At 43.6% G+C, this 1,153,433-nt stretch overlaps 1 protein-coding gene across 1 annotated transcript; it reads right to left on the minus strand.

Annotated features, from left to right (window-relative positions):
- Positions 1 to 164,968: 164,968 nt before the first annotated feature.
- Positions 164,969 to 708,716, minus strand: CDYL2 (chromodomain Y like 2). Its single transcript, XM_086945095.1, has 7 exons — positions 708,540 to 708,716; positions 490,936 to 491,518; positions 387,716 to 387,933; positions 337,844 to 338,016; positions 303,472 to 303,682; positions 249,257 to 249,400; positions 164,969 to 166,128 (listed from the first exon to the last, which is right to left on the minus strand). The coding sequence occupies exons 1-7, from the start codon at positions 708,714 to 708,716 to the stop codon at positions 165,970 to 165,972; spliced, it is 1,665 nt and encodes a 554-aa protein (XP_086801221.1). The 3' UTR covers positions 164,969 to 165,969.
- Positions 708,717 to 1,153,433: the final 444,717 nt, after the last annotated feature.

Here is a 1,153,433-nt window from a genome sequence, read left to right on the forward strand (position 1 = left end):
AAAGCTTTGCACAACAATAAAAAGGAACAAAATCATTAATTCACAGATGCACATGATGATAAGATATAAAACAATTAACATAAAGCACAATTAGGTCTGCCCAGGTTGTGGGGGTGAGTCATTAGGCATCGAAACAGCGATCTGCCCCAAGGGGGGCAAAAAGCGAAGGCAAAAAGTTTAGCATACCCTTACCCCAGAGGCAGCTCCCCTACAAGCATATATTATAATACTCCCTGGTGTAGAGTGGCCTAAACAATGGCCAATCTATCACAGGGTGGGCCAAAAACAAAGAAAATATGATAGCCATTTAGGGGGAGCCACCCTTACTCAAGGCGCCACTCCTTCCACAGACATAAATATAAATCCCTGGTATACAATTGATTTATATCCCCCGGGCACATTAGCCTAAAAAACAATATGCTCCTAGGTGGATGGGAAACAAGGGCATCTTTCCTACTTATATAGCTTGATAATCACTAGCAATTAGTGTCATTCTACTCTCCCCAGGGGGCCATTCAGCCTAAAAACCAGCTGATCTGCCCCTGCCCCAAAGGGCACAGAAAACAAAGTGCAAATGCTCCCTTGAAGGGAGTGATCCTTACCCAAGGAGCTGCTCCTATACATACACAATAAACAAGAAATCCTGGTTACCATTAGGTTTCCAACCCCTGGTGCCCGGATCAGCCTAAAAAATGCCAATCTGACCCAGGGGGTCAGAAAACAAAGGATATGTTTAGGACTAAATGGGAGAATGGGTAGTAGAGAAAGGCTTTATTCAATTTCACAAATATATAAAATCATAAAAGAGACAATTCATTCATAAATTCATACAATCCAGTGAACTACATTTGAGAACAATTACTACGTCCATAACATTTTTAAAAACAGATTAAACTTTTTCTTTTCCTCAAGATACTTTTTAAAAAGCCTTTCATTATACCAACACAGTATACATCATTTAAGAATTGTAGGAAGAGTAAAGCCGGGTGACATTGACGCCATGAACCTTTTTTTAAAAATGGTCTAATCCATCTGGTTCTCTTTGCTGAATAAAATTTACAGAAAAATATTACATGCAGTGTAGATTGATCTGATAGATTATCGCAGGGCATTTACAGAGCATTCTGGACCAGTCGTTTACTTTAGGAAAGGTAGTTAGGCGAAAAAAGTAATAAAATCTGAATCTAGTCAGAATGTACCTATCATACCCCTCCTGACACCAGAGCAAGTAAGGTTGGATTGAGGCTGAGACCAGGGTGAGTTGATGTTGTAATACGTTGTTTTTGTTTAGTTCCACTCCTATTCTCAGTGTTTCAAGATGATTCCAGCAGAGTGACTTTAATTATTTTCTCGTTATGTTATGTAGGGAGTCTGGCTTATGATAAAACTCTGGTCTCTCCAAATCCTTTGTAAAATTGCATATATAACTCAGCCATGGGATCTTGGCAGCCTGATCCAGTCCCAAAGAATCTTTGATTATTTCTCTATTTAAAACTAATTCAGGTGAGGTCCAGACTCTGTGCCGTAGCAGTAAAGGTTGTATGCTTATCAGATCACTTATGAAGCGAATGCCCAATTCAGAGTGACAGTAAAAAACAGAAGTACTTTGAGGAATGGCTAAAATAAATCTGAAAAAAGCCTTTTCTACCTTTTGAATAGATTAAGTATCATAAGCTCCCCAGACGACTGCTCCGTAAATAGCTGTACTTATACACTTTGCCTGGTAAATTTGTAGCAGGATTTTTGGCAGCCTTTTCCCCATTTTTTTGGCAAATAACATTTATGTAAGTATCAAGTGCCGTCTGAAGACTAATTTGTGTTCTTGCCATTAAGACGGCATTGTCGGCATACAGGGGCGATACAATCTGATTGTGGTTAACTTGGGGTGAGTCTCTTACTCTAGCCACCAATTCCTTTTCCAAATCATTAGTGTAGAAAGTAAAAAGAAAGGGTGCAAGGACGCAGCCTTGACTGACTCCTCTCCTTACATAAAAAGGCTTGGAGCATTCACCTTTTAGACCGTATCTCACCTTGGCTGTGGCACCCACGTAGAGTTGTCTTAGGAATGATATAATTACCTCATCTACCTTTAAGACTAATAAAATCTGCCATAGCCGGCTATAAATTACGCAGACAAAAGCTGCGCTTAAATCGACGAACGCTGCATATAATTTACCTCCCTTGGCCTGAATATATTTTCCATGTAAGATGGAAAAATTTAGCACCTGCTCTACGGTGCCCCGCCCCTCCCTGAAGCCATATTGTACTTGACTTAATACGTTGGTATCTTCCGCCCATAGTTGGAGGCGATTTAAGATGACCCTGCCTGTGACTGGGAGAGTGACCTTTGTCCAAAGGCCCGTTCCCCAACCAACAAAAAAAACCCTGGTATTCTTGCGGTGTGAAAGCGGTCCCATCTGCAATCCTGCAGCAGGAATGCATTCAAGAGACGCATCGGGCGAGAAAGAAACTCTCTCCTGTCTCCCGGTATCTCTATGCCTGACCGATCCCACCGCTGAGCAGAGGACTTACCTAAATCACGTACTCTTGTTGACAGTACTGAAAGCCATATTGGTGTTGGCTCCCAGTACATATGCTGGTGTCATCATGTTGAATGGGGAAGGGTTGGGGGGGTGCAGCAGAACTACAAAAAAAATAAAACACGAGAAGCGTTGCTAAGGATGTGTCCCAAAAAATCTGAGCACCTAGCACCTCAGGGGTTAAAAGATCCTACTTTAAAAGGACAGATGGCTAAAACATGAATGGATAGCCTTGCTTGCTCTAGATGCTCCATGAAGGTGGTTATTAACCCTACAACCAAAGAATGATGAGACAGTATGTGATTACTTTGAAGGAAATTTTTGTAATGATGCAACAGCATGAGGTTACAGTGGAGTATAAACTAACCCTGGGCGTAGTGGGCGTAGTGGGGCTTCGCGGAGCTACGTGAAGTGGGCGAGAAACTACGCCCACCTCCGCACTCCGCGTAGCCCCACTACGCACCGCAGGCCTCCCTCCCGCCCTCCCTAAATACTTTAAATTACATCTGTAAAAGAATTAAAAGGCGCTTACCTTGCCCGCCGCTGCCCGCCGTTGCCCGCCGCGTCTCCGGGGCACCCTCTCTTCATCGCCTCCGTCTTGGGTAATAATGCGCATGCGCGGGCGGCCGCGCATGCGCATTTCTCGTGAGAAATGCGCATGCGCGGCCGCCCGCGCATGCGCATTATTACCCAAGACGGAAGCGACGAAGTAAGTGCCTTTTAATTCTTTTACAGATGTAATTTAAAGTATTTAGGGAGGGCGGGAGGGAGGCGGGTGGCGGCCAGCTACGCTCCGTCTGCGGAGCGTGCGTAGTGCCGAATTCTACGCCTGCTACTCAAAATGCGTAGAAGCCGGCACTGAACACAGAACTGTGCACAGAGACCTAGGAAATTAGTGAATTGTGGTGTACCAGAAACTCACTTCAGTACCAAGGAAACCCCAACCAGCTAGTATCAGTGTCGCATTAGCTCTTCGTCCTATAGCAAAGCAACCAATGATTAGAAAACTTAGAACAAGTGACTTAGGACCATCTCAGGAATGGTGGGAAGTGAGAACACTCTTGTTATACTCTCATACCAGTCCACAACAGGAGTAATAAAGAGACACGATAAGGTTAAAATATGTATTTTAACAACGTGATCTCATGCGCAGTATTTTAGTCAACATAAGCAGACATATGATTAAGAATAATATGGTCAGCATGGTTACAATTCCCTAAAATACAAGAGGAGGAATCATATTACAATGATAGTGCAAACAGGTAATATAGCACCTAGTTTAAACACCCTCACTATATAGGAATTATGTATTATAAACTAAAGAAGGTCTCTTGAGCTTGTTCTGGAGGACCCCATTACCTTTCCGCTCAGTAAGTGTAAATTACATCTGGATCAGCAAGGTTCTCTTCATCCCTGGAATCTTCCAATTGTGTGAAATTATGGCAAGTGTACTATGATAGAGGTGACAGAATCTTGCTTGGCTCCCAGCTGCCAAAATGTTGTGTCTAGAATGTGTTACACGGACGTGCCGATAAGCAGGCTCACATGTTATGATAACCTTGATGGCTCAGCACTCACAGTACAGACTGAGGGCACAATGTATGTCTAGAAATGTCGAAAAACAAACCTTTTCTCATGTATAGACGTTTGTGAAAGCTAACTTGCAAAAACTATGCAGTATCGTGTGCAAAAAGCAGCAAAAGGTAAAATGGCTTTTAAACTTCTAATAAGTCAGGCTAACATAACATGCACGCAAAAAGAGGCCCAAACCATACTACAAAGGCTCAAATGTTGCAGTAAAGACCAGCTTTTGCCAGAAATGCTTGCCTAGTACAAGTTGCTGAAAGAATACAGAATAGCATTTCACAAAAAGACTGGAATTTTAATCCTCAAGTAAAACATTCCACTATCTGCATTTGCAAACTAAGTTAATCATCTGCCATATTTCAAATTCGGTACATAAATCAAATGTGAAGTGCAAATAAAAATGTGTGCAATTCACTTAATTCCTTATCAGAGCTTCAGTTAGATTCTTTACTGGGCCAGATCATTTATTATTCAGAATCACACGGCATGAGAGCTATTACTTGTTGAAAGAAATGCAACTGCAATTTGTCCTTCAGGTTTTGGGTATGAAAGAAAATGCATGACGGTACTGAGAGAGAGAGACAGCGCATGTGTGTGTTGAGTTTGTATGATTTAAGACACTCGTACAAGAGCCATTCAAGATCATTCAGAAATCTTTTCAATGCAATTAGGACCTATTTGAAACCAGATCACATTCCTTAGTTTGAAATTTCCCAAAGAACATTTGTTTTAGTCTCTCTGACTCGGTTTAGCATGAGAGGTCCTGTCCGTGGCATATGCATCTGCTCTGGCAAGATTCTATATTGTATTGAGACCCAAAAAGGAAAAACGATGGTCTGCTAATACACCACATGCTGACCTCTGTCTAACAACCCCCTTGTCCCCCTTTTCTATGCAGAACAGCACTCATTACAAGGGGCTTCTTAATTGCCAGAGGATCTGTTTATTTTCAGTTACATTTTTATTCAAGATTCGGATCTCCAACGAGGTACAAAAGAAATAACAAATAATACAATAAAATATTTTGACAAAACGCTTCATATGGCGGTTCTGACATTCCATTTTGAAAGCATGAGTCGGAGCACCTGATGACGGTATTAAATCAGTATTGCTGGGCATATAAATACTACATGATTGAAAACATGTGGCGGCTGCCTCGGAACGGGGGTGGTGTGGCATGGGGGTGGATAAAACATTAAATAAATAAATGTACCTTTCACAGCCGACGTGTGCCTCTCCTCTGTCCTCTTCATCTGCTTAGGCAGCATGGGAAGCAGACTCTCCCAGCCAATCAGGACGCTGCATGAGCAGTGTCATGATTGGTCTGAGCAGCCTGTTTGGCCCCTCAGGCAGTGCCTGGGAGCCTGGGCATGTTCTCAATCGGGCTGTGCAACACAGCCAGGAGGAGAAAATGCTAAGTGCACAAGACTGTTTGTACGGCCCAAGAGGTAAAACAGTCATGTGCACTTAAGGAGTGCAAACCACTCCTCACTCTGCCCCTACCTGGCTCCAGTCCCACAGGGAAAAATTAAATTGGGGAAGCTGGGATTCATATCTAAAATTTACCTACCATTAACTAGAATCCCAGAGCAGGTCGGCTGGACCTTTTTAACTATTCATCAAACAGCAACTAAATAACAATCCCAATGTACTGAATTCAAAGAACCACCAACTACTGTATAACGTTTAAAGATTTATTACAAAGCCAAGAACAATTGGATGTACAGACATCTCAATAAAAGATTCAGAAGATAGACTGGCACTAATACAAACATAATCCTACGGAAAAGTCTCAGACGACTCAGAAATAAAACTAAGATAAATTCCAGAACCATCAGGCTAGCAAGGACAGCTACCACCTGAGTTTTAGAATGCATTTACAAAAAGGAAATTAAGGTTAGTCTGTCCCTACTCTAACACTAAAGTGACATCCCTACTTAACATATCCAAACCTGAACAAAAGGCGTCAGCAGTGGTGACTTCCATAGAAGTACACCCACTTTGTCAAGCTCGTCCTTAGATGCTCCTTACTACCTCTTATTATGTCTCCTGTTCTCCATCTACCTGCATCCCACTTGTCCCTAAAGCCCTTTCTCTCTAACTCCTGACCTACTCTCAGGCTGTCTAAGTCCAACTGTCACTCCTCCACCCTCGGGTGCTGCCCCTAATACAAAACCCCAAATTCGGTTGACACGCCTTCAGGTACGCCCCTCTGGCAGGTGGTGGTCTTCAGATTTTTCCAGCATGGCACCTTTCCACCAACATCCGTTGAAACGTCCTTGGGTCCCAGACACCTTCTCCGCTAAATGTTGCACTCCCGAATTCCTTGGCTGCTCCTCCGCTCTTGTGCCTACCATCCTAACTCCCTACACAATGGGCCTTTCTAGCTAACAAGCTACTTGACCTTGTACCTGCAAAAAGAACGCATGAGAACAGTTCCAAACATACTCGAAGTTACATTTCAACATTCGCTGAAGGCAGCCTTTCCCAAAAAGAAATCATTTTCTCCAACTAATGCTAAGTAAGGAAATTCAGCTAGGCCTCTACGACTTCACCATGTACTGTGCCTCTGCACATTTAAATGCACTAACACTATAACATGAGCATTACATTTCATCATTTTAAAGCATCATTCTAATACGAAAATACATTTTCCTAGCCAGTGTTAATTCAATCATTTAAAGGCACATTTCTAATTCAAAGAAGCACATTTCTAATAATGCAATACTTCACATGTGATTACAATTCTTATGTTAAGCAGCATTGTGATTTCTTTAAGGTACTACATGTATTAGCAATTAATGAACACCATACTACCTAGCACACTGATTCTTAACCTAATGTTACAGTCTAACTCCATCAATGAATCCTTTAGATATGCGGGTGCTGACTACTCATGCAGATGATGCACCCCTACAAATTTTAATCTTGTCATGGCGCCCTCTCAGTTCCCCTCTTTGATGACCCGTGTCATCACCCACACTACACCATCCCTGAGGGTAAGAACCGAGTTAAACAGAGCTTGTTGCCCCTTTCCCTCTCTTGATCAACTCCAAGTCAAGTCAAGTCAAGTCATAGAATTTATATAGCGCACTACATACCCGGAGGGTTTCAAGGCGCTTAGGAAGGGGAGGAGGATTACAGTGTATGATGCAAAGGTCTTAGGTGCCACCTTATATGGTGCGGAGTTATGGGCTTGGGACAATTTTGCGGCCCTACAGACATCTGAGAACAAGTTCCTCAGAGGGATTACAGGACTTCCACAGAGCACCCCCCTAATACCACTGTTCCTGGAGTTGGGTAGACGCCCAATTAGCGATAGAGCGCGATTGCGCCCTGTTCTCTACTGGAGACATCTTTGGACAACTCCAGAGATCAGACAATATGCAGATGGTTTTCTTTGGATAATTAAGGAAGACATCTTCCACAAGATAAAATGGCTTAAAAATCTAAGGGCCATGTTAATTAACCTGGGGTTTTCCAATCTTTGGAATAACTCAGTGGAAGAGGTCTTCCCAAGCAAAGAAGCCCTCAAATCACAATATTGGGATTGGGTGGGTGGTAATCTGCTGAAAGACGTTAGGTCTGACTCTATGGCTGGTCGCTTCCTGGAGACAAAAATTTGTCCTATCCTAGAAAATTATTGGGATACTATTACGGTACCAATGGATAGGAAGCTAGTCTTCCAGCTAAGATCCGGATCTATTCCCCTAAAAAAACTAACGGCAGGTTGGCAGAGGTCGACCAATAGGTTATGCCCAGTATGTGAAACTGCTGTGGAGAGTGTAGGCCACTTTCTATTTGTATGTAAAGCCTACTCATCACCCAGGAGAGTATAGCTTACACCTGTATGCAAAAACCTGGGGACACGTGACAGTGCAGTGGCTTTAAGAATTTTGTGTACAACAACTCAGGAATCGATAGTTATTGGGGTAGCTAAATACTTGGGATGGGCCTGGGCAATCAGGCGACGATTTCTGGGGGGGATCAGTTAATCAGGTTTTCCTTTTATTTTAACTGTTTAAAAATGTAAAACTATTTTGTCACATGTAATTTTTTTATGCTAATATTGTATGAGCTGCACAGAATGCCTATATGAATTTATACCTGTAAATGTTATGTTTTTATTCTGTAATGTTCAATTTTATGCTGTGCTTTTATGAGAAATAATCTCGAATAAAGCTTGTACAAACTAAAAAAAACCAAAGAGAGCCAGCAGCAACCTGGAGGCCAGACAAGAGCTTATTAAGTGCTAGTATGACCTGAAGGCTACTCTGCCTGAGTACAATCCAGGACAGTTGGTGTGGGTGTTAGAGTTTGTGAGACCCAGGGCCCTCCAAGACAAATGGACTGAGCTCTACCCCTTTCTGAAGTAAAAGGTTGAGGTCACCTACTTTGTAGACCTTGGCACCCCGAGGAGTCTGTGGCGCGGGAGAAGTAAGGGACCAGAGACCATGTCTGGAGAGATAAGGTTTTATTTTTGAAAAGGTTCTTTTACTCCGTGTGCATTGCTGTCCCTTAAAAACCGGGCTGGATCCGTCATATAAACTCTCTTTCCTACGTTTGGGCTTCTGGCTTTTGTTCTCCGTCTGGGTCAGCTTCCAGGTATTCTCGCCAAGGTGGTTGTGGGGAGAAAAGGAGACAGACTGTCAGGCTTGACGTCCACTATTATTAGATTTGCCCAAGGGACCGGGGAGTGCAGAGACCACCGCTGTCTTTGTGCCACACACTTAACCAGATTCAGTCTGGACGTGAGGGAAGTGCACAAGTGAGGAGCGAGCGCAGAGGAAAGGGATTTGGGTGAAGAAAGTATAAGGAGGTGAGGAGGTGGTATGGTCACACACTTGTTAATCAGTTTTCTTACCCCGCCTCCCTACCCATCCCGACACTCGTTGCCATACCTGATGAAGCCACACTCCTCCTGGAACGTGGCTTGACGGAGCGTGGTGTCGTTGGCCTCCAGGCTCAGCTGTGGTTTCCTCTGCCGGGGCTTCCTCGACTGCGCGGTCGTCGGTCAATCTCTACGTTTGCTCCTCGGGAAATGCCGGTCTCCCTCCTCTCACTACCGAGTCCTCAATGTGACGAAGGACAACGTCATCTCAGCTTCCTTATTTTTATCTAATCTAGCCAGAAGGACGTCAGAAGAGGACGGGTCCTCTTGATGTTCGAACGCCCAGTTAAAGGCGTCTTCCTCGACTTCTACATCTCGTGAGTTCCACAGCCAGTCCTCTTCACTGCTCCATTCGTCCTGCATGGAATGGACAGAGGAGGACAGTGGTGTTTTCACAAGCCACCATTCTTTATTAGTGGAACCATGTACTACTGTCGGGGCCTCCCGGTCACAGAGTCCCCATGGGGTATACTCCATGTTAACAGATTGAAACCCCACCAAGACAGGGCAGATATGATCATGTTAATGGTCACAGATGAAGGTGGGCAGTAGGAGAGTCAACCTCTGCCAGATCTCTTCTCCACCAATTCACAAGATGGGTCACTGGAAGGAGTAGTAATCTCTCCCAAGACAAGTTTTGGAGCAATTTGCTTGGCTGTTCTTCCGATCCTTTGGACTCACCCCTCGGTGTGTTCATGACATTGACACTGGTGACAGCCCACTTGTCAAAAACAAGTTGTTCAGGCTGTCTGACCAGGCCGTAACCTGCATTAAGGCTGAGGTAGTCAAGATGCTGGAGTTTTGGGATAATTGGGATTTCTGACTGTCCATAGGCCAGTCCAGTGGTACTGGTGCGAAAGCCTAATCCCCAGGGTGAAAGAAAGTATTGAGGTTTTATGTGGACTACAGAGGTTTGAATCAAGTCACTAAGACTGACATTCAGCCCATACCTAGAGCTGATGAGCTAATTGACAGGTTGGGGGCTCCAAAGTTCCTTGATTTGAACTTAGGATATTAGCAGATTGCCCGAAGTGCAGGAGAGGTCCGTATTTTCTACCCCAAACTGCCACTTTCAGTTCAAAGTGAAGCACTTTGCTTGAAGAATGCTCCTGTCACCTTCTAAATGGTTTGGGAACACAGTCCTATCTAATTAGGAAACTTTCAGTGCTGGACGATAAAGCTGTAGGCAGTTCCACCTCAGAGGAGCCCCTGGATTACCTTTGAAACTCTAAAGGAGACTATCTGTTCAGCACCAGACCTACTGTCCCTTGACTACAGTGAGTTTATTGTTCAGACAGATGCTTCGGAGCAAGGGATTGGGGCAGTACTGGCACAAGTAAATTAAGAGGGCCAAAATCAACAAGTTCACTTCATTAGCAGGCAACTACTCCCCAGAGAGCAAGCATGAAGTGCCATTGAGAGGGAAGCAATTGCTCTGTATTGTTCCTGAAAAAGCAGAGCTGACACACTGATTCAGCTTTAGGCTTGGACATGGACCCGAATCAGCCCTCCATACGGCCATGGATGAGCTTCGAATGAGAGTCAAAGTCAGCAGAACAGCTATTTTGTTCTTATTTGATCTTTCTGCTGCTTTTGGCATGATAAACCACAGCATCCTTCTAGAACGACTCACCTCAGTCAGAATAAGAGGTGTTGTACAGAATTGGATGCAATCCAATTTGTTGGAGCATTGCCAGGCCTTTGTAACCTGATTAGGAAACTTTCAGTGCTGGACGATAAAGCTGTAGTCATTTCCACCTCAGAGGAGCCCCTGATTGCCTGAGGGGAGTGAGTCAGGCCTTGCAGCAGGATGGGCTGACTATCAAGGCAAGCAAATGCTGGATAGGGCAAGGTTCAGTAGTGAACCTGGGCTACCTTGTATGTAGAGGCCATTGTTAAACTTCTTCAGCCCAAGATCCCGACCATCCTAAATTGGGGAGCTCTTAAGACCCAGGTACAGGTCAGAGCATTTCTTGGCTTGACTGGGTACTACAGAAGGGTTGTGAGAAACTAGGGGGCCATTGTAGCTCCCCGATAGAACCTATCTCAAAGAAACAGCCCAAAAAGTTAATTTGGGCCCCAGAGTGCAGCAGCCCTTTGACACTCTAAAGGAGACTATCTGTTCAGCACCAGACCTACTGTCCCTTAACTACACTGAGTTTGTTGTTCAGACAGATGCTTCGGAGCAAGGGATTGGGGCAGTACTGGCACAAGTTTATTAAGAGGGCCAAAATCAACAAGTTCACTTCATTAGCAGGCAACTACTCCCCAGAGAGCAAGCATGAGGTGCCATTGAGAGGGAAGCAATTGCTCTGCATTGTTTCTGAAAAAGCAGAGCTGACACACGAATTCAGCTTTAGGCTTGGACATGGACCCGAATCAGCCCTCTATACGGTCATGGATGAGCTTCGATTGAGAGTCAAAGTCAGCAGATCAGCTATTTTGTTCTTATTTGATCTTTCTGCCACTTTTGGCATGATAAACCACAGTATCCTTGTAGAACGACTCACCTCAGTCAGAATAAGAGGTGTTGTACAGAATTGGATGCAATCCTGTTTGTTGGAGCATTGCCAGGCCATTGCGACCCCTGCCACTACTGGTCTGCCTCCAAGGATGGTAAATATGGTGCTCGGCTCAAGGGTTCGAATCTTAGCCCCATTTTGTTCAACATCTATATGAGACTGCTGGTGATCCTTATTTAAACTAATAACATCTGTGTAGTTAATTATTCTGATGACACCTAACTAATATTGATGATGGATTGCGACCCACAGGCACAGACCATGATCTTTCACAATTGCATGAAATACATTATTACTTGATTAAACACCAATTCTTTGAAATTTAAAAGAGAAAAAACCAAGCTTTTATGCTGCTCAGCCAAGAAAGATCCTTTTAGTCTCCCAACCAAATGTTGGCCTCTACCCACACAGGAAGAGCCCTCCCCCTCAGACTCTGTAATCTAGGAGTGATCCTTCACAGCAAACTATCCCTGGAAGCACATATTACTAAAGTGGCTGGGACTTGTTTGTTGGGGTTTGCAAAAAATCCTCCCCCTTACTACCTCCATCTGCCAAACCTCTGGTCGTACGTAATGTTGTCCTGAGCAGGTTGGACTATTGCAACGCGATCCATTTGGAGCCCCTGACTTCTTATTGCAAAGACTAGTTCGAGTCTAAGTTGTAGCAGCCAAGCTGGCTTTGTATAGGTCTAAAAGATCATCCTCTTCGGAAGCACTGAAGGAACTCCAATTGCTTCGGATTAGGCAAAGGATAGTTTTTAAAGCCCTTTGCATTGTGTTTAAGGGCCTCCAAGGCCATGCTCCTATGCACTTCCAGAACAGTTTCCAGAAATATGCACTGGGAAGAGGTGTCCACTTGTTACCACCCAATCCTGTCTGCATTGCCAACTTTAAGAAGTCTAGACAGGGTGCACATGCCTTCCTTGTCAAAGTTGCCCAGCTTCAGAATCAGCTCCCTGCTTTTATTAGATGCACCGCTGATCACCTAAGCTTCAGAAGGTCTTTGGAAACCTGGCTCTTTCCCCACTGATTTTTTTACATTACTTTTCAGTGTTGCTATTTGATTTCTGGCTATTTGGATTCAGCGTAAGGATACCTTTTAGGTGACAGTTGTGCTCTACAAATGTCCTAAATAAATAAATAGTGCTACTTACCCCATAGTCTAACATGAGAAGCCTTCATTAACACTTAATAAAGTCTAACTTTTGATTGGAGCTAGCCAGACATATTATTAAAAATATCAAAATAATGGTTACAATACATACAAAAGCTTGCTACGGTCAGATGTATTATAACTATCACAATAAAGTAGTTTTAGAACTTAATATCCTGAAGTTATTAAAAAAAGTTAACTTCCATTACACATATTGCCAGTCAACCGCCACTAAACACTCACCATAAGTCAATCTTAACTACACAAACACTGCCAATCAACCCCCAGTATATGCACCACCAGCCAGCCACCACAAGCACACACACACAAATACACACCACCAACCAACCGCCACCCAGATATCCCCACGAAGCTCCATGCCACTTTATTTCTGAAACACTCCTAGAATCAACAGATTGCACATATAAAGCAGATACCGAAAAAAATGAGCATTCTACTGAAGACGGCACATTAATTTCAGTTTTTTTTAAAATTTGAAATAACCCACCTATTGGTAGACGATCAAAAACCAACTGTATTTGCATGCACACCAGTTAATATTAAACACATCAAACAATTGTCAACCTAGTGTCAAAACAGAAAATGTATAGCAATACAGAGCATAGTGTCAGTTGCATTTTACTCTCATGGTGGCTCCCAATAGTTGAGTTGTGTATGGTATAGTTTAAAACTTGTGAGCACACACAGCCCAGGATTTAAAGGGCATTTGGGGCAGTACATAGACTCTTCTTTCACACTTCTATTCCGACGCAGACTCTAAATATCCAAAAAGGAAAGTCTTTTTTGAGAGTTGGAGGCATGCATTCAGGAAAATTTCATCCTCAACTTCGATTCTGGAAACGCTTGCTCTGCTGCAAAAAGGCTGCCTATTATAGATTTCTGAAACTAGACAAAAGCCATCTTGGAATCTCAAAAACAATCTGAAAACAACAAAAGTGAAGAAAGGATGCCAAATGAAACAATATACAGCCAGCTTCCTGTACCAGATACATGACTTTCAAGCAGCATTGTAAAGCTTCTTAATTTGATCTACCCTCCCTTGTGTTTGTTTTAGTCTAAAATGCACAGTGCTTTGTAAGACTTCTGCTACTTCACCCCAAACAGTCGCACGTGAAGTGCTTTCATCGTGAGCAGTTGTGAGCATGTGCACATTTCTTCGGTCTGAAAATTTCACAGCAAGAAGTTGATTGCTATATAAGACACTGCTCTGTCCCCTTTGACGTTTCTTACACACAATCTCTTTAGGGTAACCTTTATGATTAGAGTGGATTGTAGCACATGCTACAGTGCCGACTTTGAACAATTTTATAAATAAATTCACTCCTGTGTAGGAATTGTCTTTTTTAGAACTTATTTTTTATTGGCAAGTTTAAAAAAATGTATGACACAATATACATTGAGAAATTATGTGATAAACATACGATAATCCAATATTTTATTCTCCTCATCGCCAGAATGGTTGTTCTTCCATGTCCTTGTCCCCGATTAGCACTTGCAGTGCTCTTAAGTCACATAATGGGCGTGAGTGAGGCAGGCCTGGTCAATGAGGCCCGATAATGCACATTGTGGGAATGAGATGCAATAACCTTTGAGTGTAGCTGGGTTGGCTGGGCGCAGTATCCTATCATGGTGCACCTTCCTGAAGTTCAGGGATGTGATAGTAATGCCAGTATGTGAAAGCAAACAAAGGAAAAATCCCCCCCAAAAATGTAACTAAATCATATTCTAACTTAAACTATAGTCCCAGGGAGTGTTGGTAAGTCTGTAAAAGGACTACAGAGGAGATCTACCTGGGGGCGATTTCAGTAGGGCAGGATGAGTGGTCCCGGCCGTGGTCACTACAGCATGAGCCATCAGCACCAAGTAGCTCAGAACTCCCAATCAGTCAGGGCAGTCCTGAACGAGACACTGTTAAACATCATGTATAGAAGCTATCAATGTATAAAGGGTGACCATTGTGAAAATGTGTTCTATCAAGTTTCCACACAGTTTTTACACTGACTCCAAAAGTGGGGTCAACCAGGGAGGTCAATTGAAGAATACCTAACAGTATGCACCCCAAAATTATTCACATATCCAGTGGCACTTCCACACAACATATGCAACTTAATACTATAACATGCTGTCCTGCTAGGTATGTAATGTCTAAAAACCAAATGGTCCTTGAACAGTAGCAGCGACTTGTTCACAGCTTTATCTTGGCCTGAAACATAGATCTATGAGCAACAATCAGCTAAATGGTCAAGGGTTAGCCACATCTGCAAGAGACGACCTAAATCAGGGTGATAAAGACAATGATGGTTTAATTAGTAATCCTATTAAAAAGTTAAACTAAGGACTGCCTCATTTCATGCAGATTTGTGGTAGCTCTAGGGTTGGTCTTATGTGTGGCACTGTTGTCCGTCAACAACTGTTCAGCACAAATTGGTCTGCTCAACAATAACATACACAAACACACCATCAATAAACATTTGGAAGAAATTGATTGGCAAAAGGTTCTCTGCAATAACTCGACATCCTGCAACCCCACTAAAGACAAGCAAAACAGTCCGCACCATGTTAGGAACAACCCAGGGTTCAGCTCTTCCAACAGGAAGCCTTTGTAGATCCTGCCTCCAATCTAACTTGCTCATGCTGCACTACAGACATATCAATGTCCTCCTCTAAATGAGGCAATTCACGACCGCTAAGAGTTGATTTATCAACAGATGATTCCTCTTGGACAAAAAATTGACTGCCACGGTCTTTCACTTGCTCCTCAGAGACAGACAGCCTCAGAGCCATGTTCAGAGGCAAATTCAAAAAGCAAACCAATGAGCTGCTGGGTGGTCAGCCTGTGGATGGCCATTATTCTTACTAATAAAACTATCATAAAAAAGACAATAGACAACAGTGTGTCAAATTAGAACTCAACAAACTGGGCCTATATCAAACAGTACATATAACTATTGAAATATAAAGCTCTGGAAAGAAATTATCAATACAAACCAGTCAATGAACATTTTACTAAAAAAGACACCTAGATATGTTTCACCTGCCATGGGCACTTAGATTGCAGTACAACCGTAACTACTCTGCACAAAAATTCCACTAGAAAGGAAAAACATAAAACACCATTACACACATGACAATGTGTAGTACATTATCCATGTTGCACATATCCAAATGTGAACATGAAAGACAGTAAAACATAAGCTATATTAGTTAACATTATTACATCAGTTAAAAAAAACATTCAAGCAGGGCAATGATACTCGTTTGATGAAAGCATTACAAAGAACGTTTAACACCTTCGCAGCTTCAAACGTTCAACGCCCAGTGCTGAACGTTCGGAGAACGAATGCTGGCCCGTCGGCCAACGGTCGTGCGCAGCACTGGCAAGGTAGTGCTCGCGCCGACCGTTGACCGACGGCAACACTTAAAGGGTTAATTACTAAACACATTCAACTACACAGACTGCAGTGTTACCAATGCAGAAACCGTAAACAGGATTAGCCAGTAAGGAAACCAAAAGCTTTGCACAACAATAAAAAGGAACAAAATCATTAATTCACAGATGCACATGATGATAAGATATAAAACAATTAACATAAAGCACAATTAGGTCTGCCCAGGTTGTGGGGGTGAGTCATTAGGCATCGAAACAGCGATCTGCCCCAAGGGGGGCAAAAAGCGAAGGCAAAAAGTTTAGCATACCCTTACCCCAGAGGCAGCTCCCCTACAAGCATATATTATAATACTCCCTGGTGTAGAGTGGCCTAAACAATGGCCAATCTATCACAGGGTGGGCCAAAAACAAAGAAAATATGATAGCCATTTAGGGGGAGCCACCCTTACTCAAGGCGCCACTCCTTCCACAGACATAAATATAAATCCCTGGTATACAATTGATTTATATCCCCCGGGCACATTAGCCTAAAAAACAATATGCTCCTAGGTGGATGGGAAACAAGGGCATCTTTCCTACTTATATAGCTTGATAATCACTAGCAATTAGTGTCATTCTACTCTCCCCAGGGGGCCATTCAGCCTAAAAACCAGCTGATCTGCCCCTGCCCCAAAGGGCACAGAAAACAAAGTGCAAATGCTCCCTTGAAGGGAGTGATCCTTACCCAAGGAGCTGCTCCTATACATACACAATAAACAAGAAATCCTGGTTACCATTAGGTTTCCAACCCCTGGTGCCCGGATCAGCCTAAAAAATGCCAATCTGACCCAGGGGGTCAGAAAACAAAGGATATGTTTAGGACTAAATGGGAGAATGGGTAGTAGAGAAAGGCTTTATTCAATTTCACAAATATATAAAATCATAAAAGAGACAATTCATTCATAAATTCATACAATCCAGTGAACTACATTTGAGAACAATTACTACGTCCATAACATTTTTAAAAACAGATTAAACTTTTTCTTTTCCTCAAGATACTTTTTAAAAAGCCTTTCATTATACCAACACAGTATACATCATTTAAGAATTGTAGGAAGAGTAAAGCCGGGTGACATTGACGCCATGAACCTTTTTTTAAAAATGGTCTAATCCATCTGGTTCTCTTTGCTGAATAAAATTTACAGAAAAATATTACATGCAGTGTAGATTGATCTGATAGATTATCGCAGGGCATTTACAGAGCATTCTGGACCAGTCGTTTACTTTAGGAAAGGTAGTTAGGCGAAAAAAGTAATAAAATCTGAATCTAGTCAGAATGTACCTATCATACCCCTCCTGACACCAGAGCAAGTAAGGTTGGATTGAGGCTGAGACCAGGGTGAGTTGATGTTGTAATACGTTGTTTTTGTTTAGTTCCACTCCTATTCTCAGTGTTTCAAGATGATTCCAGCAGAGTGACTTTAATTATTTTCTCGTTATGTTATGTAGGGAGTCTGGCTTATGATAAAACTCTGGTCTCTCCAAATCCTTTGTAAAATTGCATATATAACTCAGCCATGGGATCTTGGCAGCCTGATCCAGTCCCAAAGAATCTTTGATTATTTCTCTATTTAAAACTAATTCAGGTGAGGTCCAGACTCTGTGCCGTAGCAGTAAAGGTTGTATGCTTATCAGATCACTTATGAAGCGAATGCCCAATTCAGAGTGACAGTAAAAAACAGAAGTACTTTGAGGAATGGCTAAAATAAATCTGAAAAAAGCCTTTTCTACCTTTTGAATAGATTAAGTATCATAAGCTCCCCAGACGACTGCTCCGTAAATAGCTGTACTTATACACTTTGCCTGGTAAATTTGTAGCAGGATTTTTGGCAGCCTTTTCCCCATTTTTTTGGCAAATAACATTTATGTAAGTATCAAGTGCCGTCTGAAGACTAATTTGTGTTCTTGCCATTAAGACGGCATTGTCGGCATACAGGGGCGATACAATCTGATTGTGGTTAACTTGGGGTGAGTCTCTTACTCTAGCCACCAATTCCTTTTCCAAATCATTAGTGTAGAAAGTAAAAAGAAAGGGTGCAAGGACGCAGCCTTGACTGACTCCTCTCCTTACATAAAAAGGCTTGGAGCATTCACCTTTTAGACCGTATCTCACCTTGGCTGTGGCACCCACGTAGAGTTGTCTTAGGAATGATATAATTACCTCATCTACCTTTAAGACTAATAAAATCTGCCATAGCCGGCTATAAATTACGCAGACAAAAGCTGCGCTTAAATCGACGAACGCTGCATATAATTTACCTCCCTTGGCCTGAATATATTTTCCATGTAAGATGGAAAAATTTAGCACCTGCTCTACGGTGCCCCGCCCCTCCCTGAAGCCATATTGTACTTGACTTAATACGTTGGTATCTTCCGCCCATAGTTGGAGGCGATTTAAGATGACCCTGCCTGTGACTGGGAGAGTGACCTTTGTCCAAAGGCCCGTTCCCCAACCAACAAAAAAAACCCTGGTATTCTTGCGGTGTGAAAGCGGTCCCATCTGCAATCCTGCAGCAGGAATGCATTCAAGAGACGCATCGGGCGAGAAAGAAACTCTCTCCTGTCTCCCGGTATCTCTATGCCTGACCGATCCCACCGCTGAGCAGAGGACTTACCTAAATCACGTACTCTTGTTGACAGTACTGAAAGCCATATTGGTGTTGGCTCCCAGTACATATGCTGGTGTCATCATGTTGAATGGGGAAGGGTTGGGGGGGTGCAGCAGAACTACAAAAAAAATAAAACACGAGAAGCGTTGCTAAGGATGTGTCCCAAAAAATCTGAGCACCTAGCACCTCAGGGGTTAAAAGATCCTACTTTAAAAGGACAGATGGCTAAAACATGAATGGATAGCCTTGCTTGCTCTAGATGCTCCATGAAGGTGGTTATTAACCCTACAACCAAAGAATGATGAGACAGTATGTGATTACTTTGAAGGAAATTTTTGTAATGATGCAACAGCATGAGGTTACAGTGGAGTATAAACTAACCCTGGGCGTAGTGGGCGTAGTGGGGCTTCGCGGAGCTACGTGAAGTGGGCGAGAAACTACGCCCACCTCCGCACTCCGCGTAGCCCCACTACGCACCGCAGGCCTCCCTCCCGCCCTCCCTAAATACTTTAAATTACATCTGTAAAAGAATTAAAAGGCGCTTACCTTGCCCGCCGCTGCCCGCCGTTGCCCGCCGCGTCTCCGGGGCACCCTCTCTTCATCGCCTCCGTCTTGGGTAATAATGCGCATGCGCGGGCGGCCGCGCATGCGCATTTCTCGTGAGAAATGCGCATGCGCGGCCGCCCGCGCATGCGCATTATTACCCAAGACGGAAGCGACGAAGTAAGTGCCTTTTAATTCTTTTACAGATGTAATTTAAAGTATTTAGGGAGGGCGGGAGGGAGGCGGGTGGCGGCCAGCTACGCTCCGTCTGCGGAGCGTGCGTAGTGCCGAATTCTACGCCTGCTACTCAAAATGCGTAGAAGCCGGCACTGAACACAGAACTGTGCACAGAGACCTAGGAAATTAGTGAATTGTGGTGTACCAGAAACTCACTTCAGTACCAAGGAAACCCCAACCAGCTAGTATCAGTGTCGCATTAGCTCTTCGTCCTATAGCAAAGCAACCAATGATTAGAAAACTTAGAACAAGTGACTTAGGACCATCTCAGGAATGGTGGGAAGTGAGAACACTCTTGTTATACTCTCATACCAGTCCACAACAGGAGTAATAAAGAGACACGATAAGGTTAAAATATGTATTTTAACAACGTGATCTCATGCGCAGTATTTTAGTCAACATAAGCAGACATATGATTAAGAATAATATGGTCAGCATGGTTACAATTCCCTAAAATACAAGAGGAGGAATCATATTACAATGATAGTGCAAACAGGTAATATAGCACCTAGTTTAAACACCCTCACTATATAGGAATTATGTATTATAAACTAAAGAAGGTCTCTTGAGCTTGTTCTGGAGGACCCCATTACCTTTCCGCTCAGTAAGTGTAAATTACATCTGGATCAGCAAGGTTCTCTTCATCCCTGGAATCTTCCAATTGTGTGAAATTATGGCAAGTGTACTATGATAGAGGTGACAGAATCTTGCTTGGCTCCCAGCTGCCAAAATGTTGTGTCTAGAATGTGTTACACGGACGTGCCGATAAGCAGGCTCACATGTTATGATAACCTTGATGGCTCAGCACTCACAGTACAGACTGAGGGCACAATGTATGTCTAGAAATGTCGAAAAACAAACCTTTTCTCATGTATAGACGTTTGTGAAAGCTAACTTGCAAAAACTATGCAGTATCGTGTGCAAAAAGCAGCAAAAGGTAAAATGGCTTTTAAACTTCTAATAAGTCAGGCTAACATAACATGCACGCAAAAAGAGGCCCAAACCATACTACAAAGGCTCAAATGTTGCAGTAAAGACCAGCTTTTGCCAGAAATGCTTGCCTAGTACAAGTTGCTGAAAGAATACAGAATAGCATTTCACAAAAAGACTGGAATTTTAATCCTCAAGTAAAACATTCCACTATCTGCATTTGCAAACTAAGTTAATCATCTGCCATATTTCAAATTCGGTACATAAATCAAATGTGAAGTGCAAATAAAAATGTGTGCAATTCACTTAATTCCTTATCAGAGCTTCAGTTAGATTCTTTACTGGGCCAGATCATTTATTATTCAGAATCACACGGCATGAGAGCTATTACTTGTTGAAAGAAATGCAACTGCAATTTGTCCTTCAGGTTTTGGGTATGAAAGAAAATGCATGACGGTACTGAGAGAGAGAGACAGCGCATGTGTGTGTTGAGTTTGTATGATTTAAGACACTCGTACAAGAGCCATTCAAGATCATTCAGAAATCTTTTCAATGCAATTAGGACCTATTTGAAACCAGATCACATTCCTTAGTTTGAAATTTCCCAAAGAACATTTGTTTTAGTCTCTCTGACTCGGTTTAGCATGAGAGGTCCTGTCCGTGGCATATGCATCTGCTCTGGCAAGATTCTATATTGTATTGAGACCCAAAAAGGAAAAACGATGGTCTGCTAATACACCACATGCTGACCTCTGTCTAACAACCCCCTTGTCCCCCTTTTCTATGCAGAACAGCACTCATTACAAGGGGCTTCTTAATTGCCAGAGGATCTGTTTATTTTCAGTTACATTTTTATTCAAGATTCGGATCTCCAACGAGGTACAAAAGAAATAACAAATAATACAATAAAATATTTTGACAAAACGCTTCATATGGCGGTTCTGACATTCCATTTTGAAAGCATGAGTCGGAGCACCTGATGACGGTATTAAATCAGTATTGCTGGGCATATAAATACTACATGATTGAAAACATGTGGCGGCTGCCTCGGAACGGGGGTGGTGTGGCATGGGGGTGGATAAAACATTAAATAAATAAATGTACCTTTCACAGCCGACGTGTGCCTCTCCTCTGTCCTCTTCATCTGCTTAGGCAGCATGGGAAGCAGACTCTCCCAGCCAATCAGGACGCTGCATGAGCAGTGTCATGATTGGTCTGAGCAGCCTGTTTGGCCCCTCAGGCAGTGCCTGGGAGCCTGGGCATGTTCTCAATCGGGCTGTGCAACACAGCCAGGAGGAGAAAATGCTAAGTGCACAAGACTGTTTGTACGGCCCAAGAGGTAAAACAGTCATGTGCACTTAAGGAGTGCAAACCACTCCTCACTCTGCCCCTACCTGGCTCCAGTCCCACAGGGAAAAATTAAATTGGGGAAGCTGGGATTCATATCTAAAATTTACCTACCATTAACTAGAATCCCAGAGCAGGTCGGCTGGACCTTTTTAACTATTCATCAAACAGCAACTAAATAACAATCCCAATGTACTGAATTCAAAGAACCACCAACTACTGTATAACGTTTAAAGATTTATTACAAAGCCAAGAACAATTGGATGTACAGACATCTCAATAAAAGATTCAGAAGATAGACTGGCACTAATACAAACATAATCCTACGGAAAAGTCTCAGACGACTCAGAAATAAAACTAAGATAAATTCCAGAACCATCAGGCTAGCAAGGACAGCTACCACCTGAGTTTTAGAATGCATTTACAAAAAGGAAATTAAGGTTAGTCTGTCCCTACTCTAACACTAAAGTGACATCCCTACTTAACATATCCAAACCTGAACAAAAGGCGTCAGCAGTGGTGACTTCCATAGAAGTACACCCACTTTGTCAAGCTCGTCCTTAGATGCTCCTTACTACCTCTTATTATGTCTCCTGTTCTCCATCTACCTGCATCCCACTTGTCCCTAAAGCCCTTTCTCTCTAACTCCTGACCTACTCTCAGGCTGTCTAAGTCCAACTGTCACTCCTCCACCCTCGGGTGCTGCCCCTAATACAAAACCCCAAATTCGGTTGACACGCCTTCAGGTACGCCCCTCTGGCAGGTGGTGGTCTTCAGATTTTTCCAGCATGGCACCTTTCCACCAACATCCGTTGAAACGTCCTTGGGTCCCAGACACCTTCTCCGCTAAATGTTGCACTCCCGAATTCCTTGGCTGCTCCTCCGCTCTTGTGCCTACCATCCTAACTCCCTACACAATGGGCCTTTCTAGCTAACAAGCTACTTGACCTTGTACCTGCAAAAAGAACGCATGAGAACAGTTCCAAACATACTCGAAGTTACATTTCAACATTCGCTGAAGGCAGCCTTTCCCAAAAAGAAATCATTTTCTCCAACTAATGCTAAGTAAGGAAATTCAGCTAGGCCTCTACGACTTCACCATGTACTGTGCCTCTGCACATTTAAATGCACTAACACTATAACATGAGCATTACATTTCATCATTTTAAAGCATCATTCTAATACGAAAATACATTTTCCTAGCCAGTGTTAATTCAATCATTTAAAGGCACATTTCTAATTCAAAGAAGCACATTTCTAATAATGCAATACTTCACATGTGATTACAATTCTTATGTTAAGCAGCATTGTGATTTCTTTAAGGTACTACATGTATTAGCAATTAATGAACACCATACTACCTAGCACACTGATTCTTAACCTAATGTTACAGTCTAACTCCATCAATGAATCCTTTAGATATGCGGGTGCTGACTACTCATGCAGATGATGCACCCCTACAAATTTTAATCTTGTCATGGCGCCCTCTCAGTTCCCCTCTTTGATGACCCGTGTCATCACCCACACTACACCATCCCTGAGGGTAAGAACCGAGTTAAACAGAGCTTGTTGCCCCTTTCCCTCTCTTGATCAACTCCAAGTCAAGTCAAGTCAAGTCATAGAATTTATATAGCGCACTACATACCCGGAGGGTTTCAAGGCGCTTAGGAAGGGGAGGAGGATTACTTGTCAAATATCCACGTTTTAAGTTGCTTTCTGAATGCTAGGTGGTTCTGGGTAAGGCGAAGGTAAGCGGGGAGTGAGTTCCATGTTTTAGTAGCCAGGTATGAAAAGGATCTGCCTCCCATGGTGGTCTTGTTGATGCGGGGTACAGTGGCGAGGGCTTGGCTGGAAGAACGTAGTTGGCGGGAGGGGGTGTAGAAGGACAGTCGTGAGTTGAGGCATTCTGGACCGATGTCGTAGAGTGATTTGTGTGCGTGGGTAAGCAGTCTGAAAGTGATCCTCTTATTGACGGGTAGCCAGTGGAGGTCTTTAAGGTGACCAGAGATGTGTTTGTTGCGTGGGATGTCTAATATGAGTCTGGCTGAGGAGTTTTGGATTCGTTGGAGTTTCTTCTGGAGTTTTGTGGTAGTACCTGCGTAGAGGGTGTTTCCGTAGTCCAGTCGGCTCGTGACCAGAGCGTGGGTGACTGTTTTCCTTGTTTCGGAGGGGATCCAGCGAAATGTTTTTCTGAGCATGCGAAGAATGTTGAAGCAGGAAGAGGATACGGCGCTGACTTGTCTGTTCATTGAGAGTGAAGAATCCAGGATGACGCCTAGGTTCCGTGCGTGGTCTGTCGGGATGGGTGCTTTTCCGAGGGCTTCCGGCCACCAGGAGTCGTCCCATGCAGAGGGGGATGTACCTAAGATGAGGACTTCTGTTTTGTCTGAGTTCAGTTTCAGACGGCTTTGTTTCATCCATTCGGCAACTTCTTTCATTGCTTCGTGTAGGTTGGTTTTGGCGGTGCTGGGGTCATTGGTGAGGGAAAGGATCAGTTGAGTGTCATCCGCGTACGAGATGATGTTGAGGTTGTGTTGGCGTGCGATGGCCGCGAGGGGGCTCATGTATACGTTGAAGAGGGTGGGACTGAGTGAGGATCCTTGTGGTACGCCGCAGATGACTTCAGAGGCCTCGGACTTGAATGGTGGAAGGCGGACTCTCTGGGTTCTTCCGGTGAGGAACGAGGTGATCCATTCAAGTGCTTTTCCTTGGATTCCGATGTTATTGAGGCGTTGTAAAAGGGTGCTGTGGCAGACTGTGTCAAATGCTGCAGAGAGGTCGAGGAGGATGAGGGCGACTGTGTCTCCATTGTCCAGTAGAGTTCGAATGTCGTCTGTTGCTGCGATGAGGGCGGTCTCAGTGCTGTGTTTTGCTCGGAAGCCAGATTGTGAGGGGTCGAGGGATTTGTTGGCTTCGAGGAAGGCGGCGAGCTGGTTGTTGACAGCTTTCTCGATGACTTTGGCCGGGAATGGAAGAAGAGAGATGGGGCGGTAATTTTTGAGTTCGGTGGGGTCCGCTGTGGGTTTTTTCAGAAGGGCGGTGAGTTCAGCGTGTTTCCAGTCTTCCGGGAAGGTGGCGGAGTTGAAGGAGCAGTTGATGACGTCTCGGAGGTGCGGTGGTATGACGGAGTCTGCTTTGTTGAAGATGTGGTGAGGACATGGGTCTGTGGGGGATCCTGAGTGGATGGAATTCATCAGGCGGATGGTGTCCTCAGTGGAGATTGGGTTCCAGTCGTTAAGGGTGTTCACGGGGGGAAGATGATCAGCAAATGGTAGGGTGGGTTGGTTTCCGGGTTGGTTGTCAAAGCTGTTGTGGATGTCTGCAATCTTGTTGTGGAAAAATGAGGCTAGGGAGTCGCAGAGGGTTTGAGAGGGGGTGATGTCGTTGGAGTTGGCCGAGGGATTGGAAAATTCCTTGACGATGTTGAAAAGTTCCTTGCTGTTGTGAGCGTTGTTGTCAAGTCGATCCTTGAATGCTGTTTTCTTGGCTTTTCGGATTAGTTGGTGGTGAGTGCGGGTGGCGTTTTTGAAGGCGTCCTTGGTGCTGGTGGTTGGGTCTTTTTTCCAGGCCTTTTCAAGGGAGCGGCAGAGTTTCTTGGACTTCTTGAGATCATCGTTGAACCATGAGGCCTTCTTGCTGCCAGGTTTGTTTTGATGTTTTTTCAGTGGTGCTAAGGTGTCAGCGGTGTTGGATAACCATAGGGTGAGGTTGGCGGTGGCTTCGTTAGCGTTAGAAGAGGGGGCTGGGGTGTTTTGAAGGAGCGATGCGGAGATTTGGTCCGTGGTGATTTTGTTCCAGTTTCTTTGCAGAGTTGGTTGGATGTGGTTGGTGGGTTTTGGTTTGTTGTAGGTGAAGTGAACGCAGCATGTTTCTCAAACTCCGATATTGACTGTCCTGCAGCCTCTCCATTCGTCTCTCCTGCACTCTCATCGATTACCAAACCCCACAACCTAATCACACATGCCACAGCTATAATGAGGGGTTTTAGCACAAAACCAAGGAAACCCCTACCCAGATTTGCAAACCAACTTCCAACTTTCCCAAAACCCTTGCCAACCTTCTCCCACATTGTCTCTTCCGTTAGATCTTCAATCTCATAATGAATTGCGGTAATGTTGCTTATATATTTCTCCAGATCCTTGCTGTTATCTGGTATATAAGTACCCAAGGTGGGTATCATTGCTCCAAAAACATCACCAACAATTGCTCCTGCACTTTCACCTCGTTTCACTCTTGCATGTTGTCCTCCTTCTAGGAGAGCAAAGTCCTCTGTATGGTATATCTTTGGGAAAATAATCGCCAAATAACAAGTCCCATACCACTTCTCAGGCAATCTCACATAAGCCTTCCTCCCACAGACAAAATACACAGTTGGAATCACTTGCACCACACTTTGCAAGAAATCCTTTCCATAATACTCCAAAGTGAAGGTATGTTCACACGTAGTATGACCCACATTCACATTCTCATAATACGTTTGTGGTCTATGAATGCACAACTTCCCCTTTTGCACTTCATCCAGAGCTATTGGACCATAACTCCCCTTCGACTTGAGCAAATTTCTCCTCATCAGTCCAATCCACTTTACCCTGCCCTGAATCTCTCAGCTGCTTTTGTTTTCTGTACCTATCTTCTACCTGCTCTACGAACTTCTTCTCTGTCTCTGATAATAAGCAGGTCAAATTATGTCGGTGAACATATGATGTGTCTAACTCTTGTGTTGAAATGAAATATGTTCCAAGCCTGTCCTCTGACTTATAATAATCAAACTTATTCAGATGCTTATAAGCAGGAACTTCAGGAAGCACAGCATCATAATTCGAAAAGAAATACTCAAAATGATTTTGCCCATAAAATATGCTAAGCAGCAAACTACATGAAATTCCATATGTCAATGGAAGGTGATGGTATTTAATACCCTCGTCTACATAAGCTGGCAATTGCATACACAATCTTTTGCATCCATCGCATCAATATACTCATACAATAACTTTGCATACGCGTTAAGCTTAAAATTTCCTTTTGACAGATCTGCATGTAACCTACGACTCTCTTCTAGCAGCAAATCCTTTTCAGCTCCTATTTTGACCTCTTTCTGGCTAGGAGTGGTAGGTGTCGGTGTTCCCTCAACCTCCACTGCCTGCTCATGTGGTGCTAAACATGAAACTAGGACTACTACTATGATGAAGAGTATCACTCCTCCTATAAGTGTGCCTACAATGCACCTAGCTCTCCGGGTCGGGTTTACAGCCTCCATGGTCTCAGGACTATTTGCAGTTCGAAGTTCAGCAATTAACACAAAAGTCTCTTTTCTTCTTCAACTTCTTGAATCACTCAAACCACCTCAGAAGCCGAAAGCCCCTTAAAAGTTTCAGTTCCTTATTTACAGCAAACGACAATCAACCCTAGCCCTTCTCCGTCCTCTGTGGGAAGTCCCTAATTTTCTTCTTCTTCCACTCGGACCTAGGTAACTTTCAACAACTATTTATAAAAGAGTCTTTCAGTCGTCCATGATCAGATGTGTTCCGACTGCATCCAATACATATTCCAAAAGTTCCATACGGAGAATATTAGATTCATGAGATGGTATTTCAGGACCAAATGTAGGAAAAATCAGTCTGTTCAGAATTAAGTCGCGTATCTTTCTTACAAACGGGGGATTTGGAACGGTGATGGTCAGCACACCTTCGATCTCCAGCCCTGGCACCATTAACAGCACATCCAATTTAATGTTGGGACTGGTACTGATCACTACCACTGCCCTCACCCTCCCTGATCTCAGTACACCTGGCATCAGTCACAGGGTACGTCCACTCGGGGGTGGGGTATCTTCGGCAAGGTACTCTCACTCTCCTTGATCTCCTCGGACCTCTCCATTCTTGTTCTCCTTCGTCCGACTCAGACCTTTTGGATACAGGAGCGAGATCCCTTTCGAAAACCAGTCTCAAGTTCAGTCGCCTTAGTTTCTCTGGCCACTGCGTCTCCACACCACTCGCTCCTCTGCTTCCCTCTTGCTCACCCTGCTCACCACTTCCCTCCGCTTGCTCTGATTCCGAACCACTTTCACAGCAACTTCCCCTTTCGGAGATTGACTCAGTGTCTCTGTTTTTGTGACCCTCCTCAGCTTGACCTGATGAGCAACCAGCTTCGTCAGACACCCTCACAGCTTGGCTTGTCCCCTCTTGTGGCCCTGCCACTTCAGCTGGATTTTCATCTACGAGAGGAGCTGTTTCTTCCAAGGGTGCTGGAACTCGACGGGTGTGAGAAGCATGTACCCAATTCGGCAATCCTCCACACTTCACAGCAGTGTTTGTCACAAGGATGATCTGGTAGGGCCCCTTCCAACGAACATCCAAACAGCAGATTCCGCACGTGTTTCCGCACCAATACCCAGTCTCCCGGACTCAGGTTGTGGCAAATATCACTGGAAGCCGGGACCACAGCAGCCTGCACCTGATGAGACACAGAACAGATGACATCAGCAAGTCCCTTGCAATAGTCAAGGATCAGATCATCTGTGATACTCAGCAAGGCTGTCGAGGGTACCGACGGTAATCTCATAGCCCTTCCCATCAGCACTTCATGGGGTGAAGGACCTGTTCTCCTGTCTGGGGTTCTGCGCATGCTCATTAACACCAAGGGCAAGGCATCTGGCCATTTCAGGGACGTAGATGAGCACACCTTTGCCATTCGGGCCTTCAAAGTTCCATTTATCTGCTCCACTATGCCAGAAGCCTCTGGGCGATAGCTACAATGAAGTCTCTGATCAACGTTCAGTGCGGTGCAGAGCATTTTCATGATCTCACTATGAAAATGAGTCCCTCTGTCCGATTCCAAAGAGGTCGGAACCCCTAAATTAGGCACAATTTCCCTCAACAATAACTTAGCTACAGTGAGTGTATACCACCTACGTGTTGGGTATGCCTCGACCCACCTGGAAAACACACACACAACCACCAGAACGTATCTAAAGTGGTTACACCTCGGCATCTCAATTAAATCCAATTGCATCCTGTTGAAAGGCCCACCGGACCTCCCAATGTGACTCATAGTGACTGCAGTTCTTTTCCCAACATTTATCTGTTGACATGTAACACATCTCTGACACACCGCTTCTGCAGTTGCTCGGAATTTTGGATTGTACCATGTCTGCCTGAGCACTCGCACCATTGCATCTCTTCCCAGATGCACTGCACCATGAATCTGTCGTGCCATCGGATTCAACCATTCATTCGGCAACACAGCTCTCCCATCAGACGAAACCCAAAGATCCAAGTCTCCCTTGACACATCCAGAATTCACCCACACATTCCTCTCATGGTCTGACACCTGTTCCTGCATGTTCTTAAGCTCATCCCAGGTATCAGCCACTTCGAGCATCATGCTTAACTCGGTCCTTTCCTGTGTTCCTTCTACCACCTGTTCAATAAACGAGTAACCTTGTTCGGCACAGAATCGTGCAACAAATCATCAGAATAGCGGTTTCCCAGTGACACAAAATCTGTCCCTTTACAGTGAGCAGTACATTTGACCACAGCAATTTCTGTAGGACCTTGCAAGGCCTCCAAAAGCAATCTGACAAATTCCCCATTTCTGATGGGGGATCCAGATGATGTCATGTAACCTCTCTGGGACCACAGCTGCCCAAAATCGTGAACAACACCAAACCCATATTGTCTGTCGGTATAAATCGTGATCCGATTCTTGTCAGCTGCCAGACAGGCACACGTCAGAGCAATTATCTCAGCCATCTGAGCTGAGTATACTCCTTCCAGGCATGCAGCTTCAACTACTCCCGTGATGGTACACACAGCAAAGGCTGCTCTCAGTTGACCAGCACTGTCTCTTATGCATGAGCCATTGACAAAGAAAATTTCATCAGGGTCAGTTAATGGTTCATCAACAATATCGGGTCTTGGTTTGGTGCACAATTTAGTCACATGTAGACAACCGTGGTCCTCACAATCTTCATCTAGTGTATTCAGTAAAGTCATCAAAGTAGCAGGGTTCAAAACAGAGCACCTTCTAAGGGTCACATTCTCCGCAGCAAGTATAACCTGGTCTTAGTGTGTGAGCCGGCTGTTTGTCAGATGCTCTGTCTTGGTCCTGGTCATCAACAATTTCACTGAATGGGGAACATGTACTGTCAGTGGATGGCCCATCACAATGCTTTCACACCTTTCAATGCTGACACCTGTTGCGGCAACGGATTTAAGAAATCAGGGCAACGCTGCAGCTACTGGGTCTAAAGTAGCTGAGAAGTAAACAACTGGTCTACGGACACCTCCATGTTCCTGCACTAAGACTGCCAATGTGCATCCCTCTCGTTCACAACAGAACAGTGAAAATGACTGGGTGTAGTCAGGCATTCCCAGCGCCGGAGTGCGACACAAGTCCTCTCGCAGCTCAAGGAAAGCCTTCATGCAGTCGTTGTCCCATGGTACCGGATCACTCACATCCTTGTGCGTCAGTCTCTGCAAAGGCTTCGCTTTCAGGGAGAAGTTGACAATCCACTGGCGACAGTAGCCAACCATTCCCAAGAACATCCGAATCCCCCTCTGGGTCAAAGGCACCATCATGTTCATAAATGCCTCAATTCTGTCAGGCGACACCTTCCTCTTACCCTTCTCTATTCTATGACCCAGATACTGCACTTCAGACAGACAGTACTGTAACTTATTCAGGGATACCTTGTGTCAATTTTCTGCCAAATGGTTCAACAAGGCAATGGTATCAGTTCCGCAAGCATCCTCTGTTTCTGACGCGACAAGGAGGTCGTCTATGTACTCGACGAGAACGGAGTTCTGCGGCAGTACTAGACTCTCAAGATTCTTTTTCAATATCTGATTAAAGATCGATGGACTCTCTGTGTACCCTTGAGGGATACGACACCACGTTGAGACACGGTTCTCCAGCTTAAACGCAAAAAGAAATTGGCTTTCCTCAGGCAATGGAATTGAGAAGAAAGCCTGACAAAGGTCAATCGCAGTAAACCACTCAGCTTGACATGGAATCTGAAACAGTATCACTGATGGATTCGGTACCACTGGACAATTATGTTGTTCACTCTCCGCAGGTCTTGTACAATCCTGAACTTCCCGCTATGCTTCTTCAAACCCATAATCGGGGAGTTACATGGACTGCCCATGACTTCCTTCAGAATTCCCTGCTTAATCATGGATTCAATTACAGGCTTTATCCCTGCAATCGTCTCCGGTCTCAAGTTGTACTGGGGTGTTCTCGGGAACTCAGCATTCGGTTTTACCTGAATCTTAACTGGTTCAACTGCTTTAATTAATCCAATCTCTTCTCCTGTAAAGTCCCACACCTCCCGCGAGACTGAGTATCTCAAGTCAAGCGGAAGTTCTTCCACTATCAAAACGGGATACATCTCCATGCACACATGCGTATTTGCAACCTTAAAGGCAGCATCTTCATCATTCGTTTGCAATTCCACTCCCTTAGGGATGCAATAGATGGTACAGTTAAGCTTGCACAGGAGATCCATCCCTAGCAAACACACAGGTCTCGGATCGCACACCACAAATTGGTGTTTATCCCTGAAGTTTCCTATCTTCACGGGAACTGGCTCAAAGGATTTGCATTCTCCTGTTAGCAGCACCTACAACTTGGATTGTCTGTCCCGAGAGGGGTAGGTTAGGTACTACTGCTGATCTTACCGTAGACCGGGTAGCACCAGTGTCACTCAAAAAGGTGGTGGGGTAACCATCAACGCCAGCTACTACAAATGGTCCCCTTTGGTCTACCTCCAGGACTGTCCCAAGGGTACAGTCCTCCTCCCTTCTCAGGCACCGTCATGCCAACGGGTCAAAGCAGCAGTCATCCCCTTCTGTTAAAAGAGGCATCTGCTTGTAAACCTTAGTCCCTGATGAGACCTTCGGTGGCTGGGGAACCTGAACCCGAAGGGCTGAAGTCCCCCCTTTGACCGTCTCGGTCTTTGCTACCACTGCTGTCTTCATCTGAGGAACCTGCACCTCCTCTTCCTCTTCCTGCTGTACCATATTTTCAGGATTAAAGGGACACTCGCGTCTCCAGTGTCCAATCTGATGACACTGGTGGCACTGAGCAGTCTTCTTTAGTGTCGCTAAATCCACCCATGGCCTTGAATCATCATCATTTCATTTCTCTTCCTCTGACCACCCTGTTTCCTCCCCAAGGTTCCACCTCCCGACTGGGCCTGACCTCCCTTGTCAGCTGATTGCATCTGAACCAACATCAGCTTATCCTTAAGCTTTTTAGTCTTTGAGTCTATTTCATCACTGCAGTACCCAGCATACCTCAGGATCTCATCCAGTGGCTTGTTCTGCCAACAAATTAAATGCTGCTGGATCATTAGACAGATGTCAGGTCTCAGTCCCAAAATGAACTTTGACAAGAACTGCCCCATGTCCCTCTGGTCCATCACATCCAACCCACTGTACTGCTTAAAGATCTGCAATAAACGTTCATAGTACTCATGAACCGCCTCCTTGGGTTCCTGTCTCGTTCAGTCAATCTTCACCCAGTCTATATCCTGTGGTGCACCTTAGCTTTCAACTACCTAATCACCTGCTCGTACTTTTTCATTACTATAGGTGAAGGTCCATTTGCGGCAGCATCTCGCTCTGGCTCCACAGTGGGCCATTCGAGACTGACCTTACATGCTATCCACAAATCCCCTGGAACCACAATATTAAACAAGGTGTTCAAATCAATCCACAGTACTTTCGAGATTTTGACATACCTCTCTACCTGTTTGTACCACTCAACTGGACTCTCTCGCAACTTTGGGAATGAATTTGTAAAGGCAGCCAAATCTCCCCTATTCCAGGGTACATGCACATAACCCCCATGAGCCACCTCCTGCAACGGGTACCCTTCCATACTCCCTAATCCTCCCACCGCAGGGGGAGTCTCAATGGTGCTCCGCCTAACACTCTTTTTCTTTGACCACCTTTCTTCCCATTTGTCAAGCTTGTTCCATGCTCGTATCCCCATTATCAGCTCCATAATATGGGTCTTTAATCCGATCACTCTCTTTTCATCTAAGTCCTGGTCAGTATATTTCAACCTGTGATTCCCCAGCAATATTTTTGTCTTCGACAAGTCCACATCATACTTGTTTGCTAATTCAGTCAATTTCTCATGAGTCGACCTGGCTTTTCGAGTCACATCCGTTGCCACGAACAACAGTTCATCAGGCTCGTAAAGTTCAATTCTCTCTACTGGCATGTTTCCTTCCACTATCTCGTCCACCTCTGCTTTTAACCGCATCACATCAATCCTCCTTTCCTTTATTGCAACCCTCAATGTACCTTGACTAGATGTTCCACTCGATCCCCCACAATCACTGCCCTGCCCCCCTAGTCTAGTCTCTTCAGGTGTGTTGTGAGGAACCCTCCTATTTTCCAGACTCCCACGGTCCCAATCCTGTCCATTTTCTTCAGGCATATTGCGAGGCACCCCCCTTCTTTACAAACTCCCACGGTCCCAGTCCTCTCTTGACCTGTTACTCTGAACCTCTACAACATCCTCCTAGGATCTCAAATCTGGCCTTAATTCCCAAAGAGACTTTGGCCATGGTCCTCTCAGATCCATCGGTCCTCTTTACGAATCTGCCGATGCTGCCAACAGGGTACTCCACTTTATGGGCCTTGGTACTTGACTCCATCCGTCTACCACATTACTCCTTTCCTGACTGACACTCCCTTCCGTGTCTACCTGTGGCGGACCCCCACTCCGTGTCTGTTCTGGATTGTATACTGATACTATGGGACCAATGGTAACGGGTACTGTAAGAGCCACCGGCAACATCTGAAAATGGACAACCGCCACATTCTGTGCCTCTCTTGCAGAGAACCTTCCCACTACCTCCATCCTAGGAGGAAGTTGAGGTACCCTTTTCTCCCTCTGCTGGGGCTGACCTGTCCAATACCGGAATGAACCTGTCCCCTACTGGAGCTGGCCTGTCCACTACGGGAACAAACTTATCCACTACATGGGCTGACCTGTCCTCTACCACGGGATTATGGAAGTGGCCTCTCCGACAACAGCCTTTCTATCAGACTATCGTCTGTCTCACTGTCGTCGTCCTCAGTATTCCTTCTCTGCGTGTCCCCTGTATTGACCAACAGCGGTTACAATCTGTCCCCTTCAATAGTCTGCACTCTCCATCTCTTTTCCACTGCATCCCATCTCGCATCTTGGACCGCCCTAACTGATCTCTTCACTCTTTCCTGTCGCCTGTCCCTGTTCCTCTCGTGCGCCGCCCTAATCCACTCATTCAATGCTTCAAACTGTGTCGGTCTGGGCAAAGGTCACAAGAAAGTCATAATCGCTTTCAACTGATATAACACCTCCAATCTGAACGTCCCGTATCTGGGAAAGGTCAACTCCTCATTTCCATCAGTCATCTTACACCAGTTCTCAAGCCACAATATGGTAGGCCTCCTCCCCCCGAGGTTCTAACTTATTTTCTCCTTTGAACATATCTCGCAAACATTTAAAACATTTCGTAGTGAAAACGCAACGTTTCTCTGTTTACAGCGCTCTTTTACTTCCTGATGATAATCCACCAATCCCAGCGCGGCTTCACACCAACCGCCCTATCCCAGCGCGGCTCCATCTGATGTCACTCGCCTCCGTTTCGCAGCAGTCCCCCTCCTTCACAGCTCGTCTCTCGCTCTCACACACGTCCCAATCATACACTTGAAATGACTACTTCCGACCAAGCAATCACTTCACTGATTGTACGTCCACAGTCTGACTGTACGTCCACAGTTGCGTAATTGTCACCGGAATGGCAACTGTCTGTCCACGAAACGACCGGACAATCACCGCAAGTGATAGGTTACAAACACACAGTAACTCACGACTATCGTCAGTTACTCCCGCACTCACACATTCGTTCCCCCTATCTCGGTACTGCGGGCGATCGATGGTACCTCACAATCCCCTTAACAATGGTTGACAATTACTATGGGTGTTGGATACACCCGAACCACTTAAGCTACTCCTTGAGCCTAAGATTTTCCCGGGCTGCGCGCGCTCACAGCCTGATCTCTTTTCATACAGCAGACATTCAAAACTCCGCAAGACATTACAACACAAAGCATAACATAGCACCGCAATCTAACAACGCATAACCCTATTCATACTCACTTTCGCACGAACTGCTGCTTTCTGCCGCACCGTCACTCTCCGTCAGTTTCCATGGAACGCCATCTTCCTCCAACGATTTTCTGGACCATCATCACTAAATCTCTAAGGGCCTCAGGGAACACTTAACCTGATCTAGATATCCCTCGCTCCAGAAGGGAAACCATCCTCTGCTACCAACTGGGGAAGCTGGGATTCATATCTAAAATTTACCTACCAATAACTAGAAACCCTAGAGCAGGTCGGCTGGACCTTTTTACCTGTCATGGAGCGTAAAGAAGAAACCTATTCATCAAACAGCAACTAAATAACAATCCCAATGTACTGAATTCAAAGAACCACGTTGCTCACAATTGCTGCTTCTGGGGCTCCCACACTGCTGATACATCAAAAGATCTGGCCACACCAATCTGCCGAAATATCTGTGTGAAAACCTGGGGTTGGGGTAAAAGGGAGAATTGGACTGAGAATGTTTTAATACCTCAGTAATTCCTCATAAGGAGAGCCTTGTAATGGCTTGGATTTTCCCCACCTCTGGAATTACCAATAACAACCGGTATTGGTAACTTTAAAAGTAGGGAGAATCCAGGCCAGTTTCTGGACCACATGTAATCAGGGTCTAAGTCTTCAACAGCCAGTCTTCTGCCTTAACACACCACAACATATTATTCCAGGAAGTGACAGTATAACAAAGTGACCTCTTTGGTGATCATACAGCCCAGCAGACAGAGTCATATAAGATGGGTTTTATGATACACTATATATATTGTCTAAATAGGTAACATATATAGGAAATAATAGTACGGATTTTAGACATAAGTGTAATATATGATTACTTTTTTTGACTTGTTCTTCTTTTGTACAAATGAGAAAATGTCATTTGTTGAATTAGGTCAGATTTGTTAGTGTTCATAAATACAACAGCAACAGCCAATAGGTGTTTCTACCCTTACGAGGAAATGTTTTCCATAATATTTTCTATAGGAAGGTCTATCTCAGTCTCCCTTGTTCATTGATATAATTGCCATTCAAAGTCGTCCTGGGTGGACAATCAAATGCATAGTAAGATAATATTAGTTGTAATAATAACAGGTTGATGCTTGCTAAATGGTAGAATGATTTGTTGGTACAACCCAACTAAAAATGTGATATAAATTTCAGAATGTATGGAACTGTACACATATTTATAGTGTTTTAGCAGTGTTATTGATATAGATACACACAGTATCCATATGCTATGATTGACACAGATAAGTACTTATCATGAACTCGACCATCAAAACACTATGAATAAGGGAAATCTCAAAACTAAAATAGATAGCTGAAGTTCGATTACAGATACTGGGAATCCAAGCTAAATGGCATTTTGTATTCAATTTATTATGGACCACATTTACCAAAAATGAGATTTAATCTAATCAGGAGATAAAATTTTCTTTAATTGACATATTGGGTATGCACTCTACCGGGTCACTCTTGCTTGCAGACTGATTGCCAAGTGAGAAACTATGAGGATCATGTACTGTGCAGCAAGTATGATACCTGACCCTTCATCAGGACAGACAAGTTTATCCTGCAAGAAACATTACTGTTTCAAAAGTAGTGTGTTTTTCAAAGCTTAAAAGCTTTTCTTAGTAATAACTTAGTTATACAAAGTGTAACCAGAAAGAAATGAGAACATGTAGGTAAAATTGAAAATTAATGTTCAGAAGTAAAATACAATAATAAATAAGTCTAAATACATAAAGGAATATAGAAAATAATAATTTGATTGAAAGAACCCTAACCCGTAACGTAAGAGAAAGCAGGCACACTATGCCGGCTATGTGGTGCAACGCAAGAAGATATGCTCCATCTGTTATGCTCCTGCGAGAAAATGCTGGAAGAGCGGAAACTCCTCTTGAAACGTCATTTCATCAGACACGAAGGAGGGCAGGTCTTACCTGTTTTTCATCTCAGGACCCTCAGCTGAGCTGTAGCCTTGTAAAATTTCTAAAGGCAGTGGAAAAAAATGCCCGGACTTGAATCCTGAACCGGTTTAAAACCAAACAAAAAAGTTACAAATAATAAACTGATTTTTTAACCGTTTTTAACACAGTATTTAGATCACTGTCAAAAACTACTGTGCGATACATGAAAGGCTAAATATGTTTACAACCAGGATGAATAGTATAATATCGTTCAAGTCAGGTTGGTTTTATAACACATCTGTTTTATACTGCGTTTTATCTTTGTGTTTTTTATATTTTGTAACTACACTGCATTGGTTTTAATTAACTGTGCAAATAAACTTAAACTAACCCGTAACGTATTTATAAACTTAAAAGCTTTTGAACTATTTCTAAAAGTGGGGATGAGATGTCAAATGTAATAATAGATCATTTTAATTAATATTATTGACATCATAGACATGAAATTAACTAAGGAATGTGGATTTTTGCAGATCACTTAAATAAGCTAATGCAATCGAATGATACCAATATACCGAAACCAACAGGTCTAATAATATTTAAATTGACAGAGAACATTTCCTTCAAGAAGGCTTTAAGTTCCTCAAAAACATATCATATTTACTTGCATTTTTGTTATTAATGATATCCATTCAAATTCACTATAATTGGCAACCATAACAATTCTTTAATGGAAGGCATATGTGAAGAGGAAGCAAATACCCCATCTAATCTATGATTAGAGCAAACTGTAAACCACCATGATTTGAAAGAAATATTAGAGGTACATTTCCAGTAAAGAGGTATTTGTTGGCAATTGAGAGCTAATAAAAGGTCCACTGATCTACAGCTGGAAAACACAGTGGACCAGTTATCAGCTAAACTACCCATTGAAGCGAATGACAACTTGAAAAATGATATTCATTGGCCTTTAAACCTTATGCCAAAAACTAAGTGTATTAGGGCAGTGGCTCTTAACCTTTTGACTTTCACAGACCCCGACTTGATAATTACAAGGGTCTGGGGACCCACACTGAATCATGATTGGAATCATGGGACCCGCACTGAGTCATTACTGGAAACGAGGACCCTATCGTAACCAATTTCAATGATGAACCGTAAAACAATACATAGAAATACAGACACAAGCATTCATCAAACAAATACACAAACGATTAAATATTTAATTTAATTCACAAACAAATATGAAAAAAATAAACATTTTCATTTTAAAGGGGAATATTGGAGCTTTTCTAACTTTAACTGAAGCCACGTATTATCCATATTATATGCTGTTTTTTGAATTTGTATGGATTGCTCCCATGAATGAATATGAGGATACCAACTTCATTTTTACCCTCTAATTTTCAAATTCCTTCAAATTTACAGAACATTTAAAACTTTTCAAGTTTATGCTTGCTTCTTTATTTATATACACTTTATTCATCTGTAAATATAAATTATTTTTCTGAGCAGTCACGGACTTCAGGAAACTTCAGGAGTCTCAGAACAACAGGTTAAGAACCACTGTATTTGGATGTAGGAAGAAACTGTGCATTAGGTCATTATGAGTACAATCACAAACCTTGCATTTAATGGTGATGTGTCTAGAAGTCTTTGAAAGAACATATGGAGATATATGAAGCCTGTTAGAAACAAAGAATAGTGTCTGATTGGTGTTGGCAGCTGTTGAAGTTTTATGAATTTTTTGCCAAATCTTATTTAAGAGGGGATAGATCAAGAGTAATTTTCTCATAATCTTTCAGCTCTAGATTTAATCCTAAGGATATTAGAATAAGATAAACACCTGTAAATCATTGATGTTTTAGGGATAAAGGACAAAATTTGTAGAAGAACAATACAATTAGGGGAGTGAACACTTATCTTCCAACTTCGTAAAAGAATCCAAAACAAGATTCATAATAGAAATACATTTAGAGTCAAAAGAACAGACAGTTACATTTTAACTGAAAATAAAGGCAAGAACTAGGAGCTAAGTAATCAAAAAGGTTTTGCACTCACATTATGCCTCTTTCTCTCAAGGATCCCCCGAAAATTGATTGTTTATAATATGATGTTTTTGTTATATCATAATGATGAGAAAAGAGACTGTTCTTGTTGGGGTTTACCTGAAAGAAAATGAGGTGCAAGCAATTTAGAGATCCATTTTAACATTGGTAGTGATAAGGAAGAGATTATTGAGGAAAATAAAATAAACTCAGGAAAGCAAAAGTGGTGTATAGTTATCCTACCATTTTAGAATCAGAAATAAATAAAAGGAGTTACGTCCTCAACAATGAGAAAAAGGCCTGTGTAAGCCAAAACAGTCTATGGAAATTCAAGGAAGTTGACTCCCCTTTCTTGTTAGGTTCTTTTATGCAGAGAGAGTGAAAACCTCAATTGTTGTTTCTTTCATAAGAATCGGCTAAAAGAGTCGTTCTTCCTAAACTGTGAGGAAGGAATGTAAACAGAAATCATAGAAGTAGTATATAGATTGATGGGAGCTAATATCATCTTTATGGGCTATAGACGGCCCACAGCGATATGCAAACAGGAAAGGATTACATTTAGAAATTAAAGAATTAATTTAAGTTGTATATATTTAGGATTAATATTAATTAGGTGCTTGATAGAATTGGTAAACCAAATACCAAGGTATTCTATCTTCAGAGAATTCCAGGTACACCTGAAGCTTCAAACATTTTTTGTACAACATTTATTTAAGGAAAGATTTTCGTTTTATCAAGGTATTCTTTGCATCCAGAAACTAGCACACATTAAGCAATTTTCAGCAGATGGCTGGGAGAGACTGCTCTGTGTTAGAAACAAAAATAGGTATAATGTCTGTACATGGTGAAAGCTTCAATTGTGTGTCCCCAAAAATAGCTGCCACACCAAACATTTCTGGATTAAAGAGTCAGAGTACACAATAAATGGAATAACAGGCAATCTTTCTCACTCCTCTACTAAGGGAAAAATATTTGGATGATTTGCCATTTACTAGGACAAAGGCACAAAATGAGTGACATTATTCTAGATCCAGAGCTGTGCCACCGCAGGGAATTAAGCAAACTTCCAATCAAATCTGTCAAAAGGTTTTTCTGCATCTACAGTTACTGAAGCCAAAAGGTATTGGAGATCATGGGATTTACCTGAAATATTTCAATAATAGTCTAAAAAAACGAATACCATTCAGACCTTTATAATCCCTCAATTTTCGTATTTTTAAAAGGGATCTAACCTTAAAGCCACACTTTAGCTGTGATGAGAACTTTGATAAGGTCCATGGACTCAAGGAAAAAGGTGATTCAAAATTGTGGATGCTAGTGCTGGAGCGAGAATCAGGTTTAAATGGAAGTTTTTGGTAACCATCATCCGAGATAGTTGACGCTCTGTGAGGCCGAAAGATCTTGGCAGCTGTTTTGAGAGGAGATGGTCAAGCAGTAACCAAATTATCATCACAATTATCAATGTTATTTGTTAGTCAATAAAAAGAGGTATGAGTGAGTTTTAAGGGTTTTATTTAATTTGAAATCTTGTAATGGATCATCTTTATTAGGTCATCAATAAATGAATTTAAAAAGTATTTAGTAGAATCTTATTAACATCAACTCCATATACAAAGTATTATTAAATGCATTTAGCACATTCCATAGAGGAAAGAATCCCTATTCTAAGAATGTGGAGAAAGGATTCAGAGTTAGAGTAAGAATAAAGCTTCAACAAATTTAACTCAAAAGTCGAAAATCAAAGCAGAACACCCCTTAAATGGAGGTTAAAGAAACTCAGTGGAGCCGCAGAGCAATGTGGCACAGGGTCGGGTCAAATGGGAAATTGCAATAGGCAGCGAAGTCTGGCCAAAGGTTTGGTAATAATGAGGTACCCTACTCTAGGAACACACACTTATATAAAAAACACATTATATGAAAGTCTGCAACTGTTTCATGTCTCATCTTCTTTAATTCAAGCACTGTCTGATGTTTTCCAGGGAACAGGATCACAGCTCATCATATCTGTTAGGAATGGGATTTCTCGTTGGCCAGGGCATGCGCCTAAGCCAGGCAGAAATGACCTCTCTAGTCAGGGCAAGAGAGTTATACGCAAAAGATAACCCCAGCTCACACCCTTGGTAGCTTGGCATGAGCAGTCAGGCTTATCGCAGAGGCAATGTGTAAAGCATTTGTGCATCACGTGCACACACACAGCAGCAACATACTAGACACACCACAAAAGTAACTCCACAAAAGGTTATATCAAAAATAGTCTTTGCATTATCATAAACACATTAGAAACATAATCACACATTTACTGGCACTAGGCAATATTCACAGGGGATTATATACAGGACAAGGCCAATTGGGCCACGGTCAAAACCATCAGAAAGTAGGTAATAGACATAAAACACAACCAGTAACTACTGGTGCAATAATAACTTCAGCATTATCACATTAGGCATAAAACACATTAGGCTCAAACCTTCTTAACAAACACATTACGCAATAGGCCTCACCAGCATAAACACATTATGCAATCACCTCATAAGCATCCACATTCTAGGCAGAAACTCAGTAGGGCACCACAGTGACACTACTACAAGGTGCATACATCACCTTAGGGCCTTGCGACTTTTCACCATCACATAGAGGACCCCAGGTCAACTGGCCTTTCACTGGGGCTCAAATGCCCCATGTCCTGCAAAGTCAGGGCTTAATAGTAGGACCTTCCCACTGGCCCTCTTGCTGCCTATGCAGCCAAAGCAAAGTGCGCACTGCGCTGGGGTCGGGGTTGCTTCCCCCTCCTTCCTCATGCAAAAGGAAGGCAACTGGGTGCCTATGGGGCCCCACTCCAGGTCTCCTATGCATCAATAACACAAAAAAAATTTTTTGCCTTGGCACTTCAGTGTCCAGTCTCCTACGTCGGGACGCTAGCAATCCAAGTGCCCCTTTCACTGGGGCACTTCTGGTGCAGTTCTGGTCCTCACAAAGATTGAGAAAGCCCCAGTCACCGGCTCTCTGCTGCGCAGGTCCCAGGCACCGACAATGTGCCTCGACAGGCCTGCGCTTACGGGAACTTCTCCGCTGCTCTCTGCTGGCAAGTGAAGGGCTGCTGCAGTAGAACCCGGAGCGAAGTCTCCGGCGAGTCCACCCAGCGCAGTCTCTCCCGCTTGCTCTGCTTCAGGAGGCTCTCCTCCCACCTCTACCAAGTTGGCAGACACTCAGGGTCCCCCTTGAGGTCACGGGAGCCCCCATTGAACCAACGGATGCAGCTCTGCCGGACTTCTGCTGTGAGGTAGAAATGGAGCCTGCAAGGCTCTCACGCTCGTCAGGAGGCCCCGCCCGCAGTCAGGCGCGGGTGCCGAACTTCTGGTTTCCACATGCCCTTTCTCAGCAGAAATGTGGGGTGGGCCCCCGCTCGTGAAAAAATCCGCAAGGTGGGGTGCGCACCCGCAGATAAAACTCCTCTCTCCTGGAAAATAAAATACAGTGCTTCAGAAGGTGCTAAGCCCACTGTTCTTGAAAAAGTCCTTAGTGGTCAAGGGCACAAAGCTGGGCCCAGGCAAGCCAGCACACAGGGCCCTCCAGCAGGGAGGCAGCTCCTCGTGGCTGTTCCTCCTGGAGTCCAGCAGCAGCAATCGGCCCCCCAAGTCACAGGAACAACTCAAAATGTATGGGGTCACAGTCTCTATATTTATACTACTATTCTACTTTGTCTGCAGTTCAGGGCTTTGGGGCAACCAGATGCAACTAGTTCAGGGGGGAATTGGAGCACTTTGTTTACAAGGCTCCTCTTCTCCTTTGTCAGGTGGGGGCTCCTCATCAGACACACCACAGGGGGGTGGAACCAGCATTGTACAGGCTAGGCACAGACCTATTCAGGGACCAGGAACTACTCATTCCAGTACTCCAAATGCAGATGTCCCATTCAGCCTAGTGCTGACTCACCCTGCCCCTCCTGGAGCCACAGACACCTCATCAGCCCCTGTCACTCAAAAGCCAGACATGCAATTCACACCAGGCAGACATATAGCACACAGAAATGCCAACTTCTAAAAGTGGCAATTCTAAAATAGTTATAATAAATCTGCACACACCATTGCGTAGCATTTATTATTACTATTCCAAACATACCAAACTTGACCATGCAGCACCTCTCATATCAGGAACTACCCCTGAAACACTTATCAGGGAATCCCCAATGCATTCCTATGGAGGGCATCCCTACAGTAGTGAGAAACACAAATGACTGTTTGTCACTACCAGGACATGTCACACACTTAAGCTACATTACCTATCTTTTACCTACAACGCACCCTGCCCATAGGGATAGCTAGGGCCTACCTGAGGGGTGACTGAAATGTAGAAAAAGGAGGGTCACAGAAATGCTACACACTTTAGGTGCCACGTCACATCGGCAGTGACACTGCACGCACAGGCCCTGCAATGGCAGAGGCATGAGAAAGGTTTGCAAGGCTACTTTGATGGATGGAGCAATGAGTGCTGCAAGCCAAGCAGTAGCATTTAATTTACCAGCCCTGGGTATATGAGATACCACTTTACAAAGGACTGACAGGTAAATTAAATTGGCCAAACAGGTGAGGACCAATGTTACCATGTTTATCACAGAGAGCACACGCACTTTACACTGAACAGCAGTGCTAAAGTGCCCAGAGTCCTATAACCACCATCACCATGTCAGAAAAAAGGCTAAGAGAAAAGCAAAAAGTTTAGGGACAACCCTGCAAAAAGGGCCAAGTCCAACAATACCACTTGGAGGACAATAGTCCTTCAAGTCACTAAAATAGTTTTGTCATGTTGAACATGGTTCAGTTTCTCATTCACTATCACTTTCCCACGTATACTTGTACACTTCTAATATTTTGAATCTAAAACTTACCCAAAAGGCTATTTAAAAGTTCTAACATATCTTATAATGAAAGAAAACATTTTGCAGCAAACAGTCACTGAAAAGTAAATACAAGTTAGTAGAAAGGGGTCTAAATCGAGTTTAAATGATGATTCTACATGTTTGGTTGCACAGTATTTTCATTTAAAAAGACTGCATTTTATTGTTTGTGACAGAAACTTTGCTTAAGTAGAAACATTCAGAAGAACTATGTAAAACTTTATAAAGACATTGAAATCATTATGAAAAGTATTTCTATGTAGAGGTCAAGAATTAAACAATTTTGGTATATACACATTCGTATAGACATTTGAGGCCTAGTACGTTTAAATATGGTCACTGTGTAAATTTTTGTCAAATATTAAAAGCATTTTCTTCAATTTAAGCTTACATGTTAATACTACAAATTCGTATATACTATATTATTTTGTGTTTAAATTGAACACTATACCACTTCCCCCCTCTAATGGTTTACTAACTATTACAATTTCTTACACACAGATCGTTTAGAGATGACTCGTCTTAAGTTGAGTCCTTTTTCTTTCTTTTCAAACTCTCATATTGTTTAGCTTTTCTGTAAATTTGATTCATGTGCTCATGTAATTCTAATTCCCTTTTCCTTTACTCATTTACCTGCTTTTTCCTCTGTTAATGCAATATCTACAGCCTTTGAAAAGAGCAAATGATAGCAAAATGCCACATCATAACATTTGTACTGGCAGGCCTTTAGGGTTCCTCGTCCAACAGTAGAGATTCCCTTCTCAAAAATGTTCTAAAACACTGGGTGTTTCAAGTGTTTCTAATTCAAGTTTCAGGACAGAAATGTTCTTTGCAAATTGGAGGATTTTCTTACTTCCATCTGGTATGTATGCGCAGCAATGCTGAGGTATCAGCATCTTAGAATCTCCACCTTTTTCTGTGACTACATTTTCTAATGCTAATCAATTTTGTAAAGCCAATGACCTAATTGCCACTAATTCTGTGTTTACAACTAATAAAGGTCCAGAACTACTAGTTTTCAGCTTGTCTGAAGCCTTTGAAAGTTTTCAGATTTTTTTTTCATTTAAAACAGTGCCTACTGGTGGAATTTTTGCTCAAAAAGTGTCTCAAACTAATTGATTTCCATTATGTATATTGTGTGTATGTCTGTCAGCAGGTGACAATGGTAAAGCATCTATTCTATATACATGTTACATTTTTGGGAAGAATATAGCTAAATAGCAAATACCTCCCCAATTAGCAGGTATTTGAAATTAGGCATCTTGGCCCGTATTTATGAAACAATTTTGCATTTCTTAACGGACCGAATCGCTGTTTCGGGTCATTAAGAAATGCAAGATTGCCTTTCAATATGTACAAAAGGTATATGTGGCAACGCAAAATGTAAATCTTAACCAGTAGCCCCACATACCTCTGCCATCCTGCTGGCCAGCCTCTCCTTGGTACACGACCGCAGGTCGTACCACCTCTTTCTGGTCTCCAGGATGGTCCTATGCATTACTTCTAGGGAGTTCACCCTCTCAAGGATTCCATTCCCAATCCTGGTTATCTGTACCTCGGGTACTGAAAAGGAGTCCTTCCCAAACAGCTGGTCCATGTTGGCAGTACATTCCTCTGTAAGGACCTCAAGCTCCCTCTCCGAGAACTTCAACTTGCGCTTCCTACTGCTCTCAGAGTCCTTCCCCCATTCAGCAGCTATGGTGATGTTTTATAATTGTTTGTAGTACTGTCAGCAGTAATGCAGGGCAACTCCTTGAAACCAGAAGGCGTTTTAAGCCCCTGGCTGGTGGTCACACCCTGTAATTATCCTCCACATGGGCTCTGATATCATCATCCTGTTTCAAGAAGCTCTGCTTCCAAAATTGTGATTTCCTATTAGGAAATCACAGTTTTCCAATCCCCTAATAACGAATCTGTAGGAATATTCATTAGGAAATCGCAGGGCATGAACATTCCAGATTATTATTCCTAAATAGCGATTCCAAACATAGAATGTATGTTTATTTTCTTCTTAAACTCATCTCCTTTGTTCTTCCAAGCATTTTTCAAAATCTCCTCCTTTCTATTTTTCATATATGAATTGTTTGTGCATATTTCCTGCAACGTCATGATGAATACTTTCTCCAAGAGTCTTATTAAGCATGTTAAATGGTATACGTAAGCTATAACACTATCTATAGGCATAGAAGGTCTACAATAATACCAAGCTGTGTCCATGTCTTTTGCTTGTGGGTATAAATGCATACTTCTCTCTAATGGCACTCTTGAAAGAACTAGATCATAGTTTAAGTAAAAGTATTCAAAGTGTTCTCACCTGTATACTAATGTAAGCAAAATACTACATGATATTGTGTATGATAAACTAAGGAGATGGTAACTCACCTTTTTCTGTAGCTATTAAAGGTAAATGAGTGCATACGTAGTAATCCTTTATGTCTATTGATTGTGTGTATTCTGGAACTAATCTATAAAACACATTTGCAGAATAATCTTCTGTTTTGTAATTCACGAATGGTGCTTTTAACTTTGCCTCATCTGTTTGTGAGAAGCTGTCCCAGGAATAATTTTTTTACTAATGTCCAGATCTGATGTAAAATAATACCCTACTAATACTATTATGATCACTAATACTGTTATTAAAAATGTAATACCCATAATAATATTGCATCTATTTCTATTTAGGCAACACATGTTTGTCTGTAATCAGATCATTAAGCAAAACATAGCAGCAACAATTCAACAATTCAGTTCAGATTAATTTAGATTATTTCGAGCAGTTTCTTTTTTTGCGGTTCGTTTTCGAAACAGTCTTTCTTAAGCAGTCATATTTAGACCTACTCTGTCTTCTTCTAAATGATATTCCTAATTTTTTTCAGCAGCTTCAGACGTAGGGAAATGTTCTTAAAACATAAAAATATTTTGGTCAGTCTTTTTTTTATATATCTTACTCGTTAACAATGTCTCTCAATCATTTCATTTATTTTCAGAAATCTTTTTCAAACAGCATTTTTTTCCAATTGTCTTTTATTGTGATGCCTTGTGGGCTCAAACAGTTCTGAACTCAAGTCACCGAAATCTGATATGGGTGTGTTCATCACTTGATACATTTAGTAAATACATTCCGGTGGGATGCTTCCGAGTAGCCATGCGCTATACAAGAACCTTTCCAATTCCAATTCCAATTCCGGTGAAGATTACCTTCTATAAGGCACTTGTGCTCTTTTTGATCTTCTTAGTAGTTGTTGATCTTCTTCAGTATCTCTTACACTGCTTGAATCGGTCTCCTCAGCAATTGTTTACAGTATGCAGTCATCTAACACACTTGACCTTAGTTTTCTCAGACTATAGTTTCTTGGCCATTCAGCTCTGTGGGTGACTCTTCTTGTTCCAGCACTTGTTCCTTCACCCATATCTTCTTCTTGTTCTATTGCTGTCTCAACTGCTTCTTCAGGTTGAGCTCTTGTGTATTCTTCTTCTTTAAAGACATTGATGCCACTTTTTGTGATCACAGGAACCTATATTGGTGTGACCGCTTGTTCTTCACCCTAATCTTCTCTTTGATGTTTTCTCTTGTTGTTTCACTCGTCAAGCGGGAACAGCTTGTGAGGGTTTTGTCACTAGTGCGCTCTGTTCTGGCTCATAGAACACTACTTCTTCATATGGATTCTTGCTGTCCTGGTGTGTGAGATATGCACCCAATTTGCATCCTGCCATACTTAACAGCAGTGTTCGTTGTTAAGACGATCTGCTAGGGGCCTTTTTATCTCTGTTCCAGACAAGACTTCCGGGTGTATTTTTTTACCAACACCCAGTCATTGGGTCAGAGGTTGTGGAACTGCTCCTGATGTGGATTTAAAGTGGCACCTTCAACCTGGTGAAAAACAGAATATGCCACATTAGCCAATCCATTCCAGCAGTCAATTATCATGTCATCTGTAATGTTCGAAAGTGCAATTACAGGCACTGCAGGAAGTCCAATCACATGCTCCATGAGGATTTCATGCGACAATAACCCCGTCTCCCTGTCAGGAATATTTCATAGACTCATCAACACCAAATGCAAAGCATAAGGCCATTTTTTTTAAGTGGATGCGCAAACCTTTGTCTTTTCTGTTCCACTGCTATTCTACTATTACAGAAGCCTCTGGTCGATAGCTACAGTGTAATCTCTGCTCAGTCTGTAATGCTGTGCATACCGTTCTCAGGATCTCATTATTTAAATGAGTTCCCAGATCGGATTCCAGAGAAACCTGCAGCCCGTACCTAGGTATTAGCTCACGCAACAACAGTTGAGCTACAGTGAGACTATCATTGCTCCGTGTTGGGTAGGCTTCCACCCATTGAGAGAAAATACACACTATAACCAGGCTATATTTCAACCCATTACAAACAGGCATCTCAACAAAGTCCATTTTCATCCTGTTGAAGGGACCACCTGATCTCTCTACATGGCTCAGTGTCACTGGTGTCTTTTTTCCTATCTTCATATGCTGATGTGTTACACATCTTTGGCACAATTCCCCTGCAAACATTCTAAATGTGGCATTAATCCAATTCTGTCTAAACAGCCTCAACATTGCATCCCTCCCTATGTGTGCTGCACCATGGCAATATTGTGTAAAGGGTAATAGTAAACTGTCTGGCAATGTTGGTCTTCAATCTGCTGATATCCAGATGTCATATGTATTTTTATCACATCCTGCTCTGATCCAACCCGATTGTTCTACTTCTGAAACATTCTCCTGAAATTCTTTTAATTCTTTCTAGGTTTCAGCTACTGACAACAACATTAATAAAGCAGTATCTTTTTCTGACTCTTTTGTGTAAGCCTCATTATATTTGAAAGCCAAAAGTGCACAATATTGTACAACTTCGTAAGCATATCCGTTTCCCACTCTGACATATATATTGCCAATCCTGTGAGCTGCACATTTAACCACTGCCAATTCTGCTAGCAGCTGTAGTGCTTCTAGCAAATTTCTTATATGTACCCTGTTTCTAATCAGGTTTCCCCAGAGAGGTCATGAAACCTCTCTGGGACCATAGCTGTCCAAAATCATGAACCACACCAAAGCCACACTGATTATATGCAAATATAGCCACTTACAATTGGGCTGTTAGACTGCAGGCTCTTGTAAGGGCAATCAGTACTGCAGCTTGTGCGGAGGTAACATTTCAAAGCCATGAAGCTTCTACAATTTATTGAATTGTGCAGACTGCAGGGGTCGAGGGGGAATGGCTACGGAGTACCACGCCTCAGTATAGCCACAGTGACCCGTGATCCTGCCCCCCACCAATGGTGGCATTCATCGAGCTGGCGAGTGTGGCGTAATATCTCTGCAGAAAACGGATGCAGGGATTAATGTGGATTTAGGCGTCAGAGGGGTACGCTGAGATAGCGCGGAAGACCGCTTTCGAATTAGCGGCAGTGACAATCCTGAAGCGGCTGCAACGTTCGCCGGTTCTGGGGCTGGTAACAGGGAGGAGCGGCTGAGGACTTCGCGCAGCAGGAGTGGTGCTGGCAGCGCGGCGCGATTAGTTTGGCAACCACTCAATTACGACCTGATCTGGAAAAAAAGGCCTGTTTATTTATTCTCTCTGCGGCCGTCTGCAGGAGGACAGCGGGGAGAAATTGAAATATCCCGTAGGGAAGGAAAAACAGAACACGGATTCAGGCGAGAGGACCCGGATGGTAAAAGGAGGTGAGGATGGACTGAACTGAGTCTGGGTGGAAGCAAGGACTATTTGCAAGCTCAATTATAGTACAGAGCAATAAAGAGCAAAACTAAGTAAAATCAAGCAGATTCAAGATAATTGAAGAGAACAAGAACACGTGGGGGTAAAGAACAACAAATACATTTAATAGGTTGTATAATAAGGAGTGAGGGGAGAAAAATGGGTAAACCTCAGAAAGATGGAAGTATGGTCAGCAAGCCTAGCAAAGCTGATATTGCGGCCCGTCTTAAAGCAAAAACATGCCAAGCCTTGGTGAAGGATACCGCACTTCCGGCTGCCAAGGATAAGGACAGGGGGACTAATTCCACCTCCCCAGTTCTTGATACCCCCTTGGAGAGCTCGGAAGAAGAGCTCCCCCACCTCTATTTCTTTACAATGTGAGGTGCAGTTTGATTTATTGGAATCAGGGGCCGAGCAGGCAAAAGACACACCAGAATTATTAGAAGCCCCAGCGGTATCAACAAGTCTGGCTAAAGACAGCCTGAAGAAAGGTGCAAAAGAAATGAAAACTACACCAAAATTTTCAAACACAGAATCCTCCTCTTTAACTTCGGGCCCAACCTCCAAGCCATTGAATGCTTCATTTTCAGACACAGGATAGGTCTCAACAGTATTAATACCTCCTAGAGACTCAGGATCAATGCAACAAACTCCTGAAATGAACTTCCCGGGGATCCAGCAGCAACGGATGAATCAGACTCAAGTACAAGTTTTTGCTGCACCCCTCATATCTTCAACCTCCTTGAAAGAAGCAGAAAATGGAATATCTAATCTGGATCCCGCTCTAGTGCAAGATACAGCAGATAAACGCAGGGAGTTCACAATGGAGACTTCGGTGAATCCGGTGGCATTACAACCCCTTCTACAGCACACAGTCACAACTTCAGATAAGACCTCAAGGAGAGTACCACCAGAGTATCCATTGGTCTTATCGATTCCATCGGTACAGCTGGATTCGAAGGTGGGAAGTACAAGTGTCGATACCAATATTTTGTGTGAAAATTCCAGCCAAAGCTCAGAGACCAAGGGGATGTATCAGCTAGACATCCGAGATATGCTGAATTTAATCTTAGAAGAAATACTTGAAATGAAAAAACACAGCAAGTAGAGATCGCTGCCTTGCAATCGAGAATGGGGAAATTTGAAGAAACAATGTCTGGGTTGCTGATTAGATTACAGGGGGCTGAAGCTAGAATTTTAGTATTAGAGGATCAAATGAACGTGGTTATGGGGAGGCCAAGGAGGGGGCAAAAAAGAAGAATTTTCTTGAGAGCAAATTGGAGGAACTCGAGAATCATTCTCGGAGGTCAAACCTCAGGATTGTTGGGGTTCCCGAAGGTATCCCAACCTATTCAATGGGTGAACTTATTTATTAACAGATCGTATTGCCAGAGTTTGAGGGCCACCTCACTATTACAAGAGCCCATCGAGTTCCCGCACAATGTTTTCCCAATTCTACCATTCCTAGAACTATCTTGCTGAATTTTGCGGACTTCTGGATTAAGGAGAGGATCCTGTCGAAAGCCATTCAGCAGAGACAATTTTCTGTGACAGAGACAAGTAAATGTTGCATATTTTCTGACATGACTGCTGATGCTGTGCAGAGGAGAAAATAATTTGTTAAAATTCTCCATTTATTTAAAGCTCATGGTACCCAAGCTTCAATTGCCCAGCAGTCGAAACTGAGAGTATTGGTTAAAGGGAAATGTTTTATGTTTTCAGATCTAGAAGAAGCACATGCCCTCTTGAAGGAGATCTCAGCAGGGGCTAGTACTTGAATAATCATAAATGGATAATTTACTAATAGCAATATTTAAGGATCCCTCCTCTAGTATGCAAGCTGGGCTGTATGCCCTTTAGAATGGTTTTATGATACTGTTGCAGAGTCATTACTTGTATTTAAATAGATTTATTATATGTGGGTAACTGTCTGCGAGATTGATAATTAGTAGAACATGTGCTTCTTCTATCTCAAATATATGCAGTGCCTGCTAGTAAATCAAACAACTAATAGTGATAATCTTGCAGTGGGGGATACGGATCAGTGGGGACACTATGGTGTGTTTTCAAGACATCTAGGTTAGATGGGAGGGGCAAAATGTGGTCAGCGTGGTTGGTAAGGGGTTTTCCACATTTTGGCGGGGGGGGTTTTCTCTTTAGGGGTAGAAAGGGTAGGACTGGGTTAACAGCAGTAAAAAAAGCAAGAGCAAACGGTACAGATATTACACAATTAAAAGTTTGAGGCTATTTTGCAATTAGAAACCTTGATAGAAACTAAAAAATGCAAGATCTTATCAGTCATTGCTAATGGAATTTTAAATAAACAAAAATACGGTGCCCTTATAAAATGGTTAATATCTTTTAATCCCCAAGTGGTGTTCTTTCAGGAGACACATCTAAAATCAAATTCTCCTAAATTATTTTTACCCAGGTTTTTCTCTCATGTATGTTTTGCGTCGGCTGAGAGGAGTTGCTATTTGTTTCTCCAGAAAATTATCCTGGGAATTTCTTCAAGTTCAGAGAGATCCACAGGGGATGGCTTTGGGTAATGGCTAGGTTACAGGGGAAAATTATGATTTTTATAAATTGCTATGGTCCGGTCTCGGATGACACTTCCAGTCTCGTCAAAATAATGAGCTTTTGAAGGGAGCTCCGGGCAGCTTATCATAGGAGGGGATTTTGATTTCATACAGGATTTAAAGAAAGACACTTCAAATAAAAATGAGAAACAACTGAAACTGAACACCAAAATAAAATATGGAAGCCTTCAAGCTAGAATACCAATTAGTAGATCCCTGGCGAAATAGCAACCCAGACAAAATTAATTCGACCTGTTATTCACATTGTTTTCGAACTGCATCTCAAATTGATTTTTTTCTCATATCAAGATCTCTCCAGGTCTCCAAGATTGATAGTGTGTGTAATCCCTTCTCAGATCATGCAAAAAAGTCCAAATCCTGATCATGGAGCAGAGAGCGGTCCAGGTGGCAGCTGGACCGCACTATGCTCCATGATCAGGATTTGGTGAAGGGCTTCAGAGAATGGATCTCTGAATATTTCAAAATTAACGAAAATTCTGCGGAGCCTTTCTCTGTGGGTGGATTCAAGGCTGCAGCTCGCAGTCAGATCATCGCCTTTACGGCTGCCTAGGTAAACAGTAGGGGGCTTAAAATAGCCAAGCTACAAATTGCAGTCGATAAAGAATATGCGCTCCAGCTTCAGCAGTATCCCATCCAACTTGAGCAGGCGAGAACAGCTGTTAGGGACTTTTTTATATTGGAGGAAAATTTTTGTTAAAAAATGTACCAGCAAAAGGTTTATGAAGATAGCCAGCTAGTAGGGAAACGTTTGGCTAACAACAAGAAAAAAACAGGAGGCAGCAATAAAATCAATGGCGCGGGACCCCCAGACTGGCCAGGAAGAGGTCAATGGTGATAAGATTCCCCAGATTTTTTTTAAGAGCATTTCCAACGAATTTATTCTACAGAGTATTCAGTGGGGGAAGAACTGATCAAGGATAATTTTTTTAATGTAGAAATTCCTAAGCTTTCGGATAACAGGATCAGTCAATTAGGATCAGAAATATTAACTTCTAATAAAGTAACAGCTGGGGCAAAAGCATGTGGACAGGATGGCTTCCCGATCGAAGTTTATAAAAACCTTTTCAAATGAATTGCTGGCACCTTTGAAAAAAATCTTTAATTATATTTAACAGGGAGGTTTGGTTCCCGCAACTTTTTAAACAAGCGATAATTGTGTCATTTGTTAAAAAATATAAAAGTCCTGAGGATGTAAACTCCTATAGGCCCATTAGTCTTTTAAACTCAGACTATAAGATTTTAATTAAAGTATGGGCCAAACGCTTTTTATTTGCTGTCCCAGGAGGTAATTCATAGATATCAGTCATGTTTTATAGCAGGGAGATCTTAGGCAGCTAATACTGAGTTTTTAATACAAGCCCTGGATTATTTTAACACCTACTCAACCCTGGCATGTATTAACTGGTTAACTGGACAACCCTGTTTGTTGCCCTTAGTCAATTTGGTTTTCCATCTCAGGTCATCGATATGCTACGCAATATTTATCAGGGGGCCTCGGCCCAGGTATTAATTAACACAAAACTAGCAGGATCTATAAAAATAAACCGGGGGACTACCAGGGTTGTCCACTTTCGCCGCTGCTTTTTACTTTTTTTATAGAACCATTAGTAATTAAAATTAGAAATAATGCTGCTATCCAATCCCCGATTCCCTGAATGGCCAAGATGAAACTTTTCACAGACGACACTATTTTACATTTGATGCCCAATAAAGAAAATATGGAAATTGTATTGAGGGAATTCAGAGATTTTGAGCAATTTGGGGATACAAAATAAATCCTAATAAAACGGAATTCCTTGCCCTCAACACTGATCTAAATCTTCTTACATCTTGTCTGAGGGTTCAAGACACTATTCAAGATCCAATTGGATACCTTGGGATATTTGTAACCAGCCAGTACCATCAGTTATATAATCTGAATTATACATGGATGAAAAATAAAATCAAGAGACTCTTGGATCAGTGGCTTTTACTGCCTCTTTTACTAGTGGGCACAGTTTCACTAATTAAAACATCGATATTACTGCTGCTTATATTTCTGGTTAGTAATGTCCCCATAAAAATGAATGTGTCCTTTTTTAAAGAAATGGAAATGATGCTTAGAGGTTTTGTTTGGGGGAAGAAAGTATTGAGGGCCAAGCTGTCAGTAGTGCAATTATCTATTGCCCATGGGGCCTAGCGTTACCTCATTTAAATACGTATTATGAGGCTACTTTTTTAGATATAGTGGCAGGAATTATAGGATCTAAAAGCATTCGAGATAGCTTCGTCCATGATAAAATGTTACAAGAAATTGGTTCTCAAACTCAAGTGTTTTTAAAAACCTCCAAACTTCCCACAAAACTAGATATAAGACCTTAAAGGAATATTCTTTTAGACTTCAGTCCTTTTTTAAAAATGATGGGCTCCTCTGGTATGCAATATCTGAGATTGAGGGAGTGTACCAGCCTTGGCCTTCTATTTAGAATAAACCATCTAATAAATTGGGAAAATTGTGGGCTACGGGAGCGAAGACATTTTGTTATTCAAAACAGGGTGGTTTGCTGGCATGAGGTGATGGCAAGGGCTGACAACCCTAGGAGACCCATCTTTTTTTAATATTTGCGAGTTGTTCATTTACAAAAAAAATATTAATGGCCTTTTTGATTCTCCAAATGAACTGGTGGTAGTCCTTTATGGGGCCAAAATTGATGGCATAGGGAACTGGTATAGACTGATACACCGCCAGGGACAAACATCATTGATAGAAAATCATCTGGGTAAAATAGGTCACGAGACACAATGCGTTTTCTCATGTAAGGACTGGGAAACCCTATGCCACCTAGGAAGTAAATCCCTGCGCGCGGCCAATTTTAAAAGGATGGCATTTCTATCACGATGGCCTGCTTACTTGACTCCGGAGGCCTTGGGGAAAAGATATCTGGAGGTTGAAAATAAGTGTTTTAGATGCCAAGCCAATTGTCAGGGCGGGTGGCACCAAATTCTTTTTACCTGTCCACGGTTAGAGCCCTTTTGGGAGGCACTTTATGCGGATATAGAGCTGGCAATCGGGAAGAGAATTCAGCCCGAGGCTGAGGCGGCCTTATTTGGTATCTGTAAAGATAGAATGATGTTAACTAAGGTTGAGGAAATGTTTTTGTTTATTTTTTGCACAGTAGCCCGCTCTTTAATCCTTCAGAATTGGAAATCCAGTGATGTTCCCTCCCAATTGGAGTGGTTCAATAAAATGAAAAGGACTCGTAACTTTGAAAAAGCATATGCAAGTCGGGTGGAAGCCATTGAGATATTCGAAAAAACTGTTTTTTTTAGGAAACTTAGAAAAGCTAAAGGGGGGTTATTAACACTTGATATCTATATGGATATTGAAATTGTAGCAGATTTTGCGATTAAGAGGACAAGCACTTTTCTTCTGTGGTTGCACTTTAGAAGCATTAGCACGTTTTTTGGGCTGTTTCACTTTGTAATATTTGCATTTTTTTTGCTGTTGTACTTTATTGCAGGCTTTTGCATATTGTCTCTTTTTCTTAAAGTTATTGATGATGTCATTGGCTGCTACAGTTTTATCTCTTTTAATCTTGTCATGGAAAGAAGAAGCTATTTAATGTTTTAGAAGGCTTCAATAATTGTTTTCTTTTTTTTTTTTGTTTATTGGCATTTCACAGAGAAAAAACTAAATTACTGTCGGTTAACAAAGGCATAGCAATCAGCTTCAGCAGAGAAGCACTATTACATGTCAACATGTGCGCAATCAGTACCCCAACATCAATGTCTATGTTCCAGCAACCGCCATCCCTTCCCACGCAACGCACCTCTGCTACAATAACATCATCGGAACATGTAATCGGGAACCAGCATAGTGTGCCGTCCAGGTAGTATAAGTGTTGGAGGGAATATCGAAGCGGGACGTGACCATCATCTCCCTGAGAGTGATCTACAGCGCATGTGCCTTCCCCATGTCTGACCCAGTGTCTCCAGTGTTTCTGTCATCTGCCACAGATCTCCTCTCCATGTATAGTGACCAGTAATTCTTTGGTCTGTTACTGGGGGGCAAAAGCTCGCTGTACAGTCCCGTCTGCGTACAGCAGTACAACATATCTCGGGATCATTTAGACAGCTTCAGAGCTGGGCCTCTCATCCACGTGAGAGCGACGCAGCGCTTGGCCACTAATAAAGCTATGTCCACCAATCTGCATTTATCAGGTGCAATATCTTTTGAGTACCCCAGCAACGCAATCAGTGGAGACGGGGGGAGCGATAAATCAGTGACCCAGTTCACCTCAACAAACACCTCACGCCAGAACTCCGCGATCTGAGGGCAAAGCCAGGCAAGGTGTAGAAAGTCCGCTATCGGCGCCGAACACTTTTCACAATGAGGAGACTCGCGTAAACCGTATTTGCACAGACGCTCAGGAGAATAGTATACCCGATTGAGGAACTTAAAATGTAAAAGTCGATGCTGGCCATTAAGGGATATCCTCTTGATGTTGGTGCAACAATATCTCCATGTGTCTTCGGGGAGATCGGTTTCTAAATCTGTCTGCCACACCAATCTGGGTTTGGCATAATGCGTCGTTTTTTCTGCCAAGGTGTCATGGTAGAGTCGCGATATTAGACGTGTCGAAGATTTAGCAGTAACTATATGTCTGTACACCAACACTGTAGGGGGTTCAGACATGTCTTCGCCCAGTAGATCTCTGAGAGCTAGTCTCACCCTGTGGAACTGAAAGCGAGCCAGGGGGGGAGCACCTGGGCCGTCCCCTGTGTTAAGGGGACGCCCTTTGGCGAGCCATGCCATTGAGGAACAAATCCCCCATTGTACGTAAATCCAGTTTAGTAAGGGCCAGCAGAACCCCACGATCCCTGCATGGGCCCAGCCATGAACACCACTCCAACTTTGCCTCCGGGGCATATAACAGCGAGCAGGCTTGTGCATCCTTCAGATGGTGCCAGGCGTGTATAACAACATTCAGCGAATCCAAGAGGCCCGTTCATCGGTCTCGGGGTGGGCTAGTAATGCTGGTAACGGCGTAGGGTCGGCCACTATCTGTTCAATGCGTATGTGCGGAGCAGTGAACGGGCCGTGCATCCAGCCATAAGCATGAGCGCCCTGAGCGGCACCGTAATATAGCTCCAGATCAGGAGCCTGCAGGCCCCCGCTCTCGTAGGGATGGATGAAGATATCCCAAGCTACTCTAGGTTGCTTACCAGCCCACACCAGCTGCAGTACTAAGGAATGTAGTTGTTTAAAAAAGGCGCTAGACAATACCATCGGAATGTTACTGAAAAGGAATAAAAAACGGTGAAGTACAACCATTTTCAGCAAAGATATGCGCCCCATAAGCGAGAGGGGAAGACCTATCCATTTTTCTATATCATCTTCCAGTTTGGAAACAGCCACCCCATAATTTTCCAGAAGAACAACTTCTGCGTCCGTATGAAGTCGAATACCTAGGTAACGAACGGAGTCTGTGATCCATTGTATGGGGTAATCCGAGTCAACCCTGGTCGTGGCCGGGGTGAGTGGGAACATCACTGTTTTGCCCCAGTTGACATGTATACCAGAGAGGGAGCTAAACAGGAACACTTCTCTCAGTACTCTCGAGAGATTAGCCTTGGGATCGCGCACGTAAAGCAAGGTGTCGTCCGCATACGTGGACACTATTAAGTTATAACCGGGAAAATGGATACCGGGATGCCCATGGTATTCCCTCAATGCGCAGGCAAGGGGCTCTGCGACTAGGGCATACAGCAGGGGAGAGAGGGGGCAGCCCTGTCTGGTGCTGCGTCTTATAGGAAAGGGATCAGTAGTCAATGTCCCTAGTCGAACTCTAGCTGTGGGAAACGCATAAAGCGTATTTAGTAACTGAATGAAGAGTTCTCCAACTCCCATATGGCGCAAGACCACACGGAGAAACTGCCATTCGACTGAATCGAACGCTTTTTCCATATCCAGGAAGACCGCCACCGCAGGAACTTCCTGTCTGGTGTGTTGAAAGGCGGCAAAAACCGTGCGTAGATTGTAAGTCAAAGTGCGTTCAGGGACGAACCCCGCTTGTTCTGGGGCAACAAGTGTTGGAATTAAGGGACTGATACGATTGGCAATAACCTTTGCGAAGATCTTTGCATCAATGTTAAGTAACGACAGCGGGCGGTAAGAAGCACAGTCCTCGGGAGGTTTCCATGGCTTCAATAAGGTGACAATATTAGCTTTCCGCAGCGTGGGAGGCATTTCTCCACTCTCCGCCATCTGCTCGACAAGCATCAATAACTTAGGGAGTAATAACTCCGAAAACGCTTTATAAAAAGAGTCTGGAAACCCGTCACTGCCCGGGGCACTGCCCGCCTTCATGGAAGACAATGCCCAAACAATCTCCTCTCTTTCAAACGGTCTCACAAGGAACTCCCGGTGTGTGATCGATAGCCAGGGAAGTTGAATGTAGCTAAGGTAATCCATGATACGTTCCTCCGTCACTGGCCTTCTAGAAGCGTAGAGAGAGGCGTAATAGTCTCGAAATCGGTCTGCTACTTGTTCGTCAGTTAACTCAACGCCCGTCCGTGGCGAGCGCATAGCGGGAATAGATTTGAATTGTCGGAGTTGCTTAGCCATTCTGGCCAACACCGAGCCTGGGCGCTCACCCTCCCCATAAGATTGAGCGATGGCGTACTTCCCGAGATATTTAACCTCAGCGTCCGCTTCTTCGTGATATTCCCTGAGCGTCTGCGCCAATTTCTGCGTCAGATCTTCGTTCCGATTTCGTATGAGGCGCGTCTCAATACTTTTCAATCTATTCTCTAGGAGATTCAAGCGATCATGAATAGATCTGAGGACTCCAGCATGCTTAGAAGTATTAACCCCACACATATACGCCTTAAAGGACTCCCATACCGCAAAGAAGGAGTCCACGGTGCCCTCATTCCTAATAAAAAAGTCTGCTATAGTAGTAGCTAGTTCTTCACGAAAACCGTCATCCAGCAACGCGTAAAGGGGCAATCGCCAAGAAAAAGGGTGGGGGTCGGCGCGTCAGTGCACGCAGAGTGACCAACCCCGGGGAATGGTCAGAGTAAGTGCGCGGAAGAGTTGCGCATACCTGCACATTGGAGAGGAGATGCATGGACAGGAGCCAGTAGTCAATGCGAGTGTGTATGTCATATTGCGAGGAGTAGTGTGTGTAACCCCCTTGACTCAGGGGAGTAGTTCTCCACACATCCTGAAGCCCCAAACGGGTCATCTCCGCGTCTAGAACACGAGATGCCGCCGATGGGCGCCTTCAAGGACAGTCTGAGCGATCTAATGATGGCTGTAAAGTTAGATTGAAGTCACCTCCCCTCAGAACATGTCCTGACCCCATTTCCCTGATCTTATTAGCAAGTGTTATATAGAACGAGGGGCAGTCAAAGTTAGAGCCATATGCATTGATCACATGAAATGTCATCCCCTTACCGGTGCACCTAGGAATAACATATCGCCCCTCAGTGTCAGTGTCAATCGTCGATAATGTCAAATTGGAGCCCGGATTCACCCATTTTAGCACACCTCTTGCGCTTGAAGTAAAGCCGGCCGCGTGTACCCGGCCGTGTAGACCTCTGTAACGTAGCGTCGGGCTGTCCGGTCGCAGGTGAGTTTCTTGCAATAGCGCTATGTCTACCGCATGTCATGAGAGGTACTGGAGTATACGTCTAACCTTTCTATGGTCATTCAAACCCCTAACATTCCAGGTCAATAGTGTTATAGTGTCATCATCTCGTGATTGTTGTGTCAGGGGAGAAGAAGTAGAGTGTGTAGAGGAAGCGTCACCGCCTCGGGAATTTTGAGTCATTACAGAGGTACCGCGTCACATCGCAAGCTAGAATAACCTCAGTTGACAATAAACAACGCACACTGCCACCAAAACTTATGTCAACAGTAGTAACTGACGTAGCATTAGGTATTATGCATTCTGCCTTTCGCCAATGCAACAGCAAGTAAATCAACAACCAAATTCCCTCCCACAACAGTATTAAGCAGGAAAAAAACATCATACTGCATCCCAACTCCCACCCACACTTGCCCTTCCCCAACTAGGCCGCGCCCCTCTCCGCTCCCCCCTTACCTCCCACCCTCCCCATCCAGTGATCCACAAACAACCCCCCTCTACCCCCTCCCACATCCCCCGATTCCAGAACTATCTGAATTAAGTAAAACAGTAAATAACAAAAACAAGCTCCCAAATAGGGAGAATTGGGCAGAGAAATGTGGGTCACACACCGAGGCAGAGGTAGCATGCACATTGCAAATGTATAACAATATCCAACAGTACTGTCGCCATTGTGCCCTGCCTGACAAGACGGAAGTCCTCATCCTGGGATCTTCACCCTCCGCCTGGGACGACTCCTGGTGGCCCCCCGCCCTGGGCAGCGCACCCAAACCAACAGACCACGCATGCAACCTGGGCTTCATCCTGGACTCCTCCCTCTCCATGACCAGACAAGTCAACGCTGTCTCCTCGTCGTGCTTCAACATCCTGCGCATGCTACGTAAGATCTTCCGGTGGATCCCCACCGAGACCAGGAAGACGGTCACCCAGGCCCTCGTCACCAGCCGTCTGGACTACGGAAACTCCCTCTACGCCGGAACCACCGCCAAACTCCAGAAGAGACTCCAGCGGATTCAGAACGCCTCAGCACGACTCATCCTGGACATCCTCCGTCGCAGCCTCATCTCCGGACACCTGAGAGATCTGCACTGGCTCCCGGTCAACAAGAAAATCACCTTCCGTCTCCTCACCCACGCACACAAAGCCCTACATAACCAAGGCCCAGGATACCTCAACAGCCGCCTCAACTTCTACGCTCCCACACGCCAGCTTCGATCGACCAGCCACGCCCTCGCCGCCGTCCCCGGCATCCGAAGAGCCACCTCAGGAGGAAGGTCCTTCTCCTACCTGGCCGCCAAGACTTGGAACTCCCTCCCGACCCACCTCCGCCTGACCCAGGACCACCTTGCCTTCAGGAAGCAGCTCAAGACCTGGCTGTTCGAGCAGTAGCGGACCCCCCCTCCCCTAGTGCCTTGAGACCCTCCGGGTGAGTAGTGCGCTATATAAATGCTTTGATTGATTGATTGATTGATTGATTGACTGATTGCCCCCTGCCACTACATGGAAAAAGGGTAGCATAATATCAATTCCACTATCCATACTGGGCCGCTGACCTCGGTAGAGCCCGCAGCAGTCTCTGAACATCAAATAGTCCCAACGTGACATATCAGCCCACCTAGGGCCCCCCTCACACAAATAGTTTTTACACAAGTCAAGGTAGTGCGTATGACAGTATGGAGCTCAGAAAAAAAATAACAGAAACATAAATAGAGCATACGATACCATAGGGCAGCATTCTGTAAGAACTCAGGACTAATGAAAGTGGGGAACCACCAGGGCATACGAAGCACCGTCAGGAAGGCACCCCGCCGCAGCGTCTCAGTGCAGGGTACCGCCGCGCTCCATCAGGGCCAGGAACAACATGTGCGAGCAAAATCCAGGTGACAGTAGGGGCACCCCCGACTCACATCCACCCGTGGCAAATCCAAACAATCTTGCAGCTGAGTAGTCCCCAAAGATCAGGCGCCCCACCAGACAGGTGGCCACGGACTCATTTCAGCTACTCCAAGGGCCCTCCAGCCGCCTCCTCCACTTCATGATCTCGCCGTGGTTGTTGATCAGCCCTACGCCAGTCTTTCATGGCCTTCTGTAGTGACTTCGGATCCATGAAAATTATAGAGCGGCCTTTTCTGTTGACCCGCAACTTAGCGGGGTAAAGCAATGCATAGTCTATGCCAAGTTCGCGTAGTTGACGCTTCATGGGTACAAACTGACACCGTGCCTCCTGCACCCGGGCCGTAAAATCAGGGAATAGGGACAGCGTGCTACCTTCATACTGCAGTGGCTGCTTCTCTCTCGCCAGTCTCAAAGCGATGTCCCGGTCCCTATAATTGAGAAGTTTGGTCACTATGGGCCGCGGTGGGGCCCCAGGCTTGGGTCTCGGACCAAGAGTGCGATGGGCACGTTCTATCACGAACATGTTGGAGAAAGCAGTGTCACCCAACAGCTTTTTCAGTAGCGACTCGACAAAGAGCTCCATATTGCCCGTTTGGGTAGTCTCTGGAAGTCCTGTGATGCGTATATTGCATCTCTGTGACCGCGCCTCCAAATCCTCCGCCTTGTCCTGCAGTAGCTGAATCACTTTGCCCAACTGCTTATGGTCAGAGTTCAGTGTCGTCTGCGACTCTTCGACCTCCCCTATCCTGCGTTCCGCCATATCCAAACGTTCTGCATGCTTATCCAACCGCTCCGCCATCCGGTCCATGCGGTATGTGATAGCATCCATCTTAGCGCCTAGGGAGGTGAGGCCGCCCTGCAAGTTCTTCTCCATCGCCAAGAGGATGCTGCGAAGATCAGTGTCCGACGAGCCACCATCCCCCGAACCTTCCGCACCCTCGTTCGTGTCGCAAGATGGCGGATCTGGGGCCTTAGTCTTCCTGCTCTGCTCAAAGTTGAGCTTGGGCTGTGAGCGATAAGGGCGGCCCATGGCATCTTAGCAGGACGTCACCACAAAGTTAGAGCGCACCGGCACCCCAAATAGTCCCAAAACGCAAATCTAGCCCAAATAGCGGTCAAATCGGGCTGCCCCGACCGTGCACAGAAAAAGATGATGGCAGGCAGAAACGTGCAGGATCTAGAATGTGTCCCCGACACCCCAGGAGGCCGGCCTGCAAATCAGCCGATCAACAGACAAGGGCAGCAGGCTCCGGCGCTCCTCTATCGAGACGCAAAATTGTTTTCTTTTTTATTTTGCAAAATGTATATCATGTACCTAATGCGCTGCTCAATAATTTTCTATTTTTTTTAAATTGTGCAGACAGCATAGGCTGCTCTGATGGGACCCTAATTGTTTCCCAAACATGAGCCATTGACAAAAGTATAGCGCCGAGACACCCACGGGTATTTGCGCGCTTTAAAAGTCGCATAAATAAATAAAATAAGCCACCGCCAAACTTTGGAATTCTCTCCCCACTTACATTAAAATCAGCCCCACCCTCATGACCTTCAGGAGACAGCTAAAAACGTGGCTTTTTACTCAGTAAACTGCCCTTTCTGTTTAACTATTTTCTGTCTGACTACTTTTGATCTATAGCGCCGAGACACCCACGGGTATTTGCGCACTTTAAAAGTCGCATAAATAAATAAATAAATAAAGTTACACAATCTGGCTCAATTAAATGTTCATCTTTTATGTCGGCCCTTGGCTTGGTGCATAAGTCCATGACATCTCGACAATCATGATCAACATCATCATTGAAATTTACAGTCATTAGGGTTGAAGTATTGAGTATCTGTCCACTTTTTACTACTACATTTTTTTTAGGGAGCAACTTTTGTTCATTTCTTGTGAGGCTAGTGTTTGTCATGTATTGGGTTTTTGATCTGGTAAGGAAGGTTTCTACGGAGTGAGGGACCATAAAAGTTAAAAGAAGTGCTGTCACTGCTTTCATATCTCTCAAGACTGACCCCCACTGACTACTTTAAGGCAGCTAGGCAGTCCTGCGGGTACAGATACAGAGGTGGATGAAAAATGAGCCATAGTTCTTCAGGTATCTCCATGCATCTGAGTAAGTACTGAGAGAGTGCAGTCCTCAGTCTTACTGCAAAACAGTGTACAAGTCTTACTGTTATCAGGCATTCCTAGTGCAGGGGCATGATGGAGACTGTCTCAGCTCCAGAAACGTTTTACACACTCATTGTCCCATGGCAGGAGATCAGGCACCTCTTTGTGTGTCAGCCTCAGTAAAGGCTTAGCCAGTAGGGAAAAGTTTGTATTCCATGGTCTACTGTAGCCAACCATTCCCAGGAACATTCTGACATCTCTGTGTTTTTTGGGTGGGCTCATTTGTAAAATGGCCTTCACTCTCTCTGGTGACACTTTTCCTGCTCCTTTTTTCACTAATATGTTAAAAGAGTTGGACTACTTTTTGAAAATATTGCAGTTCATCTGGGGACACTTTATGTCCATTTTCTGACAGTTCATTTAAAAGGGCAATTGTATCGTGTCCTTGATGCCACAAGTAGGCCATCAATGTAATTCACAAGAACTGGCCTGTACGGTATCTGCAAGGACTCCAGTTTCTTTTTCAATATCTGCTTGAAAATGGATGGGCTCTCTGCATACCCCTGTGGAATTTGTCACCATGCCATAGTTCTCTCTCTGGGGTGGCGTGGTGGACAAAAAAAATGAATTAAATCCAGCTCTGTAGACTGGGGATAAAAGTTTGCATTGTTCAGCATTTCATCCATCATCTGTTCTTTGTTCTTTTTGCAATTGTTACACAGTGTGAAGTGTATGCCAAAACATGGGTCCCTTACTCACTGCGCCGCTGGATTCAAGCTAGCCTGGCTGATGAGAGGTGATACCCTGAAACCAGTCCCAGGATGATTGTTTCCAGTCCGGGGAGGACCTGGCTTGACAGTTTGGGCTGGGTTGTTTTCAGGAGGAGCAGGGTCAAGAATGTGTAGCATATGGCTGGGTCCAAACTGGGGTGCTGTGGTGGGCAAAAAAAGATGGATGAAACCCATATCTGTTGACTGGGGTGAATGTTTGCATTGTTCAGCAACCCATCCATAATCTGTTCTTTTAGCAAAACTTCTTCTCTGAACACATGCAATGTAACAGAAAAGAAAGCCTGACACAGATTCACTACTGTGAACCACTCTGCAGTTCATGGGATTGGAAAAGTATGGTGACTGGATTTGGTAAATTATTCATAAATGCTGCAAGATCTCCTATGCTCTAAGCCAAACCTTCTTCATCCATGGAACCTGTGAGTTATTGCTTGCTTCATCTACCCCTGATTGCTTCATTTTTTCCAGTCATTTTTGCCCATTTGATTTCCGATTTTTCAAAATACCTCCCTCTACAAATGCATTTTAGTAATGCATAAATGTGTAATCACATTTCTGAAGAACGCATTGTCTCAATAGACTCATCATTTAATTGCACCCTGAAGTGTTTCTGAAATTAAACACTTTTTGAAATATCAACATCGTATTTTCTGGCCACATCTTTCAATCTATCATGTGTGACTGCTGTATATCTGGTAATTTCTTGACACCTACTTTATCAGTTCTTTCTCTTGGTACTGGTTCAATTGATTGAGTTCTAAGCAACCTTGATTATTTCTTCTGACTCTATTTTTAATCTTGGGCCTTTCAGTGGTTTCTCTTCCGTCTGTTGCGTAATGACAATCTGACTTCTGTTTTTTATCCCCCGCCATCTCTTCAAACCATGGAGGAAAAATCCCATCCTTGAATAAATTGATCTCCCCTTGTTTCATTGGTGCTGTAATGTACATCCTTCTTTCTTCTCTTAATGAATTAACTGTTTGCTGTGGTGTCCAAGTAACAATTTGTGAATGTTATGATGTCTGGATGAACCCTGTCACAGGTGCTACTGCAACAGCTCCCTGAGCTACAGTATCTGGAATTACATTAGTAGGAGCAGTCAGTGTGCAAACGTTTAAATGGTTGAGCTGTTGCAACCCTAGTCATGTGTGCTGGTATAGTTCCGATTTGATTAGTAACACCTGAAGGCATCACTGTAGGAGCAGTCTCAATTTATGCAGGCACAATACTTGTTATAAGGGGATGTACAAAACGGCTGTGTCTTTTGTAGTTGTCTTTCAATTGGAAACATATTAGGGTCACCAGGGGATGTAGTGACTGTCGAAGCTCCCTCAGCATTAGATACAAGGGCCACATGTGGTGGTGATGCACAGTGACAATGCATTAAAACCTTCATCCCTTGAATAACTCTGCATCTTATTTCTTTGCAGCTTCCTCATCATCCTTATTCTATGTTGAATCCTTTTTAGATTTCTCAGGTTTGTAAGTAGTAATGGCTGTATGCAGCCTAGTGTCTCTCTCTAGCAGGTTCTGTTTTCTCTCAAACATTTAATTCTTCGTATTTTTTATAGTCTTAGGGGGTGGCTTCATTTCATATAGATTTCCCTCTCAATCTCTCAATAACCTTCACATCAAATTTCCCATATTTTGAAAAACTCAAAGGACCCTCATTTTCAGATATTTTGCACCATTAACAGAGCAATAATCATGTGTGTAAACCCACATTCATGGTCATATAATGTGCATGCATACCCTTAGGAGGTGCCTCTTCACATTTCCGTACTGGAATTGTCAGATCAGCATTCACAAAATTCTATATACTTTTTAAATAATTCCAGATTATTTAGCAAAATTGCAAACAACAAAATTAAAAAAAACAAATTTTTGATTCTTTTCTGTACATTCCAGATTTCTTTTCTCCTATCCTGATAAAGGTTTAATAATTGGAGATTCTCTAATCAATCTCAATGTAGCACTTACACAGCAATTAACCTATAAAAGTGCAGTACCCTGTATTTTCAATCATCAATAACAGCGCAACAGTACACTAACCACACCAATCGCAGGGTAGCACACTATGACGTATGATCTTACTCCTCATAGCAGATAATCCTCCTTTACAGTTTCTCTTGTACATAAAACTTTAAGCAAATGCAAAATAAACAAACCCTTGTATGTGCCAAAAAAGAAATTTATACAATTCAAAAATCATAATATTATGGTTTTAACACCCTCTGACTTTGTAACACACACAAAAAATTACCACATACATGAATGACATCTCAACCAGTGGGCAGTCACCCTAATCAATGCAGCTTCACCTTTGTGCAGATAACTTCCACTAACATCAATCAATATTTGATCAGTCGCAATAAATTGTTTAAGTACCTATCTCAATTGTGTAGTCAAGGGTACCTCATGACCTACACCACCAATCTCTACCAGACACCAAAAACCATACAGTGAATTCTACATTTCTGAATATTTATTTCATGTATCCCGGGATCTTAGGCAACATCAAGCCTACTAACGCGCATACACCAATGCCTCACCAATGTCTCATAAATAAACACAACAATTATCTATCCGGATGCATAGCCCTATTGATACTCACACCTCCAATCGAGCAATCTTCTTCGAAAATCGCTCCTTGTAAGTCTCCAGATTCTGGGCTTTGGGCAATAGGACATAAGCATTTATCAATCGCAGGGTCATTCTTTATACTTTATCTTTCCAATGTAAACCACATCCCTGCTACCAAGTTTTGTGGAGAAAAATCAGGTTTATATTGAAGTTTCTGATATACCGTCTTCTGGGCTAATTCCTGCTCTTTGAGGCTGAAGGATTTTGGCTATTGTTTTGAGAATAGAAGATCAATACATTAAGTAAATTATCATCACAGATATCCATTTTATTTGTGAGTCAATAAAGAGAGCAAGGAGTGAGTTTGAAGGGTTTTAGTAATTTGAAATCTTTTAGTAGATCATCTTTATTAGGTCATCATTAGGTCTTCTAAAAGTATTGTTAGATTCCAAATAATATCAAATCAGTACACAACATATTAATAAAGGCATTAGGCATGTTTCATAAAGAAAAGAATACCTATTTTAAGAATGGGAAAAGTGAGTCAGTCAGAACCCAAAAAGAATTCTATATCATCAGAGTGGGAGTAAGCATAAAGCTTTAGCAAATTCAGCCCACAAGTCAAAAATCAAAGCAGAACATCCCATAAAGGGAAGTTTAAGAAACTCAGTAGAGTCTCAGAGCAATGTTGCACAGAGTCCAGTCTAATGGGAAATTGCAATAGCCAGAGAGGTCTGGCCAAATATTTGGCAGTAATGAGGTAACCTACACTAGGATCACACACTTATATAAAGTCAGCAACTGTTTCATGTCTTGTCTTCTTCCATCCAAACATCATCCAAGGTTTTTCTGGGAACAGGATCACTCCACATCATATCACTTGAATAACAATAGTCCTTTGAGCCACTAAGACAGTTTTGTATTGCCTTATGTTGAACATTTTTCAGCTTCTCATTCACCATCACTTTCCCACATATACTTGTACACTTCTAACCTTTTGAATCTAAAACTTACACAATGGGCTTTGTAAAAAATGTAACATTTCTTAAAACAAATAAAACACTTTGCAGCACACATTCACTGAAAAGGAAACACAAGTTAGTTCAAATGGATCAAGATAGAGTTTAAATGCTGATTCTACATGTATGTTTTGCATAGTTTTTCATTTAAAAAGACTGCATTCTAATTGTGTGTAACAGTAAGCTTTGTTTAAGTATAAGTAGAAACATTCTGCAGAAATATGTGAAACGTTATAAAGACATTAACATTATGAAATGCATTTCTATGTAGAGGTCATAAATATCCACATTCTTGTATGATTTCAGATCCTGCTCAGGAAAAAACACTTCTTGTGATTAAGTATTTCTAAGCAAGTGAGACTTTTAGCACCATAACTTTAGACCTTTGAGGAATGGTACATGCACATAAGGTAGCTGTGTAGATTTTTGTCACATTTGAAACACATTTTCTTGCATATAAGCTTACACATTAATATTACACATTCATTTTAAACTATATTATTTTGTGGTTACATTAATTACTTTCTCAATTGCATGTCCAAAACTTTGGGCAACGGGGAAGAAACAATTGAAATTACATTTTTGCCTTCAATATTCTTTGGTAGATTATACATCTTGAGGTTATTTTGTCTATCCCTATTTTCCAAATCTTTGGATTGTCTCTCCGTCTCCTTCTCACTCTGCCCAAACTCAGATACTCTTATTGATTATCATCTAGAAATTGAAGTATTTTATTGGCCACTACAAAATATGAACTGAGTGTTCTGGTTTAGCCAAGAAGAGCCTTAATCAAATGGGAATTTCTTGCAGAGGGTATATGTTGTTTCAGTCTTTTATTCGAAAATCCAGAGATTTGAGATATCAATTCAGAAGGTACACTGTCTTGTTTACTGGAGGGAGTATCTTCCACAAAGATAAAGTTCGGGTCATCAACTGCCTGGTCAGGCACAAGACAAGATGACAAGAATGATATGGTTGACTGTTTTAATTTTCTTGTTTTTCCCAAGAAAATACATTTGAGAACAATTTCCCAACAACTAGAGGCTAAAATAATTTGACTCTGCAAGATATTCAAAAAAGACTATAAGTTAGCCAATCACAATTCTCACGCGCAACATACATTGAGGGTTTTGTGAAAGAACAGCATAGGCATTTCTACTTAAATAAAATAGTGAAAGAATGTAATGTTTCAAATCCATGAAGATAAAGATAACAGAATAAGCCAGATCATTCAATGTTTCATGTGACAAATGTTGTGTCAAAAACAGAGCATCTTTAAAAAGAATGAGAAAATATCACAGGAACAAAGAAGATAATAATTTCCAGGTTTTAAAAAAATCTTGTAAGTTCATATCTTATAAATACACACGGAGAGGAGCTTAGTAAAGAAGCAATAGTAATGCAACTTTTTTGCCTATGGGATTAATAATAATAATTTAGAAACAGTGTCTTGAAAATTAAAATTCTCTGTAAATTTTGGGCAAAGCATGTCTAAAGTCATCGGTAACTATAAAAAGAAGATTGATCAAAAAGAGAGCGAGGAAATAGGAGTGGCTCATTCCTTTCCCCTATCTAAATATAAACAATCAAAAAGAAGGGGTTCACAAAATTAATTCTGCATCTAAAAAACTTGTGTCCAAGACACCAATAGGTTTTACCCTTACCCACCAACCTAATTGGTGGCATGCTCATCTTAGTGTTCCACCAAGGATGCCGAGTGCATTCTAGTTATGCTTTGATGCCCAATTATAGCAGAGCTGGTGTTTTGCAGTGACAGTTTGTGGTGGTAGTGAGATAAAACTGCCTACAGGTTCCCCGTCCTGAGCAGGAGTGCTTTCATACTGGGGCCTGTGGTAGGATAAAAAAAAAAAGAAAATGCAGATATCTCTGAGATTTAATTGGTCTTATATCCTATAAATGGTCTACATGTTTTAGCTTAAACAGGTTTTTATTACATAGCTTTCTTCAGAACCAAAGATGGAGAGACCACACAGATTTGCTCAGTCTACAATACGTGGGCACACACACACACACTAAGGTGTGCTAAGTGTAGGAATCATTTTCTCCTTGTGAATAGGTAATTTAAGATTTTCACCTAACTCGATGTATCTGAAAGGTAAAAGTAGGAAAATTATCTGTTGATATAACACAAAAATCTTTGATGCAAAATAAAGTGCAATGTCATCTAAATCATCCGTCATAGCATGCAACGGTCACATTTATCCATACATCCGCTTATATCCCACATATTGGTCCATGTTTTTGCAGGGGGAAACCATATCTATTTATTTGGTGTACCTTAATTTCCAAAATGTGAGATAGCGAACACTCCCAAATATGAGTGAATTGTCACAATTCCAAACTATGTACCACTTTTAACACAGTGAGTAAAGTTTTAATTGTGCTTTAGTTAATGGCTGTCACAAATAAAAGATCCATATGGCAGAGAAAACAGGGGTTAAGTAAGTAAAAAATGCCCGAAATCGATTGGTGAGGCATAGGCAACCAAACATAGCTAAACAAAGTCTTACTTATGTCACTCTGGGATTAGGCGACATGGATCCCGGTAGGGGCAGTGACCGTAGTCACACTCTACAAGGAAGGTATCAGCCAGTCAAAGTAATGCAATAAATATTTAAATTAGTGGCATCGCTTTTCACTACCCTCGTAACCTGCTTACGTTGTCAAGGTCCACTGCCCATATGTGGTACCTATTCCGGTCTTCACACGGGATCCCGAAGATATCAGTGATCCAGAATCCTCTGCTTTTCAAGCAAATCTGAAGTGGGACAGGTGCATCAGTGCACACGCGTTAGAAGTCACACGCTCATGTTATGTGTTGGCGAGAGGGCATGAGCCGCCCAGTTGATTAATGGGACCTGCCTTTCTGTATTGCGGTACGATGTCACATGCTCATGTTCACTTTAGCGTTTTCCCAAAATGGCATGAACTGTCTGACTGATTAAAGAGGACTTGCCTTTATGCTAAGTATGGGTGAATTTTGCGAATTTGCGGTACGCGTATTCGGCAAAAGCGTAATCGCGGTCCGCAAAATAAGCGAACTTTTGCAAGATCGCAGATTTTTTTATTTTTGAGTGTTTGCGGGATTTTTTTCAGCGCGGCTACCGCGAAGTTACCCATGCGGTCGTACATGGGCGCTGCCATCTTGTTTTTAGTGTTCGCGTTGCGTATTTCTGTTTCCGACCGCTAGATGCATGCTCGCGTTGTGCATTTCCTACCTGCAGGGCGCGATTGCGTGTTCGCGTCCATTTTCGCGTGCTCACAGGGGAAAAATCGCGCAAACTTACCCATGTGGTTGCAATGGGCACGGCCATCTTGTTTTTCATTCATTGCTATGGTTCTGGGCATGCTTTTTCTATCCAGCTTTAATCTTTGTAATCCTTTGTTTGTTTGAACTTTTTTTTGATCTTTTATACTCATTATCTATCTCTCTATTTTTCCATATCTATATTTTGTGTTTTTTTCAACTTTTTGTTACTTTAATAACTCCTTTTTTTTTAGCTCTCCCTTTTTTCTTTTATTTACTTTTTCACCCTATTTTTCCTTTCTTTGACCCAGGACCATGGCAAAGGGAGCTGGCAAGTCGAAGGGAAAGAGTCCCGCACCCCGTAGCCGGCTCCCTTGAGGGTGGTTAAGGGGGCGTCAGTAAGTCCTAGGGAGATCTTTAGCGCTGTGAAGGTGGCCGCACTGGTCTTCTTTGTACAGCGCCACCTCCCCAAGACCGTCGCGGCAGGTGCAGGCCCGGTACCGGGTATGGCCTCCGGGAGCGTCGCCAGCTATGGGGTAAGGTGTGCCGGGCCATGTATCGGGAGTCTGGGGTCCAACGCACCTACAACCAGGTGACGAAACAGTGGTCCGATATCCTGGACCGGAAACTAGACCTGCTCGACCTGCCTGGCATCGAGATCCCTGTGCTTGGTGAGTACTAGTAGCTAAATAACTACTTTGCTTTCTTCTGCTCTGTTATATTGCAAATACAAGTGTTTTCCGAAGAGCAAGAATGCTGCTGATTACTTTGCAGGTAAATTATGTTTCAAAAGCTTCTGCGATTGCAGGTGCTCACCTGCTCAGTCAGTGGGGGCGCTACTATGCTTACTTGTTTTCAATGTTGTGCTCATTTGGCTTGAGTGATTATGTATGAGTGTACTTAACAGAACTGCGTAATGCTAGAGAAACTAGAGACTCAAGTCCAGTCCTTCCTTTGTACTCCCGCCACTAAGACAAGATACTGGTGGTGGATTGATAGGTTGAGTATATTATGACTTGTTATTTAGTAGGACATTTTTTAGTGGTCTCCAATCATGAGTCATGACGGACTGTGTCTGTCACTTCGCGTGCTGCTGAGTGCTGCCAGTCCTAGTAGAACCTTTTTGAAGTTGGTTTAGTGAGCTACATAACTTTCCAAGTAGACGGTCCACGAATCCAGCAATACTACTATCCTAGTAGACCACATGAGATAGGTCAATAGATTTAGTGCAATTGTTGTTTATTTGCCCGAAATAATTTGTTATTTTTTTTTGCAATGTTTGATTTCGTTGACAACAATCATCCATGTTTATGTCTTTCTTTCATGTACATCAGCTCCTCCCAGGGGCAAGAGGACAGAGGTGGCAGTGGCGGCGCCAGTGGAGCAGGAAGGCCAGGATCGGTCCACCGAGGGCACTTCTGCTGGCCCCAGTAAGTTTTCCTGTTAATATTAATAATTATACTTCCCTAACTTTTACAGCACCTATTTAATCCAAACATTCATCATAATTCAATTTTTTTCCTAAATCGTCTTTGATCTTCTTGTAGGCTGTTTCTAAATTCTTATCCTGCCTCTACTATAAATCTCTGTGATACTACTATTTTATTAGTCTACCTGTGCAGCTAGCTAAGCTTGCACAGTTGGCAAAAGGTGTTAAACAAAAATCCTATTCAGCAATAGGTCTAGGCACTGAGTGCAGTCCTCTGGGTTGTCCATAATGTCCATTGAAGTCTTCTTAATGTTTATGCTTTGACAATTCCCAACAATAAAATGTCATTGGCCACCAAAAGTAAGATACTAGTTTACTTTTTGATTGGATAGGAGGACATACTACTACTGTTGCAGGGACTATTCTGCACATACAGAACTATGGACAAGAAATAGAGCATTGGTGATAATAGGCGCAGTTAGACTTTCCACATACCTCAGTCATACCAGAAGTTGAACCCCAATCTCCTTACTGACTAGCTAGTGTGTCAGAGTCAATATTTAGCTCCCTAATGCAGCGATGATCCCCAATGATTATACAACCCAGAACATAGGACTACGGAGTCAGAGTCCCAACCTCTCAGAGACACGGACTCATGCTTGCAAATTGCAAACCCTTTTGCTCACTCATTAATGACCAAAACCAACAGAGTCTATGTAGGTGTTAAAGCTTTATTAAAAGTAAAACAACATTTATTAAAATCAACTTCATATAAGATAAACGGTGAACTCTTGAAAACTCAACAGTGGCTGATTTTACACATTAATTGTGGGAGAGCCCTCACCTGGTTGGAACTTAAAATCTTAAAATCTTGGTGGTGATGACGACTCCGAGTAACACATTGCTCTTGTTCATAGAAGGGAAGCTTCTGTCTGTTATGAGAAAAATGGTCCGTGTTAAAAAGCAAGCATTCATCAGTTGTGCCAAAAAGTGTAGCATGTTATGGCTAAGCATAAATAAATTACACCCTCCCCTTACGAAAGGGGAATTTTTAGTTTAGACTACAGAGTCACAAATAATTGTTTATGTAGTAACATATTTTTTCATTCCTAGACAAAATAGGGAGTGGTGTATATGGCATCTAAAAATATTACATGTATTTTCTAGGCATAACACCATCTGCACAGCCCACCACCAGTGCCGAGGCCAGCGCGGAAGTGGTCACTCCAGGGGCAGATGCAGTGCCAGCAGGAACTGCTGTAGGGGATGCCACGGTAGTGGCGAGCAGTGGTAAGCTATTATATTCCTTACTTTTTGAGAATGCAGAGAAGGCTCGCTGCAGGGGTGTATATATTGTACAGTACAAGTACACTTTACTGTTAAGAAGATTTACAAATTTAAAACTAACTTTTGTCAACCAGGTAGAAGACAGTCACCCTTGACTTCGCATTAGCAATAGCATTAGCGGCGGGAGTTGATGAGTAACCAATGGTCTCCTCTAAATTTGACTTTAACTCAGCTGTGAAAGTTTCATCGAGGAGCCAAGTCAGATCACAGATGAACTTGATGGATGGGATGAACCAAAAGGGAAAGAAGGGTGTAAGGAAGGACGAGCGAGTTAAATTAATGACTGGCAAAGAATGATACGTGTTTTTGAATGCAGGCACAGGTGTGGTTAGGAATCTGATGCATGGCCGGTTGAAGGCTGAAGCAAGGATGGGTGGAAGGAGAAAGAAAAGAGGACTGCCTGGGTGGGTGAAACAGAAACTGTATGTGTGCGCAACATATATCCTTTGGTTCAAATTCAAATGCAAGTCAAGCACGGATGCATGGCTGGCGGTTTGCAAAATAAAATAAAAAGGGTGTTTTCAGTGAGAAAAAGTAAGGTTTGTCCAGTTGAGACATTAAGAAGAATGATTGACATTTACTTTGAATGGATGGATGCCTGGGTGGTATTGTTCTCATAGATAGCATAGGTGTATGTAGAGTAGACAGAGTAGACGGTCACTGGATGAAGAGTGTTACTTTGAAGAGCAAGTAACACTGCACGTCTGTGCCAGAGTAGCAAAGCAGAGGAAAGTAGAAGTTGTAATTTTTCAGAATACTCCCTTTACTAACAGTAGTTTACAAGCACATCATATATTGTGTATCTATATTGTATAGTTCACATTATCAAGTCGGCGATTACGGGGACCACTCACTACCTCTGTTAATAATTTTTTTTCAACTCTGTCATTCATGTGTGGCCTATCGGTGTTCACTCAATCAATAAAAACAAAAGCACCTAAAGTCATCCCTTATATAAGCAAACATCCTGTGAAGGGATAGAGGATCATATTATTTATCTTCTTCATTTTCCTTTTATAGTAGTCAGGGGCAGGGCAGGGTGAAAGTTAAATTAATTGAGCAGTAGCCCTTGTAACAGAGCATGGCCAGTGCCACCTGCAATAGGAAAGTAAGAGCTTCACCACCTGCATGTACTGGACTGGTAACAGTAACGCAAGTCTGCATCATCATGGCTTGCGTCTGTTTTTCTTGGGTGCAAGCTGACTGCGCTGGCATTATGCGGGCTTTCACAAGTTTATGTACTAATTTCGCTAAACAAGAGAGAAGAAGAAGACTGGTGTACTGCCTGAGTCTAATGTAGTGAGTCCATATAGTGTTAGTAGAATTCCTGAAACTCCCACTAATGTTAGAGCAGAGGCCAACGAAGTGGGAGGTTAGATAGATACATGCCACAAATGTTATGTACTGTGCTTGCAAGTTGCTAGTACTACTGTGACACAACTTTCTGTTAAAGAGTATTGGTTTCAGTATGTTTTTCTTTCTTCATATAGATACTCCTTCTAAACTAACAAGGAAGGAATTGGCTATCCGGGCCCGGCAACCAAAGCTGAAGGCAATTGTCGCCGAATGAGCAAGTTACTTACCTCCGGTAACGATATATCTGGAAGAAATAGTAGTTAGTATTAGATTCCTTACCTTAGAAAACCCCCAGGCGTCAGACTGGATCCGGAAACTTTTGCGTAGCAGTACCCCTGCGCGTCGGTAGGCGTCGTCTGCGGCTCCACGTCCGTTGTCGGCGTCATGACCTTAACCCTAGATATCGGTTCGCAGAACGAGGAGGATGGGTGGGGCGGTAAGGAACCTAATACTAACTACTGTTTCTTCCAGATATATCGTTACTGAAGGTAAGTAACTTGTTCATCTGAAAGAAACAGGTTAGTATTGGATTCCTACCTTATAATAGATATCCCAGCAATATCAACCCCGGTGGTGGGTCTGCGAACCAATAATCAAACCAGAAAGTCCTGGAGGACAGAACGACCAAAGAAGCCATCCCTCCGGACCTGACTGTCCAGGCAGTAGTGTCTTGCAAACGTGTGCAGCGAGGCCCACGTAGCTGCCTGACAAAGGTCCTGCAAGGGGACTCCCCGACCCAGGGCAGTAGTAGCCACCGTGGCCCAAGTGGAATGGGCCCTCAGCCCAACAGGAGGTTCCTACTAAGTCAAGAAGTAGCATGCCTTGATACACAACACGACCCACCGAGAGATGGCCCGCTTGTGTATCGCCCGTCCGTTCTTAGCGCCCACGTAACCAACAAAGAGTTGGTCATCCACCCGGAACTGGCGAGTGCGATCCAGATAAAACGAGAGCGCACGTTTTGGGTCAAGATGGTGGAGCCGTTCTTCCTCCTTTGAGGGATGCGGAGGCAGAAAGAAGGTGGGCAAGTTGATGGACTGCCCGATGTGGAAGGCTGTGACAACCGTGGCCAGGAAAGAGGGTCATGTCCGCAACACAACCTTGTCCGGATGGACAGAAAGGAAAGGAGGGTTGGAAGAAAGAGCCTGGAGCTCACTCACTCTCCTGGCAGAGGTGATGGCCACCAGGAAGGCAGTCTTCAGAGTAAGAAGGCGGTGAGGACAGTTATGAAGTGGCTCAAAGGGAGCGCACATCAGATAGGTTCAAGTTCCATGGAGGCATCACGAATGGAACAGGGGGGAACATGTGTGTGATGCCCTTCAAAAACCTATTTACGATTGGGGACTTGAACAAAGATGGCTGATCAGGTAGCCTTAAAAAGGCAGAAAGGGCAGAAAGGTAGCCCTTGAGAGTGCCCAGAGCAGAGCCCTGCTGGGCAAGAGAAAGAAAGAAGAGAAGAACGTCAGAAAGAGGGGCAGAGAGAGGATCCACAGCCTTTGCTGTGCACAATGCCACAAATCTGTTCCACCTGCAGGCGTATACCGACTTAGTGGAGGGATGCCTGGCTGCCAGAAACACAGTACATACTTCAGGAGGCAAGTCAAATGGCCTCAACTGTCGCCGCTCAATCTCCAAGCATGTAGGTGGAGACTGGACATGATCGGGTGGCGGACTGTCCCCTGCTGCTGAGACAGAAGGTCCTCCTGAAGAGGCAGACGAACCGGGGGACCGACAGACATACTGAGTAGCTCGGGATACCAGTACCTTCGTGCCCAGTCCGGAGCCACAAGGATAACTTGGGCCCAGTCGCGCTTGATCTTCTTCAGCACTCTGGGCAGAAGTGGTATAGGCAGAAAGGCGTACAACAGACCGCAACTCCACTCACGACGAAAAGCGTCTCCGAGCGAGTGCTGCCTTGGAAATTCCAACGCGCAGAACTGATGACATTGCGCATTCTCTTCTGTGGCGAATAGATCTAACTAAGGCTCTCCCCACTGCAGAAAGAGGCCTTGCGCCACATCTGAGTTCAGACGCTATTCGTGATCCATCACGCACCGCCGGCTGAGGTCGTCCACCCTGGCGTTCAAAGAACCTGCCAGGTGTTGAACCACCAGAGTCACGCCCTGATGTTCCAGCCACTGCCAGAGGCGCAGAGCCTCCTGGCAGAGGGTCCACGACCCCACTCTGCCCTGCTTGTTGGAGTACCACATGGCAGTTGTGTTGTCCGTGAACACCTGCCCTACGCTCCCCCAGACAGAGGGGAGGAATGCCTTCAGTGCTAGACGAATCGCCCTCAGCTCCCGAAGGTTGATATGGAACCGGGGACTCCGCCAGAGACCAGAGGCCTCTGATCTCCTCCTCTCCCATGTGGCCTACCCAACCTAGGAGGGACGCGTCCGTCACAACTACGTGCTTCGGTTGGGGTAAGGAGAGGGACCTGCCGCTGATCCAATCGCGGTCCGTGAGCCACCACTGCAGCTGTCTCGCAGTGCCCTCAGAGATCAGGACATGGTCGGACAACTTACCCTGATGCTGGGCCCACTGAAACTTCAGGTCTCACTGCAGAGACCGCATCCGCCACCGGTCGTGATGCACCAGAAGGATGCAGTAGGCCATCAGCCCCAGAAGCCGCAGTGTCAACCTGACCGAGACCCAGGATAAAGGCTGAAAGATTGGAATCAGAGCCTGAATATCCCAAACCCGCTGTTCGAGAGGATAAACCCGAAACAGGTGTGACTTCGGCACATTGATGGAAAACCCCAGCTGGTGCAGGAGGTCTGCCATTGTCTGGAGGTGGCTGACGACTGCCTGACGCGAGCCCACCTTCAACAACCAGTCGTTGAGGTAGGGGGAAGACTGAATCCCCTAACCTGCGCAGATGAGCTGCGACCACCGCCATCAACTTCGTGAACAACCGTGGGGCTCTGGTAAGGCCGAAAAGGAGCACGGTAAACTGAAAGTGCTTGTGACCTACTGGGTACCGCAGGTAGCGCAGGTGGGCTGGCATAACGGGAATGTGGAAATAAGTGTCCTGCAAGTCCAATGCTACCATCCAGTCTCCTGGGTCCAGGCAAGCTAAGACCTGAGCCAGTGTCATCATCTTGAACTTCTCTTTCCGGAGGAAGGCGTTGACATAGGTCCAAGATAGGGCGTAGGCCCCCTTTGCCCTTCTTGGGTACCAGAAAGTAGTGGGAGTAACAACCACACTCTACTTCTGGACCAGAAACCTGCTCGACGGCCCCCTTGGCCAAGAGGGCCGTAACTTCCTCTTGCAGAAGTTGCAAGTGGTCCCCCGACACGTGGTGGAATTGTGGTGGAATGGCTGGAGGGGTCGCCTCGAAGTGGAGGGAGTAGCCCCTTCGGACGATTTGCAACACCCACCTGTCCGAAGTGACAGTGCACCAGTGGAAGTGGTGATGGCAAACCCTGCCACCACTGGCGTCACGTGGGCCTGAAAGCACGGATTAGGAGGCTTTAGAGGCGGATGCTGTGGGGGAAGGTGTGGAATGGCCTCGCCGTTGTCCACGGACGCCGCCACGGTGGTTTCTACTGCGGTTTCCACGGCCGCCACCGCGTTGGATGTTAGTCTGCAGTGCGTGGCTGGCAGCACGTATGGGAGTGCCCCTTCCTTGCCCACAAAAGCAGCAAAAGGCACCCTTTTACAGGCGCGGGCCGAGAGGCCCAAGGACTTGGCCGTAGCCCTGGAGTCCTTAAAGCGCTCAAGCGCATGGTCTGCCTTGTCGTTGAAAAGGCGACGGTCATCGAACGGCATGTCCATAAGAGTGTTCTGGACATCGGCCAAAAAGTTGGCGGAACTCAACCAGGGGTGGCGACGAATCGCCACTGTCGTTGCCATCGCTCTGCCCAGTGAGTCGGTGGTATCCAGCCCACAACGGATAGAAAACCGTGCTGCATCTCGACCCTCCACAAGGGCTTGGGTGAGTTTAGTCTGGACCTCCGCTGGACATTGTGGCAGCACATCCGCGACCGTGTCCCACATAGAGTGGGTGTAGCGGTCTAAGAGGCACGCACTGTTGACTGACCGCAGTCCCAAACTCAGGAAGGAGAATACTTTCTTACTGTATTGATCGTACCTCTTGGATTCCCGATCGGGCGGTGCCATCAGGAACGCGTTCTGGGAGGTGGAGGCCTGGATGACCAGGCTCTCGGGGGTGGGGTTTTTGGACATGAAGAAAGGGTCGCCCGGAGCCGCGCGGTGGCGTCTGGCCACATTCCTATCTACAGGCTGACCTGTAGCGGGCTTGGACCAAGTGCCCAAAAGAACGTCTGACAAGGCCTCATTAAACGGCAGCAGAGGCTCAGCCGAACTTGACTGCAGTTTAAGGACCTCAGTGAGGAGGTTAGTCCTCACGGCCACGACGGGGAGTTCCAGGCCCATGGCCTTGGCCGCCTGCGTCAGCACCACATAGTAGGCAGCCCCCTCCTCCGTAGCCACAGTGGGAGGGGAGACAAAACCAGTGTCTCGCGAGGTGTCCAGCCCACTGGCAGTCCCAAGCTCACCTGTCTAGTCCTGCTGAGACTGACACTCCTGTGTCAGAGGGTCCTCAGACCCCTTCCAATCCCCCTCGTCACCCATCTCCTGGTATGCAGGTTCAAAGGATGGGGCCGGTTCGTGGAAGTAAAAGTCTCCATACGACGTCGAGAGTGGCGCCCAGCGGCACCACTCCGGCGCCGGAACCGAATCAAGGGTAGTATCGGGGATGGCGTCGCCCGGAGGCGGCGCCGGGGGCGACACCCTAGGGGCCGGCGCCGGTGAGGTCGACAGGCGAGGACCCAGTGAGGGCCTGCGGTGCCAGGACCGAAGTTGCCGGCGGCACCAGGGCCGAAGCACCCAACGAAGCACCCGACCCGCTAGGCCCACCAGCCGGGGCCGCTGGGCCCGTAGGCGCCACTGAACCTGGCGGAGGAGGGAGAAACCACATGGCCATGAGATACTGCTCGATCTCCTCTGGCGTCACGTCATGCCCAGGGACTGGAAGGTATTGGGCAGGTTGCGACGCCCGCGACTTCGTCCAAGCCGCATGGGTGGTGTCACCTGAACCCCCGGCTGCATCAAGCGAGCGTTGGGGTGGGTCGGAAGAGCGATGATGCCTTTCCAACCTCTCATGCCTCTTACCTGAGGATCTTGATCCCGAAGACTGATGCCGACTCTCAGAGCTACGAGGGCTCCGACCCCGCGTCTGGTCCCTCGACCACCTGTGGGACCGGGACCTCGAACGACGTGGGCCGACTGCCGGAGCTCAAGTCGCTAGCGGGACCCCTCCTGCCTAGCCTTAGACGTCAGGGCCCAACAGTCGGAGCAGGTTCGGTCGTCGTGGTCGAGGCCTAGACACTGAAGACACCGGTGATGGGGGTCGGTAACTGACATCAATTGGCTGCACTTGGAGCAGGGTTTGAACCCGGGCATCCCTACCGGGCCCGTCGGAGTCAATCGACTCGAAAAACAGATCAAAAATATCAAAGTTTTAGTCAAAAAATGACTAAAAGGGTACTACTTCTCCGGATCTGCGCTTAGCTGGCGCGGAAAAAGAACTGACGTCAGTGGGCGAGGGCGGCGTCTAAGTAGTCCAGCGACGTCATCCAGGCGCAAACGACACCAACGATGGATGCGGAGCCGCAGACGACGCCTACCGATGCGCAGGGGTACTGCTACGCAAAGTTTCCGATATCGGCGGCTGGTGGCTCAGGAGGAGGAGGATGACTCGCAGTCAACACCCACAACAGCTGCATCCTCCTCCGCGACTGTATGACACTACAACGCATGCTTTTACAACGCATGACATTACAAAGCATTTTTTTACAATGCAAATACCATTACAACAAAAGTTTATACAACGCATACCATTACAACGCAAAGTAATTTAAAAGATAGAAAAGGGGGTGTGGCCAAGATGGCAGGCTGAGAGGACGCACTTGCCGTGAGCTCCCGAGCCCCTGGAAACCCTGCACCGCTCTACACCGCTGATCTCCCCCAGATTGAGCGGAAAACGCATCCAGTGCCCCCCGTTGTGGTGTGGAACAGTCTGTGTCCCTTGGTTACCCTGTCGCGGCAGCAGTACCGCTAGAGAACCAGCCGAGGCGGCAGCCGCCGAGAGACTTGCCGGGCGGCCCGGGAGCCGCCGATCTTGAGGCCTTGGTGTTCCGACGTGGAGAGCCTGCAACACAGGGCGGGCTGCCGGCTTGCACGCGACTCGACACCCTGGTGAGTGCCGGGACAGCCTTCATCAGCGGAGCGGAGCCGCGTTGAGGGTGGAAGCGGAGGCGGAGTCAGCGGGCAGTAACTACCCAAGCCCGGGGATCGGGAAGGCCTGCACCACGTGGCCCGTCCCGGAGCCCCTCCTTTGACTGCTATGGAGCGCGGCCGGACCCTCCTGTGCCTTTGATCACCTCAGCGACATTTGGCTCCGGCTACCACGCACTTTGCGAACTTAGCCCCCGGCTGTGCGATCTTGGATTGGCCCCGCGGGGAGGGACTGCCACGATCCCAGGAACTGGGCCTAGCCGGAATCATCGGATGTGTTTCTGGGGGTGATCGTTGAAGAGACTGCTCGGTGACGGCCTAGTTGCACTGATAGTACCGGACCCCCGTGCCGGGCAGCGCGACACATAGCCTGGGATCTGGACTACGCCAGTTCATCGCTGGCTCCCGGAGCCGGAACGAAAGGCCATTTTGAACGGGTGCGGAGCGGCTGCATCGGCCTCATGCGAGGGCTCCTCGCTGGGAGTGCCCCCACACCGGCAAGAGCGGTGTGAACTGCCATCTACTGCTGGACCACGGCCCCGGCCTGTGGCACCTACTCACCGCGGCCCGCGGGCTCCAGTGATTCCCGCCTCTTCGCGATGTCGAATGCCAGGGGGCAGCGGAAGGGCGACCGAACTTTGCCGGAGATGCTGGGACGCGGTGCCCCGAGACAAGACAGGACCCAGCCCGCCCCGAGCCCCCCGACCAGCTCACGGGGCGCTGAAGGTGGGGAGCCCCCGGTGACTCGATCGTTCCTGGAATCCCTGTTCAGCTCCTTGAGGGAGGACTTTCAGGCCTTGAAGCAGGAGGTGGCCGGGGAGGTCCGGGAAGTCCGTAGAGAGGTGGACTCCCTTGGAGAGCGAGTGAACACAGTGGAGGCGGCTGGCCACTCCAGGGACAAGGAAATCACCCATCTGCAACAGGAGGTCCTGAGGCTGTGGGACCAACAGATCGATCTACAAGCCCACGCCGAGGACCTTGAAAACCGGTCCAGGCGGAACAACATCAGGGTCCGAGGTGTTCCGTCCAACGAAGAAGGTGAAGACGCGGCCGCCTACTTGGGAGCCTTGTTCCGCGAGATCCTGGGAGAATCCGGAGACTTCCAGATTCGGATCGACAGAGCACACAGAGTTGGCCGGCCTCGCAGGGCTTCGGCGCCTCCCCCGGACATTTTGGCCTTCTTACCGGACTTCCCCTTGAAGGAGCGGATTCTCCGTGAGGCGCGGCGGCAGCAGCCTTTCCGCTTCAGAGACCACCCGGTAGCTCTCTATCAGGACCTGTCCACGATAACATTGCAGAAGCGGAAGGCCTTTAAGATTGCCACGGACTTCCTAAGGGAACATGACACGCAGTACTCGTGGGGGCATCCCTTCCGCCTGATTTTTCGGTGGAATGGAACATTGCATCAGCTCCGGTCCCTCCAGGACGTATGCGGGGTACTAGGGATCACTGCGTCGGACACGGACACCCCAGCGCCTCGCCGCAGACGGAGCACGAAAGATGGCTGGCAACTGGTCGGGGAGAGGCGATTCCCGCCGCCCGCGAGGCCTGACTCGCCCACAATTCGAGCAGAAATGACTAGCACCATCCAGGAGGCCTCCAGGACTACGGCGAATGGCGATGTGGCCCTGACGGCCTGAACTTACTCCGGGGGGAGTCTACAGTAGCCTATCTTAATCGCAGGTGCGGGGGTTCCGGGGGTGGGGGGTGGCGGGGGTGCTGGTGGTGGTGGCTGGACGTCCACTAGAACGACTTTCCACGGCCTTGTCCGCCAAGGACCGGACTGGGACAATGATGTTTTTTGAATGGTTTGGTGAGAGGGGGGTGGGAAGGGGAGTTGGATGGGGAAGTTCCGGGTCTGGGGGTTCGCTGGGGAAAGGGGGAGTAGGGGGAAGTGTGGGGTTGGGAGTGTGGGGTTCCGGGGGAGGGGGGTTCACACAGTTGGGGGGTTTTGGGGTTTGGGGACTGTACTGTGCTGTGGGGTGGTTTGCTTTCTCTGTACGCTGGTGCCGCTTGCTGTGGCCTTTGAGTTATGTCCGGTGGGCCTTGCCCGCCTTAATGTGCGTTTCTGGTATTCCCCTCACTGATGGCCCTTAAAATTGTTACCTTGAATGTGAAGGGGCTGAATAACCCTGTTAAACGACGGGCTGTGTTGTCCCATCTGGAGGACTCACAGGCCGACATTTGTCTTCTGCAGGAGACCCACCTGCTGGCTAAAGATTGTCACAGGCTGCGGACCCCAAGGTTCCCCACACAGCTTTTCTCTTCCTGTGCCTCCAAGACGGCAGGGGTAGCGCTTATGATATCTAGGCGGTTCAAGGGGGAGGTTTTACAAAAGGTAGCGGAACAGAAAGGGAGGCTCTTGGCGTATAGGATCAAGGCGGGAGGTTTAGTGTTTACTGTAGGCTCTATATATAGCCCCAATGACCATCAGGATCAGTTCCTACACAGGGCACTAGAAGATGTGGCGTCCACTCCTGACAGACACATTGTCCTTGAGGGGGACTTGAATGTGGTCTTCGAAGCATCTTTGGACAGGTAGGTGCAGAGGCGCCTACAATCGGGGGAGCTTTCGGGCTCGGTTCGTACCCGTTTGGAGGAGCTTGATATGCACGACATGTGGTGCCGTCTCCACCCTGCAACCCGTGCATACTCCTATTACTCCCACGCCCACAAGTCGTATGCAAGGCTGGATCATCTCTTAGTGACGGGCCCGATGTATGAACTGGCCTCGAGCGCCGATATAGGGGTCCTATCTCTCTCAGACCACGCACCAGTGGAAGGCACCTTCCAACTGCCTTCGGTGTCTCCCTCGAGAGGGGTCTGGCGCCTCAGGGACACTTTGCTGCATAAGCAATCGGTGGTGAAACAGATCCGTGAGTCCATAGCGGACTTTCAATGCATTAATGACAACGACGACACCACCCGCGCGACACAATGGGCTGCCCTGAAGGCTGTGCTCCGTGGTGAGTTTATCGCCATCTCCTCAGCGGAGAACAAAGATCGCCAGCTCAAGAAGGACGAACTTACCCGCCAGGTGCGGGAGCTAGAGCAGGTGCATCAACGGACGGGTGCCCCCCGTGTCTGGAGGCAACTAAAGGCCGCCAGGAAACTCCTGTCTGCGCTTGACATGGACAGAGCGGAGTACGCAGTGCTTCGCTTGAAGCATAAGTACTACACCGGAGGAGACAGGTGCGGCCGGCTTCTGGTGCACAAACTCAGGGTGCAGCACCAACAGCACAGGGTGAGGGAATTAGCGGCCCCCGCCGGGGGAACGGTCACGGAGGACGGACAGATCGCGGAAGTTTTCCGTGGTTATTACGCGGATCTCTACGCCGGCGTTCCCCCCCTCAGCGCAAGCTGAAGCGGACTATCTAGAGTCGGTGTCGCTCCCGTCACTGATGTCGGATCAGGCCCAATATCTGGAGCGGGAGATTCGGATTGAGGAGGTGGTCACGGCGATCTCCCGACTCAAAAACGGGAAGGCCCCGGGACCAGACGGTTTTATCCCTCTCTTCTATAAGACCTTTTGTCAGGATCTCGCACCGCTTTTAACGCGCCAATTTAACACGTTCTCGGAGCCGGGCGCTATCCCCCCGGAATTCCTTCAGGCTACGGTATCGGTGATTCCGAAACCGGGCAAGGACCGGACTGCCTGCGGGTCCTACTGGCCGATTTCACTTCTAAACACAGACCTGAAGATTTTCACCAGTATCCTAGCGGCATGTCTGGCGCTCCACCTCCCGGGCATGGTTGACCCGGATCAGGCCGGGTTTGTACCGGGCCGGCAGACTGTCGACAACACTAAGAGGGTGACCCATATCCTGGAGAAAGCCTCGCAGATACCCGGGGAACGTATGCTCCTCTCCATTGACGCCGAAAAGGCGTTTGATAGAGTGCATTGGCCGTACTTGGAGAAGGTCCTGGGCAAATTTGGCATCGGCGAGAAGTTCAGGCACCTGGTGTTCAATTGCTATCGATTCCCATCCGCGGTGGTGAGGGTGAACGGGTGCAGCTCTCAGCACTTCCCAATAGAGCGAGGCACCAGACAAGGGTGCCCACTGTCACCATTGCTTTTCGCTCTTTATATGGAGCCATTCGCACAAAGAGTTCGCCAGAACCCCGACGTCATAGGTGTCCGTATGGGGGAGTTCCATCATGCTCTAAGTCTCTACGCGGACGACGTCATACTGACGCTCGATGATCCACGGAGGTCATTGCCCGCGTGTATCGCAGAACTGGACCTCTTTGCGGCGGTGGCAGGATTCAAGGTAAACCTTGGAAAGTCCGCGGCCCTTGACATCTCGCTGTCTAGCACCACCAGGGCTGACTTACAGAGACTCTTCCCTCTGAGCTGGTCTGGGGACCGGATACTATATTTGGGGATTCTTCTAGCACCCTCTCTCCCTGCTATGGTCACGGCCAACTACACGGCTCTAAGTGCGAAGATCAAGGAGGAACTGGCCCGCTGGGATAGGGGCACGTTGTCGTTGCTGGGAAGAGTAGCCGTGGTGAAAATGATCCTCCTGCCACAAGTCCTGTACCTGTTTCGAGCTCTCCCGCTGTAACCCCCCAAGGGATGGCTAGAGCAGACCCAGTCTGCTATCACACGTTTTGTGTGGCAGGGCCGTAAGCCTAGGATCAAGAGAACCATTGCCACGCTGGCACCTGAGTCTGGTGGCCTTGGGATACCGGATCTGCATAAGTACTTTCAAGCTGCTCAATTGCGCTACTTGGTGGAGTGGAGCCGGTGGGAATCAGACAAACACTGGTTGTTTCAAGACCAGGCGGTGGTGGGCAGGACGCTGCAGGAGGTGCCCTTCCTGAGGAGGGCCCACCGCCCCCCCAACCTCTATGCGTCCTTTGTGACGCGGGTCCCGCTCTGTGTGTGGGACTCAGTGTCCGTCAAGCATGACCTTACCACTTTTCCCTCTCCTTTCACGCCAATAGTTGGTAACCCGGACTTTAGCCCAGGTATGGAGTCGGGAGCCTATGAACTCTGGCGAGCGGCCCGCTGCTCCGCTTTATTTCATTTGTATGGCCCGGAGGGTGTAGTTTCCTTCCAGGACTTGCGGCGGGACTACGGCCTTCCTGAGACGGAACGCATGCGATATATGCAGGCGCGCCATTGGGCGCTACAGCCGCAGGTGCGAGCTACGGCGGATCGGAAAATCACAGCATATGAGCGTTGGCTAGTGACTCGCTCATCGGATGCCAAGCTTATTTCCGACCTATACAAGATGTTGCAACCTCCCCCCTTTCACATCTACAACCCAGGGAGGGAGCGGTGGGAACAAGAACTTGGTCTAGCGTTGAGCCACACTGAATGGGACCACATTTCTTACCGGGCGCGTCACTCTGCCTATCACACCGGACTCACGGAGACTTTCACCAAAATTACGACTTATTGGTATCGCACCCCCGAGAAATTGCACAACATGGACCACTCGATACCCAAGACATGCCGGCGCAACTGCGGCCAGACTGGCACGCTCACTCATATACTATGGGACTGTCCCCTGTTAGCTCCTTACTGGGAAGAGGTACTTAATGAGATTGATAAGTGCTTTGGGATTGAATTACCCCGCTTCCCCGCCTATGTTCTACTGGGCTTGCCGAATGGTTTAATGTACCCACTAAGGTCTAAGAGAGGTAGACAGACAGTGATAGCCCTGGGGTCAGCAGTACAGAACATACTCATACACTGGCGCACTACCACACTTCCTACTGTTGTTGGCTGGCTACACAGACTGTGGCATGTCCTGGGCATGGAAAAGCTGTCCCTAGTGGTGGCAGGGGAGGTGGACACTTTTGAAGAGCTGTGGGCGCCATTCCATGCTTTGTTAAGATCAGAATTTAAGGAAATCACTTGCCCTAGGTATCTCAGATTGTTACGGCTGACGCCGCCGCCAGATCCGCCAGACTGAACTGACCATGTGGGCAGTTGGAGGGATACCTAGCTGCCACAGTGAGAGAGCGAGGGTTGACAGCACAGTACAGGGGGTGGGGGGGGGAATTGAGGGGGTGAGGGGGGCGGCTGGTTGGGAGGGGGAGGGGGGGTGTTGTCGCCCCCTTTTTTTTTCCTTTCTTTTCTTTTGTTCCCACCCACAGGTGCGCTAGCCGTGAGATTTTGGCATGGATGTGCCCACCGCACTGAAAGAACTGCCTTCACGCATTTACTGTATTGTGCACACTTACCTTGGGGAGCACCTGTGGTTATTTGTTTGTGATGTTGTCCCCTTTCTTTTCTTACTGCAATAAAATACTTTAAACCTAAAAGATAGAAAAGTACCATTACAACGAAAATCAATACAACGCATACCATTATAACGCAAAATTTTTTTTTATAATAATTTAGTAAAATACCTCCTGGGACGGGATGCAGGGAAAATAGGGGTTTTGGCTGGGGAAGTGTATTAAAATGTGGTAAGGAACTTAACATATATTTTTATAAAAACAAGCATCTTTACAAAATCAGTACTCCGATATTAAATTAAATACTCAAATATTACACAATGAACACACAAAATTAATATTAAAATATTTTGTAAAATACCTCCTGGGACGGGATGCAGAGAAAATAGGGGTTTTGGGTGGATAAGTGTATTAAAATGAGGTAAGAAACGAAACACATATTTTTTACAAAAACGAGCATGCGAACAAAATTAATACTCAAGTATTAAATGAAATACTTGAGTAATACACTTGTAACAAACAGTATTAAAAATTAAAAATAAATAATTTTTCAATATATAATAATTTTAAAGCAACATAAATAAATCACATTCAGGGAAATAATCCTGAAAACAGTTCCTAACACATAAACATAGCTGCCATTTTAAAAACGAAGGTAAAATCAAGTCCTACTACACTTTTCATGAGCCAAACACCAAGCCACTGAAAACAAAATGGAGGAGTAAACGCTATTGAATTGATAAAACACTCACTTTTAAATATTACATTTAAAATATAAGTTCACACATCAAACGAATCAGAAAAAAACACATATTAAAACAGTACTTTTCTCAAAATTTATGGCGACACCCACAAAAACGTATAAGTACTACTAAGACACCATTTTGAAGCCAGTAGTTAATTGACTACCAGAGAGAGCAGACGGATGTCCTGACACACCTACGTTTATCAAGCAACAACAACTCGACAAAAACAATTTATCAACTCTCAAAAAATCAAGTAAGTATAAGCCATAGCAAATAAATACATAGCATAATTGTGAATATTTTAGAACAATTTTTTCAAACAAAATTTAATTTTTCAGTTTTCAACATACTTGAAAATCGATTCAACAAATTTGAGAAAAAAAGATATTGATTTAGCGAAAATAGTTGTAAGTACATTTATTAAAATATAATATATTTTTATTGATTTTATAAAAGATTAACATGCAATCATGTTTAAAAAAATCTTTTAAATCCACAATATGTAACACATTTGTATTTTTCAAAAAATGATTTCATGTCTAAAACACGTAAAAATATTTAGTAAGCTAAACAGTTTAATTTATTTTTTTGAGAAGAAATCATTTGTTACTAAAGAGATTGAAGACAGAAGCCAAACAAATTATAACAACTTCTTTTTCAAAGGTAAACAAACTAAACTGTGAAGCAGTAAATCATTAACAAAAATAATGTTAGCACAAAACCAATTTTTGTATTTACTAAACAGATTTTAAAACAGCATAAAAACGATAGAATCAAAAAAGTTGAAGAAAAAAAATGTAATTAAATTTTTAATGACATTTTAAAGCCTCAGAATATGCATGTTCTAACGATAATTGTTTTTCCCAAAAAAAGGAGTTTTAAAAAAATAGAAATTAAACATTTGTTTAACTCCTACCTCCCACAACAGATAAATAGAAAGAAAAAGAAACTTTGAAATCAGAATTGAATCACCATCTGAAAACCATCCTCTCCGTGGAAAGCCGCAGAGCCAGGCAGGAAAGTAAAAAGATACAAGGATCTCTCCGTAAAGTGAATAAATTATACGCAGATTTGTCAGGGAGAGTTACGGAGGTGGAAGAAAGAACCGGTATGTTGGAGGATGAAATGAAGAAATGGCAGGAGTTCAGGCAGGAGGAAGAGAAGACTACATCAGATGTCCTATGGAAATTGGAAGATTTTGAAAATAGGCAGCGTAGAAATAATATCAGACTCTTGGGTATTGCGGAGGGAAAAGAGGCGCAAGATGTGAGATCATACGTTATTGAGTTACTCAAAGGTGCGCTTCCTGGCATAGAAGGCTGGGACTGGGAAACGGAGATACAGCGTGCGCACAGATTTCCATTTACACAGAGAAAGTGGGATACATCAAACAAACCTAGAGCAATACTCATATATGTTGGTAACTATCTGCTGAGAGAGGAGATAATGGCAAAGGCAAAACCACAGGCCAAGTGTAGATATAAAGATGTTGAGTTTTTTGCTAGGCCTGACTTCTGCCACACAACAGTAGAAAGGAGGTGGAGAATGCGGGAGTTGATTGTGCCTTTTCAGAAAATGGGATGTGAGGCGTACCTGATGTTTCCTAGCAGGCTAAAAGTGGTAAGGGATGGACAGTTTAAAATTTTTCATTCTGAAATTAAAGCTCAAGAATTTCTGATATGGTTGAAAGAGAACAACCCACAGTCACAAGCACAGGCTGATAAAGAGCGAGCGATAGCTCTGGTGGCGCAAGGAAGCAAGAAGCCGTAAAAGTACACAAAATGGATAAGATGCACAAATGATTTATAGCAAAGTAAGCAAAGATGTATGTATATAGATAGGGTATTTCATCTTGTTTGCATAGTTTGGTATTAAGACAGGGGGAGTGGGGGATGCGGTGTTCCCAGACAGTCACAGCTGCCACATATAGGTCCTATGGACCTATTCGCCAGTAGGGGGGGGTGGGACAGTCAGGGTGGGAATTCAGGGGGGGGAGGGTGGGGGGGGGTGAGGAACAAAAGTTTTGGAGGTATTGTAGAGGAACAAAGGAAGTAAGTCAGAAGATAATGACTAATAAAAGAAAACTGTATTATTTTTATATGGCTGTTAGTTTATCATGTATAAAGTTTGAGCTGTGTATTGATATAAGAAATGTCGACTCACTTAATAATCCAGAATGAATACTCGAATAATGACATGGAATGTTTGCGGGTTAAATGACAGACAAAAGAGACAGAAGGTGTCTATTTTAATTAAAAGCCTTAGATTAGATTTCCTAATATTGCAAGAAACACATATCCAGGTGTCTGAAATTCATCTGCTTGAACAATTGGGATTTTCGGTTTTAGCGTACTCAAGACAGGGGTCTAGGAATAGGGGAGTAGCAGTACTAGCAAGACAGAGAGGCATCATTACTAGGAAAAAATGGGAAGATGTTTGGGGGAGATGGGCTCTGGTAGAATGCATGGTAGGAGAACAATGGATAACTCTTGGTTCAATATATGGATCTACAGGGGACGATGCGGAAATTTTTGAACAGGTCGATATAGAGTTGGCAACTTGGGCCCCATATGTAGTACTAGGAGGGGATTTTAACATTAATGGTGCAGGAGGCCCAGGATTGGGGTTAGGACCCCCGGTTAAATATCAAGGAAGGAAAAGAAGAGTGTTTCAAGCAGTTTGCTCCCTAGCCAGGAACAACGGTTTATTGGATGTTTGGGATACTCTCAAACCAGGAGAGGATGGATACACGTATTATTCTGCACCGCATAAAGTAAGTGCAAGATTAGATTATTTCCTGGTTAGTAGTCAGGGCGTTGATGGTGCACATATTGAGAGATTGCCAAGATTATTGGCGGATCATAACCCCCTGATTATTAACTTAAAAGGATTATCAAAGCCGAGGGGGGGCTCGGTCTGGACTTTTGAAAGAGCGCTGCTAGAAGATGAGGCGTATATCCAGCATATGAAACTATGGATAGTGGAATACCTGACAATAAATAGGGATACAGCAACTGAAGGTATGGTCTGGGATAGTTTTAAGGCTGGGGTGAGGGGAGAGACTCTAAGCTTTGGAGTAAGGAGAAGGAAGCAGGAACAAGAGAGAAGTCAGGCCTTAAAAAGGGAGATATTATTAGCAGAGGAAGAAGTGAGCAAGGGTGTAGATTCACCCAATAGTAATGGGAGTGTGCCAAACCCTGCTATAATTAAGTTAGTGAAATTGAGAATGGAAGCAGAAGAATATATAACAGCCAAGGCAGCAAAACAATATGTGACCAATAGGGAAAAATGTTATGAGCTGAGTGATCGAGTAGGCAGAATGTTAGCAGTTAGAGCAAGGCAAAAGGTATCGCTTGGGGAGATCAAGGCAATAAAAGATAGCTCGGGAAAGGTGGTAACGAGTGCGCATCAAATTAGAGAAGTCTTTAGAAAATTCTATACGAACTTATACCAAGAAAGCGATGTAAAAGATCCTGGAGAGATAGCAGCTTACTTGAATGATTACGCAAGGGTGGAGTTGGATGATTCAGAGAGAAAAAGATTAGACAATCTACTAGATCAACAGGAGATAGGAAGTGCTCTGAAGAATCTTCCATCTGGCAAAGCAGCTGGTCCAGATAAGATCCCGCTAGAGTTCTATAAGGTGTTATGGGAAGAGTTAGGGAAGGATATGGTACGCACTATGCAACAGACGCAGAGGGGTATATCAATACCAAACTCTTGGTCCGGTGCAGAAATAGTTGTCATCTTAAAGAAAGGAAAGGCACCCACAGATCCGGGTTCGTATAGACCAATAACGCTAATGAATACCGATACAAAGATTTACTCAAAAGCACTAGCAATAAGATTTGCTAGTGTAATAACTCCATTAGTTACCATCAGCCAGCATGGATTTATACCTGGACGAGGAACCACGCAGCATACACGGAAATTAATTACCCTTTTTGATAAAATGGAAGTTATAGGGGAACCATTAGCGGTATTATTGTTAGATGCCGAGAAAGCATTTGACCGCGTATCCTGGGAGTATTTGTGGAGTGTTTTAGAAAGGGTGGGATTTGGAAATGGCTTTCTTACAGCAATAAAGACATTGTATAGAGATCCGGTGGCCACGATAAGAATAAACTCGGGAATAACTGAACAAGTGACAATTAATAGGGGTACTAGACAGGGATGTCCGTGCTCCCCCTTACTCTTTGCTATGTATCTGGACCCATTAATACGCAGAATGGAAGGGAATGGGAATATACCTCCAGTTGTTACGCCTAGGGGGGACTGTAAGATACGTGCATATGCCGATGACGTGGCTGTTGTAACACCAGTACCCACAGAGGCTATTAGATATTTGGAACTGGAGGCTAAAAACTTCGGAAAAGTGTCAGGATACTCTTTAAACACTGGGAAAACACAGATTATAAAAAACAGCAAGGCAATGTGTCAAGATTCGCAAGTGGTGCAGACAGGAACATACCTGGGTATAACGATCACTGCAGAGCTGGGAAAGTTAGTAGAATTGAATATAGATCCTATTATAAGGAAGGTGGGGAAAGACCTAGACAGACTCAATAATCTACACCTTACAATAGCTGGTAGAGTAAATATTATTAAGATGTTAATTTTACCGAAATTTCTATATATTTTCATGACAATCCCGTTATGGTTTGATAATCTTTGGTTTAAAAAGATTGAAGGAATGATCAATAGATTTATCTGGTCTAAAGGGAAAACTAGGAGAGCAGCAAGATTTATGGTACTCCCAAGAGAGAGAGGTGGGTGGGCTCTACCGGATTTGAAACTTTACAATTGGGCGGCAGCTCTACAGTATATGGTTGGATTGATAGGTGGAGCAGAAGTAGAAGGGGAGGATGATTTAGGATCATTAGCAATATATGGTTTATTGATGGGGGAAGAGGTAAAAAATATATTCTTGAAACACTTTGACACAGCTTACTTTAAAAGGACACGATTTAAGACCATTTTGGGAGCCCACAATATCTGGAAAGCCTTTATCAAGAAATATGGTTTGGGGAAAATTAATAGATACACGAGAATAAAAGATAATTCAGCATTCCCTGAGGATATTTTTTCCGATTCAGTGTATATAGAATGGTACAGGAAGGGTATTATAAAAGTGGGGGATTTAATGGGTACACAGGGGATGAAACAATTTGTAGAAATACAGGAGAAATATGATTTGGCAACAAGGCATTTTTTTAAGTATCTTCAAGTAAGAAGTTTTTTGGTGAATAAAAGGGGGCGGCCCGAGAGGATTTGAGAAAAATTCTATACTTGAGGTGATACATAATGGAGTAAATTGTACTATTAAAAGGTTTTATGCAGAGTTAATTGAAACAAAACCGGATGACACGGTTAAGTGGTGGGAAAGTTGGTCGACTAAGTTGGATATAGAATCGGAATGCTTTAATTTGTCATTAGAATTGGGACAAAATATTCTGTGTTCTGCAACATTACAGGCACAGCACTATAAAACTATATACCGGCTGTACTATACTACGGCAAAACTCGCACAATGGGGGGCGGTTACTGGGATTAATTGTCCTAGATGTGGAAGTTTGCAGGTCGATATAATTCATATATTCGCAACATGTCCATGTTTATCAACAATATTGAATGAAATACAAATTTTTTTACAAAGAGCATTGAAAATAGCCGTCAACTTAACTCCTACGATTGTGTTATTGGGAGTGAATTCAGGCAATGCACAGGGAGAGGGTTGTTATTTTATTTTCGTTGCAATGGCGGTCTTTAGATTATGTATTGCCTCAGCATGGCTTGATCAGTCACCACCAATATTTCAACAATGGTTAGCCAAGATCTTAAACATTTACAGTCTGGAAAAAGCAATATACTCTAGAAAAGGAAAGAAGGGGAGGAAATTAGGATTGAAAATATGGGAGCCGATAGCAAAATGGAGAGAAGAAGCATAATGTATATAATGTATATAATGTATAGGTTTGTAACGTTTATTGTGGTAGGAGGGAGGGCTCACAAGTGTTCAGCAAGAAATAATGTGTTGTATGTTTTTTGTTAATGTTTTCCTCATTTCTAGTGTTTATATCGCTTTTTGTGGCTTTTATTATTTGCCCCACACGATCGGATTGATCAATTGCTAAATCCAGTTAAAAAGAAAAGAAAACTTTTTTTTTCTTTTTTTTTTTTCTCTGATGTATATGTTCCTCTATGTGTATTGTAGCAAAAGGTTTTTTTGGGAAAATATGATTGAATGTATATAGTAATATGTTCCTCACCCCCGGTGTAGGGGGGTAAAATAATGTGTAAAAAGCTGTCAATAAAAAGAATTTAAAAAAAAATGAAAACCATCCTCTCCAAAAAAGCGAAACCATCCACAAAACAACCAAATTAAACTAAAGGTAAATTTAAAAGCAAAATGTACAAAGTTATTATTTAACCTCTTTTACATCCTGAAACAGTGACCTCTCCAAAAAAAGCACAACAAACTAACATTTTATTTTTTAAATTTCAAACAGCTTTACAAAACCGAAGAACATTAAAGCACAAAGAAAATCAACAAAGATCATCTAAGACCCAAGACATATGAAAATAAGGTAAGTGAAGAGTAATGCAAGTGCATTAAATATTTTTACAACTCCAGAGAGGCGAAAAAACATGGAAATAAGTGGACAATGCAGCAGAAAAAGTTTGTAATGTAACTCAACAGGAAACTTACTATTCTAACTTCAGTAAAGTGTTGCTGTTGAGTAAAACTAGATTTATTAAAAAATATTGTAACTCAAAAGTGGTTATGTTGAAATAAACTGGTGAAAGTCCATTTAAGTGACAAAACTCAGAAAAACCATATAGTAACGAAAACATTTTTAAAAACATGACATACACGTTTTCAATCAAAGAAATAAATATGACTTTAACTCCTATTTCCTAACACAGATACTTTCAAACAAAAACCATCTTCATAAAAAAAACCAAAGACATCAGACGGCCATCTTCAGCAAATTAACATTGCAAAAAGAATACCAACAAACAACATATTCTGAAAGAGCCATCCAAACAATTATAAAGGTAAACAAAAGAAACACTTTTTGATACTATTAAATATTATTACTATTAAAATAACTATTCTAACTCCTGGGAGGTGTTGAAGAAGGTTATGTGTTGGAAAATGTAGAGTTGAAAAATACTATAGTAACTCCAGGTAGATCTAGCAGTAGGGTAAGTGTTGGATAGTGTAGAGATTACAATTACTATTCTAACACCAGGGAGGTGTTGAGGTAGGGTAAGTTTTGGATAGTGTAAAGGTAAAAATTACTATTCTGACTCCAGGGGGGTGTAGAAGTGGGGTTAGCGTTGGATAGTGAAGAGGTTAAAATTACTATTCAAACTCCCGAGAGGTGTAGCAATAGGGTAAGTGTTGGATAGTGTAGGGGTAAAAATTACTATTCTAACTCCAGGGAGGTTTAATAGTAGGGTAAGGGTTGGATAGTGTAGAGGTTAAAATTACTATTCGGAGTCAAAGGGGGGTGTAGAAGTAGGGTGAGGGTTGGATAGTGAAGAGGTTAAAATTACTATTCTAACTCCAGGGAGGTGTAGCAGTAGGATAAGTGTTGGATAGTGTAGATGTTAAAATTACTATTCTAACTCCAGGGAGGTGTAAAAGTAGGGTAAGTCTTGGATAGTGTAGAGGTTAAAATCACTATTCTAACTCCACGGAGGTGTAGAAGTAGGGTAAATTTTGGAGAGTGTAGAGGTTAAAATGACTATTCGAACTCCAGGGAGGTGTTGAAGTAGGGTAAGTGTTGGATAGTGTAGGGGTAAAAATTACTATTCTAACTCCAGTGAGGTGTAGCAGTAGGGTAAGTGTTGGATAGTGTAGGGGTAAAAATTACTATTCTAACTCCAGGGAGGTGTAAAATTAGGGTAAGTGTTGGATAGTGTAGAGGTTAAAATTACTATTCTAACTTCAGGGAGCTGTAGAAGTAGGGTAAGTGTTGGATATTGTAGAGGTTACAATTACTATTCTAACACCAGGGAAACGTTGAAGTAGGGTAAGTGTTGGATAGTGTAGGGGTAAAAATTACTATTCTTACTCCAAGGAGGTATAGCAGTAGGGTTAGTGTTAGATAGTGTAGAGGTAAAAATTACTATTCAAACTCCAAGGAGGTGTAAAATAAGGGTAAGTTTTGGATAGTATAGGGGTAACAATTACTATTCTAATGCCAGGGAGGTGTAGCAGTAGGGTGAGTGTTGGATAGTGTAGAGGTTAAAATTACTATTCTAACTCCAATGAGATGTTGAAAAAGGGTAAGTTGTGGATAGTGTAGAGGTTAAAATTACTATTCTAACTCCAGGGAGGTGTAGCAGTAGGGTTAGTGTTTGATAGTGTAGAGGTTAAAATACAATTCAAACTCCAGGCAGGTGTAAAAGTAGGGTAAGTGTTGGATAATGTAGAGGTTAAAATTACTATTCTAACTCCAGGCAGGTGTAAAAATAGGGTAAGTGTTGGATAGTGTAGAGGTTAAAATTACTATTCTAACTGCAGAGAGGTGTAAAAGTAGGATAAGTGTTGGATAGTGTAGAGGTTAAAATTACTATTCTAACTCCAGTGAGGTGTTGAAAAAGGGTAAGTGTTGGATAGAGTAGAGGTTAAAATTACTATTCTAACTCCAGGGAGGTGTAGCAGTAGGGTTAGTGTTGGATAGTGTAGAGGTTAAAATTACTATTCTAACTCCAGGCAGGTGTAAAAGTAGAGTAAGTGTTGAATAATGTAGAGGTTAAAATTACTATTCTAACTCCAGGCAGGTGTAAAAGTAGGGTAAGTGTTGGATAGTGTAGAGGTTAAAATTACTATTCTAACTCCAGGGAGGTGTAGCAGTAGGGTCAGTGTTGGATAGTGTACAGGTAAAAATTACTATTCTAACTCCAGGGAGGTGTAGCAGAAGGGTAAGTGGTGGATAATGTAGAGGTTAAAATTACTATTCTAACTCTAGGGAGGTGTAAAGGTAGGGTAAGTCTTGGATAGTGTAGAGGTTAAAATTACTATTCTAACTTCAGGGAGGTGTAGCAGTAGGGTAAGTGTTGGATAGTGTGGTGGTAGAAATTACTATTCTAACTCCAGGGTGGTGTAGAAGTAGGGTAAGGGTTGGATTATGTAGGGGTAAAAATTACTATTCTAACTCCAGGGAGGTGTAGCAGTAGGGTTAGTGCTGGATAGTATAGAGGTAAAAATTACTATTCAAACTCCAAGGAGGTGTAAACGAAGGGTAGGTTTTGGATAGTGTAGGGGTAAAAATTACTGTTCTAACTCCAGGAGAGTGTTGAAGTAGAGTAAGGGTTGGATAGTGTAGGGGTAACAATTACTATTCTAACACCAGGGAGGTGTAGCAATAGGGTGAGGATTGGATAGTGTAGAGGTTAAAATGACTATTCTAACTCCAGGGAGGTATAAAATTAGGGCAAGTGTAGGATAGTGTAGAGGTTCAAATTTCTATTCTAGCTCCAGGGAGGAGTTGAAGTAGAGTAAGTGTTTGATAGTGTATTCTTTAAAAGCAATAACATATTTTTTCAAATTCGTTTTTTTTCATTTCAGATAATGTCAGCAGTTACAACAGCTAAGTACATCAGGTCAAACAAAATAAACAGACTGTTAAGACATGCTGGGTACATATATTGCAAGGAGAGAATTACTGAACCAAGAAGACATTGGAGGTGCGTGCAATATTACTCAAGCCATTGCAAAGGCGGAGCGGTTACTCTAGGGGACAGTTATTAAAACATCAGACCATAACCACTCTGCCTCTGCAATGGACATTGAAGTTAGAGAAACAATTAACAAAATGAAGGATATTGCAAGCACCTCCAATGGCACTTCTGGTTCAATTTTAAGGGAGGTTGTTCAGCATGTCCCTAGTCATGTAGCTAGAAGTATGCCAATGATACCTAATCTGAGAAGAATAATTAAAAAAATAAAACAGGCAAGTAACCCACAGTGAACTACTCCACAAACCTTTTCTGATATTCACATTCCTCCAGAACTCTCTGTATCTAGATCTAACTAACCTTTCCTCATGCATGATAACCAAAACCCTCTAAAACGTAAACTTATCTTCAGTACACCCCGTAACCTTGTCAAATTAGAGAATAGTGAAATATGGATGATGGATGGGACATTTGAAAGCACACCCCATCCATTCACTCAATTTTACACTATTCATGCAAATATTAACAACAATGTAGTCCCCTTAGTGTACAGTTTGCTACCAGACAAACGATCCACAACCTACACTGAACTTTTGACAGTGATTAAATCGAAAACATTAAAAAAAGTCCTAGGAAAATAATTATAGATTTTGAATTTGCAATGATAAATGTAATTACAAAAAGGTACACAGATACCCACATTCAGGGATGTTTTTTCCATTTTTCTTAGGCATTTTGGCGTAAATTACAAAAAAATCCCTAGTTGTGGATTATTCGTAGATAGCAAACTGCAATTTGAATGAAAAAAACTAACAGAACTTTGCTTTGTTCCTCCTAAAAGTGTAGACGAATACTACACTGCAATTGCAGAATCTGAATTTTATACAGAAAACAAGGAAAAATTGCGACCCTTACTAAATTATTTTGAGGACACATGGATTGGGCATCTAAGCAGGTCGGGTCGCAGGAGGAAACCACGTTTCCATGTGGAGTGGTGGAAATGCTACACGAGCTGCTTAGAAGGAGAAGCAAAGACAAACAATGTCATAGAGGGATGGCATAACTCCTTCACTCATACAATTGGTAAACCTCATCCTAACTTTTATCATTTTTTGAAATCATTTAGGAAGGAGCAAAGTTTCCAAGAAAAGAGAACTTCACAAGCATCAACTGGTAGTCTAAATCCATGCAACTCTAAAAAATCAAAAGAAATGTGTGAGAGACTATTGGGTACCTTACGACAATTTTCCTTGTGTGTGCCTTTAGACTACCTAGATAATGTTGCTCACATACTACATTATTAACTCTAACCACAACATTACGTTCCTGCTTTGCCCTAAATTCTTTAAACATTTCAATTCAATTGGCATTTTTAACAAAACATTTTTTCAATATTTAAAAGTCGGGTCACGTTACCTTAGTTGTTTTCTTTCTTTAACTTTTTTTCTTTGAAAATCCCAAAGAAATCAATATTTTCTTGTAATCCATCACCATATCCACTCCAGTGCAAGAAAAAGGAAATCTTTTATTCCTTCTTTTTAAATAAGCATTTCCCAAAATGTCAAAATAGCAAAAATCCATTCTCCAAAGACGTTAATCCAATCAAAATGTGTAACAACTGGTCAAAAAAAGATCGTATCACAGTTTTCAAAACGATAACCCAAACCAAATCCAATTATTCCATCTGATTCCAAAATCCACCTCCAAATCAAAAATCTATTCATCTTCTTTGTTCTTTTTCGATTCCATTTTTTAAAAAAACACAATCCAACGATTCTTCTTAGAAATCCTTGACTCAAAAGATCCCATAAAAAAATCAATTTTTGAGAAAATATACCCCAAAATAAATCCAATACTTCGTATTTGATCTTCTTCTTGATCCGGTTTTTCCAACACATTTTATGCATTTGATAATTCCATCTCTTTTCGAAATCCACCACCAAATTAAAAATTGATCCACCTTCTTACTTCTGTTTCGATTCCATTTTTTTAAAAACCACAAACCAACGATTCTTTTTTGAAATCCACAACTCAAAAGATCCCCATAAAAATCAATTTTTGAAAAAAAATACTCCAAATTAAATCCAAAACATCGCATTTGATCTTCTTCTTGATCCGGTTTTTCCAAAACATTTTTTAAGTTCAAATAAACATTTTATATGCATTTTTAAACATTTCTATGATAATAATTTACATTAATCAATAACATTTACAAAATTAGAAATAATAACAGGTGACCCGACAACAGCATACTCTATCTACATGATCGGCGACATGCAAAAAGAATGACAATATCATAAAAACTAAAATATACCATTCCTCCCTATTCTCTCCTTGCAATATATATACTGTAAAGCATCAAGCTGATTAAAAAGTTATTTAAAAAAGTTTCCGACCTGAGCGCAGATCTGCGTGCTGCTGCATTGTCCATCAAAGCTCCTCAAAATGGCCTTGATCAAGCACGTCTGTGTGGGTTTGTGTTACTATCCTTGTGGGGACTTGGGTGTGATAACACACTCACGCTGTGGGGCTTGATTGCACTGTGGGGACCTGAACCCAAGTCCCCACAAGGTAAAGTCCTGTAAATGATTGAAAATGACTTCAAAAACATCTGTGCCAATTTTTACAACTTTTTCAAAAATTACCTTGTGGGGACCTGTGTTTCACTCAGTGTGTTATTTTCTTTGCTCGCTCTGCCCCTGTAGACAGGAGGTGGTGCTGCAGCCCTAAACACACTTAGCATATTAAACACACTTCAGCAATTGGATCCTATCTAGAAACACAGAGCAGAGTGATTTTAAAGAACCATACCTATCAGAAAACAGAATACCTTAATACAATGACCTTTTTAATTGTATGCAACCTTTTTTCCAAAGTTATAAACCACACAAATAGAAGCATGTGGGTCATATTGCATTATATCTTAATTATAATTAATTATATTCAGATAGATTCATTAACATGTATTTGCTGCGCAAAACGTTTCTTAATCTAAGCTGCCATTTATTTCATTCTGTGACGTGAATGAAATGGGAAGCAGTCTAAAATGTGATGAAAAAAGCATATTTTCATTTGTAGTTGTAAAAGAATTACAAAGCTGAAAGCGTTTTTCTTTCCTTTTGTTTTATAACAGTATAGCTTGCAAAAGTGCAATTTGAGGAACACATAAAACGATCTTTCTAATCCCATTAAAGTTTCATAGGAATAACCAAGAATTAATTCCGATTGGACTCCTGCACTTGCAGTTAAAATCATCAAACTCTCCTGGTCCATTCCCAGGAATGAAGTGAAACCAGTTAGGGAAGTTAAAAACACTATGCGAGGCCAAGGTCAATTTGCATGTGAAAGCTCAGGAGCAGCTCGCTCTGCTCAAGGTGCCGTAATTGCTCCTTTCAAAATGAATAGCCTGCCATCCCCTCCTCCCACGGCCTCAGGTTAAAGGGCACCCATCACCTTTGACTGTATGGAGATGGCCAACTCCTTCACCTTAAGCCTGTCCTGCTTCTGAACAAATAACTGGAGAATCAACCCAGTGGGTATTTCTCTGTTTTCACATGTTAACATTAAGCTATTGGAAAGTTATCTACATGCATGTTCTCTTAGGGAAGTCAGTACAATAAAGGTAGCTGCATACTCATTTAGCTCATTATTTTTGTATTTATTTTTCAGTTTAATGGATCGTAAACTTAACCCGAAGGTACTAGAGTGCTTAACATGAGCACCATTTACATTACAGATGGACACATTTGTTTTAGAGGCACAGGGAGATTAAGTGATTTGCCCAGAATTTTTAACCATTGCAGAGACTCGAGCAGGATTCTACAGTTCCAAAGTCAGCAGTTTTGGCCATGACAACAATTCATCTCACCATTAGATTATTAATTTTATTGTATTAGCAGAATAAGATCAATAGGCAATAGGTTGAATAGTCAATGCAAACGATTAATATTTTTGCAACTTGTGCTACACGCCACATTTATTCCTTGGGGCACCCACACACTAGAAGGTGTACGTTTTTGTAAAATAAGGAAATAACTTTTAGGGGGAGATTTACAAACATTTTGCACTGGTTTAGCGCCACAAAAGTGATGCTAACCAGTGCAAAATGTTGTTTTGCTATTTACTTTCAAGCGCAAAACTTGTTTTGTGCGGGAAAGCACCCTCTATGTAGCGCAAAGCACTGGCTTGTGTTATTTTGCGCTGAGTGGGCGTTCCACGGGTGGTACATGGGCATTCCTTTGCAACCACTTATGCCTTTTGACGCAAAACCACATTTACAAAGATTTGTAAACATGGTTTTGCACCAAAAGTTAATGCCCCTTCAAAGGAGACGCTAACAGGATAAATGCTTTCATTTCTCCTTGCTTTTCTGACTTTGCATGCGTGCTGCACTGTGCAGCATGCATACAAAGTGCGAAAAGCTAAGCATTGTGCGTAGCATAGTATTTTGTACAGGTAGTGTACCATTCCTGTACAAAACCTATGCTAGACGCTTACACACACACACCCTAATGCTACAACACTAAGGTGTGTACATGGTGCACAGCAGCTGAAATAAGCACCGGTGCAAGGGAAAGGGGAGGAGAGTGCCATATAACGGATAATATGGCGCTCTCCGTCTCCCTCCCTGTCGCACAATGCAGCGCAGCCTTGCGGGAGGCTGTACTGCGTTGCATTTTTTTTGCAACTCTCCCCCTAGTGACATATTCCTTTCAGAAAGAAAATCTAAGAACCAGATTTCTGTCTCAGCAGGCATCTCTAATCTGCTTCTATGCTCTTGGGACAATGACCTGTAGAGGGTCTCAACTAAGTAGCAAGTTGGAAACTTGCAAAGTACCTGATAATGCTCTGCTTATCCTTGCGCCCGGAGCTGTAGTTGCTTGGGTTGCTTTCACTATTTATGTGCCTGTGTCCATCTATACTAGGCTTTCCTGCCCTTCACTTTCAGTAGTAAGCATAGACATAAATGTAATGACACTGGCAAAAATGATGAAAATCCTGTATGTTGTACTGCATACTTTTTTCACAGTACACCATTTCTCAAAGATTTTGCCATAGAAAATAGGACTGGTTTATGCAGACAAAGTCTTCCTGGGGACAGTCTAATATCTGAGGCTTCAGAAGAGGTGAAATAGTAGGGAAAAAATGTTTTGTCTGCATAAATGTCTTAGCAAAAACAAACAAGTAGATCACATCCCTAAGGTAGGTGGTGTAAAGCAACAAAAGGAGAGGACCAAATTCAGAACCTTGTTGGACACCAGCTGGTAGTTGGTGGGGGGGTTTGGAGGATTTGATGGATTGCCAGTCCACAGAGACAGACCAGCCAAATAGGTAGGAGAATCAGTTCAATGTCGAGCCTATGATTCTTAGGGGCCTTAGGATGTCAACTAAGGTAGGTGGTTAATGGTGTCAAGTGTAGCAGATGGTCCAGGACTATGATGGCAGTAGGCTGATTTTATAAAGTTAGCTATGTGAATGCGGGAAATTTCACTGGAGTGGAGGGCTCAGAATCCCATCTGGAAAACAAGGAGCAGGTTGTTAGAATTGAAGGTGGTTGAAGAGGAGACACTCTGTTTTAGGAAAAACGAGGGCAGTAGACACATTAAATGGGGAGGCAGGGATTGATGTTTCTTGTAAGGGCCTTTCCAGCACAGTTTTAAAGTATGAGGGGTAAGTACCAGATAGGAAAGAGTGAGGAATATGGATGTCAGACAGAATTGTACTGTAAAAGTTCGAGCAGGACATTTTATGTTTGTGGATTACATGGGTAAAAAGCTCACAAAGCTTTACTAAAATTGAGTATCGGAAAAGGTCCAGAGGTTTGTAGAGGCAACGTCACCAAGTGTGCAAAGAGGAGAAGTTAGTAGTGAGGTTAGGGTTTATCTAAAGGTAATTTTTGATGAGAAACTGGTTGCAAAGTCTGGTGCGGATAGTAAAGGTGCAGACATAGCTGTTATAGGAGGAGCAAGAAGATCACTGAGTGTGTGTTCCTGTCTGATTTTGGAAAGAGACAGATTTAGCATGGTTAAGCATTCTAAATAGCTTGTCTGGTGTTTCTTAGTATGTATGTATGTAGGTTTTGATTAGTCGTGTTCAACCGACATCCACAGAGGAGTGTTCCTTGTGCTGCCTTGCCTTACTGTTGTTTTCATGGCTTTTTAAATCCACAATGGATTTTGCATTTCGACTGTGCCAAAAAAGTGATGCAACCCCAAAACAATATCTTAGTAAATCTGGGCATGGATATTGTGTAAAAATGCATCTCTGAGATGATCGTGTGGTGATGATGCAGTCATTTATTAATGACTGCATAAAACAAATTATTTTCACCCCTAAATGAGGGACACTCGAAGGCAATGGATAAAGGGCTTCTTTGGTTAAATGATAGGCCAATCAATTTAAAGAATATAAGGTTTAGAAGACCTTCAAGCCTGGTTCTGCATTTCATATTTGGTTTGTGCACAAAAATCGCCGGTTCCAAAAGTAAGACGTGCTATTGCATACACAAATAGACTTTCACAGCTAAAAATGTACCCCTATTGCTGTTCCCAGTCAGGTTTTTCGTTAATCTTAAAAATGAAACCCTATAAATTTGGGTGTTTAAAATTCTAACCTAGACCTTTCTACACAGAATAGTGAGTCTACACCCTCTCAGTTTTCGTGAATTAATGAACTGAAACACAGTTAATAGACTAATTTGTCCAGAACCTTCGGTCACACATATTGCACATATGAACTAATTCATTAATTTCACTACCAGTTACAATTAAAAGCAAGAGCCCATAACCCATAAACCCAAAATGTAGCCTTACTGTGGTTTGACACACATATATATATATATTACCACCAAAGTTTAGCTGATCCCAAGCAACAAATCCGGCGAGCTCACGGCTGGGGTAGCCACCCCCTGTACACTCCACACACTGTTACCAATGTTAGAACTCCTCACATCCACGACAAGTCAAAAACAAAGGAGCTGCGGCCACAAGTATTATAGTGCAAGTTTATTCAGGCACGATGTCCTACGCGTTTCGAAGTTGCAGTCACTCCTTCATCACGGGCCCGTGGTCTTGGCTGGTATGGGGTATTGTGTTCTTCCAGCCATCTTCTCCTCCCCTCCTCCTCCTCCTCCTCTTCCTCCTCTTGTTGACCACCAATGTAATCCTGTGGTGGGTACCTGGGCATCGTTATCATCACACACTACCTCTGTAAGGTCTTGGGCATAAATATAACCAACCACACTCTCTTAGTGTGTGCTGATAGTCATGTTCAATTTCCTGTTATCTCTTTGAGTACAGTGGTAATACTATAATCAAACACCATCTCTGTGAGGACCTGGACATACCTATATTCACACATTATCTCTGTAGGGACCTGGGCAACAATGTAATTAATCATCTTTGCATAGATTTGAACATGAGAATCATCATGCACTTTCTTCTTGATGGACCTAGGCATGTCTATAATCACACATTATCTCTATCAGGCCCTGGGCATTTCTATAATCACACACATTATCTCTGTGAAGACATGGGCATGCTTATAATCACACCTGGACATCAATTTAGTCGATCACACACTACCTTTTGCAGTTATTGAACTGAGTATCATCACACACTATCTGCTGGGACCTGGCCATTCTTATAATCACATACAGTATAACACATCAGTATAATCAATCACACACTACCTTTCAGGGGTTTTGAACATGAGTATCATCAGACACTATCTCTGTGGAGACCTGGGTATTCCTATAATCACACACTAGCTCTTTGGAGACCTGGTATTGTGTATAAACACACACTATCTCTGTGGGGACCTGGCCATGTGTATAAACACACACTATCTCTGTGTTGGGCCTGGGCATGTGTATAATCACACACTATCTCTGTGGGGTCCTGGGAATGTGTATAATCACTCACTACCTCTGTGGGGACCTGAACATCAGTATAATCAATCACACACTACCTTTTGGAGGTATTGAACATACCTATAATAACGCATTCTCTCTGTGGGGACCTGGGCAACAATATAATGAATCATCTTTGCATAGAATTGAACATGACAATTATTATACACTTTCTTCTTGAGGAACCTAGCAATGTCTATAATCACACAATATCTCTATCAGGCCCTGGGATAGGTCTATAATCACACACATTATGTCTGTGAGGACATGGGCATGCTTATAATGACACCTGGACATCAATTTAGTCGATCACACACTACCTTTGGCGGGTATTGAACATCAGTATCATCACACACTATCTCTGTGGGGACCTGAACATCAGTATAATCAATCACACACTACATTTCAGGGGATTTGAACATGAGTATCATCACACACTATCTCTGTGGGGACCTGGGTGTTCCTATAATCACACACTAGCTCTGTGGGGACCTGGGTGTTCATATAATCACACACTAGCTCTGTGGGCATCTGGGCATGTCTATAATCACACACTATCCGTGTGGGCTCCTGGGAATGTGTATAATCTCACACTATCTCTGTGGGGACCTGGACATCAGTATAATCAATCACACACTACCTCTGTGGGATACTGAATAGAATTATCATCATACTCTATCTCTGTGGGGACCTAGGTAGTCCTTTAAGCACACACTATCTCTGTGGGTCCTGGGCATGTGTATAATCGCACAATAGCTCTGTGGGGACCTGGGCATGTCTATAATCACACACTATCTCTGTAGGTCCTGGGAATGTGTATAATCTCACTCTATCTCTGTGGGGACCTGGACATCAGTATAATCAATCACACACCACCTTTGGGAGGTATTGAACATAATTATCATCACACACTATCTCTGTGGGGACCTGGGCATGTGTATGATCACACACTATCTCTGAGGGGACTTGGGCATGTGTATAATCACACACTATCTCTGAGGGGACCTGGGCATGTGTATAATCACACAATATCTCTGAGGGGACCTGGGCATGTCTATAATCGCACACTATCTCTGTGGGGACCTGGGCATTAGTATAATCAATCATACACTATGTTTGGAAGGTATTAAACAAAATTATCATCACACACTATCTCTGTGGGGACCTGGGCATTCCTATAATCACACACCATCTCTGTGGGGACCTGGGCATGTGTATAATCACACACTATCTCTGAGGGGACCTGGGCATTCCTATAATCACACACCATCTCTGTGGGGACCTGGGCATTTGTATAATCACACACTATCTCTGAGGGGACCTGGGCATGTGTATAATCACACACTATCTCTGAGGGGACCTGGGCATTCCTATAATAATACACTATCTCTGTGGGGACCACGGCATGTCTATAATCATACACTGTCTCTGTGGGGGGTCGGGATATTAATGTAATCAATCATACACTACCTTTGCTGGAAATTGAACAGAAGTATCATCATACACTAACGCTTTATGGATCAGTGCTTCACTATAGTCCCACAATATCTCTGCAGCACTTGAGCGTGACTATAATCACACACTATTTGTGCAGGTACCTGGGCATATTATCCCTGCAGTGACTTAAACATGAATAGCATTGTACACAATCTCTCCAGGAACTTGAACATATCTATCATAACACTCTCTTTATGGTGACTTTACCATGACTATCACAACACTTTTTATGGGGACTTGATTATGATTGTAATCACAAAATATCTGTGTGGGTACTTATTCTTAATTATAATCCTACTCGTTCTCTCAGGGGGCTTGAATATGAATATTATTACATATTATCTCTATGGGGACTTGATAATGACTATAATTAAATCCTATATCTTTGGGGACCCTGGCATTACAGTAATGACACTCTATTTATGCCTGGAAGTCAAGCATGACAATCATCAGGGCTTGAACATGACTATTGTGGCACTCTCTATGTGGGGCCTGGGTTATGATTATAATCACACACTAGCTCTGTGGGGACTTGAATGTGCCTTTATTTGCACACTATCTTTGTAGGGACCTGGGAAATACTGTAATAACACACTATTTCTTCATGAACTGTAGCATGACTATCATTGCACACTATCACTAGGGGGACTTGAACAGGACTATAACCAATGGCGTTATCTGTGGGTTCCTGGGCATGACTAAAATCAGACAATATCCTTTAGGGGAGTTGAGCATGGCTATAATTACACATTATCTGTGTGGCAAGCTGGTCCTCATTCTAATGACACACTATATCATGTGAATTAGGCATAACTATCATCACACACCATCTCTGCAGGGGTTTAGAAATTGATATACTCACACACTATGCCTATGGAGGCTTGAGATTGACTATCATTTAATAATAAATCTATTGGGACCACTGCATCAATAAAATCATGCACTTTTGCTGCAGGGGCCTAAAAATAAATATCACCACACACTCTGTCAGCTCTAGAACATAATTACATAATTCTAATCATATGCCATCCCTTTGGTGACTATTATTGCACAGCCAGATAAGGTGAATGATGTCTAGTAGTGAAGTTGATGAAAAAGAACCAGGCAATATTAACTTGGCTTTTCCATCAGACCACATTGCAGGATCTTTGGCCTCTAAACTAATTGAACTATATTGTGTCCTTATCCCATAAAGTTTGTGAGATCTCAGCAATGGGCTAGATATCTGTGAACCCCTTTCCATGGACTTGATATGCTATAGTTGCCTGCTGAAAAATAGATTATTATCAAAATTCATTTTCTGGGTGCTGCTAGGACACAATGAGCTATTCATACATGACTAAATTATCATGTAATTTAGGTACATTGCAAAAAAAAACATTTAGCTATTTGTTTATGAATGTATTCAATCATAAATGAGAAATATTGAGTAAGTCCCCGCAAGGATGGTAACACGTGTTCAAGTCCCCACAAAGATGGTTCTGTGCGCGCCATTAAATAACAGAATATTTGCAGATTCGAAGCAGGAGCCTATATTATGAATTTTTTCTTAAGGTTTTTCTGTTATTGGTATATTTCTAAAACATTGGGAACGGTTAGTCCCCACAAGGCAGGTATCCACACATGGTCCCCACAAGGATGATAACACGTGTATGTGTGTCTACGTCATCCGGAGCAATAACGATAAAAAAGGACTATTTATTCAGGTTTTACATTATTATCCAGTAAAGTTGTTAAAACATTTTTTTATATGTAATATATACATCTGTTATTACTTGTCCAAATAAAATACATTAAAAACAAACGTGCATTCCGTAGTCATTAATATTAATTTATGTTGATTCTTCTTCAATAAATTATGTTATGTTTTTTATATTAATTTAAAAATGTACTTACCTCCATACTTGTTACATTTGCTTCCGATCTGTCCCGCATCAATCTTCAAATGAAAATGAAAAAGAGTACCGCGGCAAACATAAAGCCGGCTATGGAAATAAATAAAGGACAATTCTTCTCATTGAACTCAATGGAAAGAGTGTGAAAATAAATGCAATATTTTAAAATAAATATTAAACAATACTATTCTAATTAAAATATTTTTATATTTTTAAATAAATCAAATCAACTTTTAACAAAAGATTTTTATATTTTAATTTTTTGTATTTAATTTTGATTTTATATTAATTATTAATATTAATTTTATAAACAAAGAAAATTCATAAATTACAATAATCTATACTTAATAAAATTTTAAAAAATTGAGTATTATTTTTAAATACAAATTTTTGCAATAGTTGCAAACAAATTTAAATATATTATTGAGCATTAATTAATTTACAAATAAATAATTCTAATATATATTGTAAGAGTATTTTTTTTAAACTAGTATGATTTTTTTATTTATTTTTTTAAAAAAGAGTATAAATTTGTAAAAAGTATATTAAAATAAAATATAACTGTTCATTTTTTAAACTATTCAATAATAACTTTTTATAAAATAAACAAATTTATAAATATATTGTAAATATTAATTTATACTTTTTTTTACTAGATTTATAAAATTAACATTAAAGGAAAAATAAATTATTAAATAAAACATATTTTTTTATTTATTGATAATCACTATTAATAATGTTAAACAAATAATTATCAACATTAATAATTTTAAAAATAATAATTATTAAAAAATACTTACGTTGTAATAACATCTGTTGTAATAGCATCTGCGTTTTAATTGCATGCGATGTAATAACATGCTTTGTAAAGGCACTTGCGTTGTAATGGAATTGTTGTAAAGGTACTGTGTTGTAACAGTTACGTTGTAAGGATGTTTCCCCTCCTCTGCTGCCCCTGGGTCATACAGCCAGCGCAATACTCCAGCCGTACGGTGTCGTGGTCCAGCAGCCACCCTCTGCAGCCGAGCAGCGAAAACAACAGCTGCCCCCCTCAGTACCTGCATGGGTCGGATGCACTGATTCTGATTTGATTTGCAAATACTCATTGGTGTGTGTCAAGCAGAATAAGAATATATCCATGGATTCCTTGACCTGCCTTGAAATTGATTTTCTGTTGCTTTTGACCTTATCCTTCCCAGCAAGTGTGTGGAATTACTGTTGTCATTTAGTCACACCTCAATGAAAATCACGCAGCCCGGGGGAAGAGGGTTAGGGTTTGAAAATTGGATGGGAATGGGGTTTTTTGGGAAAGTTTGCTAAATGGATGCTTAGGTTACTGAAAAGTAGTACTTACTACAACTTACTAACTATGAATAAACAATTTGACAGTACAGGGCTGCAGTAATTAACCAGTTTCACTTGCCTATCTGCCGTCAGAGAGAATGAACACTTATTAGTACATTAAATTAGTTTTAACAAGAGCAAAGAAACTTATCAAATAGCTGTATGGATGAATTTGAAGCAGAGAGCAAATGCACAGAGTCACACTCATAGAAGTTCACAACAATAACATTATTTAAAAGATAAGGAGAAGTGAAGAGTATGCTGTAACTGTATGTTGTAGTTGTCCTGTTCAACTTGGGAAGTTGCATGCATCCAGCCAATCCTCTTTTTCGCGGTAATCCTCCATTCCATCTGACGCTCCGTCGATCAATCTTGGTGACCACACTGTCCACTGCCTGCCTGGCGGATACGGAATTGCGGATTGTTATAGTAAGCCTGAGTTAATGTTTTTCCCATTGCACAGGGTAAAAGCCGGTCTGTAATTGTCGATGGAAAAACAGGAATGGATATTAAAACACCCCGGAGGAAAAATATAAGGTACGGTGTGTAGTGCAAAAATATCACTTTCATTTTCAGAGGTGACAGTATTACATACAAGCATAATTTCTAAAGTGCGTACTCGGAGTCTCCTTTTCAAGGATAATAATTAGCACACAGCAGGCCAGGGCCATGCAGTCGGTCAAGGCAGGCACCACTAAGTGAACCAACCTCCATGTAGCATACCTCTTTCACACAGACAGACAAAGCAGATCTAATTTTATACAGCAAGCAACATAGCCACAATTTTACATGAACTGCTGTCTGGACTCTGGCATAACAACACTACACTGGCTCGACCACTCCATACCACGACTAGACAGACATGTAGTTCTGCTGTGGTTGTTGTTGACTTGTTTACCTGTTTGCCACTCACAAAATGGCCATAGTTTTTCCGTAAACCGATGATGATGATCCATCCATCCCAGTGAGTGACTGTAAAGTAAAATTTTAAATTACTTTAGGTCCTGACGAATGCTGAGCGACTTTGCGTTAGTAGCAGCAGAAACATGTTGACCATTTAATTAAAGGACACAGGTTTCCTAATACAGAACCGACTTTGTCCGCTTTGCACCGATTTTAACTTAATACGGGTTGGCCTTTATTAAAACTTTATACAGGTTTCAACCATGTATTTTTTAACCTTACACTCACAGTTGCACTCACATATTGTTTAGGGCACTGTTACACACACCACCATCCCGCTCCGCTGTAATTCAGGCATTGTAGCATGCTTGGGAGGCATTCGGCCGCCCCAGCGGGGACCCTATGATGAAGCATGTCACCAACTAGTGGTGAGTGAGGGTCCTTTTAAAAAGAGAAAGACTTGTCTTTCCCTTTCTTATAATTGCACTAGGGCTAAGGTTGCCTTTTCTAGGTATTTCCTAACTATGGTTCGCCTTTAGGGATAAAAACAAAAGACAAAATAATCTCCCCTTTTTTTCCCCTTGTTCTTCTTTATTCTGTCACTGGATCACTGCTTAGTTGTTTATTATATACTGACAGGGGTATAGGAGTGTCCACTCATACCCTCACTCTCTAGTTGATTTAACCCATCAAGACTCATCATCATCATCATGGTATTGTGGCTAACTCAATGTTGTTCATGCAGTCTAAGTCTACACACAGTGAGTACAAGGAAATTTTCCATATTAAAAAATGCAATGTAGTGGCCCCTGCAGTAGAAGTACAATTTGCATTAAACAAGGTAAAAAACAGAGTAGACCTGAGTTACATTTAGTGTGTAAAAGTTTAAATAATAACAGAACACGTAGGATTCATTTCATGCACAACAGCAATTGCTTTCATCAGAGCCAGACAGCCAGTGTTGCCACTGCATGCAATCTCATCATTCATTACCTGCTCCAGTTTTGTCAGCATCTTATTCTTAAGTGAAGGGCCACAGGGCAGCCTCTCGTGCAAATTTCAGAAGTAACAGTCAGCATAGCGACAGTTTCTTGATTCTGCGTAATCCAGCCATCTGCCGTGAGAGAAACAAATGGATAGGGGGAGTCTGGAGGAGGAGAATAGAGGAGCATGTCTGAGTTGTGAACTTGTGAACTTCAGGAATGCAGACAGCGTCACCTTCAATATGGAAATAAGACGAAGACAGTGCTTTTGATGGATTTGTTGTGATTAGAGTGTTGTTGTGCTTAAATTTTCAAAACAAAGAAAGACACACAGAAGTAAAAGTGAATAAGGATGAAAAAAAAAGTAAGTATTTCAAGCTTAGGTGTCAGGGAAGTAGAGCTCGTCCTCAAACTCTGTGACTTGAACCTGGAGTAGGTCAGCTACCAGAGAAGAACTTCCTTCACCTAAGTCGGTGTCCTCTTCTTCCTGTGTGGATTCACGTATTTTGTAATCTGGTGGTATGAAGTGCTGATTCATCTTGATCAGTGTTAACCTCTCCACATTTTTGGGCGAGAGGCGGGTCCTTTTTGAAGCTACAATGGCACCCACAGCACTGAAAACACGTTCAGAAGGCACGCTTGCGAGTGGGCAAGACAAATAATTTATAGCCAGCTTGGTGATCAGAGGCCATTGAGGCCTTTACCCATACCAATACACCAATGGGTTCTGATCAAAGAAGACCTCTGTTGGGTCATCTAGGTAGGCCTACACCATCCACTCAAGGTCCTCCATGGGTTCTCCACTTTGCGTACCATCTGTTGCCTTTGCATCAACACTGGAACGAGCAAACCCATGATGAGTTATCCAATCCGCTTCCGACAATATTATGGCTGGGCCTGGTGCAGGTGATGATGATACGGTGCTGCTGTCAGTAACGGCTGTGAGGGAAAGTGACAGCCTTCGGCCAAAGAAGTGGACCTTAACGCCGGATGGCCTGCTGCTTCAGTAGAACTTGGGGTGGTTCCTTCAATTTCCTGCCACTCCTTTTTGAATTGAATGGCTGACAGAGCTAGCCAATGTTTGTACTTGGAAACATCTGCTTCATAAAAAGGAATGAATGTATTGCTGGCCAGTGCCTTTCATTGTCAACCAGGCGGCTTAATAAGCTCTCCACCAACTGATATGCGTCTTGTTTTTCAGCATCAACTCGGAACGTTGAAGACACCGCCTTCAGTTGGTGCTCTAGCATGCGCAACAATGGGATAGCCTTGCTCAAAGTACAGTCCTCCCTGCTGACTTCACGCGTGAACACCTTAAAAGGACGAAGCATGTCTTTCAGGCTTTTAACTAGGACTAATTCATCCACCTCTAGCCTCATGCCTTTCATAGAAGCCCTCCGTGCGTTAAAGACATACTCAACCAAGTACTGCTCAAGCATGTAGAAGGTTGACTTCTAACGTGTTGCCACATCCTAGATGAATCCTCTGACTGGCACTCTACAGTCACATTGAATGATCCTCAGCTGCTTCCAGACCTTAAAAGAATGGCTGAAATGTGTGCAGATCTTCGCCAGGTGGTCAGTAACTTGCTGAAATCTTGAACAACAATGTTAACACTGTGCGCCAAACACGGCACTCTGAAATAGCCACAATCAGACATGGCCTTAACTATATTACTGCCATTATCCGTGGAAACATAACCAATCATGCGCTTTCTTGGACGCAGCCATTCAAAGACCTTACTGTTAAACTCCTCCAAAATGTTTACTGCAGTATGAGATTTCTCCATGGCAAACATGGCTACTGTTGCATGTTTCTGAGTAGCTTGAAAAATTGTGACACTGTCAACACCTGCAGATATCTTCTCTCTAACCCCCGCAAAAGAGACCCAGTGTGCAGTGATGCACATGTAATCAACGGCTTGGCAACTGGTCCACATGTCTGTTGTCAGGTGGATAGTGTGAACAGCACTCTTCTGCAAAGCTGCCCCAATCACGTCCAGCACATTGTGATGTAGTGATGGAACTGCAACTCTGGCAAAATAGGACCGGCTAGGAACCTTCCATTTAGGGCAGACTGTTACCACAAATTCTAGAAAACCCGCCCCTTCCACGAAAGAAAAAGGGAGAAGGTCCAGCGCTAACATTTTAGCCAGCATTGCATTATACAGACGTGCCGTTGGGTGGTTGGGTTCAAATGGCGCCTCTGACCAAAACATGCTTTTAACGTGGTCTGGACCGTTTTCATATGTAATGAGGACATAGACTTCTTCAACCCAGTTAGGCTCATTGATGTACTTTTTTGCATTGGTGTCTCTACCAGAGTACTGTGCCTCCTAGATGTTGCTGGGGTAGAGGAGGGTGTGGGCGCTACCACTGCAGTGCTGCTGCCAAGGGTACTGTGTGTACCAGAAAAAATGTCTCTCGGTTCTTCACCTTCCCCCTGCACTATCAGCTCCTCGTCATCAGATGCAATATCAATGGATGCGTTTGGATTTGTACTTTTGGCTTCCCGGATGCTTCTTAGGTGCACCTCCCACTGGATAATGTGGTGTTTTTGGAGATGACCTCTCTGGCCTCTGGTACCATAGTTGGTACCAAGCTTACCCCGCTAATTACTTGTTTACAAATCGAACGAATGCCTAGGTTTTCCGCCTTTTTTGCTAATACTAAAGAAGTCCCAAACTGGGGAGTTGAGATTTCTGGTGGTAGTAGAGGTGCTACTTTCAATGCCAGCTGAAGTGGAGGATGAGTGTGGCAGAATTTTACTCTGTTGTGCACTTACAGCACCACTACTTGAGGTAATGGAGGTCGAGCTGGATGGAGGTCCCTGCCGGCCCTTCTAACGAGAAAATATGGAAGCTGTAGGTCGTGTTGGTGTAGTAGTTACCTGTGTTGGTACCAGTGGTGCCACGCCACACACATCTGTATGTATCCATATCGCGTTTACATTTCGGATTGCACGCCGTGCTGAATTTTCATGCCGGCAAGGACCCCCATTGCGGACCTGCTCGTTATATTGCCAGAATTCTAAACGAGGGCATCTTCCCTGTCGATTTATTTGAGTAAATTCTTGGATTTTCCCATTGAATACAGTTGTATATTGAGTTTCGGGCTGAATCCTTTTCAGCCTCATTCCACCGTGGGGACAACTGTGAATGTTAACTCTTTAGGCAATTATTTTTTGTCCTGAGGATGAACCAATATTGTTTATGGTTCGAAACGTCGTCAACCTAAATGCACTAAATGCATAGTTGATACAAATTTTTCATGCATATGTGTATGTTTTGGATTATCTGTTTTATGATTTACAATATCCAGATGACCTGCTATTGCCTACTACTTCCCCTTTGTTTGTGCTCCCTCAGTGTGTTAGTCGGACATCGGCTGGTGTCCCGCTTCCATCACACTCTGTGGTTTATTGTTTTGTGATCATTTCTATCAAGTTAATAAATTGTCCGGCTGGAAACTTTCTTAAAAATATAGTTCCATTTGGTCTATATTCATTCTCCATTAATCTTCCCTTGTCTAAGGACCACTGTCTTTAAAAATAAGTGTCTACCTAAGGTCCTTAGCTTATTGCGCCCTGGGTTCCCTTGTCTTGTTTAAATAACGCCACACACATCCGGCAACATTTTTGGATAGGGTAAAATTGTCTATCTGCTGCATGCCCGCTGGGGCTGGAGTGTCAACTGTGTTAACTGGGTCGTCATTGTCAGACTGTTCATCAGCAGCAGAATACACCACTTCTACTTCTTCTTCGTCATCACCCATAACTGAAAGCCTTGCGGGAACCTTCCTTTTACCTAGCTTTGTCGGCTCATGGTGTGCCTCCCTCTCAGACTGCATTGGTGGGTGCCAATCAAGATCTAGATCATCAGAAGGAAGGGGGCTTGAAGAAGAACGTGTACTAGCCCTCTTTGACCTTTTCCTTGCTGGGAATCTGGAAGACAATGGATCATCAGGAATAGAGGCTTGCTCGACTGATACCTCCGCATGAATCTCGATTTCCTGATGTGCCCTTACTTCTGGAGGAACAAGCATTGTGGGCAGTTGTGCCTCTCCATGCGCTTCTCCATGCGCCTCTACTTGCGCCTCTCCATGCGCCTCTCCTTGTTGCACCTGTGGTTGTCATTGTGGCTGTGGTTTAACACTCGTCAGATGATTTACACCCTGCGTTGGTTGGATGCTACTTTGCGATGAGTCAATGCAAATATCACTGGTCGATGGTGAAAGAGCATTTAAAGTGGCTGCCTCTGGGGCACTCATGGGATTGGGCCTAACTTGGCGTGGTGGCACTGAGACCAATGAAGCGGAGGTGCTGCTCCCAGCTTGGTCCCCGGCGGACACTGCTGCTGCAGGCATCGTTTTTTTCCCCCCAAAAAGTGTCTGTTGGCACACCAGTCTCCTTGGTAAGTGGCGCCACTTGCTTCTTCTGCTCCTTCTTAATGGCAGTGGCACTGGCAACTTTCTTGGTAGAGGAGCTACGGCCACCTTTCTTTGGGCCCATCTTCTTCAGATGTCAGAACAGCAGGACGCAGTTGCACGAGTTGCAGTGTTGTCTGTTGCCACATGTGATGTCAAATGACGTTGTGCACACACCGCGGCAGGACTTCGTCCTGGCACTACAACAAGTGATGATGATGAGGATGATTCCTGGTTCTCAGTCTTTGTGCACCTAATAGCAAAGGAAGCCAGAGGAACATCAGTTAAATGAATGTTGGATATGTCGTGCTTCAATTAATATTTGCAACTAGGCATTTATTATTATTAACACACACACCCAAAAACGGAAAGACCCAAAATAAAAATTGCAATTCTAATCCAAAATGGATGTTTAAATTAATAGAAGAGAGACTACACAGAGAGAGTTGTTTTAATGCACCACTGAGTACCCCTGGGAATAATGGATGAAAGCAAGGATGATTGGGTGCAGGCCTATGGCACAAAGCACACTGCCTGGCTTCAAAATTCCCCCTAGACCCCCACCACATGGCCAGGCCCTGGACCAGGATTCAAAATGGCCCCCACCCACATGGCCAGTCCCTGGGCCAGGCCCCAACAACACCGAAACAATCGAAATACACACAAAAATCACCCCAATCCAATGCCACCCATGCCCTAAATGATGTTTAAATTCAAGAGACCCCACAGAAAGACATGGACAATGCACCACTGAGTACCCCTGGGCATAATGGATGAAAGCAAGGCAGACTGGGTGCAGGCCTATGGCGCATAGCACACTGCCTGGCTTCAAAATGGCCCCTAGACCCCCATCCACATGGCCAGGCCCTGGACCAGGCATCGAAATGGCCCCCACACAAATGGCCAGGCCCTGGACCAGGCACCAACAACACCCAAAAAATCGAGATACACACAAACATCACCCAAATCCAATGCCATCCATGCCCTAAATAATGTTTAAATTCAAGAGACCCTACAGAAAGACATGGCCCATGCACCACTGAGTACCCCTGGGCATAATGGATGAAAGCAAGGCAGACTGGGTGCAGGATTATGGCACAAAGCACACTGCCAGGCTTCAAAATGGCCCGAGACTCCCACCCACATGGCCAGGCCCTGGACCAGGCACCAAAATGGCCCCCACCCACATGGCCAGGCCCTGGACCAGGCCCCAACAACACCCAAAGAATCAAAATAGACACAAAAATCACCCCATTCCAATGGCATCCATGCCCGAAATGATGTTTAAATTCAAGAGACCCCACAGAAAGACATTGCCCATGCACCACTGAGTACCCCTCGGCACAATGGATGAAAACAAGGCAGACTGGGTGCAGGCCTATGGCAAAAGCACACCACCTGGCTTCAAAATGGCCCCTAGACCCCCACCCACATCGCTAGGCCCTGGACGAGGTATCAAAATGTCCCCCACTCACATGGCCAGGCCCTGGGCCAGGCCCCAACAACACCCAAAACATCGAAATACACACAAAAATCACCCCAATCCAATGCTATCCATGCCCTAAATGATGTTTAAATTCAAGATACCCCACAGAAAGACATTGCCCATGCACCACTGAGTACCCCTGGGAATAATGGATGAAAGCAAGGCAGACTGGGTGCAGGCCTATGGCACAAAGCACACTGCCTGGCTTAAAATGGCCCCTAGACCCCCACCCACATGGCCAGGCCAAGGACCTGGCCTCAAAATGGCCCCCACCCACATGGCCAGGCCCTGGACCAGGACCCAACAACACCCAAAAAATCGAAATACACACAAAAATCAACCCAATCCAATGCCATCCATGCCCTAAATTATGTTTAAATTCAAGATACCCCACAGAAAGACATTGCCCATGCACCACTGAGTACCCCTGGGCATAATGGATGAAAGCAAGGCAGACTGGGTGCAGGCCTATGGCACAAAGAACACTGCCTGGCTTCAAATTGCCCCCTAGACCCCCACCCACATGGCCAGGCCCTGGACCAGGCATCAAAATGGCCCCCACCCACATGACCAGGCCCCAACACCCAAAAAATCGAAATACACCCAAAAAACACCCCAATCCAATGTCATCCATGCCCTAAATTATGTTTAAATTTAAGAGACCCCACAGAAAGACTTGGACCATGCACCACTGACTACCCCTCGGCCTACTGGCTTGTTTGGCTTTAACACATACCCCAAAATTCCAAAATACTTACCACACAGATATAACATATGAGCTATTGAATTCCATGCCATCCATGCCGGAAATTATATTAAAGTTCAACAAAACTCATAGAAACAGTTGTATCATGCACCCATTACTAATCCTGGGCCTACTGGATACTGTGGCTACCCACAAAATATTTTTTTTAAAGTTGTGAAAAAGTTTATAAATTGTAGTTGCAGCAACTGCAATGCCCCAAACAAACAACACCAACTTACTTGTAAAATCTCAACTCCAAAAGTGATCCAAACAAAAAGTCCTCAAATACAAATATCCAGCAGCAGTCACAAAGAGTAATCCTTCCAGCTCCAGATCCAAATGAAAAGTGACCAGGACATGGGCAAAGCACTGGGAGGAGCCTGCTGTACAGGAACAGGAAGTTGGAGACTCTAGGGCACTTCTTTCCTCCCACCCCCCAAAAATGCACTCCTTGCACAAAAAAGTGCAGCCAAATGTCAATCTGAGGAGTTATTCTGATCCATATCATCAATTTCAGAAGGTTTATGCTGCCAGCGATAGATTTCTTGTGCAGAATCTACGTATTCACTATGTTTACTCTCGCGATTTGTGATCGCGGGCCCTTATGATGTATTCGCGTTCTGAAAGTCTCACATTGCAAGATGGCGGGACTCCATGACGTACTTGCTGTCGAAAAGTCTTGCGCAATCACGCAGCAAGTTTGAAAATGGCGCAGCGCACGCAAACCGGGAGGAAAACAACTCGGCAAACTCAGAATCACGGTAAGTTAATGTCACGCGCGAGAGATTGTATTTTTGAAGCGCGACCAACCCAAAAAAATCCGCGAATTCTTTGACAATTTTGCGTGATTCGCGCAGCTCGAAATTGCCAAAAATTTGCAAATTCTGTGAGCAGAATGGATTTTCAGCCCATTTTTACTTTATGCATTGCGGTGCCCTTGAAATTGGAAAAGAGGGAAACAAATATGTAAGAAGGCAGACTTAACCAGTTGTATGTGTGTGTTCATAACCTATGTTATAAGTGGGTACCTCTGCTGTCAGTCTGTCCACATAATTTACGGTGAAAACAATTATTAAAGTGTGATTATGTGGTAGAAGTTCGTTACCCGCATAAGTCATTTTGAGGGTAGGTATGTTTAAAAACTGTGTTTCTGGTTATCTCTCATAGTGATTAATTCAACATGATGACAACTCCTATGAATAAGCTTGTGCCCATTAGTCTGTTTCATAGGAAAGCTCTATATATGAAGGATGAAAAACAGGGCAAATCTTACCCATTATTGATTGCATTCCAAGGGATATTATCGTTTAATCCCTTTTTATGAGTGGATAAACGGTAGTTCCAATGTTCTTTTTCAAGTAGTCGGTTTTGGAAGTTTCCTAGGGCATGTTCTATTTGCTAGATGATGACCCATTTCAACTCCTTAGTTGTATGTCCAGTTTGTAAAAAATGATCAGTCATTTTGGTAGTATTACGATTACATCGTATGTTACTCTGATGTTTGCAAATCCTCACCTTAATTTTTCTGCTGGTCACTCCAATATATTGTAGACCGCAAGGGGACGTAATCAGATATATAACATTCATTGAATTGCAGTTGGTGTGTCATCTTTATCCAGTTCCAGTTGTAGGGTTATTGTAACGGCAGTCAGATGGCACACACTACAATTGCCACAGGAATAGTGTCCTCTTACATTTGGTAAGCCGCAGGCATTGAGTCAGTTTTCTGGGGCGTGTTGACACTGGACGGTCCTTCGGGCTTCTAGTCTTTCTGAAAGAAAATAGTGTTTTTTTCCCACCTGAGTTTTCCTGTTTGTAGGGTGCCCCAGTGCTTATTGATTAATTTTGTCATTTTGTTTGAGAAGGTGTGGTTGTATGTTGCAACACAAGTGAGCAGTGTCAATGCACTTGCCCGCAGATTTTCATCTAGTAGGGAATCCCTATTTTGATTCTGTGCTCTTTTTTGAGAAGCTTTGATAATTTTCTTTGGGTAATCTTGGTCTTTTAACTTCTGTTAGGGCCTCTGAATAACCATGATAGTCATCTACTTGGCTACAGGTTCTTCTCAATTGAAGAAATTGTCCATATTGTAAATTTACTTTAAGTTCCCTGAGGTGGAAACTATCAAATTTCAATAAAGTGTTTTTTGCTGTCAGCTTATAATAGGTTTTGGTTTTTAGTCTTCCTTCACTGGCCACAATAGTAATGTCCAAGAAAGTAATCGTTTTCCCCCAATAGAGTGTGTAAATGTCAGGTTCTAATTGTGATTATTCAGCCATGCTAAGAAAGGGTCAAGTGTGTCTTCTTTTCCTTCCCGGATCATCAAGATATCGTTAATATATCTATTCAACTGTATCCGTCCCTTGGTGTTTTGGATGAAGAATTTTGTGCGCCTGTTTTTTTTATTGCTTACCTTTAATAACGAGTCCTCTTGAAACACTTATTCGAATTATATTCTTAATTTGAATTGTGTGTATGCAAACTGAACATTTTAAGACCCTAATCCCAGTAACCAAATGTGTAACAGAGACTCTGACTAGATAGAATTAAGTGAAGAAATGAAGTGAAGGGATTAAGTGAAAGATGTGACCAACAGAATTTAAGAAGTTTTTCATGCCGCAGTAGAATACACAAGAAAACTTAACACACTCCGTGCCATAGTATAAAAAGTGTCACACTTCAAAAGAAATCATATAGATCCAAAATCCGAAAAATGTGCTCCATGTAGCATGAATATTATTAACAAATTCCACCCATATCACCAACTTTTTACCAACCTACCAAGATCGGGTAAGCCATCCTTCAGCGATATTCAATAAATTTCAAGTAAGTATGACGTGCACTTTTAAATTGTGCTTACGAGTTAGATCAAACCATGTGGACAAGTGAAAATACAAAAATAAACAAAATAGGTAAAAGGTTGTGCTGCGCCGTGACATGCAGTTGACCCAAACTATGCAAAATGGCAAAATATGCCATATAGTTTTCAGAAATGCATAACTAAACAAATAATAATGATGACAATTATGTACTGAATGTTCCAAATAAAAAATTTCAAACATATGTAAATGTTCGAGTGAATCTTAATTATATTGATAATATCATTTGTGTGAATGCAAACTGAAAATGTAAAACCTTAATCCCAGTAACCCAATGTGGTAACTGAGACTCCAACTAGACAGAATTAATTGAAGAAATCAAGTGAAAGGATTAAGCGAAAAATTTGACCAACAGAACTTAAAACGTGTTTGCATGCTGAAATAGAATACAACAGAAAACGTAAAACAATCCGTGCCATAAATCTGAAAGTGTCACACTTCAAAAGAATATCCTAGTACGGATTTTACATCAAGGCCCGGAAACTAATATTATGCATTATCCCTTTTATTGCTCCCCAGAGAGCGACAACAAGCAAGCATGAGAATTAGAACTCTTCCAACTTCTAGAACTCTGAACATGAATATACACATAGAACTGGCAGCCATCTTCCTCTTTTGTTGCTGCTCAGTTTCAGATAAGTCACTTCATAAACTGTTGGGAAAGCACAGTTGATTTAAGATGTTTTTAAATATGTTTTAGGATTGAATTTTATAATAATTAGATTTATAAATTTAAAGACAGTAGAGCTTTGAGAGTAAGCTATTAATTTTAAAATTTAAAACAAAAAGAAGTTTTAATATTTATAATATATATTCGTTTTTGAGTGGCAAGAGTTTATAACATTCAGAAATAGCGTGAAAAAATTATTGAGAATGATTATTTAGATTACAGGTGGATCGATATTCTGGTATTTGCAATGTTTGCCTTAACCCTCTTGGAAAATGGCGGCTGATCGTTATTGAGGGAATAGATTAGCGTATGGGCTTTATTTGACTCTCTGGAGGAGAGAGAAGCGTTCAGGCTAAAATTATATTTTGATGTTTCAAAAATGAAAATATAAATGGAGCGTGTATAATAATGGTTTCATTCATTTACCGTGTGGGGCAACAGTTGATCATCTTGCGCCAGGCTCAAGGCAGTGTTTCGCTTGCGCTCGAGTGGTGTGACGTGGTATGTCTTGCGCGTGTAAGTAGCGCGCATTGGGGGGAGGAGTTTGGACAGGAGAGGCTGCCGTAGGCACCCTACGCCTGGCGGACAATTAGTTCTTTGGGAAAAGTTTAGTTAGATTGTATTGAGTTCAGAGCGGACATATTTTGGGCTCATACGAAGTGTGTCAGAACGAGAGTCCGTTTCTGACAGACTTTGATCGGAGGGTTCAGGAGGAGGTCGAGATTTTATTTTGTGAGAGATTTGGTTAGGTGATTAAGGAAAAATATATATTTTAGGTATTAGTAGGTTTTTGGGAATTGTAATATTTTTTCAAATTAGATTTAGTTTTTAGGAGGATTTGTAAGGTGTTTCAGATTGAAATTGATTTATATTTGTTTGAAATAATGGATTTTGTAGAGGGAAGTTTTTAGGAGATGTAATCCTACATGGAAAAAATGTTTGGGGAGATGTCTGCATCTCTAGATAAGAAGATAGAAAATACTTTGGAGAAAAGTATGCTAAAGAGACAGAAGCCTGGCGAAGATGAACATTTTTGGACCACTGAGGAGATGGCTGTGGTTGCAGGAGGTTCTATTCAAGGGAATAGAAAAGGTCAGAAAAGAAGAATGGTTGAATCCGTTAAAAAAAGAAAAAGAACGTAAGGTTCTGAAAGGAATCGCTATAAAGGCAAAAGAGGGCGCAATAGAAGGCGCAGAAAACAAAGAATACTACAGTGGCTTGTGATTCTAGTTCAACAAGTGGAGATGTTGAACTTACTTTTAGTTCAAGTATTGATGATTCTGATGTGGAGGAGGTTCCACTTAAAAGGAGAAAGATATGAGAAAGAGAAATTAAAGTGGAGGACAACAATATTGTTGATCCTCAAGGGGAAGAAATGATTCAGCATCCTCTTTCTCCGCAATGGGCTCCGGTGGACCACGTTGCAAAATACGTAAGGTTTTGGATAAGAAGGGAGATCCAAAAGAGGTCAGGACTAGGATGAGGAGTGAATGTCCTAGACCTAGTCTGGACAGCAAAGTTGTGTACACTCCAGAACTTGACCAAAAAATTATGGCGTTCATTAATAATTCTGGGAAAGACCGTAGGAGGGGTCTTGAAAAGGGTTTAAAAGGATGTCAAGATAGACTCCTAGATGTTTTGGGGCCATTGACCAAAATATTTGACATGTGCGAAGAGGCATAGAAGTGCATAGAAGTCTGTTCTATTTAAAATAGATCAGAAGTTGGCGGATTTGGCGAACAAGGAGCCAGGAGAACACAGTGATGGTTTACTATTTGGAGACAATTTTGTAAAGAATATGTCTTGTTATGTTAGTACCTTTAGCTCTCTTGAGAAAGCTCAAAAGGATATAAGGAGAGTTTTTGGAGTGGCCGGGCGAATGCGGGGTCAGTTCCCTGGCCAGGGTCAAGGAATTTCAAGAGGAAATTTTGGAAGATGAGGTGGACTCTATGGAACAGGTTATGGATGCAATTTCTATGGATAAAGAGGCGGACAGGGAAGTTTATTCCCACAGAGACAAAGAAGCAAGGCCAGAGGAATGCGTTCTGAGAGGCAAACAAGAGGTGCCTCAGGTAAGATGTTTTCAAGTCCCTATTTCTATCCAAATAAAGTTGGGCGGCAGACTAGCCCTATTTGTTTCATGATGGAAAGAAATTACTCAGGATCCTTGGGTTTTGCAAACAGTTTCAGGTTACAGAATAGAATTTTTGCAGATGCCAGTTCAGGAAAAAGCTCCAAATATTTTGAAATTCTCAGTGGAGATAGAGAATATGGTGACGAAGGAAATAGAGGCATTAGAGAAAAAAGGGGATGGGCAATAGAAAAAGCAAGTGTAGTAACAGGAGGTTTCATAAGCAATATTTTTGTGGTAGAATAAAAGGAGAAAGGAATGCGTCCTGTAATAAATCTGAGAGAGTTGAACAATTGGGTTATGTGCAATCATTTCAAGATGAAGGGCATTCACATGTTGGGGGATCTGTTGAGGAAAGGAGATTGAATGACAAGATTGGATTTGAAGGATGCCTATTTGACTATTCCAATAAGCAAGGAGCAGAGAGGTTTTCTACAGTTCAGGTGCAAAGGAAGGTTATGGAGATTCAGGAGTCTCCCGTTTGGGCTGCCTTCAGCCCCTTGGTGCTTCACGAAGGTGATGCGTCGAGTGGCAGCTTGGTTGAGATCAACAGGAATAAGTTTAATTGTATATCTGGACGATATATTGATCATGGCGGAAGAGAAGAAGTTAGCAAGGGAGCAGACGGAGTTTGCAGTAAAGGTGATAGAGGATATAGGTTTTGTAGTGAACAAGGAGAAATCATGTGTGGTGCCTCAGCAGGAGATACAAAGTTTAGGCTTTCAGATACAGACGTTGTGTGTTGAGGTTGCCTATGATGAAAGTGAAAAACATCAGAAAGGAAGTGAAAAGGGCAACGATTACGAAATGCATTACGTTGAGACAATTATCTTAGTTGCTGTTATCAGCATCGATACAAGACATTTTTCCGGCTCCTCTTCATTACAGGGCTTTGCAGAGGTTGAAGGGTTATCATTTGAGAAGAGGGGCGAAGTATTCGCAAAATATAATGTCAAATCAAGATTCGAAGGAAGAATTGAATTGGTGGATAATGGATCTAGAAGGATGGAATGGCAGGGCGATATTTGGAAAGGTTCCAGAGATAGAGATAGAGCCGGATGCGAGTCTTTATGGTTGGGGCGCAAGGTGTGGTATGGTGTCAACAGGGGGAAACTGATCAAAGTCGGAGAAAGATGCATATAAATTGTCTGGATCTTCTGGCAGGATCCTTTGCTGTGAAGAGTTTCATGAGGGATCAGGTAAATTGTTGTGTGCTCTTGAAGATGGACAATTTGTCGTCAGTGAGATATGTTAGCAAGTTAGGAGGATCACAGTCAAAGGGGTTAGCAGATTTGGCGTAGGAGTTTTGGAGATTTTGCTTAGGGAAGGAGATTGTGGTTCAGGCTCAGTATATTCCGGGTCTGAGCAACGTAGTAGCGGATTGGTTTTCAAGCTATCTCAGAGATGTGAGCAATTGGAGGTTAAACAGGAAGGTTTTTATGAGGTTGGAGAAGAGATGGCGTCCTTCACAAGGGGATCTGTTTGCAGACAGACTGAATTGTCAGTTGAAGGAGTTTTACAGTTGGAGACCAGATCCAGAAGCAAGGGGAATAGATGCTTGTCTTCAGGATTGGAGTGTAGGAAGGAATTATGCTTTTCTCCCATTCTCATTGATACAGAGAGCATTGATGAAGATCAGGAGAGAGAAGGCGGAGATAGTTATGATAACGCCAATTTGGAGAGCTGCAGTGTGGTTTCCGGATATGATGGATTTGTTGATTGAGGATCCGGTGTTGTTACCGAATTTAAGGGAGATCATTTTGGATCCAGAGGGGGATGCTCACGATTTAGTAGTGACAGGTCAGTTAAGATTGGTGGCGTGGCTGATTTCAGGAGAATTTGGCAGGCGCATGGATTATCGAAGGAGGCTAATGATCTTATCGAAGAATCATGGTCTAAGGGAATGACAAAGATTTGTAAATGAGCATGGAGAAGATGGTCTAGTTGGTGTGTTGAGAGAAATTTGGATTCCGTATCAGCTCCTGTAGTAGAGGTGGTACGCTATTTATCTGAATTGTATAGGAATGGTTTAGCCTATAATCCTGTGAATATAAGCAGATATGCAATTTCTGCAGGACATGTTTTAGTGGATGGTGTGCCTGTAGGGCAACACGTGTTGGTTAAAAGGTTGGTAAAGAGTGTAAGGATGGTTTTACCTCCTAAGGCTAAGTATGGTGCGCTTTGGGATGTTTCTTTGGTCTTGAAATAAATAAATAGCTGGGGTAGAAATATATCTTCGGAGATTAAATATTTATCATGGAAGATAGCTATGCTTCTCTGTTTGGTTTCTTGTAGAAGAGTGTCAGATATTAGGGCCTTAGAGGTGGATTCTAGGTGTTATCAACCAGAGGGTGTGTACTTTGAGTTAATGAAAAGAACGAAGACCATGTCTAGGACGATTTTTTACCCACATTTGGAGGGAAATGAAAATGTGTGTGGTGAGATGTTTAAAGGAATATGAAAAAAGGACTTTTGGTTTGAGGCAAGGTGGTGGTTCACAACTCTTAATTTCTTTTAAGAAACCTTTTAAGGCTGTATCTTCAGCTACGTTGGCATGGTGGGTGAGAGAAGTGATGTTGAGAGCTGGAGTGCATATTAGTGCTTTTGGAGCTCATTCTGCAAGCGGGGCTATGGGAAGCAAGGCGTTTATGAGAGGTTTTAGTTTAGGTGGAATTATGAAGTCTGCAGATTGGAGTAATGAGTCAACATTTAACAGGTTTTATTTGGAAAATGTATTAGATAGAGTTTTGGATGAAGTTTCAACATGCATAATATTGGCCTTGATGTAAAATGCAGATTTTCCACATTTAGAAATGGGTAGAAAATCATGATTTTAATAAAGGCACGGAGGCTAATCCCTCCACTGTTCCCACCCATATTATTAGTGGTTTATTTTTTGTTATGCAGGATAAAGAAGAAGAATTCTCAAATACTGAATTAGGAAGATTCTGTATCGAGGGGAGCTTGAAGGATGGAACATTGTTTTAATAGAGACTTTGTTTTTTTATTCTGTTCGCAGCACCTAAAGAGGAAGATGGCTGCTAGTTCTATGTGTTTATGCATGTTCAGAGTTCTAGAAGTTGGAAGACTTCTAATTCTAATGCTTGTTTGTTGCGGCTGTCTGGGGAGCAATAAAAGGATAATGCATAATATTAGCCTCCGTGCCTTTATTAAAATCATGATTTTCTACCCATTTCTAAATGTGGAAAATCTGCATTTCAATAGCCTGTCAGTGTGGTCGATGCTGTAAACAGAGGAAGGACTTCCGTAGTAGTCCTGATAAAAGTATGTCCGCCATGTTTAAGAAGTATGATATAGCATAAAATAGGGGAATGTGTCATAGATATTGTGTGAGATGGTGAGTTAATTGACGTCCACCCAAAGAAAGTCTCAAGTGCACTATGATTATGTAGATGTGCGAACCACACAAGTGTTGCCTCATTCTAAGATGGTGGTAGTGTAACAGGGGCCCACACGGGGATGTGTCGAAATGGTTGTTGAAGTGGTGCGTTGGAGGTGGAAAAAGGGGTGGGGTGGGGTGGGGTGGGGTGGGGGAGCAACATGAGGGACGGGGACAAATTGTAGAACACAGCGCAACTCCAAGTCAAACAAGTGCTGTACGTACAAAACCGTAAGAAAATCGTTTGCTAAAAGTGGATGGATATAGTACTTTGCAAATGGGAAACTGATTTGTGAAGCAACAGGAGAAATACGCATTGGTAAATGCAGGAAAATGTGCTCCAGCAAATAGAAATGGAAGTGGCAAGCACAGGAACGAATGAAAAGCCAGAAAAGAGAGGGGGAGGGATGCAAGTCCCTTTTTAGTTTATATTAAAAACAATAGATTTTTCCAACACAGCGCAAGCACTGTGCTGGCGAAACATAAAAAATAAAGGTCAAACTGGCAGCTGATGCTGTGAGAGGGACCTAAGCAATGCAACAAGGGAGGAATTTCAAATAAATCAACCATTTGACCTTGCATTCATGCCCCGGGCAAACATCAATTAATCTTTTTCCTCTTCATGTAATTGCAAGGGATGGCTGAAAATTAGGCATTAGCCTCAACCTGGCACAGAGCCACTGAATCCAAGCCACCAAGAAGTTCATAATTAATATTTTGTAAAGTCCCACTTATGACCTATGGATGTGTTAGAGTTAAAACAAGCCAACAGTAGTTCGAGCTGTATCAAGGGGAAAGAAGATTTCAATTGTTATAGACTGCTTGGGTTTGGAATCTATTTGACAGGCCTCAGCACTCAGGATAGGTCAGAAATCCAGATTTCAAAGGAGAATAAAAAGTGGAAACAAACAAAATATATGGATTTTCTTACATTGTCAAGTAAAGAGGTTACAGCATCAGAGTCTGTTAATTATGATTTTTTACTTTCCAGTACTATGCGTTTGATATATTTCCAATTTTTTATGAAAACTGCATTCAGCGTCTTTCTCTCCCTCAGCAGCCCAGATTTTCCATCCAAGTACATACCATAAGTAACTCAGAAACAAATTATCACTGAGTTCACAAGCATTGTTATTTAATCACAATGTTGTCAAGTATGAATTCAAAAAATACGTTGACTATTTCAAAAAGTATTTACAGTGCCCCTGGAGGAGGAGGGGGGTGGTAAATTGAAGGAGAGTGAAGGTAAAGGATGGTGACATATAAAAACAGCTGAGCGGCCTCACTGTACTATGTGTTGTACGTCAAACATAGACATATACATCATAAATGAAAGTTCAGGTACACATCATGCTCCACATAGAAATGCAAATGATCAATTCATGGAGTGGAGCTGAGAATTACAAAGAGCTGTCGACGTTTCAACCCCTATATAATAACAGGTATTAATTATCTCCTTGTGGCGGGGTCTTCATCAGGACGGGAGAAGCGGGGCAATGACCTGTTAGAATAATTAATAATGGGTATTACCATATATTGAGTCAATCAATTTAGATCTAGCTAGGTAGGCACATAATAGTAAAAGACAAAACATACCAACTGGTCGTTTGTCAAGGGAGAGAGATGGATGTCCAACCATGGAACTTCAAAACCTAAGGAGGAAAGTACAGTCTATAATTACAGAGTCATCCTATATTCAAAGTTGTCACTGGGGGGAATAAAATAGTTTAAAGACTCACAGTATCGGTGGAGATGTATTGCCACTGCAATCTGCATAAAAAGGGTGGTAGGGAGCGAAAAAGCGTGTCACTAATCAGGTGTTATCGCTCAAAGTTATGATGTTTATCAAAGCAAATCGGGAGGGTGACTTACTTGAATGAAATTAAATGAAGTTCGGGCATCCGCCCGTAGGTCGGTCTGGTCAGCAAGGAATGAAGCCCTTCTGACGAAATACATCGGAAATCCGTATGACCTGAGTGTGACAGACCTGTTTTTGTAAAAATACATAACAGCGTGACTGAATTGCTACATAGGTATGCAGTATCCGGGCAAGGCTTACCGGAGAGAAAACAAGATGAATCCGTCTAGATACTGCAGCGCGCGGTCAGCAATGGAGACCCGCTGCTTCCTGTTGAATACGTAACCATGGAGATCGTGTCATGTGGTCACGGTCTCCAAGTTAGAAATGGAAAAAAGACTACCAGTGCCAAGGGATCTACATTGTGAAACCGAAGGAAAAGTTTGGCACACGTAAAAGTTTATGCACAGTAGGTTAAGGTTTAATCAGTCTACTGGATGGAAGGACTGAATTTATAATACAAGCTGACATGTTTTGAAATTGTTGAATATGTAACCATGGAGATCGTGTCACGTGGTCACGGTCTCCAGGTTAGGAAAGGAAAAAAGATAAACAGTGCCAAGTGATCTATATTGCGAAACCGAAGGGTATTCGGCACACGTGAAGGTTTGTGCACAAATGGGTAAGGGTTGAATCAGTCTACTAGATGGAGAGAGAAGGATTGAATAATAATACCCGCCGGCTTGTTTTAAAATTGCAAAACAGATGGCATTTTTTGGAATGTTATACACATTTATACAGTCTATTCGCAGTGGCCCGGATATAAAAAAAAAGGCCAGACATTTTTAGAAAATGACAGTACATTTGTTTCAATCAATAGTCCTCAATGTGCACAAGGCCATATTATGTCATAGAAGCATAAGCGTAACCAAGATTACATCAGAGCAGCTACCTGTCATTATAGAGAATCAGAATTCGCACACATAGAGCAAATATCACAATTGTAGGAGAACAATTGTAGCGCTATTGCATGTTGCTTAATATACACCCTTTTTTGCAGATTGCAGTGGCAATACATCTCCACCGATACTGTGAGTCTTTTAACTATTTTATTCCCCCCAGTGACAACTTTGAATATAGGATGGCTCTGCAATTATAGACTATAATTTCCTCCTTAGGTTTTGAAGTTCCATGGTTGGACATCCATCTCTCTCCCTTGAAAAAATGACCAGTTGGTATGTTTTGTCTTTTACTAATATGTGCCTACCTAGCTAGATCTAAATTGATTGACTCAATATATGGTAATACCCAATATTAATTATTCTAACAGGTCATTGCCCCGCTTCTCCCGTCCTGATGAAGACCCTGCCACAAGGAGATAATTAATACCTGGTATTATATAGGGGTCGAAACGTCAACGGCTCTTTGTAATTCTCAGCTCCACTCCATGAATTGATAATTTGCATTTCTATGTGGAGCATGATGTGTACCTGAACTTTGTTTTCATTTATGATGTATATGTCTATGTTTGATGTACAACACATAGTACAGTGAGGCCGCTCGGCTGTTTTTATATGTCACCATCCTTTACCTTCACTCTCCTTCACTTTACCACCCCCCTCCTCCTCCAGGGGCACTGTAAATACTTTTTGAAATATTCAACGTATTTTTTGAATTCATACTTGACAACATTGTGATTAAATAACAATGCTTGTGAACTCAGTGACAATTTGTTTTTGAGTTATTTATGGTATATATTTGTTTGTCTGATTACTGGGACCCCCTCTTCTCAGTACTTTGAATACCCAGGTCCCAGTGACTTTATTTGGGTGAACCATCCGTATATACAGATTTTCCATCAAGCAGGGTGCTCCACAGTACACATTAAACATCTGACAATAAAAAAATAATGATTTACTTCTGAAATTACAGCTCATTGTCACAGGAGTACATTCAAAATCACCCGTCCCAGAACTTGACAGATACAGCTAATGAACAAGGTGTAGTCAAACCCACAATTACCAAAGAAGACATTATAACATGGCTGTGGTTGGCGGTGAGGGGAAGCGCCTGCAAGAAAAAACATAGCCCTTTGCTTTAACATGTTTCCCGCAAATGAAGAAAATAAGTAAAATTATCATTACATGATCTCTTTGAAGGTAGAAGAAGCCTGCCCATCCTGGAAGAATACCACACTGATCTGTTGGTTGCATGGAAGGACAGAGAAGGCATGGATGGTTATGGGGTGCAAGAGTGTCTCAAACTGGTTAACTTGCCCTGAAGTGCTCTTACTCTGAAAATACTTCATCAGAGGAGTTATTAAAAGGTAACAAACCATGCCACATATCTTTTGGCCGATCTCAATCTTTTCACTGACCTAGCAAAGTCAATGAGCCAGAACTTGTTGACCTCTGTGGATAGCACTGTTGTAAAAGTCCAAATCTTTTCACTGACCTAGCAAAGCCAATGAGCCAGAACTTGTTGACCTCTGTGAATAGCACTGTTGTAAAAGTCCATTAGGCCGATTTCTTACAAAAAACATGGAAGACATTTGAAGCTGAGAAGTGAGAACATCAATTGGTCCTTCGAGGACTGCCATAAAGCACAATGAAGTCTTATGTTTTTTGAACACTCAGTGTCTTCTTTATTGGGTTTTTCATAAACTGTCCTAGCCAACCCACACCTTTTTTTCATCTGGGAATCGCCAATGACTTCCACAGACCTAGAAATCATATTTTATAATCAGTCCAAATGGTTATAGGTCATTCCATTTGTGTTCATCAACAGTGCAAACAATTTTACTAAGAGGCAATCCTAATTCAGGTAAAGTGCACATCACTGTAGCAAAACAAATATTTCTCAAAATCCTAGTATATGCTACAATAAGTAATGTAACCCTTTGAACAGGGTGTGACACAACAGCAAGTTTCCAAATGTTCGTTCAAGACCATATATAGGGTGAGTAGTAGAAAAAGAGGTGCATAATTTGTGCATTATTATAAGGTAGAACAGGAGCCTTAGGAGCCCAATAGTCAGGCAAGGTGTGGCACAGTGGCCAGGGCAGCTGACTCCGGAGCACAGGGCTCCCGATTCAATCACTGTCTCTGGCGGCAGCTCAGCCCAGCACCATGTGGCTCTGGGCAATAGCTCACTTAATCTCAATGACGGCCCCCAGCACCTTGAGACCCACAGGGTTGAGTTGTTTGAGCTTTACAAATACCAGATTTATAGATTTATTTTATAGGCATAGTATACAGCAATGCCAGGGATTTGCAAATATTTGTGGTAAACAAATACAACAACGCAGTTCTGAAGTACTGTGTATCTTGGCATGTTCCATGTGCGCCATTGGCATGTTTAAATCAAGGTGAATAAATATGAAGAGCAGACCAATGTGTAAGGCCGTAGGCTACTCAAGTATAAAGAGTCTGCCATCTTGATATGATACAGACAATGTTATGTGTGTAATAATTCAAAATAATTGATTATAATCATATTGGTATGTCATTCGGCAATATAGCCACACCAAGTCATGGCTAACAGCATGTGAATCAGAGGAAGTAGGGGGATGGTGTAGAGGATGAAGGAAGCAGTTGCAAGCGAATAGCATCTACCATCAATCTCATCTGCTGGACCAGGTCACTGTGTGCTACAGGTTAGATTTAACCATAGTAAATCTGCAGTCTGTACCTACCAATGAGAAGAGCAACTCAAGTTCCAGCATAATATATCTGTACGTTGGTTTATCCTAAATGGTGAAAATATTACGGTGCAAATTATATGGATTAATTTACCTAGAATTGAAATTGTATATTTATTTGATGTTGTCACATTTGTGCCACTTAATTTGAGCCAATGTTTTCCGGTGCTGACACCAGCACTTAATTGTCAGCACCGGCTTAGTGACAGTGCACCACATGGTGGCATTGTCTGCCTAATTTTGAGATAAGCACAACAACAGAGTTTAGTGAGCCAATATACATGAAAGAAGAACATTATCTGCCACTCACAAAATTATTACAGCTTTGGATTATCTAGAATAGGTTGAATTTTAACACGTGTAGGAAATGACATGGTTAGTAGTTCAATTGGTACTGCTATTGGCAGTGCTGGCAAGGGTGGTGCAGGTTGCAGAGGCCCCTTGAGAAGAGCCCTAGCACTTACTTTTATTTGTGTTTACAAATTAAGCACTGTGATAAAATGGTAGAGGTCATCAAAGTTGTAATTAAATGTAATGCAGACCATCATGTAACGTGCTGTACAACAACTTTACAGTCTATTAACCACATATGTACAATTATTATTATTATTATTATTTATTTTGTAGAGCGCGTAGTCACCCGGGGGTATCCCAGCGCTAAAGATCCTATCGCCTAAGTACAGTGGGACAAGGGAGGAAGAGAAGGAGAAGGAAAAGGACGGGGAGAGGGGCACGGAAGAACAGGGTAAAGGCCAAGGGTGATTCACTGAGGAAAGAGGTGGGTTTTGAGCTGTTTCCTGAAGCGGAGATAATGTGGTTCGAGTCGCAGGAAGAGTCACCAATCTTTTTTGTTGGAAGAAGATTTTCCCATTACTAAAGTAATACAGCAATGGCTGAAGTAAAATACACTAATGATTAATATACTATTATCTGTGACATTAGAATGTGTTAGAATTCATGGAATCCTCAATATCAGACTAGTTCAACAACAACAGTATCTTCATGTGAAGCATTGTCATCAGATCACGTATTAAAATCTATGATTACAATGAAATCAAAGGTCTGTTCTAGACCCTTGCACAGCCTCTTGCTTCAATCTTGGTGCAAGCACCTTAGCACCAGGGATACCTACATTGTGCAATCTGTCGATCCAATCTGCAATCTGCCCACGATTGTAAAAAGAGGATCAGATTCTTTCCATCTTAAAAAGGCCTTCTGCTGATCCCCAACATTTATCAAATATCAGACCCATCTATTGGTTACCTTTCCTAGCAAAAATCTTAGGGAGAGAAATCAACAGACAGCTAAAGTCACTTCTAGATATCAGTGATATACTTGATAAACCTCAGGCGAGTTTCAGGCCATTTCATTCCACTGCATTAGCAACAGTTCTTGATTCTTGTGCTTCCTTCTGGAGATAAGATATGGCTTCTGGCCAGGTCCCTATAAAAGAAACTCAGGGGCAGGATCCTGTTCTTACTTTGGCGGGGGATTATTGGCCCTGGCTGCTCAATCAAGTGCCTGGGCCTCATGGGATTTCTGAAAGTGATGATAACACAATCTTACTCAAAATCCTTTCACATTTTTCCCAACCCACCCTTCTGGCCAGAAGTATTGCAGACAATAAACAGCCTTGAAGCCTTGAATTCTCCTTAAGCCAGTGGTCTGATTTATTTATTCGAAAGAGGACTCGCTTGCTTTATGGTGTAGTTTGGGGGACATCAACTAACATGCCCATGTGGGGAGAGGTGGCTGGAGAGAGATCACATCTGGAGGTGTTATCATGGGATAACCCTAATACCTGGGCTGGGTTGGAAGGGCTTCCTGCTGAGTGGGAGCCCGGCACTGATGTATTCTGTGCTGGTGTATTCAATGGTGCAACTTCCCTTAAGCCCAGTGAGAGAGAAGCAGTTAAGTCAGACTGGGAAGCCTTACTGAACACACTTGCCGTAAACTGACCCCTCTCCTCAGGCAAGGATCGTGCTGCCCGCAAGTCTTGAGCGTAACTGAGGGGAGCAGAACTAAGGGTGCAACAATATTTACACATGCACCCCTCCCGTTCTCTTCATCCCTGATACCATCCAATCTGTAGTCCCTGGCAGTTAATTTGGCCTCAATTCACCCCAGGCAGTCGAACACCCTGGACATTTTACAACAAATGACATCTGTTATTTCTTTGCCCAGTTTCCTAAGCAAATCCTCAAAAGAGGGGTGCTACGTTTCATCAGGCCAGAGGAGCAGGCGTAGAGGTTTTAGGGATCTTAAGAGTCTTGAGGGATTTTTTGGGAGTAGGATCTTTTTTCCACTTAACCAATGGAGACAAGGGTTGAGCGGCTGGATGGACAAAGGGGGCGAGACAAGTTTAGAGCAGGAGATCTATCCTCGCAATCCAGCTCCATGGAGCTAACATGTGCGTCTGGGTCGGATTGCGACACAATAGTAGAGAAATGGTTCTCTGCAAGGAGGATTCCCTTATCAAGTACACCCACCGCCTTTTCTATATATCTATTGAATGTGCCGATTATCTTGGCTAGGGCCTCTCAAGTTCAGCCCTATCTTGCACTTTACCATTGTTGACCGCACAGTGGGCCAAACAACGTACCACTCAGTAAACAACAGATAACAACGATAAGGTCTTACTAATGGGATGGCTACAGTATGACGGAGTAGATGGAGTTAGGGGCGCAACCATATGGTGATCTTAATAAGAACTTCACAGTACCTCAGAATGCAGAACCAAGGAGAGTAGCCTAACCCAGCATATCACAGCCTCCTCCGGGTGTGGACAGGCCTGCCCTTGGTCAGGGCTTTGGCCGCACGCATCCCACACAGTGGGAGCCCGCAATACACCTTATTTTGCTTGATGGGAGTATGTAGGCACCTCTTCTTGGACTCACGTTGGCCCCTACAGGCGCAGGTCTCCCTGGTAATGCGAGTCCCTAAGCAGCAGGGCATCAAGTACAAAATTGCGCAGACGGGCTTTTAACTGGAATTGTTGCAATGCACTGTTTACAGTCTTAAAATCTTTACATTAGCTGAAGGTAAACAAGATATTTATGTTTAAAACAGTCTGTTTAGCCCAGGTGGCCTTCTACAATGAGGGACCTAAGGTTTCAGCTGAGAAACTTCTAGCTTATAAGCTTTGTTGACCGTTGAGCTCAGACAAAGCATACATTCTCTGCATGCCTCATATAAAATTTGCACATAAAGGAGGGAGAGCTTTTTCATTCTTGTCTCTAAAGTTTGGAATAGTCTCTCTATTTGTATAGTTGGCTGAATCTAACCCTCTTAGTTTTTGGAAAGGGCCTTAAAACATGACTCTTTGAACAATCTGTGGGCTCATCTCAGTAAAGACAGGGCAGAAGACTGTTGGATTTACCAAATAGAGTCAGGACCCTATTATAGGGTAATAGATGCTCTTTTAGGGGAGTTAGGGGTGCAGTAGCTAGTAGCCAATGGGCAGCTAGTCCAGTGCACAGACCAGGCATCCCACCCTGGAGTTGTGACTAGTCTTCTGGGAGCATACACCTCATTGACTAACTTATTTCCCACCTGTCCAGGTGCAACTGTGCCTGGGGCAAGGGGATGGTTGTTTCCCACACTGGGAGTTAGCCCTGATGCATATCAGATGCGGCGCAACCTTTGAAGCTCACTGCCTTGATGTGCCACTTCACTTCTCTGCTTGGGAGGAGGGAAGTGTGACCTCCTTTCCTGCCTAAGCCTTTGTTCCTGACTTCTGGGTGTGATCACACTGCCTAGCAGGAGGTCTGAATCCTGTATTGGTGGAAGCAAATGCTGGAAGTGTGGGCTGACCAGTCAGAGCACAACGTAGCTGGGGAAACCAGGTGAGCGACCTCAAAGGTAGCCACCTGTGTGTATGCCACATCACCCTCAACATGAGATTTGTGTGAAGGGTGAGAAGACATGTTGTTTGATACCAAATATGACATATTTTGGCAGTAACATAACCGAGCTGCCAATCTTCAGAATGCCTGGGTGGCAGCCTATGTTATCCTATGGACCACTAACACTTATACTAGTTTCCAACGTAAAATGCCACTATAGGGATATATCGACTTGCGCTTATATGCCCTCACCTTAAATATACTGCACCCTGCCTCCTGGGCTCAGGAGGATTCCTTATGGTGCCTGACATATATTAAATATAGTTTTTTGACTGTGCCACTGATGGTGTGGGCACAGTTGAGTTCGAGCAGTTTACATTTCTCCTGCAGTCTGCAATTGCAGCCCTGCTGTCAGTAGTTTACCTGGGTTACTCAGGGTGGCAAAAAAACATGCTGCAGCCCTGAATACCATTTTCCCACCCATGTCCTGGGCACCCCTGATGCCAAATACTAGGGAATAATAAGGGGGTAAAGTATTTGCCAATTTTGATTTAATAAATTGAACATAACAGTTCTGGGAGAGAGGACAGGCACTTGGGTCTAGGCAGCAGACTCCAGTGCAGTATCAGATTCATACCCATAAGTATTTGGAGCAATAAGAGGGGTGTGACCATACAAAAAGTACTTTCCTGCATTTGGATACCAGGAAACTGAAATTCTAAGGGTATACCTCTTGCTTAACAGTCAACAACATGGGTAGCATTAGGGTATTTCCTATCCCATTGTTGAATGGCCCTGAAATGTTCAGTCATTCTGTCTCTCAGTGCCCTTATATAGATTTTACTTCATGTGCATATAAGAAGATAAACAATATACTTCAAATTTCAGATAATATTTGTACATTCAGGCCTGCCTTTGTAGCAAACAGTATTTTTTCTAATCCATGACCAATCTTCACATGGGACAAGGTCAACACTTAGAGAACTTTTTGTAAATGTTGTTCACAGCTCTGTGGGTGTGTTTGGTGTAGAATACCTATGACTTAATATGTACCTAATGGTATTGCCTCACAATAGGTAAAACTTGGATGTTTAATGATGAACATACTGGTAGTTTAATCATTTGCCAGTATATGCCTATGTATATTAAAGATCCTAATAAATCCCCCTACGTCTGGGCCACTTGAAGTAAATAATCTCATGACTTGTGTCCTAGCATGCTTGGTTATTTTCTTCTTCTTACATTTTTTGTAACTCTTTTTACTTCGCTTTGTAGAATAAAGAACTTGTGGTGGCAGAACAAGTCACAATACAGAACATAGTATTGGAAATAGTATGCAGTACTGAAATAGCACTGCTTCAGGTTTTTGACGATGCTCTTCAAGTCCTAGACCCAGGCAGCTCCTGCCTCCTTATTCTCCTTTACTTATCATCAGTTTTTGGTACAGTAAATCACCATAGACTCCTAGGTACACTACAACATTGGATGGGCATGAACGGCGAGATCCTAACATGGTTTTAATCCTTCCTCATGGGCAGATCACAGAGGATACAAAATGACAACTGTCTATTTTTATCAACTGCTGTTGATGAAGGAGTACCACAGGGTTCTATCCTTGCGCCTCCCTGTTCAACCTTGATATCGAACCTCCGGGAGTCCTACTAAGGAAGGCTGTGATCCTATACAATCAGTAAGCAGATGACAACCATCTCTACCTAATGGTCTTTTTCACAAATTACACCTACCATCTTCCCAACACCTTAAGCTCCATTCAAGACTGGGTGACCTTTCACAACCTTAAACACAACCAATTAAAAACTGAAATCCTCCTCATCTCCTCTTTGAGTTCACCAAAGCTGGTACAATCCTGGATGGGCACATTGAAAAGCACACTTGCATTGTTGACAGTGGCAACTCTCTAGAGGTCAGTGTGGATATAAGGCTCAATCATCAAACCCAAATCAGCACCATTGCTGGGAATGTGCGATATCCACTACACCTTCTTTGGGAAATCCACCTCTACATTCCTGAACAAGGCCTGAAATCTCTTGCTCAATCACTAGTTCTCTCCAGAATTGATTATTGTAAACTTTTTTTGACACCACCTGAAATCAGTTTAACACTCTGCAGCATGCTTCATCTATGGGGAGAAATGAAATAACCATATCTGACCAATGCTTGTCAGCATTCACTGGCTCCCTATTGAAGCTAGGGCGGTTTACAATACTGCCTGTATCACCCAAAGGACATGTATTCACCCACCCCTCACTACCTACTGAACAAACTGAAGCTTTCAGGAGGCACAGACAATCACAAAATGCAGAAGTTTTGTTGTTGGAGCCCAGACCTTTACAAAGGAATGACCTATGGTACAATCCTTCTAGGTTAGTGAAACTAGAATATGAAACCCCGAAACTACACCACCACCTCATTTCTGATCTTCAAATAGGAGGTGAAAACCTTTTTCCTACAAATATATTTTAGGCTACCTTTTCCCTTAGCCAACCTCCCCTAAGATAATGTACCCAAGACTGAATCCAACTGTAGTTCTCCTGTTTCACCTCACTGCTCTTGCCTTCACCAACTACCTCCTCCTATAATCTGTACATTACACATGCCTTCTTAACAACCAAAACTAGCGAATATCCCTCTGTTTTCTTCCCGCCCCCTTGCGTCTTTTGCAATGACTGTAACGTGTACCTGTTTGTAACTCTAGTAATGAATCCTGTTTTATTGTGTAGCGCTCCAACACCTTTGGGTAATGATTGTGCTATAAAAGAAAAACAATAAAACAGTATTTGCAAAGGCGGGATGGTGGCAGTCCAGGTTGGTGATTCTGCATTCCCTCCCCCTCCAGGAAGGCAACTGGCACAGTAGTGTGCTTTAGTAAATTGTAGGCTAATGGTCTGAGCCTCCTGCCATGGGCCCCAAATCTTGTTGTGCTTTCACAGACAGCCACGGATCTTGTAGACCACCTCCTCTGCACGCATGCACCATTTCATGTTCTGGGAAATTTCTTCCTCTAATGGCAGGGTAACTGAAACCCCATCATCTCACAATGTCCCTCTTGGCCACCACTAGGGCCGAATGGTGACGGGTATTTTGGTATTGATTTTTTTACTCCAGCATTCCAACAATACCATCCAGCATCCAATTTTATTTCCATCTTCAAAAGAGCTCCCAGTTTATGTTGCATAGTGTCTCAAAATAGTGTGAGACATGGGCATGCCCAAACAGTATGAAGCAGTCTTCCTGGGAGATTGCATCCCCCCTAAGCACCTGACATTATTTGTTTCCCACATTTTTCCAGGTCTTGTTCTAGTATAGTATGTTCTGTGTTGTTCTAGTATAGTATGTTCTGTGTACGATTTTTAGATGCACTGGCCAAAACCCCTATCTAGTAGCTGCCTTCTCTGGGTATATTCACAGATGTCTACCCCTCTTGGTATCATCCATATGTCCCAAATCATGTTCCCATCATTGCCTGAATTTTATTAGGGACTGCTCGCAATTGTTGAGAATTGTACGGAAGACCTGCATTTTCGCATGACAATTTAGGGAGGAGAATCCACACCCTGTATTCAGAACACTCCTCAGCTTACTTACTCAGTTTTACCTTGGTAGCCAGCAAATGCATGTTTCATCTGTACATGACTAAAATATTGTTAGTCAACCAGGTCATATAGGGACTGCATATTTGAAAAATACTGCAGGCCTTCTTGGTCCCATATGTCCCCCAATTTAGAGATGCCAATACAATCCCACCCTTGAAAGCCTGCTAGTCTACCCACAATGCGGATGTTGCACAAGAGTATTTCTAGTGTGACTTTTCACCACCAACCCAAAGGTTTGCAGGGGAATCCTGGTTGCGCCCACCCCTGAGAAGAAACTGCCTTGTACCTCGAATGGTGTGTCACAAGTACAGAAAGTTGGGGAGAGTAATCATTTGTAGAGGGCAGCCCCCCCAGTATTCGACATCCAACCGGTATTTATAGAGAATTCTGAACAAGTTCTATTACATGAATTCTGCCCTGTTACCAGTGACGTACATTACTAGGTAATGTAACAACGTGTGTCCACTGTATCCGACATTCCCAGACCTCGGGTGGCTTTCAGTCTTTAAGAGGAAATCCCACTAATTGTTGGCAATTTATGCACATCCTTGAGTAGGTCCTGCATATTTGTAGCAAAATTCTAGGAATAGATCATGTGGGATCTGCTTATGGATCAATGTTGAGTTATTGTTTAGTATAATGGCCTTGTCACTACCTGATTGTTATGTTTCCTGTCTTTGGACTCTGGTCTGGAATCTAGATTTCATATCCTCAACATTTTCATAAAATTCCATATCATTACTGCATTTCCTTCTTGGTCTCACCATTTCCCTGTAGGTAATGGCCTTGATTTGTGATTTTGGATATCTGCTTGCCCTGTAAAACAACATTTTATTGATGTAAATTCTTCTCGCTCAGCCTCTTTGCACTGTGCCATATTAGTATTACCAGAAGCGAACAAAGAATTGTCCCAGGCTGAATCATACATGCTGTCCAAACCCAGTACTGTGATGAGACCGAACAAATTACAAATTTGGCACGGGTTTCTTAAAAAAGACAAAAGTGATAACTGATTCCATATTTCTTTAGGACAACTAATAAAGGAGAACTTTTGGCAACAATTTGGCCAGGTAATAATACTTTACAGAGAAAGATATTTTACTAAACTAGGTTAAAAATATTTGAGTGCTGTTAACAACCATGGATGTTGAGACATTTAGGTATTAGTATAAAGAGATATGACATCAATTGACCACCAATAATAGCTGGTAGTTGAAGACATACCTTTCAAACATATAATACTTGAACAACATGAATGTCTACAACATGCTAGCATACCCCTATCAAAGCCATGAAATAATGAAAAAATGTGTTCTATTAATTTCAGAGGAGAATTGTCCTGGTTAACTAGATATAATATTGAACGAAATGAGAAAGCCACTCAGTCACTCTCTGAAAGGAAACTTAAAGTCTTGAATTAGACTTAATCCACAAATTTGTCTTTCCTAAAACCCAATAACTATGTTAGGATTTAAAGTAAAAGGACCCAGAAAAAAGTAGCACACTGTAATAAACTCTTCATAAATCACATTAGGATGGATACTCTCTCACCTGCACAACTACTTAACTAACTTTAGACTTCAAACTCTGCTGGAAAATTTAAGGCATCTGAAGTGTAATTCTCATTTACCTACTACATGTTAATTAATACTTGTCGGTGTCAGCCAAATAACAAATACCAACAATTGTAAATAAAAACGGAATAATTGTAAGTGTGTTTTCTCAGTAAAAATGTGAAATAATTACTTATTTATGATTGACAGTGTGAATTAACACATTTTTTTCCTGTTCCAAACATATAAATACAAGGGTCTGCACTGATGGGCGCTTAATCAGATTAAAATTGACAGCTTGAACAATGGCTAGAAAACAAGGAAAAAAGAATAAAGTGTTCATTACAAAATATACCAACAACCCTATGGAATGATCCATAATGACCTTGCACACTGTGTCATACGTGTCCTGTGGAAGGATTTAAAATGCATTGGAATGACCCCAATAACTCCAAGGTCAACGCTGTCAAAGTTTTCCTTGCTGATCAATCACTCACCCAGGCCTGCAACTTGCCTACACATGCAAAAGGCGCTACTTTGGACTGGATTATCGCTAAGGCATTGGAGGTCAAGCTGAATTCAATAGAGCCATGTGACTGGTTAAACCAACACATCATCATCTTCACTATACCGGAACACCACCTGAAAAAACTTGGGCAACCGGTGAAACCAAAACGCTGGGTCAGAGAATCTAAGAGAGAGAGAGAGAGAGACTCTAAGAGCCTGGACCTCGAGAAACTGACAGCCCCTGCAAGAATGAGCTTCTCCCCCCTCCCGAATCTATCTAAGGTCAACAACCTCAAAGATCACTATAACTCAACTATCACTAACATTTTGGATGATCTGCCCCCTTTTAAGCTCAAAAGGTCCCAAATCAAAGACAAAAAACCTTGGTTCAGGGGACCCCTCAATGACAAAAGGAGAGCTCTCCAGCTGAAAGAAAAGAACTGGATACAGCACCCCACCATAAACTCCTCCGTCAGGCCAGAAATACGTACAACAAGAATATCCCTTTGTCCAGAGCTGGAAAATGCCAAGAGCAGACCACACAAACTTTTCGAAATAGTTAAACTTCAATCAAACAAACTAGAGAAATCATCAAAAGAAACCACTAAATCCAAAATAACCTGCAACGAGTTCTCCTTCTTCATAACCAAAAACAAAATACTTGGTAACAAACTCAATGGTTCCTCAAACTCCCCTCCTTCTCCGTCTGGGACCCTTCTCTCCTCTCGCCCCACAAAGCAACTTCCCAAAACAAGGCTCACTGGTCCAAAGTCAAACTTTATAATGACCATTCCATCTCGAAAATTCTATCCTCCTTAAAACCAAATACCCACTTTAACAACCCGCTCCCCGCCAACTGCTTGGCAGCGACTACCTCACTCATCGCTCCCATCGGGACTACCATTATCAATGCTTCCCTTCTCCAAGGGACCAAACCCGACTCACTGAAAACTGGGCAAGTCATCCCCATCATAAAAAAAAAACACTCTGAATCTGGAAATTCCAGATAACCCATCTCTAATATCCCTCTTCTGGGAAAAGTACTGGAGAAATGTGTGCAGCTACAACTAAGCCAAAACATCACCAATTTCAATCTACTCGGAATACCAAGCTGGGGTCCGGCCTGGGCACAGCACGGAAACTACTTTTCTTCACATCATTGATGTCTTAGCCCTTGACCAAGTCAAAACCTGTCTTCTAATCCTTCTGGATCTCTCCTCGGCATTCAACACAGTCAACCACGAGAAACTCCTTGAACGCCTCAAACACAGGATGGGCTTAGGAGGTACAGTCAACAAATGGTTTGGTTCCTTCCTCCACAACCGCACACAGAGATTCCTTGTCAACAACAACCTATTTGCTTCCTCCCCAATCTCCATCGGTGTACCGCAAGGCCCCACTCTGTCCCCTACCCTCTTCAATCTCTACATCGAACCTTTAGCTGAAATTCTGCACTCGGCCAGCATCTCTTCCACATGTATGCCGACGATACCCAGATCTACATTAAAACATCCTCTCTTGAGGAGATCACCCATCTAAATGATGCCCTGAAACCGACTGTCCATTGGCTTGCCAACAACCAGCTCAAACTGAATGCCCAAAAAACAGAGTTTCTTCTCATCTCCTCCCCTCCAAAAATCTGCTGACATCCTGGAATGGACTAACTCCATCACAGCATTCAACTGCACCCCTACCATTGTGGATTCTGCCAAATCTCTTGGGATTATTTTGGACCGCAACCTGCATATGATAGAACACATCGACGCAATTTGCCAAAACTGCCAGATTCCATCTGAGCTACTTGAGAAAACTTAAACCATTCCTTGGAACTGCCGACCTAAAAAACGCTATGCAGGCGTTAGTTATCTCCAGAATCGAATATGGCTGCTCCACACTATCTGGCCTGCCTAAGACTTCGACTGCCCCGCTAAAAGCTTGCCTCAATGCAGAAGCCAGACTCTTATCCGGTTAAAATAAATTTGACCATATCTCGCGACACCTGAAGGCCTTGACCGCCTTCCCCTTGAAGGCAGAATTCAACTCAAGCTGGCCTGCATCACTCAAAAAGCCTTGTACACAAACTCCCTGGCATATCTCGCCCAGAAAATCATTATATCTGGGAGATATAGAAACTCCCGATCCGCCAGAGATCGTGTGCTCCAGCCACCCCGCTTCCGCAAGGTAAAAACATGCAATCTAGCATTCTCTGGAGCTGCACCAAGTATCTGGAACTCACTTCCTTCTTCCATCAGAAGAATACCTTCCCTGGCGCTCTTCAAAAAAAGAAGCTAAAACCTTCTTAATGAGCAAATTCCTCCAATAGCGCTCCCTTGGTGCACATACTGCCTTTTTCTTGATTTTTTTTTCTCTGGCTTGAGCTGCTACTTGTAGCAACTCTCACTCCTTCCAATGCGCCCTGATCTTTGTACACATCTTTTACGTCCTATTGCAATCAAATTGTCCGCTGATTCTGGAACTGTATTGACACTTGTATATATACACAGCTTTGTCCGACGTTTGTCATTTCCCTAACCCCCATCCTTGTATTCTGCCCACACTATCCTGTACTTGGATCTGTACCATTTATTGTACATATCTCTTCCTTGTGCTCCATTGAACTCAAGTCATCGCTGATTTTGGAACTTTAACTCTTGTATCTCTCCACAGTTTGTCCCACTAGTGAATTTTCCCTATCCCCCATCCCAGTACTTTGCCCATGCCTTCATGTACATAACATATCTTTCCTTGTAAAGCGCTCTGATACCCTAACGGGTCATGTTCGCGCAATATAAATCTTCAAATAAATAAATATGTAAATATTTATTTATTTATTTATTACATTTATATGGCGCAACAGCTACCCTGAGGGTTTCCCGGCGCCTTGGATCTAAGTTAGGCTTTATAAGATGGAAGGTTACAAATAGGAGTGTGGAGTCTATTGATTAAATAGCCAAGTTTTAATGCCCTTTGGGAATTGAAGGTACCTTGATTCAAGAAGCAATTCGGGCGGCAGTGAGTTCCACAGAACCGGGGCCAAGTAGGCAAATGAGCGCCCGCCCAATCAGGCTCGTTTGAATCTAGGGACAGAAAATTTGGCCTGATGCATTTACCGAAGGTTTCTAGAGTGTAGATATTTATGCGCCAGCTTACATAGATAGGCAGGAGCTTCCCCTGTGCCAATCCTGAACATATAGCACAGGGCTTTGAATTTGACTCTGTTGGCTATCTTCAGCCAATGCAATTTCTTAAGATGTTCTGCAATACTTGTTCGCCCCGAAAGATGGAGAAGCAGCCTTGCAGCAGCATTTTGAACGACCTGAAGTCGATTGATGATAGCTTTATTGGCTCCTAGATATAGGATGTTCCCATAGTCAAGTCTGGAGCCAATGAGGGCCTGTAAAACTGTTCTCTGCGCCCCTTCTGGAAGTTGCTATAGGATTTTCCTCAGCCATCTTGCACTTTGTCTCCCTTTTGTCAAAATTGCACTGAATGCAGTAGCTTCTATTTAAAGGTCCTGAAGAAAGCTGGGGTCCTTTGGCCCTGAACGGCCGAAGCTAGTAGACCATTACATCTGGCATATTTGTTCAAATGCCGATATACTGTTCTTTTAGCAAGCTCAGCTGCAGTCATCAATAAATGTGTTTGGATTGCTGCTGAAACTTTTTTAACATCACTTTCACTTATTCTTTTGCACTGCATTATTGGATTGATTTGGTCAATTGCTTATTTCATTGGTCTCTCCTCACGCCTAGTTCACCAGCTTTTGGCTGGCTGCCAGAAGAGCTGAGGTGACATGGGCACTCTGGGAGTTCCAAATGATGACACTGTCCACGAAGGGCAGTTGATGGAAATCCTCACTGTTTTCTCCCCTCCTCAGGGTTTTCTTCTGTCACAGAGTTGTACGTGGGTCAGTAACTGCAATGATCACGATCTTTAGTCCTGACGAGTGACTTGTTTTTGCCTTATCCTCTGTAGTGTTTTATCTTTTATCAGACCACCAGATTGTTCTATGTGTTGAATATGTTAGGATTTGGGGATTGAATCTTGCTAGGTCTCTAAACTTTTCCCTGTGACCCTTGCTCCCCTTGGGAGATTTGTGTTGTAGCATATTGAGATCTTCCCAAGTGCATTTAAATTTTTTCTTGAAAATAATTCCAATTCCGCCCCCACCTTGGTTCAGCCGATCTTTCCTCACCAACGTGTAATTTGGGGGAAGGGCCGTAGCAAGATCTGGCCCTGAGCTGGCATTTAGCCAGGTTTCTGTCAGGAATATCACATCAGGCTTCTGATCATTTAACAAATTAAAAATATCCTCTTTATGTTTAGGGAGAGATCTACAGTTGGTGCTAATAAAATTATAGTTCCTGACAGTCGCTCTTTTTGTCTCCAGTTTTTCATGCATACAGGATCCTATTTCCCCTGTTATTCCTAATTGGAGGTGTGAAAAGGAGAAGTTGCATTTGGGGCAGGGGCAGAGGGAAGCAGTATCCTCCAATGACCAGAACTTACAGTTTGTGTTACAATTTGCCCTGATGTTGAGCAGACAGTCGCGGGAGTAGGTCTGAACTTTAGGGATTTGGGCAGGGTGGGTGGCCCCTGGTTCCTGCCGGTCGCGGACGGGCGCAGACGGGCTTGCCTTTGGTGTGCCGCCTGCGCGTCCGCTGCGCGTCGCGCACATGACCATCTAAAAAGAGTTCCAGCAGTGTTGGTCCCGCCCCCGACCTCTAACCCGTGACTCAGTCCTTGTCTTGCCTTCACTCCCTCCACATCAAGTGGAAAACCCCGTGGTGGACCAGGGAGCCGGCGGACAGGACAGCGGGTGCAACGAGGCAGGGAATGGCAGTAAGTGAGCTTTTAAAATTATAAAAAAGGCAATTAAAAGCAGTTAGGGAGCAACGCTACTTAAAATAGATTCCACAGTACTTTAAAAAGGTTCAGCGTGATAACCTGTGTGCAAATAGCAAAATGTAGCAATTTATACCCGCCACTCGCAGAGCAAGGTCCACAACAACAAATAACAATAAAATACAAAATAAGAGGGAGAATGTAAGCTTCAAACATTTCAACATGGATAACACATTTTCAGTTGCATCAGACATGTATTGCAAAAAACAATGATTCTCTACACTCATATGGTCATACAGCATTGGGAGACCAGTAGTATTCAAATATAGGCTCAGATCATCTGCCAAACATCTTGGAGTTCCTGATGAATATCACTGGTGTTGAGCTGGAAAAACATAATGTATACCTCCTAAATGCTTACTCTCATGACATAACTGTACACAGCTAGGTCTTAATCACACGTTTTAAAGTACAGCAGAGCAGCAAATCAAAATACCTTTGAATTACACAGACACCATAACAGAAAAGATGTTCAGTTGTTTCAATGAGACACCAGATACCATTATACATTTTTTTTACTTTTCCCCAAAAAATGCTAATCTCGATGGGCAATGCTCTTCCTAGTAACAGATTGGCTGCTTTTTTCCCCAGCGACCTGTGACTTGTAATAATCATATAACATTGTTGATTAAGCTCTAGATTTTAGATATGGTTACATTTTTATTAAATGCAGAGGTGTTGTTTCAAAGAAGAAATTATACTTGGGCCAACTAGACATTTGTATAATATTTATACACCTGTTGTGGAGTCTGTAGTCACATCTTTCAGGAGTGAACCAATGCTCAATGGAGTCCACCTCCATATAACACTGAATCCCTGGAATCACTGTATTTTCAAGCAAAGGGAGTCAGAGGGGCCAGGCAAGGGGAAAGGGTGTTATGGAAGGAAATGTTGGGGGGAGATCTGCATCAGCTTACAAAAAAACAGATTAATTGTTTTTGGACATAGGACAATGCAACAACAATGTTCATGTTAATATGATTTTGCCAAGTTATAATCAGTACCTGGGAAAATGAAATTCAACACAAATCCACCTCTGTTGCACTTCTGGATCACTTTTTCTTGTATCCTGAACTGACCAGCTGTTACTGGTTCTTCCCAATTTTTCATGGAAATTGAGTTCTTAAATGACAAATCATTATTTAGAAAACTGCGTACCTGAAGATATTTAAAAAAAATACTTCTATTTATATGAAATTTAGCCTCCAGTGTTGAAAATTGTTGCAGACCCCCCTCTTGACAAAGCAGATCCCCAATTTTCACAATCCCCTTAGATGCCCACTCTGCCATAGTTGTGTCAGCAAAAATCAATGCAGGTAGGGTTCTGTTCTTGTATAACCTAGTATACCTATTGAACCTTCCCAAGCCAACTTTTCTTGAAAAGGCAGACCAAATGTTATATGCGGCTCAGATAGTCTTAAACCTTGTCCTTTTAAAATAGGAATAATCGGTACAGCTAGGAAAACAATTCTCTGTGTCTGCACCAAGGATAGTTGCATAAACTTCAGTAGAGGTTGATGTTATTTTATCATCTACCCCCCCCCCCCCCCACCCCCCACCAGCCCCTGCATAAACTGCAATGCTTATGCCCAATAATAGAATCTGAAATCTGGAGCCCCCCACCCTCCTCTAGTCCTAGGTAAAGACATAAATCTATACGCTCTCCTGGTTTTCCCGTGTGCCCAAATAAATCTATTCAAAAGCGCCTCCAATTTATTAAACCAAATATTCTCAAACATCAGGGGGATTGCCCTACATAAACATAAAAACTTCTGGAGAATCAGCATTTTAATCACGTTCGTGCAGCCTACCAAAGAGATGTAGATTATTAATCCTCACCAAATCTATACTAACCTTTGACATGAGAGGTGCCATATTTCTCTTAACTATCCTATCTAGATCCAACAAAATCTCCACCCCCAAATACACTGCAGCACTAACTACCCGAGAGTCATTACATACAACATAGGAATTTTTAACAATTTGGGTCTTATTGCTATTTAGCCTATAGCCTGAAATTTCACCAAACCTATGGGCCTCTAATTCCATCTCCTTAATAGCTAGGGTGGGGTTGGGAGAAACTATTGCCACGTCGTCCGCATAGGCGAGTATTTTAAACTGTCTGCTGTTGACCCTTACTGCTGGAATATTCGGGTTCCCTTCTAGTTTGCACAGAAAAGGATCCATATACAAAGCAAATAGCAGGGGTGACGATGGACATCCCTACCTAGTCCCCCTCCTGATGTATACCGGTGTGGTCAAGCCTCTGTTAATCCTAATACGAGCTGTTGGTTCCTTATAAAGCGCTTGTATTGCTCCAATGTAGCCGTCTCCTAGGCCATACCATCTCAACACCTCCCACAGATAATCCCAGGAGACCCTATCAAACGCCTTCTCTGCATCTAGAAATAAGGCAGAGATAGGGTCTCCTGGGACCCCAGCGGCGTCAAACAGCGCAATAACTTGCCTAATATGCTGGGTGGTACCCTTACCCGGAATGAACCCGTGCTGCATGTTGCTAACCATTCCCTCTATTACTCTAGCCAGCCTTTTTGCTAAGATTTTGGAGTATACCTTGGAATCAGAATTCATTAATGTGATAGGCCTATAAGATCCAGGAGCTGTCGCAGGCTTCCCTTTTTTTAAAATAACTATAACTTCCACCCCTCCCCATGAATTTGGTATTGAGTGCCCTTTCTGCGCCTGCACAACCGTATTTAATAGGTCAATATTCAGTTCCTTCTGGAAAACTTCAAAGAATTCTACGGGTATCTGGTCTGGGCCGGCCGCTTTGGCAGAGGGAAGATCCGCTAACGCTAAAGTCACTTCCTCCAAGCTAAGTGGGGATTCTAAAATTGCTTTCTCCTCCTCTGGTAAATCTGGAGCTAAATTATGATTAAGATATTCCTTAATCTACGCGGCGCCTCCACCCTCAGCTGTACCATAAAGATCAGCATAACATTTTTTGAACACCCCCCAGACACCATCTGAATCAGATATCAACATCCCCCGATCTTCCACAGTACCCTTAATTTCTCCTGCCGATGCTTGCTGCCTGGTACTAATAGCCAAAATATGCCCAACCTTCTCGCTTAATTCAAAGGACTGTTCCTTCTTAGCTAAATATTTGGATTCAGTCTTATTAGCAATATCCTCTATTGCCTCCGCTTTTAACACAATAATTTTTAATACGTGCTGCTCAACGGGCATACCCCGTTGAATTAGTAGGTTGAGGTCTTCCTCTGCCTTAACTAAAGCCCTTACTAGGCCCTCCACTCTGCGTCTCTCAGAGTTCTGTTTATGCAATGAGTAACTAAGGGTCTCCCCTCTGACTCCAGCCTTAAACGCATCCCAAGCATTACCTGAAGCTGTGCTCCCCCTATTATTCCTCCAAAGATCCTTAATCCAAATGTTCATATAGTTAATATACCCGCTGTCTTTTAGGAGGGCTCTCCCAAATGTCCAAATACTTTGTTTAACAGCTGTACCCATTAGATTAATAGAAAGAATCAGGGGATTATGGTCCGAAACAATTCTAGGCAGTTTCTCTATTTTAGATCTAGATAATAGGGAATTTGAAACCAAAAAGTAGCCTAATCTCACAAGGATTCTGTGGGGGGCCGAAAAAAAGGTAGTACCATCCAACCGTGGATTGAGTTTGGCCCATACATCAGTCAATGCGTTATGCTCTGCCATAGCTGTTAATGCCCATAGAGTTCTCCTCTTCCTGCCAGTATATCCCCTCCCTGATTGAACCTCAACGTCTGAGGGGCTATTGATATTAAAATCGCCACAACATACATTTGGTTCAGGCCAGTTAGCTAATTCAGTATCTAAATACTCCACTATGTCAGGGTCATCTTCTGTGGGACCATAGATCGACACCAAAGTGAATTTCTCTCCCCTATATCAATATCAATAAAAGACTTTACTTCGGTTTTTGTACAAACCATAAAAGTACATATACAGTAATAAAACAATTTAAAACACATTAATTGTAAAGACGTGTCAGATAAAGTGCCAAGTTGCAGGAATGTGCTATTTTCCGTACAATGGAATCAAGAAAGTAAATAATTCATCATAGGGGACCATTACCGGTCCATACAAATTCCCAGCTTCACAGTCAATTTTAAAAATTCAGTAATTTGTAGAATGCTGTCACTATGCAAAAGTTGTAAATACATTAATTCCGGTCTGATCGGAGTAAAATTAAGTTTTTTAAAAAGGGTAACCAGATAGCGCTTGCGTGGGTATTCATAAAACCTACATAAAAATATAAAATGCAGCATAACCTACGGAGACTTTCCGTCGCAGCTGCAGGGTGCTGCAAATTTATTAAAAATATCAGTTTTTGGCCTAATCTCTCCCCTATATATTACCTCAGCTATTACCCACCTACCCCATGCATCTTCCACCTTTCTAATCACTGAACAATCCCTCCCTTTACAAAGTATAACTACCCCTCTTGTTTTGGAACCTTGTTTAGTGTTAGCCAATAAAGTAAACCCAAGGTGTTCAAGCAAGAAACGCTTTCCCCCCTCCACATGGGTCTCTTGTAAGCAAACAAAATCCAACTTCATTGTTTTTAATATTGCAGACACCCGGAGGCTTTTCTATGTATCATTTAATCCGCAAACATTAATTGTAGCAATCCTGCAAGACATTTCAAAAAACAGCAAATGGTTGTTCGACTGCTTTAGCCATGCCCTCATTAAAAAAAAAGAAAAGTCGTGCTGTGCTGTAAGTGCTTCCAGTGCTGTGTGTGCCCTGTCTTACCCCTTTCCCCCTAACCCCTACCCCTCCTTTCCCTGCTCTCCAACCCCCCCTCCCGCGTCTCCCCCTACGGGCAAATAGGTCACACATGACCTATGTGTGGTCGCCTTAGAAACGTAGCAGTCGCCTCCTCCTCCCCCCCTAGAATAATCACCAAAACATACCAAAGTGAACCTCCTTCTACGATGAGTCGATTATAAGATAGGATGGCTCTAGGTCTGCCCTCTTGGACTCCAGGCTGTCCTCTCCTGATTGTAAACGGGAATCGGTGCGCCCTTTGGATTTCTATCTCCCAGTGCCAAGAAGATAACTTCGGGAAAGCCCCCTTAAGTAGATTCACAACAACTAGTCTGGTGTCCTGCCCTTCCAGCCCCTCCACCACCCCCAAAAGTCTAATGTTGTTGTGGCGTTGCCAATTTTTGTAGTCCTCTAGCTTCCATTGAACATCTTCAGCCATCTTCTGTTGGTCTTGTTTAAACTTCTGGAGGCTGTTGAGATCATCCTCAAGCTTCCCTGTCCTTTGTTCAACATGGGTCACCCTCTACGAGATCTCGCCATACAATTTGTTCATCTTTCTTAAGGTATTCTGTATCTTTCTTGACCCCTGCCTTGCCCTCCGGCTCTCGGCCCTGGCCTCACTTTGCATAGATTTAAGGGTATTAAACAGCATATCCATTGACACAGGATGGGATGACATTTGGGGGGGGACCTGGTCCTCACTCGCACCGGGGGCAGGATCCTGCTCGTAGTAAGATTGTGAGGTGGCTTAATAGTCCCACTCCAGCTTCTTTGTAGGGTCTGCAGGGCTCCCTGTGGGATTAAGTTTCCTCCTGGATAAGCGCCTCCTTTTCTGCGTACTTCTAGGAGCTGTGGAGCTACTTCCTGTGTCAGTGTATTCTCCTGAACTCTCTTCATCCGAACCCACAGAGTCAGAATCTTAATTAACCGAATAGAACCGATCCGGTGAGGCAGCCCCGCCACTGAAACAGCCACCAGCCCCTGGCTCGCCGAGCCTGTCCTGATCCACTCCTGTGTGATGTGCTACTGCCCCCCCCTAGGTCTAGACTGTTCTGATTGACCCATGGCACCCCATCACCACTTAGCACCGTCTCCTCCGTCTCCGTCGCCGACTCTGCCCCCTCAGCCCTGTCAGAGCCTCGTGCTTTGCCTATTTTTAAAGCTCTAGTGGGGCCTTTAGCACGGCTGCCCCCAGTGCTATGTTCGCATAGTTTACTGCTGTCACCCCAGTTACTCACTGTCCGATCAGCTTCATGTACTGCTGGCTCCTCTGATCCACTCTCGACCCACTGCACCGGGACCTGGGTTGTCACCAAGACTCCTGCCTGCTCCGGCTGTTTGGTTACCATGGAAACTACAGAGATAGCGTCCACGAGGACGTTCTGAAGCTCAGCGCTCTCTCCACCGCTCGCGTTGCTGACAGCGTCTTCTGCCATCACCGAAGGTTTGGATGCAAAACTTTCTGTCATTGTGGACTGCCACATGTTATTTTACTTTATTTTTAGTTTCTGCTGCATCTGCCGAGGGGGAGCATTATTTCGAGGGGTGCCAGGGGTTGGTCCCGCTTCACTGCCGGCCCGCACATTTCCAGAGTTTTTCCCCAATGCTTTTCTGGCAGTACCAGCGATATTGCCCCTCACAGGAGAAGTTTTAGGCTCAGGTTTATTCTTATCCTTGCCTGCCGCTTCTTTAGCCTTCGTTTCGTTGGCCTTTGTAATGCGTGGTGGCATCTTGCCGGTGCCTTTCAGACACAGTGCGATGAGGTCCGTTATCTTTCTCCGAGCCCGGAGAAAGATTTTCTTCAGCAACACACGAGTACCCTGCTGCCAGAAAATGATGACCTGATCGTCGGATTTGCCGTCTGAATAGCCACAGGAATCCGCTTTCATCGCCGAGGAAATAATTCACTTTTCTTCCATTCTAGATTATGGATCAGAGAAGGAGTAAGGTGCGACTATTCAGCGGCCATCTTGCCCTAATCCACCTTGCACTTGAGATTTCATAGAGGGGTTCTTAGACTAAAGGAAATATTAATATTTAGAATTAGAGATAAAGGAATATTTTGGAGTATTATTTAGAGGAGTGATAATAATGATATTGAGTACTCAAGTTATTTAATATAGTGGGTGCTTTCAATGCTAAAATTTGATACCAAATATTACAGCGAGGAGGATTTAATGTTGAAGTGGTTTAGGGTATGAATTTCCATGGCCAGGATATACAAATTTATCAATAAATGCATACCCTAATAGTTCAATGATTATATTTGGTCAAATAACAATGAATGGCGATTCCTTGGAGATACACCTGTGCAGTTTATATTCTATGGGTTAAGACTGTGTAGGTTTATTGCTTACATTATCTTAAATGTTGAGATATGGTAGTTGAGATCATTCTTTGAGGGGACTCATAAAGCTGAAAGTGATCAGGATCCAGTGGTTTGTAAAGTTAAGGAAGAAACTATGGTCGTATTTACTCACATGGGAAGAGAAACTACTGTTCATAGTAGCAAATAATACGAAAGGTATAAAATGTTAAAACATAACAAGGACACATTTATCACTGCATTGGTGAAGAAATCACTCCCTACATTGCAAAAGAGTTGGATGAGCAACAGTAAACATGTAAGAGTGAATCAGTGCTGAGAGAGGATGGAGGGATAGAAGAGAGCCTTACAGATATTCTATCATAAGCATTATATAAAGGAACAATATCAAGATCAGGAGCTGCTGAACTGTGGTTTTATGCAGGCTCCAGAAACAAAGACTAAATTGCTTGATGTTATAAAATCTGAAGGGGTTGTTAATGAAGGACTAAAAAAAGCTTGCGATGCGACTATAAACAAGTAATAAAAAGTAAGGTGAGGGAGCACAGAGAGAAAACAATGGGAAGGATTATGGATTGTATGCAGGAATAATCTAGGAATTTTTGGAGATGTGTTGAAAAAGGATTAATTCAGCAGGTGGTTTGTGCTAATAGTGACTTGGACACATATTTTGTGCCCCAATAAGAGAAGTAAGGCAATTGGAAAAATAAAGAAGCGGATATAGATGTTGGCGTGCCAGGTGTAACATATAGTATGCCCTTCTTATATCCTTTTCCAGCACAAGAGACTGAGTGAAATAAGGAGGCAAAGGAATGGCAAAGAAGCTGGGCTTGATTATATCCATTCAGAGGTAGTAACATGCTTAGTGGAAGTTTAGGTATCCTTCCCACACTCACTGGAAATAGCAAGGACAGAAGGTGCACCCTTAGAGGAGAATGAGGTGTAGATTTGTCCTGGTGAATATATTTGCTTGGTACTAAATATGCAAGGATTCACTTTTTACAGTGTTAGAAGCCGTTTTTAGTCCTGACCATTAGTGATTGTATTCCCAAAGGTTAAGAAGAGGCGACAGCTAGGTTATAAACATATTACTTAAGAAGGTGTTTACTTCCACCTAAAAACCTGGACACAAGACAACATCTTCAGAGCACTGTGATGTTGTTAGCATGAGCATGGGCATTGGCTTTTCAAGACCATGCTGACAATGTTCCCAGACTTAAAAAGATGTGGCTCATGGCAGCAATTTAAAATAGATACCAACCATGAGATCAACTGACTATCATCATACAATTTATAAACACCTTCATAAATCGCATGGGTTAAAGCCCCCAAATAAAATAGATTGCCTTTCATCACCAATACTTATATGCCTGGATTCGTGACATGATCACTAGAACATATAAAATACAATGAAACAAATATAAATTGACCTCAGAAGACTTAGGAATGTATTCCTCATAACTGAAGGGAAAGTGCCAACAAATGTCTCTAAACTCACAAACTGTAGAAATACCTGGGCAGAAATGTCTGCCCCAGTACCGCCTTAACACTACCACAAGACCTAGTAAGCATTTAGTGGGCTAGTTTGGCACGTACATCCTACCCTATTATTTAACATGCTTATTACTATGTTAAATGTCTGCCACAATGGAGTTGGGGTGCAGTCATCAAATACCTAAAGGCATTTAGGAATCATTTAAGTAATCTAAAGGCTGGAGGATTAGTCTAGCTATTACTCATGTGAAAAGAGGCAAGGTGCGGAGGTTTTGTTTAAAAGCCACCATCGACAATACCTTCCAACCACTGTCTTCACAGCTAGTGTCTCAACAACCGAAGCTTACCATACAATCTAGGCTTCTTGGGACTCTTCTTAGTGAACACTATTTAGAGCTTAGTGTGTATCCTGAGATTTTGTGGGATTCAACATTTTTTTCTGAACTACTTTAATAATTCCCACAGCTGGTCACAGTCTTCTGGTGAACTAGAATTGGGAAATGCACTGCTGACCTTCTCAATATGTACTGGAAGATCATGATAATCGAAGTGCATGTCATCCTACTTCACCTCCTTAGTAAACCTGCAACCATTATTTACACAGTGGGTCACTTTGGAGGAAAGCACTAGGCCTGATGGGATGCAACAAATAGGGTGGTGGTGTGCTTCTTGGTCAAAAAGATATATAGCAGTAATTGGTACTTTCGAAAAGTTCTCTGCTTCACAACTACATTGCCATGTACCAATTCATTATTATGTTTTTTCTGGTGCTCTCAGCCACCGCTATAGTGCTTCTGGTGCTGTATGTCAGTCTTGCACTTGTGTTCTGATTGTTTCACTAAGCTAATTTAAGCCACAGTTCCCAGCAACAAATTGCATGTTGGATATTTTCTTTTGTCATTATACTATGAGGCTTAGCAACTTCCATCTTTGACTTCTGTCCACCTGTCTATCATAACTTTTTGGTTCAAACCAGATACTGTGCATTTTCTACACCCAATTCTCTGTTTGCATGCAGTTTCTATATATGAAGCAGAGTGTTGCTAAAACACGTCTATAACCTGTTCTTTATTGTAAATCATGACACACAACCCATTTATTTCCTTTAACCAGCCTAGGTGGCAGAATACACCTGTGTGTTATACATTTTGAAAGTTGGGCCTGGTGTCATTTTTGTGATGAATATTTATGTTCCTGAGTGCAAACTATATTGTGGTCCTCACATTTATTCAAGGTGCCTCACTCTGGGTCATACGTGAAATCAGTCAGTCAAATTCTCATATCCCAGGATTTTCAACACATAGCGAAAAGGCCAGTGACACTACGGTAAAAGGACTCTTAAACATGACCTAGTAAAGGTGATTAGAGAATAGTCCTCACCTGGGCAGTGCTGGTTTAGGTTTGTGTTTACTATGGAAAGTAATATTAGTATAGAGAGATGTAATGCAAAGTGATTTAAAAGTACTGCCTTCATGACACAATGCCCTGGTGTAGGAAATATAATACCTTTAGATCAGTCTTTAAATATGTGTGTAATTAGGGATTTTTATGAAATAGACACTTGGATGATAGAAGGCACAAATCCAAGGCTAGTGATTTATTTGTTACTCTAGATTCACCATAAATCATTACTCTAAGATAAAGATAATAGCATCAAGGCCAAAGTGATTGAAACAAAGAAAATGTATGAATCTATGCACTGCTGTTTAAATAGTGTAATCGTAGCTTAGGGGCAACTTAGCAATGCCCATTTAAGGGGACTGAGAGGCAATTTGAGAGGGCTTGTGCATTTTCACTTTTCACATATTTGATAATACACATACGATTTGGGGCAGAAGCGGATTGATATACCCTAAATAACAGAATGTCTGAACAGATGCTGAGGGTGAACACAGATATCCAGGCTCTAAAAGCATCAACTTGGTTACTAGAAGAAAGAGCTATAATGAATGGGTCTTGGAAAGGATTTATACCAAAGTTTCTATTCTGACAGTAGCTCATCCTGGCAATAGTGAAGGGAAATACACAGCTGCACTGAGGAGTACAAATCAATAGTGCAGCAGGTACAGTGGCAACAGGTACACCTGCACCCTTAATGATAACAGCTCTTTACTACTAGAGAAGGACACAAGGGCATTTTCATGGCTTGTTTTTGAGCCTATGGTACCCTTGCTACCCCAGACATACCAGCTGTCCATATATTTTTATTCATAATCGGACAAATATATAAATGTGCACCTAGTATGGCATGCATGGTTTACGGTGTAAGCACGGTACAGAGCTAATACAAATATAGAAGTAAGCAAACAATTATTGCCCATTTACCTTTTTTAATGTGAGTTTTCATAATTAGATTACTAGCTTGCTTCGGTAACTGACAGCATATCTTGTATCCTTTGAAACTAATTAAAAGCATTTGCATTGAAAAAGCAAAACATTGAATAAAAAAATCCACAATATTTAAAATAACTGCAATAAATCACATCCATGTGAATTTGAAATGTTTTATTCAAAGTAGTTTCTCACAATGTATAAATACTGCATATTCACACGCATTAAAAATACAAGTTCTAAGGCACCCAATAATGTGTCCAAATTCTACTTACAGGACCATTCACAAGTAAACTGTGTACATTTCGCCCTACACAATATTTTATATATCAGAAGATACACGATCCTCAGTACTCTATGAATATTTACAATACCATGATAAAAGGGTACCAGTAGCTTTGTAATTGTAAATTTGGTACTTAATACAAATATCAGAAACTTTTTCAAGTCTCTTTCATTACCACTCTAGCAAAATAGTACCCGGTCAAACCTACAAAGCACGATGTTGATACTACTTTCAAAGCCATTATCACTTAAAATCATTACATAGATGTTTTTGGTACTTTGCTTCAATTCACAACTGATAGAAATAAACTTTACCAGTAGAGGGGATTGTTTTATTTCAATCACATTTAATATCATAGTTGGCATTTGAATTATTTGGAATCACTTGAAAATCATTAGCCTTTCAGAATTTTAGGTCAAATTTGCACAGTAGTTTACTTAAACTATACTGCAGCAATGGAGGCAAAAGCAAATAATGAAATAGGTTTCCAATTTATTTTCAACTGCCACCCTTTCCATATGTACTACAGTGGTAGTTTAAAATCTCCTGCGAGGCAATCATCATTTTCTAAAGTTATTCCCTTTTCAAAAAGTACATGTGTGTGACTTGACAGACGGGCATCCTTTGTTGGTGATGTAATATGAGACATCTTTTTCTTATTTTGCCACCATTGACAGAACAGGATTTATTTGTGGACAGTCTGGTACACTATAACGCAAACATATTAACATAATATTTGTTGTGTTAGGCATACAAATGGTACGACTTTAGGACACAACATTTTTGTATTGTGAGTCTCAAATTTTAGGCAATGGAAATGATAAATTTGGATACAAATGTTTAAAGGCCAGAATTTGTTTACTTCTTTTAAAGCAATCTTCATTAGGAATGTATTTTGTTTGTAGCAGTTAGGATTTTATTTTACTTTTTTTTCTACATGTACACACTTTTTGTTTGTTATATTCAAAAACAGTATCCTATGTATAATAATATACATTGTAATGACTTATTCCGCAAGGTCATGATTTTCTTATAAGAAACTATTTAGCCTTGTTTCTGTATAGATATTTTCAAATACAAGGGTATATCAATTTCATCAAACATAATGCCATATTAACAAATTTTAGTGTAATAGTTCGGAATTGTTGAATTTTAGTTAATGAGTGGAAACAATTAAACAATTTCAGTTACTGATTAATGAATAGCACTGTTTGCAAATTAGTAAAGTACTGTACCCTTGTTAGAAGGGACTCAGGTTTTTGCACTCTATGCGACATTACAAGCTGAATAACTTTGCCCAACACTTGAGATTTTTTCCTAAGTGTACTTTTTGCCAGGTAATACTCGATCAAATTTACACAAAAGAGGTCAGAAATAAAGGTAACACACATTAATCAATTGCATAAACTCAGACTTCATTCTTTATCCATTATTTAGATCTCCAAAACTCAGAATATGGTGGTAATTTCATCCTGGGATAATGCCTACAAGGTGCAGTATTGAAGTTACCATGTAGTGCCATTAAATATCACCAACTCTTTTGGCCTAAGTGTTCAACTTCCATCAATATAGTTTTGCTCTGACGACATTGTTAAATCCACATTGCAAAACATGTAATACATTAATTATCTAAAACAAACTGTGAATTGCAATCCAAATGATATTATTAGCAAACACCCATTAAGTTTTTTTTTCGCTGTCCAAGGAGGAAGCACTTCAGCAATATTCAAGTGTTGAATAGGTTGTATGGACTCTGTCATACAATTGCATATGATTCAACACCATAATGATTTGAAAAACTGGAATGATGCTAGAGGTAATATCTACTCTCAAAACACAATGCACAAAAAATAACTTCTAAAATAGCTATATGCAACCTTCACAAATAAAATGTGTCTGTCTGTGTAGTCTGGTCAACGAGTATTGGCACGTAACAACATATAATACACTCTATAATTAAAAAATGAACATTTATGGAAGAGACCGCCTAAAATGCAGAATCCTCCTACCCACCATTTCAATATAAAACTTTATATTCAGAAAATATATACGGTATCAAAGTTTTCAACTTAACTCCTTTCACTGGCATGTACTGAAGTGGTAAACCTTGCCACACTTTGCATTATCTTCACCAAATAAAAGGTACATGCAGGGCAAAAAAAATATTTGTTCTCTGAATATGTACATATACAAGTCCAAACATTATGTAGTTTTTACAAATCAAATACAGCATATAGCAACAGGTAACAATTAGGAACAAACTGCATGTATATGTTGAAATACTGTGAACTATAATGTTGCCTAGATACAGGCATTCATATTTACTAAGAACATCAATACAAAATAATGTGGAAACTTGAATGAGATAACTCTTCAGAATGTGTTTTTAATTATACCAGTCAGAATTCAGGCTACTCAAGATCAAATTTCTCAAATCATCTTATTGATAAAGGTTCTTCCTATTGTTCTTTACAGTAGAACAAATATCAAGCAAATAACTTTTTTTAACTGATAACTGATCAATTCTACCAACTGTTGCCTCATTGTGTATACACAGACATGGAGAATTAAAAACAGATGATCATATCATCCTCCTTGATGTCAATGAAGACAGGACATCTCAACACAAAAGGGGAAGTAATGGAAATTGTAAAGTGCCTTCAACTTAAGTTTGTAGGGCCAGACTACTGAATGTTCCAATATGTGCATTATTAAAAGAGTCTTGTAATATATGTTGCCGGAAGGTTCACTGTGAAAACAGCAACACAGAGTTAGTACCTCCACCATCTGACTTAGAATGCACAGTTTTAACCACACTTCTGGATATATTATTCATTGTGCAACATATTTCTAAGGGAGTTACCTAGTACCCTGTTCAATACAGTTATGAGAGAGATGACATCAAACTTTGCATTGACTTCATACAAAACATCAACATATTGAGAAAAGGGAATATATATATATATATATATATATATATATATATATATATATATATATATATATATATATATGTTCAAGGCCGTTGCATTGGTCAAAACAAGTCATGGCAGGCAGCAGAGAGAAATAAAATAATTCTTTATTGCCACTAAGAGGAGTTCGCTCGTTCCTTTTCGACGCTTCTGGAGGTTCACAAATCTTTGGAATCAAATAAATATATATATCATGTGATCAAGCCACTCCGGTGGTGAAACGCGTTATGGCGGACTCATGAAGGAATAAACGCTACTTGCTTTTTACACTCACTTTGGGCTCGTGTCTGCTTCTTTGGTGCTGACTGGGACTTCGTCGTTGCACCCAATCTGTGTAAGCAGCCTCTCGGATATATATATATATATATATATATATATATATATATATATATACACACATACATATATACACACACACACATATATATATATATATATATTTATGAACTGGTGTTTTTGTATTCCAAGCTGTTTGTATATACGTCTTATGTGTAGATAAAATGAGGTGTTAATATAGAATCTATCAGTTATAAAATCACAATTCGTTTCTGAAAAACTTGAAAGAAGTCAATGCAAGACTCAAAATCTGTGATTCTTTGTACAGAAAATTAAAATGCAATGCGGCGACATAGTAGTGCAGACATATTTGTGTTCGAGAAAACAAAGGAAGTACATTTCCACTCGAAGTTATTCTTGTGGCAGAACTATAACATAATATTACAGAGATGCAGAACAAGAATTAAAGTAACAGTTATTCAAATTGCATGAGAGAGACTGAGTTATTTCTTGGCAATCCTAAGTAAGTTGTCATGATGAAGCTAAATTACTCTTCTGTTTTTATATGCCAATAAAAATGTAGTTACTACTAAAACATCAATAACAATACTGATAAAACATATTCTTTAGTGGTATTTCACATATACTGTAGGTTCTGCTAAGAAATTATTTGTCAGGGTCTGCGCCAAGTGTGCCAACCTCACTGTGTGATTATCATATTCCCCTCTTAGCATTTTAATCATCAACTATTTTTAGCTTTTGCTGCAGTTATGAGTGGCTCAAAGTTTTACAGTATGCATGTTATCACTAGTAAAATAGACAATGGTACTATGAAATATGATTACTTTAGTGGAAATCTTGTGCAAGCAAGCTGCTCATCACATTTCCCAGATATGAGCTGAAATTGTTGAACTCCCTGAGTTCATGTGCCGATTGTGCGGACAGAGGACAATGCCTGAGAATCTTCAACGATTTTCAAATTTTGGTTTAAAACAAATCTTTTAAAGAAGATTCACACAGCTAATTATGCAGATGAATTCAGAAGATGACTTGAAATCTTTAAGGCACACCACAATCCCTGTTTCAATTGAAAACAACTGCAGCACTGCCTGTGGAATGTTAGGTTAATTGTTTGTAAAGACTGTATCACGGTAATAATTCCTATGTCATGTTGGTGTTTTCGAGTATTTCATTTGGATCCAATTGTGTACCATATTTTCTGTTAGACAAATTAGGCCCTCAACTGTCCAACTGTAATAAAATAACTGAAAATGATGGAAAGAAATTCATCCACCTTAAAGGCAAAATATATGGATAAATGGTAATAGCCAGCAGGTCATTGCCTTATGCAATAAAACATGATGCAAAGAAAAATAAACTAAGCAATCCATGCTGTCATGCAAAGGATAATTTTGAAATATATTTACATCAATTAAAGAAAATATAAATTGCTTCCCATATATCAGATTAAACTTTGACATTTTAAATAGAACAGAATACTATATTTATCGATATGCGGAAGCTCGGAGTGTAAACTTTGATGGCAACTTAAAAATGTGGGCATATTTTTATCTGAAACTTTACAAGACTTCTTATTTTTTTGCAGAGTGGATTAACATCTCAAAATCTTAAAATCTCAAAACAAAGAAGACAGCATTCCTTATCTAAAATTAATAACATGAAAAGTAAACTCTCTGTGAGCAAGGGGTAGGTTCTATATAGTTCTGAAATAAAAGTCAACATTCTCAAAATGCAAATTAATTGACATCACAGTGCTATAGATAAGCCCTTACTCATTAAAGAAAGGAATCAGCCTAAACATGAATAACTCTCTTCTATGACTCATTCACATTTAATTTCAACATATGTTGCAGGAAATTGTGCATTTTTACATAATTTTGATATATGGGCCAAACACTGACCAAGAATGAGGAATCTATAAAAACATGGCTACCATAAAGTAAGAAAAAATATATTTTGTGCCATTAAGAATTTCAAGTTTCAGACTATTTTTTGATTATTCTATAGAATAAGCTAGTCCTAGCATATAAATGAATACACTACTTAATATGAATGAATGTGGAAAATGGTCTTACAGTACTCAGATGGCTCTTAAAAGCTTTACAATTGTTTCTCTTTGCTATTTGTGATTGTGGCTCATTTTCTTTTTAAAAATATGGAATAGTTATATCAGTAATGAGAAGTAAGAAAATAATAGCTATGTGAATTACATACCTCCAAATTCAAATAAATAAATTAGTTTAATTTACAGAAACAATTCTAGTGCTTTCATAAAACTGGCTTTACAAATTATACAAATAAATTATCAGGCAGTCTGAAACACATTTATAAAATCATAATAATAAAATAAACAGAAGATATTTAAAAGTGCAATTTCAAAGTCTGCTGATTATTACTTTCACAAACATTTTCTGTCCTAACATGAAACTTCACATTTCATATTTTTTGCAACAACTAGAAAACAGAGGAGGCACATCAATTAGTATATCATTGGCATACCTCATGTTAGTGCTCTTTAGCACCTGGAATGTAGTGCACACTTTTCATTTGATTGGGTTGTAGATGTGATTGCTGAGAAACTTTATCTCCATCCTTACACAGAAGGAGATCCAACCAGATGAAAGTGTTACTTTGTCTTCGGTGAACAGCTCAGTAGCAAGCAGTTGATAGTTGGGCGCTTTGCCACTACTCCAATTCAAAGACGCCTGGCTCACATTTTCAAGTATAATGGCAAGTTGACAGAAATGAACTTATGTTTACATCTTGAAACCAGTTTTTATTTTAAATAACATAACGGATGAACAGTTCATACTTCATAAATTTTTTCTTGTAAATAGCTGAACAATGAATCCAGTCCTTTAGATGAGCTCCACAGCTGTTTTAACATCTGGCACTCTTTCTCATTTACATCTTCAAGCACTGATTTCAAGAAACTCCGCACTAAGCATTTTGATTCTTCCAGTACCTAGTGGGGTAATAAAATGACATATGTATAAATAATACTCAGTTTTTTTGAAAAACATATTTCAATAACCTAGTCCAATATAGGAGTTCTACAAGGAGCACAGTCAAATATGAATATGTACACATTTTTACACACACACTGTTAAAATATACAAGTAAGGGCATTTCAAATATGTTATGATTATCTCATATATAATACCTGTAATAACGGAAATGTAATAACAAATTAATCTGAGTTCCCTAATATTCCGATGCCACTCACAGACATGAGTGGAACTTGTTAGGATTGAACTAAACTCTAATTTAAGACAACTGAGGCACCAAAATCTGTAATCCAAACTAAAGCTTTGATCCAAACTAAAAGTGCCAGTTAACCTTGGTGTAGATTAAGTGCATTTTGATGTTCCTACTCCCCACAGATTCTGAACCTAATTGGTGCCATGACACCATTGTAAGCCGATACTGACTAACAATGTAGAAGCCAGGGGGACATGGTCACCAGCCGAAGATAGTGCTCCACTGCTTGCCCTGTGCCATCTGTCCAGATCCGCTTACAGCACTGACACATGTTCCCCAAGGGTGGAGATGATGCTGCCTGCATCCAGTCTCCAAGTGCAAAAACAACAAGTGATGGACTGAATGTGGATCAATGTCACACACTCCCCCAGTCAAAAGATCTGGGCCCAAATCCATCGTTTTTTTGCACTCCACACCACCCTGGGTTAGACAATGGCGATATGCAAATCAGCTCTGACCCTGTTGCCCCATGGGAACAGTCCAGTCCGAACTACAAAAGCCATGTCCTTCCCAGAACGGAATCAAGCATCCGAGGACCGGACCGGTTTCGAGGTAACACCTCTCATCAGCCCGGCTAGCTTGACTCCAAGTGGTGTGGAGTGCCTGGGACCCACGTCTGGGCATCCCCAGCGCACTTAGGGCGGCAATTGCAAAAACAACAAGTGATGGACTGAATGTGGATCAATGTCACACACTCCCCCAGTCAAAAGATCTGGGCCCAAATCCATCGTTTTTTTGCACTCCACACCACCCTGGGTTAGACAATGGCGATATGCAAATCAGCTCTGACCCTGTTGCCCCATGGGAACAGTCCAGTCCGAACTACAAAAGCCATGTCCTTCCCAGAACGGAATCAAGCATCCGAGGACCGGACCGGTTTCGAGGTAACACCTCTCATCAGCCCGGCTAGCTTGACTCCAAGTGGTGTGGAGTGCCTGGGACCCACGTCTGGGCATCCCCAGCGCACTTAGGGCGGCAATTGCAAAAACAACAAGTGATGGACTGAATGTGGATCAATGTCACACACTCCCCCAGTCAAAAGATCTGGGCCCAAATCCATCGTTTTTTTGCACTCCACACCACCCTGGGTTAGACAATGGCGATATGCAAATCAGCTCTGACCCTGTTGCCCCATGGGAACAGTCCAGTCCGAACTACAAAAGCCATGTCCTTCCCAGAACGGAATCAAGCATCCGAGGACCGGACCGGTTTCGAGGTAACACCTCTCATCAGCCCGGCTAGCTTGACTCCAAGTGGTGTGGAGTGCCTGGGACCCACGTCTGGGCATCCCCAGCGCACTTAGGGCGGCAATTGCAAAAACAACAAGTGATGGACTGAATGTGGATCAATGTCACACACTCCCCCAGTCAAAAGATCTGGGCCCAAATCCATCGTTTTTTTGCACTCCACACCACCCTGGGTTAGACAATGGCGATATGCAAATCAGCTCTGACCCTGTTGCCCCATGGGAACAGTCCAGTCCGAACTACAAAAGCCATGTCCTTCCCAGAACGGAATCAAGCATCCGAGGACCGGACCGGTTTCGAGGTAACACCTCTCATCAGCCCGGCTAGCTTGACTCCAAGTGGTGTGGAGTGCCTGGGACCCACGTCTGGGCATCCCCAGCGCACTTAGGGCGGCAATTGCAAAAACAACAAGTGATGGACTGAATGTGGATCAATGTCACACACTCCCCCAGTCAAAAGATCTGGGCCCAAATCCATCGTTTTTTTGCACTCCACACCACCCTGGGTTAGACAATGGCGATATGCAAATCAGCTCTGACCCTGTTGCCCCATGGGAACAGTCCAGTCCGAACTACAAAAGCCATGTCCTTCCCAGAACGGAATCAAGCATCCGAGGACCGGACCGGTTTCGAGGTAACACCTCTCATCAGCCCGGCTAGCTTGACTCCAAGTGGTGTGGAGTGCCTGGGACCCACGTCTGGGCATCCCCAGCGCACTTAGGGCGGCAATTGCAAAAACAACAAGTGATGGACTGAATGTGGATCAATGTCACACACTCCCCCAGTCAAAAGATCTGGGCCCAAATCCATCGTTTTTTTGCACTCCACACCACCCTGGGTTAGACAATGGCGATATGCAAATCAGCTCTGACCCTGTTGCCCCATGGGAACAGTCCAGTCCGAACTACAAAAGCCATGTCCTTCCCAGAACGGAATCAAGCATCCGAGGACCGGACCGGTTTCGAGGTAACACCTCTCATCAGCCCGGCTAGCTTGACTCCAAGTGGTGTGGAGTGCCTGGGACCCACGTCTGGGCATCCCCAGCGCACTTAGGGCGGCAATTGCAAAAACAACAAGTGATGGACTGAATGTGGATCAATGTCACACACTCCCCCAGTCAAAAGATCTGGGCCCAAATCCATCGTTTTTTTGCACTCCACACCACCCTGGGTTAGACAATGGCGATATGCAAATCAGCTCTGACCCTGTTGCCCCATGGGAACAGTCCAGTCCGAACTACAAAAGCCATGTCCTTCCCAGAACGGAATCAAGCATCCGAGGACCGGACCGGTTTCGAGGTAACACCTCTCATCAGCCCGGCTAGCTTGACTCCAAGTGGTGTGGAGTGCCTGGGACCCACGTCTGGGCATCCCCAGCGCACTTAGGGCGGCAATTGCAAAAACAACAAGTGATGGACTGAATGTGGATCAATGTCACACACTCCCCCAGTCAAAAGATCTGGGCCCAAATCCATCGTTTTTTTGCACTCCACACCACCCTGGGTTAGACAATGGCGATATGCAAATCAGCTCTGACCCTGTTGCCCCATGGGAACAGTCCAGTCCGAACTACAAAAGCCATGTCCTTCCCAGAACGGAATCAAGCATCCGAGGACCGGACCGGTTTCGAGGTAACACCTCTCATCAGCCCGGCTAGCTTGACTCCAAGTCGGATGCTTGATTCCGTTCTGGGAAGGACATGGCTTTTGTAGTTCGGACTGGACTGTTCCCTTGGGGCACAGGGTCAGAGCTGATTTGCATATCGCCATTGTCTAACCCAGGGTGGTGTGGAGTGCAAAAAAACGATGGATTAGGACCCAGATCTTTTGACTGGGTTGAATGTGTGACATTGATCCTCATTCGGTCCATCACCTGTTGTTTTTGCAAACTCGCTATAAGTGTACTGGGGATGCCCAGACGTGGGTCCCAGGCACTCCACACCACTGGAGTCAAGCTAGCCGGGCTGATGAGAGGTGTTACCTCGAAACCGGTCCGGTCCTCGGATGCTTGATTCCGTTCTGGGAAGGACATGGCTTTTGTAGTTCGGACTGGACTGTTCCCTTGGGGCACAGGGTCAGAGCTGATTTGCATATCGCCATTGTCTAACCCAGGGTGGTGTGGAGTGCAAAAAAACGATGGATTAGGACCCAGATCTTTTGACTGGGTTGAATGTGTGACATTGATCCTCATTCGGTCCATCACCTGTTGTTTTTGCAAACTCGCTATAAGTGTACTGGGGATGCCCAGACGTGGGTCCCAGGCACTCCACACCACTGGAGTCAAGCTAGCCGGGCTGATGAGAGGTGTTACCTCGAAACCGGTCCGGTCCTCGGATGCTTGATTCCGTTCTGGGAAGGACATGGCTTTTGTAGTTCGGACTGGACTGTTCCCTTGGGGCACAGGGTCAGAGCTGATTTGCATATCGCCATTGTCTAACCCAGGGTGGTGTGGAGTGCAAAAAAACGATGGATTAGGACCCAGATCTTTTGACTGGGTTGAATGTGTGACATTGATCCTCATTCGGTCCATCACCTGTTGTTTTTGCAAACTCGCTATAAGTGTACTGGGGATGCCCAGACGTGGGTCCCAGGCACTCCACACCACTGGAGTCAAGCTAGCCGGGCTGATGAGAGGTGTTACCTCGAAACCGGTCCGGTCCTCGGATGCTTGATTCCGTTCTGGGAAGGACATGGCTTTTGTAGTTCGGACTGGACTGTTCCCTTGGGGCACAGGGTCAGAGCTGATTTGCATATCGCCATTGTCTAACCCAGGGTGGTGTGGAGTGCAAAAAAACGATGGATTAGGACCCAGATCTTTTGACTGGGTTGAATGTGTGACATTGATCCTCATTCGGTCCATCACCTGTTGTTTTTGCAAACTCGCTATAAGTGTACTGGGGATGCCCAGACGTGGGTCCCAGGCACTCCACACCACTGGAGTCAAGCTAGCCGGGCTGATGAGAGGTGTTACCTCGAAACCGGTCCGGTCCTCGGATGCTTGATTCCGTTCTGGGAAGGACATGGCTTTTGTAGTTCGGACTGGACTGTTCCCTTGGGGCACAGGGTCAGAGCTGATTTGCATATCGCCATTGTCTAACCCAGGGTGGTGTGGAGTGCAAAAAAACGATGGATTAGGACCCAGATCTTTTGACTGGGTTGAATGTGTGACATTGATCCTCATTCGGTCCATCACCTGTTGTTTTTGCAAACTCGCTATAAGTGTACTGGGGATGCCCAGACGTGGGTCCCAGGCACTCCACACCACTGGAGTCAAGCTAGCCGGGCTGATGAGAGGTGTTACCTCGAAACCGGTCCGGTCCTCGGATGCTTGATTCCGTTCTGGGAAGGACATGGCTTTTGTAGTTCGGACTGGACTGTTCCCTTGGGGCACAGGGTCAGAGCTGATTTGCATATCGCCATTGTCTAACCCAGGGTGGTGTGGAGTGCAAAAAAACGATGGATTAGGACCCAGATCTTTTGACTGGGTTGAATGTGTGACATTGATCCTCATTCGGTCCATCACCTGTTGTTTTTGCAAACTCGCTATAAGTGTACTGGGGATGCCCAGACGTGGGTCCCAGGCACTCCACACCACTGGAGTCAAGCTAGCCGGGCTGATGAGAGGTGTTACCTCGAAACCGGTCCGGTCCTCGGATGCTTGATTCCGTTCTGGGAAGGACATGGCTTTTGTAGTTCGGACTGGACTGTTCCCTTGGGGCACAGGGTCAGAGCTGATTTGCATATCGCCATTGTCTAACCCAGGGTGGTGTGGAGTGCAAAAAAACGATGGATTAGGACCCAGATCTTTTGACTGGGTTGAATGTGTGACATTGATCCTCATTCGGTCCATCACCTGTTGTTTTTGCAAACTCGCTATAAGTGTACTGGGGATGCCCAGACGTGGGTCCCAGGCACTCCACACCACTGGAGTCAAGCTAGCCGGGCTGATGAGAGGTGTTACCTCGAAACCGGTCCGGTCCTCGGATGCTTGATTCCGTTCTGGGAAGGACATGGCTTTTGTAGTTCGGACTGGACTGTTCCCTTGGGGCACAGGGTCAGAGCTGATTTGCATATCGCCATTGTCTAACCCAGGGTGGTGTGGAGTGCAAAAAAACGATGGATTAGGACCCAGATCTTTTGACTGGGTTGAATGTGTGACATTGATCCTCATTCGGTCCATCACCTGTTGTTTTTGCAAACTCGCTATAAGTGTACTGGGGATGCCCAGACGTGGGTCCCAGGCACTCCACACCACTGGAGTCAAGCTAGCCGGGCTGATGAGAGGTGTTACCTCGAAACCGGTCCGGTCCTCGGATGCTTGATTCCGTTCTGGGAAGGACATGGCTTTTGTAGTTCGGACTGGACTGTTCCCTTGGGGCACAGGGTCAGAGCTGATTTGCATATCGCCATTGTCTAACCCAGGGTGGTGTGGAGTGCAAAAAAACGATGGATTAGGACCCAGATCTTTTGACTGGGTTGAATGTGTGACATTGATCCTCATTCGGTCCATCACCTGTTGTTTTTGCAAACTCGCTATAAGTGTACTGGGGATGCCCAGACGTGGGTCCCAGGCACTCCACACCACTGGAGTCAAGCTAGCCGGGCTGATGAGAGGTGTTACCTCGAAACCGGTCCGGTCCTCGGATGCTTGATTCCGTTCTGGGAAGGACATGGCTTTTGTAGTTCGGACTGGACTGTTCCCTTGGGGCACAGGGTCAGAGCTGATTTGCATATCGCCATTGTCTAACCCAGGGTGGTGTGGAGTGCAAAAAAACGATGGATTAGGACCCAGATCTTTTGACTGGGTTGAATGTGTGACATTGATCCTCATTCGGTCCATCACCTGTTGTTTTTGCAAACTCGCTTCCAGTCTCCAAGTGGCAGATTCCCAGGTGCCCCATCCCTAGACTGAAGCAAGGCTACGGCCCAGTGGCCTGCCTGCCCAGTCCACCAAGTGAGGTCTGCCCAGCACCGAGGCAGCATGGGGAGAGCCCAGAGGTAACAATTGGGGTGTTGGCCCAAAGGCCTTTGGGTTTGATCTCACCTGAGAATGTCTGACCCCTCCCCCACCCCCTGAAAACTCTTGGCAGTGAGACTGTGCTGCCTGTCCTTGGCTGCCATGTGGAACATGTCGAGTTTTGGAGGGACCCTAGGACCTGTGGAAGAAGAAAACCGCCTTGGCATTTTGGACTTGTGAGGTTGGGTAGTGAGTGTCCCTGTCTGGATTTTGGAAGTGTGCTTAATTGTCTTGGGGTATCTGGACCTTGGGGTGGAGCACCTGCCATCAGTGGTCGTTGTCCCCTGGGGCCTGCCCCTGGTGAGTTCAACCTAGGCTGCCCTACCCTAAGTAGCTGGACTTAACTTTCTGATCTGCTGGGGTGGGCCTCTGCCCTACCGGAGACTTAAATATTTGCATGCCTACAGGCTGATGGTAGAACAGTGCCTTGGTAGCAACAGCTTGCAATTGGATACTAGTGGCTGGAGTCCTGGGGTCCCAGAGGGGGCACATACGGTGGCTCTAAACAGTATAATAAAGAGTGGTTTAAGGTGTGGCTCCCGGCTGAGGTGCTCTCAATCGGTTTTGTAGAGGAAATGTGCAAAGATTACTGGCAGGCTATACAACCATGGGCCCCCACTCTGCAACTGATGATTGCCCGGCTCTTAAACGATGTGGACCGGAAAGCTATCCACTGTGGGTTTGGATTGTGTATGCTTTTACCGGACTACATCCTCAAGGTGCAACACAACGATGTTCCCTGGTGGTTGTTAAGAAAAAGAAAAGAGCAATGCAAAAATAGTATGTGCTTCAGTTCCTGGTGCATTTTGAAGTAATCTATAAAGGCCAGACATTCTTCTATGTCACAGCTGAGTGTGCATGGTGCTGGGTCAAGGAGTGCCCTGACTTCATTCGCCATCTTCCTCACACCCCCAGAGTCATGTGGCCATGGGAAGGGGTTCATTACTGTATGTGGAGTCAGTTACCACGCTGATTAAGGCAGAACAGGAGTAGACATTGTTCAAATGATTCAATCTCCCATGCTTTGAAGCACCAATGTCTTTTGCCAATTGGAGCACCCTCTGAAGATGTGACTAGTGTTACTTAATGTGGTGGGGGCACGGTTTGTCTGCTAATATTCACTGCTTTTTTAGTTAAGTGCTGAGTTTTCCGTATTACTGCATCTATGAGTGTTTATTGCCTCCTCTTCAGTTGGTAATGTTTATTTAGTTTGCTGGGTCATTTTAATTGATTATCTTGTTCGGGCAACAGATGCTTCTGGGGCGAAGAGTTAGGTAGGGGTGAGAATTTCTGCATCCTATTGATCAAGGGTTTATATATTGTGGGTTGCTTTTTTATACTTGTTTTATGCTATAGTGCCAGGCTCTCTCTGACACTACACCTGCCCTAGATGATCACTGAATTCACTACTGAGACCTCCAAGGGTTACACCATACTGTCTTGGAATGTTAAGGGTTTGAATGACAAATTCAGAAGGAAAGTGGTTATGCTCTATGCCAAGCAGCTCTAACCAGCTGTTCTTTTGCATTAAGAAACACACCCACTGGGTAAAACTGTTCTTTCATAGGCAGACATGGTAACACCAGGATACACATGGATCCTGAAGGGTGGCCATTCTGCTGGGAAAAACTATCCCTGATGTAGACCAAAAGTGCCCATGGAGCCCCTAGGCCATTATTTCCTACTCTCAGGGCTCCTCAATAGCATTGTGCGGACACTACTTAGCATCTATTCTCCTCCACGACTATTGGAACTAACACTGAAGGCCAATTCATAGCTTTTGGATACTTCTTCCAAAGATTTCACCCTTATTGGCGGTGACTTTAATGTGTTAATGCATCCTCGACTGAGGCTAGCAAAAAGCTGTGCCTCTAGGACAGGGCAAAGTCGCTAGGACTCATCAATGTCTTGTGGCTACACCATCATGATACTAGATAATACACATACTACTCCCATCCACATGGCACATTCTCCTATATTGACTATTTTTATCTCTGCGGCTCATAGAAATCATCTCTCTTGAATACGCATGCTGCCTAGAGGATCTCTTGTATAAAAGGTGGTGGTCCCGGTACTATTACATCAAAACTGTGTCAAATTGTATTAAAGAAAATGAATCAAAGAGAAAAATTAATTGGTACTAGAGTGTTATTTAATCACACCAAGCACCTGATGCACATTATTAAAGGAAACAATTTACAAAAACCATTAAAACATAACGTTGGTGTGCTCAATTGAGTGGGGGGGGGGGGGGGAAGATGACTTAAGTGAGGCAAGTGACAAACAATATTCAAAAGTATCAAATTGTTGGGCATGCCATTCAATGCCACATATTCATAATATAGTTCATAACAGATACATTACACTCATTTACATAGCCATGTACAATAGAAGGTCACAGTGCAAAATGTGCTATTGGTGATACTGGCATCAATGGTTTGTCGACGTTTCGACCCCTGATACCATGTAGGTTGGTTCTAAACCTTACTGACGAGGTCTTCCTCAGGACAAAAGTGAAAGTGAGGGCAGAGGGGCACTGTATCTGATTGGGGGGAAAAGGCCTGGTAAGCACAATGTTTAGTCACGGACAATGGGGCTTTGAAGGCTCCGACAAGTGTAGGCGAGAGTGATAAACACTCAGAAAGAGGGGATGAACTCCATACAAATTCTTCAAAGCAGTATGAATGCTACTAGATAAGCTGTGGCCAAACTATCGGTTAAACAGTGAAAATAATCACAAATAACTTCAAGAGATTTAATTCAATTATTCCTCTTCGGTCGAGCGTCCCGTAGTGAAGGATCCCACCAGTACTTTCCCTTGAGTGGAGACGGTACTCACCTATGGAAACTAGTACCTAAGTGCGCAACCCAGCGATGACACTGCCTAACGGTAATACCACTGTGGTGATTAATACACTCCACTAATGCCTACGTTTGGTTGAGAATTTGGGGAAAAATGTGATAACGCCCGTGTTCTCCTAGATCAGTAGAATTCACTCCCTTTTGATTGAGAATATTATGATACAGATAATAAGAGTTACACTTCCATCACCCCCCTTGTTGATCTGATTGGTGGGAGACAGCTTTTGATCACTGCTCATGACAATAGCCTTTACCCAGCAGAGATATTGGGAACTTAATGTACTACAGTTATGACAAAAGAAGATGTAAGACTTCAAGGTGTGGGTGCCGCTGCAACATACTATGGCAGACCGTAGAGCACTATTCAAGGCAAATTCACTTCCTTAATTTCTTCATGTTCTCTAACAATACCCAAGTATTCTGCTCCCCATATTTTTTGCAAAGCTTCATGTGCCTTTCTGAAGGTGAGTAAGGCCCCTTGAGTGTAGTTTGCAAAATGTTGCATGGCACCATTTGCCACGTTGCTGGGCTAGGTAGATGTTAAAACTGTACTATTGGGCATTTCATATTGTGCCTATCAAGGACTGGATGTATGGAGATAGAAACAACCCCGCTAACAGACTGGAACTTGAGTTCATTTTCCCACATGGAACATTACACTTATTGCACACCGTCATGTGCAGTATTGAAATATATTTATTGGCATGGCAAGTTAACAGCAACAACACTATTGTGGCAAGGCACTGGGCCCTCCAAAACGGCAAAGTTGTCTGGGTTTGCTGGATGGGACCTAATAGGCATCTCCAATCTTCTAGATGTGTGGAAGGGTAGCGCTATTAAACATTCCAAGACCAGAGGGTGGACTTTCATCTCCATAACTCGCAATTGTACCACTATTTGCAGCTCAGACATCCCTTAGATGCTTAACATGACAAACTCACAGCTGTCCCTGACTGCAACCCCTTGGAAAGATCTCTAATACTTAATACACTTGGGAAATGGGGCCTCTTCAGACATTATAGGCCACTTGTGAATAATTCCCCAGAGCCCCTACCTTCACTTAGGGCACAGTGGGAGACTAAATGATCACGGCCAATATGGTACGTCATCTTCTGGCAATATCAATGTGTTTTCATCTTATTCAATGTATATATTTTCACAAACTCTATTTCCCTCCACTTAGACTTTGGTGGATGGGGAGGGCTGCCAGGCCAAACTGTCTTAGATTCACTTCCTCACCCAACACCTCACCCAACACCTTCTTTCATACCATCTGGGAATGCCCTGTGAGCCATCATTAGTGAGGGCTGTTAATTGGCATCTGAGTGATGTGGTGGGTAGGCAGTTGGAACTTGATCCCAACATAGTCTTAGTTAGTGCTACAACCAACCTTGATGGTCCTGGAACCACACAAACATTGGGGGCCTTGAGCTATCTGGTGGCCAAATTAGACATAGCTGGTCACTGGTGCGCCACCCACAGTTAATGAATGGACAAATAGAATGAATGACTACTCCACACTTGAACTAATCTGCAAGGACGACAAATACATACTTCAAAATAGGTCTCACTAGAGTTGTACCATGGTGATGTGGGGCAATGGGAGCTGCTGAATTATGCAGCATTATAGGGGGTGATGAAAGTGTGGCTCTATATTATATAGTTGCTTCCATAATGTATATTGAATGGCTTGCATGTCGAAGACTAATGCAAGACATATGTTGCGCAGGTATGTTCTGTTTAAATTAAAAAACAATTAAAGGAGTTTTTAAATAATCCTTTTTTAAAACAACGTAGCAGCTACACAAAAAAGTTTTATTTTCATCACAGGCCAAGATGGGTAATCCAACACAGAAAGCCTGTTCTGTACAATATTTTCTGATTTAAACCATCAACAGAAAATAGAAGGTGTGAGGAAGAATCGTTATTCAGACACTCCTCGTTGTAACACATAAAAATATAGCTCTCCGAAGGATCATTCAATTACTTAGCAGTAATCCTCATAGTTTCACATTCTGCACTACTGGGTAACTATAAATACTGCTCACTGGAGTCTTGATAAAAATCTTCGGGACTGGCTAACTTATGTGCTCCAAACTTTTTCACGGTTTCTGTACCCAGCGAAGTGACAGGTAGGCGCAAGGAATAGCCACCTTTGTAGTCCTACATGCTTACATTCAATCGCTTGCACGCAAGGAAGAAAAAGTAGGCATGGGGTATGGTCAGATACTGACTTCCTAAATTCGGTCATATTAAGAACACTGGTGTAAAAGATAACTGCTTGTATGTCTTTTAGCTATGGTGTCAGGAGATTTGTTTATCTTCAAAGGGGTGACAACGTTTTACAGAAAGTTTGGCATACTTATTGGAAATCACTGTATGCCTGGTGGTGCACTTTTCAAGACTGAAGCCACCAACCTTTGCCTAGACAGACCAACAATCCCATTTTGAGTACTGTGGCATTCCCAAAACTTCAAGGAATTTGGTTTTTCGGGTTGTTAAGCCCCCACAGGAACACTTTGAGAAATCAAATACAGCTTTACTTTACTTACGGTGAAGGCCTTTTTACTTATAATCTGCAACACGAAATGCACAAGTAATAGTTAGTCAGATAAAGGAAGAAGGCCATCTAACCAAGCCTGAATTTAGTGACCTGTTGCAACTTCCATCACCAACAACAAGCAATGCAATTTGCAGCTGTTAACACCTTCACATATTCAGATGTATTTGGTTTTTGTGCTATTTTTGTGTGCCTAGGCAGATATCTTTGCCAATCTGCATGCATGTGGCTAGTATGTAAACAGATTCAGATTGATTGGAAACTAATGATATTTAACCTTTAACACACCCATTTGGAGACAATATGAAAAAGTAACTTCAAATGTATAAGTTCTATGTATCTTTTGACCTTCCACAAAGGTAAATGCTGGAGCTTCAGTATACAGATATTAAAGAAAAATTGAAAAAGGTTTAAGCACATGATTGCCCTAGTAAGCACCATGAGCCTGAACACAAATTGCAGGTCGGACTCCCTTGGAGCAACAGCTCCCACTGTCACTCCCTTGTTTCAATTACTATGCTTGTTCCCACCCCTGATGTGGGAATACCTGAAATGCGAAAGACCACATCTCACATTGATTTCACAGACGATAAGGAGCTCAGAGCTTCCAGCCCAAAGCTACTATATTTTTTTTATTTGATTTTACTCCCGCCAGACCTTTGCTGGTCCTCTGCTGTCGGCCATGTCGGGTATCTGTTGTAAATACTATCTATAGTTAATATCTCTATTATCCTTTTTTCTCTATGTACTCCTTACATTCCACAATATGTATCACTCTGACTCTACACTTCATGTTCTGTTTGAGTCAGTTGGAGTTTGGTCAGCAGGCACTGGGTCACTCTCTGCTGTTATCCTGAATAAACCAGCTTCTCAAGCCAAGATGTGTCTGGAGCTTAATTACGACATTGCGGCGACATTTGACTGCTGGCCATAGAAAGTAGAGGACGTGCCAGGAGAAAAATTCACGCTGTGAAAGTAGCGTGCTACTCAGCAACAGTGGAAACACCCATCACAGAAGAACCCACCTGAACCTGCGTAACTTTCATAGTCTACTTGACAGAACGAGGAAAATAGACCAGAAACGTGGGGAAACCCAAAGATTTAAAGAGAAAATCGTACCTCAAAGTCGTTTTAACACTGAGTAGAGCGTGCAGCTCTAAAATGTATCTTAGCAACGCAGCAAGATTCAAAGAAGAGGGCAAAGACGTCATCCGAGTTAGTCCGAATCTAGAAACGAGTGTGCGGAAGTGACGCATCACGTGATACATGCGGCGTATACGTGCGTTGCAAGCCTCGTTTTCGCTAGCGGCTATTTTTGAAATCTTGTTGGCAATGATTCATTGACAATGAGGGCTACCATCGCCTTGGCAAAACACAACAATCATGTTTACGATTAGCGCTTATCACCACGAGTATTCACAAGCGGAGTGGAGTTGTCGCATCAGTATACTTCAAGGTACTTTCATGAAAAGAAAATTTGTGGATTATTTTGGTACATTGTAAAACTATTCCTGACTGCCTGCATATTACATTTCTTTGGCTGTTTGTTTCTAAATACGCATTAATATCGTATTGCTTGTTTCATATTATAAATATCAGCTAAGACAAATTATTTTTCTTTTCTTGCCACTCCAACAAGTTTAACATTTTGTCTAGAAAGGAAAATTGAAATGGCACAACAAGTGAATGCCACTCTTCCTCCACCATTTTTGAGTGAGCCAGGGAACCCACCTATATCGTGGGAAGACTGGTTCATTATTTCTGACAATTACTTGGAGGCGGTTGATGGACAAGAGTTTTCTTCTAAGAGGAAAAAGGCAATACTACTCAGCACCTTAGGTAAAGAAGGGCAACGAGTTTTTAGATTTTTACCGATGGCATTACAGGCTAATGGTCAAGCTATGCCGGACGAATACAAAGAGGCAATTTCAAGACTTGAAGTACGGTTTTCAAAGGAGGAAAACCTTGTTATGAGTTGTTACAAACTTTATATGCACAGACAGAAAACAAAGGAGTCAATTGATGACTTTGTTGCTCGTCTAAGAGAGTTAGCGGTCAAATGTATGTTTGGTGCAATGAGTGATGAACTAATTTGTGATCGGTTAATAGTACAGTGCAATAACAGGAAGATTCAAGAAAGACTGTGGGCAGCAAAGAATCCCACGTTAAAGGTAGCGATTGAATTGGCCAAAGTTATAGAGGAATGTGAAAGCTGTATGAAGGCCATAGACACACAAAAGAAAAACACCTCACAACAAGAAGTTTCAGAAGTCTCCGAAAAAAACTATAATGCTGATAGTGAAAAAAATTTAAATGATTCGGTTGCTGTGGTTAAAAACAAATTCAAAATGAATGTGAGGAAGAACATCTCAACAAATAAGTTTTGTTCAAGGTGTGGTAGCAATAGCCATACTTCAGAAGCTAGGTTTTGCTTTGCAGCCAACAAGGAATGCCTCAAATTTGGACGTATCAGACATTTTTCAAGAATGCTTAAGACAAAAGAACAGACAGAAAGTTGCAGTAGTTGAAGAATACACCGACGTTTGTAAAAATGAAAGAGACAGACTATTTGTGGTTGACGATGTTGACATAGTTAACGAGGAGGATAGCAGACAAAACAGGCCAAAGGCTATCTTTGTAATTGATGGACGCGAAGTGTCACTCATGGTTGATACAGGGTGAAGATACACCTTCAACATGTTTTGGGATGATAAAGTTTTGTTAAAAAGTGACATTTTGCCTAAGGGTTTCCAAGGAGAAACTATTGACATTGTGGACCCATTTTGATTCAGAAATTGTGTTAAAAATAGGTCTACTTCTGGTAAAATATATGTATCCGTTGATGCCCTCTTATTTTGGGTTGGTTACAGCAATATGAATTATATGTTATCATTAACCCAAGGGCACCTGATCAGATCATGGTTGTTGAGGATGATTCTATTGATACCATGTTGAGTGAGTTCAGTTCTGTGTTCAAAAACGAACTGGAGGAACTGAAGGGCTATTCCCACCTCATCAAACTAAAAAAAAAAAATTGTTTACCAGTTCAACATAAATTGAGAAGGACCCCACTCTCCATTAGAAATGCTTCAAAGTGGAGTCATTGAACCTGTGGAGGCGTCCTCATGGTTGTCTCCGTTCGTGATTTTGGACGGAAAGCTTTAGATTCTGTTTCGATTTAAGAGCTTTGAACAAGTGTGTTATTGCAGATACATTTCCATTACCTAACATTGGTGAATTGGTGTCCACTCCTAAGGGACCAACATTATTTTCGAAGTTGGATCTCAAGAGTGCGTACCACCAAATAAGGTTACATGATAGTTGTAAGCATCTCACTGCTTTCATCACTACTGAAGGTATTTTTCAGTTTACACGCCTTCCGTTTGGCTTAATTTCAGCAGCCAGTGTATTACAGCGTATCGTTACTGAGATTTTTAAAGGGCTACAGAAGATTGTGTATTTCCAAGATGACATCCTGGTTTTTGGTGATTCAGTAGCTGACCATAACGGTGTACTCAGAGAAGTTTTGCACAGAATTTGGAATACTGGCCTTACTTTACGTAAGGAGAAGTGTTCATTTCTGGTGCAGCATATCGAGAATCTTGGTCGTGAGATCTCAGCTTTTGGGGTCACACCAAAGAAAGATCCATTAGAGGCAATACGCTCTGCCCCATGTCCGATCGACAAGGATCAGCCTAAGTCATTCATGGTCTTAATAGAGTATTACTCTAAATGTATTAATTTCTCAGAGAAGACAATGCATTTAAGAGCCCTAGTAAAAAAAGGTTCCAAGTTTGTGTGGGGTTCAGATCAGGAATCATGCTTCATGCAGATAAAAAAAAGACATATGCGAGGCTAATGTGCTTTCACCTTTTGATACCAAACGCATTTCAGTATTGATGGTAGATGCGAGCGCAACAGGATTAGCTGCAGTACTTCTGCAAAAACACAGTAAGGGAGAACGTCCTATTGCTTTTGACTCGCGTCCCATATCCTCGCCTGAACAGAATTATTCTGTAATCGAGAAAGAGGCATTAGCGGCTGTCTGGGGTACACACTATTTTCGTACATACCTTTGGGGAACAAAGTTCATCCTTAAAACAGATCACAAACCTTTAATTCGCATCCTTTCTCCTGGTGGTGCGATTAAGGGTTCACCGAGATTAGTGAGGTTGGTAGCAAAACTACAGGATTATCATTTTGAGGTTTTACATGTGCAGGGTTGGGGAATTTTCAGGCTGACTGCCTATCTAGACTCTTAATTGCTGATGATAACCTCATGGATGATTTTTTAAATTTAAATGCTAAAGATGAGAGGGTCGCTTGGAGCCATGATGTCTTGTTGGTTAGCAAATAGTCTTTTTAGCAGGATGAATGGGTCGAAGCGATGCAAAATGATCACATATTACAGGTAGTCATATGTATGGTTAAACAAGGTTCAAGAAGGGAACGTTGCTTGCATGTTGCTGTTCGTCCTTTTCTCAAGGTCTTAGATGAATTATCTATTTACAGTGATAACATTCTCATGAGTAATGATAAGATTGTTCCACCATCAGAGCTTAAAATTAAGCCAATTAGCATAGCACATGACGGAAATCTTGGGCAAACCCTAACTCAACAGAGGTTAAACGCAAATTTTTGGTGGCCTGGGATAGATTCTCAGGTTTCATTGTGGATTGAGAATTGTAAAACTTGCAAAGAGGGGGAAAAGAGATTGAAAGTTGCTGTTGGCTCGTCAATGGGAAAATTAGATTCTCCAGATATTCCTTGGCATACCATTTGCTTAGATTTTATTGGGCCAATGGAAGAACTTGCTTTGCATCAACGCTTTGCCATTGTTTGTATTGATGTTTTCAGTAAATGGTTGTGTGTTGAATTTGTAAGAGACATTACCACTGAAAACACAATTACATTTTTAAAATCTCTTTATCAGGAGGAAGGCTATCCTAATGTTATCATTAGAGATATTGGCACGTAATTGGTGTCACAAAGAATGCGTTCATTTCTTTCTAATTGCTGTGTGTCACATCATCGTTCCTCCCTATATAGTCCCCAGGAAAATTGCCTCTGTGAGAGAGTCAATAGACTTGTAAAAGGAACAATTCAATTAGCTCACTCCAAGGGTGAATCAGTTTCTGATTTTGTCCAAGACATGGTTTGTGCATACCGTACTACTATTCATGGTTGCAGAGACAAGTCACCTTTTGAGATCATGCGGGGTAGAGTTCCAAGTACAAAGCTTAATCCTTCTTGGTTGAATGAATGAATTACCAATGATGTTCAATTCAATTCTCAAAACTTAGGAAGAGAAATAACTTCTAAAATGTCTAAAGGTGATTATGTAAAAGTAAAACTAGGAAGGATTACAAAAGGGCTATCTAAATTTAGGGGACCTTATTGTGTCAGAGAAGTTTTTCCGCATTATGTTTTCTTACCAATGGTGAGAAATGGAACATTAGAAGAGTTTCTTTGTATTAAAAGAAGGGGTCACCTTGTTCTGACAGTGTTTTGCAGAATCCATCTGATGTGTTTTGTAACAGTAGGAATAGTGGCTATATGTTATCTTCTACAGAAGATTCTATTTCATTTTCGGCTCCTGTTAACAGAAGTTCTGATGGTGGAGGTGATGCTACTGATTGAGGCTGTTCAAATGTTCCGGGTTTCCATCACTGATTCTTTTTTTTCTCAAAAGTCTTCTTTTGCTGCTAATGCCAGATTTGCAAGGTATCGTAAACCACCTGCTTATCTAAATGATTTTTGTTGCAATTAATTTGTTATGCATTTCATTCTTAGTTGTTTACTTAAATGTTATTTATTTTTCCTACATTTGTAAAGGAGGAAGATGTGTTGTAAATACTATCTATGGTTAATATCTCTATGATCCCTGTTTCTCTATCTACTATCTATGTATCACTCTGACTCTACACTCCATGTTCTATTTGAGTCAGTTGGAGTTTGGTCAGCAGGCATTGGGTCACTCTGCTGTTCTCCTGAATAAACCAGCTTCTCAAGCCAAGATGTGCATGGAGCTTCTTTACGACAGTATCCAACCCCTTTGGCTTACTGGAGTCCAGATTGGCCTTTCAGCACGGGGCTACATACTCAAAAGGCCTTTGAAAGAAGGAAACGGCAGCAGGATCCCAATTGACGTGTTACCAGTATTACCTATCTTTCTGTTCTCTGGCTAGGCGGGACTGAGGCTGTCTACTTGCACCAGTGTGCCCACCTTCCTGGGGAGCCAGTTAGGTATGGTGCGCAGCAGGGTCCCTGCAGGTGGGTGCCCCCATTGTGGTCATCAGAGGTTGAATTGGAGTCAGAGGACCTTCATTCTGTAAAGCTATACTTCGTAGACCTATATTGTGTGGCGTTTGCATCAAGCGCCACAGGTGTACCTGCCGGAAAGTTGCAGTTTCTGTTTCGGCAAATGAGGTGCTCAAGTTAATTACTGGAAAGCTAGGGTGGTGATGGCAGCATTAGGAGTTGGAGGAAACCTACAGAAGAGAGGTAATTGACGTTGCAAGTTTGGATTAATTTGGACTGGAAGTTCAAGCCCTCTCACTTTGGAGAGTTTAAACTGCGAAAGAGTTTAAAAATAAAATACAAAATTACAGTCAAGCTATTGAGTAGGGGGTCAAGAGGGGTCATTTGGAACAATTAATCAGGGTTTATGAAGCGCAACTACTCACTCGAATGGGTCTCAAGGTGCTGAGGGAGAGGCACAGCTCCTGGATGTTCACAGTGACTTGTCGAAGGTCTTTAGGTCTTTCAGGAACTTGGGGAGTGTTGAAGTCTGTCGGAGGTGGAATGGGAGGGTGTTCCTTTCCTTGCTGCAAGGATGGAGAAGGAACACTCTCCTATTCTGGTCTTCTTGTTGCATGGCAGCATAACAAGGGAGAGCCGGGCTGAATGGAGGGATCTTTAGGGTGCGTGGAACGAGAGGTGGTGGTTCATGTAGGCAGGCCCGGTATTATGGAGGGCTTTGTGGGTGTGGGTGAGAAGTTTGAAGGTGATTCTCTTCTCTACGGTAAGCCAGTGTAGTGTCCGCAGGTGTTGGGTGATGTGGCAGTGGCACAGTAGGTTGAGGACTAGTCTGGTGGAGACATTCTGGACATTCTGGAGCCTGCAAGTGAGGAACTTGTTGATCCCGTTGTAGAGTGCGTTGCCGTAGTCCAAACCACATGGTTACTGCTTCCATTACTTCCTGAAAGTGGTGTTCAGAGAAGTTGGGTTCGTTGGATAGGGAGAGGATGAGCTGGGTGTTGTCTGCATACAACGCAATATTGAGGCTGTGGGATCGGACAATGGGTGCTAGCGGGGCCATGTAGACATTTAACAGGGTGGGGCTGATGGAGGCTCCTTGGGGAACTCCGCAGGTGGTCATGGTGGGATCCAAGAGGAAGGGTGGGAGTCTGACCCGCTGCGTTCTGCCGAAGGGGAATGAGTGGATCCAGTCGAGGGCCTTATTCCAGATACTTGCATCGTGGAGTCCGCGACCTAGGATAGGGTGTGAGACCGTATCGAAGACTGAGGACAGGTCTAGGAGGATGAGGACCACAGTCTCTCCTCTGTCGAGGAGGGAGCGGAAGTTGTCTGTTGCGGAGAGGAGTGCAGTTTCGGTGCTATGGTTTTTCCTGAAGCCTGATTGGGAGGAGTCATATGTGTTTTCTTCTATGAAGGAGGCAAACTGGCTGTTGACTGCTTTTTCGATTACTTTCGCTGGGTACGGGAGTAAGGAGATCGGTCTGAAGTTCTTAAGGTCGGTGGGGTCTGCCAAGGGTTTTTTCAGGAGAGGGTTGATCGAGGCGTGTTTCTAGTTGTTGAGGATGGAGGCAGTCTCGAAGAAGCAGTTGATGATTTGTCGAAGTTCGGGGGCGATGATGTCTGTGGCTCTGTGGTAGATGCAGTGGGGGCAGGGGTCCGTGGGGGCACCCTGGAGTGAGTGGACATCATAGTCTTCAGGGTGTCTTCAATGGTGAGGGCAGTCCAGCTGTCAAGTGTCTGCTGCGTGGTGTGGGGAATGTGGTTGTGGGTTCCACAAGTAGATTGTAGTTGTCGAAGTTCTCATAGATGGTCTTGATTTTGTGATGGAAGTCTGTCGCAGAGGTCCAGGTAGGGTGGGATGTCTGTTGTCTCACTGTTGGGTTGGGCAAACTCTTAGCTGGTAACCTCCTTTTTACTGTGCCTTGCCCATAACTTTCTCTATAAGGATTTTGGCTTCTGCAGCTTTAGGGGCAGCAAACAAATTGTAGCATCAGTCCATTACTCCTCCTCCTTGGGATCTAAAAAGCATGCCCCAATTAATCCGACGGTGTTGTCGTACGGAAGCAAAAATAACCTAATCAAACAAAGGGAAAGGTCATCAGGATAAGATTTGGGCATAAAAACAAGAATGTTTCTCCGCTCTCCACCTCAACCTGGAACCTAGTCTCAAAGCATTTCAAACACAAGGCAGATTAACTGGCTAATGGACAAATAGATGAGTCTGGAAGGAAATGTGAGGGGCCTCGGACACTGTCTATATACAAGAATAATAGGACACTTCATTTAGGGGTCTTTTATTCACTAATGGAGGAGAGGGCCCTAGACTTTCATATTCTCCCTGTCTTTATCCATCAGCTTAATCCATCAGATTCCTATCCTTGCGCTCCTCTGGCGCCTCATCAGATTTATCTAATTTAGATTTGCCCCCGGAAGGGGCACTAGGGTCAGTGCCTGTCAGTTTATCTAATACACCCCAGGTTGAAGTAGTTGATCAGTACCAAGTTTCATTAGCCAATCCCTTGGTTTTCTACTTGTTATCTTCATTGTTACTGGATGTTGTTATGCTGATGTAAAGGACTTTATAAGGGATGTTGGAATCTTTACTTATGATCAATACCAACCAGCTCTCACAAACTACTTGAAAGATGTTAGGTCTGAACTACATAAAGTGAATATATGTTTATCAACACTAATTAGACTTCTCGTGGAAACTTCAATTACTGAGCAGTCCAGAAAACAGTAGAGTGAGGAGTTATGGATGCAGAGAATTCAACCTTTACCCAGTCCTCTGGGTAAAGGTTACGTACTTATAACTACTACCCCTCCTGGGGTTTTGCCTATCAACCAGGACTCTCCAACCGTCTCTGTCCATGGCTTTCCTTTCAATCCGACTTAAGAGTAACTCATCTCCTTAAAGTCAGCCTCAAGCCCTTAATGCCAGGTGTTTCTTGGCCTTCCTCTTTTCCTTTTTTCCCTTGAGGGTTCCAAGTCTGGGCTTGCCTGGTTGAGTTTGATGAGGGCTTGAGCAGGGTGTGACCTATCTATTCCCAGTGTCTTTTCATGATTCAATCATGAGCAGGGGAGGTGAAAAGTCGTCTGGCATAAGTCATTGTTGCTGATGGTGTTTGGCTAATGGATTTTCCTCAGTCTGGACTTTTTTGGTGGCAGTCACTGTTGTCCTCTGATTATACTTTTGTGTTAAAGAGCCTGATCTTGGTTTGCAGCATTAGGTCCTTGGAGCTCCAGGTCTTCTTTAGCTGAATAAAGGCAGCCCTTGCTTTGCAGATTCTTGCCTTGACTTTAGAGTCTGTTCAACCCTGTGTGTCAATGACACTGCCCAGGTAAGTGAGGGCCTCAACCTCTTACAGAGCATCACCTGCAAGAGTGACTGCAGTTGTGCTGGTCTTGTTAGCCTTATAGGCAGGCATTATCCTGTATAAAAACAAACAATGAAATACATGTTGGGATGCTTATGATTGTTTGTATTTGGAATAGGGGAACACCAGTAAATGATTCATTGAAGTATTTGTTTTCTCTTAATTTGCAGCTCTGATGATGTCCAGTGATGACGAAACGCGTTGCCTGATTTATCTGTTGTAACATTTTCTGGATTAAATAATTTGAAGGTTTTTTAAATAAACCACAACATTTGATATTCATCAAAGACTGCCTATGGAATTTTCTTGTATGAGACTACTACTTTAGCAATTAACGTCTGAAAATTGTGAATAAAGGCACTCCTTTCTGCATAGGTTGTTAATTTGGATGATCAGTGGCAGTGGGACCATTAAAAGTTGAGCGTGGAGGAACTTACAAAATGATTAGCCAGTATTATACATCAGTGCGCACACTTCCAAGCCCTCACCGCCTGTCAAGTTGGATGAATCATTTATAACGGGCAGGTGCGGCATGGTGTTGGTTGACACGGATTCAATTGAACATTTTTTCAAACAGAATCATGGATGACAATTGTGAGGAAACTAGTGGTAGAATTATTTCAACAAAGTAAAGCGAGTACAACTGAAGTCAAGAGAAATCTCCCAAGTAGCAGTCTAAAAAGCAAATTTCAGAAACTGGAAAAACTGAACTGTCCAAATGGTGGGACGGCATCACACTGAAAAATTATGTAGACCAAAAACGTGTACCAAGGGGTTTGAGATTTAGAATTTTCCCCACCTTTGATGACCTGGATGACGATCTTCTTAAAGAGTGGGAGGAGAACTTATACTCATCGTCTTTTGCATAATGCATATTCTTATAAAAAATGCAGAAAGAAAGATGGAAAAATTGAAACTTCAGATTGTTGAGTTAGAGAAAGAGATTAAGGATATGAATATGCCAGAATTAACTGAGAACAATTATACTGTTCTAAAAGTGATTATTAACAAGCACCAACTCCAGATTAAAGATAAGAAACTAGGGTACAGTAAAATCAGGAGGGATGAAAGTGACTATAATCTAGTAAGGGTATTCACCTTCGGAAAAAGTTGTGATGCAGTGCAAAAACCCAAATTAACTGAAGGGACAGAAGGGCAAGGGGAGCTTAGCTCTGTTAGCTACAGTAGCTTGGATCTTTCTTCCAACAGGGGCTACTAATATTGTGGGATCAGGTCCACAACCAGCTCTTCCTTTTCCGAGGAAATACAAAGGATGTGCAGGGTAAAGAAAAAGGTTTTATTAGAACAAGGAGCAGCAGGTGGAGGCGGAGAAAATACAAGAATAGGTACGCACAGCTTGAACAAGATCAGGAAATAGGTGAGATCAGTAGACCTGGAGTCACTGAATCTGAGGAGTGTAGTAATTTAGAAGTGATTAATTTGTCGGATGGAGTTCTAAACCTGCATGAATTGTCTTCTTAAAAAGAGGGCTTTCCTTTTGTCCAGATAGGATGTGTAACTTTACTAATTTAGAAATTGATCTATTCAAGTTCGCTAGATGACAAAAATTGAAAAGCTTTTTATCCACTGCTGATAAACCTGTGAATGTACAAAAAGATACAATTAAAGGATGAGAGTTAACAATCGCACATATGCGTGATGTACAGCTACTTTCATCATTGACAGAAGGGGAAGATTACGGGATAGAAGATGTGACAGCTATGTTGGATATCCCAACTGATTATGGATATTCTAGTGGTCTGAAACCAGTTTCTAAATTTGTGCCACAAAGGCAACAATTTGCAGCGATAGACTTGTTTGTGAAGAGAAAGATGATTGAATTGCACAAATCGGAAGATGTAGGGGTGGAGGTAACACCAACTACACTAAGAGGGGGAATATTGCAAAGGAGGAACGTAGAGCTCTAGCTGACTTGAAGACTGACAAAAGCATAGTGATAAGGGAAGCTGATAAGGGCAGGAACATAGTCATAATGAGAAGAACTGATTACAGCAAGGAAATCAGGGAACAGCTCAGTGATGGCACCTGGTATAAGAAATTGAGGTGCAATCCCACTAAGGAAGCAGGTAGACGTATCACTGAAAGACTATACACGAGGAAAGAGCAGTGGCTGTTGGAGTAGCAAGAATTAAAGTATCTTCAATCAATCAATCAATCAAAGCATTTATAAAGCACACTACTCACCCGGAGGGTCTCAAGGCACTAGGGGAGGGGGGGGTCCGCTACTGCTCGAACAGCCAGGTCTTGAGCTGCTTCCTTAAGGCGAGGTGGTCCTGGGTCAGGCGGAGGTGGGTCGGGAGGGAGTTCTAAGTCTTGGCGGCCAGGTAGGAGAAGGACCTTCCCCCTCTGGTGGCTCTTCGGAAGCGGGGGGCGGCGGCGAGGGCGTGGCCGGTCGATCGAAGCTGGCGTGTGGGAGCGTAGAAGTTGAGGCGGCTGTTGAGTTATCCTGGGCCTTGGTTGTGTAGGGCTTTGTGTGCGTGGGCAAGGGCGAGGAGACGGAAGGTGATTCTCTTGTTGACCGGGAGCCAGTGCAGGTCTCTCAGGTGTCCGGAGATGTGGCTGCGACGGGGGATGTCCAGGATGAGACGTGCTGAGGTGTTCTGGATCCGCTGGAGTCTCTTCTGGAGTTTGGCGGTGGTACCGGCGTAGAGGGAGTTGCCGTAGTCCAGACAGCTGGTGACGAGGGCCTGGGTGACCGTCTTCCTGGTCTCGGTGGGGATCCACCGGAAGATCTTACGTAGCATGCGCAGGATGTTGAAGCACGACGAGGAGACGGCGTCGATTTGTCTGGTCATGGAGAGGGAGGATTCCAGGATGAAGCCCAGGTTGTGTGCGTGGTCTGTTGGTTTGGGTGCGCTGCCCAGGGCGGGGGGCCACCAGGAGTCGTCCCAGGCGGAGGGTGAAGATCCCAGGATGAGGACTTCCGTCTTGTCAGAGTTCAGTTTCAGGCGGCTGTTCATCATCCACTTGGCTACGTCTGTCATCCCTTCGTGTAGGTTAGCTCTGGCGGTGGCGGGGTCGTTGGTGAGGGAGAGGATCAGCTGGGTGTCGTCGGCGTAGGAGATGATGTTGAGGTTGTGTTGGCGTGCGATGGCTGCGAGGGGGCTCATGTAGATGTTGAAGAGGGTTGGGCTGAGCGAGGAGCCTTGAGGAACGCCGCAGATGACTTCGGTGGCTTCTGATCTGAACGGGGGGAGGCAGACTCTCTGTGTCCTTCCGGCGAGGAAGGAGATGATCCACTCCGTGCCTTCTCCTGGATTCCGACGTTGCTGAGGCGCTGCACTAGGGTACGGTGGCAGACAGTGTCGAAAGCCGCGGAGAGGTCTAGGAGGATGAGGGCCGCTGTTTCTCCATTGACGAGCAGGGCTCGGATGTCATCGGTGGCTGCGATCAGGGCGGTCTCGGTGCTGTGGTTGGCCCGGAAGCCAGACTGCGTGAGGTCGAGGGATCCGTTCGTCTCGAGGAAGGCGGCCAGCTGCTTGTTGACGGTCTTCTCAATGACTTTTGCAGGAAACGGGAGCAGCGAGATGGGGCGGTAGTTCCACCATTCAAGTCAGAGGCTACTGAAGTCATCTGCGGAGTACCTCAAGGATCCTCACTCAGTCCCACCCTCTTCAACGTTTACATGAGCCCCCTTGCGGCCATCGCACGCCAACATAACCTCAACATCATCTCCTACGCCGACGACACTCAACTGATCCTATCACTCACTAGAGACCCTAACACTTCCAAAACCAACCTTCACGAAGGGATGAAAGAAGTAGCCGAATGGATGAAGCACAGCCGACTGAAACTGAACTCAGACAAAACAGAAGTCCTCATCCTAGGTACCTCCCCTTCCGCCTGGGACGACTCTTGGTGGCCAGAGGCCCTTGGAAAAGCACCCATCCCGACGGACCACGCACGGAACCTGGGCGTCATCCTGGATTCCTCACTCTCGATGAACAGACAAGTCAACGCCGTTTCTTCATCTTGCTTCAACATTCTTCGCATGCTCAAAAAAACTTTCAGTTGGATCCCCACCGAAACCAGAAAAACAGTCACCCACGCTCTGGTCACGAGCCGACTGGACTACGGAAACACCCTCTACGCCGGCACCACCGCAAAACTCCAGAAGAAACTACAACGTATCCAGAACGCCTCAGCCAGGCTCATATTAGACATCCCGCGTCAAGAGCACATCTCTGATCACCTGAAAAACCTCCACTGGCTCCCCGTCAATAAGAGGATCACCTTCCGGCTCCTAACCCACGCACACAAAGCACTCTACGAAATCGGTCCCGAATGCCTCAACTCACGACTATCCTTCTACACCCCTTCACGCCAACTACGATCCTCCAACCAAGCCCTTGCCACTGTACCTCGCATCAACAAAACCACCATGGGAGGTAGATCCTTCTCCTACCTAGCAGCGAAAACTTGGAACTCACTTTCCACTCACCTTCGTCTCACTCAGAACCACCTAGCATTCAGAAAGCAACTCAAAACATGGATTTTCGACAAATAACTCCCCACCCTTCTTCAAGCGCCTTGAGACCCTCTGGGTATGTAGCGCGCTATACAAATTTCTTGACTTGACTTGACTTGACTTGAGATCGGTGGGGTCGGCTGATGGCTTCTTAAGTAGGGCGCTGAGTTTGGCGTGCTTCCAGCTCTCCGGGAAGGTAGCGGTGTCGAAGGAGGTGTTGATGACTTCCCACAGGTGGGGTGCGATGACAGCGTCGGCCTTGTTGAAGCGTGGTGAGGGCAGGGGTCGGTCGGAGATCCGGAGTGGATGGAGTTCATCGTGCGGACGGTGTCTTCGGTGCTGATCGGGGTCCAGGCGCGGAGGGTGGTGGTGGGGGGCGGTGGTTCGGTCGTGGCGTGTGTCGGTTGAGTGCTGAAGCTGTTGTGTATGTCCACGATCTTGTTGTAGAAGTAGGAGGCAAGGGAGTTGCAGAGGTCTTGTGAAGGAGTGATGTTGTTGATTCCGGCGTTGGGGTTGGAGAGCTCTTTAACGATGTTGAAGAGTTCCTTGCTGTTGTGTGCGTTGTTGTCCAGTCGTTCCTTGAATGCAGTTTTCTTGGTGGTGTGAATCAGTTGGTGGTGTTTTTGGGTGGCGAGCTTGAGGGCAGTCATGTTGCCCGGTGTTGGGTCTCTGCGTCAGGCTTTCTCGAGGGCTTGGCAGTTCCTCTTGGAGCTCTTGAGTTCGTTGGTGAACCATGGGGCTTTCTTGCTGCCGGGTCAGCTAGGCGGGGTCCTCAGAGGGGCGAGGTCATCTGCGCAGTTGCTGATCCACTTTGTGAGGTTGGTGGCCGCCTGGCTGGGGTTCGATGCGCCGGTGGGAGGGTTCTTGCTCAGGGAAGTCGCGAGCTGGTCGGCTGTGATCTTGTTCCAGCTTCTGCGGGCAGCTTGTTGCTGGTGGTGGTGGATCGTGGTCCTTCTGAAGCTGAAGTGGACGCAGCTGTGGTCCGTCCAGTGGAGTCCGGTGGCGTGGCTGAAGGTGATGTCCTTGCTGGATGAGAACACGGGGTCGAGTGTGTGTCCAGCGTAGTGGGTGGGGGTGGTCACCAGCTGCCATGGGTTCCAGGTTTGCTCCCTCTTATGCCTACCTCTTCATGGGGTGGTTTGGGAGGGAGCATGCCTGGAGTAAGGGAGCAAGCAAACGGATGGACTTGATTTTGTTTTGAGTCTGTTTCATCGATGATATTTTATTAATTTGGAGAGGAACTAGCCATGAATTGGTGAAGTATTTCGAATTTGTAAATATGAATGATCATAATGTCAGGTTCACCATGTGTCACCATAGAAATCACATTGAATTTCTAGAAGTTCAGTTTTTTATAGTTGAGAACAGAATACATAGTAGGCTCTTTAGGAAGAAAACAGCCATTAATTCTATTCTGAGAGCCGGAAGTGCACATCCTCCTGCTGTAAGGTGTTCCCTTTGGAGAGATGATGTGGAATCGAAGGAATTGTAGCATAGAGGATGATTTGGAAACAGGACTGGCTGAATTGCAAGGAAGACTGTTAGCCAGAGGTTACACAAAAAGGAGTCCGGAGAAAACAAGGAACAGGGTATGTACACTCAAAAGAGAAGATACAATAATTCAGAAACAGAGGGAACAATCAAGAGTGAGATTAGCTTTTGTCTCCACTTGTAGTACTCTACATAATAAGGTGTAAAAGATTCTGAGCAAGTATTGTAATCTACTGAAAGGGGTTCCAGGATTGACAAATAGCATTATGGATAGACCGGTTGTTACTTATAGGAGAAGTCACACTATTGGGAATGTGATCACCAGAAACTACTTGGAACCCACACGGGACCCCGCGGGGTACTGCCTACCAGGAAACCAATAGGTTTTTATACTTGTGGCTCTTGTAGCGTCTGTGATTACTGCATAAGTCGCACAAAACATTTCAAGTATAATACCAGCAGACAGTACCACATTAATGAGTTTATGAATTGTAACAGCTGTAGGGTGATTTATGTGATCATATGTGAATGTTGCAAGATATATACAGGAAGCACTAAAAGAGTACTTAAAATCAGGATCCAGGAGCACTGTCATGCAATATTAAATGGTAATGTTAGGTCCCCGATCTATCAACATATTAAGGACATCCACTCTACTGAAACTAATGTGAAATTCCATGTTATACAAAGAAGCACTCCCAATGTTAGAGGTGGGGACTGAGAACTAAAACTCAGGCAAGAAGAGGCCAGGTGGATAAGCAGACTCAGTGGTACTGGGACTTAATAGTAATAATGAGTTTCATTACTTCCTGTAATGGGTGTCTGGTCAGGAATGACAACAGGGATAATGTGTTTCTCTACTAAGAGTAATGAGCCTCAGTGGGAGGAGCAGATACACTTTGGATAAACTTATAAAGGAGAATAGGGATATGATCTAGAGATATGGTGTAGTTCCACTTTGGAGTAGGCTTTAATGTGGATAGATTGAACAAGAAGACTTCTGACACTGATCTGGAGCAGCAAGACCCGTGACTGGTGTGGAAATGATTAGTCAGTATATGTTCTGACCCTTATTCTTGTTTGTAACATATAGATAATACGTTGAAAGGGGACAGTGTGGCAGAATCTTATGCTCAACTCATTAAATTGTTTCGAAATTACGAGGGCCATGATGATTGGATGTGGAATGCATTTAATAGAGAGAAAAGTGATGAGAAGTTTACTTTACACTACGGTTTAATGCGGTCGCATCAAATTATGGTTGAGGCAAATGCAGGAAATGACTGAATTGTGAGTGGCTATAGTAAGTGAAATACAGGTCCTTTGAACTTATCAGGGGCACGGGGTGTAGTGAACCTTTTGGTTCGGATTTACACTTTTGAGATTAAACACGAGGGACTAGTAACTCAGAGGGAGACTAGGAAATGAAGGAGGATAGTTTACAAACATAACAAACTGTCTTATTGCTGGGACAAGAATTGGAGGAGCGAGTTAGAACGCCCAAATCTCACCAATGAAAGTTATTCACACGAGGTGGTTAGATATATGCAATGGAAATGAAGGGGGTTAGTTTACTAGCACAACGATCCGGCTTGTGGCTGGGATATTAATTGCAGGAGTGAGATAGGATGCCCAAATCACAGTTATGAAAGTCTAATGAGGGCTACGCCCATAATCAGGCAGTCCATGCAATGGATTCTTCCACGCGGTAGTCAGGGGAGACATAATTAGCTTATGCTGGGACATGATGTCACATAGCAATAGGTTAGCAGCAAGCCAATGGGACTGCGGTATGATGTGGGACCAGTGAGGAAACACCTTTCTAGTATGTTAAGTAGATGAATGGAAATACCCCAATTTGATTGGCCCGTAAATCTCTTCAAATAGAAGGTGAAATTCTGTGGGTAGCTCATGGCGGGAATTATTGAACCGGCCGAGCGAGATGACGCACTGGATTTGAGCACGCTGCAACACAGGTTAGACGAGAAAACAGGAGGTGATATTGTTTAGAGGGCGACCGCTGCAACTGCTTAATGGGTGGGACGGTTTCTCTTTGCCTATTTCGGAAGGGTGCTAGTTGCTGGTACAGTGTATAGTGTACTTTGGTAGTAAGTGAGCACCCTGGTGGGGACTATTTGTAGTAGGAGAACTGGGTTAAGGGGGAGGTTTGAGTAAACCCCTGGCGTTTGTAGAATGATAGCAGCTATGATTGGGCAAGGCGCTCAGTTGAAATTGGCTTTGGATGGGAAAGTGTGAGCTAGTTGTAATTACACATATGTACATATATATTAAAAAAATGTTTGTAGAAAATACCCTTATTTAAAGGATTGATTGATGAAACCTTAATGGGTAACATGAAGCCGACAATCAGTACGAAACTTGGAGTTATGCTTTCAGTAGTAGATATATTAAAGGGTAATTGGTCACTGATGCTTGGGAGGTGTATTGGTGAATTTAACCTTGCTAGAGTATTAACATTTGAGTCGGAGAGATGTGTGCAAAATACTCATGGTTGGAGACAAGATAGGAGGGCTCTGATCTAATGTAAACCACAGACTTGGGCTCACTAAGGGGCCATCAATTATAATAATTTTGATGTGGTGTTGAAGTATGATATGTTCTCACGAGATAGTCATGTGCACTAAGTGCACGGTGCAGAATATCGATGTTCTCTAACAAGGGAGTTTCTTGCCCTTTTGACTAGGTAGGATTCAAAGATTGGATATAGGCAGGCATTTTCATGTATTAAAAAAGACAATGACATAATTGTTGGGATGCTGATGATTTCTTGTATTGGGAATAGTGGAACACCAGTAAATGGTTCATTAATGTATTTGTTTTCTTTTAATTTGCAGCCCTGATGATATCCAGTGTGGACGAAACATGTTGGCTGATTTATCTGTTGTAATATTTTCTGGATTAAATAATTTGAAGGATTTTGAAATAAAACCACAAAATATGATATTCATCAAAGACTGCCTATGGACTTTCCTTGATTGAGACTACTACTTTAGCAATTAACTTGTGAACATTGTGAATAAAGGTGCTCCTTTCTGCATAGGTTGCGAATTTGGATGATCAGTGGCCCAGTGGCGGTGGGGCCATTGAAAGATGAACAAAACAAAACGGTTAGCCCGTATTATACACCAGTCGCACACTTCCAAGCCCTCACCGCCTGTCGAGTTGGATAAATGATTTGGCTGCCACTTTGTTGGTCATCTTTTGTATCTGCAGGTGGGTATGGGAGAGTTGGGCCAGCTTGTCTGCAAAGTCCAGGTCACTGAGATGTGTCCAATGTGTCTACTGGATCCTATTCCTTTCCCTTGCTGTGAATGTCTTCATGATCCAGTCTATGGCCAGCAGGAAGAGAGAAGAGGTGAGCAAACAACCCTGGCATACTCTTGTCCTCACTTGGGAGGCATCTGTGAGTTGTCCTACATGGACTACCTTGTAGGTCATTACCTCATCAGAGTTCCAGATGATTCTTATGAGTTAGTAGGGGTGGAGGAGTTTCCAAAGGATCTCTCTGTCCACCGCCTTCTCATAGTTGATGAGGGTAAAAAGGTTGTATGTAAAACATCATGTCACACTGATGACATCTTTAGGTAACAAAGTGCTAATTAGAAAAAGCTAACAACTATGGACATCAGAGATTCATCTTACATAATGTATGGTCCTTAGACGGTTGGCAAAAAAACAGTACAAGGATTTCTAAAATGAAAAGACGCAGGTTAAGATGGCGTGTTGGGGGAACCTTGGACGTTTCAACCAATAGACACCAGGGTACCCAAAAGTAAGGTTAAAGCTACCTTTCCAGTTATGAAAGCTAATCCCAAAACCAGGGAAGAGGTAATCCACCCCACTGTTGTATCTTCTTGCTAGGCAGTATCTCCCAAATATTTGTCAATCCCTTTTATTTAATATCACTCAGAAAGAGAAGAAAGCAAAAACGTTATGCTCTTCAAGAAGTATTTACAACGGAATGTGCCTATATAGGTTTTAAGGGGGGGGGGTGGGTTAGTTGAGAGATGACCCAAGTACGCTTTACATCCGCCCTAATATCTAGTATTGTGTAGGGCAGAGGGCGATCTGTCAGGTCATGGTCTCTGGTTTGCAGATAAATTAGTTGTATCATAAGAATCATCTTAAGTAAGGGAGCAAATTATTACGTTATCAATGCATTACCATAATGGCCTGTCTCTCAGACAGAGGGAGGCTATTTTATTCTTCTCAGTTGGGGGGAGAAACTATTAAAAGCTGTATCTGTTGTGTGGGAATATAACCCAACACCACAACAACAGTGTAATAATTGCTATTTCAAATATTATTCCCTCCCGAGCACTTTAGTTCGGTCCAAGGGAAGAAATTCTCCAATCCCTATGACCCCTGATGAGCGATAGGGGCAGTCACAATTTGAGCAACTGAGAGGCTGAAGCATAGAACACAGAGTTTCTCCTGCAAACTTACATTTGTGAGCTGGAATATACATGGATTCAAAAGAATAAAAGAAAGTGGCCAATTTGATGAAATTATGTTTTACAAGATACCTGGTTGTGGGAGAACGATAATGTTGAGGACTTCATTATAATTAATAGCCTGTGGTATGACTGCAGTAGAGATACACTGTTTGGATGGACTAATGACACTTATTTCTACAAAACATGTCCAAATTACCAAAGTTGAAGTACATGTAAAAAATACAGGAAGGTAAACTGTAACTTAGTGAATATGTTCATTCACAAAGAGAGGTTTCACAATTGGATCACTTGACTTGGAAATCTCTTTAAAAAAGGTTTTATTGAAATATCTAGATTCAGTTATGATTATGACTGGATATTTCACAGCAAGACTTTTTCCTGAACGAACCTACTGTGTCCTACATGATTTATCAGACCAATTTAATGTTCTGGCAGCTGTATTTCCAGCAAGGGAATCTTCAAAAAGCAACGCCTTGATGGGTAACTAGCTGGAGAAGACTGGTATAATCTGGCAATTGGGCGCCTGGGATGGACTATCCTCGAAGCTCAGTCATTTCATGGTGGCCCCCATGGCTGCCCACCAGACTGCATATTAATATATTGTATGGAACTTTGGGGTATTTTAGTCCTTTAATGTCTTAAGGTGTATGGCAAGTGATCATTAGGTATTAGTAATCACTATTTATTTGGAGGAAGAACCTGCCTCTGATAAAGTCCTGCTCATAACCATGAGTTATCCTCAGCACTTAACTAACTACCTGGATCTCCAAGATTGCCATCCTTTGGTCAATTTTGCAAGCAGCAGAAAATATTGATATCGACCCTGCTAATAGAGAGGATTTATTAGGCTGGTATAAGGCCTTGATGGAAAACGTCCTCTCTTGTTTATGTGTGAATCTAAAATATTGTAGGGGTAAGTTAAAAGGGTTTACAAAGTCTGTAGACATTACATGGCTTGATTAAACATGCCAGAAATACATAATCCGGGTAAGGAAGGCTGTTAAAACGATTTAGGCATGGACCCACAGGCACAACAAAACCAGAGGTAGCATATTTAACAGCTCAATTCAGGCAGATTATAAATGAAAAGAAAATCAAGTTGTTAGCATCTAGAGACCAAAAGACATTTTTGTGACTGGTATCGCAATCAAATATCAGCTACCCAGGAGTCCTCCAATGTTCAATTGAAGAAGATGCATGGGTAACTCATTTGTAAAATGTATATGGCCAATCAGTTTTGCAGAAAGTTACTCCAGCCAAGTTCACAAATAGTTCGTCCCCAGTCTGCCTAAATTGTCTCGGCCAAAACAAGCAAATTCCAAGATGATAGACTAGTTTTTGCCTAAAGTTATTAGGTCCACCATTGGTGCACTGAAGCTTAACCGATTCGCCAGTCCTGATAATATACCAGCGGTTGTCATTAAATCGGTTAGTGATTGGGGCCAAAATCGTTTTGTGTTTGTTTCTATGGATATCTAGGACAGGGAAGAATCCTGATTCTTGGAAAGGGTCAACTATAAAGTCAATCTTGATGAAAGGTTTCCTTCCAATTATAGATTAATCAGTCTCCTTGATGTTTCGGAGACGGTCTTCTCGAAAACCCAATTGTCTCTATTTGAGGAATGGGTCAGAGTTAACAACCTCCTCTTGCTTGAACAGAGGATTTTTCACAGCGGACCACTGTTTCACCTTATGGATGATTGCTAAGAAATCTGTAGCCATTAATCAAAGGCTGTGCTGCTGTTTTATTGATTTCCACATAACCTTTGATACTGTAGAAAGAGGGTGACTGGTGAACTTCTGCCTGCATTCGAGGAACTCCACTTGTCCAATTGGGCTCAAGTGGAAATGGACAACACAGGGAGACTATCAAGCAAAATTACAATTAGGAAGGATCTACGGCAAGGATGTGTCCTTGCCCCGACCCTCTTTAGCTTGTATGTGGCAGACTTGCCTTTAGCATCGAAACTTCTTTTAACATACGATTCATATTTGTAATTATTGAATAATATTCAAACGATTAATATGCATTTGTAACATTGACATTGTGGTCGCTATGTGGATGGAAGGGTAAATTGTACTCCTTTTTTATTCCTTGTTGGCTATGGATCCATGTGTTCCACTGTAAGTGCAACGTACGTTCCCAACCCACCCCTCTCGGGAGAAAGAATCCAAGTTGCAGAAGATTCAAACCAACAGTCCTGTACTAAACCTGTCAATGTTCACATTGGAAAACAAACAAGATGATGGGCGAAATGTTGCACAATGGCAAAACATTCACCCCAGTCACAGTGACTGGGTGTGAGTGTTTGATTGGTTCAGATGCTCTGTCCATCACCACCCCCTTTTGTACCGTTTTGTTCGCCATAAGTTGGCAGGGTATACTCAGACATGAGTACCTTGCTCACTTTGCCACTGGATTCAAGCAAGCCTGCCTGAAGATGGCTGTAATGCCAGAAACCGGTCCTAGGAAGCTTGAATCCGGTCCAGGGAAGGCTTGGCTTGGCAGTTCGGCTGGACTGTTCCCATGAGGCACAGGGTCAGACTGATTTGCATATGGCCATGTCTGAACTGGGGTGGCAGAGTGGGCTAAAGAACGGTGATGGATTAAACCCAGATCTGTTGACTGGGTGTGAGTGTTTGATTAGTTCAGATGCTCCGTCCATCACCACCCCCTTTTGTACAGCTTTGTTCAAATTGGGTCAGTTGAGGATTTTCAAAAGTATATAATATGTGATTCTAGTCCAGTAAACTTGTTGAGGCGAGATTTGTTGTGCAAACTCAATTGTGCTATTTGTTGTATGCCGTAGGGAATTGAATTCCATACGAACCATGACTATGTGATATTTAAAATGGCAAAGAAATATATGAAGCAGAGGGTCAATTCTCATTGCTGACAAGTGATGAAGTGCCCTTGGAGTTAAGAGATTCTACTCTCTATTTTACGGGAAAAGATATTAGATCAATCAAATGGGTTGCTCCAATCCACATTACTTTGAAACCAAATTAATAATTCCCTCGAATCCCTCCATACAACTTGAGCGCAGAGACAATTGCAGGATTTATACCATTAATTGAGTTATTCATTGAACAAGGAATATTGAACGAGATCATGGGGAGTCCATGTAATTGACCTAATATTGGAATTCAGAAATTGAATGGAAAGTATTGCATTGTGCAGGATTTATCAGATTGTAATCCCAAATGTTCCTATTGTGCCAAGTCCAGCTGTGATACTATTCCAGATCCCATGCAAAGCTGAACGGTTAACTGTCATTGATACGTGTAAAGCTTTCATTTCCATTCCTTTGTACCTGGATAGCCAATTTTTATTTGCTTTCCTGTTTGCAAATCATGTCTTGACATGGTGCAGAGTCCACAAGGGTATACGGAAAGCCCTTCTAGCTTCAATTAGATTTTGAAGCAGTATCTAGAACCATTAGTGATGCCAAATCACTGTGTTGATTCATTATATTGACGGCTTGTTGGTAACATCAGGTACTCGAGAAGCTTGCATATACAACACCATCTCACTCTTTAATCATTTGGCAGGAAATGTGCATAAAGTGTTTCCAGCTGACTTACAATTTTGCAGGAAAGAAGACCTTTATTTAGGGCATCACCTTGAAAAGGGAGCCATAAAAGTGTCACAGGATCGGATTACTGCAATTTTGTAGATGAATCAACCAAGCACACAAAAGGAAGTTTGAATGTTCCTGTGAATGGTTGCCTATTGTCTACAATGGATTCCAAACTTGTCATTGATAGCCAAACCACTTCAAAGGCTTACACATCAAAATGTGTCAGAACCAGTTCCATGGAATGATGAATGCATGTGGTCTTTTAACGACCTGCAAGAGAGTCTTTGTTGAGCACCAGCATTGGGACAGAGAGTGTGAAAAATCTATTGCTTTCAACACATCTGCCTACCCAAATTGCGGTGGTCAAGTGTCCTGCCCATTGACAGGAAAATGATTACCTTTATGCAGATGAGACTTACGGTATTGTGCTCTAAATTCATACATCTTCAATGCAGATCTCTTGAAAAATAAAACTGATGTCCCAGAATGTAGGCTGATTTTGTCAAATGTAGAAACTTGGGAAAAAATAAAAGCCTTACAAGATGAGGTATGAAATACTGAAAGACAGGGCTGGATGGAAGCAGGGTGTACACTGAGACAAGAAGATGAGGTCTGGGTAGACACAGATGGAAGACCAGTTTTGCCAGATAGCTTGTTATCGCCTATGGTGAGGCATTATCATGGCCCTGCACACGATGGAAAAGATGCCATGATGCGTCTTTTTTTTATCAAACATGGCTTATTCCCAGACTTAGAGTGATTGCAGAAGTGTTGTGTCAAAGATGTATGGTGTTTCAGCAACAAAATGTGGGAAACAAAACATTGGTTACCGAAATCATGTAGGATGCAGTTAACCGGATGCACCTCAAATTTATCGAGATGCCTACTTGTAATATGTTATGGTAATTGTGTGTTTGTTTTCTAATTGGGTAGAGGTATACTCAAATACGCAAAATGACAGAATACCGGAAGCAAAACTACTTCTTCAAGAACTCACACCACGTTTTGGTTTTCCGACTTCTTTGGAATCATAAAGAGGGACTCATTTTAATAATGAGGTCTTGAAGATGCTGTACACAGCATTACAAATTGAGCAACAGCTACACTGTGTTTATCTACCAGAAGCATCAGGAGTGGTTGATCAGATTAACAGAACATTTCTAAAATGGCCTGATGCTTTGCCCTTGGTGTTGATGAGTTTGAGAAGTATCCCAGATAGAAGAACTGGACTGTCCTCACCCAAAATGTTTATTGGGAGGTCTATGAGACAGCCTGCAGTTCCTGCTAATCAGTTGGTGAACATTCCTAAGGATTTAGTACTTGATTACTGTAAGAGATTGGCTGATGTGTTATGTTGTGTCTCAGGAGGTTGGGGAAGCTGCATCTTCGCCTCAACAGGAGCAGTGCCAAGCATTCAAAGTGATATTGGTAACCCTAACTGCTGTCAAATGCGCTGTTCTCCATAATTGGGTGCACGCTGAGTCCAAAGTCCGCCTGAAGATGCAGTACCAGTTGAGGATGTGCTGGTGGTTACAGTGAGACACCAGACTCAGGTCACACAAACAGTAGAGGGGGCTCCAGATACTGGGTCTCGAAGCACTGATTTTAGCAAGGGTCCGAGAGTCCTGAGGGTCGCAGAGAGGAATAGTTGACTAGGCGAGTTACTGACCCAGTCGATGCAAACAGTGCAACTGAAACGCAAGCAGTAATTGGAGACCGTTGGCCCAAAAGAACAGACAGATTGTGGCAAATTCTGACAGAAGGCAGAGTACCCCCAACGGTTATCCAAGTCTCAAGTCAATTTGAACAGAGCAACACTGATGATGATGATAGACTGTCAATAAGGAGGTCAAAAAGAGCCATGATACCAAATCGAAAGTAAGCTGCACTCAAATGGACTTACTTGGCAGCAACCAATGACTGGGAGAAAGCATATCAGGTTTTTTGCTTCAAAGACACAAGCTCACATAAACCACATGAGGAACTGTTATTTCTGATTGAAGACGTCAGAGCAAAACAAACAAGAAAGTTCACAAAAATTAAAGGGGCAAAACTGCACTGATCTATGCCATAAATTGATTAAAACGGAGCCTGTGCAACTTGTGAACAGTGATAATGAAAGAAATGAATTACTGCTTAAAAGCTCAATAATGAATAATTGCTGTACTATGATATATTAGAACATTGGAATGTGGAGCACTCCCTTTAATACAAAGGAATGCTCCATGCTTCTACGGTCCGGTGAAAGCCAGCAGTGCAACATTCCAATGTTGCTTTTGTTCACAACAAAGACTTCTCGGAACCTGAGGGGATTTAAGCCCCATCGGGCTCTGAGAGGCCTTTGTTTTATTTGTTAGAACATTCTACCCTCTAGTGGCAGAATGTTCTAATAGCCTTATAGCCCTTCGTAGCTGAGCTATACCGGCCGTTATAGTCCTGCTCCCTTGTTAAAGGCCCTCGCCTTTAGCTCGGGCCTTTAACACAGGAGGGTTAATGGCCAGTATAGCCTGCTACGGCAGGCTATAAAACTAGATTAATATCTTCTACAAATTTTAACTAGAGTCATGAAGTCTAGTTCTGGCAAAGTGGAGAATTCAAACCCGTATCTGTAAAGTGCAAGCGCATATGTGCATGCTGATTTGCTGTGTTTACTACAGCCATTGTTGTGTTTCTCTTTATCTTAAATCTTCCTCATCATGTTTATGTTTAAAATATTAAACCTAGGTCTGTTACGAAGTCATTGAAAGGGGAAATAATGAGCTTGAACATGTTAACTGACAACACTCTACATGTAGATACATCTATCAGTGATTTCTCTTTTAATGTCTTTACCAAATTGCTTTATGAGTATGTGGATACAATGGATGCTCGAAACTGCTTTGTATGTATGCAATTACCCACTTCGGTTTCAGAGGTAGTGACTTACCATCACCTGCTTGTTCCCTATGGATGTTCTTGTAGTGTAATAACAAGTTTGTTTTATTGCAAAGGAAAATTTCAATACTATTACTTTAACTATGATAAAAAAATTCTGAAGTGCCTATTAGAAAAAAATATGAATATTGTGCCAGACACAAACTGCTGAAATGATGGGTGAATTTTTCCAACCTGCACAAAGTATAGACTCTGTTTATGCACATTAACACAATTTAACGTGCCTCTTACATAATGTAAAAAAATATTGTATTAATCCTGTGGAAGACAGATGAGGAGAAATAAAGAAAAAGGCTGAAGGCCATTCAAAAATTCCACCTCGAGCACGCCTAGAAACTGAACTTAAAAAGGGTGACACACCTGGGAAAGGATTTAAGTGGACTTAAAGCTGATGGTGCTTGGGAATCAATTGGGAAGGGTTTAACGTCTGTGGGAAAATGGTTCAAAAACCTGGGATGTAGTTTAGTGGGAAAAATATTAACACCAATACAAACCATTGTTATCTGCATACCAATACTAATCATTTTATTAAAGTTTACAAACGCATAAAAGCAAAGAAAGAAATGAGAGGAGTGAAAAGAAAGGACTCAGAAATGGAACTAAAGGAAAGACAATGTGGATATTATGATGAACTGAAAGCTCTGGAACAATCTAGACTTAAACTTTTGAGAATATCAGCACTATAATTGTGACATCAGATAAGATAAAAGATAAAGGTGTGATGGCTTGATTTGCCATCAAAGGGGGAATTGATAGAGCAGAGATTTCGTCTAATGATTTTAATGGCAAAAGAGATGATTATGACCACACTTACACAAATGATGACCAATGTGTTTTAAGTTCCTTGTTTTCGAAAATGACATACAATTATAATTGCGATACTGCGTAGAAAAATCAGGCAGATGGAAAGATAGCTTGAGACCTATTATGTGCTGAATTTCAATAGAACGTTTATTAAAGAAGTACTAATGGGTATAATTCTTATGATTATGAGTGTGCTATTGATAAGGCTAAAGAAAATAAATTAGTAGTAGATCGTTTTTATGGGTGAAAAGTACAAAATTATTTTTTTCATTTCATAATGTGTGCACCGAAAATAAGAAAAGAAAAGTAGGTGCTACACGAGTATGCTTAAAGGGGCCTTTCTGAAACTTCCTTTAACATACATTTCACGTATTTAATTATTGAAAAATTTCAAACGATAAGATTAATATGCATTTTCTTCTTTGTGTCAAGTTGACATTGCCCCCCAAAATTATGAGTACCCTATACTTACATAAATTGAGCAGAGTTAATATGTTAGCTTCGCTAGGAAAGTGTGATTTACAATTTGCCATAATCTTGTTGTTTATTGGCCACATTTCATGTAGGCCTCATTTTTTTACTCTCCTTTCCAAGTGACTGAATATTCTGAAGCGCATGGGAAAATTCATAGTACTAGCAAGTTGTATCAAAATGATAACTGCTTCCTTTGACATACTTTGAAGTGAAAACGAAATTGCCGCAATATGTGGCCCTGGTAAACTTTAACATTTCCTTTCTAAAAGTCACATTTTTCAACGTGTCCTATGCCTACAGGACTTAAGGAAGCTATATAATCCATTTACGTTATTTTTCCAGATTGTATTCTGCTACATTATTTGTATCTCACTTTGGGCTTTCCAATGGAAATGAGTGGTCTGATATTTTTGGTGACGCCAGAGGGTGTCACCCCAGAAACGTTTGGAGTTAATTGCTCAATTCTTGGTAAAGTAAAGGATAGGGCTGCTTGCAGCAACAGAGGACAAAAGCTACTTGTGATGCGACGCTGCAAATTACTGCCGACCGGTGTGCTAACGCAGATAAAAAATTTTGGCTGAAGGGTTCACATCATATTGCTGTGTCTTTGCTATTACAGAGACAGATTTAGACAGTTTGCTTTCTTGATGAACTGGAACTCGCTACTTGGAACTTTGCTGAACTCTGCTGATGGTCTTTACAAGGCTGACCTGGTTTAATATCTCCTATCGCCGCACACGCTGTAAGAGTCCAAATCTGCCTCAGAAGATTTCCCCAGATCACCTATCATATTCACCCTAAATCACAAGGGCTTGGTGTATTTAATTAAACCCTTTTAATAATTTATTATTCAGAGCTGTATGCTATCTTATTTTAATGCTTATTCTCTTTACCTCTAAATGACTAACTAAACATTGAATATTAACTGATTTTACTGAGTCTGTCACATCACTCATTGAGGCTAAATCATTTGCTTTCAAATAACTTACAGTTATCTGGGAGTCATTTTTTGACTTTAATAAAATTGAGTTTTAAGATAACAACAATCCTATTCCTGGTACTCCATGGGTATTTGTGCACCCCCGAATATCCAGTCCCTTTCAGCACATAACAAGATCCATCGGAGGAGTAAGAGAGTGCAATAGTTAGCGAGAGGTTAAAGATATACATAGATGTAACATTAGTTCAAGATAGTTGGACCCAGTAAAAGCTAAAGCAGTATCAATGCTGGTTAGCCCACAATGAGGTATGTCGATGTTCGTTAAAAAAAGAAGTTGACTATCTGCCATTTCTTGATCGATTGTTTGTTTTTGAAATTGACTTGTATTAAAATTTTAAAACGGCTGTTTATTCAACAGAAGACCCGGTCCAGGCAGGAAGGTAAAGCGCCTTTGTCAAATATCAACTTTTTGATGTAGCCATAGGACTTGTTTGCTTTTTACTCAGTTTTAAAAATAATGAGACGGAAACACACATTTTTAATTAATTGCATTTTAGGAAGACTGAGGGTGATTTTTACGGGTTGTGGTTTTATAGTTTTATTTTGCTGTATTACTTGAGCATGTTTTATAGACATTTGTCCTAAAACTTTAAACTCTCTCTCAATTTGCAGGTTGAGAAAATGGAGGAAGAATGGGTATCATTCTCTTGGATTTCTTTAAATGATTGTGTTCTCTGGTAGAGGGGTTTGAATACATACGCACATAATCACAAGTAGGGGTGCACTTTTAAAATAAATATATTCCCAGATAATCGCCAACAGACTTGGCTTGTGCCAGTATAAACTCACATTGACTATAACTCAGAGAACGTTTGGACCAGTGCAGCAGAAGGCCAAGAGGCCATAGTACAGCCCTTGGGGGTGGTCAAACTAATGTGACAGTCATGCAACAGCACAAAAAATCAAAATGGGTGTATGGAATCCTAAAAATATCATTCACTTTTAGTTGCTTTAAGTAATACATCTTTTCTCTTTAGTTGATCTGAGATTCACATTACAGTTTGTATGAACATGAAAGAAATGATGAATTGTTAAATTGGAGCACTAATGGTGGGTGCATGTTATTTTAACAGGAAATGGTAGTTGGTCATTTTTCATTGGAAGAAGGGTATCAATAGATTTAGTACTGCTATGTCCTGAGCTGCTGAATCTTTGAGCTTTTATCCGGATTCTTCCAGGGAATATGCTCCACCATCATCCCAGCCCTACACTCAATGAATGCTGGCTTCTTCTGAGTGCATCTGATAAACTCTTGTTTCTTAGAAGAAATGTTATGGGACCCATATTAGTTTTCTTGCTTGACAGGTGAAGTGATGGTGTGATACGTCTACTTCTGAGGTAAAGCAGTAGGAGCTAGCCCTCCTCAAGGAGTCCCACTGTGCCTTATTGAACAATTCTGCATTGAGAGGGCTGGATGTGGCATTCACTCCTCTTACCAAGATATAGGGTTTCAGTGTAAAAGCTCCACTTCAGCATTTTCAAATGCAGAAAAAGCCCAGATCTACAATTAGGCATGGGAATGAATTGGGTGGCCTAAACTCTCCAATTGGCCAATGCTGTTTATCAAAGCAAGATAAAAAGCAGCACTAATTACAGCTTAAATAATAATTCTGAGGTGGTTATCTTTTCAGTTTGCCTTATTCCATCTGCATGTTGTGCCCAATAGCAAGTCAGAAACAACTGCTGTTATACATGAGTCTTAAACTCGTGGTGTGATATACAATAAAAAAATACCAACCATAGCTGCCATTTTACATTAGCAAAAGTATTGGCATTTTAGACTATAAATATTTTAATCTTGGTGAGCAAGGACACAAACATGTCTTGCAGGTTAGGTAAAATCAACCACAGTTGGCCAGGTTTGCCCCTGACGCCTGCAAATATCATCACATACTAGTCCCCTACCAGGGTAAAACAGCACCAGCACAATGTAGTACATTGTAAAAATGATAGCATAAAGTCCTGCCTTAACATTCTCAGGAAAAAATATATAAGATTTGAACAAAAAGCAAGATCCGACACTATGGGAAGTGTTAAATATACTTAACAAAAAGAGAGTGGTGGACCAAGGAGCTTTGATCAGGTCCAGTGTCCATGCTCCTAATTTAATACTGCTTACAACAAAGGGGACACTGTTCCTAATACGAGGTGCAGAAAGTCACCTATGTATGCGGGTGCAAAAAGTCACCCATATTTGAAAACCAAGAAAGAAAGAGAGATAGGATTCCTAGGTAAAATGACCCACAGTGAACAGGGAAAACATTTAGTGTCCTCTGTTGCCCTCACACACCTCGAGAGGTGTCATGCTTCATCATCGGGCAGTTGCTCCTCGTAGGGCCGGCGCTGCAATTCCCTACGGGCCCCCCCGAAGGGACTCTTTGTCGGAGATCTTTTTAGGACTGCCGGATGGTGCATGTGGGTGTGCGGGGTAAGGGGTCATGTGAGGGTGAAAGGAAGTGCGTGCAAATATTGTGTAAAGTACATAATGGGTAACCATGCAGCGAATGTTTATAAATTGTACCCAAAGCAGTCTAAGTTGCTGAATAAATAAAATCTAGCCCCAAGGGCATACTACGCCAGGGTCTAGACATAGGTCAACATGTTTCGCGCCTGTGTCGCCTTAAGGGTCGTTGGCGCTTCGTCAGGACCAGAGTGTTTAAAAATATGTGGTGCACGTGGAAATAGATTAAAATACCCTCATAATCGACCAGGGCGGGCAGTAACCTGTATACCCGACATCTGGCTACAGCTGCATGTTGTAACCGCTCCTGGTCAGTACCTAGAAAAGAGAATGGACAATAGAATGCAAATTTACGCATCAGAAACATCTTGACGCCACATACTGTGCCACCAATGTGTGCACAAACAAATTTAGAAGACAACCAGAGTAGCAGACACAAGGGACACAGGCCCGCACAACATGACTACGGAAGCCCAGATCCAGCAAGGCATGGTTTAATGCATCTAATACTCCCTAGTAGGGAATAAACGCCCCTATCCTATACTATACAAAAAACCTTTTTTGCAGTGGCATAGGAAGGGGCCCACTCGTAACTGTTGCCCCTCAATAAACTAGGGTATCAACCACTGTGAAACACGATGCTAGCAGGGCCTCATGGAGAATAAATGCCCCGATGCTGTAGACTCCAAATGCGTGCTCACCTCGCTATGCTGAGGAAACGTTTCCGCTGGCAGCAGGCAACGAAAAACCCCGCATTAACAGGCTGTAAAAGTAACAAATAATCACAGGGAGTTAACAACACAGGCTCGGAATGCCATATCAAGGGTGCTTGGTCATAGCGGTACCTGACTCACTTCCAAAATCTACTCACAGATTAGCTCGTGTGCTGTCTCCTCCACACCTACCCCATCGTTGCGTCTGCCCGGAAATGACATCGCATTTCGCGGTAGCTATTTAAAGCAGATCTCAGGGGTCAGGTGTGCTAGGCGATTAACTTCACCGGAACATCTTACTGGGTAGAGAAGGATCAGTCCGAATGCTCGGCTGTTAAGGACGCGCCGCGCATGTGCAGAAAGGGAAAAACTACTCCCCTACACATGCGCAGCGCTGACACTCGTATTGCTTGTGTACTCTAAGGAAAATGCGATACTTGTGGTTGAAGCCCAATGATTACAAAAGTCCCCTCTCAAATATAACTCATACAAACAAACCATGCTTGTTGTCGTGATGGCTACTTAAATGCGTGTGTATCCTGTTTGCAGGCCCCATAGTCATGGTAGTTGTTACATTAAGTAATACTTGCCCTGCAGGATGAAACAAATAAATAGCCACCTCACTGTCTGAGGCATAGGATGTAAGGAGGAGTAGTGGGGTATATCAGGATTAGGTAAAGTGTCACAAAAGGTGCAATTAGCTTCATAACCTCTCCTCCCTACCTACTCCCTCATCCATGAGAGTAAGAGACTATAAGAATCAAGTTACAGAGTATTAGGTGGAAAGAAATTCCAAGACGCTATTAAAGCCTTTGCAAAAATGTGGGCTCCGTTAGAGGTTGCCAGTTGGCAAAACCATGTTGTCCCGTGTGCCTGTAGAAATAAAGGAAAAGAGGATAGACTGGTCCAACGGCGCCACCGCCGTGCTTAAATTACTTAACAAAAAGAGAGGGGTGGACCAAGGAGCTTTGATCAGGTCCAGTGTCCATGCTCCTAATTTAATACTGCTTACAACAAAGGGGACACTGTTCCTAATACGAGGTGCAGAAAGTCACCTATGTATGCGGGTGCAAAAAGTCACCCATATTTGAAAACCAAGAAAGAAAGAGAGATAGGATTCCTAGGTAAAATGACCCACAGTGAACAGGGAAAACATTTAGTGTCCTCTGTTGCCCTCACACACCTCGAGAGGTGTCATGCTTCATCATCGGGCAGTTGCTCCTCGTAGGGCCGGCGCTGCAATTCCCTACGGGCCCCCCCGAAGGGACTCTTTGTCGGAGATCTTTTTACCTAGGAATCCTATCTCTCTTTCTTTCTTGGTTTTCAAATATGGGTGACTTTTTGCACCCGCATACATAGGTGACTTTCTGCACCTCGTATTAGGAACAGTGTCCCCTTTGTTGTAAGTGTTAAATATACACATAATTGCATATTAGACAGTAATGGAGGATAAAAAGAAATAACAGAAGAACAACATTGTTGATGCAAACCAGTCACAATAGGTGACTCTAACTTGAGCCAAAGTCATGTGTTGTACATTCAAAACGGCATGAATGTCGTACGTATGCTGTGGTTACGCTATTCCAGTGAACGACCATTGAAACTGTAGAAAGTTCAAAAAACATCACATATGGAAGATTGCTCTCCTGCCAACAACGCATGATTCAGAATATTTCTTGAGAACCTATGCGTACCATAGACGCCAGACATTATTTAGTTTGGCGCTTAGACCATTGACTTACCCTTTGGCTCAAGGCTGCATCTTTCGTTTATACACAAGAGTTTTGATCTAGCAAAGACTATTGTCCTGATGATGGTCTGAAGGACGGAAGCCACAAGACCGAAACGTCGACCTTCTGTTCTATTCATGAGAAATTGTGTTAAAACTCTTACGATATATATTTTCCTTTTGAGATTTGTCGTTTTTGTATTACTATGGAATAGTTGCTGGTCATGAATTGTTAGAATAATTGAATTTTACTTTCCTTACATGATCTCTTGCTGACTTCATTTATGTGTATGTACTCCTTTTTAACAATTACGATACATAAACAATTTTGTACTTCTAAGAGTAGGTTCTCCCGTGTTTTTTACTATTTGTGCTAAACAGTTACATTGAGTGAAGTTGTCTTATGACACATTGAGGTTTGTTCCAGATGGACTAATCCGACAAATAATCTAATATTTAATTGTCACTAGCAAACAAATTCCTTTGTTGGCACCACCCATTACTTTTCGATTTTATTGCCCAAACCTCCAAGGGATTATTGGGTTTCCCAATCTATTGATCTTAAATATAAAGCCTGGCAAATAATTGTGGAGGCTCCTGCAGGTTTCATTGCTACAGTGTTGGCATCCTTTTCATGAGGCAACATCTGCTTCTTGAACTACACCTTTTTTCCTCCAATTACCTTTAATATCTTGAGGCTCACCTTAAGGGCACCAACACATAATTCTATTTTTTTCACTAGACCATATGATGAAAGGGACAAATGTAGAGATCAGTGTGGAATAGTAGGGGATGTTAATGAAGTTGGTATGAACTCTGGCATAACTGCACATTTTACGCTATGAAAATGGCAACAAAAAACTTTAATGAAGCAATGCCATGAAATATTACCCATAAAAGTTCAAGCTAAGCAAGTGATAATTGCTTGTCTACTTTAAAAAAAATGAAACTGTTGACTGGTCACAGGTTTCATACAACATTGCCTTCCAGTAATATTACAAACCATACACCTATTCTCTTTTCATCAGTGTAACCTAACAACTTACATGATCCTAAAAGCTGATGATTTCTATTACAAATGTGCAACTACATTGCTGCCTTGATGGATTTCAGCCATGTTTTAATACACATATTGCCTGTTCATTTTGTTGTTTTTCCACTGCCCCACTGTTTCATCTACTGCTCTGCTTTTATTGTATTAGTATTTAAAAACATTTAACACTTTGGTTTATAAGGTATCTGCCTCTACAGTTGCTTTGACTTTCATCATCTCATTTCATCGATTTTGGAAAAGGGGATGGTGATGGACAGAGTTTCTGAATGATGCAGAATACTCCTACCCAGTCAAGAGATCAGGGCTAGATCCATCACCGTTTTTTAGCTCACTGCACCATCCCAGCTCAGAACCTGGCTACATGCAAATTAGTCTGTTCCTGTCCCAGTGCATGATAGGAACAGGGCAAACCAAACTACCAAGCCAATTCTTATACTGGGAAGGAAACAAGTTTCCGGGGACCGGTTTCTGGCATTTCAGCCATCGTCGGCCCGGCTTGCTTGAATCCTGATGGTGCAATGAGCAAGGGACTCACGTCTGAGTATACCCTCCCACACTTAGTGTGGACAAAATCGATTTTGGAAAAGGGGGTGGTGATGGACAGAGTTTCTGAATGATGCAGAATACTCCTACCCAGTCAAGAGATCAGGGCTAGATCCATCACCGTTTTTAGCTCACTGCACCATCCCAGCTCAGAACCTGGCTACATGCAAATTAGTCTGTTCCTGTCCCAGTGCATGATGGGAACAGGGCAAACCAAACTACCAAGCCAATTCTTATACTGGGAAGGAAACAAGTTTCCGGGGACCGGTTTCTGGCATTTCAGTCGTCGTCGGCCCGGCTTGCTTGAATCCTGATGGTGCAATGAGCAAGGGACTCACGTCTGAGTATACCCTCCCACACTTAGTGTGGACAAAATCGATTTTGGAAAAGGGGGTGGTGATGGACAGAGTTTCTGAATGATGCAGAATACTCCTACCAAGTCAAGAGATCAGGGCTAGATCCATCACCGTTTTTTAGTTCACTGCACCATCCCAGCTCAGAACCTGGCTACATGCAAATTAGTCTGTTCCTGTCCCAGTGCATGATGGGAACAGGGCAAACCAAACTACCAAGCCAATTCTTATACTGGGAAGGAAACAAGTTTCCGGGGACCGGTTTCTGGCATTTCAGCCGTCGTCAGCCCGGCTTGCTTGAATCCTGATGGTGCAATGAGCAAGGGACTCACGTCTGAGTATACCCTCCCACACTTAGTGTGGACAAAATCGATTTTGGAAAAGGGGGTGGTGATGGACAGAGTTTCTGAATGATGCAGAATACTCCTACCCAGTCAAGAAATCAGGGCTAGATCCATCACCGTTTTTTAGCTCACTGCACGATCCCAGCTCAGAACCTGGCTACATGCAAATTAGTCTATTCCTGTCCCAGTGCATGATGGGAACAGGGCAAACCAAACTACCAAGCCAATTCTTATACTGGGAAGGAAACAAGTTTCCGGGGACCGGTTTCTGGCATTTCAGCCGTCGTCGGCCCGGCTTGCTTGAATCCTGATGGTGCAATGAGCAAGGGACTCACCTCTGAGTATACCCTCCCACACTTAGTGTGGACAAAATCGATTTTGGAAAAGGGGGTGGTGATGGACAGAGTTTTTGAATGATGCAGAATACTCCTACCCAGTCAAGAGATCAGGGCTAAATCCATTACCGTTTTTCATGTCATCAGTCTGTTTGGATCTCCTGCACTTATTCTGCATTTCCATTTCTACTCTTCTATATTGCAGGAGTTACTCTACTCCTCGGACTAGTCTTGTCTGAACCACACCTTCTCTTTCTCTAGCCTGATTCTGTATCTCTCCTTGCTATTCATTTCTCTCCATTTTCACCCTTGCTTTGACCTGTTCTGAGGCCCACTTTTCTGCCCCATACCAGTCTTTAGCTGTCACAATAGAGCTGGGCCTTAGGCTTTCTAATATGTTCACACCTTGTAACTACCTGGTCTCTGTTATTCTGCTGTGTTAAGTATGATCTCCAGCAGCAGCAATTGTTCACAATTTTCAGTCTAGCTTCAGGTCACAATGGAGCAGAAAGACAACCTTGTAAGTAGCAAGTAAGTACTTCATATAATTAACAATGCCGACATCTACCTCCTCAGGTTGCAAAACTTCTCCTCAGCACTTGATACTATCAAGCACTGGCCTACACAATAGCTTCATGAATGGCTATGATGACATCCCGCTACAGTGGTTCCCATCTTAACTTAAGACAAGATGCCAGCTGGTTCATATGGTCATCTCCATGTCCATGCCCATTTCCTGTAGTAGTCCTCAAGCTTCCAACATTTTGCCTTCTACCCCTATATCTGCATGAACCCCAAAGATACCTCCTAATGAAAAATACCTTGTTTCCATGTTTATCCTTGGTTTGTACATAGTGAGACACAGATGGTCTTCAGTTAACCATTCTTTTGACCACGGATTTCATTGTGGAAACATCAAGATTCATCTTTACATAGACAACTCACCCTGTACTTGAAGCTCACTGTGTATGACGTTGACTACTTGAAGAACTGCCTTTTCATGATTTAAGTATCTAATGGGGGTTTTGTCCTTACAGGAAGCCAGGTAGGACATACTAAAGTTTTAAAGAAACAAAAAGAACCTGGCTGCAGTTTTAAACATGCTCCTATTTATTTCAGCATACTAAGGGCCTATATATATATATAATCATTTGACCTGGCTTAATCATTTTGTCATGATTAACAAATTCAAAAAAACATTTGTTTTAAACATTTAAATTTTGTCTGAGACATTCAACATTTATTAAATGCCAGAAATGAAAATGTGAATATATATTGTACAAACTCTTATAAGTGAAAGAAAGAATGAAACATGAATTTAAAAACATTACACTGATGAGTGAAAAATTACACCAGCTTATCTTTGACACACTGAGTAAAATAATGAGCACTCTCATGCAGCCCTATGAATCGAAAAATTACACCAGCTTATCTTTGACACACTGAGTAAAATAATGAGCACTCTCATGCAGCCCTATGAATCACTTTTTCTAGAGAGCTACTTCTCGATGGGGCATGGAATCAATATTTGTGGGGGTCAATCATTATACAATAACCCTCTCCACATTATAACACCCTCATGAATGTGAGGAAATGCCATCGCTTTTCCAATCCAAGGGGAATTGAGGGATTTTCATCAGGGCAGAGGCACAGTGTAATCTGAAACTTGGAATAATCTTCCCATCGCTGTTGGAGGTTTTCTTCAATATAGCATTAAACGCAGTTTATTTTTTTGAAAGACTGTGAGCTTGTTTGAGTCGAAAAAGTTGAGTGAAAGAGCCCCCCTGTCCACTTCAGGACTGCTTGAGGCATGTGATGCCTTGGTTGTGCTTTCAAAATGTTTTGGGAACTTGTATTTCGCAACACTTTGTGAGCCTTGATTGATAGAGCCGATCGGTAGAGTCATTCAGTGTTTGAAATGAAGTTGATCGTCTATGGCGGGCTCCCACTCTCAGGTCAGTCATTCGTTTTTCATGGTGGAAACATCAAGATTCATCTTTACATAGACAATTCACACTGTACTTGAAGCTCGCTTTGTAAGACGTTGACTACTTGAAGGACTGCCTTGCCATGATTTAACCCCTTGCGTGCGGCGGGAATTCCCCGCCCATGCTGACTCCGCCTTGCGCGGGCGGAGTCATGACGGAACGGTTCCGTCATCAGCACAGCTCACCCGTAGCTGATGACGGAACCGCTCTGTCATCAGCATGCAAGGGGTTAAAGAACAATGTCAAAGACCTTAAAGAAACACACAACCCTCAGAATGTAGAATTTACATTCGTGACTAGTGACTGCAAACAATAGTAGGATTTTTTTCCCCCCACTAATGGTTCTTGATGTCCTCACCCACAAGCCACTGATTGTAGCAATTTATTGGCTTCCCCAAAGACAAGCACCTCAGCATCAGAACGCAGAATACACACAATAAATCATTTGACAACAACTTTCCCTATGCTTCAAATACTTCCCTTCTCCGTGAACCTCATTTCAGTAATACCGCCAATAGTGCACTCTGTCTAGCTGCTGATTCGATTAAAGGTCTCTCAAATTCAAAAAGGATCACCCCAGCACTCACAGAGCTTTTGTGGCTCATTCGGACAACTAGCTTCTGTTACCCTCAAGACAGTAAACTTAGCCACTATATTACATTGAAATAGCTGAAGCATATCTAGGTTAGAAACCAAAAATAAGAAGGAGAAAAATACGTGACAGGTCTTCTAATTCTGGAACGCCATTCCCACACAGATCTGGCATGCTACTTTCCTAATGGGAAACTGAAGATTCAGCTTTTTCAAAAACAACTTGCACATTGTGTAAAAATAATACTTAATTTTGTTATGTATTGTGGACTGACTCAATGGAAATGGCACTGTACAGGTTTTTATTAATGGGCCTTGGTGACTAGTTCCAATAAATACAGCCCCTCTTCTACATGTATGATATGAACATCTTTCAATTTTGCACATTTGGTGTACCATTTGAATATTTGCTTACTGATAACTACAGCTTGTCACCCTTGATAACTTTCATGGATTCATCTGTTTCAATCATTTCTCATTGTCAGACTGTAAATATCAGGTAAACTTTTAAATCATGAGTATGCATGTATAGACACATAATCTATGACTACCTTACTAAAGAGGTTTGTGAAGACTTCCTCTCCTACCCTGCATTTCCTTCCGGCTTGTTGATCCAGGCAAAAGTGTTTTGTGAAGGTGTGGCAAGACTCCCCTTCTCAATGCCTTGTAAATGTCCAGGACTGGAACTCCACAGAAAAGAGTTAGGGTTGCTGTCCATCCATCTCTTACAATGCCCCATAATTTTTCATGACAGTTGATTTCCAGCCTTTTTGTTTCAGAATTTGTTCTAGGCTGCAATCCAACTTGCTATACCTTGCTTGGGGCACCAACTGTCCTTGGTAGACGTTGCATGATTATGCAAATATTTGAGAACTGATCTGGCAATGTTTGTGTAAAACCTAACTATCCAAGGATATCCATATCATGTAGCATCCCCTTTCCTGGAAATTGCTTATAGATGGAAGACCATTTAAATGAGACTCGGTAGGGACCTTTGGACGTAATCTAGGTTTAATCTTTATAACCACTTTGTCTACGGATAATAGTAGAGAGGGGTTTATGATTGAAGCAGCTTGTAACTTGTGTTTACTTCTTTTCAAGGCATAATAACAAAAAGTATTTCCCGACTATAAGAAAAAAAGTTGATCCCTACCATGGAATTTATTCCAACTGATTGGCCTTTGTCTTTAGGTAGTACGGTATTGAGTTCTCAGGTAGGGGAGAGGCTTCATTGCTAATGGAGAAGTGAACAATTCCCTGCAGATGAGGTGAATGGAAGATTAACTATTATTGATGAATATTTAAAACGGAGTTTGCCAGAAACTGCAATTATGGTAGGATTTGGTGAAGCTTAGAAAATAGAGGTTGTAGATACTTACCCCAGTAAAACTCCTTTCTGCATCAGAATGTATTTTTGTGGACACAGGGCTGTTTTGAATGCATTTGTAATGAGATAAAGTAACATAGCAAATTCCTACGTTTCAGGAGCCAGACTATGTAAAGGGAAGATCATTATATGATTCACCGCCTTTCTACAACATGAGTAGAGTAAGCTTGTTTTCTGAAATTATTTTGTTGGCATGAGATTAAAGAGTATAATGCCTCTTTGTCCAGTGTTTTCCTCTTCCAAGCTTTCAGCTTCTCAGACATTCTGTTCTCTGCCACACAGGCATAAATTGAGAGAATCCTCTATGATTACTAGCTCGCCATGTGCACTGACAGTTTGGTTGAAAGCACTGGTGGCTACATAATTGTTGATATGAAAGTTGGATAAAAGAGTGGCAATGATAATAATTGTATGGTACTCAATAAGTAGTCTACAGTCTTCTGCTTCCTTTTAAGAAGTTAATTTTTGTTCAATACAACATGGATGACTTTGATGACAATTTATCAGCCTTTATTATTAGTTGTTTAACATCCGCAGGTTTGCTAAAGAGGGCTGTCTGGAAAATGACATGTCTAACATATTTGCATGCACTCTCGAAAAGAGGTGCTCTGAAGCTACCTTTGTCTCCTCAGCATCACGGTGGTGTCCAGTGTAGCATCCTCCCCAACCACAGAACATGTAAATGATTATGCTATATATGGAGCTTGGTTAAACAAGTCTTTATTTCTCAGTGTGTAATCATTAACTGAATATTCTACCTCATGATTCTGTAGACCACACCCAAACACTTGCGCCACTGTTCTGCGCTGTTGTGTGGAGTTTCAGATTCCGAATGGATTTTCCCCGATTCATGCCCTTATATAGGTACAGTCCTCGTTGCCCTGATATATAAGCACAGAAATCAAGCCCTTATTTAGGCATAACCCATGCTACCCAAATACAGGCATGGCTATTTCCATCCGTTTACCAAACAACAACTATTTCTTGGAAAACCAGCTTAAGCCGTTAGGGACTTCTCATTTCTTGAATATTGATTTCTCCAAGAACTCCGTTACTTTACAATGAACAACTGTTCCCTAGGAGTTCCTTCATGACGTTCATATGCCCGACTTTAAGTCAAATATGGCATTCCTGAACACCTTCAAGCTATAAATATACCTTCACTTACTATGGCAAAGCACAGTGGTTCAGAGCAGTTTGAAGACCTACTTGCCCGACGCAGCTCGCTACAGCAAGTGCTGAAGAATGCCGACTCTCCAGCTGACACACTGATCAGGGAGCTGCCCTCCTCTGCCGAGAATTCAGCTCCAGTGTTTTTGACTCCCCTTGCAGGGTGTTGGGAAATCGAGTTCCGAGACAGAGATACCAGACCTCCTTCATTCTAAAAAGGTATGGAGCTGATTAGAACCTAGAGAAACCTTTGGTATATTCTTGTCAGATCTAAACCTATGCAAAAGACCATACTTACTTCTTCCCATGTACTATACCTAGGTTAGGTATATTGGGGTAGGCGTATTTTAGAAGCACCAGTTGAGTATTTTAGTCTATGTTATTTATGTGTGTATTTTTATATGGCTTAGAAACCATACAATGCTCTTATATTATTATTACATATTACTGTTTACGCTGTACACATTATACTTTGCATTCTGCCTAAAGATTGTAGCAGTTTATCTCTCTTGAATGAGAAAGAAGACTGTTCAATAAACCTTTTTATTAAAAATGCCTGTCTCACTTGTTCTCTGCAACTCTGTAGAAACGAAGCATGCATGATTGACCAAGTAAAATAGTTATCTATTGTTTCCACGACTCTGAGAGATCTGTTCTTATTCTTGGGGAAACAAAGTTTGCATGTTTATGCGGTTGTCAGAAATTAATCCCTTCTTGTGTATTCAAGAAAGTTTGTAGTGACCTCTGAGCTAGCTGGCACTCACTATTAAGTTTAGTATATTCGATAGAGACCTATTGAATTAAGTCCTACGTCAAATCTATAGGATATATAATTCCAATGTGCAGAGCCTATTGGGAATATAGGAACTAAACTACAATGGAGTCCATCAGGACCCAATAGAGTCCCATCATCTCTAACTCGGAAGAGACTACATCCCCCCCTTTGTTAAATACAAGTACAAATAATACATATATACATCATAACTCTTCAATAAAATAATCTGGTGCTCAAATCAATCGTCCAGATCTTGTTATGTGAAGCTGCAGAGAAACAAAAGAAGTGTCCATGAGTGGCACTGTAATGCTGCTATGTATGCGCCCTAAGTGGCTGAGGGTATGCCTGGAAGTGGGTTCCTTGCTCTCTGCACCAATAGATTCAGGATACCTGGCTGATGAGGGATGATACCATGAAACCGGCCCCAGGATGCTTATTTCCAGTCAAGGGAAGACCTGGTTTGGCAGTTCGGGTTGGACTGTTCCCATGGGGAGCAGAGTCAAGGATGATATGCATATGGTTGGGTCCAAACTGGGGTGACGTGGCAAGCAAAATAACAATGGATTAAACCTAGATCTGTGACTGGGGGTGATGGTTTGAAAAGTTTCAACACACTGATAATCATTTTATTTTGCGATGTACTGACTGAGACACAGGTGCAGTCGTTGGGCTCTCCGAAATCTCAGTTGGAGAAGTCCCACTTATAACATCTGGAGTTGGCAAATGTCGTGGAATATGCTTGAAATGTGAAGAATGTCGCGTAATGGACTTTCCAGGATGGTGAACGGTCACCATGTGTCCTCTACTGGTCACAACCCTCAGTGGGTCAGCACATCGGTGTTTGTCTGCATAGGACTTCATTTTGTGTTTGTGATATGATTCTATTGGACGAAATTCAATGTTATGAATCAACCTTGTAGTTGTCCATTGTGGCACTTGGTCTTCAAGGCTCCCAAACATCAGGGTAGTGGGACTTTCACCTGTAGTTGAATGGGGAATAGACAGATATGCACTAAGAGCCGTATAAAGAGCTGATTTGATTTTAAGCTTTTCGAGTGCACCATGCTGAAGAGTCTTTTTCATAAAAGTTCAAAAAAACGTTCAAAAAAGCTGTTTGCTTGTGGCTAAAGAGGTGTCATTTTCTGATGCTTTATATTCAAATGAGTACCAAAATCTTTGAATTCTCTACTCTTCAAAGGTGGGCCATTGTCAGACATCAGAATTGAAGCCCATGTCAGAAAAATACTATCTAGCCTCTCAATGACCTTTTCCTGATTGATCGACTAGAGGCCTCCTGCCAAGGGAAAACAAGAATATTTATCTATGATTACCATTAAATGATGTCCATTGTCAAGGGGCCCGAAGAAGTCAGCAGCAATTTTCTTACATACGTTTTGGAAGATCAGACATGTTCATTTGTACCTGGGTTATTTTGGGGGGAACCACTGCACAAATGACAGGCCTTAAATTCCCTTTCAACTCTTTCATGAAGATGAGGAAACAAAACTCAGTCTCAGAGAGCTCACTTAGTGGCAACAATTCCACTATGTCCCTCATGTGCCACTTAAATGACTTGCTGTCTCAGACTCTCTGGTATGACAAGTCTCCAACCTTGCAAGACAATACCTTCTTGAGTTAATGAAAGTTCATATTTCACATTTTTGAACTTCTGATATTCACTGTTATTAGTATGAGGCAGAGTGTGCTATTTTCAGGATTAATGTGCAATAATGTCTAAGTATTAGCATATCCCTGTCTGTGCTTGTGGCAGCAATGATTTGTTCCACTGATATAGCAGAAGGGGTAATGGACATTACGTTGAAGCAAATGTAGGTATCAGCCGTTTTAGAAGTGGTGCAAGGAGATTGTACTGGCACTCGTGAAAACTATTCAGCATCGTGTTGATTTTTCCCTGGTCGCTGCACAACAGTGTAGTCATATTCTTGCAGTCACAACTCCTACCTCTCAATGCGAGGTGGCATCTTGGCTTTAAGATTGCCAAAGATGGTAAGCAATACTTGATGGTCTGTGACAAGAGGGAAATGCTTTCCATATAGAAACACAGGAAAATGTTCACAAGCCCACACCACAACTAGGCTTTCTTTTTCAGGTTGTGAATAGGCACATTCAGTTTGTGAAAAACGTCTGCTAGCATAAGTTACAATATGCCTTTTTAGCATTTGGATGGCCATTGTGTTGGGAAACAATTGTGCCCAACCCTACCGGGCTTGTGTCAACAACAATTTCTGTATGAAGCTCTGGACCAAAGTAGGCCATTTCAATGGCGTTCCCAATTGCACTTTTGATTTTCTTGAAGCCTTGTTCACATTTATGTGACCATTGAAATGAAGCATTTTGTTTTGTAAAGTATCTTAATGGGGCACTCTTTGTTGCAAAAGTATGATGTGCCTAGAACAGTAGCTGCCCATGCGAAAAAAAGGCATATCATGGCAACATCTTGTGGGGAATAGGTGGCTGATAAAGCCTGTACTTTATCCGGATCAGGAGTCATTCCCCCATCAGAGATAATATGGCCAAAGAATTTGAGTTCTCTTTTGTGGAACTCACACTTCTATTCATTCAAAGTGAGACCTACATCCGCAAATAAAAAGCACACTTGTGTAAGAACTTTATCATGTTGCTTTTGTGTGGCCCCAAATACCAGTATATCATCACCTTAATTGAAAGTATGTGTGACAGGCTGTATTATGGGGAGAATGACATCTTGAAACAATTCTGCAGCTGATGGCGTGCCAAAATGTAATCTCTTATATCTGAACAAACCAATATGAGTAAAAAAGACAGTAATGTACCTGCAATCTTCTTCTAATTTCTACTGATGGTATCCTTTGTTCAGAACAAGGTGAGAGATGACTTTGGCATTATTCAGCTGGGTGATCATATCGGCAAAGTGTGGGCCTGGATGACGTTCTCTTTCAATTGACTTGTTAGCTTGATGCATATCAACACAGATGTATACAGGCTTTCCACTGTCCTTTTCAGGCACTTCCACTATGGGCGAAACCCATGGTGTACGACCAGAATATCGCTCAGTGATATCATGCTTTCGTAATGTCTCAAGTTCTTTTTTAACAGCTTCCTGCAAATGAAATGCAATTTGACGATGTCGCTGTGCAACAGGATGAATGTCCTCATTAATATGGAGTTGCACTTTCAAATGTCTTAAGTTTGCAAAAATCCACAAAACAATGGAAACTGACTCACAATTTTGTGAGGAGCATTTATGTTGTAATTTACAGATATCAGTCCCATTTCAGCAGCAGTAATAAAACTGAGTAAAGAGGCACTTCAAGAAGTACCTTGAAGTATGTAAATTTGTGCTTGTACTATTGTCTTTGCGTGCTTCATGGTTGCTACAAATGAACCTTGAATTTCTAATTGGAGAGAGTTCATTGTACTTCTCCTCAGGCATGATGTCTATTGATGCACCACAGCGTATGATAAAAGGTATGGAACAGCCAGAGACCTTTTGTGTGATCTTAGGACAGTGTCTAAATTAATTTGGTGACTTCATGAGTCGATCTTTCTTCGACTCAAATTGTTTCTTGCATGCAGCCAATCCGATATGAACATGATTCTCTTAAGTTAACATGGCACATCCATCTGCTTCACTGTTGCTTGACAATGACGTTGAAGAACTTGTGGACGATGATTCAGATGACGATTGACTTTGTTTAGTTTCCATTTGCTGCAATCGATATGGCTGCTTAGTTTTGTGAGTGTGAGTGGAACATTGTTTCTGGAACGTTTGGGTGTCCATTTTGTTTTCACAACATGACACACTTATTTTCCTTTGCTTTGCAGACCGGTACAAAATGGTTCTCTTTTCCACATCCCTTGCATTCTTGTCTAATGGCGGGACATGTACCTTTATGTGAAAAGAAAAGCCGCATTTGAAAAATTGTTTCTTTTTCTTTGGAGACATCACTTTGTAGCCCTCAACCTTAGGTCTCGGCTTACTTTTCTTGTACAGTGCTGACTCACTCTGGGCTCCTCCAGCCTCCATGTCAGTAGCTTTTCAGTCTGTATGTTCCTTGGCTCTTGCATCCATGGGTTCATGGTCCAGACTGAGCATTTCTCTCAGCATTTATTGCGTGAATGAATTGGAAAGGCAACAATCTATGACTCTGAGACATATGGCTTTTTCATCATTGAATTCATGGAACTTACAATGTTTGATGAGCGTATCAAGTCTTTCTACAAACTCATTGATTGTTTCACCAGCTTTCTGCCTTTCTTAGTTGAAAATGTATCTATTGGAGTAGACATTCAACAATGGATTGAACTCTATATTGAACGCATCTTTAATTTGAAGGTACGAGACTTCATCAACGTGTGGTATTTTCTTTATTACTACCTTTACTCTGTCACCTGCAGAGTTCTTGAAATATTTTATGATCTTTTTATTATCTGCTTCTTCAAATGCATAGATGAAATCATCAAAGGTTTTGATCCAGGCAGTCCATCTGGTGCCAATATTCTTCTTTTTTGCAGTATCAAATGGAAGCAGTGTTTTCAGAAAAGGGGTGCTTTCAGAAAAGCAGCAAAGAAATAATCAATTGTTGAACTTACTGACGCTGAGAGTATGTGCCATTTGGAAAACGCTTGAGGAGCACCTACTTTTGCACCTTCTGGAAGTGCTGGCTCATTTCCCAGAAGTGCACTGGCTTCCTTCTTTTTTTACAGTAAGTACTTGTTTTGTCTCTTAAATGTGTTTGTCACCATTTTCAACCTTATTCATTATACCTGGTTTCCACTGCCTTCAGCACTCTTCTGTATCAGGCTATTTCTCTTCTTTTGCTCCCGTCACCTGGCTATTGCTGCTTATAGTGATCCTCTGTACTTAGCTGCTACTGCCTTTAGCGTTATTGTTCCGTATGGCTTATGGCTCTGTGTTGCATTTTGGTATAGTACCTCTTTCACAGCTTCACCTGCAGGTTCCTGGCCGATGATACTTAAACTTCTCTGTAAACCCTTCATCTTCTCTGAAAGCTTTGCCCTGGTTGGAGTGGTGATTTGACTCCACAAGGAGAAACAGGACCTAGTTTCTCAAGGGGTGTCTACAGTAGGAGACCACCTTTTGAGGAACTTTAACAGAGGTAACCGTTTTTTAGGGAATTGACAGGGCACACGTAGAGCAAGATACAGACCGCAGGGGAGAGGACAATACCAATATTCAGAAAATCAGTATCTACCATCGGAGGATCATCTTCAATACCTTCAAACAAGGAGGAAACAGTACTGGAGGGAATAAATACACCTACCCATATGGATCTTATTCCGATCTTTAACCTTTATAAATATCCCTTGTGTGAGAGTGCATTAAAATTACTATCTGGTGGTTTATACTTCGTTCTTAGTACTGGACTCTTGAACTGAATAGGGATAACCAATCCTTTTTCAGGAAAATCAGATGACTTTTTTTTTGATAGTCATGGCCCTCCACAGACTACGAACAAGGCAGGATTACGACCTGACTCCACATTCACCCCCACGTTAGATGAATTGGGACCTGACGTAGGTATCTTTTGAAGGGACTGTCATTACTAAAATACAAAACATAACTAAATTTGTCGCCAAGCCCATCTTTAATTTGAGTTATAAAGAATATATGGCCCTCAAGGACCTATTGATCAACAAAGACATCACCATCAAGCCGTGTGATAAGGGTGGTGGTATTGTGGCACTTAAAGGTTCTGATTACAAAGAACATATTGAGGCTATGTTTAGCGTCCCTGAACACTATCTCAAAGTTAATTCATATCCCATTAGGAGAATCAAGGAGGACATCTTCCTCTATACCCAAAGAGCATTGGACAGAGGCTCCATATGCCAACAGGAGTTTGAATATCAAAATCCATCTTGTTCTAGCATCCCAGTCCTATACGGGGTTCCCAAAATGCACAAAAGTGCTACTAAACTGCCTTTTAGACCAATCGTATCCACTATTGGTTCTACTACTGCACCTATGTCGAAGTATCTCGACAAATTTCTTAGACCAATGGTTGACATTCTTCCACCATACGTTAAAGACACTGGTCATCTTATCAATAAAATCGAGGGATTGGCATTCAGCCCTCATGTTGATGCCTTGGTCTCTATGGACAGAGGGGGGCCTTACAGTACCCTTGAGAAAAACAACAACCATGAAGACACTTTGTTTATTCTTGAATGTCTTAGCATGGTATTACAAGAGAATTACTTTGAATTCAATACGTCCATTTACAAACAAATCCAGGGCGTTAGCATGGGCGCTGCCTGCTCCCCCAACGTTGCTAATATATACATGGGCGAGTTTGAGGAACGTTTTATCTTTAATAAGATCGCTCCATTTACTGAAAATATCCAACACTGGCATTGTTTTATCGATGAAATGTTTTTTCATTTGGAGCGGCCCGGATAAACAACCTGCCGAATTCATTCTATGGCTTAATCTGTGCATCCCTCATCTTAAATTCAGCATACACATGAGCAAGGAGAAGATTTAATTTTTAGACATCTGGATTTTAGGTGTTGAAGGCAATATTGAGGTTTCACTTTACACGAAACCCACGGCGAGAAACAATCTTCTCCAGTACCAGAGTTTCCACCTGTGCAGTCAAAAAGATAGCATGCCATTTAGCCAATTTCTTCGAATGCGCAGGAACTGTACCAGCCTTAGAAACTTTGAGATCCATGCTGAACACCTTAGGATCAAATTGCTTGATTGCGGATACTCCCACAGACTGGTCAAGGAGGCCTACAAGAGGGCGAAGTACTACAACCGAGATGCCCTATTACAGGACAAGAATACCATCGAAGATCGCAAATTGGTGTGTGTCACTCGCCACTCGAACTTTAATAATCAGTTGGGCCAAATCATGTGCTCACAATGGCACATTCTTAACTCTGGAGAAGACTCCAACCCATTACCCAGACCAGTTTTTGCATTTTGTAGAAATCGAAATCTGTGCAATATCTTAGTAAAACCTAAGTTTGACACCTCTAAGCAATTTCTTCAGAAATCCATCACAGGTAGTCTGCCCGCCTGTGGCACACACAAATGTGGCAATTGTCACGCATGTAGCTCTGCTATAGTTTCATCCGAGCTACAATGGAACAAAATAATTTTTTTTCAATGAAATGAAAAACTGTAGATCTGCCAACGTCATTTATTTGATACTATGTCCATGTTCAAAAAGTGATGTAGGAATTTCTGGTGCCCGAGCCATGTTGTGATTTCTTCTGATCTTATCTGGTATATCAGTGCCCTCTTTGGCACATGGCTTTCCAGTTCTGCTTTTACACACGTAGTTATTTTGATTCTTGGTTCATTTATTATTTTTTTTGAGTTGATCTTTTCTTTAGTATAGTGATCATTCTTGATAGTGTTGGATTCCCTCGGCCTCCCAGTAATCAGCCTCGTCTATTCTGTTGGCGCTTACTTGGCTTTTGACACCATGGTTACAGTACCCTTTCATCTAATACTGTTTTTACAGCTTTACAATGGTCCCAGCAGCTCCATTCCAACATGGCCCATGTTACCCTCTTCTATTTTTACTTTCAACATGGCACCCATGATTCTCCACACTGTTCGAGGGTTCTATCCGGCACCATGCTTTCTGTTAGACATACATCTTCTTTCAGGTGCCTCTCATTTAGCGCTGCGTACCGTGGCTTTATAAATGGACGGTTCCTGTCCTCTGCCTCTGTGGAGTACTTTGGACGATGAGTTCCCCGGTTTAAGCGATTAGTGAGACTAAGCAAGGTATGAGATCCTGGACCTAAGATGTCCGCTTGGATTTTGGTTTGGGGGCTGGGCGTTTCACTTTATAGTTACCTCATGTCTCAGTTTTCCCTTTATGGTTAGACTCACCATGCCGTAACACTGAAGCGCACCATTTTGGTATCTGGGTCGCTCTTGGCGAGTTCATATTTTTAAAGATCAGTCAAGGATAATCTCTGTAGCATTGCCTATACTAATTGTCACATCTCTTCTTTATGTACCTTTGTGTAAATACATATTAATTTTCTTTATCAGTCCTCTTTCCATGTCGATTTATTGGGTCAGGCCATCTATAGAATGGTGTTGATGCTCTTTACCTACCAGGTCCCCAAGCTTGTTCCTTAAACTTTGGGCCCTCAACCAGGCTGGGAAATTTTCTACCTACGGGAAGAAGCCCCCTCGTGGTGTCCAAATTTTGTTTCCTGGCAACACACCTGTAGGGTTAAGTTTTACCTCGTGTTGGGTCACCCTTTACACCACGCACAGTCATCCAGACCCTTGACTTATGACCCCACGGTATATCCAGTTTAGGATCACTATCTGTATGTATTTAAGGTCTGTTATAGGCCTAGCCTCATTTTTGCATTATTAGTCATTCCGTTACAGTACGCTCTCATCAGCAGCCTCTTAGTCCCTAACCAGTTGCCCAGATTAAGGTTGTGGCGATTCTTCTCCACTTTTCTTTAGGTGTTTGTTATATATTCTTTTATAGTGATTGTGAAGCCTATGATCTCCAGTATTATTCATCTGAGTCATGTTTATGTGAAATTGAGCTCACTTGGATCGTCATATTTAAGAGTAGATTTTAATTGGACCTTTTCCATAGTTTTCCTATCTCTTAGCGAGAGTAGTTTTTCAGCTTTCTCTTATCACTGGTATCTACATTTATTCACATATTGCATATTTTCACACTGTGAACAATGATTTTATGGACTCTATGCCTACTTCACACTTAGTTCTATGGATACCCTTTACCTATTTTTTTATTTGTATATCGGTTTCCTTTCTGTGCCTTTATCAAGTATATATTTAGAGTTTCACTAATCATATGTTGATTTCATTGTTCTCACAGATTGGTTCCATTTACTGATAGGTTTCAAAGACCCCTCGCCACTTTCCTATTATATATGGTTTCTGATGCAATGACGGAATTTTAATTCTAAATCTCTACTGTATCAGTAGCGTCCTGACGTAGGATCAGGTGGACAGGTTTCACTCTGAAACGCGCATCAGCGCTGTTTTCATTCTCAAATAATTGTATCTCTGTGTATTGTAATTGACCATTGTGCATGTATATTGTTTATACAATAGCTTTGTCTTTTGTTAGTCATTGTGTTACTCTTATTGTTTTTTGTTTTGGTGGGTTGTTCATGGTATGATTGAATGCTGTATGATGTATGGTGTTATTTTCTACTTTATTTTTGTTCTTTTTTTAAATTGCGTATTATTCCATGTTGGGGTCTCGTGCGTATTTTCAGAATGACAGTCACTTTTACATAATATATTCATGATTATTTTAACAAAATGATAACTTTTGATACTATAAGAATAATAAAAAAAAATTCATAAATACAAACTGTGGGACAATGATACTGTTTTTACATCTAGAATCTATGCCCTATCAAGTAATACGTGGTTAGGGAAGAGGCTTTTGTGTTTGTTTTTGTTGACTCCACATAAGCCAACTGTAAATCTTCACTTTCAATGAGGTGCTTGTGGCACACACAAGCAGTTTGCTAGACCACGGCAAACTCTCTGGGAGAGCACTGTCAGTACCTCAGGTTACCAATCCCCTATCTCATCACCGTTGTAGCGTCCTCCCCAGCCACAGAGAATGTAAATGATTACACCACATACGGAGCTTGATATTACATGTCTTTATTTCTCAGCGTGTAGCCATTATCTGAACATTCTATATCATGAATTCTGTTAACCACACCCAAGCACTTACGTCACTGTTCTATGGAGTCCATCAGGAACCAAAAGGTTTTGTCATCTTTAACTCACCTCAATCAGGGCATAGTTAATTGCAATCAAAGAAATCTCTTCTTCTTTCAAAATAAATTTGCTTCTGATGTCTTATCATTCAAGATCATGCAAATGGAGGCAATATCACATCATATTTTCTGGTCCTTTCTGCCACAAAAGCTGTAGTATTGTGGGCGAGAGTGTTATTCTGCTCATATATTTGCCAAAGGCATTAATGTGCCTTCCCCTATACTGCCTTATTGTACAAAGAAACATACCAATACATGTAGGGAGGTTAAAATTGGTAGATGTATATTTTAGAAAGCAGTGGAACTTGTTATTGACTCTGTTGGTGCCACATAGAGTTGCCACAGGTGGCCCATCACAGCCACCATGTAATCCGTATGAATTTTGTCATCACCTTCAGCGTCATTATCTTCCTGATCATATTCTATGCTACTAGGGAACTATCTGCCCACAATACCTGAGGAATTGAGGGCATATATACTATTTTGCTCAGACTTTTGTTAAAGGCTTCCAGGTACCCTACCTTATGGTACCGTTTTGTTCATAGAAACAGACAGAAAACTGTTTCTCATTAAATCAGGTAAATCCCAGAAATAACTTGCTACTTCTTCTGTTGGGGACACAAACAGAGGTGCTACAGGTGGGCCATCACAGGCACCAATATGATATTTTGTCCTAAAATGCAAGTCAGAAAATGGGCAGGAATGTAGTTAGACCTTAAGTAAAAATCCCACCGAAATCAGAAGTTGCTGCACATGTACAAAGAAGACAATAACTTCTTATCATAGGCATAAAATGTGCCTTTTGCAAGCTTTCTGAGCTTGAAAAGCTATGATGTGGCAAAATTAAATAGAGAACGTACTTCAAGAAGTTGAGATATAAAAACATAATAACGATTGAAATAAAAAAACAATAATTTACTTAGCTAAAGTAAAAAAATAAAAATAACCTGTGTAAAAGTAGTAAAGTTCTTAAAGTAAATTAAAAAAAAATGTATGTAAATAAATAAAGGAAATAGATATAAGGCCTCATTACAATCAGCAGGTAACTTCTGATGGGCTGGTAACTCGAGTCACAGGGACAGAAGTTTTGTCTGTGAACAGTTGAGTGAAAAACTGGGGGAATAATGGAGCAATCAGTGCAGCAGGACTGATTCCTGCATGTTATTTCCCAAAATGTCACTATCGCCATTATTTTCCCAGCCACAGATTTACTGGAAACCATGGCATTGTTAATTCCGGGGCGCGGAAATAACAGAGAATAATCAGAGGCACCCCTATTGTATGCCCATAATATATGCCTAACCATGAACACAAGTTTATAGACGATCCTGATGCTAAATGGTTTGACTGTAATGATACGTATGTTTTTTTCTCTTTTTTTATGTTCCTTAGTTGATGTCCTTCTTTTCCTCTGTGTACTGGCTGAGACCTGAATATATAGTCAAGGACAGCAAATTTCTGCAGGATCTGGTGCATTTGTCATTTTACCAGTAAACTGTACCTGCTTGATTTCTGTAAAAAACATATAAAGAGTTAGCTGGAAATTACTTTATAAAGAATATGAAGAGCTAATTTAATCCAACTCTTAAGGTTGATCTGAAGTGCTCTGGGGTGGGGGTTTTGAGTTAGTTTATGGTGAGACTTTCGAGCAGGGCAAACGTGTAGTACCCTTTCATGGCACGTTTATTTAAAACACTTCCGGCTGGCAGACTTACATGAGGGCACAAATTACATAAATAAAAATGCCAATCAAGAACAGGAATACAAAAATACATATTTTTTCTGAGTTTAAAGTGCAGTTAAACACACAATTTAAGGGGAAAGGAGTTATGCTCTTGTGCACGCCCATATTTGAATGCAACTGCTGTGGTACGTCCAATATATTTATTAGAATATACTCATCTTTATGGATACAGAAAGAGTTCGTCCTGTGAATTCTGAGAAGTAATGATATTTTTCATAATTGTTCCTTTGTATGCTTCCCTGTGTCCCTGCACTACATTTTTAGTGTCAAGTATTTCTATATTAGTCTGCTGCCATACACAGGAATTCCTCTGGGTGATTTTTAAAATCAGGAGACCCCTTTTAAAATGGCTCTCTTTGCTTCTCTCTTGGCTATAGCCTTAGTCTGCAATGTGCTCTGTTCTTCGGTTTATCTCTTAAGAGGGGGTTTGTTGAAGGTTTATCATTTCATAAAACTTTATAGTTCACTCCTTCAATGACACTCTTGGGATGTTAAAGTTTATGTCTCAAGATGTTGTCTTTTATGCGTTTTTTGTGTTCATTTAAGGTAATCCATTGGCAAATTAGTGATCACAACATTACTTTTATTGTTGATGTGAGCTTATTGTTCGTTACTTCTTAGATCTGGCATTAACATCTTCGTAATAAGAATGGTTCTTACTCTTTCAAATCCAGGCCTCGCAGCTGCTCTGGCGGTTTTTAAAAATTTTCTTGCAGGAAATCTATCTTTCGGCCTTTTCTGAGGTCGGATTGAACAGTGAGTGCTGTCCCAGTTCTGATTTCCTTGTAGGCAAGGATGGAAGCGCATATTGAAAGTGCTCCTGTGCTAATAGAATATTCATATTTTTTCCGAGATCACCATATTTTATTGAGGGAGAACATTGTTTCAAGTGTGGACAGGGGAATCTTAAGATCTTGATTTCTAGGGCCCTTTTTTTGCCAAGTTCGCCTTCGACACCCTGCCATAACAAAGCTGCACCTTCTACATAGAAGCACATTGAAGGGAGATTTAGGGGGTCATTAGGATGGCGGACGGAAGTGCCTCCGCAGACCCTGAGTATGCGTAACAGGCCTATTTTCCGTGCGCCCGTCGCGGACACTCCGACCGACAAATCAGGATACGAAATACGTGCCAAAATCCGTCCGCGGCGGTAGAACAAGGTCCGCCGCACCACCACACCCAACTACGCGGCGGACGTAACCTTACCAGAGACTCCGCCGTACGGACTGACGACTAGGACCGACCTCCAAATCAAGATGGCGGAAAACACACATAAAAGCGCTGCGGATAAACAACCTGCCTGAACACGGCGGATGCTCCACAGCGACCATACCCACCACGAGCCGCACGCCGACATGGACCCTGCACTACAGGCTTACCCGATACTCTACGCGATCCAGTACGTCCTCGTCTTGGCCCACCATCGACGACGACGCAGGTAGGCACCTAAGCATTCGCTGTCTGGAGAGGAGTACCGGCAAGGGCGGTGACGTAGGGAGGGGGGAGTGACAAGTCCCAAAATGCACAAATGCCTGTGTACGGCTACGCCTCCAAGGGCCGTGACCCAGGTAGGGGAGAGTGACACGTAGCAGAAGCAGGGCACAAGTCGGGGTACCACGCGGGTGGACGGCGTCCCCCCACCAATTTAACAGGGAGCATGATAACCATAAACTGCAACTGAGTGGAAGCCAACTTTTGTGTCGTCACTTCCTGTCGTGATGTCAGCGTCCCCCCACTTCTTTTTGCAGGACTTGGGTCCTGAGCAGAACCCACCGCCCCCAAGAAAATACCAATCCACACCAGCATCACACACGCAAGAATGACTCTGACAAAGCACGACACATTAATCCCCATTTTATTTAAGCAGATTCGGAGCAAAGTCACAGTCTAGGATGGAGCATGGCCATAGTGGACACCAGAGCAGGTACATCAGATGCAGTACATCAGTATGAGGATAGCAACAGGGCAGTGTGGACACCAGAGCAGGTACATCAGATGCAGTACATCAGTATGAGGATAGCAACAGGGCAGTGTGGACACCAGAGCAGGTACATCAGATGCAGTACATCAGTATGAGGATAGCAACAGGGCAGTGTGGACACCAGAGCAGGTACATCAGATGCAGTACATCAGTATGAGGATAGCAACAGGGCAGCAACAGGGCAGTGTGGACACCAGAGCAGGTACATCAGATGCAGTACATCAGTATGAGGATAGCAACAGGGCAGTGTGGACACCAGAGCAGGTACATCAGATGCAGTACATCAGTATGAGGATAGCAACAGGGCAGTGTGGACACCAGAGCAGGTACATCAGATGCAGTACATCAGTATGAGGATAGCAACAGGGCAGTGTGGACACCAGAGCAGGTACATCAGATGCAGTACATCAGTATCAGAACAGCAACAGGGCAGCAACAGGGCAGTGTGGACACCAGAGCAGGTACATCAGATGCAGTACATCAGTATGAGGATAGCAACAGGGCAGTGTGGACACCAGAGCAGGTACATCAGATGCAGTACATCAGTATGAGGATAGCAACAGGGCAGTGTGGACACCAGAGCAGGTACATCAGATGCAGTACATCAGTATGAGGATAGCAACAGGGCAGCAACAGGGCAGTGTGGACACCAGAGCAGGTACATCAGATGCAGTACATCAGTATGAGGATAGCAACAGGGCAGTGTGGACACCAGAGCAGGTACATCAGATGCAGTACATCAGTATGAGGATAGCAACAGGGCAGTGTGGACACCAGAGCAGGTACATCAGATGCAGTACATCAGTATCAGAACAGCAACAGGGCAGCAACAGGGCAGTGTGGACACCAGAGCAGGTACATCAGATGCAGTACATCAGTATGAGGATAGCAACAGGGCAGTGTGGACACCAGAGCAGGTACATCAGATGCAGTACATCAGTATCAGAACAGCAACAGGGCAGCAACAGGGCAGTGTGGACACCAGAGCAGGTACATCAGATGCAGTACATCAGTATCAGAACAGCAACAGGGCAGCAACAGGGCAGTGTGGACACCAGAGCAGGTACATCAGATGCAGTACATCAGTATCAGAACAGCAACAGGGCAGCAACAGGGCAGTGTGGACACCAGAGCAAGTACAACAGATGCAGTACATCAGTATCAGAACAGCAACAGGGCAGTGTGGACACCAGAGCAGGTACATCAGATGCAGTACATCAGTATGAGGATAGCAACAGGGCAGTGTGGACACCAGAGCAGGTACATCAGATGCAGTACATCAGTATGAGGATAGCAACAGGGCAGTGTGGACACCAGAGCAGGTACATCCGAGGGCACAGTACAGCAACTTACAGCACACTATCAGGTGGATTGCGTTAAGTACCCGCATCGGACACACTGGCAGCACCAGAAACCGGAGTGTGACACACAGCCACAGATGTAGTGACTGACACGTGAGCCACAGACCCAGATACACTGCCAGCACCTGATACAGGAGTGTGACACACCGACACAGCCCGAGTCACTGACACATGGCCCATAGACCCAGATACACTGCCAGCACCTGATGCAGGAGTGTGACACACCGACACAGCCCGAGTTACTGACACATGGCCCATAGACCCAGATACACTGCCAGCACCTGATGCAGGAGTGTGACACACCGACACAGCCCGAGTTACTGACACATGGCCCATAGACCCAGATACACTGCCAGCACCTGATGCAGGAGTGTGACACACCGACACAGCCCGAGTTACTGACACATGGCCCATAGACCCAGATACACTGCCAGCACCTGATGCAGGAGTGTGACACACCGACACAGCCCGAGTTACTGACACATGGCCCATAGACCCAGATACACTGCCAGCACCTGATACAGGACATGTCTCGACTGATACCCTGCCACTAACAGACACATGCGAGTCAACTGCACCAGCGCCACTGTGACCACTGAAATGATGAGCCACAGGGCTGTATGGTCCAGGAGGCAGGGTGGCTCTGGGAGCGGGGGATAGTTGCAATTGGCCGATATCGGATTGTGCATGTGTCAATGCTGTGTGTCTACGCTTCTTTTGGACATGTGCCTGCACCCTGGACAGGACAGGACTCACAAGTCGACCGGACTGAGAAGCAATGTCACCCACCATGGGAGGTGCATGTGCTGGGGGGGGAATGGTCTCTGGGGACGTGCTGGAGCCTGCTTGTCGTTTGCTGTGTGGCTGCCTTGTGGGCTCTGCAACATGTGTCACGGGGGATGCCACGACAGGGTCCACCTGCATCCGTCCCTGACGGGCCATGATGGGAGTGGAGGTAAGGGGTGACTCCACTGCTGAGTCTTCTGTATTCCGTTTGCCAGAAAACAGCTGTCTCAGAGCAACTATGGGTGATGTATGCCTGTCCCTGACAGCGCCACTGTTCATGGGCGAGTCCTTGGGCCTTGGATGTTCCATTTCCGTCGGAGTACTGTAGTCTGTGGACTTGCCCTGTTCCCTGGATGGTGCCCTCTTCCAGGCAGCAGACTTGTCGTCTGTGGTGTACATATCAGCAGGACACCCCTTCTGCCCGTGTGTGTCCCTGCCCCTGGGACTGTCCGTGCTCCTCTTAGGTGCGTTTGTCTTGTGACTATTCTTGTCCCTGCCCTTGGGAGTGCCACCTTCCTTCGTAGTATCCCTGCCCTTGGGAGTGCCTACATCCTTCCTGCTGTCCCTGCCCTTGGGAGTGGCACCTTCCTTCGTAGTATCCCTGCCCTTGGGAGTGCCTACATCCTTCCTGCTGTCCCTGCCCTTGGGAGTGGCACCTTCCTTCGTAGTATCCCTGCCCTTGGGAGTGACTACATCCTTCCTGCTGTCCCTGGCCTTGGGAGTGGCACCTTCCTTCGTAGTATCCCTGCCCTTGGGAGTGCCCACATCCTTCCTGCTGTCCCCGCCCTTGGGAGTGGCACCTTCCTTCGTAGTCTCCCTGCCCTTGGGAGTGCTTACATCCTTCCTGCTGTCCCTGGCCTTGGGAGTGGCACCTTCCTTCGTAGGCTCCCTGCCCTTGGGAGTGCCTACATCCTTCCTGCTTTCCCTGCCCTTGGGAGTGCCTACATCCTTCCTGCTTTCCCTGCCCTTGGGAGTGCCTACATCCTTCCTGCTTTCCCTGCCCTTGGGAGTGGCACCTTCCTTCCTAGTGTCCCTGGCACTGGGAGTATGCGAGCCCTCAAGAGATGTATTCGTCTTCTCACTGTCCTCGTACAGGGTAGTGTCAATGGAAGCGGGAGTGAGTCTTGGCCTGGTAGTACCTTGTGTGTGGGATGGCTGTGCAGCATGTGTAGCCATTACACCCAACCCCTCTTTTGCCTCACGTGTGTGTACTCCACTACATCTGACGTTGTCCTTGTGAACACAGTTACCTGACCTAGGGGATGGGGTCTGAGGCCTCCGTGCCTTGACGTGCTGGCTGACGCTGCTTCTAGTGCAATAACCTCTATTAGAGTCCAGATCAGAAAATTCACTCCCCCCTGACACATCCTGAGTTGTAGATGGTGGAACAGAAGTACCACCCAGTCCATGCGACTGTGCAATGGCAGACGACACACTGTTAGACAATGACTGCAGTGTCCTGTGTACACCAGCCAGATCACCATGCATACCTTCCATGAATGCCACCACCTGCCCTAACTTCCTATCCTGGTCTTGGAATGCATTAATCATATTGGTCTGGCCCACACACAGCTGTCGCAGCAGATCTACAGCCTCTGCACAAAGTGAATTTTGGGTCACCGAGGCTGGGGCAGCGGTGCCGACACCGAACGCCACTCTGCTCCCCCTACTCCTGCGTGCACGAACAGTACATGGTGCAGTTGCCGGCAGGGTGGGCCCTGTGTGCTGTGTCCCGACCGAAGGTGTAGGTTGTCCACTCCCAGTCTGTGACAACAGTGCTGACTCACCAACACTGTCGGAAGTTGATGACGATGTTGTCTCCACATGCGAGTCCTCCGGGACGGTCCTGTCCCCCTCTCCGCCGCTGGCCCCTTCGGTGTCAGTCTGCGTGTGCGCGACGTCTGATCCGGATGCATTGCCTTCTGTAACCTCCGCCGTCTGTGGCTGAGTGCCCTCTGCCAAAGCTGAAAAGCACAGGAAATGGGTGTAAGTAATGGGCACACACACGTACAGTACTGCTGCGGAATCCCTAAAGCCACTGATGACACTGTCCATCGATCCCCCAACCTGCACACAGCCCACCCCAAGCAGTCATCCTCACAGGAATTCTGTGGCGTTGGCCGTAATACATGTACAGCATGCACACTGGGCATGAGGAACTACATCAGCACACAAGTGTTGCCAAGGGGTGACGGAGCACTACAGCATGTGCATGACAACTGAACAGCTTAGCAGGTGGCGTCTCAACATTCCGCATGTGCAAGTGAAAAGTTAACTGTGGCAATCTCACCAACATGCCATTGGAAATAGACTCACGATAGACGGAAGACCCTAATGTGTGTGGGCAACCATACATGCATTGCACTCACAAGCAACATACACTGACAGTAAGCTTACCGCCACGTTGCTGTTCATCCACAAGCAACCGCTCGGACAGGTCAGGATGCATCACAGCTATGATACGGTGCATGAGAGGGGTCATTGAGCGTCGGGCCAGACGTCCGTGGAATCAGCCCTAGTGTCACTTCCGCTACATTCTTGCTCAGTCTGGAAATGTCGTCCCAGCGTTTGTGGCAGTGTGTATGTCGTCTATTGGACACCCCCGCTGCTCGTACTTCACGTGCAATGCTCCTCCACACGTCCTTGCGAAGGTGCAGCTTTACCTACCATGATGGGAGACAAAAGGGTGGAAGTCAGGGGACATTTGGCCAGTCACACAGATAGGAGCAACACATTACTCTCAGCAGCCATGCACATATCGATTTTTTTGTTGTTCACACATCACACCGCCAAGTTTCCCAGAGACCAGGTGCCATATCACACCTCATGCACCACAACTCATCCCCCACGACACTTACCGCCTGTCCGGGTGCGCCGTACAGGCGTCCGTAGTTGCGTAGCACAGCGTCCACGAGGACATCCAGCTCCGCGGCGGTGAAGGGACGAGACCGGACCTCTTTGACTCCAGACATGGCAAGGTCACGGTGTATGGCACTAGAGCGGCAGTCGGTGGTCAGCTCCGCAGCAGCAGGTGGAGGTGATGGTCACAGGCAGCAGTCGGTGCTCAGCTCCGCAGCAGCAGCAGGTGGCGGTGATGGTCACAGGCAGCAGTCGGTTCTCAGCTCCGCATCAGCAGCAGGTGGCGGTGATGGTCACAGGCAGCAGTCGGTGCTCAGCTCCGCAGCAGCAGCAGGTGGCGGTGATGGTCACAGGGAGCAGTCGGTGCTCAGCTCCGCATCAGCAGCAGGTGGCGGTGATGGTCACAGGCAGCAGTCGGTGCTCAGCTCCGCATCAGCAGCAGGTGGCGGTGATGGTCACAGGCAGCAGTCGGTGCTCAGCTCCGCATCAGCAGCAGGTGGCGGTGATGGTCTCAGGCAGCAGTTGGTGCTCAGCTCCGCATCAGCAGCAGGTGGCGGTGATGGTCACAGGCAGCAGTCGGTGCTCAGCTCCGCATCAGCAGCAGGTGGCGGTGATGGTCACAGGCAGCAGTCGGTGCTCAGCTCCGCATCAGCAGCAGGTGGTGGTGATGGTCACAGGCAGCAGTCGGTGGTCATCGTAGAAAGTTTGCTTTTGCACATCACACATATATAGGGCCCTGTGGCCATGTCAGTGGCATACGGCGCCAGCCATTGGTCCGCCGTGAGAGCGTGTTTGGAATTGGGCCAATGATTGGCCCTGGTGTTGCGGTGAACACCATACGGGACTTGCAATTGGCCAACCGTGGCTCATGTCCACACCTCCCATTGGCTGCACTTGCACAGACCGTCACGCTCACACACCGGCAACTGCACGTGCTAGAGACCGGGACGGATGCATCATTTGCAACAAAGTTGTAACTGTGGCGCCACCATGGCGGGGCACGTATTCGGCGGGGGAGGTGGAGGCCAATACAGCCATTAGGTGATGTCCATGCACATGACAGGTCATGACCCCCTTACAGTGACATTGCATCAGCCAGCCTACACCGGCCGGCCCAGCTCTACCCACTAGCGCCGTGCCAGACCTAGGCCATGACCGCCGTTGCGGCCGTGCCAACTACCGCCGCTTCAGGCCCCCTCCACTACCGCCGTGCCCTGGCGGCCCTGGCACGGCGGTCATGGCCTAGGTCTGGCACGGCGGTAGTGGAGGGGCCTGAAGCGGCGGTAGTTGGCACAGCCGCAACGGCGGTCATGGCCTAGGTCTTGCACGGCGGTAGTGGAGGGGCCTGAAGCGGCGGTAGTTGGCACGGCCGCAACGGCGGTCATGGCCTAGGTCTGGCACGGCGGTAGTGGAGGGGCCTGAAGCAGCGGTAGTTGGCACGGCCGCAACGGCGGTCATGGCCTAGGTCTGGCACGGCGGTAGTGGAGGGGCCTGAAGCGGCGGTAGTTGGCACGGCCGCAACGGCGGTCATGGCCTAGGTCTTGCACGGCGGTAGTGGAGGGGCCTGAAGCGGCGGTAGTTGGCACGGCCGCAACGGCGGTCATGGCCTAGGTCTAGCACGGCGGTAGTGGAGGGGCCTGAAGCGGCGGTAGTTGGCACGGCCGCAACGGCGGTCATGGCCTAGGTCTGGCACGGCGGTAGTGGGTAGAGCTGGGCCGGCCGGTGTAGGCTGGCTGATGCAATGTCACTGTAAGGGGGTCATGACCTGTCATGTGCATGGACATCAGCTTATGGCTGTATTGGCCTCCACCTCCCCCGCCGAATACGTGCCCCGCCATGGTGGCGCCACTGTTACAACTTTGTTGCAAATGAAGCATCCGTCCCGGTGTCTAGCACGTGCAGACAATTGGAATGTTGAACGCGGGCCGCGTATGGCCAGACGTCAACAGCGGAAGCAGTGCACCGCCATGGCGGCGTCAATGAGTGCATGTCAGCTGACGATGCACGATGCACTATGTGTAATTGTCTGCAGCTGCATGATGAGGGTTGTGTGCGTGATTACGTGACTCCACACTTCAGGCTCTATCCCATGTTTTCCATGCCATGCCCATCGGTGTGCCACTAATGACCGTCACTTTTGGGTCATGTCACATGCCTTGTTGGCAGTGATGTTGAGGTGCAACAGAGTGCATTGGACATGTTGCAACACATCATGTAGCTGGTGGGTGCACATTGCTACGTCAATCCATGTTGTTGTGACAATCAGAGGTGTCACACATGAGCAAAGCGTACACTGCCTATTACATGTTGGATAGAGTGCGGTGACATGTGTGTGAGTTGCACAGACATGCGTTGTATGTGAATTGACTTCCATTCCATTTACTCCCACACAGGAGGGCTCAAAATGTCCATCGCCCATATACTGTGCTGGAGGACATGGTGGACGAGGAGGTGATCCAGAAATTCAGGCTTGATCGACGTAGATTGCTGGAGCTTGTGAACAAGTTGTCTCGTCACCTGCAGCCGCGGAGAACTTATCCAGGCTCAATTTCACCCACCCAAAAGGTGATGGCGGCACTCCATTTTTTTGCAACAGGCACATTCCAGTACACTATAGGACATGCCGGGGGAATGTCACAGGCCATGTTCAGCATGGTACTCAAGGATGTACTGACAGCCATGATGCTGTACAAGCATGAGTACATACATTTTCCACAGGCGGCAGAGTTGGCAGCGGTCAAGGCAGACTTTTATGCACTGGGTCGCATTCCACACGTTGTGGGTTCAATTGATGGCACGCATATTGCGATAATTCCGCCACGGGCACGTGAGCAGGTGTTTCGGAATCGGAAGCACTTCCACTCCCTTAATGTGCAGGTGGTGTGCCAGGCCGACAACATTATCTCACATGTGTGTGCAAGATTTCCTGGCTCTGCACATGACGCCCACATCATGCGGAGCAGCATAGTCCCACAACTGATGGCAAATCTGCGTCCGGCACAAGCCTGGCTTGTTGGTGAGTATGCTGTGGTGACTGGAGTGATATCTGGGTGGCTTGGTGTGGCCACATGTGCAGGTACTGATGTCTCTCTCTCTCTAATTCCCACATACACAGGCGACTCGGCTTACCCAAACAGGCCTTGGCTTCTGAGTCCAATTCGCAATCCCACCACAGCAGGAGAAATGCGATACAACGATGCCCATGGTAGGACACGTCGAGTGGTGGAACGAACTTTTGGCCTGCTTAAGTCTAGGTTTCGGTGCCTAGATAAGACTGGAGGGGCCCTGCCTTACGCACCTGGCAAAGTATGCATGATTGTGATGGCCTGCTGCATGCTCCACAACCTGGCTGTGCGAAATAACATAGAACTGATCTTGGACCCAGATGAACAGCAAGTTCCTCGCCCTCCCGACCCACCCATGTCGACTGATGAGGATAGTGGTGAGGAGGAAGGTGTGGACCAGAGGCGCCAGCTCATTGAACGCTACTTCCCTTGACTGTGAGTGTGCCCCTCTTGTGCTGCTTGTGTATGCCCTGTGTCGGTGTGCTGCTCTAGTGTCATTGTGTTGGGGATCATCTATGTGTTTTGTTATGTGATGCATGCATGTGTGTGTGTGTCTTCATTTATGAGTACATGCACTCCTCCATGATGTGTGTAGTGTCAGCCATTCGTGTAGTGATGTGTGTGGTTTGTTGTAAGTTGCACTGCAGTGAGTTGGGATGAGTGTGATGCTGTTTACTAACGTCTGTTTGCGGGTTCTATGTTTCCCTAGGTCACTCCGTTGCGGCATGATTCTGTACCTGTTGGATCCCTGAACCTGGTTACGTCTGTTTCTGATGCAATCATGTGAATAAACATGGAGGCAACACATCATTGAGTGAGTAAGTGGTATTTATTTACAGATTGTGCATTGGGGTAGGTGCATATTTACAAAGGAGTGAAGGGGTGGGGGAGTGACAGTCCAAGGTAATGGTAGATGAAATGGCCCTGCAGACACCACATAGGGTGGTGTGTGCCTACTGCAGCAGGCCTGTGGGAGGTGTGACCGGATACTTTCCAGGTTGGATCGGAGCCTCAGGTACTCCAATGAGTCACTGTCGGCTCCTCTTGGAGCGTGTGCCATGTGCTCCAACACTGCTCTCGGCCACTTCGTTCCTCGGACGGCCCCTCCGTCTTTGTGCCGGGACGGGGTCAGCTAGGGGCGCAGGCTGATCCGGTACCACATCCGCCGCCAGGGGCGCAGTCGGCGGTGGCGGTGTTGTGGCCGGTGCCGTTGTTTGAGGGGGGGGGGGGGGGGTGGTGTTGGCGGATGCCCTGGCGCTGAAAATGTCGACCAGTTGGCCAAGCCGCCTCTCGATGGCCCCCAACATGGCGGTGTTTTCCACAAAGTCCTGGTGGGCCCGGTCTGCATGTTCCTGGCTACGTGCATAGCCCGCCTCCACCCGGACTAGTGCTTCATGGCACTGTTGCACAGCATTCAGTGTTGTGTCCTCAGCCCTTCTTTCCGCCCTGCTCCTGCCTGCAGGATCTGCCCTTGCAGTGGTGGGTTGCCTGACTGTCTCCCTGCGTGGCTGGGATGGCGCAGGCCCAGCGTTGGCGGCGGGGTTGGGCAGGGTGGCAGGGGCAGAAGTGGTGGTAGTAGTGGTGGTGGTGGAGGTGGTGCTGGAGGCAGCTGTGCAGGTCCGAGTCGCCGGTGTTGTTGTGATGCCAGTGCCCGTTGTGGTTGTAGTTGCAGGTGTGACCTGCGTGCCAGAGGTCCCTGGCTGGGTGCTTGGTCCGGCACCATCCTCTGCCCCGGAGGTGGCTGCACAATCGTCCCATGAGTGCTCGGAGTTTGGGGATGCTGGAGGCCTGGTGTCAATGGCGGCAGTCAGATTGGGATCTCCTGCAAAAGAAGAATGTGATGATGAGTAATTTTGCCTAGACGTGTACATGTATTAGTGGTTGACATTCAGTCGGCATTGGCACACACCCCACCCACCACCACCACCCTCTCTATGGACATGGGGGCCTGTTGGGAGTTGTAGTTCTGACCCCTCACACACCCCACCCACCACCACCACCCTCTCTATGGACATGGGGGCCTGTTGGAAGTCGGAGTAGTGACCCCTCACACACCACACCCACCACCACCACCCTCTCTATGGACATGGGGGCTTGTTGGAAGTTGTAGTTCCGACCCCTCACACACCACACCCACCACCACCACCCTCTCTATGGACATGGGGGCCTGTTGGAAGTCGGAGTAGTGACCCCTCACACACCCCACCCACCACCACCACCCTCTCTATGGACATGGGGGCCTGTTGGAAGTTGTAGTTCCGACCCCTCACACACCACACACACCACCACCACCCTCTCTATGGACATGGGGGCCTGTTGGAAGTTGTAGTTCCGACCCCTCACACACCACACCCACCACCACCACCCTCTCTATGGACATGGGGGCCTGTTGGAAGTTGTAGTTCCGACCCCTCACACACCACACACACCACCACCACCCTCTCTATGGACATGGGGGCCTGTTGGAAGTTGTAGTTCCGACCCCTCACACACCACACCCACCACCACCACCCTCTCTATGGACCTGGGGGCCTGTTGGATGTCGGAGTAGTGACCCCTCACACACCCCACCCACCACCACCACCCTCTCTATGGACATGGGGGCCTGTTGGAAGTTGTAGTTCCGACCCCTCACACACCACACCCACCACCACCACCCTCTCTATGGACATGGGGGCCTGTTGGAAGTTGTAGTTCCGACCCCTCACACACCACACCCACCACCACCACCCTCTCTATGGACATGGGGGCCTGTTGGAAGTCGGAGTAGTGACCCCTCACACACCCCACCCACCACCACCACCCTCTCTATGGACATGGGGGCCTGTTGGAAGTTGTAGTTCCGACCCCTCACACACCACACCCACCACCACCACCCTCTCTATGGACCTGGGGGCCTGTTGGAAGTCGGAGTAGTGACCCCTCACACACCACACCCACCACCACCACCCTCTCTATGGACCTGGGGGCCTGTTGGAAGTTGTAGTTCCGACCCCTCACACACCACACCCACCACCACCACCCTCTCTATGGACATGGGGGCCTGTTGGAAGTCGGAGTAGTGACCCCTCACACACCCCACCCACCACCACCACCCTCTCTATGGACATGGGGGCCTGTTGGAAGTTGTAGTTCCGACCCCTCACACACCACACCCACCACCACCACCCTCTCTATGGACATGGGGGCCTGTGGGAGTGCTTTTGAGGTTGGTGAGTATGTGGACTGCATGCAAGGCTGGGGTATGTGGGATGTGTCTTCAGAGTTGTGTGGCCCACACCGTGTTGTTGTGTTTGTGGTGGTTGGTTGGTACTTACCAGCCTCTTCTCCATCAGGAAGTCCATCGAGGGTGTCAGGGTGCAGGATGGTCAGCACCTTCTCCTCCCACTCGGTGTATGGTAGGGGCTCCGGGGGGGTTCCACCGCCGGTGTGGTTGGCCCGGAGGACGTTCCTGGCTCTAATAGACTTCACCCGGGTCTTCAGGTCGTGCCACCGCCTCTGGATGTCAGCCTTGGTTCTCGGAACGCTCCCGGAGGCATTGACCCTGGTCACGATACGGTCCCACAGGCTGTTCTTCCGAGCTATGCTCGTCTGCTGCACGAGGGACCCGAAGATGTGGGGTTCCACACGAAGGATCTCTTCCACCATTACCTTGAGCTCGGTGTCGGATAATTTGGGATTCTTTTTGGGAGCCATGGTGCTCGGGGGGTGTGTTTGTGTGGGGTGCGGAGGTGCTGGTGTGTGCTGTTTGGGTATGGTGTGGATGGGTGTTTGTGTGCAGGGTGTGTTTGGGTGTGGGTAATGTGTCTGAATCAAATAGTTTGCTGTTAGTCAAGTCAAGTATTGTCTCCTGCTGTCAGCTATGCTGGGATGCAGAGGATTTCGGGAGTGGGTGGGAGTCAATTTATAGTCTGTGTGTTGGCCCTGTGTGAATGTTGATTGGCAGTCAGGTGATAGGTGGGTGTGTTGTCAGGTGTGGTCTATGCAGTTTTTGGGGGTGGGTAAATGTGTCTTGTGTTTGGTTTAGATGTGTCAGGTGGGTTGTCGGCCATTTTGCTGTGTTTGGTGATGGATTCTGTCGGTATGTATGCCATTGGATTGACTGTAGGGATGTTGGACTTCCGCAGTGGTGCCCCGTTTCTCATTGCATTGCTCCCGCCGCGGACGTGGATCGCGGTGGCTACCGAGGTACTTGCGGAGTTATCCTAATTGCGGACACGGAAAGTACGCAGGTATCGCGGGGGAGGATGTTGTTCTCCTGGTCATGTGCGTACGCGGCGGTCGGTGTTTTGTAGGTTCCGTCCGCATGGCGCGGAATCGGGTGTACTTCGACCGCCGCGGACGGGGATTGTTGTGCTCCGTCCGCCGCGGTCGGCGTTTCGGTCACATTTGATCCTAATCGCTAATGCGGTTTTTCCGCGGCAAGGTCCGGAGTATCTTGCCACCTTCCGCGGCGGACGGAGCACGTTTCCGTCCGCCATCCTAATCGGCCCCTTAATGTAGTTAGAAGAGATTCCCTTTTTCACACTGTATTTGACAGGCTTGACAGAGATTAGCCCCTTAGTTTGATGGCGTTGTAATGGATTCAATCGATGGGCCAAAAATTGGTAGGAAAAAAAGAGTTTTCACATTAATTTTCACGTTTACTGTATTTAGCTACCAAAGGTCGCCAGTAGACTGATGAATGTGCCAGAACTGGGCTTAATGATTATAGCGAGGCAAAATATATCATCTCTTTCTCACTGACCCGTATAACATATATCAGCCAGGCTAGGTCTTCCTATTTTTAAAAGTAGCAATTTTCCGGTTCCGCCTCCACAGTCCCTGAGTGGGTGTGCATTAATGAGGTATGTACCTTGTAGAGGGAGGAGTCAGTACATGCCCAGGTGTAGAAAAGGAACACTTTAGTCAGGCACCAGACTTAAATATGAACAATGAACACTATCAGGAGCAGCATCTACACGCCTAGGCCAGACTGTTGCCACTATTCTTAGGCCGGGGGCTCATTACTAGTGCATCCGTCCTGGGACTGTCGTATTCGCAGTGGTAGTAAGACCACCATCAACCCTGGGGTCCGCCCACTGTATTCGGAGTGTGGCCATCAGACCATCACCCCCACTGGGACCAGGATCCCGTGACAGTGGAGATAGGGGCAGATATATGCTGGCAGTGCTGATGCGGCACTGCTGAGCATATTCCGACTGCCGCTGAGCATATTCCGACTTGCATATCCATGGCCTATTTCATGGCAGGGATCCCGTCATGAAAAGGATGGCTAAGATGCAGGCCCCCCTGCCGATTCTAGGCCTGGTGGTGCATGCAGGGGGCAAATGCTGTGCCCCCCTGGAACTGCACCCTTGTTCCTGCACAGTGCATCATGCACAACATTGTGCATATCACACTGTGTAGGGATGTGCTGCAGGCACCCCAACTGCAGCAGTCTGCTGTTACGGCTCTCCAATGAGCCTCACACAGCCGTGGACATGAGACAGTTGCAGCACTGCCAGCCTGCCCTCCCTGGATTCAACTCGAAATCCAGCCGGTGGGTACACCATGGGCTTGGTGGTCCTCTTGGCAGTGCATCAGTGGCGGTGCTACAGGAGGACTGCGAAGCTCGTAATCAAGCCCTTAATGTCAGTACAACCTATGACACTCCTGCATTCCACAGGATCTCTTCAGTCTAGGCTAAGCAGAGCTGGGAATGTTTGCAAGTATAAACATTACTACACAGTATTCAGCCATGGTCTGATCTTTGAAGATATAAAAAAAGCAATTGGTTTGGGTGGTGTCATTCGCTATTTGTGCATCCAATATGTATCTTCTTCTACTTGGCAATTAATGAATCCATCAACATTTGTATCGCGCAGCATTGTCACCCCTGGGGGTATCTGGGAGCTGGCACAAAACTGAGAGTTTGAAGTGGAAGACTTTTCAGTGCAAAATGTCCAGGCAAAGAAACACTGAAGTCCTTATTATGAGTTTGGTGGTCCGTGGGCCGTCAAACCTGCAGTCTGAACGCCGTGAGCTTGGTGGTACAAGCGCCATATTTCTAGTTGGGTAGATTGCATTTGGAAGACTGCGGCTGAACCTCTGACCCCACTAGCACACCTCAGACAGCCGGGGTCGGGGAAAAGTGGTGGTCTGGAAAAAGACGCTGCCATAGCGTGGTACAGGGGAGTTCCACTGCAGTCCGTATTACGAGTTGACTTTTCTACGAGCCAACCCCAGCAGTGGGATTTGGGGTGCGTATTCACTCCCTTCCTGTGGTTTCGGTCAGAGTTTGACGTGTGTCTTTTTCTCCAGGTCCCCTCTTCACAGCAGCATCTTCACCCCAAGGATTATGACATTGTTTGTAGCAATGTAGAGGTGAGTCCTTTTTGTACCATATAACCAGTGCCTGGAATACCCACATACAGGCCTGACTCTGGCAATGGTTAGGCGTTATTTTTCCACATGTATCATGCATATGTGTGCCTTCAACGCATATGCAGTCGAAATGCTAACACAGACATTAATACATATGGAAAAATAATCGGTACAGCTGCAAAATCTCTGCATGGTACTGCAGTAATCATGCAATACAGTAGTCTGAGGACCGCTGGCAATGTGGTCTCCTGGTGGCTGCAGTGTTTGGAAGGTCAGACCGCCAAACTAGAAAACAAGTCTTAAATCTTAAAACCTCCAGGTGCTCTGCCAAAAAGAAAGTAGAATGGGTCATTTTCATAGCCACAGCGTTTCCCCCCTTCCTTATTGTCTCCCTTTGTTTTTTCCTTTTTTTCCCTTTGCCCCCAGCCCCGACGCTAGAAGACAACGTAGAGGTCCTGGGAAGCCTGTCGAGAAAGCAAATTGGATCCATAATATGTTTGAATATTCTGTACTTTAAATACATTTGTTTTCCAGATGTAATATCATTGAATACCTTAGAGAGAACTGTAGGCCCAGAGTACTGTACTGTTTGTCTTTTTTCTTGTATTTCCTATGGGCTCCTTCTTACACATGTTCTTTTATTTAAAGTCAGTGACTTCTCTTGTAAACATGCTGTGTCACTTGTGAGAACTTTAAGATGCTCAATTTGTCATTGTGTGATTGCTGTAAAATTGTATTTCACTGTTCCAAGGTTAAAATATAAACCAATAAAAACATTTTTTTTAAACTGATGGTTTAGTTATAAAACTTTGTTAATTATATGCTAAAGTTGGGATTTGCTAGCATGTGACCAAAAAGACGACTAAACTTACCACTGCACTGCAGGAGGCCATTTCCTTGACACGTAACATCACTTCTTGGCTGAATGTGGTTGGCCAAAATACTTGCGAGACAAGTCCTCTGCTACATGCCTCTTGCGCTGTCAGCTTTCGTCCACAAAATAACATTTCATTTGCCTAAAAATATTGTAAAGCATGTATTCAAAGAGATATTCATATGCCTAAAATCTTCTCAATGGTAACAAAGCAGGACACACATGTGAATAAGCATATTGCACTGGTGCTCACATCTAATGCTTGAATTAAAAGAAGGGAAAAGCAAGTTAAAAAGGCCTGAATAAAACAAAAAAAATATTAAACTAACAATTCATATGGAAGGTGATATATAACCTTATATATCCATGAAAAACAATAAAAAATGTACCTGATGAAAATCAACTCTTTTACTATCATTACAGATCTGATAATTTCTCGTGAGGTGAACATTTTGTATTGGTTCACACACTCTGCAAAATATGGTTTTAACACCAGTGCTGCTCGATAACATTATGAGGCTGGGCCTGGGAGGGGGGGCGTGACCGATCAAGATCTATGTCTAACACTGAATTAAAATCTCCTCCTAGGGCATTGTCCAGTTGGGGAGGACCGGGGAAGGTTGTGCAAGAATGAAACATTATCCTATGAGGGAAGTTCCCCCAGTATGGAGAGAAGAGGTTCCACAGGCAAGCGTTGTTCCGCGTATCCCTGCTCATTTCCAGCGTATATGGGTACATGTCCCCTGGAAACAATCTGAAGTTTTGGGGCTCAAACAGTCTTTCTCGGACCCTTGTAAAAATCCTGCTGGGTATTACAAAGAGCTGTCCCAGGCTGTTGATGCGTGTATTATGAATTTGGCCAATATTGATATGCTGATGGGGAATATGGTTCCACAAGCGTTGTGGGCTCGGACTCGTAGGGAGGACCACGACCAAGCTTTGGGTGGTAATTGGGCTGCTATAACTGCCGCAGATGCAGCACAGGTAGGTGGTGCTAAGCCAGATGATTTGATTGCACAATTGCCTGGTAGAATCATCACTTTAATGAAAACCATGATGCCTGCCTTACGTGTTAACTGGGATAAGTTAGCTGCGTGTAAGCAGAAGAAAGATGAGTGTCTCCGATTTCTTTACTCGTTTCGAGGAGACGTTTATTGACCACAGTGGTCAAGATATGAGTACTGAAGGTGGACAGCGATTATTCGTGGATAAATTTGTATTTAATTTACTTCCAGAATTATCACATAAATTGAAAGACTCCGAAAGTTCGTGGGCTGTTTCTTCCTCTGCACAGATATTAGCTACTGCTCAGTATTACGAGAATAGGGATAAGGAGGAAAAGGATAAGATCGAGAAGAAGACTAAGGAATTAAAAACAAAGGGTCTTTTACAACAGGCTTATCCCCCCGTTCTGCTCAGCGCCAATTTCAACAGCCTCCCCAGCTTCAGAGGTTGTTACAAAAACCAGAACCTTTTGTTCCGCGACCTATACTAGGTCCTAATCAATGTGCCTACTGTAAAGAGGAAGGTCATTTTAAGAATAGCTGTCTGGTTTTATTGCAGCGTAATGGTGGATTCCCAGGGCCGCGAGGCCATGGTGGTTTTCAATCAGCACCTAGAGGTAGAGGGCGAGGTGCGTTGTCTCAATGACAGCGCTCCTTTCCCCCTCAGAATTCTCTGAATTATTTTGATCAGCAGAATACTCAGTCTGCGCAATATTACGATGACGATTATTGTATTGAGAGTGAAGCTCAGGATTTTCACACTAGTCAGGACAGCCATGGACAAAGCAAGGGAGTCGAATCAGTTCCAGTGGATCAGAATGGGCCTTATGTTGAAGTTGTTGCATTGGGTGTTTCAGAGCCATTTCTTTTGGATACTGGTGCAATGCGAAGTTCTATCATTCACTCCAAACTCCCTGGGGCACCTTTGTCTGGCTTAACTAACGTTTCTGTAGGATTCTCTGGCGCCCCAGTTAGTAACCCGGTTTCTTGTCCTTTGCCTATATCGATTGGTCCTTATAATTTGGAGGCCCCGCTTATTTTGACGAATGGTTGCAGCGAGAATTTGTTGGGTTTGGACTTGTTGAAACGTCTTCATGCAACATTGTATTGTTCCCCCTCTGGTGTACATCTTACTTTAGGTGAGAAGTTGGTTTCTCCTATGTATTTATCTAAGGACCAACTCCCACCCGAATTGCATTCTCTTCCTGCTATGCTCTGGGCTACGGGTCCGAATGATGTTGGTCTGCTCCAGATTCCGCCTTACATGGTTACTATTAAGCCTAATGTTAAATTACCACGCATTCCTCAGTATAAAATTTCCAATGATGGTGAACGAGCTTTGTTGGCTATTATCTATGATCTGGTTCAGAAGGGTGAGGTTGAAGAAACAAGAGGAAATGTTTGCAACAGTCCTGTTCTACCTGTCCTTAAACGCACTGATCCTTCTCAGCCTCCTGTATATTGCTTTGTGATCGATCTTCGGGAGGTCAACAAAATTGTTGTCCCCAAGTTTCCTGTTGTCCCAGATATCACTGCCTTGCTCACTATGATACTTGCTTCAGCGGCATGGTTCTCGGTTATTGATCTCAAAAATGCTTTCTTCAGCATTCCTATTGCTGAGGAAAGTAGGGATATTTTTGGCTTCTCTCTCGGAGGCCGAAGTTTCCGATTCAAACGTGCACCTCAAGGCTATTTTGAGAGTCCCTCCATTTATAGTCAGGCTTTCAATGCTTTCACTTTGCCCCAGGTGCCACTCTTATTCAGTATGTGGACGATTTGTTAGATGCTGCTGATTCAGAGGATGTTTGTAAGAATGTGACTGTTTCATTGTTGCGTCATTTGTCTGACCTGCATCACAAGGTGTCACCCTCTAAGTTGCAATATTGCCGCCAAGAGGTTACCTACTTAGGTCATCTCTTGTTGAAGGAGGGAAGACGATTGACCCCAGAACGTATTCAAGCTATCGCACAAATGTTTGTACCATCCACACAAAGGGAGGTGCGTGCCTTTCTGGGCATTACCTATTATTGTAGACAGTGGATTCCAAAATTTTCTTTGTTGGCTAAACCTCTGCTGGCACTTACTCTGAAAGATACACCCCAACCTCTTCCTTGGACTGACGAATGACAGAAGAGTTTTTATGACTTACGTACTGCCTTGTGTTCTGCCCCTGTGTTAGGTACTCCAGATTACAGGAAGCCTTTCACACTTTACGTTCATGAAAGAGAAGGTTGAGCGTTGTCAGTTTTAACGTAACAATTTGGAGACAAACAACGGCCATGTGCCTATTTTTCGGTTACATTGGATCCAGTAGCCAAGGCATTGCCTAGTTGTCTCAGAGCTACAGCAGCAGCAGCGATTTCCATTCGTCAATCTGCTGGATTGGTACTAGATAACACTCTTGTTTTTATGGTACCACATGCAGTAGATACTCTTTTGAACAGAACAAAAACACAACATCTTACGAGTGCCCGCTTGTCTGGGTATGAGCTGACGCTCTTGGCTAGTCATATACACAACTAGCGGTATAATACTTTGAATCCACTAAAATTGTTACCCATTCCGGAAGAGAAAGACACTCCAGAACAGCATGATTGTTTTCTCCGAACAGAGGAGGAAACGAAAGGCAGAATAGATTTAAAAGATACACCACTCATGGACCCGGATGGGATCCTATGGGTGGATGGGTCTTGTTTCAATCTTCCTAATGACGAGACGACTGTGGCCTATGCTGTTATCACCTTGTATACGGTAGCGGAGACAGCACGCATTGCACAGAATTCCGCCCAAGCAGCTGAACTGATTGCCCTGACGAGAGCGTGTGTGTTGGCTAAGGGAAAGAGAGTGAATGTTTACATGGATAGCCAATACTACTTTGGCGTGGCTCATAGTTTCAGTCGTTTGTGGAAGGAAAGAGGATTCTTTACTTCCCATGGGACTAAGATACAGCATGGTCAGTTGGTAACTGACCTTCTAGAATCACTTACTTTGCCTACCCAAATAGCGATAGTGAAGTGTAGTGCTCATAAGAGGATCATTGATGATGTGGGTCACGGGAATGCTTTTGCAGATGAGGTAGCAAAAGAAACAGCGAGAGATGCTACAAGTCGCATGTGTGTTGCAGGCCCTGCAAGATTGGCCCGAGAGGGAGGAATGTGTGAGGACACAATAAAAAGTGTGAGAATGATTCAAGAAGAGGCTACTGAAAAGGAATTGAGTAAGTGGAGAGAAAGTACGGGAATGTTGGACGCGACAGGGTGTTGGGCGGAATTGTCAGAACATCAGCGTTGGCTGTTACCAGACGCCTATGTACTGCCTGTAGTTACTATGGCGCATGGTCCAGCCCATATCAGTGCAAAAGGAATATGCAAACTTCTGGCTCCAGTATGGCAGAATGAAGGAATTCCTAAATGTATGGAGAATGTGGTGAAACATTGTATTTATGCATAATCCAGGAAAGGGAACCCCAACTCCAGCAGGTCATTTTGCCCACCCTACGTACCCTTTTGAGGTATTACAAATTGATAACATTCATATGGAATGTTGTAATAACCTCAAGTATGTTCTGGTGGTGGTGTGTGCTTTTTCCAGATGGATAGAGGCCTACCCCCTAAAGGACAATACTGCTTTGTCTACTGCCAAAGTCCTTTTGAAGGATTTTGTCCCGAGGTTTGGTTTGCCGCGAATTGTCTGGAGTGACACTGGAAGTGAATTTGTAGGCCAAATTATGCAGAAGGTGCGTGCGGGTCTTGGTATTAGGCAGAAATTCCATGCGGCAAACCACCCTCAGTCAGTAGGTTTGGTAGAGTGCTATAATGGAACTCTCAAACTTAAACTGGCAAAGATTCATGCCAGCACGGGTCTTGCTTGGCCTGACGCATTACCTTTGGCACTTTTATCCACGAGAACTACTGTAGATTCTCGTTTAGGACTCAGCCCATACGAAGTTGTTTTTGGGCACCCAGCTAACGTGTGGGGAGTCCCTCGACCTAAAAAGTACTATGACATCCCGTATCCAATGTTGATAGACTATTTACATGACCTCACCACTAAATTGCGTGTTCTTCACCAACAGGTTCAAAACACTTTGCCGGAGGCCTCCATCCAACCCGGAGACTGGGTCTGCCTGAAGAATTTTCAGCGAAAAAAAGAATCTGGAACTCTGTTGGGGCCCGCCTCGGCAAGTTCTGCTAGCAACACGTACAGCAGTAAAGATCGTCGGGAAGAAAAATTGGGTCCATGGCGTGCATTGCAAGAGGGTACCTTTGCCTTTGCCTTTCGACCAGTGGGTCCGCAAGGGTATAAGTGACAGTAAAAGCGAAAGGGTCCCTCGGTTTGTACCTTTCAGTAGTGCATGCCTGGATTGAACGAACTCAGAAAAAGAAGACAACGACGTGTTGCAAGAAGCTGTACCATCACATTTGCGATTGAACACAGTAAATTCAGAGACTTTGTTTCGAGAGCAAACGGTACCTAATAAGACTCGGTACAACTTAAGACCCAGATTGATTAAAGACAATTGAACTTTTTTTTTCCTTTTTCTTTTTCTGATCACACTTTTGAGAGACATTTCATTTTCACTATCCATCCAGTTGCAGGGTGACGGTAGGAGTCTTAGGCTGTGACCTGAGTAGTGACAGTAGGTCTGCAGGACTTGCAGTGTCATAGGACGGCTAATAATCACAGCTAAATGATCTAGGAAGATTGCCGTGAGCAAAGCCTTAGAGAATTGATATGAAAGTGGAAAAGAGTGATAAGAATCAAGAAATGAAAAGTAAATATAAGAAATTGTTGGTTAGTCCATGTGGCATAACCTTATGTATTTTAATATGTTCATGTATTTTATTGGCTTGTGTGAGTTGGGTTGTTCACACTATGCAGCAAGCACCTGTTCCAACTTCTGTTTCCTTGTCTTTTTCTATTACTGCCTCCCCACATCAGTTCCATACACTCCCGGAACATGAGCAAGTTAGGAGAACAGAATACTTCAACAATCTATTTATCCAGTTGTTACATCAGCATCAACTGGTAGTCAATACTACTGACTGATGGGTTTGTGGGCTCATGCCCCATAACACAGAAAGAGGGATGCCATATTTAGTCCTTCCATTTTCCTACGAAGGCTCCGCTTGGACCTATTTGGCCATGTTTTCTAATGTATATCAGAACCAACTTTGATATCCTCCTGATAGTCCATATGGTGATGGAGCAGATTTTAGTCCCAGTTCTTTGATAAAGGGAATAGTGGCCATGGCTAGAATTGCTGAAATTAGTAAGATTCCCGATGATGAGAAACGAGCGTATGATGGTTGGAACGTGACTAGTTATGTTACTAGCCTTACAGATAAGGCTAGAAGAAGGATATCCCCACCAATGTGGACCATACCCCATCGAGGTAATTTCTGTCCGCAGATAAATGGCCAAAATATTAAAAACCAACAGGAAAAGAGTGTTTGTTCCCATAAGTACATCTATTCACCCCAGATTTCTTCACCGTTAGTGCCATCACAAGGCACATATTTTGTCTGTCATGACAGAGCCTGTATGTGGCTTCCTACCTACTTTTCAGGAACTTGTTATGTGGATTTTCTTCTCCCTCCAACATATACTGCTCCTTCAGGTCATCATAGAAAAAGTGACTTTATCAAAGGGTTACTTCCTTTCTGGGGCCCAATGGCCAACAGCAGAGACATCAGACAGTTAGTTTGCGTTGTTGAGGCTACCATAAATGTAACTTCTGGAGCCATGAGTAATCTGACAGCCGAAATTCAGGCGGATCGCCTTATGACTTTGCAGAACCGGATGGTTCTAGACATTGTCCTTGCAGATCGTGGAGGAGTCTGTAAATTGATAAGGTCTAGTTGCTGCATTTATATTCCTGATAATGCCCTTAAGGTATACCAAGCCAAACTAGTGCCAGTCAGGATCACGTACAAGAAGTGCTGCGCTTTACAGCAAGCTGGATGACTGATAATTCACTTAAAATAAATACAGACAAGACGGAAATCCTGGCTGTTCCATGTATCAACAGCCCTTGGTGTGATCTGTTTTGGCCGCAGGAATTAGGAGTTTCTCCTATCCCAGTTTCAGTGGTTAGAAGTCTGGGTATTAAAATCGACGCCGACCTCTCTATGAACAACCAAGTGTCAGCAGTGGTTGGTACCTGTACAGGGATACTGAGGAGTTTGCGGAAGCTTGTCCCTCTTCTCACTACTATTTCCCTTCAGGTCATTGTTTCTGCCACAATACTGTCTAGGTTGGATTATGGGAATGCCCTTTACATCGGCCTCCCCTGGAAATTATTAAGGAGACTACAGGTTGTGCAGAACGATGCGGCACGCCTTATTTTTAACCTCCCTAGACAGTCACAGGCTTCCCCACTGCTTTCCAAACTACACTGGCTACCTATCAGACAGCGAGCATCTTTTAAGGGCCTCGGCACTGTCCATAAGGCCATCTATGGACAGGCTCCAGCATGTATCAGGGTTCGCCTGATACGTTACACTCCTGCTCGGGCTCTCCGTTCCTCTGCTGCCTGCCAGCTGGTTGTCCCACGGTTCAACACGGCCCGCAAGGGTGGGATAGCTTTTTCCACGTTGATTCCACAGTTTTGGAACAATCTTCACGGAAACTTGCGTAAAGAAGCAAATCTCCTTCTTTTTAGGAAAAAACTCAAAACCATCTTGTTTTTGGAGGCATTGACCACAATTTAAGTCTGTCCTTTCCGGCTCTTATGCATTATCTGTTGTAATTTCCTCCTCTAGAAGCGCGAAGAGACCTGATGGTGAACCTGCGCTATAAAAGAAATAATTAACATAACATAACATAACATAACATCTCTAAATTGCATGTAATTTCCGAGTCTATACACCAGGACACAGGAGATTGGACTGTGATAGGATGGTTTTGGGGACTACTGTCCACTTGGGGATGGAAGATATTAACCTTCCTTGGAATGGTTTTGGCCATCATTTTCTCTTGTTGTCTTTGTTTACAGTGTGGCCCTGCCATCCCCGGTCTTTGTGCCACCACCATGTGTGTCCCAAGGCCTGTGCCACAGAAAACAGAGAACATTAAAATGATGTTGCAGCAACAGCTCGACGATCTCATGGCCATTGACATCGACTCAGATTAACTGGAGTCCTTTATGTTTTTCCTGAGTAATGGCAAAAGGAGGGGCTGAGGTTCTTCGGTTTCCGACTTCGTCCCATATTTAGCCGCCATTTTGTGTCTCATCGCCATTTTGTGTTGCCCTCACTCAGGCAGCACGGCAAACCGAGTGTTTTTGATTTTCTCAGCTGCTACGTGTCTCTTCTGTTAAAAAGTAACCCCCTGCCCTTGTTTACGAAACCGATGTTAGGGTCTGGCCGAGTTCACTAATCCATGTCTGGGTTGATTGATCCCAGTTTTGACTGACTATTTGGCTTCTCCTATTCTTTCCTTACATTATCTTATGCGACTGGCCTTCGCTATTCTCTCCTTGTTTTCTCTTGTTACACAACTATCCTTTGAGGCACACAAATACATCCTGCCACCTGCAAATTGGATTGTAGGCACTAGCACTGATTAATTTGTGGGGAGGGGTGACACACAGGGTTTGAAAGAGGGGCGTATTTGGGACACCTGATAGTTTGTTTTCCAACTTTTCTTATCGGCTTGCTTTGTATGTACTGGGAGTATACGTTGTAAATATGTGTGCTATAAAAGATTGTACGCCACAGAATAAAGTGGCAGTCTCCTGAGAACATACACTGTACTTCTGGGACAACTGTGCTTAGCTGCAGCTAATAAACCTGGTTTTCTACGCCCAACAGAGTGTCTTGTGTCTCTGTCCGACAAGGCATGTGAACTCGGGGATTTAAGGCGTGTCCTGTGCCGCCAGGCCCATAAGCTCCGGTTCTCCAACATCTGGTAACCGTGAGCTCCAGGGTTACTTGCTGTATGCAAGTATTGTTTCCATCAACACTTACAGTCAGGTAGGCGCCGTTGTGGCCTTCACTAAAGTTTCATTAATACGGTTTGATGCTTTGAGCAGAATGATAGCCATGCTTATACAGAAATCCGTGGCCTTAACCTCCGCTCGAGAGACTTTTGATCTTCAAGTTGCAAGGTCTTCGGCAGAGATACAGGCACTCATACGTACAAACTGTCACTTCCATTTCGCAGAAATGGTAAATTGTATCTTTAACATGTCTCATACGATAAGCATCGTCCACCTATTTAGGACCATAGGTTCTGGACTATTAAGCACCTTTCAGACGGTCCTCGGAGTTATACCAAACTTTTTACACTCTATATTTGGAAGCATATTTGGAGCGCTGCCGCTGATCCTGTTCCTAAGAGCAGGTATCCTGATTGTCATTTTTCTGCTAAGCACTGGACGTCACAGTCACCAAGGAGATGGAAACACTACTCCTGGAGTGAAAATACCATGATTGCATGGTACAAAATCAAGGCACACCTCGCCTAAGAAAACTAAGTGCATCTTGGTTCTTGTCATGTAGACCAGTCTGGATGGACTGTGTTAGACCCGGAATCCCTGGTTGGCTGAGGTAGGTACCTTAGGCCAAATAGGGACCTGTAGTTCCACGTCAGGGAGGGAAGGTCACCTTCTGAGATAGCCCCTCTCACCCCCTTGGTAGCTTGGCACGAGCAGCCAGGCTTATCTTCAAGACAAATATGTAAAGTATTTGCAACCACGCTCTTAGCAACTCAATGATGACATCACAAATGGACTCCACACGAGTATTATAAAAATAAGTATAAACTTTTTATAAAAAGATATACGATAAGACCACATAATATAAATCCAACATATGAATATGTGTACTATCTCTCCTGGCCGGTTGTTAGGCCAGCTCGCCTTGTAAGTTCTGGTGGTATTAATGGGCACTTCCAAACATTCTCCTGTAATCCTGATATCATGCTATACAGTTCGTAGTACTAGAATAAGGCACTTTTGTAATGTAAAAATAATGTCAGCCGTAACACAGCAATCAGACACTTTGCAAGGTAAAAATAATGCTATGCAAAATACAACCACCAGGTACGTTGTTATGCTGAAATAAGGCAATGTGTAATACACTAATCAAGTAATTTGTTTTGTAGGAATAATGCAATGCGTAATACGCTAATCAGGTAGTTCGTTATGCAGAAACAATTCCATGCGTCATATACTAATCAGGTACTTCGTCATGCAGAAATGATGCAATATGTAATACGACAGTAACGTACTCTGTTATGCAGAAATGGAATAATGCGTAAAACCCTCTGGCACCGATCACTGTGCCTCAGGCGTTCTCTCCTTCTGACTTGCAGTCAGCCTCTCAACAGTTGCCATCAACACGGGCACTACGGGCCCTGTACTGCCACTCCCTTGGCAATACGGGCTGCAAAACGAGCCGAAGCAGAGGCTCGCCTGCTGGAATGAGAGAGTGGCCGAGAGCATCTCGCCCTGAGCCCGCACCCCAACCCAGGAGTCGACACACATTACCTGGGGGAGCAAACTCACTATCCTCTCCTCGTCCAGCGGCTGGGCCTCCAATGCAATCCTTTTGAATTGGCAACTGCAGGCTCGGGCCGGCAGCTCAGCTCCTCTGGGGCTGCCCTTCCGGGCCGCTACAGTTATGAAGATCTCAAGCTGCCACAGGACACACGCACACAGGTCGCTGAGTCTTCCTTAAGTTTCGGGGTGCACAATCACCAGGCACTCCACCCACAGGTCTCCGGCTGCACGAAGATCAACTGCACAGTTCCGCTGAGACTCACTTAAACTACGGTGCACACCACAACAAGGCAAATCCTCACAAAAGTCCCACAGTGCACCAAGCACAGCCACACAGCGTCGATGACTGACTTGGTTTCTGGTGCTCATAATAGTAAGGCAAATCCTCACGAAAGTCTCACGGTGCACCAAGCACACGCACACAGCGTCGATAAGACTCACTTGGATTACGGTGCACACGATAACTGGACAATCCTCACAAAGGGGTTCAGGCTGCAAATACCACATGCACATTGAGTTGCTGATCCTTGCTTGGACTCCAGGTGCCACGATCACAGGGCACACCTTACGAGGGTCTCAGGCTGCAACAAGCACGCGCACACAGTGCCGCTGAGACTCTCCTGGAAACATCTGTGTTCCAGTGATTCTGCAACAGGGAGCCAGCTCACCTCGGGCCCTTGAGGATAAGTTACTTCAGGACACACCACAGCAAAGTCCTTTCATGCAGGGGGACATAGCACACAGAAAAGTCCCCTTAGCCTTTCCTTGGTTAAAACAGCAAAAAAACTGCATGACAGCCCCAGAACACACAGCAAGGGTCAGTCCTTTCCTTCAATCCCTTCAGTTGTTTCTTCATTGGCAAAAGTTACTCATGACCACGAAGTAGCTCCAGTCTTGTTCAATCTTGATCAAGCCATTCTCCAAAGTTCAGGGGCTTCAGCTCTCATAGTTATACCCCTCAATGGCTTTGAAGTCTTTTTGTTTCAGGAAGCACTGACCCCTGTTCAAACCAGTTCTGGGTGCCTCCCTGCCAGTGACACCTTCTTCCTTTGATTAGTGGGGATCTGGAATTTCAATCACTCAGCAGGAGATGGGACAATTATTTTATAGCAGCAACCCAGGCCTCTTCACCTCTAGGCGCTACTCCTCTCCTTACACCCCAGATGCAGGTCAGCCTGTTGCTGTCTCACCCCCTCCACTGGGTCAAGACATTCCCCAGATCCTATCGCTTTCAAATCCAGACAGTCAATCCACAGCCAGGCAGAGACACACAGAAATGTTTAGAGCACAAAAACCCAGTCACTTCTAAAAGAGTGGCTTTTAAACACACCATGCAAAAACCACCTTCATATAAAGATGTATTATTACATTGTGAGTTCAGGCATACTAAACTTCACCTCTCCATCTTAAGCCTTTGGGAAGATAGGCTGGAAAACGTATTACACAGCCTTCCATTTCTATCCTATGGGCAAGATGGTCTTTCAACAGTGAAAAACGAAATGGAGATTATTTCACTGTCAGGACATGATACACACCTTGGTAAATGTCCTACCTTTCACATTTTATTTATTTATTCATTGGATTTATAGCGCGCACAGCTACTCAATCAAGTGTCCCGGACCGAGCCTGAGCATCACGGGAACCAAAGCAGAGAAAGCAGAGGGCAAGCTACTTGAACAAGAAAGTTTTTAGATTTTTTTTTAAACTGAGATGGATTATTAAGGTTACGTAGATCCAGGGGGAGAGAATTCCCATAAGTTGCAGTGAGATAGGACAGAGAACTACCACCCTTACGTTTCAGACGAAACCTGGGACAGATGCTAGAAGCATATTTGAGGAGCACAGACACCTGCCAGGGGTGTAAAACTGAAAGCGTTTCCTGAGACAGGCAGGGCTTTACTCGTAAAGTGCAGCAGGAGCAATGGTTACAGCCTTAAAAATTATCCTAGCTTTAACTGGAAGCCAGTGTAAATTCTTCTCTAAACATATAGAATTAGCCAAAAACTCCAGTAAACAGCTATACAATATAGCTAAAACCTTATCAGGTAACACACCAGACTTAACACCTCCACCCTCGCAATCACTATGCGATGCTCTATCTGAGTTTTTCTTTGAGAAGGTAAATAACATCTACCAAACTTTCACTTCAGAACCAAGCACTACCAGTACCCCCCTTCCTCTGATCACTCTGAGCAATCCTCTGACGAGCTTTACCCCCCTAACCACTGATCAAACTAGGACCATACTGAATTCAGTTAAATCAGGATCAGCCTTGGACCCTTGCCCCACCTCTGTGTTAACCTCGGTCGCAGACACCATTATCCCTGTCATCACCCATGTCTGCAACTCAATACTGAGCTCCGGGTCTTACCCGGATGCCCTGAAAAACACACTGATTAAGCCCTTACTAAAAAAGGTCAATCTGGACAGACAAGAGCTGAAAAATTATCGGCCTATAGCAAGTCTCCCTTTTTTAGCCAAAATCACGGAGAAAGCTATGAACCAACAGCTATCGGATCACATAGAGAGAAATAACCTGCTTGATGACACCCAGTTTGGGTTCCGCAAATACCATGGGACGGAAACCGCTCTCATTAAGGCAGCAGATGATATTAGATCCATCCGGGACCAGGGAGGGACAGCCCTGCTAGTGCTCCTAGATCTTTCTGCAGCATTCGACACGGTTGACCACAAGATCTTGGTCAACCGTGTCGAAAAAATGGGCATCCAATCCACCGCAAAAGATCTATTGACGTCCTTCCTGGCTAACAGAACCCAGGCGGTCACTCTCGGCCCATTCCAATCTGCCAGTCGGTCGTTACCATGTGGGGTTCCTCAAGGCTCATCCCTAAGTCCGACACTTTTTAACATCTACGTGTCGGACCTTGCTAGTGTCATCAAAGCACATGGGATGAGCCTAACCTCATACGCTGACGACACGCAGCTGGTACTGGCCATTAAGGGTGATGGTCAGGAGGTGGCCGAACGGTTCCAAGCTGGTTTGACGGCGATAGGTGAATGGATGGCAGGTAACTGCCTCAAGCTAAACTCCGACAAAACGGAGGTGGTCATCTTTGGCAAGCTCTCACCATCTTGGCCCACAGCCTGGTGGCCATCAACTTTCGGCACCCCACCTTGTCCCGCCTCCAAGGCCAGAAATCTGGGAGTCATGTTTGATGACCAACTCAACTTTATGACCCATGCTAACAAGGTAGCTTCCACGGCCCATTACAAACTCAGGATGATTAGAAAAATCTTGCCTTTTCTACCTGCCACGGCCGCCAAGACCCTGGTTACATCACTGGTCCTTACCTCCCTTGACTATTGCAATGGCCTCCTTCTAAATGCACAGAAAAGAGTCACCAAAAAACTCCAGACTGTACAAAACGCGGCGGCACGCCTGCTATCCAAAAAACCCAAATTCACCCCCATCTCAGATACTCTGAGAACCTATCACTGGCTGTCTATCCAAAATAGAATAAAGTTTAAAGCCATGTGTATAGTTTACAAAGTAATGCAGGACCAGGGGCCTCGCTTCCTTAAAGATCAACTAAAACCCTACAATCCAGTCAGAACACTCCGCTCCTCTACACTCAATCAACTAATCACCCCACGCAGTAGAACAGCTACTTGGGGCGACCGTCGCTTTCCTGCTGCAGCTTCTAAGATCTGGAATTCCCTACCTTACTACATCAAATCCAGCTCATCACTCCTACAGCTCAGGAAACAACTAAAAACGTGGTTATTTGACCAGTAACTCACATCCTCAGCCCACCGTATCTACTTCTCAGGATAGACATTACTGCAGTCTAGCGCCGAGACACCCACGGGTATTTGGTTGCGCTCTAAAAATGCCAGTAAATAAATAAATAAATAAAATAAATTACGCATGTAATGCCTGACACTAAAGTGCTTAGGAAGATCCAGTAGAAGACGGGCGGCGGCATTCTGAACCACCTGTAGTTTGTCTAGAAGGTAACAAGGCAAACCGGTATAGAGTGCAGTCGCATAATCTATGTGAGAGGTGACCAGAGGGCGGATAACCGTCTCTTTTGCAGAGAGCGGCAATAGTGGTAGAAATCTATGGAGAAGTTTTAAAATACCAAAGCAAATGCCAGTAAGTTTGCCAATCTGGTTATCAAAACTAAGCCTTTCATCAATCCAAATGCCAAGATTTTTCATAGGATGGCTAGAAGGGGAAGGGCAGTCGGCCAGAAGTGATGCCAAAACAGAGGGGGAAACTCCCCAAAGAAAAAAATCTCAGTTTCTTCTGCGTTACATTTTAACTGAGCTGACACAAGCCAGCTGAATACCGCAGACAGGCAAGCCTTGACATGAGGTAAATAAGAGTTGCGTATCATCTGCATAGGCAACCACTTTGGCACCCAGATCCTTAGCCAGTTGAATAAGAGGGGTCATATAAAGATTGAATAACCGGGGACTAAGAATAGACACCTGAGGCACCCCTGTCAGCAAATCTTGAGATGTTGACACAAAAGGGGGAATCCAAACTTGTTGTGTTCTATTTTCCAGGAAGGATTTTAACCACTCCCAAGCAGTGCCGATGATGCCAAGCTTATGCAGACAGGCAAGCAGAAGTGAATGGGGGACAGTATCAAAAGGGGCCGAGAGGTCCAACTGGACCAAAATGGCCCTGCCTCCAGCATCCAAAGTCTCAGGGATAACCTCTACCACTTCCACAAGGGCCAACTCAGTACTGTAAGATGCCCTGAAACCTGATTGTGCAGGGTGGAGAAGGCCATGCTGTTTAATGAATGAAGAAAGCTGCTTATAAGCCATTCGCAATTGCAGGGAGTTGGTAAATGGGGCGTTAACTGGAAGGGAGATGGGGATCAAGAGTGGGGTTTTTTATGAGAGGAACAAGTAGCGCCTGTTTCCAGACAATTGGCACGCATGCAAGAGAAAGTGAGTTTTTAATCAACTGGTTGACAAAAGAATTAATAACAACTGCAGCAGTAGCCATAGGTTTTGCGGGGCAAGGATCATGCGGGGAGAGCCTGATTTAAGGCAGGATAAGCCAGCTAGGGAATCTGGCAGAGATACAGGTTCATATTGCAGAAAAGGTAACATAGGTAGTAGAGCCAGAAAGATAGTCAGGGGACATCTGAGAGAACTGGCTACTAGAGTTTTGAAAATGCGATTGCAGTGCCCTGACATTACTAATGAAAAAATTGGAAAGTTCTTCACACCATTCGAGAGAGGGGGTGTGGGCCACGTTCATTGCATTAGGAGAGGTGAAGCTTTTTACGATGCTAAACAGCTCTTTAACATTATTGCTAGACTGGGCAATACGGTCAGTGTAATAGGTACACTTGGCCAATCCAATGCACTGCACCCTGCCCAGGGGGTATCCTGGACCTACACTAGGGGTGTCTGATGTGCAAAGAATGGGAAAGGTAAGGTCTAGCAAGTGGGTGCCTTTGCCAGAACAACATGGCAATTTAACAAACTGTGCGCAGGCCCTGCAATGGCAGGACTGTGTTCCCTTTTTAAGGCTACTTGTGTGGGTGGCACAATTAGTGTTCAAGTGTATGTATGTATGTATATGTATGTATAAAAGATTTTATTACGCGCTCTGCTACTACAGAGTATCCTGGCGCGATATGTGAACTAGAACAGAGCCGAACCAAGGAAGAAGGGAAGCAACTAGATACTGAGATTAAAAAGGTGAGTTTTTAACCCCTTCTTAAATTCTGCCAGTGTGGCTGACGCACGCAAAGAGAGCGGCAGGGCATTCCAGGATCGAGCTGCTTGGACAGAAATAGATTGACCACCCAATCTCACATATCTGATTTTAGGCGTAAACATCAGAAGGAGATTAGCTGATCGGAGTGCACGGCGAGGGGAATAAAACGTAAACCTCTTGTGCAAATATTGTGGTCCGTGTTGATGCAGGGCACGGAAGGCCAGGACCAGAGATTTGAACACAATACGATGGGCCACTGGAAGCCAATGGAGCTTTCGGAGATGAGCAGAAGCGCTAGTTCTTCTCGGGAGATGGAATAAAAGTCGGACCGCCGCATTCTGAATAATCTGCATTCGGTTGATGAGATATTTAGGAAGACCGCTAAAGAGGGCATTGGAATAATCCAGCCTAGATAGAATCAGAGCACGCAGAACCGTCTCTTTTGCTTCCCTATGGAGCAGTGGAAGGAACCTTTTTAGTGACTTGAGGGTCGCAAAACAGGTCGCCGTAAGTTTTTTTAGATGTACTTCAAACTTAAGATCCTGTCCGAACCAGACCCCCAAGTTTTTGGCCGGGCCTCCAAGAGAGCTGGGACAAGCAAAATCAGGCGGCCAAATGAGATCCTTAAAATTGGCCGGAAAGTTGCCATAAAACAACAGCTCTGTCTTGTCCTCGTTGCATTTAAGTTGGGCTGACAGGAGCCACCGAAAGACATTGGATAGACAGGAGCAGACGACACTAGCATCTAGGCAATTCTTAGGCCAGGTAAACAACAGCTGAGTGTCGTCGGCGTACGCCATTATTTTGGCTCCCCACTGCTCAGCCAGATAGATCAGCGGGGTCATATAAACGTTAAACAACAGGGGGCTTAACGTCGACCCCTGGGGGACCCCCGTGCTGAGCTTCTTGGGAGACGAGGCGTAAGGAGGCATCCAAACTTGCTGCGTCCGTTCCGACAGAAACGAGGACAGCCAAGCCAGAACCGCGCCTGACAGTCCCACCTCTGCCAACCGATTCAGCAGCAGAGCATGGGGAACCGTATCGAAGGCGGCAGATAAGTCCAGCAAAACCAGGACCGCTCTGCCGCCTCCGTCCAGACACTCCCTGATGGCCTCCGAAACTTCCACCAGAGCCGTCTCGGTGCTGAAAGCCGCCCTGAAACCCGATTGAGCCGGGTGCAGGGCCTGAGAGGACTCAATAAAATTATTCAGCTGCCTATAGACAACCTTTTCACAGACCTTCGCCAGTGCCGGGAGCAACGATATCGGACGATAGCTGGACGTGGCTAGAGGGTCCAGGCCAGGCTTCTTAAGGAGGGGAAGCAATTTCGCCTGTTTCCAGCAAGGTGGCACTGAGGCCGAGGACAAAGACAAATTGACCACCTGAGTGGCCTCCTGATAAACCAAGCTCGCAGCTCCCCCCAGAACCCTGGCGGGGCAAGGGTCAGAGGGTGAACCCGACTTTAGTGACTCCAAGATGGCCAGCACGTCCGCTTGCACAGCTGGCTCAAAGGTGGTAAATTGGCTAGTAGATTGCTTCCCCCCAGAACAAGCGAAGGGTGACAAGGGCCGAAGAAGCCCACTGGAATTTTGGAGCTCCTCTTGAATTTTGATGATTTTATTATCAAAAAAGCAGGCCAGTTCTTCACACCAGAGATCGGAGGCCGGAAGAACTGGTAAGGCAGCACAGGGAGAAAGGAAACTCTGAACAATGGCAAAGACTTCTTTGCCATTGTTGTCCGCCTTCTAGTAGCATTTGCATTACCAGCCCTGGCACACATAGTGCACTTTACTAGGGACTTTACCAGTAAGGCAAACATACCAATCATGGACAACCAATTACCATTACTATATACAGGGAGCACTTGCACTTTGACACTGTTTAGCAGTGGCAAAGTGTCCAAAGCACCTAAGTTGGCAACACCATGTCAGAAAAAAGGTCTAGAGAGAAAGCAAAAAGTTTAGGGAAGTTTAGCCAAAGAGGGCCAAGATCTACAGACTGCATCTTACCTGGCCTCCGATGCCTGTTTTGCAGAGAAGAATGCGTGTTAGATCTCTGTTTGACACTCCAATCACGTTGATGCTTTACTGGACCCAATAACGACCTAAGTTCCGCAGTATCCCCAGGATATTTTGATGTTGATGGCAGCATTCCCTAGAGCCACAACTGGTAGTATCAGCTCCTGCTGGTGTGGCCATCGGCTCCTCCTCTGACACCCAGGCCTTGGATGGTGCGCAAGCTGCCCCAGCATCAGTTGTGGACAGTACAAAAGATCATCTGTGCTCAATTGACATAACCTGTGAGGTGTTACAAGGACCGTTGTCTGCGGAGGCAGGCAACGAGAATGTTGCATCTACCAGCCAGGACACATGAACATTTGGCCCGTCTTGTACTAGGAGAACTTTTACCTTTTACTTTTGAGAAACAAACTGAAAAATTGGAACTCCATAACAAAGTGACATTCTTTTGAGCATGCATGGCTTTCAAATGCTTATAGTAGTTCGAACTATACCTTCGGACACATTAGGGCTATGGCTTGAGTGACAATTTACTTAAAAAATAAATATTTAAATATTTTTTTAGAACTTTTTAAACATTGTTTTTAGCACAGGAAACTAATGTTTTTAACCATTTGCTTACCAGTATCTAGTCAGCCTAGTAGTACATTTAGAATTTAACTATGACGTCCATTCGGAAGAGGAGTGGGTGTTGTATTCCATATAGGTACCATAATATAGGCCCCGGTAACTTCATTAGCCTTCACCTATATTTTTCCCTACATTACACTTGTCACGGTTTACAGGGACTGACCTTTTACCTAGATAAGACCCTGCATTCAGAACACAGGTTTTCCCTAGTTGGAGATCTCATACATTATGCATAAGGATTCTCGGAAGCACAACAGGACGACCATCTCCAGTATAATATCTATGTATAAAGCTCATGCCTGACATCATCCTTAGGCTGACACAGTAATACGAGGTAGGATCCTGAGGAGACCTATGGGTATATACAGAGTAGCGGAGACCAAGGCTTCCCAGCCGACACACTGACCAGAGACACTGAGTTTCCTGTATGCAGATACTCCAGCTCGCAGTGGTCTAACATCCCTCGCAGGGTGTCCAGCTTGAGACCAGGATGGGATCCCACAATCTCTCCCTTCAGGTAATGGGGTTGACTAAATACTAGAGGGATTCTTGGCTGAACACCTATACACATGTTAGGTACATCTAGTTAGGGGACCATCGTAGGACTATGCATCTTTCTATCATGTGTTTTATATACTCCTATCTTTTCATGATTATTGTAAGATGGTAGAGCTATACCGTCCCTTTACTTTTATAGTACAGCTAGTCATAACATTGTATACTGTCTAATGGTTGTTGCAGCTCATCTATTATACACCAGAATAACAAAAGTTCAATAAATACTTTCTCCTCATAGAAGCGTCAGGGCAGCCTAGTTTTTGCCAGGGCCCCCCAACACCAGAAGGAGGCCGGTAATTTTAGGATTGTAGCCAGATGTTGTTTGGTAACTGTGCCACTCGGTAGAAGCAGTAGGAATGATATTCCGTCAGTAGGTGCGAGCCGCTGATGCCACAGATCACCATACCGCAGCCCACGTGAGGGCAGGAGCTTATTACCAACACAGCACCGGGCAGCTAGGTGCACGGTACCAAAGGGTTTGTCTAGTGTCACATGCTGCCAGCCATCAGCCCCCCAGCGAGAGGAGAAACCAGTGCCAGTGTCCGGGTGCAGTAGTGAGGGCCTGCCAGACAGCAAAGGACTGCATGAAGATGTTTAGGTTCACATGAGCCTTCCCCCCACACGTCAAATGAGTAGCAGGTTATCAGGCCTAATCAGCCCCCGGAGTATTGTGTCCATCAGAAGTCAACTACTGCTCAAAGAAGGAGGGGGGATCCTTTCCTCGCACTACCAATATTCAGCAGGGCGAGCCCCTTGGGCATAGTACCTCAGCAGGGCAATACGGCTTCATGGCCTAGTACCCTCGTGATCTGCTCAGCAGTGTCAGTACTTCCCTGTGGGGCTGCACAGGCCAACCCTCCGGAACTCCAGATTGTCCCCATCACTGTGCCCTGCCTGCAGATCGACTCCTCACCTCCCCAGGCCGTAGAGTCTGCGCATCACCTGAAATCTCTGCCGCTATAAGCTCATTTTGTTCATGGCCCATGCCGCAGCTGGTGATACGTCCGAGGGTCCGCCTGACACGCCAGTCGCTTCCCCAGGGACAGGTCTGGTCACGGACGGGACGGGTATCAGCAGGCACAGCCCATCTCAAGTCCAGTCAGGAAAACCCCTCAGCGTATCCTTAATCACCGCAAGCTGCCTCTGGTAGTGCCGGGCCTACCATGCGGCCACTCGGGTTAAAGCTCCCGGGTTCCACTCTGCATCTCTGTATGGCCACTGTTTGTGATCATCAGCCATTCACTCCTCCAGCCTCAGCGGCCTCTTGTGCAGATTTTGCCAGGCAGATGGCATCCTCTTACCAGCAGTGTGTCAGGTTGTCAGGCCCGGGAGCTCTTCACTCAAGTGACCGCCAATATCGGCGCTTAACCGCGCCCCCTTCTTTTTGTTTTTGAGTGCCATGTACATAAAGCTATGTAACCTAACAACTCGCTACTCGACTATACATAGATTATGCATCTTTTGGCGTGATTCCCCAGTCTTTTTGCTTTCTGACCACCCGGTTTTCATTATGTTTTTGATGGTTTAGTGTCCCTGCACACTTTCTCACTGCTGTTCAGTGTCAAAGTTCAAGTGCTCCTGTTGTAAATTATTATTATGGATTGGTGTTTCCATGATTGGCATATTTGGTTTACTGGTATGCCCCTAAAAAAGTGCACTGAGAGCGCCAGGGCCTGTAAATCAAATGCTACTACTGGGCTTGCAGCACTGATTGTGCCACCCATAGAAGTAGCCCTGTAAAGGTAACTCAGACCTGCCACTGCAGAGTCTGCATGTGGACTTTGTAACAGCCATGTCGACTTGCCAAGTGCACCCACTTGCCAGGCCCAAATCTTCCCTTTTCTTACACACAAATACCCCTAAGGTAGGCCCAAGGTACCCCTGTGGGCAGGGTGCTGCGTATGTTAAATATAGGACATTTACTGGCGTGTGTAACATGTACTGGTGGTGAATTACAGTGTATTATGTTTTATACCACTGCAATGCTATCTGTCCCATAGGAAAGAATGGGAGTTTTATTTATACCATCTTATAAGCATATTGGCCCATTGGGACAAGATAGGGAAATGGAGCTTAATATGCTTGCATCTTTTAATAAAAATGATTTTTATGTTCTGTGTTTGAAAATACCACCTTTAGAAAGTAGGTATTTTCTTGCTTAGCCATCCTGCTGGGTTTGTGGATTGACTGTCTGGCTTTGGAGTGACGAGGGCTGTGGATGTGAACTCTCTTCAGACAGACACTGGGGGGGGGGGGGGTCGAGGTGTGCCCTGCCATTCCTGGATGAGTCAGGGTTGGGCTGACTAGAGCTGGGATGCATTAGCGTAGTGGGAGTACATTTCTTTGCACCTAAATGGGCCTTGTCTGCCTTGAACAATGCTGTCTCCACCTCCTCCCAGGAAGCTGGGCCAGAAAAAACAGAACTGGTTTGGACTAAGCGCAGACACTCTCTGCCTGAGAGAACAAAGGAATTTTGAGTATAAATATTGGGGCCCAGATGTCAGGACTTTAGAATTCGCTGGAATCAAGGAACCTGCCAAGAAGAACTGCCAGGAGGAGTACTGCCCTTTTGCTGTGTTGTTGCTTTGTTGGGTTGGCCTGCAGTTGCTGCTTCTGCCTTGGGCAGTGAAAGGACTGGATTGAACTTTCTTTACTTGTGCCGAGTATCTCCAAGGGCTTGTAGTAGAGCTTGCCTCCTGTTCTAAAGTCTCAGGGACTGCAAAGACTTCACCAAACTCTGGGTACCACTTCTGGAACTGCTGTTTTGGTTGCAAAGGAAAAAGGAAACGCAACGACTCCATCATCGGCTCTGTGTCCTGACGGCACCATAGAAGGCACCGTCCGCATCTCGCACCGCAACCCTACTCTCACCACCGCCGCCGACCGCTGCCACAGCACTGCTTCCATCGTCACCTGTGAGCACCGCACTCGCACCGCTTTGCTTCACTTTCCCATCATGGTCATCACTGACGCAGTCGGTACTGCTTACTTTGACACCTGTGACCGCATCGTGGCTGAGGGCATCATTCGTAGTTTCACGATGCACCGCCTCGTCCCACGCAGCCATCTGGGACGACTGACGCTTGCACCAGAACCTGCCCGCACCGCATCGAGAACCGCCTCACCATGCACCGTAAGCCTTGGTCTCACCAACACCGTGTAGGTGATCGTCACCGAGCTGCTGCCTGCACCGCATCAAGAGGGGACCACAGCCTGCACCGCTTTCATTTTTGAAACGCGACCGCGACAGTTGGCGTGAACGGCTCGCACCAACATGACAGCTGCAATGAGAAAGGCACTGTTAACGAGTCCACACTTTCGCTGGCCCGTACCGACGCTGTCGGCTGGAACTATTGTTATCAGCATAGAGGTAGCCCCAGACGGAGCTACCGACTCGTATGAACTATTGAGATATTTCTGCAATTATAAGGATATCTTACAAAGTATATGTTTCTAAAGTACTGTATGTTGGATTTTTATCGTTTTGGTCTTGTTTTGGATATATAAAAATATTGAATATTTTTCTAAACTGGTGTGGTGTCCTTTTGTAGTGCTTTCACTGTATTACTGTTGGCTATGTGCAAATGTGTTACAAACTGCTTCTGAGATAAGCCTGACTGCTCGTACCAAGCTACCAAGGGGGTGAGCAGGGGTTATTTTAGGAGTGTGATTCCCTTACCCTCACTAGAAAAAGCGTCCCACTCCCTACTTGGACAAAGGTGCAAGCCCTTGCCAACTAGAGACCCCCATTTCTAACAATCAAATAAAGAGAGGCTGTGTTTAGATCAAAAGGTTAGTATTACTTTTTTCGAGTAGCTTTAGTGTGTTGGCCAAATCAGATAGCTGGCTTGGCATAGCAGGCCCAACAATCTGCCCTTCTAATCCGTAATTCAATATGTCTGCTGAAGGATTGGGGATCCCAATGCTCTAAGGCAGTAAAAAACTGGAATGAACACCACTGGCTTACACTCAATGCAACTGATTTACCAGTAGTTGTCATAACAATTGGCACACTTTCTGTCAATTTTGGGTCCTTCCCTCAGCCTGAAAAAATTGGTTAAGAGATTGGGTGTCAAAACTAAATCTGCACTCCAAATGGACAGTCAAGTCCTCCGTTTTTTTCTCTTCCATGTTCCATGTGGGACGTCGCCATCCTGTTTTGCCCTTGCTACAGATAGATTGCAGATGCACTTTTGTGACAGACTCTGATAGGTTCACGGCTGGATTAATGCACTAGGCCATATCTGGGCAGTATAGTCTGCTGCTGCCTGTCTACAAACTAGTCAAAAAAAGCAGATTGTTTGGTATTCGGGGCTCTCCTGATTTCTCTCACCAGCTCTGCCCTATACGATCTACATTGGTTGCCAATTCAGCAATACAATTACCATTATAGTGTTCTGTACATTTCACCCCACTTTAAGGCAAAAACCCTAAGGGCCAGATGTAGGAGCCCTAATACCGGTCGGTAACGGCCGAATTGGTCCGTTACCGACCGGTATTAGGGTTTCCAGATGTAGGGGGCCTATATTTTACCGATTCTGTAAAGTTACCGAATCGGTAAATTTACAGAATCGGTAAAATACCGAATCGGTATATTTACCGATTCGGAAAAACCATATGTAGGTGGCACTCCTAAGAGTGCCACAGGCCCTTAAAAATCGGTATTTTACCACCCAATCCTATTGGGTGGTAAAATACAGAATTCAGGTGTGCATGCACATCTGTGCATGCACACCTGTGCACTGTGACACACAGACATGCCCCTAGGGCATGTCTGTGTGCCACATTGCACACAAGTCCAGAATTGGGGTGCTAGAGGGTGTCAAAGTGACACCCCCTGCACCCTTGCAGGATTCGGTATTTACCGATTCTGTAAATACCGAATCTGCATTTCACATTGATTCCTATGGGCTTCAAGGCCCATAGGAATCAATGGGAAATACAGAATCGGTATTTACAGAATCTGTAAATACCGACTCTTACAGATTCGGTAATTTTTTACCTACATCTGCCTCCTTCCAATTTACCGACTTTTAAATACCGATTCGGTATGACTCGGTATTTAAAAGTCGGTAAATCGGATTTACCTACATCTGGCCCTATATTTATTTCTTGCAGAATTACGACATCCAGAAGAAGCTTTGTTCTGTAGCTTCGGTTCTTTTTTGTATCCCATGATTCCACAAAGTCTACCTTGGTAGCAAGAAGTTTTCAGGCCTAGGCCCCTCTATCTGAAATTTATTGCACGTTTTTCTTAAACTTATCGGCAGCCGCTGTAGCAGGGTTTCCGTTCTCCCACAGAACTGTGCATAGAGATCTAGAACCTCAGTGAGTTAGGATGATCCAAAACTCATCTCAGTGTCAGAAATCTCCTTACCTAGCTAGCTACAGTGTCTCATGGATCATTATGGAATGAACCATGTCTTAGACAAACCAGAACATGATCTTTAGAATACCTCAGGAATCGTGGAACACATGAACACTCTTTCGTTATATAATCATTTCAAACCAAAACTGAGAGTCAAAGAACACAAGTGCAAGTTTGAAATATTTATTATTCAATGCAAAGTTCTCAAACGCAGTATCTTGTATAATACCAAAATGCAGATTATAAAAATCAGAGTCAGCAGCATAGTCACTAATCCATAGTAAGCAAAAGGTGCTAGCATGTTATAATGCAAAACCTATAGAAATCTATATCACCTATATTTCGCGCACCCTATCTAGCATATTATTTTATATCTAAGAAGGTCTCATTCGGGCTTTAGCAGGGCGGCCCCATACCTCTCAATGTCAGTAGGAGCAGTTCACATCAACAGCTACCAGCTCTCTTCATGCGCAGCACCAAGTGTCTACGTTCATTCCGTGTAACTCTATCTTAAACCCGCGTAGAGCCCAAAATTTTGGCATCAACATTATTTGTGTTATGTCTAATGTGGTGCGAGGATCAGGCCTCCCAGCAACCTTGTGTTAGGTTAATCTTAGAGTGTGCAGCTCTCAGTGTGCAGACAGTTGTACCAAGTGTACCAGGCAAAGCTGATAGCATGGAAATAACATATTATTCTCAAATAAACCACCTCATCGCTTCTAGGGTGAAAGCTACAACAACAAGTATGTGTCGTGTGCAAAACTGAAGCCGAAGGCAAACCGGCTGTTTAAACATGTAATACACTCATGCTAACTTAACGCAATATATGTAATGAAGTATCCATATGACACCCCCCCATTGGTCCGAGCACCGTCAAACATAAGGGAAAAGGCAATACTAAATCAGACACAACAATTGAAAGCAAAGTTCAATAATCTTGAGCTAAAATAAGCTAAAAATATGTATGAATGAATATGTATGAATGCCTACAGTGGCCTCAAATCTAAAAAATAAAAACAAAACTTTTGAACCAAAAGTCATCCATCAGGTCTCAAAAATATGAAACGTAGGACCAGGTTTCATCAATTCAAATGTTTGTAAGAGAAAAAACAAGGTACGTATCCGATTTCCAAAGTCCTGTGCCACATTGACGTTATCCCCAGTGACATCACATGATTGTACTCTCCATCAGCTGAACATAGTTCATCCCTCCATTCCAGCGAGGGGAAAGTCATATTTCACAACAAAGCATTCCTCCCAGGCATCTCACTATTGGAAAGTATATGCAAAGAAAGTTGCCACAGCCTCCAGCATGAAATCACTGCCATCATCCGAAAATAGTTCAGCAATCCAATTTAGCAATGGGAAAGAACATACGTGCTCCTCCAGCATCGGATCCTCCTGTAACGTCAGAGGACAACTCGGTGGGTTCACCAGAACGCTGTGTGTCAGAAAGGCATCCGCCGCTGCAGAGATCTCCCATTGGCCCAGAACTCCATTTATCGCTGCCAAGGCCATAACTCTCTCGCCAGAACAGATCAGCTCGTGAGCCACCACGGGACGCATTAGCTGATCAAAATCGACGTCAGGAGCAGTCCTCAAGCATAGGCACAAATCAATGGCCCAATCGAACTCGCAGCTCAGGCAGTGAAACACAGGTTGGACACACGTGAAGTCGGTGAACCGAAATGACAATCTATAGGCCGTGCTTAATGCTGCAAGCGGCAATGTTCCATAGTAATTGAGCATCCGATTACGGCATAGTGCCAGGAGGCGTTGAACGGCGTCTTGCGCAGGACGGGCATCCATGTTTTATGAAGAAAAACACCACCAGAATTCCTGCGGCTACAGCCAGCAACACAGGTAGTCCACCAAACAAACTCGAAAAAATAGTGTGGAAAAACGTGGGAATGATTCCAAAAACTTTTTCAAATGTAGTCACGAGGCCACTGCTTACTAATTTAAAAAAATGTGCAAGCCCAGTCGTTGAAGAAGCGTTAAAAATCTGGTGCACCAGTTCACAGAAATGAAACGGCAAATCAGTATTTAAAAGCGCCTGCACCTCTGTGCGGGTGTTAGCTATGTGAAGGACATAAGTTTCCCGTGCCGAACTCAGGGTCACTTGTTTTTGAGACAAAAGGGCCCTTATTCTGCTTAAACCATTGAATTTTGCTTCCAAGGTTGGAATCCGTGGCCAGATGGAGACATCTGAAGACCCATGCGTGGGTGGGTATAGAACATTCTTGCAGCACACCACACGCTCTGATACAGTTACCACATAAGCCACACCAATTAATAAACCACAACATAATTCGTTGTTTAAAAGTAAATAACTACCATTAGCTAATAATGTAAACGTGGGAACTACTGCTGGAACTGGCGTGCCTTTTAAAACACATGCTAAATTTGGGCGGTCCTGATTACAAGAACCGTGTAACTGAATGTGTCTGCATATTAATGACTGGTCAGGTGACTGTGTGCAATCCTCACCATTAAGATTCACTTCTTTTCCATCCTTCAGACATCTGTATGTGTATGGTAATGACCATGCCTCGTGTAAGAATGCATTGCCTAGTGGTTCTTATCGTCCTATAGCAATATACCGCATACAGTTAGTAAATTTATATAAAGGAAATGGTAATGTAATTAAACTATGAATCAGCCACGTGGCAGTAGTGGTTTCAGCAACAGAGAAAGGCAAGGATTCTAGCTTCTCAATATGTAACATAGAAAATGATGCATCACGCATTGAAAGCATGCGCTGTTTTTCAGTAAGATTAAAAGGGGCGAAAAGGGATGAAACGTTCAATGAGTTCCAGGGAACTCGACCTGCCTTAATTGTCTGTAGAGTCCAGGCAAACTGCATTACAGAACGCAATTGATTTTGACCATGGTATAACGTGGACACTTCATCATGTACAATATCAACAACAGAAGAAACAATATTATCCAATGTGTAAATCCTGGAAGAAAGCATGTTAATACTGTTATCTACTACTGCTAGCACTTTTTCCAAATTAGCTTGATCAATCGCTCTCAGGCGTTTAGCTGCCTCAACCTGTGAAAATTTCCAAATTTCATTTTATACAGCATAAATAAAGCGTTTAGATCTACCCCTAGTCGGGCCTTTTATAAAATCATTTAGCTCTATATTCTCATTCAACTGGGACAGATGCAGTTTAACTGCAGCCAAAGTGGAATGTTGTAACCAGTTCTGACACAATTTACCTACTGAATAAGTGGTAACAGTGTGATCTGTTTCAAACCTGGGATCTGGCCTGATGTGCGTAAAACCTTCAGATAAACCCAAAAACCTACGTTGGCAAGCATCAGTGCTTCTTTGCCACAAAAGCCACTCCTCCGGATCAAAATGGGAAATATTAAAGGAGGAATTCTGCAAAAGTGCTTGTATCCTATTGATGGATATTGTAGTGAAATTACTCCAACCTGAATATTCTTCTAAGTCAGGGATAGTAGGGGTATTTAATTTTTTAGATGTAGCCAATCCAAAACACGTTGTTTGAGAAACAGTTGAATTTAAAAACAACATGTGATTCGGGATGAGACATGCACGATGCAAAGCCTCAGTGCCTTGTACCTGCCAATCTTTGGTACCCCAAACCGATTTAAGATCAATAGCATCCTTCCATAACTCATAGCCATCCACAGATAACCTATCTAAAAAGGACTTTGAATACAGCAATTTTGTATCTGTAAGTCTCACTTTGGGTATGAATTTCTGGTTCACTTTAAAATAAAACGATTCAGGATTTGATTGATTAAAATCTGTAAAATAAGAGTATTTTCCCAGAAATGTACTTGAGCTCCCCTGTAAGGGAGTAGGGCAATGTTCCCACTGAGTGTAATTCACAGGAACCCTCCTGGAACTTGTCTTGTGTAAGAAATGATTCCCATAATGTTGATAACAAAACAAATCACCATAATTGACAGAATCTAAGCACAAATCCTCAGCATCAAAGGCCGCATAATATTTCAAATCAGAGAACAATGCTTCTACGGCCTGAAGATCCCAATCATCAGAACGAACATTTTGCTTAATCACATCTCCCATGTTTACTCTAAGCACATTAGGAACATTAATAACTTCTGTGGGGCCATGTATCTGAAACCTAACCGCATCCCACACAATCCCATCAAGGACTGGCCAAGCAGTAATCTGTACTGAATGTAAGTCTCTCTTTAGTCTGTGTACTGAATGTGAGGAGGATAGAGGGGCCAATGTTCCATTAAGGTACCGAATTCCTGTTCTTTCTTTCACATAATGGCCATCGATCAGTCGGAAAAAATAAAACACAAAACCAATCGACATAAAAAGATGAAATAAAAATAGTATCAGCCAAATGTATGTCCAAGGTGGAATTAAAAAATGTTTTTTAAACAACGTGGCATATTTTGCAATAGTCGATGGTTTCTTTGAAAGTTCCGAATCAGAGTCAAAAGAGAATCTGGATTGGTTAGCCAAACGAGCTTGTAAATCGGACATGGATAAATCAGCAGGATCTGCATAGGTCACCTCATCAATGTTAGTAACAGGAATAGTATTTAATAAAGGTCTGGATATGGCAGGCATCTCGAGGGACACCTCCTGATCTGCACCAGATGTAATAGCCAGCACAGAGTGCCTCACCATGGAAGGACAGGATACAGCCGGTGTCATGCTATGAAGAATCGGCCACCCTGTGTGTCTTGACATTGTCAATAGAAATAAATCTGTTTTCTTTACGACCTGGAAGTGGTGGTAAAATGACTGTTCTTGTGCCCTTCACTCCAAGTACTCGGACTGGTGCACGATATGAGGGACCAAACTCTTTCTTGTTATCGATCTTCTCTCGAACCAGTTCTCCAACTTGGGGTAGCCAGCCAACTACCGGGATCTGCAACGCATCATCCGACGTGGAGGGCAAGTGTTCCTTTGCAAGACTGTCTCTGGTCTTTTGTAGATCCTGTAAAACATTGCAATGTTCATCTACGTCAAAGGCCGCGGCCTGGGCCTGGCAGTCTGCACCATCAAGGTCAGGTACGTACATCTTGATACCAAAGAGCATTTCGTATGGGGTCCGCCCACCCAGAGACCTTCTAGGGAGATTATTAAGCGCACGCTGCACGCCATAGAGGTGGGTCAGCCAGTTTCTACCAGTGCCTATAACACGGGCTGTCAAAGATTGCTTTAAGTCGCGGTTCATTCTTTCTACTACAGAATTGCCCTCAGGCCTGTAGGGGCTTGAAAACTTCACCTGTACTCCCAACGAAACCATAGCATCCTTATACGCCTTAGAGGCGAAAGCCGGACCCTGGTCCGAATGGAAAGTACCACAAGCAAAGATTCCCACAAAGACACGCAAATCCTTAATGACAGTTCGCGAATCAGCGCTTCGATGCGGCCATACCCATACAAAGCGTGTGCATGAGTCAACTGCTACTAAGATGTATTTATACGCAGTATCAGAAGAAAAAGGACCGCAGTGATCCAAATAAACACAACCAAGTGGTTTATTAGAGATGTACAACTGTGTCTGAGGCGGACGCGCAGCAGTAGAAGGCTTGATCTGCTGACAAATGTCACACATAAGGACATAATCGCGCGTCTGTTTGTACAGTCCCCGCCACCAGAACCTCTGTTGTAGCTGAGATACAGTGGCTGAGACGCCCGCATGCGCAGACGCCACACCTTCATGAGCCGCTGTAATCAGAGAAGCTCTGCGATCCGAGTTGGGAACTAGACGCTCTCCAACTTCAGGAATTTTCACATAAGGAACCTTATCGGGACTTAAGTGGTATGTGTACTTCGAAGGGAACCCCGCAGGATATTTACCTCCCTTCTCCGTGGCAGCAACAGCCGCCAAGATGTCATCATCTATTTTGCTTTTGGACCTCGTGACCGCTGCAACTAAGTATTTTGATACCGCTGACTTCGCTGCTTCATCAGCAAGCGAGTTGCCAACAGCGTGGACCCCCACGCGCTGGTGGCCGAGAGTATGAATCACAAACACGAGCGGCAGTTCCTCTTTAAGTTCCGCCACTCGGACCCAGATCAATTTATGTTTTATTGTGCTACCCTTGGAATCACGAAAATCATTCTGAATCCAAAAGAACAAGTTCTCATTGTAAGACTGGACACAGTAGTAAGAATCACTTACGATTAAAGTCGTCACACAAGGATCAGCGTACTCCAATGCGAGCATAAGAGCACGAAGCTCTGCCAATTGTGCGGTGCAGTCCCCTAGCGTTTGCGTGTGCACAACACTGGACTTGAACTCATCGTTCACCATGGCACCGACTACAATGGCGCAAGCGGAAACGTAGGCGTGTTTAGAGCCATGCGCAACCTGCGCTGAACCATCCGTGTAAATGATACAATGGAAATCCTCCAACGGCCGCATTGCTAAAGGAGCAGGATGAACAAATTCATACTGTAAATACTCCTGCGACCGTAAAGCGGCGTCAAAAATAAACGTGACATCCTGAGATGTCAAGGATGTAGCCCACTGAATCCACCGAGGGTGCAAAGCTTTAGAATTCGGTACACTGGCTTTCGTGACCGCCTCCAAGGCTGGACACGGGGTGACAACCAACATGCGCTTTCCCTGCGACAGGGCACGTTCCTTAAGAATTGCCATCTGCACAGCCGTTAAAACTTTCTCCACAGTGGAAAAACGCAGTTCAGCCGAAGTGTACAAGTGTGACTTGTAAGCAATAGGTACAGTATCCCCTTCATTAAAAGTCAGGTACGTGAAACCCACCGTCCCAGGGATAATTCTTATCACCAGGTTGGTCTGGTTATCACGAGTCTGTAAGTAGTCAGAAGCTAGCATATCAGCCTGCAAGGACTGCAGAATGGCTGAATGCTCAGGCAGCCAGCATGATTTGGAAAAAGATGGTTGTACCAAGGCATATAAAGGCTTGATACGCTGGGCATATTCCGGAATGTATGTCCTCCCGAAATTTAAAAAACCCAGTAAAGACTGTAATTTTTTCAGCGTTGTCGGAGAGCGCAACTGCGCGCACTTCTCCAGGAACTGAGGAGCCAATCCCTTTCCTTCATGGTTAAGTTCATAACCTAGAAACAACACTGTGTACTCCGCAATGTGCGATTTCGCAAAGTTAAACTTGTAACCCATGTCTGCAAAGTTACAAATTATGCTGTTTACTCGACACAGATGCACCCAAAGTTCGTCGTCTGTGAGATAAATATCATCCACATACGAACATGCAACTGGATCGAAACTCTCTAAAAGAGAGACTATGCGGGCGGAAAACACTCCAGGACTATTTTTATATCCCATTGGGAGTCGATTAAACTTTTTTTGTACGCCGCCGCACGTAGAACTGGTCCATTGGGAACTTAGACCATCTAATCTACGTGCATAAAAACCATTGGAAATGTCAAGCGTGGTTTTGAACCGTTTACGCTCAAGACTATTCACTAGGGCAGAGCCGTGAGTATTCTGTACTGCACAGTTACGGCAATGCGAGTTCAAATGCCGGTAATCCAAAACCAGACGATATGAGCCGTCCGGCTTGTTAACAGTAAAAAGGGGATTATTCATTGGTGACACACACGTTTCAATTACACCTTGATATTCCAATTGTTCAAGGATAGCCGCGACCGAAGCTTTAGCTTCACGCCGTATGGGATACTGGGGTTGTGGCTGCGGCTGTGACCGTAAAGGAATCTCATGGCTAGGGGACAATTTATCCCAGCCACACTGATTTCGGTACACAGCCGGCGCAAGCGCCAGAGCCCACTCTTCTGCAAAATGCAGCGCTTCCACTCTCGATACAGTGTGCGCGAAACTGGGGAGGATTACCTCCTCCCCTCGCGGAGCTGCGAGAACAAAAGGTGGGGGCCAGTCAGCCTCCGAAAGCAAAATGTCATACGTATCCGAAAGATTCTCCCAAAATACCCCTTTTACAGTTCGCTGCATGTCACCTTCAATTAACAGGACAATTTCAAAAAGTCTTTCAGGGGGAGCAACACGTGTATCAGCTGTTTCAATCACAATAAAAGTCTCAGTCGCTGTCACCTTCAACAGTGGACGGAGGGCCTCTCTCACTATGGTAATCTCCGCCGCGCTGTCCAGCAAGGTCAGAGCCCACGTCAGATTCCGAAGCCGCGTTCTCACTATCTGGGGCATATCGATGCGCCGTTAAGGCAGCGACTTTCTTCTTGGCAAACTGCGGTCTCTTTGGCGTAGAGTCATCCCGCTGATCCCCTTCACTTCGCGTGCGGGGCTGGCCACGTCCTTGCTGGCCACCCCTGCCCCTGCCGCCCCCTCCACCACCGGTTGACGGAGCCGATGAGTCCTGAAAGGAACGAGGAGAGCGTTGGTCAGATGCCTGATATCTGTCAGGCGATTTAATCGTAGCGCGATCGCGCAATTCATAAACTCGATCCGACTGCGCAGGTTGTGAAGGCGCCGGACTAGAAACCTGTGTCTGTTGTTGTTGTTGCTTACCCTGATTCTGTTTTTTAGGCCAATTTTGTTTTTTGGACTTGGGTTGTCCACCCGTTTCCGAAGGCTGTCCCTGGGGCTGCTTCTTTTCTTTTTCAAGAAAAACCTTTACACCCTTAGAATTGCGGCCAACCGTTTTATAAGCCGCCACAATAATTCTTGCCAGCTGACGGGGTTTCTCGGCATCGGGAACTAACGCCAGACCATTGGCCACCTGAAAGTTCACTGCATCCCCTTTTACATTAGCAAGGATAATACCGCAAACCGTCTCAAATGAACCGCTCAGGCGCATACCCAACTCAACCGCCGACTCCGGTCCGTGATCATCCTGAACACGTTTTAGGACCGCAGACAGGTTCGACACTGACGGGGTGCCAAAGCACCTCGAGTAAACCGCTGCAAAAGTCTTACCCCATGTTTCACAGTCAGCAAGTTCAGGGGCTAAATCCTTCGGTAAACTAAGCGTAAGAATCCGGTGTTTTTCACCCGGAGTCGTATTAGGAAACACAGCCTCCAGCTGGTCGAATTTCTCGGCAAGCCAGTAAGGAAAATCATCCTTATTTTCTGGCTTTCTGCCCATTACGGAATTCACCAAGACAGGACTGATTTTCAAACCAGCCTGTTCCGCTCGAAGCTGCGCACCTGCGGGGGCTGCGCCATGTATATTACGACCAATGTAATGAACAAGCGCTCTAATCACGTCAACCGCGACATCATGCAGTCGCCGCAGATCACCCACATTACAAGTGGCGCGATTAGGATGTGGAGTAAATCCACCCAAGGCGGGCCAGGCCGTGCCCGCAATGGACAACGGACCTAACCTCGGAGCCGTTAAAGAATGGGGTAGGGCGCCACCAAACCAAACTCCGTGCTGCCAAACATCTATAGGTACTTCCAGTGCTCTGTACGGAGCATAAGCCGCCGGAACAGCCGAGGCAGTGTATGAGTGGTAGACGCCCGAATTTGCGTTTACTTCCGGAAACGTCACCCACGAATAAAACAATTCGTACGGGTACGCATGTTCCGCACTCACCACTAGAACCACAGCCAAACCTTCCGCAGGGACATTATATGCCCGCAAGTGGTCGCGAACCGCGACGCGGCTATGCTGCGCTATGTCCACGGCCATGTCAGCACCGGAAGTGAAAAAAGACAAAGAACACTTTGTAGCACAACTGGGTAGTAATTCAAAGAAACCGTTTAAAGTAGAATTTAACCTTGAAAAGACCTATTTCAAAAACAGGTAGGTTTTCCGACACCACCGTTTACCGGAAACGGGAATGAAGGTGTCAAGGTATGAATGATATACTACTCGAGTGTCATGTTTTAAGGCCAACCAAACCGTTGGGCGCCATGTAGCAGGGTTTCCGTTCTCCCACAGAACTGTGCATAGAGATCTAGAACCTCAGTGAGTTAGGATGATCCAAAACTCATCTCAGTGTCAGAAATCTCCTTACCTAGCTAGCTACAGTGTCTCATGGATCATTATGGAATGAACCATGTCTTAGACAAACCAGAACATGATCTTTAGAATACCTCAGGAATCGTGGAACACATGAACACTCTTTCGTTATATAATCATTTCAAACCAAAACTGAGAGTCAAAGAACACAAGTGCAAGTTTGAAATATTTATTATTCAATGCAAAGTTCTCAAACGCAGTATCTTGTATAATACCAAAATGCAGATTATAAAAATCAGAGTCAGCAGCATAGTCACTAATCCATAGTAAGCAAAAGGTGCTAGCATGTTATAATGCAAAACCTATAGAAATCTATATCACCTATATTTCGCGCACCCTATCTAGCATATTATTTTATATCTAAGAAGGTCTCATTCGGGCTTTAGCAGGGCGGCCCCATACCTCTCAATGTCAGTAGGAGCAGTTCACATCAACAGCTACCAGCTCTCTTCATGCGCAGCACCAAGTGTCTACGTTCATTCCGTGTAACTCTATCTTAAACCCGCGTAGAGCCCAAAATGTTGGCATCAACATTATTTGTGTTATGTCTAATGTGGTGCGAGGATCAGGCCTCCCAGCAACCTTGTGTTAGGTTAATCTTAGAGTGTGCAGCTCTCAGTGTGCAGACAGTTGTACCAAGTGTACCAGGCAAAGCTGATAGCATGGAAATAACATATTATTCTCAAATAAACCACCTCATCGCTTCTAGGGTGAAAGCTACAACAACAAGTATGTGTCGTGTGCAAAACTGAAGCCGAAGGCAAACCGGCTGTTTAAACATGTAATACACTCATGCTAACTTAACGCAATATATGTAATGAAGTATCCATATGACACCGCCTTCTGTTTAAGAAAGCTCTTCAAGGGTGGCTATTCTCATTACTCAACAATCCAGTTGATAGTTTGCCACATCATCCAACGCACTACTCTCTCCTCTCCCCTTCCATAATATAAGTAGCATTTGCCTCATTCTGCTCTGCCAGATAATTATAATTATTAAATGACCGATTAAAGGCGCTGTAATAAGACAAAATATGACATGAAATTTAATTCCACAGGAACAGTAGTATAACTATTTCTGATAACTGTAAGAGAACTGTTTCACCATAATGTGTGTGATGATTTTCAATTGATATGAATTTATGACTGAGTAAACTTATTTTGTTTTTGAGTGAATACATGTTTTAGTATTTCTTTCGTTGCAGGTATGGCAGTTACATTCTGAAGAGAATTTTTGCTTGCTTTGAAAAGTCACATTTTTAGATGATGCACATATTGTGTGCATCCAGACACACATTTGATGAGGATTTGCCAAATTACCTGATTCCATTTGCTTAATAATTGTACGGTGTGGCTTGTTAAGAGGAGCATGCCAATGAGTGCATAATGTGCAGCAGCATACTTTCATTATAGCAATGTGCTTAGAATTATAGGATGACCTAAATATGGGAATGTCATTTTAATTTCAGTAGGGCATATCAACCTACTGTACCCTACTAAGGGCAAATTCATAACATCGTCCTCTAATGGAGAGCATCGACTAGATGACCACTATAAGAGGACTACTGCACCTCCCAATGATTTTCTATACATAAATAGAAATGTAACCACTTATATACCCTTTATAATGAGGATCTCCAAGTCCTTTCTCGAGCCATTTTCTCCTATATATAATGTGCTGCTTGTTGCACTCGCATTTGGTAAAGATCACTTGAAAGACACTCAAAACAATACAACCTTTAATGTTGTAGCTTTACAAACGTAAGCCATACAATAAAATATAACAATGCAACAATTAAAATCACTGGTGCTCCTGGATCAGGCAGGATTTGTTCCAGGCAGAGCAACGACACCCAATCTACGTTCCCTGTTTTCTTTTTTAAAGAATGTCGCTCCTGAACTGCCGCTGGCGGCAGTCTTTCCAGACGCCACAAAGGCGTTTGATTCTGTTGAATGGGACTTCCTGCTGGTAGTGCTGCAACGTATGGGATTTCCTCCTGTATTTTTGTCTTGGATAAAAGTATTATATCAGATGCCTACGGCCAAAGTACTATCAATGGATATGTATCTGATGCATTTTCCATATCTAGAGGCACAAGGCAGGATGCCCACTCTCACCCCTATTTTCTGCACTTGCAATTGAACCGTTGGCATCTAAACTATAGCGTACTGAGAGTAAGGAGCCGTGTGATCATATGCTGTTCATGTATGTGTACTCATATGTTATTAAAAAGATTTAATACTAAACTGAGGCAACATCACCGAGGCAAGGCCCTGGGATGCTAATTGTGACAGATCCTCATATCACTATATGCAGATGATATGACCCTCTATGTGAGAGACCCAGAGAATAATATAAATCCACTATTACGTACATTTATAACATTCGGAATACTTTCTGGAATCCAAATCAATTGGGGTAAGTCGAACATTTTTCCACTGACACAAGCAACATCTAGGTTTCCGCTGGATTTTCCCTTGGAATGGTGTGATTCTGATCTTAGATATCTTGGGATAGTGATAACTAGGGATAGGGAGGAGCTAATGCGCCTTAATTAAGGTACGGCCATAGATCGCATTGCAGATCGTGTCAGGCGATGGATATCGCTGCTGCTGTCTCTTGCAGGGCGAGCTGCATTGATCAAAATGGTGATCCTTCTGCAAATACTATACCTTTGTTAAAATATCCCCTACTAACCCGTCGGCACTTCTTTTAAACACTCAATGGTAAGGTTGATTTGGGGAGGCAAGCAGCCACGTTTACAATGGCAAATACTCACACAACCATATGCATGAGGGGGCTTTGATATTCCGGATTTTGAATTGTATTATATGTGCGCACATGCCCATTTTGCTTTTTATTAGATTCACCCTCCTAGGTATATGCCACAGACTGCAGCGGAGCACTGGCTGGAGAATCCCATCCCACTGAATTGTGTGTTGTACACATCCCCCGGAACACAAGACATTACACCTACCACAATCATGTGTACAGCAGATGCTTGGCACCATATCCTACTGCTTCTCCAATGCTATACTCGCCGCTACTCCCGCTCTCATATCATCCCTGCATGCCATTGCTACAAGAAATAGGGTTCTGCAGACTCTGTGAGCGTACGCACATTGCCACATGGGGAGAACGTTATCAAAATGTGGAATTCCGATCGTCAGAGTCCCTTTTTCCGGAAGGGAGACCCTCCTCATTGTACATGTTTCTTTACGTCCACCTCCACCAGGGCAAACAATTAATTACCCCAGATTTCCCCCACAAACCTTCTGCACTTGCTCCCCTACATACAATGCTTTGCAATACATCACCGGGTCATTTGGTTTCCACACTTTATCATACGGTTCACTCTCAACGGCCAGCACCTACCAGCTCCTACCGATCAAAGTGAAGTTTGGAACTAGGGCAGGAAATAACGGATGAACAGTGGACGTACTGTTGCCTGTAAATGGAGCAGATCTCTGCTAGTGGTAGATTGCGGGTCACACATTATAAATTCCTACAGCGTCTATATTATACTCCTGTCGAAATGTTTCGCTTCAAATTGAAAAGAATCAATTGCTCTGAGAGATGTGGAAGACCTGGTGCACATTTCTTACACTTGTCATGGGAGTGCCCACAAGTGAGTGAATATTGGGCTCAGGTTTACAATGCCCTAGATCAGATGGTGCCCATTACTGTGAACCGTACGCCTTTAATAGCATTGTTCGGATACACCAAGTCCTTTCCCAGGTCATGTAGCAAATATCTAGCAATAGCATTGTTGTTAGCTAAACGTAGAGATGCATGCAGGTGGGGTAGGGGGAGGGCGCCAAAATTTAAGGAATGACTAACTGATCTAGTATACTGCCAAGATCAACAGACACTGTATGCTGAAATACTGCCCTGTGCCTCAAGACCAAGGGATATTTGGAGTCCGTTGCAGAACTACCTTCTAACACGCTCCTCAGACTCTCGTGGATTAGCCATCAACACTGCAGTAGTAAGAAACAGTATGGTATGTTCAGATATAGCGGTTGTCTTGACCATTCCATAAATGTCTGATTATTGTACTGAATCCAGTGAGCGATGCATAAGGTTTTACTTATACATTGTAATGGCCAATGGTGATCTAGGATGAGAAACAACAGCACTGGATATGTTCACATGTCTGGCCAGGGGTACTGTATCTTACGCATGAAAGACACCTGTTTCTAGACCTGAGTAGTGCCATCTATGTACCCATCTGTTGCAATGTACCTATACTTCACTCAATTAGGCTTTGTAATATATATGTACCTGTGTGGAGCTGAAGTTCCCCCTTTTGTACCACTGTATTATGTCTGCTGAATGTTGCTGTGAATTATACCTGTTAAGTAATCATACATTAAAATAAATATATAATTATAAATAATAATTAAAATCACAATTAGGCTTATGCATTGATCAGGTCAGCTCATAAAACATAGGGCTGCATTTGGTGTTTACAATATTTTCCTCTCTGTTCAAGCTGGAAAGTTGCATGGCATTTTCGGCCAATAGTACTAACCAAAATATTGAGAAAGTGACATAGTAGCATGAAAACATTTGGAGGAGGGGAGAACAAGTTCTATCTTTTTCTCACATAAATGGGCAATTCTTGTGCCTAAAATTTCAGACAACCATATAAGTTTTACCAAATCATATTATAAAACAATCGCCAACATAAAATACTGTTATTACAGCTGAAGAATTGGCCCGATCTAGCAAATTCAATTTTGTACCAATTGATAAGCCTGGGCAGTGAACTTCGCTCCCTAGCTCGCGGAGTTCTGAAAAACTATGCTCCGAGGAAAATCCATCTCCCGGCAAGATTTTTCAAAGCGGGTGGTCGGATTTCTCAATGCGAGTTGTCATGTATGCTTGTGACCGCTTGCGTTGAGAAAACTGCCGCTCGAGTTTAAAATCTACTTGAGCGGAAGAAAGAAAGCAGCACCCGCTTGCGCTGTGCATGGTGCCGTTTGCGATAATTTCAGAGCATTGTCAAACACCCTGCATTGAAAATACAGCGAACAGCATTTTTCTAATGCACTCCGCAGCTTGCGGAGCTCCATGTAGCACAGTGGAGGTTTTTTTTGCACTTCGCTGGAGTTACGCGTTATCAATTGGCCTGCAACCCTAACCACACAGTTAAACTGGCACAGGCTTGACATAAAACAAATGAAATTAGAAAAAAGGAGAGAGAATGACATCTCTTCTCCATGCAAGTATACAGTTCATGAGCCATCCAGAGAAGCCAGGTTTATTTTAATTGAGGGGGCTCCCCTCAATTAAAGTTGTACAATTATTTACCAGACTGGGTGAACAGACATGGCATACAAGTACTATAAAATTGCCATGCAAAGAAGGTAATATGATAGACATCCACCGGGTGTCAAGAATACTTTGCAAGTAATGCCAATGTAAAATACAGTGTTCTTCAGGGGTGGGTGCTTTTCACTCCAGCTGCCTGAACTGCTGATAGTTAAAGCAATGTTCAAAATTCTCAAACATAAAGTGCTTCCATCAGGGGCCACAATGTACAAAAGGTTTTAGAAGTCGTATACGGAGAATCGGGCTATTTGCGACCACTAAATAGCCTTTTGACGTGTACTAACCCTATTTTGCAAGTGGGTAACCTACTACCAAATTGCAAAATAGGGTTTGCGAGTCGCTATTAGGAGCGTGTTAAGGTGGTTCCTTCCAAATAGCGATTCCCAGGGGACCAATGAACTGAGATGCAGTCGCAAAACATTCACAGTTTACCACCAACTTCAAGGTGGTGGTAACTCATTCAAAGATGGGAAGAGGTCCCAAAGAGATTGCGGGCACAACCATTTTTTAACAGCAGACAGTGGTTCCACAGACCACTGCCTACTCTTAATAAAATGAAAATAAAACTTCTCTTTTTTATAAAAAATTATCTTTTTATTAAAACATCAGCAGTGTTAATGAGCAACATTTTTGAAATTATATACAGAGCAGCATATTGTACATTCTTGAAAAAAAAATTCTTTTCGGATAGAACTGGGACCCAGGAGAGCTGTCCCCGGAACTATCATGTTCTCGCACCCCATCCTGTTGATATAACCTGTCTTCCTTTAGGTATCATTTTCGTTTTTGAAATGTACCCTGTTTTCCTTTAAGGAAAACGGGCTGCATTACAAAAAAATGGCTTTATTCAAAAACCAATCACAGACATACATGGTGGTCAGTTGACATCAGAAGGCCACCATCCCTGTGATTTTGGCCATTACCAACGGGTTGCAAATACAACCTGCCTCATGAATATTAATGAGGCTGGTCCATTCGCAACCCACTGGGAATCGCAAACATTGTTGTACATCCAAAACCAGACGGGCCGCACAGGGCATTTCCCTGGGAGGCTGGGGGGGTAAGGGACTGGTTTTGTTATTGGGGGGTGGATTTTCAGCAGTGCTGCAATATGAATCCCCAGTAACAATATCAGCAGGACTATCCAGCATACTGACTCACTTCTCACTCTCACTACAGAGTTCCTTGTAAACTCAGCAGTGTTCAGGTAACAATAAAAGTGCCAAGTTCAAGTTCTTTATTCATAAAGTTTTTAGTAAATTAAAACCATTACACAAAAATACCTCCGGAAATATTTTGAACAAAAACAATTATTTTACTTTGAATATAAAAAAATAAACCAGAGCAGTTGTGTGAGATTATTTTTGTATGAAAGCAACCTCTGGTAAAACTATTAATAAATCTTTTAGAAGTGTCAAAACGTTTGATTCTTGCGGTACGCTTTTACATTTTTAAGTACAATAACTCTGTATTAAACATTGACCAAATTTGCTGTAGAGTGGTAGTAGTCTCCCATATAGGTAGGGCCTCGATTGAACTTCATTAATATTTTTGCTCTTTGAATTTCTTTAAAAGTATGATGACAGATTTTCCTTTATAGCTGGTGTTATCCCAGGATTTCGTGTTTGTGAAGTGCCTTGTGCAAGTTGAGATCTTGAGATAGACGTTGCTGTGATAACTCACTCATTACTAAGATGCGGGTGATCTTGAGTGTAATCCAGTTATCAGATCCTAGGCTTCTTTTTAAAAGTGCAAGTGCCTTGTGCAAGATGGAATCTAGTGAGGGATGTTGCTGTGATGACTTTCAGCAGTTTGTTCCTATCTGTCAAGAACTTCGGGCATACGCAAAAAATATGAGTTAAAGTTTCTTTCTTGTGTTTACGCAGTTGATATTCTTGGTTTTCCAAGTAGGTATAAGATCTTTTGTTTCCCACATGCCAAAATGAAATTCCATGAACTGTAATTTTGTGGTCAATGAGAAATGAGCCAAGAGATATTCCTGGCCCGTTATGGCTAATGGGGTAACCTAGTACCAAGCAGAACCTGAGAAGTCAATTGGTATAGAGAACTGTTGGTTCTTTACGGATATTTCTTTATAATACAGTTAATTCCCCGTTTAATTAGGAATGGCCACCTCTATGACAAAAATCAAATATATATTAAGTCATTAACCCCACCGATTTTTAAAAACGAATGAGGTATATTAATATTCATATACCATGCTGGCTCACAATAGTACTCAGGACCATTGTTTTAACAAATACAAAGAATGCAAAAGAACAATGGGTACAAGATACACAATGGGTGCAGTGAGTCACAAATACAAAAATTTAAATACACAAGACATATGGTTACACCGAAAATACAAAAATGAGTCAATGATGCGTACAGGGATAGATCAAATAGATTCAAGCGTATGTCCTTATTGTTAGGATGTGGGGTGTGCTTAATTGTGATATGGAACACCTGTAGTAATTATCCTCATTATTCTTTAACAATCTCTGGTTTCAATAACTTAATATATATATCTTTAGATTTATTAATCTGTTTAATTTTTCCCATAGAGGAGGCCATTCCTAATTAAAGAGGGAATTAACTGTATTATAAAGAAATACCCTTCAGACCCAACTGCTCTCCATATCGATAGATATTTTTGGGGCCCCATTTTTTATTATGAATTGCTCACTGTCCAGGCATGTCCAGGGCCGGACTGGAAACCAAAACCGACCCAGGCAAAGTGCTTGGCTGCCCACCCCCCCCCCCCCACCACCCTCCCTGGGGAGGGGGGGTGCCGCCAAACTCTTTGCCAGGGCCGGTTTTCGGCCGATTTTGATACAGGGCCGATTTTGCAAAATGGCCCTGTAACAAAAACGGCCCCCCCATCCGTGCGGCGCACTGTGGGATTGCCCGGTGCCCGCTACGGCCAGTCCGGCCCTGGGCATGTTGACTTTGGGTGAGGGGGATTCTTATGTGTGAAATGGGACAGATGTTTAGTTGTAGTCTTCATTACTTAATAAAATGCCAATTTCCCGATGCTCACACTCCAGGCTTCGTGTGCACCTAATTCCTTGATGGCCTGGTTTAGGTGGAAACCGCAGGGTCCTTTTTTATTGATCCGTTTTTGCTCCTCGATTTCCTGCCAACATAAGTTTGGATGAATGCAGTCTCCAGCATACTTTGATATATGACCTATGACCCTGCTCGCAGGCAGGTCGCTCCCCACGCTGCTGCACGGCTCTGCCTGCATTGTTTTTGCCTAATCTTGTATTTTTCCCCTGTGCCTAACTTGCTTTCTTGCCCAGACTTGTTTTTATTCCCCTGTGCCTGTACTTGTTTTCTTGCCCAGACTTGTTTTTTATTCCCCTGTGCCTGTACTTGCTTTCTTACCCAGACTTGTTTTTATTCCCCTGTGCCTAACTTGCTCTCTTGCCCAGACTTGTTTTTATTCCTCTGTGCCTGTACTTGTTTTCTTGCCTAAACTTGTTTATCCTTCCTGTGCCCAGTTCTTCCACGGCCCGCCCGTTTTTCCCGCCGCTGTGCCCCCGCCCACCTGCAATCCCATTCGCCGCCCCACTCCCGCCTCCCAGCTGCTCCTCCCTCCCACATCCCCTCATATGGAAGCTGCTACGCGGTCGCGCTCAGCGGGGGCGCTGCTGGTGCACCTAAGGCAAGCCCATCTGTGCCCGTCCGCACCTGGACTGCGCCCAGCGCCAGAACCCCAGGCCCCCGCGCCCCCCACTGCACCCGACCCAGACTCCGCTACGATGCAGACTCCCTCCACGCTCTCAACACCGGCCGAGACCAACGCTGCAACCAGGCCACCCCGAAACACACCCACGGACCCTTCTCCTGCCGCAGCTGCAGATTCACCTGCGACAGAACCATCAAACCACCAAGAACCAGACCCAACCACCTCCGTTGCATACTCCTCAACACCCGCTCCACACGCAAACACACCATTGAGCTCTGGGACCTGCTCGACACCACAGGCCCGGACGTAGCCTTCCTGACCGAGACGTGGTGGAACGACTCCTCTGCACCAGACATCTCCGTAGCCATCCCAGACGGATACAAGATCACCCGCAGGGACCGCGCCAACGGCATTCAGAGGAGGAATAGCCATCGTCCACAAGTCCACGCTCAAGGTCACCACCCACGCAAACAACTCCCTCAACACTGCCGAACACCTGCACTTCCGGATCCACACCGACCCCAACACCACCCTCAGAGGAACTCTCATCTACAGACCCCCCGGACCCCGGGCCCGCTTCAGCAACTCCATCGTCGACCTCGCCAGCACCCACGCACTCGCCTCCACGGACTAAATCCTCCTTGGGGACCTGAACTTCCACCTCGAGAACAACAACGACGCCAACTCCTCCACACTGATCGCCGACCTCGGCCTCAGACAACTCGTCACCGCGCCCACCCACGCCGCCGGCCACACGCTGGACACCATCTTCTCCACAAGCACCCATGTCACCTTCGACCACACAACCGAACCCACCTGGACCAACCACCGCTGCATTCCCTTCACCTTCAAAAACTAACCACGCACCATCGCACCCAACAGCTGTCTCGCCACTGCTGGAGCAAAGGCACTGAAGATCCGCTGATCACCACCCTCTCCAAGAACCCACGCACCGACCCCACCAACCCAGACGCCGCATCCTGCAACCTCAGACAGTGGATCAACGACTGTGCCAACACCCTCGCCCCACTGAAGTAACCAGTCAACAACCACGCCAGCAAGAGAGCCACCTGGTTCACCGACGAGCTCCTGGCCTCCAAGCGCGCACGCCGGAAACTGGAGAAGAAATGGCTCCACAAACGCACACCAGACAACCACGCAGCCCTCAAGGATGCCACCCGCAGACACCACCACACTTCATCAGATCAGCCAAGAGATCCTCCTTCAAAGACCGCCTGGATAACAACGCACACCACAGCAAAGAGCTCTTCCGCATTGTAAAAGAACTCTCCAACCCCAGGGCGAACACCAACGACATCCCGCCCTCACAGGAACTGTGCGACTCACTGGCCATCTTCTTCCACCGCAAGATCGCAGACATCCACGAAAGCTTCAACACCACGACCGACCCGACCACGCCAGACTCCACCCCTCTTACAAACACCAACAGCACCAACCGCCTGACCTCCTGATCCAACGTCAGCGACGTCGAGACACACAAGGTCATGAACTCCATCCACTCAGTATCACCGAAAGACCCGTGCCCACACCACATATTTAACAAGGCAGACGCAGCCATCGCTCCCCAACTACGGAAGATCATCAACATCTCCTTCGAAACAGCGACATTCCCGGAAAGCTGGAAGCACGCCGAAATCAACACACTCCTCAAAAAGCCCAAGGCGGACCCCAAGGACCTCAAGAACTTCTGGCCCATCCCCCTGCTCCCGTTCCCGGCGAAGGTCATCCAGAAAATCGTCAGCATGCAATTGACCCGCCATCTCGAAGACAACAACATCCTGGACCCATCCCAATCCGGTATCAGACAAAACCTCAACACCAAGACAGCCCTCATCGCCACCACAGATGACATCAGGCACCAATTAGACAATGGCAAAACATCTGCCCTCATCCTCCTGGACCCCTCGGCCGCCTTCAACACGGTCTGCCATTGCACTCTAAAAACACGCCTTCAAGAAGCCGGTATCCAAGAGAAGACCCTCGACTGGACCACATCCTTCCTCTCAGACAGATCCCAGAGCGTCCGCCTCCCACCTTTTGGATCCGAAGCCACCGACATCATCTGCGGCGTCCCCCAGGGCTCCTCCCTCAGCCCGATGCTGTTCAACATCTACATGGCCCCCCTCGCACAAGTGGCCTGCCACCACAACCTCTACATCATCTCCTACGCTGACAACACTCAGCTCATCCTCTCCCTCACCAAGGACCCACGCACCACCAAAACCAACATCCACGACGGAATGAAGGCCATCGCCGACTGGATGAGGAGCAGCCGTCTGAAACTGAACTCGGACAAGACGGAGGTCCTCATCCTCGGACCCAACCCCTCAGCCTGGGATGATTCCTGCTGGCCAACCACTCTGGGGACAGCACCAACACCCACCGACCACACACGCAATTTTGGATTTATCCTCGACTCCTCCCTCTCCATGTCCAAACAGGTCAACGCCGTCTCCTCCTCCTGCTACAACACCCTCTGCATGTTCCGCAGGATCTACAAGTGTATCCCGACCGAAACAAGAATAATGGTGACACAGGCCCTCGTCAGCAGCAGGCTGGACTATGGCAATGCACTCTACGCCGGAATCCCAGCAAAACACCTATGACGACTACAGCGCATCCAAAAGGCCTTCACCCGACTGATCATCAACGTCCCCCGCAGCAGCCACATCACCCCCACCTGAGAAACCTACACTGGCTCCCCATCGACAAGAGGATCACCTTCAAACCCCTCACCCACGCACACAAAGCACTCCACAATGCCGGACCAGCCTACCTGAACAGCAGACTCAGCTTCCACACTCCTCACCACCAGCTCCGCTCCGCCAGCCTCGCCCTCGCCGCCATCCCCCGCATCCATCGAACAACCTCAGGTGGCAGATCCTTCTCCTACCTCGCTGTTTTATATGCATGATTTAAGCTGCTCAAGTAAACAGGATGCGTAAAGCTTCGCCTCAAATCTATTAGTGCTATGAGTCTATAATTTGTTGGTATTGATGGATTGCCCCTTTTAAAAGTTGTTCGGAAAATGCTGCCGTTCCATTATTCCGGAATTTGATTCGTATGATATAGCTCATTAAAAAAGGGGGCAAAATAATGGGCCCAACAGATTATTATTAACAATAAAAGTGTCAAGATAACTATCTCTGGTGGTTTATCTTCCTGCTGGAGAGAGATCAGAGTTTTTTCTATTGGTAGTTTTGACTCATCTAATGCAATGCAGGGGGTTAATGTGCATGCAAAGAACGTGTACCATACAGATCACAGAACTGTAAAGTGCATAGCTCAGTGGGTTACTGGTTTGTCACATAGATCCTTTAGTTACTTGCAATTCATACCTTACAATCGCAACGAATCTATCACAGTGAGCTATGAACTGCCATCAAAGAGATGCATGCAAACTACATGGTACAGGTTTGAAAGTTATGTTTTTCCCCTGTCTTTCATTATCCTAATGTTGCTAAAATGGGTTTGTCTGAGTAAAAATGGATGCTTATTAGTAAAAGTCGTATATTGTATTTAATGAAAAGGGGTTGTAAGTACAGTCTTCTTGCACACAAGGACTTGGTGCAAAGTAGCATACAGTACAATAAAGTTTTGTCTCTTCCTTGGTTATAATTGCAGGCAGCTGATACCTCGGCTTTATTGGTCCAGGTTTTGGTGAAGGTCTTGACTGGCAATTTGAAGGTCTTGACTGGCGTTTGCCAAGCCTAAACCTTACCTACAACAACCTTTTCAGTTCTGGAAATAGCCAGTCATGTACATTTCGAATTGAGTGGTGGGTCTATGAGCATGAAGGGAGTCATGAGAGCACGTCCTCCTGCTTTGCTTTCATACAGGCCCAAAAACTGCCCTTAACTAATTGAGCACTTGAGTGGGTCTTTTAACGTGGGATTAGTCCAGATTTCTGAACAACTTAAGGCTGATAGCGTACTTGAGATGTGACTGAACCATGGGAGCTTTTTCGAGCTACTGCTCAACCAAATTGTATGCAAGGCTATTAGGTAGATGACCATCTCTGGGTTTTGTCCATATTCGTACCCAGTAGAGAATTGGTTTAAGTGCTAACATTGTCTCGATAGTCTTCAAGCCCAGGTCCATCCTTAATGCGGCCATGGGGGTCTCGGGTCCCAGACGATGTAGACCACGTAGAAATCTATTTTCAGCCTTCCCAAGACAAGTCTTCTTTTTGAATCCCAAGCAATGAAAAACAAAACAAAAAGGGGTCACTCTCTATGAAGGAACAAAGCTTCTGAGAGAATATATTTTTTTTTATATGTGATGAAGCGTATTTAGAAACAGAAAATACTCCTAAATGTATCACAATGCAATCACTCCATAGGAGACAGAATAATGAATTAAACAGCCAACAGCATGAGGAAAGAGAGATCTTCTCTGAGCAGAGCAAACACCCATTCTGTATTTTTGGTACCAGTAGGTCTTGTAGGCAGTTTTGCTCTCAAGCCAGATCTAAAACGAAACAATTTAGTCCATTTATTTAGTGAGGAACCTAACTTGCTAACCTTAAAAAGTACTGAGTGCTTTAGATTAATGGGATTTGTATTTGTATTTGTAGTATAGACATATCATTAACAAACAAATATTTGTCAGGAAAGCAACCATCTCCTCTGTTGAAATGTCAAAATAAAGAAGAGGCAGCTTTGAGTCTGGATAGTGGTAATTGTTTTTCTTCAAGCAAAACAGTTTAGCAGATAATTTAAGTATAACAATGCTGACAGGATTCAGAGTGTAGAAAAATGCACTTTTAAAATCGCTTCAAGTCTATAATTCTCGAACTTCAGCTTAAAAAAAAATGTGCGATCAAAGATGGGCTGCAGAGATAAATATTGGATTGCATCATTTCCACACATTTATCAATTAGGTAATTGATGAAACTTTAGACAATAGTTTAAATATCACCATGTCTAAAGTGAAGCATTGGCAAGCTGCTCGCAATTACCAGCTTCCACAGTCTGGCAAATACAATACCTTTCAAATGACTTCCTCGTACTAAATCAACTTTCAGATAATTGCATAGCCCTTTGTGGTACCAGTCTGGGCACTATCTCCAGTTCATTTTTTCCCGCCTCTTCATGACTGCATTTGAAGTTTTTGCATGATTTAGCTGTAAAGCTAACTCTTTCCACCAGTAGGATTCGTGAAAAGGGTGTTCCAGTCATCTTTCAATGTTAACTACAAAGACTTATTTGTAGGATACAGAATTGTTTGCCAGGTGGTCTTCTTTAAAAAAAAAAGCATTTCATAATAGACCAAAGTCAGAGAAATGTTGTGAAATATCCTATTAATTTGGAGGGATGCAACAAGTGTAAACCTCACTTAATTTGTTAGGAAATACTCAAATAAAGTTAATCTATGCCCATGGCATGTTCACATGAATTTGTTGGATCTTATATCTTCCTGCTGCTCAGCTAGAATGCATGAGTTGTGGAATGTTGGATGAATGGAATGTGAGTGTGTTGTGAATGTCAGTTGGGTGAGGGCTGAGCAGCAGGACAGCTGCTCCTGATGGGGTTATCATTACAACTTATTACTTAACATCTTAACTTAAATAAAGTAACTTACAAATCTACAGTTCCAGCTTCTTTCTGATTACTTCATTTGGCGACATTTGGTGACTATTGTCAGAAGAATCAACGAGTGCAACTTTTAAAGAAAAAGACTGAAATGGTGAAGAGAGGTAAAAGTTGAAGGAAATGAAACTCGACAGAAACAGAATATTTTAGAAAAAGAAAAATTTCGAGGTAAATGACTTTTAACTGCTAACATATTAATGTATGAAATGTTGTCTGGCACAAAAAGGAAGAACCCCATCAGTGACCTTGCCATTGGTCGCCCTAATACCCAGGTGTGCCAGAACGGCATAATTTAAGAGCTTAAAATCAGCTGAATTGTACTTTGATTGGAGTTCAGGGGCAAAGATAAGTCGAGCCTCGGTGGAGAGTGAAGGTCTAATAACTGCAGCTCTGTTGTTTATTTGTAATCGGGGGCGAAAATCGGGCCTCAGAGAGAAGTGTGAGCATTTGGAGAGTGTAGGATTAGTGACTGCCGCTCTGCCGTTTATTTGTGTATGGGGGCAAAAATCGGGCCTCAGAGAGAAGTCCGTGCTTATTTCCTGCCATTGTTGGGTCGGATGTTCAGGAGCAAAGATCGAGCCATGATCAGATAACCCAGGGGCGAAAGACTTTCCAGTGTTTCCTATGGTTCAACTACAGCTGATCTGTAATTGGATTGTGGTTCGGGGGCTAAATTTCGAGCCTCGGTGTGGCTGGTACATAAATAACAGCAGCTGAGTACCGTGGTAGAAATTTGAGCCAAACACATGTTGTCAATGTGTTATTTTATTCTTTTAAATTTCCCAACGAAGGAAGATATGTTGTATCTTATATCTTCCTTCTGCTCAGCTAGAATGCATGAGTTGTGGAATGTTGGATGAATGGAATGTGAGTGTGTTATGAATGTCAGTTGGGTGAGGGCTGAGCAGCAGGACAGCTGCTCCTGATGGGGTTATCATTATAACTTATTACTTAACATCTTAACTTAAATAAAGTAACTTACGAATCTAAAGTTCCAGCTACTTTCTGATTACTTCAGAATTCTTAGGGTATCATTTTAATGGACTGAATCCCCTACTCCATGAATACTTGTCCTGGTTTCTGCTGTGGTTTTGCCAGCTCATGGGCCTGACAGAGAAATACACACTGACTCATCAAATGCTGGTGCCTCCTTTGACAACACTGCGGTAAATGGCTATCTATTCCACAGAACTGTCTTATAATTAGAGAGAAGTAATGAAAAATATTGACAAGTTTAGCAACTGTATTTAAAGAGTTGATTTTGATTGAAGACAAAACAAATATAAGTCCATACTCTGCAAATGTAGGGGTCACCATGCTAGGTGGAATATTTTCAAGACAAGACCGAAAAGAGGCAAAGCAGAGGGAACACAAAGGTCAGATCACTGGGCATGCCTGCAAATTGGTCTCCTCTCTGAGGGACACAGCTGAGTAGCTCGACCTTGGATGAGTTTCTAACTATGCATGGTAGAAAGAAAAGAGGCAAAAAAAACTTTAAGTAAAGCCAAACAAAGTAACCAATGCTGGTGACGTGTTGTCAGTCTATGACTGGATCACCAGGTATGAATCCATATCATTTATCATTGACGATTAACACAAATTAGGCATCCTTTAGACTATGATAAATAATATCTCAAATGACTCATGTGGATGGAACACAGAAATACAGCACCACAAGAAGCAGACATGCCATGACACCCTTAATAAAGAGCACACTGTGAGAGGATGATGATGACATGTGACACCCTACTTGCTCAGAGCATTTTGTTACTGATGACTCTTTGGTTACAGATTAGTGCTGGACTTTAACCACAAGGAGGGCATTTTGGCAGACAAAAAAAGAACGATATGCCAATGGCGCCCATATTTAACCATAAAGGTCTTTAGCTAATGAGTGCAGGGTTTCTAAGGAGCATGTATACACTAGGCATAACTCAAGCCATTTAGCCGCAGACCATGTGTAATGTGCAAGTGGATTGTGCAATGAATACAGCCACGGTGTGGGCACTCTGTGTATCCCAAACATGTACTTTAATGGATGGAGCACTCTTTTGAACGGCATGTGGGGAGTATACAAGAGGGAAACAGTGCACGGCATGTCCTGTGTTCAACTGAAGCAAAGCACACATGACCTAGAGCCGAAAGCTAAAAGCTGTATTTAGAGCATCATAGTGGTACACATATTGCACAATAAAACGTTTTCAATGGGTGTGAGCTCATATGTACTTCACATAGCATGCAGCCATCGTGGCTGTGCTGTATGTTCGCCTACTAGGCATTAGACATGGGATATTTGCCTTTGGCTCTGGACCATGAAAGGTGCATGTGAGAGGTACACCCAGTGCATTCACTGCTGAAAGGCTCACTTTGTTTAGAACCAGTGGCAGCTCCTCCGATAAGGCGGAGGAGCATCGCCCCACTGCTTTTCAGCAGTGGAAGCAAAAATAAAATTTTCTTTTGCCTATGGCAGGCGGCCAAGAGGGTAGGGCTGCTCTGCTGACAGAGCAGGGAGGAGTGGTTGCACTCCCTAAAGTGCGCATGAATGTTTGACCTGCCCTCTGGGATGGGCCAAACATTCATGTGCACTTAGCATGTTCTCCACCGAGGCTGCATTACAGCCTGGGTGGAGAACATGCCCAGGCTCCCTGTCCCCATCTGAGCACCGTGGTATGGCGCTTCAACCAATCACAATGCTCCAATGCTCAGGGGAGCCTCAGTCTGGGTGCTCCTGTGCCTTGTTCCAGCCAATGGAGAGACGCAACGAGGAATGCAGTGAGGAGATAAGTTGATATTTTTAATTTAATTTACACCTCGTCCCCGTACACCTCCCTCCCCGGCCCGGCCACCACTGCGTTCACTTCTGCCCACGACACACTCTAATCTGCCTCCAACCAGCTAGGCCATCCTTTCTATCAAAATATCAGGAGAGGTAGTGGAAAGATATTTTCTTCGTCACCTGATTTCGCATGTTAAGCATTTTGTGTAAGGTTTAGTTTGCAACAGATTGCCACGTTCTCCATTTACTGTTTTTAGACTTAAATCAGAGCACTCCCTTCCTCGCCCCGTCCATCCCCCCTGCCTTCTTCCCCACCCCACCCCACCCCCCCACCACCAATCTGTGCTGGCCACCACAGTTTAGAACATCTGATTTATACACACATTGTAACATGTGTACCACACATATCAAGAAAAAAACAGTCTGAAGCAGAGCTAAGTCAATGTTTTCTGGAGATTTGTCATAAGACGCTACCTGTTTAATAGACTTGAAATAGGGGTGAAGAATTTGAATTAATGTTATTTTCAAAGCATCGGGTCTCTCAGAAGACAGTGCTATAATCATCAGTGTATTTTATATTGTAACCATGCACTGAATACAAATAATCACAACACAAAATATCATCTTAGCCTAAAACATATTAGTACTAAAACCTGATTTATTCACTGAAAGCTTTAATCAACTTAACACTCCAGGACATCAGAACTTCTTCTCTTCTTGCTTTAGGTAGACATGCATTCTTAAAATCTTTTGCCCACACTCTCAACCAAATGTAGGGATTGTGACCCTGGGAATGACATCAAAGCTGACATTGCAACTTACACGCCTGAATGTCAGAATATCAACTAAGAGAATATCAAAAATACTGAAGAGTAAAATGTCACCAAGGTATGTATTTATAGAGAAGTACAGATTTAGTATTCTTAACTCCACACACACGTATCAGGCAAAAAAATATTATATATATATATATATATATTTTTTTTTTTAAAACAACCGCCCAAGAAGAAGAGGCTCACTGCCTCGAAACGCGTCGGCACATACTTGAGACCGAACTGTTGCTGTTGGTTGCCTTCATCAATAAACCGCAAGGTGAATCAGCTGGGTGTGCATCCTGGAATGCTTTGGGCAGTTGTTTTGAAAAAAAAAATATATGTGTATATATATATATATATATATATATATATATATATATATATATATATATATATATATATATCAGCAAGTGAGTTAAGAGTATTAAACATGTTCTTCCCAATAGAGACTAACCTTGCCAATATTTTGGTTATTGATATATTTGGTACTAAATTCTGTAGCACGCTATTTAGTACTTGATAACTGATGATAGCACATATGTTATTCCTAATGACATCATCATGTTGATGCTGGAGTGCAGGGTGTGACCAATGTTCTTTGGAATGGCAAGTAACAATGGACAGCTAGTTGCACGAAATGTTTGCTTTTTCATTAAACTTTAGATGTAGAGTACTGATGGGCGGTTATTTGTAGAAAAAAACGATAGATTTATAGATAATAAGACAAGCAGAGCTAAAGATATAATAGATAATTAGACAAGCAGAGCTAACGCACAGTAACTAATTAATCAGTGAACATTTTTGCAAACCACCATTATCTGTGGGACTTATCTCTTCCTAAATCAACCACAGCAGTTTCTGTATGTAAAATTCACACTTCATGCCATTAGAAACCGCACAAACTCTCACATATACTTATATAATACTATTCACCTGTGTTGAAACTTAACTTAATCAATGTATGATTGTAAAATTCTACAGGCATGACACTTTTCTTTCACTATGCTCAAAATCAATTGTTAAGAAGAACAAGTGACTCTAAATATGCTAGAAATGTGTATTTTGAACACTGTCTATGGAGTCTGTGGTGCGCCATGATGCCCAAATGGACTTAGAGAGCTCTAGATTCCACAGCTAAGATTGAAGTATTACAGTAAATGTGTACACAATGTTGTTAGCTGCTGCATTCCATTCAAATCCTAAGATTCCTCATGTTATGAAAAATGTGGACGTCTGTAGAAACTTTGCTTACCAGGGCAACACCCAAAATCTGTGGAAATGTGTAAGAGGAACATCCCGCTGGTGTAAGTCGAATGGTTGCGTATGGCGTTTGAAACCAGGCCTTCTCACTTGCCCACACTATATCACATAGTGGCAAAATTGACGCTCCCAGTCCAAGGGCAGGTCCATTAATAGCAACAACTATAGGCTTTTTAAATTGAATAAAAGCGGTCACAAAGTCCCTAAAAGGAAAAGGAAATAATTAGAAATAATTCAGTGTTTCAACAATTGGGCCACAAAATGTCAAAACCGATCACAATTCACATTGTCAAAACAACCACAGGCCCTTAGTAGAAAAGCAAATGCACATTAGTAAATATATATATCTGATTATCATACAATAAATTGAATTATTATATAAACTTAAATAGAAGCAGCTTCTCTCGGAGTGGCACCAGCTACAAAATCTGCACAAACCAAAGATACTCATCTTGCTAAGTTTGACCCACACCTTTATGGGTCAATTTTAAATACATCACAATAAAATATGATACATTTTTAAATATTAGCTAATCTCTTCAATTTATTTATGTACTGTGCTAGTACAAATCAAATAGAAAAGGTTTTCAGAGTGCTATGCGATCAGACCAGATGTTACAAGGCAATGAGTGAGTACTTCTTTGTGGCAGCTGTAAGACGCAATATTACTGGCAAAACAAATTTACCAACAAAAATATTGGGAACAAAAATATTGAAGACACAAATATCGGAGTACAAAGATCTGGAATACACCCATATCATCATAAAAAGTATCAAATAATATTGCCTTTTAAGCATTAAACATTATATTAACCTTAAAAAATATATTACCTTTAAATATATTACACATTTAAAAAAACACTAAAGTATTAAAGTAAATAAGAAAAACTAACAATTACAAATACTAAATAATAAATATGATGAAAGAGCACATACAATATAAATATTTTAAAGAAATTATATAACTCCAAATATATAATAAAAAATAATTTGACTAGCTTTCAAAATAAAAAAGATAGAAAATCTATGCTAAAACAATCGTAAATAAAAGACAAAAATAATATAATACAGTGGAGGGGTCAAATTCACTAATCACACTTTAACTTGACCAATAGATTAAATAATTTAATTTGCAAATAATTTCTGTAATTCCTTTGCAACCTCATCCCTTATAGTGATGGGAATATTTCTGACTTTTTGCACCTTGGGAATAGCATTAGTTTTTGGAATGATGCGGTGTACAAATCCTCCTAAGTTGCCCAAGGTTGTACAGAAAACTGTGGAAAACTTGCTTAGCATCTCCCTTGCGACTTTGAATCCTTCATCCACCACTTTGACTTGACCACTAGCGCATTACATACAGCGCTTCCACTCCATGCTGACTTGCTAGCTGCTCTCTTGAGCTTTTTAAAATTACTCGTTTTCGTAATTTTTGTACTTTTTAATTAAAATTGTTGACCCTGTTGTGAAATCAGCTGGCACATGCCTAATTGTATTTGCATCCTCTTACACGCACTGTAATCGGTGGAATCACCGCTCTTTGCCGGTCCCTCGCCTTCGTTTGTTGGTTGTTGGCGGACATCTTTGGTTGGGGAAGAGGGTGCACGCGCTAGTCCTCTCTCTAGGAGGCGACTAGGGCTTAAAAGCAGACAAATCAGGCAGCTCGTTCTTGACCACTAGCGCATTACATACAGCGCTTCCACTCCATGCTGACTTGCTAGCTGCTCTCTTGAGCTTTTTAAAATTACTCGTTTTTCGTAATTTTTGTACTTTTTAATTAAAATTGTTGACCCTGTTGTGAAATCAGCTGGCACATGCCTAATTGTATTTGCATCCTCTTACACGCACTGTAAATTGTTGGAATCACCGCTCTTTGCCGGTCCCTCGCCTTCGTTTGTTGGTTGTTGGCGGACATCTTTGGTTGGGGAAGAGGGTGCACGCGCTAGTCCTCTCTCTAGGAGGCGACTAGGGCTTAAAAGCTGCCATGTCCACGCGCAGCGGAGACGCGCAGCGGGGATGCCGGAATATCGCCGGAGTTTCGCCAGAGTCAAGCCCGTCTGTGCCCGTCCGGGCCCAGACGGGCTCAGGGCATACCACTCTGCTCATTCCATCTAGACCTCTGGCCCCCCCCCTCAGGTATTCACGAGACTCTCTGCTCTCGCTTCACGCGACTAAACTGCCTAGTTGCCATTATAATTGGGTTGAGGGTACTGCCTTTAAACACTGTCTTGGGTGTCCTGTGTCTAATAACTGTGTGGCTTTAAACTCACTCACTATGGCCCTGCTTAATTGCAGATCACTGCCTTGTCACGCGATAGAAATACACTCCCTCCTTTTGGACCACTGTCTGGATGTGTTATTCCTGACGGAAACGTGGCTGACCACGTGTTCGGGTCCCGATATTGTCAATGCTCTCCCACCGGGTTACCTCATTTTCCATCTCGATAGGCCGGATGGGAGAGGGGGTGGAGTGGCCATCGTATATAGAGATACTTTCGTGTGCAAAGCTGTAGACTGCGGTATTACCAACACTGAAAGCTGTCATTTCTCCCTTGGCATATCTTCTTCCGTTTCCATCTCCGGCCTCCTTTTGTATCGCCCTCCTGCTGCGCTGGGGAATTTTGTGGACTCTAATATTGAGGCCATCATTCCATTAGCCGCTGCCTCATGCAACTTTGTACTTCTTGGGGATTTTAATCTTCACTTTGATGACCCCAATGACGTGGTGGCAAGAGATTTATTGAGCTCATTTGATGCTCTCGATCTTCACCTCGCTCATTCGGGAGCCACTCATAACAGAGGTCATCAGCTTGACGCTGTTTTTGCTAATACTGCCAACCTGCAAGCCCTCCAGATGTTGGCCCTTCCCTGGACGGATCACCACCTTATTCCTTTCAGCTGGTTGTTGAAGAACCGGGGAGATCCCGTGCCTAGACAATACACTGTGGAACGACTCTGGTCGAAGCTGCCGGTTGACAGTTGGGTTGAAGAGCTAGCGATAACTCGCCCTGACCCTGTAGATGACCCCAATATTGCTGATCAACACCTGGCTAATTGGCTCACTAACTCTCTTGATCTACTGATTCCTAAAAAAAGGAGGCTTATCAGGGAGAGAAGAATTGCGTCTGTCCCCTGGTATACTCCGGAACTTAGGAGTTGCAGAACATCTTGCAAAAGGCTTGAACGTGCCTGGAGGAGAGAGCAGACGGAAGAAAGCCGGGCTAATTATAAAAGAGAGATGAGAAAATACAAAAGTGCACTGAAGGATGTAAAAAAGATTTTCTTTAGTGATAGGATTGAGAGGGCAAGTAACTCTCCAAGAGAATCGTTTAAAATTTTTAAAGAACTCTTGAAAGCCCCGGTTCCGCCAGTCGTGCACGTTAATCCTAAAGACAAATGTGAAGAACTGGCTGGTTTCTTCCATTCTAAAATAGATACAATCCTATCCTCTCTGCCCGCTATGCCTCAAATCTCTGAGCCGGCTACTGGCCCAATAAGCTGCCCGACCGAACTTGTCTCTTTTGGCCCCTTCTCGGAGGAGGAGGTTACAAAGGTCTTGGTGGAGATGAAGAGTGGATCTCCGAGTGATCCAGTGCCTCTGAAACATCTTAAACTTGTGGCCAATACTCTGTCAGCTCCGCTCACTGACCTTGTCAACCTCTCTCTCTCTCGTGGCATAGTCCCTCAGAGATGGAAAAGGGCAGTAGTAAAAGCCTTACTGAAAAAACCAGGCTTGGATCCCGCCAATCTGACCAACTTCAGGCCTATCTCGCTTCTGCCGGGGTTTTCTAAAATCGCCGAGAAGCTGGTTAACCATCAGCTCTCTTACTATCTTGAGTCCAACCACCTGTTGGGAGACTCCCAGACTGGTTTCCGTCCCGGCCAAGGAACGGACACAGCCCTGCTGGCGGTAGTGGAGGAAGCAAGGAGCACTCTTGATACTGGAGGATCAGTGGCAGTGATCCTCCTGGACTTGAGTGCTGCCTTTGACACCGTGAGTCACCAGGTGCTCCTCCAACGCCTGTCAGAGGTAGGTGTCTCAGGGACGGCCCTGAAATGGTTGGGATCTTTTCTCTCCAACCGTTTCTACCAAGTCTGGGAAGGGGCAGAGCAGTCTTCCCTATTCCCTCTTCAATGTGGAGTCCCTCAGGGCTCATCGTTGAGCCCTACTTTGTTCAACGCATATATGACTCCACTTGAAAGAGTGGTAGCCCCTTCGGGGTTGAAGATCATCAGCTATGCTGATGATACTCAGCTGGTGGTGGGCCTCACTCAGCTGGCGGAACAACCCAACTTGTTGCATGACTGCCTGGCTAATGTCTACCAATGGATGTCCAACTCGGCTCTTAAGCTCAATGGAGGAAAAACTGAGTTGATGCTCTTGGGCAACTCCAGTCCCTCCATCATTGCCAGCTGCTGGCCCCGGTCTCTTGGCGACCCTCCATCTCCCAAGAAGGAGATCAAGTCCTTGGGAGTATGGTTGGAGGAAGATCTGTCCTTCAGGACCCACGCCAGAAAGACCGCGGGGGTTTGCTTCGGTCTACTGAAGTCAGCCCGAAAGGTTCTCCCACTGCTTCCGGATCCAGCTAAGAAGCTTTTGATGCGTGGTTTAATCCTTTCAAGGCTTGACTTTGGTAATGCCCTGTTTCTTGGTGCCCCTGAAGCCACCTTTAAAACCCTCCAACAGGTGCAAAATGCAGCTGCCAGAGTTTTGATGGAGATCCCTAGAAGGCAGTCCGCTGCCCCGGCCCTGAAAGCACTTCACTGGCTCCCTGTTAAGGAGCGGGTGAAATTCAAGGCGTTGTGTACGGCCCATAAAATTCTACATGGCAAAGGCCCCCCCATCCTTTTTAATATGGCCCGTCCTTATAAACCTCCACGCCTTTTGCGCTCAGACCAGCAACATCTTTTGCAATCTGCGAGAGTCAGGAGAGCTCGTACTGGGGGCAGGCGTTTCTCGGTACAGGTGGCATCTCTGTGGAACTCTCTGCCCCTTAAGATTCGCTCAGAGCACAAGATCCTAATATTTAGGAAACTTCTTAAAACCTACTTGTTTCCACAGTAGTGAGTTATCGAGTTCCTCCTTCTTGGTCTGTTGCGCCGGGATGCCCCCGGGTAAGCTGAGCGCATTACAAATTTCATATAATAATAATAATAATAATAATCAGAACTACTTGGATCCCGGATGATGAATAACCTCCTCTGGTCAAACCAGCCAAGAACTGGAGGACTCTTTTTGCCGCATAAAATTTGGCATGTTTCTGTCTGTCTTTGAATCTGAATGTGAGCCATCTATTACCTAACAAATCAATTTTCTGTCCGATGTATCCTTGGGGCTGTATATCAGGTTCACATAAATCACTAACAATTTTCCCTATACATTTTTCCTTCCACATCTCTTCATTTATAATGGTATATGGTGAGCCAGAATCTCCGAGAATCTTAAAATCTATACCCGCTACTCATCCAACACACTGGCTTACATTTAGTACAGTCATCATTAACCCCTTCGATGCTGGTGACGGAACCATTCCGTCATCAGTCACGGTTGGGCTGTGCTGATGACGGAATGGTTCCGTCACGACCACACCCATTTACATAGGGGCCCAGCACTGCAGGAGATTCTCTGTAGCAGCCAAGGTGTTAATAGTTAAAATCAACTTACTCGTCAAATTCATCACAAGGTCATATTTGTTGTAACTACCACTATACTCATCATTATCCTCATCACCTTTGTTGGGCTCCGAAATACATTTCACACTATTATTTTACCTCCTGCAAACTGCTGGCACCATGAGAGCCCTCACAAAGGACCGTGTCCAATCAGAGCACTGCTGTTGCCCACAGCGGTTGAGGCCTGAGGACACAGTCTGGGACAAAGTACCCCTGCTGAACTATGGGGAGCCAGCTTCCACTCCTACTCTGTTCTCCGGCGGCTCCAGCAGCCTGCTCCCAGCACCAGCACTCACCACCATGGGCTCACCTCTGCAGAGCCAGCCAGCCCACCACACAGCCTTGTAGGATAATTTCAGCCCAGGCGGGAGAGTCAAGACACCAGGGGTTCCTCTAATGTGCAGGATATGTGGCACCGTCAACCGCTCACCCTCTCACATAGGGCCCCGGCCGCAGAGACATGTGGCGGCCCGCACGTCAGGTTGCATTTCAATCATGCAGTTTCTTGCCTCCACAGACATTGATGAGCCACCAAAATGACAACATCAACTTCACCTCCTCATAAACCAGTCATACAGTGAGAAAACAGCCAGTTTCATGCCCAAATACCGCCGACAATCGTCAGATTGTGATATCGGTTGGCAGATTATTATTATTATTATGTTTCTTATATAGCGCCTGAATCGACCCCCGAAGGGGTATCTCCGCGCTTGCCTTGGGAACCCGTCCTGGCTTTTCCCTGTGAGATAGCCCCTACAGGGCATCCCCAAGGTGAAAGCCAGGCATCCCGCCGCGGGGGGGGGGCGTTGTGGAGATTAAGCAACCTTAATGCCTAGAGTTGCAGAGTGTGCACCCATGATTAGGTCAGGCACCGAAGCGAGAATTATCGAGTCCATGGACATTTGAGCTCAAGACCCTGCCGCGTCGGGAATTGAACCCTGGTCCCGGGTCTGACCTCTGCTTCAGGGTCTGCCTGCTCTAACCAGTGAGCCACACTTCTCCACAAGAGCCTTCTTAAGCAGCGGCCATCTTGCTGCCAGGCTCTCTGGCTCCCCCTACTCCGATCTAACAACTTTACTCGCCTCTATAATGAAGTGATCCATGTCAGAAACCATAGTCACACAGGATACAAAACAAAGCCAAGTAAAGGTACAAACAAAGTATTGTAACTTAGTAAGCCAACTGCGAAGCCAGAAGTTGAAATGCTACTGTGCTGCACACGAAGGACCATTACTTCAACTTGGCAGATTTAATTTTCTAATGCTTATCCCAGTCAGGTTGTGATTTGAACCCAAACCGCGGTCACATGTAAAAATTCTACTAATTGTCACTATACTGGGTAAGTTGGGTGTAGTATCTGTGTCGCAGTACACCTTTAAATTCTCTGTACTTATATCAAGATCTTTATTAACACCTTGGTGGAGTGTTGATTCTCACAATGGTAAGTCCGTTTCATGTACGAAAACGTCCTCTGATCCTGATTCAGGGGCGTAACGCAGGCCTCTGCAGCACCTGTGGGGCCCCAAACTGTTCAGGGGCCCCTGAGCCCTTTAGGAGGCACGATGCATTTCAAAACCAATGATTGTCTGTGAGAAATGGGAAACTAAGGGGCCCCTGCTCACATTCTGCAGGAGGGCTCCCATTAATTTGTGTTACACCACTGTCCTAATTCTGTTAATTAAGATAAGGAAATTTCTGCCATCCGATTTCTTTTTTTCGTTTTGCACACGTTCGTTTAATTTAGGTGTACCAAAACACTGTGAAACCGGCCTAAAGGGATTTGCCCAGGAACACACTGTCAGGATCACTCTTCACAATTAAACACACCGAGACAGAGGCTTTGTAGGAACGTCTACCTTTATTCCCTGTCAGCCTCAGACTGACTTACAGGCTAATTCCTTTTCCTGTTGCCCTACTTCCTGTTCCTTCTTCCTGCTCGCCTGTCCTGTCCCAAAGGGGTCAGGCGAGACGACGTGACATCTCCCCTGTTTCACAGAGTCTTACTTCTACTACATTTCTTCCACCAGTCGTCGAGGTTTCCTGATGAGACGTTGAGGACGTCTCTCTCGCTTTGACGTTTGACTCTGATGGCTTGTGACTTCCACTGTCCTGGCCGGACTGTAAGGGCCTTGGTCACTGCTGTCACTTTGGTTGTGAGATTCACTTGAGGTTTGACTCGACGATGTTTCTCGCCGGGTGTTCCGATTGCATTTCTTGAAGTGTGAGATGTTTCTCGTTATCTGTTTGTGGTCTGCTTTGGCCGTAATCATGGTTCCTTTCTTTTTGACAACTTGGAAGGGAATGTCGAGATATCGGCTGTCTGCCTTGGCACGCCGATCACTTCGGACGATCACCCAGTCTCCTTCTTGGATGTTAGTGTCTTTGGCATGCCTACGCTGGTCCGCGTATGTCTTCATTCTGTGCTTGTTTCTGTGGTCTATCTCAACTAGTGTGTTGTGATCGACAGTGACATGCCGCTGTTGAGGTGCGGAGTCCACCATAGGTAGTCGGGTTCGAGGTGTCCTTCCTAGCATCACAGTGGCTGGGCACTGGTTAGTGGTGCTGTGTGGTGTGTTTCGATATGCTCTTAGCACTTCATTTAGTGTCTGTTGAACATCTCTGTGAGTTAGTTCGGTCTGTTGGATCGCCTTTTTGAGTGTTCCCATAAATCGTTCCACCATGCCATTTGCCTGTGGCCATAATGGGGTGATTTTCTTATGTTTGAAGTTGAGGTGGGTTGCGAAATTTGCAAATTCATGTCCATTGAATGGCGGTCCATTGTCTGTTTTTACGCGCAACGGAATGCCCCATGCAGCGAAGGTTTCATCCAACACCGGGATTACTGTTGTTGCTCGAGTGGATGGTATTAGATGTGCAAAGGGGAATCGGGAATATTCATCCATGATGACAATGATGTATTGTCCCGATTGCAGTGGTCCGAAGAAGTCAACTGCTACTTGCTGCCATACCCCTTCCGGGAGGTCTGACATTTGTAATGGTGCTGGAGGCTCTTCCCGACTGACCACCTGGCAGGTCATACAGTCTTTCAGGGTTGTTTCTACCATCTGGTCAAGTGTGGGGAACCACACGCGTTCTCTCAAGGCTTTCTTGGTCGCGTTGATGCCTCTGTGGCCCTCATGTGCCAGGTTGATGACTCCTTGACGCAGGTTGAGTGGAATCACGATCCTCCCCCCTCGCAAGAGAAGACCATTGTCGCTGATGGAAAGTTCGTCACGCACTCGTTGGAACGCGGCAAGATCTTGGCGCAGGTGGTCAGAGTCTTGCGGCGAGTGTTTCACATCCCTCCAGGAGTTCGTGCGGATGCGGGCCATGACAGCTTGTATGAGTGGGTCGAGCGTGGATGCTTCTTGCATTGCGGCAATGGGGACTGTGGATGGACAGGCCGCGTCAACGACGAAGTGGAGGTATTCGTCGGCCACAGATAGGTCAGTCCGGGCCCCGGCCAGGGGATGGCGCGACATGAAATCAGCTGGGTTTTCAGCTTTACCGGGTTTGTGTATGATTGTGAAAATGTAGTCTTGCAGGCGCAGGCCCCACCGTTCGATGCGCGGTGGCATCTTTGCGTTAGGATTTCCGAAGATGGTTATGAGGGCCTGATGGTCCGTGATGATCATGAAGTGCTTGCCATAGACGAACAAGTGGAAGTGTTCGCACGCCCACACCACAGCCAGGCTTTCTTCCTCCGGTTGTGAGTAGGCTTTTTCAGTGTCTGTGAGGCTGCGGCTTGCGTACGCAATGATGTGGTGTTGATCCGAGTCATCACGATATTGTGCCAGGATGGCGCCCAGGCCCACTGGGCTGGCATCGACTGTGATTTCTGTCTTTTTCTTGGTGTCAAAGTATGCCAGATTTGTGGCGGACCCAACAGCTTGTTTGATGGTGGTAAATGCTTGTTGGCACGAGTCAGTCCAGTCAAATGGTTGTCCCTGGCGAGTGAGTTCACGTAAGGGATAGCTGATCGTGGCGTAGTCGCGAATGTAGCGCGCGCAGTAGCTTGCCATGCCGAGGAAAGAGCGAAGGTCGCTCACGTCTCGAGGCTTTGGGGTGTCTGCAAGTGCCACTACCTTCTCGGGATCCGGTCGCATCCCCTCTTTGGAAAAGATGTGTCCGTAGAACTTCAAGGTGTCTCTGTGAAATTCACATTTGCTGGCGTTGAGGGTCAGGTTTGCGGTCAACAGCGCATGGCAGACCCTGTCCAGCGCAGTGTCATGTTCAGTTTGATCTTTGCCGAACACTAGCAGGTCGTCACTATAATTGAAGGCGTTGGGGATGCCTTGTATGACCCGTCTGATGGCCTCCTGGAAAATCTCGGCGGCCGAGGAGATGCCGAAATTCAGGCGTTTATACCGGAACAGGCCTTGGTGCGTAGTGAACGTAGTGATGTATCTCGATTTGTCATGGAGCTCCAGTTGGTGGTAACCTTTATTAAGGTCGAGTTTGGAGAATACAGTGGCGCCATTTAATTTCGTGATCATGTCACTGATGTGCGGCCCAGGATGGCGTTCCCGCTCAATGGCGGTGTTGGGTGCGCGCATGTCGACACACAGGCGGACCTTGTTGTCTTGTCCTTTCTTGGGGACCACCACGACTGGGGACACCCATGGCGTGGGTCCTGACGTGCGTTCAATGATGTCAGTCTGGAGTAGGTCTTGCAACTCATCATCAACGGCCTGTTGGAGGTGGAACGGCACCTTTCTGTGATGTTGGGCGATAGGTGTCACCTTCTCGTTGATATGGAGTTTTACTTTGAAGTGATTCAGTTTCCCGAGGCCCTTGAAGAGGTTCGGGAATTTTGCTACGATGTCGGGAGCATCTTCCGTCATGTAGAGGAGTTCTACCAGCTTGAGTCTTTCTGCCGTGGGTAGGCTGAGAAGGCAGTCTGCTACATCTGGACCCTCTACCACATGGATGTATGCATCAACCGTCCGGTCTTTGAAGGTAAGGGTAGTGTGGAATCGGCCTAGGCATGGTAGGGGTTTGCGTGACATCCACGTGAAGATGCGGACGGCGGCAGGTGTTAGCTTGGGCCTCTGTTTCATGTTATAATATTCAAGAGCGCAGATGTAGTTTAGCGAAGCCCCTGAGTCCAGGACAAATTTTGCAGGATGTTCTCCTATCAGGATATCCAGCTTCGGGTATCGTTTTAGACGGTCAGGATCAGACACCACGCAGATGTATTCATCGCTGTCTTGAGATGTTGGGGTGCGTGATGAGGAAGACTCACTGGATGTGTCCCTGCGTGACCGGTATGAGTCGGTTGCGTGGTGCCTGGTCCGATGAGTGCTCTCAGAGCGACTTCTTGACTGGTTGGAGTAGGCGGATTGGACGCTGGAATTTGACGAGCTGGAGGAGTGACTTTCCCTCCCTTTAATGGCTCTTGCGTGGTGGCGGGTGTCACGATGACGAGTGTCACGGCCTCTGGTCGATGAAGTGTGAGTTGACTGCTTGGCTTGACATGCCACTTCAAAGTGATTGTCTCTCCCGCATCGATGGCACCGCTGGCCAATTGCTGGACACTGTCCTGAGTGTGGGTAGTCCTGACCACATCTGTAGCAGGTGGGCGCTGACTTGGCGGATCTGGAGTGTCGTGAGCTTCCTTTAGACGGCGTTTTCCGGGAGGTATGGGATTTGTGGGAGCTTGACGTCGGTCTGGATGACTTAGATGATCTGTGTGTCTGAACACGTAGGGCGTGGTCCTTCTGGTCAGATTTGTGCGTGCCCATTCGTTTGGCATAGTCTTCCGCTTGGTCGTTTATCCGAGTTAGCTCCTCGATTTCCTCCAGCGAGTATGGTTTCTTCAGAAGTCGTCGACGGAGGGTTTCAGAATGACATCCACCAATGATGCGGAGTCTCAAGGCGTCTTCTGTCTTGAAGTTGTCGAAGTCACAATACTGTGCTAGTCTTCTGATGCGCATGATGAAGTCACTCATGCACTCATCTTTTTCTTGAGTGGCTAGATGAAAGGTGTGTCTTTCGTAATCCACATTGCGTTTGTGGAGGAATCGTCTGTCAAGAGCGAGTTTTACTTCATCATAGGTGGCGGTCGCTACATTAGGTAATTCTTTAATGATCTGCGCAATGTCTGGACCAATCAGGTTCCTCAGCGCCACTATCTTTTGTTTGGAGTCCTCCACCCGGGAACCTATCATATAGTCCTCAAAATCTTCACTCCAACGCTTCCACGTTGGGCCCATGCTGTTGCCTGGTGTTAGAGGTAGTGGCTGAGGTTGGCGCATGAACGAGGCTCCAATGGGGTTGTTGGCCATGGTAGGTGCGTCGGCCGGATTGGACGGCCCTCCTGTGTTTGCTTGTGGAGCTGGGCCTGTAGTGTTACTCCCTCCAGATGAGCTATCAGGAGGTGGGTTGGACATCGGTGGTATCCCCTTCGAAAGTGGGCGAATTTACCTTGCTGCGCAGTGAGTGTGGGATCCTGAGAAAGTTTCCCGGTTTTTCTGCGTCTCTGCACGTGTTCCCTGTTGTGGCTGGCAGGTTTGGTCTGTTGCGCATTGGCTGCAGGCTTCTAAGGAGGTTTCTGGGCCTTTCTGCGTCTTTGCGCGACTTTCGCGCTCTTTTACTCTGACTGGGGGTGTTGTTTAATACATGGCGCCTGACCCCAAGATGGCCGCCATCGTGAATTCGTGGGTTATGTATGCGCCGGCGCCTGACTTTAAGATGGCCGCCGCGCGGGACGTCTTGCTTCTTATTTAACGCTGCTGCCGTGTATATTTGGGCCTTTGCTTGGGTCTGGCGTCGCAGGGGAGACTGCCGGGTGTGACTCACCCTCGCTCCTTGATCGCGGATGCGGGCAGCTTCTTCCTCGCGCTTTGTTTTCTTGCGCCGCCGGCAAAACAGGCTGCTGGGCTCGGTGGTCGGCCACTCTGGTTGGCTGAGTGATGTTGTAGTTAGTGGGGTTTAGGAGTATCCCACCCTCGTCGCCATTGTCAGGATCACTCTTCACAATTAAACACACCGAGACAGAGGCTTTGTAGGAACGTCTACCTTTATTCCCTGTCAGCCTCAGACTGACTTACAGGCTAATTCCTTTTCCTGTTGCCCTACTTCCTGTTCCTTCTTCCTGCTCGCCTGTCCTGTCCCAAAAGGGTCAGGCGAGACGACGTGACATCCACGTAGTCAGATCGGGAGAAGACGGCTAGAGCCTATATTAAAAAGCCAGTCATTTACCCAATATACTGCATTTCTCCCCATTTCCTACGATTCATCCCATTCCTTCTTTTTTTTTTTCATTGTATTCTCAATATTTTATTCTTCGCTCACTTCTTGCGGACTCATACATTTTAATACCTGTTTTCTTCTTTTTTCACCTTTCTTCCCATCTTTCCTTCTCTCATAGCAGTCCTCCTCCTCCCTGCCAGGGCCGGCCCTAGGCATGTGCAAACTGTGCACCTGCACAGGGCCGCCAAACCCCAGGGGCCGCCAGGCGGCCCCCTGGCAGGATTTGGCAGGCCCCCTCAGATGAGCCCTCCGGAAGAGAGCTGTGTCTCTCTCTCTGAAGCAGCTGCTGCTGTCTGCAGCCTGCTCCTGCTCCTTGCGCTGCTGACCTGACCTTTGACTGAAGAGAAACAAAGTATCAACTTCCATTGTTTCTCTTCAGTCAAAGCCACGAGCCAGGCCCAGAAAGAGGAGGGGGTGGGGGCCCTGAGATAGTGCATTCTCCTCAGGGCACTATTCCTTTGAGAAGGGAGGAGGCCAGGGCTGTGAGGGTTGGGGGAGTGGGGGTTGTCAGGGTTTGGGGGCCTACATGGGCTGGGGACCTCTTAATGTGATTGTGGCACCCTTAAAAAAAACTGCTTCCCTGCCTCCCCTACAAGTTATCTAAAGACACAATTACAATGTTGAAGCTGGCTCTGTGTTTCCACATCAGCATTTTAAAAGCATGCTTACATTTTCTGGATGATTTTAGCTGGCTCGACTATGCATGTCTAACATTGCGAAAGTGAAAGCGATTTGCACACCCCTCTTGAGTGGGCCTCGGCAAATGTGGAGAGCTGGCATGTGGCAAAGAGGCAGTGTTCTGCTATGTGCTTGTGCACAGGTTGGCCCATGGTGAATTATAATTATTAGAAAGAACGCTCCAGATGCAGAAGCGCTTCCTCAGCCACCAAGTTTGGGACAAGGAACGAGACAGTGAGTAAGTGTATTTTTATTGTTGAAAGGTGAAACCGAGGTCTCGGTGGAATGGGATAACGGGCCTGCAAGTAAGAGAGTAAGAAAGGACCTACAGGCTGTTCAGACAGCCTGTAGGTCCTTTCTCCAACATACGTGCCTGTGTAATATAGTTTGTAATCACTGTGACATTTTTAGGAACTTTTATACATAATAGAAATTGTGTTTTCCGACAAGTCATGGTTCATTTAAACAAAATACAATTTTAATTGCTTGCTTTAGCGTAGTCCGTTTCACGCTCACCCTGACATCTGTTTAAGTCCTCCGAGTCATTTGTTATTCTCTCGGTGTACCAAGTCAACCTTCCCTCTGAGTTCGGTAAGCTGATTTACAGTGACAATCGTTATGTACAGCACATAGAGGTGTCAAAATGGCATTTGTACAAACATTAATTTTATTGTGAGAGAAAAGCAACCTCATTAAAACATGAATGCATGTGAGGGTGATGTGCTCTCTGCCCACCCTTGTTTGGCCGATATATTGTTGGTAGTTCTTAGTATTTAGTGTGTATCCTTGGCTTGGGATGGTGGCACTTTCCTTGTATAGCCAGAGTACATATGGATACTGGATGAAAACTGCAAACTGATAGTAGAGCACCTGCCATGCATTTACTAAAAATAAAAAGCTTGTCTATTAGGTCAAAATTATTTTGTTTGAAGGAAGTGATCAGCTTACGTTTTGGAGTCCAGGCGGAGGGGGAGAAGGGTGCAAGGCAGAGGGGAGAAGGGTGCAAGGCAGAGGGGAGAAGGGCGGAAGGCAGAGAGGAGAAGGGCGCACGGCAGAGAGGAGAAGGGTGCAAGGGGGAGGGGGAGAAGGGTGCAAGGGGGAGGGCGAGAAGGGTGCTGCAAGGCAGAGGGGAGAAGGGTGCAAGGTAGAGAGGAGAAGGGCGCAAGGCAGAGAGGAGAAGGGCGCAAGGCAGAGAGGAAAAGGGTGCACGGCAGAGAGGAAAAGGGTGCAAGGCAGAGGGGAGAAAGGTGGAAGGCAGAGAGGAGAAGGGTGCAAGGTAGAGAAGGGTGCAAAGTAGAGAAGGGAGCAAGGCGGAGGGGAGAAGGGTGAAAGGCAGAGGGGAGAAGGGTGTAAGGCAGAGAGTAGAAAGGGTGCACGGTAGAGAAGGGTGCAAGGCAGAGGGGAGAAGGTTGCAGGGCAGAGGGTAGAAGGTTGCAAGGCAGAGAGGAGAAGGGTGCAAGGCAGAGAGGAGAAGGGTGCAAGGCAGAGGCGAGTAGGATGCAAGGCAGAGAGGAGAAGGGTGCAAGGCAGAGGGCAGAAGGGCGCAAGGCAGAGAGGAGAAGGGCGCAAGGCAGAGAGGAGAAGGGCGCAAGGCAGAGAGGAGAAGGGCGCAAGGCAGAGAGGAGAAGGGTGCACGGCAGAGAGGAAAAGGGTGCAAGGCAGAGGGGAGAAAGGTGGAAGGCAGAGAGGAGAAGGGTGCAAGGTAGAGAAGGGTGCAAAGTAGAGAAGGGAGCAAGGCGGAGGGGAGAAGGGTGCAAGGCAGAGGGGAGAAGGGTGCAAGGCAGAGAGTAGAAAGGGTGCACGGTAGAGAAGGGTCGAAGGCAGAGGGGAAAAGGTTGCAAGGCAGAGGGTAGAAGGTTGCAAGGTAGAGAGGAGAAGGGTGCAAGGCAGAGAGGAGAAGGGTGCAAAGCAGAGGGGAGTAGGATGCAAGGCAGAGAGGAGAAGGGTGCAAGGCGGAGGGGAGAAGGGTGCAAGGAAGAGGGGAGAATGGTGCAACGGGGAGGGGGAGAAGGGTGCAAGGTGGAGGGGAGAAGGGTGCAAGGTGGAGGGGAGAAGGGTGCAAGGCAGAGGGGAGAAGGGTGCAAGGCAGAGAGTAGAAAGGGTGCACGGTAGAGAAGGGTGCAAGGCAGAGGGGAGAAGGTTGCAAGGCAGAGGGTAGAAAGTTGCAAGGTAGAGGAGAAGGGTGCAAAGCAGAGGGGAGTAGGATGCAACGCAGAGAGGAGAAGGGTGCAAGGCGGAGGGGAGAAGGGTGCAAGGAAGAGGGGAGAATGGTGCAACGGGGAGGGGGAGAAGGGTGCAAGGTGGAGGGGAGAAGGGTACGAGGTGGAGGGGAGAAGGGTGCAAGGCAGAGGGGAGAAGGGTGCAAGGCAGAGAGGAGAAGGGTGCAAGGCAGAGGCGAGAAGGGTGCAAGGCAGAGGGGAGGAGGGCAAAAGGCAGAGAGTAGAAAGGGTGCACGGTAGAGAAGGGTGCAAGGCAGAGGGGAGAAGGTTGCAAGGCAGAGGGTAGAAGGTTGCAAGGCAGAGAGGAGAAGGGTGCAAGGCAGAGAGGAGAAGGGTGCAAGGCAGAGGGGAGTAGGATGCAAGGCAGAGAGGAGAAGGGTGCAAGGCGGAGGGGAGAAGGGGAGAAGGGTGCAAAGCAGAGAGGAGAAGGGTGCAAGGCAGAGGGGAGAAGGTGCAAGGCAGAGGGGAGAAGGGTGCAAGGCAGAGGGGAGAAGGGTGCAAGGCAGAGGGGAGAAGGGTGCAAGGAAGAGGGGAGAATGGTGCAAGGCAGAGAGGAGAAGGGCGCAAGGCAGAGAGGAGAAGGGTGCAAGGCGGAGGGGAGAAGGGTGCAAGGCGGAGGGGAGAAGGGTGCAAGGCGGAGGGGAGAAGGGTGCAAGGCAGAGGGGAGAAGTGTGCAAGGCAGAGAGGAGAAGGGTGCAAGGCAGAGGGGAGAAGGGTGCAAGGCAGAGGGGAGAATGGTGCAAGGTAGAAAAGGGTGCAAGGCAGAGGTGGAGAAGGTGCAAGGCAGAGGGGAGAAGGGTGCAAGGCAGAGGGGAGAGGGTGCAAGGCAGAGGGGAGAAGGGTGCAAGGCAGAGGGGAGAAGGGTGCAAGGCAGAGGGGAGAAGGGCGCAAGGCAGAGAGGAGAAGGGCGCAAGGCAGAGAGGAGAAGGGTGCAAGGCGGAGGGGAGAAGGGTGCAAGGCAGAGGGGAGAAGGGTGCAAGGCAGAGGGGAGAAGGGTGCAAGGCAGAGGGGAGAAGGGCGCAAGGCAGAGAGGAGAAGGGCGCAAGGCAGAGAGGAGAAGGGCGCAAGGCAGAGAGGAGAAGGGTGCAAGGCAGAGAGGAGAAGGGTGCAAGGCGGAGGGGAGAAGGGTGCAAGGCGGAGGGGAGAAGGGTGCAAGGCAGAGGGGAGAAGGGTGCAAGGCAGAGGGGAGAAGGGTGCAAGGCAGAGGGGAGAATGGTGCAAGGTAGAAAAGGGTGCAAGGCGGAGGTGGAGAAGGGTGCAAAGGGGAGAGGGAGTAGGGTGCAAGGGGGAGGGCGAGAAGGGTGCTGCAAGGCAGAGGGGAGAAGGGTGCAAGGGGGATGGAGATGAAGTTAAAAATGTGCGCCCCCCCGGAAACATTTCTGCGGATGCCCATGGAACGCACACTACTTTGTGAGAGAGAGTGGGAGAGAGTGGAGAGAGAGAGTGTGGAGAGAGAGAGTAGAGAGCGAGAGTAGAGAGCGAGAGTAGAGAGCGAGAGTAGAGAGAGAGAGTGGAGAGAGAGTGAGGGTGGAGAGAGAGGGTGGATAGAGAGAGTGGAGAGAGAGTGGAGAAAGAGTGGAGTGAGGCAGTGGAGAGAGAGTATAGAGAGAGTGGAGAGAGAGAGTAGCGAGAGAGTAGAGAGAGAGTGAGTGGAGAGAGAGTGGAGAGAGAGTAGAGAGAGAGTGGAGAGAAAGACAGTGGAGAGAGAGAGTGGAGAGAAAGACAGTGGAGAGAGAGTAGAGAGAGAGTGGAGAGAGAGAGTGGAGAGAGAGTAGAGAGAGAGAGTCGAGGGAGAGAGGGTGGAGAGAGAGAGTGGAGAGAGAGCGTGGAGAGAGAGTGGAGAGAGAGAGAAAGTGGAGAGAGAGACAGTGGAGAGAGAGAGTGGAGAGTGGAGAGAGAGTGGAGAGAGAGAGAGAGAGAGTGGAGAGAGAGAGAGAGTGGAGAGAGAGAGAGGAGAGAGAGAGATGAGATAGAGAGTGGAGAGAGAGTGGAGAGACAGTGGAGAGAGAGTGGGGAGAGAGTGGAGGGAGACAGTGGAGGAGACAGTGGAGAGAGAGATAGGAGAGAGAGATAGAAGAGAGAGAGAGTGGAGAGAGAGAGTGGAGAGTGGGGAGAGAGAGAAGAGAGAGAGGAGAGAGAGTGCATAGAGAGTGGAGAGAGAGTGGAGGGAGAGTGGAGGGAGAGAGTGGAGGGAGACAGTGGAGGAGACAGTGCAGAGAGAGAGTGTGGAGAGAGTGGAGAGAGAGTGGAGAGGGAGTGGAGAGAGAGTAGAAAGAGGGTGGAGAGAGTAGATAGAGGGTGGAAAGAGTGAGACAGAGAGTGAGAGAGAGAGTGAGAGAGTGGAGTGAGAGAGTGGAGAGAGAGAGGGAGAGAGAGAGCGGAGAGAAAGAGAGAGTGGAGAGAAAGTAGAGAGAGAGTGTGAAGGGAGAGAGGGTGGAGAGAGTGGAGAGAGAGAGTGGGGGGAGAGTGGAGAGAGAGAGTAGAGACAGTGGAGGGAGACAGTGGAGGGAGATAGTGGAGAGAGAGTGGAGAGAGAGTAGAGAGAGAGAAAGTGGAGAGAGAGACAGTGGAGAGAGAGTGGAGAGACAGTGGAGGTGGAGTGGACAGAGTTGAGAGAGAGAATGGAGAGAGAGAGAGAGTTGAGAGAGAGAGAGACTGACTGACTGACTCAGAGACTCAATACTGACTGACTCAGAGACTGACTGGCTAGGAAACTGACAGAGAGAGAGCGCAAGATTGGCTGACTAAGAGAGTGACTGACTGACTAACAGAGAGAGAGAGACTGATTTAGAGTGAGACTGACTGGCAGAGAGAGAGACTGACTGAGGTAGAGAGATACTGACTGACAGAGAGAGAGACAGAGAGAGAGGCAGAGACTGACTGGCTGAGAGAGATAGACTGATTGACTGCGAGAGAGACTGACTGACTGAGAGAGACTGACTGACTGAGAGAGACTGACAGAGAGAGAGAGACTGACTGAGAGGGGGACTGACAGGGAGAGAGAGAGAGAGACTGACTGGGGTAGAGAGAGAATGACTGACCGAGAGAGACTGACTGACTGGGAGAGAGAGAGACTGGGAGACTTAGTGGCTGAGAGAGAGACTGTCAGAGAGAGATAGACTGACAGAGAGAGAGACTGACTGAGAGAGAGATTGACTGACAGAGACTGACAGAGAGAGAGACTGGCTGACAGAGAGAACAGAAACTAAAGAGGGCCCATGGAGCTTTGTTTACTTTTCTGTTGTCTCCATTTCTTGCTCTTTCCATAACACCTCAAGCAGTAAATAAGAGGCCGTCGAAAGTCTAAGGTTAGACACGCCTGTGATGTCACTGGGTGTGAAAGGGAGTGACATGTCGCTTTTGTCACCCATAACATTTTGGCGAATCGATGTCCATGAGGGTCCGGCCCCCTCTTCCGGGGCCCCCACCTACGCTCCCTGCACAGGGCCACCATGAGCCTAGCGCCGGCCCTGTCCCTGCTCTCTTCTTTCCTTTCTTTCTCTCCCGTTTTCTTTTAGCCTTCCCTTTTCCATTTCATGAATTCATTAACTTGCATTCTAAAGCCAATGTAACTACTGCTGGTTTCAGAAGGATATCAAAATAGCAGGCTACCAAGTCCTTTTAAATGGCTGCGTGAGAGCTCCATTGGTGTGAAAAACCGCTTGCGAGCTAGCCTGATCAATCACTGTTAATTCACCTCCGCAGACAGATGCACGCACTCAACAGTCTCGCAGAACAAATTTCGCATGGGTCGCCATAGATCACCATCTTTAAAGGTTGAAAAATTGCCATACTGACTGATACTGACCCCAGTTAGCGGTGCATTACTTTTATGAGGTTTGCTGTTTATCTCACATGAAACATAGTTTTCCAAACGATATTCTCTAATAAGCTTTCTGCTGCTAGTTACTTTTTGTAAAGCATTAAAAGCACGAGGAATCCCAGCGAGACACAAATTCAATGGTGCAGTTTTCCTTAGGAACCCAGCACTGGTGCTGCCTCAAGCCCAGGCTGCTGAATACCAAAGCTACCTACTCTTGATTTCTTCTCATTCCACTTTTTTCGTCCTCCCAACACCCCCTGTCCCTTTATCTCAATATTTCTAGTTCTTTCTCATGCATTCTTTTTTCTACTGGCAATGTTTTCTTATTTTTCTCTTCCTTCCCCTCTTCCCTTTCTTGCTCAAAGACTTATAATAAAAAAAAAAATCCCAGTCCTCAAACTTGACTGCTAGTGCCTACAACCTGCAAATACTGGCACAAATTAAGAACTGCTTGTCACTCGAACCATGTACCTTTCATCCTAAGTAACTAATCTAGTACCAGGGCCACATGAATTATGTTATTTGGCAGCTTCAGATTTTGCCACATAAATATGGATTTGCATCATTTGGTACATAACCCGTTTTCTGCCGAATTTAACAGAAATAAATGTGTTTAGCTCAAACAGATGACAAGTTAGCAAAACTGTTGCAACGTGCTCCTGTGCAGTGTAGAAGGCCCATTGCAAAAGTTGACTGGGCATCTTTCGCTTAGATATTGATGTAGTTGGTTGCAAACCTGGTGTTAATAAGGTGAAATCTTTGCCGATAAGCAAAACTGACAAAATAATGAAGCAACACAAGTGTGCAACATCACACAAACAATTCAGCTTTTCTTGTCGCATAATTTAGTCCTCCCCAGTAGCTGATTCCAGTGGCTCTGACTAATGCTCCTGTGCTGCTCTGTACCAGTCACAATACATTTATAGAATTAAGAATTGCTTATTCTACTGTTTCAGCTATGTCGAACTGTTGTCTTTTGTACATTTACTTACATATGTATGTAGTTACTTGCAGAGAACAAATGTAACCCAAAGGCATCCTGCACTAGGACTGAACATAAAATGGAAACAACCACAGGGGGAGACCAGACAGATGGCAAGGACCGGTTTAGCAAAAGAGATGAACTTCTGCTCAGGGCGATCATCTGCACCTTGATTTTCTTTCACAATTTCTATTTCAATATATCGGATTTTCTTTGCCCCAAGACAAGCAAAGAATGTATCTGGTGATCTGTTTCCTGGTGGTCTTAGAATCCGACAAGTGCACTAGGAGAGGGGGCACCAGCTTCCACATTGAAAGCCAGACAAGAACCAGTGTTTGTCGAGTGAAAGGTAACAAGTGATGCAACGCCAAAGTTCCCTTTGGGGTTATTTTGAAAACTCCATCTTCATATAGATGCCTAATTGAACCGTAGTAAGTTTACTTTGTTGGCACTGGGTTAGTCTCATATACATTAATGTGATGTGAGGCATTAAAAATGATCTGCAGGACCACGCTTAAGAAATTGTGTTTGTCAGCCCTTTTTATGTTCTCTGCCTCAATTAGAAGGAGCAAGAAAATATTACTCCTTATCACTGGACAGCACCGCTAGTCCAGTAGCTTTAGTTCCATGGCACGACGCCGACGCCATGATCAACGCGGAGTTCACGGGAAGTAAACATATTGTGGGTAGGGTGGATGCTGATGGGATCTCTTCCATCATTTCACTTCTATTGTGGTCTGTCTTTTAACCCCTTCCACGCTCATGACGAGCTGGGCTCGTCATGGCGTAGCCTCCTCGCACGCTGATGCCGAGCCCAGCTCGTCATGAAGCATGGGATTTTGAAAATCTGAGCACAGGAGGAAAATTCAACTAGCGCGGATGCGGTTAACCATGGGCTGTTTTCATCTTTTTCTAGTCTCTACATGACATTTCTAGGATAACAAGTATATACGCACAATGCTCTTTCTTATAGACAAGCTATCCAGGCTGATGAAGGCTGATAGCCAGAAACCGGTCCTTGGATGCTTGATTCCGGTCTGGGAAAGACATGGCTTGGTAGTTCGGACTGGACTGTTCCCATGAGGCACAGGGTCAGAGCTGATTTGCATATAGCCAGTGTCTAACCCAGGGTGGTGTGGAGTGCAAAACAATGATGGATTTAGGCCCAGATAGTTGTACTGGGGTGAATGTATGACATTGTTCTACATTCTGTCCATCAACTGTGTTTTTTGCAACTTTCTTATAGACCTGCAGATCAACAGCATCCATAGTTAACGCAGTGCACTGAAAAACACAAAATACTGAACCCCAATACCTATCTGGAATGTGCTAATGGGTGAAAGGCACTGCTCTCCTCAGACCTCAATCCCCTCAAGGCTGATATAGATAACCTGGAAGTTTGTTGTGGACCTGGATTTCCGGAACAACATTTAACTTCCACCCTCTGTTCAGACAATCACAGTAAGATTGTTCTTGACAAGTGTGTTGGGGCGTTAGTATCATACATTAAACACAGCTTCCCTATTCCGGCCCTAACTTCCAGCACACACTACAGTGTACTAAGATAGCTTACTCTTCACACGTTTCTCAAAGTCAGTAGCGGCTCCCTTACAAAGTGCAGTCCCCTTCCTTTCAGCTTTCAGTGCACGAAGAATTACTTCACATCACACCACACAAAACCAAGCTTTGCTACTGGTGCCTTTTGTACGAAGGTCTAGTCTTCGAGGAAAGACAACACTCCGGTGTAGAGCATAAAAAGATGTTCCAAAGAAAAGCAATATTAGCGGCCAATACAGGCAATAAAGATGTTTGAATGCTCCAAACAACCTATTCAAGAACGGGAAGAACTGTAGGCGGTCCATGTTAGCCACGCCCATCTGATTTCAGCCAGCCCCCGTTCCAAGCAGCTGCGCCCTACAGTTGGTACCAGCTGTGAAAACAGCTCGTATACATTATGCATTAGCCCACTCCAATGGTGCGCTATTAACAGCCATGATATATGCAGATCTAGGAGCAGGTAAACTCAAGAAAGCATTTGGCATAAGATCAACACACTCCTTTTACTGTGTACTACTCTGTCTTTTGTTCTGTGTGCGCAATGGGTACTGAGTGTGAGAGCTATGAATAGCATTGCAAAAATAAACAAAGACTTGTTGTGCTCCAACCTCTTCCATCTAAGGATTAGTGAAACCTCATTAAGATTATCACCACCTTTAAAAAAAGATATTGCTGCAAGGACAGAGGACACAGTTTGGCCCACTAGCAACGTTAATGAGGCTACTTGACAGCAACACAAAGTCATTAAACATTAGGTTCATTTTCATTTACCTCCATTTTAGGTCAGGGATTTTACAGCACAACTTGGAACCAGACCTATTTCTTACAATATATGTGGAGTGGGCTTTTAGCCGCTCCCTTCAAACACTGGCTTTTTTTTTTGGACCGGCCTCTTTCAGCCACTGACTTGATATTTTGCAAATATCACCATGGCTCAGCCCAGTGGAGTAGTCCTCTCTCAGCTTATACTAACGGCTAATGTCTGTACTGTAAAACATTAGGGGTAATTTTAGAGTGAAAGATTCTAAACAGACACATTTTGTTTATTACATTTGCCAAGCTTAAATATACTAAGACAGTGTCTTCATCAGCACAATAACCTGCGACCTATTGGTTTTGACAGTGCTTGTTGTTATAATTTTCACCCCAAGTACATTTCCAGGTCTCTTGATATTTAATTCATTTTCTTTTCAGTCCATCTCTTCCTTTGACTTTCCCATGCCCGAAATGGGAAAAGGTACTCGAACAGCTGCACTAACAGCCAGTCCACAGTATGTGACGGCCAATAGTTTCGTAAAGTCATAGCTGACGATTCGAGAGGGTTTATTGAACTAGAGACAGATCTCAAGGTGGTGTGCGTTGAGAAATTACTTGTCAGTGACAGATAAAACATTTGCTGCAAGTTGGGTTTGTGCGAGAGGACATATATATATAAATAAGATTACATTATACACTTTAAGGCATGGAGAGAGTAAGTCAATTAATCAATCAATAAAAGCTTTATTCGTTTCTTACAGAAAAAAATCATAAAAGCAAGAATACATAATTTCCGATTTGTCTATCCTTAAAAATATAAAAACTTTACTTTCAAAATTTCAAACAAGAAATAAATTACATTTGAAAACAGAACCATGTATTTCATTGATTTCATACTATAATCAACTTTGTGCATTTAATTACACTATTGAAAAAAGATGCAATTGGTAAAGTTAAGCATTCATTTTCTAAGAATTGCAATATTAGGAATGCAGGGTGACATTGTCTACTGCCCAGTACCTTTAAAATTGGTAAAATCCATCTTTCCCTTTGTGGTACATAAAATTTACAAAATAAAGTTACTTGCATTGTCAACTGCGGGGAACTATTGTTACGGGGGCAATTGAACATCGTTTTGGACCAATCATTTATTACTGGGTGTTAGAACTGGGGGTCTCTAATTGGCAATGGTATACACCTTTGTCAGGGAAAGGGGAATACACTACTGAATAACCCCTGCTCACCCCCTTGGTAGCTTGGCACGAGCAGACAGGCTTATCTCAGAGGCAGTGTGTTAAGCATTTGGGAACACATACAGCAATACAGTGAAAACACTACAAATGGACAACACAGGTTGTATAAAAATAAGTATTCTTTATATAGACTTAACACAAGACCACGAAAAACACAAATCCACAATACTGTACTTAAATTAGAGTTACAGATGGTAGAAGTCACTTAGTTCAAGTTGATGATAAATGCGACACATTTCTCACAAAAGTACCTTGATGCGTAACACAAAACAAGTTCACAGGGAGGGAGAAGCGTCAGTTCCTTGCTTGGGGTGAGGTGATGCATCGCTCCTCAATGCTTGCCCAGAGTAGGGGATGCGCTGGGTTCATTACTGGAGAGGAAGTGATGCGCTGATTCTCGTACTGCGTCCGGTTACGATGGGGCAAGATGGCGCCTCGATACGATGCAACAATCTGGTGCAATGCAATAAGATGGCGCCCTTGATGCGATTCAACAATGTGAAGACCATGCGTGCACACCCAGTGGCTTCGCGGCGAACTCTGTAACTTTGGAGCCGCGACAGGCCCTGCGACACGCTTCTCCAGTGATGCGGCGGCGACCCTTTCGATGGCGACACACTTCTCCTGTGATGCGTCGGTAAATAGCTGCGACGAAGGCACGCTTCTCTGGCGATGGGGCGGCGACCTCGGCTGTGGCGACACACATCTCCGGCAATGCGACGGCAACAGCTGCAACACGCTTCTTCTCGTTGAGTTGCTCTTCCAGCTCCCAGCGACACGCAGGCTTCTGTAGACAGAATTCCCAGCAAGGAAATTCAGAGGGGAGCTAGTGGTGAAGTCTTTTGTCCCTGAGACTTCAGCAGGAGGCAAGCACAAGTTCAAGCCCTTGAAGAAATATTCTGCAAGATGATGAAAGTTCTTCGAACGTTCCTTCTCATCTCCTTGGCAATTGAGAAACCACTGCGGGCCAACACAGCACACTGGCAGGGGGGCAGTCCAAACTCCAGCAGCTTCCTTGGTTCTTCTCCTTGGCAAAGGTTTGTCTTGTTGTTCCAGAAGTGATCTAAAGTCTTGGGGTCTGGGTCCCCATATTTATACTGCAAAAGCCTTTGTCCTCTGAAGGCAGAGGGTCCTGTACCTAGTCCAAACCAGTTCTGTGCAGTCCTGGAGCACTTTGTTTATATGACTCCTTCTTTCCTTTGGCAGGGTGGGCCAGGGTCCTCAGACGCACCACATGAGGAGGAGCCAGCATTGTGGAAGGCAGGCACAGCCCTATTGAGGCCCAGGTGCTACTCCTCCCACCCAGCTACATGCATTTAGGTCTATTCAGCCTTGTGCTGACTCTGCTTGTCTCCTGGAGCCACCCCAGCCCTTTTCACTCACAAACCAGACATAAAATACACAAGCTAGCAGAGGCAGGCTGGATGGTTAGCCAAGAAAATACCTACTTTCTATAAGTGGTACTTTCAAACACAGAATGTTAAAACTAACTTAACTAAAAGATGTATTTTATCACTCTGAGTTCAGGCATACTAAATTCAAATTTCTACCATGTTCCCTGGGTCAGTTATAAGACGTTATATTCAAACAGCCCATTCTGGCCTATGGAAACAGGTTGCCTTGCAATAGTGAAAAATAAAAATGGCTGTAATTCACAATTAGGACATGCCACACACATCAGGACATGACCTACCTTTTACCCACAATGCACCTTGCCCTAGCCCCTACCTTAGGGGTGACTAAAATGCAGAAAACTGAAGGTTTAGGGACTGGCAAGTGGGTGCACTTGCTATGTCGACATGGCAGTACTAGACTGCACACATGCCCTGCAATAGCAGGCCTGAGACACACTTTACAAGCTGCTTCTGTGGGTGGCACAATCAGTGCTGCAAGTCCACCAGCAGCATTTAATTTACAAGCCCTGGGCACACATGGTGCACTGTACTAGGATCTGACAAGTAAATCACATAAGCCAATCCTGGAGTTACTAATCAATACATGAATTTACAATAGGGAGCACTTGCCCTGTGGCACTGAATAGCAGTGGCACAGTCCCCAACGCATCTAAACCAGCAAAACATAAAAAAAAAAGGCAATCCGTAAAAAATGGAAGGGAGATTCACACCAATGGTACCAGGTCCAACACTGGGAAATTAACTAAATGATGGAATATCCCAAGTCTGAAGAGTGTCCATACTAGCCTTTCATAACCACTCAATGTGAATTTTAAATATGGCGGTATACTATAAGTGGTAAGTACTAGTTGATTGGACTGTACCAATGGGTTCAATGCCTCAGCTGTGAATCTGTTTATCTCCAGGTGCGTCATGCAGTTTACTTTAAAGTCTTTTATGCTAATGGAGGTTATAGAGGCTGGGTCATCAAAGTATTCAGGATGACCAAGATCATTCATGAATTTCTTTATGTATTTTAATCATGGGATGTCCAAGCCTTTTCTAACTTAAGGCTATCTTTTATGATGTCACAATAGAGAGAAGTGTTTGTGGACGTCCATATCCTATGCCACAATAGGACCGGTTGGATTTGTATTAGTTCTGTTATATAGGTTAACCCTAATTCAGAGTGGCAAACATACGTTGAGTAGCTGCCAATGATTTGCCCAGAAAACTGAACCAATGGTGTACTTGAAGGTGGTTCTTCACGTTCTAAAGTAGGCTACTCTAGCCATTGGCCACATCGCCACCCTTCCTTCGACACTTGCTGAGCAACTTAAACCAACATTTCTCCATGATGGATGGGAGCTTAAAACCTCGTAGGCTCATTTCACAAAGCTCTCTGGATGCAAGTTTAGCATTACAATGGGGTGATAACAGGACTAGTGAGGCAGCTGGAGATTTGGTATAGTTTAAGTAAAGGACAACCACATTCTGCTTTCAAAACGTTAAAAAATTACTTCAAAATCAAAAAGTACTGGCAGCACAAACAAGCATCATATAAAGGTATTCATCAATCACAGACAACAAAAATTCCACAGTAGATCATGCCAAACAAAAGATAGTAATGACATGCTTTTATAAAGTGCTTCATCCCACACACATGCATTTCTAAGCACTGTAAATCAACAAGATAGCACAAGATGTCTGTTGGTAAAAAAAAAACATTGTCTGCTTGCAGTCAGCATAGAACCGGACCATTTTTACCCATGTGACTCATTTGCTTGTTTTTTATTTGTCAGCTTGTGTGGGCTTTACCTCCTCTCTTTGTGTTTGTCCCTCCACTTGAGCATTACTCTTTTTACCTGGGTTTTGCTGCCCTTGTGGGGGTTGGATGCTTGTGGGGGGCTGGCTACAGGCATGAAAACATAAAGAGGAGTATCCCCAACGTAGAGTTTTGAAAAAACCTTTCGGAGGGTAAACTTTTGGCAAAAAGGAAAAATTCAACCTTTTGTTTTAAAACCCCTCACTCACCAACCTAGTGGTGACTTGCTTCATCATCGGGGTCCACCCTGGTGACCTAGCGTCACCAGGATGTGCTTCAACACCTGTGCTACAGTGGAGCGGGTTGTGACTGTAAGTGCAAAAAAGTGTGTTAAAAATTGTCCTGGTTTAACTTAAAACATAATTTTTATTTTAAAGCAACTGAACAATGTTAAAAATATCGGTGGCGAGATACTGGTAGGTGAGTTACGACCAGTGTATCTCTATATGTGTCTGTGTAGCTTGGTCAACATGTTTCTACCAAATGGGCAACTGCCCGGTATTCTTCAGGACCAAAAAACAGGTGGACGGGAGGTGTGGGCCCCCTAAAAGGCGCACCCTACCCTGATCCCCTGTGCACCTACTGGAAGAATAGCCAGTGGTTGATGCACTCGATCAAGAATATGAGAGCCGTCAAAAAAAGTTAAAAGAAAAGGAGACTTGTTTATAGCCTCTAACGTGCTTCAACGGGCAGGGGGTAGGCTCTTCAAACCGACATAACATAATAGTTTGCGGAAGAAGGTGACGGCCATTAACCTACTGCTATCCACCTCTGCTCGGCTAGTTTTTTTTGTTGTTTTTTTTTGTTGTTTTTTTAAAAAAAAAAAAAAAAAAAAAAAAAAACCCTCACTCACCAACCTAGTGGTGACTTGCTTCATCATCGGGGTCCACCCTGGTGACCTAGCGTCACCAGGATGTGCTTCAACACCTGTGCTACAGTGGAGCGGGTTGTGACTGTAAGTGCAAAAAAGTGTGTTAAAAATTGTCCTGGTTTAACTTAAAACATAATTTTTATTTTAAAGCAACTGAACAATGTTAAAAATATCGGTGGCGAGATACTGGTAGGTGAGTTACGACCAGTGTATCTCTATATGTGTCTGTGTAGCTTGGTCAACATGTTTCTACCAAATGGGCAACTGCCCGGTATTCTTCAGGACCAAAAAACAGGTGGACGGGAGGTGTGGGCCCCCTAAAAGGCGCACCCTACCCTGATCCCCTGTGCACCTACTGGAAGAATAGCCAGTGGTTGATGCGCTCGATCAAGAATATGAGAGCCGTCAAAAAAAGTTAAAAGAAATGGAGACCTGTGGAAAAAGTAAAGTAAACACTTTTCAGTTATGTTCCTTGTTACTCTCCTGTTACGTCGTGAAGTGTCTCTGTGCTGTGACTGTTCATGCCAAAGGGGAATACCCTCCAAGTGATAAGATATCGTGTTGAGTAGGTGTCACTGGAAAGGAGATATTATCGGGACACACATTCTTATCAATAGGTGCGTGCATCATTACATGCAATATTATTTATCGCCTTTATATCTGCTTGCAAGCATGCATTTCTTTTCGAATACATGCATCCATGTATCATCATTCATTTCATCCATCTTATATCCATAATTGTGCTCAGGGAATATCGTAGTGCACCTCAGGTATTTGTGGATGAGTTAGGCGCTGCATCTTGTGTGCATTTACATTAAGTGGCGCCAAATGACATACTGTAACATACAAGACAAACACACATATAACATATAGGAGTACACACAAGTTCCATGGTTCGAAATGGGGGCTTACTTGTTTATAGCCTCTAACGTGCTTCAACGGGCAGGGGGTAGGCTCTTCAAACCGACATAACATAATCTGTAATGGTGCGAAATTTACTGGTGAGTGATACGAATATCTAGCGCGCACCGAGCGATGTGCCCGGCAGGATTCAATGCGCTCTCAGGTTCTGGTCTCCGGCTCTCTGGGAAAAAGGGGGTCTTTTACTTACAGTTTGCGGAAGAAGGTGACGGCCATTAACCTACTGCTATCCTCCTCTGCTCGGCTAGTGTTGCCGTGTGGCTACAGGCCCTGCATCCAAACCCTGCCACACATGGTCAAAGGAAGTTCTTGGCGGGGCCTAGGATTTACATATGGTGATAAAATATTAATTTACGTTATTAAAAAAAACTTCCAGAAATTCACTGAAAAAACCCAAAAGGTTATAGTTAGGTAAAATGTTCAATAAAAACATTCTATGTTAACCCTGTTGGTGCATCGTCACAGTGGGTGTGTGCTGAGCTAAACCGGGGGCCATCAGAAAAACATCCACTCCATAAATCACCTGCGCCGTGGCAGAATTTGCACCGCAGTCAACGGGTTAAACAATAAAAAACAAAAACAATCTACCAGTCATAGTTATCTCCAGTAACTATAACTTGTGCCCTAAGGTAATTATACCTCATGCCCTCACCATGCACTGTTTATTGCCCCACATATTACATCATTTATGGCATCTTCTATGACTTCATTGATAATATCCCTGCAACATTTGCAATACAATTATTGATGAGAAAAGTGCGCATGGCGGCGCACGAAAATAAACTAAATATAACCTACAGTTTAGAAGTCCATGATCCTGAATGAATCCACACAAAAAAAATCAATCCATCAAAATGATTACAAATTAGCCCAAAATATGCTAATATTAAAAATATAAAAACACATCCGGACAAATGAAACGACAGATTTTGAACCCATAAAAATACAGAAAAATCTAATGTAAAAAAATGCTGCATAAAAACTTAAAATTTAGCAACATCAAGGGACCAATTACGATGTGAGTCAGAAAGGCTCCAAACAGGATTCTTATTCTCCAAATCCGATTCAGAACCTATGTTTCCGACCGAATCGGACACATTTCCCACCAACGGATTATGATGGAAGGAAACCGTTCAAGCTGTCCGATTCGGTTCTTATCGGCATTCGGACAGCCTGAGCCGTTCAGAGCCAAATCGTACAGCTCTATGTACAAGGTTTCTGAACGCACGATTATGAGGGACGATTCTGACAGCTGTCCTGAATCAGTCCGCCCAACACAAAATGGCTGTCAGAATCTGACTTTGGGGGCTGGTAGCAGGCCCCCCATCAACTGTAGGCTGTGGGGTTACCCCTCTTTCCAAACATGCACAGTGTGGCAGGCATCATGATGAACCCGCAACAGGGTAGATGGTTTTCCTGAACCACTCCTTTTCTCAATGGGAGCCTGTGTTCTCGTTCGGAACACAGGTTCCCATTGAAGTCAACGCAAGTCTAACTGAACAATGTTCAGAAGCATAGTAATCGGTCGATCGGACTCGCAGAACCCGATTCGGGAAAGAAACTGATTCGGTCGGAAGAGTTTCCGACCGACATTGTAAACCCCTAAGTGTTGCTTAAAATATAACCAACCTTATTTCCTTTAATAAAAAATCCACATCTCAAAAATAGGGAAAATCCACCTGCTCATCAATAAACCTGTATAAAAACACAATATACAAACCTGCACAACAAAAACATCCCATACTTAATAAACTCTACTATAATATTGACTGCAATACAAAAACAAGTAATATAAATATGAAATATACCACATTACACTACATATACCACAGAAAGGCCTACTGCATACGAAAACTCAAACCGCAACATCACAAATATCTACAAACTGTAACAAAACTGCACTCATTTTACTCTACCTACCCTAACTACATACGCCAGCACCCAAAATGTAGCTTAAATTTAGTCGTACCCAATATGTTGAGCAGCAATAGGCACCAGTGACCAACAGGAACCTCAAACAGCCCAACATAACATTAAAATGATTTGAAAAGGAAGATAGCAGTGAAAAGAATGGACCCTAAATGAATTTAAAAAAAAATGATACTATCCATGTATAGACACCATTGGATAATATAAAATAAATGTTACATTTTAGTTTAGATTGCAACAAATGTAAATATGTAATAATACATTTGTAAACACTGTACATGTAGAAAAATGCCTAAAAATTATATTAAAAATTATTACAAAATAATTTTACAGTAGTTATCAATATATTGATTATACATTTTTATAAAAATGTATAAAAATGTTAATGCAAAAAATCAAATGTACTTGTTGAGAAAGAAAATAAAAAATTATGTTGGAAACCATTTACTGCAATATAGGGTGTAGGCACAAATAGTTATTTAAAAAAAAAACACTAATACAATCATTAAAAAGTTAAAAAGAAATGTAGAATTATACTTATATGTCTGAAAATTCTTCTTCCTATATAAAACTATTATTAAAAAACGAATGTGTATATGTTCTTTATAGGAACAAACTAGCAATATAACGGAATCCAACATTACAAAATATAGGCACAGTATATAAATACTGAATATTATTCTCATTACAATTTATGCTACAGTGAAACATATTATACATATAAAAAATTACACTCACTATTCTCGCTCCAATCTAATCTACATTGGGGGAGATGCTGGACTTAAAAGCAATTACATTTACCATTCCAACTCAAATCTAGCCTACATTGGGTTAAGTACCGGACATGAATGGGGTACATTTATTATTCCCACTCCAATCCAGACTACACTTGGCTAAGTGTGGGGCACTGAATAGGTTACATTTACTATTCCAGCTCCAATTTAGGATACACTGGAGAAGGCGTTGGACTTTAGAGGTGTTAGACCTATTAGCCCCACTCCAATATACAGTACTCTGGGGAAAATGTTAGACCATGAAGGGACTGTGTTTACTGTTATCACTCCAAACTGAGTTGGACTTTCAAGGGGTTAAATGTATTATTTCCGCTTTAATCTAAGCTGCACTGGAAAAGTTGTTGGACTCTTAAAGGCCTACATTTAATATTCCCGCACCAGTAGATTGTTGCTCATTGGGGTTTTTTTCGTCCTCTGGTTGTTGCACTACTGCTAACCCTTCTTTGGTCCCATTTTATATCCGTATTAAATTATATCTTGTTGCACAATTTAGGCGTCTTGGCGGAGTGGACAGTTGGGGCTGTAAAGTTGCAAGTTGCCGGTTCCGTATTCCGTATATGAGCAACAATCTACTCAGCAGATTTTAATCCATCTCACCCGTGCGAAAGGTCAACAAAGTGGCCCATGAGGAATTGACACAAATAGACCATATCTAAAATTCAGACCACCCTTTAGAGTCCCCGATGAGGATGCTTAATATTGAGAAGAACCCTACAACAATCATGATATAAAGGAGTTCTAAAACCACAAGGCAACCAACCAGTGCCGTCGAACAAGAGAGAGACACATAAAAAAACAGTCTTGAAAAAGATGGCGCAAATTTAAATCCTATGCCATCGAAACGCGTCGACGCTACATAAATTGCTCAATCGGGTAACCGTGCCAAACCTGCAGGCCACAAAAATTGAAAGCGCCCAGGATTGGTGTTTGGAGATCACAATACTCGATGTGCTAAATTCCAAAGACAAATGATACTGTCCCAACTTTTTGTCTCTCCCCTGTACTGTGTGTTCCATTGATTAATTTTAGGGCATTGTTTAGTATATTCGTATAAGTAGTTTTTTATGTTGACAAACCTTGTGTGAAGTTAAATTGTATTTTTTATATATGCTTTTACCATGTGATTCTTCTATGTTTTTAACAAAATAATAAATTTGAAAAAAGCTTTTTTAATATATACGTCTTTGTTACATTTTGTTTAGTGTAAATGTCCAATAACAAAATGTGGGCTTGATTTGTTAAGAAACTTACCAAGGGATACCTCTACTTTACTGTTGGCATAGTCATAGCGCCTTTTTTAAATTTACTCTTTCGCCATGATTCACAGCATCGGGAATGTTGTACAGCAGTGCTAAAACCCATTGGCAAAGTCAATAGGTCCTAAAGGCGAAACCATTTGGCTTTTGCTATGGCTTGTTTGCCTCTCTCATGCCACAAGACACGGAATCTGGTAGGAAAATCCATTGATAAAAACATCACATTTCCAACATGTTAATTGCAAAGGTTAGGACAGCAATGTAACAATTGGATACATGCTAATGCTCATTACAGTAATATTTACTATTAGTTGATACATTCCACCTTCAGTTATATATACATTGAGAAACATAGCTACTTTGAAGTACTACAGAAAGGCTTTGAAGTCGACCAACTTTTCCAAGAGTTGTGCAATGTCCCAGATGAATGCTGAACTCCTGCTTCGCTAATAAAAAGTACTTTTGCTTTAATGATGCCAATTACTTTCATTCCACTAATATGGATAGGAATGGAGCACGCCTTTGTTACAATCTTGAGGATTTCAGTTTGTGAAACTGGGTGGTCTGTTAACTAACAACTACTGCAGGATAGCTCAGTGAGTTAAACGAACGTCATCTGCAAATCGCACGTTTAAATACTGGCAGGGCTGACACAGCTTTGCATTACTGTCATGTTGGTACATTGGGTGCCTTTACAGTGAGTTATACCAATGCTTCCTCAAATATGGATATCGGTAAACCACATAAATTCACATGCATAATCCTGGAGATAATTGTGAATATGGGGTAGTCAACTTGTAGAAGGATGTTTCTCCATTTGAGCTGGTTTCTCTCTTAGACACACAAATATGAGACAAAAGATCTAAGTGGAGCTCTTTTGAAGGCACCTACTCTTTCATAATACGATTGTGCCTTGATCAGTGCTTTTTTTGTACCAAATCGTCACCACTAATGAAAAACAAAAACAAAATATTGTATTTTCTGCTGATGTGTGGTACGTTATGCAGTAAAAATAAATGTGAAAATTGTGCTTTTCAACTTTTTAAATATTTCTTGATGGCAAATTAAGGAAAGAAAGGATTAACTGAAACATTGTATACCAAGACAAGGTCCAAGGCTTTACGGTCTCAAAGAACTGTACATAATTCCGAAAAGTAATAGCATGCAAGGGTGGATCACCTTATAGATTCCGCAATGCGAGCGCTCTCCTTCCTCCGGTCACTAGACAACCTGCCAATGAGATAAGTGTAATCTAGGCCACTGCAGAAGACGCTCCCGACAGCACTGAGCAGTAAGAGCTTGCTGTCATCTGCTGATGCATTGCACAGTGCTCGGCGAACTTCCTTCATTATCTGTCAATAAAGAACAATAGACATTCACAGCCTGACAAAAGAGCAACGACTTTAAACACCACATTACGAGGACGGTTACATTGTTAAATGTATCAGTCGAACTGATGATTTTCTTTGTCAGTGTGAGCCCGTGATTATCATGAGACATTTTACTGCGTATCACGTCTGACAAATGTGTTTGAGCAAGTGCGACAGATCGAATTGAAGACATTGATGTGCAAGGGTTAGTGTGCCAGTTTTGTAATGCATAGATTTGTGCACTGGGATGTGACAGTTTTTTTTTTTGCTTCTGGCCGGCATGGTCGACATTTCGTGGGTTACTGGTGGAGGCACCAGTGAAAACTGAAACGAACTAAAACGGAAAGGCGAGGGGCTGCATGTTGGAGGGGACAGAGGTCTGAGGCAGGAATGATCCACCAATATGTGCCACCCTTCAAGATCCGCAGCCCCAGCGCCAATGTCTGTCCCCAATACTTAACTGCCTGATGCAGCTTCTGGCAGGAAGAAATACGGAGACCAGTAGGGAGAAGAGCAACAGCGGTTTCGTGGCGAGGGGGCATTGCACCCCTGCCCGCTGCGGCCCTAAACATGAAAAATAAAAAAGCATTGAAATAATTCCATTACCATTTAGTTTTTCATGTTTAGCAGCGCTGCAGCCGGGATTAGTGGGAGCGTGTTCAACTGAAGGAGCAAGATGGACCCGCTAAAGTGCACATGTTACTTTGGCCGGCCCTCTTGAACCGGCCAATGTGACATGCACACTCTGCAGCTCTCCACTCAGCTGTCTTAGACAGCTGGGTGGAGACCAAGCACATGCCTAAAGGGCCTGAAGGAATGTACAGCCAGGACGCTCCATCCAATCCTGGTGCTGCTCTCTTGCCGGTGAGAGTAGCGCCAGGATTGGTTAGTGGAACTTCCAGGAGTCTGGAGCCCGCAGAGCCGACGGAGGAGGGGTCGAAGAGGACGTCGGACGTGCAACAGGCAAGGTATGTCACTTTATTATTTATTATTTGCCACTCCCCTTGCCTGCATGCATGAACCTATTCACCCACCCACCACTTAGTTGCCCTCCCACCCCTCCAGTGCACATAGGTGCCAGCTGCCCCTGGAGAGGAGCCAATGTACCTCCAATAGGAGCGACAAGCAGTAAAAATAAGCAACAAGACAACTAATGTTCTGATCAATAGGCTACTCTCCAAGTCAATCAATCAATACAAAAAATGTTATTTGCCGCATTTCTGAAGCATAAAAGTTTCAATATAAAATCAGTGCAAAGCATACAGAATACCTACAATTGATACTGCAACAATAATACATCTATAGGTATAAAGAATTACAATATTACACTTTTACCTTATTAAATAAGTTGCCAAATAAAAGAGGCAACCAAGCAACAAATCTAAGGGTTATGTAATTGTAAACATCACAAAACTGGTCTACGACGAGAACATTTAAAAACTTTGAGAATTGACAATAAAAGCATTCTTCTGGGTATTTGACAAAAGGAGCAAATAAATATAATATGTAAAGATGACTGAACATAACTAAAATCACAAAGGCATAGGGTCAGGTCCGGCAAAGTGCTGCATTTAGCAGGAAACCCAAACAGCAAGGGTATACAAATTGAATTAAACCATGTGAGAAATCATTGCTGCTGTCTAATTAGGACATAGGAATCAGTGGAACTGAAATAACTCGAGGGATGTTGCAGGTTATGATTTGGATCTGCTAAAGCAACAGTGAATCAACTGTTTGATAAAATGGAGGGCAATAGTACTACTGAGAATGCTATGGGGGAATTCGGAGGGATGAATAATACAGGTACCTACAAAGGTGGCAACAGACATCAACTAAAACATGCAGCTCTATGAGTGCACATATATGTTTGGCTAGCCATCTCAGGTCGGCCAAACACACAAGCGCACTTTGGTTTCTCCAGCCCAGCTGCATTGGACAGCAGGCTGGAGAAATTGCACAGACCCCCTGGTCCGAGCGAAGTGTCTTTTCAGCCCCCTCAGACCAATACCCATATTGCTCTCAAAGCTTGAGAGCAGTGTTGGGATTGCACAGGGAGTCTTCTCCAAGTGTATGCTGGGAGCCTTGGACAAGGAAGAGAAAAAGAGATGGGACACAGGAGGGGGCCGCAGCTCCAGGTAAGAGTTTTTTAAACATGTTTACTATTAAACCCCGTGCGCTCCCCGTGCTCCCTTACGCCCCCTGCACATGCCACACCACCTCCTCATTGTGGCAGCCGCCAATCAGTCTATGGAACAATTTATTTTATGCTCACTTGGGCCAGTCACGGATCTCAGCAATGGAGAACTAACCATAAAAGCTACATCATGTCTGAGGATGTTCAGCTAAATTTGGAGAAATCATGGGGAACTAAAATAATGTCTCTGTTTTTCTCGTAGAAACTAAAAAAGACAGGGAGAATAGTGAGGGTGGTAAGAGAGAGAAAACACGAAAATAAGATCATTCAGCATCTTCATTTACACCTCAGTCAGAAAACTACCCTGCTATATGGGGGCCTGAGCAGCAAATCGCAGAAGGAAGCCATTCATTCACTGCCAGACGTCCAACAATGACTGGAAGAGGGATCTATCCTTCAGGCAATCTACAAGCTATTCATCACCAAGAACAATAAAACATGCAGACATTATATTCTTATCAAGAACAAAATTCAAAAGCCTCAAGCCTATAGATAGTGAAGTATGTGAAAGTTTACACTGCTGAGTAGAAGCAGTTCACAGTAAGGACTGATGAGATTGAAATAGTGGCAGGACAGACAGCACAAGCAGTGGATGACCATGAGAAGTCGCTCGTCAATATACAATGGAAGCATCAGTACCAAGGAAATCAACAGAGGTGGAATAAACTATGAATCATGGGGATCGAGAAATGTGCTGAAGTTTCTGTCCTGGGGAAGTTTATTGTTCGATATTTTTCAGCAAGCCTTTGCCGAACTCACCAAATGTGATTTTGATAAGCAGATCCAGCATGCTCATCATCTTCCTTGGCCACAGAAGCCAAACACAGCGAATGCAGCAAAACCACACAGTACTGTGGAGAGAGAGAGAGACCAAAAGCAGTTTTGGTACTTTCTTTATCGTCATTTGGTCTTCCACAAAGCTTGTCCCAATAATCCTGATAAAGTCAAAGATTGCTCTTTTTTCACTAGGTCTGATTTCTGCCAAAAATACCATTGTGAGGCTCTGCAGATGTAGGCAAAAGATCACCTCCCTCCAAAATAAGGGGGCACATGCCAAACATGAAGAGGCTGAAGTACTGCAGATTGTTGAGTCAATTGACTTCTTTTTACCCATCTGAGATTAAAGCACAGGAACTACTGAATGTGTGGAAATGATAGTCATAATCTAATCGGGTATTAACAAAATATCTAATACAGACAATCTGGGTTGGTTAATAGATTCTCCACAATTTATAGCAGTTAAGTTTCCACATATGGGTGTTTGCAATTTGAGTGTAGGAATGGGGGGTAAGCAGTGAAAAGTATGGGGGCAAGTGGCAGACTCTAAGTTAGATACACCCAATTGTTTTTAATTTAGCACAGCCAGGTTATGGATTTTTTTTCTTGGGGGTCGGGGTAAAGGTGGGTTCGGCAGGGGCTGGTTAGCAGAGGAGTGAAGGGACATCCTCAGGAAAAAGGTAAGAAAAGTATTAAACTACTTCATTGAAATTACAGGAGAGGCAAAAGGCATCGGGATTCTGAAGGCTCAAATGGTTATGACTGAAGTCTATTTAAAACCATGAAATGTAAAAGGAATCAATGTGGTCAAAAAAGGACAAATGGACTAGATGAGGTGAACTGTATAGCAGCATCAATAGTGTGTTTAGAAGAAACTAATTTCAATGCAAAATACCACATTCCTTAGTCACTGGCCATCAAATAGTGACCTCTACCCAGCAGAATGTGTCAGTTGTGGAGATGGCTTACTGGTTGAGTCTGGTAATGGCAAGTCCTTTGTATTATAGCTATACTATTGACCGATGTGACATTTCACATTTGTCGGGCCTCAAAGGGCTCATCATAGTCTGCTCTATATATGGGCCTAGGTCCGATGAATCACAAATATTCATTTTCTTTTGCACAGAACTCACCACGTAAGAATAATAAATGACTATTTGTGGGGATTTTGACTGCCCATTAAGCAGGATTAAAGAGGTTAGTAAAAACAGACCTACTAACATGAGGAAAGCTTGTGTATCTATTATCCATCTCATGCAGATATATAGATTAGTAGATAACTGGCCCTTTCTGAAGGGGAATGACCCAAGCTATACATTTTACTCCTATCCACATAAACAGTATTCCCATTTAGATTTATTTTATGCTCCAAGGAATTAGTTGCATAGTTTGAACACGGCTGAATCCCAAAATGACATTAGAGCACAATCTTTGATCCTACTGATTAGCTTTAGTTAACGTAAAGCGGAGGAGAATCAATGGACATTTGATTTTTCACTCTTATTGGACTCTCAATACAGATGGAGGATGAACTAGATATTCAATGCTTTTTGAGATATTATCCTATGGTTTACCTCTCTTCCGGTTGTATAGTATGCCATTGTGCGAGGGCTTACCCTTAGATATGCAATAGAAAAGAATGCAAAGAAAAAATTGCAAAAAAGGTAAAAGGAGTTAAGTTTGAAAGCATTCAAATAAAGTTAACAAATGGGTAGAGGATTTACAGTCAAAGCTGAAGAAAATGAAAAGCAGAAATAATATACAATCAATATGTGAAAATGATGAGCAAATTGATCTTGGGTAGTGAATCTATCACTTCAGTATTTCAGAGATATTATCAAAAACAACACACTCAAGAGACTAATGAAGATGAGGTAGCCATAGAGGCATATATAACTGAAGTGGGGACTTACAACTCATTTGGTTCTCTTTCATTGGGAAAGGCAACAGGAAAAAATCTAATTACGCTAGAATTGTATATTGCATTCCATAGCATTTTAGCACCAATAATCCTATTTACGATGAACATGATTCTGTTACAGACAAGATTTTAGCTTCCTAGATCTGCAATAATATAGTTATAGTTTTCTTTTAAAAAAAGACAAAAATTAAACATAGTACATTTAAAATCAACCAATTTTGCTTCTTAATGCCAACACCAAAATGTATTCAAAGATCTTTGAATGCACGATGGACTTTGGAGGAATCCTTGACTCTTTGGACGATCTTTGAATGACTAGCTAATGTGATTAACAAACTCCTTTCATTGATAATGTTAGATGTACATTATCATTTGATAGGGTCTCCTGATAATTTAGCTGGTGTGTCATGAGAGGAATAGTTTTCAGGGATATGCTGAACAGATATATTTAGGTCGTGTATCAAACTCCAGTCTCAAAGATTCTAATCAGAATTAATCAATCATCTCCTCTCAGAATCATTAGAGGTACCTCCAGGGAGGGGTGCCCCACATCTCTAATGGTGTTGCTACAAAAATGTTTGCAAACATAGATTATATTTCAGTGCTCACTGAAAAGATGGATATATCTATGAACGCCATAGAGAGACACCTAGCATTCTTCGGTAAACTATCAAGGTATCATGTAAATGCTAAAAAAAGTCACACTTTATGTAACAACGCTTTGTCTTTCACAGAGACCAGTGTTGTCTTCACTTCTATGTGCCAAGTTATTTGTACTACTTCAGATATTGCTGATCTCTTTCAAGTTAACTATGAATCCCTTCTGAAGACATTTGTTAGCAATATGAGGAACAGGTACGATTATCTATTGTTATGATCTGAAGACATAATATCAAAACAACAATGTTGCCCAAATTATATATTTATTTCCATCTATACCTCTTTTATCTCATTAAGAATTTTGATGCAGAAATGACTTGCATTTCAAGCTTTATATGGGGCCACTGCAAACTGCCTTAAATTCCCAAATCAGAAAGGTAGATTTACTCTCAAAGATTTAAGGTCCTATTGTTGGGCAGCAATGATCTCATGCATGCCAATGTTTTTAAATGTAAGACCCGAAAATGTGTTCTTTCAACCAGCTACAGAAGCAGCTTTTATACTTTATCTTTCCCCAAGGAAAGATGCCAGGACTGGCTTCTTATGCATTTTAGAAACGAGTTATTTTTATTATGATTTAAGGTAATTGAAACAGCCTGTTGCATCTGGACGGGCTTGCAGAGAGTGCTTAAAATTAGAAACATTAATTTATATTCCCCCCTATTGTCTGCCTCTTATTAACTGGGATCTTTCAAAAGCTACAGAGTAGAGTACGTCAATTAAGGGGTCTTTTTCATGACAGTGAATTAAACCCCTATTCTCCACCAACCAGGTTACAAACCCAGCTTGAATTTTATGCTAGTTAGCATTGATAAAGTTTGTATTTATTATATATACTACAATTCAGTAATACCTGTTAAACATATTCACTTGCATAATAGGATTTAAGATTATCTGTCTGTGTCTCTTTTTTGTCTACAACTCTCATTATCCTTTTTTTAACTAACCATTGTGTGTGTGTGTATATGTATACATATATATATGTAAATGTATGTATATATGAATATATATTTGTGTGTTTCATTCCCTTCCTTCATTTCTTTAAACTGAGTAATAATTCACACTGTAATAATGTTACTATTTTGCATCAATTCTCCTATATATTCATGTTATGAATGTCTCTTTCATTCTATAATAATTCTCTATTTGTACAGATTTTTTTTAGGATGGGTCTTTAAAAGAAATACATTTTTCTTTAAAAATGGAAGATCTTTGGGGCAGATTTAAACCCAGTACACTTTCCGAAGAATAGAAATTCTTGATAAAACAGTACTAAATTAAAATGGCGATTTATAAACATGAGATCATCAAAATACTGGCAGGTAGTAAATGCCAACTCAATTGTCATAAGGCAATATTCGCAAGTATTTTTGTGATAACATCCAAAACAGATGGAACATTGGATGGCAAAGCTTGGTATTTATGTCAGAGAACAACTATTAATACAGGAACTTAAGCTGAGTACTTTTCTATTTAGGGCATGCCTTATATAATAGTGAGCTCCCAAGTAAAGGCTTCACCTCAATCTATTATCTTGGGGGAGGGGAAATTTTATCCTAAAACCTGCATGCTACTTTGTCTTTGTTTTTATGGTTATCAGTAGGATGTGTATTGCTTAGGTCTGGTTAGGAAGGATTCCCCATCTAAACAGATGGAATAGTTTACTTTGGAAACCGCTTTGTACAAAGTGAAAGTTAAAAAAGCCCAGAAGCACCAGGAACTCATCTGGACAGACTGTGAGACCTGGATGGGTATGAGAAATCAGGAACTGACAATCAATGAGTGTGAATGACAAGCACTTTTTTACCAATCCAGGAGGAATATAATGTGCCAGAAAAAAAATTATTTTCTCTATTTTTTGTTCTTTTCATATCATTATTTTATTTTCTCCAGTTTGCTTTTTAATCCCATTATAAATTAAAATACCAACTGTGTAATCTCATTTTCTCCAACAAAAAAACCCCAAAGAGGTAAGGAAACCCCACAGCGAAGCTCTGCATAATAACATCAAGATCTGCACTGTAAATACAGCTACCATCCAGAGTTAGACCTGCGTATATTGGTATTTAAAAAACCAATGGTCCACCTGGAACAAATGCACAATCCCAAAGAACATGTGAATTGGAGTAAGAATCAGCAGATTTCTCTTTCTGCTGAATTAATTTGCACATTTCGAAATTATATGTAAAAATGAGCTTTGAGCTAAGCACAGAGATATTAAATTAATTAATTTAGGTGAAATAAATCTGCTCATTTAGTCTCCAATTCACATGCCCTCATGAATACAATTGTATTAATAAAAAAATCATATTTATTTAGTTATGGCTTTCTACAGCATGTGCCACATCATGTCGACATGATGGCACTTAGAGTCAAGTGGAGGAAGAGATCTTGGTAAAAAAAATCATCCACATCTAGGATATGCATACTTAAAAAGAGATATGATTTGTAAAGTACTGTTTTAAGTCAAATTTTTAGAAACAACATTCCATAGTAAACATTCTAAATGTTACTGTGGACTCAGTGTGGCTGAGTCACATAAAGAGTTATGAGTATGGCCAGCAGTAATATAGCAGTACCCATTTACATACTATTATATGCCTCTGTGAATCAGCCCTAAAACAAGCTCTGTATTAGTAAAAGTGCAAAGAGGTCATAGTTCTTTCAAGTTGTACTAACTATTTATAAATAACTACTCCCATTTTAGATGTTTTGGGCTGAATTCACAAAGGCATTAAAGAATACATAGAAGAGTTCGACAGGGTCAGGAATCTGGTTCGGAGACTACCAGGGCAGACCAGGATTACAGGTTGTCAGAAATTGGGTTGTTGGGTGAAGAGGGGTGACCCGTATTCAATCAATATCCACAATGTATGTCAGGGTAAACCACAAAATTCACTACATTAACCTGTGATTAACTTCTTGGCATAAATGCAGTCAGTCTTAACTTGAAGGCAATGTGTAAAGTACTTTTGAAGCACACAAACAGTAATAAAGTGAAAACACAACACTAGAAAAGCCCCACATTTAGAAAAAGAGTGCATTTTAATGAATTATTTGGCACCATGTCAAAAATCAGTACAAATGGAGTTATGACTTTTTCATGGTTTTAATAGGTAAGTAGAAATATCTTTATTCAGTTTGTTAAAAAAAATCATGAAACCCCATCAATTTGTGTAAGTACAACTAATGATAACTAATCACCCGTTATAAAACCAGTAACAATTCTAAAACATAAGTACTTCCATACAGTTGAGTTAAAAAAAAGTGCCTATCCCTTAAGACGATAATCAGTGTTAGGGTATGTTCAAAGATCATGTCACAGCTGTGTTAGTGTACATTATGTATTATGTGCATGATCGAGGTAAGTAAAGTACCATGTGCAATGTTTCACAATTTTAATTTAAAAAATGTAATTAACATGATGAGTAAGTGGTACCAATAATTAAAAACTTGCCCAATCTAAAAGAAGTAGTAATATGATTTAAAAACAAAAACTTCCACATACAGGACAATTAAAAATAATTCCCCGGTTCCCTGAAGCCTTGCTCTGTAAAAGATTATGACCAATATTCATATTTCAGTTGAGTTAGTATTAGTAAAATACTATATGAGGTACCATGTGTGAAAGTTCATCAATTTGAATACTGCAAATAAATTCAGTTTTAAGAATGGGATCAGTGTATTTAAAAATTACAATCTCCTAAAACTCCCCAATCTAAAACTAATACATCCCTTAGAATGTCCGTGGACAATGGGTAGAACATGAAAACATGCGCATACTGGGTTTACTAGATGATTCAATTGTTGCTCAATGATTTCATTGTCCTAATTCTTAGTCTCCATGCAGTTAGCAAATATCTAAACACAGAAAAAGTTATAAGCTCTGTACAGTCACTTTTTAGATCCTAATGACCTCTTTCAGGTGATGTACGGCTAAAATCCAACAAATAGGTATTAACCAATTTTTTCACATCTGCGTGTAGTTGGGACAGACGAATTAAAAGTATTCTTCAGTTTCCTGATTACCCTTAAATTCAGGACAGCTGGGCAAGATATCTTTATGGAGGGCTGAGAAGACGGGCGGTTGCTGAGGAGCCCTGAGGCGGTGAGTGGAACAATTTGGAAGGGGGTGCTAAATAAAAGGCGCCGGACAGCGATCTCAGTTGGTGCTGACCATCCCCCATTACGCTTGTGGCACGCAGAAGCCTAGTGGTGAGAAGGGAAACAGTGTGCGCCTGATACCCTGGGGAAGAGGACTACAGCCTGAGTGGTGCCTCTGAACTCTTTGGCCCCCTCTGGGCTACCTATAGCTTGCCAGGGAAGGGGACACACCTGGGGGCTCACCTGACGCAACACGTCACAGGTGCCCCTAAGCCAACCAAGAGAGGGCCCATCCATGAGTGACTGAGCGGACAGTGGTCGGACGCTGAAGGTGTGCAACATACCGGCTTGTCTCACCACACTGGCACGCGGACGTTGGTCCACACAGGAGAGGGCCACCGATGAACAGTGGAGAGCGCTACTGCGGCGGTCCTGACCCTATGATCCCCTTGTTGATCCCTGCCCTTGCTTGTAAGGCCAAAGAGGTTAGTGACCATTGCCCCTGGGAGGAGGACTGTTGTGCTGACCCTGCACCCTGCGCTCATGGACCTCACCCGGGATGCCCAGTGATCACTTGCGAGGTGACCGCCTGACGCCTTTCCATACCTGCTGGCCTAGAGGGTGTCCACTGTCCCTGAAAAGGTCACGCCTCGCGCCATTGTGGCGGAGGAGGTGCACCGCTGACCAGCAGACGCCGGGAGAGGAGGCTTGTGTTCCTCCTGCGCTGCCCCTAGTGACTGCGGGCCCTGCACTGTCAACAGAAGCTACCAAGCCCCTGCCCCAGTGGGCTGACCTTTGCTGTGGCTGAACACTCCATGGAGCTGCCCATTCACGCCCACCTACGGGTATTTCTAGTACATGGAGGCCCATTAGACGCACCACTGGTCAATCAGTATACCAGCCTACATGAACTATCATTGGTACTGTCCCAGGGGAACAGCCCCTTGCCGCGCACCCAGTCTGAGCACCCAAAAACCGCCACCTTCCTGATCAACGAGCCTGACACTGGGTAGGGCGCACACAGCGCTGCAATGACGCGCACCAACAAAGGTAAAGAAGTTTCAGCACCAACTACTAAAGATACCACTGTGATGGCCATGTGGGGCACGTCTGCTGCGACTGAAGTGGCCCTGAAGGCTGAAGTGGACTCACCTCCGGTTACACAGGCATTTATGGCCAACTTTACATCCGAATTGAAAACCGAGATCGGCTCCCTGCGCACCGAAGTACAGTCCTGCATTAGGGAACTCAGGAAGGAGGTTACGGATTTGGGCGAGCGAGCGGACGAGCTGAAAAAAAACGCTGGACGCCGGCACGGAGGACCAGGAACAACTGTGGCAGCGTCTAGCCACCTTGGAGGACCAACACAGAGTTGCAGCTGAAACAGGAGGACTTGGAGAATCAGAATCGTCGGAATAACCTCCGCATCCGGGGGGGTTCCTCTTGGGGCAGAAGGGAAGGACATTATGACCTATGTGGCACAACTCCTCCACGAGGTCTGGGGGAATGGCGATGCCTTCCCGCCGGCTTTGGACCGGGCCCACCGGATTTCCGGGCCCGCGGTTTGGTCGGGTCTCCTCCCAGATATCTTAACCAGAGTCTTCTTTTTCACAGAAAAGGAGGCCATCCTTCGGACGGCGAGAACCAAGCAGGACCTCACATACGACGGGAACAAGATCCAGATATTCCAGGACCTAGCGCCTAATACACTGAGACGCTGCCATGACTTCAAACCCGTGACGGACAAGCTGCGGAGCTTGGGCATCTCGTACCAGGGGGCACACATATTTGCTCTCATCTTTCTGTGGGAATCCAAATGTCGAGTAATGCGATCCTGTCAAGAGGCAGCTCAGTTGCTCCGGCTTCCCGCCTCATGGTCTGTCAGCCCCATCAGACCTCCCCCTACTACGCGAGTGCCCGCCAAACCATCTTGGTCCACAGTATGCCGGCGTAGACGTTCACCACCCTTGGATGAGCAGTCATCTTCACAAGCCAAGCAGGACAATATTGAGCACATCCGGTCCTGGGAGGAAGACAAGACGGAGGCAGGCCTGGAATCCTCAGTCCCATGATGTACAGCGCATGTGCCCACTTTTTTTTTTGTTGCTTCTTTCCTACTATTTATCTGACTCTCCTTCTTTCCCTTGCTCTGTCTCTTGGGTATGGCAGGTGGGTGACTGCAAGGAGATGGTGGGCACCGGTGTGTAGAGAAGGTACCCCACTGCTCCCCTTCTCCCTTATTTTGACATGTCTCTTAGGGTGGCACGGTGGCCTACTCCGTGACCTGATGTGTGAATGGCTCACCCTGATCCCTTTAAAGGTAGTCTCCCTCAATGTTAAGGGGCTGAATTGACCCAACAAGAGACAGCAAGTGTGGCGCTACATACTGCAGCACAGCCCAGACATTATCTTTCTTCAAGAAACCCACCTGTTAAAGGTGGAGATTCCCCGCATGGCGCACCCTAAATATCCCCTCCAATTCTGGGCCGCAGCGGACACCAAAACGGCGGAGTGGCTATCCTATGCAGAAAGGGTATCAGGCAGGGGACGCCAAAACCTTTCCGTAGCCCAGGCGGACGTTTTGTCAGGGCGGTGGTGGAGGTTGGCAAATGCCTACTAATTGTGTAATGTTTATGCACCAAACCAGATGGAAGACCCCTACCTCCGGACACTAATAAGTAAACAGGTGCCACAGGGTGACCCCTCTTTGATTGTTGGGGGGGGATTTTAATTTGGTGTGGGATCCTGCACTGGACCGTAGTGAAGCCTCCTCAAATGGGTCGGGTGCCATGTCCTCTGCACTTCGGAAGCAGATAACAGATGTGGGCCTAATAGATTCTTGGCGTTATCACTTTCCCAAGGTGCGAGCCTACTCGTACTACTCGCATGTCCACCGTTCTTACTCACGCATTGATTATTTATTTATATCACATGCCCTCATAAGGGATACGTTGGCGACAGCCCTGTCTGACATCTCAATCTCCGATCATGCTCATGTTGCACTTCTCCTGCAGGCTTAAAACAATGGTACTTCGAGGGTGGGACAAAGTGGGTTGGTTTTTAGCGAGGCGCTTGTGCATTCGAGCAGCGAAGGCCCACATTGCGAACATCCAACTGCCTGATGGAGGGCGGGCCACTGCGGAGCGAGCTAAAAGTGAGTCCTTTAGGGCCTATTGTACCACCCTTTATGAGGCGAAAATGCCCTCCCAAGCTCATATCAATAAGGTGCTGAACCAATGTCCCTGGACCCCAATACACCCACACTACGCTAAACAACTGGAGGGTCCTCTTGTGATGGAGGAACTGACACCGGCGCTGAAAAACCTCCCCCTCGGAAAGATGACAGGCCCGGATGGCTTGCCGGTGGCCTTTTACTGTATGTTCATAGCGCAACTCCAGCCATACTTACTGCGACTATATAATTCCTTCTTGGACATAGAGGGGCCATAGCCTTCTATGGGTATGGCAGAAATTGCTCTCACCCCAAACCAGGAAAGGATCCCACGCTATGTGCATCTTACCGTCCCATAGCCCTGCTCAACACTGACCTAAAACTCTACACTAAAATGCTAGCTAAACGCCTAGACCCCCACATGCCTGGCCTTGTGGAGCCAGATCAGGTTGGCTTCATCCGCAACAGACAGGGGGCGGACAACGTGCGAGGAATTGCACATTTGGTGGGAAAAGCACACCACTGGCGCGTATCGGCCTGCCTTCTATCGCTTGAAGTGGAGAAGGCATTTGACCGGGTGGACTGGGGTTTTCTTTGCGCAGTGTTGTGCAAGATTGGTCAGGAAGAAAACATGATTTCTATGATCATGGCTCCCTATCTCTCCCCTCAAGTGCAGGTTCGAGTAAACGGGCAGCTCACAGATCCCTTTTTCATACATAGGGGTACGCGACATGGCTGCCCTTTATCACCTCTACTATTTGCCCTGGTAATAGAGCCTTTGGCAGCGATGATACGGCAGAGTACAGACATCCACGGCTTCGCTTTAGGAGGTCGTAAGAATAAAGTAGAGCTATTTGTAGATGACCTTATCCTCATGCTCTCACGCTCTCACGCCCACATACCTCTCTCCCGGCGCTCCACGCCCTCCTACAGACCTTCGAAAGAACATCCGGCCTTAAAATTAATCACAATAAATCCTGGGACTTAAACCTCACGATTCCGAAAGAGCAGCTACCAGTTTTGAAAACACTGGCTCCCTATCAATGGACTACGGACCATATTAGTTATCTAGGATTCCAATTGACCCCTTCACTGGACAGGTGTTCTCAGGTAAATTGGCGTGCATGCAAGGAAACCGTTCTGGAAGACCTGCGGAGGTGGAAATCTCTGACTATCTCTTGGCTCTGTAGGCTTAATGCCGTCAAAATCTTGATACTCCCTAAATTCTTATACTTGTTCCAATGACTCCCCACCCCTATCCCGCGACAACAGATACAGAACCTCCAGAAAAGTTTATATGGGGTGGTTGCCGACCGCAGTTCTCCCACAAGATCCTCATGTTGCCGAGGGATAGAGGTGGATTAGCGTGCCCTGGCCTTGTGGACTACTTCTGGGCCTTGCACCTTCCTATTGTCTCGGAACGGACTACCATTGAAAGCGACAAGGTGTGGCTCCATATGGATAGGATGGTAACAGGGCATACTATATGGGATCTTACATGGCACCATCGTGCGGCGCGCTCCTGCACTGCGTATTTGGCAGTGCCTACTAAAACGGTCCTTGATATCTGAGACAATATAGCCGTGCGTAAGGGACTGACAAACTTCCCTTCACCTCACACTCCCATAGCGGGCAATCCGCTCTTCCCCCCCCGGCCCACCACTCACAAGCATTTGCCAAATGGCTACAGGGGGGTGCAGAGTGATTGGAAACATGTTTGAGGGGGAACTTTAAAAACGTTTGCTCAGTGCAGAGAAGAATTCCATCTCCCACCAGAAGCGGGACTCCAGTATGCACAGTTACGGCACTGGGTATCTTCGCAGGAAATGTTGGAGGCTGCTACTCAGCCATACACCCCCTTTGAGCAGCTGGTCCGCTCCTTTGACGACTCGAAAGGTCCTATATCTCGGACATATCAGATCCTGTAACATCCCCCTGTGCTGACTGCGCACCCATACCAACATAAATGGCAACTGACGTCCAGCACGGAAATCACGCCCGTGCAGTGGAACCGTCTATGGCGAGACATTGCTAGGGTCTATCATAGCATTCCACAGAGGGAAAATGCTTATAGAATTATGACACAATGGCACTATACGCCCATCTGGCTACACAAAATGTTCCCAGCCACGTCCCCCTTGTGCTGGACGACTTCATTCACATTTGGTGGGCCTGTCCGCTCCTGGCCTTGCTCTGGAAGGAAGTCCTTAGTCATATTAAGAAGGTACTGGGTTTCCCCCTGCCTGAACCCACAGCCACGATCCTCTTGGGCCACAAACCTGATAACTTAAAGACACTCACTCGTAGCGAATGGACGTTAGCTCTACATATGCTTGGGGCGGCCAAACAACTCATAGCACGATATTGGAAAAAGAGAGAGGCCCCCCAATTGCTGCTTGGTTTGTGCGCTTGTGGCATGTCATTACTATGGAATTGTTCACGATTACAATTACGAGACACCCGCTTCAACACTGTATGGCGCCCCCTAGTTCGATATCTCTGTGAAATAGAACATGCGCAACATTTATCCTCCAAGCTCTATTTCTGGAACAATGAATTTGCATTTCTCCTATTTTCCACAAAGGAACCAAGACACACACACCTGGCTGTCTCATCTGAACTGACGTGAGATAATGCAAAGCCTTACCACTCAGCTGATAACTTCAACAGAATAAACACAAGTCGATGTGAAGCCTTGCTGCACAGCTTTAACAGATCCAATGCAAGCTAAAGGGGAGCCTCTGAAAGACTTACCACACAGCTTCATCGGTACTGACGACCGCAATGCAAATCGATACAGGACCTTGCACCGCAGCCATCACAGCTACTCGGAACTAGCACTGCGGAGCTCCTTGGAACAGACGCCGGGCAAGGCAAAGCCTCGCAAAGCAAACCTGTGCATATCAAACACCAAACACATAAGGTACTTTTTATTTACTATTTTGCGGATGATAAATGCTTTACACATGGCTATTTCCTGAATCAAGACTGAGCACTCATTTGCCAAGCTACCAAGTGTTGCGCAAGGGTAAATTTACTGGAACTAATACGGATTGTGGTATTATTACTAGCTGAGGGTGAATACCCCATCTACTAATAACTAACTTACCTACAGTCATCGTCCTCCTGTTTACAAAAGATAATTACTGACATGGAGTACTCATGTCCAGCTGAGCTAGGGTGCCAAGAAACCTTAGCGCACTATCTGGGACATTAGTGGCTTTCTGAACTCAGTGAGAGCTGGATGTCGTGCTTTCACAAAATTGATGCTCTAGTAGTGTAACCTGTCTTCTGGTGCATACACTGTACAACTGAAATCCTCCTGGATCTACATCTGGAGCAGACCCCAGTGGCTTTCCTAGACATGGAAGTGCTCCTGCAACCATTGTAGTGATACCAGGGGCAACATGCAAGACCCTCATTATGAGTGGCCTGCATCCCCAGGCTCACCCTTTAAGGAACTTCATGAAGACTTGCTTGCATCACTGCTGTCATTCAAGTCTCCAAGCAAAGCACTCTCATCATCTCTGAGTGCCCTAGAGCTACAATCATTTCCTGGCCAATCTAGCTCATTAGCCAACAACAACATGTACTAATCGATCAATCACCTGACTCCATGATCACACCTAGGCTGCGTGTGATCCTGACGCCATAGAACTATCTTCAGATGACTAAGATCTGACAAGGAACATGTACAGAATGTTGTATCCACTACAAAGAGCGTGCTATGAAAAAACAATTATTGTCCCACTATTATCCTTTTCTATTTCTTCATTTTCTTCCCCAAGCCAAATTATTTTCTTTAATTTCGCATTTTAAATATCATTCATGGCCTGCTTAAGTGCCAAAACACATCTAACAGACATCACAATATGATAATGTCTTTTATATAATGTAAGATTTCATTTTATAGCTTGAAACATGTAAGGCTTAAGATGAATATTCCTGCAAAGGTTACTGCATTATTAATTCACATATATTTATTTTATATGTATGCTGATTTTATAAATTCATTTTAGACATGAAAGTTTTTATATTTTCCTTCTGAGAGCATAGATTCGAAAATGATAAAAATAAAACAAATACACCTTAGAATACAAAAGAATACCATAGAAATACAATTGCTTCCTTAAAAGTACATATATGGTAACACAACCAACACTGATACATTTGTAAAATGGGTTAAGAAAAATAAAACCCTGCTAAGCCATATACAACATATTAAAAGAGAACACAGACCAACATGTGTACCCATAAAATAGTACCAACACATCAACCTATGAACAGAGACAGCTATTGGCATGCCATGCTGGTTTAAAGTAACATTAAAAGAGACCCCTTGCAAACGTTAGTTAAGTAGGATAATGCTTTAGTTCCGATAATCCAGCTCCATTGCAAGTATATGGAGACTGTATGTATGGGGCGGAACTGTGGGGTCATACATCTTCCCGCAGTCTGTCTATAACCGAGAACAATTTTATTAGACAGATAGTTGCACTCCTGTCTAGCACTCCGCTCCTTCCCTTGAGGATGGATCTGGGACTGAGACCAATAGCAGATGAACTAGGTCTCAGACCCATAGTCTTCTGGCGAAGGCTATGGAGTAGTGAAGAACTTTCCACTTACAGGGCGGAACTGAGGGAGTTTCTAACCCACCCCAAAGCTTTACTGATCCCCTGGATAAAATATATACAAAAGTCCTCTGTGAGACTGGGGCTCCCCGACCTGTGGTCCGACCCAGCCAATGCCTCACTAAAGATCCCATGGAGAGCTCTGGTCAATGCTTACCATGAGCAGAAATTAGCTATGGCCTTGGACTGTCAGTGTGAGGGGTCATTTACATCTGTATTTACGCAAAGCAAGGATTCATGCAGGCTGGAGAGGGTCCTGGACGCTATGTCTTCTGTGCTGGCCAGGAAGCTATTTCTCCAATGGAGATATGGCACACTGCCTCTGCGATCCTATACTAGCTCCTGGTCAACACCGCCCTCTACCAAGCAATGCCCGGCATGTACTTGTGCTGAGGAAAGCGATTTACATGTGGTCTTGTTTTGTCCAACTTACAAGGCCGCCAGGAAATATTGGTTCCTACCACTTATTAGAAACCTTGGTTGCAGGGAGTATCTCCCGATGTACAGAATTTTAAAAACTGATGTTTCGAGTCCAACTGTGTTTGCACTAGCTAAATTTCTTACAAATGTCTGGCATACTCGCACCCGTATTCTAAAGTCGCAGGTTTCCCCCTAACTTTAAGTCTAACAAATTTTACATGTATGGTCTCTTATCTGTTTTAACTCTAGTTGTACTTAATACTTAGAGTGGAAGGATTTTACATTGTACAATATGTATTTGTTGTTTATCCTTGATGGTTTTACAATGTTTGAAATGTGTTCTTATTGCATATCTTTGATGGTCAAATCGGCCGAAATAAAGATTGAAAATTATATGGAGACTGCACACACAACTGCCTCTTTTGTCTCAGTGCGCAACAATCTAAGTGCAGGATAACAGTGTATACACTCAAGTTGTCTACATAGTGGAAGAATCCAGATTGTTCTTGGTGGCTTGTATCCAGGGCAGAAAAAGAAAAAGTGAACCAATGGTTCATCTGCTTGTAGACAAACTGGACAGAGTACAGTCCGATCATAAATGGTCTTCTTCCGTTTGGAGCTAAAGATCACAATGGTAATGAACCATACTGCAATTTGAAAAATAGGAGTCTAGCAAGGTTATGTAGTCAAGGAAAGGTTTGAAAGCGGTTTGTAACTTAATATTAAAAAAAACATTATTTAAGGTACAGTGGTTCGCATTACAAACATCCTGACCCCATCAATGTGCCCAAAAAATAGACTTTACCTTGTCTTTGGGTAACTGTTGTAGTTATCCATTATCTAGCCTAGCCTCCCCAAAACAAAGATCTATCAATGCCTCCCTAACGCAACATAGCTACTTGATCTTGTGAGATTTATCCAAGCCCACTATGTATTTAAAAACCTTATAGTAATCCGCTAAAGCCGGAGTATATTGAGTGTTCGCCAATATTTTTTAAATGATTGTAGAGGGAGAGGTGTGGAGCAGCGGCCAAAGAAGCTGACTCCGGAGCACGGGGTCATGGTTCTATCCCCGGCAGCAACTCAGCAGCATGTGACGCTGGGCAATAGCTCACTTAATCTCCCCAAAGGCCCCAGTGCCTTAAAACCCTTAAGGGGTGATATGTTTGCACCTTAAAAACTGGAATTACTATTAGTATTAATATAGTAGTGGTCTTAATTGGGCTTTATACGTTTTAGGTTTAATGCCCAATTCCCAACGTAGTGGCAATGGTGGAGTACTATTTGGTAGTAGGATCACCAGGGATATCAGAAAGTTATTTTCTGCTGTGCCTAATTGAGCCAGACACCTGTCTCCCCCCCCCCAACAACAACCCCCCCCCACAACTCAGCCCCATTTAATGCAGTCCCCACTGTTTTGGAACTATAGATCTTAAATACAGGTAAAATAGTCTTGGCTTATTTGGACTTGTAAAACCTGAGGATAGGCAAGACATGATGGGTTAAATTCTGAGTGCTCTTATTAATTTGCGAGGACTGGCTCATGTTCTTAGTCAGTTTACTGCCAGGTAGTCAAAGGCCAAGACCCTCTCCAAAATTACACTGTCAAGCTTGATGACATCTCAGTATGATTTATGAGGGTTACTGTCATGAACTTTGTTTTAGTATGAGTTATCAGCAGTCCTTGTGCAGCACAAACGCTGCGAAACTATCCACCAAGGATTGAATGTGGGCAAGGGTCTTCGACATCAACAAAGTGTTGTCTGCAAAGAGAAGCAGAGAAATCTTCAAGCGGCTATCCTCAGGACATCATACTGTCAATATTCAAGTATGGCAGCAATGTCATTAAGATAGAGGGAAAACAAAATGGTGGCAAGGACACACCCCTGTCTACGCGCTTGTGTATCAATATGTAAAATGTTACATATATGATATCCTAGAATTACAAAATAAAAATGAACATATGAATTTCCTTATTTACTGCATTCAAACCCATAGTTTTGATAGACAAATTATGGAGAGGAAGGGCCTTCCTTTTAGGGTGTCAAATAAATCATCTGCTACCATGGTTTATTAACAATGAGCACAGAAATAAGTATTTAAAGGGAGCAAAATTACCTCACCTCAGCTCATTATAGCAGTAAATTGTGTAGAACAAAGAGATGCCCTCCTAATCTACTCCTTTGCTCCACTTAAATTAAAACATACAGGTAACTCGGAAGCCAATAAAGTATTTTTTGACTACAAAAGGCAGTTATTGGCTTCTCATAGAGAAGACTAACTATTACTTTATAAATAGCATTTACAAAAATTTTGTTTTCCAGTTTCAGGACAGACATCACTGGGCCAACAGTGTTACGTAACATTGAAATAGAATCATAAATAAAAAAATAAAATAAAAAAAGAATCATGCTCGTTACTACATTTCCTATAAGAATGTATTTTTGACACTTCCCACAATATGTGTTATCACAATATATACCCACTAGTGTGATTTATAGACTAATAATGGTTTTATCTTCAAAGAAGGCTGTATGAATTAAGATTGATACATTAAGGCATTCTACTTTGCAGATTTAGAACTGCCATTCAATAAGCAATGTGATTTAGAAAGGAAGGGCAGACCAGCCTAATCAGACACACAGATGACGTTACAGTTAGCTGGAATACCTAGTGATCTAATTAGGGGCAATGCATAATAACACTGCCATTGACTTAATATAGAAGTGCGTTGCTTACAAGAATTAGAAGCGGCCAACTAAAAAGACACTGTTACATAGTTATGTTATGAGGACTTGTAGAGAGCTCTATTGCCTGAGAAGATATTCAGGCACTGGGCGTGTGTAGTCTATCCTCGCCTAGGGTAGGCAGGAGGGTCTAATCAAAGAGATTGGTCTTCAGCTTCTTGTGGAACTCAAAAATTGAGAAGAACGATTTGATGTGTCACAGCAGGTTGTTGCACACTTTAGGGGCGCAGTAGGTGAAGGCCTGACTTCCAAATCTGGTTCTGTGTATCCGTGGAGTTGAGACAGATAAATATTATAATAATGTACAACCTGATGTATGCACGCATAGCAGCGGCAGTACCAATAAATGCAATATTGATGTGTAAATGTAAATGTAATGTAATTTGTATTTGTATAGCGCACTAATACCCCAACTGGGGTGTCCTGGCGCTGTAACGCATACCGTTGTGGAACCCTTCCTGGCTTTTCCCTGTGAAATGTCCACTCCTGGGCACCCCCAAGGTGAAGCCAGGCATCCCAGCGCTGTTGGGGCTGTTGTGGAGATTAAGCAAGCTATTGCCCGGAGTTGTAGAGTGGGACCAATGATTAGAATAGGCACCGAGGCGAGAAATATCAGGTCCGAGGAAATTGAGCCCAAGACCTGCCGAGGCGGGAATTGAACCCTGGTCCCGGGCCAGACCTCTGCATCAGGGTCTGCCACTCTAACCATTGAACCACACTTCTATGTACCGTCTATGAACGCCCAATGATGTCAATACTTGTAAATGCATTGCGAATGTAAACTGTAACCTATGCACGTACAGTGATGTCAATGCCAGTAAATGCAATGTCAATGTACACCATAACATATGCCTGCATAATGATATCAATGTCAGTCAATGCAATGGGAGATAACCGCTACATCAACCCCAAGTCAGCGATATGTGGTCAGGCAGGCCCTGCGACCCAAATCCATGTCCTCCGATTGACAGGTACCGGTGGGGTTCACTTAACCCCTTCCATGCTCATGATGAGCTCAGCTCGTCATGAGGCACAGTGGAGCTGTGCTGATGACGAGCTGAGCTCGTCATGAACAATGGAGTTCCACATAAATCAGCACAGGAGGGGAAAATGCACAGCAGCGATGTGGTTAATCCAAAGACGTATGCGCACTCAGGTAAAACCCTGATCGATCCACATATAGGAAGTCACACCACAAACAAACCCAAAGAGATAAAACACGTCTGGTTAAAGGTGCACGTTCCCAAAATACCACAACGTTAGATGCCTCATGTAGTTAGGGACACTAAGCCAATCAGGATATGACATGCACACTGGACGAGGTGATCACGGGCTCACCACACAGGACATCTGGACACGCACACAAAGGTAGGGAACGCTTGGACCACTTGGTGTGACCCAGAACGGTATGCATAGGCCTCGGGTAAGATATAGGGCCAGAATCTCAATCTTATTTTTTTTTCTCAAAGAGTCTTTCCCCAGTGGTATCAGGTTTTTTACACAGGCAGTGTCTGAAAGAAGTGAAGTTTGTTTTTATTGTTTTCTGGTTAGACCGCTGGGCATAAGGCAGTTGGTATGCACTACCCCGGGTGTGACAAAGGGTGTAGTTTAAAAAATATATTTTCCCTTCTGTGCTGTGACTTTACTGAAGAAGAAAGCTGTTCATTAACAGGGATTGGGAGATGCACTAAACAGATATAACAAAGGACTAGATCCTCGCAATAGTTCACAATTCCCTGGAGGGAGGCGTGTGTGCCAAGATTTATGCTTCCTGTTCTACTTTTATCCCTGGAAACAAAATGGACATGGGGACACTGGCTCCTGCCATCCACGCACTGCATCATCTACAAAAGGTCATGAGGAAGGAGGGGGTGCCCGTGAGCAGAACTGGTTTCATAGTCTTTTCACCAGGCTCCCCTTATAGGTAACCCAGCTGTGTAAATCGCTGCTTCCCGTTGTCACGGTTCTAATATTACTGTGTGGTTTCCTACAGGTGGGGTTTGTCTGCTGTATAAACGCAGTCGCTGCAGCAACACACACTATTTCAAATAACATGACTGTCATGATGAACGAGGAAAATAATGCAGTTGAAAATTGACCTAGAGGGTGGAATGTCGGGATTGATAAATACAATAGCAATGTACACCTTGATATATGCGCCCATAGCAGCAGCAGTATCAATAAATGGAATATTGATGTATGCTGTAATCTATGCACGCCCAATGATGTAAATGGCAGTAAATGCAAAGCCAAATTATGCTGTAACCTATACACGCACAGTGATGTCAATACATGTATATGCAATTACTATGTACACCGTAGCTTATGTCCGCATAATGACATCAATACCAGTGAATACAATGTTGATGTATGCTGTAACAACTGTAAGTGTAATAATGAGAATAGCGGTAAACATGCCATCAATGACCACCATGTTACAAGTGCTCACCCTCACGAGCATGTATCATTGCTGTCGGATTTATCAGAGATTACCTCTACATCAACTCCAAGTCAGAGTTACGTGGTCTGGCAGGCCCTGAGACCCAAACCCAAGCCTACTAATTGACAGACCACAGGTGGGGTTCCACTCAGCCAAAAGACAAGCGCGTACCCAGGAAAAATCCTGATCGATACCACATATAGGTACAACACAAACAGGCTCAAGGAGATCAACCCAATAAAACATGTGTAGCCAAAAGCAAGCGTTCCTAGAATACCACAAAGTTAAATGCAACATGTAGTGGGAAGGCTCAGCCAACAGAATACGACATGCACATTGCATGAGGTGGTCACGCTCACATTGGCCAAGACTAGCTCTATGTAAGGTCAAGAGCTATCCGTGTCTCCCTTATCTGATAGTTTTTCTAGTCATTTATGACTATGAATGATAATTTGTTTTTTGTACCCAAAAAATGTATATATGTACGACCAAAACTTCTGTATTTTGAGATAGTCTACAGCTGCGCCTCTATTGATACTCTCCCGACTACTGAGTACAAATACACCACCTTGATCCTGTTTTGCAAAACGGCTCTTTTTTATTTAAGGTAAATTCCTATTGGAGCAACAGTGGGATGTGTGCAAGTAAGTGTCTTGCCAATCAGAGGTGTCTCGTGGGTTTGTTAAAGGCAATACGGCTGTTGAAGTAGGTGAGGTCAGTGTTGTATAGTGCATTGTAGGTGTGAGTGAGGAGTTTAAAATGTGCTAATTTGTGAATGGGGAACCAGTGGAGGTTATTGAAGTGTGGTGTGATGTGTGTGTAGTGTGGGAGGTTGAGAATGATTCTGCTTGCTGGGTTCTGAGTGGCTACAGACGTCTGGTCAGCTATTTGTTCACTCCGACAAATAAGATGTTCCCGTAGTCCAGATTGTGTTTGACAAGGGCATGTATGGTAGTTTTGTGGGTGTCAGTCGGGAGTCGTTTGAAGAATTTTCTCAGCATATTCAAGGACTGGAAGCAAGAGTTTCTCAAAGCGTTGACTTGGGTGATCATGTTAAGTTTGTTGTTGATGCCTACCAGAAGGCTTTTGGTTTAGGTGCGGGCCCCAAGATTAGCCGGCCAGCAGGTGGAATCTCATGGTGAGGTGGTCTTGTCAAAGATCACAACTTCCCACTTGTCAGTTTTGAACTTGAGACAGTTAGTCTTCATTCAGTCGTTGATTTGCATCATGCAGGTCATGAACTTGTTCCGTTGTTGTGAATCTTGTCCAAGAGAGAGGGTGCGAGCTGAGTGCCATTGGCATTAGAGAAGATGTTGATATGTGAGTGGATGATGTCCGCAAGTGGAATCATCTAAGAGTTGAAGATGGGCAAATGCAGTGAGGAAACTTACAGTACTACATAGATGAGGTTGCATGCATCTGAGGAGAAGGGGGCAAGGCTGACTGACTGTGTCCTATCAGTCAGGAAGGAGCAGATCCAATGGAGGTGGGTCCTTTGATTGCAAACTTGTACAGGTGTTGGAAGAGGAAGGGGTGGGATACCATGTTGAATGCTGCAGAGAGGTCCAGGAGGATGAGAGCAGATGGGTCTCTTCTGCCCAGGATCACACAGATATCATCTGTGAGGGTTATGAGAGCTGTTTCTGTGCAGTTGCTAAGTCCAAAGACAGACTGAGTGACAGAGAAGGCTAGGTGGTCCCAGAGGTGGTTGGAGAGGCGTCTTTTGAGGAATTATTCTAAGACTTAGGCTGGGTACGGTAGTAGAGAGCAGGTTTGGCGATTGCCTATCTGTATCCGTGCGGAATAGGGATGCTGAACTCGACGAGATCTTGGTGTATCCAAGTGACCGGTGTGGGCTTGTCTACTGAGATGTTGTTGAGGTAGTTGGAGGTAGGGTCCCGTGATGTCCGTATTGTGTGGATGATAGGAGAAGCAGAGGATCCCTAGGTCTTCAAGAAGTGCGGTCATGGTTGGGTTTGCAAAGTCTTACAGGTGGAAGTTAAGGTCTCCTAGGAGGATGAAAGCCCTGAAATGATAGCATACTGGAGTGACAAAGTCTTTGATTGTGTTGTCAAAGTTGGTGATTGGTCCTGGTGGTATGTACATTAGGCTTCTGCTCAGGATAAGTGCTGGGCATGGGTGGGGCACAGACATGCCTGTCTTTGGCACACCAGCAGCACTGTTGCACTGTGGCCTCCATTAAGTAGGTCTTGAGAAGGGAAAATAGAGCAGGGGCTAGTGGGCGGTGCTGGGACTGAGCACAAGAGGTCAGTAAGCGAGAAGGCAGTAAGTGAGGGAAAAGGTGTGCAGGGTGAGGATGAGGTAAAGAGAGAGAAAGGAGGCTAACAGAACAAAACATAGGAAAGTGTCAGACAGAAAGAAGGCATGTAGAGTAAAACTTCAAATTAGTAGAAAATAAGTTACAAAGCGTAAAATATAGTAAACAATGAGAAAAAAGGCACAAAAGCTGAACACATTGATAATTTGATAGTATATAGCACTTAATTGTAAATAATGAAAGACAATCATAGCCGCTCTATATTTAAACAGTTAGGCATTGTATTGATTTCCATTGCATTTTATTGTATTGTACTGTTTTGTGTTGGTAACTGTATAGCCCTTTCATACAACATGTGATGCCCAAAGTGTGTTATGAGGTAAATATAGAGTTAATTGCATGTTATGAAGAACTTTATTTTCAGCATACATTACTAAAAAGGCACAAATAATAGGTGTTTTCTTAAATGTTTCTACTCATAACAACATAACATTCAGTAATCGCCCATAAACTATTTGATGCATGTACCATTTCAAAACATTAAGGGGAGCACACTAAGATTCCCCTCTCATTTTGTGCTTTAGACGGGTACATTAAGGGGAAAACAGACTTAAATTTTAGTATCTGAAAAATTGCAGAGAGAGATGTGTAAAAGGACAGGTGTGACAGGCACCTTAATTCAACAGCTCTATAGCCACAACTAAAGGTCGCATCAATGTTGATCGGATTATGAATCGCCGTAACCCAGAAGGATAAAGGATTCTGAAAATAAGAGATGGCAATTGATGAAAATTTGGCACTTTTGGTTTTCCAGGGATTGCACTTGCTGCATAAAACATGTCCTGCTCTTGAGTTCCAGGACACATGTTGATCCTTGGCCCACATCCATACAGATTTTCTAGGTTGCCAATTAAACTGAAAGAATCTTTACAAAGCCAACCTACTTTTGGTTACTGCAAGTCATTTTTAAATGCTGCTGCTATGGATAATGACTAGAGATATCACTACATTCATTTCTGTTACAAAGCCTTAGCAGTGAAGCCTTTCTTGCTCTTTATGATATGCATCGATTGTTCTTCATAATTAGTACAGAAGAAAACAGATACTGAAATATTAATCTATGTTATCCTCTAAGACATTTTTTTACTTTCATATCAGCAAGATGATGATAGTTCAACTAAAAAAGAAGCAAATCAATGATGTGCAGGATATTACACCAGCACATGGCAATTGTCCAGGCTGGGGTGGGAGGGGATTCATGGTATAGCCATCTGCGCGGTTCCATTCCTAACACTTTTCCAGAAAAAAGCACTTGCATTCTAATTTTGTATCAAACTTCCACCTACAGAAGGCACTGTTTCCGAACTGCATGTCCCATGTACCTTTGCAAAAGCAGTCTTTAATTTTGAAAATAGCTGTGTGGCAATGCAGACCATTCAGGCACCTTTTTGAAGGATAGGGCATTCAAGACTCTTTCTTGCTTTTGAGAAATGTTTTAATAGTTCTGAACTATCTTAAAAAATGCTGCTCCTATCTTCTTTGAAGCAGGAATGTTGTTGTCTTAAGACAGGTATCCAGGTAGAGTTTTGTTGTTTTCTTTATTGGTTCCATGTAAATATATACATCAGTCTTTATTCCAGTAGCCATCCCTTACTCCAGGCCCACCAGGAGCAGCCTCCCTGCTGCTCAGCCCATCTCCAACAGTCACCACTCCTCCACACAGGCACCCAAGCATTCCATTCATCACAGTCACACCAACATTCCAATACCATCTCTCGCCCTGGCTGAGCAGCTAGGGGACAGCTAAGCTGGGTAACATACAATAACACTATGAGGAAATAACAAATATTTATGTTAGACTTTGCATCCTTGACGCAGTTTTCCCAGACTTTTTGCCTTTGCCTCCTGCATATTTTGACTATGTGCTGAATTTTGTTTTTGCTGACTTAGATGCCTTGGGCACTTTGCCACTGCTGATCTGTGTCAAAGTGCAGTGCTCTCTTTGTGAATTGTAAATGTGATTGGTTTTTCATAATTGGCATATGTGATTTACTGGTAAGTCCCTAGTACAGTGCACTAAGTGTGCAAGGGCCTGCAAATCAAATGCTACTAGTGGGCTTGCAGCACTGATTGTGGCCCCCACATGAGTAACCCAGTAAATGCATTTCAGACCTGCCACTGTAGTGTCTTCAAGCACAGTTATAAACTGCCATGTTGACGTATCACGTGCACCCACTTGGCAGGCCCCCAACCTTCATTTTACTTACTTGTAAGGCACCACTCAGGTCGGCCCAAGGTACACCATGGGCAGGGTGCAGTGTATATAAAAGGTGGGACAAATGCTAATGTGTTTTACATGTCCTGATAGTGAAATACTACTAAATTTGTTTTTCACCATCTGTCCCATAGGCTAGCATGGTAGTTCTTTAAAACATCTTAAAAGTATAATTTCCATTGGGACAAGATGGCGAAATGGAGTTTCAGCCAGTGCAGTCTTCAGGAAATTTCTATAATCCTAAAGATCAAGTACAGAATTTCCAGAAGGGGGAAGGTATCTATGTCTGGTTTGTATCATATGAGGCACCACTTCGCATGAATGAAGTCCCAATAAAAAACATTGGGGGTGGGCCTGTGGAAACACTTTGATGCCAATGGGAACACCCTGACACCTTTGGAGGAGCCGGGTACTCTGACTTATCCTGATATGAAGGAGGATTTATGCCTCAGGTATGTTCCCCGATATAAATTAATTTATTCCATTTTATCAAAATTTCTATGGAATAATAAAACCCGCCCATGTCTCTTCAGAAATTTAAAAAAACCAAGTGTATGGGGGTGTTTACTTTCCAGATTTTCACTCCTATCATAGGACATTTTTCTTCAAGTAATCTGCATTCCTTCTTCAAGAGGATGATACCTTAGACTCACCTCTAAAGGTCAATATCGAAAAGACTTTTTTACATGTGTTTTGCTTTAAAGACTCATCTTTTACATGCAGACGTTTATCCTTCTCTCTTCCTATTTTTAATAATCTTTCAAAAATCTTTCAACCTATTTTTATTTGCCACACATCTCCGAAGAATCAATTCTTTCATTCCTCCATTTGGTATATCCAGCACATTCGTATTTAGAATAAGGTTATATTTTGGAAGAAATGGCATGCTAAGGGGCTTCTTTGGGTTTCTCAATTTTTTCAGGATATTCTTTAAATCTCCTTTACTACCACTCAAACCCAATTTTCACTGACTTAGTCCCAGGAAACCACATTTAACTATTTAATTATACAAGTGCAAGATACCTATAATTCTTTTATACCCTCTCAAAAATTTTCTACTCCCTCATCTAATTGATTATGCCACAGATAACAAAATTGCTAGTATTATATTTTTAAGGAAATTCTTGAGGGGTGCCAGATTCCAAAAACGTTTTTCCAAAGCAGTTATAGTTAGCTTCCTAAAGAAGGATAAACCCTCTGATAATCCCGGACCATATCGCCCAATTAGTTTACTGAATAAGGATTCAACAGTCTTTACAAAAATTATGGCGGCTAGAATAACTCCATCAGCACAAGAGCTAGTGAAAGAGAATCAATGTTTTTTTTTGCCAATAATGCACATTTTTTAGTTCAGGCCATAGACTACTTTTAAAATAACAACATAAAAGTGTCAGTCATCTTTTGATTTAATTGATTGGGATATTTTGTTTTCCATTCTAACTAAATGTAAATTTCCTTTGGGCTTCATCAATATGCTACCGAAATTATATGAAAAAGCAGAGACTAAAGTTATAATTAAGGCGCATATCGCTGGAGCAAGAGCTCCAAGAAGAACTGCCGAGCCCTCGAGAAAGTCTGGAGAAGGGAACCTACACCGGACAACAGGACCTCCTTCAAGCTTGCCACCCGGAAGCACCACCAGCTGATCCGCGCCGCCAAGAAAACAGCATTCAAGGAACGGTTGGACTGGGGGACCTTAATCTCCATTTCGATAGACCTAATCTACCTGCGGTCAGTGGCATTCTCACGGACTTGGAGGCCTTACAGCTGATGCAGCTTGTTCAACAGCCCACCCACATCGGTGGCCACACGCTAGATCCCTTCTTCACTAATTTGACAGAGGCTTCTGTCACTGCCGTCTCGCCCCTGGGTTGGACTGATCACTCTTTGGTTGCCATTAGTACCCCTTTACCAGGTAGGACCGTCATCCCTCCTGCTAAGCTGATCGTAAGGCGGCACTGGGGTAAATTACGGTTGGAAGATCTGCACCGTGTCCTCGCTGCAGAGCCATTAGATCCGTTTGTAACTGCTGATTCAGGTTACGATGGGTTCTGCGCATGGATTTCCAAGGCGCTAGATGCGCTCATTCCACTCACCGCCTGTAAGACCAGTGCTAGAGAATCTAGCCCATGGTACGATTGCGCCCTACGTGCGCTCAAGGGCAGCTGCAGGCGCGCAGAGAGGGCTTGGCGGAAGGCGTACGATTCGGGGAAAAAAGCTATCTATCTCGCCTCCGTCAAAGTATACCATCGGGCTGTGTGCCGTGCTCGGGCATTGTATTATGCTGCCGAAGTTGGCAACAGCTCTAACCCCTCGAAAACTATTTTCAAATTGATGAAGGATCTTCTAGCTAAGCGCCCCGATGGTCCGACGACGGGTTCCACTGCTCACTGTGAGGCTCTTGCGGCGTTCTTTCAGGAAAAGGTCCAAAACATCTATATGACCTTTCCATCTACAGGACCTCCAGTCGAGTCTCCGATTTCCATCTGTGGAGACTCGGCTCTGCACTCGCTTCCCCTGTTGACATCGGAAGGGTTTAACATCTTGGCAAAGCAGGTGAAATCTGGGTCCCCCGCCGACCCTCTTAGTTCGGCTCTCTTTAGAGATGAGTCGTTTGTGGGTCGGACCGTGGTACACTCCCTGATTAACATCTCGTTGGAGTCTGGCACGGTCCCCCGTAGCTGGAAGCGGGCGATGGTTTCCCCCATTCTAAAGAAACCTTCACTGGACCCAGACAAGCCTGAAAATTATCGGCCTATCTCTTTGCTTCCCTGGCCTACCAAAGTAATGGAGGCCCATGTCAACAAAGTTCTCTCGGCCCACCTCATCCAGTTTAACATCTTGGATCCCACCCAAAATGGCTTCCGTGCTGGTCACAGCACGGAGTCTGCCCTTCTCTCCATGGCTGAACACCTACGCACAGTGATGGATGCGGGGCAGACAGCGGCGCTCATTTTATTAGATCTGAGCGCCGCGTTCGACTCCGTGTCCCATCCTATCCTGTTGCATCGCCTGGAGGAGATCGGGCTGGGTGGCTCTGCCCTCCAGTGGTTTCGCTCCTTCCTGAACGATCGTTTCTTTAGCGTTGCGTTGCCACCGTACCAGTCCCAATTCCTTCCTCTGAGACAGGGGGTCCCGCAAGGCTCCTCGCTGAGTCCCACGCTCTTCAATCTGTATGTGAGACCGCTGGCTGAGATCGTCAAGCAATGGGACATGACTATGGTCTCGTATGCTGACGACACTCAGCTAGCGGTAACTATCAGCGGGGATGCGGACCGGGACGCCCCCAGGTTTCAGAGTGGACTTAGGGCGGTGGCAAGCTGGATGAAGAACAACTGTCTCCAGCTCAACGCGAAGAAAACTGAGATCATGATCGTTGGCAGGAGAGCGGAACTGTGGGGGGACAAGTGGTGGCCCATTGAACTGGGGCCGGCCCCTCTCCCGGTCACTGAACTTCGGAATCTGGGAGTGTGGATGGATCCCGCTCTCAGCTACGAGGGCCACTCGAAGAAAATCGCGGCCGGCTGTTTTGGCATCTTGCGGTCGCTGAGGCCCATTCTTAAGTTCTTTGACCGTGGCACCAGGCAGCTGATAGTCCAGGCCACGGTATTATCTCGCCTGGACTATGCCAGCTCGCTTTTGGTAGGGACCAATGTGGCGGAGACTACCCGCCTCCAACGAGTGCAGAATGCCGCGGCTAGAGCCATTGTTGGCTTACCCCGTAGGAGCTCTGTCTCAGGAGTCTTGAGATCCTTGCATTGGCTCCCCGTTAAATCTCGCATCCAGTTCAAGGTGCTGTGCTTGGCGTTTAAGATCTTGAGGGGAGTAGGTCCGCCAATTCTTGCTGACCTCCTGTCGTGGTATGTTCCTTCCCGCGCTTTGAGATCGGGAAACCAAGCACTTGCGGTGGTCCCCCGATACAGGTTGTGTCGGGCTGGTGGTCGCTCTTTCCGGGTGAGAGCGGCTGAACTCTGGAATTCCCTCCCAGTGGACTTGCGGCTACTGACTGACCTCTTGGCCTTTCGCAAAGCTTTGAATACGTTTCTTTTTAAATAATTCTTTTATCTGTGTTGTGTTTCTGCTATCTGTTGCACTTTGCCTGCCATGCGCCAGGACGCCCCTTAGCTGGGGCAGCTGTGCGCAATACAAAAGTGCATAACATAACATAACATAACATAACAACAACGCACACAACTGCAAGGAACTCTTCAACATCGTGAAAGAGCTTTCCAACCCCAGCGCAGGAAACAACGACATCACCCCATCGCAAGACCTCTGCAACTCCCTCGCCTCATACTTCCACAACAAGATCGCGGACATACACAACAGCTTTAACAACCAACCAACGCACACCATGACCGAACAATCACCCCCCACCACCACCCTCCACGCCTGGACCCCGATCAGCACCGAATACACCATCCGCACGATGAACTCCATCCACTCCGGATCACCGACCGACCCCTGCCCTCACCACGTCTTCAACAAGGCCGACGCTGTCATCGCACCCCACCTGCGAGACATCAACACATCATTCGACACCACCACCTTCCCTGAGAGCTGGAAACACGCCGAACTCAGCGCCCTACTCAAGAAGCCAACAGCGGACCCCACCGAACTCAAGAACTACCGCCCCATCTCGCTCCTCCCGTTTCCAGCCAAAGTCATCGAGAAGACCGTCAACAAGCAGATGGCCGCCTTCCTCGAGACGGATGGATCCCTCGACCCCTCACAGTCCGGTTTCCGAGCCAATCACAGCACCGAGACCGCCCTCATCGCCGCCACCGATGACATCCGAGCCCTGATGGACAATGGAGAAACAGCGGCCCTCATCCTCCTAGACCTCTCCGCGGCATTCGAAACGGTCTGCCACCGCACCCTAGTACAGCGCCTCAGCAACATCGGAATCCAGGACAAGGCGCTGGAATGGATCATCTCCTTCCTCGACGGAAGAACACAGAGAGTCCGCCTACCACCGTACAAATCAGAGGCCTCCGAAGTCATCTGCGGCATCCCTCAAGGATCATCTCTGAGCCCCACCCTCTTCAACGTCTACATGAGCCCCCTCGCGGCCATCGTACGCAAACACAACCTCAGCATAATCTCCTACGCCGACGACACCCAGCTGATCCTCTCCCTGACCAACGACCCCGCCTCCGCCAGAGCCAACCTGCACGAAGGGATGAAAGAGGTAGCCGAGTGGATGACGACCAGCCGCCTGAAACTGAACTCTGACAAGACGGAGGTCCTCATCCTGGGCTCTTCCCCCTCCGCCTGGGACGACTCCTGGTAACCTCCCGCCCTGGGCACCGCACCCAAACCGACAGACTGAAGGACTGGGTTCTGTAAGACCCAGCGGTGCCAGGGCACAACACCTGAAACCTTCGTGGGTAACCTGCTCCGGCGTACAAGTCACAGAGACACGGGACACTTCCTTCGGCGTCAAAGATTCAAGGTTTATTTGCTGCAGGGAACACAGAGATCACGACAAGTACACAGCGTGCAACTTGGGGAGACTGCTTCAAATTGGTTCTGTGGATCGCTCCTTTTATACAGTTTTTACCCATAGGGTAACATTGAACACAAAAGTTTACAACCCGGTTCTCACAATTATCCCCCAGAGGGGTTGCTTTGGTCACTTTGAAACACATACGATCCGAAACATAAGTGCGGAAACATTTGGCGGTTCCCAACTGTAAAAAAGCATCTTCCCACCATTAGCAAATTCCAATCAGCAGTAAAACAGATCGAAATAGGAACAAGGACAGGTGTAGAGGAAGACGGAGACAGTGGGGAGATCGGAAAGGGTGTAAAAGGGGAGGTAACGGGAAACACGAGATGCAGGCATCAAAGGGACGTGCCTAATGAGATGCACGGCTGAGACAATAAGCCCGTGCGGCAAGATGAGCCTCATGCGGCGTCATCTGCCTTACAGTAGCATCCCCCTCGTCATAAAGACACTCACAAAGAACATGTGTCTTCTGCAAATATCTTGGGAGTCCCAGGGTCGCGAAGCGGACAACGTCCGTTCGCTGGCTACTTGAGGGCAAGAGACAAAATGGATGCCGTATCTAAGATGGAACCCGTGGGTACAGATGAAAAACCCACATAACAAATGAACGGTTTAAGCTAGCACAGTGAAACTGCGCACACTTACTAAACTCGTCATTTGCGGTTCATAGATACCAGACTCGACTATATTCGTACGAGTCGAAAACACCACTTACAATTGTCACGGAACCTCAGACGCTCCTTTTGCCCTCATGTAGGCAAGCACTAGTCGGAATCATATTCGATATTCATCAGACCATCGAGATGTTGCTGTAGCATAGCTCTGTCCAACTGAGTCCCCTTGGTAACAGATGGTTGTCTCATACACGTTGTAGCACAAAGGCCACATAAGGCAGGACCACACTGCACACAAAGGCAACACGTGAACAGGAACACTACCACAACTCCAATGATCATCAGAATTTTCCAACCCCAAGTCGACATCAGGCCCCAAAACCACCCTAGCAGCGTCCAATCCCCTACATCCACGTGTATGGATTCGGAGATCTTATGCAACCTCGAGATGGCTTGATAGACAGTTGAAGCATTATCTGGAATGAAAATGCAGCAGCTCGAATGGATCACCTTACATACCCCACCGCGGTCTGCTAAGATGACATCTAAAACCATACGGTTTTGTAACGTCATAAGTCTCTCCGCCTGAAGTTCTGTGGTGATATTACCAAGGGCACTGGCAGTAATATTAGCTGTCGATTCTACCACTCGAGTCAACTGTCTCAGGTTCCTACTGTTAACCATAGGTCCCCAAAACGGGAGGAAACCCTTGAAAAAGTCTCCTGCCTCTTGACCGGCAGTATCCTCTTCGCTAACTACGCCTCGCACAACTCTAGTCTTGTGATAATCGGCATCTACAGTGAACGTCGGAGGCAACAGATTTGCAATGAAGCATGAGCCCATGAAGTCAGCGGGCAACCATGCATATGCACGATCATAACAGATAAAGTATGTACCCTTGGCAGCCAGAAACACAGGGGACGAGGACATCGGCAGAATGTAATTTTCAGTGCAAGCACTTGCTCCAAGTCGGGCTTGCGATCTTCGACCACGACCCATAAGACAAAAATTACCAGTGTGGGGTACGACCCATATTGGAGGCGAGCTTTTAAGCTGCTTTTCGCTAGTGAACACGCTATATTCGCCTCCACTTAGGACTCTATAGGCTTGTACCTCTTCTTCAGGAATAAGCGAGGGATCATAGATATCGCTATCTAAATCCTCTATGGCTATCGACAAAGGCTTCTGATACGAGGTAGGACCAGAGTAGGGGGAACGTGGTTCTCGAATGGGGTGGAAACCCAGTGCGCTTCGAAACATTGTTTGGAATGCTCGAGCTGACCCTTGGGAACTATACGGTAACACCAGATATGGAATTCCCTTATCCGTAGTATGTGGCATCAACCCACACACCCAACAATTAGTGGTATTAACCACTAACTGATGCTGATGGAGGAGCTGAATAAAGGAATTGTTGCGAAATTCTACACGTCTAGCCTGCTCGTGTTCCGGTAACATGTGAAAGGAATGGGGAGAAACAGTAGAGGTAAGATTAGGGTAGGGAGTAGGAGTAGGTGTAGCAGGTAAGAAGTAAGACATCGTATAGTACACCCCACCCGCCAATAATGCAGAAGCAGTCAAAAATAACACAAACAGTTGGAATATAAAACATTTGGTACGACTAAGTTGCTGCAGCTTGAGTCGGTGCGCCTTAGCTCCCTTCAAATCATTCAACTTCGAGAATGCCATTCCCTACGACCGTCCGCAACGTTTCTTGACGCACTTCGTTCTGTGTAGCAATAGTCAACCCCTAGGAGTTCCCAGGGACCGACGGCCTTTAACCTAGCGTCAAGACTTACTATCCAGAAGGAAGTACGCGCGCGGCCCTACGGCCTTCAATACACAATATGTATATACAAACACAAAGTCTCTCGGCTGTAGAAGTGAAAAGATACAAGGGAGGAAGCTCAATATATATATGTATACAAAAAATCACAGTGATACGAATGTTCAAAACTGATCACGGGAAACGGGGATAATGCAGTCGTTAATTCAGCAAAACTAAATATTTTTATTTGTCCTTAGTGCGAGATCGCAAAGAATATCGGTGTTTCCCGGGACGTGTCTGCTCGTCGAACAAAGGATCCGTTGAAGAGACAGCGTCCTGCTGATCAGTCGATTGTTCTGGTCTTGAGTCTTTTGCTGACAATTGTTCAACAGTGTCTTTCTGCTGCGCTGAGGATTCTCCAACAGGCTGCGCGTCGCTGAAAGGTACAAACGCCGGCAATGTTTCTGTTTCTGTTGACGCAATGCCTTTCCTTACCCACGGGTCTGCAGGTAAAGGGATAGGGACTCGCTTCGTATGGGTGGCATGCACCCAATTTTTACGCCCCTCAAGACGAACGGCAGTCCTCGTGGCCAGGAGCACCTGGTAAGGTCCGGTGAACCTCGGGTCCAGATTATTCTTGCGTGAAAAGTTGCGTGTCACCACCCAGTCTCCAGGCTGGAGCTGGTGGCCTGGACCCTCCGTCTGCGTCGGCAATGCGTCGTAAACCTGTTGGTGAATTAACCTCAGTTTAGCAGTCAAGTCATGTAAATAGTCAATCAACATTGGATACTCAAGATCAGAAAACATTCCTGGCCTAGGAACCCCCCACACATTCGCAGGACGGCCGAACACTATTTCGTAGGGACTAAGCCCTATTCGGGAGTGTACAGTCGCCCTAGTTGACAGTAATGCTAAGGGCAAAGCGTCAGGCCACGAAAGACCAGTCGTAGCCTGAATCTTCGCTAGCTTTAGTTTAAGGGTGCCGTTGTACCCTTCAACCAATCCAGCTGACTGGGGATGATTGGCACTGTGGAATTTTTGATTTATTCCAAGGCCCTTACACACACTCTTCATCACACTTCCAACAAACTCACTTCCGTTATCTGACCACACGACTCTAGGCATTCCATACCGAGGAAAATATTCCTTCAATAGGATTTTCGCAGTCGACAAAGCAGTATTGTCTTTGAGAGGATAGGCCTCAATCCATCGGGAGAATGCGCAAACCACAACTAAAACGTATTTCAGGTTATTGCATCGCTCCATATGGATGAAGTCCAATTGAATTACCTCAAAGGGATACAAAGGGGGAGCAAAACTGCCAGGAGGAGTTGGGGTTCCTTTGCCAGGATTATACATCATACACACCATACAATTCTTCACCAGACGTTCAGCACATTTCGTAATGCCATCATTCTTCCACACAGGAGCCAGCAACTTACGAATACCTTTCGCGCTAATATGTGCTAACCCATGCGCCATTGTCACAACGGCCAGCACATACGCATCAGGCAACAACCACCTTTTCTGATCCGACAAATCAATCCAGCAACCATTCGCATCCAACTTTCCCGTACTTTCTTTCCACTTCGTCTTTTCAGTCTCGGTGGCCTCATTCTGTATTGCTTTCACACTCTCGATAGTGTCCTCACACATACTCGATTCTGTAGGCCACCTAACCGAACTCGTCACATACATCCGAGTGCTAAGGTTTCGGGCAGTCTCCTTAGCAGTCTCATCCGCAAACGCGTTACCACGACCAACATCATCCGTCACCTTACGATGCGCACTACATTTAACAATCGCAACTTGTGTAGGCAAAGTCAATGCATCCAAAAGATCATTCACAAGCTGGCCATGCTGAATCTTCGTACCGTGCGACGTCAAGAAACCTCTCTCTCTCCACAATCGTCCAAAACTATGCGCTACACCAAAAGCGTATTGGCTGTCGGTGTACACATTCACACGTTTCCCTTTCGCTAACACACATGCTCTAGTGAGAGCAATCAATTCCGCAGCTTGGGCAGAATTCTGATTCAATCTTGCAGTCTCAACAACAGTATTCAATGTTACAACTGCATAAGCAGTAGTCACATCACCATTCGGCAACTTAAAACATGACCCATCCACATACAGAGTGCCATCCGGATCTTCCAATGGGGTGTTTTTAAGGTCCACTCGACCTTTTGTTTCCTCTTCAGTCCTCAAGTAGCAGTCATGTTCTGCTACTTCATCTGACTCTGTGTTAATTGGTAACAAAGTTGCCGGATTTAAGACATTACAACGTTTTATCTGAATATGGCTTGCCAATAACGTCAACTCGTACCCAGACAACCTCGCACTCGTCAAGTGCTGAGTTTTCGTACGATTTAAAAGAGTATCGACTGCATGCGGAACCATCACCGTAAGCATATTATCCATGACCAATCCTGCTGATTGTCGGATGGAGACCGCAGCTGCCGCAGTTGCTCTCAAACAACTCGGCAATGCTCTAGCTACTGGGTCCAAGGTCGAGGAAAAATATGCACATGGACGCTGCTTACCACCAAAAGGTTGCGTTAAGACACTCAAAGCACAACCTTCCCTCTCGTGAACATATAATGTAAACGGCTTGCTGTAGTCAGGGGTACCCAACACAGGAGCCGAACACAATGAATCACGTAATTCAGAAAAACTTTTCTGACATTCTTCCGTCCATGGTAAAGGAGTTGAAACATCCTTGCACGTAAGAGCCACCAATGGTTTCGCTAGCAATGAAAAATTAGGAATCCATTGCCTGCAGTACGACGTGATACCTAGAAAGGCACGCACATCTCTTTGGGTTTTTGGCACAGCCATTCGCGCAATCGCTGCAATTCTCTCTGGGGTCAACCTCCTTCCCTCCTTTGACAATAAGTGACCTAGATAGGTTACTTCTTGACAACAATATTGGAGTTTAGAAGGGGACACCTTATGATTTAGCTCACAGAGATGTTGCAGCAATGACACCGTAGCAAGTTTGCAAATGTCCTGAGTATCGGCAGCCACCAATAAGTCATCGACGTATTGGATCAAAGCCGCACCAACCGGCAACCGAAACGCATCCAGTTGACCCTTCAAGGCTTGACTGTAAATCGATGGACTTTCACAGTAGCCCTGAGGAGCGCGTTTGAACCGGAAGCTTCGTCCACCGAGAGAGAAACCGAAAAGGTCCCTGCTCTCTTCGGCAATCGGGATGCTGAAAAACGCATTTTTCAAGTCAATCACCGAAAACCACGATGCAGAAGCTGGAATCAGAGTCAGGAGCGCCGTGATGTCAGGCACAACAGGGAATTGAGGAACCACAATTTTATTCACCTCCCGTAAATCGATAACAAAACGATAAACAGGCGGTTTTGTAGGATCTGTACGTTTAAGAATAGGCAGTACAGGGCTATTGCACACGTTTCCCCGAGTCTCTTCAATGACATCTTTCTCGATCAAATCATAGATGATCGCCAACAGCGCTCGTTCACCGTCAAGGGAGATACGATACTGGGGAATACGTGGCAATCGCACATTAGATTTCAACTGAACAACATAGGGAGAGATATCCAGTAGGCCCACGTCATTTAGACCCGTCGCCCACAAAGACGCAGGAAGAGAACTCAATTCCGGTGGAAGCTTATCAAGAGACAAGTACATAGGAGAGACAACCCTCTCTCCTAACGTAAGCTTTACACCCGCAGGAGAACAATACAAAGTTGCGTACAAACGTTTAAGCAAATCCAGGCCCAAAAGATTCTCGCCACAACCCGTGGTTAAAATCAACGGAGCTTCTAGCTCACGTGGCCCAATTTGAAGGGGCAAAGGGCGTGAAACTGGATTGCTAACGGGGGCGCCAGAGAATCCAACGGAAACATTTGTTAAGCCAGACAAAGGTGCGCCAGGGAGTTTTGAATGCATGATAGAACTTTTCGCTGCACCAGTGTCCAACAGAAAAGGCTCAACGACGCCCGATGTAGCAACTGCGACGTAAGGCCCTCTCTGATCAACCGGAACTGATACCACTCCCTCTCCTTGTCTTTGGCTGTCCTAGTAATTACTGTCGTCAGTTCCCTGATCGACGTAATAATCGTCTACATTATACTGCGCAGATCGTCCTTGCGATGATCCACGTTGATCGAAACAATTATTAGAATTGGACGAGTTATCTAAGCGATCATTCTGAGCACCACGACCTCTACCACGTGATGTTTGCTGCGAACCACCACGACCTCCTCTAGATGAGTTACCATTGTTACGTTCATTCAAAACAGGGCAATTGAATTTAATGTGTCCCTCCTGTCTACAATAAGCACATTGATTGTACCCTAACGAGGATCTTTGGGAGGAGGAGTCATTACGCGGCTGTGACCGATTCGATTGCGACTGCGATCGATTCTGTTGTGAGTTGTTCTGATTTGACCGCGGAGGATACGCTTGTTGCAGCAACACTTTAGTTTTCAGCTCTTTCGTCTTTTTGTCAGCACGGTCATTCTCTTCTTTCTCTCTATTCTCATAGTATTGTGCCGTAGCCAATATCTGAGCCGAAGTAGAAACGGCCCATGCACTTTCCGAATTCTTTAACTTATTGCTCAAATCGGGCAATAGATTCGAAACAAATTTATCCACAAACAATCTCTGACCACCCTCAGTACCCATATCCTGTCCACTGTGATCGATGAATGCTTCCTCGAACCTCGTAAAGAAGTCGGAAACACTCTCATCTTTCTTTTGTTTGCAAGCTGACAATTTGTCCCAATTTACCCTCATAGCTGGCATAAGAGTCTTCATTAACGTAATTATTCTTTGGGGAAGGGCAGCAATCAACTGCTCAGGTTTAGCTCCACCAGTTTGTAAAGCATCCGCCGCCAAGATGGCCGCCCAATCACCACCTAATTCATTTGCGTGATCTTGCTGGCGAATCTTTGCCCATATCGGTTGCGGTACGACATTGCCAAACAACATGTCGATATCGGCAAGATTCATTATCGTAGCATCTACGAGCTGCGATAATTCTTTGTAATACCCTGCAGGATTTTTGCGAGGGTCAGGCAAAGATTGCTTCACCTGTAACACTTCCGATCTTTTCCACGGGAGATGTATCCACACTCTCTGAAAATACGGTGGGACCGGAGGGGCAGCTGCGGGGTTACCTGGCATCCAAACCGGTGGAACTTCTCGCATGGGATATTGGCCAGACTCATCTGGTTGTTTCTCAATATCCTCAACAAACAATGCATGAGGTATCGGAGCGGGGCGAAGAGACAACAACCGCTCAATAGCACGTCGAACATTAGTATCTACTATCAGTCCATGTGAAAACTGGAGCTGAAGCTCAGACAGGGCGGTCAGTACCTCGTCAGGCGCATCAGCCGCTATCTGATCATGAAGGAACTTACACATTTCATCAAACACGTATCTTTGGGTTGGTATATTGAATTGACAAAACGTTTCGAGAACAACACGTGGTGGATTTCTCTGCGGATTTACCATCCAACCCATCGCCATATTATATAGCGCAACGCGTTCTCTGTTTCCAGGAAGCTGACTTCGTCTCTGAGGACCATCGAAACCAGCGGACCCATGAACAGGTCCGAGCGAATGAAAGAAACTAGCCGCAAGAGGAGAATTGCGGCTACGGGTAGAGGGAGAAGAATAAGACACAGCGCTAACAAGAGAAGGAGTAGAAACAGTAGCAGCGACAGGGGTTAACAAAACAGGAGCAGTAGCGGGAGCAGGAGTATGTGGAAGCGGAGGAGCAGTAGGGATAGAAGCAGGCAAAGGAGCAGGAATAGTCGGAAGAACGGGTGCAGGTTGAGGAACAGGTGGAGGAGGAATAGGTGGAAGAACAGGTACGGCAGGGACCACAGGAGCTGCGGTACCCTGTACGTACGGAGGTGGCGACTTCATAAGATAGGACATTAAAGGATCCTCAACTACCTCTTCCTTCTTGTCCGACTCCGTAGGCAAAGCAAGATAGCATTTATCTATGGTCATACGCTGTAGTCTCTCAAACACTTCCTTATCCTTATCCTCCTTATCACGCTGGAACTGCTCAGCTTTCTTCACTATAGTAGCAACATTATCTCGCTGACTACGTTTATTCTGTCTGATTTCTTTCTGTCGGGCTTCTTTGCGCCACAACCGAAAGGCATCAAACATGGCCGGCCTTGATTTTCGTTCGAACAACTTCATTTCTAGATTATCTAAGATTGACGCCTCGAAGCTACCGTGAGGTGGCCAACGAAGGTCGCCGTCCTTCTTTGTATATTTAATCCAATAATCGTTAAAGGTAATTGGGCCTAGCCCATGTTTGCTATATAGATCATAAGTAGGAGTTCCAACCGGAGGTATCGGACACGAGTCCTCCAGTCGGGAATCCGCACCACAAGGTCTGAAACAACTAAACAAAGTACTGCGACCAGGCATCTTGCACACTAGCCGAGTTTCACAAACTTCAAGGGTCACGGGATTTACCAAGTCCCAGCAACGAACAAAACCCTCGGTTTTTGGCGGCTGCAGTCGTCAAACAACACAACAAAGTACGCTAGCAAAAGTGTCACCGACAAAAACACTCACACAGCGTGTACAACAAAAACACTCGCTAAAGTGTCAACAACCAAGAGCTATGGGAGCGACCCACAAATACTTAACTCAAAAATCGATGGCGTCACCAGGAAGGCCCGTCAATCGTCTCGCTATACCAAGGTCTACGCCAGGCGCCAAAACAGGTCTACAGTCAGGGCAGCAGTCCGTCGCAGCCGTCCGGAGGCGGGAATCTTCGCGGGAAAAGTCTTCGGGCCACTTATTTCGACAACAGGATCGATGAAGCGGAGTGCACCTTCCCTCGGAGATTTCACACGAAGTTCCTCACGATCGTCGGGCTTGGACCGGTACCACTGATGCAGCCCCACGTTGGGCGCCAACTGAAGGACTGGGTTCTGTAAGACCCAGCGGTGCCAGGGCACAACACCTGAAACCTTCGTGGGTAACCTGCTCCGGCGTACAAGTCACAGAGACACGGGACACTTCCTTCGGCGTCAAAGATTCAAGGTTTATTTGCTGCAGGGAACACAGAGATCACGACAAGTACACAGCGTGCAACTTGGGGAGACTGCTTCAAATTGGTTCTGTGGATCGCTCCTTTTATACAGTTTTTACCCATAGGGTAACATTGAACACAAAAGTTTACAACCCGGTTCTCACAATTATCCCCCAGAGGGGTTGCTTTGGTCACTTTGAAACACATACGATCCGAAACATAAGTGCGGAAACATTTGGCGGTTCCCAACTGTAAAAAAGCATCTTCCCACCATTAGCAAATTCCAATCAGCAGTAAAACAGATCGAAATAGGAACAAGGACAGGTGTAGAGGAAGACGGAGACAGTGGGGAGATCGGAAAGGGTGTAAAAGGGGAGGTAACGGGAAACACGAGATGCAGGCATCAAAGGGACGTGCCTAATGAGATGCACGGCTGAGACAATAAGCCCGTGCGGCAAGATGAGCCTCATGCGGCGTCATCTGCCTTACAGTAGCATCCCCCTCGTCATAAAGACACTCACAAAGAACATGTGTCTTCTGCAAATATCTTGGGAGTCCCAGGGTCGCGAAGCGGACAACGTCCGTTCGCTGGCTACTTGAGGGCAAGAGACAAAATGGATGCCGTATCTAAGATGGAACCCGTGGGTACAGATGAAAAACCCACATAACAAATGAACGGTTTAAGCTAGCACAGTGAAACTGCGCACACTTACTAAACTCGTCATTTGCGGTTCATAGATACCAGACTCGACTATATTCGTACGAGTCGAAAACACCACTTACAATTGTCACGGAACCTCAAGACCATGCACGCAACCTGGGCTTCATCCTGGACTCCTCCCTCTCCATGACCAGGCAAGTCAACAACGTCTCCTCGGCGTGCTTCAACATCCTACGCATGCTACGGAAGATCTTCCGGTGGATCCCCACCGAGACCAGGAAGACCGTCACCCAGGCCCTCGTCACCAGCCGACTGGACTACGGCAACGCCCTCTACGCCGGCACCACCGCCAAGCTCCAGAAGAGACTCCACCGGATCCAGAACGCCTCAGCCAGACTCATCCTCGACATCCCACGAACCAGCCACATCACCGGACATCTGAGAGACCTTCACTGGCTCCCCGTCAACAAAAGAATCACCTTCCGCCTCCTCACCCACGCACACAAAGCCCTACACGACCAAGGCCCGAGATACCTCAACAGCCGGATCAACTTCTACACTCCCAAACGCCACCTCCGATCAGCCAACCACGCCCTCGCCGCCGTCCCCCGCATCCGAAGAGCGACCACAGGAGGAAGGTCCTTCTCCTACCTGGCCGCCAAGACCTGGAACTCCCTCCCGACCGACCTGCGCCTGACCCAAGACCACCTCTCCTTCAGGAAGAAGCTGAAGACCTGGCTGTTCGAGCAGTAGCGGCACCCCCCCCCCCCCCCCCACCCCCCCCCCCAGCGCCTTGAGACCCTACGGGTATGTAGCGCGCTCTATAAGTGTCACTGATTGATTGATTGATTGAACAGTCAAGATTCAAAGTGGCACTTGCCAAGGGTGCCAGATGTCCCTGCTTTTATGCACTTTATTTATTGAACCAATAACATCACTGATACGTCAGAACAATTAAATGAAGGCACCTGTAGTAGGGGTACCAAAACTCAAGTTGTTCAGATCACCTAAATTTGTATTTGGTAGCAGATTCTCAAAACATCACGCAAACCTTTGACATAATTAGAAGCTTCTTCGATTCAGGAGGCTACCGGCACAATAATAAAAATTCAGAAATGTTACTGTTTCGTTGTTCTGATCAGGTTTACCCAGGAATTTCTGACTGCAGGTTTCCACATCAACCCCAATTCGCTATCTGGGTATTTTGGTTTTGCATGACTTTTCACAGCTCTTTTTACTTAATTATGCACCAACATTCATCAAAGTTAAGAATATTCTAAATAATTGGCAAGCTCTACCACTTTCGACAATTAGGAGAACCGCCCTGATAAAAATTATGATACTCCTGCTATTCAATTTTATCCTTTCAAATGTCCTTATTAAGGTTCCTCAAAGATACATTTTGGAAATTGAACAAATGATTTGAAAATGTATTTGGACAGTCAAGAAAACTTTGCACCAAATTAGAAACTTTACAGCTGAATTTGGAAGAATGTGGTCTTGGGCTACCACATATTAAAAAATATTTTCAAGCTGCATTTATGGATTGGTGAGGGCATGTCACATGATTATGGAGTACATTTTTATCACCACCAAATGTTATTAGAGAACATTCAGCTGTTACCCTTTATTAAGATTCCTAGATTCTCCAAATGTAACAGATATAAGATTCCACATATACATTCATATAGATTCACACAAATGAAGAAACAGTTTCAATTTACCTCAATACACCCGGATATTAGGATATGCCATTGCAAGGATTTAGGACTCCAGGTGGGTTCTCAGACCATAAGGAGTTGGAAAAGGCTAGGAGTTTGGCAAATAAAAGATCTATTGATCGAGGGGATGCTTAAGACCTAGGAGCAAATTAAAAGGGGCTGAGCAAAACCACCCCATATGTTATCTTATATTTAGCTATGCATTTTAGTAAGAAAATTACCCTTTCCACATGGTCCAGTATGCATGGCAATTAGCCATACATTTTATGTAAGGGTAATGTTGGGGATAGGGAATTGGTAATGAATTCTTCCGCTGCAATTTTAGATTCAGATTTCTAGCACCCTGCAAAAAAAATACAGGAGTCCACGGGGTGTTAAATAGAAGCCTCATTGTGGAAAGCTTACAATGAATGTTCCCAGAAGGCCATACAAGGGGCCAACTTTAAAAGTATGGTGCTCTTTTGTAAATGGCAGCTATATTTCACCCCGATAAAGCTACAAACGGTTTCAGGACAATGCTTTAAATGTAATCATCCTATAGGAGACTGGACTCATGTCTGCTTCACTAGCCCAAGTTTGACAGATATCGGAATCAGATTTTCCAATGGGTTAATAGGAAGCGTTCGATAAGTATAGCCGCTGATACTTTGGTCGCCCTCTTCTGGATTGTTAACACAAACTTAACAACTCGCCAAAAGCCGTTTGTTTTTATTGCTTCTCTTTCAGCCAAATCCCTTATTCTAAAAAATTGGAAAATGCTAGAGCCACCAAGATTTGGCCATTGGTAGGCAAATATGAGCCAAGTTCTCACTTTGAAACTTGAGGGCTGATACTGGTTTTACAGACACCAGTGGTTAGCCTAAAGCTTCAGAGACAAAATATATGAGCAGGGCAAACCATGGAAATGTAGCTGATGTGGTCACATATTTTTCAGATAAGCTTGGCACCTTCGCATTGGTTCTCCAGAGATGGAAATTTGAAAGTACCCATTCTTTCTAACTCTTCCAGGGATAATCCTTGTTCACACCAGACCACAAGTTCAAGTAATGTAATGGTCTCTCACACCTAATCATATCCAGAGCCAATGTCTTTTCTTCAAAGCCAACACAGCTTTCACTGTATTCAAAATGTTCCACACTCACCTAGGTTAGGAGTGAAGTCGCAACAGCAGGCTGTACCTCTTTGTCCATGTGTGTGAACAAGAAGTGAACTCCATAACTAGGACCAGAAAGTCAGAATGCAGCTGTAAATCCTTTCTTTTCACATTACTTCATCAGACAGGTAAGGTCATCTCTGTTCTGGTCATGCTACACTACCTACACATTCACATCCTAGGATTAAATACAGTGTGGCCCAGCTCCTGTCTCAAACGTGTTTTATTGAAAAGGCGATCCTACAGTGCTTTGTGGTACAGTTAGCCAAAATGGCACTTCCTTATTTGCTTACATTTCTCCCTATATCTGCCCATGGTCAGTGCACTCATGCACTTAGCAGAATGAAGAAATATTTAATCTCTTCTGGACACACCAGTTGTCATCCTTATTGACAGAATTCTTCAACTGAGTTTGCAAGACCCCTACACCAGAATGAGTACTATAATGGTTTCCTTTGACAGGCAGAAGTGGCTTTGGAGTTGATTAAGACCACTATGCTGAGAAGTCTTTGTAGTCCGTCAGTTGTCCATCTCACTTCAGAGAGTGCTAAAGACAGCAAATCTGAGCCACAGGACGGAAATAAAGAGGGAATGATTTAAGCCAACATTGAAGCCTGGTAAAACATTTGGCATAAATGTGACCACTTTAATTTACGTTAGCCATATAGAGAATAAACTCAACGAGTCCACTGATTTTTTAGTTATTTACTTACCTGACGCAATAGTGTTTATATCATTTTCCCACTAAGAACTATCAATATTATACTTTTAGGCCACATCCTAATTTGTTATGTTCACAAAACATTGTGTCTAGTCCCACGTTCGCTTTTTCGTTGCCATTACGTTACTATTTACTTATCAGCTTAATACACTATGCAATTATTCCTAACTTTTTAATGCACTAGTACAGTAAAGGGGTGATGTAGAGTTGTACCGTTTTTCCTGGAGAAAAAAGTGAAATTCCTTTTTATTCTTTTTTTATTTGAGCAAAAAGTAGGTAATACAAATAAGCCCCACAGTAAACCACTAACCTGTTCGGTTTTTTACTCTGCCATAGGTACCACATATTTAAAAGTCTCCAAGTGGATACCTTTAGGTATTTAAATCATTTTGTTTCACAGCAAGTTTCTCACTCCCTCCATCCCAGGTTCTAGTTCACATATCCGCACTCACCTGTCGGCTTTTTCTCTTAAAAGATCTCCAAAAAAGTGACCCTTTCATTAGTTGTCCCATCGGGCATTGCAGCGCCGGCCCGACGAGGAGCATACGCCCAGTGATGAAACATGACTTCTTCCATGAAGTGTGAGTGCTAACAAAAGAGGCAAGACCTGACCCTCCCCTTCGGGACTAGTTCCTGGTGACTGGGGATGAACATTTGCCTCTTTCCCATTTTTTTTCCTCTTTTCTATTTGTCTTATCGCTCCTTTCCACCCTCTCTCCTTCCTTTTTCTTTTCTTGTCTTTCATGAGTAGGTGATAACTTACACCTGACTCTAGGAACAGTGCCCCCTTTGTTTGATACAGTAAACATAGGAAAACCAGTGAATTACATGACACGTTGGTAATGCAATATTTAGATTTGTATTTAAAGAATTTGTAAAGTGGATGACTGCCCAAATAGGGCGGTAGCAGGCGGTAAAAATAACGAGGTTGTGAGTTGTTAAAAAAAAAAAAATCTGTTCTGAAGGGCTGAGACATAGATGCAGGGCTATCCACTTTAATGTGCTTCTACATATGACCTTCAATTGCTGCATACAGTAAAATCACCTTCCTATATCAAAAGCCAAGTGTACTCTTGTAGCCTCGCACAGGTGTAGCTATGAAAAGGCAGCACATAATGTTCTCGGATGAAAATGGGTAGACACAGCCACCATGTGCTTGTCTGCCATAGACAAAACAAGTGCCAGTGTTAAGAATTAAGTGTTAGTGCTGAGCACCTGCGCAAATAAAGCACATGAAAAAGACAGGGACGACAAGAAGATGGGCCCTGCACGGTTGTCACAGTCGAACAAAAATCATAAGTGAATGGAAGATCTAGTTAGTTGAAATGGTGACAGGTTGAAAAAGACACTGGGAAAGTCTAACTTCTAACATGCAGGTGCTTGGTGCACAACTAGGAAAGTGAGAAAGAGTTACAGGAAGCACAGGGTTTCACAGATGAAACCATGAAAATAATAAGTTGACCTCAGCCAGGTTAAATAGAAGCACTGAAGGTGCAAATGACCAGAGTCCTATCTGTAATATGGAAATCACAAATTCCGATTTTGCTGCTTTGTTTCACACAAAACTGATTTTGTGCAGCACGCTCATGCCACTTAGCTGACATGGGGAATAATTCAGATGTTTACCAAAGTGAACAGAAAGTAGAATGTAGAATAAAACAGAAGACACCGGACAGAGACCATATTTTTCTAGTTCACTGGGAAAGTGGTTCTCACATTTATGGACCATGTGCTAAATGCCTGCAAGAGGATAATAACAATAAGACTGCCGGACTTCCAGCAACTTTCGGGACCTCTCCCACAAAGTCTTTGGCGCCATGGCCCGGCAGTCAGAGCACGACTTGGGGTCGTGGTCGCGCTCCAGGCAGTAAAGACACAAGCGGTGCGGGTCCGTCACCGACATAATTCGTTGACAGTCTCCACATGACTTGAAACCGAGCATACCCAATGCACCAGGAGTCGATTGTCTCGAAAAATAGAGACAAAAAACCTTGAAAAAACACAGTCAAAAAGTGACAGGGGAACCGCTCTCTCCGGATCTGCGCTTACTGGCGCGGAAAAAGAAAGAGCTGACGTCAGGGCGCAAGGGCGGCGTCTAAGTAGCTGCCGCAACGTCATCTCCGCGTCCAGGACACCAACAACGGATGCAGACCGCCACCGTCCGGCGCGCAGTGGTACTGCCAACGAAAACTTTCTGGATCCAGTCTGATGCCTAGGGGTAATTCTAAGGTAAGAAATCTACCACTAACGTGTTTCTTTCAGATTCAGAGTTTAGCACTTATCCTACGATATTTTGGTTTCTCAAAAAAAGAGATACACCCTACCATATGCAAGAAAAATTTGCATTCACATAATATTTCACTCAAAAGATGTTAAATGCAAATCTGCTTCTAAATGACTCATTAGAGCAACGTGTTAAGCAAAAACAAAGACAAACGATTATAGTTTATTAAAACAAGGCTTTATCCTTTTTTTTTTATCTCTGAATAAATATATTCCACAATACCCATCAGTAAACCTAACCTCGGATCTCTACAGGCTTAACAAATTTCACATAACAGAAAAATCGTAGTAATGATGCCAGAAGCTAAGCAGCCTCTTCCGACGGACCTTTAAGAATACGATTCTTTACATGATAACTAGTTGTAAAACCATTTCGATTATGCGATCAATCATAAGAGAAACTGTACTCATCTTTCACATGTATACTTCCATTAACCGTTCAACTAATGAAAGTACCCTATCATTTAAAACAAATGTAAATGGTACACAATATGAGCTCAAATAATTCACCTAAGTCTCAGAGCTTTAAAAAGCAGGGAACATCGTCACGGGCTGATAGTAATTTCACTTTGTTGCAGGCTTACCTCTGGTGTTAATGCATTGTTGTCTGATGTCTGACTAGACAGCAGGATATGAGTGAAACCATCTTCCTTCCTCACCACAATGTCCCGGAAGCGGCAGCTGCTTTCGTTTTGACGAACACTGTACCTTAGTCTTTTATCAAAAACATAATCTTTCTCGGATTCGAGTTTTCTTTTGACATGGCCGTGTGGGTGTAGCACACCATTTGATAGTGTGGAACCTATAAATATAAAAAAAATGATGACTACATTAAACATAACCCCCAACATTTAGCGAATCGTGTTCAATAAAAACACCAATAAATAAATAGCACAATTGTACAATGTTAGGCTGCTTTTATCAGACAAAATTCATTTGTGTACACACACCTATTAAATGTTTCACATCTCATAGAAATATCCGTTTCATCTTCATAATGACAACTCCAACAACACTATCCAGAGCTTTTACCGTTGTCAAGGGCAATAGGATTATGCGGCAACAGAATAGTAATTTAAGCAGTCAGAGTAATCTAAATTATGCGGCAAGAAAAACAATTTACACGAGGGCAGTGCTTTCCTTTTTGGTACTCATTTGGGGCTTGAGGAGTTGTGGTGGACCTTACTCGCCTTCTTTAAGCACAGTGAATTACTTGTGAAGATTTAATAGAATTACACTTTGAATGGAGTGCCCATTTTGTTATTCTGGCTACCCAATGTTTCATTTATATGCAATCTTATGTGGGACGTTCTTTGTCAGCAATATTTTGATCCATTTAAGTGAACACTTTTTTTGTTGGAATTTGAAAATTGTGTGGTAAATTTATAATTATGGAGTAAATGCTGCAGCTCCCGAATTCCATATTTCTATTGGACCAAACCACTGCTCATTGTTTTACAAACAAGTTATTCGGGGAAGGTAAACAAAACCTAAACTTCTAATTCCAATTAGTGTCATTGTTAGCTGCACTTTCATGAAAAAGGTTTCAATAATCTTGCCCTTCAAGAGACAGAAGTGTTTTTTATCAAGGAAAAGGGTGTTTTTCCATAACTATATACTTAACTACATATACAAGTATTATTCAAATATTCAAAATATCAATAAATATCTCTTTGATTGAAAAAAAATAACCTTTTCAAGCTACGTATCCCACAGACTACTACTGTTTGTGAACTAAGTAGAGGACTCAAACTAATCCCATAAGTCCTCCGAGTTCATTGACCCAGAGGCCGGAGTCGAGAACCCAGAAAGGGACCTGAACTAGAGTCCACGAGTGCCTGCTCAGCGTTTGCTTGATCTAGCTCCTTGGAGCTAGAATTAAGCAAGTGGGACCAAATTGGGAATGCTATTCCTTGTCCAAAGACCATAAAGGTGGATCTGCAAAACCGTTGACGACATTGCATAGCCAGCCTCGGAGTCTGTGAGCACAGCCCAAAATGGACGACAGGAAACAGGTCAGCCACAACCAATAGAAAATGTTTTTTTTTTTTTTAATATGGATCCACTGACTGTGAACAAGTTATGTTTATAATCCTTAAAAGCTCAGCTGCCACTTTTTTTTATATAAACGATAATTACTCAAAAACTGTGAATCCATTTACACCACAGCAGGCAAAGGCACAACTCCAAGTAAAGTTCTAGTTACATGCCAAGTTTGGTACACTACTTCTCAGTGTTTTTTGCTGTAGAGGTGACAATATTTTCCTACGAGTAATAACATGGGAAACATTTTTTTTTAGACCCCTGTATTCCCATCGGCACCACTTCTGAGGCATTTGTATAAAATGCAGTGCAAATAATCAATGGTAAAAAGCAGTGATCAAAGACATGTCAATACCCTGCCGGATTGTAACTAGCGTGGACCTGTATGACCATGGTGATGATATTCACCATCAGAAGGATGCCAGGTTAAACAGCTGGTCCCTCTTCAGTGACATATAGACATAGAGGAAATAATGAATTGCAGATAACTGCACATTTTGATAAAGGGTCATATAGGTCCCTATAATTGCATCAGTGTGCTGGCAGTGCCACTGCAGCAATTAATCAATGGTAAAAGACGTGGGATGCCATGTTGGATTATAGCTAGCGCTGGTGTTTGTAACCACGGTAAAGGTAATCACTAATGGAAAGAGACCACATTGACCACCCCTCACTCTCTGCAATTTTCAGATACATATCGCAATGAATTTTCCAAGGACAAATCGGATGGCTCAGAAAGGAATACAACTCCGTGCGATAACTCGATGGGGCGGTAACTAACTCATGATTAATGCATGTGAAAACCAAATGTGAGAAACAAACATACAACATGTCTAGCAAATGCTAAAACAGATACATTTAAAAGGGAATATCCACTGATAGGTTTCAACTGGTACACCCTTGAGGGGGTTAGTGATGACTGTCTAAACAGAAGTAGCTTCAAAAGACATGGTCAAGGTCACCAGAGGCCAATAATAGAGAATGGAATCGTGGCTGAGGGGTGATGGGAGGCAGTAGGTGCGATCCTATTTGACTGTGGTGCAGGTTGTGCCAGAATACACAATTAGCAAAATGGAAGACATGTGCCTAAATATGCAAGGATATTACCATTGGGGGTGTCCTTGCCAGTAGGGCCTAGGGGCATGTCTCAATGGAGACAGGTGTACATGTGAGATCACAGTGTAGTGAAGTGAACAAGGGTGAGGTACAACATGTTAATAAGTGAAATACAGAAATATAAAGACAGTGATAAGAAGCAAGTGAGAGGAAGAGAAAATACATTGTCATAATACATAAATGGAACATCATAAGGAACATAGATGCTACGTAAAAGACATGCAAAATCATTATACCCATATGTGGATGGCCTGTTCCTCATCACTATTCAGCCCATAAGGAAATCTGGTATTGAGCTGGAAAATGCAGTGAGATTCAAGGACCTTAAATTGTTTTTTACGGTCATCTCCCAGATGTTTTTAACAACTCGGTTGATACTGTAGTATCTAGTGAGCTGTTACCATTATGTTTGAGATGAAAATGCCTTGCTTCGGGGTAGTTGGGATTATTGTTCTTGAAAGCAAAAGTGCTCCAATATTTTCTTTGTGACCGGAAATTTGGTGCTGCTACGTAACGTAGTTGAGGTTGCATGGGCATTCCAAGATGTGCATTACATAGTTGGATGTACAGGTGATAAACTTGGAAATCGTTTGGGTTTTGCCAGTAGGTAAATTGAACTGATCCCAGTTAGTGCTGAAATTGCATGAAATGAATGAAATGAAATGAAATTTGATTTGTAGAGCGCATGGCTGCCCGAAAGCGTCCCAGCGCTTGCTTAGGGAACCCGTGCTGGTATTCCCCTGCGAGATAACCCATTACTGGGCATCCCCAAGGTGAAAGCCAGGCATCCCGCTGCGAGGGGCCGTTGTGGAGATTAAGCAAGCTATTGCCCAGAGTTGCAGAGTGAGACTCCATGATTGGAATAGGCACCGAGGCGAGAATTGTCAGGTCCGGGGAAATTTGAGCCCAAGACCCGCCGAGGCGGGGAATTGAACCCTGGTCCAGGCCAGACCTCTGCATCAGGGTCTGCCGCTCCAACCACTTGAGCCACACTTCTCCATGCCTTACAAGAACCGCTAGCGGAGCTAGCTAAGTTGATGGAGTGTTGGCAGTATTGGGCTAGCTATGCACCACACTGTCCCTGATGGATCTGGGATTCCTATATGTGATAGCTGGATGTGGTCAAATGTGTGGTATCCTGCTCTTGTTGATGTTTAGTCCTTTCTTTGTATTCTGTGTCCTGTTGCTCAGCCAGTGTGAGTGACGTCATAGAATGTTGCAGTGAGTCTGGTTGAGTGAAATGTCAGTTGGTGTATGTGGGCTGAGGAGCAGGGATGCTGCTACCGGTGGGGCTACTGCTACAACTATCTTTTAATATACAATTCTGTAACCTAAGATGCCTACTTTTATCTGAAGAATAAACTATCATTTGGATTCACCATCAATTTTTCCAACCCTCTTTTTACGTTATAACAATGCAGACAAGGATGGGATCTACAGTGGAACAAAGGCCACTACTGAAACTTAAGAGGAGTCATGATTGCTGCGACAGGGGAGGAGAGATATTAAGAATACTTTCAAGAAAGACTAGTTTAAGGACTCTGCCTACCCCTCTTTTTACGTCATTACACAATAATATTACCTATAACAGGCTCAGCAATCAACAGATTCCAATATTTTTTCATGAGCTCCGTCACCTTGAGGGATCTCTTGTAGTAGGTGGTTATAAATCTGAGTGATTCCACCATTTGGGAATTGGAATTTGTCTTGGATTGGTACCCTTTATGTTTTTGTCTCCATCCACAAAGAGCACTTGGTATTGTTTGATATTGCTCACTTTATTGAGTGCTTGTGAGAGGATTTATTGGGGGTACCTTCTGGACTCAAATCTCTCTACAATGTTGAATTTCTCTTTTGCAAAGTCATTATCTTCATGGCAATTGCCGCAAGCCCTAAGGAGTCCCCATAGGGGATACTCCATTTAAGGGATATGGAGTGGCAGCTCCCAGCATGAAGGACATTGTTATCAGCCATTTCCTTTCGGTATAGAGATGTAATAATTCTTTGGCTATCAATTCGGATTGTGATGTCAAGGTATTCGCTATAGGCGTTACTCATTTTTTAGGTAAATGCAAGGTTCAGGTCATTCTGCTGTCACTAATGCATAAACTCTAGAGCTAGAGAGGGGTCACAATTCCATATCAAAAAGAGATTGTCAATATGTCTGATCCAGATAGGTATGTGTTGGGTATATCTTTTGTGGTTATTAACCCAGACAATCTGCTCCTCTCATCAGCCAAGGAAAAGATTTGTGAAGCTGGGAGCGAAGCAGGTACCCATTGCATTTCCTGACCGTTGTCGGTACACAGTGTCCTCAAACAAAATAATATTGTAAACCAGACAGTATGATATCATGTTTTTTGACATGGTAGTGTGTTTCAAGAGGGAAATGGGTCGGCTGTGGGAATAGTGCATGCAGGCCTCCACTACCATTTTTTGGTCAATACAAGTATGTAGAGAACACACATCAAAGGTAATCATGGTACATGTTTTCTCCTAAGAAATGCTGTATACTCTGTGCAGGAAGCTGCTACAGTATGATTGTAGTCTCAGAACACAGGGGGAAAGAAAGTGGTCCAAGAAAACTGCAGTGTTTTTCAGTAGGCCACCGCTGGAGGATACATTTGGCCTACCAGGAGTGATGGTCGAGTTTTTGTAGATTGCGGGCAAGAGATAGGAGCATGGAATTTTGAGATGATCTACTTCTTCCAACAATGACTGAACATAATGATGTTCCTCAGGATACGTGTGCGTGTCACTGCAAACAAAACAATTCATGGGACGCACAAAAAATAGTGCAGTGGTTTGCCTCAAGTGTGTGTGTCACTGAATGGTAGAATGCTGGAGAGAGACACCCTGACCGACTTATCACAATGGACGAACAGTGTCACATGACTGCACGTCACGATGCAGTCCCAGACATGAGGAGAACATGGAAGCAATGGCACAGGACAAGCACAATAGCACGTGAGAGAACCAACACAGTAAGCATGGGCTCCTTGAGCCTGAAAGTTGGCGTGCGTGGAGTCAGGTGCTTGAAAATGATGATGTCTGTAGGACTCCTCGTCTGACGTGCATGACGTCAGCTGTTTGGTAGGCAAGGGCGGACATAGGGCTCAACGCACAAAGAGACAGGTGCGCAAAAGGTAAGACCTCACACAGCAAATTGACCACAAATAAGCCAAACACACACTCACATTGCGAATACATCTGACCCAACATGCTGAATATCTTTGAATCGCAGCTCACCCTGCTGTGGGGAATATATAGAATTCAAGCTAAATAAAACAAACTAAGAAACAATCCCAGATAATGCAGGAGTCCCGCTGAGCAAATAAAACTACTTGTCGCCAAATTGAAGTAGCTCAGTCCACCACAAGACAAGGGGTGAAGGAGAGATTGGTTTATTCATGTCAATCCTAAGCAGCACCAGGAGACAACTGTCCACCTGGTTTGAATAACAACAATCCATACATCATGTTATAAACAAAGAATGACTGTGATGAGAGATCACCACATTGTTCCTTTTTTCACAAAATTATTTCAGCCCCACGATAGGATAGGAAACCACCTTCACAACTTGGCTAGAGGACATGGGTCTGTACTTGGATGCACTGCACTTTATTTGACTTTATCATATATCTGTTTCCGACCGTTGATATGGTAATTCATGATATTTGATCCAATATTTACTAATAGCAAGCCTGCAGGGGGTGTCCCTCACCTGATTCTTTTTCCTCCTTTCTCCCTGTACTGAATATTTGTCCATTCCACCATTTTAGTGCAAACCTAGTCTTGTTGAATAGGAAGTCCCATAGATCTCTTCCCTTTCCTCCACCTTTTTTTGATTTCTATCTGCATCCTTCAGGATATTTTAATGTCTTTTGAGAGTGAAACCAATTTCATATGCAGAGATACTTAGCTTAGCCGGTGTTTCTATCAGCCCCAGTGTGAGCTTCAGCAGTCTCTTCATTCTTGTGTTGCTGCCACCTAGGCCTGGCAGTGTGGGACCCTACTATAGTTCAACTTGGTCAAGACAAGGTTTTTTGCCAAGAGAGCTGTCGTAACCAGCTTCCTGGCCTTAGCAGGTGGGATCCACAGTTAACAAAGGTAAAAGGGATTCTCTTTTGAAAAAGGAACTTGGTTTTGGAGCACAGGGGAATTGAATGGTTTCATGATATTCTTGCTAAATGAGACTCTGAAAAAAGATTTCTCCCTTTCAGCCTAAACTGCAGTGAGGCACAATGGAGGTGGCGTGCCTATTGCTCTATGTCAACATTTTCTTACATTGGCTTGCAATCATTGATCATCCCCGACATGCAGGTTGTCCAGAAAATAGCCATTGGCTTGTCTGACACATGCCTAACTTTGACCATATCTATGAAGTTCGATGGGGTTCTCAATTGGATTCTCAAAGTCACTGGGTTCACTTCAAGATACTGTGCCTCGTACACTCCACCTGTATTCACTCTAGGATCCGATACCTAATCTCTGTTCTGCCTCTTTACCCCAACTTGCAACTTCTAGTTTCATGTGTATTGTGTCCACTTACTGATTTCTTTCAACATACTGTCACCATGGTACCTTTCAGAGCAGTCTCCATGTATTAATTTCAGTTTGATGTTTATTCTTTTGGTTGTTTCTGTCAATAACAGCACCATGATGTCCTCAAGGAAAAGAAATGCTTATAAGTTCCTCACTCACTCCTTCAAGTAATGTATGACAGTCTTCTACTTCCATGGCAAATGAATGGCGATTGGAAGATGGACTTTGTTTTTTGTATGGAAAGTCAGGATATGTTCTACACAAATGTCAACAACTGGTGAGGCATACCATTGCTCAATCTTAGTAGGCACTTTTTAGTAATGGTCTGCCAACACTCATTCTCATTACCCAACACCCTTACTGTTTCCGCTAATGCAATAACCTCCACCTCTCGCTCTGTGCTTATGACTACATGAGTTTCAGGTAATTTTATTGACAGGCTATTTTCTAGTCACTCTTAAGTTCAGTTGGTAAAAACGAAACAAAGAAAACAGTCACAATCCAGGGTGTGGCTAGTACTTTGCTTACATTAGGAGATGTAATTAAAGGACATGTAGTCATACAGTATGATGGTTTGTACACCAAAGTGTTAAGTGCCATTGTTGCTTTAGTTGTTCCTGCTATCCAATATCAATCCCTACATTGGCAAGCGAAACAGGTAAACATGTTGATTTCCCTATGATCACGAAAGCTGTTTCCAACTAAAAAGACTCATGATTTAGTATGGTTAGAAAAAAACAAATCAATGAGAAAATGTTGCTCCCGACTTAGAATATCCCTTCTTGTATGTCTTCAGATGACTTCAGTGGAAAAAGAACAGGACAACCCCGCCCGACACACACACAATATGATTGCAAGATACGGTTAATGTCACGGGCAATGAATCCTCATGACTATAGCTAGGCACCAACTGTCTGAAAAGTCCCAATAATTGTGGAAATATTTAGTTGAGAATCTGGCTCAAGTTTCTATTCAGCACTCCAGCTGCTGCTCCCATATTTGTGTCCCCGATTGTCTTAGGGAGATTAGCCTGTGCATTGACTGCAGAAAACTATTATCCAATGTCCTTCTGGATCAATTACAATTGGCTACCCTCTTAACTTTCCTAACCTGGCTTTGCATGTGGAATACAATATGATAGGATCTATGAAAACAGCCTTTAAACCTATTATGAGTACCTCATTATGCTTCTGTGACTATGTATAGCCCCAACCCCACAGCATAATAAAATCAACTAATTTTAAAACGTCCCAGATTCCTATGTTGTGGTAGACTTGTATGATATCATGTTCTTTTCCAGATCACTGGCGGAATGTTGCCACAATATGATTGAATATCTCACTCACTTGTGAAAGCATCTTTTCAGCATTAAAGTGGAAACAGTTTTTTCAACAATGATACAGTCTTCTTTTTGGGGTCCTAACCAGTCCAAAGGCGATGGGTATATATGTGGAGAAAGTAAAACCTTTGGAAAATGGCCCATACAAGCGTCAGTCAAACAATTTAAAGAAGTTCCTAGGAAACACAAATTTGTACAGAAACTTCATAAGGGTATTCTTGTTTATCATAGCTGCACAAAATATATATATCCAGTTCTGGTGTCCTCTTGTCTGGGGAACATAAAGAACAGGCAAACAGAAATCTTTACTTCAGCTTTTATTTTACCTCCTCCAAATGTGACATAGCCCTGCATTGCGAAGAAGCACACTTCTGAATCTAAGCTGCTTTATCATAGGAGCATTCAAGCAAGTGGCTAAATATTGTATAATGCTCTCAAATAATGAGCATCACTAAACAATCTACCATCAAGAATTGTTGGTCATTAAAGCACTCTCACACTGATGACACTTTTTTAATAGCAACTGTATATTACTTCACAACAAAATCTTCTCCCTCTGCATGCGTCTAAAGAATCAGAGCAAGTTACATTCACAATTGTGTGTGGACTGCACTCAGCAGAAAATACAGATTTTATTTAACCAAAATCAAACAAGCCCAAAACAACATTTAGCCAGCTATTTGGATACAATACAATTTTGAACAAACATGATGCAGAAAAGAGGTTCTCTATCACCAGTGGAACATTTATGTTCCCTGTTCAGCACTTCAAAGATACCTTTTACAGTGGTGTCATGACTCTCCAGACTACAGTCACCCTGAGAAAGTTCAGGATGTATATTTTTAGTCATTTAGATTTGGGTGGCCAGATTAAAACACACTGTCGAGAAACACATGACCTCAGGCAGCACCTGTATGCAATCAAAAACAGACCAACAAAGCCACTGGGCATGCACTATTCCCCTGCAAAAACTCTACAAAAACAATTTGGTCCCCAAGTAATTTTTGTAAATCTAGCAGCATCTAAGGCCAAGCTTTTTATGTTGGTAGCTACAGATCCCTTGGCAAAAGTGGTTTGTTCCATCACCTAAAATATTTAGAAAATTATAACTGGCTTCATAGCCTTCCAGCCGGCTGTGGTGATATCAAGTCGAGGTACTTATTTATTTTTAAATGTCCAAGTTGCTGTTCTTCAAACATTATGAGTGGCTATTCGCAAACACTAAAGAATTTAACAAACCAAGACAAATCATCCACCATATAATATCTTTGCTATTTTGCAATCCAGCTCCATAAGTAAGGGGTGATAAGGAAAGCGATAACAGAGTTTAAGTACAATCCTATACTCAGCTCTACTAATTACTTACCTTTTTATACCTTTGGTTTCTTTCCACAGATGCTCCATTTTTTCAGTAACATTTATTTTATCAGTTTACTAATAAATGCAGGGGTACATTGAGATAAACCCTGCAGAGTTCAATCATTTGACGGATGCTAAAGTAACAAGCAACAATTTACTGATGCCAGAAGTTCTCCTATTTCGTCATATCTTCCTGACAATTCTGTCAAGTTATCCACTAATTTTTTTTAATTGCCCGGTTAGCATTCTAAATTTGCTCCATTTGAAGTTGCTCAGGGAGTCACTGCTTTAACAGATGAACAAACTTTGCTACTTCAATGGCATATTTCCTCCTGTTTTTGTTCTTTGTCACAGGTGCATCATTTTAGTTGGTCATGTTTGCCCATGATTTGAGGCTTAGATTTCCTGAGTGTGACTCTACAGCCTTCATTTTGCAAAAACTGCATAGGAATCCACAACATGCTCAAAGAAAATGGTTCTAGGTGTTACGGAAACCTAACCACGATAAACATTAACAGCATAGTTAGTTGAGTTGCTTGCAAAAGACTAATAGAGTAATTTGTGTAGACAGAGGAGAACTCAGCTGCAGGGACATAATCTCCTATACCACAATTTCAAATTCATTCTACCCTAATTAATAAGACTTTCTGCTCCTCAGGTGTAATCAATATTCACGGTTTTCATTATATAAAAGAAACCAAGATTTAATGCTACCTCTTTAAATACATCAATGACCTGGCTTGGCAGTAATCACGCAAGCCATGTTAAATATTGGAACAATGAAATGGAACTTAAACCTCAGAACAGACATTCCACAGATCAGTCTTCAGATGTGTCAGACAACCTGTAATTCTTAAGATTTAAATGAAATTTGGATTTGCAAAGCGCACTAATACCCAGAGGTGGCTAAGCAGATTTGCTCCTGCCTAACCAATAGAGATGGCGATGCCATTGCACTAATATTTATTCATGGCCTGGACATATCTGATGTAGTCATACACCTCAAGTCTTAGTTGTACCATTCATTGATCACTATTGCCCGAAATCAATCAATCAATCAGTGACACTTGTATAGCGCGCTACCTACCCGTAGGGTCTCAAGGCGCTGGGGGGGGGGGTGCTGCTACTGCTCGAACAGCCAGGTCTTCAGCTTCTTCCTGAAGGAGAGGTGGTCTTGGGTCAGGCGCAGGTCGGTTGGGAGGGAGTTCCAGGTCTTGGCGGCCAGGTAGGAGAAGGACCTTCCTCCCGTAGTCGCTCTTCGGATGCGGGGGACGGCGGCGAGGGCGTGGTTGGCTGATCGGAGGTGGCGTTTGGGAGCGTAGAAGTTGATTCGGCTGTTGAGGTAGCTCGGGCCCTGGTCGTGTAGGGCTTTGTGTGCGTGGGTGAGGAGGCGGAAGGTGATTCTTTTGTTGACGGGGAGCCAGTGAAGGTCTCTTAGATGTCCGGTGATGTGGCTGGTTCGTGGGATGTCGAGGATGAGTCTGGCTGAGGCGTTCTGGATCCGCTGGAGTCTCTTCTGGAGCTTGGCGGTGGTACCGGCGTAGAGGGCGTTGCCGTAGTCCAGACGGCTGGTGACGAGGGCCTGGGTGACGGTCTTCCTGGTCTCGGTGGGGATCCACCAGAAGATCTTCCGTAGCATGCGTAGGATGTTGAAGCACGCCGAGGAAACGTTGTTGACTTGCCTGGTCATGGAGAGGGAGGAGTCCAGGATGAAGCCCAGGTTGCGTGCATGGTCTGTCGGTTTGGGTGCGGTGCCCAGGGCGGGGGGCCACCAGGAGTCGTCCCAGGCGGAGGGTGAAGAGCCCAGGATGAGGACCTCCGTCTTGTCAGAGTTCAGTTTCAGAAATGACCCTGTTCCACAAGACAGAATTACTACCAAGGGGCCCAATTGTGCACAGCTTAAGATGTCATATTTCATAAACAAGGCATCGTGAAGATTTCAGCACTCTACACTTGGAACGTAGCTCACGTTTTTAGAAATGGAGAATCCTAACTTCAGACTGTTTTTTAAACTGTGCATATAGTTTATCAAGCATCGCATTATCCCAGACCGTTATATTACATCAAAGAACAATGCATCCCTGCACAGTGTCTGCTTGCAAAGACCCTAAACAAACAGTGTACTACTGTGTTGCTGTTAAAGTGTTTAGTCAATTCAAGCCACCCATAGAAAATCCTGGAGATAAAGCTCCAGTACCATTTGAGGGGGCTTACAACACTGATAATTTGACTGCAGCACTTTGAAATTTAAGTTCAAATCACAGGAATAACTCTAAGGTGGCGCTCTCCATATCACACCGATGAAAGCCAATGGTCAATATCAGAATCTTAACCTGCAGTTAATACCAATGCTTCTTACTGTTATTGCTATTTTTCAACATCGACAGAATCACTTGCACAAGTCATGTGAAATATGAAAATGTACGTCCACAGCACACGAGGCCTGTAATCGACATGATGCTATGGGATACAATTCACTAACTCTATGGACATGGACATATTTACTAGCGAATACATCTCAGATCCTGGTAGGGGCAGACCCTATCCTGGACATTGATACTCATTCTATCAAACACAAAAAATTACAAATACCACAAATAATTAGAGCATTCAACTCATGGTGCCAAAAATGGCAACCCCCCATTCTTCCAGATGATCGATCATATAGAAATAAACATGCTGTTATTTATGTCTCATCTGCATTATGTCATCCTAGTCTATGCCACACTCTAAAGAGGAACATTTAGAAGCTTCAAAGTCTAGAGGGCCAGTGATTGGAGGCGAAATCTGAAGAAATCAAAACATGTCAAGCATCATAGTGCTGTACCACATTTCATTAATGGGGTAAAAAGCCCAAGGTCCAACATGTGAAGTGCAAACTATTACAAAGTGAATTATGGTTTCAAATAAAGATTGATTACAGGCAAAATTCCCTTCCCTTGGCCGTTCAGAGATACATATAGTTGTTGTTGGAAAACGAGGCAGTATCTGTGAGGCCTGCACAAATAACATGGCACATTTGTCCTTCACTGGGAACTAAACACCCCATTATAGCGCTTGGCTCTCAGAGGGTAGCGTGGTAGAGCAGTCTAAGGCTTACTCAAGGGAGGTGGTGTAGGCTAATAATCGCCATTTATCAGTACGCAGAAATAAAACTCAATAATTGCAAGTTTGGATACTAACAGGCTATAGAGCGCTCCACAATAATTATCAGGGATTATTAACTCAGAATGTAAAAAGTTGGTGCCTCTAGAGAAAGGGTGTGTATCCAACACTCACAACTCCTGTAGTTACGTAAACAAAATTGTATACCACCCCCAGAGCACACAGATAATATTATTGTATTTTTCTCTTCTTATTCTTCTCTTATTACATAAACAAGTCTATGGCAAGTCAGTATATATATCTGAATAAGCAAAGTCCACTCCTTCTGTGGTTACGGTCACTTCAAATCTTATTCCAATCAGGCTTTTCCGTATAGGTGGTACATCAGCCAACACGTGTTTTGTCGTGCATTAATACATCACATTGACTTCCTCAGGGCTCTAATTTCCTCAATTTATCCAAGAAATTAACTTCTACATTTTGCTACCAGGACTTCAATCCTTTTATATCAAATTCCATGGACCCAATAATCTTCTTCACTCAAAATCCGGTCTCTTCCAGTTCCTTTCTTATCTCAGTAACCATTAGGAGTATATTCTCATTGTGTCAAATTCATTCCAGAGTTTATACAATTTCCACAATGAATATCATCAAATGTGGCTCGAGGACTATAATGGCTCCATATCTCCGATCCATGGTAACGATATAGTACCACCTATACGGAAAAGTCTGATTGGAATAAAATTTGAAGCGGCCGTAACCACAGAAGGAGTGGACTTTGCTTATTCAGATATATATACTGACTTGCCATAGACTTGTTTATGTAATAAGAGAAGAATAAGAAGAGAAAAATACAATAATAATATCTGTGTGCTCAGGGGGTGGTATAAAACTCAATAATTGATTGTCCAGTCTGTACTTTTATTTATAAAAGGAAGAGCACATTGATTAAACATACACACTACTCAATACTATGCACCAATTTACAAATATACATAAGCTGTTGTAATTACTTTGTGACATTGTGTAACATTTTCAACCCTCACGCAGTGGCGACCCACCCCATCATCTCAACAAGCATTAAAAAAGGTACCTGCCCTGGGTATCTATAACCCTGACTGAGCATTTCATACTGTCCATGCAGTATACACCTCTACGTCTTAGGGGCTAACAGTCTGGGTTCTTCTTCACCTGAAGCAGCAGCAAGAATATGTGTTTAGACATCACTTTAAATGAGGTACTTATCATAGCTGAAAACAGTTGTAATGCATTACAATCACAGCCCCTAAAAGGCATCACAGTTATAATCACAGGATTAAGCATTTGCAGCAAGACACCCTGGCAGGAATCTCAGGCAACATAACCCCACTTTGCTTATGAATTCTGATTACACATGTGACTCTCATTCCCTCTAAATAGATAAGATTGGTAAATGCACTTCTCGTGCAACTGCACCTCTTCACCTCCAGGAGATGCCCTTCTCCAGACATCCCCAGCCCAGATATCAATACCTTGAGGCATTCCCTAATGCACGCCCAGGTGCAGAACAAAAGTTCCAGCCCTGGGATGCTGCTGACTGGGGCCTTGAGCGGTTGTTTCTTTTACTTCCCCTAGAGACTTAGGGGGTGGATGTCTCTTCGTTATATGGGAGTCTGCGTTGCTCCTGCAGCTCCCCCTGCACCTTGGCACACACCTGGTGGTGATGCCACCCTGCTGGAGCCAATACATACCGAGAACGATCTGCTCTTTATTGCAGGCCGGTCCAGTCCTGCAAGGAATTATGGGGAGATTCACTCGAGCCCGCACATATGGGTAGAGCAGCGATGCACTGCTGGAGGCCTCGCGCTGCATCGTCGTGCCTCAGTGGGGGGCACAGTACCACCCGGAAACCCAGGTGAGTTATGCAGTTCCGGGATCCCACCCCAGCTGCTCAGGTGGTTCTTCAGGGGCCCGGTCACACCCGAGCTCCTCGCACCTCCTTGTTCCCAAATGTTGAGGAGCCACCCCCGGTTGCTCCTGCCGACTCCTCGCCCAGCCCTTACCCTCACGTGCGGCTGGAGGAGCCGGAGTGTCCATTTTGGTCTGCTGGCCGGCAGTCACAAAGGCGGCCTCTTCTGTGGCGGGTCTTCAGGGGAGTGTGACGGCACTCCCCCTACCTTCCCGCTGCTGTGGGAGAGTGCAGCAGCACTTCCCCTCCTCCTCTTCCACTCGGGTCCAGAGATGGGGTCCCGGGCCCCATGGCATCTTCAAAGGTGGGTACAACGGCGCTCCCCTTTCTCCAGAGTCTTTGGGGCCAGGGTGGTCTCCTGGCACCCCGGTTGGGGCAATTTTCATGGGGAGCGCGGCAGTACTCCTTGACTGGAGAGTTCACAGAGTCAATGACTGAGGCGACCATCTTGAGGTTAGGCAGGGGGGGATGAGTCCTTGATGTACAAATTTGGAAGATCCCAACAATTTTCTATAATCCGGATGAAAGGGGGTGCAAACTAAGCAGTGGATCGGCACGATGAATAGAGCCACGGTTCACATGTCTTTAGGGGGAACGTATGATGTCCAGTGATAACCGGGGGAGAAACAGCCGACATTACCAGGACAGGCAGGGCGACTTTACAGTCTTACTCGCATTATTATATCGCTAATCAAGGTTGTCTCAGAAGGACAGGGCAGTAACTGTAGTATCAAAACAAATTTTGCTGCCTTTATGCTAAAGAAGGGGGCAGGGGTTCTCCCTTGGATGTAGCTTTGACCCCTGCCGTCGATCGATTGCGCGGGCCATTTTGGCATCTGGCGCATGAACAAAGCAGGCACTCGCTGAAAATGTCTTGCCCATAAGGACTAAAGGAGGGCACGGTTAAGAGTCCCAGACTTTCCGGGCTAACCATCTAGCCTCACAGAGCTACCGGTGAAGTTACAGATGACCCAGCTCACCGTCTTCGAGCTCTTTGTGAGTGGTGGAAATGGTTGGCGCGACTCACATGGGATCAGTGTTGTCTCCATTCCGTGCTTTGAGCGTCCCCCAACTATCGTCAGGCTTCTAACTGGGCCTCCGCCATGAATCACTTAGGAGGGCTGCTGCTCAGTTGAGAGCGAAGGTGTTGCGCCTCAGTTGTTCTGCTTGGCTCGGGACCAGCGAGTCCAGGATCGATCGAACTGCCGTCATTACAGATATCTTCGCTATGGAAGTATGGAGAACTACGGAATTCAGCTCCGGGGTATCTGCCTGCATTCCGGTTGAGGAATCGTTGGTTTAAGAAGCAGAATAAGGCAGCGGAGCGCTGCTCGGCAGGATGAAGGTAGGGTTTCCTAAGGAGCTCCAGCTCCGAGCAGCCATCTTCTGAGCCCATCCCCTCAGCCACTTGGGATCCCGGGCCCCTCTTCCCAATCCCTGGTCTCCGTTCTCGTCGGGGGCCAGGGTGGGCCCCTGGCACCCCGCGTGGCCAATTTTCTTGGGGAGTGTGACTTTTCTTCTGGAAGGGGCAGACCTCGGGACCTGACCCACCACAGGGGCATATTTGAGACCGGCGGCCGAGCCCCATGTGCTTCGTTGTCGATCTCCTTAGAGAGCCAACCTTCTGGGGGGCATATCTCAGCCCCCAGGGGTCCGATAGGGAGACCGCTAGGTATATGTGCGCTTAATAAATATTTTTAAATTCAAATTAAATTCAAATTCAAATCTTTCCCAGGTTTTCCACTTCTTGCTCCTAGTGGTGCTCCCCAGTCATTGGGAGCACTTTCCTTTGCCCTCCTGGTCTAAAGGAGGGCAAATTCAGCTAGGAGTGGTCTTAACAGGCTCCCTGTGCCAGTCTTTCACCCGGCTCTCCTCCTGGGCCTCTCTTCCCCTTGCACAGAGGCCCAGGCTTCTGCTCACTGGTCATGGTCTCCGCTTGTGGCACAAGTCAGGGTCCTGGGCCAGTCTGGAGGTTCTTCCTTCCAGCTGCCCATGGCGCCAGGCTCCAGCGCCAGTCTTCCTCAGCAGATCACACCCCAGAGAGAGCTCCTTTTCCTGTGCAAGCCCTTTTTAAAAGAATTTGGAGGGGGCTGGCAGGAAGTTTCGGCTTTCACTCTCAAATAGCGACACCCTCCTTCCTGCCTAGGTCTCTGGGTTAGTTCAAAATGGCATCGTCCAGGGGTCTCATGCCACATGGTCTCACAAATCTCCATACCCCCTTGCTGCCTTCTCTCCAGAGCAGCTTGGTGTCTGGCACCAGGTGACAGCTGCTGTTGTATTACCTGTAGCCCCACCCATCTTCTCTTCTTGGAGAGGAGACCTTTGCCCTTGGAATGCTTGTCATGAAGAGCTACACCACTTATACTACAGCTTGGGGAGGAAGGTCATTAATCCAGCCTGGCAGGGTCAGCTCCAGCCAGGCTCTGGTTATGAGCTGACACAGAGGAATATGACATTTCTGGATGACCCAAAAGCAGTACAGATATGACTTTGCGCTCTGCAGAATACCTCTTCTCACCTAAGTTACAGTGGACTTTTAGTGTGTGTCTGGAATTTTTAGGCCCTAGGGAAGTGAAACTGTCCCATGTGGTCCCCATCCTCATAGGAGAATAATTACATGGTTTTTCAGTGAGAACAGTAAAGCACACTGACTTTCCCTTACATATTTCTTCCCATTGTATAAAGCCTATTCCATGTCACCACCCAGTTCTGCATAGGTACTGCCACACCATTCACTTTGTAGCTGCTCCTAGGCTGCACACGGCAAGAAATCTCCCCTGCACTGCCTTTACACTTGTGCAAATGCATGTACACACATGTCTGCATGTAACCAGCCCGGTGCCCCTTACTCCGACTGCATCGCAGTAGGCTAGTCTCATCAGAGAAACACTGGTAAAATCAACAAGCAGTCTCTTTCATCATGAGTATACTGTGGGTAAGTCCTAACTTGTGAGGCTCCTCCACAGTAAAAGCTCAACAATTGGTGTTCAAAAAGTGAAAAACCAGGGTGGCTCAGATGGTAAGAACCACTTTCTAACAGTTGTTCTCAGGCACAGCATGCAGCCCGAATTTTATATATAGGGAACAAGACGGGACATATCTCATTCTTTACAAATATATTAATCCAGTACTAGTAGGTGTGTTGCATGTTATGCTTCTAACTTTGGTGTCCAATATCTTTGTTTACTTCCATCAGAGGATGTTTATGTAAGATCAGAGTAACAAACTAATTCCAAAGCATAAAATATTGCTTAGATATCGGTTATCTATAAGGGATAACCAGGATAGGCTAGTTGTACCCATCAACTCCATAGACTTCGCTAGCACACATCTGTATATCGAGGGTTTCTCTTTTAGTCACAATGTTATCCTATTTACCATTGATTTTAACAAAATTTTATTTTTTATAATATAATTTCTTAATTCTAAACGTAGATGCCAAAGCTTTGTGCATTGTCCCAGAAACGAAATCCCTCAAAAAGATTTGTTTTTTAGAAATCTTTTTATTGTAGAAACAAAAGAATAACAGCCATACAAACAAACAAAAAATAATAGCATAAGGTGCAGTACAGTTTCCATCCTATTCATCAAACACAGTGCAGAGGTACGTCTGTTATCACAACAATCCGTGGGATCAACAATGAAGTCTCGTGTTATATACATTATATCGTAAGTGCCAGATTACTCATCTTCACGGTCTGCTGAAAATGGAGAAGAGTCTGTGAAAGTTGTACAAATCATCCCTCTACCCTTGTTCCATTGACCCCCGGATCCTAGTCCATTTTTGTGGGCAGCCTCTGCCTTCGTATATGACCCTCTCCTCTTGCATGCACCAGTCCATATCTGATTCCTAATCCCTGACCTGTAACATTGCCACCCCCATCCATGTCCTCGCTATGTTCCGCTTTGCAACCATGCATCCCAGGGAGACACAGATTCTCTCAGTTCTAGACAAATTGGTGGTCTCCCAGATATTAAGAAGACATAGGCGGGGTGAAACCACCAGAGCTTTATGACAAATTGTTGACATCGCTGATCTGACCTTTCCTCTGTAAGTCTGGAGGATCGCACAATCGCACCACTGGTGTAGATAGGTGGTAGGTTGACCACACCCTCTGGGACAAGTAGAGTAGCCCAAAATCCCATTTTGACAAGCACTGAACCGGTGTAAAAGGCTCTGTGGAGCAGTTTAAGTTGAATACATTTAAAACGGGATTGAATCGCCACCTCGCGGGGGAAGCCAAAGCCTCCTGCCAGTCTTCATCACTAATGTCCCCAACATCGTCCACCCATTTTGCACACATCTTCCCAAGAGTGTCTGGTGTGTTATTTAATATTTTACGATAAGTTAATGAAAGGGGTTTTTCGTGGAGATAGTCATCTAACAATCTGCCCTCTAGGGGCGAGGAGTCTGGCAAGTCCGTATCCTTAGGTACAGTTTTTTGTAGTACACTGTGCGCTTGAAGGTATCTAAATATTTCTCCACTATGCAGTTGGTAATCCCGCTGGAGATCACTGAACTGAATCACCCTTCCTCCTGCCCATAAATCTCCCACCCTTGGGAGGCCAATCAAGTCCCATTTATCAAATCCAGGTTGTAACAATAACATTCCCAACTGACATGAGTCAAGCAACGGGGTGACCTGTGTGATTTTGTCCTTCCACCCCAAGGCGGTGTTTGCAGAGAGCCAGAGAGAGATTGTGGTGGAGGTAGGAGTGTATTTCGGGACCTGTTTCTTAATTGCCAGGGACCATATAGTGTCTGTCCATTCTATATGTGGGTTCCGTCCCTGGTCAATGCACCCAATGAATGAGAACTATTAGCTGAGAGGCCCAGTAATAACGTGTGGTTGCTATCAGGGCTATCCCACCGTCGTACCAACTTTAAGTAAGTTTGTCCAGGACTATTTGAGGGGTACCATTATTCCAAAGGAGGGAGCGAACCTCCGATTCAATGGTGATAAAATATTACGGTGCAGTAAAGTGAGGGGCAGTGTCTTCCAGTGCTGTACGACAGCTTGGAACCGACGTAGAGGAGGAGCCAGGTTGCGATCGTAGAATTCTGTCGGGTTCACCATAGTATACATACCCAAGTATACAAAACCATCTGCAATTATCTTAACTTTGCAATCTGAAGGGAGGATCAGGCATTCCCCACTCAGAACGTACACCAGGGATTTATCCCAATTGATGGTAAAGCCTGAGTATTTCTGACGTTTGGGCAAAGATATATAGGACACGATGAATAGAAAAGTGTGGCCAGGCCAGATAAAGCAGAATGTCGTCGTCATAAAGGGATATCTTGTCCGACCAGTTGAGGCCTCTCATGAGGGGTCACCCCTAATCCATATCGCCAGGGGTTCCAGCACCAAGGCGAATAGCAAGGGGGCAGGGGTTACAATGCCTCGTTCCCTTGTGTAATGCGAACTATGCTGATCGCTCGCCATTAACCGTAAATCGGGCCAATCACTCTGAGTAGAGACGTTGTACCCAGGATAAGAGTTTATCCCCGAATCCCTATTTCTCAAGTGCGGTCAATAAAAAGGGTCATTCTATCATATTGAACGCCATCTTGGCATCCAAAGACACAATTACCAAGTCTCTCTGGATTGTGGCCTCTCTACCCAGGACTCCTTAAAGGCATTTAAGGATCAGATTGGTATTTGTAGTCGGCATAAAGCCAGATTGGTCCAGATGTATCAGTTTAAGGAGGAATGACGACGACGAGCCAGAATTTTGGCTAGTATTTTAACTTCCGGGTCTAATAGAGAAATAGGCTTGTTAGAACTACAATGCTCCAGGGGTTTACCCTTTTTGTGTATGATGACAATGTTGGCCAATCTCTGCGTTTCAGGCAGAACACCCTTGTATACACTTTCCTCGTACATCCGTATGAGGAATGGGGCAATTGTGGAAGCATTTGACTTTTAGAGTTCAATCGGAAGGCTGCTGGGGCCCATAGCTTTTCCGTACTGCAAGGAGTCAACCGTCTTGGTCACTTACTCAACAGTCAAGTCGGAAACCAGGTCTTCAATGTCCTGGGCCTCTAAAATAGATAGTTTCAGGGTAGCTAGTAATTCTTTTGAATCGTTCAAGTGGAGGTCCGAGTAGAGGTTCAGACCTGCTCAAAGTGGACCGTGAATGCCTTCGCAATCTCGAATTTGTCCTGCCATTTCATGCCATCCTGGTCCACAACCTCTGCCACCCATCTGTTGGCCATTTTCCATTTGTCCAACCGGCTAAAAATTTGATAGCCTTATCACCAATATCATAAACCCAGTTTAGAGTGGCCAGGTGTTGGGCCCTGGCTGCGTCTTCAGCCACGTTTCTATATTCAGTTTGTTTCATGAGTAGTTTCATGAGTAATTTGTGTGTATTGTCTGGAGTGTCAGACGCAGAGAGATCACATTCCAGTAGGGTAATCTCATGTTCTAACTCCTCTAACTGCCTCTGCTTTTCTTTCCTATGACCCTCTATTGCTGCCACCCCACTACTCCAAAAACACCTTTTGTACGCTTCCCACAGTATAGCATCTGAATCCACCAAGCCCTCATTCTCGGTGAAATAACTGTTGGTGGTTTCCGTGAGTTTATCTCCAATCGCCTGCACCTTGAGGTACCAAGGGTTAAGGACCATTTCGGGCATGTGGGTGGGGATGGGTCACCTCCATGTTATACTATAAAAAGGGGAATGAACAGAGATGCCCCTGTGAAGAAAGGAGATCCCTCCAAACCTGGGGAGCTGGGTGGATTTACAAAAGATGTAATCTATTCGGGACATGCTGCCATGAACCTCAGATAGGAGAGTGTACTGTCTGGCCGAGGGGTTGCATACTCTCCAGACATCTATCAGGCCCAGAGCGCCAAGAAAATCTGTAAACAGCTTCCCAGAGGTCTCCCCTCGTCTAGGTGGGTACCAATCCAGGTCGCCATTGAGCGCCACATTACAATCACCGCCCACAGTAAGTCATCCTCAGGCAGGTTTAATTTATGTGAACCAAGGTCAGATGTGAACCAAGGTCAGTTAGTTTCGTGGAGTGAAGTCTGGGTGGCACATATAGGGATGTCAAAAACAGAAATAATGGTCGTGCACTGCTGGGTTTTGATATGGTTTAACTGGTTGGCCGTGCTCCAAAGAATCACCTCCCGCTCGGAGGTGTACATTTAATAACCACGTTGCATCACTGCTGCTGCAGCGTTTCTCTCTGGGCACTGGGTTGATTGTTGCTGTGATACAGCTAATTTTAACTAAAAATAATCTTCTCAAACACTGAGTTGTTTTTTAGATAATCATATATTTCTCTTGTAATTCCAAAGTAATATTTTTACTGTACATTCCTTTCACATGGAGCCATTCTTTATAAATGAAACTTCATTTCCCATAATGCATTCATATGGTATGAACATGTAACATTCTCCCCATGCATTTCGACATATGATGCCTTCGTCAGGGGAATATCTGAAAGTGTTTCAGTACATGTCTGTAGTGAAACTCGATCCCAGTTTGGTGATGGACACATTAAAAAAGTTAAATGCTTGATCCTGTATTTCAAATGTTAATTGGATTCTCTCATTTAGAGTGTTTAATTTGTGTATTTGAGTTTCTAAAGACTCTCTTGTGCCTCTCCATATGATGAAGATATCATCTATAAAACATAAGTATAATGTTAAATTATCTTTCCATTCTTCAGCATTCAAGATGTGTTGTTCCTCATATTCATTCAGGTAGATATTGGCATATCTGGATGCCGCACTATTTCCCATTGATGTTCCACTATTCTGGAGATACCAATTGTCCTGCCATCTGAAGTAACTATGCATGAGTGTAAAATCCAACTGTTCCATTTAGAATACTTGCATGTCTTCTTCATATTCAGAATTTAATAAAACTTTTTCTACTGCCTCTATGCCTTCTTGGTGTGGGATTGATGTATAGAGCGATTTAACATCGATGGTGCAAAGTACGTGATTCTCCCCATCAGGTAGTGTAATGCTGCAAATTTTTTTTAAGACATCTGTAGTGTCTTTCAGAAAAGATTTCATCTTGAGTACGTATGGTTGTAAATATCTGTCTAAAAACTTTCCTACAGGTTTGTGGATACTCCATCCTGTTGAAACGATTGGACGGCAAGGTGGTCTTAGTGCGTCCTTATGAATTTTGGGTACCATTTAAAATGTTGGACTGATCGGGTTGTTCGGTATTAGATATTTCTTAACTCTTGCGTTGATGGTACCTTTGTCTTCTGCTCTTTGAATGACTTCTATCAGGGTGGCTTTGATTTCCACGGTGGGATTTGAATCAAGTTTCACATAGGTGTTGTCATCCTGTAGATGTTCATTGACCTATTGTGAATAATATGTCGTATTCATAAGCACTAGAGCTCCTCCTTTGTCCACCTTTTGACAACTTATGGCCATGTTGTTGGAAATTGATCGTAGTATGCCAAATTCTTTGGCTGTGAGATTCTTCATGGAGCTTTTTTTCTGAAAATTGAGTGTTAAAAAGATCCTGTTTAACCATTTGTTCAAATAAGTCTAAAGTCTTATGGCTCACTGGAGCCATAGATGTGCTGTGTGGTCTTAATCTTTTCAAGATTTCTTCTTCTTCAATTGTCTTTTCTGACACAACGTATTCAAAAAAATGCCGTAATCTTAACTTCCTCATAAGTTTAAAAAAATGTGTGTGTATTTCTACTCGGTTTGTGTGGGCTGTTGGTACAAAAGAACTCCCTTTCTGTAGTATTTGCAGTTGAACTTCGGTGAGTTGAACATCTGATATGTTAATCACTAAATTCTTCAATGAGCCCCTTTCTTCTTGTCTTTTTCGCCGTGACATTCCTCGTTTGAGGGGGACCCTTCTCTCTTGGTTTTTCTTTTTCTCCGCCGGGGTCGTCCCTTTCGTCTTGGCCTACCTCTAAAAAACAAGAAGAGCCTGATGTTACGCTTGTGGTTGGTTGTTCTTGTGCGTGATTAGTAGGAACTCTTAGTTCTTCCTGTAGTTTCTGTGACATCATTATCAGATGATGATGTGTCCGTGTTCATTGTGCACTGTGTATGGTCGATTTTGTATTCTTTTCGCATAAATGTCTGCCCACGTGTAAATACCTCCCCTAACTTGTAATCAATGGTGTCTCTTCGAAACTTCCTGATCTTTCTTTCATTTACCTCCTGGGTGTGTTTCTGCAGTTGGTTGTTAATATCTTCTAATGTTTTTGTAAGTTCTTCAGGGGTCATAACTTTGTCTTATTACGTTTTTACAGTTCCAATTTCCTGTTCTAGTTGTTCAAGGATATTGGAAAGTTTTTCTATTATTATTAAAATTAGCTCAAGGGAACAATTTTTTTAATATTGCATACCATTTGTCTGTGAATTTCTGGGTGTTCTTACACAAAGATGGTTTTAAGGATATTCTCAATCCTCGTGGGATTTTTTGGGCTTTATGGCACTGTATCGTCGTGCTTTAATGTAATCGTTGGTTTATTTGTTTCCTGGACAGATATATTAGTTGTCTAATGTGCTGTTCCTTGGTGTGTGTGGTTGTAAATTCAGTGAAGTCATCTTTAATTAAAGCGTATATTCTTGTGGTCTCCTCATTGGTGAATGCGAATGTATCCGCTCGTGATTCTGTGAGATTGGTAATCTCCTCGAATTGCATAGTTTCTTCTGTGCGTGCTGCGACTGTTGAGCAGGTTCAACATGTAAATCAAAACAAGAATAATGGTTGTGCACTGCTGGGTTTTGTTGTGGATTAACTGGTTGGCCGTGCTCCAAAGAATCACCTCCCGCTCGGAGGAGTATATTTAATAACCAAGTTGAATCACTGCTGCAGCAGCGTGTCTCTCTGGGCACTGGGTTGATTGTTGCTGTGTATGCAGCTAATTGTAACGAAAAATAATCTTCTCAAACACAGAGTTGGATTTTAGATAATCATATATTTCTCTTGTAATTCGTGCTCTTTACGGTTCGCTTTAAAACAGTGACACTGTCAAAATTACGGTGGTGGTTGTACCTGAAGTGAAGGATCCACACTTGCACATTATCATTCTTAACACTTTCAGATATTCCCCTGACGAAGCCATCATATGGCGAAATGCATTGGGAGAATGTTACATGTGCATACCAGATGAATGCATTATGGGAAATGAAGTTTCATTTATAAAGAATGGCTCCATGTGAAAGGAATGTACTGTAAAAATATTACTTTGGAATTACAAGAGAAATATATGATTACCTAAAAAACAACTCAGTGTTTGAGAAGATTATTTTTTGTGAAAATTAGCTGTATACACAGCAACAATCAACCCAGTGCCCAGAGAGACATATTGGGATGTCACATTAAGGTACTTACCGTCCCATTGGCCCGAAACTGTGACCAATCTTCCAAGCGGATCATGCGCAACCGTATGAATCTGGAAGGGGAAGGAGTTAAGCATTAGAACACCCACTCATCTAGACCCTCTAGTGTAGCCTGAGTGGGCCACCAGTTTATACCCTCATCTTTTAAGTACACAGTAGGTGTCTGTCATTTCAGATATTGCAGGACTATCCCTCATTTAATTAGATCCCATAGTCCATTTACGTTCCAAGAGATAAGATTGAAGCAGCCCGTCGGCAAAGTCTCATCTTGATTGTCACCCATTTAAATATCGTATAAAGGGGCATCCGGCGCCCCAGGTGCCTCAGGGAGGCCAAGTCGAGGGCCTACAGTATCACCCCTATCCAGTGACCACGTTGCAAACTCACTGAGCATGTACCTTAGCAAATGACCTCCAGCATTGCTGTCTATCCTCAATGCACTAAAAAAGGCACCACATGTGAGACTGCACCAAAAAACCAAAATCAAAATACAAACAAACCCCTTAAAAAATCCAGGGTCACTCCACCCTGCCTTCCTGCAACGTAGAACTGCCCACACCCCAATTTTGCATATTGCCTGTATACCCTCATCCAGTAAACTGTGTGAAGGGGAACGCTACACAGCCGGAACTTCCCTAACTCAAGAGCTCTGACCCCCTTTATTCCTAGCTATACAAGCCCGTTGTATAACATGCTGCAAATTAAAGTACATATCTGCTAAGTATCATATGAAACCTCCATTGATAGTTTCATGTTTAAACATAGCAAATGGGAGGAGGCTGTGTAACCTGATCAATGCTGACCAGTCTCCACAGATTATACAAAGTAAGTATCGCCAGCTTAATACCAAACCTCCACATATTATGGTAACCCGGTCTACACTGAGGCTGGGCACCTCTCAGCGCCCCTCATGCATATGATACCAGTTCGCCGTCCATGGCAGGGTTGGAGGTCAGCCTCACGGGGAGGTGGCTGGAATAGCTGTTTAAACACCTTCTTCACAGTTGGATCTTTCGTGGCTGCTATCTTGTTGCGAAAGGCTAGGAGAATTGTTTCTCTGTGCGCCGGACGACCTCCAACTGGCCAGCTAGACCCCAGCCTCCTCTGGGGCCTGAAAGAAACGTGACTTCCCCTCTGCCAGCACCCTCAGCTTGGCCGGAAAAAGCATATTTCAAGTTCTGGTCGCGGTGTGTTCTTTTCACTTCCGGAAAGGATCGACGCATCTTTTGCACTTTCAAAGTGAAGTCTGGAAAGAATGTAACCGTAGAGTTCTCAAGCTTGAGCGGCAAAGGATAATGCCACATTCACGGAAATTAAATATCCTCGCCAGGATAGGACCTGAAGGGGTGCCCGGCTTCAGGGGTCCTTCATGCACCCTATTAGCATGTTGGACTGAGAAATATTGTGACAGGGTCCGGGGCCGTAGATATTTCGGACTCAAATCTTCTACAAAGAGGTCCGCAGCTTACCTCTCAGTCACTCCCAAAATGCACATATTATTTCTGCGCACTCATCTCATGTAGCCTTCCAGCTTTGCTTCTAGATCTGAAGTTTATGCCCTGAGCCGTTTTACCGTCAATGCCAGAGATTGAGGATTTTTGGAGTGTTGACACAGAGACTTCGGTCGCTTTAACCCTGTCTACCAGGTTGCGCAGGTCGGCACGTATGAGTGACCTCGGATGCCACTATGTTGATTTTGTGTTCCAGTGCTGACTATATCAACTAGGGTCGAGCTCCCGCCTCCGCCTGTTCCTTTACCTCTTGTGCTGCGACTTTCTGCTCCGTAGCCTCCGTCTTTGAGTTTTCAAATTTTGCCAGTTTCAACAGAGGGGTCTGTTTGGTCACCTTCGGGGTGGCCATGCCGGTGGCATCGCTACTCCAACGGAGCTCCAGTGAGCCTAGGACTATTGAGGTTGCAGGCTTAGGGGTCAAGAGTGACCAAAAGACCAGAAAAAAGTGTTGATGTTGAGTACCCAGCTCAATAGCGCCAACAGTCGAACACCACCTCCGTCGCCACAAAAAACAGGGCCACTACAATTTAGTGAACCCTCCAAGGTCAGTCCAAACCGCATCAGTACTGTGATTCATCGGTAGATGATCTTTTATACCAAGCAACAGGCAAGAAAAAAGGACTTTTTTTGAGTAAAACAGCCTCAAAGTTCCCAGGTTGCACTGTTAAAATTAGCTGGATCTGTTACCGGTGATTCCAATGGACGGCTGTATTGTGATATTGCTGCTGGATCTGAACACAGGCTCTTCAGCCCCAGTTGGGCCCTCCTGGCACCCACCGTCATCTGTGGGGGAGGGAAGACGGATAATATTCCCAGATCTGGCCACCGGGAGGAAGGAAAGGTGACGGGGCCTCGAGAATCCAGCGCTATGCAGGGATGATGTTGGGGAGGGGAGAGGAGGACTCTGCTCTCTACCCTCCATCGAGTGCCGAACCTCGACCACAATGTGTGAGATCTTCCTCGGCCCAGCGCGTGAATTGGAGGTCTTCCGGATGCGCAGGCTGACTGACAGGATGGAAAGATTCCCCCAAGGCCACTGCAGGGCTCCAGTGAAGTCAGTGCGGGCAGGGCAGCGGTCAGAAGCATGGTGCAGGTGTGTACGGCCAGTCAGGGAAGAAACGCTCCGGGGCCCACAGCTCGAATCAGCACTGGGTGTTGCTTCGTGCTGGTGTCGCTGGGGCCTCCTCTTCCACCAGCATCGTCTCGAGGCATGTGGCGTTATCTACTAGCAGAGCTGACAGAATCGCTCTGTGTTGGGATCGGAGCCTCAGCGTGTGTCTGGAAGTTAGGGGAAGGCTTGGTGCTCGGGCAAACCCAGATATATTAGCGGATATGGGGGAATTTAGCAGGTCAGTGGTTAGAGCTCTACCCCTTAGCAGCCATCTTGGGTTACGGCTGGCCACGCCCCCAAAAAGTTAATTTTTAACCACCTGCAAGTTCTGTATATTATAGCAGTGCAATATTTGGTAAGAGTGTCTACAAGAGATTTTTTGACAAAAAATCTTCTAGACTCAAATAAATACATTTACAAAGCCCTAATTAGTGGCTTCTGGCAAGCAAATTACCAAAAGTATTTATATTCATTCAAGGTGATTAGATCGACATAAGAAATGCAAATAATGCATAATAGGTGTATAATTTGAAAGTGTAAATTTATATAGAAAACTCAGTTTACAAAAAAGGGTACAAAATGTAATTCACATAAATACAATAGTGACTGAGATAGACTATCTTCAGAGCAGCTGTTTTCTCATAAACACTTTTTAAAATATTTGCAAATGAGAACATTATTGAAAATACAATGAATATTTCTAGAAAGATCATTTACAAGTGAAAATGGGTGGAATTGTTGACGTTTCAGTCTTGCCTCATGGTAACGTCTATAAAACTATCTTCAGGACGAAATGTTCTTATGTGGACAGAAGACCTCTATGTAAAGTGAATAAGCTGAAGAATTCTGTGTGTCAGTAAAAGACTACCATTGAAAAAATATATACACCTGTGATGAAAGAAAAGGATAAATTGAAGGAAAAAATGAAGGAAAAAGAAAAAATTGTGAACTAGGGACAAAACCAGAGAAAACAGTTACAGAAACTGAAAAGTGAAAGGTCATTGATGTGGTACATGACAGTTTCTTGCCCTGAGCATTAATCCTAAGTGGGGAAACAATCACCAGCTTATTGCAAGAACAAAAACAAGTTATACAAACTTACTAGAGCAATGAATGAATGTAACCGTATGTACAAAGCATCTAGATGATGATGCACAGAAATGGAGTTAGAATGGCCTCCAATAATCAGTGGAAACAAAGAATGGAGGCTCACAGTGAATGACTATGCCTCCAAAGCCACTGTTCTTATAAAGGATGGAGCATGTGTATCAGGCTCTTCAGAAATGGAAGAACAATGATTAACACCTATGTAACATACAGCACAGCAACAATTAATGGTTGTTGTTGTTCACAATAACTGACAAGCAGTTAAGACTGATTGAGTCAGCTGATTTAATTCTCAGAATGGATTGCATGTGATTTTAAAATGTGGTTCAAGTCATCTGGGATGATAAAAAATTGATTGCCAATAACAAGAAAAGCTCCTAGAGAGTGGGCTAGTAAGTTGGGCTTCTCAACTAAGTACCGGTAATATGAGCCGACTCAATCATCAAAACGTAGTCTCACATAAGTCACACTGGCTTCCCTAAACATATATTGTGCCGACTTTCCGAATACTTATGCTCGCCACAAAGATGCAGTCAAATAAAGGGCATGACAGCCCCTTTGAAATACTAAGGGTGGTGCCCAGACGGGAACAAAATCGATCTATGAGGCAGAGTAAATAGAAAGTTAAAGGTGTAGGTCCCTTCAGGCACTCTTTAATGCGCAGCCTCATATAGTAGCATTGCAACACTTACTGAATCAGGAATAAGTTCGCCAAGTGAGGAGTCCGTCATAGATCGGGTCTCGATAGGGGGGACCCAAGATTGGGAAGTGTATTAATGCTTCCGGGTCTGGCTGAAGTAACTACCTGAGTGTGTGGTTGTTCTCAAACAAACGATGGCCATATTAACAAGGTCACTGAGCCTGGGATATAGATCCCATAGTAAAGGCTAAGGATGTTATAATAAATAAAAAAAATTGCACACATTGTTTAAAACTAACGAAAAGACTACTTTAGAAACTCGGCAGCCATTTTGGACAGATCAATAGAGAACACCACATTATAAATCAATGGTAAGGGTTGTCGCTCAGGGTGCTTAACAATAGCATAGTACCATGTGCGATATAAAAGCTTGTATGGAATTAACACAATCAATTTAATACCTCCATATTTGATACTTTTCTAACAGAATTTAATACCTTCTGTCATACAATTCGAATTTATGAACAGCATCACATGACTAAACCGGACATTAAGATTTTGACTTGTGCATTTTTGACACAGGTATGGCTAGATGGCTATTATCAACACAATTTATAAAAAGAATGATGAAACAGAGGAGATGTTTACACAGAATAATACACAGTTGTTTAGGTTAATGATATGTGTCCTTCGACTTGTATACTAATTTTTAAGTGAAATTAAATGAAAAGATCATTTATAAAGCGCATGGCTACCTGAAGGCCTCCCAGCGCTAGGCATGACTAGTGATCAGATGGAACAGCATAATTTAGGGGAACAGGAAGGTTTTGAGTTGTTTCCTGAAGGCAAGATGACCAGTCTCTTTCTGGAGGTGGAGGGGCAGAGCATTCCAAAGCCTGAAGGCATTCAGGGAGAAGAGTCGGCCGCCACTTCTGGCTTGTTTGCTTCTAGGGTTGTCGATTAGGTGAAGTTCATCCGAGCGAAGCGCTCTCCTTGATTTATTAATGAATTACAGCCGAGATAAGGGGAGGACCAATCCCCTGCAGGGATCTGTGAACGATACAGAGAGATTTAAAGATAATTTGCTCTTTCACTGGAAGCCAGTGTAGGAGGCGGAGGGCAGGTTTTGCGGATAGGAATTTGGGTGTTCCCGTCAATTGTCTGGCTGCGCGATTCTGGGCGATCTGAAGTTTGTTGATCACAGAGGTAGAGGATCCCAGATAAGGCCCATTACCATAGTCCAGCCTGAAAAGTAGGAGAGATTGGACGATAATTTTTTTGGGCTTGGGGAGGGAGCGGGGGAAGCACTTTCCTGGACATTCTGATCAGGCCGAAGCAGGTTGCGTCTGTCTTTCTAGCTTGCGTTATGAAAGTCAAATTATGGTCTAACCAGATGCCCAGACTCTTTATTTCTGGCTTGAGTGTAGGAACCGGGCCCATGCATGCTGGCCAGATGGTTCCAAGTGTCGTATTGTCAAAGTTGCCCTGAGTCATAATCTCAGTCTTTTCTACATTTAGTTTCAAATGGGATGGCCCCATCCATTTAACCACTTCCGTCAGGCATGCTTTCAAGGTTGTGGAGCAATTTGTTGGTTGATTTAACGCTACGATCAGTTGGGTGTTGTCGGCGTAAGTGACCATATGGATCCAAAAAGGAGCCACGATCGAAGTCAGAGGGGCTATATACGCGTTGAAGAGCATAGGGCTCAAAGATGAACCCTGCGGTACACCACACCGGAGAGGCCGAGGTTTGGAACACACGCCTTCTCCAAAAACCTGAAACGATCGTCCTCTCAGGAAGGAGCGCAGTCAACTGAGAGCAGTTCGTGCTACTCCCAAGCTGATGAGACGATGAATCAGAACTTGGCGATTCACTGTGTCGAATGCTGCGCTCAGGTCCAATAGTATAATGGCCGCTGAGCCTCCAGCATCTAAGATTTTCCTGCTTTCCTCCACCACCGCTAGCAGGGCAGTTTCCGTGCTCTGCCGAGGGCAGAAGCCTGTTTGAGACGGATGTAGCAGATTAAAAGTTTCGCGGAAATTTGAAAGAATATGATTATCATATTTTTCAGTGATTTTTGCAATCCCAGGCAGAAGACAAATAGGGTGATAGTTGCCCAGGTCTGCGGGATCCAGTCGAGGCTTTTTAAGGAGCGTTTTGATCATTGCTCCTTTCCAGAGGGGAGGAATTATTCCTGTGCTAAGTGAGGTATTGATAGCATGGGTGATCGTGGGGCCAATGATGCAGGCTGCCGTTAATAGGATGTTCATAGGAGCAGGGTCTCTTGATGATCCGCCTTTTACTGTGGGCATTATGGTCAGGAGTGTTTCCTGGGATAGCGGAGGAAAAAGCTCCAGTTGATGAATGGTGTAGGGGGGAGTCGGGAAAAGAGTTTCTGCATACAGGATCGATATGGGGGAGTGTTTTAATGAGGTTCTGAAGTTTAGTGTCAAAACACTCAGCCTGACTTTCGCAGCAAGTACCATGAGGGTCAGAGGGAGCAAGAGGGACTGGGCTTTTGAGGAGCCTTTTTATGATAGAAAAGGGTTCTCTGGGTGAATTGGCAGCAAGCCACATTTTTTGCTCATAGAAGGAAGCCTGAGCTTTTAAGTGAAGTACTTTTGAGTATACCTCTTATACAGTGAAACGTAAAACAACATTGCAGTAAAGAATAAGCAATTGGTCAACGGTATATTGGGATGCTTATACCACAAAAACTGGTTTAATCGGATGGAAGGTACTAATGCAGTAGTCGGTAACAGTATATGGTATTACATAATAGATACCAATGTTGCCCATTCAACTGCTACATTCAAGCCTTTCACTATGTTGTCTGTACGACAAATCCAGCAATTTTCTTTTATTCTCAAAACTTGCTCTACATTAGTTTTTTTTTGCAAGATTTAAGTACTTCAATAACCCACCAAACCATGTCTTTTTCAGAATGTTTCATCCTGGTGTAGTGTCCGACTAAAGGGCCATTTTCAACTTTACAGCGTATCCTGGACTGATAGTTCATAATAATGGACTGATAGTTGCGGTGATGGGGGAAGCCAGGACCGTAGCAAGGCGAGCAAGAATACACCCCCTAGACTTTTGAATAGACCTCTCTCCCCTCTCTTTATGCAGCAATCTGAAAACTGGAGCAGATATGACACTCTGTTGTACATACCCGAAGACAAAAACGAACACTGTTACTGTAACTGGGCCGGGCTCACATCAAGATGCACCCCCTCTTGTGAAAAAGAGGATGCCAACCGAGTAAACCCCGGAAGCAACCAGACGTCTGTGTGTTCTACACCTGGAGGAGGAGGAGACGTGAGCGTAGAGTAAGCGGAGCTTGAAGAAAGAAGAACAGATGGAGGAGCGAGGCAGGAGCCACCCCGAAGACCAGCAAAGCCAGGAGCCCAACGACAAGGTGCATCGCCCAGCCACGCTTCAGGGGAAGCGTGGCTTTCACAGGTACGTTCGCATATCTCAGGTTGGGCAGGAAGGAAGGGTTTTTAAACCACGATAAAGAACCTTCTAGTCGAACCTCTCACTCCCTCTCCTGAGCACAACCGGCACCACGTAGCAACTGTTTTCTGTTTTTTTGTTGTACGCGCTGAGTGACTCCTCACTACCCTTCCCCTGACACTGTATATACATTGGGAACCAGACTGAAGAAAGTCTCCTTTTCTTTTTGTTCCCACAAACATCAAGATCGACAATGAACTCCCCCCTTCAACCTGGAGTGGAGAAACGCGGCCTGGATCTTCGAAAAGGGCGTCATTCCCCAGACAAGAAAGAAGCCGAAGCTCCCCTTCCCTATTACAGACTCACTGAACGCCGAAGACGATTGTTGAAACCAATAAAACCCTCACTAACCCCATCTTGTGTCGTCTCGAGTTCCTCTATCCCGCCACAGTTGCATAATTCGTTTCTTGACCTGTTGCGTATTTTAGTGTAAGTTGTTGCCAATTGATGGTGAATGTTTTTATAATATTTGTGGTGTTACAAGCTGCCCACATATTACATTTATAGTGTCCTACCAAAGGTGTCAATTTAACTATATTATCAACTGTTGCAATTTTGGGAAGGGCAGAAGCGTGTACTAGATGATCTTTCAAATTGGTCCCTCTCTTAAAGGCAAAAAAAAGTTTTTCGTTGAATTCTGGTAAGCTCTTAGGCACTGTCCAATATTTCTTAAGTATATTTTTGATTTTGTAGGAATGAGTACCAAACGTCGAGACACACACTAATTGTAGTTGTCTCGACCGTCTCCCTACCTCTAACAGAGCTTCTCGATTATTTTACCATGCTTATTTGAGGGATTTTGTAAGCAATCTGCCAGATAACCTCGAGCTTTGAGCTTTTCTTTGATTTTATTTTGCCTCAGTAAAATTATAATCTTTTTTAGCAGTTTTTGCGCAAACGCAGAAACTGTCCAAAAGGCAATCCATTTTTTAAAGGCCTGGGTATGATGACTATTATATTGGAGAAATGCATTCCTTGCAAGGTGGTGTAAAGTTGGTTATCATGGTCTACTTGCACTGTGATATCTAGGAAATTCATAAGATGTTGATCAAATTCATTTGTGAATCTGAGGTTTGGATTCAAGGAATTGATCCATTGGTGGAAACGATCCAGACTTTCACGATTGCCCTACCAGATTACAATACAAAGACATCATCAATGTACCTGAGCCATTTGTCAATGTGGGACCAGAATGGACCAGTCGTATTTTTAATATATTGTTTTTCATAACAAGAGGCATAGATATTTGCAATGTCTGGAGCAAAAGCTGCACTCCCTACAGTTGTTGGTAAAAATCGTTCTCGAATAGAAATAGAAATAGAAAAAATGTTTTGGCATAGAGATATCTCAATACATTCCATTATAAAGGATGTAGGTACATTGTGTGATCTCGGTCTAGAAACTAGTAAATTGGCCAAGATGACAAGTATTTAATTCTGGGGTATATTAGTGTACAAACTTTCAATGTCCATAGTGCCTAACCATTCATGTGCAGGATCAAAGGGATGTTTTTCTACACATTGATCACTGCTGTTGTATCTCTGGTGTATGTTGGGTGATCTGTGGCAAATGGCCATATGAAGAAATCTGCATGTAGTGCAAGGGGCTTAAGAATTGAATTGCATCCAGAGACGATTGGACGTCCCGGTGGTGAAGTTGAATTCTTGTGAATTTTAGGTAAGATGTAGATCACCGGAACTGTGGGTGCTGTGTTGATTGGAAAAGCAGCCTCTTTCTTAATGAGCCAACCTCCGTCAAAGCCTGTTCTACAGAGTTTGGGGATGGTCTTGGTTAACTTAGTAGTGGGGTTTTTAGAATGTTTTCTGTAGTGGTCTGTTACTGATAATTGTTTCAACAGTTCAGATCCATAGGAATTTATCCCAAAGGACTTTACCGCCACCCTCATCAGTAGGCTGATTGCATTTAACGTAGTGCAAGTCTTTAAATCCCATCAGAATCAAATGACTAAACTGGATTTTAAGATGTTGATTTGAACATTTTTGACAAGATGGCTATTATCAACATAATCTATAATGGAATTTTGGGAAGGTCATATGCATGTACTAGACGATCCTTCAAATTGGGCACTCTCAAAGGAAAAAAGAGGTTTTCGTTTAATTCTGGTAAGCTCTTAAGCAGTGTTCAATGTTTCTTGAGTATCTTTTTGATGTGGTATAAGCATCCTAATATAGAGTTGACCAACTGGCTTATTCTTTACAGCAATGTTGTTTTATGTTTCACTGTATAAGAGATACACTCAAAAGTACTTCACTTGAAAATGGTATACACGACGAACAGCACATATCATTAACCTAAAAAAACTGTATATTATTCTGTCTAAACATCTCCTCTGTTTCATCATTCTTTTATAGATTGTGCTGATAATAACCATCTAGCCTTAGCTGTGAATACATTTCACAAGTATAAATCTTTAAAAATCCAGTTTAGTCATGTGATTCTGTTCATAAATTCAAATTGTAAAACAGAGGGTACTGAATTCTATTTATAAGATCGAACTATAAAATACGGAGGTATTAAACTGATTGCGTTAGGAAGAGGAAAAGATGGTGGACACTTTAAACTGACGTTTTGTAGCTCCCTGACCAGGTGTTAAGATTGTGCCCATAAAGGTTAAATTTAAGTATGGAAGGATGCTTGGCATAGCGGAAAATACCATAGTAATTAGCAAGAATGAAAATATCTGGAGACTACCTTGTTTAGAGATTATCATACAACAAGCGGAGCTTGTGCTTGCCTCTCGTAGGCTGCTGGAAGCAGTAGCCCGCCTGGACCAGAGACGCCAGCGGCCTAAACCAGCTGCTGGTAGGGGGAAGGGACTGCTCCCCTGCAGCCTGTAGCGCACGCATCAGCCCCAACTACAGATACAATCACAGCGTTTGTTGCTGCTGCTCTACAAACCAGATGTCTATGGCAAAGACTCACCTGATGGAAAACTCTGTTGAGGGAAAGGGGAGGAGTGGGGCTGCAGCTTCCCAGCAACGCCTGACCGGCACCACAGTACTGGAGCTGCTTCGCGGTTCTCCTCCAAAGCAGGATCGACCGACACCCTCTCTGCAACCAACTCAGCAAGGCTTCCAGAATGTTTTACAGGATTTGTCAGAACTTTCAACAGGATGAGGGGATTTCCTTGGCGTTGGATGCTACAGCTCCTGCCTCTGCCTTATCCTCAGTGTCCAGGGAGACGGCACCAGTGGCTTGGATATCAGTAGATGGGGTAAAGGGAGACATATTCAAAGGGGTGATGGCAGAGTAGGGTGAGTGGGATATTTCAAGTGATACAGCATGGGACACAGCAAGGGAAGATGCAGGGGGACATGCCCAGCCATATGAAATCCTTCAGGGGGTGTTCCAGAAAATATAAAGAGCGCATTGGACAAGAGTAGAGAAGGGACCAAAGTCCACAATCAAATTCAAGATGGCTTAGTGGGGGGACTGTGACAGATCTTCTACGATCTAATCAGAATCTGGAAAAGAAGCAAAGTCACTGCTCAGCTCACCATCTCAAAGGAGCGGGAGTAGGTAAAGACTGGGATCACGATCCAGAGGCAAATGATTGCTTTTTTTTCTTTGTCGGATGGTACCTGGTCAGTAGACGGTTCAGAGTCAAGCATGGATTCTAGTGAGACCAAGAGCCTTCCAGGTACTAGCGGAGCAGATTCAGCAGCTACAGAGCAACATTTTTTTAAGGAAACCTGGTGAATGTGACGGGGAGGGAGGTAAAGACCTCATATGGGATTATTCTCAGGGTGACGTGTTGGTCAGAAATGGTGAAACTGGGCTTCAAGAAGTTCATTCAGCAGTACCCCATAATAGGATACTATTTTACAGTGTGCCATATCACATCGTGAAGAGGCTCAGCAGGAAAGCTGACGCTCACAGGCGGCAGCACGTAAGCTGCAGGGGTCTGTCAGGAAGATACCCAAAACATGTAATGTCATCAGTGAGCGGCCGACTGACATAGAGCTTATAGAGGCTGCCCTAGAGAAAGATATTGCTGGTGCTCATGGACAGGTGGTAGCTCATGTTTCATAACTTATGGACTTCCAGTGGAAGCTGGAAGACCAAGAGAACCATCAAAGACGTATTACCCTTCGGTTCATAGGTATCCCAGAAGAAAAGAAAGGGCCTGATGTGAGACTGCACAAGGTAGAACTGCTATAAAGGCCTTTTCATGCTTAGAAGGATGAAATTGGCTTTATGAGGTCCAAAGAGCACACCAAGTCTCCTTCTACCTTCGACAGCCAGTAAAAAGTGATGCAAAACCTTGTGCCATGCTGGTATAGTTTGGACATTTTTTGCTGCAACAGAATATCTTTGAAAAAGCTAGACCAGAAGCATGACGGTCTGCTGAGGACTTTTATTCTTCACCAGGCCGGATTTTTGTCACATAACTGTCAAGCGGCATTGGCGCCTACTCCAAATGATTAAGCCATTTCAGGAGCAGGGTGCACAGGCCTTTTTAATGAATCCGACACGCTTGAAAGTGATCTGGGGGATCGGACCAGATCAGAAATTAAAGCCAAGGAAGTTTTTGTGGCGGGTGGGGTATAATCGTAGGTTGATGGTTGTGCAATGTGCTTGTTTTGTCTTTAGGCCCTCATGAGTAGTTTATATGGAAAGGATAGGTTAGTAGCTTCACTAGACAGTTAGAGGGGTGTGGATGAATAGCTTATGATTGATAGGTAACTATAGCCACTAGTTGGGGGAGCGGTTTCCCATCCACCACAGACCGACACAGGTCTGTATTTCCTCATCATAGGGGTGTTCAAGGGTGGGGGGACAGGGTGTAGGTGGAGAGTTGGTGAGTGAGGTTGGGGCGGGGATATAGGGGGAGCGGTAGAGGTTGGTGCGGGTGGGTTGGTGCAGCAGTGGGAGGATAAACTCAGAAAACAAATTATCAGTCGTCTATTCAGATATATATGGTAGATATCTCATAAAAGGCATAAATCAGACCAATCCAAAGGAAACTAAATTTGTCTCTAGGAGAGTACCCCCGTCTTCCTCTTCAGTCATTCAGTAGAGATGCGACTCTTTACTGAATGACTGAAGATGACGATGGGAGTACTCTCCTAGAAACAAATTATCTACCTTATATCTGAATAGATGATTGATGGATACGTGACTCTTATGAGGAGAATCGATTTTACTTAGTCTCATGCTGTATTGGGCCACAAACAGGTCATACCTGGAATGTGGTTATTTCTTTCACGAAGATTACTTATGCCCTGATGAAGTCATCGGGTGATTGTTCCCCGAGACGAAACACGTGTCGGCTTGGCTTTCTGGCTACATTGTGTATGATTTCAATCAACGTATCAACAAGAATTACTATTCCGTGAAACCTCTACGATTGTGAAGAGAAAAGAAAGAAAAATAAAGGAATTTATTGATTGAACTTAAAAAACAGATATATTGTTGATTTATCCTCTTTTCTCTTGGACTTGATACATTCTAAAAGATAAATATCTTCTTTGTGCTGTGCTTGGGAACAATAATTTGTTTATTGTTTATTCTCTGTGTTCTACACAGAGGATTATTTGGAACGTAAGTGGCCATTGCTTTTCTGTTCCCTGGAGCAATTTATTATGCGATCTGTCACTAATGTATTGCTTTTGTGGAAGGTATAACCTAGCCACGCTTCATAGCTTAGTGAAAAACCCAGAAAGCCAGCGGGATGTTATGAATTTTGTGTAGCTATTTTCAGATTGCGGATCAGTTTCTCTACCTGTTACAATTATTGGTAGGATGTCTATTAGCTCAATAAACATCGGTGGTCTTAATGACCAAGTTAAATGCGGGAGGCTGGGCGAGGCATTAAGATCCTTGTGGTTGGACATAATATGTCAACAAGAAACACATATCTCATGGTTCTTGATATCATGGTACCAGGGCACCTAAAACATTGATCTAAATGGACATTTGACAGGAAATTCTGGTTAATTATCTGTTTATAGAGTATATCAGGGGTGGACTCAACATTTTTTTGATACAAATAGATACAGTACCTCAAGTGAACACATTGGGGCACATCTGGGGCACATTTAAGGTAGAATTAAGGGGCGAAGTTACAAGTTTTGTGGGACATCATAGAAAAAGGCAACAAGATGAGATGCATCAGCTAATCAAACAGCTTACCTCACTTGAGGAGAAACATACCACTGCAATCGCCTGTAGACAGGAAGAGATGCAAGCCCAGTTACAGATTGAAGTTATACTGATAAAACCGCAGATCAAGAACTACTATAATAAAAAAGTGGCAAAGCTTATCAGGCCTATAGCAGAGATAACTAAGTATGGAAAGACTACTGGTAAACATTTAGCCTTGTGTATGAGACAAAAGTCAACTAGAAATAACATTGCCATGATAAGAAGGAAGGATGGGATATATGCGACGGACTCTAAGGAGGTTCTCAGTGTGTTTAGAAAGATTTACGTGAGAAATGTACTGGGCAGAAACACAGGATAACGCCTCAGAGATAGGAGGGCTAAGTATTGGTGGGGCTCCCCCAGTATTGAAAGAATTAGAGGCTGATATTACACTTAGGGAAGGTATAGAGGCAATCAAGATGATGGCCTCAAAGAAAGTCGCAGGTCAGGATAGAATCCCCATGGGAGTCTATAAGGTGCTTCAGACAGAGCTCGCAACCCTGTTATGAGATCTATTTTTGGCTGTTTAGTATAGGGAGCATCCCCCAGTCCTGGTTAGCCATTGATACAGTTTTTTTTTTTAACGAAAGGGAAATCCGCGGAGGACCCAGTTTTGTATCGTCCCATCTCCCTTATCAACTCCGACGCAAAGCTGTACTCTAAAATGTTTGTGGCTCGATTAGACAAGATCATTTCTAGACTTGTAAGTCCATGGCAACATGGCTTTATACCGGTGAGAGGGACTACGGATCATATCGGGAGAGTCATTGCTCTATTTGACTTAGCTGATATCTCACGAGAACAGATGGCCCGATTCTCCTTGATGCTCAAAAGGCTTTTGATCGTGTTGCACAGGATTATCTTTGAGACACTTTAAGGCGGAATGGATTTGTACCACAAATTATTACTGCCATTAGAGCTATGTACTCGCACCCTTATGCCAGAATACAAATGATGGAGCAGGGAATCCGAAATGATCGAAGTTGCTAGAGGGACAAGACAGGGGTGTCCTTGTTTGCCAATTCTTTTTGCCCTATACATTGATCCATTTATTAGAGTAATTTTGTTAGACTAGAAGATAAAGCCAATATCGGTCAGGGGTATGACACCAAAGTATTAGCGTATGCTGATGACATAGCTTGTAACCCCTGATCCACAAAGTGCAATTACACAGGTAAACATATTGGCAAATGAATTTAGCAGACAGGCTGGCTATCTCCTAAACACTGAGAAGACCAAGATTGTTTGCACTAAGAACATCACGCTTCAGGATCCACATAGTACCGCAGTGGCCACATATCTTGGGATTGATGTAACGGCTAATGTGGGCTCAATCTGGCTAGCGAACTTGGTTCCTCTGATAGCTAATATCAATAGGGATCTAAGAAGAATCGAAATGCTGAACCTCTCAATTATTGTTAGGTGTAACGTCCTCAAAATGACAATGTTCCTAATGGTACTCTACCGTTTCCACTGCATCCCTCTTGAGGCTGAACCTGTTTTTATCAACAAACTTGATGCACTGTTTTCAAACTTTATATGGCATGCCCAGAACATCAGATGGTCACTCAAGCTCCTATCCCTGCCCCAGGAGCGAGGGGGTTGGGTGGTCCCACATTTACTTTATTATTATTGGCCACATTGTTACAACAGATGAGTATTTTGTTCATGCCAGACAAGCGAGACAAGGGTCCCACAGAGATACAGGAAGCCGAAGCCCCACCATCTATCTATGAATTGGCTAGGGGTGTTGCTACGACATCTGGAGGCTAGTTACTGCAAGAAGAAACGTTTCAAGTCCCTTTGAGCAGCCTGGAATGTATGGCATAAAGTCGGCAGTCCGATGAAGATACCAATGCTCCATAAATACACACCGCTTTGGTGTTCACCAGTTTTTCCACCCCCTCTTCATGACGGAATGGAAAAACAATGGGAGCAAGTCGTTATAAATCAAATAGGGGATATTCTTCAGATGGGTGGTATGGTCTTTTTTCTTGAGCTACAGGAGCGCTATGGTATTGATGCTCGGTCCTATATTAAATATATCCAAATTAACCAAATTATTAGACAGCTCAAGCCAGAAATGCTTTCCAAGGATTCATCTTCCAGGAGCAGTTCTTCATAAAGACTGCTGGATAAAGCATATTGCATTGTTTTGGGATCTACTCCAGAAAATCTAGTAAAAATAGAATCTAACTGGGCCAAGAAGTTAGACGTTAATAATACGGACCTACGTATGTCAATTGTTCTTCCTAAAAAAAATCCTTCTTTGGACCAACCTAATGGCCCAACACTAGAAAACTATTTTCAATGTATTTTTCATCCCGGCCAAGTTATTCAGGTGGGTGAAAAGGGAAAATGATTAATGCCCTATGTGTGGGGGATCAACATTTTTCTTCAAAAAAACATGTCTCTGGTATGATGTTACTAGGCTACAATGAGAAAGCCCAGTTAGAACAGACTCGTACATATTTTATTTTCATCTCGGTGGTAGTAACTCTTTGCTGATTGCTATAAAGTGGAAAGATCCAGACCCTCCTTCCCATCCTGTTTGGCTTGATCTGCAATCAGGAAAGAGCTTTTTATAGCTGTAAGGGGTGGCGGTTCAAGGAACGAGGCAGAAAGATCCGGGCCCAATGCTTAATTGGGCTTTTAATGAGTAGCTGGGATTGGCTTGCCCTAATTTCTCTCCATAGCTAGCAGTATAAAAGCAGATAAGGTCTATACATGTAGCAAAATGTGTACATTTTGCAGCATTTCTGGACTTCTCATGGTTTGTTAATAATGACTTTGGTATAACTTGTATGCCTGATGCCTCTTTTTTAGCCTAGGCTTTGTTTGTTTTAAGCCGGATTTTGTGTACTGTGCTATGAAATCTATTTATAGATGTGTTTCTATCCCTCCAAGTATATTTTATGGTGCTTTGTCTCAGAAGCACTGTGTTTATATACCACTTTGTATATTGTTATTTATACCTTTTTACTGTTTTTCTATCATTGTATGATCTTAACTACACTGTACTTGTTGAACTATTTTGTAGATGGCTGTATTATCTGGGATAAATAATAAATATATTTTGAAAAAAAAATGATTGTGTTAATTACAGACAAGCTTTTATAAGACACAAGGTACTATGCTATTGTTAAGCACCACATGTGACAACCCATACGCATGATTTATAATGTGGTGCTCTCTATTGATCCATCACAAATCCTTCATTCTTGTTCATCTTTTTATTTGATTTTCATTTGATTTTCAAGGACCAGGAAGTCATTTGAATCTTTTATTCAGGATTTGACTTCCTTGATCTGTACAAAACGGCTTCTAATTTTCTAAAGTATAGTTCTTTTTAGTTGGAAACTGTCTCTTTCTTGTCTTTCCTGTTTTTTGAAAGGGGCTGCTGCTTGTAACAGAGCTCTCAGGTGACACACTCTGTGATTCTTTTAATCGGTTTTAAATAATATGTAAACTTTTTTGATTTCTTATAATATCCTTAGCCTTTACTATGGGATCTGTATCCCTGGCTCAGTGACGTTGTTAAGATGGCTGCTGTTTGTTTAAGAATAACCACGCACTCACGTGGTTACGTCAGCCAGACACGGAAGCATTAATATACTTATGTGAGACTACGTTTTGATGATTGAATCGGCTCATTTTACAGGTACTTAGTTGAGCAGCCCAATTTACGAGCCCACTCCCTAGGAGCATTTCTTGTTATTGGCAGTCATTTTTTATCATCCCAGACGACTTGAACCATGTTTAAATATCAAGTCAAGTCAAGTCAAAAATAATTTTATTGATTCGTTAAAAATCATAAAAGGATGGCAAACCATCATAATACGCAAAACATTAAAATACATATATATATATTTTTTTAAAAAGACCTTAGAGTCGTGACCACAGTTAAAAAGCTGACATGTAGTACAATACATTTAAGAAAAGTCAGCCAGCAGGTTATTTGCTAGCTGCTTGGCTTAAATCAATTTTTTCCGGTTTCATTGCTGCTATTTTCCTGAATTTTATGGCACTACAGGAGAGGGGAATCGAAAGCCCTTCAAGACACCTGATGACTGCAGCTCTACATGTTCTTATTTGTTCATTCCTTAAAATCTCCCTAAGAATGGATTTGCGGGTTTTCAGTAAAAAAGGGCATGTACATAGTAAATGTAGAAGCGACTCCTCCCCTGGACAACAGAGGCGGCATATTTAAATATCCCATTTAACCCTTTCTAAGAATTAAATCAGCTGACTCAATCAGTCTTAACTGCTTGTCAGTTACTGTGAATAACAACAACCTTTAATTGTTGCTGGGCTGTACGTTACATAGGTGTTAATCATTTTTCTTCCCATTTCTGAAGAGTGTGATACACATGCTCCTTCCTTAATAATACCAGTGGCTTTGGAGGCATAGTCATTCACTGTGAGTCTCCATTCTTTGTTTCCACAGATTTTTGGATGCCATTCTATACTCCATATCTGTGAATTATCATCTAGATGTTTTGTACATATGGGTACATTGATTCATTGCTCTAGTAAGTTTTTTAACTTGGTTTTATTCTTGCACTAAGCTGTTGATTGTTTCCCCACTTTTTATTACTGTTCAGGGCAAGAAACTGTCCTGTACCACATCACTTCCCTTTCACTTTACAGTTTCTGTAACTATGTTTTACTCTGGATTTGCTCTTAAGTCCCAATTATTTCTTATTCCTTCCTCTTTTCCTTCAATTTTCCATTTTTTTCATCACAGGGTGTGTATCTTTTTTCAATGGTAGTCTTCCACTGACACACACAATTCTTCAGAAATATTCATTTTACATAGGGGCCTTCAGCCCAATAAGAACATTTCGTACTGAAGGTGGTCTCATGAGACAAGACCAAAACATCATGTGTAAATGATCTTTCTGGAAATGTTCATTGTATTTTCAATGATGTTCTCCTCATATTTGAAATGGGCTATAACAAAAGTGATTATGAGAAAACAACTGCTGTGAAGATAGTCTATCTCAGTCACTTTTTTATTTATATGAAGTGAATTATGTATCCTTTTTGGTAAACAGAGTTTTCTACATGAATTTGTACTTTCAAAGTATACACCTGCTTTGCATCAGTTGCATTTCTTCTGCCGATAGACTCACCTTGAATAAATATAATTAATTTTGTTCATTTGCTTGCCAGAGGCCACTAATTAGGGCTTTATAAATGTACTTATTTGAGTTCAGACACCAACGGATTTGCTGCTGCTGACCAGGGAGCCTCGTGGACTATCCCTGCAACGTTCCTGCTGCTGGGCTGACCCTTTGACCCTTTGCCTCACAACTCGCACCGCCCGTTTTGCTGGACAGGGCTGCCTCGCTGAGGGGAAGAGCTTTGGCGGCGCGCTGTGTGCCTTATCGGGAGAAAGGAGAAAACACTCTGCCCGGGCTGCGAGCACCAGGTGAGGGACAGGGACTCCATTTCCCAGGAGTCCCTGTGTAGCCATCCCCTGCACCTGGACGCTCTCCCGGGTAGCCCCGCCCCCGACCACCTCCTCTCCTCATTAGCAACTGTTGACTCCCGCTACGCGGGACGCGTGCGGGACGCCCGGGGCTAAGCCCGGGCAAAGGGCGGGCCCTCTGTGGCCCTCAGAGGCCTGAGGAGCCTGGTCTGGGCCACACCCCTTGTCATCTGTTTGCTACTCCTCGGACCAACGGACCTACCATATAATTGTAAGTTCGCTCATTGTTAATTTTGTCTTTTTCTCTGGGACCAACATTAGAGACTAATTTTCTACTGCTTACACGTAACCCCGGCCGCCTCGTACTCTAATTGTATTATTTTTGGCCGGTAATGAACTGTCGAGAGACTAGAAGCATGGCAGCTGCTGGAGCTAAAAAACTGACGGGTACCCTCGATGATTTCATCGTTCGGACCCATGCCTTAATAGATGAGGGGATCATTTTAATGGACAGAAGGGTGTCTCAAGATTTGGCATTGGCCAGGAGATCTTCTTTAGGCCTCATAGCTCAAGCCTGTACTCCACATGCAGTCACAAACCCAAACACCTTAGCTATCGTACACAATGAGGGGGCTCATGATGATATTACCTCGCACGAAGATTTGGAGGCAACACCTAATCTTGCCTTGTTAGCTGAGAGTGGTACATTAAATGAGTCTGAAGATGTTTCTGTGGAAAATGTACTTGAAAGGGGCTTGAAAGAGGGAGCAATTCCAAAAAAAAAGTCCAAACCTGTTGCACGCAAGCGAAAGAAAGCTTTGATCACTCAGAACTTAGATCAGACTACCTCAGACTTGGTGCCCCCAAACTCCAACAGTGCTCAGGTGGCTAATACCGCTGATATTGATGGAGCTAAACAAACTAATGTGGGTCTGCCGCTAAGCTTACCAGATGACACAGTCATAGATAGCAGTCTAGAGGAAATATTGGATCTAGGTGGCGAAGTAGATAATTATATCAGAAGTGAGGAGGATAGGAATAGTTTAAACATGGCAAATAATAACATCTTTCAAATGTTAAAAATCCTGCTTGAACCAATTGAAGCTAGGTTGCGTTGCTTAGAAACCATCTTAAAAAATATCCACAAAGATATAAGCGCCCCTAGTTTCAGCCTGGATAACAAGATACCCCCCGCAAAGAAGGCCATAAATAAGCCCCCTTTGGTTGACAAAAATACCCCCTCCCTTAAAAAAAATGCGCCAATCAATCCCACCAATTCCATCATTACGGGGGGCACTTCCTCAAAAACTCCTGACACAAAACTAGTTTCTAATCCTGTCAAACCCAAGGTTACCTCTCAGGTTAAGTTTAAAGAACCTACACCTCCGACCCCTAATTTGGATCAGACCCCAAAGGAAAAGAGAGAACCACGGAGAAACATCCACCTTCCCCCGGATGCATGCTCCTATGTAGTTATTCTGACCGGGGTCACTGAACTTGGGCCAACTGAAACGGAGTCCTACCAAACCCTAAAAAATAAGGTGTGCCATTGGCTGTCTAAAAACTTCCCATTACCGCCTGGCATGCCTAGCAACATCTTAATGGTGGAGAGAACTCCTTGGGTGGGAGGTAATAGAAAAAACCTACAAGGTGACTGCGTGGTGGTTACCTTTGAGCACCCACAAGTAGTAAACTACATCTGTGCCGGTACACCGCGCCATCAGGCGAGCACGGTCACGGCCAGGCCTCTCTCCTACTTTTATGTTCAAGGGAACCAACCCGACAAAAGATGGAGTTGGCTAAAGGGCCCTCAGGAGCCCAACTTTAGACAAAGGTTTAATCCCCCCTGGGAGGTTCAATCACGTGGCTGGGAGGAGGGGGGTGAAGATGGTTGGACCGTGGTCAGGAGAAGAAGAGCTGGACCCTTTCAGGGTGGTCTTTTCGCCGGCCCCCAAAACAAACATCCATATCATGACTATCATCACGTAAATGGGCAGGAAAATTATTTTAATGTCCCAACGTTCAATCATTACGATCACCCGTCCTTTATGGACTGGGTAGATTGACAAACATTGGGTCACTATGCCACACAATCTCTAACTGCCCTACACACCATCTCACAGAGTAGTCACTCCCCACAAGACTCAAATCCTGATCCAAGTACTGAACGAACGTCTACCACAGAACAGGTCATGGAGGGGGGGACAGATTTGTCTGCAATTGATGGGAGTAAAGGAGGCAGGCAGGGGATCGCAATGGCCACATGGAACATAGCGGGCCTTAGGAACAAAATCGATGACCCTCATTGGAGAGACCTTATAGGCACCATGGACATTATCGCTATGCAGGAAACGTGGGTGACTGAAAATCTGCTTACATTGGATGGATACACCACCTTTTTCCTCCCAGCTGTTAACTCATTGAGAGGGCGGGCTAGAGGTGGACTGGTCACCTTGATCTCCGCAAAAATCTCAGGCACCTATAAAGAAATTCCCACTGGTAGCCCTTACTGCCTTGCAGTTTTAATTACACACAGGAGTTTTAACGCTGTTTTACTAGTGAATTTCTATAACTCTTTTGATAGAGTACACTCAATTGATAATTTGCAGAGGTTAAACTCTTTTTTAATCAAGTTCCAAGAGTCCATGGAGGCCAATTGCATTGTTATTTTATTAGGAGATTTTAATGTCCACGGCTGTCAGGAAGATTGTCCTCCGAACCCTCTGTTTGGTTCCCCAGATGATGAGAATATCCATTTTGAACACACAGATCAGGGCTCTTTCTTAGAATCTCTGTTAGCTGAAAATGGTTTAATGTTGCCACCCGGGGGGGAAGAGGGCATCCCAACCTTTACGGGCCACGGCAGTGGGTCTACCATTGATTACATTTTTTTGAGCAGTAGTTATAGCAGTCATATTATCTGTTACACCGTTGTAAGGTCCCATTTTAGTGACCACAATCTTGTTGTACTAAAAGTTAGAGATGTATTTGAATTTAATGACACTAGCTTGAGTCTGGTAGATAAATGTGATTTACGACCAACTGACCAGGCCCGTCGAATCAAATGGTGCAAAATAATTCCTGCTGATTTCTTTGGTAATCTGTGTACAAATAGTCAAGAGGATTTTGAACTTTGTTTAAACGACCAGACGGGGGACACTGAGGTCTTAGAAGCGTATAAGAGGGTATGCGTCAACATCGTGTCTAACCTGACACAACACTGTAAAAGGAAAAATCAGGAAAGGGTAGGCTGGTTTGATAGTAAATGTTCTGCCGCTAATCACAAACTAAAACTAGCTTTAAAATCAAGCCCTGTAGACAGAAAACTTGTGGCTGCCCTCAGGAAAGCTTATAAGAACACCATCGAGAAAAGGCGGCGTGAGATCAGAGAGGATGCTTGGGCTGATCTGACCTCAACTGACGTCCTGAAAAGCAGCACCAAATTTTGGGCCGTGGTCAATCAACCATATTTTGCGGACACATGCAATAGTGAATTAGATTGTGGCATTCAAGTAGACAAATGGCACTCGCACTTTAAATCTGTGTATGAGCAGGAAGCCAACGGGGCTGAGGACACGACCAGTTTATATCAACTCCCGTATAGCTTAACGGTAGATGAGGAAGAGGTGGGCCTAGCCATTGGAAAAATGACCAGCAACAAGGCTCCTGGGCCGGACGGGGTTCCAGCTGATCTTTTTAAAGTAGACATCTTATTCTGGTCCAAAATTTTAGCTAGAGTTTTTAACAGTATTTTTAAAACAGGTATCCCAGACTCCTGGTCCCAATCTGTAATTGTCCTTATTTTTAAAAAAGGAGACAGGGGGGAACCGGGGAATTACCGCCACATATCCCTGATAGATTCTGCGGTTAAGGTCATAGGGAGAGTGGTCCTCAGTAAACTCACCGAATGGTTAGAGGAGACTAATACCCTTTCCCCTATCCAGTATGGTTTTAGAAAAGGAAGGAGCACCATTGATCAGAGCTTAAACCTACAATTGCTGATCGGAAAATATACTAAAGCAAAGCCTGGATCCCTATTCATTGCTTTTATGGATCTGTCCTCGGCTTTTGACCGAGTGAACAGGTCCAAGTTGTGGGGCCAGCTCCTCAGCATAGGGATCGACCCAAACATCGTGTACTTCCTAGCAGACCTTCATAAGGACCTTACCGCTACTGTTCGTTATGACAGAAAAGGGAACTGCACAGGGAAAATTCATATTACTAATGGTGTCAGGCAGGGCTGCATTCTCGCTCCCCTGTTGTTCACCTTATACATTAATAACCTGGGTGGAGCACTGGGCTTAGCCTGTAAAGATATACCTAGAGCAGGGAAATATACATTGCCCGCATTACTGTACGCAGACGATGCGGCTCTCATAGCTAGAACCGCTGTGGGTTTGCAAAGTCTGCTGAATTCTTTTTATAATTTTATGATAAATCTGGACCTCAGTATCAACTTTGGTAAATCCCATGTAATGGTGGTTGGGCCCCATGTTAAGGCCAAAAAGCGTGCTTTGTCTCTACACTGCAATGGCCACAAATTATCTAGAGTCTCTAGATTCCCTTATCTGGGTGTAATGTTTGATGATCGCTCTACTTGGCTTCCCCAAATGTTGGAGAAAAAAAAGGTCTTGGCACGCTCCACATCCGCAGTCCTTGGTTTCTCACGCAAAATTGGAGTGAAGCCTATAGAGGCTGTCCTAAAAGTGTACACCGCCAAATGCATAGCCATTGCCATGTATGGCGCGGACCTGTGGGGTTTCATGTCTGCAAAATCTCTTCAAGTGATTGAAGATAACTTTTTGAAGTCCATTCTCTCTTTACCAAAATCCACAGCAAACTTCATTGTACATCAGGAATGCGGGGTGGATTTTCTGGAGGATCGAGTTGCCATGGCTCCCCTCCTGAAATGGATATCTGTGTGGCTCAACCCAGAGCTTGATGTTAATCATGAAATCTTGAAGGATTGCCTTAAACTAGATCATTGGAACAAGATCCCCTGGCTAAAATATGTTGAACAATCTTGTGTTAAGCTGGGCAGGCCTGAGTTGTTTCACAATCCTTCTGCCCTTGTTAAGGCTGATCTGAAGTGGGCAAAGAATACCTTTTTGCTACATAGTGGAATGGACAGAGAAAGCAAGGAGTTGATAAAACCTTCTGTCAGGTCGCATCAACTGATTGTTTCCTCAGATCACGAACCGGAACTTTACTTGAAAGCTGTAAATAACCCAAGCCACAGGTACCTTCTTACCAAGTTCCGCTTGAACAAGGTTCACTTGCTAATTTGTGGTCGCCCTGGCTGGACCAGGGACTCGGAACTGAGTATATGCAATTGTGATGGTTATTCAATTAAGGACACTGCCCATTTCCTGTTTTTTTGTACCCATTTTAAAACCGTTAGGGAAAAATTCATTATTCCCCTGTTGAAGGGGAAAGGATTCAGACAGGTTAAACCAGCGGTATTATATCTCCAGATGCTAACCAATATCTGGGAAATCTATAATGTGGCCAAGTTTTTAACTATTGCACTGAGAATGGGCAAAAAGATCAATTGGGGGTAGCACATGTACAAACCACTTTGTGATCTGTAAAACTGAACCTGGTTTGTTATTCTGTAACGTTTTTTAATATTGCTGTATTACTAATCGTAACTTTTTTCTTAAATGATGTATTTTGATCTTTGGACCATTTTTTATATATGTCTGTACTTTTATGGTTTTGAAAATTCGAACCGAATAAAGTATTTCTTGGCTTGAGTTCAGAAGATTTTTGTCAAAAAAATCCCTTTTAGGCACTCTTACCCAATATTGACTTTGATTTACCCAAGCCTCCAAGGGTCTATTGGGCTGGCCATTCTTTTCATTATTATATCAGTGCAGCAGCTTATAAGTGCATAATTTTGATCAACTTCCATGAGATACTGCCTTAGCATTTACACGATTTTCTTGTAGGTAGAACCATGTTGATTTTTTAAACTTTTGATTATTCCGGTAACCTGCTCAAGATAGAAAACAAAATCTGAATTTGAGGGCGGGGGCTCCAGTGGAGTTTACTGTTTCAGTCCAGGCCAAGGTTTTCAAATGATATGGTCTTCTAATAAACCACAAGCCTTGCCAGAATTGTTAGCAAAAAAGTGTGCAAGAACTAAATACAATAACACCAATATCAAATTATACAAAAAAGAAAAAACATGCCTCTCCTCATATGAGGCTGTTGTTTTTTATGATTTTCTCTTTGTTTTCTTCTGGTAGATGATACTTCAAAGTAATTCCTCTTTCTTTCACTTTGCTTTGTTTGCATGAGATTGGTGGGTGTAATCATGAGCAGGCTTCACTGTAAAGTATTTTCCAAAATTTTTCAAAATAGGTTCTTGCCTTCTTGGACACAAAACCAACTTTACTTTAGGAAGTAATTTCAGATTTTTGAAAACCTGTGTTACCTTATTTGCCTTATTTTTAACATCACATCAAACATTTTTAATGAGGTTTAATAATTGAGTTTAGGTTTTTTAATACCACAATTCATTCAACAAAAAATTAGTATATTTTGCAACACTTCCAATTCCTTGATATCATGATTACATCTTCTTTCTATGGGCACTGTAAGAAAACAAGCTTTTTGCGGGTTTACCCCCACTTTTTTGCCCCCATTCAGACAACTAGCAGCTGGTCTTTCGACTGCACTGAGGCCTGCTTACCAGACCTCAGTGCCTCTGTCCTAACCCACTACAAAGTATATGTTGAATTGGATACCCCCAATTGGCACAGACTAATTGACTTATAAGTCCCTAGTATATAGTACCCATGGCATGTAAGGTACAGTGTCCGCCCATGCCTGCGTCACTGATTGTGCAGCCTGTGTGTGTGAGAAAAACACAATGGCTTCCAGTCTGCCACTGCGGACTGGAAGGGCAGTGTTAAAACTGATAGTTTGACTTTGCCATTAAAACCAATGGCAAAGACCCCACCTTCCCTTAACAATATAGATAAGTCTCCCCTAAAAAAGGTTGATCGAGTCCTAAGGCAGGGAGAGGTATATTATTAAGTACAACAGGTATTTCATATATATGCCATTACACCAACACTCCCAAACTGTCATTTTGTTATGCGAGAGTTAGTAGCCACATTGGCTAATACAGAGTTACCAGCTGACCACTTAGCCTAGCTAAATTTTGAATGGGACTACTGAGATGGGTACTGTAAGATATCAAGTTAATCATGGCATTAAACCTGACTTGATGCATAAGTCAAATTCAATGTGACTATTATAGAAATGCAACTTTTAGAAAGTTGTCACTCTGAGGCTCTGTTTGTCTAATGACCTTACATGGACACTAGCCATCAGACAGCTTTCTGTCCCCCCTTGGGAGTAGTGTGAACAACTCCCAGTCTTACGAACAATAGCAGCTTGCTACAAGGCAAGGCGTTACTGCCCATTTACAGCACAAAAAGCGAGCTTCAAAGGCAAAGCCTCCTTTGGTGGGCAAATAACAATCAGACTCTTAAGGCACTGCTCTTTCTTCAGGTAGACAGGCTAGTGGCGGGGACATAGAGGAAACTGATAGATACCACACATAGTCGGAAAGGAATCCTAGAAGGAGAGGGGACCTGGTAGCCCACTGGCTAGTGACCACATCACCCCCAAGTCACTTGTTGGGCATAAATATGGCACCCCTGGCAACCTGAACTTCAGTTCATACCAGAACTGGAGATGGGATCAAAGAAGTACTGCCCTGCTGACCCCTGGACTTGGTATAAAGAGACTGTACCGTCTACTGGACTGCACCTGCCTCACCTTGGGCTACAGGACTGAGCCTGTGGCTCCTAGCTTGGGAAAAAGCAGCTCCCAAGCCCCAGACGAAAGAAGTGACTCAAAGGGTCAGTCAGCTGACACCCTGGAACTAGCACCAGTACCATCAAAGCAGCAGCTCGGCGTCAGTAGCAACCTCTGAAAAATCGCCACTGACTGCATCTGGGCACCCCAAGAGAGCCATCCCCAATGGCCAACATTTGCAACAGAGTCTGTCTGAACTGGGAGTGTCATTTAAGTCCTCACTGGTCAACCAAGAGGGACACCAGCCTCTACCAAAGGATACCACAGGGACCGCTGTGAAGGGAGACCAGTAGCCCATCAGCAGCTGGCCTTCTACTGGCTCAAAGAGGACTTGGACCCGACCCCTTATGGCCAAAGTCACCCCACCTGACCCTTGGACCGATGAAGAACTGCAAAGTCACCCTCATTGAACGCACAGCACCTAGTGCATCCTTTAGCATCTTCCATCTCCTGCTTACGCAGCATCAGGACCGCTCCAATAAAGTCTATGGCAGTCGTGCTATAAAGTTTAGAACTGGTCTGGAAAATGCTTTAGTGGCAAAGGTAGGAGTCCAAATACTCCTTATTGGCAACCTAGCCCCTCTTCATGTTGGATTTTGTCACCCAATTTGGTCCGCAGCAGTCAAACACAACTCTTACAAACGGTTGAAAAGTTTACAAACATTATGGTTACTAATGCTTGTATGTGGTTAAACTGAGATTTCAGTTTTCTTTAAAAATCTGTACGTCCAGAACCTTCTGTTAGACTCTAAAACTTCATAAAAATATAATCTATTTTTATAAATTGGTGTTGGGTTTATTTATTGTTGTGTGGCTTTCTTATTTCGTTTTTAGGTACTTTTAAATCCTTTGTTTAAGCCTTGCTGCTCAAAGGCATAGCTGCCCAGGGTTGCGCTTAAGGTTTTACAAGCAAGCCTGACTGGACCCAAGACAGTTTTTGCAAGTGTACTACATGGTAAGGTTGCAGAGCCATATCATATAATACACCCAAATCCTTACAGGCAGTCGATCAGATTATCGCTCAGTTATTCTGATCCTCCTACTACATAGGGAATTACTATGTTTAAGATTCGCCCAGTCTCTGTATTGAGCAGCACAAAAAGGGTTTTATTTTATGGAAGGTGAATCTGAAATCCTAGTATTCTCTGTGCAACATAGAGTTATTACACATGCACCAATAGTAGTCATGTGTTAGAAAAGTTCAGATTTATAATGATTATCTATATAATTTCGTTCAGTTTTCTGTATATGAAACCAGTCAAAAACAAGGAATCCAAAATCTATACAAGGGGCAGCAGATAATACAGGAAAAGAATCAGTTCTACACATTGATGTTTCCAATCACCGGGACAATTGTTATGACTGTTTGATGGAAGCCATGCTGCTCCAGTAGCCCTTGGGAAAGGTGTTTAAATGTTCTTACATTTTACTTTCTTCACCTGCTAGCTTCTATTTCTGAACCTCAAGCACTGCTCATCATTTGATCTTAATTTCCTACAATGCTTAACAGGTGTGTTTTTTACTTAGATACCTTCCCAGTTTTGTTGAGGTTTCCAGGCATACTTCAAAACAAAGTTGGTTTTATTTGTCCCTTACCTTTATTTTTGTAGAAATGACCACTGCATGTTCAACTTTCAGGTCCCTAGTTCCTTCACCATCTGTTCTAAAGCACTGACCAATATCACCGTCTGTTTGTACTTTGTTTCAGGACCTCAAGGGAAGAAACATGACCTTGTATTGTCATTTACTTTAGGCACCTCATTTCTTCTAAGCCTAGTCATTCATTAAAATCTCAGTTGACTCCAAGAATCCAAACTGGAAATGATTAATTAACATTCCAGGCCCTCCACTTGATGGCTCTGTTCACTCTCACTTTTGTCATCTACGAATCTTTATTGTTGCAGGGCAACTTTTACTTTTCTTTTATAGGATCTCAATTTTGTGTTGGGAGTTCTAGGATGATCAAAATTAAGCACTTGGAGGCATCTGTCAACTGCACAGCCAAAGTCTAGAACGCCCTCCCTCCAACCATTAGCACTCCTACATCCCAGCCTACTTTCAAACACCCTATATTATTTCCACTCAACCGCTATTTCACAATTGATGCAGGCTTCTTATAACACCAGACCAAGGCTGATCTAGGATAAAGCTTGCTCACTTGCAACAATATACATTTCTCCCCACTATCAGCCTTCTGCCTAGGTCTTAGATGTCTTAGATGTATGAGCAGTATAGCCTAGCACCAATATGATATTGGCTTCAGAATATCTCTTGAATTTTCTTTTTTTTTAAACATATTTTTACTAAGCAACTTCAAATATTGTACAAAAAATTATGAAAACATTCATATACATCAGGAATAGTTAGTATAAAACGATCACAAATAATTCATACTATTTTATTTATTTATTAATTACTAGTAGCCCGTCCCGACGTTGTCCGGGAGCAATTATGGCTCAGGGCCCCCGCCCTTACGTTGTGCAACCTGCCCACGTCACTGCTCACGTCACTTTTTCTTGCTGTAATGCCCCATTTGGTATCTGCCCACTTCAATGGCCACGTCACTTTTTCGTCCTGTAATGCCCCGTTTGCTACCCGCTCCACTTTGTACGCTTTTGTCACCTGTACACGTTTCTTTTACCTCCTGTTAACCTGCCCACGTCACTTTTTCCTCCCTGTAATACCCCATTTCACTTTTTTGTCCTGTAATGGCCCGTTTGCTCCCCGCTTTGTCACCTGCACACGTTTCTTTTTCCCGCACACGTTTCTTTTTCCTCCGGTACCTGTGGCTCGCTCACCGCTCCTACCCGCCGCCGCTCCTCCCTCACGTTTGCTTTGCTGACTGGTAACTTGGCGCCCTACCTCATCCGCCGCTGACCGCTCCTCCCCGCCGCCGCTCCTCACTGTCTGCCCGCCGATCCTCACCGCCTGTCCGCCGGTCATGTCCGCTGCTCCCCTGATCTCCGCCGCTCCTAGTCACTGCTTCTCCCCGCGCTGCTCTCCGCTGCTCTTGTACGCCGGTCCTCGAGTGTACGCCGCTCCTGATGTCAACTCACACGTCGCAGCCGGCGCTACTTTGAAGGGACTACTTTTTTTTAACTTATATTTTTTAATAACGTATTTATTTTTAATTTATATAGCCTATGTCCATCTGCAAACCCTGAGGATTACAACGATGTATCGGGTGTGTGGATTGGCGCTGTGGTTCCCGAGTTTACCCGCCTCAAAGCCTCAAAGTTCTTCCTTTGTAATAGTAGTATAGATTTATTTTTTCAGCTTGTAGAGCGCGACAGATACCCAAGAAGGGGTTCCCGGTGCTAATGGAGACAGGAGCAACATACAGAGGGTAATAGGTTATTGGTTGAACAACCAGGTTTTAACTGCTTTCCGAAAATGGCCGTAGCAGCTCTCCGCACGAATGGCAAGTGGGAGGAAATTCCAGAACCTAGGACCCATAGCGGCAAAGGACCTCCCGCCCATCCTAGCAAGTCTGACCTTAGGTACACAGAAAAGCTCTTGGGAGGAGGACCGCAGTGTGCGTGTTCTAGAGTACGTTGTCACCAGGGATTTCAAATATCTTGGAGCCGTGCCTGCTTTTATTTTGTACATGTAGTTAAGGGCTTTAAACTTCACACGGCTCTCCACACGGAGCCAGTGAAGTTCTCTGAGATGTCCTGTGATGGGTTAATTCCTTGTGCAGCCACAAAGTAGGCACGCCGCAGCATTTTGGACCATTTGGAGGCGACGGGTAACCGCTTTTGTAGCCCCCAGGTAGAGTATATTGCCGTAGTCCAACCGGGAGATCACCAAGGCATTGACCACAGACCTCAGGGTGTCGGTCGGCAACATCCACAGTATCTCCCTCAACCAGCACAGGATGGCAAAACAGGTGCCCGTCACTTTCATCGCTTGCGACTGCATTGTACGGCCCTAATCTATGGTCACCCCCAGGTTGTGAACGTGTGCATATGCAGGTGGAATGGGGCCCATTTCCGCCGGCCAGTGTTTGGAGCACCACAGATCAGGCCTATTCCCAAGGATAAGGATCTCCGTTTTTCCCCCGTTGAGCTTTAGCAAATTTTGGTTAATCCAACTGGCTATTTCGCTGAGCCCCGACTGAAGGAGGGAAGTAGTGGACTGATCCGATTGAGAGAGAGAGAAGACAATCTGCGAATCGTCCGCATAGGTAAATAACGTGAGCCCAGCAAGCTTCGCAATGAGAGCTAGCGGAGTAACATATAAATTAAAAAGAAGAGGGCTGAGGATTGAGCCCTGGGGAACTCCAAACGGGGAAGCATGGACCTTAGACGTCGAGGAGTAGGAGAAAACTTGGAAAGTCCTATCAGCCAAGAAAGATTCAAGCCATTTCAGGGCTTTGCCACCAATACCTAAGGAGCCCAGTGCTCTAAGTAGGATGGCGTGGGAGATAGTGTCAAAGGCCGCACTGAGGTCTAATAGAATCAGTGCGGCAGTGTCCCCTATGTCGAGCATACGACGAAGATTCTCGGTGACTCCCAAGAGTGTAGTCTCTGTCGAGAATCCTGGGCGAAACCCTGACTGGGAGTCATGCAACAAATTATTGGTCGAGACGAACAGGGTCAAATGCTGGTAGATGTGTCTTTCCAATACTTTGGAAAAGATAGGAAGTAATGAAATCGGCCTGTAGTTAGCGGGGATTTTAGGATCCGCCATAGGTTTCTTCAGCAGAGGAGAAACCATGGCGTGCTTCCAACACGCAGGAACACTGGCCAGATGTAGTGAGGCATTGAGCGTAGAGCAAATCCTGGTGAGCTGAGGCTCATCCAGAAGTCTGAGGACGGAGACGGGGAGAGGATTGTTAGGTGAGCCAGATTTAATCTTAGCCAGATGTGCTGATATCGAGTATAAGTTAAGGTCTGCCCATTCGTCCAGGAGGGCATATGAAACAAGCTGCATGCTTGTGGGGCTAGGGCTGTTGTCGATGATAGTAAACGTTTTACCTTCATTTTGCTCAGATATGTCTTGATAGATTTTCTCAATCTTAGTGGTGAAAAACTGGACCAGCTCCTCACACTGGGAACTGTCCAGGGGCGGAGGTCCGGCCGCTGTGCCAGAACCTGCTAAGTCCTTGACTAGCCCGAAAAGCACTTTTGATTTATTTACAGCATTGTTTATTGTTTTAGCAACGTAGGTGGTTCTGGCCCGACGGCATGCTTTGATAGCGCTTCAATTCCTTTTTGTAGGCCTGTTCTGCAGTGAGAGAGTAGTCCTTTCTACATGCTCTCTCTAGTTTTTTGCAGTGTGATTTATCCGTTTTTAATTGATCAGTGAACCAAGGGGCTGGGGGTTTGTGAGTAATTGTTTTTTTGTGGGACGGTGGCAGGAAGCTGTTGATGGCTTCAGTGAGCCAGAAGTTAGTACTAGCAGCTACTGCATCTACATTGTCCCTATTATTCTGTTCCTTGGGCAGGTGGGAATTGAGGTGCTGCTTAAAGGCGACTACGTCAAGCTTTTTCCAGTCTCTCCTAAAAGTGGTTGTGGAAAATGTAGGCTGGACCTGAAAGTCCCTAAGGGAGAGGTCAAACCAGATCAGTGAGTGATCTGACCAGTGTATGGGGAGTGCTGGATGGCATTGTATGTGGGCCGAGTTGGGAAAGATAGGGTCCAACAAATGGTCCCCTTTATGTGTTGGACCCAGATTGTGTAATACCACGTTCAGGGTTCCCAGATCCGAAATTAAGTTTGTGCTCACGCTGCATGTAGGGTCATCCAAATGTATGTTAAGATCACCTAAGATCATACAATTACTAGAGTGTAATAATGCAGTGGCTACATATTCAGATAGTTGTGGGGCCCACGCATTGGCTGGTCCTGGGGGGGGCCATAAATTAACAAGCCTGAAAGAGTGTACTTGGGGTGGAGTGCAAGCTTGAAGTAGGTTACCTCGCAATCTTTAAGTTTTGCGGGTTCAAGCAGGCATTGGATATTGCTCTTGGTTATGATCGCAATGCCTCCTCCCTTTCCATTGGCTCTGTCTTGCCTGAGAATGGGGTAGTTCGCTGGCAATGCTTCAGCTATGTCCAGCCCTGAGCTGTCATGCAGCCATGTTTCAGTGAGAAACAATGCATCGGGACGTTCATCCATAAGGAGATCAAAGATCTCACGTCTGTGCTTGGCTAGAGATCTACAATTGAGGCTGCAGAACTTGAACATAGTGTCACATGAAGGCCTGATGCGGGGCGCACAGCTCTTACAGGCATATGCGGCGTCCAGACCAAAAGGACACATTCTGCATGCCCTTGGGGCGTTATCACACGGAAAGAAGACAGTGCAATCCGCCTTCATAGATGGTCTAAGGGACACTAAATGGCACCTTGAATAACCAGTCCTTAGGCTCAGGTTTGAGCAGGTGGACTGGCTCCTGGCCCCGTCTGGGCGCGGACGGGCGCAGACGGGCTCACCTTTGGCGCGCCTGCTGCGCGGCCGAGTGATGATGGCCATTTGTACCTGATGATGGCGGGAGCTCTCAATGACTCGACCGCCCCCCTGAGTTCTCCCAACATGTCCGCTTGCCCCGCTAACTCCCTGGGTGTCCCGCCACAGCGCCTAGTCAGCTGCAGGGACCGGGGTTCGCGTACCGGGGTCGCGGAATACCGAGTGTGCAAATTGGCAAATATTAAAACAGAACAGTTACTATTAATCTAAAAGAGATAAAATCTTACATTTTCCCCAGCAAGCACCATAGAGCCTAAAATCTATACATAGTTAGAGAGACAGGTTAAAAAGAAAACATTATCAATGAGCATTTCTTAAATCATTTCTTCAGTCGCGATTGGCTGCCAGATTTTCCAGCCACGTATTCTAGATTTTTTACCCCTGGCTTCATAAATAGCTTTTTCTTGATTGTAAATCCCTAACAAATGAGTTAACCACAATTGAATATTCGGGGGTTCAGCCTCCTTCCAGCGAGCTGCCAATATTATTCTATATACCTCCGTATCCAAAAATAAACATGTTTTCTCATCCCTGCTGTGTCTAAGTGTGTTGTCATACCCAAGTACATAGAGTGTAGGTGATACTGGTACTTTATGGCCAAACACTTCATCCCAAAATTCAGATAGCATTTTTTTAAAGGAATCTAACTTAGCACAATCGTAAAACATGTGTAATAGGTGTGCAGGGCCTATCCCACATCTTGGGCATTCATCATTTATTCTTTTACCCCAGGTGTACAACTTGGCTGGCGTATAATATAAGTTATAAATAGTTTTGTATAGTTGTGCCTTTAAATTAGATGATAGGAATACTTTGGATATTAAGAGCAGAGACATATCGATGTCTACATTGGGGTTATTAAGTTTGCTCACCCATGATGCCTCAGTATGTTCCAGATCGTCTCTTTGTTTCTCTATTAATATATCATAGATAGTGCCTATCCTAGTTGAGCGTTTTCCTATAAGTTTGAGTAAAGGAATGTTCTTGAGTGTGATTCTCTGAGTTTTTAGACTAAGGATAGTATTAACTTGTATACATTTTAAAAAGTCGGTACTGGGAACTGCAAATTTTGTTTGAAGATTCAAGAACCCGGTATCTGATTCGTGACTAAGAAAGTCCCCCATAGTAGTAATCCCGAGATTTTCCCATTTTTTGGCAATATTGTCATTAGTTTGTATTGATAATACAGAAGAGTGCCATAGTGGGGTATATTTATAAAATTTTGGAATTGCTAAATGCTTGGAGGTCTTTTTCCATATTTTCCATGCACTAATAATAATCTTAAATTTCACTTTCTTAAAATAAGACGGTTCTAATTGTCTTAGAAGAAGGCCTTTTGCTTTATTCCCAATTGATAATTCATATATTGAAGGTATCTCATTGTTCTGTGTAATTTCAGTCTGAGTTTGGGATCGCCAAACCACCCCTATGTTGAGGTAAAGATAGATATGTTATAGCCCTCTTGAATTTTCCATATTGCCATATAAATTTGGACATATATGACTTTATATCTTTAATGATATTATCTTACACCATTAGGGGTATGGCTCGAAATAGGTATAGTATCCCGGGAAGAATATTCATTTTTAAAAAGTTCCCCCTGCCCATGATTGATAGATGAAGGCTATTCACCCTGATAAGATTTTTTTTATAGCCTTCAATAGGGGTTCATAATTAAGCTTGTTAATATTTTCTACCTTAGGTGAGATACGTACTCCAAGATATATAGCATTATCTACTTTCTTTAGATTCTCATAGTCAATATTACTCGTACATATAACCACTGTTTTGTCCTGGTTAAGAGAATACCCCGAATATTTGCCAAAGGCCTGAGTGATACGCTCGATTTCATCAATTGCCACAGCGGGGTTAGGTGTTACAACCACCACATCATCGGCATAAACCAGTATCTTAGTTTCATAAATACCCACCGTAATGGGTTCTATTGTCCAGGATATAATTAATTTTGTAATTAGAGGTTTAATATACATGGCAAACAATATCGGCGAGCATGGGCAGCCTTGCATGGTGCCTTTTTGTATATTAATTGACCCAGATTCTATGCCCATCACTTGGAGTTTAACCCTATGGTTCTGAATACATGGCCTTGATTGACTTGACAAACCTGGATCCAAGGTTATTCAGTTCAAGCACCTCCCATAAGAAATTCCAAGAAACTCTGTCAAAAGCCTTCTCGGCGTCGATCAGGATCATCGACATCTGGCCCCTCGTCACACTCATGATGTCGAAAAGAGAGATGACCCTGCAAGTGTGATCTGTGGTGCCTTTTCTGGGAATAAAGCCATGCTGCCAGGGGGAGACCAGATGTTCGATGACCCTGCCGAGCCAGGTTGGCAAGAATCTTAGCATAGAGTTTCGAGTCAGAATTAATCAATGAGATTGGGCGATAGGAAGATGGGTATTCCAGAGGCTTTCCTTTTTTGGGAAAAATTACTATATTAGTTAGCTTCCAAGATTCAGGTGGAGTACCGCTCCATTGTATCCCTATAAATAGATCTAACAAACATGGAGTGATTTGTTCTCCAAGAATTTTATATAGTTCTACCGGATTTATGTCTGGGCCGGCGGCCTTCCCGAAGGCAAGCCCTGAGAGGGCTAATTGGAGTTCAGTGATCCTGATTTCCTTTTCTAGGTCTTCTCCAGTGATGTCATCAATGGTCCTACATGGCCCCCTCTCAATTAACCATGCTCTTTGAAATTCTTTAATGTCATTCGGTTCAATCTCAACCTCGTTTTCATATCATTTTTGGTAGTATTGCCAAAAGGTTTCAGCAATTCTGACAGGCGTTGTATATTTCTGGCCCTCAAAATCAATAGTAGTAATCACATTATAGGACTGCTTCTGACGGGTATGTAGTGCCAGCTGTTTACCCAGCCTCTCTCCATTTTCATAGATTTTGTTTTGATTTGTCTGGAAAGCTTCTGCTGCTCTTTGGGTAAGGCAGTTGTTTAGTTCTGTTTTAAGTATTTCCCCCATCTTCCCCTCGCATTATTAAGGTGGCATGTTCTTCTTTCATTTTAGCCAATTCATGCAATTGTTGATGATTAGCATTGTCTTGCATTTTCTTACGCTTGGCTACAAAACTGTTTGTCTCTCCCCTTAGGGCAGCTTTAAAAAATCCCATACTACACCCCTAGATGAACTATAGCGATTACAATAAAAAAATTCCCGTGTCCAGACAGTTATATATTTTATATACTCTCTGTTGGTCAATAGTTTTCTATTGAATGTCCATTCAGTACGAAATCTATTAAAATTGGCTACATTGATTGTGAGAGTCAGTGAATTATGATCTGAAATTGTCTTTGGACACTTATCTATTTCAGCGTGAGAGGAGTATTCACTAGTTTTCATTATGTAATCAACCCGCACATACTTATTATGAGGGTGAGAATAATAGGTGGATCCGGGGTCCGATTGATGTTTGTAATCCCATCTATCAGGTCATAACTAGCCTTAAGTTGATTAACTGCTCTAAAAACTTTATGTTTACGACCCAAATATGTGTATTGAGTCTGCCTATTTCTTATAGAGCCCAGGGACACATTAAAATCACCACACACAATGAATGTTCTAGGCCATGAAGCTAGCTCTAGTTCCAGTTCTTCGACTATATGTGGGTTGTCCTGATTAGAACCATACACAGAGCAGATAGCAATGCCCAGCTCTAATTCTATAATGACCCACCTTCCCAGAGCATCTACCACCTTGCGCTTGGCTTGTCCAAGAGATGCTCTGGCTAAGATGGCTACCCCGCGGGTTTTAGAAATTTGTTTCTTTTTGATTAGTTGAGAAGGTGATGTTCTGGGCAAGATGGTGGCTGTGTGAGAGGCCGCTTTGCTGTGTGCTCCTACTAGTGCTTTAAGATGAAAAGAATGCAGAATGCGGACTGACTAAACTATACTGGAAAACTGGCCGCTTTGTCCCAGGAGACTTAATGGGCTATGAATCTGAGAGTCCCCCTGTCCGGTATTACAGCAGATATAGATCTTAAAGAGATAACCGAGAGAGGAGAAAATGGCGGCGGTGGTGATGGTGACGGCTCTTGATGGGAGGGAGCTGGCCAGAAACCACCTAACGACCCAAAGCTCCCTGATTGGCCTCATAGTGCTACGGTTCCTATGGAGAGTGAGACCCAAGGCTTTGCTGTCACATGCTGAAACGAAAAGTGAGATAGAAGAAAGAGCTTACCTGATGGTGCCTCACGAAGGGAGGCTCGGTGGTCTTGATGATATGGCTCTGGAAAATGCAGCAGCGCTGGCCGTGGCTAAGACTAGGGCAGTGCGCCAGGCTCAACAGGAAACTAGCGAACCAACAGGCCAACAAAGCAGCGGTACCAGCGAAGCAGAGGCAGCCCCAAGCTCCAAAACCCCCAAGCACAGAGGAGCATCAGCAAAGAAAGGAAGCGTGGCCGGCCCTTCAGTGGTTGAGCTACTTTGAAAGGCTCCAACTAAACTCCTTCCGTGTAACGGGGGGTGGGGAGAATCAGGCAGGAGAGCCTGTTCTGCAAGAATCCATCTCAGTGCATACGGACGAACGCTGCATCGCCACAATTAGTGCCTCTGATGCTTTGGGCATTTTCAAACTCCCGAGCTCAGAAGCCAGCAATGCAATACCGGAACTGAATCTGGACATGGGCCGGGAGATACAACAGGAAGGTATGTCCCCCCCCACTTTCCTCATCAATGACCGCTATAAATATGCTTGTGACTCCAGAGTTAGCAATTGACAGTAATGCTGGGGCTTGCACTGAAGAAGAGGAGGGCTATCTGCCGCAATAAAGCTGACTAATAGGCATCAGCTAGGAGCGGAGCTCTTAGTCCCCCAAATTGGTTTAGCTGAAGGCAATACGGAGGTAGGTGCTGCTAAGGCAATGTTAACAAATCTTAAATTAGAGAGAATGGAAGCTGGAGTGGAGATGGATAAGGATCCCAGTGATTTCTTTTCATTCTCGGATGAAATTGAATGGTCAGATGAAGTCGAATCTGATCTAACTACTGAGAGTGATGATGGTATTAAACTGAATGACCCCAAAAGGGGCCAGAAAACTGTTCTGAAACGGAAAAAGAGTCATCATGGGGCGGCAGAACTAGCTTGGGACTATACGCCAACAACCCAACTCGCTACTACATCTGGCTCTATGAGTGTCCCACGGAACCCAATCCAATCAACACAATCAAATCCAAATATACCAACACTGGACACTGTACTCCAAGCTATTGCCGCACACTGTGAGGAGACCTCTCAAGATGGGGGTAAAGCTCAAGCAGCCCTACGCAAGGTACAAGGGGTGCTACATAATTTAACAAGAACGGTTAATACATTTAACGAGTGATTAACGGATGTGGAGTCCCGAATTGTTACCAACGAGGCAGAGATCGCAGCAACTCATGAGCAAGTTGAATCCCATGAGGTTGAACTAGTGGATGTCAGGTGGAAGCTGGAAGACTTTGAAAACCGGCTACGGAGAACCAACGTACGTGTTTTAGGTATTCCGGAGGCAGCAGAGGGAGACAATGCTCGCTCATTCGTGGTACAGCTTCTCTGTGAATCCTTGCCTGAGTTATCCAGCTGGAATTGGGACATAGAAATTCAGCGTGCCCATCGCGTTCCTCTTGCTGTAAAACGTCCACTCAGACCTGGGGGGTATCCACGGGCTATTCTTGTCTATTTTGGAAACTTTCTTCTTAGACAAGCAGTATCTGAGAAAACCATACCTGAAGCTAGACGTACCGGAGGCGCGATCTCTTATTTCGTGCGCCCAGACTTTTGCCACGTAACTGTCGAAAGGAGGTGGAGGCTCCGTCAACTGATTAAACCCTTCCAAGAGAAGAAGGCACAGGCATACCTTAATAATCCTGTTCGCTTGAAAGTGATCTATGGGGGTCAGACGAAATGTTTTACCTCAGAAACTAAAGCAAAAGAATATCTCGAGGGGCTCAAGTAGAATATAAATATGAGTGGAATCTGATACATGCTGTAACATGTACAAATTATCTTGGGGATAGATGGGTGGGTGAAAATAGGTTAACACAGGAATAAGGCTCAACTTGCACGTATATTTAAATTAAAAGGAAGGGGAAAAAAAGAGGAGAGAGCAATATAGTCTATTTCATTTTTTCTTTTTCTGTTCTTTTTTTTTCTCTCTCTCTGCAAATTCACTACAACAGACGTATCAAAGGTAAGCACTGGTTAGGAGACGCACTTCCATCACAACAGATTCTGATGGAGTCTGAATGTCCTATTTTGGGTGTTGGGAGGGAGGGGTGGGTGAGTGGGGTGGGCCAGGGGGAAGGTGCTGGGAGGGAGGCAGGGGGAAAAAGTACTATAAAAAAAACAACTCCAAATGTACAATAAGTAAAGATTAGTGTAAAAGCATACAAAAGTTTGAAATTCTGGTGTTAGTTTTGAAGAGGAAAAGAACTAGTGTTATGTACGTGTCAATAAAATAGAAATTACAATGGGGAGGTTGAAATTATGCTCCTGGAATGTCGCAGGACTCAATGGTAAAGGAAAAAGGGCCCGGCTATGTGAAATAATCAGACAGAATTCCTATGATGTACTTTGCTTCCAAGAGACACATCTACCGGGGGCTGAGAAGGATCTACCGATGGTCCCTGGGTATAATCTACTTGCATTCACAACACAAACGTCATAATATCTCTTGAATTGATGTAGTTATTTTGTTTATCACTCTCTGATGTTTTCTGCCTTAGTTTGTTTAACTTGAGTCATACTCTTTGCGAAGCACTCTGAAAAAGAGTGCATAAAAAATCTGAATAAATACATGAATAAATCTGAACTGAATTTACTGGGATGTGATGAACAAGGATGCTTCTACTCCTTGTCTAAAACATCATGTTTCCGACTGTTTGCGAAGATATAATCTAAACTGATCGCTACTGCAGTTCATTGAAGGAATTTTTTTTTACTACCCATGTTCGTTAGCATTAAACTATCTTGCACCGATAATTTGTTGTTTATTTTTCCCGCGTTCCTTGTTTGCTCAATCATACTTTGTTAGGTTTGTTCCCAAAACCGTTTTTGTTCATTATAATCCCTCAGTCTGTATGTCTTGCATATTCACTTACCACGAGTAAAGTTAGATATAGAATTATCTGTATTTCAGTCATATGTATTTTATGCAGACATTGGGAGCTGATTTGGAAAGCTTCTTCACCCTTTCTGTATGAATGAATGAATTTTGCGACATGAACGCTATATCTTAATTAGAAAATGACAGTTTTTTACTGACTTCCTTTAAATTGAATGCAAGTATTGCCTTATTTTATAATGTCCCAAACCTGGCCTCTCATCCTTCTGCTTCCTTCCTCTTGTTGTCTGCAATGTACATGCGCAATAAATGCATACTAGCAATTTATGAACCATTTTTGTAATTGTATTCACTCTTCATTTCACCTCCATCACCACTTACAATGGGTCTTTCTTTTCAAATAAATACAAAGTAAACCAGTTAGTTGAGTAACTCAGTTAAAAGTTCAAATCAGCTTCCTCAAGGTTGTCACGGTTCTTTGGAATACTTGCTTTTCCATCCTTGCTGCTGTGTGTTGTCAGGTGCAGGGGCTACAGCTTCCACAGTACCACTGGGTCAGGAGAGGAAGAGGAAAGAGGCATTTTCCCTTTTCTCTAGCACACCTGCCGCAAGCGAAGCTATGATGCTATAATATCAAGCCCGTCTGAAATAGATTAGGATAGCAACAATTAGGAGCTCCTTACTGAGGAGTGTACCTATCCTCGGGGGGTTGAATATATCATTTTGTCGTAAAATACTGGAATATGTATAATGGGTATACAAAAGAAATAGGGTAGGCGTTCTTTAGTGCGAACATTCCTCCCATCATACTCTAAGACAATATAATTACTTCTCTAACTTAGGTGGCAAGCTTTCACTTTTGGAGCTCATCTCTACTGTAAGAAAAACCAAATTATTTCAATATATCTTCACAGTGCAATTGATTAGGTGAGGGTTTGGAATTATTGTTATCTTCATTCAAAACCAAGACTTTCCTGAGGGACACTTCATTACATAAAGTGCAATGTTACTTAACTGAATGCGAGCGACAATCTTCTATTGGTCTTTCTCTTCTGACGCAAATTCAAAGATACCCTTATTTCTCTTTCATTTCTCCTTTTTTCTTTTACAACCTTTTGCATTTTGTGGGATTCAATTTTTAAAAGACAAATGTGACTAGAATACGTTACTGGAACAAGGGTGTTATTGGATGCTTTCTTTCTACACATCTTTTCAGATGCCTCTATTTCCCTTTCTAATTATTTCTCGGTCTGGAGAAAGAGTATCCAAATGATGATGTAATTGTGGCAAATAACAATGTGATCTACTATGTTGGGTGGATATTGCAGGCTGATCATGGTCCATAATATCCAACATATGTCACATAAAATGTAAATAGGATCTATGTTACGTGGAGCATCTGTGTATTAGCGGTTTGTTTTATGTTATTTATGAACGACTCTCATTAATCACTTTGTGTATAAAACTGTAAAGGTGTACGTTATTTAGTCAGGTTAATGTTGTGTAAGGTATGGGTCAGGTCCATTGGTTATTTTCTGTGTCTTATAAGTGTTTTTATGTAATTTGTTACAGCCCTGATGAAGTTCCACAAGTTTTGATTTGGGAACAAAACGTGTTGGCTGTTTTGATGAGCGAATATGGATTTTTAAATAAAGAAAGAATTTGAGAAAATCCTAACGGACTAAATTTGCTTTATTCGGTGCACTTCCTTCTGTTCAATTTACATTATTTGATGCCTTCTACATTTAATTGGAACATATTTTTTTGTTCAGCCCCAAAAAAGAAGGATACATTCAGTTGTGTCTGCCTCTGTTCCGGATCATTCTGGTCCATCTATTTTATACTACCCTACAGAATCAATCCTTATGTTATGGTACTAACCAATATTCTTGCCTTAGTGTGCATCACAAAGGAGAGCCAAGACAAACTAAAATATTGACTTAATTTAAATGAGTAGTGAAGGGCCTCTGTATGATGAACTTATTATGGTCAGGAGGACTCTTGGCTACTTACCCAAAACTGGCCATGGGGACTATAACAAGGTGAACCTTAGGAAAACTACATCTTTACATAACCTGTTTTTTAAAATCAAATCACAGAGTGATCAGGGCAGGCCCACTAGAATACATCTAACTACCTTTGGCTTTCTGCGTAGTGAGCTCATTTGGTTATTTAAGTACCTCCTCAGTTATGCCCAATATGTATTCTATCACACCCACCAATAGGTTTGCTACTTTGGAAGACAAGTGCTGACATTTCATTCTCAAGTGTGATTCTGGTAAAACAATATACACTGTGATTTCCTTTATGGACAACTGTCCTCTAAGTGATTCCAGTGGCACCACATATAATGATAAACCTGGACATGGGCATCTAAACATGTTCTTATTTAATAGTGCAGTGATATTATCTATAATAAATAATGATGATTGTGTGCCTAGTTTATTATTATCCTATTTCAAGAGACTTGAGCCACTACTGACTGTAAGCTTCACATTTGACCCATACAGTTCCTGCTACTTCCTCTTCTTCTGGTGGAGAGTGTTCATCTTGATTATGAGCTCGCTAATGTGATATTATTCCTGCACCTTCAGGTGGTTTGAACTTCCAGGTACTAATAATAATAATAATAAAAATAGGGTATTACATTTCTGTTGATTCACTTTTAGAAAAATAATGTTACATCCAGTCAGCATGCGAATTTACCTTCACTATTTAGTTTAGTTTGTAATATCATTACTCCCAAAGATTTTATTGCAACGTTTAGTTTGAATTCCTTTTTGATGGATCACTCCTGTAAAGAGCAGGTTCCGGCAGTAGAATTCTTATCCACAAGACAATGTACTCTTTAATTTGGTCTCTGAAAGAAATCTTATAAATGGTATACACTCAAAATATTGAGTTTTTAATATCAATTTACATTAATATCGAATTAAAAATAAAGAATGGACACAATATCGAATGGACAGAATATAGAATGGACAGAATATAGACAACAAAAATATTGAATAGAATAGCAGTAATATCGAATTCAAAATATAGAATGGACAAAATATCGAATGGACAGAATATAGAATGGACAGAATATAGACAACAAAAATATCGAATTTGAGGTAAGCAAGTTAATATGAACTTTTTTAATAATATCCAATTTTTTAAAGTGTTTTTAATGTTAGTATATGTGTGAAAAGTGTATATTTGTTTTATAATTTATTTTAATTAATTAATTTTATGGTGTTTCATTTTTGCGTAATATAATTCTGTAGCAGGTTGTGGTCTTATAGGGGAATAGGGTGGGAAGTAATGTAAATATAATCAATTATAAAAATATGTTAATTTATTGTTGGTATTTATTTTGAAATATTTGATATTTAAATTTTTAATTGGTAATTCATTAAAATATAATTGGTAATTAGCTCAAATTAATTGATTAATTGATAATCATGTTAACTGTATTAATTTATTTTCTGTAGTGGGTTGTGGGTTTATAGGGGAATAGGGTGGGAAGTAATTTAATTATAATTAATTACAATTTTGTATTCATTTTTTGGTATTTATTTTGAATGAATTTATATTAAGAATTTTAATTGGTAATTAAATAAAATATAATTGGTCATTTATTTTAAATAATTGTTTATTATGTTAATTTTATTAATTTATTTTCTGTTGCGGGTTTGTAGAGGAATAGAGTGGGAACTAGTTTAATTGTAATTAATTAAATATTTTAATTTATTGGTTTTGTTGTAATTTTTTATTATTTTTTTAAATGTTAATTGGTAAATAATTTGTATTCATAGGTAATTATTTGCAATAATTAATTTTTATTTTTATTTTTAATTCATTATTATATTATATAAAATTGTTAATTACTTTTAATTAATTTGTAATTGGTATTAATATTTAATTTATTTTGATTCATATATATGAAGTTTTTACTTTCCCTAATGTTGCACTCTATGGAATGGAGTGGGAATAGTAATTTTTACCCCTACGCTATCCAACGTTTTCCCTACGGTTGCACTCACTTGAGTGGGAATAGTAATTTTTACTCCTACGCTATCCAACACTTTCCCTACTGCTGCACTCTGTGGAGTGGGAATAGTAATTTTTACCCTCCCGCTATCCAACGCTTTCCCTACTGTTGCACTCATTGGAGTGGGAAAAGTAATTTTTACCCCTACTCTATCCAACGCTTTCTCTATTGTTGCACTCACTGGAGTGGGAATAGCAATTTTTACCTCTACGCTATCCAACGCTTTCCCTACTGTTGCACTCACTGGAGTGGGAAAAGTAATTTTTACCCTCCCGCTATCCAATGCTTTCCCTACTGTAGCACTCACTGGAGTGGGAATAGTAATTTTTACCCCTACGCTATCCAACGCTTTCCCTACTGTTGCACTCACTGGAGAGGGAATAGTAATTTTTACCCCTACGCTATACAACGCTTTCCCTACTGTTGCACTCACTGGAGTGGGAATAGTAATTTTTACCCCTACGCTATCCAACGCTTTCCCTACTGTAGCACTCACTGGAGTGGGAATAGTAATTTTACCCCTACGCTATCCAACGCTTTCCCTACTGTTGCACTCACTGGAGTGGGAATAGTAAATTTTACCCCTACTCTATCCAACGTTTTACCTACTGTTGCACTCACTGGAGTGGGAATAGTAAGTTTTACTCCTACGCTATCCAACACTTTCCCTACTGTTGCACTCTGTGGAGTGGGAATCGTAATTTTTACTACTGCGCTATTCAACTCTTTCCCTACTGTTGTACTCTGGAGTGGGAATAGTCATTTTTACCATCCCGCTATCCAACGCTTTCCGTACTGTTGCATTCAGTGGAGTGGGAATAGTAATTTTTACCCCTACGCTATCCAACGCTTTCCCTACTGTTGCACTCACTGGAGTGGGAATAGTAATTTGTACTTCAACGCTTCCAACTCTTTCCCTACTGTTGCACTCTCTGGAGTGGGAATAGTAATTTTTACCCTCCCGCTATCCAACGCTTTCCCTACTCTTGCACTCTCTGGAGTGGGAATAGTAATTTTTACCCCTACGCTATCCAACACTTTCCCTACTGTTGCACTCTCAGGAGTGGGAATAGTAATTTTTACCCCTACGCTATCCAACGCTTTCCCTACTGTTGCACTCACTGGAGTGGGAATAGACATTTTTACCTCTACGCTATCCAGTGCTTTCCCTACTGTTCCACTCACTGGAGTGGGAATAGTAAATTTTTTGCCTACACTATCCAACGCTTTCCCTACTGTTGTACATTCTGGAGTGGGAATAGTAATATTTACCCTCCTGCTATCCAATTCTTTCCCTACTGTTGCACTCTCTGGAATGGGAATAGTAATTTTTACCCATAAGCTATTCAACGCTTTCCCTACTGTTGCACTCTCTGGAGGGGGAATAGTAATTTTTACCCCTACGCTATCCTACGGTAAAAATATTGTATTTTTTTGTTAATATTATGTATATATATATATATATATATATATATATATATATAGATATATATATATAGATATATATATATATATATATATATAAAAAAATTATGTTACATTAAATATGTATTACTTATATTTATTTTTTCATTAATGTCCAATTACTTTTAAGACAATTAAAAAATGTGATATTTTGACTAACTATATTTTTTACAACGATATTTTTGATTCGATATTTTGTACTTACCTGTTTGGAGATAGGGATTCGATATTTTTGCATTTTATATTTTTTACTCGATATTTTGGTAAGTCTATATTTGTGTCATCAATATTATGTCAGTGATCCCTTATAAATGCCACCAAGATCTTTAAAACTGGTACTACTAAAATTCATACTTTTACATTAAGAAGTTGTTTTAGTACAATTGATTATATTTTTGTCTCTGGGGATCCGGCTGACTGTATTGTGGCGCAGTTTGTCACTGTCAATGTTTTTAGCATCTATAATCCCTTTATTATAATTTCGTTTTGACATCTCCTTCTGTAACTTCAGGCACCATTGTTCCTAGGGTTGAAACTATTAAAGGTTGTGGACTTAAATGAGACCTTGATGATCTCTCTGGCATCCTCAGTAGTCTGCTGACATCAAGGTTTGGCGACATTTAACTCAGTTAAGCTATTATTTTCTCCTTTTAACATTTATGGCTCTTTCAAGATCTGACTATCAACAATTCTTTTTTGATTTGAAGCTTTGCAATCTTTACAAATGGTTTGATTACTCCTGCTCTATTGCTTATCTCCATTTACACAGAGTATTAAAAAGGCTCCCCTAGATTATGAAGATGATGTCTTTTGAAGAGCTATTTATAAAAACACCCTCAAAACAAGGAAAAAGGTGAATGCTTGGGACAAACTATCAATGCCTAGCACTCAAAGATATTTTCACCTTTTGTAAGGTAGATAATAGTTAATTATTTAGGCATTACCATAGAACTTCTTTAGATGCTCCTATTTTGCTAGATCTCTGGGTACCTAATTATTCTACCAATTATTGTGAACCCATTCATCTGGATTAGAACTAATTATATCTTGGCTCACCACTTTGAATATTATTTGTTTTTTTCTTTGGATGATAACCAATGCAATAAGTAATAGCGCTACAGGGAATGCCCTTGGCCCTGACGATGTACTTATGGACTTATAAGTTCAATGTTGACTTATGGGCTTCTCTATTTAACAATGTTTTAAATGCATTTAGCTGCTTCTATAGGCCCTCATCTTGCTCTCTATCAGTTATTGAATCTGTTTATAAATGCAATAGGGTTACATGTTAGCATTTAATTTCATTTATTGAATCAAGAATTCAAGGATAGAATTCTTTATCATTTGAAGGCATCACTGCAGGTCTACAGATTGGATTAGGGATGGACTGGGGACTATTGAACAATGGCTATATTTTAATTGATTAATTAGTAAATAGAACGTGGAGTCCCAGTGCATCCTGCATTTAGTATTTATGGACCTCAGTAGATTCTTTGACTATGTTGAAAGGGCTGAACTGTGGTCCATTAGGACTCCAATGGGTGCAGATATCGATCTTTCAATTAAAAGAAAAATCTGCAGATTTGGTTCTCACTGTGCTGTATGGTGAGGACTGAAAGTATATAGAGTATTTTTTATAACACTTTTTATTCATACAGTCAACCAATCTAGTCATTGCATACAAGAAGTCATTGCTTATTGGAGTGTTACATATTCGGACTCATAGTGAAATGTCAAATTCTGATGTTATACAGTTCAAGATGGTCACTTTTTACAGCGATTAGGGTGTTAGTGGTTCGTCAATGGAGGGGATTATCGGGAGTTCACAGAGATTTCCACTGTATACATTCCATTTTGTCCAAATCCCTATCCCCTTCCGGGAGCAGCCCCGGGTCACATATACTGTTTTCTCCTGCAGCATGCACCAGTCCATGTCTTTTTTCCATACGTTGAGTGTTGGCGGTGTTACTGCTCCACGAAGGCATGCGATGTTACGTTTCGCTATCATCTGCCCAAGCATCGCCCATGCTCTACCCTTTGCAGTCAGATCCGTGGGCTCCCAAATATTTAGAAGACACCTTTTGGCTTCAAGCCGCATTTCCACCCCCATACTAAGCTCATGCATTCATGAACCTTTGTCTAGTAGGTTTGGATCAAGGGGCACTCCCAGAGTATATGTATAAATGTCCCTTCTAGACCACATTGTCTCCTACATATCCCCTCTTCACTCCTGCCCATCAACACCAGTCGGTGACCAGAGAAATACACTTGATGTAGTATCTTCAAATGGATCAGTCTTAGTTTAGCTGAAATGGCCACTTCCTTTGGGGAAGAGAGCACCTCCTGCCATTCCTCATCATCTATCTCCAGGCCGTCCCTCTCCCACTTTTCTCTTAAACCGACTAGAGGTCGGGTGTGGTGTATGACTTTTTTATATGTGAGAGATGGCCTTTTCTTGCAGGTAACCATCAAGCAGCCTATCCTCTAGGGGGGATGACTCCGGGAGGGACGTTCCTGTTGGAATATTGGCCTGAAGTGAATATTTGACCTGTGCTTACCTGAAGTACTCCGCATTTGCTAGTTCATATGTCAGCTGTAGTGATGTAAACAACACTATTCTATTTGGTCCCCAGAGGTCTTTTATACGGGAGATCCCTAGTAGGTCCCACTTGTGAAACCCTTTAGTCCGACCCAGTGTGCCCAGCCATTCGGATACCCAGAGTGGGGTCGTATTTGTAAGTGTATCAGCCTATCCCAGGTTGCGGCTTACCATATGCCAGAGTTGGAACAAGTGCTTGTGGGCCCCATAAGGAGATATATATTTGGTCTGGAATAAAGCACCGCCTCAAAATTCACACCCGGGAGTAGCCATCTGTCCATCCCATAGCCGGGGTCGTCACCACTGCGATATGTGCCTTGATTGATGGCTGAGAGGTGTGCTGCCCAGTAGTATTTCCTAATGTCCAGGAGTGCTAGACCCCCATCGAACCAGCCAAGTGTCTGTTTGTGGAGCGAGATACGCGGTGTCCATCCCATAATAGGTCCCTCTGGGTGGCTTCAATTTCTTTAAAATACCCCTGTGGTACTAAGTCCAGATAGTTCTGGAGGGTGTATAGGAAACGCGGCAGAGTCATCATCTTAAAAAGAGCCGCCCATTCTAATAGGGACAACTGGAGATTTTTCCAGGTGGCGGTGTTTCGTTTGAACCTCTGCAAGGGTGGGAGGAGATTTCGCTCACAGCGGGTTTTAGCATCAGTGGTGATGAAAATACCAAGATATTTGAACCCCTCTCTAACTGTTTGAATCGGGCAGAAGTTTGGTATGAGGGGGGAGGCTCAGTGCAGGACATAGAGCAACAATTGACTCCAATTAATGCTGTAGCCAGAGTTTTTCCTGAAAATGGTAAATACGGCCTGATTACGATGCCGGTCAGAATGGCTTCCACAGTTATGTCGGAGGCAGTCTGACCACCCCAGCCTCATTAGAAGTGGTCGGTGTGACTGCCTTCTATATTCCAACCAGCCGCTGAAAGACCACCACCAACTCGGATAGACTTTCTTTGATTGATGAAGAAAACAGCATCCATAGGGCAGTACAGGGATCTCTGACCCCGTCCGGATTATGATGTGTATTTTCAATGACCCGAATGTGAGTGTCTGACTGCATGCCTCAAGTTGTCGGAAACAATGGATTTTGGATGCATATTTGCCTAAATCAGCTTCTCCCGACAGTCTCCGGCGTGGATCCCTTTCTCAAAGTCCCACCTACAATGGGGCAGCTGAAACCCGAAGACTAGGACCCTGTTGGTGCTGGAATGCATGTAAGTCCATAGATGGCATGTATCGCCATTGACTGGACTTTGTACTGATCGCCGCACTCCGGCATAGGGGTACATGGTGCACAAGACACATTCTCACATAAGTCATATAAGCATGTGAACATATCACATGTGAACATATCACATTTGGATGGTCATCTGACTGGCATCGTAATCAAGCCCTTAAGACAGCAAGGCCGGTTCAGCAACAGCCTTTTCATCCTGTATTGAAACAAGGGAGTCAAATGGAGGGCCCAGAGGAGGAGGGGCTATGCTGGGGCTTATTTATTGAAGCATTATGATTCCAGTGTAAAATATGTGTGCTGCAATAATTAATATATGTAAGAACAGAATAGTGAGGTCAGCATTACAAGAATGCTGAAGAAGTTATTTCAATGAGTGTGCTGTTACAGACAATATATGATTACATCTAAGTACGGTTATATTTGGTACTTCTACCTAGCGCAACCTATTCTAGTGGGCCCAGGGTGGGTGAGTTTGCCAGAATCCCTGTAGGGTGTTCTAATATCCCTGATACCTGTAGGTAAGTGTCTTCAGAGAGCCCTTCCTGGTGGGGAGCAGGGACTCATACCTCACAGGAGATAAACAGGAATTGTTAGGATCTGGGGGCTAGTCCTTTTTCAGTGACCATGTACTGACATCACATGACCTGCTGGCAGTGGGATAAAAGTTGGTCCTACCTTTACTTCCTTGCTCGTTATTGCCATTTGTGTGGGTTCCTGATCTCCTGGTTGCTGTTTGCTGGCTGGCTTTTCTGCTGTTTTTGATACTCCTCGCATTCTTCACGGGCTCGTGAGATGTATTTTTTGTTCCTGCCTTGGACCCCTGGCTTGTTTTCCTTTTCCCGCCTTAATTAGACAGGTTTGCCCCGTCCCATTATTCGTTTCCCCTTCCTCCCTTGTTTTAATCCCAGTACTCATGATTGAGCTTTAGTGTTCGGGGGCTCCCGTTCACGTTCGCTCTTTGGTGATTTTTTGTGCCCTTGTTGGAGGTCGGGTGAGGAGAGGACGCGATGGGGTTTTCGGAGTGTTATGCTCCGTTTTCGCGCATCCTCACTTAGACGCCTCTCAGCTTTGTTGTACGCGGAAGTGACGTTTCGGGTCATTCCGCGAAGTGCTTTGTTGTCAGAAACTGGGTTACTCGGTATTCCGAGTGGATTATTTCCTATCCCTTTGTGACCTATAAGAATACACAGAGGGGTTTTTTCTGGTACATGCCATTAATTGTTGCGTGTCCTTTTTCCCCTCTTCCCTTCCTCACATTGCACGAAGATATTATATGAAGGACACTTATTTTTGTACACACCTGTTCTGTTTGAATGACACTGTTTGAACAGTCGTTTTTTTTACCTGTTCCCCGGTGTTTCCACGAAGTTGAGCCTGCACTAACCACTGGTAAGAGATATTGTGAATGTCATGGCAGGACATGGTTACTGATTCTGGGAAAGTGAAGTTAGTACATATACTGTGAAGTGTGTGTCTTTTGTTTTACAGAGGTGCAGAAGCGTGGAGGAGGGAGCTGTGTCCTATCGTTATATACAGGGTGGAAGACTTGGTGTCTCCTCAAAATACCACCCTCTTTTCAGGTTCATTGGCACACTCATAGTTGGTATCTTGTGAGTGGCTGGTGGACAGGAGAAGGGGATTGGTGCATGCTACGTTCCTGCAGTGCACGGGCCGGGTGGATCCCAACAGGAATCAGCTGGGCTAGACTTCCAGCATGGGGGCGACCTCAGCGGTGTCAGTGATGTTGTTTATGTAATAAACTGCACTCATGCAACCATGCCAGAGCCCCATTCAGGCTGCTATTGCTCATTCTTTTGTGATAGCACAGTCACCAATCAGACAATGACAAATAACATTTTGCATATTGAACTTAGCCCTTATACAGAATGTTCAAGGTGCTTGATAATATGCCACCAAATAAGTGTAAATGTAAGCAAAGCTATTTCAAAGAATATTATCCTGCACAGGCACACAAGCAAATGTATGTCAAATTTCAGCATTTAAGAAAAGATGGCAACTTTGGAACATAGGCATGTAAAATTGTGGTGTGCCTATTTGGGCCTAAATATGACCACATGACAAGAGTTGCAAGCCACTAGGAGGATTTAATTTAAAGGCACTGTGTATATGGTATACCCATTTACAAGGGACATATCAGTAAATTAGAGGGTCTGTTTCGTTTAGAGGGGCTGTTTCATTTTGCTTGTAAATTAGAGGGGCTGTTTCATTTGTAAATTAGGACACAAGCCAGTAGCAGAAATGATAACTCTATACAAGTCAAAATTATTATCGGTGGCTACCTATGGGGCCGGAGTAGGGGGTTACCATAAGAGTTTCCAGATTCAGGTTTTAGAGAATACATTTTTAAAAAGATTAATAATGATCCCTAGTAGCTCTTCAACATCATTTTGTCATTCCGAGGTGGGCCTGGAATATGTGAAAGACAGGATACATATCGCACCACTTACTTTATGGGGGAACATCTGGTCCTCAGAAGATTTGACTTTCTCTAGGAGTATCCTTAAAGATTGTATGAATTTGGATTGGGCTGGGTCCAATACTACTTAATTTCTAAGTAATTTTAAAGTAGTGATAGCCCGTAAGGTGTAGTTAATAAATTGAGACTTTTGAGATTGGCCTTGAGGATATTTTATATATATATATATATATATATATATATATATATATATATATATATTACCTACTGGCGGTATATATGGTTAGGATTTTTTCTCTATGGGATTTTTGAAAATTCTATGTCTAATAACTTTGGCGTTTGTGGACGGAATTGGCTGAAATTCAGGAAAATGGCACATTTGGTTTCTGAGCAGCTCCTGAAAATTTGGGGGGGGTTCGTCAAGGGGGGGCCGAGAAAAAGGGGGGTCCCAAAACGCGTTTTTCCCATGTTAATTTCCATAGGGCGGTTGGCCTCACTTTTAGCTCGAACGGCTGAATGGATTTGCATGAAACTTGGCAAAATTGTAGGGACTGTTAGCCCGATGTGCCTTTGCTAGGTCTCAATATATGTGCTCGAGTGGATTTTGATAAATTAACGTTCAAAAAAATATATATATCTGTGACAGCGTCCCGGGTAGCGCTCCGGTTTGCGTACTTTTCGCGTAAGGGAACTTTGCGAAGCGAAGCTGATTGGCTCTTCAGTGTCTGTCAACATTCTAAACAGTCCGGAGCGGCCACCATCTTGTCTCTCGGTAGGATCGAGAGACAAGAGGAGGCCAAAACGAAGGGGGAAATGACCATAAGGGGGCATAGTAGATCCTCCCTGACCCCCTAGGTTTGATGTGGAGGCTTTAAAAGGGCCCCGCGGGGCAAAAAAAATTAATAAAAAAAAGGTTTTTTTGCGTTATCAATAGTGTTGTCCGTATTCCCAGTCAGTACCCTTCCCCGCCCGCCATGTGCACAAAGACCGCAAACATCCCCCATAACGTCAAGGCTAAGTAACTAGAACGTCATAAGGAGTTGCAAGTCGCTCCCATACTGGCGCCATTTTGGTCGAGGTCAGGCAGGTTCAGAGTATAGTTCAATGTCTCCAATAATTAGCAGCAGGACCAGAATCCCTTTCGGCAGTTTTGGCTTCGTCATTACGAGCACTAGAAAAAAAGACATTCTGGGCAATACCACCCTTGACGCAGCCCTTTATTGTACAAGATGGTGTCTTTCAAAAGCCAGGGGTATAGGAGTATGTAACAAGCGAGCCATTTAATTGAAAAAACTAAACGTGACAAACAGTTGTAGGATCAGTGAAGGTTGATTTTTTAATTGAAAGTATAACAGGATCAGTTATAATAAAATCCTTCATACGCACACCATGGGCGAGTATCATGGGTATCATTACTTCGAAGCTTTATTAATACAATAATCAATAATGAAAAATCAACATCAATAGGGTTGTCCGTATTCCCAGTCAGTACCCTTCCCCACCCACCATGTGCACAAAGACCGCATACATCCCCCATAACGTCATGGCTAAGTAACTAGAACGTCATAAGGAGTTGCAAGTCGCTCCCATACTGGCGCCATTTTGGTCAAGGCCAGGCAGGTTCAGAGTATAGTAAAATGTCTCCAGTAAGTAGCGGCAGGACCAGAATCCTTTTCGGCAGTTCTGGCTACATCATTACGAGCACTAGAAAAAAAGACATTCTGGGCAATACCACCCTTGACGCAGCCCTTTATTGTACAAGATGGTGTCTTTCAAAAGCCAGGGGTATAGGAGTATTTAACAAGCGAGCCATTTAATTGAAAAAACTAAACGTGAAAAAACGGTTGTAGGATCAGTGAAGGTTGATTTTTTAATTGAAAGTATAACAGGATCAGTTACAATAAAATCGTCTATACGCACACCATGGGCGAGTATCATGGGTAACATTACTTCGAAGCTTTATTAATACAATAATTAATAATGAAAAATCGACATCATTAGGGTTGTCCGTATTCCCAGTCAGTACCCTTCCCCGCCCGCCATGTGCACAAAGACCGCATACATCCCCCATAACATCAAGGCTAAGTAACTAGAACGTCATAAGGAGTTGCAAGTCGCTCCCATACTGGCGCCATTTTGGTCGAGGCCAGGCAGGTCCAGAGTATAGTTCAATGTCTCCAGTAAGTAGCGGCAGGACCAGAATCCTTTTCGGCAGTTCTGGCTTTGTCATTACGAGCACTAGAAAACAAGACATTCTGGGCAATACCACCCTTGACGCAGCCTTTTATGCTACAAGATGGTGTCTTCCATTCAGAAAATATTGTTGGCAGCATTTTGAAAGGAAAGATAAACGGCCGTTCTCCTAGTGAGTCTCACATTGTTACATTTATGAAGAATGTTGAAGAGTAGTATGTTGAAAATCTGAAGCCATCGTTCTACAAACTCTCAACCAGCCTTGGATGGAAAAATCCTGAAGAATGTACAAACTGAAAACCAGTTTTTGTTTGCATAGCATCAGCAGCAACACTTGAGTCAGCTTTGTGTGAAGCCGCCATCTTGATCCAATCAATACCGTCCCCTTGCACACATTCAGGGACCAGGCCGCAGGACGTGTCTTCAGGTCAAACGGATTGTGGGACAAGGTCCAGAATGGAAGAGTCACCAAAAGGCAAAAAGTTCCGCCGGACCCCGGGAGCCGGCCGCCTATGTCGGGGGCGATCTCAGGCCACACCAGGGCAACAAGACTTGGGGAGGGGGCAGGAGCCAAGTGCCCCCTCCCAGTCCGCGCCACCACACCGCCTCTCGGGGGCCTCCGTTAAGCGGTTCAGGGAGGCACCGCATCACATTGCTTTCCAATGCAGTCAGGTCCTCAAACAGCCCCCACTTACACTCATCTATGAAAATCTTACTATTGATGCTTGACTGAGACCAAGGAGATCAGAGTGCATGTCTGTGTAAGGTGATGTACCTCTGGGGAGACAAGGTCCAGAATGGAAGAGTCGCTGTATCGCAAGAGTGGGTGAAATTTAGCCGGATGGCGGGTGAGACGCTGTAATAGCAAGAGCAGGCGCAACTCAGCTGGCCGAGAGAGACTTGGGGAGGGGGCAGGAGCCAAGCGCCCCCTCCCAGTCCGTGCCACCACACCACCCCTGGGGGGCCTCCGTCAGGGAGGCACCGCAGGCAGCCGTTCTTCAGATCAGTGGCTCTCACCGGCAAGGCTCCCCTCCTTTAGCAGCGATCGTTGGCGCTGTGGTTGCGGCCGGAGGCTCCGCCTAGTCAACGCCCTGGCCTCTCCATGTCGTAGGCCGCAAGAGTAATCGCAACTCAGCTGGCCGAGAGAGACTTGGGGAGGAGGCAGGAGCTAAGCGCCCCCTCCCAGTCTGCGCCACCACACCGCCCCTGGGGGGGCCTCCGTCAAGCGGTTCAGGGAGGCACCGCAGGCAGCGGTTCTTCAGATCAGTGGCTGTTAGCAGCGATTGTTGGCGCTGTGGTTGCGGCCGGAGGCCCGGCCTAGTCAACGCCCCGGCCTCTCCATCTCGTAGGCCGCAGAGTAGTCGGGGAGAAATCCCGGGAACGACGGCATGCATTTGGATCGATGTTGCAGCAGGCTGCCATGTAAATAAAACGTTTCACCCTGTTACTTTGCTGGTGTGTTGTATATATTTATAATATTTGCATAGTGTTTGTCGTTGTTTTGGGCGGGGTGGGCGGCGGAGCCGAGCTGTCTTGCAGCCATCATGGCGTCGAGCTCAGTTCCTCTCACTAGTTTCATATTTCTCATGAGGGGTTGTTCCTAATGTTTCTATTTTAGCGAGGTCAAAAAGAGATCCCATTAGTGGCCTACTGATTTTGCTTGAATCCTTTTGTTGTTTCTAACGATTTTTCACTATCTGCAAAGACTAAACAGAGTATTGCGACTCTGTGCTTGTTTGTAAATAGAGAATGAACCAAAGAGAACCAATTCTAAAACAGTAAATGCTTGGATAACAATAAATCAAATGGAGAGGGAAGCAGGCACGACGGATTACAACGGGGGCAAAGGCCTGCGTTACCTACCCTTCACTATCTGCAAAGAGAGAATACTCCTAAAAGAAAAGAGGGGGGAGGGAGGTGGGGCAGCTTTCAAAGCACATCAGCGTGCATAGACACGAAAATGTTTTTACCTACCACGTACTTGACATTTTAAAGCTTTTGATATTTGCTATTAAAAAACCTTTGAAATTCACTGAAAAAACCATAGGTTATAGACCATATATAGTTAGGAATTAGCATTTACAAAACCTTGAAAATTCGCTGAAAAAACCATGGGTTATAAACCATATATAGTTAGGAATTAGCATTTACAAAACCTTATTTTACTCACACAAAACCATTGAAATTCCATATATAGTTAGTTGCACTAACTATATATCGCGCACCCGCAATCCACTGCTGATGATGTCACATATTACATCATTCACGACATGGTCAGTGACATCACTGATGACATCACTGATGACATCTCAAATGACATCACTGATGACATTATCCAATGACTGTATGTTTCTGTAAAGTTAAAATATGTCTTACATATTGAAGAATGAGTGGATGTATAAGTGTCGGGATGAAGAATTTAGTAGGTGCATGACTGACTGTATGAGTGAGTGATTAAATGTGTCTCACTGAGTGCATGGGTTAGTGACTAAACTGTCTTAATTTGTGCATCATTATGTCTGTTGTTCTGTAAACTGCTGAATGTGTTAATCAGTAGCTATATGAGTAACTATATGGGATATTCATTGGTTGCCCAAGTATTTGTATGGGAGTCTAAGTATGTGTGTGAGTGGCTGGGAGGTGTATGACTCTGTGCATAGATGTGTGAGCAGTTGATTTACTAGATGTATGGGTTCAAAAGTGCATGTGGAAACAGATGCATGGGCGGTTGACTGTGTGCATGAATGTATTGGTGAGTGAATGGATATCTCAGTGCTACATGTCAAAGTAAGTACATATGTAAAACACAGTACATGTGAGAGTTGACATATATAACCGTGCATAAGAGCCAGTGAATGTGTGAGTGGCTGTATGGATCATTGTGAACTTGCATCAGGGATCATATAGGAGATTAAATATGTGTTAGAATATGTTTGAATTAGTAAGGTGTGTATAACTGTATAGTTGAGGAAATGGAGGAGTGATTGATTCTTTGCATGACTGACTAGATGTATGAGTAACTCCATGGATGAGTGACAATCTGTGAGTGTCTTTTTACACTGATTGTATCTAAGGTTATATTAGAGTCTGAAGAGGTTCATTGTATTATCACATGAATGATATTATCAGTGATGTTGTCAGTGATGTCATTTGAGTTGTCATCAGTGATGTCACTGACCATGTCATGAATGATGTAATATGTGACATCATCAGCAGTGGATTGCGGGTGCGCGATATATAGTTAGTGCAACTAACTATATATGGAATTTCAATGGTTTTGTGTGAGTAAAATAAGGTTTTGTAAATGCTAATTCCTAACTATATATGGTCTATAACCCATGGTTTTTTCAGTGAATATATATTTATATATATATATATATATATATACTTAAGTTGAGACTTAGAAAGGTCCCCTATTTTGCTATCTATAATTCGCCCTGTGATATTTTACTCTGGGTTCGGCATTTTAATGGAAAAACATAAGGGGAGGTGGTACGTACCAACACTAACGTTGGTACGTACATAGTATCAACCAGTGGTCACAGGTTAATCCTATATACGTACCAACGTTAGTGTTGTGTTATTTCACTCGTGTTTAATAAGTAAGGTATAGTGATTACACAGCAATTCTACGCACGAACAAAATTTGTGTTGTTGGGAACATGGTGAACAAAACAGTCTTATTGGTAATGTTTTTATTGTAAGGGACGCAAGTAATGTCGAGATTGGAACATTGATAACCAAAAGGAATACAGCATATTGCAGGCTTTTTACATTGACTAAGGTAAATGTCATTCAAAAAACTACCTTAAAGGACTTTGTGGTGCAGCGAGGAGAGGAGTCAATTTGATGCTGCATTGTATTTATAATAGAAGGTGTGATTCTGTTTAGACCATCTGCAGGATATTTATACTGCAATGAGTGAGGTTTGTGACAACCCAGAACATTTCACGAACAGGCCCAGTCTGTCATCATAATCTTGGTATGTCTAAAATTCCAAACATTACTATACGCACAAAATATAGAAATAAATAGGTGGCCTGTAGTCTGAATGAAATGGTTTTATAAAATAAGATATCCGCCTAGTCTAATACACAATGAACTAATATTAGCTAATTATTTCAGGATGCCTAAAGAGTGGAGACGTGTCCCCTCTTAATATTTAAACGGCAGTGAGTTTTGTTGACACTACTTTGAGTATCGGAAGAAGAGATTCTTTATCAAGAGATTCTTTATCGACATGTGTATATCTTGGTGGGTACCTAATGGTTTTATATCTTATTATATTAATATCATTGGGTAGAGAGGGATGTTTATCTCCTTAATAAGTTTTGGGATAAATTATTTGATCGTCATATCCTCCTTAGCTGATAAATAGACTCATGGCCCTGGTAGATTAACTCTGTTAGGGTTTACTAGAAGATTTTTTATATCATATATAGATCGAGTTATCAGAAAGAGAGGATAGAGCTTAATCAGCCTTTAACTTATAAAGTACATCTGCAAGAGAGTGAAACTAGGTATTTTAAGGATGTTTGTGTATTCAGTCATCTGTGTGTGTTTTTTATGTGCTGTATGTTGGGTCATCAGGTTAACAGTGCCAGCAACTCAATATTTCATGTTCACTCTTGAGATAATGCTGCTAAGCGAAATAAAAAAAAACAAGAATTGTTAAAATAACATGGTATTATCCTTGTATTTAAAGAACAATAAAAGGGTGATAGGTTGGTTTTGGTCATGGTATGCATTTTCATGTCGCAATATTTAACTATTTTTCATATATATGTTTGCATGTAGATGACAGTGTCCAAACAGATTAGTAGCAAGCCTGAAGAAGAAGGTTGGACCTGTGTAATCCTCCAAAACGCGTTGCTTTTTGGCCTACTTGTAGGAAAAAATATTCCTATAACATTCATTGTGTGATGTATTATACATGTACAAAATGATGTGATAAAATATTAATTGATGTTAACGTGATTATCTTGTTATGACTATTGATCTACTTACATTGTGTACATGATTTTTACTTGTGTGTATATTTAATGTGTATAATTGTATTCTGTATTTTTAATGACAAATATATTAATGTACATATCCCCTTGAACCAACCTAATAATAAAACATAAAAAAAATATTTTAATATAGAATTTATACTTGACTTCCTGGCAACTGGAGAATTGACCCGGTGTGGGTTGAGTGGAGTTTGTGGTATGAGTGTCGAATTGGAATGCTGAAAGAATACCCCAAAGGGAGTTTATTCTAGACCTAATAAATTTGGATAATGCAATGTCACTTTCTTGGCTACGTTATGTTAAGGATACCTTTTATAACATAGGCTTAGATGAATACTACAATAACCCAAATACCATCCATTCTAACATGAAAACGATTATAATTCAATATGGTATGCATTTTTATAATCATTTTGATATGGTTGGTTAGACATATGTATGTCTAACCAGGACCAGGCAATGTTAGATGGTGGGGCGTTAAGACACCAGCAATTTTACCTGTCTTTTACTTTGCATGTACAATCGAGTTTTTTGTTGACTAGATTTCGGTTGGGCACATTGCACTTTTTAGTGGCCTATCCAAAACAAGCTGGCTGGTGTGAGAGACTAGATCCTTGTCCCTGTAACAATCTGTCCAAACAATCTGTCCAAACAGATAACAATGAACTTCATGCTGTTTTGTTCACTTTATACAGACCCTAGAGCATGCTCTATACGCCTATACTGAAAGCTATTTGGCTCTGTTCCTATCAGGAGGACTTTGACTACCTGAGGTCATTATCTACGGCTGCAATTTTAAGTGCAGTGATTAGTTTATATAGAATCACACTTTCAATCAGAAAAACCCTATGAACTGTGAAAGGAATTTTAATGTTATACTTGTTGTACGCACCACTAAGAACTAGCCAATTGTATAAATTGTGTTGGGGAAGGGTATGATGATTTTAAAGTTGATTAATTTTATGCTGGCATATCCAGATTAATGGAAGGGAACATGTGCAAACTTTGTAAATGCTTTTAATTGTTCTTATTATGTATATATGCAAAAGTTTATGATTCTAAAGAATCAAATAAAGTTATTTGTACTGAACAAAACTGGTATACCACTTTACAAGGGACATATAAGTAAATAAAAAATGCCAATCAGATGTAAGCCAATTTGACCATGTTTTAAGGAGTCGGCATAAGCACTTTAGCACTTGTTAGCAGTGGTAAAGTGCACAGAGTCCAACAAAAACAATTTCAGAAAAATAGGAATGGTGAGGGCAAAAAGTTTGGAGACAACCCAGCAGAGGGGGCCAGGTTCAACAAAATCTCATACCATAATTAAAATAAAACAATTTATCATAAATCACACACCAGGGCCATTAAAGAACTTTTTGAACATTTACACAGTTCAGAGAGTATTGCAAGACTTTTAAATATAAAAATGACAGAAGTCTTGAATGAAGAGAAAATGATAATAAATATTTACGCACTTATATAGCGCACGACTACCCGGAGGCATCTCGGCGCTTGTATGAATACCTCCGAGGAACCCTTCCTGGCCTTTCCCTGTGAGAAGCCCACTCCTGGGCACCCCCGAGGTGAAGTCAGGCATCCTCAGCGTTGTTGGGGCTGTTGTAGAGATTAAGCAAGCTATTGCCCAGAGGTGCAGAGTGGGGCTCATGATCAGAATAGGCACCAAGGCGAGAATTATCAGGTCCGAGGAAATTGAGCCCGAAACCCGCCGAGGCGGGAATTGAACCCTGGCCCCGGCCAGACAACTGCATCAGGGTCTGCCGCTCTAACCATTGAGCCACACTTCTCTACTGGCACTTTAGTCATGACAGTTCATCTTTTGGACAATGACTAACTAAATCACAGTAGTATGCACCTCCCAATTCTAAAACAAGGCAAGATTGCACAAAATAATAAACTCACCTGGAAAATATATATATATATATATATATATATATATATATATATATATATATATATATATATATATATATATATATATATATTTATCCACCCACCCATCCACCAGCACACACACACACACACATGCAGGGTCCAGCCTGTTGCTAGCTCATGTGCGTTAAGATCTCTACCTCTCAACTGGCCTTGCACTCAACCAAATGGCTGATCACTTATTCAAACTTTATTAACACCATCGCTGCTGCAGCAATTCCTCCCGGATGCTGCACTTTCTGAAATCCCATTGTTCATGACGAGCTCAGCTCGTCATGAGCACACGAGCAGTGTACTGCATGACGAGCTGAACTCGTCATGAGCATCAAAGGGGTTAAAAAAAAAAAGAAAATTTCAAACTCAAAGAAATTCATGAATTTGACAAATTGTGCCTGTTCCAGATATGAGAATTGTGGTCCTGTTTGACTAATTCAGAAATCACACGTTTTTAATACATTTTCAGAAGCTTCTATTTACCCCACTGTGTGGCTTAAAAGTGGTCATTCTGTATTATTATCCTACATTGGCATCTATGTGTTGTGGTGACATTTACAAACCATTCAGGCTTCTGAATTGTTCTTTATAAATGTCACTAGGACCCCTAGAACGAATACTGGACATTTTTACATGGTCACTTATTAATTTATGAAGGGTTGCACCAACACAAGATGTGTTAGTGTCTCCAGGGGCACATAAATATGCTAAAATTCTGCCAGGAAAGTTCTTCCAAATAAACTTTAATCTGTGTGTCTGGAAAGTATTTTATTCATACTCAATTCATCACAATCGATAAGGCTTTATCATTCCATCCCATATATAAACATCTGTGTTTATAGTCAAAACGAATATTTTATGTATATTTCATCATTCCAATGCATTTTGGCTATGATGCCTTCATCAGGGAAATCTACGAAAGAAGAACAAAAACTTCCTCATTTCTACCCCTTATATAAACAATATACAAAAAAACTCTAATGAAACATTATCACATGTTAATTTAGTATGTATCTACCATCCAATCCAATGGTTATTGACTGTTCTGTTGTTAGTTCCGTGAATCCAAAAATCATATCCTCGTTGTATCTTAACATATACTAATAGTTTTATACTAGGCATCTGATTATATCACAAAAATGCTTCCAGCACAATTATTTCGTCCTCTCTAAAACTATCCCGAATAGTCTGCTATTCCATCTATAGTTTCTATGCATTTACAAAGGATCAAGGCATGCAAGTTAACATATGCGGTTACGACATACATCGACTCTACAACATTACGCTGTGCGCTTACATCTCATATCAACCTGCTTTTTCTTACACTCACCTGCTGGGAATATGATTCTCCTACAAAGCCTGGTTTACCGCTATCTTACATCCAAACGTTAAACCGAGTAAGCGTCGGACATACCCTCACCGGGGAAAGTCGGCGTGTGACGTCAGGTTAAGGGTGGAGCTTAATGTATGAGTTCGCGCTACAAGTTTATTAAAGGGGTAGTACAGGCATACGGGATAAATGTTCCCGCATATAGGAACAATAAAGATTTGTACTTCAATGGTTTGTGTGAATGTTGTTAGGAGCATTTCGTGGGTGCTGTGGTTACATGTAATAACACGAACCGTAAAACGGGCTAAATGTTCCCCGAAGGGGAACTATGAAGATTAAAATAACAATGATATTGATAGGTGATAAAAGGTGAATCTAATGGATACTAAACTTACGTGCTATAGATACTAATTGTTATTCATTCCTCTATCACATTTGGACTTGACTACGCAAATGAGCTGTTCCTGGGTTTACCCGACTACCTATTGGATCGTCTGCAAGTAGTTAAAAATGCCTCAGCAGGACTAATTTTGGGCGTACCCAGATGCCATTCAGTAACTGGCCATCTCAAACATTTGGTAATGATCAAGAAGTGCCACTGCTTTCATCAAGTTGTACAAAATGATTGGTGATCAGATACAAACCTTGCATTTCTGAAACTGAATATGGCCAATGACCTCTTTTACCAGGCAGCTAACTTGGTTGACCATTATATTGCGGAAACTTGGCTGATGAACTAAGAACTTCAATATGTTATCAAAGGGTCTGTTAAAAAGGCCATCCCTTATAGCATAGTGCAACGGAAGTATAGGCAAATGTTGGGTGAGTTATCATTCTGATCTCCCAATGCAACTTGTTTTTGTTATTATGAATTCTATATTATTCTTCAAACTATTCCTTCTAATTGCTAGCATTGAGGCTATTGTTCTAATAGGATATCTCTTCTTTTCTTCCTAACTTTTTCACATGCTTTTGCCACTTGATCGTAAGGTTATCTCATTGTCTCAAAATTGATTCAATTTTCTTCTTCAAAATCTTGGTCACAGTGTCTGTGAGCCTGCAACATTTCCTGCTATAACATTACTTCTTCCATAGACATACATTGTAGAAACTGGGTACGACAGTCATTATGATTTAAATTTCCGATCAATCTTACAGGATCTTCCCCAATTCACCCTATATTATCAACTATATCCAAAGGGTGTCATCCTCTATTTTCGGTAACCAAAAAACAAATTTCTATAAGCGGGAGCAAAGAAGGTACTTTTTCTTCAGATTGTAGGTAATAGTCTCCTTTGAACATAAAGAAATGGTCATTAAATAAAAACGGTGTCAGAGTAAGCAGTATGAAATCCTTGGATTAAGCTATCAAAGTATTTAAAAGTTTGAAGGAATTGGAATGGCTTATAAACAAGTATGGAGAGTAAGCATTTAGGTCCTCATTACGATGCTTGATCTGCCTGACCGACTACGATATTCGTGGTCGGATTGTAAACAACAAGGTCTTTCCAAATCGGTTCCCACCGGCTCTCCATAAATTCGTGTCAGTCGGAACCGCATCGTGCAGCTCTTCATAAAGCATTTCCGACTGAGCAATTACGATGCTGGTTTCCAACAGCCTTTTCGTGTCAGCCTGTCTGACACGAAAGGGCTGTTGGAAACTGACTTTGGGGGCCCCTGGCAGCCCCTCCTTTATCCTGGGGCATCTAGTTTGAGGTGAATGGGTACCTAAGGGACCACCTATATAACCCTGCACTGTGTGGCAGGCACTATGAGGTACCTGCGACAGGGTGCAGGGTTTTCTACATACACCTGATTGCACCATAGGAACCTGTGTTGTTGGGCACAACACAGGCTCCTATAAAAGTCAGTAGAACTCCAGCCGAACAGTGCTCAGTCGCATCGTAATCAGTCGGGCGGAATCGCTGACTGCAAGTCTTTCAGTTCCAAGACTGAGTCGAGCAGAAAGTTTCTACCCGACATCTTAATGAGACCCTTAGATTTACAAACTAGTAAGATTTTGTCAGGAAATATTGCTGACCTTACAATGAAAATCTGTTGAATGATTCATAAAAGATGGCAATATACATGAAAGGAAAGATAGTTAGGAACTAGTAGGTGCTTTTCAAGAATAAGCTAACAAAATTCCCAAGCCATCATCCAGATGGATGCCATGTGTTGATGATAATTGAAAAGAAGTAAAAGTGGATATATAGTCCCATCTATTAGCACTTTACATGCTATAATTGCTGAAGGCTACCCCATATTTTGTCAATACACACTAATGAGTATCCCCTCCCAAGAAATATTCAAAACAGAGGAAGATTTTTTAGGGAGTTTCCGGCTCTTAATTTGAAAAAAAACCCTTTCTTTGCTAGACCCTCATCTACTCTAGTAGTGGCATGCTTCATCATTGGGTTTCAGCCTGGTCACTAAAAACAAGGATGGGTTCAAGCATATTCCAGGGAGTACTTTGAATATAAATAACAGCTGGGTCTTTTTTTTTTAAATACCTTGAACAACCAAGGTCTCTGTTTATTAGCAGTTGTTCAGGTATGATTAAAAAAACAAAAAGGGAGATGATGACCCTGATAATTCTGTTAACATGTTTCAGCCCATAGAAAGATGGCCACATTGTCAAGTCAAGTCAATTTTTATTGAATAAAATTATTAAAAATCATTACAAAATGCATCTAGATCATCATGGGACATAAAACACTTTTTAAAATATTGGCAAATAAAACTGTTTGTCAAGTGGCAAGTAAGCATCAAATATTTCAAGTTGGTGGTATAATTCCAAGGTCAGCTTGCTGTAAGAGAGATTGGGCTTTCATCATATATTTGACCCCCCTGCAGGCCAGCATAGGACATGATCCATCTAGCCATTGGATTACGGCTTGCCTACAAGTCCGAATGTTCAATTTGTTAAAAATGTTCTTTAAAAGCCGTCTCCTCAAGACCTTAAGTGCCGGGCACACACATAGTAAGTGCGTTAGTGTTTCATTTCGGTATCCACATAGACGACAATGGGGGTCGGTGTGGCAGTTTTTCCAGGCTGGTAGCAAGTCCTTTGAGAACTGTGATGGCCACATTGGGTCTAGGCCTTTTATCAGGACAAAAAGTGCCCTGGAACCTCATGTCCTGTCTACCTCTTTAGTTAAAGGAGACAGCCACACATATAACCACTGATTACACGCAATAACTGGCTTACTAGCTCACCCAAATGGAGCGATATTCAATCGTGATTTGTGAAGAATTAAAGGCAACATGGGAGGAGGAGGAAGGACTGCCCCTGGAGTCACACAGTCATAATGGGTGTTAAACCACCAATATACCTCATGGTTTACCCGCGCCTTCCAGATTCATCATGATAGGGAATCAAGATTGTTCACTATGAGTGAATATGAATTCAAGGAAGTCCTTCAAAAGAAGAACAGGGTGTCATAACACATCTACAGGGTTTTCCTAAAAAGGGATACTAAACTAGGATTGTTTTAATATTTAGATTAATATAATGTTCACTACATCAAATAGAACTTAATATGGTATTTAATTTGGATTTATGAAATATAAAAGTTGTGCAACACAACAAACATGAACTCCATTAAAAAAGTAAAAAATGCATTGACAGTATCCACTAATGCCAATTTGGCAAATGCATTTTCTCAAACAGTGATCAAAGAAATACATTTTTACACAAACCATTCCAATGTGTCCTGTGTGAACAAATAGGGAATATGGGAAACCGTAAGACGATGTAAGACCACAAATATAGGCCTTATACCTGGACACTCAAACAAAGAGGTTAATATTGTAACTTCCCATATTCTTATTAGTTAAAAATATAACTCAGATCATCAAGGATCCAACTACATGATACAAAAAAGATGGGAGGCACCAGGAAGAATATCCTAGAAAGTGCTATGCAACAGATAAGTGGTGAAGTACAATAAGTGGTGTAGTTCAAAGACCACTGTTTTCTTGCTGCAAACCCTCCACTAACCTGGTCTATTGTGCTTTCCAGTCATCGACAAATCAGGTTTCCAATAAATGTAAGAAATGAACACCCCATCTATTCCACAAATAAATGAAAAAGAATGGGATACCAGTCCACATACATACAGATTGTTAAGGGTTGTTAGCCTTTTTGAAGATTTGAATAGGTAAGGAAGAACCAGGACAGTATTAATGGGATATTAGAATAATGTAAACACAAATCTCACTCAATAAATTTGAGAATAGGTCTATGCACATTAAAAGATACATTCAGCTGAATCGTAAACATTTAGTATACAGAATGGCAGGGGCAATACTGAAGTATTGGGTCACTGAAAGATAATGCAGAAACACAACAACAAAATTAGCATTACTCGGATTCAAAAGCATTTATCATACAACAGAAACAGGTACTCTAAAGTAGTACAGAATTATGCATTTGTACTTTGAATACTAAAAATTTAATTTATACACAGATAGTTTAGTTTAGCAATGCAAGTTCACAGAAAGGAGTCAAATAAAATAAAAGTGCATCCCAGCATATGTATATAAGTTTAAAGGTAACAAAACAAGATGTTTTCTATCACAATTAAAATTAAAAAGAAAGCAGATTCTTCATGCTACTAATGCTGGATTGAATGGACATTCTAGGAAAATCTCATAGTTAATGAAATATACCTCAACCTTTAGTTTCCATAGTAGAGTAGACTCAAAAGATTATTGTTCTATTACTTTTTTAAAAAGTTTTAGTTGTATTAACATTTTAACTCTCCATATTACAGTTACAAGTCATGGCAAATTCATTGTGGAGAAATAGCAAAACCCTTAATAAATTGACATAAAAAGACAAAGAACGGAATTTAGTCAATCCACTCGGAAATTCGAGCCCACGTTTTTTTCCCCATGTTCCCGTCTTTTACGTCCTTTCAATCTATTTACAGAGGACTCAATATTATAGATAGCTAGAATCTTTGATCTCCAAATTATAAATGCGGGAGAGTTGAGGCTAATCCACTGGGAAGTATACATAATCGTATAATGGCCATGGCGATAAATACAAATCTAATCTCCGGTCTTGCTCTTGTATTGCCTCCCCAATTGCACTCAGTGCCCAGGATTACCAATTCTGGTGTTATTGCAATCGGGATCCCCAAAACTGTATTAAAGAAAGATTCGATATCCTGAAAGATCTGAGCTAAGTTAGGGCATGAATAAAACATATGTATAGAATCCGCAGTGCCAGGCCGCATCTACTAAACTTGCCCCCCCGTGTTCTATTACTTAAAGCAGTAAGAAAGGGGCGGCCTAGCTACACAAATTAGGTGAGAACAGTAAAATAGAAAATAGATTAGCGTTTTACAATATTAATTGGGGAACCAGTCAAAGATTAGTTACAAGAATGTAGGAAGGGTAACATGAACCTGTGTGTGTTAGTGAGCCTTCTCCAGACTAATTAAAATTAGATTATAATACAATAATATGAAATTGTTTAACAGTCAATTTTGATTTAGTATGCTTATGATAACTGAACATCAAAATATAATATTTATACGTGACTGCAGTAGCAAAAATAAATTTAAACATTAAAAGTATGTTTTCCAACCCCAGACTGGATCTCAAAATGGCATCTGTGTTATGGAGAACCTGTACTATCAATTTAGGATTATATTACAAATTCCTCAATTAAAGGGTAAGCAAGCCTTCAATGAAGAACAATAAGAGTTTAGTAGGTTCGATCAAAAAAATATTCTTCTGTAAGTATGCATTTTAATAAGTCAAATTCCTGCTTTTACACAATACAGTGACAGCAATACAACTCTGCAGAATTAATCTGTTGAAACTTCAACAGATTAATTCTGCAGAGTTAAGAATTAAGTAAATAATTGCATTAGTAAGTTCCATCACAAACTCAACCCCATTTTATACTATCCTTGCATAAAGCTTAATACAGTCTTCTTTGCCCTTTGGCCAAATCAGTGTACAATTTGCTGCAGTTAACATATTATATATCACCCAACTGGGCTAAAGTTCTAAGAAACAGATATCTTGGTTTACTGAAGCGCCTCAGAATCTAGTATCAGACATGTTTTTACAGAGAAGATCAATGTCTTACTAAGGCCCCATTGCTAGGTAGAATCCTAAATGCCATGACATTTTTCCCAGTTTTATGGAGAGAGGATGTGACACTCGGATTTATTTTGTTTTCCGCATGAGATTAAGAGCATCGGTCAGAATCAGGGGATATTCAGGTGACACCGGGACTTGAAGCTAGTTCCTCATGTCCAAAATTTGCAGCTTTGACCTTGAGGCCATATCACCTCCATAACCATACAATATGCAATGGGTGTACAAGTTGTAGCCTACATAGTTTAAATTACGAAAAGAAATTAAGAACATAATATTCGAGGAAATTGTTTCCAGCAAAAGTAAAAATATGGGTATTATTTGGAAACTATGTATGTTTGATAAATACGTTTGAATTTAATGCTACCAGCGGGCCTCCTCTAATTGTGCTACCCATTTAAGTAGCTACTGAAATCATGTCCCAGGCCTACCACTACAGCTTGAATTCAGTTTAAAACTGCAATGGTGGCTTGGCATTAAAACCCCATTGCCAAATCTTCATCTCCCCTTTTTTTTACATATACGTCACCCCTAAGGCAGGCCCTAGGTAGCCATAAGGCAGGATGCTGTGTAATAATTAAAAAGTTGTCAAATACAATGTTTAAATGTCCTGGAAGTGAAAAACTCACAAATTAGTTTTTCACTACTGGTAGCCCTACCCCTCCCATAGGATAACATTAGAGATTCCTTATTACATTTAATGACTGTAATTTGCAATTGGGTGCAAGTTCACCACAGCACCCTCCGAGTCTCCTCTGGCATGAAGCCACACACACAACACTAATGGGACTTCACGTTGACTCAGTTGCCACCAAGACATGCACACCGCACTGTAGAGACTCACTTTCTTCCGGTGCACACGATGATCAGCCACAGTCCTAGGTTACACCAAAGCATGCACACTGCTTCACTGAGACTTACTCCAACTCTGGTGCCCCAATATCCAGGCGCACTTAACCAACGCCTTTGGCCTCACCCCAACATGCTCACTGTGTCCGAGCCTCACTTCTGCTCCTGTGCACTCGATGACCAGGCACTCTTCACCAGCACCTCCCGTGCACCACTAATCACACCCTGCGTGTCCGAGACTCACTCCACTTCCGATGCAAACGTTGACCAGGCGCTCCTCATCAACGCCTCCTGTACACTACAACATGCACCCTGTGCGTCGGAGACTCCCTTCACCTCCGAAGAAAACGCTGACCAGGCACCCCAACACTCTCATTGTGTCGGAGCCTCACTTCTGCTCCGGTGCACTCGATGACCAGGCACTCTTCACCAGCGCCTCCAATGCACAACAACACACACCCAGCAAGTCCGATACTCACTTCACCTTTGATGCACACGTTGACCAGGCGCTCTTCACGACGCCTCATGTGCACCACTACATGCACCCAGTGCGTCAGTCTCACTTCTCCTCAGTGTGTCCCAGATCCCAGGGCACACCTTCTGAGGGTCTCATGCTGCCACAACACACGCCCACAGCTTCTCTGGAAACTTTTATGTTCATGTGTTCCAAACAGGGAGCCAACTTACCTCGGGCCCTTCAGGTAACAAGAAACAGCACAAAGCACAGTCTTCTTCAAGAGGGGGACCCAGCGCACAAAGCACAGTCCCAACAGCCTCTTTCTTGGATAAAACAGCAAACTGCAGACCAGCTCCATATCACGAAGCAAGGGTCGGTCCTTCATAGCAGTCTCTTCAGTTGTCCCTTCCTTAAAAGAGGTTCCTTTTGACCACGAAATGGGTCCAAGCCTTTACAGTCTCAATCCATTTCTATTCCAACGTTAAGGGCTCTCAGCTCTCATAATTATACCCCTACATGTCTTTGAAGTTTGTTGTGCTCAGGGGTCCCTGACCCCTGCCTAAATCAGTTCTGAGTGTCTTCCTCCTAGTGTCACCTTTCTCCCTTTGATACTGGGGGTCTGTATCCTTAATCACTCAGCAGGAGATGGGTCAATTATTTTAAAGCCACAACCCAGGCCTCTTCACCTCTCAGGGCTTCTCCTCCGCCTACTCTCCAGATGCAGGACAGCCTGGTGCCATCTCAACCCCTCCCCGGGTCAAGACCTCCCTCAGCTCCTCTCACCTCTCAGATCCAGACAGTCAATCCACATTCAGCAGAGAAACATAGAAATGCTTATAGCACAAAACACAGCCACTTTCTAAAAGAGTGGCTTCTGAACACACAGTGACAAAACCACTTTCATAGAAAGATGTGTTATGACACTGAGTTCACACATACTAAACTATACCTCTCCATTTTAAACTTATGGGAAATTAGACTAACAAACACAATGGTCAGCCTCCTCCATTCTGTCCTATGGACAGGATGGTCTTTCACCAGTGAAAAACAAAGTGACGTGTTTTTAACTGTCAGGAAATAGCACACACCTCAGTATATGTCCTGCCTTTTACTTACATTGACCGTGCCCAGGGGTTACCCGGGACCTACCACAGGGGTGCCCACTGTGTACGCAAAAGGGAAAGTAAGGCCTGTCAAGTAGTTGCACTTGTCAGGTCTACATGCCAACTTAGAAAACTGTGCGCAGGCCCTACTCTGCAGGCCTGAGTTCCCTTCTCCGCGCACCTTTGCATTATTAGCCCTGGCACACACAATGCACATCACTAAATAATTTACTAGTAAGGCAAACATACCAATCGTGGCCAACCAATTACCATTACACATTACACAGGGAACACTTGTATTTTGACACTGATCAGCAGTGGCAAAGTACCCAAAGCATCTAAATTGGCAACTCTATGTCAGGAAAACGATCTAGGGGCCAAGTCCTATACTGTTATTTTAGGATATTAGAAAAATTAGAGTCTCTTTAGGTTTGATGAAGAGAGGCATGCCATTTACGTTGAGCCACAGTTCTCCTTCTCCACATAAAATGTAAAGATATTCCCTTCTCTTTCCCAAAATACATTGGCACTTGCTTCCCTTTATAAGAAAGTTTTACTGTGCATTAGAGGCAATGTGTAAAATATGTATGCAGTGCACAAAGAGTGATGAAATGAAAATACACACAAGGAAAATCCCACACCAATTTAGAAAAATAGAGTACATTTGAATACATTATTTGATACCAAAAAGACAAAAATTGAATCAGTAGAACCAGAGTTATGCATTTGTTATTTTTTTAGTAAAAACAAGCTCCTAAAAGATCAAAGCGCCTACCGCGGACATCTAGTCACACAAGAACAGCTCTTAGACAAAAAAATATGGCCTACTGCGATGGAGCGCAGTTCGCATGCAAGAAGATTGGGTCCGGTCAGCCCTTACCTTTGGACTTAGAATAAATTCTGACACAAAGTGCTTTCAGAAGGTAAAGTTCAGCAGGGCATGGCTGCAGGGGGTGTCCAAGGAGGGAGCTTCATTAGCGGATAGCCTTGGGTCAAAGCTGTGATGAAGATTTCTATGTTCGGACTCAGTCTCTGAAATGGAAGTCGAAAATTTTCAGCTGGCTGTAGCAGAAGACAGTTCTGCAAGGCAGCCTGCTCCTTTGGTAAGGGCTGCTGAAAAGGATTTTCTGTTGCAGAGAAGAACGTACTGGATATCGGGGCACAGGAGTTGGAGTAAGTATCAGTGAAGCAGTGTGCGTGCTTTGGTGTAACCTGGGACTGTGGAGGTGATCAGCTGATCATCATTTGCACCAGAAGAAAGTGAGACTCTACAGCGCGTTGTGCAGGTCTTGGTAACAACTGAGACAGCAGGAAGGAGTGACTGGTGATCGTGCACTCGGAGTCCAGTGAAGTCCCATTAGTGTTGTGTGTGTGGCTTCGTGCCAGAGGAGACTAGGGGAGTGCTGCAGTGAACGTGCACCCGGAGTAACGTAATCTGACAACTTTCTAACAGGCGCAGCCCGGACGGGCAGCACCGGAGGAGCTGAGCTGCCAGGTCGAGCCGCTGAGGCCCATTGAGAAAGTTCCTTAAGGAAGGCCCAGTTTGCTGAAGGAGGAGAGGAGATTGGGGTCATGCCCCCAGGTGGCATGGATCACTACCTGGGCAGGGTGCGGGCTCCGAGGAACACTCTCACGGCCTCTCAGTCCTTCTGGCAAAGTGAGCCTTTGCTTCTGCTCAGATTTGGGCCCGTACTGACTATAGGAGTGGCAGTACTGAGGCCAGAGTGAGAAGCTGTACCTTATGTCATCGTTGATACGTGTGGGGGGCAATTGTTATCAAAGAGGCTGACTGTTGTAATACACATTACCAATATTGCTGATAACGAACTGGCGGACTGTCTTATGACGCCCGACATTATTTCTGCATAACAAAGTACACAATTGTAGCGCTACGCATTGCATTATTTCTCCATTGCAAAGTGCAGGATTGTAGCGACCCGCATAGCATTGTTTCTTCATTTCAAAGTACATGATTGTAGCCACGCATTGCATTATTCCTTTATTGCGCAGTACATGATTGTAGCAGTACTCAGGTGTATCGTTACGCATTATAATATTTCTCCTTTGCCCAGCAAAGGATTGTATTGGTACGCAGTACTAAGGGGGTAAAGCAGGGCTATCTCAAACGGTGTCCTTGCTTGGCCTAACGTTGAGTGAGGAGTCCAGGGTCTTGCATTTGGGGACAGTAGTGTGAGGCTGGGACTCCAGCTTCCAACAAACAGCTATAGTACTTATACAGGAAACTCACCTTAATGTTACTGAATCTACTAAACTCAAATGAGGCTGGGTAGGCAAGGTCATATCCATCTCCAGCTCTGAGGTACCACCTGTGGTGATGCTAGGACCAAAATCATGCCTAGGAAAACAATATGGAGCTACTAATACACAAAAGATTACCAGACCACATACAAAAGACATGGACTGATACCAATGGTCAATATGTCTTTGCCCAATTAAACATCTATAATCAGTCCCTGATCCTTAGCTCTATCCACGGTCCACTGGGAGCTAAACAATTCAGGTTCTCCATGCTAAACTATCTGCTAATGGAATTTGGCTCTAATAAGGTCATCAACGGAGGGAAATGGAATGTGGCCTAAGATACTACTATGGGTAAAATAAGGTTTCCTGACTTTAGACAAGATACAGACAGAGTCATTCTTCGCAAAATCACGGCAGACCATTTGCCTCATGTACTCTGGTGCCTATTGCATGCTACAGGAAAACAATGCACTTTTCTGACAGCGCCCACAGCTCGGAATCTAAACTGGACAAGTTCTTGTCCAATACAGTGTTCTTCCCAAAGATCCATAATAGTGAAATTAATGGTTGATGGCATTTCTGATCACATTTCTGTCCTAATTTTTAAATCACTAGATGAGGAGAAAAAAATGCATGGCCCTCTTCAATTACTAATTTTCCATAAAAAGAAAGCAAGAGGTGTTAGATGCATGACTCGTGCACATTCTTCAAATTCAACTGATTCTACACCACAAGATGTGAGGGCACAGGAACAATAAGTATCTGCTTCCAAATATGCAAAATATCATACAGGGTTATTTAAATAATAGAAGGCACCTCAACCATCAAATGGTGGCATGCTTCATCATTGGTTTCTTTCCTCATCCAGACAGATAATACCACCTGGATGGGCTCAACCACGAAACGGGAGTGCGTATATGATATTATTCTGGACAAGTGCATGGATCCAGTTACTATAAAAATGATTATGGGTATACCATGCATATCACCTTTTAATTGATGAGTGTCCATATCATGTCAAAAAAATTAAAGTGGGATATCCTACAAATACACAATGGTTTTGACATCCAATTCTGCTAATCTGTTTCACCAGATAAAGTGCTGCCCGAATAGGTCCCTCTGTTTCAGGGCTACTAAACCTCCTTCCCTCTCCCCTCCTAATTACAGAAGAGTATGTGAAAAAATGAGGCATAACGTTCTCCTACATTCTAGTACTGTGCTAACAGAACCAGTAGGATACAAGAACATAAAATAGAATAAACATGAGCTAATACTGTAATCATGTTTCAATTGATGAAGAAGAGAAGACAAACGTCTTCATTAGTGATCACTCCAAACCAAACACACTCTCACTTGCTATTGCGAAACCCTTCAACCCTAATTACATGTGTGACTGCAATGCACTCCTTCACAAGAAAACACTCTGCTCATATATTTATATATCGGGGCCAAACTGCGTGTGTTAGTCACTGGTATATATTGCATACAAATTTGACTTAACTTACCTGGATGATATCTTGAGTCACCCTACTTGGTTTTATTCCGAACCTCATGGGCGGTGAGGGGGTTGGCCCTTCCTGTAATCAATATCTTGAAAGTAATCATTATGGACTAGTATTAACACTAATATCCTTCGACGTGAGAAAAAATAACTGCTAATTCTCTCCAGTTTTCTTTAGTTGTTGCTGAGTCACTCGCCTCAGGTGTATAACATTAGGGAATTCCTGAGATTCAGCTTCTTTCCTATCATCATTTTTTAAATATACGCAGGTCATTCAGAATCATAGACTGGGTGAAAATGTGGGATGCAGGTGCTTGGGTGGCTTGACTCAACCTAGAGAGGACCTTTAATACTCTTGAGTGGCCTTACTTAATGGCAGTACGCCACAACACAACATAAGGGTAGGCTCAGAATTTGTAAGCTGGATACAGTTGCTGTACTTCCAACCACTGGCGCAATTAGCACATTTAGAGTGCTATCAGAGACCTTTAAGATAAAAAAGGGACACTGGTCTTTGGCGCCCACTGTAGCAATGGAACCCCTGTTGTCTTTACTATAAGCTAGGGGCCTGGACTGGAGTAATAAGATGAAAGAGAGGTGGCATATCCCTGGGGCCACTGATGGCCCTATTAGAACAATTCAGGCTAATGTAACAGATAAAGATAAAGTGGGATAAGTCCTGCTTGTTTCCTTTACATGTACTATTGAATGATCAGAAGCGATTGATACCCAGCATCGGCTAACAGTGGATTTATGATACCATCAGATACTTGGGAATTAATGATTAAAATTTGGAGACAGAGCTGGTGAATGGGAATTTGGAGCAGGCAATAACATCACTGAGATAGTCACTCCCATTTCAGAGCTCACTCCCATTATCACTGATAGTAAAGTGGCCATATCTAAATTCTTAGTGCTCCTGAGGCTGATTGACTTTTTTTGCAGTGCTTCCGGTGGTGCTGAAGAGTATTTTTTAGGGATCTGCAGTCATTACTGACTTCCCTGATCTGAGAAGCAGAGTGGCAATTGGGAAATTATTTGCCCCTCTGGCAAATGGTGGGCTGGCTACCCGCCCGCAATTATGATCTTTATAACGCAGCAGCTCAATTGCAATGGCCAATGTCCTGGAATCAGTAGATGTATACAACAGACTGGAAGGATACTTTGTATTGAAGTGGTTGTTGTGACAGGTGGAGCACATGTTCAAGAAAGTGACACACAAATGCTGGAAAGGTTTTTGCATGGAAATGCCCTTCTATCCTGCAGACAGCTGTTTGGTAGCGAGAATTGATTAAACAAGTTTATACTGAAACAGATATGTTACTGAATCTCATATAAATAGGAGGCAGGGATATGGGACTGATATCTATGTAAACTAGAGGCAAAATTCCATGAAACACCACCGTGATAGAACAGTGTACTATTGTATATGTTATAATGCTAAGGGGACCCTGTGGAAATAGAGTGGGTTTAAGTATGAGACATGCAGCCTACTCTGGAATGTCCTTTGGTTTGTTTTTTTCTTCTACCCCCTCGCCTTCTTTCCCCTTCTCCGCTCCCCTTAATTCACGAGAATAGTCCTCTCCCTCCAATGCAGATGGCTGTAAAATATAGCATGACTGCGATTGATAACTAAGTTATAAAAGTTCAATATGTTCTAATCTCGGACTAATGTTTAAACCAGGATGGATTAAGACTAGGGGCAGGTACTCATGCATGGAGGCGCAGATAAAATTGGCAGTATGACCTCTAACTGGAAACAAGCTGCAAGCATCTCATACCATACCTGGTGGAACTCAGTCTGCTTTCATCACCGACTGGAGACCAATTATGTGTCCCCCATATCCCTAGCAATTAAACGTGACCTGGTTTGGCTTCCTTTGGTAACGTACCTTTCTTCATCTGCCCCAGTACCTACCTCTCCAGATCCGGACATAGTCGAGGTCCGCAAACCACTATGACACTATTATTGCCTTTCTGTTTGAATTTTTACGTTTCACTGTACTTTATGGTGCATCTAATTCATATTCACATGTTATGTTCAAGAAATCCTCATGCTTGTTATTTATGCCTTTCATGAAAGTTTTATTGCAATGCTTATTTCATTTATGTATTTACATTACTATTAATTTCTATCAATATGTATAATATTGTCGTATCCATTTTCTGTTTTTTCCTTTCCTTCCCTTCTTTATTTCTCCAATAAAATCAAACTTAAAAAAAAGAATTGGCGGTATGGTGCTGTTAAATTATACCAGCATTGTGAATTATGAACTTCTTAAGGTTTGAAAGCAATGCTCATCGACATGTGTAAAAATGTGTCCAACATCTTGTAAAATCAATAAAGAAATGTGACAAAGTAGCGTGTTAAACTATGGTGCATAGTTTTGTACAGATGTATCTTCTTTCCAATGAAAAAGCATAAAAGATTGAACGGAAAATCATGTATTCTTTTATTGCTTTCAACAACACCTGTAATAGGTTAGGAGAAACACTGCTTGGCAGGAAGTCTGTTTGTTATGAAACATAGGCATTCAATGTTGATATTCAACAGTTAAAATACTTTACATACCTATTCCATTCACAATCGATGAATTCTTTACATCCAAATCATTGGTAAACTCATGATCTTTTTTGTGATCATTGAACTCAATTTTTGCCTGTGCGGATGAGTTTTCAAAATGTTTGCAATCTTTCTCATGGCTGGCATCGCCATTCTGAATGCCGTTATGAGACGCTTTCAGTGGCATTATCTGCAAGCCACTCGGTGTAGTTCGATAGCTCACAGTTTTAGTGGCTCCAGATGGTTGCTTTGCTGTATATAGTTTTTTCTGCTTCTGGAGTGGTGGATTCAAACGTTTCCTTTTAAGTGCTGTCCCTTTAATTTTTCCAGACTCGTGAGGTCTCTGGGATAGTTTTCCAAAATTTGTGACTTGATTTTCCCGTAAATATTTTGAAATACCACATTGTTTTCCAGATTTTTCTCGCTTTTCTCTAGTGACATGAAGCACATTGAACTCATCAATAAATTCTTCACAGTGTAGGAGATGATGTTCTGGCTCCCAGGTGTCTTCGCTGCTTCCGTACCCTTTCCACCTGATAAGGTATTCCCACTTACCTTTTTTATTCTTCCGTTTGTCTACAATCCTTTCGACCTAACAAGAAAGAAATTAGATTCATAAATATTGAGCAGCAGGAATGACAGTACACTAATGAGAATAAATAGAGAAATATGATGCGTTCCGCATATACGGTCCTGCAACATTACTACAGACATAAACGAAAGTCTAAAATGCTTTGCTAAAATGTTGACAGTCGAACCGGTTTTCAAAAAAAAGAATCTCGCATTCATTTTCTGCTAATACCAAATACCTTGCTAAAATGTAGACTGTAGAAGCCATTTGCAAAAAATTTACTTTCACACTTGCTTTCTGCTAATACCTACTTAGGAAACATAATTCAAATATAAGACATTTATTTCAGTTCCTCACAATAAAGCTTGACAAATTATCCTTAACACCTTTTTTCCCTGTGGATATAATACACGATTGGTCAAGTGGGTAGTAAGGAGCCCAGGACTTAAAGTTTCAGAACATTGTAATTACAGGTGTTACTCTTAATTCCATGTGTTATACTAAGTTATTTATTAATTATTTTCAAAGTCTGAGCAAATCACAGGATCAGGGCAGCTAATTAACAGAGAATTATAATCCCTTGAGAGTACCGCACCGTAGTGGGTTTTCTAAAAGAAAATTAGGCAACCATATCTAACAATGTGTACAGACAAACAGTTGACTAGAATGCTTTAGGTGTGATGAAAGGCATTCGTTCAGTCAAATATTCACTCCACGTCACAAAGCAACTGCAACAATATATATAATGCTACCTACACAGCTGAAGTGTTTTAGGGCATTTCCTAAGTATGGAAAACCAGCTGTATTTTTTAGCACCATGATGTTTTAGATTCTATATATATAAATGTATTATTGTTTGATTAATTAAAATCATTACATATAATGAAAATGAATACCTTCAAACCCTCCCCATAATTAATTCCTAAACTCACTCTTATGTTATTTGCGACTCGTTTTCTGCTCAACATATAACCATAGAGTCTTTGGTACTTTTGTATATGTAGTGGATCAGTCCTAATCATATTCCATTCAAACATTCACCTTTTTACACATAATTTCCCTTGGAGACCCACAGACCACAAAAACATAAGATTAAGATTGCACAGTTCCCTTATTGCACATGACCCATCCAGATAACCCTAATGACAAGATTAGGCTCGAAGAATAAACATCTGATACCCATGGTTGTGCAAAAGGTTAACACTTGGACATTTGACACAATTAAATTAAAATCTTTACCAAATAAAAAACGTGTTTTGCCTTGTAGATATCGGTAAATATAGAAAACTATATTGATTAATCAGATAGAATCTGTAAAATATTGAATATATTGATTAGTCAGGCCACAATTAAATTAAAATATTTACTAAGTATCTGTGAAGTATAAAGGAGTATATTGAATAGTCAGACTGATATCTGTAAAAACATTTAGTCAGGCCACAGAGTAAAATGCAATTTCATTAGACAGGTAGTGGTACTACATCTTTAATTACTAGTGTCTTGGAAGGAGGATTCCACCTTTGCCTTAAGTACAGCCGTACAGGTACTCAGACAACCAATCAATCAGCCACTCATATACCAAGTAAACAACCCATACTGCCACAGAGACACCAACTGACAGATTGATACAGACATTCACACAACCTAGTCACACACCCATACATTCACCGAGACAACTCATCACTCACTAATACAGTCAGTCACGCACCCACTGAATCATCCTTACAGGCACCCATACACCCACTGATTCACTAATACATCTTGGTATGTATATTTAACACTCAAACATTTTAAAAACACTCACAGCCACTGAATGATGTCATCATTAATGTAATCTGTGATGTTATTTGAGATGTCATTAGTGATGGGATCAGTGATGCCACTGACCATGTTATGAGTGATGTACTATGTGATGTCATAAGCAGTGCATTTAGTGGCACAGGTTATAGGTAGCTCAGCTTACTAAACTGCTGACTTTCTCTGGTTTTGTACGAGTGAAACCTGAGCCTAATTGTCTGTAACCTCTGTTGTTTTCCAGTGAATTTCTAAGGTGTTTTAAATGCTAATTCCTAACCAGAACGTCCCTGTAAATTAGTTTTTTTCTTTGATTTGCTATGATTTTTAAACTAGTAGTGGTGTTTGCAGAGTGGTGGAGAAAGGGGCCTGGGCCTCCAACCAGCTCTCAGGAATCCCGCTGTGTAGGAACTACAGGAGGTATCAGTTGGGATCTTGGCCCCCAAAGTTCCTCAGGAGTAAAGTGGACTTCATCACTCAACCTGTAATGCACCACGTGAAACATAGTCCATAGTGGTGGAGAAAGGGGCGGGGCCTCCGAAGACCTCTTACCAATTCCACTGTGTTGAACTTATTGGAGATAACAGGAGGGTTCCTTGGCCACTAAGGACATCCTTCGGAGCCAACTGCCCCTCCTATTACCTCTAGTAATACACACACATAAGGATTGCTGAGACCTGATAGGAGGCCATGTCCCCTTTCTCCACCATTCTGCAAACCTGCCTCCTGGCGCACTACTAGTAGGGGGATTAAGTCCACATGGCTATTGAGGGTCCTTGGGGGCCAACTACAACTCCTGTTACCTCCAGCAAGCCCCAGACAGTGGGTTTGCAGAGAGGTTTATGGGCTCTACCACTCTGCAATCGTACCTCCTGGGGCACTACTATTTGGGGGATAAATTCGCCTTGGTTCTTAAGAGTTCTTGGGGGCCAACTAGCCCTCCAGTTACCTTCAGTAAGACCCACACAGGTAGATTGCGGAGAGGTTGTGAGAGACCACTCCCCCTTTCTTAACCATTCTGCAAACACACCTCCTGGTGCATTACTCTTTGGGGAAAGAAGTCTAATTAATTCCTGAGGCCCTCAGGAGGCAAGGGGACCTAATTACCCTATCAGCAGGATAGTGGAAAAAGTAGGCAGCACTCCAGTGAGTTGCCAGCTTTGTATTTTACAATTGTTTACGAAGGAGGTCTGCGTGGCCCCCTCTTCCCCGGACTGTTTAAGGCCCCAGGGACCCCAACCCCGGGGTCTGACCCTTTTCGATTTTTTAAATTAAAAAAATGGAAGGAAGATGCAGCCCCCTTGACTAATTCCAACTCGACGACCCATCAACCATGGGCCCGGACTTTTTCATTTATTTTTAAAATGGAATGGGAGCAGGATCGAGCGACCCCTGACCTGGGCCATTTTTGGCCCTGGGGACTCCATCCCCGATGGCCAGGCCTTTATATTTTTCTTTGTACAATAGAAGAGGGAGGGGAGCTGAGCAGCCCCTCTCCAGGGTTATTTTCGGCCACAGGGACCCCATCGCCAAGGGCCTGCCTTTTTTTTCTTAACACATATTTTCTTGTTTTTTTTAACCGCATGCACGCTAGCTGGTTTTCCTGCTGCGCGCGAGAATTTCAAAAATCCCGCGTTACGTGACAAAGCCAGCTCGTCATGCCTGCAGCGCAGGTAACGCCCATGACGAGCTGGCTTTGTCACCCGCATTGAAGGGGTTAAAGGCCAGCCCCCCTCCCATGTATATTTCGGCCCCGGGAACTCCATTCCCATCCCTGGGGATGCCATCCCCCAGGGCCTGACTTCTTCCTTGTTGAACGCGGGAGAGTCTGAAGACCCCCGAGGTTGCCGGCTCTGTGCCTCCTGAGGGAGCCGGCATTGCTTTGGGATCCAAGGAGCTGCTGACAAACAGCTCTCTGGGTCCCAACGCAATGTCAGTTTCCCAGCTCGTTTGACAGAGGGCAGAGAAACAGACATTGCTCTGCTTTCAGCAAGTACAAACCTTATTTTTCTTGCTTACTGAAAGCAGAGAGTTTGCTATGGCTTGGTGGGAGTGGTGCTCCCACCATGCCATAGCAAACTGCGATGTACCGGGACATTGCTGGAGCCGGCTCTTGGGGGTGGCGGTCCCCAGGGCCATCCAGGAGACCTGGGGCCCCTTAGGGGTGGTGGTCCCCAAGGTAATCTAGGGTACCTGGTTACTGCTTGAACCAATTGGAACAAAGGAGTGGCCCCAGGGAGTAGGTGGTCCCTGGGGGTCCGCAACAGACCTTCTGAATTATTGTATGTGTGCCCCAGATGTACCTAGGGGCTGCATGGGAGGGCCTAGAGTCCACCCATTCATTATGATTTATTTAAGCTTCGGGGAGGTGGCTGTCCCCAGGGCTGCGGGGAGGTGTAGGGCCTCCCCCATATTGTTTAAAAAAAAAATCATGTATGTGCCCTGGGGAGGTGGCGGCGCTCGGGGCAGTGGGAGGCCAAGCGGGCTTCCCCCATTTTTATACAAACGTATCCCAGGGAGGTGGCGGTCCCCGTGTCAGCAGGGGAGCTGCAAGACTCCCCAACATATAATTAAGTTGATGCCCCCAGGAGGTGGCGGTGCCCAGACCTACGGAGGAGGTGATTGGTCCTTCCACACATTTCTTTAATTAAATTTGTGCCTCAGGGAGGTGGCGGAACACAGGGCAGCTGCCGAGCCGCAAGGTTTCCCTGCATATATTAATGATACTGCCCCAGGGCTTTGACCAGCGCTTGAAGGGGGGCCCTTTGCACTTCCTACTACATTTCAACAATGCCTCCGAGATCAGGGCCATCTGGGGATTATTACAAAAACAAGCGCAGGAGCTAAAGCTTGCTTTAAAATTTGTTTAACATTTTGCCACGGATTCGCAGATCCACCCACAAGTCTAGGTCAAATTCTTTTTTAAAGAACCCTTTTCCCCCGGCGGGACCCCCTTTCCCTGGGACAATTTTGAACCCAGGCACCCCATCCACTGGGACCTGGCCCTAATATATATATTTTTTTAAATGTGAGGGAGGCCCACAAGGCCCCTCTCCCCAGGCCAATATCAGCACCGCAGGAAATCATGGCCTGGGGCCTGGCCACTTCCATGGGGAAGATGGGGATTTATATATATATAAATTCACTGAAAAAACCATAGGTTTCACACCAGTTATAGTTAGGTGGAAATTTTACTCACATAAAACCATTGAAATTCCCACGGTATAGTTAGTTGGACTCACTGTAACTTGCGCGTGCAATGCACTGCTGATGTCGTCACATATTACATCACTCATGACATGGTCAGTGACATCACTCATGACATCACTGATGACATCATCCAGTGAATGTGTATCTTTCTGAAAAATAAATATTTTTTATATATGTATATCTAAAGGTTGAGCACCGCGGGGGAAAGCCCTGGAGCTGGAGACGAGAAGCGTCTCTGAACGGCTTTGTGCACCGCGGCTTTGAGCACCGCGGGGGAAAGCAGTCATCCCGGCGGCCCTGGACACCGCGACAGGCTGTGTACGATTGCCGTGAGACCCTGCAAAGAACCATGAGTGATGTGGGGAAGCAGGAAAGCGAGGGCTGTGTGAGTGGGAGTCTCGATTGCTACAGTCTAGTGCCGCAGTCTAGTGCTTCAGGAGCCTGCAGGAGTCTAAGTCTAAGTCTGAGTCAGCTGAATTCCTGTACGAGAGTCACGAGGATCTCCTGAACTTTCGACCACAGAAGCAACAACGAAAAATTTCATTAAAAAAACCAATTCAATTTAACTTCAAATAAATAATCAATAAACAATAATAGCCCATAAGAAGCGCAATTGTAACCCTCCCACTGAAAGAACGCTGAAAAGACACGCTGAAAGACACTGCATCACCAAGTCATTGGAACGCGGAATAGTGAGAGAGTGACACAGAAATGCACACAGAAATGCCCTTAGTGCATGATGTATGTGTGCCACATGTCACACAAGCCTGTACTTGGGTTGCTAGAGGGTGTCAAAGTGACACCACCTGCACCCTTGCAGGATTCGGTATTTACCGATTCAGTAAATACCGAATCGGTATTTCCCATTGATTCCGATGGGCTTCATGGCCCATAGGAATCAATGGGCAATACCAATTCGGTATTTACCGAATCGGTAAATACCGATTCATACAGATTCGGTAATTCTAAAATTCGAATTACCTACATCTGCCTCCTTCTGATTTACCGACTCTTAAATACAGAATCGGTATGATTCGGTATTTAAGAGTCGGTAAATCGGAATTACCTACATCTGGCCCAAAATGCATAAAAAAATGTATTTCCCAAACAATGCGCCAACTTAGGTATTCCCCAAAAGAAACGGCAAAGCACAACCAACTGCGAGAACTAAAGGCATCATTGAAAAAAACAAAATGGGAAGCAAACAGGGTAATGGAGGATAGTTTGTGGGCCAAATTACATGCAGACACCAAGCAGAATGATGGGGTGAAATTTTGGAAAACCATCAACTCATTTTTACACCCTAGACACAATGGAGTCTCCTCTCACATCACCGAAGAAACATGGGTAAACCATCTTAAAGATCATTTTAAACAACAAACAACCTATGGTTTAGTGAAGGAAAATGATGAAAAGAATTTAAAATCGCTGGGCGTCACTCAAAACAAACAAATAGCCCGAACTACAACTACAGGTGTGACAAATCTACAAAAGACTATGAGGCGTTACATCAAAAAAGGCTCCAGGTCCGAATGGAATCCCTCCTATCCTTTACAAACTGGAGGAAAAGTATTGGGCCGAAGCTCTTGAGCCACTGTTTTTGGAAATCATACATCTCAATATACTACCTGTCTCCTGGAAGGGCTCAATTATTTCCCCAATTTTCAAGTCAGGGGATAAATCTCTACCCTGCAATTACAGATTGATTGCCCTTATGGATAATGAGGCAAAGTATTTTGCTGGGATTCTTTTGGGTGAATTACAGGCCTGGGCTACAGAAAACTCCCTAATTCCTGTAAATCAGACCGGTTTTTCTAAATCGGTAGGGACCACAAGGAACATCTTGACTATGAGTCTGCTAATTGATAAAGCAAAAATGACTAAAATGCCAATCCACTTGTGCTTCAGAGACTACAAGGTGGCTTTCGACCATGTTAACCGGAATCGTTTATGGTCAAAATTGGAAAGGTGGGGAATACCAAAGCCGTTACTAGACCTGCTGATCAATTTGCACAGTGAAACATGGGTACAGGTGAAGTTGGGTGACGGTTCCCATTTATCAAGACGCATCCCAACAAAAAAAGGTCTCAAACAAGGATGCGTCCTGGCCCCAACTCTCTTTAACCTGTTTTTAGGAGATCTTATCCGGGTTCTTAACAACTGCAATTCTCATGCACCTAAATTAGGAAGTCAAATACTTCGAACGCTATTATACGCAGATGACATGGTCCTAATTAGTCATACTAAAATAGGGATGCAAAATCTTGTGGATGCAACAAAAAGGTACTCTGATGAGAATCCACTGACGATAAACTTGGAGAAGTCCAAAACAATGTCAATTAATAAGAAAGGAAAAACCCCTCATAGCTGGTTTTGGAACAACATTTGCATACAAGATACGTCGGTATACAAGTACTTAGGGGTTAAAATTGACAGCAGCGGACAGTTCATCATCCAAAAAGAAAGCATCATAGGAAAAGGTATTACGATAGCAATCTCCTTAAAAAAACTAAATGGCAGACTCACCAGTCCATCTCTCCTTCTCCTGACGCAAGTTATACGGGCTAAACTCTTGCCTACAATTACCTATGGCAGCGAAGCACAAAGAGGAAGAGAAGTGGAGTGGTGTGGTTCACTGGTTAGAGGCGGCAGACCCGGAAGCAGAGGACAGCCTGGGACCAGGGTTCAATTCCCGACGCGGCAGGGTTGTGGACCAGGGTCAGCAGACTTGATAATTCTCGCCTCAGTGCCTACTCTAACCAGGGATCACACTCAGCAACTCTGGGCATTAGCTTGCCTCATCTCCACAACAGCCCCCCACATACGCCGGGGATGCCTAGTTTCACCTTGGAGATACCCAGTAGGGACCCTCTCACAGGGAAAGCCAGGATGGGTTGCCCATCGGTCTACAGCGCGGAGATACCCCATGTGGGGTGATTCAGGCGCTTTACAGGACATCATTACATTACATTACATTACATGGCAGCGAAGCACAAAGAGGAAGAGATGCAGTGACTCTGGACAAAACTGTAACAGCAGCATATAGGATTATCTTCGGTCTATCAAAATATACTTCCCCGGCACAACTTAGGTTAGAGTTTGGTGGCCAAAAGTAGTCTCTGGCAAGACAAGGGGCCAACATAACCACGTGGGACAAAATCAGGAAGTCCAAAAAGGGAAATTTAAACAGCTTCTTATGGGCAGAACTACAGAGAAATCCGGCCTCGCCAGCTGCCAAATACTTAGAAAAAGCTTGGCGACCTTAGGTATACAGGAGCTGTGGAATACTCCTAATAATCACACCAAGGTCAAAAGATTAGTAAAGGATACAACAAAATATCTCTCATGGATAGAGGACAAGACAACTGTTGCCAAGAGGTCACACGGATGGATTATCCTAAACTCGTATTCCAAACAAGGCAAACAGAGTTACCTCGACCAGGGGTATTCAAGAATTACAAAATTGAAATTTCTAAAGTTCAGATTGTGCCTGTTACCCTGTATATGCCATCTTCCACACTGGCTGAGGGATAAAGGGGGCTCCCTCTGTCGTTTATGTGGCAAGGCAATTGAGAACATGACACATCTGTTTTGCTCCAGTGACAAATTGCTGGAGGAAAGAAAACGTTTGCTGAAATTCCAGTTTAACCAACGAGGAATACGTACTCGCAGACATGCAGTTCTTGCCTGTTTCACACCAGACGATCCGCAGCTGAACTGCAGTAACACCCCGATCTACTTAGAATTTCACTCAAGGGGCCGGAGAGAGGGCTTACCCTGCACATTATTAACATCTATGCCAGGGGGCCGAAAGGAGGCTTACAGTCACCCACTGTTATAGGCCTAGTGAACGTTCTCAGACAGTGCCCGGCTAGATCTCATGTCCTGGTTGCGGGGACTTCAACTGCACCTTTGAGCCCCTTGCTACGGAGGATATTCTGGGCCTTACCGAAGAAGATGCTATGAGAGGAATCCCCACCCTATCTATTCCTCCTATCAGGAGGTGGTCCCCAAGGGCCATACAACTTAATTCCCTGACACTGGAATATGGCCTGAGGGCCGTGAATGGGAGGAAGCTCTTGGATCCTCTGGGAGCCCACACCTACAACAGGGCGCATCACACATCGAGGATAGATTATATTCTCCTCGACGTTAACTTGAGGAGTTTTATGCGGGATATGGAGGTCTCACCCACAGCCGATAGTGACCACAACCCCCTCTCCTTGACTCTTCGTCCCTTGTGGCCGGGGGAACTTAGCGTGCACACACCCTCTAAACCAGCCTCCACCTCAGCAGTACGACTCACTAATTGTGGGAGGCGCCTGAAGTGGTGCAATCTCGCTATGGATGAGGGCAACCTGCTAACTATAGGGGCGCTCCTAACAACTGCACAGTCCAAACTGGACTTGTGCACTGAGATACCTAGTGAAGTGACAGCTCTTTTCTGTAATTTAATTCACGCTATGGGTAATTTCTTCCGTCTCCCAGCTAGAGATCCTCCAGCCGGGAATAATAAGAGACCTAAGAACCAACCAGGCTGGTTCACTAAAAAATGCAGGGAGGATAAATCCGCCCTGATCACTGCTATTAAAACGAAATCCCCGGCAAAGATCAGGCTTGCTAGGAAAAAGTATACCCAGAGCACGAAAGCAGCAAAGAAAGAGTGGGAGGATAGGTACTGGTACGATCTCATGGAAGCGAGTGTTGGCAGAAATTCTAGAGGGTTCTGGAATTTAATTAGACTCAGGAACAGACCAGAGAGCACCCTTATCACATGCAACATCCCAGCAGGTACTTAGTACAACCACTTTCTCTCCCTTTACACCTCTGATGAGACGAACCCTCAGCCAATCGATAATAGTAGTCTCCATACAGCCGAACCTCAGGGGGACACATTAAGTGATTTATTCACCCCTAGAGAAGTGGAGCGTGTAATTAAATCTCTGGTACTCCTCAAAGCCCCTGGATCTGATGGGCTACCAGGCGATCTGTTGCGCGCCAACCAAAAAGAGTGGGGGAAGGTGGTTTTTTCCTTGCTTAAAGCTATCAATAATGGCGCTACTGTCCCAGAATCGTAGAAAGGGGCGGGGGTCGTCCTGATATTCAAAAAGGGGTGTCGGGACGACCCCGCAAACTACAGGCCTATAAGCCTTATTGATTCAACCCAAAAGGTGGCGGGCAAAGTGATCTTGCGGAGGGTCCTCCAGTGGGTAGACGACAATAACATTCTGTCGGACTACCAAGCTGGCTTTCGTTCCGGAACAGGGACCATAGAACAAGCTTTTAGATTGGTTCTTCTCTACTGGAAGGTGGTGGTGCTGGGCAAGGGCAGTCTTTACTTGGCCTTTATAGACCTGAAGACTGCCTTTGACCTAGTACCCAGGGAGGGGCTATGGAGGGATTTTGTCGGAGATGGGGCTGCCACCGTATATCCTGTCTTTATTGGTGAGGCTCCACGATGACAACTATGCTCAGGTGCGGTGGGGCACGCTTTTTTTTTTAACATCGTTTTTATTGCAGATCCAAATCTTACAGATATCATACTATCATAAGCACTTTACATTACCATAAGCATTAACAATTATTAGCCCGGGTAATCCGTCTACACAGCCAATGGGCTCACAACCCGGAGGTCGGGCGGCGTCAAACAGTTTTCCGCCCCTCACATTAGCCCCTGAGCATTTTAAATTCTTGTGCTAATATGTCTGCAGTCTGCTTTTACAATTTTCTCCCCTCCCCCTCCCCAAACCTCTCCCCTTCCCCAACTACCCAACTCCCTCCTCCCCCCCTTCTTCTCCCAATGCCTATGCCTACGCCTACGCCTGAATTCGCAATTAGTGTACGTGTATGACCGCTGTCAGGAGGAACCTGTCATTTACAAAGCATGTGTGCCTGGTGTGCCAGTGGGTTCTTCAATTTCTGAGTCCGCGTGTTCCTCTTCTTCCTCCCCCGTGCCATCCCGAAGCGCTTGCACTAACGCCTCCCATGCGGTCGCCCTTTCCAGCGCCCTTTCGTCAGCAGTGCGTCGGGCTAGTTGATACCTAAGTGTGCTTTCGCACGCCACCCATTTAAGACAGTCATTATACCATCGCTTATATCTGGGTCCTTTTTTTGATTTCCAATTCCTAGTGATTTCTCTTTTAGCCAGTATCAATCCCATATCTATAAATTTACTAGTTATCTTATTCTTGGGTGTGTGTGGGAACCAGTGCAGCACTCCTACTGCCTTAGTGTTTTGCAGCTAACTATCCGTTGCGTTGTTCAATGTCTCTCCAATCTCCCGCCAGTAGTCTCGTAAATGCGGGCAATACCATAGCATGTGTCCCAAATCCTATACTGCATCTGGAGCAAGCTGCATTATCCACTCCAAAATATTTCCCAAGTTTCCCGGGTGTGAGGTAGGCCCTATGAATAATATAGAAATGTATCAATTGAAATCTTGCATTTCTCGTGCTCTTCCTTGCTCGCTTCAGCAGTTGCGCCAAAGTAGTGTCAGGAATCTCCATCTGGAGATCCAGTTCCCACTTGGCCTTCAGCTTCAGCAGTGGTTTTAATGTTTCTCGTAGCATTATAGAGAGTAAAGACAGGTCACTGCTTTATAAGTGCCGGCTGCCATCATCGTATATTTGCAGGCCATGGATGTGGCGGGCTCCTGCAATCCCTCTCCCCAATGCGCCTGCATGGCTCTGATCACAGCAGTATGCATCAGATAGTCTCCTCTCGGCAGATCAAAACGATCCTGCAAGGTCTGGAATGGGAGCAGTACCCCGTCCTCATATAGGTCACCTAGCATTTGCAGTCCTGCATCCTTCCACCCCTGCAGTCGTGACCAGTCACCTCTGTGAGGGAGTGCTGTCACCATACCCAGCGGTATCTCTGGTGCGTACATACGTCGTATAACTGCTCTCCGCCGCGCACGATTCCAACAAAGCTGAAATGTCTGCTCCTCAGTGGTGAGATCTCTGAGGAGGAGCTTCTGCTGTAGTGTGATGTAGGCAAGCACATGCCTGGGGGTGCCCCCATCTCTTTCTAATTCCGGGCCTCGATACACCCTCGCCACCTCCTGTGTAAAGACCTGCAAGTGAGCCTCCAAGTAATAGAACTCAAAATCCGGCACTGCCATGCCTCCCTCATCTTTGGGTCTAAGCAACGTGTCGAACGCTATTCTGCGTCTGCCTGTACCCCATAGGAAGGATATCAGCAAAGACCTCAACTGCCGAAAAATCGAGCCCAGTATCCACACCGGCAACGTGCGGAAATAGTAAAGGAGACGCGGCAGTGCTTTCATTTTCATTAATGATATACGGCCTGTCACCGAGAGCGGAAGAGTGTCCCAGAAGGTCATGCTTCCCTTCAATGCCCTAATACATCGGCCTACATTGCCCTCTAGCATATCTGCCGCCGAATGATATACATATACTCCCAGGTATTTCAGACATGTAGGTTCCCATTTGAGTACCTGGAGATTAGCAGGTCGCTCCTCCCCCTGTCGTAACGGGAATAAGCAGGATTTGGCCCAGTTAGCCTTTAAGCCTGAAAGCTTACCAAAAAGTTCTATAAGTCTTTCTGCCCCCTCCAGGTCCTCATCCGCATTCTCCAGAAACAGTAAGAGGTCATCCGTATATTTCGAAATAGCCTGCACGTTCCCCAGGTATACTAGGCCTTTATAATAACGCCCCACCTGTGCTTCCGCTGCAAAAGGCTCCATTGCCAGCGCAAACGGCAGAGGGGATAGCGAACACCCCTGCCTAGTGCCACGGCCCACTTGATATTGGCTCGAAATCAAGGAGCCTATCCTGACCCGTGCTTTCGCCAACGTGTATAACACTTTGGTCCAGCCAATATACTTATCCCCCAGGCCGAATCGTTGCATTACCCTATAAAGGTAGTCCCATTCCAGACTGTCAAACGCCTTCTCAATATCAATTGATAGCACCAAAGGCATGCTTGTCCCTGACATTGGGTCCCCAAGTAGCGGTATCAGTCTGCGTATATTAATGGTAGTGTTCCCCGCTGGGATGAAGCCGGATTGATCCCTGTGGATCAGCTCCGTCATATGGATCAGCTCCGTCATATGGCTCAGCAGTCTATTGGCCATTATTTTGCTCAGGATTTTATAGTCCATTGTCAGCATGGACAACGGACGATAGGAGGAGATTTTATTACTTTCCCTACCCGGTTTCAGCAGCGGGATCATTAGAGCTTCGCGCATGGATTGAGGCAGCCTCCTTCTCGACCTTGCTTCGTTGTATACCGCCTGGAGTCGCGGGGCTAAGTTCACCAGGTCTTTGCTGTAAAACTCTATGGGCAAGCCGTCTAACCCCGGGGTTTTGTTCCGGGCCATCTGCTTCACTGCGCTCCCTATCTCCCCTAGTGTAATGTCTCTACCCAGGCCGTCTGCTTGTTCTTGTTCTAGCCGCAGTAATTGCAGTCCCTCCAAAAAGGTGTCAATCTCATAATCCTGGGTGGTGGGGCACACATGGTGAAAAAAGGGACAGGATCCCTGTGGGGAGAGGTGTCCGTCAGGGATGTGTGCTCGTTCCCACTCTGTTCTCTCTTTATGTGAACGGAGTGGTCGAGCATCTGCTTAGAACTCCTGCAGATGCACCGTCCCTGGCGGGCAAGCGTATCCCCACACTTCTCTTTGCTGACGACACCCTCCTCATGTCAAAGACTCCTATGGGCCTGCAGAGCCTCCTTAATAGCTTCCAGGAGTTCTGCTCACTTAGGGGCTTGATTATTAACACCAATAAAACTAAATATTTGGTTTTGAACCCCCCCAAAAAAATGGTCGCCCCCGGTGCTGAATTCCGTTCCTTTGGAGAGGGTGGCCGAATTAGACTACCTAGGAATCCACCTAATGGATTCAATGCACTGGAATTCGCACATCCAAAAAATGATACTTGGCCATAAAAGGGTGGGTAGTGCACTCCTAAAGGAGCAACGCTCCTCTTCAACCAAGCCGATCGCCCCAGTAGTGGAGATCTACAAAGCAAGAGGGGTCAGCGCTGCTTTGTATGGGGTGGAACTGTGGGGTACGTGCAACCTTGAAGCCTTAGCTAGATCAGAGAGCAAATTTTTGAAGGAACTGATGGCCCTTTCCCAGAGCACCCCTTCAGTCCCTGTTTTAATGGATTTGGGTTGCAGATCGATCAAGGACCAAGCTCAACTACGTTCATTGCTACTCTGGGCTCGCCTGTGGCGTGTGCCCGAGTTGGCCTCATATGCAGAAGCTCTGTTAGAGGTGATGCAAATGGAGGGCTGGTCCAAGATCGAGTGGCTGAGGGACCTGAAACGCTTGGTAGGGGCCATCGGTCTCGGCGAGGAATGGGGGTCCAGGACTGCCCCCTCCAAAGCCGTCCTAAAGAAACTGTACTGGACTTGGATCTCTTGTAAAAACTCCACAGACTCTAAGCATTGTAAATCGACTTTAAATTTTATGAATATTAAGGATGGGGTGGTTTATGAACTGTATCTAGATATTCTATCCAACCCCCTAGATCGAGCCCTCTATTTTAAAATCAGAATAGGGACGCTCCCTGTAAAGAACTGTTAGCACGGTGGAAAACTCCCTACCAGCAATCTCCTTTTTGTGCGCTATGTCCAACGCGTGTCGAGTCTGTTGCCCATCTCTTTTTTGAATGTCCGGCCTATTTAGCCCCTAGGCGGCGGTGGCTCAAACCACTCTGTGGCCATTTGGGCACTTGGCAACACAAAGTGGCCCTCCGTATTTTAATGTGCAACACACGCACTTTGTTTTTTTGTGGTGTATCCAAGTTCCTGAAATGGTCTTGGATAATTCGTTCAAAAAGGCTTGCCCTGTCAATTTAATACTTGTCTTAACTGCTCATACAATGTTTTTATTGTGTAAATTGAATGTGCATGTAAATATTGATTTTAATCCATTGTATTATGCTTTTATGATATTCTTTTATATCGAAATAAAGCCTTCAATCAATCAATCAATCAATGGTAAAGTTTATGAAGGTGGGGGAGAAAAAGATGCAGGAACTTAACCTTCAACCAAGTTCGTAGTTATTCAACTAAGCTGAACTATGACTAAAGTGTTGCCTAATAATACCAACTCTAAGGAGCAGCAGAAATGAGTATGCTTTAATCTCTCAGAGAACAATGAAACTAAGATGAATTTTATTTAATAATGTTTGGTAAATTGTATTTAATCCTCAGGATTTAAAAAATGGTAAATTGTTTTATACGTTATATTATTGATATGGTGAAAATGCACAGTACATACATGTCATTTTTTAAATGGATGAATTGCAATGGTTTTATTAACTATGCAAATAAACGTACTTACCTAGGTTTGCTTAGAGTGTCCCACAAGGACCCCCAGGGACAAAAAAATATATATATATAATTTTTGAAAAACGACAGAAGTCGCATTGGGGTCGGGACTTCTGCCGAAAAAAATAAGAAGTGCGAACTGTCGTTCTCAAAAAGCCCCTGGGTGGGCCAGGTCCAGGGGCACTCATGAATTAATGTCCTGGGGCACCCGCAGCCCCGGGGATCATCACCTCCCAGGGGACGAAAAATATAAATGAGGGGGGGGGGGCAATACACCAACACAGCCCCATCTCCCGGCGCATTTATTATTTAAATACAGGGTCGGTTGCGAGGCCACGGGGACCAACATCTCCCCGGGGCAATGAATTGGAGGGTGGGCGGCCACGAGGCCCTCCTCCAGGAGCTCTCAATGGCTCTGGGGAGCACCAGAACCCAGGGCCGGCTCCTGCAGTGTCCCAGGGTGCCCACCCCCGGGACACGGCTGTTTGTTATCGCAGGGCAGAAGCAAGGATACCGCCCTGATATAGCAAACTCCTGCATTGCTTCATGGAAGCAAGAGCAGAGAAACCTGCTCTCGCATCTACGATGCAAAGTAGGATTGCTTTTCCACAAGGGTAGCTGCACAGCAGCAGCTCCCCTTGTGGAAAAGCAATGCACAGTCCCCAACTGTGAGGGTATGCCCGGGGTGATGGGGTCCCGAGGCCAGAAATGACCCGGGAGAGAGGCCACACAGTCCCCCTCCTTTTAAAAATAAAAAAAGATGTAGGCATGCTCCAGAGGATGGGGTCTCCGGGGTGAAAATAAATTAATGGTAGTAGACGGTTTTTTTTGCCAAAGTTTGGAGTCGCGACCCTTGCACGGGCCCCTGGTGTGAATGCGATGGGTGTGCGGCTCTCTGCGCGGCCCCTGGTGTGAACGCAAAGGGTACGCCGCTTTCAACGCAACCCCCTGGCGTGAACGCGAGGAGTGTGCTGCTCCCCGAGCGGTCCCCTGGTGTGAACACCAGGGGACCGCTAGTCCATTAGTTGTGCCAAGTGTGTGACTCCAAGCAAAAATAATATTTTTTTTATTTAGCTCAACCTAGGTTATATGTTGGGTTATTGAGTGGCTCTGAAAAGAGCCCTTCTTTTCATTGAGAGATTGTTGTAGCAACATTTAAGTGTGGATGCAGAACTTCAGGTTGTTGAGGAACACTCAGTTGCCTTGATCAGTGAAGTGTACTCCATCACTTCTGTAGATGCCATGCATATTGAAACGACGATTGTTGTTATAGATAGAGCCCATTCTATGGTTTCTGAAGTAAGCAGAAACAGATTTATTTACATTTTTTTCTCAATCTGAGGACAAAATTGATTGGACCGCTTCCATTTCTGTCTTTGGCATATGTTAGAGGATACAAAGACAGTTTGGGGGGAAAGCAACATCAATTCTGCAAAGGTGTCCTTCATTAGCAATTCCAAACCTACCACAGTAAATGTGCCTAGGTCATTGCCACCACAGTGCACAATAATGAGGTCAGGGGCTTGGAGATGCAAAAAGGTTTATACCAAAGGCATCAATTGGTGCCACTTAAATCATCTCTGCCCAATCCATTTAATGTCTACATTTTGCAATGTTAGGTCTTTGTCAATACCTCTGTGTTCAGCATACCTTTTGCACCAGAATATATAGCTGTGCCCAACAATCCACACAGAAAGCATCTTGAAGGGATGTCTGTAGGTAATCAAAAGATGTCTGTAGCTGAGGTAGTCAGTTGGTAGAATGAGAGGTATCTAAAATCGTGGAGAAGATGCTATTTTTAAGAAAGAAGATAATTGATTGGCTGTTTAAGAACATTGTACATTCAAAAATAGGGTGCTTTTTACTTTGTTTAAAAAACAAGTTTCTTATTGGTTAGTAAAATTTTTTTGAAAAGTACAGAAGAAAGGATAAGGTCATGTTCTGCAAAGCTAACCACACCTGCTGTTCCATTTGCAACGTTGTGTGGTGAACTTGACAATATGGTGAACTTGTGAACTGTCAGTTAAGTTGAATGTTGCATGACCTGTTGCTATGGAAACTGGCATTAAGCAGAAGTGGTGAAGAGGTCAGTTGATAAGGATTATTATCTGTGAGCAATGGAAATGTGTTTTACAATTTAAAAAAAACTATGGGAAGCAATGTCATTTGCTGCTTATGTATATTTGAATGGAATAAGAGAAGGAAAGCTTGCCATTTCTGGATTTATCTTGCAGTCTGGTGATTTATATGGACTGTGTGTAAAAGAAAATCCTGCCTGGGTGTGTGAGGTGTTTCATTCGACACATTCATTTGCAAAGTGAGTTATACATTTTTGAGGTTTATTTAAAAATGATTTGACATTATTCTAAAACGGTGTTTGAAATATATTATTACATGTAGAGATGTATACTGGAATTAGCTTCTTTGTACTTGAATATTGTTTAAAAAAGAGTCTTTACAGTAATATGTGCATTTTTAAACATGATTACTGATTTGTTTTTTAAGTCTGTTCAAAGGTATAGTTGAATGATGTTGCATATTTTTGGATTGTTGGATGAAGATGCTGTACAAATGCATAGTTTGAAAGATGTTCATATAAGGTGTAGTTTATTAGCCTTCATTTTGTCTTCTCTCGACAAAGGTATAGTTGACTGATACTGCAAAATTATAGGTTCTTCAGTAAATATGCAGCACAACTGTGCTGTTTGAAAGATGATCATATAAGGTGTTATTAGAGTACTGTTATTAGTTTGTACAGAAGGTAAAGTTAAATGATGCCATATATTTAAAGATAGAATGAAGAAATAAGGTGTTGTTAATTAGGCTTCTTTTTGTAGTCTAAGCAAAGGTATAGTTGAATGATGCCACATTCTTTTAGATACAAAGCTGAAGGTGGATAATAAAAGTGTGCCTTTAAAAATGCTCATTAGAGGTGTTATTAATTACCCTTCTTTCTTAAGTCTGTTGAGAAGTATAGTTTAATTATGTTGAATATTGGTAGATTGAATGGACAAAGATGTAACTAAAAACAAAACCACCACTTATTACCCTTTCTGGCATGTTGTACTTTTCTACTTAAGTAGATAGTATGTAATTACTTATCTATGTGTTCACATTCTATGTATACAGTTGTATATATGCTTAGTGAACAATTGAGAGGTGCCTGATCGATTACAGGAGTGCAAAGGTAGAGAATATGTCATTTTAAACTACATGAGTAATGATTAACTGATTCCATATTCTGCAATCACCCAGTTAGTATCCAAGCACTACCCATACGCTCATGTAATGACCCAAGCACTAACTCATGCACTGCTACAATCCCCTGAGCACTAACCATGCAGTCCAGCCATCGCCATGTCACTACCCCTGATACTACCTATGCCCTCCTCCAATGGAGAAGTGTGGCTCAATGGTTAGAGCGGCAGACCCGGGTTCAATTCCCCGCCTCGGCGGGTCTTGGGCTCAAAAATTCCTCGGACCTGATAATTCTCGCCTTGGTGCCTATTCCAATCATGGAGTCCCACTCTGCAACTCTGGGCAATAGCTTGCTTAATCTCCAAAACGGCCCCCACAACGCTAAAGGATGCCTGGCCTCCACCTTGGAGGTGCCCAGGAGTGGACGCCTCACAGGGAAAGCCAGGATGGGTTCCACAGCGGTATTCGTACAAGCGCCTTGAGACCCTTGTGGGTGAGTAGTGCGCTATACAAGTATCAATTTACATTTACATTTACCCAGCCAGTCCCACTGCCTTATCCAATCATTGCGCCAAAACCCAAGCACTTATAAAACCACCATGTACTCTCCTTGCAGTACTCTAATGATCCAGTCACTACCCATATAGTCCTGCAATGACCCAGACAATAATACAGGCACTGCTACAATCTCCTGTGCACTACCCATGCAGTCCAGCAATGTTCCTGTCAGTGCCTATGCACTCCTTCAATCACCCAGCCAGCCATATGTACTTAGCCAATCACTCCGCCAAAGCACTTATGAATTCACCATGCACTCTCTTTGCAGTACTAAAATCATCCAGTCACTACCCATGTACTCATGCAATGACCCAGGCACTAACTCATGCATTTTTGTTTTTATTCTTGTGTTTTTACTATTGTTATAACAGCAGCTTTCCTTGACCTACTCTACTCATCCAGTCACTACCCATGTACTTCAATGACCTAGGCACTAACTGATGCACTGCTGCAATCCCCTGAGCACTACTCATGCGGTCCTCTAATTACCTCAACACTACTCCTTCAATTACCAAGGAACTACTCATGCAGTACAGCAATCACCCAGTCACTCTGTATGCACCCCTCCAATCACCCAGCCAGTACCATTTACTTATGCAATCACTCCGCCAATACCCAAGCCCTTATAAATTCACCACTCACTCTTCTTGCACCATTCTAATGATCCAGTCACTACCCATGTACTCATACAATGACCCAGGAACTGACACATGGAGTAGTGTGGCTCAATGGTTAGAGCGGCAGACCCTGATGCAGAGGTCTGGCCCGGGACCAGGGTTCAATACCCGCCTTGGCGGGTCTTGGGCACAATTTCCTCGGGCCTGATAATTTTCACCTCGGTGCCTATTCTAATAATGGGTCCCACTCTGCAACTCTGGGCAATAGCTTGCTTAATCTCCACAATGGCCCCAACAGCGCTGGGATGTCTGGCTTCAACTTTGGGGTGCCCAGGAGTGGACATTTCACAGGGAAAAGCCAGAAAGGGTTCCACAGCAGTATGAGTACAGCATCAGGATGCCCCGGAATGGGGCGGCAGTGCGCTTTACAAGAACAAATACATTTACAAATACATTTACAAGCCCTGCCACAATCTCTTGAGCACTACCCATGTAATCCAGCAATACCCGTTACTACCTATGCACTCCGCCAATCGCCCAGCCAGTCCCATGTCCTTATCCAATCACTGCGTCAAAACCCAAGCAATTATAAATTCACCATGCACTCTCCTTGCAGTACTCTAATCATCCAGTCACTACCCATGTACTCATGCAATGACCCAGGCACTAACTCATGCACTGCTACAATCCCTTCAGCACTATATATACACTCCAGCAATCACAGTCACTCACTGTGTACTCTTCTAATCACCCAGTCAGTCCCATGTCCTTATCCAACCACTGCGCTAAAACCCAAGCACTTATGAATTTACAATGCACTCTCCTTGCAGTACTCTAATCATCCAGTCACTATCCATGTACTCATGCAGTGACCCAGGCACTAACTTATGCACTTCTACACTCTCTTGAGCACTACATATACAGTTGAGTATTCTCCCTGTTACTACCTATTTACTCCTCCAATCACCTAACCAGACCCATGGCCTTATCCAATCACTGCGCCATTACCCAAGCACTTATAAATTCACCATGCACTCTCGTTGCAGTACTCTAATCGTCCAGTTACTCCCATGTACCCATGCAATGACCCAGGCACTAACTCATGCAGTGGTACAATCCCCAGAGCATTAACTATACACTCCAGCAATCCCTGTCACTCCATGTACACTCTTCCAGTCCCATGTCCTTATCTAATCACTGTGCCTAAACCCAAGCACTTCTAAATTCACCACGCACTCTCCTTGCAGTACTCTATTCATCCAGTCACTACCCATGGAGTCATGCAATTACCCAGGCACTAACTCATCACCCTGTCGACTACCCATGCAGTCCTCTAAACACTACTCATTAACTCCACCAATTATCCATCCAGATAGTACATCATTATTAAAAAAAGACTTTACATGACCAAAAAAACAGCAAAGAGGAAACAAGAAAAGAAAGAATATTATTTAAAGAAAAGACAATGGCAAAATTAGATGAACTACAACATGCGGAAAAAAAGAAAAAGTATTGCGGTAAGAGAACAAAATAATTTACTATTAGACTTTCAAGGACTAGATACAGTTTGCAAAATGTAGAAAGTAGAAATAATACCTCATGAACAAAGAAGAATGAAATGAAAAAAGGACAAATAATGGCAAATCACGTTCTGAAAAAACAACCTATGGTAAAAGAAGAAAGAATCAATTTGATGCATTGAGGAAACAAATGTGTCACAATAGAGTTGTACAAAATTTAATACAATTTGGCAAGAAATATAAAAAAAGATCAGCATTTTATAAAAAGAAAAAACAGATTGAAATTGTTGTTGTATAGGCTTTTGAATTAAAAAGGAAATTATTCATTTTAGTTACAAACAGAACGTGATCATTAGATAAGCCAATAAGTTTTATGGAGGCCAAAAGTAAAAAGAAGAGACTAATTAACAGAACTAACTTTTGTGACTTTTTTTGAGTAAATGGAAGCACACTTCAAGTTCAGAGCCTTTTTTTAATGAAGATAGCTATTTTCAAACCAATACATTAGTTCCCGCAGTTGATACCAGTGGTCGTGCTTATAAAATGAAGAGCGGTTGTGCAATTGAAAAAGAAAAGATGTTTCCTAGAAATGTAGAAGATTTGATATCTGATTAATTTCTAGGGAGACCTACTAAAGCCCCATTGTATACTTGGGATTGTAGTAGTATTTGTAGCATACAACAGGAGTCTATTGATATTTTACAACATTTCTTACGAGCATACAGTAACAAAAGTTTTAAACAAAAGATTAAGATGCTGCAAGAACTAGATCCTTGCAAAGTGAGAAAAAAAACTAGTTTGCAAGGTCATTCTGTTGCGTGTTAATCTAGGTTCCTGATCGATACTGTGACCTTATGCCCCTATTCGGCTATAAAGCCATTTATTCCCTATATTGGCATAACCGTTCAAGTGCGATTTTCTGAAAAGTCATCTCTGGCCTCACACGAACAGAGCCACATTCCAGCATAGTTCCCTCTGCCACTTCCTTTGCGACCAATTAGTGCAATGACAGAGCAGCAGTCACTATCTGATATTCCTAGATAACACTCCGAGTTCTTCAACAAGATAAAAACTCAGCAAACCTGGAAATCCCCGCTTGCTATGTTTTGATTAGTAATGGAACTCTAATGAGCAACTGATAACTATCACTTCCTAGTGACATCTTTAATTGACGTCTTATGTCCAGCAAACTTGCGTCAAACCCGGCACCTGTCAGGTATAAATATTACCAACGTTGCCTTAAGCAATGCCTGTTGTACGAGCTACTGAAGCCAGCTGCCTGCACGACCCCGTGTTGGTAAATCTAGCACTCTGTCGCTGCAGCCTGCTATCCTGTGGTGGTGAAGCTGCTGATACTATTATCGCCGCTAAAGCGCGACCTATGGTGCAGTACGCTTAAGGAGCTGAACAGCCGTCCCTCTGCGAAGACATCCAGCAGATTCCAGCTGCCCGCGGACGCTGTCCCCCCTCCTTCCTCGACGCGCTGAAGAGAAGCCGCTGCCTTTCTCGTGCAGAGAAATCCAGTCCCGGCGCTTCCGGTTTACCCTCGCGGGTGACTGGGATATCGAGAGAGACCCCTGAAGGAGATACCAATCCTCCATCATTCTATTCAGAGGTATGGTGTTGACTAAACCCTTAGACGAGAATTCTTGAAACAAACCTTGGCAAAACCAACTTAACTTAAGCTACTTACTTACTCCCCTTTTCACGTGTTAGGCTTAGGTCAGGCACACTGGGGTAGGCTTAGTTAGAAGCACCAGTTGAGTATGTTAGCCTAATGTATATATGACTGTATATATGTTTTATTACTTTTAAACCATTGTATGGCTAAGAAACCATATCAATGCTTTTACAGTTCTATTTCGCAATACTTATCTTACTGTACGTACTTTTTATAATAACAATTATTGCAATTGTGGCAATTCATTTCTCTTGTACGAGAAGAAAGACTGTTCAATAAATGTTAACCCTTTATTGACAAACGCCCGTCTCTCTATTCTCTACATCTCGTGAAAGTAAACTGCACTAGAATGACTGAGTGAAATACATGTCTATTGTTTCACACAACCCTAGAGATTGACTCTTGATCTGAGGAGCAAAGTTGTCATGTTGCACGGTTGTTGGAAAACTGAATCCCTTCTTGTCTGTGCCAGGGAAGCTGATCACTTCCTATGCAGAGAAGAAAGTTTCCAGTGACCTCTGAGCTAGTTGGTAACACAACCCAATTAAGTTTAGCATAGTCAGTGGAGGCCTGGAATATCCGCAGTTCCACGTCGATACTACTGTTTATGTTATTCCAATGCGCAGGGCCTAGTGGGAAACTAGGAACTACACTACATGGCGCCCAACGTTTGGTAAGGCGATAAACTAACGCAAGGCAGTTAGAGTAACTCAGTCGTGCATATTTTACACAGACCCCTTTCTCCCGTAAATACTCCAATAGACGTCTGGAGTGGGTGAAAGGTTAAAATCCGCCCGACGTTAGTAGGAAGAGATTCCTATGTAAAGCTCTGGTTTATTCAACGTTGAAGGATACAGTGTTCCAAAATATTGTGCACCTAATCTTTGTCTCCTTGGAGACCTACTCTGCAAACCTTGCATTTTTACAATGCCAGAAAATAACGGAACCTCTGGGGCCACAGTAGATGCGACTCAGCAAGGTCCCGAACACACAGACCCGGATGCTATAATCATCCCGGTCAACTTAAGAAGATCTATAACATTAAAACTTATAGAAAATGGACTGACACCTCAAGGTGGTACAGTGATTTTCGTGATAGAGGCTCACGAGTATCGGCAGACAGAGGTATTCTATTCATGGATAAACTTTCCAGCGGCAAGCGCTACAACACGAGAGTTTCACTATTACAAAATAGAGGAACCTCCGGGAGAGTACGCTCCTTTCGAGGAGATTGAAATCCCACTTAAATTTCAAGAGCACCTGCTCTGGTTTAATGGCGCCCTAAAACACAATAATCACATAACCAGGCTCGGTCCACTAGGTAGACCAGGAGCAACGTGGCCGGTTCTAGCCAGCTACACACCACATCCTGACATTGCAAGGATGTCAAGAGAAGAGCTGTTAGCACAGCTCAAAACACTAATAAAAATACATAGGCAATTAGTCCAATATGTAATGCGGACTGCAACAGTCCAGCCAGCTGTTAATTCACACCAGCTGACCCCTCATCAGGGGAACACAAATAAAATTACACCACAGAACATACAGTCATGTCTTGGTAAAACACCCGTAAAACGGGAACAAATTCCTTTCTGGTTAGCACAGAAAATCACTCAAATAGAGGCAGTGTTTCCTAATACTACCCCTATTGAGAAACACAGAATCTTGACCATCTGCCTTCCTATGGGAATTGCACCACACGTGGAGGACTGTGACACTTGGGGTACAGTCTTTGCTTCCATTTATACAAAAACACACGGTGTTCCGTCTATGGCGGTAATACCAGAAGTGCTAAAACAGATTCAAAATGAATTCGGTCCAGAGCCCGCTTTAAATCTAGGTATGAAATTACTGAAAGACTTCAAGCAGGTCTCGGCTATATTATTAGCCAACATAAAAGGAGAAGCAGCATCTGTGACGATTCGCCAGAAGGTGAGGGAAACAGATATAAAAGATCCTGTTGAGCTTGCAAAAATCATAGAAAAATGCTATGAAGAATTAGGTAGAGACAGCTTGGGTGGGAAACCAGTAAAGCCCCAACTGCTCGAAAATCCTGAAAAATTATTTATTAAAAATAATTTAAACACTCCTAAAAAGAGCTGGGATGGAAATAAACAATCCACTCCCAAGGAAAAAGTTTTCCAGTCCAGAGGAAGGTCTCCTCGACGGAGGGAAAGAACTCCGACTCGAGAACGCCAGTCTCCCCAGAGGGAGCCCTCTGAGAAAAGATATAACCTTAGAAATAGGGATAATCTGAAAAAACCTGATAGATATCAAAGTATTGATACACGTCCCTCTCGATCTCTTCCACAGAATTCGGAAAGAAGAGGACGGTCAGACCCAGGAGAGCACACCAAGTCCAAAGACAAGGAACCTGCTCAGAGTAAAAAATCTCAATTTCCTAAAAAGAAGGTAGCCAGTATTAGAGTAATCAACCATGCCGAGAATACTGAGGACACAGTTGAAAAACGGGGAGTGGGCATTGACAATGTTGGACAGTGCAGCAGAAATCAGTATAGCGCGCAAGAACTTGATGAGTCATCTGGAGACAGTGGACACGAATGAATACATTCAGGTTGAAACTGCCGACGCCAGACTTAGCGAGCCCCATAAAATATACGAAATAACATTGCGTATGGAGGGTGATAAGACTAGGAAAATTAAGGGTCTGTTTTGGGATAAGCTCTCAAAAGGATATGATATTCTGTTAGCTGAAAAAGATTGGCCCCCAGAGTTTGTCAGGGAGTGCCCTCGTGGCGAAGAAGTGATTATGCCTGCCTTCTCGAATCACATACCGATTCACAAAAAATATACATATGCACGGAAATGGGCAGGAGCACAGGCACCTGCATTGTATAAAAATCATGTAGGATGGGATGAGGACTCTCCTCCTCACAAAATCCAGTTAAAAGGTGAACCAACTGCCCAACGGCAGTATCCCATAGAGCAAGAAGCTAAAAAACAGGTCAGGGAGATCTTAGATCAACTTGAGTACCAGGGGGTGATTGAAACATGCACCTCTCAAATGAACAATCCTTTGTTTCCTGTCTCCAAGCCAGACAATTCATATCGTCTAGTTTTGGACTACAGACACCTTAATACATGTTGCAAAACTTTTGCAGTACAAAACTCGCATAGTGCAGCCCTAATGAATAACATAGTTAGGAAAAAATATAAAACGACATTAGACATATCTAATGGTTTCTTTTGTCAAAACATTGCACCAGAAAGCAGATATTTGACCGCTTTCTCCGCATTTGGGTCGCAGAAAAAATTCTGTCGACTCCCACAGGGGTTCAAGAACAGCCCAGGACTATTCTCAGCTAGGGTAACAGAGTTACTACAAATCTATGATGATGAAGCATTATCTTACGTAGATGATATTTATCTCACAGACGACGACTTGGATACTCACTTGAAAAGAGTGAACACCATCATACTTGGGTTCGCAGCAGAGGGTTACAAATTCAACTTTAAAAAGTCTTGAATTGCCCATCTGACAGTACTGTTTTTAGGGTACGAATTATCAAGTGAAGGGAAAAGCCTAGCGGACAACTTCTTAGAGAAGTGCGCTGTACTCCAAGCTCCAAAAACGCTGAAGAATTTACAATCCATTTTAGGTTTTCTGAATTTCGGAAGAACTTACATTCTAAATTACGCAGAGAGGGTTAAACCTCTCTACGAACTAATAAAACCTGATTTTAAGCAAATCAATTGGACTCAGAAACACACAGAAATTTTGAGATCACTGCAAACAGACATGTTAGCAAAAACAAAATTAGACACACGTGACAACACGATCGATCTTGTAATCCGAGTCATCCCAGGAAGATGCGGATTCACGTACCTAACCTCTAATGAGGGAGAAAAGGTACCAATTTCAATTAAATCTCACTTGTACACACAAGCAGAAAAAACATTCAGTCACACAGACAGTGCAAATCGCATTAGCAAATGAACGAGAACTAGGACACGGCAAAAGGATTAACATCCTCACAGCGGAATCCGCCTTCGAAGCGCTATTCAGCCCAGTAAACCTGCCTACAGTGTCACTGGATCCGAAATGGATACAGTGCATAGATTCTCTAGGAGCGGAAGACGTGAAATACTATTTCGCCCCGCAATACGAAGAACTGAATGATTTAGAGTATGAAGAAGAATATCCTCTGCCAATCGAAATTCTGCCTCTCCCACAATATGCCTGTATAATCTATACAGATAGCTATGTACAGCATTTCAACGTAGAGAGAAAATCCTACGACGCAGCATGTGCAATCATTAAATGTCGTTGGCTGTGCGGTAAAATCAGACCGAAAGTAACAAAAACTGAATCTGTAAGAAAGTGTTCGATTCAGAGAACTGAAATCAGATGTTTAAAGATGGCGCTTGAAAATGCAGAACTCGAATTCCCGACACTTATAGTGTGCGATTCTCATTTTTGCGTCAACTCTTACAATAACAAACTGCAGAGTTGGATTGAAAACGACTACAAAGATGACACAGGTGCCACAATAAAGCATAAATTGCTCTGGAACGAGGTAGCTCTTTTAAGTAAAGAACTACAAAAGACTCACGTGATTCACGCACAGAGTCTTCAACGTGATGGCGTTCACGTTGCAGGGAATTCATTGGCTAATACAGCCACCGCGGAAGCAACTAACCCGGCTTCCGTAGCCACAAAAAAGCGTACAGATAAATACATAGACGGGGAAACCATGCTGGCAGTAAAAACGACTGTAAAAGGCGACTGTGCAGCACTACCCATAAACTATCCACTCAATTATGCATACATAATCGATGCAAACTCCGTTCCTTTTGCTCGAATCCCTGGAGTGGGGGATAGAGTAATTCCAAACATGAACAGGAGAATATTTTTAATAGCAGACGCACACAGGGGTTTGGGTCTAAGGCACAGAGAGATCAAGGAATCTCTGACTGAATTACAATCAGTATTCTGGTGGCCGGGAATGAGTGTAGAACACCAAATATATGCAAACAACTGTGAAAACTGTAATAGGGATCGCAGTAGCGAACCTTGCTACCGGCTACCAATCAGAAAGAGCGTAACGCTGCCTACACCCCAGCCTGCGTCCTATTAACAGTTAAGGCTAATAGCACTTAAAAAATGAGGCCTCCAGCGCTCGGCTGACGCTAGAACGGTTATAAAAGATTTGCGAGTCCATATCGGCATATACGCAATTACCACGTTCCATTCTGACCAGGGTCCTGCTTTCAGCTCTCGAGCTTATAAGGAAGCCATGGCTAGCATGGGAATTGGGTTGCGGTATTCTTGTCCGTCGCACCCCGAAGGGAATAGTGTGGTAGAAAGAAAAAACCGGGACATAAAGCAATCTATAACAGCGAAGGTATTAGGTTCAGGCGCTGGGTGGGTCAAACATTTAATAAGCGTCCAGACTAGTCTTAACAACATGCCAAGAAATTCTCTAAAAGGTTTCAGCCCATACGAACTATTGTTCGGAATTAGAATGCGAGTTCAGGACCTCGATAGTCAAATGTCAGTGGTACAAGAAGAAACAAAGCACTTTGATGTAAAGGATCGTTTGGCTATTTTACAGGAACTGAATGAACCAAGAAAATCATTAAGCAACATAAAGTTAAAGCAACAGCCAAGTACCACTGACGAGGCACCACCCGCAACAGCCCCAGCAAGGCCTGTCTGGATTCCAAAGATTGGGGATCTAGTCAGAGAAAAGATCGCGGTTAAGAAGGAATTTGGGCCTTCTTACAGAAAAGCAGTACCTGTCTTGGCAGTCACCGGAACAAGATCAGTTGTGCTACCGCCCCTTGCTGGTAAAAAGGAGAACAGAGTCGTGTCTATCGATCTGGTAAAAACACAAGCATGTGGCCTATAATCAACAGTAGGCCCAGTGGACTCCCAAGAAACAACAGAATACCCAAACTTGCAACAATCCAACAGGTTCAAACTGAAAGACTAATCACATTCGATCAGCCTGCAGTGCACAGTGAAGGACTATGCAATAATGCCATGGAACTCGTGCCTCTTGAAACACAGATTGAAACAGTTCGTCAAGAAACAACACCAGTCTACAATGATGTGGCATCAGAAAGTGCTACCGAGAGACAGATTGAAAGAACAATCCCATCAATTGACAGAACTGCCTCTGGTTATTTCATCAACTTCGACAACTTCTCTGAAGATTTAAACGACCCCGAAGTGATGCCAGAAACAAAAAAGTCTTTTAAAGAAAAAGCAACGGAACTCTTTCATCAACTGAAGAAAATCTACCTTGTTTCCCCTTGGCTAGAGTTCTGGTTCGGTCTAGGTGTATTTTTCCTCCTGCTTTGGCTCATCATGGTACTATGTTTGGGAAAATTCATTGAAGGAAAATATATTTCAATGGACACAGCAAGTCAGAACATCAACCTAGTCCTGAAACCACACAGATCATCCCACGTGAAGAAAAGAGAACTGTCAACAGTAAATGTCACAGCAATTCCAATACCTGGTGGGTTAGTATGGGAGAAAACAGACTGAGATCTATGGTCCGGTCGAAATCCTGAAGTATCCTCATCAACTCAAGGTTTCCTTAAGTGACTTTGTGACACCGAGTACATTCTCTGATGATTGGGACTTTAACAGTATTAATGACATGATGTCTGATTTAGTAATGTCAGCTAGATTCACAGATCATTATTATTTACAAGGTTCATCTAGTTATGAGCAATTATTCTGTTACACCCACTATGGGGATCATTACTTGCATAAATCTGCACAGCCTAGAAATGTTTTTATGTATAATCAATGGGAACATTGTGCAACACCACCTAAAAGCAGTTCTAAAGCATTTTTTGAGAAATTCAAATACTTCTCAGGGTTTAACACCAGTGATGCAGAAACGTTTTATTATAAACTGTTAGAGTAAACAGGAATGAAAACAATGCTGACAAATTCTAAATTGATATATTCAGAAGCATTTTATGACAAAATGATGACATTTGGTTTTGATTATTGGAAAAATAATATTGAAACGAAAACAATCTGGGGTACAAAAGATTGGCAGGTGCAAGGCATTGAAGCACTATTTAGAACCTGCATGATACCAGAACAAATGTTTTTAAACGACACAATACACCAAACATCTTGTCTTGGCCTAGCTAAGATCAAAGACCTTAAAACACCGTCTATACCAAAGCCAATAGCTGAGAATACAACCACAGATATTGAGTTAGACGTGTCACAAATTTTACATTTCAACAGAACACATCCTGATTGGAAAAAATGGTTAATCTGGCCTACTGACACAAACAGCTGTCAAGATAGATTCTTGAATAAAACACAGGGTTTGAAAATGACCAGATTAGACCCTAGATACTCCCAGAGACAACATCCAGGGATTATAACAACATACAGTGTAGGGAAGCTCTGCCTCGAATGGCTAACTACATCCACACTGGCTGAAATTAAGCAACACTTGTCTTTACTAAAAGAAGGTGCTGATTTGTGCGATTTCATTCTTGGACCACGCAAACAGCGTCAAAAGCGTTTCATAGCGACCAGTATCTATGCTGCTTACAACGAGGCTTGGAAAGTAAAGCAAATTGAAACTGCTGAAAAAATACGAGAAATTGATCGTATTAATTTGGAGAAATCACTTTCTGTGGTAGACAATGGGTTAATGACTCTGTCTTCCAGGATATATTCGTTGGACAATATTGTATCCTCTGCCTTTGATGTGACAGACAGAGATTTGCTAATGTTACAACATGGCCAGTCTCAATTACGCTCTATTATAGAATTAGGCTGGACGCTGCAAAATCTTCGTTCAGGCTATGTGCCTTGGCGTTTAATCAACACAACGTCATTATTTTCCAGTTTTAACCTTACTGATAAACAGATCAGTTTGGCACAGAAAGGAGCAGACTATACAATCCTGAGCATCGAAAAACTCGAGAGATTACCATTGACAATGTCAGAGAGTCCTGTCATTGAATGGATAATACACGGAATTATCACAATTCCGATAACAACTTTCCGATTTAAAAAGTGCCTTGAGTACATACCTGCTGGCCAATATGAACAATTGGGTAAAGGATATGTAAAATCCGAATGGAAATTACCATACACTCATTCTTGCTATAGTGACAGTGACAAAAATGTATTTCTTAGTGGTGAGAACTGTAAACATTCACTAAGCGGTATACTTTTGTGTCAGGGTATTAATTTACACGGAGCATGTGATGGAAATTCAAACAACCTTTCATGCCACCAGCTAGTCACACCTGCAACTCAGATAGAGCCCTTCTTTATGCAACTCGCAAACGGGAGTTACATTCTCAGAACGGATCACAGATGTTGTGGCCTCACGCCAGGGAAAAGTTATCTAATAGAAGTAACGTCCATGGTCAAATGCTGTATGCAAGCATTGTTCCCGAGTGGGCCTCCAGACATAGTGACTCCCATCTGGCCTCGTCTGAATCTCTATTCTATACGAATTGATACATTAAGCAAAGTTAAATCTGTACTTTTACAGACAACAGTGCCTATAACGTCATCTAAAGAGACGTATGATCTTCTAGTTGCAAGGACAGCTACTGAAATTCATGACCTTTTATCAACAAATTGCCCCGTGCATTTCGTAGAAATGTTCAGCCAACTCCTTAACATGTCTAGTGCAACAAGCATCCCAGGCATATTTAAGACAGTCTTTACGGGACTGTTAACACCCTTGCAGGCAGTTTTGGGAATCTTTCCTAATTTTGTGCACTCCATTTTTGGCGGCATACCATTATTTTTGGGACTCGTCGCAGGGATTCTATTTTTGACCCTCCTGCTACGTTATGGCAAGCCTCGGCTCAGACATAGCTCCCATGGGAATGGAAGAGACAATCCTAGCAATGCGCTACCGGGACAGGATAACTAACGTCTTTGGCTTGGCCAGGCTGAGAGATCTAAACATGACCTGGTTCCTTTCATTCAGACCGATATGGCAAAATTGCATTTTACCTGTGCTACGGTGTATGCTTTGCGGCGATGAATGCGTGTTGGACATCTGTCTTTCACTTCCATCAGCAGTACCAATGGACGTCGATACTTTGCTCAGTCCAATAACGGCTCACGCATTGTGTTGTCCCCAGCGGCTACCAATCCTGATGACGGCATTTGTGGAGACTCCTGTACTACAGCCAAGTGGTAACAGTGGAGCGAGTGACAAAAGCAACATCACCCAGGTACAGCGAGCTGTGAGCATTGCTGCTCCCGAATATGATGACAGCAATCATTCTCACACCTGCCAAGTTACAGCGCTATCTAATTTGGTTGAACTATCACCTGAATTTGTAGACCAATTCTTTGAGAGCCTGTCTGATACGATGTTCTCACCCACAGAGAAACAATAACTTTTAGAAGCTTTTCCGACACACAGCGTTCCCATGAACTCTGAATTCGGCCTTCAGTTTTGATCAACAAAAACTGCAAACAGCTTTGGAACTCTAGGGTTCCCCGTTCAAGCATTAGATTTTCTTTTGAATTGGAATTTTTTTTAATATTGACCATTTTTTGGCACGAACAATTCTTTGCTTAACGTAAAAACTATTCTTAGAGAACAGAAGCTTCACACTTCTATTTCTAAACACATCTAGAGACATAACAACGTTACACCAGCCTCTAGCACACATGTTATTACAATGCATTTTTATGTGATGATTTATCTCGCATTTCTTCTGTCAGAGATACTTCATGTGTAATTCTTTATGCATAATCGTTCAATGATTTCATATGCAATAATTTTTTGAATGATTTCTATGCTTTTAAAAAAAACGTACAGTACCTATATTCCATGTATTACAAGTACGCCTATTTCGAATGCATTTATGTATTTTGCGGTGGGCAATGTTACACATGCATCTAATTGCTTTAGTTTTAGTCATTTTGATGGACATTAACCCGTGGAGTGGGTGTTGCGTGTTAATCTAGGTTCTTGATCGATACTGTGACCTTATGCCCCTATTCGGCTATAAAGCCATTTATTCCCTATATTGGCATAACCGTTCAAGTGCGATTTTCTGAAAAGTCATCTCTGGCCTCACACGAACAGAGCCACATTCCAGCATAGTTCCCTCTGCCACTTCCTTTGCGACCAATTAGTGCAATGACAGAGCAGCAGTCACTATCTGATATTCCTAGATAACACTCCGAGTTCTTCAACAAGATAAAAACTCAGCAAACCTGGAAATCCCCGCTTGCTATGTTTTGATTAGTAATGGAACTCTAATGAGCAACTGATAACTATCACTTCCTAGTGACATCTTTAATTGACGTCTTATGTCCAGCAAACTTGCGTCAAACCCGGCACCTGTCAGGTATAAATATTACCAACGTTGCTGTTAGACCTGACATCATTGGCTTGAGTCTCTCCTCCATTCGTTCTGTTTTGCCTCTACTGTTTTACGATGTTTTGCTGGTATATGCTTTGGGCGCCGTGTCACTGCTGATCAGTGCCATAGCGCAAGTGCTCCCGATGTTAAATTGATGTGTCTATTGTATCCATGTTTGGCTTATTTGGTTTACTGTCAGTCCCTAGTCTAGTGCACCAGGAGTGCCGGGGCTTGTAAATACAAATGCCGCTCGTGGGCTTGCAGCACGTGTTGTGCCACCCACAGGAGCGGCCTCGTAAAAGAATGTCTACGGGTCGGTCATTGCGAGACCCACGTGCAGCCTCGTGCTGTCACGCCGGCTGTGCAAGTATACCTACTTGCCAGCCCTCCAAACCTTCCCTTGGCTTCATGTTAGTCGCCCCTATGGTCGGCCTTCGGGCAGGGTGCATTGTAAGTCTGAGGTAGGACACGCCTGACCAAGTTGGCATGTCCTGATAGTGAATTACCGCCATCTTGGTCCTTCACTATTGCGAGGTAGCCTGCTCTCCATTGATTAGAATGGGCCGCCGGGATTATTAATGCTATGATCCTAGCTGGCTCGGAGAGCACGGTGCAATGTCGAGTTTGGTATCCCTGAACTCGGGGTTCAATTACGCGTCCGGTGGTGTGGATGGTTTTTGGACTCTGGGTTCGAAAATAGCACTTTTAGAAAGTGTCTATTTTCTTGCCTAACCATATCTGGTTTCTGCTGGTCTTGCGTGTGTGTGACAGGAGCTGGGTGGCTCCACAGGGCTGGATGAGTCAGTATGGGATGAGTGGGACATTTACGTTGAGAGTAGGGGGAGAGTAGTTGTTGATAGCCTGCCTTGCCTGATACAATGCTGGCTCCACCCCCTGCTAAGCGACTGATGGCTCTGTGCCTGCCATGGACGATCCTAGCCCCACCTCCTGCCAGGAGGGCGATAGCTCTGCTCCTGCCAGTATCAATGCTGGCTCCACCTCCTGCGGGGCTTCTGAGGACTCAGCCCGGCTCAATGAATAGGCCAGGTGCTACTGCCTAGCTCCACCCACCACAGACCCAGGATGTTGGGAAATCCCCGGCATAGACAAAGGGATCAAAGACGAAAAGGGGTATAAGAGAAGGACCCCTGAACTAGGAAATCAGATCACTTCTGACAAGGAACCCTGTAACCAAGGACAAGAGGCCTGCTGATCTACGGGACTGCCTACCCCTTCTGCCAAGTGTGCTGTTGTTGGGGGAATCCTGCAGTGCTTCTTTATTTTTGCCAAGGAACCAGTAGAGAGGAACTGTGTGTGTACTCTCACGCTTGCTAAGAAAATCTCCAAGGACTGGAAGAGTGCCAGTCTCCTGCTGAAGTCACAGGGCTAAAAGACTTCATCTGCTAAAAGTGCTATTTGCTGGAAGTGTGAATCCAGCACCTCTGAAAGAACCAGCAATCACGACGACCGGACGCTGGGCCCGACCGACGCCAGCAGCAACGCCAATGAGTGGGAGTACGGCTCTAGCTCCAGAGGACCTTGTGTCTGCACCGCTGCTGATCGCATCACCTGTGTGCCCCTTCGACGCCGTGAGCGCTGCTCACTCTGCAACTGCATCATCGACGACGCCTGCTGAGGCCTGATCGACACCGAAGACGCGACGCCGGATCGCTCGACGCCGTGGATCATCGTGTGCTTCATTTTCCTAAGGTACTGTGTTGTTGGGGGTCCGTGTGACTCCAGGCCCGACGTAGCGCTCCTCGCGGTCGCCGCCGAACCTGTTGATTAACTTTGCCTCGACGTTGTGTAACTCCCGTGTGGGTTACCCTGTTGCTAAGAACTGTGTTTCCAAGAAGAAGATTTGCTTGATACTAAAGACTTTTGTGCTAAAGAAGAAACTACCTTTGAACTATCCTTTTTCCTTCCCGAACGTATTTATTCCGATTGTGTACAGTTTTGCCGTTATTTTGTCTTGTGCTAAGCCTTATATAAAAATACTTATTTTTATAATACTACTGTGTCGTGTCCATTTGTAGTGTATTCACTGTATTACTGTATGTGGTCATAATTGCTTAACGCACAGCCTCTGAGATAAGCCTGTTCTGCTCTGCCAAGCTACCAAGGGGGTGAGCAGGGGTTATCGAAGGGTGTGATCCCCTTGCCCTGACTAGAAAAGGAGTGTCCCTATTTGTCAGAAGTGCATACCTCTGCCAACTAGAGACAGCCGGTTCTAACATTGGTGCGTCAGCGGTGAGGATTTGGACTTTGCATTTATGACCCATGTAAAGTGATTAGTGTGCGCTACATAGTGAAAAGCAGACCTTAGCGCAGTCACAATCTGATTCGGAAGGATCCTATTTTTTTTCTCCGCTTTCCTGAAGCTTGATTTTTTTTTAACACTGCCAGTTTTAACCATGAGTGACAACAGAGTCACTGCCCCTGCTATCGTTGTTGTGGAGGAGTTCGAGAGGAGTAAGCTAAAGAAATACAAGAAAGATGAGCTGAAACACTTTTGCGACCAGTTTAAAGTTCCTACCACCGGCCTCTCGAGAAAAGATGATTTTTATAAAGCATTACAGGCCTGGTGGGAGTCCAGAAATCCCTCTGATGTGGTGGTGGTACCCACAGAGGAAGGGGATGAGGAGGTGCCAGTGAATGGACCTATGCCCTCTCCCGGAAGCAGTGTTTCCTCCAAAGGTCTTTCCCCTGAAGAAAGAGAAGAAAGGGCGAAAGAGCGAGCTTACAACATGGAGATGGCAAGGCTAAAGATAAATGGGCAGTTGGAGTTAGAAAATGCAAGAGGTAGAAGGGAAGCTGATTTGGAGATCAAAAAGCTAGAGTTTGAACGAGAGAAGTTAGCTTTGGAGCGTGAAGCCAGGTTGAGGGAGCTGGATATCCAAGCTAAAAAGTTAGAGTTGAATCCCTCTGGTGGCAGCATTCCATCCGAGCCTGCAGAAAGTAAGTTTTACTTCCCGAAAGATGTGATCAAAGATTACAATAAGAATGAAGATATTGGTCAATGGTTTAAAGCATATGAGTTAGCATTGTTGGCCCACCAGGTCCCTGAGAAGAATTGGGGAGCGGGGTTGTGGGGTCGCTTTGTGAATGAGGGAAGAGATACCCTGTTAGACATGCCTGTTGCGGATAGGATGTCGTATGCTCATATGAAAGATGCTTTAATGTTGCGATATGGCTTAACCCCCGAGAAGTACAGACAAGCTTTTAGAGAATGTAAGAAGTTGCCTGGTACGACGTGGGTTGAATATGTGTCTTATTTTTGCAGAGCCATGGATGGTTGGGTAAAGGGCAGCAAAGTGGAAAGTTATGAAGCTCTTTATGATTTGTTTGCTTGGGAGCACTTGTCTAATAACTGTTTTCCAGAGCTGCGCCAGCACCTGATTGATAGCAAGATATCTAACCCTAGAAAACTTGCTGAGGAGGCGGACCGCTGGGTCAGTACCAGGGTCCACAAGGGTCCAGTGGGAGACTCAGCCAAAGGTGGGCAGGGTCCCCAGCAGAAGAGTGGGGGGGACAAGGGAAAACAGAAGGAGTCTCAGAAAGGGCCCCAAAGTAATCCCCAAGGGAACCAAGGGAAAGGTTCCCAGCCTCCCCCTGAGAAGAAGCCAGGGGCCCCGACGGGTAAACCTGTTCATAGGGGCCCCCTAACCTGCTACGGTTGTGGGCAGGTGGGACACCGGTTTTATGACCCCCAGTGTCCCAAAAAGGATTCGAATGCACCGCCGCGTGCACCCCCCCGTCAGTTGGCGAGTGTAGCCTTGGGAGGAAAGAAGATGGTTGTCCATGGTGGGAGGGGTCCCGCAGAAATGTCCCTGGTCTCGCTAGGAGATATGCAAATGGTCCCTCCACCCCCTCTGCCTAGTAACACTAGTAAATATAGGCAGTGGGTGACCATTAATGGCCATAGAGTGGAAGCTCTCAGAGACACCGGAGCGAGTGTGACAGCTGTCAAGTGTCACTTGGTGTCTAGAGAGCAGGTGGTCCCCCACGCATTCTACCCCGTGATAGCTGCCGACAACTCTGAGAGAGAGTGTGAGGTGGCTCAGGTTTCCTTTGAATGGGGGGGGGAGTTTCAGGTACTCTTCAGGTTGCTGTGAGGCCCGCCATGCCTGTCGATTGTCTCCTGGGCAATGATTTAGAAGACTCCCCTTGGGCTAAGGTGGAGAGGGAGGCGCACTTGAAAATGTTGGGCGTGCCAGAGTGGGTGTGTGCAACCACTCGATCCATGACAGCGAGTAAGGGTGTTGATGGGGTCCCGGAGCCTGAAAGTACGGCCCAGGACCCAGCTGTGAAGAGAAGAGGCAGGAGGCGCGGGAAACCGGCCCCCATAGTTTCCGTGGTCCAGAAGGAGGTAGACCCCGAGGGGGATGCCCTGGAGCCCACAGGGGAACAAATTGCCGAACTGGGAGATCTGCCCGAGCTGACCCATTGGCAGCAGGATGGTGGTCCCTCCAGGGAGGAATTCTGTGCGGAACAGAAAGTGTGCCCTTCTCTTGTGGGCATGAGGCAGCAGGCCTCAGCCCAATCCTCAGGTGATCAGTCAGGGTCACATTTTGTGTACTGGGAGAACGACCTCCTGTATAGCGAGCCTAAGGCTGGTGAGCCTGGGTCAGCCCGTGTGCTGGTGGTACCCCAGCGCTTCAGAGCCTTCCTACTGGGTTTGGCTCATGACGTACCGTTAGCTGGACATCTGGGGCAGGACAAGACCTATGACAGGCTTGTCACCCATTTTTATTGGCCTCAGATGCGTAGGGATGTAGACATCCATTGCAAGACTTGTCACACTTGCCAGGCAAGTGAGAAAAGCGGAAGGAAGCAGAAGGCTCCCCTCCAACCTTTTCCAGTGGTCAGCACCCCCTTTGACCGGGTGGGTATTGACATTGTTGGGCCCCTGGACCCCAAGACAGCCCTGGGCAACAGGTTCATCCTGGTCTTGGTGGACCATGCCACGAGGTACCCGGAAGCCATCCCTCTCAGAACAGTGACGGCCCCCGTGGTGGGACGGGCACTGATGGGTGTTTTCTCCCGGATGGGGTTCCCCCGAGAGGTGGTGTCGGACCGAGGCACCAACTTCATTTCGAACTATATGAAGTCTCTATGGAAGGAGTGTGGGGTAACCTACAAGTTCACCACTCCTTACCATCCTCAAGGAAATGGGCTGGTTGAGAGATTCAACCGGACCCTGAAAGGCATGATTATGGGTCTTGAAGAACCAATGAGGCGGAAATGGGACGTCCTCTTGCCATGCCTGTTTGCTTACCGTGAGGTACCGCAGAAGTCTCTAGGGTTCAGCCCCTTTGAGCTCTTATACGGTCACCCGGTAAGAGGGCCTTTGAGTCTGGTCAAGGAAGGCTGGGAGCAATCTCCCAGGAAACCTCCCCAGGATGTATACAGCTACATGCTGGCCTTTCGGAACCAGACTCGGCGCTTCAGAGAACTTGCTCAGGCAAATCTGGAGGCCAGCCAGGAGGAGATGAAGCGTTGGTACGACCGGAATGCCACTCTGGTAGAGCTTCAGCCTGGTCAGGAAGTGTGGGTCATGTCCCCTGTGGAACCTTGTGCGCTCAAGGACAGGTGGACTGGACCGTTTAAGGTTGTGGAGAAGAAGAGCGATGTCATCTACCTGGTGGACTTGAAATCTCCTAGGAACCCCTTGCGGGTCCTGCATGTCAACCGTTTGAAGCCCCACTTAGAAAGGTCCGAAGTGGGCATGCTCCTAGCTACAGATGATGGAATGGAGGAGGAGAGTGAACCTCTTCCTGACCTCCTGTGTGCTAAAGAGCAAGACGGGTCAGTGGATGGTGTGGTCCTCTCTGACACACTGACCCTTGAACAGAAACAGGATTGTCACCAACTGTTGGGACAATTCCCGGATCTGTTTTCCTTGGTTCCGGGTGTCACGCATTGGTGTGTCCATGACGTTGACACCGGAGACAGCCCTCCTGTGAAGCACAAGGCTTACAGGGTGACTGACAAGGTCAGAGCGTACATTAAGGAGGAGGTCTCCAAAATGTTCGCGTTAGGGGTGATTGAGTCCTCTAGCAGTCCTTGGGCCAGCCCCGTGGTCTTGGTCCCGAAGGCTGCAGCGCCTGGTGCTTCACCGGAACTCCGGTTCTGCGTGGACTACCGAGGGCTCAATTCAGTCACGAAGACTGACGCGCACCCCATCCCCAGAGCTGATGAGCTCATCGATTGGTTGGGGGCTGCCCGATACCTTAGTACGTTTGATTTAACGTCTGGGTACTGGCAGATCGCCTTGACTGATGGGGCAAAGGAGAGGTCAGCATTCTCCACACCAGATGGGCTATACCAGTTCCGGGTGATGCCCTTTGGGATGAAGAATGCCCCTGCCACCTTCCAGAGGTTGGTCAACCAGGTCTTGGCTGGACTGGAGGATTTCAGTGCCGCCTACCTGGACGACATCGCAGTGTTCAGTGCCAGCTGGGAGGAACACTTGCGCCACCTCCAGGAAGTGTTGTTGGCCCTGCGCGGAGCAGGCCTCACAATCAAAGCCAGTAAGTGCCAGATTGGGCAGGGTTCTGTGGTGTACTTGGGGCACCAAGTAGGGAGCGGTAAGGTTGCCCCCCTGCAACCCAAGATTGATACCATCCTGGCTTGGGCGCCGCCCAAAACCCAAACGCAGGTGAGAGCCTTCCTAGGACTCACGGGTTACTACAGGAGGTTTGTCAAGGATTACGGCAACATTGTGCACCCCTTGACTTCGCTGACTTCCAGGAAGCAGCCACGAAACGTGATCTGGACTGATGCCTGTCAAACGGCCTTTGACACCCTGAAAACTGCAATGTGCACAGCACCTATACTCCAAGCACCCGACTTTTCGAAAGAATTCATTGTTCAGACGGACGCTTCAGAGCATGGCGTGGGGGCTGTTCTAGCTCAGGTGAATGAAGAGGGCCGAGACTTGCCTGTAGCCTTCATCAGTAGGAGGTTGCTTCCCAGGGAAACGAGGTGGAGTGCGATAGAGAGAGAAGCATTTGCTGTGGTCTGGGCGCTGAAGAAGCTAAGACCCTACCTGTTTGGGACTCACTTCCGGGTTCAGACAGACCACAGGCCCCTCAGATGGTTGATGCAGATGAGGGGTGAGAATCCGAAACTGTTGAGGTGGTCCATTTCTCTCCAGGGGATGGACTTTACGGTGGAACACCGCCCTGGTACCGATCACGCCAATGCTGATGGTCTGTCCAGATTTTTCCGCCTTAGTGATGAGGACTCCCTAGGGTAAGGGTAGTTCTCCCCACATTTCAGCTGGAGGGGACACGTGTTAGACCTGACATCATTGGCTTGAGTCTCTCCTCCATTCGTTCTGTTTTGCCTCTACTGTTTTACGATGTTTTGCTGGTATATGCTTTGGGCGCCGTGTCACTGCTGATCAGTGCCATAGCGCAAGTGCTCCCGATGTTAAATTGATGTGTCTATTGTATCCATGTTTGGCTTATTTGGTTTACTGTCAGTCCCTAGTCTAGTGCACCAGGAGTGCCGGGGCTTGTAAATACAAATGCCGCTCGTGGGCTTGCAGCACGTGTTGTGCCACCCACAGGAGCGGCCTCGTAAAAGAATGTCTACGGGTCGGTCATTGCGAGACCCACGTGCAGCCTCGTGCTGTCACGCCGGCTGCGCAAGTATACCTACTTGCCAGCCCTTTAAACCTTCCCTTGGCTTCATGTTAGTCGCCCCTATGGTCGGCCTTCGGGCAGGGTGCATTGTAAGTCTGAGGTAGGACACGCCTGACCAAGTTGGCATGTCCTGATAGTGAATTACCGCCATCTTGGTCCTTCACTATTGCGAGGTAGCCTGCTCTCCATTGATTAGAATGGGCCACCGGGATTATTAATGCTATGATCCTAGCTGGCTCGGAGAGCACGGTGCAATGTCGAGTTTGGTATCCCTGAACTCGGGGTTCAATTACGCGTCCGGTGGTGTGGATGGTTTTTGGACTCTGGGTTTGAAAATAGCACTTTTAGAAAGTGTCTATTTTCTTGCCTAACCATATCTGGTTTCTGCTGGTCTTGCGTGTGTGTGACAGGAGCTGGGTGGCTCCACAGGGCTGGATGAGTCAGTATGGGATGAGTGGGACATTTACGTTGAGAGTAGGGGGAGAGTAGTTGTTGATAGCCTGTCTTGCCTGATACAATGCTGGCTCCACCCCCTGCTAAGCGACTGATGGCTCTGTGCCTGCCATGGACGATCCTAGCCCCACCTCCTGCCAGGAGGGCGATAGCTCTGCTCCTGCCAGTATCAATGCTGGCTCCACCTCCTGCGGGGCTTCTGAGGACTCAGCCCGGCTCAATGAATAGGCCAGGTGCTACTGCCTAGCCATACCCACCACAGACCCAGGATGTTGGGAAATCCCCGGCATAGACAAAGGGATCAAAGACGAAAAGGGGTATAAGAGAAGGACCCCTGAACTAGGAAATCAGATCACTTCTGACAAGGAACCCTGTAACCAAGGACAAGAGGCCTGCTGATCTACGGGACTGCCGACCCCTTCTGCCAAGTGTGCTGTTGTTGGGGGAATCCTGCAGTGCTTCTTTATTTTTGCCAAGGAACCAGGAGAGAGGAACTGTGTGTGTACTCTCACGCTTGCTAAGAAAATCTCCAAGGACTGGAAGAGTGCCAGTCTCCTGCTGAAGTCACAGGGCTAAAAGACTTCATCTGCTAAAAGTGCTATTTGCTGGAAGTGTGAATCCAGCACCTCTGAAAGAACCAGCAATCACGACGATCGGACGCTGGGCCCGACCGACGCCAGCAGCAACGCCAGTGAGTGGGAGTACGGCTCTAGCTCCAGAGGACCTCGTGTCTGCACCGCTGCTGATCGCATCACCTGTGTGCCCCTTCGACGCCGTGAGCGCTGCTCACTCTGCAACTGCATCATCGACGACGCCCGCTGAGGCCTGATCGACACCGAAGACGCGACGCCGGATCGCTCGACGCCGTGGATCATCGTGTGCTTTATTTTCCTAAGGTACTGTGTTGTTGGGGGTCCGTGTGACTCCAGGCCCGACGTAGCGCTCCTCGCGGTCGCCGCCGAACCTGTGGATTAACTTTGCCTCGACGTTGTGTAACTCCCGTGTGGGTTACCCTGTTGCTAAGAACTGTGTTTCCAAGAAGAAGATTTGCTTGATACTAAAGACTTTTGTGCTAAAGAAGAAACTACCTTTGAACTATCCTTTTTCCTTCCCGAACGTATTTATTCCGATTGTGTACAGTTTTGCCGTTATTTGGTCTTGTGCTAAGCCTTATATAAAAATACTTATTTTTATAATACTACTGTGTCGTGTCCATTTGTAGTGTATTCACTGTATTACTGTATGTGGTCATAATTGCTTAACGCACAGCCTCTGAGATAAGCCTGTTCTGCTCTGCCAAGCTACCAAGGGGGTGAGCAGGGGTTATCGAAGGGTGTGATCCCCTTGCCCTGACTAGAAAAGGAGTGTCCCTATTTGTCAGAAGTGCATACCTCTGCCAACTAAAAACCGGTAAATTGCCTCCCACAGATTTACAGAGAGGATTTAAAGGAAGAGTTGTGTATTTACCTTTAGATTTAAAGAAAATATTTAAACTATTGGTGTAGAGAAAGAGGAAACTGAACCTGTAGTTATTGTAGTTAATGGTGTTCCTACGAAGTGTCTGAAAATATGGCAAGAATTAGTAGATGTGAGCATGGTACAAAAGGCTACATTATATCTCATAAAAAACAATGATTACTACAAACTGGAAGAAGAAGAAATAGTTTTAGGAGATGATAGCGAAATTTCAAGTGGCCAAATTGAAAAAGTGGACATGTCCAAAAGTGAAGACATCTAATAACATTATAGTGCACATCCTTTACATTCCAAAGAAGTGATGGGAAATACTTTTGAATTATTCCAAATGAAGAAAGCGAAGGGTACTCCTATGAGTGTTTGGAAAAAAAGTTTGGAAACTTTGTTTTCTACAGCTCTTCCCCACTGGAAAAGGTGGACAATATGACGAACGACCAGTACAGATTCCCACATCCGAATATTGGACAACAAGATTATACTCGGAAGATCCACGATTTCGACAATGTATCCCATATATATTTCATCTTTTGTTTGAAAGTGACTTGTCCGGACTTTCATATGAAGTCAAAGACATTAAAAACAGGAGTTCATCTTCAAAATGTTTCTGGAAAGGAACTCATGGACAAAGTACATCAGATAGATGATCATTTAAAATCTCAATTGATTAATTTGATGGCGTGTCAACGTGGTACTAATGAGTATTGGTATCATGGTCACGGAGAATTTAAATGTATGTTAAGGAACTTAGGAACTCCTACATGGTTTCTTACGCTAAGCTGTGCTGAATCCCATGGGACGATTTACTTGAATTTCCTCTTAGAAGCAAATTCAAATATTAAAAATATTTAATTCATGACACCTGGAGAACTGTGAGCCTATAAACGTGTGCAGATATTTTAATCATAAGTGTCAAGCTATGATGTCTTTTACCTGCAATAAAAACAATCCTTCTCTTGGATAAGTTATTGATTTCTTTTGGAGAAACAAATATCAATCTTGAGGTGCTTCTCATATACATATGCTTTTATGGATCAAGGATGCACCCAAATTTAGAACTGATTCGGATGAGACGGTTTTATATTGAATTGAAGACTATGTTATATGTGCTATACCAAAAACAAGAGAAGAAAACAGGTTAAGACAACAAGTTTTACGGTTTCAAACTCATCGATGTGGCAAATACTGTAGATGGAAATACAAGTCAAAGGAAAAGTTTAACACCAAATTACGTTTTGGATTTACACGTCCAGTAATATCCAAATGAAGAGTCAATAGTTCCATGTCAGCAGTGAGACATACTATCACTGAAAAATCTCCCAAAAACACCTACTATTTAAAAATAAGTAAACAATAAAAGTATATTAATGATTATAATCCAATTATTTTGTTGATGTGGAATTCTAATATGGATATCCAGTGTGTTGCGGATAATTCAATTGCTGTTGCTCGGTATGTAACATCATACATAACAAAATCAGAAAAGAAGGAGTTGAAAGAAATGTGGGAAGAAATTTCCCATGAAAAGAGCCTTAGTAAGAAATTGTACAGCTTTAATTTGAAGATGCTGTTCCATCGAAAGATTGGATTCTACGAATGTTCGGATCGTTTGTCCTCTGCAAGTTTATATTAAAAATCAAGAGGAATCATTTGGGTTAGTCTAGGTCTTGCTGCAACACAAAATCGAGTACCTAAATCTATACAAGATATCGAATATTTAGCATTACATGAACTGGAAAGCACAGATATTGTTAAAACAAACATGTTTGATACTTACTATCCAAATAGAAGTCCCCATCTTGAAAACATAAGTCTCTATGAAATACTGCAATATTACAGTATTAAGATAAATATTACAGAGAACATAAATGAAGAATAATATGCAGTGATTGGTTCAGAAGGATGTTTGGTGAAACATAGTAAAGGAAATCTGATTAATCGCAGAAAACTGAGTTGCAATACTCCTGATAAAAGAGAATTTTACTATTTAGCACTTATGGAACTCTTCAAGCATTACTTGGAGATTTTCAGTGCCATGAAGATTCTTTCAATACATGTGAACATAGCATTGAATCCACAGTTTTTCCTAATTATCTACAAATGTTGAATAAAGAAATTGAACAGGAAGCTAGTATTGCAGTTGAGATTGTTAGAGACAGTTCTCAAGATAGTCAAAGTTCTGCTCCACCGAATCAAGATTTACTAGGAGAACCAATTCTTGAAAATGAAGCAGCAATTGCTATAAGTGAAGTGGAAAAGGCAATGCATCTAGCTCAACAGGATATTATGGAGTTGGGAAACTTGGAAGAGCAACTAAATATTGAACAGAAAGAATTATATCAGCAAGCTACACAACAGATTGACCATGGTTTACTTCATGAAAATAAAGAATGCAACTGTACATCCTTTAAACCTATCCAAATGTATATCAGTGGTCAAGCTGGTACAGTAAAAAGTTTCTTAATTAAAGTTTTGACCAGTTTTTCACAGAAATCTACTGAATCGCATGTATCTTGTGTTGTAACCGCTCCAACTGGGTTAGCAGCTCACAACATTAAAGGAATTACATTGCATCACTTACTAATGCTACCTGTTGAACATGTAAACAAGTTGGAATATCACAAGCTTTCTGGAGAAGCTTGTTTGGAAGTTTCAAGAGTACGAAAGAAAGTGAAACTTCTGATTATTGATGAGGTCAGCATGGTCTCAAACTTAACAGAATACGATGTGTTATTTGGAGGAAAACTTGATCGTTTTCAGCGATCTACTGCAACTTACTCCTGTAAAAGGGCAACCAGTTTTTAAAACACTTGTGCATGAAGACACCAGAAAATCTTTGGGAAGTATGGGAAATGTAACCATTTGGTAATATTTTCAATACAAAGTACTTATTAAAAATATGTGACAGGCAAGTGATGAAGATTATGGAAGCATTCTTCAAGATATAAGAATTGGTGTATTTATTGAACATGGTAAAGAAGCTTTGCAAAGTTGATTACTATTTAGAAAAGAATTATAGGTGTGAGAAAAATGTCAGATAATTTTATGGCATAATATGAATGTGGAAAGGGGTTTAGTTAATTGGAGCAATGGGAAAAGTTGTTGATTTTGTTAATTATCAAAATAGAGATGGAATTGAATTCTTGAAGATTACATCTGAACAGAATGAAGAGGTAAAACAGATTGGATGTTGTTCTATTCATTTTTTGCTTGTTAAAGATTTGTATGTTTGTAGAAAACAGTTTCCTCTTTCTTTAGCATATGCGGTGACCATTCATAAATCTAAAGGTTTAAGTGTAGGCAGTGCTTTGGTAAACATTTAAAGTACCGTGTTTAAAGAAGAAATGTCATATGTTGCATTGTCTTGAGTCAGAACTTTATCTGGATTGTATTTGATTGACTTTGATGAGAGAAAGTTTAGTGCAGAAGCAAATTGTGTAAGAGAGTATAATTGGTTAATAAGACTGCATGCTCCCAACTTAGGTGAATATCCTGTATATGAAAAGCGTGTAGTAGTTCAAAAGCAAGCATATGAGAATCTCTGTAGTGAAATTGGAAAGAAGAAAAAAAAAGAACGTTGGGATTCCAAACAAAAAAAAAGTAGTGGTGAACGTTGTATTTTTTCTAGAAAATCTCCAACAGCAAATTCTGGAGAATCGATAAAAAAGGTTTTGTTCCTTATTGCATTCTATTTTCGTAAACTTGAGAACTGATCAAACTAAAATCCAAATTGTTTCTGGCATTCAGAATCTTCTGGATATATGTTCTGGTTCTTCACAATTACACAGAATGTACAGCAAGCTGCTCAGGAATTTCTTATGTTTATGCTTGCAGTATTGGAAGATGAAGGAATACAAATTGAAAATCTGTTTGGACTTCAGTTACAGATGGAAACATGAATGTGAAAATTATACATTTACTTCTACCACTGAAATAGACACTGAAAGATTCATATATTTCACAATACCAGATTGTAAAACAGTGTCTTTTAAAAAATCTGTAAAATCAGCAAATCAAAGTATGGAATGTAGTTAGTGCAAATCTGAAATGTTATCAACATTATTTATTGAAAGATTTGGACAATATGTCATTTTAATGATACAACGTTGCGGACCAGATGGAAGAAAATTGGAAACTAATATTAAGGATTTTGTGGCAAGTTAACTTTCAATTTCAGGAAGAACTTTCAAAGCAGTGGCAATTATTTTCCACCATGGAGCTTCTACAACATCTGGACACCACTCTGTGTATTTAAAGTGCAATAAAGGATGGACACATTGTAATGATGTCCATTTGCAATTCAAATATCAGTTACCTAATGAATTACCAAATTCATACCTAATATTTTTGTTGCCAAAGTTCTGAGAACATCATTTGGCCTATTGGGAAGATGTCAATATGAATTAAGAAGTTTATTTTGGATATTCTCAATGCAAATGATTTCGGAAATATCCTTCGGCCTATAGGGAAGATATCTAGAAATGCAGCTTCAATTATCGTTTCTGTTCTTTGATACTGTATTTACAAAATAGTTTTAGAAGGAAATATTTCATATATTTGATCTTTGTATTATATGCAATGTTATTCAGGATGTTTATTTTAGGAATAGTAAACAGATAGTTGAGTTTGTTGTAAATAATTTGAACACAGCTTTGTTTTTTTTAACAATCTTTTTGATTGTATTTTTTTGCCCGCTGTTACATGATGATCAACATTGTAATCACTGTCTATGGTGAAATTCAATAAAATCTAAAAACAGCAAAAAAGGCAAACTGAATATGTTATGTAATTGAAAAATGTTGTTGTGTTCTTAAATCTATATTATATGTTATAACTGTATTTGTTCTTCTCTTTTACAGACCCAAATTCTGAAGTTTGAAACTTTTTAAAATTTTTAAAAAAAGAACTGAAAAAATTGTTTTAATGACTTTCACATCTACTATAAATAAGGTAAGCTTAAGTAGCCAAAGCTCTACCCATGCAGTACTACATTCACATGTGTATTTACCATACTATCCTCTAACCGCCTTGACACTGCTCTTTCACTCATTCAATTACCAAGGTAGTATCCATGCACTCCTCCAGTTACCTATTCAGCACCATGTCCTTATGCAATCACTCCACCAGAACACAGCACCTATAAATTCACCATGCACTCTGCTAACAGTAGTCTAATCACTACCTATGTACTCACGCAATGACCCACGCACTAATTCATGCAGTGTTACAATCCCCAGAGCACTAACTATGCACTCCAGCAATCCCCCTGTAACTTTTTGTGGACTATTATAACCACCCAACCAGCCCCTTGTTCTTAATAAATCACCCCGCCAAAACCAAGGCACTTGTAAATTCACCATGCAGTCACTTTGCAGTACTCTAATCATCCAGTCTCTACCCATGTGCTCATGCAAAGACCCAGACACCAATACATGCATTTGTAAAATAAACCAAGCAATACCTATGCACTTAGAAAACCACGCATGCACTAGACATGTAGTTCTGGTATCACCCAGGCACTAGTCATACACTTATGAAAGAACTGAAGCACTACCCATGCCATGCACTGCTACAATCACCCAGACACTACTATGTACTAAACCAATCACTCAGCCAATATGCAAGCACCTAAACATTCACCATGCAGTATCCTTGCAGTATTCAAATCATCCTGTCATTCCCCATGTACTCATGCAATGACCTAGGCACTAACACATGCACTGCTATAACCCCCTGAGCACTACCCATGCAGTCCAGCCATCGCCCTGTCACTACCCATGCACTCCTCAATCACTCAGCCTGCTCCATGTACTTATCCAATCACTCCACAAAAACCCAAGCACTTTTAAATTCACAATGCACTCTCCTTGCAGCACTCTTATCATCCAGTCACTACTATTGTACTTTTGCAATGATAACACATGCACTGCTACAATCTTGTGGGCAGTACCTATGCAGTCAAACAATCTCCTTGCACTACCAATGCACTGCTCCAATCACCCAGACCGCCCCTTATACTTATCTAATCACTCTGCCCAAACACTTATACATTCACCATGCACTCTTCTCGCAGTACTCTAATCATCCAGTCACTAGCCATATACTTATGCAATGACGCAGACACTAATACATACACTGCCACAATCCCATGAGCACTACCCGTGCAGTCCAGCCATCGCCCTCTAATCACCAAGCCAGCTCCATGTACTTATCCAATCACTCGGCCAAATCCAAGCACTTATGCACCATGCACTTTCCTTGCAGTACTTTAATCATCCAGTTACTATCCATGTACTCATGAAATGACCCAGGCACTAATACCTAGATGCCACAATCCCATGAGCACTACCCATGCAGTGCAGTCATTTCCCTGTCACTACCCATGCACTCCTCCAATCATCTACATACTACACATGTACTCTTCAATGCACCCTGGCATTATTCATGCACTCCTTAAAACACTCAGACAGTACCGCTGCAGACATGTAATTAATTATGCACCCACTACCCGTGCACGTTACAATCTTCCAATGTTAGTCACATAATTATGTAATCAGTCTGATATTACACTTGTACGTCTACAATCACCAAGGTACTATACATACATTTGTCCAATCACACATGCAGTACACATTCATTACTCCATATTTTACACTAACCACTATTCATACAACAGTTACAAATGTGTTTATTCTTAAACCAAATAGGCGGTTCTGTAAAGAACAATTATTTTCTTTTTAGTGTTTTTCAACTCTTTTTTCAATTTTTGGGTGTTTCCTTAAAAGAAAGAAAAAATTAACACAACGAACAGTGAAAGGCTACAAGACAGTTTGCAATTTAAGGTCATTGCAAAAAAAAATATTACAAAAATTAACAATGATGGTTTTCAATTGTAACCACTACAGCATTCAGTGATTGCTCACCATGGCACAAGATTGCTTTGCACTTAATGCACATCTGCTGCACTCTTACAAATTGGGGTACAATAGGCGGTGATGATGTAGACAAAGCTGATGAAGTGCTTTGTTGACCACTGTTGTCCACTTCAGATTGCTTTTCCAGGTCACGTCTGTGCTGCTCTCTCACAAGATGGCGTGGAAGTATAGTCTGCAAGTGCTTCAACATTGAGGAGGTGCCACAGGAGTACTTCTTGTCAGAACCTCGTGACAAGACACTCTGGCGTAAGGTGCACATAACCTATCTAGCATTCACTTTCTTCTCACCAGGTGGAAATGGGAAAAAAACACACAATACTTTCACATCTTTGCTTTTTTTGTTCTTGCAACTCTTCTTCATCTTCAGGTGGAAGCTGCCCTGCTGGATTTAAAGCAGCCATTTGTTTGATAAAGAAATCACCGGAAAAAAAACAAAGAAGAGAAAAACAGAAGACCTATCACTCCTGAGATGCAGTTGAAAGAAGAAACAGATAGGGTGGGGTCCTTCAAGTTCTAGAATCAAGACCTTCTAAACCAATCAAATACTTTCTTTTGGAGTCAAAAGGGGTTCGCGCACCCGGCACGCAACTGCGTGCACCCGACTCGAATTCTGAAAAATCTATTTGAAAATAATATATCTTTTAAACAACTAGACATAAATTATATCTACAGGTATATTAAGTATTCCCTTGGTATGATATATATAATAAAGTTATATATATATATATTCAATGAAAAAACCATAGGTTATAGACCATATATAGTTAGGGATTAGCATTTAAAAAACCTTATTTTATTTGCACAAAACCATTGAAATTCCATATATAGTTAGTTGCACTAACTATATATCGCGGACCCGCAATCCACTGCTAATGATGTCACATATTACATCATTCATGACATGGTCAGTGACATCACTGATGACATCACTGATGACATCTCAAATGACATCACTGATGACATCACTGATGACAACACCCAGTGACTGTATGTTTCTGTAAAGTTAAAATATGTCTTACATATTGAAGAATGAGTGGATGTATAAGTGTCTGGATGAAGGATTTAGTAGGTGCATGACTGACTGTATGAGTGAGTGATTAAATGTGTCTCACTGAGTGCATGGGTTAGTGACTAACTGCAAATGCAAATTTCTAACTATATATGGTCTATAACCTATGGTTTTTTCTGTGAATTTCATTGGTTTTTTAAAAGCTAACATCTGTAGCTGTAAAATGTATTCTTCTTTAAATCCCAAAATATATTTAGATGTTTATTGATAATTTTTTTTTTAATTTTTTTTTTTCTTCGCTTCTAGTTCGCGAACCGGGAAGCTTTCCGTTAGCTCATCTCGATGCCGCGATCTAGTCCGCGAACCGGTCAACGTTACGTTAGCGGAACTGTGATGCGTCGCGGAAGCGCGACGTATCACGTTATCGCGTAATGCGTCTAATGACGCGCCGCGTTAGCGCTCCCGGAAGTGGTCGGGACCGCGAACCGGAAGCGATCTGGGACGCGGCGCGCGCCGCGTAACGTAAGCGGAACAGGTCATGTGACTTGTTTATCAAACTTTTCATTGGTTCATTTCACTTTTGGTTTCCAAATGATGTATGACTAGGTCATGTGACCTAAAAATAACACTTTTCATTGGTTCAGAACTTTTGCTCTCCCCAAATCATGTAAACCCCTCCTTATTTCCTCACTCTGACTTTCATCTTGGTGAGAGAAAGACCATTTTGCTTGATCTGAAGAATGGCTTCTGTACTGGCTGCAGCTGGTGGAACCCCACCACCACCTCCACCTCCTCATAAAAAGAGAGGACCACCTAGCCAATTCATCACTAACAGAGAGGAGGAAGAGGAGGAAGAAGAAGAAGAGGACAGAGAAGAACAACAATTTGTCGAAGAGTTGCCCCGGGTTTCAAAACGAAAAACCAGTTTCATCTGGCAGTTTTTCTCCATCCCTCCTGGATCAAAGAAGGTTAATGCTAAGTATGCCACCTGCCTCATCTGTGATTACAGATTGTCGAGAGGCACAGAAAAGAAATACAGTATGGGGAACTATACGATGCACCGACACATGAGCAGGTGGCACCCCTTAAACTACAGCAGGGCTGAGTTAAGGGATCTTCAAGACAATCCCACGTCAACTCCTGTGGCCAGATCGACCTCCACAATGTCATTGACGGGAAGAGAGGCACAAGAAACTGTGCCAAACATCCAACCCAACTTCCAGCATATGAAGTTAAGTTGTATATACTGTGGTGCTATGTTGTCATATGGCAACATGAGCGTCAACCTGATGAACATGGCATACGAAAATCATAAATGCCCTAATGCACCCAAGAAATATTTTTTTTTTTTTGCTCCCGTTGAGCCGTTTTCAATGCCTGTTTTTTGTTGTCTCCCCTCCTTAAAAAAACACAAAAAAACATAAAACAGTTCTAAAAATACAAAAAAATCAAAAAATGTTCAAAAAAAAAAAATAAATAAATAAAACAACAAAAACAAAAAAAAACAGTTCTTTTCAGAACTACCTCCCCTTTCAATCAAAATTGCTAGAATGTTTATCACTCTGGCAAGCTCTATTTCTTTTGGTTCGCTTCAAGTTCGCTGACCGGTTCGCGAACTTTAAGCGAACTAAAAAAATATTTTTTTAAAAAAAAGAAGAGTTAGTATAAGGGAAGTAAACAGAGAATAATGTAAAAAGAAAGACAGCTATAGAGAGTAAATGAGAGATACTGTCAATAACATCATCAGCAGTGCATTGCGGGTAAAAAGAGTAGAAAGCATTTACCTTATAATTCTTGTTACCTTTTTTTAAATATTTTTTCATACTTTCAATCTGTAAAAAAAAGAACAAACATTTCCAAAAATATTAAAACATGTATTTAAAAATTAGAAAAGACAAGGGAAAAGGTTCAAAAACAAACAGTTTTTCAACAACTTTGACATTTACAGAAGTCTCTGCTTCGCTACGTCCCCTACACAATCCTAAAGATATATATTCTAAAGAAACTGTATCATGATGTTGATGAACTGAGCCCTATTTTGGAACATGATGTTTTTCTTGCACTGCTAATGTCTCACAATAGTGATGCAATAGCAGCGCAAAAAAAATGTAAAGCCATCATAAAATTGTGTCTAACATTGTAAATGCTTGATTTAGGATGCAAATAAGATGTGTGCTTTCAAGAGCTTTCTTTGAGGTGAGGCCTCTTTTCTTTTTTTAAAAAAAACACTACCCAGAAGTACAGCACTGAAAGCATTAAAATTGATATTTACAGAACTCAGCTTACCCATATGTACCTCACATTTCTAAATGTATATCATAAGGACAAAAAGCATAACATTAATTATACATGTTAAATGGTTTCTTTTTGCTGTTCTCAGAATGTATCAAATTTCACTTAAATCAGTGACTTGAAGGTATTCATCATGCAACAGCGGGGAAAAAAAAACACAATCAAAATGACTGTGTTTAAAAAACCCATACAACCTTCGAAATCTGATTTCAAAACTCCTTAAAATTAACTTACTTTCAATGACGTCGAACGATCTCCTATGAACAGCATCCACTCTGTTGTGCTACAAATATTTTCAGCCCGCCACTTTCTGAAAGAAAACCTCCATCGATACGTAAAATATGTTACATAGAAAAAAAGACTTCTCTCATTATATCACATGTTTCCACTAGGCCAAATCATGTTGCCGCGATTCGCAAGTCTTGTTATTCTTCCAATCAAATCCCGACATTTTCTATTTTCGCAACTTTCAAAAATAAAATATTTGAGATTATTTTCACAATCCTGGACTACTAATAACTTACTCTTCTTTGTCACTCATGTTCTCCTTTTCCTATGACACTGATACTGCTTACTATGAAGCAGACTTACTTGCATTAAGTTTATATAGTTGGATTTTTAATCTAGACAGCATTGCAGACTTACATTCCCTCTACTTAAAATTTTGGTTTTAAAAACACCAGGTAAGAATTTTTAAGGTCAAATGGCAATTTTTTTTTGAACGTTACAACAGAATCATTACAGAATGACCAGCCATTTCCAGACTTTAAGTAAGCTGTATAATGTCCTGATGTTGTTGATGGACCATCGTGATAGATAATTGCTACAGTAACAAAAGTCCTCCCTGATATTGACAGCTGAGAAGCCACAAATTTTTTTATTAAAGTTGACAATTTTGATCCATCAGGCCTACAACGTTGGATCATTAAAATGACATACTGGCCATATCTACGTATAAATAATGTTGACATCATATCACATTTACATTGGCTACACTCCATGTTGTGATCCGCTGCATTTACTAGCTTATTAAAGGAGACTGATTTACTGTCTGGCAAAGTTAAATATATAAATCTTTCTGAGTCTACACTAGTAGTACTTGATACCATACAGTTCTCGCAGTCATGCTGCCATTGATAAGAAAGCCCAAACAGGTGATCTACATCTACACCCTCAACTTGCAATATATCAAGCATATACATTAAAAACTCCTGACAATCTTGCTGATTATTTTCAGAGAAGTCTGTTTGACCTGAACATTCATCTACCAGATAACGAACTTCAGACACACTTTCTACTTTTGTTCGATCAGTGCTACATTTCTCGAAAACAGAATTCAACAAACAGCATAAAATTTGTTCAGAATTGAACAGAATCTGTTCTTTTAAACTCTCTAGTGAAAAGAGAACATTAACCACTACATTTGCATAGCAGTTGACACCAGAACTGTTTTCAAATTGAAAACCGACAACATCTTCAACAGAATCCACTTTCTTTCTGCTAACAATTTTCGGTTCATTGACTTTTAGTCTTTTTGCAACAACCTCCCTACTATTACTGCTATTTCTACGTTTGCGGCCTACCACACGTTTCTCAAACAAAGGATATTGAGGCAAATGTGGCGCATACTCTCTTCTTAACCTATTATATTCCTTAACACAATCTAGATCCGCACAAATGTTTGTGACATCACAGTCAATCAAGTACAATCCCGATAAAGTTCTAACTCGTGACAATGCCACATATGCCATACCCTCCTTGAACACAGAACTGCCAATATTCACCAATGCACAGTCTACACTTAAACCTTGCGATTTATGGATTGTCACCGCATATGCCAAGCAAACAGGAAACTGCTTACGGCGAACATATAAATCTTTAACAAGCAAAAACCTAGCAGAACAACGACCAATTTGCTGTACTTCCTCAATGCCATCAAATTTAATTCTTAAAAATTCTATTCCATCTCTATTTCTGTATTTCTCAAAATCAACAACATTACCCATTGATCCATTTACCAGACCTCTTTCTACATGTAAATTCCTTCTCAAAATAATTCGGCAATTTAAACACACATTCAAAGTCTTTTCAAAACCCGCTGTTTTAGATATAGTCTTCTCTAATGAATCCAATTTTGATTTCAAATTGTCTGACAAAATAATTGTTGATCCCATATGCTCTAATTTGTCGATAGCTTCAAGTTTCACAATCTCTTGCTTTTCTAAATTCAACATTTTGTTGTTGAAGATGGCACATTCTGCAAGAGTTGGCATGAGACATATCCCGGATTTCTTCTCAGTAATTTTCTGAAAAATATTCTCAGGCACAATTTCTTGTTTGGGATATAAATTTGACAGTAATCGTGCATTTAAAGCTTCTTTCCCATGCTCGGTCACTTTTCCAATTCTAATATCTTGTAGAATATTCTTGTAATCTTCATCCTTTGCCTGACGCATATTTTGATGCAGTTCTGCATAATTGAAGTTTAACCATATATTGACGTTGCCAATGCTCCCTAGGCACTTCCTGGTATCTTCATGCGTGAGTATTTTGAACACAGGTTGACCTTTTACTGGTGTCAGCTGCAGAAGATCTCCGAAAACAATGATGTGTTTCCCACCAAATAACACATCATATTCAGTTTTAAGTACTTCTTGCATTCTCAAATGCACAAAGGCAAGCATGACATTGGAAACCATGCTTACTTCGTCAATGATAAGTAGTTTCATTTTCCTCAAGACTCTGGAAACTTCACAGCAAGCATCTCCAGATAACTTGTTGTATTGTAATTTGTTGTCATGCTCCACCGGCAGCATCAGTAGACGATGCAAAGTAATACCTTTAATGTTATGTGCTGCCAGTCCAGTAGGAGCGGTGACAACACAAGACAGCGATGACTCAGTCCTTTTCTGCAAATAACAAGAGATTGCTTTAATGAGGAAACTTTTTCCAGTTCCCGCTTCTCCACTCACGTACAGTCGGACAGGCTTCAACGATGTACATGAGCACTTGTTCTTCTCATGACTTAATCCGTGCTCAATTTCCGTGGTAACTTCATCATATATTTTCCTCTGCTCAACGTTGAGTTGTTTTTCCAAGTCTTCTAAGTTAACTGAATCCTCCTGAGCATGTGCCATGGCTCTTTCCACTTCATTCATAGCAGTGGCAGCTTCATTTTCGATAATAGGTCCTCCAAGTGGATCTTGACTCAATGAAACAGAACTCTGACTGTCCTGAGAACTGTCTCTGGCAATCTCGGCTGCAATCGTTGCTTCCTGCTCAATTTCCAAAGTTAGCATTTCTTGATATTTAGAAAAAGCAGGACATTCTATGGACTCCTTGGCTGCATTGAAAGAGTCTTCGTAACAGAGGAAATCTCCAAGCAGTTCCTCTTCTGCACGCCAAGGCTTGAAAAGTTGCAAAAGTGCTAAATAAAAAAACTCCTTTTTTTCTGGAGATTCACCACTCAATTTTCGATGGTTTACTAATTGGCATTTTCTTTGCTTGACCAGGCATCCCTCACTTCCAATTACAGCATACACTCCTTTCTCAATATCTTCTTTGATGTTCCTCTTGAATATATAATTTTGGAGAACCTCATATAGACAAACATTCTCAAGGTGACTGCTTCGATTTGGATAATATGTATCCAACATGTTGGTCTTCAAAATGTCGGTACTGTTTGGTTCCTTTTCTGCCAAATACTCAATTTCCCGGACAGGTTTTAGAACTCGATTTCGCGTTGCAGCAAGACCAAGACTCGCCCAAACGAGACTTCTGGATTTGGCATAGAGACTTGCTGAAGACAACCGGTCAGAACATTCGTAAGCTCCGATTTCTCGATGCGACAACATCTTCAGACTGAAACTGTACAACTTCTTGCTGAGGCTCTTTTCATGAGAAATGTCCTCCCACATATCCTTCAGTTCGGTCTTTTCTTTTTTGGTGATGTAAGATGTCACATACCGAGCCACAGCCATACAGTTGTCAGCCACAAACTGTATATCCATGTTAGCATTCCACATGGACAAAATCACTGGGTTGTAGTCATTGATGTACTTGGACTCTTCGTTCCTTTTCAAATTGTATGTATTCTTGGGTGATTTCCTCGTCACATTATGTCGCAGCGAAGACATCAAACTGTTCACTCTTCCTTTAGAAATCACCGGTCGTGGAAAGTTGAAACGACATTTGGTGTAGAACTTGTCCTTGTTTCTGAATTTACGACGACAGTACTTTCCACAACGATGGCTTTGGAAACGTAGAACTTGTTCTCTTAGACTTTTCTTCTCCGTTGCGTTTGGAACAGCACACGTAGAATACTGTTTGATGAAATTCATCACTAAGTCATCCGGATCTGTTCCAAATTTAGGTGCATCCTTGATCCACAACAACATATGTATATGAGGGGCACCTCTTGCTTGGTACTCCTTTCTCCAGAAGAAATCCAACACCTCTCCAAGAGGTGGATTCTTTTTATTTGTGATGAAAGACATCATAGCTTCAAATCTATGATTGAAGTACCTGCATACATTCACTGGATCCAAAGAACACAGTTCTCCAGGTGTCTTGAATTCAATGTTTTCAATATTTCCATTTGCCTCTCGTAGAAATTCAAGTAAGTCTTCCCAGCCATACTCGGCACAGCTCAGAGTGAGGAACCATGTTGGAGTTCCTAAGTTCCTCAGCATACATTTTAAATCACCATGACGACGGTACCAGTACTCATTAGTACCACGCTGACACGCCATGAGATTAATTAAGTGAGAGTCCAAAATACTGTCTTGGACATTGACTTTATGCATAAAGTCACTTGCCGAGATGTTTCGCATCTGTATACCACTTTTTAAGATGTGGTTCACTGCATATGACAGTCCAGACAGATCGCTTTCAAACAGGAGATGAAACAAATAGGGAATGCATTGCCGAAACCTAGGATCTGCTGCATACAATCGTAAAGTCCGGTATTCAGACGCAGGAATTTGATGAGGTCGCTCATCATATCTTCCTCCTTGACCTGTGGGAAATAGCTGTGGGAAACACCGAGCTTCCAAACTTTCCTCCCAAACACTAATGGGACTCCCTTTGGCTTGTTTCATTTGAAACAACTCAATAGCATTCCCCATGACTTCCTTGGAATGCAAAGGATGAACACTATAATGTTCATATATTTCTTCACTTTTAGAGGCCTCTACTTTCTCAATTTGGCCAGCACACAAATCGCTATCCTCTTCATCACTTACTTCCTCTTCTGCAACATACACATTCTTATAGTACTTATTATTTTTCTTCAAATACACTGTTGCCTTTTTGACTTTCCTAACATCCACTAAATCTTGCCATATTTTCTTATTCTTTGTCGGAACCCCATTAACCAAGATAACCAGAGGTTCCTCTTCCACTTTTTCTACTCCAATTGTGTTAATGTTTTTCTTCAAATCTAGAGGCAAATAAACAACTCTTCCCTTTAATCCTCTCTGTAAATCTGCTGGAGGCAACTTCCCTGTCTTCGGCTCCATTCTTACAATAGCCTGAAAGGGATGGATACTTTGAATCAAAATAGATTCATAAGTATTTAAATCCTTCAATTCAGAAGGAATCTCAACCAATTCCAGATTATTATGAACTGCCCTAGCAGGCATCTGGTTTTGGTTTAATTTATTACAACAATAAGTACACACACGTTGATCCGATCCCAAATCAAAATAATTTTCTACCATCAAGTATGTGGCAAAATCCTTCCATTCACTATTATTTTCCCTTTCACTTTTTGCATATAAATCCACTACCTTAGTCTGATTCTTATAATAAGTGCGTCGACAACATACACAAGTGAAATTAGGCCTCTCACTTGATTTCATCTGAAACGTGGCAATTTCCTTCTGAAAATTATCTGTACTGGAAACCTGTACATTATCTTCCACATTACCCTCTACTTCAGGGTCAATTTGAACATTCTCATCTTTACTACCAAAGTAACAAAACTCAATTTCTTCACAAATATTCTTCACATCTATTTCAGAACCATGCAAAAGAGCAGCACATAATTGTTTAAGCATAATTGCTGGACTCTTAGCATAATACAACATTCTCACTAATTTTCTCACTTTATTATGATGCACTGCTAGCATCCTGAAATGATGAAAAACACTCTGGCATACTCTCCTGGAAAGACAAGCCAGTGAATGACCACGCAAACCTGTCATTTGTCTCACTCTGCAAGGATCTAAATCCTGCAACAACTTCATTTTCTGCTTCAAACTTTTCTTAATAAATGTCCGTATAAAATCACAAAGCAAATTGATGGAAACCTGTCGCACACTGCAAATAGAACTACACTTCCAAATGTACACAGGACCCTTAGGACGTCTTCCTAAAACCTCATCACTTAGCGCCTCTTCTGTCTCTGTTGTCACAAGTTGTTCTTTTTCAACTGGACAACCATCCTTCACTTCATAAGCTCGACCACTGTTGTCAACTGCATGCACCAAATCATTATCCTGAAAATAAGTCTCCTCATTAAAAAATGCCTCAGAACTTGAACTATGCATCCATTCTCCGGAAAAAACTTCACAAAAGTTAGTACGATTTACTACTCTCTTCCATCTACTTTTTGTTTTGAAATCAGAAATTACCTTGCTTAGTTTCCTAATTCTATTGATTACCAAAATAAACAACTTTCGCTTAATTTCAAAAGCATGATCAATAATTTTCTCTACATTTTTCTTCTTCTTATAAAATGCCGCTTTCTGTTGGCCTTTCTTTTTAATACTTTTCAATAAATTAACTAATATCCTATTACGGAACATTCGATTTCGAATGTCCCTAAACTGATGTTTCCTTCTACTATCATGCACAGAGTTATCTCTTCCTCTACCAGTAACATTTGTGATGGGTCTCTCCTTTCCATTTAAATTACTTTTCTTTTTGTGAACTGAAACATTTTTTTGAGCAAAACTTTTTTTAGTACAAATATTTCTTAAGAATGATTTCGTGCTCTTACCCGGACCTTTCTTGGTGTTTTGACAAGTATTTGGGGAAGAGGACTGCTGCAATAAAACATCATCCTGCTGTCTTTGACGTTTTCTAGCCTTTCGTATGCGACTTTTGGAAGGCATTTTCAAAACTATGAAAGAATCTGCAGTTGAATCTGTGGAAAAATATAATATAAAATGTTATTAACCACTATTACCAAACAGTAAATAAATAACAGTCATCTAAAACTTAATGCCGTACTAATTATTTAACATAGCAAATGTTTTCCACCAGCACTGCATCACAAAAATGACACTCAATGGTACAAAAAAGGCATACAACACTCATAAATCACTCCCTAATATTTTAAATCATTAATTCAGGATGACGATAAGATGTAGCCTATCTAAAGATTTGTTTAGGCCCTGATCTTTAGACTGGGGTAAATGTGTGTCATTGATCCACATTCAGTCCATCACCTGTTTTGTTTATTTGAGGTGAGGCCAACACATGGTTGCAGATAAGATTTTCACTGAAAAATATCAAAATAAAAAAACATGTGAAGGCCTACCAATGAAGTAAATCATTAAATGAAAACCAATACATTTCTGGAAATATGCACTACTAGTGCTTCATAAGATGTTTTGGGTCATATTTATAAGGCATTTGAGTATCTAGTATGCTATTTTACGTTCTTCCTGGTGCAAATTTATTGTAAATATGCTCCCACCTGCGGTTGGCAAATTTAGATTTTGATTATGGGAGTTAGATAGGCATGTTACTAATTTCCCAAAAATGATGTATAACCCCAAACAACCTTTGAAGCAAATGCTCTTAGCCATGTTATCCACCTCCCATTCGATAACATGGCTAAGAAGTGCTTGCAAATGTGAAAAAAAACGGCCGCAATGCATGAATATCGCAGAAAAGTCAGCGATATTCATGCATTTTCCAGCACATGCTCTTAGCCATGTTATCCACTTCCTATTAAATAACATGGCTAAGAACTGCTCAGGGCCCCATGAGGAACGCTTTCCATTTAAAAAGGGAAAAATAACATCAAAGACACTAAAATGCCTTCTAAATATGACCCCAAACAACCTAAGAAGCTCTAACAGTACATATCCTGAAATGTAATTGATTTCAAAATTCGTTTTTAAACACAGCATATAAATCAATTGTATACCTGCATTCATGGAGAAATGACTAAAAATGTCCTTGAGACACATGAAAGTGTTTTCTGGAATGCCCTAGCACCATTTTTGGGACACTATTAACATGGCTACGTAACTCCCATAATCAAAATCTAAATTTGCCAAGCGCAAGTGGGAGCGTATTTACAAGACACTTGCCCCAAGAGGAACACTTTCCATTTAAAAAGGGAAAAATAACATCGCAGAAAAGTCAGCAATATTCATACACTTTCCAGCAAATGCTCTTAGCCATGTTATCCACTTCCTATTAAATAACATGGCTAAGAACTGCTCAGGGCCCCATGAGGAACGCTTTCCATTTAAAAAGGGAAAAATAACATCAAAGACACTAAAATGCCTTCTAAATATGACCCCAAACAACCTAAGAAGCTCTAACAGTACATATCCTGAAATGTAATTGATTTCAAAATTCGTTTTTAAACACAGCATATAAATCAATTGTATACCTGCATTCATGGAGAAATGACTAAAAATGTCCTTGAGACACATGAAAGTGTTTTCTGGAATGCCCTAGCACCATTTTTGGGACACTATTAACATGGCTACGTAACTCCCATAATCAAAATCTAAATTTGCCAAGCGCAAGTGGGAGCGTATTTACAAGACACTTGCCCCAAGAGGAACACTTTCCATTTAAAAAGGGAAAAATAACATCGCAGAAAAGTCAGCAATATTCATGCACTTTCCAGCAAATGCTCTTAGCCATGTTATCCACTTCCTATTAAATAACATGGCTAAGAACTGCTCAGGGCCCCATGAGGAACGCTTTCCATTTAAAAAGGGAAAAATAACATCAAAGACACTAAAATGCCTTCTAAATATGACCCCAAACAACCTAAGAAGCTCTAACAGTACATATCCTGAAATGTAATTGATTTCAAAATTCGTTTTTAAACACAGCATATAAATCAATTGTATACCTGCATTCATGGAGAAATGACTAAAAATGTCCTTGAGACACATGAAAATGGTTTCTGCAATTCACTAGCACCATTTTTGGGACACTATTAACATGGCTAGGTAACTCCCATAATCAAAATCTAAATTTGCCAAGCACAAGTGGGAGCGTATTTACAAGACACTTGCCCCATGAAGAACACTTTACATTTTAAAAAGAAAACATAACATCTTAGACACTGAAATACCTTATAAATATGGCTCAAAACAACCTATGAAGCTCTAGCAGTACATATCCAGAAATGAAATTGATTTCTTAAATCGTTTTTAAAAGCAACATCTCTGTTTCAGCTTACATAACAGACCATAAAATGGGCTCCATATATCACAATATCTTGTGTTACTGCATGCCAGAATGTTACACCAAATATGCAATTACAATTTCTCAAAGAAACAAATTCTATTTGTATATCACTAGAGACAAAACCACATTTTAAAAACACAGCTTTCTTCATCATTTTCTCCTTAAATCATACTATTCTCTATCTAAATTAAATAAATCTTTTCTCACCTTAGCAAATATTTTTTTGAGTTTTGAAAACAGTCTGAGAAATACACCAAATTGTCTTCAGCAGAAGAAAAAGGATGCACTCCAAAGGCTGCAGCTATTGAAAGCACAGAAATACAGATATTCTTTTCACATATCTCTCATATTAGCCAATCATACCTCTTCCCTCACTTTTTTCAAATCAAAACCCTTCCCCCCTCTGCCCTGTCTGCCTTGTTTCCATAGCAACCACCTCCTGGAAGACCTCTCATGTTTGCAAATTCACACAACAATGTTTCAATTGAACTCTGAACTCTCAGTGCACCTGCGTATCCAGTGCAATCTTTCATTAAATGTTTCTTCCTTGACCATTCAAATTACATCTTTCAAAGAACACATCCATGCACCCTAACTTTCTGTTTTCAGAAATGGAAATGCACCAATCACTGCTAATGAATCATTAGCATTGTAAATCCACAGTTTTTTTTCTTTAGAAACTCCTACTGTTTCAACTGCCCTTTCATTACCACACTTCATCTGACTGAAGAACAACCTTCTCCCACCATGTTTAAGGTCTGGATTGTTGGACATAGTTACATCCACTGGGCTCAAAGGTATGCTGAAAGCAGAAATTTACGTAACCTCAATTTACAAGATGTGGAAATTAAGTGGTTGGGCCAAAGAGGATTAAAATGTCACCAATTGATACCATTGGTGAAAACCTTTATGCATTTGCCTAAACCTGACCTGTTAATAGTGCACTGTGGAGGTAATGATTTGGGCACTTTGACAGGGGTAGGTCTGGAAATGCTTTTAAAGGACACCTTTGAGCAATTAATGGCACTTTTTCCTCAAACTGCCTTGGTATATTCCAATATATGCCAAAGACAGAAATGGAGGTGGTCCAACCAATTTTGTCCACAAATTGAGAAAGCGAGGAAGCATGTAAACAAATCTGTTTCAGCTTACATGAGAGACCATGGAATGGGCTCTCTGTACAACAATAACTTGCGTTACTACATGCAAGATATCTACAGAGGAGATGGAGTTCACTTCTCAGATGAGGGCAACAGAATTTTCATTCTGAATTTAAGACTGTGCATTGGTACCTACTTATAAGTACCTAAATGTACCATAAACCCAAAAGCTCTTCTCAGAGCTACCCTACATCTGATCACTCACAATTATTATTTTTCTCTAACTTTTTTCACTAATTTTCCACAAAATTCGCTCCCCGGAGCGCTACCCGGTTCGCTAACCGAAAGCTAACCTCGCGGAATTTTTTTAAAAAAAGTTTTTTTTTCTGCACATATAAGCCTCCTCAGCCACGCTCAGAAAACCTAGGGGGTCAAGATAAGTCTACCATGACCCCTTCTACCCATTCTAAACATTATTTGCCCTCCATCTTGTATCTTAATGCGACCGAAACACAAAATGGTGGACTCCCGTGACGCTTAAGGTTCGCTAACCGGGCAGCTTCCCGGAAAGCGGTCCTAAAAAAAGGCGGGAAAGTAATTTACAGAAAAACGACTAGAGACACTCTCACCAAATATAGATTAGCTCATACTACATAACAATCCCTTCCATTCTCACAAATTTCATTGAAATTCCATTTAGCCATTTAGCCTGTAGACCTCTCCAAGTACCGTGAGGTAAATTACTTCACAAAACACATCTGAATTGTTGGAATTGACAACCAATGAAAATGTTACTTTCATTTTCTACTTTTATTACCTGACATTTAATTGGTTATATACCTGTATATATATAAAGGGAGAGAAGGAAACACAGCCATTTTGACTACTACTTCTTGTTGTACCTCCTATTTCAATAGCTTCAAAAAACTTCAACTTCTTTGTGAAGGTAAGTTATAATTTAATATATTGTGCACTATGACTTAATATAGTAGACTTTTTCTGCTAGATATACACTATCCCTCTGTAGTAGTAATGTATTTAGATAGACTTCTCTGTTATAGTTATCAATGGAGTAAGGCTTGTCTTGGTTAAATCACATACACTTTTTTATAGTCCTATTTCCACTCTCATACTATACACTGCCAAAAGATAAATTCACTGATAAAAACTGCCTATCTAAAATTAATCCCAACAGTGCCCTATCTCTACTAATATATATTTTTTTAATCCAAATTTCAGGCAAAATGGAAGGCGAGCAGCAAGTTTATTTTGAGATGGACCTGCAAGAGAGCAGCCAGGAATTAATTGAACCAATTGACATGGAATTTATGGATGAAAGCTTGGATAATGAACTGCTGCAATGTGTCCAAGCAGTAGATGTCCTCCTTGCAAATGAGGACATTTTGCAACCTCACAGATTGCAAACAATATTTCAAGAAAATAATGACATTTCAGACACTGAAATGTTAGAAAGTTTAATAAATTATGAAAAAGAATCAAAATAAAAAAAACACTTTAAAAAAAAGAAAACAAAAAAAAAACAAGAAAAACAACAAACAATTAACATACAGTATTAGAAAAGTCTTTCATTCTTTTATCCATAAAGTTCGCTGCCCAGAAAGCTATCCGGTTCGCGAACTTGGCGCTTACCACGCAAAAAAAAATTTTTTTTTTTCGACCCTCCTAGGCCCTTTTAAAACCTCCACATAAAACCTAGGGGGTCAACGAGGATCTACTATGCCCCCTTATGGTAATTTCCCCCTTTGTTTTGGCCTCCTCTTGTCTCTCGATCCTACCGAGAGACAAGATGGCGGCCGCTCCGGACTGTTTAGAATGTTGACAGACACCGGAGGGCCAATCAGCTTCTCATCGCAAAGTTCCGTTACGCGAAAGGTTCGCTAACCGGATAGCTGCCCGGAGCGCTGTTACAGATATATATCTTGATTTAAACGTTAATTTCTCAAAATCCACTGAAGCACATATATTGAGACCTAGCAAAGGCACATCAGGCTAACAGTCCCTACAATTTTGCCAAGTTTCGTGAAAATCCATTCAGCCGTTCGGGCTAAAAGTGAGTCCAACCGCCCTATGGAAATTAACATGGGAAAAAGGCGTTTTGGGACCCCCCTTTTTTCTCGGCCCCCCCTCCACAAAACTCCCCCAAATTTTCAAGGGCTGCTCAGAAACAAAATGTGCCATTTTCCTGAAAATTTCAGCCAATTCCGTCCACAAACGCAAAAGTTATTAGGCATAGAATTTTCAGAAATCCCATAGGGAAAAAATCCTAACTATATATACCTACTGGCGACCGCCAGTAGGTAATATATATATATATATATATATATATAGTTTTAGAACTTACAGATTTGTGATGGCCTCGAGCAGCCAGTGCGACCCCTCCCCGGAACTACGTACATGACATTAAGCGAGGTCTGAATTTGGGTTCCGGCGCGTACCCAGCGCGCTTCCCAAAAAATATATTTGAACAGTAATATATCATTATTCCAGTTACAGATATATGCTAGTTACAGTTATCTTAAATAATGTCTTTGTATTATATATATAATATAGTTATATACATATACTTTTGAAACTTGAAGATTTGCGGGGGATTCGTGCAGCCGGCGCGACTCCTGGAACTACATACGTGACGTTACGCAGGGCCTGATCCGCGCACTCTTCACTTACCCAACGCGCACCCTACACGACTTAATCAATATAGCGGCTGGAATTGGTGCACCCACCGTGACAGGTGCACAATTGGTACGCAAATCCACTTTTTATATTAAAAAAATACAATAAACGATATTTTTTTATTTTAAAAAATTAGATCATTTTATAGGAATTAGAAAACTAAGATTTTTTTAGGGGGCATTGCAGTTAGAAGTCAACATTTAAAAAAAAACTTTGAAATTTTGTGAAATAAACCCTAGGTTTTAGGGACGTTATAGTTAGAAATTTGCATTTAAAAAACCTTTGAAATTCACAGAAAAAAACCTTAGGTTTCAGGGAAATTATAGTAAGAAATTAGCATTTAAAAAAAATTGAAATTCACTGAAGAAACCATACTTTTCAAGCACGTTACAGTTAGAAGTTAGCAATTAAAAAACTTTAGAAATTCACTGAAAAAACCACAGGTTTCAGGGACGTTATAGTTAGTTGGACATTTCACTAGTACAAAACCAGAAACATTCGGAACGTTATAGTTAGCAAAGCTAACTATAACTCACGCCCCCGCAATGCACTGCTGATGACGTTACATATTACATCATTCATGCCATGGTCAGTGTCATCACTGATGACACCTCCCTTAACTTTCTTTACACATCGCCCCTCCCCCCGAAAACTGGTAACCAAGATCTACGCCCTTGCGTTTGCAGCATCTCCCATCTCCACAGACCGTGCGTGTGTGGCGTGGAGTGAGGAATTGGGTATCAAACTGTCTCAAGAGGACTTGCTTTACTGTTGCAATCAGACTAAACTTTATCCCCAAATAACCGCCTGTGCCTTATTCACTTTAAGTATCTTCATAGGCTTTACCAAACCCCTACTCAGCTGCACAAAATGGGCCTCATCCCCAGCGATAGATGTCTGTGATGTTCTGCTCCGCAGCTGGCTTCTCCCACCTTGCCTGGCTGTGCCCTCAGTTCTCAGCATACTATTGTGAGGTGTGCACCGTTATCTCTGAGATTACCTCATCGCCGGTCCAGCCCGACCCTTTGCTTTGCCTTCTAGGCTTCATGAAATTCTGTCCTGATGCTACATGCCTCCTAACTGCAATGCTTCTAGTTCTTGTGAGGCGCAGTGTCTCCATGTGCTAGGGTCGCAGGCCTGTACCCAAGGTTTACACTTGGCTTGAGTATGCTTCACATTGTCAGACACTCCTGTCCAAATTCAGGGAACTAATGCCAGCCACATCCCGACCAATTGAGATATGGGGCTCACGTTTATCTTACCTCTTGAGCCGAAACTATGTGCATCCTGCGACCTCTCCAGTGCTACCCGCCGGCATTCCGCCCACAGCGGCCAGTGAGGTGCCTTCTCTCTGCTTGCACACCCCAATGCTCCCAGCTCCTCTCCCACATGTGTCAGGCCTCTCCCGTAGGCATATGTGTTAACTATAACTCGCACCCCCGCAATGCACTGCTTATGATCTCACATATTAGATCACTCATGAACGACATGGTAGTGACATCACTAATGAAATCACAAATGACATCATCCAGTGACTAGGAGTGTTTTTTTTAAAATGTATGGGTGTTAAATATATGTACCAAGGTGTATTGGTGTATCAGTGGGTGTATGGGTGACTGTATGGATGACTCAGTGGGTGCATGATGGACTGTATAAGTGAGCGATTAGGTGTCTCAGTGAATGTATGGGTGAGTGACAGGTTGCGTGAATGTGTGAGTCTGTCAGATAATGTCTAAGTGGGTGTTTGAGTGTGTTAGTAGGGACGTGAATAGCTATATGGGTGATTGATTAGTTGTCTGGGTGTCTGTGTTTGTGGTTAGGAGGTATGTGACTTGCTGTATGGATCAGTGAGTGGGTAAGTCATTGGCTGCATAGGGTACTGTTGCGTGTTTGAAAAGTTGTATGGGTGAGTAAGTGTCTGTATGGCTGTGTCGGTGATTGAGTGCATGTGTCAGTATGGGTGAGTAACTAAGTATGTAAAAGGCAGTATACATGTGTGACGGGGTATATGAGTGAGTGTATGCCTGAGTGATTGAATGTGAGTGGCTATATAGATGAGCGCATGCTTCTTTCAGTGACTGTATAGCTGAGTATGTGCTACTATTTGTATGAGTAAGTGGGTGGGTGTGTAACTGTGGGTGAGTAAGTGGCTGTATGATTAACTGTATGGGTGAGTGTCTCAGTGTGTCAGTAGTTCTATGGGTGACTCACTCGGTGTGTGAGCGGCTGTATGAGTGGATATGTCAATCGCTGTATTAGTGACTGAGTGGGTCTATGAGTGGCAGTATGGGTGTGTGTATAGATCAATGAATCAGTCAGTGGGTGTCCAAGTACTGGTATGGCTCTGTGAATGGGTTTGTGAAAAGTTGTGTGTCAGTAGCAGTGTATGTATAAAAGATCCTATCGGGGTGTGACTGGGTGTATCAGAGATGCTGTGGATGATGTCATCACTGATTTTTTTTTGCTAACATCTTTTTTATAAATTTTTATATAAAGTCAGGCAAGTAATGCAGTGATAATGATGCTCAGTATGTCCATTAACAATAGCCCCTTCTACTGGTTCTCCCACTCCCGATTATCTAATGAAACACTCAGTGTAGATGCTTACTTTCTCAGGAGTCACTATCACATTCCCTTCATCCCCAGACCCTTCTTCAATCAGACAGAGGATCTTCTCTTGCTAATAATCGGGGCATGCCAATGCCGTAAACTGAGTCATATTACATGACCTACGCCTGGTCTCTCCCACCCCCCTCCCTACCCACCCAACCACTGCCCCCACTACAGGTGTGACCTAACTTACCAACAAACTCCGAGCACAATTCCCTCAGCAGTATACAATATAATAACAATGGTCTGGAACATTTTAACCTCTAATTCCCCTGTTTCGTTGGGTACACATCATACTCGCCCTGGGGGTTCCACTCCATCCCTGTATCCCAGCATCCAAGCCTGAATGAGTCTCTTGTACTTGCAATGAGATAACTAAGGCATCCCATGCCCTTGCAGTGTCCAACATTTTATCATTATTCGTCCGCCTGGCATGCCGAAACTGCACTGTACTTTCGCTCGTTGCCCATTTTATTAAGTCTTCCTTCCACCTCCTAAATTTGGGCTGACTTCTTGCTTTCCAGTGTGCTGTAATATCTCTTTTAGCCAGTAATAATCCCAGGTCTATAAACTTGCTTGTTACTTTCGTTTTGGGTGTATGCGGAAACCAGTGCATTAGGCAAGTGCCCATGTCAGGCTCCACCCGTCCGTCTGTAACCTCGTAAAGCAGGTCAACCACTTCCTCCCAGTACGTTCCTAGTTGTGGACAACCCCACATCATATGGTGGAACTCCGCCCCTCCCGGGTACAAGGTGGGCACTGGGCAGGATCCATTTTAAAATACCTATTGATCTTAGCAGTAGTAAGATATGCCCTGTGAAAGATACATACATGTATCAGCTGTAACCTTGCATTCCTAGTGCTTTTCCACGCTCTCCTGACTAATTGAGCTCATGTCTTCTCAGGTATCTAATTGCCTAGGTCCTCTTCCCATTTCTGCTGCAGGTCCTTCAGCGGCTCCAGTCCCTCGCCCACCATACGCCTATATGAGCACATAATGGCTTTGAACGTCCCCGCTGCCATCACTACATACTGGCATGCCATAGTTGTCTGTGGCTCCAGCAGTCCCCCTTTCCAATGACGCTGGACTGCCAAAACCAGAGCCGAGTGTAGCAAGTAATCCCCACATGGGAGACCATATCTATCCTGTAGAGTTTGATAGGGCAACAAGGCCCCATCTTTGTACGAATACCCCAATACTTGCACTCCCAGCTTTTCCCATTCAGCCAATGCGGACCAGTCCCCCCGTGTGGGAGGTCGATACAGATACCCAAAGGTATCTCCGGGGCATAGGGACGTGGGATTCCAGCTCTACGCGGACATCGGTTCCAGCACTGTCTAAGTGTCTGTGCCTCGCTAGTGAGCGTGTTAATGCGCAGCCGCTGTTGAAACAGAATAAAGGATAATACATGACGCGTGATCCATCGTCCTTTAGGACCCTCCGGGCCCCGAAACTCCAGTGCTACCGCGTAAGTAAGCCATTGCAATTGAGCGGCCAAATACAGCTCGAAATCTGGTACTTCCAATCCCCCATCAGCCCTTGGGCGCATCATCGTAGCCAGTGCCACCCTTCCAGTCCCCCACAGAAACACCGACCCTCGAGCAAAGCTGTTTAAAAATTGTTCCCGAGATCCAAATCGGCAGCGTCCTAAAGTAATATAGCAGGTGGGGGAGCGCCACCAGCTTTAACAGTGCCACCCAGCCAGCCATCGATAGTGGCAGCGTACTCCAAAAGTTAAAACTACCCCTAAGCCCCTTTATAACTCTGTTATATTACCTTCTAATAAATCATCTTGCGCATGATAGATATTAGTTCTGAGATAGGGCAAGTAACAGGCTTCCCACTGGATGCCTCCAACATGGGTGTGGCCAACGACCGACTGGGTCACTGGGAACAGACATGTCTTTGCCCAATTCACCTCTAGCCCGGAAACCCTACCAAATTCACGAAGGAGGGTCGTTGCCCCTACTAGAGCCTCCCTTGTGTTAGCCAGAAACATGAGCAAATCATCGGCATAAAGGGATATATATATCACACCACCCCCTGTAAGCCCAGCCGGAGATAGTCCCTCCCCAATCTAGCCAGAGCTGCCAACGGTTCAATGGCCAATGCAAATAAAGGAGAGCGGACACTCTTGTCGCGTCCCTCGCCCTACTTGGCAAGAGGAAGATACCACAGTCCCCATCCGAACCCGAGCTGTCGCTGATCTATAAAGAATTTCGGTCCACCCTACAAACTCCTCTCCAAGACCAAATGTGCGCAAAACCTGAAACAGATAAGGCCATTCCAGGCTTTCCAACGCCTTTTCAATATCTACCGATAAAACAGCCACATAGGGAGCCAGACTATGGTCTTCCCCTAATATACGGAGTAGGGGTCGCACACTAGTGGCTGTATTCTGAGTTGGTATAAATCCTGCTTGATCCTGATGGATCAATTGCACCAAAAATGGGGAGGAGCCGAGTTGCCAGGATCCTACTCAAGATTTTGTAATCCGACGTAAGCATGGATAAAGGGTGATAAGCAGTCTTATCGAAGGAACCTTCCAGGCTTTAACAGTGGAATGACGACCACCTCTCGAGCGGAGTCCGGCTATAATCCATTTTTCTTCGCCTCAGCAAAAACAACCAGCAGTCGAGGGATCAGTAAGTCAATATAGGTCGAACAAAATTCTATGGGCAGCCCGTCCATGCCCGGTGTTTTATTACGTGCCATATGCTTAACCACACTACTTATCCCCCCCAATGTAATCTCCAGCCCCACTAGGTCAGCCTGGGTCTTGTCCAGCTGGGGTAGCACTATCTCTGCTAAAAGCACCCCTATGGCATCTCCAGTAACCTATAATTTACTCCGGTACAACTTGCAGTAATAGTCCAAGAACAACACGTTAATCCCTGGTAGAATATACACTAGTTCCCCCGTTGGGGCAGTCCGTTCTACTATGGGTGCACCTCATAGAGCCGGATTATCCAACCATGCTAACAGGGTGCTTGCTTTGTCTTGTTCCTCATGCACCTGCACCAAACACTGCTTATGGTCAAAACAACGCAACCATTCTATTTGTGCTGCCACAGCCTCTCTTGCCTCCGATACTCTCCCTCGTCACTCTGGATTCTCAGGGTAAGCCCTTTCAGCCAGTCGCAAACGTTGCTCAGCCGCGTCTACTTCCCTCAATAATGTCTTCCAGACGCCCAGCATTTCAGTAATACACAGCCCCCGTACCACCACCTTAAAAGCATCCCACTCCATCGCTGTCTCCGACGCTGTACCCTCAATTTCTGAAAAATACTGAGCGATTCCCGCCCCCACTTCCTCTAGGAAGACATGGGGTCCTCTAATGCCTCTGGTTGCAATCACCAGGCCGTAATCGCAGATGTCTCTTGGGACCAATGGATCCTCACTAACAACGGGTTAAGATCCAAGATTGTCCTTGCAAGATATTTGCTATGGCCCACCTTAGTATGTATCTCTGGCATGCATAATATCGTGTCCAGCCGCACATGCAATTCGTGCAGCTCAGAGAAAAAGGGGAATTCCGCTCACCAGGGTGCTGCGCACACCACAAGTCTATTAGCACTCATCTACTCTGCCAATCCCAACAGGCTCTAGAACTTCTATGCATGGACACTTCAAGCAGTGGTGGATGAGACCTATCCAAGTCAGTGTCTGTTATATTATTGAAATCGCCACCCATAATTATGGGGCCAGTCAAAAACGGTGCCAGCTTCCCGGACAATCGGGTGAAGAAGGCCGCCTAGTCAGCGTTGGGGGCATTTACGCTACATAACATCATATCCCTGCCATTAAGGCGGCCCGCAACTGCCACAAATCTTCCTTCTGGATCTGCTAAATGCCTCGTTGGCTGAAAGGGGACCCCTGCCCTAAGCCATATCAGTGCTCCCCTGGCAAAAGCTGAGAGTGTAGTATAAAAGAGTTGCCCCTCCATCTAGGTTGCAATGCTAAGCCTTCGACTCATGTGAGATGTTTTTCCTGGAGGAATGCAATTTGGACCCCACTAGCACCAAGTGAGTGTGCACCCTGTGGCGCCATAATATTGTGTGCAACACCCTTACATTCCATGTCATACATTTCAAATCAGGTAACTTTCCCATACTGCAAACGAGATCCTCTTGTCAACTGCTTGCTCCCCTTGTACACACAGGTGGCCCCAACAACCTCTAAAGAACACCACACAACCCCCCAACCACCCCACCCAGGAACAGGCACTAAAACTCTAGCTCCCATCCAAACTTCGAAGCTAACTTCCCCCCCTGGTAGCTACCAAGGAACAACCACCCAAAATGGAGAGCTGACTAAGAGCCGAGAGAACCGGAGCTACCGCACCATTTCCATCTATCTCCATACCCCAATGAGAAATAAACCCCTACAGCCTGTGGGGCTGTCCTCTCTAGGGAGCGGTATATTTGAGCTCTCATAGCGTTCTCTCCTCCCCTCTTGTCCACTAGCAGGATAAAGTCCCCCTATGTTAAGCGTCCACCATCTCATCTGCTATCCCAGGAGTAACGTACAGCAGCTGAACACGTCCCCACTCAGTCCCATCAGAATTAGTTTCCACTGAGCCCTTCTCCGAGTCAATCGCCAGCACCAATGCTGCTCCTCTTTTCTGAGATATTTCAGTCACAGCCTGCAGCGCTGTAGACCTCTCTTTCTCGGTTTGAGTCACCGTACTCAAACGCCTCCTGATATGCCGCAATCTGCGAGGGCATGGTTCATCTGCAGGCGGATGCATTCAGCACACCGCCTCCCCTGTGCCCGCCCAGTAGGTCTCCAACCAATTTCATGCCTCCTCCTGTCTATCTTGAAGGTGCGTTTTACCATCCAAGATTACCTTCAACCGTGCAGGAAACATCAGGGAGTACTGAAGGCCCTCATCTCGGAGTGCCTTCTAGACCGCCAAAAACGAAGCTCGACAGTGTTGCACTTCAAATGTGTAATCTGGGAAGAGTGTCACCTTGCTATTTTCCACTTGGTGGGGACGGATGAGCGAGCCCTTTGCAGCAGCAAGTCCCGATCTTTATAGTGAAGTAGGCGCGCCACCAGCAGTCGGGGGGGGGGGGGGGTCTTCCAGGTGCGGGCAGCAGAGCTGGCACTCCGTGCGCCCTTTCCAATGTATAGAAGGGGTCAGGAGCTCAGGTGCAATCTCTGTACGCAGCCAGCCTTCTAGCTAGTCTACCATATTGGATCCCTCACTCCTTCTGGCAGCCCCACCACTCGTATGTTATTCCTTCGATTCTTCCCTCACATCTTCAGCCCGCCTCTCCAAGGCTTGTAGTCAGTGTGTGATATCACCCATCTGGGCCGTCATTGTCTTCTGTACAGGTTCGAGGACCTCCAGCTTCCCCTCCATCTGTTTCACCCGGTCCGCCAGCTTGGTTTGTTCTGTTCTAAGAAGGCCCAAGGCCACATGCGCAATTTCCTGCTGCAGGACATCCTTAGTGTCAGCAATTGCTTCAAGTATTTGGCCCACCAGCCGCCGCATGAGCCCCTCAGTTGGCGATTCAGCTGCCTCCTGCTTCCCTTGTTCTGCCACCTATTCCTCTGGTTCCGGGAGCACTCTTCTCTGCTTCCCTTGTGGCTTCCCCATCATATGTGATGTTCCTCACCATCAGCACAACCTACATGGCGTCCCTTCCGGCCGTCCGGGTCAATTACCAGCTCCAAATAACGTCTGATGTGATCAAGGCCCCTCACTCAAGCACCCACAATAGGCTCCTCACTACTTAGTTGTCAACCAGTGGAGCCCTCCACCATCCCTGTGCAGCCTTCCATCTAACCGCTTGATCAGCTGCAGTAGATACCAGCCACCCAGGTATGGAACACTGTCGTGAAGCTTCCAATGCATCTTACATACTGCCCTCGCTGTGCATTGTAAAGTGAATGGCGCGACCACGGTAGTCTCTCATCAGTATTTCACCTCTTAGGTAACTTCTCTGGGCTCCACTGACACCCACCTCTACTTTGGGGTGGCTCTCCCTAATGGCCGTTCCCTGATCCCATGGCAGATGGTCTGGGGGCATAGACTGTGCAAGGTCACTACTGTTCCAGCTCCAGCCAGTGAAATTCCACCCTGGTGTAAGTGGCCACTGTACCCTACCCAGCCACCTAAAACCAGTTGTCCTCACCTTCTTATGTACAATAGTCCCTCTCCAGTCACTGCACAGGACTCAGAAAGAGTCACCTGCGATCATCGCACCAGCGCAACGCGGACAGGCTGTCATCTGCGCCCGCCTCCAAGACCTCGAAAAAGGCTGCAGACCGGCTCCCAGACAATAGAGGTGCAGACAATTTCCCAACTACTCCTGTCTCGCCAGCTTCAGCACAGGCCGTCCCTCCGGCAACTCCGCTCTGCTCCTCAATCAGTTGTCCCATACACTTCCGCGGCCAATCCAGCACTCTCCGTTCTCGTGCCCAAGCAGCCCCAGCTCAGCCCACACTCCGGGGGTCTCCACCGATGCCGAGAGCGGGGACTGTCCAACACAGGTAGCCAGGCCCTAACATTTCAATAGCGTTAATGGTGTGCATTTCTCCGTCCGAAGACCTTCCACTCACTGGATGATCAACAATGGCGTCCAGGGCCGTACATTGCGGGTCGATACAAGCAGACACATCAATGGGGGCAGCACGCTTGAGACAAGGCAATACCCTGATCGTGAACAAAGGCAGTATGATTATGACATCCCTTAGCCTGCGATGCCCAGTCCGTCGCAGTAAAAGGCATCCATATATTACGATATCCCCAGCACGGGGTCTACCAGGCAACAGTGGCGCCGTCCGGTTCTTGCCTATGCCACCACTCCCCAGTGTCGTCAGGGGCTGCTGGTCGGCCCCCTCCGCTCACCTCCACAGTCCGCTCGTCCAAGTGCCCCCTTCACGGTTTTCATAGCTCAGCGGTTCCTTTCCTGTTGGCTCCCCAGGGCCCCTGCGGTAATGAAGAGCATGTGCCACCAGCCGCCCGCTGCCGAGCCCCCTGTTCCTCCAGGGCTCTTTCCGACTGTAACCTCCGCTCGCCTTACGAGCTCCTCATCACTGCTATCAGCTCCATTTTGGGGACGCGCTGATCAGGCTCTTCATGTTGGTCAACCTCACTCTATCAGCGGGGAGTCGATCGCCCCCCATTATCGCCGCCAGCCACTTCCAGGGTTAGCAAAGTGTGTTCCAAACTCTTTGGCCAGTACACCTGGCCTCCTACTCAGGATAATTGGTGGGGTCGGCGGGGAGCTTCCAGCTCACGTGACCGCCCCTATCAACTCTTAAACCACGCCCGCTGATGATGTCATCAATGATGTCACTTGAGATGTCATCAGTGATGTCACTGACTGGGTCATGAGTGATGTAATGTGTGAGGTCATAAGCAGTGCATTGCGGGGCACTGGTTATAGTTAGCTCAGATAACTATAACAATTGAATTTCTCTTCTTTTGTACGAGTGAAATGTCTGCCTAACTATAACATCCCTCTAATCTTTGTTTTTTTCCATGAATTTCTACGTTTTTAAAATGCTAACTCCTAACTATAACTTCCCTGAACCCTGTGGTTTTTTTCAGTGAATTTCTATGTTATTTTTAACTAGCAGTTGTGTTTACAAAGTGGTGGAGAAAGGGGTCTGGGCCTCCAACTAGCGCTCATGAAATCTGCAGTGTAGGAATTACAGGAGGTACCAGGAGGGCTTCTTGGCCTTAAGAAGCCCTCAGGAGTAAAGTTAATTTTATCCCTCAACCAGTAGTGTGCCAGGAGGCAAATTTGAAGAGTGGTGAAGAATGGGGGGCATGGCCTCCAAAGACCTCTTAGCAATCCCACTGTGTGGGACTTACTGGAGGTAACAGGAGAGGTAATTGGCCCACAAGGACGACCGTTACCTCTCCTATTATCTCCAGTAAGTCCCACACAGCAAGACTGCTGAGTTCTGACAGCAGGCCCCACGCCCTCTGTCCACCACTCTGCAAACGCGCCTCCTGGTACACTCTAGGTCGGGGATGAATTCCCCTTCGCTGCTGGAGGTCCTTGGGGGCCCACTAGCCTACCAGTTACCTCCAGTAAGGTCCACACAATAGGATTGCTGAGAGGTGGTCACAGGTCATGCACCATTTCTCCACCTCTCTGCAAATGTGCCTCCTGGTAGGGGCATGAAGTTCCTTTGCCTTCTGGAGGGTCCCTGTGGGCCAACTAGCCCTCCTATTCCCACCAGTAAGCCCCACGTAGCTGGATTACTGAGAGGTGGTCAGAGGATACACCCCCTTTCTCCAACACTCTGCAAACGTGCCTCCTGGTGCACAGCTGCTTTGGGATGGAGTCTACTTTACTCCTAAGACCCTCAAGAGGCAAGGGGACTACATCACCCCACCAAGAGGCATTTTTGCAGAGTGGTGGAAAAAGGGCCATGGCCTCCAACCATCTTTCCGTAATCCAGCTGTGTTGGGCTTACTGGAGGTAACAGGTAGGCTGGTTGGCCCCTACGGACCTGCAGAAACCAACTGCACCTCATCCTCCAACCAAGAACACATCAGGAGGTGAGTTTGGAGAGTAGTGAAGAAAGAGGTCGGGTCCTTTGTGAGTTGCCAGCTTCCATTTTTTAAAACAATGCTAGGAAGGGGCCTGTGTGGCCTCACTTTCTTTGATGCTTCCTGGCCCCGGTGATCCCATTCCTCGGGGCTGCCTTCTATTTTTTTTTATTTGGAGGGGGTCCGTGCAGCCTGGGGCATGGCCATGTCCTTTATTTGTTTTTTTTTTATAAAAATGGGTAGGAGGGCCTGTGCGGTCCCGGCGAGCCGGTAGCCCCAAGGCCCCCGTGGTCCCTGCCGGGTACCCGCCTCCTGCGGGAGCCACCATTGCTTATGAGGGAGCAGCAAACATGCAGCTCCCACTGCCCAAAAGCAATTTTGCTTCGCTTCATAGAAGCTAGAGCATTTTTTATGCTCTCGCTTCCATGATGCGAAGCAGAGTTTGCTATGGCCATGCCATAGCAAGCTGCAATGTACCGGGTACATTGCTGGAGCCGGCCCTCGGGGGTGGCAGTCCCCAGGGCCATTTACAGCTCCACGAGGGTGCTGCACGGCCTCCCTCTAACAATTCTATAACCATGGGGAAGTGGTGGTCCCGGAGGCTGGTTGGGGGACTCGTGCCCCCCAACCTTTATTTTTTCATTTAGCTCTGGGGAGGTGGCAGTCCCTGGGGCTGCGGGTGGGCCCCCCGCATTTACCAAAATGAGTCCTGGGGTGGCGTGGGGGGTCAGGAGACACCTACGCATTTATTTAAAAAATATAGTCCAGGGTGGTGGCGGTCCCCGGGGTTGGGGGGGGCCCATGTGGCCCCTGCATTTAATGAACATAGCCCCAGGGAGGTGCAATCCCCAGGGCTGCAGGGGTCCCGGCGGGCCCTGCATGTATTTTGATGATTGCCCCTGGGGCCTAATTACACAAAGCGCAGGAGCCAGCGATTCGTTTTTAAACATTTCTTGGTCCAAATTCACAGATCCAATGCGAATTCCTCTAAAAAGTGATTTTGTGGGCCCTGGGAGTTCCCTTGCAACTCCCTAAGCAGGCCTAGGGGGTCAAGATGTGTCTACCCTTCCCCCTATTCTTGATTTTCAACCTTTTTTGTTGTGACTCTGTCGAGTCACAAGATGGCTGCCAACACTTCCTGGTTTGAAGTGTTGGCAGTCAATCAGATCTCAGGCACAAGATCAGGAGTGTTTGCGGATCCTCCGTGGCCATATTTGTATATCTGAGAAATATTTAAATTTCTCAGGAAGTACTGAAAGGATTTACACCATTCAACAGAAAAAGTGCACTCTCGACCAAGAGCTACATTTCTTCCAAATTTGGTGCAATTCCGTTCAGCAGTTCAGGTTTTAGCAGCATCAACAATTTCCTATGGAAATCAACATGGAGAAAAAGCATTTTGGGACCCTCATTTTACTCGGCCTCCGCTTGACAGATCACCTGGAAATTTTGAAATTAAAAAGTTTGCGAAGATTCGTCAAATGGCGCTAAAGATATTGGCAAAAGAAAAATCACTTTTTGAATACAAACAAGGTCCTAACTATAACTACCTTCTGGCGACCGCCAGTAGTTAAGGTAGCTAGATAGATAGATAGAGGTGTAATACAGGAAGGAATATGCTACTTACCAGTATGCATCTGTTCTTGGCATAGAGGGCTGCAGAGTGGTACATTATGAATAGATCGCCATCTGGTGTTGGGCTCGGATGATTGCACTTTGTTTTTCTCTTGGAGAGTCTTTTGTATTTTGGTGACTCCTCCCTTAGTTGGTAGTGCGCATGGGCATCGGCTCCATCCTTAGATTGTTTTGCCATAGTAGGGTTAGATGGAGTAGTATAGTAGAATACAGATAAGAGTGCCCATGTAAGTGTATCTAAATAAGATAGTGTTGGAACAGACACAGGTTTCCGGGGAGGCTGGGAGGGCATGTACCACTCTGCAGCCCTCTATGCCAAGAACAGATGCATACTGGTAAGTAGCATATTCCGTTCGAGGCATATGGGCTGCAGATGGTACATTATGAATAGACTATACAGCAGTTCTCTCCCTAGCGGTGGTCGCCCGTGTCTGTTGCAACGGTCTGAAACAATGTTTTTAATACTGCTTGTCCCACTCTAGCTTGTTGTGTTGTGTGCACATCTACACAATAGTGTTTTGTGAAAGTGTGCGGTGTAACCCAGGTAGCCGCTTTGCATATGTCATCTAGTGGAATGTTTCCCAGAAATGCCATAGATGCTCCTAGTTTACGTGTAGAGTGAGCTCTAGGAGGAACAGTTAATGTTCTCTTTGCTTTTAAGTAGCATATTTGAATGCATTTTACAATCCACCTGGCAATGCCCGCCTTGGAGATGGGATTGCCTTTATGTGTGGGAGAAAACGCAACAAATAGCTGTTTTGTCTTTCTGAAAGTTTGTGTTCTCTCTATATAGTACAATATGGCCCTCCTAACATCCAGTGTATGTAGGGCTCTTTCCGCTACTGTTTGTGGTTTTGGAAAGAAAACCGGTAATTCCACTGACTGATTGATGTGGAATGCTGAAATAACCTTTGGTAAGAATTTTGGGTTTGTTCTAAGAACCACTTTATTTTGGTGTAGCTGCATAAATGGTTCCTGAATCGTAAAAGCCTGCAGTTCACTTACTCTTCTAAGTGACGTGATAGCTATGAGGAAGGCCACCTTCCATGTGAGGAATTGTATTTCACACCTATGCATAGGTTCAAAGGGTGGCCCCATTAGTCTGGTAAGCACTATGTTGAGATTCCAGACTGGGGAAGGTGGTCTTCTTGGTGGAATGACTCTTTTGAGTCCTTCCATGAAAGCTTTAATTGCTGGTACTTTAAACAATGACAGGTGTTGTCTGTTTTGTAGGTACGCCGCTATGGCTGCTAGATGAACCCTAATAGATGTATATGCTAGATTACATTGTTGTAAGTGTAATAAGTAGCAAATGATTTGTTTAGTGGATGCGTCCAGAGGGTTGATGTGCTTACTGTTACAGTGTATAGCAAACCTCTTCCACTTTGCTGCATAGCATGCTCTGGTGGTAGGACGTCTTGCCTGTTTAATGATTTCCATGCATTCTGGTGGTAAATCTAAATACCCAAACTCTATGACCTCAGGAGCCAGATCGCTAGGTTCAGTTGTTTGGGATCTGGGTGCATTATTTCTCCATGGTTCTGTGTAAGATGCATAGGTAATAATCTTAGCTTTTGATGTGGTACTTGTGAGAGTTGTAGCAGCGTGGTGAACCACGGCTGTCTTGCCCACGTGGGTGCCACTAGTATCATTGTCATTGAGTGCTGCTGCAGTTTCCTCACCAGTAGTGGCATTAGTGGTAGAGGAGGGAACGCGTAAGCAAATTTGTTGGACCAATTTATCCACAGTGCATTGCCCTGGGACCTTTGGTGTGGGTACCTGGATGAGAATTGTTTGCATTTTGCGTTTTGATGATTTGCAAACAGATCTATCTCTGGTTGTCCCCATTTTTGGAAGAATGGCTGTAGTATTTGGTCGTGCAGTTCCCATTCGTGAACTTGCTCTGACTGTCTGCTTAGGATGTCTGCTATTTGATTTTGAATTCCTGGTAGGTGTTCCGCTAACAGGTAGATTTTTTGAGGAATGGCCCATCTCCATATGTCCTGTGCTAGTTTGGACAGTTGGAGAGAGTGTGTCCCCCCCTGTTTTTGAATATAATACATTGCAGTCATGTTGTCTGTTCTGATCAGGACTGCCTTGTTTGTTATTTGCATTTGGAAAGCTTTTAGTGCTAGAAATATTGCTAACAGTTCTAGGTAGTTGATGTGCAGCTTCTTTTGCTGCGCACTCCACTTCCCCTGTACTGTGTATTTGTCCATATGCGCTCCCCATCCGGAGAGCGATGCGTCCGCTGTTATTATTACTTGTGGAACTGGCTCTAGGAACGACCGTCCTTTGGAAATGTTTTCTGTGTTCCACCACTTCAGAGAGCGATACGTCCGGTCGTTTACCAACACCAGATCTGTAATCTGACCTTGAGCCTGATTCCACTGTGTCGCTAGGCACTCTTGTAGTGGGCGCATTTGTAGTCTGGCATGTGGTATTAGCAGTATGCAAGAGGACATCATGCCTAATAGTTGCATAAACACTCGTGCTGGTAGTGAGTGTTGTGGTTGAAATTTTTGTATTAACCCGACCATTGTCTGTACTCTGATTGGGTTGGGGTATGCTATTGCCTTTTCTGTGTCTACTGTAGCCCCCAGGTATTGCTGGATCTGGTTTGGTTGCAGGTGTGATTTTTTGTAGTTCACCGTAAACCCTAGGTGGTGCAGCAGTTGAATTGTCTTCTGTGTGTTGTGAAGACATTCTTCCTTGGATTTGGCCTTTATTAGCCAATCGTCCAAGTATGGGAAGACATGTATTTGTTGTCTTCTTAGGTGTGCTGCCACCACAGCTAGGCATTTTGTGAAAACTCTCGGTGCTGTTGTGACACCGAACGGAAGGACCTTGAACTGGTAGTGTTGTCCTTCTAACACAAACCTTAGGTATTTTCTGTGGGCTTTGTGAATTGGGATATGAAAGTAAGCGTCTTTTAGATCCAGTGTAGAAAGAAAGTCCCCTTGCTTCAGTAAAGGGAGTACTTGTTGGAGCGTGACCATGTGGAAGTGCTCCGAATTTATGTAAGCATTGAGAGGTCTGAGGTCTAATATTGGTCGTAGGGACCCGTCCTTTTTGGGGATCAGGAAGTATAGAGAGTATACTCCTGTTCCTTGTTGATCCTTTGGGACCTTCTCTATTGCATGCTTTTGTAGAAGTGCTAGCACTTCTTCCCTTAACAATGTCAAATGATCCTGACTCATTGGGCGCTGTTTGGGGGGGATGTTTGGCGGGGTAGCTGTGAGTTCTAGGCAATAACCATGTTGGATAATTTGTCTCACCCACTTGTCTGACGTGATGTCTTCCCAGACAGGTAGGAACTGTGATAGACGTCCCCCGACCGGTGTTATGTGGTCTGGGGGGAGATCTATGAAGTCACTGTTTTGGTGTTGAGGCGTTGCGGTTGTTATTATTTCCGCGGCCTCTACCCTTATTGTTGTTACCTCTGTAATTACCTCTTGAATTACCTCTGGGTGATGTTGGTGTGAAAGATGTGGATTGCTGATTTGTTCCTGTGTTTTTTGAGCCCCCTCTATAGGTGGATCTACGAAAGGAACCTCTGTGCGTTGGCTGTTGCAATGCTCCCATTGACTTAGCCGTTTCTGTATCCTTTTTCATCTTTTCTAATGTCTCGTCTGTACTTGAACCGAACAATGTCTTCTGATCAAACGGTCTGTTCAGTAGGGCTGTTTGAACTTCTTGTTTGAATCCTGAGATTCTGAGCCATGCGTGCCTTCTTAGCATGACACTAGTGTTAATAGACCTTGCTGCAGTGTCTGCTGCGTCTAACGCACACTTAATGGAAGTATTAGTTATTATTTTACCTTCCTGAATTAATTGGTCTGCCTTCTTTTGATGTTCTTTTGGAAGATGTGTGAGAAGTTTTTCTAACTCATCGTAATGTGCCCTGTCGTAACGTGCGAGTAGAGCTTGTGTATTAGCTATACGCCAGCTATTTGCTGCCTGTGATGCTACTCTCTTGCCTGATGCATCTATTAACTTCGACTCTTTATCTGGTGGAGGAGCCTCTCCTGTAGCTAATGAGTTTGCTCTCTTACGAGCGGTTGAGACCACCAGCGAGTCTAGAGGTACATGCCCTCTAATAAATATTGGGTCCTTTGGAGCCGCTTTATATTTTTTATCGATTCTTGGGTTTAACACCCTGGCTCTCACTGGGTTTTCGAATATTTCTTCTGTGTGAGTGAGAAGACCCTTTAGCATAGGAAGAGTACCTGATGTTCTCTGTGCACTAGGTAGAGTCTCTAACAAGAAATCCTCTATCTGAGGTTCTGTGTGCATATCTAGTTTGTGATATTTTGCTGCCCTATTAATGAGCTGCACAAAACCTGTGTTATCATCAGGTGGTGAAGGCTTTGAGGGGTATAGCTCTGGGTCGTTGTCTTCATCTGACCCTACATCGTAATTTTCCCATGGATCTTCCTCATCCTGGATAGATTCGTCATCCCCTTGAGGTTCTCCCTCCCCTATATCACTGTCTACATCTGACTGAGGTGTAGCTGGTCTTGGTGTGGAGGGTGTAGGAATATGTGGCCTATTGTGAGGAATAGGAGAAGAGGGTGTGTCTTTAGGACGAGGAGAAGCAGGAGGAGTTATGTTCGTCCCCATTGTTCTCTTTTTTGGAGGAAGAGGTTTATCTTCTGACTGTTCACTCTTTCTCTTCTTCGTGACCACTTTCCCAGTTTGTGGGTCAATAAACAAGATCTTTTGCTTGGGATCTGTTTGTTGCTCTTGAATCGGTACCGAGGGTCCTGGTTCCGAGAGCTGTTTTTGTTTTCGATCCTCAGATCTTTCTGGTTTCGACACTGAATGTCTGCTCGATTCCGACTTTTTGGGTATCGAGTGTCTTTTGGGCGATACATCATATTTCTTTTTCGACATGGAATGTTTCGATACCGAGCTCTCCTTTATATGCCGCCTCGGTGTTGAAGTCGATGACGCCCTTTTCTCGGATCCGACGTGGTGGGATTCCGAGTGTTTCGGTTTCAGTTTCGGTTTCGTTGCCGGGCCCGAAGGCGGGGCGTCGGAAACTTTTTTCAGCGATTTGACCGGGCCCGAGGGCGGGGTCGTTACCGCACGGGGTCGGTTTTTCGGTAAGGGGACGTCGTCACTCACGGTTTGTTGCTCGAAGAGTTCTTCAACCTCCGACTGGTCCCCTTCCGACCCCGACTGGTCCTCTTCTTCCTCGATTTGTTCGTCTCCGAACAGCTCCGGGATCGCCTCCGCCTGCATTCTGGAAGCCTCGTGCCTTCGAGCTCGACGATTTCTGATCGTTAGCTTGGAGGAGAATGCTGCGCAGGCTTCGCAGTCCCTGGATTCGTGTTCAGGCGATAGGCAGAGGTTGCACACCTCGTGTAGGTCCTTGTGTGGGAACTTAGCACCACACGATGGACATTTTTTGAATGGAGTCCTTTCCATGGACTCCGGGCTTGACTGCGCCGAGAAAGGTCTCTTGTTCCTCGACGTAGATCCAAGTTTTTCTCTTCTATTTTGAATTTGTAACGCGTCGGAATGGAAAAGAACGCGTTCGCTAACAATACCGTCGAATTGGAAAGGGAATACGCGCCGAAAAATCACTTTCTTCAGAAGTTGATCTGGAGCGTCTCGATCTTCATCCGAACCCGATGGCGGAAAAAAACAATCTAAGGATGGAGCCGATGCCCATGCGCACTACCAACTAAGGGAGGAGTCACCAAAATACAAAAGACTCTCCAAGAGAAAAACAAAGTGCAATCATCCGAGCCCAACACCAGATGGCGATCTATTCATAATGTACCATCTGCAGCCCATATGCCTCGAACATGTTATTAGAACAAAATACACTTACATCACATAAAACACTATGTAGCAAATAAATTAAAGAAGTATTTATAATTTTTAACACAGAAGTGTCTAGGGGGACCAAATCTGAAAAAGGTAAATACCGGCAAGCTGTGAGTTAAGTTACAATCAGTTTCAGGAATTATATCACTTTCACAGTAGTGAGATTGTCTCTCCCAGATCGCAAACGGCAGTTTCAAGAATCCAGATTCACACATCATCAAAGCAACAACTAAAACGAAGGGAAATATTGTACTAAAATAAAATGTATAAAACAAATATTAATAAAAGCGCCTGTAAAGCATACATTTTTCTTAGTACTGCAACACTTATTTTAGAAGTACGTTTAAATTATTCTCACATCTCCTCTAAACACTGTTGTTGCCTTTCACACGTTTAACAGTTGCAAGGTATTCACATTCACAATACTCAGGCCTTCGTGGATGTTGCTAAGTTGTATGCATATATAATTAATATTGACATACAATGTTTTTACTATACGAGTGAAGCCTTAGACGGAAGGATAACAACCCTAATATTGAGACTTGTATAAAAGTAATTGTCATTGTAATTCTAACTTGGAATTTGAAAAATGCTTAATATTTGCATAATATTAACTACTAGTCTAATGAACATCATTGTCATTATTTACAAAGATGTCGTACAATTAAAATAATTACATCTTAATACAACGAAAACTGTTATTTCGTGTCAAAGAATGGTGTAAATTCAAAAGATTTGAGCCACTGGGTCTCAATTATAGGGGCTGGGGTTCGGTTGCATCTGATGCCTGCAGGTCCATCCTACAAAGGCTAAGGCGAAATGGGCCAAACACAACACTTCAGCATTTGATTCTCAGTGGTAGAGATGGCGAGAAGACACAGGAATCTGGGAGGTGTGGGAGCGTCAACCTCAACACTCAACAGTCACCTAGAAGTGCAAAAACTGATTGCCAAGTCACTGCTTGTCTTTTTTTATAAAAAGAAAGCACACTGATAACGAATTACTAAATGCTACAAAATGCAGTTACATATAATCACTGCTGCATTTTCTGACAGACAGGACCTCAGCTCCGGGATCTGCTGCTTCAGTTCATCCTCATAGTCATCTTTCCCGCAGGGTTGGGTCACACATTCCCCTCTTCTTCTTATGCAGGCTAGCTTTCAGACACTTCATGATCCGGAGGCAGCTCCACCTTCGGTGTCAGACGCAGGTGATGACCCTCACATCTGGGAAGCTAGCTATCCACAGACACCAACTCTAGCTGCACAGCAATTCATCTCCATATACCAAATGGCTGTGCTCAGGAAGACTATTCAGCAGCTCCTTGCATCAAAAAGATCGGACTTAATTTCTAAAGGGAGCCCTATCTCCTCTTTTCCCACTCTGATGTGTAGGTCTTCTCTCTCCAGCTTCAAAATACACTTTGGCTATCTGTGAGAACAACGTCACTGCCATTGTCTGCACAGAAACAGACCAGCAGCTTCCAAAATAGAAACCAACAGACTTATATTACATGTATACACTCATACGCAGACTGTACACACCAAGCACAACATATATATACATACAAATATGCACTGGGGCTTTTGCGCCTAGTCCCTGGGTCAGCGTGTAGCAGTGGAATCTTACACAAGTCGGTAGGCCTCTAGTCTTGTGACATAGCTACAAAGGTCTGACCACAACCTTGGATTCACAAAAAAATGTCTGCTTCCACCAGTAATCTACATACTAAACCTATTACAGTGATGGTAGTTCAGGGTTGAGGGATGGTGGTGAACTTTATGTATCCCTTCAAGTCCAGGACAGGTCTAAGACATTACTCATTTCAAAGGGAAAGGACAGGCCAGTGGCGCACACTAGATTAGCATGGGGAGGATACCAAAAGTTTACTATCGGTCACTCAAGTCAGGCAAACATGACTTTACACTAAGATGCAGACATTCCTATCCTAACAGTGTACATTTAACCACTCTCACCCTTCTCATTCATCATATAATTCAGTTACTTTCGTTTGATGTTTTAAAAGCACTTCAGAAAGAAACACCTACATGAAAGCAAACTAATTACAGTTTAAAACTGCAACTACCTACCCCTCGACTTCTCAAGTGCACATTATATACAGAAAATACTTATAGAACTCAACAAGTTCACCCAGCCAAACATCTACTGTTTAACTACCTGCCCCAGAACTTCTTAAGACCACATAATAAACAGAGAGTACTTTTAAAACTCAGCAAGTACACCCATTCATATATCTACTGTTTTCACACAAAATCATTTTCTATATCCAGAATACTTCTACACCTGAGAGTGTCCATGCTACCACATGTTAGTAGTTTACAGACAACATTCTATGTCAGGATTAGAGCCAAGGTTTATGCTAAACTCTCTCTTTTATTTTTCTCCAGCAGGCTTCAACATGTTTATATTGAAAAAATCTAAGGTTTATGCAAAGACAGATAAGAAAAGATCTAACAAAACAAAGTACCAGAAGCACTTCAACAATGTATATGAAAATATTAGGAAACAAACTATGTACCCTTTCACACTGCTATTCACTTACAAAGACCAACTTTTTTTATCAGAGTTTTATATGGCGCAAACTCGACCCGAAGGTATCAAAGCGCTTAACATGAGCACCAGTTGCGTTTCTGACAGACACGTCAAACCTGGCCGCCCTAGCGGTTAGGCACTAGTCGTTAGGCCACATCCTCTCCATCCTATCCTCTACCTTACTTTCAAACAAACTAATAAAAGGAATGCCTAGCAGAATGATATATTCTAAATCTCTCAATGGAAAAGGTAGTAGACTACAAGATAGCCCTTTACTGATAACAGCACAGCACCATGCATCTCAAATGTACTTACAAGATACTAAATGTAGGTAAAGTATAAAAGGCATATAGTTCACCTACTTTATACGTTGTACTTCCCAGTTTTCTGTAATCTAGTTGCAGGCACTTTAGAATGTTGAAGGCTGCCAAATTAAGGAGACAATATTTTTACCTATACTAGATTCATATTCAACAGTCCTTCTTGGTATTCGACCCCACAGCGACAGGCCATGACACATGCTGAATGGCACTTAATCTGCCTCATGTTTAGGGTGGCCAAGTAACTTAAAGCCTTGCACTGGAACCAGCCTGTTGTTCCCCTTCCCTCTCCCCACAGACCAATGGTTCACACATCTGTGGAAGCAATGGAATTGCTTTCGCATAGAACAACACACACAGAGGGGAAGTTCATTTGTATTTGGCAACCTCTTCTACAATATTTCTCCTGCTTAGAATACACATACCTTAAGCCACATGGACGTAAAGATCTCCAGCTCTTTGACAGAGCCTTCCCTACTTGTCTAAAGTCCTGGTCACCTTCCCTCCCCCCACTGGCCCCATCCTTTGACCCCTCTAGGGACGTGGGATTATTTGGATGGTTGTTTCTAGCTGTGAATGGTAAGCTTCCTTTCTTGTGCATATTTTTTGGTTCTCCTTACTTCTTCATGGTACTTTATAGGGAAGGGGCTTTCTAGCAGTGATGCACTAGTACTCCCATGCTATGCCACTACTCGTTGACCGCCTTACTACTATATGTGAAGTATACAACTGCTTTCATCAGCTGTGGGGGTCTCTGTTATTTTATTGTACAGAAATATTGTGGCCTTGCTGTTCAAGGCACCATGGCATCCGTTGTTATTTGCACTACAAATCTTCAATGAAGAGATGTTTCCTAAAAAATGTGGAATGCTCTGCAGCAATATGACTGCAAATCAATGCATTAAAACAATGGAGAATAGGGACTAACCATTAGGTATGCACCAAAAAGTCTCGGAAAAAAACATATGAGGAACAAAAGAAAACATGCACAGCAGGCTTAGATGTCTGTTGCAAGCTAATCAATTTAGGGGCCACAATCTGGCGTATAACATTATGGCATGCACTACATACCCAACCACATGCAGCATTGCTCATCTGGCAAACACTGAAGCTATGTCATCTGGAGAGTTATGTTCTGTTGATCAACATTAGGAGAAAGTCGCTTATTAGTAGGGGTGGATTAAGTTCCACCATAAGTAATAAAAGAAGTACACAGACAGAAGTGGATTTTACATCAACTAGTGAAATGGAAAATAACAACTTAGAGGGTTTAAAACGAGCAATTAGTGGGATATTAGAAACAGCACTAAAAATGATGCTAACTCAGATAAATGGCTTAATAGACAAAAGATCGGATTGCATGGAGCAAAAGATAGACCAGTTAACATTACCTGTAGATGACATTAAAGAGAAAGCAAAAATCAGTACTCTTAGTACAGTCGAAAGTGGCGGAAACCTACAGCATCTAGATGAATCTTACCCCTTGAGCTCTAAAGGACGGAATAGTAGGCCAACAGAAACTACCACACACAAACTGATAACAGGAAGTGACAATAGGGAAACGGGCTCACGAGAACATGTACAGAATAGGGAGGCCTTTATGAGGGGAACAGATGCCCTGAATGGAAATTGAATTTTAAATCAATCTGTAAAAAGTGTAGGATCAGATGGAATTAAAAATCCAAAAAACAGCTCTGTGGCTCCAAGCCCTGATGTCATAGGTTTACCGCCTGCCGCGTGTCAATATGTCCTAATCCTGGCAGGGTTTCCAGTACTAAAAACAGGACAAAATGAATCATGGATGACCCTTCGAAATAAAACAGCAGATTGGCTTACAAAACATAAAAAACTCAGTCCGAGACATATTAATGAAATTTTGATAGTCTGAAGAGTGGGATGGGTTAGCGACTCTCCTAAAAATAAAGACTGAGATTGCATAATAGTAAATCTCCGTCGGCCGCAGCTGGTTAGATCACTCCTGAATACCAGAGAGGAAATGTTCATACAAAATACCAGCATAAGTGCTCTCCCACTGTGGTACTTCCATAAACCTAATCTAAGGCCATTAGATCTTCCTGACGCCCCAACACTATCCCCAAACAGATTCCAAGTTCTATCCACACTAGACGAAGTAGAATGACAACCGATTGAGGACATCTGTCATAACCCTCATCTAGAAAAAAAATACAATTAATAGAAATAGGAGAACAACACCCACCACTAATATACAGTATCAAGAAGAAGGATTGGGGAAGAGCGTAGATTGCAATAAATATAGGTCTTGCATAAATGCTAGGGAGGAGGAGCAAGAGCAGACATCATCAATGTCCATCACTGCTCCCCTTGATCTAAATAATAGTCATGGAAGATTAAATACAGTAAATTTAGGAAGAAAATGTGTTGAAGCGTTAAGATAATCATCCTGGAATGTAGCAGGATTAAATAGGAATCTCAGAGACTTAGAATGGATGGAGTACACAGAAAACGTTGACATCTTACTCTTACAAGAGACATGGGCTCTGGATTCCCCATACAGGGTAAGGTATAAGCCTTTTAATGTAAAAGCCATCCCTTCATCAAGAGGTAGGGCCTCGGGAGGCCTCACCATATGGTTTAGGATAACCCTTAAAATAGAATCTATGGTACTACTCATATTATCTGAGGATCTGGCTGCTGTAAAAATAAAAATACAGGGGAAACATCTCTTATATTTAATTAATGTATATAATAGGCAGAGCCCAAATACAAAGGAGTCAATAACAATAAACCATTTGGATACCTTTTTGAACTCAGAGCTGGATGCAATGATAATTGTTGGGGGTGACCTTAACTGTAAGTTCGAATCAGTAGTGGGGTTCGGCAATTTATTTGAAGATGAGGACACCGCCCACAATATCCCTACCCTACAGAGCAACCCGCTAGTGTCCTATAATACAGCAGTTACTCAGATAATGAAACTAACGACAGAACATTGGCTTAGAGCCTGTAATGGCCGTTTATCCTCAGATAAACCTAATATTCCTCCCTTTGCTAGAGGTATCTATAGGAGTTCTATTGATTATATAACAGCATCCGTTATTTTCTGGCAAATATATTGGACATGAAAGTAGATGTAAGATCTGATATTGACCACCAACCCTTTCACTTGTCAATAAAACCAGACCTTTTTGGCAATTCCCAGAATATTGCAGATATAATGACTCCTTCTGATAGTGAGCAATAACCGTCGTGCCTTTAAGTGGCCGAATATATAATGCTATTTCTGATATAATGCGGTCATATTTTGATGTTTCAAAAGTGGAATTCCCGATAATGGCCGCATATCTCCAGTTGCAGGAGGCACTGGTACCAACACTAAGTAAATTACCAGGAGAACAATGTAGAGTAGGAACTGGAGCAAAACCAGGTGCTAACTTGTGGTACAACAAGGAGTGCAGAGAGGCAAAAGCCGATCTTCTTCTGGCAATAAAAAGGAATGATGTAACAGACAAGGGAGAAAATAACTAAATACAAGCAAATCTTAAAACAAGCAAAAAAAGAGTGGGATGATAACACCTGGACAGAGTTAACTGAAGTGGCTACATCTAAAGACCAAGAAGGATTCTTGCGTATATTAGCTAAGGGTAGTAAGACAAGTAGGGAAGTCCAGAACCTCTTTCCAGATGCAAAGACGTGGGAGGAGCACTTTTCTAAACTATATGCTGATAACCAAATAGTAGAACTACCCTGCTCTACAACAGTGGTCTCCAGTTCAAATATAAATAACCTGCATTTTAGCATGGAAGAAACACTTTTAGCACTTAGAGCAGTTAAACCAGGTAAGGCCCCAGGGCCTGGCAACATCCTGGGGGACTTACTAAAACATGATGATAGTGTCTGGGGCCCTTACATTAACTATCTTTGTAATGCAATTGCGGGTGGTGGAAAGCGGCGGAAATTGTTACTATTTTAAAAAAAAGTAATCGTGATGATCCTGGAAATTACAGACGAATCAGTTTAATTGACATTTTACAAAAAAAAAATCTAGACATATTTTAAGGAGAGTAAACGATTGGCTCGATGAAAATAAGGTGATTTCAAAATTCCAGGCGGGATTTAGAATAAAAACGAGCACAATCGATCAGATTTTTAGATTTTTATGTTTATGTTGGAAATATATAAATATAAAAAAGGCCCATTTTTTATATAGCTTTCATAGACCTTAAGGCCGCTTTCGATCTTGTGCCTCGGAATCTGCTTTGGGAATGTTTAAAATTACAGGGTTTTCCCGCAGAGATACTGAAGCAAATAATAAGATTACACGAGGACAACTTCGCTAAAGGTAGATGGGGCCCAAGGGGTGAACTAACAGAGGCAATTCCAGTTAGACTGGGTGTATGTCAAGGGTGTGTGCTGGCACCCACCCTATTTTCTCTTTATGTTAATGACATCCCGGGCTACCTATTGGACTGTGCACATGACTCTCTAAAGTTGGGTGGGGATCCAATGCCAGCCCTTTCATTTGCCGACGACACCATCTTGATATCCCAAACCCCCAAAAGTCTACAATCCTTATTGAATCTTTTTGATATATACTGTAATGAAAAGGGCCTTGAAATAAATTCCGGCAAAACAAAGTACATGGCTACAAACCCACACAACTCCTTCAAGCAAAATGTATCTATTAGAGGCCAAAAGCTAGAGTATGTACACTGTTTTAATTATTTAGGGATAATGTTGGATGCAAAGCTATCTTGGAGACAGCAGTTGGAAAAAAATAAAATTGCCCAATTTCAAAACTCATTTCCAATAATAAAGAAGCATGGGAGTAGCACCGCGAAAGCAATGACTCCTGCCCTGGAGGTATATAAATATAAAGTACAAGCAGCTTTATAATACAGTGCCGAAATCTGGGGACCACATTGCAAAAAGACCTTTGAACCGGGAGAAAACAAGTTCTTTAGGAGGGCCCTTGGGTTGCCAGTAAAAACACCACTAATACCCATCCTGATAGATCTAAACGTTAAACGAATGGATCACCACGCAGTACTACGACCACTATTATTTTGGGTGCGACTATGGTCAACTCCAGAATTGACCAGTTATAAAGAGGGTCTCAAAGAGGTTTAAGAAAGTCATAAAGCTAGTTGTACTCCGTGGATAAAACATGTTTCCTTCTGGTTTGAGGAATTATGTCTCAAACATTTTTTGGTGTAGCAAAATATTGCTAAAAGCAACATTTTGGACTTCTATCCAAAATAACCTGCTGTACAGCGCAGGGAATGGTATATTGACATCAAAGTTTCTTTTACACAAGGGAGTAGCCAGCTTTGAAATATTTATGGACGAGATATGTCCTCCACTGGCTAAAGCCCTATATATGAAGTTTAGATATGGTGTACTAAACATTAATGCAAATACATCAAATTGGGCAGTAAATAGGAACAAAAACAATAATGAATGGTGCGAATTCTGTAAAAATGCTTCAAAGGAGAATGATTTGCATCTTTTATTCTTCTGCCGTGCATATGGCAAACCAAGGAATAAATGAATTAAACCAATTTGCCACATTTTGAATATTAGAACTTGCACTGAAGCAGAAAGAATATTGAAAACAGATACATCTCCAAAAATTGTTTTTAGCATCAGTAGGTTTTTATTCAATGTGAGCCTTATGAGAGCTAAAGTGGGACTGAAATTCTAAATGAAAATAAGTTACTTGAGGCTCACATGGTAATAACTAATGGTGGAAAAGAATAGAGTACAAACATAACGATTTTATTATAAAGTGTACTACCCTATGTGCCTATAAGTCTAAATTAATGGCCCAAATTGTAATAAATAAATTGTCGGAACTATATGGGATTGTTAGAAACAATATGCTTTGTAGAATTATGCTTTTAGTTAACTGAATAAAATACTTTTTAAGGTTTTAAGTCTAGATTTAAATTATTTATATATTTTTACAGGATTTTTTTGGGGTACATTTGACAAACCCCATATTTGATTTTTGTGCCATCCGTGATTGTGGATTCCAAGGTTATTTTTCTCGTTTAGAAATGTAAATAGTATTGTAGACTTAATTCATGACTTTTTATACTAACATGAATTTTAACATCTTTTGCCAAATCATTTCACATTTTTAATGTTTGGTACTCCAGACTGATTGTATAGTAATTTTATATACCCATATATTATAATAAAATGTTGTATCTTTTTAATGGTGGGGATGAGTGCCTTTCTGCTGTAAATGGTCGTTCATCTTAAGAGATCGAAATAAAGATTGAATGAAAAGGAATGGGTTTCTTCAAGCCTCTTCTGATGCTAAGAATGTGTCCACAAATGTATTTTTGATCTACTTTGAAATTGTTTAATAATGTTCGCAGGCTTTGGGGTAGAGAAGCAATTGTCTCTCAGTTGTGGATACATACTCATTGTTATGATTCTTTATGTATTTTACTGGTTTTATGGTCTTTTATTGGACTGTATATGTTTTAAATTCCTCAATATGTTTATTTACTTCATTAATTAATGTTTTTTTGTCCCTTTTTGTACTGACTTCAAGAATTGCTTTTTCAAAAGCCTTAATCTTCTATTCAAGTATTCCATATTGGCCATGAATATCACTGTAATATTCCTGACAACCTAAGGATCTATCAGCTATTTATGCTGGAAGAAAATAGAGGACCAACTGTCTAGCACTACAAAGGGACCCTCGGTAAGTCATTTAATTTTATCTATTAAGGATTTAGGCTTGCAAGAAGCCTGGGGAGCGATAATGGGAAAGGCATCTTTTAAACAAGCACTAAGATCTGCAGCGCAAATGTCATAAAATCTAATAGATAAAATGTTTTTTTTCACGAAGGAGATATGCCTGGACAGTAATAAATTCATATTCCAACAAAGGTCGTCAGCCGTATCTGGCAGAACATTTTCATTAAGATTGAAGCATCAATTTATGCTACTCCGGTTTGGTTTTATGGAAACTAAAGACCTTGTTCCATCCTGGAAAAAACTGCCATAGAACCTTTTTTTGCAGATTATGTGGCTATAAGAGTGAACCACTAACTCATTTATTCTGTGTTTGTCCTGTTCCCTTACCACAAAGGAAAATTATGCTGAAATATGTGAATTCGTACATGCCAGCAAGCCATTATCACCTGGCTACGTGGACGGTCAGCCATTCTTGCGCGCAGGGGAGTAAAGTTTATAACTCCTTTATTTAAGGAAATTTCAAATATACAGGACTAAAAATAGTGACTAAATTCTGTTTCACAACAACAGGGCCTAAGAAAAATGAATTATAGGTATTCAAAATGTGTTGATTATATCTGTCCAAAAATTAGCATTTGTAAATGTTGTAGCTTTTTTTTTAATAATATGTTACAATTAATATGTATTGTTGTAATGGTTTTAAATAACTAAATACAATAAAGAATTCTAAGGTATAGAATTATTTTTAGGGTGTGCGCATAATACCTGGGCATTCAAGTGTGTTCTATGTCTGTTTTTAACTCTATATCCTAAATCTTTCTATTTCATTTGCTTTTTGTTGAACCATTCCCACACAATAATGACAGATTAGCTAAAAACCTATTCATTTGATGTTGGGTGTAGCTCAGTGCAATAAGAATTTATGTTTTTCTCATCGGAGGAATGATTTTATGTGACTTATTAAGGTAGATTTTTTAATATGGCTTTTAGTATGTATAGTTTTTGTGATTGGTTCGTTTACAGACAAAAAGCATAGGGCAGAGAGAATCTTCATTTTTGCTGGATATGGAGTGGTATACATATAACATAAAAATGATTAGGCATTGCATTCCCATTTTTTACCCCTTGCCACAGTTTTTCACCTGAAGATTCACACAGGAAACAAGAATCGGGCGTTAGTAAGTAGGAAGTGAGATTTACCACCCATATTCCCCATTAAATAGACACACCGTTTCAAGATGGTAGGACTAACTAAGGGGATAGTTACTCAAAGCCCATAAATGTGGCACCCGACTAATACGTTTTAGATCAGCTTCCCTGATTGAAGGAGAACACACTGCAAGCAAACGGCTGAAAGAGGGGGAAGTGGGGGTTTTCCCTATAACTGAAGCTTCGCACATGCAAAGCAATCAAAGAGTAGATGCCCACCCGGGGTAGTTCATTTCCTATGCAGAGTAACTTTTGGGGGACATTTCCCAAGATCGCACTACTAAGCGATGTTGAGACTTTTGCAGATATGAGTTGTAATTTCACAACCATCACGGATAGGAGTGTGACCAATATCGAACTGCAAAGGTAATACATCCTTGTACCAGTCAAGATGAGGCAAAAGCAATAGAGTGGGCCGAAACACATCTACACTTCTGAAAGTAAGCCCACCCATCACATAGCTACGATCACAAGAAATCAGTTGCAGGGTGTACCAGATTAAGGACTAATGCTAGAATGCATACATCAGGAAACAGCCTTCAAACAATCAAACCAAAACAAGGGTCTAGGGCACATGAATAGGAAAACTAAAATGGACAAAGAGGTCATCTTCATTATCCAGGACAATGTCTCTAGTAATCATGCTTATGACATTTTGAGGAAGTATTGGCATATACTTGATTCTAACACACTCCCCAATGGGACCACTGCTTTATCGTAAAGGAATGACTTTCAAAAAAAGGTTGTGTCCCAGCTATGTAAGAGATGGAATGGGCAGTCTGCCAACTGGGACATAACAAGACAAGAAAATTCAGATATTTCTCAACTACAGAATATACAATTGATACACTTGGTGTACCCCACTGATACTCAGATCTCGTTTCATGGCATTAAACAAGTGAATAGTGGGGAAAGGGGTGGTGACAGGGAATTGGCATTAAGGCACACTGAGGCCAGGTGGATTTGATGCTTGAAACCAGTCTCAAAGGGTCTTAACACCAACCGTGAATTTCATTAATTTATGTAGGGGGTGTGGAACTAGGTTTGCCATCCTTTGGCATTCACTCAGTGTAAATGCCAAGTGATTAAATTACAGCCAGAAGTATGTGGTCCAGACACTGGATTACTATGGATATTAAATCACATGTTGAAACCCATGTTCTGTTTCTTTTCCTCTGGATAAAGGATTTTCTACAGTGATATGTGACCAGATTTTTATACAAACTGCTTTAGTGATTGCCTTATGTTTTACCTCTTGCATGTGGTGGTCTATACATTGATCGGGTGCTGAAGAACTGATGATGTGTGCGTTATATGATGTGATACATTGTATAGCCCGCCTTTGGAGATTTGGAGTCTTATTGTGATCTGACAGTGCAGGTTTGAAATTTACTTTTGGATATTCTGATACTTTAATTTTTATTTAAACTTGCAGGTTACAGCAGGTTTGTTTCTTGATTAGTCATTTCACCTGAATTCAGCAGTTCAAAATGGCTGATGTGTTTGCTATGCATCAGACCATAGGTCTAACAAGGAGAAGTAATAGTGTGCATCTTATTAATTGCTTAGATTGTATCTTTAGGCAATAGTGTTGGTCATCATCCATAATGTGGATTTTTTAACATGTGGTACTTCTAGTAACATTTAAATGAAGATATATTCAAAGGAGATGTTTCTCTTAGGTATTAAGGGCATTTCATAACACTAGTGACATTTATAAATGGCGATGTATTTCACACTTATGCGGTTTGGCTAATTTTTGTTTTAGGTGTTACCTCTTGCACACATGTCCGTCTCTTGTCATATAAATCATCATCATCATCTCAACACGCGTTCCAAATACAAAGCACAGGCAGAGTTGTAAGGCCAATTCTTTGTCCCACTGTGTAGTTTCTATTATTCTAAGATGGCGACCAGACTGATGAATGGTTCTGATGGGACCTAAAAAACTGTCTAGGGTGACATCAACTGCAGGGGCTATTTAAACTTTGCATTCAGCCGACAGCATTTTTGGATCAGTAAACTGGTCCTATACATCTGGTGTAGGCTACCATACTCATTGTAGCCCTGAAGAAGTCCTTTTAGGACAAAACGTGTTGGTTACATTCAAATTAAAGAAGGTGATTTTTTTAAAAAAAACTAAAATTATGAATAAAGAAGTCTCATTTTAAGAATTAGTAAAAACAAATCCGATCATTATGTGAAATAACTGTTTTAAATTGTATTGTTTTTCTCTGCATTCTGTTATAAATGAAAAAAAATAGTAGTGAAGAGCCACTTATTCTTGAAAAACAAAGGTCACTCAATTTTGATGTGTAAACAAAAGGATGCTAAAAGTTACATTCTGTAAAAGATTGCAAATAATTGTGGAAATGTTTGAAAACATGTTAAGATGGCTATGATTCTTTAATGATTGTGGCAAAGATGAGATTATCTTGAGGATCTTGTGTGAAAGAAATTATAACATACCTTTTAGGGGGCAAAGACAAATGATGCTATAGGGGTGACTTGAATTTTATGGTCCAATTACTTTTTCATCCCTTTAGGATATTGGATTAAATAATTGTGAATTTATCTCACAGAGATTACTGTTTGCTATATAGTGATGTTTATCTCTCACATGCTTACGGGTTACTGGGAGAACCCCACGTTGTTAAGCATGAAAAATAAGCATAACTAAAAAGACCGCTAAACTGTCAAAAGTCTAAGCCAGTAGTACCTTTATAATCTGCATAAGACTTAGCCTGTGAGATCAATGTAGTTAAATGTTTTGCTGACTTGAATTTGGAACCTAAAAAACAGTTCTGCTTTTTGATTACTGTGCAGGCAAGATCTCTGTAATCTCCTGAAGGCTGGCTCGGTTGCCAAAAATGTGACCTTGTAAAATGTGTGTAATTAGAGGTATTGTTTTGCTTTGTGAACAGAACCAGTCATACATCACAGCTTATAAGATCTATGTAAAAGGAAGGATAGCTTTGCTAGAAATGTTACAAGCTAGTAACAACCTTGTAACTTGAAAGATAGCTTTGTTGTAGTAGACGTAGACTTGTAGAAATTGTGTAATCCGAGACAGATGCAGTCAGATTCTTAGCCGGTATGATTTTGGAGTACAGCTGTGCTGATAGAGGCTATAACTTAGAAGATCTCTACAAACTTGGGATAACTTGACTGTCTCATATAAGAAATCTGGGAATCTTGAGGCATGTGTTTCATGTCTGAGACCTTAACCTGTCCATCTCAGTTACTTTAAGGATTTGCTTGTTAACACAAGTCCAAAAGATCTGTGTGTGGGGGTCTATTTGAAGGCTGCAACAGTATAACATTTTTAACCTGAGAGACAACTTTGAGGCCTGATCATATAAGATCTCAACAATGGAAGGAAATGTTGTCTGTGTTATTGGGAAATATTAAGATATTTTGACCTTAGGCATAGTTTTCATGCATCAAGCTGGTAACAGTTTAAGGTCTATTTAACCTGAGTCAATGCAAATATGTTCAGCTTCAAAACATAACTGTAATGAAGGCTTTTTTGTTGCAGTATGAAAAAAACATTAAATTATACATGAATATAAGGGCACCATAAGCGCATGGAGTACCACCCACATTATAAAGGGTATACTGGGGTAAAAAGGCAGTGACATTTCTTTACAGTCAGCTTTATTGGACATGACCAGCTTTGAATTAACAGCATTGTGTAGGACGGGGATGGAGGACCTGGGAGAGAAACTATCAGAGGAGGAATGGTAATAGAATAACTGAAACTAGTGTCCAGAAATGCTAGGTTTAAGTTGATGCAGTATAATGTTACACTGCTGTCAAATGTAAGCCATAGGTGTCACTCTGACAATGCTAATCTGTGACACCTTCTGGTTTTTGTGTCTCTCTTGAGACTTGAAGACATACTCCATTTTACGGACTATGAAACAGGTTACAAAATTGCCTGTAGTCCCAAAGTTTGTATCCTGTTTTTGCGGGCAAGTGCCAAGCGAAAGGATGGCACACAAGTTTACAGATCTTGCTCTAATTTTAGCCAAAAGTTACATAGTCATGAAATGGAAAAGAGATTGTGCACATTTAACCATTCTAAATGGGTAAAAGCAGACTAAATGTCCTTGTCCCATCAGCAGATACAAGTCTGAGGTCAGTTGTTCTTGATTAACCAAATAGGAGATGTACTTGTTGAAACTGATGAGGAAAGATAATGATAAACCCTCCCTGGACTTAAGTCTGGAAACTCTGAAACATTTATGCCACCTCTATTACTGAGTTGGGATTGGGCCTCTTCTATCAGGAGAGAGATGAGTACAAAAAACAACATTGATTCATCCATGTATCTATCTTCATACATGCATCTTATACTGTTGTACGGTTCATACTAATTCAGTAAGACTGAGATTAGGCAACCTAAGCATCAAATATTTTGTGGGACTGAGTTCACGCATACAATCAGAATATGTTGACCTAATTCCTGTCTTGCTCACAGTGCACCATCTGGCCCCCTAAACTTAGAGCACCCAATGGTATCTGCAACTTCAGAACATGACAACTCTAATTCCCCCAAGGAAATCATGGAAACAGACCTCACCCTTTCATTGGTAACTCAGGCATGCCCAAAGAGATACAAAAGAAGTACACAAATTGGCATTTCAAATATTTATTGAAGCAATTGGACTCCTGTGTAAAATACATGTGCTACAATGATTAATAGAATGAAGCAAACCAATGTTACTAGTGTTACACCATTGTGCATTTGCGTTGATTATATGAATACATATAGAGCTGCCTATCCTATAAAGCATAGGGTGTGTGCAGGTCTGCAAGAATACCTTAGAGTGGTCTAACTCTCCATTTACCTTCAGATGTTTAGCATCTGGTAGACAGTCTAAATGTAGAACCGGACACTGTCCTTATCAGGATAGTGATGGGATTGAGCTGAGCCAGAATTCCAGCATGGGGCAACCACCTCGACATCTATCAGAATGCTCCTCTGCCTAAACATTGCCTGGTCTGGTATATATAATGAACTGGCACCATTTGTTCTGTGCCTGAACTCTGGTCTGGCTGTCATTGTTGATTCTAACCACACAGAGCTGTCGCCGAATAGACAGCAATGACATTTCTACCACGTCCAAAATGGTCCAAGGCCTGATAATGTGCTTACGCAGAAATGTAAGTGTAAGCAAACCACTTTGAGAACATTATCCCATTAGGGCACGCAAACAAATGTGTGTTAAAAGTATTTGTTTAAAAAGACGTCAATTTTGAACGTTAGCAGGTAAAATAGAGGTTTCTATACCCGGGGCCTATGTAACCTCACAACACCCACTCCTTGTCTATAAGGTGACTAAAAGCCTCATATTAAATCATAAACAAAATAACTTGGTCATGAAACCTAAAAATCTTAAAATACATTGTACTTTAATAATAAAGCAAAAGCAAAGCTACATTGCCTTTAAAAGTCAATTTAAAAATACAGAGTTAATACCTGCATAAAAATCTACTTGTATTAAAAAGTTTGCCACATTGAAAAGAAAGATTTTGTTCTTGAATCTTCATAATTGTTTAAATGTTCCAAGAGTCAGATGAAACAATATGGTTCATGTACCCATAACTTGCATTACCCTGGCTCTCAATAGGAACCTGATGATACAAATGAGAATATACCTGTAACATATGATACAACCTCTCTATGCCATAAGTCTATCCTTGCATGGCAATATTATAAAAACAAGAGCGTTTTTTTTGTAAGATGGATTTTTCCACTTTTTGATCTTTTCTGTTTTCGGCATTTGCTTGTGATTTCGTAACCACTAGTATTGTTGGCATTTGTTACGTTTGCTGTACATGGTCACATATGTAATCCACCACGTGGTACATTGGGAACACTTACCATGGACAATTTATAAAATGAATGCTTTGAGCAAATGCCTTTTTTGATATTCCAGGTTGGCAGCCGCGTGTTGTGTCGATCACCTTATGGTAATATTGAGTGGTGGAGGTACCCGCAATATGGATTATCCTGGTTCTTAACAGAAACATAATGATACCAATGTGAATATGCCCATGACGCACGATACGAGCTATCCATTCGTATAAATGTATCCTTGCAGAGACACTGGCGACCCAGGGGAAGCATGGCTTGAGCCGGTCACCCCCTGGGTTGTTTCTCACAATGGAATGGGCCATATACCATGATAGGTGTATGTAGGGGAGGGGGCGGGATTTAGGTAGGTTTTATATGTAGGTGGTTTGGTGACACTTGCGCCGTCAGGGCCCAGTGGTGCAGGAATACCTTTGATGATGTATTTCTCTGTCAGGTACTTTATCTTGCTTTGCTGTACTTGTGGCTTGCATATTAATATGGCGGATAATGCGGCTGTGAGAGACGCAATACGCGTTCTCAGTGAAGGGGGTGGGATAACCTTCTGAAGCCTGGTGTCCCTGGGGAGGGGTGGGTGGGCCTTGACCTCCCTAAGCATAAGGCGGCGCTGGGGGTAGCGCAGGCTGTTACGGCTTGTTAAACCGGCAACGTCTAAACTCTTGCATGTACCGAATACCTCTTTCCTTAGGCCTGCTTCAAGGCATTTCTCTGGTCAGCTTTCCATCCCAGGGACGGGTGCTGACGAAGGTGCCCCTGACTTTGCTCCTCCTTTGGCTCTGGAAGCGGGCACTCATCTTTAGCCCCCGGCTCACGCAGAGGTCGTCTGACCAGGCAAGGGTCTTCTCTGAGGGGTGACATATCCAACACGTAGCTTGCTGCTTCGCTCTCCCGCAGCAGACTGAAGCGGGGCGGGGTTTGACAGGCAAGGTTCCTGTCTCTGTTTCTCTTCTCTGGGTGAGCCCCTCCCCTGTCGCATGCGTCCAAGGAGGTTTTACAGCTGGCAGGGCTTTAGTCAATGTGCGTGTGTGGCACCAAAAACAAAACATTGCGCCCAAACCTAAACTTTCTCGACGGCCCTCCTCGCTTGTTGCCTATTGAGTGACAGCGGGATGAGGGAAAGGTGCAGTCGTCCGAGTTACCGGCACCACCTGCTGTAGATATTTCTCCCTTTCATGTATATGGGGTTAGTAGTGGGTGCCCCAATGCTGGGGTACAGGCAGCATTTTTTAAGACTCCTGGGTTCAGAGTCCATGCTTTACAGGGTGACTCGCGTTTCACAGATGGGGGTTACTCATGGGGAGGATTTGACTTTCCCCACAAATTGCCCTGCTCTTACAAAGCCTTCCAATTATTTTGACACGGTTTTGGGGCCTCAGTCTGGTCAGTGGGTATGGGTGGAACATTCAGAGGTGGCTCCTTCACCAGTTTCGGATCTCAAGTCATTACTGAGGGAGGAAGGGGGCAAAACATAGCGCCTCATTCAAGCAAGTGCGGCTTGAAGACCAAGGCATTTTCTTCAAACATGACAGAGTCAGGAGGTTTCAGAAGTTTGCGCGCAGAGCATGATGCAGCCTTTCTGTGTAGGCCCGAAGCAGAAAGCGGATCAAGAACAGATTTTCCTCCGTCAGCCAGTCGCGTTTCACAGAAGGGGGTTACTCATGGGGAGGATTTGACTTTCCCCACAAATTGCCCTGCTCTTACAAAGCCTTCCAATTATTTTGACTCGGTTTTGGGGCCTCAGTCTGGTCAGTGGGTATGGGTGGAACATTCAGAGGTGGCTCCTTCACCAGTTTCGTATCTCAAGTCATTACTGAGGGAGGAAGGGGGCAAAACATAGCGCCTCATTCAAGCAAGTGCGGCTTGAAGACCAAGGCATTTTCTTCAAACATGACAGAGTCAGGAGGTTTCAGAAGTTTGCGCGCAGAGCATGATGCAGCCTTTCTGTGTAGGCCCGAAGCAGAAAGCGGATCAAGAACAGATTTTCCTCCGTCAGCCAGTCATTTCCAGCGGACGTCAGTGCCTAACTGGAGGTTGAATGATGGGGGTGTGTGTGATGGGGAAACGCCAGGAGTGAGTAATGTTGGTTTAGATATGTATGAGGACCAATTGGATTATGGGGATGATCGGGGGAAGTTGAGGGAGGGGGCTTGTGCTGATCCTGTGCCGCTTCAGCCACACAAGAGTGGGGTTACAAGGGGATTGTCGGGGGCAACAAATGTGCTTAGTTTATTGCAGAAGTCAAGTGTGGACCAAGCAATGGATCAAGATCAGCTAAACGGACCTGGTCAGCGGGACGGCCCTAATGAATTTCAAAGGCGTTCATCGGAATTTCCGTAAGGTAAGGCGCAGTTGTGGGCCTCGTGGACACAATCTGACAATAGGGAACACAGCACACAGTCTATTGGTGTTGGGGAGGGGATTATGACTACTGATTTATCTCTCAACCTGAGGTTGTCATGCAGAATTTAGGTACGCAGGACAACGCTACTGGTAGTGGCATAGTTGATGGGACTTATTGTATTCAGTCAAAGAAGGGGGTTGAGGTAACTCACTCTGGTAAGTAGGAGGAGGAACAAGATCAGAATATTTAAAATAAACTTCCTTATATGGGTATTACAATGCCTTTGGGTCCCACCTTTCTAAAACTAGAACTAGAATTTGGAGGTATGAGTTTCTAGACGTTTTCAAATTATTGCACAGGCACATCCTGGCAAAGTAGGGATCTAAGGAAGAAGAGTGGGAGCTTGCCAAATGGCCTAGGTACCCCAAAAATATTGAAAATTGGACATCAGCGTTCCCCATTTATGCAAGCATATATTGTGAGCATCACCAAGACAGGGCAGTAGCTATGTTTAAGTACATGGACATAATTTGCAATGCCCAAATGAATTTTGGGTGCTATGCGTGGTTAAGCTACGATGAAGAATTTGGTGCCAAAATTAATACTTGTCATGAATAGCCATGGGGTGATATGTATTCTGAGCTGTGGCTACAATGGATGTCTTCTACTCACCCTCTGACCAGAATACATACGGCAAGTGGTGTGTCGGTCACTTATCGGCCCTTTCAGCCTCGACCCGCCCAGGCTGGGGTGTGTTGGTATGGGAGAGGACAGACACCGGTGTCGGAAGCTTGCTGGAACTTTAATAGGGGATTTTGTAATAGACAATTTTGTCATTACAAACAGGAATGCTCACAATGTGGGGGTAAACATCCACTCACCCAATGTTTCATGGGTTCCAAGTTTGATGACCAAGGGAGATTTCAGAGGGGCTGGGGTTCACCATTTCAATATCCACCAAAGGACCCATATCCCAATTAGAATTGAGATTTTAGAGCAATGGTTGGGTGATTATCCAGATGTAGAGGCTGCTTCTAAACTGTATTGGGGTTTCTGAGAGGGCTTTAAAATTAGATATCAAGGGCCTAGGCAGACGAGATGGGCAGACAAGTCCAGCATTTGTTGGGTTACTTAAGATTTGCCGGTAGAGTGGTCAGGCTGGGCAGGGTTTTTTGTAGGCGTTTCGGTATGTTACTATCTGGAGCTTACCTCCATCACAGGATCAGGATTTCCAAGGCTGCCAGGGAAGATCTCCGTATCTGGCTGCAGTTTCTTGAGGATTTCAATGGAGTGTCTTATTTTGTTGAAGAAAATATGTATGGCAGAAACAACTTTTTTCGGATGCGTCCGGTGCACATGATTTTGGTTTGTTCTGGGAGGACCGTTGGTGCGCCAAAAGTTGGTCTTCACCCTGGTAGCACAATTTACTCAAAGAGGGGTTTCTCTACCTGTATAACTCTCCATAACTAGTGCATGCAGAAAGTCACGAATTGTAAAAAACAAGGCCAGTGCATAAGTTGAATTAGTAGTGAACCGCAACAAGAAGAGAAAATATCAAAAAATTATTTTATTCAAGTTTAGTCTTGTAAAACATCAACATTATTTCATATGAAATATAAATATCCAAACACATCCCACCGCTAAATCACTCAAACCTAAGACATACCTTCTCATATACTCGCATTCTCACACGCCTACCAATATCAGACATTCACTCAAATATGTTCACAGTGTACATGAATAGAAACCTCTTAAAAAAAGGGATACAAGAAAACACATGAGGCCTGGCAAAGAAATACATTTGTTCCTCATGAAAAAATAAACAAACAGATCAAGGTAAATAAATCAAACACAATCAGAAACACAATGAGGTAACACATTTTCAAAAATTAAATAAATATTCTTCAAGAACATCAATGGGGGATTTTTTCTGTTTTAACCACATCGCTGCTGTGGTTATTTTTCCCCTGTGCTGGAAATTGCCATTTTGCTGGTGTCATGACGAGCTCAGCTCGTCATCAGCACAGCTCAACTGTGCCTCATGACGAGCTGAGCTCGTCATGAGCATGGAAGGGGTTAATACAATCCAAAAAGTGGAATCCAGAGCCAATGTGCGTTTTGGTGTTACCCCAATGTGGGCATCACTTTCCTCTGAGTCATCAAATAAAAGCAGTGGGATGTGCCTTGGTGGCAGAACAAGTGCTAGGTGGATGAAGGTTGAGTGCTGGTCAAAATATAGAGAATTGGAGCCTTAACCGCGAAGCGCATTATATGCGTGATGAGGATATGCTTGTAAGGAAAAAAAGCATTAGGCCATTTATGCAAGGCAGTTCTAATGATAGAAGACTTCTGGTATTGCATTCGCAATGTGCACTGGTTCTGGTAGGTGGAGGCGGGGCAAAGAAGGCTACAGCTGTGTATATGCAGACCCAAGGAGATGGTGGCGAGGGGGGAATCGCGGGATCCGAGGATGCAGTCAAATTTTCAAGTAAAGGGTCCCAGGGGAGAGCGTCAACAAACTCCCTAACTCCGAATGAGGATTCCAGATGTAAAATCTGCATAGGGGGGCAGCTCGCCCCGTCGATAAGTCTGCAATGGATACTAAGAAGCATATGGTGGGTTTCGTACTCGAGAGGTCGAGTATCGTATCAGGCGGGCGGCTTAGTGACCATGGCAATGTGAAGGCTCCTGTTGTAAAAAAAACACACTGGTTGCAGCATGGGCGTAGCATTGCCTTCCTGGAATTATTCCCTTTGATTGTGGCTCTTTTTGTTTGGGGGGAAGGAATTCCGAGATCGGTCTGTCCTTTTCCATGTCGACAACATGGCTGTTGTGGACTTAATCACCAAACAGAGAGCAAATGACTTGAGAGTTTTGTGCATTTTGCAGGCATTTATGTTAGTGTTTAAAACTGAACATTGTATTTAGGGCTGGACACATTCCTGGAATCAATAATTCCATAGCAGACGCTCTGTCTCGCTTCCATTGGCAGAAGTTTCGCAGTTTGGCACCAGGGGCAGACACCAACAAGACTTTGATTCCACACAACATTTGGGAGTTTGGGGATCGTTGAGCTAGTAGAGAACTCTGTAGCTCCTTCCACCAGAAGAAGCTATCGTCGGACTTGGAAAGAGCTTCTAAGTTATGGCAACATCGATTTTCTATTGGGGAAGTTGGTTAATAATGAACGCATTACACTAGGTTTCGTACTGCATTTAATAAACAAGGGCCTATCTTCCACCACTATTGCAGGAAAGTTAGCTGGGATTTCCTTTTATGGTCAGTTATGATGGGGTCACAACCCAGTTGAGGGTGTTTTGGTGAGGAAGGTTTTAAATGGTCTTAGCAGGGAGCGGCGACATATATTGTCACTGCGAGAAGCAGTGTCTTTCGAGTTATTACAACAGCTGTTGCTTCAGTTGCCTCTATGTTGCTATGATGAGTGGGAAGTTTTTCGGTTGGGGTTGTGTATTATTTGGTTATTTCATGGTGCCTTTAGTGTCTGCGAGTTATTGGGATTGCTCGACCAGGCAGCAGAATAATTCTGGATTTTGTTGAGAACATCCAAAATGGACCAATTAGGCAAGGGCACGTGGGTACACTTCAAGAGCAGCGGGGTGGAGAGCTGTTGCCCAGTGGGTGAGTGGGAGAATTTTACTCATACAGTCTGGTTTGGTTCTGGTGCAATATTTTGGCATAGGAATGGCAATAAGATTACTAGTACTCACTTGTTAGCAGTATTAAGTAAGGTTCTTGTTAGGTTGGGGAAAGACCCCTTTTTGTTTGGCACTCATTCCTTCCATATTGGCGCTGCCATTGAGGCTGCAAGGCTGGGTTGGGTTTGGGCTGCTATACGGCGGATTGGGCAATGGAAATCGGCCTGTCGTGCTCGTTGTTAGAAAATTATGTTGCTGTCAATTTTTTCTATGCTAATCATTGCTTTTTTATTTAGGTTGAGTGCAGGGCCCATTATCAGGAAAAATGAACATCTGGATAGTGGGACATTCCTTCCTAAAGTAGGCAGCGATGTTTGCAGAACAACAGATCTCTTGGACTTCCAAGTGTTCTAGAAGGGCAAAAGTGGTATGCGGTGGGCCTGTTTGTTTCCTACTTTAACCAAAATGATTTCTTCTCAGGGTTCCCCTGATATGCTAGTCATTCATTTGGGGGAAAATGATTTGGTGTCTTTGTCAGGTTTGTCTCTCATTAGGGAAATGAAGCTGGGCCTCGCCGTTATCAAGAACAATTGGGCAGGCACCTGTTTAATTTGCACACAATGTATCTAAAGGAAAAACTAGAGAGGGGCAAGGAGTCAAGTTGCAGTGGAAAAGACCAGACGCAAACTTAACCGAGCTATGAAGGTATTTTGTCAAGACATGGGTATTAAAGTGTTGTCTAATGGAAACATTATAGGGTCTGAGGGGCACTTATTTTGGGACAATGGTGTTCACTTATCCCAACTGGGACAGGCCTATTATCTGTTGGAACTGAGGGATTTACTAGCAGACGTATGGAATTAGAATTTATGGTGCAATCGCAGTTTATGATGTTTTTTCCTTTTCTTTTTTTTGATCAAATTTATTTTATTGAGTTCAGCAAAGCAAAACCATACAATATTTGAACAAAATGAGCAGTGCGTTGACGCGTGTACCCAGGATGTTACATGTCTCTCACATCTACAAGTCTATGTGGGGGTAACCATGTGTCCATGTAAGCTCGTATGGCGGGAGTCAAACCCAGCAATGTCTGCTAGAACTCTTATCCACCAACCTCCCCGAAACCCCTTCCCGCCCCAACTATCCCCAACCGCTTTCAACCCCCAACCCTTACTAACCCTCCCCCACCCTCCCCTCTCGGTGTGTTCCTAAGTGCGTCTAGAGGTGGCTGTTTGGAGCTCAGGCTAAACCTTGTGTTCCGCTTTGGTCGTCCTGTCGTGGAATTCTTCCGCCAGCTTCAGAACACTGAGATACTTAGGGCAGGTGAGCTCCGTAAATTCTTGGGAAAGCAGGGAAATGAGTGGTTGCCATATTTCTCTAAATGTGTCTGACGCCTGCGTGAGCAAGTCTTGTATCCTCTCCATCCCCATGATGTACCATAATCTGTGTAGCCACCCCGTGTGCGTGGGTTTTCTCGTAGTGCCCCACAGTGACAGGATGTGTTGGGTTGCTGCCCCCAGTGCCAATCCCATCTGCCTCCCCCTTAGTGATTTAAGTGGAAACATAAGTCTGTTGGGGAGCCCCAGGATCGCATAGGCCGGGAAACGGGGAATGTCAGTCTCGAAGTAGGTATCCACGTCCTTAAGCACCACCTCCCAGTATTCCTGTACCTCAATACATTCCCATAGTATGTGTAGCATGGTCCCCGTGTGCCCACAGCCCCTCCAGCATTTGGGGTCTTTGCTTGGGTTCCCTAGGTGCAGGCGTTCCGGAGTCAAATGCCAATATTAGGCAACCTTCACCGCCGCCTCCTTGCTGGCTGTGTTTCTAGCTGTGTGGTGAGCCCTATAGTATATGTCTTGCCATTCTTTGTCAGAGAGAGCTCGCCCCAACTCCCTCTCCCAGCGCCTCTGCCCAGCGGATCTCTCTGTAGGTGGTGGCGGGGATAGCATTAGATACAGTTCGGTAATGGACCATGAGTCCGATGTTTTAGTCATGATCCATCTCTCGTATGGGGTGAGAGGGCGGCTAGCTAGTGGCGCCACATCAGTGTGCGTCAGCCAATGCCTAAGTTGGAAGTACTGGTAGTGGTGCGGCCTATCAAGTGCGTAGTCCGCTGTCACTATGTCCCACGCCAAAAAGCCTTCTGTGTCAAATAAGTGACCCGCGGAGCGGCACTCAGATTGTTGCCACTGGGGGAAACGAGCCCGGCAGGATCCCCGGGGGAAACGCCGGGTTGTCCAACAAAGGCGTCATAGGGGAAGGAAAGGATGTTAGGCCCCTTGGGACTGCGGTTGCATCCCACACTTGTAAAAGAGTCCTGGTGATAGGGGATTTCTTAAGGTAGGCCGGTCTGTCCAGACGTGCCAGGAAGGGGACTTTCCAGAGGGGTAGGCCCACCATGGCCATGTCCTGGAATAACCAGTGCTTTTCGAAGAGGGTCAGGACCACTCTAGGAGATATCTGAGCAGTGCCGCCTGAAAGTAGCGCCGTAGGTCCGGCACGCCTAAGCTCCCCCCAGCTGTCACCCGTGTGACCAAGTCGCGTCGCAGCCTGGGCCGTTTGCTAGCCCACACATAGTGGTGCAGGGTGTCCTGCAACTTCTTCAGCATCCCCACTGGGGGGGTGACCGGGATAGTCTGAAATAGGTAAAGGATCTTAGGCAATAGGGACATTTTGATGGCCGCCACGCGTCCCAGCCATGAGAGCGGTTGTTGTTTCCATCTCGCGATGTCCCCTTGAATACGTGACAAGAGTTTAGTGTAGTTTAGGTCGACCGTCTGGGCAGTCGCCGGCGTCAGGTCTATCCCCAGATATTGTACTGTGGTACGGACCTCGAGTTCCCCCCATGCGCAGCGTTTCTCTATTAGCGGGCCGGGTGTTGCTTCCTAACGGGAGGACAACGGACTTCTGTATGTTCATATTAAAGCCTGACGCCTCCCCGAACGCGTTCATTTCTGACAGAAAGGCCGGTATCAAGACCCTAGGGCTGTCCACCGCGACAAGAATGTCGTCCGCGTACAGACTCAGGGTCTGCTCCTCACCTCCGAACTTGACCCCTGTGATGTTTCTGTTGTCACGAACACGCTGGGCAAATGGCTCAATGTAAAGAGCGAACAGGAGCGGTGAGAGCGGGCAGCCCTGCCGCGTACCCCTTTGGATGTCGAACGGCTTGGAGCTAACCCCATTCACTTTGATTGTCGTCCAGGGTGACGCATAGCAACCCGCCACCCAAGATTGGAAGCGGGAACCCACGCCGAATTTCGCCAGCGTGTTGTCCAGAAATCTCCAGTCGACTCTGTCGAACGCCTTCTCGGCGTCGACCGAAAGTAGTGCCGCATCAGAGGCGTTGAAATTAGCCTTGTCTATGACATGCATTAGGCGCTTAGTGTTGTCCGCGCACTGCCGGTTGGGGACGAAGCCTGCCTGGTCCGGTTCGATTATGCCTGGCAGACATGGGCCCAGGCGTGAGGCCAAGATGCCCGTGAAGAGCTTTAGATCGAGATTGGAGGAGTGATATCGGCCTGTATGCAGTACACCGCGACGGGTCTTTGCCTGGCTTTGGCAGGACTATGACCTCCGCCTCCAGCATCTATTTCGGGATCGAGCCCGGGCCCCCGAAGGAGTTAAATAATTTCGTAAGGACCGGCGCCAGAAGGGGGCAAAAGGACTTGTAAAAGCCCGCTGAGAAGCCATCCGGGCCCGGGGCTTTTACGGTTTTGAGTTGGGCAATGGCTGATATAACCTCCTCCAGGCGAATGGGGGCATCCAGCACACTGGCGCCCGCTTCATTAATAGCGGTGACTTCCATGGTCTCAAGGTATTCCCTCACCGCCTCCTCCTCAAGGGTCGGGTCTGCAGAATAGAGCTATGCATAGAAGGCTCAAAATGCCTCTGCTATGCGGTCATGTAATGTAATGTAATGTAAAATTTTATTTATATTGCGCAGCAATCGCTCCAATGGAGCATCTAGGCGCTACCTCCGGCAAATTACCAGATGACAAAGTGACTCAGAGTTGGACCAAATACAAAGGCAAGCATCAAACTAGAGTTCTGGCCATGCTATCGTGCAGTTTAAATATCCAAGTTTTTAATTCTTTACGGAACTCTGTTTCTTTATCTAGAGTTCTCAGGGCAGGAGGCAGAGTATTCCAAGCCTTTGCACCCAATACTGCCAGGGACTTTCCTCCATGGGTTTTTAAACGAAACCTAGGAACCACCAGAGTATTGGAATTTGATGATCGTAGGCTTCTGGTTGGGCAGTATCTCTTGAATTTTTTCTGTAGATATAGTGGTCCTGTTTTGTGCATTGCTCGAAATGTTATAATCAAAACCTTGAACAGGACCCTTTTTACAATAGGAAGCCAATGAAGAGCTTTTAATGCCCCTGAGGCTGACAATCTTTTTGGCCATTTTAGCACCAATCTGGCAGCAGCGCTTTGCACTAGCTGAAGCCTGTAAGTTACTTCTTTATTTGTGCCAGCATACAAACTGTTGCAATAATCTAAGCGCAACGTTACCAACGCTATTGCAACAGTTTTCCTCGCCTCCAAAGGGAGTATATCAAAGAATTTCCTCAGGCTTTTGATTAAGCCAAAGCACATTCCTGCCACTTTTATTGCCTGCTGCTTGAAGGCATGATTGTAATCAAACGTGACCCCCAGGTTCCTAGCAACTATGGTTGTATGAGGCGGTATTTCTGCCCTTTCTGGCCACCATTGCCTGGGAATAAAGTCATTATTTGGGCCTAGCGGAATGATCTCTGTTTTTCCTGTATTACATTTTAGGTGATTCTTCCGCATCCAATCGAAGGTGGCAGTTAAGCATTCCTTGAATGTTTCTTCCCATGACTGGTTGTCCCTATCCGTAACCAGTATTAACTGCGTATCATCGGCATATGCTACTACCTCTATGCCAAAGGATGATATTAGTTTAATCAGAGGCGCAGTATAGACATTGATTAATGTCGGGCTAAGGCTGGACCCCTGGGGTACTCCCATCTTCTGATGTTTTTCCGTGGAGGTAAATTCCCCCAGGGTTACCACCTGTCTCCTGTCCCTTAGGTAGTTTTCCAACCACTCTAGAACCGTCCCCTTCACGCCCGATGTTTTTAGCCGATCTAATAGGATGGCATGGGACACCGTGTCGAAGGCCGCCGACAGGTCTAATAAAATCAGGACGGCCTTCTTTCCTTGATCTAGGGCAGTACGAATGGTATCTGTCGTGTACAGTAGAGCCGATTCTGTTGAATGCTGGGCTCTAAACCCCGCCTGATTGGGATGCCATATCTCGTTGACTTCTAAGAACATGGTCAGCTGTTTGTTAACCAGTGATTCAGCGATCTTACATAGTGCTGGGAGAAGTGAGATAGGTCGCAGATTGGAAAGAGTCGCAGGGTCGGGAAGGGGTTTTTTCTGTAAGGGTTTCACTGCCGCAAGTTTCCATTCCAGTGGCACATTGGCCGTGGAAAGTGAATGATTTACAATTTCGTTAATCATAGGGTTTACTTCATCTACCATGAGATGCAGGAGTCTTATGGGACAGGGGTCAAATGGGGACCCAGATTTTGTGGTTAAAATTGACTGCCTTGTTTCTTCCAGGCTAATTGGGTGGAAGGTTGCTAACTGGTTCATAATTTCATCAGCACTTCCACCTTCTCTACTGGGTTCCAGAGAGGGAATTTCAAAATCTTTGGTTAGACCCTGTACTTTGTCCTCAAAATAATCAGCTATATTTTCGCAGAGGTCTTTTGAGGGTGGAATTTCCTGTGTTAAAAATGTGGGTTTATTAAAATCATTTACAATGTTAAAAATAAATTTTTGTTTGTTTTTTGCAGCGACTATGACAGATTCGTAAAATTTCCTTTTTGTAGATTTAATTCGTGCATGGTAGGTGCTTATAGCCCTTTTATATTTACCCCGCTCTTCCGTGCTATAGTTTTTTCTCCATCTGCGTTCTGCTCTACGGAGCTCCCCCTGTGCTATTTTTAATTCTTGATTGTACCATGGAGCTGATTTTTTCTTAGTATTCTGTTTTCGAGTCCTGTTAGGCCGCCCTGTCATATTTTTTAATTCAACCATCCATTCTCTGAAAGTGCTGGGGTCTGAGAACCCTGAGCCTGACCCGGTAGGCTTACAATCCCTAGCCATCTCAATCAGATTTGGATTTGCCGTTAAGGCCCTCCATTCTTGTAGTTCAGCCTGGTCGTACTTAACCTTATTATTACATTCCTTAGGGCTCTGAATAGGGAACATGAATGGTACTAGAGCATGGTCTGTCCATGTTTGAGGTATTGGGCAGTTTGTCCTAAGCGATTGCAGATTGGTGGCTATGCAGTCAAGGGCATGACCTGCGTCATGGGTAGCTTGAACTGTCCCAATCTCTAGTCCGAGGACTTCCATTAATCCTCTTGGACCTCGCCTCCATCGTCCCCACGGATAATAGGGATCCTGAAGCGGACAGTTTTGGCTTTAAGTTTGCTGGCCAGCAGGCGACCAGTCTTGTCCCCCCCCCACGTAGTAAGTGTGGCGAAGGCGGAGTGCTGCATATTCCGCCCTATCCAGATCTAGGCTCGCCAGTTGTGCCCTGACCGCTTTCAGTTTGCGCCAGATTCAGGGGGCGCCAGTCCGGCAGTGAACCTTCTCCAGCTCGATTCCGTTCTGGGAAGGACATGGCTTTTGTAGTTCGGACTGGACTGTTCCCATGGGGCACAGGGTCAGAGCTGATTTGCATATCGCCATTGTCTAACCCAGGGTGGTGTGGAGTGCAAAAAACGATGGATTTGGGCCAAGATCTTTGGACTGGGATGAGTGTGTGACATTGATCCACATTCGGTCCATCACCTGTTGTGTTTGCATATTCCGCCCTAAGTGCGCTGGGGATGCCCAGACGTGGGTCCCAAGCACTCCACACCACTGGAGTCAAGCTAGCCGGGCTGATGAGAGGTGTTACCTCGAAACCGGTCCGGTCCTCGGATGCTTGATTCCGTTCTGGGAAGGACATGGCTTTTGTAGTTCGGACTGGACTGTTCCCATGGGGCACAGGGTCAGAGCTGATTTGCATATCGCCATTGTCTAACCCAGGGTGGTGTGGAGTGCAAAAAAACGATGGATTTGGGCCCACATCTTTGGACTGGGATGAGTGTGTGACATTGATCCACATTCGGTCCATCACCTGTTGTGTTTGCCTCTCCAGCTCCAGCACCTGTTCCTCTAGCTCTCGCCTCCGTTCCTTTCGCTCCTCATTATCCGCCGTCGCAATCGCCATGATGTTGCCCCTAAGAACCGCCTTGAGCGCCCCCCACAGCGTCGACTGGGCCACCTCCCCGTGTCGTTTTGTTCCAAGTAGCTAGTGATACTTTGGGATAACTGCTGTACCACTCCTTTGCGGAAGAGCTGGCTTTCTCTGAGCCGCCATCTGCCCCTATGCGGAGGTGTGCGCGGGACTGTCAGTTGAAGGACTACCGCTTCGTGATCCGATAGTGCCGCTGGTGTAATGTCTATGTCCTGTATCATGGGGGTCATGTCTGTAGAGCCCAAAAAGTGGTCTATCCTGGCGTATGTGCGGTGCACATGTGAATAAAAAGTGTATCCTGGGGTGGTGTGGTGTATTTCCCGCCAAATGTCAATCAGCCCTCTATCCTTCAACCACTGCCTCCCCGCCGCGGAGGACTTCTCGGAACAGATCCTGCAAGTATGTTGTGATGTCTCCCCCTTCCGTTTTGAGCGGCACGTTCCGTACCCTAATATTGTTTCACCGAGAACGGTTCTCCAGGTCCTCAGCATGGGCCTGTAGGTCGGTCTGTTGATCGTGCAGCCAGAGAATTTCTTGCTGCAACTGTTCCACCTCCGCACTTCGAGCCTGATCCGAGGCCTCCCCAGCTGCTACTCTCTCACCTATATCGTCTACGTCTTGGCATAGCTCTTTGTAGCCCCCGCCATGTCCTGCCTGAGGGTTTGGATGTCCTCTTTGAGAGATGTGAACAAAGCTTCCATAAATGATTTCGGGCCGGGGCGTCCCCCTCATCCCGCTCTCTATCCTTGGGCTGGTTCGCCGGCAATGGCTTGTCCGGGCTTTTGTCCCCTTTAATAGCCCCTTTCGCCAGCATGTCGGGGATGGTACGCCCTCCCCTGCGATTTGTGGAGGACATGCCCCTCTTGTCCTTCGGGGCACCCTCGCTATGGTAGTGTCCCTCGCCGGTTCCCTCGACGAGTTCAAGGCAGGCCTCTCTCAGCCGTCCGGTGCTGCCCCACAACACGAGCTTCAGAGCCCATTCGTGTAGGTCCACCGCGGGTATAATGCGCCTCTCTTTGGCCGGCTGCTGCACTCTCACTGGTCACCTGTGTGTCTCCGGTTCTCCCACTCGCCCGGGCCACCGCCCATTGCTTGCCCGCCTTCGTGGGCCCTACAATGTGAGACCTCTCTGGGGAGGGGGGGCAGCGTGTCTTCGCTGGGGAGTACCGGGCCCGCCGCTGACCCCTGGGCCTCGTGGTAGCTGGCCGCCTCTCGCTCGTATTACGGCAGTTCAGGCTGTGGCCCTGTCGCGCCGCCTGCGCCCAGAATCGGCCCTCTGCTCCTCTACTCGGCAGAAGTAATCTGTTGCAGCGCCGGGGGCTCGATCACCTGCCCCCCAATTTCCAGCTCTCCCCGCTTCTGCCGCCCCGCTCCTCACCTCTGTGCCGGGGTCCGCTGGTTCCGAACGGAAGGCCCAAGCCTGGGCCTCCCGTAGCGCGCCAATCCGCCTCCGCTCTTCGCCGCGCCAGGTGCCCCCCGGAGCCTGCGCAGGTCCACCGAGGTAGGTCTGCCGCCGCAGGGCCTCCGCCACCGATTCGCCCCTGGACGGCCCCCGCTGCAGCGAGGCGCTCGATGGTGCTCCGGTGGGGCAGATGATGTTTCTGTTGGCACCCCAGACACAAGTTCCATAGAGCAAACACGTTTGTGTCCTACCAAAACAGCAGCCGTTGAAGATGTGACAGCCAACAGTGCATCCACAGAGGACGAGCCAGGATCCGTAAATCCAGGAACCAACGCATCCAAGGAAGGCTCATATTATGCATTTTACAGCAAATGCAATCTTGCAGAACATCTTTGCAGGTAGATTCTTAATGGACCCATCAGCAGTTCTACATCCATAGAGTGGACAAATTGCATTCGAAGACATATATCCAGAGCAAACTCGAAAGTGCACTGCAGATAACAGAACACAGGCTGTATACAATGTAACTGTAGGTCAAAAGGAGAAGGGCCAGTTGTCATCTAGTTCTTAAGTAAGGGTGCATCAAAATGCTGCATTGTGCGTTCATGAAACAGAAACATATGGGATAAGGCTATTCCCATTTGGACGCCTGGCGGAACATCTATTATGGAGCAATAAAAATAGAACCAATATCCCAACAATCAGAAACAGAACAAGTGGTATGCCTCTAAAAACGCTGGAAAGCAAGGAGTGGATGAAAGATGGAATCACTCTGAAGAAGGTGTGGAAAGTGCTAAAAAACCCAGACACAATTGCTTTAAAAAAATGTACTACTCCTGCAGTATTTGATGCGTAACAAATGCAATGCAAAAGTTCTCCAAAATGTTGTGGAAGGTTAGTGAGCAGTAGAAACTGGATTTCAGAAGAAGACCTCGCAACTTGAAGATCAGATGTCACCCTTGCAGATGTCAAAGAAACTTCTTTCTGAAACAATAAAGCTTTCAATTTGCTCAAACTATCAAAGTTCACATCAAAGATAGAAACTGAAGGGCAGATTGTCACTTCACTAACTGTATGGGCTGGACCTTGGAAACCTTCACCACACAGGGCACTGCCGGTGACACCCCACAGCAACCTTGGTCATTTAACATCCAATAACTCCCATTAGAAAATAATCTGAATGCTGGGCGAATTACAGCAGCTGGGGAATCATTCGGATAACATGCTAAATTTGCCTTGGATGCATTAAATGCTCAGTAAAGTTTAACCTCCCTGCAAACTAGAGGATGGACGAAAGTGTTCTCGCAGTCTGTATTGCTAAGAAAGGTTTTGGTGCCCCCATTTCTACACCTGTACCCAAAAGGTAGGACCATGTCTCTTGTACAAATCTGCCCCCCAATGTTTCATATATGCCTACTTGATATCATTGTAAGCCGTCAGTAAAGTGGAATGTTGCAACTGGCAGAGATATAAATCCATGAGTTAGCCAAGTGGCTGTTGGTTTTCTGCCACAGAGAACCGTAATTTTTTCCAGATATTCTTATATTTAATATTGTGTATGTCACATCCTTTTTTGCCATAATTTTCTGCTCTCTTGTTACATTATATGGCAGAAATAAATCAGTTGTGCTCATAACTATCTACAATTACTTTACTATTGAATTATTAAAAGAAAGGAAATTAAGGAAAACAATTAAAACAGATAAATTAGCTTAAAGTACAGCAACACATGAAAGTCTGAGTTTATTACATACAACTTAAATCTAGATAGATTACATTCTTTATACATATATACCTTCCAGGTGGTTATGTATCCTAATTCAGCATCTCCAACGCGCTACCCTATATCTCACCCTATACGTTTCTCAATATATCCTCTACCGCCACTCTGACTCCACCCAAACCTAATTCACTACTCTCTCCAATGAACTACCCTATTTCTCACCCAATACATCTCGCAATATATCCTCTACCTCTAGTCTCTGACTCATCCAAATCCTATTCTACTAGTATGATCTCCAAAATAACCCTTTCTACAATCTTTCCTCCTCTGCCCCTCCTTGCATCATCTCAAACCTCTAACTATTCAGATCTCCCAAACAAGCCTTTCTAAACCCTTCCTTCATGTATCCCTCCTTGACTCATCAGATACCTCACCTCTCTCCCTAACCCACTTCTATAGACTCTTCCCTCCTTATCTCTCCTCTACTCATTCCAAACTTCCTTCTCCTGCTACAATCTAGAAATAAAAACTTTCTAGCCACTTCCCTCTTCTATCCCTCCACTCTTCAATCCAACCAACAGACTCACATGTCCACAGCTCGAATTAATGTCATATTTCCCTAATTCACCATTAACTTTGTGGGTTCCAAAGTAGCGTGCTACTCGCCGAAAAGCGCTTTGACGCCCCGTCAGGGGCCGTAAGCACTATATAAATGCATACAAATGCTTCCAATGCACACACCCATTGCCAAATTTTGTAAAGTCCAGCTCATTAGCATGATGGTTCTAAGCTAACTTTACTGTTGTATTATTTATCTGGCAAGAAGCTATGTAGAATGATTACAATCTACTACAAATGTTTATCATGAAAACACAAGTATCATTATAACACAAGAATGAGTAACCTAATAGAATATATTCTTGAATTTTAGAATCATGCTGAAATTGTCCTGATGAAGACACAGTGTATGTGTTGAAACGCGTCGACAGACAACAGCCCCCTCAATAAGTTCTGGGAATCATCAATGTTTTGATAAAACTCTTTCTCCCCGGACATCATATACTGTCATGATCGAATAACTGTTTCACTTTTATCTCATTTTAAATATAATTCTTTGTATGATTGAACATGTCCATATCAATTTTTATCATTATAATGAAATTTTCTAAGTTATCATGGTATGTGGTTGCTCTAATTTTCTTCTTGTGTATGCTTTATTGTATGATATTACGCTTTTTTGCCAGATATTTATGTTGTTTTTGCCTGGGTATCTACCTTTGTCATAAACTGCTTTGCCCTGACCCAGGAAATGTACTCTATTCAGGGGGTCCCTGTTCAACTGCATAAATCTAAGCTAACTTTGTCCATGTTGCAAAAGGGAAATACCACTCTGAACAATGTCAATTGCTGATGACACAATGTTACTCAGAGAACACATTGTCAGGGCTCGAAAATTCCACTCGGCCGCTCGCATAGTCAAGCTAAATTTAACAAGGTCGAGCTGTTTTTAGGTCCTACTCGCCCTTTCTGGCGAGTAGGAAAACCAACCAACTTTTTTTCTCTGTCTGTGAAAACGGAGCAAATGTGACAAGATAACAAGATTTAAAGGCATTTTTATTGCTCACAAAGTTAATGAGCAATAAAGATGCCTTTAAATCTTGTTATCTTGTCACATTTGCTCCGCTTTCAGAGACGGAGGTCAAGTAGGTTGCAGTTAGGTCGAGGACATTTTTTAAGGTACTAGTCCTGCGAGACTAGTATAATTTTTGGGGCTTTTCGAGTCCTGATTTTAGTGGATAAAGTAGTCATAACATTGTCAACTACTGCTAGAGCCTTTTCTAGATTTACTCTGTCAATTTCAGGTATCAGCTTACTGCTGTGAAACTTTCCACAATTCAAGTTATATATCATACAAAAGGCGCTTTTGATGCAGCTTTCTATGACTTAACAAACAATCATGTAAATCCAGGTAGTCCGAACTGAGAGACAAGCGTTCTTTCACCTCATCTAACATGGACTGTTTTAGCCACTCGAGGCACAATTTTCCCATGCTATATGTTGTTACTACACCTGAGTGTTGTGTCAGCACATAATGTGGGTCTGGCCTTGTTCTTAAACTGTGCATGACAACCATTAGTATCTAATGGCCAGACTAGCCATTCTTCTAGAATGGAATGCAAATAATTATTTGTACCATTCTTGAACAGTTTTTTTCATTTTTCCTCTGTGTAATTTGTGAACTGTTGGCAATTTTCAAAATATGCAAATGTGGGGATGTTTGGTGTGTTCATATCCTTTATTTTGGCAAGGCTGAGGCAGGATGGTTGCTGCATAGTTTTGTTCAGAAATATAATTTGTCAAATTAGGCATGCTCTAAACAAAGACTCATTGACTTGAACTTGCCATTCTTTTGTTCCCCAAACCAATTTTAACTCAATATTGTTGTTTCAAAACTCGTACCCCTGCATGGACAACTGGAAAATAAAGAAGTCCAAATAAATGCATTTTGTGTTGGTTAGAAAATTTGTCTTGTTAATAATAATAAGAGCTTGAGTCTATAGAGTTATTGCCAGAAAAAAAGGCAAACCTCTGAGCGAATGTTTGGAGCTACCTAAAGGTGGTGTAGGGCAATGTTCCCATTGTGTATAATTAAATACTGCACATGGAGTGCTAGTTCTTTAAGACATGATGTGCATAGTGGTAAAATCAAAACATTTCATCATAATTGGATGCTCCGCTATACATATCTTCACATTCAAATACAGTATACTGTTATAGCTCATCAAACATAGATTTGCCAGTGTTAATGTCCCAATCATCAGAGATGCTGCCAGGAGTAATAATATCATTCAGGAATGTTTCAAATACATACAGTATCTGTAAAGTTTCTGTCAGTCCAAAAATATCATATGGTACCTTATGCAAAACAAATCCATCAAGTACTGAAGCTGCAGAGATGTTCACAAGGGACAGATCTCTTCGCAGTTTGTGTGATGAAGAATGAGGCTTCAATACCTCAGTTACCCGTTGAACAGCAGAGCGTTTTTGGAGATAGTGTCTATTCAGAAGTAGAAATACTGTCACAAAACCAATACAAAGGAACAGGAAGAACAACAAAATGGAAATCCAAATGTAAATTCAAGGTGGCACACAATAGATCTTACATATTTTTGAACCAAAAGATGAACAGAAGAATTCTATACGGTGGTGGGTCTGAAAATTCAAGGGAAAAGTCCTCAACAGTGGCAAAATAGCCAGAGGCAGTCTGTGCAAAAACAGGAAACTCGCATGGTGTTGTAGAACTGGCAGTTATCTCCAATGGTGGATCACAATAAACAACTTCACTGTTGGCATATGGTGTTGAAAACTGAATTCGCATATGATAATTGTATAGTATTGGTAGATGTAACTGAAGTAGCAAGACTTCAGAGTCAGATATGCCCGGCCAAGGAGTAGAAACCTCAGTGTTGGAATAACTTGTAACAGTATTTCCTGTATGGCATTGAGTTGAGTAGAGGCAGGTATCTTCCCAGGAGCCATTGTGGCCTTCTGTGTAGGACTGGCTACATGGTGTGGTTTGATTAGGTTGAATGACACAAATCTTATGTTTACAACCAGCAAGAGGTGGTAAAAGTACAGTTTTTGTACCTTCAACTGCCAGGACAGGCAAGGGTGCTCTGTATGATGGGCCACCTTCCTTTTTGTACACAATCTTTTTTCAGACCAGATCCCTTATCTTTTAAATCCAGCCAGGAGTTGCACCTTCATTTCGCCAGTGGCAGAACATTTCTGTAGCTTGTTGCTTTGATCGTTACAGAAGTCTTTCCGTTACTGTAAGACAGCCAAACATTCACCAACATCGAAAGGAGTTTCTGTTGCCACTGTGCAAGGATTGTCAAGGTCTGGAACCCACATCGTGACTTCAACAAGGACCTCATAGGAAGTCCGACCAACCAAGGATCTTCTTTGCAGATTGTTTAAGGCTCTCTGTATCCCAACCACGACCTGAACCTAGTACTCTAGCTGTCAAAGACTGCTTAAGTCTAGTCCTCTAAACATTTACCTGCTAAGCAAAAGTCCGATTTTATCAGGTCGAGGTATATTTAGGACCTACTTGCCCATTCTAGGGAGTTGACAAACAGATGTTCTGTTCAGTCAGAAAGCGAAGGAGCAATAAATATGACTTTTAATCTTTTTTCATCTGATCACATTTGCTCTGAATTCAGTGGCAGCGGTCATAAGTCAGTTTACATTTATTTTTCCTTCTCTGACTGCAGAGTTCCTGGAAGTTTTAAAGTGAAATGTCTGACGTGCTGTACGAAGTGTGAAATTAAAAGCAGTTTTTCTTAACAAATATTTAAATAGCTAATCTGGAATGGGCTCTCAATCTTACCCCCCTGGTCACAAAAGCCAAATCCGATCTCAAACATTGGCAGTCCCTCCCGCTTAACCCTCTCGGTAGAGGAGCACTTTTTAAAATGATGATCCTTTTCCGCTTCTTATACAATTTACAGAACATTACTTTTCATCTCCCAGGTAGTTGTTTTTGTGAGTTTCATGGGGTGATTACCAACTTCCTGTGGGGGAATGGCAGAGCACGTATGGCCCTATCTCGCTGTCGGATACCTCGTCTATGTATCTAGACCATAAGGAGATATTTTTGAAAAAAGGGGCAGCTGAGTTAAAGATATGTGTGATACCCCAAAAAGATGGTCAACCAAGCCTTAAAAAGGGCCAAATACTTTAATAGGGATAATCTTTTTGAACAAAAAACTAAAAATATAGAAACAGAAAGCAGGTTAGTTTTCGTGACAAACTACAGTGGAGTGAGCAATACAATTAAAAACATAATCAACCGGAACTGGAACCTAGTCACTACTAATAGTAGCAAACAACCGATCCCCAAACCAATTTTTGCTTTTAGAAGAAACAAAACAATTAAGAATAGCTTAGTACACACCTATAGAGAAACAACCCAAGCACAAAGAACTGTAGACAATAACCCACTCCCAGTCGGGACATTCCCGTGTAGCAAATGCTCAAATTGCAATAATGTTATCAAGGGCAATCATATAGAGCACAAAAAAATAAAACACCACATTAAATCATTTATAAATTGCAGATCCAAAAATTTAATATATTTAATCAAAATCCCCTGCGATTGTGTTTATATTGGTGAAACATCCCGCGAAGTTAGAGTCAGACCAAATGAACACAAATCTGCAATACGATGTAACAAACCTGGAGCCCCACTCGTAGACCACTGGAAAACAGCTGGCCACAAAATCGAACAATTAAAGTGGTGTGGTCTAGAGATAATCACTCAAAATATGAGAGGAGGTGACATTAACACGAAACGAAAAAAACGGGAACAATTTTACATGTCCCGTTTCAATTCCGTGAATGAGGGTCTCAATACAAGGGAAGACTGGGAAAGAATCCTACAATAATCCTGCATCCACATAACTCTCATGTGTCTAGGAACAGCTAGCACTACTTAGGTATCTATGCCCATGTCTTGTGATGATAATAATAGTAAATCCCTCTGGTCTCGATAATAAGATAACATGAATTTATATGAGCACCAGTAGCATAGTACTTGACTTTTTTGATCCCTGTCAAACCCAAAAAATCTAATTCCGAGAATGAATTTTATAGTTCGGAGCCTAATAGATTTCAACGTGAGAACCACCCGCATAAGATATCACCCCTTCAATATATTGGAACTGAAAAACACACAGAGTCTATTAATAAACAGCTCTATGAATCGGGAGGTTATATATAGCTATTTTTGAGTAAACATAGCGGGAACACAAAATAGACATTGATAAGCCCCCGCAAGTAATCCAAACAGTTTGCCACCTAAACAATAACAAACGCGCCGTAGTGTTGGCATACGCACATTTGTCAACGTTAGGCGCGATCGACATATAGAACTACAATTGTAGTTCTTTACATCAACCCATAACAATGAGAAAGTGGCGCGGATAAAAAACGTCACTTAATTGATTTTTTTCCCCGCGGAAACGGGCTTTTAAAAGAGAAGCGGACGAACGCCAAGACACACACTTGGCTGATCGTCTTGGCAACCAGACGCCGAAAGGACCGAGAGGGGAGCAGGGAGGCCGGCTTACAACACAAAGGTAAGAACAATCCCAAATTTGTGGTAGATCAACCCGATTCTGTTAAGGCCCCTTTTCTAATTAATATCTCCCTCTAGAAACTCAACTTGAGCGGCACGAAAATCCGACCGGTCAGTTACTAAATTTCTGGTAGTACCGATGCGACTGAAGTGCCTTTTGCACAATCACCTCGCTACCGTAAACAAGTTACTAGCTGGATAGCGAACCACGTAATCTCCCTAAGAAGTAAATTATATGTCATAAACCTTACAATTTCATAACATGGGTAAAAATAAGTATAAGGTGAATATAAAACCCAATACAAATTTTAGATTAAGCTACCAAATGGAGCCCCCCAGTGAGTCGAAAATATTACGTAAATGAACTAAAAAAGAATACATACTGAGGCCATCATATGATTCCTTACAGGTTGGATTAATGATCAACCACGATTGATAATAAACTGTTGCCGCGGGCAGAATTGAAAGCATCCAGTGGCGCTAATAAGAATAAGAAACTTGCTTATCTTTAGGTGAGTGAAACTTAAGAAATAACTGATGGCCTCCATCATGTGAAGTCTATTTTGATATGCTAATCGAAGTCCTAGAATTAAACAGTAGGATGTCTCATGTTTCGTAATATGCCCTCCACTTCTGCAAATTGAAGTACATAAGTTGGAGCCATTTCCTTATGAAACTATGCTAAGGATACGCTAGTAAATAGTTAAACAGCGGAAACAATAACTGATCTGATTCCTGAAAGATAAGATTACTTCTTTATTCCAACAGCGTTTTTATTTACAATACGGTGGCCCCCCTCCGGTACCCTCATCACTACAGAGCTCCTGACATAACAAGGTAAAACTAGCATGTTTATTCAGGGCTAGTTGGCAAAAATAGAAAAGTCTATAATTCATGACCGAAGACTACAAGAAAAGTAATCACAATCATCTTTTTACCAAGGGACTGCAAACTGGAAATTAAAGATTCCAGATGTCTACCAAGTCTGATTGAGTCCGACCATAAATACTCCTCCAAATTGAAAGAGTGAGGATATTGTTAAAATAACACACAGGTATGCTACAGGATTTTTATCTTTTATAGCTACCCACATGAGGACTTTATGTCCTCATGCCACAAGACCCAAGTGTATAGTCATATAGACCAAATGCCTTTAGAAATGTACCACATAGATTCCAACTGTGACCTTTTTTTATAAAAAAAATCCCTCAATGTGTGTGAAAACTGTGCCCAAAAATAACGGAAAATGTTTAGTAATAAAAAGGTAGAATATGCCGATTTCTATAAACAATGGCATGTTTCTAACTGCAATGTTTTCTTATAGAATTGTTTGTCCTGAAGAAGGTGTTATCACCGATTCACCGAAACGCTGCGTCGACTACAAGAACAACTGTGACATTTATAATGAAATGTTTTTAAATTGTGATTTTTAACCGTTTTTTTTAAAAAAGCTATTGTGCATTTGGGCACATTTATTGTATAAATTGTTTGATTTTATCTTTGGATTGTAATAAATTGTATACTTTTATAATACACACACTTTCTATGTTTCATATTTTGCTTAACATTTGTTAATGTCTACATGGTACATACTTTAAGCTAGACCTGGTATTTTGAGGAATATGTGAACTACACTTGGGTTCTTATGAGTTGATTTGGTGTGGGACCTTTTTTTGTTCCTCCTACTTAGACTCCTTGTCCCCTATTTAACTATAGAGGAGGCCTCCCTTCTTCTTTTCACTTACGTGCAAATATGCAGACTACCAAATTTGTGTTACATATGTGTGTAAGTGGTTTGCAGCTAGCATGTCAGTTTGTACTGCACACAAAATATGTGCATGTTCTTCTGGTGTCCAATGTGTGCTTGAAAAATCAGGGCAGAGCAGGTCATAAAACGGTTCTGCCTGTTGTGCATAATTTGGTATGTACGTTCTACCAAAAATTTTAAAACTCAGCAATGATTTAATGCGTTTGGTGGTTGCAAGAGCACGGACTTCTCTAGGAAGTGTGACACTAAGCTTTTGCTTTATTTTGACAACTCTTATCCCAAGAACAGGACACTGAGATAGGCAATTTGTAATTTATTTTTTAAACTGAATTTGTGGTTCATGTAAGCAAATAATGGTATTATGCAAGCTACTCTGCATGTGTTTCCAAGTCATCATCTGTGAGATATTGGTCATCGACATAAGAATAGGCTTCACTGTTACCCAGGCAAAGAACATACTTGGGCTGTTCTTATACCCTTGTGGCAATCACCAAAATAGCTTTTGTGACCCAAAGGCAGTAAACGCTATCATTTACCAGCTCTCAGGCACTATGTTTTGGCAGAAAAAGCAATTTGAAATGTCTATTGTGGATTTATATTTTTTCGCCACTAAATTGTTTGTTAGTGTCGTGCCACACACAATTTGTACTGCAGGTATACAAGCATGACTATTTAATGTCTATAGTCTAAGACCAAACAATAGCAATTATTTTGTGCCCCTTTTGCCTTCTGTTCCACTTGTTTTTGTGCCCTTCTGCCCTCTTTGCCACTCGTTTTCCCTAATTTATGTGCCCCTTTTGCCTTCTGTTCCATTCGTTTTTTATTTCCCTTCTTCCTTCCGTGCCACTCATTTTTCCATTGTTTATGAGACCCTTTTGCCTTCTGTTCCACTCGTTTTTTGTGCCCTTCTGCCCTCTGGGTCACTCGCTTTTTGTGCCCTCTGCGCCACTTGTTTTTCCCTTGTTGTTGTTCCCCCTTTTGCCTTCTGTTCCACTAGTTTTTTTTACCCTTGTGCCCTCTGTTCCACTTTTTTGTGCCCTTCTGCTCTCTGTGCCACTTGCTTTTCCCTCGTTTCTGTGCCCCTTTTGCTTTCTGTTCCCTTTGTTTTTTTGTAGCCTTCTGTGGCACTCGTTTTCCCCTCGATTTAGGGCTCCTTTTTCCTTGTGTTACCTTAGTTGTCCCTCACCGCCCTTGCCGCTGTGTCCCCAGCGGCCACACCCCTCAAGGCGCCCCCAAGGCAAGCCCTTCTGCGCCCATCCGCGCCTGGTCCACGCCCAGCTCCAGAACTCTTGGCCCCCGTACCCACCACAACGACCACCGCCACTACGACACCAGCACTCTGTACTCTGCATGCTCTCAACTCCGGACGGAGCCACAGCTGCTTCAAGGCCGCCCGAAACGCACACATGGCCCCTTCACCTGCAGGAACTGCTGCTACACCAGCCTCAGTGCCAACGAACCACCTATCAAGAAAGACCCCAACCACCTCCGATGCATACTACTGAACACCTGCTCAGCACGCAAGCATGCCGTCGAGCTCTGGGACCTGCTTGACACAACATCCCCGGAGGTTACCTTCCTGACAGAGACCTGGTTTAACGACTCCTCTGCACCCGACATCGCCATAGCCATCCCAGACTGCTACAAGATCACCCGCAGAGACCACACCAACGGAGGCGGAGGGGGAATCGCCATTATTCCACAAGAACAGCATCAGGGTCTCGACTAGCACCGACAATGAGCTCAGCACCGCCGAACACATGCATTTTCAGATCCACACAGACCCTAACTCCACCCTCAGAGGCACCCTCATCTACTGACCCCCCTGGACCCCTCCCCAGTTCAGCAACTCCATCGCCGACTTGACCAGCACGCACGCCCTGACCTCCACCCACTACAGCCTCCTTGGAGACATAAACTTTCACCTTGAGAACAACAACAACAACTCCACAACCCTGATAGATAACCTCGCCAACCTCGGACTGAAGCAACTCAGACAACGCCCACCCACTCTGCCGGCCACACGCTCGGCCCCGTCTTCTCCTCAAGCACGCATGTCTCCATCAGCCACACCACCGAACTCCTCTGGACCGACCACCGCTGCATCCACTTCGCCTTCCAGAAGCCCACCACACACAACGCACCCAACAGATACCCCGCCGCTGCAGGAGCAAAATCACCCTCGCCCGCTAAAGAAACCCCCCCCACAGAGACACCAGCAAGAGGCCCAGCTGGTTCACCCCAGAACTCCTAGACTCCAAGCAAGCCTGCCAGAAACTAGAGAAAAAATGGCACAGTGAACAAACCCCGGACAGCCACGCAGCACACAAGGACGCCATCCGCAACCACCACCACCTCATCAGGGCGGCCAAGAGGACCTCCTTCAAAGACCACCTCAACAACAACGCACACAATAGCTAGGAGCTCTTCAACATCGTGAAGAAATTCTCCAACCCCAGCTCCAACACCAACGACATCCCACCGTCGCAAGCCCTGTGTGACTTCCTCGCCACCTTCTTCCACTGCAAGATAGCAGACATCCACAATAGCTTCAACACCCAGACCGCCCAAACAGACAGCAACACAAAAGACCCTCCGCACACAATCGACCACGACCCCCTGCTAGCCTGGGTCAGCGTGAGCATCGATGACACCAAGACCATGCGCACAATCCACTCCAGCTCTCCGTCAGACCCATTCCCGCACCACTTCTTCAACAGAGCAAGCAGATCTATCGCACCCCACCTGCGCAACGTCATCAATCTCTCCCTCAAGACCGCAACCTTCCCAGAGAGCTGGAAACAAGCAGAGATCAACGCCCTACTCACAACATGTAAGGCAGACCCAAGAGACCTCAAGAACTTCCGGACCATCTCTCTGCTCCCCTTCTTGGCCAAGGTCATCAAGAAAACCGTCAACAGATAGCTAACCAGATACCTCGAAGAAAACAGAATCCTGGACCCTTCCCAGTCAGGGTTCTGCAGCAACCACAGCACCGAGACTGCCTTCATCGCCGCGACTGATGACATCAGGACCCTGCTGGACAACGGCGAGACCGCAGCACTCATTCTCCTAAACTTCTATGCTGCCTTCGACACCATCTGCCACTGCACACTACGCGCACGCCTCCACACCGCAGGGATACGAGACAAGGCTCTGGATTGGACTACCTCCTTCCTCTCTGGCAGAACACAGAGCGTCCGCCTCCCCCCATTCTGTTCCAAAGCCTCCGAGATAATCTGCGGAGTACCCCAGGGATCCTCCCTCAGCCCAACGCTGTTCAAAATTTACATGGCCCCGCTCGCACAAGTAGCTTGACAGCACAACCTTAACATAATCTCCTACGCCGATGACACTCAGCTGATCCTCTCCCTCACCAAGGACCCCATCACTGCCTCCACGAAGGAATGCAGGTCATCGCCGTCTGGATGAAGACCAGTTGTCTGAAGCTGAACTCGGACAAGACAGAGGTCCTAATCCTCAGCTCCAACCCTTCAGCCTGGGATGGCTCCTGGTGGCCGACGGCACTGGGGGCAGCTCGGACACCCACCCACCACTCACGCAACTTGGGAATCATCCTCGACTCAACGCTCTCAATGACCAAGCAAGTCAACGCCATCTCCTCCTCCTGCTTTAACACCCTCCACATGCTCCGCCAGATCTACAGATGGATCCAGAAAGATACAAGAAAGACAGTCACCCAGGCCCTCGTCAGCAGCAGACTAGACTACGGAAATGCCCGCTACACGGGAGCCCTGACCAAGCTCATCAAATGACTACAACGCATCTAAAACGTCTCGGCACAACTGATCCTCGATGTACCATGCCACAGCCACAACACCCCCCACCTGAGAAACCTACACTGGCTCCCGTCAACAAGAGGATATCCTTCAAGCTCCTCATCCATACACATAAGACACTCCACAAGACCGACCCAGCCTACCTCAACAGACGACTCTCCTTCTACATCCCCAACCGCCAGCTACGCTCCGCCGACCTCTCACTCGGCATCGTCACGCGCATCCAAAGAACAACCACCGATGGGAGATCTTTCTCCCACCTTGCCGCCAAGACATGGAACACCCTCCCACTGAGCCTACGGCAGACCCAAGACCTGCTGACCTTCAGGAGGATACACAAGACCTGGCTGTTCGATCAGTAGCCCCATCCCCAGCACCTTGAGACCCTCGCGGGTATGTAGTGCGCTTTCCAAAAGATTGATTGATTGATTTGTCCAGTGTTTTTACCTGGGCCATCTCACTAGTTACTGTCACAGCCAGACACTCTTTAAGAATGTGGCTAAACATCGTGATTTCTGCCATGCTGTACAGCAGCGTCAGAGCCCACTCCCTGTTCAAAATCAGAGTCCTCAATATGTGTGACATGTTTAAGTGAGATCATAGCAACCTTCTTCTTGTCAAATTGAGGCTCTTGTTTTAGAAGCTTTTCTTGTTTTTTACTTTGAAGTCAGATGAGTGTTTTGAGTCCCTATTCGGTGTCATATACTCCTCTGACTTGTGCTCTGATCGTCCTCTCTCGCAGTGTTTTTCGAACGAGGGGGACGAGTATCAGTATACTGATACCTACCAGGCTTTTTATTTGTTTCACGGTTGCACAGATTAAAGCACTTCTCAAATGACTCCTGTGGAGGATATTCAACCTGAGGTTTAGGCTTTTCTTTATTTTTATTATCCCAGCGTTTATGGAAAACTAAGGTGCATGTTTCAAGTTAACCTTTTCAGAATTATCCTTAAGTTGTTGCTTACTTTGTCTGGCTCCCAAATTATCTCAACCTGTAGATGTGTAAGTGTCAGCAATAGTTTTTGGTAGTTCTGGGTCCTGATCCACTAATTAAATTTTTGAGAGATGCTGGTGTACCGCGAATGCTGCTGCTTACCCCTTAATATCACTTATAAAATTGAAGAGGCTGTGACATAATTGCCAATAGTTTTCCTCCCCAAGACCAGGGCTGTCCCATATTCCTTTAGGATCTATTTTAGCACCTCTGGCGAAACAGCAATTAATGGTGAACCCTGCGTCGACAAAGCAAACCGTTGATCGCTTGATGGTGCCTGCTTGTGCTTGTGATAGTAACAGGAGCTTGGGAGGGTATCCCCAAAAACGAAAGACTTTGTGATTTATGCAATGATGGTATCCAAGATTTTAATCATGTTTTGATTGTGTGCCCAGCACTTAGTTCAATACGACGCAAATTTCTAAGGCATGGTTTTCTACATTATAATATTTCAACAGCAGAACAGGCACGCAACTTTCTTCAGCACCCCCGTCAGAACAGATATGTTTTAAGATTTTCTATTTTTTTAAGGAATTTTTAAATGTATATTAGAAGTCAATAGGTAGGGTGATCAGTGGATTATGTAGTACCTTGTATAACTTCCCTTGTTTTAGCACTTTAAACATTTTTAATTTGTTGTAACATACAATAAGTAACAATTATTTCTTAGTGTGTTTAACAACCCTGTCTGCTACTTAACTTTCTTGTGCATTTTCCAAGTTACTTTGGTTATATTGACGCTAGATAATCACTCTGAGCTCTGTCCAGGATTAGGGCATCTATGCACTAGCACTTTATCTTAATATACTTGCACCTTCAGTAGCACTTTTCAAAATCATCTGTTGTTAACACTGTTCTCTGTCCTCGACACAAGAAATGTTTTAATTGAAACCGTATATTGGATGAACTATACATAGGCCTAGATGTATCAAGCAGTTTGCGATTCGTTAAGGCCGAAATTCTGCGAATTTCGGCCTTAACGAATCGTAAACTGACATTTTGCATCTTTTGAGATGTATGTGTGATTAGCAAAATAAGGAATCGCAATAAATTGCGATTCCTTATTTTGCATCAGCATTTAAGGAATCGCAAATGTGCGATTCCTTAAATGCCATGTATGAAGCTTTTTTTTTAGCGAATTGAGGTTAAGGACTCGCAAATTAACACGAACTTGAGGTTCGTGTTAATTTGCGAAATCCTTTAAAACAACAAAATATCACTATTTTGAAGGTGGCATGTGGCACACATACATGCCCATAGGGCATGTATATGTGCCATATGCACACACATGTAAGTTTCAGGGGTGCAGCAGGGTGTCCATAAGACACCCCTGCACCCTTGAAATAATTCTCAAATTGCGAATAGCAAATTGCGAATTCGCAATTTGAGAATTACTGCACATTCATTCCTATGGGCCTCCTGGCCCATAGAAATGAATGGGAAAATTATTCCTTAATTGCGATTAGCAATTTGCTAATCGCAATTAAGGAATGTTAAGGAATCGCTAAAATATAGCGAATTCCTACATACATACCATTTTGCACTTCTCTAATAGCGATTCCTTACCAATCGCTATTAGAGAAGTGCAAAACGATTTCTTGATACATCTACCCCATAATCTCTTAACCATGCGCTGCTCAAATGTAATTGTAGATTAGAGTAGATCGTTTTATTAAATTCGGGAGTCAGCCAATAGTGTTCCTTACCAGATAATGATTAGAAGAATTCAGTCCCCCTGAGTGACGTATTTAATGATTAACAGAGATTAATCCCATCAGGGAGGAGGTAATTTTAGGAAAATTGTTTTTTACAGTATTTATTCGTAACTAAAGTTAGGGGTTTAATGAAAAATGTATTATGTACTGTGTGTAATGTAGGATAATTTCAGGGTGTAACCTCCTGGGTTTTTAATACTGTTTTTTATGAATTAATGTTTTATTGTAATGTTATGTGGAATTCTTCGGAATTCCAAATCATAATAAAATTAATTAAATTGAATTGTGCAGGGTGGTCACTCCTTGACCACAAGGGAGATTCTTCAGTCTTCTATCTCCAAGTAGAACGTCGAAGGTCCAGAGTTTCGTTTCAAGTTTCAGTCAGGATTAATCTAAAGTCTTGGGACTCAACTCCTACCTATATACCAAATTTAGGGGCTGGATTACCTGCTAGGTCCCTCCTATGGGTGGGACCAGGGAAGGGGGAAGTTATACCCCTTCCCTTTGTCCAGTTTTGCACCAGAGCTGGGGCTGGAGTGCCCCAGCACCGGTTTGAACTGGACTATGCATGGGACACCTTGTGTAACCCAGGCAGTGACTTATTTCATTCAGTCCTCCCTGCCCCAATACACTATAGCTTGTCTGGGGTCGTGCTAGCACCTCCCAAGATAGGACACCTATTGTCCAAGCCTCCCTCGCTGGAAGGACTCCCACTAGTAGGAGGTCAGACTTGTGTCTGTGGCAGCAGCATCCATTTTGTGATGCTGAGGCTCTGGTTAACTTTAACCGGGATTAGTAGGAACAACATGTCTTCTCCCTCTAGAAGGATGGAATGCTACGCCTGTCGCCAGAACTGGCAAGGGGGTAGTAATCCAAAGCGTATGACACCTTACACGACATGTTTTGATAAAGCCAAACCAGAGTTAGCATTTAACCGCGAGGATCATAATGCACTTAAGAGTATATGGTATGGCTATATCCTAGAACAGCTATAAGGACATGGTTCCGAAAGCTGCATACAGGCTCAGCTCATGCTAGAGCCTCATTTCACATAAAACCAAGCACTCTGCCTCCAGGATTGTTAAAGCCTGCCATAGGAGTGACTTATAGGTGTATATGTGTCTAGATATTAGGTTAAATATAGGAATACTATATCTAAGCAAGTGGTGATTACACAACCTTGCCCCAGCTGAGTGATCAGCCAGTTGAGTCAGTTTGGATGGCCAGCCAGGGGTGGCAAAAGATATGCTGCAGCCCCTGGTAGGCCTTGGATTAACCTATGCCCTGGGTACCTATAGTACACTGTACAGGGGCTCATAAGGTGACCCAATTCCCAATTGGTAATGTACCTAAAGTACATGGCATGAATTTAGAGAGAGAGCAGCTGGGCTGTGGGTCTGATTAGCAGGCCCACAGCCACATTAAGTCGAAAACCAGTGAAGCAAAAAGCAAAATGTGGGGTGACCATAGGAAAGCAGACCCTACTCTCCTACAATTTCTTCCTGTCTGGTGGGAACATTTCCATCATTTAATTAATATGTACTGGGCAAACTGCTGGCATTGCTAAATGCGGTTATGTAGCTTGAGCATTCCTCATTGGTTTTAGTCATTGTTCCAAAAATGTATTGTGTCATGCATCTTTATAACCTAAATAGAACTGTGTTTAGTGCATGTAGCTCTGGTGCTGTAAGGTTTCCTATGTCCAGGTAAGGTGTGTAACCAGCTAAAAGTGGTCATTTTGTCCCCTGGTTGCTTAGATGTTAGACCAAGTCTAATATCATCTCTTGCATGTGGTATGGTGCCTTGGTATGCGTTCCTGGAATGTTATTGGTATTACTAGCTATTCATAAGCTGTGCAAATGTTGGGAACTGCAGCTATGGTACAATTGTCAAAAAGTCTTGATTGAGCATTTGCTGCCGGGGCTGTTACCTTTGAATAGAATACCTCTGTTCTGTACGCTTCGTGTGCCTCTTCCATGAAGGTAACCTCCCCACATATATGGGTGAGCCTATGTTGCAGCTTTTGTGTTACTACATGTCTGCAGTTTAGTGGTATGTTCATTGGTGCTACACTAGTCATTTTAACTTGTGGAATTATGAGAAGGTAAGTGGGGCATCCTTTGAAAAGTTCAAGCTTGAGCAACCTACAGGCAAAAATAGGGGTTTCCTATTTAGCTAATGAGGATGTATCACCAACACCATGACATCTCAGTTTGATTGGTGAGTAGGGTATTTTGGGATACATAAGAAAACTGCCGGGAGACCCACTAACTAAGTGCCCAAACTAGAACGTCGGTGGCACCATGTTGTACGGTTTCTACTATTTCAGTAAGATTATGCGTTTGGGCAACATAAGCATCAAAACTATGTGGGACTGAGTCTGCACATACCATCAGAATACGTTGAATTAATTCTTGGCTAGCTCACAGTGTACCATCTGGCCCCTAAACTGACAGTGCAGTGGATGGAGCCTGAAACCTCAGAACATGACAACCCTAATTCTACCAAGAAATTGTGGAAACCGAACTCACCCTTTTGTTAGTAATGCAGGCATGGCAAAAGAGATGCACAAGAAGTTCACAAATTGGCATTTAAAATATTTATTGGAGCAACTGTTCTCGTGTGTAAAATACCTGTGCCTCAAGGATTAAAAGAATATTGCAAAACAAAGTTACTAGCGTTACGAGATTGTGGAAAAAGAATGAACACTTCAACCATTGTGCATTCGCGCAGATTATTTGAAAACATATAATGGTACTCCCATCCTCTAAAGCATAAGGTGTGCAGGTCTTCCAGATTACCTTAGAATGGCCTAACTCCCCAGTTGCCTGCGGGTGTGTGTTATCTGGTAGCCAGTCTTCATGTTGAAGAAGTAGTCATCCTTCTCAGGATAGTGATGGGATTCAGCTGGGCCAGAATTCCAGCATGCGGCCAACACATAGACAACCCATCGAAATGCTTCTCTGCCTAAACAAAAGCTTGGTCCAGTATATATAATGAACGGGCCCCATTTGTTCTGTGCCTGAGCTAAAGTCCATTGGTCATTGGTGATTCTACCCACACAGAGCTGTCGCCGAACAGACAACAGCGAAATTATTGCAGTGTACCCTGTCCTTCTACAAAATGTTCCAAGGCCTGCTACAGTTCCTATGAAGAAATGTAAGCAAACCATTTTCTGAGAGCATTATCCCGTATGGGCATGCAAGCAAATATGTGTTAAAAGTAATTATTTTGAAGATGTCAACGTTAAATGTGAGCATACAAAATGGAAATGCTTATGCCTGGGGGCTGTGTACCCTCACAGCAATACAGAACAGTTGCAGCAAATGAGCTATGCCGACATAATCCCCTGGATTATTTGCTTTTTTACTATACGATTTTGGACTGTTACTGTGAGCGAGACTCAGTAACTGAGTATCCTCATGGTAAATTCTGAGAAAATGGGCTGAGTGGCAACCACCCATAATTGTCTAATAAAATAAAGTGATTCAGAAAAGGGGGTGGTGATGAACAGAGTGTCTGAATTAAGCAGACCACTCTTTCCCAGTCCAAAGATCAGGGCTTGATCCATCACCGTTATTTATCTCACTGCACCATCCCAGCTCAGAACCTGGCTATATGCAAATCAGTCTGTCCCTGGCCCAGTGCATCATGGGAACAGGGCAGACTAAACTACCAAGCCAATTCTTCACCAGAAAGGAGACAAGCTACTGTGCAGCAAGGCTCCAGATGTTCTGGGTTAGTTATACATGAACATGTACCCAAACGTGTGCAGTCTAAGAGCGTGATACTACTGTTCTATGTCAGCCTGGTTCTGCAGACAGGTAGTCAGAAGGGACCCTTGAGGGATAAGAGCTTACCTGATGTAGACCTTATAATGTGAGTGCGTATTCATACTACAGGTCTATATTGCAGTACTGAAATGGATGTGTGCTCACCGCATTATACCTTATAAGTAAAATATGTGCCACAGCAGTATGATTATACTTTGATCTAGAGATATTGGTCAGGCACTAATTTTAGGGCATAAAGGTACACCAAGTGCAGAGACACTCATTTTTAAGGTATCTTATGGCACTGGAAAAATAATATATTTCCCAACCTCAGCCGTAACTAGATTCCTAACCTTTGTCACCCCATGTGGGCCAAGTTAATTACTCTGTTGGTCAGCAGGAGGATCAAGGGCCTCCTCACGCAGCACAGCTATTGAACAGTGATTGGACCGGTTTTTGAGTGAGAATGAGGTGGAGAGGAAATCTGCATGTGCTAGGTAACTGCTCCTAGTACACTTGGTCTGGGCAACCCCAAGCCCAGTTCCACAGACCCCAAAGAGGAAGGCCAGACCTCCCAAGCCAAACACAGGAACGCTCAAGCTACCCAACCCAACCAAAAGTAATCTTTAGAGGCCAAGAGTCCTTAAGAGAAAGCGTGTTAAAGTTGATGACCAGGCGCAAACTGAGACCATAATTATGTGAATCAGCCCAACAGGGTCACAGAAATCACCCTTACAAGCTTGGTTGCCCTGGAGGGAATTAACAGAATTCAGGTGTGTTGCACGCTGGTACGCAGGCTGAGGATGGGCTGAGAAAGACTCACCCAAAGCACAAGAAAGCATCAGGAGCTCACAGAGAGCACAGGTCTGGTAAGGGAGCATCAAAATGAAGCTTCCCAACAAAAAGTAATCTTTAGAGGCCAAGAGGCCTGAATGGAATGCTCCTGGTGGCTAGGGCTGGCCACCAGAAGCTCAATGAGACCATAATTATGTCTATCAGCCCTATGGGCTGCAGAAATCCCCCTTACAAATGTGGTTCCCCCGGGGGAACAGAACAGGATACAGGCACATAGCACTCTGCTGCTATAACTTCAAACTCCCCAGGGTCAAGCTCCATGGGGTTTGTGCAAACTCTTATTTTAAATAGGGAGGGGCATGCACTTTGGCCCTCCAAGGCCACGTTTGCCCCCTTGACTCCATCACAGAGCCAGATGCAAAGAAGGCTGTCCCTGCATACCCCACCTCCCTGGGAAACAATAGGCAGGTGAGATAGTGGCATGCCAAATCCACCCCCATGCCTGTGTCGGGGGTATACATACCCCCACTTCAAGCCTTCCACATGGTTCTTAAACAGTAAATGACACGAAATATAATAAAAAAGTATCATTCCAAGCAAATAAGTGCTAATTAAATATGCAGCACTCGTAGCCCAATCAGCTGCAAGAGCCATAATGCCCTTGGGCAGGTTCCAAATGAGCATATTTGTTTATGTGCAGCCCTAGGAAGGACAGATCAGCACCACTACTTGCAAAAGGTGTTATGAGGGGCTGCCAGAAGTGCAGCAGCCTCCGGGAAGAGTTCACCAAAAGAATGTCCCAGGTCTCCTAGGAGGTTGCTTCAATGTTGGTTAAGTACTCCTGGAGCCAGTGCTTTGTCACAAAGGCTTTGGAGAGCTAGGACGCCTATTGATTGGTTCTAAAACTACAGTAGCTGCAAAACAGCCTTTCATACACATTGAATCATTTAAATATACGTTGAATATGTTGGTATTTGACAATGCTATTTTGCATGTGCTAATGAATGATGGAATCACCTCCAAGGACTTAAATGTGGTTGAATTGGTTGTTTGAAACATCGTTGTAATTTATATTAAAGAGGTGGCACCCCGGGAAAGGTACTAGCCCTGTCTTTTTGATAATGACACCCCCTTATATTGTGTTTAGTGTAGAGAAAGGTTTTGTTGTTACAAGTTTAGGGCTTCCTGGGCGGCTGACCTATTTCCATTTACCCAAATGTACATATTTGTACATTAAAGAGCAGCATTTAATAGTTTGTGTAATAAAATGATTTTTCCTTTTTTTTAAACGAGACAAAGCACCAACTGTACAATGATTTGTTGAGTGTTGTTGTAGCATACCAGTGAGCTACAGGTACAAGCACACGCCACTTCCCCCGATAAGGCATTGGACTACTGAGAGAGGTAAGTGCTACAATGGGGTATGTGGTCCCCAGTAAACAGAAAGTTGCTCACTTACCACTTGTGAAAGGCTCTCCTCCTCTAAATTAACAACCAAGAATAAAACATACTAAAGGTCATGTAATTGCGCAGAATAAATCACATTAAAGGTAATGTATTGTTTTCACTACAGCAGGAATAGAAACATGGTATAAGCATAAAAGTTTAGTAAAATAATAATTTCAAAACTTTTTATCTGAATATTTTTAAAGGACTGCATACATTTCTAAAATCTATAGTTACATAAAATCATCAGTGGCTGGTGTTCTTTGAAAATGGTAGATTGTAATTACCCGCACCGAATAGCACCAAGCTAGCACATCCTGGCAGCTGCTGGGGACATCAGGTCGCAGGAAATTGCTGGGGGAAAGAAGGAGGCCATAGTGACAATCTGCCCCTGCACTTTACCTTGTAAGTGCTATAAAAAGCATTGACTCTTCCCACCGTGCCAGACACAGCTGTGACTGTTGTTGGGGAATACAAGTCCCAGAAGACCCTGGGGTAAGAAGGGGGCCCTATTAATCTGCACCAGCACTTTACCTTGGAAGCACTACAAAGCACGTTGACTTTTCCCTCGGTGTGGGACACATCAGTGGCAGTTGCTGGGGACTACAAGTTCCATGAGATGCTGGGGCAAGGAACAGGCCCTTTACTTTGGAAGTGCTAAAAAGTGTGTTGAGTCCTTCCGCAATGCAGGCTGCTTCCTGGGCAAAGCCTGGGCCAAGGCAGACCCGCCCTCACCTGTCATAGCGCAGAAGAGGCTAGGATAGCACCTTGCTTTTAGCTTTTTAAGAAACGGAGTATTTGTGTTACATTTCTAGTTATGTGTAAAGCCTTTATGGTCATTGTTTGTTTTAACTTTCAATACCTCCTCAAAGTACTGAATAAGAATCTCCCTTCTTAACCTGACTTTTAAATTTTTTTGAGGCCTTTGAGTGCCTTGAAGATTTTATAACGTTATTTTGCTGTATCCTGAAATATCGCTTTTGATTGTAGGCTGTTGTAGCGTTCATTTGGAGGGTTTGTTATTAAAAGTAGATGAGTTATTGTCACCTGTATTCAGTGTATTAGAATCCATACACTTGGGTGTTACCAATACCAGCAGAAGGAAGTAGAATTGGTAAATGGAAAGTCTCCAAGGCAAAGCAGGCATGGGGAAAACCCCAAAACTAATGAAAAGTGTAGAGGATAACTGCACTGTGGCAGAGATAGACAACCTAATTGAGGAAGTTGAGTCAATACTGGGTGACAAGCGGAAAATTTCTAGCGCTCGAGCTTCAAGAATAACAGCTCTTTATAAAAAGCAAGAAGGCCCACATTGCTCAAAAGCACTAGCCGTAATGCTGTCCCAGATATTGTTAGAGAGTAACCAAGACCCTCCTGCCCATTACCGGTAGTCAGCAACTCAACTCCTACTGATGCTACTTATGTTGCTAGTCAGTCCCCCACAGAAAAGGCATGCCAGTTTGATAACAAATGTGAATGGGAGGTGTTTACGGCTATAACTTGCTGAAATTGATACTTGTCATTGGCTCTTCCGGAAGGGTCTAGACTAGCCAGCAAAGCTCGTTCCGTAGTACATAGCTCTAATAAACATGCTCCTCAATCCTTAGAAAAATAACTCCCACTAAGTGGACCCTTTAGACCTGCTAATGTGATACAATGTAACCTGAATGATGCAATAGCGTCAGAGCTTACTTTAAAAATCAAAACGCCAACAAAAGAGGTCACAGATCTAAAAAGACTAGTAAAAACCTTGCTGACTCTGGTCAAGGGAGAAGCGGGACGCCCAAATTGTTAGGCTGGTATAATGAGGTGGTGCGATGGGAGGAGGGCAGAAGGAGCAGAACTACAAAGAGAAGAACAGAAAGTGTTGTGGAAGATACCAATCTCACTGGACTGGAATGCAATGATGGAAGAGTTTACAAACAAAGACTTAAAAGAATAGCACAGAAGGTATAATCAAGGACTGTAAGTGTTGTTGGAAGATGTAGACACTCTACTAGGTAGGACAATATAATTCATGTATGTGTTGCTTATATACTAACTGTATCTGCATAGATAGGTATCACCGAGTCCGCATAAGTGATGAAGACAGATCATGTACACAAATGGTAGCTTGAAACTGTGTCGAGGGGTGGGTGGGGGAAGATGTTTTGATTTTTTGTTCAAATAAGAATGTAATGTCAACGATACACCTTGATGGATTAAATATTCGTGTTTTTTGTGAAAACTCATAAAAATAAGTTTAAAAAAAGGGAGAAGTGGGGAGTCAGAATAGAGAGGCTCAAGGGACATGTCCTATGTATGAAATTTCACAATCAGGTGACGCAAACACTTCAACTACTACACAGATTGCCACCCGGCTATGATATGCACAGTCCAAATCACAAAAATAAAGTGGTTCGAGGAATGGGTGGGAGTAACTTCAATATTGATACAAGGCCACATAGAGATCCTATGTCACAAAGAGGACGGGTCGACTTAGTGGGCCTTAGCAGATATAGGGTGTTGTAAAGATAATCTCGCAACAAACACCAATCAAAAGTTATGTAACATACGCCTGTATCCAAGGAGCCTCTATTCAAACCCCTCACAATACTCCATAGAGCTAATAAAGGCTCACATATGAACCCATAATACTGAGTTTACATCAGTAGTTCCCAAATTGTGCACTGCGGCACCCCGGTGCACTGACAAAACAAGCCAGGGAAGCAACGTTCGCAGTTCCTCTGGCTTTTTACTGTTGCCAAAGCTCTCCTATAGGATTCCTAATTGGCATTCAAATGATTGATTACTTGCTGATACAGATTATTAGTGTTTTAAAGACTATTAGCACTGTGACGTGTGCTGGTATTGAGTCTACAGGAATGCCATTTTGATCATAAAGCTACTTCCAGGACGGCCTTCTAGGTCGAGGGGTGTTCTGCAGCATGATGTATCACTGTGACTAAGGAGAAGACATTTCAGACAGTGAGAGCACCCACTGGCCCTTTTTCTACCCTTCCCAATCTCTCACCCCTGTGCTCCCCACAAGTAGGATAGCAGGATTTCTTCCGCTGATACCGCTTGGTGGGTCGCGGTCCCATTTGCAAAGGAGGTATAAAGCCGTACAGAGCACCCAACAGAATGGAGACGTGGAATAGAAACAATTTGCGTACGTCTGCACACACACAGACTATGACATAACATTTCTGTACACACAGACTATGACATAACATTTCTCTGGAGGTCATGCATGTCGCATCACTCATGCAGCCCAGGGAAAAAGTATAGAGAACTATCAGCCTCGTAAAGTAACTGCCAATCAATAGGGTCCCCCCCATTCACCTGCTTCCATGGGTGTCTCAATACTCCCTTCCCTAGGCTGTGCACACAGCCGGCATTTGACTCTGTTGTGCACTTCTGTACACTTTTTTGCTCGAGGCTTGAGAAGGACAAAATAACTATCCACGCACATGCACTGTTAATTAGTAGGCTGATTCAATTAAAGCAGCTAGGCTTATAGTGAAATGTGGACATGGCTGCCAGATCCTGTATTCAATATTTCTTACAAGGAATACAGAGTGTGATCAAACACAGTTTAATTCTTTTTTTAGGATATCGGTCTTAAATGCATACCTCTTATTGCATTGCACGCACTATTCTCCATACCTTCATCTCAATTATTTTCTAGGATTAAAATGGAAGTACTGTAGAGGCCGGGTCTAACTACCCCCACCCCCTTCCCCCACCAAATGCCCCAGAAAAGTAATGTGATGGGGAGCAGCAGCCAACAGATAATTGGACAAGGGAGCTGCAGGTCGAAAATGTTTGGGAGACACTGTTGTACATGACTAATGTACCGAAGTTAAGATGCAATAACAGGGAAGATGGGGACTCATTGGAAAACAAGATAATCCATTAAATTAGGCATGATTGCCAATGTTTGTCAGTTGTGCGTTTGGATATATTTAAAGTGAAAATGGAGACCATGATAGTGTTGCCCTTAACCTCAGAGCTAAAAATACAGTTGATGTCCTGATTGCTATGGACTTAAGATCTAGCTCACCTTCAAGCTCACTGATTAGGTTCAAATTGAATAGACCAACTAGGGGATCAGACCACTTTTCGGGGAATTTATGAGAACTACTTAACCGACTTATCTACATCCAAGCTCAGGTTAAAATTGAGTCAGTGAATTGACTGGCAAGACCCCAGTCCCTCAATAATTTTATTGCCGATTTACCACATGACTCCTGTTATTCTTTAAATAGTAGGCCAGACTGTAGTATCCATGGGGTGCACACTCAAGTGAGGTGATAGAGGGAAGTACTACTTAGCAGCTGAAAGTGATATTGGGCTCGAGCCCAAATCTAGCAGTCCAAAGGAATTAAGGCTGGAATCTATGTCTTGGAACGTAGCAAGATTAAGGTAGAAACTGATGGATCCAGATTGGCAAGAATATATCGAATGGTTCCACTTCTGTTTGCTCCAGGAAACCTGTCTACTGGAACCATAGTTTAGGACAGGCTATAGAACATTCTGCATTAATGCAGTTGCCTCGTTGAGAGGTAAAACATCAGGAGGACTGGTTATATCAATTAAACTTTCTCTCAACGCCTCTATTGATGTGCTGAGAACAGTTTCACCAGACATTGTAGGAGTAAGGACAAAAACATAAAATGGAATTGAAGTATATTTGTTTAATGTCTTTTTCAGACCAAGGATGACTAACATGGAGTCTCTGGTGATCAGAAATGCGAGATAGTGCCCATAGCACCCAAAGCAGTGCCCATTGTAGGTGGTGATTTTAATTATAAGTGCAAGCCAATAACAAGCCTAGAATTGACTCTAGAGGAAAATGATACGGCAAGAGGCGTTCCCCCTCTAGCTCAAGGTTCTTCAGTACCATATACAGTAGCTGCTTTGCAATTGACCCATTTAGCATCAGAATATGGGCTGCAAACTTGCAATGGCAGGACTGAATCTGATGGTTCTAGATCATTTACAATAAAAAAAGGTACTGCCCAGTTGAAGATTGAATATTGATTGATTAGTGTTGCAATCTGGGGCAGGCTAACAGACATTAAAGTAGACAGTAGGGAAGAAAGTAACCATTTCTCATTATGTCAAGTGTTGGCAGGGACTCTATTTGAGACCTGTATTACTGACATGGGTACTATGCTAAATAATACATCCACTCGTCGGTAACAACCGCAGGACAGTCAAGTGCCGGCTGATCACATCAAAATTTGACACAATGACTAAGATCTATAATGTATTTTTGAACATTATGTCTCCATTTATAGATTATTCACCCTCTTATATCCCTATAATAGACATCCATTGCTCCCCAGATGACAACTTATAACCACATTTAACTAAGCTGCTGTTGCAAAATGTAAAAGATAAAATACCTAAACACCTCCTGTGTAACCCTTGGTACACAGGACTGCAGTGCGGGCAAGAGGCACTTAACCGCTTTAAAGCCCTAAAGTACTAATGTAGCGCAAGAAGCTAGAACAGTGCATAGTAAAGTATTAGTCCTAGCAGAAAGGAGATAGGATGAGGTTGACTGGAAAGGTTGGATTCATGCAGCTAAAAGTAAAGACCACACAACTTTTAGGAAAATAGGAGCACACAGTAGTAAGGATGCTAATACTCGCACACAGCACTATTTAGATCCTAGTACATCACTTTACCCACCTTTATTCTGAGACTATAGAATATCCTCAGGCTCCACAAGGGTCATTTTATGGGAACTAAATTGTGGCGACATACGTATCCTATTTTAGCTTAGAAGAGACAATGGAAGCGATTGATTCCATAAGGCCAGGAAAAGCCTAAGGCCTTAAAAAAATATTAAGGGGACCTATTAAGGCACAATAAGGATGTAGGGATACCTATGTTAACCTACTATGCAATGCGGCGGCTTCAGGTGCCCGAGTGCCTGATAGATGGAGAGGGGCCGAAATTGTCCCCGTTTGTAAACCGGGGGATAGGCAGGATCATCCTAAATACAGACCAATAAGTTTAATTGACACTCTGCAAAACAATTATGCCAAACAGGTCCTGAACAAACTCAGCCATTTGATAGATGAAAATAATGTTGTATCCCCATATGAAGCGGAATATAGAACACGTTAGTACGATCAAACAGGTTTTCAGGCTCCTATCCATTTCATGGATGTTCACGAAGGTGAAGGGAGTACAATTGGCTGTAGCATTTCTAGATTTAAAACAGCTTTTGATATTGTCCCAAGGAGCCTTTTGTGGGCCTCGCTATGAAACCAAGTGTACCTGATGAATGTTTAACACAGTTAGATTACACCAAGACAACTATGCTAAATGTAGCTGAGGCCCCAGTGGTGAACTCACAGATGCTGTATACATCAACGTGGAGTGTGGGACAGGGATGTGTGTTGACACCCACCCTTTTCTCACTGCATGTCAATGTCATTGTAAAGCATCTGCAGAAGTGTAATCATCTTTCCCCAATGCTCAGCGGGGCTCCAGTACCTGTATTACTCTTAGCAGATGGTACCATCTTGTAGTCCCAGACATTGTAGGGTTTGCAATGGCTAATTGATAGTTTTAATAATTACTTAACCATTATGGATCTCAAAATTCTACCAAAACAAAATACATGGCTGTAGAACCACAGAAGAGCTTTAAAAGAAATATTGTTGTGTAGCAGCAATGGATGGAGTATAGAACACATTTTAGCAATCTTGGCATAAAGTTGGATTCAAAATTGTCATGCAGTATTTATATAAACAAATAGAAAACAGTTATTGCCCAAAGTTCTATGGCTATCATAAACAGCAAGCTACAACATTCAAAGCAATCTCTCCTGCCCTTGAAGTCTATAAGTACAAGGCCCAAATAGCAGCACTTTACGGATCAGAATTTTGCGTAGTAAAAACTTGAACAAGTTTTCTTTGGGAGAGAATACGTTTATAAGGATGTTACTAGGTCTTCCTAGGTGTACTCCATAGATCCCAGTGTTTCATCATATAGATACCAAAAGAATAGAGCATCTAGCTGCTCTGAGACCTTAGCTTTTTTAGGTTAAGTTGTTGGTCACCCAGGAACTTGTTCCCTATAGGGAGGGATTAAGGGAACTGTTGGGACTTGGCAATCTCTTTACCTTCTCCTGATTTCCCAAGTTAGGCTTAAATTCCTTGTGGAATGACCCCAATTCACTGTCCATTCTAAGAAGCGTTTGAAGCAAACCTACTGAGTGCATGTTTTGAATAATCTCAATCAAAATCCAAGACTAAGAAGCCTCGATGTACAATTCTTAAGTGTTAAACTAAGGGCAGGTTTAGAATTGTACATGGACACTGTCCAGCCTCAATTAGCAAAAACAATGTATATGAAGTTTTGAGTTGACATTCTTTAAATTAAGTCTTATACAGCGAGATGGAAACTTGAAAGAAAATCTTGCTCACACTAAATGTGTCTGACCGGTTTATGTCAATCCTAGAAGCAAATGGAGTAGACCAACCTGCAGTAACATAGCATTTAGAAAACACCTAGATGCACTGAGAGTTCTAATAACGGACACCTCACCAGCTATAATTTTTGGTCTTAGTAGATTCTTATTTGCAATAGGGATAGTACGGAACAAGTGGGGTCTGAAATTTTAATATACTGAATAAGGTTTTATCTTCTATTGTATCATGATTTCATTGTTAACCAGCACAAGGAAATCATATGATTAAATATTATGAATATTGTACATGGACACATTTGAAATTTGGATTTACAGAAGAACAAGTTGTATATGTGCTTTTTATGGTTGTTTTTAACTGAAATAAAAGCTATTTGGTATAAAATGATCTGTGGCTGGTGGTCTTTGAAAGTGGTGGGGTGTAATTACCTGTCCTGAATAGCACCTAGCCAGCCACTAAAGCAGCCTTGTTCAGGAGGGAGAGGAACATATAAAAACAATCAGCATTTCACAGCACAATTTCACATACATCTGCAAAATATTATGAAGGGGTATTCATTAAACATTCCATTACTCTTTCATGCTGTTTCATGCCAGCAGAATATGTATTGCTGACCTATGAAGACTAAGGGGCCTATTAAGATGGCGGGCGGACAAATAACGGGACTGACCGTCAGAGGTGCGGCAGTCCCGCTATGGCAATTAGGATGCAACCGCCACCCTGGCAGTCGCATCCAGCACATTTTACATTGCGGCGGGGGGTGCTGTCAGCAGCACCGACCGCACTGCAAAATATGCATGTTGTGCAGTGTCACCTTGTACATGCCAATGATGGTAACCCCCCCCCCTCCCGAGTGCAGGCATACACCCCCCTATCCCTCCGGGGGCCATCAACAGGCCCCCCAAGCCAAACACTGTATGCCTTTCAGACCTGATTCTGCACATATCATAAAATGGCAGGCGGTGCCTGCCTGCTAGGCATCAAAACATTATGGCCAAGGACCACACAGCAGGCAATCGTAACAATTGCCTTTGTGTGGAAAATCGGCGGATGGTCTTTCCGTGCGCTGCTGTGCCCCCACCATTGTAATAGGGCGGGGGTAAATGGCGGACGGGCGGGAAGAGATGTCGGGCAGATCGCCACCGCCAGTGGACATCTTAATGGCCCCCTAAGCCTCTAGATGACTCGAGAATAAAAGGCTTCAGGTCCTCAAGGAAACTGCTTGCATGTCTGAACTTCTGGCATAATGCTGAGAGCGCATTGCCTGAAAGAAAGCCAGCAATACAATTGAAATCTAAACATTTTACTGGATACCTGAATAGAAGTCGTAAGTAGAAGGAGTTCTCCTGCAACTAGAATCTGTTGCCAGATGAACAAAAAGGATTTTGTACGTTTGGAGCCTTTGAAATGTAACATCAGATGCTACAAAATCTTTCCTAAAATATGGGTCTTAAAAAATTCAAATGTGCAGATGATCAGATTAAGTAAGGAACGATTTGCTGAAAAGACGCAGCTACTTTTTACAGGTTCCTATTGCTCAGTCCATTGGACAGCATCTTTTTAGGATCCTGCAGAGGCCTCCTTGTGGAACAGCTTTTAGCTTCATTACACAGAATTTTTCTTATCTTATTTCCCAAAACATTTCTAAATGCGTAAATAAAACCTTGGACATGGACACACCACCAATCTCCCCTAATCTTGCTGCACTGGGAGTCTGCTGAAAAGGGTCTCGCTGTAAACAGCACCTCAACTGCATGGAGATTGAGCTCCGATTGTTTCCTCTGAATTTATTTTTGAATAACTTCAAATCTCTGCAATAATTTTTCTTCATCTCACCCATTAAGTTTTCTTAATTTTTACTAAAAACTTGTTTTGGATATTTTAATTTTGTGTTTTAAAGATACTAAACAATACTAAATTACACCGAAGAACCAATTTGGAGAAAATTGTGTCATAAATGCATAAAAATGAAGGAATATGTTTTAAAGTATTTGCAATTGGTCTCAAACTGAAATGATAGAAATTGTAATGGTCCTAATTTGTTAATTGAAAAAACTAACTATAAAAATGTACATTTCCCAATTCCATAATGACATAGTTAATGAATTGTGCTCTCAAGTACGGAATTATTCATTCAATATAAATTCACCTTAACAAATGCCAGATTTCTAAAAACATGTTGAAAAACTGGAATAAAGAGAAACAAGACTTCTCTGGCAAGCAAAAGTATGTTAAATCAAATCGGCCAGGAGACCAGTCCCCTCCGTAGACTCTAAAGGCTGATCTCAATTTACTGCCTGCAGGCAGCTGCTTAGACAGTTTAAGGAAGTGATGGCCTAAACACAATTATCTAAAAAAGCCAATAACAGATCAAAGAATACATGAGTTACCAATACACTTTTACATACAGATCACCTGTGTTCTTTTAACCTTGTAACATTTTCTCTACATACCTTTTATCATCACTCTAACAAAGCTTTAATGAAACATTAACCTTCTTTCCCCGAGTGTGTTCATTTTTAGTACTCTGTTCCCAAGACTTTTCATGCAACTCTGTATGCTTTAGACTAAAGTCACCTCTTGCCAACATTTTCTGAAAAAACGTCTCTGTAAACAATGAGAATGAACTCTACACCCCTCTTTTTGCCAGCATAGTAGAGACTGCGACCTATTGCAAGGCTTAAGGCTCCTATCACTGCCTAGAAGGCACACCTCTGGAACGCAATGTATAGGCTCCATAATAACATCCTTTACCACTTTAGTCCAGAACGCATACACAACAGCACATCCCCATGCCAAATGGAAAAAGTCAGCATCAGCCTGCCCGCACCAGACACATGCAGCACTTTCACACACGTCAAACTTACACAACTGCAAAGGGGTATAATACAATTGGTGCAGAAACTTAAAGTGCATCATACAAAGATTGTAGTTTGATGTTAAGTGCCCGATTAGAGCCCAGCAGGTTTGCCACGGTTTGATCATAAGTGCATTTCCCAGTACCCCATTTCAGGAATGAAGGATGATCCCCGGGTTCGTTCTCTCTCAGAGAGACCTTATATAGTCTAGTAATTAGGCCCTTTGTTGCGGCAACAGCCAGCACCGCCTGCAGTGCTCGCATTGTCCCGGGCTCAGCCAGAAAATTCGGGTATGTATCCCTGACTGCTTGACGCACCCGGACAAATTTGAAGCCAAGCATAAAGCTGCCGCTTTTGATCTTTCTGTACACTTTGCAGGGTACGGAACTGCCCCTTTGTATATAAATCTCCCATAGTAGCGATGCCGGCAGTAGCTAGTTCCCGCAGTGCGATCTTCTCCCGTGCAGCCGAAATGTCCGGATGAGCTACGATAGGCAGCAACGGGGCATAGAAATAGGGGATTCAAGACCTCTTGGCCAGAGGCTTTCATGCTCATGCCGTACAAAGAGTGGGGTTAATATCTGTTTTCAAACCACCCGTGCCCCCAGAGAGAGTGGCAGCCATGAGAGGCAGAGGGAGGACAGCATCTGCCTCTATTGCAGATTGAGGTTGATACCGCTGTGGGAAGTGCTAATAACGCGCAAACTGCGCTTGTGCGTACAGATGGTATAAATCGTAAAAACCTGATCCTCAAAGCCGCCATGGTCAAAGGGCTGGAATAAAACATCCCAAATACATCTGGCTTTCTTACCACCCCATTCAAACGTTAATAACACAGACTGAAGAGTACAGAACGCCGCGATATTTAGCCTGATAGGGATATTAACAAAAAGATAGTGTAGTTTGGGTAAAGTAGTCATTTTAATAACTGCAATTCGATCTGTCAGCGAGAGAGACAACCGCGCTCACCGCTCTACATGCTCGGTAATCCGAGTTGGCGCCTGGCCATAGTTCTCAGTGATCACCCAATGCAGATCCCTGTGCAACCATATCCCTAGATACTTTGCTGGGTCCTGAGTCCACGCCAGCAGGAACTAAGTCTCCACCTCAAGGTTCTGTCATATGGTTATTACGTTTCCATAGATTGTGTTAAGTTAGCATGTGCTTATTAAATGTTTAAACGCCATATTTTCTTTCTGCTTCGGTTTGCACACGACACCTAATTGTTATTACAGCTTTTAACCTAGATGAAAGATGTGATTTATTTCAGAATAATATATTATTGTACTGGTATCAGTCGTGCCTGGAACACTTGGTACAACTGTCTGCACACTGAGAACTGCACACTCTAACACAAGGTTACTGTAGGCCTGATCCTCGCACTACGTTAGTCATAACACAAATAATGTTTGTGCCAACTTTGGGCTTTACGTGAGTTCAAGATACAGTTACAGGGAATTAGAAAAGACACTTGATGCTGGACATGCTGAGAGCTGGTAGCTGTTGATGTGATCTCCTCCTACTGAGAATTTGAGGTATGGGTTCGCCCAGCTAAAGCCCAGATGAGACCTTCTTAGATATAATATAATATGCTAATTAGGGTGCGCGAAATATAGGTGATACAGAATTCTACAGATTTTTGCATCATAATATGTTATCACAATTTGCTTACTATGGATTAGTGACTATGCTGCTGACTCTGATTTTTATAATATGTATGTTGATATTATACAAGATACTGCGTTTGAGAATGTTGCATTGAAAAAATAAACATTTCAAACTTGCACGTGTTCTCATTGCCTCCCAGTTTCGGTTTGGAATGATAATATAACGAAAGAGTGTTAATGTGTTCCACGATACCTGAGGTATTCTAAGTTCATGTTCTGGATTGTCTAAGACATCGGGAAGTATTCACTGCCGATGAGATACTGTAGCTAGCCTGGTAAGGGGATTTCTGAAACATAGGTGAGTTGTGGGTCACCCTGACTCACCCAGGTTCTAGGTCTCCGAGCACAGTTCTGTGAGAGAACGGAAACCCTGCGACATGGCGCCCATACGTTGGTTGGCCTTATAACATGACACTCGAGTAGTATATCATTCAAACCTTAACGCCTACATTCCCGTTTCCGGAAAACGGCAGTGTCGGAAAAACCTACCTATTTTTGAAATAGGTCATTTTCAAGCTTGAATCTGTCTAAAACGGTTTCTTTGAATTACTACCCAGTTGTGCTACAAAGTATAATTTGTTTTTTCTCATTCCTGTGCTAACATGGCTCAGCCTGTGGACATCCCGCAGCATAGTCGCATTGCGGTGCGTGACCATTTGCGGATGTATGATGTTCCTTTGGAAGGCTTGGCTGTGGTTCTGGTGGTGAGCGCGGAACATGCTTACCCGTACGAACTGTTTTATTTGTGGGTGACATTTCCGGGGGTGGACGCAAATACTGGTGTGTTCCACACATACACTGCTTCGGTTGTACCGGCGGCGTACGCTCCGTACAGAGCACTGGAGGTACCTATTGACGCTTGGCAGCATGGAGTTTGGTTTGGTGGCTCCCTACCGCACGCTTTGACCGCTCCGAGGTTAGGTCCTTTGTCCATTGCGGGCACTAATTGGCCTGCTTTGGGTGGATTTACTCCTCACCCTCGACGTAACGCTTGTAACGTAGGTGAACTGCGGCAACTTCATGAAGTCGCGGTGGGAGTGATTAGAGCGCTTGTTCATTACATTGGCCGTAATGTTCAAGACGCGGCCCCTAGAGGCGCACAGCTTCGAGCAGAACATGCTGGTCTGAAAATCAACCCGGTCATGGTTAATTCCGTGAAGGGTAAGAAGCCCCAGGAAAAGGACGATTTTCCGTTCTGGCTTGCTGAGAAATTCGGCCAGCTGGAAGCTGTGTTTCCTAATACGAGTCCGGGTGATAAACACCGGATTCTTACACTGAGTTTGCCGAAAGATCTGGCTCCTGACCTTGCTGACTGTGAGACCTGGGGAAAAACTTTTGCAGCGGTCTATTCGAGGTGCTATGGCTCCCAGTCTGTGACCAATCTGGGTGGGGTCCTTAAACGTGTTCAGGACGAACACGGACCGGAGGCGGCTGTTGAATTGGGCATGCGCCTGTGTGGCTCCTTTGAAGTAGTTTGCGGTGTGATCCTTGCGAATGTCAAGGGGGATGCTGTAAACTTTCAAGTTGCTAATGCGTTAGCGTTGGTTCCCGAGCCCGACCGACCCCGACAGTTAGCAAAGATTATTGTGAATGCTTACAAAATGGTGGGCCGCAATGCAAAGGGGGTTAAAACTTTTCCTGATAAGGAGAAGAAACAACCCCAGAGTCAGACATCGGAAACTAGTGGTCAACAAAAGACCAAGAAACAAAATTGGCCTAAAAAGCAGAATCAGGGTAAGCAACAACAACAACAAATACAGGTTTCTGCTCCTGCGTCTCCATTGCCTGTGCAGTCGGATCGTGTTTATGATTTGCGCGACCGCGCGATGATTAAATCGCCTGAGAGGTTTCAGGCTTCTGAACAACGCTCTCCTCGTTCCTTTCAGGACTCATCGGCTCCGTCAACCGGTGGTGGAGGGGGCGGAAGGGGCCGGGGTGGCCAGCAAGGACGTGGTCAGCCCCGCCCGCGTTCCAGTGGAGATCAGCAGGAAGGCTCTACGCCCAAGAGACCTCAGTTTGCCACAAAGAAAGTCGCTGCCCTGACCGCGCATCGTTATGCCCCAGATAGTGAGAACGCGGCTTCGGAATCTGACGTGGGCTCTGACCTTGCTGGACAGCGCAGCCGAGATTACCATAGTGAGAGAGGCCCTCCGTCCACTGTTGAAGGTGACAGCGACTGAAACTTTTGTTGTGATTGAAACTGCAGATACGCATGTTGCTCCCCCTGAAAGACTTTTTGAAATTGTCCTGTTAATTGAAGGTGACATGCAGCGAACTGTAAAAGGGGTATTTTGGGAAAATCTCTCGTCTACGTATGACATTTTGCTTTCGGAGGCTGACTGGCCCCCACCTTTTGTTCTCGCAGCTCCGCGAGGGGAGGAGGTAATCCTACCCAGCTTCGCGCACACAGTGCCGAGGGTGGAGGCGCTGCATTTTGCAGAAGAGTGGGCTCTGGCGCTTGCGCCGGCTGTGTACCGCAATCAATGTGGCTGGGATAAATTGTCACCAAGCCATGAGATTCCTTTACGGTCACAGCCACGGCCTCAACCCCAATATCCCATACGGCGTGAAGCGAAAGCTTCAGTCGCAGCTATCCTTGAACAATTGGAATATCAAGGTGTAATTAGTGGGCCTTAGCAGATATAGGGTGTTGTAAAGATAATCTCGCAACAAACACCAATCAAAAGTTATGTAACATACGCCTGTATCCAAGGAGCCTCTATTCAAACCCCTCACAATACTCCATAGAGCTAATAAAGGCTCACATATGAACCCATAATACTGAGTTTACATCAGTAGTTCCCAAATTGTGCACTGCGGCACCCCGGTGCACTGACAAAACAAGCCAGGGAAGCAACGTTCGCAGTTCCTCTGGCTTTTTACTGTTGCCAAAGCTCTCCTATAGGATTCCTAATTGGCATTCAAATGATTGATTACTTGCTAATACAGATTATTAGTGTTTTAAAGACTATTAGCACTGTGACGTGTGCTGGTATTGAGTCTACAGGAATGCCATTTTGATCATAAAGCTACTTCCAGGACGGCCTTCTAGGTCGAGGGGTGTTCTGCAGCATGATGTATCACTGTGACTAAGGAGAAGACATTTCAGACAGTGAGAGCACCCACTGGCCCTTTTTCTACCCTTCCCAATCTCTCACCCCTGTGCTCCCCACAAGTAGGATAGCAGGATTTCTTCCGCTGATACCGCTTGGTGGGTCGCGGTCCCATTTGCAAAGGAGGTATAAAGCCGTACAGAGCACCCAACAGAATGGAGACGTGGAATAGAAACAATTTGCGTACGTCTGCACACACACAGACTATGACATAACATTTCTGTACACACAGACTATGACATAACATTTCTCTGGAGGTCATGCATGTCGCATCACTCATGCAGCCCAGGGAAAAAGTATAGAGAACTATCAGCCTCGTAAAGTAACTGCCAATCAATAGGGTCCCCCCCATTCACCTGCTTCCATGGGTGTCTCAATACTCCCTTCCCTAGGCTGTGCACACAGCCGGCATTTGACTCTGTTGTGCACTTCTGTACACTTTTTTGCTCGAGGCTTGAGAAGGACAAAATAACTATCCACGCACATGCACTGTTAATTAGTAGGCTGATTCAATTAAAGCAGCTAGGCTTATAGTGAAATGTGGACATGGCTGCCAGATCCTGTATTCAATATTTCTTACAAGGAATACAGAGTGTGATCAAACACAGTTTAATTCTTTTTTTAGGATATCTGTCTTAAATGCATACCTCTTATTGCATTGCACGCACTATTCTCCATACCTTCATCTCAATTATTTTCTAGGATTAAAATGGAAGTACTGTAGAGGCCGGGTCTAACTACCCCCACCCCCTTCCCCCACCAAATGCCCCAGAAAAGTAATGTGATGGGGAGCAGCAGCCAACAGATAATTGGACAAGGGAGCTGCAGGTCGAAAATGTTTGGGAGACACTGTTGTACATGACTAATGTACCGAAGTTAAGATGCAATAACAGGGAAGATGGGGACTCATTGGAAAACAAGATAATCCATTAAATTAGGCATGATTGCCAATGTTTGTCAGTTGTGCGTTTGGATATATTTAAAGTGAAAATGGAGACCATTATAGTGTTGCCCTTAACCTCAGAGCTAAAAATACAGTTGATGTCCTGATTGCTATGGACTTAAGATCTAGCTCACCTTCAAGCTCACTGATTAGGTTCAAATTGAATAGACCAACTAGGGGATCAGACCACTTTTCGGGGAATTTATGAGAACCACTTAACCGACTTATCTACATCCAAGCTCAGGTTAAAATTGAGTCAGTGAATTGACTGGCAAGACCCCAGTCCCTCAATAATTTTATTGCCGATTTACCACATGACTCCTGTTATTCTTTAAATAGTAGGCCAGACTGTAGTATCCATGGGGTGCACACTCAAGTGAGGTGATAGAGGGAAGTACTACTTAGCAGCTGAAAGTGATATTGGGCTCGAGCCCAAATCTAGCAGTCCAAAGGAATTAAGGCTGGAATCTATGTCTTGGAACGTAGCAAGATTAAGGTAGAAACTGATGGATCCAGATTGGCAAGAATATATCGAATGGTTCCACTTCTGTTTGCTCCAGGAAACCTGTCTACTGGAACCATAGTTTAGGACAGGCTATAGAACATTCTGCATTAATGCAGTTGCCTCGTTGAGAGGTAAAACATCAGGAGGACTGGTTATATCAATTAAACTTTCTCTCAACGCCTCTATTGATGTGCTGAGAACAGTTTCACCAGACATTGTAGGAGTAAGGACAAAAACATAAAATGGAATTGAAGTATATTTGTTTAATGTCTTTTTCAGACCAAGGATGACTAACATGGAGTCTCTGGTGATCAGAAATGCGAGATAGTGCCCATAGCACCCAAAGCAGTGCCCATTGTAGGTGGTGATTTTAATTATAAGTGCAAGCCAATAACAAGCCTAGAATTGACTCTAGAGGAAAATGATACGGCAAGAGGCGTTCCCCCTCTAGCTCAAGGTTCTTCAGTACCATATACAGTAGCTGCTTTGCAATTGACCCATTTAGCATCAGAATATGGGCTGCAAACTTGCAATGGCAGGACTGAATCTGATGGTTCTAGATCATTTACAATAAAAAAAGGTACTGCCCAGTTGAAGATTGAATATTGATTGATTAGTGTTGCAATCTGGGGCAGGCTAACAGACATTAAAGTAGACAGTAGGGAAGAAAGTAACCATTTCTCATTATGTCAAGTGTTGGCAGGGACTCTATTTGAGACCTGTATTACTGACATGGGTACTATGCTAAATAATACATCCACTCGTCGGTAACAACCGCAGGACAGTCAAGTGCCGGCTGATCACATCAAAATTTGACACAATGACTAAGATCTATAATGTATTTTTGAACATTATGTCTCCATTTATAGATTATTCACCCTCTTATATCCCTATAATAGACATCCATTGCTCCCCAGATGACAACTTATAACCACATTTAACTAAGCTGCTGTTGCAAAATGTAAAAGATAAAATACCTAAACACCTCCTGTGTAACCCTTGGTACACAGGACTGCAGTGCGGGCAAGAGGCACTTGACCGCTTTAAAGCCCTAAAGTACTAATGTAGCGCAAGAAGCTAGAACAGTGCATAGTAAAGTATTAGTCCTAGCAGAAAGGAGATAGGATGAGGTTGACTGGAAAGGTTGGATTCATGCAGCTAAAAGTAAAGACCACACAACTTTTAGGAAAATAGGAGCACACAGTAGTAAGGATGCTAATACTCGCACACAGCACTATTTAGATCCTAGTACATCACTTTACCCACCTTTATTCTGAGACTATAGAATATCCTCAGGCTCCACAAGGGTCATTTTATGGGAACTAAATTGTGGCGACATACGTATCCTATTTTAGCTTAGAAGAGACAATGGAAGCGATTGATTCCATAAGGCCAGTAAAAGCCTAAGGCCTTAAAAAAATATTAAGGGGACCTATTAAGGCACAATAAGGATGTAGGGATACCTATGTTAACCTACTATGCAATGCGGCGGCTTCAGGTGCCCGAGTGCCTGATAGATGGAGAGGGGCCGAAATTGTCCCCGTTTGTAAACCCGGGGATAGGCAGGATCATCCTAAATACAGACCAATAAGTTTAATTGACACTCTGCAAAACAATTATGCCAAACAGGTCCTGAACAAACTCAGCCATTTGATAGATGAAAATAATGTTGTATCCCCATATGAAGCGGAATATAGAACACGTTAGTACGATCAAACAGGTTTTCAGGCTCCTATCCATTTCATGGATGTTCACGAAGGTGAAGGGAGTACAATTGGCTGTAGCATTTCTAGATTTAAAACAGCTTTTGATATTGTCCCAAGGAGCCTTTTGTGGGCCTCGCTATGAAACCAAGTGTACCTGATGAATGTTTAACACAGTTAGATTACACCAAGACAACTATGCTAAATGTAGCTGAGGCCCCAGTGGTGAACTCACAGATGCTGTATACATCAACGTGGAGTGTGGGACAGGGATGTGTGTTGACACCCACCCTTTTCTCACTGCATGTCAATGTCATTGTAAAGCATCTGCAGAAGTGTAATCATCTTTCCCCAATGCTCAGCGGGGCTCCAGTACCTGTATTACTCTTAGCAGATGGTACCATCTTGTAGTCCCAGACATTGTAGGGTTTGCAATGGCTAATTGATAGTTTTAATAATTACTTAACCATTATGGATCTCAAAATTCTACCAAAACAAAATACATGGCTGTAGAACCACAGAAGAGCTTTAAAAGAAATATTGTTGTGTAGCAGCAATGGATGGAGTATAGAACACATTTTAGCAATCTTGGCATAAAGTTGGATTCAAAATTGTCATGCAGTATTTATATAAACAAATAGAAAACAGTTATTGCCCAAAGTTCTATGGCTATCATAAACAGCAAGCTACAACATTCAAAGCAATCTCTCCTGCCCTTGAAGTCTATAAGTACAAGGCCCAAATAGCAGCACTTTACGGATCAGAATTTTGCGTAGTAAAAACTTGAACAAGTTTTCTTTGGGAGAGAATACGTTTATAAGGATGTTACTAGGTCTTCCTAGGTGTACTCCATAGATCCCAGTGTTTCATCATATAGATACCAAAAGAATAGAGCATCTAGCTGCTCTGAGACCTTAGCTTTTTTAGGTTAAGTTGTTGGTCACCCAGGAACTTGTTCCCTATAGGGAGGGATTAAGGGAACTGTTGGGACTTGGCAATCTCTTTACCTTCTCCTGATTTCCCAAGTTAGGCTTAAATTCCTTGTGGAATGACCCCAATTCACTGTCCATTCTAAGAAGCGTTTGAAGCAAACCTACTGAGTGCATGTTTTGAATAATCTCAATCAAAATCCAAGACTAAGAAGCCTCGATGTACAATTCTTAAGTGTTAAACTAAGGGCAGGTTTAGAATTGTACATGGACACTGTCCAGCCTCAATTAGCAAAAACAATGTATATGAAGTTTTGAGTTGACATTCTTTAAATTAAGTCTTATACAGCGAGATGGAAACTTGAAAGAAAATCTTGCTCACACTAAATGTGTCTGACCGGTTTATGTCAATCCTAGAAGCAAATGGAGTAGACCAACCTGCAGTAACATAGCATTTAGAAAACACCTAGATGCACTGAGAGTTCTAATAACGGACACCTCACCAGCTATAATTTTTGGTCTTAGTAGATTCTTATTTGCAATAGGGATAGTACGGAACAAGTGGGGTCTGAAATTTTAATATACTGAATAAGGTTTTATCTTCTATTGTATCATGATTTCATTGTTAACCAGCACAAGGAAATCATATGATTAAATATTATGAATATTGTACATGGACACATTTGAAATTTGGATTTACAGAAGAACAAGTTGTATATGTGCTTTTTATGGTTGTTTTTAACTGAAATAAAAGCTATTTGGTATAAAATGATCTGTGGCTGGTGGTCTTTGAAAGTGGTGGGGTGTAATTACCTGTCCTGAATAGCACCTAGCCAGCCACTAAAGCAGCCTTGTTCAGGAGGGAGAGGAACATATAAAAACAATCAGCATTTCACAGCACAATTTCACATACATCTGCAAAATATTATGAAGGGGTATTCATTAAACATTCCATTACTCTTTCATGCTGTTTCATGCCAGCAGAATATGTATTGCTGACCTATGAAGACTAAGGGGCCTATTAAGATTGCGGGCGGACAAATAACGGGACTGACCGTCAGAGGTGCGGCAGTCCCGCTATGGCAATTAGGATGCAACCGCCACCCTGGCAGTCGCATCCAGCACATTTTACATTGCGGCGGGGGGTGCTGTCAGCAGCACCCACCGCACTGCAAAATATGCATGTTGTGCAGTGTCACCTTGTACATGCCAATGATGGTAACCCCCCCCCCTCCCGAGTGCAGGCATACACCCCCCTATCCCTCCGGGGGCCATCAACAGGCCCCCCAAGCCAAACACTGTATGCCTTTCAGACCTGATTCTGCACATATCATAAAATGGCAGGCGGTGCCTGCCTGCTAGGCATCAAAACATTATGGCCAAGGACCACACAGCAGGCAATCGTAACAATTGCCTTTGTGTGGAAAATCGGCGGATGGTCTTTCCGTGCGCTGCTGTGCCCCCACCATTGTAATAGGGCGGGGGTAAATGGCGGACGGGCGGGAAGAGATGTCGGGCAGATCGCCACCGCCAGTGGACATCTTAATGGCCCCCTAAGCCTCTAGATGACTCGAGAATAAAAGGCTTCAGGTCCTCAAGGAAACTGCTTGCATGTCTGAACTTCTGGCATAATGCTGAGAGCGCATTGCCTGAAAGAAAGCCAGCAATACAATTGAAATCTAAACATTTTACTGGATACCTGAATAGAAGTCGTAAGTAGAAGGAGTTCTCCTGCAACTAGAATCTGTTGCCAGATGAACAAAAAGGATTTTGTACATTTGGAGCCTTTGAAATGTAACATCAGATGCTACAAAATCTTTCCTAAAATATGGGTCTTAAAAAATTCAAATGTGCAGATGATCAGATTAAGTAAGGAACGATTTGCTGAAAAGACGCAGCTACTTTTTACAGGTTCCTATTGCTCAGTCCATTGGACAGCATCTTTTTAGGATCCTGCAGAGGCCTCCTTGTGGAACAGCTTTTAGCTTCATTACACAGAATTTTTCTTATCTTATTTCCCAAAACATTTCTAAATGCGTAAATAAAACCTTGGACATGGACACACCACCAATCTCCCCTAATCTTGCTGCACTGGGAGTCTGCTGAAAAGGGTCTCGCTGTAAACAGCACCTCAACTGCATGGAGATTGAGCTCCGATTGTTTCCTCTGAATTTATTTTTGAATAACTTCAAATCTCTGCAATAATTTTTCTTCATCTCACCCATTAAGTTTTCTTAATTTTTACTAAAAACTTGTTTTGGATATTTTAATTTTGTGTTTTAAAGATACTAAACAATACTAAATTACACCGAAGAACCAATTTGGAGAAAATTGTGTCATAAATGCATAAAAATGAAGGAATATGTTTTAAAGTATTTGCAATTGGTCTCAAACTGAAATGATAGAAATTGTAATGGTCCTAATTTGTTAATTGAAAAAACTAACTATAAAAATGTACATTTCCCAATTCCATAATGACATAGTTAATGAATTGTGCTCTCAAGTACGGAATTATTCATTCAATATAAATTCACCTTAACAAATGCCAGATTTCTAAAAACATGTTGAAAAACTGGAATAAAGAGAAACAAGACTTCTCTGGCAAGCAAAAGTATGTTAAATCAAATCGGCCAGGAGACCAGTCCCCTCCGTAGACTCTAAAGGCTGATCTCAATTTACTGCCTGCAGGCAGCTGCTTAGACAGTTTAAGGAAGTGATGGCCTAAACACAATTATCTAAAAAAGCCAATAACAGATCAAAGAATACATGAGTTACCAATACACTTTTACATACAGATCACCTGTGTTCTTTTAACCTTGTAACATTTTCTCTACATACCTTTTATCATCACTCTAACAAAGCTTTAATGAAACATTAACCTTCTTTCCCCGAGTGTGTTCATTTTTAGTACTCTGTTCCCAAGACTTTTCATGCAACTCTGTATGCTTTAGACTAAAGTCACCTCTTGCCAACATTTTCTGAAAAACGTCTCTGTAAACAATGAGAATGAACTCTACACCCCTCTTTTTGCCAGCATAGTAGAGACTGCGACCTATTGCAAGGCTTAAGGCTCCTATCACTGCCTAGAAGGCACACCTCTGGAACGCAATGTATAGGCTCCATAATAACATCCTTTACCACTTTAGTCCAGAACGCATACACAACAGCACATCCCCATGCCAAATGGAAAAAGTCAGCATCAGCCTGCCCGCACCAGACACATGCAGCACTTTCACACACGTCAAACTTACACAACTGCAAAGGGGTATAATACAATTGGTGCAGAAACTTAAAGTGCATCATACAAAGATTGTAGTTTGATGTTAAGTGCCCGATTAGAGCCCAGCAGGTTTGCCACGGTTTGATCATAAGTGCATTTCCCAGTACCCCATTTCAGGAATGAAGGATGATCCCCGGGTTCGTTCTCTCTCAGAGAGACCTTATATAGTCTAGTAATTAGGCCCTTTGTTGCGGCAACAGCCAGCACCGCCTGCAGTGCTCGCATTGTCCCGGGCTCAGCCAGAAAATTCGGGTATGTATCCCTGACTGCTTGACGCACCCGGACAAATTTGAAGCCAAGCATAAAGCTGCCGCTTTTGATCTTTCTGTACACTTTGCAGGGTACGGAACTGCCCCTTTGTATATAAATCTCCCATAGTAGCGATGCCGGCAGTAGCTAGTTCCCGCAGTGCGATCTTCTCCCGTGCAGCCGAAATGTCCGGATGAGCTACGATAGGCAGCAACGGGGCATAGAAATAGGGGATTCAAGACCTCTTGGCCAGAGGCTTTCATGCTCATGCCGTACAAAGAGTGGGGTTAATATCTGTTTTCAAACCACCCGTGCCCCCAGAGAGAGTGGCAGCCATGAGAGGCAGAGGGAGGACAGCATCTGCCTCTATTGCAGATTGAGGTTGATACCGCTGTGGGAAGTGCTAATAACGCGCAAACTGCGCTTGTGCGTACAGATGGTATAAATCGTAAAAACCTGATCCTCAAAGCCGCCATGGTCAAAGGGCTGGAATAAAACATCCCAAATACATCTGGCTTTCTTACCACCCCATTCAAACGTTAATAACACAGACTGAAGAGTACAGAACGCCGCGATATTTAGCCTGATAGGGATATTAACAAAAAGATAGTGTAGTTTGGGTAAAGTAGTCATTTTAATAACTGCAATTCGATCTGTCAGCGAGAGAGACAACCGCGCTCACCGCTCTACATGCTCGGTAATCCGAGTTGGCGCCTGGCCATAGTTCTCAGTGATCACCCAATGCAGATCCCTGTGCAACCATATCCCTAGATACTTTGCTGGGTCCTGAGTCCACGCCAGCAGGAACTAAGTCTCCACCTCAAGGTTCTGTCATATGGTTATTACGTTTCCATAGATTGTGTTAAGTTAGCATGTGCTTATTAAATGTTTAAACGCCATATTTTCTTTCTGCTTCGGTTTGCACACGACACCTAATTGTTATTACAGCTTTTAACCTAGATGAAAGATGTGATTTATTTCAGAATAATATATTATTGTACTGGTATCAGTCGTGCCTGGAACACTTGGTACAACTGTCTGCACACTGAGAACTGCACACTCTAACACAAGGTTACTGTAGGCCTGATCCTCGCACTACGTTAGTCATAACACAAATAATGTTTGTGCCAACTTTGGGCTTTACGTGAGTTCAAGATACAGTTACAGGGAATTAGAAAAGACACTTGATGCTGGACATGCTGAGAGCTGGTAGCTGTTGATGTGATCTCCTCCTACTGAGAATTTGAGGTATGGGTTCGCCCAGCTAAAGCCCAGATGAGACCTTCTTAGATATAATATAATATGCTAATTAGGGTGCGCGAAATATAGGTGATACAGAATTCTACAGATTTTTGCATCATAATATGTTATCACAATTTGCTTACTATGGATTAGTGACTATGCTGCTGACTCTGATTTTTATAATATGTATGTTGATATTATACAAGATACTGCGTTTGAGAATGTTGCATTGAAAAAATAAACATTTCAAACTTGCACGTGTTCTCATTGCCTCCCAGTTTCGGTTTGGAATGATAATATAACGAAAGAGTGTTAATGTGTTCCACGATACCTGAGGTATTCTAAGTTCATGTTCTGGATTGTCTAAGACATCGGGAAGTATTCACTGCCGATGAGATACTGTAGCTAGCCTGGTAAGGGGATTTCTGAAACATAGGTGAGTTGTGGGTCACCCTGACTCACCCAGGTTCTAGGTCTCCGAGCACAGTTCTGTGAGAGAACGGAAACCCTGCGACATGGCGCCCATACGTTGGTTGGCCTTATAACATGACACTCGAGTAGTATATCATTCAAACCTTAACGCCTACATTCCCGTTTCCGGAAAACGGCAGTGTCGGAAAAACCTACCTATTTTTGAAATAGGTCATTTTCAAGCTTGAATCTGTCTAAAACGGTTTCTTTGAATTACTACCCAGTTGTGCTACAAAGTATAATTTGTTTTTTCTCATTCCTGTGCTAACATGGCTCAGCCTGTGGACATCCCGCAGCATAGTCGCATTGCGGTGCGTGACCATTTGCGGATGTATGATGTTCCTTTGGAAGGCTTGGCTGTGGTTCTGGTGGTGAGCGCGGAACATGCTTACCCGTACGAACTGTTTTATTCGTGGGTGACATTTCCGGGGGTGGACGCAAATACTGGTGTGTTCCACACATACACTGCTTCGGTTGTACCGGCGGCGTACGCTCCGTACAGAGCACTGGAGGTACCTATTGACGCTTGGCAGCATGGAGTTTGGTTTGGTGGCTCCCTACCGCACGCTTTGACCGCTCCGAGGTTAGGTCCTTTGTCCATTGCGGGCACTAATTGGCCTGCTTTGGGTGGATTTACTCCTCACCCTCGACGTAACGCTTGTAACGTAGGTGAACTGCGGCAACTTCATGAAGTCGCGGTGGGAGTGATTAGAGCGCTTGTTCATTACATTGGCCGTAATGTTCAAGACGCGGCCCCTAGAGGCGCACAGCTTCGAGCAGAACATGCTGGTCTGAAAATCAACCCGGTCATGGTTAATTCCGTGAAGGGTAAGAAGCCCCAGGAAAAGGACGATTTTCCGTTCTGGCTTGCTGAGAAATTCGGCCAGCTGGAAGCTGTGTTTCCTAATACGAGTCCGGGTGATAAACACCGGATTCTTACACTGAGTTTGCCGAAAGATCTGGCTCCTGACCTTGCTGACTGTGAGACCTGGGGAAAAACTTTTGCAGCGGTCTATTCGAGGTGCTATGGCTCCCAGTCTGTGACCAATCTGGGTGGGGTCCTTAAACGTGTTCAGGACGAACACGGACCGGAGGCGGCTGTTGAATTGGGCATGCGCCTGTGTGGCTCCTTTGAAGTAGTTTGCGGTGTGATCCTTGCGAATGTCAAGGGGGATGCTGTAAACTTTCAAGTTGCTAATGCGTTAGCGTTGGTTCCCGAGCCCGACCGACCCCGACAGTTAGCAAAGATTATTGTGAATGCTTACAAAATGGTGGGCCGCAATGCAAAGGGGGTTAAAACTTTTCCTGATAAGGAGAAGAAACAACCCCAGAGTCAGACATCGGAAACTAGTGGTCAACAAAAGACCAAGAAACAAAATTGGCCTAAAAAGCAGAATCAGGGTAAGCAACAACAACAACAAATACAGGTTTCTGCTCCTGCGTCTCCATTGCCTGTGCAGTCGGATCGTGTTTATGATTTGCGCGACCGCGCGATGATTAAATCGCCTGAGAGGTTTCAGGCTTCTGAACAACGCTCTCCTCGTTCCTTTCAGGACTCATCGGCTCCGTCAACCGGTGGTGGAGGGGGCGGAAGGGGCCGGGGTGGCCAGCAAGGACGTGGTCAGCCCCGCCCGCGTTCCAGTGGAGATCAGCAGGAAGGCTCTACGCCCAAGAGACCTCAGTTTGCCACAAAGAAAGTCGCTGCCCTGACCGCGCATCGTTATGCCCCAGATAGTGAGAACGCGGCTTCGGAATCTGACGTGGGCTCTGACCTTGCTGGACAGCGCAGCCGAGATTACCATAGTGAGAGAGGCCCTCCGTCCACTGTTGAAGGTGACAGCGACTGAAACTTTTGTTGTGATTGAAACTGCAGATACGCATGTTGCTCCCCCTGAAAGACTTTTTGAAATTGTCCTGTTAATTGAAGGTGACATGCAGCGAACTGTAAAAGGGGTATTTTGGGAAAATCTCTCGTCTACGTATGACATTTTGCTTTCGGAGGCTGACTGGCCCCCACCTTTTGTTCTCGCAGCTCCGCGAGGGGAGGAGGTAATCCTACCCAGCTTCGCGCACACAGTGCCGAGGGTGGAGGCGCTGCATTTTGCAGAAGAGTGGGCTCTGGCGCTTGCGCCGGCTGTGTACCGCAATCAATGTGGCTGGGATAAATTGTCACCAAGCCATGAGATTCCTTTACGGTCACAGCCACGGCCTCAACCCCAATATCCCATACGGCGTGAAGCGAAAGCTTCAGTCGCAGCTATCCTTGAACAATTGGAATATCAAGGTGTAATTGAAACGTGTGTGTCACCGATGAATAACCCCCTTTTTACTGTGAACAAGCCGGACGGATCATATCGTTTGGTTTTGGATTATAGGCATTTGAACTCGCATTGCCGTAACTGTGCAGTACAGAATACGCACGGCTCTGCGTTAGTGAATAGTCTTGAGCGTAAACGGTTCAAAACCACGCTTGACATTTCCAATGGTTTTTATGCACATAGATTAGATGGTATAAGTTCCCAATGGACCAGTTTTACATGCGCCGGAGTGCAAAAAATGTTTAAACGACTCCCAATGGGCTACAAGAACAGTCCGGGAGTTTTTTCCGCGCGCATAGTCTCTCTTTTGGAGAGCTTCGACCCAGTTGCTTGTTCGTATGTGGATGACATTTATCTCACAGACGACGATCTTTGGGAGCATCTGTGTCGAGTAAATAGCATAATTTGTAACTTTGCTGACATAGGTTACAAGTTTAACTTTGCAAAGTCGCACATTGCAGAGTATACAGTGTTGTTTCTAGGTTACGAGCTTAACCATGAAGGGAAGGGTTTAGTCCCCATTTCCTGGAGAAATGTGCACAGTTGTGCTCTCCGACAACACTGAAAAAATTACAATCTCTTCTGGGTTTTCTGAATTTCGGGAGGACTTACATTCCGGAATATGCCCAGCGTATCAAGCCTTTGTATGCTTTGATACAACCATCTTTTTCCAAATCATGCTGGCTGCCTGAGCATTCGGCCATTCTGCAGTCTTTGCAGGCTGATTTGCTCGCTTCTGAATACTTACAGACTCGTGATAACCAGACCAACCTGGTGATAAGAATTATCCCTGGGGCGGTGGGTTTCACGTACCTGACTTTTAATGAAGGAGATACAGTACCTATTGCTTACAAGTCACACTTGTACACTTCGGCTGAATTGCGTTTTTCCACTGTGGAGAAAGTTTTAACGGCTGTGCAGATGGCAATTCTTAAGGAACGTGCCCTGTCACAAGGAAAGCGCATGTTGGTTGTTACCCCGTGCCCTGCCTTAGAGGCGGTTACGAAAGCCAGTGTACCTAATTCCAAAGCTTTGCACCCTCGGTGGATTCAATGGGCTGCGTCCTTGACGTCCCAGGATGTCACGTTTATTTTTGACGCCACCGTACGGTCCCAGGAGTATTTACAGTATGAGTTTGTTCATCCTGCTCCATTAGCAATGCGGCCGTTGGAGGATTTCCATTGCATCATTTACACTGATGGTTCAGCGCAGGTTGCGCATGGCTCTAAACATGCCTACGTTTCCGCTTGCGCCATTGTGGTCGGTGCCATGGTGAACGATGAGTTCAAGTCCAGTGTCGTGCACACGCAGACGCTTGGAGACTGCACTGCTCAATTGGCAGAGCTTCGTGCTCTGATGCTTGCATTGGAGTACGCAGATCCTAGTGTGACGACTTTAATCGTAAGTGATTCTTACTACTGTGTCCAGTCTTACAATGAAAACTTGTTCTTTTGGATTCAGAATGATTTTCGTGACTCCAAAGGTAGCACAATAAAACATAAAACTATCTGGGTCCGAGTGGCGGAACTTAAAGAGAAGCTGCCACTCGTGTTTGTGATTCATACTCTCGGTCATCAGCGCGTGGGGGTCCACGCTGTTGGCAACTCGCTTGCTGATGAAGCAGCGAAGTCAGCGGTATCAAAATACTTAGTTGCAGCAGTCACGAGGTCCAAAAGCAAAATCGATGATGACATCTTGGCAGCTGTAGCTGCAACGGAGAAGGGAGGTAAATATCCTGCGGGATTCCCTTCTAAATACACATACCACTTAAGTCCCGATAAGGTTCCTTATGTGAAAATCCCTGAAGTTGGCGAGCGTTTAGTTCCCAACTCGGATCGCAGAGCTGCTTTGATTACAGCGGCACATGAAGGTGTGGCGTCTGCGCATGCGGGCGTCTCTGCCACTGTAACTCAGCTACAACAGAGATTCTGGTGGCGGGGTCTGTACAAACAGACGCGTGAATATGTTCTTCAATGTAACATTTGCCAGCAGATTAAGCCTTCTACTGCTGCGCGTCCGCCTCAGACACAGTTGTACATCTCTAATAAACCGCTTGGTTGCGTTTATTTGGATCACTGCGGTCCTTTTTCTTCTGATACTGCGTTTAAATACATCTTAGTAGCAGTTGATTCATGCACACGCTTTGTATGGGTATGGCCGCATCAAAGCGCTGATTCGCGGACTGTCATTAAGGATTTGCGTGTCTTTGTGGGAATTTTTGCCTGTGGTACTTTCCATTCGGACCAGGGCCCGGCTTTCGCCTCTAAGGCATACAAGGCTGCTATGGTTTCGTTGGGAGTCCAAGTCAAGTTTTCAAGTCCCTACAGGCCTGAGGGCAATAGTGTAGTAGAACGAATGAACCGCGACTTAAAGCAATCTTTGACAGCCCGAGTTATAGGTACTGGTAGAAACTGGCTAGCCCACCTCATAGGCGTGCAGCGTGCGCTTAATAATCTCCTTAGAAGGTCTTTGGGTGGGCGGACCCCATACGAAATGCTCTTTGGTATCAAGATGTATGTACCTGACCTTGATGGGCCGGACTACAAGGCCCAGGCCGGGGCCTTTGACGTGGATGAACATTGCAATGTTTTACAGAATCTACAAAAGACCAGAGACAGTCTTGCAAAGGAACATTTGCCCTCCACATCGGATGATGCGTTGCAGATCCCGGTAGTTGGCTGGCTACCCCAAGTTGGAGAACTGGTTCGAGAGAAGATCGATAACAAGAAAGAGTTTGGTCCCTCATATCGAGCACCAGTTCGAGTCCTTGGAGTGAAGGGCACAAGAACAGTCATTTTACCACCACTTCCAGGTCGTAAGGAAAACAGATTTATTTCTATTGACAATGTCAAGACACACAGGGTGGCCGATTCTTCATAGCATGACACCGGCTGTATCCTGTCCTTCCATGGTGAGGCACTCTGTGCTGGCTATTACATCTGGTGCAGAACAGGAGGTGTCCCTCGAGATGCCTGCCATATCCAGTCCTTTATTAAATACTATTCCTGATACTAACATTGATGAGCTAAACTACACTTATCCTGCTGATTTATCGATGCCTGATTTGCAGACCCGTTTGGCAGGCCAGTCCAGATTCTCTTTTGACTCTGTTTCGGAAACATCAAAGAAACCCACAAACATTGCAAGATATGCCACGTTGTTCAAAAAACATTTTTTAATTCCGCCTTGGACATACATATGGTTGATCCTATTTTCATTCTATCTTTTTATGTCAATTGGTTTTGTGTTTTATTTTTTCCGCCTGATTGATGGTCACTACGTACAAGAAAGAACAGGAATTCGGTACCTTAATGGAACATTGGCCCCTGTTTCCTCTTCACATTCTGCGCACAGACTGAAACGAAACTTAAATACAGTTAACATTACAGCTTGGCCTGTCCTTGATGGGATTGTGTGGGATGCGGTTAGGTTTCAGATACACGGGCCTACTGAAGTGATTAATGTTCCAAATGTGCTTAGAGTAAACATGGGAGATGTGATTAAACAAAATATACGTTCTGATGATTGGGATATTCAGGCCGTAGCAGCATTATTCTCGGATTTGAAGTATTATGCTGCCTTCGATACTGAGGATCTGTATACAGATTCTGTTAATTATGGTGATTTGTTTTGTTTTCAACACTATGGTAATCATTTTTTGCATAAGACAAATTCCAGGAGGGTTGCTGTAAATTATACACAATGGGAACATTGCCCTGCTCCATTCAGTGGCAGTTCCAATACATTTCTGAAAAAATATACCTATTTTACAGACTTTGATCAGTCTAATCCCGAGTCGTTTTATTTTAAAATGACACAAAAGCCCATTTCCAAAGTTAGACTTACCGATACGAAATTACTGTATTCGAAGTCCTTTTTAGACAGGTTGGCTGTAGATGGCTACGAGTTCTGGAAAGGAACAATTGACCTTAAATCTGTTTGGGGTACCAAAGATTGGCAGGTACAAGGCACTGAGGCTTGGCACCGTGCATGTCTCATCCCGAATCACATGTTGTTTTTAAATTCTACCATTTTCCAGACAACATGCTTTGGATTGGCTACTTCTAAAAAATTAAATACACCATCCATCCCAGATTTAAATGAATATACAGGTTGGGGTAATTTCACTGATTCCTCCATTCAAGGGTTGCAAACTCTTTTACACAATTCGTCCTTTATCATTTCCAGTTTGGATTCCAAGGGTTGGCTGGTATGGCAAAAGAGTGCTGATTCTTGCCAGCGCCGATTTATGGGTTTGGCTGAGGGGTTCACAAAACTCAGGCCCGATCCACGTTTTGAAGAAGACTATACTGTCACGACTTATTCTGTGGGGAAGCTGTGTCAAAATTGGTTACAGCATTCAACTTTAGCTGCAGTTAAACTACATTTGTCTCAATTACATGATAATGTGGATTTAAACGATTTTATAAAAGGCCCTGCTAAAGGTAGATCTAAACGATTCCTGTATGCAATTTACAATGAAATTTGGAAAGTTAACCAGGTTGAGGCTGCTAAACGTCTAAGGGCTATTGATCAAGCTAATTTGGAAAAAGTGCTTGCAGTGGTTGATAACAGCATTAACACGCTTTCTTCCCGAATTTACACTTTAAATAATATTGTGTCTTCTGTTGTCGACATTGTACATGATGAAGTGTCCGTGTTATATCATGGTCAAAATCAATTGCGTTCTGTGATGCAGTTTGCGTGGACACTACAGACTCTTAAGTCTGGTCGAGTGCCATGGACTTTTTTGAACGTATCATCATTATTTGCCCCGTTTAATTTGACTGAAAAACAGCGCATGTTGTCAATGAGAGATGCGACATTTTCTATGTTACATATTGAAAAATTAGAATCCCTGCCATTTTCGGTGGCTGAAGTAACTGCAGCAACATGGCTTATTCATGGTGTTATAACATTACCTTTTGCTTTGTATAAATTTACAAATTGTATGAAATATATTGCCATTGGGCGATATGAACCATTAGGCAGCGCTTTCCTCCATGAGACATGGTCTTTACCATACACTTACAGATGCCTTAAGGAGGGGAATGAAGTGAATCTGAATGGTGAAGAATGTACACAGTCCCCTGACCGCTCACTTATTTGCAGACACATCCAGTTGCATGGTTCTTGTAATCAGGACAAACCTAATTTGGCCTGTGTTTTGAAAGGGACACCAGTTCCTGCAATAGTTCCCACGTTCACATTGTTGTCCAACGGTAGTTATTTACTTTTAAATAACGAGTTTTGTTGTGGGTTAGAGCCTGGTATCGCATATGTGGTTACCGTGTCTGAAAGGGTCGTTTGCTGCAAGAATGTGTTGTATCCACCCACGCATGGGAATTCAGAAGTTTTAATTTGGCCAAGAATACCAACCTTGAGAGCTGAATTCAATGGTTTAGGCCGTATAAGAGCCCTTTTGTCTCAAAAACAGGTGGCCCTGAGCTCTGCCCGCGAAACTTATGTCCTTCACTTAGCAAACACACGCACAGAAGTACAAGCGCTTTTAAGTACTGATTTGCCGTTTCATTTTTGCGAGCTGGTTCATCAAATCTTTAATGCCTCCTCCACATCCAGCCTCGCTCATTTTTTTAAAATGGTTAGCAGTGGTCTCGTGACTACATTTGAAAAAGTATTTGGTATTATCCCTGCGTTCTTTCATTCTATATTCGCTAGTCTGTTTGGCGGATTTCCTGTTTTGCTGGCTTTGGCTGCAGGCGTTCTGGTGATATTTTATTTCATAAAACATGGATGCCCATCCTGCGCAAGGAAACGCACAGCACCTACTGATGCAGTTTCGCAACCGGATGCTTGATTATTATGGATCCCTGCCGCTTGCGACTTTAAGCACGGCTTTTGGATTATCTTTCAGATTTTCCTATTTCACCTGTGTCCAGCCTGTGTTTCATTGCCTGAGCTGTGATTTCGACTGGGCCATTGATTTGTGTCTCTGTTTACCGACTTCTCCTGACGTCGACTTTGATCAGCTGATGTCCCCCGTAGAGGCTCATGAGTTGGTCTGTTCTGGCGAAAGGGTTATGGCTGTGGCAGCGATGCATGGACTAATGGGTCAGTGGGACATTTTCGCAGCGGCGCATGACTTTCTGGCACAGAGCGTTCTCGAGAACCCACTGAGTTGTCCTCTGATGTTGCTAGAGGATTCAGTACTGGAGGAGCATGTATGTTCTTTCCCATTGCTTAATTGGATGGCTGAACTGTTTTCGGATGATGACAGTGATTTCATGTTGGAAGCTGTTGCTACATATTTTGCATATTCATTCAACGAGGAATGACTCTGAATACTTCCATCTATATGGCACGTGACTTTTTAGTAATTCTGAATGGTGCCAATTTCAATACGAACATTCGATTTTTTCATATGTTCTAGGCCTATTTATTATAGTTAGGCCTCAAGTTCGACTTTTTATATTTTGTGTGGCCACTATAGGCATTCATACATATTTTTTGTATTTTTTAAATTTTACATACATTACATACATTTAGCTTGGCTCAATATCATTGAACTCTGCTTTCAAGTCTTGCCTCTCATAGAGTATTGGCTTATATATTTGTCTTTTGACCGTCCTCGGATCATTGGGGGGGTGTCATATGGTTATTACGTTTCCATAGATTGTGTTAAGTTAGCATGTGCTTATTAAATGTTTAAACGCCATATTGTCTTTCTGCTTCGGTTTGCACTCGACACCTAATTGTTATTACAGCTTTTAACCTAGACGAAAGATGTGATTTATTTCAGAATAATATATTATTGTACTGGTATCAGTCGTGCCTGGAACACTTGGTACAACTGTCTGCACACTGAGAACTGCACACTCTAACACAAGGTTACTGTAGGCCTGATCCTCGCACTACGTTAGTCATAACACAAATAATGTTTGTGCCAACTTTGGGCTTTACGTGAGTTCAAGATACAGTTACAGGGAATTAGAAAAGACACTTGATGCTGGACATGCTGAGAGCTGGTAGCTGTTGATGTGATCTCCTCCTACTGAGAATTTGAGGTATGGGTTCGCCCAGCTAAAGCCCAGATGAGACCTTCTTAGATATAATATAATATGCTAATTAGGGTGCGCGAAATATAGGTGATACAGAATTCTATAGATTTTTGCATCATAATATGTTATCACAATTTGCTTACTATGGATTAGTGACTATGCTGCTGACTCTGATTTTTATAATATGTATGTTGATATTATACAAGATACTGCGTTTGAGAATGTTGCATTGAAAAAATAAACATTTCAAACTTGCACGTGTTCTCATTGCCTCCCAGTTTCGATTTGGAATGATAATATAACGAAAGAGTGTTCATGTGTTCCACGATACCTGAGGTATTCTAAGTTCATGTTCTGGATTGTGTAAGACATCGGGAAGTATTCACTGCCGATGAGATACTGTAGCTAGCCTGGTAAGGGGATTTCTGAAACATAGGTGAGTTGTGGGTCACCCTGACTCACCCAGGTTCTAGGTCTCTGAGCACAGTTCTGTGAGAGAACGGAAACCCTGCGACAGTTCCAGCAGTGAGCGGAAATACAGTAGATTTTATCGAATTTATTCCCAGACCAGAATACCTCTCAAATTTGACGTATTCCCTAAGTAATGCCGGGAGGTAGGTGGCATGGCCGCTGACGAAAGCGCAGAGCAGCCGCTGAATTACACTGACGGAGCTTACAAGCCAAAGGCTCCAGTGCAAGCGCAAAGAGCATTGGTGACAGGGGGCAGCCCTGAGGCATGCCCTGCTCTATGGGGAAAGAGGAGGAGATCCACCGATTGGCACGCACCCGTGCCAATTGTTCCGCAGACAGTACCCGTATCCATTGCAGAAATAAAAGAGGGAATCCCATCCTAATAAAAAACAGTGAACATATAGTCCCACTTAAGGGAGTCAAATGCCTTTGCTACATCCAATAACACAGCAACAGCCTGGAAGTCGGGGTCAAAGTAATGCAGTGTAGAAAACAGCATACGCAAATTATGGGTAATGGATCTGGCTGACAAGACCCGATTGAACCGGTAGCACCAGAAGAGGAATAAGTGGCTGCATCCTAGTAGTAATCATTTTCGTCAGTATCTTGGCGTCAATATTAATTATAGAAAGAGGACGATATGATTCGCAACGATTAGTCGATTTATCAGATTTCAGGAGCGTCATCAGAAATGCCTCTTTAAGGGTAGGTGGGAGTTGCCCCTTATTGTAAGGTTTAACATACATCTCCATGGGGACAACTCATCCACGCAAGCTTTATAAAATTCACTTGGGAGTCTGTCAAGTCCAGCAGCCTTACACGTGGGAAGCAACATTATGGCTAACGTCATGTCTTCAATGTCGAAGGGCTGGGTGAGGTACTCCCTATGCCCCTGGGCCAGCCACCCAGCCCCACATCATCTAAATATTTATGCATCTCTGTCGGAGGCATCGTTGTTGCCCTCTCATACAGGGTGGTATAGTATTTTACAATAATATTGCTGATTTCAGGTGTTGTATAATGAGCTACATCATCCTCATCTAGCATTTCTGTAATAGAAGCCCGACTTCGCTGCGCTGAAAGTTTCTGGGCCAGGCATCCGCCAGGCCGACCCCCCTCCCCATAATAACGAGCTATGCAACGTCTCAATCTATGCAACAGCTCTTGATCCACTGTGGTGTTGTGCTCTGTAACAAATCCCATATCGCTGCAAGCGTGCTGGAGGAGGGAGATTGGTCATATTCCCGCTCCAACTCAGTTATTTCTGCAGCTAGCCTACTTATCCTATGCCTAATATCTCGCAGTACCCCAGCCTGAGCTCCTTTACATGTGCCCTTTATTGTTACTTTAATTGCCTCTCAGAGGACTCCTGCACTTTCCACTGAGCCACTATTTTTACTGTGGCAGATACAATTCAGTAGTCTAACCGGGACCATGTCCCGTGGACAGAAGATATGAAGGTGCTTTCCCGCCTGTCCGGGTGTAACCCCAAGTAACGTCCCCGATGCCACCTTAGGCCTTATAATGCTGCTGCTCAAATGATAAGACTCCCCATCCAAGCATACATTATTGTCACCCCCCTAAATTATTTCGGCTGAGGGAAAACCAGAGATCCAGTACCATACATCTGAAAAAAAAGGCATCTTCCACATTTGGACCATATACATTCACTTATAACACACTTACGTTACCCATTTGGCCATAGGGGGCGGAGGGGGGTCGGCCTGCTAGATGCCTGGCCCAGAAACTTTTGGCGCAGCGCCACCCATCCCTGTTCATCCGTTCAGTCCGCAGCACCGTAAATGGGATACCTTTCCTAACCAGAATCAGTACACCCTGTGAGTAGGTAGAATAAGAGAACGCAAGGCGCATCCCCGCCCACCGAGCCCAAACTCTGCCTTCATTTGATGGAGTAAGATGTATCTCCTTAAGGAGTGCAACTTGTACGTCCATGTGATCCAAGTATGCCAACACTGTGCCCATATTTTTTTGGGGTATTCAGCCCCGCACGTTCCAGGTCAAACACTTCCGCTACCGCCCATATCACTCGTACCGTAACACACGCCATATAAAAAGAGAACAACCACAGTGCCCTGTTACTAACTCCTACTTGTTTGTGATGCATCTTAGTAGCCCTTGTCATAGAAATAATTAGTGCCAATGCCTTTCTTAGACCCCCCAACCCCCCACCCACTTCAGCTTCCCCAACATGCTAAATTTATCCCAATGTGAAACAACTTGTCCAAAGCAAAGGAAACAAGCATTTGCAATGCAATAGAACTCGTATTTACAAAAGACCTATTGCATAGCACAGACAACGGGAATGCGGGCGGGGGAGGGTGGCGAGGGGGGCGAGAAGGCATCCAGCAAGCATGTTTCATTCAGCCACACCACTGCTCTCCTTTGGACTGACCACAGCTGCGTTCACTTCACCTACAACAACCACTCCCAACCCACTCTGCAAAGAAACTGGAACAAAATCACCATCGACCAGATCTCCTCATCGCTTCTTCAAAAGCCCCCCGCCCACTCCTCAAACCCAGACCAAGCAGCCACCAACCTCACCCAATGGTTATCCAACAGCGCCGACATCCTAGCACCACTGAAAAAACGACAAATCAAACTAGGCAGCAAGAAGGCCTCCTGGTTCAACGATGATCTTAAGACATCCAAGAAACTCGGTCGCTCCCTCGAGAAGGCCTGGAAAAAAGACCCAACCACCAGCACCAAGGACGCCTTCAAAATCGCCACCCGCATTCACCACCAACTAATCCGAAATGCCAAGAAAGCAGCCTTCAAGGACCGTCTAGATAACAACGCCCACAACAGCAAGGAACTATTCAACATCGTCAAGGAATTTACCAACCCCTCAGCCAACTCCAACGACATCACCCCCTCTCAAGCACTCTGCAACTCCCTAGCCTCATTCTTCCACAACAAAATTGCAGACATCCACAACAGCTTCGACAACCAACCAGAAGAGCAAGCCTCCCAATCCCCTGCAGGTCCCCCACCCCCCCTGAACATCCTCAATGACTGGAAGCCAATTTCCACTGAGGACACCATCCGTCTGATGAACTCTATCCACTCAGGATCCCCCACAGACCCCTGCCCTCACCACATCTTTAACAAAGCAGACTCCATTATTGCACCGCACCTCAAAGACGTCATCAACTGCTCCCTCAACTCCGCAACCTTCCCGGAAAGCTGGAAACATGCCGAACTCAGCGCCCTCCTGAAGAAACCCACAGCTGACCCCACCGAACTCAAAAACTATCGCCCTATCTCACTCCTTCCATTCCCAGCCAAAGTCATCGGGAAAGCTGTCAACAACCAGCTCGCCGCATTCCTCGAAACCAACAAATCCCTCGACTCCTCACAGTCCGGCTTCCGAGCCAAGCACAGCACCGAAACCGCCCTCATCGCAGCAACAGACGACATTCGAACTCTACTGGACAATGGAGACACAGTCGCCCTCATCCTCCTCGACCTCTCCGCAGCCTTCGACACAGTCTGCCATAGCACCCTTCTACAGCGCCTCAAAAACATCGGAATCCAAGGAAAAGCACTGGAATGGATCACCTCGTTCCTCTCCGGAAGAACCCAGAGAGTCCGCCTCCCACCATTCAAGTCAGAGGCCACTGAAGTCATCTGCGGCGTACCTCAAGGGTCCTCACTCAGTCCCACCCTCTTCAACGTTCACATGAGCCCCCTCGCGGCCATCGCACGCCAACACAACCTCAACATCATCTCCTACGCCGACGACACTCAACTGATCCTATCACTCACCAGAGACCCTAACACGGCCAAAACCAACCTACACGAAGGAATGAAAGAAGTAGCCGAATGGATGAAGCACAGCCGTCTGAAACTGAACTCAGACAAAACAGAAGTCCTCATCTTAGGTACCTCCCCCTCCGCCTGGGACGACTCTTGGTGGCCAGAGGCCCTTGGAAAAGCACCCATCCCGACGGACCACGCACGGAATCTGGGCGTCATCCTGGATTCCTCACTCTCGATGAACAGACAAGTCAACGCCGTTTCTTCATCTTGCTTCAATATTCTTCGCATGCTCAAAAAAACATTTCGCTGGATCCCTACCGAAACTAGAAAAACAGACACCCACGCTCTGGTCACGAGCCGACTGGACTACGGAAACACCCTCTACGCCGGCACCACCGCAAAGCTCCAGAAAAAACTACAACGCATCCAGAACGCCTCAGCCAGGCTCATACTAGACATCCCGCGTAAAGAACACATCTCTGATCACCTGAAAAACCTCCACTGGCTCCCTGTCAATAAGAGGATCACTTTCCGGCTCCTAACCCACGCACACAAAGCACTCTACGAAATCGGACCCGAATGCCTCAACACACGACTATCCTTCTACACCCCCTCCCGCCAGCTACGATCCTCCAACCAAGCCCTTGCTAATGTACCTCGCATCAACAAAACCACCATGGGAGGTAGATCCTTCTCCTACCTAGCAGCTAAAACTTGGAACTCACTTCCCACTCACCTTCGCCTTACTCAGAACCACCTAGCATTCAGAAAGCAACTCAAAACGTGGATATTCGACAAGTAACTCCCCACCCTTCTACAAGCGCCTTGAGACCCTCTGGGTATGTAGCGCGCTATACAAATCTTTTGACTTGACTTGACTTGACTTGTCATTGTTCAAGTAAAATCTGCAGCAGCTTCGCAAGTAGGACGTAACTTTCGGCAGTGATGCTCGGCTTCCTTCAAAATTTTGCAATTTGGTTGGTTCCATTACGGAAGTAAGTTTATGCATGAAGCATACCAGTGGGCAGTGAAGATACAGGAGCGCGTGTATAGAGCTACATTAAGCCATCTTTTTGCACCCTGGACGTTTAAGCCCGAAGCGTGGTGGGGCCTCGGGCCTTGGCACCACACTTATGTGTTGTAACCCTGTCCTGAAGAGGCCAACTACGGAGGGGCTGAAACGTGGACACGTCGACAGTCTATTGGAGGAATCTGTATAAATTATTGACTGATTGGCTAATCTATTCTTTTGCCTAAGTAGAGTTATTCTCATTGATTATACTGCCATACTTAGGCTCATTTGACAGATTATGTGGTTCTCCTGGATCTTTTAAGGGGACACTTTTTTGTGTATATAGATGTTTTTGTGTGTTATATGAGATGTTTATTTGAAAAATGTATTGTATGTGTATCAATAAGTGTTTTTGACTGCTTAGAACATCAGTGCCATTTCTAAAAACTAAGATATATTCAGGATGAATAATTACTGTCTCGGAGAGAGTAATTAAAAGTACTCTACTCAAGTAAAAAAAAGTGTTGTATTTATTCCTTTGATACCAATTATTTTGCAATCCCAAGTAAAATCTGTTGGCATTGCCACACCAGGTCTCTGTCACCGTCAAAGGAATGAAGACCATGCCCACCCAAGAACCCGAAATATTAGCCGAACGAGGATGGCAGATGTTATCACATGAACCAGTATCTCTCACTTCACTTTATCTGCCTTCAAGCCCCTGCTGAGGTCACATCTTTTCTCAGGCAGCTTAGGTCATGAGTGCCTAGTGATCCCATCAAGGAATCTGTGAGCTTTATTAGTGCCCTAAGTCAGTCAAACTGACACATAGCATGCACAACAGTATGCATACTTGTAACCCACACAACATGTTCTCTTGTAAAGCACAAATTCACCCAGAAGGGTACCTTGGCATTAAAATAACAGATGTGCATTTTTACCCAACGGCACTCATTTTATCACCTACTGAAGATGAAAGTTTGAAACCTGTGACCATGAGGTCAAGCATAGACCCCCGTAGTGGATGCATTATTCTAATGAGCCACCAGACCTGGCTAATGCACTGTTCAATATATAAAGTTAATATAAACCTGAAACGTCCTCAATCTAATATTCACTTAAGCGTAGCAGCAGATGACAGGATAAGTGCACAAGTCTAGACATCATGCATGACCACAAAGCATTTCTCACATAGGCTACCCAAAAAAATCTTAACACCCTTCCAGCCAAGTACAACCCGCCCTGTCAGTTTTATGAAGCACTGAATAAGTACAAATACAAAACAATGCTGCCCTTTTTTAATATATTGCTGCAAACGTAATGTTTTTAAAAAGGCACTTAGTGCAAACCTGGAAAGGGAAGAGAAGATTCTGCTCTGCAAGGATTATGGGAAAAATATGAAATATGAAAACTGCGAGAGGCATTCAAAATATGCGCTGGGGCTGCTGTGCTTGGTGAACAAACCCCTCCCTCTTGGATAAGCGGTTACATCAGCCAGGATTAGCCGCTCGCCACTTTGAAGAGGGACCTGTTCAGTCATGCCAGAAAAAATGAGAGGTGTTTGCTTCTAATATGTGGAGGAGGCCCCCAGACAACCTGGGTAACCTTCATTCAATAGCTGAACATAGCCAGGCTTGGTAGAAGGGGGTTGAGGTGGGAGGAAGGGGTTGTCATTTGACAGAATGTCAGGCAGAAAGAGCAGCACAGTGCAGCCCTAAAAATAACCTGAGAGCCTTGTACTCCAAAATAATATAAATCTTCAAAAATATCATTTGGAACTAAAGATAGCCCCAACACTCAAAAAGAATCTGAGATCCTAAAACTATAAACTAATCTCAGTACAAAAAAATTTAATTTCAAACTAAAAATACCTGCATTCAAAATAATCCAAGCATCCAAAAATGTTCTTTAGGACTACAAATAACCCCAGCCCTCAAAATCACCTTAAAGCATAAAACTCCAAAATAACCGAAATCCTCAAAATATCCTTTATGCCTAACAAATAACCTCAGCACTCAAAAAGTAGCCAAGCACTCAGAAATGCCCTTCGGGGCTAAAATTAACCCCAACACTCAAAATAATCCAAGCATCCAAAAATGTTCTTTGGGACTAAAAACAATGTTAGCACTCAAAAATGCCCTGAGAACCTAAAACCCCCAAATAACTAGAACTCAAAATATCCTTCATAACTAAAAATAAACTCAGCAACCTGAGTTGGAAAATAACTTTAGCAACCCAAAGTAGCCCAAAATTCTAAAAATAACCATTTCACAAAAAAAAAAAAGAATTTTCAAAAGTTCCTCGGCACAGAAAGATTTTCTGTTCATTCAAACACAAACTCCGTCTGTAAATACTCTGCACACTCAAAAATATCCTCAAAGCAGAAAAATAACCTTAGCAACCAACACGACTCCCAGAACCTAAGAATAACTCAAACGCCAAATATAAGATCAGAGTATACAATCTGCAGAGCATCGAACAACGTTGTCCGAGCCAAAAATAGACCCAGCACTCAAAAAATTCCAAAATCCTCTGAAATAACCTCAAAGCCTCAAAATAATCTGAGTTCCCAAATCTCCCCTCAGCACAACAAAAGCCTGTGAACCTGAAAACGTCCTCAAAGCCTAAACATTACCTCGACAACCCAAAAATGGCCCAGTTCCTTAAAATCACCTCAACACCCAGGAGTAAGATGAGAACCTAAAAATTAGCAGAACTCTCAAAAGAATCTCAGAATATAAAGTTAACCTTGTTTTACAAAAGTAATATCGGGACTCCAAGAATTATCCCAGACCTTAACATATTTTCAGATCCTAAAAATATCCTTAGTGACTATAAATAACATCGGGGCCACAAAATAAACTTTGATTATTAAAATAAGCTAGGTTCCTAAAAATAACACCAGAGTCCATACATATCTCCCAAAACTTCCCCCAGTGCTTAAAAATAAACCCATGACTCAAAGCAGCCTCATGGCTGCAGTCAAACACAACTCCAGGGTCTGAAAATAAACCCAGTACCCAAAAAACATAAACATAACATCGGCCCCTGTAAACCTCAGATTTCAAAACTGACCCCATAACCTAAACTTAATCCCAACAATTAAAAATGCCTGTGAGAGCCGCACGAGCCCTTAGAATTTCCGTACTAACAGCATCACAGCCGAACACCCTTTCTCATGTGTGACACCTAATCAATTCAGGGAGCGCCAGGTGGCAGCGCTGTGCATTCTGGGACTTGTAGTTTAGTTGCCCAGGGTTTTTAATTCCCACACAAGTGTTTCTTTACAAACAAGGACTGCGGAAGAGTAACTCATACCAGCTTTGAAGTGAGTGACTAGCATCCACTGAAGGCAGCTGGTAGGGGCAGACCAGGTTAGCAGATCCCTGCATGCCACCAGGACTCCGTGTTTCACAGGCAGTCCTTGTAATTTATACAATCTTGGGTTCATAGCTTCCAGGAGCGTCTCCCTTGCCGCCCCCCGTACTTTACATTTGGTGACTTGTAATCTACATTTTAACAACTCAAGTGTACATTTACAAACCCTGGCATATAACATGGATTTGGCCACAAAGCCTGGCCTGGCCGGAGGCGTCCAGCTGGGAATGGAGCCCCTTGACAGCTATGAACCCTACGAGTCCAAGGGCGTAATAGACACCAATAGGCCATGGGCAGAGCAATGCGCCCGCCTGTGGCCTATTGCGTGCAGTCTTTCATTAAAAGACGCATGCAAAGGCCAATAGCTGCCCACAAAAGGAAAAGCACACGCACAAGCATGTGCGATTCCTAGGGCAGCTTACAAACCCCGTTTTTCACCTACTAAAGGGCTCGCTCTGTGAGCACTGCCGCACAGTGCAATGCAGGGCGCGAGCCCTAACAAAAAAGAACATTTTTATGGGGTACACCCATCTTAAGGGCGTCGTCAGAGCACTACATACCTCCCGACTAGCAGGAGGCGGCTGAGCAGTGTTCGGGACTGTGCCACAGTTTCAATAGGAGGTGCCCCCTTTGCGCCAATCGTTATACAGTACAGATTTCAGTGAGGAGCACTATTAGAGTACATTACCCAAGTGACATTGAATATCATAATGAAAAAAGACACACATAAACTATAGTCCCACCCAAGAACAACCATCTCTCATTACTGTTCTTCATCGGTGCACGCCGCACCGGACTCCCGCCGGCTCCGCTTCAGCTGCTTCGCATGTTCAAGGGCAGCCATAGGATTGGAAAAGATTTTGGAGTCATTTTCAGAGCCAATCCGTAGCCTAGCAGGGTAAAGCATTGCATACAGGACTCCCTTTGATTGCAGAAATTTCTTTACGTTAACGAATTCAGAGAGCAGCCTGCACAGCAACCGTAAAGTCAGGGAAAAAGGCCAAAGCATTACCTTAATGGACAATAGTACCTGTCTCCATGGCCATTCGCAGTATGGCATCACGATCCCTGTAGTTTAGCATCCTGGCTGCGATTGGTCGGGGGGAGCCCCTGGGACCGGGCGAGCCACAAGGGAACGGTGTGCACGCTCCACAATGAACATGGTGGGCAGCTGCTCTGTGCCAAATACATCCTTTATGAGATTCTCAATAAATGTCTCCATTTTGCCAACATTGGTGGATTCCGTCAGCCCTGTTAGAGGTATGTTATTGCACCTGGACCGAGCTTCCAAGTCCTCATTCTGGGCCTGGATGAGGGCCAGGACCTTTTCCATGTTCAGTGTTTTGACCGCCACTTCACCCAGGCCGTCCTCAGCTGCCGACACATTTTGTTCCATATAACACATGCATGTGTTCTGTTTTTCTATAGACTGTAGGCTACGCTGCATTGCTGGCAATGTGTTCTCAAGTGTGGGGGGGTGCGTCGCCCAGTGCATCCTCTTCAGAGTCAGAAGCAACTTTTTGTGCTGTCTTCGTGGATTTTCACGCCTCGAAGGTGCGTCTTGTCCGTTCTCCCCATTCCATAATCGCTTTAGTGCAATCCGCCCCGGCAATAAGGTGAAGAGGGGACAAATGTCCACTCGTACTGCAATTGGGCCCTCAAACCCCAACCCAGTAGGCTAGGAAAATAGGCACCCACTCAATGTCAAGTCACAGGTATGGATATTATTTTCCAAGCACGCTCCCCACAGTGACGCACCCAGTTCCACGGGCAGCAAGAGCTGTAGTAGTGAGAGCTCTCACGAAGCCGCTCGTACACCAATAGCCACAAGGGCCAGATCTACCAGGTAACACAATACAGTCCCACACAACGATAAGGCATCAGATCTGGGGCAGGACTCTCCCAATGCAAAGGATAGCGAATAAGCCTCAAACAGGTGGGGGCCCCCTAGAAGCAATATCACCGGGGACCTACACCAATATGCTCGCTAATGGTCCAGGTTGATCCCTGGTGGTAGGCGCAGCTATGGTCAAATCAGTGCAGAGGCAGGTGCGTGATGGCTCAGAGCACCGCGTCACTCAACGTGGATTGCGTTATCGCTCTCACAAATCTAACAGCCAAGTCTCATCGCCATTATAGTCAGAATGTGTCACCGGCCGCTCTCCGGGCCCAATCTTCTCTGACACCACCAGGATAAGGAAGAGAACGTGGCAACATAAGACGATGCCCCCTGTCTCAATCAGACTCCTCGCGCCCGCCCCTCTCTCCTTCCCTAGCACCCACCACAGCTCGCAGAGCCCGACCTTACTTCCCGGGCTCACACCTACCTCTGCAACTGCGAGCCCTGCCAGACCAAGCCCCACTCACCGCAGTCAGCACCCAGGAGTCTTGATTGGCATCTCAGACACCAATCCGGCCCTCGGCTCACAAGCAGCAACTTCTCCCTCGGCTGGTGACACCAAGCGGCACTCCACTCCAGTGACTGTCACTCCGCTCTGCCCGCAATCAGCCGGATGTCTGGAATCAGCACTTTCCCACAGTCAGCACTGCCGGTGCGCATTCAAGACCGCAGAGCAGGCTCCATCTTGCCCTCGCGCACAGAGACACTGCAGCCGGGAACATCAGCTCGGCGGGGCCTCCTCACAGCTCAAAAGTTTCCCCACCAGGGCAGGAGGATGCCAGCACGCAATCCCCAGGCAAGTGGGACAGAGATGGCACTATTTGGTGCCAGATAGTGACCGGATATTGGCTCAGCCTGGCAGAGCTACACTAGAGTGCAGTCATCTTGCTGTGCACCCTCTAGCGCCACCTCTGCTTACTGGTAAACTTTAAACTACATTGTATCTTTATGAAAACAAGGCATATATTGCTCTTTAACCACATATTGTTGTGCATTGCCAACTATTAATGTCTGTGATAGCCCAATTTCTTCACATTTCATTTTCTCCTTAACTTTCTCCCTTCTAGTTGATGTTTCAACTACCTTCTCTAACCCTGGATCTGCATATGGGAACACATGTTATGTATTACCCTAAGCATCTACTACTTGTGTGGGTGGCCTGACCATGAACATCCCTCCCGTCTTTGAACTCATCCACTTACAGCAAGCTAGAACTACTTGCAAAACACAAGCAATAACACAATAAGCGACAATGAAGCTTTAAACAGTCCCGACATCCAGAATGGTAACCAATCAAAAACAACTCTCAAACCATTCATCTGGGGCACCTCCTCCAACCACCATTTTCTGTTGTAAATTGTGCAACGTTTGTATGGCCTCTGACAATGTTCCATTATCTACATCGTTTGCAGGGACATACTTACAACAAGCAGTCCTTATCTTGTCACATACACCTCCTTCCATGACCATCATAAGTTCAAGTATATAATGGTGCTTTATTATCATCATTCTCACGGCACGCAGCTCTTTCTTCATGGCATTCAATTTGTCTTTTACGTCATTGATCGCTTTCTTTAGTTCTCATCTAGTCATTTTCAACCATTGAGTAACTGATTTTGCCTGAACGAAGAGTAGGAGACTTCCAAAAAACAGCTGAGCATTATTGAACAACCTGTTCTCTTTGGAAACATCTTTCCAGGCAGCATATTCTGAAGCTCTTCCCCTCTGGTGATGGTGCAACAAAACAAGGATACTGGACAGTTCATGGGGTGATTAAGTAACTTGGAAATATTATTACTGGGATGACCAAAACTGGCGTGCGCAAAGTTATCAAAGAACAGAGGCTTTTCCAATTAGGTGGCAACTGGGTATATAGCAGTTCCCTGCACTACAAATATTAGCCCATGAGGCTGGAGGGGCTGTCCTGCATGTTGGCATTATCTATTGTGATATTTTTCCCTACACTGATGGTGCCATTCCCTCTGAAACAAGGAAACAGTTATTAATCTCATGATGGTCCGGGGGCTTACTGCATCATTCACCCGTGTATCATGCAATATTATTGTTCCATGTATGTGCACAATTTCCTATTGCATCATGACTAATGTCAGCACCATTCCATAGAGACATGGCACTACAGGAAAACTCAATATTTGAATGCCATTGGTCATGTGCATAAACATATCTTGCCAATCGGCGAGGATATGCAACGTGTCTACTAGGCAGTTGTGTTTTGTGGAATGAACTCTAAAATGTGCTACCGTAATAATTGTCAGCTGCATTTGGGATTTAATCCTACAGAGATAAATAAGAGACAAAAATCTTTTATCAGGGGTATTTCTTTAGTGGAGTGTATACTATCTGATCCAGTGGAGTAGGGTATCAATGAGCAAACAAAGCATGATTCATTGGTGCTTCCTAATCCTAATTCTGACATGTGTTGAGACCACATGTTATCTAACAAGCTGGCATGAATATTATGAGACACACTGATATGTGTGGACATTTCTCTTTGCAGGTGTTTGAGCATGATTAGAGCTTGTTTGAGGGCCTCTATCAGGGCTATCAATTCTGATTCTTGTGTAGAATAATGTGCTGGCAGAGTTAACTGCTCAACTATGTGAAGTGTGTCTGAGGAATTGTGCTATGTGTCTTACTCCTGTGTCCTGGTCGACAGTCAAGGATCCGTCAACAAAATATACAGTTGAAGGTAATGGGATCCTCTATTGCTTGGCTGGCTTCATTAAGGAAATACTTTGCACAGTTGTGTGCAACATCCTCAGAATCAAATATATGGTGAGTAAAAATTGTCGGGGAGTTCACAGTGTGCCATTTTATAACTTTCAGGGATGGGAGTGACAGTTTTACCTCATACCCCATTACTCTCTGTGTGGTTGAGGTAGTCTTAGCCTTTTGAATGATAGTAAACACTGCATGTGAGAGCTGCAAGCCCACATAAAGGTTGGCTGCAGCGGAGACATTCGCAGACCGTATACCAACAACAAGCTCGTCAGCACCCGTCCGCATCCACTCGGGCCAGGGGCTAGCCACATAGCAAATCTTTGGCATTCGTCCCAAGTGATCTTAGATTCTGGTCCTCTAAAATTTACTCTCTATAGCCCTCTCCTTCAAAACTTTACAAATTAGGTACCCTAAATTTCAAACAGTCAAATCCCTCACAGATGGAGACCCTGCAGATAATCTAAACATACCATGGACAAAATGAGTGCAGAAAACACCCACACTTATAGCAAAACAGTAGGAAACCGCACTGATGGAACGGCTGCAGACATCTATACCCTTCATGGATAATCGTGTGCAGATTACGCCCACACCCATAGCACTGGCGTAACTAAACTTGAGGGGTCTCCCCCTGCAAGATACCTGGAGGGGACCACTCCAGACTCAATCAAACTCAAGAGTATTGTGCTGAGGAAGCCCCCTGGAGCTTGGGGTCTCCCAAGCACCATGGCGGCTGAGGGGGCCTGTGTTTTGCCACTGACCCATAGCTATAGTTTTATCATTAATCTTAATACTCAGTCGTTGGTTAAACACCAACTTGAGATATTTTACCTCCTTGAGTCTGAGTCCACTAATATACTGTTTTTAACAGAGGACATTCTGCCTGACATTTTAGTGGCACTCCTGGAAAACTACTATATATTCAATCTGAACAGACTACCTGGAAAAAAGGTGGAGGAGTGGCAGTAATCATCAAAAAGCATTTCACCTTTACTAAACCCATACCTCTACAAATACCAGCATTAGAGAACATTATTATTAAATTGGATTTGTCAAAATCTCCCTTAATTTGTATCCTTCTGTACAGATCACCGGGTTCCATGCCGCAGGTTCCGTCACTTCTGGTAGATTTTTTATCTGCCTTAGTTATTGAATACACAAATATATCATTCCTTTCAGATTTTAACTTTTGGGCTCATGAGAAAAACGGGGGGTATACTTCGTCAGACCTCCTCAACTCCATTAATAGCATGAACCTCGACCAACAGGTGTTTAGGGCCATACATACCAAAAGTCACATATTTGATCATGCCTGGTCATTATATCTAACCATACTTGACTTAAAGGTCCTCCCACGCACTTGGTCGGATCATCAAGTAATAACATTTGATTTAGCTGGCAGTAGTCCCAGAAAACCCTCTACATGTGTTGACACTTACACCAGAAATTGGAACCGCATTAACTTTGATAGTTTCTGCGATTCATTGGCATTGTCCATACCTAGCCTCAGTGAAAATTTGGATGATCAGGAAAAGGTTTTAACTATCTGGCTCAGAGATACCAGCAACATTGCATGCCTAGAGACTGAAAACAAAACCAAAGAACCACCATAAAAGCATCTGAATAGTGTATAGAAGATTTTAAAATGCAAAGCTCGAGTTACGCTAATTTGAGTGGAAATGGTGGAGAGCATTTACTTCTGAAACTAAAGATACCTTTGTCCTGCAACGTAAAGCCCAGAAGAAACTAATCTGGGAGGCTAAGTCTACTTACTATGGAAAACAAATTCAAAATTCTGAAAATAACACCCAAAAAATATTTGAAACAGTTACGTCTTGGTCAGTGGTTCCAACTCAAAAATTGTATGAGCTGAACTCTTTTTTCACCGATAAAATATGGATGATTAAGCATAGTGTCCCTCTTAGCTCCTCTTCCAGTGCCATTTTCTTGGAAGATATGAACCCAATAAAGCTCAGCATTTCTGCCCTTTATCAAAGGCAGTGTTGTGAAATTGTTGACCAAGGTCAAATCCGGGTCTTCGCAAAAAAATACAAGTACAAAAAATCATCTTCTCAAACTCCCTGCTCCCGTGATCTCTCTGTTCAACTTGTCCTTAAGTTGGGGCATTGCCCTCATAATTTTAAGGAGGTGGTGGTCATCCTACTTTGTGAAGACCCTTCCATCTTGAAGAACTACCGCCCCATTTCATTACTCACCTATCCAGCCAAGTTACTAGAGGCACATATTGCCGAATTTCTTTGCACCTTTTTGGAGGACTCTTCCTTTAATGCTCATCAGGCAGGATTCTTCACTGCCCTCTCCACAGAAACCATCATTCTTTTGGCAGTTGATGATATGTGGGAAGGAATAGACAAAGGATTGGCCCAGGCTTTAGTCCTTATCGACTTATCAGCGGCCTTTGACACAGTAGATCAGGATATCTTAAATTGAGTGAATTGAGGAAACTGGCTTGCAGGGATCTGCATTACACTGGATGAAATCCTCTCTCTGGCCACTCCCACCTGGTACACCTTACCACTTACTGCTTGTCTAAGGTCGGGCTTAACTTTGGAGTACCAGAGAGATCTTCCCCGTCCCCCCATCTAATCAATCAAAATATACACCTACGCCGATGACAGGCAGTTAATCTTTAATACCGATGACTAGATGGAATCCACAGAGTTCTTTCAGAAATCTATGTTATACATCCGTGACTGGATGAATTGCCATCAGATGAAACTAAACTTCGACCAAACTGAAATTGGGATGATTTAAAACAAGCTATACAGCTGGAATTCTTCAATCTGGCCAGTAGAGATGGGTGCTTCTCCCACCCCCAAAAAACAGGGTAAAGCATCAGAATTCACATTGCTTCTTTCAGCTTAGGAAAATGTAAATAAATCAGGACATATTTCACTCATGAGGCTATCATTCAGATTCAAATTGCTTTGGTCATGTCCCGGATTGATTGTGCCAATTCCCTACATCTATTACTTTCAAAGGGACTAAGTCGAAGTCTGAAGCTGGTTCAATATCAGGAAGCTAGGCTAGTCTGCAGCCAACCTAGGAACTTTCACATTACACCTTTGAGGGAAACGTATACTGGTTGCCAGCTGCTCAGAAGACCCTGTTGAGTACATAATTTTAAAGTTCCTCATCTACTCTTTGAATAGGGAATACTGCCTAACCCTAGGCAAGATAGCACCCTCTTTTAACCTTTTTCCGAATGTAGTGGTTGTGCGGATAAGACCTACATCATGTAGACCATTAATCCACAGAGTATGTGGTACACGAGAAAGATACCCATCTCTCACAGAATCAAGGGCTCTAGCTGTGGTGGGCGTCCTTACTTCCAATACTGTCCCTAACCTTAGGTCATCATGAAAACCTATAATCATTTTCTTAGGATCTTCTTCAAATACTTAGTCATCCAGTATTTCCTTAACCGTTTTGCCTCAATTAATATAGCACCTGCCCATTGCATGTGCTTATGATAACAAGCTATCGGAGGGCCAAAGATTCCTGTTATTTCTAAGGCCTCTATTGTAGTATCAACTTCCTGTCAGATATCCAAGGAGCCTATCCCTGTAGTCAGAAAAAATAACTCCTTGTGTAACTGAACCTCTCTTCCCAATAGCTCTGGTATTTCTGCTAAAATTGTGTGTATCGCTGTGGTAAATGCCTCTTTGTCCGTGGGTTGGGGCCTGATCTCCAGTAAAATAATCTACTGTTAAATACATGATCCTGGAAAGAGGAATTCCAGGGGTGGAATAGATCACAGTACCATCAGACTCAAAATGGATAGTCATATTTAGTTTAGCCAAAATATCTCATCCCACTAAATTAGCTGGGGCAGTCGGAGAAAATAGTACGCTGCCATCCAGATACCTTCCTCCTCTCTCCATCTCTACCTACTTAGTGAATGAAACCCTCATTTCTGCCCTAGAGCATCCCTGTGTGTCCATTGATCTGCTAAAAATTGGAAGTTCTCCCTCACGGATACCATATCGAGATGCTCCTGTATCTATGAAGGATGCATAGCTTCTAACAGATAGCTACCATCACAGTGGGTTACTCACATGGCCTGATGCGTCACTGACAATACTGGACACATGGGACTACTGTGTAGGCATCTTGATTGCGTGTATTCTCCCACGTAATTTGTTTGGAATGGATTTCCTCCTATCACAATTACACCTCCTTGTCCACCTTGGGTTGGAGTTGCCACTGTGGATGCTTGATAACTTGCTGTGGCTGTACTTGTTGCATCTAAGATGTACCTGTGTGCTGTGTATTTTGTTGTGGTGGCTGGGGTACGTATAATATTTCTGGATTGCCCTTTGGCTGCATCACTGGACTGCAAACGCAAGATGATGGGCGGCGTGCTGAAACTTTTCAACTACTAGCCCCTAGTCACAGATCTAGGTTTAATCCATTGTTCTTTTGCTCACTATGCCACCCTAATTTGGACCTAGCCAAACCAGGCTTGATACTGTTCCTCATGAGAACAGTCCAGCCCGAACTGCAAGGTCCTCCCCGGACCAGAAACAAGCATCCTGGGACCGGTTTCAGGTTATTACCGTTCATCAGTCAGGCTAGCTTGAATGCAGTGGCACAGCAAGCAAGGGACCCACCAAGATGATGGACAGAGTGCTGAACGTTTTCCCTAATCCTTTTTCCTGCTCCCTCTGTAAGTGGTGGTTGCAACTTTATGAGGCTTTCGATATCACTTTGTGGCCAGGTAACAGAATGAGGAGCCCTAGGTCCCTTACTTTTCAGGGGCATACGGTGTACGGGGGTAAAGGGGTGTTTGGGATTATGCGGTCTGGTATACTTTTGCAACAAGCGCAAACTCTGTCACATATTGGGATAATCTCAGTCTGGATCTCCCTCACTATAGAGGATACAATCCACAGCATTTGCCATTCCATGTGGATTAGAGGTCCCTTCTCTTGGCCATGGGCTCATCTGCGGGTCTAGGCCTTCAGTCCACCATGCTAAATTATCTGAATAGGGTATGAACATTATACCACCTTTTTTTTAACTAGGGCATTGGGGTGAGATTATTGCCACTTGTAGCCTGATTGAACACTCGTAACCTCACAAGATCCTTTTCTGGATATGGCTGGCCATGTGTTCCCTGAAACCATAACTGCTCGAGCTTGGTTACTAGAGCTTTCCAAATATTAGAGAAAGCGCCCTGCTCTCCTTTCGCTAGTTGTCCTTATAAACATTAGTGTGACGGGGCGACCCCAATCATCTATCCCTATAATTAAAATTGATGAGGGACATTTCTCGGATGCCAATTTTGTAGGTCGGGCATCTAGCCTCATGAGATTGAAGTATTTCACCCATGTCATCGGCGTACCTGTGAACGGATTCTATTCGGTCTGCCATCCTCCCTAATTTTCCCTGAAATTGTTCTTATATATTATCACAATGTCTTTTTCTTCCTGTGTTTCTCTTATGTTTTCTATCTTCTTTTGTTCCAACCTTTTCTGAATGTTCTCTGGTGTAATTATAAAGCTTTCTTTCTCCTTTTGCCAAGGTGGCAATTCATCCTCAGTCTTTGTAAAGTACTTATCTGTTTTTCGAGGTGCTGATCCATCGGGTCATACCAACAGCCCTATCTACATATTCATTCCACCATGCATCATCTGCATCTCTCCATTATGGGGTAGACACCCACTCTTTGACTACCCTTCCATGTCTCTTTTTTTGTAACCAATGTGACGTTATTGATGAGATATATAACCGATCTTCGTCTCCTTGACACTGCCTTTCGTCTATAACCTCTTGGGGAGAGACCCGATCTAAATGTAATGTGAACTATGCTTCCAATGGATATGGATAATCACCCACACTTTTGTTGTTTGGGAGCACTTGTGCGTTTTGGCCTTGATGTCTGTAAGGCAACATTAGGGGGCACCTTCGGAGATAGTGGAGTGGGTCATAACCTCTGGATTCTCAAATCCCACTGCAGCTTCCCATAACTGCGCTAATGGATAAATACCAGGTACCTTGAAAGAGTTACTAGTAGGGTCATATGGGGGTGGGGGAGTGGACAAGGTACACAATGTGTCAGCATTTAAAGAGTTTTTAGGCTTCTCAAAAAAGGCTCACCACAAGACTAAGGCGGCTTCTTGCTTCTTTAACTTAATTCCTGCATATTTACCTTATATATAAGGTATGTGCTAGTATCTTCTAATAATTTATCATCAAATGTCCCTTCCTTTGGCTAAGGGTACGTGTATTTCTGGGTAACTTTAAACCACTCTTTACAATATTTCTGTAACCTGTTCTGCTCTCCAGGAAAGGTTTTTTCCATATGTTCTAGGAGAGCTCCATAGTCGCCGTGATTCTAGCAACTTTTTCATCATACTTTATTGCTTTTTATTTGCTGTCTTACATATTAAAAACTTTCTTACCTGAAGTTTTACTCTATCCTTCACAAGATAGGGAATTTGTCAATGTATTTCTTAGTTATATATTTTGCATCATAACATTATAAAAGAACATTACTCTGCCGCCACATTTCTATTTACATGTACATACACACATTCATCACCAACATTTTTTAAATATAAAAACTTTAACTATTTCTAAAATTAATCACAGCTTTTGTTTAATCTAAACAGTACACTAGGTTGGTAGCCATTGGTCACTTCCCTCCGTGCTCAAGAGAAGACAACCCTCAAACTATGTGCCTCATAGGTCATGGAAGACCTCCAGACATTAGGTCTGGGTAGCAATTTTAGTGTTTAGTTCTTACTGGAGATAAGTTTTAGAGACATCCGCCTTTCAGCTGTCCCTCTATGTTGAAATATTGGAACACATAATGGACTCCAAACTTCGAATCGCCCACACTTGACCACTTCCAACTTTATATTGAAAAAACGTTACCGCCTACATAGCGCCTTAACCTAATATTGTGTAATGTTAATACACAATCTTGAATGCAATAAACCATTTACATTTCATCCACAATTGCTAGTGCCAAAAAAAACAAGTCAATAAATATACAAATATGGAACAGAATCCATGTTCTTCTCCCCTCAAAGTCAGAAACCTCCAGGCCCTACCCGTCCCCTGTGAATAGGAAGAACTTTTACATGGCACAGGGTCTGCTTGTGTTGTCATAAATGTGCATTAGTCTATGCAACGGGGTAGGCGGTTTCCCATGACAACAGTTGGTCGAGGGCAAACAGGACTCCTGGCTGGCTCGCCAAATGTTGTGGGAAAATTCAAATAAAGAAAGAAAAAACTTCTTTGGAAAGGTAAAAGTAGGTTTAATCACAATGGCTTGGAGACCAGTTAACTCTGTAGAGCTGAAAGGCTGATCTCAATTTGCTGCTCGCAGGCAGCTGTTTATATAGTTAAAAAAGTGATGACCTACACACAATTGTCTAACAAAAGCCAATAACAGATCAAAGAATACTTAATAATATACTTTTACATAAACATCACATCACAAGTGTCTTTTAACTTTGTAACATTTTGTCTACATTCTCTTTATCATAGCTCTAACAAAGCTTTAATGAAACATTAATTTTTCCGAGTGTTTTCATTTTTATTACTTTGTTCCCAAGATTTCTTATCAGACTCTGTATGCTTTAGACTAAAGTCACAGTGGTGGGTCCACCCCTGTCACAGAGCAAGCCGATCTTTCCAACATGGTGGCCACGGAGCCACCAACCAAAAGGATGTTCAATGGTCCTATTGTTCCAGCTCCCAGACAGGAACCGACAGGAATGAGGGGCGGAGCAGAGGAACGCGTTTTTATGTCGGGAGCGCTAGATGCAAATGAGTGCTGCAGGAGAGAAAGGGAGTCGCTGGCAGCCAAGGAGAGGACCCATATCTTGCATGGAAGAGCCGAGAACCCGACGCTACCGAGAAACATGCAGCCGGAGAATGAAGACAACTACACCCGGGAGAAAAGCTCAAGGAGTACCGCCCATGAGTCTGGCACTCCACGAAGTGAAGTGGAGGTAGTATATCCCCTTCCCGCAGCCCAGGAGGGCCACAGGCGCAGGCAAGCACCAGGATCCATTTCATTTTGGGGCTGGTGGGCAGAAGCCACTTCACAGTAAAGCACTACATCCCCCCCTTCACTTAGGCATAGCACGAAAGTAGGGTATAGGTGACAGTGGCACTTTCCCTTTACCACAATCCCGCCTGGACAGAGTGTCTGACCTCTTGTTTTCTTTTGTTCTTTGTTGTTTTGGATTTTCTCGTAGAGAACAGAGAAACCAGATCCTGACAACAGAAGCCGCAGAGGACTCTCAATTACCCCCCAATCCAAGGAAACCCACTGAGAGATGGTTATCTCTGGAGACTGTTCCAAGGAGATTCTCTGTTAATCACAGCAGGACTGAGACATGAGATACCCCCACCCTTTAAAAGATGAACAAAACAATAAAAGGTATTCCCGCATACCTACTACTTTTGGCCTTCCCATTCTTATAGGAGAGGGAGGAGAGGGAGAAGAATGCATGTAAGTCAGTGGTACACTCAACTTGTAGTTCACCGTAATACCTGCCCTAGCATGGTAATTAAGATAAATTTAACTAAAAATGCATCGTCACAAGACCAAATGACATCTCCAGAAATATATATAAATACAGAAATTTAAAGGTGTCAGGATCAAAGCATGTGCACCTAGTCCCAAACCTATATTCCACACTAGAGAAGACAATCTGCTGAAATATTCTGATTGCTTTTGTAGAAATAACAAGCAGACTATAAACTTCTACATTCTAAAATATCGCATTCTATAGATTTCTTCCAGGAATGCATGAAAACTTGGAAAATATATATTTGCTAGACAGTCATTGTAAATTCGATCCTGCAGAAATACTTAAATTGAATAAATATGGATTACTCTGTAGGTAAATATAAGTGCTGCAACCAATAGTGCCATTGATGAGCCCAAAATCTTGTAAGTTTAAATACATAAATATGGCAAACTAAATCCTCATTATGGAAAATATCCAGTCCGGAGAGGAAATATAGCACACCTCAGAGATGGTAATAGGAAAACATGCCAGATGCTGCAGACTCTGCATTGAACTGGGTAGCAAAATATTTTTCAAACAGAGTAAAAAAACTTAAAATGTAAGACACCTGGCAGTTCTGTGGGGATCACTTTGTCACCATGGTTTTACCTGCTGAGTTTTTTTAACATTTTTTGTAGATGGTATTAGCTTTTGGATTAGAGAATAGCAAGTAACCTTGAGAGCTATTCATGAAGTCAAATTCTTTAACCACATGGCTGCTGCGGGGATTTTTGCCCTGTGCTGCAGATTTATTATTACCATTATTCATGACGAGCTCAGCTCGTCATCAGCACACGACACCCGTGGGTGATGACGAGCTGAGCTAGTCATCAGCAGCGAAAGGGTTAAATACAGAAAAAAAACATTTCCTGCTCTCAAGGTCATAGGAGTTTCCGGCATTTAATAAGATAACTGAAACTGGGTTTCTTAAGAGCACCAATACATATCTAGCTTCCGACAAGCATATTGTGTTAGAGGACAGGTAATTATCAGGTAGGAAAACCATTTGATTTCTATGGAGTAAGATCAATGAATAAGAAGAAACCGATTTGACATACATTTGGCAAATACCTTGTAATGAGAGCTTAAAAGTGTTACTGGTCAGCAGGACCCAGGCTCATGGTCTACTTTATTCAGTGGAACGTCAACCAAGGGTTTTCTGGATGCACGAGACCGAGTCAAAGTCAAAAGATACGGCGGACCACAATTGGAGCATGGGTCGAATACACAAGGTGGATTGGGCCTGGTCTCTGCTTACCTTCGGACTTAGAACGTTTTCTGAAGAAAGGTCCAGAAGAAGATAGAGTTCAGCGGTGATAGGCAGGAGGCTTTGTCTGAGGAGTTATCACCTGGGAGCACTGGAAAAGATTTTAGTGAAGTGTTAGCCAATGGCGGAAAAAAACTTTGAGCTGGAGAAATTGGATTTCCAAGCTGAGAAGGTCCTTGTCATCGATGGAGAGCCTGTCCACATCAAGCTCAGTGAAGATTTTTTACAGTCGGTCTTGGACAACATTTTGGAAGGTGAAAACCTCAAGTGGAACAGAACAAAACTGCAAGCCATAGCAGAAGAGGCTCCCCTGTCATTTGGAGGTTTCACAGGGTTAAGCCGACTGGTGATGCACCGTGGGCAGATTAACTGGCATGTTGGTCCTTACCTTTTGGTGGTTTTTCTAGCTCTTTTAGGTGAAAATTCCCAACTTTTATGGTTAGGCAGGAGCAGCACCTCCAACACCACTTCCAGGATATGGGGGCACCACTTTGGGGCTCAGGATCTACACCAAAAAAGGCCAGGTGCGTGGTTCATGGTTCCTAGAGCTCGTTATGTCTTTGTAGCTCACACCGCAGGCCTCTGGTAGCAGCAGGGAAGTCCTCTGGAAAACCAAGCAGGCCTCAAGCAGCAGGGCAGTCCTCTGGGGGGGGTTCAAGCAGTCCTTCTAAAGTCTTCCACAGGTCTGGAAGTATTCTTAAGTGTTGCTCCATGGGTCCAATTTTTATACCTTTTTGCATCCTTTGAAGTGAGGTGGGCGTCCTGGCTATCAACATATCAGGTACTGGAAAACTCTTTCCTTCCTCTGCAAGGCTCCATAAAATCTGGGATGATCAAAGGACTGTGAAGTTCCTTTATGTGGGCTGAATCCCCTTTTGTCGCACTGTCTAGGAGGAAAACACCAAGCCCAACAGATAAGCTGTTCACAAGTATCTGACCCAGGACACTGGCAGCAGGCAGAAAATGGTTAGGGCAAGAAAATACTAACTTTCTGAAAGTGCCATTTTCAGAACTGGGACTTAAAATACAACTTTACCATTAAAGAGGATATTACAATTAATTTGAGTCCAAATATGATATTTCTATCTACTTCCATTCAAAGGTTAGCACTTAATAAATGCAATAGGATAACTCAATGTTATCCATGGCGAGAGAGGGATACAGCAGTGAGAAACACATTTAGGAGTTTTTCAATACCAGTACATACAAAAATTTACAAAAGCATGCCATACTTGTCAAATACAATGCACCCTGCCATATGGGCTTTTCAGGGCCTACCCTGGGGTGACACATGTATTACAAAGGAAGGTTTAGCCCTAGTGAAAGGTTTATTTTGCTAGTAAAAATGTCAATTTTAAAACTGCACTACAGGCTGCAATGGCAGGCCTAAGACACGTTTTAAAGTGCTGCTTCAATGGGTGCCATTATCAGTGCTGCAGACACACTATGAGCATTTCGTTTACAGGCTCTGCGCCCTAATGACAACAAAAACGATATTCAGAAAACAAGAGTAGTGAAGCAAAGGTTTGGGGTAACGCCAAACCAAAACTTGCATGTCTAACATTGCTATAAGCCCTCTCCGAGGAAAACACCAAAACAAAAGAGAAGACAGCTGTCTGTGTTTGCAGGATGAAGTTCTACCTCCCTGTAAAAGAGCAAAATTGGAGAGACTTGCCAACCTGTCATCAACAATAATCCATTGCCAATCAGCCACTAGGAGTGCCTTATAGCTACTCCACTGCAACCTTTATCTAAAAGGTCATCATTTTTGGGTCTTGTTAAACATTGCAATTTATTTATTTTAATTAAATTACTTTGGTATTTATAACTATTAATACTTAACTGTAATGCTGCCTTGTTTTTAGTGTACTTGTCCCACTGAGATTCGTCTCTGGGGAAGTACTTGCTGCTTGTAACAAGCTTCCAGGCATGAGCCGGTAATTTCTAACAAAAAAACAGTTTACCTATTCTGTGGACTTAAGGTAATTCAGCCACATATCACACCCTGACTGCGGTCTCAATGCTGCACAGAAGGGTAAAGGACATGACTAAGCATGCTGTAGTGAAGGAAAGGAGAATGAAAATGGCAATTACAGATGAAAAGGTCACAGAAGACATGGAAGAGTCTTCTGTGATGTTTCGCTTCAGAGATTATCTGACCCACATGGGAGACAGCTGTGAATGGTTTAATTCCTGGATAACACATTTGGGAGGCAAAAGTGGGTACATGCTAAACAGTTTAGGCCCACACTTTTACAAAACAAGAACAGATACAAACTGCAGGCTGTAACAGGGAAGAAAACAAGTATGTGTAAACATGCAGTAAAAATAATGCCACCATGCCTGACTATGATCTTGACAGACAGGGTTACTCCATTACAAATGTGACGGATATCCAGTCCAATAAATTAAAATTCCGTTATATCCATCACGTTTGTGATTGGACTATCCAATCCCATAATATCCTATGGAACTAGTAATATGGGGGACGGAATATCCATCATCTTTGTGATGGAGTATCCCAACCGCCAAGATTATAATCGGGTCCTTAGTGTCTGCAGTACAGACATAAGCAAGTGAAATAGAAAACATGATGGGACTGAAGTAACTCTTCGAGACGTCGCATGACAGTCTTGGTCTCTAACATGAAGGGACAATACAGACACTGAAAGTGATACCCAATCAGACATACATGCATTGAATCTACATAATGGTGAAGCCCACCTAAAGCACCATAAATACATAGTTAGATTGGTTGTAATGAACTACTGTCAGTTTAAAAATAATACAATATACAGTTACTCTCTCTCTCTCGGTCACAGAGCTTGACGATCTAGTTCATACAGTACATTTCCTAAACATATTTCTTGAGTCTTTATAGCACGGTTGTCATGTCACAGAATTTTTTTTATAGTGCTGCTTTAGCCAGCCAACAGTTGGTAGATGTTAACTGTTTTCTCCCTTGGCACATTAAAAATTGACATAATTTGGTTGCAAGACGATAGGGAAACCTGCCATCCCTACAGGATTGACTTGGTTAGTAAAGGAAAGTGTAAGGTAATATTGTGGGCTCAATAAATTTCAGATTTGGTGTAGAGAGGATAACAGAGAAGCTAGCTGTAAAACCTAGGACTATTTTGTTTGGTTTTCTTTGACAAATATGCACATGGGGTTTATTAACATATTGATGCATCTCTCAAGTCTTTCTTCATTCCGTCTAAACTTGGAACACAATCTTCTTGGTTGCTTAGCCTCTCCTTTGTGTGTGCTTTCTGCTTTTAAATAGGCAAACATTTAATCCATGGTTGCACTTGCCATGAATAGGAAGTTAGCCGACAATCCAAGTTAAATTATTTTCAGTGTATCCAGATGTATTCTTCAAATCTATTTATATTATGCACCTTTGTGTGCTCGATTGCCATGAAAACTATGAATTAGCAATAAAAGAAAATGACAAGGGGTGAAAAAATATTTGAAGTCTGTGCAATAGAAAATAAGCAAAAATCATACATTTAACTGAATACCAAAGGCCTAATCATGTAATACAGTGTGCACATTACAAGAGTGGTGTTGAAATACATTTGAAAGAAAAACATGTTGCAACTTATCAACATGTATGTAAGTTTGTGTTTTTTTAACCCAGATCATGAGAAACATCCCAGAAGAAGATACTTATAAACAGACAAGGCAGTTTTCTTCTCATTTGGATTGGATGCTAACAATCTGTGACCCATTTTAATGTTTGCTAAGGTGCTGTATGGAAGGTTTACCTGCTTAGCAAATGCTTTCTGAAGGAAGTGTATAATTGCTTTTCATACACCATTCAGAAACAAAACATTTAAGTGTTATTTCTTGTGGTAATAGATGTTTATGAAATGCGTGCAGTAGGTCTGATAATTTACAATTTGAGTTTCTAATAGGTACCAACGTCTCTCACCTTGAGGTAATTTATGCTTTAAATTCTAATTATTATTATTATATTTTGCAAACACTTCAACAGCATTCATCACATTCAATACCTGAGAAATGTTCTCAATTACAGAGCAACCCAAGATTGATCAGATCCCTCACTCATATGAAACTCATTGTTAGGACGTTTAGTAACATCGTATGAGGTTCATTATTAATCTCACCAAGAATTATAAAACATCAAGGACATGTAATTTCACGAATGGGCTGAGGAACTCCTCAATAATGCTACCATAATCCCCCCTGGTGAGTCCAAAATATTGTAAGACTATTTTAGACTTATTATACGAAGGAGAAGACAATACAGAAAAACAGTGAGTATTACAATGGGATAAAACTGTAAATTAAAGCATACTCCCACTTGTATTATAAAACTGTGCACCAAAGATAGAATTTATAGAACCTTTAAACTGTGTTCATGACCCTGGAATCCAGGCCACAACAACTGGCAATGATAAAACATGCATTGCGCTGGAAGATAAGAAGCTAGAAGCAAATCATAAGAAAACTTTATTTTTGTATGATCTACAATCCTTTCAATGGATCTTTTACACAGTAGTGGTTTGAACCTACTAGATAAACTATTACTTAAAACCAACAGAAAGATTAATGCACAAACATATGATTGTGGAACTGAATAAGGGTTATCCCTTCAAGCAGCATTAGGTTTATAACATTGATGCCTAACGTGAGAGAAGACTGAAGCAAGAAACTCAGAAACCTGCCGGGCAAGCTGTGTGGTGCTAGGTAGAAGAATATGAAAATCTGAGTAAATATACATTTAAATTGAAAGGAGCTTTAATACACTGTGAATGAACTGGAATTTCAAACATTTAAGAACACAATGAAACTGTGGATCTCAAAAGCCAACTGTTTAAATAAAAAAGTAAAACTAGATAAAATATAAATGCATTTTTGTGAATCAGTAACTGATGCAGTACCATTATAAGAGACACCTTTGTTACTTTTAAATTAGCTTTTGATGCAGGGGATCAATGCGTATTCTGTGAGAACAGGGAATCACAACACAGTGGGATGAATGCAAAAGAGCAAGTAATAAAGTTTAGACCTACTGTTGACAGCAGTGGGTACTTACAAATGAAAATGTGAAGGAAATCATTGTTAATGACTTACATCTTAGCTTTCACATTTATTGTAATTCATGATCTTTATCTGATGTTTATTGCACCAGGTATCAGAGGGACTAAACCAGCATTTAATATTATCAGGTTACAGGCAAGATTTTCAAATAATTGGTAACTTAAGGAAAATTAATCACACTTATTATGGAGTGCACATATTATTCTAAGCAATGTAAGGACTGACCTTGCATATATTACATTAAAATAGAGGAATTGGTATGGCTAATAGATTCAAACTATGCCTTTATTAAATGAGTCACTGCAATAACTCACATCATATCTATTACAAGACACAGTAAGTATTGCTTTAAACAATCATGGTTATATAATCTTGACCACATAGAACACATCTACAAATATTGCTAACATTAATCCACTTTTCAAATGAAAACGTATACATGCATTTATCAGGGCTATATTATCCAAATTAGTAAAAATTACAGAAAACAATGAGGCAACAATAAAAGGACAACATGAACTACAAATGTTATATTGTACTTGAAGGGGTACTAAAGTTACATTCCCATGCAAAATGAAAGATGTTAGTGATGGCTATTATAAGGAAAGAATTAATAAGAAATGTCTGAAATATAAACCAAAAATAAATTAGGAGTATATTCGCATAGGTGAATACTTTACTTGGAAATATGAAGAGTGCCCAAAAACTAACTCAAAGACCTAGATTGACAATACTCAAAAAGGAGTAATAACCCCTGATCCTAAACAAAACAGAAAACCTTTTTCATGTTGCCCAGGTTAAAAACAAAATTGGGAATTTGCTTCTATGTGTTATTCCAAGATTTTAAGAATTTATTAAACTTTCATGGAATTCTTTGTAAAGTCAAAATCATCTCTTAGAAAACTAAGACGGTCGCAGTATACTATGAGTAGTCATATACATTAACATGTATTCATTTAGCAATTTAAGAGGTGTGAATTTCAGAAAAACATATTACAATTCACAATTGATTTTTTTAACATTGCCTCTAGAGAAATCTATTTCCTGACAACCAATCTATTTTGATCACTTTGAAAATGGATTTACTTCAGGTCGAAACTGAAGTAGTTCTGACAGTCTCTCCGGAGAACAAAACTGTCTTTTGAGACTTTGGGTATTCATAAACACACAAACCTGCAAGTTTGTGCCCCTTCATCAGCATTTGCAGGTTTTCAAGTTCCACTAATAAATGCTCCAATTAGCTAATCTGGATATCATTTAGGTGGGAATCTAGCATAGTGGCCTGGGCCCTTCACTTATTTTTTATTAAAAAACAAAAGGATTAATGGAAGTAAAGCAGAAACACGCTTTTTGGAAGAAGCATATGTAATTCAAAACTAATTTCCTTAATATACACCAAAAAAGAGACGGATAATATCACTATAAAAGAAATGCATAATATGAGATAAATAGCTAAATAAAAGGATGCAAAGTCTTCAGTTTAACTTACCAACAGGTTTTATAACATTTCTAGTACTGTAGTATTGAAGATGTTGACATTATTGCAAACTTCTAAAATACAAAAACTCCTCAATCATTTACTAGAGTGTTCATATCAATATCAATTGTTCTTAAACATAATGAAGGGCAACGGTGCGCTCACCATATGGACACACATCATTCCTGAATTCTGCTTGAGATGGATCATTTAGATCTCTGAATCTATGCTTGTACTGATATAAATAGACACAATAATCCAAACAGAATATCATGATATTTATAAATACAAGTTTAAGATCAAACATATAGAAGTGGTTCAACTGAAGTTTGAATTTTCCAAATGCCATGGTTTCTAGTCTATGATATGGTGTATTAATTTGGAATAAGAATAGATTTTACAGATCTCTCAGATTTTTTGTCTAATTTCTTAAAAAGTAAACAATATTCTTTGGACTGATACGGACAGAAGAGAGGAGCATGGTATGCATGTAGGACATCCTTTTTATATTTTATTGTCTATTTAACTTTTAATTATACATAGTCAAAATATTTACATGTTAAAGGGACATTCAGAAACACTGATGAAATAGATCTGTATATGTTGATGTTTATACATTATCCCTACTACCACAGAATTCTCCCTTAGTGAGATAATTATTGAATTGTTCTCTATTCTTCAGGTAATAACGAAATATTAATAAACAATGTTTTATAAGGCAAGAAATGTTGAACTTATGAAGGCAACTATTCCAAACTGTTTTAACCTTGGCAAGGAAACATTATGATTGTATTTTCAGTGATAAATCTATTACGTAATAGAAGTGACTTCTATATTCCAAATAGAATTCTGCTTCATAAAAAGAACACAAGGTGACCCAAAGAATGGTCTGCTTTATAATGATATTGCTAAATGGATGAATGAATAGATAAAAAGTTATATTGCTTTCACAGTCACAATTTTAAGCTATATTTTTGCTTCAGCTAGTTTTTACATAGATAATTAGGCTACGTAGACAAAAAAACACAGGAAATAAGCAAACAATTCTAAAGGCTGATGTATTTCTCATCAAAAAGCGTCTAAAACATTTCAAGACTGGCTATTCCTATACAAACTTCAAAACATGGGAGTTATTGGCCTTATCTGAAACCTTTCCAATCAACATGATTAATGTTCCAAAATGCTGAATAAATATGATTAGTCAATCAAACTACCTGGAGGCGAGTTCATGGAATTTTCATAATTAACAATAGCGTGTCAGTTTCAAGGATCATCATTGTGTTATTGCTTACAATCTATTGATCTTTTTCCGTAATCTGATTCTATTTTATTGCTGGCCAAAGCTTAAGCCTTTAATTGGTAAGTGGAAAATCTGTCAGATCACTTTGAAATTAGTTTTGAAAATGAAAAGTGTGTTTAACTTCACTCATTTAAAAAATAAAACCCAAATATTGAACAATGCATACTTTTAAGAAAAACATCCATCATAAATCCCCTTAATTAACAACTAATGGAACATTCAACAGTATTTAATTTCAAATGTGATTCTGTGTATAAAGTGTTGAAGACTTCCTCACTGTAACTGTCAATACCCAAAACAGAGGAATATTAGTTATATATGCTATTAATTACACAGATTTGTATTGAGTGGGAAAGTTGGAAGTATGCATTGTATCTGTTTTTGAGGTGTATTCAACAACAAAAACAAATGCTGCATTTCAAGATGAAACAAATAATAGATAGGCTACATGAATACAAATGTAGGAATGCAGATTAATCTTATCTGGACATCTTTAAAATGTTGAGATATTGTGCACCATGATCTTGAAATGAGTAGAAGAGATGGTGGGCAAATAATAAATCAAGGAACATTAAATCATGTTACTGGGATATTGGTCCCAGGCCAGAGAATTACATATAGAGTTATTTTGAATGTGTTGCTAACTGCCTTATTTTCCACAACGAAAATGTACCAAAAAAATTAATGCTACGACATGATAAAAAAATGGTTTCTAATAAAAAGAAATGTCAATTATATACATTTTAAGCTATTGTATTTGATAATCGCAATTAAAAGTAAACAGATATTGTACTTGATTATCTATGTAGATGTTTGTATTTTTTTTTAACGCAGTGTGTGGTTTATGACACACAGCACTCCTAGCTCCTCTCACCTCTCAGATCCAAACAGTTAATCCACATTCAGCAGAGGCACATGGAAATGCTTAAAGCCACATTCTAAAAGAGTGGTTTCTGAGCACACAGTGACAAAACCACTTTCACAGAAAGATGTGTTATGACACTGTGAGTTCATACATACTAAACTTCACCTCTCCATTTTAAACTTATAGGAAACTAGGCTAACAAACAACACCCAGCAGCCCCTATTCTGTCCTATGGGCAGGATGGCCTTTCAGCAGTGAAAAATGAAATGGAGTGTTTTTCACTGTCAGGACATAACACACCTTAGTATAGGTCTTGCCTTTTACTTACACTGCACCCTGCCCAGCGGTTACCTAGGACCTACCACAGGGGTGCCCAATGTGTATAAAAAAGGGGAAGTAAGGCCTGGGAAGTGGTTGCACTTGTCAGGGCAACATGCTAACTTAGCAAACTCAGCGCAGGCCCAACACAGCAGGCCTGAGTTCCCTTTGCCGCGCACCTTTGCATTACTAGCCCTGGCACACACAGTGCACATCACTAGGGTCTTTACTAGTAAGGCAAACATACTAATCATGGCCAAGCAATTACCATTACACTTTTCATAGGGAACACTTGTATTTTGACACTGATCAGCAGTGGCAAAGTGCCCAAACCATCTAAATACAAAGGAGGCAGAGGCAAAATGTCAGGGGTAATCACACCAAGATCTGCTAGGTCTAACACTGCCCTATATGAAATGCACTTAAATACTTTTTTAAACAACGAACCTCTCTCTTACATGACACCTAAATGTTGCATATAAGGATGTAGCTGACACTGTCACTAACATACAGTACTACATATGCATTTGTCCAACATATCCTGTCCATACAAACCACTCTGACTATTCAACCCTACTTAACATTAAACATTACCAGCTATGAAAGATTCCTGCTGATTCGGTTTAGGCTAAACTCTTTCCATTGTTTAGTTACCTTCCCAAAAACAAACAACTGGGCAACACCACTACCACCTTGCCCATGCAACGATCTCTCTACTCAGGCCACTATCCATACAATCTTATTTTGTAAGTTCTACAGTGAACCTAAAAGGCTTTGGCTCATCCCGGTTTTAAAATCTATGGGCATTCGAAGATGCCGCCCTGCATTGCTCTCTTTGCAGTTTTTGGAAGAGGAATGTATAACGAAAGTTAGAATTAAATTTCAGAAGTTTATTGTTCGGCACAGGACAATTTAGAGTAGTCTATGACTTCTTTGTCCGGGATCTTTGTTTTTTCTACCTAATTGTGCAAGACGTCCTTTTTATACTGTTTTTTAATAATGATTGAATAATTTTCAATTCTATCAACAATTAAAATATCTAAATGAATTTTATCATATACTAGTTTTTAAAGATATGGATATTTTTATAATTACTGAAATGAGGGAAAATACCTTTGAAATGTACTTTTATGGTTTTGTACACGAAGAAAACCGAATAAAGTAAATTTTGATTTGATTTGACTCAAGATGCATTACTTATGCCACTGCAAGCAATAAATAGAAAAACAGCATTGGACAATACAGAAATTAAGGGATCAATGTTAGCACAGGAGAAGCAAAATAAAAGTATAAACGAATTTAGACATAAGAATATCACCATTGTTAGAAATAGATCCTGTGACCTGTATCTTAATTAAAAATAAATTATATAAGGATAAAACATATATTAATCCGTACAGAGCTTATAATAAAAACATTACATCTGTGATGTATTCATCTATCTTTCAACAAAAATTTAAATATGGATGAAGAAATTGTGAAAAGGAAATAGAAGTGAAAAACCTTGATATATTAGTGGTATGAACTGGTCTACCCTAAAGAATGATATACTGAATCATTCAGGTAGACATTAGACAGGATATTTAAATTGTTATTGGTGTTTATAAATCATGCTTCTGCTTTTCTACTTATGTGGGACATATAAATCCCTAGAAGACAAAAGCATGCATGCATTCAAGAAATATAGCTCAATGGTTGTGTGTTACAATATCAATTGACAACGTTTTGGTCTACCACAATAATATTGTGAGCAATCTATTGATTAACATAATATTGTGAAGTTAAGTATATATAGGTGAGTATAGATGTACTATTCCTAACTCACATCTATACACATTGAAGATATATATACACACACACATATATCAAGTTACACTTACGAGCACTTAAGTAAAGCAAATCTATACTAACCTAAATATATTTACCTTCACAATTTTATGGCAGTCGATATTTTAGTCACTTTTTTTGGGAAGATAGTATTTAGAACTAAATATTGGGGTATGTAATGCAAATCAGTTTGAATGAATATCAGATTGTGACAATGTAATATGATCAGATTTGAATGATATTCTTTGAAGGTTGCAGAAATGATTGTTCTTGGTGACATTTAACTTTTTCTATTGTATTCACTGCACTTTTACTCAGGATTTTTAGAATTCTTCCAAATATAATAACATATTTGGGTGGTCGTCAATGCACTTCAAAATATTTTTCTAAATAAGAAAACTTTTAAAATAAGAAACCTACCGCTCAGAGCATACTGGGGATACTATTGTATAAAACAACAACATTTGAAACCTAAAGGAGTTAAGGTAAGTCAATCATACTTTTAATGTAAGTCATCTTAATTTTAGAACTCTTGTCTATGTACTGTATGTGCTCACCAATCACTGCACATCATGATGTGGGTTTGCCATTTTTCCTTTATTTTAAGATGTAATTGTAATACCTGGCATTATAAAATGTCCTTGTATCAGTATAATACTAATTTGCAGCTGTCTGATATCATCCTTTGTACTCTAAATACAGTGACTTTATTGCAGACACTAAATACAAAAAAAAACACATTTTGATCATGTCAATAAACTACAACTCATACATTTTTGTGCAAATTCAAGCACAAACACTTTCATAATTGCAAGAAACCGCAATTCACATAGGGGCATATGTTTGCTTTGTATATTTATATTTAATCTCTTTGCAATTGGCATTTCACATGAACGCCGATGAGGACAGAAAGAGGCCTTTTATATAATATATCAAAAAGTCAAATATTTGCCCCACAATCTTTTTGTTTCAGTATCAATTTACAAGAAGTTCACAGTGATCTGTGTAATCAGCATTGGCAAATCAACTCTAAGGGGATTCAATACTGCAAACCATGACACATTTTCAGGAAAGTAGCATTACTATTCATTAAAATAAAGCATGGAACACCACCTTTCCATCAATTTAGTACGTCAACTGTACATCTATGGACTCAAAAAGTTAGTTCTTGATTTGTTCAATATTTCATATTTATAAATGTTCCAAACCTTCCAAGTCCAAGAACCATTAAAAAAACACAGCAAAATAATAAAGGTGATACTCATCTTGTAGGTAAACTTAACAGTACATGCTATTGTCATTTTGCAAAACCCTGTACATGTAGCCTATGTGCTTTTGTTATACCATTTGTTGAAATACATATTTATGAAGTTCTAAGACAATGTAAATGCTTCAGGAGCATTAGTCAAGCGACCTCTAACAAAACAAGCTCTGGGTCAATAGTTTCCTTACGATAATGAACATGAATGGAGGACAAAGATATCTATACTATGTGGAAACACATTTTGCCTTTTTTATTTAAATAAGATGTCTATCACCGTCTGTTGCTATACAAAATTCAAGTCTATTTAATTTGCCTCATCACTCATAATAATCAGTTAGATAAACAAAACCCACAACATATGTTTTAATAAAGCAAAACCATTGTGACAAGTATACATTAGAGAAATATAATCTTATCTTGGTGAATCACTTTTGCTCAACAAGCAATATAGGTTTATATTTATATGTACTTTGAAGAGTTGTTTCTGCTCAACTAAAGACCAAAGTGATCTGTGTATTTAGCAAATATCAATCAATAAATCAATCAAGGCATTTGTAAAGCGCACTACATACCCGCAAGGGTCCCAAGGTGCCATGGGGGGGGAGTGGGGGGGGGATGCTGCTACTGATCAAAGAGCCAGGTGTTGAGGAGTCTTCTGAAGGCCAGTAGGTCTTGGGTCTGCCGTAGGTTGGTGGGGAGGGTGTTCCAGGTCTTGGCTGCGAGGTGGGAGAAGGATCTGCCGCCGCCGGTCGTTCTACGGATGCGAGGGACAGTGGCGAGGTCGGCGGAGCTGAGCTTGCGGGTGGGGGTGTAGAAGCTGAGTTGTCTGTTGAGGTAAGCTGGGCTGGTGTCATGGAGAGCTTTGTGTGCATGGATGAGGAGCTTGAAGGTTACCCTCTTGTTGACGGGGAGCAAGTGCGTGTCTGTCAGGTGGGGTGTAATGTGGCAGCAGCAGGGGATGTAGAGGACCAGACGTGCCGAGGCGTTCTGGATGTGTTGCAGTCGTCTCAAGAGTTTGGCCAATGTGCCTGTGTTGAGGGCATTTCAGTAGTCCAGCCTGCTGGTGAAAGAGGGCCTGGATGACTGCTTTTCTTGTTTCGGTGGGGATCCACTTGAAGATCCAGGGGAGCATTCGGAGGGGGTTGAAGCAGGATGAGGAGACCGCATTGACCTGCTTAGTCATGGAGAGGGTGGAGTCAAGTACGACCCCCTAGGTTGCGAGCGTGGTCGGTGGGTGTTGGGGCTGTTCCTAGTCTTGTCGGCCACCAGGAGTCGTCCCAGTCTAAGGGGGTGGAGCCGAGGATGAGGACTTCCGTCTTGTCTGAGTTCAGCTCCAGTCAGCTGTTCCTCATCCATTCGGCGACAGCCTTCATTCCGTCGTGGAGGTTGGTTTTGGCGGTGTGAGTGTCTTTGGTAAGGGAGAGGATCAGCTGGGTGTCGTTGGCGTAGGAGATGATGTTGAGGTTGTGCTGTCGGGCGACGCAGGCGAGGGGTGCCATGTAGATGTTAAACAGTGTTGGGCTGAGGGAAGAGCCCTGGGGTACACCGCAGATGATCTCAGTGGCGTTGAAGCGGAGGGGGGGGGGGGGTCAGTCGCTCTGCATTATACCAGATAGGAAGGATGTAGTCCAGTCCAGTGCCTTCTCTTGGATTCCGGCGTCAGGTAGGCATGTTCGCAATGTGCGGTGGCAGACCATGTCGAAGCCGGCTGACAGGTACAGGAGGATGAGGGCCGCTGTTTCTCCGTTGTCGAGCAGGATTCCGATGTCGTCGGTGGAGGCAATGAGGGCGGTTTCGGTGCTCTGGTTGCTGCGGAACCCACACTGGGACGGGTCGAGGATGCTGTTCTCCTCAAGGTAGTGGGTCAGTTGTTTGTTGATGATTGTCAGTGATCTTACAGTGGAAGACGGTTGCCAGCGAGTTGCACAGGTCTTGCGAAGGCGGGATATCGTTGGTGTTGGGGCTGGGGTTAAAGAGTTCCTTCACGATGTTGAAGAGCTCTTTGCTGTTGTGTGCGTTGTCATCTAGGCATATGAGATGAGTACTAACACTGCACTACTCAGAAATACAGGATGGAGAACATACTCCCTTTTGATTGTTTCTACACACTATTAACTGTTTTCATGGAGGACCTTCTGCTGCAAAAACCACATAGTGCCACTGTTGTCACATTACACACTAAAAACCATAAGCAATAGGCATGTAACGCTCAGAGGCCCATTTTGTACCCACTCTTAACTTCAATTCTACAGTTCATTGACTTAAAGAGTGGTCATAAAAATAAGTACCTTCAGTTTTGCAGTCTTGTATTTTTTAGGTGAAATGCACATATACTTTGTACCAACATGCATCAGCTAAACGGTTAAACGTGCATTAGGTCTGTATGTCCACCACCCCAAGACAACCTCAGCCCCCTTGTGCGTGAGATAATACGATTTGATGGATTGTCCGGCATACAGATGAACTGGAGCGAGTCAGTGTTGTTCCCTCCTACTGATGCCACCAAGCCCTTCACACCGGATTTTCCTTTGGTTTGGGCCTCTGGCCCCACTCGCTACCTTGGTGTATGGCCGAGTAGGGACTGGGATGACCTCTGGAGGGCCAACGTTGGACGTGCTGTGGACTGGCTTGAGTATTGAATACCCCATTGGAATCGACTCCCCTTGTCCCTGGCTGTTCGAATAGCCATTGCCAAGATGGTGGCCCTCCCGAAATTCCTTTATCACTTTTTGAATATTCCCATACCTCTAACTGCCCATTTATTTTGTAGAATTCGTTCTCTGATCATTTCTCTGGTTTGGGCTGGCAAACAGCCCAGGATTGCGTAGGACATCCTCACTCTCCCCATGTCGGTTGGCAGTATGAGCGCCCCCAAATTTAAACGTTATGCCTTAAGTGCCCAGGGCAGTTTTTTACATTTTTGGATTCAACCCAACCCTTTTCAGCCGCACATTGCGGTTGAATGAACACTACGTACTGGGCACACGTGAGGTCAAAAATTCTGATAATACAGTAGTTAAGGACAAAAATGATAGACACCAGTGGGGAGTTGAAACCAATATGTTAGCTTTATGTAGTACCTTTCTTTCAATTTCTACAAACGCCAGCTGATACGTGTTTCATCAACAGGACGATGCCTGTGACTCATCAGGGCTGTAAAGGGCGTGGTATTGGATCGGGGGACCGGTAAGATTGATCGACCCAGTCAAGGGTGAAGCTGTGGTCGAGGGTGCGGGTCGAGATGATAGCTTGCAGGAGACGCAGTCGGGTATAGCTGCGTGGCGGCAACCTCCGGGTAGCGGGCTGCTGCGAAGCCGTGGTGCTGGTACATTTCGGCTACATTCGGTTGAAGCCGACCTTGAAACTCCCTGGCCGCTGAACACCGCCCTGTTTGCCCCAGCGAGTCGCCCACATGCTGAGGTGGACACGGTTGAAACCGGGCTGGGCCTGGTCGGGTCTGCGCCGTCTTTCCAATGCTCCGATGTTATCAGCTAATACCATTCCAATTGTACGTCATCTTGCCTTCCCTCCTCTCTAACCAACTGGCATGTCTAAACATGCCGCCTGTTTGGGGCTGACGACATTGGGGGACCGTTACCCCGGAGATACGTTTTATTCTCTTCCTGCTTCTTCTGGCCCATGGGCACATTGCTCTATTATCAGCTGTGGGCTATCTGTAAGGAGCTGCATCCAACGTTCCGCCAACCTCCACCTTCAATACCCGCTCTCAGCTTTATATATACATCCCTCACCCCCGTAAGCTGGTAACTAAACTATACGCCCTTATGCTGTCGACCACCTCTATCTCTACTGACCGCGCATGTGTGGCATGGGGCGAAGATTTGGGTATAGACATAGCCCAAGCTGATTGGCTTTATTGCTGCAACCAGACGAAGAATCTATCACCCAACTATCGTCTTCGTCTCATACATTTCAAATATCTGCACAGGCTATACCGCACCCCTGTTCAGCTACATAAATTGGGACTTATACCTAACAATAGGTGCATGCGTTGCTCTGCCCCTGTCGCAGATTTTATTCATCTTGTGTGGTTGTGCCCTAAAGTGTCATATTTCTGGTTGGCGGTTTGCATCGCCATCTCTGAGATCACCTCAGCGCGAATTTAGCCCGATCCGCAGCTGTGTCTGCGTAGGGTGGCTATGTGTTAGGGTCGCAGACCGGCACCCAAGTTCGCCCACTTGCTTGAGGATGCTTCGAGATGCCAGACCTTGCTATCTGAATTTTTGGGCCTTCTGCCTGCGAGAACCCGCCCACCTGACATATGGGGTCCCCTTGTGACATACCTCCATTCCAAACCTTGTCTAAGCCGAACTGCCTCTTCTGCGCTCCCCGCTGGCACTCCGCCCGCGGTGGTCGCCGGTGCTGGTCAGTAACTGCTTCCCTCCTTGCTCCCGTCTACCCCTCCTGCTGAGCTTGTTCTTTCCCTTACAGTGCTGTCACCACCTCCTTTAGTTATGTGATGCTCATGGTGAAATAGCCGTTATGTACAGGATAAGGCTTCTGTCTGATTGGGATTTCACAATGTTTATTGTATTACGCAAATAGCCTGCTGTGTACAATGCTCTGATCTGATGCAAACGTGTATTAGGATTATGTTGACTCTGTTAATAAAGGTTTTGAAAATCAAGAAGAAAAAAAAACCTGCATTGGGTCTTCATTAAACAACTTGAAGTCTGGCGATGAGAGACTTCCCCCAGTATAATGAACTTTCAAAACATGCATTTCCAAATTTCAGAGGTGGTTCAGTGATAAGACCAGTGGTATGGCAAATGCTCTACAGATCCTAATGCAAGCAACAAAGGTGCACCATACCCACTGGTGGGGTACTAAAAGACAGCCATAATTAGGGAGTGCAGTAGGTTTCACAGCCTTATGTCCTGGTTCAACTATACCTGCTGCACCAGTTATACCTATGCCACTTGGTAACTCAAAACTAAGGAGTCACCAACAAAGAATGCTATTAAATAAAATTGTCTCCACTAAAAATTGTATTGGAAAGATGCAAACTGATTTTACACAGGGTTGCAAAATTCAGAAACAAATAGCACTGATGAATGAAATAAATTTAGCTTATTGGACATGGAACCTACACTGATTAACCTAAACAACACTCTGCCTAGGGCAGATCTCTCAACAGTGAAGTAGGTGCAGTGGCAACAGGGCACATGTCTATAGGGGGCGCACTGAAGACCAAAATATGGGAGTATTTTACTACAAAACCACGGATACCCAGGACATTTTCCCTGCTTGCACTGTTGCCCATTGCAGAATTGCTATGTAACTGCACTATGATTTTGTAACGCACCACTTTTTGAAACCACTATCAGTGAAAGACTACACTAATGGCAATACAGCAAAATAGAAACCTTTGCTACCATAACATATATAACTGTCTTTAGGATGTCATTTACATTGTTGGTCACTACCAATACAGTTTCCCCACAAAGAATCCACCTCACAACAGTAGCCCCACATCCCTTATTAACCCATTGCGTGCTCATGACGGCTCCACGCCGTCATGAGTCACGGGCGGTGTGTGCTCATGACGGCATGGAGCCATCATGCCGCTGCCGCTGCCGCTCCGCCCATGAGGGACTAATTCTAGGCCTGTGCGGGCGAATAAGTGAGTGTGCGGGGTCATGACGGCTCCATGCCGTCATGAGCACACGCAGCCTGTGACTCATGACCGTGTTGAGCCGTCATAAGTACGGGAGCGCCACACCCACCCCCTAGCCCCTCCCGCTCCGCAGGGAAGGTGTTAAACATGTTCTACAGAGGAACACTTAGAAAATTGTTTGTGTCACCGTAATAGAAACACTCTCCTCAACTCAATGGAACAGTCATCTTTCTTAGCATGTCTTGGAATGGAAACACCTTGAACCATTTGTAGGAGCATGTTTCTTAACTTAACTCCTTAAATATAAGAATTGCAAATGCCAATAGGCCTGGCTTTAAAGGAATGGTGTATGGTAATGTGAAGCATTACAAATAGATATCATGGACATGGATATGTATTTATGTGGAAGCAAAGAACAGTATGATAACTTTGGTGTAGGTTAAAACAGTGAAGTGGTAGTAGCTTTGTCAAGTCAGTCCTTCCATCTGTGTTGCAGCCACAGAAGACCACCATATATTATCTACTTATCTAAGACACCTTAATAGCATTATAATGTAATGTCTGTGTCCCTGAAAATTCAAGCTCAGGCAGCTGGTTATGTAAACAAAATTATCACAGCTATGTGGAGGACAAGCACTTTTTGTGGAAGAACACAACTTAACTTCTGTTGAATTAAAACATGTACTCCAGGATTGCCAGCATGAGGGCGGGGCGGGGCTTGGACGGCAGAGGTTGCTTGATCGCGTCTCTCTGCCATGGAACGGAGTCCGAATGTGGCGATTCCGGAGTTATAGCACTCGTGAAAGTGTCCGAGCACAAGGATTCAATTAATGAAGGTCTGCTGCTCCCATTTGTGTTATGTGAGATGACATTTACATTGCAGCCATGGAAATCATACCCGATGTAACTTTTGGCCCGGAGTAAAAGAGCTTTTTCAAAATGGAGGATTCGGAGCGTTCCTGCAACGGGCCGCCATATGTGGCAATACTCTAATCTCGATCCTTGGTATCACCGGATTCCATCGCATTTCACTGCTCTCAGCTTACGATAACGTATTTATGCTTTACGATTGATCCCTCTGTTAAGCGGAGCTTGTTTTTTACGAATGAAGCCTGACTAAGATGGCGGATCTCGAGAGTAATGGCATTGGGCTTTGTTATTGCCAGTAATTGCATGTAAGATTCCTCATTACACCTGCTGCATTGGTATTCTCCTGGTTTTACCCTGCATCTTGGTACTTGTGCTCCAATACCAATTGACAGTGCTGAGCAGAGGAGTATTGCGTGTGGTGGCGGCTTGTGGGAACCAGCTGGTGATGAGACTAGCGAGCGCAGAGGTCTCCCCGGCATATTGACGCCTCCCCTTGCTAATCAGATGAGAGGCAAGATAGCACCTAGCGGCCTTTTAAGCGCATTGCCGGTGCAGCGGAGTCCCACGACGACCAGCACAGGCAGTGGCGCTATCAGAGGCCGCTTGTGGACCCCTACTCTGGTTATCGGTGATGCTGCACCAGCTTCCAGCGCCTGCACAAAGGACCCTGGTGAGGGGAGAAAAGAATCAGTCACGATAATTAGCGCCGCAGCGTGGGACCAGCACTGACGCCTAAGACGAGTTTAAAGGTTCAAGAAATTAAGCAGGCTGGGAGCCACTCCATTTCCTTTCGGTTGTCCAACCGGGCGCACAACTGATGAGGTATTTGCTACAATTTTTGTTTTTTTTAGGGGCTCTGCGGCTGTCCGTTTAAAGCGTGTTGCCGGTCCTTATAATGGCGACTCTACGACCAATACAGAGCTCCTCCTTCCAGCCTGGCGATTTGGTGCTTTGTCAACGTGGCGCTAGCCAAGTGGGAAGTGGCAATGCCATTAGACGCTTTTACAGGGAGTGCCTTTCTCTACCAGCTTGACTCCCTTAATGGCCCCCATAACTATTCCCTTCTCCAAAGCACTCATACTCCCCTTGTTGGGGATGGAGCCAGCATCTTTGCCCTGGAGTCTCAGAGACCCCTCTGAGAGTCCACAGTGACAAGGGTGTCACACATAGTGGAGGACTGGGATGTATCCCCTTACCACTGGGAGCCATCTCCTACCCTGCTGGATGTCGGACACTGTGTTCCAGCTGGTTTTCCTCCCCCTCCCCCACCTCTCACCTCCTTCATTCTTCAGAGTGTGCCCGTGGCCAAAGCACTCCTCTCCCTTTGTTGGGGAGGGATCCTGCATCTATGCCCTGGAGTCTCAGCGACCCTGCTGGGAGAGATCACTGTGACAAGGGAATCACACATAACTGAGGACTGAGAATGATCCCTGTACCGGGGGGAGCCGTCTCCTACCCAGCCGGACATCAAACGCAGTTTCTCCCCCGTCTCCACGCCGTGTCCACTACCCCCGCCACCTCCCTTTTCTCCTTCATTCTTTGGCTACCACCCCTTTTCCTTTCCTCTCCCCCCTGAATTGCTCTCCACCTGCCTGCTTTGTCTATCCTTATGCCTATTCTCCGCTTAATCTCCCTCCCTGTCACCCTTTTTCATTACCCCTTTACCCCTCTCCACGCCATGAACCAACGGATGTAACTTGCAACTGATGTACCTTCTGTAACAATGTGTAATTTGTAACCTATGTTACTCTCCTCATGTAAAGCGCTCTGATACCTCCAGGTCTAGCCAGCGCTATATAAAACTCAAGTAAATACATTTAAAAAAGCTCCTCCCCTGGAGATTCCCTCATAATTGTCTGGTGACATCTGTGCTGTCAGCCCAGGCCAAAAAAAACTAGAAATTGCAAATGTGCTTTACATTGCACCATACCACCGAGGATATATTTTAAGAAGTCTAGGAAACAAGTCGCACAAATAATTGAATGAAGGATTCCTTTTTTCAAGCTCCAGAAGCAAGATGCTAGGGTGCACATCCTATGTTTCCTCAACTCAAAAGGAACACGCCACTATGCTCCACGCATTAAACAGGTCAACACTTTGCCGCTCTGCTTGTCCTGGCGTCAGAACGCAAGAAATAATGCCAGTGGTCCAGGAATCAGCACACGCCCTTTAGCGAGGGATGCATAGTTCTCACATCACACCGAGCGAGACGGCACTACACACGTTTCTGTCAAGAGAAAGTGGACACCGTCAAAAATGGCTATGGTACAACGCCAATGATGAGCGCAGCAAGCTCTCTTGGGGATGTCTGCTGCAGCAGATAAAACACACCACGCGTTGTTTCAAGACATAATTCCCTCCTTGTCTACTAAACATTCCAGGTTGTCCTTTCTCGGGTAGCAATTTACCACTGACCATTTTTTTTTTACAAATCAACTCTTATTAAAGTAGCACACGGACTGATCTGAGCAAGTGCATTTATTGCTTTAAATTGCCTGTGTTATTCAGCTTCGGATCCAGCACTTGTTCAGCGTGCGGTTTGTCGTTCAGCCACACAGAGCACGAGAAAACGATTGATGCGAGCAGCAGGTCAAATAAACATGCAATAGGTCCCCGGCTTTAAAAAGAGGCAGGCAGGCAGCGAGGTCCAAACCACTGACAGCAGCATCCCAAACTTTGACACTTCTCTCTGGCCTGCCAGCGCTAAGTGGATTTCGAATACATACATTAGCTGCCGGATCCTCAGGAGCATGCTAAGGCTACAGGCAAAGGTGACACTATTATTTTGTAGCCTACTTTGGTCTCCTACCCGACCAGCGCCGATTTCTCCGCCCACAGGAGCAGCAAGCGAGAAAGCGTCTTCCGTTCCTGCATTCGCAACAAATTCAGCAGCAGCAGGTCGGGAACTGACTTTACCTGGACTTTCTTTACTCTGCCCTCTGGGGCGCCACTGCACCGCACGCGAGAGCCTCGCTAGGCCTGCGTATCAACCCCCCGTACATTAGGTGGAGGGAGAAGAGGAGCCCTTCATCCCCTGTCACCCCGGCGATTTCCTCTGTTCTTCAGTAACTCCGGCTGGGCTCCGCGAGCCTTCCTCCCCCACAATCAGCCCGCTCCCAGTCCAGTATGTGCCCATAGCTGGGCTCTGGAGCCTGGCTATACGTTGCGTACCTCATAAAGGTCCCCCGAAGCCATGCTGGGCTGCGGAACTTGGCGTATGTGCGCTCCTCCTCCTCCTCTCCGTGCTGCTGCCGCGGGGGAGCTGTATGTTTGTGCAGAATGACAGGCTCTGGGCTTCGCCATGTGCGCAGTGCGCAGACTCGGGCACGGGGAGAGAGGCGTGAGCATCGGCGAGGAGCTGAGCTGGAGGCTGCACACAGGCGCCGCCTTCCGCCCTGCTCTCTGCTGCCGCCTGTTCCGCTCCCACAGCGCCCTTGAGCGGGGAGGCAGCAGGAGCGGCTGGCTGGCCGGGCGTTCCGCCAGCTACCTAGATGGTTCATTCGTCGGGAATAGAAAGGAAAGGCCAAAAATAAACTGGGGCAAAAGAAAGGGAAACACTGAAAAAATCCCGGGTAAAAGGGAACTATTCAAAAATGACTTTGAAACACCCTAAGAGTGAAGTACAAAGGCGTTATCCCTTGGCGAGAACACAAATCTAGGCAATAAATCTAGGGAAAGAAAAATATAGAAAACATTAAATTCAAGAGAATGAAAAGCAAAAATAAAAAGTGAAATTGACCGGGAAAAATGAGAAAGACAAAATAATGTACCAGGGTAAGAAGAAGTAGTACAGGTGTCAAACATGATGAGGCTCTGTAGACTCATTAAAAGCCTAAATTTAAGGTTTAAGAATAAATAACACACTTGCACAGATACTCGGCCAAAAACTGGGTAAAAAGAAGAAAAAAATATATAAAGGAAATGCAAAATATGAATAATTTGTGTAAGACTGGAGCCATATGTCATGGGTATATATTTCAGACCAACCCCCACCTTAGGTGTAAGCATCACATTCGAATAGCTCTGCTTCAGAGGAGCATATTGTATTGACAAATGCACTGGGCAAGAGAATTTGTGTTTTTTAATTGACGAGAAGGGTTATTGTATCCTTTTTTCTATTTGTGTTTGTTTTCTACAGTATTACAGGTCGTTCTAGTGCTTCCATCCATTTGTTGTGATTTCTTGCAGTGACTGAAAGTTACAATTGCTCTGGAAAAGTCAAACCACCAGCAAAAAGGGGCATAATCTTGCTTTTATGTTCTGTTGTATAATGTTCAATCAAATCTTTGTGTGTTCTGAAGGCATCTTCAGCTCTAAAGGAACAGTGACAAAATGGCAAACAAACTAGGACATGCTAATGGAAAACACAATCACCACTATAGGTGCAACATGTTTCTTTGATTTTTGACCAAAGACAACACCCGCCTGTATGTGCTCTTTAAAGCCTCCATTCAATTATAGCAGGTAATATTTCAAAACTAATTGTTGTACAATGTATTCTTTTGAAGAGACAGGCATAGAATTGTTTTTTTTTAATTACTTTGGGGAAAATGGATATTTCTTAAGTGTAATTAACATTTTTGCACCATGTTAAATTCGTTTTCAAGCTTACAATGGTGAAATCGCAAATTAAGCTCACCAAAAGGGGATACTGTTTATTAGAATGGAGAACACATGTCTGGCTATCAAACAGAAGCAAGTGCACACAGCTCTTTGTTGATTGATGTTATCCCTGATGTATATCACGTTAACTATGACGCACCAAAAGACATTAACATTATCCACACCTTTTAGCTGACACTATCTGCAACTCACCTTTTTTTTACTTTAACTGTTGGTAACTTAATCAGTGTCGGGGGTAACCTATTTATAGTGAATGCATTATGTATTTCAATGTTGTAAAAAAATAGATAAATAATAGCACATCATATTTCTGATCTTCAGTGTTGACAATGTCTTTTCCCACACCTTCTTAAATGTTCTATCTCACTCTCGTCAATATGTAATGGTATAGTGTCGCAATTAAGAAATGTCTTTCTGTTATGTGTTATATTATTACTACTTCTCAATATCAATGCCTTTACCAAATGTAGCTTGTTAAAGCCCACTTTCAATGGCAACAAATGTTGTGCTGCCTATACACGGCCTGGCAGTGATTTATCTGATCTATTAGCGTTATTAGTCATACTTCAATTGTAACCCTAAAATACCGAAAACATGGCAGTAATATTTCAGATTTTTGTAAGAGTGCTTTTTTAAGCTGATTTGCAATTTTGTTTTGGAAAAAAAGAAGTATCAATGCACGTTCCTCAGAAAAGTAAAGTGCCTACACCAGTCACCCTTGTCTTTAGTCAGTAAAGACCAAGATCTTGTAGAAAATGTCGCACAACCTGCAAATGTGTTTGTTTTTGGCACACATAAGAGGACACAAACTAGGACAAAAAATAGTTATTTAACAACCAAACTTAACACAAATATTTTCATGTGATATGAGTGACTATGTCTTTCCTCAGCATAGTTGGAAATGAGATACAGCTACAGTTCCACTTCAGGAGCTTCTACCTGGTAAAAGCCCCTAACCCTATGGGGTGGCAAAAATCTACCATACAGTAGAATAAATCAATACTTCATCTCTGGTTCCACAACAAAATGGATAGATGTAATATTTGCTCTAATATGAAGAAACAGAGCTTTTGATAACTGTGAAGGTCATTTGTAAGAAGTCTAATGGCCTACCCTGCTATGAGACCCCTAGTTCAGCTAAGGAAGGGTCCATTGGTATTGTTTAAATAAAGGAAGATGGAATAGTCTCTTGAAGGAAAGAGCAAAAGGAGCTCTCACTTAGAGAAAATGAAAACAAACTGTAAATGGTCTGGCACTAAAAACTGTAGCTTGAAATACTTAAGGTGTACATTGGTACAAGCAATCATGGTAGGTTTTTAGAGAGGACCATATTTTTCTCTTAATTATCTGCAAACAAATTGAATCTTGCATTTCTGCTGACGAGTGGGCTGCTCGCTGTCATCAACTTCAATGAGAGATCCCTTCCTTCAAAGAGGGGCTGATATTATACCAGTACTACATGTGGGTTCTCCAATTTCTAGGGTGACCATGAGCTGCAAAGCCTACCTATCCTCATGATCTGTGAGAAATGTATTCTGTGCTGGAGCTGACTGGCAACCTTTCATTCTAGACTGTTGTATAAGCAACAACCCTACACTTACATGGAGCACCAGAAGATGTTTTATATTTTTGAGAACAGTGATTGAAGGGTCCCAGTGTGCTATTGACCTTTTTCTCATGCCAATACTGAAGGTTTATATTGCTTTTATGACAAGCATTTTCGAAATAAAGCTCTTTTGACTGACTGACCGAAGGTGAGCATTTTCAACCATGAACCTTGGCTCAATGATTAATTAGAATATTTTACTGCAGGCACCTTTTTATATGGATCTAAGACAGTTATTTGCCACAGGTCTAAATATGTTGTTAGAGAAGTGGACCGCGTTTGCAGTCTCCTTTTTACCTCATTTTCTATCTATTTATAATACATCACTGAGGGAGGCAAGGTAACGTTCTTTTCAAGAGGTAGTTCTAGTTGCCCGGACAAAGTTTAAAAAAATCATACATTTTACAAGTTTGCATTAAATATCATTGATGAATATGGAATGTACAACGTAACCAAATATTAGCAACAATATTCAATTCCTAAAATTCTAAATTCTAATCACACTTTATTCTTAAGAGGAAAATGTGGCATCAATAATTTCATGGTGATCTGCACATAATTGAAAAATATGCAAAGAATGCTTCTTCAAATTGGATGCTTACCTTGGATGCTGAAAGACATTTAAATGAGTCTCATTATATTTTCTGTTTACCGCTGTGGTTAAACATGGGTTTGATATCCTAAAATCACATCAATGACTAGTACTCTACTTTCCAAGCCTAGACTCTCCATCTTACTCTGATTTCACCTGTTTCTTTAAGGCTCACGTATATAAGATAAAGAAAATTAAGATTATTTTGTAATAATAAATTAAGCTAGTCAAAAAATGTGTTTCCGAGGGTTTTATGGGATGAATACATCACTACAGAGAATGTGTGTGCAGCAGTGTGATCACTGTGAAAATAAGGACGTTGGTATGTAGGTATGAAGAATAAATGTGAAATCACTTGAAAAATGATGGTATATTGTAAATTTGGGAAACATTCAGCTCTAATTGCAAATTAGGTTAGCAATTAAGTTACAGTGGTATCTTGGATAATAAAAGCCTTGCATGAAAAATTAAAGGAACAACGTGGTAATTAAAAAGGCATAATTAAACAATCACAAGTTAATTTATAGGAAATTGGAACAACTCAAAAAGATTATTAAAAATTGTGTTGATATTGTATTAGTTACAGCGGGATTATGAAAAATGTGTGTGGTTCTTGCTAGTGAAATTAGTTTCATAAGCCACGATTTCAAATCTACATGTATCATTACCTTTTAACATTTTCACAAAATAAAGTGCCTCAAAAGTTCCTATTGAGCAACCAAAATGTAAAATGTCATGAAAAAAATATCAATTACTAAAGGAAAAAATAGTGAGATTATTAGACCTTGAGAAACTACCATAATACCTTCCTTGCAGGCCAAGTGTTATGGAGTATGACAAAAATCCCATGATTAGCACTTCCTCCCTGGTTTTGTACTAAACTGATGCATTTATTTCCATGCTCCTCTCTTTGACAAAAAAATCGTCAAGGATTACTCAATCTTGCAGCTTCTATGACTTCCACCAGAGGTGATATATCATGATAAAAAAGACAGTTAAAACTGGAGACAAGTCATTCTAGTCACTATGACACTGCAAGAAATTCGAAATGTGACTCTGGTTTTGAAAGAATGGGCTGAGCTAGAGCTATATCAATCCAGCGACCTTCTGGATAACAAGAACTTTAACTTTTTCTGTTTTAGTCAACATAACCATAGGTACCTGATACAACTATGAATAATTATTTCTAAAATACAAACTCAGATGCCATCGTCACCCAATAATCCTATTCATAATCATGGACTGATTTCTCACAGTGAAAAGTGGCTACTTGTATACAGACAATTGTGAAACTAGATGGACCTTCACATGCTGAATTATTCAAAATAAATTTTGTATAAAAATGTTCACCTCGTTATTGATTAAAATATATTAACTGACAAATCATCCAGTTTAATAACATTAAAGTTCAAAGTATTCTCACACTAGCAGAATTCAAATTGATCTACACATCCCACTTTTCAGAGATAATAGAAATATACAAAACTGGCCTATGTTTGTTTTCCTTTTGAAGACAATGTAAAAACCTCATTGGTTTATTTCAGCATAGTATCTTTAGCCATCGTCAATTAACAAAACTTAGGAAAAACATTCAAGAAACAATCCTTGAAACTCTTAACTTTCCTGCAACATCTCCATGACCTTCATGATTTTGAAACCCAATGGACTCCTCTCCCATTTAAAAAACAGAACAAGTAATTCTTGCAAATTCCAATTTCAATAGAAATGCAATGAACCGTTTTAAATTGGTCTCAAATGAATGTCATAATGTAGCAAAATGTGTTCTTGCTATATATTATAACTCAGCAATTTTCACAATGTCCTTTAAACATTGTTGGTTTAGTTGTGTGAAGATTATATCCACTCCTTGCAAGTTAATTAACATTAGTTCTGGTGATCATCCTGTACTATATTTTACTCATTCAGTCTTGCACTAAAACAAATCACCAACCTTAAAAAAACTCTAGTTATGTTTCTTCTAATTCCTAATCTTTAACATACTTAGTATTTGTATTAAAATACTTATTCTTCTATTACCTAGTAATGTTATATTGCTTTTTTCATTTTTCTAATGCAGTTCAAGGTTTTAACCTAATTTTACAGGGAATCAATTTGAACAATATTACATACATTTTCTAAAAAATAAAACGGCAAAATTTGAGTAAACACACTCAAAAAATATTGATTACATTTCTATCATTACATATCCAAACTTACTTTCGTTCTTCTGTCTCTCTCTTTGAAAAATAAAAATAAAGAGCTTAGACAAAAGGTGGCTCCCTCTTCTTTTGCCGTCCTCCATGTAAAGCTTATTCTCTCTTACTATTCTCTATTTGTAGACTACGCTTTCAATCCCCATTTCAACTTTTTCTGTTGGGCATGCCTAAGTATTTGTTTCTGTTGTTGGTAAACCATTACAAATGGCTGGTTATGTCACTTTAACATCCCTCCACTAGTCTTAATTTTGATCACTCTGATAATATAAAAAACATGCCAATGTTTATAATGATACATTCATATGGAAAAATGAAATCGCATCTTTATTCTTAAATGTAACTGTCATGAACTCTCTATCAACCTGACTCAGTCATACATGGTCTGGCAGGGGGTAGGACCTAGCCCTGAGGTTACTCATTGCCATGCTGCAGGTTGGGTGGCACATAGCTGGCAGATAAACGTGTGATCAGGAAACTCCGGTCAATCCCTCAGATAGGCACAGAAACACTACAAAGGTCCAGGGATATTTGCCCCAATAAAGAACATATGGCCGGTGGGGTGTACTCATTCCCAAAAACACCATAAAGGCAAATGTCACATGAAGTTAGGAACATACAGCCATTATTGTTATCAGGGGCCTTATTTATGACTCCACAGAAAAGACCTGCATTCTTGTACCAAAAAAGGATTGACGGAAACACTTTACAGTACTCAAAGAAATGTATAAAACTTGTTCAGATTGATAGTACTTTGAGACAGTCCTCAGACCTGCTTCAATATCTGCACTCCCGGCCAGAGTGTTTAATTAAATCAATTGTTCCTGTTTTCCCAAACGCCTCTTGTCTTTTGTTTTTTTTAGGTAAATTCATATTCAAGCAGCAGCGCCTTACTAAATCCAATATCTGTTTTCACTGTTGGACATAGTCCATTTCGACCATAATCAATCTGTCAACTTTGCATGTTTTGTTTTCTAAAAATTGACATTTTCTTTTAAAATGTCACCTTTATTAAATTCATTAAAAAAAGCAACTTAAATCTGGTGTGTTGTCCAATCTGTAGGAAGTCTCAGTGTTAAGAAATTCAACTCAATGCACACCTTCTTGGAAAAGCCAATTTCAAATTTCTCAAGCTTTCATTTATCTCCAACTTCATATTGCTGGAAACTTATTTGTGATAGTATGAGCTCAGAGCTTTCCAATTGCCGCACTTCAGAAAGTCCAATTTTTATCTGTTTTATTTTACCAATGTTATAGCTTTGCTGTTCTTTCCTTCATTTCTACGTAGTGGTATCCAAATCAGCAATTCATCACATATATGCACTGATTTGTGTCACAAGTTGCAAAATACTCAAATTTCATTCTTACCTGGTACATGGATGAAATACTGCATCACTCTTCAAAATGAATGTGCAATTTGAGCAGTTTAAACACAGGTATTTTCCATTGTTCTCTGGTTGGAAACATATTTGTTTTCAATATTCTTTTAGTTTAGAAGCAATAATCCCATTTCCCCAAACTCTTTCCATTTCTTGCTGAAAATTTCTTCAAGTTTTTGTCCAATTGAACAATTTTCAGATTCTTTGTCATTGCCTTTTAAATTTGAACAGATTGTTTTGACTATTGCATGGCATAAATCAGTCTCTACTCTATTTTCTATTTTTTTTTATTTATATCTTAACAATTATTCTCTAGTTTTCAACGGAATGTTTTGTAGTTTATGTGTATGTGAATTTCTTTTTCATCAGTTTTTTTACAATTAATTTTCACTTTTCCAGAAATTATTATTTTTAACCTTAAACAGTGATTGTTTGACAAGTGGGGTGATTATATGATGAGAATTAAAGCTTGTTGCCATTAGCAGATTGTTTCTAAACACAGGTTTTGAAAAGAGTTTTTTTCTCAAATGTCTTTTGTCTTTGTTACTTGCACACCCAAAAATGTTGTTGCTGAATCTTGTGTTATAGATGTCAGACTTATTCTCATCAAAATGTAATTTAGAACCTTGATATTGTGCTCCAATTCAATTCTTATCCTTGACCAAAACAGAACATGAATCAATTTACCCTCCATAAAAATAAAATTTTCTTCCGTTTTAAAATATTTAATATTATTTTTTCATCATAAGCTCTCATAAATGTGTTAGCTATTGATTGTGCAGCATTAGAACTAATTGATACATCTGTCAACTGCAGGTTGTAGATGCCTTGCCATATGAAAAAAAATAGTTTATTCAGGTCTTCTTTTTTTGCATTCACTAATGCCTTTTCATATGTTCCATGGCTTCTGAATTTGTTCTATTTGCATTTAAAATATTCACATCCACTGTACATATGAATGTATTAATTGTTGACATTTATCTGTTGTAGTCTATTCAAAACAGTGATTGTATCCTGTATATATGAGAGCAACTCCCTTACAGTTGACTATCAGTAAAAATGTATACATCTAACCAAAAGTTGAAAAATAGAAACTATTTCCATCTCAGTAGCTTGAAATAGTGGTTCAGTTAAATGTGAATGTATCTTGAAAATTTTGTATAATACAGATATTTTAGACTTTTCTGCTAATAGGGATTTTTAATGCAATTTTTATCCATCTATTTTCTTCAACATTTTAAAATCAATCTAAATAAATTCCCACATTGACGGACGAATTGCAATAGATGGGGGAACTATACTATTAGGATGAAATATTAATTGATATAAATAAAAAATTGAAATTGTAAAAGGAAGATGGGGCGCAAAGGAAGATAAGAAAATTCCAAAAAGATACGAATGATTATCTCAAAGATGAAGTTTACACTGAAGTGTATACTGCCGTAATCAAAGATGTACCTACAATATATTGTTATGATTGTGTGACTAATAGCTCCTTCAGAAGTAGCATCTGAAGCTAAGATACCAAATTTGTGAGCCTTGTATTTTATATTCCAGCACTTAAAAACAAAGAGTTGTTTTCAGTATCAGCAGGAAGTTCACAGACACTACAGGTTAGGTCATTGAGAAAATGTAACCTAGATTTCTATAAAGAAGGCCTGTTAGCGCCAGATTTTGAAATGTAATATTTTTGTCCACAAGCCTGCTAAGCACAGTATTGGTATCACTATGTGTCTTGTCAGGCCCATATTGCGATAGAACTTGACACAGTTGGCCCGGACCATCTCAATCTGATAATTTGCTCACTGACTTAACAGCCTACAATTGAGAGCCACACAGTCATGTTCTGTTGAGCTTGGGACAAGCTAACACGCAGAACATATCTTGATTCATTAAATGCACCAGGAATACCCTGAAACACAATCCTAGACTACCTCTTACAAAAGAGCCCAAGGCATGTAAGCAATTTAGCAGCTCAAATGATCCACTCTTGGGGACTTATACCCAGAAGACACATTTCTCCCACTAACAGATATACAATTCATGGTGTGCCACACTCCATCACACATATTTGTATTGATGCGAAACCATGTAAAGCCACCAATGCTACACTCTTAGCCCCCTTATCATCATTTGCCATGTTAAGGACATTACTAGACTCAGAGGTCCAAAGAAAATATGTGTCCCGGCTATATATCACAAGCAAAAGGAAGTTCCAATATGTGGCCTTCAGGCTAACTTACAATGGCTAGGTGACTTAAAAGAGCTTATTACGGACGAGCAGTGGGGACTCTGCTGCTATCTGACTGGAATGCATTACCCTGACTATAAACTGGGATTGCTCCATGTTAAAGTCCTACACAGGATATGTTATACCCCTAAATCACTACATAGTTTGGGTCTCCGGAATGACTCTAGATGTGCTAGAGATGGAACCAGGGAGGCTGCATTCTGCACTTGGTGTGGCAGTATCCCATAGTGGCCAATTTCTGGGCAGGGATAATACAGGCCCTCACAGAAAGAATTGGCAGCAAGATTCTGACAACTCCACTTATCTCTCTATTGGGCTATGTAAAAGAAACCCCCGCCTTTCAGAGTAAGGAAATGTATACCCTTGACTTAGCTGTTTGCCAAGCGAAGGGTGGCAATATAGTAGGGTAAATAGTAGATTGATAAAGGGATTTACAAAATGCAATGAACATCTGGACAATTAAGGGAAGTAATGCCAGTTTACCCCAAGCAAAAGGATATTTGGGGTCCCTTTAAGACTTACCTCCAGCAGCACACTGGGAGGCCATTGAGACCATGTCAGACCTGGTATCAATGGAGTCTACAGAAAGTGGATGAAAGATTATTGATTCCTGTGGGTAGCTATCTGCTTGATGTGAATATGTCAAGAAATCTTGTGATAACCTTGGAGGTACTATAGCCTTACATAGTGGACAGGAAGGGACATTATGGGAATGGTGAAGGGAATGATTGTGTCAAATTCCATATGACCAAATAATGACTGATATAATGTGGATAACTGTAACTCTTTAATTGGGGGATGCAATGTTAAATGTTTAAAATTATTAAACATAAACATTTTTAAAAGAGTTCGAGATAGGGAGATCTGCACAAAGTGCAGTAGGCACGAAACAACACTATGCATATGCCTGTACAGCAGTAGCAGTATTTGAGAATATAGAATTTACAATCTAACACATACATGGGAAATCTTTAGGATTTTTAATTGTACAAATAGCAGAGTTAAATGCACAATGTCTATTGTTATACAAAACAGATCCCTCAGTTTTAACACTGATTGCTTCTGACTCATAGTATGTGTTTATAGTTCCAATGTGTGTTTCACTGATTGGAATTTATTGACTACAAAGACTTATGAAGGACCATGACAAGAGATAAAAAAAAAACTCTCTATTCTCAATAAATATTGGCACACCAGAGTGAGGAAATTCACTCTACAGGTAATCCTGCTGTTGAGCAAGCTTCAAAGTCTGCATTCCAGATTTCTAACCGAGCAGCAGCAACTAGGTTCTAACCGGAGAATTTTCTTTCTAACACAATCATTCCATTCCATGATAAAAACATGCCTTTTTCCTGACTTTCTATTGAAGTACGTTTTCTTTCTGTAACAAAATGTCATCCCTAAATTTACAAAACTAGGAGTGGGTGTCTATGATAATCAAAGGTGCGCATAAGGAAATAGATTCAGCTAATTCTGGAGTCTACAATGCAAATCAGCCAGTTAATTAAGCAATAAATGATTCCATTGCAACTTCACATGTTACATATTGAACCATCTCAAACATTCAAAACAATTTGGGTCAGTCATATCAGGCCACTCAAACCTCTAAATATATATACGTGCCTAATTGTAGCGGGGGATTCTGTAGTCAGGTCCTAAAGGTGTGGCATCAGCACCAAGCCATTGCTCTCATAGATGCAAAAGAATATTTGCTCATGGTAGCAATGAGTGGATTGTATGCCTTTCACTCACATCAATGGCCAACTTTCACATCAAATGCAAAAACAACTGTTGATGGACAGAATGGAGAACAATGTCATACATTCACCCCAGTACAGAGATCTGGGCCTAAATCCATCGTTTTTTTGCACTCCACACCACCCCAGTTTAGACATGGCCATATGCAAATCAGCCTTGACCCTGTTCCTCATGGGAACAGTCCAGCCCGAACTTCCAAGCAATATCTTTCCTGGACCGGAATTAAGAATCCTAGGACCGGTTTTTGGCTATCAGCCATCTTCAGCCAGGATAGTTTGACTCCAGTGGTGTGGACAGCATGGGACTCACGCCTGAGCATACCCATCCCACTCGGGGTGACAAATGCAAAAACAACAGTTGATGGACAGAATGCAGAGCAATTTCATACATTCACCCCAGTACAGAGATCTGGGCCTAAATCCATCGTTTTTTTGCACTCCACACCACCCCAGTTCAGAAATGGCAATATGCAAATCAGCCTTGTTTGATTGGTTCAGATGCTCCGTCCATCACCTCCCCCTTTTGTACAACTTTCACATCAAAAGCATTAGCAGATGCTCTTACTGCAAAGGATAATTGAACAACAACGATCCTTAACAAAAGGGAGATAGACATTTGAATAATTATAGGCTACAATCTGCGCTATAATGAACAAGAAGTCCAGCCGGACTTCAAAATTTAATTATTAGTGTAATAGGTAAAAATAAACCGAACAACAAATAAACAATGGGGCATAGTCCTGTATCCACAAGGCTAGACAAACAATTTACAATACATACAAATAGAAAATTTCTCATGCAATAGAAAAGGGAAGGAGCAAAAAAATAGAATCAATTTGCTTCACACATGTAGAAAAAACATGATTTTGGCACATAGTTGTGAACTGGTGTTTAGACTACATCAACTGTCGACGGCGTTTCGATCCAGTTAGAATTACGGATCATCATCAGGAAAACCAATGTTTTGCCTGAATTTACAAGCCTCTGGGAAGGTACAGTTAGACAACCGGGGCGTCTTGAAGACTGGCTCTGAGTAATAGGTGGTCGTGGGGCTTCCAGATTCAGGAGCCACGATGTTAGGCTGGCAATTCCTTGGATAACGGGCGATTTGCGAATTGGGGAGATTAAAAGCAGGATCACTGCACGGATAGTGCGTGATTAAGTAGTTGTAGTGCCAGACAGGAACCCGCTTACCAATTAGATGTAAGGGTCTCGGAAGGGAGACGATTGGCGGGTATATGCGTGTGGCAGGGAGACCTGTGATGAGGCACCAATTGATTGTGAAGTTCTCGAAAGGGAGACGAATCGGAGGGTGATTGCGGGTGATAGGGAGACCTGTAATAAGGCACCTAGAGTTCTCAATGGAACTTCCACGGCCTTCTATGGAGCCCAATCGCGATAAGATCGATTGGGCTCCATTTTTTCAATTTTTCCTTTTCAATTGCCTCAGAAATTTCCTATTTGTATGTATTGTAAATTGTTTGTCTAGCCTTGTGGATACAGGACTGTGACCCACTGTTTATTTGTTGTTCTGTTTATTTTTACCTATTACACTATTAATTAAATTTTGAAGTCCGGCTGGACTTCTCGTTCATTATAGCGCAGATTGTAGCCTATAATTATTCAAATGTCTATCTCCCTTTTGTCAAGGACCGTTGTTGTTCAATTATACTAATACCCCTGGTCCTTGCTTACCAAGTGGGTTCCCTTGTTTCTCTAAAATAACTTACTGCAAAGGAAGCATACTTTCAGTTGTCTAAGCCATTTAAAACAAATTCAAATATGTCAAGCAACGGTGTGATGTCCTTAGGTAATTATGCATCCTAATGAAACCTAAATAGCATACAGAGAACATTTAATACTTTGTCAAGGAATATATAGTTTGATTATGCACCTTATATAGTATTATTTGGATTGCATATATATGTGCCAGTTCTTTCAGAGGTGAAAGTTCTTATGATCAGCCACATCTTGAGTTGCTACAGGATATGTATCAAACCAGGCAAAGAACCTTATTTAGGATTTTGCGATTAGGATATTCTGTCAGCAATGTGGGTGATATTCTCTGCATTTTATTACACATACATTATAGTCCATGTCACGTGTAACATGGTGAATTGCTTAGTCTCTAAATTTGAGCATATTATTCCATCCACTAGCCTCTAAATAAGACTCAAGATGGCAGTGGGGTAGGATGTGTTTCCCGACGGCTCTGTCCCGCTGCCTTAAAAAGCACACATTAGTGCTCGCCGGCTCACTCCCGGAGACCCCGGGGATCAGCTGAGGCTCCGGGTAGCAGGAGGCGCAATCTTGCCCAGGTGCAGACAAGCAGCAGCGGGCAAAATCGGAATACCTGATGCCACACCTGGCGGGGCGGTGAAGACCAGCTGACGAGGAGTGCGGCCTGGTCTCTTGCAGGGCTGAGGAGGCAAACGAAGCAGGCCGGATCCCGGAAGCTCCCCGGAGCACAGTGGAGTGGCACTGAAGAAAGGCGAGTCCAGGCAGGCTCAGGCGGGGTTGCCAGTGGCCCCGATGCAGACTCCCGGAGGGGCATCGTCCGATCAGGCCATGGTGCGTGGCCAGAGCCTGTGGGCCAGAGCTATGCCCTCAAGAAGAAGGAAGAGAGGGGTGGGGTGCGAGACTCAGGCACCCCCCCCCCCCCCAAGTGCAAGGATCCGCCCTGGAAAAGCAGAGGCGTGGCAGGATCTGATCCAGGTCCTCCATATCAAAGCTCCAGTATGTGGCACCTTGGAAGTGGCGGGGCGCGGCTGTGGCATGTTGTCTGTGGCCTACCCTGGCTGGGCCGTGTGGTTCTGCTTGGCTGGGCCCTTAGGGATTTGGGAGACGGGGCTCGGGGCTGCAGCTCCACCTTGAAGAGAGCGCTACAATCTGCCTTCTCACATCAGTGGGGAGTGCACAGCATCCCTGCATTGCCCCCCGCCTTGGATATTATTAGACCTGCTGCACATTGTGGGATCCCACTGGGTGTGGGGGAGCCAAGGGGTGTGGCGGCGGCTTTACTCATCTCATGGACCCCACCCCCCAAGCCCAAAGGCTGGATGGATTCAGGGACCAGCGGCGACCCTAGTGCACAGGGATATCAGAATTAGAGACCTGATAAGCGCCAGGCTGGGTTTGAAGCCTGCACTATGTGGCCAGCCTACAGCTACTGAAGATCCACACTCAACGGGAGGGCGCAGCGTGGCATAAAAGACTACTCCAGGGAGCGGAGAGGGCTCCCTCACCCCTCGGTGAGCACCTCCAATACGGTGTCACAGGGGGCACAGATAGATAGGAATGTGGCCCTCTGCTCTCATACACGCACAGAACTATTTCAAACGCAGGAGTAATGCCCAGCAAGTAAGCCCACTGTAAAGGGACTGCGGGATCAGTGTAAGCCTATGATCCTATCCCCTCCAGGTTAGAAAGCCCACTGACATCGGATTACAGCTGTCTCTGAGGATCTCTGTGGAGAGGCCTAACGGGACCAGGGACTGGACGGCACCGGGATGAGTTAGGGAAGCATGTGGCGGAGGGACATGAGGCGACCCCAATAGAGGCCCCTCAAGAGGGGTGCCACTTAGAAGACCTCACCTAATGGACACAGGGGACTGGGAAGCCTGAAGTGGAGCGATGGTACCCTGCTCTTCTGGCCAGAACACAGATCATTAGCAGACTCCACAGTGGCTTCCCCACCAATGCCAAATCTGGAAAGCTCTGGGGCACCCCCCAAATAGCCCTCAGCCTGACTTGGGGGACGAGGAAGGGACACCACAAACACGTGGGAGAGGACTGGCGACCTGCCATCTGGATCTTAAGAGTTTCCTGAAACACCACACCGAGTAAACCCTAAGAATGCTACCCAGGCAGTATGGCCGGGGCAAGAACAAAGAAGGAACGTTCCTTCAAAGAAATGTTCGGGAAGACAAGCAATTCAGGGTCAGAGCATGCACCCCTGTCTCAAAATGCGGAATCCTGGCTTGAGGCAGAGGAGGGAGAGGGCTCAATCACTAAAGCTTATATGGAATCATTGTTCACCTCTGTCCATGCAGACCTGCAGGCGATGAAAAGAAAAATTGCCTCCGACCTCCGTGAAATACCTTGCGAAGTGGATGAAGTGAGAGAAATGGTTGCCAAGCTCGAAGATAGAGAGTCGAGTCGGGTGGAGGAGGTAGCTTGGCTCCAGCAAGTAGTGCTAAGGTTGAAAGACCAGCAACTAGACCTTCAAGGGCACAATGAAGACCTTGAGAACAGGTCGAGGAGGAACAATATAAGAATCAGAGGAGTGCCATCCAAAGCAGAGGGCCCCAATCTTGGCAAGTACGTTACGGTCCTCCATTGTCATGTCTCGGGCCTCCCAGAGACTTCTCCCATTCTGCTGGATGAGGTCCACAGGGTGGACCCTGACAGTATTAGGCAAATGACCCCCTGCCAATATTCTGATGTGTGTCCATGATTTTCAGATCAAAGAGGATATCCTCAGGAAGGCCAGAGACTCACATCCGGTTCACTTCAAAAACCACCTCGACCTTTTTTTCATGACCTCTCATGAATCACTCTGCAGATGCGTAGAGATTTCCACCCCATCACAGAGCATCTGCGAAAGGCCAAGATTCCTTACGGATGGGGTCACCCTTTTCGCATCATCTTTAGGTATGAAGGGGCGCTGTATCAGCTCCAATCACTCAACGAGGCCTGCGCTCTTCTGCACCTTGATGCCCCGGAAGACTCTGGGGACCAGCCTGTTTCCCCCAAGCGCCAACGGCTGGCCTGGCAGCGGGTGACAAGTGACTGCTGCGGGCCTAGGCCAGACTCTGAAACCATCGCCAAGGTGAGGCAGGTGGTGTTGCCATCATCCCAATGACCCCGTGACTTAGCAACAAGCAAGCCCCCGGGGGTTGGAGCGGGCCTGGTGAGGACCCAAACAAGGTGGCGGAGGAGTGGAAGAACTTATGTTCGACTTAATGACCCACCCTCCACAAGACCGAGGGGCCCATACTGGATCTCTTCGGAAATTCTCCTTCAGTCCTGTTCCATCTTTGCTGAATGCGCCTCATACCGACTAATCTGACTTAATGAACTCAGACACTCAGTTATTGTCCTTCCTTCTATTTAAAGTATCCTTTACATTATTCAAAGGGGTCTTTCTGTCTTCTTTCTCTTCTTCTCCTCCACACCAACCTAGGATATTGACAGAAGGCAACTCATCTGAAACCTTCACACTAGAACACACTACGGGGGTGGGGCAACTGCAAGAAAAGATCCATGAGCAAGGAGCGGGAATACAGATGTCACTAATACAGTGCATAATACCTGCTTAGTGAGCCTCAATGTCCGAGACCTGAACAGCGCAGTCAAGGGCAAGGCAATCTTATCCTATCTAGAACACACTAAAAGGGACATTTGTTTAATACAAGAAACCCATTTGCTCACTAGGGACGCCCATCACATGCGCTCCCCGAAGTTCCCTAGACAATATCAGTCCTCAGACTCATCCAAGAAGAATGGGGTAGTCATACTAATTGCTCAGAGCTTCCAAGGAAAGTTGATAGAGGCCATTGCTGAACAAAAAGGTGGGGCACTAGAGCTGAGAATACAATGGGGATTTACAGTATACGGTAGCATCCGTATATTCCCTGAATGAGCATCACGAGCGCTTCCTTCTAAAGTACCTTACGAAAGTGTTGGCCACGCCCGACCGGGAGGTAGTGATTTGGGGAGACCTGAACTTATAAATGAATACGAACTTAGACCGCTCCGGACAATGCACAACTTAAACAGGTACACTCTCACAGACGGGACAACATTGGCTTGCAAACAGTATATTTAATGACGTATGGAGGCAGACACACCCCTCCAGAGACTATACATATTTTTCTGCAGCTCACAAGACTTATGCTCGAATCAATCACTTCCTAATCACAGATGCTCTGGTGGGGTGCATGGCCGAAGCAACAATAGATCTGCACTCTCTCTGCGACCATGCCCTGATCATGCTATAGCGGAACCTGGGTGCTGCCCAACCCTTCCAACCTCATTGGCATCTTTGAGACGCGCTGCTGCAATCAGACCAAACAACAAAGGCAATTTTGAAAACACTTAGAGACGATCTCACTGATAATGATGGTGAGGGCGTGTTCCCAGCATCTCTATGGGAAGCACTAAAACTGGTTACACAAGGGTAACTATTAGCCATATCAACAGGCGATAATAATCTTAGAAAAGAACATAGGAAGGAGATAGAGACAGTGGTAGTGAAATTATAATCTATCCACAAACACACCGGTGCCCCCCTGGTGTGGCGAGAATTGGAGCGGAAACAGTTCATTCTTCTCAGGCTGGACCTCGACAGAGCAGAATATGCCTATGGCACCAATTATTCCTTAGTGGCAATCATTCAGGCCACATGCTCACCCACAAACTGAGGCAAAGGGAGATCTCGGGTCGATCTCGGCAGTTAAAACCCTATCTGGGACAATAGTCCATGCAGATTCGGAGATTGCAGAGGCCTTTAGTGATTTCCATTCCAAACTCTACTCGAAGGGAGACTCCCCCAGCAGAAATATAGCTGCCTACTTCCTGCGAGTGCAACTGACTATGTTGCCGGTGGACACGGCCACCCATATCGATTGCCCTATTCAAGCAGATGATGTAATTGCAGCGATAGCCCACCTCAAAATAGCTAAGTCTCTGTGCCCTGATGGTTTCACCCCCCTGTTTTAGAAGAAATGTTGTCAGGTCCTCGCCCCCATATTAACGCAGCTCTTTAATTCTTTTATTGATACTGGGGTACTACCCGGCTCAGTAATCTTAAAACCCACCAAAGAACCCCTAGAAAGCACATCATATCGGCCAATGTCACTGCTCAACGTGGATGCTAACATTTTCACTGGTATCTTGCCTGTGCGCGTTAACCCAAAATGCCGGGCCTTATCGACCCAGAACAAAGTTCATCCCGACTAGGATTGCAAGGACAACATGAGGCGCCTCATACATCTTACAGATCTCATTGCCCGCTCCCAACGGGAGGCCCTTCTTTTGTCAGTCAACGCAAAGAAGGCCTTTTGAAGGGTCCATTGGCCATTCCTAATGGAGACGCTCCGCCGGTCCGGTTTTGTGGACAGGTTTATTGGCTGGTTAAGATGCATATACAAAACACTTAGAGCATTGATCAGGGTCAATGGGTATTCCTTCGGGCTCTTCCCAATATATAGGGGAACACAACAGGGGTTCCCTCTTTCCCCTCTACTGTTTGCCATGTATATGGAGCCAATGGCCCAGAGGGTCAGAGACCATCCAGGAATCTCCGTAATCCACCTCTGGGCAGATATACACACTGTTAGCCTATATGCCGATGATGTGAACCTGCCTCTGACGAACCCGGCGACCTCATTAGCGGCACTAGTAGATGAGTTCTCCAGTTTTAGTGAAGTTCCGAGATTTAAGGTCAATCTACATAAGTCACATATCCTACATCTGTCCACGCCCCCTGCTACTGAGGAAGCCCTGACTAAACAATTCCCATTCTGCTGGGCCAGGCATCACATACTATACCTGGGAATTCTTCTGGCGCGTATCCCAGCTAAAACTCTAACACCCAATTATACCCCACTCCTAGAACAGAGTATGAAACGCTTGCAACAAGGACACGCTTGGGTCTCTCAGGGGTAGGATATATTGCGGCAGTCAAGATGACGATTATGCCGTGCTTACTCTATGTCTTCCAAACTATTCCATTAACACCCCGACCATACTGCTGAACCTCCAGCGAGCTATAAATCACTTTGTCTGGGGTGGAAGCAACTGCATCCCAGCTTTTCGCAAATTGCAAAGATGAAACCTAATGGGCGGATGGAAGTCTCTGCGGTATTACGGTATTTCCAAGCTTCTCAGTAACACTTCATCTTGGAGTGGAACTGGCCTCTGTCAGAGAAATACTGGATGTTCATGGATCAAACGATAGCGGGTAGAAATATCTGGAGTGAGATCTGGCTCCACATAAGCATAGGGCATGGGGTCTCTACTAGTCTCCTGTCACAGCGACAACTCTAAAGGTCTGAGATGCAATGGTGATTCGACACAGGCGTACCACTTTCCCCTCCCCGATGACGAACGCTGATCGACAACCCCGACTTTCCGCTGGGGTGTAAATCTGAACCTTTTCGGCGATGGCATGAGATGGGTTGTAAAAGGGTGGGCTCCCTTTTTGATCAGGAGGGAATTATTTCTTTTGATCAGCTTCAGACGAACTATACAATTCCTGCAGCAGACTGCTGCATGTACAAACAAGTACATCACTGGGTAACCTCTTCAGAGGTGAGACCTGGGGCCTTACGATGGTTAAGACAGTTCTAAAAGTGGCTCGTCACTAAAGATGATGACAAGATCCTTATATCAGGACTATACACATTCCTCTCCTCAGACACCTCTCCCATGAAAACCAAGGGACAGTTAAGATGGGAGGATGAATTAGGTAGACATCTTACAAGCAAAGAGTGGCAGGATATCTTCTACAGCGCTCACCACACAGCACATGACATTTCAGGTACAGACACTGCTTATAAGGTGGCCGCGTTTTGGTATTTAACTCCAGTCTGACTTATTCATTGGAATAAGGATCTCTCTGCATACTGTTGGCGGGGCTATGGTCAGACTGGTTCCCTAGTGCGTCTTCTTTGGCATTGCCTCAAGTTAGTGAGATACTGGGATCTAGTACTACAAGATATAAATGATGCCTTTGACACCAACGTCCCCTGCTAGGCCTTCCCAATCGCTTGACTTTTAATTTGCGCTCCATGAGAGGGAGACAGATAGCTATAGCTCTGAATGCCGCGCGTTTAGAGTCCATAGCCTACGCTGTCTGCCTCCAGAGGTCTGCCCCATACAAAGCCGCCTCTCATGCTTGAGCCTTGTATAGATTTTTGACTGGAGAGATCAGTTAAGAAGTGGCAATATTAGCTACTCTGATAATTGATCCCAAAATAGTCAAACTCAAAGACCCTGCCTAACAAGACGCCTTTTAAAACAGTGCTCCCACAAGCTCGTTTACGGGGGCTAAGTATCAAATATTTTGTTTTACTACTGTTTATTTCAAGGCCATAATCCTTACAAAACAGACTAAACCCCCCCTAGCATAATATTTAATCCCTGTGCACTTTTAGACATTAAAAGTATATCCTCAGCGAATAGCAACCCAGCACCTTCATCCCAGCCATTTTATGTGCTTCATTCTCACAATCCTGGATATACGAAATATAACCATTGATGAATAACAAAAAGAGAGTTGGGGCCAGGATGCAGCCTTGGTGCACACCTGTTCTGATAGGAATGTTCTCTGTGGTGTTCCCACCCGCACCACACCTTACCCTAGCAGAGTTTTCAGAATAGAGTTGCTCGATTAATGTAAACAGACCGTCAGGGACCACAGTTTTGCCCAATTCCTCCTAAAGTTTTTATCATGGGGCAAGGTCAAAAGCAGCCAGCAGATCAACAAAAGCACCAAAAGGCAGCCCTCACTCGATGTCAGTAGTTTTCCACTTTATAGTCTAGAACTGCAGGGCTTGATCAATTGTGCTTATCTAGGTCATAGAACCCGCCTGGAAGTGCTAGAGCACTTTTTCAGACCGTATCCATTCCTAGATTTTTAGCTGGCTTTGCTTATTGTCATTGAGGCATATACGCCTATAATTACCTGGTATTTGTGTTGTTTCCTTTTTATGAATGGGTACGAATTCTAACCCTTTCCAAGAATGGGATAGTGGAGTGCCTGCAACGGATGTACGTTGTTACAACGCATGCTTTTAGCACGCATGCTGTAACAACGCAAGTTTTAAAACGCATTCCTTTACAACGCATTACACTAAGGGGTGTTGGATAGTGAATATTTTAATTTACTATTCCAACACCAGTCCCCGTGGACACTAGGGAAGGTGTTGGATAGTAAATTAAAAGTATTCCCTATCCTAGAGCGCCCCCCAGTGTAATGCGATGTAATGGAATGCGTTTTAAAGTCTGCGTTGTAATAGCACTGCGTGCTAAAAGTTGCGTCGTAAACGACGTTTCCCGCCTGCAACTAGTCCGTTAGAAAGGCAGTTTATGTAAGGCATCCAAACCAAGAGTTCTGAACGTTAGAAGTTAGAGGGAATCCTGTCTAAACCAGGAGCTTTTCCTACTTTCTGGGCCTGAATGGCATTGAGGGTTTCTTCCAGATTAAACACCACTAACATACCATCAATGCCCTTGGTGATATTTGGGGGCTCCCAAGATTTGTTGGTATCTTTTAAGGGTGTTGGGTCTGCATAAAGATCAGTAAAATGTTTGACTCACTCTGCTGCAGATATATGGCATTCAGGACAAGCAAAATCCTTACTTCCGTCATGGATGACCAAATGCTAAAAGCATTGGGGATATTTCTCTTTCACAGCTTCCAACAACTCAGCCCAAACCTGACCTTCCCACTAGTAGTAACTGGACTTAATAAACTTCATGTATTCATGTCTCTGAATAATTATATAATTTCTCTTTTTACTTTTTATGGCAGTATATAAGACAATTCTAGCCTCCCGGCACTGATGATTAAACCATTTGTGCATTTTAGGGTTATTATTTCAGACCTTAACCTCTTTCTCAAATAATTTCCCCAGGCTTACAAACAAGTCTTCACGCACTGCAAGGATCTGTGACCTTTGACAACCCTGTCTTCCTAATGTATACAATGCTCTGCTAACCAATTCATAAATCTCTTTTAGAGCACTTGCAGTATTAACCAGAGCTGCCCATCTTACATTCCATCTATTAATTGTCAGAGCTGTTGAATTGAACATTATAGTCTCAAAATGAGATTCCTCCCTAATCTGGGATCCCCTTAGATCCAGTGAAAAGAGGAAAGTAGTTGCTATCCCAGCAATCAATGAATGCCATATCTACCATCTCCTGCTAGATCCCTACATCTAATAGAATATAATCAATATTATTCTTTTAATCATTCCTCATAAAAATTGGTTTACCTTTACAATCAAAAGTTGATTGGCTATTACACACTCTCAATCCACGTGACAGTTATATCTACTACTTGTAGGACAGCTGTACTTATTTTAACCTTCTTCCTGGGATTGGAATAAGAGGCAATCCCCCAGCTTTCACCTTCTACCTTTATCATCTATAGCACAGGGCTCAAAACAGGTGTTGAAATCTCCCACAATATTCACATGAGATCCTATCTCATGAAATTCTAACAGTGATTTCAAGGATTCAAAGGTCTGGGAGAGTTTATTAAAGAGGGATGACCTATTGAAGATATTAACCATAAAGTAGGGAATTCCTGTCTTCTGTATCATTTTGAGGGCGAGAAGGTCTGGTGAGTTAGTCTTAATCACCTTGGCCGAGCAGTCAAGTGATTAATTCAACCAAATTATGAGCCTTCCTGATGGTTTACCTACAATCGATGGAGAGATCTCAATGCTATATGTGGTTAAGCCCTACCTGTATACTTATCAATTGCCAATACTCTTAAAGGATACAAATATGGAATATATTGATAAAACGTCCCCAATTGTCATCTACCAATTTGGATTTAATGCCAGCAATAATTGAGTTAAACAACTTCAAGCAATTAGGGGACTGTTTAAAATGTAGGTCAGAGACATGATCATAGCCCACACTGTTGGCCTTGACACAGGCAAGTTACACTAATGTCCTCCACGTAATGACAAGTAATAGTCATAGTATCCCTTACAGATGTCAGGCCAATTGAAAGAGGGTCTGGAAAAGGTATGGCTGCCACTAAGGAAACCGAAGGGCTAGGCGGTCAATTTACCAATGCTAACCAACTATTAGAAGAGTGGACAAGGGGAGCTCCATGCCTTTGGGCTGTGCTAGGCCTTGTCTGTTCAATCGTAAAACTAGTCTTGCCTATAGTCTTTTCAACCACTGGAAGCCTCATCTTGATGCAGATTTCGGACCATGCAGTGGGAGATTTATGTTGATCTAACACAGCTCTCTACAAACTCATGGTCGACAAGTTTAATCTCAATAAAGTCTATTGGCCAACATGTGTTTCGTGACATCTCGTATAGACCATATTATAATGCACGATAGAATAACAGTGCGTAACATTTCTAATCCAATGCAAGACTTTGTTTTTCAAAGAGTCTCTATCTTCAAAGCATCCAGATAATAGTTTTGGAACCTTTGTCAAACAGAAGGTATATCCTACTCGGGCCAATACTCAAGTCATTTGGATATGAAGCTACCTTTTGAAACGTAGAGCAACTAGTCTCAATAAGTGTAGGACACATGCCAGCTAATAGTGATATATATGGGAGCAGAGTGGTATCAAGGACAGTTTTCATTGGCCTAGGCCTATGCAATCCTTCGGACATACGTTTAGATGGATACTGCCACATGGCCGGTATCTGCCAGCATAATCATTTGTGAAGGGCACATACTCTCCTGGTTCCTATTACTTTTTTTGACTCATCATGGTGCACCCAAGACTGGGTTGTGGGGGCCATAGTGATATGTCTGTGGACTCCGGCAAAGAAGGGAGGATTTGAGGCCCCATTATTCAAAGAGGAGGAAGAATGTGCGCAACAATCAGACAGTCTAGCAGGGGAATAAACTACTTCCAGCATAACTTCTTTTAAATCATTTATTTCACCACTCAGCTCTTTAAATAGGTCAACTGCCTTTTCAAGAGTAGAATGATTGGAACAGTGATCAGGAATATTATTCAGTTAACCTAAAAGTAGAGCTTTGGGGTCAAGAGGCAGATGAGGAAATCTGCTTCAAGGCTTCAAACGTGTTTTTGCACTCCACATTGGTCATTTTCATCCTGTTTGTTGGCTTGGTAGGTGTTTGTTATGCTGTGGGGGATCAATGTTAGTAGCAGCTTTACAAGGCTTCAAGTATTTTTCATATTTCTGGCACCTTCCCCATTTTTGGTGCCATATCATTGCAGTCATATTTAGACCCATCTGATTTCAGGATAGACTCCACCGCCTCAATTAGAGTTGCAATATCTCTAGTCACACAGTTATAAACTGCATGCTTTTTTGAGCGGTTACTGCTGTAGGACCAGTAGTTGCCTTCCTTTTCCCCATAATGATCCACACTTAAAAACAGGCAAAAGCAAAAAATTGGTTGCAGCCAATTTTAAGAAATAAACTTAGGTCCACAGTGCCTTATACTGATATGGCTCATTGCTACCACACACTCAAGGATGAGGAGCCAAGTGGGGGTGGCCCTGTTCTGCCTTAGCCTGGCTTTGAGGGCGTGGACTGGTCTGCACTTACTCCACGCTTTGCCGAGGCAAAGCCCGTGAAGCGGGATTGCAGGGTGTGCTTTAGCACATTCATGAGGCCTCACCCCCTTCCCTCAGAGAATCAGCCGGAGTGCCTCCAGGTGCAAGGGGCATTAGAACATGGAGTTCTTCCCAGGCAGGTTGATCTGTGGGGGACCAAAACTCCCTTGACACAAGTAGAGAAGGCCCAGTCAGCGGGATTTCAGGGTGTGCTTTAGCATAGTTGGGAGGCAGCACCCACTTCTCTCAGCAAGTCAGCAGTAGCGGCTACTGGTGCAGGTGGTGGCTGAACATGGAGTTCCCTCCAGTCATGTTGATCCGTGGGGGCCGAAAACCCCTTTACCACCAGTAGAGACGTCTTTCTTTAAAAAAAAATCGGATCACATAGTGTAACCATCGAACCCACAACAAAAAAGCCCTGTACTCCAGCAGAAGAGCATGTGGTCCAGCTTGGAATGCTTTAAAAAAATATGGTAAGCTTTCCTGGGGTCATGGATTCTTACTGTGTGTTTTTTATGTTTCTGGGGGGCTAATGCGCTTTTATACAGCCGCAGCCCTCCACAACATTATAGAAATGGTTGGTGGTACCCCTGCCTCTTCTAGGGGCACCACCCGTATGAAAAAAACATAATTTAAAATAAACCAAGGGCGTTATGAAGCACTTCATCGGAGCAGTGAAAAATACATAGGCATCTCTGCCAGCTCATTTATTATTGGTTTGCCTGGCAGGAGCTGTAACACTTTTCTTTTAGTGGGTGTCATGGTGCCCACATGGGGCCTCCACATGTGCATTTATGTGGGGCACCACAATTAGAGCCCCGTGGTCCAGCTACTCTGGCTGGAGCCACCCACTTTTCTTTTGGTGGGTGCCCCGGGGGCGCACCCCATGCTGAGGTCCACTAGGGGAGCCCCAGGGCGGGGTCCGTGGGGTCAGGGACCGGGAGCATCGATGGGGATAAACTTTTGAAAAGAGTCAAAGCCAAGCATTTTTTTTTCAGCACCACGGTACAGAAAAAAAAATTGGTCCTGAGGTGGGGTCCTTCAGGGACCCTCCCACCAGGCCTAAGGGGCAGGGGATCCCTACACTGGCCATTTATATATATTTCTTAAGTTTCTTTGTAATGCTTAGTCCTGAGTAAGTCTGGGTGGTTAACTCCATTCCGCTCGCTGAGTTTGCAGAGATTTCCGCACTCCGCGATATGCGGAGCTCACAGAGTTCCAAAAAACTCTGCTCCACTGTTTTTCCCTCGCTCACGTTCGTCAATGCCAAGTAGGCGAGAGCAAGCATGAAAAATCCACCTCTCAGCAATACATTTCCTCATTCGCGATTGTCAACATCAAGTTGGCGAGCGCGGAAAATCAACCTCCTAGTGAGATTTCATTGCAGGCGGTCAGATTTCTCATTGCGAGTGGTCGCATATGCTCGCGACCGCTCGTGTTTGAGGAACTGTCCACTCACATTGAGATCGCTCGAGTAAAAATCTACTTGAGCGGCAGAAAGGAAGCACCACCCTTGTGCATGGTGCCGTTCACGAAGATAGCACAGTGCAGACAAGCACCTGGCACTGACAATCACTACAAACAACATTTATCCAATGCACTCCACTGCTTGGGGAGCTCCACGTAGCGCGGCACAGCTTTTTTGCACTTCTCGGAGTTCTGCGTATCAGAAGCCCGTGAACTCTGCCCAGGCTTAATCCCAAGTCCTAAGAAGGCTGCAGCCACATCCTTGTTGATGTGCTGGCAGCCAATCAGATCTCCTCCAACATGAACTATACAAAGTTTTCAAGCCTTAATTGTCATTATGGGGAAAGTGCAGATAATTCAGATGAAAGTAGCACCTAGGTTCGGTTACGTCTTCAGAATTGTCAGTCAGATGATGCTACGTTCTATTATTAGAGAAACAAACATATATATAAATACCTTCGAATGGGATGGGCGAAAGTCACATCTGAATATGTCCAAACTGTTTGCAGAAACAAACTCTGGAGGCGTAAGTCTACCACACATGCACTCATCCGATACAGCACACAGATTGGCACACTTCAGCCCTATATTCAAGGATGGTAAGATTGAAGAACACATTGTTGTGGCTAAAGAGAAGTTAGATATCATATACAATGCACTGAGGTGAATGACTGGAATGGCTAACCTGGTTTTGATCTCTATCTTCAACTCAGGTAAAAGGATTCCTTAGCTCTATTAGACACCCACCTGTAGCCTTGCTGATGTATCAATAAATAGACCAAAAAAGTAGAAACATAAAGCTTTTTAAACAAAACAAAACTAAAGTTTCTTTTCAGAAACAAATGTATTTGTTGAAAAAACATAAAAATGTATGTTGTTTTATTTCATGTGAATGAGACGAGTGAGAGCAAGTGATGGGCTTGAGGTGAGATGGATGGATGAGTGAGTCAATGACAATGTGTGAAAATGGCCTACATAGAATATAATCAATTTTCACAAATAAGTATATAAATGTTCAATGTTGTACATGATTATACATATTTTGTTATAGTTTCCCAAATATAATATTTGAAAGATGAAAAGAGAAGGGGGGGCTCATTAAAAGCGGCGACGAGCGTTTCGCTGAACAAACCCTAAATTCAGGTATCACCTTCTTCAGGGCGTAGAAAGATCATATGAAACGGACTAGAGATGTAATGGAACCTGCTGAATACAAAATAGTGAGGTTTAAGAATTTATTTCATAAGACTGACCTAGAAAAATTCATTTATATCTTTTATCTTTGATTGCACATTTCACACAGTGGTCATCAGTACAGAGTGTCCGTTGATATCGGATACTACTTGACTGAGTTTTTCCTTTGTGTCACTTTCTCTTTTCTTTCAATCCTTCAAATACTCTTTCTTAATCTGACGTACTGCATTCTATTTCAGTTTGTATTTATTTCACTACTATTATTATTTTCTTATTTGGTATGATCCTTGTTCCTGGTTCGAGTTACCTGTTTCTAGTTATGTTTCAAACATGAAAAGGTAATCCTTATGACACTCTGTACTGATGACCACTGTGTGAAATGTGCAATCAAAGATAAAAGATATAAATGAATAGTTCTATGTCAGTCTTATAAAATAAATTCTTATACCTCACTATTCTGTATTCGGCAGGTCCCAATACATCTCTAGTCCGTGCCATACGGTCTTTCTGCGCCGTGAAGAAGGTGATACCTGAATTTAGGGTTTGTTCACCGAAACGAGCATCAGCGCTTTTAATGAGGCCCCCCCCCCCTTCTCTTTTCATCTTTCAAATATTATATTTTGGAAACTATAACAAAATATGTAAATTCATGTAAAACATTGAGCATTTATATACTGATTTGTGAAATTGTATTATATTCTATGCGGGCCTTTTTGCATAATTAGTTTGTTGATTGGCATAAGTGTGACGTATGTATTTCTGGTGCTGTATGACATTGGTTTGAGTTTGAGTGTGTGTTGTGAATGATTGTTTGTTAATGGGACCTTTCCTTAGGTTTGATCATCTTTGATGTATATATATATAAAAAACATTTTGTCATCTTTATGTATTATTATCTATGAATTGGTAATATATGCTGTATAGCAACTGTTCTTCTTGTCCAAGAAAAATATGAAAAATAAAATCTAATAATGAATAGATTCTTCATGATGTGTCAGATGCCCTGTTCTTTGGTCCAGTCAGAGTGTCAATATTTGAATAGATGATACATTGCACATATTGAAATATACAGGTAGAGAAAGGTTTTTCTTTGTGATTTCTGATTTTTTTCCCCTGATTCACTTCCTACATTAGCTTGTCAGGGGTTCCCCTTTGTTACATTGGTGATATAGTCTTCTGTGACTGCCTAGGAAACAGGTGTACAGTGGTGGGGGGTGGTTAAGTGTTGGTTGAATATGAAAGATTCAACACTCTTTAATATTTGTTTAAATGGATATTGATAATTAAACTTGGAAAATAATATGAAACTACTAGAAAAAGTGAAACCTTACGTGAGTGAAAATATGGAGTCAGTCCTTAAGTAAAAGCTAAACTCAAAGTAAAGTAAGCCAATTCTGCTTCGTAACAGATCCATCTGAAAACTCATAACCAAACAGTGTAAACCAGCATCTGATTTAAAGTGGGAAACAGCTCATTCTACAAAGGCAGCTTGTTATGGCATCCGATGGGAGGCTGCTTCAAACATTTGAAATGTAGAGCCATGTAGGTTTCTGTCTCTGAAAAGTGATAATCAAATGACCATGTAGGTACACCACCCTTGTCTACCACAAGGCAGATGATTTTAATCTGTACACAGGTCTAGAGGCTTACTTTTTTGTGGTCTGCATCATGACTAGAGTTGGTGACCGAGAATGCGCCAAACTCAAAGTTAAGTAACTAATTCCTGCTTCCTTATACATCCGCCTGAATACATAACCAAATAGTTTACACTAGTATAAGCCTGAAGGTGTGAAACTGCATTCTTCAAAGGCAGCATTCTGTGGCAATAGCTGTGAGGTAGTATAAAAAAATCCTCACTTTCATTTATTATATCTTGAAAAAGAAATTGGAGCTCAACCCAAAGGGAACTGGACAATAGACTGCAACTAGGCTGATGGGGTGAGAATTGCTTTCAGAAATTTCACTTAAAACTCTTTAATTCTCCACTGCTTATTACTTTGCTAAACAAGTACTACAACTCACGAAGTAGAAACAGCATTTTAACCCGTAGAAAAGTATGTACTACACTCCATTAGTGATCTATGAAAGCATGTGAAATGAAGTCTGTAACAAAGCATGCAAATACTCAATATCACATTTTACACTTAGCATTTTTGGCAACTGTGTCAGTTCAATTAAATAGAAATGCCACTCATGGCTACATGTTCATTACTGAAATCAAGAGCTAGATGAGAATATGCTGCACAAAGGCTCTCTTTTTTCGCTCCTATACTAAAAAAGTGCAAACAGTGAAAGAAAAACTGCAGAAATGACTTGAAACATGTTACAAACAGGAAAACGCAGCACAGTCAAGCCAGAAAGTACTCATGTAGGTAGTGCAAACCTTTCCAAATCATAAACTTCCAGTTCAGATTAAGGTGGGCAGTCTATGGGTAACATGGGACTGTACTGTGCCATTCTGAAATAGGGAGAAAGGTGACACATGTTTTGATTTTAGCAGTGCAGTAGTAGCATCATAAATTGGTAAAATTGCAGGGTAGGTTTACAGAGACATGTGTCTTTGAAAAGTGAAGATCAAGTGATCATTTACCTACAGAGAGTTGTCATGTAGGGAAAGGAGGAAGACGTTAAACTAGAAGCACACCAAGACAGTTAAGTTGCTGAAGTATCATTATTTGCATGGTAGATTAGTAAATAGAATGAAAGCCAAAGTAAAGAAAAGTGAGTTCTAATACTTTAAACATTACAAAGAAAAAGTATTGTAGGGGAAACTCTATCATAAGAAAGCTCTAGCCCTTCAACCCAAACAATACAAAAGAAAAAACGAAGAATAAAAAAAACGGAAAGGAAAGTTTAAAAAAATGCACCAGCAAACAACTCAATTTTGATTACCCCGACACACAGATATGGCCGCAGAATGAGGGAGGAAACGAGTCGGAATGAACAAAAGAGCCATCCCTGCTGACTATCTTAGCCTCAATAAAACAAGTATAGGAAGAAAAGGGAAAAAAATGGTGTAGAGCCTGGATCGCCGCAAAAAACGTCCAAACTGGGATCCGAAAGCTAAACAAAACATGTGGGGAAATTGTGGAGCGGCTGACCATGGTCGAGACTCGGACAGAGGCATTGAAAGTTGAGGTGGAATCTCTAAAGGCGCAAGACATGGGGAAAAAGGGCGCTTTTCCTGAGCAAACAAACTGGGATAAGGATGTAGAAATTCAGAGGCCCCATCACGTTGCCCCATTCAGGATAAAACAAACGCAAGATGCTGGCGCAAAAACCCAGACCAATGCTGGGCTTCATTTGAAACGTCTTGCTGCAACAACTGATATTCAATAAATCCCTCCCCAAAGATTAGCAACAGGATCTCATTCTTTGTACGTCAAGTCTTCGCACATCCAACAGTTGAAAGACGGTGGCGATTAAGGTAACTCTTTGATCGCTTTCAAAAACTTGAAGCTGAGGTCTTTTTTACAAAAAAAGGCTAGACTTAAGATAATATTTGGAGGAATAACTGGAGCATCACCTCTGAAGTACAAGCCCAAGAATATCTAGAGGAAATAAAGAAAAAAAGGCGAAGGGAATAGACTGCCTAAATAAAAAAGTTTGGTATACTACATACTTTTTTTTCTGACAGGGAGGAAAATAGACTGAGCAGTTAGAAAACTAGGGGATGATAGGCTGCGGGTGATGGAGGGGCAGAACGTCGGCCCCACATAGATCAGGCCATGCATGATTGCCTTTATTCTGGAGGGTGGGGGGGGGTGAGGAGGGGAAGGGGGTAGCAGTTCACATTAAGGGTGATGCGGGTGGACAAAGGGCAGATAGCAGCTTGGGTAAAGGCATTGAGGTGGGTGGCAGCTAGGATTTTTTGCTGTATGTACAACAAAGCCAAAAAATGGGGTAAACAAATGAAACCAAGTGAATGGGGTGAATAGCTACATTTAACATCTGTGGTCTAAAGGATGTAAAAAAGAAACAGGTAGTGTTGCAAGGACTACAGCTGCTATAAGTCTGCAAGACAGCCACCTAGATGGTACACAAAAAGATTTATTGCAGTACCATGGCTGAAAGTAGTAGGGGCAGCAATATAGGGAACCCATACAAGGAAGGTCTCGATACTATCCAGGGGGAGACAATTCAATTTTCAAAGGTTCGCTCAGATAGGCTAGGGTGATGGGTAATTGCAAGTGGGAGGGTGACAGATATTCCTAATTTTACTTTCAGTTCCATGTACGGCAGCAATGTGGATGATCCGACCTTATTGGAATGGCTAATTAATGAATTTTAATCCGAAACAGAGCCACCCAATATTCCCACAAGGAGTCGGTATATATTATAACAAAATACAAATATGTCCTAATAGGATTTGTTTACAATTCAAATTTCAAATCATTGATTTGCCGCCGCAGAGGGCCATAATATCATAGAGACAAGGAGAAAAACAGAATTAAACTGTTCTTTATTTTTCTCTAATAAAATTAGTTCTTTAGGTATACGATATGGCAACAAAAATTACTACTCAATTTGTGAAATCAATTTAACAGTAGTATTAGACACCTTCTGCTGATGACATGGAGAAAAACAATACCATGATCTAACACTTGTTTTCCATGTTAACACACTAAACAATCAAATGAATCATACATCCATGAGCAAAAAGATGTCAGGCTTCGACGTTTCGGTCCCCGTTGGTTAACATAATCAATAGGACCATCTTCAGGACCATATGTTGCACATAAATCTAAAACATGAATATATACAAATAAATACAAAAAACTCCTTGTAAATAAGGTATCGTCCACTTAGCCCAAGGAAACAGAGTTCACATGTGTGCCCTGCGTGTTTAGTACAGAACAGCCACCACCACATAGCACCTAAAACTATATGTGTAACAACAAACCAAAGACCTACAGTGTACATATTAAAACTACCACCAAAAGTCCACATATGTATCCACGACCAAAACCACAATCAAGTGACTGCTATCTACCAGTCCAAAGTTATCTAACAATTAAGTACTTACCAAGAGACGTCCAGCCGGAAGTACTCCTGATTCTAAATCCTCTTTCACAATTCTCTTTTGATAGTCTGAAAACGTCAAGAATGAAAAGCGTGTTAGCCCTATCTACAGCAACATGGTTAAACACTCTTTACAACAATATAACTGCATAACGCAGCTCTGTCCCTTACCCACAGCACTTACTGATGTAATGGACTTTCCAATGGCGGAATATCAGTGTGACGAGACGCTTCAGTCGTCTCAATCAAGATTGCGCAAATATAGGGGCATTCAACGTTATCTGTAAAATAAGGCATGTGCATCCATTACTATAGGGAACCCCAGAATGCCTATCTATTAGTCACGGTAGCCGTTTCTAAACCATGTACTTACTCAATCACGTTAAACTCGTCTCCTAATCGGCTCCCTCTTCCAAGCGGTCGCAGCTCTTTGCTTCCGCACATAAACGTGTATACGCGCGATGGCGTCATCAGTATCACGCAAGCGCCATTTTGGTAAAGGCAATAAAGTAAACTACCCTCACTGGCAACCTTAACAACCACGGAGTATACCCATATACATTATTCTCGCTCACAACAAAGTTTTATAAAAATGATATAAAAAAATTAGAAGCTCACAACACGACAGAAGCACGCTAGTGTATATTGCCACATCGCAGTGTAAACTTTGGCACCCTATCTACGGGCCACTCTCAATCTTCCAATCTCAGTCAAAGATAGTAACAGTGGGATTCATCAATGCAAATGGTGAAAAATGTGAATAATTAATGGACCCTTAGATGCAACATCAAGGTCTAACACAAGTCTATCTAGCTGAGGCGGCCATCTTAGAGCGGAGCCCCGCTCTCATATGTATATGACTCCTCATACAGCAAACCATCTAGACTAGCTACATCATATGGTTGCCACAGTATGCCACTCATTTAAAGAATTCAGACCCTTTTCTACAGTATTACACAACAAAATCCACTTGTTTTCTCTTAGGGGGTGGGAGCGCAGCCCAAGGTCTTGGGCCACCAATGCTTGCTCCATAGTCCCTGATCTCTCCCCACCAACAACACCTCAGACCTATTGGCATTGAGCTGAAGGCAGTTAGTGGTCATCCACTCCGCGACCACCGCTAGGCCATTCTGAAATTTGGCAGCGCCCTGTGTAGGATTCTTTGAGAGGGCCATCACCAACTGCGTATCATCAGCATACGAGACCAAGGTAAGACCATTGTCCCTGGCCATCGTGGCTAGGGGTTGGACGTGTAGATTGAAAACTACGGGGCTGAGGGCATAGCCTTGAGAAACACCCTGCCCGATGGACTGGGCGCGGGAGAGAAAGGGGGGGCAGATACTTGGAATGTTCTGTCTGACAGAAATGATCTAAACCATTCCAAGGCTAGGGAGGCAAGATGGCCGCCGTAGCTCTGTAGAGGAAAGTCGCTTTTTCTCCTCTCTCCTATCCTAGGATGATAATGGGCTTTTGAATACGGGGATATGGGACCTTGCTGGTTTTTTACATCGTATCCCGGCGGAAGCATTCAGGACAGGATATTTGAGGAAAATATCAGCTACCGCGAAGAAAACCTTGTGTAGCTGCTGGAGGAAAATAGCTAACAGCGTCAAACCATCTCCCAAAATGTCACGAAGAAGTAAGCAGGATAAAGACAAAGATAAAGACAAAACATCAGCAACTGGGTCGATCAAAGGCTCAGCAACACGAGAAGAAAATCGCACAGGAGCGATCCCAAAAGTACCAGTGGCTGCCGCTAAAAAACAAATGGAGTATCTCAACCGCTCCGCAAAGGGAGCCCTTCAGAGGAAAACTGACAGGCAAGAACAGAAACTCGAGGCGAAACCAGAGACCCGATTAGCAGCGAGCAAAGCTGTAAAGGAGTTGGCACAGGACCCTAAAGGGAAAATGCACCGATCACAAACGGTGATTACAAAGGAGCAGATGCGGCAATCCACGTTACCTGAATCCTTCTCACCTAAAGCACCTCCAATGGCCCAGAAGCGGGCGGACGACCCTCCGCATCCAGGAGAACTGAGCGGACCCACAACGGCAGCACAGGTCGAGGCAGGAGCTCCGCGGCTCTCAGTCGGACTGAACGCGGGCGCCGAGGAAACGGAGAAAGCAGACCGCGAGGACCCAAGCGCTGAAGCCCCAGTTGCCGGGCAACCACCGGACGCGGTAGGAGATAGCACGCAACAAGCGGTTCAGAGCACCAGAGCCGAGAAGGTGAGCGAGGGGGCAATGGAGAATGCTGCTACAGGTCGCAAAGCCCTAGAGCAGCTTGAAAGACATAATAATGTGCAAATGGTGGATGCATTGTTAAATGTGGAAGCAGGGTTGAATAAAAGAACGTGGCAGAACTCTGAGCCGAGCTGGGGGAGCACCCAGAGTATTGAAGGGCTGCAAGAACTCGAGTATGATCAGGACAATGTTAAGGGTGGCAAGGAAGACAGAGGCATTAGGGGAGGTTCCCCTGAATTTTTCTCAGTCAACGAGAGGTCTGATACAACGGACATTAGTGAGCCAGAAAATGAGGAGGAGGGGAGCTGCACTGATCACACTTCTGGCTCAGACGCAAGTAAGGATTCCAGGGATTTAGCGACTCAAAAAAGAAGGAGAGTTGGAATGAGAAGAGATGGGCGAGGGTCTAGAAGCAGCATGAATAAAAAATTGTTGTGGGAATATTCTGCTACATCAGAGACTTATCAGGAAAACGGTCAGGGAGAGGGAGATAACGCCGGGAGACCAAAATCTCAAAATGTAACACTGGAAATGTTGTTCGGAACACTGAAGCAGATGCATTCTGAAGAAAGGGCAGAAATCCGGAGAGCAAAAAGAGACACAAAAAGTTACAAGCTTCACTGAAAAAGGTAAATAGAAAGTACGAAGAGGTTGAGGAAAGAGCAACCCAGGTTGAAGAAAGAACCAGCAGAGTGGAAGATGAGGTAACAGAATGGCAGACCTTCAAAATGGAGCAAGGAAAAGTAGTGGAAGACTTGCAGTGGAAGCTAGAAGACTTTGAAAACCGCCAAAGGCGGAACAATGTAAGACTTTTGGGACTTGAGGAAGGGTGGGAGGGACAGGATCCGAGAGGATATGTGGTTAAAGTATTAAAAGAAGCCTTTCCAGAATCAAAATGGCAATGGGATCTAGAAGTGCAAAGAGCCCACAGATATCCTCTATTTGTAAGGAAAAACCGAGGGGGTCAAGAGAATGCACTTCCAAGGGCAATGCTGGTCTTCCTAGGGAACTTTCTAGCGAGGCAAGAAATAATTGACAAGGCTAGACCCGATTCCAGAAAGACAGCTGACGGAAACACATTTTTTGCCGGACCAGATTTCTGCCACGTTACGGTGGAAAGAAGGTGGAAGTTAAGGCAGATGATAGTACCCTTCCAGAAGCAAGGTGCAGAAGCTTATTTGTTGTTCCCGGCAGGACTGAAAGTTATCAGGAAGGGGTACACTAGGATGTTCCAGTCTGAGATAAAAGCGGGGGAATATTTGGCAGAAATCACAGAGAAAGATAAAGGAAATGAGAGTAGAGGAAGAACTCCACCAAAAACTCCACCAAAAAGTCCACCAAAAACCCCGTAAATGGAAATACCAAAAAAGTATACACAGATATATCTAACAGATGAGAGAGTAGGATAGGAGAGAGTAGCGACAATACAGACTACAGGGGCTACACATAGGTCAGGATTGACCTATTTGCCCATAGCATGGGGGGGTGGGATTCAAAAGGGAGGGGGGCAGGAGGGGGAAAGGGGGGGGAAGGACTCACACTTAGGATGTGGTTGCAAGCACAGCACACGCAAGGGCACAAAGAAAGATATACGAGGCAATATACAAAGCAATATGGTAAAAAATACAGAAGGAAAGGAAATAATGAAGCTTATAGAATATAGCTGGCATAGGTGCCTAAAGAGGGTGGGAAAAAGCATGAACTATAATGACTTGTAGGATAGCCTCAATAAACATCTGTGGGCTAAATGAGCTAAATAAAAGGCTTAATGCGGCTGCCCTGATAAAATCGCTACATCTCGACTTAGTGTGCCTTCAGGAAACGCACATTGAAGGCACTAAGGCTTACTTGTTGGACCAGCTTGGCTTTAATGTGCTAGCAAAAACTAGTCAAAGCACAAAGACAAGAGGTGTAGCGATTCTAGGTAGGAGACAGGATACGTTGGTTAGGAGGAAGAAGGAGGACCAGTGGGGAGATGGGTTATAGCAGAGCTAAGATTTAAGGGGGAAACTATCACGGTTGTATCTGTTTATGGTTCCACAGGAGATGATCCAGATATATTCCAATTTTTAGACACAGAATTGGCGCAGTGGCCGGAGCCGATTATACTCTGTGGTGATCTGAACCTCCATGATATAGACAGTAGTTTTTTAGACCCTGTCAGAAAATACTCAGGGAGAAAGAAGAGGAGTCATAGGGCCTTGGCAGATATGGTAACGCATAACTCTCTGGAAGATCCCTGGTTAAAATGTCATCCAAACCTAGATGGAAGCACCTTTTTCTCAGCCCCCCATCTGATATTGGTTAGGCTGGATTACTTCTTAATTACAAGAGGACTGATGGATAGAGCAAGAATAGATAGGGAACCCAGGATCATCTCAGACCATAGCCCGCTAGTCTTAACAGTAACAATTGGGCAAAGGAGAAACAAAGAACTAAGACAATGGACATTTGATAGAACGCTGCTCCAGGATCAGAGCTATAGGGAAAGAATGAGTAACTGGATTAAGGAATGCTGGGAGATAAATAGGGGTACATCAACACCAGGGGTAGTGTGGGATGCTTTTAAAGCTGGAGTAAGAGGGGAAACCCTGAGTTATGTAATTAAGGACCAAAAAATGGAGAAGGTAAAAGCCGAACAGGTTAATAGATTAATCATGGAAGCAGAGGAAGCACTTACTTCAGCCATACAAACACGTTCTCCAATTGACCAGATCTTATTGAAAATAGTTGCTCTTAAAGCCGAAGCTATGGACGGGATGGCTAAAAAGACAGTAGAGAGGTATCTAGTAAATAAAGAAAAGGTATATGAACTCAGTGAAAGAGTTGGCCATATACTGGCTGTGCGTGCTAGGCAAAGGGAAGGGATGGTTGATATTAAGGAGATCAAAAATTCTCAGGGAGTTATGGTAAAGGAAGCTGAACAGATTAGAGAGGTATTTAAACAATTTTACACAGAGTTGTACACAGAGGATGGCCTGGGGAGAGAGGAGGATATAAGGAGGTACCTAAGAGAGATAGAGCCCCCAGGGCTAGCAGAGGAGGACAGGAAAGGGTTGGAAGAGATATTTCAGTTGGATGAACTGGTCGAGGCTTTGAGGGACCTACCATCTGGGAAGGCAGCTGGTCCGGACCAGATCCCTGTAGAATTTTATAAAGTTTTTCAACCTTCTCTTTTAAAAGAAATGTTTAATGTTATGCTGCTAGCACAAAAGGGCGAGTGCGCCTCAGAATTATGGGGCGGAGCAGATATCATTGTAATACCCAAGAAGGGAAAACCTCCAGATGTCCCGGGGTCCTATCGCCCCATCACTCTAATGAACGCGGATGTTAAGGTGTTCTCTAAAATACTGGCTAAAAGGTTGTCTAGGGTAGTGGAATCATTGGTAACCCCCTCCCAGCATGGGTTTATTCCGGGTAAAGGAACAACTCAACACACTAGACAAGTAATCACGGCATTTGATGCAGCAAGTACTCTAGGAGACCCTATGGCAGCTTTGTTTCTGGATGCCGAGAAAGCATTCTATAGGGTCTCCTGGAGGTACTTATGGGCAGTCTTGAGGTGGAACGGCATAGGGGCAGGATTTATTAAGGCCCTGCAGACCCTATTTATAAATCCAATGGCCAAGATAAGGGTTAATAGAGGGCAATCAACCGCAGTTAATATCCACAGAGGTACAAGGCAGGGGTGCCCATCTTCTCCCCTGCTCTTTGCTTTATACCTTGATCCTTATATACGTAAGCTGGAAAGTAATGATCAGATTCCACCGCTAGTATTAAATGGATGTAGGTTTAAAACGTTAGCGTATGCAGACGACGTGGCCATCTTGACTTCAAAACCTACAGATGCTATTAGGGCAATTGAAGAAGAAGCTATGCGATTTGGGCAATTCTCAGGATATAGCCTGAACAACACTAAAACCCAGATAGTTAAAAATCGCTGGGTAGTATGTAACGATGACAGAGTTGTGGGAGCAGCAACCTATTTAGGGGTGAAAATTACAGCAGAGGTAGATAAGATTGTTAAAAACAACATGGCACCTTTAATAGCCCAAGTCAAAACGTTTAAAAATAAAGTGGGAGGTCCCGCAGGTTTTGATAAAATAGAAATAATGGAGAAAATTAAACTGATGGGGGACTGCACAATTAGGTCTTTTTACGCAACTTTGTTAAAAGGAAAGTTGGACGACCTAGAGAAATTTAGCACGAAATGGGCAGATAAATTGGGAGTTGAAAGCAATCTGTTTTACGAATCACTGAATTTAGGATGTACAATATTAAGCGCAGCCCCACTACAGTCTCAGCATTATAAAACATTATATTTTCTTTATTTTACTCCTGCAAGGATAGCAAAATGGGGTGGGAGCACAGGAATCAACTGCCCTCGATGCGATGCGCTAGAGGCAGATAGTATACATATTTTTGCAATATGTCCCCATTTACAACCATTGATTAAAGAGATAGAGGGGTTTTTAGCAAGATCCTTGGGTATATTGATCTCATTTACATCATCTTGGATCATGCTAGGAGTGGCTAATGGGGAGCAGGATCAGTATGCAGAATTTTTGTTTGTCGCAATGGCTGTTTACAGATTGACAATAGCCAGGGCTTGGCTAGATAAAAATCCCCCAAAATTTCAAACTTGGCTGGCAAATATGTTATATGCATACAATATAGAGAAAAACATCTATGCTCAGAAAGGGAGGAGAGGAAGATGCTTGGGAAGAAGGATCTGGGAGCCCTTAAGTAAATGGAAGGAGAAGCAAAGTAATGATGAATAGGGGGGAAAAAAATATGCTGTTTTTTATTCCTTGTTTATTTAATATCCCTTTATTGTTTGAACAAAGTGTCAAAACAACATTGATGAATTTATTATTTGGATAGCGGATTATAGGAGTACCAATGATTGGATTTATATAACAGAAATTAAGGAAAATATTGTAAATTGTAATTGTTAAAGTGTATTCTATGTAAGTTAAACTGTGCTTTTTACGTTGAATAATAATAAAAAAATATTTAACAAAAAAAAAATAAACCATTCCAAGGCTAGACCTACAGCACCAGCCTCTTCCATTCGGTCTAGGAGGATCCGCTGGGAGACCATGTCAAACACGGCGCTAAGATCAAGTAGTATCAGCGCCACGGTGTGCCCTCCATCCAGAATGGTCCGCAGATGTTCGGTCACAGCTAGGGAAGCAGTTTCTGTGCTGAGACCTTGGCAGAAACCATTCTAGGACATATCTAAGAAGCCGGTTTAATCAAAAAGCATGTGAGGGTGTTGTTAGCGTGTGCCTGGTGTTTGAGGGGCGGCATGGTTTTATTTCTGGCAAGGGAACAATAGAGCACATTCGAAGGGTTATTACCCTGTTCGATGTAACTCAAGTGTCTCGAGACCCTATAGCAGCAATTTCTTTAGATGCCGAAAAGGCCTTTGATAGGGTCTTCTGGCCATTCCTTTGGGCTACAATGCAAAAGAAAGGGATAGGGAAAAAGTTTACCAGAGCAGTACAAGCTCTATATAATATTCCGGATGCCAGTGCACTTATAAATTGTGAACTGACTGAACCATTGAAAATTACGAGGGGTACTCTGCAGAGGTGCCCCTGCTCACCACGCCTATTTGCTCTGTATATAGATCCCTTCCTAAAACAACTAGTATCGTCCCACAGTATTCCCCCTATCGTAAGAAATGAGCATAAGACCAAAGTCCTGGCTAACCTGACGACATAACATTTGTTACCTCACATCACGAACAGGCTATGGGGGTGATTGAAGAAGAAGCACGTAAATATGGTTCAATTTCAGGCTACGCCCTGAACCAGGAAAAACCCAAATAGTTATTAAAGAGTTCACTACTCTTAGCCATTACCGGGTTGTTAACAAAGCGAATTATCTAGGAGTCAAGATTAGCTCAGACTTGGATCAGGTTGTTAAGGAAAATAGGGAAACTGCGCGGAGGAGACCAGGAAAGCACTAAAAAAGCTGGATCATTTATATCTAACCCTTATTGGTAGAACCAACATAATCAAAATTTTTACATTTTCGTAAATTGCTATCTTTTTTTAGAGCCTTACCACTTGCCTTCTTGAATTTTTGGTTTAAAAAATTCGAATATATTTTTGCACAATTTATTTGGGCTTACTTGTGGCCAAGAAAAGCAGTTAAATTCTTATCATTACCCAGGGAGTGTGGTGGCTTGGCCCTCCCTAATTTGAATCTGTACTGGTGGGCAGCCTCACTCACACACTTTACAACACTCTTGAGTATTGACAATAGTAGGACGCAAACCAAATATCCTACCCCATGGGAACTTGTGATCGGCCCTGATGCTTGGGGATGCCTGTGGCACCAGCTAAGCTATGGGTATTATGAAAGAGTCCGGTTTGAGATACCACTCACGGCATTTAAAATGTGGGGGTCAATACTGCGGCTAAATGAACTAGGAAGGCTACATTATTATACACCGCTTTTGCAGATTTTTTTAATAACTTACCTTTTAAAACTTGGTTTGATGCTGGTATTAAACAATTAGGTTGTTTTTATCCCCACATGTGTATTAGAACATATATGGAATTGACCTCAAAATTTGGCCTTACCGATAGGGATTTTTTTAAATATCTGTAGATTAGGGACTTTTTACAAAAAATGGAGGTGGGGAACATCTCCTGAGAAGCGAACTGGTGGATAGATTAACACTGCCCACGCCCTCTAGGATTGAAATTATCTATAAGCTTCTGAACGAACACTCCAAAGAGGATATGGAAATATGTTCCAATAAGTGGAAGGAAAGGCTAGAATGCACAAGGGCCAGCTTCCAAAAGATATTTTTAAGTACCCAGACAATATTAATACCAGCCAACTTCCAAACTCAATTTTACAAAACATGCTTCGGGCTATATTATAACCCAGACAGAATAGCGAAATGGAGTAATGGTAAGGGAGTTTCCTGCCCACAATGTGCTTTTTATAAGGCAAATATAATTCATATGTTTGTGACCTGCAGCAAGCTTGGTCCCCTGATTAGGGAGATAAAGGGATTTCTAGATGAGAAACTACAGCTGCAGGTCGAACTAGACACGCCATTAATTTTGTTGGGAATATCCAGCCTAACGGAAAAAAGAAGGTGCCTTATTAACCATAGCAATGGCTGTGTATATGCTCCTCATAGCACCAGCCTGGCTAGATCTGAATCCCCGTAATACAGCAATGAGTGGCTCGATTACTGGCTGAATATAATCTGGAAAAAGCTATACATAGGTGAAAGGGACATAGGGCAAAGAAGAAGGGAATAGACTTTTGGAAACAATGTGGTTGAATAATTGGGTCGTAACCTACCCTTTGAATTAAGCACTTCATGGCAATTTTTCTGCGGGTATCAGAAACTATTTAGCTGCTATGTATCCAAAGTTAGGAATGTAATGTATAAGATTTATAGATTTACATGTTATGCATTCAGCACTTTAAATCCCTGAATCGTGTAATAAGCACTTTGCACTTTGTATTAAACGCCATTTTGGATTTGTCCTAGATGTCACTTTTAACACCTATGCTGCTATGTTACAAAAACTTGAAACTAAAAGCACAGATGTATATTTTAGTGCACTCTTGCACTTGGCACTTGAAATCTCCCAATTGTATTTTTAAAAGAATATTGGAGTTTATAAGCATCAACGTTGAATTGGACACTGATAAAAAGTGGGCCGGGGAGATGGGTAGCTGGGGATAAAACGAGGGGGGAAGAGAACATTGCTTTCTTTCTCTCTCTCTCTCTCTTTCTCTCTCTCTCTCTCTCTCTCTCTCTCTCTCTCTCTCTCTCTCAATAAACAGAAATTAAAAAAAAAGAAAAAGTATTGTCATATTTATTTTTTATTTATGTTATGTTTCTGTATATTGGGGTACTGCCACAGATCTGCTAAAGGAGTTACCTAATAAAATGTTTGGTGAAATGTGGTTCCTTCTTAGTAGCATGGAAATTTCACAATAACAAAAGGAAATATAAAACTAAAACATTTAATGGGGAATGTTGATAATTGCCACTTTTGCCGGGTCGCACCTACTTTAGCCTCCCACCTCCCCTTTTTTCTGAATTTGTTTTTGTTGGCCTTGCTAACCAGTGCTAAAGTGCTTGTACATATCTGTTTGGAATATTTAATTTACTTGTAAGCCCCTAGTAGAGTGATATACCATATACCCAGGGCCTGTAAATTAAATGCTTCTAGTGGACATACAGCACCTATTGTGCCACCCACCTAAGTAGGACTCTAAAACCCCAGCCTGCCATTGCAACCTGAAGGCTGTGTCACACTGCCATGTTGAGTTGACCCTTAAAACCCCTTGCCATGCCTTAAAGTCCACTTTTATTACATACTAGCAGCCCGCCCCAACGTTGCCCAGGGCAGAAGGGGGCTGGGGGCAGCATTTCAGGCTTGCGTGCACTCTCGCCCCGGCCCCAGCCCGCCACGACATTGTCTGTGTCCCGGACAATGTCGTGGCGGGCGGGGGCCGGGGCGGGAGTGCACGCAAGCCTGAAATGCTGCCCCCAGAGCCTGAGCCTTACCTCAGCCGCATTTGTTCAGGGCCAACCTCCCGCACCGGCTCCCTCCCGCCCCGACATTTCCCGCGTGCCAGAGCCTTACCTGAGCCGCCGCTCCTCCCTGTGCTCCTCACTTGACCGCCACTCCTCCTCGTCATGACGCACCTGAGCTGCCGCTCCTCCCCGCACTCCTCACTTCACTGCCGCTCCTTCTCGTCATCACGTACGTCGCGGCCAGCGCTACGTCGCGGACAGCACAGCGTCGCGGCCAGCGCTACTTTCAGGGCATTACTTTTTTTTTAAGTTATATTTTTAAATTCACGTTTTTTTATTTTACTATAGCCTATGTCCATCTGCACACCCTGAAGATTGCAACAATGTATTGGGTGTGTGTATTGGCGCTGTGGTTCCCGAGTTTACCTTGCCAAAAGGTTTGTGTTCTCTCTTTATAATAGTAGTATAGATAAGGCACCCTAAGCTAGACCCTAGATAGCCCAAAGGGCAGGGTGCTGTACAACTAAATGGTAGGACATGTATTCCCTAGGCTTTACATGTCCTATTGGTGAAAACCTCCCAAATTCGTTTCTCACTACTGTGAGGCCGACTCCTCTCATTGGAACCCATTGGGGATTCCTTATTACATTTAATAAGCTAAAATTGAGAGGAAGTAGACCTCTGATGTTTAGTACCTATGGAATTGTAATAATAAATCCTCTTTAACGGCATAGTCATATTTATTATTACAACTTTGAAAATGCTACTTCTAGAAAGTTGCCATTTTCCTGTTCTTAGCCCTGTGTGTCTGCAGCCTGGAGCCTATCTCTGATACACATCTAGGGAGGGTGGCAGCTGGACTTTGTATATTCCCTCTAGATATCAACACGCAGTGAGAGCTTAGGTATGACTTGATGGGCCATCCTAGAAAGATGGGAGGGAAGAGATGGGCACAGCCTCACATTTACACCTGAATCGGCTGTGTTCTGTTCCCCCACAAAGGGCTGCATATGCCCCTGCAGTGAGTCTGGAGCCAGGGTCAAAAGGGAGGATCTCTGTGCACTTCAAAGGCACCAATGGGTATAAAAACTGGATTTCAGACCCTACCACGTCATTGCACTTCTTGACCTGTGGGCATTCTGCCAGGAAGAAAAACTGATGTGCTGAAGGACTGCCACTCTGCTCGACTGCTGCTCTGGGTGATAAAAACTGGACCTATACCACTTGAACCCAGAGTGACTCCAAGGGCTGTCCTCCTGTTCTGAGGTCTCAAGGACAGATCAAACTTCCAACCACCCTGCTCCTGCACCTGGGCCATTGGATGTGGGCCTAAGGTGTTTGCTCCAGTGGAACTGATGCCTCCTCTGCTGCAAGAGCAGACTAGACGCATTGCTTGCCTTTGGAACCGCTGCTTCAGAACCAACACATCACTGCCACTGCATAAAGATAATCAATGTATCACCTCTACTGTGTGGAAGACCAGGCATATCGCCTTGAGAACTGCTGCATCTTGAAAACAAGTCCATCGTCTTCCGAAGCGATGCATTGCCATTGTTAAGTGGAGAAAATAGATGCATCCCCTCTGCTGCGGGTTCGACACAGACTCATCGCTCGGCTGCCCCCTGCATCTTCGTCAAAGAAACCAGAATTAAGGTACAATTGCTGAGCAGACATCACTGGGCCCCTGTATCAGGCCCATGCTCCCGTGCAGTCAGTCTAAACTTTTGACTCAGTCCCGGTCCGGCGTGACCAGATAGCCCAAGTATGCGCTTATTGCTTTTAAGCACTATTTTAGAGTTATTTTTTTTTAATTCATATCCCACGCGCTACTTATTTTGGTCTTGTTTTATCTATGAAATTATGAACTATTTTTCTAACCTGATGTGGAATCTTTTTGAGTGGTATTTTCTCTATTTTACTGTCTGAAGTGCTGCACATATAATTTACACATTGCCTCTTAAGTTGAGCCTGACTACTCTGTGCCAAGCTACCAGAGGATGAGCACAGGTTAATTTAGGGTGTGTTTGTGACTTCTCCTGACTAGGATTGTGGTTACTGCTTGACCAGGTGTTGTACCCCAGTCATTCAGAAACCGAATTTCTAACACGAAAGTAATAAAGTTTTAATGTAGGAACTGTGGTCTTTGAAAATCATCCTTTTTGTTCTGATCACCCTATTTTCAGACTTATGCTGGTGGTTTCTGACTCTGAAAGTGCCCTGTGCTCTGCTAACCAGGCCCAGGGCCAGTGCTCTGTCCCCCAAAGGTATATGATAATTGGTATAATTCTAACTGACAAAGTCAACCTACCTATACGTCCCTAGTATATGATAGGGCAAGTAGGTTTAGGGACCCCAGTGGACGTAATGCACTTAAGTATGCACTGCTTTGGTATCTGGTGGCATTTTAAGGACAGGCCTGCCATGCAGGCTGGTTTTCATATTAAACTTTGTCCAAATTAGACTTTGGAATTTGATGTTCTTCCAAAGTCCACAACTACCTTTTATTACATATAAATCACCTCTTAAGTCTTCCCCAGGTGCCCCACAGGTAGGGTACATTGTTATAAAAATCAGGGGCAATATAAAATATGTTTTATGTGCCCTGGTAAAGAGAACCAGCTAAAGTAGCTTTTCTCTATTGTAGTGCTGCTAGCCCCCACAGTTAACATTGGAAGACTTTATTAAACTTAATAAACTCTATCTTTGCTTGGTAGCTAGCTAGCAACATCAATCAAAATAATGGTCATAATAAATCATACAACTTGCCAAGGTTGGATTTATTATAATTATTATAGGAAAGCAGTTTTAGGACTTAATATTCTGACGTTACCTAAAGCAGCCCTGTAGCAACCTTTTCTGATTGGTCAGCTTTTGACAACCTGAGCCAAGCTGCACCCTGAGTAGGTATGAAGAAGCCTGGAGTTTAAACATTAGAGCTATTTGGTGTGAGGAGATTTGCTCCCTAAAGAAAAAGAGGAAGAGGGTAAAGGGATTAGGTGGACTTCAAAGGCAGGAGAACAGTTGTCACAGGACTCAGGCCGGCCCCCACTTCCTTGATCCCCAGCCAGATGGAAACTCTCCTGATTAGATTAGGAAATGGGCTAGAAGCGGAGTGTAGTCAGTTGTTAGCACAACTCTGGGATGGGTTACTACAAAATAGAGAGTTACCCTTTAAAGCCAAAAGGGGCCAGTTAGGTAGATCAACTCAAACATCTTAATATATTTTCCCTTTTGTGTTCTTAATTCACCAACCAATGGTATCCAAATCAATCACAACAATCTGAATGAACTAAACCAATCTCCTGCTTCTTTATCGGTACCCATCAATTAAACCACTGATTATAACTGTCTCCTATTAGAAAATATACATATTTTTATTGTAATATAAAATACAAATAATTCTGTCCACAATATATACACTGACATTTGTACAGTATCACATCTAAAATATAAAACATAAGCTATAAAATGTATAGCAACACAATGGAGTCAAAAGTTGTTCCTGTTCATGTGTAAAATTTCAACCATACATCTACCCATATGTAATGTTCATATACAGTCCCCAAATTAGTAGGCCAAGTGTTATCTATGTCCACATTATAACATGACTTGGACACATATACATTGCATTACAAACAAATAAATTGTTTCAGTAATTTCCCTTGTACAAATTGTGTATACAAGTGTGAATGGATTGTCAAATGTGGATATACAGAAACAAATCACATAAAAACTATATCCTAAAAATGATTTTTATTTGTGCACTTATTTTATTCCATTCCTAAAAAGTGTAGATGCTGCATTTTGGCGGATCTAAGGATCAAATCCCTGCCTTCTTCAGGACAAGTTCACATCATTTTTAATTTTTTATTAAAACAGTTTCATTTCAATAAGCCATTTGTGCCCTTGTCTCGTTCTTGAGGATATAGTTCAATCATGGAGTTTTTTGATAGCCCTCCGCATGAACTTGATTTTATATTAAAGGGTACATGATCCTTCATTGATATGGAAACTTCTCTTTATGTTTTTGTCACTTCTGTGTCTAACCCCTTGGTTCTTGTTCGTAACTTAATCCTTCATCAAAGATGAGCATTCCTAATCTTTACTTTGGGGTGCTCATGCGTCCTGTTGTTGTTTAGTAGTGATTCCCTAGTCATATATGATCCAGGGTGTGCTGTACGGCAGAACGTTCTAAATTCCAAGATAGTCGTTTTCACAGACACCCACACCAAGGAGAGATTTTTTCCATCTTGATTTTTGGATCTGGGTTAAAAATATGCCACACTTCGCAGGAAGTAGTCTTAGCAGAAGGAGGTAACTTTACCCATATAGGCTGGGGTCCCCCCTTGCCAGCCCAGAATGAAGGTTAAATATGAGAGAGCTGCAGAAGCTCCTCTGGATACTGCCTGGACTAATTGAAAAGGGAGGTCCCTAGGACAGCACCACAGAAGGCTTGCAGTCAAAAGGACTGCACCTGCTGTACTCTCAAGGCTCAACAAAAAAGGTTGTTGGCTGACTCCAAAGAGAAGGAGTGGATTCCCTGATCAGCAACAGTTAATCTCTCCCCCGAAGGAACCAACAAGGAACAAGATCTGGAAGTGTGGAAGCTTTCTACAGAGGTTGCTGAGAAGCTCCAGGAAGAGAGTAGCTCGATGTCAAGAGTCAAGCGACCATCATAGTCTCCCTTCTTAGCATGACTGTACTGGTTTGTCCCACTGAGAGATCCAGAGCACCTCAACATCGACTTTCTCACCAAGGCATTGCGCTACAGCAGGCTGCCATCATCAACTTGAACTTCGGTTCTGAGAAGCCCGAGGACCCACCAACGAGCCTATCAATGAGATAAAAGTTACAAGAAAAAGACTAAGTACGAAAGTAAACTTTTGACCGGGACCTAGCACTCATCATATCCGGCGCACACCACTCCATCCCAGTTGACCTAAAACTTTGACTTTTTCCCGGTTCAGTGCAACCAGATAGCTATGATTGCTGCTTTAAGCTTTTTGGCGCTAGAATGCCCAATTTTATATTTAATCTTTAATATTTCATACCTCTGGTTCACAGCTTAGGATTTTTGTTGTTTCGGTGTCATTGTGAATATAAAAATATTCTCTCTATCTATAAATTGGTCTTGGATTTGTATTGTATTGTGTCTTTTAGTTATGTACTATTTTGGTGGTATTAAATGGTTTACACATACCTTTTTTTTAATAGTGTTCATTAATTTTCAATGTTGTTCACATAGATCAATGTACATTGGGAGCTAAGCATATAATATGTTGACATTTTACAGATAAACATTTCCATGTATATGTTCTATTTTTTTTATTTATAGTTTCACAGCAGCAAGATTACACAAATTAATATATAGTATATAGTACCTACCAGTACAAACAAAAGAAAAAAGAGTAAAAAGCAAAAGCCAATAGTTACATAAATAAATACTTAAATAAACAATGAATTGGCTCAGCCCTCATAATATTCACGAAAAGCGCCCCAAATATTCATACCAGTCTGACGTTTCTTGAGCCCTTTAACAGAAATGTAACCCCACTCCAACTTGTATAGATTGTACATTTTGGCGCGCCAGAGTTGAAATGATGGGGGATCCTTCTGCAAGCATTCACCAGCAATACAAAGGTGAGCGACAGTCATAGAGAAAAAGACCAGATACCGATGTACCATATTCAAAGGACTGCTTGCAGGCGGTTTTCCTAGTACCATCATAGCGGGACTAATAATCAGACGAAAATTCATAACCAAAGACAAAAACTTTTCTATATCTGTAATAAATTTATGCAATTTATCACAACTGAAAAAAATATGTATGCTATCCGCATTGTCATACCCACAACGGAAGCACTTCCCATCATACCCGTCCCCCCATTTAACCATCCGTGCGCGGGTATAGTCTAGGTCAAACAAGGTCTTAAAAAATTGAACTTTCAAATTTGCTTACATTAATGACTCCCTAGATATTGCAATAAGTTCCTTAACCACAATATTTGGTTCTCCCAACTCTCTAGACCATTTACTATTATATTTATTCAAATCATCTGGTCTGTCGGAAAACAATAACTGGTATAAAGCTCCAATTTTAGGCTGTCATCTAACCATCTCTACAAGAGAGTGGGGTACCATATTGCCATTGGTCCGAAGTAAAAAATCCCTAATCTTCAGGAATTTATAAAACTGTGCTTTAGGCAAGCCATATTGTGAAGCTAATTCCTCAAAAGACTTACACACCCTATTAGCAGAATAGAAATCCCCTAAGTACCTGATACCTTTATTTCTCCAAACTTGAGATATATTTTCCCCAAATATTCCTGGTAAGATCTTTACTGCATTCAAGGCGTGTAATATGATATTTTCGACACTGAGTTCTTCATACGTAGTAGTTTCCACACTTTAAAAGCACTGTTAAAAACTTTAAATCGTATTAGTTTAAAATAGCTGCCATCCATTTCTGTAAACAACCACTGTCTGGCAATTGGGCCCATAAGAATTTCAAAAAATTGTGGGTGCAGTGGCACTATTAACAGCTCCTTCCCCAGTAATTAACACCCACATTTTTAACAAAAAGCATGTAACAAAATATAAAGCAAAATCAAGTACCGCTAGACCCCCTCTCTCAAGAGGTAAGGTCATAAAGCGCATCGCACGTCTGGGCCTACCCGGACTCCATATATATTTCCCACAAATTGATTGAAGATGTTGTAGTCTAGTATTTGAGACTTCCAAAGGTGCTGAGCGGAATAAGTAAAGAACCTTGGCTAAAACATTCCTTTTAATGATATTGCAATGTCCTATCAATGTAAAATACAGACGACCCCACCTATCCAAAGAGTCTTTAACTTTATGAATGAGCAAATTCCAGTTCACTTCCATCAATTCGAACATAGAAGATCGAATTTGTATACCCAGGTAGGTCATCTCTTTAACTACCCGCCCATCAATCCAAAAAATACTATCAGAACGCAGAATTTGCGTTTTTGACTCATTAAACTTGTACCCAGCAATCAAGCCGAATTCTGTAGCTAACCGCTCAATCTCCTTAATCGCAAGAGAGGGATTCACAGTGGTCACGGCTATATCGTCCGCATAAGCAAAAACAGAAAATTGATAGTCAAAAACCCGAAATGGAGGAATGCGGACATTATGGGATAATTGCTCTATAAAAAGATTAATATAGAGGGCAAATAAAAGGGAAGAACAAGGGCAACCTTGCCAGGTACCCCTAGTTATAGACACCACATCCGATAGCAAACCCATTGCAGATATTTTAACAGTGGGGTCACTATACAGGGCTTGCAAAGCTACAATACATTTTTTACCAAAACCAATTTTAACCAACAGTTGCCACATATAATCCCATTGCACGCGATCAAACGCTTTCTCTGTGTCCAATAAGATCAGCGCTAAATCCCTCTTTTCTATCCCAGCAATGTCAAATAGTGTTAAAACTGTATCAATATGTGCAACCGTACCCCGTTGAGGAAAGAAACCATGTTGATTTTGTGAAACCAAAGAGGTGGTAACTTTAGATAATCGATTGGCCAAAATTCTTGAATACATTTTATTGTCACAATTAAATAAAGAAATTGGACGATATGACTGCACTAACTTCGGGGGTTTGCCCTTTTTACAAAACACCGCAATCATGGCTTCTGACCATGATTTAGGTGGTTGCCCTGACTGTGCCATTTGAAAATCCTTTAACATCTCATCTTTGATTAAATTGAAAAACAACCTATAAACCTCTAGAAGGAATCCTATCTGGTCCTGCCGCTTTCCCTGCAGCTTAGCTTTTTACTGCGCTTTCTAATTCCGTCATAGAGATCGGGAAATCAAGTTGCTCCGCAAGAAAAGGATCTAGTTGTTTCAATCCCTCCTGAAAGAATACACTCTGATCCCCAACAGATCCTCCCTGTTGAGTATAACGAGTGGAATAAAACTGCTGAAAAATAGAGAGTATCTGTTGAAGATCGGACTGCAGCAAACCATTCTGATCCTTCAATGTCTGGATGTTTTGAGTGGATTCCTTCATGCGCAGTCGCACAGCCAACCATCTCCCAATAGTTTCCCCAAATTCATGGTTGTGCTGTTTCAATATCATATATTTTCTAGCATTCTCTGCTCTCCAAAACCCCAAAACATTAGCGCGGTGTTTAGCAACATTATTCAGTAACCCAGAGACATCATTCTGGCCTGAAGCAATTCCTGTCGTTAAAGCACCTTCTGCCTCTCTCAGAGCCTCATAATGTCGAGCTAGCTCCAACTTAAGTTTCCTCTGTTGAAATAAGCTAAAACTAAGGACTTCCCCCCGGAACCAGGCATTAAAAGTATCCCAAATAATAATAGTAGATGCTGACAAATTATTGTTTACAAAAAAATCCTTAATCCAATTACACATATGTTCCTTAAATTCTTCATTTAAGCACAATTTCCGATCAAATGTAAAAGAATTATATATAGGCCTCCTCCTAATTAAAGCTAGTTCTGGAGCAATAGGAGCATGATCCGATGGGATCCTTGGATACACTTGAATAAGCGCATCAGTTAACGACAAGATAGGTGCAAAAAAAAAATCCAATCTTACTAATTTCTTATGTGGATAAGAATAAAATGGAAAACCCCTATTGTGTTCCTTTAATTTGCCCCAGACATCCACTAAACCGTGATCACAAGTTAAATTATAAAGTGCTTTAAAATCTTTTGGTTTTCGTCAATTATTTTTCTGAGGACTATACTGTAAAGCTTGATTAGTTAGATTGATATTTATATCACCACAAATTATCAAAGGGTGCGACCATGCGGCTAATTCAGTATTTAGTTCATCTAAAATCCCAGGATCATCAAGATTAGACCCATAGATAGTGCTAAGCGTGATCTTATATCCCTCAAACCCACATTCAACTATGACCAACTGCCCAAATTTATCTGTCAATGTCCGACCAATAATAACAAAATTGCGTCTAGCTAGAACAGCTACACCACGAATCATACCAGTTTGACCAGAGGCAGATATTAATGAGAATCCCAATTCATTCAATATATCTCGCTTGCCCCAAGGTATATTAGTCTCCTGTATACAAATTAAGTCCGGTTGAATGTGTCGTAATTCTGCAACCACTTTTTGTCGCTTTGCAGCATTATTAAGACTTGACATATTCATTGAACAGATTTTTATTCCATCACATGACATTGCTATCATTCACAAGCTCCCAGTACGACTTTAAAAGAGCTGAGCTCCCTACCCTTTGGCACCAAAATGTTATATTTTTCTTGTTTCTTGCAATTTAAACATTTTCTTACCACTGTGAATTGTTTTCCCTTTTTACTCTACCTAAGTGCTACCCACCCCACCTAACCCCCCTACCCATTCCTACTAAGTATGGGCGTAAAGTCCGTTCCGCTCGCGGATTTTGCGGATTTTCAGAAAATTCGCAATCCGCGAGATTCGCGAATTTCCCGCAAAATCCGCAAATTCGCACGCAGCGGATTTTTTTTTCTTGGTGATACAATTTTGCAGCGCGCTGCGTTTATTTACCGTCATTCATCGTTTGCCAAGTTATTTTTCTTGATATTTTGTGAGTGCTGCGCAATTTTGGATCTTGCTGCGGGATCCCGCGGGAATTTGGCAAGCGCGATTACGTAATCGCGGCTTGCCAACTTGTACAGCGAGAGTTTGTCAACGCGAGTACGCCGTGGTCACGTATCGCGGTACTTCGCTATTGCGAGCTTGGAGATGCGGCGAGCAGCAACAATCTCGCACTAGCGAAAATACAAAATTTGCAATTCTGCACAAGAAATCCACCAGCAAGCAGCATAAACCTTCTGGAAATGATGATTTTTATCTGAATAACTCCTCAGGTTGACATTTGCCTGCACTTTTTTTGCGAGGAGTCCATTTTGGGGAGGGGGGGTGGGAGGAAGGAAGTGCCCCACAGTCTTCAACTTCCTGTTCCTGTCCAGCAGGCTCCTCCCAGTGCTTTGTCCATCTCCTGGTCACTTTTCATTTGGATCTGGAGCTGGAAGGATTACTTTTTGTGGATGCTGCTGGATATTTGGATTTGAGGCCTTTTTGACTTTCTTTGGATCACTTTTGGATTAGAAATTTCACAAGTAAGTTTGTTTGGGGCATTACAGTTGCTGCAACTACAATTTTGGAATTTTCGATTCTTGGGCTGTTTTGGGGCCTTTTGCCCAGGGGTACTCAGTGGTGGGTGCACTGAGTCTTTCTGTGGGTTTTTTTAATTTAAACATCATGGAGGGGCTGGATGGCTTGGGATTGTGCTGATTTTTCTGTGATTTTCGTTTTTTGGCCTGTTGTGGCCTTTTCACCAGGGGTAGTGAGTTTTGCATGGGCCTAGTCTTTCTGTGGGTTTTCTTGAATTTAAACATCACGGAGGGGCTGGATAGCTTGGGATTGTGCTGATTATTCTGTGATTTTCGTTTTTTTGGCCTGTTGTGGCCTTTTCACCAGGGGTAGTGAGTGGTGCATGGGCATAGTCTTTCTGTGGGTTGTCTTCTTGAATTTAAACATCATGGAGGGGCTGGATGGCTTGGGATTGTGATGATTTTTCTGTGATTTTCGTTTTTTTGGCCTGTTGTGGACAGGCCATGTGGTTGGGGGCCATTTTGAGTGATGCTACAGGCCCTGGCCATGTGCTGTGAGGGAGGGGGCTATTTTGAATGCAGGCAGTGTTCTCAGGCCTGCACCCATTTTGCCTAGCTTTCATCTATTATGCCCAGGGGTAGTGAGTGGTGCATGGGCCTAGTCTTTCTGTGGGTTGTCTTGAATTTAAACATCATGGAGGGGCTGGATGGCTTGGGATTGTGCTGATTTTTCTGTGATTTTTATTTTTTTGGCCTGTTGTGGAAAGACCATGTGGTTGGGGCCATTTTGAGTGCTGCTACAGGCCCTGGCCATGTGCTGTGAGGGAGGGGGCCATTTTGAATGCAGGCAGTGTTCTCAGGCCTGCACCCATTTTGCCTAGCTTTCATCCATTATGCCCAGGGGTAGTGAGTGGTGCATGGGCCTAGTCTTTCTGTGGGTTGTCTTGAATTTAAACATCATGGAGGGGCTGGATGGCTTGGGATTGTGCTGATTTTTCTGTGATTTTCGTTTTTTTGGCCTGTTGTGGACAGACCATGTGGTTGGGGGCCATTTTGAGTGCTGCTACAGGCCCTGACCATGTGCTGTGAGGGAGGGGGCCATTTTGAATGCAGGCAGTGTTCTCAGGCCTGCACCCATTTTGCCTAGCTTTCATCCATTATGCCCAGGGGTAGTGAGTGGTGCATGGGCCTAGTCTTTCTGTGGGTTGTCTTCTTGAATTTAAACATCATGGAGGGGCTGGATGGCTTGGGATTGTGATGATTTTTCTGTGATTTTCGTTTTTTTGGCCTGTTGTGGACAGGCCATGTGGTTGGGGGCCATTTTGAGTGCTGCTTCAGACCCTGGCCATGTGCTGTGAGGGAGGGGGCCATTTTGAATGCAGGCAGTGTTCTCAGGCCTGCACCCATTTTGCCTAGCTTTCATCCATTATGCCCAGGGGTAGTGAGTGGTGCATGGGCCTAGTCTTTCTGTGGGTTGTCTTGAATTTAAACATCATGGAGGGGCTGGATGGCTTGGGATTGTGCTGATTTTTCTGTGATTTTCGTTTTTTTGCCCTGTTGTTGTGGCCTTTTAACCAGGGATAGTGACTAGTGAGTGTTGCATGGGCCTAGTCTTTCTGTGGGGTGTCTTGAATTTAAGCATCATGGAGGGCATGGGATTGTGCTGATTTTTCTGTTTGTTTTCGATTTTTTTGGGGGGTATAACTGAACTGATGTTCCTCTGTCTTCCATTGCTTTTTGGTGCACAAGACTCAAGAGAACCACCAGTGCCAGGAAGAAGTCCTGCAGCGGTGTGTGTGTGCAGCATAACGTCACGCGACGTCACGTCTGGCCTCAGACAACTCTGCAACTCGTGCAACTGCGGCCTGCTGTTCTGACCTGCTCTGAAGAAGATGGCCCCAAAAAAAGTTCTCCGTAGCTCCTCTAGCAAGAAAGTTGCTAGTAAGGAGCAGAAGAAGCAAGTTACCAAGGAGGCTGGTGTGCCGTCCACCGCGTTTTTTGGGGGTAAAAAAAAAAGTACGCCTGCAGCAGCAGCGGGATCTGCTGGGGACCAAGCTGGGAGCTCCATTGGGCTCAGTGCCTCCACCACCACCTCCACCACCACGCCAACTTAAGTCAAAGCCCTTGAGTGCTTCAGAGGCAGTCAGTGTACTTCTTCAATCACTATCGACCAGTGATGTTGGCTCATCTCAAGAAAGTAGCAGCAATGTCCCTGAATCAACACAGGTTGTTGTAACTCATCAACATGTGCAAGTACAAGCCCAAGTACATGTGGAAGGAGAGGCAGCACAAGGAGATGCGCAAGCAGAGGTGCATGGAGAGTCACAAGTGCCCACAATAGTTGTTCCTCCCGAAGTAGGGGCACATCAGGAAATTGACAATCAAACCGAGGTATCATTTGAGGAAGCCACTCCTCCTCATGATCATTCATTGTCTTCCACATCCCTAGCAAGGAAAAGATCAAGGGGGGTGTCTACATCTTCTTCAAGCCCACCTCCTTCTGATGATCTGGATGAAGATTGGGAACCATCACGGCAGTCTGAGAGTGAGGCACACCATGATCTGACAAAGATACCTAAGCGTAAAAGGAAGGTCGTCGAAAAACTCATAGCTATGGAGTGTGATGAGGCTCAACAAGAAGTGACGGATACTGCTGCTGATGAAGCCTCTCACGACGACGAGCCAGTCATCATAAAGGTCACCGCAGCCCCAGCGGGCATGCAGCAAAGAGACATTTTGACCCTATCCCAAGAAGCTGCTGAGCGTGATGATGATGTCGACGAGGAGGCAATGGAAACACAACAATCATTGGAGTTAACTAGTACACCAACACCTACCGCTTCCATATTTCTTCCTCACAAGAAGGGACCTCCATCCACCTCAACCTCAATTAGTGGTGGTGAAAGTGCAAAACGTACTGAAGTTCGACAATCCACATCCTCCACTTCAGCTGGCATTAGCAGCAGGACCACCACCACCAGTATCGCCGCCTCCTCCGGCCCCCAAAGACATTTCAAGTCTGCAGTTTGGGACTTCTTTAGTGTTTGCCCAAAAAAGGAAAACGTAGCCATTTGTAGCATTTGTAAGTTGGCAGTTAGTCGTGGTAAGTTTGGTTCCAACTATGGTACCGGAGGCCAGAGAGGTCATCTTGAAAGAAAGCACGCTGTCAAATGGTTTGCGCACCTACAGGCGATCAAGGAAGCCCGAATTGCCCGTAATGCTGTTTCATCTGATGATGACGAGGAGGAAGAAGACGTGTGAAACACTTCACTTACACCCAGTACCCCTGTCAGCAGCACACCCCATGTGAGCCACACTAAGAGTGTGGGAGAGAGTGATACACCAATGCGAAAAAGTTCATCAGCGAGTGTAACTGGGTCGAAGATATCATCATCATCATCCCGTAAATCCTTGGTCCAGGGCAACATTAAAAAGATGTTGTTTACAGAAGCGCAATATGAACGCAACCACCCACTGACGTGTCTGTATAACACTAAGCTGGCTAAAATGCTAGCTCTGGACCTTCTCCCTTTTTCTTTTGTAGAAGGGGTTGGTTTTCTAGAATTAGTGGCAGCGCTCTGCCCTAAATGGAAGGTTCCTAGCCAGTTCTATTTTGCCCGAGTTGCGTATCCAGCACTACATGAAGATGTTCTGGAGGTGATTGGGGCAGCTTTGCAAAAGAGTGCTGTTCACACTATACATCTGACAACAGACATGTGGACCAGTGGCGCAGGCGCTGATTACATGTGCATCACTGCACACTGGGTCTCTTTTTCAGGTGTTAAAGCAAAGCTAAACGCAGGTGTTGACCCGGACCAAGTTTTTAAAGCTGCTCGGAAACATGCAACACTAGCCATGTTTGGTTTGGAGAAACGTCACACAGCAGAAAACATTTTGGATGTGTTTAACACAAAGGTCCTTGACTGGCTGTCCCCAAAAAAACGCCAGGTTGGTTATGTTTCCACGGATAATGGCGCCATTGTAGTTAAGGCCATGGAGCTGGGTGGCGCACTGTATAAACCTGGTTGTCAAAAAATTCTTGAGTGATAAAGACAGTGCAGCGTACAGGGTAGTGGACACCTGCCGAAAAATGTGCAGCCATTTCAGCCATTTTTTTAAGGCCCGGAAGCATCTGAGGAGCCTGCTATATGAACGTCAAATGCCAGTGAAAGCACTCATCCAGGAGGTAGCAACACGTTGGAACTCAACCTTCTACATGCTTGAGCGTCTGTATGAGCAGTACTCGATCACTATTTCTTAACACAGGGTACAGCTCAGAAGGAGGACCTGAGGAAGGGTGCGGCGCAATGGGACATAGTTAAAAGCCTGACACGCATGCTTCGTCCTTTTGAGTTCTTCACGCATGCAGTCAGCAAGGAGGACTGTAATTTGGGAAAAGCTATCCCATTGTTGTACATGCTGGAGCACCAACTGAAGGAGGTGTGTTCTGTGTTTCAAAAAGATGAAGAAAACCAAGACCCTTTTGTTTTGGCGGAGAAATTATTAGAGCGCCTACAAGGTGATGAACGTCTTAAAATGATCCACTCAAACCAGCATTACATTTGAGCTACTATTCTGGATCCACGCTACAAAAAGGCGCTGGCAGGCCAAGCATTCTTTCCTTTTGCTGATGAAGATGTTACAAAGTACAAACAGTGGCTAGCCTCCTCAGCCAAGAGGTTTGAAAGAGAACTGCAGAAAATTGAAGGAAAAGGCAGTACATCAGCATCAGCAGGCCATCCACAGTCACAACAATCCACTTCTGCACCTGTAGCTGCGGCACAAGTGACCTCTCAGCCGTTAAAGAGACCGGCCACCGGATCATCTGCACCACCAGACAAAACAGTAACATTGGAGGCTGAAGAGAATTGGCTAGCTCGGCTTGGGTTTGGTTCTCAAAAGGTCACAGCAACAGCTAAGCAAAGTGGAGGAACCTTGGAGGAGCACCTTGAGTCAATGGTGAAGGACTATCTGAATGACTCAACAGAGGTCTATGTTAATGCTGACCCATTGGCGTATTGGCATGGGAAAAAAGAATTGTAGCCACAGCTCTCCAACCTGGCTTTAAACTACTTGTCTTGCCCACTCGCAAGCGTGTCTTCTGAACGTGTTTTCAGTGCTGCTGGTGGCATTGTAACTTCCAAACGGAGCCGCCTCTCGCCCAAAAATGTGGAGAGGTTAACAATGATCAAGATGAATCAGCACCTCATACCACAAGATTACAGAGTACGAGAAAGCACGCCGGATGAAGACGAGGTGGACAGCAACATAGATGAGGGAATTTCTTCTCTGTCAGGTGACACTGAGCTCACCCTGCCTGAATTCGCAGAGTATGATGATGAAGCCTTATTCTTATTCGTGGACCGTGACACCGAGCCCTGAAAATGAGACAATGAATCAATAACTTTTTTTTTCGCCCTTATTCACTTTTATTCCTGTGTGTCTGTCTTTCTTTGTTGTGCACAGTTAATATAATTCAAACTTTAATCACCTAATCACAAAAACAAGCCCATCAGCAGAACTGTCTTCACTTGTTTGCTTATTGATTTGAAGGTGCCGCAGTCTGCATTCCTCAGATGAACAAGTTCAGAAGAACATGCTTCTCTATCCTCCTCCTCCAGACTCCTATTTCCATCAAAGCAGAGGGCTGGTTTACGCCCAATGAAGAATGACTCAGCACTTGTGGGGGTTTTGTTCTACCTCTTTGCGGGTGAGTTGACGGCTCGGGGGCCATTGCTGGGAAGCTCTAATACCGGATAAAAGTGGTTTGGACCAAATCCGAGGCGGAAATTTTTTGGTGTTTTTGCTGACTTGCTTGCCTTTGAGGTGCTCTTTTGGGGGTTTCCGGCTATTTGTGGGTGAGTTTCGGGGTCTGGGAGCACTGCTGGGACACTCTAATCTTGATTGCATTTGCTTTTCAGGAAATCCGTGGTGGTAAACCGGAGTTATGGCCTAGCTACACAGCGCGTTTGGACCGAAGGTCGAGAAATATTGTAAGTATGAGATTTTGCTTTTGGCCTGTTTGGGGGTGTTATGCTTTTTGGCGGGTGGGTTGGCGGGTCTTGGGGCATTCCTGGGAAGGTCTAATACCGGATAGAAGTGGTTGGGACAAAATCCTTGCTGATTTTTTTTGTTGCTATTTCTGACATTTTGCTCAATGTAGCGTTTTCGGGGGCCTGTTTGGGGGGCTTCCTGGTGTTTGTGGGTGGGTTTCGGGGTCTGGGAGCACTGCTGGCTATGGATACTTTACTTTGCAAGATGTTTGAAGCAAATCCATGGTGGCAGAGGGGAGTTAGGGCCTAGCTGCAGAGCCCGCGCCGAGTGATTTGGGAAATTGGCCAAAAAATGACTAAGTCCCCATTTTTGTACTTTTGCTCTTTGGCTGTTTGGGGGTCTTCTACTCGTTTTCTCCTGGGTTGACGGCTCTGGGGCCATTGCTGGGAAGCTCTAATACCGGATAAAAGTGGTTTGGACCAAATCCGAGGCGGAAATTTTTTGGTGTTTTTGCTGACTTGCTTGCCTTTGAGGTGCTCTTAGGGGGGGTTCCGGCTGTTTGTGGGTGAGTTTCGGGGTCTGGGAGCACTGCTGGGACACTCTAATCTTGATTGCATTTGCTTTTCAGGAAATCCGTAGTGGTAAACCGGAGGTATGGCCTAGCTACACAGCGCGTTTGGACCGAAGGCCGAGAAATATTGTAAGTATGAGATTTTGCTTTTGGCCTGTTTGGGGGTGTTATGCTTTTGGGCGGGTGGGTTGGCGGGTCTCGGGGCATTCCTGGGAAGGTCTAATACCGGATAGAAGTGGTTGGGACAAAATCCACGCTGATTTTTTTTGTTGCTATTTCTGACATTTTGCTCAATGTAGCGTTTTCGGGGGCCTGTTTGGGGGGCTTCCTGGTGTTTGTGGGTGGGTTTCGGAGTCTGGGAGCACTGCTGGCTATGGATACTTTACTTTGCAAGAGGTTTGAAGCAAATCCATGGTGGCAGAGGGGAGTTAGGGCCTAGCTGCAGAGCCCGCGCGGAGTGATTTGGGAAATTGGCCAAAAAATGACTAAGTCCCCATTTTTGTACTTTTGCTCTTTGGCTGTTTGGGGGTCTTCTACTCGTTTTCTCCTGGGTTGACGGCTCTGGGGCCATTGCTGGGAAGCTCTAATACCGGATAAAAGTGGTTTGGACCAAATCCGAGGCGGAAATTTTTTGGTGTTTTTGCTGACTTGCTTGCCTTTGAGGTGCTCTTAGGGGGGTTCCGGCTGTTTGTGGGTGAGTTTCAGGGTCTGGGAGCACTGCTGGGACACTCTAATCTTGATTGCATTTGCTTTTCAGGAAATCCGTAGTGGTAAACCGGAGTTATGGCCTAGCTACACAGCGCGTTTGGACCGAAGGCCGAGAAATATTGTAAGTATGAGATTTTGCTTTTGGCCTGTTTGGGGGTGTTATGCTTTTTGGCGGGTGGGTTGGCGGGTCTTGGGGCATTCCTGGGAAGGTCTAATACCGGATAGAAGTGGTTGGGACAAAATCCACGCGGATTTCTTTTTTTGCTATTTCTGACATTTTGCTCAATGTAGCGTTATCGGGGGCCTGTTTGGGGGGCCTCCTGGTGTTTGTGGGTGGATTTCGGGGTCTGGGAGCACTGCCGGGACACTCTAATCTTGATTGCATTTGCTTTTCAGGAAATCCGTGGTGGTAAACCGGAGTTATGGCCTAGCTACACAGCGCGTTTGGACCGAAGGCCGAGACATATTGTAAGTATGAGATTTTGCTTTTGGCCTGTTTGGGGGTGTTATGCTTTTTCGCGGGTGGGTTGGCGGGTCTTGGGGCATTCCTGGGAAGGTCTAATACCGGGTAGAAGTGGTTGGGACAAAATCCATGCTGAAAAGCCTTTTGGCACTTTTTGTAACCTAGGGTTCGTTAGGGTTAGCCCTAGCAGCAGGATTTCATGTGTTTCGGGGTGTTCTAGATTTATGCAACTGAGTTCTGGGGTCTTAGAGCACTCGTGAGAATGTGTAATTTTGGTTGCAAGTCATTTGAAGAAAATCCATGGTGGGAAAGGGGGGATTTGGCATAGTTAAAGAAAGCCTTTGCCACTATTCTTAACTTAGGGTTCGTTAGGGTTAGCAGTATTTCTATTGCATGTGTTTGGGTGGGGGGGTTTTCGAGTCTTGGAGAGCGATGCTGGCTATGGATACTTTTGCTTGCAAGTGGTTTGAATACAATCCACGGTGGGTAAGGGGGTATTTGGGCCTACTTTTACTTTCAACGTACGTTTTGTCACCAGTTTTCTGCTAGGCCTCGTTTTTTGAGATTTGATTGGGGGTCTTCTACATTTTTGCGACTGGCTTTAGTAAGGGTCTGGGTGGGAGCACTGCTGGGAAGATCTAATTTTGTTCTAAAACACAGTTTACAGTACACCTAGCTTGAGGGGAAAGATCCGCTACATTAATTTTCCCATACATATTTATCCTTCAAAAGGTGACTCAGACAGAGTACGCACTTTCAAAAATATTGTACTGTCTACTAGGAAAATCAAAGTGTGCCTTTTTGCACTCCACAGCCTACATACCTTATATTTATTTATCAGTGGTGTTGTAATATTATATCACTTCCTGTTTTTCGTTGAATAATTACAGGCCGGGTTTCAGTCTGTGCAATGGAGAAAAAAGGATGGAGTCAGGCTTCACATTAGCGAGCCGCAATTCAGCATCCGCCAGGCAGGCAGTGGACAGGGTGTCTTCTGGTCACCAACATTGATGGACGAAGCGTCAGATGGAATGGAGGAGTGCCGCTAATAAGAGGAATTGTTTTCTGCATGCAACTTACTTAGCAAATTCAACAGGACAACTACAACAACATACAGATACAGTATCCATTGTTTTATTCTATGACTGTGTATGCATTTCTTGGATCTCTCTCTGCTTCTAAATTGATCCCAACAGCCATTCTATAGGTTTTACTTCGGCTATTTTTTAAACCTAATTTAATGTAAGAAGCGTTTCTCTGAGTGCAGAGATAGGCAAGTGAAAACGCTGCAGCCCTGTACTGTTGCATTCTAGTACTACTTACTTTTCAGTAACAATGCATGCAGTAGTGCATGCACTTCCTTTATGTCACTTAAAAGATTTATGGTTAGCTTTGCACCCAAAGATTTCTTTATCTTCAATTATTGTTTGTCCATGCTGTGCTTTTTTTACAGGGTGTCTTCTGGTCACCAACATTGATGGACAAAGCGTCAGCTGCAATGGAGGAGTGCCGCTAATAAGAGGAATTTTTTTCTGCATGCAACTTACTTACCAATTTCAACAGGACAACTACAACAACATACAGATACAGTATCCATTGTTTTTTTCTATGACTGTGACTGCATTTCTTGGATCTCTCTCTGCTTCTAAATTGATCCCTTAACACATCACTTAGTCCACTCCACTATCACATCTGCACCACACATAGTCACCGAAGACACCGTCCGCACGATGAACTCCATCCACTCCGGATCTCCGACCGACCCCTGCCCTCACCACGTCTTCAACAAGGCCGACGATGTCATCGCACCCCACCTGCGAGACATCATCAACACATCCTTCGACACCGCCACCTTCCCTGAGAGCTGGAAGCACGCCGAACTCAGCGCTCTACTCAAGAAACCCACAGCGGACCCCACCGAACTCAAGAATTACCGCCCCATCTCGCTCCTCCCGTTTCCAGACAAAGTCATCGAGAAGACCGTCAACAAGCAGCTGGCCGCCTTCCTTGAGACAAATGGATCCCTGGACCCCTCACAGTCTGGCTTCCGAGCCAACCACAGCACCGAGACCGCCCTCATCGCCGCCACCGATGACATCCGAGCCCTGATGGACAACGGAGAAACACCGGCCCTCATCCTCCTAGACCTCTCCGCGGCATTCGACACTGTCTGCCACCGCACCTTAGTACAACGCCTCAGCAACGTCGGAATCCAGGAGAAGGCTCTGGAATGGATCGTCTCTTTCCTCGACGGAAGAACACAGAGAGTCCGCCTACCACCGTACAAGTCAGAGGCAACCGAAGTCATCTGCGGCGTCCCTCAAGGATCCTCGCTTAGCCCCACCCTCTTCAACGTCTACATGAGCCCCCTCGCGGCCATCGCACGCCAACACAACCTCAGCATAATCTCCTACGCCGACGACACCCAGCTGATCCTCTCCCTGACCAACGACCCCGCCGCCGCCAGAGCCAACCTGCACGAAGGGATGAAAGAGGTAGCCGAGTGGATGACGACCAGCCGCCTGAAACTGAACTCAGACAAGACGGAGGTCCTCATCCTGGGCTCTTCACCCTCCGCCTGGGACGACTCCTGGTGGCCTCCCGCCCTGGGCACCGCACCCAAAACGACAGACCACGCACGCAACGTGGGCTTCATCCTGGACTCCTCCCTCTCCATGACCAGGCAAGTCAACAACGTCTCCTCGGCATGCTTCAACATCCTACGTATGCTACGAAAGATCTTCTGGTGGATCCCCACCGAGACCAGGAAGACCGTCACCCAGGCCCTCGTCACCAGTCGACTGGACTACGGCAACGCCCTCTACGCCGGCACCACCGTCAAGCTCCAGAAGAGACTCCAGCGGATCCAGAACGCCTCAGCCAGACTCATCCTCGACATCCCACGAACCAGCCACATCTCCGGACATCTGAGAGACCTGCATTGGCTCCCCGTCAACAAAAGAATCACCTTCCGCCTCCTCACCCACACACACAAAGCCCTACACGACCAAGGCCCGAGCTACCTCAACAACCGAATCAACTTCTACGCTCCCCAACGCCACCTCCGATCAGCCAACCACGCCCTCGCCGCCGTCCCCCGCATCCGAAGAGCGACTACAGGAGGAAGGTCCTTCTCCTACCTGGCCGCCAAGACCTGGAACTCCCTCCCGACCGACCTGCGCCTGACCCAAGACCACCTCTCCTTCAGGAAGAAGCTGAAGACCTGGCTGTTCGAGCAGTAGCGGCACCCCCCTCCCCCCAGCGCCTTGAGACCCTACGGGTAAGTAGTGCGCTCTATAAATGTCTTTGATTGATTGATTGATTGATTTGTAAGTGCTCCTACGTAATTCGCAAGTCGCAGCACGCCCCAGCCCGTAGAGGACTGGGATGGCCCCAATGATGAAGCATGTCACCAAGGGGCAACCCTGGTGAGTGAGGGGACACCTAGAAAAAGAGCAATTTCTCCTTTTCTATCTACTATACCTTCCAGACCAACCCCATTGAGTGTTGTGAATGGATTTATAGTGACCAGCAAGGCTCTCAGGTATCTGGCAACAGAGACCTTATGTTGAATATAGTTATCAATAATTCCACACACTTGCTGGGGAGGATAAGGTCATAGCAACAGGCTGGTGAAGGAATCCGAGGATATATTCTAGACTTACTCAGCTTCAGTACTATTTCTTGGAGTAGTAGGTTGGATGGATGCAACTTCCCAAATTCAACAGGACAACTACAACAACATACATACAGTAGTATTGCTTCTTTTCTAATTTTTAAGTAATGGTTATGACCGTGAACTTCTATGAGTGTGACTCTGCATTTCTTTGATCTCTGCTTCTAAATTCATCCCTCCAGCCATTGTATAGGTTTTACTTCTGCTATTTTCCAAGCTAAATTAATGTACAAAGTGTTTCTCAGACTGCAGAGATATGCAAGTTAAAAAGCATAACAATTAATGCAGCCCTGTACTGTCGCATTCTTTCTTCCACAGTTGTCGAAAGTACTACTTACTTTTCACTGACATGCATGCAGTAGTGCATGCACTTTCAAAGATTGATGGATAGGTTTGTACCCAAAGATTTGTTTATGTTCAATTGTTTGTCCATGCTGTGCTATTTTTTCTTGTCTCCCAAAACCTTTCCCAAAAACCCCCGTACCCATCCATTTTTCAAACCCTAACCCTCTTCCCCTGGGCTGTGTGGTTTTGATTGATGTGTGACTAAATTACAGCAATAAATCCACACACTTGCTGGGGAGGAGAAGGTGATAGCAACAGGCTGGTGAAGAAATCCGAGGATATATTCTTACTCTGCTTTACAAAGACCCATGGCTAATGTCAAAGAACTTCAACCGAATTAGTAGTTATACTTTACCATTTGTTAGGCTACAATGTGGCACTGTTCTATTGTACTGTCACCTGCTATATTCTCTATTGTATCATTGTAATGCTCAGGACAAACCAGATTTCATTTTCTTTTTTTTCATAGGCATGCAACTGCCACTGTGTCACACCACTAGTACCACCTCAATGAGGACATTTCATCCGCCCAGGATTGCCAACCTTAATCGCCATTTCCCGTGGAGCCAGCCCTGTGCCTAGCCCTACTTTTAAACACAAATTACAGGTAAGATAAGCATTTGGTGGAAGGGAGTATAATGGAGTATTAGGAGAGACGAGAGACTGACGGTAGTACTACTAAAGTCCTAGGACTCTTGAATTCACTTCACTTACTCTGTGAGAGGCACTTAGTGTTGAAAACATTTGGGCATTTACACTTAAAGGAAGAAAATGGAACTAAACTTTCAGGAAAACAAAGTTACTGTTAAACCCCCACCCACCAGGCAAGCAGTAAAAAAACAGGTATGCTCAGATAAAGTTTGAAAAAGTATATTTATATCCCTAACAAAATAATCTCCCGCAAGACCCTCCCTAACCCCAACGGTTGTCCTTTAAAAGTCCCAAACCCAACTCCCGATTCCCACCCCCCAAAAGTCTCTAAAAAAGGGGCAAGGGACACTATGGGTGGATGCTGTTGACTTTTTGGGCCACGGCATCAAACTCCTCGCGGAGCAAGGCGTGCTCTAAGCGGAGCTCCTCCAACACGTTGGTAAAGTGGTGGAGCTCCTGCTGAAGGCGGGACACCCTCAGGGTACTGCGGCGCAGGCGTGCCTTGCAGTTGCAATGGCTGTGAGAGGCAGCTGTTGTCCTTGCTGCTCGGCATCAGCGTTTGGCTTTGGCAGCCCGGCTCGGTCTGGCTGGAGCACTGTGCTGGGTGACAGCCTGTGGGGGCACAGAGGCCGATGCAGCTGACGTTGTTGTCGTGGTTGACTGCGCACTTTCGTCGTACTCCAGGGCCACCAGCCGCCGATATTCAGCAACAGTGGCATCGATCCTCCGTTGCCGGGCCGCTCTAGCCAGCTCCTTCCTCCTTGTTGGTTTGGAAGGAGCATCTATATGAAGAAATAAAGACATAGTCTGTAATCAATGCTCTTTAAGATTAACTCAATCATTCAGCAGAAATTTGTGTTACAGTACAACTAGCAACTTGCAAGCGCATTACATAACTATTGAGGCCAGTATCTATCTAACCTCCCACTTCTTCATCCTTGCTCTAACATTAGTGGGAGTTTAAGGAACAAATTCTACGAGCACTATGGACTTCCATTGGAGTCGACTATGAAAGTACACCAGTCTTATTCTTCTTCTTGTCTCTTGTTTAGGAAAATTGGTACGTTATCTTCTTCAAGCCGGCATAATGCCAGCGCAGTGAACTTGCACCCGAGAAAAAGAGATGCACGCCATGATGAGTGACCTAGACTTGCGTTACTGTACCGGTCCAGTACATGCAGGTGGTGAAGCTCTTACTTTTCTATTACGGGTGGCACTGAGAGTACTCTGTTACAAGGGCTACTGCTTAATTAATTTAACTTTCACCCTACAGTGCAAATGAGTACTAGAAATGGAAAATGAAGAAGATAAATAATTTGATTATCGATCACTTCACATGGGATGTTTTTGCTTACATATGGGATGACTTTAGGTGCTTTGCTTTTTATTGAGTGACCAGTGATACATCCACACATGAATGACTGAGTACTACTAAACTTATTAAGAGAGGTAGGGAGTGGCCACCGTAATAACCGGATCTATGCTGTGCTTGCAATACAAACTACTGCTACTATTGATGGTAGTATTTGGACGAAATTACAACTTCTTTTCCTTGCCTTTCCTACACTGGAACGGACGTGCGGGTGCAGTGTTACATGCTCTTCAAAGTTACACTTAGTTCATCCACTGACCGTCTACTCTCTCTAGATCATGGGTACTCACAAACTTTCTCTCGGGGGCTAAATTTACAGTGTAGTTTGTGGCCGAGGGCCGCACTGGTGGGGGCGGAGTCAGAGGGGGCGGGGCTAAAGCAAAACGAAAACTTGTGACCATGAGGTTGCACACAGGTCCCTGCAGCAGATGCCTTCATCCACTGAGCCACCAGACCCAGCATTTACATACATCTCTCCCCCTCCTGCTCTCCCTCTTGCCCTCCCTCTCCATCTCTCTCTCCCTCCTGCCCTCCCTCTCCCTCCCCCACTGTCATCTCACTGTGTGTGTGTCTGTCTGTGTCAGCCTTCAGCCCGGGCTGAGACAGCTTCCTCAACGCGCACACACCGACAGCCACACCAAAGTACTTAACAGGTCTTTAAAAGAGCATTAACATATTATTGAGGCTTTGTTTGTTGTAGCGCCCCTGCATCTCCACCCTGACAATCACTGCTCGCCCGGCCCCACAGAGCAGAGGCTTTGTTCTATTTCACCTCTTTGTGGCCCTGCATCTCCACTCTGCTCTGTGGGGGCCGGGGGAGCAGTGATTGTCAGAGTGGAGATGCAGGGGCGCTAACAGGTGAAATACAACAAAGCCTCTGCTCTGTGGGGGCCGGGGGAGCAGTGATTGTCTGCAAGGTCTGCGCACCACCAAGGAAGGCTTGCCAGGCCTCCACCGGCCCGCGGGCCGTACTATGAGTACCCCTGCTCTAGATACACATATGCTATCTAAGAGTCAGATAGTAGCATGATCCAGGTATATGGACACATACAGTTTCTGTGTCACCCACCCAGGCTGTTGTCCTTCCACCCATCATTGCTTCATCATTCACCCAGCCATGCATCTCATATTCTTTCCTTCCCAGCCACGTCTTCAATCTCAATAAGTAAGGAATATATAAGAGCTTACCTCTGCCCGCCACCACCACCGTCCCAACTCTCACAGCCGGCACTACAGCCGCCGCCTCCTCCCCTGAAGAATTGCCCTCCGCCTCCGTGTCGAGCACCACCACCTCCACGCTAGCCCCGCCACCAGATGTTCCACCTACAAAGTACATTTAAGAATGTTAGAATAAACCACTCACTAGTATTTGGTCTAGGAATGAAGACATGTGAAAACAATGTAATTTGTGACTGTCTACTCTAAAGTAAAAAAAAATGTCCCTTTTTCCAGGGAAGGGTGTTGTCTTGCTGCACTTTTTGGCACAACTGATGAAGGCTGGCTTTTTAACATGCACCATTTTTCTCCACACAGACAGATGATTGACTTCTAACAACAAGATCAAGTTGAAACCAGGTGAGAGCTCGGCTCGACCACAAGAAATGTCTTCAATTAATCGTCAGCACTAACCACTTTTCCATTATCAGTTAAACGTTTAGTTTTATTATGACTTCATTTTAATAAATGTGTTTACTTTTAATAAAGCTTTTAAACTTAAATAGACTCTGTGTTTTTTGGTCCAGACTAGAGTGACTGAGCGAAAGGTTTTGCAATTTTTGCAAGCATGAGTCCGTGCCTCTGACACTTCTTGACTCTGACTCCGTACTCTTGAGCTACGTTGGATAATCATCATTGGGGATCAATCATCGATGAATTCGGGAGGTAAATGACTGTGCCACACTATGTAGTCAGTCAGTAAGGACATTGGGGGTTCAAAGTCTGTTATCACAGAGGTATGTGGAAACTCTAACAGCGCCTATTATAATTGATAAGCAATGCACTATTTATTGTCCATAGTTCTGATCCTGCAGAAGAATTGTCCCCGCAACAGTAGTGGTATGGATTGTCCTCCTATCCAAACCAAAAGGTAGTATCTTATTCTTTCTTGGTGGTCATTCACATTTTATAGTTGGGAATTTTCAAAGCAGATAGAACACTTCAAAAGACATTATGGACAATTCCAGAGGACTGCACTAAGTTGATAGAGCTATTGCTGACTAGAATGGGAGTTTCGCCAACCGTGCAATCTTAGTTAGCTACACAGACAGACTAATAAGAATAATCTAGTATTACCACAGGGAGTCATAGTAGAGGCAGGATAAGAATTTAGATACAGTCTACAAGAAGATCAAAGACGATTTTGAAAAAATCAAATGAGGAAGGCTAGGAAAAATAGGTACTAGTCTAAAATGAAAACTTACTGGGGCCAGCAAAGGAGCCCTCGCCTGCCCGATCCTGGCCCTGTTCAACAGCATCCGCCGCCGCCTGCTGCTCCTGCGTCCCCTCGCCCCTGGGGGGAGCTGACGTACAACATGAAAGAACAGAAAACAAGGATGATTGTTGCTTGTCAATGTCAACCAAATCAAACATTTCAAAACAACAATAACAAAATATTTCCGCGAAATTATATTGATTAGGGTTAGTTTTCATTGATTTGCGGACCTGCGACTTCGAAAGTCACGTAACTCACTAAACAAAGTACTGAAAGGTTCACCTAGGACTGGCAGGCAGCAGTCCGCAGGCAAGACGCAAAGTGACAGACAAACTCCATTGTGATTTCAGTCAGATCAGTGACAACACTAACAGTTGCCTGCTACATAACCAGTCATTTAAATAGTCAAACTATCAATCCACCGCCACTATTTTTCTTATTGTCAGGGGTACAAAGGAAGGGGCAGATTTAAGCCCCGTGCGGCTCTTTTGCTCCGTTCTTGCGTGACTTTTGTGACGCAGCAGCTGAACAAAAGAGGCGCCATGGTGCGGCGTATAATATTATAACAACGTGACGCATTTGGGAGATGCATCCCGTTATAAAGCCCTGTGCCATCAGGGGGCGTTCCGGCGCAATGGAGGGCATTCCTGCGCCGGAACACATCCTAAAAGTGGCTGAGGGAAATCTACAAAATTTCAATCAGTCACCTTTAGGACAATGATGCGTCACACAAACCCTGCACCTGCTTGAAGCAGACGTACGGCTTGACCCAGCATTGGGGAGATAGGGTACCCCAGAGCATTGCTGGAGCTGCGCCATCGATGCGACGCAACTCCAGCAGTAAAGCTTCGGTGACGTTTTGGGCCCATGGTGCGCCACATTGCAAATACGGCGCACCATGTTTGGTGGTGGTAGCGGACCGCACAATTACTGGCGCATCCCTGCTACTTTGCAGGGATGCGACGGTAATTGCAATTCTGCCCCTTAGGGGCATACTTACTTACGCGTTCTGGCGCATCTCCAGAGATGCGCCAGATCAAATGCGTCACTCAAAACTACCCTTGCGACACGGCAGATGAGCCTCATTTACAATGCGGCGCTCCCTGGCGCAAGGGTAGGCACTTGCGTGACGCATCTCGTCACGTAAGAGCGGCGCATCGCTGGAGTCACGTCGCCAACGCAATGCAACTCCAGTAATGCTCAGGGCCACCCAATACTTAACATGCTGTGTCAGGCCTTACACCTGCTTCAAGCAGGCATAAGGAATTGAATTGACGTAGCAGCGTCGCAGAAGTGCCTGCGTTAAATCTTGTAGATTTCACTCAGGCACTTTTGCGAGGTGCACAGCCGCCGGACCGCCCACCCTGCGTACTAGGAACGCACCCATTGTGGCGCAGGTCCATGGCTTTATAACGTGACGCATCTCCCTAGATGCGTCACGCTGTAAATGACTCGCAGGGATGCGCCACGTTTACGCCGCTGTTGCGTCATGCAAGGCAACGTAAACGTGGTGCAAGGGGCTTGCAAATGTAATCTGCCCCCTAGTGTCTAGCATTACGCAGTTCTGTAAAGTACACTCATACATAATAGTTACTCAGGCCAATGAGACCACAAAATAGAAAACAAATAAGCATAGTAGCAACGCCACTGAGCAGGAGAGCAGTGCACCTGAAATGCACAGAAGATTTTGAAATATAATTTAACTACAATGTAATCGTCAGCAGCATTATTGGCTTGCTCCATGTAAAAAACAAATATTTGCAATACAACAACACAGAGCAGGAGAAAACATAGTAGTGAGTGATGAAATAGCTACTACTACTCACCAAGCCCGGGGATCTCCAAGCCGAGCTGGTCCAGCAGGTCGCGCTCCCGGTCCAGGAGGTCCATCCAGCGGTGGGTGGCCTGGCTGTAGGTGCGCTGGACCCCGGAGAGTTGGGACATGGCCCAGCACACCTTCTGCCACCGCTTCCGGCGCTCCCGGATGTTGTAGCCGCCGGCCGCGATCCTGCCGCCTCCCGCGATGGTCCTGGGCAGGCGGCGCTGGATGAAGTAGACCAGCGCGCCCACTTCCTCCGGGCTGAGGATCTCCCGTCGCGTCACCTGCTCCCCCCTCAATCGCCCACATGCTGTCCTGGCACGGGGTCCAGGACTCCTCCTCCCCGCCGCCGCTGCGGCCCTCAAGTGCCTGGGCAGCTTCACAGCGCCTGGCTTCACCATGGTCTGGGCAGGTAAGGTAGGAAGTAGAAAATTAAGAAAGAATAGGATAGGGAAGAAGAAAAGAAAAGAGTTTAAAAAAGTAGTTTAAAAGTAAACAAAAATAGCAGAAAAGACAAAAATATACAGCTAGGAAAAGAGAGGGATAGATAAGAAGCAGAATCGTTCGAAAAAAAACTGAAAACAAGCAAAGGATGGCAAAGATAGCAAGAGGATAAACACCATGCCCAGACACAGGAACTGAATGAAAAACAAGATGGCCGCCCGTTCACGAGTGCGAAAGTAAGTTCCCACACGATTTTCCTCGCGATCTTGTGCGAACTTGTACTCGCAATGCGCTTACTTCGCGAGATTATACATAGCGGGCGGAAACGGAAATACGTCACGCAAACAAAATGGCCGCGCCCGTACTCGACCTTGGGGTAAATTCGCGAATACTGCAAAAAACCTCGCGAAATAACACGCCGCAAAAAAATATAAAGCTCATTTGCACGAATTGGTGGCTTCCGAGGTTGGTTTCGCACGACGCCGCGCCTCGCGAATAGCCAAAATTACCAAAAAACTATTTTTGCAAAAGCAAAACAAATGAGCAGGTGCAAAAGGTCAATCTCATGATTTGTAACGATTCCCTGTTGTGCTTCCTGAGGGGGCCCTCCAGAATTTGGTTGCCTACTTGCAACTATTGTGCGACCCTGCTCTGACCTTAACTGTATGCCACAAAGGTCCTGATTTGCAGCTAAGGGAGCAGAAAAGGAGGTGCCAGGCTGGAACTTCAAATTCAGTGACACATTAATTAGCCCCTAATTCATTATTGTCAGTTGGGGCAGGGCAGGTGTTGTTAATAAACTAACCCCAAATTAATTCATGTCAGTTGAAGCAGGGCAGGTGTGCTTGCTTTTCCCCCCCATCTTCTACAGTGATGATGAACCAGAGGGTGGCATTGATGTAACAGAGGGTGGCATGGGTCAAAGAGAGGGTGGCAGTGGTGAAACAGAGGGTGCTGGGAGGCTGTGATGATGAACCAGACGTAGAAACAACATAGTCGCGACCGTTGTGAGCCGACAAGTAAGTTCGCAATTGCGAACTAGTACCAAATCCTCGCAAACTGGCAGAAACCCTTGCGAACACAAAAAAAAAATCCACAAATTCACGAGAATTCGCGGATTTTGCGGATTGCAAGTTCGCAAACTCGCAAAATTTGCGAACGCCAGATTCGCAAAATTCGCCCATGCTTAATTCCTACCCTAGTGACCCTCCTCCCTCAACCCACCATCGAAACCCTCCAAACCCCACCCCCTTTAACGAGGCTTTAGGACACATAGTCCTGTAGATGTGAGCTTACCAAGCCCCTTGCCTTTCCCTGTAGAACCTTTGACAACCATAATCTCATTACAAAAAAAAATCAAAGCTGAGTAAAATGGAGAGAGAGATAGAAAAAAAACCACCCTCGTCAATCGCAGGTAAGCTCCCTAATCAACCCATATATATAACTAAACTATATAGAGCTTAAAAATTCTTTCGCTGGGGCAATGCTAGTGAAGAAGTACGTTTGTTCCTTAAACACTACCTTCAACTTAGCTGGAAACATTAGGAAAACTGAGGCCCTTTTAGACTGTAACTCAGGAATCAGTTGGCGAAATTGCCAACGAAGCTCCACCGACCGTTGGCACAGATCTGGGCGTACAAAAAACTCCACATCACCACCTCTTCCCTTCTTATCAGGTCTAGCATGTGTGAACACTTCTTCCCGTGCCAAAAAACTATTAAATTATACCAAAATAGCCCTAGGTTTAGTTTCCTGAGCAGACCTCAGCCGAATCTTAAAAGGGAATCTATGTACACATTCTATTTCATGGTCCGAGTCCCATCGGGTCAAGTAAGGGAAAGCTTTCTCAAACAAATCAACAATAAACCCCCTTGGATCTTGCCCCTCATTCCCCTCAGGAATCTGAAGGACCCTCAAGTTATTGCGATTGGCCCTGTTCTCAATATTGGTTAGCTTCCAAATAGTGTCTTCTTTAGTAGCCAAACTTAGATCCGTAGCCGCCTTGTGTTGTGCCAGCTCATCTTCTAATATAGTTATCCGAGCCTCTGCCTCATTAAATCTAGACACAAAATCTGCATGTGATTTGACCAACCGTCTTACTGAGTTCTGTAACTTGCAACATGAATTCTAGAGCCTTTGACTTTCTTCTCTTGTTTCATCCCTGTGTGACATGATATACCGAGAAATCAAAGCTAGAGAAACCTCAGCCCCCACAACCCCTCCTGATTCCCCTTGGAGCCCTTGGGCTCAAGTAGGGTCTTTCTTGACACACACATCAAACTTCCTAACAGTTTTAAGCTGTCCATCCTCTGATTCCTCAGCTTCTTCCAGCAATAAACTGCTGTGATCACTGCCGTCCATCATTGACAATTGGGCAGAATATTGTATTGCCAAATCCTCACACGAAGAAGTAGATTGCTCCAAGAGAGAGTAAAAATCTCCAGAGTCTGCTTTAGGAATCAATATGCCCTGCCTTGTTTCCTCCATGATGGGTCCGCTACAAACATCCCTTTCTGGACGTACCAAAGATCTCCCTGCGGCAACCAAAAGTCCAGCAGAGGCCAATACATTGTCACTATGTCCCACATTCGAAACGGTAAGAGCCGGAACCACCGAAGAGTTCAAATGGCGCATATTAATAGTATTATCTAGCGAAGTATCTGCCCTATTATCAGTATGGTCATTGTTAGAAACATGAACTGAGTCCATAGGAGCACAAACACTGATACTAGCACACCCGGGCGTTGCTTCAGCCATTACAAGGATTGAGGTCTCAGCAGCCTCCGTTCCTTTAGCTTTTCCCTTTTTCTTATCTTTTTGCTTTGATGCCGGCGAAAAATACGGGTATTTTTTTTTCAATCTGACCACCCTTTGACTTAGTTCCAGCAGAGGCGGGTTCCTGGGCTTTACTCGAGGCAGAATTATTATTAGAGCTTTGTACCGTCTTCCCCCTCACCAGTACAGCCACTCTAGAGTTTTCCACCGCCTGTGCAGCACCCTCCTCCTGTCCGCGGGGCTTGCCGCGAGAGCCCTTTGGCAGCATCGCAGCAGAATGCTGAGACTTTGCAGAACAATTAAGAAACGGCCTCCAGGTGCACCGCGTGCTCAACGAGAAAACGCGCCGAGTCTGCGCGCCCGCTCCTCTGCAGAGAGACACAGCGGTATCCACAATGGTATCAGAATCCAAGAATCCATTAAAGAAAGTGGCCGCCAGGTGAGATCCGCGTTTAGCATATTGCGACAACTGCAAAAAGACTTCCTCCTCCACTCCTCTACTCCATCCGAGGACTCACAAACAGGGTCCGGCAAGAGAGGTCCACTCAGGCGTCCACAGCGGTCGCCATCTTGACTTGGATCACCATGTATATATTCTAACTGGTTTTCTGCTATTGATGCCGCTACAGGATCCTGTAATGTCAGACCAATACTGAAAGATCAATCAATCAATCAATCAATCAATCAATCAGTGCATTTATATAGCGCACTACTCACCCAGAGGGTCTCAAGGCGCTTGGGGAGGGGGGTCTACTACTGCTCGAACAGCCAGGTCTTGAGCTGCTTCCTGAAGGCGAGGTGGTCTTGCGTCAGGCGGAGGTGGGTCGGGAGGGAGTTCCAAGTCTTGGCGGCCAGGTAGGAGAAGGACCTTCCTCCTGTGGTGGCTCTTCGGATGCAGGGGATGGCGGCGAGGGCGCGGCTGGTTGATCGAAGATGGCGTGTGGGAGTGTAGAAGTTGAGGCGGCTGTTGAGGTATCTTGGACCTTGGTTGTGTAGGGCTTTGTGTGCGTGGGTGAGGAGACGGAAGGTGATTCTCTTGTTGACCGGGAGCCAGTGCAGGTCTCTCAGGTGTCCGGAGATGTGGCTGTGTCGAGGCGTTCTTGATCCGCTGGAGTCTCTTCTGGAGTTTGGCAGTGGTTCTGGCATAAAGGGAGTTGCCGTAGTCCAGTCAGCTGGTGACGAGGGCCTGGATGACCGTCTTCCTGGTCTCGGTGGGGATCCACTGGAAGATCTTACGTAGCATGCGCAGGATGTTGAAGCACGACGAGGAGACGGCGTTGACTTGTCTGGTCATGGAGAGGGAGGAGTCCAGGATGAAGCCCAGGTTGCGTGCGTGGTCTGTAGGTTTGTGTGCGCTGCCCAGGGCTGGGGGCCACCAGGAGTCGTCCCAGGCGGAGGGCGAAGAGCCCAGGATGAGGACTTCCGTCTTGTCTGAGTTCAGTTTCAGGCGGCTGTTCATCATCCACTCGGCTACGTCTGTCATCCCTTCGTGTAGGTTGGCTCTAGCGGTGGCGGGGTCGTTGATGAGGGAGAGGATCAGCTGGGTGTCGTCGGCGTAAGAGATGATGTTGAGGTTGTGTTGTTTGCAATGGCCGCAAGGGGGCTCATGCAGTCATTGAAGAGGGTGGGGCTGAGCGAGGATCCTTGAGGAACGCCGCAGATGACTTCGGTGGCTTCTGATCTGAACGGGGGGAGGCGGACTCTCTGTCTGTCTTTACATTAGAGCATCTGTCGTACATCATTCATGTCAACTCAATTAAACACTATCTTTGGGAGCATCATCATGAGCTCCTTTTGTATGGCTGTGAAGTGAGTGCCGGATGATTTTAAAGAGGAGTTTATATGCTGGGTTGAGAGGATCAGGTACCTGTCTAAAGTTTGGGGCTTCCGAAAGGGGCAAGGCAGCTAGCACAGTATGGTGTTCCGGTAGGTGATTATGGGGAGAATGTGGGTGAAGTACTGGTGGGTTGACACAGGCATAAGTGATGATGAGGCAGGTGGGGTCCTCTGTTGCTAGGGGGTGGGTCGGTTCTGATTGTAACTTGGGTTGGAGGATTTGGAGTTCAGTTTTGATTCTTTAAATGATAAGTATTTGTGCCAGTCTAGAGGATTAGTAGCCATGAGGAGGTTTGACGCGTTGTCTTGGGTCAATTCGTGCTCTGCTATTAGTGCTCTGTGGAGGTTAGAGAGCCAAAGTTGAATTTGGGGTGCTGTTGGCGATTTCCAGGACATGGCCAGTCTGCGTTTAGTGAGGCCGAGTGCTAGATCTAGGAATTTGTTGATGTTTTTACGGCATGCGTTGTGCTTTGTTATACCGATTAGGAAGTGAGGACCCTACGCTGCAATTATCATATCCGCGGCCTCAGATAAGGTGGCGGCTACCCAGTTCCAGTACACAGTAAGTTGGGGACATGTCTATACCATATGGATAAATATGGCATCAAACTTCTGACATATGGTCCATATGTCAAGTGAGATTGCCTATATATGTGCCAGTCTATGTGGGGTTAGGTATGTATGATAGAGGTAGTTAAATTGTGCATACTTAATTCTAGCATTGGTGGATATTGTTTGTGGTTGCCAGTGCAGTGTCCCAGTATTCCCTGAGTGGAGACAGTAGGAGCATGACATCTGGTTTCAATGAGTGTATAATGTAGTAATTGCTTTCCTGCCTTTACCGTGTTTCAGTAGTGTTTGCAGTAAATTTGATGTTTTGAGCTCCTTGCGTTAGTTGCCCAATGTCTGGAATAGTTGGTGTATAAGAGACACGTACTGTAAAGAAGGACCCGGGAATGTACCTTAGTCATCCATCAACAGGTTGAAATTACAGAGGCTCAAATCTACACATAAGTCTCCCCAGGTAGACAGGCCAGTTGCAGACAAGTCTGTCAGTTCTGGGCGCTTGAGGCTAGTATATCGGCCTGGGAGAACCTCAAGGGGAAGGTATGGAGCATAGGGCAGTGGTGAGTGTTGTCACAGCACGTATGCAGAGCAGCTGAGAGACGTGGACATTAAAATGTTACCCAGTCCCTTCAGCCTTGCTGACTTGAATCCGGATAGCCACTCGAGCAGGGTGGGTTGTTGTATGCCAGACGCCAAGGGACCCAACTCAGTAATATTGGTCATTGTAATTGTGCAGCTGTGTAATATTGCTAATACTTAGGAGCTCCCAGACCGCCTTCCATTATAGCATGGGTACTCACAAACTTTCTCTCGGGGGCCAAATTTACAGTTTGGTTTGTGTCCGAGGGCCGCACAGGTGGGGGCGGGGTCAGTGGGGGAGGGGGCGGGGCTAGAGCAATAAAAAAACTGACCATGAGGTTGATCACAGGTCCCTGCAGCGGATGCCTTTGTCCACTGAGCTACCAGACCCGGCATACACACATCTCTCTCTTGGTCTCCCTCTCTCGCTCTAGCTCTCTCTCTATCTCCCTCCCTCTCTCCCTGTCTCACTTCATCTCACTCTCTTTCTCTCACTCCCTCTCACTCTCTCTCTCTCACTCTCACTCCCTCTCTCCCTCTGTCTCACTCACGCTGTCTCACTCCCTCTCTCTCTCTCCCTCTTTCTCTCACTCCCTCTCCGTCTCCCTCCCTTTCCATCCCTCTCCGTCTCCCTCCCTCTCCCTCCCTCTCACTCCCTCTCCGTCTCACTCCCTTTCTCTCCCTCTCACTTTCCCTCCCTTTCTCTCCATCCGTCTCCTCCCTTTCCCTCCCTCTCACTCCCTCTCCGTCTCCCTCCCTTTCCCTCCCTCTCTCTCTGTCTCTCTCCCTCTCACTCCCTCTCCCTCCCTTTTTCTCCCTCTCACTCTCATCTCACCCTGCTTGTGTGTCAGCCGGGGCACACACACACTCACAGCCACAAACAGAGCAAACAGGGTTGTGATTAGATAACACCCACAAAAACATAATATTTTTTAAAACAAATGTAGCGCATAATTTCCAAAAGCCATAGGGTCAAATATAGAATTAATAGTTGGCGCTGAATCAATAGTACACACACTACTTTAACCAAATAAACGCTGTGCAATCCCTCTTACTAAAACCTGACCTGTTCTATAAATGCGTTGCTGACTATGAAAGAGTATTCGAATTCTTACAAGCATCCAGGATAGGGAAAGTGCTAAATTACCTTGTTTGGGTTTAAAACCGATTACACGTAAGGTTACTCAAAGCTGCAGTAGCATTTGTTAGCGCTGATTATTTTTGAACAAAAATGTAAATCGTAATTTTCTCTCGGGTGGTCTTGCATTCCGTGGTAGACCCTGAATGTGGGGCAATAGACTGAGCGAGCGAGAAGTGCCGATTAAGTAGGTGATTTTCCAGCTAAAGAATGCGCTTTTCTTTTGAGGTGTGCATGTGTTTATAAGTCCCCCTCCCTCTCATCTCACCCTGCCTGTGTGTCTGCCGGGGCGCACACACATTCACAGCCGCACCCGAGCACTTAACAGGTCTTTAAAAGACCATTTACATGTTAATGAGGCCTTGATGTATTTCACCTCTTAGGCCCCTGCAGCTTTACTCTCGCTATCGCTAGGATCGCCCGGCCCCCACAGAGCAGCAGAGTCTCTCGCGCTGCTGCAGACACTCTTAAAAAAAATAAAAATAAAACACGGGCATGATGACTCAAGGTCCGTGGGCCGCCACGGAAGGCTTGCCGGGCCGCCACTGGCCCGCGGGCCGTACTTTGAGTACCCGTGCATTATAGGAACACAGACCTTAGAAAGAGCGACTCTAATTCTAGACTTGCCCCAGATTAGAGAAATAAGGAGTGATTTAAAGTCGTTTAACAGTTTACTTGGAAGTTAAAAGGGGAGTGCTGTAAAGAAGTACTGGAGTCTGGGGAGCAATAGCATTTTAGAGATAGCTATGTGGTACATGGGGGACAGTAGCTTGTCCATCCAGCATGGTAGAGAGGCTTGGGCAGGTTTATCCTTTGTTCTGGAGTTAGGGGTATCATTGGGAACCAAAGTGATTTTCCCTAATTCACCTTTAGGCAGGATATACTTCTGTATTTGTTCAGCAGCTCCGTCAAGTCTTGTGGATTGTCAGTTGGCCTCCAAAATAAACCAGCATGTCATCTAAGTATTGCGAGATGATGTGCCACTTGTTATGTGCCCTGATGCCCCAATCAACTACGTAGCTATGCAGTATACAAGCGATAGTGGACATCCCTGTCTGGTGCCCCGTTCTATGGTAAAGGAGTCCGATATAGTATGACCTGTCTTAACTCGGGCCTGTGGTGCAGTATTTAATAACTTAATCCAGTGTAAGAACTAGGGGCCTATGCAATAACCCGCTAGTACCACATCTAGGTACTTCCGGTCTAGGGTATCAAATGCCTTTCCAATATCTAGGGATTCCCCTGTCATAATTGCCTAGTCTAGTAGCATGAAGAGGCAGCATAGATTTAGGCATTTCAACCAGATATAAAACTGTTTTGATTGGTATGCACTAATGGTTGTGTCACTTCTAATAATCTGTTAGCCAGCAGTTAGAGACAGCATGTGGTATGAGCCCATCTGAGGCGGGTCCTTACCTGGTTTAAGTAGCACCACCAACACTGCCTCACCGTGGGAGGGCCGTAGTGTGCCATGGTCATATGCCTTGGTTAGACCTGGTGTAAGCGAGTGTCCTATTTCGATCTAAAAATCGAATAGATTTCTATGGGTAACCCATCCACCCCCGAGTTTTGCCACTCACTAATTACTGGGCAGAGTTGGTTATCTATGTTTCTGTGATTGAAGATTCTAGGGCAGTAAAATTAGTTTGCGGGATGTGAGGGAAACTATGTGCTCCAGGAAGAGTTTTAACTCCAGATTATGATATGATGAGGGGCTCCATAGAGTAAGAATGAAATTTGGTTTTAATAGAAGCATAAAGCGAGATTAGTGTAATTGGTAAGCCATCCAAGATCCCCTCCATAACTGCATACCGCCCATTTGGATCTGTGCCAGTATGAAGTATCTCTAATGGGGTCCCAATTGTCACCCATATCATGGTTCCTCTGTCATAACTATCATAACTCTCAGACGTTTACACATTAAGGTAAGTGTCTGAACAGTCAAGTATGTTTTTTGGAGGAACTCAATGGTAATATTCCATCTCCTCAAGTATTGGTACACCTGCTACCTTTTGGCATGTCCCACTAATCCACTGATATTCCAAGTCAGTAAAAGCACGTTATTTCCCTGCAATCCCATTTGTAATGTTGTGGTGTGTAAGTGATAGCCAGTTCCTGATACACTGGCATTGTACCTCCCCTCCAACTGTAAGAGTGAGATCCCCGTATGATTCTCGGTCGTTTGTGTGCGCCCTTAGCAAATTTTGCAATTTGGTGGTGTAGATGATGCATTATAACACGCAACAGTTCCCAACTCACCGTCCCAGCCCAATACACCTACGGGCGAATAGCCATCCTCACTTAGCTGCGATTCAACTGAAATTTCAGATAAATAGGAAGTAAAAGAGGTGTTCGAGGAAGAAGTGAGAGAAAAGGAAAAACAGTACAACAATGGTTCTGTAACAGTTACTAAAATTGGATGGGAAGCTGTGAAACATGGTGAGCATGGTGTGCCTGCTTTGTTGGGCCATGATTAACCTAGTGCAGTATTGTGTGAATGAGGGTTCCTGTGCAGGTCAGTGAGAAACCTATACTGACAGTGGGGTACACAGCTGATCTATGTTAGTTCTCTTTACATTAGTTCATCTGCTGTTTGAGGAGTAACAGTGGGGCTGACAATCATCACCGCAGTCTGTTGCAAATCTGTTAGTGACGGGATATCCTCTGATTGTATAGCTGACTCGACTTCAATGGTGATGGGGGACGGGTGGCTGCACACATTTTAGCATGTTTAACTGCCTGCGCTTTCTCTCTTGCCGCCTGTGCTTTAGAGGGTCCTTGAAGTTGGAGCCTGCTCCGAGATTCTCGATGTCTCTATGTTTGCCACTTCTGTCGGGGCTCAGTTGCTGCCCCCTTTTATGCTTCAGCCCATTCTGTTCCAGCCAGTCCCACACTGCCTCCAGAGTAGCACAGAAACTAATGATGTCATCATGCTGTATCTGTAAGGTGACTGGACACTGTAGGTCATATTTTACATTATGTTCCCTCAGGCACTTTTTTTACGTCAAGGAAGGAGGACCTGCATCGTTGCACTGTGAGTGCTTAGTCCGTGTACATATGTACCGTTAAACTTTCGACCAGCCACAACCCTGATCTCTTGCCATTTGTAGTATGTGGTCTCACAGTAATTGAATAGTCATGCTACCACCCATCTAGGAGGGATGTATGACGTTACAACGCATGCTTTTACCACGCATGCTGTTACAACGCCAGTTTTACAACCCAAACCTTTACAACGCATAGTGCTTTGGGGTGCTCGATAGTGAATAGTTTAATTTACTATTCCAACTCCAGTCCCCGTGGACACTAGGGAAGGTGTTGGATAGTAAATTAAATCTATTCCCTATCCTAGAGCGCCCCCCAGCGCAATGCGCTGTAATGGTTTTCGTTGTAAAACCTGCGTTGTAATAGCACTGCATTGTAAAAGTTACGTTGTAAAAGATGTTTCCCGTCTAGGAAGATTTCCCGACCGGAGAGGTCCACCCAGCACCCTGTCGACCCTTTCAACTGAGAAGAACTTTGATTGTTTGCCCTTGAGGATCACATCAGTAAACCAGGATTTGAGATAAAGTTCCATGCTTTGTCCCTCAATGCGTTTAGGTAGGCCAACGATTCCAACGTTGTTTCTACACGATCTTCCTTCCTGGTCTTCCACTCGATTTCAAAGGTAGTCCACTTCCTTCTGCAGTGTTCTAATCTGCACTTCAGGCACCTTCACCATGAGCCTCAGGGCCGCTAGCATTGATTTGGAGGTCTAGACCCTGTCCTTCAGTTTTTTGAGGTCTTCACGCATGAACACCATTTTGGTACCTATTGTCCCTTTCTTAGAGCCCAATGTAGTTTTGATGTCCATAACTGCCACCCGGAGTTCATTGAAGCGATGTGAGTGGTCTGATTGGACCTTTTTTTTCGATTTTTCATTCTGGTTAGTGAAGGTGGGGCGGGCGGCAGGGTCAATGGCGCTCCCCACCTGAGCCTGAGACTTGTCTGGTTTATTCTTCCACATTTTGTTCTAGATTGCGCCAAATGAGTATCCTGCAAATGGGTTCTGGGAAATTAAGACAGGGATACTGGTTTCCTCTGGGGATGTCTGCACCTGCTTCTCCATGCCCATGTAGGTTGAGAGGCAGTCTTTCGCTCAGTCCACACCTGATTGCAGGGGACAGTGTTGAGCTGGATGTCAGAGTAATATGCTCTGCAGATGTAGGAAGCCTAGATGTTATGGGGGATTATATAGGTCACAACGCACCAGGGCCAGCAGTGTCTAGGTTGAGTCACTGCTCTACTTCTGTCCCCCACCCAGCCTCTGGTGTCCAGCATCTGTGTGCAGTGGCCTTAGATACCCCCACACTCCACGCCTGGCTATGACACCACAGTATCTCACCTTGATTACATTTTATTAATGTGCCGGCAGACGTCTGCTTTGGTTGAGGGCGAAGACCGGAACCCTGGCCGGAGGCCCCAGTCACCACCTCTGGCATCCGCTTAGACAAAAGGGCTGGGTCTCTCCGCTATGTGAGGTTCAGGCCATTGGAGTCAGAGGAAGGCGGGGCACACTGCTTCAGTGTCCTTCAAGTGTACAACAATCAGGATGGTAGTCTTTTGTGGTCATGATTCTTCCACCGCAAGCTCCTTTGAGTTGTTCGTCCTGGGTGCCCAGTAATGCCAGTGGGTTTCGTGACCCGGCCCGGGATCAATTGCGGTCACAGCCGACTATTCCTGTCTGCGCTTAGTATTGTTTAAGGTAGCCTGGTTCAGGCCTCACCACCAATGGAAGGCAGGCTCTTCAGGCTACGGCCCTGGCTATCGAGGCTTTTCCACTCACTGTGCCCTGATTAGGTACCACAGCATACGTACTCACTCGAAGATCTAGCAACGGAGCAAAGTCTCCATCGCTGAGTAGTATGTCTTCAGCAGCACCTTGCACATTGGGCAGTCCAAGACCCCCCGCAGGGTCGGGTCAGAGAAATTCTGGTCCAGGCCCCCGCAGGGACATTGCGGCCTGCTGATAACTACTTTGGGTCAGTTTCACGAGAATGTCACGATGATGAGCGGGTCTAGTTCGGAGCTGTTTAAGACGCATCCTATGCGGTTGCCATCTTGCCCACAACCCTATGGTTTACACATACCTGTCTTCTAAGTTAAGCCTGACTGTTCATTTGCCAACCTACCAAGGGCTGAGCAAGGATTCATTCAATGAGACTTGACTGGACCTATCAGTGATTGTTGTATTATTACTCGATGAAGGTGAATATCCCACCTACTATTGATCACATTCCTACATTTGTCTAAACCATACAACAGCAAAGAAATATTATATAAGTCCTGCCACCTTTGAAAAGTGAATTGCTGGTTCATAATTTATTATGTCTTCTGTCAAATATGAAAAAAATATTTTTGTCTTATAAATATGACTTTAACTATGTGAAAAGAAATCTCTAAATTCACAGCAAAATCAGCAGAAATTAGAAATAAGCTTTTTTATTTGTTGCTGATGTACACAAACGGTAGACATCAATGTTAAGAATTACCATAAAGTTCAGTAATAGAGGTTTATTCTAGCTTTATACTTAATAGCTGATGGTTTTGATTTATGTGACAAACAAGTGGTCTGTAAATACTACATCAATACATCATATAATATTCAGATGGCTACAAAAAGCATTCTTAATATTTTAGAGATCTCTCCTATTACAAATGATCTCCAGCTGTTTAAAGTTCGTTAGATTATTATTGTCCAAGCATATACCCTTTTTAAGCTACAGTTTGCCAGCTGACAAAAAGAGCAAGGTTATCTTTAAACGAGTTATTGAAATACGTGAATGGTAAGTAGTTTATCTTCCCCAAGATGTGAAAGTGAACATTGCAAATCTTGGTGTGGACAGAGAAATTGATTAACCACTAATGGCTTTATAGAAAGGTATGCCAACAAAAGCGAAAACAAAATTGACAAGAACTTGTTGGATTAGATAAAATAAAGAAAACCCTACAATATGTGAAAACAGAGAACAAGTGCTGCAAAGACAGAGACATTGATCAACACCTTTTAACATGACGAGATTGAGTCAGTTTGAAAGTTGGATTTTGCTAAACAAGGCAATACATTTGAGCCTTGTAGCATTCACCCATAACACTCCAGAGAAGTTATCTGTGATGTGTTGCAGTTATGCCAAATAAAGTAGGTAAATGTGAGATAACTAGTGTGTGGGAAAAGAGTTATTTTCCACTTCTGTTTCCTACAGGAGAAGGAGGTTGTTACAATGATCACAGAGTATAGGTCTCTGCTTAAGAGTAAAGGTCAACCAGACTATATTCTGAAAATGTGCATTTTGGACAGAACATTGAATATATTTTTCATTTTCTGTTTGAAAGTGAACCGGGTGTTGTGTGATTTTCTATAGGACATGTTCACAAAAACAGGGGCATAATTCCTCGATATTAGAACAATCAAGGGGCAACAATGGCTATCATACTCCTAGACCTTAGTGCGGCCTTCGATACTGTTGATCAACCCCGCTCCTGGATAGGGTTGCTGATTCCAGAATAGCAGGAAAAGGCCTGAATTGGGTGAGGATTCCAGGTCTTTGATAAAGACTATGTATCAAAAACCATGCCTGCCACATGTGGGGTCCTGCAAGGGCCCTCACTCAGTCTGACACTACTTAATATATACTTAAACAAGGTGAGCTGAGAGGGATAAATACCGGACCTAGATTGCCCTCAACTCATACTATATGAAACAATAGCGGCTCTCACTCCCCAGGGGGTTGAAGTGCACATACATGTAGTATAGAAAAGTATCACCATTATTTGAGTTGTTCATTATTGTTTTCCTTTCTACATCATACATCATTGGACTGTTTAGATTGTTGCATAAGTTCCTGCCTCTACAAAATACTAGACAGTTGGTTGTACAAATCCTTGTTCTTTCGCGTCTAGATTATGGCAACTCACTGTGCTTGGGTCTCCTTAAGGAGTAACAAGCAAATTTCATGTCATGCAAAATGCGGCTGCAGGCTTGCTACTTGGGATCCCTAGAGCGCAATCCATCAGACAGAGCCTGAGAGACCTTCACTGGCTCCCCATTATGTAGAGAATAAAATATAAGTTGCTGCAAATTTTTCATCGTGCTCCCCCTATATACCCAAGATATCATTACGGTCATTAAACCTCCATTTGGCCATAGCCCCCAGTGTCAAAAGAGTCAGAAGTGGAGGACTATCTGTTAGCCTAAACACAGCTAAGCGCTGAAACTCCCTTGCACTACCTATTCGAGCTACAAAGAAATAAAAGCCCTTAAAACCTGACCGTTTAAATAGTAACCATCTTTAGATGTCTTTCTGTTCTAGATGGTGCAGCGTCTCCGAACCTGGTGCCGGGAGGCCTTCAGGTTTCCAAGCGCTTTACAAATCGTATAGTACACTGTAGTATAGTATAGAGCAGGAGAGTTGCTGTAAAAAGGATTCGGTAAAGATGAAATTCTTGAATACAGCTTGATAATCTAATGGCAATTCTACATAGTACAAATCTGTCAGCATGTTGAGGTAAATTGCATGTTGTTTAATCAATGTGTCCCAGCTTTGTTCCTAATTCTCAGCTTAGAGAAGTATGCTTGAGATGATCTTCACAATTTTCTCAGACAAGCAAATTCAAATTTTGCTAGTGTCAATTTCAGTGAATGACAAAACATTAACTAAAAAATATTGTGTGACATGAATTTTGTGACACTTACAGTCACTACAAAAATATTGTGGAAAACACTATAGCAGGTGAGAATATTATTTTTTAAGCATACATTTGTCTTTAAATGTAGTGTTGTATATATTATTGTTTACTTATTATAGTTGTTTTTTATTACTGCAATTTATACATTTTAGGTGTAATTATTACTAATGTAGTAGTTTTACATTTTAAAGTAGGGTTTGAAGTTTTTAATGCCTAATTATTCTTGTTTTACCTTTAATTAGTAATGTATATTTTACAAGTGGTTTTGGGTGAGAATTTATTTAAATTGTAAATTGTCTGGATTTACTTGTAATTACATTTCTTGCTAATTACATATTTAATGTAAATGTAAAGTGATTGATTGCTTTTTTTAATATTAGATATAATTTGTGATTATAAATGCACACTTTAGTTTGTATAATTAAATTCGTAATTTATATTTTAGTTGTGGCTTGTTAGGTTTGCATTGCAATAGGTTGGGAAGTTATTAAATAATATATATATATACACACACACACACACACACAAACAATTTTTGGATTTTAATTAAATATCTAATTGGTAATTGCTTGTCTTTTTCATGATTGATTATTATTTATTGGTTTTATCTTTATTTGTGTCGTTTAATTAATATTTTAATGTGATTACTGTTTTATTTATAATTTATTAGAATTTCGGGGGTATGTATTGAATATTAACCCCTTCCCTGCTCATGACGAGCTGAGCTCGTCATGAGGCACAGTTGAGCTGTGCTGATGACGAGCTGAGCTCGTCATAAAACTATGATGATCAAGGATTTTCAGCACAGGAGGAAAATATCAATAGCAGCCAAGGTGTTAAAAACTGTCAAATCTGCTATATGTTTATTATTGGTTTTAACTGTATTTGATTAATTTAATTAATATTTTAAAGGTATTACTGTTTTATTAGCAATTTATTATACATTTTGGGAATGTGGTTTTTCTGTGTAGTAGGGGAGAAGTGCATTTTTTAATGTTTTTATTTATTTATTAAATTATTTGTGTATTCTTTTTTAACATTTACTGTTATTTACCCATATATTATATATATTATTTGAATATGTTGGAATAATTTTCTTTTGATAGGTATTAAATGCGTTTTTCAAAATTATTTATATTTGTAATGATATACATAACTCTTCCTAAATCCGATACGTTTCATGTTTTCGCTTACGTTGGAGCAGGAATTGTAAATGTAATCCCTCCAAACCCCATCACTTTCTCCAATGTTGCTTTGATTGTTATACTGCATTTCTAAATGTTATACTGCATTTCTAAAGCGTACAGCAACTCAGAGTGTCCTGGCGCTGCTACCATGAAACCCCCACCAACCAGCTAAGCAGGAAGAGCCTCTAAAAAAATGGGCTCAGAACAATAGTGTTTTTAAGTTCTTTTTAAAGACACACGGATCAGAAACCTTCCTGAGAGCAAGAGGAAGCTCATTCCAGACTAGGCCTGCTTTACGGGTGAAGAAGCAGCCACCTAACCTCTGGCGCAAAAAGCGCAGGTTCTGGATGAGAAGTTGGCCTGAAGACCGCAGAATCCTAGAAGGGATATAAAAAGCAAAGCGCTTCTCCAGATAGAGTGTGCCCAATCCATACAAGGCCCGTTGGACAATAGCCAGCATTTTGAATTTCAAACAGGCCTCAACTGGGAGCCAATGAAGGTGGCGGAGATGGACCCGCACACTCTGCCTGGAAGAGAGACCCAGTAGGAGCCGGGCAGCCGTGTTTTGGACTTCCTGTAGCTTTTTAATCAGATAGCCTGGATATCCAACTAAAAGCGCGTTGGAATAATCCAACCGAGAAAGAATCAATGCCCAGACTGTTTCTTTGGCCTCCGCAGGCAGAAGGGGGAGGAATTTTCACAGGGTTTTAAGTATGCCAAAACAAGTCCCTGTAAGTTTTTTGACATGCGTCGCAAAAGTAAAATTTTCCTCGAACCAAACCCCCAAATTTTTTGCAAGGCCCTTATCTCATTGAGGGGGCGGAAAGTCCGGAGGCCACAGTCTGGCTTTAAAACCCACCCGAAATGCTCCAAACAGGAGCACCTCCGATTTCTCCTTGTTGCACTTAAGTTGTGCATTGGCCAGCCAGCGAAACACTGCAGAAAGACAGCGCTGAGCCGTGTTGACCGAGTCCTCGCCCCTTCTCCAGGTGAGCAATACCTGCGTGTCGTCCGCATAGGCCATCACCTTAGCCCTCAATGACTCTGCCAGGTAAACCAGGGGAGTCACAAAGATGTTAAACAAAAGGGGGCTAAGGGAAGAGCCCTGCGGGACACCAGTGGAGAGAGGGGAGGATGACGAGGCAAACGGGGGAAGCCAGACTTGCTGTGACCTATCCTCCAAAAAGGATTGCAACCAGCTCCACGCCATGCCAGCAATGCCGATGTCGGCAAGTCGCTCGAGGAGGAGAGAGTGGGGAACCGTATTGAATGCCGCCGAGAGATCCAGCATCACCAAAGCTGCTCTCCCGTCGGCATCCAAACAGTCCCTAATAGCCTCAACCACCTCCAGCAGTGCCAACTCTGTGCTATGGGCGGCCCGCAACCCCGATTGCACAGGATGTAGCGCGCCCGACTTCGCCACATAGTTGGTTAACTGCAAAGTGACCACCTTTTCGCAAACCTTGGCCAAACTAGGCAGGAGAGAGATGTGTGTATAGTTCCCGGAAAGCGAGGGTTCGAGGGTTGGCTTCTTAAGTAAGGGGAGTAAGAATGCCTGCTTCCAAGCGAGCGGAACATGCACCTCGCGAAGCGACTGGTTAATCAGACTATTAACTTCCGGATTGACCGTGTCGGCTAGATCAGCCAGCAACCAAGCCGCGCAGGGATCGTTGGGGGAGCCAGATTTCAACGCCCCATGGATTTTGCGGGAGGCCAAACGGTCGATGGGGCTAAAAGCCGATAAGGAATAATCCGGGTCCTTCGCCGCACTAAACCCCCACAGAGGCCGGGAAGGCATCAGGTTTTTTGGGAAGGAATCTTGAATATCCCGGATTTTCTCCCTAAAGTGGTTGGACAAGGTGTTCGCCCAGATGACTGAGGGGATAGCAACTACTTCCTGTGCACAAGGCGCCACAAAACTCTGCACAATGGCAAAGATTTCCTTCGCATTATTGTTCGACCTGTCAATGCGCGCGGCAAAATGGGTGCTTTTTGCCGACGAGATGGCTGTATAATACAATTTCTGTTTGTCCCTAAGAGCTTGTTTGGCCATAGGGCAGTAGCCGCTGGCCCTCCATATTCTCTCCAGAACCTTACAAGAGTGTTTGAGATCCCTCAACTCTGCGGTAAACCAAGGCTTGGAGGGAGTTTCTATCCCCAACTTACAGGGGCCAGAGGCCGAAAGGCTCATGACGGCATCACTAATCCAGCTCGAAAATGTGGTAACATTGTCCGGTAAAGTACTCCCAAAGGTCGGGCGCGAGGCCACAAGCTTAGCGCTCAGAAGCGCAGCATCAATCTTCCTGGCCTTAGGGGCGCGGTGGCAGGGAGGTGGTTGGCGTTCTCGCTGGGCCACCCACGAAAAGAATACTGGGAAGTGGTCTGACCAGGTGACCGGGAGGGATTTTCGGACCAAAACCGGGAAATTTGAACAAATGACATCCAAAGTGTGGCCCCCCTTATGGGTTGGATCACTCACCCATTGGGAGAGCATAGCTAACTGGAGATTATCCCGGAAATTGGCGGCGTCCGGCGACTCGACCGAGTCTAGATGTAAATTAAGGTCGCCCAGCAGAAGGAAGTTGGAAAACCTTAGGGCTCTCTCCGCTATAATATCACTGCAAGTGTCCAGAAAGACCCCCGCAGTACCCGGAGGGCGGTATAATAATGAGCCACCCAAAGTGAAATGGGGCGACAGTTGCAGGCTGAAGTCCAAAGCCTCACAACCTACCCAATTATTGGATGCTTCCCCCTGAAGGACCCAACATTCTCTACCACCCCCCTCCCCAATGGGCAGTCAAACCGATGTATTTTGTACCCAGAGGGAGTTGGCAGGGTAACTATAGGATTGGAGAATGCGTCTTACCAGGTCTCCGTGACAAATAGGAGATCAAGGTCAGTATCCAGGACCAAATCGGAAATATCAGCATGATGCCGTTTGAGGGATCTGGAATTAATGAGGCAGGTTTTGAAACTTGCCCGGAAGGCGAGGGTCGATGCACCGTGACTCCGACCTGAGCTGGCTGGAAGGAAGGAAGCCACAGTCAAGACAAGCCAGAACACTCACCGGGTCCGCGGTGAACGGGGGGTAGGTAGCGCAGCATGGGCCTCGCAGGGACCTTAGTACTGAGCTACCGGATACGCGAACCAATGTGGTGAGTGGGATCTGAGCCGGCAGCATAGCTCGCCCTGACCCCTGCCTTAGCGCTGACGGGCGCAGGCGGGCTTGCCTTAGGCGCGCCCGCTGCTCGTGCGGCCAAGGCACATTAAAATAGGGAGTGGCCAGTGCCAGAAGAATCGAGCAAAAACTGGACCGCTGACCGCGGAAGGCGCGAGTCAGGTCCAAGATGGCAGCTACCTGGCCGGAATTGGTGTCCCGAGTGGTGCGAGGCAAAAGGGAGATGAGCCGCGAGCAGAATCAAGAGGCGAAAGATAAATGCAGTACACTCTATACAATAATAGCCCTCACAAAGCCGCAAAGGAAAATAAGAGCAACATTCAGGCACTCCCCCCCCCCAATTCCCTCAAGCACACAAAAAATAAAACAACAGCGAAGGGCAGGTTTAAAATTGTAGTAGGAATAGTAAATGTAACCCCTCCAAAGTAAAACACCTTTCCTACTGTTGCTTAGATTGGAGTGGGAATAGTAAATCTAGCCACCCCAAAGTGCAGTACTTTCAATACTGTTGTATAGAATGGAGTGTGAATAGTAAATCTAAGCCCTCCAAAGTCCAACGCTTCCCCCAATTTTGCTTACATTGGAGTTGGAATAGTAAATCTAACTCCTCCAAATTCCAACACTTTCCCTACTGTACTTTATACTGGAGTGGCAATAGTAATTCTAACCCCTCCAAAATACAACACTTTCCTAGATTGTGCCTACATTGGAGTGGGAATAGAACATTTACCTCTTCCAAAGAACAACACCTTACCGATTGTATGCATGGCTTGGTGTAGGAATATTAAATCTGACCCTTATAAAGTTCAACACTTTTGCTACTGTTCTTGGGGTTGAAGTGGGAATAGTAAATCTAACCCCTCCAAAGTTCCACTCTTTCCCGGATTATTCGGTCTTCTTTGAAGTACAACAGCTTTGCTACTGTTATTTATTTTTAATTGTATTTTTTGAATATTTGGTATGTTTATTTAATGTTTATATTACTTTAAAAAAATCTGTATTTATTATTGTTATTGTTTATTAAATGTTATATGCTATTATTAACAAATAATTTTTAAATAGGTTGAATAGGTTGAATATATTATGTATATATTTTAATCTATATATTCCTTAGCAAGGTTACCAATAAGTACGTTGTCAGAACTGTAGCGTAGGAATTGAAAAGACGTTAAATTTAAAGTTCACAGAAATGGTTCCGTTCATCTACCCATTTCTACCCATTTCGGGTGCAGCCTGCAGCCTTGTTCACGATGACAAGTCATAACTCAAGTTCATTAAATATTTACCACAATCAAAATAAAAGAGGGAAAACAACAGCCAAAGGTTGAATACCAGATAACAATGCTGCTGAGCGCCATCTTTAAGCATTCAAATATGACAATATTTCAACATCATACAAGGACATTTCTGATTGAAGGATAGTTTTCATATATCTGTTCAGAAGTGAATTCAATATTATTCTACCTCTTATACAATATTTTCATAATTCAAAGAAATATATATAGTATAAATATCTAATGAGGGTAAGAAAGATAAATTAGATACATTAATGGGACATACCCCTCCATAAATGCCTTGTGTATAATTTTTAATGGCTAATATAAAATGTAACATCACTGTGTCATTTTGTGAGTGCCAGTTAAAGATAAAAGTACGATATTACTAAAGTGCTCAGTGCTATTTACAATTCAGATACTTGGCTCCCACTACAATAATTAACCTAATTTCTTCTGCTCATCATAAGACAACCTCATTTTTAAATTGATCTATAATATCCTCAATATTGGGCAAGGAATTCAACTAGATTCTATAATTTGAGATACATAGGTTCATTGACAATAATAAAATATATTATGAATCACCAGACAAGTGTCAGATCACATTGACTCAGAGCATGTTATACTTAAGTGGCCCCTTAATAAGCAAGTTTCAACCTAGTTGACTTATTTCTGTATATCACAATCAATTCAATAATCTTTATTTCGTTGCAATAGCATCACAAAAGATACAAAATTACAATCATTTCATTACAATTCATAATTTTTTAAAATACAGAGTAGGTAAGGGAAATAGACTTGATATCACATGGTAATTAGAGCTCTTTTCGTCCCGGTATACATCATCTTGTTTACGTGAAATTTCATAACAATCTTATAATTATATAAGTATATCACAATCAAATCCCCGCATAAATTTGGACAATATATCACACATGATCCACCAAATCATAGTGGATCAAAATAAACAAATTGGGTAGGCAGACCAGAGGCTATTTGGGGGGGTCAGTATATTAATGTGTGTGGAAATTCAAATAGCAGAGCACAGCACATTTAAGAGTTCAAGCGGACTGGCAAACTGTCAGATATTGATTTATCTTCAAACGTTGATCAGTCAATATGGCACAGTCTTTATCATAGATGAGTCGTTTTGACAGATTGTTGGCATGTAGGTGAAACAACAGAACAGCCGACAAGTGTTTCGTTGTTATTACAACTTTTTCAAGGCTGTTAACAAAAAACCATATGAAACCAAGCTGGAGTATAATATCAGAAGAAGTTATAAAGTTCTACTTCATGTGCTACTTAATGTAAAGTTAGTATAAACAACAAGTAAGATGGAAAACGGGAGGGTAAGAGTATTCAAGTTAAGGTAGTGGCAAGATATCAATAAGCCCAGAATACAATTGTGATGGAAATGTGTTACCAAAAAGACAATATTTTTGTTCTAGCCAATTGTAATCAACATTCGAAAGAAATCATGAAAGCTTATACACTCGAGAAAATGGAAAGTTGTGAAGCAACAGAGTATATATAAAAGCCCTGTGTACAAGAGATAAGAGATTAGCTACATTTGTATAAAGGAACGAACCAAGTTGCTATCACCCAATCTCCCTGCTAGACACTCTTCTGAAAGTAGTGGGGAGGCTGATTCTGAATTGACTATAATCTTGGGCTGTCCTATCGAATTTACATACGGCTTCCGAGCAGGGTTGGGCACGGTCGAGCAAGGTCTTAACTTAATGTTGATCATAAATAAATACACAGTTGCTAAGGAGGGAAAACTTTTCCTGTCATTCGTTGACTTGAGCTCAGGGTTTGACTGTGTAAATCATGAAATATTGTGGAGAGTTCTTAAAGACATGGAGGTTGAGCCATCCTTACTTTTATTTATCTAAGAACTGTATAGGGAGGCAGGTGCCAGGATCCGTTACGAGAGACAGAGGGAATGCTCAGCCAAGTTTTGTACAAAAAAGGGAGTAAGGCAAGGTTGTATACTTGCCCCTTTCCTTTTCTCCTTATATATAAACAGCTTGGGCCAATATTTGATTGAGCATCAACAGGACTTCCCGATTATTAAGCAGACTCCAGTTCCAATTTTACTCTATGCGGACGACACAGTTATTATGGCGCGGACGCAGGTGGGGTTACAACGAACAGTTACTAACTTTGTTAATTTTATGCATGACAGGGGTTTAAAAGTTAACATTAGTAAAACTTTTACTATGAGCTGCGGGAAAAAACAAGGAAAAAATGTGATATCTTTATTAACAACACCATTGTAGAAAGTACAGATACGTTTTCCTATCTGGGTATCACCTTTGATCGGTCTGGGTCCTGGACTGCGGCAATGCATGCGAAAAAACTGATGTTCAAGAGAGCCCTTGGTGCAGTCACTAATTTCTCAAGGAAATTAGGCTGCAGACCTGTCCCTTAGCTATTAGCTATTTATAAAGCAAAATTTATGTCCACAGTGACATATGGGGCAGGTATTTGGGGGTTTGTAGAGGCTGAACAGATTCAACGTTGTGAAAACACTTTTATAAGTTATCTACTGGCGGTTTCTGGCTCTACTGCTACTTTTAATTGCCACATGGAGCTTGGCCTCCCTTACATTTTTGATGATAATAATAATCTAAATCCTTTTTTACTCTGGCATAAGTTATGGGCATCAACTGAGACTGGTTTTACTCATGATGTAATTGTAGATTGCTTTAAACTAGAGAAGGTGGCTAAAGTTCCATGGCTTAGTTATATTAAAAAATGGCGATCAACATTGGCCACCCTGAATATTATGACACGCCAGAGATTATGGAAACAATCTCCAGAAAAACTTTGAAAACTGTTTGCCTGACTTATCTGGAGAATAAATGCTGGCCTAAAGAGAGAGATAAAAAAATTGTTATATACTTCCCGAGGGCCTGAGACTTTGGCCCCTACTCAGCGACAAGTTCTGAGTTTTTCCTGCCTGTGTTCAAAATTAAGGTAATCTGACAGGCGTGCTTTGTTCTCTTTTGTCAAATCGCAACCTGCTTTCTCTTTAGTGAAAATTGGCAATGCTCGCTGCTGTAGTAAGTTGATCCAGTTGGTCTTTAATGAAATGATGAGCTAGCTAAATTCGTACAGATATACGTTAAGTAGACGCTTTACTTTTGATACTGAGTTGCCATACCCTGTAGTTCTAGGCTTATACTTACGAATGAAGCATGTCTGCCATTTTTGTGTAGCCAGCACGCCAATGTGACTGTGGGCTGGAGCCTGATATCTAATGCAAAACAGGACTTCTAATCTGGCATCATTGGTACAAGGTAGTCAGATTTAATGCTCTAGAACTATAAAATTGCATGTGCATCGCAATATAGTAGGTCGCAATGGTGACACACTTATCTGACATATTTTTATATAAAATTATGTTCTCTTCTTAGTGACCATCTGCCACTTTCTATTCCTACGACCCAATCAAAAAATAAGAGTAGTTCTATGTTACTGACCTTAAGTACACTACAACAACGTAGACTTAGCCGAGAGTACACACTTTTGACCCCTGCGTTCGAGGTGAATATATTTTGACTTATCAGCTCCCCGATCGTTTTTGATCACACTATCCCTTATTCGTAACTTTATACAAACATAGCTAAACTCTTATCTCTTGTGCGCTGGGATATTATATATACTCTGTTGCTTCACAACTTTCCATTTTCTCGGGTGTATACGTTGTCACAATTTTTGTTTCGAATCTGGTTTACAATTGGCTAGTACAAAAATATTATCTTTTTGGTAACACATATTCATCACAATTGTATTCTAGGCTTATTGGTATCTTGCCACTACTTTTTAGCAATTGGGAGCTCCCAGCATGCTAGATAGTATTGCCTGCTGTAGGTTTCCTAAATGTAGTCGTTTCCAACTTCTCCTCACCAACCCAGACCTGGCTGTCTAAGAATTCCATAGATGTCTTACTCAATCTCCCTGTAAATTTTAAATTCAGAACATTATCATTTAGATCTGAAATACCTAGATCTGCCTCTGCTTCAAAACCCTGCCAAAGTACAAATACACCATCAATACATCGTGCCATTTCCTGACCATTGTTCCATTTGGGGCCCTCCGAACACCTTCTCCTCTCAGCAGCCCATCTGCAAATTGGCATAACTAGGGTACGAACAGGTGCCCATGGGTGTGCCCTGTTCTTTGTCAAACACGATTGCATCATTTCAATCAGCATTATATATATTTATGTTATTTATTTAATGTATTTTGTTCTCAGTATCATTAAAAGCTATTTGTTCATGAATATTAATATTTGAATTAGTTTACATATATGTTTTAGTTATGTATATGTTAGATCATATTTACTTTTTTTTAGTTATTGTTATATGTAATTAAAAACAATTAAATAGATATATATATATACATATATAGGCTTATAACCATGAAATGTATTATCCACATTGCATGTTTTGCACTAATGCCCCTGTAGCTAATTACAGCACACAGTGGGCTCTTTAGAGTATCAATTTACACCGTGACAATGAAGTATTCATTAAGACATTAGTACAGATTAGTAATATTTATACGTTTTAAAACATTTTTACTATTTATGTTTTATCGTGTTTATTCTGTATTACTAACATGGTCTTTAAATCTCCACTGTGCGATACTTTGACTCTGATCTTAGCGTATTGAGGTGTTATTAATGTATTATACAGTTATAAAAATATCAAAACAAACATGTACTGCCATTTACGTATTACGCTATATGCATTTATGCAATGACCTTTGTAGTATTTCTTCTATGTTCATTACGCAATAGGCACTCTTGCACTTTAAAAATGGGGGGCCGGCCCGCATGACTGTGTCATGTGATCAAGGCTTTTGGTAGCCGAAACGCTTCATGGCTGACTGGTGTTGGGCAATAAAATAATTTCACTGAAGAATTGGGTCTCGCTGCATCCTTCTGCTCGGCTGAGTGGGCTGTGTTTGGACGACTACGTACTGAATATATATATATATATATATATATATATATATATATATATATATATATATATATATATATATATATATATATATATATATATTCACATAACATAGGTTTCAGGGGTGTTATAGTTAGCTAGACATTCCACTTGTACAAAACCATAGAAATTCCTCTGTTATAGTTAGTTCTGCTAACTATAACTCATGCACCTCATCGCGCCCCCTCCTTTCAGAACCAAGTCCGTGGGGGCCAACTAGCCCACCAGGAACCTCCGGTATGCGCCAGGGGTCTGCGTTGCAGAGAGGTGTTCTGAGGCCACACCCCTTTTTACACCTCCCTGCAACGCAGCTCTGTGGCGCTTAGTGGAGGTAGCTGGCGGGCTAGTTGCACCCCAGGGACCCTCAGGATTCAAGGGGAGTTAATTCCCCAACTTAAAACGCACCACGGGGCACGTTTGCACAGTGGTGAAGAAAGGGGTCAGGGCCTGTGTTCACATGTGTGCAAACACACCCTGTGGCGCAGTCTAAGTTGCAGAAGCTGGCCCTGGGGGGTGGTGGTCCCCAGGGCCCTCGAGGGCTCCAGGAGGGGGACCGCGCGGCCCCCTCCCACCTTCTTGAAAGTCCTGGGGAGTGGTGGTTCCCGAGGCTGGGGGGTCCATCACGGTACCCCCTAATTTACATATTTAGAGCCCCAGGGAGGTGGTGGTCCCAGGGGTATGTGGGGGGTTCAAGCCCCCCACACAGGTTTTTAAAAAAAGAAATTAAATAAAAAATAAGCCCCGGGGTGGCGGTCCCCGGGCCTTGGTGTCAGGATTTGAGGTGTGCCTACCTAAATACAACGAACTGCCATCTGTTGTGGGAGGAGGTGTAGGAGCCATATATTCACGTGAGAGACTTAGTGCATTGCACGTGATTTTGTCCTTGTGTTTGGATTTTGGTAATGGCGAACGCTCTGCTCCTGTGTTGCCATGTTAGCTGTGTCCTAATGAAAGTCTTTGAAGTAACCCGTGGCTGCGGTGTTATGTTACAGTGAAGTGGTGTCCGAGTGATTCTGTGGAACGTTTGGTGCTGAATCGGGAAGACACCAGATTTTCCTTTCCCGAGTCTGCAGTCAAGTAAGGAACTTTGCCTGGCCGGGAGACGCTGGAGATGCCCCCCTCCCGTGACCGGAGACAATTGTGCGGGTACTGGATTGGCCAGGAGGTGCTGGATTTGCCCCCTCTCGTGCCGTTCAGATAGCCGTTTAGGTTTGAGCATTTTTTCCGGAACGGGAGACGCTGGATTTCCCCCTCCCGAGTCCGGACTGGAACATTTAGTCACTTGCCTGGTCAGGAGATGCTGGATTTGCCCCCTCCCGTGACCGGGGATCTCAGTGTACAATTCTGGTCAGAAACACGGATCTGATACTTGGGAATTAAATCAGATGAGTCGCCGAACTGAGTGAATTGACAGGTATTTAACCTGATAACTTCACAGGCTGTATGGAGCACTAGCACCATCTTCTGTTTTCTTTTGAGTATTCGATTCCTGGGTGCTGGATTTCTTCATGAGTTCAAAAGGGGTGAGAACGAATGGTATGTATGCATTATAGTTGGTTGTCTTCTATAGGGAGGTACAGATCTGAGAACAGAATCTGATCTGTACCTCCCTATGGTTTTGTCTTTTTCAGGGATACCATCCCATTAATGAGAGAGTCTATCTCATTTTCAAGTATTCTAAGGAAGGGAGTTGACGCCAGAGAGTTATCAGGTAGGGATTGTATAATCTGATAGCATTTTACCCTAGTCAGTGGAAAGCCTGATACTAATGTGTGGTTCTTGTTGTTACAGGCATCCGTTCCACCGCAGTTCCTCAACCCGGCTTTATCCCTCGCCTGCTTACTATCGTACTCTGTCAGTTACTATAGCCAGAGTGTGGGGAAAGCTGGAGGTGGAACACTTTTTAGCATCACCCTGATTCTGAGGAGACGTTGGACCGTGACAGAATCACGTGCCCACGACAAATTCTCATCCAGATCGGGTGTTACTGGGTTCTGAGACATGACTACTTTAGATGATGTGTTGACTGCTCTGGTTCTAGTGCAGCAAGAGTTGGTTGCCTCTCGGATGGGTCCACAGCTTTGAAAGAACAGGTTGACAGGCCGGCCAGGAACCCTTTCAATGCTTCGGCAGGTGCTCAACAGATTCAAGTAACAGTTCCGCCTCCCATTCCATTGGCAAGCCCTGAGAGGTATTCAGGAGACCCCCATGCCATACAGGCTTTTCTGACGCACATTTCTTTGCATTTTTCCTGTAGACCAGCATCGTTCCCGACGAATCTATCAAGGGCGGATTTTGCTGTTTCTTATTTAACGGGAGATGCTGCCAATTGGGCAGGTCCATTAGTACGGAATGATGATCCCCTTATTTCAGACTGGACCGCATTTAGAAGGGAGTTTGAACGAGTGTTTGACAGGAGGGCCACTACCCTCAGTGCAGACCGAGAACTACTTGAGTTAAAACAGGGTAGAAAGGACTTGGTAACATATATGACCACGTTTAACAGATTGATAGCTGACACTGCTTGGCCCGAAGAAAAGAGGATGGCTCTGTATTATCAGGGCCTTTCCGAGGAGCTGAAAGATGTACTAGCCCAAATAGATCCTCAGCCAACGACCTGTACGGGTCTGGTCAATCTGACATTGAGACTGGACCATCGCCTGGCAGAGCGTACAGGAGATACGAGAAGGGGATACTGCAACCCTGGGGGGTTGGGACGGGCTGAGTCGGCTACACCTGTTGACAAGGGGGGTCCATCGTAACCCATGGAAGTGGGTGCTGTAAGGACACCGTTATTCAGAGCAGAGAGGGAAAATCGATGGACCCTGGGCCTCTGTATGTACTGTGGCAAGAAAGGGCATTATGTAAAGGATTGTACAGTAAAGCCGAAGAGACCACGCTCCTCTATGATAGGAAAAAATCTAGCCCTTCCTGCTATACAAAGCAATACCGAGGAAGATACTCGGGTACTAGACAGAGTCTCAGACGAAGTAGGATGGCAGTTACCGTCTCTGGCGGGGGCATACTCGATGAACACCGAATTGCACATAGTCCTTTCTATGATATTGCAGGTGAAAGGACATCAACACCTGGCGTATAGTATGCTTGATTCCGGAGCCACCGGTAACTTTATTGACGATGGGTTGGTGCGTCGTCTGGGGTTGGAACGGGTGCCCATTCATAAACCTGAGAAGGTACTGGCGGTGGATGGTACTCCAGGAGATGTTCACTTGGTACAACCCCACAAGATCTCTCCGATCTGCCTCTGCCTATTTGGCTGTTGTTCCTAAGTTTCGGAGAAAGCAAATGGGTGGCCGTTCTTTTGGCTTCACAGCATCTAAGCTGTGGAATGATCTGCCACTGTCGCTCAGACACTCAGGAGACCTTCCTTCTTTTAAAAAGTTTTAAAAACTCATTTGTTTCCTAGGTCAGGGTAATTTCTTTTTGATTCTTCTTTGACCGTGCTTCAGGATCTGCTGGATCTCAGCGCCAGGATGCCCGTTGGGTGACAGAATGCGCTTTATAAGTGTGTTATACATACATACATACAAGTCTGGTCCGATCACCGAACATACGGAAATGGTAGAGTTACAGCTTCCGGGGAATCCCTTAGACCATGTGGAGAATATAGTCCTAAATATTTTTGAGGCCCCTCAATATGAGGTTATATTGGGTATGTCCTGGCTAGGGCTCCATAACCCCACTATGGATTGGAAACTGAAGACCATCAGGTTCCTTTCGGAGGAGTGTCAGACGTCTTGTTTGAGGGAGGGGGATCAGCATTTGGTCGCGTTGGCTCAGGATCAGGTCTTCAGGTGGCCACGGCTGCAGAAAAAGAAGTGGAGTTACCAGAGGTATACGAGATGTATAGGGAGGTGTTCAGTGAGATCAAGGCGGCGACATTAACCTACCCACCGCGAATATGATTGTCGCATTGATCTTATTGATGGTGCGGTGATACCCTCTTGCAGGGTGTACGCCCTTTCGGAACCTGAGATCAAGCACCTGCAGGAGTATTTGAAACAATTCTGTGCCATGGGGTTTATCCATCCATCTAGGTCCCCGGCGGCTTCTCCTTTGTTTTTCACTGCGAAAGCCAATGGTGAACTCCAAACTTGCATAGACTACCGCCTGTTGAATAGACAAACAGTGAGAAACCGGTATCCGCTTCCACTCATCCAGGTCCTCTTGGATCAAGTAAGGAAGGCCGTCATATGCACTCGGTTGGACCTCCGAGGAGCCTACCATCTTGTCAGAATCCGTGAGGGGGATGAGTGGAAGACGGCTTTTAAGACCAGATACGGACTTAGAGGCCCCCTATCAGTAAACTTTTAAGCCCCGGGGGGTGGGGGTTCCCGGGGCTGTGGGGGGCCATGTGCCCCCTGCAATGTCAATCACATTGAGCCCCGGGTTGGTGGTCCCCCGGGCTCTGGGGGGCCTTAGAGGCCCCCCAAAATTATAATTTTAAACCCCCAGGAGTGGCAGTCCCCAGGGCTGTGGGGGCAGTGTACCCCCCACAATTATACATGCTTTTGCCCCGAGGGGTGGTGGTCCCCGGGGCAGTGTGGGGGGATTGGGCCCTCTCAGACTTTTTTTATCAACATGCCCCCGGGGGCTAATTATCATCCAAGCGTTTTTTTTATCTGCAAGATCCGCGCACCCTGCGTGGATTTTGCCATTTTAAAAAAAAAAAAACATTTTTGGGGGGCCCTTGGAGTCCTTGTGGCACCCCCTGAGCAGGCCTAGGTTGTCAGGGTGTTTCTACCCTGCCCCCTGTTTGCGTTTTGCACATTTTTTATTTAGGTTTCTTGTGCCTTGTTTCTACAGAGGCACAAGATGGCTGCCAACACTTCCTGGTTTGGAGTGTTGACAGCCAATTAGCGTACAGCTCGTGCTCGGCAGGGTGTGCAGATCCTGCACAGCCACATATATATGTACTTTTAATTGTGATTTTCTCAGGAACTACTGAACGGATTCACACCATTTAAGCAAATGGCACGAGTCTGAACTAAGGACTACCTCTTTGCCAAATTTGGTGTAATTCCATTTAGCAGTTCGGACTGTAGTCGCGATGAACGGTTCCTATGGAAAATTGCATGGGGCAAAACATGTTTTGGGACCCCCCTTTTTTCTCAGCTCAGCCCCCGCTTGACGAATCATCCCGAGACTTTCAGGATAAGAGCAGACCGGAACTGGCCATTAGTTGTGAAAAGTTCGCGAAGATACGTCAACCGGCGCCAAAGTTATTCCAAATAGAATGTTGCAGATAGGTCCTAACTATAACTATCTACTGGCGACCGTCAGTAGATTATATATATATATATATATATATATATATATATATATATATATATATATATATATATATCCAGTCTTGCCAAACTCATCCGATACGATATATATATATTACCTACTGGCGGTCGCCAGTAGGTATATATAGTCAGGATTTTTTCCCTATGGGATTTTTGAAAATTCTATGTCTAATAACTTTGGTGTTTGTGGACGGAATTGGCTGAAATTTTCAGGAAAATGGCACATTTTGTTTCTGAGCAGCCCCTGAAAATTTGGGGGGTGTTCGTCAAGGGGGGCCGAGAAAAAAGGGGGGTCCCAAAACGCGTTTTTCCCATGTTAATTTCCATAGGGCGGTTGGCCTCACTTTTAGCTCGAACGGCTGAATGGATTTGCATGAAACTTGGCAAAATTGTAGGGACTGTTAGCCCGATGTGCCTTTGCTAGGTCTCAATATATGTGCTCCAGTGGATTTTGAGAAATTAACGTTCAAAAAAATATATATATCTGTGACAGCGCTCCGGGTAGCGCTCCGGTTCGCGTACTTTTCACGTAACGGAACTTTGCGAAGCGAAGCTGATTGGCTCTCCGGTGTCTGTCAACATTCTAAACAGTCCGGAGCGGCCGCCATCTTGTCTCTCGGTAGGATCGAGAGACAAGAGGAGCCCAAAACGAAGGGGGAAATGACCATAAGGGGGCATAGTAGATCCTCCCTGACCCCCTAGGTTTGAAGAGGAGGTTTTAAAAGGGCCCCGTGGGGCAAAAAAATAAAAATTATTTTTTTGCGTGGGAAGCTCCCGGTTCGCGCACCGGAAAGCGGTCCGGGGAGTGTACTATGAGGAAAAAAGAATTATTGTATGTTTATTGATTGTTCGTTTTGTTGTTTTTTTTAATTTATTTATTTTGGTTGTACTTCATGAATTAGATATAACAATGAATAATGTCTCAAACAATTTTTCATTATTAAATACAATTTTATTGGTCAGAATTTTCATAGTTCAATAAAACTTCCAGCATTACTTCATCTGGAATCTCCTCAAACATGCATGTTTCTATGTCTTGTAAGCATTCAATAAATTGTTCATCAAAAGACTGATCCATAAAATCTTCATCTAAAAATTCTTCATTTAAAATCTCTTCAGATGTAATGTCGAAGGAAACATTGATATTTTCGTGCTCCCCTTCCATTTTTTTGCTGTAAATTGCATAAAAAAATAATTATATTAGAAGAGTTAGGGCACTGTTGGGTTTAAGTTCAGACAGGTAGTTCTGTTTTTTTAACAGTGAAGTTAAAGTAAGTAAATTCATAATTACAGCAGAGAAGTGTAAGTCATCAATAAATATAACAGAGGAGCCTATCTGTAGCAATAACTATAGCAGGGGGACAGTAAATAATTATCAAAAAACGTTTTTACAAATTAATTTAAAGTGCCCCTTACAAATTATCAATTTACTTTACAGGGAGGTGAAAATGTTCTTGAAATGTAGTTCAGGAAGTAGTAGTGAAAATGGCTGTGTTTCCCTCTCTTTCTTTATATATATTCAGGTACATAACCAATCAAATGTCAGGTAAAAAAAATTGAAAATGAAAGTAACATTTTCATTGGTTGTCAATTCCAACACTTCAGATGTGTTTTGTGAAGTAATTTACCTCAGGGTATTTAGAGAGGTCTACAGGCTAAATGGCTAAATGTAATTCCAAACAAATTTATGAAAATGGTAGGGATTGGTATGTAGTATGAGCTAATCGATATTTGGTGAAAGTGTTTCCAGTCGTTTTTCTGTAAATTACTTTCCCACCTTTTTTAATGGAGCGCTTCCCGGGGAGCGTCCCGGTTCGCGAACCAGCAGCGTTACGGGAGTCCACCATTTTGTGTTTCAGTCGAATTAAGATACAAGATGGAGGGCAAATAATGTTCAGAATGGGTAGAAGGGGGCACGGTATACGTATCTTGACCCCCTAGGTTTTCTGAGGGTGGCTGAGGAGGCCCATATGTGCGGGTAAAAAACCATTTTTTTTACAAATTTCGCGCGGTTAGCTTTTGGTTCGCGTACCGGGTAGCGCTCCGGGGAGCGTACTTTGTTGAAAATTAGTGAAAAAAGTTAGAGTAAAATAATAATTGTGAGTGATCAGATGTAGGGTAGCTCTGAGAAGAGCTTTTGGGTTTATGGTACATTTAGGTACTTATAAGTAGGTACCAATGCACAGTCTTAAATTCAAAATGAAAATTCTGTTGCCCTCATCTGAGAAGGGAACTCCATCTCCTCTGTAGATATCTTGCATGCAGTAACGCAAGTTATTGTTGTACATGGAGCCCATTCCATGGTCTCTCATGTAAGCTGAAACAGATTTGTTTACATGCTTCCTCGACTTCTCAATTTGTGGACAAAATTGGTTCGACCACCTCCATTTCTGTCTTTGGCATATATTTGAATATACCAAGGCAGTTTGAGGAAAAAGTGCCATTAATTGCTCAAAGGTGTCCTTTAAAAGCATTTCTAGACCTACCCCAGTCAAAGTGCACAAATCATTACCTCCACAGTGCACAATTAACAGGTCAGGTTTTCGCAAATGCATAAAGGTTTTCACCAATGGTATCAATTGGTGACATTTTAATCCTCTGTGGCCAAACCACTTAATTTCCACATCTTGTAAATTGAGGTTATGTAAATTTCTGTTCTCAGCATACCTTTGAGCCCAGTAGATGTAACTATGTCCAACAATCCAGACAGTAAACATGGTGAGAGAAGTTTCTGCTGCAGTCAGATGAAGTGTGGTAATGAAATGGCAGATGAAACAGTAGGAGTTTGTAAAGAAAAAAAACTGTGGAGTTTCAGTGCTAATGATTCACTAGCAGTGATTGGTGGATTTCCATTTCTGAAAACAGAAAGTTAGGGTGCATGGATGTGTTCTTTGAAAGATGTAATTTGAATGGTCAAGGAAAAAACATTTAATGAAAGATTGCACTGGATACGCAGGTGCACTGAGAGTTCAGAGTTCAATTGAAACATTGTTGTGTGAACTTGCAAACATCAGAGGTCTTTCAGGAGGTGGTTGCTATGCAAAAAAGGCAGAGAGGGTAGAGGGGGGAAGGGTTTTGATTTGAAAAAAGTGAGGGAAGAGTTTTGATTGGCTAACATGAGAGATATGTGTAATGAATATCTGCATTTCTGTGCTTTCTATAGCTGCAGCCTCTGGAGTGCATACTCTTTGTTCTGCTGAAGACAATTTGGTGTATTTCTGAGACTGTTTTGAAACTCATAAAGAATTTGCTAAGGTGAGAAAAGATTTTTTTAATTTAGATAGACTATAGTATGCTTTAAGGACAAAATTATGAAGAAGGCTGTGTTTTTAAAATATTGCTTTGTCTAAAGTGTTTTACAAATAGATTTTGTTTCTTTGAGAAATTGTAATTGAAAATAATGTGAAGTATTAGCACTGTCAGGGTGTTTTTGTACATAGGAGCTGTGCAGTGTTTTCAAATTATTACTTGAAAATCGTTTTTGAGGAAAAGGAATGCTTTTAAAATTTATCACAAGGAAAAAATGGTGTCTGCTTCTTTATAAGGCATTTGAGTGTCTCTGATGTTATTTTTCCCATTTTAATTGAAGAGCTTTCTTCGTGGGGCAAGTTCCTTGTAAATATGCTCCCACCTGTGCTTGGTAAATTTAGATTTTGATTATTTGACTTACATAGCCATGTTAAAAGTGATCCAAAAATGGTGCAAAGGCTTTAAAAAAACACTTTCATGTGTCTTGGGGCATTTTAAGTCACTGAGGAAACAAAGGTGATGTGATTGTGCAATGAGGAAAAGAAACTGCACATTTTTCAATTACATCACCTGTGTTTCCTAAGTTTATGAATAACATTGTGCAGATGAAGTTTAGGTCTGTCCACGGACACAAAAGAGGTCTGGCCTTTGTTCAAGAGTCAAGTGGACATGATTTACTTCATTGGTAGGCCTTCACATGTATTATCTCCTCTGTACTCTGGAGCGGCGGTGCAAAAGATTTGCTATGTGGCGACATATTTACAACTTGATGCATCTAGACAGATGTGTCATGCTGTCGTTTTTGAGGAAAAGGAATGCTTTTAAAATTTATCACAAGGAAAAAATGGTGTCTGCTTCTTTATAAGGCATTTGAGTATCTCTGATGTTATTTTTCCCATTTTAAATTAAGAGCTTTCGCCGTGGGGCTTCTTCCTTGTAAATATGCTCCCACCTGTGCTTGGCAAATTTAGATTTTGATTCTCTGAGTTACATAGCCATGTTAAAAGTGTCCCAAAAAATGGTGCAAGGGCAATCAAAAACCCCTTTCATGTGTCTTAAGGACATTTTAAGTCATTTCCTCTTGAATGTAGGTATACAATTGATTTATATGTTGTGTTTAAAAACGTTTTTGTCAAATCAATTACATTTCTGGATATGTACTGCTAGAGCTTCATAGGTTGTTTGGGGCATATTTATAAGGCATTTAAGTGTCTCTCATGTTATTTTTCCCATTTTAATTTAAGACCTTTCCCCGTGGTGCACGTTCCTTGTAAATATGCTTCCATCTGTGCTTGGCAAATTTAGATTTTGATTATTTGACTTACATAGCCATGTTAAAAGTGATCCAAAAATGGTGCAAAGGCTTTAAAAAAACACTTTCATGTGTCTTAGGGCATTTTAAGTCACTGAGGAAACACAGGTGATGTGATTGTGCAATGAGGAAAAGAAACTCCACATTTTTCAATTACATCACCTGTGTTTCCTAAGTTTATGAATAACATTGTGCAGATGAAGTTTAGGTCTGTCCACGGACACAAAAGAGGTCTGGCCTTTGTTCAAGAGTGAAGTGGACATGACTTACTTCATTGGTAGGCCTTCACATGTATTATCTCCTCTGTACTCTGGAGCGGCGGTGCAAAAGATTTGCTATGTGGCGACATATTTTCAACTTGATGCATCTAGACAGATGTGTCATGCTGTAAAGTCCTGTGCCACATGAAACCTGCGTCAGGTTTCATATAGGTGTTTTGATGCAGGGTGGGCATTCATTTGCATGAAAGCCCTGTAAAAGTAACACAGTGAAATTTAGAAGATTTCACTGAGTCAGCTTTATAGCATTCCTGAATCAAATCCTTATGGCTGTTTGAAACAGGCATAAGGAGTGAAGCACCATGCAATGTATGGCTTCCTCCTGTGCATTGCAGTAGACATGTCGTGTTTACGACGTGACTTGTACAATGTGTTGGATTTGCAGCACTGATGCGTGACGCATCTGTGCTGTTTTTATTCAATGGTGTTCCACAATGTAAATGTGCCACACCATGAGTAGCAGAGCAGTGGTGCAAGTTAACTGGTGCATCCCTGGGGATGTGCCAGTTAACATAAATCTGTCCCTATACATTTAAGTTTGTGCAGGGGACACAGAGTCGGTGAGGCTTATCCTAGGTTAAGAAGAGATGAGTCCTGTTTACTGAAGACTTAGACATAGGCCTCACCTCTTCAGCATCGCTGGACATGGCTAAATAATAGCTGCAAAATGATACTCTTGTTAAACAATTTTACTATTCTAGTCTCTGAGATTTGTGTCTTAGTCTCCAACATCTCATTGTTGTTCTCTTTTTTTAAAGATAACGACAACATCAAGCATGAGTGATAATGAGCAATCAGTTGATCTCGATCTTATCGTTGAACTTGTCATTGAAACGTCAGTGGAAGTAGATCCCTTAGATCATTTAAATACTGAGGATGATAAAGAATATGATGAGAATGCTGATTTGTCAGAATTGTATGATATAGGGTGGGAAGCTGATCTGCTTGAGCCTATGTAGTAAAAATGTAAACCATTTCATTTAAAATTAAAAAAAGTTCAAAAATAGTTTGTGTGTAGTACCTTTAATAAAATAATCAAATATGCTCGTAAAATTAGTTCAGATTCACATAAAAAACAACACACGTATAATGTAGAAGCATTTAATTTCTTTGCTACTATTTGTGATTTCTAAATTTGCCAATGCACTAAAAATTATTCTATGTTAAAATAACAAGCAGGGTGTTAAGTTTTTGATGACTGTTATTGATTTACTGTTTGGTAATAGTGATTAATAACATTTTTTTAATTATATTTTAGCACAGATTCAACTGCAGATTATTTCAAAATTTGAAAATGCCAACTAAGAATCGAATTAGAAAGGCTACAAGACGTCAAAGACAGCAGGTCCATCAATTACTGCAGCAGTCCTCTACAAAAAAAACTTGTCAAGTCACCAAGAAAGCACCGGGTAAGACCACGAAATCATTCATAAGAAAAATTTGTAGTAAAAAAAGTATTTCTACAGAAAATGTTTCAGTCCAGAAAAAGAGAAGCAATTTAAATCGAAAGGAAGGGCCAATCAAAAATGTTACTGCTAGAGCAAGAGATAACTCTGTGCATGATAGCAGAAGGAAAGAACAGTTTAGGGACATTCATAAACGAATGTTCCGCAACAGGATAATTGGCAATTTGTTAAAAAATATTAACAAAGGTCAACAGAAAGTGGTTTTTTATAAGAGAAAAAAAAAAGTTGAGAAAGTTATTGATCAGGCATTTGAAATTAAACGAAAGTTATTTATTTTGATAATCAACAGAATTAGGAAGGTAAACAAGGTAATTTATGATTTCAAAACAAATAGTAGATGGAAGAGAATAATTAATCGTAGTAATTTTTGTGATGTTTTCTCAGGAGACTGGATGCATAGTTCAAGTTCTGAGGCATTTTTTAATGAGGAGAGTTATTTCCAGGATAATAATTTGGTGCATGCAGTTGACACCAGTGGTCGAGCTTATGAAGTGAAAGATGGATGTCCAGTTGAGAAAGAAAAACTTGTGACAACAGAGACAGAAGAGGTGTTAGGTAATGAGGTTTTAGGAAGACGTCCTAAGGGTCCTATGTACACCTGGAACTGTAGTAGTATTTGCAGTGTGCGACAGGATTCAATCAATTTGCTTTGTGATTTTGTACGGACATTTAATAAGAAAAGTTTGAAGCAGAAAATGAAGATGTTGCAAGAATTAGATCCTTGCAGAGTGAGAGAAGTGACAGGTTTGCATGGTCATTCACTGGCTTGTCTTTCCAGAAGAGTATGCCAGAGTGTTTTTCATCATTTTAGGATGCTAGCAGTGCATCATAATAAAGTGAGGAAATTAGTTAGAATGTTGTATTATGCCAGCAATTATGCTTAAACAATTATGTGCTGCTCTTTTCCATGGTTCTGAAATAGATGTGAAGAATATTTGTGAAGAAATTGAGTTTTGTTACTTTGGAAGTAAAGAGGAGAATGTTCAAATTGACCCAGAAGAAGAGGGTAATGTTGAAGATAATGTACAGGTTTCCAGTACAGATAATTTTCAGAAGAAAATTGCCACGTTTCAGGTGAAATCAAGTGAGAGGCCTAATTTCTCTCTCGGCTTCCTCGAGGAAGCCGAGAGAGACGCCCGACTTTCACGGAACCACCAACAGACCGGATATTTATCCTGATCTAATCGGACATTTTCCTATAGCTGGGTACATACTAACTCTACAAACTTCGATAAGTAAAGCCGTCCCGCCCAGCCCAGCACCCGGATCGTTTTCACCATATCCCCTTTGGGATATTGGTACTTTCCAAGACTGAATGCTCAATTGTTGATTCCTCTACTGATTCCTATACAACTCTGATTTAATCAGGTTGTTTGCCCCGTTACCCCTCTCGTCCTGATGAAGACCCTGTTGCAAGGATTTTACTGATACCTGCTCTACTTGGGTCGAAACGTCGACTTCCTCACCCTCTCCACACAGCCTCCTCCTACCCATAATTTGTATATAGTATGGACATTGAGGCATGTGTTTTGTGAACGTTTATGTTGATTTATGATCTCTTTAATGCCTATCAGACACTGAATTGACATTACTGATGAATACGTGTTTTTATTCGCACTATCCCTCCTTACACTACCCTCACGACTGCACGTCCTCCCTACCCCCAGGGGCACCTATACAACTGTTATTTGTTAATTTGGTTTTGATTACCTTCTCCTATAATGTGAATAAGACATTATAGATGCATTTATTTTCTCAATTGCTTTATTTCCAAAAAATACTTTTTCCTTACTGGGACCCCCTCTCTTTAAGACTTTGGAAATCGAGCAGGAAGCAACGATTGCAGCCGAGATTGCTAGAGACAGTTCTCAGGACAGTCAGAGTACTATTTCATTGAGTCAGGATCCACTGTTATCGAAAATGAAGCCGCCACTGCCATGAATGAAGTAGAAAGAGCCATGGCACATGCTCAGGAGGATGCGGTTAACTTAGAAGACTTGGAAAGACAACTCAACGTTGAGCAGAGGAAAATATATGACGAAGTTACCAAGCAAATTGAGCATGGATTAAATCATGAGAAGAAAGAGTGCTCATGTACGTCGTTGAAGCCTGTCCGATTGTACGTGAGTAGAGAAGCGGGAACTGGAAAAAGTTTCCTCATTAAAGCAATTTCTTGTTATTTGCAGGAAAGGACTGAGTCATCGCTGTCTTGTGTTGTCACCGCTCCAACTGGACTGGCAGCACATAACATTAAAGGTATTACTTTGCATCGTCTACTGATGTTGCCAGTGGAGCATGACAACAAATTACAATACCCCAAGTTATCTGGAGATGCTTGTTGTGAAGTTTCAAGAGTCTTGAAGAAGATGAAACTTTTTATCATTGACGAAGTAAGCATGGTTTCAAATCTCATGCTTGCCTTTGTGCATTTGAGAATGCAAGAAGTTCTTAAAACAGAGTATGATGTGTTATTTGGTGGCAAACACATCATTGTTTTCAGAGATCTTCTGCAGCTAACACCAGTGAAAGGACAACCTGTGTTCAAAATACTCACGCATGAAGATACCAGGAAGTGTCTAGGGAGCATTGGCAACGTCAATATATGGTTAAACTTCAATTATGCTGAACTGCATGAAAATATGCGTCAGGCGAAGGATGAAGATTACAAGAATATTTTACAAGATGTTAGAATTGGAAAAGTGACCGAGCATGCGAAAGAAGCTTTACATGCACGATTACTGTCAAATTTATATCCAGAACAAGACATTGTGCCTGAGAATATTTTTAAGAAAATTACTGAGAAGAAATCTGGAATATGTTTGATGCCAACTCTTGCAGAATGTGCCATCTTCAACAACAAAATGTTGAATTTAGAAAAACAAGAGATTGTGAAACTTGAAGCTATTGACAAAATAGAGCATATGGGAGCAACAATTATTTTGTCTGAGAATTTGAAATCTAAATTGGATTCATTAGAAAAGACTATTTCTAAAACAGCGGGTTTTGAAAAGACTTGAATGTGTGCTTAAATTGCCGAATCATTTTGAGAAGGAATTTACATGTTGAAAAAAGAGGTCTGGTAAATGGATCAATGGGTAATGTTGTTGATTTGGAGAAATACAGAAATAGAGATGGAATTGAATTTTTAAAAATTAAATTTGATGGCATTGAGGAAGTACAGCTAATTGGTCGTTCTTCTGGCAGATTTTTGCTTGTAAAAGACTTATATGTAAGCAGTTTCCTGTTTGCTTGGCATATGCGGTGACAATCCATAAATCACAAGGTTTATGTGTAGATAGTGCTTTGGTGAATATTGGCAGTTCTGTGTTCAAGGAGGGTATGGCATATGTGGCATTGTCACGAGTTAGAACTTTATCGGGATTGTACTTGATTGACTGTGATGTCACAAACATTTGTGCAGATCTAGATTGTGTTAAGGAATACAATAGGTTAAGAAGAGAGTTTGCGCCACATTTGCCTCAATATCCTTTGCTTGAGAAACGTGTGGTAGGCCGGAAACGAAGAAATGTGACCAATAGTAGGGAGGTTATAGCAAAAAGACAAAAAGTTGATGAACCTGAAATTATAAGCAGAAAGAAAATGGATTCTGTTGAAGATGTTGTTGGTTTTAAATTTGAAAATAGTTCTGGTGTCAACTGCTATGCTAATGTAGTGGTTAATGTTCTCTTTTCACTAGAGACTTTCAAAGAACAGATTGTGATCAATTCGGAACAAAGTTTATGCTGTTTGTTGAATTCTGTGTTAGAGAAATGTAGTGCTGATAAAACGAGAGTAGAAAGTGTGTCTGAAATTCGTTTTCTGTTAGACGAATGTTCAGGTCAAACAGAATTCTCTGAAAATATTCAGCAGGATTGTCAGGAGTTTTTAATGTATATGCTTGATGTATTGCAAGATGAGGGTGTAGATGTAGATTATCTATTTGGCCTTTCTTATCAATGGCAGCATGACTGCGAGAATTGTAGGCTATCAAGTACTACTAGTGTAGATTCTGAAAGATTTATATATTTAACTTTGCCAGACAGTAAATCAGTGTCCTTTCATAAGCTAGTAAAAGCAGCTGATCACAACATGGAGTGTAGCCAATGTAAATCTGAAATGTTGTCAACATTATTTTTACGAAGATATGGCCTGTATGTTATTTTAATGTTCCAACGATGTAGGACTGATGGAACAAAATTGACAACTTTAATAAAAAATGGTGTTGCTTTGCAGTTGTCAGTATCAGGAAGGACTTTTGTAACTGCAGCAATTATATTTCATGACGGTCCTACAACAACATCAGGACATTACACAACTTATTTAAAGTCCAGAAACGGCTGGTCATTCTGCAACGATTCTGCTTTAACTTTCAAAAAGAAATTGCCTTTTGACCTTAAAAATTCTTACCTGGTGTTTTTAAAACAAAGATTTAGGGACAGAATCTCAGGATTTGTTCTGAGCAATTTCTAGAGGTTCATGGAGTAGAGGGAATGTAAGTCTGCAATGCTGTCTAGATTATTTATCCAAACTTTGGATCATAATGTCATTTTAAAAATTCAAAAATATAAACCTGATGCAAGTAACTCTGCTTCATAGTAAGCAGTATCAGTGTCATAGGAAATGTAGAACATGAGTGAGCAACAAGGGTAAGATATTAATAGTCCAGGATTGTGAAAGTAATCTTAAACGTTTTCTTTCTGAAAGTTGCGAAAATAGAAAATGACGGGATTTGCTTACAAGAATTCCAAGAGTTGTAAATCGCTCTAACATGATTTGGCCTTGTGGAAACATGTGGTAGAATGTGAGAAGTCTTTTATCATATGTAACATATTTTTCAAAACGATAGAGGTTTTCTTTCAGAAAGTGGCGGGCTGAAAATATTAACAGCACAACAGAGTGTAAGCTGTTCATAGGACATCCTTCGACATCATGGAAAGTAAGTTAATTTTAAGGAGATTTGAATTCTGATTTCTTATGTTGTATGGGTTTTTTAAACACAATAATTTTGATTGTGTTTTTTTTTCCCCGCTGTTACATGATGAATACCTTCAAGTCACTGATTTTAGTGAAATTTGATACATTCTGAGAACAGCAAAAATAAACCATTTAACATGTATAATAAATTCTCTACTTTTTGTACTTATGATATACATTTAGAAATGTGAGGTAGACATGGAGAAACTGAGGCTTCTGTAAGTGTCAAAGTTAATGCATACAGTGCTGCACTTCTGGGTACTGTTTTATTTTGAAACCTGAGTAGGCCTCACCTCAAACAAACCTCTGGAAATGAAACATCTTATTTGCATCCTGAAATAATCATTTAAAATGTTAGGGACAATTTTATGATGGCTTTACATCTCTTTTGCGCTGCCATTGCATCACTGTTGTGAGACATCAGCAGTGCAAAAGATGCACCATGTTCCAAAATAGTCCTCACTTCATCAGCATCAAGATACTGTTAGTTTAAAATATATATCTTTAGGACTGTGTAGGGGGCCTAGAGAAGCAGAGGCTTCTGTAAATGTCAAAGTTGTTGAAAAACTGTTTGTCCTTCAACCTTTTCCCTTGTCTTTTCTAATTTTTAAATTCATGTTTTAATATTTTTCAAATGTTTGTTCTCTCTTTCACAGATTGAAAGTATGAAAAAAAAGTGAATAAGTTAACAACAATTATAAGGTAAATGTTTTCTACTCTTTTCGTTACATTTCTATCACATTCACCTACTATAGGGCTTCAGACTATAGGGCTTTAAACAAAGTTTAACTAAATGTGGAAATTTGGAGCTGTGCCCGTGGCTTTTAGGTCAATGCGCAAGTGCATTGACCTAAAATGCGTGTGCACATTACAAAATCGCCATCTGTTCCCTCAGCCGCACTCATCCCACACCTTTAAAGTGAAGATTAGCTTCACTCAAAGGCCCCAGCTGCTTTACACCCTCATTCTGCTCTCCCCGCTCCGTCCCCTCCCCTGTCCGCCGTGTGCATTTCTCGTCCCCCCCCTCCCCACACTAACGCCACTCACACACGCAACGCCACTCACACATGCAACGCCACTCACACACGCAATGCCACTCACACACGCAACGCCACTCACACACGCAACGCCACTCACACACGCAACACCACTCACACACGCAACTCATCCACGCAACGCCACTAATCCATGCAACGCTACTCATCCACGCAACGCCAATCATCCACGCAATGCCAATCATTCACGCAATGTCAATCCTCCACGCAACGCCACTCATCCTTTTGCAAAACCAAAAGGACAAACTCTTCTATTGTGTGACCTATTGCATTTTTAATGCTTGATTCTTTCACTTCCTTATCTATTTTGTTTTCCACAATTATATCCTCTTCCATCTTTTCTTCGGTAAATAAATCTATTAAACAGCATCTCTGGTTTAGTCCCTATAGCTGTCTTTCTTTTAACATTACTCTCTGTTTACTTCCCTTGTACTTACTCCTTTATTTTTTTAAAAAAAATTTTGGGGTTAGCTCCCGGTTCGCGTACCGGCGAGCGAACCGGAAAGCGAACTAAAAAAAAAACAGCTTGCCAGAGTGTTACACTTTCTAGCAATTTTTGTATAAAGGGGAGGTAGTTCTGAAAAGAACTTTTTTTTAATGTTTTTGTTTTATATATTTTTTTTCTTTTTTGAACATTATTTGTTTTTTTTGTATTTTTTGAACAATTTTATGTTTTTTTTGTTTTTTTTGAAAGGGAAAGAACAAAAAACAGGTATTGAAAAGGTCTCAACAAGAGCAAAAAAAAGAAAATTATTTCTTGTGGCGTTTAGGGCATTGGTGTTTTTCAAATGCTAAATTAACTAACTTAACACTCATATTCGCACATGAAAATAAGGTGCCACAATATAAGCAAACAATTTTCATATGTACAAAATGTTTCTGAATGTTTTGGCACTGTATCTCGTTCTTCTGCAACCGACAGAGATATTTCTGCTGATGTCCTGGCCACAGAAGTTGGAGGGTTATCTTGCAGGTCACGCATCACGGCCCGGCTATAATTCAGAGGATGCCACCTCTGCATGTGACAATGCATAGTGTGGTTCCCATAACTATATTTCTTTTCAGTGCCTCTAGATAACTCATCCTTGCAAATTAGGCACGTCACATAGCGTGCATTAACTTTTTTCTTTCCTGCTGGAATTGAAAAAAACTGCCAAATAAAACTAGTTTTTTTTTTAGATACCCGGGGCAACTCTTTTAAAAATTGTGGTGCCTGTTCTTCCTCTTCTTCTTCTTCTTCATCCTCTTCCTCCTCTGGGTTAGCCAGGAACTGTGGAGGTGGTCCTCTCTTTTGAGGAGGTGGTGGTGGTGGTGGTGGTGGGGATCCAGCAGCTGAATCAACTAGTGAAGCCATTTTCCAAAATAGGTCTTCCTTTCTCTTTTTTTTTTTTTTTATCCTCATTTGCCGTCTTGCCGCCCATAACTTCATACTAATCCACCACTGGGCTGTTATTGTCTCTTAGGCTGGATTAGAGTAATGGGGCGTAGACAACGCATATTTTTGGGTCTGGCCTTCCTCTAAACTATCCTTCTTGACCACCTGACCCAGCATGTGTGTCCTCCATCATCTCTATTCTTCGTCCTAGGATAGTCCATATACCAGCGAGACAGGCACGGGCTTAATCATCGGACTTTAACATAAATATAACTTAACCAAAATTTAACAGGAAGGGTATCCAAAAACCTTTTTAGAGCGGTCTAACATATCAAGCTTAGCCATGTACCTCATGGCTAAGATTCAGTCCAGTAAGATAGGACTAAGTGGTGAGACCCATAATTTACATATCTCTCGACGTGCTAACAACATAGCATAAAAAATAAGTCTAACATTGTTACTCAAAACTCTGTTTTGTAAATCATATCTCCCAGTAATAATTAATTCAGGGCTTACCTCAATGGATTGGTTCAAAGATTTGGAAAGAGAATTACTCACGTCAATCCAGAATTGCTTGATATTTGGACAAGATACAAACATGTGTAAGTCATCAACATTTGGAGCTTTACATTTTGGACATTCGACAATCCCTCCATCCTTAAATTTAGAGAGTCTATACGGAGACCAGTATGCCCTGTGAATGGTAAATAAAAGATTTCGCCTTAGGTTTGCAGGTTCAACAATTCTATATAGCATGCACATAGTTACTTGCCATTGGTCTTCTGTCGCGATCCTTGGCAAGCTATCCTTCCACAGAGTCTCTGGTAGGTCAAATGATCCATCCTCCATTTCTAGTATTCGCCAATACCAGAAAGCTACTTCCTTCTTGAAAGCCCTTGTCTCCAACTTTAACTCAAAATCATTTTCCATTCCGATCTCCGATTCTAAATGATTTGCCCAGCTTTGAATCTGTAAATATTTGTATTTTGAAAAAACTGGGCCCCACTTTTGCTGACAACAACTCCAAGAAATTAAATTGCCGTCTTGAAACAAATCTTTCCACCTTTGCAAGGCAGGCTCCTTTATCAAGTTTAAAGCTAGCGCATCTCTTGTCCAGGAAGGAGCTCCCGGAGATTCCCATATTGGGGCCATATAGCTAAGATAAGGGATCTTAGAAATTTTCCTGATTTTATACCATATCTCGGCCAAGTCCCTCAGAGTCTTAATTTTCACCTTTTTAAAAAATGTAGGGTCTCCAAACTTATATAAAAAACCAAACTCATGATATCCTGCTATCTTCAGCATTATCCCAAAAAGTCAGCCGATCTGAGAACTAAAAAGGGTACCCAACAACATCCTGCAGTTTTTTAAACAAAAAGCCCATGCATATATTTGTATGTCTGGAGCCGCCAACCCTCCTTTATTTACACTCCTCCTTATTTTCTTCCATGAGATTCGAAAGGCCTTTGACGCCCAAATAAATGATGTTATCATGCTTTGTAGTTTCGCCAGCCATTCCTTTTTAAAACCCAACGGAATAGTCTCAAACAAAAAAGTAATTTTTGGTACAATCACCATCTTTACAAGGTTAGATCTTCCATATATTGACAGAGGTATATTCATCCAGCCTTTTAGCGTGTCACCAACCTCTTTTTTCACTCTATCAAAATTAGTTTTAGCCAAATCCTCAATCTTCTGAGTAATCCTAACTCCAAGGTATCTCATTTCTGTTGTAGTTTTTACCCCTCTCGTATTAAGATTCCAAGTCATTATCTCAGTTTTATCTTGATTTAACTGATATCCAGAAATCTTACCAAAGTCCTTTGTTGTGTTTACTAAATTTTCCAAAGACCCAACTAAATTAGTAGAATAAACAATAATATCATCCGCATATAAGCCAAGTTTCTTTGACCAGTCCATCACAACAAAGGGGGGTATCTCTTCTGAGGCTCTAATTTTACATGCAAGAGGCTCTATATATATATTAAAGAGCAAAGGTGATAAGGGACATCCTTGTCGGGTGCCCCGCATTACTCTAATAGGAAGTGTAAGAGTTCCGTTTACAAGTACTCGCGATGTCGGTGCACAATACAAAGAAAAAATGGATTGCGTAAATTTATCTCCTAGGTTGAGATAGTGCAGGAGAGTTTTTAAATATGCAAAATTAACTCGGTCAAAGGCCTTGGCAGCGTCTAATGCTATCACTGCCAAGGGATATTCATACTTAGAGGCTAAATCTATCATACCTATCAAAGAGTAGATAAGTTCTTTTAAATACCTCATCTTAATAAAACCTCTTTGATCTTCATGTATCAATTTATGGATGATTTTACCGAGCCTGTCAGCCAGAATTTTAGAGAAGAATTTATAATCACAATTTAAAAGTGAGATCGGCCTGTACGCATCCATATTTTTTTGAGATTTCCCTGGTTTAAGTATTAGGACAATATTTGCCTCATTCCATGAGCTTGGAATTGTCGCTTCCCCTCTAAAAATTTTATTATACAGATGACACAAAGTGGGGACCATCGTGTTTCCTAGGGCTTTGTATACTTCTGCGGGTAGACTGTCTGGCCCAGGGGATTTCACTCTTTTACTATCCTTAATCACTATCACCAGCTCTTCTTGGGTGATTTCCTTATTTAACTCAAGCATATCCTCATCTGCCAATGGTTTTATTAGAGGTAACCAGGTCTCAATCTCATCCTTATCTGGACAAAGGTCCTCTGTATAAACATTCGCAAAATATTCCTGAAATGCTTCTACAATCTGTTTATTTTCGGTTATAATTTGACCTGTGCCCGGTTTCTTAATCTCCTTAATTTGATTCCGTGTGACATCTTTCTTGGCTTTCCACGCTAGTAACTTGCCACATCCCTCTCCATATGAAAAGTGTGCCAACTGACTAGCTTCCCATCTCTCTTTGACTCTTTGTGTAAGTGTTGCAGTGAGTTGAACCTTTAAATCTAAAAGTTTTTTCTCCCATGGGCCATCTGAAGTAGTAGCACCCTGGGGGATTCGATTAATTTCACACTCTCTAATCTCTTTTTCTAGATTTGAAACTTGACTGTAATACAGTCTTCGTTTCTTTGCACCTTGAGCTCCCATTCTACCTCTCATGAATGCTTTGCACGTTTCCCATACTATATCTTCCTTAGCTGAGCCCACATTTACGTCTAGAAAAACTTGTATCTCCTCTTTAAGAGTTTCTAGAACTTCTACATCAGCTAAAATTGTACGGTCTAGTCTCCAAACAGAACTCATCTCTTCTACTTCCAAACTTAAGTTTAAACTCACAGCAGAATGATCTGATAGGAGTGCCCCTATGTGATCTACACTTATAACTCGCTCTTTCAACCTAGTGTCTATCAGAAAAAAATCTATCCGTGAATTATGTTTGTACTTTTTATTATAGAAAGTAAATCCTTGCTGCTGTGCTGCTTTAAGTCTCCAAATATCACAAAGTCCTAGCTGCACCATCACTGCCTTTACTTTAGCAGTCATTTTACTATTCATTATTGCCCTAACATTGCCAGTTCTATCCAGCTTGCCGTCTAATACTGTATTGAAATCTCCTGCCATGATAACTTTACCTGAAAATTCCAGTAACTCCAATTAAATTTTTTCTAAAATTGTGGGATCATCTACATTCGGACCGTAATAACCGACAACTATCAGCACTTCACCCGACAATGGTAACTTACAAATCACCCATCTTCCTCTACTGTCTACTAAACTATTTTCAACTACTATGTCAGATCCTCTTCTAATCAGAATATCCACTCCCTTTGTAAGCAAGTCTTGGGATGAAAAAATAGCATTTGCAATCCACTTTTGAGTACTAAATATCTCTTTACTTTCCTTTTGTGTTAAATGTGTTTCTTGCAAAATAATAACCTGCGCTGGTGAATCTTCTAAATATTTCAAAATAAGTAATCTCCTTGATTTAACCCGGAGCCCGTTAACATTCCATGTAAGGAACCTTAGCTCCTTATTATTAACCCTGCTCATCATGCTTATCATATACTGCCCAGTTTCTCCTTCTGGTTAAAGCACAGCAAGACAGCTCATGAGGAATATTTTTTTTTATTTTCTCCCTTACCCCTCTCCCTCCCCTCCCCTTATACTCAATTCCCTCCCCGGAAAACCCAACCATTACTCCCATGGCCTAGGCCAGTGGATGTCTCAGTGGTAATGTCTCTTATTATTATTTTATATGAACTTTGGTCGGTAATCTATTTCTATACATTTTGAGTAACATCCAAAAAAGCATCCACCTCGTCAACTGTACGGAATGTATACATCTTATTATGCCACATAACTTTTAAGAAAGCGGGAAATTTTAGCTGAGCCGTGGCTCCTATCTCTCTTAAGGGTATCAATCGCTTTCCCATCTCCCATTGCCTATTTGCTGTAGCTGGTGACAAATCCGACCTAATGTCTACTGATACTCCATCTATCATAATAGACTTTTGGAAAGGGGCAACCACTCGGTCCCCCCGAACGTATGGTGGAGTACCCCGATCCCCCCGGGACGCCATCTTGGGCGGGGGGGCGAGTCCCGGCTGGTATGCCCGAAGCGGCGTAGCCGGGGCGCGCCTTTTCCCGCCCTGTAGGGGGTTGTCCTAGACGCTGACGCCGCCGGCCACGCCCCCGGGGGGCAGGCGGAGGCGGGTTTACGCCCGCCCGAAGACGGATAAAAGGAGCAACAAGCCAAGAAAGCATCCTCTTGTTCCTATGCTCTGAAGCTGCACCTCCCCGCTGCACGTGAGCTCGAGACGGAACGAAGAGCCAATTTTGAGCGTTGTAATCTTTCTCTTTGTCTTGCAGATATCTTCGCTTGAGAATGCCGGGCAAGAAGGTCGGAAAGCGGGTCGGTACCGATCAGATGCTACGCATGCTCATAAAGGAGGTAGCCGATTTGAAGAAGCAGATGGCGGCTAAAGACGGGGAGGGAGGACCGAAGCGAGTCATCGGACCAGCTTTGCCGGGAGTAGTCCCTAGCGGGAGAGGCAAGAGGTCAAAAAGGGGGGCACTTGGGGGGGAAACCCCGGTTCCCGATACTCCACATGAGGAGCCAACCTCGGTTCCGAAGGAGGGGCATCCGATCCCCGTGGTGGTCACCCCCGTGAACGGGGAAGATATGCCTCCCGAGTTGGCGGCGCAATTGGCAGCGTGGTTGGGGAAAGATAGTAAGGGCGCCACGGCTGACGACGCCCGGGCAGTAATGAGACAGCTGCGGGAATCCAGAGAGGCTGCGAAGGCACCATCTTCTGCTCCCCCACAGGTTCCGGCGGCTGAAAGTGCAGCAGGCCCAAGTTCGGCGGAAAGCGCGGGATCTACTTCAGGTAAGCGGCCATTGCCGATTGCGGGGGAGGGGTCTGTACCTTCTCGAAGGGAGAAGATTGCCCAGCATGTTCCACTGGTAATTAAGGAAATGATTTGGGCGGATAAGTATGTAAACATGTTTTCATTGCTTACCGACCATTACGAGATAGAGCATGTGAAGAGCCAAAAGGAGCTCATGCATCCGAGTGTTTGGCGCGCAAAAATGGCCGCCTTTAAAGTTGACGAAAACATAGGTACTTGGGGCAGAGCGTGGGGCATTTTTACCTCCATCATGGGTGAGCGCAGGCCCGAGTTGTTGACCGAGTTGCCTATTTATCAGTCACGTATCATGGAGTATTCCCTGACGTACGGGGCAATCAGTGGTTCTGTTATGACAATCTTTTTAGAAAGGCTAAAGAGCACAACCCAGTTCTAACATGGGATTGTTTCGACTCTGTCTCGTGGCAGAAAATGGAGAGTTCAGGAATGTTAAAAGTGCCATTGTCAGGGAGTAATGGGGGTGAATCTTCCCGCCAATCCTCTGGGACACCCTTTCGGACAGGTGCAGGTAACGAACACCACTCGAAGTCGAGTGGCATCACAGGTAAAAGGGGGATTTGTTGGAATTTCAACAGGGGAAAATGTACGAGGCCCCAGGGGTCATGCAAGTTCAGACATGAATGCGGGGGGTGTGGGCAGTCATCCCATCCTGAGTCCATGTGCAGAGCCAAGACGGGTGATAACGGTGGTAAGGGAAGCGCCAAACAGGTCTGAAATAGTCCGAGGGGCGCCTTTACCTACTCCGATTGATACCATGGCAATGATTCCTTGGCTCAACGAATACCCGGATCATGCTTCCGCTGGGGTGTTGCGGGACGGGTTTTCATATGGTTTCCGCATCCCAGTGGGGGATTTTCAGGGTGTAGCAAACTGTAAGAACCAACTGTCGGCCTTGCAGTATTCGGCGGTGGTTCAGGTAAAGATTGGGAAGGAGGTAACCCGAGGTCGTGTTGCCGGTCCATTTGATTTGCCACCGGTTGATAACTTTGTTTGTTCCCCTCTAGGGGTGGTCCCCAAGAAGGACCCGGGTGAGTTTCGGCTAATACATAACTTGTCAGCCCCACGTGGTCTTTCCGTGAACGATGCGATAGACCCGGAAGTGTGTTCGGTGCGGTACGCATCTTTTGATGAGGCCGTCGCCATGTTGAATCGCCTGGGGCCCGGGGCGCTGATGGCAAAATCGGACATCGAGTCAGCGTTCCGGTTGCTCCCGGTACACCCAGACGATCAGCGTCTCCTTGGTTTCATGTTTCAGGGTCGCTATTACATGGATAGATGTATGCCAATGGGGTGCTCTATATCTTGTGCCTATTTTGAGAAATTCAGTTGTTTTCTGCAATGGGTATTTACAAGGAAAACGGGTTTTCGGCATGTTATGCATTATCTCGATGACTTTCTCTTTTTGGGGGCAGCCGGGGATCCTGAATGTGGTAAGGCCTTACATGAATTTCGTGTCTTAATGAATCAATTTGGTGTGCCATTGGCGCCAGGTAAGACTGTGGGTCCCTCAACTTTGCTCGAGTTCCTGGGGATCGAGCTCGACTCAGTAGAAGGTTGTTTTAGATTACCCAGGGAAAAAGTGTTAAAATTTGGGACATCCCTTGAAACATGTATTCGTGCGACGAAAGTAAACCTGCATCAATTGCAACAAGTGGTGGGTCAGTTGAATTTTGCACTGAGAGTGATGCCAATGGCCCGCCCCTTTTCCCGCTCGATTGCACAAGCCATGGTCGGCCTGAAGGACGGACATCACCGCACGAGGCTCTCGGCAGAGGTTCGCCAGGACATGCGCATTTGGTTGGCATTTCTGGCGGATTTCAATGGTCGAATTGTCTGGAACAAACCAGCGGTGTCCTCCGAGGAGCTGGGGCTTTGGACAGATTTGGCGGGGAGTATAGGTTTTGGGGCCATATTTGGGACACAATGGTCGGCTCAAAAATGGCCGTCATGGTGGCACGAGTGCGGGCTGACGAGTAACATTGCTTTTCTCGAACTCTTCCCTATTCTGGTGGCCTTGAAAACGTGGCCGGAGGGGTTCCGGGATCACTCTGTGGTGTTCTGGTCTGATAACATGACTGTGGTTGAGTGTATCAATAGTCAGGCAGCACGTTGCAAATGGATTCTGAGACTGCTCAAAGAAATTGTGTTATTATGTATGCAGTTGAATGTGCTCTTTAGGGCAAGACATGTCCCGGGGGTACTGAACCAAGCGGCTGATGCACTTTCTCGTTTCCGTATGCAGGCCTTCTGGGGTTTTCTGCCCACAGCTGACCCGGTGGCGGCACCCTTTCCCGAAGCTCTCTGGTCTCTCGGTGCCCCAAACTACAAAACCTCGTGGGAGAGAGTTTAGCACCCAGGACAAGGAAGGCATATGAAGGGGCGTTCCGTTCCTATTGGTCCTTTTTGGGTTCTGCTAGGGGGGAGCTTTGGGGACAGGAAGAGCTTGTCGTAAAATTCTTGCTGTCTTTACATCAGGCAGGCAAATCAGTAGCTACGGCCCAGAGGCATCGGGCCGCCATTTCCTTTATGGCAAAGGCTCATGGGATTCAGGACCCGACAGCGTCTTTCGTGGTGCAGAAAGCGCTACGTGGGTGGCAACGCCTCGAGGGTCGCAGAGTGGATGAGAGGCACCCGATAGGTCTGGATAGGTTGGCCCTGTTATTCTCCGTACTCCCTGCAACATGTTCATCCCAGTATGAAACTGTGTTATTCCGAGCCGCATTTGCGCTAGCATTCCATGGGGCTATGCGGGTAAGCGAACTAGTGGCAAAGAACAAGCGGGATACGATGGGGGGACTGTGCCGGAGCACATCCGGGTCAAGGTCGAGACGATGACTGTCTCGTTTTTCAGGTCAAAAACCGATCAGGGTGCGATTGGGGACTGCATAATCATTCAGAGGATTCCCGGGTCTTCCATGTGCCCTGTTGTTTGCGTAGAGGAATATTTAGCGCAGAGGGTGGCATCATGGGGGGGGACCTTGTTGAGACACGCTGACGCCACCCCACTGACGAGGTTTCAGTTCCGGCGGGTGCTGGCGATGTCAATTTCGGCCGCGGGCTTGAACCCCGGCGAGTTCGGGACCCACTCCTTTCGGATAGGGGCTGCTACTGAGGCTACAGCCAGGGGTCTGAGTGTTGAAAAAGTAAAGCGTTTGGGGCGTTGGTCCTCGAACTGTTACAAAAGGTATGTGCGGATGCACATGTTGTGAAGCTGTAATGATGTACTCATGCTTCTTGTTTTTGTTTGGTTTTCAGTTGCGCAACCTTACGAGGCGGGCGGACTGTGCAGTCGACCCGACACCTGGGAACCAGCGGTCAGACATCACCGGCTGCGGAAAGAGAGGTGTGGGTCGTGGGCCACTCATACGTGAGACGTGCCGCAGACGTATTCAAGGCAGGTGACATGATTCACATGGCTGGGGAATACGGGTACAGGGTAACCTTCTACGGAAGGGGCGGGCTCTGTATTGACCAGTTTCAATCCTTTTTCGAGGGTTTGTTAGGGCGGACAAGGTCACCGCCGTCTATAATCATAGTCCATCTTGGGGGTAATGATTTGGTGACCACTGGTAGACGACTGTTTCTCGAGGCAATGCTTTCCACTGTAAGTTGGTTGGCGAGAAGAGTTCCAGGGTGCACCATTGCATGGTCCCATATGATCCCACGTAAAATGTGGCGGGGGGCGATTTCGGTTTCTGCTCTGAACCACTCAGTGAAGAAGGTAAATAACAAGTTGGGTAGATTGTTTCGTTCAAGTACACTGCATTCTATCCCGCATGGTTGTATCAAGGGGGACAGTATGTATTTGGGGGATGGGGTCCATTTGTCCCGGGTGGGGAATGAGTTACTCATAGGAGACCTCATTGCTTGGCTGAAGAGTTTAAAACATGACCTTTAGGTAGGAGTTTTGTGGGGGGTCCGGATAGCCGGTCAACTATCCGGCCTGTGGCGTAAGGTCATGATCGGTGAGCAGTAATTGGAAGATCCCTATGGGGGGGCGTCACCCATTACGGATGGGAGCGCTCGGGGGAGGTGGCCATTGGCCCCTCAACGGGGAGGCGGTCCCTTCTAAGGATGGGCCGCCGGAAGGAAAGGAAAGGCGGTCAAGGCCCCTTCCTGGATAGGAGGGGCTACGGGCCCTCCTGGGGAATTTCCCGGGGCCAGGACATCTGCGACGGCAGATGGGTAAGTTGTGTGGGGTTCGGGAGGGGGTTTACGCTACCTTTTAGACACCTCACACGAGTCCTCGTACGACCGTTAAATGGCGTCGAGTCCATTGGGGCCCCCGTCAAGTCAAAGGGAAATTGGTAGATGCACTTGAGGTACGCCTCTGTGCGGTCGCCCCCCCCTCACAAGTGAGGGGGGTATTTTCTGGTTTAGGGATCTGACACCGGTTACGACCTTGCCGTTGGCCCTTAACGTTAGGATGTACAATTTCAAGTCAAATGTTTTGTAGGATGTTAGTTCGGCTAGGAGAACCTCTGTATTAGGGATCTGTTAAGGTTAGCCAAACATCGTAATGTGGAAATGAAATTGTACATAATATGAAACTGTTATTTTAATGTTTTAATTTTAATAAATACGGCCGGGAGGGTCACTCCCTCCTGCCTTCCAAAAATTCAGAACAGTTTCCAGTTTCCCATCCTTGGGGATTGCGTCGAGAGGGGGTGACGGGTATCTCTGCCATATGGAAAGGGGCGACCACTTGGTCCCCCCGAACGTATGGTGGAGTACCCCGATCCCCCCGGGAGGCCATCTTGGGCGGGGGCGAGTCCCGGCTGGTATGCCCGAAGCGGCGTAGCCGGGGCGCGCCTTTTCCCGCCCTGTAGGGGGTTGTCCTAGACGCTGACGCCGCCGGCCACGCCCCCGGGGGGCAGGCGGAGGCGGGTTTACGCCCGCCCGAAGACGGATAAAAGGAGCAACAAGCCAAGAAAGCATCCTCTTGTTCCTATGCTCTGAAGCTGCACCTCCCCGCTGCACGTGAGCTCGAGACGGAACGAAGAGCCAATTTTGACCCACCCACCAGCCCCTGAGGACAGCCAGTTGTTTTGAATAAAGTTTTGATGTGGTAACTCTATTTCTTGCAGGTTGTGATGATTCGTGTTATTTTGAGTATGCAATAAAGAATGGTCATCTACAGTATGTTTTTTCTAATAAAGTAATTCTGCACTAGTATTGATCAATAATCATACGTGAAATGGTTATGGTTGTTTTGTAATTGAGTGATTTTAGTTAAATTGTCGTATTTATTTTGGTCGGGCGGTAAGGTCATGATCGGTGAGCAGTAATTGGAAGATCCCTATGGGGGGGCGTCACCCATTACGGATGGGAGCGCTCGGGGGAGGTGGCCATTGGCCCCTCAACGGGGAGGCGGTCCCTTCTAAGGATGGGCCGCCGGAAGGAAAGGAAAGGCGGTCAAGGCCCCTTCCTGGATAGGAGGGGCTACGGGCCCTCCTGGGGAATTTCCCGGGGCCAGGACATCTGCGACAGCAGATGGGTAAGTTGTGTGGGGTTCGGGAGGGGGTTTACGCTACCTTTTAGACACCTCACACGAGTCCTCGTACGACCGTTAAATGGCGTCGAGTCCATTGGGGCCCCCGTCAAGTCAAAGGGAAATTGGTAGATGCACTTGAGGTACGCCTCTGTGCGGTCGCCCCCCCCTCACAAGTGAGGGGTGTATTTTCTGGTTTAGGGATCTGACACCGGTTACGACCTTGCCGTTGGCCCTTAACGTTAGGATGTACAATTTCAAGTCAAATGTTTTGTAGGATGTTAGTTCGGCTAGGAGAACCTCTGTATTAGAGATCTGTTAAGGTTAGCCAAACATCGTAATGTGGAAATGAAATTGTACATAATATGAAACTGTCATTTTAATGTTTTAATTTTGTTTCATATTTTAATAAATACGGCCGGGAGGGTCACTCCCTCCCGCCTTCCAAAAATTCAGAACAGTTTCCAGTTTCCCATCCTTGGGGATTGCGTCGAGAGGGGGTGGCGGGTATCTCTGCCATATTCTTTAAAGCAAGTGACAGAATTCTTTCCTTTAACGAATATGTCGCAAAGTTGATCAGAATTTTTCTTGGCTTAGCACGGTCTGGATTCAGCCTAAAAGGATCACGATGTATTCGTTGAATATCCCGGGCCAAGATTTCCTCAGTTTCAACTAGTGCTAGTTCTTTCTTCAGCATCTGCACAACAAAAGTCTTTATATCCGTCCCCTCTTTTCCTTCTGGAAGTTTAAGAATTTTTAGGTAATTGCGCCTTTGCATGTTTTCCAATCTTTCTACTCTTTCATCCATTTCTCTATCTTTAGAATATAATGTCTCTATCTCCTTGCGGTTATCCAGAACTCTTCCCTGCACAACTTTCATCTCGGATTCCATCTCTCCTGCGCGTGTCGTTAATTTATCGATCTTATCCTCTAACAGCGTACATGTGGCACTTATGCGCTCTTGATTCTTTTTAGAGGCTTCAAAACCTAGATGAATATCCCGTTCCAATTTCCTTAACAATTCCATGACAGAAACATCTGTTGAGACAGATCTCTCTTGCTGACTTGAGCCAAATTCATCTGAGGAAATCAACGTCTTTCCATTAATAAAGGTTTCATCCCTCCTTGTAAATATGTCCTCTTCCGCCTTCTCTTCCAGCTCAGCAGAGATAACAACAGTTGAACTTTCAGCTAATGAGTCTGATGTAGTAGATTGGAATATCTGCTCAATAGACGCCTCTGCGTCAAGACTAGCGCCCTTATCTGCCTCCATCTCTGTATCCAAAACCTGAAAGGGGTTTGGTGTTAAAAGGGTTGACCAGTCCTGTTCGCGCTCCTCTTCCATAAATTTCAATGAATGCTCAGCTTTCTTATCCAGCTCTGCTGCCTCACCAGCCCTAAATTTAAACTGAGAGGTAGAGTCAGGTTTCAATACCAAAACCTTTGGGACTGGCTTGAAATACGAGTTAAGTGAAGGGGTTATTGGGGCCTTAAATCCAGCTTTTTCTTTTTTTTGCCTTTTTTTTTTCTTTCTTTGAAGGAGAGACCTTAGATTTGTATGAAGTGGGCTTAGAAAATGCTTCTTCCTCTGTCACAGCGTTTTTAGCCCCCCCTTGTGTATTGTCACCTTTATTTACCCCCACCAAACTACCCTGTCCCAGTCTGTTGCTCCTTAATTGATATCTTGTTGGGTTGCCTCCCTCTTTCAAACCCTTGCTTACTTGCTCCGTGTTGCTCCTTTGCAGTATACTTGGGGGAACGATCGTGAGAGCTTCCAGCCCTCGTCCCCTTCCTCCGCTTGTTGGTGTGCCGATTTTTGCCAACACTCGGCGTCCTCTGCTGACACCCTGCGCCGCTCGCTCCCAGCTCCCGGCTGGCAAATGACGCGACTCCGCCCCCTCACTCTCGGCGGTTTGCAAGACCGAGTTCTCAGCCATCCGCCGCTGGTCTCCCGAATCCAGCCGACAGACGGCTTCCAAAATCTGCCGATAGCTCGCCATGGCTTCCACCCAGTCCCAGCTCACATCAAGGTACGTGCGAGCCTCTGCAATCACCGACAACCGACCCCTCCTCTCAGAACGACATCACCACTATTCCGGACATCCGCGACCCGCTGCCTAGCCGGCCGCCATGTTTTCTTCCTTTCTCAAAGTTGAAAGTCAGAGTGAGAAAAAAGGTGGGGGCTTTCATCATTTGGGAAAAAAAATAGTTCTAAACCAATGAAAAGTCTTATTTTTAGGTCACATGACCTAGTCTTACATCATTAGGAAACCAAAAGTGAAATGAACCAATGAAAAGTTTTATGAACAAGTCACATGACCTGTTCCGCTTACGTTACGCGCTGCGCGCCACGCTCCGGTTCGCTTCCGGAAAGCTGCGTTTCGCGCCTCGTTCGCGGTCCGGAGCACTTCCGGGTGCGCTAACGCGGCGCGTCATAAGACGCATTATGCGGCAACGTGATATGTCGCGACGCGTCACGATGTTGATTTCTAAAGCATCAGTTACGCAAACGGAAGGTTTACCGGTTAGCGGACCGGGTCGCGGCATCAAATTGAGCTAACGGAAAGCTTCCCGGTTCGCAAACCGGGAGCGAAAAAAAAAATATTTAAAAAAAATTAATCATAAACATATAAAATATATTTTTGGATTTAAAGAAAAATACATTTTACAGCTACAGATATTAGCTTTTAAAAACCAATGAAATTCACTGAAAAAACCATAGGTTATAGACCATATATAGTTAGGAATTAGCATTTGCAAAACCATATTTTACTCACACAAAACCATTGAAATTCGCATACATAGTTAGATGCACTAACTATATATTGCGCACCCGCAATCTACTGCTGATCATGTCACATATTACATCATTCATGACATGGTCAGTGACATCACTGATGACATCACTGATGACATCTCAAATGACATAATTTTTTCAGTGAATATATATATATATATATATATTGCTGACCAAAGTATTTCTGCGCGTCGCCACACACTCCCAGCTGGCGCAGATACACAAAGCATGGACCTAATTTCACGGTGCATGTCGGTTTCATAACGTTTCTATGTTACTATGGAAAATTACTATGTCTCTTACCATCCTGTGGGTGTCTCATGAGATTGTATGGGGAGAAGGCAAAAGAGCCAAGGCTCAACTAATAGTTACCATTCTTCTTGCATGGTTGAAGAAATGCTGTGAAGTGATTGGGTGGAGAACCATAGATTGTCCTTGGTGCTTTGGAGGAGGAGGAGAAGGAAGTCTGTTCTGCTCAGCAGAAGTACATTTATGTTGAGCTATAAGAGACTGGTGTGTTGATGTGTTGATCTGCATTAAAGAAATAACTCCAAGCTCAGGAATTGAATAATATTTTTTATAATGTGAAGTGTCAGTAAGTGTACTAATGTTGGTAAACTTATTCTACACTATGTTTACAGAGTGAAAAGCTGTTTGGGGAGGTGTAGATGTATTAATATAGCTTTTCAAAGGTACGCATTACAACGTAGAGTGATGTGAGCAAGGTTTGCCGATTGTGTTAAAAAGTTACGATTTTCAACTGTATATACTTGCCAGTAAAGGAAGTACTGTTTCTTACATTTTAAAACAAAGACTGTAATAGTGCAAGCTCTGCTGTTCTTATGAACCTAATTGTATGCTTACAACTATCAGATGTTCGAGTGGTGAATTTGCTATTTCTAAAGTGAACATTGGTGGTGAGTGTTAGAAAAGGTGTGTCAAGATGATTGTGTTACTTTAGAAACTGTAATGGAAGCAGAGTTCATGGCATGTTATATTTCATTTGCAAAAATAGGAAAATAGACTGGTTGAGGGAGTGGTATTTCAAGAGAAAAGAATAACAAGTTATTGGTGCATTGGATGTAAATATGCGATTGTGGTTGAAAAATGTATGAAGGTTTAGAAAATATACTGATGTACCACTGTTATCAATTATTGACCAGTATGTAACTTTTATCTTTTTGTTTATTTTTGGGTTTTTTAGAAGGAAAACTGGAAATTTGTCTCAGAGAAAATAATTATCTGTTTACATAGTCAGCAAAAAAGAGCCTTCTTAACAAAAGCACGATTATTGTGCTCTTCAGCAATAACTACCGCTTGAAGCAGTGTTTTCAAAGTGGAAGGTTCTGTCAGTTCAGCAACATGAGCTAGGCTTTGCGAACTGTAATTTATAGATATGTTGCTTTGCTGAGACTTTATGCCACGTAACCTGCTATGATATAGAAGGAAAATAAAGACTCTATGGCAGGCTAAAGTAGTAAAAGGCTGGGAAAAAAGTGCTGTCAACATCATCAAACAGTAAGCAAATACAGCAAAAGGAGGGGGAGACATTAGCACGTGTTGATGAGCATCAAAAAAAGTTCTTTATTTCTTAATTTGCTTGTTTTGCTTTCATTGTAGTTGTTCATATAGTTGTTTTTTTGTGTTGTTGTTGAATTGTTTTGTTGCAATATAAAAGTGTAAAGTTAGTTTAGATTTTTCTGCTTAATACTTCTTATAAATTTCAGTTTCATACAGTATTGCAATATTCACCAAACCTGTCTGTTGCGACCCTGATCCAGAGATGGAAACTGTGTTTGTCTTTCCCCTCTGAGCTCAGAACCATGCACAGGGCAAAATACAGACACAGAAAAGTAGCGCTGACATCAAGAAACTACTGTCCCCACAATGCCCTGGGACAGCGTCCCGCGTATCAAGGCAGGAGTAAACCGTCCTGTGATCTCGGCCCACGGGTCACGAGACCCATACCCACCCCGCCTCGCCTATCACCCCTCCACAAGCCCCCGTATCCAGGCACACGAGCGGAATCAACCACCACAGCGTCCATGACGACAGGAACCCCGCCCCTCTCTCTGTTGCAGGACCCAATCAGGAACAACGAAGGACCGGAAGGACTTCCCCATGATCCCGGAAGTCCTGCCTCCCTGCCGACAGCCGGATACAGAAAAGACGGAAGAGGAGAGGAGGAAGTCGTCGAAGGATCGTGGCAGGAGCTTTCGGCTGGTGCGATGACGGACGGAGAAGATGGGAACGGAGACATCGAGGAGTGGTCGGAAGATTGGTGGAGTCCCACGGAGGTGGCTGAAGAGCGGCCGTAACTCGGAGTAGAGTTACGGCGGAGCGCGTGAGTACCAGCTACCTTCTTAAAGCACGCTAGGTGCTCTGTGTAAATAGTACGAACCCCTCCCCGTGTATAAATACTCCCGCTATCCTAGGCACGTCACCAATAGCCCCTAGACACCTTGTATATAATAGCACTTAGCACTGTACAAAGAGCACTCCTGTTCCCCACCATCCTGTACACTTCTTTTTGCTTACCCTTCCCTGACTCCATCCCGTACCTTCCTCACTCTCCTTTCTCCTCCTCACACTACCGGGTAACGGTGACGGTATCGGATCTCTAGTCCCAGAGTGACTAACGGCTCCTCCCTCTCTTGTTGCCCTCCGAGGTGCCTTCCGACCATACCGAGGCGGCTACACCCAAGACCCGGACATCCATCGGACCCTCATCACATCAGGAGGAACCCGGAAGAAGACGCATCTCCCTCGTTGGATGTTGTACCTGGGACTCTCTCTCCCCGTATCCTACTGTTAAGAGAAAAATAAAAACACTATAGCCCACTATATCCGGCCTCCTCGCCTGCTTTACCAGTCCGCCGACCGCCCACGATCACACGTCCATTGGACGGCTATAAATCCCCGCCCTTTCCGCAAACCTGGGCATGACAAACTGCCCGTAATGTTCCTGAGGACGAGCGCCAAGCCGACGGTGTTCACTGTTAGAGGTCAGGCACTTTTTCCACTCGCCTTTTCTTGTATGTTGCCGAGCCCTAGTGTTTCCAAACACAAGCACCAAGCGTATTGTGTTCCCTGCTGGAGGTCGGGCGCTTTTTCCAAAGAGTAGTTGAGCCTGTGTATTTCTTGCAGCACGACCAGCACGGAGCTTGGACCCTATGCAGGTACTAAGTTAGTGCATGGAAGGTACTTTCCAGTCTTGTTATTTACACAGGAGCAACTGTAGTGTAGTTCCTATAATCCCAATAGGCTTTGCGCTTTGGATTAACATATCCAGTGAAATGAACTGCTACAATCGTAATACTGGTTGCAAAGTATAATGCGTACAGTAAAAAGAGTATTATAAAATAATACTTGAAAAGCATTGTATAGTTTCCAAGCCATAGATAAATATATACATAAATAACAAAGCTAAAAGTACTCAACTGGTGCTTCTAAAATATGCCTACCCCAATGTACCTAACCTAAGTCTAGTACGAGGGAAGAACTAAATGAGGTGTAGCATAGGTAGCATAGGTTTAGATTTTCTTTGCCAAGAATCTAACCAAGATTTCTCTTAGGGTCTAATCAGATCCGTACCTTGGTTTTAGAATGACGGAGGTCTGGTATCTCTGCCTCGGGACTCTATTTCCCAACACCCCGCGAGGGGAGCTTGGAAACACTGGAGCTGGATTCTCAGGGAGAGAAAGGCAGCTTCTCTGTCAGTGCGTCAGCTGGAGGGTCGGCTTCCTTCGGCACTTGCTGTAGCGAGCTGCGTCGGGCAAGTAGATAGTCGTGCTGCTCTGAACCACCATGTGTTTGCTAGGGCAAGAGTAGGCATATTTATACCTTGAAGGTGCCTGGTTTGACGTAAATTCTGACATAATAATGTCATCAAAAAACCCCAAGGGAATGGTAGTTCTTTGAAAACTCCATGATTTCTAGGACAAATCATTATTCAAGTAAGGGGATGTCCCTGACTGGTATAGCAAGAAATCGTTGTGGCTTTTTGGAACTAGTGGAAGTCGCTATACCAGTATGTGGACTGGTTTGGTTATGTCTAAATATGGGTATGATTTCTTTGTCTATATAAGGGCAATGTGAATTATACCTATATAAGGGGCATGAATCAGTAAATTACGCTTGTTTTCTAAAATGCTACACAGCACCCACTCCACTTTATTATGTTCGATATTACTTCTAGCCACATTAGCAATGTTCGCAGGAGATGGAGATGGTACCTGTGTGCCTGTTGATCCACGTATCTCACCGTCAGCAGATTGCGTCTGTGATATCTCAATTAATGCCGTCATCAGGATTGGTAGCCGCTGGGGACAAAACGATGCATGGGCCGTTACTGAACCAAGCAAGGTATCAGCATCCATTCGCAGTACTGATGGAAGTGTTAGACAGACGTCCAACACTCATTCTTCTCCACATAGCAGGCCTCGTTGAACAGGTAAGATGCAATCTTGCCAGATTGGTCTGAATGATAGGAACCACGTGGTATTCAGGTCTCGTTTACGAGCCAGGCCAAAGATCTGTATCATGCGCTCACAACACTTCATTGCCAGGAGAGTGTTCTCGATGGTAATCTGGGTGTCGTTGCTGACCGGACTTGCCATATCGGAGCAGAAGGAACAAGAATAGGATTCCTGCTACGAGTCCCAAAATGAGAGGCAGGCCACCGAACACAGAGTGCACAAAGTTTGGAAAAAAGCTGAGGACTGCTTCAAAAGGTGCTAACAGTCCCGAAAAAACTGTCTTTAATAAATGTACAATACCACTGGTATCAGACATGTTTAAGATACGACCTAACATTTCTACGAAATGTATTGGGCAGTTTGCGGATAAAAGGGCATGTGTCTCTGCAGAGGAACTTGCAACTTGTAGTTCAGACGTCTCTTTAGACCAGGTCAATGGCACAGTTTTTTGTAAAAGAATGGCTGTCATTCCGCTTAAAGTATCAATTCGAATAGAAGAGATGTTCAGTGAAGGCCATAATGGCGACTCCCCACCTGTCTTAGCTTTAGGAAACAATACTTGCATTCAACAAGTGACCCTGGCTAACACAGTTACGAGATAAGCTATTCCTGGCATAATTCCACAACAGCTGTGATCATTCAACATTCTATAGCTCCCGTTAGAAAGCTGCCTAAAAATTGGATCTATCACTGCTGCTGGAGAACCTTGCAGGTGGCAGGATAAGTTGTTAGAAGAACCTTCACAGGCTCTACGTAAATTAATACCCTGGCATAAAAGTGTACCGCTTAGTGCGCTTTTGCATTGTGTACCACTAAGAAATACCTCTTTTCCCCCACTTCAACATTTGTGTTTGTATGGTAATTCCCAGGTTCACTTTATGTATTCCTTACCCAACCTGGTATATGTTTCAAACAGTATTGAAAATTGAAAATTGTGACAGGCAGAGTGATTATCCCATGTATTATCCATTCTGTTGCAGGCTTTTCTGAAACAGTGAATGGTAATCTTTCCAGTTTTTCAATGCTCAGCACCGTATAGTCTGCTCCTTTTGTGCCAGAGTGATTTGTTTATCTGTAAGGTTAAATACAGAAAACAATGACGTGGCATTGATTAGACGCCATGGCACATATCCTGAATGAAGATTTTGCAACGTCCAGCCTAAAAGCATTATAGAGCGTAATTGCAACTGTTCATGCTGTAGCATGAGCGAGTCCTGTTTCATTATGTCTATGGAAGAGGACACTATGCTGTCCAAAGAATCAATTCTGGATGGCAGAGCCGTTAACCCATTGTAAACTACAAAGAGTGCTTTCTTTAAATTAATACAATCATTTTTTTGTATTCTTTCTGCAGTCTGTGCCTGTGTCGCTTTTCAAGCTTCCTGCATAAATGAAACTTTTATGACGTCGTTTTGCCGGACCTGATAAGAAGTCCCTTAAATCAACGCCATCTTTAAATATAGATAAGTGTTGTTTAACCTCTGTAAGTGTAGATGTTTGTAGCCATTCAACGCACAGTTTTCCTACACTGTATGTTGTTACTATCCCTGGATGTTGTCTCTGGACATATCTTGGATCTGGCCTTGTTACTGTAAACCCTTGTGTCTTGTTCAGGAATCTTTCTTGACAAATATTTGTGTCTGATGGCCAGATTAACCATTTTTTACGATCAGGATCAGTTCTGTTTTTAAGTAAAATAGTTTTTACATCGACCCCTCCCTCTGAAGTGTTTTTACTATCAGGTGTAGGTGTAGGTATAGACAGTTTGTTTAAATCTTTTATCTTGGCAAGGCCAAGACACAATGTCTGTTGCACAGTGTCATTTAAAAACATTATTTGTTCACGGATAATGCAGGCTCGAAATAAAGCTTCTATTCCCTGCTCTTCCAAGTCTTTTGAGCCCTAGACAGTTTTTAATTCTATGTTGTCACTCCAAAAGTCGAAACCTAATGAGGACAGCTGGGCATAAAAGGCTGCTGAATAAATTTGCTTTGTATTTGTTAACATACTTTTCATTCCTGTCTTATTAACATTTTTAAAGTAAAACGTTTCTGGATTTGTGACATTAAAACCAGAGCAGTATGGACATTTTTCATAGAAGGATTTTGAGCTACCTTTTGGAGGCGTTGGACAATGTTCCCATTGATTTAAAGTATAACCATTTCTAGGGTTGGCAGATTTGTGCAAATAATAATGACCATAATGTAAATGTAAATGTAAATGTACAGGAATTTATATAGCGCAAATCACCAACCGGTCTCTAAACGCTTGCTTAGGGAACCCGTCTGGTATTCCCCTGTGAGATAACCCCGGCAGGTTATCCGCAAGGTGAAAGCCAGGCATCGCGCCGCGAGGGGCCGTTGTGGAGATTAAGCAAGCTATTGCCAAGAGTCGCAGAGTGTGAACCCGTGAATTGAGTAGGCACCGGAGCGAGAATTGTCGAGTCCATGGACGTTTTAGGACTCAAGACCCCGCCGAGCCGGGAATTGAACCCTGGTCCCGGGCTGAACTCTGCTTCCAGGTCTGCCTCCTCTAACCAGTGAGCCACACTTCTCCACTTGATGATTATAACAATACATTTGTGCGTAATCTGACGAACCTTCTAAGTATTCATGTTTTGTGAATTTAGCAGACATCTTTAAGTCTCACATCATATTATTAACAGTCTCAAAGTCCCAATTATCAGAAAACGTGCTGGGTGAAACAAAGTCACTCAAGTAAACCTTAAATTGGTGTGGAATCTTCAACAGCTCTGCCGGACCATAAATGTCATAATGAGTTCTGTCCCATGCTATACCACCAGGTATTGGAACGGCTGTGATGTTTACTGATGTCAAGTCTCTTTGCTCACGATGAGATGATTTGTGTGGATGTTCTTACTTGCTGTTTCCATTTGATTTTACTATATATACTCCATTTATCAGCATCCCCAAAGTTAATACCATAATTAGCAAAAGTAGGGGAAAAAGTACGCCAACCACAATCCAAAGTTCAACTCATGGTGAAATTAGATAAGTTCTTTCAAGTTGTCGAAAAAGTTCTGTAACTTGATCTATTAAAGTTTTATTTGCTGGCGTCGTTTCAGGCTCACTGGGATCCTCAGAAAACGTATCAAAATTGATTAAATAGCCAGAGGCAGCTCTGTCAATTGTAGGAATTGCATCAGGATTAATTGAAATCACTGGAGCTACCGGATCCCTTGTCATATTAGTATAGTCTGATGCAACATCATTGTAGACAGGAGTATCTTGACGAACTGTTATTTGGGTCTCAAGAGTCGCAAGTTCCATAGCTTTATTGCTTAGTCCTTTGTTTTGTGCTCTAGAGTCTTCAGGTGTTATCAGTCCCTCAGTTTGAACCTCTTGGATAGTTGCAAGATTTGGTCTTCTGCTACATATTTGGAGTCCACTGGGCCTACTACTTATTATGGACCACATGGTGTGGTTTTACCAGGTCAATGGATACAAACCTGTTCTCCTTTCTTCCAGCAAGGGGCGGCAGTAACACTGTTCTTGATCCGTGAATTGCTAACACAGGTAATGGTTTTCTGTAAGAAGGCCCAAATTCCTTCTTATCCACAATCTTTTCTCTGACTAGATCCCCAATCTTTGGAATCCAGACAGGCCTTGCTGTGATGGGTGGTTGTCCTTCAGTGGTCGTTGGCTTCTGTATTGTGTTTCATTGACTTCTCCTTGTTTCATTTAAGTCCTGCAAAACAACCAAACGGTCTTTGATATCAAAGGATTTTTGTTCTACCACTAAAGTGTGACGATCAAGGTCATGGACAAGCAATCTAGTACCAAATAGTATCTCATATGGAGTGATTCCACCCAGAAAATTTCTTGGCAGAATATTTAAACTACGTTGGACACTTATTAGATGTTTGACCCACCCGTCACCCGAGCCTAATACCCTAGCTGTTATAGATTGCTTTATGTCCCGTTTTTTCTTTACACTATAGAATTTCCCTCAGGATGGAATGGACTCGATTACCACAATGCAATGCCCAGATTGGCCATGGCCTCCTTGTAAGCTTGAGAGCTACACGCAGGACCCTGCTCAGAATGTAGCGTGCCGACTGCGTATGTGCTGATAAAGACTCGCAAATCTTTTATAACAGTTCCGGCGTCAGCCGAGCGCTGAGCCCACATCCAAATGAATCTTGAGCATGAATCCACTGCGAGCATGATATATCTGTAGTTACCATCCCTTTGTAAGGGACCACAGTGGTCCAGGTAAACACATGCTAATGGTTTATCTGAAAATAAAAGGGGCATCTGCGCCGAGCGTTTCACTGTTGAAACCTTCATTTTCTGGCAGATTTCACATTCCAGACATAGTTTCTGGTCTGTTTCCTCATGCGCGGTCCCAAGTATCTTTGTTTTAATGAAGAAAACAGCAGGTCTGGGAGCACACCGCTGACCTATCAAGCAAGGGTCGCCCCTGGCATTCTGGGTAATGCAGTCTCTGGTAGTTTGCCTCGTAGTAGTGTTATCGAGTGTTTCGCCAAGGTTGGCGCAAATGTGCTGATCTCTAGACACCGGTGTTTCAGGTTCATTAACCTTCGTCAGTAGAGATTACAGACTAGTTTTAGGGGTTTGCTGGATAGGTTGCCAAAATCATCTCAGGTCTGGTACCGCTCACTGGCGCGCAGGGCATCAACCACGAGCTCGTCAGCTCCATGACTCACGGGAGTCCATTTGAAGAAAACAGCAGGTCTGGGAGCACACCGCTGACCTATCAAGCAAGGGTCGCCCCTGGCATTCTGGGTAATGCAGTCTCTGGTAGTTTGCCTCGTAGTAGTGTTATCGAGTGTTTCGCCAAGGTTGGCGCAAATGTGCTGATCTCTAGACACCGGTGTTTCAGGTTCATTAACCTTCGTCAGTAGAGATTACAGACTGGTTTTAGGGGTTTGCTGGATAGGTTGCCAAAATCATCTCAGGTCTGGTACCGCTCACTGGCGCGCAGGACATCAACCACGAGCTCGTCAGCTCCATGACTCACGGGAGTCCATTTGAAGAAAACAGCAGGTCTGGGAGCACACCGCTGACCTATCAAGCAAGGGTCACCCCTGGCATTCTGGGTAATGCAGTCTCTGGTAGTTTTGCGCCAACCTTGGCGAAACACTCGATAACACTACTACGAGGCAAACTACCAGAGACTGCATTACCCAGAATGCCAGGGGCGACCCTTGCTTGATAGGTCAGCGGTGTGCTCCCAGACCTGCTGTTTTCTTCTCTATCTTTGTTTTAATAATGACACTGTAGTGGCAACACTTGCGTGTGCAGAGGCAAACCCTTCATGTGCTGCTAAGATTGGTCCTAATCTATGTTCCATGTTTGGAATTACTCTATCCCCACTCCAGGGATTCGAGCAAATGGAACATTATTTACATCAGTCATATATGAGTACTTGAGTGGAAAGCCTTATGGTAATGTTTTACCGCTGTCTTTATTTGAAGCGGCGACAGCCTGCATGATTTTGCTGCTTTTTTTTGTTTTTGAACGAGTGATTGCAGCTACGGAAGCTATTTGCACAGCTGCCTTCGTGGCCTCATCAGCCAATGAATTCCCTTCAACGTGAACGCCATCACGCTGATGACTCAGTGTATGGATCACGTGAGTCTTTTGTAGTTCTTTCTGTAACTGAACTACTTGTTCCCAAAGCAACTTATGCTTGATTGTGCCACCTTTTGCGTCTTTGAAAGCGTTTTGAATCCAGTTCTGCAAGTATTCATTGTAAGATTGCACGCAGTAATACGAATCGCACACTATAAGTGTGGGGAATTCGCGATCAGTATTTTCAAGCGCCATCTTGAAAGCCTGTAGTTCAGCTCACAGTCTCCGAGAGATTAAGTTTTTGTGACCATAGGTCAGAATTTTCCATTGCGCCAGCGACCTTTAACAATCACGCACGCAGCACTATAAGCTTGTTTACCCCCAATTGCGGGCTGTGCTGATCCGTCTATATAAATTGTACATTCGTACTGTTCCAGAGGTAGAATCTCAGTTGGCAGAGGACATTCTTGTTCGTATTGTAGAAATTCTTGAGTTTTCAAGTAGGGGTCAAAAACGTATTCAACGTCTGTTGCAGCAAGAGAGTTAACCCATTGTATCCATCTTGGATGTAAAGGATTTGCATTAGGAATGCTTCCCTTTGTCACTGCCTCTTAGGCAGATACAGGAGTAACAACCATTATGCGTTTACCCTGCGCGAGAGCTCTCTCTTTTGCTACTGCAGTTTGAACCGGTGTCAGAATTTTTTCTGTTGAAGTGAATTTCATTTCAGCTTGTGTGTACAAGTGTGATTTGTAAGCAATTGGTACCTTTTCACCTTCATTAAAGGTAAGCTACGTAAATCCGCATCTTCCTGGGATTATTCTGATTACAAGATTGCGTACATTTACACTTGTCTGTAAATTTGACATTGCTAACATGTCTGTTTGCACTGAATGCAAAATTTCTGTGTGTTTTTTAGTCCAATTGGTAGTTTTGAAATCAGGTTTGATTAATTCGTAGAGAGGTTTAACCTTTTCTGCGTAGCTTAGAATGTATGTTCTTCCAAAATTCAGGAAACCTAGAATTGACTGTAAGTTTTTCAGCATTTTTTGAGATTGGAGCAGCGCAGACTTTTCTAAAAAGTTGGCTGACAGGCTTTTGCCTTCACTTGATAACTCGTATCCCAGAAAAAGGACGTTGAGTTGGGCAATTCTTGATTTCTTAAAATTGAATTTGTACCCTTCAGAGGCGAATCCAAGTATGATGGTATTCACTCTGTTCAAGTGCCTGTCCAAGTCATCGTCTGTTAGATAGATGTCATCAATAACGGTGGGCGGCCAGCTACGCTCTGTGCACGGAGTGTGCGTAGTGCCGCCTACTCCGCATTTTGCGGAGCTGGCGTAGCCAGGCGGCACTACGCACGCTCCGCAGACGGAGCGTAGCTGGCCGCCACCCGCCTCCCTCCCGCCCTCCCTAAATACTTTCAAATAAAGTAATCAAATAATTTAAAAAGCACTTACCTTGTCCGCCGCTGCCCGCCGCGTCCCCGGGGCTCGTTATCTTCCGTCTTCCGTCTTCTTTAGTAATGCGCATGCGCGGGCGGCCGCGCATGCGCATTTTCACGAGAAAATGCGCATGCGCGGCCGCCCGCGCATGCGCATTACTAAAGAAGACGCAAGACGGAAGATAGCGAGCCCCGGGGCCCCGGCGGGCAGCGGCGGACAAGGTAAGTGCTTTTTAAATTATTTGATTACTTTATTTGAAAGTATTTAGGGAGGGCGGGAGGGAGGCGGGTGGAGGGGCTGGCGGCCAGTGGTGTTTGCGGAGTGGGGCTACGCGGAGTGCGGAGGTGGACGTAGTTTCTCGCCCACTTCGCGTAGCTCCGCGAAGCCCCACTCCGCCAACTCCGCCCAGGGTTAGTCATCAACATAAGATAATGCCTCATCATCACACATTTGTAGTAACTCTGTTACTCTTGCTGAAAATAACCCCGGACTATTCTTGAATCCCTGGGAAAGATGACAGAATTGACGTGATTTTCCCATAATTGAGAAAGCGGTCAAGTTCCTGCTTTCAGGTGCGATGTTTTGACAGAAGAAACCGTTAGAAATACCTAATATGGTTTTATATTTTTTGTGCACAATGTTATTCATCAGTGTTGCATTGTGTATTTTGTACTGCAAAGGTTTTGCAACAAGAATTTAAATGTCTGTAGTCCAAAACTAGACGATAATATTGTCTGGTTTGGAAACAGGAAACAAAGGATTGTTCATTGACGAGGTGCGTGTTTCAATCACCCCTTGGTATTCAAGTTGATCTAAGATCACCTTTACCTGATTTTAGCTTCTTGCTTAACTGGATACTGCCTCTGTGCAGTTGGTTGTGATTTTAACTGGATTTTGTGGTGAGGGAAATCCTCAACCCATCCTATATGATTTTTATATTATGCTGTAGCCTGGGCTACAGCCCATTTTCTGGCATAAGTGTATTTTAAGTGAATTGGAATATGATTGGAGACGGCTTGCATGATGATGTCTTCGGCATGTGGGCACTCCCTGACACATTTTGGTGGCCAGTCCTTTTCAGGTAGAAGAATGTCATAACCCTTAGAGAGCTTTTTCCAAAAGAGTGCTCTTATTTTCCTAGTTATGTCCCCCTCCACTTGGAGCGTTACTTCATATAACTTATGGGGTACACTAACCCTGGTATTGGCAGTTTCAACTTGGATGTACTCATTCAAATCCACTGTCTACAGATGATCCTTCCAGATCTCGTGAGCTATGGTGACTTTTGCTCCGCTGTCCAGCATTGTCTGGGCCCACTCCCCGTTCTTGAGTTGTGTCCTCAAGATCCTCGGCATGTCTGATTTTTAGACCTGCTACCTTCTTTTTGGTGAATTAGGTTTTCTTATTTTTTGGAACGTGCTGATTGCCTTTGGACTTCACGCGTTCTTCCTTGTGTTCTGACCGTCCTCTTCTTTCCGATTTCTGTGAGGAAGTCTGAATGGTACAAGAGAAGGGTGTATTAGTATCTTGATATCTATCAGGTTTTCTCAAATTATCCCTGTTCCTGAGGTTATACCTCTTTTCAGAGGGCTCCTTTTGAGGAGACCTTCCTCGGGACTGAGAACGCGTCTCTATAGAAGTTTGTTTAGTATTTTCCCACTTCTTTTTAGGAGAAGCAAGAGTGTTTGTAATAAAGACCTTTTCAAGACTTTCTGTTAGTTGGGGCTTGACTGGTTTCCCACCCAAACTATCTCTACCTAGTTCTTCATAGGATTTTTCAATTATTCTGTCCAGTTCATATGGTTGCTCAATTATATCAATTTCCCTTATTATTTGGCGGATCGCCACGGATGCTGCTTCACCTTTAATATTAGCTATTATTATAGCTGAGACCTGTTTGAAATCTTTCAGTAATTTCATACCCAGATTTAAAGCAGGCTCTGCCCCGTATTCAAGTTCAAGTTCAAAAGCTTTTATTCGATTTGTACATACAAATCATACAAGCAAAACACAATTGAAATATTAAAAATCACGAATAATCTTTCCTGAAAAAGGGGAAAAAGCTGAAGTGCAGCAGGTAGGAAATAAACATGCCTCTATAGGTCGACATGATCTTATAAAATACACGACATTCTTACATAGACTACCTAGGAGTCAGTAGAAATTACTTACTAGGCCTTTACTGGGAACTGTATATTAAAAATTTGTTAAATAATCATTCAATACTGCGGAACACTGTATAAATACCTTAATACAGACATTGATATAAAATTCAAGGAGAAGTAAAACATATATATACAGACAGGGATAATAACATTAATTTCATCATAAATAAACCCTGGCAGCTGTATAGCACAAGTACAGACAGGTCAGTAAACAATTTTTAAAATACAATACTTTTCCTGGCAGCTGTACATTTTAAAATAAAAGTAGCCAAGAAAAAACAAATCTCCTCGTTCACTAGTAAGGATAAAATTAGCAATGCTGTTTGCGTGGTACAGATGTTGTATTTGATAAAAATTGGTTTAAGGTATTTAAGCCTAAAACACTGGTAAAATTTACAAAAAAGTAAAAAATGGCAACTACTCTGACGCGAAGTACCATCACACGGACAAGGTGTGTTTGAACTAGTCTTTGTGTTTGGAAAAGCAACCAAGTGGTGTACAATACCCAATCTGACCCGTGTTAAAACATACTGGTGAGAAGGGCGGGTCACAAACACAAGATAGGATTGCAATCCAGGAGCTAAATTTAGATCTTTGTATAATTTCAAAGTAGCAAGATTTCCAACAGCTTTGTCTCGCTCAGCCTTACGAAATTTAAGGAACGTTATCTTAATTTCTTTTTTTGTAATAGATACAACCTTTTCCGGCTCACGGAACACATTAATGTTAAACAAAAGTAGATACCAATGGTGGATGTATTTTAACCATAATACCCGTGAGGAATGATCCAAACCTATACAATCAAGGATAATATCCTGAGTGAATCGAGTCTCCGACTTAGCCCAAATAGATCGCCACAATAAAAGTGGCCGAACTGCTGCTAAGTCAGAGATGTACTCGATCCCAACTTCGTCATGGATCAACTGTATGGAGGCGGAGGGAGGAACGCATAATAGCCTCCTTAAGAACTTGTTTTCCTCCTTCTGCAAGAGAATACCCTCACAGTGACCCCACACCCCTGCCCCATACAGAGCAGAGGAAACACAACATACATTATATATGTTCATCATATCATAGATACTTCGTGAGCCAAGTTTAGAGGCAAAACGAAAAATGCTACTGGTGGACCGTAACATTTTTATTTTTACGGCATCAAATTCCGCATTCCAGGACCCACTGTTACTATATGTTATTCCCAAATAACAAAAAGATTTAACAGAGGTCAGCTTTTCCTTATCTAGGAAGAAAGTATGTTTTACCTGCTTGGCTGCCTGACCACAAGACATTACGTATGTCTTAGTTTTATTCACACGAAGCTGCCTAGCTTGTATAAACTGTGTGAAATTATCAATAAGGCGCTGTAAGCCCAACTGTGTTCGAGATAAAAGAACAGCGTCATCCGCGTAGAGTAACAGCGGAACAGGTTTACCGCCAATCAAGGGGGCATCTGCTAAAATGTTGGTCAGGGATCGGTCTACACCATTAATAAAAAGGGAAAATAAAAGCGGGGCTAAAACACAACCCTGACGAATGCCCCGAGACACTTTAAAGAACGGGGTACATTCGCCAAGGGTGCCATAGCGGACTTTACATGAGAGTTTTTCGTATAGTCTGGCTAAAAAATACACTATTTCCCTTGGTGCCCCTGCATCAAGCAGAACCTCCCAAAGAATACTATGGTTAACCAAATCAAATGCGCTGCTCAAATCAGCAAAACATAAAAAGAGGTTGCCACTTTTGGCCACAGTATATTTGCTGATTAAAAGGTCCAGGTTAACGCATTGGTCCAGTGTACCCAGACCTTTGCGGAAACCATATTGGACTTTAGTTAAGATGTTAAAATCAGTTACCCAGTCTTCTAGCCTCTTTAGCAAAATCCTGCTCATCACTTTTACAGAGGCATCCAATAGTGAAATTGGGCGATAATTAGAGGCCTCTGACTTATCGCCCTTCTTATGTAAAGGGATGATAATCGATTGACCCCAGGTAGAAGGGAATTCATTTTCAGCCGCACAATTAAAAATCCTTGTCAAAATGGGAGCCCATAACGCTGTTTCATCTTTATATAAATCCAGCGGGACCCCATCGGGGCCAGGTGCCTTGCCTCCTTTACTCAAAGAAATTGCTTCCTGACATTCTTCCAATGTTATAGCCAACGAAAGGGGCAACCATAGATTTGTATCTGGTGGTGGTAACTCAGATGTTGGCCCTTCAGGGTTAAATATTTTCGAGAAATGATTAACCCAGTCGCTACATGCCACATATGAGGTCAGTTCTGGAACATTTTCTCTACTGAGAAACGGACTATTTATCGTTTCCCAATAGAGTTTGCTGTTTTTAGTCTCAGCGGCCTCCCTCAGCTTGTCCCACGCCTCAGACTGTAAAACCCTTTTCCTTTTATTAATGGCTAATTTATAACTAGCCCTGAGGTGTTGTATCACAGTCTTAACGCGTGGTTTGGTGCCTAGCGCTTTCTTTAGGTTGCGGAGGGCGACGATACATGTCTTGTCAAACCACCCCTGCTTTTGACTACTATTGGCTGACGGGGACTTAGTAAAAATACCCTCAATAATGATATTCAGAGATACAAAACATTCTATTAAATAGCCAGAATCACTGTCATCATCCAGACAATAACTAATTTGATTCCTGCATTGGGTGACCACCTCCTTCTGCTTAACTTTGGAATTTGTACTGTTCCATTTAACCCTAAGGCCCTTTGGTCTAGTAGGCACTATATCGGTTGTACATTTACCACCTGAAGCTGTTGAGGTGCCATGGCCCAAGAGGGTAACCCTTAAGCTGTTATGGTCACTGAGACTTTCCTCGTTCACATATAAATCAGTGTAGTCTCCACTGCTAGACAACAAGATATGATCAATAAATGAACCTGCATCTCTGCCCGTGAATGTAGGACATGGTATTGCCCGGTTGTTGACATTGCAGTTTAACAGGGTCATATCTAGCATGGCTAGCATATTGTTTAGGGTGGAACCATAACTACAGTGTTGAAAATGAGGGGAATCCTCCTTCTCCCCCTGATCTCTCCAATGACTATTTAATGCTACATCAAAGCCACAGATATTCCCGTTAGATAGATGGCAAGGCTGCAAGTTAAAATCCCCAGCCCATACCACCTCAGCCTTTCTTTTCGAGATATCTAAAGCTTTAATGATTTCCTTTTCTAAAGGCAGTAATATATCCCCCCTGGTGGCATCAAAAATGTTGTTATAAAAGTTAACAATAACTAAGTCAATATTCTTTCTGCATTCCACCCTTATAACTTGGCTGTGTGTCCCCACGGTTGTACTATATTTAACCGTACAGTCACATAGCCTAGTTGACACTAACAATAAAAGGCCTCCCTTAGCCCTGCCCGAGCTGGATTTGGTTGCACTGAGACAAAAAGATACATACCCTTCAATATTGATAGGGTCTGGACACCACGTTTCCTGTAGTAAAATTAAATCAAAACCCTCGCCCAAAAAGCTGGTCCAAAAGGGTGTACCCAATTTACTAGCAAGACCGGCAATATTCCAGGAAATAAGGGAGATTCCTGCTGGTTTCCCAGCATTACCAGCAACAGATAGCTCCTGCTGGTTTACTGGTGATAATGAAGCAGGACCCTCTTCCCGAAAGATGGTAACCGGACTTAGGCTGGGGCTAGCACTAGTTGTACATATATCCAGGCTACCCTGATTGCCTATGAGCTGGGAAGATCTTAATGAAGACAGTTCAGTAGAATCGTAAGGTACGACTGGGGGCTTGGCAGAGGGGAAGGAATACTCCTTCTCAGAATTAGGGTTATTAAGATCCGATGCTTCTAGTGAGCTGAGTCAGTCTACCTCATCTAGCACGGCATATCTATTTGGGTGGGCGAATTGTGAGGACATGGGGTCTTGAGAGTGGGGCGGGTCCTGCCACGTTTGTTGCCAAGAATATTTATCCAATTGAGGTGGCTGAAAGGATTGCGGCCATTGGTAAACTGGCTGGGGTAAAGGTGGTGGGAAGTGAAAAGGGTGTTGCCAGTGGGCTTTTGCTTGATGCATAGGAAAAAGTGGGGCATTTGGGGGCTGCTGCTGTAAATTAACATGATGTGGAAAAAAAGGGGGCGGATAAGGTGGTTGCAACCAAGATTTTGCAGGTTGCTGTGGAAAATATCCGGGTCCACTATTGCTTTGAAAAGTGGGACAGGGGGTGTTAGGTCGTGCGGGCTTTGATAGAAAATAAGACAGGGGAAGTGGGTTAATTTGGGTCGCAGGACCACTATTGGGTGCATTACACACGTAACTTGCTGCCCCTACATCCCTAAAATTAACAGTTATTACGTCCCCTACTATTGATTTCTTGCTTCTGCCCACCCAATCCCCTCTACGTACGGTAAGGATTTCACCGTTCATGTTGTTAGGTAGGGGTTTATGTAGATGGAGCCATTGAGCACATTTATTCCTAAGCTCGGTAAACGATTCTTTTACTCCCTCCTTTAATGGGGGAACCGCCGTCAACACGACTACAAACGGGGAAACCTCTGGTGGTAGGTTTATGGACCTAAAACGTGTCTGCTTTGGTTTGGGCACTTCAGGTTTATTTATAATGGGAGGTGCAGAAGTTGAGTTAGGTTTCCCTGCTGCTTCTTTAGCTTGAATAGTGGGGGTAGCAGTATTAGTAACAACAGAAAGTTGGGTCGCCTGGACAGGAGTATTCTCTTTTGTAATGTGGACAGTCATTGGTTGAGCGGGAATATTCCCTGTTTGCGGCTTTGAGGGTATAACTGGGTTCCCATGGACTGCAGTACCTTGAGCCGTATTTGATACACCCTTGAGGACCTGAGTACTCGTTGGACATTCAGTGGTTGATTCCAGGGTCCCTTGTGACTGGACAGACACTTGTACCTGCTTTTTTTGTGGCCATTTAGATTGTATTAAAGAAGTAAGCCTGTCCACTTTAGAGATTAAGGGCTTAATTTGGGCTGCTAAAGTGGCTTCTAGGTCTAGTTTTAAGTCTATTACCATGTTTTGCACCCAGCACGGGATACCTGATGTCAATTGTGGGGTAGGGGAGATCAAATTATGATTCCTTGCTTTACTTTTACCCTTCAAAGTGGCCTTATGGGGTTTAGGAGCCCTTCCCCGTGGAGCAATGGGTACAGAAACTGTATCCACAACCTTATGCCCACTCAGACTCGGCTCCACTTTGTCAGGTGACTGACAAGTTTCGAGATCTGGCGTAGCTTCCAGGTCTTCAAAAGACGGGTCCGAGTCTGATGGGGCAACCGATAGATCTACAGTATTCGGTACAGTCGAAACATGATTAGTGGACAAAGTTATAGGTAATGAACAATTATTCACAATCTGCGGAACAGGAGATTTAGCCTTTGCCAAAGGGCCCAGGGATGAACGCCTAGCGTTAGCGAGGTCCATAGAGACTCTTTTTTCCAATAAAACAATACTTTGATCAATAGTCTCATGTACGCGTGAAATAAAAAGATCAATAGGACCAGTCACCTGGGCTACCGCCGTAGCTTTTTTCGCGCAACTTCGGGTTCTGTTGCGTATGGTCGACATCTTGGGTGTTGATTTTCAGGGGTGAAGACGCAAGAGTTCTGGGCCAGGGCCGTCCTCTGCCGTCCTTGAACGGCCTTAAACGGCCCGCTCTTTGCCCGGTCTTCGCCCCGGTAGTCGCCCCGCGCGCGTCCCGCGTGCGCGTTGCTGCAGCACAATATATGGGAGGGACAGGTGGAGGGGCGGGAAGAGGACCAGCTGCGGCCGATCAGCGCCGCGCTGCCTGCTGGTCCTCGCAGTCCCGCCTCACGCCCTCTGTAGCAGATGCCGGCTCTACAAAGCCGCGTTGGTGCTCCTATGCACTCGGGGGTTGGTCCAGCAACACAAGACTGCCAAATAGCCTGGCCTTCGAGCGGCACCCGCAGAGCGGGGGCCGCGAGGCGTGGGTCTCGGCAACAGAAAGATGAGGGTAAGGGAGCTGCACTCGCTGCACGTCAGCTGAAGGAGAGTCCCAGGCAACTCACTCGGCACGGTGGTTTTGACCGGTGGAGGGGCGGGAAGAGGACCAGCTGCGGCCGATCAGCGCCGCGCTGCCTGCTGGTCCTCGCAGTCCCGCCTCACGCCCTCTGTAGCAGATGCCGGCTCTACAAAGCCGCGTTGGTGCTCCTATGCACTCGGGGGTTGGTCCAGCAACACAAGACTGCCAAATAGCCTGGCCTTCGAGCGGCACCCGCAGAGCGGGGGCCGCGAGGCGTGGGTCTCGGCAACAGAAAGATGAGGGTAAGGGAGCTGCACTCGCTGCACGTCAGCTGAAGGAGAGTCCCAGGCAACTCACTCGGCACGGTGGTTTTGACCGGTGGAGGGGCGGGAAGAGGACCAGCTGCGGCCGATCAGCGCCGCGCTGCCTGCTGGTCCTCGCAGTCCCGCCTCACGCCCTCTGTAGCAGATGCCGGCTCTACAAAGCCGCGTTGGTGCTCCTATGCACTCGGGGGTTGGTCCAGCAACACAAGACTGCCAAATAGCCTGGCCTTCGAGCGGCACCCGCAGAGCGGGGGCCGCGAGGCGTGGGTCTCGGCAACAGAAAGATGAGGGTAAGGGAGCTGCACTCGCTGCACGTCAGCTGAAGGAGAGTCCCAGGCAACTCACTCGGCACGGTGGTTTTGACCGGTGGAGGGGCGGGAAGAGGACCAGCTGCGGCCGATCAGCGCCGCGCTGCCTGCTGGTCCTCGCAGTCCCGCCTCACGCCCTCTGTAGCAGATGCCGGCTCTACAAAGCCGCGTTGGTGCTCCTATGCACTCGGGGGTTGGTCCAGCAACACAAGACTGCCAAATAGCCTGGCCTTCGAGCGGCACCCGCAGAGCGGGGGCCGCGAGGCGTGGGTCTCGGCAACAGAAAGATGAGGGTAAGGGAGCTGCACTCGCTGCACGTCAGCTGAAGGAGAGTCCCCGTATTCATTTTGAATCTGTTAGGACGTCTGGTATAACAGCCATTGACGGAACACCATGTGTTTTTGTGTAGGTTGCAGCAAAGACTGTACTCCATGTGTCGCAGTCCTCCAGGTGTGGTGCGATCCCCATCAGTAAACAGATTGTTAAAATTCAGTGTTTCTCATGAGGTGTACTGTCAGGAAATACTGCCTCGATTTGAGTCATTTTTTGAGCTATCGAGAATTGAATTTGTTCACTTTTTGCTGGTGATTTACCAATGACTGATTGTAAAGTCTGTGGTGTGATTTTATTTGTGTTCCCCTGGTGAGGTGTGTGTTGTGGAATCCTTATAGGAGGTTGGACTGTTAGAATCCGCATGACATATTGATCCAATTGTCTATATATTTTTATTAGTTGTTTTAGTTGAACTAATAGTTCCTCACTTAACATTTCTTCAATGTCAGGTTGTGGTGTATAGCTGGCTAGTACCGGCCATGTTGCTCCTGGTCTACCTAGTAGACCAAGCCTGGTAATGTGATTTTGATGTTGTAGGGCGCCTTTAAACCAGAGCTGATGTTCTTGGTAAATTTGTGAAATTTCAATATCCGAGAAAGGAACGTTTTCCGTTGGATTATCCTCTACTTTGTAGAAGTGAAACACATGCGATACTGCATTTGCTGCATTTGCTTCAGGGAAGATTATACATGAATATCTCTGTCTGCCGATATTCATGTGCCTTTATGACAAAAATTACCCTACCACCTCTAGGTGACAGGCCACTCGTTATAAGCTTTATAGTGATGGTTTTCCTTAGGTTTTCCAGCATGATTATAGCATCTGGGTCGGTTTCTTGGAAACCTGTTATGTTAAAACCCAGTTGGTCTGCAGCGCAGCTCCACCGGTCACGTTATTGTCGCTGTTCGACATTTTGTTGACTGAAAGTTTGCAGAGCAAGTTTCAAGGAGACAAGGATAAGATGCACAATATTTTGGAACACTGTATCCTTCAACGTTGATTTAAACCAAAAACTAATACATAGGATTTTTGTCCTACTCAGTAATGGCGGATGTTTTATCCTTTAACCCACTCCAGACGTCCATTGGAGTATTTAAGGGAGAACGGTGTCTCTTTGATAAGTACGACTGAGTTACTCTAGTATCTAGCATTTAATTACCAAACGTTGGGCGCCATGTAGTGTAGTTCCTATATTCCCACTAGGCGCTGCGCATTGGAATAACATATTCTATAGATTTGACATAGGAATTATGTCTACTAGGTCTCTCTTGAATATATTAGACTTAATTGTGAGTGCCAGCTAGCTCGGAGGTCACGAGAAACTTTCTCGAATAAACAAGAAGGGATTAGTTTCTGACAACCGCATAAACATGACAACTTTGTTTCGCCAAGAATAAAACTGATCTTCAGAGTCGTGGAAACAATAGATAGATATTTTACTCAGTCAATCGTGCATGCTTTGTTTCATCAGAATTGTAGAGAAATAGAGAGACGGGTATTTTCAATAAAAGGTTTATTGAACAGTATTCTTTCTCAGACAAGTGAAATGAACTGCTACAATCTTAATACTGCTTGCAAAGGATAATGCGTACAGTAAGAAAAATAATACTGTAAAAGCATTGTATGGTTTCCAAGCCATAGATAAATACATACATAAATAATAAAGCTAAAAGTACTCAACTGGTGCTTCTAAAATATGCCTAACCTAATTCTAGTACGAGGGAAGAAGTAAGTGAGGTGTAGCATAGGTTTCGTTTTTCTTTGCCAAGAGTCTAACCAAGATTTCTCTTAGGGTCTAATCAGCTCCGTACCTTGGTTTCAAAATGAAGGAGGTCTGGTATATCTGTCTCGGAAGTCGATTTCCCAACACCCCGCGAGGGGAGCTTGGAAACACTGGAGCTGGATTCTCAGCAAGAGAAAGGCAGCTTGTCTGTCAGTGCGTCAGCTGGAGAGTCCGCTTCCTTCGGCACTTGCGGTAGCGAGCTGCGTCAGGCAAGTAGATAGTCGAGCTGCTCCGCACCAACGTGTGTTTGCTAGGGCAGGTGTCTGCATATTTATACCTTGAAGGTGCCTGGTTTGACGTAAAGTCAGACAAAATAACGTCATTGAAGAACCCCAAGGAAATGGTAGTTCTTTGAAAGCTCCATGATTTCTAGGACAAATCAATATTCAAGTAAGGGGATGTCCCTGACTGCTGAAGCCGAGTTTTCCAATAAATCGTTGTAGCTTTTTGGAACTAGTGGAAGTAGCTATGCCTGTATTTGGACTGGTTTGGTTATGTCTAAATATGGGTATGATTCCTATGTCTATATAAGGGCAATGTGAGTTATACCTTTATAAGGGCATGAATCGGTAAATTACGTTTGGATTCTAAAATGCGACACAACACAACCATCCCTGTTTCAGGTATTTAGGTTTCTTGTGGACTGTGCAGCGAGGATTGCTAATTGTCCACGTTCCGATACTAAGCTGTCATTCACAATCTCCCGGATTTGGAAGGGATTGTTCGTATTTTCTTTCCCTTTGTTGGGATGACAGACTCGCCGTGAATTCAACAGAGAGTGTGCCTTTACTGACAAATTTTATTTATACTGGAAGCAGCACTTAGCTTTCCTCAAATTATTTCACAGCAACCACTGCTACACCAGGTTCTTTTATTAGGGGGTGGGCACCTGGAACAAGGTTATATATATCCTGAACTTTACTTCCTTAGAAATCTCTGCTGTAAAAAATGAGTGAGGGAAGAGTTTCTGGAGGTTTTCATATATACTCTAATACGCATTTCTATCACCTGCTGTGAACACAATATTGTGTATGACTGTCACCATTGGTAGATGTTTGAAAGAGAGGTGAGTATGTTCCTACAATCAGGTATGGATGCCAGTTGTGTGAGTTTTGAACATAGAGCATACTCCACTTTGTACTCTACTATGGACATGGATCACTATGACGAGAGGTATATACTGAGAGAACAATCCCTACTCACAGTCTACTTTGTACATATGTTCCACTGGGGAGATGTCTCAGCTTACATGGCAGTGTTTTTTCCATACCATAATCTCTATATTTGGTATTCAAGAGAGACTTCTCAGCATAGAGGTAATTTCATCTCTACAACTTACTTGTACATCTGCAATCCCGGGGAAAGGGGTGATCAAAGAGGTAAGCTCCTTTGTACAGTCTAATTTGTACACCTATCATCTAGAGACAGGCACCAAGAAAGTGGAGAGTGTCTCCCCACACTCTAGCATACAGTCTTATCGTGGAAGACAGATGGGTTAGAAAACAGGGTAGTTCCTCTCCACAGCCTACTATGTATACCTGTTAGCATGGGATGAATTATGAATGATACATTTTGATCAAAGCCGATTACAGAAACTGCCCTCCCTTGTAAGAGGTATGAATGGACAGGTCACTCCCTACCTAGACACCACTGTGTATTCCTTTTGCTCTAGGGAGAGGTGTCAGCAAAGAGGCAACTGATTGTCCAACCTGTACTGGTCATTCATGTTGTCCTGGAAATAGGTGTTAGTGGAGAGGACAATGTTTACCTACACATTAATGCACATGTCTATTATGCTGGGGAGAGCTGTGACTGGACAGGGAAATCCATTTCCACACGCTAACATATATGGCTATTTTCCTGGCAAGATGTCTTAGCGGGGAGTCTAGTACTTGGTATACTTACTATGGAATAGTGAGGTCTTACATGTGAGGTGAATACCTTTCCCACCCTTCTATGCATACTACTGAGCCTGAAGAGAGGTGTGCTTGGTTAGCCTGTGTATCTTAGCACCCCACTCTGCACACTGGTTACCTTCATGCAAAGTGTCAGTGGGGAGGCCAGTCTCTCCCCATAGTCTGGTAATTGGAATTGTAAAAGATAAGTATTGTAATGAAGGAAAATGTATATTCTTCCTCTAAAGTAATTTTATGATCTCATGAGAGTCTAATGGGATAGTATAAATAAAAAAGGGGATAGCGAAACTCTGGTGCATTTAAATTACACTTATGACATCAGGATATGTTCAGTGAAAATGCAAATTCCGTTATAAAAGTACGATTTTGAGACAGGCTCCTGAGCGTAAAGCAGCAAACACTTCCCCCTCGCAGTGAATGTGGAACACTGTGTGTCTGGCTCTTTTGAGTGGCCCACAAGAGTTAACCATGCTATTTATGAGAGCATCATGGCTCTTGCGAGTGTCTCACGAAAGTCCTCAAGAAAAAGAAGGGCAACAGTACAAAAAAATACATTATGAATTATAGGGTAGCTCTGAAAATAACTTTTTTTTAAACAAAATTTAGCAACTGTGTTTTGTTATGATTTCTTTTTTCTATTTACTTTTTTGTCTTTTTTTTAAAGGATACAACAAAAGCAATAAATTGGGAGTAAACAAAAAACACCTCCTACAAAAAGTAGGACTTTTTTTTTAAAACAAATAACTGCCTAGATAGGCATGTATGATCCTGGATCTGCCTGTCCCATGCAGTCCTGCTTGTCTAAGAAGAAAAACGTATCTGTTTGTATATGCAACAAAAAGGGCTTTGTTCAGATAAGCAGTGTTGGTATCTGCTTGAGTGGTGAGTACTCGGTTAGGCACAGTGTCACCTGGTTGAAAAGATGCGGATGCCCCTAATGAGTTTTCAAGCCCTGCAGCATAGGCTAATTCGGCCAGAGAAATGCATTGAGAGTGCATAACCCCTAACTGTAGCCACATCCCAGTGGTATTCATTCTCTATTGCTTGTTCCGGCTGCACCTTCTGAACTCCATTTTGCATATTTTACAAATCACATTTTTCCAAGATACTTTTTCCCACCTGGCCTCATTTAAAAATAATTGCCACACCAAGGACTCTTTGGGATGGCTGAGGTGGCTGAGTTGCAGGAATAACAGTAGAGTTCTCATCTGAATCTGAGGATGACATTCTGGTGACAGAAAATCAGCAATGTCACAGAGCTAGCCATAAACGTCTAACCACAACAAATATAGCTAAATGAAGCAACAACAAAGTAAAATTTCATTGCTAAATAAAGACATCCATTTGAACTAATTACATTCCTTCTTTTGGATGTCTTTCCAATCCTTGGCACCTTGCTGATGTCTCGTGAGAGTCGGGAGAGGTCCTAAAAAAAGATAACTTTCTTAATATTTCAAATGCAACAATACATCAACAGTTTTTGTACATTGAATAACACTTCTTATGTTTTACTTTCTTCAAAATGACAAAAATACACTGGTATGAACTTATTTCGAAATGTACAATCTCAGTAGCCGATCGCAAGTGCTAGACAGAAAGTACAGCCCCCATGTTGTCCATACAGAGGATTGTGTGTTTGACTCCCGCAAACTTTTTCGAAAGCCGTACGTTTGTAAACAAAATAATAAATGCAATATACATAATGTACTTACTGTATTATTAAAGATTGCCATTCAATAATGTCTGAACACATGAAAAAGATTGCTGTATAGTAGATTAGAAATGTAAAACTCTAAAATCTTGCAAGCCTTCCACAAGGCACTCGTAGGAGTCCATAGAGTGCTATCAAATACCTGAAAAAGGGGTTATCAATTCACACATGTCACTTTTAGTGATACCAAAGGGGATGATGGACGGAGCGTTTGAGCAAATCAAACACTCACCCCCAGTCAACTGATCTGGGTTTAATCCAACATCATTCTTTAGCTCACTCCACAATCCCAGTTCAGATATGGCCATATGCAAATCCGTCTGACCCTGTGCCTCATGGGAACAGTACAGCCCGAACTGCCAAGCCATGGTGTTCCCTGGACCTGAAATAAGCATCTTGGACCGAGGGCAAACCCTGGGCCAACCCTGGAGACGTAATTGCAGCAAGATGATCATGGAGAGCAGGTGGGAGGGGCATGGCCAAAAATGGCGAATGGAGGGCAGGCAGGAGGGTGTAGAGGCAAAAAGCTGAAAATGAAGGGGAGGTTTCAGTGGGTCAGGGACTGCAAGCTTATCACTACGGGCAGGTAGGAGGGACATGGGCAGGACATGGAGAATGAAGAGGAGACAGGAGGCGGTGTGGGTTGGGCTGCAAACTGGCCAATGACAGCTGGCTGCAGAGAGGCAGGGTCAGTAAGCTGTCCATGGATTACAAGCTGAAGGCGTCAGGGGCAGCCCACTCAGAATGGAGGGCAGGCGGGAGGGTTGGGGGTAGCAAACTCACCATGGAGTGCAGGGCACAGAGGGACTGGGTGGAAGCTGACAAGGAGGGCTGACAAGAGGAGTCAGGGGCAGCGCATGCAGAGCAAAGAGGCCAGATAGCGGAGGACTAAGCCAGCACACAGAGAACAAAGCACAGGTGGCAGGGGGTCACTGTAGCAAGATGACCACAAAGGGAACAAGCATGGGCAGCACACATTGAAAGGAGACAAGTTGGAGAGGAAAGGGGCAAGGGACAGCACAAGGAGAGCATGTGTGAGGTTGTAGGGACAGAAAGATGACCGTGGAGGCCTGGTTGCGGAGGGGCAGGGACAGCAAGCTGGGGACAGGTGCAGCACATGGAGAACAGAGGGATAGCGATAGGATACAGGGACAAAAAACTAGCCAGACCACAAAGTGGTGGGGTAAGAATCTGACCCCAGAAGGCAGGCATTGTCATTGTGCAAGGCAGCACAATGACAATGGAGGGCAGGTGTAAGAGGATGGGCAAGAGGATGGGCAACAATCTCATCAAGGAGGGCAGGCCAGAGTATGAGGGCAGCAACCTGACCACAGAGGGCAGGTGGGAGGAGGGTGAGACAGCAAATGGGAACAGAGGGCAGGCAAGAGCAGGCAGGGGCAACAAGCTGACCATAGAGGGCAGGCTACAGAGGAATGTGAGAGGGAAGATTGCTATGGATGGCAGGTATGATAGGGCATGCACAGGACACAGACAAGAGATGGGAACAGGCAGGACCAGCAAGATGACCATGCAGGGCAGGCGGTAAAGGAGTGAGCATAAAGTTGGCTATGGAAAGGAGACGATAAAGGGGAGATTAATGTGCCGACCACAGAGGACAGTTGAAAGGGCCATGTGCAGAATGCAGAGAACGTAGGGTAGGCACGATGCACCAAGCAGAGGAAAACATAGCTGACAATGGAGGGCAGGCAAGATTGGACTTGGAGAACAGATGGCAGACCTCAGAGGAGCTGGGAAAACCATCTGACCATGAAGGGCATGTGAGAGGCAGCAGGGCAGTGAAAGGAGAAAAGAGGGAGGCAGTAAAAAAACTAATGGCAGGCTGAAAGGAGCAGAGTCAGCTAGCAGACCACAGAGGACCAGCTACGGAAGAGCAAGACAGCAGGCTGATCATGAAGGGCATATAGGTTCAAGGGCAGCAGACTGAGAATGGAGGGAAGGTGGAAGCAGGCAGGGCAGCAAGTGCAACAAGGAGGGCCGGCTAGAGTACTATAGAGCATAATAGGGGACAGGGGCAGCCCATTGAGAATGGAGGGCGGGCAGAGCAGGAAGGGACAGCAAACTGACCATAGAAAGCGGACTACGGAGGTGTTGGCAATAAAGATAGACCTAGGGAAGCGGAAGGGGTGGGGGGCATTACATGGGGAACCACGGATAGGCAGGAGCAGGTACGGGTAAAAAAGCTGCTCACAGAGGTCAGTTTGCAACAAAGAGTTGGAAGTAAGCTGACCACGGAGGGCAGTCGGGATGTGGCAGGATCAGAACTCTGAGAGCAGAGGGGGGCGAGAGGGGGCAGTGACAACAAGATGTACAAGGAACATCTTGGGGCAGCAATGTGATCATAGAGAGGGGCAGGCAGGAGAGGACAGGGTTAGCACATGGAGAACAAAGGGTAGCAGGAGGGGCAGGGCTAGCAAGCTGACAATTTAGGGCAGTCCACAGATTGTGGCAGCAAGGTAACTATGGATCATGGATGGGAAGTGGTAGAGGCAGCAAGCTGATATCGGAGGGCAAGTCATGGAGAGGGATGGGCAGCATGTTTACCACAGATGGCAACACATGGAGAGTGGAAGGCATGTAGGAGTGAGCAGAAGCAGCAAGCTGATTGCAGAAGGCAGGCAGCAGAGTATAATGGAAGCAACCTGACCACAGAGGGCAGGTAGAAGGGGACTGGGCAGTAGGATAACAGAGGGGAGGAGGGGCGGGGTGGGGCAGTATGGAGGGCAGGATGAAAGGGCAGAGTCAGGAAGCTACCCACAGATGACCGGCAGCAGAGGGACAGGACAGCAGTATGACCATGAAGTACAGGCTGGAAGGGTCAGGAACAGCACATTGAGAACATAGGACAGACTGGAGAGGGCAGGCAGCAGCTCACCTCAGAGGCAGGCCAGAGTACGAGCGCAGCAAGCTGACCATGGAGAGCAGATGGGAAAGGGCAGGAGCAGCACAATGAGAATGGAGGGCAGGCAGGAGTGACAGGGGCAGCAAGCTGAATGCAGAGGTAAGGCCGCAGAGGAGAGTGGGAAGCAAGTTTACCACAGTGGGCAGGTAGGTTGGGTGCCAATGCAGGACATGAAGATTGGTGGGAAGGCTGGCGGGAGCAGGGGCAGCAGACTGACCACAGAGGGTAGGCATAAGGAGACAGGAGAAGGACATAGAGAATGCACGGTAAGAGGAAGGGGCAGCAAGCTGACCACAGGGGGCAAGTTGTGGAGGGATAGGAGCATCAAGCTGAACACAGAGGGCAGGTGGGAGGGGGCAGGACAGCAAGAGGAGAACAGAGGGGAGGCAGGAAGGGCGGTGCAAGATGGTAGAATCAGCAAGCTACACACAGACGACCAGTCGCTGAAGGATACGACAGCAGGCTGACTACAAAGTGCATGCTGAAGGGCTCAGGGGCAACACACTGAGAATATAGGGCAGACAGGAGGGGGAAGGCAGCATCCCCCCATGGGAGCAGGTCAGAGTATGAGGGCAACAAGCTGACCATGGAGAGCTGGTGGGAAAGGGCAGGTGCAGCACATGGAGAACGGATGGCAGGCAGGAGTTACAGGTGCAGCAAACTGACTGCAGAGGGCAGGCTGCAGAGGTGAACGGGAAGCAAGTTTACCATAGATAGCTGGCAGGTTGGGGCAGGCGCCAGGCATGGCGATTGGAGGGAAGGCTGGAGGAAGCAGGGGCAGCAACCTGACCAGGGAGGGCAAGCTGCAGAGTGGCGGGCAGCAAGGTGACAACAGAGGGCAAGTTTTGGAGGGGTATGGGCAGCTAACTAAGCACAGAGGGCAGGTGGAAGGAGGCAGGAGAAGGACAGAGTGAATGGAGGATAGGAGGAAGGGGCAGGTGTAGCAAACTGACATGGGAGCCAAGTCACAGAGTTGCAGTGGCAGCAAGCTGAACACAGAGGGTAGGTAAGAAGAGACAGGTGCAGCACATGAAGAATGGAGGCAGGTAGTATTGAGCAGGGGCAGCAAACTAGCTGTGGAAGGCAGGTCTTGGAGGGCTGGGGAAAGTAAGCTGACCATAAAGGATAGACCAGATGAGGCAGATGCAGGACACTGAGAACAGAGGGCTGGCAAGAGTGGGCAGTGACAATAAGCTGTCCACAGAGGGAAGGCCATGAAGGGCCTGGGGAAGTAAGCTGTTCATAGAGGGCATACTGGTGGGGGCAGGGTTAGCACATGGAGAACAGAAGGCAGGCGGGAGTGGACAGGGCTAACAAGCTGACCGTAGATGGCAAGCCACGGAGGGGCTTAAGCACCAAGCTAACCATGGAGTATGGGCAGGATGGGACAGAGGCACACATGAAGAATGGAGGTCAGGTGGGAGGAAGAAGGGGCAACCAACTAACTACGGAGGGCAGGCAACAAAGGAGTGGGGACAGCAAGCAGACCACAGAGGCCAGAAAATTGGAAAGGAAGGGCAGCGCACAGAAAACTAAAGGCAGGTTGGAAGGGATATTGGCAGCAAGCTGACTATGAAAGTCAGGCCACAAAGGAGCAGGGGCAGCAGACTTACCTTGGAGGACAGGCGGGAAGGGAAGAGGGCAACACACGGACTGTGGATGGAGGGGGAGAGGGAGGGAGGGAGAGGGAAGGGGCATCACACGGAGAAAGGAATGTAGATGGATGTGGGCAGTGGCAGCAAGCTGAGCAATGATTGCAAGCTGTTCTAGTCCAGGGGCAGCAAGTGGGCAGGAGAAGCAAGGGTAGCACATGGATATCAGAGGGCATGTTGGAGAAGAAGCAAGACACAAGAGCAGTAAGATGACCACTAAGGGCAGGCAAGATAGGGTAGGTGCAGGACATGGATAACAGAGGACAGGTGTGAGTGGGTAGGGGCAGATCACAGAAGGGCAAGAATGACAAGCTGACCAAGCAGGGCAGGAGGGAGAGATCAGGGGCAGCACATGGAGAATAGAGTGGATGTTTGAAGGGACAGGGCAGCACTCAGAGAACTGAGGGCAGGCTGAAGGGAGCAGAGAGAGCAAGGTGACCACAAAGGGCTGGCAGAAGTGGGCATGACAACAAGATGACAACGGAGTACAGGCTGGAGGGGTCAATGGCAGCGCACTGAGAGCAGAGGGAAGGTGGGAGGGGGTGCAGCAACAAGGTCACCAATGAGGGCAGGCCAGAGTTAGAAGGCAGCAAGCTGACTATGGAGGAGAGGCCAGAGGGGCAGGAGCAGGAAGCTGACCACTGATTGCAGACGGGAGGAGTCAGAGGCAGTACATGGAGGACAGAGGGCAGGCAGAAGGGAAGGGACTGCAAGTTGAACACAGGGGCAAACTGGAGGGGCAGCTTAGGGACAACAGAATGTAGGCTGGGTAGGGCCAGTACTCGAACAATGAAGGGCAGGCAGAAGGGACAGTAGCAGCAAGTTGACAAAGAGAGGGTGGACGAAAAAGTCATTGACAGCAAGCAGGAGAGAGAGAGGGAGAGGCCGGCAAGCAGACCATGTGGCCAACCTGCACCATGCATGACAGGCAGTGCATAGTGATGTGTTTGGTCACTTACAGTGGGAGGGTGCATTGTCGCTGTCCGGTTGAGCACTGCTGAAGGTTGTGCCGGGGAGGTTGTCTGGGAATGGATACAGGGCCTTTGACCAAAGCCCGACTGCGGACAACCTTGGCTGTCCGCAGTTGGGGGCTTATTCCCCCTAGCATTTGGGCTGGGGTCCAGGCCCTCAGTCCAATCCTTTGCACACAGCCAAAGGCCATGCATATAATAGGGTTGGCCACCTGTGAGAGGTGGCCTGGCCGAATACCTTGCACAGTAGGGTTGTTGGCTGAATATGATAACAAAACTCCAGAAATACTCTTCCCTGTTCAACTGAAGGATTTACTGATTCAGTCACAGACTGACACAGGAGTTCGCATTGCAACACCTCACAGCCCCTAATCAGTGGTTTCCTCAGATCCAATGCAAAGTGGCACAGACCGATGCATGGTCTTGCATTACGGTACCTTGCAGCTCCTGATCAGTGACTTCATCGGATCTGAAGCAGTCCGATGAAGACTGATGTAGAGCCTTGCTTCGAAGCCCCACGCAGCTCCTGATCGATAGCTTTACCTGATAGAACACAGATGACACAGGACAATGCAAGGACCTCACTTCTCAGCACCCTGCAGCGCTTGATTAGCTGCTCGACAGAACTGATGCAGCATGATGCAGAGCTTCCCATTGCAGCACTGTGCTGAATGATGTCTGTATCTGGCCTGCAGTCCATCACCATAGCCTGAACTTGTGACTTTCTCCCTGTCCGGTGTGAGCAGATACCCACAGTTGGTGCTTTGCGCCTTTCGGCACTATTTTTAATTTGCACTTTAAAAAATCCTAACTCCTGTTCTACTGACTCGAACCTTGTTGTTTTGGTGTCATTTTATTTATTAAAATATCCTCTATTTTGCTAAATTGCTTTGGTATTCTTCTTGTGTTGGATTTTGACTTTATTACTATTTGAGTGCTGCATAAATACTCTATACATTGCCTGAAAGTTAAGCCTTTTATGACAAGCTACCAAAGGGTTAAACATAGGTTTATATAGTGACATTTTAGGTTCACCCTGGGAAGGATTGTGTATTTGAGTTTGGACCCCACCCCTATTGTGTATTGTCCTAAGTAGCAAACATATAATGTAATTGACTGTAGAATTTCTCTTATTAATGCTAATGGGATCATATTTTTTAAAAATCTTATTTAGGACACAGTATTTATGTCGGACTATATTCTGACCGCGGATATCTCTTTACTACATCCCATAACCTGGACAGGAATTTGCTTATGGGGACTTCTGACCGATACTGAGGATTCAGCAAATAACACCTCATAGATTTAGCATACTTTATCTTAGTATAGAAATAATGTAAAGAAAATACTGCAGTGAATATTGGAACATTGCAAAGGTGAACGAAAGGAAACTAAACAAAAAGCACATTCCCGACGTGGTGGAAAATGGGTCTTGTAAACCCTACTTTATATTCTACCCTTGTGAGGAATGAATCCCAAACAACCCTTGACCTTCATCCTATGAAATCTGCTCATGGTGTAGTCCGTAAATTCTCGTGCAGAGCTTGCCAGCATGAAGGTCTTCTGTCTGTAGCTAAACCATTAGTTATTTATACTTTATACAAGAGCGTTTGCTTCCTAAATGTCCTGGTTGTGTGAACTACGCTGCATAGAATCTCGCATAAGAAGATTGCACATAAAGCCAACATGTGTTTTATGAGAAACCTTTTTCCCACAGGCCTATGAATTCTGTTAGTACATAAGCATTAATATATTAATGTACACACAAAGGTCGGACTGGGACAGAAAATAGCCCAAGCACTACAATTAAAGTGGCCCTAATTAGTGAATTAAAAAGCTTGAAAAAAAAGTCAACCATGTTTGCAAACTACTGCAGTTTTGAACTTGTGAAGACAAGCTGTATTAGTGTTTTGCTAGGTATGGAAGACTGCATGGATTTGATCTTGCTGCAGGCAATGTTTATTTTAATATCAGGGACATCCGCCGTAAAAACAAGCATCTGCAATGCAATACGTCTCGCATTTACGCAAGTTTGATCTATTGGCATTGTAAATGACAGCCTTAGATTTATGTTTTGGTTTTTAAAACATAAATAAAAGGCATTGTCATTTACAATGCCAATAGCCTAAACTCTCGCAAATGCAAGACCTACTGCATTCCAAATGCTTGAAGGCATCGCTGAGTTGCCCCTTTCTGTGTCCCATGGCCCCCGAAGAGCTCCCCGTTTGCTGTGAGTTAAATAAACAAGCCTGTGGTCACAACTGCACATGAAAGACCCTCCTGCAGTAAGAGAAACTCATTAAAGAAAATAGTGCTTACCGACTAAAGAAGACATACTGTGTAACAACTGAAGTAAAAGGGCCAGTCCGCATGGATGATTAATAATGAAGTCAAGGCGAGGGACTAACGAACCTAATGACAAATCAGAAGCCAGCATTTAAAACAGACAATGACTCAAGCCAATGACAAAAATGGGCGGAGAGTGGGCAGGGCTTCAGCACATATTCCAATACAGCATGGCTCGCAGAGCAGCCCAATGCGCTGCCCAGGCTTGACCTAAAACAAGCACAGAAACACCATAAAAATGGTCCATTCATTGACCTTTCATACCAGTCCATCAGGCGCAGCCTGAATGCCCTGTGGGACAGTCAGACCCAGGTAAGCAGTACAAATCTGCCAAGGTTTCATACTGAAAAACAATGACAGAGTAATATTGTGTTATAAATCTATTTGCAATTACAATTATATAATGTTGGCTAGACTCCAGGTGGTGCAGAACTCAGCTGCTAGATTGATACTAAATCTTCCTCCCCGCTCCCCCTTAAGAGCCCTCTCTTTATTCCCTTCACTGGTTCCCGATTAAAAAACATGCCCTCTTCAAATTCCATTGCCTGGTATGCAAGACCTTGCAGGGTAAGGGCCCTCTCTCTTTGAGGCAGAAATTACAACCATATATCCCAGCACTGCAGCTTAGTTCGAGTGACCGGCTGCTCCTATGTCAAAAACACATCAGAACAACTAAGCACGGAGTTAGCGCCTTCTCATACCGGGCCCCCTACAATTGGAATAGGCTACCTTTATCTATTCGAGAATGTACGGACCTCACTAGATTTAAAAAAAAACTCCTGAAAACTTGGCTTTTCTCTCAGTAGTCGAATCTCTCTCTACTCCCAAATTGTAAAGGCGCCTAGAGATCCCGATAGGGATGAGTTGTGCGCCTAAAAAATGTAATGAATAATAATTATACTATACGACTCTAGCAATGTTAAAAAGCTGAGGTCATGGGTCTGGACTCTCAGGTATATAGGTTGTAGATGTGTGTGTGAACATCATATAGGGTGAATTGAGAGCATTATGGATTGTGCTGGTATGGAGGACAGAGTTCACAATGGCTCTGGCTAGAGTTGCCTCATTGCTCTGCAGCTGCATGTGCTGGGGCTTTATGCAAAGTTGTTGGTGTTGCTGCTACCTGTGCTTACCTAACTCTGGGTAAGCTGACCAGCACTCCTGCTGGTTATTCTGCACCTCAGTTCTTTTACACTATTGCTATACAGGCATTACTTGGTGTTGTATGTATCTGTTTGTAGAACTTCGCACTGCGGTCACCTGTTTGTCATCTGATTTGTGTGTGAAGGAGAAGCTTACACAGGTGCTGCTCTCACAAACCTGGTGTGTGTGTGTTCAAGGAAAGCTTTTACTGCTACTGGCCGTGCAGTCCCTTGTGTGTGTGCACATGTGTGTATAAATGTATGTGTGAAGGAAAATAACACAGCCAATGTCTGATCTGTGCTTGTCTTTTATGTGTGAGGAAAGCATGACTGCAGTTTTCACCTAGTGTGGGTGTGTGTGTGTGTGTGTGTGTGTGTGCACATGCACGCACTGAGGGTACACAGCAATGGTTCAAATTGATAGCTGCTTGCATGGCTGCTGCTTGTGCATCTGTTGTGTTTAAAGGAAGGTCCCTTCTGGTTATCTGTCCAGTGCATTGTTTTTCTCATTGAGGAAGCTAGCACTGTTCCTTCCAGTGCTGAACCTTACCCTGTGTTTTTTAAGTAAGCTGTCATTTGACTGAACACGCCCTGTGCCAGATCTGTGTGAGGGAAGGTTCCAGTGCTGCTACTGTAAACCTCGAGGAATAAATTATGTCGCCAAAAGAGGCTTTTCTTGCAGATTGATACATTGAGCGAGCCGGCCCAATTACGTTACATCAGATAAGGCACGACAGTGAGATTTAGCGCTTGATTACGAGACTGACAGGCGCATGGTGTGGCAGTCTTCCAACCGCCCTATTACAATAAGGGCAGTCAGACCGCTATTGCCTCACCACAGTCGCTAGGCAACCCCCATTCCATGGCGGTGTTGCAGCAGTCTTGAGGCTGCAATATGCTTGGCAGGACGTGCAGTCCCTCCAAGCATATTATGAGTCTCCTCTCCGCCACTCTTTGCGTAGCGGTTCCTCCTCCATGAAAACAGTGAAGGAGAGGAAACAAAGGGGGCACTACTCCTCTCCTTGTGCCTCAGGGCCATGGGGTGCATGTAGGGGAGCACAACATAATCGCCTCTGTGTGTGTGCACTACAGTTTGTGCACAGTATGAAATTCACAATCCATGCCATGCAGGAATTGTTGTTGGTGTTTCCATTGCGGTGCACATTTTCTGAGGCACCGCCATGAGAACATCCAAAAAACACACACCAGACATGAGAAATACTCATAATCTGGTGTGTAAGATTACCATGGTTTTGGGGAAGCTGTGGCTGGGCGGATCCCCCGGGAGCACACCTGCAAACTTGTAGCCAGGCCCTAAGTGATTTCCCCAGAATCCCAGGATGTTGAGCCAACCCCAGGATCGAACCTGGTTCCCCAGGTTCGAAAACCGTCACTCTGGCCTAAGGCCATATCTCTTCCCCGATGTTCTGACTGGTTGAATTAAACTAAAGTTGAAGATTTACGATAATGATGGAAGAACTGGCAAAGCTTGTCTATGATGATCAGCAATTAATTTCGTACTCAAATCACCTGAATTGCATAAAACACAGCAATTGTGTACATGCAGCTCCAAATAATCAAGATAACTAATACGGTGGACGATCATTGCGGGATTTTCCAAGACTATAATCCGAGTTTCCATCCAATCTGGATAGTAAGGCCCCCCCTACTGTAGTTTAATACATCAGTTACTCTGTCATTTCCACACAGGAATGCTAAGGGTTCTGATTCATTTGCTGAGTATTACTCTTTGAAATATTCTCCTTACCAATATATTCTAGAGGTAAGCTAGGAATACTAATAGAGTAAGTTGCTACCAACTCAAAACAAATTTTTTGCAAATGGACGCAAAGAATCCCAAGAGCAAGAAAATTGGTAATGCAGCAGCAGGCCTTACGAAGAGTTATGGCCTGATTATGACTTAAGCGGTGTGGCAGTGGGCCGTCCCGCTGCCACACCGTCAAAGCCAAAATGCGATCGCCCGGCAGATTCCAACAGGAATCCAGATTGGGTGGTCCTGCGGCGGCTGGCCCATGGCGGTGAAGTGCTAAAGCTCATACGGTGTACAGACAAAATATCGACTCCAAAATATCGACTGGACATAATATCGAGTTTTAAATATAGACTGGACAAAATATCGACTGGACATAATATCGACTACAAAAATATCGTTTTTCAGGTAAGTGAAGTAATATCGACTGTATAAAATATAGATGGCAAAAATATCGAATTTTTAATAATATATAATATTTTATAGTGTATTTTTATGTAATAATATGTGTGAAAAGTGTGTATTAATGTTATAAAATATTTTATTAAATGAATTTTGTTTTATAATAATTGCGTAATGTAATTCTGTAGCGGGTTGTGGGTTTATAGGGGAATAGGGTGGGAAGTAATTTAATAATAATTAATTAATTAATATATGTTTGTTAATATTTTTAATTAATAATTAATTGATAATTAATTAATATTAATTAGTTAATTAATTAATATAATTTTGTACATATTTTGTATTAGTAATTAATTGGTAATTAATTATAATTAGTTAATTACATTAATTAGAGTACATTTTTAATATATATAATTTTGTGTTATTTTTAAGTAATTAATTGGGAAAAAATAATATTAATTATTAAAATAATTACAGCTAATGTGCTAATATATTAAATTTATTGTTATTGTTAATTAATAATTAATTGGTAATTAAATAATATTGATAAATTTTGGGTAAAGGAGCATTTTTAGGGTTCAGGGTCAGTTTTCAGTTTTTGGGTAAAGGGGCATTTTTAGGGTTTTGGGTCAGTTTTCAGTTTTAGGGTAAAGGGGTATTTTTAGGGTTCAGTGTCAGTTTCCAGTTTTTGGGTAAAGGGGCATTTTTAGGGTTCAGGGTCAGTTTTCAGTTTTATGGTAAAGGGGTATTTTTAGGGTTCAGGGTCAGTTGTCAGTTCATGGGTAAAGGGGCATTTTTAGGGTTCAGGGTCAGTTTTCAGTTTTTGGGTAAAGGGGTATTTTTAGGGTTCAGGGTCAGTTTTGGGTTTTTGGGTAAAGGGGTATTTTTAGGGTTCAGGGTCAGTTTTCAGTTTTAGGGCAAAGGGGCATTTTTAGGGTTCAGGGTCAGTTTTCAGTTTTTGGGTAAAGGGGTATTTTTAGGGTTCAGGGTCAGTTTTGGGTTTTTGGGTAAAGGGGTATTTTTAGGGTTCAGGGTCAGTTTTCAGTTTTTAAACGATATTTTTGCAAGTCGATAATGTGACCGTCGTTACTCTTTGGAGTGGGAATAGTATTTTTTACACTTCTGGTATTGTACGCTAATATAACAGTATCCTATTTAATTATAGTATGTTATTATATATATATGTTTTTCCAAATATGATTGTAAAAAATTATTTTTATTAAGTTTATTTATTATTTAATTATTATAATTTAATTTACGTATTTTTAAGTATATTTTAGTAATTACATTTTAATATTAATTTAATTAAACACTCTTTTTAACAAAGTCGATATTTTTTATAACTATATTATTGTAAACGATATTTTGTACTCGATATTTTTGTACTTACCTGTTTGTAGATACAAACTCGATATTTTGACTTTCGATATTTTGTCCACGATATTTTTGCCAGTCGATATTTTGACCCTCAATATTTTTTCAGTGATCCGCTCATACATGAGCCTAAGCAAGGCGCTGCAGTGGGAAAGCCATTGCACGTTCCTGCAGGGCATGGACTGTCAAGTCCATGCCCTGCAGGAGCTGGGGGTGCATGCATATTGGGCGCACACCATGTGCCCCCCTGTATGCCTGTAGGGCCCCCTTTGTTTCCTCATTGGCACACTTTTCATGCAAAGTAAGGCCCTTATAGATGCAGCGGCAGGCGGAGAGAGGATTGTCCGTCCAAACCAGGCAATTACTTAGTTGCCAAGCTTGGGCTGGCATCTAATTTGTGTAAAAATCATACTCAGAAAAAGAAACTAAAAATATAATAGGGGGAAAATAAAAGGCCGAGTTACCCAATTAAATGCTTAAAAGCCTCCCCTTTTTTCTGTGTTTCAAAATGCACATACCTCTCTGGATCCCTGGTTGTACACTTCCGGGTTTCAAGCTGAGACGCGACCAATGGAAGTGAGGCACACAACATGCCAATGTGACCCAGATGTGTAATGTCGTTCATCTCCCATGCCATTTATAATTAGACCCGAGCACTTTTATAAACGATCAGCCGTAACAAGACAGCACGAAAATGTACATTTGTGCTTTCGCTTTAGCACTGGAAGGTAAGAGTAATAATGTCCTCCTTCAAGAAGCATGGATCAGTGCAAACACAAAACTAAACCACTTATAGGAAAGTGATCATTTTTCACACTCTGTACTTTTCTTAAATTCAAGGCAACTTCCATTAATACTATGAGTAGGGCAAAGCTATATATATACATTCGCAGCAAACATAATTTTCCATCAGTATTAAAATGGTATAAATGAAATCTAGAATTGTAAATGTAGCCTCATTTTGCTCACAAATGAAAGAGGGAGCAAATTGTAGGTACTTATTGATCTTCTCTGGCTGTAATTGAAACACGTCTGGTCATCAGCTGTCAGGTAAAGAGGTAGGCCATTAGGAAGCTGCAGTCCACGAAGGGATTGGCCGCAGGTGGCCCCAGGCCTCTGTCCCTGAGGTATATTAGACAGCAGTTCTTTTCCTATGCCAGGTGTGACTGTGACATAAAGCATAAGGAAAATAGAAAATAGCCACTGTAATGGGGAGTTAAAAGACGGCTATACCCAGTGGCCTTATTAATGGATTACTTTGTATACCACACATGTCCTTATCAATGGATTCCACCGGACAAGCAGAACTTTGGGGTATGGCGATTTCCAGCCTAGTGAGAAAAACATAGACACTCTGAAACTTAAGCCTAGATATCGTCTCAAAAGCGTCATTCTAGAGTCTCAATACGTAAAATTCAACAAGACTAGTATTGCATTAATTATTACATTATACAGATTAATAGTCAAGCTGTGGCATTTCAAATAGATCGATACAATTCGACTCAGTATTTCTTTATTCAATAAAAAAAGTCACAATAATAAAGAAAATCACAAAGTTAAACAATAAATACAGATCTACGCATACCAAAATTACAGTTTACATCATCTGTAACATCAGAAAGCCGTAAGTAAAATAACATTGCCGTGCTGTAAATGACCGCTTCTTTTAAAAAGATGCTCGCCCTCAAAGAAACGAGTGGGGCTGAAAGCTTTTGCAAATACATTAGGAAGCGTCTTTACCCTAGGAAGCCAATATTTTCTCAGTACAGGCAGAAAAAATCGCCTGCACATACGTTTATTCAATTAACAAAAAAAGTAAAATGGAAGCGCTTTTACGATGAAAATTCATGGCATCGACAGGAGAATACAGAATGTAGACAAATCCAGTTTATGGGAAAGCAAAGCTGATAATGATCGATGCCCAATGTAATAAACATTTCTCTTGAGAGTTTGTTACAATGCATCAACACAATTCCATATTAAGAGAACTTGTTAGCATGACATCATATCTGATGGAAGATGCATGGATGTGACTAAGTTTTAACAAAGTAAAGTTCACCAAATGTCTGTGCTTCATGGTGATGGCAGTGGCATTAGGCAACAGAGAAAAGGGATCTTTTAGGCAACCATCGCTTTTTAGGCAATCCTCAATTATGGCTTTATTTACCAATGCATAAGGATTGATCTAGAGGTCTATAACAGGACGGGGGCAGCTTGATATTTCCTTTGACATAATTTAGGCCCAATTCCTTGTGACATGGGTAATGAGGGCTGCTCGGAGGAACGCTCAGTGGAGGACGATGGAATCGATTTTCCTCGACTTGAAGCACATTTGTTTTTTTTATACCACCAAATGTCCAGACCACAACACAGGATTGGGAAACATTTCCTTTTGTATATTTCAGTCATATGTTTTATAGATTTCTTGCTAACAGTTGTACCAAGGTTAAAAACGGCACCTTCACACTGTATAAACAATTTCTGCCTAGTGCATAAAAGAGAGGTGGGGCATGAGGTAGCAGTAAATATGAAAATCCATGTACTTTATTAATGTGTTGTTCTTAATAAACATAGTTTTAGTTGATTTGAGACCGGAATTCACCATAAATGATTTGAAGGAATTCGTTTTTAGGTCTCGGACAAGCATCCCACGCAGTGGGCGGAGTCCGTTATTTTATGTTTTGCAGTATTGGGGCTTGAACCCGCCCCTCTTCTCCATTGGCTGGCCTCGTAAACACTGGCCAGCCATTGAAGGAGAGGGGCGTCACTCAGTTCAGGCCCTGTCTTGAGCAGATTCGGGGGCGTTTTTCTCTTGCTGTAAGCCCCGCCCCTTTTCTAGTGGTGGGCGTCTGTTCCCACCCTTTCCACACTCTCCTCGTAGCCATTTCTGCCCTTGTTTCTCTCTGATTTTACTTCTTGGATGCATTTTACATCGTATTGTGACCCATTTATTCATGTTGTTCCTAGAACTGTATTGATATTATTTATATGTATTTTTTGCTACACATGCTGTATTACCTTATATTATTCCTTTAACACATGACCACGATGTATTATTAGCACTCTTTTGGGACTCCGTACACATTTACACTTAGTACTGATTTGTTTGTTTATTTACATGTTAATTCCATACTGCCTTGTTATTATATTTTTTGTAACTCTTTTCAAACAGCAATTTATGGAAAGGGGCGACCACTCGGTCCCCCCGCACGTATGGCGGAGTGCCTCGATCCCCCCGGGAAGCCATTTTTGGGCGGGAGGCGCGTCTCGGCTGGTATGCCCGAAGCGGCGTAGCCGGGGCGCGCTTTTTTCCCGCCCTAGAGTGGGCTGGCCTAGACACCGACGTAGCCAGCCCCGCCCCCGGGGCGGGCAGGGGCGGGTTTACGCCCGCCCTGAAGACGGATAAAAAGAGACGCAGGACCAGAAGACGTCCTCTTGTTCTTGTGCTCCGAAGCTGCACCTCCTCGCTACACGTGAGCTCGGGACAGAACGAAGAGCCAATTTTGAGCGTTTTGATCTTTTTCTTTGTCTTCTAGATACTTCGTCGGAGAGATGCCCAAGAAAGGAGCAAAGAGAATGACGACTGAGCAGATGGTTCGGGCCCTTTGTAAGGATATGTCCGACATAAAGAGGCGGCTGGCGGAGCGAGACGGGGAGGAGGGATCGGGCCAACCACCGGCTGGAGGGAGACCTAAGAGGCCGAGAAGGGTTCCAGCCGGGGGCGATGTCCCGGCTCCCTCTGCCCCGCTCGAGGTGCCGACCCCGCTGCCGATGGAGGAGAATCCAATCCCCGTTATCATCACCCCGACGACCAACGAGGATATGCCCCCCGAGCTGGCAGCACAGCTAGCAGCATGGTTGGGCGATAGTACTGGGGGCGCCACGACTGCCGAGGCACAGGCGCTGATAAGCAAGCTGCGTAGGGAGAAAGAAGCAGCCAAGGTGACCGCACCGGTAGCAGTGATAGAAAAGCCACAAGTGGCAGAAACAGCATCCGGTTCAGGTAAGCGGCCATTGCCGATCGCAAGGGACGAGTCAGCACCCTCTCGTAGAGAAAGATTGGGGCAGCATGTTCCTTTAGCAATGAAAGAAAAGATTTGGGCGGGGGAATACGTGAATATATTCTCCCTGCTTGTCGATCATTATGAGGTAGAGCATGTCAAGAGTCAGAAGGACTTAATGCATCCAAGTGTTTGGCGCGCAAAAATGGCCGCCTTTAAGGTAAATGAGAATATTGGCAACTGGGGCAATGCATGGGGTATTTTTACATCGATCTTAGGGGAACGTAGGCCCGAGTTGCTTCCCGAATTTCCCATTTATCAATCACGAATTATGGGTTACTCGACAGCGTATCAAGGTAACCATTGGTTCTGTTATGACAATCTGTTCAGGAAAGAAAAGGAGCATAACAAGAGTTTGACTTGGGATTGTTACGATTCTGTGACATGGGATAAGATGAAGGAATCTGGAATGTTAAAAATGCCATTGGTGGGGAGCAATGTTGTTGATTACTCCCGCCAAAATGGGGGGACGCCCTTTCGAGCAAGTACGAGCACCGACGATTATTCGAGACCCGCAGGCAGTACAGGGAAAAAGGGTTTCTGTTTTAATTTCAACAAAGGGAAATGTACCAGGCCTCCCGGAACTTGTAAATTCAAACACGAATGTAGCACTTGTGGGTCGGCCCATCCTGAGTCATCGTGCAGAGCCAGAACGAGTGAGAATGGGGGGAAGGGTGGCGCCAAACAGGTCTAAGATAGTCCGAGGGGCGCCTCTACCAACCCCGATTGATACCTTGGCAATGATTCCCTGGCTCAGCGAATACCCGGATCGTACTTCTGCCGGGGTGCTGCGGAACGGTTTTACACATGGTTTCCGCATCCCGGTGGGGGACTTTCAGGGTGTAGGGACGTGCAAAAACCAACTGTCCGTTTTACAACATACATCTGTAGTGCATGAAAAAATTCAGAAAGAGGTTAGCCGGGGTCGGGTTGCCGGCCCGTTTAGTGTACCCCCGATACCGGATTTTGTCTGTTCTCCGTTAGGGGTAGTCCCCAAGAAGGACCCAGGTGAGTTCCGTTTGATCCATAATTTGTCTGCTCCGCATGGTCTTTCGGTGAACGATGCAATCGATCCGGAAGTTTGTTCGGTGCGATACGCATCGTTTGATGAGGCAGTAGCCATCTTGAATCGCCTGGGGCCCGGGACGTTGATGGCGAAATCAGATATCGAGTCAGCGTTCCGGTTGCTCCCGGTACACCCAGACGACCAGCGTCTTCTGGGATTCGGGTTTCAGGGGTCATTTTACATGGATAGGTGTATGCCAATGGGATGCTCTATATCATGTGCTTATTTTGAAAAATTCAGTACTTTCCTGCAATGGGTGTTCACTAAGAAAACGGGTTTCCGAGATGTAATGCACTACCTTGACGACTTTCTGTTCCTTGGTCCCGCCGCACATTCCGAATGTGCCCAGGCCTTAGCTGAATTCTGTGTGTTGATGGGTCATTTTGGCGTGCCATTGGCACCGGGTAAAACTATGGGTCCCACGACTTGCCTCGAATTTCTGGGGATCGAGTTGGACTCAAGGGAGGGGTGTTTCCGTTTACCAGCTATCAAAGTGTTGAAATTCAGGACAGCCCTCCAAGTATGTTTAAATGCATCTAAGGTTACACTGCATCAGTTGCAACAATTAGTGGGGAAATTGAACTTTGCCTTGAGGGTGATCCCAATGGCCCGCCCCTTTTCCCGCTCAATTGCCCAAGCGATGGTTGGCCTAAAGGAGGGTCATCATCGTACGAGGTTATCGGCCGAGGTCCGCCAGGACATGCGAATTTGGTTAGCATTTTTGGCGGACTTCAATGGTCGAGTCGTCTGGAACAAGCCAGCCGTGTCCTCCGAAGAGCTTGGGCTATGGACAGATTCAGCAGGAAGCATAGGTTTTGGCGCCATTTTCGGCACAAAGTGGTCTGCACAAAGGTGGCCCCCGTGGTGGCACGAGAAGGGGCTGACAAGTAATATTGCTTTCCTTGAACTCTTTCCCATTCTGGTGGCCCTGAGAACATGGCCTGAAGGGTTCAGAGATCATTCTGTCGTGTTTTGGTCCGACAATATGACCGTTGTAGAATGCATCAATAGTCAGGCAGCCCGTTGTAAATTGATCTTGAGGCTGCTCAAAGAAATTGTCTTACTGTGTATGCAACTGAACGTGGTTTTCAGAGCAAAACATGTCCCGGGGGTGATGAATCAGGCCGCTGATGCACTGTCTCGTTTTCACATGCAGGCTTTCTCGGGTTTCCTTCCTTCAGCGGACCCAGAGCCGGCACCCTTCCCCGAAGCTCTCTGGTCTCTCGGTGCCCCGAACTTCGTCACCTCGTGGGAGAGAGTCTAGCACCCAGGACAAGGAAGGCATATGAAGGGGCGTTTCAGGCCTATTTAGCCTTTTTGGGGGCTGAGAGGGGGGGACTTTGGGGTCAGGAAGAGTGGGTAGTACATTTCCTGATGTCCTTACGTAGGGCTGGGAAATCGGTGGCTACGGCCCAAAGGCATCGTGCCGCCATTTCCTTTGTTGCCAGGGCCCATGGGATCCAGGACCCGACAGCGTCTTTTTCAGTACAAAAGGCGCTGCGTGGGTGGCAATGCTTAGAGGGTCGCAGAGTAGACGTAAGACGACCGATAGGTCTGGATAGGTTGTCCCAGTTACTGGCCACACTCCCTAACACATGTTCGTCTCCTTTCGAGACCTGTTTGTTCCGGACTGCATTTACGCTGGCATTTCACGGGGCTATGAGAATAAGTGAGCTGGTTGCAAGGAACAAACAGGATGTGGCGGGGGGCTTGTGCAGGGAGCATGTTCAGATCAGGGGCGATGCGATGATTGTCTCCTTTCTCAGGTCCAAGACCGACCAAGATGGGAGGGGGGACTGCACGATCATTCGCAGGACCCCCGGGTCCTCCATGTGTCCGGTACAGTGTTTAGAAGATTACCTAACACGGAGGGTGGCATCATGGGGGGGGACATTGTTGAGGCATGCAGACGCCACCCCACTGACGAGGTTTCAGTTTCAGCGGGTGCTTGCAATGGCCATTGCCGCAGCGGGCTTGGACCCGGGCGAATTTGGGACCCATTCCTTTCGAATAGGGGCTGCCACTGAAGCTACAGCCAGGGGTCTTAATGTAGAACAAGTGAAACGAGTGGGGCGTTGGTCCTCCAATTGTTATAAGAGGTATGTGCGTTTGCACATGTTGTGAAGCTGTAATCATGTACTCACGCTTCTTGTCTTTTGTTTGTTTTCAGTTGCGCAAGCCTACGCGGCAGGGCGGACTGTGCAGTCGACCCAACACCAGGCCAGCGGTCGCACATCACCGGCTGTGAGAAAGGAGGTGTGGGTCGTGGGCCACTCATACGTGAGACGGGCCGCAGACGTATTCAAAGCAGGTGACATGATTCACGTACCTGGGGAATACGGGTACAGAGTGTCCTTCTACGGAAGAGGCGGTCTCTGTATTGACCAGTTTCAAGCATTCTTTGAGGGTTTGTTAGAGCGGATGAGGTCACCGCCGTCCTTAGTCATAGTACATTTGGGGGGCAATGATTTGGTCACCATCGGTAGACGACTTCTCCTGGAGGCTATGCTTTCCACGGTAAGTTGGTTAGCGAGGAGAGTTCCGGGGTGCATAATTGCATGGTCTCATATGATCCCACGAAAAGTGTGGCGGGGGGCTATCTCGACCCCTGCTTTGAATCATTCTGTTAGGAAGCTAAACAATAAAGTGAGTAGGTTGTTCCGTTCCAAGACATTGCATTCAATCTCGCATAGTTGTATTAATGATGTCAGTATGTATTTGAGGGATGGTGTGCATTTGTCGAGGGTGGGGAATGAGTTACTCATAGGAGACTTCTTAGCTTGGTTAAAATCGTTAAAACATGACCTTTAGGTAGGAGTTTTGTGGGGGGTCCGGATAGCCGGTCAACTATCCGGACCTGTGGCGGTAAGGTCATGATCGGTGAGCACTAATTGGTAGATCCCTATGAGTGGGCGTCACCCAACACGGATGGGAGCGCTCGGGAGAGGTGGCCATTGGCCCCTCAATGGGGAGGCGGTCCCGTCTAAGGGCGGGTCGCCGGAAGTAAAGGAAAGGCGGTCAAGGCCCCTTCCTTTGTAGGAGGGGTTACAGCCCCCTCCTGGGGAATTTCCCGGGGCCAGTGTCATCTGCGACGGCAGATGCGGTAAGTTGTGTGGGGTGGGGGGAGGTCCACGATACCTTCTAGATACCACACACAAGTCTTCGAACGACCTTTAAATGGCGTCGAGTCTTAAGTGCCCCCGTCAAGTCAAGGGAAATTGTTAGTAGTTGCACTTGAGGTAAGCCTCTGTGCTGTCGCCCCTCCCAAGTGGGAGGGGTAAGTCTGGTTAGGGATCTTGACACCGGTTATGACCTTGCCGTTGGCCCTTAAACGTTAGGATGTACAATTTCAGTGTTTATAGAGAATGTTTTGTAGGATGCTAGTTCGGCTAGGAGAACCTCTGTATTAGAGAATATGTTAAGGTTAGCCAAACATCGCAATGTGATAATGAAATTGTACATAACATGAAACGTTTAATGTTTAATTTTTTGTTTTAATAAATACGGCCGCGGGAGGGTCACTCCCTCCCACATCCAAAAACTTTCAAGAACTGTTTCCGGTTTCCCTCCTTTTTGGGATCGTGTTGAGAGGGGGTGGCGGGTATCTCAGCCATATGGAAAGGGGCGACCACTCGGTCCCCCCGCACGTATGGCGGAGTGCCTCGATCCCCCCGGGAAGCCATTTTTGGGCGGGAGGCGCGTCTCGGCTGGTATGCCCGAAGCGGCGTAGCCGGGGCGCGCTTTTTTCCCGCCCTAGAGTGGGCTGGCCTAGACACCGACGTAGCCAGCCCCGCCCCCGGGGCGGGCAGGGGCGGGTTTACGCCCGCCCTGAAGACGGATAAAAAGAGACGCAGGACCAGAAGACGTCCTCTTGTTCTTGTGCTCCGAAGCTGCACCTCCTCGCTACACGTGAGCTCGGGACAGAACGAAGAGCCAATTTTGACCCACCCACCAGCCCCTGAAGACAGCCAGTTGTGTATAATAAAGTTGATTAATTTTGTTTTTGTTTTCGTTTCCAGGTTGTAGTGCCATGTTGATTTTGAGTTAATAAAGAATGTTCGTTTTGAGTATGTTTGCCATTAAAGATATTCAGTTAGTGTCGAATTTTGATCTATGCTCTTTCGGTCATAGTGGCCAATGTATTCTTAGATTAATTTGCACTGTCGTATTTATTTTGGTAGGCGGTAAGGTCATGATCGGTGAGCACTAATTGGTAGATCCCTATGAGTGGGCGTCACCCAACACGGATGGGAGCGCTCGGGAGAGGTGGCCATTGGCCCCTCAATGGGGAGGCGGTCCCGTCTAAGGGCGGGTCGCCGGAAGTAAAGGAAAGGCGGTCAAGGCCCCTTCCTTTGTAGGAGGGGTTACAGCCCCCTCCTGGGGAATTTCCCGGGGCCAGTGTCATCTGCGACGGCAGATGCGGTAAGTTGTGTGGGGTGGGGGGAGGTCCACGATACCTTCTAGATACCACACACAAGTCTTCGAACGACCTTTAAATGGCGTCGAGTCTTAAGTGCCCCCGTCAAGTCAAGGGAAATTGTTAGTAGTTGCACTTGAGGTAAGCCTCTGTGCTGTCGCCCCTCCCAAGTGGGAGGGGTAAGTCTGGTTAGGGATCTTGACACCGGTTATGACCTTGCCGTTGGCCCTTAAACGTTAGGATGTACAATTTCAGTGTTTATAGAGAATGTTTTGTAGGATGCTAGTTCGGCTAGGAGAACCTCTGTATTAGAGAATATGTTAAGGTTAGCCAAACATCGCAATGTGATAATGAAATTGTACATAACATGAAACGTTTAATGTTTAATTTTTTGTTTTAATAAATACGGCCGCGGGAGGGTCACTCCCTCCCACATCCAAAAACTTTCAAGAACTGTTTCCGGTTTCCCTCCTTTTTGGGATCGTGTTGAGAGGGGGTGGCGGGTATCTCAGCCATATTGTATAGCTGTCCGATTATGCCATAGGTTTTAATATTCTACCTCATTCCAATTATATTCATTTGACTTGGCCACTGCCGATGTCATGCTTCTGATCCTATCTGTTGGAACTGTGTAGCTTCGTTACCCCACTCACTTAATATGGCGCCGCTTTTTCCTTACTTTTACAACTTTGTCTTGCTTAGTCCCTTCACTGTTTTTCCCATCCTCCCCCTTAATGCTACCACATGACTAGGTGATCTAAATTGGATATATATTGGGCTTGGTGTTGGAGGCATTTTCCTCGTTTATCCTCGGTTACTGAGCGTTTTGCTAGTCGTTGGCGACTTTTTCGGGGTGAGTGTCATTACGAGATTTGTGCATCTAGGCCTTTGTTACTTTATTGCTTAGGACCAGTCTCACTAATTAGACCTCTTGTTTCTTTCTCTCTCTAGTGCACCTTATTACGGCTGCACGTTGAATTGGAGGTGTTCTATACGCCCACACTTTACATAGCGTATCTGCTTTTGAATAACTATCAATCAATCAATCAATCAAAGCAATTATATAGCGCACTACTCACCCAGAGGGTCTCAAGGCGCTAGGGGAGGGGGGTCCGCTACTGCTCGAACAGCCAGGTCTTGAGTTGCTTTCTGAAGGCGAGGTGGTCCTGGGTCAGGCGGAGGTGGGTCAGGAGGGAGTTCCATGTCTTGGTGGCGAGGTAGGAGAAGGACCGTCCCTCTGTGGTGGCTCTTCGGATGCGGGGGACGGCGGCGAGGGCGTGGCCGGTCGATCGAAGCTGACGTTTGGAAGCGTAGAAGTTGAGGCGGTTGTTGAGGTATCCTGGGCCTTGGTTGTGTAGGGCTGTGTGTGCGTGGGTGAGGAGTCGGAAGGTGATTCTCTTGTTGACCGGGAGCCAGTGCAGGTCTCTCAGGTGTCCGGAGATGTGGCTGCGACGGGGGATGTCCAGGATGAGTTGTGCTGAGGCGTTCTGGATCCGCTGGAGTCTCTTCTGGAGTTTGGCGGTGGTTCCGGTGTAGAGGGAGTTGCCGTAGTCCAGACGGCTGGTGACGAGGGCCTGGGTGACCGTCTTCCTGGTCTCGGTGGGGATCCACCGGAAGATCTTACGTAGCATGCGCAGGATGTTGAAGCACGACGAGGAGACGGCGTTGACTTGTCTGGTCATGGAGAGGAAGGAGTCCAGGATGAAGCTCAGGTTGCGTGCGTGGTCTATTGGTTTGGGTGCGCTGCCTAGGGCAGGGGGCCACCAGGAGTCGTCCCAGGCGGAGGATGAGGATCCCAGGATGAGGACTTCCGTCTTGTCCGAGTTCAGTTTCAGGCGGCTGTTCTTCATCCATTCGGCTACCTCTTTCATCCCTTTGTGAAGGTTGGCTCTGGCGGTGGCGGGGTCGTTGGTGAGGGAGAGGATCAGCTGGGTGTCGTCGGCGTAGGAGATGATGTTGAGGTTGTGCTGGCGTGCGATGTCTGTGAGGGGGCTCATGTAGACGTTGAAGAGGGTTGGACTGAGCGAGGAGCCTTGAGGAACGCCACAGATGACTTCGGTGGCTTCAGATCTGAACGGAGGGAGGCAGACTCTCTGTGTCCTTCCGGTGAGGAAGGAGATCATCTACTCCAGTGCCTTCTCCTGGACTCCGACGTTGCTGAGGCGCTGTACTAGGGTACGGTGGCAGACAGTGTTGAAGGCCGCGGAGAGGTCTAGGAGGATGAGGGCCGCTGTTTCTCCGTTGACGAGCAGAGCTCGGATGTCATCGGTGGCTGCGATTAGGGCGGTCTCGGTGCTGTGGTTGGCCCGGAAGCCAGACTGCGAGGGGTTGAGGGATCCGTTCGTCTCGAGGAAGGCGGCCAGCTGCTTGTTGACAGTCTTCTCGATGACTTTTGCAGGAAACGGGAGCAGCGAGATGGGGCGGTAGTTCTTGAGGTCGGTGGGGTCGGCTGATGGCTTCTTGAGTAGGGCGCTGAGTTCGGCGTGCTTCCAGACATAGAAAAACAAAAACAGACACTTTTGGAAGGACAGAAGGAGCCAAACGGTCCGATGGTAAACAGTCTGTGCTCCATCGGAGGGTCAGCGGGCTTAAGTGAGAGAAGCGAGAATTAAGAGGCATCCTCGAGTGTCAAGCGCGTCTGGCGCAGGAGGGCAGGAGTCGGCGCTGCGCTGTGCATTTCTTAGGGTCTGGGCGCTTTGTTAATGCTTTACTCTTTTTGTTTAACGCAGTAATCTGGAGTGGCCGCCAGGACGGGTCAGAGCCGAGGGGAACGTTTGGCCGGGAGTGTCTTGCCTCCTCCCCACACTTCATTTTTTCCCGCCTGCCTGCGGCCAGCCGCCCCCCTGAGGCCAGACCCCCGGCTGGCCGAGGCTGAGGGGGCTCATGGGCGCGCACACCCCTCCCCAGAGCAGAGGAGTATGTCCAGTAACCGGCTCAACAGCACCACACTCAAGGATAAGCAGCTGAAGGACTTGCTGGGGAAAGGTACGTGGCTAGCTTCTTTTTCTTTTCTTCGCCTCTTTCCCGTTACAGCTTGCAGCTGCTCTTGGCTTGTGCTGTGTGATATTTGCAGTATTGTATTGCGCTTTAGAAATTGCTAATTGCTCAAATAAGGTAATATCATCAGTGGTGTGTCTGATGTCTGTAGTAGAGCAGAATGAATGTGTTAGAACCAGCGATTCTGTGTTTCTTAACTGTCATTTTCATGTTGTTCTGCCTACTTTTCCCACACTGTCCAATGATTTTCCTGTATCTGACTTCACTACGTTGTACATGGCTGTGTGTGCCCTGTAAGGTTTATACAGCAAGCAAAACCACAGTATTCTTTTTCACCAGTGTTCTGTTTTTCTTCGAATCACCAGACCCTGTTGTAGCTCAACCCAAGTTTGACTATTGTGTGCAACATTCTGTTTCATCAGTTCATGCTCTTGTTCCCCATCTCCCAGTTTCACCATTTTAGGCGCAGTTGCACGCTCAAACGTAACCTGTTTAGATTTAACCAGTGCATGCCTGTTTATGCCACCGGTTACATCTTTATGTAATAAACAGACTTTAAATCGACAGGTGCTCAAACTTGGCATGTCCATCAAAATGGCCCTTGGAATTCTTCCAGTGCACAGTGAGTTTACCCATTTTACCAGTGTTCTGTGTCAGTTCAGTTTTACTAATGCTCAGTGGCCCAGTAACATTCACTAATAGCCCTTCCAGTTTCATCAGTGAATATTATAGAACAGCTCGTCGTTGCTATTTTAGAATGAACTGGCTAATCTGCATCCAGTACCCTCTATCACCAGTGTTTGCACAATCTACTCCATCCTTTCAAATCACTACCCACGAGCCTCAAACCTTACCTCATCTCGGAGAAGGCTGTAAAGACTGTTAGTGTATGTCCACCTTCAGGGGTGTAAACACTTTTGGGGATCCCATGTCACCGTGCCACCAGAGCTTGGAATACATGTGTACAGACTGTGGATGCTAATGAGTGCTGCATGTTGGGTGGGGTTGCTCCGTGTGTCACCCTTAAGCCTGGGTAGCTCTTTAGCGAGAGTAATCCTTCTGGTTTCCTCTTATTGCAGCCCAAGGTTGGTAGAATGGAGATAGTCTGCCAGCACGAGCACAAACACTTGATGGGTTGAGTGGTTCTCTTTTCCCCTTCACCAGATCTGTTTTGAAATGTTGCTTTTGCCACCCCTTCAAAGGTGTATTTCGCTTTACCCATACTTTGTGTAGCCTCTGGAGTTGAGAGTGTTAGAGGAAGTACAATCGCTCCACAACATGTAGCCTTTCCCTCCTCTGCGGGGTTGTCATTAGTGGTGGATGGGGTTCTTCGTAGGATCTATCACTGGAGAGGAACCTTCGGGCCATCCCAGGACAAACAAAGGGGGTGGGTAGGATAAAGGGAAAAGGCGAGAAGTGGGTGTTACTGAAACACCTTGGATTCCAGCAGATCTTTTAAACCTTGGCTTCGAAGGGTGTGAGTATGTGCGAAGTAGTGTCCTTAACACCCCTTGATGCTTTTGCTTTTCATATATATATGGGAACACAGCACACATTCAAAGTGAATGTTTCCTACAATTTTGTTATGTTATTGTTCCACCTTTCTGGCCAGTTTTTGACTCTTCTGAATAGAAAATGTACTTTTATTTGGCTGAAATTATCTATTGAATGTTTGTTTGCGAAAAAGAACAATTGATATGTACCAGACAAAATAGGCTTTGCTTAATTTAAGACAGAGTAAAACTCAGGTCTAAACATAGCTTGAAATTGTTTTTGTTTAGCCCGGAGGCGCATTCACAACATTATAATCGGGTTGGAGGTTGTAAGAAGTTGGTAAACTGATAATCCTCTGAATCCGGCAATCCAATGATACAAGAGGGTTTTTTAAAGCTGAATACCACCAGGGAAGCACACTAAAAGTGTATGAAGAGATGGGTCTTCAACTACTTAACACATTTTGTTTTAGCTTCCCTGCCCCCTGGCTGTGCTTGCTTCCCTGCCCCCTGGCCGTGCTTGCTTCCCTGCCCCCTGGCTGTGCTTGCTTCCCTGCCCCCTGGCTGTGCTTGCTTCCCTGCCCCCTCACTGTGCTTGCTTCCCCGCCCCCTCGCTGTGCTTGCTTCCCCGCCCCCTGGCTGTGCTTGCTCCCCTGCCCCCTGGTTTCCCTGCCCCCTGGCTGTGCTTGCTCCCCTGCCCCCTGGCTGTGCTTGCTCCCCTGCTTGCTCCCCTGCCCCCTGGCTGTGCTTGCCCCCCTGCCCCCTGGCTGTGCTTGCTCCCCTGCCCCCTGGCTGTCCTTGCTTCCCTGTCCCTTTGCTGTGCTTGCTCTCCTGTGTGTGTATGTGGCTCTGGGTGTGTATGTGGCTCTGGGTGTGTGTGTGGCTCTGGGTGTGTGTGTGGCTGTGTGTGTGTGTGGCTCTGTGTGTGTGGCTGTGTGTGTGTGTGGCTCTGTGTGTGTGTGGCTCTGTGTGTGTGTGGCTCTGTGTGTGGGGGGCTCTGTGTGTGTGGGGGGCTCTGTGTGTGTGAGGGGGGCTCTGTGTGTGTGGGGGCTCTGTGTGTGTGGGGCTCTGTGTGTGTGGGGGGCTCTGTGTGTGTGTGGGGCTCTGTGTGTTTGGGGGGGGCTCTATGTGTGTGTGGGGCTTTGTGTGTGTGTGGGGCTCTGTGTGTGTTTGGGGCTCTGTGTGTGTGTGGGGCTCTATGTGTGTGTGGGGCTCTGTGTGTGTGGGGCTCTGTGTGTGTGGGGGGCTCTGTGTGTGTGGGGGGGCTCTGTGGTGTGTGGGAGGCTCTGTGTGTGTGTGGGACTCTGTGTGTGTGTGGTGCTCTGTGTGTGTGGGGCTCTGTGTGTGTGGGGGGGCTCTGTGTGTGTGTGTGTGTGGGGCTCTGTGTGTGTGTGGGGCTCTGTGTGTGGGGGGCTCTGTGTGTGTGTGTGGGGGGGGGCTCTGTGTGTGTTTGTGATGCTGTGTGTGTCTCTCTGTGTGATTAAGCTATTGGCATTGTAAATGACAATGCCATTTATTTAACGATTAAGCTATTGGCAATGGAATTGACAATGCCATTTATTTATGATTTTTTTTTTTAAAGTCATGAGCAATGCCAATAGCTCTACCTTTAATAATGCCGAGACCATTGCATTGTAAATGCTTGTTCTAGTTAAGACATTAACGAAACAAAGGACTCAATACATTTTTTAAGCCTTTTGTGAGTTAATGACAACAACACAACATCGTCTGCATAAAGCCGAGTGAGAATAGGTCTATGGTCAATCTGGGGCATATCTTGGCCTAGAGCAACCAAATGGGACTTTAAGTTATTAAAAATTCACACGATGGGACTAAACACAATCTTGACAGAACCTTCTTTTAAGGTAAAAGATTCAGAATATTTACCATTACCCCAAAATCCAACCTTAGCAAGAATTTTAAAATGTGCACATTGCAGAAAGACTTTGTCAACCCCCATCACAGCAAAAATGGACAACAGTTTTGTCCTCTCCAAAGTCCAAAGTGCAGCTTAAATCCATAAATATCACACAGATTGTGACTTGACCATCCACTGTTTATTTGCTAATGTGCAAATTAAAGTTTAAACATTGCTCTGTGGTTCTTAGAACTGCCCAAAAACCATAATGAATGTCAGAGTGGATATCATTTTTAGTGCCTAGAGCACAATGTTAGATTCACAAAGATCCACGGGGTCACCTTTAGGACCAGGTTCTTCGTCTGAAGGGCTAATACTTATTGCAAAGTAAATCTCTTCTAAGTAAATTATGAGGCAGCTCCTTTGACTGAAAAGAGCAGCAATGGTTACAACATCATTGTCATGAGAATGTTGACAAATTTTCTTAAAATGCGAAATCCACAAATCAGACGTTATGTGTACTTCGAATGGAGTGCCAGAAGAGTGAATACAAATCGGAAAATTGACATCCTTTCAGAATATAGAACCATTTCTAAGATTTTTGGCCAACAGCAATTGATCCAAAGCATTTCTTCTAATTTGAGATTTTGTATTCGACAATAGTTTTTTGAAGGTGGGTCAGCAGCGGACTGCCTCTTTCTTATTTCTTAGTGCCTGTTTCAGAGCAGCAAGAAGTTGTTTATCTGAGGACTAGCAGCCTGAGTCATCCATCTATGTGACTTACGAAGGTTACTTTTGGGGGATTTCGATAAAGGTTTTCAATTGAATAAAAATGGAACAAAAGGATCTGAGAATTAAATCCTGACCATCTGACAAGGACAAGCAGCTATTAAAATCATCAATTCTATTAGACAACAAGATTTATAATCTCTTGCCAGGGTCAACTAGTTTCCATTGCAGTCTTGGACCACCATCATTAAATGTTGCTTGTTGTGGCATAATGGCATAAGTACTTGTATTGCAAGACCTAAATTGAAACTTGAGCACCAGAGGAATGTGTTCACTATATCCCTGCTAGAGAACAGAGTGGTCAACAACATTATCACACAAATCACCTGAGTCAAATACCTAAATAACAGTTGATGAACATCCTCTGCCAATAAATGTAGGAATTATTTAAGTATCTGAGTGAAGGGGTTTATGGGTGTTGATAAGGTTTCTCAAAACAAATCAACAACGTCAGATTTTATTTGAGAGAAAGAACTTGCTTCAGAATAAGCAAAAAGGTTGATCTGGGTTAAATTAGAATCTAATTTAGCATTAAAGTCACCCCCAATAATAATACAAAATTCTCCAACACACCTGAAATACAAAGAGGCATAATCCTGTCAACATCACCAAAAAGATGTATGAAATTGACTAGATTGTTTTGGGAAAAACATTGTTTTAGGAAATATTGTTATTAATATTAAGCAGTAAGCTCTTAGGGCCCACTACCCATGTTAAACAGAGTAGTTTATTATTCAATCTAGATGAAAGAATATCCCTCTCAGATCTTTTTAGTGAACAGATTATTATCCTCCCCCTTTGATCTTCACCATGGAGATGGATTAGATGAAATGTGATGACACAAAAAGATGTAAAAAAGAATATTGTTAATTGCCCAAGATTCTTGAAATAAAATAACATCATATTCTTTAATTACAGAGTTCCAGCTTCCGATACATAGCTTTAGGGATAAACCTAGGAGTGTGTAGGAGAGAATTCTAAGTTGGAATTTCTCATGAGTAAGCACCAAAAATATACAATGAGAAACTGTGTTATTAGGGCTGTATATGTGGGGCATTGTACAGAACCGTACAGGATTGAGATAGAGGAGTAGTACATCAATCACAGTCCTTCAGCCAACACAAAGCGGAGAAACGATTCTGAGTTGGTATTGGAGGAAGTGGATGATGTGAAGGTGTCAACTTATAAATTACATTCCTGTGAAGTGGTAAAGGCTCGGTAATAATTAGACATTTATAGAAATAGCCTAAAGGGATATCTCTGATTGCGTTGCTGCTACAGCCAACATGATTACTTAAAAAAAAATCCAGTACAGCTGCAGGATTCCTAAAATTAATGACAGCATTATCATCTGGAGAACATTTAGGGATTGTACAAACTGAGGATGTGTGTCTGACAAAACGTATGTCATCAAACTTTGCCATGTTTGCATTTACTTTATAAGAACGCCAGTGTACCACACTGTTATTGTGCTTGAGAGAAGATTCAGATGTATTTGGTGTGAGTGGGAAACATTGGATGATACCAGCACTTAAGGGCATGATTCTGGGATAAGTTGTGAAATGGAGGTCCTGACCAAAAAGCAGATCCCAAATCAACACATGGAATACATTGATTCTAAGTGATAGTAGTGACAGGATGCTCTGCTCTCGGCAAAGAAAGGAAGCTCAAGTTACACTTTCCTCTGGATTATTCAAAAGACCACAGCCTTGAACAGAATTTGGTTTGTTTGATGGATTTGCGTCTGTCCTGTTAAAGCAATTTATAGGGCCAACGAGCTGAAAGCGAGTTTACACAGTCTCCACATCAGGAAGTGAATTATAACTGGAAACCTTAGTGCTAACACAATACTATTTTTTCACAATCTTTATTCAGCATATAAAAATACCATAAAAGATAACATTTTTAAAAAAGGAACATAAAATAGACATTGTACAAAATTTGGCATGCAAATATCTACACCTCAGCAAATCAGCACATAAGTGTGTTGTTATACTTATCTCATATTTCGAGTAGCTAAAACCTATGGCTAATTTACAACTCAATTCAACCCTGCTACACATAATCAATATACAATTGCTACCTTTTGAAATAGTACATAATATGGGAGGCAAGACTGCTGTATACTTCAACCACCTATTGTAGCCCTTAATCTAAAAGCAGACCTTAGAACATTTGTAATACAAACAAGTGTAAAAACATCTGGTGCCAAATTTAAAAATACCAGGGCCACACACGCCTGTCTAAATCTGGCTTACCTGAGAAGGCCCTTTAAAACATATCTTCTGGGGTATGCATAAAACGAGCAGAGTAGTACAAAATAAAGGGTATCCTGTGGAGACCTATTGTCCCAACCCCAGGATCCCTTCAGTTCTGTGGTCACCGAAAACCCTGCCGGTACTGCCAATAGATGGTGCAGAAGATTTAACCTAAAAAAGGTGATTAAGAATCTATCATGAGCCCTGCTTGTCAAAGACAAGTAAGGTTCAATACCATCAGTGGACTAAACTACTAGATATTCTCTCACAACTGGCTTGACAAACTCTCTCTGTCCTCACATAGCCACATACTATGCGAAAGTAACCAGTCTTTAACAAGTGCCTTATCCTGAGTGCTCATATTCAGTGGGTTAGAAATCTTCACAGCCTAAACTCTCCAAGGACTCCTTCACGTACCTTAACAACGGAATTTTGAGCCGGCCGAGAGAGAGAGACAGTCTTGGATTACAAGCCTACAGAATGCTACCTCCTCATTTGCCCAGATCTTCACCCAGCAGAGAAGGGGTTTGACTGCCATCAGGTCGGCAACATATCTAACTCCCAGCTCTTTATGGACTACATGCGCCTGAGTACTCTGCGGAACTTTCAGCAGGCACCTCAGGTACTTGTTCTCCTCGACTTGCAGCTCATTAGTATCAATAAATACCAAACCTCACTTCCATAGAACACTTTAGCACAGCACATTGAACTATATAATTTTAAAACCTGGTCTGGGGTCCACCGTCCTAACCTGTGTGCAAAGTTCGATATTGATCTTGTGGATCTAACCATAGCTAAACACTTCTCCTCTAACTGATGTTTAAAATTTAAATGTCCTTCAAATAATATACCAATGTTAGACCTGTCAGCCCTAGGGTTGGTCTTATCTCACATTTTTTTCCCTTTCTGCCTCAGTTTTGACCGCCATTTTTTTGTTGGACATAGGACTCTGGGCGCCTTACCGCTGCTGAACAGTGCTGAGGTGCAGGTGCTCTCTCCTAACAACATAGTTGCCACTGGCCTCTGCTACAGCGGAGTGGCCACTGCCCTATCTGCGCACTAGTAGTTGGGATCAGGCTGGGACATAATGCTACCTACTGTAACACCAAGCGTCCCGCCTCTTGTCACCAGAGAAGCCACCACAGAGTCCCTAGAGCCTTCTAGAACCTTCCCGCCCCCAGCCTGGCACCAGAACCTGCCACCTTTTTGTAGGGTCACCTGACCCAGGGGTATAAAGGTAAAGGAGGCAAACCTGACAGTCAGTTGGTGCACTACTGGACCTGGGGACCTTCCGCTGGAGTATAGGCTGTTAAGCTAGGGGGAGGCTACACTACTGAGGATGACTGATTCTAGGCCCGGCTGCCCCAAGAGAGATGATTGAACCTGCCAGCCTGCTGACCTTGCCCAGTCTGAGGGGAACCCGGGATGCCAACTCCAGTGTGCCTGCCTGCGACTACCCTCCTTCCTCCCTCTGCTACTAACCTCTGTAACCAATGCCTGCCATCTACTGCTAGTGCTGAGGGATGAAGAGCTGTGACCCTAACACCTGAATCGCCCCAACTAGCGCTGTGATCCCCGAGTGCTGAGGAACCTATGAGCACTGCTGCTGCAGGGAACCACAAGGTAAAGCGATGGGACACCCAAGCACTATAGTGCCAGATGTTGCCCATTCCTGAAAGTGCTGTGCTAACTAAGCGCTGTCCTTCAAGAACTTGCCATTTTTTGCGAGCGCTGTGCTGGGGAGCTGCTGTGTGCCCAGAACCTGATTGTGCTGCCATTGTGACCGGTTACGCACCTCGAGCGCTAATGCTGTGCCCCCCTCTGTGCTGAGCCAAGAAGCGTTGTCTGCCCAAGATCACCGCTGCAGCCCAGGTACCTGTATGCGAGCACTTTGCCCTGAAGGAGTGCTGTATGCCGAAATCACCGGCACAGCCCAGGCACCATTGTATGAAAAGACGCTGTGGCTGAGATCACCACCACAGCCTAGGCACCGAGGGGTAAGAACCGCTGTGACCCTGGACGCCGCCGCAGCCTCAGAAGCCAAGGGAGGGCTGCCGCGGCTTCAGTGAAGGTCGCGCTAGGCCTAGGGAGCGCGTGCAAGTTTTGCTTGGCAACCGGGGGGCCGGCCGTGTCATCGGCCGCGCCCCCAAGAAGCTGTGCAGTGATTGGGTCACGGTCCCTGAGATGAGCCAAGAGCTCAGAGCCTGCACCAGGGACCAGAAGAGGAGGTATGGAGAGTCAGCAAGGTCCGGGAGACCCCCGGGCCTCCCCCTATACGTTGGAGAAGGGAACCTCCCCGGTCAAGCCCTGAGAGAGGAAGTGGCAGGCTGACTGGGAGCAGGGGCCTCCCGTGCCTGCGAGGACCGGCGCAGAGGCAGGAATTGAGTCTCCCCAGCCCCACGGACTAAGCGGTTAGTGAAAAGGGATCTGGGCCAACGCTCACAAGGAGGCCACTCCCCTCTAGCAGCCGAGAAGGTCTAAAGGGAGCCAGGGGCCTGGACTACTCCGCACAAGACTCTCAGGCGCATGTCAGCACTGCCTGGGAACTGTCCCTCCCCCTGCTGCCGTGCCCTCTCAAAACTGCTGGGTGCGTGGGCCCAAGAAGTGACAGCTGCCTGCATTGTACCTCTACTTATGGCTTTTCCCTAATGTGAATCAGTGCAGGAGGGCTGGGGCCTAAATTGAATATAGAACTGCCCATGCTACTGATTTTCCCTACCTAAAGGAGCTGAATGCCCACATTGAGTAGGAGTCTTGGGAATGTTCATCCATATCGCCCAGTGGTTGAGGAGGGATTACCTGTTATGTAAACACCGCATAGGAAATGTTGCTTTACTGAACAGCGTAAGAAAAATTGCCTGTATTGACCATGTGCATCAGAAATTTTACCTTTAGCGAACCTGTGCATGAGAAGTGTTGCCTGTAGTGACCTCATGTTGTAGAAACTGTTTACCCTGCACCCTGTGTGAGCTTTGCATTCCTAATTCTGACAAGGGTTAGATAAAGATACTTGCTTTTGTCAATGAACTTGAAGTAGTGTCTATTTATTGCGTGTGCTTTACTGGGTCAGTGTGAGTGTGTGCTGCACACCTACTTCACAGATAGCTTCCGGCGTGCCTTCCCGCCTCGTGCCAAGCTACCGCGTCTGAGTCGGTGGTCCTTGGGGCCTCTCAGTTCTAACAACCCAGATAGAAAAAAGACTGGACTTTGCTTAGACAGTGGGAACCTATTTTATAATTGTAGGGTTTGGGTGGCTTCTTCCCAATTTCCAAAATATATGATTTTGTTAGGTTTGGGGACATATTCAAATTTTCCATGAAAGAAACAAAGCCATCTATTAACCTCTTGAGCGCTCATGACGAGGTCAGCTCGTCATGAGCAACGGCGCTCCGGTGCTCATGACGAGCTAAACTCGTCATGACCGTGTCCGTTAGATGGAACGCTCGCACACTAGGCTGATTCCCCTGCTTTGCTGAACGTTCCACCGGAGCGCCTTGACTCATGATGAGCTGACTTCGGCATGAGCATGGGGGCGCTGTACGTGCCCCCCAGCACAGCAGGGGAATTCTGCCAGTGGCGGTGGGGTTAAAAGCTGCAGACCCTTAGGGGTACAAGCGAGGAAAACCGCATTGTCTGCATAAAGCAGGACAGGAACTGTATGAGTACCTATGCTTGGACTGTCTGCCTGTATATCACTCAGGGCCGAGTCAAGACCATTTACATATAGAGTGAACAAAATGGGTGCTAGAATGCACCCCTTTCTAACCCCACTGGTACATTTAAAGAAATCTGTTCTTTTTCCCTCCTGGGTGTATCTAACCGCCGCCGTGGTGTTACAATGTAAAGACTTTAAAATATTAATTACCCCCGGTTGCACCCCAAGCCTAGTCATAATTAACCATAACTTGCCATGATTCACTCGATCAGAGGCCACAGAAAGATCCATAAATGCTAAATACATTGTCCCTGATGTAACTACTGTGTATTTAGCACTAATAAGATCTACATTTAGACATTGATCTTTGGTGGATTTCCCTGGTGAAATCCAAATTGGATGTCTGTTATGATATGCTGCTCCTCTGTCTAATTCATCAGTTGATTTAAAATCAGCAGCCTCAGGACCTTCGCCAATACATCATTAAGGGAGATAGGACGGCAACAATTGGGGCTATCCCTATTACCTTTTTTGAAAATAGAGACAATCGTAGCAGTGGACCATAATGCCAGCATTACTGTGTCCACTGCTGCATTTAAGACCCTTGTTGGAAGGGGCCCCCAGAGCTCGACATTACTACAAAAAAGATCTAGTGGGATCCCATCTGGAACTGGCGCCTTATTCATAGTAAAGCCCTCAATTCCCCTTGTCACTTCATCCAGGGAAAATGTAATAGGGGAGGCATTTTGCTCCAAATGATACTCCTGTGCTTGGTCCAAACCCGACTGGTGGTTGTACAGCCCGTTAAATTGCTGCTGCCATTGCTCAGGCAAAATGTTATTACTTAACCCCGGCTTCTTCGCATCTGTAAAACAAGGGTTATTAACAACTCGCCAGAAGCGAGTAGAATCCTTCAACTCCACTGCCTCTGTGAGTTCTTCCCAGGCCTCCTGCTGCAGTTGTCCTTTACACCCCTTTACAGCTTGCTTATGTTTTATATGGCAAGCTGTCACCCGATCCCTGTCCCTCAAAGAGTGCTTTAGGGCAACTTTCAGCTCTTTTAAAGCCTGTGAGCATAGCGGTTCAATCCATCTGTGGGTGTCCCTACTGGCCACATGAATTGGTGCTTTCAATAAGCTATACACTAGCTGCGCTATATTCCCAAAATCCTCCACTAGTTCCACACCTTTCACCCCAGGGTGTAAACAGTTCAGGAAATCCTGCCTACCTTTATCAAAAACAGAACCATGAAAAGCCTCACTATTGACCTGTGCCCAGCGCAACCTCCTGCTTTGATCCATGGCCATGATTACTCCCCCCAATCTGTGCAATGCTGGGTGACAGCCTCCTTGCCAGCCTCCTGCCTGCCGCCACCGACACCGTCGCCCCCCCAGCACCCCCGAGCGGCCCAGCCACAGCTGAGCCGCCCGCTCGCCACTTTTCCCGCCGCTGGCCCCCTGCGGCCCCGCCCACCTCCGGCCCATTGGCCCAGCCGCTCGCCCAGCCCAGCAGACCCGCCCTCCCGTCCCCCTTCTTAAGGGGAGAGCCTGGTTGCCGCGGGAGTGACCACTGTGCCTCTCGAGGTCGGGTCACCCCCCTGCTCCCTCGCCTGCTGTTCCTGCTAGCCAGACAGCCTCCTTGCCAGCCTCCTGCCTGCCACCACCGACACCGTCGCCCCCCCAGCACCCCCGAGCGGCCCAGCCACAGCTGAGACGCCCGCTCACCACTTTTCCCGCCGCTGGCCCCCTGCGGCCCCGCCCACCACCGGCCCATTGGCCCAGCTGCTCGCCCAGCCCAGCAGACCCGCCCTCCCGTCCCCCTTCTTAAGGGGAGAGCCTGGTTGCCGCGGGAGTGACCACTGTGCCTCTCGAGGCCGGGTCACCCCCTTGCTCCCTCGCCTGCTGTTCCTGCTAGCCAGACAGCCTCCTTGCCAGCCTCCTGCCTGCCGCCACCGACACCATCGCCCCCCCAGCACCCCGAGGGGCCCAGCCACAGCTGAGACGCCTGCTCGCCACTTTTCCCGCCGCTGGCCCCCAGTCGCCCCGCCCACCACCGGCCCATTGGCCCAGCCGCTCGCCCAGCCCAGCAGACCCACCTCCCGTCCCCCTTCTTAAGGGGAGAGCCTGGTTGCCGCTGGAGTGACCACTGTGCCTCTCGAGGCCGGGTCACCCCCTTGCTCCCTCGCCTGCTGTTCCTGCTAGCCAGACAGCCTCCTTGCCAGCCTCCTGCCTGCCGCCACCGACACCGTCGCCCCCCCAGCACCCCCGAGCGGCCCAGCCACAGCTGAGCCGCCCGCTCACCACTTTTCCCGCCGCTGGCCCCCTGCGGCCCCGCCCACCCCCGGCCCATTGGCCCAGCCGTTCGCCCAGCCCAGCAGACCCGCCCTCCAGTCCCCCTTCTTAAGGGGAGAGCCTGGTTGCCGCGGGAGTGACCACTGTGCCTCTCGAGGCCGGGTCACCCCCTTGCTCCCTCTGTAGCGTAGCTCCTATTTTCCCAATAGGCCCTGGGCATTGGAATAACATAAACAGTAGTATCGACGTAGAAGTGCGGATCTTACAGGCCTCTACTGACTATGCTAAACTTAATTGGGTTTGTTACCAACTAGCTCAGAGGTCACTGGAAACTTTCTTGACTGAATAGGAAGTGATCAGCTTCCCTGGCACAGACAAGAAGGGATTCAGTTTTCCAACAACCGTGCAACATGACAACTTTGCTCCTCAGATCAAGAGTCAATCTCTAGGGTCGTGTGAAACAATAGACAGTTATTTTACTTAGTCAGTGGTTGTGCAGTTTACTTTCACAATATGTAGAGAATAGAGAGACGGGCGTTTGTCAATAAAAGGTTACATTTATTGAACAGTCTTTCTTCTCGTACAAGAGAAATGAATTGCCACAATTGCAAGACTTGTTATTATAAAAAGTACGTACAGTAAGATAAGTATTGCGAAATAATACTGTAAAAGCATTGATATGGTTTCTTAGCCATACAATGGTTTAAAAGGAATAAAACATATATATATTCATATATACATTAGGCTAAAATACTCAACTGGTGCTTCTAACTACGCCTACCCCAGTGTACCTGACCTAAGCCTAATACTTGGGAGGGGAGTAAGTGAGTCGCATTAAGTTACGTTGGTTTTGCCAAGGTTTGCTTCAAGAATTCTCTCTCAAGGGTTTAGTCAACACCATACCTCTGGAATAGAATGATGGAGGTCTGGTATCTCCCTCAGGGCTTGATATCCCAGTCACCCGCAAGGGTAGACTAGAAACGCCGGAGCTGGATTTCTCTGCAGGAGAAAGGCCGCGTCTCTTCTTCAGCGCGTCGAGGAGGAGGAGGGGCAGCGTCTGCGGGCAGCTTGCATCTGCTGGGCTCTTGCAGGGGACGGCTGTTCAGCTCCTAGGTTCACCACACCATCGTTCGCTAGTTAGCAGTGATAGCAGTAGCGATAGCAGCTATGGTATCATCAGCATGACAGCTTCTTCAGCTTCAGCGAAGATAGCAGCGATGCCATTGAGGCAGCTAGCTATGATAGCTTCAGCGATGGCATTAGGGTAAACAGCAGCGTTTGCTTAAGGCAACGTTGGTAATATTTATACCTGAACGATGCCTTGTTTGACGTAAGTTTGTTGGACATAAGACGTCAATAAAGATGTCACTAGGAAGTGATTGTTTATCAGTGCTCATTAGAGTTCTATTACTAATCAAAACACAGCAAGCGGGGATTTCCAGGTTTGCTGAGTTTTTATCTTGTTGAAGAACTCAGAGTGTTAATCTAGGAATCTCAGATAGTAACTTCTGCTCTGTCATTGCACTAATTGGTTGCAAAGGAAGTGGCAGAGAAAGCTATTCTGGAATGTGGCTCTGTTCGTGTGAGACCAGAGATGAGTTTCTGAATATTGCACTTGAACGGTTATGCCAATATAGGGAATAAATGGATTTATAGCCGAATAGGGGCATAAGGTCACAGTATCGATCAGGATCCTAGATTAGAACGCCACACCTCGCCTGCTGTTCCTGCTAGCCAGACAGCCTCCTTGCCAGCCTCCTGCCTGCCGCCACCGACACCGTCGCCCCCCCCAGCACCCCCGAGCGGCCCAGCCACAGCTGAGCCGCCCGCTCGCCACTTTTCCCGCCGCTGGCCCCCTGCGGCCCCGCCCACCACCGGCCCATTGGCCCAGCCGCTCGCCCAGCCCAGCAGACCCGCCCTCCCATCCCCCTTCTTAAGGGGAGAGCCTGGTTGCCGCGGGAGTGACCACTGTGCCTCTCGAGGCCGGGTCACCCTCTTGCTCCCTCGCCTGCTGTTCCTGCTAGCCAGACAGCCTCCTTGCCAGCCTCCTGACTGCCGCCACCGACACCGTCGCCCCCCAGCACCCCCGAGCGGCCCAGCCACAGCTGAGCCGCCTGCTCGCCACTTTTCCTGCCGCTGGCCCCCTGCGGCCCCGCCCACCACCGGCCCATTGGCCCAGCCGCTCGCCCAGCCCAGCAGACCCGCCCTACCGTCCCCCTTCTTATGACGCCCCCTGAGCAACTGCGCAGCGGACGCGCGCAGCGGGAGCACCGATTGAGCGCCGAAGGTGCACCAAAGGTAAGCCCGTCTGCGCCCGTCCGCGCCTGGACCGCGCCCAGTGCTAGGAACCCTGGCCCCCGAGGACCCCAGCCTACCCGCCGGATGTACGACGCCGCCACCCTCAACGCACTCAACACCGGCCGAATCCCGGGATGCTACCGAGCCACCCCGAGACGAACCCACGGACCCTTCAGCTGTCACGCCTGCAAGTTCTCGTGCATCCGGACCTGCCCCGCACCAGCACCCACCAAGCCGAACACCAGCAGCAACCACCTCAAGTGCATCCTACTCAACACCCGCTCCGTCCACAGACACACCATCGAACTTTGGAACCTCCTCGACACCACAGCTCCTGACGTCGCCTTCCTCACGGAAACCTGGATGAACGACTCCTCAGCGCCCGACATCGCCATCGCCATCGCCATCCCAGAGGGCTACAAGATCACCCGAAGAGACCGAGGCAACCAGACTGGAGGAGGCATCGCCATCATCTACAGGTACAGCATCCGCATCACGACCAACACCGACGACACCCTGACAACCGCCGAACACATGCACTTCCAGATCCACACGGACCCCAAAACCACCCTCAGAGGCACCCTCATCTACCAACCCCCGGGACCACGCACACAATTCAGCGAAGACATCGCCGACTTCATCAGCCCGCACGCCCTCCAATCCGCTGACTACATCCTCCTGGGGGACATCAACTTACACCTGGAGAACAACAACGACCGCAACACCACCACCCTGCTTGACAACCTCGCCAATCTCGGACTCAAGCATCTGGTGACCACCCCCACCCACCTCGCCGGACACACACTCGAAGCTGTCTTCTCATCCAGCAAGGACATCGTCTTCAGCCACGCCACCGGACTCCACTGGACGGACCACAGCTGCGTCCACTTCACTTTCAGAAGATCCACGATCCACCACCACCAGCAACAGGTTGCTCGAAGAAGCTGGAACAAGATCACAGCAGACCAGCTCGCCGCTTCCCTGAGCCAGCACCCTCCCGCCAGCTCAGCGAACCCCAGCCAGGCCGCCGACAACCTCACGAAGTGGATCAGCAACTGCGCAGACGACCTCGCCCCACTGAGGACCCCGTCTAGCAGACCCGGCAGCAAGCAGGCCCCATGGTTCACCGACGAATTCAAGAGCTCCAAGAAGAACTGCCGAGCCCTCGAGAAAGCCTGGAGAAGGGAGCCGACACCGGACAACATAACCACCCTCAAGCGCGCCACCCGGAAGCACCATCAACTGGTCCACGCCACCAAGAAAACAGTATTCAAGGACCGGCTGGACAACAATGCACACAACTGCAAAGAACTTTTCAACATCGTGAAAGAGCTCTCCAACCCCAACGCCGGAAACAACGACATCACCCCGTCGCAAGACCTCTGCAACTCCCTCGCCTCCTACTTCCACAACAAGATCGCTGACATACACAACAGCTTCAGCCCACAAACAACGCTCCCAACGACCGCACCAACGCCCCCCACCACCACCCTCAGCGCCTGGACCCAGATCAACACAGAAGACACCATCTGCACGATGAACTCTATCCACTCCGGATCTCCGACCGACCCCTGCCCCCACCACGTCTTCAACAAGGCCGACGCTGTCATTGCACCCCACCTGCGGGACATCATCAACACCTCCTTCGACACCGCCACCTTCCCTGAGAGCTGGAAGCACGCCGAACTCAGCGCTCTACTAAAGAAACCAACAGCTGACCCCACCGAACTCAAGAATTACCGCCCCATCTCGCTCCTCCCGTTCCCAGCCGGGAAGACCGTCAACAAGCAGCTGGCTGCCTTCCTCGAGACAAATGGATCCCTCGACCCCTCACAGTCTGGCTTCCGAGCCAACCACAGCACCGAGACCGCCCTCATCGCTGCCACCGATGACATCTGAGCCCTGCTGGACAACGGTGAAACAGCGGCCCTCATCCTCCTAGACCTCTCCGTGGCGTTCAACACTGTCTGCCACCGCACCCTAGTGCAGCGCCTCAGCAACATCGGAATTCAGGAGAAGGCACTGGAGTGGATCATCTCCTTCCTCGCTGGAAGGACACAGAGAGTCCGCCTACCACCGTTCATATCTGCAGCCACGGAAGTCATCTGCGGCGTTCCTCAGGGCTCCTCGCTCAGCCCCACCCTCTTCAACGTCTACATGAGCCCCCTTGCGGCCATCGCACGCCAACACAACCTCAACATCATCTCCTACGCCGACGACACCCAGCTGATCCTCTCCCTGACCAACGACCCCGCCGCCGCCAGAAACAACCTCCACGAAGGGATGAAAGACGTAGCCGAGTGGATGACGACCAGCCGCCTGAAACTGAACTCAGACAAGACGGAAGTCCTCATCCTGGGCTCCTCGCCCTCCGCCTGGGACGACTCCTGGTGGCCCCCCGCCCTGGGCACCGCACCCAAACCGACAGACCACGCACGCAACCTGGGCTTCATCCTGGACTTTTCCCTCTCCATGACCAGACAAGTCAACGCCGTCTCCGCGTCCTGTTTTAACATCCTGCGCATGCTACGGAAGATCTTCCGGTGGATCCCCACCGAGACCAGGAAGACGGTCACCCAGGCCCTCGTCACCAGCCTACTGGACTACGGCAACGCCCTCTACGCCGGAACCACCGCCAAGCTCCAGAAGAGACTCCAGCGGATCCAGAACGCCTTAGCCAGACTCATCCTCGACATCCCCCGACGCAGCCACATCTCCGGACATCTGAGAGACCTGCACTGGCTCCCCGTCAACAAGAGAATCACCTTCCGTCTCCTCACCCACGCACACAAAGCCCTACACGACCAAGGCCCGAGCTACCTCAACAACCGACTCAACTTCTACGCTCCCAAACGCCACCTCCGATCGACCAACCACGCCCTCGCCGCCGTCCCCCGCATCTGAAGAGCGACAACAGGAGGAAGGTCCTTCTCCTACCTGGCCGCCAAGACCTGGAACACCCTCCCGACCGACCTTCGCCTGACCCAAGACCACCTCTCCTTCAGGAAGAAACTCAAGACCTGGCTGTTCGAGGAGGAGTGGCACCCCACCCCCCCAAGTGCCTTGAGACCCTCCGGGTGAGTAGTGCGCTCTATAAATGCCTTGATTGATTGATTGATTGATTGATTGCACACGTCAACGAGGGATAAGACAAGTGGATTGTGGTCACTGACCACACTCTGCTTAGTATTGAAACTGGATATAGCATTTTACCATGAAGTAGAAATGAAAATATGGTCAATAAATGAGGAGTATCCTCTCCCTTTAAAAGTAGGCTAGACAGCCATGCCTGGGTTGACCACCATTAAGTCCATTGTGTGTGTTAGCTCGTGCGTATTTAACAGGGCACTCAGTTTCCTTCCCTCCTGTGTGTGCTCCATATGTGGGCCTTCTCTGTGCGTGCAGAATGACCAATCCCCCAAAACACCCTCACATTTGGGCACATATGGCAGTTGATATCGTCCGCTAAAAGCAGTTGTAACACTGCCAACCCTCGCTCCTGTGTCAGGGCAATTCTGATGTTCAGTTCTTGCAGGTTAGAGGAACCCTGAGCATATGGCATCCTATTTTAGAAATTTCTAATGAATAGCCTGTATCTTTTATTGAAAAATGTTAGCCCCTGTGCAACATCGGAGTCCCATGCCAAGTCTGTCTATCCACCCTGCGGTGTTAAGTCTATCAATATACCCAAGCCTCCCCTCGCTCTCTCTGATGCGGATATTAATGTTGGGTGAAAAAAAGGTTTTATATCCCTCTATGAAGAAATTATTATTTGCAGGTTCCCATGTTTCCTGGAAAAATATTATGTGAAATTTTCTCATATGAAGGAGCCATTGCTCATTCTCAAATTTGCTAGATAAACCTGCTATGTTCCAAGAAATTACAATTATTTCTCTCCCAATACTCCCCTCCGTGCAGCCGACTGACTGGAAACTACAGGTCCTCTTAATTACTCTGGATATATTGCCATCCCTAAGGTTGCTAAAATCTTTAGGCTAGCAGATGGTTTGTACTGGAAGTATCCCCGAGTTAGTCTCATTTCCCCTTGCCCTAGTGTCTGCATCAATAGGGGGGGTGACACGCTCTATGGCCCCTCCTTCCCTGAGATGCAGGCAATCATTGTCATTTAAATCCCTTAGTGCGGCAAATGCATTACCTGTGGTGGGGAAGGGGTTGGCCCACCCGGTTACTCCCTCCTGTTGGGCCCCCTGACAGTGTTGCTTATTTAGAATGGCCTGTGGCCTGTAGAAAAAACACAGTGGGAGTGGTTTAATCCCTGACTAATTCGGCTACAGATAGATTACTGCTATAAGAAATAATCTTGCGTACAAGTTCGGGGTATCTCAGCGTGACAATCACACTATCTCCTGGAAAGAATGTTCTGGATCTACCGATCCAGGACACCCTCCTCGCCATCAGAATATGGTGGTGATCCCTAATATTAAATCCTTCTTGCCTGCTCATCCAGTGAGCCACCTTATTGATCAGCTGAACCGGAGATTCATCCTGTGGGGAATTGTGTGTGGGACACCAGTCAAAACCACAGTGTAAGGGCAGCTTGCTGGGGGTAGATCTATAACTGGTAGATCTGGGGTACTTGGCAAAACTGACAATAACCTCTCCTTTGATTGCTGCTGCGCACTATCTCCATACTATCTTTTCATGGCCCCCCTGCTGCGTTGCTAAATTACCTCCAGTCACTGTGCTAGGTTCCCTCAACCCCATGTTCAAAGTACGACCCTCAGGTCAGGTTACCTTGGGGTACAATACGGGTACATGAGGTGCCGTGGCACGCAAGGTCCCTGCACGAATAGTATGATCTCCCCTCCCTTTAGCCCACTCAACACCGATAATGCAGGATCCCTAGGAACTCCCTCTGTCCCCTGTTCTACACTTGTACATCAACATACCCCTTGATTGTAAATGTACTACATGATTTCTCAAGCTGCAACAGTTTATCCTCAATTGAACCTAATTTACTTATAAAAGGATCCAAGAGAGCAGTAATCAAGGTCTCCAATCTTTTCCACTGGTCAATGTCATCCCTAGAATCCTCCAGGATGTGTGTACAATTATCAGGCATAGGGCTAGGACTCAGGCCCAGTCCTCTATTAGATTCCAAATCCAGTTTCTCGTGGTGTCTGGTTACTTGTTTGGGCTTTTGCGTCTGCCTTTGTGTGGTACTTCCCCTTGTTCGTTTTCCGGGTGTCACTCTACTGCCTATTGTCAGAGTTTTTGATGAACCTTCCGCAATCTCTCCCGCTGATTTTTTGGACCTTTTCCGGACCACACTGTGGGCCGGGACGGGCACAGTTAATTCATGAGCCAAGCTGGGAGTCGATGGTTCGGGGGGACACTGTAGGGCATACCATTATGGAATCAAGAAACTCTGGATCCGCCCCAGTAGTTTGAATAAAGTCAGTGCAATTTGAGTGTTCAGCAAAGGTCACCGTAGCTACCGTTAGTGGAGGTCCTGGTACTGGTACTGGTAAGTCAGTCACTACCCCAATGTTACTTGGGCCTGGGTTGTCAAGACATGTGGGAACAGCAGTATAAGGTGACACAATCATCGATTTGACCAGAGTTATACGCCCCATTGACAACCTTTTTTGAGCTGCGAGGGTATCCAGGGAGAGTCTCTTCTCTGTGAGCTAGATTTGGTGGGTCAGAACCGACTCTGCCCTAGTCAAAAATGCATCCAGAGTTCCAACCCCATCCCCCTGCCAGTAAACATGTGCCCTTACGCTTACTCATCTTACGTGGTGACTACTGGTAGTAGTCGGGCGTCAAAACTTATAGGGGATATAACAGTACTTTTTTGCCGGATTTTATCGTCCAGAAGCCTTCTTCAAGATTAAAGAGAGGTGGCCCAGCCCGGCCTTCCTTGGCCTCTGACGGGCGCAGACAGGACTGCTCTTGGCCCGTGCCGCTGCGACCCACGCTGCATGAGAGCTGCTCTGGTTTTGAAGGGTCTCCTGACCCAGGTGAGCCTCGATGGCGGCAGGCGGGAAGAGCTGCAAAGAACACTGTGACCCGTAGTGTTTGGTCTGGCAAGATGAGGTGAGCATCCCTCGCTGCGTGAGAGCTGCTCTGGTTTTGAAGGGTCTCCTGACCCAGGTGATCCTCGTTGGCGGCAGGCGGGAAGAGCCACAAAGAACATGAGGACCCGTAGTGCTGGGTCCGGCAAGATGAGGTGAGCGTCCCGTGCTGCGGGAGAGCTGATCTGGTTTTGAAGGGTCTTCTGACCCAGGTGAGCCTCATTGGAGACAGGCAGGAAGAGCCATGAAGAACACTGGTACCCGTAGTGCTGGGTCCGGCAAGATGAGGTGAGCGACAAGAGATTTAATTAATACAATTTCAGGCTTATTTATTAGATATAGTTAATCAAATGAAATATTAAAAGTGGTCTTCAAAATTGGCTTGACATTCCTGATAAAACTGTTTATTAAAGCATGGAAATTAGAGTCAATAAATAATATGTATATTCCGATCTGGAGTGCTGAGCATGAGACTGTATCCCAGCAGACTTTTTTGGCCAGTTGAATGATTACAGAGATACCCGGAAAAGTATAGGCATCATAGTCAAGACCAAGCACTCCCTGTCCAGTATCAAGAGCACAGTTCCCTTCCCCAAGAGTTAATGGAGGCTGTAGGAGCTTGGAGATTAAAGGCTCCTCAACAGGTAGACATCTTTCATCCAGCACAATCTTCTTCATATTACCCCCCACCTCCCATTCAAGAAAAAGATCAATAGTCATGGAGGAGCGCTTACCCACTGATGGGAGACCGGGAGTCTTTCTCTTCCCCAATTTTAGACTGACATAAATTGATGTTCCTATTAAGAGAATGATTCAACAGGATTGTCTGGGCAAGATCATTTTCTTAAGTCCTTACTGGAAAAAATTCCAATCACACACTGGTTTTTGTGATGTAAATAGTTTATGATAGTACCATCACTCTATCCATAAGAGTGAGTGAAGAAACAGGCTTTTTCTTCACTTACTCTTACAGATAGAGTGATGGTACTATCATAAACTATTTACATCACAAAAACCAGTTCGTGATTGGAATTATTTCCAATAAGAAACTAAACTTGCCCAGACAATCCTGTTGAAACATATTAGGGGTTAGGGGTTTTCCCCCTGTCAAGGGCAAGAATCACAAAAGAAAATCTTCCGCTGATCTTATGGCGAGTAAGAGATCGGGACCGCCTACCACTCATCTCAAAAGACTATTAAGAGAATGGGCCAGCCCTGCCTCCTCTGGCCTGTGACATGTCTTGGATGGGCCTGCCCTGTCCCGGGCTTTGTTTGAATACTGCCTAAGTGCATCCCACTCAGCAGGGTTGGTAAGTGCTATAAATAGTGCACGGCAGGAAGTAAGGGTTTCTCCTCTGTCCACACCATGAAGAATCCTGGAGGTAGTAGTTCCTCCATCCCATAACACAAAGCACAGCAAAAGTCAAAGTGCGTTCTGCCCAGCAGGACTGTTAAGAGCTATAAATAGCATGAGATAGGATGTGAGGGTTCCTCCTCCATCCACGCCCTCAAGGAACTCTGGGGGTTGTAGTCTTTCCACCCCAGAGCTTAGATACATCATATTGAACTGAGAGGTTTGGTGCGATGAATAATGCTATGAAAAAACATTTCCTTCAATTTCAGCATGCTAGTGGCAAGTTGGATAATGCCATTAGTTCTCTCCATCCTCCTCACATAACACAATTTTTGGAACATGGCAATCATCCTTGCTTACTGTTATCTCTGCTTCTGTGAGGTATTAGATTTGCACTGACAACTCAGATATAAGTGTACTTCAACCGTGACTCCATTGCAGGCCACACCCCTGAATGCTGTACAAAATGGTGCCAAGTTTGTGCAGTACTACAGAATATTTACTAGGTGATCCATCTTCAAACAGGGATGACGATAGTGGTAACAGAGAGTACTCTGTACCCTGTGCTTGGAAGCCGATGTTGATGGCTGCAGAGAAATGTTCGTTTTTTATAAAGGTGACATTTGTTTCTCTTCAGTCGACTGGAAACACCTTTTATTTGTCAAATTCTTTACTCAATAACAACATGCCCAGCAGAAAGTACATTTTTCTGTAGATTTGCTAAAGAATGTGTGTGCCAAATTTGACTAAACTAAAACTTTTTCTCCATTTACAAACATTTGTCATAATTCTGAAAAGTCAAAAGCAAGCTCTGCTCACTTAGCTGAATGAAGAACTCTTAGCAATGTATGATCAGGATATTGCAAGTAACCTACAGTTCGCTTACCCTATGGAGTTAGCGAGCCACATGCCCAATGCCTGTAGAAGGTGATGCAATTGCAAAGTGACTTGCCTTGTCCTCATTATATACACATGTGACTATTTTGCTATTTATAGTTGATGATCCCCCAGATATCTGCCACATGGGTGCCATCTAGGTTTTCGCAGGGTAGTTGCTCCTATCCTAGCTTGACTCTTGCAAGCCCTGAACTACCTTTACAACACCCTGGCATCCATGAATACAGGTACAAGATGGGGTAATACTGATCATAGATTTGCTAGGACTGGTCTTACAATTGTGTACTCATCCCTCTTCCCCATCACAGTCCTTACATATTGAGCATTGCAGCTCTTACACATTGAGTGCTAGCTCCCCCTGGCAGATAAATCACCAAACTCAAATAGTATATTGTTTCCTATACCTCCAACATGTCCCTAGCATACATCCTGTCACATGGTATGAAAGCTTAGGCCACTCAATGGGAAGCCGCAATCCATTCAACTGGAAAATGAACGGGATGGACAACTTGAACTGACAGGGAAGAATAGAACTCAAAGTAATAAAGGTTACCAGTAAGTAACTAGCAATTTTCTCTAGTTCCCAGTCTACTGTGTAACTATGGTCTGGTACAACATCTCATGGATCAGGGGCACTGATTTCATAGCTGCTGAGGTCAGGTTCTGGACCTACAGGTAAAACACTGTCCACTCTTCTCCCCCTGTTCGTACTTGGTACCTGGCTCGCCCATTGGCATGGCACACGTCTGCACTGTGGCAATTAAAAAAGGTGTGAGATTTCTGCGAGGCGTTTTAGTATTCAGAAATAGTTGGCGCACATCAGTTAGCGGTGAAAGTGGAGAGAAACACAAATACGGAACGGTGCTACTTGGTCAGGGGGAACCCAACACCCCTGAGAAAGCGTGGGGCAAGACCCACTCTATAAATTATACACACAAGGTCCAGAGCACACGAAAAGAGTTCCTTGAAAAGTAATCACATAAGTAAGAGAAATAAGATCTAACATCAATATTAGTTTTTATAGGTTTTTATAGGTGATCGGGGTCCTCCTTCAAGAGGAGATCCAAAGAGAATGATCAGAGAAAGAAAATGAGTGAGTGATGTGAAAGGTGAGTGTGTACCTGAAAACAAAAGGTTCATAATAGGAAGAAACATTTGAAAACATCAGGCTTGCCATGTAACACAGGGACTCATTAGGCAGTTACATATAAGTCAGTGATTCGCCCTATTGATGTGTGGAATGAAAGGGGGAGAGAAGAAAAGAACAAATACAGGTGACTTAATCTTTTCTTCATTATTATAGATGAAAAAAATGTCACAGTAGAAACGAGTATGACCTGTAGGAAACATGTTAACAAAGAAATGGTATTGAGTTATGTAATGTTCAACCACATTCTGCCCTCAAAATGACAGCCTATAAGTAGATGAGAGGGCACCTGAAATAAGAATGGAAGAAGTAGTACAGAATAAGGAAAAACAAGCGGAGCGACGGGCGTTCTACAAATGTAAAAATATGAAATACCTGAAAAAGTAACAAAAGGGCAGTATCTGTAAAATGGACAGAAAAGAAGGAAGAATCAGTGCCTAAGAAACACCCAACTCGGCTATACACCTGGCAGTACAAACGGTATAGAAGATGCTGGGCAAAACACTCACCGGGGGACCGGTGATATTTCCAACCCGGTCCTTGTCGGGTAAATAAATGGAGAAAGGCCAGCTGCGGCCAAAAGGTGACGAGTCACCAAATGTTGGTAAGTTTAACAAGGAAAGACCAACGGGTCTTGCTGTCAAAATATCCAAAAGGGCAAATACTGCGGGTCAATCAAAAGACATCAAATTAAAAAACATGATGCAAAAGGTTGACGCTTGTTACAGACCGAAAATCTGTATACCAGAGGCGCTTACCTGAAAAGCAACGTGGAGTACTGAGCACAGTGTTGTTACTGGATACGAAAACAAGCAGGCTCACAAGTGCCCTCCTATTTGTAACAAGCATTTACAATGCAATGGTTTCACCTTTGGAAAAGTTAGAGCTATTGGCATTGCTCATGACATTTCTTTTTTTTTTTAACTTATAAATAAATGGCATTGTTATTTACATTGCCAACAGCTCTCTCAGCCCACACAGCTCTCTCAGCCCACACAGCCCACACAGCTCTCACAGCCCACACAGCTCTCACAGCTCTCACAGCCCACACAGCTCTCACAGCCCACACAGCTCTCGCAGCCCACACAGCTTTTGCAGCTCTCACAGCCCACACAGCTCTCACAGCCCTCACAGCTCTCACAGCCCACACAGCTCTCACAGCTCTCACAGCCCACACAGCTCTCACAGCCCACACAGCTCTCACAGCCCACACAGCTCTCACAGCCCTTACGGTACCTGTCAATCAATGTCCAATAGCTTAAAAGGAGCACTCAAAGCAAAACTCTTCTTAAAGCACCAGGAGAAATCCGGTTTCAAGTGGCCCTCTGCCGGTGGTGTGTGCAGGTTAAATGGATAGGTCAATAGTATATATCAGCATGAATACTAATCAACAAAAAGCGAGAGTTGACTTCGGCCTCAGCTACCTTTTAGATACAATCTATCAAAACCTGTCACTTCATCATACAGCCCGAAAACCAGATAAACCATTTCATCCTACGTAATGCAGAAAAAGTCGAATTTATGGGCTAGAAACTCATCTCTCTTTTCAACTGCCTACAAAAAAGATTAAAGTCCCAAACGCTTGGCAGGGAAGTATAACAACACCAGCGTATAAGACAGCGCAAAAAAACCTCCCCAGCGATCACAAAACCATGCTCCTCGGTACTGCTGTGGAAATATTTACAAAACACACTCTTTGTAGCTCGCGGGACTGAGCACCCTAATCTCCTGCCCTCACTTCACTATGTGGTAAGAGTGGATTTAATAGGGCAGCACTCTCAAAATTGAGAAATGTCCTCCGGGCTCCTCAAATGTCCTTATATAAAGGTTTCATTCATGATTCACATAAAGTAAACGAAAAAGTTCATATTTTGTAATGCTCGTATTTTTAATCTTGTATTCTTAATGCATCTTGTTGTATTCACAAGTGTATATTCAATGGTAACTTCCAAGTTGGAAGAATGCACTCAAACCATCCCAATGCATTTCGGCATTTCACACATGCCTTCTTCTGGGGATATATATTTTGTCAACAAAGAGAAACATTGATGTACTAGGGGTACTGAATGGCTAAAACAAACTAGTTAAATGCGAGACTCCGTGAAAAGAAAATCATGCTGGTGGACGATTGGTGAGAAAGTGTGGCTCCTATCGGTGCTCATCCCCGTGAAACTTTGCAAAGGCGGCGTGTAATATACGATAAAAAATTGCTGTTTGGAGTGAAAATCCTGGTGTAGAATAATTTACAATGAACCCAAAGTGCTCTGGTGCTCTGGTGAAAGTATAAACAAAGGTGAATGCAGGCGCATGCTGATTAATCACAAGAGATTTGACACTGCATTCAACAGACAGAATTGAGTGGCCAAAGTTAAAGAAACAAATTCGGACACTGAAGCCTTTCCAACCGCTTTAAAAAGATTATGATTCAACAACACATAGGTACTTGGGGAGTACGAGCAAGTTAGTGCTTGAAATCAGGGCAATTAAATGCCTAGCCTATTGCTCTATGCAGGAGAATGTTTGTAAATGTGCCCTCATAACCGTTTTATGTTATTATGACAACGATTTCACATGTCAAGTCTTAAAGGTTATGGAAAGTAAACTACGGAAATGTTTCAGCAAAAATGTCATTGTTGACGGTTGTAGTTGCTAAGGCTTGAATTTGGTTTTGAAAGACTAATTCGTAAAATGAAAGAAGCTTTTTTTTAGACTGTGATAAGGATTTAGGAAAGGTAAACCTCTCACCTGCTTCATCTTTTGTTAACGTAAGCTAACAACATCCTAGCAGACACAGGCCAAGCACGCTCCGTTATCAGTGGGGTAAATATCAGTGAAAATAAACTGCTTAGCCATAAACTATCCCCGCTCTCTCCACTTTAACTCCGGCAGTGCTGGTAGTTGGTGTGCTGCAGTGCTGGTAGCAGGTGTGCAGCAGAGGAGGTGGGACGCGTGCTGCAGGAAGCAGTCTAGTGTAAGTGATTGTAACGGGGTCGGGTCGGGTTGCCGGGAGGACTGGTGGAACCCTGATTGTGCCCCTTCTACTCTGCAGCCTGCAACTCCGAGGGATGATTGGGACGTGGATCAAACCGAAGAAACATCCACAGCCCCCTTTAAGTGGGCGTATGATGACTTCCAAGAGGACCCGCCTACCACTGACGTCGACAATCCTGGATGGTTGAAAACAGGGGAAGCCCTGTACGTGGCGTGTGACGTCATCGGCGAGCCGAGGGACAGAGGACGCGAGGAACACCGAACGGAGGAAGAAGACGAAGGAGAAAACGGAAGACGAGAAGAAGAGGGAAAGCCAGGAGGCCAACGACCCTGTGTTCCGCCGTGCCACGCTCCTGAGGGAGGAGTGTGGCTTAGCCAGGTACGGCGGCGTTGGGCGGCTTGGGTGGGGAGAAAGAGTGCCCCGTGTGAATAGTGTACAAAGCTCCCTGTGTGTGTACTTACCCTCTGTGATTCCCGTTCCCCCTTTTTCCCGCTACCCAATACCCATACCGCACCTACCCCTCATTCCCTCACTCTTCCCTCCAGTGCGATCACCAACTCACTAGCGTGTTTGTAAAATACACCGGTGTCCCTCACAACCACGGGAAACCCTTGGGTGCAAACGCATGTCGGATAAATCGACTAACGGCCTCTTTTTGTCCATCTTCTTTCTTCCATGTGGCTACACCGGGGAAAATAACGCCTGAGACCGTACCTTGCCTGGGGTATCCACGACGCTGCTTCCAAAGAAGAAACCACTCGTCCTGCGTCTCCCCCTGGAACCTGGGATTTTTCCATACCTGTTGCCCTGCGTGCCCCGAAGACCACCACCACGGATAAAATCGAGTTTGCGAGGGAGAGACTAACGTTCCGTACACGACGTACCTTAAAAATAAAACCGAGTTTAAAAAGATATACTGGTCAAGTGTCTGTTGAGCCACCTGTTGTCACCACCGAGAGCGTCCCAAGCCCCCCTCCCACAGCTACATTGGTGTCAGAAGTGGGATTTGGTCCCTCCACACAAACAACAGCCATGGAACAAGTGGTTCAACGGCTTATTGAGGGCCAACAGAAACTGGAATGGGCTATCAGCCAACAAATGGCGGCTGCGGACGCTGACCGGGACATGTTCAAAAATACCATTACAGCCCAACTCGAGGGATTACACAAGGTAGTAAAGAACCCCGGGGTGTCTACCGTAACAGAGCGGCGGACTTTCGGACCCCATCCCTCAGGAATGCAGCTACAAAAATACGTGCCAGGGGAAGATCCCGACGCGTTCCTTTTCAATTTTGAACGAGCAGCCAGAGCCTGTGGATGGCCCGAGGACAAGTGGCCATTTTTTCTGGCTCCCTTACTGTCCGGTGAGGCACAAGCAGCCTACCAGGTAGCTAACCATGCGGGAGTAACTCCGTATGCGACTATCAAGGCAGTGATTTTGGACCATCTGGGGCTAGATGCAGAGGCCTACAGACTACGCTTCAGGAAAGAAAAGGGGATAGCTGGGGAACACCCTAAGACATTGTACTTGCGGTTAGAGATGGCCGCCGACAAATGGTTAAAACCAGAGAGCAGGAGCAAAGAGGAGGTGATGTCCAGGATATACCTGGAGCAGTTTATGGAAGCCTTGCCTTATGGCACTCAGCGGTGGCTCAGACAGCATTCAGGCCTTACTGCTGAACAGGCCATTGAGATGGCATCGAACTATAACAGAGCAATGCCACGGGCCTTCCCTTGGGATACGGACAAAGGCACCAAAGGTCCTATTGGATTGGCGAAACCAGATAAAATACCAAAACCAGCACCAGAGCCGTTGAAAACCCGCCCCATACGATATGAGCCTCCATCCCAAAGAGGTCCTCAGTGCTTTGACTGTGGGGAGTGGGGACACATAGCTAGAATGTGTCCCCAGAAATGATCAACCGAAGAACCTATAGAGGTCGGCTACATCCCTAAGGCCGTGATGTATACAGCAGAGATGGGACCCTCCTTCTACGCAAGGGTACTAGTGAACAGTAAATGTATAAAAGCCCTTTTAGACTCTGGTTGTAAACAATCGGTCATAAAAAAGCAGCATGTTCTACCTTCCCAGTTGGGCCCTGATCTGGTGGTACACATTAGATGTGTACATGGAGACGTGAAACCTTATCCTGTGGCTCATCTTACACTCAGGCCCCTGGGTGAAGAGTCTTGTGTAGTGAAGGTAGGGGTGGTAGAGTCATTGCCCGAAGATCTGATTTTGGGGGTGGATAACCCTGACTTCTTGAATCTCTTCCGGAAGCAGTTGGAACAACCACGAGAAGCATTTATCACTACCGATCCTTGGGAGATAGATCGGAGTTTCAAATTTGCGAAGAGTAATGACCCAACGCTCTTGAATACATGGGAGGCAGCCCATGTAAACGAAACAACACCGTCCCAAGGGTATCCCAGATTCAGAATCATCAATGAACTGTTGTACAGAGAAGGGAAGGCAGGTGACTCTCCTCAGTTAGTCGTCCCAAAAGAATTTAGGGAACAGATTTTGTTCTATGCCCACACACACCTGACAGCAGGACATAGCGGGGCCGAAAAGACCCTGCAGAACATCACAAGATTGTTCTTTTGGCCTGGCATTTATAAAACCTCCGAAGAATACTGTCGACAGTGTGAGGTGTGCCAAAAGAAAAACATGATTAGACCTCCGGCGGTGCCCCTCCAACCGTTACCTATCATCGGTAATCCCTTCGAAAGAGTGGGGATGGACCTCATTGGTCCCCTTCCTCGAACATCCAGAGGACACACCTATGCTCTTGTTGTTGTCGACTATAACACTAGGTTTCCAGAAGCTTTTGCTCTCAGTGCTCCGACAACACGGAATGTAGCGGATAAATGAATCGAATTGTTTTCAAGGGTGGGGTTTCCGAGATCAGGGGACGCCCTTTGTTTAAAAAATGATGGCAGAAGATTGCAAGACCCTGGAACTGAGACACATATGCACCTCGGCCTACCATCCACAAACGGATGGGTTGGTTGAGAGATACAACCGTACTCTCAAATCCACGTTAAAAAAAATGCTGACTGCCAAAAACAAAGACTGGGACAAGTTGTTACCTTTGGCTCTCTACGTGTTGCGGGCCCAGGTACAGAGCAGTCTAGGGTACTCCCCGTTCTAGTTGTTATATGGGCGGCAACCTCGATCGCTCTTAGAGATCACAAAAGAGGCCTGGGAAAAGGAAGAGGAGGCGGAACAGAGGTCTCTGTTGGAATATACCAAACAGTTGAAATCCCGGCTGGGTAAACTCAGGGACCTAGCATATTCCAACCTGGAGAGATCCCAGGAGAATCAGAGACACCAGTATGACAAAGGGAAGAAATGGAGGACGTTGAACAAGGGGGATTGGGCATTAGTGCTTCTCCCGTCGTCCAGCCAAAAATTCAGAAGCGAATGGAAGGGACCCTACGAGGTCGTGGAGACTATAGGCAAAACAACCTATCGGGTTCAAATCACCCCGGGAAGGCAACAAACCTTCCATATCAATTTGTTGAAGAAATGGATAGGTCCACCACCCAAATCGGCGAACCTGACGTTACCGTCAAGAAACAAGGGTACTACCCTCGACAAGCTTCCCATTAACCCTGAATTGACAGAACCTGAAAAGAAAGAGCTCCTGCAAACTCTAAAACGGTTCGCACCGATGTTTTCGGATGTGCCAGGTCACACCCATTTAGCTGAGCACTGTATAGACACTGAACCTGGCAAGGTAGTTAAGCAAAGGGCCTACCGTATTCCGGCTGCCAGGAGAGCCGACGTAAAAAAAGAGGTCATGGACATGCTACAACTGGGGGTCATCCGACCATCACGTAGCAACTGGGCTTCACCGATAGTGATGGTTCCAAAACTGGTTAGGTCTACCCGGTTCTGTATGGACCTTCGCGCCTTGAATGCTATATCATCATTTGATGCCTTTCCAATACCACGAGTTGATGAACTAATCGAAAGAATAGGAGAGGCCAGATATATCACAACCCTGGACCTAACTAAGGGGTACTGGCAGGTTCCACTGCGGGAAAAAGACAGGCACAAAACAGCTTTTGCCACTGATGATGGGTTGTTCGAGTTTACCGTACTACCATTTGGGCTCCATGGAGCCCCGGCTACTTTTCAAAGACTTATGAACACTGTATTGGCTCCCCACACCAAGTACAGTTCAGTGTACTTAGATGACATTGTCATCTTTAGCAAGACCTGGAAGGACCATCTAGAACATATAGACAGTATCCTACGGGCCCTACAGAATGCAGGCCTGCACATAAACTCAAAGAAATCAAGGGCGGCCTCTCCCAGAGTGAAGTATTTGGGGTTCATGTTAGGCGAGGGGGTCATCGCTCCTCCGGAGGAGAAAATAAGAGCCATCACTAGTACTCCTTTTCCAACCACAAAAAAAGAACTTGGTGCTTTCCTAGGCCTGATAGGATATTACCGGCGGTTCGTCATGACTTTTGCAGAGACTGCAGCTCCCTTGACAGACCTTCTGAAAAACAATTCCAAAAACAACCTAGGGAAGAGTTCTTCCAGAGAGGCTAACAAAGCTTTCGAAAAATTAAAGTCAGCTATCACATGAAGCCGAATGTCTGACATAATATCGACAGACAGAATATCGAAATACAAAAATATCGGAACAAAAATATCGACATCAAAAATATCGGAATCCTATCTTCATAAAGGTAAGTACAAAAATATCGAAAAAATAATATCGTAGTACAAAAATATCGGAATTAAAATTATCGTTTTTTAAAATTTATTAATAATAATGTAAAAATAATGTTAAAATACATATAATTTTACAAATATTAAATAGAAATATTAAAAGAAAATTAAAACTAATACATATACATTTAAAATAAATAAAACACTTAATAATTTAATGTAATTTTTTTTAATGTAATTAAATTGATTTAATGTAATTTTTTTTTGTTTTTACCCTGTACGCCTGTACCCCAAAAACCCAAAACTGACCCTGAACCCTAAAAATATCCCTGTACCCCAAAAACCCAAAACTGACCCTGAACCCTAAAAATACCCCTTTACCCATAAACTGAAAACTGACCCTGAACCCTAAAAATACCCCTTTACCCAAAAACTGAAAAGTGACCCTGAACCCTAAAAATACCCCTTTACCCAAAAACTGAAAACTGACCCTGAACCCTAAAAATACCCCTTTACCTAAGAACTGAAAACTGACCCTTATCCCTAAAAATACCCCTTTACCCAAAAACTGAAAACTGACCCTGAACCCTAAAAATACCCCTTACCCAAAAACTGAAAACTGACCCTGAACCCTAAAAATACCCCTTTACCCAAGAACTGAAAACTGACCCTGAACCCTAAACATACCCCTTTACCCAAAAACTGAAAACTGACCCTGAACCCTAAAAATACCCCTTTACCCAAAACTGACCCAGAACCCTAAAAATACCCCTTTACCCAAGAACTGAAAACTGACCCTGAACCCTAAAAATACCCCTTTACCCAAAAACTGAAAACTGACCCTGAACCCTAAAAATACTCCTTTACCCAAAATTAATTAATATTATTTAATTACCAATTAATTATTAATTAACAATAACAATAAAGTAAATATATTAGCACATTAGCTGTAATTAATTTAATTTAATAATTAATATTATTTTTCCCAATTAATTAATTAAGAATAAAAAAAATATATAACAAATTACTATAATTAATGTAATTAACTAATTAATATTAATTAATTACCAACTAATTAATAATTAAAAATATGTACAACATTATATTAATTAATTAACTAATTAATATAAATTAATTACCATTTAATTATTAATTAAAATATGTACAAACATATATTAATTAATTAATTATTATTAAATTACTTCCCACCCTATTCCCCTATAAACCCATAACCCGCGACAGAACATATTTATCAATTAATCAATTAATTAAAAATGAATTCTCAATTAATTAATTAATAATTCCTACTAATTAATAATTAATTTAACATAATTAAATTACTTCCCACCCTATTCCCCTATAAACCCACAACCCGCTACAGTAGTAAAAGACAATATTTAATTAAATTACATTAAAAATAAATAATAAAACATAATAAATACAATATAATATACACTACATTTATTTAAAAATTGATATTAGTAACATCGAAGTTATTTATTTCGATATTATTGACATCGATATTTAAAACTTCGATATTACTGATATCATACTAATATCGATATTTAGACTGTCGATATTACTTACCTTCGATATTTTGTCCCATCGATATTTAAACTTCGATATTTTTGTATATCGATATTTAAAAATCGATATTTTGTCTGTGTACCCATCAAGCCCCGTCCTGATTCCACCGGACTTTGAAAAACCCTTCTCCCTGGCCACCGACGCCTCAGACATAGGAATAGGGGCGGTGTTGTCGCAAACGGGTGAAGATGGGTTGGAACATCCCATTCTCTTTATCAGTCGGAAATTACACCCGAGAGAATGTAAATACCCCACGGTTGAAAAGGAATGCCTGGCGATCCGCTGGTCAGTGGACAAATTGAGGTACTACCTGGAGGGTAAAACGTTTACGCTGTTTTCGGACCATGCTCCACTACAGTGGATGCAGAAAAACATGTCACAAAACTCCAGGGTACTGAGGTGGTTTCTGTTCCTATAGCCATTCTCGTTCCACATAGTACACAGGAAAGGAGTCCACAATGGTAATGCAGACTACCTGTCGAGGTCGCCCATTCTCCCCGATTGGGAGAATCCTAGGGGGGAGCAGTGTAACGGGGTCGGGTCGGGTTGCCGGGAGGACTGGTGGAACCCTGATTGTGCCCCTTCTACTCTGCAGCCTGCAACTCCGAGGGATGATTGGGACGTGGATCAAACCGAAGAAACGTCCACAGCCCCCTTTAAGTGGGCGTATGATGACTTCCAAGAGGACCCGCCTACCACTGACGTCGACAATCCTGGATGGTTGAAAACAGGGGAAGCCCTGTACGCGGCGTGTGACGTCATCGGCGAGCCGAGGGACAGAGGACGCGAGGAACACCGAACGGAGGAAGAAGACGAAGGAGAAAACGGAAGACGAGAAGAAGAGGGAAAGCCAGGAGGCCAACGACCCTGTGTTCCGCCGTGCCACGCTCCCGAGGGAGGAGTGTGGCTTAGCCAGGTACGGCGGCGTTGGGCGGCTTGGGTGGGGAGAAAGAGTGCCCCGTGTGAATAGTGTACAAAGCTCCCTGTGTGTGTACTTACCCTCTGTGATTCCCGTTCCCCCTTTTCCCGCTACCCTATACCCATACCGCACCTACCCCTCATTCCCTCACTCTTCCCTCCAGTGCGATCACCAACTCACTAGCGTGTTTGTAAAATACACCGGTGTCCCTCACAACCACGGGAAACCCTTGGGTGCAAACACTTGTCGGATAAATCGACTAACGGACTCCCTTTGTCCATCTTCTTTCTTCCATGTGGCTACACCGGGGAAAATAACGCCTGAGACCGTACCTTGTCTGGGGTATCCACGACACTGCTTCCAAAGAAGAAACCACTCGTCCTGCGTCTCCCCCTGGAACCTGGGATTTTACCATACCTGTTGCCCTGCGTGCCCCGAAGACCACCACCACGGATAAAATCGAGTTTGCGAGGGAGAGACTAACGTTCCGTACACGACGTACCTCAAAAATAAAACTGAGTTTAAAAAGATATACTGGTCAAGTGTCTGTTGAGCCACCTGTTGTCACCACCGAGAGCGTCCCAAGCCCCCCTCCCACGGCTACAGTGATGAAGGTGGGACCCGTGCTGCAGAAACTGGTGAATTGGAGGCGACAGGCGTGCCGCATTAGTGGAGGTGGGAGGCGAGCTGCAGTGCTCGTAGCAGGTGTGCAGCAGTGGAGGTGGGACGAGTGCTGTAGGAAGTGGTGCAGTGTTGGTAGCAGGTGTGCTGCAGCAATGGAGATGGGACGCGTGCTGCAGGAAGTGGTGCAGTGTTGGTAGCAGGTGTGCTGCAGTGGAGGAGGTGGGACGCGTGCTTGAAGATGCGGTGCAGTGCCGGTGGTAAGCGTGCTGCAGTGGAGGAGGTAGGAAGATGTGCAGTGGGAAGCGACAGGGCTACAAAGCAAAAGTGGGACATGTGCTGCAGGGAGAGCTGCAATGTGGCTGTGGAGAAGGCGGATGCGTGCGGCGGGAAGCGGTGGTATGATGAGGTGATGAGCAGTTGGTGAGTTTTGGGCAGAAGCGGTGCACCTCACTCCAGCGCCGAGCGAACTCGGTCTGTGGCAGGATACCCGCTGAAGTGCGAGAGACAGAGCGCCTCGACTATTTTGCTGCCGCAGTTGGCACCTCGCTTCCTAGCAGGCCCTTCCACTAGCGCTTGTTTTCTGCGTGACTAAGGTCTGGGTGTCTGAACGGCAAACGCGCCAATCAAGCAAACTACATTAAAAAACAATACACAAGCACATAGGCAGGAAAGCATACCTTTTTGTAAGCTTTACTTGAAATTACTTCCTGGACACCAGTTGATCTTGCATGAGTCGCAACTTGTGCTGAAAGGGGTGGAGGGCAGCGGGCTCCCCTGGTACCAGCGTGCGCAGGGGGGGCTCACTGGGCCATGTGGCACACACAGGTAAAGGCGCATTTGCTACATACAGGCCTGGTGCCTGTATGGAGCACAACACATTACTGGGGGGCCACTCTAGCCCCGAAGTCTCACTAATTAGAATTATCAAGGCCTCAAGATATCCTAGGGGCCAGTCCATCCCCCGTGCCAGGGCGAAGGGGTAAAGCAGCCTTGGACACGTCCACCCCTGCCCGTTCCTGAACGCTCCGCCGGCACAATAACCAGGAAATAGCCATGGTTCGGCGTTACGCACTTATCCCAGACACGAAAAAAAAACCCACACATACGTTTACCCACAGTGGACATTCCTGGGCAGTTTTGGGTTTACATAGCACCCATGGCTTCTTTCAGCAACTTCTCGGAGGACGATGGGAGGGTCGGAGCCAGCGCTAGGCATGCAAATATAAAGTGCAGGTACCTACTACCCTAAGGCGCCTCTTTCCTGTTACTCTGAGAAGCGCTGATAGCCCCACAACCCGAAGTACTGCAAACTTGCCGAGAAGTTCCAGCACTCCCCCTTTTAAGATCAAATAAGTGCATGTGCTCTGTCCCAGTTGTTTTAAACGGCTAATCACCAACATACTTTTTGACGTGGCTCAGGGTCGAGGCAAACCCCAACTGAAGATAAAAATCAGGTTTTAGGTATGCTCTGTAAAAGACCGATTGAGAGCATGCTGCGTACTGTGCCTGCCGCCCGGAATGTTGCATACAACTACCGCGGGCTGTGAGGCGCTATGTTTATCTCAGCGCTGGGCCCTAATGACAGCTGCTCTATGGCGGTGGGGCGGGAACGGGCATAAGTCTAGTCTAGTGACTCCCTACAAAGCTGGCAGAACGCTGCGGTCAGACACGAAACATCTCTTGATGGTGCCTAGAGTCAAAAAGGCCCGCACTGGGGGGAGAAGATTCTCATTTAACACGGCAAAGCTTTGGAACTCGCTTCCCCTAAAACTTCGAGCTGAGCCCTGCACACTGCGTTTCCGCAAAGGTCTTAAAACCTTCCTGTTTCCGGCATAACGCCTCGATGCTGTCCCCTTTACCATCCGATGTTGTCTGGAAGCGCCGGGATGCCCAAGGGTAGCTGCGCGCTATATAAGATTTTAAATAAATAATAATAAATAAATAAGGACAGCGGGAGGGGGCTGGAACGGGCATACGGACAGCAGGAGGGGGAGCGGGAACGGACAGTGGGAGGGGAGCACTCACCAGGACTTCTTCCGGTGGCGGTCGGCCGCGGAATGAGCAAATGAAACCTCGACGAACCAAAAAATAAACCCCGCCCACCCCCGCATGACGTACTAAAAGGGGCAGGATGAGAAAAACATTGCCGGAACGCCCACGAATCGCCTCGGTGAATGACGGATGCCTCTGTCTTCCAATGGCTAGCCTCCATTTATGGAGCTAGCCAATGGAAGAAGGGGCGGATTCAAGTCCCCCATACTGTAAACAAAAGTTTTCTCCTGGGCGGAGCACTGCTTCGCAGTGCTACGGCCAGGCGAAACCTAAAAACGTGGCAATGGCGGGAAACAACTAGACCGTTGACCAAGCAAAAGCTACAGTCGGATAGAGACCCCATCAACACTAAAAAGGGACTACGGAGAGGAAAAACCTCCCAAAATACTGTCATTTACCGCAAAGCAAAATTACAAGAACAATGCGAAAAAATATGAGAAAATTTGAAAAAGGGTTGCATACGTAATGATAATTATTCTAAAGAGAGTGGGGATAAGGCCTTCATGAAAAAATGTTTTTATAAATAAGAGTTCAGAGAGAGAAGAGAAGAATCAGAACACATCCATAGATTTAAATTCAAAACGGACATGGGAGAATCAGAGGTAATACGTAACTCTTTTAATTGGAAAAGGCGATTAGTCTTTCTTGACATTGAGATTCTAACAAAGTATCAAAACGGTAAATGGTCGATAATTCTAGGCAAAACAGCATAATAATTATAAGGTTTGTGTACCATATTAGGCTGACACAAAATGAATTGCTGCATTGGGATTTGTCATGTTGAATATTGTAAATCACAAATTAAGAAAACATCAGAGAATTAAAACAAAAAAGTCATATGACAAAATGAGAGAGCTTGACTGAGGAGTAATAATCCCAAAGTGTAGACACAACAGTTACAATGTACAGAAAAGGGAACAAGAAACTGTTATCTTTGAATATAACCTGATGTCACTGTGTGAAAATAGTCACAAATATGAAAAAGATTTTTGTAGTCAAAAGCTACATGAAAACATAAGAATTACAGTCATATTCGATTTTATCGAGGGGATGAGCTCCAGATCAGAGGTACCAAGGAGTAAACATTGTGAATGTGTTGAGGCTCTTGGACCTAAGAAGTAATGAAGATAATGATCAGAATTCTGTCCATATTTCATTGTGTGCAGACGCATAATCCAGGTGGCTTCTTGGCGTCTAAGTTTAAGTTCACGATTGCCACCTCTGACATTCACTTCGGGACATCAATTCCAAAGAACTGGAATGTCTTGTTATGACCTTGTGATGGACATGTCGCCATGTGTAGTGCCATAGAGTAACATGCATCTTGTTGCTGGATGTTTCTGACATGTTCCCTAATGCGTTCTTTTAAGGGCCTGATGGTACTGCCCACATACTGACTCTTGCAAGTGCATTGTATGATATAGACTACATATCTGGTGTTGCAGTTAATGTTTTTGTTGATAGTGAATTGTTGTTTGTGGAATCCTGAGAAAGTTTTGATACCATGGTTGGCCCATTTGCATTTTCCACAGTATCCACATTTAAAGAAACTTTTCGATCGCTCCGTTAGCCATGTGTCCGTTTTTATCTCACGTTGAACAGTGGGACTAAATCTATTCTTTAGGTTCTTGCCACGCCGGTACGTGATTTGGGGTTTCGATGTTATGGCTTCCTTTAAGGACCTGGCAGCCAGTAGGACACCCCAATGTTTGTTGATGCTCTTTTTGACACAAAGGCTAATTTAATTATAGTCCAGGATGAGCCTCACTTGTTGATTGGTTTCAACTTGACATTTTTTGCTGATGAGTGTCGATTCTTTACTGATTTTCTTGATTCTTGCTCCCGCTTTGCGAAGTACCTGCGGTTTGTATCCTCTCCTGGACAAACGTTCTGTCATGTCACTGATGCAGTGCTCAAATTCACTCTCTTCGCTGCAGTTCCTCCTTGTGCGTACAAATTCACCATAGGGGATGGTATCTATTTGATGACTGAGATGTGAGCTCTCTTCATGCAAGTCCGCATTACAGGATGTCTCCTTGCGAAATAAGCGGCTGTGGAGAACATTGTTCTTGATGTATAATTCTACATCTAGGAAAGTCACATTGGTGGTGCTAATGTGGCTCGTAAATCTTATGTCCATGTTGTTAGTGTTTAAGTGATCATAGTGGTCCCATAGTGTCTCTTTGCTACCTGACCAGATCAGTAGGCAGTCATCGATGTAGCTCCCCCAGTATACGATGTAGTCAATCCAAGGGAAACGGTATACAACGTTTAGCATGGATTTTTTACCACGCACTACCATTACAACGCAGGCATTACCACGCATACCATTACAACGCATTGCTCTGGGGGGGCGCTCTAGGATAGGGAATAAGTTTAATTTTATATCCAACACCTTCCCTAGTGTCCACGGGGACTGGAGTTGGAATATAAAATTATACTTACCACTATCCAGCACCTCAAAGCGCTATGCGTTGTAACGGTATTCGTTGTAAATACCGCGTTGTAAAGGTATGGGTGGTAATAGTAGGCGTGCTAACGTCATACATCCAAGGGAAACCGTTGCTTCCCTAGATCCAGTCTGCTTCAAGAGTGCCCATGTAGAGGTTAGCGGAAGATGGGGAGAATCTAGACCCCATGGCCACACCCTTAGTTTACCTGTACCGCCGTTTGTCATAAATGAAGAAATTGTTCATGAGAATAATGTTCATTAGGGAAACAAGCATGTTAGTATGCTCCCATAATGTGATGGGTCTGTTGTGTAGGCATTTAGTTAATGCTATCAACCCCAGGGCAGGCTTGATGGAGGTGTACAGAGATACCACATCTAGGGTGGCCATAATAAGGCCTGGTTGCCACTGTATGTCTGACCCATCACATTATGGGAGCATACTAACATGCTTGTTTCCATTATGAACATTATTCTCATGAACAATTTCTTCATTTATGGCAAAGTTCCAGTTCTGTGTGTTCACGCTGACCGTTTGGGCATGTGAGGAAAAGTGCGAGGGAAACGCTCGCTGCTGGCTGCTCTCGGCTTGGCAGCCCAAGACTCTTAGCCCCCAGCTCGCTGACCCCTCCCCCCTGCTCCCTGCGACCTCCACACAAGTGGGGGCACACTATCGATGGGCACGAGCGAGGTAAGCAGGAGCGCTGCAGGAGCTGAGCGGGCAAGCATCAACACTCACACAGACGCACAGCACAGCTCCAAACGCAACACAGCAGCAGCAACAACTGGGCAGGAGGCGAAGCCGGCTGCGGGGTACAGGTTACCACGGAGCCCCGAGTGTGTCTGCCCTTTGATTGCCAGTGCCAATACGGCCGGTTGCAGCAGAAATCCAGCCCGCGATCTGCGTCCCGAGGCCCGTGGAAAGGCTGAGAGAAGCCGCAGCAGTTATAATTGCGGCTGCCATTCGGGACCGGACCGGAACCAGACCAGCCCAGGGTGGAGAATTCACCATCGGCGGCTGCGGCCGCGGCTGCTGTCATCCGCAACCATTACCTGTCCGCTGCCCTGTCCAGCTCTGCCCAGCTCTGCCCTGCAGGTGACGGTGGTGAGAGAGGTACCAGAGGTGAGGTGAGGTGAGCCCTGACCTGAGGCGTGGTGCAGTCAACGCCGAAGGACGCGATAGGACGCCATAGGAGCATGGAAGAGAGGGGTAGGGGGCAGTTTGGCTTGTGGCCTGCGGTGGGCAGAAAGGAGGCCAGAAAGTAGGTCAGAAAGGGGGCATAGTTCACTGACCAGGTCCCCAACCCTGCACCCACTCCATCAGCCACTATCAGTTCCGTTCTGACCCTCTCCACCCCACAAGAGAGTCGCTCGCCACCTCTTCCCTGCTATCACCTTCAGGGGCATGAAGGGGCCACTAGGGTCTGAGAGAAGGCAGACAGCGGCGGACATTGGGCAGCAGTGTGTGCTGAGTGTAAGAAGCGCAAGGAGGGGTCCCCTGCTATCCCCTGTAGTCCTGATACTCCAACTGGGACTCCCAGCCTTTCCTCCACCCTGGGGGACAAGGGCACGGCCAGTGGAGGTTACTGAAAGCTGCGAGCAAGCGCCTGCGCAAACCCCGGAATTAATTATAAACAACTACCAACTGTCAGCCGCAGCCACATGTAAATCTCCTTCTGGATAAAAAATTAAATAAAAAATACTGTTGGTAGCAGCAGGAGCCACAGAGTAACGCAAGGAGGCGTACTCCTCACGGTAGAGGCGGATTGGCTCAGCGGCAAAATCCAAATTAGACCAGACATAACCACATCAGTTCCTTTGGCAGCAAGGGGCGGCGTACGCCAATACTGTTCGGAATAATGAGGTCGGGCAGGACAAGCAAGAATGCCCCACAACCCACGAAACGGAATACCAAACCCAAAACAGATAATAAAAACTCCCAGGGTAGTGCAGCCAATTTACCAACAATTCCATGAATACCGCAAATTTACTCGATATTTGGCTCAATGAATCCTACTGGCAAATTCTCGTTTTTGAAAGATCCAGTCGCAGCAACTTACGCAATGCCAGCAACGCCAAATGGTCTCCAAAACCCACTGACACCGTGCAAAGTAATTACACAGACGGTCGACAAATCAACTTCCTCGTCCCACCCAATGCTTAGCACAGTGCACACCATTGGAACAGAAGAATTAGGCATGAGTAAGCCAACAGCTCAAAAGGCTCAGAGCCCAACATGCCTGGGGACCAGCAAGCACACAATTCAAACGCAAGCACAAGTACATATAGAATGGGGAGGTCATGGCCAGGAGCAAGAGCAACCAAAGCATTCAACAAGCTCATAACTCAATCTAACGACGTGCAAGAAAAAACCCTAGCTGGCAACCATACATTCAAACAACCGATGTTAGAAACAGAAAAGGAAAACATAATTGAGATAATCCAATGTATGGCATGTTGTACGTTCCCTAAAGAAATTATACAAGAAACAAATCTGGAATGAGAAAAAAATGAGGACATCAATTTCTGGACAAAAATAGTACACAACGCAAAAAAAATCAGATTCCAGAGCATTCTGGTCGCAGGTAAACTCATTGAACAGAACCGCAAATACTATAAATATGACCTGCGTTTCGGAAACGGCATGGGTACAACGTCTAATCGATATATTTTCAATAAACCCCATGACGCAGCCGTCATCAACAGTAACCTCTGTAAATAGAAGTATAAATGCAGAGATTCGGTCCACAACAGCTTCCGACTTGACAACATCCCGCATAAGAAGCCGGAAGACTTAGGCCAAACATCCCGAGCTTACGCGGATGTAGAAATACTGCGAATAATAAAGAAGAGTAGGCAAGATACTGTACCAGGACCGAACGGTGTTTCCCAGGCAATCTACAAGCAAGTTCCACATTACTGGGCCAGCAACTTTAACAATCTGTTCCGGATGATCAATGTGACCATTCAAATTCCAGAAAGCTGGAGAGGCGCGATCATCAATCCAATATACAAGGGCGGGGACCGTAAAGATCCAGCAAATTACCGCCTGATCGCTCTGATCGACGCAGAGGCTAAATGTTACGCCTCACTGGTGCTAATCGACCTTGCAAAATGGTCCGAAGATTACAATAAAATCCCTGTAAATCAGTCAGGGTTTTGGCGTGGCATAGGTACAATGGCAAATGTTATAGCTATAAGCCTGATAGCTGAAAAAAGCCTACAAGAGCATCAAGCATTACATCTATGTTTCATGGAGTTCAAGGCGGCCTTTGATTGTGTTAGCCGACAAACATTATGGGCCAAACTAAAGCAACAGGGCCTGCCGGGTCACGATTTTAAACCCAATAATGGACCTCTACACTAACACCTGGATGCAGGTTAAGATTGCTAATGGCCGAAGGCTAACACAGAAGATCACAACTAGTGAAGGATTAAAACAAGATTACGTCTTGGCTCCTCATCTGTTTAATTTATTCATGGCTGATTTGACACCAAGGCTAGATGGGATCAATGCACACCCTCCACGGCTAGGAACTTTGCCCCTCACGCATCTATCCTATGCAGAGGATGTTGTCCTCCTCAGTCAAACGAAAATAGGACTGCAACGTCTTATGCATGAACTGGCCCAATATACCAAACAGAATTTAATGGAAATAAACAGTAAAAAAACCAAGGTCATGATTATAACGCATCGTCGCTCTAAACAGCTGAACTTTACAATTGACAACAAGAACCTGGAAGTAGTGGAAAGCTACAAATATCTGGGGATACATCTGGATAGACGGTTTACCTTCTCTACGCACTTTGACGCTATCGAAAAGAAAGGAACAGCCTTACTGCATGCATTTTGCAGCTTATCCAAGCAGCTAAAAGGCCCTTTGTTCACCCCCTTCCTCACAGTTGTCAAAGCTAAGCTACTTCTTACGATAGCTTACGGCAGTGTGGCCCATAGTGGAAGAAGTGCACCGCTATTAGACAAAATCTAAATAAGAGTGTACAAACGCGTATTTTGCTTACCATGCGATGCTTCACCAGCACAGGTATGCCTCGAATTTGGATTGCTGTCCCAAATATTGCACAAAGGATATGAGACAATTACATTTTGGTATATTATCTGGCTCAATCACGAGCTAGAAATTAACTCTGCTATTTGGGAAGCTCTGCAAAGCAACTTCAAATCCCAGTACGTGAAGTACCTGAATTCCTCCCTGAAAATTATTGTGATGGTGTCAGTGTGGCAAAGGAAGTTACCAGTATGTCACGATTCGCTCCCTGTGCTCTCGTGCCCACCACCAGGGGGAGGAATTGTGGGGCTTTCCAGTGTTCTAATATGCCTCCAGACACTCCCCTGTATGCATATCTTGACTTCCAGCCATTTGGACACTATTTGGGATTTGACATCCATTCCCAATTCATGCCGGGTTTTGTGACAGCCAGCCTGCTTAGACTTAAAGCAATTATACCACATAACACCTTAGGGCTAAGTATCGGACAAAAGAGTGAGCGGAGGAGACCAAGTAAGCAGAATGTATGTCAAAGGGTTAGGGTATCAACCACCTCAGGGAAAGAGGAGAAAGCTGTGTTGCCCAGAACCCATCATTCACAATACGTGAGTTATCATCATTTGGGTCTTGCCTCCTGTTGATGCGTGTCCACAGTCTAGGAAAATGACTGGAAAACTCTCAGCTGTTTATCAATCAGAGGAGGGAAACAACAGTTACAACGCAACTGTTACAACGGACTACTTTTACAGCGCAACCACTACAACGCAGGATCCTTTACAACGCATACCTTTACAACACATGACATTACATAGCAGATGCTATTACAACGCATGCCATTACAATGTAAGTATAGGTACGTTTATCTTTTTAATACATTTATTTAATTTGGGTTTTGGGGTACAGGGGTATGTTAAGGGTTCAGGGCTAGGTTTGGGTTATGGGGTACAGGGGTATTTTTAGGGTGCAGGGCTAGGTTTGGGTTATGGGGTACAGGGGTATTTTTAGGGTTCAGGGCTAGGTTTGGGTTATGGGGTACAGGGGTATTTTTAGGGTTCAAGGCTAGGTTTGGGTTATGGGTTATAGGGGTATTTTTAGGGTTCGGGGCTAGGTTTGGTTTATGGGGTACAGGGGTATTTTTAGGGTTCAGGGCTAGGTTTGGGTTATGGGGTACAGGGGTATTTTTAGGGTTCAGGGCTAGGTTTGGGTTATGGGTTATAGGGGTATTTTTAGGGTTCAGGGCTAGGTTTGGGTTATGGGGTACAGGGGTATTTTTAGGGTTCAAGGCTAGGTTTGGGTTATGGGTTATAGGGGTATTTTTAGGGTTCGGGGCTAGGTTTGGGTTATGGGGTACAGGGGTATTTTTAGGGTTCAGGGCTAGGTTTGGGTTATGGGGTACAGGGGTATTTTTAGGGTTCAAGGCTAGGTTTGGGTTATGGGTTATAGGGGTATTTTTAGGGTTCGGGGCTAGGTTTGGTTTATGGGGTACAGGGGTATTTTTAGGGTTCAGGGCTAGGTTTGGGTTATGGGGTACAGGGGTATTTTTAGGGTTCAGGGCTAGGTTTGGGTTTTGGGGTACAGGAGTAGCTTTAGGGATTAGGGATAGGGTTTGGGTACAGGGGTACAGGGGTATTTTAAGGGTTTAGTTAATTAAATATTTATCAATTTAAAAAAAAAGATATACTTACCTATACTTACGTTGTAATGGCATGCGTTGTAATAGCATCTGCTATGTAATGACATGCGTTGTAAAGGCATTCGGTGTAAAGGATCCTGTGTTGTAAAAATCGCGTTGTAATGGTATGCGATGTAAAAGTATGCGTTTTAACGTCATACATCCATCAGAGGATGGCTGGCCCGACCGAGCATACCATGAAACCCATAGGCAGAGACTCTTGCCAAGTGAAGAGGGTTAAGAACCAAAAATAACTAGTGCAGCGCTAAACAATATGAAAAAAGGTGTGTTAAAAATGACTAAGGGAACTCCATAACAACTTTATTCTCAGAGTGCCCCTGTCATAGTTAAAAAGCAGACCGCTAACGGTTGAATTAAAAAGTTAGACGATGAGGAAGGTCAACATGTTTCTGCCCTCACTAAGATCTACAAGTACCGGGGCATTCTTCAGGACCAATAAGCTAGAAAATATATGTAGTGCTCCCTGAGCTTTTGCTGTTCTTGTTTCCTGAGCTTTAGTTATGCCTTGTTCCTGACCTGCTGCTGTTTTCCTTGTTCCTGAATTAGCACTGCCTGCAGTGCTACCTTGACCCCTTGTTCCTGAACTGCAGCAGTTTCCCTTCTCCTGAACCAGTATTGCTTGCAGTGCTACCTTGTTTCCTGAGTTCCTGAGCTATAGCTATTCCCTGTACCTGAATTAGCACTGCCTGCCAGCTATAGTTATTCTTTGTTCCTGGGCTTAGCTATTTCTTGTTCCTGATTTGTACTGCTTGCACTGCTCTCTTGACTCCTTGTTTCCTGAGCAGTAGCTATGTCCTGTTTCCTTGAACCAGTATTGCCTGTAGTGCTAACTTGACTCCTGAAGCTTTGGTAGCTCCCTGTTCCCTGTTCCTGAACCAGCACTGTCTGCAGTGCTGCCTTGACTCCTGAGCCTTAGCTCACTTCTTGTTCCTGCCCCAGCACTGCCTTCTATGCTACTTTGTTTTCTTGATTCCTTAACCTGCACTATTCTAGTATACCCTTGTAGCCTCTCCTTCTGTATATCCGTTTCCAGTCCCTGCCTTGCTTCCCATTTCCTTGGTTCCAGTTCTAATTTGCTGCCTTTCTATTCTGCTGTCTTACTTCTGTTACCTTGTATGTTTGTTACCTGCTTTCTGCCAAGTGTGCCCTGTCATTTCCTTCCTTTCCTGTTAAGCACTCCTCCTTGCAAGCTCCTTGTCTATTGTGCTTGTGTTTAGCTCTACCCCTTTGCTGTTACGGTCTTGCGCGTTCCTGTTTGATCGCCAGGATCCGTGGGCTCAGCTGACTACCTAGGTGGTGTTTCTTGTTCGCTGTGAGTTTTGTCTTTGAGTTACATTTATAACATCACTATAGGTATTAGCTTCACAGACCCTGCCTTTGCATGCATATCCTACATATAGGTATTTGCAGTCAGTATCTGTAACAGCAATTGCGTGTAAGAAACTTACTGAGCTTCAGTCTTACCATGTGGAGCTCCTGAGTGCTTTACCCCACACCCCCTTTATTGTTAATGCTGTATTATATATATGTCTTGCACGTCCGTCTTGGGTGTAGTTAGTCTGAATGCTAAATTGCCTTGTGAGTGCCCTTCCTTTCTGAGTCTTACCCATCTTTTTCACTTGTACAGGCTTCCCCTTTGGATCCCTTTTCTCCTCTGACTCCCTGTATGATCCTGGGCAGCACTGTACTCCTCCTTTCTGTGTACGTCTTCTACCCAGTTCCAAGTCCTTGTCCAAGTCCATGACTGTGTTCCCCACAAAGTCCCGGACAGTCCCTGACACAGTATTATCATTTAAGCAGACCATAAAAAAGGCAGTCAACATACACTCGTTGATCGGAGACAAAACAACTCGAAGACGCCGCGCACATGCTTGGATGATAGTACAATCCTACAAAAGGCCAGCACCAGCTGCCTATTTTGGCCTTGTTTTTCGCATTTAAAACTAAAGTACCTAAAGTTACGCATGGCAGAACTGCCAACAAACACCGACCAACCTGGCTGGAGGATACCGGGCCCGAAGGATTGTAATATATGTGGTGGTGCAGTACAAGACATCATCCACCTGATCTGTATTTGTCCAGTACTAGAGTGTGATCGCTGGAGTTTACTTAGGGTAAAGTTCAACGAAATAGGAATTTGCACATGCCGCTGACCGATATTAAATGTGTTGGACTCAGCGGATCCACAATTCATTTTTCGAATAATTAAATACGTAAGCAATTTTGAAAAACTTACTGAAAAGCTAACACAAGCCTGAACTTTTGAACTTTGAATTTGCACTGTCCGATTTAGAATCTGTTTCGGAAACCACTATGACACCGAGAATACTTGTGCGTTTATCTTTTTAATTAATGGTTGTTTTAAAATGTGTATTTTTCTTTATAATAGTACGCAAAGGAAAGTATTTTTACTTATTGGTATATTGTAACGGTTTTTATTAACTATACAATAAAGAATTTGTTTGTTTGGTGCAGCATGTAGAGCCAGCAGTGTCTGGTTTAAGTCCCACGCAATCCCTGTACTTTTACTCCAAAAGTCTTTATTCTGGGGCTAACTTTAGAAGTGCATAACAACCGCTTTCAAACCCCAGCTCTGGCTCCAGACACACTACAGGGGGACAGAGACAGCATTGTGAAAGGCAGGCACAACCTTATTAAGGTGCTGGTGACAACTCCTCCCACCACTCCAGCCCAGGAAGACTCACCAGGATATGCAGGGCCTGCCTCAGCTACCTCTGTGACTGTCTTGAGTGAATACACAAAACAGGACCCTGTCAATCTAAACAAGACATTGATTGGAGTCAGGCTGCAAAGCATAAAGAGTCATAAGCACACAGAAATGCCCACTTCTAAAAGTGGCATTTCTATAATAGTAATAAAAATCCTCTTTCACCAATAAGCAGGATTTATCACCACTATTCCAAACATAGCAATGCTACTCCTTCCAGATTAGAAATTACCACTGAAACACATATTGGGGAATTCCAATGCAACCCTATGAGAGGAGCAGCCTCACAGCAGTGAGACACCAAATAGTAACCCTGGGCGTTGTTTGCATAATGGTGCTATGCGTGATTGCACTGTGCAATCATAGCAAACGGCATCTTGCACAGTGCAAAATGTCGTTTTCTGCCGCTCGTGTAGATTTGTACTCGAGCGGCAGCTTTCTCAATTCGGGCTGTTAGTTTCTCATTGCAAGCGGTCGCCAACATATGCGACCACTAGCATTGAGAAACCTGACCTCCCCGTGTTGAGAATCTCGCCAGGAGGTTTACTTTCCGCGATCCGCAATTTGATGTTGCTGATCGCGAACCAGGAAAAATTCTCGCCGGGTTGTTGATTTTCCTCGCTCGTGCTCGCCAACTTGACGTTGAGGTTCACGAGCAAGCAAAAAATACCCGCTAAGCAACACGTTTTTGCACTGTGCTTCATGATATTCGCGTAATGCATAGTAGAGCAAACTACACAGCTCTGTGTGCGTAGCGTAGTCCTACGCCCAGGGTTACCAAATAGGGCTGTTTGTCAAAACTAGGACATGCCACACAACAGAGGCACATGTTACCTTTTACCTACACAGCATACTGCCAATAAGGCTACCAAGGGTCTACCATAAGGGTGACCTATATGTAGTAAAAGGGAAGTTTCAGACATGGCAAACACTTTAAATGCCCTGTCACTGTGGCAGTAAACTGTGCACCCAGACCCTGCAGTGGTAGACGCCTGAGACAGGTTTGAAAGGCTACATCCGTGGGTCGTGCAGGCAGGGCTGCAGGCCCACTAGTAGCATTTAATTTACAGGCCTTGGGTATATAGAATACCAGTTTACAAAGAACTTACAGGTAAATTAAATGTGCCAAACAGGTGTAGACCAATATTACCAAACTTACAGGAGAGAGCACATGCACTTTAGTGCCCAGTCACAAAACCAAAAAAACAGGTCAGAAAAACTGCAGGGGGAAGACAAAACATTTTGGGATAACCGTGCAAAAAGGGAGAGACGTGCTAAGTGATTACAGCAGAAACATAAACAAAGTAAGGAGTGTGGCTGTTTAAGGACAACTGAAGATATACTATGGAGTTATCGGTTAGTTAAATGTGGCAATTAGGATTTCTAACTAATTCAAGAAGTTTTATGGGGTCGGGGTACATGCACTGGGGCCTGGTTAGCAGAGTCCCAGTGTACAGAGTCCAGAAATCAACAGAATCAGTTCGAAGGAAATGAGGGTGATGATACTAAAGGAGGCATTTGCTTTCAGTCCCTCCAAAGGAAACAGTTTACCCCATTTTATTGATGTTAAAACCCTCCTCCTGTGCCAGGCAAAGTTGCTGCTTATGCCTACCCTCTTCATACCAGTACAGTTCCTCTACTACCACTATTATTCTCTGACACCCAATCTTAAACACCTATTACTACCAGGGAGAATGCACATTTCACAACCACATTACTTAAATACAATGGATTTTTTTAAACAGGTTACCAGATGACTGTATGGTGCATAGGATTCAGACCTTAAGTCTGGATTTCCATTTCACACCCCTGAAGCATTCTGGGAGTTCTGGTCCTGGTTTAGCCTAGGCTCGCTGACACAAGCAGAGAAACCTTTTCTTTCTTGAATTCTGGCCACTATACAGAATGAAACACTGCCTAGTTTCTGGAAAATAAACCACAAACAATAGTCAGTCACCAAACTAACTGACCTAAATGTCATCTCACTTTTAGGTTATGAGACGACAGCAGACACAGAAGAAAGAGGGAGGTGTGACCATGAGCGCCTATGGGAGTATTGTGCAATGCTTTAGGTCACTTTTGCCATGTTATTCTTAGTACAAGTGCATTCTGATTTCAGCTGTAATAAGATTGTAGTCTCATGCTGTTAGAAGTTTAGAGTCTACCAGGTGTTATATATAAATAATACTCACAGCAACTCCAGGTTTGTAATAAATGTTACAGCAGTATTATCTTATAGGTTTACTAAAATATTAATTTGAATATATTTAATGAAAGCATAATTATTAATTTAAAGATTTATTTTAATGAATCAACTGCAGTAAAATGTGTATTCTATTTAACATATGTTCGAATATAAACAATTTTAATCTACATTTTTACCAAAAAATACAACTTAAACATATATTTGAGCACTAAATTAAATGTATATTTATTTTTTTAAAGTGACAAGTTAAAAGAAAGAAAGTTGATTCATTTTAGGTTTTATTTTAACATCCTCTCTCCATTTTTTCATATGAAAGGGTGATGTAGTTTCAGTGGTTGGTCATATGTGGTGGGTGCTGGAGTACTCCAGGTCTGAGCAGGAGTGCATTTACAACTATTCAATTCAATTCATAGCTTTATTCGATTTTAGTTTAAAATCATAAAAGCGTACAATTAAAAACAATCATAAAAACCTACATACAAAAACACAAGATGTCTAAAAGATAAAAACATTGGTCCAAGCTGCAGCAGTAAGTTTTTTAGTTACATATGACAATTCATAGTTTTCCCTACTTATGGCCAATATGCATTGTTACGGGGTGATTGAAAGCGGAAAGGCCACAGCCACTCAATGCACAGGCGCTTCTACCCCTCGAGAAAATTGTCTCTGCCTTTGGTCTTAGTCGAGGGATGTATGCCATGCTTGGATAAAAATCGTGTAGGTCCCAGATGGATATAGGGCCATCGCCTTCTCGGGGATGCAAAGTTTGCAGGTAGGGAAGAATTAGACTACTTTTAAATCTTATTAGAACTAGGTCGCCGTCAATGTCTTTTTGTAGGGAACCTAACCAGACCACCCTTCTAACAGACATGATTGTACCATCAAGATCTAGAGGCAAGGGCCTATTTTTAGTAGGTCAATACGTGACTTTATTTAGTAGGTCTTGTTCCCATTCGGTTTTTCCATGTTTGGTTGCTGGGACTCCCGCGAGGACACACACGAAAGGTGCTTCCTCCGGAGGTAGCTGTATATGAGTTGTTTTATAAGGCTCTACTCTTGTAGCAGTATATTGTGATAGACCAGGTTTGGAGTGGACTTTAGGGGCAGTAGGGGATGGTAAGTTAGAGACTAGAGGATGAGTTTGATTATTACTGTTTTTTGCAGGTGGCATTGGCACTTCGGTTGTACCAGGTGGGTTGGAACAGTTAGGTGTTACAGATTTTTTCAATGGGAGGTAAGTTGGCCTTGATACTTTTCTCTATTCCCAGCAGCCTATCCTCTAGAGTAGTAATTCTTTCAATCAGCGGAGAAATGATTGATCTAACCAATTGTTCGATCTGAGACAGAAAATTCAAATTGAAAGAAGTTACCCGTTGGTCTAATTTTTCTACCGAATTTAGAGGGGGATTAGTTACGGTCGATGAGGGGCTAGAGCACAGTTTTTGTAGTTTGGGTTGGTTCCCTGTGGGATTGACCCCATCCCACTTCCTTTTACTGGATGAGTGCTGGGGAAATACTATGTTTTGCGTATTTGCGTTTTTGGGTAATGGGGAGTATTCCAGTGGGCTGGCGATTGGAGTTGATATAGTGGTTATTTTGGCGGGGCAAGGTGGGGGACTTTTGATTTCACTTCTGACTTCCACAGTGGCATACCTAGTTTTGCAAAGGGAATTTAACTTGTCCAACAGTGAGAGGTTTTGCGCTGTACCATTCGTTAGTTCGGGAGATTGGTTGGTGGATATGCTATCTGTAATCTTGCAAGATTCATTCGTGTTAGCGGTGGGCGGAGATGACCTACCATGATCTTGTGACCCAGGACGTGAGCCTCTCTTGCTGATAGGTTTCTTGGTAGCCCCCTTGCGAGTCATGATGGGGTGTGCTAATGTTAGAGTATAGCAGGACAACAAGACAATCTGGGGATATTTGGGAATTTTCGACTAGTGTCCAGTAGGGAAATCCCTTGCCAGTGTGTAAGGAGGGGTAAAGAACTTGTTATCTCAGTGATGTAGTAGAGTCAAGGGGGGGTGGCCCGTCCCGTCCTCCTCCAGCCTCTGAGGGCCACAGAGGGCCCGCCCTTTGCCCAGGCTTAGCCCGGCGCCGCCCGCACACGTCGCGGAGGAAGCTGCTCGGCTTTGTGCGCCTCCGTGCGTGGTGATTCCCGGAAGTGGGCGTGTCCGAAAAAGGAGTCTGGGAGCTGTAGTCTTCCCCTGCTGCAGCCCGCGATGGAGTTTGCGGTGGTGGCAGGGAAGACCGACAGCGTCAGGGCCCCAGACGAACGGTGCTGAACGAGTGGCCAATCCACCCTCCAACAGGTAGGTGTCTGCTGCAATGTCCCCCGCTCCTTAGTAGGAGATGCTCGGCTTTGTGCACCTCCGTGCGCGGTGATTCCCGGAAGTGGGCGTGTCCGCAAAGGAGTCTGGGAGCTGTAGTCTTCCCCCGCTGCGGCCCTGCGATGGAGTTTGTGGTTGCGGCAGGGAAGACCGACAGCGTCAGGGCCCCAGACGAATGGTGCTGAACGAGTGGCCAATCCACCCTCCAACAGGTAGGTGTCCGCTGCAATGTGGCTGTAGTAACTTTAGAAGTACAGTTTGTGAATAACAATGGGTTAACTGTTTTTTGGGTGACTGTACCTCTCTTACCAGCTCTTTAAACCTCCCTCAACCCCTCGTTACCCCTCCCTAAACCCCTTCCATGTTGTAGTAAGTATTCCCTGGTCACTGACTCATCCCTTCCACATTTACTACTAAAATAAAGGCGTATGGGTGTGGAGATCTATGGAACTGGGGTATAGATTTCTGTATAGAAAAGATAGGAGCAGCAGAGGTGGAGGTTTCTGCATGTTCTTTAGAAAATTGTATTTTGTAGTAGTGAGTAGTACTATTGTAGCACTAACAAATTAGGAATAGGTCCTAATATATCTAAAGCCTCCAAGACTATCTTTAACATTTGATGGGTGTGGAATACTTGTTGACCAATATTGAGGATTATATTATTTCCTGATAACAGAATCTTACAGTTGTTTGCTGTAATGTACCATAATTAACACCCAAATGAGACCATGTACTAATGTACTATTAGTAATAGCAAATGTTGCCACTGAATCAGTAAAAATATACCATTGTTACTTTGAGCCTCATTTAAAGTTAGCAGCTGACTGTTCAAAAGCTGGTGTGGTAGATTTCCCATTCCCCTGCCAGCTGGTGGAAGAGTACCCACTAAATGTAGCTTTCCTCACTGATATGGCTGTGACTATTGCTGAAAGTGCTCCTGGTGAAGCACTTTTTCTGAAAATACAATGCTGGCAGCGTAGTCTGAATTATTTAGTTTTACACAACGAAACCCCACACATGGGGGTTGACCTTGCAAATCAAAAAAATAATGCCCCTGAGGTGAAATATAGACTATGGCACTGGAATACGGTGAGCTGGATATTCCTCACATTTGTGCTGAGTAGCTCATCTGCCAAAATGTACACAGGCCCTAAATTGGAAGCCAAGTGGTGAGTGGGCAACAGGCACATGGTTTCCGGACGGGGAGCCTGCTAAGGATCCACTGTAGGAAAACAATCAATTCCCCAGTTGTGAAATAGGAATAGGAAATCCAAAGGTGTTGGATGAGGCATCCACATATTTAGTCAATAGGCCTATGTCACCCACCTCTAAATGTGCAGTTTAAAGTTCAGCGCTGGACATATGAAAGAGTGCAATTACTTTATTGTCCTGTTAATAAACCCCTGGAAACCCCTTCCTCACAGCCAAACCAAAATTGGGTGTTTTCCCTTTTCATTCCCTTTGTACAAAACCACTTACTCCAGCCTTTTCCATGGAAACATACACAGTAGGGAAAACTTGAAACATGTTTTTGAATAGTAAGTTACGAGTTTTGGGGTTGCCACTGCATTTTGCATGGCCACCCCTCTCTAGTGCCCCCTTTTAAATGTCTGCTGGTGCTTATTTTGTGGATTAGGCATCATCACTCAAAGATGATTTCTTTGCATACTTTAATTCCACTTAAGAATATGTGTGAAAGGATCCCTTTCACAATATGATCTAGCATCATACAATCTTTTGTTCTTGTGTCAAATGAAGGCACATACAGTGCCTAAATGACATCAACTAGCCCTGTTAGTTGCACTGAATTTCTAAATATTCTTGGCTCTCTATTGGAGCATTTGGAATTGCAGTTCTAAAGAAGTGTAATTGCTATCAATTGCTATTGATTTAAAGTATCTCACTTTTTACACAGTTTACTTGAATTCAATGTTATTAATATGTTTTTATGGGCTTTCACATAGATCTTTAACAATCATGTGCAATAGGCATACAAATAAGGCAAAGTATTACTGGGATATACATTTTATATGCTGTCATAATGTAGTAACAACATTACAAAATTAATATTCCAATTTGCTTATGCCGCTAGTCTATATAATCATAAGGGAAGTAGCCTTCGTTTCTGTGCATGGTAAAATAAGCAACAGTTTCTTACTGGTTGCTACTTCTCTAAATTATTATGAGTCAATTATCCAGGTTTCCTGTAACCTTACTGTACAGAGGAAAATATTACACAACATTTTCAATTACTTTTTTCAGATCATAAGGTTAGAGAATTGGTTCTAGTGTAACATTACACATTTATCTTAATGACCATTTGACAAATCACAAATAGTTCTATAAAGTAGTGTATTCTCTCAAACAAAGCATTAGTCTAAATTAAGAGTATGGGCCTCTTTTAGAGTATGTCAGCATCTTATTTAGTCTCCTTCATGGCGAACACAACTCCTTCACCGTGATGGTGAAGTTAAAGTCCACCTAATATAGATGTAGCCAGACAGCTGCCGCGTAGTGACTGCTCACGCCATGTCAATAATGTATTCAACGGCATGATAACACATACCAAGACTGGCAGAGGACATAACATCCATTACATTTAGACAATATTTACGACAGTTGGAGTGTCAGCCAACAGTATAATATATTAAAATTACTGCCATACCAGAAACAAACCTATCTTACTCTTGCATCACCTCGCAAAATGTATAACAATTCACATGTCTATCCTTTATCCACAAACTTTACATCATTAACCTTTCCCATATATTCTCTGAGTAACAAATGCCCTACTATCGTCCTCAGACTATTTCTTTAACTAAACAACGCTAGACACCCCTTTCATCACCTTCTTTTTACATTGCGATTGCATCTTCATCAGGTACAGTAACCACTGAACACCATGATGGAGCTGAAGTCTCATTTCATTTGTAAGGGTGCATCATAATCATGTGTATAGCGCACCCACATATAATCTTGTAATATGCAAATGTGTGGTGTTAGAATTGTGAAATGTATTAACGCAACTACGTGAATGTTTTAGGTTACTCACAAAGTAGTATGAAGAATTAACATAGGAAATAAATGTACCTAGCAGAAAAAGTTAATGCGAAGAACTGATGTTTTGAAGTCTGACACTACTCATGTACTAAAATGTGTTTATTAAGGATAAAAGTTTTCATAATTAGGTAAATGAATTAGACGAAGTGTAATACTAGTTAGGCAAATTTGCAATGCTTAAAGTGACCTGAAATCCTTAAACTGGCTGCCTTTTGAGGCTAGGATTCATCTTAAGATTGCATGCATGACACACAAAGCCCTTCACTTCAATAACCCTCTGTACGTAGCCCAAAAACTGAAACTTTCTGGTGGTAGCGGATCTTCTTCACCCTGCTGCTGAAACCTCAAAAATTCCAAAAAAGAAAACCTATGATTGGGTGTACTCGGGTATTGCCCCGAGAATCTGTAACTCCTTGCCTCCGCAAATCAGACTGGTTTCCTCTACGGCATCGTTAAAAAAATAAGTGAAAGCTCTATTGATGAACGCCCTTGATTGATTGCATCCACCAGGTACCACTCGTTGCTGGTTCTGCTGCATGTGTATTTCTCTCCTCCTCCACGGACTGCCTCGTCCTGAGTGACGCTACTACAATGTTTTTCGCATCTGACCCTTTGTCTTTGACTATGTCTGTGACTCTTGACTGTTCTCAACAAGTGCAGGGACAAAATCTTGAATCAGAAATATCGATTTACACATATATTGAGTAAAAAAAATTGTGGGTCAGAAATATCGCCAGACAAATTCTTGTGGTAAAGAATATCGAATTTAGGTAAGTAATATCCACGTTAAGAATATCGTAGTGTAAAATATTGATTTTATTTAATAATGTTATGTATTTTACAATATATTTTATATATATTTGATGTATTTTTTGTATAAGATTTGTTTGTATTTTTAATATATGTGTTACATTTTTAGTAGTTATTAATTATTTTCAATTTGATTTTTACGTTTTTAATTCAGTAGCAGGTTGTGGGTTTATAGGGGAATAGGGTGGGAAGTAATTTATTTATATAAAATTATTTATTATTTTTAGTAGTTATTAATATTTTTTTGTTTTAATTTTGCTTTTTTAGTCCCGTAGCCGGTTGTGGGTTTATAGGTGAATAGGCTGGGAAGAAATGTTATTTATAGTAAATGTATTAAATATTTTTGATTTATTATTATTTGTTTAATTGAGATGTTATAGTGTTAAATGGGTAAAGTAATTTATTACTAATTAATTAATAATTGGTTTTCATTCATTTTAATTAGTTAATTTGTAATTAATTATGGTAATTGTGTAATTACTTTAAGGTGTGTGTTCTGGTGTGTATAGGTGTGAAAGGTGGGAAGTCATGTATTTTTAATTAAATTAAAAATGAGTTGTCAATCAATTGTAAGTAATTAATCAGTAATTAAATATGGTAATTGTGTAATTCATTTTAGGTGTGGGTTGTGGTGTTTATATGTGTAAAGGGTGGGAAGTAATTTATTTTTAATTGATGAATTAATAAATAGTTGTTAATTAGTTTTAATTAATTAATTAGTGAATAATTGTGGTAATTGTATAAATAATTTTAGTTGTGTGTTGTGGTGTTTATAGGAGTAAAGGGTGGTAAGTATTTTGTGTTTAATTAAATATTATATAGTTGTTAATTAATGTTAATTATTTGATATTTATTTTGCGTGAATGTTTTCTGTGTGTTGTATTTGATTTCTAAGAGGCAAAAGGTGGGTATTAAATACATTTCTAAATATGTAATTATTAGTTATTAATAGTAACAGTTTTTCTTTTAGAAATAGTATTTGTGTTTTATTTTTTTATAGTTTAATTTAGGTGTGTTTTGTGGATATTATAGTGTTAAAGCATGTGCACTCAATTAATGTTTATTTTTATGTTTTTATTAACAAGATTCTTTTAATTGAATATTAATTATGCTAACTATAGAAATACATTTAATTAAAAATTTTGAAATGTTTTGATATTGGTGTTGTGTTATAGGGTAGGAAATACAATAAATACATTTATGTTTTAATAAAAAATGTGTTTGTTAATATTTGCTACTTTAAAATAATTATTGTTTATTAATGCATACATTTTTTTGATATATTATTTGTATGTTTATGTTATATGTGATTAATATTATAGCGTGTTATTTTTATATGTTTAGTATATTCAATTTTATATTTTTTAAATATTGGTTATTTATTTTCATGATTTTAATTTCTTTTAAATATTTTTCATTTTTTCAATTGTTTAAGTGTTATTAGTAATTTTATTTCTCTGCTATCCAACACATTCCCTAATGCTGCAATCATTGGAGTGGGAATAGTAATTTTTATCTCTCCGCTGTCCAGCACTTTCCCTACTGTTGCATTCAATGGAGTGGAAATAGTAATTTTGACACCTTCTCTATACAGCACTTTCCCTACTGTTGCACTCACTGCAGTGGGAATAGTAATGTTTGCCCCTACACTATCCAACATTTTCTCTACTGTTGCTCTCACTAGAGTGGGGATAGTAATTTTTGCCCCTCCGCTAGCCAACATTTTCCCTACTGTTACACTCACTGGAGTTGAAATAGTAAATTTAATTACTCCGCTATCCAACAGTTACCCTACTTTTGCACTCACAGCAGTGGGAATAGTATTGTTTACCCCTATGCTATCTAACACTTTCCCTACTGTTGCACTCTTTGGTGTGGGAATTAAAATTTTTACCCCTCCGCTATCCAACACTTTCCCTATTGTTACACTTATCGTATTGGGAAATGTAAGTTTAATTTTCTTTTTAAGAGTTTAATGTTTTAAATTATTATAGAATTTTTTTATTTTAAATTATTAATATATATATATATACATATATATTATTTTTATATAATTTTAAAAAGTACAAAAATTAAATAAATGTATATGTACATATACAAAATATATATAAAATATATATAAAAGTAAATATATGTATATTTATACATTTTTATGTTTGTGTGTTTATATTTTTTGAATTACGTTTATTTGGCATATTTGGTTAAAATGTATATTACATGTAATTAATTTTGTTAAACATAATATTAATATTTATTATATTTACTATATTATTTTATTTTATATATATTTTTTACCTCAATATTTTTGTATTTACCTGTTAAGGTATTGGAGTCGATATTTTTGCAGTCAATATTTTTTTTTCAATATTTAGAACATTGATATTTGTTACATCAATATTCTATCAGTGAACCTCACAACATCTATATTGGTCTGTTGCTCATATATCCTATTCTATTTCCTTTTTCGTTGGCATGATATCTTGTTCCTCTTTCTACTCCAGTATCTTGCTTATCACAGTTGTTGTTACTGACCTGCGGGCCAAACTCTTTTTGTCTTTTCATCATCTGTAAGGCGCTCTGATACCCACTTTGGTCATGTCCCCGCTATATGAAAATGTACATAAATAAAATAAATAAATGTTACCTCGATACTGGGTACTGGTCCAATACATTAATGACCATCTCATTGCATCTGAGACATGTGATGCTTGCAGAGATACCCTTGCCCTACTAAACCATCTAGGTAACAATGGGCATAAGGTGTCTCAGAGTAAGCTTCAGTACTTGGTTTGATAGATGAAAAGGGTAATACAGTGAAAAGGATGAGCTGGAATATTGCAGGTTTACGCTCAAAGAGGGGCGATACAAGATGGCTGGACTTGCTAAAAAAATATGATGTGGTGGCCCTACAGGAGACGTGGGATAGGGATTGTGATTTCTGGTTAGATGGCTACACATCTTATCTTTTAGCTGCCCAGACATTGAGTTCAGGTCGAAATAAAGGGGGGTTGCTGTTCTTAATATCTGTTAATGTGAGTGGCACTGTAAAGGTATTAAACACTCCGTCCCAAAACTATTTAGTCTTGGAAGTTACTTTGCCTAATAATTATAAATGTGTTTATATAAACTTTTATAATGCCATACAAAGTACAATCCAAAATGACAATATTAAATCTTTGACAGAGTTTTTATGCAAATATAAGGAGGGTCAAACCACTTTTGTATACTTCACCCTGATGGGAGATTTTAATATACATTTATGTCAACAGAATTGCCAGTTGAGAGAGACTACTAACATAGATACGCTGCCATTCTCACATTTTGAAAACTCTGTAAAGGGGTCTGCCCTAGAAGAACTTCTCTTAGAGAATGATTTATCTGAACCAGGGTTCTTCGACACTAACGAGAGGGTGCCAACTTACAGTGCTAGGGACAGCAATACTATTATTGATTATATATTTATCTCTCCGGGCATGTTACAAAATGTAATTTTTTATAATGCTATACTTACCACATTCAGCGATCATAATCCTGTTGTCTTAGAATTAGAAAACAACAACCTGTTCTTATTTAATAAAGGTAAAAATGCAGAAATATTTACAGACTTAATGGCTAAGGACCAGGGGAGACAGGTTAAATGGAGCAAAATCACCCCAGAGGACTTTTTTTATTCCCTGAACCTAAAGGTGGGCAAAGAAATTAACATCTGTAGGGAACCACTTAAATTTGAGGGGAATATAATTCTGGCATTCGAAACTATCTGCCACCAAGTAGTGGATGATTTAAAATGTAAAGTGAAAAACAAGGAAAAAAAGGCAAAGGGGTGGTTTGATAATGAATGCTCCAAATCCCATAGAGAACTATATAAAGCACTAAAAAAGATACCCCGAGATAGACAGGAGGTGGCCAGGCTTAGGAAAAAGTACAACCTGACCACTCTAAGGCGAAAAAATGAAATAAAAAGAAAAGCATGGGATGACTTACATGAGAAGGCTACTTTGAGGGATAGCGCAAAATTCTGGACTATTGTTAGTACCCCCTTATTTAATGGGGAAAAAAATGCGCCACTAGAGGTAAATATCCCTGAGCAGGACTGGCTGGACCATTTTCAAAAAATTTATGGTAGTAATCTCGAGCAAGGCTCCCTAGATCCAACTCCGATTGAGACGCAGGAGATTTTTCCTAGATTTTTTATAAAGGAGGTCCAGAAGGCAATTGAGGACACGGCAGGCCAGAAGGCACCAGGTCCAGATGGCGTACCGGCCGACATGTTTAAAGCAAATCCAGGCATGTGGTCAGTGGTCCTCACTAATGTCTTTCATGTAGTTGCCATAGATAAGACTAGAGCCCCAACATCCTGGTCACAGTCCATTATAATCCCCATATTTAATAAGGGTCAAAGGGGGGACCCAAGATGCTATAGGCCCATATCTTTGTTAGATTCTTCTTTTAAACTCCTAGGTAAGGTTATCCTAGAAAGAATCTCAGCCTGGGCCACAAATAAAGATATTTTGTGTGAGGCTCAGTACGGCTTCAGATCTGGGAGAGGTACAGAGGATCAGTGCCTAAATTTACATCTCACACTGAGCAAATACACTGTAGCATCAAAGGGGATGATGTACTTGGCATTCATGGACTTGTCCACAGCTTTTGACCTAGTCAATAGGTCAAAGCTGTGGACGATACTCATGGAGAAGGGCCTGGATCGAGCACTTGTGAACTTTTTGGCGCAACTCCATAGTGACCTGAGGGCGACTATTCGCATGTCTCAAGAGGGAAACTGCACCGCTTTTTTTAAGTCCGGAAGGGGGGTGCGCCAAGGGTGCATTTTGGCCCCAATGCTTTTTTCCCTATACAATAACTCATTAGGAAAATCCTTGGAAGCGGCATCTACTGATGTACCGCGCATGGGTGGCTCCTTGATGCCGGTTCTATTATATGCCGATGATACGGTATTATTGTCGAGAACCCCAAATGGCTTACAACATCTACTTAATGCCTTTGGGTCTTTTATGCAAGACCTGGATCTATTAGTAAACATACAGAAATCACATGTAATGGCAGTGGGTAAACGCAAGAACAGTATCAAAACCCTCTCCTGTAATGGCTCAGTGCTTTCTAAAGTCAAAGTTTTTACCTATCTAGGAGTAGTGTTTGATGAGAAAGGGACGTGGGCACCACAAACTTTGACCAAAGCAGCGGCAGTAAAGAGATCAGTAGATGCTATCCTGGGTTTCGCAAAACGACTGGGTGGCAAACAAGCCGAGGCTATATTGTCCATCTATAGAGCCAAAACCCTAGCGATTGCCAGGTACGGGGCCTCGATATGGGGATTTAAAAACGTGGTCCATATACAAAGAGAAGAGAATATATTATTGGGATCTCTTATGGGCCTCACCCAATCTACTCCAGCTTTTGCAGTCCATATGGAATTGGGATGGGGTATATTGAAGACACGCTGTCCTTGGCCCCGCTTTTGTCATGGATTAGAACATGGCTCAATCCAGTTTTAACTTTAAATCACAAGATCATCAGGGATTGTATGGGGCGGGACAATGTGGCTGAGATCGGGTGGCTAACACATATTAAAATAACAGCAGGATATCTGGGCCGCCCCGATCTATATACAAAACCTGAGAGTTTGATAAGAGAGGACATTAGATGGGTTAAGACCCACTTCCTTAAGAAAAAGGAAGCGGAAAGAGAGGCCTGTGAAATAACGAAGCCAACTGTAAGGTCTCACTACATGATGATCACATCGTTATCTATACAACCATATTTGACGATAGTCAACAAACCATTTAATCGGTGGCTCCTTACAAAATTTCACTTCAACCAAGCCCACCTTCTGCTGGGAGAATATGAAAAGTGGTGTAAGCCTCACGAGAATGCTCCCTGCAAATGTGATGACTTTTCTGACCAGGACTTATTGCATTTTGTGTTTTTTTGCCCCTTCTATAAGAGTGGTAGGGATAAGTTTATCAAGCCAATATTGAAAGATCAAGAGTTTACGCAGGTTAAACCGGCCTTATTGTTTTTACAGCTTATGGAATCACCGCTAGTAATGTTTGGAGTGGCTAACTTCCTGACAATGTCAATTCGATCTAGGCAAAATAGACTTCGGTCACTTTTGGCTCTACATCATGGGATTAGATGATTGACCTAAATAATTTTAGGCTAATAGTTCTGTAACATCTGAAACTCAGAAAATACTAGTATATGAACTTTGCAAGGTTTGCACATTTTTCCCTGGTTGAAAAAAGTTTGTAAATAGAATATAGTAAATTTCAAATTACAAAGGGGCCTATTAGGATGGCGGGCGGATTGCCTCCGCCAGGGTAACGGTGGCCACCGCCACCCTGGCGGAGGCAATCCGCCCGCCATCCTTCCCTGCATTCCCCCCTGCCATATTACGATGACGGAGGGGACCGCAGCGGTCGGAAACACCGCCCGCCTGTTTTCCGCCCCGGTCGCCTAGCGGCCGGGGCGGAAAACCTGTAACATGGTGGCGGTGTCTTGTAGACACCGCCCGCCATATTACAATGTGCATTACACAGTGCATTTCTGTGGTGGCAATGCCGCCACGGAAAGGCATGCGGAGACTCCCTGCGGGGGCCCCTTGCGGGCCCCTGGGAGTCCGTGGCTTGGGGGTTCACATGGGGGGTACCTATGGTACCCCCTGCATGTCAGAGTGCAACATTGCAGGCACCGCGCGGTGCCTGTCGTGTTGTGCGTTGCCACGCAAAACGTGCACTTTTACCATTGCGGTGGGCGGAGATTCCTGCTCCGCCCGCCGCAATGGTAGACATACAGGATGCGCCCGCCTGTGTGGCGGGCGCATCCTAATACAAATGTCGGGACCCCCGCACTGTTAGCGGGCGGTCCTCTTCTCCGTTAGGGTGGCGGGCGAGCAAAGCCCGCCCGCCATCCTAATGGACCCCAAACTTTGTATGATTTGCACATTTGGCTATGGTCTGAAAAATTCTGTAATCCATGCCTGATTGGTTGTATAGTTATCCTGATCACCACTGCAGATGTGTATATATTGAATCTCTGTTTTTAATAATTTTTTAAAAATTTGTTTTTAATAACCTGTGTTTGTTATGATCGAAAGTGAATGTATAGCATACTTTTATAATTTTAAAATAATTGAATAAAGTGTATTTGACTCACTCTCTACTGTCTAAATGAAGTACAGTACTTGGGCCATTGAACTAAAAAGGGCAAAAGGAAGGTATCAACGTAAAAAGTGGAGGCGATCATGAAAATTAATCTGCTTGGTGCCCAAAATGAGGTTAGAATGTACTTGGAAAAGGTTGGCTATTGTCGACAGTGGATTTCCAATTTTTCCCTGATGGTGAAACCTTTGCAGATGATAACCCACAAGGATGTGTATGATCCGGTACCTTGGGATAATGATTGCCTAATTGCCTTCTTAGAGTTGAGAGAGTGCCTGTGTCGTTCTCCGGCTTTGGGAATGTCTGATTACAACAAGGCATTTTTGCTGTTCTGTCATGAAAGGGAAGGTTGTGAATATCTGTACTCACACAGACACATGGAGGTACCCGTGGACCAGTGGCCTATTTATCATCTACTCTATATCCTGTCGTTTCAGCAGTGCCAGGATGTCTCAAATCTGTTGCATCAACAGGTATCAGTATTGAACGATGTGAGAGCATTGTGATTAGTCATCCTCTTACAGTGTATGTCCACACTCAGTTGAACTTCTGATGATGAGAACCAAAACACAGCATTTGACAAATAACAGGTTGACAAGGTATGAGCATGTTCTTCTTGCCGCTGAAAATGTAACCCTGAAGCGGTGTTCTGTTTTTAATCCTGCTATCTTGTTACCCATTGCAAGTGCTAATGGGGAAGAATGTGAAGACCATGACTGTCTGGAACTGAACTTTGTATGATACAGAGAGCTGAAATTGTTGATGAACCATTGTCTGATCCTGATCAAGTCCTCTTTGTTTATGGTTTATGGTTCATGCTTAAGAGACAATGAAGGAAATCGGAGAGCAGTGTTTGTGGTCTGTACCATTTATGGATTGGTAGAAGCTGCATGGTTACAGGGAGTACATTCTGCACAAGTGGCTGAAATCAATGCCTTGACACTTGCATGACGCGTCTCTGAACAAATTTCTGGAAAAAAGCGACGGGGCCCCTGTAAATAAGGATAATACCCTAACAAGGAAATATAACTGGTTTGAAAAAAGAGTATGCACTGGGCAAAAGTGTTGCTAATACATGTGTGCTGACAACTATATCATAGATATATAGACAAATAAATAATTAAACTGGATCCTCATGATATACCAAAATATATTCTGTTTATTATTGTTATGTTTTTCTTTTATTCTTTATTTCTTTGGTTTGTAGTTGTTATCAAAAAATCTTAAATATCATTACATACAAACAGTAAAAATAGCTAAAATCACAGGGATATGATCCCATTTGATATATCCATAAACATGATAAAGTACAAGCCACACGAAAGGAAAAAACAACAATCAAAAGATAAGGAAAAAGAAAATATAATTGATGACAATAACAATGATGTATGCATAAATCCTGGAATGTGAAGCTGGAATTGGATGTTAGTATCCAAAATTAATCAGGAAACACTGGTTAAAAGACATAGATGTCACCAACGCGTTTCAGTCATGGACCTTCCTCAGGGTGAATCTACAAGTGGCATACTAAAATACAAAATAAATTACATCACCATATATCTATGATACAGATGTGGAAAGCACTAAACATCTAACTGTAAAGGATTAAAGATCCCACCCTCCCTACATAATACAGGCTTCCAAAGAGCAGCTACAATAAAGCCTTCCAATCCCACTATAGTGATAAAAATAAAAAGTTGCTTAAATAAAGGGAAAGAACAACTTTTACCAGAATCCATTCATTCTATCTCTTGACCCAATCACTAAGAGTGATGCTTCTAGATTTAGGTATTAAATGCTCATATCTTACTAAATGTATACTTACCTCTCAAATATGTATATTAAGCACTTATCATGCAAAGAGTCTTGTGGGTACTGTTATTGATATAGACTTTCTCAGTATTTCTCCCACTCTGGAATACGATACCTATAACAATAATATAACTTTACAAAAGGGTCCTTGCGTTTAATGCCCAATATAGTGAAATGAACTGAACTAGTATAGATGTCAAATTTGGTATTTACCTTCAATAAGGAGGTTCTATAGTGATCAGAGTTGTAGAAGAACAGTGACACTTCCGATAAAAATGCATTCAAGCATGCAACTGAAAAGACCTAGTGAAGAGAAAATGACTGTATGACAATCTAATTATATTTATAATTCAGAAAGATATCTACAAGTTGTCTACCAAAAAGAGAAGAAAGAAATTCTTACCTCTTTATTTTTATCTGTATGTGCACCTATTGTTGTAAGGCTAACTCAATTGATCAAAAACCTCCGGGTAAGGAGAGTTTATATAGCAGCCAAAAAATTCAAATGGATGACAGGATAATGTCTATAAAATGGTAAGAGAAAAAGGAAGAAAAACGATGGATGAAAAAAAAAGGAGAAAAAGAGGGGGGGGGGGGAGTCAAAATTTTGACACCAACCTCAAATATTACTCTAGAACCAGGATGTATGTAATGTGCATGAAGCACACAAAATAAAAAAAACACACACATCTGAAGGTATCACGCAATGTTTCGAGTAGTCGCAATGAGACGCAGATAAATGGGTAATCATAATTATAGAAAAAAGCCAAATAGTGACTAAGTGAAATACTCGATGTGCACTCCATATCGTCATTGTCTGGTGTTAATCGATCTTTAAATAACACCCACTTGCTGTCTAATGAACCAATAAACATGTGCGGGCGCCAAAAGTTAACCGATCAGACAAGTGAGGCAGACCCACCTAATGCCTGTCACATAAAATTTACCAAGAGCTATTTGATACTGAGAGGTGAAATTTAACACTGGTAAGGGCCCCCAATGTGCTCGATAATGCCTCGAAACGATAAAATATGCCTCGGAGGGTAGAATAGGTGCTAGTCGGAACCCGCCCCTCACTAAAGAACGACCTGAAAAGCAGCGTTATAGTCGATGAAATTGCCCCAATTCTGTGACCGGCACTGAGAAGCAACCTGGAAAAACAACATAATAGCCGATGAGAACTCACTAATTCCGTAAAAGAAGAGGGCGCTGCCCTTGCAACAACACAAGATGATGAGCCAAACAAATCTATGGCCCACACAGCAAAGAAATAGTCTGTTCGTGCTCCCTCGTTATGTGAAGGCAACATCATCATGTGACCGGGGTTTGTAGTTCAAAACAAATGAGGGCTACCATTTTTGTGGTTTATAAGTCGTAAACAAAATACATAGAATTTACGGGTCAATGCTTTAATGTAACATTAAAAAAATTACTCGAAAGGAAAATCAACTTGTGTCATAATAATTATTGACATAAGAATATTGAATACCTTTAATGAATTTCCAGATGCCTAGTTTCAGGCCAAGATAATAATAAAAATCTATTATTTCCTGTATGACAGAACAGGGGGAGACTGATTTAAATGCTTAACAGCGGTGAAGTGCGATTGTGTCTCAATTGGATACAAATTGCCGATCTGGAAAAGCCTATATGATTAGCCTCAAGATGTAAACATAGAAATATGTTTTACTGATGACATATGACTATACTCTGCTGCAAAAACTGATGTAAATGCTTGACAGCAGAGAAGCTCGATCGTATGTGACTTAGATACAAGTTGTAGTCACAAAAACGTATGTCATTGGCCTCAAGATCTTAGCAAAAGACTATGCTTTGGTAATAACATATACTCTGTTGCTAGACCTCGAAAGGCAGGATCTAAAGCTAATAGTTTTGCAAAAATTAGTTCTTCAGATGAAAAATAAGTACTTTAATGAATTAATTGAATCTTAAGGCCTGCTCCCAGGGTATTTCCATATTTAACCCTTTGGTGGCAGTGCCCAGTTGCAATATCCAGTATACTTCTCGCATTTTGCGTATGGCTTCAGCGGGCTTGCCATTTTTAGGATGTATCCGTTCTAAAATGTACCACCGAATGTCATCTGGGGTATGATTACTCTCTCTGTAATGGCTGACTAGGGGTGCAGCTGTTTTGTTAGTTCTCCCCTCCGATCTGTGTTCAGTAAGTCTCTTGTTAAAGGGTCTTCCTGTCTCTCCAACATATCCTAAATTGCACGGACAAACTAACAAATAAACAACATTGGAGGTTCTGCAATTGTTGAGGTCTGTCGGTACAATTTTCTGACCATTTAAGGTAAGCGTAGACGCTTCAATGGCAGTTTCACATGATTTGCACTTGGTGCATTTGTAGTTCCCCGTTACAGCTGTTAACCCTGTGATACTCAACTGTTTCATCTGACTAATGGCACTAATTCATGAGCGTACTACATAATCTTTTAGATTTTTGTTCCGCTTGTATGCAAACATGGGTTTGGTATTTTATCTTTATCTTTGTCTGCATTTAGTATCTGTCAGCTTGAAAACACTGCTTGTTTCACTCTTTCATTCAACATAGAATGCCTGGTAATAAAAATTGGTCTTGTGTTCTCTAATTTTTGCTTATTTGTATGAAGCAGATATTGTCGGTCAAAAAAAAGTGCTCTCTTATATGAGTCCCTTATGATTTTGTTTGGATAGCCCCTAGCCAGGAACTTCAGTTTCATGTCTAAAGACCTCACATCGAAATCTTTGATATCTGTGCAGTTTTGTCTCAGGCATAAAAATTCGCAAAAAGGTATACTGTTTTTTTGTATGCATGGATGGAAACTGTCGTAATGCAACAGCGTGTTCCTCGCAGTTGGCTTGATGAACAAATCAACTGAGAGGGTCCCGCCATTGCTTTTAATAAGGATATCCAGATATTCCACTTTTTCTTGACTTATGGTGTAGGTAAAATGTATATTTGCGTCAGTAAGATTAATCCACTCCAGAAAAAGAGACACATTTTCTCTATTATCTGTCCAAATAAAAAAATGTCATCAATGAATCGTGACCATTTGGTCACTGACTCAAAAAAAGGTGCGATTTCATTAAACACAAATTGATGCTCGAAAAAAGGAAGCCCAGTGCATACTCTTTTTTCAAACCAGCGTCTCTGAACAAAGCCAAGTCACGATCTATACCGATAGGCAGTACGTTTTCGGTGTGGTTCATGATTTCGGACATATATGGTCACAGAGAGGGTTCTTAAGGTTGTCTGGGTCTCCTATCAGAAACGGGGAGTATGTGAGACAACTGTTGGAAGCATTGCAATTGCCAAGGGAGGTGGCTGTTGTCAAATGCGCTGCCCACATAAAGGGGAATGATTTATTTTGGGACTACTGGAAATCGATATGCTGATGAAGTCGCCCACTACTGTTCTTGTCATGCATGTGTTTTCAATAGAAAATATATTGCAGAGAGTACAGAGAAGACTGAACTCAATATGATGCTAGCACCTGCTGACACATGGGATGCAGTGAGGTGGTTGCAAATGGAGGTTACAGAGGAGGAACAAGCGGGTTGGATCAGAGAAGGATGACATTTGGGAGTCAGCTGACGGCAGGGCAGTACTACTAGATTGTTTGTTGCAACCAATGGCTAGCCAAATTCATGGAGTAGCTCACATAGGAAGGGATGCGATGGTGAGATTTTTCAGGCCGACTTGTTTCATTCCAAGGTTTCGAGAGATTGAAAAAGCTATGTGTCATTGGTGTGTCACTTGTCAACAAATGAAGGCTGGGAAGAAGACTGTTGTTTTTTTGAGCCACATTGGCTGGTCAGGGGTTCCTTTAATCGGATCCAAATGGATTCTGTTGAGATGTGTGTAATGGCTTGAAGTACATTTATGTTGTTGTGTGTATTTTTTCTTGATGGGTCGAGGCTTACCCGACTAAGAGATGTGATAGCCTCCCAGTAGCTAAGTTATTGATGAGAGAACTCATTCATAGATTTCGATTTCCAACTACATTGGAGTCAGATAGAGGCACATATTTCCACAATCAAGTCATGGAGCTACTGTGTACAGCTCTGAATGTGGATCAGAGACTACATTGTAGCTACAGGCCAGAGATATCAGGAATGGTGGAGCAAATCAATGGGATTTTGAATTTGAGGTTGGCTAAAGTATGTGCTTCAACATCTTTGAAGTGGCCTGATGCTTTACCACTAGTGCTAATTAGTCTGCACCGCATTCCTGAAAGGAGAACTGGATTGTTAAAATTTCAGATGATTTGGTCCTTGACTACTGTAAAGGATTGACTGACGTGGTTGGTTGTGTGGCTCATCGGGTTAAAGCAGCGACTGCACAGACATTGAAGGATCTCTGCCACAACCTGAACCCAGAAAGCATGTGAGGAAAAACTGTCTTGATTCTTATTGGCGTCGTCCATACCAAGTGATACTGGTGACTATGACTCCTGTGAAGTGTGGGAAAGTGCCGAATTGGGTCCATGCCTCTCACACCCAATGAGCTTTAGGTCCCTACAATGAAACAGCTCCTCTCCCAAAAGAATTTCAACTGTGACCGAGGGGTCATGGGAGGGGACAAGCCAAGCTGTAGAGGTACCTGGACACACACCAGGTCGATCTGAGGTGGGTCAAGCTACACAAGACCCTGGGATAGACTCTAAGGGAAACTGTACTGTTGCGAGTGACTGAAAGCCTAACTCAGTAGAAGAGACTGGTGTGACATGTAGTCGTGTGCAGTTAAGGAAGAAAGATGCTGCTGATGAGACCTGGCCTGTGAGATAGAGAAAAAGTAACCTGAGACTCGCATCTGAAAGAGAACTTGCACCAATAAGTGAATCTTCAGAGTCAGATCTGAGTGAGACCGAGCAGAACACAAAAAGTGCGAGAAGATCCAGAAGAGCTTGAGTGCCTTTTTAGAGGAATTCCTCCCCTAGTTGACTTATCTGGTCACAAATGCCTGGGAGAGCGAGGTCTGAGATGATCTCAGGGCTGGTTGTTGAAATATTGCTGAGAGTTCCTGGGATTGAAGCAAATGCACTTTTGTTGTTGACTGTTCCTTTTCCACCAAGGCTAAGTGGCTTTCGGACTCTGATTCTGGAAGACATGAAATTCCCAGGTTTCGGAGCACCGCAGTCTCCTCAAGAGATTGCAGCATTGAGATCTGAACTGTTACAATGAGTCATTGAGGAGATTGGCTCTGACCTGATAACGGATGTGAATTTAACTTTAAACTGTAAATAATTTGCTTGAAGAAGATAACTTAGGCCCGAACAGAAGAAGAATACATTTAGGCATTCTATCTAAAAGAAGAAGAAGAAAGAGGACTAGGGAGGTCTTCGGAGCAGTGTAAATACTGTAAAAACAGAGACTTTACAAGATTTCCAAAGTTGCTCAAGAACTTTGTCATACATGGAGAGAGGAGGAGAAAAGACACTTTGTGGTCTCTTTCCTCTCTTTGAACCGTGATCTGAGCTTCTCTAAAATGGAGCCTGGAAATTTGAATAGTAGGCACAAATGTATTGTAGGTGCACTCATTAATGGACTAGTCATCATAGAGTCAATATTAAGTTTAACTGAAAGCGAGCAGGAAGGGGTGGGGGTACACAGGACATCCGGGCCTACAACTGCTGCCTCAAAGTAGGATACATTAGGATCTGAGGAAGGGTTAATAGCGGAAACTAGTTGTTTCGTTTTTGTAGATCTGTCTAAGGTAGATTATACATTAAATGCTCATGCTAAGTTGCTGTATGAGTAAATAGACACTATGGAAGTTAGAGATTGTTATCTATGGAAGTTAGAGATTGTTATTTGTGCATGCAATTACCCTTGTCGGTTGAAAAGGGAATTGCATACCATCACCTGCCCCTGACTTATATTATTAGTTGTAGTTTACTCCTTAGTATGTTTTATGTAAAGGGTTATTATGAGTACTACTTCTCAAATTATGATCCAGTACTTTCGGAAATACCTGTATATAAACATTTGAATAAGTACACCAATGCCCAAAGTAAAGTATAAAGAATTGAAAATTATTTTGCACCAATGGTAACATAGGCACTGCTTATGCACATAAACATAACTTAACTTGTATACTAACCAATATAGAAAATAAGTTTATAGACCAGGTAGAAAGTAGATGTAGGTGATTATTTAACAACGTTGATAACAAGGACAAGGATTCAGATTGGACCAAGTAGGAGGTATCTCATAAGGCTAAGGGAAGTTCTGGTCTGATAGCTTTAGAATGGCAACAGCAAGACAAGCTTTGTATACTCCAAGCTGACAGTAGTTCCAATTCATTATCTGTGTGACAGAGTGTATGTGATCATATTTTTATGGTTAATGGCCTTGGAAGACGTTTTTGAAAGAGTTAGTTTGAACGGTACCAAGAGCGTACTTTGTGTGAGGGAAGAATAATACCTAGGGCTCCATTAAGATGGCGGGCGGACAAAGTCCACCCGCCACCGTAACGGAATGTGAAACCGTCCGCAAGGGGTGCGACGGTCCTGCCCTGAAATTAGGATGCCATTGCCACCATGGCTGTGGCAACCCCTATTCCCAGCATTGTGGCGGGCTGTGCTCACAGCACCGCCCGCCACAATGCTGGGAATGCACATCGTGCATTTGCATGCACAATGTGACAGGCACCGCGTGGTGCCAGACACCTTGTGCATGCAAATGCAGGGGGGTACCATAGGTTTAGGTACAGAATGAGTTTGCGATAAGATTGGGAGGGGATTTGGCACAGTTGGAAAAGGATTCACAAATCTGGAGAGTGGAAACTTTGGATATATCCTTGTTATAATTTGTGTCTTGGTCGGTATGGAAAGGGCATACAAATGGAACCAAGCAAGGCAGCTGGTGAACTCCTTAAGAGAAAGAGAGAGAAGAATGGAAAGACTGCAGGACAGCTACTATGGGAATTTGAAGCGAATGGAGGCATTCAGGCAGAGAAGGTTGGCTACGACATCTGTTTAGATCTGTCTATTCTGCAGGGGTGTTTTGAAGATTATTCTGATGGCTCGATGTCATCAGAGGGATGAACTGTTGGAGCGGAAGTCTCATTTCATTCTTACGGGTGCATCATATTTACATGTAGAGTGCACCCGCACATAATCTAGTAATGTGCAAACGTGTGGTGTTAGAATTGTGAAATGTATTAATGTCAGGCTACTGACAAAGTAGTATGAAAACTCAACGTAGGAATTAAATGTAACTAGCAGAAAATGTTAACGTGAAGAACTCATTTTGTGAAGTCTACACTACTCATGTACTAAAATATGTTTATTAATGATAAATGTTTTTGTAATTAGGTAAATGAATTAGACAAATTCGCAATGCTTAAAGTGACTTTCTTATGTTGGCAGAAGTTGTAGGCCTAAAATGCAACCCTTGAAAACTCGTACTTTAGAATTAATGTTAGGAATTTCACCTGCACTGTGGAAGCTGTTCTTTCTCACGTTTTGCATTGCAGGTGAATAACTATTCTTGTAGACAAAGTAATGTCATAGGTTTTAGTAGCTAGACAGAAGGAAAGAGTTTACAGTTACATGGCTTAGAGGCGAAAAAGAACAAAATTGGTTTCACAGAGAAGATTGGATGAGAATCAAGGAGGAATTGTTGTGAAGGATGTACATGGAGAACACTGTGGAAAAGTACACTCATGACTGTACCCATTGTAGAATACGTGGAAGCTATGCACCATGGGAAAGCTACCTGTGGATAACTGATTGGTGGAATTAGGCAAAAGGCCCTAATTCTTTCTTGCCTTCGGAATGGTAGCATCTCAGAATGATCTCTTTCTCTTGTGATAGTGGCTTTATGCTGCTTATCCCATTTGATGGTGGAGAGACTTATTAGGAAGACACCATGTACGGACACTTTTCCTCCTTATTTGAAATGCTTATGTAGGGATGTCATCTTAGCCATAGTGTAGGGATATATTTAATGTTTTTCATTCATCAACCCTAGATGCAGGGACATTTGGAGTCATGTTTCTTGATTATTGGCATTCTCCTTCTTGAATTAATAGTCTTGTTCATGCTGCACCAGTTGATCTGGGTGCATAGGTTTGGATTTATTCTAATTCCTTTGAATCTTTATACCCTCGTATCGAGGTGTATTCATGTTCAGTTATTTTTGGTTAGTAATAAACTAGCTAAACTTACTCAATTGATCTCCTGTTATTATGTATCAAGAAGTGATGCTACTAAATTGATTGTGCATTGCAGATGTTCTGCCCATTAAATATCCATGCTGCTAAAAAGAGTTGAGTGTGTCTCTAGAAAAGTCCAGAATGAAAAGATGTGGCCCCTTTCAACCATATATACTCAATAAAATTAGGACTACTGATTTCAATGTCCACCACTAACATAAGCCTTCTTGAATATCCAACATACTCAAGCTTTCCTATTCTGATGCTCTCACTTTCTCTCACTCCTACCTGTCCACAGTTTTCTACAATTGGTAATCATAAAATCACTCCAATTTCCCTGATGAGTGGCCCTTAAAGCCTTGCTCCTAGCGTTCTCAAAAACTATCCCTGCCAAATCCTTACTCTCTCTCAGACACAACACCATGTAGAAAGAGATTGATGAATCAGTCATAAAAATCACAGGACCAATCTATACACCCAGCATTATCTAACAAATCACCAGAAACAAACTACTCAAAACATTTGTCCTGCAGTCAACTTTTAGATAAAAAGATCAAACACCAGCAGAGCCCCCCCCTTGGAAGCCATTCTAACCTTGACAACTTCCAAAGCAAAACTGTGGATCTCTTGGAACAAGCAGTAGAACGGGCAGGTGCTCTGTGAACCTCAAGCACCAGGCATGGATGGTGGCAGTGGGGTCACAGATTGCAGCACTGATCACAATTGACAAATCTGGGCTTCTCAGAAAAGGGTAAGGGATAACCCTTAAAAACCTAACTCTCAAATATGGAGATGTGTCCATAGGACCTTAACAGAGGTTCCCAATCCAAAAGGAAGAGTCTTTTCTTGTGAGGTCTTTTCATGTTCATATCATATATAAGAAAGCATGTCCAAGAGAATGCAAATAATTTGTTCCCTTATTTTTCATCACATACATCTTCCCAATGCTACCATTCTTGTCCCTGATTTCTACTCATTGCAATTGGAATGTAGATCTGCTTTCTACTGTGGGATACCCTCAACTAGTTCTTCACTCCTTCCTGATGTCAGTATAGTGCTTTGCTAATTTCATCAGTACTAATGTTCGTCTTCAATCAAGTTTCGCAAAGTTGGCAAGGAAGCTTTTAACCCTTTGTAATGTTTTTTCATCTATATGTAACACTCTTATGGAGACTCTTGTTGCCTGTCACATATACTTGTCTGGGCATTGTGGCACTATGGCTACTGCTAAGAGTCAAGTGTCACACTGCCAAATGATTGCCTACTTCCAGATTCAAAAGAAAAGTGGCCTTGTGTAATTTGGAGATACTTAGAAAAAGGGCTGGGAAAGACAGACCATATTCTACCTGTAACTTGGAGAGGGATTTGAATATGACATCCTCCTAAATTACACTCTTCATGGTATTCCCTTTCCCTTCCTATATTTGACTTCCCCATCTGATCTCCTGGGCAGCATTGGGTTGCCACAATGTGATGTGAACTGATATATGATTTGAATCTTAAGATTTTTTCTTGACTATTTGATATAAGCATTTTTTTGTAATATTTCTTTATTGTTTTTTTGTATGTGTGTCTACATACAAGGTCTACAAGCACATTATATGCAACTATACATTGATAATTGACATAGAAAACAGCCAAAGTAGCCCGGTAACTAATCTTTAACAAATTGCAGTATGACCTGCATGTAAGAGTCTACAGTATCTGGGATATGAGTGTCTAAACCGTATTCCCACACCAAACCATTTTGGCAGTGTGTGAGCAGAGATAATCAAAAATAAAAAGAAAGGAAAAGAAGATGAAGAAAAATAAAGAAGGGACAGAGCAAAAAAGAGAGGGCAATAGGCAAAGGAAAGTAAAAATATACAAATACCCATGGTATCTGTGCGGTTAAGAGGGAGAGGACACCCTCGAAATGAAAGGAGACCCAATTCTTTTACTAATAGGGTGTGGGTTGGTCTAGAAGAAGGTAAATGATTTGTTCATGTAAGGCTGCATTCATCATGTCCTGCATCCTGTCTTTATGAGAGGAGGGTGTTCCCCACTTCTTGTGGTTGTCAAGGGGTGCCTCTTTTGTGTATCATTAGGAAAGATCAGTGCTAGAGAGGTTTGCAGATATAGGTCATTGCAAGAGTTCATTGTGCCTATGATCTGTTGCCAAAATGTTTGTAAAGAGACGCAGGACTGTTTCAAATGTAAAATGTCACCATCCCTGTGGTGACATCCCAGTCACACCACTGAATGAATGAATGAATACATTTTATTTGTGTGGTTACTCAAAACCATTACAATAAAACAACGAAGTAGAAAAAGAACATTCCATTTTTTTAATTGAATGATTTAAAAACCATAAGCATTGCAAATAAAGTCTAAAATCAAAAATTCAGTGATCATGAAGTCCAGGAAGGCTTTTTTGACGGTATAGAAGCTCAGCGCAGGTACTTGCCGGATTGTTTAGCTGGGAGGGTCCATCAGCTTCATACGAGTCTGTTGTACTAATTTACCAAACATAGCCATATGTTTCACTGTGTCCAATGTGTACAATTGATGAACAGCCTCCTTAACAGTTCTAGTCCCCCGTTGTAGCAAGATGGGCCTTAGATAAAGACTGCGATCTAGGTGCAAGGCCGGGCAGCAAAATAGGATATGGGCCAAGGTCTCACGTTTGTATTTGCAGAGCCGACACTCCATGATCGCCATTTTTGTCGACCCGGAGGGGTATAATTCTTTAAGGCGGAGAGGATGTAATCTAAGTGCTATGATCCTGTGTAGGGCTTGTCTCCCCACCGCCTGCGTGAGATGAAGTTTGGGGTTGTATTCTGTATGTGGGAGGCTTTGGGACTCGTGAAAGCCTCTTGATTCCAATAATTCCAAGTCTGAAATGCGAGAGCAAAGGCGGACTTGTTTTTTTATTGTACTTTTGATGACAGTGTACTTGATTATCTTGGAGTCCCAGTTTTCTATGGCAAGTTTCAAAACATCTTTGGCGGCGGACAGGCTGGCTGACCAGGGATTGCCGGGTTCCAGAAAGATATTTTTTATAATAGACTTCATTGTGTTCTTTGGTGTCGCCATGGTAAGATAGAAGTATTTTCTCAGAGAGGCCATCTCTTCCAGCTTTTGTTGGTTCAGGTTAAATTCTAACCGCACTAAATTGTTCCTGGTGCATGCGGGTAGGTGGAATAACTTTTTGTAGGCTAAGCAGTGGATTTTTCTAGGTCTCTCGCTAGTTACCCTAGAAATGCCTGTTGTGCGTAATTAAGTGATGGTATTAGGTTCACCCTCAAGACTCTTTGAATTGCTGTTGTTGTGGGACTGTGTAGAGTGGCATATAGCTTGCAGAGGGCGTATGTAATGCTTTTCCCTTTCGCACGCATTTTATCAAGATGGACTCCTGGGCGACCTGTTTCACGGAACCAAACTCCCAAGTAGTTGTAGTTAATTGCTGGGATGCGTCCAAAAGTGTATGATGGATATGGAGGGGTTCTGCTTGTTGTGCCTCCTCTGAGCAGTGAAGTTAATTTGCGGGCAGTCCGATCCCATTCGTCTTTGGCGCCCCTGTTGTTTTCGCTTTGTTGCCAGTCAGCCCATATTTTTTTCCATTTCTCAAACTTGTTAATTGACGCTTGCCCCCATTTGATTCTTCTTAATAGTGTAAACAGTTCTTCCCCATTTGATGCCCCAATGCATCGTAAAGTGTGGCGAGTGTCTGCTGTGAGATTTAACGTGATCGTTAAGGCGGTGTGATCGCTTTCGTTTCGTTGGTCTACTGTATAGTTTACCATGAGATTTTGTATCTGTCCGCTTAATAGGATGCAATCTATTGTCGTTTTATTATTGTATGTGGGAGGGCAGAGTGCCCCCGGTGCGTTCCTTAAAAACAGAGAGTGGGCTGGTAGCAGATTATAAGAGTGCATTATGGCGTTAAAAACTTCTGTTGCCATGAAATGTTTACTTTGTACTGTAGAAACCCCTATGTTATGTGTGTTAAAGTCCCCAAGGATAATTGATTCCATAGGACCAAACTGTAGGAGAAGATTTTCTATCTGACTTGTCAGCTGAGTCAGCTTGTCCTTGGCACCCGGCCCATGAGGATTGTGATAAACGTTAATTAAGAGTATTGGGAGCGGACCATTAATTGTAGATAGGCCTTCCAGGCTGCCTGCCAGAAACATACTTGATGTTGTTTTTATTTCTGTAAATTGTATTTTCAAGGAATGCTTGATATATATAGAAATCCCTCCAGACGGTCTTCCAAATACTTTGTCCTTAATAGCTGGTTTGCAGGATTCCGCATAGCCTCTTATTGATATTGCTTTAGTTGCCCACGTTTCTTGAGTGCAGATTATATGGGCTCCTTCTAAAAAGCCATTGTCACTGGGTTTTGCACAAGCTTTAAAATTCTTCGACGTTCCAGGTCATGATGATTAAGCTTTGAGTATTGACCGTCGGGTTACTATGCTTGGCTGGGCCATCTTTTAGCAGATGTGATGTGTTCTCCTTGCTTGCAGGGGGACAGGTGTTAGGGATTGGGATTTAAGGACCTTGACACCCAAGACCAGTCTTCGCTGGTATTCCCCTTAATTGAGCAAGAGCGAATGCCAGTCACACCACTGTGCCAGCAAAATTAGCTGCCATAAGCCAATGCAGGGACCAATGCAAGTCATGTAACAACTTTAGGAAACTAAACCAAACCGGGCCTCGTGAAGGCCTATGTCACGTGTTTCAAGGCCTTTGAGACACTCTCCATCAGAGCATTCTTTGCGAAGCCGACCGTTGAATTTGTCTCGCTAACTCCTGTGCTTTCCATGCCACTGGAGTCAAGAAATCCTGGCTGATAAGGGCTGAAAGCCCGAAACCGGTCCTAGGATGCTTGTTTCCAGTCCAGGGAGGACCTGGCCTGAAAGTTCGGGCTGGACTGTTCCCATTGGGCGCAGGGTCAAGACTGATTTGCATGTGGCTCGGTACAAACTGGAATGGCATGGTGAGCAAGAAAACGATGGATTTAAGCCTAGATCCCTGTACTGGGGCGAATGTATGACATTGTTCTGCATTCTGTCCATCAATTGTTCTTTTTGCATGTATCCTATCCATCTCCATCTTTTTCTCATAATGATAGTGTCCATGCTCTCTTGCTTGCAACTGGTGAGTAGTTCCAGTTTGGAATTGGTTCACAGCCAGAAAATGTGCAAGATTCTAATCAGGATACTGGTGTGCAAGGCTGACAGTTTGATAATGTCAATTTTCATCATCTGCCATCATTTTGTTTTATACAAGAGTGTGGACACAAAACATCTGCGGTAAAGCATCAGCGTGGTGTTGGTGCTGTACTAAGATGACCTGGACACATTGTTCAGCATCCTGAAGGCATTCCTGACTTTGATCCATCTACTCTTGATGTCACTGGCTGCCCCTCCATCATGTGTGATAGTACTGCCTAGGTAAAACACAGTGTGGACACAGACCTAACCCTATTGCACAGTTCAGGTGGCACTGCATCTGGTTTCACATCAATTAAGAGAATTTCTGTTTTATTAAAACTCATTTATATCCTGACATAACAGAAAACGAGTTAATCAGAACTAGAATTCTCCATGCACTTGCCATATCGGGCCTCAGATATAGGGTGATGTCATCAGCGTAGAGCTTAATTTCTTTCCAGCACATAGACAATTGTGAGTTAAGCTCTTTTTGTGGATTTCAATAGTTATGGCTTAGCTAAAGAAAGAAGAAAGCAGGGGTTGAAACCAGGAACCCAGCTCTAGAGCCATGCTTAATTGTGATCTTATCTCATAGCACACCATGTATCACAGGCCTGGAATATAACCCAACAATTGGCCTGATATACTAGGAGGCTGCACCCAATTTCCCAAAAGTAATGCACAAATAACTCTCAGTTCAGCAGTTGAAAAGCTTTTTGACATCATTGAGATCATTTCTACTAGAAAATGCATCTGGGCTGCCAATGTTCCTAAATATAAAGCCTGTTTAGTCTGGGTCTACCACACTTGTAACCATGTAAACAAATTGATTTGCTAGAGTCTTCATAAAGATGTTGTAGTCCATGTTAAGGGGTTTGATGGGCAAATATGACCCTCATGTAATAGTGTCATTTTGAGGCTAGGAAAACATTTATAGATGGCCTACCATAAATGTCTGTGTATATGATCTTTTCTCCCTTATATGATTATCTATGGTCAGCAGATGGGTACAAGGCCTTCTTAATTTATTTTAATTATTTTATTTTAATTATCTTAATTGATTTCTTAAGAGATTCTAGCTAGAAGCTTTTCTTTTTGAGAGCTCTTTAATGGTTTAATTCGCCACTTCTTTCCTAGCAATGGGTAATGCTAAACAAACATCCTTTTCCTTGTCAATACATTGTATGGGAAGATCTTTGAAAAATGCATCAACTAGGCTCAAGTCACGTTGCAATTGAGCTTTGTACAGAATGTATGGATCATGACTGTATGCATCACAGGATTCTGTATACATTGAATTTCCTTGTGCACTTTTTTACTCTTCATCTGTCTGGATAATATCTATCCCATAATACTGAGTTCCTCATATAATAGTTGCTGGTATAGAAACGTATGCATAATTTGCTCTTTCTAGAACATCTTTCCAAGCCTGGACCGGATACTACTGGCTGCCGATGTTTAATCAGCAGCCTCTAATTGTACGTATAATCCAAAGAGGGAGAGAGAAGCAGAGATTCCTTTGGCTTCCGCGGGGTTACAATCATCATCAGAGGCGAATTAATCACGTCTTTCATTTTTCCAGGGTGTCACGATCTTTGTTCTGGAGACACTCATTCATGTAATCTCATGGTGCGGTATATTTTGATTACCTGGAGGTAATTTTGAACTCACTTTTGTCCCTATTAACCTTTTATTCAAAACTGTCTTGAAACCAGACGGTGTCCCTCCAGGTCGAGGAATGTAGATCACTTGGAGAACTGAAAACTCAGGTGATAAAGACCCAATGATGATGCTATTGGCCTAACAGACAGAGCGGAGAATCAACATATACAGCACCCTGAGTTTATGTGAATTAGGGTCTCCAAAACAAAGATCGTAAGACCCTGGAAAAGTAAACCTCTAATTGCCTAAATGAATCACCTGTAGCAGCCCCATGCTTGCACCACTCAAAAGCCCACCATCAATTCAGACACCTCTCAGGACTGGCTTCAAGCATTCCCACATCACCAACTTAACAGCACTCTCTGGAACGGCTTCATAAGGTTCTTATGCAATATTTTATTTGCTTCTTAACTCATCCTGCTCCTTTAAATCTCCATTGGACCGAAGGATACTGACAAGTTAGCTTATTAATCACTACCCACTTGATCACAGGGCATTATTTGGACAATAAGGCAAATGTTATTTCCAGGTTCTTTACATCTATCCCCTTAGTCGCCAGGACAAAATCCTGCCTTGCCCCTGTGCCATACTGTGGGGTTCTATTGTGGACTCGAGGATGTTTTCCTCACCAAATGTCCGCTAATCTGTTGTTCGCTGTTGCACCTACCGAACCTGAGACTTTACTCTTTTCCTAGAAGTGTTTGCCCAAAATCTAAGACCTGAAGAATCTGGATCAGACCTTCTAACATTAAAGTCGCTCCTCCAAAACGTAAGAGGAGGGCAAGAGGTCACAGTGGTTTTCAGCTGTGCTGCAGCAGCTGGGTCTATCACTGGGCCTTCGTACGATTCTAAAGGGAGGTTTGGGTCCTGGATTTTAAATTGTTAGCTCACCCATCTTACTTTATTTTCTGCCTCACATTTTGCATACCCATTAGTTTATTAAGTATATATTCAATGCCTCGATAAGCCGCTGAAGGGCATGAGTGAAACCCCTCTTAGACCCTTTTGCAATGCTGTGCTCTCTCAACTCTATTTCTCATATTCTCAGAAGTTTCTTGTTGCAGAATGATGTGCACCTCAATATGTCTTAGATAACTAAAGACGGGTCCACATTTTTTAGGGTTCAAGAGACCATTCACATTGATGGTAAAAATTCGGAATCCACTCATAAAACGATGTTATTCCAAATTAGGCACCCTTTTAATCTTTTAGATTTTTTTCTCCCTCGATAAGTAGTTAATTGCGGGGAATCATAGTGAGTTCACGTGGTCTTTCTCAATTTCTATCAGAAAATGTTTTCATTGGCCTAACTGTTAGTTTTTCATAAACACTGCCATAAGTTGAGCTAGCCGGGTAGCAATAATTGTGACCTCTCGTCTTACTTATAAAGTGTCTTCACTGCATGCATCATATTTATTTGGAAGCTGATCGGCACATATGCAGCAGTGAGATGCTCTTCAAATCTTTTTAGTATGCTTAAATTTTCTTGCACTTTTTTTTAATTTCTCGGGTTATGGGTACCTGTATAATACCAAATGGAGTGCATTTTAGAAATTTAAACTCTGCCTCTACAGAGTGGTGATTCCGACTGACAATTACAAGAGTTTAGTAAACACTTCTATTTAATGGGATGCTCATATTTTATAAAACTCGTGTGTTTCATTTTCAGATTGTCACTTTTTGCACTCAACATACCTATACCCCTGAATTACACATCGATGAGTTTGTATTTTACAATAAATAGCCACAAGCATTATACTTTCATCCACCCAAATTAATTTTACATTTAATTTGTTACTTAAATAGTTTTTAGGTGAGATCCTCACAGAACGCCTACCATTTGGACTTACTGTGATGCTATTTCTGAACAATAATCAATCAATCAAATAATCTTTATCCGGTTTTAGATATTAAAACCATAAAAGCACATATTAAATATAATAACACAGTCGTAACATCTAGTTAAAAAACAATCCTCACAGGGATCAGCCGGCAAATTAAAAATAACTTGTACCAATGGGAATGCAAAAATGCGATGGCTCCAATATCATTCATTCTGTACCAATACAACATTTCAACCAGGATCAATACAGTAAAAGAGAACAAGGAGCTACTTAATCGCAACTAGATCTGAGTCTGATGGTGGATTTTAAGAATGTAAGTACATTAAACACAGTGCTACCTGTCAGCATTTGTAAAAAGACAAAAGCTGGGCGCACTTGTCTAAAATTAGCATTTTTCAGAATCGGGATATTAAGGACTTTCTAGGAATTTCATAAAATCTACAAAACATCATAGAATGAGTCATGTCCTGTGGAGATTGACCATTGCGGCCACAGGAAAGCAACATTTAGCCCTTATGACCACCCCTAGAATGATCAAGGAGGAGGTGAAAAGGATCAAACCGGAACCTTGTTAGCAGGAATCTGTCATACGAGTTTCTGAATCCCAGTAAGCAAGGCTCAGCCGACTTGGAGGTTTTTAACATGACGAAGTGACGTACGCTAGGCTTCAGGAACAATAATCAACCTCCATGCATGGCAGTCATAAGTGTCACTATGAAAATATACTTATAAGAAATTCTGGGAACAGGCAGCATTTAGTCTTTATAGCGACTCTGCACATAAGAGACGTCTATACAAAGCATCACCTGTGGCAGAACAGCTTGTGACAAATGTGGTGTCAGAGCAGAGGGTGGGTCTGTCATTGGGTCACCAGGTCAAAGGAAAGGCCTTCTGGGTCAACTTAGGCAGAAAACCATTTAGGAGCAGTAATGGAATGTATCACCACCTGGCAACACCGAGGACCCAATTCACAAAGGCACTTAGAACTTGTTTAGTTAGGAGTGCAGAATTTCCGCAATCGGGGTGGAATTTCCGCACTGCAGTGGTCATAAATCCCTTTGTAAATTGGGGGCTTAGTGTAGCATGGCCTGTTCACTTTTGTACTAATTCATTCATATGCCTTTGTCCGGCATCTTTGTTTTTTTCCCTTACCGGTTCCTATAGTGCCTCTGATTGGTTTTGCTGGACCCAATTGCCTTTCAGCTCTTGTTTTCCTGCAACTCTTCCAATTATCTTGTAGTAGCTTATTTCCTGCTTCAAAATGTCCATTCCACTGGCACTCCTATGTTTACTGTGCTCTGCCGAAGGGGAGCCAGTGAGTACTCGCACAAAAGGGAGACACTATATGGTATTACAAGTGTTTTTGTATAACTGTTTATATTTACTTGTGGGAACCATATTTAATCATATCAAGAGACATTGACTTTCCTGTCATTTTACCATAAGAACTCAACATACCAGAACTGTTGTGTGAAGAGCCGAGCTGAAAATGCCTCTCTTTCTGTCTCTCTCTCTCTCAAATTCATCCCCGTTTTCCCTTTGGATATTCATCCAATGATGGTTTACATCTTTTCCAGGCATATATGCTAATAACAGGAGCTGATCAGATTGTAGTTGAGCTCACTTCATACCTAATACCTGACATGTTTTGGCAGTTTGTCTCTGTGTTGTGATAGAATGTATTTACTTATTTGTCTTACAGGCGCTCTTTAGTGCTTTTTTGCCGAAAGATTATCCATGGTCAAAATCTGCTACTATTAGTATATTCAACCCTAAATATAAAAAATTAATCTCTTCTATTTCACTTAACTTGCTGTAAGGGCATATCACTAAGACCAGCACAAGCATAAGCACCTGAACACTGCTATATATTCTATATAATACATATAATTCTGCAAGCCCTGTATAAAAACCTTAGAGAAAATGTCTCTTTTCCAGGTCCACCCCTACATTTATGGACCAATGATGCTGTTTTTTTTTTAAATCTGAGAGTACACTGAGGCCTGCTAACCAGACCTCAGTGCTAGTGTTTTAATCCAATACAAAAGATATGTTAAATTGGATACACCTAATTGCCAAGTACTGGCTTGCTTATAAGTCCCTAGTATATGGTACCCAGGTTCCCCAGGACATGTAAGGCAGTGTTCACCTAAGGTTGCAGCACTGTTTGTGCCCCCCCCTACATATGACAAGGACAAAATGGACCACAGCTTGCCACTGCAGACTGAAAGGGCTGTGTTTAAACTGCTAGTTCGACTTTGCCATGTCACCTATTGGCAAAGCAACCACTTCCCTTAAGGATATACATATCAATCAATCAATCAATCAATCATTTGTAAAGCGCACTGCATACCCGCATGGGTTTCAAGGCGCTGGGGTGGGGGGTGCTACTGATCGAACAGCCAAGTCTTGAGTATCCTCCTGAAGGTCAGCGGGTCAGCAGGTCTGTTGTAGGCTCAGTGGGAGGGTGTTCCATGTCTTGGCGGCGAGGTGTGAGAAGGATCTCCCACTGGTGGTTGTTCTTCAGATGCGCGGGACGGTGGCGAGTGAGAGGTCGGCGGAGCGTACCTGGCGGTTGGGGATGTAGAAGGAGAGCCGTCTGATGAGGTAGGCTGGGCCGGTCTTGTGGAGTGCCTTGTGTGCGTGGGTGAGGAGCTTGAAGGATATCCTCTTGTTGTTGGGGAGCCAGTGCAGGTTTCTCAGGTGGGGGGTGATGTGGCTGTGGCGTGATATGTCGAGGATCAGACGTGCCGAGGCGTTTTGGATGCATTGTAGTCGTTTGATGAGCTTGGTCGGGGCTCCTGCGTAGAGGGCGTTTCTATAGTCGAGTCTGCTGCTGATGAGGGCCTGGGTGACTGTCTTTCTTGTATCTGTCGGGATCCATCTGTAGATCTTGCGGAGCATGCGGAGGTTGTTGAAGCAGGAGGAGGTGACGGCGTTGACTTGCTTGGTCATTGAGAGCGTTGAGTCGAGGATGATTCCCAGGTTGCTTGCGTGGTCGGTGGGTTTTGGGGCTGCCCTCAGTGCCGTCGGCCACCAGGAGTCATCCCAGGCTGAAGGGTTGAAGCAGAGGATGAGGACCTCGGTCTTGTCCGAGTTCAGCTTCAGTTGGCTGGTCTTCATCCAGTCGGTGATGGCCTTCATTTCTTCGAGGAGGTTGGCTTTGGTGGTGATGGGGTCCTTGGTGAGGGAGAGGATCAGCTGAGTGTTGTTGGCTTAGGAGATTATGTTGAGGTTGTGCTGTCGGGCTACGTGTGCAAGCGGAGCCATGTAAATTTTGAACAGCGTCGGGCTGAGGGAGGATCCCTGGGGTATGCTGCAGATGATCTCGGAGGCTTTGGAATGGAATGGGGGAGGCAGATGCTCTGGGTTCTGCAGGAGAGGAAGGAGGTGGTCCAGAGCCTTATCTCGGATCCCTGTGGCGTGGAGGCGTGCGCGTAGTGTGCGGTGCAGACGGTGTCGAAGGCGGCAGAGAGGTCTAGGAGGATGAGTTCTGCGGTCTTGCCGTTGTCCAGCAGGGTCCTGATGTCATTGGTGGTGGTGATGAGGGCAGTCTCTGTGCTGTGGTTGCTGCGGAACCCTGACTGGGAAGGGTCCAGGATTCTGTTTTTTTCGAGGTATCGGGTTAGCTGTCTGTTGATTGTTTTCTCGATGACCTTGGCCGGGAAGAGGAGCAGAGAGATGGGCCAGAAGTTGTTGAGGTCTCTTGGGTCTGCCTTAGGTTTTTTGAGTAGGGCGTTGATCTCGGCCTGTTTCCAGATCTCTGGGAAGGTTGCGGTCTCGAGATAGAGATTGATGACATTGCGCAGGTGGGGTGCGATGGAGCTTCTGGCTATGTTGAAGACGTGGTGCGGGAATGGGTCTGACGGAGAGCCGGAGTGGATTGTGCTCATGGTCTTGATGGTGTCATCGATGCTCATGCTGGCCCGGGCTAGCAGTGGGTCGTGGTCGATGGTGTACGGAAGGTCTGTTGTGTTGCTGTCTGTTGGAGCTGTCTGGATGTTAAAGCTGTCGTGGATGTCTGCTATCTTGTGATGGAAGAAGGTGGCGAGGGAGTCGCACAGGGCTTGCGACGGCGGGATGCCGTTGGTATTGGAGCGGGAGTTGGAGAGTTTCTTCACAATTTTGAAGAAATCCTTGCCATTGTGTGCCTTGTTGTCGAGGCAGTCATTGAAGGAGGTCCTTTTGGCCGCCTGATGAGGTGGTGGTTTTGCTTGGGGAAGGTTAGTTGCCTCATTGGCTAACAGAGGGTTACTGGCTGGCATATCAGCCTGGCTAACCTCTGAATGGAACTACCTTACAAAGTTGAGTAAGGTATAAAATAATCATGGCATTAAATCTGACCTGGTGCCCAGGCTAGGTTTGAAGTCCCTATTACAGTTAGCAACTTTTAGTAAGTTACCATTCTGCACACAATCCATTCCAGTGGCTCACAAAGGCCCTGACACACAGACAAATCTCTGACTGCCTGGGGAGGCGTGGGAACAACTCCCAATCCCAGTTGCTATTGAGCGAGGTGAGACCTCCTCTCCCAGAATGGCCACTCAGGGTGGTAGTCCAAAAGGCGAGATTCAAAGGGGATGCCACTTTTGAAGGGCTGACTGCCACAACACCCCTGAGCAGAATGCCTTTTGTTCCTGAAGATAATTAGGAGACATTATTGGAGAGGGAAACCCTGTCCCCACACCCGTCATCCCGTGGATGGATATGTAGCCCACTCGTAGCCACACCTCCATGGTGAGCCACCATACTGATGATGACCAAAGAAGGCTTGTGCCATTTTGAAAGTTGGCCTAACGGCTAGGGCGCTCGACCTCGGACCTGGGGATCTAGGTTTGAATCTTGGGAACGACGCCAAACATCCTGTGATTCTGGGCAAATCACTTAATCTCCCCGTGCCTAACGAAAATGAATGTGTGTCCTCATGTAACGTAACTGGTGCTATGTAAAGCGCTCTGATACCCGATTAGGTTCGGGTCAAGTTTGCGCTATATAATACTCTGCCAAAAAAAAGAAGAATAGGACACTCTGGGATAGCTAGATGCCACACATTGCAGGAAACTTGTCAATAGGTAGGAGGGCCCCGGCAGCTCTTTGGCTAGTGACTGTGTGGTCCCCTTGGGGCTCTTTCCTGGGATAAATGTAGCACCCCTAGCACCATGCACCTCAGATCACACTGGAATGGAAGGGTGGACCAAAAAAGACTGCCCTGCTGATTTTAAACTGCACAAAGAGAGGCTGCACCATTGAGAGGAGTGCAACTGCTGCAGTTTTGGGTTAGTGAGATATATAAATATAAAAAGATAGGGAGGTCTCCTTATGAATCCAATAGGGGACAAGGAGTAATGCAAAAGAAATATACAAGAGTCCCTAATTTACCAAAAAATTGGGAGAAACACATCCACAAATTAATGCAGAGGAAAAGGCTCCCAATTCCTTACATACCATAACCACACGTGTAATAACTCACCGTATTAGAGGAAATAAAACAAAAGCAATTAAAACGGTATATAGAAAATTGTACAATTTATTCAAAAGATTTATACATTCATAAAAAATACTTTCTTGTGCCATATAAAACAATTAAAAATGTGTGAATACACATGGAGAATAAAAAAAAGGATCATAAGCAAAGTTTGTCGATGCAGCGTTTCGGTTTTATGATACGACCTTCATCAGGACAAGGTTCTAGTTTAAAAAGAACATACAATTAGATACAGTTGCTGTTTTTTTCTTTTTTACATAATACATCAGTAGCATTAATAGGAAAAACAATCGAGACCGTTTTTAAACTTTAATGGCACGGTTACATCCTCTTTGTTTATTAAACATGTGGTATCGGTTTGGGGATACAAGGGGAGGGTTTAGAGAGGGTTTATAGAATTCTCTCGCTAGGGATTTATCGTTGGTGTTAAGGATTCTTACATAAGCCACATCTTTTTTCAATTAGTTGTACCTTATATGTGGAATGAATTAGTAATCGATCCTTATTGTTCAAATGGAGGATTCTTCCTGGGTATTATAGGTCACCATTCTTATAGAATGGTGCAGTGTCTCTGGATGGTAGAACACATCTAAATGATTAAAATATAGGGTATGATGTTAACATAAAGAAGATTTTTAAAGTTGGTTGTTTAGCTCTATACCTATTGCTCAGGCTCTCTTTACCTTGAAATGTCAGTGTCTTGTGGTTGGGCAAGAAGTCACCACCAAATTGGTTGATAATGAACCAAACACCTTCTTAGTTGTCAATACGTTGTTTATTTCCTGAATGATACACGATCCTAAGTTACAAGAAACAACGGTGTTCTACCATCCAGAGACACTGCACCATTCTATAAGAACGGTGACCTATAATATCCAGGAAGAATCCTCCATTTGAACAATAAGGATCGATTACTAATTCATTCCACATATAAGGTACAACTAATTGAAAAAAGATGCCACATGCACACACATGTAAATTTCAGGGGTGCAGCAGGGTGTCTTTGAGACACCCCTGCACCCTTGAAATAATTCTCAAATTGCGATTAGAAAATTGCGAATTCGCAATTTGAGAATTATTGCACTATCATTCCTATGGGCCTCCTGGCCCATATGAATGCATTGGAAATTATTCTTTATTTGCGAATTCGCAAAATGCGAATTCGCAAATAAAGAATATTAAGGAATCGCTAAATAATAGCGATTTTGTACATACATTCCATTTTGCAAATTCTAAATAGCCATTCGCAAAAAATCGCTATTTAGAATTCACAAATCGGAATCTTGATACATCTGCCCCTTTATACTTTATCCAATATGTTAGCCTCCATAGCACAGTTCTTTTCAATATCCTGTCCTCTAGTTCACTTTTTATCATTTTGTATGGATTAACTACGCTGCAAAGATTACATTTGTGGATCTAATTCCTCCACAAAGTCCAATGTGGATGTGTTAACAGTTAAAATTTGTTCCAGATGATCCATTGTTGTTTGACATGGCCTTTGTTTCCCGGTTCAATTCTATTGTGTGGTAGCCCTGCTTCACTAGAATACAGAGAAAATTAAACTTCACAGGTTTGATGCTGGATCTACCCATCCTAGATGTAGGCATTCTCTCCTTTCTTTACTCTCTGATAATAGACTGGTTTGATGAATGAAATATGCTCTTTACGATTAATATATACTGTTGCATCACAAGGGTTAACTTGAAATACTCCAGATTAAGGAGAAACAACACCTACATTGATCCTTCTCGAAGAATGCTCTATGAATCAGTCTGGTTTAAGCTTTCGCAGTTTTCAAGTACATTTCAAACTTTCGTGTTGGGCCATTTTCCCCACAAAAAATAATTAAGATTTCCTCCAACCTACACCTCTTGCGCTGGCACACTGTTCTTCTCTGTAAGTGTTTCACATGATGTTAATGATGGTTGTGCACATTCTAATCACAGATATGCCATGCCGATATTTCAGTTCTTTAAAGGTCTTCTGTTAAACAGTGAAACGTTTAAAAGTGTAATCTCTCTATTTCTATGATCTACTGTATCATTCTTTTACGCCTTAAATCGCCTCTTTTTTAAAACCCTGTACAGCGCATTTATGCGTTATGAGGTCTGATTTGCGTGCTTGTAAAACCTCAAGCAACAAAAGCATTTAAAAAAAGACAAACAGAATTAGGAATGGTTACAGGCATTGTGAAAATATATGTGAGTGGCTGCTTTTATATTCAAGGTACACAAATTTACATTTCTCAATTAAATAAGACAAATATCTAAAGCATGTACTAACCTTCCAGTCTGTCAAAAACAGAAAAATCCATTTACAGAAATGCCTTCTCCATCTGTGTCACAACTTTGTACTTTATACATTTCAAAACTGATTTTTCTCAGTTTACATTAGAGGCAATATATCATATTGGACTAGATACAGAAATATTGCAATTTAAGGACAACCACATAACCAATAACAATGATGGCTTAACATTATTGTCATATGCTGGATTTTTCTTGTAAAAGTGGATGTAAATCAGCTCCAAATACAGATCATGGAGAGCTGCCAGGCATGAAGTGGCAATAAACAACCGCTATAGGCATCTAGAAAATAATGGGTTCTTCTTTCATATACGTTGAATAATATAAATAAGAAGCAGAGCTGCAGCACAGTTCCAGACAAATCCATCAGGCGTTTTGTTCGGTCAGCTTTGACTTCTTCTAAAAAACAAATGCTTGAAGATGTATTTAAAAGATGTGAATATTGGCAGTAACGGGTCATCATGGTAGGCGTAGTTGCTGCTATAACTCTATGCAGGATTAGAATTGCCCCATGGGATGCAGGGAGATCTGGAGGGTTCTATCTTTGCCTATTTGTCTAATACCCTCCAGCTCATGCATTCCTCATGTCTCTCCCATCCTGAATGACGATGACCTGTTAACGGCAATTTTCACGCCCATAACAAAGATCCATAAATTAATGCACTTACTTGATTTCTCCTCCAAATAACGACAAACAGCAGTCTGCTTCAATAGGTCCTGATGAACGCCAACTGACCCATAGGAGCACACAAGGACGAAACATGTTGGCCAAATCAGCAGATGCTAAGGACTAATAACATATCCAAGCAACATCTTTTTGTTTTTGATCTTACCCCTATCCCACCTTACATTACACCACATTCACAGGTATAGGAGGTAATTTGTTTCCTATTTTGTGTTGCATAAATCCCACCATTATCTTCACTCAGACAATCTACCTCCTGGTGGAGGTGTTGCTCACTTGGAGGATCTAGTAGCCAAGTTAGAGACCCGCGGATGATGCTGCCCACTACATCACCCCCATAGAAATAATATACACTGCTGGTTGTGATAAGCGGTTGAGGGTCTCAGATACAACATCTTCGAGACTCTGCTGCATTGACCGGTTTGGTTTAGTGTTTTTGCAAGCTGAGTTAACCCTCTTCTACTTCTAGCTACCCCATCCTGATTTACACTATTTAAAAGATGCACATTTCCAATAGATTTACTTTTGTGGTCCTTTCAAATTTTTCAGCATGACATATTCAACATTTATGTAACCTAATTTAAATGTTAAAATTGTTATAAAATACAGAGTTTAATACCTGGAGAATAATTATATAAATAATATATATAGTTTTCAATATAACAATATTTAAAAATATAAAACATACAAAAATGAAACTTAACAAACTTATTTTAATAAACTTTCATATCACCTTTAAATAAAAAAGAAACTAATATAGAAAAGTAATATTTAAAAGAATGGAATTTAAAAAAATTATATAATCATAAAAAAAGCAAATGCAAAATAATAAAAAAAATACTATGAAAATAAACAAGACCGGCAGTTCTGGACTTCAAAAGAATCACATTAACTAACGTTAGCAAAAGTAGGAAATGTGTTGAACTTTGGAGGGGTTAATTTCACTATTGCCATTCCAATGTAAGCAAAAGAGGAGAATGAGTTGGTCTGTGGAGGGGTGGTTGATTTACCAATCCCACTGAAATGTATGCAAAATCAGGGAAACTGCTGACATTTGGAGAGGCTAGATTTAATATTCCCATTCCAATATAAATAAAATCAAGGAAAGTATTGAGCTTTGTTAGGGTAAATCTACTATTCACAAGCTAATATAAGCAACAACAAGGAAAATGTTGGACTTTAAATGTTAGACTTATTATTCCAAATCCAATCTACGCAACAGTAGAAAATACACTGGAATTTGGAGGAGTTAGATAAATTATTCCCACTCCAGTCTATACAACAGAAGAGAAAATGTATTTTGATGAGGTTACATTTACTATTCCCACTCCAACATGAATAGAAATATGTTAAGGTTTCTAATGAGGAAGGGTTACATACACAATTAGAACTCCTAATCATATATATGTTTTAAAACAATGAAATACCTACCTACATAAAAATATTTGGAACATTTAAAAAAATAAATATCTACTATATAAAAATAAATAAAATTAAATGGAAACAATGCAAAAATAATATAATAAATAAAAAACAATATAAATAAATGTAAAATAAATACACTTCCCTCCCTAATACCTACAAATAATTCAAATACAATATAACTACAATTATGATAACATTAAATACTAATTAAATAAAATAAATACAATTAAAACCAATAATAAACATAAAATACATGTTAAGAGAGTTTATTATTAGATGCATTTATGAATTAATAAATACAATTGAAATACAACAATCTACATAATAAATAGTCAGTTATGTCATGCACATGAATAATTACAAATGACATATTTATATAACATATGAAATTAATTTATAAAACAAATTACTATTTTAATAATTTTGTATCCTGTTCACCTACAAACCTAACATCCCACTACTAATATATAAATTAGTAAGTAAACTATATAATAAATACACTTGCAGTTTCAAAATAACAACGAAATAATCAAATCATTTACATAATTAATTGCCACTTAAATATTAAATTACCATAAAAAGTTATTAAAAAAGATATTGTTTAAAAAACGACCCATCCTATTGTCCTAAAAACCCAACATCTTGCTATTACAATAAATTATTATTCAAATATAAATAAAACACATTACAAACTACAAACTATACAAAAAAAGTTAAAACAAGTTATGAATAATACCTACACCTACATTAATCAAATGATTAATATACATACGGATAAATACAAAACAAAATTAAATATGAAATGAAAGTAAATGATATTATATGCACTATTTTTTAAACAATATTATAGATACAAAAACAATATTCTTATCCTCTATATTCTTTTCTTCAATATTTTTGTAGTGACAATAGTCTTGAAATGATATTCATATTACAGGACATTTTTTTGCAATATTTTTGCCATTTATAATATCTGTATACTTTGTACAATTTATGATTCTAAAGAACAGTCCATCAGAGGTCGGAATAGGCTGATTATTCAAATGCGTAATGTACTGATATCTGTAAACAGCAGCAAAAACTTATCACAATTTTTGTACTTACTCATTGAGACCATTATTATGGAATTATACTTCAATATTTATTATTTTTCAACTAAGAGCACTTACCATCATTTACATGCATATGAATGGGGTGGAAACTCGGTTATCTACTGGCTTGCCATGATTGTCAATGCTAAGAAGCCAGTCCCTGCTGTCAGAAAGGGATATTGCAGATGGGTTGCAGTACATGCATAGATGTTTAGAACCCTTTTCCTGATGTTGGGTTCCAGTTGTATCAAGGTGGAGGTCATATTTGCTTCTCATGTAGTCTGGCTTAATTTGCTGTATGACGATTGAAGATCCTCTCCCAATGCCTCAATGCACTTGTTAGTCCTTAACAAACTACATGACTCTACCCCCATGTTTTCAACACCTCTACTGGGGCAGATGACAGATGCAAATTCATCAGCTGAACAATAGAGGAGTCACACTGATTCCCTCCTGGCCTTAGATAGTCATTGTAGATGTAAGCTGCAAGGAAGGTAAAAACCAATGAAACATACAAGATGTTCAGGGAATCAATTGATATTTCCTGTACCCTACAGGTTAAATCAGTGCTTACCCAGGTTAATATGTTCCCTGAGGGTCTATCCTTGCCGTTAGATTTAGCCACTTTACTCAAATTTGCGTATCCAACCCCACTTTCTTGAACTTCACCAAAAAATGCCCATCACTCCCATCCCATACTGCTGCAGTGCGATCAATTATGGGAGAGCCTTTCTTACATGTGAGTGAGTAAACCCCTACCAGAACATCAAAACTATTCAAAATAGGGACCTTTTATGTACCCATTATACTTGTGTAAACATTGGCAACTCTTGACCTTGCTTAAGGTGACTGAGACTAATTCTTGCAAGCATGACTGCCAGGTCCCAGGACGGAACAAGGTTTGTAAAAATTCCAAAGAATCATTAACACTAAGGGCCCTATTCCTTTCCTGGTTGGAAAATCCTCTGTACGGCTCGGATCCGGAGGGCTTTCTGACCGGCTCGTGCTCCAAGTCCCTGAGTATGATGCGAGTATGCGCTGACACACTCGGGTCGCTCAGAGTCCCATTAAAGGCAATCGAAGCCTGTTGTACGTCGCGTACATAGGCTGCAATGGCGGAAAAGGTAAGTTGTGGATAAGGGTGCCGCCTGTTGTGGAGGTTAGAGATAAAATACAAACAAAGCTCAGAGAAGTGCCCACTCTCAATGTCAATCTCCTCTAAGTCAACGCAATTTATGTAGAGATGATTCCCATAGGCCTCTGCAGTATCTTGTCTATGCTGGTGGTTTTGGGTAGGGGAAGAATAAAACAGGACCTCCTGGTGCTTTCCTTTTGCCCATGGCTTCCCATTGTGTTGTTGTAATGACCTGGCATGTAAAACATGTGATGCAATAACGTCTGGTAGATATGCTAAAGTGACAAATGGACCAGACCCTCCTGGGCTGCACATGAGGGCTAAATAGTCAAAGGATTATTAACACTCATCCCAGGAGCACGGTGTCAAAGGGTGGGTCCGGCCCAATCTCGTCCGGCTAGACATGGCCTGCCTGCATCCCACGCAGTGAGAGCCAGTGGCGTACTAAAAGCACCAGAAAGGGGGGGTTTCCTCCTCTTTTTCCAAGTCTCAGGTAGGGGAATCCAGGGACATTTAATGCTGGGACCACCTGCATGGCAGCAACACAGTTTCCTGAAGCGGTATTCCCTGAGCAGCGGGAACCCGTGGTACGTTAAAAGCGCTAAAAAGGGTGTGTGTCCTCCTCCTTCCCACTGATCTTGTATTTGGTTCCACATGGCATGATTAATGCTGGGACTACAGATCCCCCTGCATGGCAGCCACAGAGTCTTCTGAGGCAGTGCTATCCAAGCAGTGGGGAACCGCAACACGAAAAAAGCACTAGAAAGTGGGGGGTCCTCCTCCTTCCCGCTGGTCTCACATTGGTGCCTCCTGGTGCATTTAATGCTGGGACGATGAGTCCTCTGGACAGGTAAGCTTTGAATTGGGAGGGGTTACAAGCCCAAAGAAGGTGGTTGTGTCCCCTGCAACCCCAGTGGAGTGTCTTTTGGGAAATGATCTTGAGACTTCTGCATGGCAGAGGAGGAGAGGAAGGCTCATGCAGAAATGCTCGGTCTCCCGAGTGGGTGCGTGCTACTACCAGAGTACAAATGCAAAAACAACAGTTGATTTACAGAATGCAGAACAATGTCATACATTCATCCCAGTACAGAGACAAGCTATCCTGGCTGAAGATGGCTGATAGCCAGAAACCGGTCCTAGGATGCTTGATTCCGGTCCAGGAAAGACATGGCTTGGCAGTTCGGGCTGGACTGTTCCCATGAGGCACAGGCTCAAGGCTGATTTGCATATGGCCATGTCTGAACTGGGGTGGTGTGCAGTGCAAAAAAACGATGGATTTAGGCCCAGATCTCTATACTGGCTTGAATGTACGACAATGTTCTGCATTCTGTCCATCAATTGTTGTTTTGCATTTGTCACCCCGAGTGGGATGGGTATGCTCAGACGTGAGTCCCATGCTCCCCACACCACTGGAGTCAAGCTATCCTGGCTGAAGACGGCTTATAGCCAGAAACCGGTCCTAGGATGCTTGATTACGGTCTAGGAAAGACATGGCTTGGCAGTTCGGGCTGGACTGTTCCCATGAGGCACAGGGTCAAGGCTGATTTGCATATGGCCTTGTCTGAACTGGGGTGGTGTGCAGTGCAAAAAAACGATGGATTTAGGCCCAGATCTCTGTACTGGGGTGAATGTATGACATTGTTCTGCATTCTGTCCATCAATTGTTGTTTTGCATTTGTCACCCCGAGTGGGATGGGTATGCTCAGACGTGAGTTCCATGCTCCCCACAACACTGGAGTAGAGCTATCCTCGCTGAAGACGGCTGATAGCCAGAAACCGGTCCTAGGATGCTTGATTCCTGTCCAGGAAAGCTTGGCTTGGCAGTTCGGGATGGACTGTTCCCATGAGACACCGGGTCAAGGCTGATTTGCATATGGCCATGTCTGAACTGGGGTCGTGTGGAGTGCAAATAAATGATGGATTTAGGCCCAGATCTCTGTACTGGGGTGAATGTATGACATTGTTCTGCATTCTGTCCATCAATTGTTGTTTTGCATTTGTCACCCCGAGTGGGATGGGTATGCTCAGATGTGAGTCCCATGCTCTCCAGACCACTGGAGTCAAGCTAACCTGGCTGAAGACGGCTGATAGCCAGAAACCGGTCCTAGGATGCTTTATTCCGGTCCAGGAAAGACATGGCTTGGCAGTTCGGGCTGGACTGTTCCCATGAGGCACAGGGTCAAGGCTGATTTGCATATGGCCATGTCTGACCTGGGGTGGTTTGGAGTGCAAAAAAACGATGGATTTAGGCCCAGATCTCTGTACTGGGGTGAATGTATGACATTGTTCTGCATTCTGTCCATCAATTGTTGTTTTGCATTTGTCACCCCGAATGGGATGGGTATGCTCAGATGTGAGTCCCATGCTCCCCAAACCACTGGAGTAGAGCTATTCTCGCTGAAGACGGCTGATAGCCAGAAACCGGTCCTAGGATGCTTGATTCCAGTCCAGGAAAGCCTGGCTTGGCAGTTCGGGCTGGACTGTTCCCATGAGGCACCGGGTCAAGGCTGATTTGTATATGGCCATGTCTGAACTGGGGTGGTGTGGAGTGCAAAAAACAATGGATTTAGGCCCAGATCTCTGTACTGGGGTGAATGTATGACATTGTTCTGCATTCTGTCCATCAATTGTTGTTTTGCATTTGTCACCCCGAGTGGGATGGGTATGCTCAGACGTGAGTCCCATGCTCTCCAGACCACTGGAGTCAAGCTATCCTGGCTGAAGACGGCTGATAGCCAGAAACCGGTCCTAGGATGCTTGATTCTGGTCCAGGAAAGACATGGCTTGGCAGTTCGGGCTGGACTGTTCCCATGAGGCACAGGGTCAAGGCTGATCTGCATATGGCCATGTCTGAACTGGGGTGGTGTGGAGTGCAAAAAAACTATGGATTTAGGCCTAGATCTCTGTACTGGGGTGAATGTATGACATTGTTCTGCATTCTGTCCATCAATTGTTGTTTTTGCATTTGTCACCCCGAGTGCGACAGGTATACTCAGACGTGAGTCCCATGCTCTCCACACCACTGGAGTCAAGCTATTCTGGCTGAAGACGGTTGATAGCCAGAAATGGGTCCTAGGATGCTTGATTCCGGTCCAGGAAAGACATGGCTTGGTAGTTCGGGCTGGACTGTTCCCATGAGGCACAGGGTCAAGGCTGATTTGCATATGGCATGTCTGAACTGGGGTGGTGTGGATTGCAAAAAACAATGGATTTAGGCCCGGATCTCTGAACTGTGGTGAATGTATGACATTGTTCTGCATTCTGTCCATCAATTGCTCTTTGCACTACCAGAGTACAGGCAGCACGTCATGAGGACGTGACTCCTGAATCAATGGACCAAGTGACCCCAAGCAGGAGAAAGGGCAAGATGTCTGCTAAGGCAGCTTCTAAGAGGTCATAGAACCAGGGGGAGAGTTCTCTTGAGGGGGATGCCATATTGACTGAAGAGGAAACGACAGCTGATGGCGTCTGTCCTGACCTGACAGAACTCTTACGTGCAGAGGGACCCTCCAAAGAGGACCGAAGCTAAGGGAAAAAGCAGTACCCTACTCTTCAAGGCCTTAGAAGACAAGAAGGAGTTGCCAGTGGTATCCACAGTGTCAACTGGGAGGACAGGCTTCTGTATACGGAGGCCAGGGACCCCAAACCAGGGGCAGCTAGGTGTTTGGTGGTCCCGCAAATGTAGAGAGTTCATCCTTACTTTGGCCCATGACATAACCCCAGGTGGAAATCTGGGACAAACCAAAATCTGGGACATGTTGGTTGCCAATTTATATTGGCCCCTGGTTGTCTGAAAAAATTAAGGACTTTTGTCAATCCTGTGTGACCCATCAAGCCAGTGGCAAGACAGGCTCACAACCAAAGACTCCTTTAATTCCACTATCAATGGTTGGGACTCCCTTTGGGAGGATATAGATTGACATTTTTGGTCTGCTTGACCCTCAAATTGCATCTGGAAATAGATTTATCTTAGTGGTAGTGCACCATGCCACCAGATACCCAGGGGTAATACCCCTCAGGACTGTAACTGTTCCTGCAGTAGAAACGCCTTCCTTGAAATCTTCACCAGAGTTGGGTTTCCTAAAGATGAGGTCTGAGATAGAGGGACTAACTTCATATCTGCATACCTAAAACCTATGTGGGATGAGGGTGGTGTGAGCTATAAGTCCACTACCCCCTATCACCCTCAGACCAATGGTTTTGTTGAAAGGTTCAACAAAATCATGAAAGGCATTATAATGGGCCTCCATGAAAAACTCAGAGGGAGATGGGATGTCCTGTTACCTTGCATGCTGTTTGCCTACAGAGAGGTGCCACCAAAGGCGGTTGGATTTGGCCCTTTTGAAATTTTGTTTGGCCATCATGAAAGGGTCTATTGAGTCTTCTAAGGTAAGGATAGGAGAACTCTGTTAAAGAGCCATAGTGGAATATGCACAGGGCCTGCAATCATGCATGGCAGAGTACATGAAAAGATCAAACAGAAAGATAGAGGCCAGCCAGAAGTTTATCAAGCATTGCTATGACCAGAATTCAGCACTGGTGAAGTACCAATCAGGTCAGCTGGTGTTGGTGTTAGAGTCTGTGGCCCCCAAGGCCCTCAGGACAAGTGGACTGGGCCCTCTCTAAACTTGTAGAAGAAGGGGAATGTCACCTACTTGGTTGATTTAGGCCCCCAAGGGGCCAAATTCTTGAGTACCTTTGAACTAACATCAGGATACTGGCAGAGTTGACTTACCACGGAGCAAAGGATTCAAAGTGATGCCTTTTGGATTAATAAATCTACCTGCCATCTTCTAGAGGTTGGTGAATTGAGTTATTTCAGGGTTGGATGACTTTAGTGATGCATAGCTGGTTCAATGACTAAATATTGAGGGACATAATATAGAATGCCATAAATATCGACTCTAAAATATCGAATTACAGAATATAGAATCCCTATCTACAAACAGGTAAGTACTAAAATATTGAATCCAAAATATAGATTGTTAAAATATAGTTAACTAAATATAGAATTTTTTTAATGTATTAAAAATAATATAAAAGTAGTTAAATATTAAAAACAATTAAATAAAACATACTTAAAATAATGTAAAAAAGCTTAAAATGTAAAAATATTACATGAAATGTAAAAAAAAGAGATTTTGTCGGATAGTGAGAGGGTAAAAATTACTATTCCCACTCCAGTGACAATAGTAGGGTATACGTTGGATAGCGTAGGGGTAAAAATTACCATTCCGACTCAAAAGAGTGCAACAGTAGAGAAAGCGTTGGATAGCGGGAGGGTACACATTACTATTCCCACTCCAGAGAGTGCAACAGTACGGAAAACATTGGATAGCGTAGGGGTAAAAATTACTATTCACACTCCAGAGAGTGCAACAGTAGGTAAAGCGTTGGATAGCATAGGGGTAAAAATTACTATACCCACTCCTGAGAGTGCAACAGTAGGGAAAGCAATTATTTAATATTAAAATAAGATTACATTAATTATCAATACCAATAAAAAATTAATACAAAATAATTACCAATTAAGAAAAATCTATTACCAATTAATAATTATTTATCAATTAGTTATCAATCCATATAAATAAAAATAAATATTTACTTTATTACAATTAAATTACTTCGCACCCTATTCCCCTATAAACCCACAACCCGCTCCAAATAATAAAAATACAATTAACATAATTATCAATTAATCAGTCAGTCAAATTTGCTTTATTTGAGATAAAACTCATAAAAGCACAATAGATTATTATATAAAAAAGCAACAATTATTATTCACTATTAAAAATTTAAAACTCTAGTACTTATCATTTCATTGTTAGAAAATACAATATAAGTAAAAGACGATATTTACCAGAAGCAACTAAAAAAAAAGCATTTTGACAGCAATAATTATAAAATACATTGATAAAACAGGGGGAGTAAACAAAATCAAAAGGAAAATTCCGTCAAGTCCCCAGATTGGATGATCTAAGCATTATGGTTTACAGTACAAAAAGGTGGTAGGAAGTAATAAAGTAGCAAAACTACTGAGTTGTTCATACTAGGAAGTGTTTTCTAATGGACCATGACCACCCCAAGAATTTAGCAACCGCCACAGAAATGACCGGCAGTGTGCTCGTACAAATTAGTCTTAGGGCCATCTTGCTATCCCGTATACTTAGTGATTTACACATCGGTTTTAGCCAAACCCGTTGGGGAATTGAGTAAGCACTACAAACAAACAGAAGGTGCATGATATTCTCAATTCTGTTTTTGCAGGCCGGGCAGGCATTAGAATGCCCCTCAGCCCATCTACCTGTTAGATATCTAATCGGAAGCGAGCCCACTCTAAGCTGGAAATAGAGCTTCCTATCCCCAGGCTTGGAGCTAAAATCCCAGTAAGGCTCTAGGCTGGGAAAAACCTTCGCTTCTAGGTAGCGATCTTCCATAGAGGTAGGGTCGGCTTCATTCCAGTTCCAATAGGCTACCATTTCCCAGTATTTTTCTTTAAGAGTGGCTTTAGATTGAAACTGGGATGTCTCTGGTTTCTCCCACAACCCCTTCATGCCTATAGTCCCCAGAATTTGGCATAATGTCTTTAACCAGCCTATTTTGTGAAATTCATCAATCCTAATCACATCTAAGAAGCCCTTGGCGTAATGCGCCAATTCCAGGGTGACCCAGATACGGCGCCAATAGAGGATGGGTCGTAGTCTGGCAATGTCCGACACGGCTTTACTACCTAATTCATAGCGCAATGGTTTCATGGGTGTGCTTTTAGGAAGACCGATGAGATTTCGCAAAAAATCGTTTTCAGCAATAGTTAGGGGCGCTAGATTATCGAAGCCCCAGATCTCGGCACCATACAGAGCCAAGCTAAGGGCTTTCGCCTCGTATAATTGGAGTGCTGGTTGTATAGGCTTGGTCAGGGATTTTTTATGCTCAACTATTATAGTACCTGCACTTTGACGAAGTTTGAGAGCCGCCATTTCTGTTTGCTTCCCCCATTTTGCATCTTTTGCTACATGGATGCCCAGATAGACAAAGCCTGGTACTCTTTCCACCTGTTGGCCATCCATATATAACACCATGAGCTTTGTCTTTGTTACATTAACCTCTAGCCCACAGTCAACACAAAAACAATCAAAGATCTTCAAAGCTCGCTGCTGGATACTCGGGGTTTTGGAGATAATAAGCGTATCATCTGCAAATAGTAGAATTGGAATCTTCACTCCGGCCAGGGTGGGGGCATCCACATTTTCCATCAACATACGCTCCACTACTCCATTGACATATAATGAAAAGAGCGTGGGGACCATGTCACACACTTGGTACACTCCCCGCTCAACTGGAAATTCAGTGGTGACTTGCCCGTGGTTCCCCCACTGGATTTTCCCATAATTTACCTCGTGCAACCTCATTACTAACGTCAAAATTTCTAGCGGCATGCCCATCTCTATAAACACTTTCCACATCTGTGCCTGAGGGACCAAATCAAAAGCCGCTCGTAGGTCTATAAAGGCAGCATATAAACTACCTTTCCCTATCTGGACCACTTTCCAATGGAGTAGAGTGAAACTGAATATCTGGTCTGTGGTACTAGTTAACTTACGGAAGCCTGCTTGGAAGGGAGTTAGAATGCTTTCTTCCTCTACCCAGACGATTATTTTCTCAAGGGTCATTTTTCCTATCACCTTTTGTACCGTGTCTATTAGGCTAATAGGCCTGTAATTTCCAGGCAGAGTTTTGTCACCTTTCTTATATACCGGTATTATTACAGCCCCATGCCAAGACTTTGGTACTGGGGCCCCTAGCGCTATGGCATTTGCCAACTTCATTATGTATCGGCCCCATTACATTTATCGTGGAGGAAAACATCAGCTGGAACCCCATCAGGGCTGGGTGCCTTTCCCCTTGAAACCAAAGCAAGGGCCGATGCTACATCATTATTGTTAAACGGAGGGTCAACATACAAGGTAACCTCTACAGGCTCTCCGGACTTGTCTTCAGGCTGGGATGCATACTGGGGGCCAAAGTATTCCAACCAACTATTCTGGGTTACATAATTTGATGGTGGTTCATGGCGACCTCCTTTCCCCCATTTAACTATACTCCAGAATAGTCTGGAATCCTTCGCAGAGCTGGCAGCTTTTAAATCTAACCAATGCTGTTCGTCCCATTTCTTCTTGGCCATTGATATACTAGTCTTATATACGTGCCTTGCTTCCCTAACAGCAATTGGATCTCTTCTTCCAATTGCCGCACCTAAGGATGTTCTAGCAGATCTACAAGCCTCATTGTACCACCCCTCTCTCTTTAGACGTTTGTTATTTCCTCCTGCTTTCGTCACTACCCTATAAAAGTACCCCCTTAGTGTACCAAAAAAGTTGTCGTGCAATTCCAAAATTTCTTTTAAAGCTTTTGCATTCATGCTACCTGGCCTCATTAAGGCATCCATGGCGGAAGTGGCACTATCTAGATCGTGACTAATGCTCTCTAGCACCTCACTCTTCATCACAATTTGGTCCCACCTCACCCGCCTCATATCATTTGTCGGGACAATCTCCACCAATGGTTCCTCATCAATACTTTACCCCTTTGATTCCCTGCCCCATAAGAGGTGGGTGATGCATAGCGGGTTATGGTCACTCTCTTGCCTGCCAACAACCTTCATGTCCTTGATCAAATGCCAGATTGCCATATTACATAAGACGTAGTCTATTCTACTTTGGGAGCGGCCATTGTCGAAAGTGGTTGGGAGCTCTGTCACCCTATGGAATAATGTTTGTCTTGCCCAGATACATAGCCCCCCTTTCCGCCGGCCCTTAGGGCCCTTCAGTGCCGGCACAAAGAAGTTTAGGTAACCTAGGAGAAACAAGGGCTCACAAGCACATGTCTCTTAAAAAATAAAAACATCGAAACCGGTAATAAAAGCAACCCATTCAGGTGATTGCATTCTAGAGGCTAGACCCGCTATATTCCAGGATACCATCCTTCCCTCTGCGCTGCTAGATTGACCCAGGGGCACTGGAGTGGCTGAATCATTGGTGCAAGAACCATATATTCTCGAAATTTCGCATCCCCCAGAAACAACTGGATTTAGATCACCAAGTGACAACTCACCCGTATCACTTGACTCAACATTAGTTACGGGACTAGCTCTTATCTGGTTCTTGTTCGGGGTCCCGCCCACCACGCTACAGTTTAATTGATAGTCACTAACTCTAGTCCCATGATGCAGAATAGACATATCCACAGTCCTGTTGCTTGGGAGTCAATCAATAGAGTCAAGCCCCGAGCTGTTGTTCCTAAGCCTATTCTCATTGGTCAACATAGGAGAATTAGACAAAAACGGGAAAGGGGGTATCTTCCTCAACTGTATGTTCGAGTGGATAGGTGGGCTACATCTAAATTCTAATTGAAATAAGTTTTCAGCAAGGTCCACAGAGGACAGAGTTAGTTTGATGACATCATGAGTGGTTCCAGGGCAGGTCATTCTTCTTGCTTTATCTATATCCTCCCTTATGATCGACCTACACCCTCTGATGTGCCTCAGCCAATGAATGGCCTTGTTCGTCAGGGAGTCTATACCTTCCCTGGTGTAATCGACCCTCCTATCTTGTTTAGGGACGTTAGTCTTAAATATTTTGTTTGTCACAAACTTACCCTTTGTGTGTGCCTGAACTCTATTTAGCTCTGTTCCAGACTTTAGAGGACCTGGGTTTTGGTTTTGGTTTTTAGGTAAGCCACGTTGCTGGGCTCCTAGCACCCTCTTGTTTCTTTTGTTGGGAAAGACCTTAGCAGTCCCCTACCCCCACAAGGACCTCTCTGAGCTCTCTGTACACCAACCCTGGACTGATTATCTGGGATATTTTCCCTCGTGGGGTAGGGTGCCCTATTACCGATGGATACAGGGTTACTAGCAGGACTTTTCGCACGTTCCTCTGTGGGGCGTACCAAAGATGTTTTCCTGCTTATAGTGTCACTATTTCCTACCGATGATGCTGGACCTTGGGTAGAATTTATTGGGTAAGCTGTACATTTATTTGAGGATGCCCCCAATTGGGTTTGGTTGCCCCCCATATTTGAATCTGGAGCTCCACTCAGATTATTGATGAGTTTTTTCATGGCCTCAATCTCGTCCCTTAATAAGGAAACCAGCTTGACTAGGTCACTAACCGTCCCTGGGTTATCCTGGGTACATGCAGACCCTCTACCTAGATCTTTGCCTGTGCCTAAGGGGGTATTCTTAACACCACTAGAGTTAGTATAGTTGTCCTCATGCTGGAACTCAGCTAGCACTGTGAATCTATTTGAGCATTGAATGGGGGGATTATCAGTTGCAACTGCAGCCGGAGGTTTACCAGCACTTTCGCTACTCGCATTACTTTGAAGATCAATTATCCTTTCCTCTACCATATGACTTTTTTGCCTTTGTTGAGCAGATCTATTAGGGAGCGATTTAACCTGGGAACGACACATTTCTGGAATTGTAATAACTGGACCTTTTAGATCATGAGTATCAGAATTCGGACCCCCCACAACGATAGAGGGACCCGAGACCTCAGAAATCCCCTGGTCATCTAGTAAAACTACCTTACAATCATCAATTATAGAGTCAATTCTGTCCATGATGCAAATCATAGCAGCGTGTTTAGGTGCTCCTTGGTTTTCCTCTTTCTGCTCTGCTTTGGGCGTTTGGCAGCCTCATGTGCTCCCCCTCCTCCTTTCATGGTCTTGCGTTTGCCCATCCATAGTCCAAGCTTTTCAGGAGAATGTGGGCTTTTGATTAACACTCAGCAGATTAATTTAAAATGAAAATGCGCACAGTACCTTTTCAGAGAGAGTGTATGACGTAGAGGGAATAACAATGCTGCCTCAGGTCGAAAATGACAGTGGGGTGGCCCGGCCCGTCCTCTGTCATCCCCGGACGGCCACAGACAGCCCGCCATTTGCCCGGGCTTCGCCTGGCACTGCCCACGTGCGGTCCCGCGACGCGGGGGTAGCCTTGATTTTAGGCGGCTTCCTGCCGCGAAGGCTGCTGGATCTGGTGGTTTCCTCAGGCAGGTCTCCCCCCCACTGCGGCAGAGCTCAGGGGTTTGCAGAGCTACGGCGGCGGGAGGAGACCCCGGGCAGCAGTGGCGGCAAGGCGTGTATCAGGCTGTGTAGACGGTCTCCGGAGAATGCCCCAACAACAAGCAGGTCACCGGACTGATGCAGGTATAATAATTATCAAGCAATTAATTATCAATACATATAAATATCACTCTCTCTTTTTACAAATGTTTAATATTGTCTAGAATTTTGCGCCATCATTTGATATGTTGTTTACATGATTGGTTTCAATTTGCCAAGAAATAGCAATACCCGACAGAAGTATTGTTTGCTATAGTATACATGCCCAGGTTCTGAGGGATACTGGGTTACCCCTTTGTGTTTTGAAGATTGCCTTTTAACTTTGGCCAATAAGAAAGATGAACTCAGGAATATGATCCTCTCCTATGCAAGGTATACAGACACAGTCTCTGGGGCTAAAACAAAAGGCGTCTGAAACAGCAAAATTACAACACCCAGTGAGAGGTGAGGTGCAGGCTACAGAGACAGAAGGAGAACGGCAAAACCTTTACACAACCACCAAGCACGTTCTGCTGTTCAGAGCTTTGAAGCAGCCTCTTGTCAGTGACACTTTGATAGAAACCTGAATAAACACTTAAATTAGAAAACGAATGCTAAGCTACTCAGGGAGTGAGTGGTCATGTTGGTGAGCAGAAGTGGACGAACACAGAAGACTTACAAGGCAATTTTCGGCAGAGGACACATCTCCTTATCCATCTTTTATTTAATTTAGCATTTGTAGTCGACTATTCGTGGAATAAGGCCTAACTAAATTCGAAATAAATGTGTGGTTTCTGAGAATGGCTATGTGTTTATCCCCTCCAAGGAGACACTAGGAACACATTGCCTGATTAAACTTTACACCGGAGTAGTAAAATTGAACACAGGAAGAGACAACAGGCAATGAGGCTTTGCAGAGGGCACATAGATCAAACAGGAATGCAAGTGGAAAAAGACTCTTAAGAATTACACCTGTGCACAATCCATTTTAAAAAGCTTTCAAACTAACTCATAGTCCACCAATAGTGAGTGGGCCATGCCGCTTCTTTCCCTTACATCCCCAAAACCAGAAATGGCCTTAAGCAGACCATAGTGAGAGCACCCGCCATTTTGTGTCCACTGCATCAACCAACTTGTAGAACCGGCATGAATGATCAAACGACGGCTTCATTTTGAAATCATTATTAAAACAAGCATTAGCGTCCGCCATATCGAGGATAACCAATTCCATTGACCCAAGAGGAATGAACGGATGTGACAGCTTGCTTAGATTTCAAACGACAACACAAGTTAAAAGATCTATGCAACTGATACTTTCCATTCACCTTTTCTCAGCAGAAGTCTTCTAGCAGATGTACTAAATTCACTGTTCGAGCAACCGTCCGAATGTTCAGTATTCCAACTCATTTGCCAACCATACCAGACAAGCTGTTAGGAGATGCTGCTCTTTTGCAGTGTTTTCAAAATCTAAAGTCTCTATTTGGCCTGTTGAATAGAACATATGCCGAGGAAAAACGGCATGCGGTAATGTTTTAGCCCTCATTCTGAATCGTAATTTTCATATTTGTTGAGCATTTTTTTCTTCCTATAACCAGCTTTCAGTTTGTATGAATCGAAAGACCGTTGGAAACTAATTCGCAGATTTAAGAAACGTTTTAACGTCAAAGATGATTTTTGCAGGCTAGCATTTTTGCGGGATTATTTTAGGCAGTGGTGTTCACCACAGGAAAAAAATGCTTCGTAGAAAAAGATCACATGAGCCAGTCTGCTTGCTCACAGTGATAAAAAAATAAATACACTGCTTGATATCGTTTTTATGTGTGTGCTGCGTTATGTGTTATGACTGAAATAATTCACAACTTCATGTTTTAGCATACTGTGGAACTTTAGTTAAACAAAGAGATATTTAGATAATAAAAACAATATTTTTATGACATTTTTTGCAGCCTGTCCTGTTGCAAGACATAGTGCGGTTTTCTTGTCGGAGCATCAGCAATGAGCCGAATTGAAAATGCGGTTATTGCCTCCTCTTTATATTATATTTATGTCCATCACGTTGGCCTGCCTTTAACGCGAGCAAATTTGTGTGCGTTTCCAGGGTGTGTAATTACACGCAAGAGGTAGGTGAGCACCTACTTCTGCATATAATTGCGCCCAGCGTGACCACCTGTCCAGTATTTCCGCAAGCCATTTAACTGTCAGTGTGATACAGTGACCCTAACAGCTTTTCTAATGGACTCCCTTTGCCTATAATTTTAGGACATTACATTAAAGCTGTGGCACTTGAGTGTTCACAGCCAACCAGAGTCAGAACTCAACAGTCAACCAACACATGCAATAAAGTACAATCCAGCCTAGTGATTGTGAACAAAATTGACGTTTTAATCTCGCCGCAAAAGTCAATATTATACAGTTCGATGCATGAAACTACAGGGTTAGAGATCCGTTCTTGCAATGAGACTCTTTTCCTTCTTGGGTATCGCCCTTCTCCTGCTAGGGTTAAGATTCCAGCTATAATCGCCCCCAACATGCTACTGGATTATGCAGGATTTGGCTCGGTTATGTATGCATGTATCTGCTATTTCTATAGCGAAAACCTAGACTATGGACAAGGAAGCACTGTATACTGTTAAAGGCAAGCTTAAAGTCAGTGAGTGATAGGAAAGGAAACTGAGTTGTTGACGGTTAATGCATTGTAAGGTAGTGCTCTTTAAAAAGGTGAGTCTTCAAATCTTTCCTAAAATGGAGCAGTATTGGGTGATCACAATGGATAACAGGATTTTGTTCCAGGTCCTGGTGGTATAGATGGAAAAGAACTGTTGTATATATGTTTTTTTGTTAGAGTTTTTTGTAGCGCAAACTTGACCTGAAGGTATCAGAGCACTTTACATGAGCACCAGTTACGTTACAGACAGACACATTCTTTTTTTGGTAGGCACTGGGAGATTAAGTGATTAGCGCTGAATCACAGGATGTTGAGCATCCCTGCTGAGACTTGAACCCGGTTTCCCAGCTTCGGGGTCGACCACTCTAGCCATTAGGCCACATCCTCTTTTCTTTTTTCACACTTCTTAGTCTGCAGTCCTATGGTATCCTGGCTGTGGTTGTATCAACGACCACCCGATAAAGTGAGCTTGTGAGCTTGTTGTGAGGGCTTTGTAAACTATGCAGCTGGTTTTGAAGATGGTGTGGGCTGGCAAGTGGAGCCAATGGAGTTCCATCAGGATGGGGGTGATCGGCAGGACTTGGTTCAGCTGTAGCTCTCTCAAACATTCTCACTGTTTTTAATATGCTGCCCAGTTCAATCATTTATCGTTCCTTAGTCGGAAATCAACAGTGTCAGTAGACACGGCGGACCGGCCCATGCCTTTGTATCTTTTGCTCTGGGAGCAGGCCAAGCACTGTAGTTTACCTACATGTTGCTTTCGGCAGGACTGGATGGGAGGTGGATTTGTTTTACTCTTCACCTTCACAGCGCCCGCTCCTAGCTGCAGGGCTGTGACAGCAGGTTTTCAGATGGCACTGCAAGCAGGATTTAGGGAGGTGGTCTTCAAGTCAGCACTCTGCTGTGGCAACAGTCTTGGGTGGCTTCAGGCCAATGCACAGTCGAAGGCTGTTGAGGTCTCTAAGCCAAATCTTCTCATGGTGATGATATCAGGTTGTGGTAGGCCCTGGGAGATCAGGTTCTCGGGTCAGTGGTAATGCAGTCCCATTGCTCATCCTCAGTGGAGGCAGTACTCAATGATTGCACATAGCTGAGTGCTGGGTGACATGCTCCAGAAACATCTCTGTGCAGGTCACTCCATGAACTGCGGTAAGAGGCCAGATAGCCATTTCATAGCAAAGATCTCTTCTAGCACACTCGCTTTGGGCCTGTCCTCCTGGACAGTCTCCCCTGATGGATGGCCAGGCATTCTACTTCCCTTTTCAGGAGGCAGGTAGGCTTTAATGCACTTTACAAAGACCCTCAGCTTCCCCAGGGGAAAGTGTTTACTTAATTAGATGTCCCTTCACCTCTGGGAGAGTGGATGTAAGTCAGACGTCAGCTTTGGGTACAGAGGATATCTTCCAAATAGTCTGTGACGCACTCCCTTATTTAGTCATAAAGATCTTGGGAGAGGAACAGAGGGGGTGGTTTAGAGTGAAGAAGCAAAATAATTAAGATGCTAATTATTTAAAATAATACCTACCTGTGCAATGATTAAGCAAAGTTTAAAAATTAGATCACACACATTTTAAACATGCAAACTGTACTAGGCAGATATATTTATTCATATTGACTGCAGAAATGTTTATATGCAAATTTTCTTTTAGTTAGAACTAAACTCATGAATTAAATTTATAAACCTGACCTTAATGTGACCTACTAATCAATGTTTCTCATACCTGCAGAATGTTCTGGTTTAACATAAGTACTAAATTATACTAGGAAACATCTGATTGTGATAACAAAACTTCCTATTTACCCCATATTTGTCATGATGTTTAAATAGAAAACTTGCACATTTTTAAACAGTATTTCTTGTTTATGTCAATAAAATTCTTAACTAAACAGTATTTTTGGAAGTTGGTGTTTCATTCTTCTTTAGCATAGATCATTGTTTACGCGATGAAACATTAACATTAGAAGGTTAAACTGTGTTCCATGCATTATGAGAATGGAGGTTAATGAATCAAGAAGCAGGGACGTAGGCTAAAGTGGACCAGTGTAATTCCTGAGCTTTTCCTTCAAGATTAAATGCATAAAGCGGAGATAGTTTTAATATATGTCTTAGTCCTGTAAATGAGGGAGCAGAGTTCTTATTGGCATTTGAAGAGATTTGTGCGCAGGTGGCATCTGGTTTAACATTGCCTAGAAGATGTCATACTAATCTGGGTGAGAAATGGTTTGACAAGGATTGCTCAAAAGCTCACCAAAAGCTTATTTCTGCCTTGAAGCAGGTCTCAAGAGATCTTGCTCTTATAGCCCAATTGAGGCAGTCCTATAAATGTACAAATAATTACTGTAAACAAGAAATCAAAGATGAGGCCTGGATTTACCTGCTTTCGGTCGAGTTTCATAGGAATAGTGCTAGATTTTGGGCTATAGTTAATAAACCCTTTTTTAAGGACTAAGTAGTACGCCCTTACAATGTAATATTACGGAGGATCAGTGGTACTCCCATTTTAATACTATTTATGGAGTATCCCAGTTCTGGAAGGGCGCCCCAGTTCTTCCTGACCGAGATTAGGGCAACACATCTTTGAATTTTACAGAAATTGAAGTGGATACAGCTATCACTCAAATGACTAGTATCAAGGCCCCCGACCCTGTTTGTGTTCCGGTTGATTTAAACAAACAAACTCCGCAGCTCCGGGCAAAAATTATAAACGCATTTTTAAATACGGCTAGCATGTATGAATTTCCACCATCCTGGTCTCTCTCTACCATCATTCCAGTTCTTAAAAAGGGGCAGAGAGGTGATCCAGGTTGTTATAGACCTAACTCCCTGATAAAGTTTGTTTAAAAAAATGTATGGATTTCCGCCATCCTGGTCTCTCTCTACCATCATTCCAGTTTTTAAAAAGGGGCAGAGAGGTGATCCAGGTTGTTATAGACCTATCTCCCTGATTGACACTGTGGTTAAGGTTTTAGGTAGAGTTATTTTAAATAAACATTCTGAATGGTTGGATGACACTGGACTTTTATTATACTGACAATATGGTTTTAGAAAAGGTAGAAGCACTATAGATCAGTGTTTAAATTTGCACGTTCTGGCCGAGAAATATACAGTGGCGAAACAAGGTACATTGCAGCTGGCCTTCATGGACTTATCCCCTCAGCCTTTGATCTAGTAAATAGATCAAATCAATGGACAATATTGTTAGGTATGGGGATGGACTGCTGCTTAGTCTATTTTTTTAGCAGATCTTCATAGGGATCTTTATGCCAGGGTTAGAGTCAGACAAGATGGCAAATGCACTAAGCACTTTAAAATTGAGAAAGGGGTATGACAGGGCTGTATTTTAGCCCTGTTGGTTTTTACACATTTTATGAATAAATTAAACACCTCCCTTAGCACTACCATTTCAGATATTCCAAGTATAGGAAACAGGGTTATTCCTGCTTTCCTATATGCTGACGATGCGGTTCTTTTGTCCCGCACTGAAGTTGGCCTGCAGAGACTTTGGGATTCCTTTAGGTCCTTTATGCAATTCCTGGACCTTATTGTTAATAAAACCTAATCACACACAATGACAATGGGGCAGAAGCCAAAAAATTGAAATCTTTTCACTGTGAAGGGGTTGCATTGTCAAGGGTTTCCTCTTTCTCCTATTTGGGAGTTTTATTCGATGAGAGAGGCTCCTGGACTCCCCAGTTAAGGGTGAAAAAACTTGCAATGTCTAGGTCCATAGCTTCCTTTAATGTCACACACCTGATGAGAACACCCACCTTTTGATGGTGGTTCATGTAATTTTCATTGAACTTTGATTGCTGAAATCTCAGTTATGCATATTACTGTTCAAGTCTAAAGCACTATCTCAAAATTGATAAATTCTGTCTTTTTTAAGAATTGTTTTTTAGAAATTGCAGTCTCATAATTAATTTAAGTGATATAGTTTCAGTAAAAATGTGTACCTTTACCTCATGGCTATTTTGTCACAGGAGTATCTCTTTCTCTTCAGTGTCACCCAACCCAATTTTGGCTCTAAAAGGACCCCCATCCCATTTTGCAGATACTATACATATAATAGGCGCAGCTGCTATCTGCTCCCTACCCCTAGCATAAAGTGGGAGCCCATAGCAAAACCTAAGCAAGGATGAAATCTGGAGGCTACACCTGATAACCTACCCTAGTATAAATCTGACACCACGTAGCCAAAACTGGCATGCAGTGGCCATCCCTGCAATAAGGTTGGCATTGTATCCCTGAGAACTGGTGGCCACTCAAGACATCTAGTGTTCAGCCCTGGCATTTTATGATGTTGCTCGCATAAGATGTGATGGCCACCCCTGGTATAAGGTGAGGATCTAAAGGCAATAGGCAAGTATCTGGTCAATTCTTTGGCTCTCCACATCTTGTGTTGTTACCCCTGCATAAAGTGGCTGCCCCCAGCTTCTCCTGGCTATACTGAGTTTTATCCCACTGATCTGATCGCAGTGTACACACGTAAAGTCATAGCTACATGCTGGTACACTGGTCAGACACAGAAACTACACAAGAAGGAGCAAAGTGAATAAGTTTGACTACAATCATCTGATATCAGCATGTATGTCTCTATTTTTAAAAGCTAGCTATATTGTTTTGTGGATTACTGTACCTTGTTTATAATTGTGCATATAACCACAGAGAAAGCCTCAGCTGCACCATGCAATGCTTCACAATTACAGAAATAATATTTGTTAAATATAGTATGTTAAAGTAGCCAGAGCAAGCAATAGACCGCTGGCTCCTCCCTTTGAGACTATCTGCTACTGCTGAGTAGAGTGCCCTGAACTACATCTCACACTGCCTCCTTCATATTTATTTTTGACTGACACTTATTTAAAGCTTTTATATCATTACGTGTTCACTTGGGATGTCAGTTAAATGTAACTTTTAGTTTTCCTTAATATTGACCCTTTTCCCTGATTTTTTTTGTCACAAACCAGACTTTTGGCCTGATTACGATGTCTGACCGACACCATAGTGGAACAAACAGCCCGACTATTAGTCAGTGGTTCCTTTTGTTGCATTAGGATGCAACCACCCTCTGGAGGGTCCAAAACATCCATTTTCCTATTGCAACTTGTGCTGCAGCTGCAAAAGGGCTGTAGCTGCAACAGAAAAATTGATGATTTCAAACATCCCTGTACTGTGTGGGAGGCACCATGCGGTGCCTGCCACATGGTGCAAGAATGTTTAGGGGGGCACCATAGGTGCCTCCAGGCCCTATAGCAGAGCACCAAGGTGGTAGTGGGCCTTGCTAGGGGCCCCAAAGTCACTTTCTGCCTGCCTTTTCATGGTAGGTGGACCGCCATAAAAAGGCAGACGGAAAGGGACATCGTATTCCCAACTTCAGAGCTGAGTCTGGCTACGCTGTCATTTTAGAATTACTATTTCACCCGCAGCCATGACTGGCTCTGTGAACTGTTCGGAAGCACAGCGTAATTCCCTAATGGGTTTCTCTTTGACCGCCAATATCATTATACGGCGGTCAGATGGAAACCCATGATTTCGGGTGGAAAACCTCAGACGAGCTGTCAGCTGGCCTTCCGCCCATCATCCTACTTAGGCCTTAGAGCAGTCAGGTGGTCACTCAAGTTAGGTCCCTAAACCGAAAGAATGGAATTCAGCAAATCTGAGCTATTGATACAATTTTTGCGTTTATAATTTCACCTCATAAATGTACAAATTCATCATTTCTCATTCCTAGAATTGGAATGTGCAATTTTTGTTTGAAAAGTGATGATTCTTTGCACTCAGGTAAAGTTTTTGCAAGAGGGTCTTTAATGAGTACAGCTTTTGGATATATCAATCAAATGCCAGAAATTATCTGCATGTTTTCTCTCTATTTCTGCCTAAATAGAAATAACTTGAACTGAAGATTCATAAAGGAAGTGAAAACAAGCATTTACAATGCAACGGTTTCGCCTTTGGAAAAGTTTGAGCTATTGGCATTGTAAATGACAACATTTTTATTTGTGTTGGTTTTGAAAACAGATAAATAAATAGCATTGTCATTTACATTGCCAATAGCTCTAACTTTTCCAAAGGTGAAACCGTTGCATTGTAAATGCTTGTTTTCATATGGATATCGGACTGCAAAATGGGAGAGTAGAGAGGCATTAACTGCATCTACTTCATTTACTTTTAGATTGTAATCGCATAGTCACGAATACGCCACGTTTACTAGCATCACTCAAGAGAAATGGCCATATTAGCGGTTGTATGGGTAGGAAGGTCATGTCCTCGAAGATCAGTCAATGAGATGTTAAGTACCGCAGATTAATACAGCGCACCTCCTCAGGGAGGGGGCAAGGGTTGGACCGACCATATTCTAGTACTGCTGTGACGCAGCGACCCCTCCCAGCCCACTCCTTAAGGAGCTAAGCCCCCCCAGCTCACAACGAATCTGAATGGCTGATAGACGGGCGTAGACACCTGTCCCGGGCTACTCAGTGCTTCTTAATCCGCCCCTGCTGGGCCTTCTCCTACAAGTCCCCCAGCCCCAGCAGCGCGAGACTCTACCGCAGTAACAATCCACCCCGGCATGGAAGCCCGGTGCTACACCCCTCTGACTCACAGGGAGCTGCACTCACACCCCGCCAAAAACCTCCACGTCTCTGCACCTCCAGTGGTGATAAGCGCGGGACGCGTTTTTATTAGGATTTACGTGGGAGAACGTAGAACTGTAGCAGGCACGACTGATGCTGTCCTGCGGTCCCCAGACTGCGTGGGCAGATGGATGAGTCCTGAGCAGCCGGCGCGGGCGGGAGCAGGGCGCGAGCCTGGGACTGAGTTGGAGGGAGGCAGAGGACGGCACACGGTTCCTGAATGCACGCTTCCTGCAGCCAGGGGAGGAACTCGAGGAAATCTGATAACAGGGATTGTATTTAATAAACAACAGAGCAACAGGTTGTTTCGCGATTCGGGGGCGTGTTTGCGTGCTCTCCCCTTCCCATTGGCTGGAAGGTAAAATTCCAGTCAATGGGAAGAGGAGAGGGCGTGACTTAAAAAAAGACACGGAAACGCCCCCGAATCGCGTCAAGGCGGGCCCTGAACTCAGTGACGCTCCTCTCCTCCAATGGCTGGCCAGCATTTACGAGGCCAGCCAATGGAGAAGAGGGGCGTGTTCAGGCCTTCATACTACTAACAAAAGATTTCGGCTCCGCCCACCCACTGCTTACGCAGTGGGACGGTAGCCGAAACCTAAAAATTCTAGAAAGCTGGAGACCAGCTACCGGGAATACTCAAAATTGTGACAGGAACACACAAAATGGAGGAATAAATATCCAGAGGGCTACAAAATAGTCCAAACAGCCCAAAAAGCCCAACCAGCCCAAAAGGAGGCGGAGCAGAGTCCCGTGCCGATCCCATTCCCCAAACATCCGGGGGGGGGGGCAAACCTCCCTACGCTCAGCTGACCCCCATGGCGCAGGTGCAAAGGAGAAGTGTTTCCCCATCTGCATGGGGTTATGCCCTTGTGTCTTAACACCTGACCTGCTCATTGTCCACTGGACACTTAACTCACAGTATTCAATTTGTTTAGCTGGCATCTTGTCCTTGCACACACGCCTCACTGAGACCCCCTGCTCAGCAGCCTGCGCTGACACCACTTGCCAGTAGATTTTCAAATTAGTGTAACAATAATTCGCACAATACTCTTTTTCATAATTGTAGCCTTGGGTTTTCACTCAAAACGATGCATCTTTCAATTTTGCAAGAAACCGCTCAACTGTTTATCCCAGTGCAATTTCTTGGGAAAAGCTTCAGAGCTTCTTCACAAGTGGAGATCTCATTCTACGTAACCGGACAGAATGACAGAGACTGACCCTGAATGTAAACAAGGAGCATTCTGAGAAAAGAGCCGTCAGCCCATTAAAGGACATCCTGTGTCAACGCGGAGCAGACTGTCAGTCAGAGGGCGCACATGGTGCATTAACCCTGGTTCTTTGAGCTGAACTCTCAGGCCAAGGGCTCTAGTTCACGCCCTAGTGTGTCACCACACACAGGCGTCGCCCTGCAGCGGGGTATGCTCGGTGGCGGCAGGCAGCCTCTGCCGTCACTCAGGCACCGGCGTGGCGTCAGTGCGCGTGTGCCTGGCGCGCGGCCAGCGGAGGCCGGGCTTGCGTCAGCTGGGCCTCTTTCCCTCCTCCCTCCCTCTCCGACCGCCGCCGCCGCCTCCCGGGAACCCCGGGCCCTGGTGCGAGGCGCGCACGGCAAGCTAGACCTCGTGTCTGAACCCTGCTGAAGGCGACGGAGCCCGCACGGTCCCCAAAGCCACCCTCCAGGATGCTGTGGACAGCCAGCCGGGTCATAAGGAAGTTCTCCACCTCCACGGTGAGAACTTAAACAACTAGTCACTTCCCCCACCCACATCGCAGGTCACACACTCGACCCCATCTTCACCTCCAGCAATCATGTCTCCTTCAGCCACACTACGAATCTCCTCTGGACTGACCACAGCTGCGTTCACTTCACCTACAACAAGCCGAAACCCACCAACCACCTCCAACCAACTCTGCAAAGAAACTGGAACAAAATCACCACTGACCAGATCTCCGCATCGCTCCTTCTAAACACCCCAGCCCACTCTTCTAACCCAAACCAAGCCGCCGCCAACCTCACCCTATGGTTATCCAACACCGCCGACACCTTAGCACCACTGAAAAAACGTCAAAGCAAACCTGGCAACAAGAAGGCCTCATGGTTCAATGATGATCTTAAGAAGTCCAAGAAACTCTGCCGCTCCCTTGAAAAGGCCTGGAAAAAAGACCCAACCACTAGCACCAAGGACGCCTTCAAAAACGCCACCCGCACTCACCACCAACTTATCCGAAAGGCCAAGAAAACCGCATTCAAGGATCGACTCGACAACAACGCCCACAACAGCAAGGAACTTTTCAACATCGTCAAGGAATTTTCCAACCCCTCGGCCAACTCCAACGACATCACCCCCTCTCAAGCCCTCTGCGACTCCCTAGCCTCATTCTTCCACAACAAGATTGCAGACATCCACAACAGCTTCGACAACCAACCCGGAGACCATCCCACCCAACCATTTGCTGAACATTCTCCCCCCGTGAACACCCTTAACGACTGGAATCCAATCTCCACTGAGGACACCATCCGCCTGATGAATTCCATCCACTCAGGATCCCCCACAGACCCATGTCCTCACCACATCTTCAACAAAGCAGACTCCGTCATAGCACCGCACCTCCGAGACGTCATCAACTGCTCCTTCAACTCCGCCACCTTCCCAGAGCACTGGAAACACGCTGAACTCACCGCCCTTCTGAAGAAACCCACAGCGGACCCCACCGAACTCAAAAATTACCGCCCCATTTCGCTCCTTCCATTCCCGGCCAAAGTCATCGAGAAAGCTGTCAACAACCAGCTCGCCGCTTTCCTCGAAGCCAACAAATCCCTCGACTCCTCACAATCTGGCTTCCGAGCAAAACACAGCACTGAGACTGCCCTCATCGCAGCAACAGACGACATTCGAACTCTACTGGACAATGGAGACACAGTCGCCCTCATCCTCCTCGACCTCTCTGCAGCATTCGACACAGTCTGCCACAGCACCCTTTTACAACGCCTCAATAACATCGGAATACAAGGAAAAGCACTTGAATGGATCACCTCGTTCCTCACAGGAAGAACCCAGAGAGTCCGCCTTCCACCATTCAAGTCCGAGGCCACTGAAGTCATCTGTGGCGTACCACAAGGGTCCTCACTCAGCCCCACCCTCTTCAACGTATACATGAGCCCCCTCGCGGCCATCGCCCGCCAACACAACCTCAACATCATCTCTTACGCGGATGACACTCAACTAATCCTTTCTCTCACCAATGACCCCAGCACCGCCAAAACTAACCTACACGAAGGAATGAAAGAAGTTGCCGAATGGATGAAACAAAGCCATCTGAAACTGAACTCAGACAAAACAGAAGTCCTCATCTTAGGTACATCCCCCTCTGCATGGGACGACTCTTGGTGGCCGGAAGCCCTTGGAAAAGCACCCATCCCGACTGACCACGCACGGAACCTAGGCGTCATCCTGGATTCTTCACTCTCAATGAACAAACAAGTCGGCGCCGTATCCTCATCCTGCTTCAACATTCTTCGCATGCTCAAAAAAACATTTCACTGGATCCCCACCGAAACCAGGAAAACAGTCACCCATGCTCTGGTCACGAGCCGACTGGACTACGGAAACACCCTCTACGCAGGTACTACCGCTAAACTCCAGAAGAAACTCCAACGAATCCAAAACGCCTCAGCCAGGATCATATTAGACATCCCGCGCAACGAACACATCTCTGGTCACCTGAAAGACCTCCACTGGCTACCCGTCAATAAGAGAATCACTTTCCGACTGCTAACCCACGCACACAAATCACTCTATGACATCGGACCGGAATGCCTCAACTCACGACTGTCCTTCTACACCCCCTCCCGCCAACTACGTTCTTCCAACCAAGCCCTCGCCACTGTACCTCGCATCAACAAGACCACCATGGGAGGCAGATCCTTCTCATACCTGGCTGCTAAAACATGGAACTCACTCCCCGCTCACCTTCGCCTCACCCAGAACCACCTAGCATTCAGAAAGCAACTTAAAACGTGGATATTTGACAAGTAATCCTCCTCCCCTTCCTCAGCGCCTTGAGACCCTCTGGGTATGTAGTGCGCTATATAAATTCTCTGACTTGACTTGACTTGACTGGTGACAGGCAGCTGGGTTGGAAGTGTTGCTGTGTCTGTGTGGCGCTCGAAATGCCGTACGCGTCCTGCTTCTGTCGTTGAGGTCTGTAAGGGGTTGACTGGCACTGCCGGTTCAGATGCTTGCGGGGCTGGACACAGGGCGAACGCATCCTTGCTGCTGGTGGTACTCCTTAAAGGACTGGCCAGATGTCTGACCTGGTACATGCTCTATGCCGGTGTAAGTGATGCGTAGGAGTGGGCATGACACGCACACCTTGCTGCTATTGGTATTTTGTATAGGGCTAGACAAGCACCCTGCTGCCGCTGTTTCTACCAATGCCTGTGGTTTACGCACTCTGCTGCTGTCATTGCTGTTACACGACTGTGCGAGGCACACGCACGACGCACCCAGCCGTTCAGCCTTGCTGCGATATCCAGGGACGGATGTGACCAACGCACCCCGGCTGCCTCTGTCCGCGTGTGTGAGGCTGTGCATGTCACCCTGCTGCTGTCAGTGTGTGTATGCGAGACCGGCCGCATTCATGGCGCTGCTTCCACGATTGTACACGCATGGCTGTAGCACGTGCACCTACTGCTGTCAGCGATGCTGTGTAGGACAGCAAGGGACTGCAACCGCTGTCACGGCAACTGTAGTCGCACATAACACTCGCTGCTGCTAGAACAAGTTCCTATTCAGTGCCACAGCACACAACGCAGACCGGAATGTATTTGGTTACATACGCGCAGCATATGCATTAACCCGCTACTCTTTCCTTCCAGTTTTAGTCATGAGACATTACGTTGACAACGAAAGGCATGTTTTTATTTTCCTTATATTTTCAGACGCATGCAATGCCCGGGTTGTGCCACACATAATGTGTTGATATAATGCAAAGCACTGGTGCATGCATAACAAAAGACAATTGCCCGGCCTGCAAAACGTACATTCCTATTGTATGCATTGCCGCCTCTCATTATTATTGTTACTCGGGGCTTGTGGGGTGAGAGGGGATGGGGTAAACGCTCAGAGGGCTGCGTTATATCATGGACGGGATACGGTCGTTTACTTTCTTATATTTGTAGAAATATTATTGTTCGGGTCCTTTTATATAAGTTATAAAGTCTACCGCCCGTATCTGTAAGTGCTTTGCTCCTCGGGATGCCGGTTCAGTGCTACGTATTTTTTCTTTCTTTGCAAAGCTGCAGGTGCTTTCAGTACCGGCAGCAGTGCTGTGTCTGGGGCTGTGCTCTGGGGGAGGAGACCCGCCACGTTCAGAAGCTGCCGGAAAAACTTGACTCAAAAGCGCCTTAGAATTGCATCAGCACAGGCCGCACATGGGCGAGAGCGACACGTTGCAGGCAGCGCTGCTGTACAGTAAGGGGCTGGAGACTGTAAGCTATGTTTGCTGAGCGCTGTCTGAATTTCTACTCATTCATCGCGTAATTACATATGCATGAGTATAGGAAGCCCAGCCGTCGGCTGCTGCGTCTTTTGGCCCTTATGTCTGGCCGTCCGACAGACTGCGATATATATATATATATATATTCACGAAAGTTCTCCCGGTATCATTGACAAGGTGACAAAAGACTCGTGTGTATATATATATATATATATAATCAAGTTTGATTTTACATACTGCTCTCGAATGTTGTCCGCGATCTGAAGACGTGCTCCTGAAGTTTTGCAGACCTGTGAAGTTCATAAAATTGCCTTTCATTCACATTTATGCACAGCCTAATCTGCGAAGAAGGAATTTTTCTGGAAAAGGTGCTGTTTCAGTGCGAAATATCTACAACCTTTTCGCATAAAGCTTGCTGGGTCATTCTAATTTTCCGAGTTTCCCGTGGATCATTCTGTTAGCTACGGAAACATTGTTGCCAACGATGCATGAAACAATGTCTAGAATCTTTCGAAGATGCTTAGAATGACATTTCAGAGAAGGGGCAGAATTAGCAGCCGTGCAAGTGTTGCTTGGTAGTTTAATGCTGGAGATATTAAGGTGCTTTAGAACAGGAGGCATTAACGAGATATATAGCAGCTCCAGTGGCATCGTGAACCCCTTGATTTCCTAACTTAAGCGAGTTGTTAGCAGTTATTTATGAACCTTTCTTGTTTGCAGCTCTGGAAGCAAAGGGCTTTAATAGTATAAAACAAGGAGAAACAGTAACAGAGGTCAGGAACGTGAACCCCTTGATTTCCTAACTTAAGCGGGTTGTTAGCAGTTATTTATGAACCTTTCTTGTTTGCAGCTCTGGAAGCAAAGGGCTTTAATAGTATAAAACAAGGAGAAACAGTAACAGAGGTCAGGAATACAAAGTTAACCACAGCAAAGAAATTAAGAGAAAACAAGAGAGAACAAGCGGCAATCTCCCGATTTTTGAAGCCACAAATTGCAGAGGCAGTCAGGTCCCGAGCCGGCCAGCCAATCACAGCGCGGCCCGGGGAGTGACGTCACGGGGGTGTCCCGGGCCGGCAGCCAATCACAGCGCGGCCCGGGACACACAGCATCAAGGGGCGGGGCTTAAAAAAAGCACCAGAAACGCCCCTGAATCGCGTTTTCGAGAGAAAGCGCGATTGACAGCCTCTGTCTCCCAATGGCTAGCCTCCATTTATGGAGCTAGCCAATGAGAGGCAGAGGCGGGTCATCGATCATATATAGAACTCAATAGGTTTTTTAGCGCATGCTCACTACGTGAGCACTTGCAGGCAAAACCTAAAAAGTCTTGATTCTGTTCGTACTGAGTCACAAACATGGAAAATGGCTGATGAGATGTGTGAGGGGGGATTCAAAATCACATACAATCAAAATATCCTGCTTCATATCCCAAAATATAATAAAAGCCCTTGGTTCAATTTGCTGCACTTTGTTCTGTTCTTTTTGGCATTCAATGAAGAAATAATAGCATACTGTTGTCTCATAAAATTTCCTTTTTCACACATAGAAATGTTGGCATATTTTAACATTTTTGGCAGATTTATTTTGAGTTAAAACATATTGACTTGTTCACTGTGGGCTCCCAGAACCAATGTGAAAGCTACAGAGAGAGGGTCTATTCTAAAACATTGTTTACAAAATAGTGTAGTACAAGAATATTGTGGTAAAACCTTTGACAAAAAAAATGACTTTATCTACTTATAATTTGAAGCCCTGATATATTATAGTAAAAAATATTGTGCTCCAAATATTGACATTTTAATGGCAGGTAAACATTTTTAAATGCAATTATTTTTAATATAGCCTTATAGACCGCCGTAGCGGGCTATACCGGCTATTAAAGGCCTGCTCCAACGTTAAAGGCCCGAGCCGAAGGCGAGGGACTTTAATAAGAGACCGGGACTTTAATAGCTGGTATGGCCCAGCTACGAAGGGCTATAAGGCTATTAGAACATTCTGCCACTAGAGGGCAGAATGTTGTAACAAATAAAACAAAGGCCTTTGTAAAACATTGGAATGTTGCTCTGCGGGACTTTACTGGCCCGTAGAAGCAGGGAGCACTCCGTTGTCTTCAATAGAGCTCCCAACATTCCAATGTTCTTATATAATTTAACATAAAAGTTACATACTTTTTGAATAATATCAAAATATATGAAAATATATATACCATATGAATATCCAACAATGAAAATTCCAATATTGTACGCTCTCAGGAATCAAACACAGTCCAAAAGTGCAAGTAGAACCTTGCTTTTAATCACACAACGCGTTTCGGCGACTTGCCTTGATCACGTGTGACATCAATTGTGAAAAAAGTGTGCTATTTACAAACGGGTACAGCAAAACAAAGGTAGGACTATGTACACATCAACACATTTGCGTCGGACATATTGGATTGGTAATCATACGCCTAGACATCTGGCTTGTACATAAAATAACTCACATTGGTTAGACATTTCACAACTGTGGCATTAATTCATCATACCACTATGTCCCCCGTCTACTGGGTGTGATAATGTTAATCCCTGCCACTGTGTCCATTCCCATATGACCACGCACAGATAAGCTTCTCATGTCAGCCATATTGTAATGGTAAAATACCGCATGAAAGAATATGCCTATCCCGGCAGTGAACATAATGTACCTCGTATGGTTACAGAGATATACTAGCGCGGCAATCATAACTTGCCTCTAATCATGCACATCTTGGGTGTTTAATCAACCGTATACCCTGACTTTACCCACATAACTCATAGAGCGGTAATGACAAGTGTCCATAAAACAAAAGAACAACCTCAAAGACAGGACTGCGTAATGAAAATATATACGACGAAGTCCTATGTAAAGTCCATAGGTAATGCTAAAATATTGCAAGTCAGAACATTATCTCAACAAGAGATACTAAATTCAAGAGTCTATCAGGGCACAATCAATGTGGGTACTCTGCAATACGACAGTAAAGGCGGAATAAGAGGTCCATAAACAGTTCTTATTGGCCCCCTACCACCCCAGGGATTTCATGATAGTGAAAAAAGTGCTCAAGTGCAACATGCATTTCTGCTGTGGCCTGCAAAGGTAATACTGCTGCGCCTCAGTCAATAACGTTAAAGGCAGGGGTTTAAAAGTTTTTCATGACCAGTGTCCATATGAATAGTCTGTGCCAGCGTGGTAGCCAGTCTCCAATTCTGGTGCTTATAATCAAGCTCAGCATAGTCCTACTGGCGACTGTAACAATTGTGCAAAACAGGTGAGTAAACAATAACTGACCGTGAGAAAGTGTCTAAAGGAAGAAGTGCAAACCGGAAGTGCCAGTGACAGTGGTGCCCAATTCAGGAATCCATTCATACTGGGAAGCCCTGCCTGTACACCTGTGAATGAATACACAAAGGATAGAAATTACAATTAAAATAATGCTTTTGGAATTATGTTTCTAGCACACATTAAACATGTTGGAGAGAACAAGCAATTTGAAGAACAACAAGCACATTCTTATCACTAAGGCAAAATACTGTAATGTACACAGGTGGTAAGATACTGTCATGGTCATGAGCAGGAATGTAACATTAGGAGTCAACCCTGAGATGTATTTCTAACTCCTCATCCCAGTTGAGCCCACCCGGGTACTTGCTTTGGAAGTTAATAATATGTCTTGACTCGTGTTGTCTCAGGTATAACAACCTATCCCCTTCTCTGGGTTTGGCTTGAACCTGTTCAATGAGCATATAACTCAACAAGTTGGCATCTGAGTAATGTTTTTCCTTGAAGTGTCGTGCCACCGGGTACTTAGGGTCCTGGTTGGTTATGGCCCTCCGATGCTCCAATATTCTCTTTTTGGCACTACACTTAGTACTCCCTATATACCATAGGTGACACAGGCATTCAATAACATATACTACATAACTCGTGCTACAAGTCAGAAATTGGGTTATTTTTCTTCTGACTCCATTGTAAGAAAGTTCATTTTTGTATACACTGTTGCTACAGGCTTTACAGTGACTGCAGGGGTAAAAACCCTGCATCCCTGTTCTGTGGAGTCCTTGTATTCTGTAACATCATTCCTAGATACCAGATCCCTGATATTGAGGTTACGTTTGTACGTTATACTGGGTCTTTCATTGACAACATTACCTATGGTGTTGTCGTGTCTTAAAATATCCCAATGTTTGGCTATGACTTTTTTGACAGAGGCTGACTGAGAATTGAAAGTGAGTATCAACCTCGTCGTCTCGTCAATTTCTTCACACACAGGTTCTGCCTCTTCTAGTGTTTCCTTCCTATCCACCTTGTCTGCTCTTGTGGTTGCTTGTTTGATAACCCAGTTGGGGTAGCCTCTTTCCTTAAACCTCTCTGTTATGATGTCACGTTCTCTCTCAAATGCTTCTACTGAGTTGCAGTTTCTCTTAGTCCTCAACAGTTCTCCATAAGGTATGCTCCATTTGAGCACCTCAGGATGGCTGCTGAGGGCATGCAATATGCTGTTGCCTGCTGTATCCTTGCGAAACAATGAGGTACTGATTATGTTATCTTTAATCTCAAGTCTCACATCTAGATAATCCACCATGGTGTTGCTGATGGTTCCTGATAGTTTGATGTGGTATCTGTTGGCATTGAGTTTGGTCAGAAAAGTCTCAGCTTGTACTTTGCTCCCTTTATAGACAATAAATAAATCGTCTATATATCGTAGCCATACCACTACTCTACCAAAGTCTTCCTTCAGGGTGGCACTGCCATGGATCTCCTGCTCCCAGTGTCCCATAAAAAGATTAGCGAAACTGGAAGCAAAGCAAGAACCCATGGCAGTACCATTGGTCTGCCTATAGAGGGCGCCATCAAATGAAAAAATATTATTTTTGAGACAAAAATCAATCATGTCATCACCATGACATTATGTTCAAAAAATTTGATGGATCTATTGCGTAGGTAGAATTCGCATGCCTCAAGCCCTTGTTGGTGTTCAATTATGGTGTAGAGAGAATGTACATCTAACACCATAAAGGTCCAATCTGTCTCCCACTTCAGAGTATCAATTTTGCTGAGGAAATCCTTGGTATCTCTCAGGTAGCTCGGTAATGTGACCACATAGTCTCTTAGGAAGTGATCCACGTACTTTGAGATATGTTCGCAGACTTTTTTGACAGAGGCTGACTGCGAATTGAAAGTGAGTATCAACCTCGTTGTCTCGTCAATTTCTTCACACACAGGTTCTGCCTCTTCTAGTGTTTCCTTCCTATCCACCTTGTCTGCTCTTGTGGTAGCTTGTTTGATAACCCAGTTGGGGTAGCCTCTTTCCTTAAACCTCTCTGTTATGATGTCACGTTCTCTCTCAAATGCTTCTACCGAGTTGCAGTTTCTCTTAGCCCTCAACAGTTCTCCATAAGGTATGCTCCATTTGAGCACCTCAGGATGGCTGCTGAGGGCATGCAATATGCTGTTGCCTGCTGTATCCTTGCGAAACAATGAGGTACTGATTATGTTATCTTTAATCTCAAGTCTCACATCTAGATATTCCACCATGGTGTTGCTGATGGTTCCTGATAGTTTGATGTGGTATCTGTTGGCATTGAGTTTGGTCAGAAAAGTCTCAGCTTGTACTTTGCTCCCTTTATAGACAATAAATAAATCGTCTTTATATCGTAGCCATACCACTACTCTACCAAAGTCTTCCTTCAGGGTGGCACTGCCATGGATCTCCTGCTCCCAGTGTCCCATAAAAAGATTAGCGAAACTGGGAGCAAAGCAAGAACCCATGGCAGTACCATTGGTCTGCCTATAGAGGGTGCCATCAAATGAAAAAATATTATTTTTGAGACAAAAATCAATCATGTCATCACCATGACATTATGTTCAAAAAATTTGATGGATCTATTGCGTAGGTAGAATTCGCATGCCTCAAGCCCTTGTTGGTGTTCAATTATGGTGTAGAGAGAATGTACATCTAACACCATAAAGGTCCAATCTGTCTCCCACTTCAGAGTATCAATTTTGCTGAGGAAATCCTTGGTGTCTCTCAGGTAGCTCGGTAATGTGACCACATAGTCTCTTAGGAAGTGATCCACGTACTTTGAGATATGTTCGCAGACACTACCTATGAAAGAGACTATGGGCCGGCCAGGTGGTTGAGTCTTATGCTTATGAAGCTTCGGTAGTAGGTACAGAATGGGAAGAATGGGATTATCCTTTTTTAGGTAACAGTACTCCTCCCACGAAAGTAACCCTTGATCTTTCCACATTACAAGTTTGTCCCAAATCTCAGTGACACTTTTTCCATATTCAGATCTCGCAATCTGTACATAGAATTTATCGTCACCGGTTTCTGAGCTTTCGCTCTCATCAGAGGCACGACAAGGAGTTTGTGCTGCTTAAGACAATCGACTGCTGGGGCGTGTCTTAAGCAGCACAAACTCCTTGTCATGCCTCTGATGAGAGCGAAAGCTCAAAAACGCGTCAGGCTACTACTCCCGACACATGAACTGTAAAGAAGCTGGACTATGGTGCTATCTTTTACCCGAATAAATGCCTTTGGCCACATGCTGCTGTGTGCGACCTTGCCTGTGGGTACTTGGAGCATGATATATATATATATATATATATATATATATATATATATATATATATATATATATATTTTCCAAGGATATCCGAATCAAAAAGCAGAGTTACCAAAGCTGCAGAAACAGATAAGGGCCCAAAATAGGTGCAAAAGCTAGTTCTTTATTTCATGCTGGTTTTTCAAATCGCCATGACGCGTTTCGCGCTTCCCCAAGCGCTTGATCAAATGGTATAAAAAAAAAAAAAAATGCTGATAGAACATATCCAGTCGCCCGACACTTCGAAAAATTCCATGATAAGAATGTAAACAGTCTGTCCTACTATGTGATTGATTCCGTGCCCTTGAATGAAAGAGGGGGGGATAGGGTAAAAAAACTGCGCAAACTAGAGTCATGGTACATAGTTGAACTGAATACAAAAAGCCCATATGGATTAAACATTGAAGAAGATCTATACACTCACCTATGATTTATTTTATGACTTTAAAATCAATTAATTTTTTGTGGTGCATCTGACTTCCTGCATAAACAAAAGTTCATTTCCTCTAGGAGTTAAAGTAACTGATTGTTTTTATTCAAGTGCTCTTACAGTCAATAAATAGAATAGATTGGGTTTGCCCACTGGGGCTCCATTTTTTCTGGAAAAAGTAACAGTAAATCATCTATGCACAATGATAATATGAGTCAAATAATATCGAAATTAGAAGCCGATTACTGCTCATAAATTGCTGTTTAAGGTGGTTTGGTGAATTAAAATAAGCCCACTTGGGCTGTATTGACTTTACCAAAAACTGTGTGAAAATGTCCCGAATTAGGGGTAGAGGAATGACGAATTATAAAAGAAATATGTATTGTTTCTTATTCATTCTTTCACGGTTTTTTCCACTTTGATTAGATGCTTTATTTATGTAAATTGCATTTTTTGAGGCTTCTTTGAAAATGGCACTGAAAAATAATAATCTTTTGACTTGAATTTTGTGCACGATGATAATATGTGTAAATAACTTTTCCATTTCTATGAATTTTCTTGTCACGTGATGCATCACGTCAGCATAGAGCACTTTAAATGTATGTATGTGTTAACACAAAACCTATCGTGACCAAGCCTGCTGGGTCAGGCGAAACGCGTCGTAAGCGACTTTTGGAATAAAGAAAGTTCTTTCACCACGCTGTGTCGTCTCCTTCGGAAATTGGTTCGGAGTTTTGAGCGCTTGATGTGAATCCTGCCTTGCTCATGAGGCCGGAAAGACGACACGCCCTCTGATTTGGAGACAGCAGCCGTTCGTGAGCATTCGGAGGTGTTTTGTTTGCTGCCGTCCCCCTCCCACGGAAGAAGAAAGAGAAGCTACAGAGTACTCTTCGCTGTGCCCTGAACCCGCTCGCCGGAAAAAACGCCGTTTCAGTTCTAAAGGGTGAGTGCGCAAAGAGCGAGCACCTGAGATTTGTCTGACGGCGGGAAGGGCGTAGTGTGTGGTTCGAGGCATAGAGTGTCCGTGGTATTGAGGAAGAGGGAAAGCTACGCTGGGGCTTTGAGATTGGATTCATCCCCACGCTAGCGGTTGGTGAGAGAACGCGTAGACGAGGAAGTACGGAAAAGTACTCAAAATGTCGCTAGAAGAGGAAATGAACGAGCGTGAGCGGGAAGCGCTACTGATCTTTGATGAAGTAACCACTGGTGTGGCGGCTAAACAGCAAACAACTAAAGCACGCAATGAGAAGATGCCTGATGTTTTGATCCGCTTAAAGCGTCTTGAGAAATTGTCCAGAGGGGAGCTCTCTAAATGGTGGGAGTCGAGTTCCCTACAAAGATACCTTGAAGTAGGGCGAATCCCAAGGGGGTTAAGAATACTTGTGGCCCCAACCTACGAAGACCCTGACCCGCTGATGTTGCAGGAGTGGGCGGACAACAATCAAGAATCCTCATTCCGCATGCTTAGGATCTTAATTAAATATGCGGAGAAAGACCGAGCTAAGATGCTAGAGGAAATAGGGCAAATCAATGACATGTTGGCAAAAGAAGAAAACCAAGAGCCGATAACCGTTTATAAAAAGGAGATGGGGGAACGCATAAAAAAACTGGCAACTTCCATTAAAGAACGAAAGGCTCAAAAATTCATAAGGGACAAGAAAGACTATGATCGTGGGCAGATCTATACTTTTGCCAAGAAATTCGAGAATGTGAGGAGATTAAAAATGAGCAGTGCTACCCAAAAACAACAAGTTTCTCAATCTGGGGCGAGCAGTGTACCTAGCTCGGATGTACTAACCTCGGCGGATGAAGGTCCTAGCGGTGAAATGGGAGAAAAAATTCCCACTGTAATAGATGAACTTACTTTTTTTCAAGAGGACCGGCGCTTCAACCTCCGCCCAAGAACCAAGGTAGACTACGCCAAACCTCCAAGGGCAAAAGGCAGAGGCAAAGGCGCAAAAGGCGCCAAGGTGCAAAACAAAGAGTAGATGCACAACTGTCAACAATCATTGTCCCAACCATATGCCAACAACAACCATCAATAATTAACTTGACAGATTTGGAAATTTCCACTGAAGAGGAACAAACACTCGACTTGGGCCTGTCATTTTGCCCAGAAGCCGAGTTTAACTACGTCCAAACACGCATCGACATCTTCAAGTTTGCTAGACTGCTGAAACTAAAAAAACATTTCACTATGAACCCAAGCTCGAGCAGCGGAGTTTTGAACCCCAGTAACAGTGGGAGTATTCCTGGTGAATTGAATGTACAAGACATGGACCTCATGTTAGACTTTCATCCTCCTTTTAGGATAGATGGCAATGATGAAAATTTTGATGAAGAGGAAACATTAGAACCTTCGGAACTTATGAGCCACGCAGATGAAGTGGCAAGAGCTGAAGGACTAACCATCAATGCTAGCGACCCAACTGGTTTTCGCCCGAGGTCGCGTTTCACTCCTTACACTGCACGGGACAATATTGATATCTTCAATGATTTGGTGGTGAATGATCTTAAGAATCTGGAAAAGTGTACCAGTGTGTGCAATAAAAAATTCAACAAGCAAGAAAAAGCTCAGGCAACCCTTATTGAAAAAATCAAGCGGAATGAAAACTGTATTGTTCGAAATGCGGATAAGGGTGGGAACGTGGTTCTCTGGGACAGGCAGAAATATATATCTGAAGCCTATAAACAACTAAATAATAGAGCTTGTTATGTCAGGATTAAACAAGAATTGATGTTTAATAGCCATGCTGAGTATAATTCAGATTTGGAGAAATGGTATAGCCAAGCCCTAATCACCCATGATGAATTGAAATTTTTGAAGATATCTAATCCAGTCACCCCAGTGTTTTATCTGCTCCCGAAGGTGCATAAGGACATATACAACCCCCCTGGTAGACCAATTATTTCCGCCATTGGTAGTGGGTTGGAGAACACCTCTAAATTTATTGATTCCTTTCTTAATCCCCTGGCATCACAATTACCTTCATATATTCTTGATACAGGGGATTTTCTAAAGTCCATCTATGACATACCTTGGGAGGATGATTTGATTTTGGTAACTATCGACGTTACCACACTGTATACAAGCATTAAACACAGCGATGGCTTGAATGCCATTAGACATTTTTTAGGAACCAGACCAATCAAATTATGGGCTCACACGCAAATGTTGTTGTCTATGGTCTCTACCTGTTTGAAAAATAATTTCTTCATTTTTAATAATGAATTGTTCCATCAAACCTGTGGTACTGCGATGGGCACCTGCTTCGCCCCCAGCTATGCGAATTTGCATATGGGCTGGTGGGAGGAGCAGGTGATCCGGAAGCAGTACCAAAATGAATGTGAGAATAACATCCTCCATTGGAGTCATTTTATTGATGACTTATTTGTTGTCTGGAAAGGCTCCATGGCAGACCTCAATCTCTTTCTGGCAAGAATACAGCAGAACAGTTTGAATCTTAAATTTACTAGTACCGCTAGTACTGAATCTGTTAACTTTTTAGATCTGACTGTTTATGTAAAGGATGGTAGAATACAAACTAAAATATACAGGAAGGAGACCTCCGGAAACACTGTGCTACACGCCAGTAGCTTCAATCCCACCTGCTTGGTGAACAGTATCCCTTATGGGGAGGGTCTTAGAGTGTTGAGGAACTGCAGTGACTCACAAGACAGAGAGAATGCTTTAAATGATTTACAACAGCGTTTCAAGCAAAGAGGGTACAGTAACAACTGTCTGGAGACATCTTTCAATAAAGTCAGACAAAAGACAAGAGAGGAAGTCCTTTTCAGGGATAGGAGAATGAAGAAACAGGAAGGGAATGAGTGCAGAATAATCACGAACTACAACAAATTGCATGGTTCTGTGAGGAAAATACTAAGCAGACATTGGCATGTCATTAAGAATGACCCAATTATTGGTCCAGCTTTAAGCACCAGACCCCTGATCACTTTTAGAAAGGCGAAATCCTTTAAACAGCTGCTAGTCAAAACCATACTGACTAAGACAAAAAAGAAGACAAATAGAAGCAATTGGTTGGCTAGAAAAGATGGGTTTCTTAAATGCAAAAAATTTAAGGCTTGTGAGCATGGGAGGAACACCAGTACATACAAACCGGGTCTCTCAAACAGGATGAAAAAAATCAAAGGACAGTTTGACTGTAAAACGGAATTTTCGATTTATGTTTTGAGCTGTGGATGTAATTTACAGTATGTTGGTAGTACAATTAAACCCGTTCACCAACGGATACTACAACATTTGAGGGCGATAAAAAATGCTGATAGAACATATCCAGTCGCCCGACACTTCGAAAAATTCCATGATAAGAATGTAAACAGTCTGTCCTACTATGTGATTGATTCCGTGCCCTTGAATGAAAGAGGGGGGGATAGGGTAAAAAAACTGCGCAAACTAGAGTCATGGTACATAGTTGAACTGAATACAAAAAGCCCGTATGGATTAAACATTGAAGAAGATCTATACACTCACCTATGATTTATTTTATGACTTTAAAATCAATTAATTTTTTGTGGTGTATCTGACTTCCTGCATAAACAAAAGTTCATTTCCTCTAGGAGTTAAAGTAACTGATTGTTTTTATTCAAGTGCTCTTACAGTCAATAAATAGAATAGATTGGGTTTGCCCACTGGGGCTCCATTTTTTCTGGAAAAAGTACCAGTAAATCATCTATGCACAATGATAATATGAGTCAAATAATATCGAAATTAGAAGCCGATTACTGCTCATAAATTGCTGTTTAAGGTGGTTTGGTGAATTAAAATAAGCCCACTTGGGCTGTATTGACTTTACCAAAAACTGTGTGAAAATGTCCCGAATTAGGGGTAGAGGAATGATGAATTATAAAAGAAATATGTATTGTTTCTTATTCATTCTTTCACGGTTTTTTCCACTTTGATTAGATGCTTTATTTATGTAAATTGCATTTTTTGAGGCTTCTTTGAAAATGGCACTGAAAAATAATAATCTTTTGACTTGAATTTTGTGCACGATGATAATATGTGTAAATAACTTTTCCATTTCTATGAATTTTCTTGTCACGTGATGCATCACGTCAGCATAGAGCACTTTAAATGTATGTATGTGTTAACACAAAACCTATCGTGACCAAGCCTGCTGGGTCAGGCGAAACGCGTCGTAAGCGACTTTTGGAATAAAGAAAGTTCTTTCACCACGCTGTGTCGTCTCCTTCGGAAATTGGTTCGGAGTTTTGAGCGCTTGATATATATATATATATATATATATATATATATATATATATATATATATATATATATATATATATTACCTCGCTTTAGGAGGAAAAAACCTGGAGGCCTGCGGTTCTCCACCCTTTCTCCCCGCTTCTGGAACGCTCTCCCACTTACTATCCGGTCTCTCTCTATCTTCATGGACTTTCGCAAAGCTTTAAAAACTTTTTTCCCTAGCTTTTCCACTGAAGTAATCTCCCGGCACTTCCTCCTCCTCAGATGTCAAGTCACAGCGCCAAGAAACCGATAGGTGTTAGTGCGCTTAACAAATTCCTTCAACTTCAACTTCAACTTGATATATATATATAATGTTACATTTGGTCAAATAATCAAAAAAACATTAAGGATAAAGTAGTATGCAGCAACCAAACTTCAATTCAAATGATTGAATAAACAACATTAGTGGATATGCATACAATAGGAGCTTAAAATATACTATTTAAACCCCCATCTAACAAACATTTGGGAAAGTGTTTATTTTTGGGGTGGAGGGGGCCAGATTCACTATTCTAACCCCACTCTAGCAAACATTTGGTAAAGTGCATACCCCGGAGCGGGGACAGATTTTCTATTCTAATACAAGTCAACAAATCTTTGGGAAAAGGCACCCATTGAGATGATTAGATTTCTAACTGCAGTCTAATAACCACTGGAGAATGTACATACACTGGGTTCCAGGTTGTGGAAGATGCATGTATTGGGATAGTGAAATGTAATACTCTAACTGCAATATGCTAAAAACTAAAATAAAGTGCAAAAATGAGGCAAAAGGAGAAGTCAGATTTACTATTTCAACTCTTGTATAACAAACAGTGGCATACATGCATGCATTGGGAACAGTGCATTAAATAAGGAGGGGGGCAGCTTTACTATTCTAACGACAGCCTAACAATCATTGGAGAAGGTGTGCACATGGGGGTATTCAAACACAACATACAAAACAAAAATAAATGAACATTTATAACGATTTTATGAATGTAACTAATTTATTAAAATCCTAAATAGAAGGATCATTAAATCATTGCACTAAATCTATGAATTACATTTTCATTTAATAATGATTAAAATAAACATTATCCATCTGCCTCACCTAAACATAACACTCAAACAAAAAAACACTAACTTCTGTTACAATAGAAATAATATTGAATATTTCTTTGACTTAGAATTTAATTTTAACTAAACTATACCCCCAGCAAACAAATTGTATGAAATAATGCACAATTTAAAAAAATACCATTTCCAAATGTTCAACATGTAACAATGATTAATATACTCTCAGAATAACAATACCCACCAAACTCCAACACACGACAATATCCCTTACAGTATGTAAATAGTAGTTAATAGTATAACAGGGATTCTTTTGTTAAAGCAGAACTGTGCCCTGGGATGACAAGATGTCTGAATGTAGGGACTGAGTCTCTCTACAACATCAGTATCTATCAGCACAAATCCTAGCTAGTTCACAGTGCCTCACCTGCACTCCTAACCTTCCCAGAGTAACAGGGGATTTTGGCAACATAGAACATGACACTCTAGTTCCCAAGGGGTCTGTGGAAACAAATGCTAACCTTTAATCTCTTACTCCTGCATGCCTTCAGTAAAAAAAGAAAGGACATGAAGAAAGTTTACAATGCACTTATTGAAACTATTGTAGTTTATTATTAAGTAAATGTGCTGCAATCACTAGGCAGATGAAATTAAACAAAGTAATTAACATTAGTATTAGGCTGTATGAAATAAAGATCCCCACCATGACAAATGTTCTATCTGTCTAGGCCTACCCCTATTGTGTGAGCAACAGGATTCATTAGTGATCTCTGGGATTGGCACAGACCCTATACCTGTTGTATGTTGCTAGTTGGTTCACATCATTGTTATAAACTCATTTTATGCAAGGCTGCATGTCAGGTTGTGCAGGTGTTCATTCTAGAATAGGTCTCTCTGGGGGAATTCTCCCCTCTTCCCCCAAGGGGACGAGACAGTTCGGATTGGTGTCACTACAACGCATGCTTTTACATCGCATGCCTTTACAACGCGGTTTTTACCACGCAGTCCATTACAACGCATAATGCTTTTAGGCGCTGGATAGTGAATTATTTAATTTACTATTCCAACTCCAGTCCCCGTGGATAGCAGGGAAGGTGTTGGATAGTAAATTAAATATATTCCCTATCCTAGAGCGCCCCCCAGCGCAATGCGTTGTAATGGTATGCTTTGTAATGGTTGCGATGTAATGGTAGTGCGTTGTAAAAAATGCGTTGTAAGTGATGTTCCCCGACAGTTCATATGATAAAACTACTGTGCTGGAAAGCTGCAGCTGTGCCACAGTGTTATGTCTAAAACATTAGGAGCTATTGCTGACTCAAACAAAGAAAATAGTGCACCATATTATTATGTATTCCAGACAGCCTTGTACAAAATATGAAAACTAACTCCCAAGAAGAATTACTGAATAACAAACTTCATGTACACCGGATTCCTAAAATAATGTCTCAAAAACAAATGTGTTATGTGTGACTGCGCAAAGCAAAAGTAGCCACATCTAATTCGCTAAACTAAGGGAAAACCATAGTGGACCCAAAAGGGAAATCACTACATTAGTAAATAATAGTTTACAAAAACAATACTCATCCCAATTAATAGTTTTATATACTTTCTCGTATTTTCTTAATCCACCAGTACAGTAAAAATTAGTATACATGGGATGACATCAGTTTGCCAAATGATTTGATCACTTATTTAGACAGAATACGGTTCTAGGGAGGAATAAATCACCTTCCATTAGGGGAAGGAGTGCTACTTCCTCTAGTAACATTTCAAAGAGTGGAGACGTGGATGCAGGAGAGGGAACTTGTAATGCAGCCACAGGTAACATGTTTTTAAAAGAGGTAATGAGGATCAAACTGGAGACCTGAGATATGAGTTCCAGATCAAGAGGACAAGATTAGCAAAGACAAGGATGGGAGCAAGGAATAAAATGAATGAATGAATGAATGAAAGGGGCATTTGTAGAGCGCGTGGCTATACAGAGGCCTCCCAGCGCTAGGCAAAACTACTAAGTTAGTGGACAGAGCAGGATGATATATTACGGGAACAGGAAGGTTTTAAGCTGTTTCCTGAAGGAGCAGTGACTAGGTTCATTTCGGAGATGGAGAGGAAGAGCGTTTTAAAGTCTGCCTGCGTTCAAGGAAAAAAGTCTGCCGCCACTTCTAGATCGTTTGATTCTAGGGGCAGTGATGAGGTGAAGGTCATCCAAGCGCAGTTTTCTCCTGGCTTTGTATGGTTGAATTATGGCTGAGAGCGGACCTTTCCCCTGAAGAGATTTATGGACGATGCAGAGTGATTTGAAACTGATTCTCTCTTTCACAGGCAGCCAGTGAAGGAGGCGAAGGGCGGGTTTTGCAGAAGACAATTTGGGGGTTCCCGTCAGCAGTCTGGCTGCGTAGTTCTGGATGACCTGTAATCGGTTGATGACCGAAGCGGGGGCTCCCAGATAGAGTCCATTATCATAGTCCAGTCTGGAGAGCAAGATGGACTGGACCATGGTTTTCTTGGCTTGGGGCGGAAGCAGGGGGAGGACTTTTCTTGCCAATCTGATCAGGCCGAAGCAAGTTGCCACTGTCTGGCTGGCTTGGACTTGGAAAGTCAGATTATTATCTAGCCAGATGCCTAGGCTCTTTATTTCTGGCTTTGGAATTGGGACTGGGCCCATACATACTGGCCAGATGGTTCTGAGTGCCGTATTATCAAAGTTGCCCAAGGTCATGACCTCAGTCTTTCCTCCATTTGATTTCAGGTGGGAGGACCGCATCCAGTTTACCACTTCCGTGAGACAGACTTTCAAGGTCATGGAATGAGGTGAAGATTGGTTTAAGGCTACGACCAGTTGGGTGTCATCGGCATAGGTAAATATATGGATCCCAAAAGGGGCCACAATGGATGCCAGAGGGACCATATACGTGTTAAAGAGCATCTGGCTCAGCGAGGAGAGGGGACTCCAAAAGAAAAGAGAGGGATGCAGACCAGATCCTGGAACAAAACCAAGCAGTGGCTAGGAATCTAACTTTGGATGTACAAGTTGTGAATTTATCTAGAAAAATGTTGACAAGAGACATTGTCTCTGGGCTAAAAAGATGTATGAGTTTTTGTCCTAGTACTAATTACAAGATCATTGATAATAAGATTGATATCTAAAAATGTGGTAGACAACTCAAGTTAAAAACATGTTTTGCTACTAATCCTAAGTCAAGTAAAATGCGTGCTCAAGAGAATGTGGTTGGTAGTATATCAATACAGAATATACATGATATGGCTATGCTGCTTTCCATCATCGAATGTAAAGATGACCCAGAAGCTATCCACCATGTATTGCAGGGTATACAACTTTGTACTGACATTAGTGAGAACAGTGGTTTAAAGGGAAATCTAAATGGACTCCCCAACTGTAGGGTGATAATAATGTTCCCCTTTTTTTACAAGATGATCATAAAAGAAAATGACGGGTCGCACAATAGGATAGCTCAGAACAGGATTGGGTACCATCACAGTAACTTTACTTTTTAGGAACATGAGACATTGAAAGAATTGAGGGTCATATTGGCATTCTTATGGTGGGCGTAGATTGTCTATAACAAGATAGACACTCTGCACACCTATTTACCTCCAATTTTTAACCTATAAACAATTTTTCTGCGGTGCTGTCGCTTAGACTGACCGGCTCACGTCAGTGTGAAAAATCAAATGACCAAACAGAGACTGTTTGAAAGCGACGCACTATACACACGCCCCCGTGGGGTGCTCCGTAAACCACACTTAAATGTGACACCACATTTCAAAATTTAAACAATAAATCAAATTTAAACAATCATGCTGAAATATTGTCCATGCCCCTTCTTGTTGGGGTCATAGAATCAAAAAACAGTTCAATGGAAACACTTTGTAGCTTTAATGCCAGTTGTTTCTTTGTGTTCTATCTTCATCAAATACATTACATCATGTACTTGTTCCTCTTTACATCATTTGCATGTCAGTCCCAATGCATTTCGGTAATGGTTACCTTCATCAGGGGAATACTACAAATAAAACCAACACAATGACAATAATCAAAACTTAAATTGCGGGAGCCTAGATCTCCACCTCGTGTACATGCACATCCTAGTGCCCGTTTGTCATAACGAGTCCCATTTATATCTATACCATAGTGTCTGTGTGTGTAAGGTTACTACACCATAAAGTGACCATGTATACATAAACAGCACTGACTGTATGTCAGCCTACCTGACTGTTAGCAAATGTATTTGATAACTCGAGAAAATGAGCTCATCACCTTCCTAAAAAAATAAGTAAATATCTCATGACCATCTATAAACGACATTATTTAAATCTTATGCAGGGCTGTGTGGTTGAAAAATCGCCTACCTGTCTTGTCTGGCAAGAATCCCATGTGACTGGGTTCACTATCTTGAAATTCGATGTTGGACTAATCTCCCGTGTTCTGTGCTGTGCAAAAGATAATATGGTGTGGTTACAGTCTCTCCCTTGTATGTATGGATGCCTTCCTATCCTTGCCCAAAAAAACGGTATCGCCTACCTCTGAAGCCTCAGCTGTTCCTTTGCAGTTGGATGGCCCTCGGCGGTGCTCCACGTGGATTCTGCGGACGTTAGTGCTCTAAGGGGAATTTAAAAACATTGCTGACTACTCGTTCGTAGGTCCCCCCTCTCTCTCATGCCCCTGAAATACCGCTTACCTAACGCGGTCTGGTTTCGCCCTTCTCTCGTCGTCTTGCGCAAGCTGTGGGGGAAGTGTATAGTCTTATAAACTACCGCCGTCTAACCCTAAGATATCGAGAACGGACTCACTATACAGAAACGGGCGCCATCTTGGAATGGTGTTAGAAGCGAAAAACGCTGAGAGATGTCTTATGTGGTAGTGTTGTACCGATATGAGAAAATATGAGAATGTGATGCAAACTAATAATAAATGTGAACAATGTGGACTCACTATACAGAAACGGGCGCCATCTTGGAATGGTGTTAGAAGCGAAAAACGCTGAGAGATGTCTTATGTGGTAGTGTTATACCGATATGAAAAAAGAAAAACAAGAAAGAATATGAGAATGTGATGTAAACTGATGATAAATGTGAACAATATGGTAGATGACATAAGACATATATGAATCCTTGTTATGACATGTATGAAGTTAGTTACATGATAACAATTAAAATGAATATACATTACAGGAAACACATAAATTCAATTTTATCATTGAGCCCACAAGGTTCAAGCGTGTTCAAACTACGGATCCAATGTGTTTCTCTCTGGGACAATAGGCGGTTAGTATCAGCATGTGACTGAACATCTATACTCTCTAACACTGTAAATCGCATTTGAGGTATGGTATGTTGTCTGTCTTTCCAGTGCATGGCTAGATTAGACTTCAGGTTGCTGGTTCTAATCATGCTTTTATGTTCCGTAATGCGGACTTTTAATTTTCTGGAGGTTTTCCCCACATATACCAGCCCACAGGGGCATTTGATAGCGTACACAACCATGCTTGAATTGCAGTCTGATGTGTGTCTTAGCTGTATGTGTCTCCCTGTGTGTGGGTGTTGGAAACTATCCCCCACCATGACATTGCCGCAGTGGCCACAGTTATGGCATTTCACCATGCCTCTATGCCTGACGTGTCCTGGTCTGACCTGTGTCTGTTTCAAAATTTCTTTTATATTTTTTGATCTGGTGTGGGCAAACAGTGGTTTGCCCGTAAAAACCGTCTTGAAATCTGTCTCTTGTTCAATCACCTCCCATCTGTTGAGGATACTCTTCTTAATAGACCTGCACGTGGTAGAATACTTGATGACAAACACCTCCCTCTGGAGTGACGACTTAACAGTTTTGTCTAGTAGTTCCTGTCTGTTTTTAAGTATGGCTTTGGATTTGGCTTGTTGCAGCACTTGTTCCGGGTACCCTCTTTCTTTATATGCCTGAGCCATGATCTCCATTTCATGGAGGCCCTGTGTTTCTTGTGAACAGATTCTACGAGCCCGTAGAAACTGCGAGAAAGGTAGATGATTTTTTAAGGATGGGGTGTGGAAGCTACTATAATGCAGTGCGCTGTTGCGGTCTGTAGGTTTCTTGAAAAGTCTTGTGTGTAACTCAACTCCCTTTTTCTCTATGAGTATGTCCAAATAGTTGATTATGTCAGCATCTATTGAATATGTTATTTTGATTTGATCATGACACCCATTTAGCTCAATTAACATGTTTTCCAGAACTTCTTGTGTACCTTCCCAAACCATCAAAATATCGTCGATATACCTGACGTAAAGTTTGAGGTGTTGTGCCCATTGTGGGTTTTGTAAAATGTTCTGATCTTCGTACCTTGCCATGAATATATTTGCTAAGGTCGGTGCCCCTGTAAAACCCATGCTGGTTCCGGTTCTTTGAAGATAAAAACAGTTTTGCCATTCAAAATATCCATGATACAGACAAAAGTGTAACAATTCTAGAAGAAACACATTGATACCTTCATCATAATCATGTCTCAACAACATCCACTCTACGGCCTCTATTCCCTCCTGATGGGGGATAGAGGTGTACAAAGCCGTTATATCAACTGTGCATAACAAAATATTCTCATCAGGTGTAATTGTGACCTCACTGATCCTCTTTAAACAGTCTGTAGTGTCCTGTATGTACGTATTCCATTGTTGTACTAAAGGTTGCAAGTAGTGGTCCAAGAACTTGCCTAGAGGTTCATGCAGTGACCCACACCCCGCCACAATTGGCCTGAATGGTGGGTCCACTGCATTTTTGTGCATTTTGGGCACCATGTATATGTGAGGTCTCTTCGGATATTGGACGGTTAGGAATCTGAATGTTTGCTCGTCTATCCACCCCATTTCCAGTGCTTTGTCCAGAATAGTTTTCAAAATGGTTTGGAAACGGGCCGTGGGGTCCGTGTCTAGTTTGATGTATGTGTCTTCATCAGTGACATGCTGATTGACCTTAGCCTGATAATAAGAGTTGTTGAGCACTACTAACGCACCTCCTTTATCTGCTGGTACAATTTTTAAGTTGTCGTTCTGTGCTAGTTTTTTCAAAGTCTGGTGTTCTGATTTAGTTAAGTTGTTCTTCCTGCTATTAGTGGTGGATAGCTGTTCTATATCCTTCTTTACTAGCGTTTCAAACAAATCCAAAGTTTTGTGAGAAAATGGAGCTACAAATGTGCTCTTTGGTCTGAAACCTTGTGGCCTATCTTGTGTGGTGCTAGGATCTGAGTTTAACGTGTGGAAAAACCACTTGAGGCGAAGTTTCCTCATGAACTTAAATAATGAGACCTCTGTTTCTAGTCTATTGGTGGAGTATGTTGGTACAAATGACATACCTTTGTTTAACACCTTTGTTTCTATAGGACTTAATGGATAGTCTGAGATGTTCATTACTAGTTCCTCCGGTTTCTTGACTTTTTTTGAACCTTGTCCCCTCCTTGTCCGTTTTGTTTTGTTTGAAGTTGTTCTGTGGGAGGGTGGTTGGATGTTTGACCCCCCTCTAAAAAAGCCTGTGCCGGGGTTGTGTTTGTGCTTCCCTGTGCTCCTACCTCATGACTCGTGCTGGGAGTGGCTACCAATGGTGTTCGGGTAGGTAAAGTGTCTTGTTCAGTGGCTACACTCTCTTCTGACGAGGACGCTTGTGGTTTTTTATTATAAGCTCTTCTTTGGGCATACTGATCTGCCCAAGAGTAGACTTCGTCTAGCTTATAATCTATCGTGTCACGTTTAAACTTACGCAACTTGCGTTCATGCACTTCCCTCGTGTGTTCTTCTAGTTGTTCATTGATGTTCTTAAGCGTCGTGGCTAATTCTTCCTCAGTTAACCTTGTCGATAGCTCTGTATTAAGATCCTGTATTTCAACTTCAAGTTCTTTTAAAATGTTTGAAAGTTCCTCCACTATAAGTAATATCAAATCTAAAGAACACTTGTTCAGTATGGCAAACCATCTTAGCATGAACGGTTTATTAAACTTGAACAGCAGTGGTCTAAGTGATATACGCAATCCGCGTGGAATGCGCTTTACCTTGTGGTACTGTATTAATGTAGTGGCATGAAGCCTCTGGTTGATTTGCTTTCTTAATGTATACTGTAACTGTTTGATTATTTGTGAGGTGGAACCGGGTTTTCCCTGAAAGTCCCTGACATCTTTTATCAATGCGTAAACACTCTCTGCTTCCTCTTCTGAATAAGCTTTGACATCTGCCTGATTAGTTGTTAAATGCGAAATCTCATCAAAATCCATTATGTTTGGGTGCTGAGTGCCAGGAGTGAGCCCCTGGGGTAAAGAATACTATAACAAGATAGACACTCTGCACACCTATTTACCTCCAATTTTTAACCTATAAACAATTTTTCTGCGGTGCTGTCGCTTAGACTGACCGGCTCACGTCAGTGTGAAAAATCAAATGACCAAACAGAGACTGTTTGAAAGCGACGCACTATACACACGTCCCCGTGGGGTGCTCCGTAAACCACACTTAAATGTGACACCACATTTCAAAATTTAAACAATAAATCAAATTTAAACAATCATGCTGAAATATTGTCCATGCCCCTTCGTGTTGGGTCAAAGAATCAAAAAACAGTTCAATGGAAACACTTTGTAGCTTTAATGCCAGTTTTTTCTTTGTGTTCTATCTTCATCAAATACATTTCATCATGTACTTGTTCCTCTTTACATCATTTGCTTGTCAGTCCCAATGCATTTCGGTAATGGTTACCTTCATCAGGGGAATAATACAAATAAAACCAACACAATGACAATAATCAAAACTTAAATTGCGGGAGCCTAGATCTCCACCTCGTGTACATGCACATCCTAGTGCCCGTTTGTCATAACGAGTCCCATTTATATCTATACCATAGTGTCTGTGTGTGTAAGGTTACTACACCATAAAGTGACCATGTATACATAAACAGCACTGACTGTATGTCAGCCTACCTGACTGTTAGCAAATGTATTTGATAACTCGAGAAAATGAGCTCATCACCTTCCTAAAAAAATAAGTAAATATCTCATGACCATCTATAAACCACATTATTTAAATCTTATGCAGGGCTGTGTGGTTGAAAAATCGCCTACCTGTCTTGTCTGGCAAGAATCCCATGTGACTGGGTTCACTATCTTGAAATTCGATGTTGGACTAATCTCCCGTGTTCTGTGCTGTGCAAAAGATAATATGGTGTGGTTACAGTCTCTCCCTTGTATGTATGGATGCCTTCCTATCCTTGCCCAAAAAAACGGTATCGCCTACCTCTGAAGCCTCAGCTGTTCCTTTGCAGTTGGATGGCCCTCGGCGGTGCTCCACGTGGATTCTGCGGACGTTAGTGCTCTAAGGGGAATTTAAAAACGTTGCTGACTACTCGTTCGTAGGTCCCCCCTCTCTCTCATGCCCCTGAAATACCGCTTACCTAACGCGGTCTGGTTTCGCCCTTCTCTCGTCGTCTTGGGCAAGCTGTGGGGGAAGTGTATAGTCTTATAAACTACCGCTGTCTAACCCTAAGATATCGAGAACGGACTCACTATACAGAAACGGGCGCCATCTTGGAATGGTGTTAGAAGCGAAAAACGCTGAGAGATGTCTTATGTGGTAGTGTTGTACCGATATGAGAAAATATGAGAATGTGATGCAAACTAATAATAAATGTGAACAATGTGGACTCACTATACAGAAACGGGCGCCATCTTGGAATGGTGTTAGAAGCGAAAAACGCTGAGAGATGTCTTATGTGGTAGTGTTATACCGATATGAAAAAAGAAAAACAAGAAAGAATATGAGAATGTGATGTAAACTGATGATAAATGTGAACAATATGGTAGATGACATAAGACATATATGAATCCTTGTTATGACAAAGTGGCATGGCATGCTGTATGAAGTTAGTTACATGATAACAATTAAAATGAATATACATTACAGGAAACACATAAATTCAATTTTATCATTGAGCCCACAAGGTTCAAGCGTGTTCAAACTACGGATCCAATGTGTTTCTCTCTGGGACAATAGGCGGTTAGTATCAGCATGTGACTGAACATCTATACTCTCTAACACTGTAAATCGCATTTAAGGTATGGTATGTTGTCTGTCTTTCCAGTGCATGGCTAGATTAGACTTCAGGTTGCTGGTTCTAATCATGCTTTTATGTTCCGTAATGCGGACTTTTAATTTTCTGGAGGTTTTCCCCACATATACCAGCCCACAGGGGCATTTGATAGCGTACACAACCATGCTTGAATTGCAGTCTGATGTGTGTCTTAGCTGTATGTGTCTCCCTGTGTGTGGGTGTTGGAAACTATCCCCCTCCATGACATTGCCGCAGTGGCCACAGTTATGGCATTTCACCATGCCTCTATGCCTGACGTGTCCTGGTCTGACCTGTGTCTGTTTCAAAATTTCTTTTATATTTTTTGATCTGGTGTGGGCAAACAGTGGTTTGCCGGTAAAAACCGTCTTGAAATCTGTCTCTTGTTCAATCACCTCCCATCTGTTGAGGATACTCTTCTTAATAGACCTGCACGTGGTAGAATACTTGATGACAAACACCTCCCTCTGGAGTGACGACTTAACAGTTTTGTCTAGTAGTTCCTGTCTGTTTTTAAGTATGGCTTTGGATTTGGCTTGTTGCAGCACTTGTTCCGGGTACCCTCTTTCTTTATATGCCTGAGCCATGATCTCCATTTCATGGAGGCCCTGTGTTTCTTGTGAACAGATTCTACGAGCCCGTAGAAACTGCGAGAAAGGTAGATGATTTTTTAAGGATGGGGTGTGGAAGCTACTATAATGCAGTGCGCTGTTGCGGTCTGTAGGTTTCTTGAAAAGTCTTGTGTGTAACTCAACTCCCTTTTTCTCTATGAGTATGTCCAAATAGTTGATTATGTCAGCATCTATTGAATATGTTATTTTGATTTGATCATGACACCCATTTAGCTCAATTAACATGTTTTCCAGAACTTCTTGTGTACCTTCCCAAACCATCAAAATATCGTCGATATACCTGACGTAAAGTTTGAGGTGTTGTGTCCATTGTGGGTTTTGTAAAATGTTCTGATCTTCGTACCTTGCCATGAATATATTTGCTAAGGTCGGTGCCCCTGTAAAACCCATGCTGGTTTCGGTTCTTTGAAGATAAAAACAGTTTTGCCATTCAAAATATCCATGATACAGACAAAAGTGTAACAATTCTAGAAGAAACACATTGATACCTTCATCATAATCATGTCTCAACAACATCCACTCTACGGCCTCTATTCCCTCCTGATGGGGGATAGAGGTGTACAAAGCCGTTATATCAACTGTGCATAACAAAATATTCTCATCAGGTGTAATTGTGACCTCACTGATCCTCTTTAAACAGTCTGTAGTGTCCTGTATGTACGTATTCCATTGTTGTACTAAAGGTTGCAAGTAGTGGTCCAAGAACTTGCCTAGAGGTTCATGCAGTGACCCACACCCCGCCACAATTGGCCTGAATGGTGGGTCCACTGCATTTTTGTGCATTTTGGGCACCATGTATATGTGAGGTCTCTTCGGATATTGGACGGTTAGGAATCTGAATGTTTGCTCGTCTATCCACCCCATTTCCAGTGCTTTGTCCAGAATAGTTTTCAAAATGGTTTGGAAACGGGCCGTGGGGTCCGTGTCTAGTTTGATGTATGTGTCTTCATCAGTGACATGCTGATTGACCTTAGCCTGATAATAAGAGTTGTTGAGCACTACTAACGCACCTCCTTTATCTGCTGGTACAATTTTTAAGTTGTCGTTCTGTGCTAGTTTTTTCAAAGTCTGGTGTTCTGATTTAGTTAAGTTGTTCTTCCTGCTCTTAGTGGTGGATAGCTGTTCTATATCCTTCTTTACTAGCGTTTCAAACAAATCCAAAGTTTTGTGAGAAAATGGAGCTACAAATGTGCTCTTTGGTCTGAAACCTTGTGGCCTATCTTGTGTGGTGCTAGGATCTGAGTTTAACGTGTGGAAAAACCACTTGAGGCGAAGTTTCCTCATGAACTTAAATAATGAGACCTCTGTTTCTAGTCTATTGGTGGAGTATGTCGGTACAAATGACATACCTTTGTTTAACACCTTTGTTTCTATAGGACTTAATGGATAGTCTGAGATGTTCATTACTAGTTCCTCCGGTTTCTTGACTTTTTTTGAACCTTGTCCCCTCCTTGTCCGTTTTGTTTTGTTTGAAGTTGTTCTGTGGGAGGGTGGTTGGATGTTTGACCCCCCTCTAAAAAAGCCTGTGCCGGGGTTGTGTTTGTGCTTCCCTGTGCTCCTACCTCTTGACTCGTGCTGGGAGTGGCTACCAATGGTGTTCGGGTAGGTAAAGTGTCTTGTTCAGTGGCTACACTCTCTTCTGACGAGGACGCTTGTGGTTTTTTATTATAAGCTCTTCTTTGGGCATACTGATCTGCCCAAGAGTAGACTTCGTCTAGCTTATAATCTATCGTGTCACGTTTAAACTTACGCAACTTGCGTTCATGCACTTCCCTCGTGTGTTCTTCTAGTTGTTCATTGATGTTCTTAAGCGTCGCGGCTAATTCTTCCTCAGTTAACCTTGTCGATAGCTCCGTATTAAGATCCTGTATTTCAACTTCAAGTTCTTTTAAAATGTTTGAAAGTTCCTCCACTATAAGTAATATCAAATCTAAAGAACACTTGTTCAGTATGGCAAACCATCTTAGCATGAACGGTTTATTAAACTTGAACAGCAGTGGTCTAAGTGATATACGCAATCCGCGTGGAATGCGCTTTACCTTGTGGTACTGTATTAATGTAGTGGCATGAAGCCTCTGGTTGATTTGCTTTCTTAATGTATACTGTAACTGTTTGATTATTTGTGAGGTGGAACCGGGTTTTCCCTGAAAGTCCCTGACATCTTTTATCAATGCGTAAACACTCTCTGCTTCCTCTTCTGAATAAGCTTTGACATCTGCCTGATTAGTTGTTAAATGCGAAATCTCATCAAAATCCATTATGTTTGGGTGCTGAGTGCCAGGAGTGAGCCCCTGAGGTAAAGAATACTATAACAAGATAGATACTCTGCACACCTATTTACCTCCAATTTTTAACCTATAAACAATTTTTCTGCGGTGCTGTCGCTTAGACTGACCGGCTCACGTCAGTGTGAAAAATCAAATGACCAAACAGAGACTGTTTGAAAGCGACGCACTATACACACGTCCCCGTGGGGTGCTCCGTAAACCACACTTAAATGTGACACCACATTTCAAAATTTAAACAATAAATCAAATTTAAACAATCATGCTGAAATATTGTCCATGCCCCTTCGTGTTGGGGTCAAAGAATCAAAAAACAGTTCAATGGAAACACTTTGTAGCTTTAATGCCAGTTTTTTCTTTGTGTTCTATCTTCATCAAATACATTACATCATGTACTTGTTCCTCATTTCCTTCAAGATAGTGAACCCAGTCACATGCGATTCTTGCCAGACAAGACAGGTAGGCGATTTTTCAACCACACAGCCCTGCATAAGATTTAAATAATGTGGTTTATAGATGGTCATGAGATATTTACTTATTTTTTTAAGAAGGTGATGAGCTCATTTTCTCGAGTTATCAAATACATTTGCTAACAGTCAGGTAGGCTGACATACAGTCAGTGCTGTTTATGTATACATGGTCACTTTATGGTGTAGTAACCTTACACACACACAGACACTATGGTATAGATATAAATGGGACTCGTTATGACAAACGGGCACTAGGATGTGCATGTACACGAGGTGGAGATCTAGGCTCCCGCAATTTAAGTTTTGATTATTGTCATTGTGTTGGTTTTATTTGTAGTATTCCCCTGATGAAGGTAACCATTACCGAAATGCATTGGGACTGACAAGCAAATGATGTAAAGAGGAACAAGTACATGATGTAATGTATTTGATGAAGATAGAACACAAAGAAAAAACTGGCATTAAAGCTACAAAGTGTTTCCATTGAACTGTTTTTTGATTCTATGACCCCAACACGAAGGGGCATGGACAATATTTCAGCATGATTGTTTAAATTTGATTTATTGTTTAAATTTTGAAATGTGGTGTCACATTTAAGTGTGGTTTACGGAGCACCCCACGGGGGCGTGTGTATAGTGCGTCGCTTTCAAACAGTCTCTGTTTGGTCATTTGATTTTTCACACTGACGTGAGCCGGTCAGTCTAAGCGACAGCACCGCAGAAAAATTGTTTATAGGTTAAAAATTGGAGGTAAATAGGTGTGCAGAGTGTCTATCTTGTTATAGTATTCTTTACCCCAGGGGCTCACTCCTGGCACTCAGCACCCAAACATAATGGATTTTGATGAGATTTCGCATTTAACAACTAATCAGGCAGATGTCAAAGCTTATTCAGAAGAGGAAGCAGAGAGTGTTTACGCATTGATAAAAGATGTCAGGGACTTTCAGGGAAAACCCGGTTCCACCTCACAAATAATCAAACAGTTACAGTATACATTAAGAAAGCAAATCAACCAGAGGCTTCATGCCACTACATTAATACAGTACCACAAGGTAAAGCGCATTCCACGCGGATTGCGTATATCACTTAGACCACTGCTGTTCAAGTTTAATAAACCGTTCATGCTAAGATGGTTTGCCATACTGAACAAGTGTTCTTTAGATTTGATATTACTTATAGTGGAGGAACTTTCAAACATTTTAAAAGAACTTGAAGTTGAAATACAGGATCTTAATACGGAGCTATCGACAAGGTTAACTGAGGAAGAATTAGCCACGACGCTTAAGAACATCAATGAACAACTAGAAGAACACACGAGGGAAGTGCATGAACGCAAGTTGCGTAAGTTTAAACGTGACACGATAGATTATAAGCTAGACGAAGTCTACTCTTGGGCAGATCAGTATGCCCAAAGAAGAGCTTATAATAAAAAACCACAAGCGTCCTCGTCAGAAGAGAGTGTAGCCACTGAACAAGACACTTTACCTACCCGAACACCATTGGTAGCCACTCCCAGCACGAGTCAAGAGGTAGGAGCACAGGGAAGCACAAACACAACCCCGGCACAGGCTTTTTTAGAGGGGGGTCAAACATCCAACCACCCTCCCACAGAACAACTTCAAACAAAACAAAACGGACAAGGAGGGGACAAGGTTCAAAAAAAGTCAAGAAACCGGAGGAACTAGTAATGAACATCTCAGACTATCCATTAAGTCCTATAGAAACAAAGGTGTTAAACAAAGGTATGTCATTTGTACCGACATACTCCACCAATAGACTAGAAACAGAGGTCTCATTATTTAAGTTCATGAGGAAACTTCGCCTCAAGTGGTTTTTCCACACGTTAAACTCAGATCCTAGCACCACACAAGATAGGCCACAAGGTTTCAGACCAAAGAGCACATTTGTAGCTCCATTTTCTCACAAAACTTTGGATTTGTTTGAAACGCTAGTAAAGAAGGATATAGAACAGCTATCCACCACTAAGAGCAGGAAGAACAACTTAACTAAATCAGAACACCAGACTTTGAAAAAACTAGCACAGAACGACAACTTAAAAATTGTACCAGCAGATAAAGGAGGTGCGTTAGTAGTGCTCAACAACTCTTATTATCAGGCTAAGGTCAATCAGCATGTCACTGATGAAGACACATACATCAAACTAGACACGGACCCCACGGCCCGTTTCCAAACCATTTTGAAAACTATTCTGGACAAAGCACTGGAAATGGGGTGGATAGACGAGCAAACATTCAGATTCCTAACCGTCCAATATCCGAAGAGACCTCACATATACATGGTGCCCAAAATGCACAAAAATGCAGTGGACCCACCATTCAGGCCAATTGTGGCGGGGTGTGGGTCACTGCATGAACCTCTAGGCAAGTTCTTGGACCACTACTTGCAACCTTTAGTACAACAATGGAATACGTACATACAGGACACTACAGACTGTTTAAAGAGGATCAGTGAGGTCACAATTACACCTGATGAGAATATTTTGTTATGCACAGTTGATATAACGGCTTTGTACACCTCTATCCCCCATCAGGAGGGAATAGAGGCCGTAGAGTGGATGTTGTTGAGACATGATTATGATGAAGGTATCAATGTGTTTCTTCTAGAATTGTTACACTTTTGTCTGTATCATGGATATTTTGAATGGCAAAACTGTTTTTATCTTCAAAGAACCGGAACCAGCATGGGTTTTACAGGGGCACCGACCTTAGCAAATATATTCATGGCAAGGTACGAAGATCAGAACATTTTACAAAAAACACAATGGACACAACACCTCAAACTTTACGTCAGGTATATCGACGATATTTTGATGGTTTGGGAAGGTACACAAGAAGTTCTGGAAAACATGTTAATTGAGCTAAATGGGTGTCATGATCAAATCAAAATAACATATTCAATAGATGCTGACATAATCAACTATTTGGACATACTCATAGAGAAAAAGGGAGTTGAGTTACACACAAGACTTTTCAAGAAACCTACAGACCGCAACAGCGCACTGCATTATAGTAGCTTCCACACCCCATCCTTAAAAATCATCTACCTTTCTCGCAGTTTCTAGGGGCTCGTAGAATCTGTTCACAAGAAACACAGGGCCTCCATGAAATGGAGATCATGGCTCAGGCATATAAAGAAAGAGGGTACCCGGAACAAGTGCTGCAACAAGCCAAATCCAAAGCCATACTTAAAAACAGACAGGAACTACTAGACAAAACTGTTAAGTCGTCACTCCAGAGGGAGGTGTTTGTCATCAAGTATTCTACCACGTGCAGGTCTATTAAGAAGAGTATCCTCAACAGATGGGAGGTGATTGAACAAGAGACAGATTTCAAGACGGTTTTTACGGGCAAACCACTGTTTGCCCACACCAGATCAAAAAATATAAAAGAAATTTTGAAACAGACACAGGTCAGACCAGGACACGTCAGGCATAGAGGCATGGTGAAATGCCATAACTGTGGCCACTGCGGCAATGTCATGGTGGGGGATAGTTTCCAACGCCCACACACAGGGAGACACATACAGCTAAGACACACATCAGACTGCAATTCAAGCATGGTTGTGTACGCTATCAAATGCCCCTGTGGGCTGGTATATGTGGGGAAAACCTCCAGAAAATTAAAAGTCCGCATTACGGAACATAAAAGCATGATTAGAACCAGCAACCTGAAGTCTAATCTAGCCATGCACTGGAAAGACAGACAACATACCATACCTCAAATGCGATTTACAGTGTTAGAGAGTATAGATGTTCAGTCACATGCTGATACTAACCGCCTATTGTCCCAGAGAGAAACACATTGGATCCGTAGTTTGAACACGCTTGAACCTTGTGGGCTCAATGATAAAATTGAATTTATGTGTTTCCTGTAATGTATATTCATTTTAATTGTTATCATGTAACTAACTTCATACAGCATGCCATGCCACTTTGTCATAACAAGGATTCATATATGTCTTATGTCATCTACCATATTGTTCACATTTATCATCAGTTTACATCACATTCTCATATTCTTTCTCGTTTTTCTTTTTTCATATCGGTATAACACTACCACATAAGACATCTCTCAGCGTTTTTCGCTTCTAACACCATTCCAAGATGGCGCCCGTTTCTGTATAGTGAGTCCACATTGTTCACATTTATTATTAGTTTGCATCACATTCTCATATTCTCTCATATCGGTACAACACTACCACATAAGACATCTCTCAGCGTTTTTCGCTTCTAACACCATTCCAAGATGGCGCCCGTTTCTGTATAGTGAGTCCGTTCTCGATATCTTAGGGTTAGACGGCGGTAGTTTATAAGACTATACACTTCCCCCACAGCTTGCGCAAGACGACGAGAGAAGGGCGAAACCAGACCGCGTTAGGTAAGCGGTATTTCAGGGGCATGAGAGAGAGGGGGGACCTACGAACGAGTAGTCAGCAACGTTTTTAAATTCCCCTTAGAGCACTAACGTCCGCAGAATCCACGTGGAGCACCGCCGAGGGCCATCCAACTGCAAAGGAACAGCTGAGGCTTCAGAGGTAGGCGATACCGTTTTTTTGGGCAAGGATAGGAAGGCATCCATACATACAAGGGAGAGACTGTAACCACACCATATTATCTTTTGCACAGCACAGAACACGGGAGATTAGTCCAACATCGAATTTCAAGATAGTGAACCCAGTCACATGGGATTCTTGCCAGACAAGACAGGTAGGCGATTTTTCAACCACACAGCCCTGCATAAGATTTAAATAATGTGGTTTATAGATGGTCATGAGATATTTACTTATTTTTTTAGGAAGGTGATGAGCTCATTTTCTCGAGTTATCAAATACATTTGCTAACAGTCAGGTAGGCTGACATACAGTCAGTGCTGTTTATGTATACATGGTCACTTTATGGTGTAGTAACCTTACACACACAGACACTATGGTATAGATATAAATGGGACTCGTTATGACAAACGGGCACTAGGATGTGCATGTACACGAGGTGGAGATCTAGGCTCCCGCAATTTAAGTTTTGATTATTGTCATTGTGTTGGTTTTATTTGTAGTATTCCCCTGATGAAGGTAACCATTACCGAAATGCATTGGGACTGACAAGCAAATGATGTAAAGAGGAACAAGTACATGATGTAATGTATTTGATGAAGATAGAACACAAAGAAAAAACTGGCATTAAAGCTACAAAGTGTTTCCATTGAACAGTTTTTAGATTCTTTGACCCCAACACGAAGGGGCATGGACAATATTTCAGCATGATTGTTTAAATTTGATTTATTGTTTAAATTTTGAAATGTGGTGTCACATTTAAGTGTGGTTTACGGAGCACCCCACGGGGGCGTGTGTATAGTGCGGCGCTTTCAAACAGTCTCTGTTTGGTCATTTGGGCGTAGATTGTCTGCCATTATTCGATGTCGTTCCTGCCCTCACTCCCCTTCTTTTCTTTTTCTTTTTGATCATTGTTCAATGTTTCATTGTTATATATAAAGTAGTTTGATCAACAACCCTGATGATATGGCTGGGCCGACTGTAGTCACTGGGAAAAGTGCAAGTGGAACAAAATTGTCTGTGACACAAGGCCTGTAACCTTGTTAATTTATCCTAATGTTGATAGGTATTGATTGATCTGATTTATTTCTGCTGTACTGGATATCTATCAATGCACGGCATGCACATGGGCAAGTCAGCCGATTTTACCTATATTATGGCACAATGATTGAAAACTATTTGATTGTTGTAAATGTTTACTGGTTCCGCACAATTTATATGTTATTGATATATGTAGCTCAAATATGAAAACTCAATAAACAGATCAAACACAAAATGAAGCATTGAAAGAATTGAGATCAGATCACAATCTGACAATCAGGGAAGCAGACAAGGGAGTTAACATAATGGTTATGGATACATTTACATAAGAGCCTGCTTTCCCCACCTTGAAGACTGATTATTTCGAGTATTGGGAGCCCGTCAGAGACATTGTCTGAGTTTGTAGATGTCTTTCAATGCCCATTTGTGTCTAATCTCCCATTACCAGGGCCGGACTGGTAACAGAAACCGGCCCTGGCAAACTGCCCTGCTGGACCACCCCTGGGATGAGGGGGAGTGCAGCTGAGCAGTTTGCGATGCCCGGTTTTGGCCGATTGTGTTACAGGGGGACGATATTGCCGAGCTCCAGTAACCAAAACGGCCCCCCATGGGCCCAAAACCGCCCCTCACCCTAGTGGCCTATCGGGGAAACGCCCGGTGACTGCTATGGCCAGTCCTGCTCTGCCCATCACACATCAGGGATACTAAGCATCTACTAAATATCCTCAATGATGTGACATGGGAAAACAATATGACTTTGGTTACCATGAATGTGGGTTCACTATATGCAAATATACTACACCAACATGGTATTACAGCTTTGAGATATATTTTTTTATAAGAGTCTGTTAGAGTCTATGGGTCACTCAGAGATGCTTATTGTGATGTCCCAGTTAATACTTGAAAATAATGTATTTCAATTCAATGATGGGTGGTATAAGCTGAAGTACAGGACCACAATGGGATGGTTCGAGGTGGTGCATATCTGGGGCACGTCGGGTGCCAAATGTAATGGACCTATATATTATTGGAGCTGTTACAATGACGGTGGCCTGATGATTTGGAAGGGCAGGCAGGTAGAACTGATGGAGTTTTTTACCTTTATGAATGACGATGCTTACAAAATGTCCTTTACGATAGAATACAGTCAAGAAATCATTGTGTTCTTAGACGTGGTACTTAATATTTGTGGAGATAAGATTAAAAAGAAAGGTGATTAGAAAATCTACAGCCTGTAACTCCTTGCTCATGCTAGCAGCACACATCCTAGGTGTCAAGTCAGTTCAATACCAATTGGGGAATGTTGAGAGCAAGATGCAATTGCAGTCATGATAAGGACTTCTTACTAAATATCAATGATATAAGAGAAAGACCGCAAGCATGAGGGTATGATAAAGAGGTCATCTCCAAAGCTAATAGAAAGTCCTGTACACTTAAACGTATTGATACCCTCAAAGATGTTAAGAGAATTATTAGCAACAGTAAGGCAACAGTGAGTCTGATTACCAATTATCACCCTTATTCACATAAAGTGTGTAATTCACTTAGGAAACATTAGTCTTTAGTTATGACAGACCAGACATTATGGCAATGTCTAACTGATTCCCCTTGGGTTACATACGGAAGGGGTAAAACAATATGCAACATCATCAGTACCAGTTACCCTAAACAACAGATAAGCGAGACATGGCTACACAAGAGGGGTAAAGGCTTTCATAAATTATCTTCAGATCCACGTCATTGTAATTCCACTGTAGCCTTTGTGAGGATTAAAGATGTGGTGACTCATGAACCTTGCTTAGATGTGATCTCCATCCCTTTTGACTGGGACCTGTATTTTAAATTCAGAGTGGGGACCCTACCAGTAGGTGAACTAGTTGCCGGATGGAAATCCTCTCACCAGTCCTCCCGCTTTTGTGCTCGATGCACAACTCGAGTAGAGTCGGTAGCCCACATTCTTTTCGAATGTCCGGATTACTTTGCACCTAGGAGGCCCTGGCTCAAACCCTTATGTAGACTCCTAGGTACCCGCCAGCACATAGTGGCGCTACGCATTTTAATGTCTGACACATCCTCTTTGGTTGTTTGCGCTGTTTCAAAATGTTTAAAGTGGTCATGGTTGATTCATGTAAGAAGGCTGTCCTTGTCAATTTAATTCTTGTTTTAACTGTTTTAACATTTGCCCTTTTTGTGTAATTAGGAAGTGATTGCTACAAATGTTGTGTTTTATACTTGTTGTACAAGCTTTTATATTTTTATATCGAAATAAAGCCTATCAATCAATCAATCAATCATATAAGTGTGGGCATTGTAATGTGTGTAGACTAGCTAGTAATGGTGTTGTACGCATAAAGATTGTACCACCAAATTTGTTGTGTATGTTCTTATCTGACAATGGGATAAAATATATGTGGGAAGTACTATTAGGTCACTCAAGGATCTCATCTCCAAACGTTTCAGAGCATTAAAACAAGGTGATGACAGATATCCCAAGATTGTAAGGCTCAGGATACACACCTGAGCTTTAGGTTTCATGGGATTTAATCAATACAGAAGGATGTGAGGGGGTAACCATGACTTGAGGTTGCACCAATGTGAGGCACAGTTGATTTTAAAGTTGCATGGGGTGGAAATGGGTCTGAATTTAGACCATGAACTTCAATACGCTTTAGGTACATGATTCACCCTTGACTGGTATAATTTTAAAAGTGACTAACATCCACTTTGGCTAATTATCTCCCATCCATAATGATATTTTTCCTCTCTTCCTCGTTTTCCTGCTTATGTGTATTAATGAATTGGAAACTTTTCTATTGAGCACCATTGGATTCTGAATTAACTGAGTGATTCTGGAATTTTTATTGTCATTTGTAGACTTTTACTTTACTATTATCAGTGTTCAGCACTATCTACACCGTTTTACATTATGATTAATAGCTGAGTATAGGGTTCATGCAATTTTTGGGCGAGTGCACTATCATATTGGGGTATTATTTAAAAAGGTCTGTTGGGATCACTTTGGGTTTATGAACGTTGAAGCCCATTTCACATTTGAGATAATATCTTTATAATACATTATTAGCTACAAACAGTGACTGCTATGTTTAAGAATAATACACAACATAATATGGATTGATCAGTACCGGGGTTTTTTCTAAATTATGTACGTTTTCCTGTCCTTAGGAATGTCCCTGTTGCTATGTAACTAATTCACCTTGCCTTTTGTACATTTGATGTGCCACAGCCTATTTGCATGCACAAGTATGAGTATCTTGTTTTTGCAAAGGCTTGTTTTCTTATGTTTTCCAAAGTTTGTTTCCTTTAGCCCATGCTTGTTTTTGTACATGTGCCTATATGTTAACCGCCATTTGTTGACACGTTTTCAGGCAGCTGTCAGGTTGGGAGGTGTGGTGACGTGTTAGGCCTCGTGCTATTTAGCCTATAAATAGGGAAAGCCTTGCACTTGCCGGTGCTTCGCTTATTTCCCGATCTTGTCTCGCCAGCAACGCTGCACGTGGAGGACCCGGTTCCAGCAGGAGGCTTTCACTTCTTCCAGGCCGCCTTACTCGTTGGATAATAATCCAAGCTGCTGCTCCTGCTACAAAGCAAGCTAAGTGCAGAGCATTTCTGACTTTTATTTTGGCGTGTTTGTTATCAGCATTAGGATTTGGCATTTTGTAATTTCTCAGGTACTGTGTTAAAATTATTTCAAGTACTGATTAAGACTCCTCTGATTGCCATGGGCAGTAGTCTTTCGGAATACTCGTCATTTTTTTTTACTCATGGACAGAAAAGAACATTGCGGCACAGTATTCTATGTATATGTTTCTCATCTGCTTTATTTTGTTTAGTGTACGGTCATTGTGGCACATTGTGACATAGGCAATTTGTTATGTGACAAAATATTGAGCAAAAAGATAGTGTGACTGTACTTTTTCTAGGAAAACAGTGTTGTATGTTTAGAGGTTCTGTGCTGTAACCAGTTCCTTTTTTTTAGTACAGCCAGTGTATCCTATTACCAGGACTATATTATGTGTGGCCAAGGAGTCTTTGGCATTTATGTGGCCAAGGAATGCATAGGCGTTTTATGCAATTAAGCAACATTTAATTAAACTTTTCACCAAAGCCAAAACCTTGAATATTGCGCACAACTCGGCAAGAAGAGATTTATTCAGGTGAATATATTTTTAGGTCTCGGGACGAAGCTGCGAAGCAGCTTCCGGTCAGAGAATTAATGTCCTCTAGTGGGGCTTCAGAACCCGCCTCCCTGCCCCGTCTCTCCACCATTGGCTGGCTTCCTAAAAGGAGGCCAGCCATTGGAGGAGAGATGCATCACTTCAAACAAGCCCCGTCTATTTCGGATTTGGGGGCGTGATTTTTTGCATTCTTTAGCCCTGTGACGTCGTCCATCACTCAGGACAGCAAAACAAGCCCCCAAATCCGAAAAATGCCGTAAGCTTTGTGGCCGCCATTGCTGCCTAGCCTGCGACGAGTACGGTGATGCTGCCGCTTTCCACCCACTCTAGAGCCCCTTCCTCAGCTCTGACGCGGACACGGGCAGTCAGGTAAGCTTTTTCTTTTTTTTTCAAATGTATTTTTTAACCCCCGCGCCAGTCCCGTCCCTCCTGCCCCCCGCGCCAGTCCCGTCCCTCCCCCCGCGCCAGTCCCGTCCCCCCTGCAGTTGCAAGGAGAGAGGATCCACAAAGTGCGCCAAACATCATCAGCTCGGGTCCCGTCCCCCGCGCCAGTCCCGTCCCCCCTGCAGTTGCAAGGAGAGAGGAACCACAAAGTGCGCCAAACATCATCAGCTCGGGTCCCGTCCCCCCTGCAGTTGTAAGGAGAGAGGATCCACAAAGTGCGCCAAACATCATCAGCTCGGTATAATAAATGCGCGCTTACTTTGAAAAGGCTCTGGAGCAAAGACAGACAATGTCACTGTCTTCACCAGGCTCGTCTATATGCAGCACGATCTCTGCCACCATGCTCCACCTTTCGCACAACATGCTGGTTCCCGCGGAGAACAGCAACCAGATGCCTTATCACAGGCGTGTCCTTTTCACCTTCCGTTCCTACCTACGGCAGCTACCGGCCTCTGTACGGGCATCTTTCCGTCGCACTCGCTCTGTGTGCTGTGCGCCCCCCCTCCTGCAGCTTTTCACTTGGAATATTCCCTGCAGGATACCGGCGACCCGACCGGTTCAGGTGAGACTGATGCAGCGAGTAGTATCACCTGCTTAAAAGGGCGCGCCAGACACGGTACGGGATGGGGCTAAGCTACTTGTGGTTTAACTCCCTCTCAGATGCCAGTGCAGAGCTGGCAGTGCAGTGTTGCACAGATACTGTCAGGGTCGTCTTTTTAGGGAATAGCACATGTAGTTTTTTGGTAAATATAAAATGTATATGTATATCCCGTTTGCCATCATCTATCAACAGCCTCTTTCCATGTTGCGGGAAAATGTGTACGAATGTGTCTGTCACTTTTTTAGATCCCACCTGCTTGAGCATGCAGTAGCGTATGCTCTGGCTTTCGAGGTGTAGTGTGTTGAACAAGGGTCTTGTAGCTTGCCCATAGCGTAGCAAATGAGTAACAGTGGGCTTCACTGTCATTATTTGCTACCTTCTAATCGGGCAGGGTGAGACGGTTTCACTCTTACGGCTTGAGCACGGAACAAGAACTGGTTGCTTCATCTGGATTATGGTCCTTCTGCTATGATTGAGGTACTATTTTTTAATGTATTTTCTTTCTTCTGTCCGTGTTGCTTCTTCCCTTCCACCCCCATCGTGTTGCTACTTCCCCTCCCTGTCTATGCTGCTTTTTCTCCCTCCCTGTCTCTGCTGCTTCATCCCTTCCCCGTCTGTGCTGCTTCATCTCTTCCCCGCCTGTGCTGCTTCATCTCTTCCCCATCTGTGCTGCTTCTTTCCCCTCCACGTCTGTGCTGCTTCTTTCCCCTCCCCGTCTGTGCTGCTTCTTTCCCCTCCACACCTGTGCTGCTTCTTTCCCCACCCCGTCAGTGCTGCTTCTTCCCCTCCCCGTTTGTCTAGCTTCTTCCCCTCCCCGTTTGTGCTACTTCTTCCCCGTCTGTGCTGCTTCATCTGCTTCCCCGTCTGTGCTGCTTCTTCTGCTCCCGTCTGTGCTGTTTCTTCCTACACCCCCGTTTTTATTGCATCTTTCCCTCCCACTCCCGTCCGTGTTCCTTCTTCTGCTCTCACCCCCATCTTTGTTGCTTCACCCTCTCCCACCTCTGTCTGTGTCGTTTTTTTTCCCCCTTACGGCTGTGTTACTTATTCCCCTCCCACCCCTTGCCCTTTTGCCTAATCCCCACCAACAAGGCCAGCCCTGCTGCATATTCCCCTCTTACCCCACCCATCCCCTGGTCGTGTTGCTTATTTCCCATTTTTCTTAATTTACCACCACCCCCCCCCCCTTAATCCCCTCCCATCAGTTTTGCTATTATCCGGCCACCCCCTCGTTGTCCATCTTGCAAATTCCCCCCACCACCAACCGCCTTAAGAAAAAAGCTCTTACATGCCCAGTACTGCCTGCCTGATAACGTATGTTTTAAACATGTTTCTACATCCTGTGGATAAGTAAATGGAAGGGGAGGTTGGAATCTAGCCTATTTACAAAAGAAAGCCTTTATGAAAAAACGTACGTTGGGGTGACGACCCAACTAGTACCCCTATTCCATAACTCATTTGAGACTGTAAGCATCTTTGGGCGACTCTATATTGACATCATTTTACTAAGTTGGCCACAGTGAGGAGGCTGGCAGCTAAGGAGTAGTCATCCTAACACTAGTGCTGGGGAAGTAATCACTTGTAAAGGACAGTACAGCTAAATGTCTTGAACTGAGTGATTCGATGACTTGGTCTAGGGCAGAGCGATGTCGCAAGGGCAGGGTTCTGCTGACAGACTTGCTGGGTATCTCAGGAGACTTGATCTCTCACCAAAATATTCACCCAGGTTGTCAAAGTGTGGTTAGAGGATCGTAACGTCCTTGCACTGATTCAAGAAGGTTTTAGGGTGGCCTGTTTTAAAACTACCCATACATTATTATTTTTTAATTTGCAAATAAACTGCCAGTTAACGAACTCTGCTGTAGATGGCCTTCACAGACTTTTCTCAAGCCTTTATCCTAGTCCATAGAGGACAACTATTGTCAAAGCTGAAGAAGTCCATCCTAATATGCTCCTAGTGTATTTCACCTATGATACTGCTCATTAACAGAACTATTTAGGTTCTGTGCAGCTTGCCAGGTGAACTGACAACAACATTCCAGGTTGATACTGGTGTAAAACGGCTTCCTCTTTGCACCTCTCCCGTCCAGTGTATACATCTAAACTTTTCTGATGTCCTTCGGATAAATGGCTCAGAAATGCAGCTATTGCTACATGCCAATGTTTTGGAATCTGATGGTTGAATACTGCAACAATCTTAATATAAAAATCAATAAGAACAAGTCTCATGTCTTAGAGAGCCTCTGCCAAGACCAGCTGTGAACAAAAAATGTGCATGGGGCAGCTCTTCTAGAAATACGTAACACAATATATATCCGTTTAATTTGTGCTGAGCAAGGTATGCACTGGGGCACATACTGCTCACAAGTTACCGGCCTAAAGGGAAACATGCCAGTCGCTCGCATCCAAAATACTTGTGAGTTACCAGCTCCAATCAATGCTCGGAGAAAAAAATGCACAAATACATAAGGATATGAAACACAGCAAACACTGATTTAGACTATGCTTGCATAGAGAAACTTTGCACTCCCCTACTTTAAAAACACACCTTGCCGCTGTTCTCTGCATGCTTGGAATACTGCAATGCCCTCTCCAAACTCGACACAAAGGTTCAAATGTCTCAAAATAGGGAAGTACGTCTCATTTCGCAATTAGGAAGCATCGGTGGGCCAGCTCTGAAGGGACGGGGAAGCCTTCACTGACTGACAGTGCACTGCAGGATGTTATTCATGATTCTACGCCCCGCCCACTAGAAGGACCCTCACTTTCAGGCACTGAGGCCACATTGCCAACCCTCGGATCACGCCGATGAACCAAGGGAACAGTGTCAGACGCGGGAGATGGGCGCTTCTTTGATAGTGGAGCCTGCATCTGGAATTCCCTCCCCGGAACATCTGTACCCCCCTCCAATTTAATGCTCTTCACAACCCCCCTCCCTCCAGATACTGGCGCCCGTCATCGCTTCAGCATATCATGCAACCTTCCAGTGGTCAGTGCATTGCTGTGACGTATCACACAATGAGTGTAATGAGCATGTGCTGCCTCACTAACGGCTCTCGGGATACACTCAGCGAAAGCAAGACCCCGGGCCATATACATGTGAAGCTCTGCAAGAGCTGTATGTACCTGACTGCTCTCCTACTTTGCCCGTGTCTTAGTGCGTCCGCTCCTCCTTGCATTTGATGCTCAAGGCCAGCTTGCACATGCTTAGCCTGGGATCAGTGCTTGCGTTTATTCTTAGGTGCTTTGGCAAGGTATGCGTTTAAGCGGAGGCATGGTGCAACATATACCTATCTGCGGAGCGCTTCCCTCCATAAAGGTACTTGCACGAGCTTGCACTGCTAACTGTTTTCGTTGGCGAGTGTTGCTCCATTGATGGATTCTTCCCTCTGATTGCACTCGTGTTTTTCTTGCCTTCTGCCCCGCTGTCCGTGTATGATTGCACTCAAGAGATTAGGGTCTGGTCTCCTGCTGGTCACCTTCTGCACGGCCTCACTGGCACGCCGAGGAAACTGTGAGGCATCGAGGCATAGGAGCTAGGATCAAGGTAAGAGATCTGTGGTCACCTGGCTGCCACCCCTCTCACACTACCTCACTCTCTATCTCACTACATAACAACTTCACTCTCTCTCTAACTCACCACCTCACTCACTCTTTATCTCACTCACTCTCTTTCTATCTCACTAACTCACTTTCACTCTCTCTTTCACTACCTCTCTGTCTATCTCAATACCTCACAACATCACTCTCTGCTTATATCTCACTACCTCACAACATCCCTCTCCACCTCACTCTTTCACTACCTAACTCCCTCTATCTCACTACCTCACTCTCTCTATTTAAATACCTCACTCTCTCTCTGCTAATGCAATAAGTCTCACATATGCAAAAAATTAAGCTATTGCCAATAGAAATGACAATGCCATTTATTTAGGGATAACATTTTTTTTTAATAAAAAAAGAGCAATGCCAACAGCTCTAACTATAATATTACAGAGACCATTGCATTGTAAATGCTTGTTTATGTATGTAATGAGCGTTTGAAAAGAGTAACATGTGTGTGATTCAGAGGTGTACCCTTCTCTTCCTACCTAGAGATATAAAAGCTACACAACAACGCTGTCGCTCCCTCAGAGACCCAAGATGGGGCACCCGGCTGGACCAGGCTGTAACGAATTGCAGTGTTTTCTCTATTTCTCACAATCTACTTCCCCTTCCCTTTTGAGACACCTGGCAACGTGCATCGTGCCTCACTTGGTGAGGTTGAGAGGTGTTCCAGAAGGACTGTGGGGGTAATTATCGCTCCTGTAGACACCTGGATTTCAGGTGAGTGATCGCCCCACAACCTCAGATACGGCATATACATAACTTCATGCCGGCACTGAGTCATTATGCTTGGATCAACTTTCCAGAGTTCTTTATATGTGGGACAAAATACTGCTCAACAAGACTAGGTGTCTATACCTTTGGCACAGTTGTGACTTTATTTCTAGCTTTCTATTATTGGTTACAGGTACAAGTATTGTGCTCTATTTAGGATACTGACAAAATATGACAGAATCATAAAAACAGAGTATATCCCGCTGTGGTATGCTTTTATAAAAGAATATATATATGCTCTTACTTACACTTAATATTAGGAGCATGCGCAATATACACTCCATGCGAAGATGGCACAGTATAGAGTTTTGTATTGAATCGTCCGGATGTAGCATGCCCATACTGTGCGGACGGTATACTCTCCACTGCACAACACAAACTTACAGAGGTAAGGAGAGAGCTCTTTATAACTTTCTTAGTTATTTGGACCCATTAGCTTCTTACTATACAATTTAAGGGTAAATACTTTATGCAAATACATGAGCATAGTTCCTGCTTGAGTGGAAGAGAAAAAGAGATATTAAGCATGCCATTTGGGCTTACGCTGTTATCTTTAATTTGACTAAGAAGTAAGATTCATGTGATAAACTACAAACCTACATTGGTTTGTGAGATATCAATTATGTGCCCGTGGAGGATAGACAAAAGGATACTGCTCATAGAGGAACTGATATATCTTTTACTATTTAGTTGAGCATAAGCAAGAGTTGAACTAATGGTATATATTGATTCCATATTAATTGTCACAATTTGAATACTGAGATTTGAATTACAGGTACGGTTTGGAATCTTGGAGTTGGTTCTTTTTCAAGAATATTATATGATGGCAACTAGATATTATCGAGTAAGAACCAGAGTGAAGAGTTTTCTTTACGTATAACACTTATATCAGGAGGTGCAAATTGCTATTTTTTATACTTTACATTATTTTATGTATTTAGCAACTGATGCCTTATTCCTGTGTATTGGGTGACTTTCCTGAATTAATTTTGCTAGGGTAAGTGTCACTGTGACATGGTGAATGCACAAGTGCTGGTTTAATCCTAATACAATTTGGAGAAAAACTAAAAAACATTCGCTAACACAATATATTTATATATGTACCATCTGGGTTGGTAATTGGCCCTTTATTTCTTCTTTACATGTTTTCACGTCTTTCTATTATTTTTGTAAAGTGATTAATTTTCTCTTAATCCTATGCTATGATTTAAATTGGACGGAATGAAGATTCATGTAATTTCTCAGTTCTCAGAGAACATTTGTGTGATACACCTTTGATTTATTCACTGTATATAACAACTACTGCTTGGTGGAGAAGTGTGACTCACTGGTTAGAGCAGGCAGACCCTGAAGCAGAGGTCAGACCCGGGACCAGGGTTCAATTCCCGACACGGCAGGGTCTTGAGCTCAAATGTCCATGGACTCGATAATTCTCGCTTCGGTGCCTGACCTAATCTTGGGTTCACACTCTGCAACTCTGGGCATTAAGCTTGCTTAATCTCCACTACGGCCCCCCCGCGGCGGGATGCCTGGCTTTCACCTTGGGGATCCCTGTAGGGGCTATCTCACAGGGAAAAGCCAGGACGGGTTCCCAAGGCAAGTGCGGAGATACCCCTTCGGGGGTCGATTCTGGCGCTATATAAGAAACATAATAATAATAATAATAATAATAATAATAACACCATCGGCCAGAAGATTATCTTGAAAATGGTATGAGCCTGCGTCATCCCACAGATATTCACTATGATGGTGGATTGCAAAAATACAAGAAAGTATATAAAACTTTTAATTGGGATAAATATTGCTTGTTTTGTAGCCCTGATGAAGTCATTGATAAAAATGTGGGAAGAAACACTTGTTGGATATGAGTTTTATCAATGAGTTTTTGTTGTATTTTTGCCGAATCAACATGAAGACTGAAAATAAAGAGAACACAGCAATTGCAACATTGCATGGACTAGTATGTCTCTGGATATTTACTTGGTGTTCAGGACCTTTTTGTAAATTACATTTTGGGGCATTATTGTCCTCTGATTTAGAAACTTTAAGTGGCCTCTTCTGGTTCTAGGAGCACTACTGTGAATACACTATTTGGGACACTACAAAACACAGTTTTTAACAGCTTTCGCCCTGTCACTTTTTATTTTTGTATAAGTTTACAAAAACATATATACGATATTTGTATATAACAAAACTATTTAAACATTTAGATAAAATACATTTGAATGACATATTGGCCTACAGGGGGGGGAGGGGGGAGGGGATGTCTGGGGGGGGTGAGGGAGGCGGGTGGGTTGAGGGGAGAGCGGGGGGGGGGAAAACGGCACACAGCATACACAGCATACACAGTGAATTACAGTTTGAGGCAGCTGCTGCATTTATTCAAATGGAGGGAATTGAGGGAATGGAGGGAAAAAGTTGAGGCAGGGTTTGGTAAAAGTTGGAATTTGAAGGTGGCGCTAATATTTGATGTTTTTTGATGACTTGTCGTATTTTGTCATTTAATGTCTGCGGCCTTAATGATCTTCAAAAAAGGCTGCGAGTTTCTGCTTTTTGTAAATCAATGTCTCCTGACCTCATTTGTCTACAGGAAACCCATGTGGAGGGTGGGAAAGGATTTCTGCTAGATCAGGCTGGTTATAAAGTCTTAGCTTATACCAGACAAGCCTCCAAAACCCGTGGGGTGGCGATTCTTGGGAGAGGAGCAGATTGCACAGTGCTTAGGAGCAAAGAGGATATCTGGGGAAGATGGGTAATTATAGAAATAGGTTTTAGAGGTGCTAAGTTCACACTAGTCTCAGTTTATGGTTCAACATGTGATGACCCAGATATATTTCAATTCTTGGATCACGAGCTCTCAACCTGGGCGGAGCCAATTGTTTGCTGCGGAGATTTTAATATTAGCCGGCCAGCAAATATGGAGTTACAATTGAGTGACTTCTACATGGGTAGGAAGAAAAAGGTGCACAGGGCGATAGTAGATATGGCACGTCATAATGCTCTCTCAGATGTTTGGGCTAATTTACACCCAGAGATGGATGGTGATACATTCTTTTCTGCCCCTCACAATATAACAGTAAGGCTGGACTATTTTTTAGTCTCCAATACGCTGATATCTAACACGCAGATTAAGAAGTTACCCCGGTTGGTTTCGGACCATAATCCACTGTTATTAACATTAAGTATAATTGGGCTGGGCAGGAAACCTTATAGTTGGACATTTGAGCGTGCTTTGTTACTCGATGAGGGATATTGCACTCATATGGAAAAATGGATTAGCGAGTTTTGGCTCAATAATCTGGGGAGCACTAGTAGTGCTTACATTTGGGATGCTTTTAAAGCAGGCGTCAGGGGAGAGACAATTAGTTTTTCAGCACATAGGCGGAAAAAAGAAAGAGACATGTTTGATCAGCAGGTTAACTCCCTTCTGGATGCGGAGGCTGAGCTAAGCAGGTTAATTATGAGGGGGGTCCCACTGGATCAACAATTGCTGAAAATTATGGTCTTAAAAGCAGAGATAGCGGAAAGAATCACTAATAGGACAGTAGCCAGTTATTTAGCAAAGAAGGAGCAGGCCTGTGAGCTTAGCGAGCGGGTTGGGCACATTCTTGCTGTTAGATCTAGACAAAAAGCGAACGCAGGGGACATTAAAAGTATAGCTGACGATTCAGGCAATTTGATCTTTGATTCTGTCGGTATAAGGAATGAATTTTGGAAATTTTATACTGGTTTATATGACAGAGAGATCGAGGTTGATATAGATAAAATCAGGGAATATTTAGGAGACATTCAACTTGGGAAATTAGACACGGTGGAAAAAAGGATACTTGATGCCCCTATAACGCTTGAAGAAATGTCTCTTGCTTTATCTGACCTCCCATCCTCTAAGGCTGCGGGTCCTGATCTGATACCGATCGAATTTTATAAAACCTTTATATCAGTTTTTAGAGTGGAACTACTGGACATACTTATTCAAGCCCAGAGAGATATCTCAATTCCTAAATCATGGGGTGAGACTGAAATTATAGTCATCTTGAAAAAGGGTAAACCCGCCACAAATCCGGGGTCATATAGACCTATAGCTTTAATGAATACTGACGTAAAGCTTTACTCGAAAATTCTGGCTACAAGGCTGTCGGCTGTTGTTGAAAAATTAGTCGCACCAGTCCAACATGGTTTCATCCCGGGGAAAGGGACTACTGAACACGTCAGAACGGTGATCACCTGTTTTGACGCTATGGAGGTCTCTGGCGGCCCGGTCTCGGCTTTATTCTTAGATGCCGAGAAGGCCTTTGATAGGGTTGACTGGGGATATCTGTGGGTGTTAATGAGAATTATGGGGTTTGGTGACAATTTTATAAAGGCAATCCAGGCGCTCTATAGGGACCCAATAGCTAGAATTAAAATCAATCGGGAATTAACATCAGCAGTGCAGATCAAGAGAGGAACAAGGCAAGGTTGCCCCAGCTCTCCTCTCTTGTTTGCACTGTATATGGACCCCTATCTACGTAATCTTGATTTTAATCCACGTATTCCTCCTATATGCGTAAACGAGTTAGTGCTTAAAGTATTGGCATATGCTGACGATGTCGCGATAATTACCCCTGATCCAGAATTGGCAATAGGCGAAATAGAACAAGAAGCTTTAAAATTTGGCAATATCTCAGGTTACAAGCTTAACAGCGCCAAAACACAGATTATTAAAAATACAGCAACCCAATGTGTTGACCCACGAGTAGTCCCTGCAGCAGTTTATCTTGGGGTTGAAATCTCCTCTAACTTAGGAACAATAGTTGAACAGAACATCTCGCCTCTATTAAAGAAAGTTAATTCAGATTTGCTGAGGATAAATAATCTTAGGCTTACGTTAGTGGGTCGTACTAATATTATTAAAATGCTCATTCTTCCTAAATTTCTTTATTTTTTTCGTACAATACCTCTTCTTTTTGATGCTATTTGGTTTAACAAGTTAGAGTCGATTCTTAATAGATTTATTTGGTCATATGGGAAGACAAGACGGGCATATAAGTACATGACTCTGCCAAGGGACAGGGGAGGTTGGGGGGTTCCCGATTTCAGGTTCTATTACTGGGCATCGGTATTACAATATATTCAAGGTTTAATCGGTGCAAACGAAGGGGATCCGAAAGTCAAAGCTGCCTCAACTATGATCTATTCAATTGTTCTGGGTAAAGACTCCGCAAATGCTTTTCTAAATTGTACAGATTCATCGTATTATAAACGTACACGATTTAAGACTGTGGCCGCAGCCTATAATGTATGGTCTGCAGTAGCAAAAAATCTCGGACTAGGGAGATTTAATAGATATACTAATTTATATATGAATAAGTCTTTACCACCTTTAATTTTTGCGGATACCATTATGGCAGATTGGAACAGCAAAGGTATTAAAAATATAGGAGATATGTTAAATTCAGACGGTAACATACTTCAATTTTCAGATCTGATGGCCAAATTTAATATAGGAAGACATAGCTTCTTCAAGTTTTTACAGACTAGGAGCTTCCTCTCTAAGAAAAAAGGTGGGGCAGGTGGATTTAATAAAAATAACATCATGGAAGCTATAGCACAAAGTGGGGTCTGCTCCATTAGGTATTTCTATGCTCAGTTGGCTGAGACGAAGAAGGACGATACTGTTAGATTTGGTAATAAATGGGAGGGGAAACTAGGGATCTCGAGCGAGTTCTTCATGAAGTCTTTGGAGTTAGGAGGTTCAGTATTTTATTCTGCCCCATTACAATCGCAGCACTACAAAACGCTGTATCAACTTTACCATACTCCAGACCGCATAGCGCAGTGGGGCGCAACTACAGGGATTAATTGCTGGCGTTGTAACGCTACTGCTGCAGATAGTGTACATATCTTTGCGACTTGTCCTAAATTAAGCCCCCTATTAAAGGACATTGAGGTTTTTTTGGCCCGTACACTTGCCTTAAATGTGAATTTAACGCCAACAGTAATTATGTTGGGAGTTCGGGACTGTGAAGGTGAACACAGCGAATTCATATTTGTAGCGATGGCAGTTTTCAGGTTGCTGATCGCTAGAGTCTGGCTGGACCCCCTTCCTCCGGGATTACAGCAGTGGATTGCTTTACTATTAGGGACTTTTAACCTTGAAAAAGGTATATTCAGAAAAAAAGGGAAAAGGATTAAAAGATGGGGAAGGAAAATCTGGGAACCGGTACACAGATGGAAGGAAAGGTTAAATGTTAATGTTCCTTGATGTATTATTAATGTGATTACTGGTCTTATCTCCACCTTTTTTCTTCATTATGATTTGAAGTGAATGCTTAGTATTATGCTGTCTCCATCGCTAGAAATCCTGTCTTATTTGATTTATTATATGTATTCGTTGTTTTTCATACTGTGTGTTCTGTATTATGTGTGCCAAAAAAACACTTTTTTTTTGTTTTTCAATAAAAATATATTTAAAAAAAAAAAAATGAATGACATATTGGCATAATTAATTATTAATCATTTGTAATAAACTAAAGCCTATTTTTCTTAAAAATAAACAACCAACCCCAATACACCCCACAACCTGAAATCAAAATATGTTAAATAATTAAAACATCTTTTAAACATGTAAAACATGATACAATAAAAGAACATAATAATATTAATATATGTCATGTATATTTAAACCTCCAAGTAGCAGTTGACTCAAGGTAAACGAAAGACTCAGGGATGCATGTTGTGATATTTAATGCTTTATTTGTATCATTGATATTGACAATCCAATGTTCAGCACTATTATGTATGCATTTGAACATTAGTATTGTCCCCATTATTTTCAGTGGGATTGCAATGTTGAAACATAACATGTGGCTGCTTTTACTAATGCAGTGACCCTCTTACAAAGCCAATAGGCCCATTATATTTGTAGTGATCCCCCTTTGGATCCACTTATATTGTGATGTTGCATATGGTGTAGCTTGGGGCTTGTGGTTACAGGGTTTAGGGCCCACCAGGGTGGAATGTAAAATGAGGTGCTTCCAGCATATTTTTGTATTTAATTTATGCAACTAATAACCCAATGCCTTACACCAATGTTCTAATTAATAATTATAATAGTCTGCCATGGACAGTAACAGTTGTTAAAGGCCCAAACCTGTACTCGCCTTTAATAAGGATTAAGGACTTTAACAACTGGTAAAGCTCAAAGCAAAATGCTAGAATGCTTCATTGTATTATTGGGATGTCAAAATGGTTACTGAGTGTCTACTGTGATTGACTGAGGTGGGTGGCACAGTTTATTAACACATTCATTTGGGAATGTTAACAAACAACTTTTCTCTTGTGCACACTAATACATTGAAAAATACCAACCCATCAGTAAACGTGTAGCAAAAATAGCTTGGCTTCACAATAAACAAAGCACTCTTATAATAGGTACAGTAGGAAAAGATCTATGAGACTACAAGAAAACATACACATACTTTTAATTGTGAGGTAACATTTCTCAAAATGTAAAAATTGACCAATGTGAAAAGCTGATGATAGGCTTACTAAAACAGAGTTGTGTTTGAGGTACTGCAATGTTTTAATCTGTTCCTGTCCTGTTCTGGTGGCTTCTTAAAAGGCAACAAGAGCAACTCATAAACTCATGGGAACCAGGAAAATTGGTATTTTATGTGGAACAGTGATTCCCATTGGTGTCCTTCAAACAGAAAACAAATAGCACAAGGTTAAATAACCTCATATAATTAATTGTTAAAAAGAGCACCACTACATAAATGGGAATAAGATCATTAATGCATTTATATTAGACACCTCAGTTTATTTATAAAACAAAATTGCCAAGTAGTACCAAAAACATAGCAGAGCAATGTGACCCCAGTGTGAAGCCTGTAACACCACAAGGCAAAACATTCCTATGCCAATAAATCTAAACTAGGGGATGATCAACTAGTGACAAATGATCCACAAAATGACTTAAATAATCCATATAATAACAAAACGTTCATTGATTAGTTTGTTACTCTTTGGTGATGAGGATGTTTTGACCTTCACGAGATACAAGGGTCTCATCCAGACAGAAAAGGTGTGGGGACATCTGAAGCATTGATAACACCATTAGGAAAATATGGTGGTTCACAGAGAAACGTATTTTAGAGTACTGGGAACAAGGTTACCTCAGAGGTCCTAAATAGAACACCTACTGCTAAGAAACCCAGACCTTCCATTCTGACCTCAGTGATTGAGTGAAGAATGAAAAGGTACTTACACAGAGGGATCAACCCTGTGTGGGTGGAAATGAGCAAATGATCAATATGTACAAAGTAGTATGAACACTGAGCAAATCAGAAACATGGCATAAAATACAGGGTACCTACCCCAGAAAGTACCAGAAGAGGATATCCAAGGGCGAGGAGAGCTGCTAAAAACCAAACCATGCTACCCACTACAGAATCAGTGGGCCCTGTTCAGGATATCAGTAACACCACCAAAAGGAGCCAAGGGCAGCTTAAGATGACAGCCCAACCCACAAAATTACAATACCCTCTACAAAATAAGAAGGTCTTGTTCTGAATCACATTAACACGGCCAAAATGAACTGCAACCGGCACAACATTTCAGCCTGGTGGTGGAGACAGTGCTTCAATATTACAGACATGCTTGAAGCGATCCTTGTCAATGCTGTGAGTGCGAGTGCGCCCGCGAGATAAGCCTAATGAGGGACTTCCCCAAAAGAGACACTTGGAACCTGAGTGAGGTCAAGCCTCGCTTTGAAAATTAAAGTGGTAGGGGAAGAGAAGGAAAAAAGTTATTTTTAAGGAGAAGCATTCAGAAATACTGGAATGAATAACAGTACATTGACAATTACAGACCATGTATGGTACCCTCTAATAACAATCACTGACATTAAGAAATCCCACTCCACAGAGCACTTGTAAAAGGAAGAAATGTAGGGATATTAAGATCTAATTAACATCATTGTTGGAATAAAAGAAACAATCATATAGACTATTATGTAACTACAGACAAGCAGCGGTCGTATATAAAACATGAAATACTTTTCAGACAGATTAAGCCTTTTGTGTCACTGTGGCTCTGAACAGGAATCCTGCAAACTAACCCTTGTGAGTCACTCTGGAGGCCCTGGGATAGTTGAAGATCCAGTTCTTGTACCCAGGTGGAAAGTAGCAGAGCTGCAGGACAACAGGGCAGCAATCCAGCAGCACTGCAGTCCTTCTTCCTGGCAGAGTATCCAGTGGTCCAGAAGTGTACTGTAGAATTGGTGTCTGACTTACCCTTTTTATACCCTGAAGCCTTGGTCATGGAATGGAGAAGCTTATAGACAGTGGCTTTGAAATGCATGGAATTTCCTGCCTCCCCTGCCCTGACTCTAAGCTGTCTGTAGTGACAATGTGGTTTTGTTAGGCCCTTTGTGTGAATGCACAGCACAGGCTATTCAGTTGCACGTTGGGCTGTGGTCACCCCCGCCCACACACCCTGCCAGCAGATGGCCCATTCAGGCATGCCTAATCCCTCTATTATATGACTGTCTAGGAGGAATTTACAAAAGTCTAACTGTCAGTTATCGCCAGTCATGTGACCTAGGCCAGGCTATAGGCAACAAAGTGCTAAGGGCAGAAAAATGGCCACTTTCTAAAAGTGGTCTTTTTTAAATTGTAACCAAAACCCCAAACTTTTGCATTAAATATGTTTTTTTATTACACTTCCAAAGACTCAAATCATAACATAGCTACCAGCTCTGATTTGGACATTAAGGCTGAATAAATGTAACAAGGAATCCACAATGTTATCCTATGAGAGGGGTAGGCCCCACAGTAGATACAAATTAATTTAGGATTTTTTTACTACAGAACATGTAAAACTTAAAAGTATTTATCCAACCTTATAATCGGACAGCACTCGGCCTTATGGGCTACCTAGGGCCTAACTTAGGGTTAACATGTATGTAATGAATGGGGAGTTTCAAGTTTGGTTACTGGGTTTTAATGCCAAGTCGACATGGAAGTTCAACACTTTATTCAGGCTGCAGTGGCAGGCCTGGGACATGTTTTGAAGTGCTACTTAATTTCACGGGCACAAGGACAATGGTCTTCAAAACATGTCTTGAGTTTGTTGTTGCTAAAAATTACTCTGTCACCACAAGAAGGATTATGGCATCCTTTCGTAGAGGTGAAAAGGAACGTAGAAATATAATTTGTCAGGAGTCACACCCATTCATGAACCACCACAAGAAGTGGCTAAGAGACATGTAAATCGAGGAATTTTCAGGAATATGTAGTGAGACATTGAGCATAGTGGCAAGTTTCTGGCAAAGAGTGCAACACTGTCAACTATAGACATCATAGTGTATTCAGAGCATTGAAGAATAGTACATGTAACCAAAATATTATTGTTTCTTCAAGAGCTATGTTCTATGTGGTATTGTTTTCTAAAACGAAATATCTACAATTACATAATTCAAATGAAGCCAAAAGAAATACATATGAAATGCATACAATTGCCCAAAACACAATTATGTATGTAGCATTCAGAGAGGCTTAAGTCAGTGAATATGTGACAAACAGTAATTGGAAAAAGTGGGGATCAACCAGCCACAATGCAAGAAGAGGGTTTTATGAAAAAAAATAAAGTGTTGATCCATTGCTCCATGGTGTTTAGTCATTCTTCCATAGTTGTGCATCTCATTATTCACTTACATTCAGTTTCACTGGTTTTCGTGAGACTCAAAGATGGATTGCGAAGGCCTTTGTATGCTCTTTCTGAGATTCTAGGCATAAAGTGGCACATGTGAGGTTCTGGAGACCAACACATACATGCACCGAAGAGAGGACTAGTTCTAGGCAAAATGAATTACCTTGTCCAAAATACATGGTTGTCTATTGTAAGTGTGGAGGAAAACTCTGATGATTAGAAACGTTTTAAAGCTATATGAGAGAGTGATAAAAAAGATATTTCAACCTGTCAAAGGTTGCGAGAGGTAAGCCGGTCCCAGAACCTAAACTATCATTTATTGTAATACGTTAGGTAAAATGCTGAGGCCACTTCAGAGCTGTTATGCACTAAAAGCTGTTATGCACGTCAAAATTTATTTTTCTGCCCAATCAGTGGCGCCTGTCACTGAAGGTGAGGCTTACATAAATGTCTTGGGATGAATCCACAGGCACATGCAATAGCACAGTGGTATAAATTGGCCTCCATTCTGTGCCACATCCTCCTTTACTTAACTATCTTTACATATGCTTAAAACCCAAGATGAAAAGAATGAGGCTATGTCAACAATTGCCATTCCTAACAGTGATTGAAGGTCATGTTAGGAATGCAACTGACTCCAATTCATATCTTACTGCGTTGAGTGGAATCTGAGTGAGATAAAGAACAGCATACGCTATAGCTATTATGAAAACTAGCTTCCATATTTTGATTCAATGGACTAATGATAGGATCAACTTTCAGTGTGAGCCGTTGGAAACAAATCCTTACAGATTATGGTCCTTGGGCCAACTCCCCCTGCAACAGTTCTCCTATCCAGTTTGCCGGCAGTCCGCTAGCTTGTGCGGCCTGTTTATATTCTGCCCTCTGTGTGTGCCTCCTGTCCTCGTTTGAACAATGCAGTGTTGTGATTGGTTTGAGCGCTGTGGTTCAGTGCTCAGGTGGGGAATGGGGGCCTGGCATGTTCTGCACCCAGGTTTTAATGCAGTTTGGGTGCAGAACATGCACAGTGCACATGACTGTTTGGCCAGCCTGAGGCAACTGGGTGGCTAACCCGTTATGCACACTTTAGAGTGGAGCAATCACTCCTTCTCCTGGCCCCCGCTCTTGTAGTCCAGCTCCGACCACACCAGGAAACTGAAAACTAAAATGATATTAAAGCTGATTATTATAATTTTAGTTTTCATTTCTACTGCTAACAGAGCAGTGGGGCAACTCTCCGTATGTGTTAAGATGCATAAAGTGTCTTGGTGCACCAGAGAAAACAGTTACTTAGACTCATAGTATTCATAATCAACCACAGACCATCAGGAGACCTAGATGAATGCTTTGTGTGGATCCACATCCAACAGGATCTTCCCGGCAGGTTGCCACAGTGAATGAGCTAATTCAACAGCCGAGACCTCTGTGTTACTATGCGATGACTGTAGGAAAGTGGAATATTATGTGGTAGGGCTGGGTGGCCTTACCATGTAATTTGATCACAATGCCCCAAAGATGGTCCTTGAATTCACACTAATAAATCCTTAGCTCAGTCCTGGGAGAATGGCAAAGATCAGTCAAACTTTATTAGAGGAACATGTGCTAAGCATTTCAGAGTACCAACATGGTCAATAAGTAATTGACAAAATCGAGAGAAATCCGACACCAATTTTGTAAAAATAGTGTGTATTTTTATCTTAATTTAGGTACCAAAATGAATAGAATAGCATACTTATAACCGGAGGTGTAGATTTTGAATCAATATTAAATCAGTGCAGTAAAATACATAGACCAAGTAACATTGCAGTCAATAGCAAAATCCACTATTGAAAATTAGTCACTTGCAAGTCAAATTGCTTTAAACCTTTATAGGGGTATGGTCACGTGGGCCTCAGGACCAGGCTACAACAATCAGATACATTTTTCCTAGCCTGGGTGAAGAGTTGTTTTGACTGTCCTTGGTGCTGAACGAGAGCCGCAAGTGGTGCTTTTCTAAACTCTTACACAATGGTGCAAGAAATAAAATGCAAAAACACTACAGCTATACAGCTGTTTATGTTGCATGATGGTTGCATGGTGTTCTCTGTAGCTGCAGTGTCAAGTTTGGAGGTCGGTTACTGGATCGGTTACCTATGAAGACTTGGCAGTGGTAAGCACAGCCAAAAGCTTCTGAAACTTCACTGGGTCTCAAAAAGTAAATTAGCGTCCTGAAACTTTGAGGCAGGTGGGACTACAATTTCCGCAATGCACTGAACAACCTGGATTTGGCTGACCCTTGAAGGGTCCGATGGTCAGTGATTCTTTGGAACTGGTGAGTGTTTTTTCCTTCAGCTAGCAGGGTACTAGTGCCACTAGTCCAGCTGAGACTGAGTGTGCTTCTAGCTTTCATAAGGGTTCCTTTATTTGTGAGTGTCAAGTTTTAGTCAAGGATAAGGGCTGAATACTCAGTTCCAAGTCTGCTGCCTCAGGGACAAAGTATCCTAATTTTTCTTTCTGCTGCAGGCAAAGTCATATTGTCGGCGACACGGATCTCCTCTTGGTCTTTCTTTGAAGTCAGTTGTTCAGCGCTGAGGATATGGTGTCAGGGGCCCCTAAATCCTAGATTTAGGGGAGTTAGAGGTTTGGGAGCTGGTAGCCAATGGGCAGCTAGTCTGTGCCGATAGTACACCCCATAGATGACGACATTCAGTGGTGTTGGTCGCCTTTTCTATCCAGAACCCACTATTTCTGCCCTCCTATAGATGCCAGAATTCAATTTTGGGTTTAGACCTTGTTCCCACCCTAGAGGTATGATAGGTATGACCAGCCTTCTTGGGGGTGTCTTGGCAGCAGCAGGTCTGGAAAAGTGCAGGCTGGTCAGCTAGAGCACAGTGAAGCTGGGGAAACCAGGTAGGCAACCTTTAAAGTGCCATCTGGGTGTTTGCCATGTTAACCAGGGCACAAGAATCATGTTGGGATGAGAAGGCACGTTTTTGGTACCAAACGTGACATATTTTAGTGGTACCATAATGGAGCTGTCAATCTCAAAAGCTCCCGGTTGGCAGACCATGTTATCCTATGTACCACTAACACACATTGTAGTTTCCAATGGGGAATGCTACCATAGGGTCATATAGGCTAACATGTATATGTCTACACCTTTAATGCACCCTGCTTCCTGGGCTGAGGAGGCCTGCTTTAGGAGAAATAACCAAGCATGTAAAATAGGGGGAGATTAGAAGAAATGCATAGATCTAGTGGAAAGTAAACATAATAATGAGACAAATAAAACTGATACACCTTTAAAACGTACCCCTTGGAATTTACCGGAAGTAGAATAAAAATGGTTGAAGGAATTTCTGCTTTTGCTCTAGAATGGCAAAAAAAAGAGTGTTTTGTATATACAGATAAAAGTCAAATTATAACACAAAATGTTTAGGATTTAGTGAATGTGAACATTCCTTTGATGTTTACGAAAATAAGGAAAGACACTTAAAAGAAGTTGACCTTATATTTCCTAGAGTGTAAAGAATGCTTTTTATAAATTACTAAACGGATGCTATGGAAGCTGTAATGTAGGAATTGGTTTTCCAAACTTATCATGTAAAACAACTTGAAGGAGAATCAAAAGAGACAAACTGGAGAATGAAGAGAGGTGCGAGTGCTAGTGAAATAGTAGGTGATCTTCTTGGAGCATTAAAACCTTCTGTATGAGTAGCAGTAAACTCCCATATTATTAGAAAACTTTCTACTATTGTTGAAAAATTAGCCACCTGTCCAGCTGGGGGATTTTCCGTTGTAGATATTGAAACGAGTTCAATAAGATCAATGGTAATGCAAAAAATCGACTTGCCCTTGACATCCTTCTCGAGAAGGATGGCGGAGTCTGTCTGTTGTTAAAAGTCCAACAGTGTTGCACTTACATACTGAATAAGAGCAGAGATTTAGAGATCTCTATTATTAACATTACTAACTGAAAAAAAGACTTGAAAGGATTAAAATCTGATTGTCCCTGGGAAATAATAAGAAAGGGATGTCAATTGTTAGCAACTGGTTGGGTAACAGGTAATGGACTAGTGATTTCACTCTTGAGACCATTAGCCTCAATCTATTTGTGCATTCTGTTGATGATAATATTTATCACATTCTGTCAATATAAAAAGAATACATGAGGAGTGAAAAGAACAAGATCTGATCTTGAAATAGAAGGTGACCAGTGTAAATATTATGACCAAATAAAAATTATTGAAGAGTTTAGAAGAAAAAGGCTTAAGGCAACAAAACTGTGATTTGTGACTATCTATTGTGGATTTTGTGATGGCTTTGTTCGCTATCAGAGAGGGGCTTGATGCAGAAGTACTAGCAACATAAAGGTGTGCTTACAAGGTAGAAACAGTAGGATTAAACAAATAGTGATTTAGAAATGTTTAGTAACTGATTACCTCATAATTTTAACAAAGATGTCCTGAAAATTAATGATAAAACTTAACATTTTAATTGACTTCATTGCAGAGCAAATAACAAACTCAAAAATGGTGCAATTCATGCATGCAATATGGTAGATGATTGAAATGTTCAGCATAAATGCCTAACTTTTTAAAGACCATTTATTCATGGAAACTATTTTATTTGAATGAATTTTAGAAATAGTTTACATGTTACAGGCGACAGTTAGAGTTGATCATTTATGTATAACAACTACTGGTAGCTTTATAAAATGCTTACATATGATATGTTTGATTTATTTGTTATGCTTGAACTTCATTAGGAGTTTATTTTACTATTTATGGAATGTTAACTTTAAACTTTAAAATGTTCGGAGTTGGTTTTCTCCTTAGGATACATTATTTCATAGCCTTGTGCAATGGTCCTCAATACATTTCCTTTAATGTTGCTTTACTTGTTCTTGTTCATGTGACATTCTTAAGCGACAAGAGAGCTTTTTACAGCACCTCTTTGTGTATGAATATTAGGAAATTGACCTTTGGACTATATCCATGGAATAAGCTCTCAACTAACTTGTGAGGACGGAATGGACAGTCCTTTCTCATGATGAGCATGTAAAAGTATGCTGGAGTATTACTTTGTACCTGGAGAACAGAATAATGATCACATGATTATCAAACCATCATGAGGTGACTATTGATCTCACCATGGACAATTTGGAACTTTAAAAAGTGACTAATACTAGGAGGAGGGAGGTCACCCCTTTTCACTTTCCTTTGCTCCTGCCTGTCTGCTGGACTTTCTCTATTATGCCCTTTGCCTTTTTTCCCTTGCTGATGAACTTGCCTGTTGGACAATTTGGAGCAGTTTGGTGGGAGACCAGACTTAAACCTTCTTGATTTATGCTCCATGTTCCTTGGCCATGCCCATGGACTCTTCCATAGTGGACTTTAACTTGATCCCTTTTCCCATGCTAAGAGAACCCATGTGAAATCATCCTCCTGCCTTTGTTGGTGGGAAGAATCTCTATTGAATGTAACTATCCTCTTATGGGTGCCAGTGTTTAGCAATAGATTTAGTTTGACTAGATGTGTAATTTTATATTTTAAGCTGGAAGACTCATGACTGAGAATTTAAAAATGTTACTTATATCCACTGATTTTGGATTCCTGGAAACACGTTACATGTGGTTGATTATTTGCTTACATTGTGGACCATTGGAATTATGTGATAGTGAGGCAAGGTAAATTAGGTTATACAGCAATAAAATATAAAGTATGAGGCCTTGTGTGACACATTTTTTGGCAGGATTATCTTGATTCAGGGCCTAATTTTGATGTTGGCAGACTTTCTTCTGCCCAACACTTACTCAGTCCTGGGACTGACTGACCCCCGGTCGGCAGTCCCACGTGCGCCATTACAATGCAACCGAACACAATGGAAACCGGTCGTAACACAAGCTCTCACTGAGAAAAGGGAGGTGCAGTTCAACCCTGCACCCTTTGGCAGGCCCCTCAAAGGACCAACAGGGGGCAGTATAGGTGCCCCCTCAACCTCCAACGAGAGGCCAATGGGGCCCCAAAGTCAAATTCCGACATCTTTTCCTTGTCATAAAGGCCGGCAGGGAAAGGCTGCAGGAAGCCAACATTGTAATCTCAAGGGCGGAAATAACCACCCTTATCATTACAGGCCAGATTCTCCGAGCCCATCGGAAGCCAGAAGGAATGATCAGAAGGTTTAGTTTATGAGCGCCTGCATCGTAATGAGGCCGTCATATAGTAAACCGTCCGGCCCATTATGAAATATATAGGTCTTTGTGTGTGTGTGTGTGTATGTTTATGTGAACAGTTATAATTTAAAACTATTAAAAAAATAATGATTATAATTTGCTACAATTTACACATTTTTTGTAAACTTCAAAAATATATATATATATATATACTAATCTGTTACACATAAATTGGAACAAAATTCTGAAGAACATGGCAATTTAATTCCATGCAAAAAAGTAAACAAATTAAAAAATTTAATTTTACTAAAAATATATCATTTATTACAAACATTAATAAATAAAACTAATATATTGTTAAATGCACTGACACATCATAATAATATACATTTGAACAATGTAAACAAAACTATAAAATTATAGGACTAATACACTATTCCCACTCCAATCTGAGCAATAGTAGGGAGCTCGATGGACTCAGGAGGGGTAAAATGTATTATTCCCACTCCAGTCTGTGCAACAGTAGGGTAGGCATGGACTCAGGAGGGGTACAAATTACTACTCTTCCTCAATTCGATGTAACAGTAGGGAAAGTGTTGGATTGCGGAAGGGTAAAATGTACTATTCCCACTCCAGTCTGTGCATCAGAAAGGAAAGTGTTGGATGGAGGAGGGCTAAAGTTTACTACTCTCACTTCAGTTGGTGCAACCGTAGGGAAAGCAGTGGAATCAGGAGGGGTATAAATTACTAGTCCCACTCCAGTCGATGCAACAGTAGGGAAAGTGTTGGATTGCAGAGGGACAACATTTACTATTCCTACTCCAGTCAGTGCAACAGTAGGGAAAGCATTGGACTTAGAAGGTGTAAAATATGCTATTCCCACTACACTCTGTGCAATAGTAGGGAAGTTTTGTATTGCGGAGAAGTAAAAGTTACTATTCACACTCCAGTCAGTGCAACAGTAGGGACAGTGTTGAATTGAAGAGAAGTAACATTTACCATTCCCACTTCAGTCTGTGCAACAGTAGGGAAATGTTTGGACTCAGGAGGGGTAAAATGGACTATTTCCTCTCCAGTCTGTGCAACAGTAGAGAAAGCGGTGATAGCTGAGGGGTAAAAGGTACTATGCACACTCCAGTCTGTGCAACAGTAGAGAGAGAGTAGTTAATTTCAAACAACGCATTTTAACAACCATGTTAAATATCAACAAATATAAATATTGAAAATAAAAATGTATGAATATTTTTTTAATGAAGCAAATTTTAGATATGTATCACAATATTTAATACATATATTAAATTAAAACAAATAATATATATTTAAAATACCACACTATATTTTCACAGTTATAACAACTAACAAATATAATGCTATTTACAATTAAAAAGCATATTACAGTTAACACCTACCACAATAAATAACAAATGTTTCATACAAATAACTATTTTGATGATTATTACTTAACTTCCTACCCTATACCTCCACAAGTCAACAACACACCAAAGATATAGCCTAAATTATTATAATTATACATTTTATATAACTAATTATCAATTAAAAAATTAATAGTTAATAACTACTAATACAATATGTATATTTAATGAACTCCCCACACCTTATCCCTAGAAACCCAACAATATGCACCAAATATATTAAAAAAATCTTAATTACACAATTTACATCATTATTTATCAATTAAACAATTCATAACAATAAACTAATAATACATTAATTATATTTATTGAACTTTCAACCCTTTACCTCTACAAACACAACAGCCTGCGTCTCAGATGTAACTTAAAACATTTTTCTTACACAATTTACATAATTGATTATCAGTTGAATAATTATTAATAATTAGCATTAATTATTAATTAATATAATTAATTTCCTGCACACCCTTTACCCCTAAAAAAGCCACAACCTCTTACAAACATATGAATCAATGTTTTATTTGATTACACAATTTACAAAATTAATCAAATAATCAATAATAATTAAACAATATTTTTTAAATAATTATATTTCAACTACTTCCCATCCCTACCCACAACCTTCACCTAAAATGTAAGGTAATCAAAAAATATTTACACAAGCAACAATTATTTATCAATTAAACATTCAATATTACATAATTAATAATTATAATGAGTTTACTTCCCACCCTGTACCCCTATACACCCAAAATCCACGATGGCACTGTTAATACAAATAGACTATAAAATTAAATTCAAAACAAATAAAAAATGTCAAACTGTATTAAGAAAAATTATCAATAATTATACAAAAAATGTATAACATATACAATTAAAATATATAAAAATAATTTTAAAACGATATTATTAACAGATATTTTTAACATTGATAATAATAAAATAAACATTTATAACATTGATATTAATAACATAGATATTTTTAAACACCGATTTTACTAACATCAATATTCTTGTGCACAATATTTTTGCACACAGAATCTATAAGACACCTTCTAAATAAAGGGTGCCCGTTTGTGAAGTACAATACTGCACCTGAATATATGCAGGGAGCAGATTTCACCAGAGATATTGAAGTAATTGCCCCTTAGAAAAGACAGAGGATCTCGGCGTAGCTGCGGTACAGACGAAAAGCTCAGAACATTATCCCTCGTCCTACCCACTTCGGTTTTCCTGTAGGTGCAGTATTGTGCTTCAAAAACAGGCACCTTTTATTTAGAGAGTGTCTTATTGATTCTTTTAAGGTAGGATTACTCCAGTCTTGGTCCTGTATGACCCTCCTGGCAACCTAAGACATGAAACATGTCGACCATACTCTTGCACATTAATTGGTAGCTATCATGGTACAGTATTACTAAAGGATAGCTCCTCTGTTTTTACTTAGTCAAGGTACCTGTACCCCATTCATTTCCCTGTGGTTATATTTTGCACATCCCTTTATCTCCACCCTATCTTTCACACAAGCCCCCTTTTCAAGCATTCATCTAACAGTGACAGATCAAAAGATCTCCGATAAAGAGCTCCCAGGTCCCTCAGGCATTGCAGCGCTGGCTTGACAAGGAGCGCCCAATGATGAAGCATGACACCCTACCAGGTGTGTAAGGGTATTACGATAGGACCTTGCATGGACTTTTCCACTCATGAGGAACTACTCCATCTATTTGTTTGACAGACAGTTTTCTAGGAGGAGCATGGGTGTAGAATATCTTTAAATATATACGTCTTCTTCCCGCCTTTGTTGATATAGAAAAAAGCAAATCCATCTCCATCCCAACATTTGGGAACTTTAGTCCTGTCAAATGTTTCACCTCATTATTGGCACTTTACTGCCTAAATACAACAATCAACAACTGAAATATGAACAGTAAACCTCTTTAAAGTTCTACCAGCTCGCTGCACCATGTGTGAAACTTTTGATACACCTGAAACCATTTATTTGTTAAAACATGCTCTCAGCAAAGACCGTAATATATGGCCACTGTGGGTTTTCCCTAATTACATGGAGAAGGCAGTGACCGGAACATAATGTGGTAATGGAGAATCTTCTTGTAACTGCACACTGCATGCCCTCGCCTGAGAAATGCATTGCCCAGTGAACATGGGAGATTTGCCTCTGTGAAAGGAAAAAGTTTGCTATGAAAGCAGTCTTCATGGGAGAGTTTTGACCTAACCCATTGTAAATCTTCAAATACATGTTACATTTCCAATGAACAATTGGACTATTGGCTATGAAGAAATCTAGTCTGCTATCTATACCGAGTTCCCAGAGAAATTGCTGTGCCTGGCTGTTGCTTTTGTAGTAGAGTATTGTGACTTTTGCGGTAATTCGTTCAATATCAAGCCATGTACTCTATCATTTTGCCCTTTACGTAATGAGAATTAAAGTACATATAATGCGAAATACCATTACTAGTGATCCATTGCCACAAATTATGTGTGGTAAAGGGATCTGAATGTATAGTGTTTAGATTGCTGATAACCTGGGTCACTATGACATTTTCTAGCTTGAACAGTATGTGAGTGCACGCCTGCTTAAAGGCCCTTGTCACAGCCGCCAGTGGTCACAGAATAATGAAAACGAATATTGACTTACATTGTTCACTCTGTGAGATGTCCAAAAACCAGCTTCCAATTTGACAACAAATTCAACAATACTAAATTAAAAAGATAGGAGATATTGGACGATGCAGGTGACCGTTAAAGTGTGTATCCAAAATAGTTTCTACTATAAGTCGCCATTAAAATTATCATTCATTTTATTTTTAACAGAGAGCACACAAAACACTTTTATTTTTTCATAGTAAAGCATATAGTGGTTACTTAAAAAAAAACTGGTCATTTTAGACATCTAGGGCAAGATCTCATAAAGTGCACCGAGGCGCTGCCAGCATCAGACAGGCATTTGCCAAGATTTTGGGCTGACTAGTGTTTTAAATCATTGAAGAGCTGCAGCAGTGGCATTTTACCACATTAGACAATGCTAAAAGGGTGTTTCTCCCTGGAACTGTAATGGCACATGTTTCTTTTGGCAGGAAATGTAACAACTGTATTTGCTAACATCTCTAAAGTAAACAACATAACATCAGCAACACAGCATATTGCCACCACATTAGGCATCCCAAAAAATATGTGAAAGGAATATTGGCGCACATTAGCACCTCTAGAAATCTGCTTTTATCATAAGGTCGCAAAATTTATTTGCACCAATGACTTCCTTGGATTCCACCAAACACATGTAATGGCGCCAGTAAAAATGTTTCGTGATTGAAACCAAGGGTGTTTTAAAATATGTTTAAATACACTAGGGGCATATAGGCACGTTTTCTAACCCAGGTCCCTAAATACTAAAAATGCATTCGGTAACAGCAGTCACAATTTGTGAATATGTATGTGTTTTACAAACAATAGGCCAGTTCACAAAACACAGAGTTATTGTGGGCTACAATTCCATCTACTACATTCATATTAATGAGTAGGTCCAAACTTGCAACTGACTATGATTGCCTGTAGTCAGAGAAATGTGGCCTGCTGGGGTTAGCAGCCCAACCTGTCTGTGAGTGCTTTTAAATAAAAATGTTCTGCTTTGAATAAAGCAATTTTTTTAGATAATTTAAAAAAAAATTGCAAGTTTGACAAATTTGTTTTAGGAGTATGCATTGGTTCCATGGACGACCGCCTGCTCCTAACAAATGGTTTTGCTAACATCCACAAAGGGAATGAGTCTGATAGGTACCCTTCCCTGTTAGTGAATGTGTTACCACCTCCTTTGAAGTGGTGGCAAAATTATTTTTTTATAACTGGATTTTGATTGCTATTTATTAATACACACCATACGAAATTGGAATTTGGAACGGACACCTGTAAGATAACCCTTACAAGAACTGCTTTATAATTGTTTCTTAAACATATTTAATGTTCCAGAAAACCTATTCCCAATTTTTAAATGGGCTTGGTACATTTAAAAAATTTTTTTTTAATTGTTTTATACAGAAAAAAGGGCAATAATGGCAGTGTACAAACAATCATATATTGCGATTTGATGGAATACATTAAAAATCATACCATAGTAGAATAAATATCGTTCCATTTCCGTAATTACTTTCTTCCACCTCTGCGTCCCTTCCATCCCTTCCCCAAGTATTCCCTTATTCCTCATCTGAGCTCTCTTCCTCTGACTCCGGCAAAGGTTCACAAATATCTCCCCTATACACATTCCAAGCAGTCCAGATTTGTGTCCATTTCCTGGGGCACTTACGGTTGACATACACTGTTCGCTCTGTTATCATCAGTACATCCATATCTCTACACCAAGTCTCCAGAGTGGGTGTGGCAACTGCTCCCCATTTCTGTGCAATATTGCGTTTTGCCACCATGAGCCCTAGTGTCACCCATATCTGGCCATACCTTGTAAGGTAATTTGGTTCCCATATATTAAGCAAGCATCTGCGTGGGTTAGGGAGAAGCGACACTCCCATCACCTGCGATATTGTGCGCAGTACTTGTCTCCAGTATTCCAATACTACTGTGCATTCCCATATTGTGTGAAGGAGCGTTCCCTCCTCTCCGCACCCTCTAAGGCAATATGGATGTTGTGCTCTGTGTATTTTGTGCAGCATGGCCCTGGTGTAGTACACCCAGTGTAAAATCTTAAGTTGTATTAGTCGGAACCTTGCAGATATCCCTACCTCCCTAGGAGAGACCAGGGCCTCTTGCCATTCTGAATCATCCATATCTCCTATTTCTGCGACCCATTTACCCTGCAATGCTATTGTTGGTTCTGGCATGTTGTTAATCAGCTTTCTGTATGTAAAGGATGTGGCCCGTTTCTGCATGTAGTCAGTGAGCAGTCGGTCCTCCAACGGGGCCAATTCGGGAATTGTTGTATCTGGTGGTATCACTGCCAGTAGTGCGTGCCTAATTTGTGTGTATCTGTAGGACTCGGTAGGGCCCAATTCAAATTGTGTTTGGAGTCGGGTGAATGGTATCACCGTCCCCCCCTCCCACCGGTCTCCCACCGTGGAGATACCTATGCTATCCCACCGGTCAAATCCTTTGCTGCGTTCCAACTGTCCTAGTTATCTCGAGTCCCATAATGGAGTGAGTTTAGTGACAACTCACCCCTATCCCATTTTAGTTTGTGCAGTGTGCCAAATTGTGACTGTGCGCTACGTGGGGCCATCCAATTTCCGTATTACTCCTTTGTTATAAAGAGGTGCTAGCATGCTGTTGGTGCCCAGTTGGTCTCTATCTGCTCTGTATGCCGGGTCATCTTGCGCAGCGTGGATCCACTGGTTGAAAATCTTCAGGTGTGCAGCCCAATAATATAATTGAATGTCAGGGAGTGCTATCCCGCCCTCATACCAACTTTTATGCAGTTTTACTCTTGCGATACACGCAGGGCTATGGCCCCAGAGTAACGTAGCTACCTGAACTTGCACTTGTTTAAAATATCAGGGTGGGACAAGAAATGGAGTATTTTCAAGAGCATATAAAAATTGAGGCAGCGCCATCATTTTATACAGTGCCGCCTTACCCAGTAGTGTAAGGGTCAGGGATGCCCAGTGGTTCACATCTCTTTTCAACTGTTCTAGAGGTGGCGCCAGATTCTTGGCAAAAAATTCTATTGGGTCTTTCGTAATATGAATGCCCAAGTATTTAAAGGATTCAGTTGTTATTACGAGTGGACAATCTGGCGGTAGGCATGGCAATCGACCCCGTAGGACATATAGGACCGACTTAGCCGGACATTCCCCCAAAGGTGCTGCACAGGCGGAGGAGCTCCGGTACGGAGCTTTCCGGGTCTGACATGTACACCAATATGTCATCGCATAAAGGGATACTCGCTCTTCCCAGCCGTCACTCCACTGTATTCCCTTCAACAAGGGGGTCCCTCTGATCAAGACTGCCAGGGGTTCCAAAACCAGCGTGAATAGGAGCGGTGACAAGGGGCAGCCCTGTCTTTTCCTTCTTGCCAGTGGTATCTCCTTTGACGTGTGGCCATTGGCCAACACTCTGGCCAAAGGCCTCGTGTATAATAGCTTTATCCACACGTAGAATTTAGGGCCAAACCCCAAGCGTTGAAGTATCGCAAAGAGATATGCCCATTCGACCATGTCGAAGGCCATCTTCGCGTCTAATGATAGAATCATTGCCGGGCTTGTCAATGAGGAGGCCTTCGCTAGTACACCGTGGAGGCGTCTGAGATTTAGTGCTGTGTTACTGTTAGGCTCGAAGCCTGATTGGTCAGGGTGTATTAACTGTGGCAGGTGGGGTATTAATCTAGTGGCCAACAATTTAGCGAGAATCAATCTTATCGCTAATTGTAACTCCTCAACCGTAAGATCTGCCTCCAGTTCTTGGGAAGCATCCTGTGTCAGTGTGGGCATCTCTATATTCCCCACGAATTCCGTTACTACTTCCTCTGTTAACCCTGATGTTGGTGTGTAAACTTCCTAAAAGTGTTGCACCATCGTGTTAACTATTGTTTCTGGATCTGTCGAGAGATGTCCTTCAGACTGCCTTATCTCTCCTATTCCCCTGCCATTTGGTCCTTTCTTGTCTAGCCATGCCAGTAGTTTGCCCGTTTTGTCTTCTACGTCATATATTTTGTGTTGGGTCATTAGTATGTGGGCTGTCGCTTTCTCCTGCAGGTGTATTTTGTATTGTTGTTGCCTAAGATGTAAGGTATGTGCCGTGTCCAGTGTGGGGTTTGTTACGTGCTCTGTGTCAGCCATATGTAAAGCTAATTCCAATGTTAGGAGTTCTTTCTCCTTCTCTCTCTTATGACCTGTGATAGAAGCTATGGCCTGTCCTCTCAAAACCCTCTTATATGCCTCCCAAACAATAGAGGGTGAGGAGACCAATCCTGCATTTTCGGCAAAATAATGTTTTGTGCCCGTCCGTAAGTTCTTCTTTATTTGGGGGACATGGAGATATCCTGGATATATAGGGTATATTCGTCGGTGGGACGTTTTCTGGCAGGAGAAAAGTAATACCACTGGAGAATGATCCGATATTCCCCTAGGGTTAATATCTACGTTCACTACATTTCGCAAGCCTGTATTAAACATCATATAATAGTCGATTCTCAATAGGCCATTATGCACCATAGAGTGGAATGTGTATTGGCGTGTTGTGGGGTGATGGTACCACCAGACATCTGTCAAGCCCAAAGCGTCTGTAAATCCCCGGAAGCGTGAAGTGCCAGAAGGTGTTATACGGGGCGGATATCTGTCTTCAGAGGCCTCCATCGTAGCATTAAAGTCCCCTCCCATAATGAGCTTGCCCTCGGGTAGGGCAAGGAGGAAATCGCTCAAAGCTGGGAGTGCAACTGCGTGAGGCGCTGGGGGGATGTACACTGAAACCACATTGAGGAGTTTGCCCTTCCACTGACCGTTCAGTGCTGCAAAACATCCCTGGTCATCAATTTTTGTCTGGAGCACTATAAAGCGAGCGTTCTTTTTCATTAGTATGCCTGTGCTTCTGGAACCAGAAGAGAACTCTGAGTGCACTACCATCTTATAACCCCACCTATCTAGTGCTTTGCATGCCGACCCTGTGAGGTGTGTCTCCTGTAGTAATGCCAAAGTGGGTCTGTGTCGCTTCAGGGCCTGTAGTACCAGTCCCCTCTTTATTTTATCACCTAGTCCGCGGACTTTCCATGTGACTAGTTTTAGAGTTGTTACCTGTTGCACCTGAGTGGGGATGTGTGTTCTTTCAGATTGTGGACTACTCGCCATGTGGACTGTATGTGAAAATCGCGAGTGCCATCCAATCTCTGTGTGCGTGAGCCTTTTCACTTTTTGATTCTTTATCTCACTATCAATGCCCCCGTATATTAAAACAAAACTAAACCAATTACCAACATCTCTCCCCCTAGTTCCCCCCCACTGCCTCCCTGCTTAACGGACTTTGAACTGCCCACCACCCCAACTCAGCAGAGTGCTTATTCCCCAACCCAACCATGTTACTTGCTTGACTGGGGTAAAGAGTCCAAGGAAGCGCCAGTCCCTTTTTTCCCCCCGTCGGCCCTTCTTAGTCGGTATCCAAGAGCGACAGCACCCTGAGTTTTGTTGTCGGGGGATATCATCTCAGAGGATCTCTGTGCAGTGGGTTATTCTTGATCTGCCACTTCTGCCTCTGACGGTGGTGAGTGGCTTGAGTTAGGACGCTGTGCATGTCGGTCTCTTAGGTCTTCCTCGTTGTCACGACGGTGATCGTGTCTGCGCCCGTTACGTTGTTTCCCCACAGTCCACCATCCCTCAAGCCAGTCATAGGCCGCCTCAGGTGTTTCGAAGAACCAGGTCTTGTCCTGTGCCACCACTATGAGTCTCGCAGGGAACAGCATGGAGTAGGGCAGTTCTTGCGCACGGAGAGCCTTTTTTACCACCAGAAAGCTACGCCTGCGCCGGGAGACTGCCACTGTGTAATCCGGAAAGAAGGCCACAGTTGAGTTCTGTATTTGGATCGGTGGGGAGACGCTTGCCGTTTGCAGGATGGCGTCTCTGTCGCGGAAATTGAAGAGTCTGGCGACTACTGGTCTAGGTGGGGCTCCCGGTTTAGGCCTTGCTCCCGGAACCCTGTGTGCTCTTTCTACTGAGAAAAGTTGGATAAGCCTTTTGGCTGTAATCTTGTCTTCACCAGCTCTTCCACGTATAGATCCATAGCTTGGGTTCCTTCTGATTCCGGAATGCCCAGGATACGTACGTTGTTCCGGCGAGAGCGCCCCTCCTGGTCGTTCAGCTTCTCTGCTAGCTGTTTGTTATCTGCTTCCAGACGGGCCATGGCTGTCTGTAGTTCTGAGGTATCTGCCACTAGGGATTTAGTGACTATTTCCACTTCTTTGACTCTGTCCGTCAATTTCTGAAAGTCTGCCCGGAGGAGAGTTACATCCGTTGATATGCAACCTACAGTGGTTTGGACGACGGATAGGGCTGCCATAATGTCCTCTAGCGTTATTTTCTTTCCCCTGTTACCCTCCGATCCTTTGCTCGAAGATACGCGGCCTTCAGGGAGAGGTGGGGATCCCTTGTCATAGGCATATTTGTCAAGTTTGGCCTGGGCAGTCTGGTTCCGTCGGCCCCTGCTCGACATGTCTCCTTTGGGAAGTGGCTGCTCTCTGTGTGCATTCTGTGCCTTATTGTTTCTTGCAGGCAGTCACTCTTTAGTTTGAGAGCCGGGTAATGGTGCGTAGCCCGCAGCAGACGCCTGGTAAGGCGTATAGATGCACTCTCTGCCGCTATGGTATCATACGCCTACGTGCCTCAACCGTGATTGTTCTCTATCTCTGTTCAGTCGTTATTGGGAGTGAGGCTTAGTGTCCCGCCTCGTTTCTCCTCCAAAGCTATCTGCCACCAGGGCGGATCGGGAATAGAATAACACAGCCCTTAGGTGGCGTTTATTCTAGCCTTCTCAAAGGCCTGCGCCAGCAATGTGTGTGTCTCCACTCCTTTCCTGCAGATTGAGGGCCCAGTGCAACACCGCACCACCTCTCGGCCGCCGCTCACCTCGTTACGCCCTTATTGGCCATTCGTGCTGCGTCTTCCGAGGTTAAACAGCTGCTAGACTTCAGGCCTCACACTTAATCACAGTTAATCGAGTCCAACGAGGGGCTGCATGCTAGTGTGTTGTATCTTTTTGATCTGGTGGCCACTCTGACCTTGCGGTTGCTCCCGCTCCGTGCCGGAGTCGTTCATGTCCTGGTAAGCCTTCTGTTACTTTGCCGTAGGATCGGGGTTTCAGAATGCCGTGCTCTGAGGCTTTTGTGAGCAAGGTTAATGGACAATGGGGGAGGAGTACTCAGTAGAACTCTATGTGCATACCGCCTTATGTTTTAATGTCTCTCCAATCTGGCGTGTGCAAAGTGTAATGCCCCTACATCCTTACTGCTTGGTTGTCGGCGTCACCCGATTGCGGCCGTGCTCCCGGTTGTGAAGGAACCCGCCAGCCACCTCAATTGTTCACCGGCTCTTAGAACCCAGACATGGCTCCTTCTTGTGGTCTTTGGTTCCCGGGCAGCCACAGTGCTCCCACTGTGTCCGATGCTGTTTCCGGCACGCTTCCTACGTTCCGCGCCTCCGTAGCTGTGCTTGCTGTCCGTTCAGCTTCCCGGCTTTAGGAAATCGAGGCCCCGGTCTCTGGTGCTGCGTAGGCCTTCCCCGGTCACTTTCGATTTTCACCGCTCCTCGGTGTCGGATTTCCCTCGGTGATGCACCGATCGGTGCCGCTCGGTCCCGGACCTCGACGTGGGCCCCTGGAGTTCCTCAAAATAACAGATTAATGGGCGGATTGTTGAAAGGGACTACGCAATCCCCGGAGCTCCTTAGCTAAGCAGCCATGGTGCTCGGCTGTTAGCCACGCCCCCGGACTTGGTACATATAAAAAATGTTTTTGAAGATGTAAAAACTCAGATTTACCGAAATGTAGGGTTTGCAACTGCTAAAACACTTTGTTTATGAGGCTTCCGGTGTGTTATTGGTGAGATTCCCTTTGAGTCAGACATATATGAAGTGCTCTGCACCCAAATCTAAACACCTTGAAACTCCAACTATTAAAAAAATTTGAATTAGAGAAATCCCGTAATTTACATCCACACTAGACATCATTTCTGTGTGTTTGACTAATAAAAAACTTTTTTAAACCAATGAACGTGTACATGTATGTTATAATTTACATACCTAACTGTGTAGAATTTACACAATTCTAATAAGTTACTCAACAATAAGCGTATAGTCTGCAAGTTATATACAGCATCCAAGTGCTCTGCATTACAAGCATCCATTCCTATACAAAACCTCTTCAATCTGGACTGTTAGATGCTCATTTTGGTGAACCTACATACACTTTCGGTGCCACGTTTGCTTGCCCAATTCAAATGTAAATTAGATGTTGGAAAACGGAGTGTTGCTATGAGTTATCTGGTATACATTAACCATCGGTGCTTTAGAGGCATAAAAACACATAAGATCGTTGGGCACATCACCACACAATAACCATGATACTCTTGCACATGTTGTTACTACATGGGCCTAAATGACTCTTGTTTATATTTTTTTAAATGACTTGTTTATATTCTTTTCTGACAGAGCTGTGATCCTATTTTGTGTCAAAAAACTATTTATTTCTGAGACAATAAAACGTCATTGTCAATTGCGATTTTACTCATCATTTTTGGAGAGGCATGTAGTTTGGTAGCAACACAGCTGGAAAAGACTTGACAGTTTTTATTAAATTGGCTGTGAATTTCTACATCTAGAAAAAGCAATGCTCTAACCAGTCATTATATAAAAGCAATTCAGAGCAAAGGTCATATGCCTCCTGTTATGACCAAAAACATGCTGTGTAAATTTCAATTGTAAAAAAAACAGCATTGACTAAACAAAGCTCATCACTGTCACGATATGGAGACTTTGACTTTTTGTTAGAATAAGAGAGAATAGAATCTGCAGAAGATTTGCTTTGAGACTGTAGCACATGGGTCGTTGGTATCTGGGGCATCAGGACTAGTACCTTTGGGAGGTTAAGGGGTTGTGCTTCCAAGTGCTGAGTTACAGTAATGCTTGAAAAGGAGTTTACTCCCTTGAGAAGATGTCTGGCAATATTCCGTGTTGAATTGGCTCCTTCATTGTGGCTCTAGTTCATGCGCTGTAGTTCTTTTCCCTCATGTCTGTTATTTTTCTCCTTGTTCGGGTCCCTTGTTTCCCTGAAATATTGCCTTAAATTTGACCTGTTTGTTGACTACAATTTGGCTTGGTTTCCTTTTCTTGACCTTTGCTTCCTGTTACCTTTCTTCCAGATTGCTTTCAACCTGCATTTCAAAATTTCTTATACCAGCTTCCACCACGTTAGATTAGTTTAACCTCATCCCACCATTCTGAAGGCGGTCAGCATGACAACTAAAACCACCTTTGTTGTTACATTGTTTCTTACGGTGAACCATACTAAAAATAGTTGTCCGTTGTATGCGTGAAACCTCTAAGAACACTATTCAGAATCCTTTGAAGTCTGATAGTGATCGAGCAAATTTCTTCATCATGCAAACAAAAATGCATTTATATTTGAATGCAATATGTAGAAGGTAATCATACTTCAGTAATATTAGTATACATTAAAAATATTAATGTGGTGACTTAAGTTAGGTTAATTGTTGAGGCTATATTATTTGAAAAAAATATATTAACATTGAAAGGACTGATTTTCTCATTGAGTTACTGTTTTGCATGAGATGTTTTTCTCTTTTGCTGCAAATGCTGTAACTTTCCAGGAGCCTTCTGTTAGTTATTGACTAGGCATTTGTTTGTATTAGGCAACTGAGAGTGAGTTCTTATCAGGAAGAGAGGAGGCAACAGGGCGGATAATGCATTGGAAGAAATGTCTGAACCGCAAATGTGGACAAAGTATCTTTTCAAGGACTTGCCTCTGGGTCTCAATGTGAAGACGCGAGAAACTGGGGAGTCAACCTACTCCCAAGGGTGTACTGAAATCATTATGGGTGTTGTGAACGAAGATAGATAGATCGTTTTTATTGCACAATTAATTAAAATCATTGCAATCATTCTGAGTTAAAATCAATATAAAGTGCATTATTTCCAGAGTTGTTAAGAGATATGTAGCAATCAAGATCCTATTATTCTGAAAAATCAAAAACTCTAGAAACCTTTTTATTGACTATAAAAATTTGGGGGTTAAGAACTATTTGCGCAGCATTCTTGATTATAGTTCTCTATGATTGTTTGAGTCCAGAACTGCTTTTACTGCAGATAGGAAGTTCATTTGGCGTGCCGCCAGCTGCACTGTCACCTTTCAATCACTCTACCAAAGCTGCATGACATGTCCGTACGTTCAAAATGCTCCAGAGTGAGCAAAGCCAGTATATATTTGCGTGGGCGCAGTTTCTCACAAGTACACAGTATGTGGATTAATGATTCCTCTTCTACCCCACACGCGTGGCACTGCGTAAAGGCAGTTTCTTTGTACCCACGTACATATTTGTAAGCCAATAGTGAAATGAAGCCAAAAGGTAGTCTCATTAATTGACACTTCATTCTTGGTTTAAGGTAGAGGACAATTAATATGGCAGGCCACCGCTGTTTTACAGTTTAGTTGTCTACCTCAGGGTCTAGGGTTCTTTCCATCATAAAAAACCCTCATTCACGTGGAAATCATAAGAGAGGTATATCTTGCTTTTCTGCAGTGAGTATTATGTGAGAAGCATGATCATTGGGTCTTTCACCGTGCATTCCTCTGCCTGGATGGAGACCAACTGGTATTCACAGTTGTGATCAGAGATGGTGAGGGTGAGAGTGGAGTGTGATTAAGATTACCTCCTATCAGAGCTATGTTTTATTATGTTGATGATCGGTTAAGGTTTTAATTAAGGTGCTGTGTAAATAGAGGAGTTACTATTCTATTGCACCTGTTTAAAATGCATGAGCGGTAAACATGTTTCAGCCCTCCAGTGCCTGATTGGGTTTTTGGGCTTTCTTCAGGACCAGTTGATTGCACCTTTACTGTTACGTGATGTGCACAGGTAAGTAATTCACTTACCCATCTTCATATGTGTCGTTAATAGCACATTGACTTATTATAGGTGAGTTGTACCTTTTATGTTTTTCAAGTCAGCTCTGTCGGTGGACGGGCGGAGAGTGACTCTCTCTTTGAGATGTCTCTGCAGCGACTTGTGCTCTCTCCTTCTGCCGTGCAAAATCAAGAAATACCGCACTTTCGATTTCCATGTGAATGAGGTTTTTTATGATGTAAAGAACCCTAGACCCTGGTGTAAATAGGACGAGTGATTCATTCTTGTTTGATTATTTACCTTTCGGATGGAAGCCAAATGAATCGCAAGCTTCTCTCTCCCTAATCTGAGTACCAGAGTACAATTTAAATGCCCAGCTTCCATGACTTAGCTTTTCCAAGGATTGGGCGATGCTGTCGGCCAACATAATCTCTGCTTGTTTTGTTAAAAGTTATGCAGCTACAGATGTTGGTATGGGGGCAGACCATGTTTCTTGAGCTTCCGGTATTTGATGCAGTGCATTAAATATTCATGCCAGGTTGATCCTTGGTTATTTGTCATTAGCCAGATATTCTTCTTTAGCATGTTGTCCCGGGCTTCTTTGGGTTTTAGACAATATGCTATATACCTGGCTTTTAGGATCCACTTTTGTGATGACAGATTAAATTCCGTGCAGATTTGCGCTTGGTGAGTGGAAGTTGGTAAAAAGAATACTTTACGGAAACTAGCTAACTGAGCTCTGTCCAGCCATGATATCATTTTATCTTTGAAGGCTATTGCACCATGGGCCTCTAATGGTAAAACGTTTGCCCCCATTGCACGGATTAAGGGAGTAATATCTTGTGAGCTCATGGTTTTCCTTATGCTACAGAAGCCACCTCCAAACATGTGTGCTGTTCCTAGCATTGCAGTGATGTGAGTGGACTACCTTCCTCTATGGTTGATCCAATATCCCAGATACTTATCTGCAGTAACTATCTTGTTAGGCGTACTTTTGACATAACAGCTGCCTCGCCTCTTTATTTGTCTGGAGATTATCATCGCCTCTGTTTCTGCTATGTTTATTTTCAAATTGTTTACGGGGCAGTAAGCTGACAGTGCTGTTAGTAGTCGCTGTAGTCCAATCAGAGTTTGGTCGAGCAATATTGTGTCATCCGCGTATTGGAGCGATTACATTTTAGTTCTGGCAAATTTAGGAGGAAAAGCTCGGGCTTCAGCCAAGTAGTCCGTTAAGTCTGCCATGTACAGGCTAAAGAGCATTGGGGCCAATATACATCCTTGTTTTAAACCTTTGTTGGTTTTTGTTTTCTTGGTGGTAGACCAGCCAGAGGTGACTCTTATCTTGATCCATGTTTTTGAATATAAGGCAACCAGTGCTTTTAGTAGTGAATTATCAATGCCCCATTTATTTTTATTTCATCCATGGTCTCAGTGGGCCACACTTTCAAAAGCTGCTTTAAAGTCGCTGTAAGCTAGATACAAAACCCTTCTGTGTTTTGCAAACATTGTCTCAATCAATTGGGATATACAGATCATGTTATCTTCAGTGTGTGATCCCTTTTAGAAGCCTGTTTGTGTGTGTGGGATCAATTTGCACGCTTCTACCCAAGCCGTCAATTCTTGTAGTAATGTGCTGGCATAGCATTTACCATCTACATCTAAAAATAAGATCATTTGATAGTTTCTGGGTTACATTGCTAGCCTTTTTTGTGCATTGAGACTAAGAGAGACCCTCTCCATGACTCAGGGATGGTACTTCCAGACCTGTACTCTAGGAATAGATGAACCATAATTGCTGCCCATTTCCATGTCGTCCCTTTTTACACCGTAGGTGAAATACCATTTGGTCCGGGCACCCCTCTAGATCACATTTTTTAATAAGCTGCATAACTTTATCAGTGGTATTTCTTTTTGGTCATGAGAACAATTTTGTGATTCAGTGATCTTTGATGTGATGTCTGTGTCCCAGATATTAGGGTTTGCATCATTTTTGATGATTCACTCTATGTTTCTATGTGATTTTCCCACACTGTAGGAGAGATGTGTGTGGTTAGGAGTTTTAGGCTTGAACTCAAACAATTGTTCATCCAATTTCAAGAGCACCTCTTATCTTGTGACTTTATTATTTCTTGCACTTTTATCCAGTGTTTTCTTCCTTCATTCTCAGGCAGGAGAATCTTGCTTTACTGTAGTTCTTGAGAATTGCTGAGATCTTTATCTGTGATGACCTATGTTCGAATAAGTTGCTGGTAGTTTTGCACATGATATTATTTAATTTGCTTTTTATTATCCCTATTAATTATTTTTGTATAGTGAGCCAACCACCATCAGAAGAATATTTGTAGGGTCTTAGCTTCATCCCGTTAGTTAATTTTTATCCTATTTCTTCCAAAAGAGGTTCCCAAGAATTTATCATAGATAATTTACCATTTTCCTGCATTGCTTTATTCACGAGGAATTCAAGTTCTGTATTGATTACTCCTTGGTATGCTGTTGCCCACTTTATTTTATTTATAGGCTCCAGTTTTCCCTCCTCACCGATCAGTATGGTTTTTGGCTGGAGACATTGCGAGGATATGATATCGCATTTGATGACTGCGTGGTCACTCACCACTGATGGCATTACAGCAAAGTCTTGAGTTGCATGCTAGTAGGCAATCGAGATCCAGATGTAGTCCAATGTGGCAAGTCTAGAGTGGGAGGAGTGAGTGTAAGCAGCTGGTGAGTCGGAGGCTGATCTTCGGTTTAGAATTCAAAGGCAAAAATGGTTGAAAAAGGATGACATTTTGAGTCCATGATTATCTTTTAATGAATGCAACCTAAGGTCATGGAGTTTTGGGCCTGGGAAAGCGTGTCAGGTTTTAACATCCTTGCCTTAAGAAATATGTAGTCTCCGCTTCCTTCAGATAGAAGAGATACCTGAACGGCCAGGTTGTTTTTGACATTAATTGCCACCCCTCCCGAGGAACGGCCCCCAGCTTGTGAGGCTGTTGCGTATGATTCATAAGTGGTGTAGTCCAGCCTTAATGTTTGGCTTTGGGCCCAACTTTCTTGGATTGCGATAATATCATATCTCTTAAGTAGTTGTATTGCGTCCCATCATTGGTTAGGCCTCGAATATTCCAGGAGCATATTTTTAACTTGGAGAGGAGTTTATACTTATTCATAAGGTGCCCCACAATGTTAGGGATAGGAGTTTAAGGCCCATGGTAGCCAGGACCAGTATTTGTTATTCTTCCCCTTTGCCAGATATTTACGTGCACCCCCTTCTGGGTGCATTGTGACTTGTATTGAACCTTCGCTCCACACCCTTGTTCTCTGGTCATCTTTAATACCATGAAGGATGGAAACCGTTGCAAGTTTTGATGTGTACATGCTATTCACTTTCTCTTGTGATTTCTTCTTGTTTCATATGGTTCAAGGAGGGAACTACTTTTTTTTTTAAACACAATGGCTATTTTATTGTTTCAGGGTTTCTGATCTGATTCCCCCAGTCATCCAATCTAATTTTGTTTTCCCTTAGGGCACTTGCCATGGCCTGGTTGGAGAAAGTTACTACTGTTGTCTTGTTTATGTCACCAGACTCTGGGGCAAGGAAAGCCAAGCTGTTGATGTCTGTGGTTTTTATTTTCACTAATCATGGCATGTTTGAGCAGGACTTCAGGATGTTTCCTCTATTAAGGATATCCCACTTCTCTTGTGAAAAATACCCAGGATATAGCATTATATTTAAATTTTCTGTGTTTTCAAGTTTGTCAGGATGGATGGTTTGTGTGAGGCAATTGCATCTGACTCATCCAGAATCTCTAAGTCGTTTGCAGTTTGTCTCTTCCAGGTAATCAGATTTTCCAGAGGATGGCTGATCCATACTTCTTATCGGGATCCGTTGCTCTTGCTTCTACGGTATGGATTTGGGGGAAGAATGTAATACCTGTTTCCATCTGTAATATTGTATGTTTATATTAGTGCGTGTTTCTTGAGTTGAAGAGAGTGCTTCTGTCACTTGTATTTGCTTGAGACCCAAATCTGGGTTCCAGGAGATCATATCTCTCTTTATGGGAGATTGCCTTTGAGCCTATTCCCTGTTTATGTGGATGTCTGCTGATTTATATTCAGCTTGACCCTTTCCATAAATTGATGTGCAAGGATACCCTCAATACTATGCAGAGAGCTGACCATATGGGTAATTGGCATTTGATTTGGCAGAGGTAAGGTGTGGGATGGGACTCTGTAGTTTGGATAAGGCTGCTGGGCCAGACGGGGTACCAATAGACTTTAGTACACCAAGAGCTATGGGCGTCATTATTGACAAATATACTGAATGTCCTAGTTAAGGTTGGCCCAGCAGGATCATGGAAAAAACGTACTTATTCCTATATATAAAAAGGGGGGTAAGGCGCTGCTTATCAATTATAGACCAGCCGCGGCCAGTGGTGGGAGGACCTGCTGGTGGTGACGTGGGGAGGGGGAGGGGTAGGGTGGGGGGTAGTAATGTATGGATTGCAGAGTTTAACAGGTAAGTTAACATATATATGAATAAAACTAATTTTGTTGCGTGCACTGCATCACCAAATGCGATGGGGTGCGCGCAACGAAATTAGTTTTGTTTATATATATGTTAACTTACCTGTTAAACTCCGTAACCCATACATTACTACCCCCACCCTGCCCCATCCTCCTCCCCACATCACCGCCTGCAGGTACTCCCACCACCGTCCGCAGCTGGTATAGACCTATGTCTCTGATAGATGAGGTATCCAAATGAATGGGTAGGTTACTGCTAAATTAGTTGGAGGATTGGGTGATGGAAGAGAATATTTTAAGAACATCGCAATATGGCTTTAAAAATGGGAAAGGGACCACAGATCAATGTTTAAATATGAACCTGGTCATGGATAAAAATACAGCGGCTAAGAGGTGCCAAATATACATGGTCTATATGGACCTCTCAGCTGCTTTTGATTGCGTTGTATTTCAAAACTATGGTAAATTATTGAATCACTGGGGATTCTTCCTTTTCTACCTGGTGTTGCTGGTGCGCTGACTAAAAAATGCCTGAGGACTTCGTCAGCACCTTCTTTGGCTCCCTGGACCCGTGGACCTGTGGGCTCTGTTTCCGCCCCCACTCATCGCCACACCCGATTCGCGGGTGCCGCTTCATTTTGCTTCATCTTGCTGGGAGGTGGCGTTTCTGGTGAGGCGGCTGGGCTAATTGTATTGCCACAGGTGGAGGAACATCGCGCGGCAGGGACTAACTCTCCCAGGAGCCCCTGCACGGCCGTGGTCACCTGGCCTGCGCACCCTGTGAGCCCCGCCCCGGACGGCCATACTCCCTATTTATTTGGCCCTGCACCACGCTCAGCGGGACGCGAGTGGGACACGCCGGGAGAAGCCCGGGACAAGGGCGGGCTCTCTCAGGCCCTCAGAGGTCGAGGAGGCTGGGCCAGGTGTATCCCCCTAACATTGCCACCCATGTCCTTTTCAAGGTACGTCATTACCGCACTCCACTTCCTATTTTGGACTATCTGTTGGACATCTACATACTTGGCCTATTATATGAGGGAAATCAGGTGGACTTGTGATTAACACCGCACGGCATTCTGCTTCCTGTGTCTTCCCATTTCCCAGAGTCGCAGTTACTGTTATTAATCCATTTAAGTGACTATAACCACATTATATATTGCATTGTATTTGAGCTTTATACTGTGCCTAGATTGGTACAGTGTTTGTTCCAATTGCCCACTTTCTGTTACTTTTTTCTTTTGCAATAGCTCCCCCTTTAGGGAATACGTTTGCCATCATTGTCATTTCGTGGGGAAAGTGGGAGGGTTTAAGCCCATTACAATAGCATCCGCTTTTACTGGGTTTGAATTACACTCTCCTTGGGACAACACATACACTTCTAACCCAATACTATGTCTACTAGGGGCAGTAGAAGTAAAACAGCAGCCGGGGGGGCTTCAGTGATAGGTCCAATAGATAATTTTATAATAAGGGCCAACAATGCGATAGATCAAGGCATCTTACTTCTGGAACGTAGGGTTTCGCAAGATTTAGCCCTCGCTAAACGATCTTCCCTCGGATGCATTGCTTTCGCAAGAACAACATTTAAAGCTAGAAATGTCCATGCAGGATCCACAAATGATACCCGTGCTGATATTCATAGCATACCAAACGAGGTTAATTTATCAGCATCAAATTCCCTAATCGACTCAGATCCAGAATCTAGCATGGAACTGGAAAGGACTCCGGAACTGCTCATTAATCTTACACTAGAAGTAGCAGTGGAAAATAGCACAAGGCAGTTAAGAGGCAGGCGTGAGGGTGCAATTCGGAAACAAACTAAACACACAGCAAAGCCTAGCATGCCTAAGGTTAGAAAACTTACCATGCAAAAGCGAAAGCCTAGGAAGGGCACTAACTTACACCCAAACGTAGAGGGAACAAATGTACCCATAGATATAGTAAGCAAAGAGTCTCAAGGGATTCCATTGGCTACAGGGGACAAACTCAACGTAAATGCTGCAAATGATCAACTGCTGGAAAGAATGGGCGACCTTCTTAGTATCTATCTGTCCCCGATAGAATCCAGACTTGTACGAATTGAAAAGCAGCTAGTTGAATTAAGTGCCTCCATTAAAAACACCTCTAGCGCTGGGGCGCAAACTAGTGTGGGATCTAAGACAAGTTCCTCTAAATCCACATGCCCCAAACCTAAGAATCCTTCAGCCCCAATCCTAACTACTAAGCCCAAACTACCACAAGTTCCCTATAGAGGAACCGCCGCAAACCAACTGGCACCAAACATCATTGTCAATCAAAATGCTAACCCACATATGATCAAGGTAGCCACACAGTCAGGGAAGGGGCAAAATACTGCCCAGAGTAAGGGGATTCTATCTAATCTAACTGATAATTCTGTTTCAAATCCCAAAGGGCTCAGCCAGTCCAAAATGTGGCATCTAATACAAGGCAGATACCTCCACTCATTAGCCTGCTGCCTGAATGCGGGGCGTATGTGTTGGTCCTGGTCAATGTTCCGAAACTTAGGAACAAGCAGGATGAAACCCCTACGTCCCTTAAGAACAAGACCCTACATTGGTTAATTGCTAATTGCAATTTCCCAATAGAAGGGGCAAGGGAGATTATTCATACCCAGAGAGTGGGATGGGTAGACCCACTGAGGAAAAAGTTCGAGGGGGATTGTATAACTGTAAATTTTAAGAACCCCCAATGGGCTGAAAAAACTTTGGCCAGTGCACCCCCACCCTCTACATGGGAATTTAACACCACCCTTCTCCCACTGGGTTATTTTTTATAGATCTCTGATCTCCCCAAAGTTGAACATGGCAAATAACCCCGCTGCGCCCTCCCACGACCCACACTTTTTTACTAAAATTAAGTCTTCATTTCTTCACCAGAATCAACAATCTAATCACCTGAATGGCCCAGCCCAGTGGCACCACGCCCCAATTCAACCATATCCGACACACCATCCTTACCCTCCCACAATGCCCCAGTACGATCATAGAGATTACCATTGGCGGCAATCTCATGTGGAACTATGCAATTTCTATAATATCCCCACTTACAATAGATTTAATGCATTATCTGGGCTAGATTATAATGATTGACTGAACTATGACCAGGGGGCAGGGGATAACATGTGCACAATAAATATAGGAGAAACATTAAAAGAAAAAAACCTAGCAACTGGGAATGTGTTCACGGTATCTACTCTTGGAACACACACCATAACTACTTTGGGTCAATACCCCCTAGTCGAAATCGATAATTCACCAATAGTCCCCATTAAATATATCCCATTGGACAATTTACAGGCTCAAACAACCCAATGTCATTCCAAACCATCTGACTCCAAGCTACATCTCACATTTTGGAACATAGCAGGCTTATTTGCAAAACACACCAATAATAACTTGTTAAACCAATTAAACCTGAGCAATATAGTCTGCTTCCAGGAAACCTGGGCTAGTGAGCCGATACATATACCTGGATATAAGACATACTTCTCCGAAGCGAAGAGATCAACCTCCGGTAGAAGTTAGGGTGGTCTAATTACGTACATCGCAAATACTCTGCAATGTGAGGCTATCTCCCCCTGAAGTTAGAAGAGAATTACCAACTAATAATATTACAAAGAAGTAGACAAGTGGTCTACGTAATAGTAAACTTCTATATCAACCTGAACTCAAATGATTTAACTAACCTAATAAGCGAGATTTCCCTTTTTTTGCAAGACCTCCGGACAAAGTAGATAAAGAAATCACTCACATTGATTGGGGTGGAGACTTCAATCTGCACTTATGCAGAAATAACAACACTAATAACTATGGGATTAACGACGATGATGAAAATAATATAACACATTTTTTACATACAACAGAAGGTGACAAAATGAATGAGATCATGATGGAGTTAGAGTTGGGTTTTGCAAACGAGTTAAAGATTTTGGCAGTCACATTTGTCCCAACATTTAATGGCAGGGGCCAAGAAAGCTTGATAGATTACGTCTTGGTGTCTATATGTAAAGCGTCAAACATTAAAACCTTCGAAGTGATAAAAAATCCACTTCGTGACCACTTCCCCATTACTATTGCTTTATCTGAACCAAAACCTTTTGATGACCAAGAAAAAATTCATTTATTAGACCAGCAGGAGTTAGAAATAGACCGCTTAAATGGCTTCACATTAAAATGGGGAAAAACTGATCAGGAACTAACTACTATAAAAATAGTTAGACAAAGCCAACAAGCTATAGTAAAATGTCTCGATTCTCTGACATCTTCAAAACAGGTTCTGGCTAGTTATGATATTATTTCAGAAAATATAAGGAAAGAACTTACTAGAACACAGAAACAAAATAGACAGAAAAAAAGGGCTGGTTTAGCCCAGCATGCACTAAAGCTTACTCACAGTTAAAGGAGGCACTGACTAGAGAGAAGAGAGACAGAGGGGAAGTTGTCAGATTATGATAAGCATATACGTCAGCCTTAAAAACAAGGAAGAAGGAATTAAAAGCTGACCTATGGAATCAACTGTGCAAAAGTACCGAATTAAAGGATAGCGCTGCCTTCTGGCAAATAGTTAGATCACCTTTTTTGTCAGAAAGGGCAGATTCACCATCCCTAGACGTCGCAATTGATGCCAGGAAATGGGTGAATAATTTTTCCCAAGTCTTTAGTAATGAGAATGTGCAGGGAATTGAACTTGTAGATCCCCTGCTCCAGGTCAACTACCCCATAGCTTTACAATTCTCGCATGACGAGGTAGTAAAAGCAATAAAAGACTCGAAATCAGGTAAAGCACCGGGACCAGATGGGGTCCCAGCGGACCTCTTCAAATGTAATCTAGATCTGTGGTCCCCAATTCTGACAAATGTCCTAAATGCCACTAAAGAGGAGGGTTTAATGGAGTCATGGTCAACGTCGATACTGGTCCCTATATTTAAAAAAGGGGACCGAAACAGTCCATCCTGTTATCGACCCATCTCACTACTGGATTCGCTCGGGGAGATGGCTGGACGCATTCTTCTCGACCGTCTCCAGGAGTGGACAAACAACCAGAACATCATCTCAGAGATACAATATGGGTTCATGGAGGGGTTAGGTACAGTGGACCAGGCATTGAATTTGACCTTGCTGGCAGGAAAATATGTACAGGCCAAGGGGACCGCATTATATATGGTATATGTGGATTTAACCGCAGCATTTGACTGTGTCATACACTTAAAGCTGTGGAAAATCATCCTTCAAATGGGAGTAGACCTCCCAGTTGTGGACTTCCTACGCAAACTATATACAGGAGCAACTGGAAGAGTGAGATTCGGGATCAAGGGGCAATTAACGGACAGTTTTAAAGTGGAAATGAGGGTCAGACACGGGTGTGTGCTGGCCCCCTTCTTATTTACCCTGTACACGAATGGGCTCGAGGCTGCTATGCTCGAGGGCAGTAAAGACCTTCCTGCAATCGGTCGTCGGCAGATACCAGTTTTGTTATATGCCGACGACGCGGTTATTCTCACCAGAACTCCAGTTGAGCTACAACGAGTTTTGGATAAATATTGCGCCTTTATGGAAAGCCTGAATCTTAAAATAAATGTAAAAAAAACATATTCAATGCATGCTGGGAAAAAACCTAGAAAAGTTAGGAATATTTATGTGAATGGTATGGCATTAGACAGACCTACAACCTCTTCATATCTGGGGATTGTAATTGATGAAAAATGTAAGTGGAGAGAAGCAATTAATGCAAGAAAACTGGCATTTTTAAGGGCAACTACAGCACTAAAATCATTTGCACAAAAATTGGGTAAGAGACCACCAGCGGAATTGCTGAAGATCTATAACGCGAAATGTGTTAGCACTGCCATATATGGTGCAGGGGTTTGGGGAACTGTTAACACAGACGAACTGCAGAAAATCGAAAATTCCTACCTAAGATATTTACTTGCAGTCCCGAAGAGCTCCACCACATACAGGTGCCATCTTGAGCTGGAGTTAGATTATATATCTGACACTATAAAAACTCAACCAGTTATGTTATGGCGACGCATTTGGGTAACGGAGCAATGCCATCTAACAAGATCAATTGTACAGGACATTATGAAACTTGATAACACGGGGAAGATAAAATGGTTGGTATATGTTAAGGCTTTTCTGAAAGATCTAGGCCACGAAAAATTCTTCTCTGAACCGTCAACAATAGCAGAAATCTCAAAGTCAGACTTGAAGAAAACCTGTCTGTCACCTCTGGGGCAGCTGCGTTTGCTAAAAGAGATAGGGAAACCTTCAGTCCAGCAGGGTCTTTTAGTTCAGACTGTTTTTTCTATTGAACCATACCTGTTATATAGATTAAACAGTATGAAAAATCGTTGTTGACCCGTTTCAGATTCAACACGTTTCATCGAATTGTCTCTTTCCCCTCTCAAAATGACTGGTCATCAAACTCGTCGCCCTGCCCCTGTGATTCTGTTTCGGCACAATCCACCATGCATGTAATCCTTTTTTGTAAGTTTTATAGTATACCACGTAGACGATGGATAGTGCCTTTACTGAGAATTTCGGGGATGCGCCAATGTCGTCCAGCTTATCTGACACTTCAGTATCTTGAAGATGAAAGTGTAGCAAAAATGATAGTACGTTTTCTTAAATTTTGTATTCGTCATCGCATCAATCTCTGATAAAAACAAATATCTACTTCAAATCCTAGGGTGCTGATTGATCCGAATTGGAAGAGATAGTATACCAAGAACACACGTAGATAAAAAATTAATACTGAAATGGCATATTATGTTCTGGTAATTTCTGTATGAATTGCGAAATATATGTAAATGGTGTTTTTAATTGTATAGTAAAATGACAAACAGATTTTAACCGATTAAAAAAAAAAAAGAAATTGTATAAATAATGTATTTTATGAACTTTTATGGTATTTCTACAAATATGAAAAACCGAATAAAGTTGGTTTTGATTTGATTTGAATCAATAGGGATAGAAGAGACCATTATAGCCTTCATTCACCAGATCTATGCATAGCTGTCTGCTTGTGTGCAGTAATGAAGGGAGGAGGAATGCATTAGGGCATTTGAGAATATGAGGGGTGTCAGACAGGGATGTGTCCTTGCCCCATTCTTGTTTTCAATCCATACCAATGGGGTGGAGGCCGCTTTGATTGGATCTACCCCTGATGTCTGTACATTAATTCAACCCCCTCCTAATACTATAATACCCTGATGATGTGCTAATTTCTAGATCTGGGAAATTGTTGCAGATTCTGATCGGGGAATAGAAGACTTACATGGAAAACTTGGACCTCCAAGTTAACAAAGCTTAAATGTATGTATTAGTCTCTGGGAGGTCGCCCAAAGAAATTGCCACCCTTTCTTATGAATAAGCAGATTTCGGTTTAACCAGGTATATCTTTTATTAGGAAACTATCAGACATGGAGCACCCCAGAAAAGGCTCCCTTTTGTGACTGCGATAACTGTTCAATGCAAAACACCACCCATTTCATGTTCTTTTGTAAGCATTACTCAACATTGAGGAAAAAATTCATCATCCCACTCTTAAGAGGGTTGGGGTTCCATCAGGTTAAATCAGCTCTAATGTATCTTCAACTGTTGAATAATACCTGGACTATATTTATCATCGCAAGTTATCTTGTCACAGCTGTAAGATCCAAGAAACTTAGAGAGCACAATATAAATGGTTTATGAATTTTCTCCCCTTTTGTAAAGTAAATCTAAAAGATTTGAATTCTGTAAATAATTTTTTAATATGTAAAATTGCTGGGGTAATTTTTTTGTATTTTTACTGTTTTTATCATCATGTTTCTATTGTGTACTTTTATGATTTTAATTAATCGAATAAAGTGATTTTGACTTGACTTGACTTATGAATAAACAAAAGCTTGAGGTGTTGGATACATTTTCCTATTTAGGGATTCTTTTTGATGCCAAACACGCCTAGAATAACATGATTACTAATAGGGTCTCTGTTATTGGAAAAAAATATAATGGCAATCTTAACATTTATTAAGAAATTGGGTCTACACCTATCGCTGAAATTAAGAAAACATGTCGCGCCAAAGCAATTTCTGCGGCCATCTATGGAGCTAAGGTTTGGGGCATGGTGGCGATTGACACCCTGCAGCGCATAGAGAATGGTTTTTATAAAAGGCTGTTAGCTCTCCCCAGTGGCGGTTCAATCTACAATTGTCATGCTGAATTTGGTATAGTCCGTTTGGCACCCATCTTATTGTGGCACTTAATTTGGAGAAGAGAGTTGGGAAATCTGAATCAGAGTATTATTAGGGTCTGTAAAAAATTGGATTTTGCACACAATATAAGTTGGTTACAATATGTTAAAACACGTTGAGGACACTATATTTATTGAAGCTTTATAAGAATCCTCACACTTGCACCCTTATTTTAAAGTCTAGAATTAAGGGAATCTTAGCAAAGGCAGAGAGAGAAGGGAAGCTAACTAGTCAAAGCCCATGGTGATGACATATTTTATGACTCCTGCTATAATGCAAGACCTGCACTCTTATTTAGCCACAGTATCCAACCTCCAGCACCGTTTTATTTTACTGAGTTTAGATGAAATTATATTCCGCTGATGCTGGGCTACCCGATCAATGTGTACTCAGTAAAAGATTTGCCGCCATTTCCTTGCAATAGCTTGTCACCCAAAACAAATTTACATATTTTATTTTTCTGTAGATTTTGTATTTTCCGGAGGAAAAGATACATTTTACCTGTTCTGCGTAGGCACAACTTTAGACAATGCTGGGTAGCCTATTACTTCCTCCCACAGCTAGCAGATCATTTTGTATGCTATTCTTTGGCTTTACTCCTATTGTCTTTGGTGAAAAGCAGGAGAACAATTCTGGCATGTTAAACTATGCTGGCTTATGATTTTGGGATATCAAGATTTTTTTCTACTTTTTTTATGTAATATTGCAATGCACCTTCGGATGAACTTTCATGGCGGAGCTCCTGTTTTATTATTTTTAATCTCTGTGAACATGTGTTTAGCTTTGTTTGTATCTTTTAACTATTTTAATAGCTGATAGGTATGTATTTTATGTACATTATATGCCATAGAATTACAGTGAAATAAAGATGCTTTGATTGATTGATTGACCCTAGATGTATGCATTTATTCTTTTATCAGAACACTTTATTGGGTTTCTGAACCAACACCTCAATTCTATTCAAACCTGATTTAGTTTAGATAACCAAAGGTCCATACGACCAATGGCGAGGTAATTTAATAATCACATCCAAAGATGAAGCTATAGAAAACCCTGCTACATTAACAGATATGCATCAGATGAGATTATGACGCTCTAGCTGCCACATTTGCCTCTCACTCTCATTCCCCGTTCCCTACAGAGTTTAGTCCTGCTCTCTGTGTTTCCTCATGTACATACTAAGGAGTGGTTCTGTTTGTTATCAGATTTTATTTCAAAAGAAGGGAGGCTAGCGGACACTATTTACCACTCAGGATGGTGGAAGGTCCAGTAGCAGCAGAGTGTCCGTACAAAGTACTGGAAATGCAAAAAGGGGGGTTGCTGCACTGTTCCTATTGAGAGATAAGGTAGGAGGGAAGGATTTATCTGGCGTGACCTAGGGTGTTCCACTGAAACCCTGGGGCATCCATTATGTTGGATGTAATTGCCTCACACACCCAGAAGGGTGTCATGCTTCATCATTGGCGGTTGCTCCTCGTCGGGGAGGCGGTGCAACCCCCGACGGGCTCACCTCAAAGAGGGGCTCTTTAGCGGAGATCTTTTTTCCAACAGCCTTATGGTGAGGTGGGGGTGTGTGGGCAAGATGGTATTCTCCTGTGATGGGATAATTAAAATGAAGCAAAGGGTACCGGAATTGACTTTATTCTGGGGGTCCCTTGGCTGCAATTAAAAGGTGGGGCTAGCTCGCTAGGTGTCAACTAGTTACGGTTATGTGACCCTAGAGGAGACTAGTAGTGAATGCGGTCGACATGTTTCTCGCTGAGGGTAGATTACCCGCGATTCTTCAGGACCTATTTACAAAAAGTGAAAAGAAAGGAAAACAACGACATGCTAGTATCATATGTGTTGTGTTTGTTACCTCAGTGGATTCTCCTATGCCTGTACATAGAGAAGGAACAAGGAAACAACAGTAATTACATTCAGTACAGATATGCAAGTCACAACATTTGCCAGGGGAAATAAAAATACTGACATGCTGGTGGTACTAGGAGTGATTATGCATAACCACCGCATGCCCTGTGTATTGAGCGTGCAATGTACAGAGTGAAGAGCACACGCAATAACTGTATCTGTGACAGGGACTGTGGTAGGTGAAGGTGAAGGCTAAAATCAATCTTTAAAAAGTATTTGAGTTAAAAATGCAGCAGTCTTAAAGTGATTGCCTGCCTGTAGTGTGTTGGAGAAATAGGCAGGTCTCTTGTGCAGACACCATTTATAACAGTTGCTGGATGCAGTAGAAAACTCACACTGTGACTTGTTAAGCATTCCAAGCAATACACTTATAAGGTACCCTACTCACCTAATGGTCATAAACTAATGGCCACATGAGGGTTCGGCGGGACAGTACATCAGAGCTGAGCCCATAGGTTAATGGCTGGTGTAGGGGAAGAAGTGAAAAACGCGCCCCTGAATTACTACCAGAAGGCTCAACAGGTATAAGTATAGGCTGATGTTCAAGGTGCCCGCCCTCTATTTTGCGCTAGCGCACTCACCTCCAGTCCTCCGTGTCTGTGCGTGGTGACCTACCCATTACCGCCGAGCTCGAGTAGATGTCTGAGCTCGGCGGCAAGGGTTATTTAAACAACACCGGAGGACCGGCGCGCCAAAGCTAGTATCCGCCCACCGCCACAGGTCACATGGGAGAGGCCGATTGCGTTGCGGCCATCTTAAGATGGTACAGGTATGCGGAGTTGATAGGGCAGTGTCTCTTGTCCTGGTTTCTACACACCGCTGATTAAGCTCGGTCGAACCTCAACTTGAGGAACCAATGTAAAGTCAAGATTTGGCGGTGAAGCTGTGGAATGGGGGGGGGGCGGTGGGGGGTGTCATGAATCACCAATATCTGGCGTTGTTTAAAAGTCGGGCCGATTCGTGTGCATATATGGCGGCCATCATGTGAGGGGCCCCGAGACTCGTCCATCTATACGACGAGCCCTAAATGATTGCATGGGATCCCTATTCATAGTAGGGTCTTACTGCTCGTGTGGTAGAGGACCAATGGCAGTGGGAGGATCAAGGTTGCCAGGGGCGCTGATATAGGAGGGAGTGACTATGGGTAGGGTAGGCTTGTAGTAAGTGCTTAAGTCAGATGTCTTATCACAGGAATGTGGCTGATCAGGGCAACTCATGGTACGGATCCAATTTTTATAATGAGTGCCAGGGAATATCTTCATTGAGACCCTGTTTATCAGAAGACAATCGATGCACCCATCTCTGTTCTTTATTGAAAAGGGCTCTTGTAGGGCAGTTTGGGCTGGATTCCAGGACTACCCACTTAATGGAGTTTTCATCGTGGTCGGACTCCACATAATGTTTGCACATTTTAGTGTGGGTCTTTTTGCAGTGAAAATTGCTGCGATGTTCTATGATCCGAGTCTTTATGGGGCGGGTTGTCATTCCTATGTACTGTAGGCCACAAGGGCACATGAGCAAATATATACAGTGTGATGTGTTGCAATTTGTATGTTGTCTAAGCTCCCATTTGAAGGTCTCAGAAAGTTGTATGGTCTTGAGTGTCAAGGTGTACTTGCAGACCCCACACATACCGCACGGGTAATGGCCCGTCACAGGGGGTAGATGCCATAAGGTAAGTTGGGTTTGTTTCCTCACTTGCTTTGGCCTGGTGCTAATTAAGATGTCTTTCAGATTTTGTGACCTCTTAAAGGCGAACCTGGGTTCCTCTAGGGACATGTCTCCTGTGTTGAGTATGCCCCAGTGGTGTTTGATCGTGTTCCTGATTTTATTAGACAAAGGGGTAAATGTGGTTACACAAGTGATAGGTTGGTTCTCAACAGGGACTCTCTCATGCCTTTCAAGGAGGGCTTCACGGTTGTTATTTCTGGCCCGTTTCCTAGCTTTGAGAACATCACTCTTGGGGTACCCTCTGTCAAGTAGGTTCCTTGACAGAATAGCGGATTCTTTCTTGTAGTCAGACACAGCACTGCAATTGCGCCTTATTCGTAAGAATTGGCCAAAGGGCAGGTTGGTACGTAAGGCCCTTGGATGGTGACTTTTGTAGTGTAGTAGGCTGTTACGGTCTGTCGGTTTGCGGTACATGGTAGTGTTTATAGATCCTGCTTCTAGTCTGATTGTTAGATCTAGGAACGCAATTTCATGGGGTGAGGAGGCCATTGTAAAGCGTAGGTGAGGGTTTAATGTGTTGACCCATACCAAAAAACCTTTGTGTGAGGTCGGTGGACCGCTCCACAGGATCAGGATGTCATCAATGAAGCGTTTCCACATTTTGATGTTATCCAAGAAGGGATTCGACTCATGGTGTATATGTGTCCCTTCAAATTTGGCCATATATAGACAAGCCCCCGAGGGGGCAAAGGTACTGCCCATAGAAGTCCCCTGGGTCTGGTGGTAAAACTTGCCTTTGTATTCAAAATAGTTTTCCGTCAAGGCTAGGGTGGCACACTCCATGATGAAGGTTTGAGGAGTGTTAGAGTTCCAAGGTTCTTGGCCCAGTCTTTCCTCAATAACCTCTAGAGTAGCCCTCTGGGGGATGTTGGTGTAGAGGGCTTCTACATCTAGGGTTATCAAAAGGTCAATCTCTCCTGTGTCCTGGACTGTATCCAGTATTCGTAGAACATCCGTGGTATCCTGAATGTATGAGGGAATGCATTTCACAAGGGGTTGAAGGAAATGGTCACAGAATTGTGATAGGGGCTCCAATACGGAGTCTATCCCCAAGACTATTGGTCTCCCTGGTACCGGTCTAGTGGCTTTATGGATCTTAGGCAGGATACAGAAATATGGTACCCTAGGGTCTCGTTTCATAAGAAATTCTGCCTCCTTTCTGGTGATCCATTGATCACATTCAGCGCTAGTAACCAGGCTTGTGATCTTGGTTTGTAATCGTATGGTTGGGTCATTAGTGATTGGAGTGTAGTACCTTTGGTCGCTAAGTTGTCTCGTACATTCCAACTCATAATCCACTGTGTTCATTAGAACTGTGGCTCCCCCTTTGTCCGCCTGTTTGATTGTGATCGAGAGGTCATCTGCCAGTGATTTAAGTACTGCCAACTCTTTCTTAGAGATGTTGGAGTGTGGTATCTGGCGGTTGAGGTTATTGATGTCTCTCAATACCGCTTGTTCGAATGTCAATACTTCATTTGGGACCATTCCATTATGAGGTGTAAAGGTTGAGGGATTGTGGAGACCGGAATCTTCCGTAGGCTCACTGGGTTTCCCTTCAAAGAATGTTTTCAATCTTATTTTTCTGAAAAAGGCTTTCAGTTCCCTGGTTTGTTGGAATGGGTCAATCCTGGGTGTTGGGACGAAGCCCAACCCTCTTTGCAGGACTTCTTCCTCTCTTTGAGTAAGGTGGCGGTCAGACAAATTGACCACTAGGCTTACTGTTGCCCTGACCGGCTCGTGCTCCTCGTGTCCATCCCTTGGGGGCGTGTGTCCTCCCACTGGACTCTTTTCTCTGCTGCGTTCCCTCTTTTTCGCCCTCGCCCTCTGCCCCAATCTCTGCCTAAAAAAGGAGGGTGTGTAGGGTTCTGGGGGGGATAGAATGGAGGATATTGTGCTCCGAAAGGAGGTTGGAAATGGGGGAACTGTGGATATTGCCAAAACGGTGGACCTACAGGTTGCCCCTGGTTTTGGTAATTGGGGAAATTGTGTTGTCCCCGTCCCTTGCCTCTTTTTGCTCTGGGGGGCATCTGTGCAGGATTGTTATCCCCGCTGCTATCAGAGCCACTATTTGAGCCCCTCCTTGACGAAGTTGTGCTGGAGTCTGAACTGTAGCTGGTGCCCGGTGGGACATAGTCATCCCTTAAGTAGGGGTAGACTTTCTCTTTTGAGAATTTTTTGATGTCCTTTTGCAATTTGGCTACCTTCTGGTTCATAAGGTATTCCTTATGTTCTGCCATTTCTTTGTTGATCTCGGCCAATTTTGTTTTAAAGCCCGGTTTTGTACCGCAGTCTTTAGGGCAGCCTCCGCTGCTTGTATTTTGACTAGAAGTGCGTCTGCTAGTCGTTTAGCTGTGTTGACTATGAGGATGAGGAGGTCATGGGTACACTTCCACGAGACCTGCGACCATTCCACTTTAAATTGTCCGTCCTCCCAGAATATTCTTGGGAAGTTTTTGACGATCAATCCATTAGGTGCAATTTTAGCTTTAAAATATTGAGCCATCATTGTCCCATGAATAGTTACCCTAATCCATTCCCGTTTAAGGTCTGACAGGGATTGCCACTCAGTGGTGTTGCTGCTTGTTCCTGGTTCGATGTCGATACCAAAGAGGGATGGTGTCCTCATTATGGCTGCTGCATCCTCCTCACCAAAACTCAGTCCTTGCCCCTCCATAGTGGTGGGGTCTGATAGGACTGGTCCAGGTGTGGTGGAGTCCTTCACAGAAGGTAGGGAAAGAGAGGGGGGGTGTTGTTTTTTTTTCCTTCGGAGTGGTTTCCTTTAGAAGCACACCCTGGAGAGAGAGAAAGAAGGTCCACCGCCGGTTTGGGCTATGGATCTGGTATGAGCCCCACAATAGTGTGGGCTCAAATCTTCGGGGGATTCGAACAGACTAACCCACCATGTGAGAGCTCCCACGGTTGCACCGTGCACGAGTATATTTCAAAAGAAGGGAGGCTAGCGGACACTATTTACCACTCAGGATGGTGGAAGGTCCAGTAGCAGCAGAGTGTCAGTACAAAGTACTGGAAATGCAAAAAGGGGGGTTGCTGCACTGTTCCTATTGAGAGATAAGGTAGGAGGGAAGGATTTATCTGGCGTGACCTAGGGTGTTCCACTGAAACCCTGGGGCATCCATTATGTTGGATGTAATTGCCTCACACACCCAGAAGGGTGTCATGCTTCATCATTGGCGGTTGCTCCTCGTCGGGGAGGCGGTGCAACCCCCGACGGGCTCACCTCAAAGAGGGGCTCTTTAGCGGAGATCTTTTTTCCAACAGCCTTATGGTGAGGTGGGGGTGTGTGGGCAAGATGGTATTCTCCTGTGATGGGATAATTAAAATGAAGCAAAGGGTACCGGAATTGACTTTATTCTGGGGGTCCCTTGGCTGCAATTAAAAGGTGGGGCTAGCTCGCTAGGTGTCAACTAGTTACGGTTATGTGACCCTAGAGGAGACTAGTAGTGAATGCGGTCGACATGTTTCTCGCTGAGGGTAGATTACCCGCGATTCTTCAGGACCTATTTACAAAAAGTGAAAAGAAAGGAAAACAACGACATGCTAGTATCATATGTGTTGTGTTTGTTACCTCAGTGGATTCTCCTATGCCTGTACATAGAGAAGGAACAAGGAAACAACAGTAATTACATTCAGTACAGATATGCAAGTCACAACATTTGCCAGGGGAAATAAAAATACTGACATGCTGGTGGTACTAGGAGTGATTATGCATAACCACCGCATGCCCTGTGTATTGAGCGTGCAATGTACAGAGTGAAGAGCACACGCAATAACTGTATCTGTGACAGGGACTGTGGTAGGTGAAGGTGAAGGCTAAAATCAATCTTTAAAAAGTATTTGAGTTAAAAATGCAGCAGTCTTAAAGTGATTGCCTGCCTGTAGTGTGTTGGAAAAATAGGCAGGTCTCTTGTGCAGACACCATTTATAACAGTTGCTAGATGCAGTAGAAAACTCACACTGTGCTTTGTTAAGCATTCCAAGCGATACACTTATAAGGTACCCTACTCACCTAATGGTCATAAACTAATGGCCACATGAGGGTTCGGCGGGACAGTACTTCAGAGCTGAGCCCATAGGTTAATGGCTGGTGTAGGGGAAGAAGTGAAAAACGCGCCCCTGAATTACTACCAGAAGGCTCAACAGGTATAAGTATAGGCTGATGTTCAAGGTGCCCGCCCTCTATTTTGCGCTAGCGCACTCACCTCCAGTCCTCCGTGTCTGTGCGTGGTGACCTACCCATTACCGCCGAGCTCGAGTAGATGTCTGAGCTCGGCGGCAAGGGTTATTTAAACAACACCGGAGGACCGGCGCGCCAAAGCTAGTATCCGCCCACCGCCACAGGTCACATGGGAGAGGCCGATTGCGTGGCGGCCATCTTAAGATGGTACAGGTATGCGGAGTTGATAGGGCAGTGTCTCTTGTCCTGGTTTCTACACGCCGCTGATTAAGCTCGGTCGAACCTCAACTTGAGGAACCAATGTAAAGTCAAGATTTGGCGGTGAAGCCGTGGAATGGGGGGGCGGTGGGGGGTGTCATGAATCACCAATATCTGGCGTTGTTTAAAAGTCGGGCCGATTCGTGTGCATATATGGCGGCCATCATGTGAGGGGCCCCGAGACTCGTCCATCTATACGACGAGCCCTAAATGATTGCATGGGATCCCTATTCATAGTAGGGTCTTACTGCTCGTGTGGTAGAGGACCAATGGCAGTGGGAGGATCAAGGTTGCCAGTGGCGCTGATATAGGAGGGAGTGACTATGGGTAGGGTAGGCTTGTAGTAAGTGCTTAAGTCAGATGTCTTATCACAGGAATGTGGCTGATCAGGGCAACTCATGGTACGGATCCAATTTTTATAATGAGTGCCAGGGAATATCTTCATTGAGACCCTGTTTATCAGAAGACAATCGATGCACCCATCTCTGTTCTTTATTGAAAAGGGCTCTTGTAGGGCAGTTTGGGCTGGATTCCAGGACTACCCACTTAATGGAGTTTTCATCGTGGTCGGACTCCACATAATGTTTGCACATTTTAGTGTGGGTCTTTTTGCAGCGAAAATTGCTGCGATGTTCTATGATCCGAGTCTTTATGGGGCGGGTTGTCATTCCTATGTACTGTAGGCCACAAGGGCACATGAGCAAATATATACAGTGTGATGTGTTGCAATTTGTATGTTGTCTAAGCTCCCATTTGAAGGTCTCGGAAAGTTGTATGGTCTTGAGTGTCAAGGTGTACTTGCAGACCCCACACATACCGCACGGGTAATGGCCCGTCACAGGGGGTAGATGCCATAAGGTAAGTTGGGTTTGTTTCCTCACTTGCTTTGGCCTGGTGCTAATTAAGATGTCTTTCAGATTTTGTGGCCTCTTAAAGGCGAACCTGGGTTCCTCTAGGGACATGTCTCCTGTGTTGAGTATGCCCCAGTGGTGTTTGATCGTGTTCCTGATTTTATTAGACAAAGGGGTAAATGTGGTTACACAAGTGATAGGTTGGTTCTCAACAGGGACTCTCTCATGCCTTTCAAGGAGGGCTTCACGGTTGTTATTTCTGGCCCGTTCCCTAGCTTTGAGAACATCACTCTTGGGGTACCCTCTGTCAAGTAGGTTCCTTGACAGAATAGCGGATTCTTTCTTGTAGTCAGACACAGCACTGCAATTGCGCCTTATTCGTAAGAATTGGCCAAAGGGCAGGTTGGTACGTAAGGCCCTTGGATGGTGACTTTTGTAGTGTAGTAGGCTGTTACGGTCTGTCGGTTTGCGGTACATGGTGGTGTTTATAGATCCTGCTTCTAGTCTGATTGTTAGATCTAGGAACGCAATTTCATGGGGTGAGGAGGCCATTGTAAAGCGTAGGTGAGGGTTTAATGTGTTGACCCATACCAAAAAACCTTCGTGTGAGGTCGGTGGACCGCTCCACAGGATCAGGATGTCATCAATGAAGCGTTTCCACATTTTGATGTTATCCAAGAAGGGATTCGACTCATGGTGTATATGTGTCCCTTCAAATTTGGCCATATATAGACAAGCCACCGAGGGGGCAAAGGTACTGCCCATAGAAGTCCCCTGGGTCTGGTGGTAAAACTTGCCTTTGTATTCAAAATAGTTTTCCGTCAAGGCTAGGGTGGCACACTCCATGATGAAGGTTTGAGGAGTGTTAGAGTTCCAAGGTTCTTGGCCCAGTCTTTCCTCAATAACCTCTAGAGTAGCCCTCTGGGGGATGTTGGTGTAGAGGGCTTCTACATCTAGGGTTATCAAAAGGTCAATCTCTCCTGTGTCCTGGACTGTATCCAGTATTCGTAGAACATCCGTGGTATCCTGAATGTATGAGGGAATGCTTTTCACAAGGGGTTGAAGGAAATGGTCACAGAATTGTGATAGGGGTTCCAATACGGAGTCTATCCCGAGACTATTGGTCTCCCTGGTACCGGTCTAGTGGCTTTATGGATCTTAGGCAGGATATAGAAATATGGTACCCTAGGGTCTCGTTTCATAAGAAATTCTGCCTCCTTTCTGGTGATCCATTGATCACATTCAGCGCTAGTAACCAGGCTTGTGATCTTGGTTTGTAATCGTATGGTTGGGTCATTAGTGATTGGAGTGTAGTACCTTTGGTCGCTAAGTTGTCTCGTACATTCCAACTCATAATCCACTGTGTTCATTAGAACTGTGGCTCCCCCTTTGTCCGCCTGTTTGATTGTGATCGAGGGGTCATCTGCCAGTGATTTAAGTACTGCCAACTCTTTCTTAGAGATGTTGGAGTGTGGTATCTGGCGGTTGAGGTTATTGATGTCTCTCAATACCGCTTGTTCGAATGTCAATACTTCATTTGGGACCATTCCATTATGAGGTGTAAAGGTTGAGGGATTGTGGAGACCGGAATCTTCCGTAGGCTCACTGGGTTTCCCTTCAAAGAATGTTTTCAATCTTATTTTTCTGAAAAAGGCTTTCAGTTCCCTGGTTTGTTGGAATGGGTCAATCCTGGGTGTTGGGACGAAGCCCAAACCTCTTTGCAGGACTTCTTCCTCTCTTTGAGTAAGGTGGCGGTCAGACAAATTGACCACTAGGCTTACTGTTGCCCTGACCGGCTCGTGCTCCTCGTGTCCATCCCTTGGAGTGGTTCTGTTTGTTATCAGATTTTGACAGCCAAGATCTGCAAATCATGACAATTACATTTGAAGACTTCAAGTTTAAGTGACCAATCTCATTTTTGAACTTGTAGGGGGGCAGAAAAAGTACTTCTTAACATCAGGGAGGAGCCATTCACTATTAACGCTCAGGGTCTCATCTGCACTTTGAGCACAATGTGATGCTTAATCAACTTGCTGCACACTTTAGCATTAATGATACTGCCCTGTTCTAATTCACATCCTTCTTGAAGACCATTAGCCTTAGGTTAACCTTTTTTTCCTACTTTTCTCAAATAAGGGACTGTTGTGTTAAAATGATCAGAATGTTCACTTATCTTCAACTTGACATTTTTTTTTACCTACATTTTAAATTCTCATCACATTGGCCATCACATGAAGCAGATGATACCCAGACACACCTAAATATTGACAAATTATTTGATGATTTTGAAAAAGTGACAACTGTCTGAAAGACGTTCAGGACTGGATGAAATTCAATTTGCTTTACTTTAATGACCAGAAAATTAAGATTTTTCTTGTGAGTTCAGTGAGTTCTTTTCACTGATAGTTTTCATATCCACTCATTATAACCCCACACTTCAATCGAGAAAACATCCAACGTATTTTGCTCGATAATGACCTTTTCTTCACACTGCAAGTAACCAAAGTAAATAAAGTGAATTCCACTGCTTCATGCTCCTACATGTGATGCTCCCTCTTCTGACCTTACCTCACAAAATTGTACTGTTAATGAAGTGATCACCTCATGGCTACATTGCTGTAATTCCCCACTCTGCACGACTGACAAAAATACAACTTGTAAAAATTCAAAGAGTGCAAAACCATATACCCTTGTATGTCCTTAATCTATAATGCTGCTATCCTATGTCACCAGCCCTCAAAATGTCTTCACTGATTACCCATTAAAGAAAGAATCACGTTTAAGATACTGTGCTTCATCAACAAGGCAGTAGACCAGAATATCTTACAATAGTTTTCCATTATCATCAACCTTCAAAAATTCAGAGGTCAGACAGTTTCTTTTTACTTTCCTTTAGGATCACACAACAAAAAATGTCATCAAACAGAAAAAACAACATAAATGCACAGGTACAAATATTGAACAAAAAATAGATAGTTAAATTGTCCATAATATCCATTCAAATTAATAATAAAAACTTCACAAAGCAGATATAATATTTCAAATACATATTCATACATTTCATTTGAACCTAACACACAGAAACAGTAATTTCATCTCAGATTTTCTCAACTGCATTCAAAATCTCAATTTCCCAATTGTATCCTATCCCACTATGGTAATACATTTTAAACTGTGCAGTGATTTTAAACTCATTCTTCCATTCAGAGAAATTGGGAGGGTCTTTCTCTTTCCACTCTCTTGCAGTTTTATGGGGGTTGATATTGCCCCTAAATATTCAGTGTGATCAATGTCCTAATACAGCAGCTCTCGAACATATTCTAATGATTTGTTTGAGGATTTATAAAAGAGCAGCAGAGGATTTACCCAAGTTTCCGCTGATATTAAAGTCCTCATTTTTCAGTCTGATCTCACCCAGGAATGTTATCTGATCAAATTTGAGGACAATTGTGGAAGTTATAAATATTTTTACTTCTTCGAAGTACTCTTCTTCCAATGAAAAATGTGATTCTTTAACTGACTTGATCTAATAAAAATGTCTTCACTTTGCCCATGGGCAAGTTTATCTTCCAGTTTCAGTTATATGGTAGTACCTCTGGTAAAATGTTTGTAATCCTGAATATAAATAACAAACATGTCAAAGTACAATAATTTTGAGGAAAATATATAGACAACTGTAATAATGGCAACTCAATACTTATAATAAGAATAAAAAATATTGATTCTAATATATGATTCTACAAGAATATCCAACGTTAAGAAATATCTAATAAAGAACAAACTAAAAATAACCCTGAAAGAAAGAAAAATACTGAAAGCCAAAATATAATGAACAAGTTATAGAAATTATTATTATCAAAATTTGAAATCTATTTTCTCAAAATTAATTTTAATTTTTAAAATGTTGCACTACTACTTAAAAATTATAAAAAAGGTGATCAGTTTACTATTTCCAGTTCAAACTAAGCAACATTGAGGAAAGGGTGGAACCGAGGTGGGGGGAGGGAAGGTGGACAGCAGTTGTTCAAGTTTACTATTCCCACTGAAAACTAAGAAACAGTGGGGAAATATTGAAATCTGGGTGGTTGGTCTGATTTAATATTCCCGACAAAACTAAGCAACACTGGTGAAAGCAATATTAGAGAAAGTACTGGATGCTGGAGGACTGGGGATCAGTTTTACTATTCCTACTCCAAACTTAACAAAACATTAAAATATTGGAGCTCATGATGGCTGGATTTACAATTCCCATTCCAAACAATCAATGTTAAAGAAAATAAAATTGTAGAAATGTCTATGAATACATATAAAATAAGAAAAAATAAAAATATAAGAAATGCATTACTTACTAAAGTAAAAAATATATAATATTTAAAAATGAAGCCTGTACAATTAGACAAAGACATAGAGTCATGAGTGATCTAATATGTGAGATCACAAGGAGTGCATTGCGGGGGCATAAGGTATAGTTCAATCAATCTATCAATCATTTGTAGAGCGCACTAATCACCTTTGAGGGTCTCAAGGCGCTGAACGGGGTGGGGGTGCAGCCACTGCTCAAACAGCCAGGTCTTGAGTAGTCTCCTGAAGGTCAGAAGGTCCTGGGTCTGTCACAGCTGTGTGGGGAGGGTGTTCGGTTCGGGGTGTAGAAGGTGAGACGTTTGTTGAGGTATGCTGGTCCGGCGTTGTGTAGTGTTTTGTGGGCGTGGGTGAGGAGCTTAAAGGTGATCCTCTTGTTGACTTGGAGCCAGTGCAGGTCTTTCAGGTGGGCCGTGATGTGGGTGTGACGGGGTTTGTCGAGAATGAGGCGTGCGGAGGTGTACTGTATGTGTTGGAGTCTCTTCTGGAGTTTGACCGTGGTTCCTGCGCAGAGGGGGTTGACGCCTGTGTGACTCTCCTTCTGGTTTCAGTGGGGTTCCATCTTTAGATCTTATGGAGCATGCAGAGGGTGTTAAAGTAGTAGGAGGAGACGGCGTTGACTTCCTGGGTCTTTGTGAGTGATGGGTCCAGGATGAACCCCAGGTTGCATGCATCACTCCCTGGGTGGCTGGCCACCAAGAGTCATCCCAGGCGGAGGGAGTGGATCTGAGGATGAGGACCTCAGTCTTGTCCGAGTTAAGTTTCAAGCAGCTGGTCTGCATCCAGCTGGCGACGGCCTTCATACATTCATGGAGGTTGGTTTTGGCGGTGGTAGGATTTTTGGTGATTGAGAGGATCAGTTGAGTGTCGACGGCGTAGGAGACGATGTTGAGGTGTGAAAGCGGATGATGTTAGCGAGCGGTGCCATGTAGACGTTGAAAAGGGTAGGAGTGAGTGACAATCCTTGGGGCACACTGCAGATGATCTGGGTGGCTTCAGAAAGAAAAGGGGGAGGCGGACCCTCTGGGTTCTGTCCCTGAGCAAGGAGGTGGTCCAGTCCAGGGCTTTGTTGTGTATTCCTGCATCATGTAGGCGTGTGCGTAGGGTGTGGTGGCAGACAGTGTCGAAGGCGGCTGAGAGGTCCAGGAGGAAGAGGGCAGTGGTTTTGCCGTTGTCCAGTAGGGTCCTGATGTCGTCCGTGGCAGCAATGAGGGAGGTTTTGGTGCTGTGATTGAAGCGGAATCTGGATTGGGACGGTCCAGGATGTTGTTCTCCTCGAGGAAGTGGGTCAGTTGCCTGTTGACGATTTTTTTTAATGACTTTCTCCGGGAACGGAAGAAGGGAGATGGGCCGAAAGTTCTTGAGGTCCTTTGGGTCCACTGTGGGTTTCTTGAGTAGGATGTTGATCTTGGCGTGCCTCCAGCTTTCCGGGAAGGTGGCGGTCTTGAAGGAGCTGTTTATGATCTTCCGTAGTAAGGGTGCGAGGATGTAGTTTGCTTTGTTGAGGATGTGGTGAGGGCAGAGGTCTGATGGTGAGCCGGAGTGGATGGTGTTCATGGTTTTGATGGTGTCATCGTCGATGACCTGGGTCCAGGATAGCTATAGGTTGGTAAGGCTGGGGGCGGTGAATCTGTAGTGATGGCGGCTGTAGGGAGGGTCTGGGTGTTGAAGCTGTCGTGGATGTCTGCAATCTTGCGGTGAAAGAAGGTGGCTAGGGAGTTGCATAGGTCTTGTGACTGCAGGATGTCGTTGGAGCTGGAACTGGGGTTGGAGAGTTCCTTCACGATGTTGAAGAGCTCTTTGCTGAAGGAGTTCCTTTTTGTGACTTGGATGAGTTGGTGGTGCTTGCGGCTGGTATTCTTTAGGGATGCGCGGTTGTCCGGTGTCTTTTTGTGGTGCCACTTTTTCTCGAGTCATTGGCAAGTCTACTTGGATTACTGGAGGTCGGTGGTTAAACCAGCTGGCCATTCTGTTGGTTCGTCTGTTTGAGGGTTCTTTGATCAGGCGAGAGTGTTGGCGCAGTCATCGATCCATTGCGTGAGGTTGCTGGTGGCTGTGTCGTGTCAGAGGTGTCTGTCGGTGGGTCTCGGGCAAGGGCGATGATGAGCTGGTCTTCGTGACCTTGTTCCAGGTGAGGTAGGGGATACGTTGCAGGTGGTGGTGCATTGTGGGTTTCTTGAAGTGAAGTGGACGCAGTGGTTGTGGTGGTGAGCCTCAGCAAGGACTACCAGTGCAAGGGGTTCGCCCTTCTCTGCACAAGTCCTCAGACCAATAGGATAGAAGTTGACACAGAAACTGGAATAGAAAATACAAAGTTTATCAACCACATGAGGTGGAACTACATTCACACGACACCCTTTGGCAATGTATGAAGTAGCACACTGAATGGAAAGAGCTTGGTCCTTTTATACCCACACAGGGGCTTAAAAGAAGGCGGTACACGTACAAGAAGTAGGTTTTAGGCACATATAAGGTCATACAGAAAATGCACAGTCAACAAGTGGGAGGAGCTAACAGTTGCAAATTCTGGTGAACACATCCTCACATTTACAGACTAACAGCAGCTGTATGGACAGCTGCAAGCTCAACTGAGCATGTGCAAAGTGGAAGAGGCTAAATATAACCTGTCTCTAAGCAGATTTCAAGAGCAGACAACAGCAAGGTAGGACTGAGCACATGGCATACACGTGGTAGCACATGGCAAACAAAATGGCTGCCAGAAATGCAAAATGGATTCCACAAAATGGACAAGATAGCCTCAAAATACAGGATGGCTTCTGCTAATGCTAACCCAATCACTGCCAAATTACAACAGCTGACCCTTTTAGCATTAGCTGAAGACATTCGTTCATCTGGGGTAATCTAGATATGCATCCTGTACATCGATGTTCATCAGTTCAGTGACCTCTTTATTTAGCATTTGTTGTGCTTTCATTTCTGTAACATTTCTTTTAGTAGGTGTACAAGCAGTGATGCAAATAGAGCAAAGCATGGGACCAGATTGTAAACATATACAACATGTAAATAGTATCACCAATACTATACATAGCATAGTCAGTCAGTCAGTTCATCTTTATTCGGATACAAAGTACCCATAAAAGCACAAAAACAAGTACATATAATAAAAACGACTATTAAAAAACAATTCACAAAATTTGTTATACTGATCCGAAAACGACTTTGTGCAAAGCTATACATCATCACAGTGCAAAGTAGATTATTAAGGTATTGGAACAATTAGGTCCCAATACATAATTATTTATAATAATGTCAGGCATCAATCATTGTTCTACGAGCCCTTACTGCCAATTTTAAAAAAGTGCAAGTGTGAAAGATGAGGTCCACATCATCTAAAGCTAACATAGAGCAAAATGCTGCCTCTAAATTGATCGGTCTTCTCCTATTAAAATAGGAACATAAAAACGGTTTAAAATATTTGGTATAGTATTTACAGAAAAATATGAAGTGCTTGATAGTTTGCTCACTCCTCCCATCACAAGGACACAGGTTCGAATTTGGATCAGGACTGTGGCCCAGTGGGAAGGAAAGTGTGAAGCGAATTGTGCCAGCTCTCAAACGGAACAATAGGGTCGTCTCTCATTGGCTTATTGGTAAGGACAATGCGTTCTGCATTTCTTTTTTTGCGACAAAAGTAGCGAGTGTGGGGTCCCAGAAAATGCTTTCCATGTTAATGCTGCGCAAACTACTCAACACTCCACTCAGCCATGAGATTTCTAGCCATTTAGCACATCCTAAACAGTCCTTGATAATTGCATGGGTCAAGGAGGCTGCTTCATTCTTCCATACTGCAATCTACATAAGTGCCGGGCGAGCCCTAATAAAATCAGTAATAAAATTAATATTGAGCTCTTTGTGGGATATGTAGTGGGAGGTTGAGATTGGGACATTTACTAATTTCCTGCAAAACCTATTCTCCTCCTGCTGTATACCAGAGCAGTTGACCGTCCCCCATATCTCAGCGCCATATGTGGCAATTGGGATACACTGGAGTTTGTAAATCTTTTGTATGGCTAACACTGCTCCCATGGTCTTGGGGCTGGGAATGCTTAGCATCAAATTATTGGCCTTTGAGAACTTACTCCTGGCGTAAGGTAAGTGCTCACTCCAGGAGCCGTTCGCAGCAAAGGCCAAACCTAAATATACTAAAGATTTTACCGCGGTTATCTTATGGCCGTCTATTACGATCGGGCGTAGAGCATGTTTACCCGGGTCGCTGCTCATTAAAAACGATTTTTTTTAAGTTGACTTGCAAGTCCAGGTTTTTCATAAAAATATTAAAATCTTGTACCAAGAGGCGTAGGGAATTTGATGCGGACCTATTAAAACTGCGTTGTCGGCATAAAGCAGCACAGGGATGGGTACTTTATTAATATATGGAACATCTTGGGTTGCAAGGGAAGCTTTCAGGTCATTAATGTATATTATAAAAAGCAGGGGGGCCAACACGCAACCTTGCCTGACCCCCCTGCCGATGTTAATGGATCCTGAAACCTCACCTCCTGCCCCAATTCTTACTTGGGCTCTAAGGTCTCTGTGCAAATAAGACAAAAAATTAACCAGGGTTACGTCCAGGCCCTTGGACAAAAGGATTGCCGACAGTTTTGATCTATTTACTAGGTCAAAAGCTGTGGACAAATCCATAAAAGCCTTGTAAACCGGGGATTTCTTGGCGATGGCATATTTACTAATGATTAGGTTCAGGTTGAGGCATTGTTCTCTTGTTCCTACCTTGCTTCTGAAACCCAGCTGACAAGGGTCTAAAATGCTAGTTGCTTCTTCCAATGTATAATTTTGTTATATAAAACTCTACCTAAAATTTTAAGGGTGTTATCTATTAGGGAGATAGGGCGATAGTTACACGGGAGTGACCTATCGCCTTTTTTAAAGATCAGTACTATTATACTTCTGGCCCATGTATCCGGGATCTTTGCCAGGGTCAGATTATTGAAAATATTCAGAAACAAGGGGGCCCAGAAAGCCGGGTTCCATTTGATTAGATCTATTGGCAGCCCATCGGGGCCAGGCGCTTTGTTGCCTAAGCTTTGGTTAATTGCTTCAGTAACTTCTGAGATGCCGATGTCTATAGGTGTTGGGATACCAATAATAGGGGTTGAGTCAGATGAAAAAAGGACAGAATAAATAGTTGAGAAGTGATCCACCCAAGCCTCGCTAGTTATATTGCAGCTAATTGGTGTCATTGACTGCCCCATGGAGCGCACTTCCCTCACTGCCGCCCAAAAGATGTTGCCGTTTTTTTAGGTTAGCAGCATCGGACAGCGTTCTTTTAAAACTTCATTTTTCCTATTTTTGGTTACCACCTTATAATTAGGGCTCCCGGTTTTATGGTATTTATTTTTTTAACATTTCCATCTGTATTTATCCATATTTATGTCATTTTATCTGTATATATCCGCATTTATTTTTGTCGCTAGCAAAAAAAGACGTTGCAGCTAGTATTTTTCCTCATTTATTTAAATATACAGGGGCAGATTTACAATAACTGGTGCATCCCGGCATATCAGCAGGGATGCGCCAGCTATTGTGGGTCAAGGCTCAGCCACCATGGATGCACCGCGTTGTAAAGGCAGCGCACCATGGGGCAAAAATGGCACAGATGCATGACGCATCTGTGCCGTAAAGGTTGCGCATTGCTGGAGTTGCGTCGCAGTTCCAGCAATGCTCTGTGGGGTCCTATCTGTACAATGCTGCAAAATCTTTATGCCTGCTTCAAGCAGGCGCAGGGTTTTGACGCAGCATGGGCTCAAAAGTGACTGAGGGAAATCTTGTAGATTTCACTCAGCCACTTTTAGGAGGCGTTCCTGCGCTGGAATACCCTCCCAGCGCAGGAATCCCTACTTCTGGCGCAGGGCTTTACAAAGTGACTCATCTCCCAGATGTGTCACATTGTAAATACCCGCACCATAATGCTTCTGTTGCGCCGCCGCTGCATCACAAAAGTGACGCAATGGCGGCGTAAAAGAGGCGCAAGTGGCTTGTAAATCTGCCCCACAGTGCACATGGTTGTTATAGGTTTAACTTTAGTTTATATGCCCCAAATTAAGTAGACACAATACAGTCATCTGAAAACTCTGCTATTGTAATACAAGTCTGTAACGGGGTGCCCGAGGCGCCCCCTGGGGTCAAAGTAACTTGTAGACCCCCCCTTTTGTTTCCACAGCCCAGTCTGGAATCGCCGTGTTGGCACCAAGTAGAGGAACAGTACAGCGGAGAAGAAGAGGATCTGATCGGCGGCCCCTTTAAATGGTCTCCAGGTTATGAGGGGGAGTGGCCAAACTCCGCTCAAAAAGAGGCAGGTGAGCCAGAACAGGTGTGTCTGTACACCGGCGGAGCAGTTTGTAGGAGGAGAGGCGCGGAGCGAAGCAGAGACGAGGAGGATATCGAGTGGTGGGAGGACGACTCACCGGACTGGAGACTGCAGCGACGGATCCAGCCAAGTGAGCCTACGGAAGAGAGAGAGACCTGCGAGGGATTCCAGCGGATGCAGGAAGATCCCCAGGACTACCGACAGGAAGACAACGCGGAGCTGGAGCCAAGCCCGTCGGACATCAGCCCCGCAGAGGAGAGGCCACCAGTGAGACTTGAGGGAGAGGACGTCTACCGGATCGAGGAAGAGCGAGAGGAGCCCCGCAGAGACGAGAGACTTCCAGCAGCTACCGGAGGGGAACCAGAGTCCGGAGCTGAGCCGGGAGGCCACCGACACCGCGAGCCGCCCAGCCACTCCCCCGGAGGGGCGTGGCTTCGCGAGGTACGTGAACGCATAGCGGGTTGGATCGGGAGACGGGTGAGGCGCTAGAGCGCTTCAAGATTAGACACGGGAAGGGGGAAGGTGCGGATTGTTCACTTCTGCCACTTGTTGGATGCACAATCACACGGGTGACAAGTAGCTAATTAGTTGGGAGCACTATTCAGAATTCACCTCACGTCCCCTTCCCCCCTCGTGTATGGGATTCAGAAAGAGAAAGGCCGTGACAGTAACGCGCTTTTCTCCCTTCATTTACATGTAAACGGATTGAGAGGGCGACACGACGGAGCCAGAAGGTGTCGACCGAAGGCGGACCTTAAAGAAAAGGCGGACCGAGGGTGTCCTATCCAAGAGTCGGACCGAGAGGAGTCGCTCACCAAGGAAGCCCCCTGGCAGACTCAGAAGTACAGACCAGCTCTTGTCAACAATAAAGCCTTTTTCTTTGCTTACAAAGACATGTCTCCTGCCTCTTCCTGCAGTCCCGCTTACAGTGGTGGAGAATGTGGGCAGTGTAACCATCTGTGACGCCAAGATGGATGAGGTGGTGCAGTCATTAGTAAAGGGGCAAGAGAGATTAGAGTGGGCCATTCAACAGCAGATCATCACGTCAGCAGCAGATAGAGAGGCCATGAAAAATGCTGTGGCTGCAAGAGCAATGGAGAATCCAGTTATCACGGGACCAGCCACCGCGTCCGCCGCTAACCCTCATATAAGTGGCGTGTCCCTGCAAAAGTACCAGCCAGGCGAGGATCCGGACGCCTTCTTGCTCAATTTTGAAAGGGCGGCCCGTGCGTGTGGGTGGCCAGTACCCAAGTGGCCGTTCTTCTTGGCACCCCTCCTCGTAGGAGAAGCCCAGGCGGCCTATCAGGTGGCCAACCCCACGGGTGATACTACCTATGCTGATGTAAAGAGGATAATCCTAGATCACTTGGGGCTGGACCAGGAGGCCTACCGGATCCGGTTCCGTAAAGAGAGAGGAGCCCCTGGAGAGTCCCCCAAAAACCTTGTTCGTGAGGCTCAAGATGGCCGCCGACAAATGGCTGACCCCGACAGTAAGCACGAGGGAAGAGATCATGGACAGGATATACTTAGAGCAGTTCTTGGAGGCTCTGCCCTACGCCACCCAGAGGTGGCTACGACAACACCACCACCTCACTACCGAAAAAGCCGTGGACATGGCGACGACCTTCTCTAGAGTCCAACCTAGGATCTCACAAACCTGGGAGAGCGAGAAACATAAGACACCGATGAAACCCGAAAGGAAACCAGTGAAACCTCCAGAAATCCCAAGGACAAGAACATGGAGAACAGAGGGACCTCTGCCTACAGGGCCGCAGTGTTTTGAATGTGGCACCTGGGGACACATCGCCCGGCTCTGCCCCCGTAGGAAACCGCCGGAGGAACCTATGGAGGTCGGCTATCTTCCCAAGGCGGTGATGTTCTCCAGCGAAATGGGTCAAGCATTCAGGGTAAGTGTTGGGGTAAACGGCACCTCCCTCCAGGCCCTGTTAGACTCTGGCTGTCGCCAGTCAGTGGTACACTCCCGTCTGGTTCTACCCTCCCAGATCCTCTTACAAACCCGGGTGAACATACGCTGTGTACACGGGGATGTCAAGGCCTATCCAGTGGCAATGCTGCCCATTGAACCAGTAGGGAGGAGTCCACATACACTAAGGGTGGGGGTTTTGGCCACTCTCCCTGAGGACCTCATTATAGGGACTGATAACCCAGATTTTCTAAACATGTTTAATCACAGCCTAGCTACCACAGACCCCCCCTCAGATTCGGGACATGGGGAGAGAAACGTCCCTGCCTTGATATCAGACGAACCATGGGTGCTTGACCGTAGTTTTCGATTCTCTCAGTTAAATGACGCGTCCCTCTCCAACGCGTGGGACGCGGCAGAAAGAGATAAGAACCTACTTCCCTTGCAATATCCAAGGTTTATGGTTAAAAACGAATTGCTGTATAGGCAGGCCCAAAAAGATGATCCAGATCAACTGCTAGTACCCATATCCTTCAGGGAGCAGGTGTTGTTCTACGCCCATGCCCATTTGGTAGCCGGACATATAGGGGCAGAGAAAACCACGCAAAACCTGCTCCGCCACTTCTATTGGCCAGGGATATACAAAGACACGGTGAAATATTGTCAGGAGTGCGAGGTATGTCAGAAAAAGAACATGACCAGACCCCCGGCTGTTCCCCTTCAATCCCTGCCAATAATAGGGACCCCTTTTGAGCGGATTGGCATGGACCTAATAGGACCCCTCCCAAAAACAAGAAAGGGATATCAGTACGTGTTAGTGATAGTGGACTATGCCACTCGATTCCCAGAAGCTTATCCATTGACTGTCGCAACGACCAAACACATAGCCGACCGGATGATTGAAATGTTTTCAAGAGTAGGATTCCCGAAGGAGATCCTCACCGACCAGGGAACGCCCTTTGTATCAAGGCTCATGAAGGAGGTGTGCCAGCTGCTAAGAATCCATCAGATCAGAACGGCGGTCTACCACCCCCAAACCGACGGCCTCGTCGAGCGATACAACAGGACCCTGAAAACAACCCTAAGAAAGATGCTAGAAGTCAACGGAGCAGAGTGGGATCAAGTATTGCCACTTGCTTTGTATGTCCTAAGAGGTCAGAAACAGAGTAGCTTGGGGTTTTCATCTTTTGAACTGTTATATGGGCGACAACCCCGATCCCTCTTAGAAATGACCAAAGAAGCCTGGGAGAAAGAAACACCTGACGAAACATTGAAAACCCTAGAATACGCCCGTAATCTCAGGTCCAAAATTGGAAAATTAAGAGAACTCGCGTATGCCAATCTTGAGAAAAACCAACAGCGCCAGAAAACATTTTACGATAAAGGAAAAAAATGGAGAAGGATGGCAGTGGGAGATTGGGCTCTGGTACTCCTACCATCCTCCTCCCAAAGGTTTAAAGCAGAATGGGGAGGCCCTTTCAAGATCATAAGTACTATCGGTAACACCAGTTATAAGCTACAAATCACCCAGAGGAAGGCTCAAGTCTTTCATGTAAACCTGTTAAAGAAGTGGCTGGGACCCCCTCCCACCGGGATACACTTGACGGAACCTCTCCCCCTGCCGTCCTCCAGTACGATAGACCAACTAGTCGTGAATGAAGATCTGATGGACAAAGACAGACGAGAATTGATGAACACCCTAAGAAGGAACGCAGGAGTCTTCTCAGATGTTCCAGGAAGGACCACGTTAGCCACTCATAGGATAAATACAGAGCCTGGAAAAATCGTGAAAATCAGGCCATACCGAGTCCCTGAGGCCAGACGCCAAGGAATAAAACAGGAAATCCAGGATATGTTGAAGTTGGGTGTAATACGCCCCTCAAAGAGTAACTGGTCTAGCCCAATAGTGTTGATTCCAAAACCCGACGGAACAAGAAGATTCTGCATGGACTTTCGCGCCCTTAACGAAGTATCGCGGTTTGACGCCTATCCGATTCCCCGCATTGATGAGCTGATCGAGAAGTTAGGGGAGGCCAAATTTATCAGTACCATCGATCTGACCAAAGGATACTGGCAGGTACCCCTCCACGAGGAAGACAGACACAAAACAGCCTTCTCGACCGAGGACGGTCACTATGAATTTACCGTCCTCCCCTTCGGTCTGCACGGTGCCCCTGCCACCTTTCAGCGATTGATGAATACGGTATTGAAAGAGTTGTCCATGTTCACCTCTGCATACCTCGACGACATTGTCGTCTTTAGTCCCGACTGGGAAACCCACTTGGATCATCTCCAGAAGGTATTAGATACACTACAACAAGCAGGCTTAAAAATCAACGCTAAGAAATCACGAATGGCCTATCAAAAAGTAAAATATCTGGGCTATGTCTTGGGGCATGGGATGATAGAACCCCAGATAGAGAAAGTCCGAGCCATTGCAGAGACCCCGTTTCCCAAAACGAGAAAAGATATGAGGGCGTTTCTGGGGTTGATTGGCTATTATCGTAGGTTCATTCCAATGTTCTCCCAGATATCGGCCCCCCTTTCTGACACCCTAAGAAACAGGAACCCGGGGAAAACACTACTCCACCCCACTCGGGAGATGGAAGAGGCTTTCACTGCCTTGAAAAAGTGTATCACTTCCACCCCGGTTCTGACGTCCCCTGATTTTTCAAAACCTTTCTTTTTGCACACAGACGCGTCAGAATATGGGATAGGGGCGGTACTCTCACAAAAATCCGAGGAGGGAACGGACCACCCTATTCTATACGTTAGTCGAAAACTTTTTCCCCGTGAACTGAAGTATGCCACGGTAGAGAAGGAATGTTTAGCGATAAGGTGGGCAGTAGACACATTGTCTTATTACCTGGAGGGCAGACCGTTTACCCTGTATACTGACCATGCTCCCCTACAATGGATGGCCCGTAATAAAGCGAATAACGCCAGGGTGATGCGCTGGTTCCTGGCCCTGCAACCTTACTCCTTTTCTGTGGTTCATAAACGTGGAACTGACAATGTCGGGGCAGACTTTCTTTCACGCTATCCTCTTCCCGAACGGAAGAGTTCAAGGGGGGAGGAGTGTAACGGGGTGCCCGAGGCGCCCCCTGGGGTCAAAGTAAATTGTAGACCCCCCCTTTTGTTTCCACAGCCCAGTCTGGAATCGCCGTGTTGGCACCAAGTAGAGGAACAGTACAGCGGAGAAGAAGAGGATCTGATCGGCGGCCCCTTTAAATGGTCTCCAGGTTATGAGGGGGAGTGGCCAAACTCCGCTCAAAAAGAGGCAGGTGAGCCAGAACAGGTGTGTCTGTACACCGGCGGAGCAGTTTGTAGGAGGAGAGGCGCGGAGCGAAGCAGAGACGAGGAGGATATCGAGTGGTGGGAGGACGACTCACCGGACTGGAGACTGCAGCGACGGATCCAGCCAAGTGAGCCTACGGAAGAGAGAGAGACCTGCGAGGGATTCCAGCGGATGCAGGAAGATCCCCAGGACTACCGACAGGAAGACAACGCGGAGCTGGAGCCAAGCCCGTTGGACATCAGCCCCGCAGAGGAGAGGCCACCAGTGAGACTCGAGGGAGAGGACGTCTACCGGATCGAGGAAGAGCGAGAGGAGCCCCGCAGAGACGAGAGACTTCCAGCAGCTACCGGAGGGGAACCAGAGTCCGGAGCTGAGCCGGGAGGCCACCGACACCGCGAGCCGCCCAGCCACTCCCCCGGAGGGGCGTGGCTTCGCGAGGTACGTGAACGCATAGCGGGTTGGATCGGGAGACGGGTGAGGCGCTAGAGCGCTTCAAGATTAGACACGGGAAGGGGGAAGGTGCGGATTGTTCACTTCTGCCACTTGTTGGATGCACAATCACACGGGTGACAAGTAGCTAATTAGTTGGGAGCACTATTCAGAATTCACCTCACGTCCCCTTCCCCCCTGGTGTATGGGATTCAGAAAGAGAAAGGCCGTGACAGTAACGCGCTTTTCTCCCTTCATTTACATGTAAACGGATTGAGAGGGCGACACGACGGAGCCAGAAGGTGTCGACCGAAGGCGGACCTTAAAGAAAAGGCGGACCGAGGGTGTCCTATCCAAGAGTCGGACCGAGAGGAGTCGCTCACCAAGGAAGCCCCCTGGCAGACTCAGAAGTACAGACCAGCTCTTGTCAACAATAAAGCCTTTTTCTTTGCTTACAAAGACCCGTCTCCTGCCTCTTCCTGCAGTCCCGCTTACAAAGTCACAGTGGTGTCTCAGAGATTACTTGCAGTAATATCATTGAGCTGCTGCTATGTTACAATATTGAATACACGGTCACTAGCCATGATTATTAGATGTGAACACAATTTGAATTTAGACAAGTGCACCTGAGCACTTTCAGTAACCTGGCCAAAGACGGCATGAAAGAATTGTCTGCTTTTGTGATAAATTAGAGAGCATGCTCCTCCCTGCAGCATGCTCTGTGGTGCGAGTTGACTATCCACAGCTTAGAGAGCAAACCACCTCCTCTGAAGCAGGAAGCTCTCGTTTCAGAAATAAGTTAAAGGCCCTTGCATTAGTCCTGCCGGGCACTATTTCTCTCACATTTCTGAGGCCTAAAATATCTAACAACACCCACGTGAGCTGGCAACTTTCAATTAAACATTTTTTAAACTACGTCCTTCACTAATGTAAAACACACTTGTAGAGTAGAACAATCATAGTTTCTGAGATCTCGGCCAAAGTGAAATACTTCAAGTTACCCCCTCTGAACCCTTGCTCAGTTACAGTTGACACAATACATTTTTCTTTTTTTTTTTAGAGTTATTGTACTTGTTTTTAAAGATTCTTTTTTATCATTATTTTAGTAAATGATAATCTGAATCAATCGCCTGTACAGTTTAACAAATGAAGTTGAAGCAGAACGGTGCAGAGATTTGTGAAAGCTTGAGCTTTGTAAAGGAAACGGCGGTCTTTCTGACCTTTTTGGTTCAGAGTTATTTTCCAGCGCCTAACAATGATTAATGGCCCAGCAGGTGTTAAAGTGGCCAGGCATTCACTGCAATCAGGAAGAGAGGCGAGACAACCATGGGCTGGTGCACGAATTGTCAAACAATTCTCGGGAAACAGGAATACGATTTGGTCGTATTTTTCAGTTTTTATTCATAAATACAGACGGAAGAAAAATATTTTTCCGTCTGTATTTATATGTAAAAATCCATTTAAACGGAAAAACGGGAGCCTTACTTATAATCATTTCTTGCCTGTTTAACCATCTTGGGGCATCTTGGAATAGTGGTTAGAGCCCTGCGGAGGATCCTATTTGCTTCAGAGCAATCATGGATGAACCAGCTAGTGGCAGATGCTACCTTTTTGGCAGGTTTGGATATGATGGTTTTGATAGACCGGCATATCATCCCAAAATCCTCAATTACCTGCGCAGGTGATGATTCAAGGGAAAGGCAGGTCTCAATCAGAGGCAGGTTATTTTTTGCCAGTGTCCTTAAGATTTCTGCGTTATCAACCCCCTTCCAACATAAGCTTAGGTTGTCAGTTGAAATCGTTAGGTTTGCCACCCCACATTTGGTATGAGAGATGGTCCGTCCGATTATGTTTAATGTTACCTTAATGGGGTTATGATCCCCAAAATCGGAAGGTGTGACTGCAGCGGATGCCACCAGTTTTTCTATTAGAGGGCATACAAAGAAACTTTATCTTCCCCTGTTTCTGGATGGCCTTGATGATCGTACTCGATTTTTACAATCTCCCATTTGGTATAATCCTCTTATTAAAATTTAAAATAGAACTTTTTTTCTGGAAAGATTGGCATGCCCATGGGCCTATTTGGGTTCATCAACTCCTTCTTGATGGTACGTGTATTTCCTTTTCTACTCTTCAGTCTCGTTTTTCTCTTCCTCCTTCCTTCCTTTCCAATTATATTTTGTTGAGTACTGCTGTTCAGACAAGTTATGACTCCCTTACACTTTCAATATCTCGTAGTCCTTCTTCCTCTCTCAATTTACCCTTTTTGTTATCTTCTTCCTCTGCCTCAAAAATCTATATAACCTCTGCTGATAGAGATAAGTCGAAAATAGAACAAGACTGGGACTTGATTTGGGTGAGTCTTTTTCTATTTTTCTAAGCACGATATATGGGTACAAAATAGGGAAATCTTCTAGAGCAGTTAATACTACCTAAACTTTGTTTTTTATTTATAATCGACTTATGATCACCCCCGCTAAACTACCTACAATAGATTCCTCTATCCCTTCAACCTGTTGGTCCTGCTCGGAATCAAGGGCGGATCTTAAACACATGCTTTTCTCATGCCCTATGGTTCGTATGTTTTGGTCTAAAGTATGGCCCCAACTGAATACTATTTTTTCCACTCACTTCCCCTTTTCTTTTACACATATTTTTCTAGGTAGCCTTTCTGATATATGGTCCTCCTCCGACTTTAATACTTCTATTATTGACCTTCTCCTGCCAGTGGCATTTCAACAAATTACCAACGCTTGGAAGGATGCATCGTCCATCTCCTTTCAGGCTTGGTGGTATGGTGTTTGTTTTAATCACAGACTAGATAGAGCATACGTTTATCCTGTTACACTTGCTATCAAACGTGATTTGTTGTGGTTACCCATTACTACTTTCTTAGACTCATTAGCTCATCTTCCATGTTGCATTCTCCTCGTATTGAGGAAGTACCCAAACCCCCTTGATATGTTTCTTGCTTGAATTTTCTTCTGTTTTACATATACCTTTTCTCTTTAATTTTATATACTGTTTTCTGGAAGATTTGCAGGTTTTCGATAGTTACACCTTATGTATGGATATTGTATTTTAATTGCTGAGTCCCTTTCCCTCCCTTTCTCCCCCCCCTTTTTCTTTCTTTCTTTCCCCTTTTCTCTTTTTATATTACCCACATTTTATATTTGCATTGTATTTGACACTAATATTGTATCCTATTTCTTTATTGCAATTTTTCTGTTTAATAAAGTTCTTCTTTAAACTTAAAAAGAGGGCATACAAAGAGGTAATCTATTATAGAGCCACTCCCCCTACCTCTATATGTTGGGTGACTATTCCTATGAGAACCTTCAACTAAATCCATAACATTTGATAGGTTGTACGATTTAATCAACCTTTTGAGTTCTAGGCCTCTTATATACGAGTGTTGAGCACAGAAAACTGTATCCATATCAACACCATGACCTTGGAATTTGGTATTAAAGTCACCACCAACTAAAATACCCAAAAGGTCACCCTTAGCAGATTGGTTGTCCAGGTCTGAAACAAAATCAAATAACTTTAAAAAGCTTTTGTTGGGAACTGACTGAAAGTCATTAAAATTCATTAAATAAAATTGTATGCCCCTTTTAAACAGTAGTGCTTGGAGATCTAAACTATTTGTTGGGATTACTTTGAAGGTTGCCCCTGCAGCCACCTTAAATCCCAGAAACAAACCCCCGATGGCCTCCCCATCCTAGGTATTTGCGCAGGGACACTATAACAATGAAATCCCTCAATATATAGGTTTTCAGTAGCCCAAGTTTCCTGGAACATTAGAATATCGTGTTCCCTTACTAAATCTAACCATTCAGTATTATCAAGTTTCGATCGTAGTCCTGCCACATTGCAGCTAAGTATACTCAAACTTGCACCATTAGCCCTTTTTACAGGTTTTTCTTTCCTTTGGCGCAGAGTGGTGCCATTGGTGTAACTCCAGTTGGCAAAATACTGTCAGCCGTAAAGTCTAAGGGTGTTAGTGGTCAATCTTATTGATCCAAATTTTGCAAAACTTGGAAATTAGTAGACAGGGATATGGATGTTCTAGGGGCATAGTTAGGGGTGGTTGGACGGTTGTAAAAGTAACCCAAAGGAAGAGCACTAATATCGGTGGGAGGATTAAGGGTTGCATCTTTTATAGACAAAATGTGGCGAACCTGCTGGGGCCCTCTAAAATTTAAAACAACACAATCCCCCTGAATGCATTTATGGGAGAGACCTACCCACCGACTCTTCTTGTCATAATTATGTCCTCCCTCCTGTGTGGTTCAAAACGTTTGTGCTTGCAAAGCCAGTCCACTGATTTTCTTTGCAAGTCGGACCAAGACTCCCTCTGTCCCTTTTTTAATGGGGGAACTCCGCTTAAACCCAGGACATATGGTACAGAGGCAGGAGGAAGATGCAAAACGTCCGGGTTGTTAATAGGGCTTGGCTCCCTGGGTACTCGGGTTACATCGTTGCTGCCATTATTTGACCTTAAGGACGGCTTAGGGGATCTGCTATTGTCTGCATTTTCTTTGCGTGTCCTTCCCCTATCCCTGCAGCTATCACCCTGAGTTGTTGAAGGTGGTGTCGTAGTATCAGCTACTCTATCAAGTTTAGGGGCCGTATCACAATTTGATATACCAGACAACGTGGGTTCAAGAGCAATTATACCCTCTCCCACCCTTTTTATGTTCACTGCTACATCATTTATTTTGTGCATTTCTTTCCATAGGCCATCCAATTTCATAGCAAAAACTCAATTAAATCATCCAATCTCGATTCAAAGCCTTCCATCAGGGTGTCCAAAATTTCAATACCCAATTTGTGTGTGTTAGCACCACTGGCAAATGGTAATTCAGTCTGGGTGGAAATAGAGTTAGTTGGCCTAGCCTTAAGTATTCCAATATCAGCCCCACCTTTGTTGTTCCTCGCATTGGCTGTATTGGGATCTATTAATTCTCTTCTAAATTCCACCTGATTGGGTTTCGATACACTAGTCTTACTACCCAATACAGAAGCAGTCTTTATTCGATTTTCATTATAAGAGGAAAACCATAAAAGTACAAACTTAACATTTTTACAATACAAAACTCTTTTTTAAAAAAGAAGATACATGATTTGACTAGAGGATAAAACAATATTTAATTAAGATTTGGACGGTGGTTTACACAAAATTTTAAAAAACAGACAATAAATTTAGCGTATAGTTCATTTTCTAACATCTGTAGTGCTAGGAAAGCTGGGCGGCAAGTTCGGAGACCCATTTGCCTCAGTATCGGGACAATCCATCATCTGCGTGGAGCCTCATAAAACTTGCAGAACAGAGAGACATAGATTGAGGATTGCGATGAATTACAGTTGCATGGACATGGTGGTAAGTTCTTAGTTCAGTCATTCTGCTTTGGAAACGAGATCAGCCTATGAAAAAGTATTTAGTCTATATTGAATAAGCAAAAAAAAATCAAATTGACTTAGGCTATACTTCAGATATGGCTGGATCCAAAAGGTGGTTTGAATAGTCAGCAGATGTTGCACTGAACTTTTTCCTATTTCTTGAATTAGTCGAAGGTTGCCCAGATGAAGGAGAGAGATCCTTTTTAGCTCTTTTCTGGGTATTTCAGAGATGGTATTTGGGTGTGTAAAATATCTCTGAAGGCCTAAATCATTAAAAAGGGACTTTACATAAGCTAACCATCTGATCTTTTGCGTGTTATCGAGTAACATGCATTCCTCTATAAGGGAACGTGTTAACTCACACTGTTCAGTGGTCCAGATGCGCCGCCACAGTATTATTGGCTGGATCTTTAAGATATCTGATATGTGTTCCTGTCCTAATTCTAAGTGGCAGCCGTATGTCGTTGTACTTTGGGAGACTGACAGAAGATACCGAAGGAAGGAGTTTTCTACTCTGTAAAACTTCAGTAGCAGTCAATATCTGCTGTTTAGTAACCTTGCCTCGCATGTTGCTTGCTGGGGCATGTGGGTCCTGGGTAATCTGGGCAATGATCGGTGGGGTCTTTATTATCTCTTTGTCCGGACTCAAAGGCACAGGATTAGCTCTTGATTTTGCAGCGGGGAATGACTGATTTGAGCCCCCAGTGGACAGGCGTGGATGAGGCGCTACAAGGTCTAAAGATGGCCGCCTTTCTGTAGCTTGAATTTGGTGGATGAACACCGACTCGGCCCTTACGATGAAATCGTCCAGAGTGCCTGCGGCCTCCTTTCGCTTACTCAGTTGCGGCATCTCTTGTGACATGGTTACAAGCTCCAGTACTTTAACTCAAGCTTTACCTTGTTATCGTGTGTCCTCGCTCCTTGATAGAATTACCATGGGGGGTGGCCCGACCCGGCCTCTTCTGGCTCCTGATGGCCACAGACGGCCCGCCCTTTGCCCGGGCTTAGCCTGGTAATGCCCGCACGTGTCCCGCGCCGCAGGAGGCGTGGAGACCTCAAGTAGGCTGGCTGCGCCTACTGATGACGCCGGCACAAAGCGTCTGCTGTAGGGTTGCTGGGAGTTGTAGGCAACTGGTGATTTTGAGCCGTTTCCCTCATGGCGGGCCAAAGGGGCAAGCGCCTGTGCCCTCGCTGTTACTGCAGAAAATAGGATTCAGGTAAGCTGTTCCCCTCATGGCGTGTCCACTGACACCAGATCCCTCAAGCGCGTCCCACGCCATGGGAGGCGTGGAGACTTCAAGAAGGCTGGCTGCGCCTATTGATGACGTCGGCACAAAGCGCCTGATGGAGGATTGCTGGGAGTTGTAGGCGGCCGGTTATTTTGAGCCGTTTCCCTCACGGCGGGCCAAAGGGGCAAGAGCCTGTGCCCTCGCTATTGCTGCAGAAAATAGGATTCAGGTAAGCCGTTCCCCTCAGGCGTGTCCGCTGACACCAGAGCCCTCAAGCGTGTCATAGCATAGTCAGTAGCTTCCAGCCCTAAGTAATAGGAGTGCCCACAACCAATTCGAAAAAGTCCATGTACCAGTCTCTAGGTGAATCTCCGCAGAAATCTTATGTAGTTTAGAGATTGCATCATATACTGAAGGCGAGTGATCCGGAATGAAAACACAGCAGCTTCTGCCGATGATACGACATGTACCACCTTGATCAGCCAAAATCACATCAAGTACCATACGATTCTGGAGTGCTACAATCCTTGATACTTGTAGCTCTACTGTAATGTTACCAAGTGCCATTGCTGTCTGATTGGTAACAGCTTCCACAACTATACTACATGTAAATCTGTGTGCGGTGGAAACAACAAACACATGCTTGTTTGATCTCTGTGTTGTACCTCTGTTTAATGCCACCTACTAGAGGGAAGTTTTTAATATGAAGTTGGTGGTCAATAATGAATTCACTTTTCCCTGACTAGCACTGATGGTTCTCTCCTATTGGTGCTGGTTTCCGAATATGATATATTACATATTTACTCAACCAAGGGTTTACTTATTCAAATGTTATCATAATATTGGTATGCTATGTAACTCATTGCTACTGCTCAAATAAAAATACAAAATGGCATGCATCCAGAATTGCCACTAAATATTCTATCTTATTCAAAGGATGTCCATCGCATAGATTAAATGATTGAGACTCTGCAGACAAATATGCATTCATAACTCGTCATTGTTTTTCCTGCTACCTCAAAAGAAACATTTATTTATTTATTTATCACCTCACTTGTAGACAGATTGCCCCTATCACTACACATACTCTATAGTACTCCCTTTTCTTGAGTTCAACTTGTTGAACAACCTTCTTCTTGATCTTGACCATGTTTAAACAATTTTCCAATTTTCCCACCTCAGTTCTAAAAGTTGTGCTTTGCTTGCAATTATCCAGTATGCTCTGGATCCACACACATTATTTTTCCTATGCCCAATGTGCACACCATCAATCATAAAAGTACATCTAGTTTGGATACAGTAACATCCTTTATGGTTGCAATCTGAATTTTGCTTCTTGGAAATAAAAGCATACCATGTAAATCTTGATGAAACCATCCCAAAGTATCTTGGCCATTTACAGCTAATTATTTTTTTTTTTTTAAATCCCTCTCCCTTCTTTTCAATTCTGGCGTCAAGACATCTGATTGGATCTATTTGCAATTTTCCACAGGCATCTGAACTAACATCAGGTTTCTTTAATTCCATAAAATCAAACATGTTCAATGGTCTTATGACATATAATCATGACATGTGCACCTGAATCCATGACCGACCTGAGTACTTGCTCTCCTACCTTAAACACAAGTGCAGGATCCCGGCAATTCTATTCATTTTAATCTGCAATGTTTACAATCAGTACTAATTGCTGATGCCATCTTTCATCTCCTCTTAATGTACAACTACTTTCACCATAGATTTTTATTGGTATTCTTAGAAACTCCTGAAAGTTATTCAGTAACCACTATGACCGCATTTCCTCACAAAATGTAAAAGTGTCTACATGTATCATTGACCAACATCTGCGGCATCTACAATTATTTCATATCTGTTGGCTTACTTTCAGACAAAGTGTTCGTCTCCAAAGTAGAACCTTTGCTCACACGTCTAGTTGAAAGAATGAAGCATACTACTTCGTTGCTTGTTTTCCTCAAGGATTTTGCTTCTTCCTGTGATTTCTTAATGTTGTTATCAAGCACAGTTGCATCGTCTAAAATTCCAATGAGTTCCATATGAAGACTTCTTTGGTCAGGATGGTCCTTGGAGCTACTCCAAGTGACCATTTCAATGCATTGCCCATGTCCAGGAAGAAAATAAGCAAACCTCTACATGACTTTATTCAGGCATCATGATAAAATAGCCAAGGGGGTCTTCGGTTCAGAGACATTTTAAGGCATGGTCAAAGTGGGCTCTGGCCTAGGGCCCTATGCAGAGAGTCATGCCCTAATGACCTTGAATATTCCTTAAACAGATTATTTTAAATACCATTTTACTTTCATTTATTTTTAATGTGGGTAATGTGTGAGAGTCTATTACATAGATTTTGCAGGGAAATGTTGGGTTTATGTTTCATGCAACATCCATAAAAAACTTTTCTATTAGATCAAAACTGGACTTCACATATGAGAAATGGGAGTGTGTCATGGAAATTATTTCCATTAATATAAGTTAGCTGCTGCGTCTATACAATATTGAAAACAAGCGCCGCTACCCCTCATCACTGGCAGAATGGGTTATGACAACGTTCTCTATGCCGGAATAAAAAAGAAATGTCTTCACAAGCTCCAGACCATCCAGAACGCCACAGCCAGACTGATCCTAGACATCCCTCTACATCACCCAACACCTCCACGATCTCCACTGTTCCTGTCCTAATTCTAAGTGGCAGCCGTATGTCGTTGTACTTTGGGAGACTGACAGAAGATACCGAAGGAAGGAGTTTTCTACTCTGTAAAACTTCAGTAGCAGTCAATATCTGCTGTTTAGTAACCTTGCCTCGCATGTTGCTTGCTGGGGCATGTGGGTCCTGGGTAATCTGGGCAATGATCGGTGGGGTCTTTATTATCTCTTTGTCCGGACTCAAAGGCACAGGATTAGCTCTTGATTTTGCAGCGGGGAATGACTGATTTGAGCCCCCAGTGGACAGGCGTGGATGAGGCGCTACAAGGTCTAAAGATGGCCGCCTTTCTGTAGCTTGAATTTGGTGGATGAACACCGACTCGGCCCTTACGATGAAATCGTCCAGAGTGCCTGCGGCCTCCTTTCGCTTACTCAGTTGCGGCATCTCTTGTGACATGGTTACAAGCTCCAGTACTTTAACTCAAGCTTTACCTTGTTATCGTGTGTCCTCGCTCCTTGATAGAATTACCATGGGGGGTGGCCCGACCCGGCCTCTTCTGGCTCCTGACGGCCACAGACGGCCCGCCCTTTGCCCGGGCTTAGCCTGGTAATGCCCGCACGTGTCCCGTGCCGCAGGAGGCGTGGAGACCTCAAGTAGGCTGGCTGCGCCTACTGATGACGCCGGCACAAAGCGTCTGCTGTAGGGTTGCTGGGAGTTGTAGGCAACTGGTGATTTTGAGCCGTTTCCCTCATGGCGGGCCAAAGGGGCAAGAGCCTGTGCCCTCGCTGTTACTGCAGAAAATAGGATTCAGGTAAGCTGTTCCCCTCATGGCGTGTCCACTGACACCAGATCCCTCAAGCGCGTCCCACGCCATGGGAGGCGTGGAGACTTCAAGAAGGCTGGCTGCGCCTATTGATGACGTCGGCACAAAGCGCCTGCTGGAGGATTGCTGGGAGTTGTAGGCGGCCGGTGATTTTGAGCCGTTTCCCTCACGGCGGGCCAAAGGGGCAAGAGCCTGTGCCCTCGCTATTGCTGCAGAAAATAGGATTCAGGTAAGCCGTTCCCCTCAGGCGTGTCCGCTGACACCAGAGCCCTCAAGCGTGTCATAGCATAGTCAGTAGCTTCCAGCCCTAAGTAATAGGAGTGCCCACAACCAATTCGAAAAAGTCCATGTACCAGTCTCTAGGTGAATCTCCGCAGAAATCTTATGTAGTTTAGAGATTGCATCATATACTGAAGGCGAGTGATCCGGAATGAAAACACAGCAGCTTCTGCCGATGATACGACATGTACCACCTTGATCAGCCAAAATCACATCAAGTACCATACGATTCTGGAGTGCTACAATCCTTGATACTTGTAGCTCTACTGTAATGTTACCAAGTGCCATTGCTGTCTGATTGGTAACAGCTTCCACAACTATACTACATGTAAATCTGTGTGCGGTGGAAACAACAAACACATGCTTGTTTGATCTCTGTGTTGTACCTCTGTTTAATGCCACCTACTAGAGGGAAGTTTTTAATATGAAGTTGGTGGTCAATAATGAATTCACTTTTCCCTGACTAGCACTGATGGTTCTCTCCTATTGGTGCTGGTTTCCGAATATGATATATTACATATTTACTCAACCAAGGGTTTACTTATTCAAATGTTATCATAATATTGGTATGCTATGTAACTCATTGCTACTGCTCAAATAAAAATACAAAATGGCATGCATCCAGAATTGCCACTAAATATTCTATCTTATTCAAAGGATGTCCATCGCATAGATTAAATGATTGAGACTCTGCAGACAAATATGCATTCATAACTCGTCATTGTTTTTCCTGCTACCTCAAAAGAAACATTTATTTATTTATTTATCACCTCACTTGTAGACAGATTGCCCCTATCACTACACATACTCTATAGTACTCCCTTTTCTTGAGTTCAACTTGTTGAACAACCTTCTTCTTGATCTTGACCATGTTTAAACAATTTTCCAATTTTCCCACCTCAGTTCTAAAAGTTGTGCTTTGCTTGCAATTATCCAGTATGCTCTGGATCCACACACATTATTTTTCCTATGCCCAATGTGCACACCATCAATCATAAAAGTACATCTAGTTTGGATACAGTAACATCCTTTATGGTTGCAATCTGAATTTTGCTTCTTGGAAATAAAAGCATACCATGTAAATCTTGATGAAACCATCCCAAAGTATCTTGGCCATTTACAGCTAATTATTATTTTTTTTTTAAATCCCTCTCCCTTCTTTTCAATTCTGGCGTCAATACATCTGATTGGATCTATTTGCAATTTTCCACAGGCATCTGAACTAACATCAGGTTTCTTTAATTCCATAAAATCAAACATGTTCAATGGTCTTATGACATATAATCATGACATGTGCACCTGAATCCATGACCGACCTGAGTACTTGCTCTCCTACCTTAAACACAAGTGCAGGTTCCCGGCAATTCTATTCATTTTAATCTGCAATGTTTACAATCAGTACTAATTGCTGATGCCATCTTTCATCTCCTCTTAATGTACAACTACTTTCACCATAGATTTTTATTGGTATTCTTAGAAACTCCTGAAAGTTATTCAGTAACCACTATGACCGCATTTCCTCACAAAATGTAAAAGTGTCTACATGTATCATTGACCAACATCTGCGGCATCTACAATTATTTCATATCTGTTGGCTTACTTTCAGACAAAGTGTTCGTCTCCAAAGTAGAACCTTTGCTCACACGTCTAGTTGAAAGAATGAAGCATACTACTTCGTTGCTTGTTTTCCTCAAGGATTTTGCTTCTTCCTGTGATTTCTTAATGTTGTTATCAAGCACAGTTGCATCGTCTAAAATTCCAATGAGTTCCATATGAAGACTTCTTTGGTCAGGATGGTCCTTGGAGCTACTCCAAGTGACCATTTCAATGCATTGCCCATGTCCAGGAAGAAAATAAGCAAACCTCTACATGACTTTATTCAGGCATCATGATAAAATAGCCAAGGGGGTCTTCGGTTCAGAGACATTTTAAGGCATGGTCAAAGTGGGCTCTGGCCTAGGGCCCTATGCAGAGAGTCATGCCCTAATGACCTTGAATATTCCTTAAACAGATTATTTTAAATACCATTTTACTTTCATTTATCTTTAATGTGGGTAATGTGTGAGAGTCTATTACATAGATTTTGCAGGGAAATGTTGGGTTTATGTTTCATGCAACATCCATAAAAAACTTTTCTATTAGATCAAAACTGGACTTCACATATGAGAAATGGGAGTGTGTCATGGAAATTATTTCCATTAATATAAGTTAGCTGCTGCGTCTATACAATATTGAAAACAAGCGCCGCTACCCCTCATCACTGGCAGAATGGGTTATGACAACGTTCTCTATGCCGGAATAAAAAAGAAATGTCTTCACAAGCTCCAGACCATCCAGAACGCCACAGCCAGACTGATCCTAGACATCCCTCTACATCACCCAACACCTCCACGATCTCCACTGTTCCTGTCCTAATTCTAAGTGGCAGCCGTATGTCGTTGTACTTTGGGAGACTGACAGAAGATACCGAAGGAAGGAGTTTTCTACTCTGTAAAACTTCAGTAGCAGTCAATATCTGCTGTTTAGTAACCTTGCCTCGCATGTTGCTTGCTGGGGCATGTGGGTCCTGGGTAATCTGGGCAATGATCGGTGGGGTCTTTATTATCTCTTTGTCCGGACTCAAAGGCACAGGATTAGCTCTTGATTTTGCAGCGGGGAATGACTGATTTGAGCCCCCAGTGGACAGGCGTGGATGAGGCGCTACAAGGTCTAAAGATGGCCGCCTTTCTGTAGCTTGAATTTGGTGGATGAACACCGACTCGGCCCTTACGATGAAATCGTCCAGAGTGCCTGCGGCCTCCTTTCGCTTACTCAGTTGCGGCATCTCTTGTGACATGGTTACAAGCTCCAGTACTTTAACTCAAGCTTTACCTTGTTATCGTGTGTCCTCGCTCCTTGATAGAATTACCATGGGGGGTGGCCCGACCCGGCCTCTTCTGGCTCCTGACGGCCACAGACGGCCCGCCCTTTGCCCGGGCTTAGCCTGGTAATGCCCGCACGTGTCCCGTGCCGCAGGAGGCGTGGAGACCTCAAGTAGGCTGGCTGCGCCTACTGATGACGCCGGCACAAAGCGTCTGCTGTAGGGTTGCTGGGAGTTGTAGGCAACTGGTGATTTTGAGCCGTTTCCCTCATGGCGGGCCAAAGGGGCAAGAGCCTGTGCCCTCGCTGTTACTGCAGAAAATAGGATTCAGGTAAGCTGTTCCCCTCATGGCGTGTCCACTGACACCAGATCCCTCAAGCGCGTCCCACGCCATGGGAGGCGTGGAGACTTCAAGAAGGCTGGCTGCGCCTATTGATGACGTCGGCACAAAGCGCCTGCTGGAGGATTGCTGGGAGTTGTAGGCGGCCGGTGATTTTGAGCCGTTTCCCTCACGGCGGGCCAAAGGGGCAAGAGCCTGTGCCCTCGCTATTGCTGCAGAAAATAGGATTCAGGTAAGCCGTTCCCCTCAGGCGTGTCCGCTGACACCAGAGCCCTCAAGCGTGTCATAGCATAGTCAGTAGCTTCCAGCCCTAAGTAATAGGAGTGCCCACAACCAATTCGAAAAAGTCCATGTACCAGTCTCTAGGTGAATCTCCGCAGAAATCTTATGTAGTTTAGAGATTGCATCATATACTGAAGGCGAGTGATCCGGAATGAAAACACAGCAGCTTCTGCCGATGATACGACATGTACCACCTTGATCAGCCAAAATCACATCAAGTACCATACGATTCTGGAGTGCTACAATCCTTGATACTTGTAGCTCTACTGTAATGTTACCAAGTGCCATTGCTGTCTGATTGGTAACAGCTTCCACAACTATACTACATGTAAATCTGTGTGCGGTGGAAACAACAAACACATGCTTGTTTGATCTCTGTGTTGTACCTCTGTTTAATGCCACCTACTAGAGGGAAGTTTTTAATATGAAGTTGGTGGTCAATAATGAATTCACTTTTCCCTGACTAGTACTGATGGTTCTCTCCTATTGGTGCTGGTTTCCGAATATGATATATTACATATTTACTCAACCAAGGGTTTACTTATTCAAATGTTATCATAATATTGGTATGCTATGTAACTCATTGCTACTGCTCAAATAAAAATACAAAATGGCATGCATCCAGAATTGCCACTAAATATTCTATCTTATTCAAAGGATGTCCATCGCATAGATTAAATGATTGAGACTCTGCAGACAAATATGCATTCATAACTCGTCATTGTTTTTCCTGCTACCTCAAAAGAAACATTTATTTATTTATTTATCACCTCACTTGTAGACAGATTGCCCCTATCACTACACATACTCTATAGTACTCCCTTTTCTTGAGTTCAACTTGTTGAACAACCTTCTTCTTGATCTTGACCATGTTTAAACAATTTTCCAATTTTCCCACCTCAGTTCTAAAAGTTGTGCTTTGCTTGCAATTATCCAGTATGCTCTGGATCCACACACATTATTTTTCCTATGCCCAATGTGCACACCATCAATCATAAAAGTACATCTAGTTTGGATACAGTAACATCCTTTATGGTTGCAATCTGAATTTTGCTTCTTGGAAATAAAAGCATACCATGTAAATCTTGATGAAACCATCCCAAAGTATCTTGGCCATTTACAGCTAATTATTATTTTTTTTTTAAATCCCTCTCCCTTCTTTTCAATTCTGGCGTCAATACATCTGATTGGATCTATTTGCAATTTTCCACAGGCATCTGAACTAACATCAGGTTTCTTTAATTCCATAAAATCAAACATGTTCAATGGTCTTATGACATATAATCATGACATGTGCACCTGAATCCATGACCGACCTGAGTACTTGCTCTCCTACCTTAAACACAAGTGCAGGTTCCCGGCAATTCTATTCATTTTAATCTGCAATGTTTACAATCAGTACTAATTGCTGATGCCATCTTTCATCTCCTCTTAATGTACAACTACTTTCACCATAGATTTTTATTGGTATTCTTAGAAACTCCTGAAAGTTATTCAGTAACCACTATGACCGCATTTCCTCACAAAATGTAAAAGTGTCTACATGTATCATTGACCAACATCTGCGGCATCTACAATTATTTCATATCTGTTGGCTTACTTTCAGACAAAGTGTTCGTCTCCAAAGTAGAACCTTTGCTCACACGTCTAGTTGAAAGAATGAAGCATACTACTTCGTTGCTTGTTTTCCTCAAGGATTTTGCTTCTTCCTGTGATTTCTTAATGTTGTTATCAAGCACAGTTGCATCGTCTAAAATTCCAATGAGTTCCATATGAAGACTTCTTTGGTCAGGATGGTCCTTGGAGCTACTCCAAGTGACCATTTCAATGCATTGCCCATGTCCAGGAAGAAAATAAGCAAACCTCTACATGACTTTATTCAGGCATCATGATAAAATAGCCAAGGGGGTCTTCGGTTCAGAGACATTTTAAGGCATGGTCAAAGTGGGCTCTGGCCTAGGGCCCTATGCAGAGAGTCATGCCCTAATGACCTTGAATATTCCTTAAACAGATTATTTTAAATACCATTTTACTTTCATTTATCTTTAATGTGGGTAATGTGTGAGAGTCTATTACATAGATTTTGCAGGGAAATGTTGGGTTTATGTTTCATGCAACATCCATAAAAAACTTTTCTATTAGATCAAAACTGGACTTCACATATGAGAAATGGGAGTGTGTCATGGAAATTATTTCCATTAATATAAGTTAGCTGCTGCGTCTATACAATATTGAAAACAAGCGCCGCTACCCCTCATCACTGGCAGAATGGGTTATGACAACGTTCTCTATGCCGGAATAAAAAAGAAATGTCTTCACAAGCTCCAGACCATCCAGAACGCCACAGCCAGACTGATCCTAGACATCCCTCTACATCACCCGACACCTCCACGATCTCCACTGGTTCCTCATTGAAAGAAGAATAACCTTCAAGCTCCTCATGCACGGGTACAAGGCCCTCCGCAACATCTGACCAGCATAGTTAAACAACCGACTTTCCTTCCACGCACCCAAGAGAAAACTCTGATCAGCCGACCTTCCTCTGGCCACTATCCCACGCACCTATAAGACCAGAACGGGTAGAAGGTCTTTCTCCTACCTCGCAGCCAAGACCTGGAAAGACCTCCCCCTCCACCTCCACCTCCGGCAAAACCCTACACTGCTCCTGTTCAGGAAGGACCTCAAGACCTGGTTCTTCAGATGAACACAGCACCCTAAGGAGCCGTTCATCCAGCACCTTGAGACCCTCACAGGTGAGTAGTCGCGCTTTTCAAAACCCTGTTTGATTGATTGACTATTCCTGAATATTAGATGAAACACATTTTTAATTTAGACAAATATGCCTGTGTGCTGTCAGTTACCTGGCAAAGTGGGCATGAAAGAGATGACATTGGATCACAAGATCAAAGCTGTTCTCAACAGGGGCCCCCAAAATATGTTTGGCCTAGGGCCCCCGTGATCCTTAAGATGTCCCTGCTTCGGTTGAGGCTGGTCAAATATTATTCAGTGGCAGGAACACATCCAAACGTCCTACCTCATCAGTAAAAATGATGATGCCAATCACAACTTGAGTAATATGTCTTTATTCTATGTGAAGGCTTAAACCTGACAAATTTGATTGTAAAAGGTTGACCCATATTTTATAGTTCCAAACTAAAACGTTTACAAATAATGCTCACCATATCATTGGAGTTTAGTGATTACATTAACATTTCAGGGCACAGTAGTATTAATGGAGGACAGAAAAAGTTCAGCTATAATGCAGGCAACTAGTGAGAGGTGAAAGTATTATTAATTGTGTGTACGAGAACTATTTCTTGGTATTTATATATCTATGGTAATAAAGTCAGCGAGATATGCCCTTGGTTTTAGGGACTTCACTAATGAGAAAAACTGTGAGTCTAGATTACTCATTGTGGAATGTGCAGCAGGTAAATACATTTCACAAGTGTAAACCTCCCTAAAAAAGCATGGCTTACCATAATAAAGGCATGTTTTGCTTGGGGCACATTTAATTATTTATGGAGTTTTGTATAGTGCGAACTCGACCCAAAGGCACCAGAGTGCTTTATATAGTTGGTAAAGAGACAGTTACCCGGGTTACACATGGGTAAATAAATACATTACATGAAGTAAGCACGAAAACCAACAGTATACAAAGAAGTGTGCTATAAGCAATCATAGTTGAGCGAGTTACATATGGAATAGACACAGTTACATGAAATAATCACAGATATATGCCAGCAGTGTATACGGTGGACAGTAGGAATATGGGCGATATGTTTCGCCCAGAGGTAGTTTATGATAGGGACTGTCAATCCAGGTAACAGTCTGGGCATAAGCTAGCAGTGTTACTGTAAGATGAGCAGGGAAGCATATAGGCATAACATAACATATAGCCATATAATAGTGATGTGACCAGTGTATGAGCAAAAGAACATAAGGGCCTAAAATAACAGAGCACAGTGTGCTTCAGCTGCAGTTATATCCAATGTAGGCAAGTTGTGACCATGTGGATGGTGCGGTGGGAGCTACACGCGAGTGACAGGTCGTCAGGACATTCAGCCACTGTGTGGACGCAGGCTTGATGGCTTGGGAGTGCGAATGAAATTGAAATGACAGGTCAAGAATTGATCTCAGAGTAGATGGAAATTCAAGTGTCTAAGCTCAGAGTGGTTGGAAATGTAAGTGTCTGCAGGGTGCAAAATCTATCACAAAGTATGTGTAATAGTCCTGGTATGATTTTTTTTACATTATGGAGACCTACTGTAAACTGCTGCACCACACACAGGAACTGGTAGGAATAGGCTACTAAGAATTGTCCTCTCTCAGAGACAACATGTAGCCTCAGCGGCACTGCATACATTGTTGTTGGAACATAAAAGAAGCATTTATACCATCAGACCCATTACAAGTGAGTTTCAGTTCAGACACTGATCAGACTATGTCAAATAAAAGTCACACCATGCTTGAACTGTATGGCAATCAACACCAATGTGCATTACAGATATTCAAGAAATGTGGCTACACATGCATTACCAATATATCAAGCATGGGATAAGCCAATGGATCACAAAACACACCTTTGTTGTCAAGCATATGTGGGAGTGTTTAGTGATGCTTCTCAAAGGAAAGTATCCACCACACTTTCGGGTACATGTGTATATGTTGAATGTAACAGACCTCAACAACATTTTTAATATGTTGCACATACCCTTATCACCTAGATAGCATGTTTGGATAAATTGCTGAAGGGGCTCAAAATGCCTGATGTTGTCACACGGTTTTATAAATTATATACACACCAATATGTTCTGGCACAGCAGATTGAATATATGAAATCACAGGAACTGTTCCTGCCTAAGGGTGGAGGTCCTGTAAGGGAACAGCTCCTCCCTGAAAACATCTGGCAATAGGGCCATTGATAGTTTGCCAAATTATGAGTTGAATGGACCTTATCACTTACTTCTTGAATTCACAGGTTTTCAGGAGTGGATCATCATCACTCTATAGAACCAAGAGTAGGGTTGGCAACTTCCATAGGTCATGTACTAAGGAAGGCACCCAACTCCTCCTATCTCTACTACTGGCAGTTCCACAAGGAAGATATCCCATAAAGCCAAGGGAATAAGGTGTTCCACTCAGTGTAAGTTCACAGACACCCTTTCTAGGAGTCAGAACACGTTTCAATTGAGGAGGATGGAATAATGGTGTTCTGATAAAATAGATGGTAGGACCAATGTCATCTTCCCATCTTTTATCGGTATTTCACATTCTGTCTATTTCCTATATTCTTTTTAAAACAGATATCGTGAGAATAATTCTAATGTTGTCATGAGTCTATGTTCAGCACAAAAATATATCTTATTCGCCCTCATAAGGAGAAAAGGCTAAGTCACTCATCCTGGGTTTCGAACCACTGAACCTCAGGTTTCAAACAGATCTCAGGAGCAAGCCATTACCTCTCTAAGGGATTTCACCTGCAAAATCTGTATTTAACAAACACAAAGTGATTCGGATAAAATTATTTCTACACCAGTTCACCACAGACCTACCTTCCTGAGTCACTTCTAAACACTTCGCAGTTTCAGTAAAAATGAATTATATTTTAGAAATATAATTAAATATGACTTCGTTCTTAACTTACTTTATCGATGATGTATAATTCCCTCATTCTTATACGTTGCTCATGTCTGTTTTACTTTTATAATTTTCCCATCTGGATGCTCAACCCCCTCTTTCCACGCCGGTAACACTTTATCCAGAGTTACGTATAAATTGATTTTCTCAGTTGCGTATATGTTGGTCCTAAAATAGCTGCAGCATCTTTGTAATGTGCTAATTTAAAACGAGCATTAACTGAATCCATGCACGCCAATGAACGTGCAATAGACATTTCCATGCAAGTGTTCTCACATGTGTTATTTTAAACTCGTGTCGCCTTGTGTCGCTCTCTATTTGTATTATACATTTGGAAAAAAAATACTCTTTTAGACTTTTGCTTTCACCTTTTTCGCATAACTCAGGTGTGTAATGTCTTTCCATAAGTCGCCAGTCTTGCATTTTTACTTTATGGGGTAGGTGAAGCAGGTCCCCTTCCTAAAAAAGCCCTTTATGCAAAAGAGATGAGAAGTGGCTTAACGGCTAGAGGTACCGACTTCAGAGTTGGGGGACCAGGTACAAGTCCTGGCTTTAGTTCAACGTCCTGTGGCTTTGACTAATCATTTAATCTCACCAGTGCCTTTAGAAAACAAGAAACTAACCTTGTGTAATGTAATCTGGCGCTCGTGTAACGCGCTCCAATGCCCTTGGGCCGAACTCGTGCTATATGAAGCTATCAAAATAAACAAACCTAGGGGCATATTATCAAGGGGGTTTATCTCCGCTTTTTTGGCTTTAAAAGCCAAGAAAGCGGAGATAAAATGATCTCCCTATTACCTAGCTGTCGCTAACACCAGTTAGCGACAGCTAGTAGGAGATAGCGACCATCTTGGGCCCCACTTTGCATGTCAGTGATATTTATCACTAATGACATGCAAAGTGGGCGTGCCAAGATGTTAGCGACTGAAAACAGTCGCTAACATCGCTATCTCCTATTACCAACTTTTGGAGATATTCGCGCTAAGCGCGAATATCTCCAAAAGCTAACACCTGCCCTGAGCAGTTCTTAGCCATGTTATCCAATGGGAGGTGTATAACATGGCTAAGAGCATTCGCTCGGTAATGCATGAATATCGCTGACTTTTCAGCGATATTCATGCTTTGCGGCGATTTTTATCGCATTTGCGTTAAACCTTGGTAATACCAGGGTTTATTTGCGGTAAAAATCGCCGCAGCTCAGCGGTAAATTTTTGTCCTAGAGTGGTACCAAGAGATCTCTGCCTATCAGTGAAAAATGTTTGTTTAAAGTCTCACACAGCAGCCTCGGTAATCCTTATTTGACTGGTAAACAGGAGTTTCAAGATGAATCAGGATTCGCTCGGACTCTTTGACCCATATTTACACAGGTTGGCGGCTCTGTTGCAAAATCCTTTTGAGGATGTACAAACCAATGCAAGTTGGTATTTGCTTTGCATTACTCTGCGTCAAGAGGGAGTTTGATGGGAGGTACTTGGGCGTTCCATGGATGGTTTTTGACCACAACCCTATCTACTAACAATAGTAGACAGGATTTTACACCAAAAATTAACACTACTTGAAAGCAGGCATTAAAAAGAAGAAATGCTTTTATTTCTCCTAACTTTTCCTACTTTGCATGTCTACTGCACGGTACAGCACATATACAAAGTGGGAAAAGTTTTGAAATTGATCTAAGCATAGTATTTTGTACTGGAAGGGCAGCCTGATTGTGTACCGGTACTAGGAAAAGTGAAGGAGAATGCCATATCTCTGTAGATATGCTACTATCCTGCTCACTCTCTGTCACACAACGCAGCACAATGCAGCATCTTTAGGTGCTCTGCTGCGGTGTGTGAAAGGTGCATACATCTGGGCCTTCATCTACTGAAATCTCTGAATGAAACGCTGGCCAAAATATATGGTGTCAGTGCGGAAACACTGATTCCTACATGACTTCACCGAAATCTAGTAATCAGGAGTATTTCAACCTCGTTGGGGTTACCTACCGACCCTGGCATCAGTGATGGGGGCGGGCAATGTACAAGTCAGAAAACGTCCAGACGGGTAATACACAAGATTGTTGCCCGGTGTAATGCTTCTATGATTTTTGTCCTGAGGGTCTATGGTTTTACTATAAGGTTAGTTGTATACCATCTAAAGCTCATTTCCTTTACAATCTTATTGTTTTTGTTCCTATTTTTGCGCTGATCTTTAAAATGGTGGCCGCTTAATGAATTAGATATCTTCATAATGCTATTATTTTCTGATTTTATGAGTTAAGTTAGCATATCATTGTGAACATTTTCATCCAATCAATAGCCTCCCTCTCCATTGATTAGCCAATGAAAACTAATTTTTTCGACTTTTAAGCAGACAGCGCTACCACTTTTCGCATGTAATCATGTGAGACATAGCTGTGGGTGTTTCCACAATTGTTGCTGGATGAAGTTCTGCTATGCTATCACAATTCAATTAGATAATCTTCTTTGATCTTGTCATCCTCATTAATTACCTTTTTTCTTTTGATTAGTAAATGCAAATAACATTTTACGTCGACTTTTAGATAGAGTGCTAAACCCCTTTGGATGGTAGTCACCGATTACAATGAAGAGTTTGCCTAGGCAATGCCTGTTGCCTAAAGCTTTACTATGTAATATGTGTGACTTTGAGCTTTATTGTGATGATTTATGAATATACCAAATATCAGTGTTATTTGCTCAAATTAACAACTTCATTTAGAGATGATTTATTGTTCAGCATTCATAGAAAATACTTTGGTTTCTGGAGGATGTACTAAATCAGGAAGGGAATTTAAAAGTAGAATTTACTCCACCACAGGGCTACAATACTTGAGGAAATTTCACTAAAGAATTTACTATCCAGTTTTATAACTGAATACAAATTTCACAGGATTTTCTATTATCAGAAAACTGTATTGTAAATCATGCATAGACTTTGAGCCCACCTTTGGTGAGAATGGTGAACCACAATTCTGGCACTCTGATTTCTAGTGTGCTTTTTGTGTGGGCAAGTCCATTTTGAGTCAGAGAATACAAAGTCCAAGAGATTGGATGCATAATAATTGTGTGCCCTTTCCACCTCCAGCTGCTATTGCAATAGTGGTGTAGGTATCCTCAGTGGAGGGGTGTTTAGGCGCAACCCACAGCAGTTTATCTGCTGTCTGTCTGAGAGTGTGAAATGGTGCACTACAGAGTAGGATTCTCAATGACAGTAGTGAAAGGGCCGAGCCCATTTGTTCTAGAACTCTTCTAGAGACACACTCCACTGGTACTTTTTAGCAGCATGGAAGTGTATAGGGGAGAAAACCATTAATGTACAGTAAATTTAGAAAACATCCCTCGATATATAACCAGAGGACAGTGGAGGAAGGTTAGTTGAATATAGTACAAAGCCAAAAATAACTTAACATAGATACATCTCAACACAAGAGTGTAAAAATACTTGGGAAACAACATAAAGCTAAATCTACGCACCCAATTCAGATGGTGCAGTATGAACAAAACTATTAACTCAAGAAGTAAGATACAGGAGATCATAAGGCAAGAGTCCAAATTTCCCTGCATCGAAGGTTGGTAAATGAAGAGCCTTTGAATCTATCCCTACTCCATACTTAAGATGACATCCGTACGTTAATCGTCAAGTATTTGAATAAGGAGAAATACAAAGAAAAGGCGTCAGTCGTGGAGTTTTCCTTAGAAGTCTCTCCACCGATAGGGTGGGTCAAGCAGCATAAAGCCACCATCGTAAGAGAAAGAGCTTGTTCTAAAATGCTCCTTCTCCAAAGGCAAGGAAGATGTGGGCAGTATCCCTTATTCCAACAAACCAATTATCCGGACGTAGAATTCCCTGAGGGCACTTCTCATACATACTTCACAATGGGTACAGTCATAAGCATACTTTTTCACAGTGTTCTCCATGTACCTCCTTTGCAACAATTCGTCCTTGGTTCCTATGCTTTATCCTGTGGGTAACCAACTCTCTCCTTTATCGCCTCCAAACCATGCAATTGTAACTTTTTCTTTTCTTGCCTAGCTGCTAAAGCAAAGACGTTAATTTGCCTACAAGACTGCTTCTCCACCTGCAGTGCAAAATGTGAGAAAGAACAGCTTCCAGAGTGAACATGACTTTCGGAATATTAATCCTAAAGCAAGAGTTTGTCAGGGGCATGCATTACAGGCCTACAACTTAGGCTGACATATGCAAAAGAAACAATTGGTGGATGGAATGCTGGGCAATGCAAACATTCACCCCCAGTCACAAGTATCAGGGTCAAATCCATAATTCTTTTGCTCACCACACCACCCCAGTTTGGACCCAGCCATATGCAAATCAGTCTTGACTCTGTTCCTTGTGGGAACAGTCCAGCCCGAACTGCCAAGACAGGTCCTCCCTGGACTGGAAACAAGCATCCCGGAACCGGTTTCAGGGCATCACCCTTCATCAGCCAGGCTAGCTTGAATCCAGTGAGGTAGTGAGCATGGGCATACCCTTCCCACTTAGGGCGACATATGCATAAAAACTATTGATGGACGGAACACTTGACAATGCAAACATTTGCCCTAGTCATAAGGATCTGGGTTACATCCATCATTCTTTTGTTCAACACACCACCCCAGTTTGGACCCAGCCATATCCAAATCAGTCTTGACCCTGTTCCTTGTGGGAACAGTCGAGCCCGAACTGCCAAGCTAGGCCCTCCCAGAGCTGGAAACAAGCATCATGGGACCGGTTGTAGGCCGTCACCCTTCATCAGCAAGGCTAGCTTGAATCCAGTGATGTAGTGAGCACAGGACCAACTTCTGGGCATACCCTTCCCACTTAGGGCGACATATGTAAAAGAAACAGTTGATGGATGGAATGCTGGACAATGCAAACATTCATCCGCAGTGACAAGGATCTGGGCTAAATCCACCATTCTTGTGCTCACCAAACCAACCCAAGTTTGGGCCCAGCCATATGCAAATCAGTCTTGACCTTGTTCCTTGTGAGAACAGTCCAGCCCGAACTGCCAAGCCAAGTCCTCCCTGGAACGGAATCAAGCACCCTGGAACCGGTTTCAGGGCATCACCCTTCATCCGCCAGGCTAGCTTGAATCCAGTGGCGTAGGGACCCACATATGGGCATACCCTTCCCATTTAGGTCGAAATATGCAAAATAAACTATTGATGGACAGAATGCTGGACAATGCAAACATTCACCCACACTCTCCACACCACTGGAGTCAAGCTATCCTGGCTGATGAGGGGTGAAACCCCTAAGCCAGTCCTAGGATGCTTGTTTCCAGCCCAGGGAGAACCTGGCCTGGCAGTTTGGGCTGGACTGTTCCCATTGGGCACAGGGTCAAGAATGATTTGCATATGGCTGGGTTCAAACTGGAATGTCAAGGTGAGCACCAAAACGATGGATTTAGGTCCAGATCTCAGTGCTGAGGTGAATGTATGAGATTGTTCTGCAATCTGTCCATAAATTGTTCTTTTTACATTTGTCACCCCGAGTGGGATGGGTATGCCCAGACGTGGGTCGCGTGCTCTCCATGCCACTGGAGTCGAGCTATCCTGGCTGATGAGGGTGAAACCCCAAAACCAGTCCTAGGATGCTTGTTTCCAGTTCAGGAAGGACCTGGCCTGGCAGGGCGGGCTGGACTGTTCCCATTGGGCACAGGGTCAAGTCTGATTTGCATATGGCTGGGTTCAAACTGGATTGCCATGGTAAGCAAAAAAACAAAGGATTTAGGCCCAGATCTCTGTACTGGGGTGAATGTATGACATTGTTCAGCTTTCAGTCCATCAATTGTTCTTTTGCATTTGTCGCCCAGAGTGGGACGGGTATGCCCAGACATGGGTTCCATGCTCTCCATGCTACAGGAGTCAATCTATCCTGGCTAATGAGGGGTGAAACCCCAAAACCGGTCCTAGGATGCTTGTTTCCAGTCCAGAGAATACCTGGCCTGGCAGTTCTGGCAGGACTGGTCCCATTGGGCACAGGGTCAAGACTGATTTGCATATTGCTGGGTTCAAACTGGAATGGCATGGTGAGTAAAAAAGCAATGGATTTAGGCCAAGATCTCTGTACTGGGGTGAATGTATGACATTGTTCTGTATTCGGTCCATCAATTGTTCTCTATGCATACAATTTAGGCTAACATTCGAACAGATCATTTAAGCTTTACGAATTTGCATTACTACACTATATTTTGATTAGCACATCTGCCAAATTATGGAAAACATAATTATTAAAACATATCTATTACATGAGTAGTGTCAAATTCACAACACAGCTTTTTCAGGTTGACGTTTCATGCTAGTTACATGTATTTCCTACGTTAGTTTCTCATAGTACTTGTGATAAACTAAAATATGTCACGTAAATACATTAATGCAATAAAAATTCGAATACTCACGGTTATTACATGAGACAGGATTTTACATGGGTGCCCTCTAAACTTGATTATAATGCACCCCATACGTAAATAAATGCAAATACAAAATTTCTGCTCCATCAGTTGCAAAAGCATAAAAAACAGAGCATGTCTTGGTCAGTGAGGAAAACGTCTCCAAGCTGTGTCTTGGTCGGCAAAGAAAACTTCCCCAGACTTTTATGCACAGATTGTGTATTTAAAATGCTAATAGGCTGTGCTGTGTTTGATGCTTTGATGCAAGAACCACAGCTAACAGAGTGCTGCCCAATCGCAAGGGTCACAATGGCGATATAATTGACAGCAAAGGCAAAATCACACCATGCACTACAAATCACAGTGTATGAGCGACCGGAAGACTCACAATGAAGGAACTTCAAAGAGAGGGTGATGAATCATGGTCCATAGGCTCATCTTCAGGAGAAGAGAAGGGCCTGAAGTGGAACACTAGTTGCTGAGGGTGAGTAAATAAGTGGAGGGGGATGAGTGCCCTGAGGGGTTCCAGCAGTGGAGAGGGTTGAGAGCAGCAGAGGAATTTAAGGCTTTCCATGGCTAAGAGTGGAGGGTGTTAAGAAGCTACTGAAGTTTGTGTAGGAGCTGATGGAAGTCAGAGACATGAACAGCAAAGGTTAACTCCAAAATACAAAGGGAAACCAGGCAAGAGGCGTCTAGGAGATAAAAGCCTGTAGAGCACAAACTGAGATTGGACTGATGCTCATGGGAGGATTGAGGGGAATTAGGAACATAGGAATGGGCCTCAAGCTAATAGGGGTGTGGTGCTGAGGAGGTTTAGCTGGCATGAAGGACGCATTCATGATACTGAGGAGGACGAAAACTATGGGGAAGGAGGCTTAGCGAAACAGAACTGAAGAAGAAAGTCTCTAAGGGGCCTGACGACCACAGTTGTTAACCTGTAAATGCCTGTGATTTTTTAGAATGTTTATATGACACAAGCGGAACACGAGACAAAAACAGTGGGAGAAACCAGGGAAAAGAACAAAAAACAGAGGCACAAAAACGAACAGTGGAAGGGAAAAAGAGGCACCACAACGGTAAAAACAATTGCAGAGAACAAAAAAGGAGCAGAAAGAGGCACAGAAGTAAAGCAGAACGGGGAAACCAAAAAAGGCAAAAAATCGAGGCGCAGCAATAGATTCAAGAATCAAAAAACTGAGCGAGCTGACAGGGAGAGAGAAGAGACAGGGTTTGACAGAAAAATAAAGAGAAGCTACTAGGAGAGGAAAGAAGCGAGGCGAGGAATAGAGGCGCAGAAAGCCGGGTCCGAAAGGGCTTTTCTTGTACGGAGGTCAAACGCTCAGGCAAGTAGTAAGTGGTGAGGATAGGCAGCTCTTCTTGCACTGCTGATGGCTATAAATAAATAAATAAGGGATGTGCCTTGTCGTTCTACATTCCTCCTTCTCAGCACCACATTGCAAGGCCAGTAATGTCACCATTCAAATATGCCGCTTTTTCACTGGCCTCAGCTTAAATGCGGTCTAAGGCCTCCAGCCAAATCGGAGCTTCCTTTTAAAAAAAATTATTTTTGGTGCGTTTCTTTATATGTTTTGTTTTTTGGTGTATCAACGTTAGATCCGTCATTTTACAATTATAGATTAACTCTGTTGTTGGTGCCTCCTGTGCAAGGTCTGTAATTAACTTAGTGTGGGGAAACTCCCTGGATAGATGTTCTCTTTCCCAGGGAGCCAATTACCACAACGGTACGTGACTTGGTAAACATCGAGCTTTCTTATGTGGGGAACTCTTTCACTCTTTTGCCATGGCACACGAATACTGGAAATAAGTGGTTATATTCTGAGAACGTGGCCAGCTGTACGAAAAGGGTCTTTCCCAATCTCTGCCTATGGGAAAATGTTTTAGGAGTACACATGGGCCTAGGTCCCAAGCTGTCATATCTATACTTGAACAAAAATACTCTCAGTGTTCTTGTGCGTTGATAATTCGACTTTGAACATTATTTAAAAAGTCGTTTGATTTTGCAGCAATTATCTTCTGGAACCCTTCCTTTGGAAGAGTGATTTCATTTTTAGGTTTCGCTGGGGGGCGGAGCCGTTAGGCTCCTCCTCCAGAGAAATCTATTGAGTACAGTAAGCACTCTGGAACACGCCCCCCCGTCCCACTGGCTAGCTCCATAAATGGAGCCTAGCCATTGGACGAGGGGCCTGTCCATCAATGCCGGACCAGACACGGGGGCGTTCCCGAGATTCTTTGGCTTTTGCCAACGTCACGCGACGCCGGGAACGCCCCCGAATCCATCGACACGTGTTTGGTGCAGACTGAAGGTTTGTGAGCCTTCCCCGAGCAGAGCGCACTAAAATAACCTGTGTGCAGCTTCACCACCGCAACCCGGGATCAGTAAACCCCCGACGAAGGGCCCCGTACCTTGCCGGTACCAACGCGACCGAAAACGAGCCCGCTGCTCTCCGATTGGACGGGAGAGCCGAGCCCCCTCACCAAACGCCGCGACGGGATTGGCCCATGCGGCGCAGCGTCACCACTGTTGCCGTGTGGTGATTGGATTCCGGGGTTTGCAGTAATTTGGTACCCCCGAGTGCTTCGTTGCACTTTATTCTTAATTGACGGGTGCCACCCCGATTATGGCGCCCTTTGCGAGTGCCCACCTCGCTTCACTGTTTACTTTTGGTCTCGAGGGTGTCCACCCCTCTTAAATGCCCGAGAATCACCGCCGCGGCCCGAGCGCCGCAAAACAGGAAGCCAGGCACTACGGTGCCTGACGCGGGGCGGGACTTCCGCATTTGGAGGGAAGTCCCGCCTGCCGCCGCGCACCGATTGGCTGCTCGCTGCCGCCGGGAAAAAGAAACAAACAGCGCGAGCCATTGACGGCCCGGTCCCGAGATGGGGGACCGGGGGAACAGGTAGCGGGCCGGGAGCATTGTGAAGGCGGGGCTCTCATGTGCTGAGAGAGCCCCGCAAAGCGCTACCGCCACCCAGGAGAAAGGACCGGAGTCCCCCACGAACCGCCCGGTAAGTGAAGGAGGGCTGGTGGGGGCTCCGTGACTGTGCAAGGCTCTGGGGGCAGTTCCTATTTGTTCGCCGAGCGGCCCCAGTTGGCAGAGGGCCGCTCCAACGCGTCGGGTGGCATCTTCTTTTCGAGCCAGGAGGCTCAAGGGGCATTGGCGGCATCTCGAGTCCCCCGAGAGGGACTCCAGCGAAAGGGGGCATTTCTGTGCATTTCGAGTCCCCAGGAGGGGGACTCCAACCCGAGCCAGAGAGGCTCTTCCTGCCATTGGTCTTCCTGAGTCCCCAGGAGGGGGGACTCCACCGTGCCCACATTTGTTTATTGAGTCCTGAGAGGCTCACAGTATGACATCACTATCCCACGGGTAGAAGATAGCTAGTGGCCTGTCCAACGCGACCGAAAACGAGCCCGCTGCTCTCCGATTGTACGGGAGAGCCGAGCCCCCTCACCAAACGCCGCGACGGGATTGGCCCGTGCGGCACAGCGTCACCACTGTTGCCGTGTGGTGATTGGCTAGGGCGAGGAGCGTCATCGCAGGCTTTGTTGAAGTTTACTTGTAGAAGGATTCAGTTTGAGGTTTACGTCGCCGAGACAAACGCAATGCTTTTTTTTCTCACTAGAACTTGTTGAACAGCGCGCATTCACGCGGTCGCCAGAGCCTAAACCAGAGAGCTTTGCCGTCGCTCACATCAAGGACAAAACACTCGCTCGCCATCTCCCTCCTGCACAGAGACGCCGAGTCAGGATTCCGGGGTTTGCAGTAATTACCGAACCCGTTGGTCGTTCACAACAAGATTTTCACGAGGTATAAACCTGTTGGAATTAGTGCACGAAAAAAAATCTAATATTCCGAATTTCCGACTCAGAACCGGGTAAAAAGCATTGCCACTGTATAGTCCATTCCGATATGCAATGCAGTAACTCCGCACTTTGTAAAATAACAATCCCCACCACGGTATGAGTAATTCCGGGTGCCTTACATAGTATGACATCACTATCCCACGGGTAGAAGATAGCTAGTGGCCTGTCCTCCACCGTCGTACTAGCTGTAGAAATGCGAACCACGGTGCTTTGGGCAGTATCCCACTAAGCATTTGCAAACATATAAACTTCCGGTCTTTGGTATGATAATGGTGCTGCGCTTAGCAGTTTTCGCCCTGATGGATACATGTTGTGTTGTTTAGTTGCCCACTCACTCCTCCAGACGTTGATTGTGAGCTACAGAAAATGTAACCAGAAAAGAAATGAAGGCTCTGCTGTGTATTAGTCTCCGAGGCGGGATGGAAATGTTCCTGATGAGGCCCATTAAGCGGAAACCGCGGCGCGCAGCCAGTAATGAGGTGAGAATTTTCACAGCGTCTAAATCCGCAGTAAAAGAATTCACACAGCAGTTGGAGAGCACCCCAAACATATCAAACAACTCCTTTCTCATTCTGCCTGCTTTCTAATTACCAAAGCGTTTGAAAGTTCCATTGAAATGATCTTATTACAAGCTTGCTAGCATCTGAATAGATGAACGTGGTATTGTCCCAAGTCCCTATTTTAAATGGATGAACTGGATTAAATGACCTGTAGAGACCGTGGCCGGTGTGTGTGACTGCTCGAGACTGCGAGGGGCTCCTTGAATCACCTGCGGGTGAGGCTGGCCACAGAACTGCAAGACTCAGACCCTCCGAGCAAGAAATTACCCCCCCCCAACCAAAACAGTTGCATCTTCCAGGAGCCCATGAGCACAAACAAGGCTGCGGTCCTGGAACCTGGTGCTGACGCCTGCCACAAGCGCCCTGTCACCGGCCTGAGGGGCGGCCTATCCTGTCTGCAGACACTGGCTCTAGAGAGGCGGCCAGCTGAAGCTGCAAGGACTCAGAATAGCTAAAAACTTGCACGGTTTAAAGGCCAGTCTCCCGTTTACATCAATGCCACGGAAAGATCGGAGACTCGGGTAGCTATCAACGTATTGGTCACACCCCAAGGTCTTGATGAAAAAAACTAGCTGTAAAGTGTTGTCCCCTTTTTGATGATTGATTTATGAATAATGACAAAGTTTAATTTTTAGGCAATTCATCCGTTATGTTGAGAACAATGGCGAGTTTTTAAATATTTAAGTTGTCACGATTCGGTTTTACTGTTAAGTGACGAAATGTCTAAGCAGTAAAAAGAACAATTGATTACTACCTTTTATTGCCTTTCCACATCAAGGCCTTTTGTTTGTGTTTTTTTATATATATATAATTTATTTGGGATAAGTTATCTGGCCTTGGTGACCTTATTGAAATGTTCACTGAAACATGTTTTGTCAAAGTATTGTGGTTTCTATGGTGATATTTGGTCTGTTTTGCGTTATGCAATTTGTGTCGCAATGTATGGTGGTGCAGTGTATGACTGGGCGTTCTAGACCAAGTGAGTTGGGAAGGGAGCATGAATTGTATTGCACAGTCTTGAATACACTACCTCCTACAGGGACACCTGCTGACTCTCCTCTTGATACTCTTCTGCAGGAGTAAATGCACAAGCCAGTTTTCATCGTAGTGCAAAATGATAACTGAAATAGTTGCAATCCAAATCGCATTTGCGAGAGATTAAGCTATTGCCATTGTAAATGACAATGCCATTTATTTATCTGTTTTCAAAACCAACACATAAATAAAAAGTTTGTCATTCACAATGCCAATAGCTCAAGCTTTTCCAAAGGCGAAACCGTTGCATTGTAAATGCTTGTTTTTCCCTGCCAGCGTTTCTTTACTTCCAGTTTTTAGGCAGGAGAATGACTTCCACATTCCTTTCTGGGCACATATATTTCTTGTACTGTTTCCTGAAATGTGTTGCATATTTGTGTGCTACGTCTACTGTGTTCAAAACAGTTTGATGTTTGAGTGTTTTTTTTCGATGTATGTCGTTACAACGCATACTTTTACTCCGCATACCATTACAACGCGGTTTTTACAACGCATACCATTACAACGCATAGCGCTTTGAGGTGCTGGATAGTGGTAAGTATAATTTACTATTCTAACTCCAGTCCCCGTGGACCCTAGGGAAGGTGTTGGATAGTAAATTAAACTTACCTCTTATCCTAGAGCGCCCCCCAGCGCAATGCGTTGTAATGTCATGCGGTGTAATGCCTGCGTTGTAA

The sequence above is a fragment of the Lissotriton vulgaris genome, chromosome 12 (assembly GCF_964263255.1).
Source record: "Lissotriton vulgaris chromosome 12, aLisVul1.2, whole genome shotgun sequence".
Lineage (NCBI taxonomy): Eukaryota > Metazoa > Chordata > Amphibia > Caudata > Salamandridae > Lissotriton > Lissotriton vulgaris.

Coding starts and splice junctions, on each gene's coding strand:
- CDYL2 (XM_086945095.1), bottom strand. CDS start 708,716: ATGCTCACGCCTCTCTCCCCGTGCCCGAGTCTGCGCACTGCGCACATG. Junction 303,683..337,843: donor CGCATTGCGGAATCTATAAG/GTGATCCACCCT, acceptor TTTTCCTTTTAG/GGACTTTGTGACCGCTTTTA. Junction 249,401..303,471: donor AGATTTTGGGTGTTGCCCTG/GTAAGCAAAGTT, acceptor CAATATTTTTAG/GCAAATGAAATGTTATTTTG.